The 1,153,433-nt window shown below is 41.9% G+C and overlaps 7 protein-coding genes and 3 long non-coding RNA genes across 34 annotated transcripts in view; 4 read left to right on the top strand and 6 right to left on the bottom strand.

Moving 5' to 3' along the window:
* LOC308485749 (kynurenine/alpha-aminoadipate aminotransferase, mitochondrial-like) overlaps nucleotides 1-49,481 on the bottom strand; it is a 345,815-nt gene extending 296,334 nt beyond the window's left edge. The window contains exon 1 of the mRNA XM_081021776.1: nucleotides 49,478-49,481. The gene's annotated coding sequence lies outside the window, so the exon portion shown is untranslated. The remainder of the gene's footprint in view (nucleotides 1-49,477) is intronic.
* Nucleotides 49,482-200,658: 151,177 nt separating this feature from the next.
* Nucleotides 200,659-705,211, top strand: GALNTL6 (polypeptide N-acetylgalactosaminyltransferase like 6). Of its 5 annotated transcripts, none has more exons than XM_081021716.1 (13): nucleotides 200,659-202,923; nucleotides 204,141-204,473; nucleotides 400,890-400,998; nucleotides 411,712-411,850; nucleotides 430,495-430,661; nucleotides 601,024-601,209; nucleotides 602,746-602,929; nucleotides 645,852-645,969; nucleotides 666,736-666,843; nucleotides 674,138-674,359; nucleotides 684,149-684,265; nucleotides 691,432-691,581; nucleotides 704,289-705,211. In XM_081021716.1, exons 2-13 carry the CDS (start codon nucleotides 204,336-204,338, stop codon nucleotides 704,457-704,459), a joined length of 1,809 nt encoding a protein of 602 aa, XP_080877842.1. In that variant the 5' UTR covers nucleotides 200,659-202,923; nucleotides 204,141-204,335; the 3' UTR covers nucleotides 704,460-705,211. The 5 variants fall into 5 exon arrangements, with proteins under 5 accessions (XP_080877842.1, XP_080877845.1, XP_080877844.1 ...); XM_081021719.1 differs by lacking the exon at nucleotides 200,659-202,923 and adding an exon at nucleotides 203,167-203,284; XM_081021718.1 differs by lacking the exon at nucleotides 200,659-202,923 and adding an exon at nucleotides 203,167-203,304.
* Nucleotides 637,472-749,312, bottom strand: LOC308485770. 6 transcript variants are annotated; one of them, XR_013990743.1, is made up of 8 exons: nucleotides 749,161-749,312; nucleotides 743,453-743,491; nucleotides 700,391-700,508; nucleotides 698,670-698,786; nucleotides 697,617-697,786; nucleotides 661,991-662,084; nucleotides 657,845-657,924; nucleotides 637,472-638,374 (listed from the first exon to the last, which is right to left on the bottom strand). It is a non-coding gene; the product is annotated as an uncharacterized lncRNA (long non-coding RNA). The 6 variants fall into 6 exon arrangements; XR_013990746.1 differs by lacking the exon at nucleotides 700,391-700,508 and having other exon boundaries at nucleotides 637,477-637,832; nucleotides 638,106-638,374; nucleotides 698,670-698,783; XR_013990744.1 differs by lacking the exon at nucleotides 700,391-700,508 and having other exon boundaries at nucleotides 637,474-638,374.
* Nucleotides 749,313-750,222: 910 nt separating this feature from the next.
* On the top strand, nucleotides 750,223-794,415 carry GALNT7 (polypeptide N-acetylgalactosaminyltransferase 7). Of its 4 annotated transcripts, XM_081021713.1 has the most exons (13): nucleotides 750,223-750,356; nucleotides 771,250-771,710; nucleotides 778,059-778,225; nucleotides 779,982-780,112; nucleotides 780,359-780,438; nucleotides 782,111-782,293; nucleotides 782,447-782,629; nucleotides 784,481-784,598; nucleotides 786,078-786,200; nucleotides 786,798-787,016; nucleotides 788,418-788,516; nucleotides 790,417-790,545; nucleotides 791,690-794,415. In XM_081021713.1, exons 1-13 carry the CDS (start codon nucleotides 750,231-750,233, stop codon nucleotides 791,825-791,827), a joined length of 2,157 nt encoding a protein of 718 aa, XP_080877839.1. In that variant the 5' UTR covers nucleotides 750,223-750,230; the 3' UTR covers nucleotides 791,828-794,415. The 4 variants fall into 4 exon arrangements, with proteins under 4 accessions (XP_080877839.1, XP_080877836.1, XP_080877837.1 ...); XM_081021710.1 differs by lacking the exon at nucleotides 782,111-782,293; XM_081021711.1 differs by lacking the exon at nucleotides 782,447-782,629.
* A 2,378-nt stretch (nucleotides 794,416-796,793) lies between these two features.
* On the bottom strand, nucleotides 796,794-800,923 carry HMGB2 (high mobility group box 2). Of its 3 annotated transcripts, none has more exons than XM_081021803.1 (5): nucleotides 800,771-800,923; nucleotides 800,128-800,311; nucleotides 798,700-798,842; nucleotides 798,393-798,567; nucleotides 796,794-797,902 (listed from the first exon to the last, which is right to left on the bottom strand). In XM_081021803.1, exons 2-5 carry the CDS (start codon nucleotides 800,275-800,277, stop codon nucleotides 797,735-797,737), a joined length of 636 nt encoding a protein of 211 aa, XP_080877929.1. In that variant the 5' UTR covers nucleotides 800,278-800,311; nucleotides 800,771-800,923; the 3' UTR covers nucleotides 796,794-797,734. The 3 variants fall into 3 exon arrangements, with proteins under 3 accessions (XP_080877929.1, XP_080877928.1, XP_080877930.1); XM_081021802.1 differs by having other exon boundaries at nucleotides 800,746-800,922; XM_081021804.1 differs by having other exon boundaries at nucleotides 800,848-800,866.
* A 10,458-nt stretch (nucleotides 800,924-811,381) lies between these two features.
* Nucleotides 811,382-818,603, top strand: SAP30 (Sin3A associated protein 30). The gene is made up of 4 exons (XM_081021796.1): nucleotides 811,382-812,373; nucleotides 814,554-814,676; nucleotides 816,698-816,796; nucleotides 818,308-818,603. Exons 1-4 carry the CDS (start codon nucleotides 812,035-812,037, stop codon nucleotides 818,428-818,430), a joined length of 684 nt encoding a protein of 227 aa, XP_080877922.1. The 5' UTR covers nucleotides 811,382-812,034; the 3' UTR covers nucleotides 818,431-818,603.
* Nucleotides 818,604-824,081: 5,478 nt separating this feature from the next.
* Nucleotides 824,082-916,182, bottom strand: SCRG1 (stimulator of chondrogenesis 1). 8 transcript variants are annotated; one of them, XM_081021832.1, is made up of 9 exons: nucleotides 916,055-916,182; nucleotides 914,362-914,451; nucleotides 907,422-907,529; nucleotides 879,476-879,545; nucleotides 877,944-878,765; nucleotides 873,830-873,990; nucleotides 831,294-831,506; nucleotides 827,641-827,911; nucleotides 824,082-824,654 (listed from the first exon to the last, which is right to left on the bottom strand). In XM_081021832.1, the coding sequence occupies exons 8-9, from the start codon at nucleotides 827,874-827,876 to the stop codon at nucleotides 824,600-824,602; spliced, it is 291 nt and encodes a 96-aa protein (XP_080877958.1). In that variant the 5' UTR covers nucleotides 827,877-827,911; nucleotides 831,294-831,506; nucleotides 873,830-873,990; nucleotides 877,944-878,765; nucleotides 879,476-879,545; nucleotides 907,422-907,529; nucleotides 914,362-914,451; nucleotides 916,055-916,182; the 3' UTR covers nucleotides 824,082-824,599. The 8 variants fall into 8 exon arrangements, with proteins under 8 accessions (XP_080877958.1, XP_080877959.1, XP_080877953.1 ...); XM_081021833.1 differs by lacking the exon at nucleotides 914,362-914,451; XM_081021827.1 differs by lacking the exons at nucleotides 907,422-907,529; nucleotides 914,362-914,451; nucleotides 916,055-916,182 and adding an exon at nucleotides 903,528-903,833 and having other exon boundaries at nucleotides 879,476-879,728.
* A 3,554-nt stretch (nucleotides 916,183-919,736) lies between these two features.
* Nucleotides 919,737-925,554, bottom strand: HAND2 (heart and neural crest derivatives expressed 2). Of its 2 annotated transcripts, XR_013990653.1 has the most exons (3): nucleotides 924,300-925,554; nucleotides 920,222-920,568; nucleotides 919,737-920,118 (listed from the first exon to the last, which is right to left on the bottom strand). XR_013990653.1 is itself a non-coding variant. In XM_081021458.1 (2 exons), the coding sequence occupies exons 1-2, from the start codon at nucleotides 924,879-924,881 to the stop codon at nucleotides 920,470-920,472; spliced, it is 681 nt and encodes a 226-aa protein (XP_080877584.1). In that variant the 5' UTR covers nucleotides 924,882-925,554; the 3' UTR covers nucleotides 919,737-920,469. The 2 variants fall into 2 exon arrangements, 1 of the variants encoding a protein (XP_080877584.1); XM_081021458.1 differs by having other exon boundaries at nucleotides 919,737-920,568.
* A 152-nt stretch (nucleotides 925,555-925,706) lies between these two features.
* On the top strand, nucleotides 925,707-932,993 carry LOC308485614. 3 transcript variants are annotated; one of them, XR_013990654.1, is made up of 4 exons: nucleotides 925,707-925,824; nucleotides 926,620-926,682; nucleotides 930,049-930,201; nucleotides 931,992-932,993. It is a non-coding gene; the product is annotated as an uncharacterized lncRNA (long non-coding RNA). The 3 variants fall into 3 exon arrangements; XR_013990655.1 differs by having other exon boundaries at nucleotides 925,709-925,824; nucleotides 926,617-926,682; XR_013990656.1 differs by lacking the exon at nucleotides 925,707-925,824 and adding an exon at nucleotides 925,840-925,907 and having other exon boundaries at nucleotides 926,617-926,682.
* Nucleotides 932,994-1,025,441: 92,448 nt separating this feature from the next.
* Nucleotides 1,025,442-1,032,590, bottom strand: LOC308485779. The gene is made up of 3 exons (XR_013990766.1): nucleotides 1,032,553-1,032,590; nucleotides 1,030,921-1,031,056; nucleotides 1,025,442-1,025,630 (listed from the first exon to the last, which is right to left on the bottom strand). It is a non-coding gene; the product is annotated as an uncharacterized lncRNA (long non-coding RNA).
* Between the last annotated feature and the right edge of the window lie 120,843 nt (nucleotides 1,032,591-1,153,433).

Genomic DNA, 1,153,433 nt, shown 5'->3' with positions numbered 1-1,153,433 from the left:
ATTTTAAAAGCTGATATTTTAAATTAATGTGATTTTTTTAAAAGGCTACAATAATATTTATGTTCATGCTTAAATACATATCTTATTAAGTACTTTAAAACAAAATTTCATATTTAAATTATATTTTATTTCAATGTACACATTTCTAAATTTAAATTCTGGTAGGTTTTTTGAACCAACAACTATATCACAAAATTCAGAGAAATCCACTGATTAATCTAGGTTTGGAGCAAGGAACCTATAGCCACCCTGCTGTTGCTGAACTACAACTCGCATCAGCCCAAGCAAGCATGGCCAATGATCAGGCATGATGGAGGGTAATAGTCTAGGTGCTATGAATCAGACCAGCTTGCCCTGGGATTCACACTGTTCAAATCCTCCAAACAGACCCAGTAATGTTGAAGTTCACAGCCATTCTTACAAGCGCTATTGTAATGCTCATTTGGTGGAAGTGGGCATTTCACTCCAGCAATCCTCATCTTCCTTTGTCAATTTTGTAATATTCAGACTAATTCTGTAATAAAGTAATAGATCATGGACTCCATTTGTGGCTTGCCCAGCTTATGCCCTGTATCATTAGCAGTGTTATATCTGCTGGTGCTAGGCTTAGCATTTTTTCTCCGTTGACTCAGAAGAATGGGGGGCATTACTGTTAGAACAGGAACTACTAATAAAATGTCATTAGATTGTGATTTATGTGGCTTTCACAGAGCATCCACAGGCTCTGTAAATGGATAGGAGGGAAAGGCAGCGCTTCTGATGGATAAGAACTTGTTGAGACTTGGCAAATAGAGGCTAAGGGTGGAGATTCCACACAGCCAAATTCTACAGCTCTGAAGATGTAGAATTTTTGTGTCTAATCATGTTGCTGTTCCTTCACTTTTTTCACTATTGCTGCTCTTACACTAAGCATTGGCTCTCTGTTTTAAATTAAATGCAACATCTTCCTCCAGTTGTTGACATTTTAATTATTTTCAACTACTAACACAGGTGGCACTTTAGATCCGGAAAAAGAATCTCAGTAACAAATTACACAATGTATAAGGGAAAGAAAGGGATTAGAAGTGGGAATAAGGTTAGCAGTTTCTAACAAAATAGCAATATGAGAGGTGGGAGAGAGCGGGGGTAGTAAACTGGCTGTATACACACCACACATTTAAAGTACACTACTTTCTGCAGAGAATCCTGAGAACTGTACTTTGCAAAGGGTGCTGGGAACTGTAGCTCTGTGAGGGAGTAAATTCCAGTTCCCAGGACTCTTGAGGGAAGTAATGCACTTTAAATGTGCGGTGTGTACATAGCCAACTGTCTTATGGCGAAAAATCAAAGCTGGAAACCATCTTGCTATTGACAAAGATTTTGGATACATTGGATGCACCTGGACATAAGAACATAAGAATCTGCTGTATCAGACCAATGATGGCCCTTCAAGTCCAATATCTTTCTTGCAGTGGCCAAACAGGCACCTGTGGAAAATGCACAAGAAGGACTCAAACACAAGAACACTCTCCCCTCCTGTGGTTTCCAGCAACTGCAAGTCCAGCATATGGCGAGTAGGTATGAATAGCCCTATTCTACATAATTTTTTCTCATCCTCTTTTAAAGGTTGGTGGCCATCACTGTCTCCTGTAGGATTGAGTTCCATAGTTTCACCATGTGTTGAAATCTTATAGCTAAAGTGTTCTTTATTGGTTTTCTAATATTAGAATTCCCCCCCCCCAGCTACCTTTCTCTAATGCATGTACAGTGGTACCTCGGGTTACATACGCTTCAGGTTACATACGCTTCAGGTTACAGACTCCGCTGACCCAGAAATAGTACCTCGGGTTAAGAACTTTGCTTCAGGAAGAGAACAGAAATCGTGCTCCAGCGGTGCAGCAGCAACAGGAGGCTCCATTAGTTAAAGTGGTGCTTCAGGTTAAGAACAGTTTCAGGTTAAGTACGGACCTCCGGAACGAATTAAGTACTTAACCCAAGGTACCACTGTAGAAAGTTTCATGTCTGGTTTCCCACGAAGAAGCAAACAACGTCTGCTTTCATACATGCTGGTCTCTTTCAATGTATTCAATCTGATGCATTACTTTACAGCCTCTGTGCTGCTGCATCACAGTGTTGGTTCACTTTCGCTATGTCACATTTCATAAAGCTGTGGCCTGGATGACTCTTGTATCCACGCTGCTTTGGGAGCCCACTAGCAATGGTAGATGTGGTGTAGACCAAAAAGATTGTGCTGACTTCACTTTCTGTTGTGGCCACTGCAGTCTCCCTGTTCATGAAATCCCAATCAAACACAGGAATTGTGCAGGCCTGTAACCCATTAGGACACGGGTGGTGCTGTGGTGTAAACCACTGAGCCTTGGGATTGCCGATTGGAAGGTCAGCAGTTCGAATCCCCATGATGGGGTGAGTTCCCAATGTTCGGTCCCAGCTCCTGCCAACCTAGCAGTTCGAAAGCACCCCAAAAATGCAAGTACATAAATAGGTGCTGCTCCGGCAGGAAGGTAAACGGCGTTTCTGTGCAGCTGTTCTAGTTTTGCCAGAAGCGGCTTAGTCATGATGGCCACATGACCCGGAAAAAACTGTCTGTGAACAAAAGCTGGCTCCCTCGGCCAGTAAAGCGAGATGAGCGCCACAACCCTAGAGTTGTTCGCAACTGGACTTAACTGTCAGGGTCCTTTACCTTTTTATAACCCATTAAATATGATATAAAACTAGTAATTCCAAAACAACAACAACAACAATTTATTATTTCTACCCCAGCCACTCTGGGCAGCCTCCAACAAAAGGTTAAAAATACATTAAAACACCAGTCATTAAAAACGTCCCTAAACAGGGCTGCCTTCAGATGTCTTCTAAAGGTCATATAGTTGTTTATTTCTTTGACATCTGATGGGAGGCCACAGGGCAGGTACCACTACCGAGAAGGCCCTCTGCCTGGTTCCCTGTAACTTCGCTTCTCGCAGTGAGGGAACTGCCAGAAGGCCCTTGGTGCTGGACCTCAGTGTCCAGTGAACGATGAGGGTTGAGATGCTCCTTTAGGTTTACAGGACTGAGGCCGTTTGAATTGTGCTTGGAAGCGTACTGGGAGCCAATGTAGATCTTTCAAGACCAGTGTTATGTAGTCTTAGTGGCTGCTCCCAGTCACCAGTACGTGACTACAGTGGTACCTCGGGTTACATACGCTTCAGCTTACATACGCTTCAGGTTACAGACTCCACTCACCCAGAAATAGTACCTCAGGTTAAGAACTTTGCATCAGGATGAGAACAGAAATCGCATGGCAGCGGTGTGGCAGCAGCGGGAGGCTCCATTAGCTAAAGTGGTGCTTCAGGTTAAGAACAGTTTCAGGTTAAGAACTGACCTCTGAAACGAATTAAGAATGTAACCAGAGGTACCACTGTATACTGGTACGTGTTAAAAACTGCATGTCCAGGTAGGCTTGCTGAAGCAAGCAAGCAAACAAACAAATGAAAAGGTTTTAGCAGGTGCCAAGATGCTTAAGAATCTGAACACTTGGTCTACCTATCATTTCACCTTAGTGCACCTATTTAATCTGTGGGACTTGGGTTGGAGAGGTATGCACAAAGACAAAAATCTCTCATGGTGATGAAGGTTGCAACGAAGACCAATATTGCTGCCTCCATCGCCTCCTCAGGTAACTGCCCATTTCATGTGCTTGTCTTTTCTGTCAGTGCAGACCCAGGTTCTATTTTTATTTTTTATGCTGTACTAAATGTGTATTTTATATTTGACTTCCTTTAGTAATGTTTTCTTTTGAAATCATAAAGATAATTTGTTGTGGTGGTGGTTAACTTTTCTGTGTTAAATGTGCACCCTGTAGTTCACCTCCTAAGCAATGTTTTGTTTTGAAATCCTCAAGATGATGTTTTAGTTTCCTGTTAATTATGCTGCTATGTATGCTTTATATTTGACTTTCTTCGGTAATGTTTTATTCTGGATTGTTTTACCTGATGTTTTAATGTGTTGTACACTGCTTTGAGGGTTTTTTTCCTTAAAAATATAAAGTGGTATAGAAATGAAATGAATAATAGAAATACATAATAATAATTGATCAAATCACTTTGTGGAGGTTAATAACAACCGAACTCTAGAGTTGGGAAAGACGACAAATCTAAGCTATATTTTATCATTTGCCTTATTTGGCAATTGTTTTTTCTGGATAATAACCACCCTCTTCAGGTATTAACATGTATAATTGCATGTTCTCTTCTATCCCTGATTAAATATTTTTAAGGTCACAACCTGTATTGTACTCACATGTGGAGATTATGCTCCAAATTCATGTTTCTTTTTTAAAAAAGAAAAAAAGAATCTTGACTACTATGAAATGTCTTGTGTTACATTGTTAGTTTTTGGCTTTAAAAAAAATCTTCAGTTTCTTTGTTCTTTCAAAAACAAAACAAAAACAAACAAACAAACCACCCCCCCTCAGGTATTTCCCTACACAGTGATACCTCCGAGTTCCGAGTGTCTTCGAAGCGGAACATTTTGATTTCCGAAAACCCGGAAGTTATTGTTTCCATTTTTGAACGTGCCTTTGAAGTCGAACAGCTTCCGCTGAGTCGCCCCCCCCCCCAATTTTCTCCATGGAAATTGCAGCTGGCCCTTTGCGCCTCGGTTTTTGAACGTTTCAGAAGCAGAACGGTCTTCCGGAATGGATTACATTCGAAAACCGAGGTACCACTGTACATGTGTGGGTTAAGATCCTTGCAAGTCCAACTTCCATTGCCACTTTGCATGTTGGCTTATTTAAGACCTGCATGCACTGAACAGGACTTCTACCTGCTTCTGACCAGCTGAAGATGATCAGAACCGTTTTGAGACTTCCATGCTTAGCGTGCAGAGCTGAGGGGAAGAGGGACATGGCAAGGCAGAGCTGAAACAAATGCCTGTGTCTTGGCCCCTGCTCATAATTAGTACTCCCATGATCAGGCTCAACACTTGAATAGTCAAGTCATACTTAGAATTGTTGCTTGAAGTTGTCTGGAAGTCTTTTCCTAGAAACTCTGCAAACAGCCCTTGAAAGGTACAGTCAAAATGTTGCTATACAGGCTTGGTAACATTTTATTTTAAAGTAAACCTGAGTCTTTCTTTCTGGATACTTTATCCCAAACTGACAAGTATGCAAAATGCCTTAAGGTTAATGAAGTTTTTTAAATATTGTTATCTAAAGACATTCTGCCAAGTTAGGAAAGATAAAGTCCAGCAAATGATAAAAGTTTTACCATTTCAATGCTGTATGCATTAATGATAACAGAGATTTCCATCTCATTTAGGGAGATAAAGCAATTTGCACAGTGCCTATTACAACTGTACGATTAAGGAAATGGCAAATAAAATAGTCCACATTCTTTCCTGGTTGCTATGGCAAATATATAATATGTACAATTTGAGAAGATAATAGTTTCGAAACTCAGGTAGCCAATTTTCTGAATAAGATTGAAAACTATTTCTGGCAAAACCTAATAGAAAAACATTGCAATTGAATAATGAATTGAGGCGGCTACAACCAGCTCTCTGACTTGGAAAATAGACTTCACCTACAAATTAATACATCTAGAATATTAGAATATCAAGTGCTTTCTATTACAATAATTGACATTCCAGCCTTGGATTCTGTGAATTCTCATCCTGTGCCCACATCTTCAACATTTTGACAAAGAGATATGGGAGAGAAAGTCTTAAGCAGGTGGACCTATAAACCTGAATGCAAACATGAAATATTTAGAAATAAAAATATTGAAAGAGGAAGACTCGGTCAACCATTTGGTGAGCTAATCATTTGTGAAATGATTAGAGTATTTGAAGCTATTTTACTATGAAACATCAACTGTTTTGTTTATTGCCCCAGTTTTGGCACAACATTGTCCCAACCTCTCCAACCCCAAGATGGCAGGGAACTGGACTAATCATTATCACCATCGTAAATCCTCTCCATTAAAGGTGCTGATATTGAAATATATCCCTAGATTTAGTTGTGGCCATATTTGGAAGTGTTGGGGTCAAAACATCAGCCTCAAATAACCTGCCCTGTTCTAATACCTGTTAAACAGCTATTGCTCAAAACAAATGGAAGTAAATAGACATATGTTCAGTCTCACAATGGGAAATTAAATGTTAGGCATTGTTGAAGTATTTAAAGACAACTTACGTTATGAGATAAAAGGATGGAAAGTGTATAGAATACATTGAACTGATAAAGACTTGAGGGAAGGTAGTACCAATATGATAAGATTAACAAAATCTAAAACTAGGTTTTGGTAAAGGTAATTGAATTTTGATGTAAGTTTATATATGTTCCGTAAGATATGGAAACTAGATTTAAGCACTTTGTTACTTATTGACAAAGTACTATAACTTTTGTGAGTACCAAATTGGCTTAGGACTTAAATGTTTTAAATGTTATAATATTATGGATATAAGTGAAATAGGATAAGAAAGAAAGATGTTAATTGATTAAGTTAATTTTATTGGAAATTAGTATTGGAAAACTGCTGCAATGAGCTATATGGAAACACAGCTTGAGGGATTTGAGGAAGTCATCTAATAATGGTTATAAAAGTATGATTATAACAGCTAGGATAAATGTTTGTATGTTTGTTTGTCTGTTTATTATATTGTAATGTTTTTTCTTTTCTGTTGTTTATGTTTGTTATAAATTTGAAAAATTAATTAAAAAATTTGAAAAAAAAAGACAAAGTACTATAACTTTGCATATTGGTGAAGTGTTTATGTTGAAGACTACTGCAATTATATGCCTGCATGTAAGCTCCACTGAACTCATTGGGATGGACTGCTGTTAATACTTGTGCTATTATGACTATGTATACTAAAGATTCTGTTTTGTAATATTTATGAAGTATATTTCGATTTGCTGTTAATATAACATATATACAAAGAGGAAAAAATGGTGAAAAGCACTCCCTGGTTTCAAGTGCATGAAATTACTCACCAAAAGACTTATATAATTTTTGCCTGCTTTGAAAGTCTAAAATTTACAAATCATTGGTGCGTTATCTATTTTCACAATGGCCCCAATCCAACTTATTTCAATAACTAGGGCTTAAGCTAGTCACTGATAATTCACCTCATTCATTTAAATGAGACTGAGGTGTGACTAACATTATTTGGATTGAGTCCATTCTCTCCCCCCTCCCAAATATGAACTAATAACCTGTTCTATAGCTCTCTGAAACAGGCTTTCTTCCTGATGAGCAGGTGCAATGTAATATTTAAGCTGTCCCAAACGTCTGGTGCCCGATTAGCCGACCAAAGAAAATTATCGTGTTGACTATTGGTTTACTTTCCCTGCAGCATGTCGGAAATAAAATACATGGTGAGACATGTCATTGGTCTGATTGAGAATGGCAGCTCTTGACTTCTTTGTAGCACTGCATGAGAGAAAGTTGAGCACACTTTTGTTATTCCAGGCACACAACTTTTATGTTCCACTGCTTGAGGCAAAATGGGTGCAATGTGTGAAACTAGAGTCTGGCAGAGTTCTGTTCACATAACCTTGCTGTAGAAGACTTGTGGCAGATGTAGAGTTCTGTCAGGTTAAATAGAAATCACATCTTGGTTAGCTATATGACTTGGCAGGTCTAAAAATGCTAAAGGCTTCTCCATCACTGACACACCAGCTTTGTTTTCCTTGTTAGTTTTCTAGCAGGGCGGGGGACTTGGAGTGCCTTCCATGTTCAATCTCAGGTTTCAATCTGAAACTAAAGAAAACACACACACACACACACACCCGAGAACAGGAAGATTCAACTTAGAATATGGATCTGTTTCGTGATCCTAATAACACTGTGAATTCACAAAGCCCTTTCTTGGATTTTTGTAGGACAGCTTTCTTCCGGGCTACCTAGCTTGTGCATATGCATCTTGCAAAATATTGATAGTTAATGGGTTGGAACTGGACTTAATTGCACTTGTTTCCCATTGATTTCAGTAGGACTTAAGTCATAACTAACTTGCCCCATTGATTTCGATGGAACCCACTTTCAACTTAGATCCAGCTCAATTTATATGTGTGAAGATCATTAGGGAAAATGCTTGTGAAGACTTTTAAGGTTATTTACAGCATAGTTCCTTCTTTTTTTGCAGAATCATTAATGTACAGTAGTTTATTATTTACTAGACTGCAGTCAGCAGCAGTTGGAGGAGTGGAGCAGAACAGAGCGGTGTTGTCTCTTCTCAATGCAGAGATCCCTGCCAGTTACCAAGAAGAAGAGGGACAAATTGGTGGGGAGGATGGTGCAGATGCAGTCATGGAAACAGTGGATGGGCTCTGCTGCTTCACCCAAATACACCGGCATACCCATTGCCTTGCCCCTGCCACTCTCAGTTACTGGTATTGACCACATTGGGAAGCTTGGTGTGCACTTCTACCACATCAGCACTGCCCACCCTGCTCTGTCCCACTGACCGTCCACCTGTTAAAGAAACCCTTTGCGTGTCGAGGTCCCCAAGCCACCCCCCAAATAACTTACAATGCACACTTAATTTTTGTTTAAGGTTTTTGGCATAATTTTGGCCACAACTTTATTTAAATACAAAACCGTGAGTGGTTGTTTAGGCATTGGTTAAGACTATCTGTCCCCCCGCCTGGGGACAGAACTGACTTCCGGGCACCACCGAAAGACAGTGCAGGGGAAAGCAAGTCGGGGAGAAATGGAGCTGAGTCACAGACCCTCAATTCTCATCCACATGCTCCCCGAAGGCTTGCTGGCCCTAGTCCCATTCCAGGGATTGGACGAAAAGATGGCAAGCCCCAGGATTCCTTTAACAGAATTCCCTTTCCGCAGCAACCATTGAAGGGCAGGCCCAGCCTATCCTAACCCCTCCTCCACCAATTTATAACCAATGCCTAACCGCAACCTTACAAGTTGTGACGATTTGCTACGCAGTAGGCAAAAACCAAATGGCCCAGCCAATCAGCCAGATGGACAAAATTCCTACCAGGCCCCTGCCTCAATGGCAGATGACCCCATGACAGGCATAGCAAGGTCAATGCAACAACCCCTTACTCAAGGGTGGGTGGGCGGGTGATCCGTTGCACGCAGCAAAGAGAAAGCTGCAGGCTGCGTGCAGAGTATTTAAACATTTTACCCCTTACACCAAAATTGCAACATAACTTTTACCCCAGCAACCCAGTGAACCAATCACTGCCCCAGGCCATCTTTAGAGACCCTGCCTGGTAACAGAGGGGTGCCTCAGCGGGCCCCACCGCAACACGTGCTCTCCATGAAGGAGAACACGCTTTCCTTTTCAACCACCTCATGCACATAAAGCCAGACTGTTGGTTCCAATTCTACTGTTACACCAGTCCTGAGTCTCCTCGCAGAAGGGCGAAGTTATTTCCATAGCGCATCTTTGAAGAATTGATGCAAAGGTAAATGTTGCATTTTTTCCTTATAGAATTAGGCAGCATAGGATATAGTGTACCAAAGGCAACGAACACAGTAAACGTAGCTGCTCTGAAATCCATAACAACTCTGACTTGTGCCTCACAACTCCAGCATTATATTTTCCACTGAAAACAAAACAACCTGAAAAACTCATTTCCCAAAAAGTATTGCTTATTGAAAAAGAGCATAAGCTTCACTGCCTGTTTTGGCATTTTTTATGTGGACCTTTAAAACTTTTGGATGTTACTCAGTTGATTTCATTTTTCTTTTTCTGAGCTTGAAACTGCTCAGGTTGTATATAGCTTGAGACTTTGTAATGAAAATTTCACAGATGTCTAGTTCACTTGTGCTGCTTCTGCATCTAATATATCTAAGCACTCTTCTTGCACCAAATAATTTTATCTGCGTGGCATGGAGCTGCTGAGCACCTCATGAGATACTTGCAAGATAAAACCAAAAGCTTTAAAACAAGCAGAGACAAAATGTATGCCATACTCAGAACCTCTCCAATAATTATTCAGTGGTACTCAGCACAGTTGTGGATGTCTCCACTGCTTCTGAATATCCAGTGTTTTTTTTCTGGAGGGACGCAGGAGTATGCATACCCCTAAACATTTTGTGAATCTAAGTTTGGCCTCATTGAGGGGCAGTATTTCAATATGAGTAGGAAAATGAGAGCACCCCTAAACATATTTTTTTTTTAGAAAAAAAGCATTGTGAATATCAATCCAGGCCCAATGTCATAGTGGGGGTAAATAAAGGTAAAAAACGTAAAGGCTGATGACATTATCACCTATCTTTTTTAAAAAAAACACCAACCTTTTTTTTGAGACATTTCTCAGCAGGAAAACTCTGAGCACCATCTTTATTTTCCCAGAATGCCTCTGGGCCTCAACATTAGGTGGGTCCAGAGACATTGTGTTTCTGAGTGCTGCAGCTGCCTCGCCTGGTATTTCTCTGATGAATACTGCCTATCCCTGGTAAGTTTATGGGGAGGTCAAGCTGCAGGTGGGGGCAGTGGAGACAGGTGATGGTGTTCAGTTTAGCAAGCACCAAGAAATATGTGAAATGGCATATTTCTGAGAGAGCAACAGAGTGGTGTTGGGAGGCAGCTTGCTCAGGGACCCCTCAAAAGGATTCCTTTCATCCTTTGAACATTCCTCAGTACTCTTTTTGCTTGACTCTATAAAAACTGCTTTTTGGGGAAGTGTACATTTAAAGACACTGTCAAGAAACAGAATGTACTTTATTACTCAGAGATAAAAGGGAATGGCTGAGAAAGCTGATCAGAGATTTTAATGCTGATGAGAAGAGGGAAGAAAGTGTTGAGAATTCAGAAAAGGAAAGCACATGACATCTGCTGAGTTGGATGTGGGAAAGAGCTTGAAAGACGAATGCTCAAGAGTCATTCCTGGCGGGTGGGGAGGAATACCCTAAACATGCAATTGACAATGTTATCCATTCCAGTTACTTAGCTCAGTACAATTAAATACTCCATGCAAATAAACCAATCAAAGAAAGTAAATTAGAACTGCTCCAAAATATTTTGATAGTATTTTTCTTTGAACAGGCAGATTTGTTACTGAACTTGTGTTTATGTTCCTAGCAGTGCTATTTTTCTGGAAAAAGAGGTACCAGAACTCACCATGAACACTGCCCTTGTTTTCTTGGAATGTCAATGGTGCCCACCTGAGAGGTGCCAGAACTGAGTTTCGGCGATTTCCCGCAGGAAAGAAAAAGCCCAGGTTCCGAGTGTTTGTTTCTAAAATGTTGGGAGCCCATTTCTTCAATGCAGTTCTTGTGTTCTTTCTGTACTGGTTATACTTGTACTCTTGCCCATGAGAATGTTATCTGAGAATGATGGGTATTTTAAGGTGCCACACATGAGGGCTGAGCTGAAGCCCCCAAGGCTGTCACTGCTTCTCTCTTTTATGTTTGGCGATGAATTAATAAAGAAGATTGCACAGCTATATCCAAAGCGAGGTGACAAAGCAACTAACTGATGCTGCGCAGTGAAATCCCTGTGGTTCAGTATGTCAAACAAAATGGATCAACATAGCCAATCAGATACAATATGGTGGTGTGAGATGTGTTTTGCATTTTCTTTTTGTACTTTTATGCTGTAAGCCACCCTATGGTCTTAGGATGAAGGGCGGCATAAAAAATTAATAATATTAATAAATATTAATAAAGAGTACAAAGATTATGTCTACAATGTTCATGAAAAAGTGCACAATTAAGTTGTGTGTGACTGATCTTTTCTGAAGCCAGATAAAATGGGCCCCTCAGCACCTTTGTTTAAAATGTAGCTTCCAACATTGTCTTCTCTGGGGCAAAATATGATCCACATTATGATCCCTTGGTCCAACTTCTTAAACAAAATCATGTCTTAATTACTTTGTTAGCACTACTCATTGCAGAATTGTTCCTGGATAGTTTTTGAACTGCATACTTAAGCTAGCAGACCCTCCAAGTGTCCCTATTTTCCAGGGATATTCCTGATTTAGAGAAGCCATCCCAGTTTCTGATTTGATCCCAGAATGTTCTGCTTTTCCTTAGGATGTCTCTAGTTTCATTGGAGAAATATTGGAGGGTATGGAGTTATCTGACCCCCGAGCAGTCTGAAAGCAATCCTGTATAGGGGAGTTTTTTAAATATTTAATGTTTCATTATATTTTTACATATGTTGGAAGCTGCCCAGAGTGGCTTGAGCAACCCAGTAAGATGTGTGGGATATAAAAGGTAAAATTATCATTATGGAATGGGACATTCCTATTTTCATTGGAGAAATGTTGGAGGGCATGAGCTAGTGCTTACTATAGGATTGCAAGTACAATTTCAGTGCTTCTACTTTCCAAAGTCCAGAGGCATTGCTTAGCTCCTGCTAGTGATATTGCTAGAGTTTGTTATTCCTTTATTCAGAACATGAATTTGTAAACATTTGGATTTGCTCTGAACTTAATACCATTTTCCCAAGACACTCTTTTCCAGCTCAAGACATAAAATGAGATTCTGAGCGTGAGCTTCCAGCAAACCATGTATCCAAAGCCAGCTGCCTGGAGCTACTGCTGAACCTCTCATTAATTGCTATGAACTACTAACGCGGGTGGCGCTGTGGGTTAAACAACAGAGCCTAGGGCTTGCAGATCAAAAGGTCAGCGGTTCAAATCCCCGTGACGGGGTGAGCTCCTGTTGCTCGGTCCCTGCTCCTGCCAACCTATCACTTTGAAAGCACGTCAAAGTGCAAGTAGATAAATAGGTACTGCTCCAGTGGGAAGGTAAACGGCGTTTCCGTGCGCTGCTCTGGTTCACCAGAAGCGGCTTAGACATGCTGGCCACATGACCCGGAAGCTGTACACCAGCTACCTTGGCCATTAAAGCGAGATGAGCGCCACAACCCCAGAGTCATCCGCGACTGGACCTAACAGTCAGGGGTCCCTTTACCTTTACTAACCAAGCAACACAGCTGAGTACCCCTTTGTGTGATAAGTGTGTTATTCCCTTGGGTTAATAGTTTGAGTGTTCCTTGAAAGCTGTTGGGTATTAGTTTGCTCCCATCCAGACCTAAAACATCTCTTGGTTCTTTTAACCTGGGCATGGTGAGAATGGTGACATTTCCAAATAGCTTTCCATCATGATTGGTTCTGGAAACTATAATTCCCAAGGGGCAATGCAATAAGCGTATGCATGCAGAGTCATCACCATGCAAATGCAAACTGCATCCTAGAAAATAACTGTTGGAAAAGAGGTGAGTTTTTCCTCTCAATATTCACTGAGAAAGCATTCATTATTGGGCTAAATTGAGATGACAGGTGTTCTCCCATTACTTGTCCTGCTGGTTTGCAGAGCGGTACTGTAGTCTAAACCACTGAGGCTTTTGGGCTTGCCAATCAGAAGTTCAACAGTTCAAATACATGCAATGGGGTGAGCTCCTGTTGCTCTGTCCCAGCCCCTGCTAACCAAGCAGTTCAAAAACATGCCAATGCAAGTAGATAAATAGGTACAGCTGCAGTGGGAAAGTAAACAGCATTTCCATGTGCTCTTGCGCTCATCATGGGGTCCCATTGCACCAGAAGCTATTTAGAGAATTTCATCAAAATGAACATCAGAATGAATATCATTTTCTCAGGCTGAATGAGAACTGATTGATGCCAAAAGATAAGGCACAGAGCTGGGGGGGGGCTCACAGTACCATTATTGGGACCAAGCAGAATGTCACAAAAGCATGTCAAAAAAGCATGATTTCTGCAGAATTCTTCAGCAGGCAAGACGTTACACAGCAGAAAGACAATGAAGTCAGGGGCAAAGATTATTGTGACTGCAGGCTGAATAAGTTACCCATCCAGACTCAGTGGCTGCTCCCCATTCCTCGAAATTAAAGCTGGGCTGATAACTCACATCTGTCCCAAACCTCAAACGAAACACACAGGTTTCTCTTGCAGTTCCAGAAATGTGGCAACAGCTATGAATTCAGGAAATATATTTTAAGCCAAATCTGAGTTATAATGTGTACTTCTATTATTCTTGTAAATGACACCTCTCTGATTCATTTTCTTATACACAAAATGTGTGAACTTTAAACAAAAACACATAATGTTTCATTTTCTTCTGCATAAGATTTTTTTCCCATAAAAAAATAAACCAGTGTTTACTTCCTCGGTTTCTCACAACAACAAAACTTCATTGCCATTCAGTACATTGCAAAAGAAATCAGTCTGGTATATAAGACTCCGGGTGTAGTTTAATCCCTGATAGTAGATTCTCTGTAGTGCAGAGGTCAAAAAGGAAGTTTTATCTTTAGTAGGATAGCCTTTAGAATGACAGCCATTCAAAATATCAGCATAAATCCATATCTGGATTTTCTACAAAGCTTTCACTCTATCAGGAAGCATCTCTTGCTCTCACTAAATCCCAAAAGGGATTTACACCTTGTTGATCTTTGACTCAGGTGTTAGTGTAATATGTGGAAGAAATATATGTTTCTCTACTGGCTGTCCATTTAAGTCAATACTATAAATAAATGATTTATTTGAAGCAAAAATCCTTGTAATCAGACGAATTTTGATACTCAGAATGTTATTGTAATCTTTCTATGCTACATTTTATTTCAAATAATGTTTCGAAGTTGAAGAGAGCTTTGAAAACTGTTAGTTTTATTATTATTTCAAACAACCAATAAAAAAACCTATCTGTCAACTGCATCTGGAAATATCCTGAAATGCAGATTCCCATGGGAGATAAATAGCATGTTCATGTATCAGGCTGAAGACAGTGACACAACATTGCTTAAATTGTTGGTCAATTATTTATAAGAATAGTTAGTCTGTAGGATTTCTGAGTCCCACCCAGTCACATTTAAAAGGGCATATCTCCCTTACATTTTTGTAGTTATCACCTTAACGATTGATTTTAGAAGGCAGTAGGGGGCCAAGATTTGATCGGAAGGAGTCAGGAGGTGAAACTTGATAATATGTTGCCAGGATTCTCATGTGCCTCATGGACTGGTCATGTTGTGTGGATGCCTGATTATCGTCTTCAAAAGCAACTACTCTATTCTGAACTAAAAATGGAAATCATAATGTTGGTGGTCAACAAAAGAGGTTTAAAGACTCTCTCAAGGCAAATCTTTAAAATGTAGTCTAAACATCGACAACTGGGAAACACTGGCCTACGAGCACTCCAGTTGAACAGCCTTTACCAAAGGTATCATGGGCTTTGAAGATGCTCGATCTCAGGACAAAAGGGTGAAACGTGCTAAAAGGAAGGTGCACTTGGCAAACCCTCACCATGATCGAGAGCCAATGTGGTGTAGTGGTTAAGAGCGGTAGACGCGTTATCTGGGGAACCGGGTTTGTGTCTCCGCTCCTCCACATGCAGCTGCTGGGTGACCTTGGGCTAGTCACACTTCTCTGAAGTCTCTCAGCCCCACTCACCTCACAGAGTGTTTGTTGTGGGGGAGGAAGGGAAAGGAGAATGTTAGCCGCTTTGAGACTCCTTCGGGTAGTGATAAAGCAGGATATCAAATCCAAACTCTTCTTCTTCTTCTTCCCACCTGGAAACTTATGTCCCACTGTGGAAGGACGTGTGGATCCAGAATTGGCCTCCACAGTCACTTAAGGACTCACTGCTAAAACAGTGTTTTGGAAGACAATCTTACTCGGCTATGAGTGATTGCTGAAGAAGGAGGAGGAGGAGGAGGAGGACATAAGAAGAACCCTGCTGGATCAGGCCAAAGACCCATCTCGTCCAACACTCTTAGAGTGGCCAACCAGAAGTCCAGGGGAAGCACACAAGCAGGACCTGAGCACAGCACACCCTCACTTGTGGTTCCTAGCATTTGAGCTTCATGAAGTGCCCATAAATTAGTTGAGTTCTTAAATTATTATTGTTTTTTAAAGGGCTGTCTTCTTTCATGTGAGCCTGCCCAACCTGGCATTTTAAACTGGAATGCTGTTTTAACCACCTTGAAATATGTTGCTGAAGGATGGCTAATCAAATAAAATATCAAGCACCTCTGACAGCTGAATGTAAAGGGTCAACTGATATATTTGAGTTACTTGTGTAAAGGCCTTGACTAGCACTGTGGAATAATTGACCCCACTTTCATTTCTCTACAATTAACCTCCATGTCATGCTGCCAACTGCTTTTGAAACTGGGAATTTCAAAAGCAGTTGGGCATGCCTGGTTCCAAGTTTGAGGGGACCTCCTGTGGGCTCCTTCTAGCATTAGTTGTGCCCCTGTGACGTTGGTGGGGCTCCCACAGGGGACGGCAGCAGTTTGATCTGTAGCAGGCAGTTATAAGCAGTCCCCTATTTTGAATTTCTCCAAATAATATTGCTCTAGGACACTGTGGGAAATTCAAAATGACGGGTGACAAGCCCAGACCAGAAGAACAGGTGGGCAGATGGGCCCAAGCCTAGAGAAGGCATCAAATACACTATACCCTCTGGATTTCAGAGGATACTGGTTGCTGGTGCTGGGCCCACAGGTGGGCATAGAATGTGGGGCCACTGTTCAAGACACAGTCTAGAGCTTTCCTGGGCTCATGGGAATACTTTAACAGTTACCTGGCTCAATGCATTTAAACCACCACCATTATTTCCCTGCCTCTAATTCCCAAACCAAAGGAAAACTATTGGTTTTAGGTATGAAGTAAAACATAGTGGAAAAGCTACAGTTGCTAAATAAGCTGAATAAAAGAATCAACTCAAGTCGTAGATCCTCCTTAACCAATATTGGTGGGTTGTTCCCCTCCCTTCCTGCTATCCTTCCCTAAAGCAAGCCCAACACTTTTTAAGTGCATGCTATCAAAACTGTTAATACATCACTTAATTATTTATGGTTCATTCCTCTTGTCAGAATCCTGGCAATTAACTGGAAATGTGATCTGATAATGCAACTCAAGAGACGAGCAATTTGACATCTCTACCTTCATGTGTCCAATTAGAAAAATTATGTAAACCTGATAGTCAGTAAAACCAGGAGGGGGTTGCTGGAATGTTGTTTAAGAACAATAGCAAGCCTTGAAAATCATGATGGATTTGCTATCTTCAGTAACTGCTCCAAAGTTACAAGTTGTTGTTTTTTCCAGACCCACTCAGCAGTTAATATAAAGAGGGAATAAGGGACTTTCACAGCAGGACAAACTTTAGATTTACCACATTTAAAGCATGAACGCATTTTGTGTTCTCATGGGCTGGTCAGATTCTTGATATACTTGGATTAAGATATTTGTGTGCTTCCCATTATAATTGGCTTCATTCCAGATTATTATTTCCCTGCTTATAATATTCCAGCCCCCACTTTTCCCTTGTACTGCACTTGTTACACTACAGTCAATTCTGTATGAAGAGACACACAGTAGTGTCACAAACAGACTGTTTGAACAGCAAGACCACAAAACAGCAGCAGCAGACAGAAGTTTGCTAATGAGTTACTTCATGTATTGAAATAGCAAGAAAAAGAAAGCAGAAGGAATCTAATGCTGAGTCTTAAAATACATTTCCCCAGTTGTTTTTAATAGATAATTCAAGCATTATTTGACTTTAAAAAAGGAGCCATTTGTGCAAATCATTGTACCGGATGTTCACAGCGACTTAGTTGTATAGTGATGAATCCGGCTTGAACATGAAGTGTAAGTGCCCTTTGTACCCATTTCAACAACACTAGGAATCTGTAAAAGGAAGGAATTTAAACTTAACCATAGCTATGTGAACATGCTAACATATAGTGGAGGTCAGCTATCATTAATCCTCATAAATCAGAAAAGCCAGGCAATGCTACCCCCCACACTGAATTTTGGGCAATCCTACCATTTCTTTGGACCAAAACTGAGCTATCAGACCCATTTTCCGACCCTCACGGCCACATCCATTCTCACATCAAGAGTACCGGAGAAACCTGTGAAGTCGTCTTAGACCACCAGACCACCAGATCTCTCCTTGATTAAAACTGTCCTCAGCCAAAGGGTTTTGTCGAGACATCCAAGACAGATGTCTCAGCTTGCCTGTTAAATACCAAACAAGGTTTTCTTCCAAGCTTGCTAAAAACTTGGAATGCCAGGCAAAAGCCAGTCACTTCCCAGAAACCCCCTCAGATTAATCTGTCACATAGACACCAACAAAACTTCAAGGCCCTGACAAACAAGGAACTCCAAATCTGAGTCCCCACCTCCCAAAGGTTAATGAGGAAATCATTTCAACAAAACACCTAATTTACTACCAGGCTCAGCCTACTGTGTCATGTTAAGTGAAATGTGTGTGGGTTGGTAGTTAATGTGAATTTAATTGGTCCCTACTAGCTGCAGCTAATTAGTCCCTGTTAAAAAGCTGTTTGTGTATGAGTACATGCGCACGCGCATACACACACACACACACACAAACACTTCGCTGTGCTGTTGATATTCCTACTGAAATGAACAGAATGAGGCATGTGCTTCTTGAGAGAGAGCGGCCTTGGTTGCTTGTATTTTGACAGGGAGAGAAGAAATGCTTACTCCCAGTACAAAACTGATTTGGTCTCAATAGGGATGCTTTCATTTGCTGCTCTGGGGCTATCCAGTCTTCATGAAGCTTTTCTGACAGTGCTGTGGTGATCTAGGAGTTCCACATTGTCAGGATGTTAGACTGACAGCAAAGTTTCATGTTTTCATCCCCCACCCTCCAATCCTTACCGATTTTTCACTTTAGGAGGCTTCTTCATACTCCTAACCAAGGAAAGAAGAAGCTTAGATGTGGTGCTATGTAGTGCTAGAAATCAGCCATGGGCAGAAACAGGAGTATGCACCACTTTCAGTGGCGCAGTTAAGTAATTTTAGATTCTGGAGCGTTGATTTTAGGAATGCTGCCACCCTTTAGTTAGCAATGTGTAAGACTTCATTTCCTTCAAAATATGTTAAGAAAGTCCTGCTGCATTTGAGGGCCTTCCTGCCCAAGTAGGGTCCTTGGCCTTTGTCCTCACACCCCTGGCCTGATGACATGAGGGAATTAGCAATCATAGCTTCAAAACTTAAAGTAATATGGATCCTTCAAGCCCTGGTGGCTGCAAAGAGATTTCTACTTCAAGGTTGGAAGGTTAAGCACCCACCACCATTGATTAGGCAGAGGACTGAAGGTCCTGCTGTCTTTTCTACATTCTAGCATATATCTAAAAATTGTTAATCTCATTTGGATATATATTTGTGCACAAGGACTTCCTATATGAATATATATGTTTAAGTCAGGACCAATTATTTTTATTGTGAATTTGAGAGCCGGTACTCCTTTTTTCCTTTTTCTTATATTTCTTATATTTTGTTATATGTTGTAAATATTTCTTTTTCTCGGTAGTGGCGCCTGCCCTGTGGAACACCCTCCCATCAGATGCCAAGGAAATAAACAACTATCTGACTTTTTTTTAAAAAAAAATAATATTTATTACTTTTATAGATTACAAAAAGAGAGAAAAAAGCAAAAGAGAAAAAACAGAAGAAAAAACAAAGAAGAAAAACAAAGAAAGAGAAAAACACACACAATACAATACAATATATAAACAATACAAAACACAACCCAAACTCAAAACTAAACACATTAAGCTAAACTAAACAAACCCCACTCCCAAAACAAAAACAATTTAAAAACATACATCATCTCTTTTCCATACTCTATCTTTCGTTCCCTTGTTTCCTCGACCTCCTCACACCTCCCTTTTTGTGTTCAACTTCTATTAATTGTTTCAGCAAATCCTTTCCATCTTTCTCCATTTTCTGTGATATTGCAAATAACGTATTATTTTAACCTTATTTTCCATTAAAACTAAATTACTTATATGTACTTAACTCCTTATAACATTTCTGTTAAGCCCATAAAAAATAAAAAAATCATTCCACCATTTTTCTATCACTCATTAATTTTACCATAAGTCTATATAAAAACTTTAAATTTTCCAATCTTCTTCCACCATCTCCTCTCCCAGGTTTCGGATTCTGCCAGTCCTTTCCGTCAATTCCATAAAGTCCATCAACCTGGTGATCTTATGTCCGAGGCTCTTAACTCTTTTCCAAGTCCCTTCTGCAGGTCTTCTTCATTTTCTTTAATGCTAAAGAGCCAATCTCGGGAAAATTCCAACCTGTAAATCCTTTTCTTCCTTCTGAACAGATCAGCTGAATTTCCATAGTTAAAACTACAGTCCATAAAGTATTTCCGGGTATATTTCAAAATTCCTCCAATTCCAAAGGCCCCCAAAACTTCAATCTCCTCCAGGCCCGAGTCCATGTCCCATAAGTCAGTTAATCCCTGCATAGAGGGATCTTTCCAACTTTCCTTCTTTAATCCAAACCGGGATCCATTCCTCGGAGTCTGGCTTTTCCTAGATTCAATCCTAGAAGGCCTCAATTTATAGTCTCCAATTTGCTTCTGTAAATCCACATATTCAACAACAGCTGCATTCTCCTTCTCCTCCTTCTCCTCCACCATTTGTCCTGCCAAAATGGGTTCCTGTACCAAGTCCTGAATTATTTCTGTGTTAGTGTTCGCTTTTCGACTCAAGTTGGTCACTTTCTGTTCCAAATTATCAACTTTGAGAGTCATATCATCCATCTTCTTGTGAAGCTGTCCCAGCGAACAGCTTATCTTACATAAAACAGTCACAATGGCCTCTCCTATCAACATTTTTAAATAGTCCAAGGTCGCTCTCTGGTTCCCAAACTCCTTTTCTGCAGCTGGAAATCCCCCAGTTATAGTCCTGTTACAGTTTCAAAAGCTCCCTCTAGAGGGAAACAGTCTCCACTTGTATCAGTTCTTTCAAGCACAATTTCAAACATTAAAGATAAAATTTCAGTTACTTTTCCTCTTTTTTTTTAAACGCAGAGAGGGAGAAACAACTATCTGACTTTTATAAGACACCTGAAGGCAGTCCTGTTTAGGAAAGTTTTTAATGTTTTATCCTGTTTTTAATATCCTGTTGGGAGCTGCCCAGAGTGGCTGGGGAAACCCAGCCAGATGGGTGGGGTATAAATAAATAAATAAATAAATAATATATCAAGGAACTAGAGTCAAGGTTTTACACACACACTAAACTTCTTCTCTGCTACTTCTACAATATTTATTGTGTGGTGTTTTCTTCCTTTCCTACAGCACCAAGAAGGGATGGACCTATATGTCAATTTCAGTATCTCTTAATTCCTTATTATTCAGTTTTCCACAGTTCCACATTAGTTTGTGACTTCTTCTTTTTTTTTAAAAAAAGGACTGTGTGAAGATTTGCGTGTGTTTTCATGTGAATGAATATAACATTCATTTATTTAAAATGCACATCTTTACACACAATTTTGCCTAATATATTTGCAAGTAATTTTTCCGAATACAATGCATTTTAGTACATTATTTTATCCAAAATAACATTTTTTTACACACTTTCGCCTAATATACACATTTTTGTATGCAGCTTTTGGTTGGAGAACTGCGCCCAAAAATTCAGATAAGTACAAGTTTTGAATGATAACTCCATGCATTGGTTTAGGAAGCACAAATTAGGTAGGTTTGCATTAAAAATGCTAAGTGAATTAATTTCTCCCTCATTTTTAGCACCAAGATCCTTCATATTTTGTGTGTGCAAGCACCATTTGCATTGGCTATCAACCTGCTACCAGGCCCAGTTCAAGGTGTTGGTACTAACATATAAGTCCCTATAAAACTGAAGACCTGGGCTGGATCTAGACACATTAAAAAAGTGTTACAAGAAAACACATTCTAAAGCTCAGAAAGGAAAATCGCATTGCTGAAGGATCAAACTCTTCAGCGCCATCTGATGCCACAGGTTTATAACGCACTTCTAATGATATAATTGCCTGAATGTAGCTGAGCCCCAGGTTACTTGAAAGACTGCTTCATCCTTTATGCACACAGTAGATCGCTGCTGTCTGCAAGAGAGTTGCTCCTGAAAGCTCTAAAGTTCTCAGACACCTTCTCTGCAGTAACTCACTGAAAGGAGCAGCTGCCCCTGTTCTGTGAAACAGGATCTGTGTTGAGATACGGCAGGCGTCCATTATCTGCACTTTCAGGAAACATTTGAAAACATTTTTCTTCCAGCAGGCTTTCCCAGCTGGATAAATAAGTCTTTACCACAAGTGTCCACTTGTTAGAGTCTTAGCCTTGTTTTAAATATATGTGTTGTTGCTATTGTTGTGTTTACAATTGTTTTAATTATTGTGCTTGGTTTAGTGGTTTAGAAGGCAATTCATAGATCAATAGTGATGGTGATGGTGATAATACACCCACTGAGGAGGGCATAACAGGGATTTGAGAGTTAACCTGCCTTCTTTGTAGTCGCTTTCTCCCATTTCTTTCTCCTTTCAGAGCCACTCTAAGCATCCACCTTCAGCAAAGCAGCATTAAATGCTAGTCAGGGTGCTCTGTAGGCTCAGGGTTTTCTGTAGGGTGCCCTGGCCCTCCATTTTCCCTCCTACTTTTTGACAACTTTCTCTTTCCCAAACCAATATGTCATGAACAATTTCACCACCAAGGAACAAGAAATGCTTCGCCATCTTAATTTCAGATCATAGGAAAGTCTTAATTAGGATCAGAAGGATGTTAGCATCTAGTAGTAGCAGCAGTCCAAGGAACTGTCTGTGAAAGAAACCTAGCAGTTGCTATCTGGTTGTCATGGAGAAAGAGTCGACGTCATAAATATGCTGACAGACTCTGTGCTAATTTACCACTTTGGTGAATGTTGCTAAAGCAGCGAAGGAACAAAAGAAGAAGAGGAGATAAGTAATGATTTATTTCTTACAATGAGCTAATGCCATAAATAACAAAGCTACCACATCCAAACACTTTTCCTGTTCTTTTTTTAGGACTGGCGAATGGCAAAACTGAAATTCTTCAGTATAGGGGGGAAAGGTGCCCAGAAGATGCACATATAATCTGGTTATATTTAGTACCTCCTGGAGGGCTGGAACCTACAGCAAACTCAACAAGGTCCACTGCCAGCACATAGCATATTTGCATACATGCCAGGACCCTTCAGGGCACACCAAATTTTTCACTGGGCCCACATCAGTAGGACAGGAAGACAGCCGGGCTAACTTAACTTTCCTGCACTATCACTTCAGTTACTTCATGAGTGCAGCGTAAGGAATTTGGTTGGTGATGCTGCCAGCAGGCCATATTGGGAGGGAGCCCATTGGGAAAACCCACAGACAAGACCAAGCTGTTCTGAAAAGGCTGCACTGAGATCTCCCTGCTTTTTCTCCCTGTGCTTCAGGGAGCAGATGCATCACAAGTCTTCCAGTGCTTCTTCCATCCATCAAAACTGCTGTTCTGGACTTGTACTGGTATCCAATGTTCTTTATATACTTAGAGAACAGGTCCCGGCACACTGTGTGTCAGGGAAGACTGCTGACCCCCAACAGTTCCTGCTTTCCATTGCTGCTGCTCCTTCTAATGAGCCAGAGCCCTTGGAGAGGGACAAGAGCGCAGTGGTAGAGCACATACTGTACCTTGTACGCACTGAGATGATCAGGTAGCTGCTGGTGGAGGAGGGGGGACAGTCCCTCTGAGAAAAGCTGTCAGTCAGAGCAGACAACAGTGGACAAATAGGTAGCAATTTACAGTATAGAAATGTATTAAATAAAATTCATAAATAAATGCTGCTAGCTAAATCTGAGTCACAGGAGAATAACATTGTGGTGGTTGATCCCAACAAAGCTTCATGGAGCTTTATTAGGGTATCCTTCTGAAATTTGCCCCCATGCTTCTGGTGAATGACTTTCTTTGTGGCTCTCAGGGATGGGTCTCTTCACTCTTAACAAGGGATGCCATTTCTTGACATTCCACATACATTTAACTTAGTGATGGGGAACTGCGGGTCCTCCAGATGTTGTAATACCAGTGCATTTAGATGTGGGAACTATTGCATTACTTTTCCTGGTTATAATGCTAACACATCTGCCTTGGTTTCTAGTGTTCCTTTTACACTGCATCGCCTGTTGGAACTTCGACTTTTGATAAATCTACCACTCTGTTGCACTCAATTACACGCACAACAATTGGCATGATGTGACACAACACTGGATCTCATTGGAGATATTACAACCCTTCATGCACATGTGTGCTTCTGTTCACCTGTGATTAACTCACGATGACACCAGGAAAGAACTGGAACACAACCCTGAATTTTATCACATGGCATGATCCACGTAAATGGCAGGAAAATTACACCACAAAACTCAAATTTTCTGGGTTAAAGGGGTTGCGAATATACTTTTTCTGGGAGCAATTAACACAGAATTGAGTGCTAAACCTCTGCCTGGTGTTGCTAGATTTCCAAAAGCAGCTTTTACACTGTGTGAAAGATCACACAAAACACACAAATTACCATGTAAGGAAATGTCAGGGGAACAGTTTAAAGCACTGTCTCAATGCAGCCTACAGCTCTCATAATCTACGAACGTTAGCCACACTGATAATAGTTGAATTCCCAACAATGCTGAGAGGGCCACAAATTCCTCATCCCTGGTTTAAATAAAATGCCCACATGTATTTTTTAAATATATATACTGTATGAAAGAACAATGTATATGTCTAGGTTAATAGCAAAAATCTAATAGCATTGCACTTATGCAATCCATTAGCTTTCCCCATGTTTGTAACAACTATGGATTCAATTCCACCCCACTTTAGGGTTGTTTTTGTTTGTTTTTAAGTATTTATCCAGTTAACAGGCAGAAGTAATAGAGATGCTTCCCTGTCTTCAAGGGGGTTGCAAATTATTGAAGCAGACTGACCTTAATAACAGACCCATGGAACAGTTCACTTTCTGGTAATGAAAATGAAATCTCTGCTTAGCAAGGTTGGCAGCTGTCAACTCTCTTTGCACTTTAACAAGTCTGTTGCTATACATGTGACCCACAGTATAAGGAAAAAGTCAGAAATGTACTGACAGCTGCCTAGCTAAAGATTGCTCCACCCAATCAGACACGGCTATCAATATTTAGACAGCAGGAAGACTGCTTCCATGCATCCAAGAAGGACTATTCCACACTTCACTTGAAGAAGTCTGTGTGGAAATGTTTTTAGGAACAAGGAGATGCAGTTTACCGCTACTTGATGTAGCCCACAAAGTGACAAAAGGATATGAGAAAGAAAAAAGAGGTTGGTATTGTGAATGCACTGGCCCATTGTCCTTAGAGCATGTTTTTGACATCACTCCATAGATTTAAGGGCCAATCATAGATGGTCTGAACAGTCAGGGTCAAAATCCAGCATCTAGCAATTCTATCAAGGTCAGAACAAGATGGAAAGAAGCTGATGAGGGATAGGAAAGGGAAGGGGAAAGGGCAACAATACAAGGGGGATGAGGTGAAATTGAAAATGGTCAGATAGTGCAGGCATTTATTTCTACGATAGTGTGAAACAATAAATAGCAACAAGACCAAAGGCAGACTTTTAAAAATTGTCTGCAGAAACTTTAAGTCTCTGCAAGACCTGTTGTACTAGCAGGAAACCAGCCATGCTGAAGGAGAAAAACTGTTTTCTCCTTCTGCTTATGACAATAGAGTACAATTTTTATTTTTTATTTTAGCTTTGGGTTATTTGTTTATTAAGACTGATATCTCATCCTAAGGTCTCAGGTATCTATTCTCTTTAAGACAGGATGTGGATTAACAGGTGATTCCCAAAACTCAGAAACATATATGATCTTTTGTTAGATCTGTCAATTAATTAAAGGTTGATGACATTTTAACTCAAGTTGGACTATATCTTCTTGCAAAACTGAGGGAAGAAGATATATACAATAGTTTTTAGAAGGATGGATTTCAAAAATGTTTGCCTTCCATTAACTATGAAGTGGCCAAATGTTTGCTTTTTCTTATTTTTTTCAAAATAACTAAATAAAAAGTAATCAACCAACAAACTGGCAAATATATCTCAAAAGGCATTTCAATAAATGCAATATTAATTCAGGAATATTTCCCTTCATGTAAGTACTTTTAAAATAAAGAAGCATTGAAAACTAAGTGACAGACCTCATCCTCCTATCATCTGCCATTTATATACATGATGGACTCCATTTAAATCAAAGATGGGAAGACTGACTCTCTGTCAACATGACACACATTTGAAAAGCAGAAGAGTTCTGTTACACAATGCTATGGAACTCATAGGATGTCATTTATTCACTAAAAAGTGGGAGGCGGGAGGAAACAGAATTTCATAGTTAAAGCCACAGAAGTTCAAACAAGATTATAGGTTGTTAAGTGCTCTGATTGTTTTAAAGCGACTGTCGACATTATACCCATTATCATGTTACAGAGTTAAAAATATTCCTTAAATAACTGAGCATATTGCCTATGCATAGAGGACCATTTAAAACAGTGGTGATGATATACCGATATATATTGTATACCATAGAGAAGCTCCCCCCACAAGTCCCATTTACAATCTCGTTATAATCTATGGCTCATTTCACAGAGCCGTAGGATGCCACCCTCCTTTCAAATGAATGAATGGCTGATCTAGTTGGAACAGAGCAAATATAAAACTGAGGGGGGAAACCCATGATCCTATCAATGTCTCTGCTTGCTCCATATCTTTATCGTTTCTATCTTCATCACCAGCCAAAGCGGTGAAGTGGTTAGTACTGAAGATTAAACTTCTTTTTGAAACAGAGCTTATTGCTCATCATTAATTGAAATATATAAAGAAGAAAACCACTGTAAATGTTAAAAATAATCCTTAAGCCGATTTTTTCCTCATCGAAACTATTATTTGAAACAAGTAAGAAATGTCTGGTGCTTCCTTCTGGAAAACACTTAAGTTGAAAGGAAATCTTGAATTTCACAAGCTGAACAATGCATGCTGAAAAGTATAATTTTTCTATGACAAAATAATAGGAACCTGGCAGTCTCTAACGATTCTGCTGCAGCAAACGTGCTAATCATAGCAGATTGCTATTCAAATGAGAAAACATCTATATCTGCAGAAGTTTTTTCTTTCTTACTTTTTTAGCACAGTAGTTGCTTGAATTGAGGAAAACAGCAGAGTTTTAAGGATAAAAGGCAAAATCTTAATTGGGCACAAAGGTTTAATAATTCACTTGAGCCAGGATTCACCAATAAAATAATTTCAAATCACATTATCAGAAATCTAAATCTGATATTGAAATATATCATGCTAATTACATGTCTGTAAGTATATCTGATGTCAGCTTCATTTCTTACTATCAAAGCTTTTTGTTTTGTTTTTAGAATTGCTCTGTTTATTAATTATGAGCTTTGAAAGAAAGAGCATTACTTGCCCAATGTTAGAGCCTCTCTATATGGATAGGCCAACTTTAACTGATTTTGAAGACATGAGTTGAGGGGCATGAGCCAATTGCTTTAGAATGTGGCTTAAAGATGGTGCAATTCTTCAGCTTGCTACCTCTGGATGAATCATCTAGTGAAAACACCCAGCACAGAGACACATCAGCTGGAAAAGCCAAGGAACATGTAGATCTTAATGCTGTGTCAGAAATAAGAATGTGATCATTAGAATGTGATTTTGACTTGGTGGGGGTGGGCAACTGGCTATTTGGCCAGCCTGTGACTGCTGTTTTGCAAAGCTTTGTGCAGCTCCCATCGCTGTACAAAGGAAACCAAGAATAGGGACACGGGGTGGTGGAATTAAGGTCAGAAGGAAGACCTTTGTTGAATTAATTCTTGGATTTAATAGACTATTCAAGACTGCTTTGACATGAATTTAGATATGGCTTGTTTTGAATTTTCACATACCTAAGGTATATTGTGTTATATTCACTTTGATTCTGAAATTTTGTGTTAATTGAGTTGTTTTCTGTTCTTTGGACTTCTGAAAGGAAGTAAATCAATATATAAGCAGCAAATGAAATTGAATATTTGTAGGCACTTTTCAGATAACATCACCAACATCTGCACTAACTTGCATGCCACACTGAATGCTGTTCTAATGCAGGAGGCGTTTATGGCTTTGGTCAGTTCCAGTGGCTTAGATGAGTTCCAGTTGATTCCACCTAAGAATGTGGGCAAATTAAGTGTTCACAAACAATGCATGCCCTTGGCCCTGACAGTTCCCATGTGCTTCGCTGACCAGGTTGTGGCCACCTGACCTACGCTGGCCAGCTTGGGTGAGAATATAATCAATGTCTCTCTTTTGGACAGGAAAATAGTAAGACAGGCACAGTATGCAGTGCTTGTAGTTTTGACTGAAGCCAGGTAAACAAGTCAATCAGTTCTTTGAAGCATACAACTCCTCTTTTATACCAGTTTCATTGGTTTGCAGTCCACTTCCAAGCTCAATTTAAAGTATAGGATCTTTGAAGCTCTATACAGCTTAGGTCTAGGGTTCTTAAAAGACCATTTCTTCCCACTTGCCCCTTGTCAAGCTCATGAACAACCAGGAACTCCCCAAATATGTAGGTGGGAGGTTCACAGCAGACGCATCGACTGGACCATAATACACAACCCAGAGATAGGTAATGTTGATTAAGGCACTTTCTTAATTAGCAAGGAAATTGACAAACACCTTCTCACACCCTTTCCTAGAGCTTAGACATAAGCTTAAAGCAGAATAGAGTAAGGAAAGACATTTGACATCTCTAGAGTTGGGAACTTTCATTGGAATTCTGGAAAGACGATACCTTCCTGAGCTTCAGACGTCTGCCTTTATAGTTTCAAAACTGACTTAGGCCCAGCCTCAAAGCATCATCTATGATCCCAATCTTACAGCGATTGCCATTGAACAATATTTATGATCTCATTTACAAACTCCCCCATGGGTTCATTTCAGATTGCCTCACCCTAATTTTGCAAAAGGATACATAACTGGTTTACTTTTGCAGGTGTGGTTAATATGAACACATATATGAAGGCCCCTTCTGCATTGCTGCACTCAGGCAGTTGAATGCCATGTTCTTGGAGAGCCATCTTGCTTTCATCTTGATGATTTATTTATTCTCTCTTGAAGATCTTTTTTATTTCAGCTGGCCTTTGATTGATTATAATTTCCCAATGTTTCTGCTGTTTAATCAATTATTTTTCTTTGCTGATATTGTTTTGTGTGTATATATTTATTATTTTGAAAACTGTGGTGTACACCTGATGTATTTCTGCTTTAAAGGCTAGGATGGTGGTGATGGTGATGATGATGATGATATTAAGGAGGAGGAAAAGTTGGGATATAATCAAAGAGAGAGACACACAGAGACACAGTTGGTTTCAGGGAGAAACAGGCAGCTCTTCTCACTAGAGAACTGCTTTTTGCCTCTTCTGAGACTGCTCAGCATCGTGAAGGCATTTCAATGATCTACCAATTAGGAGAACCCTCCATCTGACTTTATTTGCAGTGACTAATTTGCAATTCCTAGAATGCAAGCATATTATGCTCTACACTAAAAGACACGTCAATTAAGGGAATAAAAATTCAAGCTCTGGAGTAAAAAGGAAATCCTAAAAGTACAATCTGGCAGACATTTGGCCATAAAGAACCAAGGAGTGCGCTGTAGCCAAGTGGAATGTTTCCTCAGAACAGTTTAAAGAGTCATCTATTCCTTACTACCTCCAGGGGACAGATTGAATAGATTAGGCATACAGTGCAATAAAAAAAGATCTACCTCCATTCTTTAAATGGCTCAAATCTAGCTTCCAAGCAGATAAAAGGAGATAGTCCAGGCCAGACAGAGGTGGATTTAGGGGAGTGTGACTGATTCGGTCACACTGGGAATGGAGCCTCAGGGGCACCCCAGTGGACGCCACAACTATTATTTAAAATGGAGCATAAGATGTGGGGGGAGGCACAGAATTTTGGCATTGCAGAGGGTGCCACTGAAATTTGGCACCCCAAGGTCCATCACTGAGGCCAGATGTAAATGCATATTTCTCATACCATTAAAGTTGAGAAGCCATGTATCTTATGATTTGCCATTGGACCTAGTCAAGAAACACGGCTGTCATTTGTTAGGTAAAAAAAATCAAATCAAATATTGTGTATGGCTTTTAAAGATGGAAGTGAGAAATCAAATCAGCTTCTGTTCAATGTAGAAATGAGACTTTAAAGATTTTATGTTTACAAATATATACTTATGTCTATGAGTAGATATGTCTGCTGCTGAACATTTCTAAAGATTGATGCAGTCTATAACATCTTTAATTTTTGGTTTTCATTTTTAAAATGTCTGGAATTTATGTATGGCAAAACATTTTCATGGTATGACTCAACATGGCTTATGTTTATAATAACCTTGATAATAAAGTTTATGTCATCTTTGACTGAAGTTCTTGAAAGAGTAATATTGTACTTGTTTTCAATGTTTATTTATTTTTTATTGCACATATCCCACCTTTTTCTCTATGGAGCTCCATCTGACTGCCATGGTCCTCCCCCTCCTCATTTAATCCCAACAACAACCTGTGAGGTCATGGCAGACTGGAGATTCAAACTTCTAGGTCCAAGTCTGATATTGTAACCACTACACTGCATTGGCTCTCAATAGAAGAATAAAAAATGAAAAACTTTCATTAGTAAGCACTGTTTGCTTGGACTAAAAAACCTCTCAGTCCCAGCCAGTGATAGTCAGTAGGTTGGGGTGATAAGAGTTGTAGTTCAGCAACAAATGGAGAACCAAAGATTAACTACCCCTGATCCAGTGGGACTAGCAGTGGAGAAAACTGGTTTCAAACTTCCACTGATTCATGAACCTCATTTAGATAACCTTGGGAAAGCACCAACTTTCATAAGTCCTTGAGCAATGACAGGATACAACTGCAAAAGACCTGTACCAGGACAGTTTGAATTTACCAGTATATGCATATTCCCAGTAGATATGAAATGTCTCCTCCAAGGAGCTTAGCAGATTACCCAGGCACTCTTCCACCCAGACCCTCTTAGAAACGGAACTTTATTCTTATGCCTTCCTATGATGGCAGGTGAGAATGGGCTTTCCATCCATTGCACATGTGTGTAATTCAGGTGTAGCCAACCCAATGCCCTCCATATGTTGTCCCTTATCTCTGACCATTTGCTATCCTGGCTGAAGCTGATGGGAGTTGAAGCGTGATAATGTCTATAGGGCACCATCATCACTATCCTTAATCTCATGGGGGTAAGTAGTAGAGCATGTGCTTTGTATGTAGAAGGATCTGGTAAAGGTGATGTGAAAGAGCTCTACCTTAGACTCTGGAAAGCTGCTGTCAGTCAGAATAAACACTGAGCTAGGTGGACTGGTAAGCCTGTCCTGGCATAAAACAGCTTCTTGTGTTCTTGTTTCTATGTACGTGTGGCAGCTTAACTTTGAAGGGGCTATGTATTCAAAGATTAGGCTGAGGAATTGAGGCATTGATTAAAGGCAACTGACATCTACATTTACAGGATATAACTGGGCAGGGCAGTACATTGCAATGATTTCATGCAAGTCAAAATCAATTGTACAAAACAAAAGTATATCATATCTAGCAGCTGCCTTGCCTATATCAGTGTGATTCTTAAGAATATGTAAGCTCATTTATGCTGAAGCTAGTTAAACAAAAATCTTGTGTGATTTCCAATTACAATCAAATATTTCTTAAGAGTTGTACAGCTATCACTTTAAAATATGTTAACATAGCATACCCTCCAACACTGAGATCCAGCGCTGAGAGCCTTCTGGCGGTTCCCTCACTGTGAGAAGCGAAGTTACAGGGAACCAGGCAGTGGGCCTTCTCAGTGGTGGTGCCCACACTGTGGAATGCCCTCCCATCAGATGTCAAAGAAATAAACAACTATCAGACTTTTAGAAGACATCTGAAGGTAGCCCTGTTTAGGGAAGCTTTTAATACTGAATGAATCATTGTATTTTAATATTCTGCTGGAAGCCGCCTAGAGTAGCTGCGGAAACCCAGCCAGATGGGCAGGGTATAAATTTATTATTATTATTATTATTTATTATATAACATTCTCCTTATAATACTTGGGATACGAGAGTGGGACTCCAAATGACATGTGGCACCACTGTAAGTGCTGACTCATCCACAGGGCATTCCAGAATCAAATCAGAAGCTGGGATGGCTTCTATAAACCTGGGAATGTCCTGTTAAAATAGGGATGGTTGGAAGGTATGACATAGGCACTGAGCAGGCAATAAACACCCAAAAGTGCTTTCCTAAATTAAAGCTGGACATATCCCCATCCCCAGCTAAAATAAACAGAAACCTCCAAAGCCTTTGGTGAGGAATTCATTATGAATCCAAAATTTTTTTTGGCCAGATTCAACTAAGTTCTTGTACACAATGAGTCCTGCTAGCACAATGGGACTTCTCCGACTCTCATTTCTGCCAGAACAGTACATGGAGGATGAGAGGGGAGAACGTTTCACTGGGCGACACGAAATGCTTGATTAGTGGAATGATCTTCCTTAGTATTCAGTGAAAACGGAAAAAAAGAAGTTGTATAGGAGAAACGTTTGGGGTGTGTTTCCATGCAAGTTCCATTGAAATGCATGGGAGCTGCCATGGTGAAATATAGTGGAGGCTGGTCCATTAGGATGAATGGGGCACTGCCGCACACAGACACCCCATTTTGCTCTCAGGCAGCCCCAAGCTACCTGCTTACTTACAATCAGACCAGGGGGTAGAACTGACTGCTTTAGAATTAAAAGCCAGAGAAGCAGCAAATTAGCTGCATAGGCCAAAGCTCTCCTACAAAAAGAGGTTTCCTTGTCCACAGAAGTCCATCACCAATGAGCCAAATGAGCATAGAATCAGAGTTGGAAGGTACCTCGAGGGTCATCTAGTCTAACCTCTTGCAATGCAGGAATCACAGCTAAAGCATTCATGATCTTCCCTTGGTATAGAGTTCCAAAGTCTGGGCCCAGCTACTGAAAACACCCTATTAATAGAAAACTTTCGTTTTCATTTTATTTGCATGTGAATGAGGTGGCGCTTCTTTCATTGCACGGATGAGCTCTGCTTTCCAGCTATAACAGCCGTGCATTCTTCCTTCCCTTACTTTGTGTATTTTCCTCATTATATTAGATTTTGCCTAGAGAATTTCAGATGCACATTGATGTTGAATGCCTTTCCCAATGCACTGTCAAGAGAAATAAATACTTTAGGAATGATTGACTTGGAGAAGAGGGGGGTGGAAACCCACAGATGATAAGGAAGAAAGCAGCACGCAAGTTTATTTTCAGATAAATAGCCTAAAATCTGTGACTAATGCTCCCTGGGGATCTGGAAGGATCATAAGATTTAGTGAACTGGAAATGCAGAGTTCTTTTCTGTTTGGAGCGCTGTGGGGACTTTCAGGGTCTTGAGGGGGTAATATTGCAAGCAGATATACAAGGCTTTGTATTTTTTCCTCAGGCAGACCATTTAATATACAATTCTCTGAAGGCTGAAACACTTTAATGGAAACTTCTTATCCCGTCCAAATGCTTGTCTGAGAGTTTCTAAAAGTTATGATATTTGTCATATTGATAAACAGCTGAGGGATAATCATGGAGATGAAGGTCTGCAAATTATCTAGGTTATTAGGAGAATGCAGGCAGGAATAAAGAGAACCGCAGTTTAAAGCCAATTCCTATTTCAGATCAACCCGCTGAACTAATAAGAGTAATGGGAGATTTGGGTTAGGCAAAGGCAATCTATGGCCTCAAAACCTTTCACAAAATTATGGGCTGCTAGTGATGGAGGACTGTTTTCTTGTACATTAGTTACAGGATGTAGTATGCATTATACTCAATTCTTGTATCTGGGGAGGCCAATCTGCCATGTGAGCTCTCAACCCTTTTATAGCACAGTATTGCTAGGGAGGAGACATTTGTGCTATAAGTCCAACACAACATACCTGCCCCAGCTGCCAAAACTAATGTAATTGTTTGGGTTTCTCAACCAGGGCTGCCCTCCTCTGAAGCAACAAAAGGTAGTCTGCTGTGGGTGTCAGGTTCAAGAAAAGCTAGGGTTTTTCTGCTTCTGTGTATGTGTATAATTACAAAACAGAGGCTGAGGTAGAAGGTAAAGGAGGCAATCAGACTGTGTACACATCATAAATTTTAAACATCCCCAAAATAATCCTGGAAACTGACAGTGCTGGAAACTGTAGCTCTGAGAGGGGTAAACCACAGTTTCCAGGCTTCCTTAAAAGAAGGCATGTGCATTCCATGGATACTTTGCAGGCAGCCACAAAGGACCGGCCCTGTGATGGGGCAGAGTGAAGCAGCTGTCTCACGCAGCTGATGCTGAGGGGCAGGCAGTGGACAGAGCTGTGAGGGCCATGCAGCCTCACTATCCTGTGCTAGCCTGCTATCCTCAAGTTAGGCGGAAGATAATTTCCTTTCACCAGTATTGGGGTACGATTCTGTATGTGCCTTGGAGGGGAGGGTTCCATTTTGTCCTTCACCTTGTTGGGAAATAACGGGGAAACACCAGTTAATCCTAAAGTCCCACTTGTAGTGGGAACTGCAAAACAAAAAAAAAAAACAAAAAAAAAACACACATGGAACTTGACTCACTCTTTAGCCAAAACAGCTCCCAGAAGAGTTTAAATACAGATCTATGCAGTGTTTGCAAACTGCAGGAATTAAAGGTTGTTAGATATTTAGATTTCCCAGCATTAAGCATTCACAGTTCTCCCCCTCTCAGAGTGAATAGACCAAAAACTTTGGCAACTTTAAATGCATGCTCACTCATGCATCATCGAGCAGAAACAACATAGGCAAAAGCTTCTTCAGTACAAAATGGAAAAGTATCTTCAAGCATAGAGTCTGGGCGAGGAAACAACCCCTACTCCGTCCCTCCTTGCAGAAGAGGGGATATGACATCACAGAGTCTACTCTACAAGCTTAGAACTCTGTGGTCATTAACCCCTTCACATACTAACTAGCATAGATATGCATTGTTAGGTTTGACTGCAAAATCTCCCATACACCTCAGGCAGCAAAATGTCTTGAGCCGTCTCTGAAGCCATACAAGCATTCACAAGTCTCCACAAGGACAGGTCCTCCAACCCACTACAGCAGATTTTGAGAGTGCAGTGGGGGCTGCAAGAGGGAGAAGTGAAAGGAGAAGTCCTACTTATGCAATGGCAGCATTGGATACCACACATGATGCATTCTTGAATCACTAATCAGGTGAGTCAGTTATAACACACTGAAAAGAAATTATTAATAACTGAAAACAGACATTACCAAAACCAATCTTTTTAAATTTGACATGGAAATAAAAGATATCAATTAAAGGAGAGGCTTTTACTTAAATGAATCGTTGGCATATTTAGCTGGCCTCAATCCAGCCAGATGATTGGTTACTCCACAGAGCTATAACAAAGTAATTAAAAATAATAAAAATTCACATAGTGATGTGTTTTGCTTTTTCATTATTTTACCACCCCAAGTTTATACCTCAAAGAAAGAGAAGCAGCACTGGATATTATTTCAAGATGAAAAATAGTCATATTCCAATTTTCAGTGATATACCTCCCAAGTAGATCCAATGCATCCATGTTGTGGCCATGTTTTTGTACCCTGGCCATGTACAAAATGCTGTCTTAAAACCTGTCTGTCTCTCCATTGAGGCTCCCTAAAGAATCACAAAAAGCACAAGCATCAGGAAGACAAAAACATCTTAGACATCAATCCAAGGTCCTCATGTGAACTTGGGTGTATATTGAAAGTGTGTGCGCTTCTGTTATGGATGCATCAATAAAGGTGGGATAAAGCACAATCAATGGAGGGGCCCCAGCAATGGTAAGAAAGATAGCAAACTCTTCAATTTGTCAGTCATTATTAAATGTTCTGTCTACAGAAAAGAGTTTAGAGCAGCACTTTTCTCCCAGCCACCCTTTATGTCTCTCCTCTCACCACTACACACAGAGAAAGAAAGAGACAGACAGAGATAGAGAAATATTTCTCTAACTACTTTTAAAGATTCCTAAGCTTTCAACTCCAGCAGCTACTCAGTTCAAAGGAAGAACAGCTAAAATGGAGAAATATGGATTTTTGGAAATATTGACAAGAAAGCTGTCTTTTCATTTTATTTAAAAAAAACACACCACCCATATCCCTAAAAAGCAAACGTATGGGAATTTATGTTGCACGTTCTTACAGATGTGAGCTAGCTTTTATTCTTGCAAGTGCCATCTTTTGTAGGTATGCTTGCAAGATCCAATCCAATGAAAGTAAGAGGAAATAGTGTTCAGACAACAACAACAACAACAACAACAACAACAGTTTCCATGCCATTATTCTGAACTCCTTCCAGAATTCATAGCAGCTGGCAAATTGTCTACATTATGTTCTTCTCTAAATATGAATTAGTGCATTGTGAGAAGGACGCAGAATTGCACTTGGCCCAAGTAAACCTTTGCTCACATCTTTGCTTAGCCCTGAAGCTCACTTGGGCAAGCCACTAGCCCAGTTGAGATGTCATGGAAAACCATGATGTCCCATGTATTATATCAAGCGTCAGGTGCTCTCCATTCTCTTTACTCTTATGTGCATTTGCGGACTCTCCAGAGCCAATTTATGGGGGTATGAGGGACTGCAGGACGAGGAGGAGAGAAGGAGACGTTCCATTGCATCTGCTCATGCAATGTTGGATATTGCCAAAAAACTTTGGACTCTGATAGAGTCTTTTCAGATAGACCTAGTATTTGCCTGCTTTTACTTTAAATGACCAAAATGCATCTTTGAATAGTTTTACAGCAATATAATATACAAAGAGAAATGCAAACATGAGTTGTAGAGCTGGAAAAAATGAACTGGTTTGGTATGTGATTTGTAAATCAAGATGTCTGTTGTCCAACTTGATCAGGTTACACATTTCAGTAATTCTTGCAGCCTCAGCTCTCTCATCAGCAACATGGGACTAATGATACTGACTGACTTTATAGAAGAGCTAGCCAACATGTAGGACTCCAACTCCCATCAGGCCCAGCCAACATGGCCAATAATCAGGGAAGATTGGAGCTGGAGTCTATCACGTCAGGAGGTCACCATGTTGACTGCTTCTGCTTCATAAGGTTATTTTAAGAGTTGTTGGGATAAAATATCTAAAGATCTTTGAACAGTCTCTAAGAGTAAGTATAAGAAGACATGTGGAATATAAAAGTTCAGATAATGAAATGTCTGCTGAATTTACTCTTGGAAAAAGATAGAAAAGAGACAGGGTCATGATATACAGAAGTTCGGTTTGCCATGCACCAAACTAGCTGCAAATAAATCTTGCCAGCTCTATTCATTTTTATCTGTTTATTTTATTGATTCATCACAGAGGAAATGCAGGGATTATCATCGATTGAGATTGTTTCTCTCTTACTTGCTGTGAGAGCACTGCAAGCATGTGGAGATAAATTGTACTTGTTAAAGTGGATTCTGGAAATTATATTTCTTCTCAATGGTATGAAAAATGTCTCACTTGGTATAATTTATTCATGTGCATTATACTGCTATGTGTTTGCTCTACACTGACAGAAAAGACTTTTAACATTAGCCCATGTGGGATGGAAGAAAGCAGCCAGATAACAATCTGTACCGTCATGCTTGGGTTTGAGATGCAATATGTAAAGCTCAGGAATCTCGCAGGGCTGATACACTGCAATTAAAACACAAATGCCAAACAAGTTATGCACCAAGGCTCCAGAAAAGCATATTTTGGTTCCTGCCAGAAAGATGTGCCTAACACAGAACAAGAGAGATTACTGCTAGAACAGTGCCAATGCATATTGCTCTGAGAATTTGTCATGAGAAGAAAGCAAAGCTCAAGTAATACAAAATAAACATTTGCTCTTGGAGCTGAGATTTCCCCAGAAGGACTAGTAGCGGTTAGATGTCTAATCATACAGGTGCTGAGCAAATAATAAATAAAATTAAATGAGTAAATAAAATCAAAGCAAACTAGGTGGTTAATGAAGCTCAAATTAAGATAGGTAGAACTTCTAAATGACTGGCTTTTGTAACTAGTTGAAGGGTAGTTATTATTTATATTATAATTATCTCAGATCTTTCCCACATTATGAGTCTAATCTGAAAGAATTAGATCTGTGAGTGAACAATTTAAGGATCAGTTTTCAGTAACAGCGCCCAGAAGTGCTAAATAGTAACATTGTAAAGGTTGAGGACATTGTAATTGCAAAAACTCTTCTGGATCATCCACATACCTTACTCCACTCTTGAAAGTATTTGGGGTGTGTGTTCGTTTATCTGGTTTCTTCTAAGTAAAAACTAGAGTTGCCACTCAAGTTTTTACTAAAAAGAAATTATATGAAAATGGTGGGATCTCTCCTTAGGCGCAACGACTGAAAAGTTTCAAGGAATGCCTACCCAGCTTCAATATGACTAGTGACATTTCTTGATGGAGTTTTGCCCTTCATGCTTGTATCTCATCACTAAACACTACATGACTTATGTCCCCCTCAACTTCTGGTTTAGACTAAAAGTACGAAAAGATGCACAAAACCTCAGAGGGGATAAGGATGGCCATCTTCTAACTATGGGCATTGTAAAAGAACATAGGTGAAGGCAATATCTAGGAATGATAGCTTGAAAGTGGTAGGTTAGGCCTTTGCTATGGTGGATTGTTATTTAAACACACATGATTACTGCGGTGTGTCTTTTTTTATACAACAAAACATCTCTGAACACTGCAGTACAAGACACGGTAGTGCAAATCTTTGTATAACCATACAGAGGAGTTGCAGATGCAATGCATGATGGTAACAGGAAGAGTGTTAAATAAATAATGAGGCATGCATGTAAAAGTGCTCACTTCATTGCAGTCCTGGGGGAAGTTGGCGATCTGTTTTAAATATATTTATCTGTACACATATAAAGCATTTTCCTGAAATATTTCTTGTGTCCATATTCAGTCTTGTGCTCCCTAATTTCCTGTTTCTCTTCCATTTGTGACACAGGCTCAGTACTTATTATAATTGCAGCATGTTCTTCTGACAGCTTTTCATTGCTAAGTGCTTGGCATTAAGTTGGACTCACTGGCTTCTTAAAAAGCAGCTGCATTTTGCCTTTGTCCAGGGAAAAGCAAATTGTCAACTTCCCGTCAAGCTGATGCCACACTGAATTACAGGCTGTGATTGTTAAGCAGTGTCCTAATTACAGGTAAGGTGATACATTAGTGCTGTAAAAATACCAGCTATGATGCAAGGAACATAGCATGCATCTCAATCATTTTATTTTGCAGAAAATATATTGGGTCTGGAGGAGTCAATATGAAATGATTACACATTTCTGGAGGCATTTTGATTATGCTCCAGCAGCATTTAAACATGACTTGAAATATATTCAAATCTAACAGCAATTAAAGTTGTTTTTCTAGCATCTGAAGTGGGATCCTTAAGGGTTGTTAAAATGTTTAGTGAGTCCGAAATATTGCAGAACATGCATCAATCTTTTCAGAGTAGCCTCACACTCAGATTTGCCTCTGTTTCCAGGAGCAAGTAAGGGCCACTGAGCATTCTCCTGCCCTAATGTCGTTGCACAGTTCCTCTTCATCTTAGTCTGCCTGATGGATGCAAAGTTCCTGATGGATCTGTTCTGCTCATGTAATGGCACTAAAACAAAGTATCTGATGGATTTATAAACTTCTGAGATGGCAGCTCTGGGGCTGCAGTTTGCGGGGGGGGGGGGGTTGCCTCACCTATTGAGATGTGAAACTAAATCCTGAGGGGCAAGAAGACAATATTACAGATGACAGGGGAACACCTGGTACTGGGGAAAATAGCTTCACTGATGCACAGAAAACTGAAGCTACAGAAACCTGCCAGAGGGCAGGAAACTACAAAAAGGAAGCAGTTGGAAGGAATGACTCATGGTTTCAGTTGTCTCTATACTAATCCTCAGAGTATGGGAAGCAAGCAAGATGAATTGGTGCTCTTAATACAAGATAGCAAACATGACCTAGTAGGCATTAGTGAAACCTGATGGGTTGAGGCTCATGACTGGAATGTAGAAATTGAGGGGTATAACCTATACAAAAGCAACAGACCAAATAGAAATACAAAAGGAATAGCATTATATGCAAAGGATGTGTACACTTGTGAATAATCCATGACCTGGAGCATGGAAGTCAGATGGAGACTATAGAAATGGAAGAGAGGGAAACAACAGTGACCTTATTGTGGGTTTCTGCTATAGACCTCCAAGCCAGACTGAAGTTTTGGATGATGCCTTCCTAGAGCAGAATGGGGGAGTATTGTCAGTCCTCAAAGTATGAGGTAAATCAGACAGCCACCCTGTTTTCTTGAACTTGCAGTATGGGATTAGCCAATCACCATTTGTTCTGAGTTGGAATTTTGGGGTTATTTCCCTCAGTACTCTATTGGGGAAGAGGGTTCATTACTTCACACTAAAGTTCTATTTCTTGTTGTTGTTGTTTATTAATCATTACACTGGGCAACAATTTTTTACTTTTTGAATGTTGTCTAGATTTCTACAACTGATTTAGGGTATTTTTGCACTGCTGAATCAGGAAATGGCATCCGTTTCTCTCCATCAGGTCAGGTTTACTGTAAACTGAATGGTGGGCATTGATAAAGGTAAGTACACGTACACGGCATGTTGCTTCACCATTTTTCAAACTTCAGGGCTTGAACTTCTGTTTCTTGGAACTCCTGGAATGCTCAGCGGCAGGGAGGTCTCTCTTCAGAGTCCAACAGTAGTCAGCCATCATGACTGCGTCCCAGCGACCCTGATCTCCATCTCTTTCATGTCCTGATGGAATCTCTCCCCCTGCTCGTCACTCATTGAACCCAGGTTCTCAGGAAACCGGTCCATATGTGAAAATAGGTAGTGAATCTTGACGCTCATGTTGCAGCCCAGGTTTCTGAAAGCAGTCAGCATGTTGTTGACAAGTTCTGCGTAGTTTCTGGCCTTATTGTTGCCCAGAAAGTTCTTCACTACCAGAACAAATGCCCTCCACGCTTCCAGTTCCATTTCGTTCATTGAGTTTCCGAACTCTGGATCTCTGATGAGCTGATGGATCTGAGGACCGTCAAAGATGCCAGCTTTCAACTTCTCCCTGGTCAATCCTGGAAAAGCCTGGCACAAGTAAGTGAAGCAGTCACCATCCTTGTCCAGAGCCTTGGTGAACTGCTTGATTAAGCCGAGCTTGATGTGCAGCGGTGGGAAGAGTATTCTGTCTCTGTCCACCAGAGGGTCGTTGATGACATTCCTTTCTTTGCAAGGCACCAATTCCCCCCGCACGGTCCCTACTATCCCACATGCACAGAAAACATGGGTACTTGGTGAAGCCAGACTGTTGTCCCAACAAAAAGTTCACCATCTTCAGGTCAACACAAATAAACCACTTATGCTGATCATAACCAATTTTCTCCAGCACATACTGCACCGCTTCATAGTTCTCCTTCAGTGTAGTCGAGTGAGCCAGGGGTATAGAGGCAAACTGGTTGCCGTTGTGTAGCAGAACACATTTCAGTGATCGCTTGCTGCTGTCAATGAACAGTCTCCAATCTTTGGGTTCGTACTGTGGCACTCCAAGCTTGAGCAGAAGCTGCGCAATATCTGCACAGTAGACCAAGTCCTTCTCTTCCAACAAAAAATTGAGGTACTCTTGATGCCTGTTGCGGAAGAAGCTGATGTGAGCACTGTCAGAGAGGAGGTTTTTTTCCTTCAATCTGGATGCCAACAGTTTGGCAGAGTCCTTTGAGGTCGCAAACTAGATCATTCAACTCCTTTTGGGAAAATGGATATGGAGCACTTCTTCTTCTTCATGTCCTTCCACACTGGAGGCATCTTCGTCACTAATGTCAGGAAGCTCTCCGAAGATAGGCACTGGAATTTCATCACAATGAGCTACAGGACGACGTGCTGATTGAAGATCAGGATACTTCGTGGGGCGGCTGCCCCATTAACTTAGTTTTGATCCCCCAACTTTATGCCTTGCCGCACCAATTTATGGAAGATTTCGAGGTTTTATGACTTCAAACTGATCCCTTTTCGACATAATCACCCAGAACTAGCGGACCTGAATACTTCTTGTCATTAAAATAATCATTTCCAATCAAAACAATTATTTGACATGGCATTTTACGCCCACCAACTTCTTCTAAAATGCTCCACACAAGCGTACATGTGAACAAAAACGTAAAAAAACGACATGTGGCCATAGCTCAAAAACTTGACCTGATTGAGCAAAACCAATGCGATTTTTGGATTCAGCGCATCAGATTTGTCCTAAATCAACTGAAAAAACACAGACAACAAATTTGTTGTTGACCAGTGTTATCAGCACTAGTAGCAACAATCTGATTCATGTTTTGCCTCCGTCAAACAAATTAGTTTCCACTTGCAACAAGAATAAACTACCAAAAATAAAACACATAGAAAATATATCAGTTAAAAATACCATGGGGCAATTCAGAAATAAAAAGCCTAAAATATATTCTTTACTAAAGCAAGATATGCTTGACTAAAGCAAGATAAGCTATGCAGGCCATAGCTTAAATGCAAATAGTCCAAATATAAAAAGGCTGATTGACATTAGCTAGCAATGTTGATTACAGACATGCTAACATAGACAACATTGTTATAACAGTCTTTGGCTCAAAATATTAAACTTTTCAGGATGCCATTCCAGCAGTTAAGGGAGCCACAGACGGAAGCTCCTGCAGTGAAATGTTATCATGTAAAAGAACAAGTAACCATGTAAGAAGATGCTAGTTTTACAGGAGTTGGTGATGCATATGCTTCCAAAACATAGACAACTATCCAACAGGACTATGTTAAACTGCAAGTGAAAAGTAGGGTGATTGGGGCATTTAAGGCATTTCTCCTTTCTCACAACAGTCTTTCATACTCTCTCTGGGGGATAGGAAGCATGTGGCCCTCAAGGTGTTCTGAACTCCCATCAGTTCCTGTCAGAACAACAAATGGTCAAGGATGATGGGAGTTGTAGTAAGCCATCTGCTGGTGATGCTTCTCCTAGGATGCAGGAGGGGGCAGGGACAGGAAAGGAAATGTTCCTTCTATAAAATTTATTCCATTCTAAGTAGTGTGTGTGTGTGTGTGTGTGTGTGTAGATAGATAGATGATAGATGATGATAGATAGATGATAGATAGATAGATAGATAGATAGATAGATAGATATAGTTTTATCAAGCATAATTATTTACATTTTTTGTACCAAGCTTTTTTTGTCAAATCTTTTTTATTAAGTTTTACATTGCCAATTTATATTCAAACATTAAACATCAACATCATCATTTAGGACTCCCTGAATATTTTGACTCCCCTCCGCCCTTCCATGGTTACCAATATCCATCCCCCCCCCAACTGCCTCTCTTATTTTCTTTATTTTTCTTAAATGATCATTTTTTACCATAATTTTTTAGAACATTACATGTGTTACTCAAATCCTGCCAAAGCTTTTAGTTGTTTACAGTGTATGAATATTTACATTGTACAGCAGGCATGTCCAAAATCCATTCCGGGGGCCTAATCCGGCCCGTTGGTCGATCTAATCCGGCCCCCGTGGCAGTATATGTTCTGGGGTAAAATCCTAAAAAAAACCCAGCAACTTTGGTCGGCCCTCACGCATGTTCACTTCATCAAATCTGGCCCTCTATGAAAAAAGTTTTGGCACCCCTGTTCTACAGTGTTCTGTAAAGGAAGAGAAAGAGAAGGAGGAGGAGGAGGAGGAGGAGGAGGAGGAGGAGGAGAAGAAGAAGAAGAAGAAGAAGAAGAAGAAGAAGAAGAAGAAGAAGAAGAAGAAGAGGAGGAGGAAGAGGAGGAGGAGGAGGAGGAGGAGGAGGAGGAGGAGGAGGAGTTTGGATTTGATATCCCGCTTTCTCACTACCCGAAGGAGTCTCAAAGCGGCTAACATTCTCCTTTCCCTTCCTCCCCCACAACAAACACTCTGTGAGGTGAGTGGGGCCGAGAGACTTCAGAGAAGTGTGACTAGCCCAAGGTCACCCAGCAGCTGCATGTGGAGGAGCGAAGACACGAACCCGGTTCCCCAGATTACGAGACTACCGCTCTTAACCACTACACCACACTGGCTCTCAGTTTGCCTAGGTTAATTAAAGACATTCCTGACACCCAATTCTACTGTTTCTTACTATGTTTCTTTTATCTCTGCATTGGATGATACTCAGTGACAAGCAAAGTTATCATTATCTATTTTTCCAATAATATGGCATGTCTATCCAGTAAGTAGATGTGTGCTGCCATTTCCTCCCTTCCAGAAAGACCGAAAACATTTTACTCTGGCTTTCTCCTGATGGGATTTATTTATTCATTCTGATGACATATGGTTTATTTACACATATGTACAACCTGAAGCCACTATGGAGGGCATTGCTAGTCCAAGATGTTCTGTCCCTCTCAAAGGCATGGCAGCACCCTTGCCCTGGCAACCTGCTCTCCCACCTGTTCTAGCCTTGCTAACTTTTCATAACACAGAGAGAAGCCCCATTCATCTGCATTCTCTCACCTAATTCTTTGATGCTTTGTTGTGCTAATGGATCATTACTCCCAAGCTATCACCTCAAGGAAATTAGCCTTTACACGTGTTGATTGCCTAGGATTAAAGGATGCCGCTGATACACAACTTAGGAAGTTTGCCTAGGTTAATTAATTCTTCACATGTGCTAATTTCAGGGGCTTTGAAGTAGTCTCATACACAACCCAACACACATATGGATCTATCCTAAGACAGAAGGGTCAGACATCGTGTTTTAGAATACCAGTCTAATTAAAATTTAACATTTATTAAACCCAGGCATTTAGCCCCACATGACCTATAATAATAATACCGTTTTAGCATGTAATGCAGAACAAGTAGTTTCCTCAGTAACACAGACAAACCCTTATAAATGCTGCCACAGAGCTATGGTGTCTTTTCTTTCACATTGTCTCATGCTGGTTTGCGTAAGCAGAAGACACAACTGCATTTCTTGAACAGAAATATATATTACAAAGATAGGTCCTGGAGGTATTATACAGCCTCTTGAACTGCTCTATCTTGCCCACTACAGATAATTGAGCTGCTGGGTGAACCAGAATACATTTTTCTTTGTAAGAATGATGTGGAGAAAACAAGAATGAGTTCAGAAATATCTCTATAGCATGGACAAATATGTTTGTCCTACTTTGCCATGCTAGAAATCTAATTAAAAGTGGAATATCTTTGTGTGGTAAATTGGCCACGATGGAGTGATTTTATTGAAAGAGGCAGTTGAATTCACATACTTGAAATAATGAAACTTTAAAGCCCATCACGGATGGAATAAGAAGGAAAGGCTTCTTCTAATTGCTCTTATTATGTGTTCCAATTAGGAGGCAAGCGCTGTTGTTTCATAGGTGTTCAGGGCAAAGTTCTCACCTCATCAATGTTACTGTTGCTCATTTTGTGGGAGCCTCTGGATGTGACTGATAAAACTCACTATGTAACTTTGATTGATGGCACCATTCAAGAAGATACATAAGGAAAACATCCGCATGAAGCTAATGGGTTTTTCAGCGTAGATTGCTAACATAGCATTGGCAAGTCATTTGGTACCAACCTTTCTATTTATTTGAACTGAAGTAACCAAAAGGCAGCTCAGTCCCTGACCTAAGATTTGTGTGCATGCATTAAACTGCCCAATTACTTCCATCCCTATCTCTGCATTTGGGAGTGCTTGTTGTGCAGATCTTTTCAACATTTCCTGAGCGAGGCAGCAGGGACCATTCACATGCTGTACCCAGCATGGGCTTTGCAGTAAAGTGTAGACACCATATGGTACATATGTCAACATAGGATTTGACCATGCCGTCTTGTACCTGCTTTTTATAGAAACATTTCCGATACTTCCAGTTCACTGCTGAAGTATTGAAATGGGAGCATGGAAAGCTCTTGGACAAACATATTCCTAAATTTGCAGTCTCATAATCTAAAGTGCCTGAATCCATTCTCACATTTAGCAGCATGAAGAGAAAGAGAGTCTGTATATAGGTTACAGTCACACAACATTTTCCAGTGATTAAGGACATCTGCATAGTATATGAATGAGAGAAGACATAAACACATTTAGGCTTCCAGATTGCAGAGTAGTTGTTTTCGCAAACATGACCCTAGGGGAGATTACACACATAATCCTTAGACAGGGGCTATGGGATGTTTCCAAACACTTTGTGTAACCTGTAGAGATCTAAAGGAAGCAGCAAAAATATGAGACTCTGGTTCAATATCAAGCATAGAAATTGCAATTCCTGTGCTCCTTGTTGACTTTTAAGTGTTTACAAAAACCACAGACTGGAATCTAGTTTTAATAAATAATCATTTCCATTGTATGTATAATTTAGCATCTGCTTTATTTTTGAAAGCAGTGAGCATATTGTTTAGTGCCTTGAAGTACACATCAAGCTACTCATTTCAAGTCAATGAAGAACTGCTTCTATTTTATATGAATTATATCAAAAGGAAACACCATAATCTTCTGATAGGTCTGTGCATCCAACTCAGTAGACACACTACTAAGACAAACATTATGAATAGTTAATAGACAATAATCAAGCTATATTAAGTATATTTTTCTTGTTTGTAATGCCAATCCAGAAGTTGCAAAATAAAATACGATCCCTTTTTACTTTGTATTTGAAGTTTTTTCACCCTGATCTTTAAAACAGTATTTTGGAATAAATCTGAATGATGCAGTGAAGCTGGTGCTCAGGGAGACATGCCTAAGAGCTTATCAGAAGTTTCCAAACCTCCTCGAACTCTTAAAAATAGATTTCTATGCAGTTTGACTCCAAATGCATAACTGCACATTGCTTTTTTCTTTTAAAAAATGTTTAGGGGTACTCTCTTTTTAACTCAGGAAAATCACCATTTTATAGTTCAAATTAGGGAAAATAAATACAGTAAATGGACAAAAGTACAAAGATTCACAAAATGTTTAGGCATCTGCATACCCCCAGAAAAAAAGCACTGGGTCTAATCAAAACTTAACAGTTCAGTACTATGAATATCAGTCAATTCCACTTAATTCAATGAGAGACGGGTTAAGTATTTATAGATTGCACCCTGAATTCTCTTAAAAGAGAACATTATTTAAGTCAGCTTCTGTGAGCTGTGTGCTACAATAATGTTCTCTGTCTCAAACTTAACATACTTGAAAGACCTTGCCCTCTATGGCTATAAAAGGAGTGACAGCAACCACAGGCTTAGAGATGGGAATGTTTCACCCTGTTCACCACAGACTTAGAGATGAACCAGTTTTTTAAACACACACACCAAAACTGGAATACCTCATTTCCCAAGTCAGCCAGGCTCAGGAGGGAAATCCACCCTGACAACCATCTGAATCTCCAACATTCCCTTGAAAGCTCATCTCTCCTCAATACCCTCCACCCTCCTGAAGACTTCTCTGAATGGATTGTGACTGGGGCAGAAGTGGGAGTGTGCAGGGAGAGAGGAGGAGACAGGTCTAATCCTTCTTTCCCACACCAGCATCCAGTGCTGCCTAGTGCACCAAGGCAAAACACCCAGTGGTCCATAGGAGGGGTCTACTGAGAGTCCTGCAATTGCATTCTAATGCATAGGAAAAACTGAGTGTCTCAAAAGATAGTAAAGCTTCCCCCACATTTACCACTTGCGGCGGATCTCCACTCGTGGATTATAACGTTAAAGAAGAGTTAAGGGATGGTTCTCAGAACCTTCATGGACACATTGTGTCCTACTTTTAAAGTTCATAATGCGTTATTAAAAAGCGATGCAGAGCAACCAGCAACCGGCAGCAGGGAAACAGCATTTTTACAGAGGAAGGAACATTTTTAATATACCAAAATGCCCTGTGACGATATATCTTATATTGTTCTAATAAAGGTCAGTGTAGATCCAGCCTTGCTTGCTTGGTTGTATTAATAATCCATGGAAGATGATAATGTGAGAAAGTGATTCCCCTTTCTATAGAGATCAACAGTGGTCTGCTAAAGAGCTGCTTGTCTCTTACATTAAGGTTACAAGATGTCCCCGTTTCCCAGGGACAGTCTCCAGATCTACAAATCAGTCCCTTGACAAAATCCATCCATTCCGATTGAAGTTGAAAAGTGTCCCCAGATTCATTGAAAAAAATCTGGTAACCTTATCTTACATGTCATTCCAGTTCTTGATTTTAAGATTGGAATTCCAAGTGTTGTTTGTGTCATTTGAAAGTTTTAAATATTTGCATTAATCTCAGGGAGGGGGGTTGGGGGATATATTTACGGAAGTTTTGCTGTGCTTATGGATTTCTTTTCTTACTTGTGCATACAGTGTGCCATACCTTTTCTTTTTTCTTTTTTTGTATACAATATTGCAACCGTTATGCAGTGGGATGATCACCAGCAGCCATCAATTTCATAGGAACGATAAGCAAGAGACTAAAAACAATGGATTTTCTTCCCACATTTCCTACTGGAACAAAATAACTTCACATCCATATACTCTAAAGTAGCGTCACTTAAAAGCCCACTTGCATCAGTTACATTATGAAATGAAGACGGATCCAATTCCCCAGTAGCATTTTGTCTCTTTTTACTATCTGTTAAGCTGAATAGCTAACACAAATTGAACTTGGGCACATTTTTAATCTCTTTTCTACTTCAGATCTACCATCTACAATGCATCTTTAAAAAAATAAAAAAAATCTAAAAGTTGTAAGACCTGCCCTAATAATTTGTTCCCCTGAGTGCTTGGATTAAACAGTTCCTTGTCATATTTTCTAAAGGCTTTATTTCTCTTTTGTACGCTTGAAAGGGGCTTAAAAAGTGTTCGCAATTTCACACCTATGGGTCTGACACTGCAACATTCATGCTGATGATGCTATAGCCTGTGCAATGCCAGCTTCAGGCATTTGGGAAGCTGGAACATGGAAATTCCATATCCTCCCTTGCTGATGGTGCTCAGTTCTTTCCTAAAGACCTGTCAAACCTCCCCCACACAGACACAAAGATGCACACATGGTGAGCAGAAGGAGAGAATTGCCCATGCTCTTACAGCGCAAGAGTATAAGGGCTTCTAGGCTGTTCCAATTGTTCTAAAACTGATTCAGCCCTGAACCAGAACCATGGACAGGGTGGGCCAATTGGCTGCACTGCCCCACCCTACAGCAACTATTTGCCCCACTTAAGTAAAAAAAGAAGAAGTAATGAACTGCTCATGATCTTGTACCTTATTGTTCCGGTACATTCTCTATAATGCCTATCAGTTTCGACATGTAAACTAAATCCCATATCCAATTCAAGCAATCTCTTATTAACGGAGGTTCCTGTTGTTTCCACTTATGGCTGATTGCAATCCTAGCTGCTGTATGTAAAGGCACAATCATTTCTCTGTTCTCCTCAATGCTTCTCTTTAAACTTTGCCAAACACAGTAAGTATCAAACCAGATGCTAACTGATATTGTGACGTTTCCTTGATGATATCCAACCACCACTGCTTCCATACACACCCACATACACAGACACATATTCTTTTCTCATAATTTTGAAAAAAAACCTGCATATTGTAAAAGTATGGTAGAACAGAAAAATACCCTTACTGTACAAAATCTGAGTCTCCCTGCTGATCCTCCTCTGACTTTTTTTTTTTACTCAACTTGCAACAGTGAGCAGTTTCTCTCAAGTGTACCTTTCCATTCCTTCCCCATTTGTCACACCCTCCTCCGATACAGTAAGAGGAAAGATTGACTCACCTGCAGGGGTAACAAGGAGGCTATTTGCCCTATAGGTGAGAAGTCAAGATCAGGCTATTTAAGCCCACTCCAACTTCCATCTCTCCTCTTCCCTCTTCTTATTGAGACACCCACCATCCCACCCCTTTTCCAGTTTGGCTTTTGCTAAATGCCTTCATTGAAGGGACTGAGCAAGTATTTTGGGGGGGGAGGTGACACTAATTGGCCCTTCATATCTTCTTCGTTTTGCTTACTTCAAGCCTGTTGGGTGTTGCCTGCATGACTGGAGTGGTGAATTTGGCTAACTGACATTTGGTCCAGGTGGGTGAGTGGATTTTGGAAAATATCAGATTAATATTGGAGCCAGAGTGGTGTTTGGGCCTGCCGGGGGGGGGGAATTATTTGCAAATTACATGGAAGTGAGTGCTAAACAAGGAACTGGCTTTTATGTCACGTTAAGCCAGAAATAAACAGTTAGGGAAATGTTGGGGAAAGGGAATAAACTGTTGGTGAATGCTGCCTAAGTGAATTATTCTCCCTGTCCAAAGGTAAGAATGGCTAGTTAAATTTACTCTGCTACATTTTTGTTATATTCTGAATGAGGCTTTGATTTGACAAAATACCTTTGAAAATTCACACAAAAGAACCAGAACAAAGTCCTGTACCACAGGAATTGAGTAAGTCAGCAGCAAGCTCCTATTTGTTTAAATTAATAATGAAGGGCAGGGGAAAATGCCTGGTAGTTATATTCTTGGCCTATTTAAAGCAGAAATCTGAGCCTTTGACCTGGTATAATCATTTCCCCCCCCTCACACGATCCTTATGTTGTAAACCACAGAGCTTAACATTTAGCTCATAAATGGATGTAATAAAACTTGACTCAGTTCCAACTTTCCTTAAGAAATTTGATGAGTTTATTGATTAATGGGAATTATGATTCTGCTTTTAAAAACTTGGTGTGTATGACCATCACATATGAAGTTTGATGAAAAGTTCCTTTTGCATACAATTGACTTTTCCCCAATCTGTGCAAACTTCAAACTCTTTGATATATTTGAATCATGAGATTATGAGTGAGCACATGCAAAAATGACCCAGACCAGAAATAGGGTAATTCTTCTATCCCTAATTTCCTCATGAGGCAACAGAAGTTCATTTCAGTAAGAGACTTCCTCCATGATAGTGTAGGGATTTGAATCACCTTTCCTATATCCAAATTTGAAACACAGAACTGTAGTCACACTGGAAAACTATGGTTAAATGTGTGACAATTCCTCAGGTAGCTATGGCTACATTCCTATACACACTTAACAAGGAGAAAATCATATTGAACTCATTGGAGCTTACATAGTGCATATGATTCCATAGAAAATCAGTCAGAGGAAAATAAATACAAAAATTCTTGCTTAAAAAATAAATTAGAACTGAGTCCTGTAGCTTATACCCATTCTTGTTTAATGTTCCCCCTTGTGACCCATGTTACTGTGCGAAGAACCTTAGTTTTAAGCAATATTATATCTGGCAGGCAGGATCTTGATTAAGATGAACTTCAATTAAGATAAATGAGGGCTGCTGCGTCATCACTTTCACATGATGAGGCTTGCATCCTTGGAATAGTGCTGGAAGTAATGAGGATTTTCAATTTTCTTAGTGAAAGCACAAATTAGATTTGTGCAGGATTGCCTTCCCACCTGGGTTGAAAGTGTATGCACCTATTAGGGAGCACTGAGGCTGCAATTTCATTACAAAGCTCTCTTCTCTGTATAATGGCGTTCTACTACCTTTCAAACAGGTGAGTCAACAAAGTCTATTTCTGAGCAAACAAACAAACAAACAAACTTATTTACATAAGGTTAAACTTTTTAAATATTTACTTTTAAAGTGTCAAAATGAAGGCAGAACAACAAATACATAAGGATGAACTTAACTGCTGCTGATGCAAATAGCTTTCATATCTCTTCATCCCCTACATATGAAATTAGTTGAAAACTGAAGGGGTGGGGTGGGTATTTATAGCATGACTTTCCTCCCAGAGTGACAAAAACATCTTTAAAACATTGCTACTAGTCCCAACGGGACGCGGGTGGTGCTGTGGGTTAAACCACAGAGCCTAGGAGTTGCCAATCAGAAGGTCGATGGTTCAAATTCCCGCGATGGGGTGAGCTCCTGTTGTTCGGTCCCTGTTCCTGCCAACCTAGCAGTTCGAAAGCACATCAAAGTACAAGTAGATAAATAGGTACCGCTCCGGCGGGAAGGTAAATGGCGTTTCTCTGCGCTGCTCTGGTTCGCCAGAAGCGGCTTAGTCATGCTGGCCACATGACCCGGAAGCTGTACACTGGCTCCCTCGGCCAGTAGAGTGCTGCAACCCCAGAGTCAGCCACGGCTAGACCAAATGGTCAGGGGTCCCTTTACCTTTACTACTCCTAACACTAGTAATCTTATGCCATTCACTACTCCTTGTGGTCAAAGGCCTCAGGAAATGTTGCTTATGTACATACATTGATGTGGAAATGTGGCAAACTGGACAGAAAATGGGGGAGCGGGGGGGGAATGAGAAATTAAAATGGACAGATTCAGCCATCCCTTAATCGTATCATTGTTTACCTGGGAGTAAGTCCACTAGGACTCAGTTTGGCTAACTTCTGAGTCATCACCACTCACAGGCCTAGAGGACAGGAAGCTCAGTCAGTAGAGTATGAGGCTCTTAGTCTCAGGGTTGTGGGTTTGAGACCTGCATTGGGCAAAATGATTCCTGCATTGCATTGTCCTTTCCAACTCTACAATTCTGAGATTTTGCCTCGGGCAAGCCATCTCATCCTTTGAAAACTGGCTCCAAACCTGCATATATTCACCATAGCAGTCACCCTGTTAATCTCATTACAAAATTAATTCTAACTGGCAACTCACAGAATAGTTGAGGAGGAGTCTATTTATGATATAATAAAAAGATACACTTAATATCCCCACACACCATTATTTATAGGAATGAGCTGTTTACTGATGGGTTGTTTCTGTTTTTAACATGACTGCCAACTGCCCTCAAAAATATCTGTGAAATTTGTACCGACCGTGCATTATTCATTGTTTACAATTTATCATTCATGAGCCTTATTTAAAAACTTTCAATCATCTAGTCAGGGTAGAAACAAATAAATCCCATGAGATTGTGGAATTCATTGAAAGCTTTAAAAACCTGAATCCATTTACCAGTTAGAAGCTGGTGTGTCAGTGATTCATGAAGTGGGGGAAAGCACATATTCTTCCAATTATGTACTATTATGCCTTCCCAAACAGTACATGTGGCTGCAAGATAAACTGACAAGTATATTCAGATTGGTGTGCCTGCCAACCTGATTATTAACATCCCAGCAGGTCTCCATAAGGAACAATATTCTATTAGTATGGAATTGGGGGGCAGGATGCTAACTGACCACCATCTTCTTAATTACAAGGGGTTAACTGTATACTTTTGTCCCTAATCCAGCTCTAGTGGACATGAAAAACATGTCTGAAATGTACAAATAAATGCATATCAGATTGTGCCTGCCTCTGAAAGCAATGGAGAGCAAAAAGGCAGTATACTGCATTGAAATGTACTTTCTAACATGCATTCCTATGCACATCCAATATATTTTTGAAATTTCTAATACACAAAAAATATGAGTGCAGAAGCCTGCATATCTGCACCAATCTCCTTTGCTGGATCAGGATGTGCAATGCCGATTTTAAGTGTTGTGAGTAGATGAATGAAATTCCCAATTTTCTCTAGTCTGTATTTCCTTTGGTTCTAAACCTGCTGTGTCTAGTACACATGATTTCACCCGGCCATCACCACTACCAAGTGATTACTGAGGAGCCCAGTCTATCAAAACAGCTAATGGGTCTGATTGTAAGAATAATGCAGACTGTGCAGTCTTCTTGTGTAGAATATAGGCATTTAAGGCCCTTCTTCTGATTCACAAGAGCACATTTTGATGTTTGATTAGGAGTGGAAACAGTAAAAAGATTGTGTCATACATCAACAAAAATAATGTTGATGAACTTGGTCAGTTATAACAAAATGGTACCTCATTTAGGAAACTGGTAGCCACTAAGAATAAGCTGGAGATCATGAATACAGTCAACATTGATTTCACCTTTGGGGTTGAGGACTGTTGCTATGTACAGGGCATGGGCTTGTTCATGGCCCATGGGAATGTCAGATATAAACAGATAAAGAAGCACACCCACTGAGAGCTGTTGGAGCACAGGTATACGTGAAATCCTGTTAGCTTAATAATGTGTTAGACATGCTCTACAGGATGGATTGAGTCATCTTATCAAAATATTGTTACAGCCTAGTTTGAAGCAAGACCCATTAGTCATTTAAGAGAAAGCACAGTGAATGTCATCTTCCATACTCTGGTAGCTTTCAAAGCTATCATGAAAGCTATCATAATAACAAGGTTAGGGCAAGATCATCTCCAGGCCATTGTCATTGGGAAATTCCAACACTTTAACAAGCATGATACAAGTCAGCACAGAAAGAGCAGCATTTGAACAAATTTGATTTCAGTGTTTGAAAGAATGTCATAGGAACATGATAAGCTAATAGTAGTGCTGGGACAGGTGATACCAGGTGACCCAACAAGCTGTTTTTATTTTTTTTTAAGTTTCTGTGTTTTTCTAAAGTTACCAAGTAGGCTGTTGGGATGTGCAAGTTGTGTGGGTTTGGTGGGTCATAAGCTATACAGATTTGTGCTTGGCTTCCTGCTTGTTTAAATAGATCTCCCCACCCTACCGCACCCAAAAAAGAGGGGGTCAGATACAGTCTTTTCAAAGGGACATGGAGAGGCATGACTTCCTTACTCATTCAAATATTCTGGGAAAACTAAGCTGTGAAGCAGTGACATACAGATAATATGTACATTATGTCTATGTGCTTACAAAGATACTTGAATACATGAGGCCCATCTGCTACAGCTTCTCAGTGTTTTCCACTTGTGCGCATGCAAATCTGTTTTTAAAAATCTGTGTGTCTCACTTTAGTCTTTTTAAATGCGCTGGGAATCTTTGCCTTTTCAGAGGTGGCATAATGTTGAATGGAATGGCTCATTCCAGTGCTGAATTTTGTACATTCACCTTCCCAGCTCATTACCAAGTTCCTGTTCAGCTACATCTTCACTGTACATGGCAGGTTCATTTGATGGCCTCAGTAAGGGATGATAGAAGGCAAGTGCCATATGGGTATGGCTCACGACTGTCTCTCACAGAAGCAATTGACTACAATCAGTTCCAGAGTACATCAGTCACTATCACTTTGCAGCTGTGCCACAGGGCCATAACCTTGTTGAAAACAGTGAAAGGAGAAAAGACAGTGATAAGGAAAGAGCCTTAAATAAATGGGCTCCTTTACAAAGTTACACACTCATTCAAGAGCAGCATAGCTTTGTTCTGACATTTCAAAGCAGGCAACAAGTTAGTTACAATTATTCATACATGGGAAGGTTGTATGTGCACGACTTGGTCCAGTCGTGACCGACTCTGGGTTTGCGGCGCTCATCTCGCTTTATTGGCCGAGGGAGCCAGTGTACAGCTTCCGGGTCATGTGGCCAGCATGACTAAGCCACTTCTGGCGAACCAGAGCAGCACACGGAAACGCCGTTTACCTTCCCGCTAGAGCGGTACCTATTTATCTACTTGCACTTTGACGTGCTTTCGAACTGCTAGGTTGGCAGGAGCAGGGACCGAGCAATGGGAGCTCACCCCGTCGCAGGGATTCGAACCGCCGACCTTCTGATCGGCAAGTCCTAGGCTCTGTGGTTTAACCCACAGTGCTACCCGCGTCCCTCTATGTGCACCTGTAGATTTATCCTAAAACGTACCAACACCTGAAGTGCTGATAACTTTTCTTTCTGATACTGCTGAGATACATTGTTCAGTAGCAAAGACAATGGTGAATTCTATTCAAGGGCTGATTAATAAAAGGGTTTTGCATAGTATTATAACACTCTTATAGTGTTGCCACATTTGGAATTCTGGGTTCAGTAGCAGCCAGCTGGGTGGTCTGCCCAGCTACCCACCTGTCACGAGTTGAACTGCACCATACCGAGAAAGTGTTGGGGTGAGGCAGGATGTCAGAGAAGTTGGTGCTATATGGACGGACCAGCAGGAACATCAGATTGGCTCACCTGGTGTAGCCACATGATCCCAACCTCTGTTCCACCCCAGAACTGTCCAGGTAAACTGCAGAAACACCTGTGCCAGGAGGGCCATTCCTCCCTACCACACTGGCAAGAAAGTTCTGGTTGCCCCATGTGGAAAAGGTTATTGTAGAGCTAAAAAATGAGAACCAAAGTTCTCTATATAGTGCTCAATTGCAAATAGAACCTCTAAGATGTTTATTTAAAAAGCATTAAAATTGTTAATAAACATAGATGCCTCTTTTCTTCTTTCTTTCTTTCTTTCTTTCTTTCTTTCTTTCTAAATCAAAATATAATTGAAATTAACTGTTAACATGAAGACAGATTAAAACACATGTGACCTCCTACATTTTGAGATAGGCTTGCCTAAACAAAAATGTTTTAAGCAGGCACCAAAAATTGTTCAGCGAATGTGCTTGCTTGATGTCAATGTGCAAGGAGTTCTGAAGTGTGGGTGCTGCTATGCTAAAAGATGGATTTTTACAAGTGTGGCATGAATATTTCATGGCACAATTGAAACAGTCAAGTGGGATACCTCAAGGAAACGGGTCCCAGTCTGCTAAGGACTTTGTTTCTGGGTTGAGTTCAAGGTTTTACTATTTGTATCTAAATAGTAACGCCTTGAACTCAACCCAGTAACAAATGACAATGAGTGATGGGACTACAACTCCCATCAGTCCCAGTCAGGGTCACAGGTATTTCTATCCAATATCTAGATGACACTATATTGGCATTTGGGGCTTAGAAATTGAAAACACACACAAAGTGAAGACATGATTAGATAAATAATGCCCAGTTGTTGAAGTATGAACAATGGGTGTGGACTCTTGCCTTCCTACCTAAGTTGTGGGTTTCCTAAAAGTATATGGCTGTTGGAAACAGAATACTGGACTAGAGGGAACTTTGGCCTGATAGACTGGGGCTCTTCATATACTCTTGTATAACTCCTTCTACCTCTTTTTGGTCATGTTTTAAACTTCAGGTTTTGAAAACTTGCATGCATGCAAATATTGTATGTCTGAGTTTGAGAAGATACTGCAGTCAAATGCTTTGTATGTTTGTCCTCATTTCTCAATATATCTCAGCCTTTTACTTTGATACTATAGATTCTTTTGATAGTCAGCCAGATGCCATACAGTCAAATTTCAACATGCACTGAGAGATTGGAACTTAGGGAGCAGGTGAAGAAACCTCTTCACTGGGCAATAAAAGCCTGCACAAAAATGATGGGAATGCATCAATAGTGGCGTTAATCAGCCCTCGGGGTCAGTTTATGCTGCTACAGTTATTATTGCAGACGGTGCTCTCAGCGCACTGGGTGGAACATGTTTGAAGCCAGATGTTAGGAACAGCATTTATGAGTATATATATTTTTTTGTGTTTTCAACTATAAAATTACAAAAAAAGCCTTTGAAACTGACAAACAGCTAAGAGTTGTGCGGCCCCTTAAAGATTTGCAAACTTATTTACCATAAATGTCTGTGATGCATGAAGTGTAATCCTAAATTGGCAGGCATATGTACACTTAAGGTATATCCATCCACCAGTACCAATTTAGGATTAGATGTCATGCATCTGACAAAGTAAAATATGATCCACAAAATATTACCCCATTAAAAAAATGGTTAGCATTTCAGAAGCCATGGGAGTCTGTTATTTTTTGCTGCAGCTGACTAACATGGCTTCCCTTCTGGAAATTGATGTAATGGGAGTTTCGTTGCAAAATGCTTTCCAAGAATTAATTACACAGGTTCCAGAAGTTCTGCTCATCCAACGTCCACCCAAAATTTGAAGTTCTGAAATACCCAAGCCTTGTTTCCAACATGGAACCAGCGTGTTAGGGATTCTCTTATTTCTGTTTCTTTGTTTCTGAACTTTGTACAGAGAGCTGTGTGCCACCCATTCTTTATTAGTAATACAAATCTGTATGTTCATAAAATGTCATAGTATTAGGGAGACACTACGTACGGTGGATGGATTTTTTTTTAAGCATCTGAGGGCCAATTAGACTTATTTATTTATGGCACTTGTATGCCACCCATAACATAAAGTTATCTTTGTGGCTTGCAAAGCAATTTTGATATAAAATAAAACACAGAGTCATTAAAAACCAACCAACACCTCCAAAACTGAACAGATATTTAAGAATCAAAAGACTACACAGTTATTTAAAAGGCCTGCATGAACAAAACGGTCTTCACCTGGTTTAGAAAAGACTACAAGGATGGTACCAGGTGAGACTCATTGGGAAACCTCTTCCATAACTGGGATGCTACTGACCAAAAGGCAGCCTTCCTGGTCCAGGGTCTTCTTATGGTTCAGGTAGGCATATATGAATGAATTTATTTCACATAGCAGTGGTTTTTTAAGCAAATGTAGGAAGGAGTGAATATCGGGATCAAGATCATGTCATATGGGGGAATGGATTTAACGCTTTCTTCCCATGTCTCAGTCCTGATAAAAATGGCTTCCTGCTCAGTCCTACTCATTCTAGACAAGACTATTCATTATATTTAACATATGGTAGAAATAAGGAATTTAAAAATTAGTTAAAGAAGAGATGGAAGGTGCACATAGGAATTCTTAGAATAGCTTCAGACTTAACCCTGTTACTTAAGCCAGTCAAATCAATCTGTTTTCTGGGAGAAAGATCTCTGAATGCACCCCCCCTTTTTTTACTAAATTTAGACTGGCAGCCAACATTTATGTGAGTTACTGAGTCTGACATCTAATTAACACAGTCTTTACAGGTTTAATGAGCAGAGATAAATTTCTATCCTTTCTTTGGCACATTTTAATTAGTTGTAATTATGAGTGGAGTGACCTGAAAAGATTGTTGTCCCATGGATTCACAATAAATTTGTATAATTTTTATATGTGGGGACAGAGTGAGCTTTTATGGATGGAAAAACTAAAGGTTATTTCAACCATTACACCAGCCATATAATGCCCTTCTGTAAAGCTTGGGTAACCCAAACACTGAACATTAATATTTTATTGCACTGCAGTTGATGCTTCGTAAATTATATTTATTGCTTTCAATCTGAAGAATAAGTAAGCATGGTGATCATCGTTGGTCAGCATCAGAGTTGCCCAGATCATGTCTGTGGTCATTTGTCTTTAACATGGTTTTTAACTTTCAGAGTGGGGAGGGGGAATGCTGTATGCGCGTTTTCCTTATTTATTTGAAATGCCAAGTAACTCCTAAAATGAAATTGACAAAAACAAGATGAAATACAGCATCCAAACAGACAAAAATGTAGAATCCCTGAGCTAAAAAAAGGGGGGGGGGAATCTTCACAAATAAACTGTAACGTTGCAGTTATTGCATTTAGGTGGAATTCTATACAAATTTACTTGGGAGCAAACTCCATTAAATGGCTAGGAGCTACAATTCTGAGCACACTTAATAGGGTGTGGATAGCTAACGTCTGTCCCAGATGTATGAGACACCCCTAAAGAGCCTACCGATTTGGCAATGGCAGCAAAGAGAAAAAGAAAAGGCACAACACTGGGGTGGGAAGAGAGAGATTTAAACTGATGGCGATGCACATTGACTCCTTCCCAGTCATCAGATTAGTGGGCATGGGGTGATCCGCATCTCTGCTCCACTGATCTATGTAGATCATCTGAGGAGGCAACTGCATACCTCTATGTGTGCCTCGTGTGTGTGTGTGTGTGTGTGTGTGTGTGTGTGTACATGCACATGTGCCACAGTGTGAGATGGTCACATCTGCTTTTGGTCATATCCATATCATAGGGACACAGGTGGCACTGTGGTGTAAGCCACTGAGCCTCCTGGGCTCGCCAGTCGGAAGGTCAGTGGTTCGAATCCTCGTGACGGGGTGAGCTCCTGTTGCTCTGTCCCAGCTCTTGCCAACCTAGCAGCTCGAAAGCATGCCAGTGCAAGTATATAAACAGGTACCACTGCGGCGGGAAGGTAAACAGCGTTTCTGTGCACTCTGGCTTCCATCGCGGTGTCCCGTTGCGCCAGAAGCAGTTTAGTCATGCTGGCCACATGACCTGGAAAGTGGTCTGTGGGCAAACACCGACTCCCTCAGCCTGAAAGTGTGATAAGCATCACAACCCCATAGTCACCTTTGACTGGACTTAACCATCCAGGAGTCCTTTATCCATCAGTATCCAGAAAACTGACCAAGGGTGAATGTGGCTTTCAGGCCAAAAAAGGTTAGCCACCCTTTCACTAGAGTTAAATACAGTGGCGCTTACTTTTCAGTGTACGTATTTAATATTGCACTGTTGGAAGGGGAATGCTGTACAATGAGAGAGCTACACATACCTGGAATTAACCACTCAATATTTCCTTAATTAACTTTTGCACTTTTCTTAAATTACCACGTCCATTCCTTGTAGCATCAGTTACTTTTTAGTGCATGGTGACATTCCACCAGGGTATTATTTGAAATTAGTAATAATAATAATAATACACTTATCAAAGTGATGCCGTGTGGGTGTGCTTAATCATGATGAGACAAGAAGACGTTGCTAGGTGGGTGGTTTGGGGAGATGCATAAACATTGATTTGAAAACATCCTCCACTGATAAAAATGCCTAAGGTAAATAAAACAGTAATAGTATGGGGGGGGGGAATATGAAGGTCCCAATATATGTCTTTTAAAGCCACGCTGGCCTTTTAACACTTGATCTGAGTCACAGTTGTGCTTAATTAAGCAGTACAAAAACTTTTTTGTTTGTTTGCATTTGGCAGCAAAATGCTCCCACCACTACAACAGTGAATAGATTTAGTCAATTTTACTTCTTCCCAATTAGCACTTCCTTGTACACCACTCAGAGTGATAAATGGAACTTGACTATACAGTACTTGCAAAACGCGGTGCCTATTTAACAGAAAACAGAACAGCCACCCTAAAAATTAAACCACAGTAGTTCAACTTTGCAGTGGAGAAAGGAAGTCCTAATTTAAGAATAGCGCAAAAGGGAAAGAAAGGTCTTTTTAAAAACAGTGGACTTGATCCATAGTGTACATTCTATGAATGGAAGGACCCCTTTTGTTCAAGAAAAGGACTGAAATCCAGGGACAGAGAAGAATGTTGCTTGGTCCCTGTTTGCAAGCAAATTAACCAAATTCACACCTCCTGCGATAGGGATATAAATTATAGTTTGGATTTTGCACTTCTATGACTTTTGTGATACAGTTCAAAAGCGCATTCCAAAATGCATTTAAAACATGTATTTTAGAATTAAATGTGTTTAGAAATGGGTATCTTGAGATAAAATACATATTTAATAGATAAAAAACAGATCAATGAGACTACAGGGCATGTATGAAATTGACATGGACCTATTTGTCCATCCCTACTGAGGAATCAGCAAAGATGGTCTTCCCCAGTTTCTCCAGTGAAAATCCCATAAGTGGAATTCCACTCACAGGAATCCAACTCAGTACTGCTATTTTCTAACCATGTATCACTCTACTAACTTGTGGAGGAAGAGCATCTGCATACAGTTCAAATGTTATATATTAATAAATATCAGTGGAATTAACAACAACATTGTGGCACTGTATGCTCACTTCCTAACAGAAATGTCCCCATTGAGAGTTCCAGCCTGCCTTTGTCCAAGATAAAATAAACTCCTTGAGACTCAAGCAAGCCAATTCAATCTCTCCACCACTCATTTTTCAGTTTTTTCCCCTGACTGATACCTAACATTTCCAGGCTCCTAGGGTCCAGTGATCAAGTTTAGTCCCACATTGGCTTTTTTTACGGGGGTGGTGGTGGTATGTTTTGTGTTGGTTTTTTAATTGCATTTCTTCACATTTTGGGCTTCCCTTGAGCATGCTGATACCTCACTCTTGTGTCTCAGTAGGTGCCTTTTTCTTTCATTTCTGTTGACATGAGAGCCCTGAGTTGGAGGGGTTTTTTCTTACCAGGGGAGAAAGGAGAAAAGGGATGTTGGTGTTAGTGGCAGCTCCACTTTTGCTGCATGACCATAAAATATATGTGATTGACTGTCTGCAACTGTGTTTAAAAGCAGCTCTTAGAAAAGGAAAGAAACTCTGCTAGTTTTGTAATATATGAGACGACTTGGAAAAGCTCCTGTGAAATCCACTTTCTCTCACTTAATGCTGATTTAGGTGTTACTTCATTAGCAGGAATAATAGATATGAGACTTTCTCTCCACCAAATCAGTTTTTCTTGTTAAAAGCAAAGGACTAACAAACTTAACTGCATTAAGAAAATACAATTTGCACAACTTTAAGTAGCCCGCATTTTTTTATTTTAATTTTGCATTTTCTTCTTTTTATTATGAGATAATGTACAGCTGGGGGGGAAACCACTGTGGAATTAAAGGGTAAAAAGTAGAAAACACTATTTAAATCAAGGAAAACGAACTTGTGGCCCTCCAGATGGACTCCAACTGCCCCTAGCCCTAGCCAGCATGGCCAATGATGGGGGCAGGGGTGATGGGAGCTGGAGTCAAACCATATCTGTATAGACCTAGGCTTCCCACCCCTGATTTAAACCAAGAGCAACAATTTATGCAGCACATATTGGTATTACAAAAAGGAGCACTGGTATTGCATTTCATAATAGACAGAGCAAATAATAGACAGAGGCAGGAACTGGGAGAAGCGAGGCCACAACTTCTTTTTATCCCTTGGTAATGGTTATAATCAATGTTGGCAGGATATAGGCAGAGACATATATAGGGGTTGGCAAAACTGGCCCCATGGGGGCCCCATGCCCAGGGTGGGACGCTAATATCACCTATCAGACTATGGAGTGTATGGTTTGTATGTGTATGGTGACATGTCTCCACTATTGTGGTGAGATCAAGCACAGGAGAACCTTCCCATCCTTACACCAAGGCACAAAGGTGTGTAGCAAAGTGATTTTTTGGGGAGGGGGTTGAGGGGTGCCAATAAAGCTCCTTGCCAATGGTGCAATGGATCCTTGGTATGCCTCTGAGTATAGGGCATGGATCACATGATCAAGTAGTTTGTCTGCTAGCTATTACTGGTAACTTGCCAGATGGGAAAACCATTAGGGAGTTAATAGGCATCAAGAGCCCACTCCAGCACAGGCCCTTTAGGTAGGTTGCACCTGCCAGCATGGATGGGTGAGAAGTGCCCAGGCTTTTATGGTTATATAGGAGGACCTCCATAACAGTCATGGCTTCCCCCACAGAATCCTGGGGACTCTAGTGTCCTTGAACTCTTATCATGCTTCTTGTCTGGCTGGATGGGGGATAGAAAGGGTTGTAGTGTGTGTGTGTGTGTGTGTGTGTGTGTGTGTGTGTGTGTGTTTAAATCAGTCTACTGTACAAATATATAATTTATCTTCATTTTTCCACCCATGTGTGCCTTGGGCTGAGAATGGATCCCTATTCTTGTTATAGCATGATAATGCAACTACTCAAGTATGGCACGAAGTGTCCAGGAAACTTGGTCATACTGTATGAAGATAAAGTGCCCCACTACTAAAGTTCTGGGATCAATCTATTTCATCTATGTAACATTTCACCTAGTAAGCTAATTTCCCCCCTTCTAACACCTTATCTCCTCCCACTCACGCTTTACTATAAAATATCTAATACAATTTGTTTCTGGCATAACCAAACCCAGTGCAATGTCTGTATATATCACATTCACAATGTGGTAAAGGGTAAAATCAATGTTCTTGTTTTGTTTGGATGTCCATTGCTCAAACTTCCAAGCATAATATTATACTAATATGAATACGATAATATTATTTCTAGCTTCCAAAAAATATTAGAGTTATGAGAGCTAGAAGCTTTAAAACTGACAACTCCCCCCCCCCAAAGCCCCCTGACAACTAAAATGGTCAGGATTCTAATTCAAATTCATGGGGTTCAATAAGTTGCCTTGGGGAGAGGAACACATCCTGCCCATGTTGTATAATGATGACAGATATTCCCGTGATGTGCTAGCATTCATAATGATACACTTGTGGTGAAGGAGTTCTTATTGCATTGGACAGGTAACCTTCCCTCAGCAAACTGATACAAATGGTCTACTAAAGATGTTGATTTTTTTTCTGAAAGAAAACTTATTGGGGGGAGAAGTAAATTCTTGATTGCTTTTTAGATTTGTGATTTCATTTTTTTAAAGGGAGGGAGAAATGAAATGATTGGGTGAAAATATGTACATAGTTCAAATAAGTTAGCACTGATGTTATCTTTTAAAGCTTTTATCTTTTCGTGCCTGCAGTTATATTTAATGTTTTTCTTTTCGAGCCAGTTTCCTAACTGTCCTGTTGAAGACCAATATATTCACTGCGATATCATGAAGGCTGTGCAACGTTTCACAGTATCTCACAGACCTCATCAGTTGTCCAAGTGTGCTGTGTCCTGCTATCTGCTAAGGGGTCAGGAAGAAAGAGAAAGGAAATGTCACCCATTTATTGCCTGTCAGGATTGGTTGTGATCATTTAATTCTAGGTCAAAATGGCCCTTGTTGTGATAGCTTCAGCCTTCCGAAATATGCCATGGATTTTCTTCTTATCATTTTCATTACATTTAAGGTTAGAAAAATCACTGGACAGAAGAGTAACTAGCTGATTTCAGGATCAGTACCATTCTGTATACTAACAACAAATTCATTCTACACATAACTATCCTTCTGTGGTCTAAACAACATCATTCACACCCAAGAGGTGTGTATCAACAAATCTGAGAGACAAGGTTTTCAGGGGTACAAAAGTATTTATGGGGGCAAACACCTAAATATTTGTGGGAGACACACACCTCAAAACAGCCCCATGATGACTGAGCACGCTTAGTGGGCATGGCATGGTGTCTTGACTGCTGAGAGGCAGGAATGGGAAACCAGAGGAGAGCAGTAATAGAAAGGGATATCCTGAAATAAGGTTTGGCTGGCAACCTGAACAGGAGTGGTGTAGGTCCCACTTGGGAAACAGAATATTGACCCCTCACCTGATCTTAAAAAAAAATCTGGAAGGAAGAGTATTTGCAGGAGGGGACAGAAGTAGGGCATGAAATCGCTTCTAACTTTACCCTGACATAAGCACCAAGGGTCGAAAGGAGTAAATGTAGGACATTTAAGGCTGTTCACCAGCCTCCCCCACCAGTCTTTATTCGGTCCCTGAGATCATCTTCTGAGGCCCTACTTCATGTGCCTCCTCCTCGAGAGGTCCAGAGGGTGGCAACATGAGAATGGGCCTTCTCTGCAATGGCTCCCTGTCTATGGAATGCTCTCCCCAGGGAAGTTTGCCTTGCACCTTCATTATACACCTTTAGGCGCCAGGCAAAAACATTCCTTTTTAACCAGGCCTTTGGTTGATCTTATTGACATCCAACACCCTTTTAGAATGTGGCTTTTTGGGGGGAGGGAGGTTATTGGGTTACTGCTTTTGGTTTGATTTTATATGTTGTGGTCTTGTTGTGAACCTCCCTGAGACCTCCAGGTATAGGGCGGTGTATAAGTTGAAATAACAATAACAATAACGACAACAAAACAACAACAACAACAATAATATGGTACCCAGCTCGCTCTCTCAGTATGCAGTATGAGATTACATACCCACCAACTGTCCCATTTTAAACAGGCAGGCCCAAGGTCTTAATGTTGTAGTTTAATAACATGGCCCCAGTTTTGTTCTATACCTTGCGTCTGACACAATTACAAATGTCATATATAAACTGGGTGCTGCCTTGGTTTCAGCTGTGGGTTTAGGGATTATTTATTTTCAAACTTGATTCCACTCCTTGTAAGATGATGGAAAACGATCAATCTGTTTATGAAATCTGGGTGTCACCAGCAATTAACTTTGGTTTGAAAAGCAATACTTCTTCTTTTCTAGCAATCTAAATGCCTAGGGTGTGGAGGTGGGTGGGTGCTGAATTAAATAACTATCTCCTCTCTGGAAACCATTTGTATGAGTAAACAAAGCAAACTCCCTTCACTTTCTTGCCAACCAGCCTCTGGCCAGGAATGTGTTCCACCATAGTCACAGCAAGGTGCTTGGCTATTTTTTTAAAAAATGTGTAGTGTTATGTGTGTTTTGCATAAATTCACTGGCGCCATACCTACCTAACACTGCAGCAAACGGGTATAGTAAAAACACATCAGAAGATCCATTGCATTTTGAGCAGGCATAGTTAGCCTGGCACAATTGGTTCTTCATGTCACCATTATATGGGGGCTGTCAGAGAAGCAGGCCTTCCCAGCTTCCCTAAGCTTCTAGGCTGGCAGTGGGTAATATTATTGCAGAACCTTGCTTAGAGATATTATAGCTGTGGCACATCCAAAGGATTCCAGCATTAATTACACTGTTTAGCTGCCGGCTTATCCATTGGCACATAGCCCAGACCACGAGACCCCTTGTGCCAGGTGTGAATAATTTAGCAATCACACCTCATGCTGCATGACTTGGGACAGACTAAGGATATAAACCCTAAAATTTGACTTAAGGGGGGAGCTTTGACACAGACCTGAAGGCTGGCATAGGTGTTGCGTAACCTATCGGACAGCTAGGAGCCTCAACTCCACTGCTGTGTATCTCTGGAGCTCCCAGCAGCTGAACAGAGGTGTTCTCATTTGCTTGCTGGGTATGCTGTTATTCTTTTGAACAATTTGCCTGCTGTTTAATACATCTTAGACTTCCTCACCACCTGTGTTTCATATTTGCTTCTGAGTCTCTGAAGAAGAACTCCCCGGCCTTTGGCAAGACAACAGGCTACTCATACTGTGGGAATAATCTGAGAGTCCTGCCCTGTAGTGAAATTCAACATGATTAACTCTGTACCCTTTCATGCATGTAAAACACCCGTCCCCTGCATGGCTATCATCAGGCTCAAACTTGTGCAGAAATCAGCAAATAGGAAGGTACACAACTACAGTTGGCAGTGATTTCTACAGTAGTGACAACAATTTTAATTACCTCTGCAGTCATGGAAACCACTGGCAGTCAGAGCCATGTACCATCCAGGTCATGCAATTAAGGCTGGCTGAGGGATGGACAAATATCCCAGTATCTCATTTTTCGAGCCATTTATGCTCAGTTTGCCCAATTTCTGCAACAGTTTTTGTGTGTGTTTTTAGAAAGGTTCATATGAAATTTCTATATATTTTTGTGTTTCTCGCAATATATACATCTTTTCCCAAGCAATTTCCCTTAAGATACTGCATTTTTGTACATCATTTTCAAAAGATAGCTGTGTTTTAGCTCATGTATAGTACAAACTAAGTAGGTTCATATTAAAATGTATGCTGAATGAATGACCCCTCTAGCCTTAGCTTGATCCAAAATGACAATGGTCATTGCACTGTTGTTTCTCTCAAAGCAAAATGAGTTGTTTTGATTTGCCAAAATTTGGCAAAGTGGCAAAATAACTGATGATTTATTGCAAACACCCTTCCCCAAGATGCTGTGTAATACAGCCTGTATTTGAAACCAAAGCCCAAGGTTTAATCCTATGCATTATTCTTTTTGTGAGGTGGAGGGTGCAAATAAGAGATTAACAGTGAATCCTACTTTCTAATCTGAACTAATCTCCGTTCAATTTGGTAGCACCTACTTCCCAGTAAATGAGTTTGAAGACTCAATGCAACAAATTTAGAGTATTTCACACAAAAAAAATCATAAATGTCATTGTCAGTTTTACAATTTTCTGATCAAATCATTGTTTTTTCCATGACACAGAGTCCCTTCCATCAGCTTTGTCTGGTGGCACAACTGCATCCCTATCTGGACAGGGATAGCCTAACTAATGTTTTCTGTTCTCTGGTAACTTCTAGGATCTATCACTGCTTTGCTTTATATGTAGGGCTGCCTCTGAAGATGGTTTGAAAACTTCAGCTGGTGTAGAATTTAGCAGCCAGATTGCTCCCGGGGCACGATGGTTTGAGCATATTACAGCCACACTTTGGTTTTCAAACATTTTGGAAGTCGAACGGACTTCCGGGGCTGATTTTGTTCAACTTCCAAGGTACGACTATACACCAATTGTGACCCAACTACACTGATTACCTTTAGTTTCCAGGCCCAATTCAAAGTGCTGGTTTGAACCTAAAACCCTAAAATGGTTCAGAACCGCAATACCTCTTTTTTTATGATATTTATTGAAAAAAGAATTTTTTAAAAATTACACAAAATAAAAATAAAAATAAAATAAAACCATCATTCTCCAATTCTCCGCTTTCAATACCTTCTTTCCTTGACCTCCTCCTCCTCCCTTTTCCTGTATCCTGTTTTATAACAATCGCAGCAAATCCTTTCCATAATTCATATTATTCTGTCATCACATTACCTTGATCTATTTTCGTCTTATCTTATAGAAAACCTTAAATTTTAAAACTTAAATCTGAATTTTTACCAACTTCTCCTAAACCTTAACATTCTTACCTAATTCTTTAGACATTTTTATAAGAGCCAAATAGTTTCATTTCAACATTTTCCTAGCATTCATCAATTTTATAAGACAGTCCTAATGATAAAAATAAAAGAAAAAAGCAATCCAGTCTTCATCCAACGTCCCTTCCTCCTGGTCCCGGGTTTTGTCAGTCCTTTTTATCCTATTAATCAATCTTATATCAGAGGCCCTCAAGTCACTTCCATGTCCCTTCCATAACTCTTCTTTATATTTCCCTTTTATTCGTGGGAACTCCAGCTTGGTAGTGTTTTTGACCCTTTTCAGCAAAACAATCCCTTTTCCATAGTCCAAGCTAGGCTCAATGTAATATTTACAAACATGTTCCAGATTCCCTTCAAAGTTGAGAGCCCCCATAGCTCCAGACATCTGACGGCCCCTTTCCAGACTTGAAAAGTCCCAATCTCCCTGTAAAGGGGGGTCTATCCAACCCCCCATTTCCAAACCAAACCAGATTTTATCTTTCCAAGTTTGATTTTTTCCAAGTTCATTTATCAAATCCAAAAGTTTATATTCCTGCTGGGCCGCAGCTCTCTCCGTCTCTGGCGCCCAAGATTCAGCAAGATCCTCTTCTCTCAGTTGTTCTGTCATGGCACGCTCCTGTTTTGATTCCTGGGTGGGCTCCATATAGTTTCCCACTACCTGTTCAAAGGTTCTGGCCACATTAATCATGAAATCCGTCTTCTGGCTTAACTGATCCAATAGGGCATTTATTTTACAGAAAGCACCCAACAGTGCTTCTGAAGACATTGTCCAACAAGGTCACAATTCCTTTCCCACGGTTGTAATCAGTGACAGCTGCAAGTTCCCAGGAATTCCCAGGAATTAGTTACAATTTCACTGTTCCCCTCTAGGTAGAAAAGCTTCTAGTTGTTCTTTCTCTTGAAACCAATAGCAACAAAGTTTCTTTTTAAAGATATTTTGTCCATATTTGTTCTTTTAAAAGACGAAAGGAAGCAATGGAGTCACTGTGTTTCTCTTCTTTTAACTATCTGTCAAAGACATTTGTTTCTGGTCAATGAGCTTCAAACGTCAATTCTAACACCCCGCTCCAGGGTCAGGACAGTGGAAAATTACTTTGCTTTAGATTCACTTCTGCAGGTTTAAACAGCTCAGAAAAGATCCCCCTTCTCCTGCTACCGAAGGGGGGTTCAGCGATTTTAGATGATGAAAGTCGATCCTTTAAAAGTGATTTTTAAGGCTCTAGTTTGCGTTGTCTTTGCTTTGTTCTAACTACAAGGAAACTACAAGGAAACGGAAGGGTGACTTCCTGTTTAAACCTTCCCGTTTCAGTACCAAATTAGGGTGAATTTTTAAGTCCAAATTCCTTTTTATTTCGCCAGTTCTTATTTGAAGTCCAAATATTCAATGTTCCAGTACTCACGGTTGGTTGTTTTAAATGCCAAATTGTCCCAGGAAAAAGGCAGCGCTCTCTGACAACGGCTATGCGGCTTCGCTCCGCAGAAAAAGCAATTGACTCACAGCACCGCGCCACTTCCCCCTCTTCACTTCGGAGCCTGTTTGTGGGTTCCTTTGCGGGTTGGGGGGGCGCTAGGGGTGCCCGCCGAGTCCCACGGTCACAGGCTTCATCCGCCTGTGATTTCCAGAAGGGTCCCCGCTACGCCGCAGCGGAAAAGACCAGTTTCATGCAGAGCAAGTCCCTCCAGTTCAGAGGGAGTCCGCCATCGCCGGTGGCGCCACCCCGGAAGAACCGCAATACCTCAAGGACCGCTTCTCTTCATATGAACCTACCCAGACCCTGCAGTCATCATCTGAGTCCCTTTCTCATGTGCCTTTCCAGAGGCCCGGAGGGTGGCAACATACAATCATAGAATCATAGAGTTGGAAGAGACCACAAGGGCCATCGAGTCCAACCCCCTGCCAAGCAGGAAACACCATCAGAGCACTCCTGACATATGGTTGTCAAGCCTCTGCTTAAAGACCTCCAAAGAAGGAGACTCCACCACACTCCCTGGCAGCAAATTCCACTGTCGAACAGCTCTTACTGTCAGGAAGTTCTTCCTAATGTTTAGGTGGAATCTTCTTTCTTGTAGTTTGGATCCATTGCTCCGTGTCCGCTTCTCTGGAGCAGCAGAAAACAACCTTTCTCCTTCCTCTATGTGACATCCTTTTATATATTTGAACATGGCTATCATATCACCCCTTAACCTCCTCTTCTCCAGGCTAAACATGCCCAGCTCCCTTAGCCGTTCCTCATAAGGCATCGTTTCCAGGCTTTTGACCATTTTGGTTGCCCTCCTCTGGACACGTTCCAGTTTGTCAGTGTCCTTCTTGAACTGTGGTGCCCAGAACTGGACACAGTACTCCAGGTGAGGTCTGACCAGAGCAGAATACAGTGGCACTATTACTTCCCTTGATCTAGATGCTATACTCCTATTGATGCAGCCCAGAATTGCATTGGCTTTTTTAGCTGCCGCGTCACACTGTTGGCTCATGCCAAGTTTGTGGTCAACCAAGACTCCTAGATCCTTTTCACATGTACTGCTCTCAAGCCAGGTGTCACCCATCTTGTATTTGTGCCTCTCATTATTTTTGCCCAAGTGCAATACTTTACATTTCTCCCTGTTAAAATTCATCTTGTTTGTTTTGGCCCGGTTCTCTAATCTGTCAAGGTCGTTTTGAAGTGTGATCCTGTCCTCTGGGGTGTTAGCCACCCCTCCCAGTTTGGTGTCATCTGCAAATTTGATCAGGATGCCCTTGAGTCCATCATCCAAGTCGTTGATAAAGATGTTGAATAAGACCGGGCCCAAGACAGAACCCTGTGGCACCCCACTAGTCACTCTTCTCCAGGATGAAGAGGAACCATTGATGAGCACCCTATGGGTTCGGTCAGTCAGCCAGTTACAAATCCACTGAGTGGTAGCATAGTCAAGACCGCATTTTACCAGCTTCTTTACAAGAATATCATGGGGCACCTTGTCAAATGCCTTGCTGAAATCAAGGTAGGCTACATCCACTGTGTTCCCTTCATCTACCAGGCTTGTAATTCTGTCAAAAAACGAGATCAGGTTAGTCTGACATGACTTATTTTTCAGAAATCCATGCTGACTATTGGTGATCACAGCATTCCTTTCTAGGTGCTCACAGACTGTTTGCTTAATGATCTGCTCCAGAATCTTCCCTGGTATTGATGTCAGACTGACTGGGCGGTAATTATTTGGGTCTTCTCTTTCCCCCTTTTTGAAAATAGGGACAACATTTGCCCTCTTCCAGTCTGCCGGGACTTCGCCTGTTCTCCAGGAATTCTCAAAGATGACTGCCAGTGGTTCTGAGATCACATCTGCCAGTTCTTTTAATACTCTTGGATGCAGTTCATCCGGCCCTGGAGACTTGAATACATCTAAACTAGCCAAGTATTCTTGTACTATCTCCTTAGTTATTCTGGGCTGTGTTTCCTTTGCTGAATCATTTGCTTCAAATTCTTCAGGTCGGGCATTGTTTTCTTTATCGGAGAAGACTGAGGCAAAGAAGGCTTTGAGGAGTTCAGCCCTTTCTGTGTCCCCTGTTTACATTTCACCATCTTCTCCTCTGAATGACCCCACTGTTTCTTTGTTCTTCCTTTTGCTACGAACACACCCATAAAAGCCTTTTTTGTTGCTTTTAACCTCTCTAGCAAGCCTGAGTTCATTCTGTGCTTTAGCTTTTCTGCCTTTGTGTCTACACGTGCTGGCTATTTGTTTGAATTCCTCTTTGGTGGTTTCCCCCCCTTTCCATTTTTTGTACACATCCTTTTTTAATCTTAACTCAGTTAAAAGTTCTTTAGATAGCCACCCTGGCTTCTTTAGGCACCTTCCATGTTTCCGTCTCATTGGTATTGCCTGACGTTGTGCTTTTACTATCTCCCTCTTAACAAACTCCCAGCCATCATGAACTCCCTTTCCTTTTAGTATTACTGTCCATGGGATCTCACCCAGCACTTCCCTAAGTTTTATGAAGTCGGCTTTCTTAAAGTCAAGAAATTGAGTCCTAGTATGCTTGGCTGCTCCTTTCCGCTGTATAGTAAACTTCAGAAGAGCATGATCACTTGCGCCTAATGATCCTTCCACTTCTACCCCACTAACCAGGTCATCAACATTGGTTAGGACCAGATCTAAAATGGCTGTTCCTCTTGTTGCTTCTCCCACTTTCTGGACAATGAAGTTGTCTGCAAGGCCAGTGAGGAATCTGTTTGACCTTATGCTCTTGGCTGAGTTTGACATCCAACAAATATCCGGGTAATTGAAGTCCCCCATTACTACTATCTCCCTTCCTTTTGCATGCTTGGCCATCTGTTCCAGGAAGGCATCATCTATGTCCTCCGTTTGGCTTGGGGATCTATAGTAAACTCCCACAATGAGGTCACTGTTATTCTTCTGTCCCTTGATTTTGACCCAAATGCTCTCTCTTTGGCTTTGAGGTTCTAAATCTTGGATCTCTTCACAGGTATACACATCCCTGACATATAATGCCACTCCTCCTCCTTTCTTGTCTGGTCTGTTTCTCCGAAATAGATTGTATCCCCCCATTATTACATTCCAATCGTGGGACTTATCCCACCAGGTTTCAGTGATGCCTATTATGTCATATTTAGTTTGCTGTACCAAGAGCTCAAGCTCATCTTGTTTATTTCCCATGCTTTGCGCATTAGTGTACAGACATTGAAGTCCATTAATCATTCCCCCGTGTCTCTTATTTAAGGATTTTTCCCTCCCACCACTAGGTCTGCGTGCTGTTTGCTCCATTTGGTCTGTGACATTTGGATGATCATCTTCATCAATTGATAGACTCCTACCTTCAGGAGCACTGTCTCCCTCCCCCACATTAGTCAGTTTAAAGCCCTCCTGATGAGGTTTCTGAGATTTTTGACAAAAACATTTCTCCCAACCATTGTGAGGTGCAGCCCATCGCTTGCCAGAAGTCCATCTTCAAGAAACTGCAGTCCGTGATCTAAGAATCCAAACCGTTCCTGTTTACACCATTTGCGAAGCCAGCTGTTCCCTTCCACTATTTTTCCCTCTCTCCCTGGGCCACGTCGTTCAACTGGGAGGACAGATGAGATGACAATTTGTGCATTTAATTGCTTCAATTTCCTGCCCAGAGCCTCGTAGTCTCTTTTGATCTTCTGGAGGCTATTGCTTGCAGTGTCATTGGTTCCCACATGAACCAAGAGGAAGGGGTATTTGTCAGTGGGTTTTATGATTCCTTGCAGTCGTTCAGTTACATCTTGGATCTTAGCCCCGGGGAGACAGCACACTTTCCGAGACATCTTGTCAGGCCCACAGATCACTGCTTCTGTTCCCCTCAGTAGGGAATCCCCTATCACCACTACACGCCTCCTCTTAGGTTTGGTCGGGGTTCTTCCGTGAGCTGTCCGTTCCAAGGTCGCCTGCACATTCCCTGAGGACTGACTTTGCTGCTCGTCTTCATATACCTGATCGACTGTAATGAGGGAGAGATCCTCAAATGGAGTCTGCTATTCGTCTTCCATGCTAGGGGAGAGGACCTCAAAGCGATTGTGTATTTCTAAACAATCAGAGCGAACCCTGGGCCTCCTACTTCTTTGAGTCACGTTTCTCCATATATCTGGCTCCTGTGTTGGTGAACTAGCCTCCTTCTCAGGGGAGTCCCCTGTCTCCTCCTTGGTGGAGACGGTGTGCTCTGTTGCTTCCAAGAAGAGCTCCAGCTCTCTAATTCTTTGGAGCATAGATACACGTTCCTCCAGTTGCTGGACTTTGTCTTTTAAGAGGGCAATCAACATGCAATTGCTGCAGGTAAAGCTGCCTGCAACCTTTGGCAAGATGGCAAACATTGCGCAGGAACCGCAGGCGACTGCAGCTGTTCCCTCCCCCTCCATCTTGAGAACGTGTCGTTGGGGGTGGCTACAGCGGTCCTTCATCATAAAAAGCATGAAGACAGGACAAATAACTCCCCCCACAAAAAAACCTAGGTCTCCCCCAACAAACGTTTGAGACTAGCTCCCCTAAATCTAAAAGATGGATCAAACTGTGCGCGCCTAGCGGCGCGCGCCACTACCCTGCAAGCTCTGATAAGCTCCTCGCACAGCTAATCACCTGCCTCAACAGAAACCCTGCCCCCTCTGACCTTTGCACAGGGAGAGCAGCAAACATGAGAAAGGGGCCTTTTCTTTAGTAGCTCCCCATTTGTGGAATGCTCTCCCCAGGGGGTTTTGGCTGGCACCTTCATTATATTCCTATAGGCACCAGACAAAAATGTTCCTTTTCAACTGTGCGTTTGGCTGATTAACATCCTATGCCCTTTTAAATGTGTTTGTGGAAGGGGGCACTATTGGTTTGTGACGGTTTTCTCTTCTTGTTTTAATATGTATTTTGTGTTTTTATCTTGTATTTTTATGTTGTGAACCATCCGAGATCTATGGATGAAGGGCAGTATACAAATTTAATAAAAATAAATAAAATAAAACTAGGTTATTACCTGGTTTAAGAACAAGTACATCAGTTAAAATGGCCCCTGACTACTGTTACTGTCTGAAATAGGAGAGGGCATAAAAGGATTATAGGCAAATAGTTATTATTTTAGTCCACAGAAAGACAGAGAATGGGGAAAGACACTAAAATATGCAGAGATTTTCGCAGCTCTTTATTTAGTGTATATTTAGCTTTTTATAAGATAATTTTTTCAGCTCAAATTAATTTCATTACTTCCCATTTTCATGAAAAGTTGTTGTTAAACTGCACTTCTTTCTTCAATTGCTCTTCACCAAGACAATGGAAAGCAAACTTATCAAGTCTGCAATGTTCTGTAATATTAGAATATACATGTAATTGAGATTGTCATTTCATATTCCATTCCATTATATTTTCAAGTGTGCAATTAATTTTTTTTATTATGTGGTTCGATAACATATTTTCCCCCATTCTGCCTATTATATTACTCATTTCGCTCAGAACATAAATGTGTGTGTATGCGGGGGACGGGGAGGAATCTATTCCCTTCCCACAAGTTTGTGCTATGAAAGTACAAAAAGAGTTTTATTAAGGAGATCTACCCATCCACATTTTTGCCAAAACTTAAAGGGTTAGATCCATTTAGACAAGGGGCTGAGATCAAACAGAGACTTCCACTGGAGTAGGAGTGATTTAGATCCCCTCAGCTGACTAAAAGCAAAACTCTTTGTTCCTCCTTCCTCCAGGTGAGTTTCTCATGAGCAGGGCTATTTTTCAGCCAGAACTTGCAGGAACTCAGTTCTGGCACCTCTCAGATGAGCACCATCACCATTTTAAGAGAACAACGAAGGTTTCTCTAGAAAAATAGCAATGCTCATGAAAGAAGCTCTACACTGAGGATCTAACCCAGTGTTTCCCAACCAGGGGCCATATGGCCCCCTGGGAGCCCCCAGGATATTCAAGTGGGCCCCAGGTGAAATTCGTGTAAATGGGGGGCGGGCAATGGATAGGGCTGGGCTAGCTGGAGCTGCTTGTTGCTGCCACCAGTGTTGGGCCTGGCGGCAACCTGGGCCTGATTCTGCAAGGTGCAGGGTGCAATCCATCCCAGCACCTAGTGGATCAGGGCCTTTGGATGTTGCTAAGGGGCATAGGACCTGTTGACAACAGCAGCCCAGCTCTTCGAAGTGTGGGGTGAAATCCACCCCAGCGCCTAGCTGAGCAGGGTCGTCTGGTGCTGCTGACTTGCATCTAGTAAATAACTAAGTGTCTACTCAGAAGAAAGCTACACTGAGTTCAGTGGGTCTTACTCCCAGGTAAGGGTGTGGGGGGCTATAGTGTTTTATCTAGGCAGCCAGGGCTCCTCCAGATGACAAGATCTTTTTGCACCAGGTCTGTGAGGACCAGTTGCTTTTTAAAATTATCCCATATATACAGAACTCCCTGTGCACCTTTTGGACTGTATCTGTAGGTTTCCTCCTCTGGAGTCAAATAAGTGTTGTTTACATTTTATAATACATGGAAGATGGATCTCCTTTGGGAGGTTTTGGACTCTCCTTCCATGAAGGTTTCTAAGCAGAGATTGGGGGGTCATCTGTCATGGATGCTTTAGCTGAATTTCCTACATTGCAGGGGGTTGCACTAGATAGATGACCCTCGGGGTCCCTTCTAGCTCCATGATTCTATGTTTTTTCTGCTTCAACAATATTTCATTAAGTTCTTGTAATTTTATACAATTGTATTTTGTATACATTATAATTTTTTTAAAAAATAAATAAATAATTTTTTAAAAAATTTTGTTTGTAAATGGAGCATGTTCCATTTACAAACAAAACATTTAAATAGCTATATTTCTACCGGTAGGATGGGGAGGGGGGCATGGGCATAGCCAGGATTTTTGTTAGGGGGCATGCTTTTGTTAGTGGGGCAGAACCTCAAATATGTATTGATTTTTACTTACGGGCGGCAGCTGCCTCCCCGCCCCACCTTGACTATGCCCTTGGGGGGGGGGAAGCACAGGAAGGAAACAAGGTCGGAAGGGGACCATGGTCTGTAAAAGGTTGGGAAACACTGATCTAACCCACCCCTTTTTCTGGACTCAAGTTCTTTCTTTTAATGAGAGAGAGAAACAGTAATGGGGGGATCTTTGTACTTAGGTCTCACTGAAACCAATAGAATCAGTTAGTCATAAACAACTTAAGTTCACTTTACTTTAATGAGAACTAAATGTAACTACCATATGTACTCAAATCTAATGCTCACCTTTTTTGGCCAAACTAGGTTGCGAAAATTAAGGTGCACATTAGATTTGATGGCATATTTGCATTCACCAGCAAATACTTTTTTTGGTTTCAAGATTCTGAAAATTGAGGTGTGCATTAGATTCGATGGCACATTAGACTCGATTAAATACGGCAATTTGGTCTGCATCCAATCAAGCTGGACAATCAATTGCCAAACTGAACCATCAGTTGTCAGTTATTTGACAATATTTGACTGTAGTCAAATGTTCCATGAAGTTTAGAATTCTCGGTGCAGAGATGATAGTCTAGCATTTTAACTGATTTATGTTGTCATCTGATAGCAAAGGTCCGATAGGCATCTGAGTCCTCAGCCCAATGTGGATCTTGGGAAAACATATAAGCACACTTTTTCCCATGGGCAAACAATGCCTGTACAGCACTTTGATTGCACCCTGATTTTGAAACTGATTTTTGTTCCTATGCAGGTTGCATTTCTTTGATTTGATTTTTAAGAGAACCTGTATCTACCTGGGATTGTCTCTGGGTTTCTGAGAGAAGAGGAAATATTTGTCCCGTCTCTTAAATATGTTACATATATGTATTATTGTAACATTGTTTCACAGGGTTTCATAATTTGTTTCAGTTCTGCATAAATCAACGCTTTGGATACTTAATCATTTGAAACCAGTTGAGACATCTGGCTGATCAAATGAACCCTTGTGGTGCCACTAAATTGTTCTTGTGGCAGCTTAGTAACTTACATTCATTCATAAACTTTATTGCGCTAGCCAAAGGCCAAGGCATCGTTCACAGGGGGAACAAAAGGGAAAACAGCAATAACCATAAAAACATTTTTTTAAAAAAAAACATTTAGCACTACCAGTGCAATAAACCACAGTCACGTCTCCTAGAGATTATTTGTTGCATAAACTGGAACAGCAGGGAAATCTCAGGAAAAATATGCCAGTTTAAATGTCTGAATCCCCTTTGCAGTTGACCACTATTTTATTTAGCTCTTTTCTCCTGATCTTCTTAGCTGCCAATGCATATAATGCTACTTGATTAGTAACTTACATAATAACTTGCATGTTGAATACATATTCTCTGCTTAGATGTGAAATCTTGTCATTTATGTGACAATTGCATTATTATCTCTCCTTTCTCATAGAAGTATTTCTCTTATAGGAGATTTCCGGGAAATCAAGCACAGAGATGAAGGTGAGAGGAGATCCCTCCCTGACGACTATCAACTTTCTCTAGAATCATTTGGTGTGTTCAGTCCTGTGCCAGAAACTACTTAAAAGACAGAGCTCTATTGTGTATCTCATCGTTTCTGACATTTTATTCTTGTTCAGAAGAAAATTACTTTTCTATCTTTATTTCTGCAAGCCCTTAGGAACATAAAAAGTAGTTCCATTGGTATAACTTTATTGCTAACTATGTTGTTGTTTTATTATCTTTTAATATTTATTATCTTTAATATTCTTTTTTTAAAAAATATTGTGGTGTAGTGATTATCTACCCTGGACCCCCAAGTGAGGGAAAGGTGGAGCACAGAAAATAAATTGTTTTTTTCCATCATCATCTACCTTTCAGTAAGTAAAGAATGTCCCAGACACATATGTGGAATAAAGGTAACACTGATTTGTTTTAATTTCCATTAATAAATGTGTCAGCTGCAAGAAAAATAATCCTTGTTTCATTCATATAAAAGGAATCAGATAATCACAGGAAACATATACCCTTGAGAGACCAAAATTAACAAATAATTATAATGGAATTAGAGTCCAGAGAGGCCACTTTAAGTGTGGGGAAAGGACTGCTTAATTCATTTGCCATTTGAGTGACAGATGCCAGCATGGCAGCATTCTATGAATCGTCATAAATTCAGAGAATTACAGATGTACCACCAAAGGTTATGACTGAATAATTGATGGCCTTAATGATACCGGGGAGCGATTAAGAGTTGCTCCTTTGGAATAATTTGAATAGAGATGATTAAATGCCACCTATTGCTTGGCATTTGCCGGCATTCAGAAGGACTTAAAAGAGCAAAGCTGCTTGGCAAAGGCACAGCTTCTGCTTAATAAGCACATATGAAATTACAAACAGTTGTTGTCATCACTGCTCATGTACCATCTTGCATTAGCCTAATACGTTCCTAATACTGAATTGTACCATATGGCAATCCTTCAGACATATTTTAATTATGCCACTCACCCAACCATAGAATCCCAACTAAAATTCTCTCTCTCTCGTCAAGTTACAATAGTTGTGGCCCGACCTGTTTAACATAACCCACTGTGGCGATCACACAGGGCCCCCGGACGTTTGACGGTCTATTGACCCTGTGCCACCACTGTAATTGCTTTCTTCGCTGCCACCAACCCGTTTCTCCTCACAGGTAATCACGGAGTCTAGACGGTTGTTAACATTAACAAATAATCAAGTTTATTTTATAGGCATGAACAAGCTTATGGTTACAGTTAATTTTTCTTGGCAGTTTCTTAATCTTAGTTCCTTAACTGTCCTATTCGTTCCTAACAACTTCAAACTGATTATCCTGACTAACTATCTGACTCCACCTAATAATTCCTCTCACTCTCTCACCACACAACTCGACCAACCCACAGACTTATATCCTCCCTCTTCCTTCACCAACTCCCAACTCTCAACTGACTTTCACACCAGTCCCCCTCTAACCCTAACTCCTCCTATCAGCTTCCACTGGCCAATCACATCACACTCATTTTAACCCTTTCCTTATGACCCACCTAGGAGGCAAATGCCACACCCACTCTCCCCAGGGATGCAGTTCTCAGAGAGACTGCAGGTCTCCTTCCACCTGGCAGGTCGAGAGAGGAGAATTGTGCCCCAGTCTTTGAGTGATGCATGCTTCCATTGCATTGCATAATCATTTGGCAGTATATCTGGAGAAAGCTGCACCTTTCCCTATTTGATGTCTCCTGCTCTTCTTGCGAGAGGGGGGTCCCTTTATATGTATTTTTTAAAAAGACAAAAAATATATAAAATTGGAAAAAATAATCTGTACTAATGTCCACGTTCTCTCGGACCTCTCCATGCCACCCTTCGATTTTAACATACGATTTTGCTAGCAAAATAAATATTAATTCTACACCACCAGGAAAAAACATGAAAGCAATTTTGTTGGTTTGTTAGCTCGTTTATCTGTAGCAGAAATACTTGTCTTCCAAGCTGTTCAAAGATATCTCTAAACAGCAGCTATTTCATTACAACCATATGTAGCTCCATAAGCTCAGCTTGCTCTACTTTGCTACCTACTAAAAGTAGCTTTCTTGTTGCAGAACAGATGGCCCATAAAACACACATCAGATATGTTTACATTTAATTCTCATGGCTGAATCTTACATTACTGGGCAAGGGGCGTAGGTGGAGAGGGAGAAGAGGGATCAAGATATTTTGAAATAGTTTGAAAAGCTGATAGGAAGCCAATAGGTATTGTAAACAAGACTTTTTTAATATAAATATATGATGATGCCAGTTAAATATACATAGGGAGTGAGTTTCATGATTTGGTCGCCACCGCAGAAAAGGCCTTTTCTGTAGCAACCACCAACCTAAAATCTGAATAGAGAGATCGAGATTTCAGCTTACAGACTTGTTTGTATGGAAATTCACAACAGAAAGGGCTGCCTTTCCAGTGGCAGCCCTGAATTATTTGTAACATATAGTTTAACTAGTGAAACGCCACTGCCTCTTCAATGCAAGTCCTTACCCATTTAATGCATATTAAGTGAATGCATTCATGAAGTGAGCTAGGGCTAAATTATATTCATGTTTGATGAGGCTCTAGGAGTTTTCTCCATGAAGCAATTCAAAAGGGGAACAAATAATTAATATTTTCATACATTCTTAATATTCCCCTCACATATTATCTGCTGTACGTCCTCATTATCAATGGACCAGTACATTGTAAAATATAACATTTAGTTGTGAGGGCTTCTTTCCTCTTAGAAACCAGTGAAATATGGGACCATTTGTTTTTACTGGCTCCTCAAGTCATTGGCTAGCCTTACATATATTATTGTCACTTTAATCTCTGTTGCTCATCAATTACGTCAGGCGTAATGATAAAGTCCATTGTGGGATAGATTTCCTTGATTGAAATCTCAGCCTTGCCATTTTACGTGCTCCTTTTGTATATAATCATCTAAAACAGAATCTTAATTATAGAGTTACCACAGTTCAAATATGGTAGTGTTATTGTTATCCAAAGTAATGGGTAGCTTAATTGCAATGAATATGAAAAAAGATCATACATATTAATGAAACATTTAACACTGTTTTCTTGCACAGTGGGGTTTCATTGACATAAGAATATTAAATTTGAAACAGTGTATCTGAAAAATGCAAAGGTTCTGCTACAAACCACAAATGCTTGTAATTTAAAAGAAAGACACATTCAAAATCATTAATTTATGCTGTTGAACAGTAGGATATATTGACCTGAAAAGGGAATAGGTATCATCCCTTGGAATGTAACAGCCTCTCTCTTTCTCCCTGACACAACAAACTATTTGGGGAAGAGGAAAAAGAATATTAAAAGTTTCAGCGACTTGCTAATTTATTTTTCAGTAATAATCTTTTTATGAAAACACAAAGTTTAACAATTATTTGACACCCTGGGGATGGAGAAGCAGATTTCTTTTTTTCATTTAATAATGCACATGAATGTGAACAGGTTTTGGAATAACAGCTACAGATTTGTTTTCAGTCCAGTTCACTGATCCAGTTATTGAGCTTATTATTCAACAGTTAGTCATGAATACTCCATTATATCATAACATCTCTGCCAATCATGCTGGTAGATAGGATGGGTAGATGTGATTGTAACAGATGACTTAAAGGGAGAATTATTATTATTATGTATATATATGATCTATTAAATTCTTTCCAGCAACTGTCTCTAACAGCAGAGGCAGAGCTTAACCATCATGGTTAGTAGCCACTGATAGCCTCATCCTCCATTAATCCAAGTTGGCGGCCATTCACTGCCATCATTGTCTTTACCATCACACAAAACTGCAGAAAGCACGTATTGTTTGCCTTACCTTGTTTTTGACAATAATTTCAAATAATTTCTAAGACAAAGGGAAGAATACAGGCTGACAAAATATTTTCTTTTTATGCCAGTTGCCACTCGGCTGGCATCTTTCAAGCTTCCTATCCTAATCCTGATGAAACTCAATAGAAACAAGTGTCCTTTGACTGACTGACTGACTGACTGATTGATTGATTGATTGATTAACAGAATTAGAATAAAGAGGAAGTACAGTTTTACTGAACAATGTAAAATTGTTTATAGATAGATGGAGGATCAAATTATGCATATTTAAATATTCAGAATAAGTGTGGTCCATGTATGAGTATATTTATATTGCCACAACAATAAGACGCTGCACATGATTTTACTTAGAAAGACTATCTATCTATTATGCATTATTAGAAGTTCAATTACATGGAGGAAGGTTGTATACTGGTAATGAATTGGATTCCAGGACATTTGGCTCTTTACTAGTCTGTCCATTCATACTTAACCAAAAAAGAAAGAAAAAACTAACTGTATTATATTTCATTTTTATTTTTAATGTTTAAAACCAGTGAATAAACTAATTCAAATTTTCAAAGAGATTGTATAGGGAAACCAGAGGCTATGCCCAATCAGAGAAATTGTGGGTAGTTTTCTGGGGAACTCGCTTCCAACAAGAAGAAGGTAGACAGAGCGGCGTGAAACCTCACCCCTAACACATGGTGTAACACCTCTCTATCATGGTAGTTAGCGACATGCTTATTAAGACAGCAGCACCAACAAATATGTAAATCAGACCCCATGTCAGTTTACAATAAAGGGATTTCTGCAATGGAAGCTCAGTTTTCAGATGCTAAGCAGCATCATTTTTAATATAAGGTCAAATGGCTTCCATTACAGCCACATATAATCTGGCAGCAACAAAGCAGCTTTTATTCTACTCTGTCTTCCAAAATAGAATCAGCTCTGCAGCTTTGTTGAGGAAGCATTGGATAATGTAATATTACAACAGAATGGAACAAGAGCTGAACAATGAGTTCTATAGAAACGGCTGCACACAAAAATTGGGAAGACAAGCAAACCAACAGGGAGACGTAAAGATTGGCAAACACTGTATGGCGATGGTTTCGTTGTTTCTCAAATAACGGAGAAGTTTGGATTAATTCTGTAGGTGATAATAGTTTTTGGTGTTTATGAGCAAGCCAATCCACAATTCTAACCAGTAGCAAGAATAATAATTTCAGACAGATCGCTCTCAAATTTTGAATGGGACCTGGAGGCAACTAGTTAGGGAAATGTAGAAGCCTGCTTCTTTTCAGAGAGTGCTATTCTACAGTCACACAACCATATACCACCTCAGGCCTATACACTTCCCTGGAAATACTGATTCTAAAAGAGTGAAGGACTACTTGCACACAGATCCTGGTGAAGCAATGTAGAACATAAAATATATAAATATTGAATGTATTTCAAAATCTGAAATACATTGTTCACTGTTGCAAGTCTTAAGATTAACAATGTTTTCTAGGAGAACTGCTTCAGCACTGAGCTACCAGGCATAAAAAGAATATTGACCTCCATGACCAACACTACATACCTGAATAATAATAAAAATGAAACTATTGAGAGTTCCTTCAATCTCTAATAGACAGAAAATCCAATATTCTGTACGACAAGAATGATGATGCCTATACTCTCCACTGGGAGTCAATGGAAATTTGAAAATTGGTATAATATTCATATACAGTACCTTTGACATTGAGAGAGAAGAGGAGCAGCTAAATTTTTGACCATCTGGGAATAAGGCAGTGAAGTGAAGCAGGTCACCTTGAATTAAATCTGATATATTAGACTCTGAGCTCCTGTGGCTGAGCAGAACGACATGTAAGCCATACCTTTTACTGGCAGTCCCAGGGTTCTCTTAATGAATGGGATGCTCTAGTAAGATAGTGTTTTATTTTCGCTGATATCAAATATTCAGGAAGATAATAATCTATTCAGTGATTGAACAAAGCTAAATCTGCTTAGTCTCTCATGAATGTTTTCACACATTACAAACAATGTCTCCCTTTCCCATGATTTTTAAGCATGCTTTGTGAAAATATTCACTCATTAATTCATATATTCCTCACTCTCAGTTGCCCTCAGTGACATCATTGCAGAGCCAAATATGACAGAAATGCAATATTGTTACATGATCCCATTTGCTTCATGGTCCGTGGCTAGATGGAATCATTCAAGCTGTTGTTCCAGGTTCACGGAAGGAATAGTCACCTAGGAAAAATATGATGTCAAAGAAGAAGCCAGAGAAAACAATGGTTTTATTAGCATTCTTAATTTTTTTATTTAAAAAATAGTGCCAAAAATAATTACAAAAGATATCAAAGAAACTAGAAGAGAACTGTAACAACTTTAAAAAAATACACAACATTATGAATATCTAAAAATGCCACTAGCATGAAACAAAACAAAAATTCACCCCCCAAAAAGAACTTACAGTTACCATCCAACAGTATATATAATGGGACTGTCACACACTATCAAATGCCCGGGCTTAAACTGGCAGCATAATTTTCTGACAATATGCACTAAGTCAAAATTGCTATTTTCAACTTGGCATGGGTGACTATTCAGTACAGTGTTACATGATAAGGGTAAGAGGAATCTACCATCCCCATGTTACTTGTTTGTGAGAAAGAGTTGAACTTCATAAAAGACTAGAGATTGGTAAGCTCTCCTCAGTTTGGTTCAGATTTCTTTTGTGAGTGTATGTGTGTGGACCAGGAAACCTTAGTGGGAAATCCCAAGCCAATCCTAGGCTTCTGAAGAATGACACCCACCCTGCTAGTCTAGTGCTCCTAAATGTATTTTCCCTTTTCCACTCCTTAAATTAGAGTGGGGGGCAAGGAGGGGAGATTTTTCAGCCTGAAGTCTGCATAACCTTTGGAGGAACACATGCTGGTGGTAGTTTGGGCCAGAGGCAAAAATGGGTGAAGCAATTAATATAAATTATACTTACGTGAGTAGGCTAGTTTGTACACAGACACAAGCGCTCCTTTCTCTCCTCCAGCCAGACAAGCAAAAGTCAATACCTGAGTTCAAGGACATATCCCAACCAGGCAAAACAACAACAAGTCCAAAACCTTCAGGTCACACGAAGAGACTGAGAGGCCTTGGAAGGTCCGAGGTTCCTTAAACTTGCCTTAAATGGTGGAAGGGTGGTAGCTGTTTTAGATCGTATAATTATATCTCCCTTTATCTCCTCCACCACAGCATCTTGATCAGCTGGTGCAATAAGGCAACAGAAAAGAGAAAGAAGACAAATCTTCCTTCTAGCTGCATGGTTTTACTGTGCCACTATTCATCTTTGAAACGAACTGTATTGAGGCCCTGAAGGTCTGTTTTGAGAGCCTGCTCCAGGGGGCTCTGCAAGCATTTCTGTTGCAGACCATGAAAACAAAGAGAGGATATCCTGGGATGAGACTGCAGCTCAATGCTAGGGCACATGGATTGTTTGCAAAGGTCCTGGGTCCATTCCTTAGCATCTTAAGGGAGGGCTGAGAAAGATTCTTGTCTGGAGCTCCAGAGTGCTTCTGCCAGATCGTGTAATCAATACTGTGTTAAATGGACCATTGGTCTGAATTGTTATGAGGCATCTTCTCTGGAGCCCGGCATGTAACTTTGAGCAACGCCTACTGTATTACTTTCTTTGGCAAGCCAATCTACAACACAGTCAAAAATATCACATAGTGTGGTCATCTTGGACTGTTTCATTTCAGACGGGAAATTGTATGACTGAAGTTCCATGGCACTAATATACAAGCAACCCTGTACATAGTGTGGTGCTTAATTTATGTTTTACCTGCATTTGACCATTACTAAGTTAAGGCCACTGAGAGCAATAGGTCTACTTTGAGTTGAACTTGAGTTGAATATTACCCACAGAAAATTACCCACATTACAATATTCTTCCTCACTGGCTAGCTTTCTATAAAGTAATAATATTATTAAGATGGGTGAGCATTCAGTCATGCAGATTGCACCGGAATATTAATCTCTATCTCTCAGTCTCCTTGCTCTACTAATAATTTATTATTGGAAACTTGAATATTAAGACAGCAATCTATACAAGTTACAAGAAAGGAGATTCTGACTAAACATTCAGAAAAAAACTTTCTGACAGTCAGAGCTGTTTGGCTGTGGAACAGACTCCCACAAGAGGTGGTGGACTCTATTTTCTTAGAGGTTTTTAAACAGAGGTTAGATGGTCATCTGTCATGGGTGCTTTAGCTGAGATTCCTGCATTGCAGGGTTGGACTAGATGACCCTTGGGTTCCTTCCAACTCTATACTGACTTATTTGAGAGTAAGTTCCATTGAACTCAATGGGGTTACCTATGAGTAGACATGCACAGGATTACACCACATGTCTCTCATCAAATCTTAGGGAAACAGATAGATTTCAGTAGGGCAACTTACATTCTTAAATATTTTGTTAAAATCACTGAATAGTTTCTGGTGTCATCTGAATATTCTTATTGCTCAGTGACTCACTATCAAAGCACAGTCTGCTTTCATTTTAGAAAAACAGTTGCTTTTGATCTCACCTCTGAAAACAGAATTGATTCTCTCATTGACAAACTAATGATGTCTTGAAACTTTATTCTTACTGAACTTTACAAAAAAATCATCCAAGAAACAACATAAAGCCTAGGATTTCAAAAGCTACTTTAAGGCATGCCCAAGGGCTTGGTGCAATTTCTAACACACACACACACACACACCCCTTGGCCTTCACATCATACCATAAACTTTTAGAAATTCCATTTAGTTTCAAAGAAAGGTTGCCATATATAATTAGAAATGTGTGGGGAAAGAATCCTCCTTGCTTTGAAAACTACCTGGCTTTTGTGAGCATGCCCTGTGAATACACTGCTGACAAATACATCTCCCAGCAACAAAACAAAACCTTAGGAAGATTGAAAGTACTTATAAGGAACGCTCAGATGAATACTGCCAGAGAAGGCCAAATTATAGACATAGGAATTTGTATTTTACCAAGGCAGATGATTGGTCTACATAGCTCAGGGCAGCCAACATGGTTCCAACTAGGTATTGATGGACTCCCATCAGCCCCAGCCAATACAGTATGGTCAAAGGTTAGGGATGATGGAAGTTATATAGTCCAACAACATCTGTAGGGCAGTGCATTAGCTATCTTTGATCTAGCTCATTATTGCCTACTGAATGGCAGTGGCTCTTCAGAGTTTGAGGCAGAAGTCTTCCCAGGTATATCTGGAGACTGTGACTGAACCTGGAATCTTCTGTAAAGCATGAGCTCTGCTACTGAACTACATACAGGTCTTGCATGCTAGGATGCTCACAAGCAGTCTGGCCATTCACTTGAAAATTGCACATCCTTTGAAATTTGCACTTCTCTGAATTTTGCAATGCACTTCTATGAATTTTGCAAGTAAAATGTTCAAAAATAAATCTCCTCCAGGCTACCCGCAACTCTGTTTCCACCTGAGCTCTCAAAGCACAGCATTCCCATTTGGGTGAGGATTAAAAGTGATCTAGCTGAATGCATGAAGATTCACCCTTTAGAGTTTCTGGCTCAATTCATGAAGTTTAGACATGGAACTGGTAGGGATGTCACACTATCATGCATGGGCCCTTCCTACTCCTCCCCCCCCCCACATTCTTAGGTGACCATCCAAAACACAGAAACCCTAGATCTCAAAAGTCTTCTAAAAGTCTGCAAAGAATATGCACTGCAAATTGTTCCTTTCAATAGAGCATTCTGCAGGGAGGAGGGATCTTGGAGGGCTCAGAAAGCAACAAGACATGAAAACTGTCCAATCTGCAGCACAAAGCAATGGGAACTTTAGAGGATGTCAGTCACCGTGGTTAAATTGCATCTAAAATTGGACCTTTTTGTCAATCTGTCTAAAACTTGTCAGGTCAGATGCTTTTTGGTTAGCAGTAGAACGCCTGTAAATTGTATGTCATTTGGATGGAAACTGTCAAGGTTATAAAGCAGGAGAATACAGAAAGGGTCTCCATTGAAAGCAATGGGAAGCATATGGGATCTTATCCCTTGGGAATTACGCAGATAAGACAGACCCTTTGTTTTTCTGCTTGAAACAGCACCCATTACTTTCATGCCATTTTGATGCAAAATCCAGAATTTTATAGGCAGCAGAAGGCCCGGGGTGTGTGTGTCCTCCACTGTAATCAGTAGGACTCAGAGGAAATAAGAAACTTGAAAAAGAAAGTCAACAAAAAAAGAGAAACAAACTATGAGCCTATAAGGAAAATGAAATTCATGGGTCTGCTAGAAATAATAAAACATAAAACACTTATTTTCTTTAAAGGAAAAAAATATCTTTGTGGTGGGCAGAGAGGGTGCATTCTATTTACATATATTGATGCTTAAGGAAGTATTTAGATGGAGACCATTGAACAGAAGGAATGAAGTGCACATATGTGACTGCACAAGAAATAAAGGTTGTGAGTGTGTCTGAGTGTTCTCTAGTTCCCAGTTCCCTTGTTCTTTTTCACAGCTCCCCTTTCTGTCACCCTGACCATCTTTTTTTCTCCCCTACAACTTAAGATAGTTTTCATTTCCATGTCATCCTCCTGTTCTTCCTGCAAACCCATTCTCTGTCTATCTTCCGCCAACATTTTTTTTTGCCCTGTTATTATTTGATTCGTACAGGAGGCCATTCCCATATCTCCTGCATATAGCCTGTTTCCACATGATCATCCCCACATGTGTACAAGAGACACCCAGAATGTGCTCATTTTCTCTCTCCCCCACCTTTTTTATTTGTCCTGTGATTTTTTTATACTGCAAATGTTCCAGGCTCCTCGAGATGACAATAATGTGGTATCACTGGGGAAGCATCTCAGAATGGTGGAATGGTGCATAGACGGTCCAGGATAAATCCACCACTGATCCACTATTATTGCATCATAGAGTCCCCAAAACACAACAGTCTGAAGGAGCCCTGAAGCAAAGAAATGGAAGTCTTTCTCATGGGAGAAGACGAGTTTTCAGAAATTGGAGGATAGATTTTGGCACAACACTATTGCACTTTTATAATTGCCATTAACTTTCTTCTGCGGTCATTGGGCAGTTGCTTGTATCACTGATGTAACTTGAGTACAAAAACTAAAAAGTAATATTGACTTGCATTGATAGATGAGCAACCAGCATTTCATCTGAGCCTTTAATGTTTAGTCAATAGTCTCCCATCAGCTGCACTTTTATCTTGTTTATTAATCTCCCTTTCTTTCACTTTCCTCTTATGCAAAGTGTGCCATATTTACTTCTAATGCTTTATTATCGGCCACAGGGTCAAAAGTGAGATAAACAAGCACTCCTAAGCAGTTTTCTGCATGAATGATTTTTCCCTCTTACCTTCATCTTACAATAAGCTATGGATCCCCAAGAGAGCTTTCAATAAATAGTGTATTTAGAGGCAGTACTGCTGGAAGCCACAGTTCTCAGTGCAGAATGTCAGATTATTTGCTTGTGGGTGTTTGCCCCTCCTAAAATAACCACAACTGGTGACAAATAAAACATAGTATAATTAGTACATTGTTAGACTTTCATGAACAAAGGTCCGTATAGTTAAAGCTATGGTTTTCCCAGTAGTGATGTATGAAAGTGAGAGCTGGACCATAAAGAAGGCTGATCGCCGAAGACTTGATGCTTTTGAATTATGGTGCTGGAGGAGACTCTTGAGAGACCCATGGACTGCAAGAAGATCAAACACATCCATTCTTAAGGAAATTAGCCCTGAGTGCTCACTGGAAGGACAGATCGTGAAGCTGAGGCGCCAATACTTTGGCCACATCTTGAGAAGAGAAGACTCCCTGGAAAAGACCCTGATGTTGGGAAAGATGGAGGGCACAAGGAACAGGGGATGACAGAGGACGAGATGGATGGATAGTGTTCTCACAGCTACCAGCATGAGCTTGACCAAACTGCGGGAGGCAGTGGAAGACAGAAGTGCCTGGCGTGCTCTGGTCCATGGGGTCACGAAGAGTCGGACACGACTAAATGACTAAATGACAACAAGACTTTCATCATTTCCCACTGATTTACAAAGAATTTACCCACTTTGTATAAATCAAATCAAAACTATCTACTATTGCATTTCTATTCCACCTTTCTTCCAAGGAACTCAAGGCAGCATATGTATTGGCCTCCCTCTACCCCTTATCCTCAGAACAATCCTGTGAGGTAGGTTAGGGCTGAGACTTGGTGACTGCCAAAGGATAGCAGCCAGTGATCTTCATGGTTGAAGAAGGATTTGAATCCTGATCTCCCAGGTCCTAGATTGCCACTCAAACTAATACACTACACTGCACTATTGCCAGCTGTCTTCTGACAAGATTTCCATTGAACAGTCTGCGGGCCAAATTCAATGTTAAGTGGGAATTCCAAATTATAATTCCACACAGGTTTCCTTTCCTAAAAAGCAGCTGGGGGAGGTGCCTAGGGCTCGGTTTCCCAATGTGCACACACATTCCACATGCAGAAAGAAGCCGTGTGGACTGGCAGCCCAGTCTTACCTCAACACAGGCAATGAGATAGCCTCCACCAAGCCTGTCAGCATCTACCAAACCTGACAGCAACAGGATAGCTTAGGTCTTGCTGGGAACAGTATGTGGTACACACAGCTTTGTCCTCCAACACCACACTACTGCTCCCTCTCCCCTGGGATCATTTGTCCTCTGCTCCTAGCCCATCTGCCTATTGGTAGGGCTGGCCCTGCCCACCCATTTGGATGGGGTCTGTGGAGCAATTGAGGGGGCCATCTAACTCTTTGCATCTGCACTGACCCATTGACTTAAATCAAACCAATCTTCTTCATAAGTATGCTGGAGGCGGGGAAGAGGGTAGTGCCCTAAACTTTGTGTTTGGGATGCTAAGCTTATTCTTGTCATGCCAAACTATGGTTGAGTGTTACAGCTGAATCAGCCCACCATCTCTAACGGCTCTCATTTTGTAGAATCAATGTAGCTACTACACCACATTGATTCTGAAGGGTCCATCCCATTGATTTTGTGGGATCAATGGAGCTGTTCTACTATTGGAGTAGGTCATTTTACAAAATGTTTCTCTATATATTCCATACTAATGTGATTGTTATTTAATCCATGATGCGTGCTCCAAAATCTTTCACTGCATAATTTATATTTCTTCTAATTTTAATATCAATTTAATATCAAACTAAATGTAAAGGCTGGGGAAGCTGTACGTGACAGGCTTGTTAACACGCTACGCTTCTTTCCCATAAACGAGTGTGCTCCTTTAATAGTACCGCAAAACACAGAGAAGGATCTTCTAATTATTTACCTGCCTATTTTAGGAGAGAGCAAACAACGCTCCACTGGGCATGTCAACTTCCCATGGATTTCAAGTGATTTAAAATACTCTCTTATGTAAATTGGAACATACTGTACTATAATTCAAATGCACCTCTTCTGTAAGGTTACCCAAAAAGCTGTTAATAAAAAAAGTAATTTCACCACCCCCTGGGGGTAAATCCAGAATAGTGGTCATTCATATTAAATTTATATCAACTTTATGAGATTTTTGTCATCATGACACTTTTATGGAGCTGTTAAATTTTTGCTGCCTGGGGGATATAATGTACTTGACGTGACCCCAACAAACGAAGTCACGACCAAATGAGTTATACTTATTGAATGACATTCAGAATAAAGCAAGAGCCGATGTTGTTGGCTTTGGGTAATTTACATGGGTGCAGTTCAGAAAGGTATCAGCAACTGCACTGAATAGGCTTTCATTAAAAAACACACCAAAAAACACCTGCACTTAACTAACCTGTTGCCTTTTTCCATCTGTGATATTGCTCGTGGGGGAAGAGTCACATTCAGCACATCTTGCAGTGACCCAAATATGCTATATTAGATGCAGTTATGAATTAGAGAGCATGATCATATTTGCCTCTTAATTTTAACAATGAGTGCCAGTGCAGATAATTCACATTTGTAACATACTTGGAGAGCGCCATGTTACAAGTCACCTTTGAATCCATCATTTCTTTAAATCCCTTGATACAAAACTGGGCAAGATGAAAATATGCCCCTGGAAGCACTGCTGAGTTGAAAACTATCCCATCCCATCCCTTGCAATTTCTATGTTGCTCCTTTAGTCCTACTTACTGCTTCAAGTCAAAGGCCTCTGCAAACTGTACACTGCAGATAGTTTGATACAGTGGTGCCCCGCAAGACGAATGCCTCGCAAGACGAAAAACTCGCTAGACGAAAGAGTTTTCCGTTTTTTGAGTCGTTCCGCAAGACGAATTTCCCTATGGGCTTGCTTCGCAAGACGAAACGTCTTGCGAGTTCTTGCGAGTTTGTTTCTTTTTTCTTAAAGCCGCTAAGCCGTTAATAGCCGCTAAGCCGCTAAGCCGCTAAGCCAATAGCCGCTAAGCCGCTAAGCCGCTAAGAGCCGCTAATAGCCGTGCTTCGCAAGACGAAAAAACCGCAAGACGAAGAGACTCGCGGAACGGATTAATTTCGTCTTGCGAGGCACCACTGTACCTATCTATGCATAACCTTTTGGGGGTTACACCAAGGAGGCCTCCACCTTTTGTGGTTGTTTTATAGGTACTGTGTGGGAGGGAGGGATGACTGTGGGTGTTTTCTGGTGAGAGAAGGAAGCTGCAGAGTTGGAGAGTGTGCAGGTTTTCCCCACCTTTGGGTGTGAGTTTAAGTTGGGGAGATAAAATCAGAAATGAGACTGCTATTGTCTCTGCTGTATTTTGGATCTGCTAGTAGTTGTTATGGTCCCTACATGCTAGCTGCTCATGTTAGAGGGGATACTTTTCCAGTTGTCTTGTGCTGCTCTTAAAATTATGAAATTCTTGGGTTTTTTAATTTGCATTTTTTTAAGCTCTTTTAAATCACTACTAGAATTATTTAAAATATGAAAGTGGTATATGAATTGCTTGAACTAAGTAATGAATGGCATGTTCCCTTTGGCTGAAAGTCTCTTAGGTCCATAAAAATCATAAAATGCAGATTGAAAAATGGCCTCACTACTTCTGGTTATCAACAGTACTAGTCGGTACTGTAAAAAAAAAGTTAGCAGCTACCACTGCTTTTCTTAATTTTACACTCACATCTTCCTTTCCCTTTTTTAAAAGTTGCAATAGCAAAGGGCTGCAAAGAGGCAGCCAAACACAGGTGAAAACGAAACTGCAGACTCTTTCTTCAGAAGCCAGCAACCTGTTTTGTTGCCCTGCAAATGAAGTTAGTTGGAGTTGATTTATATGTAAAAAGGGGTTCATGCAAAACCTAGCATTGCTGAGACCCAACAGCGCCTGATGTGGACAAAGTCTGTGCCCTAGAAGTTCAGTTTCAAATTTTCTCCAACAGATATTTTATGCAGCAGAAAGAGTTCCCTGAAGCTATCAAGTTTGAAAACCACTTGATTAACCATTTTTCCATAATAGCATTTTTGTTCCCTTTGGCTGAAAGTCTCTTTTAGCCCTATGTAATGTTTTGTTTTGGGTTTTGTTTGCATGCACATTTGAACACATCTGAAGTTCAAATCCCTGTAACTGTTCAGTGAACTCACTACATTTCTGATGCCTGTTTTTTTTTTAATAAAAAAGTATGCATGTTTGTTCAAGCGAGGCTTTTTAATTAATCATTTTAAACAGAGAAATACAGCTTTCATTTTAGCATTGGTTAATGTCTAAAGAGGAGAAAACTGGCACCATTTGCATATTATTTATGTGGAAAATAAAACCCATACCAACTAATATAATTATTAATTAATCTGAAGCCTGTTTCTGTTTCAGATGGCAAATTAGAGCGTTATCATGTTCTCTTATGGCACTTAAATCTAAGAACAGAGATTATGGGATGCAGAAGATGGGCTCCTAATGAAACATCTCCTTTCGTTATTTCCCCTTTCTTCTCAGCCTACGATCACATCACCATTCATCAGCAAACTACTTGGACAAGATGAAAATTTTGAGACGAGTAGATAAACTTTTTCATTACATCTTTTATTACAGAGGTGGAAAAATGTTTTTCTCCCAAAATTAAAACTGTCAAAATATTCAAAAACAGTAAAACAAATTATTGAAGAGAGCCTGCTGTGAAAATTACATAAACCAAACTATTTAGCTCGTTCATTCAGCTGGGTAAAAGTAGAAATGCTGGAGTTTGCTTTTGGATTCTAAGCATGCCTTTGTATCTGCATCATTTGTTTTGTGGAGGTTAAAATATGCATAATTTTGAATATTCCATATTCTGCCATTCATTTCCTTTGAGAAAGTCAACATCTCATGTATCAACTCAAAGTTATTTTTTAACCAGTGTCCAAATTATTTGATAGTTTGTCAAGCATGCCTTCTATATATTAGAATTTTGTTTTTCTTTAAAGTACACTGCATTTCTGGTTTCCAAAATGATATGTGATACAGATGCTACAAGGGATAAATCTTTTCCTCTTCAAGTCTTTCCCGTGCCTCTCAGTCATTCCCACAGTCAACATCTACTAGCCGCTCTATGTTGCACACTTGTGGAACCATTGGTGCACCAGGACTGTCAGGTAGCAGCCCGTCACTCCTATCTACCACTTCCGAGAGAAGGCTATTCCCCTTGAAACTTTTCCTTCAGATTCATATCTTGCAGCCATTCATCCTGCTTTGGTCACCTAAGCTGGCCACGTGACAAAGAGGACAGACCATGCTGCATCTTCAGTAGTTTAATAGTGACTGTCATGGGCTGGCCTCTGCCCTCAGATGGGTCTCCAAGTCTTGGTGATTCTACTGAAAGTAAGCCTTCCTGAGATCAAAGTCTCATACTTCCTTCAACCCAGGTGCTTAAAGCAGATAGTCCAAAAGAGCAACAGACTTCTCTGACACGCCATTTGGTTCTGCAATCCTCTTCCTACCCCAAAGGCAAAACTGCTGGGAAACAGGAAAAGTCTGGCTCACATTTGCAGCCTCTAGAATAGGTCTGAGGAATCTGTGGCCTTCCAGACTCCAACTCCCAGGAGCCCCAGTCAGCATAGCTGAGGAAAATTATAGGCCAACATCTGGAAGGATCCAGATTCTTCTCCGTGCTCTACAAAAAACAAAAACAAAACAGTTAAAAATAGCCACACATTGATAACTTCCCACAGAATATATATGAGAAAATATTTTACCTCAAAAAACAAAAAACAAAAAAACCACAGCAGGAAAAGAAATAAAAAAAATGCTGTTTTCACACTTGTTCAACAAGCAGGCCTTTGTGTAATGAGCCTGCGCTGCTTTGAAAATTATTTCCCTAAGTATGTCTGTGGTTTTCTGTTAGCCTAACACCAGTAAAAGATTAAACACTGTGACTCCTAGACAAAAACTAGGTAGGTGGGGTGAACCCTTTATAAAAACCCAAGGAGGCCTCCTTTAAATTCCACCTCAGTTGCGTGAAAGAAGAAATTTCAGTAGGTGCATCTTATCTGATGTGATGAAGAAGAGCTGTCTCTGGCTTCTCTCTGAAGAGCCAGGGGCTGCAGTGGTTTAATGAGTACCTAAGGCTATTGTTGCCTTAAGCCTTAACTACTGCAATATGCTTTACAGAATAAGAGGGCACAGGAAGGTGTCTCATACCGAACTGAACCATTGGTTCAAACTAGCTCAGTATTGTCTATGCCGACTGGCTGTAGCTCTCCAGGGTTTCAGACAGAGGTTATTTTCCAGTCCTGACTGGAAACGGCATGGGGCCTTCTGCATGCAAAACAGATGCCCTGCCACTGACCTATGGCTCTTCACCTAAAAGAAGTTCTGTGGAAGCAAGAACAGGCAGTGCCACTGATTGTTCATGTACAGGAGAGGCAGGCCAAGATTGAGGGAAAACAAGGTCTTTTTAGGCCTAGGAAGACCATCATTATTTAGGAAGGAAGGGGATATTCCAGCTCCCAGAGATGCAGTGTGGCTGGCAGTTGTGTAAAGCGAAGATTATAAAACACAATAATGAAAAACAAGCTTTGCATCATCTATGTTAACGTCCTGGTTTAATATCAGCTGCCAACAAAATAATGAACGAACTATTGTGGTAGATTTTGCAGTTGCTAAGCAAGGGAATGTCTTAATCACTTTTATATGGAGCAATACAAGTTAGCACAGGAAACATGACGATGGGACTTTATCCTTTGAATATTACCAAATCAATAAAATAGCTAATAAAGATTAATGGAAAAGAAAAAGACCATCTTCTGCTTTACTGTATAAACATCCCACAGAGCATACAGATCAAGCCTAGGAGAACTTTAAAACTTCATCTTCTGATTTAGATTTGATGCCATCAAACAAACAGTTTGGGTAATTTGGGCCGCAAACCAAGCATTGCAAGCAGCACAGTAGTTGCTTGACTTGCAGTTCTCCAATGCAATATACTAGACTGAGCTCATAATTTTTATCAAGTTTTTTCCCTCCTCTTGCAAGTTTAATACTCTGAATTTATACACAGGTGCTTCGACTTCAGAGTCAGTGGCAGTTCCTTTATCTTTCTGTGGTGGGGGAGAGGGGTGTACTATGAAGCTACTAACATTATGCAAAATTTCAGAGGGTGAAGATTCCTGTGTACAAGCCATGGGACAGAGAGAACTGGGTAACAAAATGCAGGTGTCATTGAAGTATACAGACATGGGAATCTTCACTTATTAGCAGGGATGGAGAAAATCTGTCCATTTCAGTTGCTCACTTTCTCACAATACTCTACATTTTTGCATCAGTCTGTGATTATTATTTTTAAATTCCTCATGAGCATTTTAGTGCTAATTTCTACTACTATACACAAGTTTGTATGTAGCTTTGTTTAATGTGATTTTTGCAAAGCAGTTGCCTCTAGTAGAATACATTTGGCATGTTGTTTTCATGAATCCGCTCTTTCTTATGCACACTTTACCCTAGTATATGCATCTTTGTACACATTACTTGGCTGCAGTGCATTGCAAACTTTGGAAAAGTGTAAATTTCAAAGGATGGGTGTATTTCAGTCTACGTATTGTTTCAGAAAGTGCAAATTAAGGTGGTTCACCTTTAAACATGACTATCATTTCATACTGATTATTGCAGAAAAGTGTACAGCCATACCATGACTGTTCTATTATTTATTTATTCAGTTTATATTCTACCCTTCCTCACAAGATAGAAGTTCAGTTTGGGGATTCTCCTCTGAAATCTCTGTTGAATAAATATGGATATGGGTTTATAAAAGAGGCCCTTTCTTAAAGGGTTATATCCAGAACAAACAGCTAAGGCAGAGGCACTAAGTGAGAATGCACAGAATGAAAAGGTAGCACACACTTGCACTCACAGTATGGACCAGGGCCAGAGTGAGAAAGGAAGAATCACACTAAGACAGAAGAAAGGGTTAAAAATGGCCACAATATTATTGGTTATGGTGGCAATGCCCAAAGCTTGGCCAGGACCTAAATTTATAGCCCATGATTGGACCAGAGCGCAGAGCACAGATCAATCAGCTGACTGGTCTGGCACTCATGACAAGTGACAGCAATATATTTCTTAGCTCTCCCCTAGAAGGTAGACATCCATAGCTTACAGAAAATTCATTTGCTCTCATTGCAGATGTTGTTAAATAATAAAGTTGTTTTCCTTTCCTTTCCTTTCCTTTTCTAATATCTCATTTTTTTCCAGGGTGAGGGGCCAAAGGTATTTACTACTTCCACTTAATGATGTATTTTAATTTTACATACAGATATTATACATTTTTCCTAATTATAATTATGGTAATTTCAGGATTGGGGGAGAAATATGTTTTTTGCCCTTATTTGGAAACATTGAAAACAAATGTAGACATTTCTGTGTTTCTCCAGAGTGGCTAATGCAGTATATAAATAACATAAATTTTATATTAGTTTATCACTATTTAATGTATTCTATAAAGTATTAATATATTTGAAATGCAAATGTAATATATTTCTATGTTGTCTTTTTACAAGCTTCGGATGGGGTTTTCTTCTTCATGATACTGTTCCAGACATCAGAGTAATAAAATTGCTGTGCCCTTATCTGATAAGCCCAAAATGGAAACTTAGAAACAAATAGCTCAAAGCAAAATAAAAAGGATTTGCAGAATTAGCGTCTTGGGAAATGGGTAGGGAAGTTTATTTTCCTTGTTAGATTTATAGCGTAAGTTTGATTTTAAACCATCATTAATGAACATATTCTCATCATACTCCTAAACTTGATTTTCCTGATCAGCACCCCAGTAACTGTTAAAACAAAGCTTGGCTTTGAAATGCATGCAGGAATCGTGTCTTTTACTGTGCAAGTTGTCCTGTTCAGTGTCTTGCCCATGAGTTCTACACAGGCAAAAGTGTCAAGTGCAGAACTTTTATGAATTGCTTTTCTGCCCTTCAAACATTAACCTGAAGGTTTTGAGCTCCTTTCAGATTTTCTGCTGCAAAAAGCTATTTGTCATGTTTCAATAAATACTTAAGGGACAGCAGATGCCATCTCTGACACTAAACAATGAATGTTTCCATCTGAAAGCAAGTAGGTTCTATCTGTTATTTTTATACTTTGTGGGAAAGTCACAGATTGTGGTGTTGCAACTGGGAAATGGGAATTTAGGGATTTATTCCACAGTATTAGTGTAAGGACACAGGTGGCACTGTGGTCTAAACCACTGAGCCTCTTGGGCTTGCTGATCAGAAGGTCGGCAGTTTGATTCCATGCGACGGGGTGAGCTCCTGTTGCTCTGTCCCAGCTCCTGCCAACCTAAGAGTTTGAAAACACACTAGTGCAAGTAGATAAATAGGTACCACTGTGGCGGGAAGGTAAACAATGTTTCCGTGCACTCTAACTTCTATCACAGTGTTCTCTTGCACCAGAAGTGGTTTAGTCTTTCTGGCCACATGACCCGGAAAGCTGTCTGTGGACAAACGCCGTCTCCCTGGGCCTGAAAGCAAAATGAGTGCCACACCCCATAGTGCCTTTGACTGGACTTAACCATCCAGGGGTCCTTTACCTTTATCTTACCTTTATTAGTGTAAATGATTATTTGACTTTAATCAAATGGGAAAGACATGGGCAAAATAAGACTAAGATCAGGGCATTTTCAAGAGAGGATTATAGCAGGGGTGGGGAACCTCAGGTCCAGGGGGGCAAATGTCAACCTCCAAACCTCTATATCTGGCTTTCCACTCTCCTCATGTCATACCCCTTCCACAGCCACCACCCCTTTTTAAAGGCCATGGCCCTCACCCACTCTCCTTCCTACCTTCCTTAGTATGTGTACATGAGTGGAATATATCCCTGAACTGTGATAAGGCTGCTTGCTTAACTTGGTGGAAGATTGAGAGAGGCGTGTGAGTGTATGTAGAAAGAAGCCTACTATACAAAGTTTATACTCATTCCTTTCTCCTCTGGCTTTTTCCTCTGGCTCCAGTCACCCATGGCAAGTTGTCCCCAGGAGGGACCTCAGAAGAGCAATCCAAGTCTCATGGACTAGTTGGACGCAAAGGAATGGTGGAAAGAACCAGCTGGGCAACCACCAAGGGAAGAAGGCTCAGAGACCAGGGAGTGGTGATGGGACAACGATGAGTAGCCAGAGGGAGAAAAGGGAGAAGTTTGGGAAGAGGGGGTGTCAGAAGCTGAAGGGGTAATGGGACTTAGTGAGTTGGGGGAGTCTGAGACAGAGAGAAGTCCAGAATCAGAGGCAGAAGCTGAAGCAGGAGGATGGGAGGAGGAAAGCCAAGAGGCAGAAATTAGTCAAGCAAGGGAAGAGCCATGGGTGCTTCCCCCCTCAGCTCCCAAAACCAGAAGAGGCATGAAGCAGGGGGAGCAAAGACAGGTGTACAGGTGCAGTCTCCGATTGCTTGGAAACAACCCTGGAAAGGAGGAAACATAGAAGATGTGTGGAGGCGGGGACCTTTATTTTTGGCAACTGATCCATATGGCAAGAACTACCAGGGATGAGTTCCTGTGCTCATAAGGCCTGTGCTGACCCTGTTCTTGCTAATAAAGAGTTAGCTCCAATCAGCGGCGTAGCGTGGGTTGTCAGCACCCGGGGCAAGGCAAGTAATTTGCGCCCCCTAACCCGGGGCAAGGCAAGTAATTTGTGCCCCCTAACCCCTAACCTGCCGCCACTGCCAGCTTCTTCTTGCTGCTGCCTGGGCTGGTCTGGTGTGGTTCTCTCCCGCGCTCAGCGCTGCGCTGGGCGGCCGCTGCACTGTCCCTCCCCCAGATAGTCCCTCGCTCTCTCTCCGCACCGCACGCCTGGCACCCACCCCCTCCACAGTGGGCGGCGACCCAGCGGCTCGGATCGGATTCGCACAGCCAGCACTGCAGTGAGAGAGAGTGAGTGAGCCAGGTAGGGGCAGAGAGCTGCGAGTGCGAGCGCCCCCCCCAGATGTTGTGCCCGGTGCGGCCGGCCCCCCCTGCACCCCCCACACTACGCCACTGGCTCCAATGAGCCACTGCTCCAGAGCTTCCCTTCCTTTCTACATCATCACCTGTGTCTCTGGAAGACTCCCTTGGAAGCTGGTGGACTGCTCTTAATTGGAGGTTGGATGGCCATCTGTCACGGATATTTTAGTTGATATTCTTGCATTGTAGGGGGTTGGACTAGATGACGCTCAACATGCTTTCTGACCCTACAATTCTATGATTCTGTGATATGCAGTGGAGCAAAGCAGCAAAGTGAAAAGGCAACAGTGAGGATTCCGTCCATGCTATAAGGTGCCTAAGTAGGTTTCTTTGGGTCCACTTTGGAGTCCTGCATTGGGCAAATAAGAGAGAGAGAGAGATCCTTTTGTTTGGTCTTATATCTAAGTCAATATGATTGTTCAATACTTTTCTTTGAATTCTTTCCAGTTTGTCCATCTTAAAATGTATTGACCACTGCAACACTCAGGCTGGAGCCACATCATTACTGTGAAGTAGCAGTAGTAAGTCATATGAAAGTATTATTACTTTCTTGCTATTCCTTTTGCTACATTGACTATTTTATAACCATTCAAGCCAGGATATAAAAACTGAGAGGCACTTGTCCCATGGTCTTAAGCTTTCCAAATCGTGGGAGAAATTGCAGCGTTTTGGCCAGCTTTTAATATTTCTTTTTCATTTCATAGATGAAAGAAGATAGGGTGGTAGAGCAATTTCATCAGGTGTTCATCGCTTTCAGGCACTCATTATAGGTTGTTTAAGAAATTGTGCTATTAGTGATTACATGGAAACCCAGGGTCAGAAATCTATCACATAGAGCTTAGCAGCCTTCACATGGATTACTGTAACTGAGTAAAGACTCAGAGTTCTTACATGGAAATCAGATTGGTATCCATACACATTTATTTGAGGCTGAAATTAGTCATACCATTTTATAGTAATTTCTACCTGGTGTTTAATTCCTGTTGAGAATATAAGCCCAAGTATACATTAGAAAAATGTTATTTTGCCTTTGAGCAGAAGTGGAGGCAATTTTAATCAGAACACCTAGAACTGTGACAGAACTCCCATTTTACGTCCCCTTTATAATTATTGCTAGCTATTACACATATTTAATTCTGGGTTAATTATTGACCCTTCTCTTTCAAAATCAGCTTTTCCTGGTGGCTGTTTCTGGGAACAAGGCCCCATACTGGCTAATTTGCCATTAACCTCATATAATCTATTATTTATTATTAAGGTTAAATATCCCACCCTTCAATCAAATTATCAACATGGTTTATAATATAATATTTTAAAACACAATAAAATAGCATGAACAGAAACGTTAGCTAAAAGCAGAAAATAAGAGCATCACTATATAATACAAGGCAGAATAAAACAGACCACCAAAAGTTTAAATGCATAGGAAAATAAAACTTCGCACCAGAAAGACATCAAATATACTTCTGAAGAGAACCACCACTGAAAATGGCTTCTGCTGAAGGCTTTAGAAGTTTATTTTGGGTTGAAACCAACACTGCATACTTCCCCTTCCTCAACTCCAGAGGGTCCCCAAACACTCTAAAGCAGGTTTTGAAGGTGTATGGGAGTCTGTAGGAGACAGAAGAGGAGGAGAAAGTTTCATTACACCAGAAATCTGTTGCATGAGCAGAATGGCAGCACTGAACAGAACCCGAGAGAACTGACTGTACACAAACACAACAAAACTTCATTTACTACTGCTTAATATTATCTGCTTACTAAAACAATCCTGCAGCCAAATTTTACCACTACAATCTCAAAATCCAATGAAATTTAGACAAGGCCATTTGGGCCCAAGTGTAGTAAAATCCCAGCTACTGTTTGGCTTAAATCATTTTGTTTTCTCTCAGCCTTATTTATCTAATTTGGAATGGTCTGCTGCCTGCTTCACACCTATTGGTAGGATTATAATAATTGTGCAATAAATTAAAGTTAATTGCCTTGTTACAGCCACCTTGAATACCTTGTTTGGTAGAAAGATGAGGGGTTTTTATTTTTAAAAAATGAAAATTAATAAAATACTGAATGTCCGGAGATGAATATACAACACGGTGGAGAACCTTTTATTTAAACACAAATATCTTTGGCAATCAGGGCAAAGTGGTAGAACCAGTTAAGTAATTTATGCTAATATTACAGATAACTGGAAGCTTTTGCCAGACTCTGGAGCTCATGGGACCAGTCTAAATGGTATCTTCTAACAAAAAAATGTCCCAAAGTTTGGCCTCCATGCCAGATGATTGGAAAGCAGCCAACATAACACCAAGGAGATCCAGGAAATTACGGACAGATAGCTTAGCATCTGTTCTGGGTAAATTGGTTGGAAGTACTATTAACAATAAAATTATCAAGCATAGAGAAGAGCAAGTTTTCCTGAAGAGGAATCAACATGGGTTCTCCAAGCTTACTGCCTTCAGGACCCTGATCAAAGACAATATTCCTAACTGCAATTTCCTGGGAGTAAGCCCAATGTAATTCAGTGGAGCTTACTTCTGATTAAACCTGAATAGAATTGCCACCTTACTGGGAGAGTAAGTAGAAATTGTAGTTGGATGTGAATACCCCCAAAACCACCCCAAATGAAGACACAATAGACACAGATTTTAAAGGTTTTTCGCATTAAATTTTGGCCACAATTTTATTGATTACAGCATGTGAGTGGCTGCTTAGGCATTGGTTCCAGACTACCTGAACCTGCACGGTGGCAGGAACAGGACTGACACTGCGCACCACCATATGTCAATAAAGGAAAGCATCCTGACGGAGTGAGAACTCCTTTGATCTCACAGCTCACCCCAGATGCTCCCAGGGGCTCTGGCGTGGCCCTAGCCCCTTGACAGGGTTCAGACAAAAGGAAGGCAAGCTCCCTGGATTCCTTTAACAGAATTCCCTAGCAGCAGCAATGGAGGGGCAGGCAGAGCCAACCACGCCCCCTCCCCAAAACACTGAACCAAATGCCTAATCACCAAGCTTACAAAGTTGTGATGATTTGCTACATGGTAGGTAAAAACCAAGTGGCACCAGCCAATCAGCCAAATGGCAAAATTCCTACCAGGCCCCTGTTCCAAAACAGACGACCCCTAGACAGGCATATCAAGGCCATAAGAGCAACCCTAAATTTAGGGAGAGGACGGTGGGTGATCTGCTGCATGTCGCAAGAAAGTGAAACTCTCTAGTGACATGCAGCAGCTTAAGTAGCCCCTCAGCAGCCAATAGCCAACCCGACTGACCAAATTTCTGCCCCAGCAACAGAGGGGCAACCAATGGGGTGTTGTGGCCATCCAAATGGTCCCACCCCACAACAGGGAGGCAGTTTCTGGTGATCTCACCACAACACGTGCCCTCCATGATGGAGGACCCGACTAACCCAAGAATATGTTTGTGGACCAGTGCTTTTAAAATGTGTCCATCAATGATCTGGAGTTACGGGTGAGCACAACATAGCCAAGGCTGCTGGTGACCATACTTTTTTCAAGGTGGTAAGAATAAAGAGATTTTTTGAAGAGCTCCGAAAGGATTTCTACCAGATTTGATGAATTGGCAAAAAGGAAAGGAAAGGAAAAAGAAAAAGGCAAATGCAGGTCAGTTAGGTAAATATAAAGTGAGGTATGCAGGGACAAAAAACATCCTAAGACTTCACATATGATGGGGGTATAAGATGGCTATGACTGGCCAGGAAGGAGGTTTTAGGGATTGTGCTGGCAAGCTCAATGGAAAAAAAGTAGCAGCTGCAAAAAAGGCAAATCCCATGCTAGGAAAAGAAAGAAGCACAGCTGTTGGAAAAGCCCTAGTTTTGTCGTAGAAACAGATTAATGCATCCACAGATATCACGCTCTAAGCTGCATGGAAAATATACTTAGATGAATGGATTGAAAAGGTCATTACTGGAAGGAAAATAATATTAGTATTGGTGATGTGAGATTAAACTAAAGAGGAAAAATCATGTACAATCGCTAGTTCCTGCTTCTGACAGTAAACACGAGCCTGCAGGCTTATAGGATTGTAAAAGGCAACGTGGAGCAGCTGCCTTGATTTGAATAGCCTGAAGAACACAGGAGAGCAATCAAAACACACCCCAGCAAAGAGCAATCATTTCGGTACTTTAGGTGACTTGGAATCCAATAACAAGTTAGACCCTGAAGACTGTGAGACGGGATGCTGCGACATGGAATGGTTAACTGCTTTAGAGGAAAGGCATTTAGAAAAGAAAAGGACTGAAAATGTACACAGCAGCCAGAGACAGCTGCAGGAGGTAGTTTCTACAAGAAATGCTGCAGAAATTCAGGCTCAGTGTTGCCAGTTATTTTCTGTTCCAGAGGTTTTAGCAGCAGCCCGACATTGTGATGCCAAGAGAAAAGGACCCCCGTACATCTATTATTTTTGTAGACGTTGTGTGCTGTTTTGGCCAACACAGTTTGAAGTTGTGGATCTATTGACGCTCCCTTTCAGAGGAAGCTTCCTTTAAAATAGGACACATTTTCAGCTGAATTATGCCACTAAAATAATGAGCTCTTTGCCAGGTTAACGTGAAATGTGATCCCAGGTATAATTTGGATGGCAGAAAAGGAAGCCGGTGAAGCTCACCTGGTAGAGTGGGGCCACCGCAATAGCTTCCCAGCACCAAACTTGCTTACCAGGAAGGGGTGGAGGAAGGTTGCAGTGAGGTTAGGGCTGCATGGATCAAGCATAGGCAAACCCGGCCCTCCAGATGTTTTGGGACTACAACTCCCATCATCCCTGACTACTGGTCCTGATAGCTAGGGATGATGGGAGTTGTAGTCCCAAAACATCTGGAGGGCCGAGTTTGCCTATGCCTGGCATGGATGCATCAATGGAGCCAATCCAGTGCTTCCATTGGTGCATAAATGCATCACTGACCTTGCCCTTTTCCTTCAACCTCCCAGCAAGTAGAAGCAACTCAGCTCCTGGGATTCTATTTCTGCAGCTCCACCCCACCAGGCAAGTTGTTCTTGGGTTTGTTTTTTTTACCCCTGTCTTCTATTAAAGATTCAAGAGCCCAGTCCTCTTGTCATCATCCGATATCATTTGGATGAAAAAGAGTGTTGAGGGGCTCACCAGGTGGTCTCTGAAAGTAAGAGACCACCTGGAGTTGTAAATATCCTTGGGTTGGAGCAATCCTAATAGTCAATTCCTGCATTCTATGTAGAAAAAAGGTAGGCATAATTATTCATGATACGCATAGCCTACATGGCTGGAGAAACGATGCATTTCATGCTAGACCATTGCAGGCATCATTTCTCATGCTTCTGTGTTAGCATTAGAACAGCAGTCTTCCTGCTAATTTTAGACGAAGTGTCAGCAAAAAACAAAATGAAAAATTCAAACTATTTCCCCCCAAGAATACAGGCAAAACACCTCTAGCTCTTCCCAAAAGTACAAGCTACTGCTTCATTAATTCCAACATGCATATGCTATGAGCAAATGCCTTGAGCACTACATTGGCTTCCAATGGCAAATAATGCAAATATATTAGTTATTATACATCATTATCTTTTCATAAGTCAGCCCAACTACCCTGGTGTTTTGAAGCGTGCTAAAGCTGTTACAATTCCATTCTGGATACTTCAGGTGCCCATCAGTTTTGCGCTTGACATACAGTCAGCTTTCCTGTCCATATAAGGAACAGATTCCTGTGAGTTGTTTTCTCACGGGCAAATAAATCAGTCATATTCAAGCTGAGCTGCAATTTCTCAAACTCCACCCCTTCAAAGGTGAGAATTTTGTAGAATTTGTTCCAAATATTCTCCCCCATTTTTGTGATGTCTTTCATCCCCCTCCACACACACACACACACACACACACACTCCAAGTCACCATGCATGAAAAAAATAGTGATCAGGCTGCCAACACAATTGCTGCTGTCATTTGCAGCAACTGGAGGAGGGAAAAGCTATATTGGGGGCTGGGAAGAAAAGAGCTGTGCAACTGGCACTGCTAATGTTGAGCCCCACACCTGAGGAAGTGTTGAAAAAAATTCTTATTTCTGGAGAAATTATGAATCAGTCTCACCACCCTCCAACAATATGCTTCCTCGTTTTTCCAATACAACGTCACTGAGAAGTCAGAATGGATCTCATCACTTTTTTCAATGATCACTGGAAGTGCTGAAAGTATGGGAGAGTATTTTCCGCTACTGACAAGAATATTGACATAAATCACACCCCTTTTAGATATGGTGGTAGACACAATGGCTGCAGCCCTAACCTCATTTACCATTGAATTCTGTAGGACTTACTTCTCAATAGACATGGTTGGCATTGCACTAGATGTTATGGGTTGTTGTAATAATGACATGAAGATAAAACCTGAGCAGAAGCATTATGGTTATATTTTCTAGTACAGCTTGGCAAATTCTGGTGAGAAATTAGTGGCCACTAGCTTTCCCTTTTCCCTTTACTATTTTGCTACTGGCTATCTATCTATCTATCTATCTATCTATCTATCTATCTATGACCTTAATAGCAATGTATGAAAAACCAAACAATGAACAAAATGGAAACAGAGGCCCTCTCCATCTGACAGCTAGCGCCCTTCCATAAAATCAATATGAAGTCCTATTTATTTAACTTATTTTCTTAGAAAATATGTAGGCTCTGAAAACCATTATTGCCCAAAGTTTATTAGACCATGATTTATTGATTTTTAAGAGGTTACTATAGACCTGAACAATGCTGATAACAAAATAGCACCAAGGTCAGCACAATACAGTAGAGGCAAATAAATCTTGATATTCACTTATATAATCTGATACAGAACATGAACTGGGAACTGTATAGAAATGCAAATAAATAAATAAATAAAAAATTCCCCCCCTGCCTGCCCCAACCTCTTCACATTTTGTCTCTTATTGTGTTGCTTAAAGCTATAGCTATTCCATTTTCAAAGCCACTGGAAATAACCATGGAGTCTTCCAGCTATAGCTATGAGGAAGAGGCAACCAGATTCTAGACTGATGAATACTTAAAGCACTATTTATTTGTATCATGAATTAACTCAGGAATCTTTAAGCAAGCAAGAAAAGTATGCCTAAATCAACCAATGCAAAGTAATTTCTAATCACTTGATGATTTCAAATGCCTTTCGTGGTTGGATATTAGTATTTGCTGTAAAGAAAAGTTCTCATATATCTATTCATTGAGTGTACATGGTTAGGATCGCTCTGTACATCTCTGTTTCTTCTTTTCATCCAGAAAATCTCCTTCTTCTCCTCTTTTCCTTTCTCTTCTCACCACAACCAGCGTATTGTAGTGGTTAGACTGTCAGACTAGGACCTGGGTGACCAGGATCCAAATCCCACCTGGCTATGATGCTCACTGGGTGACCATGGACCAGTCACTGAATCCCAGTCTAACTGCTTCACAGGGTTGTTGAGCAGCAAGGAAAGAACCATGCACTCCTTGAGCTCCTTGGAGAAATACATGAAATATACAGGGAGTCCATCAATCAAACATCACCAACTTGTTTCTGACTCTACTTGACTTCCTCCTCACATTGTATGCTGCTTTTTTCATTCATTCCACATAACACAGGGTGACATTCTTCAGCTAAGTTTCACTCAGAATAAACATTAATGGACCTAGCGTAGTCATGTTCATTTATTTCAGTGGGTTGAATACCACTCATACCTTAGTTGAATACAAGCCATAATATTTCCTCTCCCCCTCCTCACACCCCCCCTACAACTCAGCTGGCTCATTATTTACTTAAATTTACACTTCTCTCTTTACTGCACAAGGCAGGTGTTAGTCAATATACAAAAAGTGAATATTTGTCTTTGAACGGCTTAATACAGATTTCTAAATAAAATTAAAACAAACATTAGGGAAGGGGATTCAGCTGCCTAGCCCCTTCTTACAGCATTGTTCGGGTTGCAGGAGTTTGCTCCCATTGCCTTCTCTATTTGCAGCCCACTAGTAAAGAGCTGCGCTTAGAAGAGACTTAACAGTCCTCTACATGTAACAAAAGGGGGGGGGGAGAGAACCAATTTCAGCATCCCGCTTCCTTATCACACTCCCTTTCAGTATGTACTATGAAAGCTCAGGAGAGCTGAAGCCACCAGACCCCACTTAAATATGGTTTGCAACAGCATGCAAAATAGCCCACTTCTAGGGGTGACAAATGCTTTGTGTGGCCAGGTTGCTTAAAGCTGAGAGCCAGTGGGAAAGCAACATTGAAATGGCTCCTACATGCTCTATAATCATCAGTGTGTTTGTTGGACCAGAAACCCTGTACCAAACACCAGCTTACAATTGCAACTGTTCTGGATCTATTCGTTCCCTAAACAGGAAAGGCATTTTCTTACATTGCAAAGCCTTTTAAATGACCCACTCGGACGTAGTTATTGCTCCAGTGGAAAATGTTCACTGACAGAGCAATTGTGTGAATGTCTACTCAGAAGTAACTTACGTTGAATTCAATGGGACTTATTCCCCAGCAAGTGTGTATGTGATTGCAGCGTGAATCAGGTTAAACTAATTTGCTGAATTTGGGTTGGCTTGGCTTGAATTTTTAAATTTTTTAAATTTATTTTAGGAAATTTAATACATTGATGTTGATGCTTAGACTGTATCAGACACTTTATATCAGACTTTAACTGGTAGCCTATAATTCTCATCACTCTGAGTTTTAAATCTATTTTTATCAACCTGAAGATCTCATCTGTCAATATTTGATTAGAGGTCCTTGCTGCCTGGAACAGCTTTTCTCAGTTTGATAGATAATCTCCAAGCTCCAAGATCATCGATTGAAGCTTCATCCCAGAAAAAAAGGGGGGGAGATCATTTTTGATTAGACTTCAACCCATGACTTCTCCTGCCTTGAGCCTCAGTGGAAAGACTGTATCTTCCCCCCTTATCACTGCAAAGACAGACTACCCCTGTATTGATTTAGACAGAGCAGTTCAAATGCATTCCACCTTGACTATTTTTTCATACCATTTCATCTAAGGTTAAAGAAAACTATCCTGAGCGTTTTCTTTTTCATCCTCAGCTTTATTTTATATACAATTGGGGGAAAATGCCACATAAATCAGGGTGAAAACATTGCACCAAAAATTCCTTAAAAGGAAATAAAAGAAAAACACTCTCATCTGAACCCTGTAGGTCCTCATCATAGGCATAGAAACGTGTGCGTATGTGTGCAGAGCTGCCCCTAAAGTGGGAACTTTCTAATTTATTTTAATGGAGGAAAACATTTTTGATGTTCCATTTGCAATTTCCCACTTCTTTGTTTACCTGCCACTGGGAAGCAGCAAACTTCCTTTTCCTTCTGGCACATCCTCTTCACTTTTGCCAGTCTCTTCAGCATATTCTTGGCTTTTTCCCCAGCCCTTTGAAGATGGAACTGGCAGTACTCAGTGGGAGAAAGAGGAGGTTCTGTTCCCAGTTCTGATTTCTTCTTCTGGCCTTCAGAAACACTGACCATGTTCAGACTAGGGATGCTTGAGAAATTTAGTGGAATAACCTTCAAACTCGATCCATACTTCCTGGATTGGTGCATGGATAACAATATATTCTTCTATGGAATCCACACTCCAAAGAGGAGGTCCAAGGGCTGCCTTTAAAACATTTTGGAAACACAGAATAGCCACTTGGGTCTACAACTGCCATTGGAAGCAATGGGGTATGATGATGCGCTCAAGGACATTGTGCAAGAAATATGTGGCTTCTTCAGAGGGAAGGGGAAGTTTGCTACTTAGATTCTCCCCAATGGCAATTCCAACAACACAGGCAAATGAGGAAGTGGGAGACTCAAAATGTGACATTGCAAAAGTCTATTTAAATAATAATAAAAGTGCCAAGGCAGATCACCTCTTAGAGTTAGACATGTATGATATATATATATATATATATATATATATATATATATATATATGTGTGTGTGTGTGTGTGTTTTTTAAAGTAGCACATTAATGTGCAAATGGGATAGAATGGATATGAAAATAAGGAAGCAAAATAGGCACAAATTTAAAGGAATCTATTCATTCCTAGTTCATACAAAAGGCTATTGCTCCAATGAATGAATATTCATTGGGAGAGAGCCCATGCACTCCCTACACACCTTCCCCCTCCCTTCTTTCTTATACCTAAATGCAAAAATTCCAGGGTTAATTAATTCACAGTGTGTTGTTACATACAAATCTGGAAACTCTAGTTCAATCTCTGACTTCAATTGGAAAGGCAAACTGCAATTTGATCCTGGTTTGCAAGCCAAAATTACAGGGCTTTTATGGGCTTGGACATAACAGAAAATAGTGGTTTAACCTATTGTATTAAGGTATGTTAGAGAAAAGAAAGGAGCAGAGTGAATGTGCTTCTTGATTTGATATACCTCTGGGGCATAATGTTTTCCCAACTGAGCAGCAGTTTGGTGCTAGCAAGGCTAGGAAAGGCTCTGGTGTGACCATTGAGTGTTGGGTAGATATACATCTTAGCAAACCCAGAATACAAAAGGCTTTCATGCTAGCAGCTTAATTTCCCCCTTGGTCATAATGTAGCAGCTCACATTATGGATGTCGTACTGGATTAATGTGGTGATGGGAAAAGTAAGATTGTATGTATCACTGATTGTTCTTAGGCAATGCCTCCTGTTACTTCCAGTTAATTCCCCCCCCCTAATAATAATAATAATAATAATAATAATAATAATTGGAGAACGAGTTTCTTTTAAAAAATCAAGGTAAGAGTAATCAACACAATTATCCATTCACAAGACAAAACAAAGCAAAAGTGAGAACGCCTGTGTTACACAGAACGCTAGGTCTGGCTGCAGTAGGTCTGATACATGGAATGATTTAAGTCAATAGGCACAGATAACATCCCCAATTCATAATCAATTAACCTGATTAATCCAGTGCCTCTTTGGATTGTTTTAAATCCACTCCTAGTAGTAAAAGGATCATCAATATTCTGTTAAGGCATTTAGATTATTCATAACTATTCCTTTCCTTAAGAAACAAAGAATCATTAATGCTGCTGAGACATTATTCAGAATCATTAATGCTGCTGAGACATTATTCATTATTATTTATGCAGAAGTTATGGTCCAGACAGCCTAAGGCAGGCTTCTTCAACCTCGGCCGTCCAGATGTTTTGAGACTACAATTCCCATCATCCATGACCACTGGTCCTGCAAGCTGGGGAACATGGGAGTTGTAGGCTAAAACTCATGGGAGTTGTAGGCTGAGGTTGAGGAAGCCTGGCCTAAGGGCTCCCACTTCCTATGAGAAAAGGAGGACTCCATGTCTTTCTTTGCTCCTAATCAATGGAAAATTAAATCTTGTTATAAACTGGGGGGGGGGGTGCAAAAGCTGCAGGCAATTTATAGTTTATAGACTCTACAAGGCACATATTGACAATTTTTACTAAGGAGTTGAGGGTCTATTTTTTTATCTTAACTTGATTTATAACATTTGCAACTGACAGTTCTGCCAAAGAGTTCTATGCAACACTGTCTATATGTGTTGTATTTCACTCTGTGAGGTTGGCTAGACTGGGTGACTTGCCTAAGGCAGCCCACTGAGTTTTACAGATAAAGAATTTGACTGAGGTTCTTTTAAAAATAAAATAAAATAATTAAGTCCTGGTAAGAGCAGGACTAGAGAAATTAGTTTCAACAAAATACAGTGGATGCAAGAGAACTGGTTTTAATCCTGTGTATCTTGCTGTTGATTCAGTGCCCTTGAGAAGCCAATAAAAGTAGCCTATTCACCACACTCCATGAGTAGGTCTGGCTCTTCATGCCAAAATAGTAAGGAAAAGCAGCAGCAATCAAATATGAGTGAAGAGGTTGTAAGGTTAAACAAATATTCCAGATATATGGAAGACAGAGGGCCTGAGAACACAATAAGACACTTCTGATTACATTTTCTGAAAAGCAGACTGAGGTAAAAGTTAAGCAATAAATCAGTTTGAGGAGAGACTTTAAAAGTACGCCATACTATTGCAAATCAATGCAAATACAATTAATTAATTACCTACAGGAAATAAAATATTTTAAACAGCAATGTGAACCTTTTGCATATTTAACCTTTAAACACCCATAATTATTTCACTGAGGGAGAATGGGGATTTTGTATTTAGAATGATTAACATACCAATGTCTTGAAAAATGACTGTTCGGCTGGTCATTAAACATCCATTTTGTGGCATCAGTAGCAAGCCATACCTTAAGGCATATTTCTGTTTTCTCTGCTTAATTGACTGTACATAATGCTGTATTAATAATCCATTTTAACGTTACTTTGCATGAATTAGACTTTTAATGTTTAAAATAGGTCGCAATATAACTATGGAAGAAAATGTTTGATATTATTACGAGAGGGCACAAGACATCAAAAAATGTACCACGGAAGAGAAATTATGCACACACTTAGCTCTAGTGGGACTAAGAGATCACTACGCCATACGAGTATTGCAATTTTTTGCTTCAAAGAGTCCAAGATCCACACTGTGACGTCTTCCTAACCCAGTAAGAACAAAAACCACCCTTGTTTCACTTGACTTAGATCAGCAACTCAGTATTGCTAATAGTTTCATTATAAAGCAACTTGTTTGTTTGTTTCTCCTACGGTCCTCTGTGACCATCAATCAGTTCTTTAAATAAGTTCACCTAAGACGGCTGGAGCAATTATTCCAGGCAAAGGCCTCAGCAGTGACTGATCACCACCTAGGTTCATATGGACCCCATCTGGCAAATGACAAGCCCTTATTTTATTTATTTGTAACTTAGATTAGTTCAGTCAAGGTCTCTCTGTATGGCTCCAGATCAGAATATATACCCCTCAAGCAAACATGTGCTCTTTCTGACATTTTTATTACACAGAGTTCAATAAGACAACTGGCACCATTTAGCGGCTGGCGTTCGGCCAACCAGCCCCTGAGAAGCCATCAGCATTCCCCACATCTTCCCGTCCTGACAACCGCAAATAGTAAGAAGAATAAAAAGAGTATTTCGCTTTGTTTGCCCATTTTCCTTTACTGAGACCACCCCCCCCCCCAGTGACTTTAGATTTTGAATGAGGAAGAGAAACCTATGTGGAGCTGGATGATATAATAGCTAAACACCACCCTCAAAAGTGTGGTGGCATTAGGAATGACCTTGGGACACTGATGTAGGAATGAGGTAGTCCAGGAACTCACTTTGCAATTTCTTTTAAATGCCTCACAAATATTCATAAGCATTTTAGTGTGCATTTATCCTAATAAACACAAATTTGTAGGCAATTTTCCCTAATAATGTGTTTTGTATGTTATACTAACAGATGCACTTTTATGCACACTTCTGCACAATATATGCGGTTTTTAAAACAACTGCTGGCTGGGCATGAGGGAAGTTCCAGAGCATAACACATGAAGGCTGCACTAAGCGATAAAAGTCTGGATTCTGATTTTGATTTTTTTTACTACTACTACTACTGCAACAACAACAAATTCTGTGTATGGCTTCATTTTCCATTACTACTCACAGCTAGGAATACCTGCAGAGTTAATTCTTTGTAATTTTCTATGTGAACTGGCCAAACATGCATCTACCAGCCTTGGCTTCTATGACAGAAGAAAGCTAGGGTATAAATGGAAGGCAATAGAAAATAATGTGCAAATAAAAACAGTTATTCTTCAGACTTTGTCCTACTGAAATTTGCAGTGCAGTTTTTGATTCAAAATGCATGTAAGAATGTATTTTTTTGGGGGGGTTGTAAATTAGCATACTTTAAAAGAAAATACAGTTAGAAAATAGGTTTGAAAATATGTTTAAAATATGTATTTAAGTGTGCATTTTTGTGGCATTTTTTAAAATTACATATTAATGCATAAATAGTTTGGACTAGATTTGTGAAATAATAGACCAATCTTCCCCCTTCTACCACATCACACATATTTTCTATCAGATATGGCTTTTTGCTGTATATTGAAGCAGTGAATTAGCAATATATGCAATCACATATGATAATCTATGTATGGATTGTACATTGTTTTTCAGCAGAGATGTAGGCACTTTGTAACATGGAAAGTAGCTGTTAGATGTACACAGATTATTAAGCCTAATAGGGTTTTTCCAAGGGATGTGGGTGGCGCTGTGGTCTAAACCACTGAGCCTCTTGGGCTTGCCAATCAGAAGGTCAGCGGTTCAAATCCCTGTGACGGGGTGAGCTCCCATTGCTAGGTCCCAGCTTCTGCCAACCTAGCAGCTCAAAAGCATACCAGTGCAAGTAGATAAATAGGTACCGCTCCAGCGGCAAGGTAAACGGTGTTTCCGTGCACTGCTCTAGTTCGCCAGAAGTGGCTTAGTTATGCTGGCCAGATGACCCAGAAAAACTGTCTGCGGACAAACGCCTGCTCCCTTGGCCTGTAAAGCTAGATGAGTGTGCAACCCCAGAGTCGTCCACAACTGGACCTAACAGTCAGGGGTCCTTTACCTTTACCTTTAGGGTTTCTCCAAATACTGTAATAAAAATGACATTTAAACACACACACACACACTTCTGAACTGAATAAATACTGTTACGAACTAAAAAACCATCGATCAGTACATGAGTCCAGTTGTATTTGTCCATTAGATGCAAGTACTTTGTACAATTTGTCCATGACATTAAATCCTATACCCTTGTGTACTGCTGAACAGGCATAAGCGGATTCCTGCTTTTCCATTTCTGAACACTTTCTAAACATGCTACCAACAGGGGCGGAGGAAGGGGGTGCGGTAGGGGAGGGTTGCCCCGGGTGTCACCACTGAAGGGAGTGACAAAATGTTGGGCGGCATTCATCGCAGGGCCTACCGCATGCCCAAACCACATGTCTCTCCGCCGCTGGCTACCAACAAAGCAAAACAGTCAAATCCTTACAAGACAATTCACTAATGAGACCATCTAAAATTCCAAGTAAGGGTAATTTAGGGTTTGGAGTTTAGTTTGTTTGGGTTTTTTTGGATTTGAGAAGCAATGCCTTTTGATCAAGAAGAGACTGGAATAAATTGTTTGTAAAGAAGGCTCAATTTTAGCTGTCACTAACAGTCCAGGTATAATTTTTAAAGTGGTGTATGGAAGGCTATCCTGTCTCTAGCTTCTGACTTTATAAATGGCAAACTGCCTTTTCATGTCTGGATGCTTGATTTATAAAGATTTACAGCACTGTATTAAATGCCAACTAGGATGTTCGGCTTGTTCATTTGTCATCCAGTCAATTTCTGGTACACGTGTTAATGTGTCCTCTGCTTCAATATGTAGATATACACCAAAATGCTCCTAGTAAAAAAATATTTTTCAGTAAAACTGCTGTTCAGCATCTTGATGATGAATTATTTTTATCTTTATTGGGAAAGTCAGAGTAGCTTATAGATTCAGCGCCAAAAAATCAACATCCTCTGCTACAGGTTTAACCAGTGATTCAGTGACAGTGATGCTGTTTATGATTCTATATAACCTTCATATATAATTTTTTTTAATGAATTCTTTCACCCCTCCGAGAAAACAATATATGTAGCAAGGTCTATATATACAAAAAATATAAACAGTAAGAACAATATATATATATTTATTTATTTATTTATTCATTCATTCATTTATTTGCTATATTTGTATAAGCTGCCCAATAATATACGTTTTCTGGGATGGTTCAAGAAATAAGATGCAATACAAGAGGAAATAAAGACAGTCTGAGCCACAGTGAGATACAGCCATTTTAACACCACAGATATACAGTTAATTACGCATTGAGTATTCAGAGCTCAGATTCGAAGATCACTTCACTTGAGCAGGCAGAAACATCTAAAGGAAAAGTTTGGAATGGAACAGAATGCCAAGGAATGCGGTGCAAACTTAATGATCAAGGAGCAAAGCTTGTGGAGCATTAGCAGTCAGAATCTGCCTTTGGTGAAACCAGGGAATAGATGCCACTCAGTCATGTGAACTGAATATCTATGATCAAATCTGCCCTTCAAAAAATAAGAACCTAAGGGGAGTTTTGAATGACTTCTTCAGCTGATTTTTTCCTCTCTTTTTTGCTGTACAAAACTTGCCCTTGTCAGATAGGGCAAATGAACACAAATTAAAGCGATGGATGATATTTTGTAGCTGGTATAGAAAGTGAGCAAGGTTACACCAATGGAATGAGAATGGAATAAAAAAGGATTTTTTTATTGTACCCTCTGCTCCACCATGTTGAAAAGCAAACACAGCTACGTTTGTATATCTGTGGTCATCTGATTTTTATTTATTTATGCATGCATGCCTACATACATACATACATTAAATATATCATATATATTATATGGAATCAGACAACTCATCGGTCGAACCTAGTCATCTCTTCTCTGACAGCACCTTTCTCTGCTCCTGTGCAGAGATCTTTCCCAGCTGTGCTGTGCTGGAGCTTATTAAACTGGTCTTATTTTGCATACTGCACTGATATCTAATTCATGGAGGGTAGTTGATAAACAAACAAATAAATAAGTAAATGCAGACCAAGCTAAGGGGAAATCAAGAAAGTTCTGTATGAAAAGTATGAGCTCTGGGTTGTATCCAGTGCCGGATTTACGTATAAGCTAAACAAGCTATAGCTTGGGGCCCACTCTCTTGGCCCCCCCAAAAAAAATTAAAGAAAAAAACCCCTGGATGTACACTTCCAAAATATAACATAAAAACCAAATAAAATAAAACCTACATACAGCAACAGTATTTTGTGTTGTGTAGGCTCCTATCAGTTAAGTAATGTGCCCCACCTGCTAGCCTGCTCCTTAAAAAAATCACTGGTTTGCTCATTTCTATATCAATTATTTTGATAAAATACATATTTTGTTATGTGCAAATGGCTTTAGATACCTATTAGGTCCATAAATTACCATATAGCATATATTCAACACAAAAAAGTGACAATTTGTTGTTGACAAAGGACAGCTGGACATATAAAGGGCCCCATTACCTTCAAACCTAAATCTGGCGCTGGTTGTATCCAATGAACTTCAGCTTGTGCAGTAGAACTTCCCTGTCCTCCTCTCCCTCTGTATATCTCCAGATCTGTTCTGTTGACCTCCCAACTTTCTGGAGCAGATTTGGGGGGGGGGGCAGTTCTGCTGTGCAAATGGAAGTTCTTGTGTGCATAGAACACCTTTGTTGGATCATGCAACCCTCTGTCGCTGACCATAAGCCCTTCCCTGGTCTACATACAAGAGACTATTGGATGTGTTGCCATCAGTGCATCTGGAGATTTTTATTCCACTGCTCCACATTTGCTCATTTCCTGGCCTCATGTTGATGAAGGACAATGACTGGCTCTGACTGATACGAAAAGGGCTACATGCAAATCTGGAGCTATAGCAGAAATATATATGGCTACATACTGTATCTCCTACCTTGCTGTTCCAGTGGGGGTTTTGTCCATTTTTTAAAAATCTGGAATTTAAAGAATAGGTTTAATGTTTAATGTATTTTGCTTATAAATTTTGAACGGATTCTAGATGGTGCCCTTTGCACTCATGGAAGGGCTTTTAATCTTCTTTTGAGCCAACTGATGCCTCTGCTAATTTAATGTGAACAAGTGGTTTGATTTTTGTTGTTGTTGTTGCAACCTCCATCACCCCTCAAAAATCATGTCCAGAAAGCTGGATGTTTTCCAGAACAGTGGGTAGTGGTCTGGGGACCTGCAGGGAGAAGGACAAATCGGGGGGGGGCGTATCCCCACCCCTTCCATTAGTAGAGATGCCCACTGTATCAAAAGCCCTTCCCAAAGGAACATAAGAAGAAGCTGCCAGATCCTACTCTCACAGTGACCAACTAGATGAGCCAAAGCGAGACCCACAAGCAGGACCCAAGCAACTGGTATTAAGCATTACTCCCTCTAACCAAATAGGTAGATCCATAGCTGTCAACTTTTCCCTTTTCTTGCGAGGAATCCTATTCAGAATAAGGGAATTTCCCTTAAAAAAAGGGAACAGTTAACAGCTATGGGTAGATCATAGCCATCATGGCTAGTAGCCATTATTAGTGTCGTCTTCCATGAATTACACCTTTTGAAAGATACCAATCTACATTTTTAAAGTGATAGTGAATGCATGGTTAAATAAGGAAATTTGGTAGCAGCAGTGGGCAAAACAGCCTTGTCTTGATCTGTATCATCACCATAAACTTCTGGCCCAGAGGCTTGCACTAATTTAAAGGCTTCTTGCTTTACAATTACAAGATTTCAGGATAAGCATAGAAACTTAAAAAAGAATATTACCATTAAGAAGCTTAATCTCCAAAGTTATTTAAAGACTAAACCTCAAACTCTCAAAATCCACTCAAGTCTGAGGAAATTAGTGAATATTGCTAACAGCTGGATTTGTTCTTAAAGAGCTAGATAGAAACAATCAAGGAGGACGTTAAAAATACATACTTAGGAATACTTAGGAAGACTAGTTAAAGATGAGCTGTGATTTGAAAAAAAAAATGAAGTGAGATTCTGCCTGCAGTCTGCACTGGGAATGACATGTAGCTCATTAATTAAAAATATGTCTGACTTATGGTATCTAATAATTTGCTGTGTTTCCTTGAATTCTTTTGCCAATTGAAATGTGAGCACACTTCTCCCAACTCTAATTATCCGCTGCAATCTAACTGTAAAGGCGGCACATGTTGTGCACTTTTATCTTACAGCCAAGAAATGCCTCCAAGGAATGTGCCATTAGATGCCAATCAAGAAACAGAGCACTGAAAAAAGCTTTCCATCCAAACACAATCCACTCTCACAGATGATGCATTGTTTGCATTAGGCAACTGCACATGACTGAGTGCACCACCACCTGGAAGGTCACAAAACTGTAGAATGACTCTACCATGATAGCACACGTGTACAACCTATGATGCATGCATTAAAGGTAAAGGGGCCCCTGACCATTAGGTCCAGTCGTGGCCGACTCTGGGGTTGCGGCGCTCATCTCACTTTACTGGCCGAGGGAGCCGGCGTACAGCTTCCGGGTCATTTGGCCAGCATGACTAAGCCACTTCTGGCAAGCCAGAGCAGCACACGGAAACACTGTTTAACTTCCCGCTGGAGTGGTACCTATTTATCTACTTGCACTTTGATGTGCTTTTGAACTGCTAGGTTGGCAGGAGCAGGGACCGAGCAACTCCATCATGGGAATTCGAACTGCCAACCTTCTGATCGGCAAGCCCTAGGCTCGCGGCCCTTCAATGCATGCGTTAGGAAAGGTTAAATCATGCAGATCTATACAATGGTGTGATGGCCTAGGAATCTGATTCAAAGGCTGAACCAGAGGAATCCCAGTCTGTACAGGAGTCCCCGCCTCCAGGGCCGGCTGAGCCGGGGCAGGGCCTTGAATTGGAAGGGCCCGCACCTGTGCCTGATCCTCAGGAGCAGACACCAGATGAATCCACTCTGGCTCCGGGGGTGATTGAGGACCCATTGCCTGCAGGTGCTCCTCTCCCAGCCCTGTCAGGGGAAGGTGAGGCTGCCTCTGGGTCCAGTAATCCTCCAGCCTCTCCTGAGCTGCAGAGGCTCAGGGTAGACAGGCGGAGGGAACTAAGTTCTATCAGGAGGAGTGCTCGCCTTAAGGCCAGGAGAGGCGAGTCACCTGTGGGCTGGGACCGCCCTAGGCCCCAGAGGAGATAAAGGCCAGTCAGCTCAGTCCCAGGTTGCGGGAGCAACGTCGTTGGAAACCTGTTTCTGCCAGCACCCAGACCTGTTCTTCCGGAGTTCCCGTCCATGCCCGGCTTCTTGCTTTGGACCCTGCTTCGCCCTTGGTGGATAGTCTCCAGACCCTTGACCCAGGACCGGACTCTGCCCCCCCCCCCCCGGAACCAGCACAAATGGGGTAGAAATCAATATGTGGAAGGAGACTTGAGATCATCGCAGCAGGCTCGTCTTCTGATGTCAATGCATAGATCTGTCTGGTGCGCCCAGAGCTTACATGTGCACAAACTGTACTCATGTGGGCTCTGTTTTTCAGAGTCACCAATCACACACAGAGAGCTGCCATGCATCTAGGTTGTATATGTATAGTCTGTGCACACAGATCTGATTGATACTTGCTCCCTCGATATTTTCTCGACACAGTAATTCTCCCCATTTAGAACTTCCTAATAGGGCTTCTTTTCCTAATGATCTATTCTGAGACTCAAGAGGGCCAAACTATATATATATAACAGATCTATTGTATCTGTTGTAACAGGGAGGTGAGGGTCATTTTAACAGCAAAATGGGTGTATGGGTGTCGAGTGTAGAATCCTTTCCATCCTCAGCTTACCTCCCTACAGGCTGCCTACCAGGTGCTTTTCTCATCGACTGATGTTCTGTGCTGGAAGCATGCTTGATGGAGACAAAAGCATTGGGGGAGAAGGGCTACTGGGACATAAGAAGTAGTCATGGAGAAAGGTTTCATTCCTTACCCATGTGGCCCATCTGCTGTTGAAACATACCACCACCACCCACTTCCTATGTGACTGGGTTAGGTCCATATTTGAACACATGGGTTTAAATACCTCTGTTACCATCATGTCTAATTTGGTCCCCAAAGTACTCTCCAATGCCCACAGTGAAATCCTGTGAGAAGGCTTCTTTTTCACTTTAATATATAATCAAGCAGCTTTCTATGATTGTGTGATACAGTCGTACATCGAAAGTTGAACAGAATCATTCGACTTCCGAAACGTTCGAAAACCCAAGTGTGACTTCTGATTGGCTGCAGGAAGCTCCTGCAGCCAATCGGAAGCTGCGGAAGCCCTGTCAGATGTTCGGCTTCCAAAAGAACGTTTGAAAACTGGAACACTCACTTCTGGTTTTCGATTGTTCGGGAGCCGGAACATTTGACTCCCAAGGCGTTCGGGAGCCAAGGTACGACTGTACAAGGAAACATAAATGGGTGACAACTAGATTTGTCCCTTGGCCCAGTCAAGATGAAGGGAAATAAGGGCCACAGTTTAGCTTGGGCCTTCCCTTGCAGCAGTTTGTACTTCAATAAGGAAGCCCTCCTCACCTTTTGACATTTGTAGGCCTATGACCATTAAACTAATTTGGATCTCTTTCAGCGGTGCCTGTGGCAGGAGCTAATATCTTCTCCTGCAGGTTCAATATAATGCTAACCAAGTTCTGACCAGAATATTTCTTTGATTATTAACTCAGATGCTGATATTCATAGGAGGTTAACAAATCAGCAGCAAGAACAGCAAGAAGCTACAAACCTTAATGAGGGATGTGTTTCTTTCTATTCATTACTTTATTTACAGCTTGGCTGTTTATTTAATCAATTTGTCTGGAGGAACCAGAAGAAAATTGCTCTATACTGAAATTACATGGCATTTCACAACACAGTGGAGAAAGTGTGGGTGGAGTTTTAATTTCTTTTGTCAACAGGGAAAAAATAATGAACTTCCTAGTTAGTGTTATTAAATAAAATATTGGTTAAACAGAACCTTTATAAATAGAGCTTCCATTTACCTGCATGACTTTCAGACTGCTTATCTTCCTCACTGACAATGATGCTTTTCCCTGTGAAGAGGGTGTGATTAGCTTAGTCACCAAACAATAAATTGATCACAATGGAGAATCATTACCACCACCAGCATTATTTTACTGGCCTTTGGCATTAATTGTAACTTCCAAAGTCAAAACTCTTCCTAAGTATCGTCCTGGAATGCTCCCACTGTTAGTGACATTAAGCCAACTGCTTGGTCCTTTTTCATGGAACCAGTCCTTGCAGAGTGTCATCTGAGTGGTCAAGGAAGCAAATGATCAGCCCCCTCTGCGTCACTGGTTTGCTTGTATAATCAGGGCCATCTTTACCCGGGGGTGCAAGGGGTAAGGGGCACCCGGGCGCCAAATTCTCGGGGGCACCAGGCACCCACTGCTGAAGGTCATAACTATCTGCCTGTTATGAAATAATAAATAATTTTGATCAAGCTAGAAAAACAAAATACATATATACCTAGGTATTACCAAAATGTATACCTACTGTTTCACTAAAGGATTTTTGACTTTGTGCGCTCATTTACCAAAGACGCACTGCGCCAGCAGCGGTGCTTGTCATTCACAATGGTGCCGTGCACTTGAAATTAACTCTTACATCAAAATATTATGTTACGTATTGTATTGAGCTGCTATGCGGCAACGGGGTCAGCGGCACCTTTGACACGACTGATGTTTCTCCTAAGTAGGTGCCTAAACAATACTTATAAGTATTGTATACTTACCGTAAATTCCGGTGTATAAGACGACTTTTTAACCCCGAAAAAGAGGTTAAAAAGTCGGGGGTCGTCTTATACACCGGGTATCCGCCCCCCGCTGCTGCGGCGGCGGCTCCAAAGCTGCCACAGCAGCGGCAGGCTCCGCTCCACGCCGGGAGAGAGCCGCCTGGCACAGAGCCCGCCCACTGCTGCTTCAGAAGCAGCAGGTGGGGCGGCGGGCTCCGCTCCGCACCAGGTGGCTTTCTCTGCCCAGCATATTAGGCAACTGGGCTTATAAGACGAACCCCCAAATTGCAGCTGCCAATTTGGGGGGTCGTCTAATATGCCCAGTCGCCTAATACGCCGGAATCTGCGGTAAAGTATAAGTGTATTGTAAATAAATGAGCAAATAAAAAAGTTTGTTTCTTTTTCCTCCCTTCTTTCGTAAACAAGAGATAAGGCGTAAGCATGGTGTCTGACATAAGCATACTAAAAGTTAATTTGGGGGCTAAACTACATTTGGGGCACTGGTCGGATCTTTGCACCCCGGCAGCGCATTTGCTAAAGACAGCGCGGTGTATAATATCCCAGTGGTATGACAGCTGTTTTAGGAAACGTCGTTCCTACACAACTAGGATAATGTCTGAAAATGCCCCAGTAATTTGCCATGATGATTATAATAAACTTTCTGCGTTTTCAGGAGGTGTTTATTTCTGGGCAAGCTTGAGGCCTGGCGCTTACTGATTTTGAAAATAACAGCTGTTACACAGGCAACATATATTATAAATGTTCTGCAATCTACAAACAGTGTACATCTAGCCTATTGGATTACTATGTTTCTGGAGACTTAAACTTTGTGACCCAGGAAACCTATTTTTGCCTTTCACTTAAACAAAGTGATGTCTGTAGCAGGAAATCATTTGCTCACCATACATGCCATACATTTACTCCGTTTGCTCTTTTGCATACACGTGAATAGTTTCTTGGGGGTATGAAAGAGAAGAAAAGAGAGCTTTGTTAAACGGATGGGGGATATTCTCAACATCTTTCAGGGGATCATGGACTGGACCATTCCCTTATAATTTATATAGCATTTTATGTATGTGCTCAATGCAAATTTGCTCAAATTCTAAAGTGTTACTTTATTCACATAAAAGAAGTGGGGGGTGGAAACCTACCAACTCTCTTCTCCATCTCTGACCTCCTGTGACAACTTGCAACACCACTTCCAAGGGTACCCCAATCCAGGAGCAGATTTTCAGGGGGCACACGGTGACGCAGAGGAAAAATGAAGGTGGGGCAAGCTTTGCTCATGGAAATAAATTTAAGATTCTTTTAATTCTCTCTGTAATTGTAATGTGTTGTTTTAAGCTGCTTTTAATGCTTTATTGCAAGCTGCTGTATTGCAAGCTGCTGTAACCTCCCTTGGGGCCTTCAGGTGGAGAGGTAGAAGTAGTGAGTAAGGTAACACTTTCTGGTGAATTCAAGATAAATTACAGCTTGAATTGTGGGCTTCTGGCTCCATCAGCTATTCTCATGTCTGCTGTGCAATACCACATTGCCCCAAGTGCAGGTTCACCTTCTTTCAAGCCAAAAGAGGAAAGCAAATTCTTCATCACAAAGGAGGCCAGCCTGTCCATGAGGCACAGTGAGGAAGTCACCTCAGGTAGCAGATCTAGCCTTCAAGGAATGTGCCGCTTGCCACATTCTGCTCTTGTTGGCTCCCTCTGCTTTTGCCGCCTGCCCCTCTCCAGCCTCCTTTTATCCCCCTGCTGCCTTCAGTGTGCTGGTGTCAGGCACTGGCAGAACTTTGATGAGTGTGCATTGGGAGAGGAGGGCAGTGATTGTGGGGAACTGTACTGGCTAGGAGACAAGAGTTGAAGGTAAGAGGAACTTCAGAGCTCAAGGGTGGAGCATGGGATGGGTCAGAAGAGGAGAAGGAAGATGCAGGTCTGGCATGTGAAGGGCTGGATGCTTTCCCACCCTCTCCTACACCACTGTCTTCCAGAACCAGGAGATTGAAGAGGGAAGAGTAAAGGCAGCTTCTATGCAGGCGCACATCCTGTTGTGGGAAGGTACATAAACTGGTGGCAGGGGAATGGTCCTCTATTGCTTCCATAGCTGCACATAGTACAGACATGGTAAGAGCTGCCAGCTTTGGCCATGAATTAACTATCTGCCATGTGCATTCCTTTGGCTAAGGAGCACCCTTAACAGTTGATTTCCCCAAGTTGCCCCATGCTACTTCAGATGGTGGCTGTGGAGGAGGAAGTGGTTGCAGCAGGGGTGGTGGCTGTGGAGGAACAGGAGGCAGTGGCAGGCTGCAGAGGTGATGGAGGTAGTGGGGAAGCTCCAGAGGAGGAGGAGGTGGGAGGTGGCATTTTCTGTTTTGCTTCAGGCTGCACTATAAGGTTTGTCAAAACCAAGCGTCTAGTCTGAGAGTTTCTAACGCTCGGTGCTACAAGGAAATCTCTGTTCACATCTACCCTTTCCCCCCATGCTTATTTATAATCTATTTAAAAAGCAAGAACATTTCAGGGTGAATCATGCCTTAGTGGACAACAGGCAGTGTTATCTATTAACATGTCAATCAACATGGCTGCACTCCCCTAAAATTATAGGTTTGCTCTGAATAAGATAGTGATTCATAGTCCTGAACTGCAACAGAGCACAATCCTTATCCTAAGCCAGTGAAGGAGGAAAATGTTTGGTAATAAGAGGGGCTGTGAGCCTATTCAGATCTAATAGACTTTGTCATGTATACAGCCAAATACCCTTCTTTCAACATAGAAACAGAATCGTAAGATCACAAAATGAAAAGGATGCAGAGGGGGAGAGGCTGCTGAGCCACAGAATTTCTCAGCCAGTATCCAATCATTGCACAAAACACAAAAGAAGCCATATTGGTATGTTTAGTGTTAGCTTCTTCTAGCAATTATCTTTCAATCACCTTCTCTGTCTATTACATTGAAAATAAAATCTGAACAAAGCTAAAGAAAGGAAATTGTGTAGGTAACTATTGCAGCTAGATTGAATTAATCTACAAAGTTTCTGTTGTTTGCTTAACTTTTCCAAAAATATCTAATTTAAAATTGTCTGTTCCTTCTTCAGGAACCCTCTGGGTGTCTGCCGTTTCTTATTTTATTTATAAAAGTAGCTATGTACCACGGTCTGTATCTATATATAATAAAAACATGTAGACATTTAAAATCAGACACCATGAACAAACAATAATGGAAATATCTAAAGATATCTGTCCAAAACCTCAAAATGCTGCCAAGACTAAAATGCCTGGCAACCAAAGAACCCAAACCTGAGGAAAGAAGGGTTACTGAGCTCCATCTCTGATTTCTAATTTCCACCCAATCTTCTCCCTGTAAGACTTCTAAAAACAAAAACAAAAATCTGTAAATCAGGGATGTGGAATCCGTGGGCCTTCAGATGTTATTTGACTCCAGCTTCCAGGTGCTGTAGGGACCAGGTGGCACTGTGGGTTAAACCACAGAGCCTAGGACTTGCCGATCAGAAGGTCAGTGGTTCAAATCCCCGCAATGGGGTGAGCTCCTGTTGTTCGGTCCCAGCTCCTGCCAACCTAGCAGTTTGAAAGCACGTCAAAGTGCAAGTAGATAAATAGGTACCGCTCCGGCGGGAAGGTAAACGGCATTTCCGTGCGCTGCTCTGGTTCGCCAGAAGTGGCTTAGTCATGCTGGCCGCATGACCTGGAAGCTGTACGCTGGCTCCCTCGTCCAATAAAGTGAGATGAACGCCGCAACCCCAGAGTCGGTCAAGACGGGACCTAATGGTCAGGGGTCCCTTTACCTTACCAAACCCTGATAAGCTCTGGTCAGCAGGGTCAATAATGATGATGGGAGTTGGAATCTGTTGGACTTTACACTGAAAGAGATGGCAGTTACTGCTGCCCAGTGAATGGGAACATTTTGTGTATGCATATGGCTCCCTCATACTAAATATAACTGGATAGTTAGATGGTGCAGTAAGAGAGGAGAATCAAAGATATGGCTTGTATCCAAAGTCTCTTGTTCCATTAGTGCAAGAATTTACCCTTGTGTAATGCAGCTTTCCCCACTTGCCTTTCTCTGCACCCTGTCAAATTTGTTCTGGGGTTCTCTCAACTCTCCAGAGTACAGCTGGGGAGGGTGTGTGGCACATGCAGATGGATGTGCGGAGGGAAAGTTCTGCTACACAAGCATAAATCCTTGAGCTAATGGAATGAGGGCACCGGATATTGCCTGAGAAGACATACTCCTTTTTTGTACTAAGAATGTGAATTTATACTACAGGTGCAAAGCTGTACCTTAACTGTAGCCCACGTGAGCCATTTTCTCTTATCATTACCTCCTAGGTCAGAAACCTATGGCTCTCCAGATGTTATTGAACTCTCAGTTCCATCAGCCCCAGCCTGCATGACCAATAATCAGAGATGGAAGCTGTAACCCAACAACATCTGGAAGAACACAGGTTTCCTATCCCTGATTTCCACAATGGTTACAGATTATCAATATCTCATTGGACCCATGTTAGGATGGTAGAGCTGCACACCAAACCATCTGAGACAGCACTAAGAGGTCATGAGTAACTCCCATCAATGACATGTAAGACAGTGTTAGAAACATATTCACATAAAATAACAATGAAAAGGATGGTACACCTCAAAAGGTACTATAACATAGTTATTCTCTCAATTTGTAATGAAACAATTGTAATACAATTTTTAAAAAGAAGAGGAAAAAGCTGAAGACTCCTATTTTCCATATTGTAAAATTACTTCATTTAAGCTGGTGGTTAATAAATCTATACAGCACTGTTGTAAATCATATATTCTAATTTGCTCCTATAAGCACATTTCTGAGAGCTGTTATTATTTTCAGTAACTTTGAATTATAGCTTTGGGTTTCTTTTTCCCCTCACATTCACAATCTAGACTCTACAAAGCATTCATATTGCAGGGCTCTTTTAGTACTGAAGAAGCTTCTGGCATGAATTCAATGTTGAAAATGCATAAATCTTACTAAATGTATTACATATTCCGAATTAGATAAAAACACAGAAAAATGCAATTATCTACATCGATTGTCCATTTGTTTACAGTTTTAAACATCTATTACATAATTTATTGCTGCAGGAAACAGCACCCTGATGTCTATCCCATCATTTTGGGAGCGAGCAGGGGGAATTCTTCCACATTTTGCCCTTGAGCTAACTAAATGTTGGCTCAGGTTTTTGCATCACACTCAGGGCTAAGCATAATGTATGAAGAGCAGAGGGTGTGGGACTCATTTCCTTGGCAGAACAAACTACAGGACAGCATCCCTTCAAGCCTGACCTAGTTGGAAGGTCTTGCCTCAAATGTAATTATATGGCTAATGTTCGTGTACAACTGTGAGCATAAAAGTCTGAATGTGGTACTTAAATGGTCTGTTTTTAAAGTTAATTGTGGAAAATAAAAGAGAATCACTTTATTATTATTTTTTCACTCTGGGCTGCTTGCTCATAAGTCTCCCATGCTGTTAGAAGGGACAAGAAGAAGCAGAAATTAAAAACTTGGCAAAGTACAGGTGCCAGGTCCAGATCCCAAGAAGGTTCCTGCCACAGCTCAGACCACATGGTTCCTACAAGCCACTCTTGAGTTCCTATACCAATAATTTAGGAACTTTCACCACTTTAACTAAGCCAGGTTTTACAGCCTATTCAACTTTTTCTGAATGCTGCATTGGAAAGAACATGAATCTGAACTCTGGAGAGCTTGTAAGTAAACCAATTTTAAATTACCACACGTTGTCTTTTCCATGTTGGGGAAGAGGGAAACTTTGGAAGGAAATCACAAGGGCATATTTTAAAGGTCTAACAGCCTATATTTCCACACGTTTCATATTTTGTGTTTTTAAATCTCTGCTGGAGTTCTCTTGCCCCAAACCTGGAACTTGGCATCCAGGAATCCTCTATTTATACGTTCCCTACATGGCAACAACTCTTTGGAGTTCCACCACCCTCAGAGGTTCAAGAAGTGGAAGCCAAAAATAGGGCATTCTCTGTGGTAGCCTCTAAGTTGTGGGATTTCCTCCTCACAGGGGTGCCCAAAGGTACCACTCTTAAGTAGGTTCCACAATTGTTTGCTCTTTACCCTGGCTTCTGACATCTGAGACAGATATATTTTAGGACCCACCCTATTCTTTTAACTGGAATTAGTTTTAAACTGTTTTAATACTGTATTTTTAAATTGCTGCGACCTTGGGCCTTCTGGTGCAGGGCAGGTGGGAAATCAAATAAACAACAATATTAAATAATAATGATATCCACTATTAGTTATACCCAGAGAGTTCTGGATTAGGATTAAGCTAAACCATAAGTCAATGTGGGATAATACCTTTGTATTAAATACTTCACTTCTATAAGCTCTAATAATGGAGAAAGATATGGTTACTAGTGACACATACGAATTATTTGTTGGACTTTTCAAACAGGGGAAAAAAAGTCACTTTTGTGAAGGGAACCTTAATGGGCTTTCTGCTGACAAGAAAAAATATATATAATGGGCCGGAACAAGGTTTAATGCTAGAGAAGATGATTGGAGTCAGGTGTTGCTAAGAAATGCTTTATTATTTTATGCATGCATTATGACAACCACCAGAGCAGAGATAACAAATGTTCAACGTTAAACTGGAACCATTTAAGACTTTTATTTGCACACACTGCCAGGGGAATCCTAACTCTACTCTCTGCTGGAGGTATATGACACACAGGTGGTATGTGTGTTTTTTAAAAGAATAATAGAAAGAGAAAAGAACAGCAGGAACATTCAATTAAAATTCAAGGAGGGGGGGTGCCCTCCTTCATCAGCTGAAGGATCCTTAATTGTTATGGGACTCCCTGGAAAGAGGGGGGACTGTATACTATTAAGCTTTTATCAATCACTCGGGGGAAATATTTGTTGTGTCGTTTCTTCAGAACGGGCCGAGTAGCTACAAACAAAAAATCCAATTACAATGAAGTGAAAAATGAAGCTGGGTGGGCTTTTTGTTTTGTATCTCCTGACGCCAGTGCAACCCACAAGGAAAACTGCTAGGAAGTAGTGAAAAGTTACTTGTGGGCTGCAAAGGGACTCTCACCCATCCTTGCTCAAGTGGGGCAACAAATGAAGAATTTTATAGGGCACAAATAGTTCTCCCCGCCCCCTCCCCAGAAGTGTATAATATAATGAAATAAAATTATATTCTAGGGATAGACCTATTTTTGGTTTTAATGGCAGAAATAATAATACATTTCATGGAGTTTCCATCTAGATAGTTGTTTCTGTTTTGTTTTGTTTTGTTTTACAATCATGAATTCTATAAATTTAAGAAATCAATCAATAAAACTAGGCCTCAGACTGTGGTGCATATATATTGGTAATGGACTGGATGAGAGCCAATGAACTGAAGCTCAATCCAGAAAAGACTTGGACAATGTTAGTGAATGGTTCCCTAGCTTGTATGAATGGGAGGTTGCCTGTTCTTGATGGGGTTACTCTCCCTCGGAAGGAGTGGGTATGCAGCTTGGGGTTCCTCTGGATCCATTGCTGTTGCTTGAGGCTCATGGCCTCGATGGCATGGAGTGCCATCAGCTTCAGTTGTACCCCTATCTGGACAGGGATAGCCTAAGTTCTGTCATCTATGCTCTGGGAACCTTTAGGTTAGATTACTGCAACACATTACATACGGAGCAGCCTCTGAAGACAGTTTGGAAACTTCAGCTGGTGCAGAATTTAGCAGCCAGGTTGTTCACCAGGCCAAGACAGTTTGAGCATATTACACCAATCCTGGGCTGACTGCACTGAGTGCCAATTAGTTTCCAGGCCCAATTCAAAGTGATGGCTTTGACCTACAAAGCCTTAAATGGCTTAGGACTACAATACCTCAAGCAATTCCTCTCCCCACATGAACTGACCCAGACCCTGCAATCATCATCTGAGGCGGTTCTTTGTGTGTCTCCTCCATGAGAGTTCTGGAGGGCGGCAACATGGAAATGGGCCTTTTCTGCAGTGGCTCTCCATTTGTGGAATGCTCTCCCCAGAGAAGCTTGCCTGTTTCCTTTGTTACATATATTTAAGTGCCAGGTGAAAACATTCCTCTTCTCCCAAGTCTTTGACTAATTCTACAATCTATGGCCTTTTAAATTGTGGAGGGAGGGGTACTGTTTTTGTCTGTTACTGCAGCACTTGTTTTTGTGTTTTACATTGTAAACCACCCTCTGATTCTTGGATGAAGGGCAGTATGGAAATATAGGAAATAATAAATGATAGATGGATAGATGATAGATGATAGATAGATAGATAGATAGATAGATAGATAGATGATAGATATAGATAGATAATGGATAGATAGATGATAGATATAGATGTACACACATACACCATAGCTGTCAACGTTTTCCTTTTTTTAAGGGAAATTCCCTTATTCCGAATAGGATTCGTCACAAGAAAAGGGAAAAGTTGACAGCTATGACATACACTGACAACAATCCCACTGGACAGAAATAGTCTAGCCACAGTTATCCATGGCTTCGTAGCTTCTAGAATGGATTATTACAAGGTGTTTTACATGGAAGCGCCATTAAAGACAGTTCAGAAACTACAGCTAAACTCCTTCTAACCCAGAACTATTAACACTGGCTGGAAGTGATTATTCAAAGGATTCAGAATGAAGTCTTCCTAAGTTGTACCTAGTAATACTCATTGGTACGAAGTGCCATCACTTTTTTTTTGGCAGCCATTTTGTGCTAGCACCTGTTGCACTTTTATCAAGATATAAGAACCAGCACATAACCTTTTACCCTCCAAATAAGTGCTGGCTACATCGCTTTCTTTAAATACAATTTCATTTTTGGAGATTTCAGCAGAAGTGTAGTCTTTCTTACCCCTTCTTTCTGGAATAGAAAACTGGTAATTAAAGAACAAAAACTGAAATTTGCAACATTTTAGATTACAGATATCAGAGTTGACAGCATTAGTGAAATATGCTGTCTGGCTCCAACCTACACCTAATCATAAAGTAATTCATTAAATGAATGTAAACAAAACAAGTCCTTTATAACTCAAAGTAATCAATGCACTAAATAGAGCATTGCATTTAATGAGCATACACCCGCAGGAATGCTTAAGTTCAGAACCAATTTAGGAAGCTTCCAAAGGAAAATTAAACTAAATTGGGGTCATTCTACAAAGAAGGATGTAAACACTAAATAAGATATATTTCTGAGTGTGCTCAATCAAACAGGTAAAAATGAAAGCTAACTGAACCCCAGGGATGACTATGTAGCATTCAGACTTACAGGTTAACTCATAGCCAATCTCTTCCCAGTTTAGCTCAATGTGTGAAGCAACTGGGCCAAATCACTTGACTTATGTGGAAATGAAATAAAAGAATAGCATCCAACAAAATGTTGCTGTAATTTTGTGCAACCAGTACATAAGGTTTGGTTGTGTGATGATGTCATGAAGTCAAGTCAGAGTGTGGGCAGTACCTTTACACCTCACTCTGAATGGACAAACAATTGATTTCTGTTTCACAAACACACCTCATCACAGAAACAGTACATATTGCAGGGGATGAAATTTTCCACAAACACCCCAAGTTATGCTTGAGCCTTAGGAGCACCTCGTGCTAAAGATGCAGACATCTGAACCAACATTGTTACACATTCAAAATGATGAAGAATACATACTGTATGCATTTCCCCCCTTCAAATTTACACTGTTCTCAGGAAGGAGCATCAGCACTAGTTTTACCTAAATAAACATGGCTCTTCAATAAGATAATAAGCAATAGTTTGACCTGAAAAATGAAGGATTACATTCAACTGAATTAGCAAGAGGAGCTTGTGCAAAGCATAGTTGATGTTGACAAGTGAACCATGGAGTCTGTCTTTTATTGAGTTTTGTTCAGTTCAATAATGTATGAAAATGACAGCAGGAAATGTATTATACTTATACATATGGATGGAATAGTCATGCATGAACATCCTGGACATGAAAAACTACTTAATCATTGACTCAGACAATGCTATCTTACATTGTTCTCAAAATAGTTTTAAACACCAACAGTCAATGTGACCGTCGCACTGGGATCCAGTTCCAGAGGTATCCTTTAAAAGCATCATGAATATGCATTCCAGTACCTCCTGCCACTGGACTAATTATCAATGATTGTCAAAGCTCATGTAGCGTGACTACAGCGCTTGGTAATCAATTCAGAAACCTATTACGCATAACAACTTGTGGGAGGGAGAGCAAAGAACTATATTGCTCAATGTTTATTGTTACAAGAAAATGTAATTTCATTTAGTCATAATGGGTGCCATTGGGTAGCAATTATATTTTTGCAAACTATAATCATAGCAAATGTATTTATAAAAACCACCCTTTCTTTCTATGTGATTCTTTAAAAAAAAAAAATGGGTACGTTGGATTTCACTTTTACGGGCTCTGTTATATCACCCTTTTAAATAAATGGCTTCAGATGACCAGTGTACCTGAACGTATTTGTCCCTGAACAATACGTTTGGATCTTTAATGAAAAGCCACAGTGCCCCAGAGCAAAAACTGAGCTCTCTCTAATGGGGAAATTACAAAGATAACAAAGCAAACTTTAGAGCAATTGGATATGACTTGGGAAGAAGGGCAGAATGAAAATTGTAACAAATAAATGTGGTTTCGTACAGAAATTGATAGTTTAATGTCAAGAGTCAGTTTGGATTCTTTAGCTGGTTAAAGAAGGAGGTAAAAAAATGGGGTAAGATAGAACTGCATATGTGATGCTGTCATTAACCCAACACTGGGACCACACAGGGCATGGAGAAAGATTCAGAAGAAGGGAAGCTTCATGGTGCCATCCCAAAGTAGGACCTTTCTGAATTTTCCTTTGACTTCTCCAAGCAGGAAGATGTAGACTTCCCTTCATCTTCAGGCTCAGAGGACAAGCTGTCAGTCAACTCCTTAGCTTCACAGAAGCTTAAGAATACCAAGTCAAGTTTCTTTTGAGTACAGCCAGCAATTTCCAGAGGGCAGATCTTATGACAGAAAAGGTATTGTCTGCTTTTTAAGGCCTTAGATTTCTCCAGCTCCCTGCTGTCTGTGGAAGTTCTTGCAAACCGTTAAGACTTTTTGAATGACTGTAATACCAATGCAGCCAGTTTCTCCTGACTGCTGAAAGAAGTGCAACCGACAACCTGTTCCCTTGACCTCTGTTCATCTTGGCTTCCTATAACTAGCTAGGAATGGCTGGGTGGGTTCAGGGAGTGAGCAATGACTTAGTGGAGGATGGGAGGTAGCACCCACCTTGAAGGAACTTATTTGAAAGGGCCTCCCTGGACCCAGAAGTATTAACTATCCCCCAGTGGGAAATATCTTCTTTGGGGGCAAGGTGCTTAAGAGGATGGTGGCTCAGTTTCAAGCAAGTCTGGAAGAAACTGGTGATCTGGATGCAGGCCCAGTCATGGCACTGAAACCACATCAATTGCCATGGTACTGCTGCATCCAACACTGTCACTGATGGCATCAGGTGGCATCAGTGGTTTGGAGTGCCAATTTCCAGCTCCACTGATTTCACCAGCTGTAGCCCCATTTGTACAAATTCACTCTACATGCAGCTGCCCTTGAAGAACATTTGGAAACTTAAGCTGCTCCAAAATCCAACAGCCAGATTACTGGCTGGGGTTCTGTTTAGAAATCTCATAACTCCAGTATTTTTTAATTTAAAAAACTGTGCTGCATTTTCAGGCCCAATTTAAGACACTCACACGAGTATTTAAAGCAACATAGGCCCCTGTGTAGGTCTCTGAAATACTACATCCTTTCCTACAAACCTCCTTGGCTTCTAAGATCAGCAGAGGGTAGTTCCTTTGTCCTCAGAAGTAGGAATGTGGCAGCCAGGGAAAAGGGATTGTCTGTGGAGGTCTCTAAGCTCTGGAATTCCCTACACAGAGAGGTGTGTCACCCTGCAACTTCATTGTTTAGTTTTTATCATATGCTATTTTTTTTTTTAACTACTCTGGGACAAGAAGAAGTAGAAGAAGCTCCACCAAGACCACATTTTCTAAGGTTTTTTCTTCTTTCCCTAATTAAACATTAGCTCCACCTTCAAACTAATGCAGTACTGGATATAAAAGGGGGCAGATGACCACTAGGTAAATAATAATAATAATAATAATAATAATAATAATAATAATAATATATTTATACCCTGCCCATCTGGCTGGGTTTCCCCAGCCACTCTAGGCGGCTTCCAACAGAATATTAAAAATACGATAAAACATCAACCATTAAAAACTTCCCTAAACAGGGCTGCCTTCAGATGTCTTCTAAAAGTCAGATAGTTGTTTATTTCCTTGGCATCTGATGGGAGGGTGTTCCACAAGGCGGGTGCCACTACCGAGAAGGCCCTCTGCCTGGTTGGCTCATGGCAGGTCAGCCTGACTGAGGGCTCCCGGATTGGAGCCAAAGGGAACAGGCCTGTGCACAGTTTGTCCAAGGCCCAGGGCAGCAATCTTGTTAGAATAAACTTATAAACTTCTTCTCCTTCTTCTTCTTCTTCTTCCCCTCTGTTGCTAGATCCCATAGTTTCTGCCAAATGACTCCTGCCAGTGCTTTGCCTTAGTAACTGAGCAGGCTGCCCATGCCAGTTCTGATGTTTCCTTGCCTGGTTCACATTAATTTCTTGGGTTCTACAGCTGGGATTTTAACAAACACTCAGAAGAATGGCAATTGTGGGGAACGGTAGAAGGAAAATAGTATCCATTTATTATATGTTGGTTGATTAAAACTCACTGTCTTCTCTCTGAAACCTTGAAGGAAGAGCACTTTGGGTATAGCTGTCACAATATCTGCCAAGCTACAGTGATATTACATGCTATAGGGGATAGTCATTTTTAAATTTCCACAACAAATTATACAACTGTGTGAGATGAATTCCCTCCTCTCTCCATCCCTGGATGCTGCCAAATCATCCTTGCCAGTGACAATTTACCCAGTCTGCTCCTTTGAAGAACAAACTTTTGGCTTTGAAAGGATCCAAATAGTCCTCTCCCTAAATCCTACAAGTTATGTTAGATATATGGTTTTGAGAGAGTGGAGCACAGAGTAAATAAAATCCAAATCTATTGACACCTGACTTATAAACATTTCCTCATTTGCCTGGGAGAAACTCTACTCCCAACAACAGCAGACTGGTGGGCGAGATTCAAGAAAGGAGGGGGGGCAATTGCAATGTCCCCCAGCCTCTCTGCCTGACTCTTGGGACTCTCCACAGGCCAAAGACCCTCCAAAGTCTCACCCTCACCAGCCCTGCTTTACACCCTCCCCCAAGTGATTTTGCCAAACTAGAATTTGTCCTTGGGTGCTGATAATGCTTTTTGCATACTGGCCGGAGGATAGAGATGGATTCATGAGTACAATGAAAGTCCATCATATAAATTTGGGAAATTTCCACCTAACAATGTGAAGCAACAACAGCAAACCATGTGAGAGAGGAAGGAATATAGGACTCGTTCCCCATACAATTTCTCATGAGAACATGTAGAAAAGATAACAGACTTGCAACCTGGCAGGGACCATGCATGGAAAGGCCAGTGATATTGACAGGTGTCCACCTAGGGCCTATGGCTGCCACTGGCATGATTTCTATAACTGCAGCAGCCCCTTTTCAAGTTACCATAATCATGCAAATCTTGGCAGCCACACGTTCTCAAAATTATTGCTGGGTTTTGCTCCCCAGGTCACCACATGGGTACACCATTCTGCCCTGTACCTGGAGCAAGAACACGATCGCATGTGATTAGGGATGAAATGCCAGATTCTGCTACCGTGATGGCTCTCCCAATCTCCTGACAAGTCACAGGCATAACTGAGGTCCAGGAATCAGTTGACGCAGCAATTGTTCAACAGTATCCTGCACTGCTATGATGCATACAGAGCCGTCTCTACGCGGTGGTGTGAGTGGTGCACGGAGCCAGGCCGCCAAGCTCTAGAGGGCGCCAGAGAGTCTGGGGAGAGTCTGGGCAGTGGCGGAGGAAGGGGGGAGCAGCAAAGCATCTGCAAGCACTGGCACCCCCCTGCAGGCGGGTGGCTGCGCCAATGGGCAGGCGGGCACGCCAATTGGCAGCCCCGGCGGGCGGGCGGATCACGTGGCCACACCAATTGGCACCCCCGGCAAGACTTCCCTCCCGGCAAAGCAGCTCCCCCGTCACCCTCTTGTCTTTCTCTTTCTTTGGTGTAGTGTGTGTGTCTCTGTCTACCTTTCATCTGCCGGCTGCAGTAAGCCGCCAAGAGGCAGCAAACTTGAGCGCTTCTGCCTCACCAGGCTTGGCTAAAAGAAGAGGAAGCTTCAGCTGCCAAACAAAGTCACAAGCGGATCTGTGTTGGGAGGCACCTCCTCCAGGTCATTTTCACCCAATGCATTGTCAAATTCACCTCTGCAAAAGAGCGTTCTTCTGCTTTAAATGTTCCGTTCAAACCTCAGTTTGCAAAAATGAATTTAGCGATCGCCTCCCCCTTCTGCTTCTTTCTCTCCTCCTAGATCTTTCTGCTAGCTAGCATTTATATGGAGATCAGCTCCTCCCTCTCTCTCTCTCTCTCCGCACCTTGGATCGTCATGATGCAAACCCAAGATATGCATTTGTATTATTTAATATTCTTTGTTGTTGGGAACACACTTCTTGGAGGGAGGAATCAAGTTTTGTAAGGACAAGTAACAGAAGGCACCCCACCTATCAAGTCTTTGCTGGAGAGAAAAGATCTGCATATGACCTTCTCCACCTGCCCCCCCCCCTTCTTCTTTTTCTTCTTCCCAGGAGGGGTGAGGGGTTAAAATGAGAAGGAGCTGGATTTGATTTGATCACTGGCAGTTTATTCATCTTTAAAATGGATCAGCCCTGTAGATAGATATAGATAGATCCCCAGCCAAGCTCTCCTGGGCAGCCCTGTTGCCACTGCGGAGAGCTCCTTCGGCTCACCAGGTCTCGCCTGGTGAATGGGGCTTGGGCTAGAGGGTGGTTTGGCCCGGGCACATACCAAACTTTCTGTGGGACGACCACCCCTGGAGTCCTTTCCAGTGACTGCCACAGAGAAGCCCGTTTATTTCTTGGAGTATTTTAATCATAGGATCACAGAACTGGACGGTTGGAAGGGACCCCCAAGGGCCCTCTAGACAACCCTCTCCAGTGCAGGAATCACAGCACAAGCAGTATCTCTCATTAAACAAGTTTGCTCCATTTTCCCTGTGAACAGCCCTTCAGATACAGCTGAATAACAGAACCATTCACAGAGTTGGAAGGGAACCACCAGGGTCATCTAGTCCAATTCCCTGCAATGCAGGAATCTTTTGCCCAACATGGGGCTTGAAACCACAACCCTGAGATTAAGAGTCTCATGCTTTACTGACCGAGGTTTGTTTATGTTTCCTATTTCCTTTTCCCAAGCAGAGATAATGTGTAAGCGTGGTGTCAGCTCCCTAAAAAAAGGTCAACAACTCTGGGGTACCTCTCCCCTTGACAACTCTGGGAAAGGAGGGGGCACTGGAGGGAATCTTTGCATGGTGCCGGGTATGCTTAAGACAGCCCTGGATGCATAAGAACACTTCAACATCTCCCAGTGCAAAGGAACCATAAATCTGTAATGTTCTGATTCTCAGTGCTGGTATGGGTGATCATTGCATGAATTTGTGATAACTTTCAGAGATACCTGTATCTGGGACTCATTGGTATTCACCGGTACTGAAGAAGCTTTTGTCAGTGCCACACAGCAGATTGGTGGGCTGTGTAGGGACAAAATCTACAGTAAGTTGCTGGTGTCCTGGTCTACTGGAGGCCTCCACTAATGGAAGAGGCGAGGCAACAGTTTCCCCTTCCCCTGCAGCTCTCTCAAATCTGAAGACTCCTCCCCTCTTGTTCTGTTCTAAGAGGCCTCCACTAGATCAAAGAATCTCCCACAAATTAAAGAGCTCCCTCCATTCTATTAATGATTAATGACTAAACAAAAAATCTACAAAAAGCAACAAATGATATGTAAAAGTAAAAACTAGGAAGATTTAGGGAATCCAGATTCCCTGAGTTAAATATATCAAAAACAAATCTCATTAATTCCATCTGTATTTCTTATCTATAGATTGTACTGAGATACATGCTACTCAAGGGAGAGAAACATAAGTTGGGTAGAATGGACTTCTCAACCTACTTTAGACATGAATGGATGTAGGAAACAAAAATTATTTGTCAGAATGCTGTAAAAATAGAGACAAAAACTTTTACTAGCTTTGGGCTGCAATCCTAAACACACTAAGTAGGGAGTAAACCCTACTGAAAACAGAGGACATCCATATTTGCACCAAATCTACAGGATTGTACTGCGGAAAATATTCATTTACCTTTGCTCATTTGTTTAGGCTTTGGGGGTTCTTTTCCTTGTAATTTTTTAATGCAAAGAGGATAAGTTATTAACATTTGAAAATAATCCTCTGAGATCTCTATCGTAATATATCCATATTGACATTTTAACAGCTTCCTCCTGTGATAAATCCTTATGACCATCTGCCGAGGATCATTGTCAGCTATAAAACACAGCAATATACATTTTCAAATGACTATATTAATCTTCCTATGATAGACTGGCCCAATGTCTCAGCTCTTATATCTTCCCATGAAATTGTTCTTTATCTAACTTCGGCTCTCTTCTGACTAATACATCAAGAAATAAATAAAAACAACACTGGCAGCCATTTCCTGCAAACATAGGCATCCAAAGAGGTTCATGATTGGCTTCCAGATGCCATTTAACTACAGTGATTTAATTCACTGGGCCTGTCAGGCAGGTGATCCCCCACACCCACCCATCGCTGGCTGCAAAGAAACTTCTAATGTGGATAATTCATAAAAACAGCCCTATAAATATATTCTGCAGCCTTATATCACAATCCTAATTAGCTTCATGTGCTCTTGATAGCTGTGCAGCTTCTTTGTTCTGTATGTTGTCCTCTCTCTGTCCTTTCTCTGTTCCCTTCTGTTTATGGGCTGTGGTCAGACATATGGCGCCGCCGGATCACATCAGCGCATGGAAATGTTGCGGGGAGCCATTGCATTATCATTTAATCATTTTTAATTGGCTACCGTTCCATCCCAAGGACCTCAGAGCGACATAAGGTCATCCTATTTCATTCTGACTTAAAAACTCATGAGGTCACCATACCTCATCATGACCCATTAGGTGATTGTGAGGTTAAAACTGAATAGCAGCATACAACACACCTTAAAGCATGGATAGGGAGTCCATGGTCCTCCAGATGTTGGTCCTCCAGATTATACCACCTTCCCATTATCCCTGACCATTGGCTATGCCAACTGGGAATGAGAGGAGCTTGATAGACTCATCAATAGCTGGGGGTCCAGAGATGTCCCATCCCTGTCTTGAAGCAAAGGTTGGGTACAAAGGTGATAGATGGTGATTCATGGCCATCCCTGTGCTTACCCTGAATAAATTGTTCCAAGTATGTGCATGCAAACGACTTGTGTGTGTTACTGCATGTGTATACATACACTGCAAGAGCTTGTTACTGCCTTCACCGCTGCTGTCTCTTTTCCACCAAACTTACCCAGTGCATTAGAGGCAGCAAAGGCAGTGACACCTGCTCCTCAGCAAAGCATCTTTTCCTGAAGCATCCCCAGTGACAACATAATGCCATTCACATACCTATCCACTGGGAGCTCTGAGTCTTGTGTCCCAGGCTCCATCCTTGGTAAGAAAGGACACCTCACTGAGGAGCTGGAGCACCAGCCATTGCCTTTACCATGCTACCTCCCCAGGCGAGCCTGGTGGGCCCTTGAGGAGGCAGGGAAAGGTAGGCATCGGCAACAAGAGCTCAGTCAATGTTTGATGTGTGGATCAAGCAAGCCCCACTCACTTTGAGAGGAGCCCCTATTTGATGTGCCATGATGAATACATCTGTGTTACGCTCAGGCATTTTTTCAGCCAGAACTCAGTTCTGGCACCCCTCTGGTGAGCTCCATTGCCATTATAAAATAACAAGGGAGGCATTTGTGGTGAGTTCCGTCACCTCTTTTTCTAGAAAAATAGTACTGGTTACGTTTGTGTGCCACCCTTCCTCCAAGGAGCTCAAGGAGATATACAGTGGTACCTTGGTTTACGAACTTAATCCATTCTGGAAGTCCATTCTTAAACCAAAGCGTTCTTAAACTAATGTGTGCTTTCCCATAGCAGCGGGCGACTCAATTTACAAATGGAACACACTCAACAGGAAGCGAAACATGTTCTGCTTCCAAGGCAAAGTTCACAAACCAAAACACCTACTTCTGGGTTTGCCGCATTCTTAATCCAAGTTGTTCACAAAGTACTTATGAGGTAGTTCTTAAACCAAGGTACATGGTTGCCCTCTCCCTAATTAATCTGCACAAAAACCTTGTGGGGTAAATTAGGCTGAGAGACAGGTCACACAGTGAGCTTCATGTCCAACTGGGCATTTGAACTCTGGTCTGTCAGGGCCACTTCTCTTACCACTACACCACACCGGCTCTACACCACAGATTAATGCCTCCATACAGAATAACCCTAGCAGAACTTGCATTGGATAGTGGATATGAGGAGGCAAAAGCATGCTTCAAAAATATTTACCACTCCAAGGCAGATGAGGCAAACAGAATGGCTCAGAAGAACATTTTCTCTAGGGGAGCATTTGGGGAAAGAGTGTTCCCCCTCCTTTCTGTCTCTCTGCACATATCTTTTGCCAGATGCTGATAAACAAGACGCAGAAAGCACAGACATAGCTCCTGGGATCTCTGTGAAAATGTAGCTTTCATTTCAGTATAAGCTGTAAATATTTCATGAAGGACATATAAGTTAATAGAACTACTCCAGATTGAGACCTAGGCAACTTAGATCCGCATCTGGCCTATTACTCTTATTATCAGCGGTGGTAGCAAATGTGCGCATTTGTGTGTGTGTATCTGAGGGCAAGAACTATGCCTGAATGGGAGTACAACTGTTCAAAATGTTGTAAGCCCAAGGCTTGAAATAAAGACAGAGTAAAACAACAGTGAAGCAGTCCTCTGAGCCATATAAACTGGCAAATGGAAAGAAAGAGCAACATTATCGTCTTCTTTTTTTCTGACAGCACATGAATTATACACCGTACTGCCAAGTCACACCTCTGGTGACGCGTTTGCCATGGACAGTTTTTAGCAGTGTCTCGGCTACACTCCAGTTTTGCTTACAGCTCTGTTTTGTTTTGTTTTCTTACTTCCAGTTTCTAGCACAATCAGCACTTTGTATGTATTCAAGCTCCACCCTTATGAAATGTTTCTTTAGTTTTCAAATCATTTTCGAGCAGGCTTTTGTTAACCACTGTAGACAGCGACGTTTCAACAACCTGTCGTTCGCACTTACATTTCGGAAATCTAATTACCTGAGTAAAATCAAGGTTAATGTTCACGGGACTGCCTTCCGTATGCCATTTAGTGACAGTGATTGTTTAATTCACTGGGTCTGTCAGACAAAGGATTGATTAGTTGCTCAGTCAGTTTTTCTGGACTATGGGAAAGAAACTTCCATTTTCAGCACACTAAGGATGCAATTCTCTTAGGGATAGGGAAGAAATTCAATTCAGCTCACATTTAAAGGTGAACTTAAGCAATTCCTGTTTAAAGGTGAACCTAAGCAATTCCTATTTTCCAAAGTCATCATTTCAAATCTGTGCTTCTCCGAAGTTTGTAGTGCAGTTCTCCAGCTAAGTAATGCATACAAAAATGCAAATACTAGGGTCAAATATGCAAAAATAAAAGCAGCTGTGACTGAAAATAATATACAAAAGTGCATTATATTAAGGGAATTTGCTTTGCAAAAATGGGTATATTAGGCAATGTTGTGTACAAAAATGTGTATGTTAGGATAAATTTGCACTAGAAAGCTGAAGAATTATAAGGACTTTTTAAAAAATCATACGTTGATGTGGAAATGTGGAAAACTGGACTGAAGACTGGAAAAATGAGAAACTAAAATTGATAGATTCAGCCACCCCTAAATCCTATAATTGCTTACCTGGGAGTAAGTCCTCTGGTACTCGGTTTGCCTAACTTCTGAGTGGTCATCACTCACAGGTCTTTTAACATAAGAACCTGTTGTTAGTATAAAAAAGGTATGACACAGAAATTATTATTGGGCTCATATATATCACACCACATGATGATGATGTATTACATTTATTAGTCACTTCTTTTTTTTTACAAACAGCAACCCAAAGCAACATATAAAATTAAAAAACATTAAAACTGAATATAAAAACCAGAACGAAATGAAAGCTTAAAAATGTATCCATGGCATATACAAAAAGGTATGTGTAATACAACCCAATCCACTTCAAAAAGGTAAGGATACGAGTCTACACAGTACCCTCCAATGAAGCCCCCCAAAATCTGGGTAAAAAGAAAAGAGCAGATGAAGATGGTGCCAGGTGTGCCTCCCTGATGACAGCAATCTGCAAGTGGGGAGCCACCACTGTAAAGGACAATTCTCACATTGCCACCATCTGTACCTCTATCTGAAGGGGTGCATAGTAAAGAGGCTCAGTTGACGAATGCAGGATCTGGGTTGGCTCATGACGGGGGCGGGGGTTTGATGTTCAAGAGGTGGTGGTCCATCCTGTTTCGCCACCAGAAGTGAAATGAGATGGTACCACCTGCCTAGCTTGCTGTCCCCACCAAAGCCTTGCTTACTGGTGGTATGTGGCTTCAACTTCCAGGTTCCAGTTCAATCTCATGAGAGCCTGGGGAGATCTCATGGAAGCCTCAGTGAGATCTTGCTGGAACTTGGAAGCCATCAGAGATGCTGATGGGACACAGGTAGGGGCATCTATGGATGCGCCCCTTGAATTTTGGCCACCTGAGGCACCTGCCTCAGTCTGGCTGAATGTATACAATACACACATGCATTCATATTTTCATACACACATTAAGTCTACATGGAGAGGCCATACTTAGACTTCAGACTTGCTATCAGCTCAGCCTGTTTGTTGGGCTCGTGTGTGAAATATCCTCCAAGAGATTGAAATAAAGCCCTGCCTAGCTTTGACTTGTAATGTCAAATTTTTTAGAGAGGCTAGTTTCTTAGCCTGCTATGCTTTAGAAATCAAACCTTGTGGGAACCCTAAATAAAACATGGATTTGTCTAATAAATGAGTGATGTGAAAGTCACCACAAATGTGTGAGAGGTGTTGCTTGCAACCTTTATTTATTTACGAGCATATTTAAAGATTGCCCCTTGTTTTGCATAGCCCATGCAAGGTGTCTTACATATCATAAAGGACACAATTGCAAGAAGAATAAAAACCTACATAATTTAAATGGCAGCAGAACAAAATGTAACAACATAGGCCAGTTAAGAATAAAGCAGTAGTTAGAGATCCAGTGGTTTAAAGACGTTATACATTGCGTGTGTAGGTCCCCAGGCCACCCCTCAAATAACTTCACACATAACACGTAATTTTAGTTTTGGTTTTTGGGCACTATTTTGGCCACAACTTTATTAAAATACAAAATCAGTGAGTGGTTGTTTAGACATTGGTTATGACTATCTGTCCCCCCGCCTGGGACAGAACTGATATCCCGAGGTCCGATCGGTAGCCAGTAGAAGGGAAAGTCAAACTTGGGGTTCATTTGAGCTAAGCGTTGGACCCACGCCGCTCACCCCAGCAGCTCCCCGAAAGCTTGCCGGCCCTGGTCCCATGACAGGGATTCCCATGACAGGGATTGGGCGGCCCTGGTCCCATGACAGGGATTGGATGAAATCGTGGCAAGCCCCAGGATTCCTTTAACGGAATTCCCTTCAGCGCAATAGGAGGGGCAGGCACAGCCTATCCTGACCCCTCCACCACCAGCATATTATAACCAATGCCTAACTGCAACCTTACAAGTTGTGACGAATTGCTGAGTAGTAGGCAAAAACCAAATGGCACAGCCAATCACCAAATGGCAAAATTCCTACTAGGCCCCTGCTCCAAAGCAGACGACCCCATGACAGGCAAAGCAAGGTCAACCGGAAAAGAGGGCGGGCGGGCAGGCGGGTGATCCGATGCACTCTGCAAAGAGAAAGAGAAACCAGAGTGCACCAATATTTAAAGACTATGGTCCCACCCACCCAATTTGCAACATACAATTTGCCCCAGCAACCCGGTTACCCAATCATAATGCCAGGCAACAACTATTAACCTGCCTGGCAACAAGAGGCCTGGCCTGGCGGCCCACACCGCAACATGTGCTCTCATTTATTGGAGAACACGCTTTGTAAAATTGCTCTCTAATTTAAACTTATATATTGAATTCTCTATAGTACTATTGCTTACAGGTTTTTTTATTTTTGACCTGATGTAGGAAAGAAGAGAATCTGTTATTTTTTTTAAAAAAAAAGAAAAGGAATTGGAAAACACTTGCAAATGAGAATATCATGTCTTTCTGGCTTGTGGCACAATCTGTCCCTGATAAATTGTTTCTAATCTTGTTGATATTCAAATATGGAGGATTGTAGCTAGTGGCACTTCCATAACCATTGGGCACAACAACCCCACAGAGAAGGGAGAGGAAACATCTCAGATGTGATGGGATAAAAGTAGTTCCATTTTAGTCTGTCAACAGCCTCTTCTCAAAGGAGCAAAAAGAGTTTCCCATCCAGGAGAAAACCACCACCAGGCACAGAATGAGAAAGTGAAATATCGATCTTTTAAAATATCCCTACCTGTGTGGTCCTGAAGTCACATCATAGCAATTCTGATAAGGGGAGAGAAGGATGTCTTAAAAGTCATGAGGTTGAGCATTTTTCTCCATATACGAGACATTTTTGAAATATGAGGTGTACAATTTGCAAGGGAATAACAATTTTAACGGTATTACATGTTTAACACCCCAGCTGAATATAATGTAACTTTAGTACCTCATTTCTCCTGAGGCATCAACACCATTCATCATTGCTATTGCCATGTGGCATATCTGAACTATCATGATAGGGATTTTATGGGGAAATGAAAGTATTCAATACAATCTCTCTTCCCTAATGCTCTGAGGTCAGTGACAATGTTGCTAGCAGTGGTGAGCATGCATTTTTAACACACACTTGAGAAACATCTATTTGGCATATTTTATCATTTTTCTGGGTTAAAGCCTAGCCAAGCAGTTCTTTATTGGTGCTGACCTGGCATGGGGGCATTCTCAGTAATAGTTTTCCTGACTGGTGCAAAAGTTTTTCGAGCACATCGTTGATTGATAATACCATAAGACCAGTTGAGTGGCTTTGTTTTGCAAGGATGTCGATGTGTCTCCAGGAATATTGACATATTCTCCACCTCCTTCCAACAAGGAGAAGGACAATCCCAATTCAGCCTACGTTGCTTCCAAAGTGCCTATCGCTGGATGGGTTGAGAGATGAGCGAACTCTCGAGATATGATGCTCTCTAGCGGTTACAGTTCTGCCCTGCTCTCCAGGGAACATATGCATGTGTACATGCATAATACACATGAAGCAAAGGGAGGCTATCAGGGTACTTGAAAGAACTCATGACTACATGATAGTCAAATATTGGATTCGTGTTCAGGTCTCCAGAGTTCAACATGCATTTGATGTTTCTCCTGATCTCTTTAGTTCTCACCTTGCCAGTTTGCTTTTTAAACTCACATCATTATGGCCCCCTTTTTTAGCTCAGTGATAAATAAGATGAAATACGCTGATACTTATCAAACCTTATAAATGATCCAGGATAAATAAGTTAAGGTAAGGCTACACAGTTGGTCCTAATACAGTATTAGTCCTCAGCCCTGAAAAGAGATACTTAGGAGTGTTCAGATCACTTCATATACATTATTTCAATCATTACAGCCCTGTAAGTTAGGTGAATATTATTATCTCCATATTGCACTATGGAACTGGAGGCTGAGAATACATGACTGTGGAGAGGTTTGATCCAAGGACTTCCTGGCTCACACTCCAAGGCCCCTTTCAGATATTCAATGGGTTGGAAGTAAAGCAGCAAGCTTGGAAAGGAGTTCTACAATTAAAGTGCTTGGAAGATTACCACAGACATTGAGAGAGTTCATGCAAGAAGAGGCGTTCTCTTAAACATTTTGTATCAAGCATCTTTACATCTGTGAAGATGGATGGTTCTGAGAGATCTGGGAATGCTCAGAAGTCAACAGGGTCATGAAGAGCCTAAAAAGACTACTCTTTATGGAGAGTGTTGCATTGCTTAATGCACTGTAGTTACATGCAAACTAAATTCTCGGAATAATAGACTTGAAGAGGCTGCACACTAATGAAAATAAAACAAGAGTAAGCACTGGACTCTTTTAATTCTGCTGGTTAACATCTTGGCACGAAGACAATTAAATAAGCCCGGCAACAATTATCAGCAGCCTTTGTGCCTAGTTCTATACATGCTCCAGCTACATGAAATTAAATCAAACAAATATGACAGGACATTAACTTTTATCTGACCTCATCCTGTGGCATACCCTACCATTTGTTATCAATGATGTTGCAGGCAATGTCTCATGGTGGGGTTGCATACAGCTTTTGTATCAGCAAGTGTATCTGTCGGGATAAATTAAACGGACCCAAATAATCATCAGCATGCATATGCAGGAAAATATTTATTGTCCCTTGAGATTCAGTTCTTTCAATAAGGCGGGCATAGGGATGTAGTACAAACGTAGGACCATCACCATGTATGTATACACACAGACTGCCCTCCTTGCTAATTGTTATTCTCATATTCTAGAAATATGCCTTGGTCTTTATCAAGCTATTTAGTTAGCTTTCACTAAATCCCTTAGGCTGAAACCCTCTACATATTTACATGTGACTAAGCTCCAGTGACGCCATGGGACTTGATTGCTGTGTAGATATGTAACAGTAGTGTAGTGGCAAATTCAGAAGAGTCTCCACGAGACTCAAAGATTATACAATAACTTTATAATTATATAATACTAACAATTAGGGGTGCATTGCAATGATCAATGCAGATCTCCATGTGTTGCCTTTCAGCTAGATATACTATTTCTGTGCATGGGCAAATGATCTTTCAGAGTAACTTAAGTCATCTTGGCTATGAGTCCTGGAATAGCTGCTCCCTATCTTGCTGGCCACATGGCCTGGGAGAGCAGGGCCTCGACTGACTCCAACTACAAAAGCTGAGGCTGTTGAACACAATCTTGGGGTATTGCTTGTTGGTGTTTTTGTTGCTGTTATTGATTTTAATATTTTGTATCTTTATTTTTATTTCTTTGTATGATTTGTGTGGACATTCTTCAGTTTGGTTGTGTACTTTTTGATGTGTTTATAATTAGTTATGTTTGTAATTATGTAAATCGTTTTCATGTTGTAAGCCACCTTGAGCATCGTTTTAGCTATAGAAGGTGGCATTCAAATAAAATGATGATAATGATGTTTTCCAAATTCCTTTGTATTTAACAGTGCATTCTCTTGAAACTAAAACACTTGGTGTTTTCAGTATGTATTCCTAAATGCTTTGCTTTGGTGCATACAGAACAACTCCTTCTTGGTATTATTCCACATACCTTCTCCAGAGTGACCCTAGGAGCCCATTCACAGTGACCGACTCACCTCATTTCACTCTAATTGGCTCCAATGAGCAGAAAGAGTGACAAGACTTCTCAATGGTTAAAAAGCTCCCCTTTTGTTCTTTCAGAGTGGCTCTAGTACACTGGGACCCTGCTGCTGAAATACTAACAGATGTTCAGTCTCTCCACCCCTCACCGATTCCAGACCACTACACCTCTAGATATGCATTGGACTGTTAGTAGTGCATTCAAAAGACTGGCTGAATCTACAGATAGAATTCGGCATAGTTATCCTCAATGGTGATTTACATAATAGGATTTCCCATTATAAAATCTGTTGCTTCTATCTTAAGAGGCACTCTTAAGAGTGGAATGGAAAAGGAACATGAGGATAGCAGTGGCAGCAGTCAGTGGGAGCAATGGGTAGCTTCATGCATGGAAAAAGGTATATTGTCATGCACATTAATAACGCACAAATGAAGCATATGAGGCATCAGTCAAGGGTCAATGTGATAATGTTCATGCAGCAGATCCTCTAAGTAGACATACATGCATACAACATTCTATGCTGGAAGAGACCTCTTTGAAATAACTTGACTCCAGGAAAGTGTGTGAAGACTGTCAACACGAAAATGAGATGGACAAGTTTGCCCCATAATAATAATAGATAGTAAACTTTGGTTTTTTCATCTCTCCTCCTTTTGAATTTCCTTCATTTTTGTGTGCACATTTTCAAAGTTTAACTTGAAAAAAAAATATTAAAGGACAGGACAATCAAAGACAGAAAAGTAAATAACAAATGGGATGTAATGCAGTATAGGTTCACACAAGGTAGAGCTGCAAGATTAATCAGATAACTTTGAAGATAACAGGTTTTTCAGCCAAGAGAATTGAAGGTGGCCTAATGTATTGGGATTTCAGCAAAGCAAATGCATATGCATCATATGGGGAAAGAGTCAATAAAAAAAAATCATGGCATTCATGAAAATTAGGAAAAAGACGGATTATGTTGAAAGGAAACCTTCATGTTAAAGACAAGAATGTCATGAGGCCTATGTTGTTTGATGTTCTTTTAGTGATCTGAGATATTAAAGTAGAGAGTCAGGAAATGTAGGAAAGAAGGAAGGACTGTTAAATATTATAAAGGAATTCAATTTCAAGCAGAATATAAAGATAAATAACAAGATATTTTAAAAGTTATGAAAGACACACAGATAAATAATTGGTCTTAAAATCCAGAACTCAGCTTGGTGAGCACAAAGGAACTCTAACACTAAAGCATCACAAACACAAACACAGTGGTAAAGTATTAAGGTAAGAGGTGAGGGAAGCACCTGCGTGAGTTCAGCTGCAGGATAAGGAGGCTAAGTTCAGTAAAGTCCCTTGTCCACTACAGCAAGCTTACAAACCAAGTCTGTAACTTTCAAAATGAAAATGTGAATGTTCTTGAAATACAAAACTAGCATGTTTACAGTGCGCACGCACATTGGTACTTCTTAATAGGAAAAGTGACATATAAACATTTAAATAAATAAGTAAAAACAGCCCCCCTGAATGCTTCAGACTCTCCTCATAGGATTCATTTTAGTTTCCACTTTCTATGCCTTTCACAGCTCCTTTCCCCTTCATATCATTTCCCAAGATGCAGTGACCAGATCGGTACACATTCTCAGTGCAACCGCATTATAGATTTATATAGTGTCATAAATTATACTGGACCATTTTAAATTTTAACTTCTTTTTCTAGTTATCCCTAAATGGAATTTGCCCTTTCCATTATTGCTGCTCACCACATTGATGTGGTCATTCAGCTATTCACCATGAATCAAAGACTTTTCCTTCGTTTCTAACTATCTGTCCTGCAGGCCAAGGACCCCCACAGGACATATTCTTAGTTCTCTCTTATTTAACCATGATCAGTAACCATAGGACAACCATCAATAACCATAGGACCTTGCCAGTATGGGCTCCTCTGAGAGGAAGGGTGGGACATAAATTGAATAAATAATCTATAGTAGTGTACAGTTTGTAGTTAAGGAGAAGAGGCCTTAATCCAGATTTTGAGTTCAAACAACATGCTAACCCAAACCTTGGCTTAGCTGCTGAACTAACTAAGGACTAGGGAGGTGCAAGGATGGTACAAGGTTCTCTCCAGAAGCCAGCACACTCACATAATTCTGGTAAGCCACAGCTTGCCTTACTGTGATGTGCATACAAGGTCAGAGAATGGAGTTTCTTTTTGTTGTACCTGTGCAAAGGAGTTGTGGCTCAGTTCTCATCATTTCTGCAATCCTGCTGAGATTTGGGCGATTCTGAAATGCTCCTCTCCTTTCTTTCATAAGCACAACCCATCGTTCACTTCCAGCTGGCTACACTCTGGCTGTCCCTTGTCGAGTCGTTGAGTCTGAATAATATTATCCCAAACAATTAAACACGGAAAGGCTTAATTGTAGCAGAAACCCGTACAAGTTTACAGTAATGGAGAGGTAACACCAGCAATCCTATGGGACCTTTTAAACTGTTCTGAGAACCAAAATAATTGCCTGCACTTCAAAGAGGAAAAAAGGATTGAACATAAATGGTTAGCTTAATAGAAAGCAATACTGCACATTTAAAAATGCAACTAAAGAAAAATTCAAGTATATCCCTAAAGCAGTCATTTATTTATTTACAGGATTTAATGCGACCGATCGAAACATTCAAGGCTGTAACCCTAAACACATTTTCTAAGGAGTAAGCCCCACTGACCATACTGGGAGTTACTTCTGTGCAAAGATGTATAGGATTGCACCCTAAGGTAGAGTACAGAAAGCCATCTAATACATTAGCATTACCAGAGATAAGAATAAAATGTCTCAATAAAATCAGCATACAACAGATATAAACATAAAGACCACAGACTCAATAATATAATCACAGACTACCGTATACATTGTTCAACAAGCATATTTTTACCTTCATAATGCAGTCAGATATGGCAGTGCAATCCTAGAATAAGCTGTGGAAGGTCACCTCCAGACTTTTAGGAAAATAAGGAATCCAGTGCATACAAAAATTTTAGGTTTGTGAAATTAAGGTGGCTTGAAGTGTTCTGTCACCCTACAGCAGGTGTGGGGAAACTCTGGCCCTCCAGATGTTACTGAACTGCAACTCCCATCTTCTCTGAATATTGGCCTTGTTTGCTTGGGCTGATGGGAATTGTAGTTCAGTCACATCTGGAGAGCCAAAAATGTCCCACACCTGCCCTAGAGCAACAAATGCACTTTTTAAAAAAATGACTTTTTGCAGCTAGGATAATGACAGGGAAATACTCTGAAAAGTGTGGGCTGAACCAACAATTAATGGAAATATCTATAAACATCCCACAAGAAAATATGGATGAATGCGTATTGTTATATGACCTCCTCACTAAAAAAATAGAATAAATGCTCAAGAAAGATTGGACATAATCTAACCTCTGCATAAGCTTTGTGGAAGCAAATCAGGATGAATGTTCAATAAATAGGTTGCCTGGAGCAGTCGGAAGAACGTGGTTGGTTTAAAGGCTGATTTCTCCTTTGAGACGCACTCTTCACGTTTCTGAAGCTTGTAAATCTAATACACCTATCAATCAAGACTCTCCTTATGTTCTCCATGCACCATTTCTTTTGAACAACCAGGCTAACGATAGTTGAGACCAATATAGCCTGTGCAGTCTTTATAGTTAGGTTTGTGGTGCACTGTTGTGAGGAGAGGCGAGATATATTCAGTTTCTGTTGGGACTCACACTCACTAGGGAACAGAGATGAGCTGCAGTTCTAGTTCATAGCCTCAGGTGGACATTACTAAAGAACTGTCTGTTCTTCGGTGAACCCTTTACACCAGGGTTTCCTAAACTTGGGTCTCCAGCTGTTGTTGGACTACAACTCCCATCATCCTTAGCTAGCAGGACCAGTGGTCAGGGATGGTGGGAACTGAAGCCCTAGAACAGCTGGAGACCCAAGTTTGGAAAACCCTGCTTTACACCCCTTAAGAACTAACTGGCGCTTGCTTTCTGCCTTATCATTGCAGCAGATTAAAAAACATGGTAGCAGTGAGAACCAGGGCCTTTATGGCAGTGGTTCCTACAATGTAAATAAAAACAAAAATCAGTGTGCTTGCTGGGATTAAGAGGGAGGCACAGACAGAAATAGAGATGCTCAAATTTAATAATGGTTCCATGCTTTGTATTGCATTCTGAATTCCAAGAAAGCAGTTTATAATTTAGATAGAAGTATGTACAGTAATAAGTGCATACATAAAAGTATGCTTCAGAACTGACCTGCACATGTTTTCATTGAGTTGTCCATTTATCCTGAACTTCCTCCCCTTGCCTGCTGCAGTGAAAGATGATGTGCTAATTGCATAATCAACACCTCTCACTCCTAATCAGGCCTTCCCTTTATGCCTTTTCCACACTTCCCACCCAAAGAAGGGGCATAGATGTGTCTGGAATAGATCAATTTACAGCACACCGGAGATGTTTACAAGCATATTGACAGTATGAAACAAAAGCGTATATTCAAAAGACCTCAACAAGACAAAGAGCCATTATTACCAGCTATTGAGGGAGGAAGATTTCAGTATTCATCCCCTTTTCCCAACTCAAGAAAAGAAGAACTTGATAAACAAACAGCAATCGGAAGTGCATAATTATTGTCAAGTAGAGCAAATTAACAGGCAGAATTGATCAAAACAGACAATTATGTGTATTTAAATAAAAATAAAAGGCATCATTTCTCCCCTCCCCCAGGAGTACATTTCTGTTTTGGAGTTTGCAGCTTACTGTATTTTGTGTCTCAAATTAATGCATACATCTCATAATCAATCTAGTAGCTAAGGAGTTGAAATACAGTGTATTGAGGAGCAGAGTGTGGGCGAGAGCTGATCAGCTGTTCCTATGGAAATAGAACTGTCCAATTTTCAGTTCTTTCTGCAGCGTCTCATTTGTTATTTCACATATTACGCCCCTCTTCCTTGAAAGCTGCTAAATCAAGAAAGAAGCAAGAGGGACCTGCACATCACAGAGATATATAACAGCTACCTGGCACCAAAATAGATATTTCACCCACAGAATGTTTCCATATACTCCAACAGTCTGTCACAAGTGTAATGCATTATCGATCAGGTGTGGCCTGGCCCGTATCACCATCTGAGATGAAACAAAGTGTCGTCGTCCCACACCAAGACTTGCTTACTGGGGTTGCGAGGTGGCAGCAGCTTCAGCAACGTCTTATAAGAGTTCCATGAGATGTTGCCAGGAGCCACCAACACATCTCTTCGCTTCTCTGGCAGTGGTGGCAGGGGTGGGTGGGACATCGGCAGAGGCTCTGCCCCATGGGATTCCATCGTCTGATGCAGATGCCTCAGTCCGCCTCATGGGCAGGCCGGCCCTGTTACCAATATAGGCAGACATTCATCAAGGAGGTCTTGATGGCTTTCCCGGATCCACACAAAGGTAACCCACTTTGTTGGAAGTCTTGAAGCTTACCAAATGGTTACACACACGCAGGTAATAGGAGATGTTCAGCCAATTCCTAGGAAGAATCAGGCTGTGACATGGCACAGCTTTTTATATGTGAACACGCTTTTGCATTTCTTGTTTTATGGTTCCTACAATTAATAATGGCATAAAATGTTGCCCTTTCTATGAATACAGAAACCTCCCTTTATAAAAGTCATTCCTTTAAAATGGATTGGGATTTATTCTAGGGAGTTTTTACGTGTATGTCTTGGTGGTGATTTCATACCATAAGACTGCATTAGAGTACTGCTGATAGAAGTGGAACATGAGTGATTTTTGCATGACTGAGCTGAGAAATTAACCAAGGAAAAGCAAGCACTTGTTGCACAGCAAAGCAGCAGCCAATTAACAGCACAACCCTATGAAAGTCTACTTGGAAGTAAGCCCCATTGACTTACTCCTAGGTAAATGTGTAAGAAAGAATGCCTTACTCGCTTCAACTTGTGACTGGCATTCTCTTGCGTGATTCCCCTCTTTCTAAATAGTGCACAGTTAAGACAAATTTACAATAAAGCACACCCACAAAACAGAACAAAACCTAACTATGTATTCAAATAAATGGTGTGTGCTAATTATATCATATGGCAATTAATTAAAGAGTCCTGAATATTTCTAATTTCAGAGTCATTTGTTTCACCGAGTCTTCAGACGATGCCGAGCTGCTTCTGGCATCTAGTGCTTAGGCAATTTATTCAGGCTTTCAATATAGTCTGAAAATGTCGAAGTTAATGAAAGTTCTTGAATAAGTTCCAAACAGCCAGCATATATAAACAGCAGAATAGCAAAAACAACCCTGCATACATTTGCATCTTTGAGTCACAGCATTCATGCATAAAAATAGACCAGAAGCAAATGGACAATACAGATTCCAAATAATCTGAATAACAATATTTAGGATTTTAACAGGCTGTCAGGCATAACACAGCAATGCTTTGCAGATGAATTTACTTGATGATGATATCTTCATCATCGTCATCATTTTTTTTACCTAGGTGGCCATTGCTATCCCTTTATATATTCTGAATCTTTCTTTATTCTCTGATTGAGTCATAATGTTCAATCAGAGCCAGGGAAAATTTAATCTGTGGAAGATGTGGCTGATAATACAAATTAATACAAGTCATGCTAATGATCCGAGGAACATTTTGCCTTAACAGTAATATATTCAAAAGACGAAACTGAAACAATGGAAAGAGATACCCTTCACCTCTCTCACTTACACCAAGTATCTCTCTCTCACACACACACACCCATTTATTTATACTGGAAATAATCCACAGACTTGCAAGGCTGGTAGCCAAATTCACAGCGAGCAAGTGGCTAACATGGGGATTTTCTTCACCCAGAGGTGATGACTGCTACTATTAAAATCCTTAAAACTTGCAAAATACGTTTCATTTAAAACAATCATTTAGTTCAAGGTGTTTATGTTTACTGTTCTGTTGCACTTGACTTTTATAGAGCCTGCATAAACTCATCCACCCAAAAATCTGTCCCTTAAGGAAGGTATTTATTGTTACATTTCCACGGGGCCAGGTTTGTGGGGGCTCAGGACAAAGTGTCCTCAGGTGCTCCTGCATTGGTCTGTCAGTGGGTCTTGATAAGTTTACCAGGATTTAATAGCAGTTCTGTAAGCACCACTGGCTGGCTGGCTGGGTCTAGCCATGCAGTCACTTTTCTGCAATGTCCCGTAGTGACCCTAGTGCTATTTGCTGTGTTGGGCCAGAAAACAAATTTAGGGTACTTGGCTAAGCATGGGTGAATCTGTCAATTTCAGTTTATCTCTCCAGTTTTTATAGTTCTGAGATCAGTTCTCCACATTTTTGTATCAATTTGCATTTTTTTAAAAAGTCATTCTTAAAAATTGTTAATTTGTTAGTATTTTCATGCACATTACTCCTAAAATGAACTTTTTGCAAAGCAATTTCACCTGCTATCACACATGTTATTTTTACTAATAGTCTGTGCATTTTTTTTTTTTGTACAATTTACTTGGCTAGAGGACTGCATTGCAAAACCCAGAGAAGAATAAATGCCATAGGATGGCTGCATTTTGGTTCACAGTGGTGATTCAGTAGATTTGTCCTTAAATACAAACTAAGCTGCTTCTTTCCCCAATCCCTAGACAGGGCAGGCATCCTCGGCTGGGGCCCTGACAGTTTCCCATGTAGCTGCCTGAAATAGCTCTTGACCCCAGCGCAGATGCTGGTGCAACTAACAGTGGTGCTGTCAAGGCAAGACGTCAGGGCAATCAACAGATTGAGTAGCAGACCCCCATCCACAGCAGGGCTTACTTACCACATTTGGAATTAAGGGAATTAAAGCACAGTAAAGGTAAGGTATATGGACCCATGACCATTAGGTCCAGTCGTGACCGACTCTGGGGTTGCAGTGCTCATCTTGCTTTATTGGCCGAGGGAGCCGGCGTACAGCTTCTGGGTAATGTGGCCAGCATGACTAAGCCGCTTCTGGCGAACCAGAGCAGCGCACGGAAACACTGTTTATCTTCCCGCCAGAGCGGTACCTATTTATCTACTTGCACTTTGATGTGCTTTTGAACTGCTAGGTTGGCAGGATCAGGGACTGAGCAATGGGAGCTCACCCCATCGCGGGGATTCGAACTGCCGACCTTCTGATCGGCAAGTCCTAGGCTCTGTGGTTTAACCCACATCACCTTCGTCCTGCTAAAGCACAGTACAGAGCCTCAAATTACCAAACTGTACCACTGCAAGTGACCACAGCAGTTTGAATTGTGCATTATACTGCCTGGGTGCACACCGTCAGTATACATGGGAAACAGGCGATGTGGCATTCAACCATGCCCAGTGCCACATGTAATGACATTGCATGCTTATGTACAATCAATTTGCTAGGTGTGCATAAGAGAAGAATGACAGCACTTGTCCACTCAGAAATAGACCCTATCAAATTAAGTGGGACTTACCTCCTTGGGAAATGTATATAGGACTGCAGCCTTAATGGTTATGTTGACTACAATAATATAGTATCTGAATTTGGTTTGACTTAAGATGAGGAGCATGGCAGTATATGCAAAGGGGTGAGTATGTATTTTCTTTTGACCCTAATTCTAGGAACTAGCCAGAGGCAGTTCTGCACCCAAAGCATGACATTACAGTATTATGCAGTTTGACACTTTACCGCATGTTAAAAATATATTTTGGTCTCCTTTTCCCCATTGCTCAAAATCCCACAAATGTTATTTTAATATTAAAATATGCCACAATGAAACATGCTGTTTTGTCTTCTGCTTTTCTTTCTCATTTCTTTTATTATTCAAAATCCCTTCAGAATAGTTTGTATGTGGAAGGAAGCCTCCCATAACAACAAAAATAACTTAAGCCCCTTTATCCTTTTTAAATGTATAGTTGCCATAACAACTTGAATCTTCTCTCTAATCTTGTAATTTCATTATAAAATGCTAGGTGCCATTAAAAAAAATAGCACTACATTCACACACAAATATATATTCCAGCAATGGATTTGAAAGACTGTACAGAAAAGCAAATCATGTGTAATTTTTTATTTAAGGCAGGCCTAGCATCAGCAGGAATCACAAACTGTCAAGGACACGTTCCAGTAAGGCAAAAACACACAAGAAAGATGCAAAATAGAGCCAATAGGGGATGTGGCTGGGGACTGCATGTGGACTGGACAGTGTCCCAAAAGCTGGATGGAGCGGCCACATTTGGGCTCCATCCTTGCATTAGAGCACCATTTGGAAATCTGATATGCATACCTCGGGTGTACAGGGCAGATGGATATATGGCTCTTTCTTAAGCTCTGATTCTTCTCCAATACACTACTACCAGGGTATTTTTTTAAATTAAAAACACACACATTAAAAGTCATTCTTAGCACTAATATGTCAATTGTCAGAATGTGCAGTAGCAGGAGTAGCACCATAGATAGAAAATGTATTGGAATGCTTTTATATAACCATATTCAAAGAACAGAATGCTGCAGATGGGTTCAAAACTGGCATTGTGTTAATTCATTTGCAGCTTGCATCTTTCTTGCCTTTCCATGCTTTCTCAAGAATAATTGTGTGATTTTGATCTACTTTCTTCCCCATTCTGAAAGATGTGATATGGAGATAAAGGATTACTTTATCTCTTTTTAATCAAAATCTGCACTCGTAGCTGTCAAGGTCATCATTACCAATTATCCACATACTACTTTCTTTCTGCCCCCCTCCCCTTGTAAAACAAATATTGAAAACGTCCAACTAATTATTTCCTTGGAAGTATTACAGAGGTTCTGCTGACAAGCACATTTCAAAAGACGTGCATTTATAGTAATGAAAGCCCAGCTTGTCGGCAGTTCAATTAATTTCCTTTAACCAATTAAAAGTCCTGGGAGAGCTGCTGAAGTAATCATTAAGAGAAGGGATTCTGAGCTGGGGAATACCTGGATCAAATCCCACTTCAGGCACGAATTCACTAGGCAGGTTTAGGGAAGCTCAACAATAACCTCTGTCAACCTGTAATTTTTCTGCTGCCCCGTGAGTAACCACACCTTCAGGGCTATATTACTTAAATCAAGGAAACTTTGCAGGGGGAAAGTTTAATCTCCTTGCAAATCACAGCCCTGATCTGAATGGAGCCAGGCAGCTCCAGTTCCACAACAGTGGCCCTCCCAAAACTTTGGTTCTCAAGAGAGAGCAAGAAGTCAGAGGTCAGCTTTTTAAAATTTTTACTAGAGTTGACCATGCCCATAGGCTCATAGGGCAGGTCAGAGAGAGTTAAGGTGGCAAATGCCACCCAAACAAGGAGTGTGAACATCTACACCCCCCAAAATCACTTTGCCCTAGGACTTATTCCCCAAGTGGAGGATAAGGAAGCTGCAATCTTCATTTCCTCTTTCCCTCCTCCCATATTCGATTCTTCAGATTGTTGAAACAGTTCTAGATAACCTGTCACTCAGCAAAGGGAAGGATAATGGCTCAGTGGCAGAGCGGTAGGTATGCAAAAGTTCCCACAATGATCTGCAATAAATAGGGATGGTAAAGTTTGAATCTGAAACCCTGGAGAGTCAGTGCTAGTCAGTGTAGGCAATACATGGACCAATGCTCTGTCTCAGCATCCTCCTGGAGGAAGGGCTGTAGTTTAGTGGTAGACCTCATGCTTTGCAGACAGAAGGTCTATGTTCAATCCCCAGCATCTCCCATGTAGGACTGCAAAAGATTCGTGATGGAAACCTTGACAGGATAGGCATTACTGAGTTAGAGAGACCATAAGTCTGACTCAGAATACGGCGGATTTATTGAGAAGGGAGTTTCAAAGCTGGCATGTGGCTAAGTCATTTCACTACATAAATTTCTTTGATGCATGGGAGATATGATTATTTACAAAGAATTACTCATTGGAAACAACATATCATACATAGGATAGCAATATGTTTGCGACTTGGAGCAAATTGGTAACAGAAAACAAGAAACTGATTATGTTTGAAGCCCAAAAATGGGATCCTCTTCAAGGAGGGTCCTGCTTGTGCACAGGACCTTGGGACCCCACTAACATCCAGGGGCTGGGTGTAGCCTGGGTCTCTCTGGGATGGCCCCAGGATCGCATCAGTCCCAACAGCCAGTTGGGCAGGCTGGCGTGAGCGTAGGGGGTATAAAAACAGCAGCACGACACGTCAGAGGCACTTCCTTTGTGCTGCCGAACTCCCGCCCACTCTCCCTCTTTTGGTGTCTGTGCTTTGGCCTTGCTTGGGACTTCGGTTGGTTGCCTATCTTGTGGCAGGGGCCTGGTAGGAATTTTTTCCACTTGGCAGATTGGCACGGGCCATTTGGTTTTCCGTTAAAGGAATCTGGGGGTCCTGGATCTCGTCCAAAGTCCGCTTGAGGGGCTAGGGCCATGCCAGGACCATGGGAACATCGGGGTGAGCTTTAGTCGATTTGCATCGATGGAGCTCCCTTATTTGGTTTCCCCATTTAGACTCCCTGCTGAGAGGGCAGGAGTCAGTTATAGTTTGTCAATGCCTAAGCTAATACCGCTCACATTGTGTAATTAATAAAGTTGTGGTCTAAATTATTTGCCCATCAACCTTAAAGTAAAATATGTTTCTGTGTGAATTTATTTGGGGGGGGGCGGGTCCTGGGGTCCTTGAAGCACAAGCGATAGTTATGGACAATAAGAGTTTCTCTGTTGCTGTATTCCATTGTTATATACATAGTATTTTCCATAGCCATACAGTTTTTGCATTCACTGATGTGACTATAAACAATGGTGACAATGAATAGCAGTTTGAGGTACTTCTCAAATGTAAACATTGCATGGGATCATACCTTTCTTCTCCGGTAATTAACTTGCAAAATGCCTATCTCTCCATGTGAATACACCGTAGTAAAGGTTGAAGTGTCAGTTAAATCCTGTCACTTTTTGTTTATGTTGCAAACTTTCTAACACCAATTAAGAAACCATCTGGGTCTCATTTTTTCACTTTACCATGCCGATCATACCACTTTACCACTTTACCTTATGGCGATCATGAATAACTCAATTATTAACATGTTTGCATGATTAACTATGGACTGTGTGCATTTAAGTGCAAAGAAAATATTTGGTGGGGGCCGTAAGGATGTTTGAGATAATTATAAAATTATTTTAAAAAATTCACCAAATCATTCCAATGTCATATGGAAAATTTAGAAATTAAAATAAACAACACAAGAAAACTTTATTGAAGTGTTGCCATCACAGAATCCATAGTTTCAAGACAACTAATATATATTCTATATAGACAACTGTAATATATTCTGATGCTACCAGCTCTGCATATGTGATTATTTTTTAACTGAAAAGCAGACTTTGGTGCTGCTGTCAGGAGTAAAAGAGCAGAGAGAAAGACGATACATGGTCTTCACCTTCCTGTCATATGTACCCTCAAGATCTGCTGCTTTCCCACTTTTGAGGGGAGAGCGGTGGGGGGGGGACGGCGTTATTGCTACATGGAGGGAGAGAAATTTGATTAACTTCACATTTAAAAGTGAACCACTCTAATTCACACTTTTCAAAACATATATATTGCTGAGCATTTTAGGATGTTTTTACTCTTGCTTTTAAACATAACATACAAATAACAAAAAAAAATGCATTAGGGGATAGGTCTTTGCAAAAAAATATGCAGTCGTACCTCGGGTTACATACGCTTCAGGTTACAGACTCCGCTAACCCAGAAATATTACCTCAGGTTAAGAACTTTGCTTCAGGATGAAAACAGAAATCGTGTAGTGGCGGCACGGTGGCTGCGGGAGGCCCCATTAGCTAAAGTGGTACCTCAGGTTAAGAACAGTTTCAGGTTAAGAACAGACCTCCAGAACGAATTAAGTTCTTAACCTGAGGTACCACTGTATATGTATATTTGGCAAAATTGCTCACACAAAAAACCTACATATTCTGGGAAATTTGCACCAAAATGTTGATGAGAACTTTAAAAAAGAAAAGCAAGCTGAAGTGGAAATGTGGAGAACTAAGCTCAAGGTATGAAAAATGAGAGATGGAGAGAACCAAAACCTGACAAATTTATCCATCCCTATTTAGCAGTTATGAGTCATTCCCTTATTTCAATGGCCAAGGTGGGAGATTCTAACAAGGCTTGATCCCCTGTTTTTAATCATTAAATGCATAATGTAAGAATTTGTTCTATGACTCATGTGACTCATTATTACCAGCGTTATCACCCAAATGAACAATTGATCTTTCTGTGTAACTGTATGATTAATCACCAAAATAACAGGCGATACATTGCTGGCTCTTAATATCTTTCCCCTCTAACGTTGTCTCCTACACACACACACACACACACACACACTCTTGCTCTCTCTTACATACATTTGAGACTCATACAGTGTGACCTTCCTCTCACTAAAGGACAAATTATTGGTAAGTGAATAGATCATATTTAACACCAATGATTTGTTACAAATAAAGTACTGTAATAAGCAATAAGATATAGCATCCATCAGTTTTAAGAACATTGCTGCAATCTAATCAGAACCATTGCCCCTCTTGCTGCCACACTTCTGCTGAAAGTGAGAATAATTACCAAAAACTGACCAAACTAGGAGGGAGGGACACCCACAATGGTGCATAACATCAGCACATCTATTTTCCCATGGAGGCAAATATTTTGAAGGATACCTGGGTGTCATTGGCCCAAACTGTAATCCTAAACACACTTACAAGGGAATACACTGCTTGATCTCACTGGATTGTAATTAAAAAGAAGAAGTTATAATTCATTTGAATAATGAAACATCAATTTAAGAATTAAAATAAAAATTTACATCCATTCTGGCATTGTCAGATGGCTCAAGCTCTTTACGGATGTTCGAAGAACATGTGAAGGATGCCTCACATCTGATGTCCACCATGCATGCTGGTCCTGCTAGCTCCACATTCAATCTTCCCATGTTGAATGGGAAAGTCTGAAGGGGGATTCTTCAGTGTTTCTGCTGCAGACTGCAGGGAAGAGTCTAAGCACATTCCACCAATGTGCAAAGAATACCCCTTCAGACATCCTCTCATGAAGGTCTAAGAATGCCATTGGTGAGGATGGGGAAGTTGGGGGGCAGGGCTAGCAAGCACTGCCTCCCTTGTCCCGCTTTCACAAAACCCCCCAAATAAGTCTTAAAAGAATCAAATAGACCAGGCATGTCCAACTCCTAAGAGATTGCAATCTAATCTCACATTTTAAAAATGACAGTGATCTACCCATTGGATTCACCAGAGTTGTTGAGCTTTTGGGGGGGGGGGGCTCAATCAGGATCCAACGATCGACCGGTAGATCGCGATCGACTGGTTGGACATACCTGAAACAGACATTCGTAAGCCACTTCCACTTGCACCTTTTTTCAACTTCCACATATTGCCAAATGGAGGCATTAATGGGCACTAACTACTTTAAACATAGTTTGACAGCAACCTGTGATTTCTACCCAATAAAATACTTTTAGTCCTATAGCCCTGTACATGTCTATTCAGAAGGAAGTCCCACTGAGTATAATTAGGCTTCCACAAGTACGTACCAGTAGCTATCATAGTGGCTCGCTGCTTTTGGATTCCAGCCTAAGGCTGCAATCCTTTGCAACACTTTGTCACTTTACTCTTGCTTGCAACATTTACATCCTACCTTTCAAGGAGCTGAAGTGATTGTACGTGGCTCCTCTCATGTATCTCTGTTTTAACTCCACAACAACCTTGTGGGGAAGCTTAGGCTGGCAGATAGTGATTGGCCCAAGGTCACCTAGTGAGCTATGTGGCCGAGATGGAATTTGGTCTCCCCATGTCACCACATCCTGCCTCCACATACAGTTTGCTGTGATTCCAGTACTGCTATAACATAGTTCAGCAGCTCAAGACACATCAGTTCTCAATATCCATTAAAGTAAGTGTGTCTCATAGTAAACCCCAACTGCATCCAGGATTTGCAGACAAAGGTATGAAATCTTCTGGAACTCACGGCACACAGTTTATCGAGGTTTCCCAAAACACTGTCGCCATATACACAGAGGCTGCTTTTCTAATCTTTTAAATATAGTAAAGATAAAAGAGTATGAATATAAGACATTTTTAAAAAATAATATCAGGGCTTGTATTTTCTCTGGCAAGAGAGGACCACTGGGAGCCCCTTCAAGTATAACTGCGGCTTGTGTGGGATGTATCATGGAAAAACTGTAAATCAACCTAAGCTGGTATTTCACTCACATGCTGTATAAACTGCTTTATCCTAAGACGGCAGCACAAACCCCATTTGATTTGATTACTAATATTAGTCCACCCTTCATCCAAAGGTCCTAGAATGTGAGTGTTCCCAAAGCTGACAATATACACAAAAGTGACCTGCATCCACACCATCAATAAATGGTTTAGCAGTATAATTCAGAGTAAATCAGCAACAAAATCCGAAAACAGCAGCAGCAATGAAGCATAAGCACCCTCAATACCCACTGCACCTTTCATTTTTACAAAGAGATATATTATCACCTGCTGATGAAAACAGAACCAGGTTGCATCATGAAACACCTCAGAAAGGATGTCATTTTGCAGGTACGAAGCCACCACATCGAAAATCCTCGTTCGGTGAGGGAGCCACCGAAAGGGCTCCTTTTAATACATAGGCAAGATGGCATGGAAGGATGTTTCTTTCAGATATATTTCAAATAATAAAATCCTTCTAATGAATAAATATTCTAATGGTACTATGGAGCCTAGTGGCTGTACTCCCAGGATAAAATTAAGTTGGGGACAGGTTGATCTTCCTTGCTGAATTCATGCTTGGTTAGAAGTGCTGGGACTTACCCAGCAGTCTTCTGGCCAGAGGCAAAGAAGTCCCAAGGCAGAATTCTTCCATACACTCAGAAAGTTAGAACTACTACTAATAACTATTAAACAGTACCTAACATTTTTAACACTGGTATGTTTTTAGACGTTTCTGAACAATGGTATGTAGAAACTGCAGGTGTAGTCTACAGTTATATGTACTACTAAGGTCACATTTAAATCTAACACTGCAAGTCTAACCATGTCTACTTAGAATTACCGGTACGTCTAAGTAAAATCAGTGATGCTTATTTGCAAGTAAATGGTCTTAAGTCTGCAGCCTAAGTCTCCAAACATTTCACCTTTGGTTTTCATGCTGTTGCTAAACCTAAACCAGCAATGGAACTCCAGGTGTCCTCAAATGAAACAAGTTATCTGAAAGGCTCTCTGCAGCCCACAGATCACTCACAACTACCAGTACATAAATTTTGCAAATAGAATCAAATCTTTGTACCCAGCAACAATGAAAAGCAGATATTTGCAGGCTCCAGCCCAGGCTGAAGTAAATAATCTACATGCAATCTAGGGCAGTGTTCACATCAGTGCATATTATTGATCAAGCCATATCATTATGCTCAGTCGTGTCATTATGCTGAGCATTGTTAACATTTATTTTCATTTAATAATGCAGAGGTTTACGCAGCAGAATAGAGCATACCTTGTTAAACAGCAAAGATGGATAAAGCATGAGAGAGATAATACATTCAATTTATAGGGAAGATGCATGGCTCTGCAATCCTAAATCTCACTAAGCTGAGATAATTGCCTGTATCACCAGGGAGTTCTAGAATACATTGTGTGATATGGTCCAAATCATTTAAAGTCTTTGAACCACAGGCACATCTGCTTACCTGAGCTTTGTTTTGGATGGTTTTGTTTATTTACAGCACAGTGTTTGACTTTTCTTCCCGCATCTTAGATCAAAAGGCACAGAAAAGAAGGAAGTGATTATGATATCCAGGGAATAGGAGATGGGAGCAGGCAAGGGAGTCTAAAGAGAAACTGGAGCTTTAACGATTGGCACTTAAAAAGTAATGGAGCCTGTAATGTCTCACATGACAATAAGCTCTGGCTAAAGCACCAGATTCATAGTAATATGTAGCTGTTTGTGACCAGGAGATGGTAATAAATTATAAAATTATTACTGAGGATAATATACAAAGCTGCACACTTCTTATTTAATCACAGCATATTTCAAAGCAGGCTGGATTCAAAAGGTAGCAGGGTGAGATATCTGCCCCAAACCAACCAATATTGGCAAACAGTGTCACCATTTATTCTTGGCAAACAGTGCCACCAATCTTGTACAAACGGTGTCACAAGTTAGTCTCACTTTTCATGGAGCGTCCAAAAGGCTTATGTATAGCATACAAAAATTCACAGTTTGCACACTCAATCCTCGCCCTGCCCGTTTTCTGTTTGATCTGGCACTAATGCTAAGGAACACAACAAAATTATGAACTGGAAAGTGTATATGTTGAATATAGTTGTGGAGTATTTAATTTGACATAACCCCCTGCCCTAAATCATAGTAGTAGTAGTAGTAGTAGTAGTAGTAGTAGTAATAATAATAATAATAATAATAATAATTTATTTTTATACCCCGCCCATCCAACTGGGTTTCCCCAACCACTCTGGGCAGCTACCAACAGATTAAAAACAGAATAAAACATCCAACATTAAAAACTTCTGTAAACAGGGCTGCCTTCAGATGTCTCCTAAAATAGCACTTTAAATGATCATCTACAGCAGGTGGAGGCAAACATCTGGGGACTACAACTCCCATCATCCCTAGCTAACAGGACCAGTGGTCAGGGATGATGGGAATTGTAGTCTTAAAAACATCTGGAGGGCTGAGTTTGCCTATGCCTGATCTACAGCCAAAGAAGGAAGCTGCCTCACCTTCCACGGTATTTGTATTAAAAGGGGGGGGGGGTAAAATTAATGAAAATTGTTGTTGTTTAGTCGTTTAGTCGTGTCTGACTCTTCATGACCCCATGGACCAGAGCACACCAGGCACTCCTGTCTTCCACTGCCTCCTAATGAAAATTACTTAATGAAAATTATTTCTGATGAATTAGTTAAAAGTTCCTGATGCTTAAATAGTTCTAAACTGAAAATGCTATCTTGTTGCTTATAAAGGTATGATAGATTTGGAAAGGCCCTGCCTCAAAATGAATTTTCAGCACACACCTTAGGCATTGTTTCTTCACAAAAGGAAGAAGGAATGGCTCTCCTGGCCATTATAATCTTCCCATTATTTGATTTGTCCGCATGGAGCACATTGGATAGCACTCTTTGTTGTTTGTCAGTCCCCACCAATCAATGGGGGTGGGGAGTGGGGATTTGAATCTGCCAAGATTTAATGGACTATTTACAGTGCTTCATCGGTGGACCTCTAGAAGATTTAATCTGCAGCCTTGAAGACACTTGGAATCCTTTAAAGATCTGGACTACATTGCTAAACACATTTACCAGTGAATAAGCCTAGTTAAACACTGCGGAACTTACTTTTGAGTAGAATCGTGCTGTAAAAGAACTCTTTTGCAGTTTGGTGGTCTTTTCTTGTACAAAACACGTTTTGTTATTATCTGAAGAACATTTGATATTTAATCTTCTATATACCCTGCAATATTTACTCCTACGTGGTGTCAAAGTTGATTTACCTTGATGCTTAGGAAAATGCTTGAATATGACTTGCTAAAATTGACCTTTTGCTACACAATGTGACATTTAGACTTCAGTATTATGATAAAACAGCCTGCTGTTTCAAAGGTATTACTCACCCTGACCTTTCTTGCACTAGAATGTTGTCCCCAACCTGGGTAAACAGCAGTGGGCACTAGACCTTACCTATTTCATGGACCACGAGCAAGAGAATTTCCCAGTGTAACTACGTTTATAAAGAACAGGCAGGTATCAGGTACTATTAGTTCACAGAGTTATTGGAGGCTATAGTATTCTAGAGAGTGAATTCTCCACCTGAATATTTTTGAGTTTTGAATTATTTCATATTGATTGTGGAATGGCCTGTCAAATGCATTTTGCTGCCTGAGTCAGAACAGCAAATAGTGCCCCCTATGTTAATTCTGCCTGATGATAAGGTCCAGGAATGTAGTGGCCTGATGATAAGGTCCAGGAAAATGTTTAAGGGCAGGGGTTCATCATGACAGTTCCCAAAAACATGTTTCCAGGGGAAAGACCAAAAAATGGAGGCAGTTGTATAAATTCCCCACATCCCACACACATCTAACAACAGTAGTTGATAGCATAATATCCGATTTATTAGGCTCATATATAGTTTCCTGAGTGTAAGCTTCATTGAACATAGTGTTGCTAACTTCTGGCTGCTTAGATTTAGCTTGCAAAATACATTGAGCTTGATCTTTAGCTATGTGGAATGAAACCTTTAGCTCTAATTTGGAAACACTAACGAATCTTGCAAAGCAGTTTAATCATTTAAGCTGAAAGTATAAAGTATAAGTAGGAACTCCGGCAAACAAAATACTGTATAAGAACCATCCAGCCTCAGCTTTATTATTTTACCCATTCTCTGACTTTATACTAATTTGTCACAAACTTGAGAGCCTCATTATCACCCCGCATCACTTGAGAGCCTCATTATCACCTCACTCCTTGCCAGAGCAAGGAGAGTTCATCAGTCCCCCTGCACTCTATCAGATGGTTCTTTTGCTCCTGTTCTGGATAAAGTCCAGGATCTGCAGCCTCCTGTGTCCCCCATCCGCAACACAATGGGTGATAGAGCCAACCTACATAGCCCTCAGAATCCATTTCTTCACTTTTATTGTAAAAACAAACAAACAAAAAACCCTTCAAAGCAGTCTGATTTCCAGACTTCATAGAGTTTGCCACAACTCTAATTTCCCTCCTGTCATTTTCATCAGTTTCTTTTCTGCAGGCCTTTGAATAAGTGCACCTGAACAACCACTTATGTGAATTTATGGAACACTACACAAAAGGGAATCACGGCTGACTTAGCTGGCGGTATGTGGTGTTTTCATCAATGCTCACTTGTGGCCACTGGTAAGGTGGTGCAGCTGTGTGGGGCGATGAGGCCTAATGGAAAGAAATGAAAACCACTGCAGATTGCATCTGTGCCAGTTCCATAATTCGTGTCGAACTGGAATAATTCTGGATCAAGCACTAGCTGGCCAAGCAAACACACAGAACCAGGAAATTGCCCAAGCTCAGCAGTATTCCTCATCTATCAGAGTAAAACCCCATGCAAAAGATAAATAAATTAGGGGATACTGTGCCTTTCTAGATCAGGAGTGAGGGAATATTCCCAGCTTGCATTTCCTTGAAGGTGTGAGGTCAGAGGCAAGACAGGGCTGGGCCAAAGAATGTGCAGTATTGGCTACATTCCAGTTACACAAAACTCATCATATCTGACACCCATACCCATCTTTTTATCCTTCAACCAAGGAAACCAGGGACATTATTCCAGTTTAAGGACATATTCCAGTCAGGTGAAAGCATTTGGGGGGGGGGGCTGCTCTGAGGAAGCCTGTTGCCTAGGAAGAGTCCCAAGGGGGCAAACAGAGATGCCTGGTATGCAGGATTCTGTTCCTGGGCCCCGTTCTAGAGGATTGTTTTAATTTTAATTTTTCTGCTGCAGGGAAACAGGTTTCTACTGCCCCTGAGTATTTTAATTTCAATTTTCACACTGCAGGAAAACAGATTGGGAACCAGTGTAGGTCAGCAGAAATTACGTTTGTTGTGCCAGTTTGTTCTGGCTTTAGTGTCAAAGTTGCATACAAAACAATAAAGTTTGCCAACTCAAATGACTTCTGTCTGGAGATGACTGCTTAGCTCACTGCTTTCCTCATACCCCCACTCCACCCCCCCACCCAACCCCTCCCAATCGGAGAAGATAGCTTAATTGCTCTATAAACTTTTAAGGACTTAAAACGAAGAAAAATCTGCAATAAAATTAAATGAGATTTCAAAAGAAAAACGCTAAACACTTGTGTCAGTTGATTACTCCATTTTTGTTTTTGTTGGAGTGGAAAATAGGGTCAAGATCATTAAAACTGTGCTGGCCGAAATAAAAGTGGAGGCAGCAATTTGCCAAGTTTTACAGATGTACGAATGCAGCAGAAACTAAATAAGGAAATCAGAATTTTGTACTGCATTGGCTCAAAGAGACCTCTGAGACTTTCCAGTGTGGTGGGATGGTGTCAGAGGTCAGTATTACTGGGTAACCTATGCAGAAGAGCTGGCTTCCAGAGTCCCCTGGCCCTGCTGTGCCTACTTCCTTGCTGTTGGTCTTAACCAACTAGCAATGCAACCCAGTCTTCTTACTTGATAAAACATAGTTCAAGAACTATTCTCTGAGGAAGCGATCCATATGAGCAAGCTGCTCCTGCAACACCACATGCTAGTAGCTTCTTCTCCTGCCAAGAGATGACTCATTTCAACAAAGACTCCTCCATCTCCTTCCAGCATCAGTGGCTCATACACCTTTGAAAGATTCCTTCAAATACAACATTTAATGCACATTAAACTCACATCTTTAACATTCCTCTCAAACAGCTACAGTTCCCAGAGTGGTTTAGCAGTCAACCCCTCTTCATAGGGAACTCTGGGAATCATAGCTCTGAGAGGAACAGTGGTCTCCTAACAACTCTCAGCACCCTTAACAAACTATAGCTCCCAGAATTTTTTGGATGAAGCCATGACTGTTTGGCGTGGTATCCTACAACATTTGGAGGGCCACAGGTTCCTAACCCCTGGCCTGGAGCTAATAATATTAAGTAGGCAGGCTATGATAGGGTTCAGACACTTACAGTACAATCTTACACATGTCTACTGAGAAGTAAGTTCTATGGACTTTCCCACCCAGCTTAGTGGATATAGGACTGCAGCCTTAAAGGTGAAAGAAAATAATTCTTCATTATGTTGGGTGATAGTAGGACAATAAGCAGTTTTTCTACTGCAGTACGGGGTCAATATTAAGAAATTGTCTCTCACAGTCTAGGAGCAGTTCAGTTCCAAATTCTTCATATTTTATGTTTACTTAAAGAAGCCATAGTGATTTGGAAGTGAGTTGAAATATATGAAGAATTGTTCTGTGCAGGGGGAAAGCTATCATTTCATTTTCATTTTTATATTTTAATTTCTGAAATGCTGAACTCATTTATTTTCACTGGTGATAGTCCAAGATGGGCTTTTAAAGAAAAACACAGGGGGGGATTTTGCTGATTACCCTAACACTTTAGTGCATTTTCATTCTCAGTTTCACATTCTCTGCACAGGCTGAGGAGGTGCAATTTTTTACAGCAAAAGAGCTAATTGTAAGTGCTACTTAAATAAAATGCTGCCACTGGAGAAAAACCTTTGAAAGTTTCAACATTGTTCAGATTAAGATAATACCCATCTGCAGAGCCATCTACATGTGCCGTTTTGTTAAGCGTGGCCATTATGGGGTTCAGTTGCTGGTTTTATTTTTAAAGATTCCCACCCATTTGAGGTTAATTTTTATTGTATTTATTGTATTACATTCTGAATCACTAGTCTACACATTGTCCCATCAGATGTCAGGGGCAGTTCCTACGTTCTGATATATCAAGGCCCCTATTTAGGGGGATACCTTTTTAAAAAGTTGTACTGAAAATGGCTAGAGTACATTCTTCTGCTTCCTCCTCCAGAAGTTATGCTTTCCATATCCCTGACTATCTTCATCGTCATCATTTTTGTCTCCCCCCCCCCCATGCAGAAGTTTTCATTTTTAGTTTCCAATTTTTTGCTTTCCAATTTCATTTTAATCATATCAGACCAGTTTCCATTCTATCATGACACTTAGTGTTAGCTATTCCTCCCAGCTGTGTGTAGTTGGACACTTAAAAATAACTAAAAAATAAATAACTAAAACTACAGAGTCCTGGGCTAGGCCCCATTGGGTTAAATGGAGCTTTTCCCAGATAAGTGCTTATAGGATTATACTCATCATTATTCTTGGGGCACATGGACTGTTTCCCAAATTTTAGTAGTACTGAGTCAATTTTAACAGTTAAGGCCACATTTTTTTGACCTACCACAATTCCTTCATCCACTATTTTCTCTTACCTGTGTAAGGTGCAAGCTAAATGGTATTGACTTATCCATAACCACTCATTATCCACTGCCTTTTCAAACTGAAGCCTTTACATTAAGCACAAACCCTTTAAAGTCACAAATAAAGTGAAAGTGATCTAAATTAGAATAAATGCAGTCAAAATGGAGCTACCTTGAACTGCATGTTCTCGAGGGCGATTAATTCAACAGCCCACTATATTTCAACTAAGGAGTTGCTCAATTGGTTGACTGCCCATTGAATTAATCAACATTAAACCACTGCTAGAGATTCTGAAAGCGCCCCCTCTGCATTCCTTTAATGTAATATATACACACATTTCTCAACAATATATCTATACCAGCCCTAACGTAAACTCTTGGGGTGATAATGATCAGGAGTTAATCAGAGTTCCGATCTATTCTTCATTTCTTTTTTTTCTTTTTTTATAAACAATTTATTGGGTTTTACAATAGAAATAAACATAATAAACAGTATAACATTTATCTTAACATAATTTCACATTTTCTTTGGACTTCCTCACATCTCCCTCTCCCACTTTCATCGTTATAACATTTTGTCAGCAATTTATTATCTTATTTGCATTCTTATATCCCTTCTATGTTTCATAATCTTCTAGTTCTCAAAAGGGGTTATATTTTCACAATCTTGCTTATTTTCTTAAAATCCTCTAAATTTAGTGGTGCTCAGTTATTTTGATCTAGCATCCTGTTTAGCATTCACTCAAATTACAATATTTTTGTAAATAGTTCTTAAATTTCTTCCAATCCTCCTCAGTCCTCTCTTCTCCCAGGTCACGAATTCTGCCGGTCATCTCGGCCAGTTCCATGTAGTCTATCAGTTGCATCTGCCATTCTTCCAGTGTGGGTAGATCTTGAGTTTTCCAATGTTTTGCGAGAAGTATCCTTGCTGCTGTTGTTGCATACATAAAAAATGTCTGGTCCTTCTTTACCACCCCTTGGCCGACAATACCCAAAAGGAAAGCCTCTGGTTTCTTAGTGAAGGTATATTTAAATACCTTTTTCAATTCATTATAAATCATTTCCCAGAACGCCTTCACTTTAGGGCAAGTCCACCAGAGGTGGAAGAACGTTCCCTCACACTCTTTACATTTCCAACACTTATTGTCAGTCAGGTGGTAAATTTTTGCAAGTTTGACTGGGGTCATATACCATCTATAAATCATTTTCATTACATTTTCTTTCAAAGCGTTACATGCAGTAAATTTCAATCCAATACTCCACAACCTTTCCCAGTCCTCAAACATGATATTATACCCAATGTCCTGTGCCCACCTTATCATAGCCGATTTAACCGTTTCATCTTGTGTATTCCATTTTAACAGCAAGTTATACATCCTTGAAAGTACCTTAGTCTTTGGTTCTAACAATTCTGTTTCTAGTTTCGATTTCTCCACCTGGAACCCTAGTTTCTTGTCATTTTTAAAAACTTCTTTAATCTGAGCGTAATGTTAATCAGAGTTCCGATCTATTCTTCATTTCAAGGGAACAATCACTACCCTAAAATGACTTTTTGATTGTGATTTAATGCCTTCTGATGAAGAACGTAGTCAGAATTCAAGTGAAACTGACCTTTAACCAACTGTTAAGTACAGACATATCTATGACCCAGTTTCCATGATCTAGTGTGACCAAGGGATGAAACCCAGGAATTATTTTAGGAAAGCTGGACTGGAGGCTATCTAGAAACTGGATCCCAGTCACTTTCTCCCCTTTAGACTTTCTATAGCTGGGCAGAGCTATAAGAATACAGCTTCATATCTACTGAAATTAATGAACATGAGTAAATCAGGTCCATTACTTTCAATAGGTCTACTCTGAGTAAAACTTTGCAACTCAATTGATATAAATTAAGCAGAAATACAATGCATTTGTATCTGCTTTCCCATATTTCTGAAGGCAGCCCTGTTTAGGGAAGTTTTTAATGTTTGATGTTTTATTGCTTTATTATTATTATTATTATTATTATTATTATTATTAATAATAATATTCTGTTGGGAGCCATCCAGAGTAGCTGGGGAAACCCAGCCAAATGGGCAGGGTAATAATAATAACTGGTGATGCACTGCTGCAGTCCCTCACCCAGTTTAAAGGATGGGGAGGGCCTTCCTGGCTTACACCACCCCATTCCAGGAGAAAAAACAGCTACTGATTGGCTCTGAATTTGCTGAGACATGATGCACACAGCTGGGTAAGGAGGCATCAGAGGTCCCTCCCGCCATTGCTGTGCAGGGTGTACAACCCCTCCCCACCAAACGCACACTTAAGAAAGGGAGTGAGTACTTAAGAGAAAGCTGATATTTTTGTCCTCCAGTTTTGGCAAAGTGAAACCCATTATAAAAGTTTGTGTGTGTGTTGTCTTCCAGATATCAGTAGTGACCTTCAGCAAAATATTTAGGAAAATATGCAGAAGTGGATATCCTGTGGGCTGCATAATGGAGTGAAAAGTAAGGATGCCGCTACAGGAGTTCATCAATATTCAACAAAGTAAGGAGATAAAGCAACTGTGAGCAAATGCTCTATCAGGACAATGTTCAGAATTCTGTCGGATGAAGAACAGAGAGCACAAAGATGCAATTATTTTCTTGAAAGGCTGCAGTCACTATTGCATGGTCATATTTGACTGCAGTATATTTTTTAAGCATATAATTTCTAATTCAGGTATTCATAAGAATATTTTCTTTCTTTCTTTCCTTCATCAACTGTATACTACTAGAAAATAACCCCAACATAATGTGCTACTAGGAAAGAGACCAGGAACGGGGGGGGAGGGGGGGAGGAATTGCAAATGGTCCACATTGCCACTAAATATTTACATGATATGAAGTTATTTTTGCATCCCATTGCAAGGATATTCCAAATCTGAACACAGTTCACATGCAATCCCAAAGGAGAGGTCATCTGAAAAACAATATTTTATAAAGGTTAGCTGCATTACTATGTATCCTAACTAAATAGCCTTGTTGAAGTGGTCTGTATTGCAGGAACAGGGAACCCATGCAACTTCCATAAACACCAGCCCATATGGCCAATGGTCAGGGATGATGGGAGTTATGATCCAACATCTGACTGCCTGAACCCTTGAATCCCAGCCCATTCACTCAGATAGCACCCCTCTAGATTATCTCAGTGAATGGGCTAGGATACAAGAGCTCAGGCAGTCAGATGCTGGACCACAACTCCTGTCATCCCTGACCATTGGCCATGTGGGCTGGTGTTGATAGAGTTCAATGGCTGGTTGTCCCCTGTGTTGCATAGCCCCAAGTGGTTGTATCCACACATAAGGCACTTTGTGTAGCCGGTCCTATGCTATGGAACACTACGGATGGACATGTTTGTAAACAAATAAACAATTGGGGGAGCGAGATCAAAATTTGATGCCCTCCTAGCTTTCTTGCTGACTTTCCAAAGCCAGGTAAATGAGGTGCTGAGCTTTGGGAAGGAGGTGTGAGGTTGTGACATGGTCCTAAAACTCTTCCACCTCCTTCCTAAAGGTGGGAAAGTGCTATCTAGGCTTTAGGAAGGAGGAAGGAGGACACTGGGACCCTGTCAGAGCCCTCATGCCTCCTTCTCAAAGCCCGGCTTTGGGAAGGCAATGCAAGGGTTGCGGGCAAGGGTGTCACATGTTACTGATGGCCACAATAAAGGCATTGAGGTCCACATCCAGCCCTCAGGCCATGTGTTGAACTGCCCTGCACTAAAAAAACAAAAACATGTCAACATAAAACTGATATAAAATTTATATCAGTTCTATGTTGACATTATATCAAGTAGTATAAAATCCATATCAAAAGGCAGGACTTCGGATAAAAGGGTTGGGACTTTTGGCAAGGAGACAGGGCATTTGTCTCTTTTAGTTAGAAAAATAAAGGGACCGCGTTCAGTGAGACTCTCTCCCAGGTAAGTAGGAGAATACAGATTGTATTATTGCTTAGAGAGGGACTGAATAATGTCGGGGGGGGGGGGAGACCAGTAGCTAAATCTGAATAGGTTGCACAGTGATGATTCTTTCCAGGAGATGTAGCTGCTTGTTTTGTTTTGTAATGATAGTCAGTTTATTTCATTTTTTGCTTGCATATTTCACAAGATTGTAGACATAGCATGCCTAGTCTGTGAGGTTGAAAGACTTCACTGTGAAAGATTAATGTGGTTATCAACACATTTGAAGGTGGGAAGATTGCGGAAACTTCATTAAAAGGAAACACCACAGTGTCCTATCAGCTGAGGATCCAGCATGAGCACAAGTCACACCAAGGAATGATGTTCAGAAGAGAAAGACCTCTCAAGATCAGCCCATGTTAGTCCTTGAACACCACTGTAGTTGTTCTATAATCTACATCAAAGAAAGGAGATTTCTCTGCTCCTGCTATTTTAATGCTACTGCATAATGAGACACAATCAAGAGCATAAAACTACATGGCGAGGATCCAAACATACTAATCAAGTACGCTGTTTTGAAGGCTCAATGAGCTTCACCGAATGCATAATTCTCGTGTCTGTTGCATTCATGCCCTTAGGCACTGTCTTTTTCTGGCGATTGCATCTTGTTAGCAAAAAGCAGACCCCAAGCAGCAAGAAAAAGCTCAGGCACTGCTGCCTAACTGCCCATGAATTGCAGTTTCCTTAGAATTCTGCCTAACAAGATACATGATTACTAATTTGATTTGTAGAAGAGTAAAACTCTGGCAAATTAAAAGCAGCAAACACTCCCAGCTGATTTACAGCAAAGCAGAACAAATTAATTGTTTGTTTTAATGTATGATGTTCAGCTCATCTAACATAGAATATTGCCACAAGCATCTTTCACATTAGTCTCTCAAAGCGTGCCTTGTTATAAGTTCTGGAGGCGTAGTGGGGTAAGCTTGCATAATTTTTATTACTGAAGACCAAGGTTCAAGTAGTAACTGCTATAGAACCTGCTGATACTGTATAAGAAATCCAGATACTTTGAAATCCATAGAAAGAATCTCATTCATCAGACGGCTTTGATCAATTTACCCCACTTCAGCTTCAAACATACATTTACACCCAGATTTCTTCTATTTAAATTCGGGTTTTGGAATGCACAGCATTTGAAACCCTGGAGCATCTGTGTATCATTTAATTTTAAATCCTTCCAAATCATTGGAAGTTCTCCAATCACTGGAGTTCTCCAACCACCTGGCACTGTTTCAGAATTTATAATAGGCACTCTCACCCTGACCAGAAATTTATAATTGTGGCAACCTTTCTCAGACACTCACTGCAATCAGGGCCATGTCCATGATCCCCATTCCCAACGTCTACCTGTTCATGTGAAGGTCTGAGCAGAGTCGGTGACTTCCACCCACCCAAATGTTCAGCAGGCAGGAGGTCAGTGCTGACAGAATGATGCTTGTGTACCTCCGTCAGTGGTATGAGGCCAGCTTAGGTGGCAGAGCTAAGTGGAGGTGCACCTCTGCCCAATTCAACCAGCAGCACCACACAGTGCAGGAGGGGTTTGGATTGCTCTCCCAGTTGGTAACTGGGCAAACGGAGCTTGGCTTCCTTGATATGGGAAAGCACTCTCTGAACCTAAAGCTGGCAGTACAGTAGTACCTTGGTTTTCGAACGTAATCTGTTCCGGAAGACTGTTCGAGTCCCAAAACGTTCAAAAATGGAAACCTCAGTATAGAAGCCTCAAAACGGAAAACTCAATACGGAAGCTGCCTTTCATGTTCGACTTCTGAGGCGCGTTCGAAAACCAAAGCATTTACTTCCGGGTTTACGGCGTTCAAAAACCGAAATGTTCATCAATGGAGACATTCGAAAACCAACGTACCGTTGTACTCCAAAAGAGAACTTTGGGGCAAACTGTGGGACAATTTCAGGGACAATAGGTGGCCAAGATTTTTCACTCAATTTTGTCTTACTTTGATACCTGTGTTGCATGGTGTGTGCAGTAGCAACAGTAGCATCCCTCTAAGTGTCTGTTAGCTAGTGATTGCCATTTTTTTCCCTCCCAGAAGTTCCCCTGCAAAGCTCTATGTCAATGCAGAGAGGTGGCTTTGGATTGGTGGGGTAAATGGCAGCTACTAGTGACAGCCACATTGCTGCTGCTCTCCCTGAGGTAAATTCTGTCTCTCACTTTCATTTACAAGCCATGAAAAAAGGGACCCAAAGTCTGCTCCCCATATTGACTGTCTGAGTATGAGGCAGCCATTTGGGTTCAGATCTTGACTTCTGTCAGAATATTTGTATCTGAGGAATACGAAGTCCAACCTTTTTGCAGCAGTCTAAACAATGCCTTCCAGGTCTTTGGGTGGTTTCAACTGGGTCTGTGGCATTTGTTCATTCAATGACTTTTTGACAGGTAGTGGAGAATAAGTGGCTTAAACAGCCTTTTATTGCCTAACCATATTTTACCTTAGGCAGCCTTTTATCCTACAACTTGCTAACAACAATTATGTAAGCACATAGTTTCCACTAACAGAGATTTAAGTCTAGGAGGAATCATTTTTATGAAATACTGAATATATATGAATTGTTACTTAGGAAGTGTTGTTGTCTGGACTAGGATCTAGCCACTTTTCTAGCCTTGGCTAGCAGCTAAAATAACCAAACAATAAAATATAAGCCATCTTCTTAACCAAACACTAAATAATTATATTGCTACCCATCTTAGTTGTGTTTAAGGGAATAATGCTAAATAATTAACAATGTTATTGCAGTGGTTTTCCTGCTGACACAATTTGGATGCATTTTAAATCCCCACTATCAATAATATAAGCGACACTGCACAAAGAATATGAAAAAGTGCACTGAGTAGGTAAAAGGGGCCTAGAGAAAATTAGAAAATTTGAGTTTTTCTGATTTGAATGTAAAACTGGGATTTAGATTTCGATTTTTCCAACTGCCCTGCAATGAGGCCTCACACAAGTAACTTCTCTCTTAAGAAACTGGCAAGGAGTCCCTTACTGAGTTGGAGAATTGTGTTCATTTCACATTCTTAAGAGAAACAACCTAATCTGTATTTTTTAAGACTAATGCATGGATTTTGATGCAATTACCTTTTGGGTTTTGCAGTCAATTCCAATTTTTTTGCAATACAAGTTTCAGGGTTTTTGTTTTGTTTTTTTTAACTATACCAGACTGTATTACAAACTGCATATTTTAGAATATTAGTGTGCACTCACCCCTAGAATCACCCCTTGGTGAAGGAACATATTCAGTGACAGAGCAGCTGCTTTGTACCCAGAAGATTCCACTGCAATCCCTGGCATCCCTTCCTGAAACTTTGGATGGACACAGTCAATCTGTGAAGACAATACTGACCCAGATGGACCAATGATCTGTGCCAGTGTAAGGCAAGTTTTTTGGGCTCCTATAGCTACTCTGCAACAGAGCAGACGTTCCTATCCCTGTCATATAGGATAGCAAATTGAGATGGTAAGCTGTTGTGGATGAAATTGGGTTGACCATGGGCTCCATCTTGAAGCTTCATTTCATGTCATTGCAATTGGTATTGTTAATCTCAGTATCACTGAGATCCAGCACCGAGGGCCTTCTGGCAATTCCCTCATTGCGAGATGTGAGGTTACAGGGAACCAGACAGAGGGCCTTCTCGGTAGTGGCGCCCGCCCTGTGGAATGCCCTCCCTTCAGATGTGAAGGAAATAAGCAGCTATCTTCTCTTTAAAAGACATCTGAAGACAGCCCTGTTTAGGGAAGTTTTAAATATTTAATGCTGTGTTGTTTTTAACACTTGACTGGAAGCCGCCCCCTGAGCAGAACTCAGCCAGATGGGTGGGGTATAAATAATAAATTATTATTATTATTATTATTATTATTATTATTATTATTACTACTACTACTATAACATACCAGTAGTTGTCCATGAAGCCTACAACATGCTGGGTTTTGATACGGAAAGAGCAGGCTCAGTTCCTTCCTCAGCCATGAAGCTCACGGACTTAACCTGGCCTATCTTTCAGGAGGTTCTTCTTGGGAATGTTACTTCAGTGGTTCCCTGAGCTCCGCAGAGGAAGAATAATGGGCTCTCCATTGCTAGAGACCTTTAAGCAGAGGCTGGATAGCCATTTGTCAGGGATAATGTGCCTGCATTATATTTTACCTTCTGCACTGAGAAGGGGGTTAGACTAGATGATGACAAAGATCCCTTCCAACTCCCTAGTTCTATGATAATTTACCTGCCACTGTTTCCATCTAAAATTTGATTTAACTTTTAGAAATGGAAGCAACTTGCTGGATTATCACAGGCTGCTTTGAGTTCTTTTTTCTTTAAAAAACCAAAAGCAAGACAAATCAAACAACTCACCACCCTTACTTTTTTTACTTTCAGTCTAAAAATTGAGAGAATTGAAAGCTTCTCATTTCAAGAGCAAATGTATTAAAGAAATATACGCTGGCTTTGTAAAGTGGTGCACTCTGTCCTTTATACAATTTTACTTGCTGCTACACATCAGCAGACATTTTTTAATCCTAGAATTCATGCAAAAAGCTAATGTAAATGGCTCTCTGCCAGCGCAAGAGGAAAGTTCTTAAGGTGCAATATTAATGGAAATGACTTCTGTTAGGAAGCGGTCTAAAGTTTCCTCTAAAGCCACAGGTCTTTGCCAGCTTTTTACTTGAGGTGCTCCCCTGAGTTCATTAATGAAGCAGGAAACAGAAATGTAGATTGCAGGGTAACCCTGCATACATTTACTAGAGAGTAAGCCCTACTGATTACAGTGGAATTTTCTGTGAGTAAAAATGCATACAGTTGCACTGTTAAGAGCTAAAGTATTCCTGTAAATATAAAAGTAAAATGGAAAACTGTCTCCCTCAGATAACCTAAGTGAATTAGGGACCTTTCTTTCATCATTTCAAATTAACATATGAAATGAAAGGACCATCATTTTTTCCATTTAGCACAAGAAATATTCTGGGTTGTAGCTTTAGTTATATATTAGACCATTTAATATTAGAAAAAATATACAATAAAAAGCATGAAATTACTAAAGGAATCATAAAAGTATTAAGAAGAAAACACAACCTGACGAAAATAAAAATCTATGTGCATCATTCAAGGACTGGAGTTCTTATATACAGTATTGGTGCTGCCTGTTTCATTGGGATTTAGTGCAGAAACGAAGGGGTTATTGAGATTGAGATGCAATAGAATTTGTATCCTTAGCACGTTATATTGTCCTTACTCCAATTTGTTTAATAGGAAATGAGACAGGAATGTTTGTTCCATATTGGTAACTGGTCTTTTGCTTATACGTAAGTGACCTTCTAGGGACGTGGGTGGCGCTGTGGGTTAAACCACAGAGCCTAGGACTTGCCAATCAGAAGGTCGGCGGTTCGAATCCCCGCGCCGGGGTGAGCTCCCGTTGCTCAGTCCCAGCTCCTGCCAACCTAGCAGTTTGAAAGCACGTCAAAGTGCAAGTAGATAAATAGGTACCGTTCCGGTGGGAAGGTAAACAGCATTTCCATGCGCTGCTCTGGTTTTGCCAGAAGCGGCTTAGTCACCTGGAAGGTGTATGTGGACAAACGCCGGCTCCCTCGGCCTATAGAGCGAGATGAGCGCCACAACCCCAGAGTCGTCCGCGACTGGACCTAACAGTCAGGGGTCCCTTTAACTTTTAAATGACCTTCTATTATGCTTGTAGGGCATTATAACTTCACTTGATATTCAGGTGATGCATATTTTAAGATTAGATTAGAAAAAATTGAGAAGAGTTAAAATCATGACTGAGGAAGGGGTTTTAACTCAGGTCTGGTGGATCAATGCACTTCAAGTACAGATGAGAAAATAATTAGGTGTGACCATATCAACTGACATTTTAACCAATTATGTAATGTACATCCATTCCATCAAACTGTGTACTTCAGAGGGGAATCCAGTTACTTCTGCACGTGCAGATTTCAAAATGGAGGTAGTGCTTTTATGTATTTTGTAGTTGGATACCTGCTACCCGATAATAGTGTAGGGATGAGGGAGAAATTTGATTGAGGTCGCATTTTAACACAAACCTACCTAATTTGTATTTTCTGAAATAATATACATACCAAAACTCAAAGGCCCTTCAAGATTCACTCCCCTCCAAATTTTGTGACGCAGTTCTTCTACCAAAAATCTTTATTAAAATACATCTGTTGGGGAAAGTGTGCATAAAAATGCATTTTGTATGCATTAAAACAAAATACTTTAAAATATTTCAGAGTTCAGTCAACATGCAACCACTTCCACACATTTTAGCACATGTCTTCACACTGTCTTCACACAGTGGAGGTGTGTTTTCCAGAAATTGAAGTTATATTTAGGAGGACAGCAAACTTACCAAGTATGCTGTGCTAATTTTATGTACTGTATAAATTTCTCCAAAGGTTTTATCACTAGCCAAAAGAAGCTGAAGCAGAATCTTTGACTACTGGGAGGATTGGATCAAGAAACCACATTTAACCTGCAATCCTATGCAGTTACCTATGATTAAGCTTCATGGACATAGTGTGACTGACTTTTGAGCAAATATACATGGGAATGCACTGTTAGCACGAATTACATGTTATAGTCGAACAAATTCAAATCTCTAAAATTTACTAAGTTTAGCATGCAGAAAGAGCCATTCAGATAAATATGTGTGTTTTTAGGGATAGTCAACCTTGATATTGGGTTTGACTAGTATTGGATCCATTCCAGTTGACCAATTTGGCTTGTATTGCATTTTGTTGCTAATTCATTTTATGAACAATGCATTGCAAGAGGAGAGAGAGAACATTTTCCATAGAGTGGGTGGAATTGGCTCCACAACAACATGTGACCCCCACATCTGCATCTTACTCTAATTATATAGAAGCAGAATGTCAAAACACATACTTACAGCTGTGTAACATAGTGAAGAGCAGGTAAGTAAACATGAGCATCAAATGCAAATTGTCAAATCCATTCAGTTCAATGGGTTCCCCCATCTCACTTAGAAAAAGCTGTGCACGTCTAATGCAGTATCTGTGGTGCATACCAAATGGAAAACTGCATCTTGCTACAAACACATTATTTGTTTTACATCAGACAAGTTCTCAACATGAGGTCTCAGAAATTACTATGCTAGATTGTAGAAAGATAAGAGAAGGAAATATACACAGACAGACAGAATGGAGCATGACTAATGATGTTGAAATATCACTGAAACCCTCAGTATGATGGAACTGAAGTAGTTATGTTGACCTATGGGAAAATAATCTGGAAATTATTCCTAAATAGGCAATACTAAGAGATTATGGGGGGGGGGACAGAGTTTAAAGCCCTCATTTAGAACAGCATGGAAATTCAGATTTTCTTCTTTTGAATATCTGCTTAAATGATTTTCTTCTTGTCACGGGAGGCAATGTTAGAGAAATGTACTGATTCTCAGCAGAATTAAAAAATTTCCATTTACAACCATAGTACAGAACCGTTTTCCTGATAGCCAAATTCCTTCCTGGGTAGTTTTTCAGGGACTGCATATCATCAATAGGTTGACCAGAGGCAAAAAAGTAGGTAGTTCCAGAGGTAAAAGTGGCCAGAACAATTGATTGACTATTACCTTTATATAGGGCTGCCATACATTACTGGGATTTCAAAGGCAGAACTGACGTCAGAAGGAATTTCTGAAGGACGGTGCTTTGTCCTGGATCTTAGGCAAGTCAATCGAAAAATCATGTTCTTTGGGCGCTTTTGTAAAAGTAAAAAAAAAAAAGACAGAAAGCTGAACAACTTTTGGGTTTTCTTAAAAATAAAAAAAGACCCCAATTTGGGGGTTTTCCTAAAAATGCTCAACAGCTTTCAGGATCTCCTGGTTTTTACTTTTTGAAATATGACAACACTACATTTGTACAACAGGTTTAGTCATTGACTGTTGATGAACGGGAGATCAAAGAAGTCTGAGTTTATAGTCTCCATAACCTTTAGTTTCGAGTCAAACATTATTTGGTAAACTAATTTTTTGTCATTTTTTTGTTATGTCATATGGAAGGTACAAGTCTCTCTGGGTTAGATACCCCTAAGGCTTCTGTGAGTCTTCATGGAATAGATGATCTGCAGCCATGAAGGGATCACTCAGAAGTGTAACAGTTCATCTTTTTCAGGAGGAATTTATTCTGAGTTGGCATCCCGGACAAAGGAATATGAAAAGCCCAGTCACTATGGGGCCCACTCCGGAGCAGTTTGATTCCTTGACCATAGAAAGTCCAGTTGAATGGGATATCTAGTCATCTGTGAAGTGGATGGCTAATAAATGCCTGTCTTTTCTTTCTATCCATGGGTTCCCTGATCTGATCCTCTTCTCCTTCCAGTGACACAACAGCTCTGAGGGTATCCTGAGTGAAATTCTGAGTTGTCCTCTACTCACAAACAGCTGCCATTCCTCTGTCTAGGCAAGGAAGAGACATCATCACAGTTCAAAGGCACATTCCAGACAGACAAAAGCACTCAAAGAAGGCATGGAGTAAGAATAGTGAAGAATGTAGCCTGGGTAGGGGTCAGGTGTGGCCTGAAGAGATTCCCAAGGGCTGGGAAGAGAAGCCTGAAAGGTCATAGTTTACCACCCTGGGCTAGTGGTTCCTCATCCATATTTTGATGGAAGTGAGCCATATTTATTAATTACATTTTTTATCCCATCTTTCCTCCAGGAAACATTCTTTCCCTTCACATTTTATTCTCACCACAATCTTGTCAGGCCCAAGGTCAATTTTAGGATGTGTGAAAAAATTCTGAGAAATTTTGCTTGTCTTCTCAAATTTCTTCCCTCGTTTCCTCAGATAGTTACCTAAGAAAGAACCCCCAAATTCAGATTTTGCTTTAGAAGGTATTTCCTTTGCTATTCAAGAGAAGCTACGTGTGAGCATTTCCCACTGAAAATAGTTTCAGTTATAGAAATGGGTTGAATATCACCAACCAAAAAGCAAGAAAATTTGACTCATCTCCGAACTGTCTGAACATACCAAATTCAGTCATGACTGACAGAAGAAGAGAAGTTTTACTGGGAAAAGAAAACTCCTGTGAAACTTTTCTGCCCTAAAAGAAAATGAAATCTTTATTCGCTGGTGTAGGTTAAGGGAGAAAAGGAACTGCAAGAAACCAGGAACTATTGCTTGAAGGACTTTCTAAAAAACCTCCAGGGAAAACTTTAGCAAAGTCTTGAAAGGAAGCAAAGGCTCAAACTCTCCCCACAACATGTACTCCCCAAACACATGATATTTAAGAGGACAGCAAAGAGACCACAAATTCATAAAATATTAAATAAAATATCTCCTTTTGAGACAGAACAGGAAAAAAATTGAGATGCATAGAAAGTATAAGGAAGGCATAAAAGAAAACTGAAGTTCAGGGACTCTGAGAACATTGAATAAATAAAACCCTCTGAGGGAACTGAACCCAAAAAAGAAGGTTGAAGTTGAGCCATTGAATATACCTCAGAATGAGAACCAAGAATCAAAATGGTTCCAGAAGTCTTGAAAGGCCAAACTAGACACTATGAAAGAAGTGAAGTATTCCTAAGCCTTGATTTCTCTCACAATACTAATACAGGGCTAAATGAGTCAATTGCAGAGAATGGGCAGGCGGTGGAAAGACCTTAACCCTTTCCCCTCTCATCAGGTTTTCCCAGCAAATGCAGCATCTGGAAATTAATTTTTATTCCCAAGGAGGATCCAAAACCAGATATGAGCTGTGGGATGGGGAACCTGTAATCCTTGAAAAGACCACTGGTCACCTGTGCTGGGTCAGATTGGAATTGGAATTCAACAACATCTGGATTGGTGTTGGCTAGATTGAAGAAAATCAGCTCAGGGACATTTGTAACTATGAAACTGAACACAGTAAAATTAGGGTCACTTCCACTTATGTTTCCCTGTAAATGCCACACACATGCATGTGCCATTTTCATTATCTTTGCAAATGGGAACCATACCTTTGTTAGCATCATGCCTTGGAGAACGGCTACAGCTCACTGGGAGACATTATGACTTGCATGTAGAAGGTACTAGGCTCAATCTCTGGTATCTTCAGGGAGGGCTGGGAGAGAACATGGGGTGTTATCCAGCCACCCATTGGAGTTGACCCACTGAAAGTAATGCACCTATCTTAGTCGTGTCCATGAATTTCAGTGGATCTGCTGTGAGTAAAACATGGTTGAATACCATTCCTTGTTTGATATTCTGGAGAACTGCTGTCAGTCAATACTGATGTAGATCGATCAATGGCCTAATTATAAGGCAGCTTCCTATGTCTATCTTGCCCCAAATCCACCACTAACATTATGAGAGAATCGATGCACAAATATTAAGATTGTTTTGCTGACAGACTCTGAGCCAAGACTCTCTAGATAGTGGCTTAACCAAGCATTTAATGTCTCGGTGGGTTTCTCCCTTCGCTTTGTTGATTTACTACGTTGATTTCTCAATAGAGTTCACTGCTGAAGTCTCAATTTTATGGACTGATCATATAGTTTAGGAGCTTCACAGTTACTGGAAGTGCTTTAGGCTCCAATCCTATTTACCTAGCCTTCCATATGTTTTGAACAACAAATATCATCTTCTACCATTGATCATCCTGGCTGGGGCTGATGGGATTTGAATAGAAAATGTCTGGAGGGCACCAGGTTGAGGGAGGCTGCTATGCACATTAACCTGGGTGCAGCCTGCCCTGAACTCATGAATCCTAGGATTCTAACAGTGTGCATTGTTAGAAAAACAGGCTACACACATAAAAGCGGTCATTTAAGGCCAACCAAGTTTTCTCCATTGGGTTGTTCTCGTGGGAATAAAAATATATGCCAAAAGTTGACCTTCTTCCCCTCTGTTCATTATATTTGCAGCCCTGATTGACTTTTAAGCGTTTCAGCATATTTTTCTAGCACACTGATATTGTCACATAGGCTAAATAAAGAGGTTGCAGCAGGTGAACAAAGCTAATTCGGAAAGAGGTTAATATCTTTTCAGAAAGCATTGCCTTTGCTCTGACATACCTTTTTGGCTCTCAGTGACATCTGACTGGCTATGTGGAAAATAATCACTCTTACTAGGAAGAAGGCAATTTGAAGGGAGAGAAATGATTTTGAAGTTGCAGTCAATTAGGGTCTCACAATGGGCTGCTGCTGTCACAACCTAAAGGGCACTATCATTTTCTGCCTTGGCTGATGGCACCAGGTGCCCAAACATGCATCTTCTTTCTGCAACATTCCTAATATCATTCTATTCCATTTGGAGCAGTTTTATTTTATTTTATTTTAAGCTGAGCTTTGACCCTAGGAAGACATAGGCATTGCGAATTAGTAGTTTCAGTGCCCAGGAGACTGGTTCTGAGTTTCAGGGTGCTCCTGGACCCACCTTTGTTGCTGGAGGTTCAGGTAGTCTCAGTGATTTTTACCGGCTATGGCTGGTGCACCAGCTATCCCATTACTTGGACAGAGATAGTCTGGCTATTAATGTACTGGTAACCACAAGACCCGATTATTGCAATGTGCTCTACCTGGGGCTACCCTTGGGCCTGTCTGAAGCCTCTAGTTAGTGAAGAACACTGCAGTCAACAGGGGCAGACAAATAATTTCTATACTCAATAGCTTGCACGGCCTGCCCATATACTACCAGGCCAGGTTCATGGTTCTTGTATTACTCTACAAGGCTGTTAAGAACTTGGATCCAGGATAGCTCAGGGACCACCTGCTTCCTTATATCCCTGTCAAATCACTGAGGATTTGGGAGGAATCACTGTTCCTGCTCCTTCTCATTGGCTCAGATGCATAGCTCATATCTACCAAAAGCCATGTATTCAATTATGTGGCTCCAATTTTATGACCTCTTCAAGTTGAGGTGAGACACAGGCCCCCATCCTTTTCAACTTATGGGACATAAGGAAAGCTTTACAAAAAATAAATAAATCAGCAGGCTTTTTAATTGAATTCTGATGTTATGGTTTTAACTCATTTTTAGTCTTATTGTGTCTCCTGTACACCACATAAGAGACAACTGTAATTAAGTGGTATACAGATTGTCAAATGAATCAGTAAGCACCTGCAATTGTTTTAGTTGTTTTTATAATTGTATATTCTATTGTTGTAATCTGTCCAGGCTATCACAGTCCGGTCTACGGGAGATCGAAGCCCCACTGATGACATCGGGACCAGGGGCAAGATGGCAGGGTGGGAGCAGGAACGAGAGTCCAGAAGCCAGGGGTCCAAGGGTAAGGAAGCAAGGAGTCGCGAAGTCAAGGGTCCGAGGGTCAAGGGTCCAAGAAGGAGAGGGTCAGGAAGCTGAGGTCTAAGGATCAGGAAAGCAAGAAGCCAAATGCAGCAAGGCAGGAAGCGTGTTGCTGTGGCAAAGAGCTGAAGGGAAAGGCTGAGCTTATATCCCTTCCTGGCTCTTGCCACCAGGTGCAGTGAGTTACCAAGCGGCCTCACCTGTGCGGCTGCGCCTTGCTTCTCCAGAACAAACTTAGGAAGGCCCCAGTCCTGCAAACCCCTACTGGTCACAGGGCCTGGCTCCTGCACGCACACCTGACACTGGCACCCAATGGTGAAGGTAAGAAAACACTCTCTCTCTCTCTATATATATATATATTCCTTGCAAATATATAAAGTACCCTGGGCATTTTCACTGTAGGAAGAATTTTTTTGGGTTTTTTTAAAAAAAATCACTTTGGTTCATTAAAATAAATGGAGTTTTAAAATGCTTTAGCAATTACATACAATGGCTTCCAGTTGGTTGTCATTCTAATTTCTGCTTAAGCTATTATTTTATTTACCCTGATTAACACATTCCCTGGCTGTAATTTCATAAACCTACTTTAAACAACAATGGAGTTCCTTTCAATTGCATGTTTTCACAGGAACACAAAGCTCAATAATAATGTGTTATTGTCATCAGTCAACAGAAGTCCATCAGCAGGGACGGCAATTGTAAAAGCTTGAATGAACTAAAACTGTTTTGCATCTCTCTTAATAAAAGATCCACACATTTTTTTGACTTTCTAAAATATCGTTCAAGAGCAAGGAAAGCAACAACTCAGAGGAAAATGTGAAATACTCTTCCAGTGTTCTCCCCCCAGACTCAGGTGGGAATAATATAGCCAGGTGAAAAAGAGGATAGAATCCCTACACATTTAATAGTTTATGTATTTGTTTGTGCATTAAATTTATATCCTGTCCTTCATTCCAAAGGAGCCATGGGTGACAAGTGATCAAACAAAGAAACAAACATAAATATTTAGAACAATCCTAATACAAATGCAAACTGGTTATGTAAAAGAAGGAATAGTTTTTTAAGAGAATACAAAGAGTGAATGTAAAAGAAGGAATAGTTTTTCAAGAGAGAATACAAAGGGGTATGTGGTGATCATACAGGGTCCCCGGACGTTTCACCATCTATTGATCCCTGTGCCACCACTTTATTTCTCACTGCCACCACCCAGGCCCTACCTGGGACAATACTGAGTTCAGTCAGAGTTAAATTGAAACATAAACTTCTGTTTATTTATTGCAGTTTAACAAGCGTGTGGTTTCAAAAATGGTATCGGTCCATTACAATCATGGGGTGCCTATCCAGACCTATAACTTCCGCTACCTGCTCTCACTCACTAAACCACCTCTCAGATATTTCCTTGTCTTCCTAGTTCCTAACTGTTCCTGACTCAGCTTATTTCGCTACAGTAACTCAACCTACCCACAGACTCTATCCCAATTCACTCCCACTCCAACCAACCACTCAACTCACAACAAACTCCCCCCTTCACCCCTCCCAGAGCTGGTTTTATAGTCCCTCTGACTCCACCCACCTGGGTTCTGATTGGGTAACTTGTTTAACTATCTCACCTCCAGCACTCTCATATGCTAACGTCACAGGGTATAACACGCTTGACAAACTATAGCTCCTGAGATTCAATCTTCTACACAACTATGGAAGGTGAAGGAATTTTGCCACCACTCCCAACCTGGTCACACTATGCAGGAATAACATACTTAGGACAGAAATATATGTTAGCACATATGGACCTCAGTTCAGAATGAAAGGATGTTGAACGTAGGGATGGGTGAAACTGTCAGTTTTGGCTTTTCTCAGTTTTCCAGTCCTCATGAAAATTAATCAGGGAATTTCTCTGAATACACACATTTGTATGCCATTTTGTCTAAGTTAAACATTTGCACGAAGCGTTTTCTTATAAAATAATGTGTTGTTGTTTTTTACTTCTGCTAATATACACTTTCTTCCTCTCTCATAACACTAGAACTCATGGACTTCCAGTGAAGCTGAATTTTGGAAGATACAGGACAGAAGAAAAAAAAGTACTTCTATAGAACTCATTCCCACAGGAGGTGGTGATGACCACTAACCTAGGTGGTTCTAAAAGAAGATTGGACAAATTCATGGAGGAGAGGGCTACTGAAGGCTACTAGCCATGGTGGCTATACTCTGCCTCCACAGCTGGAGACAGTAATGCTTCTGAATACCAATTGCTGGAAACCATAGGAGCGCAAAGTGCTCTTGTGCTCAAATCCTGTTTGCAGGTTTCCCATAGGTGTCTGGTTGTCAACTATGAAAACAGGATGCTGGACTATATGGACCTTAGGCCTGATCCAGCAGCCCCCTCTTACGTTCTTAATATATGCATTTTAACACACAATTCACCCTAAATATAAGGAACTGTGCACATTACTGGGCTGGAGAACTGCATAGCAAAATTTGGAGAAGTGCAAATTTTGTAAAATGGCTGTACTTTGGTTGGTGCATTGCTTCAGCAAGTGAGAAGTAGGTAAGTTTGTCTTTAAATGCAAAGTGAATTGACCATTTCTCCTCCTTTCCTAGCTGAATGTGAATCATAAGCAGGGGTGTAGGGTACCTGGCTGGAGAGGGGCAACGCTGCCTCTCCAATGTTTTGCCAGCCTTGACCCAGGAGAGGAGCAGCAGCAGGGCACCACGCGCACAGCCCAGCTGAGGAAAGAGGTGGCAACGGTGCTGTCACTCTCCGCTTCACAGAGCCCTGGTCGTGCCTCCTCCCAAAAATGTGCCTGGGGCTGCGGCCTCCTCAGCCTCCCCCCCCCCCCACTATAATGGAAAAGATTGACTTTGAGCCAAATCATTCAAATAGTACTTGATCAAAGACACAAGATAGTAGGACCCATTGCATTTCGAAGACCTCTTAACATCTCCAGTTAAAGGATCTCCTGGAAGAGCTAGACATCCTCTTGGACAATGCACAGGACCAAACTATTCTTTGTTGAGATGACAGGGGGGTAGTGGGCCACTGAGAAGGAAGGGAAGAAAGAGCCACTCAACCCAACCTGTGCCCATCGGTTTTCCTCTGTTAATTTCTCAAAGCCAGATTTCCTTCAGCTAGGATTACTGGATAAAACCAAATAATTAAAAACAGCCTAAGAGAACACTGGCAAGAGAGAATCAGCAGGCAGGAAAATGGATTGTGTAATGTCTAGTTCCATCCTCAGGCTAGCAGTGTCGGGAAAGACCTCAATCTGAGATTTTAAGACAGCTGATGTCAGTGAGAGCAGACTTGTACTGAGCTAGATGGAAAGAAGCCTATCTCAGTCAATAGAAGCATCAGTGTGTGTGTGTGTGTGTGTGTGTGTGTGTGTGTGTATAACAAATTTTGGAATCTTGAATTATACGTTGAAGCTTGAAGGCTTAGTGAGAGTGAAAGAATAATAGGTCTTCTTTCTTTTCCCATGGTGAGCCCAAAGGAGAGAATATGTTGGCACATTTAACCAGCTGGGACAATGAATTGAGCTTCTGAACTTCTCTTTTATATGATCTTTTAGCGGTCAACCCTATATCCAAGAAACTGGCATAAAGCAAGCTAGTAAGTTGAATCGGCATAAAGTTGCACCAGATCTGAACACCATTTAGCAGTGGGACTGCTGCTTCTGTGTCTAAGTCTGGAAGAGGGAAAACTTCAAAATAATGTTTTATGCTGGATTTCCAGGTCACATGACTGAGCTGTATAGGCTTAGTATCCAGCCTAAGTACCCCATCTCTTGTCCTACCCCAGGCCCCCACAGCGCCCCTCCAGCCTCAGCCATGCCAAGATTAGCAAATTATGCCAGCATAAATTTGCCTGAGCCAGGGTTGAGGACTAGCCACTGAGGACACCTGTGCCTGCAGTGACACAGCTGGATCTAGGAGCACCCCTAGACTACACACCTGCTCCTTCATGAAGTGTGCAACCCCATCCAGGGCAGGCAGCTGACCAACTTCCTGGACCCAAGAGCAACTCACTAACAGCATGTCTGCCTTGCCAGGATTCAAATTCAGTTTGTTAACCCTCATCCAGCCCACTTCTACACCCAGGTACTGGCCTAAGACCTACCCAGGCACTCTCCATTCAGATGTTGCAGTTGCAATATATAGATAAAATTGGTATTGATATATAACTTTAACTGGGGTACATGTGAAAATCTCACATTTATATATTTGCCAATTTATAAACTACTTCAGAACCAAAAGCTACTAAAGTGATGTACAATAAAACAAAAAAAAGGTAAAATGCAAAACATTAGAAACTCAGTAAATTGAAAGCAATTAAACCATTTCTACAACTGTACAATTATCAGATACTGATCCCCAATGCAGAGCATATGTTTGCTTGTTTTCATTTTAAACTGTTTGATGTAAAAAAACAGCAAGGACATTTACAAAATTAAACCAATACAATAAAATACATGAACAAAGTTCAGTGGAGGCAGTACTATGGATAAGTTTTTACCAACCAGCGGAACACTTTTATAGTAGCTTCTCAAAACTCTGAGGGGAGGTTGTTCCACGATGTGGGGGCCACCACAGAAAAGCTCTTCCTGTAGGTTGCCATGGGATGTGTTTTGAGGGATGCAGCACAGTTAGAAGAGGCTCCAGTTATGACGGCAGTGAACGGGCTGGCCTATGTGAAAGAAAAAATTCTTAGATAGGTTAGTTCCAAGATATATGGAGCTTTGTAACTCAACAACAAAACCGTGAAGCAAATAGGCAGCCAGTGCAATCCCTTTAGCACAGGTGCAACAAGTGCTTGCTCCATTAAGCATCCTAGCTGCTCCATTTTGCACAAGCTGCAGCTTCTGGACCGACCACAAGGGCAGCCCTACATAGAACATCATGCAATACAGAAGGATGCAGCTTTGATGTGCATGCCAAGCCCTCCCTGGCCTGCTTGCTTCAATGAAGGCATCAGTTCCTGATGGAAATAACTGGTCATTGTGAATCTTGATTCGACAGGTGCTCTGTTATGCATGAGGAGAAACATGGCATGCCAGCTTTCTATCAGGGATTTTTTTTTTTTGAAAATAACTATCCCTTTTTTTTTTAATGAAATACATGGGTCACCATGAAAATGATTTGGCAATCAATATTGCCTCTTTGCTAGCTTTACAGAGGTAAACTTTTTAATTAAAAAAATAGCTAGCTTTATTTTCAAGAGCCTTTTTAAAAAAAGTCTCACATATTTTAAAAAAAGTCTCACATTATTTCCTTTACGTATCCATTTAAAAATAAAACAACTTTAAGGAATGCAAGACATGATCAATATTCATCTAAAAGTGTGTGAATTTCCCCACCACATGAATTTTCCTATTTAGATACTCTCTTTATATCTTTTTAAAAGCTGATCAATTATAATTAATTATTGTAGTATTATTTCAGCTGCAAAAAGAAAATAAGGCGGGGGGGGGTGTTACTTTTAGGCATCCTTACATAATGGATCCAGTAATTTATCTGTATATTTCCTAACGGAATAACTGCATATTATCAGAATATTGTTTGGTGGGTTTGGTTGGGGGTTTATTTGAGAAACAAATGTAAAGAGATACCTTTGGCTCCACCATGGAGCTGGCTTGTGTAACTGCAGCTGAAATTCTCATCAAATAGCATTAATCTTATTTACAGCAACTGATGTGTTTTGAACTAAAAATGTTCCTTCCACCCCACCCACCTCAAAAAACCTATTTGTAACAGAGAAAACTGTGAGACACAGCCATTCAGTATTTTTAAAGCACACACAAGTTATATGCACAAACAAACTGGAAACTGTGCTTCTATAATCAAAGGCATGGGTAGGCAAACTAAGGCCCGGGGACCAGATCTGGCCCAATTGCCTTCCAAATCCAGCCCGCGGATGGTCCGGGAATCAGCGTGTTTTTACATAAGTAAAATGTGTCCTTTTATTTAAAATGCATCTCTGGGTTATTTGTGGGGCCTGCCTGGTGTTTTTACATGAGTAGAATGTGTGCTTTTATTTAAAATGCATCTCTGGTTATTTGTGGGGCATAGGAATCCGTTCATTTTCCCCCAAAAAAATATAGTCCAGTCCCCCACAAGGTCTGAGGGACATTGGACTGGCCCCCTGCTGAAGAAGTTTGCTGACCCCTGATCAAAGGGCTATAAATGTCATTTGAAAATGAATATGTTTTTGATGTCTTAATTTGAAGACCCAGATTGGATGAAGAACAAACATACATACATACCTAAATACATATAGGTACTTAAGAATTTAAATGAAGTAGTCGTCTGAAGAGCAGACTTCTTACTTCTATTTGTCCAAAGGACACCTCTAATTTTTAGATAACACCCCCTGCCCCCGTTTGAGCACATTGTGGACTTATCATGATGGAGAGATTGATTGTACTTTCCAGAATGTAACTTAATTCATTCAAATAATTTTTACCAGCATCTTTTCAGAAAGCAGCTTTCAGCATCTATAATCATTTGTCACAAGCATTTATCCACAGTGCGTTTCACACTTGGCATCTCTTGGCATCTGTTTTCCAACAAGACAGACGAAGCTTCAGATGAGACATCTTCAACACTATCCCCAAACACATGCCGCCCTCACATGTCATCATAATTTATTATTTAGTGGCAAAATGCCTATCATCATTACACGTTTGTGTGGAGGGAGGGCTTGTATATTGCAAAGGCCTCTGGAGGTACAGTGGATATTCATGCCCTTCAAGAATCCTTGGGCTACCTGCAGGATTACGGGCAGAAAAGACCACCTAGTTTTACAGGTGGAGTGGAAACTTTGCACCAAGCACCTAAGCGTGTCCCACGAGTGAATGGCTAACCACTTACCTGCTTATATTATAGGCAAAGTAAAGGGGTGTGCTTAAGGTCACAACTGGGTGTGGGACTAAATTTGTTCTCATCCTTCAGTAACGGGAGGGGTATAAATAATAATAATAATGGTCAATATCGTAATAATCATTATCATTATCATTATACCTGCAACTATTGAGAATCCAGCCTGCTTCTATCGCACTCTGCATTCTGTTTCCTGGTCACCCAGGAGCAGGTGGTAAAGACAGGGATCTCTCTTGGCCATAAAGGTAAAGGTAAAGGGACCCCGACCATTAGGTCCAGTCATAGCTGACTCTGGGGTTGCGGTGCTCATCTCGATTTACTGGCCGAGGGAGCCGGTGTACAGCTTCTGGGTCATGTGGCTAGCATGACTAAGCCTCTTCTGGCGAGCCAGAGCAGCGCACGGAAATGCTGTTTACCTTCCCGCCGGAGCGGTACCTATTTATCTACTTGCACTTTGACGTGCTTTCGAACTGCAAGGTTGGCAGGAGCAACGAACAACGGGAGCTCACCCCGTCGCGGGGATTTGAACCGCCAACCTTCTGATCGGCAAGTCCTAGGCTCTGTGGTTTAACCCACAGCGCCACCCGCGTCCCTCTCTTGGCCATACTTGGAGGTTAAACCTGGGACCTTCTGCTTGAAAAGCATGTGCTCTACCACTGACTTATGGCTCCTTCGTATGAATTCTTGCCTGCAATAAATTGTTTATTTAGTTAAAAATGTCCAATGTTCAACCACAGAAGTAATATTTTAAAGGGGGGGAAATCCACTCTTTCCCTAAAAGCCAGCATTTATTTTTATTTTTTTGCCTATTCTACCGCTGTTCCTGACAGCTAGGTCCAGCTTTGTTCACCTCTGAAGGAGCAACTGTTTCAAGCATCTTGTTTTCCATTTATTCACTGGAATGCCTTCTACGTATTTTCATCTAATTGGTTCCACAACCTACGCAGCAACCCAAGATCTCTGCAAACATACATAGTAACAAACACAAGCACCCACAGTGCTGCAATCTGGATGCAAAGCTCACAGTTCCTCGACTTCTTTGCAGTAAGTAACACAACACCTAATATCTACCAGGTGCTATTGTTGTACAATAATTAAAAGTAATAACAAGGCCGTGCCTGTGGGCTTTTAATACAATTAAGGACATGAAGCATCGCAGGGAAGGTAGAGGTTAAGTATCTGAACACTGGGTACGACGGAGAAATTCAGAAAGAGAAAGAGAAAAGGCTGAAAGGGAGAACATCTCATTCCAGCAGGTAACTAGGCATCAGTCTGTCCAGCCATTAGTGTCTGTAAAGCTTTTAGCGAGGTCAAACTGTTCGTTGGTTTTTTCATTCTTCCATCATTTATCCTTTGACCCACCCCCCCCCCACACACTCCACAAAGGCAACACTTTTGAATTTTAGTGAAATTGTTACAGGGAGGAGAGGTTATTCCTGAACAGTGATAAATCTGAAAATGGTACAGTATTACCATCTGCTGCCCTTCAGATGATTTCCTTCATTTATGCTTACAGGGTGTTTCTTCACAATAGCGAAGCCACAGACAGGGAAATGGAATAATACACACTGATTTCTTTTAAAAGTAAGTGAGTGAGCAGCCAACTGAAGCACTGCAGACATCCTCCCTAGCTTCCAACGTTTACAAGAAAACCCGGCCAAGGACATCATGGAGGTTTTCAGGAAGGGAAGGCAGCCGGGAAGACTGCAGAATGCAGATCACCCGACGACAGATTATTTGTCAAATGTAAGAAAAGACACTTTCCAAACAACTCAAAAGTAGGGCACAGCAACAAAACAACAACAAAACCCTGCACCCCCACCCATGGAAATTTTCACCAAAATTTCCCTCCTCTTAGAAAATAAATTCTTTTCTCATTAATTGACAAAGAATGGTTGAAAAAGCACAGAACAAGCATAGAACTAGATTTCTTTTTTCAAGGTAGAAGATTTCTCCTGAAACACCCTTGTATTGTGGAGCAAGCATGATTGCCGTTGTGTATTCAGCAAGAGTGACAACTTCTGTGTGGAATCAGTTGCAAGGAGTTGTGTGATGAGAGGAATGGTATCTGGATGGCAGGAAAGCTTGTTTTCTATGGCAACTGTGTTCACAATCCACACTGCCTTTTGCACAACTACTTTGCTGTTAGATTCCACACCTTATACATCACACCACTCTTTTCACCACCTCTACAGATGGTGGAAAAAGAAATAACGGCACTTGGACGTAAACCAAGAATAAAGCATCATATGCAAGATCAGATAAATAATGAACAATTGCAGGTTACCTAAAATGTTTTTTTTTAATGACACACACACACACACACAGAGAGAGAGAGAGAGAGAGAGAGAGAGAGAGAACTAGCTGTGAAATCTTACCAGAGAATATTAAGTACAACATATATATTGTGAGTGTGCAGAAATGAGTCTCAGTATAGATCATGAGATCTGCTATGATAGCAAAGCATGTCACTCTCCAACACTTGAATACATCAAGAAGACACAGAAGAGCTTCTGAAACTGGCAGTCAAATAATGAAAAGTACCAAATAGGCATGATACTACCATAAACATCTGGTTTGAATTCTTAAGGCTCCCAATTTCCCTCCCTTGACCTCCATTTCTGGCTAGCCTTACCTTTCTTTTCCTGTTCCCCTCCTCCTACTTCCTCTCTGTTTCTCCATTTGTCTCACTACCCTTCTCTTTTTCTGCGTTAGGAAGGAGGAACCTGTGGCCAGTTTTCATGGAAAACATTCTAGTAGGGGCAGGATGAGGATTCCCCTTCACTCTCCTCCGCTTCAACACACCCATTCCTACAGATGCAAAGGAGAAGAGGGCATCAAGGCTTCATTACAGGTGAGTTATACACACTGCACTTACTCGTTAAAAGGATTCACAAAGCACTTCACAACAAATGTTTCCAAACTGATGTACAATGCAAATATGAAAGGAACAACACGTGTAGCAACAATTAAGTATGCATACATGACAGCCTTGACAACACACAATTGTAAGATTCCATATACTATGCAATATAAAATGGCAGAGTCACTCTTTGATAGGAAGCTGATTCCACAGAGTTGGGAGCTGTAACACTAAAAGCCCAGCTTCTAGTTGATGTCAGGCATACAGTACTTCTGGGACATATGGGACTCTTAACAACACTCCAACAGAGAAATGCAATTACTGGGTAGGGACACATGGGGCAAGGCAGTCCCTCACATAACCTTGGTTGTCAAACATGCTTAGTAAATAGACAAAAAACCTGGTTACATTCATGCATAGGGAACCTTTCACCTTTTCCCTTCTAGCCAAGGGATTTCTTGTGCATGTTAAGTAAACCACAGCTTATTTGTAGCTTCATCATAAGATGTACGGTAGATCAGGGGTGCAGAATCTGAAAATTTTTCTCCTGGATTGGAACAAGCTTGTGGAGCTGAGGCACCTGTGTGTTCTAAGCTGTCATGCTCCACAGCCAGGAATGAGGGCTGCTAACTGCACATGAGGATGCATGAGCCAAGGCACTGACTAGAAGATTCCACCCAAGTAATATTCCGTTGGTTAATAGCCACCAGACCTGGTTGCTATGCTTTCTAGTATAAAACTAGCCTTATTCCCAGTTTTCAGACACATCCTCCTACAACCACATGGTGTGTGATATCTCTGTAACATCTTGAGTTTACCTCTTCTGTGTTCAATGTTTTGTTTGTGGGTGGTTGGGCATTAGAGCTGGGATAGGTTAGCTTTGCTGATTTATTCTAGTTTATAACTCCCAATTGTATTATTCAATAGCAATTTTTAAATGGTGTTGCTTATTTGTATTTGGGTTCTCTTTGTTACTTGCTCTTTTTACTTGCTCAATAAATCTGTTTCCTTTATAATTCAGTCTATGTCTTCCTGGGTAAAGCCTTGGTACTGAACCCAGTTCTTGCTTCCTGGTTACTGGCCCTGTATAATTTTGTGAGCTACCAGCTCAGGAAACATGATCTCCTCCCCCTCCCCAGCTCTTTTTTCTCTGGGCTCTTAGTGGTGTTTGGTAAGGTCTGGAGGTCTCCTCACCCAGGCTGGTTAGACAGAGGGAGCGGCAGCAGAGTCCCATGCAGGAGAGGTGTTGGACCCTGTGCATTTGGCAACTGCTGAGTCACCAAGGATGGGATCCTGGGTTTGGGGAGCAAGTTCTTGACAGCCTTGCTTCATACCTTTGTGGAGCGCTTTCCCTGTGGTAGAGGGGAAATGACACACAGGGGAAATGATCTGTGAGCCCAGGAAGATACTGAGGAATGTTCTATGACTTTAGGTGCTAGATAAAAAGAGAGTAAGTTGCAAATTACAGGTTGATGAGAGTTATAGTCCAGTATTTGGAGGGCCATAGGTTAGTCCCCCTCGATTCAGAGGCATCTGCGGCCAAGAGTTGGACTAGCCCAACCTTCCCCAACCTTGTTTTCTGCAGATGACTGGAACAACCCCAGCCAGTGTTTTCAGTAGTCAGGGATGATAGGAATGCACTCCAAGTCAACCAGACTGGGGAATAGGACTACACTGTCCCTTTGTCCAATTCATCAAGGTAATTCCTTTTCTATTAACACTGTCACAGAATAGCTTTTATTACTCTGTTTACTATTATTTCAGTTGATTCTCTTTTGAAAATCATGAATAGTTTAGTAATTGCGCAAACCCTAACTTGTATATTTGCACGTTGTCTAGGCAACCACTTTGAACAGCAGCCACCCATCACTCGTTGTTCAACCCAGTAATGATTAAGACTCTTGTAGAGTAGACTATCATTATACCTCATACACCTGGGACATAGTAGGGAGAACTGACTTGTTGAATGTCATTTATACCTTTTTTAAAATCAGTATTTTCCATAACTTTTATAAAGCCATTAATGAAGTAATTATCATCGATATCAGACAGCAGAACCACAAATATGGTGACATAACATTCCACTACGTAACTGCAATGTCCCCAACAGTTTATTCTGTATTTATTCCATAATGACATAACAAACAGACTAGGATTGGTGACGGATGTTTCCCTTCACATGAAAGGCACGAGAGGCCCATGTTGATCAAAATGACTCACACTGACTAAACCTGAATGCTCTGTACTGATTAACAGGATCAAAAGCTTCCTGCATGTTGTCTCAGGACCTTAGCATATGCTTGCTGCTTTCTCTCCTAGCTGGAAAGCTGTTGACATCAGATTTTTGCCACAGAGGAGAAATGTGTCTGTATTGAAATGAAGTCCATCTGGGTCCAGTCACACAGTATAAAAGTGTGTAATTAATACACACATACAAACTTGCTATTCCGTTCATTGACACCCAAGAATGAAGACACCATTTTGGTTTTAGGCTGCACACACACAATACATTTAAAGCATACCCCCCACACCTCCAAAAAAATAATTCCAGAAAGTTTAGTCTACCCTACACCATAGCTGTCAACCTTCCCTTTTTTGCAGGAAATTCCCTTATTCCAGCGCCGTTTCCCGCTGCTATCCCAGATTGTTAGATATCCTGTAGACTGTCCCCAGGACTGGTGAGGCTGCTGATCCCTTATTTTCGAGGCTGCTGATCCCATATTTTCAAATCTGAAAGTTGACAGCTATGCCCTTCACAGAGCTGCATTTCGAAACATCCTTTGGATTGGGTATGTGTATGTGCACACACACACACTTTAAATGTATGGTGTTTACACAGCCTACATCTTTTCCAGTAGAGAGAAACTTCTGTTACTTTCAGTGTAAGGAAGCAGGTAGCATGGGAAACTGCTTGTGTGAAGTCATATCATGGGTCCATTGTCTAGAGAAGCTCTCCATGGACAGGAGTCTTCCCCAGCTCTAGCTAGAGATGTTGGTGACTGAATTGAGGAACTTCTGCATTCAAAGCATGTGCTCTACAACTCAGCCTTCCCCTTCACTGCAGCATATTTGGCGATATGTGTAAATCAGAGGATCTACAACCAGTGTCATGATCAGTACCCCCCTCCCCCGACCCGACTTCTTTCAGATGTCCTTTAGGCAGGAATTTGCTAAATTCATTCTGCACAGTTCAAGTAACATAATTGATTTTGTTCTATCATTGTTCCATTATCTTTTTAAATGGGGATAGTGTTGCGGAGGATTGACAACAGAGATATTTTCATTTGCAGGATGGAGAATGCTTGCTCTACATTCTTATACATGTTGCTTTATACAAGGAAAGAGAAAAGGAAACGAAATAGCCACATGGTATGCGGATTCAACATGGCATATGCAGAAGACATAATGCTCCCGTAAAAACACCTTAATAGCAGCTAAAAGGACACATGGGGCTTCTGTACTAAGTTATTCTACTATGGCAGGAATGTATTTTACACTCCTCAGCTAATTTGAAAAAGATTTCATGTACTGTACCTGTACATTTTGTGTATGTGTTTTGTGTGTTTGCTCAATTAGTCCCTGTAATCTCTCATGTTTCTGACCAACTTTAAGGTACATTTCAACATAATCCTGAATGAATGAGATTTTGTCCAGGGAACTTGGTAGTAGGAATCAGAAAGTACAGTAGAGATCTAATTACTACCAACTGTAATCATTGCCAAACACAACATATGTACTTAAGGAAAACACATGGAAAACTCACCAGCACTACAGAACTCAAAAGCACACAAACATTCTTCATTGAGGAAAAGATTTGTTAAGCGGGATGGTGATCCCAGAGGTGTAAGGTAGTTCCAGGTGCAACAAAGATCCATGTTAATTTCACGCTTGAAGTGTTACACATGAGTAGTCATTGTTATGTCCATTTCATCTCTGAAGAGCTTCCTTCCAATTCCTCTATGTCTGGGGGTCATGAACATGCCATTAAGATAATGCACAGTGGACCTTATTTCTCATAGTTGTTGTGAGGATAAGTTGTGAAAGGGATAAATCACGAGTCTCTATTCCTTCATAACCACTGGATAGATGAAAGCACGGAGGCTCACTTTGATTGTGTTTACATGCTACAGGAAATGGTTTACTTTGAATGAGTAGTGTTTATTTTTGGGTTGCAATTGTGTTACCAGTTGTGGTTTGTTTGGAAGAAACAAGTTCACATGTTATGGCAAGCCAAAGCTTGTGGCTGTTGTATTTGGCTACAGGGCAGGAGGAGTGGAATGAGATGGCATTATGGTTTACTACGACATGCAAATGTGATGGGAGTCAGATCTTGCAAATATTACAAGTGGTGAAGAGAATGAGATCTTGCAAATATGACTACCAAGACAAGAATTGCTCCCCACAGGCAAACCATCTGCAACAGCTTCCCCATGGTGACTACAATCTGTTCCCAGATCCATAGTGGCTTTTGAAGACCAACCTTGCAGTCCAGGAATCCAACCACCATACCCAAATTTTCCCAACATACATGTCTAACCTCTTAGAATATTCCATAACCTCCCCGAACAACCTGATTCATTACTGGTCTGCTTTTCTACAGATGTGATTTTTGAATGACATAGCAACTGTATTTGTCCATGTTCCATTTTCTGCCATTAGAAGGGCACTGTGCAAAGACCCAAATGCAACTGGAGTTGCAGCAGTGCCAAACACACTAGCGGCTGCATTTCTTCTGTTGCCCCCATCCCCTTTGGCCTCAACTCTTTAGTAAAGCCAATAAGTATACTGCCATACAAACTGCAGCTCAGGAGCTGCCTCTTGGACTGTGCCACTTTGAGACCACAGGTGGCGGTTTACATGGTGGAATTATTCCCCTTTGGGAATATACATAGGGGCAGAAATTGTTCTATATTTGGAGCTCATCTTTTCTCCCAGGTGCTCTGGGTGGCACCCACCCATCACTCCTGCCCATTTCATTGCCCCCAACAATCCTGCAAGGTAGAGCACGCTGAGAGACCATGCCAAGGTCACCCAGAAAGGTGTCTTTGGTGGCTGGATTGGAACCCAGATCTCCCTGCTCCTGGCCCAGCAAAGAAAACCAATACACCACACTGGCTTTTAAAGATATCGTCCTTCTTGGCTTCTTCTAGCCTTTGTATCTAGCCTGTGGACAATTCTAGCATGTCAACCCCTCGCCTTAAGTGGTACAGTCCAGGCACAGGCTTAAGCCGCTTACCACCCTCACCTGAAACTAGGCCCTCGCCCCAGTGATTCTGAGCGGCCGGCGGAAGCCTCTTTCTTCGTGAAAAGAGACGGAGCTTCGGCCGGGTCCTCGCTGGCCTCCTAGCCCAACTTTTATTTGGGGTACTCTTCAGCTGCGCATGGTCCCCTCAGACCCGGCCTCTCTGGGTCGCGTCGCCTCAGCGCCAACTTGCCCGGGGCCATGACGCACCACCAGGCCCCCCTCGGGCGGAGAACTCCCCGTTCACCTGGCGGAGGCGGCTGCGGCTGCGGGAGAGAGCGCGCGGCTGAGCGCGGCCGCCGGGGAGACTCCGCGCAGGAAGCCGCCCTGCCTCTCCGCCGGCAACGGGCTCCGCCACCGTCGCCTCTTCCTCCGCCGCCTCTGTCGCGCCCCCTCCCCTTTCTGCGCGCCTTGTCGGAGAAGCCAGCTTGCTGCTGCTGCTGCTGCCGCTGCCGCCAGCGCTCAACTGATCATGAAGGAACAAGAGGAGACGAAGGAGGAGGAGGAGGAGACCAGCAGCCCCGGAGGAAAGCGCTGCTCCTGCTCAGCCGCGGCTGCTCCTGCTCTGGGGTGGGCAGCTCTGGACGGGGGGATCAGGTGAGAGGCGGCTGCTGCGGGGCGCGCCGGCTCTCCAGGGAGGGAGGCTCGGAAGGGCGGGCTGGCCACCCTCGCCACCCGCGAGCCCAAGCCCCAATTCCGGGAATTAGGATCTCCCGCACGTGTGAGCCGCCCGCCAGTATTTTGTCGGGTGGGAGGCAGGGGGAAGAGGCGGCTGGGCCAATAAGGGAGGGGGCAGAAGTGCGTGGGGAGGGGGTCTTTCTTGCCCACCTTCCGCCCACTTTTCCACATCGCCTTGGATCCCGATGTGGGGGGCTGCCGCATCAGCCGGGCGCGTTGTGGTCGCCTCGTCTCCCAGCTTCAAGACGATGCTTTAAAAATGTTCCGCCGCTGAAGAATGGTAACCTGATGAGTGCAATGGTGTGATTTGTTTTTATTTTGCCCTGGACGCTTCTCTCTCTCTCTCTCTCTCTCTCACACACACACACACACACACGCACACGCGCGCACACTGCTCACTCAGCAATAGTCTACACACCCCATTAGCCCTGCCTAGGAATGGATGGGGAGGGAAAGTCTCCGAGCCAGACCGTCGGAGGGTGTGTGTGTGTGTGTGTGTGTGTGTGTGTGTGTGTGTGTGTGTGTGAAGTCATGCCAACTGGAGTCTGCCGAAGCGCTTTCCCTTCTGCCAGCGAGGTTGCTGGGGAGGGAAGAAGAAAAGAGGGGCTGGTCTTTCCGGAGGAGGGATGGTGTGTGTGAGAGAGCAAGGGAGTTGGAAGATGTCTTTTCCAACTGCGAGTCCCCGTTGTGCGAGGTCCCAGGTAAGGCTGCACCTTGTGACCCATTTCATTGGTGGGAAAGGCGCGCGCGCCGCGAACCGATTTCCGGGAGCCCCTTGCCACTCGGGGAGAAATCTCTGCTCTGGCAGGAAAGAAGATCTTGCCAAGTGCTCCTCCCCCGCCTCGTCTCCTTAAATTCTGCCACTGGCGATGGAAGAATGGGTCACCCCCGAGTTGGGTGACTCAACTCCCTCCCTGCTTCCCCACCCCAATTGCTCTCTGTAACTTCTGGGCTTCGGCAGCGGCAGCTCTGCAACCAATCGTATCGACTCTATTGGTTGCGGGGAGGGAAGTAAGGGGAAGGTACAGATCCATAGGCTTTTAGGATCTTTTCGGGGCGATGGGGCAGGGCTGTGGCTGACAGGCTGTGTCAGAGAATAGCAGGAGTAACTCCTTGTCTTTTCCTTGGATCCTTAGATTACAGACTCCCCCCGTGAAGGGGTGACCAAGCTGGAGGCAGAGTTGAAGTTTCTGCTCACTGTTTGGGGGTGAATCGGTGAGACTGAGGAGCGCAAGAGGGAAGTCAAAGGGAGCTCTGGACCACGGAAGGAAAAAGCGGAGAGAAGGATACCCATCACCTCATTTATTCTCTGGCATCCGTTGCCACTGGCCATGAAGAGGAAACAGAAAAGATTTCTGCAAATGACGTTGTTGTTCGTGGTGACTCTGATTTTCCTGCCCAACATCGGACTCTGGTCTCTGTACAGGGAAAGACACCTGGTGAAATCCACCATGCTGGGAGAGCAGCAGGTAAGCAGAAAGCAAAAGATCCAGAGCAGCCCGGAGCATAGAGAGTTGTGTGTGTGTGTCTTTTAAGTGGAGAGTTAAAGCATCTGTTTAGTCGCCATAAAAAGCGGAATGGCTCTTTATTGTGATGCATCCTTTTAACTTGAGGCTCTTCCTCCGTGAATGCTGAACACACTCTAAAGACCCAATGAGGAAGAGGAGGATTTGGTATTAAGGTTTTCCGGAAGAAGGACAACTGTATAGTGAAGGGAGAAAGTTGGGAGAGGCTAATTTGTTGGATTTCCAAGAACAGTAATTGACTCTAGCCTGGGTGTGAGAGATGAAATTGAAGCCCACTTCCCCTTCCCCAGCAGTGATCATAGCCCATGGTCTGTAGTGAGGCTAAATTTGATCCACAAAGTTTGGGCATGGGTGTGCCTAGGTGTGTGCATAAGAAGTTTTCTCCTGATCAGAATTTTGCTATCAATTGTAAGGTCTAGAATGCAGTTGTGCCTAAGCAGTTTAATGTGGAATGAAGAAAATGCCATGATATGGTTTTAGAAATAGGTATACATGCCTCAGTATGGTCACATGATGATCATCACTAATTTCATTTTTCATTGTACAAAATGTCTTATGGTTCTTATCCTTCAAACAATCCAATGAATCGATTAAGCTGAGAGATTAGCCTTCTGGGGACTTGCAAAAGGCCATCTAGTAAAGTTCACAATTAATCTTGCAGGCAAACTTAGCACCCTATTTGATCAGTGTAGTCCTCTTCCTGCTAGAACCTGTTTCTCTCCCCACCTCACGCCCCCAGTTTCCAACTGTTCCACTAACACTTCAAAGTGTCCAGGTTCCTTCTTTCACCAAATGTAGTTCTAGTAGTCAGACTCTATAGACAAAAGTATGCACACATACTCTCTGTTCGTGGACTGTTCTATCTGCTTGATGTCATAATGTGCTCCTAAGTATCTCTAGTTTATAGTCTTCGTCATCTGAGATTAACAACAATTAATCTAACCTATATTTTTTGTCATAATTTTCAACTCATTAAGTTTATGTATGGCTCGTAAACCAAAATAAGACTTGCATTAAATTAAGTGCCTTTGAGAGAGTTGCTTTAATGCAAAACTTTAAATCATTGCTGCTGATAAATTAGGAAAGGCTATATTTCACTTGCAAATATTGCTGTGGGCCTAACTGCAAATAGTTCCATATAGATTTCAAACATTTCACACATGCATAAGGGTGAGAGATGCATGAAATAAAATAGAAATAGAAATATATGCTGTAGCTTGTTTATCACTTATAATGCACTGGGCAACAGCCATATATATTAACTGTTATTTTAATGTCCTTAATTTCAAGGGCCATCAATCAAAGTGTATTATATCTTTTCAACAGAGTGAATGTTTATAAATTAGTTTGATCAATGGAAGACACACTAATGCACATTCAATTGTTGATTGATAGCCTGCTGTTGACATTTGCTGTACACAGTTTCTATATGTTAGGCTATGAAGTTCTCTGAATCAAGGCAAAGCTTTACACTTATAAAACATCACTCTTTTTTAGAAGACTGCTCCTTCATAAAATGATTGTAAGGTTTAACAGACTTTCACAGCATAATCCTCATGCTTACTTGGAAGCAACTCTCAGTCTGTTCAGTAGGGCTTACTCCTTGGTAAGTATGCCTAGTATTGCTGCTACAGAGCACACTATTCTTCTAAGGCTCAGTGTGTTTAACCATATTAAACTATAAATGACTTTTTAAAAAAAGTATAAGTAACTGCTTTTTTAGCAGTTTGGTTGAAGGGATTTTGAGGTGAGAAATGCACATCTGAATGGCTGATGCCCACTTTTGTGTTCTAGTTAACTGTCAGCCCAATCCTATCCCTGTTTACGCAGAAGTAAGTCCTGCTATGGTCAGTGGAGCTTACCCCTTGCTAAGTGTGCACAGAATTGTGGCTTAACACATTACCTTGAGTGGAGGGAAGAGTTATGCCACAATCCTAAGTGTGTTTGATCAGAAGTTGAGCCTCATCAAGCTCAATGGGGCATACTAAAGTGTACATATGGAAAAATGGGCTCAGAATTGAAACAGCAGATGAAGAGCAAAACAACAACAAGCAATAAAAACTTCCCTCTTAAAAATCAGTGCACGGACAATGAGGAGATGAGCTCTGGAGTTCTAGGAGATCACTTGCTGGAACATGTAGGGTGAAACTAGCACTAATAAGGTCTTTAGAAATCACCCTGCTTGAGTAACTCTGTTCTTGGCTGTGCTGGAGAAGCAATATTACCTCCCCATTAGTAAAACAAGACTTTTAACAAAATGTTTTGAGTGGGCCTTCACATCACACAAAATAGTATCTATAGAGGCCTGTGATTCAGGTTTTGAATAAGTGTGCAAAAGAAATTGTAATAAGAGGGAACAGAATATCAAGTTGATGCTTGGTAGTGTGCATTTTGTGTGCAAGAGATGTGCTTTCCTGTGTTAATTATTAGTTCTACATCTCCTGCTTTTCAGCCAGATGTGCAAGAAATAGGGTGCAATAAACTTGGGTTCTAAGACTAGATATTACAGGGCATCATTTATAGTTCAATCTCAGGAATATGTGCTTCAAGAAGTGGTGCCAACATTTCTTGAATAGTTTCTCCACTTCCCATTATACTGGTATTGTACTAAGAAGCTGTCTGGCTTTCACATTTAAATTCATTTGATCAAGTTCTAATCTGAATGGACCTGAGTCTGAGTGCAGCAAAACAGACCTTTTTTCAGCTTGATTAAAAGAATGTACTTTTGATATTTCAGATGGGTCTCTCACTAAAAGAAAAAGTATACCACATTTCAGTTATTTTTATGAGCGTGATTGCTATTTAAGATCAATAATATCCCTGGATTGGTTGGATTGGGAGTCACTTGTTCAGAGGGCCAAAACAAGTGTCTGTTATACTTGCTATTCATTGGCATTGCTTGGTGTAGGATTAACCTCACCCTATTTAATTCTATTAAGGACAATGAAGTTCTGTAGAGCCATCAGTCATTCTGCACATTATACCCTAGTGTGGCTTCTTGACACATTGACTGAAAACTTTATAAATATTTTCTATTTGTGAATGCTTTTTAATACAGAGAGGTCTTCAAATTGTTTTTGTTTAAAGTTTGTAATGTACACATACCATAGTTTGTTAGGGCTGCAATCCTATATCCACTTACTTGGGAGTGAGATCTGTTGAATCCACTGGAATTTAAGTCTGAGTAGAGGTGCATCTGTGCAGATAAAACAGTGAAACTTGAAAGGTTCATGGTCTAGGCTGTATGGACTCGCATAGCATTCCCACCTGAAAGGAACTGGGATTGTGTACTATCAGTGATTTTTTTTTTATTTAGGTTCATTTGTAATTGGTATATACTGTATTCCTTCCGCTGCATGAAATATACATGGGAAATGATAGGTGGCTGATTGAGCCATTGACTGGCAAAAATAGCAGGAGCTGGTGTCAAAATGCATCACAATCACTGGCAGATCTGTTCTTTAAATAATCAGAGACAGGAAACCAGCCTCTGAGGATCCATGAGACAACAAAGGTGTGCAAGGATAGTTGAAGGAGAGTAGTGAAACTAGAGAGAAATGCTGGACAGATCCCCATGTCTGAATGATGCCCAGAAGGCATCTGAAGAGCTAAGGCAAATAGAAGTGACAAGACACGACATCCTAGGGCTAACTGACAAATTAAAGGCTAACCAGTGTCCAGGTGGGACTAGTATCCACCCAAGAATTCTTAAAGAGCTCAAATGTGAAATCATTGATCGACAACCTTGGCATCCTAAGCAGAGGGCTGGAAAAAAGCCAACATAGCTCTGGGTTGTTTTTATCAAGGGTCTAAGGAGAGCCAAGAAATTAGAGGCCTATTAACCTATCTTCTGTCTTGGGGGCATAGCTCAATGCTTTGAGTTCAATCCCTGACATCTCCAGGTTGGGTTGGGAGTACTACATTGTCTGGAATACTAGAGAACCACCCATGGCCTTCCTTGATCTCCAGGTAGGGTGGAGCTGCTGTGCTAGTTTCCCTGTAGGTAGGTCACTGTTGCTTACTAGGAAGGTGAGGATGAGGTGGCAGGGAAGCCTGCATGGTGAAAAGATGCAGAGCAGCTGTACCTGCTGAGTCACCTCTGGCAGCTTCCGATATTCTTATGCTTTGCTCTGGAAGAATGAGCTTAGTTCCTGCATAATGCCTACAATGACTCACCAGCCTTTTGGTGACCTTTGAGAGTGTAGACAAGCATGAATTTAGGAGTGAATTGGTAGGCTTTGATGGTGTAAAAGTTTCTGACAGACTCTCATCTCAAAAGGCTCCTGAATAAACTTAGTGGGCCTTGGGATAAAATCAACAGCTGGTTAAGACTGCAATCCTATACTAGCATATGGGGAATTCTGACCCATTGAACATGACAGGGCTTACTTCTGAGTAGACATGCATAGGATTACATTGTCAATTAGGTATGCATCAGTAGCTAGTTAAATAACAGGAAGTAGATGTAGCAGTGAATAGATGGGTTTTGCAATAAAGGGAGATAATTAGTCCCCTAGGACTTGCATTTGAACCAGCACTGTCCAGGTTACTGAGAAATGATGTGGAGTCAGGAGAGATCAGCAAGGTAGACACATTTGTGGGTGACATAAAAATATTAAGGATGCTGAAAATCCAACCCAAACTGGGAAGGGCCCTGAAACTATATTTCAAAACTGGGTGATTAGTCAATAAAATTGTATTAATTAATTAATTTGTATACTGTCCTTCATCCAAAGATCCCAAGGTGGTTCACAACTGTAACATACAAAATGAGAATACCTAATAAAACAAAAATGAAACAAAACCAATACCCCACCCCCCTTTCTTGGTAAATGTGGTTCAATGTAGGTAAGTGTTAAATGCTGTACACTGGGCAATAAAAACCCATTGACTTTCATATGTACACTTATGGAGTCTAAGCTGGCAATGATTCACCACAACAGAAACCTTAGCAATTGTAGTGGATAACAAACATGTCATTTCTTAGAACACTGGCTATGATATAGGCAAATTCCATACTGGGAATGAAAGAGAACATTGCCAGTAGCGCAGTGCTACTGTGGTCTTTGAGAAAGGCACTTTTCACCATGCCACATGTGCCTGTGCTCCACTTTGCGACCACATAGAGCAAGTCTTTCAACACCACTGCTTTCATTTTGTGAAATTCCCTCTGTCTGGGCATCCATCAAGCATCTGCAGTGCTGTGCTTTAGACCAGGAATGGGATGCCTTTTTCAGCTTCCCTTCAGAGCAATTGTCCAGGGCCCATGTGCCAGTGATGGGCATGACCAGAGGCAAAGGTGGGTGGAGTTGTGGTTGCAAAATTTACCTTTGTAAAGTAGGGAAGTTTCTACATGCACTCAACCTCCCCCCGACTTCCCGGTGTTCTCTATCCAGGCAAGCAAGATGCATTATAAGAGTTCACGGCCATATTCTATCCGGACAAAGACACACAAGCAGGGTGTGAAGTTGGGTAGGGTGGTCTGAGGTTGCGAGACCCAGAGAGCCACATTAAATCCTTGGGCTTGAGGTTTCCCACCCTCGCTTAAACCTTCCTTATTTATGAAGGCTTTCCATGTAATGCTACTCTGTTGTGTGGTCTCTGCTACTGAAGATGCTTTAATGCTTTATTTCATTTTGTATATGCTCTCAAGTCTTAAAATGTACACCATTCAAGTATTTCATGTGTTAAGTAAGGTAATTCCTACTAAACAATGTGCAGTCTTGACAACCCTTTCTCAGAAAAGGTTATCACGGAGCTGAGAAAATGTGAATAAACAAACAAACAAAACAGAGGTTGGTTGTGAGAACTTCGTAGTTCTAAAAAAACAGATGACAGGTAACAGGGGAGAATAAATATTTTCTAGTGGAGAGAAATTATTTTTCTTCGTACCCCCTGATGCTAGTACTTTATTTTGATTTGGAGAACTTAAGTATTTCTTATATTCAGATCTTTAAGTGGTTTACAACAGAAGTTAAAGCATCTTGAATAAAAGACAAACATACAAAACACAGTTAACAAGTAAACAGAGCATCCTTTTTAGCATCAAAATAAACACTGCACATAAAACCCCGCTACAAAAATACAACTGGCTGGCTGCTGAAATTGATTTACAGTTTTGATTCAGGACAAAAAAAAAAAAAACCCACCACTTCACCCAATTATGGAATTTGCTGGCACAGCATGTGATTATGGCCACTGGCTTAAATGATTTTTAAAAGGTTATTAGACAAATCAATGGAGGGCAGGCCTATTAATTGCTCTTAACCATGTTAAGTCAATGGAAACTTCACCAGAGGCAACATGCCCCTGAATGCCAATTGAGGGGGACCAAATAGCAGGGGAGCGTAGTGACCTTTATGCCCAGAATATGTTGTTGTTGTTTTTGGAATTATATGGCTGGCCACCGTAGGAAACAGGATCAGGTGAACCTTCAGTCTGATCCAGCAGTAATTTTTTTTTTTTAATGTAGAAGGGAAGAGCCAACTTGGTGTCCTCCAGATGTTGTTAGCTACAACTCCCATCAGTCTTGGCCAGCATTGCCAATATAGTAAAGGGTGACATGATCAGGTGGACATGATACATGGAGTTATATGGGGTGGACTAGCCCACCCATGAGGCAAGGTGAGGCGACCACATCAGGTGGCAGGATCCACAGGGCAGCAGATCTGGCCTCTGTGGAATGCATCGCCTGCTGCCGCTGCTGCCTTGATTGCATCTGCCTCCTCCTCAGCAGCCTGTCACCAACGTCGCCTCTGCAGCAGCCCCTTGGCAAATAGGGTGCCCTGCTGGCCTCATCCCATCTTTGTCCCTCTTGTAGAACCGCAACCACCCCTTCTTCCCTAGTGGGGTAGAGGACACCATTTTGGGTTCACCTCGGCTGCTGAAATGCCTTGGTCCAGCCCTGGGTGTAATAACTGTCTGATATGCGATATGAAACTGTGCTGTCCATGTTGCTTAGAACATAGGATTAGATCAAGTGATGATAAATGGGCAACTGTCCCTTTGCTGTAGCATAAAGCTTTGTTCGCACCCCATTCCTCAAAATTGGGAACCACTAGCAGCGGGGGCGGAGTGGTGTTGGTGGTGGCACTGTGGCGGCAGGAGGAAGGCGAACAGAATGTTGTGTGTTTGCTGATGGCTCCCTGAAGCCTGGCACCAGCCCTGGTTCCTGAGATTGCGGCCAGAAGATTTCCCAATGTTAGAAACATGCTGGAGTTTGCCAGTGGCATAAGCTGTCCTTTAAGGATAATAGCATTACACTAAGCAAATGTCTAGTATTTTCAAACTCGCCTGTATCTTCTATGTCTCTATTGATAAACAGTAGCAGGGTTGCATTGAGTCATATTCAAAGCAGACTCATTGGAAATCAACAGGACTTTAGTCATGGCTATCTTAATTCCCATTGATGCCAGTGTGTTTATTTTATAAATAAGTCTGGGTTAGACCCATATTCTTTTTTTTTTTATGGAATGTGCTCTGAATCACATTGATATGTAGGCCATACGAATTACTTTTGAAATATCATTAAAATATGTTGATATGAAGTACAGTAGATGACATAACCATAACAGCTCAATTTTTCATTTCATGTCATTGTGTTCTTCCAGTTCTTCTCATTCTCTCTTGTTCAGGTGGTGGCATACATTATCAGTGTACTTACATTTCATATTTTGTTTGAGCATAATATTTAAAATAAGATTCAAGAGCAAAGTAGTCCCTGATTAAGGATTTTCATATGGCATACAAAAAGATTGGTTTTAAAAAACAGCAAGAACAAGAACAACCAGAGGCTCATTAAAAATGTTGTTTGGAAGTGAAGTGAGAACCCCAAGTAATAAATATAAAGCTTCAGATTCAGAATGAACTAGCCTCCTATTCTCTATAAATCAGTCACTCTTGTTATACCATGAAAACCCAAGAAACTTAACAGAGGATGGTTTACTGTCATTTTTTTTACAGCCTTGTAAATTCCAATTGGTGCATTTGAGTTCTGTTTACAATTTTTATGGTTTATTTTAGTCTTTTTCTGACTCTTTCTTCTCTGTCATATTGCTTCTTACTGAAACACTCATATAAAAGCATGTAAATGCCTTAGCACATCTTTGCCTGGCAAATTCCCAAGACAGGGACTTGGGATGTTAAGTGATTTTTCATAACAGCATCCCTCTTTTTCTCTTGTTTTAGCACTCTTTCTTTCTTATTCTATTTCTTTTGCCTAATCTGGCAGTCACTCTTAATAATGGATAGGTAACCTTGACAGTATTCTTCCAGTGCATCTCTAATGAGTTTTTCTATATTTATTCCATCCAGCTCTTTAGCAGCATACAAAAGATATTCCTCATGACATAACAGAATGTAATTTCACCTCCGGTGCCTTTCGTGTGCTAACTATCCCAGAGGCAGGTGGGTGGTGAAATGTTCTTGTGATTGAATTCTTTGACGAGAAATTGGATGAAGAGGCAGAAGTATATTAACGATATTCCTCTCAATGCCTATTTTCTATGAGCTTATTTTCTTACCCTCGGTTACTCAATTTTTGTGTGTGTGAAATTATTCACTATTGCTATTGGGTGATACCCAGCATTAGTCATATTCATATCAATTCGTTTCTGAGTTGGATATCACTCATTGTTTCCTGTGTTCTTATTCTAACCTCTATTTGGTCATTTGGGGCAGTTCATTTTCCTTCCTTTTTTTAGCATCAAACTAAGCAGAGTGCTAAATGCAACCTCAGCAACCATGTTAGGTATAAGAAACCAGTACCACCTTAATCAGAATTGCCACCAGGACTATACTATGCAGGAAGAATAGATGCTACCATTTCCTTCCCATATCATTCCCAATGAAAATCTCACCCCATGGTACCAGTGGGTGGGGTGGGGGATTTTCTTTGGGACTGTGGTGGAGATGAAAAATTTAATATCTCCCCATTCACTCTTTGAGCTGTAGTCCTGAGGAAAATTGGGAAGACCCTTCCCAAAACCTGCTAGAGAGGGGGGGAAAAGATAATTGCTAATGATGTTTTTAGCATCCTCTCTAGTTTGACCCTCACTTTTCTTCCTGGGATCAAATCACTGTTGACAGAGTCATTATCTTTCCAGATGCCCCTAGTCTTTGTCTCATTATTCCAAGAATTATGGAAAAGAACATCTATAATTCTTGCATCTTTAAGCATCTAGCTCTCACCACAGAGAAACCAATTTTCTCTTCAAGCTAAGTACTAGGGAGACATAAGGGGTCGTATTCTACTAAATTTTACTTGGGGCAGACTCACTGAAATTAATGTGCATGACTGGTTAATTTCACTGGGTCTGCTCTGGGTAACACTTAGTTGAATACCACCCAGGGGGAAATGGCTTTTAGGTACAGCTGTCAATCAAAGGGCCTATTGAAAACTCCAGCTCAACATGGATGAGAATTTTCATTTAAAAGTATTCAGGTGCTCCAGATATGCTGTCATAAAAGTGGTAGTATTGGAAAACTGGCCTTCCAGTGTTGGGTTGAAAAGATTCCAAGTGAGAGACAAATGTGTGCCATGATGGAGCCAATATTTATTCATAGCTTTCATTTCCAATAAATCTTTGATGCAGCAGGAAGATGATTCTAATGCTGAATATTGGCTATGGACTAAAGATGAGTGAGCACTTCTTTTTTTCTTCTTTTTTTTGGAGTAATTTAGAAAGGATCTGAGAGCCCTCACTCCTCTTTAAACTGTCGTTCCATACCATTTTAAAAGCAAGAGGCACCAGGGACAAAAAGGGAGACTTGGAGCAGAAAGACCATCCCTGACAGATGGCCCACAGACCATCTTTGCCTCCCCTTCCCATAGCTGGCAGCGGAACAGGCTGCTTTGGCTGCTGGGAATTACAGGCAGCGACAGCCCATGGAATCTCCGTCAGTAAAACCAGCTAAGTTCAGCCTTGCAAACTCCTGCAGGGAACCACTGAGGCTGGGTCACATGCTCGCCAAGGAGAACTCTCTCTCTCTCCTGGTTGAAAGCATTTGTTAGTGGCAAAGACGAGTAGGTCTTCCACAGCTTAGATTTGAATTTGGGGGCTTGTAAAGCTCGCTCCTTCTTTGAGTTGGCTTTAACAAGCCCCTGGAGGTTATTTTCCAGGCTTGACTTGGGGGAGGGGGGAATTCTGGCATCCCTGCCAAAGGCATTTTATCACATTCTTTCATGGAATGTTTCCAGGACTATTAATAGAAAGAAATGACCTTCTTTTAAATTGTTGTATCTCAAGTTGGGTGCGGGGAGAGAAAGAGAAGCCCTATTTAGATGCTCTAAGGCATGAGTAGGCAAACTAAGGCCTGGGGCCCAGCTCCGGCCCAATCGCCTTCTAAATACGGCCCGCGGACGGTCTGGGAATCAGCGTGTTTTTACATGAGTAGAATGTGTGCTTTTATTTAAAATGCATCTCTGAGTTATTTGTGGGGCATAGGACTTCATTCATCCCCCCCCCTCAAAATATAGTCCGGCCCCACACAAGGTCTGAGGGACAGTGGCCCGCACCCCCCCCCCCTGCTGAAAAAGTTTGCTGACCCCTGCTCTAAGGGAACTGTTGCTTGAGCAGTGAATATAAGCAGCATATAAGCTCATAGTAGAAGCTTATAAATGTACTGGAGACTCCACCCCTTCCTGGCTCTCAACCAGGGGTACTGTAGATGCTTGCAGCTAGCTAGGCAGTTTACTGTTGTCTCTGAAGCTCCTGAAGCTTGCCACCTCCTCTGCTCCTTCAGCCCAGGGGGTGAGAGTATGTGAGAGAAGAAGTCCCAAGTTATGATGTCTAGATCGGATGGTTCCTCAGGATCTATGGAAATATAGATGGCTGGGAGAAGAGTCCTGCTTTGCTATCTTCCTTTGAAGAGATCTCAGATTTTACGTCTGGGCTCCACTGAACCCTGGTAGGACTTCCCTTTTGACATGCTGATTTTATTTGTTAGACATGTTCTCCTCTTTTGTTTTTGGGCGGTGGAGAATGCCACTATGTGAACGGAAGCCTGTATTCTGAAGTGATGAGAGTCCAGGCACAGGTTTACTCACTTCAAGTGCTGTTTATAAGAACTAGGTCTGCCATGTGGAAGCCAAATGTGTGCAGGCTTTGTTGAGACATCAGAAATCTCCCATACAGTGCAGATATTTAAACAAAATATGCACTTGTGTGACTGTACCACAGAGTAGCCTGAACAAGCAACTTTTGAGGCATTAGAGCCTTTATTATTAAGCCTCAAGAGCACAAATTATTGTTTTTATTCATTAACAAGGTATTTCTGTTGTTCTCGGTTTGCTGGAGGGAGCCCTCCTGTGGCTAATTTAATACTTACTAATTTGCAGGGATAGTATCAAACAGAGCATATTTGGGAAGTTAAAAATGACGCTGGTGCTTCAGCCCTGTTTGCATTCCCTTCTGTTTACAGCATCAGCACGTTAATGTTTAAAATGGGATTTATATTTTCTCAGTGTAAGCATGAAACATAGTGTACAGTCAGCGTTTGAAACTCCCATTGTTCTAGGGGTGTTTTGCGACAAAGCATTTCATTAGCGCGAGCAGTTTCTGAGGTCTGGGCGCAGTCAGAGTAGAAGGATAGGAGGACCTTATTCTGCTTCCCCACTTCCAGCCACTCTCTGAAGACTGGAGAAGAGACCCTCTTAAGAATATTAGGTGGGCGAGCAGGGGAGGCATAGTTTTGTTTTTTGCAGTCTTCAGATGAGGACTAGACCATGTAAAAAATGAATATAAGAATTTAGCTGGAGTTCATTCATTTTCAGCTTTGTATTCTTGTTATAAAAAAGTGCACCTAGACATTCCATTGTTGCACCCATAACCTAGGTTTAAGGTTCCATTTAGCTCCTATCTTTTATATCTCAGTTGTGGCTGCAATGCTCCTTTCTCAGTCCTGCTGCTCTTATGCTACCCAAGGGTAAGCCAAGTAAACAAAAAAACCAATCTTGGTTGTGGAATGAAACAAACCATGAGCCCAGGTTCTGATGTAACCCTGAACCAGTCGTTTAGCTCTGGATTACAGGGCAGCAGCAGGACTGAGAATGGAGTGCTATAGCTGTAATCTGAGAACCTGCACTTTTGCTTGTTTGTGCTAAGCCACGGTTTAGTTTGAGTTACGTGCCAACTGGGTAAGTATGTGTAAGCCTTTTCCCTATAAGAGAAATGATTTTATAAATCCTCCAGTGTAATTTAGGGAAATGGATGGACTGTGCAGCATCTCATTTTAATCAAGTTTCCTCTCATTATGGATGAGCTCAGGGAATCTTAACTGAAAATCGCATGAACTTACTTTTGTGCAAATTGCCCACCTTTTAATTAAAATGATTTCTTGAAGTGGGATTTTATCTTTACGGAAATGTGACCACTGAAACACAATCTAGGTCCCGCCGCAACCTGACAAGAGTATTTCATGTCATTTGGGCTACTTGTGTGCCTCACAGAGCCCCTCGGTCCATATATAAAATATTTCTGGACTGTCGGTTGAATCTCACTTAAACCCTGGGGATGGTGAAGCACCCTCTACTTCACCTTAGGAAGCAGAAAGTGGGCTGTGTGGCACAGCTCCAGCATGTCATCGCTGGAGCAGGTAGCAGCTACTCTGTCTAATGATAGGGCTGGCCCTTTGTACCATACAGACTGCTGTGTGTGCAACCCCTTACCTCCTTCATTTACATCATTTAGCTGTGCCTCCTGCTACCAGCTGATTCATTGGTAGATTCATCACAGTTATAGCCCACATTTTCTTCAAAATGCTGAAGGCTGTATATGTGAGGCTATCCCATTTTATACTGGCCTGGAAAGTGGTCTGAAGGTTATATGTTAACAGTTCTGCTAAGGAATCTGAGAAGGTCTGGCTCTTCAAGCTGCCCAGAGTTTTGAGAAATTACCAAAGAGTCATTTGTAAGCTCCTCCAAGCTTTTTGGAAGAAGGGTGTTTGCATGTCGAGGTCCCCAAGACACCCCCCCCCAATAACTCGCACATCACACAGAATTTTTCTTTAAGGTTTTTGGCATAATTTTGTTTTTTTTGTTTTTTGAAAAATATTTATTGGGGTTTACAATAAAAGTGAACATAATGAACAGTATAACAAATCTTAACATAATTTCACATTTTCTTTGGACTTCCTCACATCTCCCGCTCCCACTTTCATCATTATAACTTTTTACCAGCAATTTATTATCTTATTTGCATTCTTATATCTCATTTATGTCTTTATAATCTTATAATTCTCAATAAAGTTTATATTTTCTCAATCTCACTTATTATCTTAAATCATCTAGGTTAGTGGTGCTTCATTATTTATGATCTAGCATCCTGCTTAACATTCACTCAAATTACAATGCTTTTGTAAATAATTCTTAAATTTCTTCCAATCCTCCTCCATCTTCTCTTCTCCCAGGTCACGAATTCTGCCGGTCATCTCAGCCAGTTCCATGTAGTCTATCAGTTGCATCTGCCATTCTTCCAGTGTGGGTAGATCTTGAGCTTTCCAATGCTTTGCCAGTAGTATCCTTGCTGCTGTTGTTGCATACATAAAAAATGTCCGGTCCTTCTTTACCACCCCTTGGCCGACAATACCCAAAAGAAAGGCCTCTGGTTTCTTAGTGAAGGTATATTTAAATACCTTTTTCAGTTCATTATAAATCATTTCCCAGAACGCCTTCACTTTAGGGCAAGTCCACCAGAGGTGGAAAAATGTTCCTTCACACTCTTTACATTTCCAACACTTATTATCAGACAGGTGGTAAATTTTTGCAAGTTTGACTGGGGTCATATACCATCTATATATCATTTTCATTACATTTTCTTTCAAAGCATTGCATGCAGTAAATTTCAATCCAGTACTCCACAACCTTTCCCAGTCCTCAAACATAATATTATACCCAATGTCCTGTGCCCATCTTATCATAGCCGATTTAACCATTTCATCTTGTGTGTTCCATTTTAACAGCAAGTTATACATCCTTGAAAGTACCTTAGTCTTTGGTTCTAACAATTCTGTTTCTAGTTTCGATTTCTCCACCTGGAACCCTAATTTCACCTTTTAATTGTAATCCAATAAAAGGAGGAAAGTCAAATACAAATGGTAATTCCAAATCATTAACTTAAAGTCTTTACTTTAGATTGCAGGTTCAGTGGATGCTTAGATCAGTAAAGTTTAAAGGTTCTTTTTTCAGCCTCCACTCCTCCAGCTCTTTGCTTTTTCAAGTTCACTGGCAGCGGAAGACGGACTTCCTGTTTCCACGTCTCTCCGCTCTCGGCCAAGTTCAAATCTTTTAATTCAGCTTTTAGTCTCTAATTTAAAGTGATTCAGTCTTTACTCACGAATAAGTTGGTTTTAGTTCCGGATCCAAATTTCACAGGAAAAGGGATCAGCGCTCACCGGCAGCAGCAGCGCGGCTTCGCTCCGCAGATTGCGAAACGGCTCACAGTGCCGCCACCCCCCTCCACGCTCCGGAGCCCCTTACGGGGTTCCTTTGACGTTTGGAGGGTCGCTTTTGGCGCCCACCGAGCCTCAAGGCCACAGGCTCTTGCCGCCTGTGGTTTTCCAGAGTGGGTCTCCGCTTCGCCGTAGCGGACGACCCGGTGTCTGCGGAGCCTCCTCTCCCGGTTAGAAGAGGACCGCCATTGCCGTTCGCGCCGCCCCCGGAAGTCCGGTTTTTGGCATAATTTTGGCCACAACTTTATTAACATACATGGATGTAATTGGTTGCTTAGGCATTGGTTATGACTATCTGTCTCCCCGCCTGGGGACAGAACTGACTTCCGGATTCCAGTGAAAGTCAGTGAGGGGGTAGAAAGTGGAGCTGAGCCACAGGCCCTCACCTTTCCCCCTCATGCTCCCAGGGGCTTGCACGGCCCAAATCCGATTCCAGGGATAAGGAAGAAAGCATGGCAAGCCCCTGAATTCCTTTAACGGAATTCCCTTGCACCAGCAGCATTGGAGGGGCAGGCCCAGCCAATCCTTACCCCTCCTCCAACCAATTATTTAACCAATGCCTAACCGCAACCTTACAAGTTGTGACGATTTGCTACGCAGTAGGCAAAAACCAAATGGCACCAGCCAATCAGCCAAATGGACAAAATTCCTACCAGGCCCCTGCCCCAATGGCAGACGACTCCATGACAGGCATAGCAAGGTCAACACACCATAGCAAAATAAGGGAGGGTGGGCGGGTGATCAGTTGCATGCAGCAAAAGTGAAAGCTCTCACGCTGCGTGCAATGCTTGAAAAACCTCTGTTCCCTCCCCCTAAATGGCAACATCAGTTTTACCCCAGCAACACTGAAATATACTCAGAGTCGCAAAGTGATTTCATGCTCTTTATTCAGCTCATAGTGGTGAGGAGGAATGAATAAATGTCCCCTCACAGTATCTGCTTTATATACATTATTTACACAATGGGCTGCACATGATTGGCTAATTCTGGAATTCTACTGTAAGCCAATCAGGTTGTGGATTCACTTCTATCTGGAGCAGGATTGGGTGGTTCCTGCCAACCAATCATACTGCTGCATTGTTCTAGGACCAATCAGACTGCTGCCTTTTGGATCCTATTGTTCTAGGACCAATCAGACTGCTACAGTTTGGATCCTATTCAACTCAGTACATAACACCCCTCCCCTCTAAGTTCCAGTCCTGCCCGGGAGGTCGCATCCATAGTCCTCAAGGTATGCCGGCGGCCTACGTGTGCGTTGTGGCCTGGGGTGTTCCCTGGTCCGGGCTCCGGGTTCTGGCTCGTGTTCCAAGGATGCTGGCTGTGATGCGGCTGTTTGGTCTGGTGCAACCGGCTCGCTCAGTCGTGGTTCTGGTTCCGGTGTCCTTTCGGCCTCACGGGTCCTCTCTGTATTTACTGATTCTGCCTCTCCTGCTGGCCCCTCCTGCTCTATGGGCCTCACTGCCCCGCTGTTCCCTTGGGACTCCTCTGACCTGTCCTCCTCCTGGTTTTCTCCCGGGAATCGTCGCCGTATCTGGTCGCAGTGGCGGCGCCAGCATTGCCCCCCATCCGTTAGCACCTCGTACGACACGGGGCCAGTGACCCTGGTGATTGTGGCGGGTACCCATGCTGGGCCTGCCCCAAAATTCTTTGCGTACACTGGGTCCTGGGCCTCGAAGGTCCGGGGGTTCCTGCCTTCCCCCACCACTACCTCATCCTGAGCTCTATCGGGGTGAAGGCGGTCCAATCTGATTGCAAGGCGCCGACCCATTAGTAGCTCAGCGGGGCTCCGGCCAGTCGTTGAGCTGGGGGTGCTGTGCTGTGCTAGAAGGAATGTGGCAAGGCGGTACTCCCAGTCCCCTTGCGTCATGCGGCGAAGGGTGTCCTTGGTGGTCCGCACCATGCGTTCTGCTTGGCCATTGGTGGCAGGGTGGAACGGCGCCGAACGGATGTGGCGGATGGCGTTCTGCGCTGTGAAGGTTTGGAATTCTCCTGACGTAAATGCAGTCCCGTTGTCTGAGACGAGAGTGTCAGGGAGCCCGTGGGTTGCAAACAGCCTGCGTAGTACCCGGATGGCTGCGGACGTGGAAGTGGACGGTACCAGTGCGACTTCCAGCCATTTGGTGTAGGAGTCCACCACTATGAAGAATGTTTTCCCCTGAAAGGGGCCAGCGAAATCCACATGCAGGCGTGACCATGGTGCTCGGGCGGACTCCCAGGACTGGACTGGGGCCCTTGGGGGATCTGGGCGGGATTCTTGGCAGGCCTGGCAGTGTTTGACCCAGGCCTCTATCTCTCCATCGATCCCCGGCCACCACACATAACTCCTGGCAAGGGCCTTCATTCTTACTACCCCTGGATGTGTCTCGTGTAGGGCTGTGAGGACCCTTTTGCAGAGGGGCTGGGGAACAACGACTCTGCTTCCCCATAACAGGCACCCCTTGTGGGCCGACAGTTCATGTTTGCGGGTTGTGTAGCCGGCGAATTCTGGCCCGGGGCTGCTGCTGGGCCATCCCCTCCACACCCAGTCCAAGTCCCGGGAGATGACCCTATCTTTCTTGGAATGGTGTGCAACTTCTTGTGCCTGAATGGGGCGGTCGGGAAGCAGCTCCAGGCTCATAACCTCTTGTGCAGGTGCTGGGTCAGGGCCTGTTTCCGGTAGTGGTAGCCTGCTGAGGGCGTCCGCATGGCCCATCGCCTTCCCAGGTCGGTGAATCAGTGCATACTGGTAGCTGGCAAGGAAAATTGACCACCTGAGGACGCGAGGAGACAGCACTTGGGGGGTCTGCTTTTCGGGGGCAAACAAGCCAAGCAACGGCTTGTGGTCAGTCACCACGGTGAAGGGCCGCCCGTACAAGAAATCATGGAATTTTTTTTTACTCCCTTTACGATTGCCAGACCCTCCTTGTCGATTTGCGAGTAATTCCGCTCGGTTGTGTTGAGTGTCTGGGAAAAGTACGCCACCGGTACCTCTCTTCCATCCGGGAGTTGGTGCCCCAGGACAGCTCCAATGCCATAGGGTGAGGCGTCGCATGCTAGCACCACCGGCAGCCTCTCGTCGAAGTGTGCCAAGACCGAGTTTGAGACAAGCAAGTCCTTGACTGCCTGGAATGCGGCCTCCTGGCGCTGGCCCCACACCCAAGGGGCCCGCTTGTCCAGGAGTCTGTGTAGGGGCTCCGCTACCGCCGCCTTGTGGGGAAGGAAGGAATGGTAAAAGTTCAATAGTCCCAAGAAGGCCTGAAGGTCAGTCTTGCTCTTGGGCGCTGGGGCATCACAAATGGCCCGTACCTTGTCCCCAGTCGGGTGGACCCCTTCTGCGTCCACCATAAATCCCAGAAAGTCCACCTGAGGCACTCCTAGTAGACATTTTTCCCGCTTCACCTTGAGACCCGCCGTCTGGAAACGGTGCAGAACGGTGCGGAGGCGGTCCTCAAACTCCTCTGGTGTGGGGCCGGCAATCAACACATCATCGAAGAAGGGGGTGACGCCAGGAATCCCTTTAAGGAGAGAGTCCATTATATTCTGGAATATGCCTGGTGCCACGCTGACACCGAATTGCAGCCGCTTTACCCTGAACGCTCCTCTGTGCGTCACAATCGTCTGTGCCTCTGCTGTGGCCTCATCTACTGGCAGCTGTTGATATGCTTGGGCCAAGTCCAGCTTGCCAAAAATTTTCGACCCAGCCAGGGTGGCAAGGACATGGCTGACCACTGGCACTGGGTATGCGTGGGCCGTGAGGGCCTTGTTTATGGTACATTTGTAGTCTGCGCAGATGCGGACCGAACCATTAGGCTTGACGGGTGTGACGATTGGGGTTTCCCAGGGAGCATTAGGCACCGGCTCCAGCACTCCTTGCTCTACGAGTCGGTCCAATTCCTCGTCTATACGGGGTTTCAAGGCGAACGGGACCCGGCGGGCCTTGAGCCTGACCGGTCGTACTGCGGGGTCAAGCTGTAGCGCAATGGGGGGGCCCGTATACTGTCCCAATTTCCCATCGAAAACCCCTGGAAATTCCTTGCATATGGCGTCCACGTCCACTTGTAAGCTAGTGTGGTTCACCCCGGTGACAGCTAGCCCCAGTGGTCCAAACCATGCCAATCCCAGTAAGCTAATGTAGGGGCCCTTGACCACAAGCAAGTCCAGTTGCCGCGTCCGCCCTCGGTATTGCACCCTGAAGGTCCCCACCCCCATTGTGGGGACCTTACGTTTCTGGAAGTCCCGGAGGGTGAATGGGGCCGGCCTGAGTTTGGGACCCCCAGTGGGACACAGTTTCCTTAAGGTCCTTGCCGAGATTATGGATAGAGTTGAACCCGTGTCAAGCTCCATGCGGCATGGGGCCCCCTCTATCTGTACCTCTACATAAATTTTCTCTACGTTGGGGTGGGGCAACTGGTATACCTGGAAGTCCGTGAGCTCCGTCGAGTTGCCTTGGTGCGTTGGGCCCCGGGACCTGGGGCTCTTGGATTGGTCATCTGATGCCTGGTGTCGGGTGGGCCGAGCCCGACACACCCGGGCGATGTGTCCCGATTTTCTGCACTGCCTGCACTCTGCGTTGCGGAAACGGCAGGTCCTCCTCTCGTGACTCTCCCCGCAGCTTGCGCAGTTCCCTCCTTCTCGTCGAGGCAGCTGTGGTCTGTGCGCTGCTTGAGTGCGCTGCTGTACTCGGTGCACCTCCTCCCTGTCGGATCCTGAGTCCTTTTTAGCGTAGAGGCGCCGTTGCAGCTTCTCATCCTTCAGGCCACCGACGAGGCGGTCACGAAGCATGTTCTCCAGCTCTGAGAAGTTGCAGAACCGGGCGGCTTGGCGGAGAGAGGTCACAAACCCAGTTATGGTTTCCCCAGGGGCTTGCCGCTTTGCGTAGAAGGCATTTCGACGAGCCACCACTGAGGGCTGCGGCGAAAAGTGCCCCTTCAGCTGTTCCATTATTGTTTTGTATGGAACAGTAGCGACGTCTTCAGGCGCAAGGAGAGCCCGGGCGATTTCAAACGTCTCCTCTCCGCAGACGCTGAAGAATATCGCCCTCTTCTTGGCGTCTTCTTCGTCGGTGACCCCTTTGGCTTCTAGGAGGAAGGTGAAACGGGAGGCGTACGCTTCCCAGTCTCCAGATGCTGGGTTGAATGGCGAGAAGCTGCTGTTGGCTGCCATTCTGAGTTCCTTGTGCCCCGGAGCTGAAGCCTGGATACACGGTGCGAGGCAGCGGTGCGGCAGTTGGCGGTGCTGCGGTGCTGTGTGTGGCAGTCAGCTCAGCGGGATCCCACCTTCGTCGCCAGTGAAATATACTCAGAGTCGCAAAGTGATTTCATGCTCTTTATTCAGCTCATAGTGGTGAGGAGGAATGAATAAATGTCCCCTCACAGTATCTGCTTTATATACATTATTTACACAATGGGCTGCACATGATTGGCTAATTCTGGAATTCTACTGTAAGCCAATCAGGTTGTGGATTCACTTCTATCTGGAGCAGGATTGGGTGGTTCCTGCCAACCAATCATACTGCTGCATTGTTCTAGGACCAATCAGACTGCTGCCTTTTGGATCCTATTGTTCTAGGACCAATCAGACTGCTACAGTTTGGATCCTATTCAACTCAGTACATAACAAACACCATCTACCAATCCCTACTAGAGGCCATCTATCCTAACCCGCCCAGCTACAGAGGGGTGGCTTGGCTGGCCCCAACCGCAACACGTGCTCTCTTTTAATGAGAACACGCTATATAAAAGTATTAAGTCCTATCCAGAATTGAAATATAGACAGCTCGCATCATGCCTGGGTGTTTGGTTCTAAGGTTTATGTGTATAAGCAAAAATTGCATGCAGTCAAAATTGCCTTCGGAGCTGCCACCTAGTGCATGCCTAGTCCTCTTCCAAGGGAGAAAGAGATAGCCGTCCTACAACTAGCCAGCTTGCCTTCTCTGTAGTAGCAAGGGAAGGGATCAGAGGTGGGAGGAAGCTGGAAGCCCCACGTAGACCTGGCGCCAAAAGAGCTTTTAAGCTCTGAGTCTTTCTGGCTCTGAAAGTGGTGGGGATTGTTTTGTGAGTTCTTGCAAGAGCATCCCTACCATTCCCAGAGCCATCATGGCCAAAGACACTCTTTTCACAGAACGCACAGAACGAGGCATGTAGGTTTGTGAACTGTCAGAAGAGAGGACAAATAGAGGCATGCAGAGAGAGACAAAACTGGGCACGTGTGGTTGAAATAGTGTAAGTTAAACATATGTAAAATGCAGGTTTACTGTAAATAGATCTATACAGAGTATGACTTAGTTGGATAGTACCCATAATAAATAATCCTCATATTGATAGGTTAACTTGATAGTGCCTTTTCTATTGAGCTTTGTGGCAGAGTTGAGATTTGAATCCAAGTTCTGCAGTCCTTGTCCAACCACAATGCACCACATTGGTGGAGATCTTCCAACATTACTGGAGGGTTACATATTTTAGCATCTTCTATGCTACTAAGGACAAAGGTCGGTATAGTTAAAGCTATGGTTTTCCCTGTAGTGATGTATGGGAGTGAGAGCTGGACCATAAAGAAGGCTGATCGCCGAAGATTGATGCTTTTGAATTATGGTGCTGGAGGAGATTCTTGAGAGTCCCATGGACTGCAAGAAGATCAAACCTATCCATTCTTAAGGAAATCAGCCCTGAGTGCTCACTGGAAGGATATATCCTGAAGCTGAAGCTCCAATACTTTGGTCACCTCATGAGAAGAGAAGACTCCCTGGAAAGACCCTGATGTTGGGAAAGATGGAGGGCACAAGGAGAAGAGGACAACAGAGGATGAGATGGTTGGACAGTGTTCTCGAAGCTACCAGCATGAGTTTGACCAAACTGCGGGAGGCAGTGGAAGACAGCAGTGCCTGGCGTACTCTGGGGTCACGAAGAGTCAGGCATGACTAAACGACTAAACAACAACAACATGCTACTAAGGCAGAGACGGAGAACATATCTTCTAGATTTTGTTGGACTTCAACTCTTGTTAACCCTGGATAGCAAGTCAGGGATGGTAAGAGCTGCAGTGCAACAACAACTGGAGGGCCACAGTTCCCTATCCTCCTGCTAAGGTAATGCTAGACAAAGTCTTAGTATAGTTTAAGAGCACCAATAGTTACAACATCTGCATTAAAGTGGTGTTATATGCTCTGAGAATACATCTCTCTTTGACTTGTAGATGTTTATGCTGGCCATTACCACCAACATACAAAATACTCTGTATCATAGACATGTTATTCCTGGCACTGTTTACAGGACAGCAATTTTAAATATTTAAAAAGATAAAGTTTGTCTTAACAAATACTACTACAACATTTTGAAAGGAAGTAACGAGAAAAAAAGAAGCTGACTGGCCTGTTTGCATATCACATGCTTCTACTCCAAGTTAATCCAACATAGCTAAGACTTACTGGGTTCATATTTGCAATTATCTAATAATAGTATAATTCCCATTTCACCCATAATCATGCATTAAGAGTTGGGCAAAAAAATCCCTCTATCACACATGAGCCACTTTGTGGGTGCAATTAGTTGATTAAAAGATCATTATGAAGTAACTAATCTGCATTGCATAATCTTTAATATCAACCATTTTTGACTTTTTGCTATCATTACATGTATAAAATTTCAAATTTCAAAAATGCTTTTAAATATTATTTCTGCGCTTACTCATTTGGCAATAATTCTTTGTGAAAAAGCCGTGCAATTTGTTGGGAAACCATTCCACCTTTCTATTGCTAGCATAACACAAATCATTTCTGAAAAGGAATTCATCTCATTTTACTAATTGTTTATTGAGTATTCATTTGACAGCATTAATTTGATAGTATTGGAATTTATTTTTTTAAGCTTCAAACTTTGTGATTGCCTTTTACTAGGAATGTGGGTTGCTCATTATCATGAAGTGTGCATGAACAACACACATTAATTCCACAATGGAAAAAGTGTATTGCTATTTTCCAGTCTCTGATGAATGTCTACAATTTAAGTTCCCTTTGATACATACACAAAATGAATGACAAGCTTGAATGGATGTTAGTTTGCAGAATGCTTGCAAACACACTAAAGCGACAATCAAACCACTCATGAAATTTTAATATTCTAGCAAAATATAAAACTAGAACTCGGAGAACCATTAAACAAAGTAAAGGATGGTGTATATAAAAATAATAACGGCAAAGCACACAGGAGAATGAAAAGAGTGGCTCAAAGTCATCTGATGCACCTGAAAACTGACATGGAAGCCATCATAACAACGTATGATCAAAGTTTCATTAACTTGTACAGCATACCAAGTAGCATTCTGCATAATGGGAAGATTTCGTTGCTGCTCTAGTCAGGCCAACATCATTTCCCAACCGTTTGTGATGTATAGGGGAAGAATTTATTTGAACACCTTGTGGTGTTGCAACCTACACTTCAACTTTGGGTCCCCAGATGTTGGCCTACAACTTCCATCATCCCTGGCCATTGGCTAAATTGATGGGATTATGGGAGATGTAATCCAACATAATCTGGCGATCTAGGAAAGAAGAACACTGGCCTACATGGATCAAGGAAACCTAGATTTACTTTTTCAGATGAAGACCTGCCTACATTCTTTGATCCAAAAGGGCACTTCTACTCACAGAAGGGACTCACATTAGCCCAGCAGAGTGTTTGCATTTCCTTCCATTTAGGCAAAGTTGATTCTCATGCTGTATCACAAACTGTGCTGAAATCCTCTGTTTCAAAAGCTGTTCAACGTGCTGCATGGGGAGCTGCTGTTTTGGTAGTACTTTGGAACCTGGCTTAGTTTGGCGAAAATAGTGCATTGCCAGAAATATGACAAGCAGCGCTGTTCACAAAGAGTGGCTTTGGCTGTCTGTCTGTCTGTTATCCGTCTGGCATCTTGCCCCAATGCTTTTTAACATCTACTTTGAAGCCGTTAGGAGAAGTCGATAGGCAATTCAGAGCAAATTGTCTCCAGCATGCTGATGACAGTCAGCTCTACTTCTTGGCAATACAATCATACCTCGGGTTACAGCTGCTTCAGGCTGTGCGTTTTCAGGTTATGGACGCACCAAAACCCGGAAGTACCAGAATGGATTACTTCCAGGTTTCGGTGCTTGCACATGCGCAGAAGCACTAAATCGTGCTTTGCGCATGTGCAGAAGTGCTGAATCGCAACCCGTGTGTGCACAGGCGCTGCGGGTTGCAGACGCTGTGGCTTGCGGATTATGTTCGCAACCTGAGCGTTCACTGTATCTAAATTGGGTGAGGCTGTGGAACTCCTAGACCAGTATCTGGAGCTGGTGTTGGGCCGGGTGAGGGCTAATAAATGGAAGCTGAAACCTGGTGAGACAGAAACCCCATGAGTGAGTGGTTCCCAGCTTTGAAAAATTGGCAGGTTCCCTTTTCTTGACATGATTGCACTTGCCCTGAAGGAGCAGCTTGGAAGTATTCTTAGGGACAGATGTCCTCAGTGACTAAGAGCGTTTCCCCCCTCTTCTTTAGCTGGTATGCTGGTCACAGCCATTTATGGATAGGGATAATTTGGTCACAGTGGTGTTGGCATTGGGAACCTCTGGACTGGACTATGGCACTTCACTCTATGAGGGACTACCTTTGAGGTTGATTCAGGCCAAAAGAGTTCTGTATTACTGTGGTGCTGAAAGCTCTGTACTAGTATTATTGTACAATGCCCTAAATGGCCTAGGGCAGGCATAGGAAAACTTGGCCCTCCAGATGTTTTGGGACTACAACTCCCATCATCCCTCGCTAACAAGACCAGTGGTCAGGGATGATGGGAGCTGTAGTCCCAAAACATCTGGTCGAGTTTGCCTATGCCTGGCCTAGGGCCAGTTTACCTGAAGGACTCACTTGCCAATTTACACTGGTGAGATCACTGTGCTCAGCTGGAGAAGCTCTCCTGACTGTCCCACAGTTATCTCATGTTCACTTAGTTTCCACACATAGTGGCACCAGTAATTTGGAACACTGTTCCTATTGAAATCAGACAGGTACCTACAATACTGATATTTCATTGCCTGCTGAAAACATATTTGTTTTGCCAATATTTCGTAAGAGAATTAATATGATTCAGTATTGATCATTTCTGTATTTTATGATGTTCTAGTTTTATGATGTTTTCATGATTTTATTATACATTGCCTTGATATTTTTTATGAGTTGTCAGTTTATGAATATTCGAATGAATGAATGAATAATAAATATTGTTAGAAAATGCAGGTATCTTTTCACCCAAGAAACATCCTCATTTTGCCAGTTTCTAAAAATAAAAATTAAAAGTGTATTTGAGAATATTAGATGTCAAACAAATAAACAACTCCACAACTTTCCAAAGACATCTGAATGCAACACTGTATCAGAAAGTTTTAATGTTTGATGTTTTGCTGTGTTTTTATTATTTTGGAAGCCACCCATAGTGGCTAGGGCAGATGAGCAGAACAATAACTATTATTATTACTATTATTATTATTATTGCAGGTTTTCACATACTTTGACTACTGTTTTTAGGATGAAGTAGCAAAATAGATTTATTAGAAGTCACTTATGCACACATAACTGAAAAACGGAAGCTATTGCTTTATTTAAATATATTATAATCTGATTTTGACAACACTGAAAACTTTTTTTTTGAAAATGGTTATATGAATGTTTTTATATCACCCCATGAATTTATTTATTTTTTGCCCAATTCTGTCAACATGGCTTTGGATTTCTGGGTAGTTCTCTAAATTATGGTTCTTATTCCGCCCCCCCCCCCATATGTTGAGCTATTGAATAACCTTAAGAAGCTTTGCTGGTCATATAATTTTTGTATCATCATTCTGTTACATTTTTCCTATTATGAAATCTGTGCAAAATGTAGATTCTGTTTACTGTATTTGCTTATCATGTTCAATGTTCAATGATGAACACAAAAAACCCTGCCCTTATTATTAGAACCAAGACCCTTTGATTTCAAATGAAGTTGTGTGTGGATAGAAATGCATCTGTTGCAGCCAATCACACATTCCATTCATCAGTCCAGGATGTGGACATCCTTATTTAAGGATGAGCATTCCATTGCAGAACTTTCCACCGCAATGAGCAGAGAATAGCTTAGAGTTTTACAGAAATGTTCTTGAGAGTTTGCATGACAATCAGCTTCTAGAATAGGTGCACTAACTCTTCCATTAGATTCACATCCTTTGGGGAAATATGTTTACTCCAGTGACTTTTCCCATGATTTTACCATTCTCTTGTGAAAGGCAAGATGGTCCTTTAAGTGCTTGAACTAATTCATTTGGGGGAGTAGGAATATGACAGAGCAGCTGAAGCAGCAAAGAAAGAAAAACAGAACTCTCAAGAATACAAGGCGTATAACTTGCATTTTTCTTGATTTTGGTTTTGGTTTTTAGGTCAGATGGTGCCATAAAACAATATTTTATACTGATTCAAACTCACTGTTATTTTTAAGGTATATTGCTTGCACTAAATCATTTTGGTGGGACTTGTGTATTATTTGCTGTTGCAGACTTTGTAAAAAGATGTAAAAAGCATGAAACAAACTTCATTCCATGCTGTACTGATCCCAAGTGCTGTGCAGAACTGCTTCCTAGAAGTACTCATTCATCTACCCACCTGGTTCTATTATTTCATTTTTGGAAGAACTTCCCTAAGTATTGTGTAGCTTTCAAATGCTGCAGAGAATACAAAAGGCATGAATGTTAAGCCTGGATAATACTATTTTGCAGCAGAAGGTAGAAACATTGGCTTGCACTGGAAAGCCAGAGTTCAAACCAGCAAGTGAGACTCATCCCATTTGTTGAAAAGTGTTTTTCTTCCTATGGAACCAATTCAGTTAGCTGAACAAGCTTTTCTGAGCATCTTCTGATTGAAAGGTCAAAGCCTACAGGGGCGCAGATGCTCTTCTGGCCAGTTAGGCAATACCGCATCTTGTCTTTCTGCTTCCCTAGTCCCTAGGCCTTTGATATCTCAGAGCTTTGGGCAAAATCCTAAAATAGAACTAACACAATCCACTTCTTTTTCTCATAGGTAGTAGGGTACATCTGTGAAGTGTGTGTGTTCCAATGCCCCCTGCTCTTTTTTTAAGGCCTGTGGTTTTCGTAGCCTGAGGAAAATCTCAGGTTCTTTGTATATTTATAATATGATGCTGGCTATACCATGCATATTGCAGTCAAAACCAGCCTGAAGGCAAAGCAGGTTTTGGATTTTGATTCTCTTCTTACATACAGGGCTATTCAAATGTCGAAAGGAGCCAAATTCCACAATGAACATGTGTGTGCACTGTGGAAATCCTCAAAGTAACAGGGCAGCTGTTTATAAGCGTCATGAAAACATCAGGAACAGCAGAGCTATTGTTTATTGTGCTCCACCAGACACACAAGCCTCTTCCAAATGTTTGCATAAATTAATGTGTGCAGAGGTAGGGAGTGAGATCCTGGTAGTAGGCCCCTACCCGACCTATGGGCATTCATTAAAACCACTCACCCTAACCTGGTTCCCTTTGGATGTTTTGGACTACAATTATAGTCATCCCTGACTGTTGGCCATGCTAGCTGTAGCTGATGGGAGTTGTAGTCCAAAACACCCAGAAGGCACTAGGCTGGGTAAGGTATCCAAACATCTCATGAGAGCTATTGCGTGTTTTGTTGTATGCATGGAGGGCTCTCTCTGCGTGATCAGGCATTCTGCAAAGGTTCACATGTACATCTATATGTACAGTGGCTCTTTATCATTGTTAGGAATGTCTGTAGGTAGGTAGCAGTCTGGTTCCATGATGTGGTCTGTTTCTTTGCCCTGCACGTGCATTTAAGTCTAAGGATGTCTGAAAAGGGCTACAGCCTTTGCATACCAAACAAGCTTCTAGTTGCTGAAGCAGGACCATTATGACTTCTGCAAGGGTAAGTCCTATCTCTCTAGTCTTTTAGATTGCTTTAGGCATGTCAACAAGCATTTAGACAGAGATGATCCATTTGACATTGTGGCAGCATGCCTTGGCATACCAGTTGCTGGGAATCGCAAGTGAGAAGATAGATGCTGTACTGGAGTCCTGCTTTTGGGCGTTTTTTTGAGTGACCAGTATGAGAACAGGATGCTATACTACATGGGCATTTGTCCTGATCCAATAGGATTCTTCAAACATTCATTGATTTCTGCATTTAGGACAAATGCAGCCCCTGTAGGTATTGCATCTTAGTTTCATGATTTCTCTTGAGTTCAATTGCAGACAAATTTAATTAAAGCTTTACTGGCCCAGGCAAACGTGCTGCTGTATCAGCTGGTAGAGCTGATGAAGATAGCTTTCCTCTCTCTCTCCAGCAAGGATATGAGAGATTCCCATTCAAGGCTATTCATTGAGTGCATATACTTCAGAAATGAGGATGGAGAAGAAAGAGAAGAAAACATAGCCTTGACTGAGATGCAAGCCATTAAGTGATGCAATCTGCTTTCATTAAAGTCAACAAGTTTGCCACAAACCCAAATGAGGCATAGATTGGCCACCAAATGAGCGTATTATTTGATTCCATCTGCATGTTAAGAATTGTTTCAGCTATCCTGTTTTCTAGCTTTATAACTAACGTAAGTGGTTATTGGAGGTCAGTGGCAGTATACGTCTTTTCCCAACAAACGCCAAACAAGCTTTGGCCTCCAGCCAAAGGGTCAGTTATAACTTTATAGTCTCCTACAAGGGTCTACTATAACTTTATGTGACTTCACACATTTCTAAGGTTATGAGGAAACACACAATGGGTACCTCTCTAACTTAACCATCCCCACGTTTTCAGCTTCGCCCGTCACCAGCTTTTATCTGCTTGTGATAAGTCTTGCTATCTCCCTAGCTGTGTGCACATGCTTCTTACAAGCTCTTGCATGCACCAGTGTGTGTGGATGATTGTTATCCATCTGTTACATTTTTACCGCCCTCTTCCATCATTGCTTCCCCCAAAGTCTGTCTCTGTTTCTCCTTCAGTCTAGATTGCAAACGCTTTGGGCAGTGACCTGCCTTCTGACTAAGTAACCTGAGGAGTGCTATGTATGAGTCTGATCATCATCACCATTGTCATCATCATGGTCACTATAACTTGACCAGCTAGGATGTACAAAGATGCAGACTTTACTGATGTGTCTTATTGCCTTGAAACACTGTTCTCTATACCATGAAATAAGAGAGATGTGTCGCTACAAATCTGAATACTTAATAAAGAAGTTAGGTCAGTTTCCTCTCTATTTGTGTTCCATCAGCATCTGAAGATGTTTCATCTCACACAAGCTTTTGGATTCTGTTGCTGCTTGATTTATTTAAATGTGTTTATTGTTATAGTTTTCTGGGTGTTTAAAAACATTGTTTTTGATGCTGTTGACTCAGGTGGGGTTTGGTTAGTTGTGTTTTTATGATGGACTTGTTTTTATTTTTGTGTTTTTATTGTGGTGTTAGTCACTTTAAAGTAACTCCTTCAGGAGTGGAAAAGAAGAGTATACAGTTTTAATATAAACATATAAGAGCCATGTTTGCTGCCATCTCTGAATCAGGACGGATTTTAGCATTTTGTTGTAGTGATGTGCATGGAAGCTACTGGCTTTCAAGGCAACCTGAATGCAAGTCTATAGAGCACAGAGATCAACAACTGGCAATACTTTGGAAGCCAGCAGGAAATTTAGGAGTCATCCTGGGAACCCAGCCAGCTGAGCAGAGATGAATAAACAACAAAGGAAAGGAAAAGCTCAAGGACCACCAGGGGAATGACTTACTGCAGTCTTTGGTTTACAAGCCCCCATACCTGTGCCTGCCATCCCCTTCGGGTACTCAGTTATTACAATAATGTGTGCATAGAAGCACCTGGATAAATAAATTTATCAATAGGAAACGGAACACAAACAAAGGAGTCAAATGGGAACAGTCAAGGCCAGGAAAAGAGGATGACATTTTAGCTGAGACACTGGCAGGGTTTTAAGTCATTCTGTATAGGCTTGACTGTCAAATGCTTCAAAGTTTCTCTATATCTACAGTACTGGCTTTTTTATACATACAGGGTGTAAAGGGGGGGGGGGCAACCACACCTGCACATGCAGATATGATAATTATTATTTCTGTGGGATGAATAGTTCTATAGCATTTTGTCTTCACTCCAAAATTTTGTTTGGCATCGAAGGTGGGTTGCTTTTTTCCCCCAGATGTTTCTGCAAACCAAATCTCTCCATCGAGGCCTGTGCAGCTGAACTGGGGTAGGGATGCAAGGAACAATCTCTTTCCCTAAATACAGGTTACTTACTGGAATACCTGCTCATTAGCATTCTATCAAATGTGCTTGCCAGAGATATGCCAGGTGCTTACCAGAATACTACTTAGAAGCTGCTGACAGCATCTCACGAAAGATAAAAAGCTGATATTTTGTCAGAAGGTAGCATAGTGTGCGGTTGCCAATGTAGAAATAGTCCATTGAAACAGTGACAAAGCTGCCCCACAGAATTGAGGGGGCAGGAATTGATTTTAATTGCATATTACTAAAGTGGGCATTAGAGCCAACGGATGTGCTTAAGCTATGGGGATATAAGTCTTGTTAGCCAGAGCACTACATTTCTCTTTGCCCGCCTTCCTGCAATGTCTACTAATACATGTAAAAAGAATGGGAGACATGCTTCTTTAGGGCAAGGGTTCCCAAACTGTGGGCCACAGACCACCAGTGGCCCATGAGCTTCATTCATGTGTTTCACAGCAGCTGGCACCCCTCTCTGGGCTTATGCTCCAAGCTGGACTGTTGGAGCAATGGGTGACCATGCCTCCACCCCAAGCTAAAGTGCCCTAATCTGGCCACACCATCAGAAGCAACCTGCAACTCCTTTGACACTGAAGTTGTTGAGTTGTCACTGTGCCTGCCTCTTCAAGTCCCTCCTGGTCTTGGGAGACAGCAGGGGAGCAGACAGAGGGGATTCTGCCACACCCTCCATTCAGGATCCATTGCCTTCTGCTCCTGGTGCATTCTGTCCTTCCTCCAGTGCCAGCTCCTTGCCCATCTTTGACTGCTTAGATCTTTCCCCACTTTCTAGTTCTGACTCCTGCCTCATGGGAGGTGCAAAATCCCATAAATTGCCCCTCACTCCCCCTGGGCCCCTCCTTTGAAATTCTTAATCTCATCAACCTCTTTTCTTAGTGTGGTTTGGTGTCTTTATTTACTCATCCCTACCTCTGTATTTAAGGGACGCGGGTGGTGCTGTGGTCTAAACCACAGAGCCTAGGGCTTGCTGATCAGAAGGTCAGCGGTTCGAATCCCCGTGATGGGGTGAGCTCCCATTGCTCGGTCCCTGCTCCTGCCAACCGAGCAGTTCGAAAGAATGTACCACTCCGGCAGGAAAGTAAACGGCGTTTCTGTGCACTGCTCTGGTTCGCCAGAAGTGGCTTAGTCATGCTGGCCACATGACCCGGAAGCTGTATGCCGGCTCCCTCGGCCAGTAAAGCGAGATGAGCGCCGCAAGCCCAGAGTCATTTGCGACTGGACTTAATTTTCAGGGGTCCCTTTAGCTTTACCTCTGTATTTACTGAAGGAGCAATCCTAAACATTAACGTGGAAACTTCTTCCTCTAGACAGAGTGCTCCAAAAGAAAGACTCCAATCAAACTAAGGCGTTTCTCATAAACTTCACACTAAGTTTATATTCTGAAATTACAACATAAAACCTATAATATGCATTCAGTTTAAAATGGATTCAATCTCTCAATAGTATATATTTTTACATAACATTTTAATCCCAGCTCCCTCTCGGCAATGTGCAGAGGATTCACAAGCAGTCACCCATCTGCCCACGAATCAGACCCAAGTAGTGGCTGCATCATGCACTGACCTTGCCTTGAAGTGTAATAATATTCATAAGGGCTACATTCAATACAGAAATCAGCATCCCTTGCGGAAAATCTCCCGAGAGTTACATACAAGGCTGTGTGTTTAAGATATAGGTAAGTTTAGGTTTGAGATTTGGGTGGCTTTAAGAGCTTGCTCTTCAGGAACTGACTTTAAGTGGTGCAATTTCACCCTTTCCCCCAAATAAACTCTCACTGCCAGCAAGCCTAGTGAGAAATTGTTCTTGCACTTTGGTAGCAAAGCGAAGCATTTTCAATTTTAAGATAATTTCCTTCCCACCCCACATAAAAATGCATCTTCGGCTGACAGAAAATTAGCATTTTTCACATGCATCTGTATGTGAAGGGAAAGGCACTAATTTCCTTCGACTTTCTAAAACCAAAGAGAATGTCCATAGACTGTATTAGTACTTAGAGGGTACACTATGCACCAAAGTCAATGTGATTTCCTCCTGTCAGTGGTTTCCGTGGAAATATGATCACAGCTGGTATTAGCTCACATAATCCATCCCTATCATGTCAACTTTCAACAGCTTCAGAATGGGTCTGCAGTTCACTGACTGTCTTCTCATAAGGAAGCATGGTAGCCCTGTTAGCCCTCACTATTCTTCACTCACATTATGGCACATCTTTCTCCTGCCTGATTCAGGTTCTCAGTTTAGGACTAAAAATAAGCAGATGAATTTGTTATTTTCTCCATGTCCCAAAATATATTGGGGATGAGTAAGAAATTTGATTGGTTTGCTCTTTGCAATGGACCAGCCAGATCCAGCTTGTGGGTTGGAATGTAGCTCTTATTTTGATTGATTGATTGATTGATTGATTGATGGAAGGAAGGAAATAATATCTGTGCATGCTCATAAGTACTTACTATCATTCCAAAGTGTTCCATTACTGAAACTTCATACATTGTGCTGCAGGGCCCTGGCTCAAATTAAGCATCACATGTTTGTGAAGAGAGAAGGTGAGATGGCCATGCCATAAAAGCCTGAACATCCTCAGCTGAATACACTTGCAGATCTGAATCACAGAAATCAGCTAAGTAGCAGGGGGCAGAATGTGGGGAGGAAAGGTAGAAACCTCACCTGAGGTTTCAGATGTAGGTGCTGTTGGACAGTGGAATAGACTACATTGGAAGGTTGGATAGCAATCTGATAGGGATTCTTTAGTTGTGATTCTTGTACTGCAGAGGGCTGGAGGAGATTACCCTTGTGGTCACTTCCAGCTATACAGTTCTATGACCCCCCCCCCCAATTTATCCCCTGTGTTGCTCAGCTGTTTGGCAGGAAACAGCTGATCAGCAGAGAAGAGAGAAAATGACTACAGAGTCCCACTACCTGTGAAGGGCCCCCAATGGTCAGGGATGATGAGGATGTTTGTCCAGCAACATCTTGGCACACAAAGATGGTGAAGGCTGTTTGAAACACCACACTATGCTATATCAGTTTGGAGTGTTCCAGGTTAAGAAAAGCAATGGCCCCGTTGTGTCAGAATAGATCCCCAGTACTTTCAAACTGGTATGTTGCCAGCAGCTGTTTTCAGTCCACCCATTCAGATGTCTGTTTCAATGACTATAAAATAAACTTGAGGGTGCAGGGGTGGAGAGATTCTTCTACATTTGCTTGATCCCTGCTGTAAACACAGCTTCTCTTTCCAGCTGTAGATACCATCAAATCCTGTGTGCCTCAAAGGCCCTGTGTCACAGTTTATTTACTGTAATGCATCAGTTTGTGCCAGACCAATGTCTGGTTGCTTTTATGAAGAATGCTTCATAATGGGCTGATACGGACTTCTGCTAATTGGGACAATTGCCTTTCATAATACGTTTACTGTTATTAAATGTGTGATGCAGCAAAGGGGATTATTAAAACAAATGTAGCTTTCCCCACAATTAGAAATCTCAAAGACTGGCCACCATTTGCCACTTTGGAGCATTTAGTATGTGGAACTGTGATGACTGCTTCAATAAAACACAGGCGATCAACCTACTTGATATTCCCATGTGCAAACTGACTCTGAGGAGGTGATTTGCAAGCAACTGAGCATAGCTATTATTTTTGTATTCTAGCGTACATACAGATTAATGAAAAACAAGTGAATTTTGAAATCCAAAATTAGCCTTTCCAAGTTCTACTGATTGCATATGGCTCCCTATGTTTTCACAGCTTCTATCACTCTGCTGTTCCTAATGAATGTGATAATTCAAAGAGGTCAAATTTAATTTGGGGCATAAATGAATTCAGAAATTCTGAAGGTTTAGCATCTGAATAGAAAGATGAATCTCAAATGGAAAAAGGATATCATATTTAAAACCTTTTTTCATAAAGAATTATGGACATAGCCTGTAAAGCAGACTCAAATATTGCTTTTGTTGTTGTTTTGCAACATGGACCTATGTAACATCTGTGGGTGTGTTTTTTCATTCTGGGATTTTATTTTATTTTCCATTTGGGGGAACTGACTTAATATTCTTGTATGCCAGAATGCAGTCAATGCATACCATATGGGGCTTACTCCATAAATATCAGATACAAAGTATTTCACATTTGCCAGAGAGATGGAAACGGGATATTATCCATTAGCTTATGCCATACAAAATGAATCTGCACAAATGCATCTGTTTGTATGAAAGATAAATTTAAAAATCAAAAGACTGATTTGTTTGGAGGACTGATACTTAATGTTTGTGCATATTCAGATTTGGTAAGTGACCATACATCAGGGCTGTATGAGCAGCTGTATCAGTTGAAGATAGCAATGAGATCTGAGCCTGGACACAACTGATGGGGATCTTCCCAGAAGCAGAATCCAGAGCACTGCTTCAATTCTCTGCAATGGGTTCTTTTTGCCCTCCTGCAAAGTTGACATGTCTTCAGGATTCAAAGTGGTATTCTAAGGTTAAGTTTGCACATCAATGCACATTCTTTATGAAGCACCAAAAGATGGATTGTATATGGAAAACGAGGCATCGCAGATGGAACAACTTTTCATAGCCTAGCAAAGAACTTTCCCAAATTTTCATACTTGACACACTTTTTATACATGCATCATTTCGTAACACAGTCAGTCAGTTTTACTGGCAAACCAGAGGTAAAACTAACCCATTTCCAAACCCAGGAGGATTGTGGGGAGTGTCCGCGTGACACAACTGCACACTGCAGCCGACACGCTAGCGTGTTGCCACACACAGTTTGGAAAGCTTTGGCTTAGCACGTGGTTTGCATGCAGAAGCTCGCAAATTCAATCCCTTACACCTCAGTTGATACTTGTTGTTTTTTTTAAGGGTCAGGTAGCAGGTGATGTGAAAGACGACCCCTGCCTGAGATCCTGGAAAGCTGACACCGATCAGTATAGACCAGGGGTCTGCAACCCGCGGCTCCGGAGCTGCATGTGGCTCTTTTACACCTTTGCCGCGGCTCCGGGGCGGATACTAGCGAGGGGAGGAGGTGCATTGTGTGCCCCGACACTCCCCACTGTGGCGGGCGCTGTACTGGCTGTGACGTCGCATGGGGGTGGTGCGTGCGTTAGTCACGCACCGTCCCGACGTCAACTTCCCGCCCGCTACATTGTAAGGGGCATGTACGCTGGTCACTGTTTTGAAGGGGAGTGAAGAACACACACACACACAAAAAGGTAACTTATTAATTTAATGTTTATTTCTGTGAGGAGGAGTAATTCTGAGGGGTCAAACAAAGAAATAATAAAAAAGTGACAAAAAAGTTATTTTTATAATGACGAGTTTTGCGGCTCCCAGTTTTTTTTTTCTTCGGAAATGGGTCCAAGTGGCTCTTTTCATCTTAAAGGTTGCAGACCCCTGGACTAGACAATAGATGGACAAATAATCTAATTGGTATAGCTGATCCAATTCACATTGCAGCAAAAAATACCAGTTTTGAATGGAGTCAATTAATTAGCCACTGTACAGTGGTGCCCCGCAAGACGAATGCCTTGCAAGACGAAAAACCCGCTAGACGAAAGGGTTTTCCGTTTTTCGATGCGCTTCGCAAGACGAATTTCCCTATGGGCTTGCTTCGCAAAACGAAAAAGTCTTGCGAGTCTTGCGATTTTTTTCGCTCCCCCCCCCTTTTTCTAAGCCGCTAAGCCGCTAATAGCCTTTTAGCCGCTAAGCCGCTAAGCCTTTAATAGCCGCTAAACCGCTAATAGCGCTAATCCGCTAAGCTGCTAATAGGGTTGCTTCGCAAGACGAAAAAACCGCTAGACGAAGAGACTCGCGGAACGGATTAATTTCGTCTTGCGAGGCACCACTGTATATGTGACTGAGTAAACAAATGATGACAAATCTTTTTTTTATTTTTTAAAAATGATATTTATTGAGAATTTTAAAGTTACAAAGAAAAAAGAAAGAAAAAACAAGAAAAAGAGAAAAAGAAAGAAAGAAGTAGATAGAAGTAGATAAAAATAACAATTCAATAAAAACCAAAGTCAAAAAAATAACAAAACACACAATACATCAAAATCAAAAAGCAAAAATAAACAAATTTTTTTAAAAACAAGTCCAATATTCCCTAATCCTTAACTTTCATTAACTTATTTCATCGACCTCCTCACACCTCCCTTTTTTGTATTCTAGTTGTTAATTATCTCAGCAAATCCTTTCCATCTTTCACAATATTCTGTCATTAAATTACCTTAATCTATTTTAACCTTATCTTACCCTAAAAAAACCCCTAAAACTTAAAACTTAAGTCTTATATATACCAAATTCTTTTAACCATAACATATTCTTACATAATTCTTTTTGACATTTCTGCTAAAGCCAAATAATTTCATTCCAACATTTTTCTAATACTCATTAATTTTACGATACTTTTATAAAAGAATTTTTAAAACTTTCTTCCAATCTTCATCCATCGTCTCTTCTTCCTGGTCTCGGGTTTTGTCAGTCCTTTCTATCCCATCCATCTAGTCCATCAACCTGGTGACCTTATGTCCGAGGCTCTTAAGTCTCTTCCATGTCCCTTCCGCAGATCTTCTTCTTGTTTATACCTGCCCTTTACTTTGTCTTTTGTTGATCTTTTTCTTATTTTCTTTCCTTTCTCATTGGGGGGTAGGTCTCGGGAGGACTCCAATCCAAAAATATCTCCATCTCTCCTCAGCAGATCAGCCCATTCCCCACAGTCCCATTCCCCACAGTCAACACTGTAATCCAGAAAGTATTTAAAAGCATATTTCAAAGTCCTTCCAAAATTAAGAGCCCTCACAACTCCAGACCCCCCCCCCCGGTCCATTCCAGATTCAAACTTCAAGAACAGCGGCTTATACTCCTGCAATGCTTTGGATCTCTCCATTTGTGATATTTGAGGTTCAACAGCAACCTCCTCCATTTTCTTCTGCACTTGCGCTTGCCCTGTCAAAACAGGTTCCTGGGCTGGTTCCTGAATGGTTTCTATATGAGTATTCGCCGTTTGTCCAAAGTTTTTAACTGCAACAGTCATCAAATCCATCTTCTCATGCATCTGCTCCAGCAAAGCACTTGTCTTGCAAAAAGCAAGCACCAAGACATCTTGTAAACACATTTTTATTCAAGGTTAGAGTCTGGTCTCACGATCCTAATCTTACATCTGTGAGGTTCCCAGATCGTCTCCGGCAACAAATTAACAAGCTCCCTCTAGAGGAGACAATTTCTATTTGTGTCCATCTTTTGAAAGCAGGACCAACAAAGGAAAATTACTTTCACTTTTCAAATACTTTGTTTCTTTTGATTGCAAGAAGCAACATTGGAGTCAATTTGTTTCTCTTTTTTTTTACTATCTGTCAAAAGACGTTCCATTCACAGTCGATGAACTTCCCCATAAATTTCTGTCTCTGACACCCCGTTCCCAGGTTTGAGAGGGTGGAAATTTATCTTTCTTTACTCTCTCTCCTGCAGGCTTAAACAGTCAAAAATCCCCCTCTTTTCTCCTGCTTCCAAGAGGGGTTTTGGTGGTAATAAATGAAGGAAATTTAGAACTTTATGTACGACTTTCCAGACTTTAGCTTACAAAGTTTTTGCTTCAGTCTATTTACAAAAAACGGGAGGCGGACTTCCTGTTTAGAGCCTTCCCGTCAGTACCAAATTAAAATGTTTCTTAATCCAATTTTCCGTTCTACTCACGGGTACTTGTTTAGAGTCCAATTGTCCACAGGAAAAAGTCAGCGCTCTCCGGCAACGGCTGTGCGGCTTCACTCCGTAAAAGTAGTGGTTGATTCAAAACACCGCGCCACTCACCCCACGTCGCTTCGGATCCCCAAAAAAGGGTTTCCCTGCGAGTAGGGGAGGCGCTCCTGGTGTCAGCCGAATCCCACGTTCCCAGGCTTCCTCTGCCTGGGATTTTTAAAGGGTCTCTGCCTTCGCCGCGGCGGCAAGACCCGATTTTCACGGAGCGGGTTCCTCTCGGTCAGAGGAACTCTGCCATTGCCGATGGCGCTGACCCGGAAGTCTCAAACGATGGCAAATCGTGTTTCATTTGTACAACACCTAGAGGATTTATTTTACGAGGAGTCTTGTGAAAAAGTGCATATTTTGTGCACTGGTCCTAAGCTAATTATTTGGGAAGAAGATATAGTGAAATCAGTTCCAGCAAGTAAATGTGCTGAGTGTCAGAATGCCAATGAGGAAGCTGCAGATTGCATGCAACAAAACTTACTGTCTTATCACACTTTAGTAAACTTGTAATAATATGGTTATAAAGACTATGTCTAGCATTTTCTAGTTTTCAAAGCATTTTTGCTTGCTTCTTCTAGTTGTAATTCAACCATGTGTGATAAGTTAGTAGTATTATTATTGTGTATCAGGTCACCCAGTGTGTTCAAAACAGAAGTGAAATTCAGTCTTGAGACTATCTGTTTCATCCTTGCTAGCCACTCTGCTACTGATTTTTGGAAATATTCAGTTGTGAAGTAAGTTGCCCTTTGGGAAAGCTTCTCTACTAAGTGCCTAACAACCTAAAGCATGAAGGTTTCTAGTCCATATATTGTCCATCCAAACAAGTGATGCAGGGTGCTTTATTTTAGCTGACAACAAATATTCTTATTTCTGGCTTCCAACATGGGTATGCTTCTATTCCTTATTGTTCAACACTTTGGCAGGATCAGTCAGGAGAGCATCATTCTCAAGGAAAGCTGTGACCGATTGCTTTACAAATAAATGATACTTACTCTGAATCAAGAGAGAAGGAGGTTCATTAAAACTCTTTCTGAAGAACTTCCATCACTCTTTTCCCATTGGATTTGACGCTGCCTGAGAGACAGTTACATATTATGTTTATTTTTAGAGTCTATTGTTCTCTTCAGGCTGAGTCTGTAGATGAAAAAAGTAGAAATACTTGGAGATGGAACTTAATTTAAGAGAGTGAGATACTCTGCATTTCTTTCTTCTCTTTTATTCTTACGGGAATTATCTTCTCAAGTAGCACCTTTCTTAAAAAATAAAAAACAACAGCACCATATCTGGCTTTCAGACAATGGGGGAAAACTTAGGAAGAATTAGTGGCTGCTTCAAGAGACCTAGAAAAACCTCTGCAGCTTTTTATTAAGTGTTTAATGACATTTATGAGCCAGTACTAGAGTGTCACTTGCTCTGGTTTTTAATCATAAGCTTTGAAGTACTTAAAAGAAAAAGCACTTTAATTTAATTTCAGGGGTGTGGGGTGCTTAATCAGATTGACCTACTCTGCTGCTCCATTTCCTGCACAAAGTTCTGAGAAATCGGACTACTTCTGTTGGAACGCGTTTGAAAAAGACCAACATGTGCCTTTTCAAAGGTAAAATATGTAAAGGACCAAGTCTATTAATTGGCATCTTTGATCCTTATTAATAAAAGTTAACAGAGAAAATGATGCTGCACACTGTTTTTCCTCTGTAATCAGAGGCAAGCTATAAATGCTCCTTCTGTGGTCACAGATGAAGGCTATGTGTTTGTGTGGCTTGCTTCCACAGATAATGTGAGGAAGGAGTGCAGGGAGAGAAGAGAAATTGCCAGCTGTTTAAGGCATAGCAGTACATTGGGAACATCTAAGCAGATGTTAGCTGGAGAGTGTAAAACTGAAGAGCACTGCACTGAGTTGCTCCAATTAGATTCAGAAAGTGACATCTGCTATTTCTGTTTGGCTGAATTGTCATCTTCTGTATGGCAGCTTTCAGGACTTTGCATTGCCATGATGTGCTTTCTCCTTATTCACGTCCTGTTGGATTATTGGGGTCTTGTTTTTCTTTTGCATTGTGTGACAAAACATAAGTGCTAGTAAGGCAGGCTGAATCCAAGGAGCGTTGCCATTTTCAACATTCCTCTAAATAATAATTGTGTGGAAACCCAACCAATACAACAGCATGACTTAGAAGATGCTGTTATTTCAGGTATAATTGGCTGTGATGGGTGGAGCAAATATAACAACTGCTTACTTGCATTTCAGTCAGGATTCTGCTGTTCAGAAAGCACATGAAGCATTTGTCCCAGTTACTAGATCTTCTGGAAACTCTTTAGAATGCAGACACCTTGTTTTCCTGGAAATTTCACTGCTCCCAGGTACCACCCAGTAGCTTCTCTGGAAATTACAACTCTGAGGTCTTAACTGCCACCTGACTGTGATGCTGCATCCATGATAATGGGAGAAAAGGCGAAGAAGAGGTCCAATTAGATATTCTAGTTGCAGAATATCTCATTATATCTTAGGGCCTTATATTTAAAGACCAGAGTTTTGATTTGTTTCCAGATAAAGTCTTTCTTTGGAGTAAAACAATATGAAAGTTCATGCCTCTTGGTTCCAACATGGTCTTGCTTTCTGGTCCCTCATTGAATTATTGTATCCAGCCTAGACAAAGTCATTTCATAAAGGAGACATTAATTTAATGTCAATTACTGTAAATACAAAGTTTTTGAAAATAAAAAGTTGGAAATTGTCGACCTGTATAAATGTCTTCATTGTTTGCAGTCTCAAAACATTTGCAAGTGCTGCTCTGTTATACACAATAGCACAGCTGGAACCTCAAACATTACACTGATTCTGGTGATATGTTATCTGTAAAAGAAGTCCTATTTTTTACTTTTTGCCAATACATATATCATCTTTTCTGGAATGTGCAGGAGGAAAGGAACTGATTCTCGGTATAAAATGATAGTTTCAAATCCATGTCACAATTCAGGTTCACCCTGAAGAGCCATCAAAGCACCTGAACATCTGCCAGCAGTACTTCAGGGTAGTGTGTGTATGTTGCTGTTCTGCACATACAGCATGTGCTCTGTGTGCTCCAGATGTTTCAGACTACAACTCCTAGATGCTGTTAGGGTGGTGAAATACCTAGATGCTGTTAGGGTGGTGAAAGATGAACAATATGGTATGATGAACAAAGTTTTTCTTCCCTTTGGTTCAAATAAGGTGAAGCGCTTGTTAATTTATTTCTCAACTCGTGTACCTGTACACGTTTAGTACAGTCCCTATTTTGTATTCCAGATATGTTTAATCTTTTCTTGTTATCTTCTGTTGATAATTTATTAACTCAACAAAAGCTCCCTCTCTCATCAAGCATCCCTACCTGATCGCAAGATTTTTGAGTTCTTGTTTCTCCAACTCTGTTCTTTAGATGCAAGAGTAGTACTAGGAATAGTAATAGCAAGTGATCTTATACATATAGTTTTTCCTTAGTGACTTGGCGTGAAGCTCTTCATGAACATGTGTATTTAGGGTTTCTGACATTATCCAAAGGAAATGGAATGCTGTGGTTTGTGAGTGAGGGAGGACAGGGAAGAGATTGTAGCAAAAAGGCACAGAAAATAACTTCAAGTCTGAAATGACAGGGAGGCAACAGGCAAGGTCAAATTTTGAAGGAGAGGGCCATCTAGAAAGAAGCGAAGTGACTAGAAAGCAAAATGTGCCTATTGGCATGGGACAGTCTTCCAAGTGAATGAATGGAAAATGAGTGCATTGATATGTTGTCACAATTTAAATAAAAAGTAAGATGGCACCGCTTACGAAGTCATAAATTTTCTACCCCAGGCATCGAGCTTTTTGCCCTTTAGATATTGTGGAATACAACTTCCAGGGATGATGGATTTTGTAGTCCATAGCATCTGGAGAACACTATGTTAGCTACTCCATTCTCTTGAAGTGTGATATCCTTCCATATGAATGGCTCTATGGAAGCTGATGTTACAAAACTAGAACTTACCACATTGTGAATATTTTTATGAAATCTGGGAAGAGCAAGGGCTGCCAAGAAACCCCAATTTCCCTATGTTTTCAATGGCATGCCAAGTCATTCTGGTGGCCAGCTTCTTGCCAAATAAATCACTGGGTGGCTGTTTTTCATGCTAACAGCTATGTTGACCTGGCTTTCTGAATGAACTATTTTGTCGAATTCATCTGGAACAGTGGATAAGTTTGTACTGAACAAGCATTAAGGCAAACCTCTGTTGACTGTTGATTCTGCCATTAGTTTGGCAACACTCCAAACACTTGTCAAACTGACTCTTAAAAGTGTGCTCTGTGGAAACCTTAGCAGTTGCCACTGCCTAGGCTGATTGTGTCAACTCTCAGTTTTCTGTTGCTGAAATTTATTTTGTCAGATTTCTTTAGTCTAATCCATTAAGAAAACGTGCTTGTCAAAGCTTCTCAACATAGCTTGAGACAGAGAGAGAGACAGAGAGAGAGAGAATAAAATGAGTAATTACTAAGTTTCTATAAGAAGCAGACATTCTCCATCTTGTCGCCTGCATTCTGTTAGCTAAGTAGTATATATCCAAAATAGGCCTAGGCCAAATTAGGCCCTCATGAAATCTTTGTAATCCCACCGAAGTAATAGGGTTGTACTGTTGTAACTCTTGAGAGGAGGATTTGACATACTATAAATACAAAATGGCTTAACTGCAGGGAGCAATTGAGTAAAAACCTTAGCAAAATAGGAAATGATGCAGCCATAAATGGATTACGATGTGAAAAGATCACTGGGTTGCTATGTCATGACACCCAATAAATGCAATGGAATCAAAGGATCATCTGCATACAGCGATTTTGAGGCTACCCACTTTAGACCCTCAAGTTTTTGATAAAGCCACTACTAAGAGCTGGGGGAATCTTCAGAATGGTTGTGTGAATCAAGATGACTTCTAAAGCAAACAGAAATGCAACCATTAATCCTGCATCAGATTCCCAAAGAGGAAAATAAATTTTAATTGATGCTGCCTCTCTGACTTGGCTTCTCTATGCCTAAATTTAACGTGCAGCTCCTGTTTCTCTGTCCCTAGTAGCTACAACATCTTGACCTAAACCAACATACCACAGAGACAAACTTCAGTTGTAACCTAGGATGAAGTGGGGAACAAACCCTCAGAAATCATTTGCAGAATTTCAGGATGCTCCTTAATTATAGAACAAACTACATCTTCCCTATGGCTCCCAGAAGAGCACACAAAGATAATGGAGCACCACTCAGTTTGTCTTAGCTGGCACTGAGCAACCTGTGCTCCTCCATATTGGACATCTCCCCGAGCTAGCATGGTCCATTTGTCAGGGATGCTGGGAACTGGAGTCCTGCAGCATCCAGGTAGCCATAGATTCCCCACCTAATGGCCTAAGACATTGGTGGATGCTCCTTACTTTGTTGGGAGCTGCTAACCCTGCCAGAAGGTAGGGTGTGTACCTGCATTGCTGAGGCAAAGCAGAGAAGGTTTTCTTCCCTCATCTCCCATGCTCACTGGGCAAAACTAGTTATGTGGAGAGGCCGTGGTTCCATGGTAGCACACATGTTTTTTCATGCAAAGTGCCTAGGTCCAAATCCTTATCATACTCAGGATCAGTGAAAGGCCTGCCTGAGACCCCAGAGAGCTGCTTCCAGGAAGATGAGACAAGTCTATGGACAAATAGTCCAACCTGGTGTTAGGCAACTTCCTATGTTCTGGGATTCACATGTGTTCCCAGCCCACCTTTCTCCTCCAGCAGCAGCTCTCCAACTTGATAGAAGGGCTTGCGAAAAGGGCTATGGAGTTGGAGCTGATGTTTCAGTACCCCCCTAGTGACATCCCAAAGGCTGAAGAGAGATTTCTCCCCATGAAGCAACAGTATAGGCTTTTGTTAGACCTATAGCCTATCAAGTGCCATGCTAAGGAGGCAAAGCCATGTTTACAGACCCATTCACAATAATCAAGACAGTTGAATTTGTAACCTTTTCATCAGTTGTGAATGTGGAGAGTGATAGAATATTGGACAGTTGAGTTGTTATTTGCCCCAAAATGGAGAACAAAGTACAAGAGAAGGAGAAATGGAATATGAAGATGTTGGAATATGCAGAGTTAGCAGGTCTGACCAGCAGAATAAGAGCTTGAGATGATATAATTTATAAGGAAGATTGGGAAATATTTGTAGATTATTTTAAAAGTCAGTGTAAACAGGTAAATATGTTAGCAGGATTAGAGTAGATTTGGCAGTGCAAGGTAAACTGAGGTAAAAAGAAGGGGGTGGGAAGGTATGGAATATTAAGAATATGCAGAGTAGATGGGAAACTGAACAAACCATGGAAGGGAAGTTGAGACTATTAAATTGTTTGGATGGTTATTGTATATATGTGAAATATGTAACAGAAAAGCAAATAAAATTTTATATATATAAAAAAGAGAATGACAGAATAATGAGACCTTGAAGATTTTTCTGGAGATTCCCCCCACCCCTACTATAATTTGGGCATTTCAGAAAAACCTAATGATTGATTCCCTGCAAAGCCATAATACTAATTGCACATCGTTTAATAGATGTCTAAAGCCATACTGCAGTTCTGTATACAACTTTCTAAAGCCATACTGCAGTTCTGTATACAACACAAATGCTTGAAGTTTCCAAAATAACGTGGTATATTGGAGCATAAAAATATCTGTTTGTTAGAGGCACAGTAAAAAGCTGAGCTGTGATGTTAAATCGCTGGTTGCAACTACTTATAGTACAAGATTAAAATAGGATTTCCGCTTTTTCACAGACATTTCAGCACTATAAGAGCAAACTCCCTCCCTCCCTAAAGCCCTACATCTAACATGCATCTATATTGAAGGAAACATCTATGGAAGAGAAATAAGCTGCACTTTTCACTGCCAGGAGGGACTCTGACAATGAAAATTGATGGCAGTATTCCTTAGATATTAAAGTTTCTTGTGCTATGCTACAAGTATATTACATTAGGTGGAGGAGAATGATAAAATGGAATGACTGCAGATGGTACCCACTGAGAAGCAGTCAATACTATTGGAAAGGTATACAACCATTTCATTCAGGATATATGTATATCCGCTGCTACTGTTTCCTGTTTTAACAGCTGTAACTTTGGAGTCTGGAACATTGCAAGACTGCAGTTTCCCACATGCACAAGATCACACATCCATATATTTAATATTTTCTTAAACTTAATTTAATTCTTCCCTTCTAAGTCCACAAGCATCAAGTGACTATCCAAGTAAACATCAAAAAGCATCTGCTAAACATCACTTCAGGTGGAGTACACAATACAATTATGCTTGATTTCACATTCTGAATGATAAGCCTTTATTTGTTTCAATATGCAAGTGAAAAACCTAATAAAATAAATTATTTAAATAGCAGTTTTTAAAAAAAACAAAGCTCTGCACCAGTCTATGGTTTTCACAATCTTAAAAAACAAACATGCAGCTTCTTGACTCGTCTCACAATGAATATCTCACTGAGCAACCAGTGCCACCTGTTGAGAAGGGCAGCTGACGCTTTCCTAAAAAGTACTTCAGTATACCAAAGTTCTACGTAGTTCTTGAGGTCTCACCTTAAATCACATCTTCTCTACCTGTATTTGAAGATGGCTACCATATCTCCTCTCAGTCTCCTTTTTTCAAAGCTAAGCATACCCAGCTCCTTCAACCGTTCCTCGTAAGGCTTAGTTTCCAGATCTTTGATCATCTTGGCTGCCCTCCTCAGCTTGTCAACATCCTTCTTAAATTGTGGTGCCCAGAACTGGACATAGTATTCCAGATGTGGTGTGACCAAGGCAGAATAGAGTTAGTTTGGGCCCAGTTCACCAATCTGGTCATTCTGAATCATTACAGTGGTACCTCTGGATGCGAACAGGATCCGTTCCGGAGCCCAGTTCACATTCTGAAGCGAACGCAACCTGTCATTTTGAGCGTCTCCGCAAAGAGCATCTGCGAGCGGTGAAACCCAGAAGTAATGCGTTCCATTACTTCCAGGTCACCACGGAGTGCAACCCAAAAACACTCAACCTGAAGCATATTCAACCTGAGGTATGACTGTATAAGGACAATGAACAACATCAGGCCCAGGACAGAACCCTGCGGCACCCCACTTGTAACTTTTTTCTAGGATGACAAGGAACCATTAATGAATGTTCTTTGGGTTTGGTCAGACACCAGTTACAAATCCACCTAACAGTTACCTGGAAACCACATTTTACCAGCTTCCCCGCAAGAATATCACGAGGAACTTTGTCAAAAGCCTTACTGAAGTCAAGATATACTATGTTCACAGCATCTCCCTGATCCACCAAGCTTGTAACACCATCAAAAAAGAAATGAGATTTGTCCAGCATTGAGAAACCCATGCTGGGTTTTAGTAATCACAGCATCCTGTTTTAAGCACTCACAGACCAACTGTTGAATTATCTGTTCTAGGACCTTTCCTGGTATCGATGTCAAGCTCGCTGGTCGGTAGTTACCATATTGACTTAGGCAGTATCTTATGGCAGATGCTTTGTCTTGGTGTAAATAAATACAAAAGAAGCATTCAGGGCTTCAGCCATTACTGATGAAATAATGAAAGGTACATGGTGTTTGTGGGTTTTTTTTAAAGGAGTACTGACTGGCATGATTCCTATCTTTGTATAATTATTTTTCAGTACTTAACAGTACCTTAGAGAACAGGATTCAACAACTGTCATTAAAATTTATACGTGCTGAAATATAATCAATTCAGCGGATGTTCTGACTGGAAAGTTAATTGTGGTATCCTGTCTTGTTGGTTGTTTTATTAACTTCGCCTAACAGGCAGCAAGCATAACTTCGTTTGTGGAGTATCAGATGAACAAGTGGAACATTCTGCAACAAACTGCGCTTGCTTTTACACTAAAGGTCAATTCTCAAAATACCTGCTCTGTACATACAATCAGTCCATGACAGCTGGAGTCCATGTGATGGGGTGGCCTGGTGGGTTTATAGGTATGTCTCCCTTGTTCATGTACAAAGAGGAAGTAGGAGATGTCTGTTTGTATACACAAAAAGAATGAACCTTTCCTTTCCTTTCCTTTCCTTGCACTGCACTCCATTGTTTCAAGCCTGGCTCAGATAGAGCTCCGGGACAGCTTCAAGCAATGGACCTCAGCAAGATAAAGGGAACACTCCTTTCCATGCAGAAAATACCTCCCACCTACACACTTTATATGTGAATGGGGCAGACAGGTACATAGGCACACATGGCTTGCCCTAATCTGGTCCAGTTTGGCCCTGAGTATTTGTACAAATGGAATGTACAAGCCAAGTCTTGATAGGTTGTAGGGATGGGAGAATCCATCAGTTTCCGTTTCTTTCCGTTTCTCATTTTTTCCCATCTTAAGCTTAGTACGCCACATCTCTACCACAGTTTCTAAGTCATTTTTAAAGATATTAGGGGGAAAACGGTGAGCAATTTTGTGTGCATTTCTCCTATTATATGCAGCTTTTCTTAACATAATGCATTTTGGATGTTATCTTCATTAGCACAAGTATTTTAATGCACACATTCCCATAATATGTGCATTTTTGGACATGTTCTTTGGATGGAGAGCTGCAACACAAAATTTGGAGAAGTACGGATTTTGAAGGATAGCTGAGTTTCAGTTAATGTATTTTGGGGGGGAGTGCAAATTAGGTTCATATCAAAATGTGAGCCAAGCATAATTTCTACTGTATCCTTGTATACCTATAATCTTGCAAACACCTGGCTATGTTAAAGACAACAGCACGTCCATAAAACCTACATTTCTACACACCCTTTGGCACAGATTCAAAGCACATTAAGGTGTCGCATTGAATCTTTGCCACAGGATGCACATCAAATCCCTTTTACTTCTGTACACAGAGGGAAAGGCACAGGGCTGGGAGTACCCTGTTGCTTTTGGTAAATAACATGGGAAAGGTTGTGTTTTCGTAATGGCACTTGCTGCATGCTGTTGGTGGACAGAGAAGAGCGGGATTAGAAAATGCAGGTGCAATCACAGTGTACCTTCACAGCATGCTCACTTCTTTCTCTTCTTCTGAAGGAGATTTTTCTTAAAACCTCTGTTAATAGAATAGTAGAACTGTAGAGTTGGAAAGAGACCCCAAGAATCCTCCAGTCCAGTCCTCTGCAATGCAAGCCATGAGGTTAGCAGGCCAGAGGGTTTCTAACCCCTGCATTTTTGAGAGACATATGAACATCACCAACCCACGTTGACCCAATAATATGTAGCTGAAATGATGAAATTGTGTTTGAAGTGACATCATTTAGTCAGTGCCTCAACACTAAAAACTATATCCTGGAATGGTTTTCCTGATGCGAATAAAATTTTTCCTCAGTGGTAGTGCTTCCTTGCTGGACAGCTCCCCCATCTTGCTTCTAAGCCTGTGACGATATTGGCAAGGCTTGGAAGACAGACATATCTAGGCCAAATTGAGTATAGACTAGGGGGCACTTTTACCAGTATCTTCAGGGCCAAATTCCCAAAGGGTGATTGTACAGTGGAGTAGCGATTGTATTCCAGGCATCAATCAGCTGCTTCAAAATTATCTGCACCAGGCTGAATAGAAAAGCAAAAGATAATTTGGGTGGAATTTGAAAATAACCCCTTCAGTGCAATTCAGGATGGTTCAAAATGAACACAAATAATAAAAGAAGTAGAAGAGAAGAAGAAGAGTTTGGATTTGATATCCCGCTTTATCACTACCTGAAGGAGTCTCAAAGCGGCTAACATTCTCCTTTCCCTTTCTCCCCCACAACAAACACTCTGTGAGGTGAGTGGGGCTGAGAGCCTTCAGAGAAGTGTGACTGGCCCAAGGTCACCCAGCAGCTGCATGTGGAGGAGCGGAGACGCAAACCCGGTGCCCCAGATTGCAAGACTACCGCTCTTAACCACTACACCACACTGTCTCTTTTCTCATGAAGTACCTCCCCGCCCCCCAATCTTGCAGCTTTCCCTGAAATATTATTAACACTAGGAGAATAGTATTTATACTGCAGAATGCTTTTGCATAAAGATTTGCACACCAATTTGCACACAGTTATCTTAGGAAAGTCCACTCAGCTGAATGTAAACAGTGCAAGAGCAAGGAAGTTTTAGTCAGCTTCCATTTGTTTTTACTGGGATTGCCCTCAGAATTTTCCATGTGACCAATATGTCATCTCTGTCCTTGTCTTTCCTCTTAGCTTTCTTCCCTTGGTCCTCACAGTGGGACTGAAGTTGTGGAAAGAGAGCATGTGTCTGAAGCAATTTCTTCCCAGACATCTCTGTTTTTTCTCATGTCACATCTGCCCTATAAATTACAGGTTCCCTTTCCATTTCATTTTGAGGTCCAAGTTCCTTCCTTCCTTCCTTCCTTCCTTCCTTCCTTTCTTGGCATGCATTCATGTTCTTGTTGCACACCGTTATCCATTTTAATCCACTCTGCATTTTGCTGATCCAACTGTTGTCCTGCTCTTGTTTAAGACAGACAATAAAGTTCTTGCCTAGCTTCTTTGCCGGTGTGTCCTATAAGCCTCCTATGGAACTGCAGACCTCAATTTGCCAGCTCCCACTGGGCTGCCTGGGTTTGCTAAATCCCATTTTAGCCACCTTGATTCATTGTTTCTGTCTGAGCCTTATCACCCTTTCCCTACAAGCAAATATGAGTCAGCAAGACTGTTCTTTGTTCTACCTATGCCTGTTTCTCTGTCTCTGTTTTCAGTTTTAATACAAAAGAAAATCACTTCTCCTCTTGGTTGCTCCAGAGCTTTTTTGAGGTTTTGGAACTCATGTTAATTCGTTTATTCTGTTCTTGCACAACACTGCTGCAAATCATCACTTGATTTCCCCTTCTTTTTCAGGGGTGTGAGCAAAATAAAAATGAGCTACATCAAATATAAGCTTACAAATGTTAAAAGCAGAAGAAAGCTAACATACCCTTTTATGTGTTCTGCTTATTCCTTCATTCTTCTAAATCTGTGTTCTGCCTGTTCCTCTCAAACAATTCCTTCACTCTGTAAACAAGCTTTTTTGTTGCCATAGGTGATGAACGGTTTGTCTTGGGGGCATATTACTGTTCTGATGGCATCTTGGCCGATGAAGGAAGTAATAATGGAATGGAAGGAATTGCCTGGCTCTCCTACAACACCCTACTGTAGAGATCAGCCACAGGGGGTCACAGGGTCAAATCCAGTCAACAAAAGGTTTCTGCATAGTCTTCAGGGGCTGCTGCTTGGAAATCCAGAAATGAAAAGATGTAGAAGGAGTGGCTAAAAGGATCTGTGGGCGCAAAGAAGAGCCAGATGCTGAGTTACAGATTTAAAATCAGCCACAACCTTTATTGAAATAGGCTACAACTTGCAGAATCCAATAAAACTTTTAAAGACATGCAAATATTGCAATAGCAAAATGTGACTGGTGGTGGGAAAGAGCCCTGCACTCTTTGGGCCAGGGGCCATCTCAGTTCTGAGCTGATGACATATTTCTCTGAAGTTTGGAGATCAGATTTTGTCCAAATAAATGCATAAAAACTTGTATTTTATGGCCAGATTTGCACAGCAATTCATGGGATGATGTATATGAAATGTATAAAAATATTGAACATTCACGTGTATGTTTATGCTGGGTTGTTTTTTTAAAAAAAAGGTTTGTGTGGAAGAATGACAGAACAGATCTGTGACTAAGAGAATACAGAAGTGACACCGGGCAAAAATAGACTATCTGTCCATTCCTGCACAGGATGTGTAGTGAGCTCATATCCCAGAATGGTCTTCACCTGGTTCTGTGCCATGCAGGTGCAGCCTCAAAGTCACCTTATGGTGAATTACAGGTTTTGTGAGCCTGTAAGCCTTTGAATTAAGCCTCATCCAAGTGATAATGTGCTGTTAGCTTACACAATGACGTATCATTGCAAATGACGCTTTTGGAGGTGTGTGTCATACATACAGATGTAATTGATCCTCCCTTCAACACAAAGGTTTTAAAAAGAAATCATTCTTTCTCAGGAGCTTTTCTGGCACTGTGTGAAAAAGGAAGGAAACAGGGAGGGGGACCCTGAATGTGAACAGCTGTATGTAATGTGACCTTCCTTGATTACATGGATGGCATCTCTTTCTAAGACGCTTGTTCTGGCTGCCTAAGGATGTATGTGTATGTATATGTGTGTGTGTGTATTTTTTTTATGTAGAATTCTATTGTTGTTTGAATCTCTTGTCATGAGGAAAGATTCGTAGTTTGCCTCTTTCAAAGAGTCATTTTTCACATAGACAGAGATATCCAAATCCTTTTACAGTCAATACTATAAATCACGTTGCTTTCAGCTGAGATAGGATTACACCCTCTGCATCACAGATGCTGCTGAATTCCAATTTGTTAAAAATGTCTGGCTGGATTCTGGGTGTCTGGCAAAAAGTAACATATTTGCAAACAACTTCACCCTCTAAAAACCATGCCTGTTTTTCTATTGATCATTTTTTGGGGTAGGGGGCTCCGAATGGGAAACACATGCTCACACCCACATACATGCAGATCTGTGCTTCCTAACAGCTGCCCCTACCTAGCATAAGTTTCTCCCAAAAGAAAGACAGTCTCTCTCTCTCTCCAGCATCATTTGGTGGTAGCATTCCTATCCCCAATTCCCAAAGGGCCAGTATAGATGCAACATTATGGGAATTATGGTGCCTGGTTTTTTTCTTACATAAAGTGGAAAAAGCCTGAGTAGATGTGGAGCCGTTGGGAGTGGTCCCCTGCCCCATCAAAAAATCCCCTCTCCAATCTTCAGTTTGCATTTCAATGGAAGTCTTGTAAAGAACCAGTGTGGTATAGTGGTTAGGGTGCTGAACCGAGTTCAAATCCCCATCCAGTTATGAATCTCCCTGGGTGACCTTGGGTCAGTCACTGATTCACAACCTAACCTACCTCCAAGGTAAAGGTAAAGACCATTAGGTTTAGTTGTGACTGCCTCTGGGGTTGCGGCGCTCATCTCGCTTTATTGGCCGAGGGAGCCGGCGTACAGCTTCCGGGTCATGTGGCCACCATGACTAAGCTGCTTCTGGCGAACCAGAGCAGTGTACGGAAACATCGTTTATCTTCCCACCTATTTATCTACTTGCACTTTGACGTGCTTTCGAACTGCTAGGTTGGCAGGAGCAGGGACCAAGCAACAGGAGCTCACCCTGTTGTGGGGATTTGAACCTCCGACCTTCTGATCGGCAAGCCCTAGGCTCTGTGGTTTAACCCACAGTGCCACCCGCATCCCTACCTCCACGGTAGGGAGGATAAAATTGGGGGGGGGGACTATGTATGCCATCCTGAGCACTTTGGATGATATGACTGCAAGAAAGAATAAAGAAATATAATATAATAATAATAATAATAATAATAGGCATCAATGGATGCCAATGAGAGCAAATGGATTTAGGGCAATTCCTTTGCTTTGCTTTGCTTTGCTTTGCATTACTTTCATTTGGCTTCATAGCCAAATATCTTTATTATCTCATTGCCAAATCTACTTGCTGCGTGACAATGTTACACCAGTGCAGCAGCCCAATCATCTTGTGAAAAGACATGGAAGATGTATGCTTTGTGGGGAGGTTCTGACCTAGAAAGCTGCCTTATATCAGGTCAGAGTATTTATGATTCTATAATCCTATAGACTAAGGTTGTCATCTCTGACTAGCACTGGCTTTCCATAGTTGGAGGTAAAGATGGTTTTCCCCACCACTTCTCCCTGTTCCTCCCTGTTGCTGGAAACTGAATGTGTGATGGTCTGCTTTCTTTGTTCAGGGGATGTTTCTCTCTCCTAAATAAGCCCAAATTCACTACTGTTGAATGTTTTGGGGCTATTGCCCGCACAGAGAATGGTGAAGGAAGAGGAGTAGGACAAATCTGGCCAAGAAGAGCAGCAGGAGACAGCTGTCCCCAGTCGTCGCAGAAACCTTCATACTCCCATGACAAGAGAGCCTTAAATTAGATCAGTAAACAGTGGTGGTACTTTCAGAACTGTCCTGAGATCAGAGCCCCACACTGTAATCTGACATGAAAGTTAACAGCAGCAACTTGCATTCGAAAGAAAAGGTTAATGCCAGCAGGTGCAATTTGATGATGACCTTTACTTATTACTTTAGTCAGTGCACAAATATCAGAAGAGAATGACTCAAACTAGACTGGCCAGGGTTATTCGTACACAGGTAGCATCCTGTTTGGACTGCAGTAATGCATTCTTTGTGGGGCACTTGGATAGGATAGGTTTAGTGCTTCCCTCCCCAGCCATGGTCCACTATAAAACTGGCCCTCCTGCATATAAAATTTCCTTCCCCTCCATGTGTGACAAAGTTCAGGTAAAGAAAAAAATGAGACATAGCTACCCACTGTACATTATACACTTTGTGTAGTTTGACCCTGAATATATAAAACCCTGAAGTATAAAATATCCAGCATTCAAAGATATCCTGTTAAAATCTGTTTTACATTGTTTATATCCTACATAGAGGAACGTAGATGGAGCCGGGGCCAAAAACTTCTTAATCTCCTAGCATGTTTGTTTACATTCTACAATGCCCTAAAAAGATAACAACAACAAAACTCATCTACTGTCTTGGGTACTTAAAGTTGAAACACCCGTGATTTCAATAAGAAGCCATAAAAATATTAGTTTAAAGCATATCTGAAAAGACAGAACACCTGGCAGACTTGCGCATTATCTGAGAATGAGCACTCAGACCCTATATTTCAATTTCAGTAGTATTCCTCTGAACAATCCTATTCATCTTTGCTGTGTCCTTATGGCAAGCTTATTCCATAATGATTTTTGAGGAAGATAAGGAAAGTTTCTCTCAATGCAATATTAAATATGTACTTGTAGAAATATCTGCTGAGAACCTTGAAGTTTAAAAACTGATTTTTTATTGAAGGTGTACATTGAAATGTTAATGGGGTTGCTCCTATCCTGGCTAAAAGGAATATTACAATCAGAAAACTCCGGAGGCTAACCTTGAGCTGAAGAGACAGGTAACCGAGATTGAGAAGAATATGCAACCACCATGAGCTATCAAATGGTAGAAATGGCACACGGGTTGACTGATTCCATCTTGGACAGAATTCCCCTTCTATTAAGAGCTGTATAACATAGGCAAGAGATTCTGATTACTTTTCTAAGGGATGGTGGGCTGGGATGGGGTGGGGTGATGAATCATTGTCACCCTCATCATATGCCTCTTAAAAATCTCAATCCCGGTTTGATGATGTTGCTGTTGTTCAGCCTTTTTTTCCTTGGTGCAAAAATATTCTGATGTAGTATTAAGGCTGCCATGAGGAATTGTTAATGCATAATTTATAGTCGCAATTAAAAAGCATTTTTAACCAAGTGTCACAACACGGTGACAAGTAAATTAGACTGTGATTTACAGTAACAGTGCCTTGCAACTTGATTTAGTGTCACTCTGGAGAAACTGACAAACAGCCCCCATAGAGCAAGACAGTGGCTTCAGTAAAGAATGAATTCATTTCCCAAGCGCTAGCAGGTTTGAAAGATAGTTTGCGTGTGCCGGTGGAGTAATGATTAATAATTTGGTTTTATAAAATGCCAAGAGAAAGAATAGCTGCACTTTTTTTAATCACCCAGGAATATTCAGGTGAAGCGCAGCAGTGATGGATAACTCTTACTGTTGTAGAAAGGAGGGCTGCTTTGAGTTTGCAAAACGAGAAGAAAAGAAGTGCATGTCTGACTTACTATCTGACTTATGTCCAAAAGCTATGATTAAGAGGCTGAAAAGGTCAAAGTATGGAAACAGAGATGGCATTAGAAGAAAGGTTGTTCAAACTGATTTGTCAAGAATATGGGAAATTTTACCCAGAGATGGTGGCAAGGTGGCTTCATAGTGACACCAATAGTATACCGACCAGAAGGAATAAGAGCTTGTTCTGTGTCAGTTTTACAAGACATTGCCTTTCTGTTGCCCTTTCTCTAGGGCCATAATGGTATTAGAGAACGTTATTAAAATGTCTTAAAGCATCCCTTTTGAAAGGTTCTGTGTTGCTGGACCCTTTACTTTCTCTCCAATACAAAAAGATCCTCAGACATAGATAGCAGCGACTAAGGTCAGAATCATTATGTTTCTGGTTACGGTGCACTCTGATCATATCACATTTATTTATACAGACAGAGACCCACTATAAAATACAACTGGAGTAACAGAACCCAAACAGCATGGACTGTTCATATGGTATGCAATACATTGCATTTTATATCTGTCCAAAACTCACTCTGGGGGTCATCCAAAAAGCCGACTCTTCTTGCAATATGCTAGCCCTTTACTTTCATACAAAATTCTAATGTGACACCCATTGGTCTACCAGGTACATGCTTTTCACTCATTTGTTGATTCAAAGAAGATGAAAGAGATAGGATGGGTAATGGAGTCACAATTCTGCTATACAATGGTACCTCAGGTTAAGTAGTTAATTTGTCCGTTCTTAACCTGAAACTGTTCTTAACCTCCTGCTGCCTCCGTGCCGCTGGAGCACGATTTCTGTTCTCATCCTGAAGCAAAGTTCTTAACCTGAGGTACTATTTCTGGGTTAGCGGAGTCTGTAACCTGAAGCATATGTAACCCGAGGTACCACCGTAGTCTGTATTACTTCCAATATTAGGGAGTAATTGAGCGTTTCTACAGAACACTGCAGGCCAGGGAATTTCCAGTCCTCTTTCTATCCCAAATGAAATGCCCTCCTTAGTTTTTCTTCTGATGTGTGCATGCATGTACACAATGCTAATTAAAATACAGTGGAACCTTGGTTCCTGAACGCCTCCATTGTCATATGTTTCAGTTCTTGAATTCTGAAAACCCGGAAGTAAATGCTTTCGTTTTCTAACGTTTTTCAGAAGCCAAATGTGCGACACGGCTTCCGCTGAGTGCAAGAAGTTCTTGCAACCAATGGGAAGCCATCCCTTGGTTTTCTAATGTTTTGGAAGCCAAATGGGCTTCCAGAATGGATTTCGTTCAAGAACCCGAGGTACCACTGTATATGCTTTCTTGTACATAGAAGTAAATGTAAGAGTTTCTTGGAATGTAAACATTACATTTTTTGTCTTCCTATTTCCTATGAGAGGCACAAATACAAGATGGGTGACACCTGGCTTGAGAGCAGTACATGTGAAAAGGATCTAGGAGTCTTGGTTGACCACAAACTTGACATGAGCCAACAGTGTGACGCGGCAGCTAAAAAAGCCAATGCAATTCTGGGCTGCATCAATAGGAGTATAGTATCTAGATCAAGGGAAGTAATAGTGCCACTGTATTCTGCTCTGGTCAGACCTCACCTGGAGTACTGTGTCCAGTTCTGGGCACCACAGTTCAAGAAGGACACTGACAAACTGGAACGTGTCCAGAGGAGGGCAACCAAAATGGTCAAAGGCCTGGAAACGATGCCTTATGAGGAACGGCTTGTTTGAGGAGCTGGGCATGTTTAGCCTGGAGAAGAGGAGGTTAAGGGGTGATATGATAGCCATGTTCAAATATATAAAAGGATGTCACATAGAGGAGGGAGAAAGGTTGTTTTCTGCTGCTCCAGAGAAGCGGACACGGAGCAATGGATCCAAACTACAAGAAAGAAGATTCCACCTAAACATTAGGAAGAACTTCCTGACAGGAAGAGCTGTTTGACAGTGGAATTTGCTGCCAAAGAGTGTGGTGGAGTCTCCTTCTTTGGAGGTCTCTTAGCAGAGGCTTGACAACCATATGTCAGGAGTGCTCTGATGGTGTTTCCTGCTTGGTAGGGGGTTGGACTCGATGGCCCTTGTGGTCTCTTCCAACTCTATGATTCTATGATTTCACTATTTTTTTGCATTCTCGTTAGCCCCTCTGCACATATAAAGATTGCCTTCTTTTAGAATGACACACAAATATTTGTGTGTGCCCCTTTCTGTGGCTTTCTGAATTCATATTCTCTCATTCACGAAGAAGTCCTTTTGTCCAATGCTAGTCCTGAAGACATGGACTTCTGCCTCTCATTCATCTTCTCCGTGTCCCTCATCACTATGAAGGAATTAGAAAAGACTACCAAATCCACTGCACTTTGGTTCTTCTCAATGGTCCTGCTTTTCCTGGCTCGTTATTGCTTCTTCATGTTTAACTTTAGAACGTCAAAGCAGCACTTAGATACTATAAGTAGAATAGTGTTTGGGGACTGCTGTCTGTTAAAATATTGCCCCAGGCAGTCAATGGTTTACACCACTGAATTATGACATGATTTCATCATCCTTGAATGTGCCTGAGCTTTACCAACTGTAGGAAGGCATGTGGCTGTTAGGTAGACATTCCCAGTTTCAGCAAGAAACCCTGTCTAGTATTCAGAATATGCAGGTGCAGCCTATGCTGTGTGTGTTATGTTTTCCATATTATGTTGTGTAATCCAAGCCACTCTGTATCGGCCACTTGCCATGTCAGTAGTCAAAGTTTCATTTTGGTCAATGTATCCTATCTTAAATACTTGCTGGGCCAGAGTCTTCCAATTTATCAAGATGAAGCTATGCATAAAAACGTTGAATGAGAACCTCTGAAATTGTGCCTAATTACTTTTCTCTTTGACATCCAGATTCATTTCATTTGCCATACAACATTGATTTGGTTGGCAGCAGGAATATGGCTGATCAAAAAAGAATGCCATAGATTAACAGTAATTGAATACCACCTGGTTATCATTAAATACCAGTGTGTCTGCTTAAGAGTATTAATCCAGTGTTTAATTCAGAGGCAGGCATGTTGCTTACTCTCATTTTAAATATTGCTTTTATCATTGGAGTCAAGTCCTGCCTCATTAAAAAATCTCGTGTCACCATTCTTGGAAATAAACAAAACAGATTTTGTTTTGAAAATGTTGACCACACACACACACAGCAGGAAAGTGCCTCCTAGCAAATGAACACAAGGTTCATTTATAGTTAAAGAGGGAGAAATAAATCAGCAGAATCTACAGCTATCTTGACTTACGTTTGTTGCAGGGAGACATGCATTTACAATGTTGCATTTCACTGAGTGGAAGAGTCATTTCAGTAGGGCTAAGCTTGGGCAAATCTGTCTGCTTTTGGTTTGTGTCAGTTTTGCTTGTGTAAATCTATAAATATGTTCTGTCATGTTTCCTCATCAAACTTTGCACGCACACTAACTGCACAAAAATGCAGAGTGTTTTTATTGTATTTTTCACAAAGCATGCATTTTTGTATGATTCCTGTCTAAAATATTCATTTTTGTATGCACGTTAACCCAAACCTAGATCCCCTACTAGGCTGCAATCCTATTTTCACTTACCTGGGATAAGGCCCCCTAAACTGAGTTGACCTTACATGTGCTTAGAATTGTGATGTAAAGTTGTATCCATGAGTTCTTACAGTATGCTAATTTGCATTTGCTTTTTCAAAAATCACATTTTGTTTCTCACAACTCAGCAGTATAATTTTTCAAGGTTATTTTGAATTTTAATCTTCTCCTGTATGTTTTTAGGTATGAAATATTCATATTACCCTAATTTGTTTTGAACATTTACCTGGTTGCAAATGTGAAAATGTTGCTGCATGACAGTTTTGGTTTTCATTTAATTGTTTAATGAGAAGAAAGCTTTCAGCAAGTCTTAAAATTCTGTTGGAAGTGCCTTGTTTCCACTTTCCATTAATCTCTACATCTAGTGATGTGAAGTATGAATGAATTCTGGCTCAGAATTTGGATGTGGATGCTGAAACTTTCAATGAAGAATTCTGGCTAGGATAGTCTTCTCCAAGCATAAGTATTGTTGGCTGAACAGCTGAAGTTTGCCTGTTCCATGGGAAAGTTCCCATTGATGCTTCATGCTAAGACTGTTTTTTGCTAACTGCAAGTGCTTTGTATTGTTTATAAAACGGCAGACCTATTAAGAACCAGTCCATCGGACTGCTCAGATGGGATGAAGTCCATCCTGTCCTTTTTCTGGTTGTTTTTAAATGGAAACTCCTTTAAAAATCTGCCTGGAAAAAGACACACCTTTTAAAAATATATACTTAAGAGGTGGTCCAAGGGTTACAGACTGCTTTTATTTGCCTGCCCTATTCCCCCCTCCCACTTTCAAACTTCTAAAATAGAGTATCCAGCTGCCTACAACCTGAGGACTAAGCATAGGAGTATCCTTCCCACCACATGCTTTGAATGCTCATAGAGCAAGTCCCACTGGGAACTACTTAATGACGTTCTATCATCCCAGGGGCAGGGGTGGAGGAAGGGGGTGCAGTGGGTGTGGGCTGCCTTGGGTGTCACCACTGAGAGGGGTGACAAAATACCAGGTGGCACTCACTGTGGGGCCTGCAGTGTACCCGAGCCCCACGTCTCTCCTGGGAGAGAAATGGTGGCTTGGGTATGCGCACACTCCGCATGCTCCACACTGCCCAAACTGTCCACCCACTGCCTCCCACCAGCTGTAGGGTGGCTGAGTGGGAGGAGGCAGGCAGACTCTGGAGGCCCCACAGTGCACCCCACCCCTATGGGTGGTTCACACTGCCCTCGCCCCCCCTGGGTGGTTTGCCCTGCCCCTGGGCACATCACCCCAGGTGCCTGAGCGGCTTCCTCCGCCACTGCCCAGAAGGAGTTGTGTAGAAAAAAGGATAGTCAGAAATGAACACATGTTGTTGTTTAGTCAATTAGTCGTGTCCGACTCTTCGTGACCCCATGGACCAGAGCACGCCAGGCACTCCTGTCTTCCACTGCCTCCCGCAGTTTGGTCAAACTCATGCTGGTAGCTTCAAGAACACTATCCAACCATCTCGTCCTCTGTCGTCCCCTTCTCCTTCTGCCCTCCATCTTTCCCAACATCAGGGGCTTTTCCAGGGAGTCTTCTCTTCTCATGAGGTGGCCAAAGTATTGGAGCCTCAGCTTCACGATCTGTCCATTATTCCAAGGCCTTTAGAAGCTGAGCACAATCCTTCTCCAGTTTCTCTGTCTCTGTGACTGGGCACAAGCCATCACATTTCCCAGTTTCTCCCCCTCCCCCTCTTTCACAGTTTCTCAAATTTAGCAGACCAGGTTCTGGGCAAGCAGAAGGTTATTCAAAATGATTCCATGTTGATTATGTTACACTAACACATCCTGGGACCTTTCAAAGGAGGTCAGGTAATAATCATAGCAGAAGTCTGGAAAATGTAGGGTTTGTTTTTAAAATTTCTTCTGACCCCCTTGACTAGGACGAATAACAAGCTACATCTGACTTGAGTTAAACTGAGGAGTCAATACTTCTGGAGTTTATTCGGAGCCTACTTTGATGCCCCTTGGAAGTGTCTAACTCCCAGATTTTGGGAATCTGAACATAGAGAGTAAACTTCTTTTCAGAAAGTTAGAGACATAGGTAGGCTTTTAAGGTGCATTCTGATGTGGGGAATATTGTGTTAGTTTTCTTGATTGCTAGGTCTTCTTCCCCATTTTCTCATGTTACTTTCACACTGCAGTACCCTTTGAAATGTGGCTTTTTTACTGATACATTGGCATGTTGCGCTAAATGTCATTGTGACACAACAACAAACAGCATTGAGCAATGTTCCTGCTCCCCCACACTTTCTGCATGTGTGTGTGTGTTCTCTCATGACCCCCCCTGTGAAAATAACAGAAAAGAGCTGTATGTCTGTTGCCCCCAATTTTGTCACTTTACCTCCACAATTTTCAGGTTTAAAGGGGGCTAAATGTGGACTTTTTTTTTCTGGAATGAGATAACATGGAAATGAGCACTAAATATACAATCTGTTCTATTAGTTTCCCGGAAACTGTGTGAAATATCAGTTATAATGTGGAAAGTAACTATCAGGGAAACACTGTCGAAATGGTATAAACTGCCGTGTGAATGCAGCCTTAGTTTTATATGGTCAGAAAATGGGAAAGAAATGGCCCTGGCAGATAATAAGAGTGTTAACATTGGAGATTCCTTCCAAATTCTAGAGAGTTCTTGGAGAAAGACTGAGATAGTTTCATAGAATCTTCCAAAAGCTGAAGTTCCATTCCATTTCAAACTGGGATGGGTGTGGTTTGCCCATCTCTATGTTTATAAACTGGTGTAGTGCAACTTTTGATTTTAGCCACTAATATTTAGAGATATTTTTGAAGGGTGGTTACATACTGGAATATTGTTTTTCATTACATATAGTCCTTCATAAACAGTACACAAAATATGTATTCCTCTGGTCTGACAAACATGTCCAGTTCTTTGTTGAATCTTTCCAAAGATCTGGTCTCTTCCAATATGATTTCCGCAATCCACTGCACTGTGTATGGAAATGTAATTTTCTTTTTATCAGTTCTTCATTTCCCTTTCCCCCCCTGTTGTGGTCTGCCTTCTCAACGCCATTCATTATTTGATATAGTTTTGATCACATTCTCATCTCTTTTCTAAAATAAACAACTCCAATCTTTTCAATCTCTCCTTAGGAACAAATCTGTACTGCTTTTGACTTGCAGAGTTCGCAATCTTAGGGAAATGAAAGGGTCTTTAAAAAAATACTCCCATCACATTCATAAAAGGACTTTAGCTTTGATTGCTCTATAATTGCTTATTTACAGATTTTTCTCACACCAAGGAAGCAGAGAATCAACTCCCCATTTCTGTAAAGCACAGGCACAAAATCAGAAAACAAATAAAAGGAAGGTGTCAGCCTGGAGTGGACAGGAACATCTACCTTCCACACGTTGTGGGCCACAAATTAAACCAAGTTAGAGAAGGTGGCCTCAGTGGTTTTATTACAAATATCATTTTCTAGTATGCTAATAACAAATATTCAGTCTGGCCATCATCTTTCTGCACCAGCTATTTTACACATAAAAACAAGTAGAAGCGAAAAGGAAACAAAATGCAAATGTTGATAAAAATATGCAAGGCATTGATCGTGTATGGCTTTTGGTGCTGTGATTGCTCCTTCATAAGAACTAACCTGCTGGTGTTTCAAGGGTACATCTAAGCAGGCAAGTCCAATTTCATTTTCCATTAGGCCTCCCTTGAATACAATTGTGCTTGTCCAGTCTACCCACCCCAATAATTTGATGCTATAAGACAGAAGAAGAGTGTATCTTGCAACAGCATCATGAAATAATTAGATTCAGTCTCTGCAATAATAAAAATTACATAGCAGACCATATTAGAAAGATTTCTATGGTGAAATTCATCAGCGAAAAGGCTTTTATTATGAGGGATGATAAAGTAGGATGGTAATGAACTATGAGTGTAGGCTGCATTCAGATGGCACTTTATTCCATCTTCCTGACATTTCCTTACCCGTTGATTTCCATGTCTTATGTGATGTTTCACATGATATAAAATCACTTCTGGATATCTAGTGGAATCTGGCACACATTTATTACTAATTTTTGTGTTAATTGTTTCCAGAAAAAATACATTGCAACTCTGTTAGCTCAGAAAATGGGAGGAGTTTGGTGGTGTAATTTTATGTGATGAAATGTGGGGCAGTATCCCAGCATAAAATTCTTTCCCACTATTTAAAATTTAGCATGAAATGGTGGTGTATTGATAAAAAAGTTACAGTTCTATAACACGGCAGGTACTGCAGTGTAAAACGAATGTCAGAAATAGGAACAGTAGCACTGGCTTTATAAACAATAAAACTAATGCAGCCCAAGTTTGACATGTTCTTATGGTGCATTAGGGATTATTACATTTGTTTTCCTGATTATAATGTTAGCACTTCTATCCTGGATTCTAAGTTCCTTTTACTCATGTCATCATGTCCTGTTAAAAAAATTAATAGTGGGAAAGAACTTGATGCTGGAATGCCACTTGAAATTTCATCATGCGAAATTGCAACGCAATACTTCTGCAATTTTCTAGGTTAATGGGGTTGCGAATGCATTGTTTCCTGGAAGCAAATAACACAGAAATGAGTACTAAACAGCTGCTAGATACTTCTACTTTTCAAGAACTGACTTCTACATTGTGTAAAAGATCACATGAAATGTGGCAATTATTATGTAAGGAAACATAAAAACAAAATAAAGTGTTGTCTGAATGCAGTCTTAGACTGACAATCCTGCTTCCTTTTTAGAAAGCTTGAACTCCAATTGGGAGTCAACCTAAGGCTTCTGTATATTGCTTATGTATCATAACGAAAAGAAGAAACTTTCCCTTTTCTTCATCTTTCTGTCTAGATAGTTGTTATCCATCAATTCTGAGTATCCTACAAATGTTATGCTATTGTACACAGTGGAGTATCAAGTGATCACTATAGCCCTAGCCAGGTATTTATGGGAATTGAATGCATGAAGAGCCCTAAGAGTACACATGGACTAACCCCACCCTTAATGATCACATAGCTGCCAGCCTGCTCCTAACCAGCACATGGTCAGCTAAGCCTGAAGACACAAATTTTTTTTGCAGGTAGAGTTTCCAACATAGCTATGGGCACCGTGATTTACTATGCATGCATGCATTGGACTCTTCAGTCCAACACTAAACATGCATCGATATTTAGGGAGTGGAGCTAGCCCCCCCCCCCCACTCCCTCAGGACCCTTCACGCCTTTGGAACCAAAAGGATTTGCTTTGGAACTGGGAATTGCCAAAGGGCACAAGGTGAGGAGGTTAATAGAAGCTCCTGTTTGGCCCTGTGTTTCCTATGGAGACAATGGCTGTGGAACGGCTTGAGACCTCCACATCCAGACCAGTAAAAGCAAGATCTCATTACTTCTGTAATGAGAGAGAACATTTGGCATGGTGAATATTCACTCAAAGCTGAAGCACTTAAGGAGGCACAGGGGGTGGTAGTGCGGCGCAGTTTGGCTTTCAGGGGATGCCCATACCAATAACGCACTAGGGATGGGAGTTTCAACTTATTAATGCACCGTATTCAATTAACACAAAGCATCACTTGTGTTCTTACATAGTCTTATGTCTCTGCTGCTACTAGTGATGTGGTTGCATGAGGCATTTGTTTTCCTGCAGAGCAAAATAAAAACTGTCCACAGCGGATAACCGGCATGGCTTCAGGTAGGCACAGCAGGCTTTGATTACAATGAAGAAAAGGTCAATTTCAGCCTGCCCTATAAACCGGTGACAAACAGTTTCATTTAAGAGGAACTCAGACTTTCTGCCACTGGTAATTTTATCGTGACTCTTATGCTAGAGGTTTTATAAAGCCTTGACTTGTGAGACTTACTGTAGTAATAATAATAATAAAATGTGAATCTCTGAATTTTTAGTGGATGAGAAAGTATGTTTGCAATGTGCTCAAAGACTCCCTACACATGTATGTAAATAAGTAAATATTTGAAAAATAAATAAAACCGTTTCAGTATTTCATAACATGATATATAAACCTTGGTCATTAAATACAGCAAATTCTTGGGGGTCAGTTTGAATCTTTACTGAAATTTTCATGAATTTCAAAGAGTGTATGGTAAGGGGGGCTGACCAGAACTCTGATGGGCACACAGTTGTGGCGTTCTCATTGTAAAATGGAAGGACCAGGCTGGGGATTTGATCAAGAGCATTTAGAGCCATCAAAACATGAAAAAATGATATGTTCGTAACTGAATTATTATTATTTTAGAAGAGAATGTTCTTGAGAAAGAGAAGGAGAGGGATAGACCCACTGAAATAAATGCATATCGCAACTTAAGTTCATTTAGTACGTCTGAGGATGACTTACTGAGCAATCCTAACTGCGGCATGGCAACAGCAGAGCATGATGGTGTGGTGTAACTTTTGCTGCATCTGCAGCCTCCATCCCCACTCATAGCTGCTGGGGCAGAAGGAGGAAGCTAGGCATTGTACTAGCCTGGAGCTGATGTAGCAATCACCTACTTCAAGCATGATGTTTTCAAATGACAGCACTCAGGAATTCAGGATCAAGTGGATCTAGGTGGTTCAGCCTCTCCTTGTCCCCTAAAATCCCCATTTGGGGGCTCCCCATGGGCTTCTGCTGGTAGGAATCCCATTGGTGGATGGAACACAGAGAAGAGACTAGTAAAGCTGTTTTGAACCGAGTGGAAAAAGATCTCCACCCCATCCACACAAACCTAGGATCAGGGGTTTAGATTGCAACATTGTTTTATTATTTGATTTTATTTATCATCCAGAGATCACAGGGTGGTTCACAACACAGAAGTACAAAATGAGAACACAAAATAAATAATAATAAAATGAAAACAAACCAATGAGCAATGATTTTCTTAAAGGAAAAAAAGGTGTTGGTGCTGTGTACCCTTGAGTACCCTCAGAAAAAAGCACTGCCAATAACCTAATACCAAAGACCTGGTATTGTATTGTATTTATTTTATTTTATTTTATTTTATTTTATTTTATTTTATTTTATTTTCTTTTCTTTTCTTTTCTTTTCTTTTCTTTTCTTTTCTTTTCTTTTCTTTACTTTACTTTACTTTACTTTACTTTATTTATTAAAACTTCTTAAATTGTATTTATTAACCTTTAGATTTGATCTGTCTAAACCTTAGACACATAACACCCACTGGCTTCCCATGGCAGCTTACAACACATACGGAAGCATATTGAAAATTCAAACAAAGCACAGATAAAAATGGCAGCACTATAAAAAACCCCCACTTCTAATCCAATCCAAGCCAGCCCCATAAAAACAGCACACCTTTAAGAGCAGTCATGGGTTTTCAGAACCCACTTAAACAACCGCATGGTAGGTGAAGTGGAGCATGGGGCAGAGCCAACCCGTCCGCTCTTTTCTAATTGTTATGTTGATCATTTGTATCAAGAGCTGAATCACAAGCTGGGGTTATACTGGAGTGCCGATTCAACTTAGGGCCGTTGCTTGTCCTCAGCTACATAAAGATAGCAGCTTTCATTTTTCAGTCAATAACAGTCTAATAAAATCTGAAGTAATTATAAACAAACATTGATCCTATCCATCAAATGTTAAATGAAACAAAGCTAGAAACATGCCAAGACAATTTATTGGAAAAGCTACTTGACAGAATGGCCCTAAATGGATGAAAGTGGAGCTGGCAGTCATACGCTCCTGAGCATTGCTTGTAGTTCTGCCATTGATCACTCGCTTGGCGTTGGAATCCAATTTTAAAATCAGCTTAACTCTGCCATTAAGGCTTTAGGGGGATGCATGGCCTGTTTTCCTGGTTGCGCCCCTGTTTCTGCCTCCGAGATGTAACCAAGACCAAGCTGTCAAAATGTAGACAACTTAATACACAGGGGGATATGTGTATATTAAATTTCAAATTGTGCCTGTCGGTGAAATTTGCTTGACAGCATGGAACCAAAGGGGAAGTATAGCGGGGAGGGTGGGAAGAGCAGGACCAAGCTGACATCTTCATAGAGAGCATGATATTTATAAATTAAGACCCGTGGCACACTTAAATCCTAATCTGGCTCTAATATTAATAAGATACATGATGGATTAGAGGGAAATGGCAAAGTACTTCTTTCAGAAGATTTATTAAATACTATGAGAGAGAATGGAAGCCAAGCCTGATGCTGTCAGGTTTTAAAAATAAATAAATAAATGAGAAAGTCAGCCAAACATTCGGATTTTCTGCGCTTAATTTAAGGAGATAACATTGCTTTGTTCATCTGCCTTTGTGTTTCTCTTGATTCTTTAACCTGGCCTCACCTTGCATTTTTGCTGGGGAGGGGCAGAGGCAGTTCCTCTTCATTGCTGTGCATGGCAGAACACAAAATCATTGGACAGTTGGGACATATGTCATATGCCAAGTCTATCCATTCCATGGATTGTACTGGATTATTCGGGGAATGTTTAATGCCTCTTTTCTCTGAGGCTAAAAATAACCAATTCCCCAAGTTGTGCCTTTCTTTTTTAGGGTCTGGATATTTCACAATCTTGTAATTATCCTCCCTCTCTCTTTTCTTTGTACACTGTCCACAGATTATTATTATTATTATTTTAAAGTGAAGGGCGATATTTAAATGTTTTGAATACATGAATAATAATACTATGTTATGTGCCATTTGTACAGTAATTAGACTGTGTAAAGGTTATAGGATATACCATGGCCCTTCCCTATATATTTCATTCAGCAGGTTAACATTTTACACACACCTCAAAAAGCTGTCTATTAAGAAAGATTAAAAATAATTTGAAAAGGTTTCTTTGGCTATGTTTGAAGCAAGAGGAAGAACAAGCAAGTAGTAAGTCCTCTGTGTGGAGAAGATGGAGAAATGCTATTCGGTCAACATCAACTCTGCCTCTGTCTTCACCCAAAAGAAAAGTAGTGCCTAACTTGGTCATAGCAGAATAATTGGTACAAAGTAGGAGCTGCAGCCCAAGGCAGGAAAAGAGGTGGTAAGGTAGCACCTAGCTATTTTAAATAAATTCAGGTCTCTAAGGCCTAATGAGCTGCACTCAAGAGTACTAAAGCAGTTTGAAGATGTAATCTCAGCCTCTGTCTATAATGCTTGAGAATTATTGCAGAACAGGTGAGGTCCCTGTGGTTTGGAGACAGGCAAATGTCCCTGTTTTCAAAAGCGTGCAGGGCAGGAGGGAGAGGAAGACCCAGATAACTACTAACCGATCAGCTTGGCATTGATACCAGGAAAGGTCCCAGAATAGGTAATTAAACCAATTGTTCTGTGAACAGTTAGAAAAGCATACTGTGATTATTAAAACCAAGCATGGTTTTTTTTCAAAAACAAGTGATGCCAGACAGATCTCATTTCTTTTTTTGATAGAATAACAAGCTTGGTGGATCAAGGGCATGCTGTAGATGTAGTGTATCTTGCAAGGCTTTTGACAGAGTCCTCCATAAGCTTCTTGCAAAGAAGAAAAATGTGGACTGGATAAGGTTACTGTTAGGTGGATTTGCAGCTGGGAGGAGTAGCTAATGCTGCAGAAGACGGAATCAATATGACTGTAACAGGCTGAAGAACCGGGCCAAAACTAACACAACGAATTTCAATAGGGCAAATGAATTGAGCCTGGAAATTGGCAGCTAGTGACGTTGGGCCAGTATTGGTGTTACATGCCAGTTATATGCTCAAACTGTCTTGCCTCCTGAGCAACCTGGACACTGAATTCTGTACCACTTGAAGTTTCTGAATCTAGCCTAGAGGTTATCAGAGCATAGACAACAGTAGACAGGGGTGTCCACACAGGGGTACAACTAGACCATCTGTCGAAGCTGATGGAAGGCATTCTGCACCACTGAGGCTGTCTAAGCCTCAAGTGCCAGCAAAGGATCCAGGAGGACCTCCAAGCTATGAACCTGCTCCTTCAGAGGAAGTATAACCCCATCAAGAGCAGGCAACCTCCCATCCACCTAGGGTGGATTGAGTTTATTGGCTCTCACCCAGTCCACTACCAAGACAAGACAACAGTCCAGAGTATCCACTGCAACATCTGCAGATTAAAGGGGAGGTAGAGTTATGGGTCACCAGTATATTGCATATCTTAAGTGGAGTCCAAAGGCATAGTAAATAGACAAGCAAATTTCCAAAACACAGCTGATTTTTGATTGGCTACCTCTTGCACTGTTTTGTAGCGGCCTCCCCCCAGCCCGTATTTATTTATCTACTTATATAATTCCATGTAAAACATAAAGGAGTTATACTATCACAACTCAGATTATTTGCCCTACTTTTTGGGGGGAGGGAAGAGATTCAAGTGGAGGTATTAGATTGAGAGAAAACGATATACACACAAGGCAGCTGATCAGTAAACTGGAGTTTGCTCAAGTAGTGGCAAACATAAATCTGCACCAGGTGGAATGAAAAGAGAGCCCCACCTGTTAAGGACGCATTGTCCCCAAAGCAAAGAGCTTCCAAAGTTTGCCGTTAGCATTATTTGGAATATGCCTTTTATTAGAGAAGAAGCCACAAAAAAGGTCTGGGAACTTGATGCGAAGAAGGTGGGAGGCAAGTTGATAAAGGGGAGCCAAGATTTCAAGCATGTGAAGACATGAAAAGGGGCTTGTGAACAAAAAGCTACGAGAGCACAAGGAGGAGAAAAAAGTCTTAATAGATCCACAAGGGACTTTGGTAAAGACATAATGAAACCTGCAAAGGCTTTGAGGTTTTGGAAGACCTGGTGGCTAACACAGACCAAAACTATAAAAGAACCGCTGTGGGATGTAATAAAGTTGTGCATTTAGAGTACAGCAGAGAAGGTAAAGTATCAGGAAGACAAATGCATCCTATCTTGTATTCACTGAGGAGGAGAAAAGACCCCATGAAAGGAAACGATGCACACAGTGACAAAGAATCGAGGGTGGCTGCTGCGTGGATATTTTTATTATTATTATTTTTAAATCCTTGGGTTTCCAGATTATAGGAGCCTTTGAAATCTGGGGAAAGCCTGACACTGTCAGTATAATGAGGAAAGTTGTATTAACCCAGTGAGAAGAAACAAACTGAAGAATTGACTCTGCACTACTGGGGGGAAATAAAATAAAATAATGGCACAGCCTTTTGGAGAGCTGTGCACTCTTATAGTGCTATAACAGTTATGCCTCCCCCTCCCAAAGAATCATGGGAACTGTAGTTTGTTCAGGGTGTAAACCTTGCAGACCTACAATTCCCACACGCTGAACAAACTTAGTTTCCCAGGGTTTCCCATGACTGTTGAAGTGGTATAATAGTGCTTTAAATGTACAGTGCAGATGTAGCAAAGTGTTGGAGGACAGAGCTGTATGCGCTGCACTGCCTGCCCTGTGCCCCAAATTAGCCTGCTGTCCTCAGCTAAGGTTGAGAACTCTGCCAGTGTCAAAGATACAATTGCCAGCCTAGTCAGATTCTGAACATGGAATTGTGTGGGGGAGTTACGTAAGGCCAAATTGTCTTTTGCCTCAATAGCAAACTGTTATTGAAGCTGGCCTTGCAGACAAAGTACGATATATATGGATTTTCGAATAACTTCTTCCCACAGATGTGTTGTTTCAAAATGGCACATGAATTATGGCTAATTTGATTATGGTGTCTATCATTCTGGAAATCCATTCCAAGGTGCTGAAATATAGACAGGTTGAATTTATTTCTGCATTCTGTAGTTATGCCACTATTAAAAGCTCAAGTGTCAACAGCATCACTATCTACACTATCTACAAGAAGTGGAAGCCCCTTCTTATAAAAGCCACACAGTCCTTCTTGTAGTACTAATGGCCAATACAAACACAGGAAGTTCCCTTATGCCCAGTCAGACCTTTGGTCCATCTAGCTAAGTATCATCCACACTAAGTGCCAACTGCTCCCCAGGGTCTCAGACAGAATTCTGTTCCAGCCCTACCTGGATATGTTGGGGATTGAACCTTCTGCATGCAAAGCAGCTGTTATACCACTGAGCTATGGTGCTTCTCCAAGACCACCCCTGCATTTCCACTGTGGGTCAGCCATGACTCTTATGAAACATATAAGGGTGCTAACCTATTTGAAAAACAGGACTAGCAACTGATTAAAGAAATTTGACTCAATCATACAGATTTTACAGTGCAGTCCTACATCTACTGAGAAATAAGCCCTACTGAATCCAATGGAACTTCCTTCCAGGTGAGTGTGTGTGGGATGTCAGCTGTAGCCATTTAATCATTTCAGTGACTACATGTGCATGAGCTAAAACAATAGTTCTGAAACAAACAAACGAGGTTCCAGAGGTCTTCAGATTGATGTAGGCGGGAGCTCCCCACATTCCTCTCGGTTCTGGAAAGGGGTTAGTTTAACCCCTGGTTTGCTAGTAAAACTAAATTACAGTGTCACGAAATGATGCATGTCTTTAAAGTGTGTCAACAACATGAAAAGTTTGGAAAGCTCTGATGTAGGCCTATTCTCCAGTGTAGTTATTCATTTCTGAAGTTTCATTTTTAAAAGAAAGAGTAAAGGCGGAAAATGCTGGGAATTGTATAAGAATTTTTTGTCTTGGAGAACACTGGGTTTGCCTACTTTGAATCAATTTTGCCTTACTGTTTCTGTTTGAATTACACAAAATCTAATGATTGTCAATCTGATATCTAATGAAAGAAGAGAAGCTTAAAATTACAAAGGATAAATTATATTCAATACATTGGGTAAAAATATTAACACTTTACCCTGAAGGGCCATTGCTAATAAATGGCTTTGGGCACAATGAGTAATTTTTATTTTAATGTCTACTATTTTATAGGTATTCAGAGAGAATGAGCTGAAAGATAACAGCACCATGATTTTAATAACATTAGAGATATAACCTTCAGGTTTGGAGGGAGGGAGAAAACCCTGAAAATTTTAATCTGTATCCCAATGGAGTTTTGCATGCAGCATTTTCATTCCAATGCAGTATCATTACCAAAAATCTCTGGCAGTAATAAAAATTCATTCCACATTTTGCCTTATCTAATTTTGTTAATTAAATACCACATGTTATATTCAAAAAGGTATGCGTTCTCTGCATTGAAAGACTAATGATGCGTCACATTGCATATCTTGTAATCATCAGCCATTTTTGCCTGACCAAATTGTAATGGAGACTTGCAGTCCGTCTTGAATAATTTAAAGGCAAGATTAAAAATAATATGAGCTGTAACGTGCAACAGTTCAAATGCTGTTTGAAAAATAGGAGGATGATACCCCATGTCTGCCGTTAGAAAGGTTTTTTAATGTACCCCTGAATATATGAGGATGAAAATGCTCAAAGTTTTTTTAAATTAAGAATTGCTATCTTAATGCATCCCTTCTGATACTAGACACAATTTACTAAACCCAACACAAGCCCCTGAATTCCAGTGAAGTTTATGTGAAGCTGTGCTAATGGATAATATCGAGAGTCCATAGAAGTCCTCTATTTGAGAGGCCCTAATCTGTGTATTAAGCCAAAATACTATCAGCCACATGCAAGACTGGACTACTCATTTTAGTTGTATACGTCAAGACAGAACTAGCTCAAGATTCTGCACAAACACACCTCCCACCTTTCATAACCCATTTCCCTGGGCTGAAGGGCTAGTTCACAGTGATCTTAAGCGGATCAGGAAACTTAACTTCATCTGAATTGTACAGATTGTCCTTTTGATCCTTTTTGATACACTCTCTGTGTTATAAATTGATGTTGGTGAAATGGCCCATTTTGTCAACACTAGTGTTAGAGATAGGCATTGTTGTTGTTGTTTAGTTGTTTAGTGGTGTCTGACTTTGTGACCCCATGGACCAGAGCACGCCAGGCACTCCTGTCTTCCACTGCCTCCCGCAGTTTGGTCAAACTCATGTTGGTAGCTTCAATAACACTGTCCAACCATCTCATCCTCTGTCATCCCCTTCTCCTTGTGCCCTCCATCTTTCCCAACACCAGGGTCTTTTCCAGGGAGTCTTCTCTTCTCATGAGGTGGCCAAAGTATTGGAGTCTCAGCTCCAGGATCTGTCCTTCCAGTCACTATCATGATTCTTTGGGATGGGTAGTTTCATGTGTGCACACTTTGCTGTAATTCTGCTTAGTTCATGTTTCCAAACTTACAACAGCATATTAAGCTCCAAAAATATACAAGGCAAAGTACATCTCCAAAATCGATATTGTATGGGTTAATGAAATACGTTAAAAAATATCATCACCATATAAATACTATTCTAGATAAAACCGCTGTAATTTGCAGCCTGAACAACCCCAAGCTATGAATTTCATCAGCTGATTGCCAATTATTGCTAAAATGAATCTTTATTGCTAATTATTCCTTATGATTCTAATTTTCTCAAATTGATGTGCTCTCACAATAAATTTCACAGGAGTTTTAAAGATTGCTTGGAGCAGATGTTATCCTTCAGGATATAGTCTCTGTTTCTTCTAAATTATTCTTCCTTTTCTTTCAGGTTTGTTTATGGCCTATGTTTATTTGCTTTAAAAAAGGATGGTGATCTCAATTATTTTTTCTACTGGGGATTTTCCAAATATCCACATTTGCTAAGAAACTGGTGATGAAACAATTTCTCATTCATTGATCCCTGCATTTGTTATTTCTCACTTTAATCTCTGTTTGAATTTTAGGTGGGTTATATATTTACATTCACTTCTTTCTTGCCTTCCACCAAACTTAGATATAGGACGATATCATTTCGTACCCACTAGTACAGTCAATAGCTCTTTTCTGTTGATACTAAATCTCTGCTCCTGTTTCACTTCCTCTACTGTCCTATCTTTCGATATATACTCGATCAACTACATAGATCTTTTTTGTTTGTCATGTGGGATGCACTGTTTTATGGTTTCAATATCAGTCTCATATTTTCTCCCATCACAAGCAGCTGGAAAGCAGTTGTTTTATTTAAAATATTTTGGGCCACCTTTCAATAATTCTCAAGGTAGCTTGCAACATTAATTAAAGCAGCACACCATGCAAAGGCAATCAAGTAATAAAAGATACCATGAAATGTAAGCAACAGCACATGGTCTGATTTGGATGCCATGTTGCTTTCAGTACAAATATGGGATTTTTCCAGGAATTCATCCAGTTGGTAGATCTTATGCAAATGTCAGTTATTGTTGTCTGAGGATGCTGACAGATTACACCATTCCATGTAACCTGCAACCTGTTTGTTTGGTCCTTTCCCATTTACGCTTATAAAAGTTTTCTGGGAAGAATGATTGACTGGGGCCAGGAAAGTATTAATGATTAACTAAAATATACCATGATTCCGGGCTGTTGGAGGAGAAGGAGAGTAACTACAAAATGACACTACAAATTTTAAGCTGGAATATTAATGGCCTAAATTCGTCGGCAAAAAGGGGGAGAGTATTTCATACATTGAAAAAAGAACATTTGGACTTGATTTGTTTACAAGAGACTCATGTGACAAGGCTACATCGGAAAATTTTGATAAATAAAAGATTGGGAGAGGAATTTATTTCATCGGATAATGTAAAAAAAAGAGGGGTAGTACTTTATGCGAAGGAAAGCCTGTCACCAAAATTTATATTTAAAGATGACCAAGGAAGATATATAGCAATTGAAATTCAATTCCAAGGTCAGAAATTTTTGATAATAGGCGTATACGCACCAAATGAGGGAAAATCAGAATTCTTCAAGAAACTGCATGAAACTCTCCTGGATTATTTGGATTACAACATTATTTTGATGGGAGATATGAATGGAGTAGTGTCTACAAATATGGATAAAGCCCAAAGACAAACAGTGACAAAAGATGGAAGACTGCCAAGGACATTTTTTGAAATGACTGACAATATGGATCTTGTGGATATTTGGCGAATAAAGAACCCCTTGGAAAGAGAAGGAACCTTCTTCTCTGAAGCAAATATGACATGGACAAGAATAGACCAAATCTGGACAACTAGAGGACTGGCTCCTAAAATCAAAAAAGCGGTGATTTGCCCGAAAATTTGCTCTGATCACAATCCAGTAAAGATTGAAATGATATCAACGCCAGTTGGGGTCTTTAGATGGAGGATGAATGACTCCTTATTTAGGAATGAGGAAATTATTAAAAAGGCTCAGAAGAATTTGAGAGACTATTTTGAAATAAATTTGAATACTACGACAGAAAAAAGAGTGATTTGGGATGCCAGCAAAGCAGTGATGAGAGGATTTTTGATACAACAAAATGCAATTAGGAAAAGATATCAAAATGAGAAGAGAGAAAAAATTTTGGAGAAAATTAAGGATGGAGAAAAAAGACTGAGAGCGAAACCGAACTCACAGGAGATTTTAAAAGAGATAAAGCTATACCAAGTACAATATATGAAATTGATGAACCAGGAGATAGAATGGAAGATCAAACAGATGAAACAAAAGACTTTCGAATCGGCAAATAAATGTGGGAAATTATTGGCCTGGCAAATGAAAAAAAGACAAAAGCTGAATACGATTACGAACTTGGTTGTAGAAGGGAAGAATATACAGAATCCTGGAGAGATTTGGAAGTGCTTTCAGAATTATTTTAAACAGTTATATACGCAGGAGACCCAGAAAGAATTAGACATTGACCGATTTTTGGAAAATAATGGATTACAAAAAGTATCTCAAGACAGTAAATCAATATTAAACTCTACAATATCTGATCAAGAAGTGGAAGGAGCCATTCAGAATATGAAATTGGGCAAATCTCCAGGGCCGGATGGACTAACTGCAAAGTACTACAAAACTTTGAAAGAATGGTTACTGCAACCGTTGAAAGAACTTTGCAATGAAATACTACGGGGAGGAAAAGCACCCGAGTCGTGGAAAGAAGCATACATCACACTTATACCAAAAACCGAAGTGGAGAAGACACAGTTGAAGAACTACCGTCCCATATCCCTATTAAATGTGGATTACAAAATTTTTGCCGAAATTATGGCTAAAAGATTAAAAAATGTATTGGTAAAAGAGATTCATAAAGACCAGGCGGGCTTTCTCCCTGGGAGACATTTGTCAGACAATACTAGGAACATTATTAATATTTTGGAAAAATTGCAAGTTAATATTAATACTAAAGCTGTTTTAATATTTGTAGATGCGGAGAAAGCATTTGATAACATTTCTTGGAGTTTTATGAGGAAAAATCTGCAGGGGATGGGGGTAGGCCAAAGTTTTGAAAATGGTATAAGTGCAATTTACTCGGAACAAAAAGCTAAGCTTATTGTGAATAATGTAGTTACAGAAGAATTTAAGATAGAGAAAGGAACAAGACAGGGTTGCCTAATCTCCCCATTGCTTTTTATATCGGTCCTGGAGGTCATGCTCAATATGATTAGGAAAGACCAATTGGTTAAAGGTATACAACTCGGAGCTAAACAGTACAAACTGAAAGCTTTTGCCGATGACATAGTTTTGACATTACAGGAGCCAGAAGCTAGTACAAAAAGAGTGTTACAATTAATCCAAGAATTTGGCCAAGTAGCAGGTTTTAAATTAAACAAGATGAAAACTAAGGTATTAGAGAAAAATCTTACAGAGACAGAGAAGGAGAGGTTTCAGAAAGAGACAGGATTAACAATTGTTAATAAAGTGAAATATCTAGGGGTGAATATGACTGCCAAAAATGTGAATCTGTTTAAAGATAACTATGAAAAATGTTGGTCAGAGGTGAAGAAGGATTTAGAAATATGGTCAAAATTGAAGTTATCATTGTTGGGCCGAATTGCAGCGATAAAGATGAATGTATTGCCTAGAATGTTGTTTTTGTTCCAAACATTACAAATTGTGGATAAAATGGACTGTTTCAAGAGGTGGCAAAGAGACATTTCCAAATTTATCTGGCAGGGCAAAAAGCCTAGAATAAAATTTAAGATATTAACAGATGCGAAGGAAAGAGGGGGATTTGCCCTGCCAGATCTTAAACTATACTATGAATCAGCCGCTTTTTGTTGGCTGAAAGATTGGCTACTTCTTGAAAATGTGGACATTTTAGATCTAGAAGGTTTTGATAATGTGTTTGGGTGGCATGCATATTTATGGTATGACAAAGTCAAAGCGCATAAGGCCTTTAAGAATCAAATTGTCAGGAAAGCATTATTCAATGTTTGGGTGAGATATAAGGATTTGTTGGAAAGTAAAACACCAAGGTGGCTATCACCAATGGAGGCTAAGGCTCTGAAAAAAACAAATATGGAGACAAACTGGCCAAAATATTGTGAAATTTTAGAACAAGTTGGAGATAAATTAAAATTGCAGAGCTTTGACAAATTAAAAACTAAAGTTCGAGATTGGCTGCACTATTATCAAATAAGGGAGGTTTTTAATTTAGATAAAAAGATTGGCTTCCAGGAGGAAAAATCTAAACTGGAAACGGAATTGCTAGAACCTAAAACTAAAAACCTGTCAAGAATGTATAATCTGCTGTTGAAATGGAATACACAGGATGAAATGGTTAAATCTGCTATGATTAAATGGGCGCAAGATGTTGGGCATAATATCATGTTTGCTGACTGGGAATGGTTATGGACCACAGGTATAAAATTTACGGCGTGTAACGCCTTAAGAGAAAATATAATGAAAATGATTTACAGGTGGTACTTAACCCCAGTCAAGCTAGCAAAAATGTATCATTCGCCTGATAACAAATGTTGGAAATGTAAAGAAAATGAAGGTACTTTTTTCCACCTTTGGTGGACGTGCCCAAAGATCAAGGCCTTCTGGGAAATGATATATAATGAACTAAAAAAGGTATTGAAATATACTTTCTTGAAGAAACCAGAGGCCTTCCTCTTGGGCATGGTCGGCCAATTGGTGCGAAGGGAAGACAGGAACTTTTTTATGTATGCGACAGCAGCGGCAAGAATACTTATTGGGAAATACTGGAAGACACAAGAATTGCCTACCCGAGAAGAATGGCAGAGAAAAGTGATAGACTATATGGAACTGGCTGAGATGACCGGCAGAATTCGAGATCAGGAAGAAGGGTCGATGGAAGAAGATTGGAAAAAAATTAAAATATATCTTCAGAAATACTGTAATATAAAAGAATGTTAGAAAAGGTCGGAGAAGAATATTAGACCGTATTGGCAGACAGAGTATAATGGAATAAGTAAATATGAAGTGTAAAATAAAGATAGAGGAGAATTAAATACTTTCGAATGTTAAAATAAGTAAATGAAAAGAAGGTTAGAAGGATTTGCTGGAGATACGATTTAAACTAGAATACAAAGCAGAGAGGTGAGAGGAAGTCACGGAAATAAGTAAATGGGAAAACGGTTTTAAAGGTTTAATTTGATTTTTTGTTACCTTTTTATGGTGATTTTTTGTCTTTTGTATTTTTCTTTTGTATTGTTTGTTTTTTGTATAAGATGTATGTGATTTGTTTTTCTTTTTTTATTTTTCTCTTTTTCTGTAATTTTTAAAATTGGAATAAATATTTTTTTAAAAAATATATATATATACCATGATTCCAGTCAATCTATTCTGGGCTCCAAAACAGCGTTGAGCAACTTCCCCAGCATTCACATTATTACATCCAGTAAAACTCCAGAACTGTATTGAGAATTAGGCTAAATACTGATACGTTGAGATTTTGACGAAGAACTGTTTGAAATAGGGAATAAAAATTCAGCACATCATTTAGCATCATCTCTTTGTAGGATTCATGTAGAATAATCTGTGTACAGGGCACCCAGGGTACACATCTGCAGTGTGCTTGCAGCAGGATTCTGGATTAGATACACTAGTTGGACTTCAAGTCCTTTCCAGTGCTGGGATTTTATGAAGAAATATGCATGCAGGGACCAGAATAATTGCTTGTCTCTTCTGAAGATGTCCAAGTGGAAAATCTAATCAACATATATGGTTTAGATGGAACAGACAAACAAAGGATATAAAGAAGCTTGAGAGCAGTACATGTGAAAAGGATCTAGGAGTCTTGGTTGACGACAAACTTGACATGAGCCAACAGTGTGACGCGGCAGCTAAAAAAGCCAATGCAATTCTGGGCTGCATCAATAGGAGTATAGCATCTAGATCAAGGGAAGTAATAGTGCCACTATTCTGCTCTGGTCAGACCTCACCTGGAGTACTGTGTCCAGTTCTGGGCACCACAGTTCAAGAAGGTCACTGACAAACTGGAACGTGTCCAGAGGAGGGCAACCAAAATGGTCAAAGGCCTGGAAACGATGCCTTATGAGGAACGGCTAAGGGAGCTGGGCATGTTTAGCCTGGAGAAGAGGAGGTTAAGGGGTGATATGATAGCCATGTTCAAATATATAAAAGGATGTCAAAAGGTTGTTTTCTGCTGCTCCAGAGAAGCGGACACGGAGCAATCGATCCAAACTACAAGAAAGAAGATTCCACCTAAACATTAGGAAGAACTTCCTGACAGTAAGAGCTGTTCGACAGTGGAATTTGCTGCCAAGGAGTGTGGTGGAGTCTCCTTCTTTGGAGGTCTTTAAGCAGAGGCTTGACAACCATATGTCAGGAGTGCTCTGATGGTGTTTCCTGCTTGGCAGGGGGTTGGACTCGATGGCCCTTGTGGTCTCTTCCAACTCTATGATTCTATGATTCTATGATTCTAGGCTGCCTGTGTCTTTAAAGGGAGGCAAATACTTACTGTCCGATCACTGACTTCAGTGTGCCAAAATCAGATTATGGTTGCAATTCTGTACAAACCTACCTGGTGTAAATTCAACTGAACTCAATGGAGCTTAATTCTGAGTAGATATGAATAGGATTCTCATGTCAATCTGTATTTGGCTGTTTTTTTAACAAAAACAAAACGCAAGTAATCTTGTCTCTGAATGATAACAAAGAATGTGCATCGTTGGACTTTTAGGGTAAAACAACATTCTGCAGCTCTCTGATTAGTTGACAATCATATGGGGATGTAGTAAAGTGTGAATAGGAGTGTATGAGTTGATGAAACTACTTTGTCACATTCCCAGCTCAGCTCACTGATTCATGTGACTTCAGGCAAGTCTGTGTTCTTCAGTTTGTCCTTTTCTGTAATGAGCACTGTAAGACATGTGAAGAAATTTGAATAATTATAAATCAAGTGCTGTGGGAATCTCAGATGAAAGGCATTTTAGAAAAGCAAGATATTCCTACTTGTCTCCATACTGCAGAAATGAAACGGCACTCTTCAACTTTTGAGTCCCTACTCTCTCATTACATCATAGCTGAATTGTACTCTTGGGTTTCATTGCTTACTTGGGAAGTTAACTTCTCTGGCACAGCAGTAGGGCCTATGCAGCTCATATTGATCCAGGTATTAGAAGACCTCCAAGTGAATATCATTCCTCTGATAGGATAACATACCTACTTCATAAAATTTAACTACATCATAATTGACGTTAACTCTAGAAAACACATTCTTCGGGAAATGATGAAATATTGCAGAATATTGTTGTCAGAGCTGCTTCCAGATCCTAGCTCACAGAGGATCACGCTAGCCAGCGATCATTAAATAAAAGTCTTTATTGAGTTACAGTTTCCATTCTCAAGCTGCTGCGTGCAACTCTACGTCTCATGGTTAGATCGGCGAAGCCCCATCTGAGTCTCCGCCCCTTGTACACCAACTTAATATCCTAGCCTTGCTCCACCTTTTCCGCCTGACTGTTCTTCTCTGGGTCCCTCTGCCCCCCGGGGTCTCTTCCTTCCGGGATTCCTCTGACGCTGACGCTGACCCCCCTGACTCTTCTCCCTCCTTTCGGCGGGCTTTAGGACCTGGCTCCCTTTCCGGGCTGCCTACTGCGCCACCTTCCTGTGCATTTGAACTTGGCACGCGCGCCCAACCTTCCACCTTCCGTCTGACCGTTTCTTCGCTCCCCGATGGAGGTGTGGCCACTCCTGACTCGTGCCCTCCCCCCTGTTGTGAGCTGCCAGCGCTTGATCCCTGGCGCCCTTCCTCTTCCCTGCTCTCTGGCGGTGACGCTGGTCCTGATTTCCAACTGCTCCCCTCTGAGTCCCCTCTGGCTCTATCTTCCTGGGGTGTCCCCCTAGGCTCCCCCCTTGCCCTGGCCACTGGTGCTCCTTTCTGTGAATCTTCTGATTCACTGGAAAGACTCGGAGATCTCGGGTCGTCGTCATCACTCATCTTTTCTTCTGCCTCCTCTCCCTCGCTCTCTGTTTCCTCCCTTGCCCTTGCCTCTGCTCCTGAACCCCTGACATCCATCCCCCCCTCGAAGCCCCCTCTTCCCCCCTCCCCTCCTTCCGGTGCGGGATCTGGGTGCTGCCGTGTCAGGGGGACGAATGTCGGATACAGTTCGCTTCCCGTGGCGGGCCGCCATCCGAAGTCTTCCGGTTCTTCCTCCCTGCTCTCGTTGACGACGGTCACCTCCGCTTCCATCTCTGTGCCGCCGTGCTCGAAACCCGGGTCGTCCCCGAAAACGTCCATGTCCGTCTCTCCTTCGTTGCCTTCAGGAGACGTTGCTCGTCCTGGACCCTCCAGCCACCTTCTGCGGAACTGCTCCTCTGGTCGATCATCCCACCAATACGAGGGTTCTGAAGCAGATCCCGAGGGTGACCCCTCTGGGGAACGGGCGTCTCGTGTCGGTTCCTCGTCCGAGTCGAACCCCCGGAACGTGCTGGCTGAAAGCGTGGGCGTGAAAAGCCAGTCGTCGAAAAAGTCTGCTGGCATTGGCCTATGTGGGAAGAGGGCATGAAACTCTTCTTTGAGCAGAGGTTCGTCTAAAGCGTAGCCCGGCACCCAGCTGTTGGCACTGGCCGGGGTGCCCTCCTTGGCGAGAAAGTATTCTACCCCCTCTTCCCCCCATCTGGAGTCCAAAATCTCCGTGGCTTCGTTGATGCGCTCCTCCTGTGCCACTCCCCCTTGCCCGGTTCTCTCTCGGAGCGGACCCGGTGCCGTTCCTGGTTCCTGAAACCTGTGAGGTGCCTTGTAGGGAGTGAGCACCGATCTGTGGAACACCGGATGCATTCTGGAACCCTCCGGAAGAGCCAGCCTGAAAGCCACCGGGTTGACCTGTTCGTCGACTTGGTAGGGCCCCAGTTGTTTATGCCCTAGTTTCTTCTTCGCCAACGACCTGGCCGGCACTGCGTGGGCTGCTAACCAGACCCAGTCTCCCACATGGATCTCTTCGCCAACCCTTCTGTGTTTGTCCGCTTGTACCTTGTATGCGTGTTTAGCCAGCTCCAGGTGCCGCCGCAGCTGATCGTGGACCTCCTGCAACTCCGACGCGAACGCATCTGCTGTCTGCGGCTCCCCCTCCCCCATTCTTTCCAGTCCCGGGAAGGTTCTAGGGTGCCTCCCGTTGTTGGCGAAGAACGGCGTGACCCCCGTGGACACGTGCTTCGTGTTGTTGTAGGCGAACTCGGCGAGAGGCAGGTAATCCACCCACGTCGCAGGCTGTTGATTCGCATAACATCTCAGGTACTGCTGCATGATGGCATTGACCCGCTCCGCTTGCCCGTTGGTCTGCGGGTGTCTAGCCGACGCCAGGTTGATCTTGACGTTCAGGAAGCCCATCAGCCTCTGCCAGAAGTTTGAGATGAACTGTCGCCCTCGGTCGGACAGAATAGACCGCGGCAGACCGTGAACCTTGAACACGTGGTCTATGAACAGTTTGGCGGTTTGTTCCGCCGTGGCCACCTTCGCACACGGAATGAAATGTGCCATCTTGGAGAACAAATCCACCACCACCAGCACAGCCGTCTTGCCCCTCGAGCTGGGCAGATCCGTGACAAAGTCCAGGGCCACTCTCTCCCATGGCTCGAACGGAGTTTGCAGCGGTTCCAGCAGTCCGGCCGGCGGTCTGTGCACTGGTTTGGACCTCTGGCAGGTGTCACACCTCGCCACGTAGTCCGCGACTTCCCCTCTCATTCCGGGCCACCAGAAGTCTCTGGCTACTAATTCCACCGTCTTCTCCTTGCCAAAGTGCCCGGCAGTGGGCGCGTCGTGCAGCTGCTGCAGTACCTTGGCGCGAAGTTCGTCTCCCGGCACGTAGATGGCCCCTTTACGGATGAGCAAACCATCTCGCAGCTGGAACTCGTCGGTCGCTGCCGTGCCCCTGTGCACCTCTGCCATCTTTGCTTGCGCGAAGGAGTCATCCTGCAACGCTCGTCGCACCGCATCCAGGTCAACTGTTGCCGCCGCGCACGCCCACACTGTCGGTGCGAAGATGTGCATGGCGGCCGCTGGCGTTGCCTCCTCCAGATACTGTGGCTTACGGGAGAGAGCATCCGCCATGATGTTGGTGTCCCCCGGGACATACTCTATTCGGAAGTCGAAATTCGCAAAGAACTCAGCCCAACGTATCTGCCTCTGGTTCAGGAACTGTGCCGTGCGCCAGTGCTCTAGATTCTTGTGGTCCGTGCAGACCTGCACCGTGTGCTTGGCGCCGATCAGGAAGTGCCTCCACGCTTTGAACGCTGCATGAATGGCCAGCAACTCCCTGTCCCAGATGGTGTAGTTCTGTTCGGACTTGCTGAGCTTCCTTGAGTAAAACGCTCCCGGCCTCCAAACCCCCTGCGGGTCTTTCTGCAGCAGGACTGCTCCCACAGCTCTGTCCGAAGCGTCTGTCTCCACCCTCATCGGCCTGCTGGGGTTGACATGAAGCAGCTGCTCTTCCGACGCGAAGAGACGCTTGAGTGCCTGAAAGGACTGCTCCGCCTGCTCTGTCCAGATGAACTTCTTTTTCTTGGAGCTGAGCGTGTCCGTGATGGCCGCTGTCTGCATCGCAAAGCCTTTGATAAACTTGCGATAGAAGTTCGCGAAGCCGACAAACCGTTGGACCTCCTTCCGGTTGCGTGGGCTTTTCCAATCCAACACTGCTCGGACCTTGGCGCTGTCCATGGCGAGCCCTTTATCAGACAACTTGTAGCCCAGGAAATCCACCTCGGTCACGTCGAATTGGCACTTCTCCAGCTTGGCGTAAAGCCTATGTTGCTGTAGCCTGCTCAGCACTTCCTTGACGTGTCTGTCATGCTCCTGCTGCGATTCCGAAAAGATCAGGATGTCATCCAAGAAACAGACGCACGTCTTGTAGAGGAGCCCCGCCAACACGTGATGCATGAAAGCTTGAAAAACGTGGGAGCCATTTTGCAATCCAAAAGGCATAACTCTATATTCGTAGGTGCCCAGGGGCGTGAACATGGCTGTCTTCCACTCATCTCCCTCCCGCATGCGAATGAGGTTGTATGCCCCTCGCAGGTCCAACTTGGTGAACACTCTGCCCTTCCGTACCTTTGCGAGGAGGTCGTCGATTCGGGGCATGGGGAAGTCCGATGGCTTGGTCACACTGTTCAAGATGCGAAAGTCCACTACAAGTCTTTTTTGGGGCGTGTCCCGCTTCTTAACAAAGAATACCGGACTGCCCCCCGCTGCCTTGGACTCTCGGATGAAACCGCGCTCCAAATTATGATCTATGAACTCTTTGAGTTCCTGCAGTTCGTCCTCAGACATGGAATACAGCTTCCCTTTGGGTAGCGCCGCCCCCGGCAGCAGGTCAATTTTGCAGTCATATGGTCTGTGGGGGGGTAGCCTGTCTGCCTCTTTCTCGCAGAAAACCTCCAAAAATTCTGCGTACTTGTGGGGGACCGCTTGCAGCGTGCCTAGCTGCAGCTGTGACTCCTCTTCCCCTCCTTCCTGCCTGGGCACGATGCAGTGTTCAGCGCAAAAGGAAGAGCCGAAGGTCAGCCGCCTCTGGTACCAAGCCAGCGTCGGGCTGTGCTTGTCCAGCCAACTCATGCCCAATACAATGGGCGTGTCCGATAGTTGAGTGACATTGAAGCTGATGATTTCCCTGTGATTCCCAAGTCGCATCACCATTGGTGGCGTCTGCTTCACCACTTGCCCCCCTAGCAGCTCCCTGCCATCCACCGTGACAACCTGCAGGGGCAGCGTGGCAGGCAGCAACTGTATAGCGTGCCGGTCGACAAAGTCCTGCCCTATAAAGTCCGCATTGCTTCCGGAGTCAATGGTGATTGGCACGTCCATGGTGATTCCATTGGGCAGCTGGAGCGACGCGGTGAGCTTCACTACCGGTTTGGGCGGGAGGGGGTCCATGGGCTGTAAAATCTCTGGGGACTGCTTCACTGACACGTCTGGTTGGGCCCCAGTGCCTCTTCCTCCAACCAGACTCCTTCGTTTCCCTGCTGTGGTTGTCCTTGCTGCGTTGCTGCAGTTACCATTGCTGAGGCTGCAGTGTGCTTGTGGAGCCTCTGGGGACACTCTTTCGCCATATGCTGTGGATCATCGCAGATGTAACACTTCCTGTTCCCTCTAGGAGGCTTCGCTTTAACTGCTGCCGGTGCTAGGGCTCTGGCTGCTGACTGAGCCCTTGCACCTCCAACCTCCATAGGTTCCGCTCCTCCTCCTGGCGGAGGCGTGGATTGCGCACGCGCTGCTTCTCTGGGAAGGAAGGAGGAGCCCCTGGCTGGTTCGCGCCCTCCACGCCCTTCGTCCCTGCTCCACGGACGTCCTTCCAGCCGCACCCCCACCGCCAGCGCCCTCTGAACGATCTCCTGCGTGGTCCGGGGTCTCTCCCCCCTCGCAATTTCATCTTTAACCGAGCCGTGCAATCCCTCCCAAAACAGGTCTCTTACAGGAGCCGAATCTCTGTCCCATTCCAGGGCACTGACCAAAGCGAAAAAGCGGGCATGGTACTGCCTTACGCTGGCCCTCCCTTGCTTCAGTCCATGTATCTCCTGCCGAGCAAGATCCACGTCAATGCTTGATAAAAAGCACCCATCCATCGCTTTAATAAAGGCATCCGCATTTTGGAGCGCTGGATCATTATCTCTCCACAAATTGCGCAGCCATGCTTTAGCATCTCCATGCAAATGGGACATGATGAATCCCACCTTCTCTTGCTCATCTCTAAAGTCTTTGTTCAGCAGTTGCAGTGCACACATTACATCTGCTCTAAAGTTGGGGTACTGTTGCAAATTCCCATCGAAGTGAGAGACCAGACCGCCTGTTCGTCTCCCCAACCCAATCCCCTCCGGTTTGGGTGTCAGTTGCCCTTGCTTCGTTAGCACTTCCAACCTGACCTGGAGATCCCTGTAGGCGGCAGCTGCGTCCTCCTCTCTCTTCCTGGATGCAAGAGCCTCGGCATTCAGTCGTGTCACTGCTTCTCTGAGTTCCACTATCTGCTGTTCGGCCGTCATGTTGTCTGCCGTTCGTGAGCTCGCTAGTAGGCACCCGCTTTCTCTCCTCTCCTCGAGGACGTAGATGCCCACAATCTGGGATGGGGCTTACTGTCAGAGCTGCTTCCAGATCCTAGCTCACAGAGGATCACGCTAGCCAGCGATCATTAAATAAAAGTCTTTATTGAGTTACAGTTTCCATTCTCAAGCTGCTGCGTGCAACTCTACGTCTCATGGTTAGATCGGCGAAGCCCCATCTGAGTCTCCGCCCCTTGTACACCAACTTAATATCCTAGCCTTGCTCCACCTTTTCCGCCTGACTGTTCTTCTCTGGGTCCCTCTGCCCCCCGGGGTCTCTTCCTTCCGGGATTCCTCTGACGCTGACGCTGACCCCCCTGACTCTTCTCCCTCCTTTCGGCGGGCTTTAGGACCTGGCTCCCTTTCCGGGCTGCCTACTGCGCCACCTTCCTGTGCATTTGAACTTGGCACGCGCGCCCAACCTTCCACCTTCCGTCTGACCGTTTCTTCGCTCCCCGATGGAGGTGTGGCCACTCCTGACTCGTGCCCTCCCCCCTGTTGTGAGCTGCCAGCGCTTGATCCCTGGCGCCCTTCCTCTTCCCTGCTCTCTGGCGGTGACGCTGGTCCTGATTTCCAACTGCTCCCCTCTGAGTCCCCTCTGGCTCTATCTTCCTGGGGTGTCCCCCTAGGCTCCCCCCTTGCCCTGGCCACTGGTGCTCCTTTCTGTGAATCTTCTGATTCACTGGAAAGACTCGGAGATCTCGGGTCGTCGTCATCACTCATCTTTTCTTCTGCCTCCTCTCCCTCGCTCTCTGTTTCCTCCCTTGCCCTTGCCTCTGCTCCTGAACCCCTGACAATTGTGCTTGGAAATGGGGCAATTACCTTTTTTTTGTAAAAACACAATCCTATACACAGCGTAAATTTTGTTTCTGATCACTTCTGCATCAGTTTAACATTGAGAGTGAACTTAATATCTATTAAAACAAGGAAGCTGCATCAGTTTATCGATACATCTACCAGAGCTGGCAACTCTGCCAATAGGTCTGGAGTTAACTCAATACAGAATGCATCTGTCAAAGATACTGCTTTTACAATTGTTGCTAAACATTTACCAAGCAAGGAAAGTTCTTGCATCTAGTCTCCTGTGATATTTTTGGTAAATATCTTTCAAAACAGGCTGCACGAAATGATATGGAAGCAATGCCCTAAACAGATGGAACAGATTTAATAGGGAAGCTTGGGATAGCTTGTCAATCTGCATATCACTTTCATAAGTTCTTTTATGTGTGTTTTTAAAGCATGCAAGTTTGACTGTGAGAGCCCACGCAGGAAATATATTCATTTTTGAGTTGTCATGCCAATGAATTCCCTTACGCGTTTTCAGGATTTTTCCTTCTTCTTCTCCTTCATATCTAGGAACCTTTTGAAATGAGTTGTCTGTTCTTTCCCTTTTATATATCATATGGGGGGGGGGAACCTTCAAATACCTCCTTGCTGAAAAGAATATTAACACCTCTCCTAAGCAGTTGCAGAAAGACAGCCCATCATCGGCTGATAGCCCATTTGATAAAAGTGTGACATTGCTTGGCTTAATTTTAATAATCAGATGTTAATTGCTGGAAAGGAGAAATCATGTAGAGTCAAAGAAACCCAGGGTTTGATTGGGACTAGATATATAGGACAGCAGTCCAAAGGCTACAATACAGTACATGCTTACTAGGCAATAAGCCCCACTAAATACAATGGTGTTACTGCCACACAGTGGTGTATAGGGAAGGGGCAGTATCTCTGGTGGGGAATATGTGTTCCTTCTGGGGTGGTTTGTCCACATTTGGCCTCCACCCTGCGTTCAGCTCTTACCTTTGGCTCCAAGAAGCTGTCAGCGTGCGACAGCAACCACCCCCTGAGACCAACTTGAAATGGCCAGCTAAACCAGTTGAGTGTAGCTGATGGGTCTCAAATCCTCAGTGTGTTAGGGACTTCCCCTGCATACGAAGACAGTCTCTGGCAGATTGACTATGTCTAACATTCAGGAAGGTGGTTTTTGCAGGTGCTGTAAAGAGAAGTGAGAGGCAACTGGGGCTCATCAACCTGGGAAGGTAGCCCATCTAGGAGAAGTAAAACTCTGATCCTAAACCTCAGCTGCCTTGTGGGACATCTTTGGGAGAAGAAAAGGGTACGGAGTAAACCCTACACCCTATACAAATCAGGAGTGGAGTCCCTAAGGCAGTTGGATGGCACCTTGAACACATCCTTCAAGCAACTCCTGCAGCTAAGCTTGTGCCAAACGTATTGCTCTGCTTTCCTTTGGACGATATCAGTGAGGCTGAGAGGTGGGTGTGGGTGTGGGTGTCTTATTGTCTGGAAATCCCAGGACTTCCATACACACTGCCCAGGCTTGCGTTTCGGGGAAGCCACTTCAGTGCTGCTAATGCAGCAGTTTGCCTTTACCCCCAAGGGGCACTCCATTGTCTCTCGAGACAGAAAGATGTCAACATCTTCCAGTAAGTAAACATGTATGGGGTTACGCAGTTAATCTATTAAGGTCCGGATAATTTCTGTCAAGGCTACTAAAAGTAAACCCTGACCAAACTATGGTTGAAATCAGAATGTCAGTCTGCAATCACAGCTACTCCTACAACACATCGTCTGTGATTCATGTAAGGAATTAGGGAAATATTTATTCAGTGGTGAACTTACCTAATTTCACTTTCTGAAACAAGAGGTGAACTGAAATACAGCCGTACTTTGAAATGTGTACTTCTCTGAAATTTTGCAGCCAAGTAATGTTTACAAATATGCATTTACTAGTATAACCTGTGCATATAAATACATTAGTTAAAAAACATACAAAAATGAATTAGATATGGGGGAAATTGTTTGAAAAATGTGTATATTGGGGTGGGGGGACTGCCAACAAAAATGTGTATCTTAGTCAAACAACTAAAATAAAAATGTTTATTAGATATTCATAGTAAATTGCTGAATAATTTTAAGGAGTATTTTTTTAAAAAAATGCAACTTGCTGTGGAAATGTTGGGTGTCATTTTAAGATGGGAAAAAAATGAGAAATGTAAAGAACTGAAATCGACAGATTTGTCCGTCTATAGATTCATGTTTGGGATTAATCTTGTCCCTCCCCGCCCCCCCGTAATAAAGACTATATGACTCCAATTTTATGCACTAAAGTGGTACCTCTAGTTACAAACTTAATTCATTCCGGAGGTCTGTTCTTAACCTGAAACTGTTCTTAACTAGAGGCGTGCTTTTGCTAATGGGGCCTCTTGCTGCTGCTGCGCCGCCAACACACAATTTCCGTTCTCATCCTGTGGCAAAGTTCTCAACTCGAGGTAACTCTTCCAGGTTAGCATAGTTTGTAACCTGAGGCATTTGTAACTTGAGGTACCACTGTATTATCAGGGAGTAAACCCCACTGAACAATGGATGTATGAGGAATATATATGGTATACTATTCCCTACAGTGAAATGACTTTCTTACATTCAGAAAAAGACTCATTCTGATTCTTAGGATTCTTTTGTCCTCCACTTGAGCCGAGCATAGCTTGTGGACATTGGCCTCAGTCTGTGCTAAAACTATTCATGGGTAGGGATTTGCTGTTCACTGCTTGGAATGGCAGCACACTATGCTTTCAGGAAGACTCTTGCCTGTTCAGAATCTTTCTATAGCCCACATAAGACTGCTTCCATATGAGCCCCACTATTTTTGACTCCCAATAGGATCACCACCATTATTGGTGTATTCCGTGTTTATCTTGCTTTTTCTTTTGACTATCTAGATGCATGCCACCTCAACATGCTTTTCGTTTTTTCTCTGTGCTAAAAATAATTGACCATGTCCTCCCATTCCAGAACAGAGTTCATTTTGATATCTCAATAGGGCAGCCAGACATGACTAACAGTGAAAGTAGCTGTTTTATCCACTCCCAATTACGTCCTCCCCCTTCAAATGACTATGACATACTGTGCCCACTTATCATTCAGTGCACAGAAGAAAAATAATTGAGCCTAAAATCCCTTTTTTACTGAAAGCAGTTGAAATATTTAATGTGATAGGAGTGTTAAGAAAAAGCAATCATATATCGTTATTTTGCCGTATGTATGTGCTTCTAAATTGTGCAACATAATAATTTACAGTTTCAGTGTATCAGTAACCAGCATCATCATTACAGAAAAATGGATAATTGTGCAGGAGAATATTTTCCCTGAAGACTGAATAAGATTAGCATAAGATCTATTGTTAGACGCTGCATTGTGCACACACGTTAAATTAGTTCTTAAATTATTCTTTGCAATAATTAATACTCTTCAAAGAAAATAGGCAAAAATACGTCTTTGGTAGTCACCTTGTCATGTTCGACCTGGCTGCGGTGAAGGCGTCATGGGATATAGTCATGACTCATTAAGGGGAAAGGAGGTTAACACCAAACCTAAATGGGGTGAAAATTACAGCTGTAGTATAGTCATAAAGGGTGTACAAGTTAAAGAAAGTTAAGTGCATGCCATTCCTTTTAAAGCCAATGGTTCTCCCCATCCCCACCCTTGGGTTTTCAAGCATATACAGTCATACCTCCGGTTACCTCTCTGGTTATGTAAACTTCGGGATGTGTGCACCGCAAATCTGGAAGTGTTTTACCAGGATTCGCCCCGCACGTGCAGAAGCGGTCTGCCCATGCACAGAAGTGGTCCTCAGGTTGCGGAAACCTTGGGACCCGACCGGACCTCCGGAATGGATCCCATCTGCACCCGGAGGGACCAGTGTATCTGGTTCCCTGTGCTAATGGGAAATTAAGCTTAGAGGAGGCATACTACAGGGCACATCTTCTCTGATGCAAATTCCCCCTTGAAATTGTCAGGAGCCAGTGTGCCTCAGCTTATAGAGTTGCTAGGGGGAAAGAAATTCAGCTTGGAGAATCCCTGCCTAATTGCTAGATTTTCTGTGCCTAATGGCTAGATTTTAGACCCCAGGCTAAAAGGAAGCAAGTGGCTGACTGCTAGTTTGACTGCTAGGCTTCGCGGCCTAGGACCCTCATACCTGCGGGAACGCCTCTCCTGGTATGCCCCATGGAGGACCTTAAGGTCCATAAATAACAACACTTTGGAGCTTCCAAGCCTCAAGAAGGTTAGGTTGGTTTTAACTAGGGCCAGGGCCTTTTCAACACTGGCCCAGACGTGGTGGAATGCTCTGTCACAAGAGACTAGGGCCCTGCGGGATTTGACATCTTTCCGCAGGGCCTGCAGGACGGAGCTGTTCTGCCTGGGCTTTGGCTTAGACTCACTCTGACCCCTTATATGGGATTTGGTATATAAATTTTCCCTTGGCTTTTTTGCTGGCCCATGTAGCACTAGAATGGATAGTTGGCTCGGGTGAATATCTGATGTTTCCTCCTTTTATGGTCTTGATTTATGGGCTGCTACTAAAATGAGGCTGCATTTTAATCTGTATTTTAAGCCGTATTTTAATTGTTTGTTTGTTGTTGTATGTTTCTATCATGTTTTATTGTAATTCATAGTTGGTGTTAGCTGCCCTGAGCCCGGCCCTAGCCGGGGAGGGCAGGGTATAAATAAAAATGTATTATTATTATTATTATTATTATTATTATTATTATATGAGAGTTCATGAATGGAAACTGGTCTTGGCAGTCCACATCGCTTGGCAACAGGGACGTTCAACTCCTGGTGGGTCTGGAGGTTGTGTTCTCCCAAGCAGATTTTCCAGTGTATTTCAGGGTGCCTGCCGTCTGTAGGGACACACTTCATCCCTGTCCCTTTCTCCCCATTTTACCATCAAGAGTGTCAGCACATGACACACACACCCCATTTGAAAATATCAGTAGGGTGGCAGATACAAATAGCACTCCATTCGAGTTGAATGAGCCTACTGCAAGGGCAGCTTCTCACAATGGACAAAATCTGCCTTAGATAAGAAAAGTTGGTTTTCATAATGGGACAATCATATTAGGGTATTATAACCCTTGTAAACTGCTTTGCTGCTGTTGTTTTTAATGAAAATGAGGTCTATACATATTGTTCGGAATGGTTCTGTAATTTTTCATATTGGAGGGCTTTAAAAGAGGCTTGGACAAATTAACAGAGAAGGCTATCAGTGGCTACTAGCCAAGATTACTATGTTCTGCCCCTGCAGCATGTTTCTGAATATCAGTGGCTGGAAACCACAGGAGGGCAGAGTGCTATTGTGCTCACATCCTGCATGTGGGTTTCCCCACAGGCATCTGAGCAGTAACTGTGAAAACAGAATGCTAGACTAGTGCTTTTTATTTCCTTTTGAGAGTATGTAGCACTGATGGTCTGGTAACATGTTATTTTCCAAAGGACAAGTTTCTTTGCTCTGGCAATTTCATTGTTAGGTGGATTTGTGGCTGGTTGACTGACCGAAGCCAAAGAGTGCTCACTAATGGTTCCTTGTTTTCTCCTTCTCTGGAGGCTAAAACCCAAACCAATGGATTCAAGGTACAAGAAAGGAGATTCTGATTAAACATCAGGAAGAATTTTCTGGCAGTAAAATCTGTTCAACAGTGGAACAGACTCCCTTGAGAAATGGACTCTCATTCATTTTAATGCAGAGGTTGGGGCTTGTATGATCTAGCTGAGATTCCTGCATTGTTGTTGTTTAGTCGTTTAGTCATGTCCGACTCTTCATGACCCCATGGACCAGAGCACGGCAGGCACTCCTGCCTTGGACCAGAGCACGCCAGGCACTCCTGCCTTGCAATTCCTGCATTGCAGGGGGTTTAACCAGATGACTCAAGGTTCCTTCAGCCCCCATATAAAATATTTGAGGGGGCCACCTCCCAAAATAGTTGGTGAGCATTGCCATTCAAATGGTGTGTGTGCCTAGTGATATTCTCGAGAATATTTTCGATTAATGAGAATATTAGAGAATTTTCATTTAAAATAGGAGAATATTCATTTTAATGCATTGAAAATGATATAATTAGTTAATATACATGTTTATTCATGGGTAAACTTGTTCAGATGGCAACCAAAATCTGTACAGATACTCTTATTCAGAGGGGCAATGCAGTGAATTCACATTCTTTGATTTTTTTTGCACCAAACTTGAAATTGAAAATTCAACGTGAATGACTCACGTTAATCACTAAGCCTGCCACTAACCATATACTTACCATCAACCTCAAATTCTAATTATGTTGTGTATGTATGAAATGTAGCTTTTAAAGTAAATGAATATTTTTTTAAAAAAACAGGTCCGCTACATGCAGCTGTCATTGGTGGCATATTTAAAATGTCCACAGCCACTCTGCTAAGCTTTGAACCAAAGCATGTTCCCTTCCACCAAACCACTGCATCCACTTTTCAACCAACCTCAATACATATGACTTGCTTAAAAAATCTTCCTTAGCGCAATATGCTGCCAGCTCTGTCTGCTATCTTGAATAGCAAAATGAATAGCTTTTTAAACAATATTTTCTGTAGCTCATATTTCAGAACTGCCAATGGTGAATGACACAATGCCCAGTAATGTAACTGGATTAAAAAAATCATTATTCATTACTTACACTGACAATATCGCAGTTTGGCTTTTTATTTACTAGATTTTTTTAAAATGTGGGTGGTAAAACTGATTCTTACATTTACAGTTTGTGGAGATTATTCTCTGGATAATTTTTAGCAGAGAATTTTCTCTAGAATATTCTCATTCCCGAGAATATTCTCACCTCACCTCACTATGTGTGCCTCATTATGTGATTGATTATATGGAACAGTGTTTATCTGCCCCCAATATTTTATTCAAGTTGGCCTTCCTGCTTCTCACTGTGCCTGTGTCCCTATCTATATTTGAGGTGGAGCACTGCTGCTGTTTTTTCTAGAGATGGCCATAGCCAGTTCTAAGCATATTATCATTATTATTATTATTATTATTATTATTATTATTATTATTATTAAAGCTTCTGTTATTGTTCATTCTGGAAAGCAGAGGGTTAAAGAACCCATTTGCCCTTGTCTTGGCTTAAGGGCAAGTGAGTTAATTGACAAAGGCAATGTTGCTGCCCCTGCAGATGTCACTCCATGGAAAATTAGTTGCCAATCAGGGAAATACACCCAGGGCATGATTTATTTATTTTTAAAGTTTGGAATGTAGATTTATTTGGCTTTCTTCTGAATCCTTTTAATACTTTTTTTGTTGTTGCAAGTCCTCACTATAAGGCACTATACTTCACGGCAGGAAAGAAGCCCTCCAGGAAGCAGATTTCAGAAAATAATGTTTTAATGATTTCTTATTGATTAAGCAATCAATACGTAGCTCTCTTCTCTCGCGACATGCAGTATTCTTGAAGTTTTATGATTTCATTGACTTTCCACCTACAATTTTTATTTTCAGAAGGCACAGGGTCATCTTCTCAAAAGCTTGTTTAATGCCACATACTTAGAATTCTACAAAGGATACTTCTAAAGCTCTCTGTTCAGAATGCCTCTGGAAAAATGGTTGTGAATTCTTGAAAATTAGGATCAGGCACTAAAGGATGCAGAGTGTTATGTACACCTAAGGGAGCCTTGAGCTTAGATTTTCAAAGAGCATCCCCTGTACTGCTAGAGTTGCCAGGTGGATGAGTCTGCCTTGTCTGTCTCAATTTCACACACGCTCATTCATATTATAAGTTCCTTCTGCCCCATTTCTGCATTAATCTGTCACCAACCTTTTAAAAATAACAACTCTCAGCACCTTTAACAAATTAAATCCCCCAAAATTCTTGGGGCATGTAATTGTGGAGATATAGTTTATTGAGGTTTCTGGTTACTTGTACCCCTAGGTACCTGAATGTGGTGCAGCAAAGTTTTATCTTTCTGATGTTGGTGAATTCCTTTTAGATATGCAGGGGGTTGTTAAAGCCCATAGCCTCAGATTTGCAAAGTTTACTTGTCGGCACGGCACCATTATGAATGTGTTGAGTTCTTTAGTTAGGGTGCTTGCTGTGTTTATGGGATCTGGTTTCATGACCATCAGGTTGTCTGCGAAGAGCCTTAGTTTGTAGGTTTTACCTTGTATTTCCACACCCTTGATATCTGGGGCTTCCATAACACATACACATTGAGGTGGGTTTTTTTGTATGTGTATCTGGCCTCAGTCCTATAGCTGCAGATTCCGAGATGTCCACAGAGCAAAACAGAAAATGGCAGACCCCTGTCTCTGCCTCCTCTACCCCACCTTCCACCGCCACTGCTGTCTCTACCGCCTGAGGCAACTAGAGTTGGCTCAGGGAAGCCCCTGCATGCTGAAAGTTATTGTGGGGTGGGAAGACCAGAGAGGAACAAGCAATGGTGGGGAAGGGCAGATGAGGATGAAGTCATGAGTGGCATGTTCCTTGGGGGCCCAGATCTGCTGCGTCTCCCAGCTGTTCCCAGCCTGTCACCTAAGATGACTGCCTCACTGATACCCATGGGCTTGCCTTTGAGGAAACCAAAAACCATCTGTACCAGATAAGACTGTTGAGTAACTTTTGCACAGCTTTTCCCCCTCCATCGCTGAGAAAATAATATTGTGTATAAAACCACTAACCTGATTTACATATTTATACAATTCGTGCTTATGAGCCTAAACATTATGCATGTAATAGCTTTATGCATTTGGAGCAAACTAGGAAGAAATCTTTCAGACTTCTAAAGGAACAAACACTGTCATTTTGGGATGCTTGTTTGCTTCCTAAAGAGTCTGTAAGTCGAACGATGAAAATAATGCAAATCTATGGAGAAAGTCTAACAGCTAATGACCCCTCGCTGCATTACCGAAAACTACTTTGACCCATATCTGCCAGTCTATCAATTTTTCAAGGAACATTTATGTTTTGTCCTGGGAATTAGATGCTGCTCCAGGAAATGTCTCTTCTAGTTTCCATCAGCTGAAGTAAAGCGGACTGCATGCAACTGATTGCGATTTCTTTTCTTTTTGAAGGAAAAGCCCTTTCTTCATCTTTTTGTAAAAATTGTCATCTGTAAACCTGCATCCATAAGGAGAAGCTGACAAACCACATCTGGAGCCTTCAGTTTTGTAAAAACGTCTGCTCAAAGACAAGCACTAGGAAACACGGAACCAGTGCTAATGTGGGAGGGGAAAGGAAGTGGCATGGATCATTCAAATGGAATTAAATCCATTGATAAGGTGGAATGATGCTAAGTCCACCAGAAAGGAGATAGAATAGTATTCCGCTCCACCCACCCCACTTCAAGAACTCTGTGGATCTCAAAGTAATTATCTTTTCCTATAGTCTGGAAATAATTTGATGGAGTTGCATGTCAGATGCAAATGACCATCCCTTGGCAAAACATTAATCTTCCTTTCTCTTAATGACTCCCCATCTCTTTGATGTGATAAACCTTGAAAGTCTAATCTCTTTCCCTTCCACCCTCTTATAAGGAACTACAGTTGGAGAAACTTGTTAGCATCTTCAGTGAAATCAGGCTTCGTAGGAAGTACTATTGATGGCTATGGGAGTCTTGTTCACATTGTCTGATCCTAAATTAGCATCCTAAACAGATTCAGTCCCTGCAAAGCCAGCACCCCAGAAGTCAAGTCCCTCCTTCTCTAGGGTTTATTTGACAAAAGGTTTGATGCCTATGAAAAAGATGGCAGATTCCCACCTGTTCTTGTGAAATCGCAGCCCAGCTCATTAGTGAGATATGAACGTGTTAATTCTGCTGCAGGAACTTTCTAAGTTTTAGAACAATGTCAGTGTAGTACCACTCATGTAGAGCTAGCAGAAATGTTAGAAGTATCTTTCACCTTTTGCTTGTTAGAAAGTTGCATTTCCCATGTCTCTATGTTTCAGAACCAGTGCAGTACTACAGATTTTTATCCATTCTGTTTCTCTCTCTCTCTCTCTCTCTCTCTCTCTCTCTCTCACACACACACACACACACACACACACACTATTTGGTAACATTTCTGTTTGGATAAGAGTAGCTATAGGAACGGTTTGGGCAAACCCTGTGCCAGAGAGATTTAAGGGGTCAAAGACCTTGTCCAAGAATATACTGTATCTCCTCATTCACCTGTTCATTGTTTACTCCTAACTGGGAACAGATTGACATAATATAAAAGAGCTAAAGGCATATTGAAATACATTTTGTTGTGTTTGGAGGAAGGTTGTAGCTCAGTTGTATAGCATCTACTTTCCATATAGAAGGTCCTGGGTCCTAAATATCCAAGGAAAGGCTGGGAGAGATCCCAGACTGAAATGCTAGAAAGCTGCTTGAGAGTCAGTATAGATGATGCTGAGCTACATATGCACATGGTCTGACTCAGTGTAAGGCTGTACCTTGTTTTCATCCTCATGTGACTAGTGGGGTACAGGGGAAAACATAAGAAGAATCTGCTGGATTAAGCCAGTAGTTCATCTAGGACAGCATCCTGTTCTTATGGTGGCCAACCAGATGCCAACAGGAAGCCCACAAGTAAGTGGAGATGCAACATGGGAACATGGCTCTGGGCACCAGGATAATTGATGTATCTTCTTTCTGGCAAATGAATGAGGTCATGATGAGGCTTTGTGACATATTTACACGTAAGTCAGAGAATGAGGGTAGGAGCAGAGACTGGATACTTCTTTTTCTTTTGGTGGGGTTCCTACTTCATGCTAGCATTAACACTTTTTTGCAAGATGGTTTGCATTGCTAATTAAAGTCTAAAGTTTGCTTTTCAGTTGGCTGAAGATAATTTCTTAAAGCTCAATGCAGTAAGCACCACTAAATTCCATGGTGCTTACTCCCAGGAAATTATGCATAGGATTGCAGCCATACTAATCCTAATAAGGTGGATATAATGTTACATATTGCTTCTCTTTTTTGTGTGTGTGTAATAATGAATCTACTTCTGATTAGTCCTTGTGTTCAATGTTCAGCACCACACCACTGCTGGTAAGGGGTTTCTGTGATATTCTTCAACTAGCTTGACACGTTTAAATGAAGAAAGTGATCTGCACTTCCTCTGCCCTCATTTGAGGTGTAAGGTCTTAAAAAGAACCTGTCAGGGTGAGATGCATAATTACAAGATGTGAGAACACCTCTCATGTCTTCCACTTGCAAGTTTCTTTTTGTACATCACACTGGAGGTACAGTAAAAAGGAAGCACCACTGACTTGTACTTCTTGTTCCCTACTCCATTGTAAAGTATTGTTACCTTTTTTTCAGCTCCTTGTCATATTTTAACCATGCTCGTCTTTGGAAATTTGCAGAGAACATAATATGAAGAGTGTTCTCTGTTTACTCCATCCATGGTTGTGTCTCTGTTTTCAGGTCATTTTTGTTATACTCTATGACATACTTGTTGACAATATCAGGTTTGGCTTCCGGTGTTGGTGAACTCTTGGACAAGACACCCTCTGTGGCAGGTTTGGGGAACCTTTGGTCCTCTAGATGTTTAGGAACTACAACTCCCATCAGCCTCAGAAAACTCCCCCAGTGAGTCTATCTTCTTGCTGTCATTGTGAGCAGCTGCTGCTGCTCCACTTCACATTTGATCATCATTGTTCCTACCTGTTTGCTTTCCAGGCAGAGAGCCAATGAGCAAATAGGCAGTGGCATCTCCTCCTCTTCCTTCTAACCACCACTGTTTATTGGGCCCAAGGGAGAGGCAGACAAACAAGCAAGCTGCTTGCAATAGTGAAGAAGAATGTGTCCAGGAGCTCTTATAAGTGGGCATCCTTCTGGGATGTGGGCCTTTGGCAGATGTCTCACTTTGCTAGTTCTTGGTGCCAGTCCTGGACAATACAAAACATTCCCTCAAAATATAGGTTTAAATTTAGCAATTACCTATTCCAACAGTTCTTGAGCACTTGGACTTGGACGTTATGGTTGGTCCAGATGTCTTCACGGGGAGAAAAGAAGAGCTCTGAACCAAACGTAATTGAAATCTGAGGCCAGTGGCATCAAAAACAAAACATCATCTATGTGACAGAAGTGCATCCTTACATTATTGGTGTTATATACTAATGTAAGTTGACTTTCTGCTGCCCAAGCTATGAATATCATTGCAGAATGAAAAAGTGAGGTCTTTGTTTATTCTGAAGGGCATTCAAGGATATCCAGGTTAAAAATAAGATTAAAAGTTCTTTGAAAAATAAAATAAAATAAATCAAAGTGACTAGGATGGAGATTTTGGTTTTCCCTGTGAACTAGGAGGAGTCACAAACAAAAAGAGCACTGCTCTGAGTTAGCCTGTGGTACTTGTCGCAAGGAATAAAAAGGCTTTTGGAGAGGTTTGATCAGCTCTGACACTGTGGGAGCCTTCAATTTTAAGCTGTAATGAGGAGCATATATAGTAATTTGTTAGTGCCAGTGGCTTTGCTGCTGAAAATAAATTTGTAATGTGAGTTCAAAAACATTTTGTAGTGTGTTTAACAGTGGTTAAGCTCTGAAATAAGCTTGGAGTGTGAACCTTGTTGTTCCTAAGATGCCATCAAGGACGAAATTAATGGTCGTATGTATTGTTGGTGATCTTTGCAAAATGCTAGCCTTATGTTTGCAGATAAAATTGTGACTCCAGTCTAGTCAGGTTCTATATAAAGGACTCTTTCCTTCAACAGACTCCTTCTTTGGGTTGTATCCAACACTGTCAAAGTGAATGTATGCTCCCGCAATATAGAAGTCGTATGTATTTTTCATATGCATGACAGTGACCCATCAGACCACGCCTAAAAACTGGAAGGGCTTTGGAGCATGTATGGTAGAAGAGTGGAATGAGAGATTGCAGCCTATTGGTCTTATGGAGAAATCTGAAGGTCCAGATGAGGTAAAAAAAACCAAACAAACACTTTTAGTGAAGACTGGTTTTGCATCATTGCTTGTATTAACAACACTGATTTACTGCATTCAGAACCAAATACGCACAGAGTATTAAGGCAAGATCTTATCCCCTGAAAATGAATGGCATTAGAATAGTATTCCATAATTTCGTTTGTTGTGCAGTTCTTGGGGAGGGTGAGAAATTCATTTGTTGTTTTGTAGTTATGTGTTCCAAAAATAAAAAATAAACATATATAAAGGAAGTCATGTATCTCTCAAAAGGGCTTCTTAGACCTTTCTGGATGCCTGGCATGCCTTCACTGACATCTCTCTAGACACCTGACACATCTGGACTGTGTGATTGAAATATTCAGAGCATAAGCAAATCCTTTACCCTGACTCTGGACGCTGAACAGTATTTGTGATTTGAGATTTAACAGGTTTAATTGACTAGCCCTGCCTGGGTTTTGCATGTGACATGGAACAAATGCAGGAATAGTAAGTTGTGCATCTTCTTTCCAGCATCTTTGGGAGAAACTATAATTCATATTTAATATGTAGCCTGTAGTGATGTCTCTTTCTTTCGTTAATTACTTTTATTATTTACAGATCTGAGGTGAGGCGGGAATTGTTATTGGGATTGAAATAGCCATTTCCTTCACATGTACTATGATTCTGATAACAATCCTCTCCTTATAACTATAATTAATGAACAACAACAAAGCAGGCGAGATGGCTGCACATTAAGTGTAACATCTAGTTTGGCCCTTAGAGGAAAAACTTACAGTCTCATGACTGAAATGTGTAACCTTTCCCTTCTAGTGAGGCACTAAGAGTCAGAACTCACTTGTCAGCACCTCCATCTCATGCACAAAGTTTTAAGGCACTTGCTTAGCACACACACACACACACACCACCTGGAATCTCACACCTCCTCAGATATGCAGGACAACACGGCAGCTCCTAACTGGCATGAATAAAAAGGTTAACCTAAGTGTGTATTTTCATATTGATTTTTTTTTTGTATCTTTGTAGAAACTGGAAATCAAGATCTATTTCTTTACTAAAATATATTCAGCTACAAGATGTGTGCTCTTTGATCTGATATTGTTGGGGTCCTCACCAGTGCTGATCCATATCTATTGATTTTGTTTTCATATCTATGGAAGCTTTCTAAAAGGGGGGGAGGGAACCCACAAAACAATTGCTTGCAGAGCTTTTTCAAAGTTAGTAAAAACTTTGTTTAGAACATAGCAAAAAGGACAAAATAAAATAGGCTGAAGTTGAGAGGTACCATCTTTTTTTCTTTTCTGGTTTAGATTCCCATCCCAAAAGCTTTGGATAGATAACAGTACTTCCAAACAGTGTGTGTGTGTGTGTGTTTGTGTGTACACACACACACACACAGTTCTTCTGTCAGTGCAACTTTCTGCAATATCGCTTTCATCACTGCATTTTCTGCTGGGCAAGATTATAATAAATGCCTTGTTGGATCATATCAAAGCTGTACCTCCTGAAGCAGTGCCCAATCAGATGCCTAGAGGAACACAGGATGCTGCCTTTTACCAAGTCAGACTACTGGTCCACCAACTTAGTATTGACTATGCTGACAGGAAGAAGCTCTCCAGAATTTTAGACAGAGGTCTCTCTTGGAGATGCTGGGGATTACACCTGGGTCTTTCTACCTGCAAAGCAGATGCTCTGCCATGGAGCGGCAGTCCACCCCACACCCCCTGCTCCCCACTGCCGCCACCCAGCCCCTGTGAAACTTCAAAGCAGAGCATTACAATGGTGGCTGCTGAATGTTGATTTTCAAGGCACCTCATAACTTGAGGTATTCAGTCTCTGAATATGGACTCTCCATATATTTACCCAGGCTTCAATCCTAGGCACACTCACCTGGGAATAAGTCTCATTGTACATAAGAACATAAAAAGAGCCAGTGGAATAAGGCCAGTTGTCCATCTAGTCAAGCATCCTGTTCTCACAGTGGCCAACCAAATGCCTGTGTGAAGCCTGAAAGCAGGAATTGAGCACAACAGCACTCTTGCAGTTTCCAGCAACTGGTATTCAAAAGCATACTGCCTCTGCAATGGAGGAAGAGCATAGTCATCATGACTAGTAGCCACTGATGGCCTTGTCCTTCATTGAACTTCATTGGACTTCTGAGTGTATAAAATTGTTGACACCTGGCTTTTTTTAATTTTAAAAATAAATAAATCTGAATCAGTGGTCATCTCTGCAATTCTATCATGTGTTGCATGAAGAAATACTTTATTTGCTGTGTCCCATACCTCTTGCCGGACGTGGGTGGCACTGTGGGTTAAACCACAGAGTCTAGGGCTTGCCGATCAGAAGGTCGGTGGTTCGAATCCCCACGATGCAGTGAGCTCCCATTGCTCAGTCCCTGCTCCTGCCAACCTAGCAGTTCAAAAGCACGTCAAAGTACAAGTAGATAAATCGGTGGGAAGGTAAACGGCGTTTACGTGCGCTGCTCTGGTTCGCCAGAAGCGGCTTAGTCACGCTGTCCACATGACCCGGAAGGTGTATGCCAGCTCCCTCGGCCAATAAAGTGAGATGAGCGCCACAACCCCAGAGTCGTCCACGACTGGACCTAATGGTCAGGGGTCCCTTTACCCTTACCTTTATACCTCTTGCCAATCAGTTTGGTTGAATTATCCCTGCAACATTTCATTATGTGATTGTTCTATACCAGGCTCTCTTGAGCTAAAAATATTTTGACACATAAATTAAGTGCCATTTAAAAGGTTACATGGTAATAATATTTGTTGTTCCTTTCTGTGCTCCATGTGCTCTCACAGAACATTCACACATTTCCCCTCCTGGTGCATGAAGCAACTATAAATCAGTCTCATTATTGGTAGGTCCTGTCATCCAGACCTCACTCAGCGACTACCTTAAGCAAAGGGTTGTCAGGCTATCCAAAGTGATCTACAGCCTCCAGATTTATACCACTGATGAAAATGTGGTAAAAATGATCCTCTCCACAGTCAGGTTAATCAGCAGCACCATTGCTGTGGCTGAAATCAATCACGGTTTCAGATTACTGACAATTCAGGTGGCCTCACCCATTTCCCTGAGCTTGATGTGGTCTTCAAACTGGAAGCAATAATGGATTGGAGTCATTAGTATTTTACAGAAATACTCTTATCCAGAATAACATTAAGGATGAAAAGTACCAGAAAACCTAGGGGTCTTACCCAAGTGTTAATAGATTCCTTATTTCTACCTTTGAACATCCTTGTTTCTTTTATAGTTCCACTTTCTTTTACAGAAACATAAAGATAAGGCATAATATTTTAGCAAAATATCAGACACTGATTGAAAACTAGTATTACTTGGAAGCAATTTCCACTGAAGGCAGTGGGACTTACTTTCAGGCGAAAGGCTAGGCTACAGAGCTCAACAGTTTGAGCAAGGAGTTTTGCCTAGAGAGCCTTTTCCAGATGTAGAGGAGCATTCCTTCACATGTGGAACAATACAACTCAGCCTTCTTCAACCTGGCCCCATCCAGATGTTGTTGGCTACACCTTTCCATCCTGGTATTGGCCATACTGGCTGAAGCTGATGAGAGCTAGAGCCCAACAACAGCAGGTTGGGGAGGGTGCTAGGGTTGAGAAAGGCTGGTGATTACTATTATTATTTGCTCTTCATAGTGTGGGCTGTTGACCCAAAGCTGACACAGTATCGCTAAGCAAACTCCAGTTAGGATTATGTGAGGGAGGCTATGATGGTTAAACTGGCACAGCACCAGTATAGGTTTGTGGTGGCAGATAAGTCATTAGATTTTAGAAACAAGTGTCAGAGAACTCCATGTTAAAGAACAAGTTGGTCTGAGTGTATGCTTGTGAGGAAATGTGTGTAGCTCTGTACTGCTGAGTTTAATAATAAACACACAAAAAAGAACATTGGGTAGTAAATAGAAAAGAGCAGTTCACTGGTTAGCTCTCTCAATCTATACTGTATATAAGAACATAGGAACATAAGAAGAGATTGTTGGATCAGGACAATGCATTACCCAGTCCGGCATTTTGTGCTCAGAGTGACCAACCATATATTTCTAGGAAATCTGCAAACAGGACCTGAGCACAAGAGCACCTCGTCCCCACCTGTGGTTTCCAGCAACTGCTGAAAGCAGAAGTGGGAGTTGCACTGTGTCTTCTGGCTCTTCCTCCTCCCAGCCATTGGCGTTGCGTTGTTCCTGCTGGCTTTGTCCTCCAATGTCTCTGTATTCAGCATAATACTGTAAAGGAGATGGGCTTCTCTCCTGATAGGGAACATCGCAAAGTCTGGGTCCACTAGCGTTGTTCACACCTTCCTTTCAGTGAACTGTACACTTGTATGATCATCTACACGCAATGTTCAGTTAATGTAAAGTCTGTGTGCCTGGGTTGTGCTGAGCTGTAGTTGAGCTGTGTCGATCCACAAGTGTACACTTTTTCATACAAGGGTTAGAGACAGCTTGCACCTGTGTTTCGTGTAATGTGTGAACAAGTCTACAGAAGTGCACACATCACTGGATGGAGCCAGGGTGGGTGAGGTGGGTGTAGTCTCACTCTCCTTGCTATGCTAGGTACATGGCGTAAGTTGAGGGCTAATGAGTGAATGACACTTTGTCTCCTAAGAACAACCCATACCTCACTTCAGCCTTCTATAGCCTATTTAGATAGAAACGGTCTCACTTGGAGAGGCTGGTCTGACATAACAGGGTGAGGGAGTCAAAAGAACAGGGATAAACGCAACCGTGGAACCTGCTCAAAAGAACCTGCTACATGAAAAGCATGAGGAAAAGAGGATTAGTGTGCGATAGGGTTTGCTTGCGTTTTCTGCCAGCCGAACTGGTACAAGATAAAATTGAATAGAAACCATTTGCTGGCTGAACAACAAGTGAAAGGGAATAAGGAGATCTAAAGGCACACAACAACTACCTTTGCCAAGTATGGTGTTTTTGTCAGTACATAATGGAGGTATGAGAAGGAAGAATTATCTCCCCTAACAATCCAGTAAGTCACTTGAAATATAAGGCATATTTACAGTAATAACCAGGGCAGCATGAAAGAAGTGTAAGGGAACATATGCTTCAGCCATAATCTGCTTCAGGGCAGCTAAAAACCCTCTAAGTATGAGCAGTAATCCATCGGTGGTAGTTCAGCAGTGCTCTAAATATATGGCAACAGCCGTCTCGCCATTCCTGTTTACATTTCCTCTTGCGTTATCAAGCTTGGCTAGAGTTTTCTTGGGCAATCCCTTTTCTGTAAGATGCATTTAAGTTTGATAAATGGCATCCAGCTCATCTGAAACTGTAAACCCTGAAGAATAAATAAGTTCAACCCAACTTCATTCCCTAACATCTTGCAGAATTATATCCCCTATTCAGCACTGTTAGAACATGCCAATACAATCACTTTGTTGACATTGTGGCATTCAATTAAATATTTGTTGACTGTAGTTCATAACTCTACATATGCAGCTGTCTAAAAGATGAAGAACAGATTTCCACGGGGATGCTGGCGTTGAATTATTTCCACCTGTCCATCACATGCATTAGGACCTATGTCCACCTGGGTTAGGACCATCCCACTGTGAGTTTCCATACTCCCCTTTGTGTCCAGTGTCCCTTACAACCTTGTGTAACTCCCTGATGTAGGAGTTGTCTTTGACAGGGAGGGCTCCAACAGAAGCCTCCACTGAGACCATACAGTCACAGTCAGATCCGTTGCTACTGTGTTTGTAGCTGATGAGCTTGGCAAAGGGAGAGGGTGGCAGGGCAGGATTTAGGGACTGCTGGAAGGTTGAGGAGCTTGCTGGGGGATTTGGGGTATACAGTCCAGACCCTCTTGCATTGTCAAAGACATCGGGAGCATTATAGGGTCCAAAACTGGGGGAGGGACCGAGATGTTGCAGGGTGCAGCCAGTGATCTGGTGAGCAGATTGCAGCTTGAGCAAGTGGTATTTATTTTATGTTCCAAGCCCTTAAGCACACACACCTTCAAAAAGAAAATCATCTCCTGAGGAATGGAAGCTGTGTTTTATGAGGCTGCAGTCACAAGAGATTTTAGGGTAGCCAGACCGGTTCGGCTGCACTGGGTGTGACACTGCAGGGGGCGCCACAACAATGCTGTAGAACAGAATATAGAGGAGAAGGGGGGGGGGGCTTTTTTTAAAAAAAAAAATGTTTGCATTCCACAGAACAGCACTGAAATTTGAGAGCCCAAAGTCCACCACTGCTGCAGTGGGAGGGAGGAATAGCTCAAAATCTGCTGGAGTGATTTTGCATCAGTGGAGCTCCTAAATGGAGCAAAGTTCCTCCACCATTTTGAGGGTAAAAATGTCCGATCCCCTGGTATAAGCTGAATAGAAAGGTGTATGACTGGAAGGGATGAAGCAGTGCAGAAGAGAGAGCTTAAAAAAGAAAGAGGAAAAACCAAATCATAGAAAGCAAGCAGTACCCTTAAGCTAAATAGCTAAAAGCTGAATGTGAAGCAAAATCAAATACACTTGTCAGTAATTGAATTAATTGCCAGCAGATGTCCTGTGTCATATAGTCTGGCAGCTTTCAAAAATTGTTGTAAGTGTTGTGACTTGTGGGGCTTTTTTTGCAAAACCTTTGATTTGTGAAATTTAAATGATATATCTAATCTAGTAATAGATTTGTTTCCTGACATGGGTTTTGCATGTAATTTAGTGTGAATATCTTTATTTCTATGACAGAGAAGACAGAGCGCATTGCGACACATGGTGTCAGGCTTTTGTATTGTGGTCTTTTGTAGACAGCAGCCTACTTCGTCTGATTCCTCTATCTATCACTTAACATTGATGGGGTCATGGCTCTCCCTCTGCTTGTTGTGATGGATTAACATGGATACTCTTATTGAACCACTCTGTAGGATCAATTTGGTACCCATTGTACTAAGGAATCTCAGGCTTATCAAAAAAGCAACATGTCCAGAGCCCATGTTTTTGTGAGCAGGAATGAAGAGATAAACCTACTCAGCTACATTCAGCTCCTGATCCATCGAGAAGCAAGATTAGTGATGGATAGAGTGGTCTTAATCTGGTTCATGTCCTTGCACACGAGTAGAGCAATAAGTTTCATCACCATCTCTTTATTTGCTGTTTACACACCATTTAAACTTTTATGACAGTTTGTATTACAATTGACAATAACATTAATAAAAATACACCAGTAAGTATTTTCTTCCAAATGATCATGTGGCTTGTTAAGGCAAAATAAAAAAATAAAAAACCCACCCCTTAACCCCAGGTACAGTGGTACCTCCAGTTACGAACTTAATTCATTCTGGAGGTCTGTTCTTAAGCCGAAAGCACTCATAACATGAGGTGCACTTTCGCTAATGGCTCCTGCCGCGCTGCCGGCGCACAACTTCCACTCGCATCCTGGGGCAAAGTTCGCAACCAGGACATCTACTTCCAGGTTAGTGGAGCTCATAACCCGAAGCGTTTGCAAGGCGGACGGTACGTAACATGAGGTTCCACTGTATAGTAATATCCTTACTGTTAGCATTAGCTGCTACTGCAGGAGTAGCAGGATAGTAGCAACAACATACTGTAACTGCATGGCTGATTGCATCATACACATACAAACACACTGTTTTGTTTGGAAGCATTTTGTGAAATTTGTTTGCCTATAACCATCTTTCATTTTAAACCAGGGCCGATCTCTAAAGCTTTTGCTAATACCTGATCCACAACACTGCCAGCAGGCAGGATGCTATCATGTTGTGACATTTCATCCAGTACTCTCCCTTGACCTCTGCCAGCTGCTGAACATGAGCAGCATGATACAAGATGCACTGAATCTCACTTGATTAGTGATTTGAAAGCCTGGTCCTTTCTTCAGAATGTTCGTCCGGCTGCCAGAAAGCTGTGTTGCCAGTCTGCAAGTTGGAGGCCACGGCTCATTGAGAGAGGCAGTTTATTTGCTTAGTGAAGGGGAAACTTCACCCTTGTTGGGAGTGACTCAGGTTGTTTGCAGGGTTCCAAAGCAGATTGCAGCTGGATTTTGTTTGGACTCTGTTTCCTGACACTGATATGCTTGTCAATCCTGCCCCAATGCAAATGGAGATGCTGCTTCTGACTACCTGGCGATTGAATCAGATCAGAGAGGCATATTGTGCTTGCTTTACATTGCAAGGCAGAAGCAAATTTGGCTTGTTGTCTGCCCACACCAAAATGCACATGCATGTCCTGTATCAGATGGCCACAAGAGGTTGAGGATTCTGCTAGAAATCTGTTGTTCTGTGGCAAGGATAAGGTGGGCAGAAAATCAGAGTAGAGCACAAACCTTTGCAGAGGATCACACACAGATACAGGGAAGCTAAGAAGGTATCCTTCTGAATGGTACCAGATGACTGCATTTTTAGATTTCTCAACAATACCCCAGAGCAATGTCACAATCTATGTTCTGCAGGCACTGTAAAATTTCTTTTAAATTGCAGCTTACATACCTGGCAGGGTGGGGTGCAGTTCTGAATAGTTGCTAGGGGGTTGTGGCAGGAAGCTCAGGTACAAGCAGTTTCTCAGGGATGCCAAGCGCTACTGCTGTCCCTGGTCATGTGTGAAGGCTTGAGTAAGTGAAAATGGGCACGCTAGGTAAAAGAGCAGCAGTGATGGACTGTGGGTCCCAGTAATGGATTGTGGGAAATTCTGATTAGAACTGCATTATGATTGAAACAAGGGGGTGATTTGAGAGGGGCATTAAAAAAATCTGAGATTATTTTTGAAAGCAGGGTAGTAAAATCAGATTGTGCTACAACAACAGCATAATAAGTAATGAAATATAAAAGTATTGTGGGTTTAAAAAACAACAACATGGCATGGAGCCTGATAAACTTTTAATGATAGAACCATTTTGCTGTGACATGTATTAATAAGATTAAACCTCTGCAAAATATTGGAAATTAAGCAAAGGGGAAAGTCATTCTATAATTACTTTATAATGAGGCATTACTGTAATTTCCTAAATATAAAGACATCAGTGTTTTTGTATCAATGCTCCATTGGTTCTGGAGCATCTATACTTGCCAGAACAAAAGTCCTCAGCTCTGTGTATGCTATCTAGTTTTTGTGTTTTCTTACATTTATTTGCTTCATTTTCCCATTGCCACTGGTGTCCATAAACTTGATTTCAGGACGTTGTGCCAAAAGCTCTCTCAGCCAAGGGGTTGTTGAATCGGTGCCATCCACAGCTATTAGTGATGGCTAGCCCGCCAGCACAGCTAAAGCAGTACATTCATCTCCCTACACCTCATTTGTGTCTCTTATTAATGCTGACATCTGTTCAAGTCTTAATTACCACATTACCAAAACGAGTCCCTTGTCAAATCTAACCAAATATAAGATAGCTCAACAACAAAGGTGCCAAAGGCTCTATAAAGTAATATAGCGATAGCTGATTAATAGAATAAGTGGGTGGGGGGAAGAATGCTGCCTGCTGTCAGAACCTGAGACTACCCAAGCTGTGCATACAATGAAGTTTTCTGGTGACAACTTTATAGCAGCATAGGAAGCTGCTGTATACTGAGTCAGCTCCTTGGCTCATCTAACTCAGGGGTTGCCAAATTGTGTTCCACGGACTACCAGTGGTCTGTGAGCTTCATTCAAGTGGTGCATAGTGAGTTTGGGAAGAACACCCGAAATTTGAATTCAGTGGAATTCTGTGGCATTGAAATTGTAATACAGTAAAACACAACATACAAGAAGCAATAAAATTACAATTGACAGCAATTCTTCAGTAGTTCATTGAATGACCTTATTGCAAGGTTTACAGACAAGTGTGTCTTGTTGTTGGGGCTTTAAAAAAGAGAAATTTAGAACTGCCTAGTGGTATGTGATTATGATTTGTGTGCAAGGCATGCGCTGCTGCAATGCACCTGTGCATTCACAGATGTCACATTCCATGACATTTAGAAGCCTTCATAGAGAGAACTGGGAATTTGATAACACTAATGCAGACGAATGTTACAGCCCAGCTTCACACCAGAGGCATCATGATCTCCAACAGGTGATGTTACTGTCAGGCACCAATGATTCATGTTGCTTTGCCCCAATAAGGTTTCTGTTAAGAATGTGATACTGGATATTTTTGGCATCAGCTTCACACGACTTGTCAGGAGAGGGTTCTCTGTGATCTAGAATTATTTCTGTCAAGTTATTCTGTGGAGAGTAGCCTTGGAATCTGTGTCGAAAGGGAGGGTCTGGGAATACTAAATTTACTTTTCAGACTTGTCAAGTGTTCCTTTTCCTGGGCTCCTAGGTGTCCTCAGAATGCCTGGTTATCTCTTGTTAGCAAAGACACCTGAGCTGCCTTTTACATTTACGTGCTAGAGGCTTTTCTCACCACAGGACATTCCCTGCTAAGAAGACTACATACTCTTATTATGTGGCCCTCCACTGAGACAGACTGGCCAGATTACCCTTTGCTGAACCAAACTTCCCCTTTGGGGACTCTTATATTATCACTCCTGCTGTGTTTTCCTGCCGCCTTTTGAAATTTCTTCTGTCTCCCGTAAGTTCCTTGCAACTGTCAGTTGTCTTTTTAACTGTTCTCCAATCATTTTTGTTGCAATCTCTCCCACATACACACACACATGCTTTCTATCTACTTCTCTGCCTGCTATGTCCCTTATTTCTCTTCCATTCCTACCTCCACACATATAGGTACCACTTTTCTCACTTTGCATCTCCATCTCTGTTCTCTGTGTTGTTCACTCAGCTTTTGCTTGCTATCTCTCCCTCCACTTCCCACTATTAGCTCTCCTTCTGGGTGTACCCTGGGACTCACTCCAACAGATGCACCCACACTGCTTTTATCTTTCTCTGGCTCAAGCACACCTGCGGCTTCATTGTCCTCCCCCCATCATTCAATTTCCTTGCAACTTCTGGGCTGATTGCCAGTGCTGGCGTATGGCAACATGTCTGCTGCTGCTGCTCCTTACAATTATGTTAACTGACATAATAATAATTGATAATAACAATTTTATTATTATTTATTCCCCGCCCATCTAACTGGGTTTCCCCAATCACTCTTGGCTACTTAACAGCTCATATAAAAACATAGTAAAACATCAAACACAAGCAACTTTTGCATGACTTGTATTTTTGAACTGCCCATTTTAAGTCTGGCTGCCCATGATTGTTAGAGAAATACCCAGAACAGAAAAGTTGTGAAAGTGTGCATTTGTGTGGTGATGAAATATGAAAACCAAGATAAAGTTTCAGGGATCTCTGATCATCTACACCTTAAAAAGGTAGGAGTTTCTTTCCTTTTTAAAAATATACTCCCATCAAGATGTAGATGCATAAGAGCACATGGTGCTCCTGACATCAGTTAAGGGGTCATATGTTCAAACATTGTCCCATGTCTAAAAGGAATGTCCCATACATCAATAATAGTTGATAGTATTTTCGCTAAACCTTCTCCATGAGACTTTTAATGTGAAGTTGTTGGAGTATTTTTTAACAGGGGAGCATTCAAGCATGCATTCTTCTAACATCAGATGGAAGTACTTTTTATTATTATTACTTTTTTCCACCCTGCTTCCTAGTATTTGAAAGACAATAGTTAACAGCTATGTCTGGGTTGTGGGTTTTTTAAAACAACAACAACCAAGATCATTATCATTGGGACAGCAGCATGTGTGAATGAAGGCTGTTCCCTCTCCAGCCCTGATGCTGATGGAGATCACCATCCCCACCCCAATATGGCAATCAGAGTTGGGGGGGCGGAATACATTGGCACCAAAAAGCTCATTGTGTCTTTCTTTCTTTAAAGTAGTGTCTAGGTTGGTCCTGAGTTTTCCTGGAGAGAAAATTGCAGCATTGCTGCAGCACAACAAGAAAGAATGTCTGTCTATGTGCACAGTTTACTGTATTATCTTAGGTAGTATATTCTGCTCTCAACCAGAAACCAATCATATTTTGGCCCATAGACAAATATTGTATGCACCACACACACACCACAAGTATGTGCTACAACCAGGCATGTGCACACATGCTGCAACCATGTATACATGCCAACAGACAGCTTATTTGAAGTGGAATTGTGGTGCGGTGGCCATTTTTCACGAGGGAGTCACAGATAAGAAGGGTAGAGTTACCGTATTTTTCGCCCTATAGGACGCACTTTTTCCCCTCCAAAAATGAAGGGGAAATGTGGGTGCGTCCTATGGGGCGAATACAGGCTTTTGCTGAAGCCTGGAGAGCAAGAGGCTCTCCCTCTCCAGGCTTCAGGAAGCTCTGCCCTCCCGGGGTCCGTGCAGCACTGCATTCCGAAGCCTCGGGTGCACTGAAGAGCACGCCTGGGCTTCGCACAGCTGTCCGCAAGCCTGGGGAGACCGGCGACGCTCCCTAGGCTTGCAGATAACAGGCTGTTCTGGGGGCTGGGGTCGGGGAAGCTCGGGCTTCCCCCGCGCCAGCCCCGTGCCTGGGGGGAATTAATTTTTTTTCTTTATTTCACCCCCCCCCAAAAAAACTAGGTGCGTCCTATAGGGTGGTGCGTCCTATGGGGCGAAAAATACGGTAACTCTTTGCAATCAGGCTTCAAAACAGCTTTCTGCTTGATGGAAGGCTTGTTTAAAGCCTGGTTTCAGCTATGGGAAGCGGTGAGGTGAATTGGACCCCGTGGGCACCAGGGAAGGCCAGTGTGGGTGCAGATGCACCCTTAGGTGCTGCCTGGGCAGTTCATGAGTTGCAGCGTTTTTCTTCCTGTCTCTTTATGTCTTTATTTGATTCATGAATCCTAAAAAGACAAAAACACAAAAAACAAAACCCAAGATAGTGTTCGTATTGGAGGTTAGTCAGCATACTCTTTTCTGAGTGCATGGTCAATGAAGAGATGCACTTTTTCGGGTGTATGCATATCTAGCTGAAATACATAATTGATCTGTGTAGTCTCTCTGTCCACATATGATAGGCTTGAAGTGGAGGGGGGGGAAAGAGCAGTCATATAAAATTTAAGCTGCACATGTTGTTTTCTTCTGATATTCCACCAAGCATAAACAGACCACATGTGTTCATTTGTCCGGACTGTAAGTATGACAGGTTTAAATTACGTTTAAATGAGGGGTAATGTGCTAAGCACTAGATATTACTCACTAACACTCCCGCATGGCTTGCTTCTGTGGCAGATGAAAAAGTATCTGACCCAAAGTTCATGCATAAGGTGCGGGGAACCCAGTTTGGTATAAAAGGATGTTGCAGCCTGCTTGGCTGTCATTTAATCTTTATTTTGTATTGGGTAAATCTACATCCCTTTTTGTCCCATTTTACCTGGGACAGATGGGAGGCCATGGTGGGGGGAAAGGAGATTATCCATTTGTACAGATTACTGTCTTCTACCATTCCTTCAGGTCCCAGAGTGCTGCTGTGCCAGAAACAGGCATCAGTAGCCCTGGGAAATGTAGTTTTCCCAGGTCTATTGATGCCCTTAGGATGTTCTGTGGAAACTACCTCTATCTCATCTGAAATGTCAGAAGATGGTGTGTTAATGCAAACTGATGGCATCCTATGAAGGTAGTTCTCTGAAAACACAGAGGCACTTAAAAAACCCTATTATTTCCTCTTCCTCCCCCCACCCCCGGTCTTGTATAACGCTTCAAGCCCCACAAAAACGTTAAGAAGAAAGAAGCTTTTTAGTAGAGCTGCATCATTATTTCCTCACAAATAGCTACTTTCTCACCTCCATAGGACATCATGACAAGTCTGCTATTAAAGCCAGGCTGTGCTATCCACCTTGTTTCTTATGAAATGGTAATATAAATCGGCAGCGCTACAGATAGCTGAAGGCTTGTGCGCTTAACACAGAAGCAATTCTTGGCCATGATTTATGATGAGTTATTGCCAAGCACTTTGGCCAGTGGGTTACTAGCTTTGAATTTGCACTTCTTCCACTCTTTTTCATGTTTCAGCACTTTGTCAAAAGTTTGGAGGCTGTTCAGGTTTTTGGGTTTTTGTTTTATTTCTTTTCTTTTTACAATGTGCAGATGACACTCAGCAATTTTAGATGCTTTAAAAGAGATATAAGAAAATGTAGCACTCGCTCTCCTTCCTCAAATGCCAGTGTCAGCATGTACTTTGGTGTTGAATGCTTGCTTTACCGCATATCAGACTATTTGGGTTTTCTAGTGTGCCAATTGCATACTGACAATGCATAAGGCAGGGGATGGGGAAAAGGTAGGTCAGGACTCTATTGGCAGATCTGTGACATCAACAAAATTACCCCCACCCCCAATTATCCTGCTGAAATGAAGGAAGCAGGTCTGGCATGCAATCTGCAAGTAAAACCTCAGTGCAGTTCTGCTTCCCAAAATCAAATTAGTGGACTCTTAAATTAGTGAATTCTTTAATTTTAAGTGTTTATCTTTTGCACCTGGCTCCAATTGGATCTCAAAGTCTAGGGGGAAAGGAAATAGATCCCACAAGACCCACAGCATACAGAATGCTATGAACTTTGCTGTCTTATTATTTGAAGTCCTTTTTTTAGCTTTAGCATGGCTTGACAAGATTGAGTTTCTTTGGTTTGGGTGGTTCCCAAGTCTGGGATCTGGTAGAACAACCTGCTCTGGAAGGGTGGCGCTCCAGTAGATGTCCCAGCTTCCAAGCACAGTGTATCACTGGTGTTTACAAGAGGGAAAGGGCATGGGGCAAGGCCCAGGGAGCTTGGTGTTGTGCAGTGCAGTGCAATGGAGCCAATCTGACAGTTTTGCCATTATGTGCCTGTATAAAGCTGAGCTCTCTTTTCCTCACCTGTGTCCTTCTGCCTCTGGTCAGTACCAGCAACATACTGTGTTTGGAATCCAGGAAAACTGTAGCACCCTGCCTCTGCCACCCCACCAGCTACTACTGTGACACTTCCCTTGAAGGAGCAAGTTTGTAGTTGGTTTCTAGAACCACATTGTCACTTGAACCCGGAGTGACTTTAACTGCTAGAGATGCCTACACCAGGTTTTGGTTTGGTTGCTTTTTCTGGACAGGAAGATCCTGGCTACAGTTATGCACATTCTGGTAACCTCCTGGCTGGACTACTGTAATGTACTTCATGTGGGGCTGCCCTTAAAGATAAGCCAGAAGTTGCAACTAGTGCAGAATGCAGCAGCCACGGTGTTGATGGGAACAATGGGCCAGTTTCCTGTAACTACAGTACTCTAACAACTGTACTGATTTCACCAAATATCCTAGTCACAAAAGGTATATTTCTCTTGCCTGGATAAGACGATATATATATATATATATATATATATATATATATATATATATATATATTGGAGGGACTGGGGGAGAGGTAGGGAAGGGATTATATTGCCAGTAGCAACCGCCCAATCTTATTTCAGCCTCATTACTGTAAGAGGTCTAATGTCAGCAGAATGGTCAATTCAGCTAAGAGCTTTAATGAAAATCAGGTTAAATATGCTTTCTACCTGCAGAACACAAATTAGTAAGTAGATTGATCCCTACAAACCAGCAAAATAGTTTACAAATAGTAAAATATTAATTCACTGATATGGGTGATTTTCTAAATAACCAGTGGAGATACACACACATACCTGTTAAGCAGTATAAGAGCAGTAATTGGACACATTGTGCCAGATTAGTAATAATTCTTTTCTAAATGTCATCTCAATTCCATCTCCAATAAAACCACTGTGTTGAAGAAACCATTTACTTAATTTCAAATAAGCAAAATGAATTATTCGGCAGGCAGGCTTAGCTGATCTGAGTGGATTACAGTAATATCTGACTCCTGTCAAATGTGTTTTATCTGTTGGGTTCTCATCCAATTAAATAAATTGTGCTTGATTGATTGTATGAGTTTTAGCCATACTATGACAGAGGAGAGTCTGGTTCAAATGCCTGTCTTGTCATAAAGCTCACTGGGTAAACTTGCACCAGTTTTGCTCTCCCTCTTTCTTTTAGCTTAACTTAACTTACAGGGTTGTCCTGAGGGGGAAAGATGGGGGGAAGTCTTCTGTGCTTTTCCAGGATTCTAAAATGTTTGAGGAGTCTTTGAATACAGAAGGCTCCCTCCATGAACTGGGAAGCCATGGGAATGACATGGGAGGGCAGAGCTAGAATGCTTAAAACCACATTCCACTCTGCATGTGCTTTCTTCACACTTAAAGGTAACACCTGAAGAGGTTCCTGTGCCTCGTGATAAATCAGCGATAAAACGACAACACTTTCCTTTACGGTTTTTCCAGTTTGTCAGTTTATTCTATTTTAATAACAATTATATCAGAAGAACAACCCTACCTTTGTGTCAGCTCTGCCTGAAGCAGAGGGAAGCCTAAGTCCCATGATACTGTTTCCTCCCACCATACCCCTGGGAGTTGTCCAATAAAGCAAACCCACGTGAGGTCGCTTAAATCAATAGCCCAGCTCCGGTTATGAATTCCAATATCTCTTATGAATTCAGCCGAATGAGAACACTCCATTAAATGAGCTGCGTTCTCACAAAGTATCCAGCATACCTGTTTTGATTAATGAAGACATTTGTGAAAAATGTGATGTGTTTGTGGATAAATTTGAAGAGAAAGAAATGATAAATGTGACAGATAAATTGCTTGTGATGAATAATTTGCCTGTCTGAAATAATAAATAGGAAACAGGCTCATAAAAGTGAGGTTATAATGGGTTCAACACTGTCATGACTAAGAGCATGGATCTTATATCAAACCAAATTCATTTTATAAAAGGGAATCCTTTGGGTGTAATTATCCTGCTGTACACGTTCTTTTAATGAATGGAGGTGCAAAATAAAAAATAAAACAGGTGTGGCCCTCCAGACTTTCCTATCAGTCCAGACAGAATGGCCATCAGGCAGGAGAGATGGGATTTGCAGTCCAGCAACATCTAGACTAGAGAACCACAGGTTAATCATCCCTGCTGTAGAAGATGGCAACATACTTCTGTGTCATCTTTTGCAATTTCAAGAATCCTTTGGAGAAAAACATCTCCCATAGGCACCCGTGCCCTATCGCATAGAGCATGTTGCCATGTGTGAGCCAGCAATAGGATGAGAAGCAAAGGAAAACCTATCCTCCACTCTCTTCCTCCTGCAGAACACTCTCTTCCTGCCCTTGTTGCTTCTCCCACATCCAACGGAAGGGGAAGTGGAGTGGAGTAAGTTGGGAGGAACAGCATAGATGAACAGGAGGTGATAAGCTGGTGAGGGTCACCATCTTTTCAGCTTCTCAGATTGCATTGATATTTGGAGGGTTCCTCCACCCCACCCACCCCCAGGGAAACATACAGATCCAAAGTGAATTTAAGGAGAGCCTTGGAGGGTCTCTACCCAACATAAATTATTGCAAGCAAAAGTATTTTTGAGAAGCTCTTTGTATTCTTTCCCATAGTATGTTATATGGAGTATTAGAAATCAACCACAGAGCAGTGTCAGCAATGCCACTTAAGGAAGCAGAAGCATTGGCCCTAACAGAACCTTTGTAGAAAGGCTTAGCTGAAATTGAGGGTTTCAGAGAATACTGATGAAAGAAAGCAGAAATTGCTGCAGTTTGTGTGTTTGACTGTGGTCAGGAATGGAAATCAGACAAGCGAATAGAATTAGTATTCATTCACAACAAATAATGCAGCATTTGGTGGAAACCAAACTGCTGAAGAAGGGAAACAGCGCTGATTGTGCCGAACACAGTTCAGAATGGAAATCGCTGCCCTCTTACATCCCTTGTTGAAACTGGCTTTTTTGTTTGTTTCTTTTCACTGAGCTGAGCATTCAGGATTGTAGGCCCAATGCTGCGGAACTCCTAGTTGAGATCAGGTGGCAGCAGCACCCCCAATTGAATTTCTGACACCAAGTGAAAACGTTTGTATTTCAGCAGAAATTTTAATTGAAGTATGATTTTTACCTGTTATGTTTCTCACACACTGGTTAGAGACAACTGTATTTAAGTGGTATATAAATTGTTTAAATAAGTTAGATAAATGAAAATGAGCCTTGCCCTAAGCCCTGACCTGATTCAGACTTAATGAATCATGGCTTATTAAGTTGAGATATGCACAAGATGTCTGCCAACTTGCACTAAGCCTTTACTTGTAATTTCTTGGCATGCTGCGATTGAAGATTTCTTCAGTTCTATAACCCAGGTTTCCCATTAAATTTGAACCATATTACTGCAGTTACTGGGTCTAGGGTGGGGAGGGAGGCAGGATCTGAAACTACATGAAGCAACTACTTAGAAGTGAGGACCGATGGGGTTGTGCCCAGTCATTTCTCAGTTTAAACCAAAATCTGAAGAATCAGATTTGCCTTTGGGATATGGTAGGAGCTCAGGGTGTGCACTGCTTTCAGGTGGATGGGTGTTGCGCAACTCTCTCTAAACTGTGAATAGTGTCCAGGATTCCTATGAAAAGAAAAGACATACAGTGGTACCTCGGGTTAAGAACTTAATTCGTTCCGGAGGTCTGTTCTTAACCTGAAACCGTTCTTAACCTGAGGTACCACTTTAGCTAATGGGGCCTCCCGCTGCTGACGTACCGACGGCGCACCATTTCTGTACTCATCCTGAGGTAAAGTTCTTAACCCAAGATACTACTTCCGGGTTAGCGGAGTCTGTAACCTGAAGTGTTTGTAACCTGAAGCATTTGTAACCCGAGGTACCACTGTACTTTTGATGTCTGTGTGATTTGTTTACCTGTTTGGCAAGAGGTTCCTCATCTCCAAACATGCAAATTTGGACACCAAGAAACTAAAGCATATACAAATTCAGCTCAGCTCTGTTTTTTGTTTTTGTTTTTTGGCAAACTGACAGTTTTGCATTTGGCACCATTTATTTGTTTTCTCCACAGAAAGATGTCAAAATATGTAAATATTGTGAGGCATAAGGCAAAAAATAAAATAAAATTGCATGCTTCCAAGTTTAACACTCTCCAAGTAATGTAGGTAGCTAAGGGTTTTTAAAACACACACACACACACACACACACACACACAACAAATCAATCACAAATATATTCTTTAGATGTCTTCATTTTCCTCAAGTAAACGTGCTTGTTCCTGAGTGCTGATATATACCTGCATTCACGGTTATACTGTTTAATTATCAGTCAAACTATTTTTCATTTTTCCTAATTATTTAGTAATTCTTTAAGGCTGGAAGACTAGTTGTTGCAGTAATCATGCTGTCACTATAGTGCAAGAGAAACTGGAATAGCAGGAAGATACATGCTTTATTTCCTTTTGATAAATAATTGCGGCATTCCCAGTGGTTAAAAATGTCAGTGGAATAACTAAATCTACTAGGGAGCAAATGGCAGCTTTGACATGATTATTCTGAATTGTGACTAATCAAGAATTATAAGAAAATATTTATCTCCTTTAAACAAGGCAGTGTGGTTGCAACTTTAGCTTTTCTGGTTAGAGCTGTTTAGATAAGATGCTACTAGCTCTAAAAGCAATTCTCATTACAATTCATATAAAGATGGCTATCTAATAGAAGGCTATGAAAGGGCTGCCAATTAAGTTTCTGCTGCTTCAATTTTATATGAGGATCTAGGAATAATCCCTGTGTGCTAACTTCAACTATGCTTTGTTAAACAAAACGGCTTTCAGACAGTAGCTATTCTTTTCCTTTATTTTCAGTCCATGACAGAGCACACTTCTGGATTAATTATAATTAAAAACTCTAGGCAGGAGCTACCATATTTTGACGAAAGACCTTCACTAGAGTGGAAAAGGGTCATTGTTACAAAGTTCCAAACAATCACTGACCTCAAATACTTTGTGTATCTCAAGGATTGGGACCCTGCATTTCTCCAGATGTTGTTGGACCTCAACTCCTATTAGCCCCAGCCAGCAGGGCCAGGAACAGCAAGAGCTGTAGTCCAATAATGTCTGGAGGACCTCAGGTTCACCATCCCTGATCTATCTTGTACTTCTAGTTCATGCTCAGGATGCACTGAATAATAAAACAATTAATTTCAGTTGGTGCATACCAATGATGCACACATTTCTGTCTGTACCAGAGTCTAGTTCATTGGAATGACATTGTTCCAGTGTCATACTAATTCAGACCACTGATGTTGGGTCATACACTCTGTAGTTGCGACACTAGACATTGTGCAGAAGAGTTCTAGCCTAGCCTTCTCCTTGATACTGAAAGCATGACCCTTTCAAATCTATTCAGATATTGGTCCCATTCAGTTCAGCTCACTTTACAATATTGACCCCCAAACTTGCATTCAATGAGCATGTTGCTATTAGACCTTTTTTAAAATACCTTGGCTCTGGGAAGAACAGTGTGGGAAACCTGGAGTGACTTAAAAGGGTGAAACTCTTGTAAATTTATTATTGTTATGGCTTTGAGCTACCATACACAATCAGTAGTTAAACAGTATAATATGAATGAAAGCATGTCAGGTAGCAAAGGAACATGAGTACTGTTTCAGTCTTGGAGGCTGAAATGGAAAGGGAATGGCAGGATTTTGCTTTTCACTCTGTGTGTGTGTGTGTGTGTGTGTGTGTGTGTGCGCGCGCGCGCGAGCACGTGCATGTATGTATATGTGCATGCATGAGAGAGAGAGAGAGAGAGAGAGAGAGAGAGAGAATTTTAAATAAAATTCTTTTGCATAATAAAGAATCATTGAACAGATTAAATCCTTGAGATGGAAGCAAGAGGGTCTTTCCTCTGCATTTGAATGTAATGGAATCTCAAGTTAACTACAGTGGTACCTCAGGTTAAGTACTTAATTCATTCTGGATGTCCTTTCTTAACCTGAAACTGTTCTTAACCTGAAGCACCACTTTAGCTAATGGGGCCTCCTGCTGCTGCTGCTGCGCCATCGGAGCACAATTTCTGTTCTCATCCTGAAGCAAAGTTCTTAACCCGAGGTAATATTTCTGGGTTAGCGGAGTCTGTAACCTGAAGCGTATGTAACCCGAGGTACCACTGTAATACAGTAGGATTCCCTAAACGGCGAAACTTATCTGTTTAAGCAAAGTAAAAAAAAAAAAAAATTGTCATTATTTGATAGCTGTTGGTAGGTAGCCTGAGAATACGGTTGATAGTTATCCTCCTGCTTTTCTTTTACCTCCATACTGAGTTGTGACACATGATCAAATACAGGTTGTGGCGCTTCCTAGATTTGTTAACCAACAGCCGGCAGCAGCATCCCTTAGTTCTGCGCCACTGACTCCTCCAGACATAAGAATTCCATTTCTTCTCTGAAGGACCTTTGGGAACATTATTTCTAAAGTGGTAGGGTTTTTATAAATAAACAAATAAATAAATAAATAAATAAATAAATAACAGGTTTTCACTTTGATGCCAGAATGATCTGTCAGTTATCCATAACTTTGCAAAAGGGTACAACTTTTTGGCACTATTCTGCTTTTTTAATTACATAAACTGGAAATAAGGTCCGGGGGTTTTTTTAAAGGCAAATGCCATATGCTGACTATAGAATTTAGTATGTTAAGAGATGGTAACATGGAAGTAGAAGACAGTTTCTTTTTTGTACTTTTTGATATTCCTTTTTAATTCTTTTTAAATATAGCTTTTTTGGTTATATTATAAACTTTTTGTAAATATGAAATGAAAATGTATATGAGAACAGTGAAGGCCTGTTCTTTAATGGTTTGTCCTTTTAGTTCCCCATAAGCATCTAATATTTTACTGTTGTCCACACATATCCAAGTCTATGTTCAAAACTATAAAAGCTTTTTTAAAAAATATTGCTGCTTTTTAAAAAAAATAGAAACCTGGAAAAATTGGAAAGCTGGAGTTAGCAACATATACCTGGTTTTGTACTGGCACACTGTGATAATCAAATCGCATTAAATGTGTTTCTGGCCGCAATTTTTTATTTCCAGTCCGCCCCCTCCCAACTCCCATGGAAATATATACTTGGTGCAAGGGTTAAGCCAGCATACCCTTAGTGCCTTGATTATTATGAAGGCTGCAAAACCCTAAGCCAATCCACAATAATTGGCATCCAAGGGTAAACAGAGATTTGCTCAAAATAGCAGTGTCAATGTGCACAACCCCAAAGAATTCCCACCAACAAATTTGTGTTGACAAATTTCTTTTTCTTGTTTAAATCCTGCCATCCTTCTGGTTCAGAGCTTTGTTTTGCCTTATGTCTGCTCATATATCTTGTCCCTAACTACAGCTAGCTATTAAGATGGATGGTCTCTATGAGCAGGCAGTGTTTGCGAGATGTAGCTTTTTGTTTTGCTTGCTTGATAAGTGTGTAGAAAGTAGGTAGTGGTTTCCACACTCTCTCTCTCTCTCTCTTACACACACACTCTTTAGAAACAGGAAAGATTGATCACCTCCAGGGATGACAACACCATTTCGTTTTAGATTAACCCCAGGGTAAAAGTACATCAAAGTGATATAGACTCTGGAACATGAACATGTATTAGTCAACGACGGCTCTTTTCTGTAGGGATTTTGTTAACCTTTCAGACCCTGATGTAATAAGGTGGCGCTGTGGGTTAAACCACAGAGCCTAGGGCTTGCCAATCAGAAGGTCGGCAGTTCAAATCCCCGCAATGGGGTAAGCTCCCATTGCTCAGTCCCTGCTCCTGCCAACCTAGCAGTTTGAAAGCATAAAGTGCAAGTAGATAAACAGGTACTGCTGTGGCAGGAAGGTAAAAGGTGTTTTCGTGTGCTGCTCTGGTTCTCCGGAAGCGGCTTAATCATGCTGGCCACATGTATGCTGGCTCCCTTGACCAGTAAAGCGAGATGAGCGCCGCAACCCCAGAGTCGTCTGTGACTGGACCTAATGGCCAGGGGTCTCTTTAGTGTTACCTATTTTCCCTAGGAAGAAATGCTATCTTTGGCTATCTTTTCAGGATGTACAGAGACAAACGTTTGACAAATAGGAGCCAGGAATGCCTTGGCAGCCTTGCATGGTTCTTTTTAAGAATGTTTGGACATTGCAAATTATCAACCCCAATTACACCAGGAGATCCTGAGCTGTCTTCTGCCCACTACTGAAATACAGGGTGAGCTTCCTAAAGATGAGAGTGTAAGATATTGGGGCCAGACCTGAAGCTTAATTAATACGCAAGGACTGTGGCTTGATTTTGGACTGTTGAATTTGGTTAATCTTGTGCGTACTGTACTTTCATTTCCAGCGAAGTCTTTGACTCTGTTGTCTGCTACTTATATGTGTCCTTGCCGTCTGGCTGAATTAATTCTGTGAAGTGTTTTGGCATTTGGTTTTTTACAAACGACAGCGTCAGCTGAGCAGCTACTATACTTCCTTAGACTGCCTACTCTTGAACACATTTGTAGTGTATGGCTTATGTATAATATTGTTACTGAAATGTGATTGTCCCTGGGGGGTGGGAGGGAGAATACATGAAGAAACACTCATGTTGCTGATTTTTCTTTCATGCTAAACTGCAGAGGATACAGTTTGTCAGTGATTTGAATGGTGTGCTAGAGATGGTTACTTTAGGAAAGCTAAGAATAAAGCATTTGCCATCAAAGGTGATCCAGCTTTTATTTAAGCTGTTTGAAAAGCAATTGTAGAAAATAAGGCATTCTTTCGAACAGCTCCCAATTCTTCACAGTTTGATTTTTATTAGCATCTCAGTTTCCAGACTACTTCCAACTGCAGTTATATGCATTTTACTAGCCTTTGAGGCTTGCATTTGATTTGGGGATTCGTTTGAAAACTGCATCTTGCTTTATATCTAGGGGGAATGCGCCTTTCAGTTGGCTTCTACTTAAAAAAAAAAATTCATGTATTTCTTGGTAAATCTAAAGCATGCTGCTGACTCTTTTGAAGCATAGTGTTTATAAGGCAACAAATATGACACCTCCTATAAGCCTAGGCAATGTGCTATGGCTCTTCAGCATGAAACCAACTTCCAGAAAGGAATTACGACCTTGAAAATTCCCAGGACCCATGTGCCATTGATACACAATAGATGATTGCTTCTTTCCTAGACAATAGACCATTCCTTCTGACGCTAGTTGTAAGACTGTGCCTCCAGCTACTGCTGGCTTTTCAAAGTGAATTATTAAAAGATACAGATATCTGAAAAGCCTTTCATACCAATCATTTTATTATGCTAGAAGGGTGGGAGTCCCTTCATCCAGACTGGTGCTCATATGGCTGCTTTTCAAAAACTGCATTTGTAGATGGTTCGTAACACTGCACTTTCCGGAGTGCATTTCAAATATATATAGTGTTCTGCCAAAATCAACGGGTTGCTAAATATTGGTAGCATGCTTCACAGAGACTTTCTGCAGCCAATTCAGCAAAATTTATGCAAGGTTATAAAGCTCTACGCAAGGTCTGTTTTATGTTCTTGTATCTGATCATTTGTAGGCGCACTAAGGTATTACCCAGTCTGAAGAAGAATATCTATTAGATAAGGAAACAAATATTTAGTAGCCTGTTTATCTTAATTAAATCCTTCCTGCTTAAACCGTTTATTGATGTGTACCTAATGCACATTCTGCTGCTAACCTATAATGAAAACATTAAGAGAATTTGGCCTCAAATGAACTGGCTAAAGAATTTGGTACTTTAAAGTGCTAGCCTTCTCAGGGATCCATTATCTAGAAAAAGAAAAGCGCCCAGTGTTTTCTGGTTATTCTAGCTAACTGGTGCTAATGTGGTAAATGTGAAGGTTCATGATGCCTCTTAGCCAATCAACTTTAAGTACATGACATCCCAAAGCTGTGTTAGCTATAGTGGTTGGTGAGGTGGCACTGATCACCTGTCTTCCCATCACTGCCCAAGAAAGGGAGATTGGCAAGTGGCTGGTAATTACTTAGATTTTCTGAATCCATGGAGAGTATTACTACTGCCTCCAAGCAGGTAGGAACCACTCCCTTTCACAAGGAGGCATTAATCAGATGATTGGTGCAGCCAGCTGTCCCCTTCCTACTAGTTTTTATCAGCCAAGAAGGGCAAGGGTCCAGAGCGCAGGTGATTACCCTGACCAATTCAACCACCTTGTCCCTGTACTATTACATCTACAGCTAAAAGGTATTATGGCAGGGAGCACCAGTCTCTATAAATTATTGAAAAGGGATATATTTGAACATTGTATACAATTAAAAACATCCTTTATAGCTTTACATCTGAGCAATACAGGAAATGTTTTAATTAACTGAAAATCTCCCATAGCCATCTGGTCTAGTATGAAAATACCAGAAAGGCTAATATACTGAATAAATGCTCATATTTATATATCCTATAATTAGTGCTGAGGTAAACACAATACTTAACATTTGCTTCAGAAGCAGGAGCAGATTCTATCTGATGTTCATTTGAGATTGTTCAGAATAGGCCTGTGCATTTTGACAGAAGCATCTGAAACAGCACCGTGGAAGATAAAGATCAAAACAAAGGGAACTGAGAATATATTAGATCAAGACAGCTGATGTGAGAAGAGCTGCAGCTCAGTGGTAGAGCATCAATGTCGCATGCAGAGGGTCCAAAGTTCAACCCTTGGCTTCTGAAGATAGGTTCTGGAAGAGACCACTGTCTGAAACCATGGAGATCAGTGTAGACGATTCTGAGCTACATAGACCAGTGGTTAGCTTTCTAAGTTGCTAATAAAAGTATAGGGTTCTGTATCCAACACTGCACAAGCAGAAATAAGCTCTTTCAATTCATCTCCCCTCTTCCTGCCTTCAGCCCCTTGCCTCCACCAAGGAGCTTCACCAGAGTGTTGGTGATCCTTACTTACATTGTGGCTGCATCCTACAGGGCTGCAGAACTGCACAAATTGCACACCTACACAAAATGGAGCCATGCAGGATTCTACTATGCTTCCCACTGGAGCCCTGTTAAACACAGCCTGCAGTATTCAGTAAGTTCCCCCCAAAACCCTCTGTGGAGGCATCCAGGGAGCTGCAGAAACGAGGTATGGGAAGGTTGTAGGAGCTGCCTTTCTCTCTGGCAATGTGGGATGCAGCCCAAGGGAGATAAGTAAATGGCATTAGATGTTTTCCATAACTAAAATCACTGATATGTAATAAGTGTAAAAAATAAATAGTGCCATGGGGAAAATAAGCCACAGGAATAACAGGGATAAATAAAGCCGAAGGAATAACAGACAAGTCTGTTCCAATCAGTAGGGATTGTCTGATGATAGAAGTTGACTCAAATGAGGAAAAACTAATTATGGCCTCAGAGACACTTTGTGGCTTGCTGCTATTCCTTGAGAATTTATATTCTCATTGTAAAATAGAAAAAGAAGAACTTACGTATATTCTTTGCAGCAAGGTGTACATACACAAATAGGTATGCTTGGAAATTTCATGTGTAAAGGGATAGATAGGAATTGCATTTTCTGAGACCAGTTCGCAACTGACCTTGCAAAAGTTTAAGCTGGTGTTTCTCAAACTTGGTTCTCCAGCTGTTGTTGGACTACAACTCCCATCACCCCTCACCAGTGATCCTGTTAGTTAGGGATGATGGGAGTTGTAGTCCAACAACAGCTAGAGGCTCAAGTTTGAGAAACGCTGATTTAAGCTAACCTGATGCTTTCCAGATGTTTTGGATGGCAATTCCCATGAGCCTTGAGCTACCATGGTTGTAATCCAAAAGATCTGGAGGACACCATGTTGGTAAAAACTGGTTTAAAGCTATGAAGAGTAATTATTCTTACAGGATTGGGTGGGGACAGAAATTGACCTTAAGGAACATGTGAGGCTGTTATTCTCACAGATTAATATATCTTATTTGAGGTGAAAAATTTGTAAGATGTAACGTCCTCCCCCCAGGTTCAAGTGCATCCATATTGTCAATACCCATGTGACTGATATAGGTAATGATTAATAAGCATCTTCATAACTCAAGGGTAGGGAGCTTCAGGCCCAATGACTCAAAGCTGCTCTGTCTTGTCCCTTGGGACTCTTCCAAGACCACGCACCCTCCTCAGCCACACCTTGTCTCCTCAGGGGACACCCATCACCACTTCTGTTCCACATCCTCCTTGACTGTTTCTACTCAGCTGGAATACGTCCTTGCAATCTCCTAATGCCCCTTGCTTACCTGGATGGAGTGTAGAGAGGGGGATGAGAGTTTGTGTAGAAACTAGCTTACCATACAAAAGTAAAATTTACATAACTTCAAGAGGTATATTCCATAGCTGAATGTCCTAAAATTTACCAGATCATTGCTCACAGATGCTTGTTAACAGGCCAACTGTTTAAACTGTGTCTTGGAAATATGCTTTCATCTTGTATGAAAAGATGCAGTCAAAGGATAGATTCTATCCATTTTGTTTCTCACATTCATACTCAGTCTGGTTGCATGTAGTCCTAAATGTGACGCTACAATCAACAAACTTCTATCTGTGACTCCTGGGTAATAAATTCATTTATTCTCAGAGTTATTTAGCGTTCTTTGAATGCAGTTTCCACTGCCAGCTATTAATCCATGCTCCTTCCTTGTTCAGCCACAGTCCTGTCTCCCTTTCAATGCAAACGAAAACTGTCATACAAGTATAAAAGAGTGGGGTTACATCTGTTTCTTTGTAGCTGTAGTGTAGAACTGTCACATTCCTGACCTTTGAATGGGCAATTCCATGCAGTCAAAAATAGCTTTTTGATTTTCGCTTCCAGTCAATACAGTATGATGTATTGCTCACTAAAAATGTTAACATTGCCAGTTCGATTACAAGGCCCTTTCATCATGTACTCTGCCAAAATTGGAAATGTTGACATTGATTTAGGCATTCAAAATCCAAATTTTAAAAGTTCACCAGATTCTGAATGCTGGCAATATCTTGTTTCAGAGCTATATTTATAAATACTATAAAATGACAAAAATCAATGATCTCACATGTGTACCATTTTGTAAATCTAATATCAAATAAAAGTTAACTTGAAATCATTCAATAATAATAATAATAATAATAATAATAATAATAATTTATTATTATTTCTACCCCGCGCATCTGGCTGGGTTTCCCCAGCCACTCTGGGCGGCTTCCAACAAAAGATTAAAAATGCATTAAAACATCAGTCATTAAAAACTTCCCTAAACAGGGCTGCCTTCAGATATCTTCTAAATGTCAGGTAGTTATTTATTTCCTTGACATCTGATGGGAGGGCATTCCACAGGGTGGGCGCCACTACTGAAAAGGCCCTCTGCCTGGTTCCTTGTAACTTCACTTCTCACAGTGAGGGAACCGCCAGAAGGCCCTTGGCGCTGGACCTCAGTGTCTGGGCTGACCAATGGGGGTAGAGATGCTCCTTCAGGTAAACTGAAGCATTGTCAGTATTTTTGTAAATTTTAAATCACGTACGTAAGTAAGTAATCCTGAAAAATGTATTGGTATAGTTTCTTTTGGCAAAACACATCTATTTTATTGTCCCAACATGGATTTTTTGGGGAAACTTATTTTTGGAGGTATTCAAGCTGATTATAAGTATGTGCGTTCACACACAAGTAGAGGTCCAGTAACCGAGGAATTATCTCTGCAGCCACAGAAACCTTCACAGCTGTCCCCCACCATTGGCATGTCAACAGCAGGCAGGGCAAATAAGAAGCATTTGTAGAGAGAAGGTTGGGGGCAGTTCAAGGGAGGCTCTTCCATGGCCCTGACACCTCCCAGAATGGGCGTAAAGAATGGGATTAAATGTGTGTGTGTGTCCCCATAATTGTTTTTGATTTGGCAGTTCATTCTCCTTTGGTGCTGTCTTCTCTTGCACCCCACCTGCTTTTGAGTTTGTCTGAACAATGACCAGTCCGTTATTGGTTTGTATATTGAGAATTATCTGAGTTGAAGAGCAGAAAGATGCTTGAAGCAACTGACTGCCACTTGGAGGCCTGATAGTAATTTATGGGGGACATCTTGGCTTTAGAAAGTTCCTTCTAGCAGATGATTTGATTGCATTGCAAAAAAAGAAAAAAGTGCACTCAGTTTTGGAACTCACCCACATCTATCAGTATTAAAAGAAATTCCACACACTGACTATAACACTAGCCTTTGAGATCCTCCTATCGGGAAGGCCAATGTAGACCAACGGTAATGCTTTCAAAGCAAAGTAATGCAGCTGATTGAAAATACAGTAGGGCACTCTGAGCAGATGAAGGTGTGAATTTGTCCATATATCATCTTAATGGAAACATTTGCTACAAGGCGACATGGAGCAGTCCTTTCATATTTCATGAGTTCTATTTTCCTGGCTTCAAAATGCTAAATGTGCCACAGAACAGTACTTGAATATTCATGGGTTCCTTAGACATCTAGTTGACAGTTGTCAACTAGAGAAATAGCTTCATCAGCATGGAACCTGACCTGCGATTTCCAGCACTCAGTCGTCCATGTACAGAAGCATGATTTCGTCCTGACAATCCCTTTCTCACACTCCTCCTTCCCCCTTTGTCCTCCATGAAATTATTTTAACACCCCTATCAGCCATACATGACTGCTAGTGCTGGTGTGTGGTGTGTGTGTCATACACTATGACACATTAATGTTTGAAAAGTAAGTGTTGCTTCTTCTAACACAGGAGCTACCCTTCTTCTTCTCCCCCCCCCCCCAATCTTCCCCCCCATTTTTCTAAATAATTAATCTGTAAGTAGTTATCTGGTACGCACCTAAACACATCTGAGCCTGATTTAAGTTTATGCCTTAGTATGGCCAACAACTGAAGAGGCTGGTTCTGATCTTTTCCATTTTGGGGAACAAAACATACATAATTTATTCTGGACAGATAAAAGGTATATGGAAATGAAAACCTCACATTCTAAAAGTGAATTCATTCTCTTAAGTGCTGATCCCTATGTAGCCAAAATAGCATAGCTTATTTTTAAAACATTAAGGTATTGCACTGTACAGGACATACATGTACAGCCAAACCTCGGCTCCTGAACGCCAAAAAACCTGGAATTAAAAGCTCCAGTTTTTGAATGTTTTTCAGAAGTTGGATGTCCGACATGGCTTCCGCTTGAGTGCAGGAAGCTCTTGCAAGCAATCAGAAGCCGCGCCTTGGTTGTCGAATGTTTCAGAAGCTCAAAAGGCTTCTGGAATGGATTATGTTCGACAACCGAGGTTTGACTGTATAGCATTAGAAGTCAAGTAAGGTTTTTCTGGGGCCACATTTCCTCCAGAGGAAGGAAGGAGCTCTTCTGTGAATAGCATCTAGGACTGACTACTGCATTGTGCTGCCTTTGAAAACAACAGCTAGGTTGGTGGGGACATACAAGGCTGGTAAAAACATATTTTCTGGTACTGAAAGAACAATGGTGCCTTCTGATGCATTCCTAGGTGCAACTCAATGTATGGGTGCTTACTTTCAGAGCTGTACATAGCCTAGTCCCTGAAAAAGACCTGTTCCTATACCAATGTGTCTGTGTTGAGGTCATCAGAAGCTTTCATAAAGGTGCCCCAAGGTAGGGTGATTGGAAGCAAAGAAGGAGCATTCTCAGTGATGAGACTCTATATGTGAAATTCTCTGACAAGAAACACTTAAGTGGTATGAACACTGTTGTCCCTTTGGCATCAGGCAAAAGCATTTTTTTTTTATTCTCCAAGCTTTTTTAACATATTGTAATTTGCTGTACTTTATTTCAGATTTTGTATCTTGGTTTTGTAAACCAATCTCAAAACTTTGCTGAAGGGCAGAATATAAATATTAGATTATTATGCTAAAGATGAATAAATGCTGATAGAAAAGAAGCTTTAGGCCTTGATATGATAAGCACATTTGATGCCTAAAAATAGTCTTAGTCATCCTAAATTAACCTGTAATCTGGATTTGGAGAAACATTTTTTAAAAATAGATAAAGGAACATAAGCCTTTCTTATACAGTCTTTTCACATACCATATCTGTAAAAGCTATGATATAGTACTGTTTTCCCATCATTTGCCCAAGGCTGAAATAAGTTCTCATCTATCTGTGCACAGGTGTTTTAACATTCTGCCAGTATAACACGAGAACTACCCTTCCTTCATAAGTCACTATTTTTTTTTCATTCTTTGATTAAACGTCTGATAAGTTCACCTCTCCACAGATGAACTTCCAGGGACACTTCGAGCAGGCTGTCAGGCTGTTACTTAGCAATGAGTCATTCTGGCCTTGGACTCCTTCATTCTCACCCTGTCTTCATTGCACTCTGTCTCTTTTTCCCATTCCCATCTCTTATGGTATCATCCCCCTTGGCCTCACCTTGTCACTCCCCCGATCTTCCCATCTTAATTTGTTCAGCCTGACTCACTTTTAAAAATAATGTCTGCATTTGACACTGCTTCTGCTGTAACCCCCCTGAGTCAGCTTTCCCGAATTTCTGCAAAGATTCCAATGAAGCAGTAGAGGCTGGGCTATTTGGGAGAAGTAGCAGTAGCAGCTGGCAGTGGAGGCAGGTCTTTCTTATGCTGTCCATCACTGTTGGTTACTGAGAGGCGGAAGGGAAAGTGGAAAGCTGTGGGTGACTAACTCAGTACGGTGCAGGCATCATGGAGAGAGCGTTGGATTGGTTCTGCCACTGTGCCCACGCTGAGCTCTCTGCTGCTAGTGCCCTCCCTCTTGGTACCGCAGCTGACAGCAACATGCAGCATTGGAAGGCCAGATCAATAAAATTGCCCTGCCACCCACAACTGGTGACTAGGTGTCAAGGACTGGCTAGATGAGGAGGAAGAATGGGAGGCTACAGCTAGGGAGTCCCTCCAAGAAGCATCAGAGTGGGAAGGTTCCAAGAAAGGAAAATGATGGTAGCATACAGAAAACAGGTCTGAGGAAGAAGTGGGGGCAGTCAGGTTGGGGGCTAAGCAAGCAAAAGTTTAAGTGAGATGAGGCAGCTGAGGCAGAGGCGGAGGCTGTTACAGTGGTACCTTGGTTTTTGAACATAATCCGTTCTGGAAGACCATTGAGTTCTAAGACCATTCGAGTTCTGAAACTTTCAAAAAACGAAAACTCAATAGCCGACAGCTAGGCCTTAGGATCTTGCACTCAGTGGCAGCTGCGTGGCATGTTCAACTTCCGAGGCATGTTCAAAAACCGAAGCATTTACTTCCAGGTTTACAGCCTTCGAAAACCGAAATGTTTGTTAACGGAGACATTCAGAAACTGGGTTCCACTGTATATGGAACTTTTAAAAAGAAATAAATGAATGAACTGATTATAAGAGAGAGGCTAAGCGATGAGAAAAGAGAATCATACAGTAAGATAACTTAAATGACTTTTTGTTTTATGAAAAATAAGATGGATTCTCCCCCCTCAAATGCAGTAAGATTTCATATTGGTAATCAATAAGTCATTAATCATAGGAGCAGTTATACGAGCTGCTTAACATTGTATGTTATAAGTAATCAAGCTGAGCTTCTTCTTTGCCAATGGCAATTTCTGACCTTTTTTATGTAGTCTTATTACTGCAGAGATTGTTAATGTCACATGGATGCAAGAATACAAATTGGGAGAGGAGGTAATTTCATTGTGTATTGTAGATGTCCATATAGTCCGTGGAGACAGCAGGCAAGCCAACGTTAAAACCATTTAAAAGGTTAAAATCCCTGAGGTTAGGAAGCAAAGGGCAAGGCACACAAATTATTTGGGTATGAATCGGAAGCAGTTGCTTTTTAGCTTAAATGTTGAGTTTCATAAAAGAGCTATGACATATAATCAGGAGTTGCCGTGGTTAGTTTGAAAACATAATTTGAAGAAGGCAGCTTTCGAATACACCAAGACAGACTAGGATCTAGCTCTAAACATTCTTCCCATAAGGTAAAGGTAAAGGTACCCCTGCCCGTACGGGCCAGTCATGTCCGACTCTAGGGTTGTGCGCCCATCTCCCTTAAGAGGCCGGGGGCCAGCGCTGTCCACAGACACTTCTGGGTCACGTGGCCAGCGTGACAAGCTGCATCTGGCGAGCCAGCACAGCACACGGAAACACCGTTTACCTTCCCGCTAGTAAGCGGTCCCTATTTATCTACTTGCACCCAGGGGTGCTTTCGAACTCCTAGGTTGGCAGGCGCTGGGACCGAGCAATGGGAGCGCACCCCACTGCGGGGATTCGAACTGCCGACCTGACGATCGGCAAGACCTAGGCGCTGAGGTTTTACCCACAGCGCCACCTGCGTCCCATATTCTTCCCATAAAGTGGCCTAAAAAAGACAGAGATGAGAATCAAGCTTGCTAATAAGTTGTATGAAAGAATTATTGTGGTCCTTTTTTGACTTTGATTCAAAAGATGACAAGAAGCCACACATAAAGACATTTCCTGTGATTCTTACCAGTTTCATTTTTTAAAAAGGGGGAAGATTCAAAATGTGCTTTAAGTATGATTTTGTCACACTGTAGTCCAGATCAGAAAATGAATTCCTTTGAAGGGATGACAACAAGAAGGCCTGCCAGACCTTGCACCAGAGACTAATATCAGGCCTCAGGTCCTGGCCCTCCATCCCCCCCCCCCGGCTGTCCTGGTACTTCAAGCGATGCCAAGTGGCTGGATCTAGCCAATACTTTCTGCCACAGTTACCCTTGCATAGTGTCACTTGGGAGCTTTATGGGAAATTAAATGAGAAGTGTGACTCAGGAGGAGATAGTGACTGAGACAGTGTTGCCCACTGCCAGCTGGCTGGAACTCAGCCCAAGTGGACTAGATGAGGACAGGGGCTGGAAATCAGGATGAGCAGGAGTGCCCACTTTCCCTTTGTAAGCAGCAGAGAATAGGAAGGGAGGGAGGAGAAGGACAGTACAAAGCGACTTTTCAAGGGAGTACATTTAGGAGAAACAGCACCCGGTAAAAGGAAAACGCTGGTAATAGTTGGTTGATCTGCAAGAGAAAGGAATGGGCATGCCCTCTACCCTCCTCTAGGATGAGCTGGGGCAAGGTCCCCAGTCACATGGAGAGAGCCATATTACAAGTAATATGCGTGCAGTTACATGTTTTGGTTGGACATATGGAGGTTGGAGGGCGAGACCTGCTGCTGTCTCCTGCTCTCTGTTCAGCATACCTGTTTATAAGTCGATGGTGTAGTAAGTTATTGTGTGTGGTATATCCAAATTGCCAAGGACTGTCTAGAGCAGTGACGGCCAAACTTGGCCTTCCAGCTGTTTTGGGACTACAACTCCCACCATCCCTAACTAACAGGACCAGTGGTCAGGGATGATGGGAACTATAGTCCCAAAACAGCTGGAGGGCCAAGTCTAGCCATCACTGGCCTAGAGCAATACAGGTGGGGAAAGGAACTTGCGTGCCACAAATAGAAATTGTTTCATCCTGCCATCTCCCAAGTTTGAAAAACTATAATCTGTTTACAACTACATACTGGTGAACAACATACTTTTCATCCCTGTCTACCTATCTATGTTGATTATTTATTTTTTTTCTGTTTCTTCTTAAGGTGAATATGTTGCTTTAATTCATTTGTAATTTCCACTTGTAAATATAATATGTGTGCTTTTGGGGGGGGGGACAACTTAGAATCAAAATGCTCTTTAGTCTACCTTTATGCATTGCTATACAGATGTTCTGCAGAGGCCTAGTAGTTGTGTTGCTCCAGCAGAATGGAATCTGCAGCAATGTTCATCCCCATCCCCATCATTAAATTTATGAGTCACTGCATGCTAAAGCAACTTATTATTATTATTTGTATACTGCCCTATACCCACAGGTCTCAGTATGGTTACAATGCAATTAATTCACACATACAATATAAACAATATTATGTACTTAATAAAAATTGTATACTTCCTAACTGTAAAAACAAAACACTGCTAAGTAATTTTCAACAATGTAAACCAAAACATTAAAATGGTTGATTAAAAACCAGTTAAAAGAGGCATTAAAATATTCAAAATATGACTGAACCTAGTTTCCCAAGGTTTGTCAGTACAGTGGTCCCTCAGGTTACATACGCTTCAGGTTACAGACTCCGCTAACCCAGAAATAGTACCTCGGGTTAAGAACTTTGCTTCAGGATGAGAACAAAAATCGTGCTCCGGCGGCACGGCAGCAGTGGAAGGCCCCATTAGCTAAAGTGGTACCTCAGGTTAAGAACAGTTTCAGGTTAAGAATGGACCTCCGGAAATAATTAAGTACTTAACCTGAGGTACCACTATATTGTCTCCTCCTGCCTAGAGCAGGAATAAGGAACCTCAGGCCCAGAGATCAAATGCAGCCCTGCAGGACTCTCTCTCTAACCTTAATGACTCTCCCACTGGCCACACCCTCCCCAGCCCTGCTTTGCATCCTCCTTGACCATTTTTACCTGTGCCCTTGAAGTCTGGCAATGCCATTTGCTCACCTGGATGGAGGACAGAGAAGAGGGTGTGTGCAGAAATTAGAATACTGTACAAAGGTAGAGTTTGCAGTCATTGCTTCTCTCACTTTTGCCTCTGTCCCCATGCAACACTGGCATGTGGCACCCAGAGGTTTGTGAAGAAAAGTATGTTTCCCTGCCCTGACCTAGGGCTTCTCACGTGACCTGGGCAGTGAAGAAAGGTGTGATGCTGCGACAGCTGCCTATATAACAAGTGACTTTGCTAGCCTGTTTTTATGAGGAATTTCAGTCTTCTCTGAGTCAGAGAATACAATACTTAGCAAAGCTTCTGTCACGCCTTGAATTAAGTCTTTTAATCAAGGGCTGCTTCTCAATTCTGCAGCTAGAGCAACTAAGAAGGAATCAAGTGTTTCCCATACATCATTATACCGAGTTTGACATCTAAAAGAAGTCCCTATCAGTGCCGCCACTTTAATTGACTGACCCAGCAGTTGCCACTCTTCACTTGCCACGTTCCCTGCAGCTCTCTATTGATGCTCTGCAAAAGCGTCATTGAGACGGCTGCACTCGAATTTAATTTTTTCCCCATTCAAATTTCTTCTCAGCTACTTTAAATAGACAACTCTGTGATGCTGCCTTGGCACAGGAATGTTCCACAGAAGTATATTAACAATTGCAGTAGCCTGGAGCATTCATTAAACCTGCAATACAGTATACATTTATTATCAGAATAGCAGAATGTGCACCATTGGCTAAACAACAAATGTGTCAAAATGATGCATTAGTTGAATTTTGCTTTGGTGGGGTTTTTTGTTGTTGTTGTTTATTTGTATCTTTGTTTCAGTTTTGACTTTGCTGTCCTTTATTTGAGAGCATGTGGTGTCTAGGAAAAAAAATTGCATAAGCTATGGAGCAAATGATTTCTGGAGCAATCTATAGATCTGATAAGAGAAGATCTTCTGAAAATGTCTCATGTATTGATTTCTAAGGGGGGAAACAACAATTGCATTATCAGCAGAAAGATCTGGTAAAGTGCTGACGCTGGAGAAGTCTGAAGTGCAGGAACCTATACAAGTGACTTTTTAAACCTCTTCAGTCCAGTGCTCTGAAGGCGATGGGGAAGAAAGAAAGAGGTTGGAGAAAAGCAGGCAGTGACAGTGGCTTCCCAGTGGCTGACAAGTGCAAGAGGGGGCAAACAGCATTTTCCTCAGGGTCCCGGATCTGCCGCCCCTCCCAATTGTTCCCAGCCTGCCGCCTGAGGCAACTGCCTCACCAAGGCTAATGAGTGGGCCAGCCCTGCTTCTGCCCCCAGAACCATTTTTTAAAGAAAGAGAGAGAGAAAGTCTGAGGGCAGCTGAGGGTAGGGTGACAACTGATTCTGATCAAGGAAGCAGAATGTAATAAATGTATTGTGAAGAAAATTAATGCAGTTTCCAAGCACAAGTCTGCTTCAATCTCATCTCTGCTATGAATCTTTTAAGAATGCTTGCAGACGTCTCCCAAGTGACTAAAATAAAGAACGGAAAAGAAATTCCGAGAGTGCTAGTGTGGCTTAACTAAGCACCTTTTGACACACTGGGGCAAACTTCTTTTTAAATCCTAGCGATGAGCGACACCCCTCATCCCTGCCTCTGGTTTCCTTGGGCTGAGTCAGAATAACATGAGCTGTTTTGCACACATACTTGTAAGTGTTTGTTTATATGCATGTATACATACAATTATATGATTCTGTATAGTGTACTTTATTCCTAGCTAATCAGAGTTAAATAGATTCTGATCTCACTAGCAACGAAATGTACCTGTAAGCTCCCTTTCCGATTACATAGACACCCACAAGCCACTCCCCAGCCTTCAGCTTCAAGATAAGCACTGAAACAAACTATATTTTCCAGCACTCCTAGTGCATGGCTTATTGTGATAGAAGTACTAATGCTAGTCAAAGTGAAACATACCTTCATCCTATTGACAACCGTCAATGTTCAATTCAAAACTCAGCACTGATTTCCAATTGCTGGGGTCCCTGAGTAGCAGAATATACCCAAAATTTCTGGTTCCCAGTATGGTCCTGAACAAAACTTGAACCAGCTTGAACAAAATATTGGATGGAATGCATCCTATGCCCGCACTTCTTTCCCCACCCATTCGCCCACGTTTCTGTGGAGTGCACCTTCCTCCTCCATGTTCAACTGGGCATAGGCCTCCCTTACCCCTCTTCCGCTCACCTGGTCACCTCTCCTACCAGCCTGCCTACCTGTCTGCTTATCCCAACCTGCCCCAGTTCAGACACACTTGGAAATGGTGCCAAAATCTGGAAGGTAAGCTAGGAAAAAGAGAGTGATGCGCAGCTGGTGCAGATGTGTCTGCCCAAGGGAAGAAGGGAGAGAAGGGTCAGTTTGCAGAAGATAACGGGCGTGTCCCCCTAAATATTTTATTGGGGGGGGCAAAGAGACCAGGGAGCCATAGAGTTGGCGCCTATGGTCCTGACAGTAGGTTGGCTTCTCAGTAAATGTGGGTTTAATTGTGAGAATGGTGCCTTCCGTAAAGCCTGCATCAGGGGATCATAGTGATTCTTTTAAGACTTCATTTTTCTGAGTTTGCTGACTATCAAGCTAACAATGTAAAAAACAAAACAGGGAGCGACATGGATACTCTTTGTATCACTTTTGCCCCGATAACCATTTTCATCTTCAAATTCATCAAACCTGTTCGTTCATAAAGATTATATAGCAACTATAGCCTGCAAGTGTATGGAGTATTGCAAATGCCCGACCTGAAGCCTGGGAAGCAAGAAAGGGAGCTCTAATTCTTAGAGCAGGCTTTTTAGTCTTTCAGGTGCACCAGAGTTCTTCCACGGCACACAGAACAAATTACTAGTTTGGAGATGAGCACTGTGGTTTGTTTCTTGCAGTTCTATTGCTTGGAGAGTAACAAGGAGTTTTGTTGCTCTTAACCTTTTTCTATGCTTGTGTGAACATACCAAAATCATTTATATGAGATCACTATCCTAATTAACACTTGTATATAGCCCCAATTATTTCAGGGGTCTATGCTTTGTAGAATTGCAAGCTATTTGGATTATAGCAATTGAGAAATGCTTTTGTTTGCTTGCTTTTAAACCAGAACCTGAGAGCTTCAGAACTTCAAACGCCTTACATGTTGCTAATGGTGCTGTCATAATAGGGGGATGATTCTGTCGCACTGTTATTTACCTTCTGAAACCAAAATATTTTGTTGACAAAATCTGTTCAGAGGCATCTGTGAAGAACAGATGCATGATAAGGAGAAAATAAATCAAATGAACCTGCTGATTGCTTCTTCAAAATGAAAAATATAAGTGAAAAATATTATTCTAATAACATTTATTCCAACAATCTCCAGCCCAAGCATTACGCAAAGGGAGGCAGCTGCTCCAGGCAGCAGGTGCTGAGGGACAGAGAGTGGACAGGGCTGTTTGAGCTGCATATCCTGCCTTGTTCCTCCTAAACTAGTCTGCTGCCACCTGTAGGTGGAGAACTCTATCCCATCACCAGAATTGAAATAGTCTGGCTGTTTTTTGTACATGTTACGGAAGAAATACCCTCTTCTTCTTTGCCTTGTGCAGCCAAATGTCTTGGGCTGGCCTTAGACTAGCTCTGCCTTTTCTTCTTGAGAAGTTGAGAAATGGTAGGGTAGGGTTATTGAACAGGGCCCAGAACTGCCAGAATTTGTGAAGGAGAAGGGCCAACCACTGCAGTCTTCAAGGTGAAATGTGGAAAAACATTCAAAGGCGAGGACAGCAGTGCAAGGCCAGTCAGGAGGGGGTAGGTTTCAATACAACCAAGTAGGTGAAAGTGAGTGGAAGATCATGGGGTGGGGATATCGCAGCAGATGACTGCTTTCTAAGAGAAGAGATGACAGTTCCAGAAAAGGTAAAAGAAGGGAATGGTAGTTAATGAGGATAAGATTGGGAGACAGAGAGCCAGTGGGTCCATGATATTGAAACATGGTTAACAAGTTCCATAGTTAACTTAGATGCTTCCTGGGATGATTTTACTGGCACATCCAATTATTTGTTTCGCCTGCTGGTGTATTGATTTGGCTTCAGTCAAATGCATCTCATCATTTATCTAAAGTCATGGTTTAGTGCTCGTAAATTGGCTACTGACAATAAACTTCCCTTCTCTCTACATTTGATAATTCTTTGGGCAGTTTTCATTTTGCTCTTCATTTCCTTCAACATTGTATATTATCCCAGTGGGGGTGCCAACTTGAATAAAATATTGAAGTGGCCCAGGCAAGCCTCGCCCGACATAATTGATCACGTGACATGACACACACACAGCGTTTGAATGGCAATGTTCATGAACTTTGGGGAGGCACGACCCCCTCAAACATTTCTTGGGGGGGAGCTGAAGGGACCTTGGCCCATAGTAGTTGCCTCCTGTGTCCCAGGGTGTACAATCTCTTGCCCAAGCCTGGTTAGCAGTCATATGTGCACCGAAGCCAAGCTAACTGCATATTGCTAGCTAATAAATGGCAAATCATGGGTGCAAATAGGACTATTCCTCTGTGTACCTTTATAGAGTTTGGCCTCCAAAACTTAGTCTTCCGTACCAAATAGCCAACCAGCACAATAGCAAGCATTTTGTTTGACAGCTATACACACACACACACACACACACACACACACACACACAACTGAACTGGAGTCTCTGTGTATGTTTCTTCAGCTGAGACTACTAACAGGCCAGAAACATTAACTTACCCATTAAATAGGCGCCCCCAAACGCAGGCTTAGGGGCATGTCCACTCACTATGCTCAGCATGCTTTGAATATATTAATCCAGTATACATGCAAAACTGAATTGTGGGAGGAAATGAAACTTGGATGAAGTTTCAATTTCTGATTTTGAAAATGAATTTGACCTTGAGATTTGACATTCAGATTCTTATTTCAAGATCTTATTTTGAAAGACAGATACTCATTGGTTTAATGAATAAAACTGGCACAGGAAAGAAAATGTCCTCACTTAATGTCAGATGGCAGCTGTCAGATGCCAACAAATGTTGATTCTTGTTGTATTGTCAGCTGTCACTGTCAAATACTGCCGTTTTCTTATATCAATTATTTCCAAATGCTGACTCCTCACTGCATGGGCCAGTTCACACTATTCAATTTTTCTGTGTAATCACATCTGAAGTCAGTGTAAATCATGCAGGCCATACACATGGCAAGCTGGCAGATATCTCTCTTCCTTGACCAGAAGTGCAATCATGAAAATGACTACCAGGTCACTGTGCAGGCAGTCGCGTTCACACTGACTTTTCACCATGCAGTTGTATGTCATCGCAGAGAGAAACTCAGCAGCGTTTGTAAAACCGACTTGAGTCGCACATAACAAAACTTAATAGGATTGAGAGAACAATGTATGCATATAGAAAAAAAGCAGTGTGTATCTTCCTATCTTCATTTGATTAAAATTTCATTCTACACAAAAATGCCCTGACACCGAATCAATATGCTTGACACGATTTGGGATTTAGTCTTTGGTAATATGTTATTCCGTGGTCATTTGTGAGCTTCCCTGTTTCCCTACCTCGTAATGATGAACATGTAAAGGGTAGCCCCTTTTAGGACAATGAGGTTTACAGATTGTACAGTCCACAAATGCATCTTTCTTGATGGTAAAATTTCCTTACCACCCACCAGCACTCAATGGAAGGAGGATTCAGCTTGTGCTGTAGAACCCCCTACCGCCCATCTAGAATCCTGAAATGCCCACTAGTGGGTAGTAGGGACCAGGTTGACAACCCCTGGTCTATATGATGTGGTGCATATACTTTATAACTCATTTCTTAAAGTGTTGTATATAGTGCATTTATTACCTGATGATACGTGTCAGGGAACTGCCATCGGAAGGAAGGGAAGTGAAAGGGCTCACACAGGTTGGGAGAGACTCAGCAGCTGAAGAGGGAACCAGTAGGGGGAGAGGAGCTGAGCTGAAGGAAAGTGAGCTGGAGGGATGGCTCAGAGACACTTCCAGCGAAAACAGTGGGGAGGTTTCAGGACCTCCTGTAGGGACACCCACTCCTCGCCGGAAACTGTCACGCAGAGAGTCCAGAAGACGTGTTTCCGTTAAGGAGATTTTATGTTGGAAGCGATTCCGAAAGCAACCACTGTCGGAATCTGCCAGCGACTGACGGAGCCATGTTTAAGGGGCTCCGTTACAGACAGAGGTTTGCAAACTTGACCAAACTCTGAGGGACTAGGATTTTACACACAAGCAGCTCATCGTCCCATCACAGCATTCCGACAGTCTCCGTGAGCAGCTTGTGCAGGAGAAGGCATCATGAGCAACCCAGCCGGAACCGGAGAAGCAGGAGCTGGAGCGGGTCCAAGCCTGGAAGAAAGGTACCGGGTGTTGGAGGTCCAGCTAGCGCTGCAGACGGCGAGGCTCGAGGAGAGGAGGGCTCAGGATGCAGACAAAAAGGGGAAAGACACCCAGCTCGTCAGAAAGGTACCAGGATTGGTGCAGAAGTTTGGGGGGGAGCCCAAAGACTATCATGGCTTTCAGACAGAGATGCAATATGCCCTCAATCTGCAGTTTGATGAATTCCCTGACGAGGAATCACGAGTGGCTTTCGTGATTGGGCATCTTGAAAAGGGGGCGAGAGACTGGGTTAGACCCCTGATGGCAGCGAATAGTGACGTCCTAAAGGACACGATGAAGTTCTTTCGCGCCATGGATCTGATGTTTTCCAGCGATATTGAACAGGGAGTGGTCCGCAGACAGTTAATGGCTTGCAAACAGGGGAGCCGATCTGTCCGTGAGTACTGGACTGAGTTCACCATGTTGATCCATAAATTGGGGTGGGATCTATCGGCGGAACCCATTCAAATGCTCTTTGAAGAAGGGCTTTCTTCGGCTGTGAAAGACGAACTTTCCCGGGCGCCCAGGGCGGAGTCTATGGACCAGCTGACCAAATCAGCGCTGACCATAGGAGCGCGCCAGGAGGCGAGAGCATTGGAGAGGCGGGAAGGGAAGGGGGAACGTTGGAAGGAGTTCCGCATTCCAGACATTCCAGAGCCAACTTTCCCGCCGGCAGAGCCGATGGAAATCGGAACAGCGCGCGCGCGCGCAGTTTCAAAGCCCAGTGAGGGGGGAAAGAAGGAGGGAAAAGGCGCCCGGAAATGCTATCTCTGCCAACAGCCAGGTCACTTTGCCAGAGTCTGCCCCAGAGGAAGGAATGGCAAGGGATGGTAGGAGCTGTGGAGGGAAGAGAGGAAGAAATACCGAAGCAAGTAAAAGCCAACGCCTGGCTGCCACCGTCGGGGCACAGCAGCCAGGCCAAAGAGCAGTGAAAGTGCCCACGCCAGAACCTCCTAAACCCGCCCTAGTGATAGAAGGGGCTCATCCCTGTGGACACATTCTCGGCATTGTTGTAGGCAAATTCCGCCAGCGCCAACTTTTCTACCCAGTCATTCTCTCTGTCATTGACATAACACCTCAGGTATTGCTGGAGGACACCGTTTGCTCTTTCCGCCTGCCCGTTGGTTTCAGGGTGCCGGGCAGTCGAAAAGTTGACCTCCACCTGCAGTAAGCTCATGAGCTTCCTCCAGAACCTGGAAGTAAATTGTTTTCCTCGGTCTGAGACCACCCTCAATGGCACCCCGTGCAACCTAAAAATGTGTTCTCCAAATTTAACTTTGAGATTTGTTACGTGCCAGGCCCAGAGAACATTAGGGCGGACGCTCTCTCACGCAAACCTGAATATTTGGAGGGGGAGGGAGCACCCGAAGAGAGACATGTCATTCCAGAGGACCGCTGGGTGTGTGGGGCGGCATTGATGGGACAAAGAGAACTGGTAGAGGAAACAGAGAATGATGAATACGCCCAGAATAAGCTCAGAGGTCTTAGGGGTGAGGGAGAGGAACCAGGGGGTTTCGAGGAAAGAAATGGAGCTTTGTATTACAAAGGGGCACTGTATATCCCTGAAGGAGACTTAAGGGGGAGGGTACTCAAGCAGTTGCACGACAGCCCCACGGCGGGGCATTTTGGACAACACAAAACCATGTGGTTGGTCACCAGGGAATTTTGGTGGCCTAAGGTGAGGGAAGATGTACGGGAGTATGTAAGAGGGTGTGAGCAATGCCAGCGAGCCAAAGGGGAGAGGCGGGCACCGGCGGGGCTATTAGAACCCTTACCAACCCCAGAACGACCTTGGGAGGCAGTGTCGATAGATTTTATGACTGATCTGCCGAAGTCCAAGGGGAAAACAGCCATCATGGTGGTGGTAGACCTACTAACAAAGATGTGCCACTTTGTAGCCTGCTCGCATGCAGTCACGGCGGAAGAGACAGCGAAGTTATTTGTAGAACACATTTTTAGGTTGCACGGGGTGCCATTGAGGGTGGTCTCAGACCGAGGAAAACAATTTACTTCCAGGTTCTGGAGGAAGCTCATGAGCTTACTGCAGGTGGAGGTCAACTTTTCGACTGCCCGGCACCCTGAAACCAACGGGCAGGCGGAAAGAGCAAACGGTGTCCTCCAGCAATACCTGAGGTGTTATGTCAATGACAGAGAGAATGACTGGGTAGAAAAGTTGGCGCTGGCGGAATTTGCCTACAACAATGCCGAGAATGTGTCCACAGGGATGAGCCCCTTCTTGGCTAATTATGGGTGTCATCCCAGGGGTTTCCCAGGGGGAGAAGGGGAGAGATGGAGCGTCCCGGCAGCCGAGCATTTTGTAGAAGAAATGGAAGCAATCCATCGTCAGCTCCAACTCAACTTAGAAAGGGCGAAGGAAGAATACAAGAGGCAGGCAGACAAGAACCGAAGGGAAGGTGAAACCATAAGGGTGGGAGATAGGGTGTGGCTGTCAACCCAAGGGTTGCCGTTCAAAGGAGGTTGTAAGAAATTAAGACCCAGGAGATTGGGTCCCTTTGAGGTCATTCAACAGGTCAACCCAGTGGCTTTCAGGCTCCGGTTACCCAACCACATGAAACTGCACCCAGTATTTCACAGGTCGTTACTGTCACCGTATGAGGGGGGACGAGAAGGGATGGCCACTCGGGGACCGGTCATAGAAGAAAGGGAATGCAGCAGCCATGTGGCAGAAATCCTCGACGCCAGGTGGAAGGGGGATCAGGTGGAGTATTTGGTAGCGTGGGAAGGAGAACCGGAGTCAGAAAACACTTGGGTAATGGCAGAAGATATCAATGACGAGGTATTGATAGAAACGTTCCATCAAAGGTTCCCAAGGAAACCTCAGCCTGTGGAGAGGTTCCGGAGGGAATACTTTGGGACCACCGATGAGGAGGAGGAGTTGGAAGGATTCTCGGACTCGGAAGGGGAAGGGGAGATGGACTCTGAGGAGGAGGAGTACTTCGAGACCAGGAACCGCAACAGGTGGAGAGAAGTGTTCGGGACATCGGAAGATGAAGGAAGTTCATTCCGGGGTTTTGCCTCCTCACCGCCCGTAGAGGAGGGGGCGAGAGGGGATGAAGGGGGCCCTGGAGGGGAGGTGGATGTCAGGGAACTGCCATCGGAAGGAAGGGAAGTGAAAGGGCTCACACAGGTTGGGAGAGACTCAGCAGCTGAAGAGGGAACCAGTAGGGGGAGAGGAGCTGAGCTGAAGGAAAGTGAGCTGGAGGGATGGCTCAGAGACACTTCCAGCGAAAACAGTGGGGAGGTTTCAGGACCTCCTGTAGGGACACCCACTCCTCGCCGGAAACTGTCACGCAGAGAGTCCAGAAGACGTGTTTCCGTTAAGGAGCTTTTATGTTGGAAGCGATTCCGAAAGCAACCACTGTCGGAATCTGCCAGCGACTGACGGAGCCATGTTTAAGGGGCTCCATTACAGACAGAGGTTTGCAAACTTGACCAAACTCTGAGGGACTAGGATTTTACACACAAGCAGCTCATCGTCCCATCACAATACGTCAGCTAACGGCACAGCTATTGTATTGTAGGAAAGCCTTTTTAAAAAATGCAACCAACTTTGCTTGACATTCAAATATAAATGAATGTAAAGCTTTGCTTGTTTTAATGAGTTTGTGGGTTTTGCTTTTGCGTTTTAGCATGCAAGATTTTTTAAATACACTTTGCACTGAAAGTGTGCTATTAGCACATCAGTATTATAGAAGTTGGCACATGAAATGGTAGCAAAAGTGCAACGTCTCAAGCCTCCTGATGTGTGAGATGCAGAAGGGTTTTGTTTTGTTTTGTTGCTAATTATGCAGATTCCTTGAATGGTGATGGGTGGGAAATCCAAATTTAATTGGCTTTAACTATCTCTAATGCTTTCAGTAAAAACTAGTCACATCTAAACAAACAAAAAGTGATACATCCTGATGCTAACCGACCCTGAAAAGATACAGGATAAAACCAGGATCGAAAGAAGTACACAAATAATTGCACACACCCAAAACAGTTCTGGGCTTTTATTTCTTAAACAACAGCTTCTCATAAATGATTTTGAAACGGATAGTGGCAGAGTTTGTGATACAACATGAAGATCTGCTGTTCAAGTGTGTGGTGGGGAGATATGGATTTCTCTTTTGCTTTCTTTTTACCAAACTTAAATATGTTACTAAGGGAAGGAAATATTCTGTTTTGTTTCCCGTTATAGCCTGTTATAGCATCAAAGGTAAAATCATTAATCTCTTTCTTGGCCTTCTTGACCGAATGAATTGTCCCAGAAGATTTAATGAGGCAATAATTTGTTAACCTTGGTAACTGGGTATTTTCATTAGCATATATATAATTGCTAGAGAGAGAGAAAGGAAAACAAGTTTAGGTTAACATATATTTCTTGAAATAGATTTAGCACAGAACAAGTAATCTTTAAATGCAATATACGGAATGCACTTAAATTCATGGATTAGGATGAATGAATGGCCACTTTCTTTTAAGAATATACCATTGTATGTTTCCTTAATGCCATTTAAATTTAGCATAGTAATACTTCACTCCTATACTTACTTATCTGAACCCAGTCTTAATGGGAATTACTTCTTACTTCTGAATAGAGATGTATAGGATTGTTCAGTGGGACTTGTGCCTGAGTAGACATGCACAGAATTGTGCTGGGGGGAAATCAAGCTGTAAAGCAGCAAGAGAGAGTAAAACTTCCCAAAGCATAGCCCCAAACACTCCTTATCTCATACTATAAAATGTTCTAGATAAAAATAAATTACTCTGACCAAAAATGGAATCAGATGTACCTTTTAGGAGGTTAAAAGCTATACTAGCTACCTGTCAAATTCATTCAGAAACATTGCAGAAAATATTCTTTACTTAGTCTATGTGTAGCAGGTTTTCTGTATGTTTAAGTCAAATATGCCCATGGCTGCTTGTGCTGCGCATTGGAGGTGTGGAGATGCATATGCCACATACTGGTCACTCTTGCATGTTACTAATCACATGCAACATGTTCATCTGGTACCACTATAGCTTGATCAGAGCCCTTGTAAGTTTAAGCAGCTATACCTGATAAATTTGTTTCTGATCTGCAGCTATTCTGAATACAATATGTCCTACACAACCAAAATACAGTGGTACCTCTGGTTACAAATTTAATTATTTCCGGAGGTCTGTTCTTAACCTGAAACCTTTCTTGACCTGAGGTACCACTTTAGCTAATGGGGCCTCTTGCTGCTGCCATGCCGCCACTGCACAATTTCTGTTCTCATCCTGAAACAAAGTTCTTAACCCGAGGTACTACTTCCGGGTTAGCAAAGTCTGTAACCCGAGGTGTTTGTAGCCAGATGTACCACAGTAGTATGTCAGGGTAACCCTTCTAGGCTAGCCGTCTCCCAAGCTGCAGAGAATATATTTTTTTTTTACACAAGGAAGCATTTAAGCATTTCAGACCTAGAGACTGAAAGGTGCTACAGTGCAACCACAGGAACATTAGATCAGACTCTGGCTTAAATGAAAATGCAAAGAACTAGCAGCTACATACTGACCATTGCTCAGGAATTCCAAGAAACAAAAAGAAGTGCAATTTTGAAAATCAGTGGGTAAAATTACTGGTGCAAAACGGCATCCAATTGTATTATAATGTATTATTTATTTACTTACTGCATTTATCTCCCACCTCTTCTCCAAGAAGCTCAAGGTGGTGTACATGGTGTACATTTAATCCCCACAACAACCCTGTGAGGTAGTATGGGAGGAAATGACGCCAAGCATAAGAGATCAAAGGACCCAGTCGTGCAATATTTGGATACAATAACTTAAGAGATGTCCAAATGCAGAGTGAACAGAGAAACAACTTTCCAAAATACATTGCAGATATGAAGCATGCAAAGTTGTGCTAGATTGTGCCGCCTTTTTAAAGAAAAAATAATGTTAGTTCCTTGTGTCAAATTATTTTAGTTCAGTAATATGATTTTTTAGTATTTCTGACAGGGCTGCTCTTGTCAGCTTTGACAATTAATAATGTAATAGAGCTGTCTAGCATGTCTCATGCAGTACTCTAACAATCTGTTACGGCGATATAATATTTAGACTAGGTTTTTGAAGAGAGAATTCTAAGGTGAATTTAGGCCTTTTTGAGATGCTTTTGAAAGCTGCCAAGAATGCATTTGCTTATTTATTTAAATTGCATTTATTCTGTCCTGATTCACCACGTTCTCTAGGCGACATAAAACACTGAGCAAGACTACTGTATTTAGACTCCATGTAGAAAATGGTACAGTGGTACCTCAGGTACCACTTGGGTACAGACGCTTCAGATTACAGATGCTTCAGGTTACAGACTCCACTAACCCAGAAATAGTACCTCGGGTTAAGAACCTTGCTTCAGGTTGAGAACAGAAATTGCGGTGTGGTGGCAGTGGGAGGTCCCATTAGCTAAAATGGTACCTCAGGTTAAGAACAGTTTCAGGTTAAGAACAGACCTCTGGAACGAATTAAGTTCTTAACCCGAGGTATCACTGTATTGCCAGTTGTTAAGACAAATTTAGGATGGACAAAACTTCTCTGTGCTATGGTGTTACACCCATAAATATTTCAGTTCCAGCCACAGATTATGGGCCAGTAGTGCCACTATATAGGCAGTGTGGGAGCCACCTCAGCACTGATCCTGCAACAGTAACATGACAACCTCCAGAGAACATAGGAACTCCTTCCACATTAGTCCCCCTTCCTCCTGTTCAGTTCACCATGCTTGCCCACTTCACATGAGTAATGCTCAAGGAGGCTTCATCTGTGGTCCAGGTCTTCTCACATGACCTGTTCATGGTGGATACAATCAGGGTTCCCATGGCAGCCACACCACTGGACCTGTATATGGTGTTTTGAATACTAGAGGCCAGCTGTTACTTCTGCAATGTGTTTGTCCTCTCCAGCTGTGGGTCCAAGGATTATTGCTGAGCAGTGGCTGTCGGGAGACGCAGTGCATTGCACTCTTCATCGCAGTCTGATCGTAGGGATTATCCCAAAACTACAGAAGAGCTTTAGGATGACAGTATTCGATAAGCAGTTGTCTGGACAGTGACTAAGTCTGTGTCTTTCACAAGAATGTGTCAAGAAAGTGCTAGACTGCAAGTTAAAAAAAATAATGTACTAAGATGCTGTCACCCATTATTGTTACAATAATGGCTATCATTCGGTTTTCATAGTGTTTCAGAAAGTGAGAATTAGGTAGATTCACCTTTAAAGGTGACCCAAAGGGTTAGAGCAGGCCTAGGCAAACTCGGCCCTCCAGATGTTTTGGGACTACAACTCCCATCACCCCTGACCACTGGTCCTGTTAGCTAGGGATCATGGGAGTTGTAGTCCCAAAACATCTGGCGGGCCGAGTTTGCCTATGTCTGGGTTAGAGTATGTGCTGATAACGCCAAGGTTCGAGCCCCATAAGGGACAGCTGCATATTCCTGCATTGCAGGGGTTGGACTAGATGATCCTCAGGGTCTCTTCCAACTCTACAGTTCTGTGATTCTTTGAAAAAGGATTTCTCTCCCATCCCTAGGAAGGAGTTAAATCTCAGAGTAAGGGCCAGGAGAGCTGTTGTTTTGGGGACACCAGACCTAGATATATCAAGGGGAGGAATTGTAGGGGGAAAGGCTGTTCCAGGCTCCACATTTGAGTTTTCAGTTTAGGAAGTCACTGGCCTTTTTCGTTGCAGAGATTTAAGGGGAAATGCACATTCTTCAGTAAAAAGCAAATGTGCTTCAGATTAAAGGTAAAGGTACCCCTGACCGATAGGTCCAGTCGCGGACAACTCTGGGGTTGTGCACTCATCTCGCTCTATAGGCCGAGGGAGCCGGTGTTTGTCCGCAGACAGCTTCCGGGTCATGTGGCCAGCATGACTAAGCCGCTTCTGGCAAAACCAGAGCAGCGCGTGGAAATGCTGTTTACCTTCCCGCCGGAGCGGTACCTATTTATCTACTTGCACTTTGCCGTGCTTTCGAACTGCTAGGTTGGCAGGAGCAGAGACTGAGCAACAGGAGCTCACCTTATCGTGGGGATTCGAACTGCCGACCTTCCAATCGGCAAGCCCTAGGCTCTGGTTTAGACCACAGTGCCACCCGCGTCCCTTGTCCTTCAGATTGGTGGGTACTAATTTTGTTATTTTTACTGAAATATTATTCTGTTTGTACCTGAGCATTTAGATCATTTTGTATCTGGAATTTTTGCTCCTTCATTTTGATTTTTGGGACTATTGCCGGAAGCTGACATTTGACACTCCCATGTACCTGCGCAGACATTGAGATTCCTCTTCCACCTGAAATGAGGCACCTGACAGGGCCCAGACATAGGGCCTTTTCAGTCTCTCGCACCTTGGGAAGTTCACTCAGCACTATCTTTCTTTTTCCTCTCCTGGCATTGAGAAGAAAACAAACTTTTATTTGTCCAGGCCCTTTTAGTTGTTTTTATTTCTGTGCTAAAATTTTACATGCTCTGTAGCGATTTGTTTTATTGTTGATATTTATTGTGAGTGATTGTTTTATCTTTGCCAGCCACTCTGAGAGCTTTGGCTGAAGAGGGGCTAATAAATAATTTAAATAAATACATAAACGGCAGAACGTGGATGTCCCTTCCCAGTCCGCTCTGAGCTCCCTCTCTCAACATTTCTGGCTAAGGACCTGACAGGTCCTCCTTCAACCTGTTTCCAAGCATGCATTGGGATTTCAGCAGTCAGTAGAGAAGAGAAATAAGAACCTCTGTCGGCTTCAAGCTACAGCAAGTGTATAAGGGAATATGACATACCACCTTCTAGACTTCTATTTTACTTCTCAGGAAGGAAACTTTCATTCTGAGCTGTTGCTGTAGAAAATGCACAGGTTTTGTTTGTTTTCAAACCAACCACATATTTTAAGCACTTTTATAATGCTTAAATGGGATGCAGGTGGCGCTGTGGGTTAAACCACAGAGCCTAGGACCTGCCGATCAGAAGGTCAGCGGTTCAAATCCCCACGACGGGGTGAGCTCCCATTGCCCGGTCCCTGCTCCTGTCAACCTAGCAGTTTGAAAGCACGTCAAAGTGCAAGTAGATAAATAGGTACCGCTGCAGCGGGAAGGTAAACGGTGTTTCCGTGTGCTGCTCTGGTTCGCCAGAAGCGGCTTAGTCATGCTGGCCACATGACTGGCTCCCTCAGCCAGTAAAGCGAGATGAGCGTCGCAACCCCAGAGTCAGCCACGACTGGACCTCATGGTCAGGGGTCCCTTTACCTTTACCTTTATAATGCTTAAAACAGTCATGACTTTCCCCAAAGTATCCTAGGAACTGTAGTTTGCTAGGAACTGATAATGAGAGTTGTTAAGAGACCCTTCACAGAGCTACAATTCTCCGCAGCCCTAACAAACTATAGTTCCCAGAATTCTCTGAGTGAAGCCATGACCATTAAAATGATACAAGAGTACTTTAAATGTATGGAGTGGATGTGACTGGAGCCTCAATATTTGCTTAAAATTTCACTCCATTATAGTGTGTGCACCAAGGTATCGTTTTTATGCATGAAAGGCATAAAAGCAATCACACATTCCAGGTAACTCTCTTGCTGAAAGAAAAGGGGAGGACATATCAAAACATTTGCACAAACATATTGTCAATTGCTGTAATGTCTTCACGTAGGAGCTGCTGTTCGAGAGCTAAATTGGCATGAACACAGACGGTTCTAAATAATTAAAAATGTCTCAGAATAATTTCTTAATTCTTGCTATGAATAGGTTTTGAAGTGCATTTATTCAAGTGCCTTCAAGTGAGGCATTGTTTTTAAGCTTTAAATCAATATTTACATCCTCTTTCTAAGATACCCTACTGTGAAGAGAAAGACGCAGGCAGACCAGCAGGTGACTGGCTGCTGCAGGTGGTCTCTGCAGGCTTGTGTGGCAGTGGCGTAGCGTGGGGGGTGCAAGGGGGGCCGGCTGCACCGGGCGCAACATCTGGGGGGGGCGCTCGCACTCGCAGCTCTCTGCCCCTACCTGGCTCACTCACTCACTCTCTCTCACTGCAGTGCTGGCTGTGCGAATCCGATCCGAGCCGCTGGGTCGCCGCCCACTGTGGAGGGGGTGGGGGCCAGGCGTGCGGTGCGGAGAGAGAGCGAGGGACTATCTGGGGGAGGGACAGTGCAGCGGCCGCCCAGCGCAGCGCTGAGTGCGGGAGAGAACCACACCAGACCAGCCCAGGCAGCAGCAAGAAGAAGCTGGCAGCGGCGGCAGGTTAGGGGTTAGGGGGCGCAAATTACTTGCCTTGCCCCGGGTTAGGGGGCGCAAATTACTTCCCTTGCCCCGGGTGCTGACAACCCACGCTACGCTGCTGTTGTGTGGAAGAGATTGTTTTTATGATGGGAGCTCTCAGCCATCACCGTGTCCTCCTTCCAGCCTGCCCATCTTTGCATTCAGACAAGCAGCAATGGTGGACATGGCAATATCTGGCAGCACCTGACGTGAGAAATGTCTCACCCCTGCAAGCCTGCAGGGAACACCTGAGACAGACAAGAGACACCCACTGGTCTGCCTGTGTCTTCAGAGGACAGTTGCCATTCAGAATGGAAACTCTTCCCACAGTGAAAATAATTTGAGCAACAATGCAGAAAGGGTCTAGAATACTTATGGTAACTTAGGGCTAGAGTCACTTAACGTACAGTGGTAACTCAGGTTACATACGCTTCAGGTTACAGACTCTGCTAACCCAGAAACAGTACCTCAGGTTGAGAACTTTGCTTCAGGATGAGAACAGAAATCGTGCTCCGGCAGCATGGCGGCAGTGGGAGGCCCCATTAGCTAAAGTGGTGCTTCAGGTTAAGAACAGTTTCAGGTTAAGAACGGACCTCCGGAACGAATTAAGTACTTAACCCAAGGTACCACTGTATTTGAAACACAAATGGCATGTTCCCAAGAGCTGTACGTGCATGTTTAAAGTGTTCTGTTGCCTTCAAAAACTGCAAAAGCCACTGCTATGCAGCATATTTCCAAAACATCTTGTTAACAAAAAGCATTTTAATTAGAGCAATAATACTCCAGATTGAGAACTTCAGAATTAAATGCAAAAAAACCCCACAGTTTTTCCTATTGTGTTCATGTGAGCAGTGTTTTCATTTCAGCCAAAGTTTGACTTTCAGAAACTCGAAGCTGACGGATTAAATTTCTTCATCTACAACTTGAATAATGCACGTTTTATAATGGGTACTGGAGGGGGGCTCTAACAGTAGTGCTCGTTACTTGTGCTTGGGTTTTTTTAAATTACTCAAGATGGCTGAGGGTAACAATATGTTTGAACAGAGAACATGCTATATAGATAAAACTATTTTAGGATATGATTTCCTAATATAAATGTAAATTGGGCTCCACCAAGGCAATACTTTGAAGTTAATGGCAAATCAGAAAAAAATGCTGAGTTTGGAGGATACCTCCAGAGACAGTAGCAGAATGCCTCTGAATAAAACCAGTCACTGGGGAGCAACAGCAGGAGAAGGCTCTTTGCCTCATATCCTGTTTGGGGGGTGTCCCCATAGGCATGTGGTTAGTCACTATGAGGGACAGGAAGCTGGATTAGACAGGCTCCTGGTCTGATCCAGCTAGGCACTTGTGTTCTTATGATGCAAAAATTCAGTACAGTGGTACCTCGGGTTACAGATGCTTCAGGTTACAGACGCTTCAGGTTACAGACTCCGCCAGCCGAGAAATAGTACCTCAGGTTAAGAACTTTGCTTCTGGATGAGAACAGAAATCGCACAGAAGCAGCGCGGCGGCAGTGGGAGGCCCCATTTGCTAAAGTGGTACCTCAGGTTAAGAACAGTTTCAGGTTAAGAACAGACCTCCAGAACGAATTAAGTTCTTAACCCGAGGTACCACTGTATGTGTACAAACTGTGGATAGGTGGGAGAATAGGGTTGCCAACAAACCAGAAAAAAGTATGAGTTCACTATTTTTGTTGTGTGTGTTTTTCTTTAAAGCAAGTTGCTAGTTTAGCTAGTTGCTAAAATATATTGTGTGAAAACCAGAAGTGTCTGCTGATTGCAAGCTTAAAACACACTCACCCTAAAACTGCCCCCCCCCCAGTAACGATCAGCACCTGCATTTTCATGTATGGTGCATTCTTGAACTGTATAAGCCATGTACACAAATTAAGGTACTAGGATGTTAAAGTCAGCTATGGCAGCTCTCTCTCTCTCTCTCTCTCTCTCTCTCTCTCTCACACACACACACACACACACCCCTTCAAGTGTAGGCTCAGTTCACAATGTTTTCCAGCATCAGCCAAAAGCATCAGCATCGGTCAGAGACAGCTTCTGCTACTGGCCCTGCCTTCTGATCAAATAATAATACAGCAGTCTCCTGACCCTGCCCAGGTACCAGATTTTAAAAATCAAATGTTGGCATCTTTTGAGTACTTTGGAGAAAGTAAGCTTTTAGGTAAGTGCCCCTATAGCTGGGTGGCATATCCCAGAGCCCCTAGGGATGCCCTTTGAGAAGAGCAAAGAGCAAAATCTGGGAAAGGACTCTATGGAGGCAGCATTGGGTTTCCCCTCCCAGTGTTTGGGCAGAGTGTAGTCTCTGTTTGAAGTGGCTCTTTAATTTTCTTTGGGGAGAGGAGAGATACATTCACTGGTCCATGGAAGTCACAGCTTCCAGCAGAAGGTGACAACAAACAAAGAGCAGGGAAGAGGTTTCACCTGTTAGATGCCTTCCTTCCTTGTCAGAACATTGCATCACACAATTGTTTCTAAAAGGGTGTTGTGGGAGACTTCAGTTTGTCAGTTGAGTGTGGCCGCTTTGTGCCTCTTGTGGAGATCCTTGTATGTTTGATAAGAGACTTGTAAACTGCATTTTTCCTCTTGAAAATCAATGTGCACATATATTGAATCAATAAAATGAAAGTAGTGTGTAGTGCAAGCCAATACATGTCTACTCAGAGGTAAGCACACATGAAGTCACTGGGGCTTACTCTCAAGTAGGTAAGTATAGGTTATCAACCTAAATAATTTGTAAAATGAGTTTTAACCCATTCGTTTTAATACAGCAATTTCAGTAAAGTTTGCATTGTTTGCCATCTTTGAACTCCCAGTGAATCTCAATGGCTAGTTGAATACAGAATTATTATAAGATGGTTTCCTACAGCCAATGTTGTCCTCTAAATACTGTAATAATCCTTTCATAAATGGATACATAGAATTTTTTTATTTATTCAGTTAATTAATTCATTATTGTACACATACTCAATTCAAAAAAATAATAATCCATGAGATTGTATAAGGTTCATAAATGTGAAGAATGTTTTTGTGAGAAGACTATACTTCCTGATAGCTTGTAAATATTGTATGGGACTTTTCAGTTTGTTTCCAAAGCTAAACACTTAAGAAAAAATATGAGAAAGCTGTATGAATTTACATTAGCAAATGGAGATGCTCTGTCTCTGCCAGAGGCTAAGTGTCAAAAAGAGCCAAAATCAAAACTTTCCATTTTGGAGAAAATGCTAAGTTAGGTTCTCACCTGCCCCAGACCCACCTCTGCATTTTGATGTAGCATCTTCCAGTTTTTCCATGTGAGTTAACTTATCAAAACAGCTTACCACATGAAAATGGTAGGTTAACTTCATCATACAAGGATGTAACCATGCACTTAATAACATGTGAATTGTTACTAAAGTTAAGCATTTCATCCTGTGCATTTCTACTCAGAAGTAAGCCTCAGTGAATTTAATCAGACTGGCTCCCAGGTAAATATGCATTGTAGCAGTATAGCCTATTTTATTTTTCGTCACCCCAGTGTAAGCTGACAGATATTTCACTTCAGAAAACTACAGAAGCAATAAACAAAACAAAATCCTTCTCTTATACACAAGCTCGAATACAAAAGGATAATTCCCCTCAGATTAGCGTTGGGCTCTGGGGTGAATCAGTCAGTCAGAACAGCCCCACCATAGCAGTTTAACTAGGTAGGTGTGAAAGAATAAATTACTTGCTTCCAAATACTGCTAAGTAATTCTTGAATCAATATGATGCAATGATCATTGATTTCCTTTCTGTCTTAAAATACCCTTCTAGCCTGGCTAGAATGCCTATCCTTAGCACAGCACTGTCTCCAGCATAATGAGGACAGAATTTATGCTAAGGCTGGTTTTTAAAAAAATAAAAAATACAAGCTTTGGTCCAGTCACACTCTTTTTAGCTTTACTGGAATGCAACATAAACAACAAACTACTGTGTTGTAAGCCTGTGTTGTAGGCTCAGCAACATAGCACATAGGTTCAAAGCTTTCAAGAATATGTTGTGTAAGGTTGCACTTCCTATTCTTTACTTTAGAAATAAAACATGTATGCCATCTACTGGTCCACAGTACTTATCATCTATCTATCTATCTATCTCTATCATCTATCTCTATCTATCTTCGATAACTTTTTTCCAGTCTTGGAAACTATGAGATGCTTTTGACTTCTGTTAATACATCATTTAACCCTCTCCCCAGCTCTTTAAAATAGTTTGTTTTAAAGTAAAATGTCAGCGGTAGTCACAAGTTCAGTGTTTTGGATCCATGGCACACTTTCATAAAAGTCTTAATACTGAAAGCACACTGTGGGTTCTAAACCCTAGAACACTTTTAACAGGGCTATTTAATTCTAGTCTCTGGCGATTACACAAATCATTAATGTCACTTTTCACGGTGTGTAGATTGAGCAGCATGCTTTCATAGCAGCACGGGCCTATAATTTGCAGCTGTCTGCAAATCTATATTTTCGTTTCCCTTATATATTTCATAGATGTGTTGTTGCTGAAAGAAGGATTATGCTGCTGAATTGTTATGACAGAACTAGCAGGGCATGTGAAAGAAAAAGAGAGAGCAGCTTCTATTCCTTCCTCAATGTACTTCCCCCACACCCTCCAAAAGGTTTCCCTGGGGATCATTTTGAAAATACTAGGGTTTTCCTCTCCCTCCCTCCCACCCCTCCCAATCATGGTTGTCACTCAGCCCTTTCAGAGATTACATAGAAGTTAACATCCACCACTTGCTAATAGAATAGCACATTCTGATATGGGCAACACTGTTTTCATTAGAGGCACCAAACAGCGACAATGTTAATAGAAATGATAGCATAAAAGGGAGAATTATTATAGGTATCATCATTATGTGTCTGCTTATGATTGCTTTTGTTCCTCTTACTACCAGCATTCACACTTCATGCAGGCAGAAAAGTCAAAGGCAAGCCAAAAGGTATGGAAAAAAGCTTCAAATCATAGTTCCCAGTATCTGATTTCTATAAGCAACCACAGCTTAAATACAGTACAGACCACATATCCCTAGCTACTCAGGCAATGCTAATGTGAACCTACATCCAGCTTATTTGAAAAATAAATTAGATATTTTGAAATGGACTTTAAGTATAGTAATAGCAAATGAACCCCTGTTCATTTCCGAAGTGTAGTTGTATGTCAGACACTAATTTGCTTTAGTCTCCAGCTGCTCAACCATATCTGTCACTTTCCAAATTGCTATAATGAAGGCTATTTGTGTGTTCTTTGTTAGTGCTCAGTTTATTGTGGGGAGTTGGGGAGCCCCTAATGAAATCTGCAAATTTCACCGTCTGGCAGTCCTCAATCTTGGCCTGATCAGAGCTCCTCTACAGCTTTCTGAAAAATAAAAGGTAAGGTTTCCACAAAAAGTATAAGGAAGCTGATTACCCCCTGCCACTTAGTTTAAGAATTATTCTTTGCTATCCCAGCCTTTCATACAGTTTCCCTTAAAGCCCCATATAGGAAGTTGACTGCCTGATACTGTGATTAGAATTTTAAGGTCTTAGATATATAATAAATGTTCATAAATGTACCAGGCAAACATGTACATAAATATATACAGTGGTACCTCGGGTTAAGTACTTAATTCGTTCTGGAGGTCCGTACTTAACCTGAAACTGTTCTTAACCTGAAGCACCACTTTAGCTAATGGGGCCTCCTGTTGCCGCTGTGCCACCTCTGCACGATTTCTGTTTTCATCCTGAAGCAAAGTTCTTAACCTGAAGCACTATTTCTGGGTTAGTGGAGTCTGTAACCTGAAGCATATGTAACCTGAAGCGTATGTAACCCGAGGTACCACGGTAAACCACATGTCTGAAGCAGCACAGGAAGACAGTCCTGAAACCATTTTGACTCCCAAGCTGACCAAATGTTTCTCTGCAAGGAGGGAGGAGGTAAAAAAAACCTTCCTTGTTACAGGAATTTAGTAATCACCATTTCAAAGGGTGACAGACTACCAGGAAAGGCAATCAGATAAGGCATTATCAGATAACCTGGCAGACAGGAAAAACAACAACATTCAAATTTCTGTTGTAGACCACCTTTTCTGTGATGTAGGTATGATGTTTGTGGGGGGGGTGGTCTTGAGCTCCAGGGCAGGGAATTTAAAATTTCTATATAAGGGCGGGCACACCTTTGTTCTGGGTCCTCCTCTGTCCTCCTGCGTGTGAGGGGAGCACCCTGTTGCAACAGATCAATAAAGATCAGGCTTACTAGCTGTTTTGCTTCTCAATATTCTCTGGTTGGCATCTGTTAGTTTTTCCTACCGATAGAGAACCCATGTAAGGACTCTCTTCAGGCTCTTGGATATCCCATAAGGGGAAAAGGGCAGATTTTGTTTACAACAATACATGGCTGATACCTCCATGCCAGTAGCTACCATCCTGATGCATAAAGAGATCCATTGTGTAAAGCCAAACCGTGCACTACAACTGTGTTTTCACAGAACCACATGATCTTGATAAACACCTAGATAAAGTAAGGCAGGCTTTCCTTAAGTCTAAAATAACAGTCCTAAGAAAGTGATTACAGTAGGATTGCAACTTGAACACATGTATATTGCACGATCACAGCTGTATGCACTTAGTGGCTGGCTGGCTAATAGTGCGCAAATTAAATGCACATAAGGTTGGGAGCTTTAAAGTCCTTTCTGTGCTGGGAAAACTTTGTGCAAAAAGAGCTTTTAAGTCTTGCTTACTAGTCTGTGGGAAACTTTTGCAGGCTCTGGATACCTTCACGATAATTTACTCATGACTTGCCTCTTGCCTCTGGAAGGTAACATTGCTTGCAAGTAGAACATTTCAGGGGGTTGTTTTAACTACATGTGATTTTGGCTTTATATACCCCCACCCCAAATGCGCAAGACGTGATCTTACTGTAATTGGATTTCAACAGCTGGACTGGTAACAGAAATGCTCTGCCTTCTTTATTATGCTGACTGCTTTGTCGGAGTAATCATGCCCAATGTAATGACTTACAGTTCCCAGTTAAATATTTTACACCAAATCATACAACCAGTTATTGAGGATAATCTTACTCTCAGGAATGCAATTGACAGGACACGTATGCTTGTATATAGACTATGCCCTGACTTTAAATGACTACATCTTCATTTGATTTGGAACTAGAAACTAGACCTTGCAACGTACCTAAATGCGAAATGTGCCCCTTAATTAATAGCAATAGTATAATATTGTATAAATGTTAGCTAAGTTTGGAGATAAAATGTAGAGTTGAGCAAAAAGGGGGACAGCACTTTCATCAATATTCTACCTCTCTGAATTGCACACTCTCAGGGGACTTAAATGAGGGAGGGGTAAACATATTTGTAGCATAGCAGGAAATTGGGATGTGATCCTCCTTCTCCTCACGCTGCCATTTCAAAATAAGGCCACGCTGCATAATGCAGAAAGCACTGCCCTCAAACTGAATTAGCTTTGTGAGGTTGCCATGGAACCACATTTGATTGGCTAGGTGATGTTACGATGTCCTCATGCTTACGACATGGGGTCACTATTCCTAGGAGAAATATATATCTTCAGAAATCTGAAGGGTTGTCACATGGAAGATGAAGCAAGCTTATTTTCTGCTTCTCCAGAGGGTAGGACAAAAACCAGTGGATTCAAATTACGAAAAAGGAGATTCCAACTAAACATGAGGAAGAATTTTCTGACAGTAAGATCTGCGCAATTACCTTGGGAGGTGGTGGACTCTGCTTCATTGGAGGTTTTTAAACAGAGGTTGGAGGGACATCTGTCAGGGATTCTTTAGCTGAGATTCCTCCATTGTAGGGTTGGATCCCTCCCAGCCATACAATTCTATGATTCTATGCAGCTGGACTGTGGTAGGGTTGCACCAAAGCAGCTGCTGATTGGAGCAGTGGACAGACATGGGTATCCTCTCTCTCTCTTTCTCTATCTCTCTCTCTCTGTGTGTGTGTGTGTGTGTGTGTGTGTGTGGACAACAATGAGCAGGGGTGTGGGTTTTTGAAACAATGCCCATGTGCAAACATTCGATGCAACCATAATAAAAAGCAGTCTCTGGAAAGATTGAATGCGTACACTTAAATAGTAAATAAGTGTTTCCCGATAAGAAAACTGATTAGTTCCACCTCTTTTCCTATAAACTGGCATCATCTAGTAAATATGTGCAATGAAACTGGAGAGGAATTATATGTTGTGATTTTGTTATCCTGCACACATGGATAACTGTGTGCAACTCTACTGTGCCTTTGTTCTTTTGTTGCCAAAGAGCAACCTTTCTAGCAGATGGCCATACTCAATAGACCTTAGATTGCCAGTTATAAATGAAGGTCTTCGTAACCTGTGGCAACAAAGTACTTACTACTGTGTGTAGTAGTTCATGAAGGTAGTTTGCCTGGCGATTTATAACATTCTGGAATTTTGTTTATATAGATTTTTAGCAAGAGAGTAATGCCTTCTCTGCAAATCAGCAAGTATTTACCTTTCTAATGCAGCAGCTTTCAAGTCACACCTATTCTTCATACTTTTTTAAAACTGCCATTAGTTAGTATCTCCTCACCTCCCTCTAGCCTAAAGCACATGATTTATACAACAGCCCTTTGTCATTATAAATACTGGCAGATAGAAAGCTTTCCCAAATGTCCACTTCTTTAACTATTCATAATAGATGCTTTTTATACTGCCTGTTAACCATCTTCCCAAGGTTGCAGTACACAAAAATAATAAAGCAATTAAAATATGTATTCGCAAAGCAATAAAATGAGCTAAACACCACAACATTTAACCGTAACATAAGACAGTTGCCAAGATTAAAACAGCATTTTTTAACTCTGGGTTTTTAAAAGGCCTTTGCCTGGTACGGAAATGACAAGGTAAACTTCTTGGGGCAGTGTTTTGCAACTAGGAGGCCTTGCAAGAGAAGGAACTCTCTCTGGTAGGGCCCAGTGGTGCTTGGTGCCCACTGGGACTGGAAGGGCAGAAGGCATGAAGATTGACAGTAGGTGGAGCCAGAGCCAATGACAGGTGGAGCCAAGTAATTTTAGTTTTGTCCTCATCCTCTTCCCTGCTAAGATCTACAAGGGCAACACTAAGGACAAGCCTGGCAGGGAGTGCCAGCCCCTGAATATCTTGTTGATAAGAAGGCATGCCAGGGGTTGAGTGGAGGAGTTGGCTGATGCTAGACTGAGGTTGTGACTATCTGAACACAGCACCTCAATCTCTGGGCAATGAGATTCCAGGGATTCCTGGCACTTACCCAGGGTTCCGTTTTCTTGGGATGGTCAGTGGAGACCGTGGAGACCATGATATATTATTTTATGTACATATATACAACCTGAGCATAAGATGGAGGGGCTGACAGCATTAAGGAAGATCTTCTTTCTCCATTGTCATAACCTTGGATTCAATACAAAGCAAGCATGTCTGTCTCTCCAGTTAGGTGCAGGGAAGGCCCAACCATTTGGCTGGAGGGCAGCATCATTTAGCTGGAGATTTGCAGCCTAGGTTATTCTTTTGGGATGCTGATGAGGACTCTTACGTGGCCAGCTCAAGGTCATTGTCTTACAAAGAAACTCATTCTACTAGTTCAACAACCTGCTCTGTCAAGAGTCTTACCCTCACTGGGTACTGGACCCCGAGAATTGGAAGGGACTCAGGGCATCATCCAGACTGCCCCCCCCAAAAAAAACACACCCACAACAGGGGTATATAAATAGTTCCTTTCCACACTAATCTGAAGCTTTGGACATCACTAAAATCAGTGTCTTCCTATACTCGGACAAGATATACTATTTGCTGCCTTTAGTAATCAGCTGACAAACTTTTTCCTCTTGTCTTTTCTTTTTTTTCTTTCATGCAGTGGACTCTATGAAGTGTGCAGTTTTTAATTATGCCACAGCAGGGGACACGAGTGATAATGGAATAGGTTTAAAAATGTAAATTGTCAGGAGGGTGGAATGGTGATGAGGCAAGCATCAGAGAAAATGAGGAAATGGATAAACTTTTTTTAAGCAATAACATTAAAATGTATTAATTGGTCAGGTATGCACACGAATTTTTTTCTCCTTGAAATTGGGCTCATGCTGTTGCAAAAAAGTTTTTGATCTTTTCTTTTCCAAATTGACTTTTAATTGTTGTAATTTATTGACCCAGTATATTCTTTATAATTAGAACAGTTGGAGATGCCTGGATCTAGTTTAGCATTACAAATTTTCCAGTGTTTTATAGGCTCCAAAGTAGTTTCAATATATGTGCTTCTTTTCTCCTTTTCTGTAATTATCACTTCTCCTGACACTTTAAATGCTCTTGTTTCAACCAAGTAAACTAAAATGCACCATCATCATAATCCTTTTATTATAATTTATTAAATTTATATACTGTCGTTCATCTGAATATCTCAGGGTGGTTCACAAGATCCTACTCCCCCACATCAATCCCAGGACCTTGCAAGTTCCTATATGATAAAAGTCAATGACTGCCCTATTATTTTACATCTAAGGGCCAAATTTCACATTATCGTGGTGATCAATGATTTGGATGCCCATTTGGAGATCATGGAAACAGTGCTCTAAAAGTTAGTTTCTCTCATACACTATCCTCATGTGACCCTCTATCCTAAGCAGATATTCAGTTTGCTGTCTCTGACTTTTCCTCTCACAGAGCTAATAGCAGTTTTGGGGAAGTATTTCTGCGGAGAAACAGGCATTGGGGGAAAAGGTTAAACCTTCTCTCCTAGGTCATTGCTTTGCTTATCTTCAAAATAGCAACAAAAGGTTTCTAATTATTAAAAAGGAAAGAGAGAGGTTCTAATTGTGCTTTGTCACATCTAGTTTGGCCCTACTAAGCTCATCTCCACTTTGTCTAGCTGACTCTGGATGTATAGAAACTGTTCTTACTGTGGCTTCAGACCATGATGTGAAGTGGAAGACTGATGCAGGGCTTGTTGGAATTTCTTTATTGTTGCACGTGGAAAGAACTATTTGCTGACCTTGCTTTCCCCTAGACAAACACTGCAGCTGAACAACAAAAATGAACAGTCTCTGTCCAACCAGCAACCCCACCCCCACCTCCTTCCTTAAGGAAGGCTAAGTTGAAAGAACGATTTGCATCGTAAAGCTGGGATCCGGAACTCAAACATTGAGCTGAATAAGGACAAAAATGATTCCACGTAATATGGAAAAAAATCCATTTGAACATTTTTATGTTTGATTAATGTTGTATTAAGGGCATACATAAAATGACAGAAATGCAGTTGTAAATGGACTCATCTTTCTAGGTCAATGCATGATCAACAAACTAATGTGACAATTAATGAATGAATTATGCCCAAGACCAAATGCACTTTAACCCTGTGGGCCTTTTTCGGTTGTCAGAAGATTTACAACGTACAACATGTCACAGAAAATTTAGCTGTGTGGCTAGTCTATCTAGTGCAGCGAGCTAATCTGTGATAAAAAGAATGCAAAATACGGATTCCTTACAAAGCTGTAAACCTTGATATAATAAAGATAAATACTCATGACTCATAACCATGAAATATATATGCACGAGTGGTAATCTTGATAGTGCATGAGCTAGTATTAAAAATTTATATCTTAATACATTTTAACATTCTTATCTGGGATTAAAGTCACATTTTATTTTTTCCTACTATTTAAGAGTACTTGGTATCACTTTTTGTCCTCACCCAACTCAGCATTCAAGTTCAGTTTTGGAGGCTGGGGTCAGTATATCCTATATGTGTGTTTCTTGCTGATAAAGTAGGGATGGGGAAGATGTGGCTCTCCAGATGTTGATCATAATCTGCAGCCAGCATGGCCACTGCTCAGGTATGATGGGAGCATGAAGGCCACAGCTTCCCCATCCCTGTTATGAAGCCATCTAGGGAAGTTTCTAACTGAGTAGCGACTGTCAGCACTACACTAGCTTTCTAATCTTATATGTAAACTGTGTCTATAGACCTGTGTCCAGAGAATATTTTCACACTACGGGGCTGTCAACATGCCATGCTGAGAATAAAAAAAAATGCTGACAAATATTCATGCTCCCTCCTCTATCAAGTTGAATGTGGCTTTATTATTTGCATCCACTGCACTATGTTAGATTGTAATATCAATATCATATAGACACTGCTTTTGTTTAGTATCTGACTCTCAGGTAAAAATCTATCATTTAAATTATGATTACACTCAGTCGATGTTACTGCCTTTAATTATTTCCCTCCATGTATTGCATACAAAAAAAGTAGTCTCACTTGTCATTGCTGAAGCAAATAATATTCCTCATATGTTCCAGTATGTACGTGTTTTAGCAAGTAGCACACATAGTAGTATTCCTTTCTACGGCGGCAGGCTAATGCTTATAGCATTTGTTCTCAGGTACATTAATTTAATTGAGCACATTATGGCCTTTGCTGTATGATGTTTTCCCTTGTAAATGATTCATGTCGAGTCCAGACCTGGATGAACAATGAAGTTTCATCAGAAACAGATTGAAAAAATGCTCTAGGCCATTCCTAGCTAACTCAGGTACTCCAAGAGAAATCTGACAATCACAGGAAATTGACCTCCATCTGTTGGCCAAATTCCATTCACCTCAGGCTTTAGATCTCTAGAGGAAATGTTTTACAAATAACAAGAACAGATGGGCCCTTACGTATAATACTCTGGAGTACATTGGCTTATTCACTGGCCTATAAATTGCAAAAGTCCTCATTCTGAATACTGACACCCCTTGGCAATTATTTCTTGCATGCATTTTAAAGATGCATATAACGCATCCCTCTAGAGTGGAGGAATATAAAAAAATTCTAATTCCAGGGACCCTTTAGCTTATTGAAATTTGGAACTGAGGGGCCAGTCACAATACTCACATATACACAATTCCAAGAACCAAACTAAACAAGATGAAAAATATGTAGATTCATTTATGTTTCTGTTCTTTTAGATGCTTATGACAGCAACAACAATAGCAACAACAACCGCAAGAGGTTCCCCATTCCAAAATGCGTTTTTGAAATAGGGGGTTGACATTTAGCTCTTTTCCCCCCTGTACCATTTTCCAAAAGAAAATGCCCCTCGAAGCTGCTATTTTCTTCGAAGGGAGCACCATAAGGCATCAAAATTGCACAGCATGAAATAATAGGATACACAAAAGCTGACTTCTTTTTGGAATAAAAACTGGCCAGACCTGAATCTGGTGTTGCTGTTTTACCACACAGCCACAGGGGAAGACATGCGTGTTCCCTGACAGCCATGCCACTGAATCGGCCCCAGGTGGTCCACACCACATTGTGCCTACAAATCGCCTCTCCACAAGAGTTTCAGGTGAGCAGCCAATATCACTTGAAAACAAAATTTCAAGTTAAAACTGTGATGTTTTGTTCAAACATTCCAGGATCAAACCATGGTTTATAATCCTGGATTATTAAACAAAAAACAAACAAAAAAACCTAGTTTATAAAGATTAACTAACCAAAGTTCAATTATGGGGAACTCTAGCTGGTTAAAGAGAAGATGCAGATGTGCCCATCCTATTTACTTCTTATCTACATTGAATCAAGAAATGTTTCTGCTCCTCCAGTGGCAGAAGTGCAGAGGGGGGGCATCCTCTTTACCTGGAATAATAGAACTCTCATTATTATTCTATTTAACTGATTTCAGTATTTTGAGAACTGGATCTTAATGCTCAGTTTAGATAAATCATTGGTTGACAATCGATCTTCTGTTTTTACCCATTGATAAAAAGATATTTGATAGAACATTTTTGTGTTTTCATTTTACAATTAATCAGGTTTCCTCAGCAGGAATCCATTTTGTTCCTTTTGCTCCTTTGCACCAGCTGCAAAAGCTTACTAATAAATCTAGCCCCATTATCTTTCAGCTTAATGGTACCATCCCATAAGTGGATGTCTTGATGTGCTACATCTACATTATAGTTAGTTGCTGCAGGATTGAATGAAACTACAGTCATTTGAAAGGATGGACTGAATTTCAGTAGAGCACTGGCAGTAATAATCTTCCATAAAAGAGATATTAACAATAGATGAAGGCTTCCATCATGCCATAAAATATATTTATGATCATTATAGATCATAATATCAACTATACAGTGAATGTATGGTTCCCCTCCAAGCACCCCCAACTTCAGAGGTGCTGACAAGAGACCACCAGGGTCTTCTCAGTTATAGCAGCCCACCTTTGGAATACTGTTCCTGGATAAATTCATTTAGCACTAGCTATGGCTTTGGGTGTGAGCAGTGAAGGCCTCTTTTAGAAAAGCCTTGTTTCCACTTGCATGGTAGGGCTTCTCTTCCAAAGGGTTCCATGTCAACAGCATTTCCCACACTGATCATGTGATTCTATGCACCTTTGGTCATATGATCAATATAGAAAATGCTGTGAGGAATGCTTTTAAAGCCATGGAAAAAAACCAACATTTAGACACCTCTTTTTTTTGTCGTCGTCGCCCCCGCCCCAGCTTTATTAATTTTATTCCATATTACATCACAGTGCAAATACTTTTCCTTTCTGGCAGGGAAAGACCAGTCTATGCCATAAAGCAATCTTTGACAGCCCAGCACCTTCCAGGTATTTTGAACTAAACTCCCATCAGTTCTAGCCAGATGCAGTCCAAAGCAGGTACCAGGTTGGTGAAGGTTGCCATAAAGAATGCAATCAGAACTAAGACCTCTAGGTAGTACAGGACCATGGATTGCAGTAAGCCACTCCTTCTGCAGCCGATTCCACAGAAGTAATGCCTTATTACCATCCCTCTCAGAGTTCAATCCAAAGCTATCATAAAAACTTGATTCTGACCCAGAAGGGAGAGGAGTTCCACTTTTGTTTTTTGAACAGCAGAATCAAATCAAGCAGGCAGTTCTAGTGATATTTTCTAATCAACTTAGCAAAAATAAGAAGTCTACAATTTGGTGCTGTGGTAATTTCAATTTGTATGTAACATTCAGTGGATGGTCAAAAATTAGGGCAAGTTGCCTACCAGAGGCACACAGGAAAGGACAATGAAAAAATAAAAAATAAAAAGCAATTAATAGATGTAGATAAGATAAATACAACCTTTATCCTCTTATATTAACTGAATGTTCACTGTTAATTAGCTTCCAACTATGCGCATCTCACCTTTCACCATATCTTGAGGATTCTGTGAATGACAAAGAGTGGTAGGTTAAGCTGTGGAATCACTGTCATTGGGACAAGCTAAACATTTTAATGTGGGACAATACAACATTGCAGTCATTTTAGAAGCAGATACCAGCATCATTATTGCATCCTTCTTTGCACAGCTTGTTTGCACAGGCAATGCAGCACCAGCTTGCTGTCATGAACATACGAAACCCAGAATGCTGCATTCATTTTTTGACATGGCAAAGTCGCAAGTGGATTCTGAAATACTATTGTTGCCAGGAGAGCACTACTTACGATTATCCCTGATTGAATGAATAGTTAGTATGTAGTAAGAGGCTAGTTGTGCCCTTCAGTGCCATAAAACTTCTGCAGATCTCATATCTTGCATGTTGGAGAGTAAAGAAAATAAAAATGCTCACCACATTAAAATGATAGATGCACCACTCTGAAGTTCATGTAGATGTTGCAATTTTCAGCTGTTTTAGTCATGTATTTATGTCTTCCAGAGGATAACTGTTATTGGGGGGACTGATAAATAGAATGAATTACTTAACAATGAAAAATAAATAATATATCTATTATAAGTAGGTACAGTAACACTGGTTTGGGGAACTCAGACAACAGTTAAGGTTTCTTTTGAGGCACCAAACCAGGTGCCTGATTGGAGACTGAGCTATTGAAGACCTAGCCTACACATGCAGAAAAATCCCCCAGATCTGGAATTTGTACTGTACTGAAAACAACGGCAACAAAACTCTCCCCCAAAGAAATAACAGTTGACACATGTTCTCCAGGCGGCTATGCAAGGGTCCTTCCACACATGAGCCCTCTTCAGGCATTGCACTTAGGTTAAAGTAAACATGATTATGACTGATAGCTCAGTCGGTAAAGTATGAGGCTCTTAATCTCAGAGTTGTGGTTTTGAGCCCCATGCTGGGCAAAAGATTCCTGTATTACAGGGGTTTAGGCTAGATGATCCTCATGGTGCCTTCTAACTCTAAAATTCTATGATTTTATGTATAATTGAGAATTCTATGACTCTATGTGAGGTAAGGCAGGGGGAATGAGGCCACTAGCTTTCCTTGCCCTCAGTCACTTTGTAGAAGTCAAATATCAGACACAAGGAGCTTCCTGCAACTGCAGAAGTTCCCAAATCTTTTAGAACCCTGACTTTCCAGGAGCCCCTTCCCCGAGTACTAAAGTACCCTCGACATTAGACCTTTGACTTTTGTGAGTTGTAAATCAGTGGGGAGGATTATTTGGACAGAGCTAGTGTTCTCCCTATTGACCCTCACATGTTTACTAGCGTAATTGTAACACTTGAAAAAGGCTAGGGGATTGTCTAAAACTGGTGTGCACTCACATGATTTCATCTATCCTTTCATTTAATCAGTGCTGAAACTAGAGGTGGGCAAGAGAAGGCTTCTCCCTTCCTATGTGTAATGGTCCCCTGAACTACTGTTTTAGAGGGTTGTAGAGAGGACACAAATTTGCTAGAATTTGGATAAATCATAGGATGGGCCTTTTGGATTTCACTAAAGGCTAGGGAGGAAGCGAGCAGCAGGCCAGCCAACACAGTTGGAGTCTGCATGCATGTGAGTGCATCCCTCATGATCTGCTCAACACATGTAGTAGCTAGATTTGGGTATTACTGTTGTGGCATCAAACAACAACAAGGCAGAAGCAGCATCTGTGGCAAAGCCATACATAGGGACAGGGGCTCAACTACAAGGGCTCAACTGCAAGATGTCCATGTGAATGCAAGGAAAGAGAGAAGTTGCAGTAGAATATTGCACCTGCAAACTTTTCCTCATTTGATTCTTCCTCCTAAATGCAAACGTCAAGTGGCAAACAGATTTAAGAAGTGGTTTAGAATGGTCATGTATATAAACCTGATCCCTAATATATTTTGAAAAAGTAGTGCTTGTGACATTCCCCACTGCCCTGAAATGGCACATACATTTTCATTATATTACTTCTCTTTGTTTCACATTTGAACTGCTTGTGGGAAGGTGCTTTTGATCTATCATCTACTACTTTAATCACAGTTGTATTGCCGCCTTACCCTTTTCTGTGCTTCGGCTTTATGGCAATTCTGTGGCTGCGCGTTTTATTAGCTTCTCTCATGCACTCTCTCCCTCCAGCATGTGCTAACTCACATCAGCCTGATGCTTTATTTTAATATCTTTTAAACCTGAGCCCTCATTAATGTTTAATATCTCCTAATGAAAAAAACCCTATGCTTTCTGAGTTATGACAGTTTAATCTTCATGTTCCCCAGAACCAATACATTTTAAAAAGTTCAGCTTGATGAATTTAGGGGGAAAGAGGCTAATAATATTAAACTTCAGCACTTTTAAGTGGTTCCCGAGTAAAAAGACAGCATTTGGAAAACATCTATTATGCAGCAGATCTCCAGAAAGCAGTTTTTCTCTGTGGCAGATACTGGCAATGCAAGGCTTTCTTGACACCTTGCATTTCATGGGATGCAAAGTTCAATAGTATTCACAGATGCAGACCAGAATCACAGGCATTCACTGTAACATAAGAATACCAGATGGACATCATATAACAGTTTCACCATTAACACCTCTTGAAACTAACCAAGCAAACACTTAAAAACAAACAAAGACCAGATAGCATGCAGCATATAATTGTTAAGAAATCTAGGGGTCTGTAGTTTGGGGAAAACAGAAGGCAGTGGTGGGAGGGGGCTTGCAAATGCTCACCTTTGTTGCATGTGCCCTGGATCATGAACTGGGTCAGATGTTCCCAGTACTATGAATATTTAAGAAATCAGTCCTCAACAGAATCCCACTTAGATGCCTCTGAGAGCCTTTTGAAGAGCCCTAGTGCAGTAATTAACAAGTGTGTTTAATTAATATGCATGGGGAAGAGGTGCTATATCTCTTCCTCCACCTGCACATCATCACAGACTGCTTGAACAGAGTCCCCATGTAAAATGGCAAATGCAACTCAATGCAAACAAGTGTAAAGTGATGTGTATTGCGGCAAAAAAAAATTCAAATCTTAATCTGACATATACGCTCATGGGGTCTGAACTGGTGATGACCGACCTTGAGGTTGTAGTTGAGGAAGATGTTGACCCACTGTGTGGCAGCTGTTGAAAAGGTAAATTCCATGCTAGGGGTCACTAGGAAAGGATTGGAAATAAAACTGCTGACAACATGATGCTGTTGTATATGTCTGGGGTGCACAATAGGGGCAAGTGCTCTGCTTAGGTCCTGCTTGTGGTCTTTCCAGGAGTATCTGGTTGGCCACTCTGAGAAATGAAGAGGCCACACATTAACACACAGTTTGCCACTCTGAGAAAGAAGACAGGTGCATTTTATTTTGCATCTTTTTCTGGAGGCAAAAAAGGGAGTTATATTGTGAATTTTGCAAAGTTATCAGTTTTAGCTAAAAACCTGATTATTACTGCACTGTTTGGGGGCAATCACTGTTCCTATTGCACTGATAATAACTGAAAGCAATCTAAACTCTTCAATTAGGTGTTTGTAATAGATGGGAGAAAAGACAACCAGGTCTGGAGGTCACAAGCTTTAAAACTTTATTAGTTACAGCATGGGTGGGGAACCCAAGCACCACGTTTCCTCTTGGGCAGCCTTACATGGTCCATAAGCCAGGGGCAAGTAGGACAGTGACAAAGTGAGTAGAACAATGAGTGTGGTTCTTTCCTTTGTACAGTAATTGGCCTTCAGAGGTTTCTACACTCACTTTCATACAACTACTCCATTCTTCATACAGACAACAAAAGACAGTTAAATGACACATTCCAGCCAGGCAGAAACAGTTGAGGATGCGAAGAAATGTTGGAGGGTGTGTGCAACCTAGAGAGAGTCCCAATGGCTGGATCATGGAAGACCACATTTGGCTCCCCAGTCCTGAGATTCCCCACTCCAAATTGCTGTAACTTAGACTTTTCCTTGGGGACGCGGGTGGCGCTGTGGCTTAAACCACAGAGACTAGGACTTGCTGATCAGAAGGTCGGCAGTTCGAATTCCCCTGACGGGGTGAGCTCCCGTTGCTCGGTCCCTGCTCCTACAAACCTAGCAGTTCGAAAGCATGTCAAAGTGCAAGTAGATAAATAGGTACCGCTCCTAGACTCTTCCTTGAGATCTACATTTCAGCTCCCAGGGAAAGCTAATGAGATGAAATATAAATGAAAACACAAGAGTATCAATCAGAGCTATTTCTATCCCCATTTTGTGTGCCATTTAATCTCTTCTTATATAATTATATTTAATTTAGTTCTCTGTTTAGTAAGGTATGTTATTATTAGTTTTATCAGTTTGAAAATACCAGTATACACTTCACTGGAAATTGAAAGGGAGTTATGATGTTGGGGGGAATATCTAATCATTTTATCTTAGCATCGCTTCCAAAGTTACTTTTATATCAGATAGGGGGGCTGACAGGTCTGGCACAAAACCATTTAATAAGATCACTGGCCTAGATCCAGAGATAAGCTAGTACAGTTGTGAGCTGCCTGCAGACTGATGCCTGTATCTTCCAGCATCTTCAAACAGGTGATCTAGGCAATCAAGCTTGCAGTCAGGAACTACTTTCAAATAACAGGGTGCTGATCCAGGCATTGGAACGGTGTCTGTAGCACTAGTTAGGGCCTGCAGTTCTTGATCCAGCGGGGGATACATGAATGGCACATAGATACTCCTGTCCTTGACATGCAGCAGGAACTGGCCAGTGGTCAAATCCTGGCTACTGCTGTGTAAAGAAGCTGTAGGACTGACAACTTGCCTTTAAATTGCTGTTTCACCCAAATTTGATGGGAGCATTTTGGGGGTGTTGTGGATTCTTTGGACAGAATAAGCGGTGCTTACTGTGGCACCAGATGTAGTCATTTATTTTCAAAAGCACTTAAAAAAAACTGTTGTGGAGAAAACAACAGGCAGACAAAAAACATCCCTCATCTTGCTAGAGGGCTTTTGGAAAGACACTAGCCAACCTGACTATTCAAAACCCATTTCAACTCCTTCCCTGAATAGTCAGACTCTCCTCCACCAGGCAAAAAAACCCACTTGCAAATAGGGTGGTGGGTAGCCTGAACAAGTCTGAAAAGAAAGCTCCACCAGGACTTTAAAAAAATATTGAGCTGAGTCAGACTATTAATAAGGGGTATCATACTCAAAAGCTCCTCAATGCAGTAAGCAGAGATGGGAAAATTTGGTGTTTTGCGTAGAATGTCAAATGCCCCCTTATTATTGCTGAGAGCTGAACTTTACAGCTATTTCCAAGAAGATGCATGGTTAAATCCATGTATGTCTGCTCAACAATAAGTCGCATTGAGTTCAATAGGCCAGCTCTCAGGTAGGTACATAGGACTGTAGCCATAATGTCCTGGCTTTTGAAGGATTATTACATGAAACCATTTCTAGCCTGAGTTGGAATGAGACAGAACAACAGTGTAAATCTGACAATTATTTTATGTTCTTCATTCAACAGCCAATGGTCTTTAAATGAAAGTCTGTTAAAGAAGGGAGATTATAGCCTGCTGAAGATGTTCAGACTGAATTTAGACACTGGAAATGATGCATAAATTTTAAGTATTAGGTAGCGTTGGATTTTGCAGTTTAAGAAGTAACTATTTGATTTTAAGAAGAGCCATCATTGAATACTTTTATTTTCCGAAGAAGAGGCATTAGCTTTAATTTTTTACATATAAAATTGTTTTGTTACCTTCATTTCAATATAGTGTGAAATTCAATGTTAATATACATAATAAATTAGTGACTGGTAGTACATTCCAGTGTCTAGGGCATGTTTTCGTAGAATGAAGAGACATTTATGGCAACCCAAACAAGATGCTAAAAGCAAGCCCATGCTTTCCACTGGAGGTTTAGACTATGAACAGGAACCAGGGTTCTTCATCAGAGTTCAAGAGCAAGAGTTCCATGACCACTGCCAGGTTGCCTTGCTACTGACTTGTTGCAACTGCCAGAGGTCATAGTTTGATCCTGGAGGATCCTGCTAGTTAAAGGGCCAGTGTCCTTGATGCAGCTGTTGGGTTCTTCTCAATGGTAGGGCAGTGGAGACTTGGTCAAGTGATGCTATGGCAGGGTTTTCTTGATCCTCGTCAGATTAAGAGTCCATGCGTGCTATTTTGGGATCTTGGCATGATTGCCCCTTGTCCATACTACTGCATTTTTTAAGATGGGCCCCATCATTTCCCCATATCAATGGATTTGTTGGTTGGGAAATTAAGTTGAATATATATACTGGCATTAATCTGCTAGTTCCAAGAGTGATGGAATAAGAGAGGTATAATTTGGCTGATAACTTCTATCACTCTTAAACAACTGGCACAGTAATACCAATGTGAATTCTCAACTGCTCTCGACTTGGTCCCTCTCAACCAAGAAGTTTGGTTGGAGTGGAGAAAGTGGTTACTTCAGTACCTGCTTTTGAGTTTGAGATCAGTTGTGCTAAGTAACTAAATCTCAGAGCAAGTTAGTCAAGAAACAATATTCTAGCTCTCAGTACGTGTCTTATATATCTAAGCACATTCATACATATACATGTACGCATGCATATAAATATATGTGTCTCCATAAACACATTAGTTTTGATGGCTGTTATTCAGTTAATAGCGTAATAGCTATTGCTGCAATTTCTCATTTGAAGAATAGAGTAACTCCTCTGGAACAACTGCAGTTTCAAAGATAATATAAAACATTGCCTGAAGTTATTTGTGGATTCCCGCCCCCACCCCCGTCCCCGTAATATATATCAAAGGGTACCAAAGCTCAGCATTTTTCTTGATACAATTTGACACAGTAACAAAGCTTTCTTCAAGATGTTGAAGAAAGATTCGCAAATCCCCCTAGGTGCGTTGCTACCAAGTGTAGCCAAAATATACAGCACTGCTCTTCAGTCGCATGCAGGTTGCCTTTAATCCAAGCATAATGAGTGCAAAGGTATGTTGCTGCCAGCAATTCCATCTCATCGTACCTAGGCAGGATTGCTTAATGACTGATATGAGTGACTAGAGTCTATTATACAAATGCACCCACCAGAAACTTGAACACAAGAGATTCCTAAGACAACAGTCTCCTGTGCCAGACTAGAAAGTTTTTTTAAAAAACAACAACGCTAAAATATTTATATATTTTGTGCATTCTCTATTGTTTTGCAATATATATATAGAGAGAGAGAGAGAGTGCAAAATACAGGAAACGTTTGATGAATATACCCTCCTAAATCTGCTCCAGAGGGTTGGGGAAATCCCTTTAACAGATTTAGGGGATGCATAAGGGAAGGGAGAATATATCATTGCATAAGCATAAATCCTTGCACTGATGGAATGAGTTGGTTGAAAACTAAAAGCTCAAAACATCTTAAACCTTGGCAGTGATGATGCAGTGTGGCACCAGGCATTGTGGGATCTTAAAATGGGAAACCTGGGTACTGCATGCCATGGCTAATAGCATGCAGTAAGTTCATGGCTGAACTGCGATGTGAACCTGGAGACTTGGAGCCCATGGCTCTGTGTTTAACCACTGAATTATACCTGCTCTATAAATGTTAAAGTCTTAAAAAATAGGGGGAATGCACTTGTGTCATTATATTCATATGGTTGGAACAGGAAACTGTAGGTCTGTCACATCTGAACCTTATAATTTTTTTTTTAATGATATTTATTGAATTTTTTTAAAAAAATTACAGAAAAAGACAAAGCAGAGAAAGAAAAAAGAAAAAAAAACAAAGAAAAAAAACAAGCCACATCCAACAATACAAATTCAAAAAACAAAAATACACCACAAACAGATAAAAATAAAACCATCATTCTCAAATCTTCAACTTTCATTACCTCCTTTCTTTGACCTCCTCCTCCTCCCTTTTTTTGTATCCCAGTTAATAATTATCGCAGCAAATCCTTTCCATATTTCATAATATTCTGTCATTACATTACCTTAATCTATTTTCATCTTATCTTATAAAAACCTTAAAACTTAAAACTTAAATCTTATTTTTACCCACTTCTCATAACCATAATATTCTTGCCTAATTCTTTAAACATTTTTGCTAGAGCCAAGTAATTTCGTTCCAACATTTTTCTAACAGTCATCAATTTTATAAAACAATCCTGGTGATAAAAAAAAGAAATAGAAACAATCCAATCTTCATCCAGAGTCCCTTCCTCCTGGTCCCAGGTTTTGTCAGTCCTTTTTATCCCATCGATCTAGCGCATTAACCTGGTAACCTTATATCCGAGGCCCTTAAGTCTCTTCCATGTCCCTTCTGCAGCTCTTCTTCATATTCACCTTTCACTCGTAGGAACTCCAGCTTGGTAATGTTTTTGACCCTTTTCAACAAATCAGCCCCTTTTCCATAGTCCAGACTAAACTCCATGTGGTATTTAAAAACATGTTTCAGAATCCCTCCAAAATTGAGAGCCCCCACAGGTCCAAACATCTCACGGCCCATTGCCAGACTCGGAAAGTCCAAACATCCCTGAATAGGGGGGTCTATCCAACCCCCCATTTCCAAACCAGTCCAAACTTTATCTTTCCTAATCTGGCTTTTTCCAAATTCATTTGTCAAATCCAAAAGCTCATGTTCCTGCTGGGCCGCAGCTCCCTCCATCTCTGGCACCCAAGATTCCGCAACATCCTCTTCTCTCATCTGTTCTGTCAGGGCACACTCCTGATTTAATTCCTGGGTGGGCTCCATATAGTTTCCCACTGCCTGTTCAAAAATTCTGACCGCATTAGACATCAAATCCGTCTTCTCAGTTAACTGTTCCAGTAGAGCATTTGTTTTACAGAGAGCACACAACAGAGCTTCTGAATACATTGTCCTACAAGGTCACAAGCCTATTCCCACGATTGTAATCTGTGACAGCTGCAAGCTCCCTGGAATTAGTTACAGTTTCCCAGTCTCCCTCTAGGGGGAAAACTTATAATTTTTTTTTTATATAAGATATTTATTAAGATTTTTTAAAATATTACAATAAAAAATGAAAAAGAAAAAGAAAATACAAAATAAAAATGATTAAAAAGCACTCAATTTTTCCATTGCTTATTTTTCCTTAGCTTGTTTCCCGGACCTCCTCATACCTCCCTTTTTTGTATTCCAGTTCAGTTTGTTGGTTCAGCAAATCCTTACCCTCTTTATTTGTCCTAATCTTTGGTCTTAAAATAGTAACGTTAGATTTTTACCTCTTAACAACCCATTTTTCATATTCCCTTAAAGCATTACAGCTGGAAACCACTTAATTTCTATCCAACATCGTTCTAACATTCATTAATTTTACAATATTTCTGTAGATAATCTTTGAACTTCTTCCAATCTTCTTCCACCGACTCTTCTCCCTGGTCTCGGATTCTGCCAGTCATTTCTGCCAGTTCCATATAGTCCATCAACTTCATCTGCCATTCTTCCAGAGTGGGTAGATCTTGTGTCTTCCAGTACTTTGCAATGAGTATTCTTGCTGCTGTTGTGGCATACATGAAAAAAGTTCTATCCTTCTTTGGCACCAATTGACCGACTATGCCTAGGAGAAAGGCCTCTGGTTTTTTCAAGAAGGTATATTTAAATACCTTTTTCAGTTCATTATATATCATTTCCCAGAAAGCCTTAATCCTTGGGCACGTCCACCAAAGGTGAAAGAATGTACCTTCAGTTTCTTTACATTTCCAACATTTGTTATCGGGCAAGTGATAAATTTTTGCAAGCTTGACTGGGGTCATGTACCACCTGTATATCATTTTCATAATATTCTCTCTTAAGGCATTACATGCCGTAAACTTCATACCTGTGGTCCATAACTGTTCCCAGTCAGCCATCATTATGTTATGTCCAACATCTTGTGCCCATTTAATCATAGCAGATTTCACCGTTTCATCCTGAGTATTCCATTTCAACAGCAAGTTATACATCTTTGACAAAATCTTAGTTTTGGGTTCTAATAGTTCTGTTTCTAATTTTGATTTTTCCAACTGGAAACCAATTTTCTTATCCAAATTATATGCCTCCATTATCTGATAATAATGAAGCCAATCTCGCACTTTGTTTTTTAATTTCTAAAAACTCTGCAATTTCAGTCTATCTCCGTCTTGTTCCAGAATTTCCCAATATTTCGGCCATTTGGCCTCCATATTGAGCTTTATCAGAGCTTTTGCTTCCATCGGTGACAGCCACCTTGGAGTTTTATTTTCCAATAAGTCCTTGTATCTTATCCAGACATTAAACAATGCTTTCCTGACAATGTGATTTTTAAATTCTTTATGTGCTTTGACCTTATCATACCACAGATATGCATGCCATCCAAATACATTGTTGAAACCTTCTAGATCCAAAATGTCAGTGTTTTCAAGAAGCAACCATTCTTTCAACCAGCAAAAAGCTGCTGATTCATAGTAAAGTTTAAAGTCTGGCAGGGCAAATCTACCTCTTTCCTTTGCATCTGTTAATATTTTAAATTTTATTCTAGGCTTCTTGCCCTGCCAGACAAATTTTGAAATATCTCTCTGCCACCTCTTGAAACAGTCCATTTTGTCCACAATTTGCAGTGTTTGAAACAAAAACAACATTCTAGGCAATACATTCATTTTTACCGCAGCAATACGGCCCAGCAGTGAAAGCTTCAAATTTGACCAAATTTCTAAATCTTTTTTTCACTTCAGCCCAGCATTTTTCATAGTTGTCTTTAAATAAATTCCCATTTTTTGCTGTCATGTTAATCCCCAAGTATTTAACTTTCTTAACCACTGTTAAACCTGTCTCATTCTGAAACCTCTCTCTCTCCATTGGTGTTAAATTTTTCTCTAAAACCTTGGTCTTTAACTCATTCAACTTAAATCCTGCAACTTGACCAAATTCTTGAATCAGTTCTAAAACTCTTTTGGTACTAGATTCTGGCTCCTGTAACGTCAGTACTAAGTCATCTGCAAATGCTCTCAATTTGTACTGTTTGGCTCCGACCTGTATACCTTTAACCAACCGGTCCCTTCTAATCATGTTCAGCAGAACCTCCAGGACCGATATAAAAAGCAATGGGGAAATTGGGCAACCTTGTCTTGTCCCTTTTTCTATCCTAAATTCTTCCGTCACCACATTATTTACAATTAGTTTAGCCTTTTGTTCTGAATAAATTGCACTTATACCGTTTTCAAAACCTTGGCCTACCCCCATCCCCTGTAGGTTCTTCTTCATAAAACTCCAAGAGATATTATCAAAAGCTTTCTCCGCGTCCACAAATATCAAAACTGCTTTAGTATTTATGTTCACTTCTAGTTTTTCCAAAATATCAATTATATTCCTCAAATTATCGGACAAGTATCTTCCCGGGAGAAAGCCCGCTTGGTCTTTATGAATCTCTTCCATCAATACTTTTTTCAATCTCTTGGCCAAAATGTCTGCAAAAATTTTGTAATCCACATTAAGTAACGATATGGGGCGGTGGTTCTTAAGCTGAGTCTTTTCAGTCTCTGTCTTCGGTATAAGTTTAATGTACACCTCTTTCCAAGACTCTGGTGCCCTTTTCCCTTCCAATATTTCATTACAGACTTCCTTTAAAGGTTGTAATAGCCACTCTTTCAAAGATCTATAATATCTAGAAGTCAGCCCATCCGGTCCTGGAGATTTGCCTAATTGCATGTTTTGAATGGCACCTTCTACTTCCTGTTCAGATATTTTATAGTTCAACATTAATTTACTTTCTTGGGATATTTTTTGTAATCCATTTGTCTTCAGAAATTGGTCTATATCCATTTCTTTCTGTGGCCCTTGTGTATATAGTTGTTTAAAATACCTATGGAAACAGTTTCTAATCTCAGTTGGGTTATGTATATTCTTTCCTTCCACTTCTAAATTTGTAATAGTATTTAATTTTTGTCTTTTTTTCATTTGCCAGGCCAGCAATTTCCCACATTTGTTAGCTGATTCAAATGTTTTTTGTCTCATTTGTTTAATTTTCCATTCTATTTCCTGATTCATCATTTCCATATATTGTACTTGATATAACTTTATTTCTCTCAAAATCTCCTGCGACTTTGGTTTTGCTCTCAATTTCTTTTCACTTTCTTTTATTTTCCCCAAAATTTTATCTTTCTTCTCATTTTGACTTCTCTTCTTTATTGCATTCTGTTGTATCAGAAACCCTCTCATGACAGCTTTACTTGCGTCCCAGATTACTCTTTTTTCTACGTTAGTATTCATATTTATTTCAAAATAGTCTCTCAAGGTTTTTGGGGGCCTTTTTATACACTTCTTCATCTCTGAATAGGGTGTCATTCATCCTCCATCTGAAGGAGCCAGTTGATGTTAGTTTCAACTCCATCCTTACCGCATTATGGTCGGAGCAGGTTTTTGGGCAGATTTCCACTTTCTTTATCTTTGGTGCCATTCCTCTAGTTACCCATATTTGGTCAATTCTAGTCCATGTCATCTTAGCTTCAGAAAAGAAGGTTCCCTCTCTTCCCAAGGGGTTCTTTGTTCTCCAAGTGTCCACTAAGTCAAAATTGTCTGTCATCTTGAAAAATGTTTTTGGTAGTCTACCATCCTTGGTAACTACCTGTCTTTGTGCCTTATCCATGTTTGTAGATACTACTCCATTCATATCCCCCATCAAAATCAAATTGTAATCCAAATAATCCAATAAAGTCTCATGCAACTTTTTATAAAATTCAGATTTCCCCTCATTCGGTGCATAAATTCCTACTATCAAAAATTTCTCTCCTTGAACTTGAATTTCAATTGCCAAAAATCTTCCTTGGTCATCTTTGAAAATAAATTTCGGTGATAGTCTCTCCTTTGCATATATCACAACTCCTCTTTTTTTAACTTTGTCAGATGAGATAAACTCCTGTCCCAATCTCTTATTAATCAGTAGTTTCCTGTGTAACCTTGTTACATGTGTTTCTTGTAGACAAATCAAGTCCAATTGTTCCTTTTTTAGTAAATGAAAAACACTTTTTCTCTTCCGAGGAGAATTCAAACCATTACAATTCCAACTTAACAGTTGCAGAGCCATGATGGGGTTACTTCGCTTTACCTCCAACTGCGCCAAGTGTCTGTTCTTGTTCTGTCAGTGGTGTCACTTTCTCTGGACCATGCAATCCAAAAGATAAGTTTGACTTCCAGGTTGGCGCCATCGTTAATGGCGGATTCCCTCTGAGTCTCTGAGGGACCAGCTCCGCGGGATCGGGTCTGACCGCTGCGGCGAAGTGGGGGCCCTTTAAAAATCACAGGCGGGTGAAGCCTGTGAACGTGGGGACTCGGCGGGCACGTTTTGCGCCCCCCCCAAATTGCGAAGGGACCCTTTTAAGGGCTCCGGAGTGAGACGGGGTGAGTGGCGCGGTGCTGAGAGTCGACTGCTTCTTCCGCGGAGTGAAGCTGCATAGCCGTTATCGGAAAGCGCTGACTTTTTCCTGGGACAATTTGACTTTGAAAGCAACTACCCGTGAGTAGGATTAAATTGGATCTAAAGGGAAAAAATAAGTTAATTCGGCACCGAAGTGGGAAGGTATAAACAGGAAGTCTGCCTTCCTTTCTTGTAAATAGATCAAAGCAAAGAGACTGTAAGCGGAAACTCTGAAAGACGTTTGAAAAAAGATTTAAATCTCAACATCAGGAAAGCGATCTCCCCTCCGGATTGCAGGAGAGGAGGGGGGAAAGGTTTGAACTGTATTTATCTGCAAAAAAAGGGGGGAAAGGAAGCTAAAACCCACCGCCTAAAACCTGGGAACGGACTGCCCCGAGATAAGGAATGCCGCTCTGTGGAAAGCCTATCGGTAAGCAGAGGACTTTTGACAGCTAACTCTGCAAAATAGATACAGTGTTTCTGAACTTCTCCTGGTTTTAAAGTAACTGATTAAGTGCAACTGAAACTGTTGTTTTTATGTGAATTGGGGGACTTATAAGGACTATTTTCTTTTTTAAAGTTGCAAGCTTTGGCTGTTACTGTGTCCCCCTAGAGGAGGCTTGACATTGCTACAATAACAACTGGGCTAGAGGAATTTTCCATTCCAAAACAAATTTCAGCCGTGGGATCGACCTTGGATTCTCATGAGAGTGTTATGGCAGATGGAAGAGGAAAGTTAGAGTCGACGCAGGAAAAAACTACTAGGTCTGGCAGACCCTATCGGACAGATACTGCGTTGCAGAAAACTTATAATTTTAAATGTTGACTCTCTGAATTTGTTACCAACCTTGGCCTCTGCAAACTCACCTATCCACCCATTTCCTAGAATCATAGAATTGTAGAGTTGGAAGGTCTCCGAGGGTCATCTAGTCCAACCCCCAGCAATGTGTCCTTGGCGTTGTCAGCACCATACTCTAACCAACTGCGCTAACTGTGCTCCTTTGTGTTAGTGTCTTAAACATAGTAGTGGTACAGAGGCAACAGGTTTAGATAATCAGAAAAAGGAAAGAATGCAAACAATATGAATCAAAGGAAAATTAGCGGATTGATAAATGAAATAGTTGTGGAACATGTATAGAGAGTGAAGGAAGGGAAAAGATACAGTGTATTTAAATTTAGGCTTTTTTTCTTTAAATGTGGGTCAACTTTTCTAAATAGTGTGTAATTAGAGGCTTGCTTCACAATACTTAACAGGTTAATTTGTAACAAGGTTCCAGTGATATTTACTACTCTGTTGTTTCAAAAGGTGGAAAGTAGTTTTCATCTTCCTTGAAATGTGTTTAGTGGTGTTGTAAAGGTAAAGATAAAGGGACCCCTGACCATTAGGTCCAGTCATGACCGACTCTGAGGTTGCGGCGCTCATCTCACTTTATCGGCTGAGGGAGCCGGCGTACAGCTTCCAGGTCATGTGGCCAGCATGACTAAGCCCCTTCTGGCGAACCAGAGCAGCGCACGGAAACGCCGTTTACCTTCCCGCCAGAGCAGTACCTATTTATCTACTTGAACTTTGATGTGCTTTCGAACTGCTAAGTGTGGAACAACACTTGCTTTGACACAATAAACGTTGGTAATTAAAGAGCCAGTGTTGTCTAATCCCCCTGCAAATGAGCAAGGATAAATGCTCAATAAACAGGTCATCTGGACATGCCTTCACTCATATCCTCCAGTACCAGAGGGCTCTTTTTGGCCCTGAATAGAAAGGGGGTGGGTGAGTGGGGGTGTCTTGCTCTGAAGTGAGTTCCAGACACATTTGCTGGTTCTCACAGCAACATGAATATCCTGTTTTGTAATTTGCTGGCATCTGTCTGCCTCAAGGAGTGTGCTCCTGGGGGTGTCCTCCCCAGAGTGCAAGCCTGGCCAGTGTGCATGGAGGCCCTGGGCTGCCCAGACATCAGCCTTGCTGATGTGGTCCAAAGGAAAGTAGAGCAATATGTTTGGCACCAGCTTGGCTCCAGGAGTTGCTGGAGTTGCTTTATTAAGAAGGTGAATAAATTAGCAATGACCTTGCTAAGAAAAAAACATGCTTTCCTGATAATGATCTTTGCTGTCCCACAAATGCACTTTTCTAGGTGTGCCCACACAGTGGAAGTCTGCTTTTTTGCATCTCTCTAGCATTGCATCTTAGCAAGAAGTACTCAGCTAGACTGATCTTTTGTCTGTACATAAACTCTTCCACTTCTGTCAAGTTTATCATTTCAGGTTGCATTATTGTTTTCTCATTTTTAAGTGTAACAACAAGAGCATGGTTGCGTTGACAGGGTGCAATTGAGGTGCTGTCCATGATACAAAAATAAACCACGGGAGCCACAGGTTGGCAGAACTTCAAAAATTAAATAACATTGAGTCATTTAGATGTCATTGTATAAATCAAATACTGCCCTTTTTTAATGTGCTGAGTTAATTATTTCTACTAATGTAAATGCCAGGTCAAGGAACAGCAAGCTAAACACCAATAAATCAGAATAAATAAATGGTACAGAAAATTTCAGAGGAAGCAAACAAATGCTTCATAGCCTCTGCTTACTAAAAGTTATTTGCCAAGTATGTGGATACCTGCAACTCAGAAAACTGGCTGTGAGTACTTCATCTTATAGTCAGTACAGCCCATGACTCCTTTTGTAAGTTTCTTAAGCTACCACAGTGATTGTCTACATACTTACCACCAAGGAACAATTTCCACATTGCAAAAGCCCTTGCAATGCATTGCAAAGTTTCTGGAGCATGTTTCAGGGAGCACACTCAATTCAGGTGGAGCATTTGGTCTGCTGGGTTTCACTTGAAATGGGTGCCCCTCTTCTGGGGCTACACAATACAGAGTAAGGTTATAATGATGGGCAAACTGTCTTTCAGGGGAAAGTGGCTTCTAAGGAACCTCTGGGTCTCCCACTAAGCTACTATAAATATATATTAAAATTTGAAGAGACTGTACTGAATAGCAATGTTTAAAAACCTGAACAGGAAATCATTTTTCCTTGCTAGGTCTCAGGGAGGGGAGAATATATATTTTCCTAAATACAGAATAAGGAATGGGTCTATTAATTTGGGGCTGAAACAGATTGTTCTTTAAGAAAGCTTAAAGCTTTCATTTTTATGAAACGGTTGTATAATTGTTTAACAGATAGTACTGATGTGCTGAAAGTTTATTGCCTCCCTAACCCATGATGATTTTCGGTAGCTGTGCAAGGGGAATATTATGGAAAAATCACAACTTGGAAACTGGAAAGTAAATGCAAGAGTGAGTGATCCCATTAGCTAAAAATGTTGTTGGGTCCTCAGCTTGCTTCTTGAAATGTCTGAATGTCTGTGGGCTCTGGCAATGGGATTCCAGTGTATTTTTACTTTGTTAGAGAAGATCATTGCAACATGAATGAAGGTGCAAGCATACTTAGTATTTCTTTTCATAAAATGATAACATGATTGGTGAGTGAATATGAACAGCCTGTTTGCAGTTTGAGCCTCTTTTTTGCATTCAAGAAAAGATTCACATGAAAACTTACATAAATGCCTTTATGCTTTTAAAAAATTGAATTTCCATGATGCATTATCCTCTTTAGCTGAAGATGTGCCTTCAAATATATATCTTCATGGAGTGAAATTAAAACGAATTAATTACTCAATGAAACACAGCTGTTACTAAACTTCATCACTCAATGTCATAGGCAAAGGGGCCATGTTCTGTTACTCTGAGGAATCTAATAAAAATCTGTGAGTGAGTCTCTTTGATAATCATGCGCCTTTTTGGCTCATCATATTTCTCTGTAATTGAACCAGATGTTAAATCTTCTCCAGAGGAGATGGATCTTCTGAATCTATGTAGTACTTTATTAGACTGGCATCCCATAGGGTTTGCGGGTTAATGTAAAAATCAAATGGTGAGACAGACGTTGCATGTAATGCTGCTGTGTTGGTAATCCCTGCTGGCCTGAACCACTTAAAAACGTGCCGGCTGCAGATGTCTACCAGGTGTAACAAGTGGCTGGAGGATATGCTATTCCGGGATTTTTGAGAACCACTTAAAAATAAGATATTTGCATGCACAGCAATGTTTCATTCTTACAAGAACTATAATAACCAGCAACTCTGCCTTCCCAGCCTGTGCTTACATGGTAAACGATCTGTAATATGAGACACTTGAGCCTCAACTACAGACTGTGTCTGCTTACAAATGTATGCACATTTCATCTAAATTCTATACATAATCCACATGTTCACGACCATAGCTGACATCCCAGCTAAACTGGGTCACTTCATCAGTATCATCAGATGATCTCTTTCTCTCTTTGTTGTTGTTTTTAAGGAAAGAGGTGAAAGATGGGGGGAAATGCAGGAGGAAGATAAGAAAGGAGCATTGCTTCAACCCTGATCTAGCCCAAGATGTTGACAGGAGCAAGTATCCATAGCTTCTCCCTGTCCATGTGGCACACCACCCTCATATCCTATGTCCCTACCTGTATGCACTGAGCTAAATATACCAACCATTGACTGTACTCGTTTTTGAGCTCCTTCAATGTATGAGGGATATAAACTGAATGAATTAATGAGATTGTCTGATACTGATACTCCCCTCTTTCAGATATGTAAGCAGTGGCACTCAAACCCTGGGCATAAGAAATAGACAGAAGTATGATATGTTCTGTTTATTTGTTTTTTTCACATTTTCTTTTCATAGATGTCTAAACAAAGAGAAATGTTTTAATTTTAGTCACATGCAAAATAAACGTGAAATAAATATAATCAGGGATGTGGACGCATGGTATTCACAGAACTGTTTAACCCCTCTGCCCTTTGGAAGTGAAGGACATGAGGCAGGAGTTGATAATGCAGGTGAGCTGTGCACAGGTGAGCTGCAAGCAAGCTGCCGGCCAGCTCTGTAGAGGCTCCTTTTACTGACACAATATGCAAACCCAGGCAGATACATTTTGGGCTGTGACCTTTACACATCTTCCAGTCCCGGGATCGTGGGGTGGTACAAAGTTATTTTGGCACCTGTTTCCACCGCGTCATTTTCCCATTGCACAGTGTATGACGAAAGAGACAAAGGTCTCAGAGACAAAGGTCACAGACAGGACACTGCAGACTACTGAGATCGCAAAAGGTTAGACAGAGGGCAGGATGTTCAGACAGCTGTGGCTTTATCTGTGAAGGAGAGCTGACTGTGCTCTGCACCCAGTGATCATCCCTACACCTTTGAATGCATTATAGATTTTGTGTGTATTTGCATTTCCTTATACATTTTGTATAATTTAAAGAGAATTTGACATTTTCAGGAGGGTCTGGAGATATACGTTGGTAGCACAGAGGTCAAAACGATGCATGAGTAGCATTGCCTATCGCTCATAGGTGTTTGAACAGAGACAAATGGTACCTGCACCTTTCCGCACTTTACTAGAGAATGGAAGCTAGAAATTCTAAAAAGCAAAGTGAAGGTTTTGTCTGCGCTGCCTTTGCACTTCTATAGTCATGTGGGATACATAAGAACTTAACAAAAAAGAGGGAAACTGTGTCATAGATGGGGTTCTTTATTAGAATTTTAATACAACTTAACTTGCTCTGTTGCTTCCTATTTGTCACAAGCATCTAGCAATCTGAACTATACTGCCTTGAAACTTTGGCAGACCTAGTCTTCATGAGTTCACTCTTTAAAAAAAAGCCATCTAAATCTCAGCTGATATGTTTAGGTGGACATGTGGTGCAGTCCTCCATATGATTGTACTTTTAAAGTTACAGATGGATGTGTCAGATGTTCTATCTCCTTGGATGTAGAAATACATCAAATATTAACACAGTGGTTGCCAACCTTTGTGATGGTACACCTGGAATTTTGAGCTAGCTTAAGCCTGGAATTTTGAATTACTGCTACCAGCCATGCACATGCAGAGTTGCATACTTAATGCTGACAAGTCTGTCTGTCTATCTGCCTATCTTTACTGTCTTTGTGGAAAAGAAAAGAAATGCAAGGAAAATGCACAGAAAATACACTTTTGTCTGCACTAAACATTCTGATTTAAATGTGTTAGCTGTTTCCCAGTTCAACTTTTTGGGGAAAGAAACCAGCCCTTTCACACAGCGAATGACTTGATCACTGTGTATCATGTTATCAGTCACATATGTGTTTGTGAGTAGGGTTTGTTTACACATCATACTAAATGTGCTTAGTGGGGAGGATTTCTGATCCCTGCAAGCAGTGTCCCTCTATGCTATGCTATGGTTGTCTCCCATGCTAGCTGTTTAGGCATCAATATTAAGATTATTTTGTTTTCTCAAGCATTTAGAAATGATTGGTGTAGGTTGCTGCTGGAATTTTCTTCTTCTGACACTTTGATTTTTTGATTCTTCTTTTATACATGCTGTTGCTTTTAAGGTTTTCTTGTACTGAAGTGTGCCTTGACCAAATGGAAACACGTTGTGTTGACTTGGAAGTAATATAGTATTGAACTTCATTGTACATTGGGTTAAAAGGAAATTTGCAGCTGATGAGTAGCTGCCAAGGCCTATTGGGTGTGCTGTTAGAAATCTTACATGATATATGAGAGGCCTCCAAAGGGGAAAGAAAACTGACCTCAGTTCACAATAGAGTGAGACAAAATACAAAAGAAAGCAGTTCTAAAACGGAGATGGTGAGATTCCATAGCACAGAAACTGCTATTTCCTAAGCTTTGCTGGCGCACAGTGGCCAAGATGAAAGATATGTGTTCATATCTGTATTTATTTCAATGTTTATTTTCACTTGTAAGGCCTTTTAACTTTTATTTTGTGACTTCCATCGGCATTTGCCCTTTCTGGGGTGTGTCAGATGAATAAAGGGCCTTTGGATCCCAAACCATCCCTGATCTACCACAACATGTCCCTTTGCCCTCCTACCATAATCAGATCACTGCCGACTGTACATTTATGCTGGTGGACATTTCCACCAAGGTAGCAAGGGCTCGTCCAGGGACATAAATGCTGTTCTAACAGTGGAGCTCCCCTCTGTCAGTTGGAGCGCCACCTTTATAAGATACGAAAAACAGCCTTTTAGATTTAGTATTTCTTATGTAAAAGGGACGCAGGTGGTGCTGAGGTCTAAACCACTGAGCCTCTTGGTCTTGGTCTTGGCAATCAGAAGGTCAGTGGTTCGAATCCACATGATGGTGGTGCGCTCCTGTTGCTCTGTCCCAGCTTCTGCCAACCTAGCAGTTCGAAAGTACACCAGTGCAAGTAGATAAATAGGTACCGTTGCGGCAGGAAGGTAGACGGAGTTTCCATACGCTTAAGTTTAATCATGCTGGCCACATGACCCAGAAAGCTGTCTGTGGACAAATGCCCGGCTCCCTTGGCCTGAAGCGAGATTAGTGCCGCACCCCATAGTCGCCTTTCATGGACTTAACCATCCAGGGGTCCTTTACCTTTTCTTATGTAAACTAGAGCTGCACAAATGGTAACCTTCAAACCCAGTGCATCCCACCAGCCCACATATGACCTCCTGTTTTTGTAGTCTGCCTGTGATTGCAGTACAAGGGTGCCAAGCACTGGTAAGACACAATACATGGCTGATGGACAATATCTGTCATGGCTGTTATAAATTGTTCAAACCTGGATTAAATGTGAAACTATTGCCATTGTTTATTCAGTTGCAAATGCTTAACCTGATATAATAGATCCTGCAATAATTCTGCAGTTACTAACAGAAGCAAAAAAATAATAATACTGCTGGCAGTACTGAACATGTATTTTCCAGTTATTGAAAAATATTTGTCTTTATTGCAGCATGAAAATATAATCCACAAATAAAAGCATCATTAGATTTCACAAAATATATGTTGGCAAATAACTGAGCTGAATTAAACATAATTCATTTGGCGTTCACAAGCTATATTCTACCCTCAGTTTGGGCACATTTATTATTTCTTAAAGTGTTGCTTTGATGCATTTTCTGAAATTAATATTTGGTTACGAAAGGTCATAAGCACAATATTTGTTCAAATGCAGTTCATAAAACTCAGACACAAGCATCCTCATTTTTATTGTTTTTCTCCTTTTATGTTTGGCCAAAGTACTTCAAAGAACACAACTGTGAAGATTTGAATAAAATTACTTTTTCTAAGACAATCCACTGAGAAAAACAATTGGAAAGTGTTGTAATATAATACTACCCATTTTATTTCTAGGGTTGCTGTTGAATGCTGGCTAAAAACAGATTTCACAATCCAGCTAGGTCGGCTTTCTAAAGGGGTCTACTCACTTACCAAATCTGCCATGGGGATCCAGCTGATTCCTACTCACAAGCTTTGCTAGGTAACAGCTACATTCAGCTATAAGGAGCAAAGCAGGTTGAATGAACCAACTGTTGCCTATGTTAATTAATATTACATTAATTACATTACATTAGATTACTGCAACATGTTATACCTGGGCCTGCCTCTGAAGACAGTTCAGAAAATTCAGCTGGTGCCGAATTCCGCAGGCAGATTGCTCACTGGGGCAGGACAATTGGAGCCTATAATATCAGTTCTGGCCCAACTGCACTGGCTGCCAATTAGTTTCCAGGCCCAATTTAAAGTGCTGAATTTCACCTATAAAGCCTTAAATGGCTCAAGACCTCAAGGACCGCCTCTCCCCATATGAACTGACCTTCTTCATGTGCCTTGTCTGCAAGAGATCCAGAAGGTGAAAACGTGAGAATGGGCCTTTACTGCTGTGGCTCCCCATTTGTGGAATACTCTCCCCAGGGAGGCTTACCTGGTACCATCAGTATATATCTTTCTGTGCCAGGCAAAAACGTTTCTCTATAACCAGGCCTTTGGCCTTTACTATCTATGCCCTTTTAGAAGTGGGTGGAATGTTTTCAACTACACACACACACATTAATCAGCAGCTGGCATACTACACCCATGTGCAAATTAATTGAAACAAAGCATGTTTTCTATGCCAAATCAATCAGTCTGTCAAGCATCCACAAAAGAAGATGTTTGGGGGATGCTTCAGTTATTATGGTGTCGAAAGCCTGCAGCCAGTAGGAATGATGTGCTTGCCACAATATATTGAGGTTCTACGAAAAAGAGTTATTCCAGAACTGGAAAAGAAGTATCCTGACGGTACTGGGATATTGCAGCAGGACCTAGCCCCCTGTCACACATCGAAAGTGCTGAAGAAATTCATGACAGAGTAGCAAATACAGTTACTTGATTGGCCAGGGACTTCCCCGGACATAAATCCCATTGAGAATTTGTGGGCTATATGCGAAACAAACAATTAATTTAGTACAGTAGTTTATTGTACAAAACTCAAATATACGTACATTAGTAATGGATATGACCTCAGCTATTTTTAAGCAGCATTTGAACGCGGTTTGGCATGGAGTCTACTATTTTCGAACAGTCACTGTTGATTTTTGGATCCCTGTACCACACTTGAATCAGCACCTGAATGAGCTGGTCCATAGTTGTACAGTGTACAGTACGGAGGCGACTTTGGCATATACCCCACAAATTCTTAACACCATAATAATTGAATCATCCCCAAAACATCTTCTTTTGTGGGTGCTTGACAGACTGATCGATATGGCATAGAATACATGCTTTGTTTCAATTAATTTGCACAAGGGTGTACATGCTACAAGCAAGCATTATATTAGCATGAAGAAACATGAGTTAGGAGACATACTTAATTTGGGTTGTGATCTTACAGTCCCTGGGCTATAGGTTCCTTTGTATCTCTCTTTCTGAGAATGGAGATACATTTGCCCTCAGAGACTGGATAGCACTTCCACAACATTGTCAAAAGGTCTGCAACTGGTTATTCTCCAATGTCAGGGAAGAGTTGAAGGAGACCTGTTCTAGGGCCATGTCCTTGGTGCGCTGTGCAGGATCCATAGCCTCTCATTCCAACAACACACCTCTGCAGCAAAATAACCCAGCTTAATTTCTATGCCACTTTTTCACAGTAAAGTGTGTCCAAAGCAGCTCTCAGTAAAAACCAGCTTATTATCGAAATACAGCATCACATCCAAATTCAAATAATACAAAACAAGCTAACTAACACAGCACAAGATAAATTCATCGCAATGAAATGATCTGAACTTAATACATAGTAAATGCAAAGCACCATCAAAACAAACAGGATTTAAAACAAAAACAATGCAACCCTCACTATTAGCTCTAGCCTTGCTTTACCCCAGGGGGTCAGTTCAGAGCTCTTGGAAGCAGAGTCCTCTTACCAGGCTTGGCTCTGGCTCCCTCATCCATCCTCCAAAAGAAGGTGTCAGCAGCAGAAAGGAAGTGCTGTGAAGTGGCAATGATGAGAAGTCCTCTTTCCCCATCTCCTAGATGTTCTGACTGCCTTACTGCAGCAGAGGACAAGGCCTGTTATAGCAATTAGTGCTCATCCAAAAATGCCCCCCAAATTTACCGCTCCGTTTAGTGATTGAAAGGAATTTGGGATCCGTGAGGTGGGGGGGGGGTCTTTGGTGGTGTCAGAACAGAGGTGGTTTTTATTTCATAAAAAAAATAAAATCCTTTCGGGCATTTATTTTTCCCCATGCCGTGTGGAATCGTTGAAGCGCCTCTTCTTCTCCAACTCCCTTCTCTCCCAGTGCTCCCTGGAATAGCCATATCACTGTTCCACTAAGATTTCTGGGAAGGGGAAATGTTGACCCTTTATGGTAGTCATTTCAGCTCACCTCACCTCCAAAACCCTATCAGAGCCATGTTACATCATTACATAACATTGTCCAAGGAGCCTTGTTGGAGCGTCAGAGTGGTGGCTGCCAGGAGAAGATTTGCCCACCTTGTGGTACACAGAAGTGGCAAAACAATTGTTTAAAGGAAGGGGGCAATAATTTAGGAGTAATGGATGGATGGCTCAAATTACAAAGGCATTGCTGCAAATGCTTCATTGGACTTTATTCATATGATCTGATTATATTTGTGCATGAGGTATTATTTAATTTGGCTTCTTCATTTTATAAATGCAATACTGAATAGAAGTGACTGTTGAGGTTATAAGACTTCCAGCCACAGAAATAGCACTCCAATAACTGAGTTTCTCGAATGGAAACTCCTCTGGCCTTAGGCATCACCAAGTCAAGGAAACTATTTTCTGAAACACTTTAAAATAATCTTGTTAAGCCATAGAACAACATCAAAAGGAAAGGCTTCCTAGATGTTCAGCTGCTGACAAGGGAAATCAGCAGCTTAGGAATTGCAGACAGCTTCACACCCCATTAATTTAAATTCCTTGCTTGCTTGGTGGAACATGAAGTTTTAGGAAATTCCTAAAAATCCGCTTCAGGCTCCTTGAGTAAGCAGGGTAGGGGTGGAATCTCCTACTGTTTGCATATGGAGAAAATTTCATTAAATGTAATTCCCCAGGGCTCACTAATATTCACTTCCCCCCAATAGGTCTCATTAGGAGAATTAGTATGTCTGAATTCTGCTCTTCAGAAAGGACTTCCTGGGTCATCGTACTCTATAAAATTAGGGGATAAAGCTCAAGCTCCCAAAGTTACTGTGGTGCTGATTTTCTCCTCCCGTCTCTCCTTTACTGCGCTTTCTGTGGGGAATGAGAAAAGGGCAAACCTCTACACATTGTTGAGCAACGTGAATTTATGGTGGATACTGTGGAAGCACTATGTAAAGTGCTACTAGAGGATTGTCTGTCATTTTGACAGGCAGGGGAAGGGGAAGGGGAGGGGGAAGGATGGAAGGACACATGAGAAATTTGTTCTTGGCAAATAGAACCTGACCTGGCCCTTGCCTTCTAGGCTAATGTGTTTGCTGAGAACAGTTGCAAAATTCAGAGAAATGTGAAATCTGAAGGATAATTATATTCCAATCTGCACAATAGGCAGGGAGGTGTGGAATCAGAAGCAATAAGTCGCTAAGGAAGGCAGTGATTAGCCTCCCATCCATTGCAATCTTTAATGTATACTATACCAGAAAATATATTATTTCCACATAAAAGCTATTTGGGGAGGCAGATAACATGCACCATCAGTATATCTGATCACTTACAGTCGTCCTGATTCATACAAGTATGTGCTAAGTTGGAGGAATTCCTCCAGTTGTAAACATACACAGTATTTTTAAGCAACTGATCTGGTATTTTAACTCACCATTTCTGTCAGAATAAAGGCAATACAGTGGTAGCTTGAGTTAAGAACTTAATTCGTTCTGGAGGTCCGTTCTTAACCTGAAACTGTTCTTAACCTGAGGTACCACTTTAACTAATGGGGCCTCCCGCTGCCACCACGCCACCGCTGCACGATTTCTGTTCTTATCCTGAAGCAAAGTTCTTAACCCGAGGTACTATTTCTGGGTTAGCGGAGTCTGTAATCTGAAGTGTCTGTAACCTGAAGCGTCTGTAACCCAAGTGGTACCTCGGGTTAAGAATTTAATTCGTTCTGGAGGTCCATTCTTAATCTAAAACTGTTCTTAACCTGAGATACCACTTTAGCTAATGGGGCCTCCCGCTGCCGCTGCACGATTTCTGTTCTCATCCGGAACAGAAGGTACTATTTCTGGGTTAGCAGAGTCTGTAACCGGAAGCATCTGTAACCCAAGGTACCATTGTATGTGCAAAAACATATTAACAGTACATAAATTCCTAAATGTAAACTTGATGAAAAAATCTTTGACTGCTTCTTGTTAATGAAGATTTCCATTCCTTGCTTAAATCAGGCTTTTGGGCTTATTAATATTGGAGAGTTCAAATTGCTGTATTATCCAGGGAAATTTGAAATACTTCAGGGAATCCGCTGAGTAGTTAAACTAAAGTTTTCTGCCATTTGGGGAAGAAGCTATTTCAAGTGATCAAGGGAAAGCAAATAAGCATGACTGACAACCCTAAAGCTGACTTGTAGAACACTGGTCTATTTAACGTACAGCTAAAGCAATAAAAACAAAAGAAAAAAAGAAAATGAATTCAGCTGTGCTGTTTCCCCTTTGGTCTTACAGCATTTAATAAATGTTTTGTTATTTCTCGTCATACTCTCAAAACATGTGCAATATAATCTCTTTCGGAAGAAACAACAATTGTCAACTTAATTGACATATGAGAGGATGGAATTCTGTGTTAATTCATTTCCTGTGCTGTAAAAGTTGTCTGAGTCTATTAATTTCTCTTTACACAATATACAGCTTTGGAACAGAGATTCCTTTTTCATATCACAGCACTTCTTTTCTGATTATACAAACTGCATATGTGACTGCATTTGGAACACTGTGTCTCGCCTCAAAAAGGATGTTTCATTTTTCACAGATATGTGCATTTTAAGCCCACTTTACTGTATGGACGCAGGTGGCGCTGTGGGTTAAACCACAGAGCCTAGGACTTGCCAATCAGAAGGTCGGCAGTTCAAATCCCCACAACAGGGTGAGCTCCCGTTGCTCCATCCCTGCTCCAGCCAACCTAGCAGTTCAAAAGCACGTCAAAGTGCAAGTAGATAAATAGGTACCGCTCTGGCGGGAAGGTAAACGGCATTTCCGTGCGCTGCTCTGGTTCGCCAGAAGCAGCTTAGTCATGCTGGCCACATGACCCGGAAGCTGTATGCTGGCTCCCTCGGCCAATAAAGCGAGATGAGCGCCACAACCCCAGAGTCGGTCACGACTGGACCTAATGGTCAGGGGCCCCTTTACCTTTACCTTACTGCAGTGTATGCATTTTTGTACACACTATTCAGCTAGAAAACTGCATGGCAAAATTCAGAGAAGTGCTAATGTTGAAAGATGGCTATGTTTCAGTTTGTGTATTGTTTTGGGGAGTGTGGATTTTGTCGGTTCCTCAACTGAATCAGATTTATTTCCCATGCTTACCTGTGGCCCTCCACAACTGTCTTCATCCCTGACCATTGGGTATTAAGATATGGGTATCTGTACATGGTCACAGTTGGTTGAGGTTGGTAAAATAAGTGCATAAGCCTCAGGGTATAAGTACAATGGTACAGTTAAGCAAATTTAGAATTAATAACCCTACAGTGCCCCCCACCCCTATTTAGATTGCAATGTATATTACTTCACTCATTGCTATATTTGGGGCCGCCCTACTCTTTTAGCTGAAGAGGGTCCTTGACTTCTGCCCCAAAGTGCTGCCTTGACAAACAATGCAAGTATGACTACATAGACTCAAAAATGTATTGTCAAAGTTTGTCAGAAATGCATTACAAAGTTCATGAGGTCGGAGCTACCTGCTGGTCTGTTGGTAAAGTATAAGAGATGGGCGTTTGCCACAAACACACAAAAACACAATTATGGGGGTGGCGGGGCAGAGTGTAGAATGCGATACTGAGCACAGAGACCATCTTTCTGAAAAAATATTTTTTTTAAAAAACAACATTTCTAGTCCTTAGAGTAGGTATTTGGATTCATTCCAAGAATGGTCATGCTACCTTCTCAGGCTAAAGCCTCATGGGCCTATCTGGTGATGGGGGTTTGGAGGAGGTAGGGATATCAAGGGCCATTCCTCTGAAAAATTGCACTTGAATTCTTTTCCCCTGAAGATGAAGGATTGGGGCCCTGGCTCACGAGACTGAGCTTCAGTGGCTGCCAATTCAACAGGGGGACTCTGTAGGTTCAGGGCTTCTTCTACCTCATGGCAGCCATATTTCCAGGTTAGAAACACAGGTCACAGCAGTCTCTAGACTCAACAAATTGCAGAAAGTGGGGGGAGGGGAAGAATAAAGGAAAATATGAAAACGTGAATAAAAGTTGAGAACAAATTAGTAGGCAATGCAATATACATTGATTTGACCTTTTAATGCTGGAGTTGTTTTAAGATCAGTTTGAGTACTGATGCTTTCGAGAGATTTCTTACTAACAGTCCATAGCGGGACAGTAGTATAGGAATTATAAAATTTGGCAATTTTTATCTCAAACGCACCAGGGAGAAGGATGGGGCCATTCACCTTGTCAATTTCAAGAATATGTTGTTTAGTATTTGAAATAAATACAGTGGTTCCTCGGGTTATAGGCGCTTCAGGTTACAGATGCTTCAGGTTACAGACTCCGCTAACCCAGAAATAGTACCTCAGGTTAAGAACTTTGCTTCAAGATGAGAACAGAAATCGTGCGGCGGCGGCAGCGGGAGGCCCCATTAGCTAAAGTGGTACCTCAGGTTAAGAACAGTTTCAGGTTAAGAACGGACCTCCAGAACGAATTAAGTTCTTAACCCGAGGTACCACTGCACTCGAAATAAAATAGAATGTGGCTGGATTTCTTTGCGCCAATCTTGCTTGTTTTGATTTAAATAATTTATTACACTTCAACAGTATTTCAGTTTATTGTGGGAAGTGTGCAGATGTTTTTACAGGCTGGAATGCAATCTTCTCCTGCCCTAGATCAGTCATAACTGCTTGATGCAGGCGTTTCCACACTTACACAATCAGGCTTGGCGCCATGTTTGAGAGGGCCCTCAGCAAGGTGCCGTGTGGTGTGCCCCCCATAATGTCCTAGGTGGGTGCCCCAAAGCTTATCAGAGGGCACAGTAAAGAATTGGGGATGGGTGGCAGTGCGGAAAGCAGTGTCGCTGTATCTGCCCAGTACTCCCTCACCCCAGCACTGTGAAGAGAAACACCTGGTGAGGCAGCTGCAAACACCCCCATTTTCATTATCCTCAGTGTCTCACTCTCAGCATAGGCCACAATCACACCATACTCTTAAAGCACTATGATGCCATTTTGAACAGTCATGGTTCACACACACAATTCTGAGTGGTGTAAGAATCTATCCCTCCACACAGAGGACTCTGGGAATTGTGGCTCTGTGAGGGGTCTGGTATACACCTCAACTACCCCAATTAAATCAGGACATCCTGTTTTGGGCTGCCGTGCTCTCAGCATGGCACCTAAAAATGTGTGAGACTGTGGAGCCCAAAAACATGTGTTTTGGGGGGGAAATGTGAGACCACACAGGTCATGTGACTTGTGTGGCAGTGCAGTTGGGGAAAAACACATCCTGGTTTTCAATCTCAACATGTTGGAGGGTATGGACTGGAGGGCCTGAGCATCCTTAACAGAATTCTGCTTAAAGCCATGACTGCTTAAAGTGGTATAATAGTGCATTAAATGTATGGCGTGAATGTGGCCATATTGTAGGTAGGGCCCCAAGGCATTGGAGATCATGAAGATTGTGGAAGCAGCACTTCCCTTTACAACACGGGACATAAAAATGTGGGGGGTTTTTTGTTTGATTTTTAAAAAGGGAAGCCAGTCTCAGTCATGGTAGACCCTGGCATTTGCTCTGCTCTTCTGGGTGCTGATTCCAAGCCTCCACATATATTAAACCCACAAATGATGCTTACTAACCTGCCTGAAATGAGTTTCTTGTTTAGTTCTCTGGAAATATGTATCTGTTTGTCATCTTTTACTTTCCTCCAAGGGCCTTAGAGTAGAGTACATTGGACTCTCTTATTTATTTGTACAATATTCCTGTGAGGTACCTCAGGCTTAGTGATTTGCCAGAGACCAGTGCTTAAACTACAAAGGACCATAGGCGGCCTGGTCATTCTCCCTACTTTTTGTGATGGGTCCCTTAGCCGCACTTTTTAGAAGGCCACACTGTAGGTGGGGGGATGATTTGACTAAAATTGGGGAAATCCTTTGGTGGGGCCTCCTTTCTCCTATCATTTGAACACCTTGTCATTTGAACACCTTGTCATCTAAGCATCACAACACTATAGCCATTTGATTTGAATCTTGATTTCTCCAACACACAACACAGTCTAGCCACTGTCCTAAACTAGCTTTTAAAGTGTAAATTCACCTGCCTTCTCTGTTTTGCTTTAGTTTAAAAAAGTGAAACATCACAGAAAAAGACAACATAAAAAAATCATTATATGGAATACGAAAAATGGCAACAATTTAAACAAAGGTAACAGTACAATACTATAAAAACAAAGAGGGGAAACTGTGAATAGCTGATCTTAAGATAAAGCAGCAGTTTGTTCTTAAAGCTTGCTAGACTAATAAGATATTTACTAAGCAGCTAAAGATAAGTAGAGGAAGCCTAGCAAATCTCTACCTGGATGAAGTCCCACTTTCTCAGGGCAACCCTTAAAGTGAATGTGAAAGTCATCCTGCATATGCATGAGTCCCATATGTATGTTGCAGAGCCATACAGGGAACCTGACTGCTATCTGCCTTTGCCTATGAATGAGTTTGGGTTTCAGTAGAGAAGGTAACATTTAATTATACCTTTTCCCCCCTGTTTCTACAGACATTCCCAATGGGGCTTGGAGATGGACAGCTCTATACCTGGACAGATGGCTTGAAAAGAAAGGACTGGCATGACTATGAAAGTATTCAAAAAGATGCCATGCGTTCAGGTGGGATGTTTAGAGTAAATTAGTATTTAACTTCCTCCTTTACACACTGGGATACCTTCCTTTTTCTTATTCTTTTGCATTAGGCCTGGCAAAGCAATATCTGCAGGAATCTCTTTGGAATATACACACACACACACACACACACACACACATATATATATATATCACATTCCTATGTTATGTAGAATCAGAATCACATGAAGAATTAAGATCACTTAGAAATAGCCACTTGAATTGCCAAAATAAAACCTGTATCAATTGCATTATTTAGCAGGTGATTTTTTTTTTATTATAGTGTTGTAAGTTGTAAAAGCTTTAACAAGATCCACTTCTCCACATTATTATCAATTACTTTGAGGGTCTTTTTCCAGCTGCTTTGATTTCTTCATTCACTTGGATCCCACTCCAAAATACTTAGGGTGGCGCACATGTGAGGAAGATGAGGTTGTGGAAGAGTGACTTGCCAAAGATCTCTTGGGGAATTTGAAGCTGGATCTCCCTAGTCATGGTCCAGCATTAGCCACACCATTCTAGAACTGGTACATCTATATCCCCTCCCCCCCCCCCCCGCCAAAGGGTTTACTCTGCCAGTTGTGTGAGATCTGGCTCCTGGCAAGTTGTGGCCAGATCACCGTCTCTCAGCCTAAAATATCCCACAGTGAGGATGTTGGGGGCGGGGAGCACTGAGATTCTTGGAAGAAGGATAGCTTAAAATGTAATTTACAGTTGTTGTTCTAGCAAGACCAGAAATACAAGTGAAGAGAATACTTTGCAAGATCACTTACATTTTCTTTTTAAAAAAACAAAAACTCCAAACATCATCTGTTTGATTAGCTACATTTAAATATTCTAAAGTCTTGCTCCTAATTTTGTCATCTTCTAACCAAAGTTGTTTGTTGCAGTAAACAAAAGTCAATCATTTTAGTGCAGCTGGGGCATCACAGCTTCATTCTAATGAGAAATCAGTATTAACCTAAAAATAATCCTTACTTGTATCCCCTAAGGATCGGAATTAACAAGAGGAATTACATCTCTTGATTGGGGATTAGGAATTTATACTTTTCTCTCTTTTTTTAAACATGCAAAATCATGTCATGCTGACAACCACTTCACAAACACAGTTCTGAAAACACAACTTTGTGCATCAACGTCAGTAGTTAGATTTTGTGTGTCTGTTTCCCTGCAAAGGGCCTTTCCCCAAAATTTTAGAGCCCTGAGTTTAATCCACTGCTCTTTGGTGGTTATGTGATTCCTTGTGGTGCACATGCAAAGAAATGAACTCTTAGGCAATGCAGTAAGTGGCAATGTTACTTCCAGTTGGCCAGAGCAGTCACAGTGGCTCCCAACCAACACATAGTACCATGGGTTTCTAGCTTCTGGGAGCTATTGTGACTGCTCTCCTAAGTGATACTGCATTGGCATCTGTTGCACAGTGTAGGGGATGCCTGAGGTCTTCTGGAACAATGGCGGTTGGGGCACTGTCAGTTCACAATGTAGGAGTATACAATGTAGGAGTTCACAATGTAGGAGTATAACTCAGAATGTTATTACACATTTTTTTGCATGCAGTCTTTCCCTAATTTTGTGCTTCTCTTTGGTGGACATTGAATTTTCCTTACATAATACTGGGGGCAAATAGAAACAATACGATACCTCAACATACCTGCTACTATTACACTTAGTGTAAACCATGCAGGAGACTTTTTGAGAAGAAGTACAGAAATGTAGCAAACAAACACAGGACAAGTAGTGCCTGTGACAAAATGTTGCATTGTAGAGTGCTCCTATTCATGGTCCAAGCCAGCCAACCATGCTGCTTTTCAGGATACTCCAGGCTTCCTCAAACCTGGCCCTCCAGATGTTTTTGGCCTACAACACCCATGATCCCTAGCTAGCAGGACCAGTGGTCAGGGATGATGGGAATTGTAGTCTCAAAACATTTGGAGGAGCGAGTTTGAGGAAGCCTGGGATACTCCATCCCATTTCCCTCCCCTACAGTTTTAAGAGGTGGTTTCTTGACAGATATTCAGCATTCCTTGGTCACTGAATATCCTCAGACCTCAGTGTGTTCTTTGCAGGCTCAGATGTTTCCCCTTAATACTTTTGGTACTTTTAGAAACCTTGAGTTGCCTCTGATAGTTTGCTCAGTAGGCCTGATTTGGCTGTCAGAAAACTTTTGAGTTTACTATTATAGTGCTAGATTTGTTTAGTTGCTGTTTCCGTGATTGCAAACTATACAAAGCAAAGGAGAAGAGGTCAATAAAAAGCAACATGGATAGCTCATCACCACTTTCCTTCCCACATAATTCTCATCCATTTCCAAAACCAAGCATACTGAAGGCAGCACATATACTGCTAGAGCCAATATGGTGTTGTGCAAAGTACGGTGCCTATTACAGAATGTCTCTTTGGTAGTAGGGAGCCCTTTAGTTGTTGTGGGCTGTAGACACTCATGACTCATGAACATGAAATTTATTACAGTGAGAGACCAGCTTGTGAAACACAAATGGAACTACAATCCCAATAGCAAAACAAACATTTAAAACAATATACAACAATGGATTTTAAGTTTAAGAATGCGATAGGCATATAAACACATAAAAATTTCAAGATAGACAACCTTAGAGAAATGTCCCAGAGTCGCCCGTGGATCCGAGTTTGGGAATTTTCTTAACAAACTAGATTGAGTAACTCTATTCAAGAGATGCAGGAGAATGCTAACACACCTTGAAATTGCTATATTTTAACTTTTTTGATTATAAATCATATTAACACTTGCAGTCCACTTCTCACACACACACACCCAAACACACACACACCATTTTTATCATGGATGGCACTTCTGTACAATTGTAGTAAAATGGCCACATCCGTAGTCATAGAATCATAGAATTGTAGAGTTGGAAAAGACCACAAGAGTCTGCTAGTCCAACCCTCTGCAATGTAGGAATATTTTGCCCAATGTGGGTCTCAAACCCACAACCCTGAGATTAAGAGTTGTGAGCTATCCCAACTGAGCTATCCCAACAGTGAAGGAAGATTAGCAGATAAAAATTGATGATGATGCTGGAGATGATGCAAGTCAACTGATTTGGTATGAAACCACACATTGAGAATATACATGCATCCATAAGCACTATAAGCATAGATAAAAATGGTACAATTTAGCAGCCACTAGTGTGTAATCCTTACAGGGCATGAATAGCTAACTGCTAAAGTAACTGCTGCTCCAAGCTAGCATTACAGTGTATAAAGGACTAATCTTACTGCAAGGCCGGTACAATATTCTTGAAGCCAGTCTGATGCCAGTGGGCAGACAGCAGTTCTTTTGATGGCAGCCTCCGTTGCTTTGAGGCAGGGCTGACGCTTATCTAGTCAGCTGTGCTGCCAGGTAAGTGTTCCAGCATCAATTAGAAATCCATTTTCAAGCATCTGATTTCCTCCAGCCAATCCCAAGGCAGATGGCAAGCAGCCAGCTCCAAATGCTAAGCTTCTTCCATTCCCAGAATGCCAGTCTCGATCCAGTGCCTTATTGGCTAATCTTAACATATGTTTTCTCATGATGCTTAACATATGTTTTTCTCATGAAGTATCATTTTCAGTGTAAAGAGTCTAATGTCATATAATACAGAGCTGGTGTGCTTCCGAGTATTTTGTAGAGGTGGGAATTTCAGCAGTTGCAGCTTTTTATGGCAAGTTGTCCTGACCAAAATCCCCTCCTGTGTACAATTCTTACTGGTACAGCAATTCAGCAGGACATGTTGTACCTTCAGGTTCATCCTCATGTATGGAATACTGTTTCCAAATGGAGAAATTAAAGACCTTGCAGCAGTCCCATGAAGTCCACCAAAAAGCATTTATACATGGTGGTGGCACTGTATAAGGCAGGTGCAGAAGTTCAAACGTCTTACTAAGCACATTGCCTTAATGCAGCAAGAATTCTCAATCCATAATGCAGCAATAATGCTCAATCCATACATGCCTACATCCTAGCACAAAGCCACCGTGGGTGTGATTGACTTTATGCATCTATCGTACGGGGCAGAAGTGCTTTTTGGCACCTTTTACAAAGTTTTAATATCTTTTATGTTAGCATTCGAAAGAACTATTTTCAATGTAAGATACATTGTGATGGTACTTTGCTAAGAACTGGGTATTTGTCTGTGGTTGAGTAAGTACATCTGCGGAAGAAAGAGAAATAAGGATATATGCATGCCTATACTATTATTATTATTATTATTATTATTATTATTATCATATACTACACTTAAAAGATCACAGGGCAGTTCACAACATACAAATTCAAAATGAGAACACAAAATACATAGTAAAAATTAAAATTAAAAAAAACGCCCCTCCCACAAACACATTTAAAAGGCCATTTATTGTTTATCAGCTAAAGACCTGGTTATAGAAGAACATTTTTGGCTAAAGAGATGTAACAAAGGTGCCAGGTGAGTTGACCGGGGAGAACATTCCACAAACAGGAAACCACTGTAGAAAAGGCCCATTCTCATATTGCCATCATCCAGACCTCTCATAGAGGCACATGAAAAAGGGCTTCAGATTATGGTCACAGGGTTGATTCATACAGGAAGAGGGAATCCTTGAGTTATTGCAGCCCTCGGCTGTTTAAGGCTTTATAGGTCAAAAACAGAACTTTGAATTGGGCCTGGAAACTAATCAGCAACCAGTACAGTTGGGCCAGGATTGGTATTATGTGCTCAAACCATCTTACCCCGGTGATCAACCTGGCCGCAGATTTCTTCACCAGCTGTAGTTTCCAAATCATCTTCAGAGGCAGCTGCATGTATAACATGTTCCAGTAATTTAACCTAGAGGTTACCAGAGCATAGACAACAGAGCATAGCCTCCCCTCACCTCATAAAAGGGTGGGAAGGTAATTTTCACAAGTTCTCCCTCCCTATCTATAGCTGTGCAGAATGATCCATTTTTAAATTATTGAAAATGGTTCTAATGCATGATTTGAGAACATTTTGTTAAATACATTATTAAAATGGACTGATTATTTTCTTAGCCACCAGCTATAATTTTCAAATGGTAGATCAAGGCAACTTTTGCCACAAATTAGTACTATATTAGCAATTTAAGGTTGGATCTAGAGTTCCTGTGAGCAGAACTTTGGATGGTACTTTAGGATGCTTCAGTGTAAAATGATAAGTCCTGCTAGAGGAATGAAGGAAGATGGGTTTTTTTTCCCAATTCCTGCTTCCTTTCCTGCCAAAGCACGCTGTATCTCCCAAAAAAACATGCTTCTGATAGTTGGCAAACCCTCTGGAACAGAATGGGACCTGCCCGATAGGGATACAGAGGGAGGGAGAAATGGTGAGAGTTACCTTCCCACCCTTTTATAAAGGCTCCACTGGATTCCAATCCCCTCTGTCAATGGTAGGAGCCTTCCAGTTCAGAGAAGGGCAAGTCTAGATCCTACCTGCTTCACAGGATGGACTCTGTTGCTGCTCAAGGTTGCTATCACCAAGAGAGTATTTTCTGGAAGCCCAAGGGAGGGGGAATTTATTGTAGCAGGGTAACAGATCACTGTAATTGTGCAAACCTAAATTTCAGGTATTTCCTTGAATCTTTCCCTCATAATACTAACAGTCTTGAGGTGACCGAGGTTCAAAGTGACTGTAGGGACCATGACTTATGTTTCTCTCAAGTTGTAGTCTTGCAGCTTTAAATATTACTTCTTTTACTCAGTGCCAGCCATGATTTAGTTCACCTTCTCCAGTTGGGTTTTGCAGCACCTATTTAATTACTGCAGATGTAATAAAAATTTAAGGTCTTATAAATATAATAAATGTTCATAAATGTACCAACCAAGCATGAACATAGATATGTGGACCACATGTCTGGAGCAGTGCAGGAAGACCATCCTGAAACCATTTTGACTCCCAAATTGACCAAATGTTTTCTCTGCAAGGAGGGAGGGGGTGAGGGAACCTTCCCATTGTCTCAGGAATTGGGTAATCACCATCTGAAAGGAATGGGCAGACTACCAGGAAAGGCAATCAGATAAGGCATTATCAGATAACCTGGCAGACAGGAAAAACAACAACATTCAAATTTCTTTTGTAGACCGCCTTTTCTGTGATGTAGGTATGATGAATGGAGAGGTGTTCTTGAGCTCCAGGGTAGGGAATTTAAAATGTCTATATAGTATAAGGGCAGGCACATCTTTGTTCTGGGTCCTCCTGCGTGTGAGGGTAGAACCCTGTTGCAACAGCTTTAATAAAGATCAGACTTACTAGCTGCTTTGCTTCTCAATATTCTCTGGTTGGTCTCTGTTATTTTCTCCTACCTATAGAGAACCCACTTAAGGGCTCTATATGGGCTCTTGGATACCCCATAAGGGAAGAAGGGCAGATTTTGTTTACAACACAGACATTCTGCTACAACACATACCTTTCCTAGAATGTCACTTGGTTTGTTTAAACCCTGCAGCCTCCTTCCTGTAAAGCTGAATTCCTTCAAATTATCTGGGCATGCACTGGATTCCTTTTATCTATGCAGGTCAGCCCATGATTGAATCAAAGCGCAAATGCTTTTAATGTTGAGATAAGTTGTGTTTTTCACAAGCTGGCTGGTTTGCTGTCTACAAGGCTTGGCTCTAGGAAGCAACCTGCTGCCAGTCTGTTCTTATGTTAAATCGGAGAAAAGGCATTCTAGCAGTTGTGGCATTTGGTGATAAGTAGCTGGGCTAAATAGAAGATATACTGCACATCCCCTAGCTACAAAGCTGTGATTAGTTTCAGCTGGCTGCAGAAAACACAGTCTTTTTGGAACGGTGATAGTGCTGTGTAACTTAAATCAGAACATGGAGGATTCCTTATCTCCCATCGCACACTCTGGCATTCCAAACACACTGGACACACTTGACTGCCAGCATTTATTTCTATTCCAATCTAACATTACAATATGTTGGTATTATGGACTATATCAAACCTTTCTTGTTCTCAAAAATGTACTTGTACGTCCCATTGAAGCAGCCAAAGTGTGGTGTTTCAAAGCAAGGGTTTGTTTGTTTAGGGAGCAGCAGGGTTTAAACAAGGATTTAGAGATGTGTTCATCACCAGCTTTGCACCCTGTTGTATTCCCCCTGTGAACAGAAAATAAAGCAGTGGTATAGCAGGGCAGATAATTCATACTGTGCATTTGCAAAATACATTGAAAACAACAGCGGGGCCCCTGTCCCCCACTAAAGACATATAAATCTGTCAATTTTGGTTTCTCTCTGCTTCTATTTTTTTTTCCAATTTTAGGCTCAGTTTGCTACATATCCACATCAGTCTGCAATCAGTTGGCAAGTCCTTACAAAACACCATCAGAATTTTAGTGAGAGTTTCTCCTAATAAACATGTTTTATAAGCAATTTTACCTATTGTTGTTGTTTACAACCATGCAATAAAAACAACTAAAATTGGTTTTAAAACAATACCCTCCCCCCCCAAGTCAGTTTTAAAACCAATAGAAATAAATACCCAAGTCAGAGACCTGAAACATGCCTCCCCCTAATCTAGCTAGAAAAGCTTGTTGTGATCGCGGGGGGAAGGGGCACTGTCTCTATTTGAATATCCAAGTGCACGACTGCCCATAGCTCTTACAAAGTTGGTGAAAAGCACAAAAGCACCCCTGGCCATCAAGCTCACCACTGCGTCCACACAGTGCCTTCTGATGGTAAATCTCAAAGCTGACCACTTCCTAAGATGGCTAGTTAAGCCATAGTGTCTAATCAAACAGGCTTAATTGACTTTTTTTATTATTTTGAATAAGGGACCATCTCTTATATTCAGAGACGTCGAGTTCCACCCAACATTGGGGGGGGGGGCCCCTCATCATGTGTTCATGATGTCACACATGCAACACACATATGTGACATCATGTGCATTGGGATAAGGCCTACTGCCACTGCAGGGAGGCCCGGCAAGGCTCACCACTGCTGTGGGGAGGCCCGGCAAGGTCCGACCACTCAAGATTGGGGGCCTCAGCCATGTCCCTACATACTGGGGGGGGGGGGGGCTGAAGTGCCTTTGCATAGAGTTGGTGCCTGTGCTTATATTGTATGTTTCTTACATTTAACTGCTGAATATGAAAGCCACAACAAATTCAATCCTATTGTTTACTCACTAAATTCTGAAACACCTGCAATGAAAATTTTATTTTTTGTGTTCTGTCGTGCATCTGAATTTGGGGTGCCAATATGTAATTGCTAAGGAATGAAGGTATGATTGCAAAAGACGGGCTTGTTTTTGAATAGGGAAGAGAGGTTCTTTGGAGTTTCCTAGTCTGCACGTTTGCCTGAACAGTTGCATTGTATCAGCTAGCTAGGATATCATGAATGATTTCCACAATCTCATTAGTTTTACAATGTGCCTCAAATCTCGTTACTTCCACACCATAGCACGGTTATACCATTTTTGCAGTCATGAATAATCATGGGAACTGTAGTTTGCTGATGATGCATATGTTACAAAGCTTCAGCTCCCAGCACCCCTAACAAACTACAGTTCCCAGGATTACCCTTTTTTTAAAATAAATAAATAAATAAATAAAGTGGAGTAAGAGTGCATTTAAGGCTTAGTGTAGATGTGATCTGAGAGATGCTGACTTGGCAAACATGCATTAGTTCCTGGTTAACAAGTTAACAATTGCTGTCACGAACGGTGGTTGCTGTTTTCTGTGAAGGGTTACATGAGTAGTGTCACAGTCCGGTTCATGGGTGATCTAAGACCCGGCTGGGGATGTCGGGACTGGGGACAAGATGGTGGAGTGGGAACAGGCACGGGAGTCCAGAAGCCAGGAGTCAGATAGCCAAGAGTCCGAGGGTCAGAGAGCCGGGAGTCAAGAAGCCAAGGGTCCGAGGGTCAGGAAGCAAGGAGTCAAACACAGCAAGGCAGGGAACGTGTTACTGTGGCACAGAGTTGAAGGGAAATGCTGAGCTTATATCCCTTCCCAGCTCTTGCCATCAGGTGCTGTGAGTTACTAATCGGCCTCACCTGTGTGGCCACGCCTTGCCTCTTTAGAACAAACTTAGGACGGCCCCAGTCCTGCAGAGTCCTATTGGTCACAGGGCCTGGCTCCTGCACGCACACCTGACAAGTAGGAAGAAATATGCTCTGAATAATTTCAGAATGTAAAAGGATTTTTTTTTTTTTTTTGGTCTTCCTACAAACCAAAGTAGGGTGACTTCTTTTTTAAAAAACAACACATATGCAAATGTTTCCTTTTCTACTCTTTGAGCTTAAGTGAGGATAATTACTGTAGAGTGAAAAAATATCTATATATGTTCAATGCTCTATAGCATTGTATTCTGACCCAATTTACTCTATTCTCTATTATTGAGAATCTTAATAATTAACATACCTGGCTTTGACTGATAGAGTGCTATTTTTATGCTGTTGTGTTCTGTGCCTATTTAAGAGAATACTGCTCCTTTTCTTCTCTCACTAATCTTTTTTAATTTCTGGAATGGAGTGAAAAAAACTGTCTATCCCTAATGTCTCCCCGTAATGTCTTTCTTCTGGGCAAAATGTTGCTGTGGTCTAGACCCCTTCCAGTGGTCAAGATCTTCTGCACTATCCAGAACTGCCTGATAATTAGGATGAAGAAAATGCTGGTTGATAAAAAAAATATTGCACACCATGCCTGTTACAATTCAATTAACCAGGTTGACATATTTCCTTCAACTCTGTGGATATGAAGCCATTTGAAGCAAGATAGATTTAAAAAGATGAACCTTCTAGCCTTGCTGTGAAATGTTAAAAGAGCTACTGCAGAATGGAGACTAGATCAAATTATTCCAAATGTCAATATTCTATTACTTTGCCATTTATCCGTATCAATAGCCCTTTTCAGGTGTTTGGTAGGTATTGAATAGGTGATTAGTCAACTGGGAATGCACGCAGCTAGTCCTATCCCTCAGAGGGTTGGCCCACACTGGCCACACCCTTTGACTGATGAATGATTGGTATCAGTTTGAAGGATGTTTCATTGAGACCCTTCCCCAATGGAAACAGAACCTTGGTCAATCAGGGTCAATGTCCCATTGTATGAAACCTTATGGCGGATTAGGGTTTATAGGTGTTATGTACTGAAGTTCTCACCCTGGGCCAGCAGGGGGATACTGTAGATAGTTATATAAATAAGGGATCGAAAGTGACGTTCAGTGATTGGATAGTTTTAGAAAGTTGTTACAGTAACGTTTTACTGGAGCTCTCTATAAGCAGGCTGACTGAACCCTTCAGTTCAGTTCTGCCCTGGTCTGTGAATAAACAAGGGCTGTTTGAAGAATCGCTGTGTCGTCTGATATGTTCACCCACAACTTAACAATATCAGTTCTCTTTCAAAGGCCCATAGAGCTGGTTGTTTGGCTTTGACCTATCAACTACTTTGGTAGACAGCCACATGCAGAAGGTTCTATTGTACACTTAAAGCAGAAGGGCCTATAGACATTCTTGTCTATATCACTTACAGTTTTCTGTCCCTCTGGTCTATTAGATCAGAGGGAAAATCTCAATGCACAGAGGAACTGCATGAATACTGTAATGTGCATTGGAGTGCCACTATTTCATACTTCAGGCGTTATTTGCAGTTTGCTTGTTAAAACAGTTTCCATCACAGAACATCACAGCAGTTCTGGACACTCAAGCACAATGATGGTAACTGTATTTTGGTTTTTTTGTTCCATTTCAGGGAAAGGTGAACAGGGAAAGCCTTACCCTCTCACAGAAGAAGACAATGATGATTCTGCATATCGGGAAAATGGTTTCAATATTTTTGTGAGCAACAACATAGCCTTGGAGCGTTCCCTGCCAGACATTCGACATCCTAAGTAGGTACACTAAATCTGATTGATTGTTGCAGGGCATGCCTTCACTTAGTTTACCTTGTTTTGCAGAAGCTCCCTGATTTAACTGAAGATTAGAAAAGGTGTGAAGCTGCTGTGGCTAATTATCCTCTATCACTTCCAGCTGCTTGCAGTGAGGAGCAAAAGAAGATACTGGGCTCCACTGTAGGTGTTTGTAGGGAAATGTGAGCTTTCTGCTGGTAGGTGTTTGTAGCAGGAGGCATGGAAAGAGTCGTAAGCAATATTGCTAAATGCTTCTCTGGGGACGCCAGATACAAGAAACTACTCTAAAGGTGACAAACAGAAGGCCTGAAATAATCAGGTACATTGTTCCACTTTGGGAGTGGTTTTTGTACCAGTTACAGTTCTATTTGTCTTAATGTAACATAATTTGTGACACTCTTGCATTTTGTAAGAGAGGCTGCATTAATGAGGAAGTTAATGATGCAACACTGTTATTGGCCTAGACTGGAGGCATGTGAGATGGGGAGGCTTTTCAGGTTAAAGCTTTGGTCAAGATTGTGAACAGATTATATTGAGTATCAGACAGGTGGGCACATCTCCAAAGGCTTTGGAAGTGTGTATATATCAGTTATTTTGACTGTCCAATTGACTCTGCGGCAGCTCCTATGCTGTGGAACAAACTCCCTACAGAGGTAAGTCTGGCTTCTTCATCATACAGCTTCTGGCAAATGCTGAAGATACACCGCTTTACCCTGGCTTTTGACACTTGAGGTGTATATTTTTAGTATACACCTTATTTCTATGATTGCAGATTATTTTAACCTGCTTTTAATTGTGTGTTTTAATGTTGTAACCTGCCCTGGGACCTTAGGACGAAGAGTAGGTAATAAAATATAACAACATTAAACCATCGCTTACCATCATGTTCTTCAGCCTTCTCTTCCCTTCCCTTATCTTTTACAATATTCAGGACAGGCCCTTCTTAAAATCTCATCCTGCGAAAGGAATGCTAGGGCCATTTCATTGATGGCTTTGAAATTCCCCTGCAAGGAACCATGTTTTCCATAAGCCTGTAATAATGTTAGGCACCAAGCGGAGAATGTGCAGAGAGGTTTCTGATTACTTTTCACAAAAGCTGTGTGTTTACAGAATTATGGGGGAGGGTGAGATTTTCATTTGTTACGGGAGCACCACTGATAAAATAAAATCTTGACTATTTTGGAAAAACAGGTGAAGATGTCAGTGAGTCTAATTCACTTGGCTGTTTTCATGAAGAAGTCACATTGAAATGAAAGGAAGTTGCACAGGGACAGTGTCATTTTCTTATGGTACTCCGATTCACTTCAGTGGGTCTTGCACAGGAAACATTTCCAGTAGATTATGTCCTCTGTTGATCACTTAATATAGCATATATTTATTTATTTATTTATATACTATTTATTGTGGGGGACGGGGAGGGTTGACACAATGCTAATTTCATTTTTAAAAGAAACATATTAAAAGTTAATTTGAGAAAGGCTAAACATGCCCTTGGAAATCCCTACATTAATCTCTATAACCAAGGGTTGATTTGCATATGATTAATGCTAAGAACTAACTCGGTTTTATCTAATCGGTTTCAAATATTTTGTCTTTGACTTTTGGCTGGGAAAACCATCCACAGGTCACCTGAAATTATCTTCAGCAATTCCCCCTGGCCAAGTATCTTTCCAGTTAGATGGGATTTTAATACACAATTACAGAGCATTAAAGTTGCATTGTTGGCATGATAAATATGCACCACACAACAGCTTCTGTTCCAAAAGGATATTCTGATTTCTATTGGTGTTCAAAACAGTGCCACTGGAAACAATGCAGAAAATCATTAGGGACAAAATGAGGCTGAACTGCCACTTTTCCCTGTTGTGTTTGTCAATATATCTGCCACTAATTTGTTTTTCACTCACTGCTAGCCACATGGGCCATGGCATTTCTTAGGGTATCCCCAGAGGCAGGGCATTGTCAACACTGTCGCATTGGGAGCAAATCAGCACTATGGTGTTTGTTCTTTCCTTGTAAACAGCTTTCCTACCATGAACTGCACTGTTCTTTTGTAACTTGCCAAGAGCACTATAATACTCATATAAGTCCTGAATACAGTGGGCAACATTTGCATGGAATAAAACCCACAATTCATGGTTATAGATTTCCAAGCATTCCAGGCCTATTTATACAACCAGTCAGAGTATAGCCCTGATAGCCATGCTTTATTTGACTCTTTGGTACAGAATCAGTGTACGCAGACTGTTGGCCTGATCAGGAATCCAGCTTTTTTGCGGGGTTGTAGATTGCATGGACAGAACCTCTGCAATTCACACATACAATTTGCACATGTATAGGCTCTGGGCAGAAGAGCCAATTAAATGCCCGGAGTTTTACTCCCTGCCTTCACGCATTCAGCTTATTGGTAAAACCTATTTGGAGTTTCACAACTTTCTGACTAGTTGCAGGACCTTAGCCAGACCTAGGAGAGTACACACAGAATCCACAGAAACAATTGGCAACTTGGCACTAACCAATGATCCACTAACCAATTCACTTCAGTTCTGTGTATGCCTACTTGGAAGTAAACTGCACTGAGATTAATGAAATTTATTCCCAGGAAAGTGTATATAGGATTGCAGCCTAAGTTGTGGCATTTGAAACTGATCGAAGAACCAGTTCAGTCTAGTTTCTCTCGCACAACCAGTGACTTTTAGGCTTTATATTCACATTTCAACCTCCTGCCTGATTCAGATGTATTCAGTAATGTTTATCCCTGCTGAAAACTCTGAAGTTTTGAGCCACCATCGTCACTGGAAATTATTTTTCTTTCCCTCCTCTCTCCACCTCCAAGCTAATTTTACAGACCTGTCAAACGGTTGTGGAAATTACTGGTTATCACTGCTTTATCAAGTTCAGCTGACAAGTCTAGATTGGAATAGGAATGCAGTATGACTGAAGCTAGCCGCTGTAAATTGAATACTTCGACACACTGAGACAATTACTATGTAAATCTTTGCTTGAAAACGTTTTAGGCTGGTGTTTTTCGGTTGCATGCTTGTCACTAGTTTGATGTCAGGTAGGTATTGTAGTCCCCTTGATAAAGAGAGAGAAAAGGTCAGTTATTTTTTCTTCTTTTTAAATTTTCCGCTAAGAATGGAAAACTCAGTGGAAAACTGAAACTTGCACTTTCCCCTTTTGTTCTGATTTTGTGTGGCATGCTCTTTTGTAAGATTTTTTTAAGTAAGAGGGGGGGGGGTGTCTGCTTTTATCATCTTTGAGCTCCTGCACAGTCTTCTCTCTCTCTTTTTCTTGCTTTTGCAGACAACCTGCACTGCATTTCACTTCTTCTGTGACATCCGTCAGGAACAGCAGTTTACAAGCCTGTTGATATGTCTAGAAGGCATAAAATCTGGTGGCTGGCCAAGGTTCTGCCACTGGACTCCCGTAATGTGCTTAAAATATTATTGCTATAACCATGGGGTCAAACAAATTGCAGCTTTTATGAATTGGCTTTTTCTATAAACTGACTGAAATGGTGCCAACATTCCCCTCCTTTCTCATAATTTAAAAAGCTCAGGCTGTTTCAAAATGTTCTCCTGCAGACTTTTGTACAAAGGGCTGCTAAAGGTTGTCATTTTGAAACTGCACATCAGAAAGGGACATTGTTTACACTGAAGTTACAGTGGTAATGATTAAATTTCTATTTAGGTTGATATTTTGAACACAAACCATTTTCTCTTTTAATAGTAATACACTGTAGGGAAATGTAAAGGTACAGAAAACACGTTTTACATCCTAAAGCACAGTTGCTCCATGGAAGCTATTTTAACTGGCTTTTGCATCCTGAACTATATAAATGGTTGCTGCAGAACTTGTTAAGTGCTACCTGTTCAGAATGCAACCCAAAGATATCTTGGAATGGGGGCCACAGTAGGGTCAGAGCACCAACATGGCTTTGCACTGCCATAGTGAGGAATAACTCAACAAATCATTGTTGCCATAATGTATGTTATTTATGTATTAATTACCCTGCTCATTATGCAGCAAGCCTCCCAGAGTGCCTCACGGGCAGTCAATAAAAACAATGACACTTCATTAAAAGTGGTTGGGTAGCAAAGTGCATAGCTTTTTGAAAGAAGTGATGATATTTCCACTTGCTGCCTGCCACTACTTCTCATCCTAGCGCCCCCACCCCCATATTCCAGATTGTGGAGGATGTGTGGAACAGGGGTTTTATTGCCACAGCCCTTGGTGAGTCATTGTGCACAGTGACAACCACATGTATCTATAGGAAGCCTGGCTCTTAGGCCACTTCTGGCATTGTTATTTTTTTGGCATTGTTATTTTTTTAATGAACAGGAAAACCTGCAGTAAAGATTTCAAAGTCCTACCTGAGAGCCACATATATGCCACCTTGGATTCCATGATGGAAAAAAGGCAGGAGGTTGTTAAAGGGAACAGGTATTGCAAAACCCACTTTTCATCTCTTAAGGGGTTTATGTTTTTGAAAACTAAGGAATGCTTTATAGTATAGGAATAGATTAGATGTCTAGATCTGATTGTATTTACCGTATTTATTTATTTGTAGAATAGCGGGGAAGTGAAACACACTCAGCAACATGTAATGTCTGGATATGTGGTGATAAAGAGATAAAAATGAAACTGGTACAATTCAGGGCACATGTACTCACCATAACATTTTTAAAAAGCATCTCCAGAACCACTTTTATAAAAAAAAGGGGGGAGCAATGGAAGGGGCAGTGATATAGGAAGGGGCATTATGAGCAGAGAGATGGATTGATGCTTCATCGTTTCTCTGCCAGTTATCTCCTTCCATACTTCCCCCAACTTTCAGGTTTGCAGACATTTGCAAGGGTAAAGATATCTGAAGACTCAGGAGGAAAAGCATCTGATGTGATTTGGAACACACAAAAAAGGCTGGTGGGGTTTTGTTTAAATTGCCATTGGGCTTCAGTGCACTAAGAATTTGCTTTAGAAGAAAACAAGCTAGTTGATAGCTACTACTTAATGAGGACACTAGGGCAAAGCGCTCTCAAAATTTATGTAATTGTGCATTTGTTTCGAAAGATGGGTGTATCACACAGCCTACTAAATCCTGGTGCTACTCTGCACCGACAGTTGTAGTGCTTTCTAATGTTCACCTTCAGCCCATTTAGTGGATATACAACTGCCTAATGATTGCATAGTTAAGAATTCCAACTCATGTGACTTGTTTTCTCAAGAGTTGTGTCAGAAAGCATTTAATTGTGTTGTTGAGCAAAGTTTAGTTAATTCAAGCCTGGCTGTTCCTTGGCTAAATCATATTGTGGTCCCAAACGGACAGGATGCTATTTTGCTGCCCAATGAAGTATAGAACGTAGGCACAGAATCCTTTAGCTGCTTGACCAGGCATTATTTTTACATCTTATATTAAATAGCAGCCTACTTATCTATTGAACATAAGTGGGGAATTTAAAGGTCCAGTGGAAACTCTGAATATTTTCAGATGTATAACAGTTGGCGATGCCCATACTAAATGACCTTCTTCATTCACTGTGGAAACTTGCAGCGCTCAATAGCCCTAAAAATTTCTCATTTCTTGCTTGAGGTAGAATGATCTCCCACATGGAAAAAAAAATATTAATCACATGTTTATCGTACTAGAAGCAATAACAACCACTGCAGCAAAGGAAAAGGTATGAATTTAATACTAACTCTTTCTATTGAAATCACTCATAGTAACTTTCTCAAAGTTTTACCTGTAAAGTTGAAATACATTAAAGTTGGTCTGTGCCTGAAGGTTAATATGGTGTTTTTGATAAAGCTGTTGTTGAAATTACTCATAGTAACTGTCAGAGCTGCTTCCAGATCCTAGCTCACAGAGGATCACGCTAGCCAGCGATCATTAAATAAAAGTCTTTATTGAGTTACAGTTTCCATTCTCAAGCTGCTGCGTGCAACTCTACGTCTCATGGTTAGATCGGCGAAGCTCCATCTGAGTCTCCGCCCCTTGTACACCAACTTAATATCCTAGCCTTGCTCCACCTTTTCCGCCTGACTGTTCTTCTCTGGGTCCCTCTGCCCCCCGGGGTCTCTTCCTTCCGGGATTCCTCTGACGCTGACGCTGACCCCCCTGACTCTTCTCCCTCCTTTCGGCGGGCTTTAGGACCTGGCTCCCTTTCCGGGCTGCCTACTGCGCCACCTTCCTGTGCATTTGAACTTGGCACGCGCGCCCAACCTTCCACCTTCCGTCTGACCGTTTCTTCGCTCCCCGATGGAGGTGTGGCCACTCCTGACTCGTGCCCTCCCCCCTGTTGTGAGCTGCCAGCGCTTGATCCCTGGCGCCCTTCCTCTTCCCTGCTCTCTGGCGGTGACGCTGGTCCTGATTTCCAACTGCTCCCCTCTGAGTCCCCTCTGGCTCTATCTTCCTGGGGTGTCCCCCTAGGCTCCCCCCTTGCCCTGGCCACTGGTGCTCCTTTCTGTGAATCTTCTGATTCACTGGAAAGACTCGGAGATCTCGGGTCGTCGTCATCACTCATCTTTTCTTCTGCCTCCTCTCCCTCGCTCTCTGTTTCCTCCCTTGCCCTTGCCTCTGCTCCTGAACCCCTGACATCCATCCCCCCCTCGAAGCCCCCTCTTCCCCCCTCCCCTTCTTCCGGTGCGGGATCTGGGTGCTGCCGTGTCAGGGGGACGAATGTCGGATACAGTTCGCTTCCCGTGGCGGGCCGCCATCCGAAGTCTTCCGGTTCTTCCTCCCTGCTCTCGTTGACGACGGTCACCTCCGCTTCCATCTCTGTGCCGCCGTGCTCGAAACCCGGGTCGTCCCCGAAAACGTCCATGTCCGTCTCTCCCTCGTTGCCTTCTGGAGACGTTGCTCGTCCTGGACCCTCCAGCCACCTTCTGCGGAACTGCTCCTCTGGTCGATCATCCCACCAATACGAGGGTTCTGAAGCAGATCCCGAGGGTGACCCCTCCGGGGAACGGGCGTCTCGTGTCGGTTCCTCGTCCGAGTCGAACCCCCGGAACGTGCTGGCTGAAAGCGTGGGCGTGAAAAGCCAGTCGTCGAAAAAGTCTGCTGGCATTGGCCTATGTGGGAAGAGGGCATGAAACTCTTCTTTGAGCAGAGGTTCGTCTAAAGCGTAGCCCGGCACCCAGCTGTTGGCACTGGCCGGGGTGCCCTCCTTGGCGAGAAGGTATTCTACCCCCTCTTCCCCCCATCTGGAGTCCAAAATCTCCGTGACTTCGTTGATGCGCTCCTCCTGTGCCACTCCCCCTTGCCCGGTTCTCTCTCGGAGCGGACCCGGTGCCGTTCCTGGTTCCTGAAACCTGTGAGGTGCCTTGTAGGGAGTGAGCACCGATCTGTGGAACACCGGATGCATTCTGGAACCCTCCGGAAGAGCCAGCCTGAAAGCCACCGGGTTGACCTGTTCTTCGACTTGGTAGGGCCCCAGTTGTTTATGCCCTAGGTTCTTCTTCGCCAACGACCTGGCCGGCACTGCGTGGGCTGCTAACCAGACCCAGTCTCCCACATGGATCTCTTCGCCAACCCTTCTGTGTTTGTCCGCTTGTACCTTGTATGCGTGTTTAGCCAGCTCCAGGTGCCGCCGCAGCTGATCGTGGACCTCCTGCAACTCCGACGCGAACGCATCTGCTGTCTGCGGCTCCCCCTCCCCCATTCTTTCCAGTCCCGGGAAGGTTCTAGGGTGCCTCCCGTGGTTGGCGAAGAACGGCGTGACCCCCGTGGACACGTGCTTCGTGTTGTTGTAGGCGAACTCGGCGAGAGGCAGGTAATCCACCCACGTCGCAGGCTGTTGATTCGCATAACATCTCAGGTACTGCTGCATGATGGCATTGACCCGCTCCGCTTGCCCGTTGGTCTGCGGGTGTCTAGCCGACGCCAGGTTGATCTTGACGTTCAGGAAGCCCATCAGCCTCTGCCAGAAGTTTGAGATGAACTGTCGCCCTCGGTCGGACAGAATAGACCGCGGCAGACCGTGAACCTTGAACACGTGGTCTATGAACAGTTTGGCGGTTTGTTCCGCCGTGGCCACCTTCGCACACGGAATGAAATGTGCCATCTTGGAGAACAAATCCACCACCACCAGCACAGCCGTCTTGCCCCTCGAGCTGGGCAGATCCGTGACAAAATCCAGGGCCACTCTCTCCCATGGCTCGAACGGAGTTTGCAGCGGTTCCAGCAGTCCGGCCGGCGGTCTGTGCACTGGTTTGGACCTCTGGCAGGTGTCACACCTCGCCACGTAGTCCGCGACTTCCCCTCTCATTCCGGGCCACCAGAAGTCTCTGGCTACTAATTCCACCGTCTTCTCCTTGCCAAAGTGCCCGGCAGTGGGCGCGTCGTGCAGCTGCTACAGTACCTTGGCGCGAAGTTCGTCTCCCGGCACGTAGATGGCCCCTTTACGGATGAGCAAACCATCTCGCAGCTGGAACTCGTCGGTCGCTGCCGTGCCCCTGTGCACCTCTGCCATCTTTGCTTGCGCGAAGGAGTCATCCTGCAACGCTCGTCGCACCGCATCCAGGTCAACTGTTGCCGCCGCGCACGCCCACACTGTCGGTGCGAAGATGTGCATGGCGGCCGCTGGCGTTGCCTCCTCCAGATACTGTGGCTTACGGGAGAGAGCATCCGCCATGATGTTGGTGTCCCCCGGGACATACTCTATTCGGAAGTCGAAATTCGCAAAGAACTCAGCCCAACGTATCTGCCTCTGGTTCAGGAACTGTGCCGTGCGCCAGTGCTCTAGATTCTTGTGGTCCGTGCAGACCTGCACCGTGTGCTTGGCGCCGATCAGGAAGTGCCTCCACGCTTTGAACGCTGCATGAATGGCCAGCAACTCCCTGTCCCAGATGGTGTAGTTCTGTTCGGACTTGCTGAGCTTCCTTGAGTAAAACGCTCCCGGCCTCCAAACCCCCTGCGGGTCTTTCTGCAGCAGGACTGCTCCCACGGCTCTGTCCGAAGCGTCTGTCTCCACCCTCATCGGCCTGCTGGGGTTGACATGAAGCAGCTGCTCTTCCGACGCGAAGAGACGCTTGAGTGCCTGAAAGGACTGCTCCGCCTGCTCTGTCCAGATGAACTTCTTTTTCTTGGAGCTGAGCGTGTCCGTGATGGCCGCTGTCTGCATCGCAAAGCCTTTGATAAACTTGCGATAGAAGTTCGCGAAGCCGACAAACCGTTGGACCTCCTTCCGGTTGCGTGGGCTTTTCCAATCCAACACTGCTCGGACCTTGGCGCTGTCCATGGCGAGCCCTTTATCAGACAACTTGTAGCCCAGGAAATCCACCTCGGTCACGTCGAATTGGCACTTCTCCAGCTTGGCGTAAAGCCTATGTTGCTGTAGCCTGCTCAGCACTTCCTTGACGTGTCTGTCATGCTCCTGCTGCGATTCCGAAAAGATCAGGATGTCATCCAAGAAACAGACGCACGTCTTGTAGAGGAGCCCCGCCAACACGTGATGCATGAAAGCTTGAAAAACGTGGGAGCCATTTTGCAATCCAAAAGGCATAACTCTATATTCGTAGGTGCCCAGGGGCGTGAACATGGCTGTCTTCCACTCATCTCCCTCCCGCATGCGAATGAGGTTGTATGCCCCTCGCAGGTCCAACTTGGTGAACACTCTGCCCTTCCGTACCTTTGCGAGGAGGTCGTCGATTCGGGGCATGGGGAAGTCCGATGGCTTGGTCACACTGTTCAAGATGCGAAAGTCCACTACAAGTCTTTTTTGGGGCGTGTCCCGCTTCTTAACAAAGAATACCGGACTGCCCCCCGCTGCCTTGGACTCTCGGATGAAACCGCGCTCCAAATTATGATCTATGAACTCTTTGAGTTCCTGCAGTTCGTCCTCAGACATGGAATACAGCTTCCCTTTGGGCAGCGCCGCCCCCGGCAGCAGGTCAATTTTGCAGTCATATGGTCTGTGGGGGGGTAGCCTGTCTGCCTCTTTCTCGCAGAAAACCTCCAAAAATTCTGCGTACTTGTGGGGAACCGCTTGCAGCGTGCCTAGCTGCAGCTGTGACTCCTCTTCCCCTCCTTCCTGCCTGGGCACGATGCAGTGTTCAGCGCAAAAGGAAGAGCCGAAGGTCAGCTGCCTCTGGTACCAAGCCAGCGTCGGGCTGTGCTTGTCCAGCCAACTCATGCCCAATACAATGGGCGTGTCCGATAGTTGAGTGACATTGAAGCTGATGATTTCCCTGTGATTCCCAAGTCGCATCACCATTGGTGGCGTCTGCTTCACCACTTGCCCCCCTAGCAGCTCCCTGCCATCCACCGTGACAACCTGCAGGGGCAGCGTGGCAGGCAGCAACTGTATAGCGTGCCGGTCGACAAAGTCCTGCCCTATAAAGTCCGCATTGCTTCCGGAGTCAATGGTGATTGGCACGTCCATGGTGATTCCATTGGGCAGCTGGAGCGACGCGGTGAGCTTCACTACCGGTTTGGGCGGGAGGGGGTCCATGGGCTGTAAAATCTCTGGGGACTGCTTCACTGACACGTCTGGCTGGGCCCCAGTGCCTCTTCCTCCAACCAGACTCCTTCGTTTCCCTGCTGTGGTTGTCCTTGCTGCGTTGCTGCAGTTACCATTGCTGAGGCTGCAGTGTGCTTGTGGAGCCTCTGGGGACACTCTTTCGCCATATGCTGTGGATCATCGCAGATGTAACACTTCCTGTTCCCTCTAGGAGGCTTCGCTTTCACTGCTGCCGGTGCTAGGGCTCTGGCTGCTGACTGAGCCCTTGCACCTCCAACCTCCATAGGTTCCGCTCCTCCTCCTGGCGGAGGCGTGGATTGCGCACGCGCTGCTTCTCTGGGAAGGAAGGAGGAGCCCCTGGCTGGTTCGCGCCCTCCACGCCCTTCGTCCCTGCTCCACGGACGTCCTTCCAGCCGCACCCCCACCGCCAGCGCCCTCTGAACGATCTCCTGCGTGGTCCGGGGTCTCTCCCCCCTCGCAATTTCATCTTTAACCGAGCCGTGCAATCCCTCCCAAAACAGGTCTCTTACAGGAGCCGAATCTCTGTCCCATTCCAGGGCACTGACCAAAGCGAAAAAGCGGGCATGGTACTGCCTTACGCTGGCCCTCCCTTGCTTCAGTCCATGTATCTCCTGCCGAGCAAGATCCACGTCAATGCTTGATAAAAAGCACCCATCCATCGCTTTAATAAAGGCATCCGCATTTTGGAGCGCCGGATCCTTATCTCTCCACAAATTGCGCAGCCATGCTTTAGCATCTCCATGCAAATGGGACATGATGAATCCCACCTTCTCTTGCTCATCTCTAAAGTCTTTGTTCAGCAGTTGCAGTGCACACATTACATCTGCTCTAAAGTTGGGGTACTGTTGCAAATTCCCATCGAAGTGAGAGACCAGACCGCCTGTTCGTCTCCCCAACCCAATCCCCTCCGGTTTGGGTGTCAGTTGCCCTTGCTTCGTAAGCACTTCCAACCTGACCTGGAGATCCCTGTAGGCGGCAGCTGCGTCCTCCTCTCTCTTCCTGGATGCAAGAGCCTCGGCATTCAGTCGTGTCACTGCTTCTCTGAGTTCCACTATCTGCTGTTCGGCCGTCATGTTGTCTGCCGTTCGTGAGCTCGCTAGTAGGCACCCGCTTTCTCTCCTCTCCGCGAGGACGTAGATGCCCACAATCTAGTGATGGAGCTTACTGTCAGAGCTGCTTCCAGATCCTAGCTCACAGAGGATCACGCTAGCCAGCGATCATTAAATAAAAGTCTTTATTGAGTTACAGTTTCCATTCTCAAGCTGCTGCGTGCAACTCTACGTCTCATGGTTAGATCGGCGAAGCTCCATCTGAGTCTCCGCCCCTTGTACACCAACTTAATATCCTAGCCTTGCTCCACCTTTTCCGCCTGACTGTTCTTCTCTGGGTCCCTCTGCCCCCCGGGGTCTCTTCCTTCCGGGATTCCTCTGACGCTGACCCCCCTGACTCTTCTCCCTCCTTTCGGCGGGCTTTAGGACCTGGCTCCCTTTCCGGGCTGCCTACTGCGCCACCTTCCTGTGCATTTGAACTTGGCACGCGCGCCCAACCTTCCACCTTCCGTCTGACCGTTTCTTCGCTCCCCGATGGAGGTGTGGCCACTCCTGACTCGTGCCCTCCCCCCTGTTGTGAGCTGCCAGCGCTTGATCCCTGGCGCCCTTCCTCTTCCCTGCTCTCTGGCGGTGACGCTGGTCCTGATTTCCAACTGCTCCCCTCTGAGTCCCCTCTGGCTCTATCTTCCTGGGGTGTCCCCCTAGGCTCCCCCCTTGCCCTGGCCACTGGTGCTCCTTTCTGTGAATCTTCTGATTCACTGGAAAGACTCGGAGATCTCGGGTCGTCGTCATCACTCATCTTTTCTTCTGCCTCCTCTCCCTCGCTCTCTGTTTCCTCCCTTGCCCTTGCCTCTGCTCCTGAACCCCTGACAGTAACTTTCTCAAAGTTTTACCTGTAAAGTTGAAATACATTAAAGTTGGTCTGTGCCTGAAGGTTAATATGGTGTTTTTGATAAAGCTGTTGTGGGGGGGGGGAACAATCCTAGGCTTACTAGGCCTGGCCGATATATCAATACATCGCCCAGGACCCAGTATGAGGAGCAGACCGCGATGTCAGCTTCACTCAGCGGTGTATCACTGGTGAAACCGCCACAACTCCTGAGTCCCTCTGTGAGTGACTTCCTCCAGTGAGCGTTGCTAGCAGAGGGACTGAGGAGCAGTGTCAGTTTCACCAGCAATATATCACTGAGTGTAACGACCATCCCACTCTGGCTTCATACTGCGCAGAGGGACAATAAAGCTGCATCGACAAGGCGCCGATACAACTTGTTCCTCCCATTGCATCTTTAAACTGCTCAGCCGAGGAGTGTGCGGTTGCTGAGCAGTTAAAGGATCCCCCAGCCCGGTGCTGGCTCCTGCACAAGCAGGGCAAGCACCGTGGATGGCTCTGCTGGGGATGGGCAGGGCTCCTGATCCCTAGCAGAGCACAGCAAAGGAGCCCCGATGCTCACACCCCATTCCGCTCAACCACAAGGAGGGGAGCACCAGGGTTGGTTCTGCTGGGGATCAGAAGCCCTCCTGATCCCCAGGACAGCCACACAAAGAAGCCCCGATGCTCTCCCCAATTGTCCATGAGCAGGGGGAGCACCACGGACGGCTCAGCTGGGGATCGGGAGCCCTCCTACGTCCCAGCTTAGTCATACAAACAAGCTGTGGCAATTTCACCTGGTGCCTCGCAGGCTGAGGCTGATGCAGCTTGTTTTTTCAACATTGTGGTACATTGCTAGACCACAATGTTTGGCTGGTGATATACCACGATGTTGAAAAGCTGATATCGCCCAGCCCTAAGGCTTACTAGCTAACATGATTTGATCTACAAAATTTTGACCTCACTAAGCAGTCCCTGCGTTTGTTCAGGTAGCATTGTTAATAATATTACTGACTCCTGAACTTAGCCACACCTTCTGCAATGTCTGCATGGTTTTTCTCCCATTATCTAAAGAAGGAAAAATAGTAGCAAGTGAAACGATTTTGGTTTGCAAGGACTCCGCTGCATGTGCTGGCACACAGAAATCAGGGTGAGGGCAGATGATAGGGGCACAGAATGTCCATTGTTTTAGTTGAGGTGGAAAAAAGACAGTAGGGAAAGTGGGTGTGAATAAGAGGTTTATAAAGTTATGCACAGCATGGAGAAAGGGGATAGAGTCCCCTCCCCCCAAAAATACTATAACCTGGGATAATCTAATGATACCGTTTTATCAAGAGATTCAGAACAAACTATGCACTGTGTGAGAAACTAAGCCTTGAATTGGCGACAAGAATTGGTGATGGTCACTAGCTTAAATGGCTTTATAAGGGGATTAGATAAATTCATTGATAATCCATTTATCCATGACCGCTAATCATTGTGGCTGTATGCAACACAGCGAAGTTCCGAAGGAACAGTATGACCATGAGTGCCAACTGCTTGGGGAACAGCAAAGAACAACAAAGAGCTATTGCTGTAATGCCTTGCTTGTGGTCTTCCTGGAGGCATCTTTTTTGGCCACTGTGAGAAGCAACACGTAGACTAGGTGGTCTTTTGGTGCGAGCCAGCAGGAGTACTGTATTTTTGTGCTTTTGTTACATTTGGATCTCATTGCAAACCTTTCCACACTGAGTTGCTAGATCTGTTCTGGTTAAATATTGTGAACCTGGTGAGACAGGTAAGAGCAATGTGGACTAAACCAGAGCAGTATAGTGGTTAATGTGTTAGACTACGATTGGGATATACCTGGATTCACATCTCTACTCGACCGTGAAGCTCATGTGGCAGACCTTGGGTCCATCACTATCTCTTAGCCTGATCTTCACAAGATCGTTGTGAGGGTAAAGTAGGAGAACCATGTACCCTGTCCAGAGCTCCTTGCAGGAAAGGCAGGATAAAAATATAATAACGCAAACCGGCTTTCCAACCCAAACAGTAGTTGGTGCTGTTTAACATATCAAACAGACCCCATGCCATTGGATGATGGATTCCATGTACAATTCCTCATCCAGCTAGACATTAACATTACTTGTCTCTTAATTGCAGAATGTTGCATTTGGTTGATAAATATTAAAAGTGATCATCAGAATAAAAATCCTATCTATTTTTATCTCCTTAATTAGTGTGGGGTTTACCATAATTACTGATGTGGTTTAAAAAAAAAGAAAAAGAATAACGAAATATATATTTGGATCTGCATAATGTTTCTCTTTATTCACACAGAATAAATATAACACCTTTTCTATAGAGAGAAGTCAGCTTAAATTCATAAAATGTATGAGCTGCCAGTTATCTGACACCTTTTGACTGATGTGCCATGCTCCATGGAATGAAAGATCAAAACTGACAATTTTTCACAAGCTTCTTTGCTAATAATATTTGCTTTGCTCATCCCTACCAAATGCTCTTTATTATTTTTATATTATTTAATTCTTAATTAGATAGACCTGTATGTCATGAGATATTTTTAATACCAATTATGGTCTAGCTTTCTAGTGATAATCAGCTTAGTACCTTTTTGCAGACAGTTAAAAGAAAAACCTTCCTGCTCTTCTACTTTCTCATATTAGCAAGCTGTTGCAATGAGAGTGTAAACCAGTTGTTTTCCTGTACAGCCAGGACTGGAAGCAAGCACTGAGGGAAGCTCAAGGTCAGCAGCCTAACCCTAACCTTTGTGCTTGCGGATTCTAGCGATCTAACAACAGATGCTTTGATAAAGTTGATTAAACAGGAAAGTGTGCAGTCACCCATGCTGTGGCTCATAAAAACCGGATTCAAAATGTATTGTCAACTATTTAATAATCTTTCTGTGTTTGTCAGTTCAACCATGAGCCTCCCTAGGTTCAAACATTTCTTTTTTCAAGGTATTTCAAACACAGTTTATGTAACAATAGTTTCAGGGTTATGACTACCTTTGTTTTTGACTGGATAGTAAGTATCTACCCAGTTTTTCTGCTTTCCCTTCCTTTTAACTTTTTTCTTTATCCAAGTCAGAATCAGTTCACAGAAGGGGCTGCTGGGAAATGTAGTCCCTAGATTTAGTCTTCGAATACACTCCAGTGGTACCTTGGGTTACAGGCGCTTCAGGTTATGCAATTTTGGATTGCGCACCACTCCGAACCCAGAAGTACCGTAACGGGTTATGTCCAGCTTTTGGTGCTCGTGCTTACGCAGAAACGCTAAATCACGCTTTGTGCATGCACAGGAGTGCTGAATCACGACCCCACATGCGCAGACATGGCGCTGTGAGTTGCGGACGGTGCGGGTTGCAAACTGCCTCCCGCATGGAACACGTTCGCAACCCAAGGTTCCACTGTATTTAATCCTGCCCATTGTATTAACTGTTGTACAGTTGGGTGTATCAGAATTTAATGTGTGCTTAAGATGTTTGCTTGTGTGACATGGAATTTGTCAAATCAGGCCATGGATTCCCACAGAAATTGGAAGAATTCCTTCAAAGCTCAAATGGAAGGCACAGTTTCACCACACTACCAGTTGCCTTGAAATTCTTACTAGGCCTCCAAAATCTCAAAGAAATTATATTCTGCTTTCATTGGCTTGGAGAGTAGTATTGAAAACTGGCCTGGACAGTAGTATTGGGACCAAGTAACGGTGTGAGTCTATTGGACCCAGGTCTAATTTGTCCCACAGGTACTTCCATGAAGTTCCTGGTGCCTGATCATTTTGGAACATGATATGCTGAGGCAGCTTAAGTGCAAGATATTCATCAGATGCAGCTAAACTTCCTGGCTGCAAGTTAGGCAGAAACAATGAATGAGTACCATTTTCTTTCTTTCTCTACCTTAACATAGGTTACTAAAAGTAAATCAGTTGTGGTGCAGCTATTGTGCAGAATTCTCATTCATATTAGTGCTGTACGCTGAAAACAGTTAAAAACACAAAAACAGAAAATACATTTAAAACAGAACTCAAAGTGCACAGTGTAGACACGCATGATAAAGACCCATTTATCCAGCTGGGAAAGCTGTCGGGACAAAAATGTATTTCAGAAAGTGCAGATAGTGGGTACCTGTTTGTAGCTCAACAGGAATGCTATTCCACAGAAGAGAGGCAGCCACATGAAAAACCCTTCTCTGATAGATGGTATATTACACCTGTTAAGTTAGTGAAAATGTATAAAGTCAGTAATAAATGTTGGAAATGTAAAGAAAAAAAGGGAACATTTTATCACATGTGGTGGGAATGTAAAAAGGTGAAATGCTTCTGGGAGATGATATATAATGAGTTGAAAAAAATGTTGAAATATACATTTATAAAGAAACCAGAAGCATTTCTATCAGGCATTGTGGTGAGTTATATAAATAGAAAGGAATGTAAGCTCTTTTTATATGCAATAACAGCAGCAAGAATATTATTGGCCCAAAAATGGAAGCAAGAAGAGTTACAGTCGATTGAAGAATAGAGGATGAAGTTAATGGACTATGCAGAATTAGATAAACTAACAGGAAGGATTCGAAACCGGCGAGACCAGAAATTCACGGAAGACTGGAGTAAATTTACGGACTATTTGAAAAGTAATTGTGAAGAACAGACAACGTTTGTAGGGTTGCAAGAAGTTTTGTGAGGAGTATTATTAGAAGTATTGTAAAAATGGACACGGGGGGGATTTGTTAAGAGATGTAAAGGCAATATAAAGTTAAGAAATGCATAAGAAGTGGTTAAAATGGTGGATCATCAGAGGTGCTGATGGAAGTCCAAAAAGATTGTATAAGTGATAAGTTTTGTGGTACATTTTATAATTTATATGTTAAAATTAATAATAAATACTATTGAAAAAGAAAAACCCTTCTCTGAGTTATTGCGGAGTGGGCTTCTGAAATCTTTTGAAATGTCAGGAGAAACTGTCCAGCAGTCCATAGCAGTCCATCTACTGAATGTCAGTGTTTGACCAGCTGACCTGTATGCGATTAATTTTGTAGCCCATTACAAATAATGAATAGCCACTCTTTGATCATTGCTTAGTTTCATAGTTGATGCACTACTGAAGTCTTTGTATGTTATTTTTTGTAAAATGATGAACTTTTAAGTATGTAATTTTGTAGCTGGCATTATATAAATGCAGTTGGTGTCTAATTAAGAAGTTCATAAAATACCTTTATGTCTTTCCATTTCCATTTGAATGTTCACTTGCACTTGCCTGCTGATAGAAGCTTTTCTCTCCAGAGGCATATTTGCAGTTACACTTTACATTTAATGGTGCTGATTATCCTGAGTGTTTAGCTGCATTGCTTGAGTTGCATTAGCTCTCTCTATGCTTTTGAATATGAATGAACTAAAAGAGGAACTGAAGGAGATATTTGAAGACAAACAGTAGATGTTGGCTTTGATTCATGAAATCCAGGGGAAAAATGTGTTCTAAACCTCTTCCTTCCTGTTGAATAATTCTGATAATTAAGAATGACCAAAGTAGTGTCATATTGTGGACCATACTAAAATTGCAGAGTTCCATTTCTCACTGGTTAATTAAATTCCAAAACTGATTGTTGAACTGGCCATATATTTTATTTAGTATCTCTTTACTTTGCATTTTATATCTATTTTAAAATGGCAGATAAACCAGTCCTTTATGTAAGAATAGGATACAAATACCCATGAGTAACCAACAAAGGAATGGATTAGTACAGTGATTGCTAGGTTATGGGCAGCTGGGAAGTACTGGCATCAATATATTTATCTGAAATGATAGGTGTGAATATCAGAAATAAGGAACACTGGATTTATGGCTGCATTCTTATTCACACTTACTTGGGAGTAATTCCCTATTGAACTCAATAGTACATACTTTCCAGTAAGCATGCATAGAATTGGGTGGGGTTTTTTTCTTTACTGTGCGAAATATAAAGCATTCCTTTAAAAGAGGGAATTTTTCTTAAAATGTCATCTATCGATTATAGCAAAAGACTTGATCTGCTTTCCAATACGAAGTGTATGCCACGATATTGATGGCCAAGACAGACAGATTAATGTCAGAGGGTACCCACAGTAAAAGGCATTTGAACTGTTTGAACATTTGCTCTCCCGATTTCTTTTATAAGAAATAATATTTGAAAGGTGCCAAACCTGTCTTTATCATATTCTTACATGGTCTTTTTTCTTTCCTGTCCTCAGCTGTAAGCACAAGGTATACTTGGAGAAGCTTCCAAACACTAGCATAATCATCCCATTTCATAATGAAGGTTGGACTTCACTCTTGCGAACCATACACAGCATTATCAACAGGACTCCAAGTAGCCTAATAGCAGAAATCATTCTCGTGGATGACTTCAGTGACAGAGGTAAGACAAATACCTTCACCACTTGCGCAGTATAGTTCTCTCATATAAATCAGAACAAAATCACTCTTTTCTATGGGGAAAAAAATCATATTACTATGATTTGCTTGACAACTATGTGTTCAATTAGGTGTCCTTGGTAAGATTGCTCTGTTCATTTGTTTTTATCCAATGTCTGATATATTTTATACCAAGGGCAAAAGAAGGTTTAGGAGTCTCCTATGTCCTTTTCCTAAAATAGCATGGCTGATTTGGTGCATTGTTTCTGTAGTTTGCCAGATAACTAATGCTGAAAACATCTTTTTTTGCTCAGTGTTATTCTTCTGAGTAAAAACCCATTAACTTTGACCTTTTGGGGAAGCTGTTTATCAGATTTCCCACTTTGTATTTTATTGCATGAGACAGCTTGATTTAACTGTAATGCCACAACAACATAGCAGTACATTACAATGACGGTATTATAATTCAGTATGTTGGGAGCTGGAAAGCAAAGCTTGCTTCAAGATATGGGCTCCCCTAGATTAACTGGGCACAATACAGGCAGAGTCAGATGCACCTCCATTTGCTTAACTTTGTACTTTACGGCACAATCCTATGCATGTTTACTCATAAAAATTCACACTGAATTTGGTGGGTCTCAGTACTTCCTTTTAAGTAGAGAGCAAGTGTGATATGGTGGCTACAGCATCAGAGTGGGATTAGGAAGCCCCCAGGTTCAAATCACTACTTAGCTATCAAGTTCACAGAATGACCTTGAGCCACCTATTGTCTCTCAGCTCAGCCTATAAGACAGGGTTGTTGGAAGAATATAGTTGAAGGAACTGAACCATCTATACTGCCTTGAGCTCCTTGTTGGCAGCCATGTGGCCACTCCTCCCACCCTCGGTGGGAAAAAAATATCTCTAAACAGCCCCGTGAGGGCAGAGCATGCTCAGGCAGCATGGATTGGTAGCTTTGGGAGCAGAAAGAAAGAGGAAGAGAATTTAAAACAGGCTGGGGTGAAATGGAGCAGCATTCCACACTGTAATGTTTTGTTGTTTTGCTACAGGGTCATCTGTAAATATATAATTACAGTGCTTAGAATTGCAGGCCAGAATTGCAGTGTTAGGCATGCCAACCTAGGAGGAAGTCCCACTGAAGATAGTGATACTTACTTCAAAGTAAATATGCATAACATTCTGCAGTACATTGCATTAATTCACTGGTATTTTGGCTACAATATTAAGTCTAAATACTAGGAAATATTTCCTGTTTAACCCAGTTGTTCCTGCTTTCCATTAGACATACTTTGGAATAAGATAGGAGGTGATTCTATGTACCTAATTAATCTAGTAGGAGTCCACTTAAAGCGAGACAAAATGTGATTTGTGAAAAGTCTTTAACTGTGTGTGTGTGTTCTTAAACAGTTTTTGTCTGTGTCATTAATTTGTAAGCTGAATAGACATACCTTTGTTCTCTTATCAGAGTAAACATAAACATAAATGAAACTACTCTCTGCTCTGCACATTAATCAAATTAACTGATGGTACAAGCCAACTGTTACTGTTTCATGGTTTAACATTGTGAAAATCAAATAGCTTTCCTTCCATGACAAATGTGTGTTCATTGTTGGATTTGATCTAAGGTGTTCTGCATTGGATTTTTATTGTTCATAGCTGTACATGTTTATTAGAGGAATTGTGGCACATGTGAACAACCTTTTTCTGGTACTTGTTTGGAACTTTTGACCCACCCACGCAAAATGGATTGTTGTGACATTTATATGACATTGGTAAGAGCAGTGGAAGACAAATGGGATTCTTGAATCAGAGCTTCTTGGATGGGAAGCCCTGTTGCTAAGGCAGTTCTCAGACGTCTTAGTGAATCAACATTGTGATGGAGTGTGTCTCGGAAAGAATTTCATTTTACAGTTTTGAAGCTAAAACCGAGGTGCGGCATATGCATCTCTCTGTCTTTCATATCACTGTCAGCCTCCTTGCAATGTGAATTTTGATGGACTGTCTCGCTTCGCATTAGGTAGCTTAGCTGCAATCATATAATACAGATGATGCACATTTGAAAGCATCTATTCAGTGACCAAAGGCTTCAGGGAACTAGATAAATATAAGACAGCATTGTGTAATTTCAGTGAACTTTTCAAGAGAATGAGAAAATTGTGGGTCATGTGTAAATATATGTGAGGTTCAACAGTATTTTAAAACTTCCTTGCACACAGAAAACTATCATATTGTGGTGAAGTGTTCAGCCTATTCTTCTTAACCCATACGCTATTTTCCATGTGCAAGGAATTTTCTAGTGGGGAAGCATTTTGATATGTGATGTTCCACCTGCAGGCTGAAGTGGTCCTTTGCAAGGAAACCTTTACCACTTTATCCTGAAAGTTAGAAAGGGTAAAGTGGTAAAGTTTCCCTTGCCGTTTATACAATAAACTGGGCCTGAAAGTATCAACATTTCTCCATTGACACCAAATTGGCTGTCCTTAACAATATGCCATCTCGAGTGTCCAGGTGAAACGTTTGTGTTGTTGTAAAGCATTTGTTGGTCCAGCTGCTCTTCTTTTCTCCACACAGTAGCCCCCACTACAAAAGTTGACACATATGTCACCTCATATTACCAGAGTGACTCCCTTTCTACTTCACCATACCACATTAGCATAAAAGTGACCACTTTTCCCTCTTAGAATTGTATGCTTATGCATGTTGCTATGGTAACACATGGCAATACACTTTGCATATGTGCTTAACAGCTATGGCTTCTTAAAGGCAGGTGGGAAACCTCTTTCTGGTTCTTCTATGTTATACTAAGGAGATGAGCTTTCTCCCCATAATGCTGTGTTGCTTTGGAGTCTTTTGTGTTTTAGGGAAAGGAGCTAGGGGATTTTATGGCCATTCACACCCCTTAAAATGTTTTCAAAACATGATTTGGAGTTAATCATTGTCTCGTAAGACCCTTTATTGCAAAAACTTTTCTGCAAAAGTCTGCTGAGAAGAAATTGCCAAGAGACAAACAAACTTGTCAGAACTGCAGTTATTTAGCAAGGTGGTAAATGTTTAGCACCTTGAAAGGACTGTAAAAATAGATGAAGGGAATGGTTGTGCATTTCCAACTTTATATTCTTATCTAATGCTAATACTGAAGTAAAATAAAGGGCCTTCAGTGAAAGACAAGAAAAATATTTTACTGCATAGCACACCGCTGAGGATTCTGCCAGACTACCTCTGAAAAGTTGTTTTGTACTTATTTATTTTTTACACATTTTTTTTCCTGACCCAAAATCTTTGGATTGTTCGTGCATAACTAGCAATAAATTCTGGCATTTAGATAATGGGAAACTGGAAGGACAGGAACACTTTTAAATCTTGGTAGGTCTCAAATGAGAGGGCTAGTGTTGGAAAGTAGAAAGACGGGAGCTGAAATGATAGTCTATTTGACAATATTTCCATTAAGAATTATGTGTCAGTTGACTGTGTGAGAGTTATGCTACCCCCCAGCCATACTACAGTGGTGCCTCGCAAGACGAAATTAATTCATTCCGCGAGTTTTGTCATCTTGCGATTTTTTTCGTCTTGCGAAGCACGGTGTCGGGAAAGTTTTGGAAAAGCTTTAAAAATCACCAAAGTCTTCAAAAAGCTCAAAAAAGGCTACCACACCGCGTTCTATGAGTTGCTCCTCGAAGTCAAGTCGCAACTGTATTAACGGTGTTAAGAAAAAGGAAACAAACTTGCAAGACGTTTCCGTCTTGCGAAGCAAGCCCATAGGGAAAATCGTCTTGCGAAGCAGCTCAAAAAACAAAAAACCCTTTCGTCTAGCGAGTTTTTTGTCTTGCGAGGCATTCGTCTTGCGAGGTACCACTGTACATTGCAACTCCTTACCCTACATATGGGATGGTATTGCTGTGCTGATATTAAGGTTAGATTGTATCTCATTATGTTTTTGCAAAGATTGCCTTTAGTATCTCTTAGTATGTTCTTCCATTTATGAGCTGTCTAAACTGCGGCAGCCATTTTTGTTTTGCATCTAATTGACATAAGACAGACCTTCTGACATAATTGGTTTAGCTTGCTTTTAGAGGGATTAAATCTGTTCTACTGCAGTCACAAGGATAGTCAGAAACACAGCCTTTGATGATATGCTAATAATGACCTTTGCAAGTCAGCCTTTTGTTTTTTTTCTTAATGTCTGCATTAGCACTGCCAATCCTGTCAGCAGTTAACAGTGGATGCCTAGTGAGTAATCTTGAAAATCCCCATTTGTCAAGCAGCTATGTCTTTCAATACTTCTGGTTCTCTGCAGCAGTTTTTCAACTAAGGCATGTTGTTAATTGGATGAAAAAGCATTCTTAACTGCTGAATTCTTTTCAATAGTATCAAAAGTTCTTTTTTCCCCCACCCTGAGCCGTTGATTAGCATGAAAAGGTGTGTTGACCTGATATTCCACTCTTTAACCTTTCAGATCAACACATACCGTACCTGATAAATAGATGTGCATGTTGCCCTTCTGCTAGCTGGGGTATCCAATGTGGCACCTTCCAGGTATTTTAGATTCCAGTTCCCATCAGCCCAAGCTAACATTGGTCAGAGATTATGGGTGCTGGGGACCACAACATCTGGAGGGCACCATGTTGATGAGCCTTATGCAAGTGGAGCATGCAGCCTACCAGGACCAGCCCAAAACATTTTGCTACTTGAGGCAAGTCAACAGTGGAAGGCAAACCTGTCACCCAGCTCTGGGTGGGACGACTCTGGGGGCTGACATAGCTGAGCTGGAGTAGGGGGTTGGCTGGGTGGGGCCTACACATCCTGCCACTGCTGCCTTCTCCACCCCATGGTAGCTTCTGCAAGGAAGCAGCCAGGCTTGGAGCCCTGCCCATGTGGGAGGCAAGATCTTTGCAGTGCTGAATCTGCAGCAGAAGTGGCAAAGGTGCATGAGAACATTGCTCTCTTTACTTTGTTATTACTTAGTTGTTATTTCTGTTTAAGAATTTCCTGCCTGGCTTGCCTCAGTGCTTTTGTCATCTGGAGCCATCAGCTTGTATGTGATTTTATCCTTTACTTTTTGCCTGTGGCATCTCCAGACTCTCCTTCCCCACTCATGTGCAAAAGAAGTATACCCTGTTTTGATCTGTAAAATCTCTATTGAGTCCACATCCTGTTTCCATAGTGGCCAGTCATACATTTATGGGAAGCTATTAGGATGCACTAGCTTTTACACATTTCAAAACTTAAGTTTTATGGATTTCATAAGGCAGGGTAAATCCTCTACTACCACCACCTGTGGAAGTTTAGCAGAACACCAGTTTTGATTTGGCACGTCCAAATTGGTGAAATATTCTCATCAGAACAATGAAATGATTTGGGCAGTGAGGAAGAGCCAAAGATGCTGGTTAAAAGTCAGAAACAAACTCTCTTCCCTAGCAATTAGTTGCATGGCTTATTTTATTGCAAATGAAATCTCTATTTTGCTTTCAGACAGCTACTTTGATCAATATACCATTGATGTGACACATGTTTCTAGATGGTTGGCTTCAGGTCTTGGGCAAGCATATTGGCTTCTGATGTGATGAAAACTTCTACAATAATTCATTATGTTGTAGCAGGCCTCTGTTGCAGAAAGTGCTCCACTCCTATTATGGGAGATTCCTTAATCCCTTCCATTGTTGCAAATCTATCTTCTCTTGCACATTTTTTTTTTAAAAGTCTGCAATATTGTATTATACTGCTAGTATTGCCAGGAGCAACTTCTGGTTCATTCTTTTTCTTTCTCAGCTGACAAAAGAGGTATGTCGAATAACATGATTTAGTTCTGCAACTGCTATAGTATGGCAGGGCTGGCAGAACACCTCACCACTGCTCATTCTCTGCTCTGCCTGGCATCTGGTTGCATCTGGCCTGCTGCAACAAATTTGGCAGAACATTGGTAGTGCCAGTGCACATCATGGTCTAACTGCATCTCTGTCCCCTGACCGAGTCAGGGGTTTTCCCCAAGAGGTGCAGTCTATAACACCCTGGGAAAAGTTGACTAGCAGTCATTCTACACCCGCAACAAGCAAGGGCCCTTTTAGAAGGACCTTTGATCCTCCTTGCCATGAGATGGGTTCTAGATTGCTACCTGGGTTGTCTCCATCGTAGTTCTGATCCTGATTTGACTGATACATCACTTTTGACACATTAATGGGTACAGATTTGGCAAAGTAGTTAGTAGCAGTAGTGGTAATAATAATAATTAATAATAATAATAATAATAATGCATAACATATCATTAGCACTTCTGAGTGTTCAAAGCACTTCCCATACATATTAGATATTAATCAGTTTCAAGAATTTTGCTTCCCAGGACAGGTGTTAATTTGCTATACCTAAGTTACAAAAATTCTCTCATCACCAGTTATTGCTACCAGGTATGATCACCTTGCCAATTCTGTATACTCTTGAGATCCCCTTGGTAATGTCACAAACCTCCTTTATCTCTTCAATCTTCTGGCCTTTGGGCCCTTATAGATGTTTCTGACAACTAATGATAGCATTTCATGTATCTGTTAAAGTGGGCCACAGCCCACAAAAGCTTCAGTAGTCTTTAAATTTGATAGATGCCACACAACTCATTGTTACTGTTGCAATGGACCACCGTGGCAACAATGGATTCTTGTAACTCTTATAACAACCTTGTAAGGTATGTAGGTCAGTAATGGTATCTCTACAGTGGGGTTAGTAGCCGAGGATAAAAGAAAGAAGCTTGTCCAAGGCTATCTGGTGATTTCATGACAAATGAGATGTTTGAACCATAGACGTCTAGGTTCATAGCTCAATCTCAGCCACTGCACTAGATGACTAATAGCACAATCCTGTGCCTACTCAGAAGTAAGCTTCATTTACTTCAGTGGGGTTAATCCTAGGTAAGTGTGTATATGCTCACTTATGTAGGAACAAGTCCTATTGAACTCACTTCCAAGTAAATATAAATAGGGTTGCCATATTTCAAAAAGTGAAAAGTAGTTTTTGAGCTAGGAAATTCGCCAAAATCTACACTTCCGACTGTATAAATGGACTTAATAAATAATAACTAGTACATGTACAAATATGTTTGTACTAGAAGTCTTGTATAGTAGAGTGGTCCTCGGGTTACAGATGCTTCAGGTTACAGACTCCGCTAACCCAGAAATAGTACCTCGGGTTAAGAATTTTGCTTCAGGATGAGAACAGAAATCTTGTGGTGGCGGCACAGCAGCAGCGGGAGGCCCCATTAGCTAAAGTGGTACCTCAGGTTAAGAACAGTTTCAGGTTAAGAACGGACCTCCAGAACGAATTAAATTCTTAATCCGAGGTACTACTGTATCAGAAGCAATGTTCCTACCTAGAAAATAGTTTGGTGACATTTTTAACCCACAACCATGTAATTGAGCAATTGGCCATTATGTTACTTTAAGATCTGCTTGAGCGTTATCTTTTCATGATATGCTGCTAGGTGCATAGTTGTCTACAGCTGTTCAGATCATCTAATCTAATTTACTCTGTCAAGGATTCCAGGAAAGCATGAGTTGCCAGCATGGGCTTTGTGTAAGTGTGCAATTTTATTTTGAAGCCACAGCTCTGGGAGAGTGGGTAAACCCCCTCACTGTAGGTTTCATGCACCAGTAAAAAGTTTCCCTAATTTTACCAAGAATAACTGCCTGAGAACAACTTTTTGCAATCTAGAAGGGATCATCAGTCATCCATCCCACTTGAGAGCTGTGAGCCACTCCATCAACTTTTTTAATTTCAAAAGACAGTAACACAATTAGATGTGCATTTAAAACTGTCAAGGTTAATCAATTATCCTCTGTGTTAAGTTTACCAATAAAAACAAGTTGTCCCTTCTGAATAATATATACATGATTAAATTTACAAAGGTGAAAATGCCTGAGGCTGACATTTTTTAAATCTTCTACCAATGCTCCTGTGCAATCTGCTAGTCACCCAAAGGAGACCCATTACAGTCTCTCAACTTGCATACAGTAGTAAAAGATGAAGCAAAAGTTAAGCTTATCTGAATAAGCTTTTTTGTAGAAAATTGTAAGCATAAATTAGTATGTAATTCCAAAATCACTTTGTCCAATGTACCAAAATAAATAATTAGACTGTGCACAGAAAAAAAATCACTTATGCCTGTGTATTTAAATTAGTTTAATGTAAGTTAATGAGACTGAGCTATCCTATTCATCGTTACTGCTACTGATTTTTAATATGCATGTACTTGGAAGAACAGGACTTACTGAAATATACTTATTGAAAAACAACAGTTGACATGATGCAGTCTGTGCCTACAGCAACCTAAATTCAGTGGACAAGAAGGGATAGGAATGCATGGGAAAATGGAGTAGGGAAAAGGCAGTTGTAATGAAATCCCAAAACTCTGTTTCCTTTTTTCTGCCCGGGACACTGTTCAGCTGTAGACACCAAAGCAAACAATAATAATATAACCAGCATTTCGCATGATTCTATGTAGCGTTTGAGAGGAAACGAAGAGACATGTCTCCTCAAAGTTAAGCCATTTCAGTATGCTACGTACTACGCCCCCCATGCATTGGCAGTCCTACCATGAGACAGAGTAAGGCTGCTGAGGGGTGGGGAATGGACTGAGTTAGGTGTGTCATGCACCTTTCCCTGCATTCTCTAAGCTAGCCTGCTGCACTCTGCTGCAGTGGAAGGTGCTGTTCCTTCAAAAAGCTGAAGCTACAAATCTGGGCAGCTTCTGTATCTGGAATAGAGGAAAGCACCATCTTGTCCTTTACCTCAGGCAGCAGAATGTCTTGAACCAGCCCTGCAGCTTCTGCATACATGCAGTATCTAACACAGAATCCTATCAGATTGTATCCTTGGGTTCTCCTCACCAAAGCTTTATCAAAATGGCTAGATTTTGAACATTTTTTCCTCTGTCTCCATTTGCTGCTCATGCCCAGGAACCAAAGTTCTCCCTCATCATCTATAAAACTCAGGTGTAAGGTAGACAATTTCACTTTTTTATTTTTAACGTAACCTATCCTTTCTCACTCACTTTTACTTTTGGAGCTGAGTCACCAGGCTTCACTCAGAGGAACTTACTCCTGCGACTATTCTGTCTGATTAAACCAAGCCAATAATTTACTGGGATTTGCATAGCAGGTTGAAAGGTATAGTTTTCCTTACATTAGGAGTTTGACAGCAAAGCGAAGTACACCCATTTAAGTGGGTTGTGAATCTCATTACTACTATCAAACACAGGAGGAATTGCTTCTGTGTAAACATGTGCAGGATTGTCGTGTCAAGCATGCCTAAAAGACAAGGAGATATATATATATAGATATAGATATTCTATGTAGGTGATTGCCTCTTATTCGTTGTTTCTTGTAACTGTCTTCAGTTTATGTAAAAAATAAATAAATTGGGGTTTGTTTTGGAAGTTTCTTTAGTATGTTCTATCTTGAAACAATGTTTGCCCTCCAGCAGAAATCCTGAGAGCAACTTGTTAACAACAGAAAAGAGAGTGTGGGGGCACAGCAAAGGGCATGTTACTAGAACTTCCCTGATAAGACTTGGCATTTGTATTGGTTTTTCTATAGCTGCTCAATTTCGCAATATCTGAATTGACTAGAATTGCTTTATCTACCTGGCCTTGGTGGGCAGGCCCTTGACTGACTCCAGCTACAAAAGCTAAGGCTACTGAAAAGACTCATGGGCTAGAGTAGTGTGTTTTTTGGGGGGTGCTGTTATTTATATTAATTTTTGTATCTTTATTTTATAACTTAATATGATTTATGTGGAAACAATTTAATTTGTACGTTCAATGTTTTATTTATTCTTTATAACTACTTTTGTTAGGGTTTGTAATTATGTATTTTTTCATGTTGTTAGCTGCCTTGAGCATAGTTTGAACTACGGAAAGGTGGCATACAAATAAAATTATGTGTGTATCTATTTAAGTGGCAGAGATATGGTAAGTTAGGGAGCTGTTTAGTTTAGAAGGTAACAAATTTACAAATTAATTGTCAGGCTGAAAGTGGAATGCTAGGCCTAAGCCCATCAGTTTCTGCGCCGTTTGGAGTCCAAGCCCTTGGGTTTTCTCATCCTTACTGTAAAGAAAAAGCATCCATCAGTGTGAGGGTAGCTGGCCTTGAAAATTGCATGATGCTTCCCATGTTAATTACCTCATAAATGAATTAATCTGAACAACCTCTTAAATCTAGCTAAAATCCAGTCATCACAAATTTAGACACAGGATCATCATATCCGGTTCACTTGGAAGTAAAAATAGAAATGAAATAGGCTTATGTCTGCCTACCATCATTCTTAGGGATCAGTGCCAGAACCTTTTGCCTCTTAGTGGTTATGCTCCTCATGACTGTAGTCAAAGATCTATTTTTTTCTCTCCTGGTTCTGGGAATACCCTCAGAACCATTAAAAAGGGCTCTGGAATATTTGAGTGTAGCTTTATGCAGAACAAAGCTGTATGTGTTTAGAGGAGAGATGCATAACAGAATTTTCCCTCCTAAGATCTACTTGGCATCTAGATAGATGTTTTTATACCACTTTACTAATGAATACATATTTATTAAATCTGCATTGACAGTTGTATGAAAGCTATTGATTTTACATTAAAAAGTGCTGTTTACAGGGTTAGTTCAGGATGTAAGACACATTTTGAGTACAATGTTTTAAAATTCTGTAAATTTCCATAAGTTTCATTGTTCCCCATTTTTCTTGGTGTGTGGCAATGCGACAACATAACTGTAATATTTATACACATTGTTGGAAGTCATGTGGCCAAAAAGATTTCGAACACACTATGCAGGGCCAGATTTAGGTTTGATGAGGCTCTAAGCTACTGAAGGTAATAGGGCCCTTTATATGTCCAGCTGTCCTTTGCCAACAACAAATTGTCGCTGGTTTTGTGTGTGTTGAATATCTGCTATACGGTAATTTATGGACCTAATAGGCATCTAAAGCCATTTGCACATAACAAAATATGTATTTTATAAAAATAATTGTTGAACTGAAATACAATTAAGAAGTATATTAATAGTGGAGGGGAAATTGGGGGGGGGGCGAGCGGGGCCCTAAGCTATAGCTTGTTCAGTTTATACGTAAATCCGGCACTGACACTATGCTGTGTTCCATTAACTTCAGTATGATTACTCTCACAGTGTGTGAAACTTTATTGCAAAAACTACATGTGAAAGATTTCAGATCAAAAAGTGAAGCTGTGTATAATTTCTGTACTCTCATTGCATTGGAAAAAAAATACTGTGGATTGTATAACATATTTGACTTGCGCAGGGGGAAGGTGCATTTAGAGAGTTCACAGCTTGAGCAAGAATGAAATTCTACCTTACCTAAACAGCGTGTTCTATACCTGGGTACAGCAGCAGCTGCTGTTTCACCAACTAGAAGGACACTGCAAGTGATTTTTAAGATTAAACATATTCATAAGATTGTGAAAGAACTTAAACTTTCCAAGAAGCCCTTTAGAAACACAGCTTTGTCCTTGCCACAAGGTCAATGTAAATTGAACAAGAAAGTTTGAAACAAAACAAAATACTGCACACTACAGTGTGCTCATCTGTTTGAGTTTACTTGTATGTTTCCCAGTTCCACTGCAGGAGCTTAGCTCCCTGGTACAGAGATGAATTGGCCAAGACTCAGCACCAAGTCAACCAATATAATCAACATCATAGAATAGTTTTGAGTGGGTTGTATCAAATCGTTGTGAGAGTGGAAGGCAACTTGTGCAACTAATCTTCCTTTTCTTTGGGCTATAGCCCAAAGAAAATCCCCGTCAGATTACTGATGGGGGAATTATTCAGTGTTGTTTATATTTTAATGAGAAAGTACCTAATTTGAACTTTTTGAATCAATATGCAAACCAAATTCCTTCAAAATTTGCATGTCACTAAATTTTGTGATTCAGTTCCCCGACCTTAAATGTGTGTGTTTTTTGGGGGGGGCACCAGGACGAAGTGTGCTTAAAATGCATAAATTAGTAAAATAAAAAAATTAAATAATAGCACAGAAAAAATCATTGCATTAGGGAAAATAGCTTTCAAAAAGTGCACACAAAACATAGTTTCTTCTATGTTAGGAGAAAGTTGCAGTAAAATGGTGTTGAATTTTCATCAGCATTTTTTTTTTAAATCACAAATTACTGTGGAAAAGCAGAGAACTGAATTGTAAAAATGAGAAACTGCAAGAAGCCACAGTTGGCAGATTCATCCCTACCTATCCAATAGTGTCCAGGGTGGTACTGAACAGTGGGACTGTAGACTGGCTGCTGGAGACCCTGGGTTGAGAGTCTTCTTTGGCACCCTGTTGCCTCTTGGTCATAGGTATACATTTCTACCTGTTTCTACATCTTAGGAGTTGTGAACCTGTGGCCCAAAGGCTACACAGAGCCCTCTGCCTAATTCCATGCAAGTGGGAGAAGTCCGTAGAGAGAAAAGGTGGGAAGAGGGGAAATAGATGAAAAAAACAAAGCAGGTGGAGTGATGGAAGATGTAGTATACAGAAGCCATCAGCAAATGATCAGATATCTGGGAATCAGCACTGTACTTCCTGCAGAAGATGATGTGTTGGGGGAGAAAGGGTAACAGGGTGGCTGAACAAGAAGTGGATCGCAGAAAAAGAGAAATCAGGGGAGCAGAGAGAGAAAAGGGACAGAGGCAGAGAGAGCAAGGGGTGCCCCACCCACTTTGGGCTCTATGCTTATCTACCACTGGCTTCAGTCCTGCTCATTATCAGCTTACCCTTAAATGAATTTGCCCCTCAACAGAATAAAGGTCCCATTACATTCACTTATCTAAGTATTGCTATTGATTTTAGAGTTAATTTCTATACTGCCTTTTAGCCAAAGGGAGCCCATCCCCCAACCTGAAGGCACCTCACAAATATATTCTTCTTAGTGTGTGGAGATGTATTTTCCAGCCACTTGCAATATGTCATGTGGCCAGCATGACTAAGCCGCTTCTGGTGAACCAGAGCAGCGCACAGAAACACCGTATAGAGTGGTACTTAAAGGCAGTATAGAGTGGTACTATTACTTCCCTTGATCTGGACACTATACTTCTGTTGATGCAGCCTAGAATAGGATTAGCTTTTTTGCTGCTTCATCACACTGTTGACTCATGTTAAGCTTCTTGTCCATCAAGACCCCTAGATCCTTTTCACATGTACTGCTAGTAAGCTAGGTATCCCCCATCCTGTATTTGTGTATCTGGTTCTTCCTGCCTAAGTACAGAACCTTACATTTGTCCCTACTGAAATTAATTTTGTTAGCTCATGCCCAGTTCACCAATCTGTTAAGGTCATTTTGAATTCTTCTTCTGTCTTCTGTGGCATTAGCTACCCCTCCCAGTTTGGTGTCATCTGCAAATTTGATGAGCATCCCCTCAATTCCTTCATCCAAGTCATTTATTAAAACATTGAACAGCGGGCCCAGGACAGAACCCTGTGGCACCCCACTTTATCCGGCATCTTTTCCATGCTTGAAACCTTTTTGCCACAGAAGGCAAGAAAGGTTTTAATTACATGACAAGGGACAAAATGGTCTGAAGTTTATGCACTGAGCCTTGGATCAGTACATTTCATGAGCTGCTTCCCCTTCCCAGTCTTTTGAAATGCCTAGAGCACAAATCATGTTATTGGCTGCAAGCTGTGCTTCTACCAAATGTAAACATAAAACTGAGTGTGTACAAAGAGCTGCTAACAAGTTCTTGAAAGGAGTGCATATAATTAGGGTGGATGGTGCTAATTCATGGTCATAAACTCTCTTGTACTTTGAGATGCAAAACAGTGCAGATGTTTTTACTGGAACACTCTACAGAATGATGAACAGTTCCACCATGATATGTTCCAGACCACATGTCATTATGCCTAAATTTTGGTCCAGCTACTCACAGGTCCTACACAATGAAGGGCTATTTTAAATTAATGGTCTCTGCGTGGTAGGTATGCATGGCCTCAATCCATTTTCTTCACCAACAACAAATGGTGCCTTTTTGTTGAGGACTGATAACATTGCTATAGTTTTTATGAAGTATAAAAAAAAGGAAAATAGGCACAACACAAGCTTTTAAAATGCCATGCTTTTTCACTTTTTAATTTGGCTGTAACTAAAAGCGGGCTTTAGGTTCTTGCTGAATCTTAATAAAATTTCTTGTGTCCTTCTGAATCTGGAATGGTGTTGCTGGATAGGGTCCAAATGTATTGCCCGAAATAAACTGTTTGCAGAACATATTCATTATACTGAGCAAATTCTGCTTAAAACTAATACTCATTTCTTATTTATTTTACATGTATATGGATAGATCATGATTTTAATCATACTCATTACAATGTAGAGTAGCTTACAATAAATTTAAACAATAAAATATCAGATGATAAAGAAAAACACAACAAAATAAATTTATTGACGGCACACAGTTCGGTCTGGGATTGTTGTTTTTTAAAAAATTTCACCATGGTTTGTTCTTACTGTGATGATTAGCTATGGCTGGATAAAAGGAAGCCAATTAAAGATGAAACCAGAAAACACTGATCTAACACTGATGGTTAGAACAAGGTATGGTGTCTCAGTTTTACATACTTGTTGAACTTCTGCATCTAAAGCTTATAGACGCCTAGGTAATGGTAATAGCAAGATGTGCTTTTCAAAAGCTTTATCCTGTGAAAAGACTGTGATCCTCTCCATCACAACCATTTTCATTGGGGGGTGGGAGACACTTGGCTAGGGGTCAGCAAACTTTTTCAGCAGGGGGCTGGTCCACTGTCCCTCAGACCTTGTGGCAGGTCGGACTATATTTTTGGGGGGGGATGAATGAATTCCTATGCCCCACAAATAACCCAGAGATGCATTTTAAATAAAAGCACACATTCCACTCATGTAAAAACATGCTGGTTCCTGGGCCAGATTTAGAAGGCGATTAGGTCAGATCCAGCCCCCGGGCCTTAGCTTGCCTACCCATGCTCTTGGCCATTTTATAATTAATGGTTAGCCCACCCATATGAAAGTTCTGAAAATTAATTTATCATCTGAAAGTCACAAATATTTATCCCCTCTTTGTCTTGGCCTTGATTAAAACAAGCAGACACAGATCAAGGTTGTATCCTGAAGAGTGTAGTACAGGGTATTTCTCCACAAATTTTACTATTTCAGAAACACCAGGCCCCAATATATTATTAGGTCATTACTTTCATAGAAAATAGTGTTGTTATGTATAACATATGAGTGTGAATTTGAACATTGCTCATTTCATTTTGTTTCTGGCAGACCCATTTCATTTCATTTTCCATTCATTATTGTCTCATTCACTTTTCATTTTTTAACCATTTTGTTGACTACAATGCATACCCAAGGACCCCCAGCCTATGTTCTGATGCCTATAACTTTGAAGTTTTTCATCCAAATGCCATTACATCTTTAGGTGTTGTACAACTTTCCTATGCTTCAGTTTAAAATGCCCCAATCGTATAAGCATAATTAAAAAAGATGACACCCAGTCTTAAGCTTTCCATTGCTCTATTATTATTATTATTATTATTATTATTATTATTATTAATTGAATTTATATATTGCCCTATACCTGGGGGTTTCAGGGCAGTTCACAGAATAAAATCAAGATATAAAACCACAAAATACTAATAAAAACAAAAAAAACACCCCAATAACGTCCACCCCCCACAAAAAACACATTTTAAAAGGGCATAGGATGTCAATCAAATCAACCAAAGGCCTGGTTAAAAAGGAACATTTTTGCCTGGCGCCTAAAGGTGTATAATGAAGGTGCCAGGTGAACTTCTCTGGGGACAGGAAGCCACTGCAGAAAAGGCACGTTCTCATGTTGCCACCCTCCGAACCTCTTGAGGAGGGGGCACATGAAGGAATGCCTCAGAAGATGATCTCAGGGTCCAGGTAGGCTCATATGGAATGAGGCGGTCCTTGAGGTATTGGCACTTTCAGAGCACTCTGGGATCTATCCTCCTTACAGAATATTCTCTGGCAGTAACAATATGTTTTGATGTACTAAGCAGTAGGGTGAAATTTGTCTTGTCATTTTGAGGAATCCCTGCTATAAGAAATAAATGAGAAAATGAGAAAATAAATGAGAAAAATAATGTTCATTTGTGTGTGTTTGTCATAGAAACAAATTAGTAATGAATTGAGTGCATTTGTTTACTTGTAGAGATGAATATGTACCCATAGTAGTTTATGGGAAGACTATAATACATACATTGTGTGTGTAATTACCTGTGAGACCAGGGTTCAAATCCCCACTCAGCCATGAAGCTCGGGCTAGTCACCATCTCTTAGCCCACCTTGAGCTCCTTAGCAGAAAAAGCTGGTATATAAATGCAGTATATAAATAAAATATTAAATCCGTTTAGGATAATTATTGAATACATGAGCAGCAGTGGGGAACCTTGGGCACTCCAGTTGTTACTGAACTACAACTTCCATCAGCCCCAGCAAGCGTGGCCAATGGCCAGGGATGGTGAGAGTTGGATATCAACAACATCTGGAGGGCCAAAGGTACCCCTCACCTGCATTGTCCTGGTCTTGCCAGATATCCAAGGTAAGCTTAATGTCTTACTATGGTGGTGATGGAGGGGGCCATAATTTACCTACATTCATTTGTTGATGCTGCCTTCTGGAGAGTGCTGCCGTAGCTAATTTGACAGCATTTCCTTTTAGATTGCTCTTCCCTAATTAAGGGAAGACAATACCACCATATTTCTTTCCTTAGAAAAATAAAGGTCATAGTTAAACCTTTTATGTTTTCCCTTTACTGTATGCAAATAAATTTTTTCACTCCTGCGCAGAAAGACAAAAACAAAGAATTTATGTGCCTTTTTATTGCTGATGTAGAAACACTAATGATGTGTGATACCCTATTTACACATCTGCTCAAATAACGGTGATTATCATTTTGATAGGATTCTGCAAGTGGAAAAGAATACTCTTCAGTATTCTCAAGGCTTTGTTACGAAGTCTTTATCTACATATTTGTATGTTGGTTCCCCCATTGCTTGCAAAACATTCTGCCCCATTGTATTTTTGTCATGCACAGAGACAATACAGGTAGCTTATGAATATGAATATGATTTAACGGGTTCTCTGTTCATTTGCTCTGAAGATTTTATAGATCTTTATACAAAAAGTTTCCAGATTTCAGTACTGCAGAAAGTTCACAAGCAGTTGAAAAGTCTTGGGGACAGAAGGTGAAATAATAGCAAGCAAAGATTAAATTACTAGGCAGTATATGGTATGGACATGTGATTAAGATCTCTCTGCATTTATTTTCTTTAAATATTAATAAACTACACATTCATAGAAAATAAAACAAGGCAGTGTACAATATGAAATCCTGATACCACAACAATAACATCGTAGAAACATGAACAGCTTTTCAGTAAGACTGATTGGTAGGAAAATTCAGGTTCCAAAGTCCTGCCTAAACAGTACCGTTTTTAAAAGATGTCTAATAGAAAGCAAAGGATGAGTCCAGCAAGATGTCCCATAAGTAAGAGCCTGGCACTTTAAAAGCTCTGTCCCTCATGAAGGCCAACCAAACTCGTATGGGGCATGCCCATCAGAAGATATCAGCAACTGAAGAGGACCATAAGGAATCTGGCAGTCCTTAAGTTCCAGCACTTCTGATACAGCCTGTCCAGTACAGCCCAGCATCTCCAATGCATGTAACCATTGCAAAGGCTGTTTTACATATGCATGAGCATTTATTGATGTCACACACCACTCAATTCATTGATATATAGCGCTGATCAAAAAGACAGAGCGAATGATGTATAAGCATCACCTGCTTCTGCCCGACTGTTGACTAACGAATGTGTGAACCTACTCCACTGAAGAGCTTTGCTTATGATGAGTTCTGTGTGTGGTATTAGATCTGTTATTGCTCATTTACACATGAAAACCATCACTTAATTATCCATGTCATCGAGAAGCAAGCATGAAGTTATTACTCACAGTGGAATGTTTGATTGACCTCTGTTGAAAGGTATTGTATTTGAGGGGAGATGAAAGCACTATCTCTGGTGATACAGATCATCATGAGGGCAGCAGCCAGTGCTTTTTTTTTTCTTGGGGTACTCAAGGGTACGCAGTACAAGCACCCTATTTCTAGAAAAAAGCACTCCCCTCCTCCAGTTAGGCTATAGCATTTTGAGAAGTACAGAGTTAATAGTATGAGTACATTTGACAGGCTGGAGAATGCAAACCTTAGATGCAGGGGTCAGCAAACTTTATCAGCAGGGGGCCGGTCCACTGTCCCTCTGACCTCGTGGGGGGGCCAGACTATATTCGGGGGGGTGAATTAATTCCTATGGCCCACAAATAACCCAGAGATGCCTTTTAAATAAAAGCACACATCTACTCATGTAAAAACACCTGGCAGGCCCCACAAATAACCCAGAGATGCATTTTAAATAAATGGACACATTCTACTCATGTAAAAACACGCTGATTCCCAAACCATCCGTGGGCCAGATTTAGAAGGTGATCGGGCCAGATCTGGCCCCCAGGCCTTAGTTTGCCTACCCATGCTTTAAAGCCTTCCTAAAAATCAAATGAAGTTTTTTATTGAATGCAGTTTGTGCCCCAAATCACTTGGAAAGGAAAATAATATTTTTAGAACCCAATAAATTATCATGTGAGAGGCATCCACTTTAGTCCACTTCCGTTTCCTCACTTTTAATTTTCACCCTTGACTTGCTTCAGACATTTTGCTTTCTCTGCTTTAATGCATTTAGAATGCATGTATAAAGTATATTAGGAGGAATGTGCTTGTCCTAGTAATAAAACAATTATGTAGACTGGAATAATCTATGAAGAATTGGCTTGTATCTCATGTAGGACATCTAATTAATTTTACACACACCTGATTGGGTTTGTGAGACCTGCTTTGGAGGAGGGAGGAAATCAATCCCATAATGCTTAAATGGCATTCAAAGGTGGTGTCACTCTTAACGTAACAAGTATCACAAGCCCATCCTTGAGACACTATTTATTCTATACCTTTATTATAATGAGGTTAATCTGTTTGTAAGCTGTGAGTGCCTGTATGAAAGATCAACTACATACTGGTTTTGTGATGTGCTGGTGCTATTAGCATGTCTAATAGTATCTTATTGCCTATGTGATTGCTACTCATTTGGGTCATTGGTCTTGATTACACTGTTTTGTATTCTCTCAGTCTATGTGATTCCTTAAATGAAATGCCTCTTTCAATTATTGGTCACAACCATCTTCCTCCACAGGTCTAGTCTGGAGCTAAAGACATTTTAGGGCATATCTTGCAGTAGCATTTCATAAAATCTTGCTCTGTTCCAGTTGGTTGTTCTCAACCTAAAGAATGCATTGGCAGCTCTTTATCTGTTCAGATATACTCATGAGGTTTTCCTTGCAAAAAATGTGGTCTCAGTCTTTGCCTCCAAAATGCCTATTATGCCACATATTGCAACCCACTGTCAGGCATTTCATGGAATGCTTCAGCAGTGTGTGGAAGACTAGATATTTAATACCTCTTCTGGTGTCAGGGGGTCTATTTCCTAGATATTTTTTAGAGTAGATGAATTGGCAGTTTGCCCCTAAAGCGAGTTGCATCCGGCACTGCATGCATAGATTTTCACTTGCACAGTGGGACTTCCCTTTCATCTCCTCTCTCTGCGCCACCCTCAAAATCTACTCCAGAAGGTTCTCCAATCGCCTGGTGCAGATTTTTGGAGGTGCATGATGTTGCTGGAGAGAAGAGCAAAGTTCCATTGTGCAAGCAGTTGTCTGCTGCACTAGCATTGAATATTACCCTATGTATATTGTTCATACCTTTAATGTGATATATATATATTTTCATTGGAAGCCAGCTTAAGAAACCATGATAAGGTAGTGGTGGTATAGGGCACCTAAACTACTCACTTTACAAGCTACAGTTACTATTATTACTTTAAGGTTTGCAGATGATATTAAGTCTTATGCACAGTTTCTGAATATGAGATTTAAAAGTGTCCAGGTAGATAATTGAGTGAAGTGGCAATAAAGGTCTTCACAAAACAGCCTGTCTTTAAAATTAGAAAAGATGTTCTTTATCACTATCTGGTGTGCCTTTACTCCAGCCATGTATCTCTGATATTTGTCCCTTGCATGACATTTAATTTCCTGGGAGACTGAAAGTATGACAAGGTTTTTTTTTCTCATCAGATGAGATTTTCTGTCACCTTGGGTAACCATTAGCCTTATTTTTCTTGTGTATGCTCTTTTATCTTTTCATACATAGCCTGTCCTATTCATACATCATATTGAGCTAGTACTGGTATCTGTTTAAATTATGTTAAGTATATTAGATTTATAAAACTGAAATATTTCTAAAACTGCAATAAATAAAATAGTGCAAACCATTCCATTTTATATGTTTAATAAAGGGAATAGTTGTAAGTGTCAGAAGGCTCTCAGATCATTCTTGCAAATTCTGTCTTTTGGCTAACTGGAGTAACTAAGAGTCAAAAGAAGTACGTAGGTGTCATGATAATTGTATGGTCTTAATTAACATGTCTAGTTGCCCCTCCCCCCTAATTTGGGGAGATCAGAACCACGGTGTGTGGGTTTTCTCCCAGCACTGTGCTTCTGATTAAAAAGCTGAGGTTTATCTCAGGAGGAAAACTTACATAGGTACCAATGTGAGCTGCTTTCTCAGAGCAGCTTTGGACCAGCTGGAATTTCATTAGGAGCGTGGTGCAGGGGAAAAGGCTTGTGTGCTGCAATCCCAGTCCTGATTCCCTCCATGGCTGCTATTTTAGTTTTGAAAAGCTAGACACATTATTTGTCTCATTTGGACGTAAATCTGACACCGGACCTTAAGATGATGCTTTCCCTTAAGATGCTATAGGACTCCAACTCCCATCATTCCTGGCAGTTGGCCTTGTTGGCTGGGGCTGATGGAAGTTGGAGTCCAACAACATCTGGAGTGTCAGTGACTCTAAATTTTTGAGGAGCCATTTTAGAGTTCATGATGATAATCAAATAATTGATGTTACAAAGCAGGAAGTACTGCTTTTTCAGCTTTTTTAGCTTTTCTAATAATGAACTAATATTACCAACTCTGAAATAAATATTTTAAAAAGCTAAATTTTGTACCTTTTAAGGATTTGTATTTGTTTCTCGTAATTTAAGCCTTGACTTTCACCCACATGGTCCCATAACCCCATGATATACATTCCAATTGTATTTACAAGGCTTTGTTCATTGGCATGTAGATCTGGTCAAATACTCTATTTATTTAGTCCCTACTTTTGCTTTCAGTGAAGATGTTGGGTAGGTCTCTGATATGCACTAGAGCCCTTTGAGTTTCAGCCCTATACATGTCTACTCAGAAATAAATCCTGTTAAGGTCAATAGGACTTACTCCCAGGTAACTGTGTATAGGAGTCTAGCTTAAACCTTTGTTGTTCACTTTCATCAGGTAAGGATCAGGTAAATATCAAGCTTCGTTTCCTACCCCATACCACCCTGACCTGATAACTGCCTGTCTGTGTGTAGTTTAACATATAGCCAGTAGAAAAGATTCTTCAGCAATGTAGAAGGACAATGTTCCTTAGACTCAGAATGGGAATGTGTCCCTATCACAAGAACTTTACAATTTTTCGGGAAACTTTTGTGTTAGGGACACACTCCTGTTCTGTGAAATGTTTTGTGTATATGCTAGACATGCAGCAAAAGTTTCTCTGCCTGATGCTTCTCTCTGTGTGGTGTAGTGTGAGAGCCAGTGTGGTGTAGTAGTTAAGAGCGGTAGATTCGTAATCTGGGGAACCGGGTTCGCGTCTCCGCTCCTCCACATGCAGCTGCTGGGTGGCCTTGGGCCAGTCACACTTCTCTGAAGTCTCTCAGCCTCACTCACCTCACAGAGTGTTTGTTGTGGGGGAGGAAGGGAAAGGAGAATGTTAGCCACTTTGAGACTCCTTCGGGTAGTGATAAAGCGGGATATCAAATCCAAACTCTTCTTCTTCTTCTACCCTTCCCCCAACATGTTGAACAGATGAGCATGTTGGCTCTGAACAATTGGTGCTCAGTGCAGCTCACCTCTCCTTTTAGCAGCATCCATCCATCTGTCTAGAGGTGTGGGTGGATGTGGCATGTAATTCCCATATACATCCCATTGGTGCTAGTTGCTAGTAATTCCATCCCACCCCAATCATAAGCAGAGAAACCGTGTTCCCTCACAGTGCCAGTTCTACCATTAGGTAGAGTGACACAGCTGCCTCAGGCAACTGGTTTTGAGTATCATGAAAGAGCAGCAATTTTTTGAGTTACTTAATTTATTGCTAACGTTATACATATTGTTATTATTGTCATCATAATCATATTTTTTACTACCAGAGGCGCTTGTGGGATTTTCTGGCTTGGATGCCAAAATAACATAACCAGCCTTTGGTGCTATGTAAAGGTAAAGGTAAAGGACCCCTGGACGGTTAAGTCCAGTCAAAGGCAACTATGGGGTTGCGGCGCTCATCTCGCTTTCAGGCCAAGGGAGCCGGCGTTTGTCCACAGACAGCTTTTTGGGTCATGTGGCCAGCATGACTAAACCGCTTCTGGCACAATGGGACACCGTGACAGAAACCAGAGCAGCGCACGGAAATGCTGTTTACCTTCCCGCCGGAGCAGTACCTATTTATCTACTTGCACTGGTGTGCTTTCGAACTGCTAGGTTGGCAGAAGCTGGGACCAAGCAACAGGAGCTCACACTGTTGCGGGGATTCAAACTGCCGACCTTCTGATTGGCAAGCCCAAGAGGCTCAGTGGTTTAGACCACAGCGCCACCCGCATCCTATGTACCTTGATGACTGTGTGAGTGTGTTGGGGAAGGAGCAGCTTTCATGTGCTGCTTCATCAACGTGCCAGCCCTGGTGAATATGTTTCATCTTGCTTTATCTCATGAGTCCATGGAGAAGGCTGTTGAAAGAGAGCTTTATGTTAGGTTAAATAGAAGTAAACCCAGTCAGAGCTGGAGTCAATGTGCCTAAATGGCCTTCATTAAGTGCAAAACTCCCATGTTTGCCTCAAACCTGATGTTTTATGAAAAATAAGGTATATATTAAGGTTGATTCCTCAACCTTAACAAGCTAGAGCTTATCACAACTTCACAGGGAAGCATTCATTGCTAGATTTCAATGCAGAACTAGCTCAAATATAGGTTATTTTAAACTTTCATGAATATTGCAAGTGCTTTAATAGGCAGAGGAAAATGAATTAGCATAGCTAATAATGATGACCTGCATATCTGAATCTCTGGCTGTGTTAGAGTTGGGAAAGTGCAGGGGCTAATTAAAATACTTAAGTTGTGCCACAATAAATCAAAGAGATTCAAAACTGATCATTTCTGTGTGTCTGATACAGAAGTTTCAGGGAGATAAAAAAAGAGATTTTTTTTATTCCCACCCCAGCCTGCTTTGCATTGCTTCTGGGGACTCGTAGTTGTCGAGAAGAATTGCAGCAGAGTGATTGATGGGCAAGGTAAAAAGTCAGTGATGTAATCTTCATCCCAGAAGGCACCTTGTTTCTTGGTATTTTGGCTGTTTTACAAGGAAAGGCTTAAAGGAGATTGATGATGTATGAGGTAGAGCTCGAAGAATTAACCAGGAGAATATAGTATTCATCTAGACACTTTCCTTTATAAAGTGGGCCAAAAATCTATAGCAGTGATAATAATGAAATCCAGGCAACCTTAGGGCAAGTTATAAATGAGAGATTTATTGCATGGGAGAAAACAAGGAATGAAATGATCTCAGTTTTCATGTTATAACCTCCAGTTTTCATCGAATGCTGAAGCATTCAAAATTGGGAGCCAGCAGTGCATTTTCTTCTTTTCCTGTCTTTGTCCATCTAGGATGGTGGTAATAGTTTTGATAGCTCCTGTGAGCTTGATCTGGCAGCATTACACCAATCCAACAAGAGGCTTCTAGAGGCACATGGGCACCTAGACTATTCTATACAGTCATCTGAACCCTATTGAACTGACAGTCTGTCTCTCTTGATGCCAATGGCGCCATCTGCAGTTGTAACAAATCACTAGTTTTCTGCAGCGACAATTGAATGAGAGGCACATGATAAAATGTGTGCAAAGGCTAAACAATGGGGATAAGATTTTTTTAAAGTTTAGAAACATCTAGAACCCAAGAAAAGCAATGGTGGTAGGAAAATTCTTACCCCTCCCCCTTATTCTGTGTTATTTTCCCAGGAAGCACATTCATCTTACTTCAGATTCCAAATAGGTTTCTCTTGGAACATTTTAAAAGTTTAGGAGCCGTTAAAGCATGAATAGGCTATCAAGTGTTGGCAGTCCCAAACTTCAGTCCAGAACATTTTTGGGTGGCAGTAGAGGAAATGGCAGTTTCCACCAAGAAGTGGTGAAAGTAAATTCTTTTAAGAGGCTTTCTTTTTTGAAACATGACTACAGAGGGGAGAGAAAAAGAAAAATCTGAGAAATCATTTTTTTAAAAAATTCTTTTTTAATCTTCTGAGAATTTTTGTCTCAGCTCTAATATTTTGCACTTATACGTTTTGCTACTTTAATATTATGCTTCTGGTTGTGAATCTTTTCCAGTCCTGTTGAGAAGTAAGTAAAAGGTATGAAAGTTAAATCCCCCAAATGCTTAAGTTGGCTGGGTGAAAGAATCTGTCTATTGAGGTCTTGCTTCAAAAGGCCACTTTTTAAAATGTAAAGAAGTAAATAATCAGTTTTGGGTGTCTTAGTTTCCAAGTGCCCTTCAGGAAATTTTGTAGAGAACTTGTAGCCTGCGATATGTGGAGCTGTTGGTTACCTAAATCCACTGCAAAACCAGTTCCCAGGTGGTTCAGTGAAAATCACTTTCTGAGCACATTTTTCCTCAATAGTCTATAATGATTTCAGAAAAGAGTCTGCTTAGTGGTATGCAGCATCTGTTCCAGATGTACCAACACTTTCCCACTCCTACTGTGCTTGTAGATTTATCTCCTATAGACACATTTACGTTTCTGGAAGTGCATCTTTGAATCTTAGGAATGGTGCGTCATACTGTGTAAAAATCTTGCAAAAAGAGCATGATATGAAGGCTATATTTCACGTGATTCGTGATGAGTTTACCCTAGAGCAAAGCTCCAAACAAATTGTTCATGGCTGAAAAATAATGGATAGCAAAGTTAGGTATCGCAAAACATGCTGGTCCATCCTCTCCCCCACCCCTTGATAGTGGTGTGGAAATCCAAATGCCAAAATACACACAGTTTCAGTTGCGAAGGCATCACTGGAACTGAAGAAAGGTCAGAATCCTGCTTCCGTATATTTTAAAAGGGCAAGCAGAAAATAGTACCCATGTGCATTCTTAGGAACTACTCTGGCGTGCTTGCAATTCATATATGTACTGTATGTACTAAGGCTGTACTAAGATACAAAATACTACATTTGAAACCGCTATAGACAAGATTTGATTATATATTTGTCAGTTACGATATGATACCGAAACTCAAATTGCATACAACGGCTCTTGGATAGGAAGCAAACACAAGTGTGTGCTTCACCACACAATATATACAAATGCTGATCAGGAGAGCATCAAGACATTGCTTGTGTGAATTTCAGAGAGTTAAGCAGTTACAAGATATGCAAGTATGCTTTGCTGGTTGCTGGTATTATATCAGAGTATGAAAAATAAACTCGAAAACGCTCCTTAAATCATACAATTATTGGACATAGAATTATCCCAGGGACACAACAATATTTCTTAGGCATTGCCTCCCAAAATATGATGCTACTTTATGGCATTCCAAGTTGAATATTCAACCATTATTTTAAACAGAAAGCAAAGAGCCACTATTGAATGTTTATACAGTATTGGTTTGTTTTATGTAAGTGGTTTTTAAATTGTGCATTTTCTGGTGGTGGTGGTTGTGGTTTGCCTTTCTTACACCCTTCACCAGAATACAACAAACACAGAGACAACAAAAGCAGTAAGAACCAACCCCACCGATAACTCGAGAAATCCACACCACACATTACACTGAAGACACCCAAATCAGTTCTTCAGTTTTCAAAGGCCAGGGTAAAGAGGTTTTCAGCAGCTGATGGGAACTGTAATGGGATGGTGCCAAATGCACTTCTGTGAGGAGTTCCACGCTTTGGGTCCCACTAATGAAAAGGCCTTATCACAAACCAGTGTCCCACAAACCTCAGAGAGTGGTGGAACCATCTGGAGGCTGTTCTCCACTGATCTTAATCCCTGAGCTAGTCTATAGGGAACCATAGAATTGTAGAGTTGGAAGGGATCCTGAGGGTCATCTAGTCCACCCCCTTCAGTACAGGAATATGCAGCTATCCCTAAAGGCATCAAACCTGCAACCTTGAAAGAGGCCTGCTTTCAGATATTTGGGGCCCAGATCATTTATGGCTTTCAACACTAACATGTGCACCTGTAATTGGGCCCAGGAGCTAATACACAATCAATGTAGCTGCCTTAGAAGAGATGTTTTATGTGATCTCACAGCCCTCTCTGCCAATATCCTGTCTGCTACATTTTCTGACCTGTTTTAAGGGCAGCCCATTGTCAGGAGTGAGCCAGCAATAAATCACACCAAGTAAGTCAAGTTACCTCTTATTAGAAGAAACAGGATCTTCTCAGGAGTGCTGGACCTAATGAGCACAGCAACTCTTCTTCAGTAGGTTTTGCCCCTATGAGGCAGTTATGGAGACTGAAGGTCCCTGCCTTCGAAGAGCTGCCTAAGTCTGCTAATCTCCTGGGTCTTTCCCAAGCATTCTGAGACTACACCATCATGCCTTCCTTTGCTTCTCCTGCTTCATGCCTGTCCTGGTCCTGGGAGACCTGGGGAGGGGAGCTTGCCACAGCTGGGAGTGGAGACACCCTTGCTTCTTCACCAGCTTGACTCATCTCTGTCTCTGGGCTTTCCTCATCCCACTCTCCAGCTTCTGCTTCAGGACGTTTCTCTGCCATAGACTCTCCCCTTCTCACTAAGCCCTGTTACCTCTTCAGCTTCCAACACCTCCTCATCTCAGTCTTCTCCTCCTTATCCCTCTTGACTACTCAGCTGGTAATAAGACTGACTGGTGAGTAGGGATAAATGGATCATTTATAAATGAATCATTTTATTTCCATGTTCATTCATAAATCCATTCTGAACCATTTCCAAATTCTCTGCTTTGAAAACTTGGATTGCATTTGGACAAATATTATTCTTAAAAAATGCAATTCCTGATTTGCATTTTTACTATAAAACAGGTTTTTTAAACCTAAAACCAGAGAGCTACATTGAAAAAAAAATGGAGAAGTGCAAAAACTAAAGAATGAGTTATGATCAGTGTATTAGTCCAGGAAGTATGAATTTAGCTGCTTCGCTGGCAAATACAGACTGAACAAAATCCTTGAGTATCTGTCCTGGGGGCACCTTTGAAGTCACTGAATATAAACTGTGTGATATTTAATAAACGATTTCAGACTCAAGCCATGGATTCTTTAACATCATTCATCTAGCTTCACTTGGACGTCATGTATTTTGCTCATCTCAAACACTATGATTGGTTGTACAGTGGTACCTTGGGTTACAGATGCTTCAGGTTACAGACTCTGCTAACCCAGAAATAGTACCTCGGGTTAAGAACTTTGCATCAGGATGAGAACAGAAATCGCGCGGCGGCAGCGGGAGGCCCCATTAGCTAAAGTGGTACCTCAGGTTAAGAACAGTTTCAGGTTAAGAACGGACCTCCGGAATGAATTAAGTTCTTAACCCAATGTACCACTGTATGAGACATTGTTCATAGTTCAACTTTATTAGATTTTCCACACAGGAAACAAATTTGATACTCAACTAATGGACCAGAATTTTAGCCTGTCTCAACTGCAGAATCTAGTTCAATTACAATTACAGCATACCCCATTATAAGAAGGCAGAATATCTGTTTCATTGGATTGACTCAGATTATCTTGCTGGCTAGAGTATTCTGCATCCAGTTGATAAGATTGTGCACTTGAGAAGCCTCATCCTGAATAGATTGTGCTGTTGCTTTACACAAGATATTCTAAAGACTCTGGAGACTATCTGATTGTTAACATAACATGAGTAGAATAGTAGGAAAATCTCTGTGGAGAGGCCCTTAGTTTGGCCGCAAGATTAACATACTTTGATGCTTGTTCTACATTTTCAACTTCTGCACTATTTTCTTGACTCCATAATAAGATCTTTTGACTTCCCAGCAGATTATTATTCAGCACTTGAAACGATTCTGGTTACTTTGTCTCATAGCCCATTATAATAGCTCGACATTTCAGCAGTGAAGCAAATATATGTAAGTAGCAGATGGGGTTGGCTCTGGTCCATAATAAATGTGCTAGTCTTTAACATGCCACAAGACTCCTTATTGTTTTTAATATAAACAAGGTGCCTTGAAACCACCAAAGCACTGGATAAATAATGAATAATGAGCACTTCATCTCTTACTCAGATATGGCATGTGTTAATGTTAATAATATAGTACTCCAACTGGATAGTCATATTGGTGTTTCCAAATGCCTTGATCTTGCTCAGTGCTATGTATAGACAGACAATAATGGAAGTATCATCCCCATTAGTACTGTGGCAACACTAACTCCAATCCTACTTGATTATTGATGTACCAGTATAATAAAGCAGAAAGTGTTAAAGGCAATTAGACTTCTAGCTGGGGCAAATAGTCCATTCCCCTTTTACTTAAGTAAATATGGTAGTTTTTGTGCCAGAGAGAAGGAATACCCAAAGGAAAATGGAAGTTGGGTCTTTGCTTTGAGTAAGCAAGTGACATTGCACCAGGTTCCCTCTCTTTTTAGAGCTGTATATGGTGATAAGCCTCAGTGTTTACAGTTCTTTTTTTTATCCACATTTAAAACAGTTCTTAAACTGCTCCAATAATAGAATAGAAGTGTGTGACTTATCATGGGAACAGTGATATTCTTAGAATATCACAGTGCCCATGTAGTAAAGAAGGAACTGGGGTTCCTTGCTCATAAGAGTAAGTGCCCCTCTTCAAGTACTTGCAAGTAAGTGCAAATCGAGTAGGCCCAGCCTTACAACCTGCACAGCTTATAGGATTAGCAATGATGCTGTAGGCATGTCTGTCAGTATGTATAGCGGTGCTGAATTTGGTGTTTCAACAGTTGTTTTACTGTTGCTACTGCTGCTGCAAGTGCTTAAGAGTTTGGCCTAAGTCCTAACCAGGTGTAATATGAATGCACATGGTAGTAGAGGGGGAATGGTACCTGATCTCCACTGTTCATTATGCAATCTGAAAGAGCTCCCCTACACAGTAACTCTGCTCTTTCACATCAAGTACACAGTGCCCCTCCCACACATCTTCATCTAGCATCTAAAAGGGGCTTATGCAATGCTAGCAAAACTAGGTGCTGGAGGGTGGGGGCAACAGCAGCCTCCCCAGCCACACTCTTGACCAACCTGTGCTATCAGAGTGTGCTGTCCTCAGGTGTGGAGCAAGCTGCTGTCCCATGACTAATATCAGAATGAAATGCAGCTGCCATTCAAAACGGCTTCTCTTGATGGAATGGAAGGAATATGCTTCCATTCTGAACCAAAAACAATAAAATGTCCTGGGCCAGTCCTGCTACTGCTATCCCAGGTGCAGTGTTTACCCAGAGTAGGAAATAGGGATGAGGCAGAAATCCAACACACTTGAATTTAAAAGGCCATCTTACCTAACTCTCACTTTCTGAAACAATGTGCAAACTGAAACGCACCCATTCTTCAAAATTCACATGTCTCTGACTGTTGCAGTGCAGTTCTCTAGCCAAGTAATGTATACAAACAGGCATATGCTAGGGTAAAGTCTGCCTAGAAATGCATATATTAGTCAAGATAACATTTTAAAAATGCATTATACTAAATGTGGATTGGAAAAATGAGAAACAGAGAGAAATGCCAAAGTGATTTGTCCATCCATAGCAGCGGAACCATAGCATTGCCCTGTTTGCTACATCACCCAATTGCACTTTAGTCAGCTTCATTCTCAATATTCTATTGTCATTACTTGAGGATTGCATTGCCCTCAAGCCAGGCTTAAACCTGTTGCTTTGAGAGAGCTTAAGTGCTGTGGTCTGTCTTCAGAATTTCAGCCATTGTATTAAGCAGCCTGATTCTAATATTTTTACCTATATTGTACCTATATGCATTTCTAGTCCCCATGGAACTTTAACTTCTCTTTCCTTTACCACCCCCAAGACCTTCTTTGACTTTCTGGACACTAAGTGATGGCTTGGTCCAGGAAAACCTTGTGAAATCGACTGTGTGACCTTTTTTTTGATACATAATAGATGCAAAGTGGTCCCTTGGTGCTGATAAATAGTCTGAGTATTTTCAGGTCTTTTAATTAGTGTTTTTATAGCTCTCACTAGCTTGATCTGGTGGGGAGGGGGATTCACACTTGACTTATAGGTCACGAACATGCTTGCAGACTGTGAACAAAGAAATCAAAGACATTGAAACTTTAAAACTCTACAAAAGGAACTGTAAGACTAATCTGATGCAACTTCCACTTCTAGATTCTGTATTTTCATCCACTTAGAAGTTGGTTACCTATATACAGTGGACCCTCAGGTTATGTTACCTTCGGGTAACGTAACTTTCGGGTTGTGAACAGGGCAAACCCAGAAGTGTATTATTCTGGGTTTCACTGGATGTGCATACGCAGAAGCGCTCTATCACGCCATGAGCGTGCGCAAAAGCGGCGCCTCAACCTGTGGATTTTTTGGGGTATGTGCGGACCCCTGGAACGAATTACACTCGTATCCAGAGAGTCCACTGTACTTGGAACTTGTGTGTGTGTGTGTGTGTGTGCGCGCGCACACACACACACACACACACACACCAGTAAAAAGCAAGCTTCTGATAAATTCTGCATAGAGATGAGAACTATATTTTTCTCTCTAACACTAGTTTGTTATTGGAGTTTCTCCCCACTCCCCCATCTCTCTACTCTTGACAAATTATAGAGTTTAGTCTTTTTCTTGTATGGGTTTACAGTTTACCAAAACTTGGTAATGTGCAGTGGCAATTGTGGGGATCTCGTTATTATATTTGAGTTAGATTATTATATGAGAGAAAGAGTTAGCAAGATCATGTACTCCTACCTCCCAGCCTGTCCTTTCTGGGTTACAAATCCTCCTCTTCCTCCTCCTCCCATTAAGCATGATGTCAGTGCACACATTGGCCACTTTTGAATTATATCTTGGCTTAAGAAGCCATCATATGAACAGTTCTGTTGTCTGTATATTCAGGCCTATTTGTATGAACCATGATTTTTTTGTCTTTTCCAAACTAGGAATCCAACTAAGGTATTCAACAGCTGTTGAATATCTCAGTTGGATTCCTAGTTTGGAAAAGACAGAAAAATCAAGGTTCATACAAATCATTGGCTTGTTTCAAAGTTGGTAGCTTCTCAGTTTGAACAAAATGGAAAACTATAGCTTTTTAAGAGGTTTCCAGGTTTAACTGCTGTATGTGCAGGCAAAATACTTGTTCATCTTTCATCTTATTAAACCAAGATATGATGACCCAAATGTGGTCAGTAAATGCGGTTAATGCTAACTTAGATTTAAAGCTGGTTTCAAACCATGATTAAAATGTAATTATGTCTAGCCTTAAATGTGTGTGCGCGCACACATATGTTGTGGGGTAGGCGGGAGAAGTCAATGGCTAGCAGCACTTTTGCTTCTTAAGCCTATTTTCGAAACCAGCTCAGATATTTGGTTCATTCCCCAAACCGCATTAAACAGCCTTGCTGTGTAAACATTGCAGGTTTGCATTTCTTATCTTGGAAGAAAATTACTTTCCCCTTGGAGAATTACCGCCAGTCTTCAATTCATTCTGCTTCTGGATCTTTATTCAAAGTATGGACTTGCCATCCAGGACAGATAGTTGAAGGCAGCAGCTTATCTCACGGTCTAGTTCGTTCCTAGAAAGCTGTACATCTCTAAAATTAGGCAATTTTGATTACTTGTCTCAACGTATAGTGTGGTTTTGTCTCTGCAAGCCAATTATTTGTTTGTGTGGATTCTGCCACCTAGCTTCCCTGTTTGGTATTTTCTCATGTGATAGGGATCAGATTGTTGTCTTACAAAACACGCTTTCCACACAGCCACCTGTTTTGCCACCACTTATCTTTATTTTTCGGATATAATTTACTTAAACAAATAAAAAATGGTATTTTAAGATAAACAAACAACCCCGAACAGCAATGCTTAGCTGCACGCCAGGGAGCATCTCTGCACATTCAAGCATGTGGATGGCAGTATCTGACTTTACAAAGCATTTGCAGGCAAACTCATCTCATTCTCCTGCTGCACACCATAAAAGGCATCAATAATAAAGGGAAGGGAAGAGCAGGGATTTCATACAGCAGCATGCTTTTCTATCTCTTGACACATGGGGGGAAGCTTTTGGTTTGCACTTGGGATATGATAGAAACACTAAACTATTCAACAAATACTGTCCACCCTAAATTTTATTTTTGTTACATTTGCATTGTGTTACGCTTAGTGTTAGGAAAGGGGTGAAATTTTTTGGGTCAGTCTAACCACTACAAATGATTGTCCAGTGTGTTTTAGTGAAACTAGCAGAAGCTATAGCCCTCGTCAGTCTGGTAGTCCTCTCCCCAACCCCCAACCCCAATCCATTGGTTTTTATGTGTAGGCAAGGAACCTCTGTAATTGGGAGCCTCCTCTACTTCTGTAGGCTATCCGTAATAATGGGTAGGCAAACTAAGGCCCGGGGGCTGGATGCGGCCCAATTGCCATCTAAATCCGGCCCACGGACATTCCGGGAATCAGCGTGTTTTTACATGAGTAGAATGTGTCCTTTTATTTAAAATGCATCTCTGGGTTATTTGTGGGGCATAGGAATTCATTCAGTATTTTCCCCCCAAAAATTTTTCCTAACCATATTCAGAAAGTTGATTTTAATAAAGTCCTAATCCAATTCAGCTTTGCCCTGCGCTGGTATTAATATTAACATTAATATTAGAATACCACAACAATAAGGAGACATATTTCAAGTATTCTTTCTTTAACACACTTCAGAAATGTGATACATTATTACCGTACTTAAGTTTTGTTGAAAATGTTCCAAATATTAACAAATGAAGTCCAACATAAAACATATATCCTAACAGTGATGACTGCTCTTCTGTGCTTTTTCTAAACCATGCTACCTGAGTGAGATATAATGTCCATACTGTATCTACCCTGCCTTCAATTTGAGGACTTCAAACATTTTTCTGTTTCTGTGCTCTAGCAATCTGAGCTGTAATAATTAGATTATTGTGGGTTTGCAGTAGGAGGCAATAATCAATAGACCTCAGAACTCATTGAACTCGGTAAATAAGAACAAACTTTTTTTCTGCATCAATCCGATCAAATGAAAATATTTATTTCTCTGCAACTGGGTTTGATCCAGAATTGTTCTTCTGCAATTGGAAAAGCTCCATTTGTTCTTAGAAGGAGCTGAGATCCAGCACAGACTTCTGCTGGAGAAAGTGTGAAGGAGTCATTTGCCCATTCCTTCTGCAGTCCCCAGGCCCACCTCTCATGTTGTCAAGAAAGATTCTTCAGCCATTAGGACCAACTTTCCAGGGAGTTCAGGGCATCAGGGGAAAGAAGGAATCACCCAAAAACCCACACATACCTTCCTCCAGTAGCATTGTCCCGTGAGTGGAGTTCCATTCACAAGAACACTAGATCCAAGTGTCCCAGTAAAACATTTTGCAATGCTTATAAGGAATTGTGGTTTTAATTTCTATTTTATTCTTGCAGTGTGGGTGTTTTTAAAATGGTGCCTTCTTATGACAATAATGCTAAAAACAAAGTAACTGATTGACAAGATTGTGTTCATCTTTAGCACGATTTCCAATGCTCAATTTCCAGATGTGTAGTACACACTGGGAGAAAACCCAACATGTTTCTCCTCCCCAACCTATACCCCCCCTTTTTTTTACACATATCACTCAGGTTCAGATGGGATGAGACTCTAAATTATGCAGAATGCCTTAAGCATAAATCTTGACTTCTTCTTTAAATGCAACGCCTGTGACCTCTATGGAACCCACCTAGCAATTTCAGTAGTATATGCTGTATTTTAATTAGGATTCTGTTATTTAAACGCTAAAGGCTGCAACTGGCTTGCAATTGCCGGAGTGGTAATAGTAGGTAATACAGCCAATTGCAAACAGCAGCCTAATTTGTTGATTTCAAGTGAGGTGTAATTATATTGCTTCATTTGCTGAGCAAATCATAAGAGAGTTTTTCCTAAATCAGCCTGATTGTGTAATGAAGAGCTAATTACAAACAGCAGTGCTCTTGCAGTAAATGTATTGTAACTGCTAATGCCAGGTTGGCGGCAGTGTTACAATGCCTCATTACTGCATTAACAAAGGCAACAATGGAACGCTGCCCAGTGCCAGCCTAGCATCCTCGCGGCTTTGAGATGGCTGCATTTATTACATCTTCGAACATATAATTGCTGAGAAAATGGTGTTTGATTTTTGTTCTTTTAATGTTGTTGTTTTTTAATGGATATCACTGTGACATTTTTAGAATGGCATCCATGAGAAGTAGAATAGGCTGACAAGCCCTCCTGCCGGTCTTCCATGGCTCCATTTCTATATCAGGCATGGTTTTTTTGGATATGTATTTGGCCTGGAAGCTGTATCAAATGACTAACAATTGGCAAGCACTGAATTTTGTCATTTTACTATCGGTGTGAAATCTCTTCATTTTTTGCCAATTTCCTTCCATTGTCTGGGTGTTTGGGCCTATTCACACAGCCACTCTGGCACATTACGTGTAGACACCAGCACTCACCAGCTACAGCTTTTGTAATGGACCCATTGATGTTTGTAAAATAATGTTTTAGAACTGAATCCTGTTTGTGACGTCCAGAAGATGAAAGATGGTTACAAAAGATGCATTTCAAATCACATGGCAAAGGTGTTTAGATTTAAACTGCCTTCATCCTTCGCATCCTATTGATGGGCTCAGATAATTTTTATTTAAAAAATACAATAAAAATGATATTTGAAACACATCATTTGTAATCATCTTTCATCTGCTGTTCTTAAAGATTTTGGGGTATCATGCCTTTGTATTCCATTGTTGTGGTATAACTAGCATTTTAAAATTCATATTTAGTCAGCACAGCCAGTTGTTTTAGAACTTATTTATGTGATATCACACACTGTGTCTGCATTGCAATGTTGTAAAGGTTTTTGGTTATTATTGTACATTCTATTGGTTACTAGCCATGGACCTATTGTTCACATGCCTATTACATCTTCGAACCCATAATTGCTCATTTAAACTTTCATTCCATTGCAGCCAGCATCAGCACAATATTGAACTTCTTCCTACACAGCAAATGAACATAGCAAAGGGTAGCTTGATTTCTGCTCCATGATACTTTCCCATCCTTTCACCCATAATTTTGTTCCATTCCATGTTAATCAGCAATTTAAAAGCAAATACAATTCACATTTAAATATGCATTTTAACATGTAATTAAATGTGTATTATTATTATTATTATTATTATTATTATTATTATTAAAAAGGTACTTAAGGCTGCAGTCCTAAACATGCTTACCAGTGGGTAAGTTCCACTGATCTTAAATAAACTTTCCTTTGGGTAAATAAGCTTAGGATTTCACTATACACCGGAGGTTTTTTTCCTATCAATATAACATATTTAAATTGCCCAGAAATGCATCATGACTAGGGATGGGCAACTGTGTCAGTTTTGGTTTCTAATTTTTCCAATCTGAAGTTCAGTTCTCCACATCAGTCTGCAGTTCCACATCAGTCTGCAGTTACCCCCCCCCCAACAAGTTCTCAAGAACATTCATCAGTATTTTAGTGTGAATTTATCATAAGGACTCTCCTCCCTGGAAGAGAGGGGAGTGGTTGTGGGCGGGAGCCCGAGCACCGCCCCTAGCAGGGGGCGGTTGCCCCCTGCCTCCACCTCACCTGGCTGGCGCCCATGCCCCCTCTGCAGGCATCCAACCAGGTGCCTCGGAGGGGGCGTGTTCAGCAGCCTTATGCTGCGGTGCCAGCCTCTCCCTGGCCTCATTCTTCGCCGTCGTCTCGTCACGAGTCATCACAGTCGTCACAGGGAAGAGCCACGAGGTTTGGAGTCGGGGGGGGCTGTGTGTGTGGAGGCTGCCTGGTTCCTGGCTTGCCTTTTAACTTTAGGAGGCTTGCGTGCACTCATTGCTTTACTGCTTTTAAAAACCCAGGCATCCAGGTTTGCCTTGCTGTGTCCTCTTTTCCATTTAAAAACCTACATTTAACCTTCTATTTCCCCCCACTCCTGGTGCTTGATTTGTTTGTGAGGTCTGAGTGCGAATTACCTTCCTTAGGCTGCAGCTTGTTCCCTTGCCCAGCACGTGCCCCCAGCGAGGTCTGAGTGTGTGTGTGGCTCTGTCTTTCTTTCTCCCTCGTCTCCTCGCTTTCCTTCCCCTGCCTCTGCCTTGGTGGTGTGCATTTTTATTTAATTTTTGGCCAGGGTGCTTGTACATTTTCCCCTCTATTGCCCTTGCCTGTCCAATTGCATGGCTGGTCTGCGTGACTGTGTGGGTTTGCCTTACATTTTAATTTGTTGGCCAGGGTGCTGCTGCGTTTTCCCCCTCCATTGTCCTTGGGAGCCTGGATAGCTCAGTTGGTTAGAGCATGGTGCTATTAATGCCAAGGTTGCAAGTTCGATCCCTGTATGGGACAGCTGAATATTTCTGCATTGCTTGGGTTGGACTAGATGATCCTCAGGGTTCCTTTTCCTGTTCCTCTCTAATTTTAAGTCGTGTGTGTGTGCTTGCAGCGTGTGTTTGTGCCTGCCGTTTATTGATTTGTGTGTTTGTGCCTGCTGTTTATTGTGCCTGCCGTTTATTGATTTATTACTCTTCTAGCATGGGTTTAATTTACCCTGCAATCCCTTCCATTGGTACCACTTAAATCGGGAGACCCCTGAAAATTTTTAAAGGCTGCCGGGGCTTGGAATAGACTGTGCGCTTAAACCTCACCCCTCTTGGTTTCTCTAAGCCAACCCCCCGCCCCCCTTTCGCTTGATGTTTGGGGGGGGAAATAAGGCAGGGCTTGGGGTGGACAATTCAGGGTTTCTGATCAGGGAACCATTCCTCAGCACTGCACGTTTATACGTTTAGAACCTTTGAAGGTGTGCTTTTGCCTGGTTCTTGTCACTGGCTTCATTTTGTATACAATATTGCCTAATATACAAAATTTTGCAAAGCAATTTGTCCTAACATAATGCATTTTGTATGTTACCTTAATGAATGCATGCTTTTATATGCACACTCTATCCAAGTATATGTATTTTTAAACCATTACTTGGCTGGGGGAGAGCAATGAAAGTTCAGAGAAGTGCAAATTTCAAAGAATGGTTGGCATATAGTTCTGGAAAGTGTAGATCAAGTAGGTTCACCTTTAAATGGAAACTGGATCCATTTTCTCCTTCATCCCTAATTCTGACATTTTCAGAAGTACAAAAAATATTTAGTGGTTAACGAAGTCTTCAGATTCGTCTGTGAAATAAAGAGCAGGATGTTTCATATAGAAGTTCAAAAGGATCTATTACTTCACTCATCTTAAATATGCATCTATGTAAAGACCTCCTTAGCTTGAGCCAGAAAAGACCAAGAAACTGGTACATCTAGTGTTGATTTTAAAGGCTTTTGACTTAACTTTTCTTGAACTGCAAAGGAAGAGGATTTAGTCTGAAAGACCAAGTAAGAGTGCATGCATGGAGGGTAAAGTGTAACTGTAAGTGAGCACATTATTTGAGTCTGTGTGTTTATTGCTTACGTGACATAGAAGTTAAGGCTAGGTGCCCTGACTTGCCATTTCCATGCTTTTTGCCACATGAGTAAATCTTTAAGTGCTATATTTTCTTTAAATGGAAGGGATTTACTCCCCGAATATGCTTTTTAAAAAACATCTTGCAAACAGTGCATAGAGGTTAGATGAGAAGGCCTGGTAATCTAATAGCAATTTATACTTTATTATGATCATTTATTACTGAAAAGGCCTTTGTGGAATTTTGTCTTACTTACCAGGTGCAGTGTTGAAACACCACTTCGAGGTCTGCACGCATCATGCTACACACTTTTAGCATGATTCATTTGTACTATATTTCCATCACTTTCAACTGTTTATAACCTTTTAATTTCAGTCTTCTGATTTCCGTGCTGATGATTACATCTATTGTGAACTTTACCAAATCAATGCCTTAATTTCAACTTTCTGATTTCCATGCTTATGATTACATCTAGTGTGAACTTTAAAAAATCAATACCACATGCTCAGCTTGCAGCGGGAAAAGAGAGAGAGAACAACAACAGAGCATGAGTGCTTAATCCTGGGTCTGTGTATCAAGCACCAGTTCTTCTAAAGTTCTGTTACCCCAGTGTTATGCTTAAGGATACGCAGTTATTTGAGCACTTAGCATGTCCGATGCCTATATATAAAGAGTCCTATTTTGCATATGTTTTGTACATGTGGAGCTTCTTTTAGAGACATACAGTGGTACCTCGGGTTACATACGCTTCAGGTTACAGACTCTGCTAACCCAGAAATAGTACCTCAGGTTAAGAACTTTGCTTCAGGATGAGAACAGAAATTGTGCTCCGGTGGCACAGCAGCAGCGGGAGGCCCCATTAGCTAAAGTGGTGCTTCAGGTTAAGAACAGTTTCAGGTTAAGTACGGACCTCCAGAACGAATTAAGTACTTAACCTGAGGTGCCACTGTACTTGTAATGTCATATTTCAACACTTTCCCAGTTAACCAAAAAAACAGGCTCCAGTAGCTATCAGCCTTACTTTTGAACTGAATGAATGGGTTCTTTCAAAAAAGAAACACTGTATGGTATGACGGTTCATATTTGGGACTAGTCGATATGGAGCTCTTTGGGATTTTCATGCTGGGGGAGTAACTGGGTAGAATTTCCATAACTAGCATTCTCTTTGGGTTGTGCAGATGAACATTTTTACAGGCTAATAACAAAAAAGTAAAATTTAAACACTGCATACCACTTTGAGGGTTTTTATTTGTTAACAATCAAGTGACATATGCATTTTATTAAATATTAATTAATTGATAAATAATAAAATAAAATACAGGTAAGTGGGTCCCTACAAGAAAATGTTACAAGGTATATCCCTGGTGTGTGAGTGTCACATGAGCTGGCACTATCATCTTGGAATTAGGGGATAATTGTCAGTTTGTGGCAGTGGGGTTTCTGAGGACCTCTCATGAATGGAAAAGTATGTCATAGAGTCATATAATTGTAGAGTTGAAAGGGACTCTAAGAGTCTTGTGGTCCAATGTAGGAATCTCAACAGGCTGCAGTTCTAGTTCCTGATGGATTTATAATGCTCCTCTCACACCAAGAAACAGCATGCCGACAGGTTTACAGTTTCTTGGATTTATTGGGTAATTGCACAGTAGCTCAATCCGAACCCCCACAGTCATTCATCCTCAGAAGAGTCAGATAGCCCCAATGGTTGGGCCCTCCCTTTCCAACAGAATAACTTCCGACCCAGACCCCACCTCCTGCAGGGCTGACATCGGTCCTGGAGTTTGCTCATGCGTCGACTGCGAGGGGATTCTGGGAGGGCTTGCTCCTCCACTTCTCCTTCCCCCTCCCCTCTCGAGCCAATTCCAACTCAAACTCAGCCTGCTTCATGCTATCTCTAGAATCAGTGGTTGGCCTTCCTGAGGAGGGAGGGTCACTCTCCCTGACCCTGTTCTCCCTCTGAGGTTTCACTGGCACTTGGAAAAAGCATGCTCCTGACAGTTCCCACTGGAGATCTATTGGTCCACTTGTTGTTTCCCTATCTCCTCTGACTCTCATCGAGCCTTTTCCCTCTTTTCCACTTCTCCTGTTGACTCCCACTTTCTCCCTCTCTCAGCTTTTTTCAAGGGAGAAAACACAAAACGTTTAAAAAATACAATTGAAAAAAGCCAATAGCATACCCTCGCAGCTAATAATTTCGAGATTGCCAGGAACAGTGTCTTTCAGCTATCCAGTGCCTGGCTAACCCAGAATGCTTAATGTTAATAATGAGAGAGACAGAAGGACCTGAGCAGGAAGGGCATTCTGCAAATTGGGAGCCACCATGAAGAAGACCCTGTCATGGGTCAAGCCAGCTGGTCAGCGGCGGCTCAGTGCCAGTGGTAAGACCTGATATAGCTGATATCAGGGTAGGTGCTGTTTTAGATTATTGGGTCCCAAACTGTTTAGGTTGTGTCATTCATATTTTAGTGGTCATATATTATTCTTTAGCCCTCCACGCAAATAGAACTTGCTGGCTAACTACCTATGTGAGAGAAATCACATTTCCTGAGTGCCTCCTTGCTTTGTAGCAGCCATAGCAGCATATTGGTTTTCGAGCCATGTGTTTATTCTTTGCAACGCAAAATTTGCCAGTAGTCTGAATTTTCACACAAGTAGTTTTTAAAACCCAAACCTAAAACAGATCCAAAATGAATATATCAAAATTCAACATATTAGCTGGTTTTGAAGTGTCTTCATTTCTTCCCTGCTGGTCAACAAGTGCTAGAAACATCAAAGTAAACTAAATAGAGGGGGATAGAGGGTTCAGGAATTCTGTGAAAAGAGGGGTGAGAATGAAGCGCCTTAGGAGGCCCACTGTCGAGTGCTGAAGTATTGATTAGAAATGATCTATACTGGAGGGAGCTTCCATGCAGAGTTTTGTTTTTCAGGGATCTTCCCCCACTGCCCCCTGCTTTGGTGAGTTCTGCTTGATTGCCAGTTCCTCTGTGATTGAAAATCTAAGTATTCATTCAGTGATTACTAGATTAAAAGTTTCTCAAATCCTACCTATGTTTCACTTGCTTAAACTCCACTTACCACAATCTAAATGTATCCCCATTAAACTGAATTTATGCTAATGGTGTCCTGATTAAACAACTGTTATTGCCATTTGCTATCATTAGCTAAATCAGTTTCCTGGGAGACGTCTCAGTAACATATCTGTCCCCATTCAAAGTATCCTTAATTAAAGAGATTTTTGTAATAGTATTACACAGCATTTATTACCCAGCACAAAGCACATTGCATTTATTTATTCAGAGCATCAGGTTTCTGTGCTAGAAAGTTAACATTTCACTAGCACAAAAACTGCATGTTATGGAGAAGATGTGCTTAATACTAATAGCTGAACTCAGAATAATAGGATTTTAATCTTGCAATCAGTTTAATTTAATTTTATTTTTTTGCTTTTGAGTGTAGAGCATAAGGGTGGATAAATCAATCTATTTCTTGTTGCATCACTTTTGCATGTATTCATCCATAAGCCTGTTCCATTCAATTTCTGCATTCATCTGTGTCTTGAAAACAACACTGAGTGTGCAGAGATCATGCATGTAACAGGGTTTCCTCTCCCCATATAACCCTCAAAACCTGCTTGGGATGGTTCCTCCGAAGTAGGTTTCGTGCGGGCATGGGGGGCTGCATGGAATAGGTGACAAAGGGAAATTTCAGTAATAGCTAATCTTTTGCACCAGGATAACAGTAGTATTGGATCCAAAATGATCATCAAATTTTGAATTTAAATATACAGTTCTCAATGTATTTTCTCTCAAGACAATCACTGCAAAAATTTTGTGTACTTTTTGTGTGTGTGTGTGTTAACAATTGAATCAGAACTTTCAGGAAGTGTGAAAACCAATGGATAATCAGTTTGTACTTAACCTGGAAGATGTAGATCAGGTCCATTTCTATCAGTATCTGCAAATAATTAGTTTCTTAACGATCCCTGACTTAACAGCAGGAGCTAAGAGGTGGAAGTCCATTGTTTGTATATTGGCTCAACCATCAGCTGGCCTTAGCCAAGCCACTGTCTCTCATGCTCCCTTCAGGTGTTATATTTCTGTACATGGGAGCAAGAAGTGGGGCCATACCAAGTAGTGCCACCCTGACATTCTGCACTCCATCCAGACCTTCCCCTAACATCTATGCATACAGTGCAAATGCCTGTAAGGCGGAGGCCTTCGTGAGCTTCATGTGTGAAGGTTTCCATAGAATTGGGTGCCAGTTCTTCAGGATCCAGAATCCAGGAAAGCCTTTGCATGTACAACTAGATATATGAAACACTCCTTGTGCAGCTGTTGGGAGAAGGTTTGAATGCAGTGTGCAATGTCAGAGTGGAGCTACTCAGCATGGCCCTATTCCTTGCTCCATGTACAGCAACTCAAGAATTGATTAGATCTAATGGGGGCTTGTCCATCTACCATGTATGTAGGTATACTACTGGCCCATACAAGTTATTGTGGGCATACACAAGCCAAAGGACACTTTGAATCTGGTGACACTGTTATATGTGTGAACCAGCCCAAAGTGTTTATGCATTCTTACAACTTCAGTGCTGTTTTGTACTGGTGAATAAAGATGCACATGTATAAACATCTTGCACCTTAATTAAAGCAATCAGTTGACATCATTTAAAAATGCCAGCACAAATAAAACTTACCATAAATGCATTTTTTCAGACAGGGCCGTCTTTGCCTGGGGGTGCAAGGGGTGCAGCTGGGCGCCACATTCTGGGGGACGGAGTTATTGCTGCCACTTTTTATTTTTTCAAGTTAGCAGTTTTCACTGTTCCCCTCCTTGACTTGACTTGACCTCAACAACTTTGACCTCCCCCCCCCAAAAAAAAAATATAATTGGGGGTGCTGGGCGGATCTCTGCATATGCTAAAGACGGCCCTGTTTTCGGATGTAGTTGAGGTTTAGTTGTTGCATTGTCTTCTGCTCATTCATTTTAGGTTTCTGTTCTTTCCCCCACTTATTCAAAATATTCTTCACCTCACTGTAGAATGTATTTCCCTTAGTGGAAGTTAGTTTTGCTCAGAGGTAGATCTGCTGTGTCATATCCAACCCTGACAGCATGCGGATAACTGTACCTTTAACCACAGTTAGTTATATTATATGATGATTTGGTGGTGAGCACTCAAGTCCTGCTGTGGTTATGGCACAATGCTCACTTGCCATCAGTACTGAAATACCGATGTATAAATTTATGCAATGCTGCAGGTAATATTTCTGCTACAGGAAGCCAATCTATTCTGACAGTGTTACCAAGCATCTCTTTTCTCTTCTTAATATCAGTTGAAGTTTACCTGCCAGGAAAAAAAGAATTCTTAAGACAAAGAGAAAAAGGAACCACCTGTAACTACCTACAAGGCATGATATATGAGTCACCTTGGAGAATATAATGACAAATTAATTCACAGTGGCAGTCCAATGATCCCCTGGGACAAAGTGGGAACAGCAGGGCTAAGGAAGTGGTTTTAAATTCCTTTCCATCAAGTTATTGACCTTGCATAAAGTTTCTTTAAAATTTACAAAATCTTTTTGGTGCACAAGTTATGGCTTAACATAGATTGTGTGGAATCTGTGTTTATGCCTATTTTATAATTGCCCAGTCTGCATATCATTAGTTAATCATTTGTTGTGCGCCTTCAGCAATCTTTGCAGAGATTTGTGATTTTTTTATATATATAAAAGAATCCATCAGCTTTTTTTGTGTGAATTTCTCCTAATAAACACATTTTATATGCAGTGTTAACTAATGTACACTTTTTTGGAAGCAATACCCCGTAATATAATGTATTGGTGTGTGTCATTTTCAGCAATATATTTATTTTTATATACCTTTTCCCCTAATTTATACATTTTTGTAAACATTGAGTGGTTGGCAAACTGCATAGTAAAATTCGGAGAAGTCCAAATTTCGAAGGTTAGCTGTGTTTCGGTTCACATATTGTTTTGGAAAGTGTAATTGGATAGACTCAGCTTTAAATGAGACATGAATTGAATTTCTCCCCCATTCCTATATAGTTTAATCTCTATATTGTATCAAAATTGCTTGGTTCCCCTGCCCTCCCAACTGTGACTTCCTTGCCATTATGGAGAGTCCCCTAATCATCAGAAGCTATTTGGGGGAGGTCACTTTGAAATGGAGAAGGAAGGACCTCTTTCATGATCAAAATGCCACTTGCTTTTCTTGCCTCCAAGCCACATTTTTCAGAGGAATAACTTGCCAGAAGTATGGTATGCACTACAGTAGACTTTGGACGTGTATTTGAAGCAGGCAGGTACTGCAAAAAGAAGTGATGTTTTGCTTGTTTAAGTTATCCATTATTGATCAAATATCAGAGGCAGTATTTTAGGACACAGAGGTACAACATATGCTGTGCATACAAAAGGACCCGCATTCAGTCTCTGGCATCTTCATGCAGGCCTCCTGTCTGACATCCTTAGAGAGCCAATCATTATAAACAATACGGTGCTAGGTGGACCAGAGGTCTGATTTGTATGAGGTAGCTTCCTATGTTTGGAATTGCCTTGAAACAAGCACAAAATTACACTTAACCCAAAATAAAATACTTTTCAACAGAAGCTGTTAATCTCTGCAGCTGTGACTCATCAAGCAATGCAGTATATTGGCTGTAATATCATCCACACCGACGTGGGTTAAGTCCCATTGAATTGAATTAAATGAGAGTTCTGAGTAAATGGGACTATAGAACCGAATTGTGACTGGTGCAGTGGAGAACTTTGGGCTTTAACATTTCAGTGGCACCCTGTGCAATGGCAAATTTGGCTCCCCTCCACCTCTTGCCCTCTGTTCTTTGTCATTGTTGCAGCACTCCCTGTGGCACCCTCAGCAGGTGATCAGCGCCCAGTGCAGGTGAACCGATCCTGCTACCCTACATCTGCCTCTGGCTGGTGTACATATTTATGTCACTTACCTCTCATTCTAATGAGCTTGACTGACCCTAAAATATAATTAGGTATGATGCATCTCTTCTTTAGATTTGAGATACATATTTGATTCAGTGGTTTGCAGACTTCGCTGAACCATCCCAAGATATCTGCAGAATCCTTCCAGGGAGAGGAGATTTCATAACCCTCAAATATTGGAAAATCTTAATTAAATCCTAATCCTAGCTTTAATTAAACCCAAGGTTTTGCTCCATATATAGCACTTCATTGAAACTGTATTGAACAATTTGATTTCAGTAGACTGATTTCTGTATGGAAGATGATCCTTGTTAGTTTAGGAACTTGATCTGCTTCTGCCATCTTACGAAAAGCAGATGCTTTCATAGTTGAAAAGCTTGACAACACAGGCATGCATCATGGAGACACACACCCCTGTCCATCCTTCGCAAACTGTTCCTGGCTGGTTTGGGTAAGTAAGTGGCCATTCTGTTGAAAGAAAGAAATAGCAACATATATCCAAATTAGAAAACTGACTGTATTGGGGATTTTTTAAAAAAAGTATTAAAATGGCTTAATTAAAATACTACTAGCTTACATTTCCAACAAGATAGAATACAAAATTCTGATTAAGGTTCCTCTGTGTTTTAGGATGAAAAATAGAAATGCAGTAAGAGTTCTAGCATGATTAAATATTATCAGCTAATGAAATGCCCTTCTGCATATTCATGGCACGAATAGAAGAGCTAAGGGCATTGAGTTAACATTCCAGAATATGTATGCTCTGACAACACAGTTGAGCTGAGGTTGTGACAGTTCTGTTTGCAGGATTGAAAAGATTTGTATTAGCATTGTGAGATCCATTCTGTTTATCCAGCACGATCAATGGGCCCCGAAGGAATACAAGGTCACTTCTAGAGAGCAACTTATTTAATGATGGAGTGCAAAGACAGGAATTGCTTTGGGAAGTACTTTAGGGAGATTGAGGCACTTCCTAGAGTAGGAACTGTACAGTCGCTGACTAGGTGTTTACCATCACTACTGCCAGCATTGATACTGAGTGTCCATTTGAACAGTCCTATTGAGACATATTGTGATGCTTATTCCATGAGCGTTAATTTTCAAAAGTACACCAGATATGTGTCTTATCTGCTCTTCACTGTGCTCATTTGAGCATTTTGACTGATGGTGTATATGGTACACACTGCAGTGAACAGGCAAGAAAATATTGTTGCAGAGTGATGCAGCTATGTAGGGAAGGGCAGAGCCTCTGCTTTTCCTGTAAAAGGTCCCTGATTCAATACCTGGCATCTCCAGGTAGGGCTGAGAATCTTCCCTGTCTGAAACCCTGGAGAACTGCTGCCAATCAGTGTAGACCAGCCTTTTTCAACCTGTGGGTCCCCAGATGTTGTTGAACTACAACTCCCATCACCCCTAGCTAGCAAGGCCAGAGCTCAAGGATGGTGGGAGTTGTAGTCCAACAACATCTGGGGACCCACAGGTTGAGAACCGCTGGGGTAGACAGTGCTTAAGCTAGATGGACTAGTGGTCTGACTCTCTATAAGGCAAGTTCCTATGTCCCTGTGTTAGGCAATTTTAGACCCTGGAATTAATGGTCAGTAATTTACCTTTTTAAACCAGTGGGAAACATTTACCTGAAAATTTAATGAACAATGAAATGTAATCTACAAACCTGATTTTAAAAAATCCAGCATCCTGTATTGTAGCATCTCCTCTCCAAACAATATATATCCTCTCCAAAACATTTGTGGGATTCCACACATGGTTTTTGTAGATCAAAGGTGAAAAGATGACTGGGAAGTCTTCTTACCTTTGGCCACAGCTTAATTTCTGGTTCAAATGTTCAGGGATGCATGAGGTACCACCAAGGCCAAATCTCCTTGCATATGGAAAAGTTACAAAGGTGGAGCAGGACTAGACTAAAAGCAACACAGATGTGTATTGGATTTAGGACAGTATCATGAAGTTGAGGTGTGGCTCTGGTGCTGCAGAATATTCAGGATGTTGCTTCCGCACCACCAGGAAATGAATGTCAATGGCTCTTTGTTGCCACACAACCATTAGAAGATGGGGTTTAAAATGGACCCAGTTTACGTTGTCAGTCCTTCTTTTGAAGCATGCAGTACACACATAAGAACATAAGAAGAGTCTGCAGGACACACATCTTCACTTCCCACTTGATGCATCAGGATAAGCAAGCACTTGCCCAGAGAAGCCCACACTGCAACAAAGTAGTTCATATTTAAAAAGCCACATGGCTTTTTGTCATCTTTCCTGCAATTTGAGTATCTTTTCAGACTACATTGACCCCGACACTGCTTTTGCACTGTGCTTCTTGAGATATTATTTAAATGATGGCCTATCCCTTAATTTCAATAAGTAATTTCCACAAGGTTAAAGGTTTTTGAGTATAACTAGGACTATGACGCAAAGTTGCATTTTATGAAGTTTCCTATTGGAATAGATCTGCAAAGGTTAGTTGCTTGATGGTAAAAGTAATCTGCAGCAAGATTTTTCATATACTCTAAACTTTTTCAAAAAGTCAAATGTCAATTTCCTTCATGGAGCATAAATACCAGGTCTCGCTGAATTTGATAGCACCATCAAGCCTGTAGTTCAAAGTTGTAACATTCTAGGTACTGTAAAATCAATCCCTTGGGTACAATGGAGCAATATACAAAATAATTTTAAAGGAATAGTTAAGTCCATGGTTTTGAATGCTAAAAATATTCTAAAATATTTTATAAATGCATATTAAATGAAAACATTTTCAGTGTGCAGTGTTGTCTTGTTCTGCATCTTGCATTTATTAAATCTAAGTTAGCTTTAGTGGACTCCTAAAAAAAGCAGATGTTTTGTTGAGAGCTTTTCTTCTGATTCTGACATCTGCTTAATGAACATTCTATTGACAAAAGCATTTGCCAAGATGCTTACTTTTAAAAAACAAATAGATCTATTCTGCCAAGCATATAAACAAACGTGGGGAAGTATTTCAGACAAGAGCCAAGATCATGCAATACGGTTCAGCTAAGCCAATACTGACACTGCAGTAAAATGAATCTTTGATGAAATGTAATATCTAGTCTATGATAATATATAAAAAATAGCTGTAGTTGTGTGTGTGTGTGTGTGTGTGTGTGTGTGTGTTTAAGGGTTTGGGAAGTGGAGCTTTGTGAAGGGTAAATGACAGTTCCCAAGATTCCTTGGGGAAGCAATATGCTTCAAGTGCTCATCCAGCTGCAGAACCTTTCTGAACAAATGAAACGAAAATCAGACCAAAATGGTCATAAGGAAGGTTTGGAATAATTTGTTTGCACCTGTGAAACAAGAGCTCTTATGTTGACATATTACTGTACCATCTCTGCTTCTTCTCTTTAGTATCCTGTGCATTTGTCATTGCAATGCATCCCGAAAGAAGACAAACAATAAATAATAAAATAGATCACAGTGTCACTTTTTCATTAAAATCTATGCTAAAGGAGCAAGTGCTGCAATATATAACTTTGCAGAAATTGTTCATACTTTAGGCCAGCCTTCCCCAATGGATGCTTCCCAGATATTTAAGAATACAATTTCCGTCAACCACTGACAGCATGGCCAATGGTCATGAACAATGGGAGTTGTAGTCCAAAATATCAGTAGGCCACCAGGTTGGAGAATACTATTTTTCTAAAACATTTATTCCTACTGAAATCTTTCTATAGACTATTAAGTTTAAAGTAGAAGGTCTTATGACACTACCTTTAATTTATAGATTGATTAGTTTATTAATCTCTCCCACCTCAGTTTTCAGAATTAATTACATGCTTGGTATATTTCGCTTTACTTTTTAGTACCAGTAGTTGACTAAAAATATTGGTTAGACCATTTGCATTTGTCATAGAATTGTGGCCCTTCATTTGATAGAAACATCACTCCCCTCGCCAAAAAAAAACCCCTATCGTAAATTTTAACTGGCTTTGTCAACAACTTGAGTTTATAATTGGATATAAGTTTGCATTCTGTTTCATATTGCAAGGGCATGCAACCTCATTGTAAATGTATATATGAAAATAAAATTACATTTATTTCAGTGGGATCTATTTATTTTATTTACAACATTTATTGGCCAACCCATAACAACGTGTTCCAGGCAGCTTACAACATTGACGTAAAACTTAATTGCATATAATTTTGCTTAGCATTGCAACCATAGTCTCCCGTCAACATTCACTTTATAAAAATTAAAGTCATGTCGTTGAGGATACACATACCACTTTTTATTCTAAGAGTATAATAATTATGTTGTTCCTTTGTGGGAAAGAAGGCGAGAGGGAGGTTTATTAGTTTGTGGTATTTGTTCTTGCTTTTTGATCTTGTGGTTGTCGCCATGTATTTTGTGTTTTTACATTGTATTTGATGTTGTGTACTGCCCTGAGATCTACAGAAAAAGGGTAGTATACTATCTCTCTGTCTCTCTATCTGTGTTTGTGTGTGTGTGTGTGTGGTAAGATTTTATATCAATTGCAAACACACACACACCAGAAAAACCGTATTTTTAAAAAGGCAAATCAACATTACAATGGTTCGCTACACAACTATGGGAGCAATCCAGTGCTCAAGAAGCTGACCTAAAGCAAGCCAGTGGAAATTAAGCCACTGTAAAGTTACACCAGAGCCAAACTCTGTTCAGTAGCACGGTTGCTTTTTCCTGCTTTCTGCCTAAGCCTGGCCGAGGGAAAACAAGCCATTAAAATAGTGCTATTGGCCAGGTGGCCGGGTCACATGACCTAATTGAACAGCCTTAGCATCCATCCCAAGTCCCCCTCCCCCACCCTCTGATCCTGCTCCTGCCACACTCACTGAATGCCTTATTTTTGAGACTTACACCTGCCTCAGCTCAGCCAGCTCAGCTGGGTTTTGCAAGTTATGCCAGCTGAGCTGGGGTGGGTACTTAATGCCAGCTGAGCCAGGAATCAGCCAGCTGAGCCAGAAATCTGTTGCATGCTAAGCTGCTTAGCCTGGTGGATCTTGACACAGGATTGTCCCCGATCTCACTCACCTACATTGTTTTCAGACTGAAGCTTCTTTTACCTATGGTAGAAAAAGTGTTAAGTTACGCCACTTCTCTCCTTTGGATGGTAAAATATATGAAAGTAAGCTTCAAAAGGAAGTCTTGGTCAGCTTCAAAGTGAAGAATACAACTTCAAAGTTTATTGCTTTAGCATGTAATGAGCAGAGCTCTTACCTCGTAACAGTAATACCAATTTGGAGGCTTATCACATTTTGGCAGGATCCTCGGAAATAATGTTAGAGAGCTGCTACGGGCAGATTCTTTACAGTGTATTACTTAAGTGTGCATCATTTAGGATCTGGATGGCTTCAATTGCTGGAGAATCATTGGATTCAAAATCAGCAGTGCAGCCAATTTATCAGAAGTGAAAAGATAAAAGCTTTTGCCATTCTGCGTTTGGGATAATGCAGAAGATTTGTCTGACTGCCTTTTCAATAGGAAACTAGCCCATCCAAGAGATGCATGTGCGGCATTAAATAGGCCAAAATTTTCATTAGCAGTTTCCATGGCATTGCTCCTGCACGACTTTCAAGTGGGACATGCTTTTTTTCTGGTGGAGTGATAAGACTGAAGTATTCCTGTACTGCAGGTTAGGGACCCAGCTGGATTTTGAGCTTTTGCAGCAGCTAAAATGCTCAGTGGGAAAGGAAGCATCTCCTTTTCCAGTTCCAGAGCTGAACCCATAAATTTCAAGAGTTCTGTCCCACCCTTCCAGTGCCTACTCAGAACAGGTTACCACAATTTAAAACCCCAATGGCATAAAATGCAATAAAAAACATAACAATCAAAGTGCGTTAAAGAATTCTACATTAAAAATACAGCCAAGACAGAGGCCACAGATAAAGCATGACCTTTGCAGCAAATATTTAGCAGACAAAAGCTTGCCGGAATAAAATGTCATCATCAACCTATGAAAGACAGCCAGAGACGTCTGCATTTCATGGGGCAAAGAGAGGAGATTATTGGTTTGTTTTTCTTCTTATTTTTATATTGGATTTTGTGTGTGTTTTTATATTGTAATTTTATGTTGTAAACCACCCTTAGATCTACAGATGAAAGGCAGTATACAAATTTAATAATAATAATAATAATAATAATAATTCTGCAATATTGGTTTAGCATTTACCTGCACATCTCCTAAAGTGCTTTATTAGTTACTTGATTAACGGTGTCCAACAACTAGAAGGGCTACAACTAGGGCAAGCCAACAGCCCTAAAAGCAAATGATTTTCCCTTTTTTATTCAAATGAAAGCATTAAAGCAGCATTCCAGAATGGGTCAAAGGATGAGGTGGGATTGCTTCTTGAAAAACCAAAATGCAATTTCAGTTTACATTTCATGGCTGAGGATTACTGATGCAGTCAGTGAATATCCTGCTGAAGGCAATGGGAAGATCCCCATGAGCTTAATAGACCTGCATGGACAAAAGCTTCTGGAGAACTTGGTAATCATGTGTATGCATAACAAGGTTGATTCCTTTTTCTATTACTCAAATACAGTGCAAAAGTCATGGTGTGGAACAGTGTTTCCCAACCATGGCCCCCTTCTGACCTTGTTTCCTTCCTGTGCGTAGCCGGGGGGAGGGGCAGCTGCCCCCAATAAGTAAAAATCAGTTAGAAGCAATACAAATCTGAGGTTCTGCCCCCCTAACAAAAGCCTGCCCCAAACAAAAATCCTGGCTATGCCCCCACCCATCCGACTGGTAGACAGATAGCTATTTAAATGCTTTGTTTGTAAATAGAACATCTTTTATTTTTAAAAAATTACAATGTATACAAAATACAATTACATTAAATAATAGGAACATAATGGCATATTGTTGAAGCAGAAAAAACATAGAATCGTGGAGCTGGAAGGGACCCCGAGGGTCATCTATCTAGTGCCCCCCCCTGCAATGTAGGAAACTCAGCTAAAGCATCCATGACAGATGACCATCCAACCTCTGCTTAGAAACCTCCAAGGAAGGAGAGTCCAGAACCTCCCAAGGGAGATCCATCTTCTCCATGTATCAAAAAAAGTAAACAACACTTACATGACCCTAGTTATTTGACACAGAGGGGGAAACCTACAGATACAGTCCAAAAGGTACACAGGGAGTTTTGTTTATATGGTAGAATTTTAAAAGCAACTGGTCCTCACTGATCTGGTGCAAAAAGATCTTGTCATCTGGAGGAGCCCTGGCTGCCTAGATAAAACATTATAGCCCCACACACCCTTAGCTGGAAGTAAGACCCACTGAACTCAGTGCGTCTTTCTTCTGAGTAGACACTTAGTTATTTACTAGATGCAAGTCAGCAGCACCAGACGACGCAGCTCGGCTAGGCGCTGGGGTGGATTTCACCTCACACTTCGAAGAGCCGGGCTGCTGCTGTCGCTGGGTCCTACGCCCCTTGGCAACATTCGAAGGCCCTGGTCCACTAGGCGCTCGGGTGGATTGCACCCTGCACCTTGCAGAATCGGGCCCAGGCTGCCACCGGGCCCAGCACTGGTGGCAGCAACAAGCAGCTCTGGCTTGCCCAGCCCTATCCATTGCCACCCCACTGCTGCACTTACCTGACCTGGGGGTTCTGGATTGAGGGCTCACCTAGTCAAAGCAGGAGTCTCAGTGATTGCCCTCTCCTGCCAGAAACAAACCAGGACTGCGCCAAGAAAACACACATGGCAAAAAGGAGTGCTCGGCCCTTACTTGCTTGTGATTGGCTAAGCAGATAGCCAGTCAATCAATATTTTTTTTATTTTAAAAAATGATTTCCCCCCCCTTCACTTCTCACTTCCCTCTTTGGCCCTCTAGCCTCGTGCTGTGGCTCCCCATTTACACAGTTTTCACCTGTGGCCACCTTGGAATATCCTGGGGGCCCCCAGGGAGCCATACGGCCCTGGTTGGGAAACACTAGTGTAGAATATTATTATTCAAGCACTGGATGCAAACCAGGTTGACCATCTTTATTTACCAGCTCATCGGGGTCTTGCTTGGTTGTTAAAGGCACACATATAGGAGATTGGCCGTGTGAATGTGCCTTGTACAGTAAACCAACAGCTTGATGTTATTCATGTTTGCATTTTCCTGCACAGATAAGATACAGGTTTCTCTGCAGTTAGTCTCATCCAGTCACCTGCATCCCTTTGAATCTCAAGACTTTTGTAGAAAGTGTATGATAAGCATGATTGGCTGTAAGTGCCAGAATGTAAGCTGCTGCCATCTGCTACAGGAAGGTAATGGGGAAATTACAATAACTTCAAGTGAGTAATCATGCATGGCTAGGTACATTTTCCCTTGCTGTACTTTATATCCATACCTGTTTTATTTATATTCCACAGTTTAACGCCTGCAGCATGTGGAAGCAAAAATGACAAAACTAGATTCAACTGGAAAGATGTAGAAGAATACATACATACATATCTTTACCCTGGTTTAAGATGTTCCCCCTTCCACCCACCTACCCGGCTATTGGATGATAAAATTACACTGGTTTCTAACTGTGTCAATTGCAGAAGAAGAAAGGGATGCATGATTTTAGAACAAGTGTCATCAATTTTGCACCTGCAAGTGATTGTTGTGATGAACGATCATGCTTATCCGCTAAGCTGCCTGATTGGATCTAATCCCATCGTTTGTGCTTGATACTCATTGTGGGTATATTTAACGGGAGGAATTAAATAATGCCAGGAAAATTATGCCTGGGGTTGTGACCTTTAAAAAACTGTTTTGTTGTTGAGTTGCATACTTACCCAAGTACTCACTGCACATGACTAAAGGCTTACATTCTTGCATCTAGGTGTCCATTTCACTCTTCGGCTTCTTTTTCATTTGTGTGTTAAACTAACATGTTTTAATCCCTGGAGCTCAAATTAGAATTACCATAGGTGCTCATCAGGAATGCTCAGTCTTAAATCACTGGAGTAATTTCATTTATTTAATCACATTGTTATCCCACAATTTTTCAAGGCAGTGTACATGGTGTCCCTGCTTTTTATCTTCAGAATCACGTTATGAGGTATGTTAGGCTGAGAAATAGTGACTGGCCCATGGTGGCTCATGGCAGACCAAGAGTTCAAACTTGTGTCTTCTGAGTGTCTTCCTAGCAGTTTAACCATTACACAGCCTAACTAAATAGCACTGCTAAATAGCATTGTTACTGGGCAGCATTCAAATACTATATGTAAATAATAAAATTGTATTTCGTCTCTTAAGGCACCTTAAAGTGGTTATAATTTGTTTCTGGCATATCTTTTAATTCCTTTATACACAATTCAGAAGTCAAGTGGGAAGATCATGATATAATTCTTCATTCTATGCTTAGCTACAGTAATACTATCACAGTCTGACTCAAGCAGTTACATCCAATCTAATTATTCCGGTGACAAATGAGTACTCGTTATTTAGAAAGCTTCCCCATTAAAAAAATGTTGCTGGTGCTCAACAAAATGATGCCTCAAACTGAAGTCACAGACTTCTTGAATTAGCCATAATAATTTTGCAATTCAAACAATAGATAATAGCTTTTGATTACTCTGCATCCAATAAGTATCATTTTGATTATAGAAAGGGTGGAAATTTCTATTTCTTTCTAATTATTAACTTAAAGTTGACAGCTATTGAATGTATACAGCAGTGTAATAGAATTTTAACTATCTTGATTAGTCATAGTGAAATAAAATGGGATTAAATTACTCATTTAAATTTGTAATGTGAACAGTATAAAAAAAAACCCAGACTGTAATAAACAATGCAGCTCAATAACTCAAAGAGACTTTCCCCTTTTAGCTTTTGGTACATTGTGCTGATGTCTTTGTGTAGTTAAAGTAAAGAGACAGAGAGAGAAAGAGAAAGAGAAAGAGAGCGCTATCTTAATGATGATGGAATAATTAATAATAATAATAGCAACCTGTCACCCAAGGATTTTCTTTTACATTTCTGAGGTCATTCTTCAGCTCACAATGCTAGGCTTGGATCCCTCCAGTCCTTTGTAGCATAATATACTTCTGCTGGTCTGTTTTTGTAAACAATTTTGATGTTTTATCTGTAGTCAAGCAGTATATAAATTTCATGAAATAATAAAATTTATGTAGAGCAGGGGTGGAAAAGCCCTATCCTCTCCTGTGGCTTCCAGCAGCTGGCATACAGCATCCAATAGTGAAGGCAGACCATAGCCTTTATCAGGGCTCATATATAAACCCTGGTTAATTTGGTTCATGTCAATAAATATGGAAGACCACACAACCATTAACTGTCACGCAACCATTAACTGTCACTGAGTTTGGGATCCAAAGGGTCTAACCCAGCTGGGATTCTACCAGACATGGCAGCTGGAAAGGTGAGACTCAGACAGACACTAGTAGCCTCCCAAAACCTGGACTACAACTCCCATCAGCCCAAACTAGCTAATGGTCAAGGATTAGGGAAGTTGTAGCCCCAAATATCTTGAGGGTACCTTGCCACATAAGACTTAACTACAAAATCAATTCAACTCTATTGTTACATTTTAGAGTAGACTGAAGCTGGCATCACATATCTGAGCAACTTCCACCTCCATATTTCCATGCTAAGAAGCACTGAAACCTTCCTCCCATAATCTCTCATGTAATCACCAAGATTTGTGACTGATCTTGTAGTGAAGCAGCAGGAGCAGTTCATTTACTATACTGCTATACAGACTGAAGCTTTCATAGTCTTCTCCCTAGTACATCTGCCACCATTTCATGTAATTGTAGGATAGTCTTTACTCATAAGACAATCAAAGACTTGCTGAAATAGCTAATTGAACTAGAATACAAAAAAAGGGAGGTGTGAGGAGGTCAAGGAAATAAGCAAATGAAAGATAAGTTATGGGAAGATTCTTTGTATTTTTTCTTTGTTTGTTTTTTTTTCTTTTTTCTCTTTTTTCTTTTTGTATTATTGCGATGTGATGTTTTGTATCTTTTTAACATGCTGTTTTTTAATTTTTTCTTTTTGTAACCCTTAAAATTAATTTTAAAAATTTTTTTAAAAAGAAACATACTAGGAAAATTGAAAATTTAATAATAGTAATTAATAATAATAATAATAATAATAATAATAAATAGTTTTATTTATACCCCACCCTCCCCAGCCAAGACTGGGCTCAGGGCGGCTAACACCCAATATAAAAACAAACTGACTGAAATACAACTTAAAAACAAAATTAAAATACAACATTAAAACATTAAATACAGCCTCATTTCAATGGAAACTCAAATAAAAAAAATTTGGGGGATGAAAACGTCAAGTCTTCACCAAGGCTAACTATCCAGACGGGTCCTACATGGGCCAGAAAAAAGCCAGGGAAGTCCCCAAATAGGAGTTCCATCACAGGAGGAGAAAGGAAAAAAGAAGAGGGGGAGGGAATCAAATTGATTCCAAGCCGAAGGCCAGGCGGAACAAACAACTCTGTCCCGAAGGAAAGAAATCAAGCCCTGAAGGAAAGAAATCAAATTCTGTTGATATGATGCAAAAATTTAACTAGAAAAGAACTGGAAAAGAAAAATAAGGTACAAACATGTTTGCTAGCAACAGCATGCTTTGTAGTTTTTAGTTCAGCAGTGCAGATATATGTTCAGTGCAATATAAATTACAAGTTGTACATTATTGATCTTGCTTTCCTATGCCGTAATTTACATGACATTTGTGTTTTGTATATTATGTATACATCTTTCATTCCATATCACTTAGAAGAATCATAATTCTAACTTCTTATTGCATATTTTATTGAGTTTACGCTACTCATCTTACAGATCTCTCTCCCTCTTTCTCTTTCTCCTGGATACACTATTCTGGTGTTCTTACAGTCAGACTAATCAAGGCATATCAAGTGGCCTTTTGCCCCAAGTCTCTTGTCTCAAAGATTCCGTGTGTTGCAGTACTCCAAAGCTCTGTAGAAGGTCTCCTAATCAGTTTCCATCAAGGTCCAGGTTAATACATTTTACCCTCAGGAAACATTAGCAGACTCTGGTCTAGGCAAAGATAGGGACAGAGCAGATTTAGACTCTCACTCTGAGAAGGTTTGGCATAAGGATGCTCAGTCTTCTCACATGTGAAATTGATAGGTCCCTGCCGACTTTAGTTAACAGAGGCCTTTGCTGAGGACATACTAGCACAGATAGACCTGTGTGCACTTCCTACCATCCATCCATCTCACTCTATTTATCCTCATGTGCTCTGGGTTTCTGTTTATCCAACCAAACTGATGCCACCAGGGCTTTAGCCCACTGGCCGCATATGCATGTCTAGCTATTCAGCCACTTACAGCCAAGGTTGAAAAAGGTTTTAATTTAGTTTATCTTTTTAAAGTTCCATTTTACATTGAAAGGTCTGAGATGTTCCCAGACACACTGCTTGAAGAATATAAGGATTTGAAAGAGCACAATTATTAGAATTAACAGTGGATTGCATGAAGGTCTCCCATGTCAAAAGTGTCAAACTGGAGAACTCTTGGCTTCTCGTGCCAAATCTGCTAATAAGATGACCATAAGAGGGGAGTGAGTATATTGGAAATGTATTTATTTGCTGAATACCTTTGAGTGTCACTTTGCCAGTGGCAGTTAGTTTGTCTGTACCAACAGAAATGCTGGTGCATGAAAAGTTTTCTCATTCCTTGGAGTTTGCAGAATTTGGGCTGATAGTAAAATTTGGCTTTTTAGCATAGCCAATATTGATTCCATGCATGATCTAAAACAAATAGCTTTTATCCAGTTGAGTAGGTTAAATTCTAGCAGAAATACAAAGGCTTTTTCCGTCAGGACTTCATGACCCTACCAAGCAAATACACAATGAGGTATATAAATGATTCTCCCCTCTCTTATATCTACTATAGCCTTGCCACTGTATATCAAACTATGGCACACCTATGGAGGAAATATACCTTGATTTTGGGGTGAAAAGAGGAGGGAGATGTAAATGGTCACCAAGAAGTATGTTACCAAAGTTATATGTACCATTTTGAACGTATCAAATCATCTAATTCCACTATGCTGTGATAAGGAACAACAAGATGGATGTTGTTTTAAATGTGTTTTTTTAAAAATATAAATATAAATATAAAAATTGTCTTTAGTCAAGAGCCCACATTCTCATCAACTATGCTTCTAATGAAGATTTTTAGTTCAGCTCCAACTATCTTCTTCATTTCTTTGAAATGAAAGAACATGATGTTTTCCATATTAAACTGAAGTACCACTTCACCTATAAGGACTGCTCCCTCTTCCCAAAGCTTGAGAGCCCATCTATTAAACAGTGAATTGTGGCAAAGAATGAAGGATCTATTTTCTCCTTTTTCCTACCCTTTCTGTGCAGCTGTAACTGAAGTAGTAGTGTGACATTCCTATCTGAAGAATTGCATGCAGATGCTATTTGCCTGTTAAGTCACTGAAGACTGATGGGTATCCAATGCAGAATCCTATTCTTTAACCTTGAAATGGGATTGACTCGGGACACATCCTGGCACGAACTGTTTAAGGCATTTCCCCCAAAACTCATAGTGGATTCTAAAGAGCAACTAATATTAACAAGATACTGCAAATGCATTTGTGTAGATCAATATTAACAGCATAAATGTCACACGGAAAGTAACAGGCAGCTAGTTTTCTGGCAATGCTGCCTTTCCAAAAGGGTGTTGTTTTTGGCATAAATTGTACAGCTGTGAAGCAAGCAACATACTTAGATGTGCTTTCTAGTTGTATTAGTAAAACTGGATTACTGTAATACTTGGGTCTTGAATATGTATGGCCATGCTCTCTCCCTGTTGAAACCTTCTTGAAATGAATAGCCTTGTGCTACTAAGCAGTTTTGGCAATCACAGCTGGTAAGTGCCTGCATGTCTGTATATCGATGTACTCTCAGAGAGACTTCCAGATCTGGTACATGGCACAGTTATATTACTCTCTGTGTGTGTTTCTAAAACACATTAATATATTAATATTTCTAAGTGCCAGATAAATGGTTACTGAAAATATGAATACCTCTTACAGTAGCAGGACTCTTTTCCTGAGTTGAAAATATAATGCCATTGAAAATAAGACTGCTTTTCTGATTTTTTTTTAATCCTCCTTCAGAAAGGTCATTGCAAACGACTGTAGCTATGTTGCTATTCCCGGATTGTCTTCAGAAAAGCAGGCACCAAGTGCATGGCTTAAGAATCTAATCTATTATTCATTTTTTATTATTATTACTATTATTATTTATTGAATTTGTTGTAGCTTTCTCTTGTCCTGGGCAACCCAAAGCAACTTACAAACAACCAGCCAAACAGATGGACCAAAAAAACCAAAAACCCACATAGATACTTTAAAGCCAAGAGGAAAAAAGAAACTAAAAGCATCCAGCCTATTTCTAAAAGGCCACAGGTAGTTAATGTCAAAGGCCTGATTTTGGAGGAAAGTTTTTGCCTGATGCCTAAAGATATATAATGATGGCGCCAAACAAGCAGCCATGGGGACAGCATTCCACAATGATTATCATAGGGTCCAGGTTGGTTCATATGGGGAGAGGCAGTCCATGAGGTATTGCGGTCCTGAGCTGTTTAAGGCAGATTATATTGTGGGTTGAAAAGTAGAGTTATGTGGACTGGAGTGCACTTTGGAATTCTAAGCTGTACAAATCAATATCTGCACTTGAGAGATAATGTTCCCTAAAAATTCTACACCAGTGGCAACGTACACCTGTTCCACCATCTCACCTTACTTCCAATTCATCTCTGAACTGTTGGAGAGGTTGTGGGAGCAAAGAAATTTTCTTAAATCTCTAGTAGCATTTATTCTGGAATCAAATTTATCAGGAGATATCAAAGATTATTAAAACACATATTCAAATTTCTCCCCAATTATCTATTAACTAGTGGGTGGACATAATAGACGACACAGAGATTTTTCCATGTAGTTCTTTATAAGTAAGATGGCACTGAACTGAAGTGAATAGCAAACAGCTCAGCCGGCCTGCTTTTATAGGCAGCCGGCTATCAACATTGTAACAACAACAACCTAGGGTTTCCCGCCTAAATTAACTGACGTGGACCTGAGTGAAAACTATATACATGGTACCCCTGGTGTCCAGGGTGAGAACTTCAATACATAACATTATCCCCTCTAAATATGTGGGCAGATACTATGAAGACATTTCGGCAAATGAAACTTTTGACATGGATGCTGGCAGCTGCCAGGATCTCTATATAGCAATACAGTGGAAATAGGGTTTTTTTTTAAAAAAATGTCTATATCCTTATGATATGAAAATCACTGGAGTTTAATGGTTGAGGAGAGAATGACACATAAGTTACAGGAGTCTAAGGGATGTTATTTCATATAGTTTAGTTTCAGATTTGCAAGTATGTCTGTACCTGCACCATCTAGAAAAATATGCTTGTCATGTTTTTAGTTTGAGTGCTATTATTTAATATGTTTAGATTTTGTATGCCCTGCCTTTAGTTGAATATGTTATTGAATTTTTGTTGTTATTTATCTGTCTTTGTGACTCCAAAATAATTTGAAAACATATTTTATTTTATTAAGTTACCAAGAAAACTTAGAAAATTGTGAAGGATCAGCACAAGGAATTTTATTTCGTAGTCTAGGACTACAACATACTTTGTTGAAGTGAAATAAAAGAGAGCAGACTGGTGGCCTCTTTTCCACTCTCTAACATAAAGGTAACGTTTCATTCCCAAGTCTTTAGAAGTTGGCCGTGGCGTTTTTCAATGTTAGCTTCCTTTGGAGAGAGTCCAATGGAGGGTTTGTGGTGTCTGTGAAACTATTTACAAATGTACGAATTGAGGAAGAATGATAAGGGAGAAACAGCCAGTTCAGACAGTGTTAGTCCCAAAGCAATATCTGTTCATGTTCCAGACCTAGCCAACTTAAGAGCAAAGCCAGAATCCAATTTTTATTTCTCATCATCTCCTTTTCGGAAATTTAGTACCTGACTTCTTCTGAGCCTTTGTGGATAGAATGGGTACCACTTCCTATCAATCAATAGGATTCCCATCCATTTCCCTGGATTTTATAGTATGATTGTCAATCAAAGCATCACTAAAAGTGCCCATTTTTACTACATTTTCTCTCTTTGAAGTGTGTTCATTTCCTGCCTGTTGCATACTTTTAATTCAAAGTGAGAAGCCAAAGAGCACAGCATTTGTCACAAATGCTCTGAAGTCTGTTAACCTATAATAGTTTTAAAAGGCTCTGAGAGCAGATAAACCACAATTTCATAAAGTAATGCACATGGCTGGATGTGGAAGGATCTGTCAGCAATTTTTACCCAGAGCTCCATCAGCCTAAATGTGATTCTGGGTCATCACATGTGAACACCCTACAGCTAATGGGTTCTACTGAGCCACAGTTCAATAGTTGGTAATGGGTTCTTTTTAGCTAATTGAAACGATATCAGCAAAACTAAACACGAGAATTGGTTTACTTCAAACATCACAAATTTGTTTCTGGTCTCAGGCTGTGTGGAGCTGGCTTCAAGAGGCATAAAAAAAAAAGCTGTGGTGGAGATGTGTAAATATGCTACATTTTTAAAAAAAAAATAGGCTGCACTTCCTTGTGCATAATGGAACTTCCTTTCCCTCTCCTGTCCCCTCCAGCCCCTGTGTGTCCTCAAAAACAGCCCCAGGTGGTTTGGGATCTCTGGAGAAGATCTTGAGGGCACGCCGGGGAAGGAAAGGAAGGCGAAGTAGTGTTGGATACAACTATATTGTATAGTACTTACTGGATTTCCCACTTCTTGTGACATTCATGCAGCCCGCTTCACAGCTCTGTGCACATACAGCTGCTTCACCTGATTAGGGGCCATGTCCAGTCAGGGTTCCCACTTGCATGGAGGAGCTTTACATTCCTACAGCCCTTTTTTCCACTGATGTCAAGTGGGGCCTATTGCAAATATTAATACTGTGCAGTTTGAAGTGACTGGATGCATAAAAAACTGATTCTTTTTGGAATGAAGCATTTTCCAGACCCATTAGGTTGTTCAAAGCTATACTTGTTCAAAAGAAATAAAATAAATCAGGGGTGATAGGAGCTGAAGTCCAGCAACATCTGGAGGGCAGCATATTGGCCATCCCTGTTCTAGGCTTTGGTTGTTCAGTGTGAAAAGCTCCTGAGGGATCTCACGAAACTTTGGAAAGTCTGTGGTCCAGCCATTGGAATCTGGTGGCAGAGGTGTTTCTTCAGGGTTCAAGGGATGAGATGCAGTCTTCAGTGCCACTGGATTCACATGAGAAGGACTGAGGACTGAATCCATCTCTTCCTCAGGGCTAACTGTTGTAGGAGGAATCTGAGGCTTCCCAATCTGGGTTTGTTACATCACACAGCTCTGCTCTGAAAGAAGAGCTTAATTTTTACTTCTCCATTGGTTAGCTGAGTCATCACAGACTCAATAGTTTTCGTTTACAGATAGGTAGCCGTGTTGGTCTGTCATAGTCAAAACAAAAAAATTCCTTCCAGTAGCACCTTAAAGACCAACTAAGTTAGTTCTTGGTATGAGCTTTCGTGTGCAAGCACACTTCTTCAGATACACTGAAACAGAAGTTGCCAGACCCTTCTATATAGTGAGAAGGTGGGGAGGGGTATTACTCAGAAGGGTGGTGGGAATGGGTGATTGGCAGATAGCTGAGATGAGCCTGTTGACGACTCTTAACGACTGCAATAGGTCTTACAGGAAAAAGCAAGGGGTGAGAAGGTGAGAAATGGCTTTGTCATGTATAATGAGATAAGAATCCAATGTCTTTGTTCAGGCTGTCACATACACCCGGACAACACCATTACTGGCCCCAACAACATCACACATACCATCTCGGGACTTTTTAATTGCTCATCGTCTAACATTGTGTATGCCATCAAATGCCAACAGTGTCCTTCAGCTCTCTATATTGGACAAACAGGCCAAACCTTACGCCAAAGAATAAACGGACACAAATCTGACATCAAGAATCACAAGACAGAGAAACCAGTAGGAGAACACTTCAATCTCCCAGGACATTCTATACAAGATCTCAAAGTAGCTGTTTTACTACAAAGGAATTTCAGAAATAGACTGGAAAGAGAAGCTGCTGAATTACAACTCATTACCAAACTTAAAACCATGGAGAGACCTGGCCTGAACAAAGACATTGGATTCTTATCTCATTATACATGACAAAGCCATTTCTCACCTTCTCACCCCTTGCTTTTTCCTGTAAGACCTATTGCAGTCGTTAAGAGTCGTCAACAGGCTCATCTCAGCTATCTGCCAATCACCCATTCCCACCACCCTTCTGAGTAATACCCCTCCCCACCTTCTCACTATATAGAAGGGTCTGGCAACTTCTGTTTCAGTGTATCTGAAGAAGTGTGCTTGCACACGAAAGCTCATACCAAGAACTAACTTAGTTGGTCTTTAAGGTGCTACTGGAAGGAATTTTTTTGTTTTTTCAATAGTTTTCAGTGGAGATCTTTTCTATGTGCTGATTACTGAATAGGTAAGTTATGTGACATATGGAAACTGTTGAATGAACACAATTTCAAAGAACTTTTAGAAGATTCAATATGATTTTTAACACAGCAAAGAAAGAAAAAAGCACAGCAACATTTGACATTAAATGGTTAAAATACTTTCCCAAACTAACTATAAAATCCAGAAGACACATTGCGTTATATATTACAGTATTCACACACATACTTAGAATAAGATATTGAAACTGAGGATTGTTGGAAGGGTGGTTTGCCTTTACAGTGGTACCTCGGGTTAAGAACTTAATTCGTTCTGGTGGTCCGTTCTTAACCTGAAACTGTTCTTAACCTGAGGTACCACTTTAGCTAATGGGGCCTCCCGCTGCTGCTGCACCGCCGGAGCACGATTTCTGCTCTCATCCTGAAGCAAAGTTCTTAACCCGAGGTACTATTTCTGGGTTAGCGGAGTCTGTAACCTGAAGCGTATGTAACCCGAGGTACCACTGTACTTTAGTGCAAGGGTGGCATAATTCTAACCATATTAAATATATTCAGCTGAGGCTAGTAAATGTAAATGATAATTTTATGAAGTCCTTGGAAGTATACAAAATGCTTTTATGACTAATAATTGGAATGCAAGAATAATGGTTCAGTGCATTGTGTCATCCTGAGTTCAAGAGGCCATTATGTAAGTAGTTATATAGATTTTTCAAGATTAAAGGTATGGAAAAGAACACACTGCTTAATGTGGGTCAGAGTATAACCTCCATGCAAAGTGCACCCTCAAATTTATCATCATGTAATAACTGCAATTACGGAATTATAAAAGTCCATTAACAGGAAAGGAGATATTTCATTCAGTGCAGTGACATGTTTTTCTATGCGAGTGACTGATGGGATTCAACTTCAGTTTTAAAGTGTTGAAGTAAATCTTCAAGGAATGTAGACAATATTAACTAATTACACAACTTTATTGAGCAACATTATATTCCAATTTAGAATTCTGACTTCCAAAAAGTGAAAGATTAGCTATTAATGCTTAATTGACTCATCTCTTGTACAAAGCAACTGTGCACTGAACTGAATGAATGAATGGCTCTGTGGAGAGCCATAGATTTACCAGCTCTGACCTAAAACCTTTGGCACCAGTGGTGAGCCTACATTTATAGGGCCATGAAGCTTGAACTGTCATACAGACCCCTTCGCAACCAGCAAGGAGGTCTGGGTAAACATGGTCATCTTCTTCAAAGGGGTTGTTCCACAACACATCACCAAACCTTTACAACATCTGTGCTACTGACTGTCAAGTTTTGGGATTGTTGAAATATTTATAGCATATATATATTTGAGTTGTATCACTCAAATTGAGTCTACTAGACCCAACATTTTAAAGCAATATGAATTTAAGTTGCTTCAGAGCTCCTCCGAGATTAGGGGACCTGAAGCTTAAGCTTCATTAGTTTTATAGTAGATCTGTCCCTGTTTGGAACCCTTACCTGAGATTTTAGTGCAATCTGTTATTAGTTGAAAAGTATCCATTCTAGTGGGGATTACAGGGCCATATCCAATGCTGCAACTCTGCTGGCACAATGGACTTCCATGTGTGCAACAGAACTTTTCCCTCCAGCCTCCTGTACAGCCTCTGCACAGAAGAGACTCACATGGAAAATAAAAATCTGGTTGAAGATCTGTATCACTGCTGCTTGATTTTTATTTCAGACTTTGCTCTCCGATATCCACCAGGGTCTTGTTATTCAGCTGATTTCAATTAAAGGGTGAAATCAATTAGTATTCAGCTCATGGAAATGGTATAGATTTTTAATTAGATTAAAAAGCTTGTTGTGTAATTAAAACCCTTGTCTGTGTACATGTTCAACTGCTTAAGACCCTTTCTGTTGTTGTTTTCAGATGATGTTCTCACCAATCACCATACTAATACCAGAAATAAAATGCTGTATTGCAAGCTATTGCATTCATGGAATAGCACGTGTGTGAGTGAATTTGGTTAAGAAGGGTCTTTCATTTGAAAATGCCTTGACAACTGCTGTATACATTGAGGCAAACTACCCCTTTTTCCAGTTGTATGCCTCTAAAACTGCCTTATGTTGATGGGAGAGTTTGTTGGCCAGGGTGAGAATATACTTGGATATCCTTCAATGACCTCTAAACTCTGCACACAACCCTTGATATGGTAGCCATATGCTATATTTAAATGCATGGAGAGAGTGTAAGTCAGGCTGGTTCTGACACACTACAGATCAGTCTAATGGCTTTCCAGTGATAGCTTGTCAGAAGCCCATGTAAAGTTCATGCAAACAGGTGGAAGCAACCTCGACTGATGCTTGCCCTAGCAGTCAAATGTATCCAATTGGTAAATATTGCTATTAATAGAAATTTCCTGCATTTATTGGTCAACTCCTTTAAAAAGCCATCTAAGCTGCATTTCATAGTTATTTGCTTATTAATTTATTATCTTAGAGACATTTCTATACTGACCTTCCACAGAAGTTTACAGATTGGTTTGCATTGAAAATGTGTAGAATATATAGAATTATTTTCTGTAAAATATATATAATAGAAATTAATTGAGATTCATTATGAATTGTGTGAAGAAGTGCAGTCTTTAACTTAACTTTCAAACAGTTTCACTGACTGTTTGGAGCAGTTTGATAGGGAGCATCTGACTTCATTGAAATGTCCACCTACGTTATATTCCAACACAGTAACTAGCAAATTCACTTTGATAGCCTACTGCATATTTCTTTCATAAGTTCTTCCTGTGCTTCTTGTGAGTCTGCCCCAGGCCCCTTCAATAAAGCAGCAGCTTCATGTTGGAGATCAACTGCCAACTTGATCAGTCCCCTCTCAGCTGCTTAGTTCAGTAGCTTCAAGGATGCCTGGAGCTAAGACAGAGGTTTCTGGTGAAAGGATCCATTTTTCAGCATGACAAAAACAAGTAATTTCCCCCTTTTGCTTTTTTCCCCCAGCCATGCTAAACATATGGGTTGGTATTCCATTCTAGTCCTACTCAGAGTAGACTCATTGAAGTTAATGGACATGACTAACGTAGGTTCATTAATTACAGTGGGTCTACTCTGAGTAAGACTTCGTTGCCAACTCATAGTGTACTATTTTTTAAAAAGAGCCCATTAGTTTCTCCCTGTCTTTCTGTGTGTTGTGGTACCAGAAAGAGGGTAATTTGCCAGCTGCAATTTTAACTTTACTGTTTGCCAGAGACTTGAAAGAATAGTCAGAGGTATTGAGACAGTACAGAAATTTGAAGAAATTACTGTTTTTTTAAATGTATGTTCTGGTAGCTGGTCACTTTGGTTTTCAACAGGGCACTTTGTATAGTTGAGATAATCATAGCTAAATCATTATTAGTACAGAAATCACAACTGCAGCAAAAAGAAAGAAAGACAAAAGGAAATGGATGTATATAGAAACCACACCAAACTATGGTTAGCACTAACCAGAGTTTGGAACCCAGACCATGGCTTGAACTTTTAAATATCCAGCTGCCAACCATGGTATCCAAACAGAAACCTACTTCTACATGCGAATCTATATGTGGTTCAGTGCAACTATGTTTAAAAGATGCATTTGAAATTATTTGAATTCAGTTAATGGCACAACTCCGATATCTAGAAGAAAGACAGCTATTACTAAAGATATTGACAGGCATACTTTCTTGAGGAATGCCCTATGCAAGTGAAAGTGGAGAATAGGGAACTTTTATTGTCTAAATTTGCTGCAGCCTGTGCATGTTAATGCATCTAATGAAAGTATGCCCTTAGTTTTTATCCAGAAAAGTAGCCCAAGAAGAGTAAAAAATATGTTTCAAAACTACAGCTCCTGTATTAATTATATTGTGAATTTTTAATGTAGACATACTTGAAAACCTGTGTTTTAATCAACACTAGAATAATTACTATTTGGCAACCATGTGGCAGGAAATTGGTATTGATGTGACCACATACTATAGTTAATTAACATTTATTGCCCCTTCTTCCAGTCCTGTCCTTAATGAGATGACCATTTAGGGTTAACATTCATCAGTGTCCTGATCCACAGCCCCAAAGGAGGAGTTGTGTGAGTGGTTTAATGCAGGGCTACCAAAAAAGGATGTCAAAAATTCCAGAATAGTCCATTCTAGAGCTTTATTAGAAGGAAGTGTAGAATACAACACAGCCTGAAAAGCCTTGCTGCCATTACCGGCTCCAGGCAAACACTGAAGCAGCAAGCAGTTGTCATGACTTCTCTGAGAGGTGCTGACAAGTTAAGCATTACTTATACAAAAAGCAGCATGTATACAACTAATCAGCACGCTTCCAGGGGATAAATCCCCGGGGGAGGATATGATACCACCTGAGGTATTCTTATCGAACCAGACGTGGTGGGCCCCTATTTTAGCATCTCTCTTCACCACTATTAATGCTACTCTTAAGATTCCACCTAATTGGAAACAGAGCATAGTCATCCCAATACATAAAAAGGGGGACCCACAAGATCCGCGTAACTATCGACCTATCAGCCTGCTGGACATATCATACAAGGTCTACTCTAGATTCTTGCTAGAGAAATTAATCGAGTGGGCAGAAGAAACAAAGCTATTCCACCCGGAACAGGCTGGCTTCCGTAAAGGTCACAGCACATCTGGCCAATGTCTTGTTCTATTTACCCTGATTGATAAATACCTAAACAGGTTCAACTGCAAACTACACGCGGCTTTTGTGGACCTGACCTCCGCCTTTGACTCCATCCCCAGAGATAGGCTATGGCAGAAGCTTAGTTACACTAACATAGATAAGAGACTCCTCCACCTTCTTATGGAAATTCATAATGACATATCGGCCAGAGTAAAATTCGGCCCTTTGGGAGCTCTATCTGATCCTTTCCCTCTGAATAAAGGGGTCAAACAGGGCTGCCTCTTGGCCCCTTTTCTATTCAATTTCTACATCAATGACATCGTTACAACCATGAAGGCAGATAGCTGGGATGAGCCTGCTGACGACTCTTAACGACTGTAATGGGTCTTACAGGAAAAGGCAAGGGGTGAGAAGGTGAGAAATGGCTTAGTCATGTATAATGGGATAAGAATCCAATGTCTTTGTTCAAACCAGGTTTCTCCATGGTTTTAAGTTTGGTAATGAGTTGCAATTCAGCAGCTTCTCTTTCCAGTCTATTTCTGAAATTCCTTTGTAGTAAAACAGCTACTTTGAGATCTTGTATAGAATGTCCTGGGAGATTAAAGTGTTCTCCTACTGGTTTCTCTGTTTTGTGATTCTTGATGCCTTTTCCTGTAAGACCCATTACAATCGTTAAGAGTCGTCAGCAGGCTCATCCCAGCTATCTGCCAATCTCCCATTCCCACCACCCTTCTGAGTAATACCCCTCCCCACCTTCTCACTATATAGAAGGATCTGGCAACTTCTGTTTCAGTGTATCTGAAGAAGTGTGCTTGCACACGAAAGCTCATACCAAGAAGTAACTTAGTTGGTCTTAAAGGTGCTACTGGAAGGATTTTTTTTTATTTATTTATTTATTTTTACTATGGCAGACCAACACGGCTACCTATCTGTAACTGGAACCCCAGCCCCCACTTAGTTCAGTCTTCTACCCAGAATATGCTCAGCTTCATATAGCCCTTTGGTTATTGCACCCTTTGGTTATTGCACCCACTTCATCTTTCTTTGAGCCTGCTCCTAACCCATGGATGCCTTCTTGAACTTAGCTAGATCCACCTTCCTTTTCCTATCTCCTTACTTCTCAGTAGTGTTCGTGGGTTTTCTCCTGTACCTGCTTCTCCCCACCCTTTTAGCTGCACGAAAGCTTCATGAAGTAGAGTAGACTGAGAGACACTGGCGTATCACCCAGTCAGCTTCATGGCTGACTTGGGGATTAAACCCTGGTGTCCCAAGTACTAATCCAACACTCTAACCAGTACACCATACCGGCTGCTGTGTTCAGTTGCAGGGAATGCTGCCCATTTACAGAATACACTCTGTTAATGAATCAACTGGGGCAAGCCATGCATGCGCCTACAGAGCTCTTTGTGCACATCACATTAAAAATGCTGTTGTCTCCTGTAGTGTGTGAAGCCTTCCTAATATGCACTGCCTGCTAAGCGCTATTAGGAGTGAAGGAGTCCCGCTGTGCCAACAACTGCAAACTATGAATCTCAATTGTGTGTTAAGGAAATATGGCAGCAGTAAAATTTCCTCTTTAGTTTTAAATGAAAGTGACAAGGAGACATTTGTCTTTATCCTATATACACTGAACAACTTGATACTGAGAATAAGGATAAACTTGCCCCATTTGGCAAATATAAAAAAGAATCCCTGGTCATCCTACTTATTGAATAGTGGCTGAGATTATGACACTTGCTTTTTAGGGGACAATTTTCAAAATTAAGATAAAAAAGGAGATGTGATAACATGAATGGCATATTTTAAAACACACTTGAATCAGCTTTGAAGCACATGGCTTCCCCCAAAGAATTCTGGAAACTATAGTTTACCCCCACACACAAGCACAGAGAGAGAACTATAATTCCCATCATATAATTCCATATTTTACCACCACAGAGCTATAATTCCCAGTAGTTTGTTAAAACTACAGTTCCCAGGATTCGGGGGGGGGGGCAGAGTTATGGAATTTATCTCTGCTTTGAATGTATTGTGTGCTTGCAGCCTTTTATTTTGAAGGAAGCCTCTATCTGATGGGCTGTCTGTTTCAAATCCAGATTAAAAATAAAAAAAATCACAAGAAGGTAGTGCAGGGGCCTTGAAGTTGTCCACCAACATTTAGCATCTGGACAGCAGACTGATCAGGCAATTGGGTAATATGGAGACAGTTTGCCTGGCCTGTGTCCTCTCCCTTTTAACATGTGTAAAAAAGATGTTTGTTCCAGAAAGCTTTTTTTTACTTGCTTGGATAGATTATTGCTGTTCAGTTTTACTTTTCTGAATGTTATTAATCTCTCTGTGTGTGTGTGTGTGTGTGTGTGTTTAAAGTTTTTTTTTATTCCCCTCCCCCTTGTGATTTGTATTTATTTGTGCTGATTTTATTATTCTCCATCTCAGTAGCTTTTGCTGAGAGTCAACCTCTTTAAGTTTAAGAAACAAATATGTGCATACATTTCTAAAGTGCTTTTGCATGCGCAAACACTGTCTATATTGTGCTTAAATATTCTACAGCACTTGTAAGATTTTAATGTGGTGCTCAGCTTTGGCAGGCTGGTGCTGATGCATTGCTCTTTGCTGCCTTGGTGTTAAAGGATTGGAAAGGAGCCACAAGCTGCCTCCCAACACCCATTACTAAATCTGGTATAATTCTCCACTTTGGCCTAAGACAACACCTACTTTAACCATGGTAATCAACTTCTGATTCTAGGTAACAGTGAATCTGGTTAAGAACATGCACCTTAACCATAGTTAGGGCCAACAGGGAGAAGCTAGTGGGAATTTGTTTTGATGTATTCTGCAGCCCTGTGTCCCAAATTCTGATCTCTTAATCGTCGATACAGGATCAGACAGGTTACATTGACACCATGGGTGGCAATTTAGGGGTTAATTTCCAGATTTTCCCATTATTCAGCTACATAATCTGAGTTAGACTCTTTCATCCCCTATTGGGTTTTTGTTTGTTTGTTTTTGTTTTAAACCTAGCAGTTGTGTCAGTATATCTACTGACATGCTTTTCATTGACTGAACTTGTGGTGCCATGACTTTGGATCTATACCATATCTTCTCTACTTGTTTACTTGTTATCTTCAAAAGCTATTGCTGAAACTTCCTTCCTTGGCAACCCAAAGCAACTTGCAACCAAGCAATCAAACAGACGAAGAAACCCACATAGATGCATTAAAACCAAGAGGAAAAAGAAATACATTAAAAACATCCCACCAACTTCTAAAAGACCTAGTTATAGAGGGAAGTTTTTGCCTTGTGCCAGGATAAATTAAGGTACTTTAGTTCATATTACAATGATAAGACCTTCAGCTACAATGTAGCCAGGGAACCTTAATTACAAAATGTTGTTTATCTCATCATCATGGAAAAATAAAGGGCTCTTACAAACCCTACATCTGATACATGGGCAAGGGTCAAGTGAGGCACACAGCTGGCTGCGTATCTTCAGCAGGTATTTAAATAGTAATAACTGGACCAAATTAAAAAGAACAACGCAATCCTACAATAGTCACCATGTGTACATTTGGCCTAGGGTTCTACTTCAATATTGGAATGCAGTATTTAAGATGTATGTGGTTTTATAACGCACCTATGATTTTGCATAATGAGTCTCTGAAGGTTTTGTGAATATATTAATGTATTAATCTATATTTGACAAGCCTTGTAACTATTTTTAATGTGCACAGATGGCTAGATATTTATTTGCAGCCAACAACCAATGCAATTAGTGCACAAAATACATACGTATGTAATCACAACTGTGCAGCTATTTTTAATGTAAATAATTATGAAGGGAATGACCGAGAAGGATGAATGGATCTTTGTGAGTTTGCCAATGTGAGTTTACCAAAGAGGAAAAGGGCTGCTGACAGCTAACTTAAATAAGCAGGACTTAAAATATAACACATGAAATGCTGAAAAAATATTACTTAGGTGGGGATCATATTTCAGGACTGGGTGCATGCTTGCGCTACTAGACTGTAGGGCTGGGCGATTTTGGGTTTTCAACATTGCAGTGTGTCGCCAGATGAACATTGCAGTTTGGCGATATACCGCGATGTTGAAAAAATCTGGATTGGCCCCAGCCAGCAAGATGCTGGGTGAAACTGCCACAGTTCTCATCATGGGAGCTGAGGTGCTTTCATCACAGAGCCTCGCAGGCTGTGGCCAATGCAGCTGGACCCAGCTGCTCCTCAGCTGGGGGGCAGAAATGCTCTTGCCCCCAGCTAAGTGAGCCCCGATGCCCCTTGGCCAGGCTCCGTCCTCAGCGAAGCCAGCCCCAAGTCCCCTGCAGCTCACGCTGGAGCCACAAGGACCTTGGGGCTCCTTGGTCAAGCTCCCTCTGCCTTTGCTGGTATGGGGTGAGCTACCTTGCCTACTTGCCCCCCACTCCCCGAGAATGGACCAAGCGGCAGTAGCCAAGTGCATGGAACCTGTCAGGCTCTGTGTGTTTGACTGCCTTTGCCGTGCGGGTGCACTGTCTCTTTCCTCCGGTTGGGGGTGGGTTGTGTCGTTCACCCCGGGAGGAATGATGCAGCCCACCCTCCCGGGCGAAATCCACAAGGCAAAGCCACCCTATCTGCACCTTGCGGAGAGTGGCTGCTGGGAGCTGTTGGCGAGCGCTGGGCCTGCCAGCAGCATCAAAGAGCCCCTGCACCACCTGGCTGCATCACACCCTCCCGGAGAAGGTAGCCAACCAGGGTCAGAGCTGGGGCTCTCTCAGCTGGGAAGGGCAGGCTTCCCACTTCCCAGCTGAGCAGCCCCAATCCCACTCCTACTCCGAAATCGCTGGTGAAACCGCCACTTGAGTCGCTCTGCCTCCAGCGCCCAGCTAATTTGTTTCTCCCTCAGCGTGCTGGGCGCTGGAAGCAGAGGGACTTAAAAACGGTGACGGTTTCCCCAGCAATATACCGCTGACTGAAACTGTCATCGCGGTCTGCCCCCACATACTGGTCCTGGGCGAGATATCAATATATCGCCCAGACCTATTAGACTGCCCAACTAGACTGCTGCCATTATTCTTATGCCCTAGAGCTGCAGGTTGCCCCCATGCCTTGAAATGGCATCATGTAGCTCGCTACTACTTTTTTAAATAAGAGGAGTAGAATAGATCTGAAAGTACAAAGCACTGGACACTAATCCCTCTTTGGTGTTCTATGTGGCTAATGAAACTGGATGTTAATATCAGTCTTAATTAGCAGTGTGCTAATGTTTTACAGTTCTTGTCTGCTCTTTAGTTGATGAAAATGATTTCTGTAAGTAATTACAGTAATGGGACTATTGGTAAAAAGAAGCACAATCAAAGGAGAATTAATGAGAAACCATTGATTGCAGGAGCTAATTGAATATGTAGCCATACCATTGTAAAACTTGTTGATTATTGTAAAATGATTTTTAATAGGCGACCAGGTAAGTGTTATTGATGAGGGGCTAAGCGTAGTGGCGGTGAATCCAATTCTGGATGGCAATAGAGCTCTACATTTGATCCAAAAGTACTATAGCAAGTCTTTCCCCCGCCCTCATCCAGAGACAGCTTATAGCAGAGTGGTTAATCCAGTGCTAGAAAGGCAGAGAAGCACATGTATGTTTTAGGAAATGTATGGATTGAACTAGAAATATCTCTTATGTCAATACAGTCTAGTAGCTAAAATATTTGGTTTGTATATTGAAATCTCAAGTTCAAATCTCTAGTCAGCCCCAAAGCTATAGATCACATTCAGAATTAGAAGCAAACCAAATGTAGAGCTATCTGTTGCAATCCGTTACTGAGAATGCCTCCCCCATTTCCCCCATAGCCCTTTTCATGCCCCACTTAAACCGGAGGCAGCAATTCCTTGTTTCCTAAAACGTCACTGTGTCAGCATCCGCATTGCCAGGGACCCTGGAAAATGTGGTTTCTCAAAGGCAGCTTCCAAGTGACAGAGGAAGGCCTCATCCTGTGTCCCATCCAAGATGTTGAAGAATGGGACAGGTGAGGGAACAAGTTAGGCAGCTAGGCATTAACAATGAGTCGAGTTCCCCTTATGAGCTACGTAACTATTCATTTCAACGCCTCATTACTAACCCAAAGCTTCCTTCCATTGATATATCTCAGTTGCTTCTGGAGACAACCTACCAATGGAAAAGTTCATATATGACTCTTGCTCCCTTATAAAGCGATGCAGGTTCCTGGTAGTATTTCTTTTCCTTTTCCATAATCATAGTAGCTCATTTTGTACAACCTGGTTCACATCCAGTCCTTTCTTATAATGTACTGTTGACAAATGGCATGAAGGAAAACAGCAGCTAAGGTGTGACTCAGTCCTAGTTCTTAGCCTCATGCACTTCCAGAGGGCAAGCTAAGCTAAACTGCTATTCTGAGCATCTTGCAGGAAGGTTAAGATAACTTTACCCCCCCCCTTCGTTGTGGCACAGTGTAAGCCACATGACAAGGATGCATTCCTTTTTCACATGGCCAATCAGCCTTCCTTTCTTCCATGCAGTGTGTTGCAGGTGAGAATCATGTTTTCCCATCCAACAGTTTTATTATTGCCTAATATTTGCTTCCATTTTGTTTTGAGTATTTACTCCTGCAATTCTGCAAGGAAAATTTAATCGTTTGCCAATAGGCATCAGGAAGCAAACATGTAAGCAATGTTATCCTTCCTGCTTTATAGTTTGACAGTGTTGCACATCAGGCATGTCCAACTCGAAGTAGCCTGTGATCTAAGATCCAATATAAAAACTGGCAGTGATCTACCACCCAGGGATGAGTGGGTGGGCGCACGCTGCCAGCTGCTTCTCCCAAGGGGGCAGGGATAGATGCAGGATGGGCGGCAGGGATGGGGGCAGGAAGGGCAGGAATGGGTGCAGGGTGGAAGGGTGTATGCTGGCTGCTTCCCCTGAGGGGGCAGGCGCTGTCTGCTTCCCCCAAAGGAGCTGGGATGGGTGCAGGGTGGGGGACAAGGATGGATGTAAGGTGGGCGGGTGCTTGCCTCCCGCCTCCTTTGGCACCGCCCACTTCCCTATGGCTGGGGGGTGCGGGGTGAGCGAGCTCAAGCCAACGGGGCAGGAGTGGGTGCGCGAACAGTGTCAAAACAGCTCCTCCCGCGAGAGGAGCTCAGGACAAGATGGTGGCTGCTCAGCCATGTCTCCAGCAGAGGGGGACATGGCGATCGACCAGAATTCATCCCAGAATTGACTGGTCGATTGCAATTGACGTCTTGGACATGTCTGTTGTAGATGAATCTGACTGCTTTTGGCTCAGTTTTCTATTACTGTGTTATTAAAGAGATATAATCATAGCACATCTTGCCTCCTTGGCTGATTTTCTATTCAAATCAGCTCTGATCTGTATTCCCTCAGCCACATAAATCTCTCCTCTAATGGCGGTCTCCTGCTTTCTTGTCGAATTTTGCATTGGCTGCATCCTTTCAAGAATGAAAGACAGTAGGTTTAGTCTCTGTTTTCAGAGGGAAACATTTTTTAACAAAAATTAGGTAGTTTGCATATTTTATCTCCTTTAAATTCATGAAAAAGATAGGAAGCTCACTAATGTAATAAAGAAAATGTAATATTTCTGCTCCAGTTATTTGGCTAAAATTGAAATATCTTCCCACTTTAAGATATTCCAAAGTTTGGCTTCCTGTAATGGAGTGGTGGGGAATCTGTGATCCTCCAGATGTTGGTAGACTGCAACTGCGATCACCCTTGATCATTGGCCTTGCTTTCTGGGGTGGATAGAAGCAACATCTGGAGCCACAGGTTCCCTATCACTATCATAACAGAAATGACATATGCCTTATCCCTCAAACAGAAAGGTGTCTCTACACTGAAAATAGTGCACAGTCTGCTCCTGGGGGTGGATAGATTTTTCCCATTGCATTTGGAAGCCTTCCAGTTATTCATAGACAATTTCAATGTTGTGCCTTTCATTCGCAGTGATGTCAGATGATGTGCGGGTGCTGATGGTTTGGGAGTTATGGGGAAAATCCATACCCCTGGTAGGCCAAGCCCATGCTCTAGGAAGCTTTGTATTGCTCTGATCTTCAGAGCAGTTGCTGGAGCTGGAAGGGTCCAGCCCGCTTCCACTCCAGGTGATTGATCAGTCAATCTCAGTTAAGTGGCAGGGATGGTTTCTGCTCTTGGTTTGCCTTTTTGCTTTTCCTAGCATGGAAAGTTATTTTTATTTGGACACTGAGTGGTGAGGAGGCCGTCTGCCCCCTCCTAGACCGGGAGGGAATTTTGATGGGAGGGGAGAAAAGAGGTAACAGGAATGCCTTCCCCATTTTGCTTTGTGAGCTGCCTCCTGCTGTTTCTTATATTTTGATATATGGTGGGGAAGAGAGCAGCAAAGGGGTTCCCTTCCACCTTTGCCTCGAGGCTTGCCACATTGCTTTTTCCTGCCCTGGAGGTTGTTTTATTTAGGGCTTTGTGGACTGTGTGTCAGCTGCATCATGTACCTATTTAAAGCAGCCCACAGACAGCAACAGTAGGTGAGTCACAGTGAGTGCACTTTGCTAGCCTTGTTTGGCAGAAGAATATTTGATTTCCCTTTCCGTCCCTTACCTTTCAAATTATTTTGCTAGATTTTTCTTTGTATTTAGATTCCTCTCCCAGTAGCACCAAATGGAATGCAACTTGTATCCCGGGTCCAATGAATGGCCCCTGTCACCTTTGTTTCTCCACTGGGTCTTTTGGTAGATCAGGTTCCTCAAACTCTCCTCTATTTTGCTGCCTGCAATATGTTTCGTGTCAACAGGTCACACACACAAGGGCTAGGGGAAGGAAAGTAAAACATTTGCCTCTCTGATGAAAAATGTCTGTATATTCAACTCATTTGGATGTTGTTGACACTCTTTTCTTACTGTGGCAGGTTCAGATCTCTTTAATAGTTAATAAGATCCAAACCACACAGCTCTGAAAGCAAACAACTTCTGGTGGTGGTGGGGATGTAGGTGTCTGTGTTAATCAGGTTGGGTCCTGTTAGTTGTAGATGATCATTGTGGATGTATCCTAAGAAACAGAAACACTACTTAGTGGAGAATCAGCAGCCCAGGAAGAACGGCTTCAGAAGGATGACCTACTGTGTAAGTGGCAGGGAGTTGCAGGGCTTTGTCAAGTGTACGATAGAGGCAGGAGGACTGGATACTGACCAATGAGAGGAGGTCAATGATTTATGGGGTTTTGTGCTACCTGCGAGACAGGAGCCAGGGCAGGAGGAAGTGAAAGACTCCCCTTCAGGATGTGTTGGAAGTGGGAAAAGAGCTTGTTCTAGCAATGGGCAGGCCAGCCAAGTCCCCACCATCCCCTGCCCCACCACCTCCTAGAACCAGGAAGGGTTAGAGGAAGCAAGCGTAGCAGCAACTTCCATGTAGGAGTCTTTGCCAGTTGCTTGCATGCACTCTGTCGGACAAGGGTACTTAAACCCAGGTGTGTGTGGTTCTATTGTTGTTCCAACTGTATAGCCGGGGCACGAGCCTGGGGGAGTTATCGCCAGCTATGTAGTAAACCAAAGCGTGTGTATGTGTACGTGTGCGTGCTGTGCACCTTAGGAACTTCTGTAAGTGTTTGTTTTTGTCAATAAAAAATTAAACAACCAGTGAAGTAGCACTTGCTGTCACAGAATTGGTGCATTATATGGCAGCTGTTGTTGTCATTATTGTTGCATGTTATAACAGTAATATCATCCATGCAGTGCAAGGTGACATTATATCCTCAGAACAGTGCTACAAAATAGATTAGGCTGAAAGACAGTGACCTCCCCAAAATCTTCCACTGAACTTCACAACTGGGTGGGAATTTGAACTCTAGTCTCCCAGGCCAGTCAATCAGTTGATGCTTTATAATATAGCAATACCAGTATTCCCAATTTTGAGTCAAGACACACCCTCAGGGCAGCCATTTTGTGTCAAATCATGCCTCTTCGTGGTAGCCATTTTGTGACTGGTGCCCACAACATTCTTTCAGTATGCAAATGTGATCCCTGACCCAAAAGATTGGCAGCCACTAATCTAAACCAGCCTTAAGGTTGCATGAGCAATCGTGTGCACTCAGATACCACACTATTGTTGGAGCATGCTCAGGTATGCTTGTCTCAATGTCGCTTTGTAGCTGCCATTCACGTTTATAGCTCATGTCATGCACATGATCCCATCAATATTCTTTTCTTTTCTTTTTTCTGTCTAGCCCCATTTTCCCAAGTCATTTACTTGTGGAGTGACTTGTCACACATAGTAACTAGAGCCTGGATGGGCATGTACATTTCCATTAAAGAACAAAGATTTTCAGAGTAGGGGGAGAGATGATTAGTTACAGGTATATAATTAGGATTTATTAACAAGGGTTCACTAACTCTTCAAGCACCAGGAGGCCCCAGTGACAAAGCGTAATTGGAAAGAGCCCAATAACAGCTACACTTTTGTATTTCTCCATTCAGATCAATGCACTAAAAGGGATGTTTGGAAACGGGTCTTTTAAATTTTCTGTGTCCTGATGTTGTTTTCTGTTGCTGGTTTTAAATCTGGATTTATCCTGGTGCTGGTTTTAGATTTTATGATTAGTCATATTCATAATTTTTTTAACTTTTTCTTCTTTTTAATTTTTTTGTCTATTTATACTACCCAGAGAACCTCCGTGATTGGTCAGTATATAAATAGTGTGTGTCAGTAAACAAACAAATAAAATTGCTCTACAGAAATCTGTTCTCTGTCCCCTTCCTATGGTGCATGGTTTGAGGTCAGTCAATTTAGCAATTGCATAGCACCATAGTACAATGTCCCTCCTCCATTTTGAGTCATCGTACCAGGCTTCTGAGTCTTGTGCTCGGCTTCTTTTTCTCCCATAGACATTCCGAAATTAGCTTTTGCTGTTAATCCAGGCTGCGTAGTGCAACATGCAGTGGAATTGTGTAGGACTCAGGCCATGTAGTCATACCAGGAAATCCTTGGTTTTTACCATAGTTTAAACTCCTTAGGGTCTCCCCACCCCAAACATAATACATTTTGGAGGGCCCAAGACATTTTAGGTGGCATTTAACTAAGCTTTACTCAGAGTAGATCCTTTGAAATTAATGAACTAATTTCTGCGTAAAACTTGGTTGAATGCTACCTTTTGAGTACTGAAAAAGGGCAGAAGATGGACTGGGGAACAAAGGGATCCATGTCCTCAGGTTTAAGAAAAAGGCTGAATGAATGGGAAAGGGTTCTTTGTTGGTGGGTTTAAGTTCACTAGTGAAGAATTCATGAGGGCTACAGAATTTTCCCACTACTTTATATATTTGAAAAATGCCCAGCTTGACCTAACCTACCTCATAGGGTTGTTGTAAGAAAAAAGAGAGGAAGAAAGAACCATGTATCTGAGCTTTTGAGAGGTAGATTGTAATAAAGAAAGTGATGTGTTTACTCCCTTGTTAAGCTCCAATTCCCAGCCCTGTTAACAAACCGCAGTTCCCAGGATTTTGGGGGAGGGCACTTTAAAAGTTATTTAACTGTATGGTGTGTGTGCAGCAATAGAGTTATGTGATGAGATCTGAGCAAGGGAATCTCGTTCCTTTCTAAACTGTGCCCCTGAAGAGTTACCCATGTTAGTTTATTTTTGACAACAGTGTCTCAGTTATTTTGTTGCCGAGTGCTCAAAGGCTGGAACATATGAATGCTTGAAAATATCAAACAAAGTAAGGGAGAATAAAGCTTTGGTCTGTGAAACACAGTAGTGACACTTGGAGGCATTTTGATTCATTAACATCCTTGAGTTACAATAAGATTTGGTGCATATTCTGTCGAACAGGTGCAGATGTTAGGTGCAGTCTTTAATTTGTGCACGCCACTAAGTGCTTTAATAAATCAGGCCCTGAGAGCAAATATTTACAAATCCTTTACTGTAAAGGTAAGGTGCCCTTTGTGTGAACATCTTACAAACGCACCTGCGACATTAAATTTTCTTGCAACTGCACTTAGTCTGAAACCAAGGAAGACACCTGACCAGTTTATGACTAATATATACTGATTTTGTGGCTGGAGTGTTTTTAAATGGATTCTTAAATAATGCAGCAATTATCTCGTTTGTGCGCTATGTGGTGGCTGCTGTGTTATTCTACCTTAAATTGCAGGGCACCACATGTAAGAGATGGAATAATTAAATTCTGGTGGAAAGGTGTAAAAAAAAGTTGGGGAAACAAGCTGCTGACACTGCTGTGGGTTTCAACATATGCAACTTGCTGAACAGATGGAATTGTTTCCCCGTGATATTTAAGGGACTTCTAGAGCATGACGCTTTTCTAACATCTGGAGACCAATTTCTGAAAAAGAATCCATTGGGTTCCTACCTCAGGTTTTTTAGGTAAATGAATAATAGATACGCCCTATGGCTTCCTGCTGAGATTCCCCATTCTTATTCAAAAAGAAATAAGCAGTTGGGAGGTTGGCTGGGGGAAGAGAACTACAGTGTTGAATCTCATTGCTTATATTTGTGGTAGGTGAAGTAATCTTTGTAAAATCCTTCAGTCTTTTATTTTACACACACAAACACACCAGTATATCAAAAGACTTGTTCAATTAATCCTGGGTGTGGAGTCCATCTTAGACATGACAAAACATATATGGGAAAGGCAATTCCATCCAGGAAGCAGCAGGTATGTGCAGTGTCACATTTAATAGTGCATGCTGTGTGTGTGTGTGTGTGTGTGCGCGCGCGCGCGTGTGCAGTAGTATCTCGGGTTACATACACTTCAGGTTACAGACTCTGCTAACCCAGAAATAGTACCTCGGGTTAAGAACTTTGCTTCAGGATGATAACAGAAATCGTGCTATGGCGGCACGGCAGCAGCAGGAGGCCCCATTAATTAAAGTGGTGCTTCAGGTTAAGAACAGTTCAGGTTAAGAACAGACCTCCGGAACGAATTAAGTACTTAACATGAGGTACCACTGTACTGGGAAGCTGTGGCTGTTACTAATTTCCCAGTGGCATTCATGTACTTGTGATCAATAGGCATGGTAATCAATGCACCGTTTACCTGCTGCTTTGTACAAAGGCCTATCTGTGTATAAATTCAAGTGAAGCAGCTCTGTGAACCCATATATATATATATATATATATATATATATATATATGCAGTGCTGTCTGCTATTAGTCCATGGCTTGTGCTTTTTTAATGGAGTTGTCCTTTCCAAGATGAAAGGGCCATAGCCTTTGCCTCCCAGTATTTTAAAAATAAGCCATAATTGACTGTAGAGTTCTAAATCTTGTACCATTTAGCAGGGCTAGCCCTGCCGTGCCACAAGATGAAGCGACCCACTCCAAGTGGCACCACTGTTGAGAGTGGCAGTGTTGTACCCTGGCACCGCCTCTGTATTTGCCCTCATGAGCGGTGGTGAACCACAAGGCATAAAGAGCAGCAGTAGATGCTGTTCAAACCTCCCTGTCATCCCATTCAGTGAGGAGGTGGAGACACCTGAGATGGTAACCAGCCGTGGCAGAAGGAAGGAGGAGCTAGACCAGGCATCCCCAACCTTCTGCCCTCCAGATGTTTTGGACTACAATTCCCATCATCCCTGACCACTGGTCCTGTTAGCCAGGGATCATGGGAGTTGTAGGCCAAAACATCTGGAGGGCTGCAGGTTAGGGGTGCCTGAGCTAGTCAGTGAGCACCTGTGGCATACTTTAGCAGGAACAGCAAACCACCTGGTGGGGGAAGAATGCAGCACAGGCCTAGGCAGAAATTCAACAGGATTTACTCAGTGGGACTGTGCAGAGGAGAGCAACTTTACAAAATTGTAAGTAGGGGATAGTTGAAGTCAGAAACTGGTGTCTGATTAAAAAAAAGAAATAGTGTTGGACCTGGCATGCACCATTTGAGCTCCACTTCAGGAAGCAAAGGGCCTTGGGCCAGCACAATCATTCAGTATATAAAACAGCGTGTCACACATTTCTCTTTGCTTTCTAGTTCACTGTTTCTGTACCCAAAAGTAAAGTGCATTCTAATTGGAAATAAACGGCTCTAATGGAGACCTTAAAATCTTTTTCTCCCTTGAAATGTGTGTTTTATTTAACAGAAATGCTCACCCCAGCCCAGAGCACTTAGACAGTTAAATGTGGATTCTTCCGTTTGAATACTTTGGACCCATTAGTTGGAGAATGCTATTCATGAGAAATAAAGCAGAAAGGCGAGGGGTGTTTGGTAGAGTGCCAATTACAGATTGCTTTTTCAAGATGTGCTTCTCTGTCATAGAGGTTTTGGCCTCGTTAGCTTTTGGTTTTAGCTCGCTGTTCTTCTGCTGTTTCATGCTCACAAATGCAAGTGTGTGTTTGGAGTTTTAGTTCATTGGTGCATTAGGAAGACACACTTCTCCAAGCAAAATGATATGACTCATGTTATCTGCGGCTTCTCACTTAAGGGGTTTCGGTGGTTCAGGAAAGGGCATAAGGTATATTGGATGCTGGTTTTGATATGCACATTGAGAGTGGAAAGAGAGAGATTGGAATGGAATGGAAGAATGATGCAAATGGCATGAATTCAGACATGAATTCTGGGCTAAGGATATAAATCTGACACTTGTAAAAATCAATCATTGCTTGCTTACCATAGAAACAGAACACAAAACTTGTTACATGGTTTTTGGGTTGATTCCCCTCCCCTTAATTTACTTATCAATACAGTACTATAGTTCTGAGATCTGTAATACCAGGCCAGGTTCAAGGCCCTGAGCAACTTGGGTACAGGATGCCTTAAGGACCACCTGAGTCCTTATATACCAGTTTGATTGCTGACCTCATCTGGAGGGCTGCTGCTAGTTGCTCCCCATGTTTCAGAGGCCCAACTGGCCTCAACCAGAAGTCAGGCAATTAGAATCACCAATTCCATATTGTAGAACACTCTTCCAATAGAGATTTGACAGGTATCCTTGCTTTTGAATTTCAGGCATCTCTTGAAGGCCTTTTTATTCCAACAGGCCTATGAAACTTATTACATTTTTTAATCAGCCCACCATTTAAACAATGATTTTGTAACATGCTTATGGCAATTATATTTTAGTGTATATGTTGCCCTACACTACCGTGTTATATATTATATAAATTGGTACCTCACAAATTACTCATTTTAGAAGGTGAGTGCATTAATTCAGTTTGAAACACATGGGGGAAAACAATGAATTCAACCCATGAACTGAGGTGTTGAATCTCCACTGAATCTCCTCAGATACGGAGGAGACAGACTGACATTTAATCGTACACAATGCTTGGAACGAACTACTGCTGCACTTCTCAGAAAAGCTGGCAGGGAAGAGGAACAATTTTCTGAAGTATGAATATTAGAACAGTGTAGCAGAAGTCAACAGTGTTGGGTCTATTCCCCTTTTCTCATTCCCTCTAAAGATTTGGGGAAAACGGGACACGCAAATCTCTAGCGAGAAAGAAAGGAAATATAGGGTGAATACCAGGGTCAAAATGAAGTGTTTTTTGTCCCCCATTTATTTCCATCAGAAAAAAACTGGGCATTTGCAATCATTTCCTTTATTAGAGTTTCCTGCAGAATTAAGACTGAGGCTATCAAACAGCTAGATGGTTGTGTCTATTACCTTTGTGATGTCTATTGTGTTTCAAATAATAGCCCTATACCTGCTTTTACTCTAATAATAATAATAATAATAATTAATAATAATAATAATAATAATAATTTATTATTTATACCCCGCCCATCTGGCTGGGTCCCCCCAGCCACTCTGGGAGGCTTCCAACAAAACACTAAAATACAATAACCTATTAAACATTAAAAGCTTCCCTAAACAGGGCTGCTAGGCCCTGTTTGTGAAAGATATCCACATGTAGCAGCAAGAGAGGGACTGCAATTCTAGCCCCCTTCCATACTGTGGTCCCCATTGCTGCACCACACCTGACTGCCACAAGTTTGGCACAGAGTTGTAAAAAGGGAACCATTTACACAAATAGCTGTTTGCATACAGGTGCTCCACATGAGCATACCACCCATGGGCGTGCTGCTTGTGTGAAGTATATATACACAAGAAGCTGTTCATGCAAAAGATTCCCTCTTCAGATCTCTGCACTCAATGTACAAAGGTCAGAGGCAGCACAGTGGTAGGGATGGGCCTGCTCCAGTTGCTACATGTGAATGCTTTATTTCCAAGTAAACATGAACAAGGCTGTTGTTTTGAGTGCTTCACCATTGTTCATTTAATGTAGTGCAGTCAGGTATTCTCTGTGAATATGTCATATTGACAGGAGAAATTGTCTTTCTTTGAATAAGGAATAGAATGTTGAAGCTGAAACATGCTAGAACCTTTAAAAAGCAGCCTTAATATCGAGGCACTCATGTACCTATATCACAATAATACTTGATATTTGTACCATATCTTTAAGAATCCACAGATGATTTTCACTAAACCAGTAAGGGGAAATCACTGCAATATCCTTGTATTAGTGGGATGAATTCTAAACTGCCAAGAAGAGGAAAACTAAGGTATGCTGGGTATGCGCCCAAGAATAGGAACAAACACAGGGTAACTTTGCCTGAAAACGTTAAATTGCCATATTTCATCCATCTACTCATTAATATTTTCTGATACTTGGCAATATTGTATTTTTCAGCAGTTGGGTTTAGGGCTGATTGATATAGATAGACACACAAATCAATTGTGTGTGTGTGTGTGTGTGTGTGTGTGTGTGTAAAACAAATGTGCATTATGCAGCTGAGGTCCATGAAATTGCTGGGCAAGGCTCAAGGATGGAGAGAATCAGTCATTGGGAGAATGTGGCAAGCAAGAGGCATGGTCTTGCAGGATCTGAGAAACCTCCCTAGGGAACACAGATGTTGCTGTGATAATCACTTTGAATCAGAGATGGGGCACCTGTTACCCTCCAGATGATGTTGGACTCCAATTGTCATCAGCCTCAGCCAACAATGAGTGGCAATGAGTAGCAATGAGTGGCTACTAGCCTTGATGGCTGTGCTTTACCTCCACTGTCAGAGACAGTATGCCTCTGAATGCCATTTGTTGGAAATCACAATTGTGGAGTGCTGATACAGTCATGTCCTGCTTGCAGACTTCACATAGACATCTGGCTGGCCACTGTGCAAAGAGGATGCTGGACCAGATGGGCCTTTAGCCTGATCTAACTAGCCTCTTGTATATTCCCACCTGCCTTAAACTCCTCCTTGAGTAGGCCAGCTTACTGACAAACTCTAACTTGAAGCCTTGCCCTGCCATACTGCTGAGGGGCTACAGGTTCCAATTTCTAGCTTCTTAGGCAGGAGCCTATGTTTGAGTCGCATACCCTGTGTGTCTGGTGTATTGGTGAAGAGAGTTTGGGATCCTAATTTGGTCATCTCAGCTCAGTGGCTTTGGGGAGCACAGTCAAATGTTGAAACCTCCTCAAGGTTGCCCTCATTTTCACAACTGGGTTGTGCCATGACTATTTGTGAGCAGTCAGGGCCTGACTGCTCCTCATCTGCATCAAGTCCATCTCCTCCTAGGCATCACCATGTCTAAAAACAGTAGCAGATCACAGGATTAGTCATTTTAAGTTTTACATTTGAATTACAAATGAGAGAGGGAGATGGGGGAGAGAAATATATACAAACCAGTATAAATATCCCTCAGGAAAATTGCCCTAGGAAAAGGCTGTTAGTCTGAGTCTCCGGAATCAAGTTGTCAATAACAGTCTAAACTACTAAATAAATAATGCGCATACAGACAGGGAAGTACCACAGCTGTGTTTTTTAAGACATTGTTTCTTGCGAATTTGCAGTAGTTTGTAAAGCAAGCACTGCTCACCTCCTGTGGAGTACTTGACAGATCTGTTTTGGAAATTACTCTAATAACAAACAATTAGGTTCTCTATTGATTTATGTGTGTTCTCTTTCAAAATTAATGTAGCTAAATGTCAATCTACAAGCAACAATGCATTATATATTACATCGCTTCCTTCTAAAAACGTGATAGATTATATTAGCCAGCATCCCAGCAGAAACCAACATAGCGTGCTGGCACTCTTAATTAGACAGGTAAGGGTCTATGTAATGGAAAAGCTGTTATTATTTGCAAACATCACCCATTTTTTGCTTTAGGTTATCCTTCCTCTACTCAACTTGAGAGGGAAATGTGGAGCCTCAATGGGGGGAAAATAGGACAATGGCTTCCTTTTTAAAAAAAACAACAACCCTGCGCCATTTCTAGTCCTTATCTTAATAGTGACGTGTTTCTAAGCCTGGAGTATTTTCAGTGCTTGGCAAATTCTCTCTAAATTTAGAATTCGGGAAAAAACCTGTTAGCACAAACAGAATGTTGGCAGTTTTAACACATCCGTAACAGCTGTTATAATTTGCTATGATTTTTTATGCTACATCATAAAGAAAAGGTCATAACTCTGATCTCCTACTGCAATGGGCATATTCTTTCTTTTCCTGCTGTGGACTGCCAATTAAAAAGAATGAGTAATGAGGGAGTATACTCTTTGGAGCAGCCAATTCTCAGAACCATTCATTTTCTTTTATCCTCCAACCTAATTCCAGGAATGTACAAGACAAGAATAAGACATATCTTGTCATTTCAGGATAATATCATGTAATTTTAGCATTATAAAGCATTTTTCTCCCTTTTTTGATAGGGACAGAATATATCTGATATGGAAAAGTGCCATTTCTTTCTCTTCTGAGGGTTTTATCACTTCAGATGTGACCTTGTATAATTAAATATATTTCAAATATAAAGAGAAATGGCACTGGTGCAGGTAATAGAATCCTTTATTATATGTTAAATGGTTCTGAAATGAAATTATACAGAGCAGGCGGTGGAATATGGAGAAGGGTGATGGATACTACTTATTGTTTCCTCTAGAATTCATTCTATTTGATTTTATTTAGCACAATCATAGGAGGAAACAATTATCGTTTGTACTACATTACTGGGATTTCAGCCTAGCCCTTAATTGCCTTAACTCAAAAAAATAAAAGTAACAGGAATTGAAGCAGACACTAATTGCTTATTACTTTATTTTTTAAAAAGAAAATTATTATATTGTACATAGAGCCACAAGCAGATTGCCATGCTAGTGTTTCATTTTTTCTCCTGCAGAATAAATTCAGGTATGGCCAGTGATAGCAATAAGGCTACTCCAAAGCCTTGCTTACTAAAGCAATAATAAATGAATTTGAAAGAAATCCTCATGCCACTTTAATAAAAATCCTTATTCTTCCCTTAAACTCATTTCTTCTAAGCCATAAATATGTGCAGCCAAGATTTCCACTGAATCTATATCGCATCCCAGTAGACTTGCCTGATTATACTAGATACAGTTCAGCTAAGCTCTTTTAATTAAGTTGTATGTGAGAAGGGCACGACTGTGTTTTCTTGTGCCAAAAATCCAATACTTGAGTGAAATATGGGGCCCTCACCACTACAGTTCCAAGCATGGATGAAAGTTGCAGAAGACGGGGTTTGCTAAGACATGCTAGCAATAGAAAATAGCCTGAGAAGTAACTATAAAAGTAATACAAATGCCCCCTCCTCAGGAGAAAAAGTAAAAAAAGAAAGTAAGTTGATGGGCTTTAACTTTTCAACCTGCACTTTGTATACTGAATGTGACTTCTTATATTAGTTCTATTTTGAGTTTAACAGCTTTATATTAATCTAAAGAACCAGCAGCAGCTCTTCATCATTTCATTGTTCTTGGAAGGCAAGCACATTGGTTCCAGATTTATAAGTACTCTTTTTGCCTCAAATTACAGTTTTGGCACGGAATACCATCACTGTGTGAAATATGGCCTCGCAGATTTGTTCTCTCTCAGTCATGGTGCTAGCATTCATAATTTAATCTCCAGAACTATTATTTCACTATGCTGTTATCTTGAAAGTAATACAGTGACATTGCTAGATTAAAAAGTGGCTTTTTATCCAAAAGTGGCTATTTATTTTGTTGTAGCAGCCAGAAGTGCAGCACCCTCGTTTCCATGTATTATTCAGTGAATACAGAAGTGTATGTTTCCAGTAGCCAGAAAGAGATAGAGAGACCGGCATACTAATCGCTTGCCATGGAAGCAGTAAATGAGGCAGCCAGTATAGTGCAGTGGTTAGAGTGTTGGACCAGAGAGACCAGGGTTTGAATCACCACTCGGCCATCAAGCTCACCAGGTGCCCTTGGGCCACTCATTGTCTCTCAGACTAACCTATCTCATGGGGTTGCTGTGAGGATAAAAGGAGGAGCAGAGAACCATGTACACCACCTTGAGCTCCTTGTAGGAATACGGTGGTATATAAATGTAATAAACAATACTAAGCAGCCTGTCTTGGGATCAAATGTAAATATTATGATTCCCAAATAAAGGCCACTGAAAAGCATTCACATGTACTAGAACTTTGCTTACTGAGCTCTTACATCCACTGGGGTGAGAGCTCAGTTATCCAGGAAACTGCTCCAATGAATATAGCAGGATATTTGAACATACATTCATAGGATGTTTCTATTGCACTGTTACTACATGTGCCCCATATACACCAGTGTTGGCTTTTGTAGGTGCCCAGTTGGTTGGTCTTTTTGTTTTCAATGAATCCTCAAATTCTTTTTTGCATCCTGCTTAGCTCGCTCGCATTTTTCTGTTTGAATTTGAGGCTGCGTAAAATACAGTCAGGGTCGTGAAAGAAGACTGGAAGAAATTTAAAGACTATTTACAGAAATATTGTAAAATTAAGGAATCTTAGAAGGATGTTGGATAGAAACTAAGAGGTTTTTAGCTGTAATGTTTTAAGAGATATGAAAAAAGGTTTACAATTGGGTAAAAGTTTAATGGTAAGGATTTGCTGAACTAACAAACTGAACTGGAATACAAAAAAGGGAGGTATGAGGAGGTCCAGGGAAATAAGTGTAGGGAAGATAGGTTTGGAAAATCAATGTCTTTTTAACTGTTTTATTTTGTATGTTTCTTTTTTATTCTTTACTTTTTTGTTATATTTTAAAAACTTTACTCTTTTTTCTGTATTCTGTATTTTTTGTATTTTTTGAAACTTTAATAAATATCATTTTTTAAAAAATTAAAAAAAATACAGTCAGGGTCAACGCCTGTGTTTTAGTCAATACAAAACTCCCTCTCTGTAGTCTAGAATATGAAACATTAAGACACATCACACCCACAGATATAGCCCATGCCACAATTCTTCCTTACAAATTCTTCCCACTGGGCTATTTTCAACCTTTCCCCAGCCCCAGAATCACTTTTGAGACCATGACAGTTAACTTTGGGAGAACAGGAGTTTCACCTTCAGATTACCTCAGCTAACTCAGTTATGAGAACATATGTTTGCCACAATTACATATAATCCCACCCTATTAGCTATATATATTTTTCTTTTTGAATGAAGAAATGTTCTGGGTATAGAGAGGAGGCTGCTAGTAAGATAATCTGGATAAAGTTTTCTTTGTGTTGCCACAGAAAAGTTTTTTTGAAATACTTTATGTTGGACTTCTCCTGCTTTCTGTTCTGTCCAATGTTTTTTCTTTTATTTTTATTGGAATCAAGTCCCCCCCCCCCCCCCGATGAGCTTCTAATTTTCCTTGGTGGCCCTCCTTTTTTACATTCTTGCACATATTGTTACCAAAATACACTGCTGTAAAGAAAGAGGAAGCACAATCTTTTCCATTTTATATATCTTACTCTGGAACACACACACAAAAATGTTCTGTATCCTATCATTTTGCTGTAATTGGTTTTCCCTACTATTCAGCCATTCTTCTTAAGTATAAAAAATATATTGAGAGGGGAGCTACATTCATATATTATATCTCAGTTGCTAAATTATTCACTTTTGTTATTTATACTAGCTTTCACATTTCAACTGATTCTAAAATGATATAATTAGTTTACGGTATGGTAAACTGTTTAAAGTGCTGATAGTCACAGAGGATATGTAAATGAGTTACACAAACTCCTATTCAACACAACACAAATTTTTTTTCCAATGGAAGCTTATTAAGTTCAATCAGTGCCATTTAAGGTTGTGCAACAAAGGAATACATTCCTAATGCCACAGAAAAATAGCAGAACTGAAATTTCCATACCCTTTTATTTCAGCAATGCCACCAATGTTTTAGGTAGCAGTAATGTCACAAATAGTAGGTCAGTGACAGCCTACATCATGACTCTGAGGGGCCAATTCCAAGGTGCCTACAGCATTGCCAATGCCCTGTAAATGCTTCCCTGTTAGTAATTCTCCCTCCAGCAATTTCTCTCATTCATGTTCATTTATTATAATATCTTTATATCCCTTTAACATAACGACTAATTCAATGTGGTTTCGAATCTGCAAAATATGCCAATTTTGTTTATAAAGAGCAACGTGGCAGACAGGTGCCAGAACTGCTGATAGAACAACTGCCTCTGATGTGCAGAGTGATAGAGGACCAGGGGGATTTATTCAGTTTGCATTTTAATGCAAACCTTCTGAATGTGGCTGCTGGTTGTAGGTGTTGCTGCAAGAGATGCCTGCAAAGCTTGCCAGACCTAGGCTCAAAAACAAGTTTGGAGGACACATTCTCACCTTAAAAGAAGAGGTGAGCATTGCAAGGCCCCTGAACTATTTTCTGGTTTGGATTAAATTATAGAGTTGTGAAACTGACATCTTCACCAGTCTGCCCCCCCAACCCCTCTCCTGTTTCCCAAGGGCACTGTCAGATCTCCATCTTTCCCGTAGGTGGAGCACTTTGTTGTTGTTGTTTAGTCATTTAGTCGTGTCCGACTCTTCGTGACCCCATGGACCAGAGCAGGCCAGGCACTCCTGTCTTCCACTGCCTCCCGCAGTTTGGTCAATAGCGTGTATGCATGGATATGCCCATGCCAAAAGATATATATAGGCAAAAGCACCAGACCAATTAAACTACGCATAAATGAACATCGATCACGGATCCGTAACAGAATACGAGAAGCCCCAATGGTGGAACATTATATACAACAAAAACACACGGAAGAGGATTTTGTCTTCTTTATTATTTGGAAACCAAAAGTAGATCTATATACCAGGAGAAATATTGATAGACTATTGTTACAACAGGAAGCACGATATATTCATTTGTTTGAAACGATGTCCCCCAAGGGCTTGAATGAACATCAAGACTACAGTTCTTTTCTCTAATAAACCACCATAGATGGCCTTGGACTTTAAATCCCTTCTCTGTTTACACCTTTAAGAAGGGAGAGCCTATCCTCCCTCTCCCACAGACACACATATAAGACAATGATTTCACTCCCTAATAGAAAACGCACAGAGAAACGCAAGAAAACTTGGATGCAATTATCTAAGGTGAGAAAACACTGAACTGTGTCAAATTTGACACAATATGGATATAAACTGTCGGAAAATAAGGAACAACAATTTGACTTTTGGATTAGAGGATATAAAGTTACTACAATCCCCCTAGAGGGGTTTCGGGACATTACAAGTGGTCGTATGTGGAAAATCACTCTGGGATTCGCACAGGACTTATCTTCTGGGAAAGCTGCAAAACTGACATAGTATTTTGTCTACAGAGGTGTTTACATTAAAAGGAGACAATAGAATTTTCTATTGAAGAAAGGAAGGGACTGGACGTAAGTTTTTGTTCCTGAACAACAAACCTCTGTGGAGATACCAGATTTCGGAATAAGAAAGTTTTAGCAGCTGAACAAGACAAGAAACCTGAGAAAGTAAGGAATAAAAAGAACAAAGGACTAACTACGACACGGAAAGAATAATGGGAGGAGCAGTAAAGACCAAGGAAATTAAAGGCATCTATTAGACTGGATTTTTGAAGTTAAACATTATTAAAATAAACAAATTAAAAGAAAACCGGTAAGGAGGCATGGGAAAAATCTGGCCATGGACTTGAGATCTCCAGGCTGACAACATATAGACTGATGGACATGTGGAACTCAAACCGGGGAAGGGAAGGGGGAGTTTTGGAATCTAAAGGCTAATGTAACATCTTTCTGAACCTTCTTATACTTTTTATCTTTTATTTCTTTATATAACTTTTGTATATCATGGTATTTGGATTTGGTATGTTTAAAAAAAAAAGGGAATTCGTGGAAGGAAATTGGGGTTGATCTTAGGGAAAAATCTTTTTTCTTTTTCTGTTAATGATGAGGGATGATGATAAAATTGTATAATTTAAATTGGTTAATGGGTTAAACATATTAAGTTTTAAACTGGGAGTGAGAGCTTGTGGAACCAAATTAATGAAAGGGGAATACAGTCGGGGGGGGGGGGAGGAGGGAGTCCCAGAAAGAAGATAATGAAAGTAAGGCTCTAAATGTATTTTATCTTTTCTTTGCTGTTATTTTTCTATATTATTGGAAATTCTAATAAATATGATTTTAAAAAAAAAAGAGAAAACACTGAACTGATGTCCGTTTTTCACAAATAATTTGACTGGAAATAATAACTCTTGGAAATCCTTATTTCTAGACGCATGTCGAAATAGAAACATAAAAGAACTAAATGATACAGACTTCCAACAGATTTATAGTCGTCAAAAAACCGAGGTATGGAACCAAATATCATAATATGTGTTAACATACTTTAGAATGTATATAATTTATTATATTTATTATCTATGGATTGAAGCACCTTGATCTATCTTGACATATTTTTTGATATTACCAGCTGAAGAAGGCGTGTACTCCGAAACAGGGCCCTGTCCTGGTTACCACCACTGAACCGTACATCTGATTCACACTCCGGATACTCCTTTTTGGCCCCATTTGATCCTTCATTCTTTATTCTTTATTCTAATTTTATATAATGTGGACTCGTTTTGACTGCTATTGAGACTTGTATAAAACAATTGTTGTGCACTGGTATTTCATGTACCTTTGTACTATATCATTGTATATTTGAAACGACATTATTTCTGCACTTAAACGTTGTATCCAAACTTACCATTACTTTAAAACTATCATACTTATACGTTGTGTTTAAATCTACTACTAGCTTCAAACTGTTATTCTTAGCAGAATACACACGTTTTTCATTTCAACTCTTGAGTAGGAATTATTCCTTATATTGAAACTTTTGGCCAGAGTTCTTGATATATCCTTTTCAGTGTAGTTTCAACAAGAACTCCAATTTCTTTAAGGAAGTGAAGTTGCCCATCACTGGGTACCAATGCGATGTGAAGCTCCAGCCACCCAGAAGCAACAGGCATGAAGAAATGTACAGATCTGAAATCAGTGAGTTGGTGTTAACCATATCAAGAAAATTCATTTCATCACTTTGCTTTTTGAGTAGTCAAATCTGATTCTTTATTTACAGCATTTGTTTTTAAAGGATGAGAACCAGTGCCTATTTTAACAACACAATAGTAGACATTGTTAGCCATGGTAGACTCTCACTCGAATGGGCTTATTTCAGTGGTTTATTTCCTTATTTACTTGTTTTCAGTTACTTTTGCTCAGGTTTTTTTATACATTGCTTTTACAAAAAATAATGACTGTTGAATGGAAGACTCTGCTTTCATTCCACAGCAGAGATGTAAAAGGTTAATCTATCCCAGATGCTCTCCTATGCAGTACTGCAAATGTTGACACCTTGCTGAGTGCAGCTGGCCGGGAATGTCTTTGTTAGCTTGTTTTTCACTTAAGATAATCCTGGAGGGATTGTGTGACTGGCTGACATTTTGGCAGCCCCTTCTATGACCTTATAATTACACAAGGAATCCTTCAGTGTTTTGGTTTATACTCGTAAGGCAGAGCTGACGTGATCTATGAATTACTTTGCTCACTTAAGCAGCACTGTTTGCACATAAAAGGCTCTCTGAAAGTTGCATCCATTGAGGCTTTCCTTTTCCTTCCAGGCTGATAATCCCCCCCCCCCCCCAGTACATAGACTGGACTACCAGTGCCCTATCAGTGTATTAGCTTAGGAGAAATTATTTTTGGATACTTTCTGTGTCATAAAAAATGTAATGGACACCAGGGTAGGACTTTTGAAAAGCTACAGACTTCTGATCTTGAGATGGTTTTGCATCTCGTTGCAATTTCGTTTTGCATAGCTTGTCAGTATGCTCCTTCTAATGTACATCAGTGGTACATATGAGGGAGCACAGTGCAGGCAACCTCCATGGTCCTCAACCTTCTCCAGGGATTTTATGATGCATGGAAAGATTTGTGTGAACCGACTTTTACCAAAAACTGCATCTATCTGACAATGATGTGGACTAGATTTTACATTTAAAGGAGGATGAACGATGGATGGCAATTCTGGAGAAATGAAAGCTGCAGTAAAGCGTAGCCACAGCTTAAAGTATATTTGGAGAGAGGTCTCTGCCAAGGCCTCTGTTGATTTTCATTTCTGGTTTAGAGTAGGTTGAATAACTCCTTGTTTGGGTTTTTGCCCTTGCAAGTGTCCATCTTTGAGCAAAGTCCTTGTTGAAATTTTTATTTACTAACAAGAGGCTTATGTGTTTTATTTTTTGCTTCTCTGTGCACAGCGCTGATCTCTGACCCTCCCTCTTTTTAGTGCTGGTGGAACTTGAAAGGAAGCATGCTGAAGAAAGAATAGGAGCCAATTTGTAAACCTTGTTTAAAATATAGACAGTAGTTTGGTGACAGCAGTAAGAGGCAAAGTTATCATCTCTGTGCAGACAGAAAGGGCTTCGGTGTTTTGATTGGCTGCCCCAATTTAGTCTGTGGTGTATCTGTTTCTTAGGAAAGCAGCTTATTGTGGCTAATTTATTTCTCATCCATCAAGGCTGTGTCTGGTTTAAAATAGGTGGTCAGGCAGAAGAAAATGAAAGGGCTTCTCACATGCACTGTCTCAATGGACTCTCCAAGGCTTATTTGGAACAATAAATCAGATATTTAGTAATGGTACAAAGAGCAAAACAACCGCTACATGTTCTTTTGGGATTTTTAGAATCCAGGATTACAAAGGATGAAAGAAAAAGCTGTACCATTTTCTTTTGATAGTCTTCTATGCTGATTACTGTAGATGGAAAACTGCTATACACAATGCTTTTACTGCTAGTAATGTGGTTGCAAACCCCTGAAATAATTTGATGAGGATGCCTCAGATGTCCACAGAAATTCCAGCTGCTAAAGCAAAATCTGATACCAAGGGTGGGAAAAGTTGTGGATAATGTTGCATTGAATTCTCAATTATGGTTGAGAATTGACAAAAAGAAGGAAAAAAGTAGACACAGCAATGGGGTGGGAAACCACAGTACGCTGATGGGGATGCAAATTACACCCCTCCTGGGACATCATATGGATCATTTAATGAGCAGAGTGGGGATCATAACCCTACCACCTGCTCCTCAGGTGAGAGGAGGGAGGAACCATGTTCCTGTGTCTGTGTGTGTCCCTGGGTGCATATGTGTGCATGTGAGACTGTGCATGGAAGTGAGTGAGTGGTGACACCCACTTTTGGCCACACTCATCACTGGCATGCATAGCTGTCAAGTGTCCCTTATTTGAAGGGACAGTCCCTTATTCCAGTGCCATGTCCCGCTGCTGTCCCTTATTGATGGATGTCCCTTAAATGTCCCTTAAATGATGTCCCTTAAATTTCAAAGGAAGCAGCTCCTCTCCCTCCCTCCCTGCCGGCCAGGGAGGAGGGAGGCTCCAACTGTGTTGCTTGGCTGTGTTGCTCACCCACTAAGAAGTCTAAGAACGACTGGGGGGTGGAGCTTGCATGCCTTGTGTGTGGCTAGTTAATGCAAGCTGAGGGGGGTTTTGAATGCTGGATGCCATTTTGTTGCACGTGCTGCTGCAAACTTTGCAGTGCAAAGCCAGGCCGGGGAGCCATCTTAAGTTGAGGCTGCATAGGCCTTGTGGTGCATGTGAATCAGATTCTATTCAGTTGAACCTCTGGTTACAAAGTTGGCTGGACAGTGTTCTCGAAGCTACCAGCATGAGTATGACCAGACTGCAGGAGGACAGGAAGACTGGAGTGCCTGGAACATGTGAGGCCGCAGGTCCCTTATTTTCAAGGCTGCTGGTCCCTTATTTTCAAATCTGTAAGTCGACAGCTATGCTGGCATGAAACCCCAGAGAGTTAGCCAAGATGACTGCACCCCACAAACCAAAACAGGTTAGCCACTCCTAAATAAAAAAAAGTATAGTGCAGAAAAATTAGAGTCCTCACTTTTCTATTATGGAAAAGGATACACTTGGACTTCACATTATTCTAAGTTTTATCACCCTAATTTTGCATGAAATGTTTGGTCAAGGCATGTGTTTCTTGCTCCTCCTTTAAATATTGTAAGGGAGACAAAGAAATCTAAACAGAGACCATTATTTGTGGTGTGTCATCCCTTTTGCTTGTATTTATTTGTGCTTCAGATTTGTCATAGCCAATGGCTAGTACAATAAAGTTATTTGGATTGGAATATTGTGAAGTTCCACCAGTTTGCTTTGATTTCATATGTTACATTGAAATGAATGGTTGCATTACTTTGGACCAAGCCTAGCTTTTGGTACCACATGTAGAGAATTCTGAAGTGTTCATCTGCATGACACTAGCTATGTCTCTATTTCCTCTTTTCTATTTTGTCATGCCCTATCATAAACACAGAGCTGTGATTCATTCTATAATTTAATTGTAGCTAATCACCTATTAGTTGCAGTAGGAAGATTATAATGTTGTCATGGGTCATAAACCTGCTTTTCCCGAAACATACAGGTTTGACATATTTCTTCTAAATTATTTGCATTCCATGACTGCTCCATGACTTGTGTCTTAACTAATTGGTTTTGAGAGTGACACACAGAATTCTAAAAACATTAGTGTGATGGGACGATGAGCTGCTTGTGTGTAAAATCCTAGTCCCTCAGAGTTTGGTCAAGTTTGCAAACCTCTGTCTGTAACGGAGCCCCTTAAACATGGCTCCGTCAGTCGCTGGCAGATTCCGACAGTGGTTGCTTTCGGAATCGCTTCCAACATAAAAGCTCCTTAACGGAAACACGTCTTCTGGACTCTCTGCGTGACAGTTTCCGGCGAGGAGTGGGTGTCCCTACAGGAGGTCCTGAAACCTCCCCACTGTTTTCGCTGGAAGTGTCTCTGAGCCATCCCTCCAGCTCCCTTTCCCTCAGCCCAGCTCCTCTCCCCCTACTGGTTCCCTCTTCAGCTGCTGAGTCTCTCCCAACCTGTGTGAGCCCTTTCACTTCCCTTCCTTCCGATGGCAGTTCCCTGACATCCACCTCCCCTCCAGGGCCCCCTTCATCCCCTCTCGCCCCCTCCTCTACGGGCGGTGAGGAGGCAAAACCCCGGAATGAACTTCCTTCATCTTCCGATGTCCCGAACACTTCTCTCCACCTGTTGCGGTTCCTGGTCTCGAAGTACTCCTCCTCCTCAGAGTCCATCTCCCCTTCCCCTTCCGATTCCGAGAATCCTTCCAACTCCTCCTCCTCATCGGTGGTCCCAAAGTATTCCCTCCGGAACCTCTCCACAGGCTGAGGTTTCCTTGGGAACCTTTGATGGAACGTTTCTATCAATACCTCGTCATTGATATCTTCTGCCATTACCCAAGTGTTTTCTGACTCCGGTTCTCCTTCCCACGCTACCAAATACTCCACCTGATCCCCCTTCCATCTGGCGTCGAGGATTTCTGCCACATGGCTGCTGCATTCCCTTTCTTCTATGACCGGTCCCCGAGTGGCCATCCCTTCTCGTCCCCCCTCATACGGTGACAGTAACGACCTGTGAAATACTGGGTGCAGTTTCATGTGGTTGGGTAACCGGAGCCTGAAAGCCACTGGGTTGACCTGTTGAATGACCTCAAAGGGACCCAATCTCCTGGGTCTTAATTTCTTACAACCTCCTTTGAACGGCAACCCTTGGGTTGACAGCCACACCCTATCTCCCACCCTTATGGTTTCACCTTCCCTTCGGTTCTTGTCTGCCTGCCTCTTGTATTCTTCCTTCGCCCTTTCTAAGTTGAGTTGGAGCTGACGATGGATTGCTTCCATTTCTTCTACAAAATGCTCGGCTGCCGGGACACCCCATCTCTCCCCTTCTCCCCCTGGGAAAGCCCTGGGATGACACCCATAATTAGCCAAGAAGGGGCTCATCCCTGTGGACACATTCTCGGCATTGTTGTAGGCAAATTCCGCCAGCGCCAACTTTTCTACCCAGTCATTCTCTCTGTCATTGACATAACACCTCAGGTATTGCTGGAGGACCCCGTTTGCTCTTTCCGCCTGCCCGTTGGTTTCAGGGTGCCGGGCAGTCGAAAAGTTGACCTCCACCTGCAGTAAGCTCATGAGCTTCCTCCAGAACCTGGAAGTAAATTGTTTTCCTCGGTCTGAGACCACCCTCAATGGCACTCCGTGCAACCTAAAAATGTGTTCTACAAATAACTTCGCTGTCTCTTCCGCCGTGACTGCATGCGAGCAGGCTACAAAGTGGCACATCTTTGTTAGTAGGTCTACCACCACCATGATGGCTGTTTTCCCCTTGGACTTCGGCAGATCAGTCATAAAATCTATCGACACTGCCTCCCAAGGTCGTTCTGGGGTTGGTAAGGGTTCTAATAGCCCCGCCGGTGCCCGCCTCTCCCCTTTGGCTCGCTGGCATTGCTCACACCCTCTTACATACTCCCGTACATCTTCCCTCACCTTAGGCCACCAAAATTCCCTGGTGACCAACCACATGGTTTTGTGTTGTCCAAAATGCCCCGCCGTGGGGCTGTCGTGCAACTGCTTGAGTACCCTCCCCCTTAAGTCTCCTTCAGGGATATACAGTGCCCCTTTGTAATACAAAGCTCCATTTCTTTCCTCGAAACCCCCTGGTTCCTCTCCCTCACCCCTAAGACCTCTGAGCTTATTCTGGGCGTATTCATCATTCTCTGTTTCCTCTACCAGTTCTCTTTGTCCCACCAATGCCGCCCCACACACCCAGCGGTCCTCTGGAATGACATGTCTCTCTTCGGGTGCTCCCTCCCCCTCCAAATATTCAGGTTTGCGTGAGAGAGCGTCCGCCCTAATGTTCTCTGGGCCTGGCACGTAACAAATCTCAAAGTTAAATTTGGAGAACTCCTGGGCCCATCTCACTTGCCGTTGGTTGAGCACTCGTGCCGTCCTCCAATACTCTAGGTTCTTGTGGTCAGTGCACACTTGCACCTTATGTTGTGCGCCAATTAGCAGGTGCCTCCATCTCCGGAACGCCTCATGAATGGCTAGTAGTTCTCGGTCATACACCGTGTAGTTCCTCTCGGATTTGTTCAGCTTTCGCGAAAAAAAGGCACACGGTCTCCACTCTGACTCCTCCTTCCCTGGCTGCAGAAGCACCGCCCCAATAGCTCTGTCTGATGCGTCAGTTTCCACTCTCATCGGTTTTTGTAAATCCACATGCAGGAGTTGTTGTTCCGAGGCGAAGGCCCTTTTTAGTTCCTCAAATGCTCGCTCCGCCTCCTCAGTCCAAACGAACTTCTTCTTACTGCTGAGACAGTCCGTAATGGGCGCCGTCAGGTGGGCAAAGTTTCGGATGAACTTACGATAGAAGTTCCCAAATCCTAGGAACCTCTGCACATCCTTCCTTGTTTTGGGTGTTTTCCATTCCAGCACCGCCTGGACCTTGCCGGGATCCATGGCCAATCCCTTGTCTGACAGGCGATACCCCAGGAATTCCACCTCCTTGGTATGAAACTGACACTTCTCCAGTTTCACCCACAGCTGGTTGGCTTGCAGCCTGCTCAACACTTCTCTGACGTCTCTCACATGCTGCTCCTCATTCTCAGAATACACCAACACGTCGTCTAAGAAGGCCACACAATTCTTGTAAAGCAAAGGCCCCAGGACGTGGTTCATAAACGATTGAAAGCACGCGGAGCCTCCTTGTAGGCCGAAGGGCATAACTAAATATTCAAATGCCCCCAAAGGGGTGAACATGGTGGTTTTCCATTCATCCCCCTTCCTTATTCGTATCAGGTTGTACGCCCCCCCTTAGGTCCAGTTTAGTAAAAATCTTTCCCTTCCTGACCCTTGTCAAAATGTCGTCAATCCTGGGCATAGGGAAAGCCACTGGTTCTGACACTGCATTTAAGGCCCTGAAGTCACACACAAGCCTCGGCTTGTTCGTGTTTTTTTTATCCACAAAAAACACTGGGCTGCCCCCCACCGCCCTGGACTCTCTGATGAACCCTCTCTTCAGGTTCTTGTCAATGAACTCTCTTAGCTCCTGCATCTCTCTGTCTGACATGGCGTACAGCTTGCCTACAGGGAGCTGTGCCCCAGGGAGTAAATTGATTTGACAGTCAAAGGGTCTATGCGGGGGTAATTGGTCAGCTTCCCTTTCGCTGAAGACGTCGCGGAGATCTGCGTATTGTCGTGGTACCTTCACGTTCTCCGTTACTTCAGTCCCTGCTAGGGTGGCTTGGGCCCCTGCCAAACCCTTTCCCTCTTTGCAGTGTTCTAAGCAATGTGCTGAACCAAAAGAAACCACTCTCTGATGCCAGCCCACCAGCGGATCATGTAACGCTAGCCAGCTCATCCCCAATATAATGGGAGCTCCTCCCAAGGTGGCCACATTAAACGCTATCAGTTCGGTGTGCCTTGCCACCTTCATTATCATTGGGACGGTCTGCAAGCTGACTTCTCCTCCCAACAGCTCCCTGCCATCGATCGTGGTCACCTGCAGGGGGTTGCTTAAAGGGATCGTCTGTATCTGGTGTTCAGCTGCAAACTCTTTGCTCATGAAATTGCAGGAGCTGCCTGAGTCCAACAGCGCCTTTATCTTTAGAGGGTGTCCGTTTGGCAGCTCTAGCGCCACTTCTATCACTAGGGCGGGTTTAGGAGGTTCTGGCGTGGGCACTTTCACTGCTCTTTGGCCTGGCTGCTGTGCCCCGACGGTGGCAGCCAGGCGTTGGCTTTTACTTGCTTCGGTATTTCTTCCTCTCTTCCCTCCACAGCTCCTACCATCCCTTGCCATTCCTTCCTCTGGGGGCAGACTCTGGCAAAGTGACCTGGCTGTTGGCAGAGATAGCATTTCCGGGCGCCTTTTCCCTCCTTCTTTCCCCCCTCACTGGGCTTTGAAACTGCGCGCGTGCGCGCTGTTCCGATTTCCATCGGCTCTGCCGGCGGGAAAGTTGGCTCTGGAATGTCTGGAATGCGGAACTCCTTCCAACGTTCCCCCTTCCCTTCCCGCCTCTCCAATGCTCTCGCCTCCTGGCGCGCTCCTATGGTCAGCGCTGATTTGGTCAGCTGGTCCATAGACTCCGCCCTGGGCGCCCGGGAAAGTTCGTCTTTCACAGCCGAAGAAAGCCCTTCTTCAAAGAGCATTTGAATGGGTTCCGCCGATAGATCCCACCCCAATTTATGGATCAACATGGTGAACTCAGTCCAGTACTCACGGACAGATCGGCTCCCCTGTTTGCAAGCCATTAACTGTCTGCGGACCACTCCCTGTTCAATATCGCTGGAAAACATCAGATCCATGGCGCGAAAGAACTTCATCGTGTCCTTTAGGACGTCACTATTCGCTGCCATCAGGGGTCTAACCCAGTCTCTCGCCCCCTTTTCAAGATGCCCAATCACGAAAGCCACTCGTGATTCCTCGTCAGGGAATTCATCAAACTGCAGATTGAGGGCATATTGCATCTCTGTCCGAAAGCCATGATAGTCTTTGGGCTCCCCCCCCCAAACTTCTGCACCAATCCTGGTACCTTTCTGACGAGCTGGGTGTCTTTCCCCTTTTTGTCTGCATCCTGAGCCCTCCTCTCCTCAAGCCTCGCCGTCTGCAGCGCTAGCTGGACCTCCAACACCCGGTACCTTTCTTCCAGGCTTGGACCCACTCCAGCTCCTGCTTCTCCGGTTCCGGCTGGGTTGCTCATGATGCCTTCTCCTGCACAAGCTGCTCACGAAGACTGTCGGAATGCTGTGATGGGACGATGAGCTGCTTGTGTGTAAAATCCTAGTCCCTCAGAGTTTGGTCAAGTTTGCAAACCTCTGTCTGTAACGGAGCCCCTTAAACATGGCTCCGTCAGTCGCTGGCAGATTCCGACAGTGGTTGCTTTCGGAATCGCTTCCAACATAAAAGCTCCTTAACGGAAACACGTCTTCTGGACTCTCTGCGTGACAGTTTCCGGCGAGGAGTGGGTGTCCCTACAGGAGGTCCTGAAACCTCCCCACTGTTTTCGCTGGAAGTGTCTCTGAGCCATCCCTCCAGCTCCCTTTCCCTCAGCCCAGCTCCTCTCCCCCTACTGGTTCCCTCTTCAGCTGCTGAGTCTCTCCCAACCTGTGTGAGCCCTTTCACTTCCCTTCCTTCCGATGGCAGTTCCCTGACAATTAGATTAGCTGAAAAGCCAGTAATCTCATCGTATTTTCTTTCATCTGTTCGTTCTTTCTTCTCTTTCTATTTTACTTGCACCTGTTTCAGTATTATAACATAGTGCATTGTAAGAGAAAGTGGTACACACCAAAACTGTTATTATTATTACATTAGTATCTTACTTTTCCTCCAAAAAGCTTAAATTGGTATACGTGGGTCTCCCCATCATTTTTTCCTCACAACAGCCCTGAGAAATAGGTTAGGCTGAGAGGCTTTGACTGCCCTAAGAGCTTCATGGCTAAGTGGGAAAATAACCCCTTGTTTCCCAGGCCCTAGTTCACCACACTGGTTCTCTCATTTTAAAGCAGTTGGAGCCACAAATCAGTGGAAGAACATGTGCTAAACTCCCATCAGCTCCAGTAAAACAAGAGATAAGGAACTTGTGACACACACACACCGCCCCAGGTATTCCATCTGGCTTGCAGAGCGAAGTTGAGATGGAAGTACCAAGGGTAACCATGTACCCATCTCTTCCCTGCTCTCAGTGTGCTGGAGGATGCCAGAGAAGGAGTGAGAGGAAAGGCTCCAGGCAAAAGGGGTGCCTGTCATGGACTAGCTGGAGGCAGAGGGATGGTGAGAGGTACAAGCTAGGGAAACCCCAGGGGATGAAGGCTCAGAGCCAGAGGATTGATTGTAGGACAATAATGAGGGGAAAGAGGGAGCAGACTGGGAGAAGGAGGTGTCGGAAACTGAAGAGGTAACAGGATTTAGTGAGTAGGGAGAGACTGTGGCAGAGAGCAGTCCAGAAGCTGGAGAGGAAGAGGGCCAAGAGGCAGAGATCAAGCAAGCTGCTGAAGAGTCCAGGGAGTCTCCCTCTCCTGCTGTAACCATCTCCCCTCCCCCCTGGAGCAAAGAGAAAGATGACAAAGGATACTCAGGTTCATTAGGCAGGACCCAGGAGAGGAGGAGACTTAGGGAACTGTGAGAAGGCAAGGACCTTCTGTCCTCGCCATCTGTATCATTGGGGCAAGGTCTACTGGGAAGAGTTGCTATGCTATATCTACTTTCATCTGAGGAATACTGGAAGGTATGTGAACCACCCTGAAACCTGCAGATATAGGGCAATAGAAGAAGAAGAAGAAGAAGAAGAAGAAGAAGAAGAAGAAGAAGAAGAAGAAGGTGGTGGTGATGATGATGATGTTGTATGCCACCATAGTTGTGCGGAATTGGAGTAATTGTGTGTGCTGCCTTGTGTGAGAGGAAGTGTTTTCCGGTAGTGCAAAGTCATCATCGGATGCAAGCAGAAGTGACTTGCTAGGTGAGGCAGAACCACTACACTAGTTTCCTGGCTGAGATGGCAGGAGGTCAACATCATGCAAAATCATCTGTGTAAGCAGCAAGTTGGCTCAGCCTGTGTGTTTGCATGGTGCCAAGCTCCACACCACTGTATCGCTCTTTTGCCCAGTAAACAATAGCGACCCACCTGCTAGCATAGTGGCTCTGCCCCACCCAGTGAGATGCTTCTGGATATAACCTAGTCCAGACTGATTTACAGAATTCAAGTTCCCTAGAGTAATTAAAGAACCTTTTAATGAGGGTGAAAGAGGAGAGCGCAAAATATGGTTTGAAGCTCAACATCAAAAAAACGAAGATCATGGCCACTGGTCCCATCATCTCCTGGCAAATAAAAGGGGAAGAAATGGAAGCAGTGAGAGATTTTACTTTATTGGGCTCCATGATCACTGCAGATGGTGACAGCAGCCACAAAATTAAAAGACGCCTGCTTCTTGGGAGAAAAGTAATGACAAACCTAGACAGCATCTTAAAAAGCAGAGACATCACTTTGCCAACAAAGGTCCGTATAGTTAAAGCTATGGTTTTCCCAGTAGTGATGTATGGAAGTGAGAGCTGGACCATAAAGAAGGCTGATCGCCGAAGAATTGATGCTTTTGAATTATGGTGCTGGAGGAGACTCTTGAGAGTCCCATAGACTGCAAGAAGATCAAACCTATCCATTCTTAAGGAAATCAGCCCTGAGTGCTCACTGGAAGGACAGATCCTGAAGCTGAGACTCCAATACTTTGGCCACCTCATGAGAAGAGAAGACTCCCTGGAAAAGAACCTGAAGCTGGGAAAGATGGAGGGCACAAGGAGAAGGGGACGACAGAGGACGAGATGGTTGGATGGTGTTCTCGAAGCTACCAGCATGAGTTTGACCAAAGTGCGGGAGGCAGTGGAAGACAGGAGTGCCTGGCGTGCTCTGGTCCATGGGGTCACGAAGAGTCGGACACGACTAAACGACTAAACAACAAAGACTATTACAAAATATATCTGTCACCTATGAAGTTTAGCATACTCAGTGGCTAATCTTTTCTTTGCAGTGCCAAAACATGTTTTCTTATTAGGTAGAAACTGCTCCCCTGGCCTTCCATATTTCAAACAAATATCAGAGATGCTTCCAAAAGAGTGATAAACCCTTCTTACTGCATAGATTAGATAGGTTCATAAAGATGCTCTCATTCCAAGTACATGATCTGTATTAAATACCTAATTACTATATATCCAAAGCAACCCCGAAACCACTTACTCTCATGTAATTGTGTTAGCATTAATGGGACCACTCTGAATTATTCTGATTTTGAATTTTTACTATTGCCTCTTAAGCAAGTGCATTGTATTTTATTTCTACTATGCTTTCATGCAGTTACCCTTTTATATACCTTTAAAGCAGCTTGGTTATTAGTATATATAGGTGGACTTCACTCATTTAGGAGGCAATAATGGGGAACCTCAGCTACCCTGAAGAAGGAGACTATACATGGGCATTACTTTGCTTCTAATCCCTAGTAAGAGATCAGGAGTGGCCCAAGGAACAAACTAGATAATGTATTGGAAATCAATGCTCAAACTATTACCTCTTTTAATTTATTTTAAAAGTAGCCTTGGGGCCTCAGATTTGATTGTGATTCTGATGCTGCACACATCTGCCACTTTCCCAATTTAAAGTGCCCCTAATTGTCCCATTAGGGAAAGCATATACATATTGATATATTTCCCCTAAAATATGCCCCACCCAATTTCAGTGAGGAAAATAAGAACGCAAAAACAGCAACCCTCCTCCTCCCTCACTACAATTCCAGTCCAGAAGGCCTTTGGCTTTTAAAATAGATAAATGAAAAGAAAGGAGATCTGGTCATGGTTCTCCAGTGTCTCAGCTATTTGCCCTCTCTTCCAAGCTCTCCCTGGAAGACACTCTAAACTACTATATAAAAATAATATTTTTAATGTGCCTCACATGATAAGAGAGTGCATCCAACTGGTAAAGCTGTATTTTTGTACAGTAAATAAAAAATCAATGACAAGCAAATTTAGTGCCTAATTATTGTTGCTGGCATCTAAACAATAATTCCCTCAGTGCTAATATATTCCATTTCATGTAGGAGGCATGAATCAAAACTGGAATTACCCCCCACCCACCCACCCACCCTCCAAAAAAAGAACAAGTTGTCTGTGAGTGTGTAATATGCAGTCTACTGAAGCTGACTGGACAAAAACAGAACTCAGACTGTGAGCCAATCTGATAAAGACTAATTGTGTGTATGATCCATGATAGTTTACTGACGGGAAACCGTCTCTTAATGGAAGGCAAATGCAGGGAGAGTTGGACATCTGAGATAAAGCGAGTAGAATGATTAAGCAATCTGTGGATATAATTAAGCTGTAGCTGTATTCACAAAAATATGGAGGTTTGGGCAAAGCAGAGGTTTTTGAGATAACTGCATTACAGACTCTGAGAGCACCAAGCGGAAGTATTAAGATCTTGCTATGTACCACATGCAAGTAGCAAATAATGATTTGCTACCTTATGGCCACATAATTCCAGCTCTGTTGACAAGCATGAGGACAAAATATGTCAGAAGGAACTATATAATGGTCAGTAGGGGACAGCTGACCTCCAGGATAGTGATTAGGTTCTTCATTTTTCACATTATGCTCCCTTGACAGGAATTTTTCATTGGATTAACAGATTCACCTAAAAAACCCCACAACAACCCTTGAGAGTTGGCTGCTTCCCCTCACACTTTTATTTCTTAAAGACTGTTTATTCTGTTGGGAATGCTGATGCATTGTTTAATAAAAGTAATTAAAAATGCAAAGATTGCATACTCTGTAAATATAAATTTAAGGAAGCTGCATACAAAATGGGATTTATTTCATTTATTTTTACATCAGCATTTTATGTTGCTTTCCTGCTGCACATGCAGCTTTACTACCAATGTGAATTAACAAAATAAAATCAGTAGGCAACGTAGTCAAGTGAATTAATGAATTAACATTACAAACTTTCATTATAAGAGCAATATTTAATACCATCAGAGTCAAAGCAGAACATTAAAAGCTCACATAATAAAAAATCACAGCCTTTCAATAATGGAGAAAGAAAATTGGGCTCCTGGAGAAGAGATTTCCACAGCTTAGGCTCCACCCTTCAGAATGCCTTGTTCTATATACAAACCTAAACCTGATCTTGCTAACTGTAGTGGTGATTACTTTTTTTTTAATGAAGAAAAAATTCACAAAGTATAATGTATTGAAGTATTTTTCAAGTCACACAAAAAGCCAAGGCACCCATGTTGGCCCACAAGAAAAATATTAAAATCTACATTGCTTTTGCTTGGCCAAAAAACTGCCACAATGGCATGTGTAAGCTTTTCAGTTCTCCACTTGGGCTAGAAATAAGATGGGGGAACTCATGTTCAGGTGCCAAATATGGGGTTCCAGGCTTCTCGATTTGGCCATTGGGACATTCTCCAGGGCACATCCGTTCCCCAGGCCAAACTTTCCTCAAGTGCTGTGTTCCAGCTGAAATGTCCAGCTGTGGTAATGTTTCTTACTTCTCTGGAAGATGGAGAATGTGTGCAGTTTCTGGAAACCACTGGATTTTGCATTTTGGAATGTAACCCACTGCACAAAGTCATACCATCACTCTGCCAATTTTTCCATCTGGCCCCATCTACCACTGATATGTGGTCCCCAAAAGGTATTCTATAAGGAAATGTGGGCCTTGTGCTGAACATGTTTCCGCACCCCTGTGCCACATGGTAAACCAAGCAACATTTCTGACTAAGATCTTTTAGAAATGCAAAAGCACATGAACACGAACAAATAATTAGAATTCATCTGTCAGATACTATGGACTAAAAGTCGCTTGGAGTATACTGTCATTGCCTGTGCTAGACATCAGAGTATATCGGCATTCTAGGCCTTGATCCAGGAATAGTAAGGGAATAGCAAATATCCTAAATTAGGCATAGGCAAACTCGGCCCTCCAGATGTTTTGGGACTACAACTCCCATCATCCCTAGCTAACAGGACCAGTGGTCAGGGATGATGGGAATTGTAGTCTCAAGACATCTGCAGGGCCGAGTTTGCCTATGCGTGCCCTAAATCTGTTCCAGCTATTTTTCACAAAGCAGAGAACAATCCAAGAATGCAATTAATTTTGGATTCTGGTGGTACCTCTAACTTGAATGTACACAGTGTGAATAGTCTTCTGGCCAATGTAGAGAAAGGTAGGGCAGATGTTTTTAGCACAGTTAACTAAAACCTAGTTAGCACAACTACAGTGGGGGGGCGGGATAGAAGCACTACTATTTCATTGGGTTCACTGTGAACCCATGATAATTAATATCATTTAGCAACAATGAGCATTTTGACTTTTTCCAGTTTTTGCAAATGTGAGAATTGCACATTTATATTTCAGGGGGGAAATAATGAAAGCATGAAGCAGAAGCACTTTCCCACATTCATGAGGGCTATAATTTATCTTGGTGTATGAATTTAATGGCAGATGAAAACCATGAATTATAATGGCTTGTTTCTCCCCACCTGTGAGACATGAAGTTTTGTAACTGATTCCTGCCAAAACTAATGTGCAAGTAAGAAAAATGGAATAGATCACAGATTTGAAAATGCTCATAAGCTGTCAGCATACCATTTTGAGAGATAATAGGAAGAGTATAAATGCTGATTTCAACTAAAAATTATTCAGCAGGAAAATACACGAAGAGTTAGAATACACAAGTTTAAGAAATTCATGTGAATAAGTGATTCTTTGCTTGTAATTGGAGAACTGCTTCTATCATGCTATGGTAGACAGCAAATGTGGATTTTCATGTTGAAATGTTAAAATAATAAAACTTAAATGTCAGATGTGACACTTGAAAGCTACCATGTCTTTTGTGTGAAGGTTACAAAGTAAAAAGTAAAACAGGAAACTTTAATAACCAGTAATCCTTAATTTATGTGAGAATGGAGTAGCTTGGATTTCAATTTTCACCTTAGTATTCTAAATGCAGAAGTTTACTAATTGGTCCCTTGTTCTTTAATATCACAATCTATTTGTTATTCTCTCTGATAATACTAATATTCCCATGTGCTTTACTGTGCATCATTAAGCTTTATTTTCCCCCATTAGACTATCCTATACATCAGCCCTCTAAGGTTTTAAAAGATTAATTGTATTTCTGCTCCTGCGATACTCAACACTTGTATGTGCTAATTAAACACATCTCTACTGCTAATCTGGACAGGTAATTAATAATAATGTTAAGGGATAAAGAATGTAGAGTCTCATCTGTTGCATCCAGAAGCAAAATAACAAAGCTGAGATGCACGGGGGAGGAAGGATATTGGGTAGTGACAACCATCTGCTTTTCAAGTTCTTCCTTCCAGCTAATACGAAAAAAGGGGAAAAATTGTTTTTGTTAGCATTACTTTACAAAGGAATAATTTGTCCCTCTTGTCCATTTCCAAGTGGAGTCCAGCATCACATAGAACGAAAAGCATCCAAAGCAACATTTGTAACTACAAATCTGCATTTGAACAAGTTGATTTATGGAGTGGAAGTGGGAAAAGCATATGTAAAGAGAAGGCCTTATCTTTCTTGGCCAATTTCTTCTACTCGCAGTACAAGTCCTCCCTGGCAGGTCTCTGGAAGCTGTTTCTATGGAACAGGCTTTCATGCAAGATGAACAGTCACATTGTTTTCTCCATTCCCTTAACCAGCACTGCTTAAACCAGAAAATCACTTGAGTTTAAGGGTGCCGTTGTAAAAACTGTCTCCAGAAACTCACAGGCATACAATTTCTTGCAAATTAACACCCTAACTTCCACGTGCAAACACACTCATATACTCTTGTACACATGCGGTTAGCATCACACACTCTCTCACACAATCATGGGTGCACACATACACAGAGAATGGAAGAAGGGCCAGGATAACAGAAGAAATGAGGGAGTCTCCTTCCTTCTCTTTGCCCTTCCATTCTCCCACCTGTAGCATCCATCTGTATGCATGGGCACCTGTAGCAGGGAGGCAAGGCAGAAATCACTCCTCTAATTAATGTGTAAGTTAAATTTCGCCTGGGACAGAAAAAAGGCTAAACGTTTGGCAGCAGGCATCTCTCTGTGGGGTTCAACAAGAAGCATAATCACTGGAAAAAACCCTTTCCCCAGTCACCACTTGCCTTACCTTGGAGAAAAGCTTCTGAAAATCTGTTCAATACTGAATACAGATCCATATGGGAGTATGTACAACAAGGAACTAGTATTTAAGTTATATATAATTGCAGTATATTTTGCTGCTAATTCTGTTTTTCAGAAAAATTCTAGTAGAACACAAATCTACTTTCTGAAGCTCTTGCTTTTTTAGTCTTTATGAGCTTGTTTTCCTTTCACACTGGTGTAATGGTGTATTTCCAACAAGAAATGTAAACTTGGTCTGTTCTTTCTTACATGTCTAAGACATTAATTAGTGCTATAATTATGCTGAAAATGTTTATACAGCTAGATTATGTGTCAAATTTCTCCGGCTGAGGAAGTGGCTCTTTACACAGCCAATTCATCAAGCATCAATAATAAAAAAGCACAATTAAAATTTGAATTTCCATGCTAATGTGGCCTTTTCCTTATTGTGCATGAATGCACATTCATCACATCCATAAACCTTGTTGTTGACAGTATACCATTGAAATAACCAAGACATAGTAATGTTCTCATTGTTTCATGAGTCAGCAAGATCAAGATTAATGTATGCTTCAGAAAAATTGAAAAAGGTCAGAAGCACCTCACTTTTCAGTTGATGCCAGCCACAAGCAAAGACCATATTTGTGAAACCTGGTACAAACATTGGTCTGGACATACAAAGACTCTTCTTTCATGTCATCACTGTTTTACGGCAACATTGCACCCATACAATAAACAATGCCATTTTAATATTGCATATTAAGATAAATAAAGTAAAAGAGCTCTGCTTGAAGTACAGGTGTTTATCAAAAGTACTATAAAGTACTTCTTTATATACTCTGTTAATTTTGTGATTTTAATCTGAATATAAATTTGCAATTAAGTGACGGCATGGATAGAAAAGATGGAAAAATCTGGTCCAGTCCTTGATCAACATAAAAAGGATGCTCAGAGTTACTTGCATACACATGCATGGACACACACAATATCTTACATACCCCTCCATACCCCCACGCAGCTGGAGACTGGAAAAGTAGACATTCATTTTGGGTGGGCTGGTGGCAGAAAGAGACTACATCTTCAGGTAAAGTGGAAACAGCAAAGCTAAGAGGCTGATTCAAAGAACTCCGATTTATTGCTTTGTCAATACAATTATAATGCTGCAATTCAGTAGTTCTCAAACTTTTTTTCACATAAAAACTGGTGAGGGTTTGCAGACACTTTGTAGTTTTTCTGCCTCTTATAGCAATTGTAATGTGCCCTGCTAATTGCTGTATGATTTTAATTGTATTTTTATTGCCACTTTTATCTCCTATATATTGTATTTTATTGAATTACCGTTTGAATTCCATAGAATTACAGTAGAAGAAATAAAAGAAGCAATAAAAATATCATTAATGATCAGCATGACTATTTAATGTGATGGATTTGCTGCTTCCCACCTTCAGCCACAAATCCACAGAGATATTGTGGACCACCTGGATGAAGCTCATGGACCACACTTTGGGAACCACTTCTACATTTTAGTACAGTGGTACCTCGGGTTAAGAACTTAATTCGTTCCGGAGGTCCATTCTTAACCTGAAACTGTTCTTAACCTGAAGTACCATTTTAGCTAATGGGACCTCCCGCTGCCGCCACGCCACCGCTGCGCCATTTCTGTTCTCATCCTGAAGTAAAGTTCTTAACCCGAGGTACTACTTCTGGGTTAGCGGAGTCTGTAACCCGAAGTGTTTGTAACCCAAGGTGTTTGTAATCTGAGGTACCACTGTATATTATTGTGCTACATTTTTTATTTTGAGATGCAAATGTTTTTTCCTCCCCAGGGTTCATGCTTTCCTCTGTGAAGGTAATGTAATTCTCTGAATGAAGTATTGTCTATCAGTTAGGGATAGGGGAGAAATTCAACTCAGTTCAAAATTAAAGGTAACCCTACCTAATTTGCACTTTCTGAAACAATTCACAAACGAAAACGCAGCCATATTTCAAATTTGCAGCTGTGTGGATTTTGCAGTGCAGTTGTCTGGCCAAGTAATGTGCACAAAAATGTATATGCTTGAGTAAAGTGTGCATAAAAATGCATGCATATCAGTGAAAATAGCATACCAAAAATGCATTATTTATCTGAAAATTGCTTTGCAAAAAATGTTTATGTTACCCAAAATCACATACAAGCATGTGCATGTTAGGAGGAATTCACACTAAAATGTTGCTGCATTTTTATGAGAACTTATTTGTGTGGGGGGTGGAATCATAAATGAATGTGGCAGCATGGAGAACTGAACTTAAAAATGCGGGGGGGGGGATAGGAGCTGAAATTGGCACAAGATGGTAGGCTTATTGATATCAGGGCAAATCTGTCAAAGGAAAAAAAGTAAAGGTAGCCATATTGGCCCATAAGAAAAGTATTCAAAATCATCAATAGAGCAATGCCTTTTATTAGGCCACCCAAAATGTCACAAAACAGCATGCAAGCTTTGGGGTTCTCCCTTAGGCTATTTAGTAAACAATTTCTGCATCTGGTGAGAGTCTTAAATCTGAGAACAGTAGGTGGTCTTTCCCGTGCACCCTCAAAATCAGTTCCAGAAGCTTGAGGTTGACCTTCTGGAGCAGATTTGGGAGGCACCTAAAGGGAGAGGAGGGGAAGTCCTCTTGTGCAACTAGAACACTGATCAATGCCGTGTGGATCCAACCTGAATTTCAGTGCTGAAAAGCATCATATGCCGCTTATTTCCCTCTTTCCCTCCATTGCAGTTGGTAATATCTGTGCCGTAAATCCTCTTCAAGCCAAACGTTCTTTCACTTACCCACTTGTACAGGTTCTTCTGTCTCTCCCTCCCCCTTTTAAAAGGGAGAACAAAATATGCACTGGTAGGCATCTTTAAAGAAGGATCATTAATCAAAAAAGGTATGGCAAAGACACCAGTGCATGTCTGAGCTGATGCCCCTCTCCTGATGGGAGGACTGCATGAAAAATGAATGGATTCTGCAATGCACACTGTGGGCTAAAGACTGCTTTTACTCATGCAGAGCTGAACCTAGTATTAGGTATTAAACTTGATATATTCTAAGATGTCTTTGAAAGCTGTCCTATCATGGCATTAAGACAAGGGATGAGGTTTTTAAACACTTTCTGCTTAGCTTTATAAACACAGTTTTTGACACTCTGTAAGTGAAGGTAAAGGGACCCCTGACCAACTCTGGGGTTGCGGCGCTCATCTCACTTTATTGGCCGAGGGAGCCGGCGTACAGCTTCTGGGTCATGTGGCCAGCATGACTAAGCCGCTTCTGGCAAACCATAGCAGCACACGGAAATGCCGTTTACCTTACCGCCGGAGCGGTACCTATTTATCTACTTGCACTTTGACGTGCTTTCAAACTGCTAGGTTGGCAGGAGCTGGGACCGAGCAACAGGAGCTCACCCCGTTGCAGGGATTCGAACTGCCGACCTTCTGATCGGCAAGTCCTAGGCTCTTGACACTCTGTAGCAACATGCATATGGAAGCATGATGTATAGTCAAATTTCCAGTGCATTTTCCAAAATTGGTTTGCTAGTGTTCATTAAACCATGCAATACTCTTAACTTTCCATCACAAATGACTTGATTTAGATTTTTCTAAATCTGCTGAAACAATTGTACACTGTTATGTACACATCTATTTTAAAGCAGGTGACAGCAGTCACGAAATTAAAAGACGCCTGCTCCTTGGGAGAAAGGCGATGGCAAACCTAGACAGCATCTTAAAAAGCAGAGACATCACCTTACCAACAAAGGTCCGTGTAGTTAAAGCCTTGGTTTTCCCAGTAGTGATGTATGGAAGTGAGAGCTGGACCATAAAGAAGGCTGATCGCCGAAGAATTGATGCTTTTGAATTATGGTGCTGGAGGAGACTCTTGAGAGTCCCATGGACTGCAAGAAGATCAAACGTATCCATTCTTAAGGAAATCAGCCCTGAGTGCTCACTGGAAGGACAAATTGTGAAGCTGAGGCTCCAATACTTTGGCCACCTCATGAGAAGAGAAGACTCCCTGGAAAAGACCCTGATCCTGGGAAAGATGGAGGGCACAAGGAGAAGGGGACGACAGAGGACGAGATGGTTGGACAGTGTTCTCGAAGCTACAAACATGAGTCTGACCAAACTGCGGGAGGTAGTGGAAAATAGGAGTGCCTGGCGTGCTCTGGTCCATGGGGTCACGAAGAGTCGGACACAGCGGCGTAGCGTGGGTTGTCAGCACCCGGGGCAAGGCAAGTAATTTGCGCCCCCTAACCCGGGGCAAGGCAAGTAATTTGCGCCCCCTAACCCGTAACCTGCCGCCGCTGCCAGCTTCTTCTTGCTGATGCCTGGGCTGCTCTGGTGTGGTTCTCTCCCGCGCTCAGCGCTGCACTGGGTGGCCGCTGCACTGTCCCTCCCTCAGATAGTCCCTCGCTCTCTCTCCACACCGCACGCCTGGCACCCACCCCCTCCACAGTGGGCGGCGACCCAGCGGCTCGGATCGGATTCGCACAGCCAGCACTGCAGTGAGAGAGAGTGAGTGAGCCAGGTAGGGGCAGAGAGCTGCAAGTGCGAGCACACCCCCCCCAGATGTTGAGCCCAATGCGGCCGGCCCCCCCTGCACCCCCCACGCTACGCCACTGGTCGGACACGACTAAACGACTAAACAACAACATTTTAAAGCAAGGTAATATGCATGTGTGTGTGTATGTGTGTGTGTGTGTGTGAACCAACCAGGGAAGTATTCAGTGGAGAACAATTCAGTGGACAACGTCACCGTGTAGTTGGATAGGGAGAGCATTCTATTCAAATTATTCATTGTCCAACAGAAACAAAGAATCAAAAGATGGGTGTTAATGGAAAGTGTATAAACAGATTGAAGAACATCAGAGAAATGACAGGAGTAAAGGCTGTTTGTGATTATAGCGGTGGCATGCAGGGGGTGTAATTATATGTCTCCAGCAATTTTTTGTTTGGGAGGTGGAATCTGTAGAAGTTTTGTATTTAAAAGTATAATGCATCCCTCTTCTATAATTACTTTAAATCAGCAGTCTAAAATTATAACAAAAGATTATGAAGATACTGTATTAACCTGTTGTTCTGTGCTTAATTATGTTTATAACTAGGCTGTAACAACTACAGTGAATAGACATTTTATTTACCCTTTGTGTTATTCCATGCTTCCCAATTGTGCAGAAACTGCCTATAGGAAGCACACACACAGAATCTATGTGCATATTGAGCTGAACATGCATATGAGGCCAGGAACAAGGACAGGGTACCTAACCTACCTGCCTCCCAATGTGTTTAGAGTAAGGTGTGAACTTTTTTAAAAGTCTGAATCACAACTGATGCTCTGGGAAGTCTCATTACTGAATGAAATCCTTTGTTAAGTTCACTTGTCATTCCATGCACCAAAATGTGTGGTACTGTTATGAGTTTTGTTGTGCTGTTATTCAAATGTTCTTTTCAACTTCAACATGGCTTAGTCACTCTTTATGAATGCTGTTTAATGGGGGATTGAGCAACCAGTCACCTAGGGCTTTTGGATGGTCAGGTCACACTCAGCGGCGGAGGAAGCGGCTCGGACGCCTGGATTGGCCAGGGGCGGGGCGCACCACAGGGCCTCTGGAGTCTGCCTGCCTCCTCCCACTCAGCCGCCCTACAGCTGGGGAAGAGGCAGCGGGTGGACCGTTTGGGCAGCGTGGAGCCCGCGTGCCCAAGCCACCGTGTCCCTCCCAGGAGAGACGCATGGCTTGGGCATGCTGCAAGCCCCACTGTGAGTACTGCCCGGCATTTTGTCACCCCCCTCAGTGGTGACACCGGGATGGACCGCATCCCACGCACCCCCTTCCTCTGCCCCTGGTCACACTCACCCATAAAGAGCTTTGCCCAATGTAAAAGAAAGGTATGAGCTATGAGTCAATCTCTCTCACACACACACACTTAGCTCGGGGGGTGGGGGGGAGAGAAGATTAAACTGGGGCACAACATGATGGAGGCTTTATAGAGGGATTGCACATCAGCTTGAACCATACAGTATGATAGTTCCAGCTTTCCTCTAAAGATCTGGGCATTTAGCTTACCTACCTTTCCCTCTGAGTTCATGAAGACCTCTGCTCCATCAGAAGGTCTTCAATGATTAGAAGAACAGCATTAGCTAAAACCAATTGTTGCATTTTTAAAAAGTTACAAATTACTTGTACTTCAAAAAAAAAAGGGGGGGTCTTCACATTATAATCAACTTTACAGCCAAGAGGTGAAGGTTATTATTAATAGTGACTATTCCACATCATGGCTTCAGTGTCTGTAATGATGCTTAGAGTGAAGATGAAGCTGGGGGAAAGATAAATATTTTTCTGCTCTTTTCATAAACTCTGCACAATAAAAACTAAAAAGGGAGACTGAGTACCAATCCTTTTTCTATCAGTTGTGTCAGCAAACTGAGCTGTTAGGGCATGCATTTCTGAATTGGAGCTCTGCAAACATTCTGGGAATCCAGTAGCTGGTTTTTGTGCCTGTTTTCCTTCTCTTTTCCCTATCTTTCTATGCATTTCCAGATTAATTGATGTTCCCGCCTCAACAAGGCAGAACCTGTACATTTTCTTTTATGTGCATCGTGCATCACTGCATCCAACATTGTGTGTGAACTTCTTAGATTAGACCAAAGCTGCAATTTCTCTTCTTTGTCAAAATAGTTCTGACTTTTTCCCCAAGCAGAATTAAGTCTTGTAGTTTATCATTCACATAGCTGAGACCCCATTTCTTAACATTTTCTGTAGGTAAGTAAACATTTTAAATATTAAAATCGTATTTGGTGTGGATGAACACTTTTTAACATCTCCCCGCCTTGTTGCTTAATCTTTGACTGTGAAATTGAAAAGCAAATTGAATATTCTCTGTGGCGAAGATCATCCAACATTTTGTTCTCACTAAAGTGAGCCTTAAGAATCAGGGCTTCTAAGGAAGGTGGGAAAGACTGGGCACCAAGTCCACAAACCAGTGGAATACTACTACTATTACTTGAAAGTAACACTAATTCTGAGTAAACTATTCAAGAATGGATAGGTTTGATCTTCTTGCAGTCCATGGGACTCTCAAGAGTCTCCTCCAGCACCATAATTCAAAAGCATCAATTCTTCGGCGATCAGCCTTCTTTATGGTCCAGCTCTCACTTCCATACATGACTACTGGGAAAACCATGGCTTTTAACTATACGGACCTTTGTTGGTAATGTGATGTCTCTGCTTTTTAAGATGCTGTCTAGGTTTGCCATCGCCTTTCTCCCAAGGAGCAGGCGTCTTTTAATTTCGTGACTGCTGTCACCATCTGCAGTGATCATGGAGCCCAAGAAAGTAAAGTCTCTCACTGCCTCCATTTCTTTCCCTTTTGTTTGCCAGGAGGTGATGGGACCAGTGGCCATGATCTTCGTTTTTTTGATGTTGAGCTTCAGACCATATTTTGTGCTCTCCTCTTTCACCCTCATTAAAAGGTTCTTTAATTCCTCCTCACTTTCTGCCATCAAGGTTGTGTCATCTGCATATCTGAGGTTGTTGATATTTCTTCCGGCGATCTTAATTCCGGCTTGGGATTCATCCAGCCCAGCCTTTCGCATGATGAATTCTGCATATAGGTTAAATTAGCAGGGTGACAATATGCAGCCTTGCCGTACTCCTTTCCCAATTTTGAACCAATCAGTTGTTCCATATTCAGTTCTAACTGTAGCTTCTTGTCCCACACAGAGATTTCTCAGGAGACAGATGAGGTGATCAGGCACTCCCATTTCTTTAAGAACTTGCCATAGTTTGCTGTGGTCGACACAGTCAAAGGCTTTTGCATAGTCAATGAAGCAGAAGTAGATGTCTTTCTGGAACTCTCTAGCTTTCTCCATAATCCAGCGCATGTTTGCAATTTGGTCTCTGGTTCCTCTGCCTCTTCTATTTTATTTTTTTTAAATAATATTTATTAAAATTTCAAAAGGAAAAGATTACATTAAAAATAAAATTAACAGTAAAAAGAAAATATACAAAATACAAAAAAGAAAAACCAATTAAAAACAATTCTGTCTTTTCATCACTTCTTTTACATTTACTTGTTTCCCAGACCTCCTCATACCTCCCTCTTTTGTATTCCAATTCAATTTATTAATCCAGCGATTCCTTTCCCTCCTTTATAATCCTGATCTTTAATCCTGATATATTATAACATCAAATTTTTAGATATTAAAAACCAATTTTTCCATATTCTTTTATACCATTACAGCTAGAAACCACTTAACTTCAATCCAACATCATTCTAACATTCATTAATTTTGCAATATTTCTGTAAATAGTCTTTAAATTTCTTCCAATCTTCTTCCACCGACTCTTCTCCCTGATCTCAGATTCTGCCAGTCATTTCCGCCAATTCCATATAGTCCATCATTTTCATCTGCCATTCCTCCAGTGTGGGTAGATCTTGTGTCTTCCAATATTTTGCAATAAGTATTCTTGCTGCTGTTGTAGCATACATAAAGAAAGTTCTGTCCTTCTTTAACACCGATTGGTCGACTATGCCCAGGAGGAAGGCCTCTGGTTTCTTCAAGAAGGTATATTTAAATACCTTTTTTAATTCATTATAAATCATCTCCCAGAAAACCTTAATCCTTGGGCACGTCCACCAAAGCTGAAAGAATGTACCTTCAGTTTCTTTACATTTCCAACATTTATTATCGGGCAAATGGTAGATTTTTGCAAGCTTGACTGGGGTTATGTACCACCTGTATATCATTTTCATAATATTCTCTCTTAGGGCATTACATGCCGTAAACTTCATACCTGTGGTCCATAACTGTTCCCAGTCAGCAAACATAATATTATGTCCATCCTCTGCCTCTTCTAAATCCAGCTTGCACTTCTGGGAGGTCTCGGTCCACATACTGCTTAAGCCTGCCTTGTAGAATTTTAAGCATAACCTTGCTAGCGTGTGAAATGAGTGCAATTGTGCGGTAGTTGGAGCATTCTTTGGCACTTCCCTTCTTTGGGATTGGGATGTAGACTGATCTTCTCCAATCCTCTGGCCACTGCTGAGTTTTCCAAATTTGCTGGCATATTGATAAACATTCATAGGATTATATTATTATGGTTTCCTTCATATCAAGACATGCACGGCTTAATATGTAGTCACAACTGCAGTTGTGACTACGTATTAGAGAGAGCCAGTGTGGTGTAGTGGTTGAGAGCGGTAGACTCGTAATCTGGTGAACCGGGTTTGCATCTCCGCTCCTCCACATGCAGCTGCTGGGGGACCTTGGGCTAGTCACACTTCTTTGAAGTCTCTCAGCCTCACTCACCTCACAGAGTGTTTGTTGTGGGGAAGGAAGGGAAAGGAGATTGTTAGCTGCTTTGAGACTCCTTCGGGTAGTGATAAAGCGGGATATCAAATCCAAACTCCTCCTCCTCTTCTTCTTCTTCTTTCACATATTGCTCACATATTTTTTTAACCCATCTTTAAAAGTTATTTATTGTTGAGTAACATCAAGACCTTGAACTAAACCAGATTGCTGATGGCAAATCATTTGAAAACATGTGGCAGAGCTGAGCATTGTTTCATTTGCTACTTTTGCCCAAGTCGAGATGAATCTTCCTTATAGAAAAAATAAAGTTGCCTGAGTATTTGAATTTGATTGAAAGTTGCTTTACTTTGCAGAGTAAAACAGTGAAAAAGCTCAAGTAATTGGGTTGTGGCTTGTGGGGGGAAAGAGAGAGATAGGTAGTTTATTAATAACACGGAAGATTCAGCTCTTTAAAAGTTTGCTTAATGACCCTTTTTTATATCATCTTCCATTAAAGGGGGAAAACTATGAAAGATTATCTTCATTTAACTCAGCCAGAGAGTTTCATAATTTAAGCCTATTCTCTAATTAGGCTTTGTTATTTCATTAATGATTTGATGCTCATTAGGAAAAGGAGGGTTTGAAAACTTTAGCAAGGTTGAAAGCAGCCCAAAGCACTAACACGCAGTCAGGATTTTTGGTTCTGTTTTCCACCTCCACCCCCTTCTCATTATTAAGTGTCATGGAAATTTAACTAATTCCTTAGATGTTTTAAAGAAGAACTTCCTCCCACCACCACTTTGGCCCTAGGTGGAGTTTCCAAAATAAATTGCTAGCAGAACTTTATTGTTTAATAATATAAGTGTGACTATTAACTCTATAAACATTACTACGCATAATTAATGTCTCACGCATCCCATTAGCATGCCTTCCCATGAGCTCTTTTCTGAAACCTAATGGATGTGCTACCACGGGACATTAATTGGGCATGACATGGTTTCTGTTCTGTGCAGAACTCTCTTCTGTTGCCTTTATTGTAACTTGATTACTTTCCATTTGTTTCCAGAAACTGCTTTATATCAAATTATTCTCCTTGCACACTGGAATACAGTTCTCTAATTAAAATGCTTGTTATTTTTGCACTTGGGTTAATGTAGATTGTTAATCTTGTTATAGCATACTGTAAGGCCCCAAGAACTGCTTCTAGAATCACTGATGACCACAACAGCATTTAGGCTGCAATCCAATCCATGCTTACCTAGGAGCAGTACCCTTTTTTGTGTAGGGGGGGTGCTGGTACGCACCATGAAGTTGTTACAGTAAGTGCCACACTTTTAACATTGGGGGAGGGAGGTGCCATTGAGTACTCCCCCCCCCCAAAAAAAACCCAATCACTGCCTGGAAGTAAATCCTACTTAACTCAGTGGGACTTGCTTCTGGGTAGATATGCTTATGATTGCACAATTAGTCTCTTTAAATAAAGGTACTGTAATTCTTGCCTGCAATACAACAAGAGATCATCGTAAAAAAAAAACCCCAACCAAATTGTATTCAACACTGCATCGTTTCAAAAGCAGAACAGTTTTCTACTTGTTCAGTGAGACTTCCCCTTCCTTTCCTTTCCACTGCAGCTTCCTGCATACCCTCAAAACCTACTTCAGGTGGTTGTGGGACCATTCAGAGCAGAGTTTGGTGGTACATGGGACGGGGGCTGCAAGCAGGGAGGAGAGAAGGGGAAAACCCCCACCACATTTGCGTGGACAGGCGGAGTCCCCAGATCCCGAGCGCCCCCCCCCGTCATGTGGAATAACGACTCAAGACAACGTGCTATGGCATTAAATTGGCCACAACTTTATTAAATTTCAAATGTGGGTAGACCTTGGCTCAGGCATTGGGCGTTCTCCCTCCCCAGTCCCCAGCCGGGGACCTAGGGAGCATCAGGGTTATCCAGTGGGGGGGGGGATGGGCCGGCTCTGGAGACCATATGTTCAAGCAGAGATAGCCGCCCCCGTTATGCCGCCGCCGCAGGGGAGAGCAATGACGACCTTTCAGCGTACGGTCAAAGCCTCCCTTCAGAAACCCCTTTAACGGGGAACCCTGGTATCGCCGCCGCAAAGAGGAAGATGGACTAAAGGATTCCGCCCAAGGCCTGATACCGCCAAAGTTGTGACGTTTTGCTACAGGAAAGGCGAAACCTGCCAATGCAGGGAAATTCCTTTCCGGCCCTTTAACAGCGACCTTAACGTAGCAGCGCCCGCATACCTGTGAAGAAAAGTTAACCTGCAAAACCTGTGAAGAAAAGTTAACCTGCAAAATAAGACATTAACTGAGGGTGGGTAGGGTGGGAGAAGCTGGAGCCAAGTGAGGATTCCCAGGTAAGATCCTCCCTCTATTGTGTGGGCAGGTAATCCCTCCCCTACCTGGCCTGGTCTCCTTGGCAACGCTTCCCCCAGGTGGGATTGGACAACTGACTGAGGTAGGCGGAGACCTCCATGTATCCCACCTGAGGGAAGGCAAAGCCAAGCCTATGCTGATGGAGCCGCTCCAGATCCAGGGGCTGCACGCATCCACGCAAAGGGCACCCCCCCATTTTAAGCGGGGAGCGGTCATTGCAGAAGCCTGTTTTGCTCAGCCCAATTTCCACAGTAGTGAATCCCACGGAATCAACCCAACATCTGAGCAGGAGTGCATAGGATTACATCCTGAAATATTTTAAATGTATTCCAGACAGTCTGAGCATTTACAATTGACCCTGAAGTAGCATTACAGTTTTATAGATGATGGGCTTCTGCTAACTTCAAGCAATTGCAGAGACAATGAGGTGTAAACTGGGATTTTTAGCTCAGTGAAGTCAACAAGATATGCAGTAACTGTAAACTGATGCAGATCCAGTCGCAAAGGAGTCACCTGCCCTTCTAGCATGTCTTCATCCATCCCTGCTTCAGGCATTTCGTGGAACAAGTGACTAAAGCCATCAAATGCTTATTCAGCTATCTTGAGGACCCAGACTCAAAGCCACTCACCTGTCAGGTTAGATTCCCCTTAAGCAAATAATGTTTTAACATTCAGTGGGGTCTGCAATGCCCAAAGTATGAAAGAGATACATCTGGAACTTGTCAAGGAGTGGTTTGTGTTACTTTCGTTATCTTAATTGTAGCTGCTCTGCATCACTTGTAATGCAAGTAAAGATGTCAACTGCATAATTTCTTCCTTGAGGAACTGCACTTTGCATCACTAATTGCCTATTGCAGCACAGCCAACATTTTAAACAATGGCTTTAGAAATGTTTTCTTTTAATGTGCCCTTTTTGTTTTTAGATTTGTGTTGCATTTTATTTGAAAACAGTAACAGGTTTGTGGGTTTGTTTGTTTGTTTGTTTGTTTGTTGTCTAAAGAAACATAAGTTTGCAGAATAGTGTGTTGATTAGAGTGGTTTTCCTGTTTCCCTAATGTTATGCTGATTTGCATGGCTGACATTTCTGAACCAAGCCACCGTTAGTGTGAAGTCATGGAATGTTTCTGAACTGTCTTGCCTACACAACCCAATGCGCTGAAGGCAGGAATTAGTCACACCATTTAGATCCTTTGTGCTACTAGGTGTTTTTCTAGCAGATAATTTCCTACTCATCTTCCAGTTCACTGACTGATGAGTTTTTGAAATGTATGAAGGACTGAGTATGAAGGATATTAAAGCTTCCATTGTTTGTCAGTTGTACTGAAGTTCAAGCTCCTTTGCTCAAATAGCACAGCTCAGTTTTCACTGCTGATTTGGGTTGAGACATTTCCTCCCACTTTTTGTATATTGCAAATATGAAATAATAGTGTACATTGTATAAATGTTAGCATTATTTCTCTTATATGCAGATTATAAGAGTTCTTTTTTAAAGGTAATTTACATAAAAATTAAGTCACCTACAGTTATGGGAAAGATATAGGATCAAACCACATATTACATTAAGCCTGTGTTTTTAAAACTGTTTTTACCAAGCAATTAGTATTGGGATTGCAATATGCAGGGAGAGAGTTCCCATATGTTTACCCCAACTTCATTAGCAAAAGTCTGTTCTGTTCAGCCCAATTCTTTTTGTTATTCATGAGAATGCTAAAAGAGTAAACTGTACGTAGTGTGGATCAACGTGAAATACAAAAAAAATGGACTGCAGAAGTCAGACACTCATCCCTCAGAAAAGGAAAAGAAATCTGCTTTTTGAATAATTTTGTTCAGTATGGAACCATAGAATTGGACGGTAAAGTGTAGCTCATCTAACTTAACCCTTGCCAAATGCAGAACATGATGTACAGAACACATTTATAGAATCCCTAGCAGATAGACCTTGCTTAAAGAGCCAGTGTGGTGTAGTGGTTGAGAGCGGTAGACTCGTAATCTGGGGAACCAGGTTTGCGTCTCCGCTCCTCCACATGCAGCTGCTGGGTGACCTTGGGCCAGTCACGCTTCTCTCTGAAGTCTCTCAGCCTCACTCACCTCACAGAGTGTTTGTTGTGGGGGAGGAAGGAAAAGGAGAATGTTAGCCGCTTTGAGACTCCTTTGGGTATTGATAAAGTGGGATATCAAATCCAAACTCTTCTTCTTCTTCTAAATGTCACCAGCAAAAGACAGCCCACTACCTACTGAGGTAGTCTATTTCACTGTCAAAAGAACTCTTTGTCATTAGGACGTTTCTCCTAATATTGAGCCAAAATCTGTTTTCCTGCTATTTCCACCCATTAGTTCTAGTCCTGCTCTCTAGAGCAACAAAGAACAAACCTGCTCCATCTTCTGCAGGTCATCTCTTCTGATAATGGCTATCAAGTCTCCCCCTTGATCTTCTCTTTGCTAAACATACCCAGCTCCTTCAACCATTCCTCATGGAACTTAGTTTCCAGACCCCTTGCCATCCTGTTGGCCTCCTCTGGACACACTCCAATTTGTCAAAGTCTTCCTTTAAAATGTAGCAACCAGAATTAGTACTCCAGATGCAGCCTGACCAGTGCAAAATAGCTATATATTGTTTTGTATGAAATGTGAAAGTTATCCCACAGTTCACTGGGAATTCGTTCATCTAACCAGATGGTCCACATCTGAAGTAGGGTATAGGAAGCATTGACTGCATAGAGACCTAACAATATAGGTGACGTGGATCAATTTGTGCTGTCCTTGACTTTCTTCTTCTATTAGAATTCTGAAAGATCATTAGCTGCCTCTGGGATATATTTGATTAATGGGTTTTGTTAAACAAAAGAGGTGAGGTCAAGCGTGAGTGGAAATTATGAGCAATGTGTGTGTTCCAGGGAGATTTTCTACTTTCCAAATTGCAAGTATATGGAAGTTCTTTCTCTTGATTATAAATGGCAGAACAATGTTTTGCATCATTGGCCATCAGTTACACCCTGTAGCTGGCCTATAAGGCAACTTTCAAGCTATGTTGCGTTGCATGTTTAGGAAATGCTAGATACATTGCGTAATGGGTTTTGATTATTTAGTAGCATATGGAAAAAGAATAGGATACATCTTGAATCAGTGACTAGTAGTAGTTTACATTTTTTTGTATAGTAAATAAATATAAGATGAGGGACATCTGACTTGTCAGTATTACATGTGAAAAGGATCTAGAGCAGTGGTTTTCAACCAGTGTGCCTGGGGTGCCTTGAATGGTGGTCAGGGGGGTCGTGGGCAACACCGGCCTCTGTCCCTCTTTCTTTCCCTCCCTCCTCTGATGCCTTCTCGCGTCTCTGCCTCCCAAAGGCTTCCACAGCTGTTTGTTGCAGCAGCCCTGGCTACAAGCTCCTCAGGTGAATGATGCCTCTGGGGCTGGCCAGGGGGTGCTTCCCAGGCCCCTGTGGGGCAATGTGAGGAGGCACCTCTCTTTGGGGCAGAGGGGCAGCTCAGAGATCAGGGGCAGCAGCTGTGGCTGTCCAGAGGGCTCCCAAGGAAAGGGGAGAAGAGAGGGGTAGAATATGTGCGTGCAGTGGTACCTCGGGTTAAGTAGTTAATTTGTTCCGGAGGTCCGTTCTTAACCTGAAACTATTCCTAACCTGAAGCACCACTTTAGCTAATGAGGCCTTCTGCGCCGCCAGAGCACGATTTTTGTTCTCATCCTGAAGCAAAGTTCTTAACCCGCGGTACTATTTCTGGGTTAGTGGAGTCTGTAACCTGAAGCGTATGTAACCTGAAGCGTATGTAACCTGAGGTACCACTGTAGAATGTAACTTCTGATATAGAATCAGTTTAACCATGATTTATTTAGAGCCAGTGTGGTGTAGTGGTTAAGAGCGGTAGATTCGTAATCTGGGGAACCGGGTTCGCGTCTAGAATGTGTCTAGATTCAGGTAGGTAGCCATGTTGGTCTGACGCTGTCGAAATAAAAAATTAAAAAAATAGTCCAGTAGCACCTTGGAGACCAACCAAGTTTGTTCTAGGTATAAGCTTTTGTGTGCATGTGCATGCACGCAAAAGTTTATACCTAGAGCAAACTTAGTTGATATCTAAGTTGCTACTGGGCTATTTGCCAATGTGTGTAGAACTCCTGGTTGTACTGCATTATAGACTTTGCAGTTTTAAGGCTGAATTGTTGGCATCCGTCTTTCTTGGGTAGACAATGTAGGAGTGTGCCTTTGGGGTGAAGTCAAACTATTGGAAGGTTACAGCTCCCGCTATGGCTGTAGATACCAATAGGGGAAAGACATGTTTTGTTGCAGCTGGGGCAGGTGAAGGTGTCCAGTTGTGCTGCTGTTGTCCTTAGGCTGAATAAGCAGTCACTTACAGATGTGTAGAGGCCCTTTAAGAGTTTTATCATTTAAAGTCACAAGAAAATACAAACAGCAAGGTGAGGTTCGAGTTTCACTACTCTGATATTTATATTGTATCTTTTCCTTGTACTTAACTGAAGTGAAATCTGCCTTCTGTAATTTTTATCCACTTTTTTATCCACTTAACCTGTAAGTGAATGTCAAATCACAGCCTGAGGATTAATATCATGGTTATTTTGTGGTGCTAATTATAACATTTATCCATGCCCTAAGCCCTACATTTATCTTCTGTTCTGAACAGGCCTGAGGTTTGCTTCTTGTATATAATTAATCATAATTAATGAAGGGCAGCCTAAAACTAGAAATATATATATATATTGCTCAGAGACTATGAAAACAAAAGTAGAGACATATTATTCTCCAGAATGGAAGAACATTTTCATACAAACTCTGGCTATGGAGACATATGGGAAGGGAGTTGTACTGCATTTCTCAAAAGGCTGGCACAGATTGTGTTCTCCACTGTGTATGCAATGTATGACAGAGATGGTAGCTAAGAAAAATGATTCTGTACCTCACAGTCCCTTCCATAGGGCTAGATGCTAATATCAGAATGTAGCCTTATTCTTTTCTTTTCTTTAAAAGTTGGGTAGCTACTTAAAATAATTGCATCTTAAATAACTTGACCAAACATGGGACCAGGTCTCTGTTGTGATGCTATATTTTTATAGCACATTGTATCCAACAGGCCTGCTCATTTGGGAGTAATCAAGGACAGATTTGTGACTGTGACCCTCCCTATTGCTCCAAATATCTGTGTCATGTAACTGCGAGAGTAGTTCGGTTGGATAACCTGGCAATTATCTGGCAGAGAACACTGCTCTAAAGACTTGTTTTCCCTCTGCCATGTGGTGGGTCCCAAATTCCTAATGCCTCCTGTATGCAACAGACCTTCCCTTCCCCGTGGGATCAGCTTGCTTTGACAAGGATGTAAGGGTGCAGGCAAAGAAAGCTGCTAGCAAGGGCTCTGTGCATGGCAGCAGGGAGCTTGTGTGTGGCCCTGATCTCTTGCCTTTTCTCTCATATCAGACTAATGCCGTTTGTAAATATCCCTGTAAATTCCCACTCCAGCGTGCCGCTTCTTGCTCAATAAATATTTGATTACAAGCACTCTTTTATTCAGAGGTCTGTTGACGCGATAGTGTTATCAGTGCGGCCAGCCTTCAAGTAAACTACACAGTTACATTATTCTGTTGCACATGGATCTTTTCAGCTAGTTCATCTTTTTATGACAGATTCTTTAAAGGCTACTCCCAGGTGCTTGTAGCTGTTTCCTTCCAGCAGCTCGGCGCCCTTTTCTCAGTTAATTGGCAATGCCGGCTGACTTCCTCTTCGCATCACCGTAACACTGCACTGGTACAGTGAGCATTTTAATTTTGATTTCTAAATTAAACATTAAAAGCATGGCACCTTCAAGTACAAACATTTTATGAGGTAGGGTTAAACTTCCACACTGTGGTTTATTACTACTACTACTATTTAATTAATACATAATGCTTATTTATAATATTCAATAATGTAAATTGTTCTCATTGCTATTTTCTACCTTTATTACTTCAAAGAATTCTCAGTCATATATTTATATTTACACAGACACACACACATACGCACAGAGGCGTAGGAAGGTCAGGTGGTACCTGGTGCAGAAAATTTCTTGTCACACACATCCCGACATTGATATTTTTTTTGCCTGCAAAAATGGTTTTACGTTATTTCATATTTTCTTACAAAGGAATGTGGATTCTGGGCCTCTGATAACAAGTAGGCAACTATGGACAGATACTTAAATCTACAGGATGGATTGTGTTTTGGCTTGTGTTATTTTATTTACATTTATTGTTTATTTATTTAATAAAATCTATTTTTAAAAACCTGCAAAGTGGTTTACCAAAAAAAAAAAAACCCACAGCAGTAAAAACAATAAAAATTAACAATCCTACTTTAAAACATACAAAAGCTAAAATATTAAGATTAAAATCACTTTGATTTCCTAAGCATCTAGGTATGCTTGCCTAAAGAAGAATGCTTTTAGCAGGTGCCCGAAAAGAGTCTAGCAAAGGCACATGCTTTGTTGCAATAGGCGGGGAGTTCCAAAGTGCAGGTGCTGTCACAGTAAACAATGCAGTACAGATATTATGTGGAACCTGTAGTAGTGCTTGAAATTACTGAAGGGAAGGTTTTATTTATTGTGATTTCACGATCCTCTGTATTATCTAATCTATTCGGCCTAGTCTCATTTTCTTCACATAGGCCAACTTTCCAGGACCTGGGAAGCTCAGCAGAGGGTAGGGCAGTAGGGTAGTTCATAAAAAACATTTCTTTTTTAAAAAAATGCCTGCTCCAAAGGTCTTATCTTACTAAACTAGGGATTATATAGCTATATCTGAAATTTCATGCATATCAGTTAATAACTTGACCCTGCTGAACTGAATTGAAATTTCAGCCTTCACGACATAGGAAAATGGCCAAGTAAACAGTTATTTTCATGGAGGAGGGTCAAGATATTAACGGATATGTATGAAATTTCAGATAAAGCTATATAATCCCTAGTGTAGTAAAATCAGACCTTTGGAGCAGGCATTTTTTTAAAAAAAGTTTTTTATGAACTGCCCTAGTAGGGCAGTAATTGTTCCTTGATAATTTGTCACTCCCTCCATGATGGTACCTGGGTTGCACACACACCCCTTTCCTACGCCCCTGCATAACCATAAATATGGAGCTCCAGTTCATTCATAGTCCTATTCTAAACGAGTGGGATAATCCAACCTTCTGCTTCTATTTCCACGTGGCCTTAGTACATTCCACAACTGGATTTCATCCAGCCTCCTGAGTCCCCATCAGCTTTTCAGCAGGGAACATCTAAGATGAAAACTGGTTTATTCATTATTTTTATTTAATTTGTGTAGTGTTCTTCATCCGAAGATCACAGGGCCGTTTGCAACTATGTTGTGCAAAGTGTGTGACTGTTCATTTATTTGAAGTTGAAAGAGGCAAGTCATGTCTCAGCCTAGAGATGGACTTACATTATTTGCAAATACTGTATGCAGACATGTCCTATGCTCCTTAAATAATATAGCTCTAGCCTCCAAACACATTGGTCACCATCACCTAGAAAACTGAAGTTATAAAGCAGGTGTTTAGTCAAAAACCAATGACTTATGGAGCCTCTCTGCTTTTCACAGCAGTTATCTTCCATAGATGTCTTTAGCAGTGTTATTCTGTTCTATGTCAGCATATAAAAGGTAAAGGGACCCCTGACAATTAAGTCCACTCGCGAATGACTCTGGGGTTGCGGCGCTCATCTCGCTTTAAAGGCCGAGGGAGCTGGCATTTGTCCGCTTCTGCAGACAGTGTTTTTGAGTCATGTGGCCACCACAACTAAGCTGCTTCTGGTGAAACCAGAGCAGCGCATGGAAACGCTGTTTACCTTCCCACTGGAGTGGTACCTATTTATCTACTTGCACTGTGTGCTTTCAAACTGCTAGGCTGGCAGGAGCTGGGACCAAACAACAGCACCCTTAAGAAACAATGGTTCCAAGGCTGTTACACTCGTCTAAGAGTGCTTTTAAATGCCATACCCTCCAACTTTTTTCCAATGAAAATATAGTGGTACCTCGGGTTAAGTACTTAATTAGTTCCAGAGGTCTGTTCTTAACCTGAAACTGTTCTTAACCTGAAGCACCACTTTAGGTAATGGGGCCTCCTGCTGCTGCTGTGCCGCCGGAGCACAATTTCTGTTCTCATCCAGAAGCAAAGTTCTTAACCCGAGGTATTATTTCAGCGGAGTCTGTAACCTGAGGTATTATTACAGCGGAGTCTGTAACCTGAAGTGTATGTAACCCGAGGTCCCACTGTAGGGACGTCCCATTCTGTAATGATAATTTTACTATTTATACCCCACACATCTTACTAGGTTGCCCCAGCCACTCTGGGCAGCTTCCAACATAAATAAAAACATAATAAAACATTAAACATTTTTTAAAAAAACCTTCCCTATACAGGATTGCTTTTAGACAGCTCAGGAGTCAAATAACTCCATACCCTCCAACATTTCTCCAATGAAAATAGGGACATCCTAAGGAAAAGCAGGACATTCCAGGATCAAAGCAAAAACCAGGACGGCTTCTCTAAATCAGGAATGTCCTTGGAAAATAGGGACACTTAGTCTGAAATGAATGCGGCAGATGTGCCCACTAAGAGGGTGACGTTTTGCTTGTGGGGAAAAGAAAGCTCAAAGCACAATGAATCCTTACAGTAAATGAAAAAGGATTCAAAGGCCAAAGCATGCAAAGCTGTAAATTGCAATGTGCTTTAATAATGGGTGAAGTTGATCAAAAGGGAACCAAACCTGTTGCTACCCAGGAAACTCTAATCTGCTTGAATGATAAAAGTGGCTTCTTCAGTTGCGAGATATGGGAAACAAGGAAAAATGTTGTGGTGTAGAAAACGTTTCCTCTGAGTAAGGGCAGTAGAGGCCCACCTGCATAAGTTGTGCCACAATTGCCACCTTTGCCTCAATTAGCCATATGTAAGAGACACAGCAGGGACGCGGGTGGCGCTGTGGGTTAAACCACAGAGCCTAGGACTTGCCAATCAGAAGGTCGGCAGTTCGAATCCCCACAATGGGGTGAGCTCCTGTTGCTCGGTCCCAGCTCCTGTGAACCTTATCAGAGCTTGCAGGGCAGCAGCGCGCGCCTAGCGGCGCGCACAGTTTGATCCATCTTTTAGATTTAGGGGAGCTAGTCTCAAACGTTTGTTGGGGGAGACCTAGGTTTTTCTGTGGGGGGAGTTATTTAGTTATTTGTCCTGTCTTCACGCTTTTTATGATGGAGGACCGCTGTAGCCACCCCCAACGACACGTTCTCAAGATGGAGGGGGAGGGAACAGCTGCAGTCGCCTGCGGTTCCTGCGCAATGTTTGCCATCTTGCCAAAGGTTGCAGGCAGCTTTACCTGCAGCAATTGCATGTTGATTGCCCTCTTACAAGACAAAGTCCAGAAACTGGAGGAACGTGTAGCTACGCTCCAAAGAATTAGAGAGCTGGAGCTCTTCTTGGAAGCAACAGAGCACAGCGTCTCCACCAAGGAGGAGACAGGGGACTCCCCTGAGAAGGAGGCTAGTTCACCAACACAGGAGCCAGATATATGGGGGAACGTGACTCAAAGAAGTAGGAGGCCCAGGGTTCGCTCTGATTGTTTAGAAATACACAATCGCTTTGAGGTCCTCTCCCCTAGCATGGAAGACGAAGAGCAGACTCCATTTGAGGATCTCTCCCTCATTACAGTCGATCAGGTATATGAAGACGAGCAGCAAAGTCAGTCCTCAGGGAATGTGCAGGCAACCTTGGAACGGACAGCTCACGGAAGAACCCCGACCAAACCTAAGAGGAGGCGTGTAGTGGTGATAGGGGATTCCCTACTGAGGGGAACAGAAGCAGTGATCTGTGGGCCTGACAAGATGTCTCGGGAAGTGTGCTGTCTCCCCGGGGCTAAGATCCAAGATGTAACTGAACGACTGCAAGGAATCATAAAACCCACTGACAAATACCCCTTCCTCTTGGTTCATGTGGGAACCAATGACACTGCAAGCAATAGCCTCCAGAAGATCAAAAGAGACTACGAGGCTCTGGGCAGGAAATTGAAGCAATTAAATGCACAAATTGTCATCTCATCTGTCCTCCCACTTGAACGACGTGGCCCAGGGAGAGAGGGAAAAATAGTGGAAGTGAACAGCTGGCTTCGCAAATGGTGTAAACAGGAACGGTTTGGATTCTTAGATCACGGACTGCAGTTTCTTGAAGATGGACTTCTGGCAAGCGATGGGCTGCACCTCACAACGGTTGGGGGAAATGTTTTTGCCAAAAATCTCAGAAACCTCATCAGGAGGGCTTTAAACTGACTAATGTGGGGGAGGGAGACAGTGCTCCTGAAGGTAGGAGTCTATCAATTGATGAAGATGATCATCCAAATGTCATAGACCAAATGGAGCAAACAGCACGCAGACCTAGTGGTGGGACGGAAAAATCCTTAAATAAGAGACACAGGGGAATGATTAATGGACTTCAATGTCCATTACACTAATGCGCAAAGCATGGGAAGTAAACAAGGTGAGCTTGAGCTCTTGGTACAGCAAACTAAATATGACATAATAGGCATCACTGAAACCTGGTGGGATAAGTCCCACGATTGGAATGTAATAATGAGGGGATACAATCTATTTCAGAGAAACAGACCAGACAAGAAAGGAGGAGGAGTGGTGTTATATGTCAGGGATGTGTATACCTGTGAAGAGATCCAAGATTTAGAACCTCAAAGCCAAAGTGAGAGCATTTGGGTCAAAATCAAGGGAGAGAAGAATAACAGTGACCTCATTGTGGGAGTTTACTATAGATCCCCAAGCCAAACGGAGGACATAGATGATGCCTTCCTGGAACAGATGGCCAAGCATGCAAAAGGAAGGGAGATAGTAGTAATGGGGGACTTCAATTACCCGGATATTTGTTGGATGTCAAACTCAGCCAAGAGCATAAGGTCAAGCAGATTCCTCACTGGCCTTGCAGACAACTTCATTGTCCAGAAAGTGGGAGAAGCAACAAGAGGAACAGCCATTTTAGATCTGGTCCTAACCAATGTTGATGACCTGGTTAGTGGGGTAGAAGTGGAAGGATCATTAGGCGCGAGTGATCATGCTCTTCTGAAGTTTACTATACAGCGGAAAGGAGCAGCCAAGCATACTAGGACTCAATTTCTTGACTTTAAGAAAGCCGACTTCATAAAACTTAGGGAAGTGCTGGGTGAGATCCCATGGACAGTAATACTAAAAGGAAAGGGAGTTCATGATGGCTGGGAGTTTGTTAAGAGGGAGATAGTAAAAGCACAACGCCAGGCAATACCAACGAGACGGAAACATGGAAGGTGCCTAAAGAAGCCAGGGTGGCTATCTAAAGAACTTTTAACTGAGTTAAGATTAAAAAAGGATGTGTACAAAAAATGGAAAAGGGGGGAACCACCAAAGAGGAATTCAAACAAATAGCCAGCACGTTAGACACAAAATCAGAAAAGCTAAAGCACAGAATGAACTCAGGCTTGCTAGAGAGGTTAAAAGCAACAAAAAAGGCTTTTATGGGTATGTTCGTAGCAAAAGGAAGAACAAAGAAACAGTGGGGTCACTCAGAGGAGAAGATGGTGAAATGCAAACAGGGGACACAGAAAGGGCTGAACTCCTCAATGCCTTCTTTGCCTCAGTCTTCTCCGATAAAGTAAACAATGCCCGACCTGAAGAATTTGGAGCAAATGATTCAGCAAAGGAAACACAGCCCAGAATAACTAAGGAGATAGTACAAGAATACTTGGCTAGTTTAGATGTATTCAAGTCTCCAGGGCCAGATGAACTGCATCCAAGAGTATTAAAAGAACTGGCAGAGGTGATCTCAGAACCACTGGCAGTCATCTTTGAGAATTCCTGGAGAACAGGCGAAGTCCCGGCAGACTGGAGGAGGGCAAATGTTGTCCATATTTTCAAAAAGGGGAAAAGAGAGGACCCAAATAATTACCGCCCAGTCAGTCTGACATCAATACCAGGGAAGATTCTGGAGCAGATCATTAAGCAAACAGTCTGTGAGCACCTAGAAAGGAGTGCTGTGATCACCAATAGTCAGCATGGATTTCTGAAAAACAAGTCATGTCAGAGTAACCTGATCTCGTTTTTTGACAGAATTACAAGCCTGGTAGATGAAGGGAACGCAGTGGATGTAGCCTACCTTGATTTCAGCAAGGCATTTGACAAGGTGCCCCATGATATTCTTGTAAAGAAGCTGGTAAAATGCGGTCTTGACTATGCTACCACTCAGTGGATTTGTAACTGGCTGACTGACCGAACCCAAAGGGTGCTCATCGATGGTTCCTCTTCATCCTGGAGAAGAGTGACTAGTGGGGTGCCACAGGGTTCTGTCTTGGGCCCGGTCTTATTCAACATCTTTATCAAAGACTTGGATGATGGACTCAAGGGCATCCTGATCAAATTTGCAGATGACACCAAACTGGGAGGGGTGGCTAACACCCCAGAGGACAGGATCACACTTCAAAACGACCTTGACAGATTAGAGAACTGGGCCAAAACAAACAAGATGAATTTTAACAGGGAGAAATGTAAAGTCTTGCACTTGGGCAAAAAAAATGAGAGGCACAAATACAAGATGGGTGACACCTGGCTTGAGAGCAGTACATGTGAAAAGGATCTAGTCTTGGTTGACCACAAACTTGACATGAGCCAACAGTGTGACGCGGCAGCTAAAAAAGCCAATGCAATTCTGGGCCTCATCAATAGGAGTATAGCATCTAGATCAAGGGAAGTAATAGTGCCACTGTATTCTGCTCTGGTCAGACCTCACCTGGAGTACTGTGTCCAGTTCTGGGCACCACAGTTCAAGAAGGACACTGACAAACTGGAACGTGTCCAGAGGAGGGCAACCAAAATGGTCAAAGGCCTGGAAACGATGCCTTATGAGGAACGGCTAAGGGAGCTGGGCATGTTTAGCCTGGAGAAGAGGAGGTTAAGGGGTGATATGATAGCCATGTTCAAATATATAAAAGGATGTCACATAGAGGAGGGAGAAAGGTTGTTTTCTGCTGCTCCAGAGAAGCGGACACGGAGCAATGGATCCAAACTACAAGAAAGAAGATTCCACCTAAACATTAGGAAGAACTTCCTGACAGTAAGAGCTGTTTGACAGTGGAATTTGCTGCCAAGGAGTGTGGTGGACTCTCCTTCTTTGGAGGTCTTTAAGCAGAGGCTTGACAACCATATGTCAGGAGTGCTCTGATGGTGTTTCCTGCTTGGCAGGGGGTTGGACTCGATGGCCCTTGTGGTCTCTTCCAACTCTATGATTCTATGATTCTATGAACCTAGCAGTTTGAAAGCATGTCAAAGTGCAAGTAGATAAATAGGTACCGCTCCAGCGGGAAGGTAAACGGCGTTTCCGTGCGCTGCTCTGGTTCACCAGAAGCGGCTTAGTCATGCTGGCCACATGACCCGGAAGCTGTACGCCAGCTCCCTCGGCCAATAGAGCGAGATGAGCACCGCAACCCCAGAGTCGGTCACGACTGGACCTAATGGTCAGGGATTCCTTTACCTTTTAAGAGACACAGCAAAAACATGACTAGGGCAAAAGAAGGCCTAAATGTAGCATTGAGGGGAGATTATGCTGGGAGGAAAAGATGTTTTTCTCCTTTTGCCCTTGAAGATATTTTTTTCCTACTCCTTAAATACAAAAAAGAAAGGACAGCATGTATTGAAGTCAAGAGGTTCTTGAGAGAGAACAGCTTTAAGTGTGCTGTCTGCATCCAATAGCACAAGGGTTCAGGAAGGTGACACGGTCTGTGGGTTCCACAGACTGGAGAAATGTAAGCCTTGAATTATTTTTAAGTAAGACATCAGCTCAGACCATGATTAAGCTTGTCACACTAAAACATGCTCAATTGTAACAGCATTGTGTATATAAAAAAAGAGAGAAAGTGTCGTATTATTTAGCCTACTTTGGTTTCAGGCCACAAGTCGCTTTTTCCAGAGTCTGCTCAAATGTGGATTTTCGTGAAGATGGGTTGAACTGTAAGGGATTATAAATAGGATTCCTGTTCTTTCTCATTTAGATGGGCATAATTGTTATGTTTTACCGAATAGGGCCAGGCTTTGGATAGGTACAAATATAATGAAGTTAAAAAATGCAACTCTAATTTTCTGTGCAGATGTGAAAAGTGCAGTCCTGCTTCATTAATGGTGAAGTTCAACTCCATTAAAAACCGCAAGAGCTGACCATGAGGTTCACTTCCAAAGCCACACAATATGTCCATTAACAAATAACATACCTCTGTATCGGCTGATGGGACTGCAGATCAGTTTGTGAATAGGAGAAAGTGCCTTTCTACTGGGGTAGGCAACCTAAGGCCCGTGTGCTGGATTCGACCCAATCACCTTCTCAATCTGGCCCACAGTCGGTCCAGGAATCAGCATGTTTTTACAAGAGTAGAATGTGTCCTTTTATTTAAAATGCGCCTCTGGGTTACTTGTGGGGCCTGCCTGGTGTTTTTACATGAGTAGAATGTGTGCTTTTATTCAAAATGCATCTCTGGGTTATTTGTGGGGCATAGGAATTCGTTCATTCCCCCCCCCCCAAATAAAAAAATATATAGTCCAGCCCACCACATGGTCTGAGGGACAGTGAACCGGCCCACAGCTGAAAAAGGTTGCTGACCCCTGCTTTAGCCAGTTCTGACTGGAGTGGCTCTCTAGGGTCCCAGGCAGAGGTCTTTCTCACCATCTGCCAGCTGACCCTTTTAACTGGAGGTGCCAAGGACTGAACCCGGGACCTTCTGCATATGAAATATATGTTCTACCACTGAGGTTTGGCCCCTCATCGTTTATTCAGTTATATTATGTGCTACCCTTAAGCCTCTGGGTAGTGCCAATTGCAGCTTTCCTCCCAGTACAATTAGCTTCTATAAAAGAGTGATTTTCATCAGCTGTGCAGTAAGGGAGGAAAAGGTTAAACACCTCCCCTTCCTGCTGCAATCTCCTGTATTGGCTGCTATTTGCTTTTCTATATAAGTGCACTTTATAAGTGTAAAGATGTATTTAACAATTTGTCTAGCTTAAAGATAAACAAAGCAAAGCAAATATACAAATTAGTTCTCTCTGTGTGTGTGTACACACACACACACACAGAGAGAGAGAGAGAGAGAGAGAGAGAGAGAGAGAGAGAGAGAATTTTAAAGTACAGGCAACGCTCAACTTACATGGGGGTTGTGTTCTAGGGATAACACCTGAAACCAAAATTGTGTGTAGTCAAAACACATTGGATTCAGTGGTGGTTGAAATTGCCAGTCTTCTTTCCTAGACGCACACTCCCTTTCCATCCCCTTGCTATTTTATTTTATTTTATTTTATTTTATTTTATTTTATTTTATTTATTTTATTTTATTATTTTATTTTTGCCAAGTTTATAAATCTGAATGCACACACGTTAAATATGTTTGAGTTACGAGTTACCTGTATCCAGTGCTTTTTTATGGGGGGACGGAGGTGTACTCCTAAACATTTTGTGAATCTAACGGGCTAAAAAAACAAAAAAAAATTAAAAATATTTTCTTCTCTAGCACAGTGAATTGTCAGTTCCGTTGCCACCCACGATGGTGGCCTCATTCCTTCCTTCCCCGGTGTTTCCTGAGTATCAGACGGAAGTGAGCATTTAATGTGTGAAGTAGGAGTTGGAATCTAGCACAGTGATTGGTCAGTTTCATGGTTACCACCTCCGATGGCAGCTTCATTTCCTTTCCCGGTGATTTTCTTGAGTCAAAATGAGAGTACCCCTAAACATTTTTTTAAGGAAAAATAGCACTGCCAGTATCCTTTAGATCAGGTGGCACAATGTAATAATACCATAAGAAATCATTCTCATTGAATTCAGTAGGACTTGCTTTTGGGAAATCATAATTAGGATTGGTCCATAAAGTAACTACTACTGATGACACCACCCCCCAATCTAAAATAGCTCTCATCTTAACAACCCTGCAATTAGTTCAGACAATGCTCAATCTTTGTAGACATGGGAGGAGAAAGAATTCTGTTCTGATCATTAGGCAATTATTTCACACCTTGGAGTATGAGATTTGATTACCCTTATTATCCTAGCTTGCACAGTTATACAATGTCATACAATTATCCTTTTGGGTTTTTTCTGAAGGGAAAAAATCCAGCTACAGCAATTGTCTGCCTGATCTCTTGCAGCAATCACAAACTCCTGCAGTGCTAATGCTATGCTTTGTTCTTCGTGTAGTTAACTGTAGGCTTCATAAAGGAATGGTGTATATTGCCAGGGATGTCAGTCTTCAGATATGTGACTCTCCTCATGGATTAATATTGAATCACTAGATTTTCAGGGCTGTGAAAAAGAGTCACACATCACTGTTTCGCTTGCATTTAGAAGCACAGGAGAGGGGAGAAAGTCCATTGATGTTTGTTCCCTTTTGTGAAGCAGTTTGGAAAGCAACCACAAATCATCCGAATATCTCACTTTGTGCTCTCTGTGTGGGAGCTGATAGGTATTAAGACAAACTAGAACAAAACAGAGTTGTCACAAAGTTCTGCCGAGCTGGGCTCAGAAAAGAACTGTGGGGTGAATAAAAGACCATTTCAAGCGAGAAGTGAGTTTTTAAAGCACTTGGATTCACCTACAGCTACATTTCTTATGGGCTCCTAGTTTCACACTACTAAAATAATATACCAGGAGATACTTACTTTATCTAGCAAATGTGACCCATGCTTTGGTAACTATTACAATGCAGTCTATGTGGGGCTGCCCTTAAGTTTGGTTCCGAAACAAAAACAATAGCTAGATTACTTCGTAGAGACCCCATATGTGCAATACTTGTGCTAAAGTACCGTATTTTTCGCTCTATAAGACGCACCAGACCACAAGACGCACCTAGTTTTTGGAGGAGGAAAAACAGAAAAAAAATATTCTGAATCTCAGAAGCCAGAACAGCAAGAGGGATCGCTACACAGTGAAAGCAGCAATCCCTCTTGCTGTTCTGGCTTCTGGGATAGCTGTGCAGCCTGCATTCGCTCCATAAGACGCACACACATTTCCCCTTACTTTTTAGGAGGGAAAAAGTGAGTCTTATAGAGCAAAAAATACGGTAATCAATCACACGGGTTGTCTGTTTGTGGTAGAGCCAAGTTTAAGGTCTTGCTACAGACTTAGAAGTTCTTGAACACCTTGAGACCATTCACTAACATCATTAGTTCTGTGAACTGCCCTGAGACCTCTGGGTATAGGGTGGTACAGTGGTACCTCGGGTTACATACGCTTCAGGTTACACACTCCGCTAACCCAGAAATAGTGCTTCAGGTTAAGAATTTTGCTTCAGGATAAGAACAGAAATCAGGCTCCGGCAGTGCGGCAGCAGCAGGAGGCCCCATTAGCTAAAATGGTGCTTCAGGTTAAGAACAGTTTCAGGTTATGAACGGACCTCCAGAACGAATTAAGTACTTAACCCGAGGTACCACTGTATATAAATTCAATAAATAATAATAATAATCACCATCATCATCAGAGGAGGAGGTCCTGCTAGTCATACCACAACCACTGGAAATCCAAATGAAAGCAACTTAGAAGAGGGCCTTCCCTGCAGTGACACCCATTTTAGGCAATGATTTCCCTTCAGAGGTGTGGCAGGGGCCTGCCCTACTGGTGTTCCACTGCTTGTTGAAATCACACCTGTTTACCTGTTGATTCTTAGTGCCAGCTTTTAATGAACCTCTGGATAACTTATTTTACTGCTGTGGTTAGGTTGTTTTGTACTGTTGTTTTGTAGCCCAGCCTGGTATCCTTCAGATGTTGGACTACAACTCCTGGCATCGCTGACCATTGGCCATGCTGTCTGGGGCAGATAGGATGTTGAGTCCAGCAAGTTCTGGAGGGCACCGCATTGGCCACTGCTGTTGTAAACCATCTTGAAATCATTTTGGTGAATGGTAATATATAAGGGATTTAAAATAAATAAACAGGCAAGGAGGGAAGAAATGGTTTATCCTCTTTTCTCTTCCCCTCTCCTCTGTGTGTTACCACTATTGCTGCCATCACCACTTGCCAGGAAGAGGAGGGGAAGGGGCGGAATATTTTGGGGGTTGGGGCAAAGAGGGGTGGGGAGAGCCAGCAGGGACAGAAAAGTGTCATTTCCCCAAACTTCAGATAACCCAAATTCTTCCAATTTCTTTCCAAGATAATCTCGAAATACTTTTCCTGTCTCGTAAGACCTGTATGGTTGTGTTGACTAACATGGGACATAATGGAGGTGTATTAAAAAAAATGTTGTAGTGTGGAAAAAGTGACTAGAGAGGATTTTTCTTTCTTTCTCATACCTACAAGAACTTGGTTTGCCAGGACATTTAGGGCAGACAAAAGAAAGTTAATGTATAGAATTCAGTACCACAAGATGTGACAGCCGCTTGATTAGATGACTCTACAGAGAGAGTAGACAGAACTGATGGAGGATAAGCCTGTCAGTATCTATTGATCATAATGGGGAGATACAGTAGTCATGAATGTGTTTTTCCTGGGATGAAACTCCAGGTGCACTGACTACTGGAATTCCCCCAAATACAGAAAACATGATGATATATATTATGGGAGATCATAATGGCGTGTTTCTGGGCAGCAACAACAGGAGCGGGCAGTTGCCTTCATGTCTTCCTTGTGGGCTTTCCAGAGATGTGGTCAGCCATTGTGAGAAGCAGGATACTGGACAAGGTGGGCCTTTGGGTCTGATCCAGCAGGGCTCTTCTTAAGTTCTTAGCATAGGACACCAAGTTCTGCTACTCACAGTCAAAAGAAAAACTGCTGCTGTAGCTTGGGTGGCATTGCTGGAGCCATATAGTTCCAAGTACATGATGTCTATAGCTGATGGGCTCCAAGATCAAACTGGGTTCTCTAACTTTATACTCCTTTCACGAGTTGTTGTTTGCCCTCAACTTTGCATGCTGGCAACTGGCTTCTCAAAGTGACAAAAACTGTCAGTGATTATAGCCAGTAATTATGCTGATGCCAGAAGGTGATCCATCATGGTGTATTTTGCGTATGGCTGCAGATAATTAATCATGAGCAACAGCGACCATTCAGCAGCAAAGAAATACATGCTCCAAAGGGCAAGACAGAGTTGGAGCAAAGGATATAATGAGGTTAGAGCTGGCAAGTTTTTCTCAGCTTCTTTCCAGTTTTGAAATTCTACAGAAAGTCTTTGAAATCATTGAAGAATGAGAGCCAACAAGAAGAAATACTGTGGTTCAAGTGTGAAATCATTTAACCATTAGGACATCCTTCTTCTTTCCCTTTCTCCACTAGGAGGAATAGCTAAATTTGTCACAGGTTGTGTGAGAGGTGGGGCGGCCAGGTAGTTTTAGACTCTGGCCTTAGTGGCCTTATGGGAACCATCTTCTTTAGCTCAGTGGTAGGTCATTAGCTTTGCATTAAGAAGGTCCCATGTCCTATCCCAAAAATACTGGTAGGGCTCAGAGAAACCCCCTTCTAAAATCCTAGACAACTGTTTCCAGTCACTATAGACAGTGCTAAGCTAAATTTACCAATGGTCTGACTAATGGTATAAATCAGCTTCCAGTTTTCTATGTGTGTGATCTTGTACTTCTTATAAAGAAGTTTTACTAATTTGCCCTGTTAGGGGGAGTTGGAGAACAGCCTTTACCAAAGGTGTCATGGACTTTGAAGACACTTGAACTCAGAACGCAAGGGAGAAACATGCTAAGAGGAAGGCACGCTTGGCAAATCCACATTATGATCAACTCCCACCCGGGTACCAATGTCCCCACTGTGGAAGGACATGTGGGTCCAGAATTGGCCTCCACAGTCACTTACAGACTCATTGTTAAAACCGTGTTTATGGAAGACAGTCTTACTCGGCTACAAGTGATCGCCAAAGAAGAAGAAAGAAGAAGAGATAGATTTCCACTGCAGACAGCATCACCTGCTTGCTTTGCTTACCTATCCCTCCCCACCACCACCACAAAGCTGGAGCAGATCTTCCTTGCATGTTTTTAAAGTGACTGCTATAAGGTTTGCAAACCATTTCCACAAGTTAAAGGTGCTCTATAGCTGATCAGCCACAGAGTCCTTAATTAAATACCAGCTGAAATTTCAAGGGCCATGAAGAAACCTTGAACTTGCATTAGGAACACTTAGAGCAGGCATCACCCTTTATATAAGTTATGAGTTTTACTCCAGCCTAGATCATTTTAGTTCTAATCTGTGAGTTGTTCTATGAATTAGCTTCAAAATCTATTCTTCCCCCACTCAACCATAAAAACCTTTCTCTCTCTTTAGGATTCTCCATTTCTTTCTGTCTCTCGAGTGCTTTTGAAATTCTCTTGACTATTAGCATAGCTGCAGGAGCAAAAGAGGCTTGCCTCTTGAAGGCTACTTTTCTGTCCTTCATCTGCCGATACTGAAGGGAGCTACTGCAAGACTTGTTGCTGAACCTGAACCACGGAGATGACAGCAATGAAGTAGCAATGTGGCAGCTGCATTAAGAATGGGGAAGACCCTGACCTGCTGAATCCTGAATTAATTGGAATTTCTGCACTGTAGTCCATCAGACAGAATGACACTAATTAAGTCTGGAGGTTTAAAATGCATGGATCAGCAGAGCCATGTTTTTAAATTATAGATAACATTTATGCGAAAATATTTTTAAGCCGAAAAATAGCTGTTCTCACAACTATTTCAGTATGAAATTCATAATGTAGAAAGCAATTGAGAAATGCATAGTGGGGAGACTGACACATCAATATTTCGCCGGAGCGAATGATTGCATCAAAGTTTGCAAGGTCTGAGCCAGTTGATGAACACAAAAATTATCAACATCCAGATGATAGTATCCCACAGTGCCAGAGCAAAGCATTATCGTTTAACAGTGTAGAGCCTATTTAAAAGATGAAGGACTCTGTGTCTTAGAAAATTTATTTCAGATTTGCTGAATTGCAAATCCACCTCACTGAGTGGGTACAGGTCAAAGTTTTAATCTTGGGGGAGAGGAAATTAAGTTTCCAGGAGTATTTTTATACCACTTTTTGAAATGGAAAGATGCTGTCCTTTGTATGAAGAGCCACTATCGTAATGCTTCTGTGCTCTACTTTTAATTGTGCAAAGGTATATATTTAAATCTATGAAGGATGAGATAACAACCCTATGAGATGGACTACTGTTGTTCCCATTTTAGAGGCAAGCATCTTTTTCTCTTTCGTGCAAGTACAGATGATGGCCATGCAACAAAACCCTACTGTATGTTTGGAGGGTGGGGGTGTTTCTTGTGGTGTCTCATAAAATCAAATATCTTTTCTAAGTCATAGAATGGAATAGAGTATCTTGAATAGGAGCAATCCATACTGCAATATTTTGTTGCAGTTCCCACCTGTTATTTCCACTACAGTGGTACCTCGGGTTAAGTACTTAATTCGTTCCGGAGGTCCGTTCTTAACCTGAAACTGTTCTTAACCTGAAGCACCACTTTAGCTAATGGGGCCTCCTGCTGCTGCCGTGCCGCTGGAGCACGATTTCTGTTCTCATCCTGAAGCAAAGTTATTAACCTGAGGTACTATTTCTAGGTTAGTGGAGTCTGTAACCTGAAGCGTATGTAACCTGAAGCGTATGTAACCCAAGGTACCACTGTATTACCACATCTGCGCTGTACATGGTGCCTCACAGAGTTGTATAGGCAGCAGAGCTTTGTGTCCAAGTAGCTTACAATCATGAACAGGGAGTGAGGAAATTGTGGAGGGAGAGAGACAGAGAAATGCCATTACCTATGCTTAAAAGCCTAGATACATAAGGATGAATGTGTGTCATATGAGGTAGAATGCAGAGAAGAAGTTGATTGTACATGTCTAGACAATAGACATTTTACATTAACATTACAAAATGTTTTAGGCACAAACTTGTTTAAGCTTCACGTGTGAAAATTACCCCAAGAATGCCAATAAATGCAGTGTATAATGCCACAAATCTCCTCTGATAAACAGATTTCTTCTGTTTAAAATGAAACAGCCCAAAGGCAAAATGCGTTAGACTATTTATAATTTTAAGTAGTCTCTAAGTACTGAAGTGTGTACCTCGTGACCCAGAAGTTAGTTTAATTAGCCTCAGCTTGAAGGTTCATTTTCAACTCAAATTATGCCATGGTCTGATGCTTTTAAATTAAACTTTAACTACTTATCCATGTAAGTGTATTTTATTTTTAAAAGGCCTTTATAATCAAATAATTAATGGAAGATTCCCAAGGACCAGGCTGAAGTGGGACGGGTGCAGGAGGAACAAAGACAAGTGCCATCCTAGCGACCGTAATCGCTGCTCTCAGAATGTTTTTATGAAAACTTCATTAGCCGAATGCAAACTGGATGGGCTCATGTCATATTTCCCTGCACGATTCCTTAGCAAAAGGTTTTTTAGTGTCTCGCCTAGATTCACAAAGTCTTCTGTGAAGGATACTGGCAGCAAATATTTAGCCACTGTACATCAGTGGTGAAAGTGCAGGAAAATACATGACTGCTCTCCTAAATGTAAAGAGACATCAGTAATCTTGTACATTTTCTTTCATCTAACCTAAATCACTCAGCAGCAAGAGTTACTGAAACCAATTGTACGTTGAACTGAGGCAATCTGAGATGAACCAAGGACTGATTGCATTCTGTTCACTGCCCTACCATGAACCTCTTTGAAAACAGAGAATCTGGGATTCATGCCTCCTTCATCTCTTTTTCTTTATTTCTGTATTTCACTAGGCAAAGCCCTGTCTTCACTCCTGGATCTCAAGGTCTTTCTTTTTAAAGATCTAGATACAGTGCTATTTTTCTAGAAAAATAAGTGCCAGAACTCACCATGAATGCATGCCTTGTTTTCTTATAATGTCAATGGCGCCCACCCAAGAGGTGTGGGAAATAAAAAGCCCTGGTTGCAGTCATTCATTGTAATGGATCCAACAGGAGAGTCAGTGGAAAGTACTTCTTCGCACAGTGCATTATGAACATCACAACCCCTGCACCTTTACTCAGAATTAATCCCACAGTGTCCAGTGGGGTCTACTCATTAGGACACGAGTCTTCAGCTGTTGGGTTTGGACCAACTAGTGCGTCATGGCCTGATCCAAGATGAGTTGTAACACTGTCAACATGTAAAAGATTTTATTTTTTTTAATGGATTCCCAAATGCATATTTGGGCCAAAAGGTGGGTCCTGCATCTGAATAAGTTGAAGTTACTAGCCATGGGAAGTGTGTTTATGAATCACTGCACAATATATTGGGGACAAACACTGGACGCAACAGCTTTAAAATAGGCTGAAAAAAAGTCAAAGAGTACAGTGGTACCTCGGGTTACATACGCTTCAGGTTACAGACTCCACTAACCCAGAAATAGTACCTCGGGTTAAGAACTTTGCTTCAGGATGAGAACAGAAATCATGCTCTGGCGGCACGGCAGCAGCGGGAGGCCCCATTAGCTAAAGTGGTGCTTCAGGTTAAGAAGGGACCTCCAGAACGAATTAAGTACTTAACCCGAGGTACCACTGTATCGTTCTATCAGTGACTATTAGCCATTATCAGAGGGACCTGCAACAATAAAGTTGTGATGTAGAGTACTTCTGTCCTAGACAAGCATGCACTTTTCCATAATATTCTATTTTCCCTGGGTCCCCCCGCCCCCACCCCAAGTATGTGAGCATTCTGTGCCCAGTGAGCATTCTAATGAGCATGGGTATTTCCCCTTACTTTTTGTTACTTCTGCAAACCTTGGGGTTCACCAAGTCTCTGACTTGTGTGTTGATGGTATCTGTGTTGCCCACATAAAGATAGGCATGTGGAGAATGAATGGGTTCATTTCTTTACTTTTAATTTTATTGTATTATGAACAACAATAACGAGTGGGTTCACTATTTTAGGCATTATTGTTTAATGGAATCTCCACATGCAGAGATGGTTTGCGCACCAGTTGCTGCCTGGGAATAGCTATTGCCTCTCTGCCCTTCTTACAGACTTCCTGGAAGCATATCCATTAGTTACATTATAAAACAGGATGCTGCATTAGATGTGTCTGCTAGAAAGCGTTGTTGTGTTCAGAATCACTGGTTGCACATATGAACAAACATAAATGCATTAGCTCTAATAGAAGTCACAAGATGGAAAGGCTTGTAGACAGATTCAGAGTTCACAAGGACAGACATGCTTGTTGAACTTCTCACATTCCGTTTCCATGCACAGTCAATATAACTTGCCAGAGTACACCTGTGTTTTGGAAAACAATAGGTACCTTTCAGGTGAGAGGTGCTAGTGTGTTTCTGTGTGATTCATTTTGACTGGAGAGTTGCTTCACTTGTTTCAGTGCCTCCTTTTTTAGAGCTAAAGTGTGTCCCTCATCATGTATGGATGATAGCATACACTTGGGGTCATGCAGAAATAAACAGAGTGACAAAGCACTTACAGTGGTATCTCGGGTTACATACACTTCAGGTTACATACACTTCAGGTTACAGACTCCGCTAACCCAGAAATAGTGCTTCAGGTTAAGAACTTTGCTTCAGGATGAGAACAGAAATCATGCTCCAGCGGCGCAACAGCAGCAGGAGGCCCCATTAGCTAAAGTGGTGCTTCAGGTTAAGAACAGTTTCAGGTTAAGAACGGACCTCTGGAATGAATTAAGTACTTAACCCGAGGTACCACTGTACTTGTTTTGGTAGGGTTGCCATATGTCCAGAATTTCCTGGACATAGACAGCATTCAGGCCCCATAAACGATGTCTGGGTGGAAATCGCTGAAATGTCTGGGGAAATTCAGGAAAATTTCATTAAAAATAGCTTTAAAACTCTTCTTCTTTTTTGAGATTTTTTTGAGATTTCACAAAGAAATCTCAACCACTTTGATGAAAAGAAAGAAAGAAAAGCTCAACAACTTTTGGGTCCGGATTTTCATTTTCTGAAATATGGCATGCCTCGTTTTGGCCACATTAATCCTGGCTATCTTTAGACTATTTCTTCCCAGCTTGTGAGAGGACCATGGGAAAGTTGAGATAGACACTATCGAGAAGGCCCACACACTTGGGGTTACTGAGTCTTGGGCAAAGCCAGCTTTTCTCTCTCTCTTTTTTACATAAAGCAAAATGCCTAGTTTATTACTTAATACACTTCTAGGCTGCCTTTCAAAATATAATTATAACCCCATCCTGACATGTACTAAAATAAAAACATTTTCCTAACTAAAAGGAGGCTGATATCAGGACCAGTAGTGGCCTGCTGGGTGGAATGGTGCTGCTTATCAGGCTTCCTAACATGAAAGTCGCTGCCAGTAGGCAAGGGGGAAGACATGAGGGAGGTTGGTGATGTGTGGGTGCAGCAATGGAATCATCTGATCTCCCGCTGTTGTGTTCATACTGCACCAACCTCTGTACTGCACCACTCTCCAGCAGAGACCTCCATGTGGGCAATCCAAGCAAACAACGCTTCCCTGTTTCACTCTGCTGGCCACTGCTTTTCAGAGTCCACCTGAAAGTCAACAGGGAATGATATAACCTTACTTCTTGGAGGAGGGAATTCTAGAATTAAGGGCCACCACTGAAATGGCCCTCTGTCTAGTGGCTGCCATGTGCTGGTGGCCATGCATGCAGAGCCTTTGTAGGCTGATCTTAGTCCTCCTGCAGGTTGATAAGAGTGCGGGCAGATCTTCAAGAAGCTCAGTCCCAAGTTCTAGAGTTGTCGGCAGTGAAATTGCAATGAAAGCGTCCTATCTTACAGTCTCCTTTAAATTCTTTGTATGTTTGTAAACTAACAGCATAACATGAACTACTTTTCCCTTGAATAATCTCTAAACTGAAAGATGCAGTAATAACCTAGAATGGTTCCTACAAATGGCATGTGAGTTGTTGTGGTGAACCCTTGTTTGTAACGAAGCACTTGATATTGAAATTCTGGTTCTGGAAATAAGGATGATGTAGAAATGCCCTGTAGGTGTTCCTATCATTTCCTTGCTGTACATACAGGGTCATTTACTTGAGGATAAGACTTGACTATCTTATATAACAAATGATCATGCAAGTCAAAGCATACTAGATGTAGATGTAGGTATAGATAGATAGCAGAACACAATAGGTTCTTGTTTATGTTTAGGTATTTATATCTCTTGTATAGGCTGGTTTAAATTAGAATGTAGATTAATATGCGCCTGTGCAGTGAGTGAGTCCTGTAAGGGCTTCAGACATTTTTCTGATAGACTTGTTGAGCTTTTAATTCTGCAGATTCTCCTTCAGGCGGTACAAACTGTTTTGAGAGAGTGGGAAAGCTGAGATAACCTCTCTTTTTTCCCCTTTTTGTTTTTGCAGGAGGTTTTTTGCTTTTCTTTTTTTGCACTGGAACAGTTGCCAAATACCAGAGAATATCACATTTCTTTCCTTTCCTTAAGGCTGTGTGAAGGCACTTGAGGACAAGAATGATCTGTGATATTCACTGCTTCATAAATATTAAAAACTCCTTGATTTCCCCCCTCTCTCTCCTGAACACCACTGTGTGTTTTCAGACCTGTAAATAGAGCCACAAGCACACTCAGCGTGAGCTTTTACTCAATTGCCTTCCTTAGCTCAGAGCAGCCAAAAGAAACAGAGGGAGGAGAGGGAGATAAAGAAGTCAAAACTTGGCATTGAGGCTGGTAATTAAAGTATTGTGTTTACATGTAATGAGAAGTGTTTATATGTAGGGGGAAATATAATAAAAGTTCTACTAGAAGCAGATATCCTTTCTGCGTAATCATGTATATCTGGGCTACTAGCCACAATGGCGACATTCTGTCTCCGCTATCTGAGGATGTATGCCTCTGTATTCCAGTTGCTGGACATTGCCAGAGTGCTGTTGCTTTCAGGTCATGCTTCTGGGTTTCCAAAGACATCTGGTTGGCCACTGTGAGAACAGGATGCTAGACTAGATGAAGAAGTGTTTGGATTTGATATCCTGCTTTATCACTACCCGAAGGAATCTCAAAGCGGCTAACATTCTCCTTTCCCTTCCTCCCCCACAACAAACACTCTGTGAGGTGAGTGGGGCTGAGAGACTTCAAAGAAGCGTGACTGGCCCAAGGTCACCCAGCAGCTGCATGTGGAGGAGCGGAGACGCGAACCCGGTTCCCCAGATTACGAGTCTACCACTCTTAAGTACAACACCACACTGGCTTTTGTAGGGCCTTTGTAGGGCTTTTCTTGTGGTCTTATGAAGAGTAGTGGAAAGCAAGGTATGCCTTTTGGCATAGCTATCTTCAAGACTCTATTCTTAAGCTATAGTACAGGCTTCCTCAACCTTGGCCCTCCAGATGTTTTTGGCCTATAACTCCCATGATCCCTAGCTAGCAGGACCAGTGGTCAGGGATGGTGGGAATTGTAGTCTCAAAACATCTGGAGGGCCGAAGTTGAGGAAGCCTGCTATAGTAGCAGACATGTTTTACTGCTTTCTGATGGTTTTCCATCATGTACTAGTGAAGAAACAACCCTTTCTTCATGGCTTTTCTGGATCAGGTTTTTCCAGTGTCAGCAGCTGGTTGCAAAGGCCACCTGTGCACCTTCCCTGGCCCTGCACTCCAGGGAGTGGGGTCTACAGTCCTCCATTTTAATTTATACAAGATGATTTGGCGTAACACTACATTAAGTGGGAATATTATGAGAAATTAAAATGGCAGGTGCCAGCCGCTCCTCAGAGTGGAGCTGTCCAGTAAGCTTGGGTCTATCAACAGGAGAGGAGGTCAGATACTTTGCCTCCTCAAACCTGGAGCTAACTTTGCCTCAGTGTCAGGAACTTATTTTAGTGACACCAGCAACCCAAGTTCTTTCCTGCCTGTAAAATCCAAGGCCTTCCTCCCTACACTTACTTGTATTCTAGGGCCTGTCTTTATATTTTACTATAATATGTGGGTCTAGGTAATTCTATTACTTTCCAAGTTTCTAAAGACTTTTTTTTTATAAGTAATAACCAAAGACTGGCTTTGCCATCTTATTGGAAGTGTCGCTTGACTAGACATGGAATTATTTGAGTTTTGAAGACAGAGTAAGAGAGAGAGCTCTTCTTAAGCCTTGTGTGTCACTGGCTTTGAAGTTTCTCCTTTCCACTCTGTTGGATTATGTCAGTCTGAGCTATACATCTTTTAATACTTGTCTCTTGAAAAGGCAATAAATGGCCTGGAGCACTATACAGATGGTCAAAAAGTTGAGCTAATTAAGTACAGCTCTTCCCAGACATGTAAGGTAGTAGAAGCAACTGAGAACTCTACAATGAGCAGGCTATTATAATTTATTTATTTTTAATCACGTGTTTAAGAAATGGCATGCTGGCATTAATAATTGTGCACAATCTTCCTCAGAAATGTTTCTGATCTTATCCATATTCTTTTGCCTTCTGCCTAAATTCCTTTGAGTGCTTTTGGCCCAAGGAAGAATTTTCACATGCATTCAAATTTCACTGTTGGCAAAATCCAATGATGACCTGTAGAGAGAGTGTGTATAATACGCTGAGCTAGTGGAAAGTGGACCAGGTGGGGCATCTAGGAGGTCATGTGGCTAGCACCCCATCCTCCTCCCTTGGGAAAGTAACAGTGGACACTGAAGCAGTACAGTTGTACAAGTATTTAGCACCTAAACATCTTACCTTGCTTCTGAAGGCGACTCACTGGTTGCTTCTCTGCTAGAAGAAATGTTCTGTGGCCCTAACCTGTTCTGGTTCTTTCCCTAGTCTTCTTTGTAAAGAAATAGTGGACACATAAACATTGCAGTATTGTTAATACTTAGCATTTACGTGTCTTACCTTGGTTCAGAAGTCACCCATGCTGTGACTTTCCTTGGAGTAAGGTACAGTGACACAATGGGACTTAGTTTTGAGTAAACATGGATAGGGTTGTTCTTGTTACAGGCTTCTCTTACGAGTTCCTACTCATAAATTAGATTTGGCCATGCGCTGTTGCTTCCAATTTCCCACTGAATCCAGTGGGAGTTGCTTCCAGATAAACATTCTATGGCATCCAGTTTTTCTTCCCTTCCTTTTTTAAAACTAAGAATCCTCAGTGCCTCTTCCTTTTATCTCTTCACAAGACTTTCCACTCTTCCTCTTCCTATGGCTTTATGACCAATGTTTGACTATATCTAAACCTCTGATATGGAATTATACCTTAGGTTTGATAAACCATACATGACAGGAATAAAAACAAAGGCTTTCAAATATTTATGACTTGCATTTTTCCCTAGTTATGATCGTTAGTAATCCCATCTTCATGGTATATTGCCATAACAAGTGTCTGTTCAGTGACATTGTTGGATATGCTATTTTTGCACATTGATAAAGAAAACAATTGTAAAACTCAAATAATGTTCAGGCTACCAAGGGCCAAACTAGATGAGGCACAATTTATGCAATTAGCAATTTGGTGAATGACTCATTTAAAAGTAAATAGCAGACATAGGAACTCCAATTTAGATTGCAATCCTGGCATGAGGCATCGCGGGGTTTAATCCTTAGCCCCTCCATTGTTGTTCTGATCTGCCACACCTCCTATGTACCTTTTAAAAAGCAATTAATGCAAGGGTGAGTTGCATGGATGGCAACTCTTCTGGTTTGGTCCTAAAATTCACAAAACTCCCTGGAAACATATTAGGATATGATTGTATAGTTCTATCCAGGATATGTAAAGGACTGTTTAAATCCTTGATAACCATATGTGGGAGGAAATGGTGTCACGCAGAAGTGGTAGTCTACCAGCAAAGTATCACATACTATAGAAAAGGAAGTAATACACTAATATTGATGCAGAGTTGATTATGTTGACATTTGGCAAAATCATGTGGACCTCTTTTCATATATGTGTATTTTTATGTATCGTTTCTTCCAATGTTGTTTATCCTTGCAGTGTTTGCAGTTCAAATGAAAAGGGTTTCATACAAGAATATTGCTGAGTGCTTATATTTCTAGATACTCAGTGTCAAGGCTCTTTGCCTCCCTTTGAACCTTGGCCAGAGTATGACTGAGTATAGTCAGTCAGAGATGGATGCCTGAGGGAGTGAGGGGGTAGGAGCGTGACATGAAATGCACTTTTAAATTGCTTTGGCTTAGCAACTTCTGTGGTTCGGTGGGTAGAGCTTGGGCTCAATTCTGAAATACATGGATTAAAAACAGTTTGACCCCTAACACACTTGCACTGCAATTCTGGCCATGTCTATTAAGAATTATTTGGTCTACATGGCCTAAGGAGGTCCAAAGCCAGTGAGCTATTTTGAGATGTAAGATTCACATAAATTGGGCCATCACTTGCCTGAACTAATGTGTAGAGTGTGCACATGACACATTGCTCTAGGTTCATTGGGAGGGGTTTGTGCCAGTCTCTAGTACATAATGGTTTATTGTGGCTGTACAGCTCAATGCTATAACTGGTCTTTGACCATCATAAATCATGGCCTAAATCCAACATAGACTTAAGTTTCCTTAAGCACACTGCAGTTGCCGGGTGTAAGGATGCCTAAATCTTGTGCTGAATTTAGGCCCCTCTGTTGTTGTTTTTTCAGACAGAAGGAACGCTGCCTGTTGAAAACTGAGGTGATTATTTGTTTTCTCGCCATGTGCCTTGCTGAAAAAGTCACTGTTTATCTCTGCAGTTGTAGACAAATACATCTTTACATGTTAAATTCAACCTTCAATAATATCACTGCCAAAGTGCCTTCCTATCTAAAGTTAAATGTCAGCACACTTCTTTCGAGGTCATGTTAATAGCTTTTGGTTTTCAGTCTCCTCTGCTTGGGAAATATCCTTTTAGCCATCAGAAGCATTTATCAGAAAGCCTGAGATTTCCACAGAAGGGTAGTTTAAAACTAATGGAGGTTTATTTTTAACTTTTATTATCTTTGTACACTCTCCAACCAGATAAAGGCAGCTGTGGATTATTAAATATATTAGCTAGGCAGAAAAGATTGGACACTACATTTGAGAACTTGCTAGGGGAGACAAATGTGTTTAAAGTACTTTGGATTACAAGGAATTTTAGAAGCTTATAAAAGTATGTACCTGTGGGGAAATTACTTATTATACAAAGGACATCTTTAAATGGTGTGTTTTGTTTTGTTTTGTTTTGTTTTGTTTTGTTTTGTTTTGTTTTGTTTTGTTTTGTTTTGTTTTTTGTTTTGGTTTTTAACCGAAAAATAGCTGTTCTCACAACTATTTCAAAATGGGGATAGACCAAAAATGGGTAACATACTGAGCAGTTAGGATTCTACTAAGAACATGACATGATCTACAGATGCGACCAACAAATGCAATCGTTCAGTGGCAAATCATAATAAAGAGATCATTTGTGGATGCTACCAAGCACAGGGTGAAATTATCTCTGCAGAGCTGTTGTTCCTTCTGTTGTATCTAGTTAAAGTGTTGGGGACTCCCACTACAATCTCAAGTGAATGTGTAAAGACTCTGTACCCCTTGCTGTGATCCTGACCTGGATCAGCTTCCCCTTCCTTCCTAACAATTGAAATGTACAGTAGCAGAGGCTGGGGCTCTGTTGCTCTCCTGGCTTCCCAACATGGTGGGTCGCTGGTGCTTACTGCGAAGGGAAGGGAAGGGAAGGAAGAGTTGAGGCATGTGGCGCTCAGTGCATGGTGGCAGGAGCGTCAGGTTGGCTTTTCCACCCTGTGTGGACACATTATGTTGGGAAGCTGGGAGAGCAAGAGCGGTCCACCCATACCGTCTCATTGGCTGCTGTTGGAAGTGCATAGGAGGTTTTTTACAGTGCCAATTGCAGGCACTGAGGACCTTAATGGGATTCTGCCTCCTCCCCCAGCAATTTGTCAAGAAAAAGCTTGCACACAAGGTCAGACTACATGGTTAATGTCACATATAATTTGAATTGTTTATCCTTTTGTCATATATTCATATTATATTTGATATTATTTAATATTATTATTTAATATTTAATATCATATGAGTAAATTGCAAAGGGATATCAGTTCAGATCTACACTTCTGCTAACACTTTTGTGTAGCATCCTATGAGCTTTTTCATCCAGGACCTACAAAGGCTGGCATAAATCCTATGTGCTAGTGGGATTTTGTGTGGTCTTGTCAGCAGTAACAGAAAACAAGGAAAAGAGAAGTAGAATTCCCAACAGTAGACAAGACCTTCTCAGGGCTGTCTGTCCTGAGAACAATTCATTTAAAGCAGTATTATTCCATTTTAAACAGCCACGGCTTCCTTCAAAGAATCATGGAAAATGTAGCTTGTTAAGGGTTTTGAGAGGGTTAGAAATACCCTATTCCCTTCACAAAGTGTCAGTTCCCTAAGTGGCTTGACAATCAATCTCTCTTCCCATGGAACTCTGGGAACTGTAGTTCTGTGAAGGTAATAGGGTTCTTCTAACAACTCTCAGCACCCTTAAACTACAGTTCCCATAATTCTTTGAGGCAAGCCATGGCTGTTTAAAGTGGGATGATACCGCTTTAAATGTACAGTTCAAATGTGGCCTGCAATTTAACTGCAGCAGTTCAAACTGCTATCTTCGCTGTGGCATCTTAAGCTCCTTCAGAGGATCGGAGCGCCATTTAAACTCAGGCAAATTTACAAAGGTTTATTCTCCCTAGCCGGCCTCTATGCTTAAATAGGCTTATTTTTGAACAGTTTGCAACTCCCTGTCTGACACAGAATAAAGAGTGGGAGGAATGGCTTTTGAATAGTTAATACATTCTGTGATTTGATTCCCCCCACCCTTTTCTTTCTCTTATCACTGCAAGTCATCGGGGCATTTTTGTTCTTAGAATGCTACGCTGTGTCTTTTCTCCTTTAACGAGGCACACAACAAAGAATGTATAGCAACAACTGCTCCCCCTCCAAAAAAAGGGGGGCAGTATATAGCACTGTTCTGGCAAGGTTTCAGAAGCCCAAGCAGCTTATGCTTTGCTTTTGATGTTCTTGTTTTCGCTGGGAGTTGCGATACCAGCCGACAGGGTTCTCAAATCACAAATGAAGAAGCTGTGCTACAATGAGCTGTCTTAGAGCCAGATTGAGAATAAAACTGTGGCATAACAGAAAGCACCAGGAGACACAAGCGTCTGAGAATACTCTTTCCTAATCAAAATGACTTTCCTCTTTAAAGGCATTCTCAATATTAATAGGGGTCAAGAAGCCACTGAAATAATTCTGTGGGCACATATTTGTTTCTTCGTAATAGTTAGGCAGCATTTATGCAATTCATCACCATCATTTCTCTGCTGTGTCTGTGACTCCTTCCTGTTTAATCTCAGATTGCAGTACAAGCATGGCGCTGAAATGGTACCAAAAAAGAAAAAGAGGTAGATTTTTCTATATCTGCATTAAAGGTGTAGGATTGTGTGATGGAGCAGGTGCAAATGTTCTGGATTTGTGAGGGGTACTGGACCACAGCCATCTGTCATCCAGTCATCATCTTGTCATCATACAGACATGTTTTAGCCAAAAAATATCCACAGCATGGAAGTGATTCTGAGATGCTTTGTGTTGGACTGAATTTCAGGCATGCAGCAGGATACTCAGTGAGTTGTTTAATTAAAGCTTTATCAAAAAAAAAGTCTTGAGTATTTATTACAAAACCCTCCTGAAATATAATGGGGGCAAGGAGGAATTTCTCTGAAATTCTTTTAGAGGGACTAGCTACTTATCTCCCTTAGCCTTACAAAGTGGACAAAATTTTTCTGTTCCCCCCCCCTTCTTCTTTTTCTTTCTTTTTTTTTAAAGATTAAGCCCCACACCTTCCTCCAGTTTCCTGTTGGCTGCACTGCATAGAATGCCTTAGGAGCATTGCATGTCATTTCACATCACTTTGCTCCCAAAGTATTCTGGGAAGTGAGGGCAGTGGAAAGCCATGCAAGACTCTCTCCACAGCTTTCTGCCCCCTGCGCTTCATGAAGAGACCCAGTAAGTGTAATGTACCTCAATCTAACCATCTATAATTGCAATTACAAGTGGTCTTTTAGCAAATAAATTTAACTGAACAGCAGTAAGGTTAGTGACAGCCTGAGCTTAGATAAAACAGGTTGCAGAATGGCTGTTTGTTATGGAGAATTTCAAGCTAGACATTTGCTGGATTCATGGTGTCCAGCTATGTTTTTATGCATGTTTTCCTCCTCAATGACAGGTGCGTGGGGGAGCAATCCATGCCAGGATAATGGCATCCAGAGATAGAAAGCGTATCTTCTTCCTCTTCAGCATTAAAAGAAACAATGGCCCCTCCCTGTATGGATGCATTTCCAGAAGATGCACATACAGGTTGCTGTGGTTCATCAAAGAAGCTGTTAAAAATGAGTTGATGTATCTGGCAAAATGTGGCGAAAGCAGTAGTTGTTTAGGATAAATACCAGTAAGAGAGAAAGGCAGAACAGTCACTTGGGATGGGGTGGTTAGACTGTGGCTCTCCAGTTTCTGCTGAACCACAACTTCCATCATTGCTGGCCATTGATTGGGCTGATAGGAGTTGTAGTTCAGCAGCATCTCAACCATAGGTTAGTTACCCCAGAACTCAGTGCCCAAATGCATCTCTGTATCTAACATGTTGCTTGCTTTTTAAAAATGCAAATTGCATCAGTTGAAAGAGGCTAACTATTAATGGAATCAGAACAGTGATCAACACACTGTGGAGGAGCAATTTAACCCTTTCTACCCCAGCTATGATCCTGAGGAAAATCCTTTCTCTGAATATACCAATGAGTGCCGATTACTATCTTGAGAACATAATTTTTCCCTAGCTCTGCAGCAGGGAAGGGAAGGCTTAAATTGCTCTTCCACACAAGCTCTGATCCTATTAATTATTAGCTCCTCCTAGCTGATGCAATTTGTATTTTAAAAAATATGAACATTAGATGGAGATGCACATTGCACATCCTTTAGAGATTGACTCTTTTGAGCTGGAAGCAATTGTTTTAGAGCAATGGGTTCTCCCAAATCGTCCATGTTTTCTCAAAAACAAGGCCCACCATGCTCAATGAGACTTACTCCCACATAAGTGTGTTTAGGATCACGCTGTTAAATGTCTTACAAGGGAATTAAAGGGACGTCTGATATTCTGGTAAGCCCTTTGTTATCATGAAAGGATTGAGTTCATGTCAAACTATCAGCTCTATAATTTGAAGGAAATTGAGGCCATCTTAAAAGGGGGAAGAGTCAATATCAACAAATCAAATGTTATGTTTAATTGCTCAGCCAGCATCACAAATAGCATCACAGATTCTACATTCCTGATTTATACAACTGTCTCCAATGCTTCTAGTTCAGAATACTTGGTGTGACTATTACATAGTGATACTGAGACCTACAGCCAGCATTCCAGCGTGCCAACAATTTATTCATTCAAGAGGTGTGGATGAGCTAATGGAACTGCAATCCCTAGTGGACTGCATTAATAAGAAAACAGTCTGAGTGATACAAGATGAATTTTCAGGTCAAAGAGCTGAGATTTGTGGGTGAGATGCTGAACAATTGCGTATAAATGTTGTAGATGACTGTTGCCTTCAGGGAGATGCTAGTGTTGGACAGCAATCATAGATACTGTGTATGTCTACTGAAACAAATAAGCCAAATCAGTGGGTGGGTAATACAGTGGCTATTCTTGCAGCTCTCTCTCTCATTGATTGACATGTTTAGACATTGTGTTACAGAGAGTGGGAAGGAAGTGCTGCTGACTCTCAGAGTCTTGATTAAATCACTGGTAATATTTAAGACTAGCGAATTGCACATAATTACGAGGGACAGTATATGTGTATAGAGTAAGGCCTCCTTGGTTCTATGCACAGATGTCTACTTCTGTGAAGTCCCTCTTGGTGAAGGGAGACACATCCAGTGACAGGGGTGGTAGGCAAGCTTTGTGTCCCATGCTATGTCATCCCCAAATGCAGTACTTGAATATTTACTCCCTGGGAAGTGAATGGCATGCTATTATTTTTTGGAGAAGGGTAAAGAGTTGTATTCTAGTCCAATCTGCCACTGTTATCCAAGGCAGGGACCATGTTATCCCCTGCACACATGTCATGACCCCAGCCCAATAATACTTGAATCTGTAGTCCTCGTACAGCAGTAGCCCCAGTGACGAGATGGATCCATTCCCCAATCTTTCCCATATGGCTCCACTGCCATTTGAGCCAACGTATTGTCTGCTGAGCCTTGAAAAGACACCTCTGCTTCCAGATTCTATGGAAACAACTGTGGACTCCTTGGTGAATCAGGAGCTTCCCCCCAGTTTGAAATCCTGCTGCCAAAGGTTACAGAAAAAGGCAACAGCCCTTTAACTGGAGTACCAGGCAGGTAGAACATCAGTCTTAATCCTTAAAGGTTGAATTAAAAGCCAAATATTTTTGTTCCCATCCAAAATATTTCTTAAGCAATGCTCAAATGAACCCCTCCACATATTCAATGAACATGGTAGGAGTTAGCGATAAAGCACCCACTGATCACACATCTTCCATACCATATGCCACTGATACGTTGAAGCATATTGATGCATGTCTTTGTGTGTGTCGTGTTGCTATGTGCTTCTGAATATTTTGTGCTACTGCTTGTGGCAAAGACCTTCAGTCACTGGAGGCATAAGATGAATAATCAAGCCAAGCTTCTTCTAACTATATAATTTCTAAGACATCTAGCTAACACCATCCATTTCTTCGCATGCCCAGGCAGAGACTCCCCATCCCCAAGAGCCTACCCAGAAGAAATGAATGACTCATGACAAAGTGTTATGGGATTAAATTGGCCACAACTTTATTTAAACTTTCAGATATAGGAAGACCTTGGCTTAGGCATTGGGCATCCCTCCCAGAACCCAGCTGGGGATCTGGGGCACATCAAGGTTAGTCAGATCTGTCTGGGGAGAGGGCTGGCCTTGGAAGATGTTTACGCAGAGAGCCCCACCTCAATTTCGCTTCAACACTGACAACCTTTCAGTGCACTGACAACCTTTCAGGGTATGGCCAGTGACTCCCCTCCAACCCAGCCCCTTTAACGGGGAACCCATGGGGCGTGCATGTCACCACTGCATGCATTCCCCCCCTTTAGGGAAAATAGACTAAAGGATTTTGCCCAAGGCCTAAAACTGCCAAAGTTGTGACAATTTGCTACAGAGAAGGTGAAACCTGCCAATGCAGGGGAAATCCTTCCCGGTCCTTTAACAGCAACCATCGTAAGACCGTAGCAGTGCCCACATACCTGTAAGGAAAATAATAATAATAATAATAATAATAATAATAATAATAATAATGGCATTAAATAAAGGGACGGTAGGGTGGGTGAAGCTCTGGAGCCAACTGCGTGCTCACAGGTTGTTATACTCGAAGAGTGGACCAAGTGAAAACTGCTCACTTTTGGTCCACTCCGCTGGCCCTGCCTCCCCGCGCCACGGATAGGTTTATTTGAACTGAGGTTTGGTGGGAACCTTAAAGGGCAATGACATGGGGAGGAGGACCAGTAACTTTGCCAGAGAGTCTCAAGGGACCAGGGGTACTGAGCGCGGCCACGCAAAGTGCACCCTCCGGTTGATGGAAGAGCAGTTATTTTGGTAGTTCCTGAGATACTCTTTGTCCCCTTTGTTATTACTGCATAGTGATTGTTTTGGTGTTATACCACTGATTCCTAGATGATTTTGTAAATAAATGGTAATATGCCATTGATTCCTCTCCTCTGACATTTTAATACAGATAATCATTGCCGTAGTAGGATAACCTTAGAATCTCATTTAAAGGGGTTCTTTGATCTTTGTATTTAATAATGGGAGAATATAAAGTACATCTAATTAATCATCTTGGAAATCATGTTTTAATAACTAAGTTGTCTTTGTGCTTTGAACAAGACAAGGCATTAAAACAGTGATTTAACTTTAGTACCCTCTTCACCATAGTTTCTCATGCCACAGAATTATTTTTCAATCAGCCTAAAATACATGTTCTTTGTATGTTTCGTGATGTATAAAATCAATGAATGAATCTGTTTTGCAGTTTGCAGATGATTGGGCTGAGTAATGGAGAGGAAGGAACTAGGTATGCTAAGCTGAGCTAGGCTGAGATGTTTGGAGAAAACATGGGATATAAATGTAAGAAAATAAAGAAATTAATGTTATATGTATTCTTAAGGAACTGAGGAAAAAAGCTAAGAAAAGTTTTTTAAAAAAACATAACAAGAGTATATGTTTGCATCAAAGCAGATGGCTCTGTCATATCCAAAATGCCTATAGGTGGGGCATTATCTGAGGCTGCCTTGTGCAACAGTCACATGTATCACCCCAGCTATGTCCCAGAAAATGATGGTTGGAGTCAGCATCCTCATTCCAAGCCACTTGGATGCACTGGCTTTTTGGGATTTATCACAGTGCTTTAGTGTGATCCACTGTGGTAGTTTCATAGGTTTGAGACTTGAAGCAGATAAAAAAAAAGGGAAAGTAAACACAAATTGAAATATATTGTGTTTCTGCAGTGTTGTGATTTCTAAGCCTCCTTCCTGAGATTTGAAGGCGTAACTTAAGGTGTTTCTCTTCATCTATTCAGAAAGGAATATAAAGCTTATAGATTAAATGTAACACACCCACTAGGGTGGCTTGGTGTTCTCCCTGAACATGAAAAAGATTGAAATATACAAATCAGCTGCCACTCTCCTTTCCATCCTTCCCCAGCTCATGATTAATTCCCAGTGTTCCTTGCTTCTGAGCAAGCTGCCTGTTTCTGTATTACCTGATGAAAAGGAACCTAATAAAATGTGAAATTAATCAAAACGAGGGTGTAGCAAACTGGTAACTGCAATCTTCAAAACGCTTTCAGTGAAATATTTAGAAGACTATCACAGATAGTACAGCCAGTTAAAGGCTGATCATGCCATTCAGTCTAATGAGGTTTTTGCACAGCTGTTTCATACTGATGATGTCTTATCTATTTTGGAATAGCTGCCATTATCAGCAACTGCAGCACTAAAAGAGCATCGCAGGCTCATTCGATGAATGTTGTTCCTTTTTCACTTTCACTTCCTCCAACAAGCTACACTCATCAGCTTATGGAGGCTGAACTATTTCTGTATAACATAAATTCAACACTGACATGTTATAGCTGACAGGGTATTGTTTTCAGATTGATGGCAGCCATATATATGTTTTCCAATTTTGAAAGCTTTCATTTAATTGTTTTCTAATATTAATTTGAAATGTGCTTCTGTTGCAAATACTTGCATCAGGCAGATGTTTGTGACAGCACTGCATGGAGACAGAATATCTACACAACATTCCAATAATCTCTCTATTCCTATCATATATTTAGCAATTATCTTTTAACTTCCTTCCCACATGGCATGCATCAGAAACTTAAGTATGGAGGGATTGTGACTCTATGCAGGGAGGGCAAATTTTATTAGCCTTGTTGTGAATTGCAGTGAGTAGCACAGAGTGACCCAGCACAATGTTGACTTCCAGTGTGGTGTAGTGGTTAAGAGTGGTAGATTCGTAATCTGGTGAACCGGGTTCGCATCTCTGCTCCTCCCCATGCAGCTGCTGGGTGACCTTGGGCTAGTCACACTTCTTTGAAGTCTCTCAGCCCCACTCACCTCACAGAGTGTTTGTTGTGGGGGAGGAAGGGAAAGGAGAATGTTAGCCGCTTTGAGACTCCTTCGGGTAGTGATAAAGCGGGATATCAAATCCAAACTCTTCTTCAAACTCTTCCTTCCCAATTAGTTCATGCTACACTACAGTATGTAGCATCAGAATTCAAAGATTTTTTTAATAACAAAATCTACTGGGTGATCTGGTAAAATCCATGAAGTAATACTACCCCTCTCATATTTTATTGACTTCTTATGACCAGGCCAAAAGCAGACTGGAAAGGGCTGGGAAAAGTTTGCATCCTGCAAGCAGCGCTCAACCACTTTGCTGGAAAGGGAGAGTGAGCTGGTCCTTAATAACTATCGCCTCCATTCAGTGTTGTTGTTTAAAGGGGCTTAGCACTGCCTTAGTTAAAGAGCCAGTAAGTCTCCTCTCCCAAAGTGAAGGATTAGCTCTTTTTAAATAAATATAAAGTCCAAAGGAGTCCAAAAAGAAGTATACAGCAGATTGCCTTGATAACAAGATTCTGAATCAAGTCTCCAGGTAGACCACTGCCTAATAAACGAAATGTTTCGTTGTTCCGAGGCTGCAGAGCTTTGAAAAAGTTTGGGTAACATTGAAATTGTTGGAACAGATGGAATATGGACTTACTGACGTTGTTGTTTTCATAATATTCTGCAGTGCAGGAAAGCTAAAAAGTCCCTGTGAAGAGTTATTGGAATAAGCAGTTTTGAAAACTGAAAAGCTGCACATTCAAAGAGAACCGCAATGGATCGAAAAGTTGTATTGTGTAGCCTGCAGCTTCCCCAAATATGCTGAGGTTCTTCAAAGGCAGTTGCACAACAGTGCTCCTGTCTGAAGAATTTCATCTTACCCAAACTCAAATTTATCTGAATGTGAAGCTTTAAACTGATATGTTGACTTGGCATAGTTCTGTCCTAATCCTTGTGCTTAGGAGCAAATATCACTTTCCATGGGCAATTCAACCTCTTACGCAGGTGTAGCCCCCATTAACTTCAGTTGGAGCTCAGTTGTTTAACTGCCAATTTAGGGTAAAACATTAGCATTTCCTAAAAGTAAACAATGTATTTTTCATGTCATTCCATCCTAATATCAGTCAATCCCAATAATTGCTGATGTATTTTCATGAGAACATTTTTTCCCACACACACACAAAACTTTCAGGGAAATTTTATTTTGTTTATTAGATTTATATAACTCCCTTCAACATAAGATCTAAGGGTGGTTCACAGAATAAAACATAGAGAACAGAAGTCAAAATTGGGGAAAGGAGATACTGAGACATATTCATTTCTAAATGGAAGGTAATTGATTTGTAAAGCTCTATAGATGGCCGAGATACATGTATTCATTTTATACTATAATATATGTAAAAAAAATATGTATATTACCACATCAGTGGACAGTGATATTTAAGCAAGATTTGTGCAAAAGAAACCAATTGCAGCAGAACAGAAAATAGCGGCTCAAAATGTCAGAATTTATTGAAGCACATTTATACATGTCTACTTCTAGAACTTTCTATTGAATGAGGGGATATAGATTATTTTAATGCTTCTTGAGCAGAATATATGTATGCATGCTTAATAGGAAAGAAGCTCTAGAGAAGGGGTGGCTATCCTGTGTCCCTCCAGATGCTGTTGAACTACAAGTCCTGTCATCCCTGACCATTATCCACACTAGCTGAGGCTGATGGGAGATGGAGTCCAACAATGTCTGCATAACCACAGCTTAGTCTACAGTATTCATTTTCCTCAGAAGACTGATGGTTCAGAAGATGGTGCAGAGGAACAAGCATCCTGAACTCTGAAGCTTGAAAGTTTTAATCGCCATTCCAATGTCACACTTAATGGGATCCTCATTGGTAGCTGCAATAAAAACAAAGCAATGAAACAAACTATCTGTGGAGAATGACCTGCTGCTGTGTGTTTCTTTGATTCAACCCAACATAAAGTAATTAACTGATACCAAAAACATGCAAGTGCCTCAACAGTGGTGGGGCTCATTAGTGAGAACGATGAGACTGCTTATAGGAAAGAAGTACAGGGGTTAATTAAATGGTGTAAAGAAAACAATCTTATGCTTAACACCAAAAAAACCAAAGAACTCATAATTGACTTTAGGAGAAAGAAAAGTGTATTTTTACCATTGCACATAAATGGCGAGGAGGTGGAGAGGGTTGGTAGTTTTAAATACCTGGGCATTTACATCTCTGAGGACCTCTCATGGACTGCAAATATTAATATGGTTGTGAGGAAGGTGCAGGGGAGGTTGTATTTCCTGAGAATGCTCAGGGGACTGAATCTATCTCAGCACCTACTTCTGTCCTATTATCACAGTACCATTGAGAGTGTCTTAACCTATAGTATATTATCGTGGTATGGGAGCAGCTCTGAAACGGATAAAAAAGCTTTACAGAGAATAATTAAAATTGCCCAGAATGTTATTGGGCTCCAACTACCAACCCTGGATGAGATCTTCACGTCTCGCACTTTGAAGAAGTCACACAATATCCTGAGAGATCCCACCCATCCTGCTCACAACTTCTTTGAACTGTTGCCTTCGGGCAGAAGATATAGGACAATGAAAACACGAACCACACGCCTTCTGAATAGTTTCTATCCAAGAGCTCTGATTGCACTAAATAATGATCTCAGGGCCAGTTGCAAGAAATAGCAAGCAGGGAGTAGGAAGGAATGAGACAGGTTTTTAGGTTATGTTATGTTTTTAATAGGTTATGTTACATTCTGGAGTATGATATGTTTTTATAGATTATGTCTGAATAGGATGAGAGTGTTGGAGATACGTGCAAATGTGTATGTGAACCCGGTCTTTGGGTGGGTGTTTGATTTTCGTTGTTGTGTATACTGTGTATATACGGACAATGACAATAAATTTATCTTAAATCTTAAAGAACTCTGTTAAAAGTGAACTTTGTTTTATAATTAAAACGTATTTATAGTTTGTGTCTGTTTAAAAATAAAACTTCAGTCTGGGACACAAATGTATTTTGTTGTGAAATTTTCCTCTTAATCATACCACATCAACTAACCACAAGTTAAGAACCACACATATAGCTGAACAAACTTTGCTGAGGGTGTCCTAGAGCTGGCAAAACTACAGAAAAGGGCCACTGAGGCTGTAATCCTATGCACACTTAACCTGCAAGGAAGCCCCATTAAACACAGTGAGCCTCATTTCTGAGTAAATATTAATAGGATTACTCTAAGGACACAAAGGATTGCACAAATATATTAATGGCACAGAAAGCTTGAAGAGGATTAATTATTACAGTTGCCCAGGTCTTCCTCTAATTTCCCAGATAGAAGCTTTTGTCCTCACAGCAGCCCTGTGAGGAGGTTAGGCTTAGACCAGGGTAGTCCAGCTTTCCGTAACAAGTGGGCCGCAAAAGTACACAGGACTGGGGGAGCAAGGCCAAAATTGGATGTTTCTCCCCAGCCCTTTCTCTGCCTTCCCAAAGCTGGCTAAGCAACTGTGGGAAGGAGGCACAAAGCTCTAGCAGCGTCCTTGATCTTCTGATCATCTCTACATGTGACATTGGAAGCAGGGCATCTCCGCTGCCCGCCACACCATTAAATCGCAACCTTATCTCTTTTCTGACAGCAGTTTGTTATTTTTTGTAGAGTTCTGGAAATTTGTGGTGTGTACATTGGGACCATTTGGGGTGAGTGGTGCAGGCATTAGGAATGATTTTCCACAATGCCAGGAGTAGCTTAAGGTATGTTTTAAAGAGATTTTTAAAAAATAAAAATAAAATAGAAGTATGTCAGAGAGGGTTTCAGGCAAAGCAAAGCAAATGTCAGCAAAATGACAGGTTGCAAAATTGGAGTGACTTTTCACAATCTCATAAATATGTAAACCTTGGCTTAGTTGACAAGTTATTGTCAAGAGCAATTTGAAATTGTTACCATTAATTATGTCATATGGGTGTCATTTAGACATTGGTGTGTTAACAATGATCGGATAATGTACGTACGACATTCACAAAGTATTTATTTCTATCACAAAAATCATGCCGCCTCTGTTTCTCAGGCCACAAAATCGTTTAGCTCATTTAACATTCCAAGACATCATAGCACTTGAACTCCTTGGGAAAGAGTTACTATATAAATTTTACCTGTATAATGAGTACGTTGGTTTAAACACATACACACTTCAGAAACAGAGGAGAAATTATGAGGCTGCTTATGCTATATAATCTTCCTCAGATGGAGATATTTATGAGGCCAGTCACAGATCTTATTTCTTAACATGTCCTCAATTGTGTTCTTATTTACAAAATAGTAGCTTTGAGGTAGGAAATATATGCTGTTCAGGCCACATTCAATTCCTGAAGCTCTTTCTTTGACACTGGGTCTGAGTACAAAACTTCAGCTTCACATATTTTTAAAAGAAAACGGTTAGGGTGTGTTCACACCATGACTTCAGTCACATTTCACTTGTGTGTCTTCCTCACTCCCTCTGAAATAATCTTTATGTTGCTACATAGACATTTTCCATTCAGGGCCAGTGCAGAATAGTGACTAAAAGAGGAAAACATGGATCAGGAAGTTCCTTGTTCAAATCTCATGTCCGCAATCAACTCACTAGGTGGTCTTAGGCAAGCCATTCTCTCTCAGCCTTAGTCCTCCCAGCTATGTTTTGGGGGATCGTCATACTGACTTACCTTTCAGCAGGCATCCCCAAACTTGGCCCTCCAGATGTTTTTGGGACTACAACTCCCATCATCCCTAGCTAACAGGACCAGTGGTCAGGGATGATGGGAATTGTAGTCCCAAAACATCTGGAGGGCCAAGTTTGGGGATGCCTGCCTTACAGTGTTGGTGTAGCTATTACAACCAGAAGAGGGGCCACCAACCTTTCCAGAACAGGGTGCACATTTGCAATTTTTAGAAAGTTCAGTGCACCCCCCGGCAAACAAAATTCACTGTAGTCAACTGAATACAACCAACCACACCCTAGGGGACCCCCAACCTCTGATCCTGGCATCCAGCTAAAAAGTGGGCAGGTTTTAAGGTGGCATGTTCAGTGTAGGAGAGAATGAGCCAATGTAAACCTGAACTGGGCAATGACAGGGATGGTTGTGGGCAGGATTCCTGTTTTGCACTAGATGACCCCCGGGGTCCCTTCCAACTCTACAGTTCTACGTTCTGCTGCTTGATTCCCTCTCTGCATCTTTCCACACCCTTCACTCCATGTTTCTTCCAGTCCAGCTCTTTAAGGAGCACTGCTTTCACATCTCCCTTTATCTGATAATCAAATGGATAGCACCTGTCCATTGTATCTGTCAGGGAACTGCCATCGGAAGGAAGGGAAGTGAAAGGGCTCACACAGGTTGGGAGAGACTCAGCAGCTGAAGAGGGAACCAGTAGGGGGAGAGGAGCTGAGCTGAGGGAAAGGGAGCTGGAGGGATGGCTCAGAGACACTTCCAGCGAAAACAGTGGGGAGGTTTCAGGACCTCCTGTAGGGACACCCACTCCTCGCCGGAAACTGTCACGCAGAGAGTCCAGAAGACGTGTTTCCGTTAAGGAGCTTTTATGTTGGAAGCGATTCCGAAAGCAACCACTGTCGGAATCTGCCAGCGACTGACGGAGCCATGTTTAAGGGGCTCCGTTACAGACAGAGGTTTGCAAACTTGACCAAACTCTGAGGGACTAGGATTTTACACACAAGCAGCTCATCGTCCCATCACAGTATCCAATAATATGTTCCAAGAAAAAAACAGCAACATGAATGTGAAAGAAAACAAAAATCATCCCCACTGCCCTCCCAACACACAAATGAATATATTAAGCACTGTCTTTGTGGTGCTTTGGGTTGTCTTGTAGGCCTTCTTAGGAGTTTTTCACCCAGGGTAGGATATTTCTGGCTTTTGCTGCAGCTTACCATCGCATTGTTGAGAATCTGCTTTCTCAGCATGTCATGGTGCCCTGGGTTCAAGTTCCTCAGCGTTCCCTTCTATGAGTTGAAGATGCCATCTGTTCATCCTGTACGATTCACCACCCAATGTCAAGACCCTCTCACCCCACCCGTCTGGAGCTTGATAAACCATATGGATGTTTTTTGTTGCATAGCAGGAGTACAAAGCAGGGACTGGCAAGGCACAGGTTGAGCATCCCCCTCCCTGTCAGTTCTTGATGCATTTTGCACTGGTGATTGACTGGAATTGTTTCACTGGTTATTTCAGTCGTGGATGTTTATAGTTTAATGTTTTAATGGGGTTGTTTTATTGCTCATTTTAATTATGGTATATTTTTAATTATTCTGTATTGGTTTTTATGTTTTGTAAAATGCTTAGAAGCCACCTGGGTATTAAGCAGTGTGTGTGTGTGTGTGAGAGAGAGAGAGAGAGAGAGAGAGAGAGAGAGAGAGAGAGAGAGAGGAGGAGGAGGAGGAGGAGGAGGAGAAGAAGAAGAAGAAGAAGAAGAAGAAGAAGAAGAAGAAGAAGAAGAAGAAATGTGTAGCCGTCATTCATACCCTATTTGCCTCAATTCAGATAAATTATTAGAGGAGGGGAAACATCAAATAGTGTTACCACTGATTTTCTGGGCAATGCCTTTGCATCTTCAACAACTGCATGACAGGCAGAAAATCAAACTGTGTAACTTTCACTATCACTTCATGCTGCACTGTTTTAATTTCTTGTGACCACATAGCTACTTTAGGGCCAGGCCGTGTCAGTGGGGCAGGGGCAATTCTAACATATGAGCAGGAAGGTTGGCAACCTTGATTTAAGTGCATCTCAGGGAGCTGAACCAAGCATTTGAGCATTCTGCTTGGGCACACTTAATTACCAGGAGAAAAACGCAACTGTCTTGCTGCTATTCTTTCTATAAACTCATGCCTGCATTAAATGAAGATAAAGATGGCCACACACACACACAACCTACAATGGAGAATTTGTTTATTGGCTATCAGTAAAGGGGCCATAATGCTGCCCTTCATCATTGCTTGTCATACCACTGACAACCTATAAAACTTCTGCTTCTGCATAACTCTTTATTTGTCTGTTCCTGTGCCAGCTTAGACCCTGGCAGGTGCCTGGCATGTATCAGCAGTATGATTTATTACCTCATTTAATAAACAATGTGAAGAAAAGAATGAGATGTTTTCTTTTAAAATTACAAATTAGGAGCCTCCTCTCTCTGTTTAATGACAAGACCCCTGGCTTCGTCTCTATTTGAGGTGCTCCATTTATTGCCCGGGCGGTGGGGATGCTGCCTGTTGTTGTTGTTTTTGTCGCTCTCCAGCCTGTCCCTGGAAGTGAAATTTATGCAATACCCCAGCATACAAATGAAAGCATCCTAGCTGAATATTATATTGACATGGCAAGCTTTCCTGAATGGATTCCACTGACAATAAATAGCCTGGATGTCTTGTCTCCCCAAGATTTAATGACCATTTCATTTCAGTTGGATTTCTCTTTTCCACATAACAATATCATTCTATAGAAAAAATTGCCCAGACATTTCCCTCCCCACCCTACACCTTCACTTCTACTCTTGACACAGAGTATGTAGGTTTCTGGGAATGCTAGACTTTGCCAGCTTTGAGCAGACTTCCCGTGGTTAGGGACATTTCCATGCAATCACTTCATGCTCTGAACAAACCAGTTGGACAGTCATTTCCTCTTTCCAGAGAAACCTGGCAACTGTCAATCTGTGAAGTACCGTATATGTAAACCAGGAGCATGTTAGTGTCTCTAACCCCCACTGCCTTCTGAAAATATGCAGCCAATAGTCAGGGTAGGTATTAGACTTTTTGTGAGGTTTTTCCCACCTGGTGCCTGCCTCTCCTCCTTGTTGGATGCCCTTCTCCCTTACAAGCACAGATTGCTCTTTGATCCATGGCTGTCTGTATCCAACTCATTTGATGCCCAAGCCCCTCTGAATCTGCCCCTCTTGGCTCAGGACTCAGACAAATCCAGTGCACAACCCTACTATTTACATAACAAACCATGTACACATGCTTGCATCACATTCACACAATTAATTGCATTCATGGCTAGCTTAGCCCATGATGGCTGGTAGGAATAGGTGAACTTTTCCATTTCGACTTCTGTTCCTTTTGCATTTTTCCAATCTTATGTTCAGTTCTCTGCATTTCCACACAAGTTTGCATTTTAAAAAGAAGTCATTGTGAAAATTATTTAGCATGTTGGTGTGAATTTCTCCACACTATTTTGCCTAAATGCACATCTTTGCAAATAATTCCTTTTTGTGTTATTTTCACTAATATATGCATTTTATGCATTTTACCCTAATATATGCATTTTGTTACACATTACTTGGCTAGAGAATTGCATTGCAAACTTTGGAAAGTGTGGATTTTAAAGGATGGGTGTGCTTTGGTTCACTTATTGTTTTGGAAAGAGTTGATTAGGTAGGTTCACTTTAAATGACTACTGGGTCAATTTGGGGGGCTGGGGGGCATTCTTAACAACTGGAGATACATATGGTTTGATCTGTTCAAAGAAAGAAATGAATTGGATAGGGTGAGGTGCTTCATGCAGTGTTTGTTTTTTGTTTTTTTGTTTTGTTTTGTTATGAATGTACTCAATAAAGTTGTTTTTTGAAAGGGCAAAACTGCAGGCGGTGATACAATTCTGTTGTTTATGTTGAATTAGAAGACAAAAAGAGAAAGGGAAAACTCCCAAAGGCACCGTCTCCTGATGCAAACACAGAAGGACTGAATAAGACAAAATACTGCTTGCTTTTATTAGCAAAGTCTTTGCAACTGTTCACTTGCTACATGCTGTTGTCCAATTGCTGAGGTTGCTCTAAAGTTGATTCCCTCTTGGCCTTACCCGTCAAAGCCCGTCAGTTATCCTGATTTCACAGCCCAATGTTAATTTTTTTTCCTGTGTGTCTTTTTGCATAATTAATAGGACTAGCAAGCCCACTTGGAAAGGGCATCATTTACAAAACCATATGCCAGAATGTTCATCTGGCCTTAGGCAGAAGGCACTGGAGGGTCAATGAACACCCTGCAGTCATTTTGGCTGTGATTATATGGTAGATGGAAGTTTGCCAACAGTGAATGTGCCGTGAAAAGGTCTAAAATGTCACTGGCTTCCTCTGTGTGTTTAAACAAAGAACATTTGCAATTTATGAAGCATTTCAGAACGGGTTCTACAAATAATAAGGAACTCTGAATGAGCTAGAAGGGAAAGCTATTGAGTGCTGTGTTGGTAAATATTATGTGGTGTCCAGTGTTATATGTTCTCAGCTCAACCGTTCATAGGTGATGTTTCCATGTTCTCCTCCATGTCTTTGCAGAACACTTGAGAGAAAAGCTGGAGGAATATATGGCACGTTTTGTCAAAGTGAGAATTGTGCGCACCAAAAAACGGGAAGGGCTCATTCGCACCAGACTACTTGGAGCCTCAATAGCTAAAGGAGAAGTCTTGACCTTCCTCGACTCTCATTGTGAAGTCAACGTGAACTGGCTGCCTCCTTTACTTAGTAAGTTATACTGGAACTTACAACATTAGGATTTTCATGGTACTGAAACATATACTTTATCTCATGAATACATTCAGGATGTACATTTCATTTAGTACAACCCGCCAACAGCATCTATAACTCACCTGTATATTTGGACCTGTATATTTGGACCTGGAAGTGAAACTTTCTAGACTGTAATGCAAAATAGAATTAGCAGAAGAAACATGATGAGAATTAAATTTTTTAGGATGGAACTCTTATTCATTTGGGCTGAATTCAGCACTGGTAGCTTGAGTTGCCCACTAGTGGATCTTGAGGAGGCATGTTTTGAAACAGCCTTCCCCAATCTGGTGTCGCCCAGATGTTTCGGACTACAACTCTCATCAGCCCCAGCCAGCACAACTGTTGTATTCTGAAACATTTGGAAAGCACCATGTTGGGGACAGCTGTTTTAGAACATCTGACCATATACTGTGCCTTTTATAGAATTATTTGTTTATGTTGTCCAACCTAGTAAGGCTGGATGAGCAACAATGGAAAACACAGCATTTGAACCAGGGGGACAACATGTCCACTTGGATGATTCTGACACATCTGCCTGGAAAATAATTCAGAACTGTTATATTTGGGGGTGACTTCATTGGAACTTGTGATCTGAGCCTGTTGACCATTTACTATCTTAATCAATAGCCATTTACCATCTTCATCAGTGGCTCCCACCAAGAGAGGCTATCATAGCTATGCATCTAATGTGTTCTACAGGCTCTCTGTTTTGTTTCGTTGGTGCTGGTCATTGGCCATAACAGAAAAGATTTGATTTGATTTGACCTAAGCTCCAGATTTTGCATTTTTCATGAATGTTGTAATACAGCTCTCAGCAACTTAACTATACATCAGAATATACATGGTGAGAGAAAATATATTTTTTTAATATTTGAGATGGGTCTGTTGAGCAGATTAAAACATTAACAGAACAGAATTCTGTGTCAAAGTGACACAGTCAAGAATTAAATAGATATGCTCCTCCCTTGCATCTCCCCTCAGCTGCTATCAGAGAAGAAGCTGAGTTGCAGAAGTCTGATGTTCATATTTTTGGAGCCAGAATGAGCAGCATTTTCTCAGTGCATTCTTGCTGTACATACTCAAAGCTAAAATGACAATTCTTTTGCTTTCTGGTTTTTATTTTTTATTTTTTTGCTTGCTCGCTGACTCCTTAGGTGACAGATTGGGGACAGCTTAGAGCAGCAAAGTGACAGAGATATAGATGACTTGACTTCTGTGGGTCTCGCTGGGATGTGACTCTCTTTGAAGAACTATAATGGCTTCTAATAACAGGCCGAGTGCGTCAAGCCCGTTGCAGATAGAGGCCGGATGCAGATTTGAAAGCTGAAATGATTTTAGGGCCATGGGGAGATGCTGAGGCAATTTTCAAAACTTTGAGGGGCGGGGGAAGAGGAGAAGTAAAAGCCTAAGGGATTTACTTTGCGGTAAATGTGATAGATGGCTTGGCTAGACGTACCCTCTTTTTTGTATTTTTATGCTTTCGTCTTTCAGATCAGATTGCGCTAAACCATAAGACCATTGTGTGTCCCATGATCGATGTCATTGACCACAATCACTTTGGGTACGAGGCGCAAGCGGGAGATGCCATGCGTGGAGCCTTCGACTGGGAGATGTACTACAAAAGAATACCAATTCCGCCAGAGCTCCTGAGGGCTGATCCCAGTGACCCTTTTGAGTAAGTAGCAGCGATACCAAGCATTAGAATGAGACATCGCAGGCAGCAGTTGCAAGAACTGTGGCTGCAGCAATAGAGGCAGGGCCTTCTGGGCAAATTAACCTCAAATTAAAGATGGCAAGTGGGAAGCAGCAACAAGCAAGAGAATGGTGGGAAAGGTCAGGATGTGGAATCGCAAAAAGGGGGTAGATCACTCTCTAGAGTTCCACTGCCTCCGCTGCTCTCATTTGAGCAAGGAAGAATCCAGCCAGCAAAAGATTCCTGTTCTTTACTGTTAGCAGGGGGGAATATTGGGAGTGATTGGGGAATAAATGCATCTGTGCTGATTTTCTTTACTATTCCATGGAGTAGCCTTTGAAGAGACATTAGTTTATTATTTCTTTGCTAGAGATTGATGCAACAGATGAATCAAAAGTAAGCTTGTTTTCAGCTAGCAAAGCCCCTATGTATGATTGATGGTGTTGCTACCATATACATCCTGCTATAATTTAAACACAGGGGTATAAGGCAGCTGACTTGTGAATAATCTCAGATAAGCCATCGTCTTATGCCTGGTATTGGGTGGATGAGATAATTCACAGTAACAATCTCCCAAGGCACCACAAAGTTGAGTCCATTTTTGCTTTGATTTTATTTTTGCCTGTCATGCAAAGGGGGATTTATCCTCATCAGCCAAGAAAGTGAGAGGAGAGGGCACCAAGGGAGAGGAAGTGGAGTTATGGCCGGCGATCAAAACCACAAGCCAGTTAAACTGAAGTGCTTAGTATTCAGAAGCTGATTCGGTTCTTTTCACATTAGAGGGACTAAATCAGGAGACGTTCAAGATGCTGCACTTAAATGGAGTCCCATGTATGCAACCAAATGACACTAACGTCATCAAACACCATTATTTTGTGCATAGATGCTGGTTACTCTTATTAAAGTACCAAGTAGCATTCAGACATGATAGCTGCCTACTTTCCTAGTTCCATTCCATTTTACGACTATGAACAGGCAAGAAAGTGTATATGATTACTGTGGTCAAGCCCTCTTGGACAGTGGATTTGCATTCCTGAAATAACCACAGCAAGAAGACTAAGGCTGTGGGAAAGCAGGGAATCCCTAGCCCAATGACCCATTGACCCACACCAGCTTGACAAAGCACAGTGAGGTCAGAACAAGAGAGAACATGGTAAGATAAAGCTGAATGTAAGGCAAATCAGGACAATCTGGGAGCTTATTGGTCCAGCAAATGCCTGGAGCCAGCTGTGGTGTTAAGTAGATTTATGGCAAAGACAGTGTCCCAGTCTCTTCCTCCTTGTAGGAACACTGTGGGTTTAAAGGAACAGTATTTTATTCTGAAGGTTTGTACTGAAGCCTTCTGCTGCTTCTGGTCATTGCATGGCAGTAGAGGAATAGCCTTCCCAGCTGCATGTGCTCCTGGAATTCAGTCCGGAGTCACAGGTTTGAGGTTTGCCTAACTTCCAGGCACCAGGGATGGAGGGATTGTCTTCCCCTACATAGAAATTTGAATCAGCATCTCCCAGGTCCTAATCCAAACAGTCTCTAGCCATTACGCTACTTTGCTGAAGTTCAGTTCCAGGACATCAACAAAATTTCACCACCAGTATTGAAGCTTTACACTTTTCCAAAAAGTGTGCTCAATTGCTTTAAGCACAATTGATCAGCCCATTTGTTTGGGATTATCAAGGCTTGCTCTTTTCTTAGAGGAAGCAACGCAAACTGGTTTCAGATTTACATTATGTTCCTAAAGTTTGGTAGTACATAACTCCCAGCGGAGGGACATGTGCAACTTTAAAGGGAGATTAAAATCTGTTTGTTCTGTTTAAAAGTCTAAGAACTATTAATGCCTCCCCTGGTACTTCTAGCTTTTAACTGCATTTCACTCCTCAATAAATCTACCTGCTGCAATAAAATAGGGAGCACACGATTGCAGGCCATGTAAACAGCAGCAACAGGCCATACCTAGAGGTTTGTATATCCATTTGCTTTACAAAAAGTCATAGAGCTGAATGGAACCTCAGGGATCATCCAGCTCAACCTCCAGGGCAATAAAGCAAAGTAAACTTCACTCTTCCAAAAATGATCAAGTGATAGTTCTGTCTTAAAATGACTTCCTTTGCTTTGGTTAAATGCACCAGTGAAATTATATGCAGCTTCAGCATACAACATGCCCCCTTCTCCCTATACGCATAACTCCCTTTTTATTGAAAATTTAAAAAGTGACAATCTGATGTGTAAATGTGGAGAAGTGAATGGAATAATGAGAAACTGAGGGAAACCAACAACTTTGCCCATCCCTAGACTGGATGCAAAACAAGGCTCTGACAGTCTGGCTGGATGCAAGGCATGCCAAGCAGCTTCAAGCTAGAGGTAAGGCAGGGCTTTGGTTGGATGCAAGGCAACTTCCATGTTATCTCAACTCTGGGTTCTGAAATGGCATTTTAGGCCTGTCCTTGTAGTCAATCAAATGGTAAACTAAAAAACTTAAGACTTCACTGGACAAAGTTATTACGGCAAATAATGCAGAGGAAATAAGTTGAGGATTGCTGGGGTAGGGAGGGGAGAGATACTTTGGGCTGGCCCTGTGTGTCCTGCTGTTTTAAAACAATATATCAGCAACAGTCCCTTGTTTAATATCAGCATCAGCCATCTTTACCTCACAAGAGGGCGGAGGGCAGTTGCTTGTGAAGCAAACAAATCACTGGGGTCAAGGAGACCCAAGACACTTGACAAGAGGATGTGGAGGATAAACTGGGGTGGGGTGAGGTAATAGGTCTTGCCCTCTTTTATGTATTTGGAGAGTGCAGGCAAGATGATAGTAAGCCAGTTCCCATAGTCTTTTGAGACAGAATGCTGAATTCCAAACAGCTGAAAGAAAACTCCCACTCATGGATTTGAGGGAAAGTGTGTGAAGTGAGGACCATTTCCTTAACTTTCCGTGTGCTTTGGGATAGTGGAGTCCAGAAACAGCACGCTAGGTGGGGAGGAACCAGTGCACTAGCTTCCTGGCAGGTGGGTCACCTTTGCTTACTGGGAAGACAGGGGGAAAGAGGGGAGATTGGTGCGCTGCAAATGCACTAGTGGAGCCAGTCTGGTGCTCCTGCCATTGTGTCTGCACTACACCGACCTTCTCATCACCTTGCCCTCTTCTTCATCAGAAGCAACAGCAACCCCACCTGCTGAGAAGGTAGGATAGCAGCTCCGCCCCACTGTCTGAGCCACTTCCAATTGCTCGGCATTCCCTTGCCTGCTGAATCCTGAAACACCAGGCTTGACTCTGAAATGAAGCTCTCAGAACAAAACCTGCCACCACAAACTATTCTACCCTGTCCTTATTACTGACATAAAACACAGGAAGTAATTAGCTGGTATAGAGTGAAAGTCACCGTTTTGTACGTTTAATTTGATTTTATGCTAAAGACTGCATTTGGTTCTATTTAATTAAAACTCCTTTGGTTAATAAGTTTCCTATGGATTCAAGGATTTCAAACGGTTGCCCCTACCTTTTGAGAAAATGCTTGAAGATGCTAATGAGGTTAGTATAAGTAGGGTATAAAAAGAATAAACAAGGGGGGGCAGATACTGCCTAATGACTGCACACACTTTTTTAAATTGAATTTTGTTCTTAAAAAAAAAAAAGAGGCTTCAGCTTGCAAAGGTAATCTATAAAAGTATCCAAAAGTAAAATGGAGCAGGTTAGAAAACAGTTATTGGCTTTAAAGATAAAGAGAAAAGGCATATAGCTCCAGGCTCAGTTAAGCAGAAAATGAACATCTGATGCCTTTCTTAGTGTTGCCCCTCTATGAGTGGTCTGGTGGGTGGCAACCCAAGAACAGGGTTTTTCTGCAGTGACTTCCTGTTTATGGAATGCTCTCCCCATGGAGGCTCGCTTGGCACCTTCACTACATATCATAATAAGAACAAAAACCCCACAAATACATTTAAAAGGCCATAGATTGTTTACTCAGTGCCTCAAGATTTTGATGGCAATGATATTACTGGGCACTGGAAAAAACTGCACTCATGAAGAGTGCTACATCTGCAATAAATTGCCAAGTACAGTGGTACCTCAGGTTAAGTACTTAATTCGTTCCGGAGGTCCGTTCTTAACCTGAAACTGTTCTTATCCTGAAGCACCACTTTAGCTAATGGGGCCTCCTGCTGCTGCTGCGCCGCCGGAGCCTGATTTCTGTTCTTATCCTGAAGCAAAGTTCTTAACCTGAAGCACTATTTCTGGGTTAGCGGAGTCTGTAACCTGAAGCGTATGTAACCCGAGGTACCACTGTAGAGGAACACTGATATGGTTTCCTTGGTTCTAATAACCATATTATCTTACTATGGTTCAAACCAAGTGAAAACCTAGCCTTTGGAAAGGCGGGTGGAATAGTGCTGGTTATGTCATGTTTTTAAAATAGAAACTAAAGGCAATGCATTCCTCAACACAATAAGAAGGTCACACCATCTGCTTCAGATGTGTCACGCATCTGAAAAGAAACAACAATCAGTGTCTGGTCACTTAAAAAAAAGAAAAAAGATAACTGTCTGCCCAACTATTACGGCAGAGGATGCAAGCAGAGAAAATTGTATGACTATGTCTTGCCCCTACACAGACAATCAAAGCTATTCTGCCAGATAAACTTTTGCTGTGACAGTGCTAGGCAGCTTGCTGAACAACCATCGGCAGCCTTAGCAGGTAACATTTGGAATTAAATTACCTCTTTTGACCATCATCTTGTTTTGCAACAGGAGCAGAGGCTTCCTACAGGACACTTTATTGCTGTGCAGCAATGCTTGATTGTGGAGAATTGGGACACTCTTACACCCTTGAAATACGAATTGTTAGTTTATATTGCACTTACATCCACATTGTCGCTCACATAGCAGATTGCTTCCTGATTACAAAGCAAACAAGAGCCCAGCTGCAGAAAATGCAATCTTTGTTTTGGTCCTGGGATTTTTTTATCCATCTTTTTTGTTTTTTAATAATAGTAATAATAATCATTAAGTCCTTGTTCCATGCACATGCAATTATAGAGAAGATAAAAGAAGAATTTTGTCTGAATATTTGTAGTCCCAAGTTATGTGGTCTCCCATTCCAGAATGTATGATTCTGCATTCAGCTCATGGTAGGAGGCAGATGATTCACAGAAAACTTTATGCAGCAGACTTGGAGACACAAGCAGGGTCTTCTTGGGGCTGCTAGGCCACAGTTGCCCAGACAAACCAAAAGGGAATCAGGCACTCCTCTACAAAGTCTACCTTAGGCCTAAGAAGTTACGTTTGAGCTATTTCCCCTGTCATTTCCTCTGCTTACTGTGCCTTGTATAGGTTGTGTTCTATATTGCAATAGGTCAATCAACAATTCTGAGTATGCAGCTTTATGATCACTTTTCGAAGACTATGCAATGTTATGCTTTTTGAGCATAGCAGGACAGCACGCTATGCCTTTTGGTTTGCTGCAGTATTTTTTTCTTCCGCAGTGGGCATACCAGTTACTGGTGTGCATCAAAGTTGTAGGGCAGCATTCCCCAACCCGGTGCCATCCGGATGTTGTTGGCACACCAGTCCTGATGGGAGTCACAGTCCAACAACATCTAGATGGACCAGGTTGCTGAAGGCTGTTGTAGGGGATGCTGGGACATCTGGGACACATGCACCTCAATATCAGTTTCCTCACCAGTGTGCTAAATTGCAGGGGGGGAGAGTGTTGCTTTTCAGAATGCAATTCTATACCAATAAACCTGGGAAGGTGCCTCATTAAAGCCAGTGGGGCTTTTTCAGATTAGGCATGTAGTACTGGAGTGCCTTGCTGCTGAGTAAGTTTGGAGAGTCTGGACATAACATTTGATGGGATATAGTTTGATAAGTTATATAACAAATATATATATATGTTTCCTAGGCAAGAGGGAAATGTACACTCCGAAGCTAAGGTTTCCAAAATTCTGCACTGATAGCATGCCCTTTGGATAAAAAGTTGATGGTTTGGGGAAAAGCACTGAAGTTTTCCTGGTTTCTGCTCTCCATGGTTCCATGGCTCTGCTTTCTCCCTTTCTAAGTAAAAATAAATTGCTTCTTTCCAGAGCTGTCAATTTCCCGCTACATTCCATTAACTTGAAAGGATATTTGGGGGTGCTTTCATATGTCATGCAATTGGTATCGAATCAGGTCAGCACATGCGCTCCAGTGGCCAATTTCGGTGCGTGTCAAAGCAGTAAAGTGGCTGCTGTGCTGTATGCGGTGGCTCCCGTGATAAGCATTGTGTTTGTTTGGCTAGCAATGTGACTCCAATGTGCCCTGCATTAGCTACCTCTGCCCTGAGAGATAGAAACCACTGAGAGCCTAGCCAGCAGCACTGCATATTAGTGGGCAGTTGCTCCACTGAATTTTGAAACTTGGTTGTCAAGGGACAAAGTTTCAGTCAGTGTGGGACTCGCCTGTATCAAGGCCCCATATCACAAGATTTGCCTCATACGGAAATTGACTTTCCTTATGTCATTGTGGTTCCTAAACCTTGCCTCATAAATTGAAGTAGCCCAAGGTTCGTTTTTCTAAACTGTCACGAATGCCTTTTAAATTGAAGAATCCCAGGGTAATTACTGGAGCCAAACACATCAACAGGAGAAGAACAGGTGACCTGTTGCCCTGGGCAAACTGCTTGAGTCTGACAATAACATTTGCAATCTCCTTAAGAAGAAAGGTAAAGTATACTGCTTTGAAAAAATAATAATAATAACTCTATTGAAAACCTTGGTCCAGAGCATGAGCCAAATTTGGGGTTAAATTAACAGTTTGCAAAGTGGCATGGATTAGAAGCTTTTCCCTACATAAAATTAGTTAAATTCACAGCAGGGGAGTTTTCCATCCCTAAGTAGCCACCTGTGATGCCCTGGGAGAAGAAGGGGCAGGAAAGTTTCCTTCCATGAACTTCCTTAGGTTGCCTAAGGATACAGGCCATTACTACTAACTAAATACTGAACAGCAGTCTAAGTCAAGTTTAGCTTTTTCCTGCTGTGCAAGCATTCAGGTGTGACTCGTCTAGTGGGGCAGAGCTACAGCAATAGTGTCCCAGCCACAGTGGTGCTGTCACTTTCTGGGAGGGGAAACAGCAAGTTTGTGTGGGCAAGTACATCAGATTGGCTTCATGCAGATCTTACCTCCTTGTCACCCCTCCCAGGAAGTGGCAGCAACACCATTGCTGGATGCTGTTGTTGATGATGCTGATGGTAAAGGAGGCCCAAGACCCATTTTTAAATAATCCTGGCTGTGTAGCAGGCACTGAAAAAGCAAACCATATAAGCCACCGATGGCTAATTTTGTGGAATGCAGTACTCTCGGCAATTTTATCCACACCAGCAAAGTCTCCCAGAAAAGGTGTTTAAGAAGTCACCATACAAACACTGAGAACATACTCTGTGCTCTTGGAAGCAACTTTGGGTGGTACTCAGTGTCATTCCTCCTAAGAGAAGACCCACTGAGGTTAATAGGCATGGCTAATCTAGGTTCCTCAATTTCAACTGGTTTCCAGCAAAAGGTGAGAACCAAACTTCTTCAGCCTCCCTGCTGGAAGAGCAGATTTCTGTTTATCCATGTACAAAGGAAAGGGTGTAGGTCTAAGCATGAAATTGTCAATTGCGCCAACCACATGCTAACTGAAATGGCAAGAATAATCTTAATAAGAAAAAGTACTGATACTGGTCAGTATAGTGAATTGCTGTCGGTCATGGCATTTCATGAAAATTCTCTGAAACGTGAATATAATAAGAAGCAATTGGTAGCATGGTGGGTGACATTATCATCTGGAATTGAAAGACAGAAACTTACTTAGGCACCCGCCACTGCAATTACCAGTTTGAACTTGTGAAGACTGTCTTCTGTCTCTTCCCTTTGCATGAAAATATGTTTAACTATTTCTTCAAATTCATGGCTCAGAATCTGAGGGTAAAATGTAACCTTGAAGTGAGAACTTGTAAATTGGTCAAGCCCCGCTGACTCTTATACATGCATCCAAACCCTACATGATAAAAGGGAGAGACAATCATAGTAAGGGGGGAATGCAATAAAAACATTTCATTTGGCTATAGATATATTTTGCCTTTTATAAGAAATTTACACAGAGACCATGATGTCATGGTGGCAAAAATTGACCATGCGTATTCATCTCAGATATCGAATTCCTAAAAGTACTAACTTACTTATTTACTTAATACACTCCAGCTCCAGGTTTTAGGGAAAACCCACGCAAGGTGACTAACTGTAATGTCTGCAATTGTATAAACTTCATTTCTATTGAGCTCTTAAGGCATGACATCCCAATGCACTGATGCCGTATCATGTTACAGTACTTCATTGCTTCTGCCCGAATGGAACTCCCTTACCTAGATCTCTCCCTATCCTGCTGTAAACCATAGCAGTACATTGTGCAGCATAGTGGCTCAGAGGCTGAGCTATGAATCAGGAACTCCTCTACTCATGAACACTTTAGGTGCCCTTAAGTAAGCTGCTTTCTCTCAGCCTTGGCTCCACCCCACAGCTACAATCCTGGGAAATGATGCCACGGACTTAGCATAGCATTCTGGAGGGCTGGATGTAGAGCCCAACACCAGTCTGTAATAATCACACTTAAGTATTCCAAAATAGAAGCATTGCAAATTGCAGTGGGAAACCTGGTTCTCCCCTCCAGCCTTCCAGGGCTGCTTAAGGATTGTAACTAGGCAATGTTTGAAATCAGGCATAGGCAAACTCGGCGCTCCAGATGTTTTGGGACTACAATTCCCATCATCCCTGACCACTGATCCTGTTAGCTAGGGATCATGGGAGTTGTCGTCCCAAAACATCTGGAGGGCCGAGTTTGCCTATGCCTGTTTGAAATCTTGAAACACTCTAGAAATGGTAAGGTGATGATTGGGAAAGGCTCGTCCATTAGCTTGATGCTACAGCAATAGGTAAAAGGTAAAGGATCCCTGGATGGTTAAGTCCAGTCAAAGGCAACTATGGCACTCAACTCGCTTTAGGCCAAGGGAGCTGGCATTTATGCACAGACAGCTTTTCCGGATCATGTGGCCAGCATGACTAAACCGCTTCTGGTGCAATGGGACACCGTGACAAGTGCCAGAGAGCACGTAAACATTGCTTACCTTCCCGCCGCAATGGTACCTATTTATCTACTTGCACTGGTGTGCTTTCGAACTGCTAGGTTGACAGAAGCTGGGACAGAGCAACGGGAGCTCACCACCGTCGAGCCGATTCGAACCATCGACCTTCCACTTGGCAAACCCAAGAGGCTCAGTGGTTTAGACCACAGTGCCACCTGTGTACCCACAGCAATAGCCTCCCAGTAGAAACATGCTGTTATTTTGCTGTAAAGGTGAGGGTGATGTGGCAGCAATTCTGGGGCCGCACAGACACGCTGGCAGAGCCAATCCAGCATTCCCACCTGCAGCCCCAACCTCACAGCTGCCTTGCCCTCCTCCTTCCTCCCAACAAGCGGTAGTGATGCTTCTACCAGGAAGCTTTTGGTCCTCCTCCGCCACAGAGGATGAGCCTCTCCTGATGAGGAGGATGATTAATGCAGCTTAGAGCTCTTTCTTCTGTGTCGGCAACTTTCTCATCCTCACTCTTCTTTGTTCCTTTTCTCTGTAGTGTGCTGTAATTGCATTTCCAAAAATCCACAATTTACTGTGAGGCGAACAAAAAGCTTGAGGCTCAGCACCTTTGGGTTGTCTCCATTGTCTCTTAATTTTTGTGTTTGTGTATTCACATTCTTCCTAGCATTTGGAGCTATTGTTTACTTTTAATTACCCATTGGTTCAGTTAGCCACCCAGAGAGCACATTCCTCTCCAGGTAATGAGAGGGAAAGCTCACTGCCCACACTGGTGGTTTTGCTTTTTGCTTTTCCTGCCTGCACACAGAAAAGAAAAGAAAAAGATTGGCTGATTCTGCAGAACTGCTCAAGTTTTTTGGTGGGTTTTTTGTGAAGGCCATAAAGGGTTTTGTGTTCCCTTGGGCGTTTGCACGTGGCCGAGCTTTGATTTGGAAGGGTGGGGAGGAAGCGCTCCAGAAACACAGAGAATGTGATAGTTGATATTTTATATTTTCCAAGCAACTATGCAGAACATTTGGAAAGATGCACAGATAACAGAATGGTGAACAATACCAGGATATATTTTCTTAAGGGAATTTCATTAAAATTAAGAGGCATAGGGATTGTTCCTCTCCGCACCAGGCCAAAAAATAATATTATTTGTACAGAGCTCTCTGCTATTTCTGCCTCTGTGTTTCCAGTGCTCAGCTGGCTGACCAAGGATGAAATGGAGCTCTTTCTTTCAGATTTAGCTCTGCAGTTGTTACTGTCTCCTGAAAGGGAGTGAGGAAAGCCAATGTCAACGATGCCCCTCACATCAACTGCTTCTTCTGAGTGTTTCTTTGCCTTAGGTTGTCATGTATGTATCAATACTGTTCCTAGCCAATCATTTTCATTTTGTGAAGAATTTCACTATGGAAATTAGACTTGAAAGATTCAGGTTCATGTGTTATGTATGGGCTGCATCCATTCCTTTGCTGGCTGGGTAAATGCCCTAAGGGGCATTTGAGTTTGGTTAGACCTGGCTGGAAGGCAGTGAGACAGGGGAAATTCTGATGTTGGAGTGGGAATGTGGGCATCAGTTACTACTAATGTGGGTGAGGCTTGAGGCTTGCAGCATACATCAAAACTTCAGCATTGGGGGATTCAGAAACTGGCTTGTCTGCAGCAGCAAAGCCCATTTTTGGATCTGCCGATCCAATGCACTATAGAAGGGTACAATTGCATGTCTGGCCCATGATATTTTGGAGATGGAGAAATGAAATAGTCCCCACTGCAAATCAAGGTGAACCAAACTCATATTATGGCACCTGAGTCAAAAAAGCCCTAAAGCACCTCTCACTCTCGCTGGCATAAAAATGAAATAATCAATTAAATAACTTATTTGCCACCTTTTCATGACACCTAAGGCAGCTGCCTAACTCTGCCTAATGGTAGGGCCAACCCTAAGGCCTTTTCCAAGCTTGTGGAGCTGGCATAGGCAAGCTCAGCCCTCCAGATGTTTTGAGACTACAATTCCCATCATCCCTGACCACTGGTCTTGTTAGCTAGGGATGATGGGAGTTGTAGTCCCAAAACATCTGGAGGGCCGAGTTTGCCTATGCCTGTGTGGAGTAATTTGTTGGTGACCAGGATGAGCCATTTCAACTACCTTGCCTGGTCCTTAGACAACACCTCTTTTATTTCAAGATGACACTAAACTTGTTTTGCCACTTGTAAGGTCACTGAATTGCCTGTAACACCTGACCAAAAGCTAACAGCTTAGCATCTGACTTCGTTAAAATTAGCTTATTTGATGTTATTCCCTCCCCGAGTCAGAACAATTACCTTAAATTGGAAAAGTGAGGCTCAGTGATGTGTCAGAATATTTGCCACGCATGATGCAAATGCTCAAATTGTAGGCGAAGCTCACCTTCCTCATCTATTTATTGTAAGGAAAGCTGAACTCAATTACTTTTCACATGTCCAATTGCGGACACAAGACTGCCAGCGCCGCCAGACAGCTGGAGAATGGCAGATTACGGGCTTCTACCCCCACCTACTGGCAAAGAAAGGTAAACTTTACTTTAAAACTCTTCCAAAGGTCGGTCTGTAATTTAATATCACAAAACTAAACTGAGAGTGCAGATCTCATTCAGAAAAGGTAGCCAGTGGCCTGTTGCTGTAATATATTCAGACACATTTTCTAATAGGCTTGTGAAGTGAAACACAGATCTGCTTCTTCCTCCACACTAAAATGCCTCATGCAGAGAAACTCTGAGGCCACAGGTACATGGAGAAGTGATGCTGGAGCCACTGGAACTACTCTGAGCAATTAGGGAAGGGATTTACCTGACAGATGGATGCCAACAAAAAAAAAGGACCTGGCAATTGAGAAACTCCAGGGCCAACTACTCATGGCATTAGGCACATGTTTAAACAAGCATATTTAGCCTGTCTGCTTCTGTTTTGGAGAGGAGAAAATGCACCCATGGATCCCCAATCTTAAATGTGCTGCTGATATGGATTGGTGTCCCACTATTTTTCTGCTGGAATTCACTTGCCTTGTGGCTAATTTTTTTTTTAAAAAAATAATATTTATTAATTTTCAACCGTTTAAACACAACAAAATAGAAAAAACAAAAAAAGCATAACAAAATAAGACACAAACCATTTAAAACACAAAACAATTTCAATATCTTATCTTTCATTCCCTTATTTCCATGCGACCTTCTCACACCTCCCTTTTTGTATTCCACTTCTGTTAATTGTTTCAGCAATTCCTTTCCATCTTCCTCTGTTTTCTATCCTATAATTATCTTAACATGTTCTAACCTTATTTTTCCCTTTAATACTCTATTAGTCTATTTATACTTAATTCCTTATAGCATTTCTACTAGAGCCATATAACTTCATTCCAACATTTTTCTTACATTCATTATTTTTACAGTATTTCTATAAATAGTCTTAAACTTTTTCCAGTCTTCTTCCACCGACTCTTCTCCCTGGTCTCAGATTTCTGCCAGTCGTTTCCGCCAATTCCATATAGTCCATCAACTTCATCTGCCATTCTTCCTGAATAGATAAATCTTGTGTCTTCCAGTACTTCACAATGAGTATTCTTGCTGTTATTGTTGCATACATGAAAAAAGTTCTCTCATTCTTTAACACCAATTGGCTGACCATGCCCAGGAGAAAGGCCTCTGGCTTCTTCAGAAGGGTATATTTAAATACCTTTTTCATTTCGTTATGAATCATCTCCCAAAGTGTCTTAATCCTTGGGCATGTCCACCAAAGGTGAACTCTAATCCTCAAATTCGTCTGTTTTTCTTTAAGTTCAGTCATAGCAAGTGTCAACTTATGTTCATCAAATTGCCTCTGTAGGGCTGGGGCTCTCTTTCTCTTTCTCTCCAGTTGTGTTACTTTACATTCAGCAACAACAGCTTTTTCCCTGGCTTACTCCGCAGTTTGCCGTATCAAAGTAGGTTCCTGTATCGATTTCTACATCCACTTTCGCATTTATCATGTCCATTTTCCTGTTAAGCTGATCCAATGAGTCATTTATCTTGTATAATGCAGCCACTAAAGCCTCTTCTGTCGACATTCCTCTTGGTTTTAAATATGCTGGTACAAAGGCAGCAACAGAAGGAGCAGGGGGCCTGATGATGGACCTCTTCTGGATTATTGCCAAGTCCTCCCAGACCTTAATGTTTTGTCAGCAGTTGACTGGTCTGTTTTTCCTCTTCCATTTACCATAACACTTAAAAGATTCAAGGTCAGTCCCAGAGTCTCACGGTTTTTAACTTGCAGCTGGAAATTCCCCTAGCCCAGCTCTTGTAAAACAACCGGTTTCAAAGGCTTCCACTAGGGGGAAACAGTTTCTATTTGTAATAGTCAATAGTATCCTCTTTTCAACAATCCAAAATTAGTTTCAAATTAGTTTCAATTTTCAGTTACTTTTACTCCTTTTTAAAGCAGCCGGAGACAGTAGAAACAATGTATTTCTCTTGTTTAACTAGCTGTCAAAGAACGTTCTAAACGCTGTCAATGAACATTCCAAAAGACGTCAGTCCTACTAGCAGCCCGTTTCCAGGGTCAGAGCGGCGGTGTTTTAAATCTCTTCACTCTCTCCCACAGGCATATTCAATCCGCAACTTCCCCCTCTCTTTTCCTGCCTCCAAGAGGGGGTTTAATGTTCTTTACTGATGGAAATTTAATCTTTTACAAAAGACTTTCCAGGACTCCAGCTTGCAACTTCATTGCCTCAATCTATTTACAAAAGGGGAAGGCGGACTTCCTGTTTTGAACCTCCCCGTTACGGTACCAAATTAAACATTTAGAAATCCAATTCTTCCGTTTCAACTCTACTCACGGGTAATTACTTTAAAATCAAATTGTCCACAGGAAAAGGTCAGCGCTCTCCGGCAACAGCTATGCGGCGTCGCTCCGTAGAAGAAGCAGACGATTCGATGCACCGCGCCGCTCACCCCACGTCGCTCCGGAGCCCCAAAAACCGGGGTTCCCCACGAGTAGGGGAGGCGCAAAAGGTGCCCGCCGAATCCCACGCTCACAGGCTTCTCCCGCCTGTGATTTTAACGGGTCTCCGCCTTCGCCGTGGCGGCCAGACCCAGATTCCCATGGAGCAGATTCCTCCTGGTCAGAGGAATTCCGCCATTACTGGAGGCACCTCCCCGGAAGTCCCCCTTGTGGCTAATTTTTACCGCTGAAAGTGTGTTTTAATAAATTTTATTTACAATTTCCATAACCACATAAACAAAATGTGTTTTACGGTAAATAAACACTTTCAAGAGCAAATAACAGGCAAACACCTGAATAAAATCCTGTAGAGCCCTAATAATGATGATGATGATTTCGTTATACCCCGCCTATCTGGCTGGGCCTCCCCAGCCACTCTGGGCGGCTTCCAACAAAAGATTAAAAATACATTAAAACATCAGTCATTAAAAACTTCCCTAAACAGGGCTGCCTTGCATGTTGAATGATTAAAGAATGTTTGGCCATATGAATGGTCTAAGTAAGTTATACTCAAAAGAGTATACCCACTGCAATCAATGGTCTTGAATAACTCCAAAGTCCATTGGTTTCAATGGATTTATCCTGAGCATGGCTTAGAACCCCTGCTCAACATTTCTTCTTCTATGACTGTGTTCATTTCCATTTAACAAATATAGCTAACCAACAGTTGCAATCTGCATGCAGAACCAGGTGAATCAGATATAAAGAGCCTGATTGTTATACAAGGAAAAACCAAGCTGCATCTTGTGACAATGAGATGCTTATGGAATTCCATTCATCTCCCTTTCAAGTGAGGATTTCAGATCACTGTGGCATATCCAGCATGTACAGTGGTACCTCAGGTTACATACGCTTCAGGTTACAGATTCCGCTAACCCAGAAATATTACCTCGGGTTAAGAACTTTGCTATAGGATGAGAACAGAAATCGCGCATAAGCGGCACGGAGGCAGCAGGAGGCCCCATTAGCTAAAGTGGTGCTTCAGGTTAATAACAGTTTCAGGTTAAGAACGGACCTCCAGAACGAATTAAGCTCTTAACCCAAGGTACCACTGTACATAGATCCCAGAATGAATGAAATAGCATTATCCAGAAGGGTTAAAATTAGTGAGCGGTTTCTCAGTGACTTCAAGGTGTATGTAATTAGTCCAGTAGATTTTCCCCTTGCTAATATATCTAATGAAGTATGGGATTAGCAAATTTCGACCTAGTTCTTTGCAACAGATTACTGAAAATGTCATCAGAGCTGGATGAATTGCATTTAGCTTCGCAATTCATAAGAATAGGTTGCATTCTGTGATTGGTTCCAGACATTCAATTTTTTTAAAAAAAGGATTTATATAAATTTTTCTATGCATTGGATTAGCATTTTTTTAAAGTATAGCACTTATTTTTTCATGTTAAACCCCTTTGACTTATTGGCTGTATTTTTAGACCACTTTAAAAAAAAAAAAAAAAAAAACCCTATCTCAAGTTAGCATTGTACAGTTATTTGAAGAAAGAATTATGGCCATTCATCTTGCTGAAGGCTCTAAAGGTGGTGAAAACTTTAACACATTACACCGATGGCTCAGTGAAGATATTATCTTGCCAGCTGGAAATGTGCAAGGGAGCATTCTATTAGACGAGAGCGGTTTTGATAATGAAACATGCAATGAGACTCTGGCGCTCTTTGTACGTTTTCCATGTGCTCGAGTCAAGTGGGGTGTTAACCAGAAGGTCATGATATTTCTTTACTCACCGGAATTATTTTACATTTGCCTGAGTCTGCACATAGGAGGAAGTCAGCACAGAATCGACCAAACTAGAGGAGATCCTGCCATGAGTCTGAGTTGTTTTGAAATCAGCAAATATTAAGCCAGACAGCGTATCAGTCAGGCTAGGGCCTAATCCTGTGGGCTATTTTTAAGTGGTGATGTAAGTCATACTCAGAAAAGACCCCTGAAATCGATGAATTTAAGTTTCTTGGGCCCTTAAATTTCAATGGGTCTGCTCTAAATATGAATATGACCAACACTGTTTATCACCCAGTGGCGCTCTTTCCACAAACAGGAGGAGCCCTTTCATTGCAGAAAAACCTTTCACCTTGCAAGGGCCTCTGCTAATGCAAGAAGAAGGAAGGTGTCTTTTATGGATTCCTCCAATGCCACATTTTACTCTGTTCTGGAGATTCTCAAATCCAGATGAGCAAAAATCATTGTTGTTTTCTTCAGTTAGCAGAGGCCTCCACTGTATCAAACGCTCTTCCTGAACAGAAGGGTGCCATTGAATTCAGCCCCATGGCTTTGAGCAGTACAAACAGTAACATGAACCCCCTTGATTAAAGTGTGATCCAGCATTGTACAGTACAGGGAACCCTGGCCCCAACCAACAGCAAAGCAAAACTTCGTATCAGCAGGGTCAAACTACAGAATTAATGACATGGCTTATCCTTCTTGCATGCTTGCTTCTTGTTTCCTTTTACTAAATAACAGTTGTGGGGAAGAGGAAGGATCTGGGTAGGGACCACAGTCTAGCGGTGGGCAGAGCTGAACTTTAACTCTTTGCCCCTGCGCAGTCCTGATCTGAATATGTCTTCTGCCACTCCCACAAAAAAAACCAACCACACTGCTCTTTGCCCTGGGAGCATAGGTACCGGCTCCTAGGGGCTGGTGCAGTTTTGCACCCCCAATGTCTTTTTTTAAGGGGCTGGTCACCCTCAATGTTCAGAGGGTGTTCGGCTCTGCCCCCTGACTTGCCATGCAGGACATTTTACATCAGGCGTCCTCATTCAACTTGAGAAGATGGCACCTCTGTTTGGGAGGGAAGTTGCCATTCATTCTGTTGGTTATTGGAAATGTAGTGTCTGTAGCTTTCCTTGCCCAGGACAGAATAGCAAATGGATCTCATGGCATCTTGCCTTTTCATAGTCTAATGCCCTTCTGCATTGAAATAATTTAGTGCTGCGATTGCTTCAAATACAAAGAACCTCCCACGGTGATGGGAACTAGAAATCAGTAAAACTACAGAAGGCGATGCCCAGTTCTCTTTGTGAATGAATGTGCTTACTAAATCAACTGTGTATTGATTTAAACATTTGTGGCACTACTGTTGAGCAATAGATAATCCAGGATTGCTAAAAACGCAAGTCGGCTCTTGAGATTCTGGGAATGAAACCTTCCACTGAATCATTGGACTGGCTCTACAACAGTGTTAACAAGATGTGGAATGGGCTGTCCAGTCCCCGCAATGCTACTTCTGACTTGCTTGGCACAAATCCACTCCATTAAAGATTCACTCCTTTAAAATTCTGGCATGCAGCACAGGATATGCAGTCAGTCAAGAGAAGAAAGTGCTCTCAGGAGAGTCGTCTGGCATTTTTAAGGAAATCGTTATTCTGTCTTTAAGGCTGTGGACTTGTGTTGCTTTTCTTCCTGAGATTTCAAAGAGAACTACTTGTTAGGGAAGCTCTTTGGCTTATTAGCTCCATACATGTTTGTATGCCTTTCAGTTTGACCTGTCAGAGGAGGCCTTCGAGGGCAGCCTTATTTGATCCATCGGTTTTCCTTCAGTGCACCCGACAGTAGCTGAACACAGTCAAAACATACCATTCAAAGTGAGGAAATATAACTAAGACAGATTCGCAAATATTCAAAGCATAGGGTGTACATAGGGTAATGTGGTGCTGAAGGATCAGTTTAGCTGCAGTACATGAGTCCAATAGAAATGCTTCAATTTTTAGATTTTCTGTGACTTTTGATACCAGTTCACCTGATCTGCACCTCCACACCAATATACAAATCAGAATATAGTTAATTCTTCTGCTTTTGGCTGAAAATATGTGTCACTTCTGATATAAAATACATTTAGAAATGCATTTTTTTGCAGGAAAATATGACAAAAATATGTACTGTGTTTACTTGAATCTAATGCTCACCTTTTCGGCCAAATTACATTGCAAAAATTAAGGTGAGAGTTAGATTCGATCGCACATTTACATTCACCAGCAAATACTTTTTTTGGTTTCAAGGTGCTGAAAATTGAGGTGCGCGTTAGATTTGATGGTGCATTAGACTCGAGTAAATACGGTAATTAATGCCATAGTTTCTTTTTAAGTACAGATAAGGAAAACAGATCACTTTTTTCCTAATGATCATTATAGCATCTTATTATCATACACAACTTTTTAAATATTATTCAGAGTGGGTATGGTGTACAAACTAGTATCATTATGCAATTCTATGAATACTCAGCCTTTTAATTTTTATTTTGAAAGCAGGCTTTCTATATTCCTTTGCTACCTCCAGAAATCCCCCACCCCCAGTGCCAGCATTTTGATATTGAAGGCAGCATGGCTTAAAGTTTATTTGGATTTTTAAAATGAGCGTGTTAAAGTTTATTCTGCCTTTCCCAAATATATGGGCAAGGGGTGTCCATAGTTTCTTTCCTATTTGTTATGGATGGTCCCAGATTTAAAGTGGACCATAAAAACAATAGAAGAATGGTAAGTCCAGCAGCAGCACAAAAAGTGTTTTCTTCTGCAGCTAACCCAGTGTCTTCTGCTAGGCAACTGAGGCATATGTGCCCTGTGAGCAAGCCTATACAGTTCCAATATTTTCAGGCTGCCATCCAATATTCATTCGCTTAGGAGTAAGATCTATTTAATGGGGCTAACATCCAAGGAAATATGCAAAGGGATGAACATCAGTAAACAGGGCCCTGGGCTACCACTGAACCAGCCCACTGCCTCTGTGCCTAATTTGACAGCTCCTGGGATTCTGCATGGGGTCTGACAGTGATCTTGCCTCGCCTAAATTCTGAGAGTGCCTTTTAAGCATATGAAACATCTTTCCAGATCAGGTCAAAGGCCCAACGAGTCTAGCATTGCTGTTGTTGTTAGTGGTGATGTTGTTGTTAATATATGTATACCGCCCTATACCCATAGGTGTCAGGCTTCGGGGAAACGGCTTCCTCCCTCCCTTTGGCCATGAATAAGCAGAACAAAGCGAAAATAGTATCTTACCAGTTAAAGATATTTTAATGATCACAGCGAAAGAACAAAGACTCCATTCTTGTAGGAAAGGTGCTCCCAATTAAGGTTTCCACCCACTTCCCCCTGAGCCACCCCCGTCATTTCCTCATCTGGCAACTTGATCTCGCAACCATTTGGCCTTCTGTTTAGCTACCTTATCTGCTCTCCTTGACCTTGGACTGAGCACTTGGACACTTTCCAGTGAAAGGAAGTCTGTTAATTCTCTCTCTCCCTGTTCTTCTTCTCCTAGCTGTTCCCCACTCAGTTCTGCCCAGCTGTTGTCTTCCAAACTATGTCCCTCTGCAAACCACTGCTCCAAATCTATACTGCTCCACTGCTCCTGGGCAGCTTCAGGATTCTGGTCAGAAGCAAGGGGAGGGGGAGGCCCCCACCATTCCTCATCAGAGTAGCTCTCAGGACAGTTCACAACATAAAATTAAAATATGAAAAACACAAAATCAATAATCCCCCCTTCCACAACACATTTAAAACACATCAGATGTTACTTTTTCCCCTGTGTTGTTTTCAAACAACTGAATTGGAAGAGCCAAATAAATGAAAAATTGTTAAATTTCCACCACTAGCTTCTGCTAATACTCTCCTTAATGCCTTGATTATGCAGATGTACACAAGATATCCCCTATCTAAAAGGCTTCTCTTTTGGGGGAACTAAGCTGTACATGCCTTTGTGTCAGCCTTCCTGAACTTTGGTCCACAGATGCTGTTTAACTACAGCTCCCATAATCTCTCAACTACTGGCTGGTTGTGGGGTTTTCACCCTCAAACATTATACTCCCACAGTCACCAACTAGGAACCTATGACTATGAGAAACCCACAAGAACATGGGTGCAGTGGGTCTCCTGCTCATATCCCCCATAAACTGGTATTCAGAGGCAGCATGCCTCTGATAACTGGAAGGAATACGTATTCATTAGAACTAGTAGCAATTGAACAGTGCAACTTTCAGCTGCACTGAAGTGCATTGTGGGAGTGCCCAAGCATTAGGGAAAATTACAGCTGCAACACAGTGCTTAGAGAGTGTGATCGGATGGTTCCCAGCACCAGCAGGAGCCAAGCAGGTTGATTTCTCCGCTCTGTAGTCTTCTAATGAGACGTTATCAGAGCAAAGATGGTTGTTTTCTTCCTATCTTTAAAAAAGGCTCATAGTCTACTGACAGTTTTTTTTTTATCCTTTCTCGGCAGAGAGTACTCTACTGAGCTTGCAGGGCAGCAGCTGAAGAAGGAGCAAAAAGGGTTTTCTTGTGTGTGTGTGTGTGTGTGTGTGTTTCTTTGTGGCTGATTAGCTGCTCTCCCTGTGCAAAGGTCAGAGGGGGCAGGGTTTCTTTTGAGGCAGGTGATTAGCTGTGGGAGGAGCTTATCAGAGCTTGCAGGGCAAGTTTGATCCATCTTTTAGATTTAGGGGAGCTAGTCTCAAACGTTTGTTGGGGGAGACCTAGGTTCTTTTGGGGGGAGTTATTTGTCCTGTCTTCACGCTTTTTATGATGGAGGACCGCTGTAGCCACCCCCAACGACACATTCTCAAGATGGAGAGGGAGGGAACAGCTGCAGTCACCTGCGGTTCCTGCGCAATGTTTGCCATCTTGCCAAAGGTTGCAGGCAGCTTTACCTGCAGCAATTGCATGTTGATTGCCCTCTTACAAGACAAAGTCCAGCAACTGGAGGAACGTGTAGCTATGCTCCAAAGAATTAGAGAGCTGGAGCTCTTCTTGGAAGCAACAGAGCACACCGTCTCCACCAAGGAGGAGGCAGGGGACTCCCCCGAGAAGGAGGCTAGTTCACCAACACAGGAGCCAGATATATGGAGAAACGTGACTCAAAGAAGTAGGAGGCCCAGGGTTCGCTCTGATTGTTTAGAAATACACAATCACTTTGAGGTCCTCTCCCCTAGCATGGAAGACGAAGAGCAGACTCCATTTGAGGATCTCTCCCTCATTACAGTCGATCAGGTATATGAAGATGAGCAGCAAAGTCAGTCCTCAGGGAATGTGCAGGCAACCTTGGAACGGACAGCTCACGGAAGAACCCCAACCAGACCTAAGAGGAGGCGTGTAGTGGTGTTAGGGGATTCCCTACTGAGGGGAACAGAAGCAGTGATCTGTGGGCCTGACAAGATGTCTCGGGAAGTGTGCTGTCTCCCCGGGGCTAAGATCCAAGATGTAACTGAATGACTGCAAGGAATCATAAAACCGACTGAGAAATACCCCTTCCTCTTGGTTCATGTGGGAACCAATGACACTGCAAGCAATAGCCTCCAGAAGATCAAAAGAGACTATGAGGCTCTGGGCAGGAAATTGAAGCAATTAAATGCACAAATTGTCATCTCATCTGTCCTCCCAGTTGAACGATGTGGCCCAGGGAGAGAGGGAAAAATAGTGGAAGTGAACAGCTGGCTTCGCAAATGGTGTAAACAGGAACGGTTTGGATTCTTAGATCACGGACTGCAGTTTCTTGAAGATGGACTTCTGGCAAGCGATGGGCTGCACCTCACAACGGTTGGGAGAAATGTTTTTGCCAAAAATCTCAGAAACCTCATCAGGAGGGCTTTAAACTGACTAATGTGGGGGAGGGAGACAGTGCTCCTGAAGGTAGGAGTCTATCAATTGATGAAGATGATCATCCAAATGTCATAGACCAAATGGAGCAAACAGCACGCAGACCTAGTGGTGGGAGGAAAAAATCCTTAAATAAGAGACACGGGGGAATGATTAATGGACTTCAATGTCCATTACACTAATGCGCAAAGCATGGGAAATAAACAAGATGAACTTGAGCTCTTGGTACAGCAAACTAAATATGACATAATAGGCATCACTGAAACCTGGTGGGATAAGTCCCACGATTGGAATGTAATAATGGAGGGATACAATCTATTTCAGAAAAACAGACCAGACAAGAAAGGAGGAGGAGTGGCGTTATATGTCAGGGATGTGTATACCTGTGAAGAGATCCAAGATTTAGAACCTCAAAGCCAAAGTGAGAGCATTTGGGTCAAAATCAAGGGAGAGAAGAATAACAGTGACCTCATTGTGGGAGTTTACTATAGACCCCCAAGCCAAACGGAGGACATAGATGATGCCTTCCTGGAACAGATGGCCAAGCATGCAAAAGGAAAGGAGATAGTAGTAATGGGGGACTTCAATTACCCGGATATTTGTTAGATGTCAAACTCAGCCAAGAGCATAAGGTCAAACAGATTGCTCACTGGCCTTGCAGACAACTTCATTATCCAGAAAGTGGGAGAAGCAACAAGAGGAACAGCCATTTTAGATCTGGTCCTAACCAATGTTGATGACCTGGTTAGTGGGGTAGAAGTGGAAGGATCATTAGGCGCGAGTGATCATGCTCTTCTGAAGTTTACTATACAGCGTAAAGGAGCAGCCAAGCATACTAGGACTCAATTTCTTGACTTTAAGAAAGCCGACTTCATAAAACTTAGGGAAGTGCTGGGTGAGATCCCATGGACAGTAATACTAAAAGAAAAGGGAGTTCATGATGGCTGGGAGTTTGTTAAGAGGGAGATAGTAAAAGCACAACTTCAGGCAATACCAAAGAGACGGAAACATGGAAGGTGCCTAAAGAAGCCAGGGTGGCTATCTAAAGAACTTTTAACTGAGTTAAGATTAAAAAAGGATGTGTACAAAAAATGGAAAAGGGGAGAAACCACCAAAGAGGAATTCAAACAAATAGCCACCACGTGTAGACACAAAGTCAGAAAAGCTAAAGCACAGAATGAACTCAGGCTTGCTAGAGAGGTTAAAAGCAACAAAAAAGGCTTTTATGGGTATGTTCGTAGCAAAAGGAAGAACAAAGAAACAGTGGGGTCACTCAGAGGAGAAGATGGTGAAATGCAAACAGGGGACACAGAAAGGGCTGAACTCCTCAATGCCTTCTTTGCCTCAGTCTTCTCCGATAAAGAAAACAATGCCCGACCTGAAGAATTTGGAGCAAATGATTCAGCAAAGGAAACACAGCCCAGAATAACTAAGGAGATAGTACAAGAATACTTGGCTAGTTTAGATGTATTCAAGTCTCCAGGGCCAGATGAACTGCATCCAAGAGTATTAAAAGAACTGGCAGATGTGATCTCAGAACCACTGGCAGTCATCTTTGAGAATTCCTGGAGAACAGGCGAAGTCCCGGCAGACTGGAGGAGGGCAAATGTTGTCCCTATTTTCAAAAAGGGGGAAAGAGAGGACCCAAATAATTACCGCCCAGTCAGTCTGACATCAATACCAGGGAAGATTCTGGAGCAGATCATTAAGCAAACAGTCTGTGAGCACCTAGAAAGGAATGCTGTGATCACCAATAGTCAGCATGGATTTCTGACAAATAAGTCATGTCAGACTAACCTGATCTCGTTTTTTGACAGAATTACAAGCCTGGTAGATGAAGGGAACGCAGTGGATGTAGCCTACCTTGATTTCAGCAAGGCATTTGACAAGGTGCCCCATGATATTCTTGTAAAGAAGCTGGTAAAATGTGGTCTTGACTATGCTACCACTCAGTGGATTTGTAACTGGCTGACTGACCGAACCCAAAGGGTGCTCATCAATGGTTCCTCTTCATCCTGGAGAAGAGTGACTAGTGGGGTGCCACAGGGTTCTGTCTTGGGCCTGGTCTTATTCAACATCTTTATCAACGACTTGGATGATGGACTCAAGGGCATCCTGATCAAATTTGCAGATGACACCAAACTGGGAGGGGTGGCTAACACCCCAGAGGACAGGATCACACTTCAAAACGACCTTGACACATTAGAGAACTGGGCCAAAACAAACAAGATGAATTTTAACAGGGAGAAATGTAAAGTATTGCACTTGGGCAAAAAAAATGAGAGGCACAAATACAAGATGGGTGACATCTGGCTTGAGAGCAGTACATGTGAAAAGGATCTAGGAGTCTTGGTTGACCACAAACTTGACATGAGCCAACAGTGTGACGCGGCAGCTAAAAAAGCCAATGCAATTCTGGGCCTCATCAATAGGAGTATAGCATCTAGATCAAGGGAAGTAATAGTGCCACTGTATTCTGCTCTGGTCAGACCTCACCTGGAGTACTGTGTCCAGTTCTGGGCACCACAGTTCAAGAAGGACACTGACAAACTGGAACGTGTCCAGAGGAGGGCAACCAAAATGGTCAAAGGCCTGGAAACGATGCCTTATGAGGAACGGCTAAGGGAGCTGGGCATGTTTAGCCTGGAGAAGAGGAGGTTAAGGGGTGATATGATAGCCATGTTCAAATATATAAAAGGATGTCACATAGAGGAGGGAGAAAGGTTGTTTTCTGCTGCTCCAGAGAAGCGGACACGGAGCAATGGATCCAAACTACAAGAAAGAAGATTCCACCTAAACATTAGGAAGAACTTCCTGACAGTAAGAGCTGTTTGACAGTGGAATTTGCTGCCAAGGAGTGTGGTGGAGTCTCCTTCTTTGGAGGTCTTTAAGCAGAGGCTTGACAACCATATGTCACGAGTGCTCTGATGGTGTTTCCTGCTTGGCAGGGGGTTGGACTCGATGGCCCTTGTGGTCTCTTCCAACTCTATGATTCTATGATTCTACTGGATTCCTAGCCCCGGGCATCCTTTTTAAAGTTCTTTCACATCCCTCTTATGACACTAACAAAGCCTCTGCAGTAAAGAGAACATCTTTAAGACCATGTGTGATGGGCCAGCTCTTCCACAATAGCCTACTGCCCAGTTGTTATAATAGCCATGATAAATGATAATAAGGAAATGCTTGCAAGAGCTTCACACACAGTAGACAGTGCCATCTCAATGGCCACCCTCAATTATAAAGGGGAATACACCCAAAATGAAAAAAGGGGTCAGAAAGTCTAATCCGGTGAAAGCACAAAGAAGGCTTCTATTGCTGTTTAGTCTCCAAGTGAAGTTCAAAAGTAATGCAGCTTGTATTTGTGGGCTAATAAGGGGTCACCAGCCTTTTTGGGTTAGTAGACACATTTGCAACCTTGAGAAAGTACCATACATTCCAGCCATAAGATGGCTACTGGGGTGGGGGGTGGAAGAACACAAAATGGCAGGAGGGGGAATGTGGCATAACAGAAAATGGCTGCTGCATTTAAAAGAGCAGAAAAAGAGACAGCATCACAAAATGGTGCCGGCATGCCCCAATCAATGAGAAAAAGGCACCTACATCACACAAGAAGCTCTTTGCATCTCTTCACTGTTCAGAATGAAAAACAAGGTGGGTGTCCAATCCTGGCATCCAATGTAGTGTCAGCATATTTTAAAAGGGGTTGATGTAGGAATGGCCAAGCAAGCCCAAACAGGAATTAAGCAGGAAGAGCAAATTCTCTCATTCATTGTGAATTTTTGAGGGAATATTTATTGAGGACCTTTGTGGGCGCCATAGGAGGTGGGCACATTTGTGCCAGCAGGTCCCAAAAATAATATTAAGGGGAGGGGAACCCTAATAGTTTTAACCTGGCACCTAAGGTAGGATTCACCTCTAATATCTCTGAGGTGGGCATTCCATATGTGTGGTGTCACCACTGAGAAGGCCCCTCCCTAGTCACTACCTGCCTGAGCTCTGAAGGCTGAAGGAACACTGAGAAGAACTTTTACTGCAGACCTTGGCGTCTGGGCAGATTTGTATGGGGAAAGGCACTCCTTCAAATACCCATTTTTAGGTCTTTAAAGGTTAAAACCAGCACTTCAAATTGTCCCTGGAAAGTGCATAGCTTTTAAAATGGTGAGAAATGATCAGATTAGCCAGCTGATGTGTAGTTGGCATTTCCTGGCAGTCTTCAAAGGCATCCCCATGTGCTGCACATTAGAGGAATCTAACCTTGATGTCCTTAATGCATGGATAATGTTAAACACAGAAAAGCCATTTAACTATTGCCTAAAGAAATAAAGTAGGGAGCACTTTGAGTAAGGGAAAATAGAGGTGGACATAGGTAAGCAAGGTGAGTAACTTTCTGAAAGCTCCTTCACCTGCAAGCCTTACGTGATAACCATTTTTATAAGACAATAGTGGTATCTACAGGATCTTTTTGCAGAGTTGATTGAGGCATGGGCATAGCCAAGGAGGAGCAGGGGGGCAGCTGCCCCCCCACACACTTCAAGTAAAACAAGAGAAATACTTAACTAACTGACTAATCATGTGGGTTCTTAAAATAAAAAACAAAAACAAAAATCCTGGCTACCCCCATGGATTGAGGGCAATTCTTCCACTTCAAAAATGAATCAGCCCTCCCAAGTTCACATATAAAGCATTTCAAAACAGTATGCTGTTCACATAAGAGGCTTCAAGTAAAGCGCTTTAACCTCAGATGCTATTGGCATAATGTGAATTCTAAAATAGGTTTAAAAGGGCACTTGCAAAAGGCAAGCCATCCCAGAATGACTTCAGGCTAAATGAACAAGGATGCCTAGCAGCAGTATAGAAGTCTGGTGCTAGATAGAATCTCAAACAAGCTAGTTGTTGTTTTTTTTAAGTACATGCTTAAAATAATAAAAAGAAAAATCCCTTCATTGCGAATGAAGTCTCAAGAAGAATTTATGGCTGATGATGATGGTGTTGGTGGTGATGATAATAATAATAATAATTAATAATAATAATAATTAATAATAATTGTTAAGTTGTGGGCGAACATATCAGACAACACAGTGATTCTTCCAAAGCAGCTCTTTATTTGTAAGCTGGAACAGAACTGAATTGAGGAGCTCAGTCAGCCTGCTTATATAGAGCTCCAGAACAATGTAACTGTTGCCATTTTCTAAAACTATCCAATCACTGAACGTCACTTTCGATCCTTCATTTGCATACAAACTATCCAATCACTGAACGTCACTTTCGATCCTTCATTTGCATAACTATCTACATTATCCCCCTGCTGGCCCAGGGTGAGAATTTCAGTACATAACAATAATAATTAACAATAATAATACTTTTCAGCCAAATGACTTATTTTACTGTACACATAGCAAAACAGAGCATGTGTGAATGAATCATTATTAATTTTCCCATTACAGTGAGACCCACTGGCCTACCTACCTCTTCCATGAACTACAGTTTTTCTGCTTATGTGGAATGTAGGGTGAAGTAGCATTTTCTCCCGAACCAATGAATGAGACTGATCCCATCTCAGCTGTAAGTGGCACGCTGAAAATCATTATAGGCCTGTTTTCTGTCCTTCCAGCCAACATACTGATATATAAACTTCACATATGTCATAAAATAGTTGGATATAAATTATTGATAGGTGAAACCAGCCCATTTGTGGTCCATTAAGACAGGGATAGAGGATCTTGGCCAAAACCCAGCTTTTTCAGCTCAAAATCAACATGAATTCTGTCCCTCTCTGTTTCCAGCTTTGCTTGCATCTTGGGCAACACCCAGAGGGATCTGTGTCTGCTTGCAAAGCCAGGGTGCCAACTTGAATAAAATATTGGGGGAGCCCAGGTAAGCCCTGCCCCACATAATCGATCACAAGATGTGGCATACGCACACCATTTGAATGGCACTGTCCATCAACTTTGGCGGGGCCCAGCCCCTTCTAATATTTTATTGGAGGGGCAAAGGACCTCAGCCCCTAGGAGTTGGCTCCTATGTCGCAAAGCAACTTGTGACTCCGAGTGGTGTGGGCTGCTTCATGAACATAAGCAAACATTCTGAAATTCTATCCAGACCCGTGTCTCAGTCACAAAAGCTAGCCCACCCTATCTTTGCCATGGAAAAAATACAAGCCATCATTTGTTTATGCATTTTTCGCAATACAGTACAAATGCAATTATACACCATTTTATTTAATATTAAATAACTTCAATGAGATTGTGAGGATATATATATGATATCTATTGTCCTATTTTAAAACTTGTAAAACAGTGGTGATAAACTCCCTTATGCACTGCTTGGAACTTTAGCGCATTACTGGACCTTTAGTTTATGAAAGGGGTAAGTTGATGTTGATGCTGAAAAGACACCTCCAGTAGTCCTCTTCTCCATTAGTTCCACTCCTGTCATCCTCAACCCTGGAAGGCTAAAAACTACCAGTGAGTAGAAAGAATAGCATGCAGATATGATTGGGAAGTCAGGCAAATCTCTAGCAAGAAGCCCAACTCTATGCATTGGCCTACTAAAACAGGCTGTTTATACCCATTCATAATTATGGTCAGGGCTGTCTTAAGCATGTCTGGTGCCGTGGTGCAAAGATCCCTCCCCCTCCCCCCCGTTTCCCAGAGTTGTCGACCTTTTTTAGGGAGCTGACACCACGTTACACTGCTTGGGAAAAGAAATCAGGAAACATAAACAAACTTTTTTTAGTTGCTCATTTATTAACAATGCACTTATATATACAACACCACGTTTTGTTTTTTCTTGTTTTTTGCAGATTTAAGACAGATTATCTTATTATGTAACACCTTGTTTTTAACAATGTTGATTTCTTTTTAATTTCAGATCTTTTTTAATTAAAAAAAACATCTAAATGACTGCAAAGCCAGTCCAACAGTTCTTTTTTCATAAAAACAATCCAAGAAGCTCACAGCAGAGCAAAGCCAGAAATTATAGATAAAGCCTAAATCTGGCAACAGACTGGAAGGAGTGTTTTTTTTTCTTAAACTGGTGTGTGTGTTCATGTATGCATGTGTAAAAGAGAAAGAAATCTATAAGCAAGTGATGCTATGCAGCAAGAACTAGATAATGTGATCTGCACAGAAACAACAGAATTAGGAAGCATCATTGTTTTAAACAAAAGCAAAAGATCCAGAAGGAATTGTCAGCTGGTATAGCAGTGCAACACTTTAGGCCATTTTTTGGCACAAAGAGGACAGATCAGTGTGATTTTTCATTCTAAGCACTAGCAGGGCTTTTGTTGCACTGCCCACTGTGATCCAAGCCAATTCTGCTTGTGTTCCTTTTACCCACAATAATTCTTAAGTACACACTCAATATCAGATTGCAGAACTAGCTGGAACATATCCAAGGGAAAGCATATTATTGTTCAGAGGTGCTTTCCTTTCACAAGAGATTAAAGGGAAATAAACACAGAAAAAAAGGATCATCTTACATAAATTATATGAGATAGTTCTCTGTTAAAGCGCCTGATAGGATATACTAGTAGTGGCTTATGGAACACAGGAAGCTGAATTTATTGTCCACCGTGACTGGCAGTGGTGAGGGTTTCAGACAGGGAGCATTCCCAGCTCTACCTGAAGATATTGAGGATTGAACCTGGGATTGATCTACTGCATGCAAAGCAGCAGCTCTACCACTACATGGGAATATATATGTGGGGTTCAAGACAGCCTATGGGCCATGTTCTGTAGTCTCAAATGCATGTGGGCCAGCCAAAATCTGACAAGTCACTCCTGGTCTCCTAGGAGCTCCCATCCCTCTCTCCACCCCCCCAGCTGGGAGCCAGCTAGGAGCACCGATCCATCCATCTCTCTCTCTCTCTCTCTCTCTCTCTCTCTCTCTCCTAGCTGGCTCCCAGTGGCTCAAAGGGACAGGAACCTCCAGCTACTCACTCAGGATGCTGGCAAACCTTCCAAGAACACTGTGAGAGTCAGGGGGTGGAGTCTTGAGGGGACAAAGGAGCAAGAAATCAGGCATCTGGGAATGGCTCTACAGCCAATTACCCCCTATTGCACCCGCCAGGCGCCCAGGCAGCCCCTGTGGGAGGGGATGCAAAGGGGCTTCCCTGAGCCGGACACAGCGCGCTCCGATGGGTGGCTAAGAGGAGAGGAGAGGGCTGCCCCAGAGCAGGGAAGGGAGCGCGCCCTGACTCTCCTTCCTGGACACTCAACCTGTGATGCCCTCCAAAATCCTGGTGCTCTGGTGCCCCACGCCACTATTGTCTATGGGCAAGATGCCCCTGATTATGGTTGACACTGTACAGTTGGACCACATTAAGACATGGAGGCAAAATAAGACTCGGTGTGCTGAAGTGATGATCAACCCTGACATTGTGTAGGTGGTGTTTGAAAAATGTTTCCTGAAGGGTAGATATTTCTAATGTCATTAATTCACCCCAGACTGCCACGCATTTCACTAAGAAAGCAACCTTTTTTTTTCTTAATAAAGAACAGCCTTCAGTGATTTGTTAAGCTATTTAACACAGTCGAGGAACATAATTTAGAATAGATTTGTGTGAATGGAGCTTTCAGAAATCACTAAAACAGTTTATTAAAGGAGGATGTATCCAAGGGGGAGGCAGCCCAGCATAGCAATTAGACCTTCTGAATTGTAGCCACCCTACCGAGCTGGGCTCTCCGCAAAAGCTTTTATTTCACAAAGTGTTATTTTTAAGATTAATAATCGAAATACCAATCTGAAGTGCCCAGTAAGCATATGGATAATTTTAGCATGTGTGGGTGGTACCATTTCAATTGCCTTGCTAGTCTAGCAATAGGCCTCTTCCAATGTATGATTTCTTTTATCATATTTATCTAAATAGTGCTGTGATAAGCAGGGTGATAATGACTTTTTAATTTAGAAAAACATAAGAGGCCCTATTCATCTTCAGAAACAATGTGCATTGTGTATCGCACAGACACTGTTGTCTGCACTTGAAAAAACTCCAAAGATGAATTATCCAAGTAGAAATGGAAAGCTCCTGGAGAGAAATTGACATTTTTTTTACACCTTGGGAAACAAATGGAATGTCTGACAGATCGTTAGTGCATTATATAATATGCTGTAACTGCCTATGTTTTCATTTTCAACTACCCAGATTGATAAGATCCATTCTTCCATAAAAACCTGGGTTAAATTCATCTCAGATAAGAACCTGGGGGTTTGAGTCATCAATTTCACATGCGTGCATTAATAAGTATGTGTTCGTGAATAAGTGTCTTTTTCATATTAATTCACTTTTTTAAAATCTGTATTTTACATATTTGATCACAAAATACATATTTCTTCTCAATTTATCCATTACTAAAAGTACTTTATCCTAAAGTACAGATTTTAAGTTACCTTGGTACTTGTTTTTGAGCTAAGAACGTTATGTAAAAGTGCTGAATCCAGTGGATAATTTCCCTTCTGATCTACACACTAATCCCCAAGATGCGGATCAGATCATTCCCCATCAGTGTTTACAGAAATCAAATTCTTCAAGCATCTCTAGCCACTTTAAATGCAACCACATAGAAACTGTTCCATGCAATTAGATTTTCTTATGCAGTGGCTTGTGACAATCAAACTGGCACATTTCCACAGTGTAAACACTTGTGGGTGGCTTGTGGTAGGCATGCATTAGCTGCCCACTGCATGCAAATTGGTGAGCCACTGCATGCAAATGTGGGAGAGCTATGTGGCTAGTATCCACTATGGCATTGCCTGTTGTCATGAATGATACATTAGCCTCACCGCTTGAAAGTGGTGGGGGCGCACCTTCATGTGACCGGATGCCTATTTCATTCTATGAAAGGCCCTTGCCTCTTCTCAGTGTGGTGTAGTTGTTAAGAGCGGTGGACTCGTAATCTGGTGAACTGAGTTCAATTCCCCGCTCCTCCACATGCAGCTGCTGGGTGACCTTGGGCTAATCACACTTCTCTGAAGTCTCTCAGCACCACTCACCTCACAGAGTGTTTGTTGTGGGGGAGGAAGGGAAAGGAGAATGTTAACCGCTTTGAGACTCCTTAGGGTAGTGATAAAGCGGGATATCAAATCCAAATTCTTCTTCTTCTTCACTATTTTATAGCTTGCCCAGAAATGTTTAACTAGTTCTGCCTAGAACCCTCACCATAGAGCTCATCTCACGGGCATTTGTCTCCCTTAACCCATAGTATTAACTTCATCCATTCCTTGTCTCACTTTCTACCAATTTTCTCATTCTCAAATCAAGGCCCTCAAACTGATATTATAGCTGATTTGACTTTGGCATTCAGCTCATCTATATTGACTTCCATTACCATTACAGAAGGCGTGCTTATGTATGTAAAAGAATACAAGTATAGAGAGGGGGGATTTTTAATCAGATAATTTGGGGGGTGGGGAATGGCAGTCATACCCTTCTCCCCCTCCTCACACAAATACACTGTCAGGCTCTTGGGGAAGGGGTCTCTGGATTTCAGCCAGTGTAGTGGAGTCTCAACCTCTGAGTTTCAGCACTTCAGAGCTCTGGTGGAAACCCAGGGGAAGGAAAGGAAGCATATCACTCTAGAGATCAGGGTCTTCTGTGTTTCATAAGCAAGCTCCATCTGCAGAGTTGGCTTTCATTGGCCAGCTCTTGCAGGAAACAGTATAAGAGTCACAAATATGAATAGGAACATTGCTAAGTCACCATCAGTTCTCATCTGAAGGCATACCAGCCCTTTCTCTCTGCACCTGGCTCCTGGCTTAGTTATATAAAAAATACATGTGTGATTGTGGATTGGATTGGATTGGATTGGGCTGGGCTGGCATCTGATCTTTTGGCTCAGCTTCATAATAACTCAGACCTACAGCTGTACCTCTGAACTTCTGGCGTGAACTTTTGATCATTTTTGGTCATTCATTCTGATCTTGTGGCTTGACCCTTTGCTCAGACAAACCCATGGAGAATAAAGCTATCAGTGGCTACTAGCTGTGATGGCTATATTCTTCCGCCCCTGTCAGAGGTAGCCTGAATCACAGGCTGGGAATCACAAGCAGGAAGTGTGCTGGTATGTTCCTGTCCTTCTTGCCGACATCTCATAGGCATTTGGCTGACCGTTGTGAAATGAGGGTGCTGGTCTAGATGGGTCACTGGCCTGATGCAGCAGGGCTGCTCTTACGTTCTGTTTCATACTTCCTACCTACTTCTGTCCCAGATGCTGCCGCCCATGGCCCAGTGTCACACACCTTCCCGGATACAATGAATGTTACTTTTCTGAACTCGTTTGCTTTGGAAGGTCTTGCTACTGGGTCACGTATGGAATCTTCCTAGCTGGTCTCCATGGCTACAGGGTATCTACATTATTAATTCTCTTGACTCAATAGAAAAACAGTGGGTCTGTTGCTGTTGCTTGCTGCTGCTTATCATTTTTCTCTTGTTTCACAACAGGCCATCTAGTAGCTTTCAGATGCCACCTGAAGTGTAGACTCAGATTACAGAAGATGGCACTGAATGAGCTTTCGCTGTTTCCTTTTACTTATGCTTTCCGTGTTCATCACGTTTACCAGAATTTGATCCCTGGGTATTCTCATCTGAGCTCTAAAATGGAACCTAAAGCAGGGGAGACTACTGAATCCCCACGGTTCTGCTTGCTAATCTTGCCAGTGCAGCAGGATGTTGAAATCAAGCCTCAAGATGAATTTCTCGGCAGAGGCACAGGGAAAAGGGGAGACTCGTTCATTTTAGATTTCTACGCAGAGAGCTCTTGACTGTGCAGAGTTGTCACCTTGGGAAATGCAAGTTTATGTGCCACTCCCAGAATGATAAGGAGGGAAGGGTATCCAAAGGGTATTGGGGCTGACAGGGTGATGTACGAGGGTAGAAAAATCACTAAAATGGAGCACGCTATGTCAGATATGCTTGTAGTTGTTGTCTCTTTCCTGGGAACAGAACAGACAGAGACAGAATGCTGACTTCTGCAAGACTCATTTTTCTCGAGCGAAATGCAGTCAATCTCTTTCCGTCTATTACTCTTTGCTGAGGCACTGCGTCTTCCAACTAACGAAGGTCTTGCCCTTCCAGGACCGCTGTAGTCATAAAAGATGGAAAGATCTTGTCGAGAGTCCACTTTAATTGACCCCCAAAGACAACTTAGTTTCGACTGCATTGCTTTTTGTCAAAGCTTGAGTCCTAGTGGACAGTGTTTTGCATTGGAACTCCTTAATCCCATTCAGAATTTTTTTAAAAAAATATTTTACTCCATTCTTGCATTGTATCCATGCAATTTTTAGAAAACATTAATAGAGATGATTGTGTTTACAGTCTAATATAACTTGAGATGAGAGAAACCAACAGAGCAGTATCTTGTGTTATTTCAGCCTTCCCCCACTTTGTACCAAGCTGCACTGACCGGGTTTGGTGGGGGTTGTGGCTCAAAACATCTGAAGGCCACCAGGTGGAAGAAGTGTGCTTTTTGTTTCTTAAAATGCTGACCTCTGCACCATGATCTTAAAGGCTTTTGTATGGTGCCTTTCTTAAATGCTTTTTCAAAAAAAGTTAAAAACTTTTGACAAATTCACCTAGCTTTTAGCTTGGGATGCGGAATGATCTTCCTCAAACCTGAAACTTCCAGATGTTGTTGGATTTCAGCTCCAATAAGCCCAACCAGGGATGATGGGAGCTGAAGTTCAACATCTAAACAGTACGTTGGGTTTTAATGTATTTCTTTTAAAAAAAAAAAATTATTGATTTTCCAATAAGAAACAGCCAATTAATATATCCAATCATAATACTTCAATTAAAATTTAAAAAACTAAAATAAAAAAGACCAAGTTATAATCAGAATTATATTTATTAATTTTTTGGAGATCCCCACAGTCCGGATCTCTGAAGCAAATCTCCACATCTTAGTCCTGCTTCTCCTCGTTGTTTCCATATTTTCCACATCTCTATTTTAACGCTCCAGGGTTTTAATTTGTTTCTATTGCTTTTATGTGAGATGCCTGGGTGGCTTTTTTAAGGGTTGAAAGACAGCATATAAATAATTTTAGAATATCTATTCCTGCATATCACGACCAATTTGAGATAATCCTTTGAACACTCAATTAAATCAACAATATTCGACCATGAACAAGTTTATGCATAAGTCCAATAAGTACATACTGAAGAGCCAAACTGGGTTATTCCATGTGAGTTGTTGTCTTCAAAGGCTGATCTGATTCCATTATTGCTGAGAAAACATAAATGTGGGAATCATATATGCAGCCTTAAGATACTTCCTTTGGCATGGCACCATCTTATATTCTTATCAGAAAATGAAATGTGGACTAGAGGAAATGATCATAAACTTGAGAAGAACTAGTGTCACATTGACACCCTTCAAACTTGCCCTTAAATGCCTAAACATTTCTTGGTCACAGTCCACTGGTAGGCATGATGAGTGAATGCAGGCACCATCCCAGCCTGTGTGCATTCAGTTGAATGTCTGCCTAATGATACTTACATGCATACAACTCACTGTGAACTCTAGCAAAACAGTTCCTGGTGATAGGGATAATGTATTTTCCACATGTGGTTGTATATGTGTGAGGTCTATGCAGACTTTCAGCTGGACATGAATCTCAGTCCCATCATGTTTCTCCATTCACCCTGGATAGGACATCTGATCTGGGCTTTCCTCTCAACTTTATTCATAATTTGAAAGGTTCAGTTGTCTTGAATCCACCACAAATATTTACACCACAGAATGGTTTCAGAAATCAGCTCTTGTTGCTAGGAAACAGAAAAATTGTTCACTTAAGAAGGGTACATTTGTCCACACCTCACACATAAACACATTTTGGAAAACGTTGCATTTCCCTTTCAAGGATACTGAGATACATCAGGTATCAATCTGTTGATGTCACTGCTGTGTCTTCATTTAGTGATGCCAGCATTAGTAAAGGACCTAACATAATCTGAGGTTTACCAGATGCAATTAAGCCAGGGAGAGAATGGGATTGGGTGGGCGTTGTTCCATTCACAATGCAAATCTGCCCAATTCATATCTCCTGAATCAATCCACAAACTGAAACAAAGCTATTCTTCAAAATTCACACTTGCCTGAATTTTGCAATGCAGTTCTACAGTAAATTTAAAAAACCCTGTATAGATATGATAGATATAGATATCAGAAGAAAGTGTGCAGAAAAATCCGTAGGGTAGTGCAAGTAATGTGGAAAGTAAAATTGCTTGTAAAAGCGAATAGCTAATGGAAGAAATGCAGACACAAATATGCATGAATTTTCATGAGGATTTCTTTTCAAAGTTTGCAAACTGACGTGGGAATGGGATGAACTTGAAAAAAACAGAAACTGAAATGGACAGATTGACCTGTCCCTACTAGGTATTGCTGTGCCTACTTACCCTTCCTTTGGAGGGATCTGTTTGTGCAATACCCCTTGTAGGTGCAAAGCCATACTGATAGATGCTTCTGCCTTGTCATCTGGAAGCAGAGCCACCTCCCAGGACCAAGAAACAGCCAGTGCTGGTAGTCCAGTACCTGACTGGTTTCTCTACTGCTGCTGTGCAACAAATTTTGGGTCAGGTTGTTCTGTACAAATCACAGAAGCTCTAGTTCAAATGGAAATAGTGCTTCAGCGGTATCACAAAAGCCCGGATCTTATTATTCAGAGGGATTCACATGCCAGGCATCATAGTGTCGATCCTGTGCCACCCTTCCTTGCTCTCTCTCATAACGCATGCTCTTAGAAAGGCTCATTTCCATCTCATTCCACATCCCGCCAAATGAACCTGTGTAAATGTAGAGAGACGACTTTCATTTCGTTTTTATTACTAAACCAAGCCCCCCCCCTTTTTATTATTTTTTATTTAGTGGGAATGTGGAAACAATCTCTCTTTGTGGGGTGATAAAAGAGGAAGGTTCATTTCCGTGGGTGTCGAGAGCACTGCCTGCCCATCTTTGTTGCGACTTTGGATGAAGAGCGGGAGCTAACACGAGACAATAAAGTGCTCAACCTCATCAGCTTTCATCTCCTTCATCCTCTGCCAGGAAGTGGGTGCCAGTGTTTTTTCTGTCACTTCCATTTTTAAAAACTGCTTTCATGGCTTTTACAAGAAAATGTCATTGTGCCTCTGGTGCAAAGGAGGAGGAATCTAATTTCATTACAGTTAAGTGCCTGCCTCCCCATTACCTTCCATAAGAGCGTAACGGTATATTATAGAGCGCTAATAAAATAGGAAGGATGGAGGTAAGAGCACATGTCAGGAAGCCAAATTACTTTGGGCCACCTAGTTGCCTTCTCATTTCACCCGGGCGGCTGCCTTTCCCACAACCTAATTACAGCATTTTCTGGGACTTTGCTACCCAGCGATAACCGGCTGGCAATGCTTTTGTGTAGCTGAGACATGGCACGGCGTGAGCTTTGGTCTTCATCCTTGCCACCAAATAATTGCTTCTGACGGCTGTATTAATCTCCAGAGACTTCGGAGTAAATGAAATATGAACATTTATCTTTTATTCCCATGTGCCACCGGCGTGGACTGGGGCAAATAAGTGGGAAAGGAGTGCCTTTGCAGTCCCTGACTGTATTACTGATCAAAGGGACAATATTCACCCAGTTTCTCTGCTCCGTGGCAGATCACAGGCCAGATCATTAACTGTGTGTCTCATCCACTTAGCAAAGTGTGAGGCCCTTGTCGGCTTGAATCAGTGTCACCGTGTGCAGGTTTGAGAGTGTCTGGAGAAAAGGCAGGCTGGCTCTGTGTGAGAGTGTGTGCTGTATTGTGGAATTCCTCTGATAAAAAAGAGTGGGTTGATCAAGGTTTACTTTATTTGAGTAAGAAGTAGTCTTTGGGATTGGGATTAACCCTTTGGCATCCTTCTAGTTGCAGTTAACTTTGTTACAAGATCAAAGCAGGAAAGCTGCTAATATGTGCAGTGCCAGGTAACTTGAGCGCTGCAGCTGATATTCAGAAAAGGGCAACCAAAAATGATCAGAGACTATGAAGAAAGTTTGCAGCATATGGGACTTTTTAGTTTCAAGAAAAGGCGAGTAAGAGGTGGCTTAATAGTTTAACCCTCCAACATTTCTCCAATGAAAATAGGGACGTCCCATTCCATAATGATAATTTTACTATTTATAAATTTAATCTTACTGGGTTGCCCCAGCCACTCTGGGCAGCTTCCAACATATATAAAAACATAATAAAACATTAAAACTTTTTTTTAAAAAAACCCGTCCCTATACAGGATTGCCTTCAAACAGCTTGGGAGTCAGGTAACTCCATACCTTTCAACATTGCTCCAATGAAAATAGGGACCTCCTAAGGAAAAGCGGGACACTGGGATCAAATCAGAAACCAGGACAGCTTCTTTAAATCAGGTACGTCCCTGGAAAATAGCGTCTGCCACGGCATGGAGAAAATAGAGAAAATGTTTCCTTCCTTTCTTCCTCTCTCGTAACACCAGATTCAGGACAGATAAAAGAAAGTAGTTCATAGCACTGCACATAGTTAAACTATGGAACTCGCTCCCACAGGAGCCAGTCCTAGCCACAAAAGTAGATAGCGTCAAAAGAGGATTAGACAAATAACTGGAAGAGAAGGCTGTCATTCCTCTGACTGCCAGTTACAAGGAAGCTCCTGGTGATGAAAAATCAGGGCGGAGGGGCTCCTCCCCACAGCTTTGCTCTGTCACTGGCAGTTTTGCCACTGGCAGGGGTGGGACGCTTCAAACTCAAAGACCAAATACTGCCCTCTAAGCTTCTCTGTCTGGCCCCCAGACCACACCCCTCACCGGACCACGCCTCTCCATGGCCCCGCTCCATGCCTTCCTGAAATATGCTCTTAAACTGTTATCGTGTCTGTTGGTTGCATGGATGGAGAAATGTGGGTGGGTGTCAGAAACACCAGACTAGAGTCTGATTTTTTAAATTTAAAAATGCTGTATAACAGTAAGACTCACTTCTCCTGCTCCACCCACTTTTGCACTGAATCCCACCCGCTATTGGCATGTGCCCATGTTGTCCATGACTGAATGTGGATCTTGGACTGAAAAGGATTCCCCACCACTGGCCTAGGGAACCCCTCCCCAACCATCACTGTCAATAAAGCAATGTAGGTTCCTTGAACAGCCATTGTCAAATTCCTAAGAGCACAGGTCAGTTTGGTAGGTGATTCTCTCAAGCACCCATCATTCCTGACTGCTTAGATATGAGGTTTGATCTGGATCATCAGACGTTATTTTGCTTTTAGAACACTATAGGGACTTGTAAATGACTTGTTTTAGAATAACCCGACTCCTTAGAACAAGAAACCTCCTGTGTAAGGTATTGTACCACATCTCCACGGTGTTCCTTTGAAATCTGGGCATGAGTTGCCCTTACAACGTTCACATATAAACTGTATCTAAATATAAACTGTAAGAGGTTTCATCAGGTATCACGCCTTTCTCACTTTGTGTTTGACTCATGATTCAGAACTTCTTGCTTGTGTTGATTAGATGCATATCAGAAACTTGAACATTTTCACATGCAGAAGCTAAAGCACACATGGATCCAATGTGGAAATTATAGAAATTTAAAAGGTGTGTGTATGTGTGTTTACTTTATCTGTGCTTGAATTACTTTCAGAGAGCGTTCTTATGGGAGAAGAAGGATAAGATATCTGGGTATTGATCTACCTGCAGGGATCCATTTTCAGCAAAGGCTATCAAAGACTTTCTGTATCTTTAAGGATTGCTCATGAAATTGTAATGAGCCATCTATAATCCTAAACAAAGCAAAAGAAAACCCCTGGGCAGGGCAGATAGTCCTTTGAAAGAGTTGCTTGTCCTCTGAAGTGAGGGGTAGGGATTGTTATAATTGGGTATTAAGCCCCCTCTACCTGTCTTCTGAGTTAATTTTCTTTAAAATATTGGTAGGATTTACTTAGTTATGATCATCTTTCTTTCTTTTTTTAAGGCCTGTAATGCAGTAAGGGAGCAGGGGTGGCATCCTGCAACTAAAGATTGATCGCCTGGCCAGAATATTGCTGGCCTTGCTTGTATCTGGCAGTGGAACTTTAATCTTAAGGGGATGTCGGGATGATGAAAAATCACTCCCAGGCTCTCTCGTTAACTAGTAGCTTTTATGTTTGTTCCTTTTCAAACATTAAATGTAACTGACTGTTGTACTTCGGCATTGTATTATCATTCCAGCCTGATCTTTCATGACACCCAAGGGCAACAGACAACAAAACGGGGGCCCTTTTCTTTTCGTCCTCCTGCTGCAAATTCCTGTATGCTTCCAGAGGCAAAACGTTCTTTTGGCTCGTTTCTAGTCCACCTGAACTATGGAAGCCTTTCCCATAATCTTAACTAATTGGAATTTCCCTACAGGACCAGAGGCAGCTATTTCCACATACCTGTGAAATTTGATGGCCACACAGTATATGTGTGCATGCTATTTGTTTATTCAACCTTTTCTTCAAGGTGTTCAGTGCGGCACAGGCATTCTTCCTTTCTATCTCCATGACCTCCCTGCAACATAGGTCAGACCAGAGCTGGAGCTTGGACTAGGATCACTCAGGGAGTTTCATGACTGAATGAGGATTTGAACCCAGGTCTCCCCACTCCTAGCTCTGTCCACTACCCCACGTGCCACACCTACAAATGTGTACATGCACACACTTTATGTAAGGCTCAGTTTTGTGGTTTGTGACATGTTCCAGATAAATACTAGGCAGTTCCAGAGAGCAGCACTGAGAGGATGCCCTGTGGCCACCTGGCATTTGAGTTACGGCTTGCCACAGGGCAGTATTTTGCCCACGATGCTATTTAACCTATGAAACCATGTAGAGTGGCCTTATTTTGAACCAAGTGTCATTAGTATTATGATGACACACAGCTCTGTTTCTCCGTAAGATCTGAAACAGAAGTGACCGTGTGACCGTGCAGGCTTTGGACTAGCGTCCGGGGCAGTGGTTGGCTGGATGAGGACCAATAAGCAGAGTTTAAACTCCAGCTGAGACAGAGGCTCTTTGAAAGAACAGGTATGTAGTCTAGGAATGCTGCTTGATCTTTGCTATTTGAATGAATTTTTCCAGCTTCAGTTAGTAAGGCAGCTTCAGCCGGGCCTCCACTGAGATAGCTTGGCCACTGTGGTTTTGGTGATGTCAATACTACATTACTGAAATGTGCTCTATGTAGGGTTTCTTTAGGGCTTAACCCAAAAGCTGCAGCTAGTGTAGGATGCAATAGCTAAGTTGTTTACCAGGGGGGCGGTATACCATTGACACCATATAATACTTCTGCTGAAGGAGCTGTAGTGACTGCCAATGGACTACTGGATGCAGTTTTTTGTTTTGTTTGGTTTGCTGTTAGCATTTAAAGCCCTAAAGAGGGGACCAGGTTACCTAAAAGAGCCCCTTGCCCCATAAAGCAACTGTGTCCCTTAGGTGGGACACTGCTGAGAGTACAGCATGCCGCAGAGATGAGCTTACTTTTTATTACAACTGGGCTTTTAGTGTTGCAGCTCCAGCCCTCTGAAATCAAGTACCAGCCAAAATTGACATATTGGTGTTTAGGCACCTACTGTTTATTTAAAAAGCTGTGGCCCAGCCATTTACTTGTTATACATCTATAGAAATGCTTTTATTGGGACAGATCCAACTCACCCACTCCACTAGTGGAAATCAGAGCTAGGACTCTAATGCAATAGGGCTGCCCCACTCCTCCCACTGTGTCATAGGTGTCAATGTTTCCCATTTTTAAAGGGAAATTCCCTTATTACAAATAGGATTCCTCACAAGAAAAGGGAAAAGTTGACAGCTATGCACTGTGTGCCCTCCATGACTCCTCAAAATTCCTTCTGAAGGATCAAGAAAGCACCCAGAACAGCATGCAGGGGAGAATAGGGGAGATTGTTCTGCTAAGCAAGCAGAAATGATTTCAATGAAAGAAAAATCTACTCTGAATTCCACCCTACATTTGTTGTGGACATCGTAGGAATGGTTTTTATTGTTTTTAGAGTTTATAATTCTTATACTTTATCTCATTTTATCATGTTGTATACCACTTCAACGACCTCTGTCTATGAAGCGGTTTATAAATCTGTAAAACGAATAAAGTAAAATAAATAGTGTTCTGAACATGGGCATGTCTTGAGTTGAAACTAATTGAAGTGAGTAATCAATTCAGGATGCAATTTTGCGGGGATTCCATTATTTATTGTGTTTCATAGCCATTGTGAAAAGTAGATGGAAAGGAATGAATGACGCCATTGAAAAAGGGTAACCAACACACTGACCCCAATCCAGCTAAAGTTCAGTATAACTAAATGCCACTGGAAGCAATGAGCCTTGAATTGCTGGCAAGCCACTTTCCCCCTTGGTTTCAAGTGAGAACCTTAGCTGGATTGAGGGCATTATTAGCAATCAGTTGTAAACTGGGAAGGAATATGTGATTGTTTCAGTCGCACGTACTTTGGGTTAGCTACAGGCTGAGTTTCCATCGAGCATGAGAGCTAGGGGTTGTACTGAAGGCTACAAGCTCAACTGCGTACAAAACAGGCACAGTAATTGTGTTTATTATGTTGAGGCTCAAGGGAATTGTATTAACAAAAAATACAACTTGCTTACTTTAGCTAGAGTTGGAAATGCAAGGTCAAAATCTCGGTAAAACCATTCACTAAAATGCCACTCAATGTGTTCATATATTTGGAAACATCAATGCTGTAAAGGTGAAACCCCATTCATATTCCATGGACAATATGACGTGAGACCATTAAACACTCTATCTATGTTTTGCTGCAAGAGCTTTGTCTGAATGGGCTTTGCATACTATGGGTAATAGGCAGCTAAATCATACCCAGAATAGATACTTGTGCATTTATTTCAGTGGGTTTACTCTGCGTACAACTAACATTGTCACTCCATGTGTTTTTGCTTGGAGAAACATTGTGTTCTCTTTCATGGGTGAGATTCCCATTCCCCAGTTTTATGCTCATGAGAACCACACCATGTACCAAGGACAGCCAGTGTGGTGCCCTCCAAATCCTTTTGGACTCCAGTTCCCATCAGCCCCAGCTAGAGTGGTCAAGGATATTGGAAACTGGAGTCCAGCAGCATCTGAAGGGCACCCTTGTCACATAACATGCTGGTAACTCCCACCGTATCTGTCTCCATCAAGCACATTTTGCCAGTCATTTCAGCTTTTCAAGCATGCCATGATGATGCCTGCCATTGACAGTTTGTTATATTCCTTCGTCAGATCCCCTGTTATGGCTGGAGGTCTGTTCGCTGTTAACAGAAAGTGGTTTTGGGATCTCGGTGGCTACGATCCAGGTTTAGAAATCTGGGGAGGGGAGCAGTATGAAATTTCCTTCAAGGTAAGCAGTCAAAATGTTTATTCATGGTACATGCTGCTTTTATATGGTACGAGGCATGCACTATATCTCTAAAACTCAAACGAAATGAGATGTAGTCAAGTGTATTTGTCTACTGACCTTCCCCCCCTCCTTCAACCAAAAGTAGCCACAGGAGGCTGTAAGCTTTAGCAGAAGAATAGAGGAGCAGAGTGCTTCTTAGCCCTTTACCCTCCAAGAGTTTCTCTGTTCACAATGATCCCTTCCAAGATGCTTTCCCATATGAGAAGACACATGTACAGTAGTACCTTGTGGATGTTGTTGGACTACACCTCCCACCACCCTTGGCCATTGCCTATGTTGGCAGGGGCTGATGGGAGTTGTAGTCCTTGAGGACGCCGTGTTGGCTGCCCCAGGGTTAGCAAGTCAGAGCGGGCCTGGAGTGACCCAGGTTCAAAGTCCCACTCAGCCATGAACTTTTAGAATGACCTTGAGCATTGCCTACCTTTTAGCCTAACATATCTTACAGGATTGCTGTGAGTATAACCTGGGGAAGGCTGGGGGCAGACTGACCTTGAGCTTCTTGAAAGTAATTGCCTTAAGTTACTTGGAAGAAACATTGGGTAATAACTTTGGAGTAGTTGTAGTAGCAGCAGCAGCCATTAATAGCTATCCACCCCATCCGCCTCTGTTGCTTTGCTCAAACTAACAACCTCTCAAGGCTTTTGGGGTGGTTGTTTATTGTTTTGTTTTTAAGTTGGGCCACATCTAGTTTTGGGCGTGTGATTAGCCTTTTGGCCCCTGGGATATTCCTTCTAAGTATTGCTCTATAACATAAACTCCATTTTGAGCACACCAAAAACCAAAATGCCATTTACAATGTAATCACTACAATGTGGCTCCTCTCTACCGAGCCACATTTTGAAAAACTACACAGTTGCCTCCATATAATTTCCATTGCCCAGATACGTTGTGCATGTAGGCAATATGGGCAACTTATCTTATGTGCAGTCATAGCTAGAAATGGCTGGACCCAAGGAAGAGTTGCAGAATTGCCAAAGCTGCTAAAGGAAAACCTAGCCTGGAGGGGAGATCTCCACTCTGATCTCAGCAGGGCAGTAAGAAACCCTTCCAGCTGCCTATACCATAATTATTTGGCTCCGCCACACCTGGAATTACATAAGGAAAACCAAGACACATAGATGCCTACTAGGAATTTAAGTACACATCTGTTTAGGTCATGCGAGTGAATAATACTGGGTATGATGGATGAATAGTATAATCTAGTATAAGGCAGCCTTTTGTGTTTTACAGCAGTACATTTCAATCTTTCTGACATTCATTTATGTCACAATTTCTATTCTGCCTTTCTGCGCCCAGTGCATCCGAGACAGCTCACAAGGCAACTAAAACACCACAGACACAACCAAACAATAAAATATATTTGAAAATTATAGTTAGGTCCCAGGTTCAATCCCTGGCATCTCAAGACAGGGCTGGGAAAGATTCCCAGAGACCCACTGCCAATCGGTGTCAACAATACTGAGCAAGATGGACCTATCTTCTTAGCTATAGCCCTTGACTTGTGCATGCTGATTTACACTTAAGCATGTACACTTACCGGTAAGCATCCTTTGAGTCTCATAAGGCAGAAAGTTGTCAAGGCAAAATAATGTGACTGTTCTATTAAGAAAGCTAGATGCATTTGGAAAGTGTACAAGGTCAGTTCAGTTGTTTCACAATTGAAAGTGTCATAGAGAATTACAGCGGAACCTCGGTTGTCAAACATAATCTGTTCCAGAAGACCGTTCGACTTCCAAAACGTTTGACAACTGAGGCGCAATTGCCGGCTGGCAAATTGCTTTTCAAAAATGGAGAAACACACCTCAGAAGTCGTTCGACTTCCGAAGCGTGTTCGAAAACGGAAGCATTCACTTCCGGGTTGTCAGCGTTTGGATATCAAATTGTTCAGGTTCCGAAGCGTTCAACAACCAAGGTTCCACTGTGCTTTGCTTATTATGTAGTAGGCATTGTGTTTAATGTTGTTACCGTCTTCCTGCACCCCTCGAAAAGTTCAGGTCTTGATGACGCTCACACCTGGCCTTCTTGCACTGTAAGATGTTGTTACTACAACTTTTTTCTGTAAGTAGCACTTGTATTTAGCTCCAAGTCATTGCCTAGTCTGATTTAATCCTCCATGATGCCTGCTCTGTGTTTACCACTGAATAAATTTAATGTGTCAGTCATTGATTGGCTTTGTTGCAAACCTCCTTATTCTCTTCAAGCATCAAAGGGGCCTAAAAGAAGCCTTTCCTTTACAAATGTGTTGCATGCACACACTGAATTCAAGCATGTGCACTGACTGAATTGCACAGAAGCTGTTGGGGATGCCTCTCCTCCAGATTGCCCAAGTGGATTTGAGGGTGTTTTCAGCAGAATCAAAGTGACCCACATGAACTGAACTGGTGTCACGTAACTTCGAATCAATTCCATACTTACAGAAAACAAAAGCTGAAAGACAAGAGGAGCCTACAAGCTAAACCAATGGACATTTTGTTTAGAGTACATCAGTTTGCACTCTCTGTTGTTAGGGTGTTTCAGAGATAAATGAATGCTGCCTCTTGCATCTCACAGTTCTGACAGGAGGCCTAAAGATTGTATTATCCCATTTCCTAGTCCCCTGTTATTTGTCATTGGAAGGAATATAATTGCAAGGCAGTCCATTGCTCTCTGTGCAGAAACCATGGCAACCATACTGGAAGCTCGGATACTAAATAGTCCCGACCTGTTTTGTTCAAGTGACAGATTCTTTGGAGAGGGCTGTGTTATGCTGGGCCCTCATTTCAGCCATATCTCTTCATTCATCTCATTACCATGAGTTGACCTAAGGGTCCACGTCCTTCTGCATGAATATATTTTGAACGAGATATCAACAGCATTTTGTAGCATTTGCCTTGAAGAAATAAGAACTCACTCTGAGGCGTGTGTGAATGTAGGGAGCTCAGTAGAAAGTGCATGCGGAAAAAAGCATTTGGGGTGGGGATGCTATTGATGGGGCAAAGTAATGGGGTGTGGAAGTGAAATAAAATGGAGCCATGGCTTAGCATCATCTCGTGAGAGTTCCCAGAGATGGCAGCTACAGTGCTGCACCTGTGGTCCTGCTGCACCACCACTGAGAGCTAAGCCAAGACAACATAGTGTGTGCACACTGAGAGGATGACCTCCAAACCATCCTAAATATCTTCGCAGAAGCTTATGAAAAGCTTGGCCTATCGCTCAACATCCAAAAAACCAAAGTGGTGCACCAACAAGCACAAAACAACCCCTCTGCAGCACCACAAATCCAACTCAATGGTGTAACATTGGAAAATGTTGATCACTTCTCCTATCTGAGCAGTTATCTTTCCACAAGGGCCGACATTGATGCCGAAATCCAGCATCACTTGAGCTCTGCAAGTGCGGCTTTCTCCCGATTGAAGTGCAGAGTGTTTGAGGACCGGGACATTCACAGGGAAACCCAAATGCTTGTTTACAAAGCTATTGTACTACCAATCTTACTGTATGCTTGAAAAACATGGACCACTTATAAACGCTATCTCCACCTCCTCAAAATATTCCATCAACGGTGTCTCCGAAAAAATTTACACATCACTTGGGAACTAATCACAGGCGAACTAATGCCAGTGTACTGGAAGAAGCAAAGATCACCAGTGTCAAAGCAATGATTCTTCAACATCAACTTTGTTGGACTGGTCATGTTGTGCAAATGCCTGATTATCGTCTTCCAAAGCAACTACTCTATCCTGAACTTAAAAATGGAGAGTGTAATGCTGGTGGTCAACAAAAGAGGCTGAAAGACTCTCTCAAGGCAAATCTAAAAAAATGTAGTATAAACACTGACAACTGTAAAACACTGGCCTGCAAGTGCTCCAATTGGAGAACAGCCTTTACCAAAGGTGCCATGGGCTTTGAAGACTCTTGAACTCAGGACAAAATGGAGAAACGTGATAAGAGGAAGGCACGCTTGGCAAACCCTCACCGTGATCAACTCCCACCTGGAAACCTATGTTCCCACTATGGAAGGACGTGTGGATCCAGAATTGGCCTCCACAGTCACTTACGGACTCACTGTTAAAACTGTGTTTATGGAAGACAATCTTACTTGGCTACGAGTGATCGCCAAAGAAGAAGAAAGTTTGTCTTAAGTGTGCTGTCCAACCTGAGCTCATGGTTTGTCTACTCCAGACAAACCACAAGCTGTAAACCCAGGAACAACCCTTGGATACAGCATGAGGTTTGTCTGGAGTGAAACAAACCACAAGCCTGGGCCATCATGCTAAGCCAAACCATGGCTTAGCTGCTCACATCAGTGGAGCAGGAGTAGAGCAGGAGCAAAGCAGCTGTGATCCCTTCTGTGGGAAGCCTCGTGCATCTGTGCTAAGTCATAGTTTGGTTTAGTGTTGTGTGCAAACCATCTCTTTCTGTAGACTGCTCAGGGGTGGAGTAGAAGAAAACAGAGTCTAGTGACCAGAGCCTTCTGTATAGGTAAAAAGGGATAGTAATGTTTAGCATTTATATTGCACTTATTGAACCAGCTACTGAGTCTTTGGGATCCTGGCAGAGCCCTTCAGCACTGGCATCTGCTCCAGGCCCCTCATATCAGGTGGGTGGTTCTGACAGTCACCCTTCTAATTTCCCCAGTGCCCTGGATTGACACAAGGTCAGGCACTTTGGGGCATTATGGGGATTTAAAATGGCAGCTCACAGATGCTTTGGGAGTGCTGCTGTCGCTACAGCTCACCAGAGGGCATGTTGCCCACTGCCCCTTCAAACATTGAATCTTCCAAGTCTCTATCCTAACAACAGCCTTGCAAGGTCGGCCAGCATAATTTCCATATTGTAAATTAGAGATTGAAGCACAATGACTTGTTTTTAGGGTTTTGCACATGCAATTTCAGTTGGGGACTTTCTGGCTCACTGCTCACATCCTTACAATTTTGGGTCAGATCAGACTTCATACATGTTCATTACCTGCACATAATAAGGCCATCAAACTTAGAAAGTAAGTTTGGACTGTGTTGAGCTATGGACAAAAACATGCTTTGAACAGGGCTTTTTTTCAGCCGGAACTCAGTTCTGGCACCTCTCAGATGGGTGCCATTGCCATTCTAAGAGAATGAGGGAGGTGTTCATGGTGAGTTCTGATACCTCTTTTTCTAGAAAAAATAGCACTGGCTTTGAAGAATACAAACTGAAAAGGAATTACAACTTTCCCATTTTGGGATGGAAAAGTGTTTGCAGAGTAGATAAACAATAAAAGTATATGACTTCAGTGGCCTGCCTGTCAAAATGGCCTGTGGAGAGTGGAGCTGAATCCAGTCCAACACTGCATCCACTTCACCACCCCTGGGGTGCATTTTGCAGTGACTAATTGCAAGATTACAAACTACACTCTACTTTTAGCAATGGCCAAATGCATCTTTTTCAGCTAAGTAAAATCTTCCTAAAAGTCTCTTCCTGAAATAATCTTGCTTAAAGGCTGATTGAAACATCCAGGCTAAATATGTTTGCGGTACAGCTTTAAAGTAACAACAGCAGGAAGCTGCTGCTGAAGACCAACTTTTTTACATATGTAAGAGAAGCAGAGGTTTGATATGCTAATTCCACAGTGTGCAAAGATAAGGCAGAAGTACTAAAAGACTCCTTGAGCTATTAATATGCATGCTAACCATACCAAATAAGATTTTTTTTTAGCAAACTTCTCTATTTTTGTTTGGAGAGAAGCTCAGAACACACTTTTGAAAAGGGATGGAGAGGGCGAAGATTTGCAGTTAAGTAAACAACTTAATTCTGTGGCTGGCCTAAGAGGATTTATTAATGGGAGCCTTGGGTGGGGTGGTGGAGAAGCTATATTAGACACAGATGCATGTAACAAGATAGTGACAATGGTTATGAAGGAGACTTCCGGTCGGCGCCAGCGTTTAATGGCGGTCCTCGCTTCGAGTTCCGGAGGAGGACTGCTCCGCGAGCTTGGGTCTGACCCGCTACGGCGAGCGGGGGACCCCTAAAATCACAGGCGCTGAAGCCTGTGAACAAGGAGACTCGGTGGGCACCTTTTGCGCCCCCCGGTACTGTGAAAGAGCCTTTTTAAAGGCTACGGAGCGGCATCGGGGGTGAGCGCGGTGCTGAGAGTCGCAACCCAGCCCGTGGAGTGAAGCCGCGTCGCCATGAACGGAGAGCGCCGATTCCTTCCTGAACCAGAAATTCGACTGTAAACCCCGTGAGTAAGACGGAGGGACTGAACGGGACATTTAAATTTAAATCCTGAAATTTGGCTGAAAACGGGAAAGGCATAAATTAAGGAAGTCTGCCTCCCCGATCTGCATGGCAATTAAAGCAACGAAAGAGTAAAGCTGCATTTGAAAGAAAATTATCTTTGAGCTGTCAAACCTGACATTGGACTTAAACTTCCCCCCAGTAAGCAGGAGAAGGGGGGAAGAAAACTGGACACTGTTAATCTGCCTGAAATTAACTGAGGAAAAAAACATCTTCCACTGCCAAATCCCCAGGACGGACTGCCTGAGTAAGGCACCGGGAAAGTGAACTGTCAGTTTAGACTGGATACAAAGTTGGGGTTTTGTCTGAGACAAAGTTACGGAACTTTAATGGAATTACTTTGTTGAACTTGTGACTATACAGAAAAAGTGCGACAGAAACTTTTACTGTGGACTCTTGGATTTTTTGTTGATTGCTCTATGTTTCCTTGTTCTTTCTCTTTTCACTTGGATACAATTAAATGCTCCCTCTAGAGGGTATAAAGAGAAACTGTTACAGTGAAAAAGAAACAGTGGGATTTTCCACTTGCAAGTCTTTCCTGTGAGAACGACCTTGAGGATATGAGTGGTCCAGCAGAAGAGATAACAACTAGATCCAAAGCAAAACAGACACAAAAGAAAAGGGGCTCAATACCCGGCATACCACCAGCTGCACAGGAAAAAGTGGCAACAGCATCTATGGATTCAATGACACAGGCACTGCTCAAAATAAACCACTCTTTAGAAGCACTGACAAAGCTATCTACGGAAAATTCAAAAAAATTGACAGAACTGACAGCAAGATTGGACTTGAATACTGCAAGTGTAACATCTAATACAGAATCTATTAATAAATTAATTCAAGAAAGTTCTGAAACACGAAAGATTGCTGAAAGTGCAAAAAATACTGCAGAGGAGACAAGGGAGGAGCTTGTGCCGATTACAAAAAAAGTGAATGAACATGATGCAGCCCTATCTTTGCTGGAATTACAGAGAAAAGAGAGAAATTTGAAATTGAGACTGGTTCCCGAGAGTGAGGGAGACAGCCTTGTGGACTTCCTCACACAGAACTTTACGGAATTTTGGCAAGAGGAGCTGCAGGAAGAAGAACTTGAAATAACAACAGCTTTTCGGCTGGGCAGGAGGCAAGGTAAGAAGCCAAGGGATTGTTTGATCACATTGAGATCCAAAGGAGAAAGAGATAAAATATTGAACTTGCATTACCAAAAGGCATTGGAGATTGAAAATAGTCAAGTACAAATTTTTAAAGATATCCCTAAATACATCTTGGAGGTGAGATCCTTCTATAAAGATTTGGTCTACCTGCTGAAGAAAAACATCATACCCTTCAGGTGGGAGTTTCCACAAGGATTGTCTTTTAACTTCAAAGGAAGGAAGGTCAAAATAAGAACAGTTCAAGATAAAGAACAGTTTTTGGAGAGATATCAGGAGGACTTGCAGAAAGGAACAGTAGAAACAACAATACAAGAAAAAGGAGTGACAGACATTGCAAACTTGTCATTTGGACTCATACCACCATCTGAAGACGAACAAAAGTTAGGAGCAGTCGGAGGAACAGGTACTTAATAACAAAATGTCTCTGCAACTTCTTAGCTGGAATTGTAATGGTTTGAACCTTCCCCGAAGAAGACGCCAAGTTTTTCATATTTTGAAAAGAGAACAATTAGACCTAATATGTCTACAAGAGACCCATGTGACCAGGACACATAGGAAATTATTGGTAAACAAGAGACTTGGACAAGAATTTATTTCATCAGACAAAGTTAAGAAAAGAGGCGTGGTGATTTATGCAAAAGAAAAATTGGCTCCAAAGATGATATTTAAAGACGAACAAGGAAGATACCTGGCAATTGAAATACAAGTTCAAGGAGAAAAAATCTTGATAGTCGGAATTTATGCACCAAATGATGGGAAGGCGGAATTCTTCAAGAAGTTGCATGAGACTTTAATGGACTATCTAGACTATAGAGTAGTAATGATGGGAGACATGATGGAAGCTAAAGAGGTGAAAAAACTTAATATGGAGTCTAAATGGCCAAAATATTGTGAAATTTTAGAACAAGATGGGGAAAAAGTTAAATTACAGAGTTATGAGAAATTAAAGTCCAAAGTGCGAGATTGGTTGCACTATCTTCAGATAAACGAGACATTTAAACAGGACAGGAAAATAGGTTTCCAGATGGAGAGGTCAAAATTAGAAACAGAACTGTTAGTACCCAATACTAAGAATCTGTCGAGAATGTATAATCTGCTGTTGAAATGGAACACACAGGACGAAACGGTGAAATCAGCTATGATAAAATGGGCACAAGACATTGGTCATAACATTATGTTTGCTGACTGGGAACAGTTGTGGACCACCGGTATTAAATTTACGGCATGTAATGCCTTAAGAGAAAACATTATGAAAATGATGTATAGGTGGTACATGACCCCAGTCAAGCTTGCAAAAATTTATCATTTGCCCAATAACAAATGTTGGAAATGTAACGAGTCTGAAGGTACTTTTTATCACCTTTGGTGGACCTGTCCGAGGATAAAAGCTTTTTGGGAAATGATCTATAATGAAATTAAGAAGGTTCTTAAATGGACCTTCCCTAAAAAACCTGAGGCTTTTCTCCTGGGCATCGTCGGCCAATTGGTGAGAAGGAAGGACAGGACGTTTTTTATGTATGCGACCACAGCAGCAAGGATTCTTCTAGCAAAGTATTGGAAGACACAACAACTACCCACACTGGAAGAATGGCAGACGAAGGTGATCGACTACATGGGACTGGCGGAGTTGACTGGCAGAATCCGTGACCAGGGGAAAGAGACAGTGGAAGAAGATTGGAAGAAATTCAAAGTTTATCTTAGAACTCATTGTAAAATTCAGGAATGTTAAAATGTCAAGGGGTTGGGAAACAGAGAATTGCAGCTGTAATTAACAATATTAGAAGAACTTAAAAGAAATTGAATTGAATATTTAGTTGTGAGGAGTTGCTGAAGAAATATAAAACAAGGATGCAGAAAAGGGGAGGTATGGGGAAGTCCGGAAAGTAAGGTTTATGAAAAAATGGCTATGAAATTATACATGTTTATATGTTTGTATGTTGGTGTATTGTGTATTGTTTGTTTTTTTTATTTTGTGTTTGGAAAATTAATAAAAATTTATTTAAAAAAAAAAAAGACAATGGTTATGAAGAAGCCTAAGGACGCTGAAATGCTGTGTCTCGAAGCAGATGGGAAGAGGTTAAGTGAGTGCTTAGCCCTGTCCCCCATTTTCTGTTTTTCAAAATGGACAACCAACTGTTCCCCCCTCCCTTGGTCCTTCATATGGAACAGCCTGACTTATAGTTCGCCATTGTCTCACCTAATTTGGCATTCAGCTAATGCATGAAGATCTAAAGGATAATGAAATACTAAAAAAGTTAAATGAAATAAGATACAGTCAGCCTGCAACTTATTTGGGGGTTATGTTCCAGGGATAGAGCCTAAAGCCAAAATCGTGTATAGTCAAAACACATTGGGTTCAATGACAGGTGAGATTGCCGTAGTCTTTCCCCCCGGAACCCCTCCCTCTTTCTGCCATATATATATATATATAATTTTGCCAAGCGCATAAATCTGAATGTACACAAGTTAAATGTGCACAAGTTGCAGGCTTACTGTATGTTAAAGCATGTTGTAGGCATGGCCTTCTCTTCAACAATACTAATAAAGATGCATATTTGAATAGATGGATAAAGCTTGGATTCAGCCCCAGAATTTAGCCAGTCTGAAACTTTGAGAAGAAACCTAAACATTATAATTTACCATTTGTCTGCAGTCAACCATTTTAGCTGCAAGTCAGCCTTAATTTTGTGCTACCACTGTAGCCATGTCTCTTGGTTTTATCTGTTACATTTGACTGGTGTTGTTATTATCCACTGTGCCCTGATATATATGAAGCTTTGATTGGACACTGCAAGAGAGATAACGTTGTACTGAACTCCCTGTTCCCTTGCCATTTAAGAACCCAGAACAGCAACAAAGGCGGTACTTTAGAGATCTAATTATCTCCTTCAGGCAGTATATGTGTGTAATATTCTTATCAGATGTCACTTCATTGTCACTTATGCACTGCTTAGGTGAGCACCATCAAAGAAAGCAACCATATATATTTTGAAACTACGTCAAACGGACGTGTATACTGTATTGTAATTCACAGCAAAGGTAACTGCTGGTTTATTAAGTTCAAATCAAATATAGCACAGGGGCGGATCATTCAGCATAAATGTTGGTGGAGGAAAATACACCCCTCCCGTGCTCTTTTGTGATACTGACACGCTTACAGGTATTCACGAACTGAAAAACCAGTTTCTGCTGAGGGTGGCAGCACTGATACCATAGGCAATTTTTTTTTTCATATCTTCTGGCATCGTTCCAAACACAGTTCATGCTGCCATCTGTGAACCCTCAAGTTATGATGAAATGGTGGCGAGAAATAAAATGGTGTGCATATGGGAAAGAAACCGTACAACTGAGTTGTAGCCATGCTGACACCTTCCACCATTGGTGGGAAGGCAGCTCTTGGCTGGAAATTCTCCCTGACTTCTCCTTTTTGCCTTCTCTCTTCTGCCCTGTAAAGCTCAACTAAGAATTCAGATCAGGTTACCAGGAAAAACAGAGCCTATTGTGCATTTTGTTGTGTGGACGGAATGGCAGGGTCCATGCTGGCTCAGCTTATGGTCCTTTCAGTGCACAAGCACCATTTCTCAGGATACAATGGTACCTCAGGTTAAGTACTTAATTCGTTCTGGAGGTCTGTACTTAACCTGAAACTGTTCTTAACCTGAAGCACCACTTTACCTAATGGGGCCTCCTGCTGCTGCCGCGCCACTGGAGCACGATTTCTGTTCTCATCCTGAAGCAAAGTTCTTAACCTGAGGTAATATTTCTGGGTTAGCGGAGTCTGTAACCTGAAGCATATGTAACCTGAAGCGTATGTAACCCGAGGTACCACTGTACATTATATAGGCAACCCATCATCATCTCTTCCGTCTCTTGTCTTTTTTTTAACAATTGGATTTATTAGTGCAGTTTAGTTTTGTTTTTTTTTGTTCCCTTTGTTTAAGCTCCTCACATTCACAGCTGCCTGATCTGTAATTATAACCAGACATGGCAGTATGTGTCTTAATTATGCATGAGTGACAAATGCCTTTTTAGACACTGTTCCCTGTGCTTGAGATCTAGCGTCAGTTCATCAGTGCACTCTGGAGAGCAGAGGCCCTGCTCATACACCCGTATATGACCCAAAGCCTGCCAATCCAAGCAGCAGCAATGGCTCCTGCCGCCCTTGGGATCTCAACATCCCTTATTTTTATGGTTCTTTCACTTGCTTTCTGCTTCACCCCTTGTCATCTCTTTCATCCTCTTCACAGGAAAAGCTGGTAGGAAATAAGGAGCTCTGACAGTGGTGGCTGGTGCCCATTGGGATTGGTAGGGCAGAAGGCAGGAAGGCCTGCAGTAGGAAGGGCAGAAAGAGGCTGTGCCAGCAACTCACTGTTCAGAATAGGAATGGAAAGTATCAACGTTGAGCTTACCTACGCAGGTTTTTTCCTGTTCCCATTGTTGATTCTTGATCTTGCCAAGAGGCAAGGTGTTGTTGTTTTTTAAAGTTTTGCTAAAAATACAAACAATTCTCACATCATATATGCTTTATTATACGTATATTATATGGATAGTATACACATACACGGTAAAGCTTTCCTAAAGTGACCAGTACACAGAGATGCAGACAGCAATGCGTATAAATGTATAAAAATACTTACATATCAATGCTTACAAAGTTATGCTACAGAAACATACTACTGCATGAGACTATTTTTGCATATTGTCTGTATAAAATATGTATTTTTGTCATACATTTTTGGATATAATTAGAGAGGCTTTTTGGTTTTTTAAAAAAAATGAGCCACTCATATGGAGGAGGACTCTCCTGTGTGAGTGTCTGAGGGCCCTGCTCTTGCCGCTTACCACCTGGCCCGGGGCGGGGCCTGAAGCCTCATAAGGACTGCTGCGCTCTGCTGCCCAGGAGGACTCTCCTGTGTGAGTGTCTGGGGGCCCTGCTCCTTCCTGCCACTTACCATCTGGCCCAGGGCAGGGCCTCACGGGCCTCACTAGGACAGTTGCTGTTACTGCTGGAGGGGTGCAGAGTGCTTTTTAAATGTTTTTAAAAATTTTCTTTTGAATTTTTTGTAGGTGGGGGGGTGGGGGTGGGATGGATGTTTATTGGGCCTGGGAATTTGTTTGATTTTATGTTTTTTGTAATTTTTACTGTTTTTTGTTTGTATTGTTTTATTGGTGTGTGTGTGTTTTTTAAGGTGTTATTTTGTTCTTAAGGGGAGGGGTCAGGGCTTCCGGGGAGTGGGTCCCAGCCAACAAAATGGCTGGGGCATGTTCCACAGGGGGGGATGCACTGGGACAACCGATCTCAGTGATCACGGGTAGGAGGAGGAGTTACGCTAAGACCAGACCATGTCATTACAGAGGAGGCAGGTTTAGTTGTTGTCTGAGGACTATCCCTGCCTCCGGGTCTGGTCCTGACCGGATGGATACTAGAATCAGCAAGGGATACCCACATGACCTGAAGGTGCTGCTGTGCAATGCCAGGTCAATGATTCATAAGACCACTGCCATCCATGACTTGATCATGGATGTAGGACTTGACCTGGCATGTGTGACAGAGACTTGGTTGAATGAAGCAGATGGGCCTGTCCTTGCCGCTGCTTGTCCACCAGGTTTCTCTTAACGCACAGCAACCCAGGTCATGTGGGCGGGGAGGGGGGGTTGCAGTGATTTTTAGGAAGTCATTAGTTTGCACCAGGCGTCCTATTGGAAAGACCCAGTTTTCCGAGTTCGTGTTCTGGAAGTTGGGCAATAGGGGCAGTACAGGATTCCTTTTGGTGTACCGACCTCCCCGCTGCACCAAGGATTCCCTGCCCGAGCTGCTTCAGGTTGTGGCGGATGTTCTCCTGGAGACACCTAGCTTGGTTGTCCTAGGGGATTTTAACATCCATGCTGACACGACCTTACAAGGGGCCGCTCGGGACTTCATGGAAAGCATGGCCTCCATGGGGCTGTCCCTGAATAAGTCTGGCCCAACCCATAGCCGCGGACATGCCTTGGACCTGGTGTTTACCTCTATGGATGTTGGTGATCTGACACTAAGTAAAAGCGAAACGAAAGAAGTGCCATGGTCAGATCACTTCCTGGTGCAACTGGACTTCTCTGCGACCCATCCCCTCTGCAGGGAGGTGGGACCAATTCGGATGGTCCGCCCCTGCCACTTAATGGATCCAAATGGTTTCCAGAGAGTGGTAGGGGATGCTTTATCCCATGTTGATGGCCTTTCAGCCGATTCCCTGGTGGCCCGCTGGAATGTGGAGTTAACCAGGGCTATTGACTGTGTGGCTCCGAAGCGCCCTCTCCGATTGCATGGAGCCCAGACAGGCCCATGGTTTTCCACGGATCTGAGGGCAATGAAACAATCGTTGAGACAGCTAGAGCGCCGGTGGCGGATAACTCATTCCGAATCTGACCGGACACAGGTTAGAGCTCAACGTCGAGCCTACCAAGTGGCGATAGCGACGGCGAAGAAGACTTTCTTCGCCGCCTCTATTGCATCTGCAGAAAACAGCAGCAGGAGACTTTTTCAGGTGGTTCACAATTTAGCGGAACCACCTGCGACATCTGGGCCCAGTACGGGCCACATGATCTCCTGCAATGATTTTGCAAAGTTTTTTGCAGATAAAATCGCTCAGATTCAGGAAGAAGTAGACTCCACCGTGGGAGCAGGGCCAGGGCGGGAGAGTGCTAGAGTCCTGTCTAGTCAAGTTGCGTGGGATCAATTCCAACCTGTTACCTCCGAGGATGTGGACAGGCTGCTTGGACGAGTGAAGCCAACCACCTGTCTCCTGGATCCTTGCCCATCCTGGCTTATAAAAGCTAGCCGGGAAGGACTGGGCGATGGGCTTTGTGGGGTGGTGAATGCTTCCCTCCGTGAGGGAGCCTTCCCAGACCCGCTGAAAGAGGCGGTTATTAAACCGCTTCTTAAAAAACCATCTTTAGATGCAGCCACGATGGCCAATTATCACCCAGTCTCAAATCTTCCATTTTTGGGCAAGGTGATTGAGCGAGTGGCTGCTGAACAACTCCAGGCACGCCTGGAAGAAGCGGACCATTTGGATCCCTTCCAGTCAGGATTCAGGCCTCATCATGGGACTGAAACTGCCTTGGTCACACTGGTTGATGATCTCCGGCGGGCTAGGGACAAAGGTGAGAGCTGTTTCCTAGTTCTGCTGGATCTCTCAGCGGCGTTTGATACCATCGACCATAACATCCTTCTGGACCATCTTGAGGGGCTGGGAGCTGGGGGCACTGTCATACAGTGGTTTCTGCTCCTTCCTCCTGGGCCGTGTTCAGAAAGTGGTGGGGGGGATGAGTGTTCAGACCCCTGGGCTCTCACTTGTGGGGTGCCTCAGGGTTCTGTCCTCTCCCCCATGCTTTTCAACATTTACATGCAGCCACTGGGAGAGATCATCAGGAGGTTTGGGCTGGGTGTTCATCAGTATGCGGATGATACCCAGCTCTACCTCTCTTTTAAATTAGAGCCAGTGAAGGTTGTGAAGGTCCTGTGTGAGTGTCTGGAGGCGGTTGGAGGATGGATGGCGGCTAACAGATTGAGGTTGAATCCTGACAAGAAAGAAGTACTGTTTTGGGGGGACAGGAGGCGGGCAGGTGTGGAGGATTCCCTGGTCCTGAATGGGGTAACTGTGCCCCTGAAGGACCAGGTGCGCAGCCTGGGAGTCATTTTGGACTCACAGCTGTCCATGGAGGCACAGGTCAAATCTGTATCCAGGGCAGCTGTTTACCAGCTCCATCTGGTACGTAGGCTGAGACCCTATCTGCCTGCAGACTGTCTTGCCAGAGTGGTGCATGCTCTGGTTATCTCCCGCTTGGACTACTGCAATGCGCTCTACGTGGGGCTACCTTTGAAGGTGACCCGGAAACTACAACTAATCCAGAATGCGGCAGCTAGACTGGTGACTGGGAGCGGCCGCCGAGACCATATAACACCGGTCTTGAAAGACCTACATTGGCTCCCAGTACGTTTCCGAGCACAATTCAAAGTGTTGGTGCTGACCTTTAAAGCCCTAAACGGCCTCGGTCCAGTATATCTGAAGGAGCGTCTCCACCCCCATCGTTCTGCCCGGACACTGAGATCCAGCGCCGAGGGCCTTCTGGCGGTTCCCTCACTGCGAGAGGCCAAGTGGCGCCCGCCCTGTGGAACGCCCTCCCATCAGATGTCAAAGCGATAAACAACTACCTGACATTCAGAAGACATCTGAAGGCAGCCCTGTTCAGGGAAGTTTTTAATATGTGACATTTTAGTGTAGTTTTCATCTTTGTTGGAAGCCGCCCAGAGTGGCTGGGGAAACCCAGCCAGATGGGCGGGGTACAAATAATAAATTATTATTATTATTATTATTATTATTATTATTATTATATTATTATTATTATTATTATTATTATTATTATTATTATATATACAAGTGGGCACTCAAAGAGGTGATATGAAGGGAAAGCTAAATCTGGTCAGACCCACCACATTTCACATATAAACCTTTTAAAAAACAGTTTCCTCCTCCACCCCTACTTCAGAACAAGCAATATTCAGCAAATCTTACCAGACACCAAAAATATCTGTTGTTTGGTTGTTGTTATTTATTAGATGGGTTAGGGCGCTTGCTACCCAAAGGTCTCTGAGCATCTTACAACACACTGAAAAACATAAACACAAATGCATTGTTCCATTAACAGAATTCATACAAAACACCTGGGACTCAGCTACACAGCTGCAGATAAAACATTTTAAGTGAGTTTTAAGTGCAATGTACAATGTGACAGTAGATGACGATGGTGAGCCGTGTGGAAAATTCAATGTATTTTTTAAAACACTTTCTTTATATATAAAAAAGCATTTTCAGAACGGTTTTATGTGTGTAGTTCATGAACCCTGCAGTTCATTAACACAACAACAACAACCCCTTCCCCTTAACAGCCACAGGATGTTTGCACCAATATTGTCAAGCATGATTTTTCCCCTCTTGGAAGTGGGCTTATAGCCCATGCTGAGACATCCTGGATTGCAGGTCCTCAGTGAAGTGTACCTGTTGGTTACATTCATATCCCACCTTTCCTCCAAGAGTTCAAGGTCATATACATGGCTTTCCCCCACTCCTATTTCTCTCCCCCATGCTTGGGCTCTAATTCTACTTATATCACAGGCAGGCGAGAGCTCAGCATATCGTTTGCAGGGAATGGTGTCTCCTGTAGAAGATCAGCTTACACAAGGCTGCAACAACTTTTCTCGTGTTATGTGCCAAAGTGCCCACCCCCTCTCTCTCCCCTTATCAGTCCTACCTCAGCACTGCCATTTAGCAGAAGCCAATTATAAAGGCAGTGAAATGTCGGCATATATTTTCATTAGCATAATACAGCAAACAGCATAAAAATGCTAATTCTGCATCCCAACAGTTTAAGACTTTAGGAAATTGCTATGCAAATAATTATTAAGAGGGGTGCGTTAGGTTCCTCCCACCCCCCTTGCCAAGAACGTACAGTGAGAGCAGCTAACTCAGAGGGGATATGTCATTATTACTGCTGCAAGGTGTACACTTGCAGTGAAATACTGCTTTTGTTGGTGGAAAACCAATGAAGGCAGCATCCATTAATCACAAGGAGCAGGTTGGTGCATGCAGGTCAGCTCAGGGCAGAGAGCCCAGTCAGAGTTTTGGGTGAAAGCTCCTGCGTCGAAAGTGAGAAATGTCTTTTTCTTCCTGCAGACATCCTCAGTGGTGCACTTTGGTAATATTGGATTCTGGACTTTAATGGTCTCAGGGGTGTATGTATTCCTTTGAAGTGGGATAAGTGACCCCTGCTGCTTTGGGGGACCCTCTTGGTCATTCTGCTGAGTGGGGAACCAAAGCCTTGCTCTAACACCACCACTTAACTCCAATTGTGTTCTTTTATGTAGAGTGTGTATGCAAACTATGCTAAGAAGAAAGAGTGGTGGTTTTCTATTCCTGAGCCAAAGTGTCTGCCCAGCCTTAAGGATCCTTAAGGATCCAGTCCATTGCTTTGGAGAGCTTTTAGATGCATCCCTCCGTATGGGATCCCCACCTGGCAGTCGGTGTTTTAGATTTGCTCACCCTTGGAAAAGGGAAGAGCTTGCCAGAATTGTTCATGAATCTGCAACATCCAGGCTGGGTTACTTCAATGCATTACTATGCGTGGAGCAGCCTTCAGAAGGCACTTAAGAACCTCAATTGGTTCAGAATACAGGGTCCAGGGTGGTAGCATTGGCAGGTGGGCTGGGCAGTAGCTGGTTCCTTCCCCACCCATAGGTGCCAACTCCTAGGGGCCCAGGTCCCTTTTCCCCTATTACATTTAAGGGGGGCACCTCCACCACCCCCGCAAAGTTGATGGGCAATGCTTCCTTCCTTTCTTTCCACATTTGGACTTGGGTTTCCCAACAACCCCTGTAAGCGAACTTATAAAAGGGCTGCTGGATGGCAAGAGAGCTGGGATCAAGAAGTGGGGTGAGGTGGGGGAATAAACCTTCACCAACACTAGGTACCTCCGTTGTTAAAATCGGGGGGTGGGTGGGGATTATCTGCCCACCACCACCAATATTTTATTCATGTTGGCGCCCCTGTCCTCACCCTACATGCAGGAGCTTCCTACGTGTGGTTTAGAGAGCACACATAGGTCAGAAAAAGTGGTTCTGCCACAATGCCTCAAACCTCCCCCCACCCCCAACATTTGAAAAGGGATGCCGTTTATGACAGACCTAGAACACAAAACCTGAATTTGGATCCAGTTCCTCTCTTGAAAGCTTCCTTTTGTTTCCCTGGCTCCTTTGCAGTATTTGTTTTGTTTTAGGCAGCAATCCCCCCAAAAAAACCTTATGTGGGGCTATTGGGGGGAGGGGGGTTGGACCGAGAAGACATCCCTCCTCCCACTTCTGCTGGCTCAAGTAGTCTGATGTCACACTGCCAGCATGGACTTCCCCTCCTGATGCCTATCAAACATGCAGACAACTGTTAAGCCCACCAGCAGTATTCCTGACAACAGAGCCTGGTGGATCCTGAACTGCTTTCACATCCAGTACTGGCCAACATAGGATCCAGAACTAATCTGCCTGGCCCCCTTAACCTTCCACTGCTTCTGCCATGAGGGTGGTAGCTCCATCCAGAGTCGCTGCAGCAAGTTCGGGTTGCTGTGCCTGTGAAGAAAAGGGTAATAACTTGTGGCATAGTTCTGTGGTCTACACAGGAGAATGTTTTTATTCTAAGTTGGGTTTCAGGAAAATACTTCCCATTCTTGTTTATATTGGCTGCTGGCTCCTTGCTATAAAAGACAAGTGTTTCAGTTTTACAGCTTGCTCATTAAACACCATCAAAATTTTCAGGCATTAGCAGAAGTTCCCTTTGGGTCTGTTACATTTAGCGGGGTGTTTGTGTGTGTGTAAATTCAGGCTGCTTCTCTATTTTAGCGCAGTCCAGATGATATTAAAAATCCATTTTGAAGGAGTATTGATCAGGTGATGTGTAGGGAGAAGGGATGAATGTATTTTGAAATGATAGTTGGAAAAGTTATTTTATTGGGAGCAGCAATGGTCGGAGGAAAATAGAGAGGACGTCTGGGGGTTGGAAGTCAGCTTTTAAATTTGTATTGAATTTGTATTAATTTAGTGAGAATTTGTTAAAAATCGTGGAAAATCATAAAAATAATTAGCAAAAAAAAGGAGCGCTGATCTTCCAGAAGAAATAAGAAATAAACCTTTGGAATCATACTGAAACTGATGAACAAACAGAAACAGCTGCTAAATGTCCTACAAGCCAGCCTGAGATTCATTTCAATTACGCCATAAAATGTACCTCCGATGTGTGCTGCAATTTGGTTTTTTTGTTTGATGCCTGCTACATGTGCCAAATGTTATTTCCTCTTGGTTTTCACCTCCATATCTCCCAGACCCTTCTAATTATTCCTATACACTAATAGCAAATTCATTCTCCCAATATCCTTATGGAGCCCAAACAGTGCCAGTCATGTACAACCCTAAATAGGGGAAACCCCTAAAATAGCCCAACGAGGTATTAGCATGCTCACAAAATTCTGACTGTTGGGAAAGGGATGGAAAACCTGGGGGAGGGGAATGGAATGGAGTATTGTGGAATTGGGCGTGGCTGGCTGAAACCAGGAGCACTTAATGCTGCAATGTTTCACTGCAGTTCCCACTTGTTTTCAGATTCAGGTAAAAGCTGGTGAGAGAAAATAATGGGTGAGAAAGTCTTATTGGAACACTTTCGGATGTTGTTGGCCATTGTGTGTCTTCTGACTGAAGCTCAGTCAGACTGTTCATTAAAACTGTTAGTGTTTAGCATTGCTCATTGAACCCATCTTCTTAATCTACAATGCTTGTTTAGTTATAACATTTCCACCTAAACAAAAACGTTTCTGTTTATTTTGAACCGTAATTACTTTTTCTTTCTTTGAGTGTTTTGCTAACTTTCCAAAAGCTAATGTAATCAGTAATGTATATTGTCCTTTGGACACTGTTCCCTGTCTTTTCAGTTTTCCATTATCTTGCTTCTGAAAGGTTTAATTATACGTTGCCTTTTAGCTTCACTGCCTCAGTCATCTACACACAGTCATCTACTGTGCCTCAGTCCTCTATACACATAGCATTTTTGAATTTTACGAACTCCAGAAGGAGTTCAATAATTTGCAGAAATTGCAAGTGCTCAGTCAGGAGGTTGCCTTTGATACTTTCCAATTTCGAAATCCCATAAGATCACATATTTATGCTGTATTAACTATTACCTAGTGTGTCCTTTATAGTTCTTAAAAAAAAAACAACTTAGATGCAAAATACATTTTTTTCCTCCAAGCAATGACCTTCCCCACCATCATAATAAGAGCAATAAGCACAGTAATCTTGATATCGTCAATATACTTAGTATTCTTAATATTCTCTGTATTTCTAACACTTCAAGTATTTATAATACTTTCTTTATAATGTTTTGATTTCTATCCTTATATTAATGATGGTATATAAGACTAGATTAAGCTTATCATGGTTATTTGGTAGTTTCCTTTTCTTTCTTTGAACTAGTACTTAATTTGTGCTTAACTCGTGTCTCTATGTCCTCTTCAGTTTGCTTGTTTCGGTTTTGTTTTTTGTTTCGTTTTTTGTATATTTTTTCATTCGAAATAAATAATTAAAAAGAGCTATGAGCACAGAATGGTGTGGGGTTTTTTTGCATACACTTGTAAGTTTTTCAGACCCTGACTTTTCTCTTTCAGCAGTTGCCAAGCACATTCTCACCTTACAGACATTCACTCTCTTGTTTTGTTCCTCTCTCAGGTCTGGATGTGTGGAGGAGGGATGTTTGACGTTCCGTGTTCTAGAGTGGGGCACATCTACAGGAAATATGTCCCTTACAAAGTCCCATCTGGCACCAGCCTAGCAAGAGTAAGTAACTTATGTTCTGAGGTTCATTCAGTTGTGAGACTTGACCGTATAAAATGCTGTCCAGGAAACCTGTAACCCAAAAGAGAGGCTCCCTTCAAACATCACATTCCTCATCTACCAAACCTTAGTTAGGAGCATCAGGAAGAAGTGATGGTCTCAAGAACTCCTTCCATTCCTTCCTTCCCACTCATATGCAGTTCCAAAGATGATTTCCTAATTTCCCCAAACCACACTTTGCTATGGCATCCAAACAAGCAAACTATGGGGTGAGCGATCCATTACACAGGAAAAGCTAGGGGAATCTACAAACCCCACATGGTTGGTCACTGTGGGAAAAAGGATGCTGGATTAGGTGGGCTTTTTAGTCTGGTGGATCAGGGGACTTCATATGTTTGCCCATGATCACCAACTCATAGCCGTCCTGTAGCCTTCTAAAAATAAAAGCTAAGACGACAAGGTCCAGTAGTCCTTTATGGTCCAGTGAGAGATGGACCATAAAGAAGGCTGATCGCCGAAGAATTGATGCTTTTGAATTATGGTGCTGGAGGAGACTCTTGAGAGTCCCATGGACTGCAAGAAGATCAAATGCATCCATTCTTAAGGAAATCAGCCCTGAGTGCTCACTGGAAGGACAGATCATGAAGCTGAGGCTCCAATACTTTGGCCACCTCATGAGAAGAGAAGACTCCCTGGAAAAGACCCTGATGTTGGGAAAGATGGAGGGCACAAGGAGAAGGGGACGACAGAGGACGAGATGGTTGGACAGTGTTCTCGAAGCTACAAACATGAGTCTGACCAAACTGCGGGAGGCAGTGGAAGACAGGAGTGCCTGGCGTGCTCTGGTCCATGGGGTCACGAAGAGTCAGACACGACTAAACGACTAAACAACAACAAGACAAGGACCTCTGCCTTCCTTTCCCGTAATTCAAGCACTGGAACAATCTATCCAAATCAGGACTGCAAAACCATAGAGGGATCACTCAACACCCCGTTTGTCACTTTGAACAACATGGTAAATTGTGGTTTGAGGAAACCAGGTCATCTACTAAGCCACAAACTAAGTAGGAGGACAGATCTCTTGTGCTTGTTACACTTTCACAATCCTCCAAGGCATGATTTGGAGGATTGAGAATGAATGTTGCCTCTGTTTCCATTTTTTTGGAGTAGCTAATAAAAAATGTAATCTGCTTTTGCAGAGGAAAATGTCTATTTTGGACAAAAATGCATTGCTTCAAGATCTGATAACGTAGGCCAAATTTGCCATAAGTACCTTGGAAGGACAAACAACTTCCAGTAAGCAAGAGAGGAAAAACTCCATTTATTGCTTGGAAGCTCCTCAGACATAATTCTGAGGAGAGTTCAGCTTCAGCAGAGGACCCACAAAGCAAGTCTGGCAGAGTGGTTCTCTTAGGAGAAATATTGTTGCAGGTATCTGCCTGGCCCTTCAACTTCAGGCTTGATAGAAGCATCCATGGGACTCTAAGCTTAAGGGCCGATTTTAACATTACTCTTGCCACTGACAGGAAATCACTCAGCGAAATCAATTCCAGTTGGAAATAACAACCCTGGCACGGGTTGCTGCAATATATGAAGGGTATGTTGGAAATCGCCCTGAGTCAGCAAGCCTCATTTTGCTCTGATGCTCCCTTTGGTTTCAGTTCAAGAGGCAAAAGCTCAGCTGATTGCCCAATCAGTTCCCACATGCTCCATTTCCTGAGCCAACTGCCAAACAAAGGAGACTCAGTTAACATGAAGTGATCTCATCAAGTCGTTTTATGGAATCAATGAATCGCAAGCTTACCAATTGATGCGTTTTCAAGAGCTCACGTAGAAAAGGAAAAAGGAATCTTTTGTGTAAATATTGCAGAAAGAGGTACCTTTGTGAGCCCATTTGGACCTTAAATGCTGGCAATTGACAGGATAAGGAGGGGCAGAAGATGCATGTGCTCCAAGCAGCAGGTAGGGAGGTGGCAAAACAGCATTGGGGGGAGGGGACACAGAGGAAAGAGGTACACCACGGCTGTGGCCCATGTTTGGTGACTCTCTACATTCTGACCGAGTTCCATTTATTAGTAGATGTGGGTGATAACATAAAGGAGGAGGTGGATGGCCATATAAGGTCCTCCCTCCTGCCCACCCCAGGAAGAGGAACATGAGAAGCTGCTGTGGCCAGCCCAGTAGCAGGACGACGATGGCCAAGATGAGAAAGAGGTTCTCCCCTTTGTATCCTGCTGCCGCCACCACTTCACATAGGGCACAAGGAGGGAAACCACTGGTGCTGTCAGGGGGCTTCAGTGAAGACTTTTGTTTCCCAGGGCAAAATCTGGAGAGCTGGTAGCTGATGCTTGACTTCGTCTCCAGTCACTCACACCGTTGACAGAACAGCAGTGAGGCTGCAAGGTGACCCACAAGTCACCTTGAACTCAATGGGCATGCTTCTGAGAACACATGTACAGGTTCACCCTGCATACAACAACAGCAACGTCGTCTTGATCATTAATCCCGATTACATTTTCTGCTTCTGACACCACCTCCTCCCAATCTGCTCCTTCTCCCTCCAACCACTCACCATCTACCACCAATCCCCTGGCTCTAAGCCTTCTTCCCCGGTGGGTTCCCTAGGGGGCTCCCCAGCAGGTGTCTCCCACCACTCCTCAGCATCCAGCCAGTCGATGACATTTGTGTTCTTCCAAGTCAGTGCACCTGCCTGCATCTTTGGGGCAGGTGCAAGGACAACCTGCTCCACCCCTGCCCTGTCCCATTATGCTGCAGCAATGCTGCTGCCGGGAGGCCAAGTCTATGGCTCCTCTCTGCCAGCCACACCTTCCTTTCCTAAGAGCGCCACAAAACCTAACACCAACATTGATGGGCTCAGCCCTTTTTAATCAATGAACCCAATTCTCTCCTCCTCTTCAGATCTCACTTCTTCAGCAAACTTTCTTCGGCCCCTCCTCAAGTATACAGAGCCACCTCCTCCAGATTCAACTTGGCTTCCCCCGCCCCCTTTGGTTTTTTTGCCACTTTAGCATAGAGGATTGGCTTTCTAGAGAAGGCCTCCTTCATTCATGGGTTCTGCGCCTAATGCTGGTGTGTTAAATAACTGGTAAACAGTAGCTGTGTCTATCCTTAAGTAACTAAGCTAGGAGCGACTGGCAAATTGCTAAATAATACAGCACATAGTATAATTTTATAAATGTGCTCAAGAGGGGGCAAACTTCTGCAAGGGTATCTCTGCAGTGGCATCCTCATGAGGTTTGAAGAATTCTGCATTTCAGTGATCTGGAACTGATGTGCAGCTGGGGAAGGGGTGCCATGTGCTTTCTACTTTCTGTCCCATTTGCCCATACTGTCAAAATATGATGGCTCAGAAATTTCTCAGAAGGATGAACTTGTATTGTTTCTCACAAACAAACAAACAAACAAACAAAAACTCCTGTCATTTAAGAACAAGGACTCCCGAGCTATCATCTCCCAAGCAGCTCTAATTTCACATCCCCAGTTCCTGCTGGCATAAATGTTTTTCTTTCTGTTGTGGAGACAAAGCAGGTGGTAACCTATCTTGCTGTGCCAGCTGAAATGTGCTCCATTTGTTCTCTATCTCGCTCCCTTTGTATTCAGATAAGTCTTATTGGTTCTGAGACATCTAGCTTTGTTCAGACGCTCGAAGCACAGCAGATTAATCAAATTCAAGAGAGGTGCTTCTAAATGAATGTCGGAAGCAAATCACAATGGGAGAAGTCATTCTAAGCAGAAACATTATCTTACGCCACAGATTATGAGATGAGTATTGCTCTTCATCTCTCACAGAAGATACCCTTCAGTGCTCTATGACTAGTACTCTATTAAACAGCTAGCAAGTTCTGCTTTTGAAGTGGGGTTGTATGTGACACGTCCACTCTCAAAATATCCTCTCAACGAAACCTTGATTCGGGAGTCTGATCAAAGAGAAAAATAAAATATGAAAATGTACTTCCATCTAGTGGGGAGAAAACAGAGGAAACAACAACACTAGGGTAACGCTTGCAACCTCCTGTTTTTAGAACGTGTGGGTGCTCCTTCAGATTAGAGGTGAAATGACGCAATGAATCATATAATTGAAAAGTTGGAAGGGGCCACATGGATTATCTAGTCCAACCACCTGCTATGCAGGAATCCTTTGCCCAACATGGGGCTCAAACCCACAACCCTCAGATTAAAAGTCTCATGCTCTACATACTGAGCTATCCCAGCTTTCGTAGAGCCCTTCCTAGACTGGATTGCTGCAGGAGACACATATTGTATTGTATTTTTGAAGGTTGTCTCATTTATTATTATATTTAAAATGTTGCAGGTAGAGAATTCTAGCTAACAACTCTCTCTTATCACAAGGATTTTTAATGTGGGGGGAGCCATTTAAAAATATGATGCTCCCAGCTGCTGTCTGAAGTGCTACAGATCAGTTTTGGGGAGCTTAGCCCAGTGTTTCCCAACCAGGGGCCATATGCCCCCGGGGGGCAGAATATTCCAAAGGGGGCACAGGTGAAAAATGTGTAAATGGGGGGGCCATAGCACAAGGCTAGGGGGCCACAGGGCAAAGTGAGAAGTGAAGAGAAAAAATCCTTTTAAAAAAATAAATCCTGATTGGCTAGCTATCCGCTTGGCCAAGCACAAGTGGGTAAGGGGTCAGCCCACCAGAACCTAGTACTCCTTTTTGCCATGTGCATTTTCTTGGAGCAGTCCTGGTTTGTTTCCGGCAGGAGAGGGCAATCACTGAGACTCCTGCATTGACTAGTAGAGCCCGAGATCCAGAACCCCCAGGTCAGGTAAGTGCAGCAGTGGGGTGGCAATGGGTAGGGCTAGGCGAGCCGGAGCTGCTTGTTGCTTCCACCAGTGCTGGGCCCAGCGGCAACCTGGGCCTGATTCTGCAAGGTGCACAGTGCAATCCATCCCAGCACCTAGTGGATCAGGGCCTTTGGAGGTTGCTGAGGGACATAGGACCTGTCGACAGCAGCAGCCCAGCTCTTCAAAGTGTGGGGTGAAATCCACCCCAGCGCCTAGCTGAGCAGGGTTGTTTGGTGCTGCTGACTTGCATCTAGTAAATAACTGGTAAGTGTCTACTCTGAAGAAAGCTGCACTGAGTTCAGTGGGTCTTACTTCCAGCTAAGGGTGTGGGGGGCTATAATGTTTTATCTAGGCAGCCAGGGCTCCTCCAGATGACAAGAACTTTTTACACCAGATCAGTGAGGACCAGTTGCTTTTAAAATTCTCCCATATATACAAAACTCCCTGTGTGCTTTTTGGACTGTATCTATAGGTTTCCTCCTCTGGAGTCAAATAAGTGTTGTTTACTTTTTATAATACGTGGAAGATGGATTTCCCTCGGGAGGTTCTGGACTCTCCTTCCTTGGAGGTTTCTAAGCAGAGGTTGGATGGTCATCTGTCATGGATGCTTTAGTGAGTTTCCTACATTGCAGGGGGGGGCACTAGATAGATGACCCTCGGGGTCCCTTCCAGCTCCACGATTCTATGTTTTTTCTGCTTCAACAATATGCCATTATGTTCCTATTATTTAATGTAATTGTATTTTGTATAAATTATAAAAATTATAAACAAAAAATGTTCTATTTACAAACACACCTTTAAATTGCTACCTTTCTACCAGTCGGATGGGGAGCATGGGCATAGCCAGGATTTTTGTTAGGGAGGCATTCTTTTGTTAGGGGGCAGAACCTCATATTTGTATTGATTTGTACTTATTTGGAGGGCAACAGCCCCCCCTCTGCTATGCCCATGGGAGGGGCACAGGAAGGAAACAGGGTGGAAGGTGCCCATGTTTGGAAATAGAGTAGGAAACACTGGCTTAGACCATCCCTTCCTCTCAGTACAAAATATGTGGGTTGGATTACTGCCACCATGAAACGTGTCAGACCTGTGTCTCAATCCTTTGCTTGGAAGCAGCTGTGATAATTCATGTTTACATCATTCCTTCGGTTTAAGAAACCCTGATTGCAATAATATTTTATACTGAATGACCAAAACTCAGGGCATGGTGTTTACTTCTGTTGTGTGCTGCATTCCAGTACAGAACAAGTAATGTCTCATGTAAGATGGAACCATTCCTTTTAATAATGAATTCAGGTGTTGAGTGCCAGTGACTATATAGCCATGCAAGGCCACTGAGAACCAAGAGGGAGAGGTCAGCACGGTTAGGAAATCCAAATATCTGAAGAAGTTAAACATTTTTTATGGGGGGGGGGAACTAAAGGACAAAGAACTTTATAAGATCTGAGCATGCTCTGTGCTCACATAATGGGGGGTGGGGGGTGGAAAAATGAGAGGCTGGAGATAAAATAATATGGAGCCTGCTGGAAAAGAGAGCATGATTCAGGAGCCCTGAATAGGAGCAATCCACATTGCACCATTTTATTGCAGCTCCCACTTGTAAGAACAAGTAGAGGCGGTGGAAGGGGGGACGCGGTGGGTGTGGGCCGCCCCAGGTGTCACCACTGGGGGGGGGGACACAATGTCAGGTGGCACTCACCGCAGGGCCTGCAGCGTCCCCGAGCCAAGCGTCTCTCCTGAGAGAGATGCGGTGGCTTGGGCAAGCACAGGCTCCAAGCTGCCCAAACAGTCCACTTGCTGCCTCCGCCCCCCCAGCTGTAGGGCAGCTGAGTGGGAGGAGGCAGGCAGACTCTAGAGGACCTGTGATGCGCCCCACCCCTATGGGCGGCTTGCCCCGCCCCTCGGTGCACTGCTCCAGGCACCCGAGCAGCTTCTTCCGCCACTGACAAGAAGTTAGCAGTGTGTTGATGAGGCAAAACAGAAGTCTGTCTCTAGATATTAGTTTTGCAAGCCCAGGAATATATTGGGCTTTTAAGGGGGAGTGTTAGGACATCGGATTATACTCAGTATTATCTCTTTAGAAAGAACTTCAAACTCCTACATATTTCCAAATGGAAATGATGTGGAAAATCAACTCAGGCAATCAAGCAACAAGCAAGAGAGATATCTGCAGTAAGATTCCATGGAAATAATTAAGTGAGCCTTTACTGTATCTCGTTAATTAAATCCCTTTCAGTAATTGCATTGAAGTTTCTGCGGGGGGTTTTGTTGTTTTTTTAAAGGAAGAGAGAAGCCATCAGTCTGACTTTTATCAGGCTCCTAATAGCAATTGAATGCAAAAGGCTTCCATTTGCTTAATGCACAACCATCCAAAGCTAGATAAGGGAATGGCGTATTGTCATTGTGTGTGTGTGTTATCAGTGCTAATACTTAAGCAGGAAGAGATGACTGACTCTTGCTTTCTGCTGCTCAGAACCTGAAGCGTGTGGCAGAAACGTGGATGGATGAATTCGCAGAGTACGTTTACCAGAGGCGGCCTGAGTACAGACACCTCTCCACTGGCGATATCTCAGCCCAGAAAGAGCTTCGCAAGCACCTGAAGTGCAAAGACTTCAAGTGGTTCATGGCTGCGGTGGCTTGGGATGTCCCTAAGTATTTCCCTCCGGTGGAGCCACCACCTGCTTCCTGGGGAGAGGTGAGGAACATTATTGAATATGAGCCAGTTGCTTCAGGTGATGTCGGATGCAACACTACATTCCCTGCGAAGTGGCTGCTATGGTGACAAAGAATTCACAAAACTGGTTCCAACTTCTGTGGCCAAAGAGGTCAGTAAGGGAGCGGGTAGCAGTTGGAACTACCACAGTAGCCATGGTTGAAGTAAGAAACGTTCTGCCTGTGACCCTTTATAATTATCTAAGCAGTGTTTAGCAGCACCACACTGTGGATGCACATGCGAAAATGTTTTCAAAATGCAAAGATCCTTGTTGCCATGCTAATAATAATAATAATAATATGCTGCCTATCTGACTGAGTTGCCCCAGCCGCTCTGGGTGGAGCTGCAGAGGCATCCTCTATTGGTGTGTAATTACTATTTAACAATTGTCTTTTATGCTTTTAAGCATTTTGTATTGTTTTAATTTGTGTAAGTCCTGGTCTGGAGAAAAGGCAGGCTATTCGTATTATTAATAATAGTAATAATAAACTTGACACTGCTGCTTATCCAGGCAGGGCTGGGACAAATGCACTGGCAGGAATGCCAGATTGGTGGCGTACTTTCTGCCTGCACACTCATCCTGCCCCAGTCTTGGCATGACTCCATCCTGTCCAGATAACTAGCAGTGACACCAGTATCAGGAGTGTAGCTCTACCTCCCCACTCCTGACATGCGCTGCTACTGGTGGATTGGTGACTGCTGTATGTATTGTTGTGCTGAGTTCTGTGCCACTTCTGACATTTGAACTATACAATATTTGTGTGTGTGACAGTGTGTGTGTGCAAATGGCAGCTTGGCTTCCCAGTTTTCCTACCCCCCGTTTTCTCACATTTACACACAACAGCAACACACACACACATTTTGCCTTTCTCCTTGCAAAACTCTGTCTGCTGCAAATGAGTGATTGATTGGCAGCATGTGTTCTTGCAAAGGCTAAACGTGAATTTTGAACACCACCAAGCGTACCCTTGAAGCAACCTGCTATTTTGGGTTTCTTTGTGCCTCCAGCCATGCAGAGTGCTGGAAGGGAACGTGGTGCATCTGGCCTCCTGTTTTGCCTTTTCATCACTCGAAGCAAATGCGCAAAGTCAGATGGATTTGCAGAGGGGTGCAATGTGAAAGTCACTGCTTGGTGAATTCATTGCTAGCTATTTTACACTTGGGCCTGTGTTCTGGCTGTGATTCTGTGGCCACAGAATTTGGACTCCTCAAAATCTCACTAAAAAACAAGGACACTATCTACCTTTGCATGGATGCAACCTCTCACATCTGGAGGGTTGGCCCAGAGCTCACCAGAGTCCCCTTCACTGTCTCCCCTTTTTGGACTGACTTGTGTCAATTGTAGTCTGCTGGCTATTTTTTAAGCTTTTGGTGCTCATCCAGCTGTTGGTCTTCTCCTTCATTTAGCTCTTGGGGCTTCTCCAGATGGCCTATATATTGTGCATTCATCCTGGTTTGCTGACAAAAAGCTTATGTGAAGTTTAGACTGTGTTCAGAATACTTTCCTGTTTGCAGGGCACTTAGATTACAATAAGCATTCATCCTTTTATTCGGGTGTTGGTTGTGGTGGGCCAATGTACCTCTTCCCATTAGACATTCACACAACTCACACTTTTCAATGTGTTTCCCCATCACTTTCCTAAGCGCAAAAAGTCTGCTTCTCTTTTAAAGTGGATTAGTTGTACTAGGGCAACAGAGCCCTTTGATCCATGAACTGTGCAGACCTACATTTATGATATGTGCTTGAATGATATGTGTCCCACATTCAGGGCAGTCAGGACACACCTTTACTCTTCCTCAATCTCGGGCTATTCTGTCCATCTGAATACAGATTCTCACTCAGCCTCCTTTGGACCTAATAGCTGCACCTTATATAGATGAGGATACACAACCCCATCGAGGGCCAATAGTGCCAAGTAACAAAATGCAGCTAGGATTGTTTGGGGGCCTTTTCATTCTTTGGACCTTACCCTGATCCTTTTCTCTTCTCCTGCCATCAGCGATTCCCAAACTCATTGTGATGGATAAGCAAACCCACTTCCTGGCTTCTCCAAACTTGCCTAAATCTGAATGAAAGCAAAGCACGCTGCTTTAGCATCATCTTTGCAGACAACTTAACTCATGACTCTCATGAGGGGCGTTTGGGGAGGGGGGTTGTACCACAGTGACATGAAGGTCCAAAAGGGAGAAGTCTGAAGTTGGGCCCAGCAACAAATGCAAGAAAGAATCAAAGTGTTAGAACTGACAAAACTCCTTTGCTATGACATTAGTTTCAGAGTTGACACCGTGGCTTTAATGACCCCATCTCAGCCCATCGGCTTGCTGCATTTATGGTGGCATAAAGGCAACGGTTAAAAAAGAATCTCATCTGGAATGCTGCACCCTCTCTTTGCCTGTCAAATTCCCTCCATCAAACCTAATGTCCTTCTGAATTCCAGAGACATTGTTTTATCTGTGCCTGAGCTTCTGTTCCCAACCCTTTTCTTCTTCTTTTTATGGCTTCTTTCTTTTTACGGCTTGCACAAAGGAATCTGTGTGTGCGAGTGTCTGCTTTAAAAAGTTACTAGATATCAGTTGGCTTAAAAGGCAGCTTATTGCTAGGCATTGAGCCTGTAGATGCTGGTTTGTGAAGTATGCACTGCTCTCTTTCTCTGTCTCACTAATCACAGTAGCTATGTCTGTTCAAGCGATATGTGCGCTGCTTTAAATTTAAATGCACAGGGCAGCCTTCCTTCTTTTGTATTCTGCACCCTTGAAAATCTTTCAAACGCTCTCCAGTTGCAACACAGCCACTCGAGCATTCAAGTCACTGGGGCTTTGCTATGCGAAAGGCATTTGGTAAATTTGTGGGGCTTGGAAGCCTTTTATGATGCTGTATTGAACTGTGGCGACCCTAACAAGCGAGTCAAGGCACCGACTTTGATAGTCAAGGACAATACACTATTTGAACAGAACATTCAATTGAAAAGCATTCTGACTTGATTTGCTGTGTGTTCCAGACACTAGAGATTGCTTCATTTAGAAGCTTCAGCCCTTTGCTACATCCAGCATCTGTCATTGTTAAATGCTGCTAGACTGCTGCCCTGTATTTTTCTACTACCATGTAAACTTGGTTTTCAATTAATCTTATCAGGGTAGAAAACAGTCATGGACCTGTCAGTTTGATTGACCAATTCATGGCTAGATCATTGCTTGAAAATGGAGCTTGAGTTGATTGCAACTAGCCAGCCCAGTTTTCAGATTACTACTGCTAAGATTTATCACATGAATATACCACACTTTCCCCAAGGAGACTATTTCTCATGATGATCTTGGGAGGTGGGCTTGACTGAGAGATGATGAGAGGTTCCTCAGGTCTCCAATTTTGTCAAATGGATGGATTTCTCTGCCCTCTTGCTGCAGTTTCTAAGAGCTACATTAAGTGGACAAATGTGATCTCCTTTTCATGAAACGGATTGAAATTCTCTTCTAGTTACTGAACAAGAAGTATCATTTACCCTCTCATATTATGAAAGGTTTTACATGCAAAGGGCAATTCCTCTTAAGTGTGTGTGTGTGTGTGCACACAGTGGTACCTCGGGTTAAGAACTTAATTCGTTCTGGAGGTCCATTCTTAACCTGAAACTGTTCTTAACCTGAGGTACCATTTTAGCTAATAGGGCCTCCCACTGTCACCGCTGCACGATTTCTGTTCTCATCCTGAAGCAAAGTTCTTAACCCAAGGTAATATTTCTGGGTTAGCAGAGTCTGTAACCTGAAGCGTCTGTAACCTGAAGCGTCTGTAACCCGAGGTACTACTGTATATGGATCATATGGATGTCCAGATTGACCCTGGGAATAGCTATGCATATAACAATCTTGTATTCATCACAGGGTGGCCAGATGCAAAAAATAACAGGATCCTTTCACCTTTAATAGTTGTGCAGAAGAGAGAACTTCAGCAGGTGTAGCTTGTATGGCAAACTACACTTGCTGAAAGTCTTTCTTCTGCACATCTATTAAAGGTGCAGAAGCCCCGTCCTCTTTGGCCACCGTAATTCATTGATAGGAAGTCACTCTTGAGAGTGGGATTGAGCCTTTAAAATATAACATGAGAAGTAGCCATGACTCATTCTGCCACATGTATTTTAATCACAAACCTTGAAAGCTTTTTTTGCTGCAGCGACACAGTTCATAAGATCCAGAAGCAGCTGGATGATTTTAGTATTTAAAAGTGCTGGGCTGTAAGGATAATTCATTCATATTTCCATCTCATCGAAGTGAAGCCTTTCACTGCTGCCGCCACCTGTAGCCTGACAGTTCTGTTTTTCTTTCCCAGATCTTTTTCATTTTAAATTAAAGCAAATTTGCTTAATTAGGACTGTAGTTGGGGTGCCAATAACAGATGAAAGGGCGTGTGGCTCTCACTGTGTGATTAGCGGGCTGATGTTGTGGGTCATTATTTTTAAATGTAGAACACTCATTTATAGTTATTGCATCCATTCCCCACCCCCGAAGAGTTAATGAGAGAGATTTAAAATAATTAAGGCGTTTAGGGAGACACATTGAGAGGTTTTCAGACCTGATCAGGTCACCTGGAGGGGGATAAGCCTGCCCTCTAATAATAAGGCTATGCTTAAAGGCTGCGCTCCTATATACATTTACCTGAGAGTAAGTGCCACTGAAAACAATGTGACTTTCGTCCAAGTAGACACGTATAGGATTGAATTGGAATGCCATATACAGGATGGGAAGGCAGGTGTAAGATTGCTCTGGCACCACCCACTAATCTTCCCTTTTGGAGTTTTTACTTGGAAGGATGCAGTTCACCTGCCTGGTGGCTTCTAGACTCTGGTTGTGGCAGAGGCCAGAATCTCTTTTCCTCACACTTCTGCAGTCTCAGGACATCCAGCACTCAAGGTAGTGTTCTTTCTGGCTGTGAAGTGGGGAGCAAGCTCTGTGCAGCTGCTCCTTCTCTGACTGATGGCTGGGGCCAGGCAAGTCTTCCTCTTGCTAGTCTTCTTGTGGTTCTTTTCCTCTGAGCAATGGCAGAGGCCAGAGTGGTCTTACCCCTGCTTCTGAAGCCCCAGGGCAAGGAAATTAGGTGTCTTCTCGGGTTCCTTCACCCATCTTTACAAATGGATTTCTGCTAAGGATTCGGTTTGCATTTAAAGGGGAATCTACCTAATTTATACAATTCTGAAACAATACGCAAACCTGTTGAAATTTGCACTTCTTCAAATTTTGCAGGGCAACTCTATGGCTGTAGCTATTAACAAGCTGCATGCTGAGTATTCTCAGAGGTTTGTAGCTATGCTAATCTCATTGAATGAGTGTCTGGGTACTCTTGGCTTTAATTTTAAATCCAAATATTGCTGCTGATGACACTGACAGTATGCCTGCCAATTTCCTAAATGTCATGATTGTAGGGAAATAACACCATCCATATATTGGCCTCTCATCCATGTTAGATCTTATCTTTGCTCACGGTACGTTGTGAGCTGGATGAGCTTGGGATGTTTCCATTAGGTATGGAGGGGGGACATGGAGGCCCAGTATGTTGATGGAGATAGGAGTCCAACAAGCTCTGCAGAGCCACATGTCCCCCACTCCTGTTATTAATAATATTTGGATATGGAGCCTTTCCTTTATTCATGTGCTGGATCAGTTTCCATCCATCCATCCTCTGCAAATCTGTGATTCCTCCATTCTTGTTCTGTGCAGCTGGTACTCTGTGCTGATCAACAATGACAAAAATGAACGAGAGAGTCTATGCTTGTATTTATTTATTTTTTTAGTTGGCTCTCTGTTTTCATGGACATGCAGCATCTTAAGTGAATGTGCTCCCATCTCCTTAATGCTGGCTGACAACAGGACATGCTTACACGGTTTTCCACTCAGCATTACAGAGCGACAATCCTTCATCTCTCGCAAGCCATATGTCTTGCAAAAGTAGTCCCCAAGGTGGTGCCAAAGAGCTTGCATTTCCTGCACATATCCTTGCAAGCTGCTGTCGCAACTTGGGCCACTTCAACTTTGCCTTGGCCTGGAATACTGTCAAACTGCCATTCCTTACCTGGTGCACAATCATATTGTGCAATATTTACATATTAAAGCAGGGATGAGGAAGGTTGTTTTTTTCAGCCAGAGGGCTGCGTTCCCTTTTGGGCAGCTTCTCAAGGGCCATAGGCCAGTGGTAGGTGGGGTCTGAGGCAGAGGTGAGTGGAACAAGAAATGCAAATGTTACCTCTGGACAGTAGGCTACTTTCTACACACACTCACATGCCACACTGCATCCTCCAGCCAAGCAAGCAAGAGGCACTACTTGAGTTCAAGGGCATCTTCCAGCCATGCAAAAAGACTCAAGAGTGTGACGCAGGGCCAATGAATTGGGTGGCCAGGGGAGCGTTCCCAGGGCCAGATACAGAGGCCGGAGGGGGGGCCGCATTCAGCCCCTGGATCTGAGGCTTCCCAACCCAGCAGCAACACTTGGTGTTCAGAAGGCAGGCGAGCAATGCCACCTTACCTGCGCTGTCCCAGCAACCACTACTGACCCTGGTAAGAGTGGCATCTACCCACTTTTTGCTTCTGGTCACACCCACCACTGTTGTGCAGCCCCCGGAAGATTCCACACAATGGCAAGCGGCCCTTGGGGTGGATAAAGTTATCCACCCCATCATACCCAGGGGTTATGGTAGCTTCCATCTTCCTTTTAGTAGTAGCAAGAGATAATTCACCTCCTGCAAAGCAAATCGGGGGGAATCCAAGGAATGGCCGCTGGCATTATCTAGGATGACATAGGAGCAAAGCATCCAGCAGTGCTAAGCAGATTTGTTCCTAAGTAAATGATAGATGCTGAGAGGGTACAACTTATGTGGTGACTTCAGAAGCTCAGCTATTGAGATCTAAGTAGTGCTGGTTCAGTGTTTATACTACATTTTTTTAGATTTGCCTTGAGACAGTCTTTAAACCTTTTTGTTGACCACTAGCATTACACTTTCCATTTTTAAGTTCGGAATAGAGTAGTTGCTTTGGGATACGATGATCAGGCATCCGCACAACATGAAACCAATGTCCCCACTGTGGAAGGACGTGTGGATCTAGAACTGGCCTCCACAGTCACTTACAGACTCATTGTTAAAACCGGGTTTATGGAAGACAATCTTACTCAGCTATGAGTGATCGCCAAAGAAGAAGTAGTGCTGGTTCAAGTGACCATTGCAGTCCAAAGGCCAGTGTATATTTTCAAGGTTTTTTAAATCCAGTAGCACCGCATAAGTCAGAATAGAAGGGGATGAGTCAGCCATGGATGCACCAGGTGAGAAAGAGCAATGAGACTAGCAACCGAATTCAAACCATCCAAGCAGGAAGAAGCTTCTTTTTGCCCAAAGGGAGGCAAGACGCCCTGAGGCTCAGCCAGCCACTGTAGCTCCGATTCCTTCCCCCATCCAGTTGTCTGCTACAGGGAAGCAGGCTTTGACAAGCCTCATTCCCATCGCTCATTCACAGCCACTTGAGGCCCTGGCAAGATTCAGTCCAAAGCCTCGCCTGCTGAAAAGCAGGATGTATTCTTTCGCTGCTAAACCTCCACAATCTTCCTCCACCAGCCCTCAGGCCCTTTCTCAAGTCTTTTATCTGGAGCCATCTGACAAGCCTGGGTCCAAAGACATCTTCATTACGTATCTGCTGACTGCTCTGTAAGCTTCCACACGTATTCATGGCTGCATCCAGCCAAATCTGCAGGGGATTTAATGCCGAAATAAGGATAAGTGCTGGGCTTCAGCTTAAGAACTTCTCTGATCTGTGATTGGTTCAGAAAGGAGTTCTTCTGACTATACTTTTCCCAGACACGTCTGGTTGCTAATGGAAACCATAGGGGAGGCTTGTCCATTAGGGTCAGTGGAGCACTGCCCCACCAAGCTGAATCCAGCCTCAGCCTACTTACAACTGGTCAAGGTTTCCACCGACTTTCAGCTGCCACTTCCTTAGCCTCAGGGTTGATTTTGTAGAATTCAGCAGGGAGGAACAGCGGTGTAGCTAGCCGCTCAGGCACCTGGGACACCAAGGGGGCAGGGCGAGCTGCCCATGGGGGCAAGGTGAGCCTGGCAGGGCACTCTAGGTGGAGTCTGACCTACTGTTGGCCTCTTTGCCTTCTGCCCAATGGGAATGGTCTCCACTGGGAAAGTCTGATGGGTAAGCTGAACTTTGATCTTCCAGGTGTTCCTGCTCACATGTGCTCCTCATTCAAGTAGATAAGATTCTAGAACTGCTTATTCCTAGATCAGTACAGCAGTTGGTTATTTTGGTTGGCCAGTGTATTACATATGTCAGGGATGGAAAACTTCAGGCCTGGGGGCCAAATGCAGTCCACCATTCCTCTCTGTCGGGTTCTTCCTAGGCCAGGCTCCACCCCAGGCCAATCCTGCTCCACACCTTCCTGCAAGAGACAGGAGAGAGAGGCTCATGCTCATTTTGGTCCTTCCAAGTCTCTGCAAACATTAGGGAGGGATCTGCCTCCTCTTACTTGGTTATTTAAAGTGCCATCACTGGGAGAAGCAAAGCTCTGAACTCTCTCCAGGCAGAAGCCATGGACGGTGAAAGGGCAGAGGATCAAGCAGCACAAAGATAGTCTGAACAACTCAAAGCCCAAAAGGCACAAGCATCCTCCCCCTACTCTCACTTTCTCCCAAAACCTCTCATTAACAACACCCTTCCCCCTTTGCACAAAAGTGCACCAAGCATCACTTGTCAGAAAAAGAGTGTGTGTGTGTGTGTGTGTGTGTGTGTGTAAGTAGGAGCTAGAAATGCTGGGGGGGAGTTTGAACTTTGACTCTGTCCCGTGTTCACTTTTTCTGTTCTTGGGAGTAAATCCCACTGTATCTGAGAAGATGTATAGAATAGTGGCTGCAGATGGTAGCCCCCACAAAGGTGATTTCCAGGGCCGTGGAGCTGAGGGACAAAAGCTTCACCAGTAAGAGCTGGGGGTGGCTAGAGGGGCATGGAAACCAACCAGGCACTTTGCATCTGGCAAAGACATCCCTACCCTCTCTCTGCCCTCTGGTGTGGACAGACAGCAGGCTGAACGGAAACACATTAAAGTGCAATGCCGCATACAATGCTGTACACATTCAAATTGAAATACAACAAAACAAAAGCAACCTCACTGTGTTTTAAGCCAATAATGTGCACAAGCCTCTGATCCATTCACATTCCCTGAAATCTGTTGATGATATTGACTAGGCAAGGTACTAAATCCTGATGTTGCTGTTAATTCATGCTGAATAATGTGAATTTGCATAACTGCCGGTGTTTATGCGTAATGACCAGTCTATATAGCAGCAGGACCAGCCTAAAACATTTGGTGCCTGAGAAATAGCAGCAAATGGTGTTCCCCTCCTGCCTCCCACCTAAAGTTAAGATGCATAGGACCAAAGGCTAGCCAAATGGCAGCTGGAACAGAAAATCCCATAAGTACCTCTTCCCCAAGGTCCTTCCCCGAGCAAAAAATCCATTCATTCATTCACTGAAATAAACAGAAACAAATTGAAAACTAACCTTTTTCGTGACCCCCCAAAATCTGCTACCTGAGGCAATGGTCTCACAGTGCCTAATGGTAGGGCCAGCCTAGACTTACAGTAATTCTAACAGAGGTATCAGAAAACGGCTGGTGTCTTCATCAAACTGATTTAGGCTGTGCACAAGACACACGCATCACAGAAGTAAAGTATTCTCTTCCTTTTCAGGTTTCCAAGCTGCATTTCGGTTCATAATGGTGGTTGCTTAATTTTCCAGATTCGAAACGTGGCAGCAAACCTCTGTGTGGACAGTAAGCATGGAGGGACAGGCACAGAGCTGAGGCTGGACATCTGTGTGAAAGATGGCTCTGAACGGACCTGGTCACATGAGCAGGTATTTGGACCATCACATGGTTTTTCCTCTATTCCAAGATTGTAAAGGGCTTTCTCAGGCTAGTCCCTCTGGCTGACACACCCCTTCCTAACACATTAATCACCTCTGTCTAGAAAAGCACATGTACAGAGTCCTGAGCACAAGAGTTGTGATTTGTTATGAATAAACTGAGGTCTCCTGAAACAAAAATGCTTCTTACGCTGCTGCCAATGTGAATAGATTCAATACAAGTGTATGTGACATAATGCGTGGTCTGCTGGATAAATATCTGAGGCAAAATGATGGACTGTAGCAGAAGGTAGAGCACAGCAGACTTTGAACATTTGACAAATCCTTTCCTTTTATGTTTTGTTGAAATGAAATAGTACCACGTGCAAGCTGCAGTTATTTGTAAAAGCAGCAACATACCTTTGTTGTCAGCACTGACTTGGTATTTGCAGTCTCTGTTGGCCAGTGGGTGGTTGAAATACCCAAAAGCAGGGGTCGGCAACCTAAGGCCCATGGGCCACAAGCGGGCCACGGGGGTCGTTTTACCACACTCCAGGTTCAGACCCTGGCATCTTCAGGGAGGCCTGGAAGACCCTGTCTGAAACCCTGGGAGGATGGAGCCTCTGCCAATCAATGCAGAGAATACTAAGCCACATAAACCAATAGAAGGATACCTTATAAGGCAGCTTCCTGTGTTCTGTTCACTGTGTTTTGTTCTTTTCTTTTCTTTTGCTTCTATATAACAACTGTTTCCAACTGGCCAATTATTTTGATAATTGTTACATTGCGAGGTATTGTATTGCTCATCCGAAAGACATGTTGCATGCTCCTAATCAGGCTAAATCAGAAGTAGGTCCTCCCGAATTCAGTAAGCAGGAGCAGCTCACCTGAAATAGCTTTCCTGTATGGGCATCACTACTGCTTACCAGGAGAGACCAAGTGGTGGTGAGGTCAGGGCTATGTGGGTAGGAGAACCAGATTAGCCCTGCCAGTATGGTCACACAGCCCTGACCTCACCACTATCCCCACTTCCCCATAAGCTGCAGCATCACCCCTGCTAGGAGGCTATTGCTGCCATTCCACCTCATCAGGAAAACTGCTATGACTCGCAGGTAAGCAGGGTTAGGATTGTAGCATGCCTAGCTTGTGCTCTGCCTTAGTTTTCTTAGGGAGGTATGCTGACATTCCTGTGTCTGCCCCCCTTTTGGCAACCCCAGATCGCTCCAGGTGAACCCAGTGCAACCCAGGGCTGCCTCAATCCGAATCAGTCCAATTCAGCCATTGCACAGCCCTAGTTTTTACCTTTCAGCAGATAAAAATCCCTGACATTTCATCGGTTGTGGCAGAACTCCCATCAGTAGCAGAAAAGGCTAGGAAGCAGCTGTTCAATAGAGCAGCTGCTCACCTGGGAGACTTCCCTCGTGGAGGTTATTATGGGTTGCTGCTATCAGTTTGTTTTGTGTTGCATTGGTATTTTGTTCCTTTATGTAGCAACTGTAATCAGTTGCTGAAAATTTTTGATTCTGGTCTTTGTGTAATATTAAGGTGACTGTCTTTGTAGAACCAACTAAAATGTCACAAAGTAATGAACAAGATTTCAAGTCTTCCAGAAATTTCTTCAAGCTAGATGTTCAGGTTTTGTTTTGTTTTTAAAAGGGAGGATTAGCAAGAAGAGATAATGTTGTTTCAGGGCAAGATGAAAAAGCCTCCAAACTGCAGGCTGGGCCTTTTTCTGTCCACACATGCCCTCCCTATTTATTGCTTTGCTTTTGTTTTACATCTAGCTTAAAGAAGCGTTATGAAGAACTCAAAAGATTGCTCACCAGTTTGTGACATTTTAGTTGGATTTTTTCCCCCTAATAGAGCTGTAAAGCCACCTGCAATTTTTATTTGATGCATGTAGTTCCTAGAACTTATCAGCAGAGGGCACTGCTGGACAAGCAGAGTTCCATGCTGAAGATGGAAAAGTTGATGGTCGTTTTGTTTTTGTTTTTAATTGTTGAAGATTTTCAATAGAGAGCTTATCCATATTCAAGCAGACTGTGAAATGGCTTATACTGAGTCCATCTAGCTCAGTATTTTCAACTGTGATTAGCAGTGGCTCTCCAGTGCATCTTACGAAAGTCTTTTCCCAGCCCTTCTAGGAGATTCCTGGCATTGAACCTGGGATTTTTTGCATGCTAAATGAATGCAAAATGTGTGCCCTGCCACTGAGTTATGGCCCTTCCCAAGCCCTATAGGATTTTAAAAGTTAGAACTAGCCAATCATATCCAGAAACAACTGGTAGACACCCCCCCAAAAAAGTTTGAAAACTAATGTCACAATTATAAGTTCTGCAGCAGAATTCCAGACACACTGAAGTAAGCTTTCAAAGGCAGCCCACACAATGCAGGAATAGGAGTTTTAGGCTCCCATCTCAAACCTAGAGCTGCATGGATCTAGAACCTGGTCATCAGCTCATCGGACCATTGTGGATTTCTGCCCATGACAGACTGTACCCTCAGATGCAACCTGTCCTGGAGCTTGGCCAAGTGTCCGGCAGAATTTAGGAAAACTGAATTATCCAAGCCAGCCTGGTGCCCTCTAGATGTTTTTGGACTACAGTGTCCATCAGCCACAGCCAGCATGGCCATGACCTTGCTGACTGAGTACGATGGGTGTTGTAGTCCCAAAAAACTGCAGGTTATCAAACTGGGAAAGGTGGCTCAGAAGGTGAATGGCATGTTCTCTGAGTTGAAGCTTCTCGGGCGCTTGGTTCTAGAAGATTTGATCAGGTCCGAAGTTGATCAACTTTAGATGAAGGTCTACCAGGATTGCGTGCTGAGCATGCTGTTTTGTGGAAGTGAGTCATAGGCAACTTACATGTGCCAGAAACGACACCTCGACAGCTTCCACATGCTCTGCATCAGGAAGATTTGGGGCATCATAGGACAGGACAGAGTCTCAAACAAAGATGTGCTCTCTCAAGGCCACATTCCCGAACGTTTGCACTCCTGTCTCAGCAACTTCTATGCTGGCTTGGCCACGTACACAGAATGGAAGATGGCAGGATCCCCAGAGACGTGCTTTAAGGGGAGCTGGCTTCAGGCACCAGGCCCACTGGCAGACCAACTCTACATTACAAAGATGTCTGCAAATGTGACATGAAGGCTGGCAACATCAACCTTGCCATGGGAATCCCTTGAAGACGACTGCAGCACCTGGAGACAGTCAGTCAGGTGGTGTATCCACAGCACTGGCCAGAGGAGGAATGAGTGCTGGGAGGAGAACAGAGAGAAGAAAAACCATGGTGCACCTTCATCAGCACAACCGGACACCTTCATCTGCCCCAGCTGCAACAAAACATGTATCTCCTGTATCGGTCTCTACAGCCACAGCAGGTGCTGTGACTCTTCAATGGTTTGACTTTACACTCAAAGGGGCACTCTTCAATTGTCTCCTGAGACAGACGGATGCCGACCAATTTCATCCATTGCATATTTCATGGGTGAACACCTACATGTCCTCATATAACTGTAGCATGTGCTGACAGCCTGTACGTATTTGCCGATCAATGTACTGAAAGTTTCACACACCGGGGAGGCAAAGCTGATCAGAGAGATCCTGGTCGCTTTGTAATGTGCAAAACAATCCTTATTGTATCAGTAGAGTTAGTCCTAAGCCCCTTAAAAAAAAAACCAGGAGGTATCGTAAGGAAATACCACACAAGAATCCCTGAGTAACCTGTGACCCTCCAGATGGTGTTGGATGATGATGATAATAATAATAATAATAATAATAATAATAATAATAATAATAATAATATCAATATGCTGCCCATCTGACTGGGTTGCCGCAGCCACTCTGGGCAGATTCCAGCTCCCCTCAGCCCTATAACAGGCATGGCTAATGGCCAGGGAGTTGCAGTTCAACTATATCTGGAGAGCCATAGATTCCCCATAAAGTGGATCTGGAAGGATAGATTTTTACGGCTCTGTAGAGTTGGAAGGCCCCAAGCTGGTCACAGCCAACTGAGGAAAAATACACAGCCTTATAACTGGGGTCTTCAATCAAGAAGCCAGTTGTGAGCCTTGTCCCCAAACAACCCTTGTTTTAAGTTAAGGGACCACTGGAACCTGCACCTAGAAATAGAAAACTTCCTGTTCTTATGTTTTTTAAAAAGCGCCTGATTATAACTGGGACAAGTGCAGTCCATAGGATCTTTGTTGCATCCTGGGAAATAATTCACCCCAGCCGCCCCACACAGTGATTGGATTGGATTGATCTTTATTACGGCCATTGGCCCGTCACACGACAGTTTCCCATACCAACATAATGTACTTGAACCTCCAAATTTAAAACCGTCAAAACTTACAAAAAACAGACAAGAACCAAAGCAGAACAAAAACAAAAGACCAACATCATACGTTGCAATGCCCCACACAGTGCATTCTGGGTATTCATCCCCTTCTATAGCCATTTGGCACCAGCAACAGCCTTTCTGAGGGATTTGTCTTTGTTCTACCTCTGCACTGTAAGTGTCACATCCTTAGGCTATCTGCCATCCCCAATGCTGCCAGCTAAATGTAGCTTTATTTTATCTTCAGTGCTGGAGACATTTGTGCAAGAACTAAACGGGAACAAGAAAAAGCCATCCTGCTGTCTTCAGGTTCATATACTGCTGCTCTCTCTGCTGCAGACATGATAAACAACCTCAGCAGGTTCATTATCTGACTTTTCAGATGCCAGCAGAAGAAATGAGAAAATAGTCACAGTATTCAAGATAAAATTAAGCCTGGCTTTCACAGTGTGGCGCAGCATAATAACAAGCATGTTATCCGGGCAGATCCTGTCCATACAGATCAGCCCTTTGCCAGCCATTGGGGATAGGATGATATCATTTTGTTTTGGCCACATCAGTGATATTGTTTCATTCAGTTCAGTTTATTAGGTTTTGTAGAAGCATTCTTTTTCAGAAGAAAAAGACTCAGTGTGTCTTCACAGCAACTGAAATGTACAGACAGGCAGTGTAGTGTGATGATTAGAGTGTTGGATTAGGACCTGGGAGACCAGGCTTCAAATGTTCTTCCTTGCCTGTAAACCCCTGTGATCATTCAACCAGCCACCTGAAAGGCTCTAACGAGTTGTAATGGAGTCAGTAGCTACAGAAGAGGGTATTCTAAATGAGCTTTACAGCTGTGGTTCGGAGAGGGAAGTGACAAAAGAGAGAAATTAAACTGACAATACGTAGCCTTGAAGGATCCCAGCACAATTTAGATGAGAAGGTTGAATGGAACTCAGCAATGTGCAGCACCTTCAGAATAAAAGGAACTGCAGGTTACATGTGGAAGCTTATCTCTCTCATGGAAGGAGAAGGCAGTGGGGAGGGCAGCAAGCAATCACCAGACTATTTAAGGTGGACTAATTAGCTCTTAACGTGCATTAGTTAGTTTTACGCACCAGCTCTAGCACACCATCAGGGATGGCTGAGTTTATAAAATGTCGGTGTTGGAGTTTTGCACTTTTCCAAAGCACAGTTCAGCTTTAAATTATAAATAGTGAAGTGTAAATAATACATGTCAGCATTTTTAAAAAGAACACTCACGTTTAATTTATCTTGAAGAAAGGCGAGTTCAGATATTCTATGATTCTGTGTAGGGGCTTAACTTCTGTGGCAGCATCCACCATAGATCAAACGCCAGGCGAACCTTAAAAATATATCGTGGAAGTGATGGTGATTATCATCATCACTACCACTGACTGTGAGTCATCAACTGAAAAGCAGAGATTGCAAATTCGAAACGGCTTCTTCCTGGTGGCTGCCTGCCACCGCCACCACTGCAGTCATAACATCATTCTTAGCACCAGCCAATCATTCGTAGCACCTGCTACAGGGAATTTCCATACTAATCTTAGCCACTGGTGCTGAAACATTTTATGTCAAGTTCCAGAATGATGCATTGGCCTAGTTCCTGTGTAGCGATACCATTCAGATAAACCATAGTTTGTACTGCTAACAACATAGGAAGCTGCCTTATGCAGAGTCAGACCACCAGTCCATCTTGCTCCCTATTGCCCACACTGACTGGCAGCGGTTCTCTAGGGTTTCCAGCAGGACTCGCACAGGACAGCCCTACCTGAAGAGGCCAGCGATTGAATCTAGAACTTTATGAATGTAAAGCATTGCACTCCAGGGCTGGCCCAGGACGTTTTGCTGCTTCAGGCAAAACAGAAAATGTTGTCCCCTTTTCCACTGCAACTGCTTCCTCTGCATACATATACGCTATCTCCTCCTCCATGCCCGAACACTTTCTTGGTGGGCAGTCATGGAGGCGGTGGCCATGGGCCCATGTGTGTGGAGGAGGCAGCCAGGAGTGGACGACAAAACAAAGGAGGCCAGTTCTGCTGTCTGAGGCAACTGCTTCACCTTGCCTCATGGACAAGCCGGCCCTGATTGCTCTACCACTGATCCATCGCCCTTGAACAAGCTGAGGCCTAGTCCTTGCTGAGGTGGCAAATCTCTGTCTGGGCTGCACCACAGCAAATACATTCTCTTGCAGCTTAATGCTTCCCTGTATCAAATAAAACGAAAATGAAATTTTAAAATCTCCTGTCCAAGGCTAGGCTAGAGCCCTGATATCTAGTTTCCTACATGGAGGATATTGGTTGCATGGAAGACTAATAAATTATACAAGCACTCCTGAACAAGTATAGCCAAATTTATACAGATTTACTACCTAAGTAAGAACTAGGCCTCAATTCTTCCTGTGAGGCTTCATCTCCAGGCTCTTTCACTGCCCTTAGGGCTCATTTCCCATCTTCATCACCCATTATCTTGACAGTCTTTTGATTAGTTCTATAGAACGGTGGTTGTTTCTAATTTCCCCTTCAGTGGGATAAGCGTTTTCTTGATGTTCATTGTGTACCTTTTCATGCTGAGGGTTTCTTTTCTTTTTAATTATTGCGATTCCTTGCCAAAAACCTAGCCATTACTCCTTAGGGTTGCTCTGGGCTGTTATTAATTATTACACTGAAGCCAAATACCTTTGGTTTAATGGTTGGTTGGAGTCTACTGTCTAGTTATGCACAAGTAAAGCCAAGCCAGAAGTTTCCTACTATCCTACTATCCGATCTCCCAGTCCAATGCCAAGTTAGAACACAGTGTCACTTGAATGCTTCCCCCCACCTCGCCCCTTAGCTCTTCACCTTTGGTTGGAGAGAAGACATCCGTCCAGGAGAACCTCTTCACACCAGAAAATTCTGCTTTGATGCCGTTTCGCACAGCAGCCCCGTCACACTTTATGACTGCCATGGTATGAAGGGAAACCAGCACTGGAGCTACAGGAAGGTCAGTATTGCTTTGGATTGTTTCAAAGTCTTTCAGCTACTGGGTTTTGGGCAGGGGTGGCCAGCTGTGAGGGGTGGTGCTGTGAACCTGGCCTCCTGGTACCACTGATGCTGCTTACAGGGCAGTGTGTGGTGAGCAGTGGTGGGCCTACATTTTTGGGGCCATGAAGCCTTTTTGCAACCAGCAATGACATCTGGGTAACCACAGTTACCTTCTTCAGTGGGGTTGTTTATAGCAACCTTTACAACATCTGTACTACAGACTTTAAAACATTGGGATTGTTGAAACACATAAAACAAAACAAAAAAATCAATTTGAGATGTGCGACTCAAAATGTGTCTACTAAATCCATTTTTTTTAAAAAAGGAATGTGGACTCCCTGGAATTGGGGCCCCCTAAGCTTCATTAGTTTCATAGTAGATCGGACCCTGGTGGTTAGGGCAGCAGTGGCACAAGCGAAGTGGTCAGATTCCAGTAGTTCAGCCACACCTCTCTGCCCTCACCACCGCCCTGCCCTCACACCGTTCGCTCTGTGTCCCACTGCTGTGATACTGGTACCCGGAAGTCAGAGTTACAAATACTCCCCATCCTCGCTGGCCGCTCCTGGTTTTGGGTAACAGAGACTGCAGTGTTTGTTCCATGAGAATAATTCATTTTACACACTGCCTTGGTTCAGTTCAAAACAAAAAACACTTGAAATGTGAAATAGCACTGTTTCTTGAAGGTCTGCCATTATATAGGTCAAAGTTAACATTAATATGGATTTCACCCAGCACAAAATGAAGAGCACATCCCCTGAAAGATGCTTTGCCATTTTGGCACATCAAGACATGTGAGTCATTTTAACAAAGGCAGCCCTGAAAATGTTTTTATTCCATGTGACAGGCACAAGAAAAGCTCCTAATGAATTAAATACAATATAATCTTTCTTTACTTTAAAGATTGCAATTGGCAGATGTACAAAATGCTGGAAAGAGCAGCCCTGTATAGCTAATGAAACAAAATGGTTTACAATTCAAGGGTCATCGGTCTAGGATGCCAACTGCATTTCGAACCATTTTAAATAGCACTAGAAGCAGGTTGGCTGTGACAGAAATCATGCATGACTTTTTCTTCTTCACATTTTAGTAGTTACCATAACAATGCTTTGGAGTGACATGATTGATTGCTTTTGAAATGGGTACCAAGGAAGTGACCTTGTTTAACCTTCTCAGTGCAGGCCTTGGTGGAACTGCATGAGATGGCTGTTATTCTGGTGCTCTGTTTCACCTATCCATCACCATCCCCACAGCACAACTTCCTTGGCATTCACTATCTTCAAATTACTAAAACTGCAATCATATGCACCCCATTGGACACAGTGGGGCTTGCATTGCATGGATATGACACACTCCTTCATACACAGTGCCTTCATGTAAAGACTTCTGAAGGGGCTTAACAGAGTTCTGCCCCCAACCCCGTACACTGGTGTTTCCTCCTCCTATGCCCCCTGACATGTGCACACAAGCTCAGACATTCACGGCCCTCTGAACCATTACAGAGCATGGAAGGTCTGTGTCACCTTCCTTATCCCTCCCACCCTGCCTAGCCCTCCTTATTGTCATACAGGGACAGAGCCCTGGATGTGGATAGATGAGCACATGGTATCACTAGGCACAGGTGCTTCTTTTATTGCCTTGGAACAGGACAGCCCTTTATTGAGCTGTACAGGAATCCTTTGTACATGGGTGCTGTTTCTTCAATGGGGCTGGATCATATCCAAAGCTGTACAGAAACAAAAGCTATTTTGGCCTTCATCACCCTAATATTTTCTAGTTTACCAAAGCATTCATGAATTTGGAAATAGATTAAAGGCAGACCTACGCTACACACTTCAGGCTTGTTGAGAGTCATTATCTCCTTCCAGGGAGCCAAGAGAACAATAGATAATGTGTGTTGTGGGTGGGTGGCAGCAAGGAAATTTGAGCCAAAATTATCAGCACTTCACCAGACTATGGCAGTTAAAGTGGGTGTAAGACTATTACCGTATTTTTCGTCCCATAGGACGCACCTAGTTTTTTGGGGGGGAAATAAAGGAAAAATTTTTTTCCTTTATTTCCCCCCCAAAAGCAGGTCGGGGAAACCGAACCAGGTTGAGGAACAGCAGGATGGCGGCGCTGCGCCTCCCTGCTGTCCCCCGAGCTTGTGGGGCTGGCCGGTGTCTGCCCGGCACGAGGGGCGCTCTGCTTCAGGGCGCCCGGCGCTCCGGGAAGCAAGCTCCTATCTGCAGCCTAGACATCCCTGTGGGACCTCCCGCAGGGCTGCCTAGGCTGCGGATGTCTTCCTGAAGCCTGGAGAGCGAGAGGGGTCGGTGCGCACTGACCCCTCTCGCTCTCCAAGCTTCAGCGAAAGCCTGCATTCGCCCCATAGGACGCACCCAGATTTCTCCTTCATTTTTGGAGGGGAAAAAGTGCGTCCTATAGGGCGAAAAATACGGTATATGCTAGATGAAGGGATAGGATAACCAATGAGGAAGTTTAGTCATCAGGAGAGCAGGCAGAGAGGTTTAGAATCAGTGCAGAGAGATGGGGAATTCCCAGAGGAGGGAAACAACAGATGGCGACTCTGCCAGGGTTTATATTGTCTGAAACTGTGGGAGGGAATATCTTGAGGGGGTTTTTTGTCTGCAAATGTGTATCCATGAAAACTTTTGTGTGGGTTATGTGGAGGGGACTCTATTGCCATTCAACCCATGACTTTGGTTGATCAATTTCGTTTAGTATTACACTTTAGCCAGAGAAGGATCAGACTTTGTAGGGTGAATTGAATTCTCATTCCTAGTAGAGGTGCCATTTGAAAGGCGTGTGCTGGATCTTCAAATTATACGAGATGGCACAACGCCCTCAAAGTCAGAGGAGAAAGCTCCATTTATGTCAGATAAGGATCTGACTTTGTACAACTGCAGCCTCTTGCTCAAACACCAAAGTCAATTTATTTCCTGGCTTGCCCAAGCTGCTGAAAAGAAGCTTGATGTCTTGAAACACTTCATTGGTGCCTAATGTACCAGGGGTGTGTGGGTATGGGGCAGCACAGAGCAGGCACAATTCTTGCATTGTCCTCTGTTCCTGGCCCATCGTATTTTTAATCTGGACCTCGGTGGATGATCACAGTGAAATAACAGCCCCTTAAACAACCATGTGACATATGCCATTGTCCTGTCTGCTGATTTATTTTTACTACTTGTGGGAATCAGGCAGTACATGGGAGTTTCTTGTTCCAAGGCAAAATCTATATTTCTGAGTGAGAAATTCTTCAAAAAGCATTTTTATAAAGGAAGTGCTGGCCAAGCTGGAGCTATATAACACTGATCTGGTAGCCATCAGTCCTCTCAAACAATATAGTGAGGCAAACACTTATGGTTGGCTATAAATTGCTCAGACAAGGAGCCACAACCATTGTAAAAATAATGCCTAAATCAATTAAGTTTATCTTTGGTCTAAGATGTATCTGCTTTCTGCTCACCTCAGTCCTTTTTTTAAAAAAAACTTTTACATACTATAAGTTAATTAATGATAATGTGTCATATTTATACAGAACTTTCTTAGCATCCATAAAATTCTCAGCAAACAACCCTTTCAGGTAGGTCATTATTTTCTGCATGCTACAGACAAACCTGAGAGGTAATTGCTACTTGAAACCAATATTGTGGCCTTGAGTATGTGCTTGGGCTGAGAGATGAGCTGGGAATGTTTACTACAGAGACAATGTGCAGCTACTTATGTACACACAAAAGCCAGCTGTGTACAAGCAGATCCACATACAGAAGCAAAAGGTGCTGTAGAATGCTGTCCTGCAGGTGTAAGTTTAGAGATGGAGATTCTGTGCCTAAGAAAAGATGCTGATCACTATACTTGAAAGACAGATTGCTTATGAGCAACACTTTCCCTTATGAATGCTTAGTCATATGTGTAGATTCTATTTATTCATTCATTCATTCATTCATTCATTCATTTCATTTTTTATCATCCCCATTCTCCAAAGGTCTAGTCACTACATCATGGGACTCTTTCTACAGACTTCCCCATTTCACATTATACACAGCATAGCCTCTACCTATGTAGCCATTCACCCGGGAGCTCCAACAATGCATGCAGTGCTGATTCCACAACCGACACATTTGAATATCAATTAAATAACATGGTATTCAAAATGTATTTGGATAAATTTGTAATCTATTCTGCTAAAGGTCCTGAAATCGCTGTATTGAACCTGAAATGTACAATAAAAATGAGACTCTTATTACATTCAGTGCTCAAAGAGGAACCTACTGTAATACTGGGGAAAGTATGTGAGTCACAGAGTTGCACACACTCCGTAAGAATGGGAAACAAAGGCTTACACACCAATACCCTTAGTTCAGAGAGTCGTGTCAGCTTTTCTACATCAAGATGCATCGCCAGCGAAAAATCGCAATCTGGCGATATACTGCAATGTTGAAATGGAGGGAGGAACAAGCTGCGTTGTCCAGGAGCTGAGGCCAATGCAGCCTGTTGCTCCCACCAGGTGAAGGCAGCCAGGCGGTAGCCAAGCGGACAGAGCCTGTCAGCTCCATTTGCAAGGCTGCCTCCTCCCCAGCATCAGGCAACCTCTGCACTGCTCCGGAAGGCGCTGGGTGCAAGTCACCCCATTGATGCCTTGCAGAATGGGACTGCCTGATGCTGCTGGCGAGCGCTGGGCCTGGCATCAGGCAACCTCTTCACTGCCTGGCTGCCTTCGCCTGGGAGGCTGGGCTCCATCTTTCCTCCTGGGGTGAACGACTACCCTGGGGGGAAAGTTGTAGCCCTCCCTCCCTGGCGATGGCAGTACCCTCCCTGGAGAAAGAGGTAGCCCCACCTCACCCCCCGTGCCAAGGCAGCAATGCTTGAGGCAAGCACATGCATGTCTGACGTAACCTGCCCACCCCCTGTGCCAAAGCGGCTGCCTTTTTTCTTCTGTTGACTACCATCACCTGGCTGCCTTCACCTGGGAGAGCAGGCCACGTCTTTCCTCCCAGAGTAGTTGTTCAGCCCAGGAGGAAAGGCAGAGCCCACTCTCCCTGGCTAGGGAGTGCTACGTCCACACCCCTCAGCGGAGAGGTCTAAGGAAGCCCCCACCCCATCTCCGGCTTGTGCAAGCAGGAGGCAAAGTGGGAGATCCATTAGAGAAGAATCAGGGCTCCCTCAGCTGTGGAGCAGGAGCACTTTAATGGAGCCCACACCCCACTGCTGGCTCATGTGACCCACTGGCAGGTCAGGGGTCCTTGGCTGAAGCAAGGGCAGCCTCGCGCTCCTCAGCCAAGTAGTTTATAGAAGCGGAGGGAGGAACAAGCTGCCTTGCCGATGCAGTTTGTTTCTCCCTCTGCGTCGGTATGAGGGCAGAGCGGGATGGCAGTTTCACTCAGCGGGATATCGCTGGTGAAACCGCCACCACTCTGCCTCCAGATTGTCTCTCCCTCGGCACCCGCTGGGTGCTGGTGGTAGAGAGACTCAGGAGTGGCGGCGGTTTCACCCACAATATACGTACCACCGAGTGAAGCCGCCATTGCGGTCTGCCCCTCGTACCAGTCCTGGGCGATATATCGCCCAGGCCTAGTGGTGACAAGGGAAAGGGGCTTTTCAGTAGTGGTGCCCCAGAGAGAATCTCCTGGCACCCACTATGGCATCACACACCAAGCAAAACCTTTTCTATATATAGCATGGCATTTGACTGCTGCTTTTTGGGCTGAAGTCAGTTTTAAAGATTAACTATGTAGTGATCATGTCAGCGGAGGTTTAGGAGAACTGTAGTATGTTTAACTGATGTGTTCACTGGTACAGAATATTTTACATTTTGCACTTTACGAGTTTCGCATTGCAATGTGTCGTTTTTATATTTTACCTTGCCTTGAGGTGACTCATCTAAGGTGATTAATAAAGCTAATAAATTAATCATTATCATTATCACTGTTCCAAATCACTGGATTTATTCATTAATCACGTATTTAGATTTTTTAAATACAAACTAAATTTAGATCCTACCTGATGTCTTTGGAAGAGTTTGCAGTTCAAATGTTATTCTTTTCAGACATGATCTGTTTACATCATTCTAGTTAATGACACCAGTCATCCCACACAGCAGGCTGTGTGCACATGAAGATCTTCATACAGCTGCTCATCAGAGATGAACAATGTTCTCAGTCTTGCCAATCCTAATAACCCCTTGAGAGAGAGGCAGAAGCTACATTAGATTCAGTCCTTGCACTACCCCCAAACACATCCTCAGTGCCCTCAAATCTTACCACACCAAATATATTTTAGGATTATGTGCAGAACCAGTGAAGCAAGGATCACTGAACACGCAGCCTTGGATTTTTATCTCACAACTGGGGCCTATGCCAAGAGGCTGAGACATATGTCTTTAATATGATTTTCCATAGGATGGCCCATGACATATTTCGTATCTAATGTAGTTCTGCTTTGAATGCAGCAACAAGTTGTGGGAGAGACGTAAGAGTTGGAATTCAGGCATTCATTCATTTATTGGGGCTATTGGACTTTATGCTACTCCTGAGAGAGCTGCAGAGGCGACATCTACTAGTAATTCAGACCTGGCACAAAAGACTCTTAAACTGCAATCCCATCAAGCATTGTCCTCCATCTTTATCCCCATTAAATCAAGCTCTTTGGTAACAAATGGAGAAGGAAGCATAGCAGCAGGGCCTGGTGGATCGCACCTTGACTTTGCTGCTGAAAAGCTCACAGTGTGAATATCAGTTCTAATGGTGTGTTTTATCATGTGGACATTTGGTCTTATTGGGCCTATGCTGAGACTACCAACTCATTTCACAGAAATGACTGCAGCCGTCAGACAATAATGACTCTCATTGACTACTGACCTTGGCCATAGTTAAAGCAATGACCTAGAAGCAAGGAAAGGAACCTTGTCTCATTACCAATTACCTGAACTGCCCAGGCCTGCCTGCAAGTCCATTATCTTATGGAAAGGGTGTCACTCTGAAATAATATGCCTTCACTGCAAAAAGAAAGGGGAGAAAGAGTTTTTTGCCCTTCCCAGAAGTAACTGAAACTTACCAAGAGGAAATGTTTGCAGTCTCTTCTTGGTTTTCATTCCCCAAGTGCATTGGCTGCAGTGTGCCGCTCATCTTAATGGGCCTGGTTCTGCTTCTGATAAAGTCAGCCGAACTTCTGCTAACAAGTGGAGATAGACTGTCAAAAGCAAGCATCTTGTAACGGCCTGGATTTATTTTAAAATAATCTCCTGGGGAAAAAAGCACTCACTAGTATAAAACACACACACATAGCTTCCTTTTTTGTTCAGATTATTAATGACTGAGAATGGCTATTTCAAAAGTCTGTTGGTGATACTAGTTTAAACACATGGATTTTTTTTTTAAAAAAGAAAAGAATGTAAGAAGACCCTCCTGTATCAGGGCAACAGCCTACCTAGTCCAGCATCTTGCTCCCACAGTGACTAACCAACTGCCCATGGGAAGCCTAAAATGTTGCCATAGATCAGGCAGAGGCAAACTCGGCCCTCCAGATGTTTTGGGACTACAACTCCCATCATCCCTGACCTGTTAGCTAGGGATGATGGGAGTTGTAGTCCCAAAACATCTGGAGGGCCGAGTTTGCCTATGCCTGTCATAGAACCTCGCTTCCAAGGTGTTCCTTGTCAAGATGCCAGCCAGCCTTTCCCTCCAAGAAAAGCATTCCCAAATTAGTAAGTGGAAACAAATGAGTGGGCTTAATAAAAGCTTTTCAACCTTGGGTATAGTCCAGGATGGGTTGAGGGCCACAGACAGTAAATCAGGAACCAGTAAATGGGAATCAGGCAAAAAAGTAATCTAATTCAGAGGTCAAGCCAGAAGATAAGTTCTGATGCTTAGCTTGTACTATCAGCCCTAACAGCAATACCAGAAACACAACACATGCTAGAGCTCAAAGCACCACTGAGACAGGAAGTCCTCTTATACTTCTTCCTGCTCAGAAGGAGCCAAGGCTAGCCTGGGCTGAATCCATTCTAAAGATTCTTCTCTGAGAAGCTGTAGTGACATATCTTGCCACATAGGACAGTGGTCCTCAGTTCCTGTCACAGTTACAATGGCTGCCAACTGGGCTCATCAGAATACTGGGGAAGGGCAGTGATGCCAATAGCAACAGGCCCTTGAGAATGCCACCCCTGACATGAGTCTGATGGACCATATTTTTTTTAATGTCTGTTTTAGAGGAAACAAGAGAATGAGCTGGAAATGGGGGTATCACACCTTCTGTGACTACAGTAGTGGCTTAAGCATATGGCGTTCAAAAAGTGAACACAGACCACTGGGTACCAAAATGTATGGGGATAAGCCCTACTAGAAAAGTTAACCAACCATCTCAAATTAGCACAGGGACAAGCTAACCCCAGTGTGATTCCCCTTTATCACATACAAAGCACAACACAACAGTGACCTATCCCCACCAACAACATACAAATCAACACGGCTAACCTGACCCAACAACCCAACCCCAACAGCACAATGTAACCACCTGAACACAATCAATCAAGCTTTGGACCCCTAACATCTCGCAATGTCTACACACACACACACACACGGCCTATCAACATGATGCTGACACAAACCCCTAAACTAACACTATGCAACAGAATTAAAGAACCCCATCCATCTTCCTCACTCTCTCCCCTCTCTTTCCCCCCAATTGTACTATTCTTTGCTTATTCGTCTGTTTTGTAACACAATAAAGTATTTTTAAAACTAATTTTTAAAAAACAAAATTGTATGCACAATTACCATAATTCTTAATTTGAGGAATGGTGATTAGAACAATGCCAACATAAGGACATGAGATCTTGCTGGATCAGGCTAGGATCCTGTTCTCACAGTGGCAAACCAGATACCTATAGGAAACCTGAAAAAGGGAACTTCATAAGAAAAACAAGAAAATTCTCAGAATACATTGGGAAGAAAAGTTTTTAAATGCACAAGCAATTCTTAATAAATAGGGCATGGTTTACTGGACAGGATTCAGGATAACACCCCAACGGATCAGGGTTCCTGTCCCCAGTGGATCCTTGACTCACATCCTCTTCTTTGTTTACTTGCTGTCATCCTTGTGCTTTCCAAACTAGTTTAGAAATCAAATAAATGATGCATAATGGGCAAATCTAAACCTTGTTTAGGACATGTAGAGTCAGTTGCATGATTTCTGTGAAGTTAATTGGGTGTTCTGTGAAGAATGCAACACTGCTTAATTTCCTCAGCATAAAAACAGTGGGGTTGAGCATCTTATGTAAGACAACATGGAAAAGACTGCTCTTTAGTAATTTATTGCAGAACAGCAAAATAAATCCCCAGTCCACAGCAACAGGTCTTTGATGACCAATGCAACAAATATTGGAGCTGGTGGCTCACTAGGTCAAAAATCACAAACAGAATGTTCATACCTGCTTCTTTTTGTAGCAGGGATTTTGATTTCATTGCCTGCTGCTTCACCTTTCCCCCCTTGCTGGTAGTCAGAGTCACTCCGGTTTGGGCGCTTGAACAGAAGCCCCTTTGCTACCCTCTGCCAAATTAGAATCACTGCTTTTGCCGGGCTTTGGGGGGTGGAGATACAGTCCTTTTGAGCTCTCTTCCCATTGGGGCTGCTTCACAGCGCAGGAGAAAAGAAATTAGTTCCCTTTGTTTTGCACTGCAATAGTGAAGCGATGGCTGAGAGCCCCAATAAGAGGTTTCAAAATGAAGCTACTTGCCCTGATAGCCTGGGCTACTTTGCAGATCCCGTGACGCTAGCCTACGGACACAGCTTCTGCCAAGATTACATCTCTAGATGCTGGAACAATAATCAAAATGAGGCAAAATGAGAAGGTGGAAGTGGAAAATAGTAGCTATCAAACTAAACCGTGCATCTGAAAACCCACCTTGCACTAAGTCAGACGAATGGTCCATCTAGCTGAGCATTTTCTACACTGATTGGCAGCATCTCTCTCTGATTTCAGACCATTCTAGCCCTTCCTGGAGATGCGAAGGACTGAACATGGGACCTTTTGTATGAAAAGCAGGTGCTCTACCACTGCACTACTTCCCTTCCACGGTGGTGTTGGTGAATGATTCGGACAACCAATTGCCACAGAAGTGGTGCAGGAGTAAAGCCAACCAGCTCAGTGATCTTTTTTTTAAAAAAATAATATTTATTAGTAGTTTCAGAATTATAGAAAATAATGAAAAAATAAAAACAGCACAATAATACCTAAAAAAGAGATAGAGAAAAACAGTACAACAATACAACAATACAACAGTACAGCAAAAAAAAAAAAATACAAAGAAAAAAGGAAAACAAAAAAGGGGGGGGGGAAACACAAATCCCAAATTACATATCTATAACTTCCATTTGCTTGTTTCATTGACCTCCTCACACCTCCCTTCTTGCATTCTAGTTCAATTAGTTATTTCAGCAATTTCTTTCCATCTTTCTCAATTTTTGTTACAAAATTTATCTTAACAATTTAACCTAATAATTAGTTCAACAAATCCTTTCCATCTTTCCCCATATTCTATTATTCAAATTACCTTAGTTTATTTAACCTTATCTTACCCTAAAATACCTTAAAGCTTAAATCTTCGTTTTCAAATATACGTAACTCCTGATATCATTTCTGCTAGAGTCATATAGTTTCATTCCAACATTTTCCCTAATATTCATTAATTTTAAGCTAGTTCCCTAAATAGAAAGTTTTTATTTATAATTTTTTTCCAATCTTCATCCCACGTCTCTTCTTCCTGGTCTCGGATCGTGTCAGTCCTTACTGTCTATTCCATCTAGTCCATCAACCTGGAAGCCTTATGTCCGAGGCCCTTAAGTCTCTTCCATTTCCCTTCTGCAGTTCTTCTTCTTCTTGTTTATACTTGCCCTTTTCCTTGTCTTTTGTTGGTCTCTTTCTTAATTTCTTTCCTTTCTCATTGAGGAGTAGGTCTCTGGGGAATTCCAACCCAAAATTGTCTCCATCTCTCTTCATCAAACCCACCCATTCCCCACAGACCCATTCCCCACAATCATCACTATAGTCCAAAAAGTATTTAAAAGCATGTTTCCAGGTCTCTCCAAAGTTAGGAACCTCCTCAGCTCCAAACTCCCCCTGGCCCACTCCAACTTCAATCTTCAATGACAGCGGCTTATGCTCCTGTAGGGCCTCGGGTCTCTCCATTTGTATTATTTGAGGTGCTACTGCATCCTCCTCCATTATCTCCTGCACTTGCCCAGTCAGTACAGGTTCATGAGTTGGTTCCTGAATAATTTCTGTATCAATGTTCCCTGTTTGTCCACAGTTATTAATCACAACAGTCATCAAATCCATTTTCTCATTCATCAAACCCATCTTCTCATGCATCTGTTCCAGCAAGGCACTTGTCTTGCATAGAGCAAGCACCCAATCTTCCTCCCAGCTCATCTTTAGTCAAGGTCAGAAGAGACTGGTCCCACGATCTTAATCTCACAGCTATTGAGTCCTCAAGTATACTGCAGCAACAATTTAACAAGCTCCCTCTAGAGGAGACAATTTCTATTTGTATCCTTTTTTTTTTTTTAAGGCAACTCCAACAAAGGAAAATTACTTTCATTTTTCAGATATTTTCCAGATATTTTGTTTCTTTAGAATGCAAAAGGCAACATTGGAATCAGTTTGTTTCTCTTCTTTAGCTATCTGTCAAAGTATTCCATTCACAGTCAATGGACCTCTCCAACAGTTTCTGTCTCTGACACCCCGTTCCCAGGTTAGAGACGGTGGAAACTTATCCTTCTTCACTCCCTCTCCTGCTAGGGTTGAACAAAGTCCCCCCCCCCTTTTCTCCTGCTTCCAAGGGGGTTTCAGTAATTCTAAATGAAGGAAATTTAGGCTTTTTTAGCAGCTTTCCAGGCTTTAGCTTACAAAGTTTTTGCTTTAGTCTATATACAAAAAGCGGAAGGCGGACTTCCTGTTTTGAGCCTTCCCGCTTCGATGCCAAATTGAGATATTTCTTAATCCAAATTTTCCGTTTCTACTCACGGGTACTTGTTTTAAATCCAATTGTCCACAGGAAAAAGTCAGCGCTCTCCGGCAATGGCTGTGCGGCTTCACTCCGTGAAAATAGCAATCAGTTCGCAGCACCGCGCCACTCACCCCACTTCGCTCCGGCGCCCCAAAATGGGGTTCCCGGTGAGTGGGGGGGCGCTCCTGGTGCCCTGCCGAACCCCACGCTCCCAGGCTTCTTCCACCTGGGATTTCTAGCGGGTCCCCACCTTCGCCGCGGTGGGAAGACCCAATTTCCACGGAGCCCGTTCCTTCGGTTGGAGGAACTCCGCCATTCACCGATGGCGCTGACCCGGAAGTCAGTGATCAGGCATGTTGGCACAGAGTTGCAGTTGTGGGAAATGAGGGAGCAGATCCTCTGCAAGTCATCCAGGCTTGTCTTTAATATCAGTGCCTTCATTCATAACTGTTAAATATTTTACTCTAGACAGCCACCTACGTACAATACGCTGGAAATAGTCTGGAAGCATTCTACACCATCGCTCTGTTTTATTCTGGGCAGAAGAGCTGTCCAAATCCTAAAGAAGCTTGGCTTGACTTTTATAAAACCTCTGTTCCCCAAAACATGGCCATTTTTAATCAGCTGGCATTTGCTTCTTAATGCGTTTTTGTTCTCATCCCCACAGGACAAAACTTTGTTCCATCCGGTGAGCAGCAGCTGCATTGATTGCAATCCGGCAGAGAAGAAGATTTTCATGAACAGATGTGATCCTTTATCTGAAACTCAACAGTGGATTTTTGAGCATATTAATATGACTGTTTTAGAGAAATTTAACAGCAAAAAAACCAGCTCTTAGGGAGAAAAAAACAGAGTGTTCTGTACAGATTGCAAACAAGATTTTGGCCAGCATCTGGGTCAAAGGAGTCAGAAATTAAGTTTCCTAGTGCCAGGAAATCTGTTCTGAAGATTAAGTAAATGCCAGGGCAGAAGCCAACGAGCTGTCATTGCGGGTGGACAATATCTGAAGAACTTGGCTGAGAACCTCACCAGCTGCTGCTGGAGGCCTCCTGGTTGACAATTTCCCTTGCTGGTCAAGGGAAAACTTTATTTTAAAAAAATGTTTCCAAACACTCCATGTTAATAAAGTTAAACAGAGTTTTAGAGTTTCTCAGGTCAAACCCTACTATAGTGAGTAGCTATGAATAGTTGCTGTTACTTATGGGGGATATTATGGAGTGCATGAGTGCTATGTGGGAATCTTGAGATGCCACCAGTAGAGAAGTAGAAACATCGATGGATACTGTCAGTGTCTCAGAACTGTAAAACAAGACGGATGTTCTAGCGCCATTCCTTTCCCTTGGTGGAAGTCAGGTTTAAGAGGGTTATTTAAATAAGGTGTTATAACAGATAATGTTAAGAACCTCCCTATTACATTCCTTTCACTGTTGAAATGGGAATGGCTGAAAAGCAATGTAAGAGTAATTTTAGAGTTGCATTTTGAATGAAGCATGAAAATGACTGTAAGGTGTCAAATGACCATTTCTCTTCTGCAGCTGAAGAAAGAATAATTTCCATCACAGCAATTAAATAAAATTTCCATCCATTTTACATGGTGTTGCTGAACAATCATCTGCAATCATTCATACTTATCAAGTCACCATTGATGGGATGAGCCAAAAGTGACCACATCCTCCTTCATCTTTAAAAAGTAGATATGTTATTTATAATAGCAACACAATGGAAGGTTTTCAGAAAGGATTTCTGCTTGGAACACTGCATTTCTTTCCTGGCACTTTTTATTAAAAGATGCATAAGTGGATTTAGATCAATACAATCACCAAGAGAAGAAGCATAATGAGTCTGACAAGGCAGGTTTGTGGCCAAATACACTCCCTGGAGCTAAAGGTTGTCGGATTCTACCAGTATTAACTCAGTGCTGCAGGAATGGCTATAGAAGGCTATAGGCAGTTGTGGAGTTTCTATTAAAATAGTTGGCCATTATGTAGAATAGCAGCTGAAACTGCTGGCAACTGCCAGCTGTTTCAGTTAATGCCATTGCAGGCCCTTAACTAAATCTACCGTATCATGTTATGCAGCTTTTCTGTAGCTGCACACTGTGAACATCCTAAGATGTCCAATCTTTTGGGGGGAACCGCTTAAGGCAACCTGCTTTTGAGAACCAAATTTCACAATCAGAAGAATCAGATGCTGCGCTCATTGCGGGACACCAGTGCAGCCCACAGGTGGGGATCATTATGCTTCAATGTTTCCCCATACAGTGGTACCTCGGGTTACATACGCTTCAGGTTACAGACTCCACTAACCCAGAAATAGTGCTTCAGGTTAAGAACTTTGCTTCAAGATGAGAACAGAAATTGTGCTCCGGCGGCGCAGCGGCAGCGGGAGGCCCCATTAGCTAATGTGGTGCTTCAGGTTAAGAACAGTTTCAGGTTAAGAACAGACCTCCAGAACGAATTAAGTACTTAACCCGAGGTACCACTGTATATATATTTTTAAATATAACTACCTGTGTAAAGTTAACATGTGAGAACAACTGACACCTAAACTTGATGTTATTGTCCGCCCCGCCCCCCCCATTTGTGGGGAGAACTTTATATGGGTGAGCATTCATATATGCAATGTCAAATGATACTGAAGAGTTACATCACATGATTTTGCTGATTGTGCGCCCTGGCTCTTGGCTGGCAAATATGGGTGAGCATTCAAATCTGCAAACTGGATACGGAGAAGTTACGCCATGTAGTTTTGTCTATTGTGGGTGCACGTTTTCTTTATGTATGATGTTAACAAGAGATGCTACCTTTGGTGCTTATATAGAAAGTATGGATTATAGCACAGTAAATGCACATTGGAAGCTGCCACCTTAAGATTCAGGCAAAATGAAAAGCTGGAAGTGAAAAATGGTAGTTATCAAACCAAACTGTGCATCTGAAAAGTAATTTCAGCTTTCAGTTACTCCAATTCAAGTCAGAATTGTCTTGTTCTTTGTTTCAAATCTTCACATAAAGCCTTCATATTTTATCATGTGAGAAAAAGCAGCTTAAAATTTGTTTTGCTATACCATTCTCCTTCCTTGACAGAGATGAAGGAGCAGACAACTTTCAGGTTCCTAATATTAAGAGGAGGGCAGCCATCTTTCAGTTGTACTTAAATTCCAAAACTGAATGTTGAAGGAACCAAGGATGCAGATATTTCAGTTTTCATGATTTGACGTAAGTGGAGTAAAATACCACTTTCATTTATATCATGTGTCAAATTTGTTCTAAACATCTATTTATGTTCCTTAGTTTGGCGATGTATTAAGGTGGAATGTTTGTTCCTTAGTCATCTACATGTATGGCAATGGCTTTATCTGTAGAGCAGCAGTGCTGGTCAAATTTATGCATGCAGTGTAGAATGGATGAATTTCCAGATTGCAGGGATTGGTACATGCAAGCCCATCTGTTCACAATGCTTGCCTTCTTCCTTCTCTACCCCTAGCCGCTAATCTGATTCATCTGCCATCAACAGGACATACAGTTTTGTACACTATGATTCCAACCCACACAGAAAAGGTTTGCAATAGCTAGATTCTGCTTGTGGCAAATGAATTGGACAACTACTTTTCTGTGAGCAGGAGGTGACCAGGGAGAAGGCATAGATTCTAGGTCGCCAGGACATGCTAAGTGGGCCTATGTTATCTATAGCATTCAGATGCATATGCTAGAATATCAAAATGTCCCATGATTATTTCATATAGCTCTATTTCAAATCGTCATGAGATATATTTATCAAGTCAGGGAGCAATCCTGCATGCAGGGTGCTTAAGTGACTGGGAGTGAAGCAGGATTGTGTGCAATATTGATAAACCCTGCATAAATCTTAACCAATTGTGACATTAAATTGCGGTAAGCCTTACTGAAGGACATCAAAAGAGAACCAGTTTTTCAAAGCAACATAGAAACCCCCAACAGTGAAAACTCCCAACAGTGAATAGAAATAACTCAAACAGTGGCTATAGATTCAGGTAGGTAGCCATGTTGGTCTGACACAGTCAAAATAAATAAATAAAATTTTAAAAATTGTCCAGTAGCACCTTAGAAACCAACTAAGTTTGTTCTGGGTATGGTAGCCGTGTTGGTCTGACACAGGCGAAATAAAAAAAAAAATTGTCCAGTACAAAAATTACCCAAAACAAACTTAGTTGATCTCTAAGGTGCTAGTGGCTATAGAGATATTTCTGAAAGTTGTTTTGACACTGATAGAATCAAAAAGTTGAAAAGGGCCTTGCAGGTCATCTAGTCAAATACCTGGCTTGATGCAGTAATTCTCCTTCTCAAAGATAAATTGCAATGAAAGTAAAACATGCACACCCAGTATCAGACAGTACAAACTAAGCTGAAAGATAGTACAAACTAGGCAGAGTTTAGGTGGGGGGGGGGATCAAAGCCATAAAAAAAAGAAATATGTCATCTGAAATACTAATGAACTGTTGTACTTGGAAACAAAATATGCGTAATCGCTCATCTGTATTCACTTTACAATAATTGAGTTTAACCACTGCACACACTGGCACACAGCACAAATCCACCACAGTGTTTGGCTTGCTTTAGGGCTACTGAGGTCAGTGGGCTTCAGTGATCTTAGCATGAGCCATGTTGGACCACAGCCACTCTTCTGAATTCTGCAAAGGATAATTTTCCGTAGAACATTGTCTCTGCCATTTTTTAATGACAAATGCTGGATACTGCTACCATTAATGGTGTCCTGGTACTGACGCACCATTATAACATTTATTTCATGTATTTCTATCGGCTCCTCAAATGTGCTTTGTCATGTCAACATGATGTGTGGCATCCAACCTGATTATTGTTGAAGTCCTAAGGTAACCCAAATGCAGCCCCTTAGCAGCCCAAACTTGAAGCTGTGAACCACTTAAGAAATGGAAATTTCATTTTGTTGCAAAGACCCCAACCTGAAAACAAAATAAAAAAAGGACTAGAAGTATTTTCAGTTAGGCAATATTAGCAGCTCTTTCATCTGTGCAAGTTATTGACACAGCAAAGGTAGCTATCTCGCTCCACAGGTCATGACATGGTAACAAGGTCTCCATTCTTATTAGTGAAGATTTGATTGTAGAAAAGCTGTAGTGTGTTAAAACACACTCTGTTCAGCACTGATATCAAGTGTCATGCTTGGATGCCTGAATAGTGAATTGCAATTCACACATCAATGCTCCGAGTATAGATGAAACGCTCTTGAAGAAATAAGTGTTTACTCTTCAGAATTGTTCTTGGGGATAAAAATGGCTTCTCTTAAAATAGATAGGGACTGATAAAATTGCCATTGATTTCTCTGACAAGTTGACACCTTAACAACGGTTGTATACTAGCTCAGTTAAATGAATATGGTGTTATTAGTCTATTATACAGTGGACAGATATCCCTTGCAATAAGCACCAACCAGGTTGCTTTGAATTTACTGGCAGTCTTATCATCAGCACCTGAGGTCTAATAAACAGGAGAAATAATGCACACCTGTTTACTGTGAGTAGCCAGGTTTAGGGGACAACCTGTCACAGAGCACGGTGGGGTATGCAGTTCTTTTGCTTGCACACTTCATGATGTCCCCCTTAAGTACCTATTTAAGGAGAAATGAGAAATTTCTGCTGGCACAGTAACCCTGCTGTATCTGTAGAGTAATGTAGGCCCAACAAGCAATAAGAGGTACGAAAACCTTGCTTGCCTAGTGGCTGCCCAAGTATGTTTTACTTCTGCTTGTACAATAAGCACAACACCTGGATAGAATCATAGAGTTGGAAGGGACCTTGAGGATCATCTAGTCCAACCCCCTGCAATGCAGGAATACGCAGCTGTCCCATATTGGGAACAACCTGCTATCTTGGCATTATCAGCACCACGTTCTAACCAACTGAGCTATCCAGGCCCATACCCATCAAGAAAGAATCACAAATGCTTCATACTGGGGGACATTCTCCTCTCGTCCAAGTTAGGCTAAAGTGTTTGAACATTACACAGTATAATCCCATTCACTCTGTGGGGAGTAAAGCCATGTGAAGTCCAATTACTCTGGCTTAACTGGGTGGCAAACGGAACTGTCAAAAAGGTGGACTATATTAATAAGGGTGATAGCAGAAACTGCCAATAGTGATGTTGGGTAATATCCACACCATACATGTAAAAGCATATGACTCCCCACCCACACAAATAAGAATAATCCTGGGAACTGTGGTTTACCCATCACAGCTACGATTTTCAACACCCGTAACCAACTACAGTTCTCAGGATTCTTTGGGAAAGCCACGTGCTTTAAATGTATGGCTTGGGTGTGTTTACCAAGAAATTTATGACTGCTGGTTTCTACGGTAGGCTCATCATGTACACCAAGCATTAGTTCTATGAAGTCTTCCCAAGGAAGAACATCAGTGCTCTTCTGTGTGTGGAATATGTCTTCTGCTTATTGAAGGGCTGCTTTTACATCTCACACTTGAGTACTGCATGAGAAAAGTGATCCTAAATCCAAAGACCAACCTATTGTCCAAAAAGAAGCTTGAGAACTACTATGGGACCCCCCCCCCCCCGGTGATTGTATTGCATGAATTACCATGCCAAGGTCAAAAACAAGCATTTATGGAACACTAGCAGCCATTTTCTTTTCCATGAATCATGGCTATATGGTTGCTTCCAGACAACCTGTTTAATTAGTGTTCAGCCTGATTTGTTTGTGGAGAGATTGGAGGATATTGGCTATTTAATTAGCATTCATCCTGATTTGTTTGTGGGGAGGCTAGATGGTGCTGCATCAAAGCAAGTGTTGTGCCCCACTTTTCAGTGCATTTTCATGTCACTTTGGTTATCAGGAAAATGCCTGATCTTTTAAGGAAGTGGATTTGTTTCACGAGAGCTTCAAACTGCACAGCCTGAATTTGTTGGGATGGGACTGAATCCCACCCCAAAATAGGGAGTCTGGAAGCTTCTCGTGGCACTTTGGATACAGCCATGTTTCTACATAAGTAATGGCTGTAATCACTTAATGTTCCTAAATCTCACTAACATCCAAAGATTAAGGCTGCAATGCTACAGTATAATAATAATAATAGTAATAATAATTTATATGCCCTACCCTGGAAGAAAGTCCCATTGATGCTGTAGATATGCATAGGATTGTGCAGACAAGCACATAGACTGGGATACAAACAGCTACGTTAAATGCACCCAAACTAATTCAAATGCCCAATGGGATTTTTGAACCTTTATTCTGAATATGAGCCCCTGTGCACATCACAAATTGCTTTTGAAATCTTCATTTCAAAAGAGGTTTTCCATGCAGCTTAGTGTACTACTGTTCAAGAAACGTGAGTCCAAATCTCCCACACATGCTTTCTTGGGTCTGTGCCATGAAATCCTTTTCTGGATTACTGAACTTTTGGGGGGACGGGCTGGTGGTGTTATATGAATTGTACATTGCATCTATATCAAAGTATGGTAGAACTTTAGCAGATGGTATAAATCATCATGTTTCGTAGTCAACCTTCTTCCAAACATTTGTGAAATAACTAAATTTTGTGATTTTGTATTGCAGCCCTTTACAGTATGCAAGCTATAGAATGATAACTTAGAAAGAACAGCAAATGGACTGGTTTGCATGGAAGACCAAACTACAGTTTAGTGTTAGATTCTGACAGTTAAAAAACTAAGTCAGATTCATGTATTTGCCCCCTCTTCATCCAGCAAAACCATGAGGTGGTTTTCAGATGCTTTATATTCCTTTTTAATCACAGGTCTGCCATGCCATCTAGGTTTTCCAGTTTATCTTAATTATGGTTTGTTTAGGCCTCAGATGACAGTTTAAGAAGCTGGCTTGTTTCAACAAACCATAGTTAAAATTAACCACAGTTTAGAATGCAAACATAATGCTAAACTGTGATTAATCAAAAACAAAGGGGCTTCTTATCTCCTCATCATGTCCATGTTGGAGAAGAGAGGTGGTACTTGCAAGCCCAAGCCTCCTGTTGGGTTTTCCTAGGAAGGCTAAAACATGGTTTAACATTATGTCTGAACCCTCCTACTAACACACCAGAAATGTTTGCCCAGAGACCAAGCCCAGACATCCCAGGTGCTTCCAAACCTCCATGTTGAGACAGCTGTATCAAAGGAACATATTTCACTACTACATTATGATCTCCAGCTATTGGGAACATCCATGTTTTCTGCATTAACAGTAAAAGTAATATCCACTTTCTTGAAGTCTCTCTCAAATTATTTGGATTAGCATTTGTCTCTGTACACAATCAACTTAACTGAAGCAGATAATACAAAAAAAATAAATTGATTTTGTTTTCACAAATCAAAATTAAACTAACCTCAGTTTACAGTTTGGACATAGCACTAAACTATGGCTAATTGAAACCAATCAAAAACTTCTGCTAGCCTCACAGCCATTCAAGGGAAGAAGAGATGATGGCAACCACACACAAGCGCAAGGCTCAGGCACATTAAACTAAGCCATTGTTTAGTGCTATATATTGGAACCAGGCCAAATACTGTATGTTTATCAAGTTAGGATGCAATCCCCCCTCCCCAAATTCTACTGCTAATTGGCATTCTCCATTCATTTCAAGGGATCCTGCACATATGAGTCCTATTGAAATGAAAGCAGAGTGTGCAACAAGCGGTTAAGCAGATTGCACTTTTACTCCTGATGATGCAATGAGCTCAGGTTCACATAGGTGCAAAATAGCCGTGGGTATGTTTGACATCACTGGTAGGTCTCATGCAGAGAGCTGCCTTCCTAGGTATGGGTGTCTTTATCACAGATGTGTTTCAAGTGGCAACCCACTGCTGTATGCACAGGTGCAATTTTGTATTGGTGGGTCATTAGGGGACATTAGCTGAATGAAAAGCAAAGTCTGAAGAAAACTGATTAGACAGCAATTAGTGTCATAGGAAAAATAAGGACGACCATCATGAGCAGACCCTAAAAGTGTAACGGGAGCACTTGGCAGAGCAATACTCATCCACTCCAGCCTGCATAATGTTACTTCCTTAGAACCAAGATGTGTGTTTTTTCATTTATTTATTTTTAAAATCTGAATTTTTCTCCAATGAGTGGAAATTTTTATATTTTTGGACCTCTGATTTCTCTGAATGGTTCCGTATAATAAATATGAAACAATAACTTTACTGGGAAGTGTGATTCAGTGTTATTAAAAACAATAACTCAAGTTCACTTATATCCAACAGCACCCAAGCAAAAGTGCCTGGGGGTTAGCAATTAAGCCTCAGCAGGGTCGCCATTTATCCCCTTATGTCTGTGTATCATTGCTGCTGGATAGACTATTGCCACAACAACACTAAAGACGAAGTTTCTTCCAATTGCTTTCAGGAATATTGGTATATACCCAGATTCAGTGTTCTGTAACCGAGACTGAAACCTTTATTAAATGTAGGTGGTGATAATTGCAACTTTCTAAATGGCATAGAAAACCAGGCAGCCAAGACCCCATGAGCTGATGAAAAGAATACGTTTCCTAGAGTTTAACTACTGGAAACTTGAATTATTTGTCCTAGAAAGCTTTTGTGTTTAGTCCATTAATAATATGAGGGGAAATGCCAGTAGCCATACATGCAGCAGGCTTCTTTGAGAAAGGAAAATGACTGCACAGTTACAGTTTAAGATAAAATACAATCTTATCATATAATTGGAAATCAAGCCCTCCTGGAGGTTTTACTTTGCTTTCCACAAAAACCGCAAAACAAAATAAATCAATAACTCTTCGTCAAATTAAGGTGAAAGGGTTCAGTCTGAAAGCTTTGCACATGCAATGATTCCTAATTAGTCTCTATGTGACTAATTGAAGTGATCTCACCCACACACATGGGCAACCACCAGTAAGTATGACCTCACCAAACGAGGCTTCCATGCTTTGGTCTGTGGGCCTACTTCAGGCCTCTGGGCCTCGCCATTTGGCCAGTGAGGTGGTTTTGGTCAAAAACATGTATCAAAAACATCAGCATGGAATTAGGACGAGGCTACAGTTCAGTGGGAAAGCATGTGCCTTATATATTGCCAAAAGTCGCAGGTTCAACCGCTGGAATCTCCAATTAGAAATAATCCCAGGGAGAAGAGTTAGGGAATATCTCCTCCGGAAAACGACCACCAGCTTGAATAGGCAGCACTGAACAAGAGGGACATCAGTCTGCCTCAGTATAAAGAAGCTTCAGACACTGAAATCGAGAGTTAACAGCACAATCCTATGCATGCCTGCTTAGAAGTAAGTCCTCAATGGGACTTAGGGCTTGTCCACATTTGAGCATTATGTAGCTGTTGATCCATTTCCCACCATTCAAATGAGATTGGAGTAGCAATTTGAATCTGAGTTTGTTTATGAGGTGCAGTGTTGATCTTTCCCTTTCATACCAATAGGTTTCCCTTTTCTGTTTGTCCACAACTTCTAATTAGTTGATTTCATTATGCTGATCAAGTCCTAACAGGGCATGCTAGCAGACAGCTGCACACACTTGCATTTTTTTTAAAAAATCTCCCCATCTAGGAAGTGCGCAAAAGCACCGTCAGGCAACTGCAAATTCTCTGCCCAAAATTATTTATGTGGCTTGCTTGTGCAGTTTTCCAGTTTTCTGCAAATCTGAGGGATCAAAAGAAATATGTACACGTATAATGCTATGCTCCTCAGGAGCATGCTACTTAGGAGCACAGCTAGAAAAGAAATGAAAGTACCAAGGAAATAGTGGGCATGGAAAGGGAAGTAGCAGGAAGTGGCAACTGATCCACCTAGTGAGAAATACTGAAACAAATTAATCATGACACTGAATAAGGTGGTTTGGAGCCCAATTTCCCCAAACTTATTGGACTGTCCCCCTATTGGGTATAGCTGAATATATGAGTTTCAGTGGGAGGTTGGTGTTGTTTAACATAATGAAGACAATAGAAATTAAACAGTAACACAAACAGCTGCAAACACACAGTAAACTCCAGTGTGGACAAGCCCTTCCATTCTGATACATTTCTACAGGATTGTCCCCTAAATCAGATCTCTCTAGGTTGCTTCACTTCTTCCCCTGGATTGATGCCCTTAAGGAAAGCAAATTGGTCCATTGCAAGTCAAAATCAGTCAAGTACATTTCAGTATGCATCTGCCTCGGGAGACAATGCCATTTTATAATATTGCGGGGGCACACCTTATTTTTCATCACTATATATGTTAAAGGCATTTGAATGTTTCCTATCCAGTTACACAGACCTTTTTGATGCAAAACACGAAAGCATACCCAACTGGGGCTGGCTGATGAGCCGGCTTAGATGTAGTACAAATAACGGATGTAGAAACACTGATCAATGATGAATGGTTGCCTCAAAATAACATTTTAATGACAGGCTTAAAGGATTAAGCAAGAGCACATGCCTGTATTAGATGTTTACCAAACATCCTGACTTGGAATAAAAACTCTGCCCCTCTTGTTTTTGTTTTATACTTCAATGTATTAAGACAATGGGGAAATGAGTAAAAACATTTCAGAACATTTTGCAAGATTTGCTCTGAATTAATAAATACCTCTCTAAAATTAGTGTATTTATTCTTTTCAGCTTGAATATTTTCCAGAGCAATGTGGTAACAGTTCAGATTCAGAACTTTTTACCACGGTTATACAAGATTTCATTGCCACTCCTATTCTCACATACCTCATTTGCCTTATCTCTGTTCTTGAGACAATTTTGCTCAGAAGGCACTTCTGCCCTGCATGTTGGGTGCTGAAACTCCCAGGTGGCCAACCTACATGTGTGTCTTAAATACATACAATGGTGATCCCTGACAATCTATCCAGTCGACAAATATGCAGGCATATTTACATTAGGCCGTCTGATAGCAAAAGACTGAATCACATTTCTTTGCTCCAAGCACATTGTGTTCCTTACAAAGTGTTCATAATATATTTATAATCAATTTGCTTGCATCCTCCTTCCACACTATGCTTACAATTCCCTAAAATGCATAAAATGGCAAATAAATATATAAATGCAAAACAATAAAAACATTAGCAATGGAACAGAGGACAATAATGCCAATATCAGAATCTATGGCAGGTATGCACGGCTTAAAAGCTTGTAATCCAATTGCTGCTCACTCTCAAATAATTGGGTCACCTCACATGGGGGGGGGCGAGATTCCAATGCTCATTGGCTGTGGCTCTTTCCCAACTTTCTGTGTACAATCTACATGTGATTGGGCAGTTCCCACAAATAACCACAGGTGTTTGTAGCAGACAAGAAAGGTCAACACAAGCGGAAAATCAACTGTTGCACAAAGCACCACAGCTAGTGCCACAGATGCCAGAGCAACCTTCTCCAACCTAATGCCCTCTGGATGTTGTTTGATGGGAGCCATAGTCCAACATCTGGATAGCAGCAGGCTGGAAGGGAGGGCTATGCTAGAGAATTCCTGAATCCAGAGGTGCTTTTGCCCTTCCCCTTTCCACTTCACGAAGTGGGCAAGACAGTAGTGCCCTTTTACTACTGACTTCAGCTAGACTTCAAAGACTGATTTAGCATTGTTTTAGCCAGTGCTTATTTATAGAAGCATTTTTTTTCTGAAGCCTCAATTAAGCAAGCATTGATTATCAATACCTTTAAATATATAGATAGCTAGGAACTCCCATTAAGATAACACATTGATGCTTTTCTAGGGAGCCGTGAAGGAGCCTGTAATCAAACACTAACTAAAAATATCAGCAAGTCATGAAGGATAACTATCAAGTCGACAGCCATTTTAATCACTCCAATTACTCAATTGTCTGCGCCTAATTCGTTATAGGCAGTTCAATTGTGTTTGCCTTGATTGATATCGCAGTGGTTGCCTTAAAAAAACAATGACATTTTGTGAATAACAAAGTCAGCACAAAAATATGCATCGGATCCCAAAGGAAGCTGGAGGAATTATGATTGCTCAGCTCCCCTTTGTAAATGAATAAGTAGGAAGAAAGATCAGTTATGAAAATAATAACAATCTAGTTTAGAATCAGATCCATCTAAAGCAGTTCTCCATCAATTGTAAGAGAATAACAAAGCTTGAAGCGGACCATATTAGGCTAACGAAGGCATTTTCCTTCTGTGTCGTTTGGAATTCATAGCCTAGATAAACTGATTGTGGAAAATGCATCGAGAAAAACTAAAATTCTAATTAATTCCTTAGGTAAGAAAAGCAAACTTTCAGGAAAAGCCTAGGAAGATAATTTTATAGTTGAAGGAAATGGGGGGGTAGGGGGGTAGAACTTGAGAACAGGGCGCATTCCAAACCTGTTGTATATTATTATGTCTTACATATGTATTCCACCTTCCCTCAAAGGACTACAGGATGGTGCACATGCTATTTTTCCTCACAACAATTCTCAGAGGTAAGTTAGGCTGAGAAAAGATGACTGGCTCAAGGTCACCCTACAAGCAGAAAACCCGATTGTTATTTGTTCTGATTCAGTGATAAACAGTGGGGTTTCCTGCAGAAAGTTGCAGGACTAAAGAAAAATACTTGGAGATGGATTTGTGCCTGGAAAGCACGACACAAAAGGAAATCTGGATGAGTCCTTAATGTGCTTAGAATTGCAACCCTGTTCTTTTTCCACAGCATCACATTGCCTCTTAAACCTGCCTCCTTGCATACTACCGATAAACGCAACCTGGATGTCAACAGTAAGAGTAGTTAATCCAGCTCTTGATCAGTACCTAGAATTTAGCAAACCTCACAATGGAAAATTAATTAAGTAGCTAGAATCAGGGCAATTGTCCAGCTGACTGGAAATACTGCTCAAAAAAAGAAGTAAAACAGTATTCTTGGAAATCAAGCAGGACTATCAGCAGTACATTTGTGACCAAGGCAGTTGACCAGAGACCAAATGCTGGGAAGAGGACTTTTCACATTGCCTTCCTTGACTATGGGGGCCATTCCTTTTGTAGCATGGGAAGGTTACAGGCAGGCAGAGGGAAAACAGGAATAAATCTATTTGCCACCTAGTTGAAAATGCACACTATAGTATTCCAGCACAATAAAGCAGGTGATCTTTTAAACGAAGCTTAGCTCCAGGTAAAAGCAAATTGCTGCTACAGTGGTACCTCGGTTTAAGAACAGTCCTGTTTACAAACGATTCAGTTTATGAACTCCGCAAAACCGGAAGTAGTGTCCCGGTTTGCGAACTTTACCTCAGTCTAAGAACGGAATACGAACAGTGGAAGGGCACCACCAGTGGGAGATCTCCTTAGGGAAAACGCACCTCAGTTTAAGAACAGTTTCGGTTTAAGAACAGACTTCCGGAACGGATTAAGTTCGTAAACCGAGGTACCACTGTACAATTTTTTTTACAGATTTTGGAGAATTATAGGCCAAAATATTGCTCAGGAACAAGGAAGTCTCAGTTTCTTTGTGCTTGGCAGCCTGCCAGGAGATGTGAAGAAAGAAGCTGAGATCCACTCGCATGTGCACCCTGCCTCCTTTTTAATTGAATTCATTTTATCAGGTTTTTAAAGCTTGGGTAAGTAGCGTCAATGCCCTTTTTATCTTGCTCTTGTTTTTCTTACGCATAAACTCACAATGGAAACTTTTCCACTATCAGCCAGTGCTGGCGTGTACATAGAACTTGGAAACAGGGGCCCTTGAAGGCCATTCTCCAGCTATCGCACATAGGCAGGAACCCTCCCAGCATTCACACACCTCTCCTTTATGGATAATGATCTGTAGCTGTTGAGTGCAATCAGCATTGTGCCTAAAATCCTGCCCCTGGATTACTTCATGCTAAAGTTATTGTGCTTTTTTCCTGTAAAATTGGCAACCTCATTACAAATGTCTTCATCTTTCTGTGAGAGAGTTTGTGTTTAACCTGAACAAACATCCTGGAACTCCAACCCACCCAGCTACTGTCCCATCCTTCCAAGTTTCTGGGGGTGGGATATCTCAGTGCAAAACATTCCCTTCCCACCTCCCATAAGCATCCATTAACAAGGGCCATTGAACGCGCGCAAAACGGGAGTTGCCTGTACTACTTTAGCAGTAATTGCTTCAACCAAACAATCCTGGGAATGGTAGTTTGTTAAAGGTCTCCTTAATAACTGAATTGCAGGGGGTTGGATTAGATGATCCTCAGGGTCCCTTCCAACTATACAATTCTATGATTCTACAAACCCTCAGCACCCTTAAAAAACTACATCTCCCAGGAGTCTTTGGGAGAAGCTATGACTGTTGAAGTGGTATAAAAAGGTAAAGGTACCCCTGCCCGTACCGGCCAGTCTTGACAGACTCTAGGGTTGTGCGCCCATCTCACTCAAGAGGCTGGGGGCCAGTGCTGTCCGCAGACACTTCCGGGTCACATGGCCAGCGTGACAAAGCCGCATCTGGCGAGCCAGCACAGCACACGGAAACGCCGTTTACCTTCCCGCCAGTAAGCGGTCCCTCTTTATCTACTTGCACCTGGGGGTACTTTCGAACTGCTAGGTTGGCAGGCGCTGGGACCGAGCAACGGGAGCGCACCCTGCCGCGGGGATTCAAACCACCGACCTTTCAATCGGCAAGCCCTAGGCGCTGAGGCTTTTACCCACAGCGCCACCCGCGTCCCTGTTGAAGTGGTATAGGAGTGCCTTAAATGTATGGTGCAGGTGTGACCAATCACCTGTTCCATGTTTTTCCATGCACATTGGAAATACAATATCAATGTAGTCCTGTTGTTGTTTTTTAATATATCAGTGGTGGTCATACACCAATACAATTACTGTTGTATATTAGCATACCCCTAGTGTTGGACCAGGATCAGAAACATGCAGGTCTGAATCCCCACTTCGCTACGGCCCTTGCTGGGTTACCTTGGGATAGTCACTCTATCTCAGCCTAGCCTACCTCACAGGGTTGTTGTGTGGATAAAATGAGATGGCGGGGTGACAAACATCACCTTGATCTCCTTAGAAGAAAGGTGGGATATAAACAAAACAAAGGCAAGTAGTGTGCAAAAACAAATTGAAAGGTCAGCCTCCGAGAGTGGCAGCCAAGGAAACCATTCAGAGGAACAGTTGAGTAACTCTGGAATAACTCAGCTTGGGCTAACATAGATACAAGAAAAATGCTTAGCAGCACACACTTAGGAAGGGACAAAAGGTAAAAGGCAATGAAAACACAACACTGAACAAAAGGCAATTGGAGAACCTTGCAATGCAGGCACAGCCAAAGCTGTTCATCAGCTGCCATAAGTTTCGATTGTGGCCAGCTATTCGGGTTGAAATTGGAGGAGATCCATTCAGTGGAATGAATTTTATTGATTGCCTTGATGTGTTCCTGAGTGATCTTCAAACAGAGGGGATTATATTGATTGGAGAGACCAGTGGCAGTGCCAAAAAGGATGCTGCCACTATCTTAAAGGAAGTTAATTCTGGCCTGAATGCCAAGCCACTAGTTTCAGTCATAGCTGGTTTGACTGCTCCTCCAAGCAGGATAATGAGTCATGCTGCGACAATCATTGATGTTGGAAAAGGTCAAGCTAAAGAGAAAATAACTGCTCTTCTAAGTGTCAGAGTAGTCATCAGGGTGATTCTTACTCACCTGGACAGTGTCAGGTACAGTGAATTACAGCAGTGGAAAACATTTAGAACAGTAAGAATTCCCCCCATCTCCAAAATGTGAGTAACGCTCTTTCCGATGTTCAGGCTGTGAGGGCTATTGCTTCTGGAAACACTGAAACACGAAGGAGGCTGTAAGAGGAGCTTGGGGAAACTCCAAGGCTTGCAGAACCACACACACACATAATATTTGGACGGAGGGGGAAATTCCTAAGGGGAAAATGCCCCCCATTGAAGACTGAGCATGCTTAGTGTCCATGAAACACTAAGCGCTTGTTGCAGGGTAAGGGGTGGGTGTGGGTGTTTGCAGTCAAAACATCCATCCAATTTTGCTAAATATGCTAAAGTATGACGGGGTTAAGACTCAGAGAGTTCCTGATTACTGGAGAAGACACTTTGTGACATCACTTCCCTTGAGTTCTCTGACTTGTTTTCTCCTGCTTTGGAGGGTAGGAACCGTACCAATGGATTCAAGTTACAAGAAAAGAGAATTTCTGACTTAACATTGAGAATAACTTTCTGACAGTAAGAACTGTTCAACAGTGGAACAGACTGCTTCAGGAGGTGGTGGCCTTTGGGAAACTTCAGTCCTGGCCTTCCTTCCATTCTAGCAGAGAGAAAGTACTCAGCATACAATCTTGAGCGAATTCAGAGAATGATGCTATTAAAGTTATGGTACTTTCTCTCTAGAAAAAGACTGGGGGGAAATGAAAATAGAAGGTCCTAGAGGAGGAGATTGGAATACTATCGTAAACCCAACAGGAAACGGAAAAACAGGAAATGGAATTAAACATACGGACCTGGACATGAACTAATATAATGGGGGGGTATGGAATACTGGCCCAATGTGTGGTCACAGTGGAGAGACTTTAAGATGGAGATTGATGGAATGTTTTATTAGCATTCAGTTTGGAGTTATGGTAGTGGGAATTAATGAAGGTAAAGGAAAAATTATGGTTGACATTTATCAATAATAACAATTAAGGAACCCATTTTGGACTTTTTGTGGGGAAAAGAAATGAATGATTCTGAGACAACCTGATTTAGATGAAATATTGTTTGACAGAAAGCGAAGATGGATGTTAGCATAGACTGAGTGTTTTAAATAAACATATTTTCTTTTTTAATATAACCGGCAGGTGGCAAATCAGAACATTTCATTTTGTATCTTTTTCTAATGTTTCTTTTTCTTTTTCACTATATTTTCTCTCTCTTTCCTTCCCTATCTCTTTCCTTTCTTTTTATTGTCCCTTACTGTTTCTCTGTTTCTCTTCTTTGTTTTTCTTCTTTCTCTTCTTTCTTTGGAGTCCTCTGTTTGGGGCCTTTATTAAGGTCCAGAGATTATATATTCAGATGGAAGATGGTTGATGGAGGACCCTGGGTGAGCGACAAGGTCTCTTAGAGAGGGAGGGCTGGGAGAAAAAAGGAATGATGCCAGGTGAGAGCTGGGAGGAGCTTCTGTGCTCTGTGGGTGGTAAAGGCTAATAATTACTTTTAAGTAGGACTCCATATTCTACCTATTCAATATGTATTTTCTGTAGTTTTACTGTATTATGAAAGAAATTCAATTAAAGAAATTAAACGAAATAGAATTTGCCTACCTTGTTTTTGTTACTGTTGGAATTGAGTGCTAGACTCTATGTTAGTAAACACTATTTTTTATGAAATAGAAAAATTCCTTCCTGTAGCACCTTAAAGACCAACTAAGTTAGTTCTTGGTATAAGCTTTCGTGTGCAAGCACACTTCTTGTGTGCTTGCACACGAAAGCTTATACCAAGAACTAACTTAGTTGGTCTTTAAGGTGCTACAGGAAGGAATTTTTCTATTTCGACTATGGCAGACCAACACGGCTACCCATCTGTAACTGGAACTATTTTTTATGCTTACTTTACAGTCTGCGTGCTTCTTTTATTAGAAGAGAATAGGAAAAGTCCAGTCTGCTACTGGAGGCTGGAGAAATAAAAACTAAGGCTACACAGCCTAGTCCCAAAGTGTGCACTTTAATGCTGCAAGGGATGGTGTTTTAAGTCTTCTAAGCGTATTAAGTCTAAACGCTAAACTGATTTACTTTAAACATTCTGCTCACACACATGAGTAATAGGGAAGATAAATTATACAAGAATACACATTCTTTATAAAAGAATATATACTAGTCTACCTACAAAATCCATCCAACACTGGGGAGATAGAAAACTGGGGAGGGTGAAATCGAGTAGTGTGTCTGGAATCCTGAGCAGCAACCCTCCACACTGAAACATTTTGAGGCAATCTCCATAAAGCACTCTTTTCTTTTCTTTTTTACTGAAAAAACAACATGTTTTCACTTGCCTGAGCATTAGTGACATGCAGCATTTGAATTCAGTTGTGAAGCCATCAAAGTATTTCCACAAAAAAGACAGAAGGCCTGTTCTATCTTCCTATTTTCGAACTTGCCAGGCTGTGTGCTGAAGTCATTACCAGGGACAGTCACAGAGTTGGTTTAGGGTAGGGTTGTCAGAGAATTCTGACAGAAAAAGAAATGGGAGTGGAAATTGCCAGTGTTTGCTTATTCACTCCGTGTCCAAAACGGAAATCAATCCAGAGAATACAAGTGGCATTCACTGTTCTTGTTTTCAGTCTGCAAACAGTATGTAATGGATGACTTTCCCCCTTTCTGCATTGTCCTTCCTTTGCACTGAAATGCATAGCCTTTACAGTGAAATGAATGGTGTGGAGCTATGTAATTATAACCTGATTAACTACATAAATTCGGCCACGGTAGATAGCATAACACCTTTTTGTCATAAGCTGAACCGCAGCAGAACAGAAGCTGGCTGGAAAGGAAATCAATGTATTCTTACATCCACAGTTTAGGGTTTAAATGAACTACAGACGTGGGGGGAAAAAAACCCACAACCCTGTTGGATTAGTATTACTTGTCCACACTATTCCCAGCCCACAAAGCGGATGTTTTTTGAAGAACAGGTTTTCAAGAACAGGTTTACTTTAAGGGGAAGAAGACAAAGCAAATGATTTTATATATATATATATATATATATATATATATATATATATATAACTAACCCAAGATCACAAGATTCTGCAAAACACACACAAAAAACTCTCCCTCCTTTAATGACCCAATCCTATGCCACGCTGGCATCTGGAAGTGCTGAAGAGCTTCCTTGTTTATACCTTCTACCCTTAATCTCTTGTCAAAGAAAGAAAGAAAGAAAGGGCTGACAGAAAGGGAGAGAGCAAGCGAGGAGGCATGACAAAGACAAAAGGGGAGGCTTCAGATGCAGTCCCTAGCAGATTGCACCTGGTGGAATGTGGTCTTTGGCAGAAAATAGAGTCATTTTGCCTCTGCCCTATAGCAAGGTATTGTAGGGAGTTGTCTTTACAGAGGGGCTGTGATCCTCACTTAATGCAGGAACACAGGAGCAGCAATTAGAAAACGTATGCACAGACAGACATGGTAATGTTGAATGCTCTGTGTGATGGCACATTACATTTTTCGTGCACCTTTCGGGGGAAAGAAATTTGGGAGGACAGCTTTTTATTATGTAGCTATACGCAGGAGCAATTTTCACTATCTTGTTCACTGTGTTTAGCAGAGAAAAAACATAAGCCTTATTCCTCTCTGCGTAAGATGCTAAAGGGAGTACAAAGGTTAAAGCAAGCGCATGTTTTATCCACAGAACACACCTTTGCTTGCTGAACTCCAAGACGGAAGTGTCAACAGGAACCAGGACCCACTCCCTTTTCCAAGGCACCTTACGTTGTATCAGATAACTGCTGGTCATGTGCAATAAATTCTTGTGCTCCACAATAAATAGTTACAGGCTGCTTAAACAGCTCCCAGGATTCAGCGTCAATTTCCAGGCCCAGGGATCTCAAACGTCCCCTTGTGTTTTTCCAATTCATCCCATTCAAGGGCAAGAACAGCAGTACTCATCCATACTTGTATGACTTGAAGCCACATCAGGGTTTAAAACAAACCAACAAACTCAGATTTCCATTGGACATTCGGGGAAGTTTTACCCTTCCCATTCTCCAGCCACGATCATGATAGGAATATTCCCTACTGGAAAAGAACATAGAAACCAGGAGGTTCCCCCACCCCACCACCAGCTGTGGAACAGGGGCAATTTCTATCGGGATCCCGCCTACAGAGTGAAGAGGAGAAACTCACCTGCCTGCAGTCTGGGGAACACCTAGGGTTATTTCTTTTAATCCCCCGAGTTGGCTGCAAGTCACACAATTAATACCATGCATAGTTAGGTCTGCAGTTGTATTAGGCCAGGAGTAGGGAAGCTCAGAACTAGGAATCAAATCTATTCCTCCTGGCCTATCTGGCCTCAAGATTCTCCCTAGGCTATAGATTCTCCTTCTCTTCCCAGGCCATCACCTTCAGCAAACCTGCTTTGCAACTTCCTTGAATGTTTTTGCCTGACTCAAATTTGCCCTCAAACTCTGCTGATGCCACTTGCTTATCTGGATAGAGGAAAAAGAGGGTGGGCGTATTAGCCTATTGTACGAAGATAAAATGTACAGTGGTACCTCGGGTTACAGACGCTTCAGGTTACAGACGCTTCAGGTTACAGACTCTGCTAACCCAGAAATAGTACCTCAGGTTAAGAACTTTGCTTCAGGATGAGAACAGAAATCGTGCTCCGGTGGCACGGCAGCAGCAGGAGGACCCATTAGCTAAAGTAGTACCTCAGGTTAAGAACAGTTTCAGGTTAAGAGCAGACCTCCGGAATGAATTAAGTTCTTAACCTGAGGTACCACTGTACATGCATTCATGGGCGTAGCCTGGGGGGCAGGGAGGGACAGCTGCTCCCCCCCAAAATCAATAAAAATACATAGGAAACCGAGGTTCTGCCCCCCAACAAAAGGCCTGCCCCCCTAATAAAAGGCCTGCCCTCCCCGAACAAAAATCCTGGCTACACCCATGCATGTGTTGCTCCTTTTTCCTCAGGCCTAACCCACCACTAGCATGTGGCCTCCTGAAAGCTGACCAGAAGAGAATATGGTGCTCAGTTGGAAAAAGCTTTCCCACCCTGTGCTAGAGGCAGAACTGGGGGCATCAATGGTCACTTTGGTAAACCCAGTAAAACTGGCCCCTAGCTTAAGTGGCTTCAAACAAGAATTTGATTTATGGTGGAAAGTCCTGACGATGGCTACTAGTCATAATGACTATATGGATCCTGCCTATTCAGAAGCAGTCTACCAGTTGCCCGGGAGCAATCCTGAAGACAGCTGCCAGGGGTAAACAACCTTCCAAGATGCTTTGGACTGCAACTCCCATCAGCCCAAGCCAGCATGGTCAACGGTCTGAGCTGATGGGCAATGTAAGTCAACAACATTTAGAGGGACCACACTGGCTACCCCTGCTGTATACTCTGCTTCAAGACTTCTTGGAAGCATCCAATTGTGAAAAACAATGCATTAGCTTGCATTCTTGGTCTGATCCAGCAAGCTTTCTTATTTTCTTCTAACCAAGATCCCAGAGAAATATACTGTGTCAGATTCAGGGCTATTAAGACAGTTTCACTGTGAGCTTAATGAGCTTAAGGAACGTGTTGTGGGAAGGATGATAGCATGAGGGGCACAGCCAGTGGCCGTGCTTAGTTTAGCTGCAGAGCAGCAGGAAACCTCAGGTTGCTCAGTGCAGCTAAAGCAGATTCTCAGCTTCACAAACTTAATTTCCCAGGCTGATAGGTTACTGGGAATCTGAGCATCCATCAGTGAATTTGCTGATGATTTCTAGTGAAAATTAAGGTGAAAGTATTATGGGGAAAAGATAGGGACAGGTAAAAAGGGGGAAGGGAGAGCGTCTCTTTTATGTGCCAAATTTCCCAGGTTCAATCCCCAGCCACCCCAGGTAGGGCTGGGGGGAGGGAGACCCCCTGTCTGAAACCCTAGACAGCTACTGCCAGTCAAGGTAGGCAATACTGAGCTAGCTAAATGGTTGGTTTGGATTGGTTTAAAGCAGCTTCCTGCATCTGCCACAATTCATTTTAGCCCTCAGACAAAAAAATCTTAAAGGTATTTTGAAAAGACCACCAAGCTACTGTTGCTGTTTAACAATAAAAGGTCACAACTGTCACAGGTTCAGAGTGGGAAGGAAGCAAATAAAGGAAATGAGCCACAGCTACCCAAACTGCCTTAAATCAACCCTCACTGAGGCTTCCATTTCTGCCTTCTCTTCTGGTTTTGTTCCTTTCTCCTTTGTGAAGGCTTATTTTTGGATGAAGAGCGTTCTGCAAAGATTCCATGACATCTGCAGAAAGGTGATTGTGCTGCCGCAGTCATTGTCCCATCATTATCCTCTCATTTCTAGCTGTAGTCTTTGTTCATCAGAAGGCCAATAAATCTGCAGTCAGTTCGGGCAGAAGGCATTCTGCTTGCACAGCTTGTGGGTGTTGAATTAGAAACCTGTGCAAAGCAGCTTTTGATGGGAGAATAATGGAAGTTGCATACTTTGAACACACAAAATGTACTGTGCAAATGTAATAATAATAATAATAATAATTTTAATCATCACAACAATGGGTTCCAGACCTTAAACAGACTTCTCCCATGTTTGAGACTCAAATCCTGGGGCATATGGGGGAAGAAAATCCTCTAACGCCAGCCAGGTGCCTACATTCTTGCTTGTACTTTTTATAAGCCAGGGCAAGAGCTGGCATCTCATCCACAGCAATCCAGCAGCCCAGACTAAGTGTGTAGTACATAGCACTTTCCCCCTTAAGTGATCAAAGTGCTTCACTTACATTATGTCTTTAATCTTTACAACAACCTTATAAGGTAGGTCAGTGTTCACAGTACACATGTGGATATAGCCAGCATGGGAATCTGCCTTACACTAAACCACTGAGCCCATCTAGCTTTGCATGGTTTGTACAGACTTGGCAGCGGCTCTCCAGAGGTTTCAGAAAATGGTATTTTCCTGGTTCCATTCCTAGGGATTGAACACCTTGGCTCTTCTGCATGCAAAGCACATTATGTATAATTGTTGAGCTACGGCCTCTAACCAATCCTTACTCATTTGTCACCTGAACCCAAATCACAATTTGCCCCCTCCCCAACGGGGTGCCCTCATTAACCGACTTTTCTTTGTAGAACAAAAGAGCTACATGAGTTATATATTTTCCAAACATTTCAACAGCTTGATATGAGTGTTATATATACACGCACCATGACAGCCTCGGAAGGGCTGCTCTTAGAAACTTGGAAAAAAACATATAGTTACAATATCAGAAAAGAGACAAAAGGTAAGTACTTCCTTTATTCCTGTTGTCTCTCCCTCTTTCTGAAAAACGGGATGTGCAAGGCCTCCCTTGCCCCCAATTTGAACATCTCTCGTTTTGCGGATTTGTAGAAACAAGTGTCTGCCTGCAAATCACAGGCTTGAGGCGACTCCTGAAACCTTGCTGTTAAAACATCCTAACAAAGCGTCAGCCAGCCACCTACCTACCTGTCCTTTCTTGAAAATGAGAGCATTTTCACATGGTGTTGTCTTCACTAAGGACTGGCATTTTAAAGCAGCCAGTGAATCCCTTCTCAAACAAAGGAATCTTGAAGATCATGTGGAGGACTGCAAATGCCTTCTTAAAGCCTTGCTCAATGGAGTCTGTACCATTGTCTAAGGGCACTTCCAGACAGTCATTGTTTTCAGGCACGATTCAATCACATACTGCAAAATTCAGGTTGATTTGGAGCTCTTGAGCAACAAACCTGCTTCCTTTCAAAATTGGACTTTATACGGTAAGTGAAGAGGAAATGCATTGGAAAGTGTAATATAGCATTTGCTTGATGCAGTGTGGTCTAACCTCCCTGCAAACAAATCAGAATGAATCTTCAATAAACAAGTAGTCTGGAAGCAACCTTGGATGTGATGGAGGGTCACTTCCTTAGGCTGCGTTAACTTGAGAAGGGATAAAGGAAACTGTCTTATACTAAAATCACTGGTCCATCCTGCTCAGTAATGTCTACACTGGCTGACAGCAGCTTTCCAGGATTTCAGGCAGGGGTCTAACCTGGGATTGAACTTGGGACCTTTTTCATGCAAAGCAGATGCCCTACCACTGAGTTACAACCTTTCCCCAATACGACATAGGCATTGGGTTTGCATCCACCTTCTTCATTGCCAGCTGCCTATCCAGGAATGTTGATATTCAACATGCAGAGAGATCCGAATGTCGGGTCAACTATTTCAAAGCTGACAATTTTATGCGGGGATAATATTGCTCAAGCCTGAGTTGTATTTTCAATCAGCAACAAGCTCCACTGGAAATTTACTGCTCTTGTGGTAAATCTATGTGCTGCAGTAAGCTGCAGATGGTCACACTGGAGAGAGTTAATAAAGACCACTCAACTGCCGAATCACCAGCTGGCAGAATCAGCAACACAACAGAGCGATCTTTGGTGTCTCAGCCAGCCAGTCCTTCTGGGTGAAATAAGCACACCCACAGTGGTGCAGATAAATAAGAAGTCAACAACTAATAAAGTAAACAAATGGAAGGGTGAAAGGAAATCTACACCATGTACACACAAAGACCTCAGTTTAAACAGCAGCTTTGCAACTTTATGCTCATCACTTGTGTCGGCAACAATGGCTTATTGAGCCCACAGATTACCGTACTCACCATGACTCATAAGAAGGATACTTTGTGGCTACACCATCACAAGATATGAGCCAAAAAGGAAGGGGAGGAGTAATGGATGAGTATCTGGTTAAATGTGAAGAATACATCTTAGCCAGGTTAGGAGGAGAGAGGTGTGGGTTTTCCTACTATCTTGCACATAGATTATTGAGAAGATATTAACTGAGTCCTTTCACAGGTGCCTTAGGAGGTCTTAGCGGGCACACTGGTACCCACAGAGACTGCGGCTAGCAAACCCTGCTATAAGGCAGTCTGTTCCCAAACACCACAGGCTCAATCACACGTTATTCCAATTAACATCACTGTGTTTAAAAAAAAAAAAATCTCTACTGCTCGTCTCATAGTAAGGCTTCACTCAATTGAGGAACCATTGCAAAGGAACTGATTTCTTGGGAAAGTTTTTCAAAGCAATCTTCAAAGCAATGTATGGAAGCCTTGTATGCAAATCATGTTATTTGAAAAAGCCGCTTAGCCCTCCAAGTCAACATACCAAAGAACAGTCAGGGGCATGATATCAAAGGACTACAAGCATTTCTAGCCATTAGTTAATTTTCTTTTTTAAAGGCAAAAAGGATTTGGGAGGATTTGCCAAGAAAGAATTATAGAAGTTTAAGATGTTAAGAAGAAAATTGAAAGGGATTGACAGGGTACCGCAGGAAGCAGCTGTGATTTAAGGCTGCAATCTTATGCACACTGGGAGTCAGCCTCAATTAGACAAAGTGTCACTTGTGTTTGCATAAACATGCATAGGATAAACAGGAAGATAAGGGTCCCCCCACCAAATGAGGTGCGATTGGCAGCTACCAGAAAGATGGCCTTTTCAGTGGTGGTACCCTGGTTGCAGAATATTCTCCCCAGAGACCCTTCCTTGGTGCCTACATTGTGGTCTTTTCAGCTCCAGGTGCAGATTTTTTTTTACTTTCCAAATCTTTCCAGGTTTTTAAACAACATTTGTTAAAGGCAAAACGGCACATGAACCTAAACTCAAGTTCAGATACACTAATTACTTAGGCAAAATATTGTAATGTTTTTGTAGTGAGATTGCTCTCACTTTTCCACAGTGCTCCTGACATTTGACAGGTAAAGAAATGCAGCCATGAAATCTGAATATTTTAATCGCTTCCCCTGTCTCTAAGTAGTCTGTAAAACAATCTGCATCCCATTTACATTTGTAATATTTTTCCATTCAAAAAGCCAACGGCTGAAGCTATTTAAAGGGTTTTTCCCTCCCTGACAACTGACTTGCTTAACACGCAACAAAAACCTTTGATTAAAAATAACTCTCGAGATTTCCCTGATATATCTCAAAACAGAAGGTGTCACGGAAATATAAAAATCACACATGCTACAAAAATGTTTGGGTTGTTATTATTTTGATCCATAATTAATAGACATTAAAAACAGGTGCTTTTTCATCCTTACAGGAAAAGATGAACATTTCTAAATAAAATGCTTTCATAAATCAATGATTTTTTTAAAAATATATAAAAAGGTACATGAAGTAATCAGGGTTACCTTCTGGCTGCTTTTAGTTAACCTGGTTAAGATGACAAAAAGGACCAGATCATCTCTCCCCCCCCCCCCGCCCCACCACTCTACCCATCACTTAGCTCAATATCAGGATCTATTTTAAATGTGCACATATCATTTATATGAAAATGGAAGGGCAGCTTTTTTTTTTACACGTTGAGAAGTAGGGCAATCTTAGTGTCCTCTCGTGCTCTACTACCAGTTAAATGATGGTGTGATTACCAACACAAAGCATGGTTTTCTCAAAAACAAGTAACAAATCTTAGTAGACCACAATTTTAACTTAAGTCAACAGTGTGATACAGCAGGGGGGAAAACACTCATGCTATTCTAGGCTGCATCAACAGAAGTACAGTGTCCTGATTAAGGGAAGTAATAGTCCCACCCTATTCTACCTTGATGAGACCACACCTGGAGTACTTTGTCCGTTTCTGGGCACTACAATTTAAGAAGGCTATTGACAAGCTGGAGCATGTGCAGAGGAGGGCAACCAGGATGATCAAGGGTCTAGAAACCAAGCCTTATGAGGAACAGTTGAGGGAACTGGGTATGCTTAGCCTGGTAAAGAGGAGAATGTGAGGAGATACGACAGCCATCTTCAAATATCTAATGGGCTATCACATGGAGGATGAGTCAAACTTGTTTTATCCTGCTAGGACCCAAATCAATGGATTCAAATTACAAGAGAGTCCAATTACACATCAAGGAGAACTTTCTGACAGCAAGAGCTCCTTGCCAGTGGAGCAGATTCCCACAGGATCTTGTGTTCTCTTCCTCTTTGGAAGTTTTGAGGCAGAGGTTGGATGGCAACCTGTCATGTATGATCTAGTTGAGAGTTCTGCCTTGCAGAGGGTAGATGAGACCACTTTTGGGGTCCCTTCCAACTCTACAATTCCATGATTCTATGAAAGTGCAGTGTAGCCTCAACAAGCCCATATCAAGCACAAAGAAGCGGTCTGGGTCCAAAACAAGATTCAGAAACGAGGTCAGGAAACAGCTCAAAGTCACAGGGAATTCAACAAGGCGGGGGAAGTTGACACAGGAACCTGAGTTGGGTTGTTTCCAGCAGCAACTGTAAGGCCCAAGAGGGAGACCTTACTCTGCCCTCCTAAAACCACACCCTAACCATAACCACAGTCAACAGACAAGTCTTGGGAATTTCTTACTCAGGAGTAGACCTACTCCTCTGGGTCTGTAGAGATATACTGTGTCATTGCTCTTCGGCCTGGGCCCAAAGTTTTGGAGCTGGCACTCTTGAGGACTGGGTGTGTGTGGCTCCACCTCTTCTTCTGACAGTTTCAGAGGTTCTTCATAAATTATCAACCCAGAGGATCCCTCAAGGGGATCCTCGCATTGGCTCTGCCTGTTCCTTAAGGTCATTGACCTATGGTGTTTCTGGCTCACCTTCTGAGGACTCAGAAGTCAGGGCTAGGCATGATAAGAATTTTGTATTTATTGACTTATTGCATTTATACCCAATCTTTTCTCCAAGGTCTTTACCTGGTGCCATTTTGTCTTTGCAGCAGTCCTGTGAGTTGTGGTCAGGCCAGGGAAAGATGTTCTGGCCACTACATGACACTGGCACCTTGTAAGGTTGCTTTCAGGGACATGGATCAAATAAGTGAAGATTGAGAGGTCTGCAGTGATATTTTTATTTAAACAATTTATGTGCCGCTTAGCTACAACCATGTCTAAGTAGTATATAGAAAATGACATTCAGAAAAGGTAAATTTCGTTAAAACTATAACATTAAACTTCAGTTTAAATGCCTGCTGGAAGGGGGGGGGGAGTTTGTAATAAGTGCTGGAAGTTCTACGGGGAAGGGGCCTGTCTGATCTCAACTGGAAGTTCCATAAATTTGGGCCCACAATCCTGAATGCTTGGCCCTTGGTGGATATGATCTATGCATCTGAGCCAGGGAGGCACTAACAGTGACTCCAAGGGATATAAGGGATTAGGCCCTCCCTTGGGGTATCCTGAACCTAAATTGTTAAAGGTCTTGTAAATGAATACAAGAACCTTGAACCTGGTAGTGTATCGCCAGCCAGTGTAAGCTTTTGAGCACCAGTGGGGATAGTCTGTCCCCCCTTATTCTAGTAGCTACAGGATTTTGCAACATCTGGATTAGGCCCAAGGATAGCGCATTGCAATAATGCAAATGGATGCCTATTTGGTTTTGCAGAAGCAAGGCAGGGGTCTTGGTTTCGTTTCCAGCCATCTTCCTTTGGGACTGGGTTACCAGAGCAAGAATGAGTTCATCATGAGAACAGGGATAATTGTAAGCTTGCAGACAGTTACTTGCAGAACCCATCCACACAACTGCACAAATGGGATCAGCTGGAATTCTAGACGCCGTATATCACCTGGGCAGTGACTTCATTGGAGCTAGGATCCTACACTTTAGTTCAAGGATGGGGAACCTTTTTGAGGCTGAGGGCCACATTCTCTTATGCTCAACCTTCCAAGGGCCACCTACCAGTGGTGGGCAGGTCCAGATTCAAAAGTGGACAGAGCAATGGATGTGACTCTTACCTTTGTACAAGAGGTTACACTACAGCCATGCAAAATTGAAAGGTTTCTATAACTCTTATACTGTATCCCCATTCTCTTTCAGCAACCAAAGGGCATTGTCACAGTTCAATTTTAGCTGGACAAAAGCATTTAAGGAGGGTGTGGCCTGGGGGCCAAATAAAGAAGCCTAGAGGGTGGCATTTGGTCCCCAGGTCCAAGGCTCCCAACCTCAACTTTAGCCTATTGAGATGCCTTTACAAGCCTCCTTCCCTCTCTACTGTTTACCTGAGTTGAGCCAGGACATGAATTTCAATCATTCCACTTGTCTGTGATGTGCCAGTCCATTCAACACAGAGAGACACACCAAAAGCAAACAACTCTGCGGTGGCTTCACTATCCCAGTAATTGTTAAAGGAGGGTCACCTGCAAGTTGGAGGAGGCTTTTAGTCACTCCATGGAGCATCTATCACCATGTCATTCATGTGTCTCTTCAGCAGCTTTGTAACAAGAAAATGCAGGCAGGTTTCTACTTCATGGAGAAGAGAGCCATGGGGATTACTGAGCTCCTTCTAACTTTTCAACATAAATGAGATTTTCCTGCTAGTGAATACATGCATGAATCCTCTTTTTTTAAAAAAAAACAAAAAAAACCCCAACAACTATGTTTTAGTCAAGATGTGCTGGTGAAGTGTTGTAGCTTCACAGGAAGCAGACATAAGCAAATGCTCTGGTTTAGCACAACATCAATTTGTGGATGTCACGCTTTTTTATGAAGACAAAAAAGGGCAGCTAGTATAATTTGATTGACTGCTTGAACTGAATGTGCTGGCTGCTCAGAAATGATGCCACCAAAGTTATCTAAGCATTTGTTCTATATCAATGTTTGGGGAGGTCTGGAGTCGTGCCCTTTTGTGCCCTACGCAGACTTTCCTGGAAGTAAGCACCATACATCAATTTCACAGGGGCAAGGGGTCTAGTACCATGATACATAGGCTGCCTTCACATGGCAGTTTATTCTGTTTTTCTGACATTTCACATGGTGCAAAAGCCACTTCCAGGAATATAGCGGGATATAGTTCAAATTTCATGCTCGTTCCTTGTTATTTGCAACCTTTTTTTTTCTGAGAGCAAGTAACACATTCTGCTATATTTCCAGATGTGAATTTTACACCTTGTGAAAGCTCAAATATAAAGCAAAAGTTAACAGTTAGGAAAACATCAGGAAAACAGAATAAATTGCTGTGTGAATGCAGCCATAGTGGAACTTACTTTTGTGTAAACATGGACAGGATTGCAAAGTAAGATTACTATCCTATGCACAGTTTCCCATGAGTAATTCTGAACCAAGTGGCACTTACTTATGAGTAGGGATAGGGCAGAAATTTGATTTAGTCTGCATTTAAAGGCAAACTTTAATCAAAACACAGCCATTCTTCAAAATTCACACTTCTCCAAATTTTGCAGTGCAGTTCTTCAGCTATTTACAAAAATGTATAGACTAGGGTAATGTGGGGGGGGGTGCACATTTTGCTGAAAATGCATTCTATTTGGGAAAATTGCTTTCCAAAAATGTGTATATTGGACAACACTGCATACAGAAATGGGTCCATCAGGAGAAATTTGCACAAAAAATCACAAATTGATGTGGAAATGTGGAGAAATGAATTTAAGATTGGGAAAATGAGGAACAGAGAGGAACTGAAAATAACAGATTCACCCACCAGTGAAACTAGATCAGACTCACTTTGCTAGCCATAGTCTTTGATGTCCACAAGAAGCATATATCTTGTTCTGTTTCTGAATTGTAATTCAGGAAAGCATATAAGGTTGCATTTATGTTTGCATCTGCATGGAATAGCACCATGTCACACCAAGTGGCCACTCAGCCTTCTTATCACGTCTCTCTGGCAATGGAGAGCATTAGAAATCAGAGGGTGGATGTGATGTCATTCATTCCCATCAAGCATTGTCTTAAATATCTTGCCTGATATGCCCTCTAGTTCTTTTTATCTAAGTACAGCCATATAACAGCTCCCTGTTCACCTTTTACGCACAATTCATGGCTGTATTTATTTCTCTGAAATCCTTTTCTCAGCAATCTCTTTGATGAAAAGACCTTATGGCACATGGGCAAGCACTGTACTAAATCAAGGTTCCTTTGGAACTGGAATCTGAAGACTGAAATAAAACCTGCTAAAAGTCCCTTTTAAAAGAGGATGGAGGCCGTCATAAACCTCTATACATAATGCATTCGGGTCTCTTATTTACAATTCAGCTTTGAAAAGAAGTGCTATCTTGCAGACAATGAAATATTGATTTCGATGCAATGAACTCCAAAAATGGGTTGGGGAGAGGTTTGCCTCTGGATTTTAGGTTCTACCTTCTGCTCCATTGTGGATTGGACCCCAAACTCTTCAAGCCCACTCCAGTTTGGATCTGTAATTGCCAGAATTCCTGCATCATCTTTCCATCAAGACCCTTCACCATCCCTATTCGAGGCTGACCAAAGAACATGGAAATTGAAGGCAGGCAGGGCTTCAGTAGAATGGAGCACACCAATCAAATAAATCAAAGGAAGTTATATAGCTGCACACTATGCATTAAGTGTAGCATGTAGTTTGACCCTGATTTGACCATGCTTCTTGTATAATTTCTTATTCCACCTTGCTTCTCCAGGTCTCCACCCTGGCTTGTGCATCAAGAAGGCATCCAAATTGACGCCTTTGAAACATTCCCCTTTGGGATGAGGGATGGGACCCTGAGTCACATCTCCTTGTTCCAGCTTCTCATAACCTACAAGCCCAAACATAGCAAGGCTGCTACCTATGACCATGTGTGTTGTTTTTCCCCTGCTTCATCATATAATTTACTGACACATGAGGATCAGGCACTGCAGGCTGGTTAGGATGCTGCAGCAGTTGAAGCAAAACATGCCACTCCTATTGTTGCCAATCTGTTGGGCTATATAGACCCATTGCAATCCCAAGCATACTTTGTAGTTTCCACTGGGATCAAAGGAACAAATATCTGAGTAAGCCTGGTTAGGATACATCTGTCAATGCCATGGCACATTGTAAGGAAGGAAAAGGAGAGATAAGCATGAAGAATACTTTTGTTATTTGTTCCAAACCTCAGCTTTAAAACAGATTTAGATTTTTCATTCTCTCCTTCAATACCAGCAAGCCTATCCCTACTGATATTTACTTGCTGACAGCCTCATAGGTAATCTGCCCGTTAGATCTATGAGCCACATATTATATTATCCTGACTATGAGACAAAACAACAAAGCACTTGCAATACTAGCTTGTCTTTGAAACACAGGAAAAAGAGGCTGCAATCTTAGGCACATGCTGTGCCAGTTCATACATTATAGAAATTAGATATTAAGAACAGAAAACAATCCCTGCTGAGTCAGACCAAAGCTCATGAAGTCCAGCATTCTGTTCTCACAGTGGTCAAGCAAAATGCCTATAGTGTTGGTATAGCCACCGTTTTTGGGCCTGGGGGCACATTTGAAATTTAGAGATGCTGAGGGCACTAGTCCCAAGGCAAGAGGAGAACCAGGTTCATTCATTTCAAATAAATTGCTTAGAGTGCTATCTGCACATTTCATTTTGTAATTATCTTTCTAGGAAGGGTAGAGACTTTATATATATATATGACAGCTCTAAGTCTGGGGGCCCTGCCATTGGACACTATGCGTTGTATAGTGCCTTTGCATGTCAGGTTGGCAACTCCTGGCCTAAGAGAAGACCACAAGCAGTACCTGAGTGTAATGGCACTCTCTCTCTCTCTTGTGCTTCCAAACAACTGGTATACTGCCTTTGATATTGGATGGAAAACATTGTGGATAGTAGCCACTGATAGCTTTACACACCATTAATTTGCCTAAACCTCTTGCTTATTTCAAGCTGGTGACCATCACTGCCTCTTATGGGAGAGAATTCCAAAGTTTAACTATTCGTTTTCTTTTGTCCGTCCTGAAGCTTCCAGCATCCATTTTCATTGGCTGACCCTGTATACCTGTTCATACAATGTACATGTGTTTAAAAAAAAAAAGATGAACAGCGTATGCCCAATTTCTGTAACACATACAGTGACAGATATAAGGAAGTTCTAGAAACCAATGAGATCTACATACAAGTAATGAATGGGTGCCCATCCATATCTGAAATCTTAAGCAGGAAGAACTTTAGTTGAAATGAGAACCATTGATTACAAAATCAACTCTTTAGGAAAAGCCCGATGAACTCTAGGACTGTAATACGAAGTCCATTTACTTGGAAATATGCTCTACTGAATCAATCAGACTTTCATCCAAGCTAATTTAGAATCCAAGTGCCAGTATCAAGTAATGGCAGGATAAGGTCATGCTGATGGAGCTTAGAACACATCCACCCAGTAAATGTTTGGGTGGAAGCTCCCAAAATTGAATGTTCTGTCTAAATGGAAAACATGATGAAAAATTAATGTGACGACAGGAAAACAGGGGTGTGTGTTTACTGACTCATCCAAAAAATGACACTCCTTCAGAGTAAGAATGACTGTGAGTACAGAGAAACAAGGAGATGTATTAGTGACATCCAAAAACACGACACTTGGTTAAACAAATTCTATGGTTGAATCGTAGCCACCCCTATACCTGAGCTTAAGCTGGAGTAGGAACATGCTGCTCTCTCCCACCAGCAACACCAAATACACAGTAACAGCAGTGGGAGAAATGACATGATACAGCAGCAGTAACAGGGACTCTCACAGAATCCTTACAACTCTTTTGCAATCATGACATAACTCCAGCAGAAGCCTCCCAACAGCCATGCACAGAAGGCACCGATCAACGTGTGGTTGAATGTGGGAAGGCTCAGGTGATGGTGCATAAATTATTCCAGACACATTCCCACAAAGTGGATGAGTGCAGAGTAGGAAGTGCCCACAGCACAGCTAAAACCACAGGCTAGTGAGTAGGGAACAACAGTCCATGCTGTCACAAGTTCCAGGGTTCCCTGGCAGACCCAATACAGATAGCAGCTAGTAACCACCCTGTTGCCAGGGAAAAGGCAAGGACCATTTGGGAAGGATGTGCAGTTGCACTCCAATGCAACCAGGCAGTAATTAGGAAGCAGCACATCAAACCTCCCAGCTCCTCCCAGAAGAAGGGCTCAAGCCCTGTAACGTTACAAACACTTCCACACAAACAGTGCTGAATATACTGCATGCACCATTTCTGTACTGGTGTCTGTGTGGTAGAACAAGCACCAGGTTAAGACTTTGGGGTTCGCTTAGACATTTGAAAGGCGTTACATTTGTTGGTGGCTGCTTTTTGGCTTTGGTTGTTGTTTCTTTAATTTCCACCTTCATGGGATAGATTATTATCTTTTGGTTTATATGGCATTTTGTTGTCGTTGTACACCAAGCTGGGATCCATCCGAATGAAGAGCAGTTTAGACATTTAAATAAATAAACAAGAACAATCCACATTCATACTATATATTTAAATGGTTTTACAGTAGTACCTCAGGTTAAGAACTTAATTCATTCTGGAGATCCGTTCTTAACCTGAAACTGTTCTTAACCTGAGGTACCACTTTAGCTACTGGGGCCTTCCTCTGCCGCCACCGCACGATTTCTGTTCTCATCCTGAAGCAAAGTTCTTAACCCGAGGTACTATTTCTGGGTTAGCAGTCTGTAACCTGAAGCGTCTGTAACCCAAGGTACCACTGTATAGCCGATGGCTTCCCCAAAGAATCCTGGGAACTGTTGTTTAGCCCCTCACAGAGCTACGATTCCCAGGACTTTTAAATTACTACAGTTCCCAGGATGCTGTAGGGGAAGTCATGTGCTTTTAAATGTATGGTGTGGCTGTGATGGTCAAAGGAGCTTCTTACAGAAGGCCAAATGCACCCTTCAACACCAAGCTCACAGGAGGTAGCACCACGACCCAGGTTGGGAACCTCATTAGGAAGGAGAAAAACAATGGAAAACCATTATCGTGGGTCTGAGTGGTACCCCTACAGGATTCACAACCTTGCTACAGAAGGCAAGCCCAACTTTTGACCCCTCTGAAGTTTAGCAGTAAATCATCTGTTTTTCATGCAGAACATCCCAAATCCAATCCCCTGCATCTCCAGGTAGGGATGGGAGAGGCTCCCGTCTGAAATCTTGGGTAGCCACTGCCAACTGGTTTAGACAATACTGAGCCAAATGGACCAATAGTCTGACCCAGCATTAGGCTGGTTTGCTATGTTCCTACGGCAGACTAGAACTGTCCGCAGAGGAACACACAAACCAGTCACAGAAGCAGATGAAAAGGAAACTCACGGTGGGAATACCACATCCACTTTTAGTTGCAGTAAGTCCTGTTGACTGAGATTTTTCAAGTAAGCGTGGATTATTGGGGGGGGGGGACAGGGTTTACCAACCTTTTGGGGTCCATGGGCAGCTTTGGACACCACACACACACACTGCAACCAAGCACACAGCACAACCTAGTCTATTGGCTAGTATAGAATGCTTATTTCAAGCCGGATTTCAGCAGTGGAGGGGCAGGGGGCGGTGACTCTGTGGATGCTCGGGAAGGCCTCTATGGGCAACATGTTGGTTCTGAAGCAGCAGTTTCAGCTTTAAAAGGGCAAAAAAAAATATTGCTATAAATTATATCTATTCTAATAACTCTTTCACGGACGCAGGTGGCGCTGTGGGTTAAACCACAGAGCCTAGGACTTGCCGATCAGAAGGTCGGCGGTTCGAATCCTCGCGACAAGGTGAGCTCCCGTTGCTTGGTCCATGCTCCTGCGAACCTAGCAGTTCGAAAGCACGTCAAAGTGCAAGTAGATAAATAGGTACCGCTCCGGCGGGAAGGTAAACGGCGTTTCCATGCACTGCTCTGGTTCACCAGAAGAGGCTTAGTCATGCTGGCCACATGACCCGGAAGCTGTACGCCGGCTCCCTCGGCAAATAAAGCGAGATGAGCGCTGCAACCCCAGAGTCGGCCACGACTGGACCTAATGGTCAGGGGTCCCTTTACCTTTACCTCTAATAACTCTTTCAGGACTCCCATGAAGTTTCTGTGCTTCACTTGACAATATATACCAACGCAACCCTCCATTTACACACAGTCCTTAGCAATATGCAATTAACCGTAGTTTTATGCAGTAGTGGATAAAGTGCAAAATATTTAGTATGAAGTCCTAGTGATTGTTGTATCTTGCTTATCATGTTGGTTACACCTCTATTAGTGGGTAAAGATGAATGCTCTGTTCAATTTAAAGTGTAAGTCAGCAAATAACATAGTACTGCTTTCTCTAAAAATCAGGATACTAATTACAAAAATAATAGTGATGCTAAGCATCAGTGCTTAACATTAAGCAAAGGACAGCAATCCAATGAATTAAAATAAATTAAAAATGAAATTGGAGGACATTTCTTTCTATTTCATTCCCGCCACTCCTAAAAAAAGTCTTAACAACAGCACAATATTGTGGGGAAAAAGCACATCATAAGATTGGCAGCCTGCAGTCTACAGAGAGGCAAGAGTGAAGAAATACATATTGCTTTTAACAGACAGTGAAATGTGGGGTGAGCTAGAGGTGATGTTGCAGGAGGGGAATTCAGAAAGAGAAAAGGTATGAGTCATGAAAGAATTTAGTGGGCTAGACTTCATGACAAGAATGTCAACATGGAAGAACATGGAAGAAAAAACAGAGGCCAAAAAAAGAAAAAAGGAAAAAGGAAGTGCAGTGAGCATATGTCAAGATATATTAGGAGGCAAGTAAAGGAATCACAGTGGCTCCTTTTGGCAGGCAGAGGAAAGCAAATGTCTCTCCTGTACAAAAATCAGGGCAAGCCTCTGCTGTGTTTTTTAATGGAAATGTATCAAATGTCTATCTGAGACCCAAAATCTACACATTTAGGAGCAGGAGATAGAAGATTCAACAGGGATAAACTAAGACCACATGCTCTAGGAATGCAAAGAACAGCCCAGGAACAGATAAGAGACACCTCAGAAATGAAACAGGAAGAAATGACAACATGCTGACATTTTCTTCTCTCTAAAACCCACTGCACCTATACTTGCCAGCTGAAGACAACATTCCATGGATCTAATGAAGTGAGCATGGGCACACAAAAGCCTGTGCCGCAATAAATTTGCTAGCATAATGTATTTAGGGTGCCACAAGATCCTTTGTAGGTTTTACTGGTTTTATTTATAAAAATACTTGTGTGCCACAATCTCATACAAAATATCAACCATTATATATACAAAATACACAACCACAAAATATATATTGAAGCAGATCACCACCTAGTATTACAGAAAGTATTTTTTTTTTTATCTTAACTGTCTTCATAAGCAAGGATGCAAGGAAAGGTCTTCAGTGAATGTTTAAAGGTCAATATAGAAGACACCTGCTGAATCTCTATTGGAAGAGTGTTCCACAGAGCTGGGGCAATGGCACTAAAGCCTCCATTTAATGTTGAACCAGCAACATGTTTTTTTTAAAAAAAATCTTATTTTCTTTGCATTGATCCTCTGCCATGCCTAACCTGCAGTCCCACTCTCAGATTCTGTATTGTATAGAGACAAAGGCTGCAGTGATCTGTTCTATGTGTATACAGCATTCATTTCATTTCATTTATTTGAGGGAGGCAAAATGCTCCCGTTCCTTGGTGCATGAGGACTGCCTCTTTGCGTTGAGATAAATGGGATCCTCAACATGTGCTCTTTATGTACACCAGTCACCCGAGCATGCAGGGAACTCAAGGTTCGGTTTGCAATCTATTTCTCCTCTAGCCTAAAGAACAGATGTGTAAAGTGCATCTCTCAATCAGCTGCCGCACACAGCTCTTCTCCTTATTCCTTAAGTCTTTCAATTTGCAACAAGGAAAGGCAGGAAGCCTGAATTAGTGAAATGTGCTGATTGTTCACGTTCAGCTGCTGTGGTGCCAGGTGGAAGGCTGAACCCCCAAGAGTCGACATGTTCATAACAGCCTACGGCTAAGTGCAGAAAAGGGAGTACATATGATGTAACTGATGCTTGGGAAGGGAAGACTTTAATATTCTAACCTTATTTCTGTGTCATAGACTTTCTGTACCTGGACAGTTTACTGTGCATCAGTAATTTTCCTCTCTGTAAAATGAGGACAATAATATTTTACTCTCCTGAGACTGAATTTATTAATACTTGCAGAACTATTTGAGCTCCACAAAAGGGAGGCTGTATTGAAGTGCAAATTAAAATATTATCTTAACAAAAGAAGCCATCATTAGAATCAATGGAAGTTAAATGAAACTAGACAAACTTCCAAATCATTTATTAGCATGTTGAAATGATTATAATCCCCATGTCAAGACAGGGGAAACAATAATAAATAATGAAGAAAAAAGGCACTAATTGGTAAACAGAATACTGAAATCAGCTGCTTAGAAAAACAAGTCTGAATCTAGCTGTTGGCAATTGCTTGCTTGTGTTATATGAAAATGAATCAAATTCAAAGTAAGGCAATCACATCACATATTTGTTAGCAAAATTAGCAAACAATGGAAAAGGGGGAAAGAAAGGCAGACAGTTGTGTTTCTTTAGCTTCATAATCTTTCTAAATCTTGCCCTGAGTATTCCAATAGCCGCAGCAAAATCCTCCATCCTTTTATCAATGCACCACCTGTTCATCCTGGCCTTTCTAACAAAACTGTTGTCACATCTGCAATCATTATGATACCTGCACTTCCACATCATTTAGACATTTTTGTGCCAACACAGCTGTATCTTAACAAGTTAACCCTTTAATGCCAAGCCAGTTCCTGCAATCTCACCAGCCCTTACCAGGTATAGCTTTGAGTGAAACAGACATGCTGTTCTTAAGACTACAAATCCTATAGTTTATTATCCCCTAAAGCAAAATATTGCATGAAAGCCTCTTGAGCCTAATTTCAGTGAATCAAACAACTGGCAATATTGACAGAAGAGGAGAGTGAACTAAATAGGCTGAAATTTGAACAGGCAAATTAACTTTCTACAGAAAGCAAGAACCACCACCACCCCGGTTGGATCACGATTGAAAACTGAACTGGAGAACAATATTTTCTTTTCCAGGTCTTGTAGATTATAGCACCCTATATCACTGTGACTGAAACTGAGGCACATGTCTTGGGATGAGAAATTAGTTTCAGTCATTGCTGTACCAAACCAAATCCCTTCATCTAGTTAACTAGAAAACAAACAAATATGCATTCATATTTGCCACCAGGCTAGCAAAGGGTGCACTAAGGTATGTATTATATACAGGGTGTGTTTGGCCACTAAAAATGGATGTGTTTGAAGCAGTAAGAGCCTGGTGAAGCTTCAGCGTCCTCAAGGACATTACTACCTGAAAGCAACCACAAGTCCTGAAATTAATTACTCCATATGAAGTTAATTTAATTGCATTGCTAGGGCAGATTTTCTCTTCATTAACCAAAAGACAAAGAGAAAAAAGAAATTGTTAAATATATTCTTTGACATGCAAGGAAACATGCTGAATCTCCCTACCTCGGCTTCTCAGTGTAGCCAGTGGACTTGACACATCACCTGCAAAAAATAAATAGTACATTACATTACTTTATTTTTATTTCATAAAATTAATATGAGTGATTGTAAACACAAACAAACAAAACTTCCCATTGGTCCTCCCAAGATGCTCAGGGTAGTTAGTCTCCCTCTTGATTTTATCCTGAAAGTAACACTGTGAAGTAGATGAGACTGAGGTATGGGGACTAGCAGAATGTCACCCAATGAACTTCATGGCAAAATTAGGATTTGAAACCTGATCTTCTAGGTCCTAGTTTGGATCTAACCACTCGGCTGGCTTTCAAGCATGTCAACATCAATGACGTCTTTTTCAAAAAGTTCAGAATATTTGTTCAGAACAAGTTTGTGTGGCAGCCCCTAGTTTATAAAAAAAGGCTTATAAATGTATTCACTGAACTTCTTGCTGAGAGGTCATACCAAGACACAAAGAAATAGAAAACGCTTGCGCCACTACCTCCCGAAGTTCCATGGAAGAACAAGGGCTGCACTGACAGCATGGTGAATTGTTCTGTTCTTAAGACTCTCTGAACTGTTATCATTTATCTTCTTTCTAATTTCCTAAGTATTTAAAGTCTGTAAGCAGACCCTCCCCTATTTCCTTACAGTGCAATCCAAAGTGTGTTTATTCAGAAGTAAGTCCAACTGGGTTCAATGGTACTTGCTCTCAAGAAAGTATTATAGGATTGTAACATTAATCTTCTTTTTTTGGGGGGGAGCGGGGTTAAATGGATCTGTTCAGCCTGTGTTCATAGGGTTTGCTTTGTGAAATTCTTCAGTATCTTTGCAACTCTCCTCAGATGCCCAGAACTAAAAATAGGCAGCTAAATGAGGTCATACCAGTGCTGAGTAGATCTGTACAATAATTTATTGAGTCTTAGAAAACAGTGTTCCAGTTGAATCCACCAAATATGTCAGTGGCCTTTTAAGCTATAGCATCACATCTACAGTGAGATCCAGTTCACTGTTTGCAAAGCTAGAGAGCCTGTGTTCCTGCAGCCCAGGTAGAGATACAAGCCCTAAATCTTCTACAGAAAAGTGACCTAAATGGCTTATGAGATTCGTAATGGGATATGCCACCTTCAGGTTACAATAGTTCACCAGTTCAGCTAAGGCACCAGTGTGCTATTACAATACCATTTAAAAATGATTCAGTAGCAAATATAAACAAAAAACACACCACCTACATTAGTTTGTAACTGAGTTTCTACATCTGGCAATTCTTCATACTAATGTTTACACAATGAACACGTGGTATATTTATTCAAAGTTTTGCATCAAGACACATTCTGAAATTTGTGTAAATAAAGCAGTCCAGCTTGGTATCTGCTTATTCTTTATGACAAATTTGTCCTGTGGGAGGTTTCTTTCTATCAGCTTGTACGATGCCTATATAGCCAGTTCTAAAATGAAATGCATGGCAGGGGTTGGACTAGATAACTACAGTTGGGTACAACTCTACAATTCCATTACATGAGATGGCTCAAGGAAGAGGATGAAGAGGATGCATAGCATTTTTAAAGTTTATTTAGGCTGCATTAGCTAAGCCTCTGTTTACAGAATTTTGACAGAGTTTCCAATTGCTATGTTTACTGATTGATTGCCTACCTTTCACCATGCTGTCTCAAGGCAGGTACATACAGCTAAAAACAAGCAAGCAAGCCATATAATAACACTAAACCATCAATTAGACTGTATCAAACAGCAAGCAAAACCAGCAGGTTTGCATTATATTTTCCATATTTTGGCCTAGACACACAATTCTTAAAACAACAAAGAGTCATGTGGCAAGATTCTTTATTGTTTTTGCTGCAACCAACTAACACAACTGGTCCCTCTGCAAATTCTTATTGTGTGTTTGCATCCCATCTTAGCCATATACTTAACCAGCACAAAACTTTTACTTTATTAATAGCAACCTTGTACTTGGTGTCACTCCAGAATGCCAAGAAACCAAAAATAAGTGCAGTTTTGAAAGTTTCAATCCATCATTCAAAAGGCGTCCAATTGTATCCACAGACACCACTGATCTCAGGAACAGTACTGCAAAATTTGGGTTGCCATATTTCAAAAAGTGAAAATCGGCACACAAAAACTGTTGAGCTTTTCTAGTTTTGCCCCAAATTATGGAGCTTTTTTGCATATGGATTTTCCCACACATTTCAGCTATTTCTACCCAGGCGCTGTTTACAAGGGCTAAATGTCCAGGAAATTCCAGACGTATATCAACCCAAGGTTGCGTTATCTTACAAGGTGTCAAAATGTACAGAAAACAGCTTTCGAAAATATTTAGTAGATTGGTAACCAATGGATTGCTTCCCAAATATATCATAAATTGAAAACAATACCAAGTTAGGGTTTGGACAGTTAGCCTAGATAGCTAGTTTAAGGCTGCAGTCCTAAACCTGCTTCTTTGTGACTAAGCCCAACCATGTAGCATTACAACGTTAAGGACAAGCCAGGCCTGTGATCAACACATGGCATCCCTGTCTGGGGCTTTGTGCCACAGCAAGGCCCATGACTTGCTGAAGCCAGCCCTTTGGTCCACTTTCAAACCATTTCCTCCCCAGTGGGCAGTGGCACAGTCAGGAGCCCCAAATTTAATTTCCCCAATGCAGTGTTTCTCTACTTTACCAAGGGCATCATGGGAAATTTATATGGCAGCTGCCGAACTGCCACTAGGGATACCCAACGCTGACTAGAATAATGTTGTCTACTGCTGCAACTAGGTTAGCCTGCTGGATCAAACTCTGGTGTCAAACTAAGCTGAGCAGTCTTGGATAGCATGCACCTTGACTTGAGCAGGTTGGGGAAGCACCAGTTCCTGCTCCATCTTAGGCAACAAAAGGTATTGAGCCAAGCCTTTACATAATGTTAGACAGCTACTAATGCCAAAACCTGAAATTTTTTAAGCTATACAACAGAGGCTCTGGATATGGCAAAGGCAGATAATCTCCCATAACAAGTGGGACCTACAGCAAAATATTGCAATGTAATCTCATCTTCTAATAGGAGTGGTCCTGTTTAAGATTTTATATATATAGAATACATATTGGGTTGAGATGACAATGTATCTTAGCACAGCATTATCTATTGATAAGATAAGATACATTGTCATGGACTGCTGAGTAAAATTACAGTGTGAAAAACTGAATCAGGAATAATTTGATGTGCATTGCAATATAATCATATCTACTTGAAAGCAAGTCCCATTATACTCTTTGGGACTTACTCACTAGTAAGTGTGCTTATTAAGACTGCAGCCTTAGCCAAGTATTGTCTTTAGACAAAGCCTGTGAAGATTTATACTTGTATTATCTATCTCAATATTCAATAATCTGTACTCTCAATAAACTCATGTAAAGATGATCACCTGCAATATCTGCGGAATTTGTACTCTGTGGAGAACTTTACAGCAGCTTAAACCTTTTATGGAGAGATACACAGCAATTTTTACAGACAGCAGAAATAGCTCCCATTGCTGGCAGAGCTCAGCCAGATTTGGAAAACAAATTAAGACTTTGCTTTTCAGGTGTGTCAAGCTGAACCTCTTAGCATTATTGAATAAATCTTAAACTTCTTTTACAGGGCATATTGTTCTTCACACAAAACTTACTCTGGTTTTAAAATAAAATATAATCTGGAAGGGATTTTCAGGTGTATCAGATACCACAGATTTCTGCAAGGTGCATAGGATTTAAAAGTACAGCACATATTCTACCCCTCTAATAATGCAAGCTAAATATATTACTCCAAAAAACACAGAAGCAACAGAGCAATAATAATAAGTTGGCATAGCTACATTTCTGAAAATAGATTTTTCTAAAATACTGCCTATGAATTATTGGGGAGATTGCTACCAAAATGCCAAGAATAAGTATCAGGTTAATCTACAAAAGAAAAAAGGTAGTCTCTAATAAAAGAAGTGAGCAATGGTTTAATTTTGCTTCAGCCTGAGCTTGCTGAGTTTTGACGCCACGCTGCTGTATTGTAAAGACTGTAAATATTAAGTTAATGGGGGAGGGATTAGTTGGATCCCCAGGACCATCAGCAGGAAACTGAAGAGTTGTAAGGTTCAATAATATACAGCACAATCCTATACAGAAATAAAACACAGTGATATCAGTAAGGTTTAATCCCAGGTCAAAGTGCTTGCAGCTGGAACCTGTAAAATTTGTTAACTCCATGGCACAGAACCACAATGCTGACCTTGATGCCATAGAAACACTTTCACACTGGCCAGATCCATCTGTAATGCAAGTTGTATCCAATATACAATTACATCATGGGCAGGGCTGGATTTAGGCTTGATAAGACCCTAAGCTACTGAAGGTAATGGGGCCCTTTATATGTCCAGCTGTCCTTTGTCAACAACAAATTGTCACTGCTTTTTGTGTTGAATATATGCTATATGGTAATTTATGGACCCAATAGGTATCTAAAGCCATTTGTACATAACAAAATATGTACCGTATTTTATCAAAGTAATGGTTGAACTGAAATACAATTAAGAAGTATATTAATAGTGAAATAATTATTAAGCTCTAACTGTATGTAGGTTTTATTTTATTTGTTTAGCATCTTATATTTTGGAAAATGTACATCCAGTGTGGTTTTTTCCTTTAAATTTTTTTGGGGGCCCCAAGAGAGTGGGGCCCTAAGCTATAGCTTGTTTAGCTTATATGTAAATCCAGCACTGATCATGGGACCTGGGTAATTGTTCCTTAGCACAACTCTAACATATACAAATCCAACCTGCCCATTTGCATTACTACAGCACAGATATTTCAAGCACCAAAACCATTTATTGACAAATTGTTGCCACCTCACTCAGAAGTTTACAGGTATTTGACCAAGGAATTGTCTAGGATGCAAGTCACACACATAAAAAAGGGACAAGGATGGAAACTGAGGAAGGAACCCACAGTAGTTTTGAATGCTATTCTTTATTAGGATGGGCTGCCTTCCTATGATCATAGAATCATAGAGTTGGAAGGGACCCTGAGGATCATCTTGTCCAACCACCTGCAATGCAGAAATATGCAGCTGTCCTGTATCGGGAACGAACCTGCTACCTTGGTGTTACCATTCTAACCAACTGATGCTGTCAAATTTACATCCATGATCAGTATTGGGATAACGGCTTCTGGATGTTTATAGAACAGAAGTACAGCACAAGGCCAGGTGAAACTTACCACCTGCAAATGTCCTAATATATTATTTGTTCTGGACTTGCCTATAAAGTTCACCCTTCTGAGCTGAAAGACAGCCTGTGTAGGAGAATCCTTACTCCCCATTGCAATATGATATAACCTGTTGGTTTCCAACCTACCCTTGATGGTTTACACCAGTTCAAGGTGAGTAAAGATCCATTTTGGGCAGCTGCCTTTTTACTATATACGGTAAGCCCACAACTTACATGCACATTCAGCTTTACACGCTTGGCAAATTTAAAAAAGGGAAAAAATAAAAAGGAGCAAATATCTGAGAAAAAGACTTTGGCAATACCACCCGCCATTGAACCCAATGTGTTTTGACTATATGAGATTTTGGCTTTAGGCACGATTGTGGGCTTACCGTATTCTCCCATAGGTATTGTTGTGTGACAAAAAAAGGTATACATTCGGGAGGCAGATCAAACGCATTATGAGCTAATTTTAAGGGGACTTTACCTTCTTCCTTTGAGACAGAGGCATGCATGCATGCATGCATTCATACATGCAAGCACACCTCAAAGAGATCTTGGGCTTTCTGTGACGGCCATCGCCATTGTGAGAAGGGTATCACGGGGCATTGCTACTCTTTCCCACGTTGCAATTCTTGATCACACCTTTTACCGTTGGATTTGCTCCTGTGCCAGTCCAAAGACGAGCAGAGAGAGAGAGAGAGAGAGAGAGAGAGCAAGCAAACCCACACTGATCCTCGTTTCCACCTTGCCAAAGCCAGGAGCAAGCAAGCAAGCCTCGTATTTGCATAGCTTCTACTGGGTTTGATCTTCGAAATCTACCTCCGGATGGGGACGAATCAATCTCTCTCTCTCACACACACACACACACACACACACGCACATACGAAAAGCCGCCTCTAAAGTCAACCTGAAGCAACCCTTCGGGCTGTAAAGCAGCCACGTGGAGCCTTTGCTTCTGGGGGTGGTGGTGGCGGCGGCCGTGGCGACTTCCTGCTTCATTTTAGCAAGCTGGGCTGAACATTAGCAAGGAAGAAGAGAGCGGTGGAAAAAAAGGGGGGGGGGAGTGAAGACTCAACACGGGAGATACAAAGAGAACAGGAAAAACCAGAAAGCGGGGCGTGTTGGAGGGGGAGAGGAAAAAGAGGTTCTTTAAAAAAAAGAAAAAGTTTTTTGGGTTTGCAAGGCGAGAGCAGAGCGAGCAGCAGGAGTCGAGGAAGGAGAGGAGGAGGAGGCGGCGGCGGCAGCAGCAGCAGCTCGAAAAAGACTGAGGGGAGGAGTGAGGAGAAGCGAAGCTGCAGGGAGGGAGCGCGAGTACGAGCAAGGCTCGGCGCCAGGCGCCTGCTGCCTCGGAGAGAGAAAGAGAGAAGGAGAAAGGCGGCAGTACAGTAGTGAAAGAGGGGGGAGGAGGAGGGGAGGGAGGGAAGCCACGCAGAGCAGCTCGGCACAAGTGAGGAGCAACAACAGCAGTCGCCGGGAGGGGGTGGGAACGGCAGCGAGGAGCCCGGCGGCTTCGGCGGCGGCTTCGGGGAGCTCGTCGGGGGGCTGGCGCTGAGGATGCGGCTGAAGCTGGGCTTCCTCTTGCGCGCGGTGCTGCTGCTCGGCTCCTTCCTGGGGCTGCTGCTGCTCTGGTCGTCGCTCTCGCCCCGCGCCGAAGACCCCAGCCCGGGGGACAGGATCCGGGTGAGTCGCTGCTTCCCGGCCGAGGGGGCGGGCGGGCGAGCGGACCCCCAACCCCCGGCGGCCCTTCTTCCCTCGCTGCCCGCCGCCCGGGCCGAAGCCCTCTTTCTCGCTGCCTGTGTGCCTTCCTCTTCAGCCTGGGCCGGCGGGCCGGGAGGGGGCGGCGGCGGTGGCGGTGGCTGTCCCTGCCCAGGCTGAGGCCTGTGGCGTTGGCGAGGCCTGAGAAAGGGGGACTCGGGCGGCTTCGGACGGGCGGTCTGCCGTAAGCCGCGGGCGCCCCCTCGCCGCCTGCTGGTAGGGGAAGAGCTGCCTGGCGCCGGCTCCCCAAGCAGGTGGGCAGGCGGCGGCACACGCCGTAAGTTACTCCCGGCTCCTTCAGGTGCGCTGCCGCTTCGCCCCAGACCTTTGACCTCTCAATTGCGCTTAATTGCGCCCTCCTGTGTGAGCTGGTTGTGGGGAGGCGAGCGGTGAACTCTGGCTGGGACTGGCGCCCTAACTGCTTCGCCCACTCGCAGTAGAAGGTGGCTGGGGCGAGATGTGGGCATTTCTATAGGTCTAGGAGTGTGTACTGTTTGCCCATGGAGTAGGGTGGTGGTGGTGGTGGTGGTGGAGGTCCGGTTTTCACATTAATGTCTACTTTATATTCTGTTTTCTCTGTGTTTATTTTACTCCCCAAAAGATGCATAATCCCGATAACTATCACGGATTAGGGGCTCCACTATAACTACCGCAAGGATAGTTGAAACTTCTTGGACCAACTGTGGTATGAGGCCCTGTGTAAATGCCATACCTGGCAGATAAGAGGAACAGAACATGGCATGCATCAGTAGCTCATTTAAACCAGGTCATCTCACCTGCTTGTGTACTTGCAGCATGTTGGGAATTTGAACTCAGCAGGTGTTATGTTGGCATCCAACACTGCCAGCTGGCAGTCCAGTCCTGTGCACTTGTTCAGAAGTCTACATGAGTTCAAGGGGACTTTTAAGTGTTTGTGTGCAGTTGTAGTGATTGAGAGCCTGGTCCAAATGAGATAAGGCAGATGTGCAAAGCTTCACAGCTAAGTTCTTCTCGTGTGGTGTCACGTTTAAACTGAGCCTGCGTAAGCAGGCCTGGTGGTGTTAAGTAGCAGTGAATATAAATTTTGTAATGCCAACACTGCAGAGTTGCTACTCATTTTACAAGTCCTGCATCTGTTCCTTTTATTGCTGCCGAAACCAGGAAAAAGAAAAGCTAGTGAAGCTTATTGCAGTGTGTTTTTCAAAGTCAGAAAAAGTTCCACGGCTGAATTTCTGTGTGTTGGGTTGCTGTTAAAGGCATACAGTAAGGGCCATAAAACAAGATAGTAACCATGTTGAAGTTTGGGTAATGTTGTAGATGCAGTTCTCTCCTTACATTGTGACTTTGCATGATATGGTTGAAGAAAATTTTCCTTCTTGAATCAAGTAGTAGAAGCAGTGCACTTCCTTAACTGTGCTTGGTTATTTCCACATCAGCTAGATTTAGCCTTCTTCACATTAGTTACTAGGTGGCAGTGTGTGTTTATTTTTAAACTTAATGGCAAGGCGCTGACTCAAGTACATGCAGTCAACATAATTAACACAACATTTAACTGCTAATGGTATACACTCTCATACATCAGCCCCAGGGTTGCTTTCCAGCACCTCTAGAATGTGCTCCCTCTGGAAATGTATATAAGTGCCCAAGTGTAGAAGGGTTCTGTAAATCATCACTTTCTCTTGTCTGACCTTTTTCCGATTGACTCCTTAATGATTTAAGCTTGCTTTGTTTTCAGATTAGTGTATAATGTCTCAGTGAAGACTTATATTTAACTGTATCATAAACCTAGAGCAGAAATACAGATTTAATAACACACGCACATTAGAAGCACATCATTTATGAGAATATTGGAGCAACCATACATGTGCAGTTCTCTGATGCCACATGAGCCACAATGCTTTTGACCTTGTATTGTGAGGCATTTCATTTTCAATAAACAGTTCTTCCTGAAGTGCCAGCTGTGGAGAATTTCCTTCCACCAACAAAATATTCTAGTTCAGGGATAGCCAAAGTAGTGCCCTCCTGATGATGATGGATTTGAAATTGCTTTGCTAGTGGGGAGAGGAAATTCAATAACAGGTCTTTCTCTGGCATTGGAGCTGCTCAAGGGACCATAGGACTGCAGGGCCCATCTTTTTATTTGCTCTTTGACTTATAGTGGATGAATTTTCAAGCTTTTGACTAATGAGATCTGCAAACTTACCTGAAAACTCAGAGTCATAGGATTCTAAAGACTAAAGTTTCATAGGCCACATTTGTTTGAGCAGTGACTTTAGTTTTACAAACTCCTGTACTGTTTTTGCTGGCAGAAGAATTCTAGTGAGGAGGTACTTCCATTGCCTCATTATTCAGACTGAAGGTGCTAAGGGACAGAAGAAAAACCTAAGGCTTTCTGCATATGCTCTTGCACTCATATTTTGCCTCACTGCCTGTTAGTCCCTAAAGAAGTGCTTAGTGGTGTTTAGTTTTGTTTGCTTGAGTGAACCCAGCCGGATATTTCTGCAAATGGCAGTGCTGCATTTACAGCATAGAACAGTTAAAGTGAGGTCACACTTAATGAGCTCTAGGGCTGAAGTAAGTATGGAAATTGGTTTCTAAAGAAGATTGCATTCAAAAATTTATAAGTGCCATTGTTTATTGTGTACTGTTCCTTAATGCAACAATTTGGACATTAAATGTAATTTTCACAACCCTTAACATCATAGATCAGTGGAATTTTTAAAAAATTGGGTATGGGTCCTCAGTATAAACATGTTCTTGCTTTTAAAGCCAGTAAATGTTCTGACTTTCTGTTTTCAAAATGTTAAAGGCTCCTTTTAACCATTGCAAAAACCATGATCTTTATAAAGTTCTGTCTTTATAATACTGAAAGACCTATAGGGTAGAGAGCAAGGGCTTGAATTGCCAGGCTTCTGTCTTCTTTGCTCTGTGCCAAACTGTACTGTGATACCTCGGAAGTTGAATGGAATCCGTTCCAGAGGCCGTTCGACTTCCAAAATGTTCAGAAGCTGTGTCAGACATTCGGGTTCCAAATAAGGTTCGTAAACCGGAACACTCACTTCCAGGTTTGCAGCATTCGGGAGCCAAAACGTTCAACTCTCAAGGTGTTCAGGATCCAAGGTGCGACTGTATAAAGTGCAGCAGGACAGTGAAAGGCATATAGGAACACAGGAAGCTGCCTTATACTGAGTCAGGCCAAGTAGTCCATCTACCTCAGTATTTTCTGCACAGACTGGCAGCAGCTGTCCAGGGTTTAAGACTGCTATATTTTCCCCAGCCCTACCTGGAGATGCCAAGGATTGAACCTGGACCCTCTGCATGTATGAATGTTACAAAAACTATAATTTGAACATTCTGCAGAGAAACTTCCTTTTATTGTTGTTGATTGTAGTTGCAATCCCACACAATAGGGTTTTAGCCGAATACTGGACTGTAGTCTGTGCTGGACTATAGACTTTCTGTAAAGAAGCATTCAGTGCTACAAGACTGTTTTCTAAAAAATAATTGTTTAGCAGTGAACTGTCTGCTTTTGGGGCAGTGTGCCATGAAATTGGTTTACATGTAGTTCACTGAAAAAATAACATCCTCACCAATGTGTTATACATATGGACAGAGCACAGATTGTTAAAGTGAGAGGTGCAATTCCAGCTGTATATGGAAAATATTGCTGATAGAATATGAAAAAATGGAAGGAAGAACAAGCCTCAAACAGGGCCATAAATCACAGCTTTCTGACACTTGTATGGCTTGTGAAATCCTGGACAGCTGAATACGTTGGTTGCAGAATTTCCTCTTAAACATGTGTTGCCGGTAGCTTGTAAAAAATAGTATTCTGTGAGGCCAGGCCAAAGAAACAGATTTGCAGGTTCAACAACTCTGAACTTTTATAGAGAATCTCTCTAGTTTAGAATCTATATTAAACTAAGCCAGTTCATTCTAAGCAACAAATGAGCTATTTCACCATAGTGACTGGATGTTGTAGGCACTGCCTCAGGTAAGTTAGGGTTCAGAGTAGAAAATGTCTTTTAAAATAAAATTGCAAGTTGTGAGAACACGGAAAGGAAGAATAATAAAGCAGCTACCACATTAAAAGGCTGATGCTGTTGATCCCCCTAATCGTGCTGTTAAGGGGGATTGTGGAAGGACTGCTGAAGGGGAGAGGGTTTGGCATAAGGAAACTCCAGCATGTTTTGTGCCTGAATTCATGTTTCAAACCCTAGGGGATCTTGCTTTATCTCTGTTCCCCTCAGTGTGAAGATCTGTTCCTGTAAACTCATGACATTTCCATTTAAAGTAGCTGAAATCTGTTTCTATAATAGGGCTTATTAAAAGTGTTAGTAAGTTGTACTGTGGGGGGGGGGAGAAATTATGATCTCTGCCAATGATATTAAGTAGGTGTAATGTCTTCTGAGTAAAAAGTGTTTCTCTGAAAGTAAGCTTATGACTGGTGCTCAGGGCAAAGTGAATGTTACCATGGGAATTTCATATTTGGAGTTCCCCACAGATTTTTCCCTTTTAAAAAAATCAAAAAGGTGCAAAGAAGTAAAAGGTAATTTCATCTCTGTGTGTTAACCCTTTGCCCCCATAGTGATTCTTTGACTTAATTCCCCTTCTACTCTGAAGCTGCATAAAATCTAGGTTGGCTCCTGCCTCCTTTATGGGTGACTAGCAAAAATGGCTTCTTTAGGATCAGTCAGAGAAATTTTTGCAAACTGAAAAAAAGAATTGGCCCTATTTTTCTTGAAGGTAGATCATGTGCCATGAAAGGTGTATCATAGATATGTGTGGGCAGACAAGGTGCTAAGCATTTTTACGGAATTATTTGCAAGTCTAGAATGAGGTTTATTAGAGGTGTAAGGTAATATGTGCTAATTTATGTCCATACACTACACATTATAGAGAATAAAATACAGGATTGTAGTATTTTCATAAGTGTAATATTTGCTATAACGGCCTTCAGTATTCATGACATTTTCTCTGTAAAAGTGATCTGTCAGCTAAAAACCGAGTGGTATGGGGTGGTATACTTTGGGGGATGATAACACTGATTATGAAACACTGAAAAGTCTTTTTAACTTCAGCATCAAGGCTGTAATAAATTTGAGTGCCAGGCAGAAAAGCAGCAGGGTTACTGATGTGTTTCCTTGAATGCACACTTTCAGCTTCATTCAAGCAGTGAAAGCCATATCGGGTCATTTGTAAGAAGTCTCGTGTGACAACTACTCATAGCTGAGATTTCTTTTTTCTTACAAAACCTGTAAGAACAGGTCATAAATGAGAAGCAGTCCTTATGTATTTTTTTCCTGGTTACTTATAGGGCGTATACATCATTGCCTTCTGGTCGCTTGAATAATTTGATTTAGCCATAGGCTGAAAAACTCTCCTCATTCTTAGAAGGGTGGTAGCATTGGATTGTCCACACCAAATTCTCAAATGGATTAGCCATGGTTGGCAACTAGTTTTCAGGAGGTCCAGCTGCCCCTTTGGCACATGTCTGTCCTTTCTCTCAGCCTCCTTGGAAGTGAATCTGGACATGGGAGGAAAAGAGGAAAAGGAAGGACAAAGAACGTTATGCCATAAAACTAAATTCCAGGGTGGATTAAAATCTTTTCTTAAAAAAAAAAAAAGTAATGATGAGATTGCCTTTAAATAATCAGGTTAATACTAAATAATATTGATATAAGCATGTTAGCCCTGCAGTTAATCTTTACACTGGCTCATTGCTTCTCCCAGATACTTTGAGGGTTGTTGAGCAATCCTAACTTTAGCCCCAGAAAATTGCAAGCTTTACTTGCTCATGCTGCCCAGAGCAGGTGGTAGGTTTCCTGATTTTTTCCCACTAATCTGGTTCCAGTCTGGTATGGCTGAGAGGCCCAGGGATCAGACCTCTTGGGGGATTCATGGGGCTTTAGATCCAGCCAGTCCAAAGCACCTGACACCCATCCATCAACACCCCATTGAGGGACTTTCTGCTGCCTACTTCCAGCAGAAGAAATGCTGGTGGTAGCTTGCTATCTGAATGGGCAAAGCTAGGCCTCCTCTGTGGTCTTTCTGCCTCTCTGCCAGTGGTAGTCAGCAGAGAGCAGACTACACAGTATCCAAACCCCCCAGCCATCGACACTGGGTGTGCGTAGGTTAGGATTGCATAGCTAAAGGTTTTTCTACGCAAAGGAATCAATTTGAGCACTTCTCAGATATAAGTATATTTACTTTTCCTACCAAACACAGGCATTACATTTCACCTGATGAAAATAAAGTGAGTGCTCTAGTCTGGCCAGCAGCTGTCAGACTTTGCTGTGACCTTGTCAGTCACAGTCATTTCGTTTTTGTTTGCCACTTATTTTGGGGAGGGTGGGACTAGACCAAGGCAGAATTGCACAGAAAGGAGCCATGCTACGTAAAACAAAAAGAGGAAATTCTCCAGTGCACAAGTTTATGGGGTTTTCCCCCGTATGCTTAACCTCACAAACTGCCATGTGTAAGAAAAACAATAAATGAATGCTTTAGACATTCCATTTATAGGTCTAAAGAAAGAGCATGTTGGAAACTGTAAACAGTGCAACAAAGAGATGCAAGGCATGGTTATAAGAATGAAACAACAGTATAAATCATATGCTGTTTAGTTGTACAGTAAAGTAACATTGTGGTTAATTTGTGCCATTGTTTAGGAAAATGTGAAGTATCTGTGGAAAACCGTTAAATCACAGCTTTAAATTAGTGGGTTTTTTTCCTTACAGATTAAAAACATTCTTTATGCCTTAATCAACCCACCCTAATAAATGCACTGGGTGTTAGTGGAATAGAATTCTGAGATCTGTATGCAAATCTCCAACCTGTCCACCATGGCCTAACCTTGGGCTAGTCACAATCCCTCCAAATAACCTACAGGCGTCAAATATTTTGCACAGGAGTTCCGTTCCTGACCCCTGCACATGGTGGCAGAGCACGCATAAGTCCATTCCGCCTGCTCTATGTTTGGGCCACTTCTGGGTCAGCAGCGATGGGTATGTGCATGGTCGCACATCAGTGGTTGCTGCCTGTATTTTACATGTTGTTGTGATAATAACTTCAGGGGAATAAGGAAATCTAGTATCCAGTTTCCAAAAGTTCCATGGAGGGATACAAATTGGCTATTGATATTTTAGGAGCACCTGCGTATGACCTAATTACATTAGATGTTGCTCAAGAAGCCTTGTACATGAGAATACTGAAGTTTCTTAATTTTACAAATAATCCAGAAAAATACCTTTGAGGTATTTGAATAGTAAGTCCAATTCTTACTGCTCTTGTTTATTTTGGACTATATAGCAAAACATCATTTGTGATCTTTACAAAATCAGTAAAAGTGAATCTTCATTGTGTCAGATATCACTTGGACTATTGAAGAAATGTCTGGTACTCCTGGAACTGCATGCATGCCATTTCCATCACATATCATAATACATTGGAGCATACTAATTAAATATGTTCCCAATATATTTGTTATGTAAAGAAAACAGTTTGCTCTTCCAGAGCTACATTGTTTATGTAGGTTATCACTCCATCTAAAAGTGAATTGAAGAGGCGTGCACTTACAGAATTGTAGCAGACAAGAAACAAAAGCACATTCAAGAAGACTCCAAAGTTTGCAAAAATACAAATAAAACTTTTAAATAAACCCCCATAAGAAGGAACACACCCACAAAAAGCCTAATGTGTCAGTGCTGGAGCTGCAGAAGCTGTGAACTGTTGCATGTCAGATTGAAAAGTAAAACCAAGATTGGGGGAGTTGGCTTGCTAGAATATCTAGTAGCTTATAGGGTTCCAGAGGATGGCATGACTGTCTGGCTTGAACCTTGAACAGGTGCAGGCGTGGTTGTGAGTTAAGGATATACCTCATTACAGGCAGCAACCATTTTAGGCACATCCAGTTCACACATGATTGCCAACATGCATGTCCTTTTAGACCAGGAAGAAGGCAGAATGGTGCGGGGCACACATAAACGCACTCTACTGATGTGCACAGGGGCTAGGAATAGAAACCCTGAACAAAATGGTAGCCATCTGTATTTTCTTGCAGGTCCCAATTTTTTTTGCTTGGACTGCACAATAATTATTTGGATGCCCCAAACAAGCAGTCAAATACACTGAAGTGTATCTGGCTGTTGATTTATTTTTTTAAAAGTATGAACTTGGAATAGTAGATGTGGCTCTTGTTGCAATAGATTTCATATGCAAAGATGAAGCCTGACCAAGAGGAATGGTGAAACAAACAAAGACAAAATGCATTGTGCTTCTTCTGAAGTAGGTAACAAAATGAGGAAAGTAAAAGTGATTATTTAATAATATTACTTAGTATTGATATATTACTTCCCCTAAAATCCTGCAGTATTACATGTTCTCCAATTAATCCTTGCAACAGGCCATCATGACTGTCACCATATTAAAGCTGGACTTCTGAAGCAGAGAGATAGTGGCTTGCCTAAGGCCATCCAGCAAGTTCATGGCTGAGGTCAGATTTGAACTAGGTCAGACTTACATACATTGGTAAAATGATGGGCCACAGCTCATTTCCAGAAGCTTTCCTTTAGAGTAGGCACTCAGTTATTTTATTAAAGTTACTATTTACATTCTATAAACCCGTCCCTATTAGCATAGCAAGCAGGCTAAACATTCTAATTTTACAGGCTCATCTTTAAGCTTATTTAAAATTTGGTAAAATAGGACACAGATCCTGTTTTGCGTTAAGAAGCGCTAGCTCAGTTCAGTAAACTTGTGACTTGCAAATGGGCAGCAAAAGTTATTTAATGTATTATCCTTCCACTACTGTACTATGATGCTAGACTATTGTGCAAGGCATGGGTTTCATGCAACATCCCTCTCTCTGAGAGTAGCAGTCCCTATAGATCAAACTACTGTATTGACATCATAAAGTTTGTTAGACACACAAAATGTGAACTATATTAAGTTTCACGACATTATAAATAAGTTAAAGGTAATATTTTCAAAGGACATTGAGAGCATTTGGAAGAAACAGCAACCTTCTTTTCACTGGATGCTGAGAAAGGTTAAGGAATCCACAGGCACCTTTCTGTTCTTCTGAAGTTGCTGCCAAGTGTCCATTTATAAGCTCTTTAGCACTGTGTTTTAAAATGTCAGAGCAGAGAATGATGAAACTCCCCCTAGAAAGCTTTTCATTTGCTTTTGTGAGATTTGTTTATATGCCCTGTTTCACAATAAGTGAAGAATTCTTATTGAACTTAAAATATTGGTTTGGATATTTTGGGGGGGGGGGAACCACCAACATTTTGCCTTTTAGAAACAATTGAATGCTAGATAATGCAGAAAGGTAATTCTTTTTTACAGTGAAATTTGAGTAATGCTATGTGGAACAAAATGTGGTGTTTTTTTATTATTCTGTTATATTACTAGCTTTTTAATACAGTTTCTGAACAGTTCTGCAGCCCCGTCTTTTTATCTGTCTGACTCTGTAGGTATTGCAGTTAGCTGTTGTATATGACCTTGGGCTGTTAATACTGCGTTGTTGGCACCTGTCTGTCTTGAGAGAAAATGGAGTGTGGCTTTGGGGGTGAAGTTAAAACTGCTACCTTAGCAGCACTACGTTAGCGCAAGCCTGGGCAGTGTGTATGAAGGTCCTGGGCTGCCCAGACAATACTGCCCTCTCGGCCTCTTGGATGTGGTGGTCCAAAGGAAAGCAGAGCAATATGTTTGGCACCAGCTTGGCTGCAGGACTTGCCAGAAGTAGGCATACAAGGCACCATCTGACCATGTTAGAGACTTCACTCCAGATTTGTGTAGGGTTTACTTAGGCAAGGCAGCGAGTACGGCTTTTTCCTTGGAGTTTTCTCCCAAAGCCTTTCTCACGGATGAGTATAGCCACAAGGCAGTGGAGGTTTAGGACCAGAGTTTTCCTTCTGCTAGATGTGCTGTCTTCCCAGGTTGATGAGCCCCATCTGCCCCTTACTTCCCTTTGCACCTTCCTGACCATTGGACCCACAATTGGTCTCGTTCACTCAGTCCGCCAGAACCTATCTTTGCATGCAGGGGAAATCCCAAACTCACTGAGGGTTTGAGACCCCTCACCTGGTTTATCCAGCCAGTCAAAGCTCTTCCTGGGGGGTGGACACTGTTGCATGCTGGCAGCTTCTAGGAACCATAGGTGAGAGCTGAATGCAGGGTGGGAACCAAAGCTGGACAAACTACCCCAGAAGGAGTACAACATATCCCCCCACCAGAGGCAATGCCCTCCTCTATACACCTTAGTTAATACTCTGTATAAGAGAATTCCATTCTGTTCCTGAAATCCCTGCCTTTGATGTAGAATGATGAGATATGCTTAATATTTTTTATGTGAGGCAAATAAGTGATCGTCAACCTTCTTCAGCCTGATGCCTTTCAGATGATTCGGACTGTGGCAGCTTTGCTAGAAGGAGCTGATGGGAGCGAGTCCAAAAGGGTTTGGAGCACATCAGGTTGAGAGCGTTGTATGAAAGGGGAAACATTGTGAGGATTTGAGGCTGCAATCCTAAACACAACATTATGTTGCTCTGTGTTTCTCCCCCGCCCCCACTCAGTCCTTTGACCCTGTTGTAAGATTCAACCATTTAGCCTGGTCAGGTTTTGTACATGGAATGGGGGAGGGGTAGCCATGACTTCCATCTTAGGCAATAGTGTCTTGGGCTGACCCTGGTAGTAATAGTCATTGGTAGACGTGTCCTCTGTAAATGTGAGTGGTTTTCCTCACAACCTATTTGCAGCGAATTCTGTATATTAAATATGTGCTGTTTGACAGACTGTTTTCTTTTGTCTGTCTGCAGTCTAATGTTATCTGATATTGGGTGACCTTGAACTGCTGTATTCTATCCACTTTCTCCACCCTATGCATAACTTCATCTATTTTCACTAATTAGGTCTGCCAGGTCCCCAAGTCTGAGCATCTAAACTTGCACTAAACAAATTACTTGCTGATTACGCATATCATTAATTGTGCATTTTATACCAACATACTTTTTTCTTTCCCCAGCAAGTACTACATAAAGGTGGGAAAGGAGCAATGGAATGATCTTCTTACCAGCCCATTCACGCATAGGACCAGGAAAAAAGTAGAACTTTAATCTCTGCCCTGCCTGCATGTTGCAAGGGGGTGTATCTTCCTTTCCTTGATTCTGCTGCTCCAGTAGCTTGTAAATAGCATTACCTTTTCTCCTCAGTTAATATGGGAAGTTGACGTTTCAAATATTAGAGGGAACTGCTTGTGTTAATCTTGAACCTCCCTTGTAGCTGAGTAAAATCTTATAGTAAAACTTTGATTTTAGTAGTAGAGTTAGAATGACATGTGCACATAGTTTGCGGAAATGAGTCCTAAAAATAAAAATGCTGCTTGAAAGTAAGTCCTGTTGATTTCAACAAGGTTTCATTAATTTCTGAATATGTAAAACATATGCTAAAGATCAGTAAATGGAAGATAATCCAAAGAATCAAAAGCAGATCTTTCTGAGCCCAGTTCACAGTTCACCTCCAGCCTCATCAACCTCAGCAGTTTTGAGTAAGACTCAGCTTGACACCTGTAAAATGGAAATCATGGATACTATACAGTTTTGTTATGATGCTGTAATAAATATGGTGAAACCTGGTAAAATGCATGGCTTAGTTTAAAACTGGGCACTACAAATCATAATATGTGTACATATGATTGTACACAAAAGTCGAGTCAGTCATGCAGAGCATTGAAACAAAGCAAAAAAACTGCACTGGAAAGAACCCAGTTTATTAACATCCAGGAGAATGGGATTTGACTCTATCTGTATACTGCAACAACTGGGAATGTTACCACTTTTGAGATAAATGGGCACTGTAATTTTCAAGCCTGATGTATTTTTAAATAGTCTGAACACTTTGCATTCCCAGGATTGGGAGAAAGAACAGAAATTTCAAAAACTAGAGCAAAAGGCAAATCTAAAATTCAAATACGTGTATAAATAAGAAACCAGAAATCATGCATGCATGCAGGCTGCAGAATATGTGTTAGTGGAATCAGTCCTGGTTTGCAATCTGTTGGAAGGGATTACTCAAATTCCAGCTTGCTGGTTCAAATGTCATAGCAAACTGGTTTGACAAACCAGAATTTTTTTTCCTATTAAATTGGATGCATGAGAGTGGGCATGTTTTCTGGTTCTACAATACAGACAAGAATGACAAACTTTCAGTCATGTATTTCTCTTAGAAGGCATAAATCTAGGTCAAACTGCATGTGAAGTGTATTAAAGTAGAAATTGATTATTTCTTCTGCAATCCTTGAGCATGACTGCACGCAGTGTTCTCAGTTGCTTGTTGTCTAGTCTACCATTCAAACTTTTCATGAAGTTACATAAAGTAGGTTGCTTGACTGATTTGAAATCTGAATTGTGTTGTTGGGGGGGGGGGTCCCATTTTTGCCCTTATCAGTATTGCCTTAATTAACTGACTGTTCTCCAGCCCACCGCCTCCAACCCTACTAGTGTAGAGCTATCAAAACTTCTTATCGCACATGGAAGATTGTAGAAGGGGCGGTGTATTTTCAGAAGGAGACTAACCTCCACAAGTATTTCTCGCACAAATAGATATTTTAAGTTACCGTATTTTTCGCTCCATAAGATGCACTTTTTCCCTCCTAAAAAGTAAGGAGAAATGTTTGTGCGTCTTATGGAGTGAATGGAGGGAGGCTCTGCTCAGTGCTCCCTTTAAAGAGCCGTGTGGACCGTGTGTGTGGCTCTTGGGGGCTTTTCCCCGAGGAGGGAGAAGGGCAGTCCCTTTCCCTCCTCGGGGAAAAGCCTGCAAGCACCGCACACACGCTTCACACGGCTCGTGAAAGGGAGCGCTGAGCAGAGCCTGGGATGCATACAGGCTGCGCTCAGCGCTTCCTTTAAAGAATATTTTTTTCTTGCATTCCCCCTCTAAAAACTAGGTGCGTATTATGGTCAGGTGCGTCTTATGGAGCGAAAAATACGGTATGTATTTGAAAACAGACAGAAAACACATTACTTAACAATAAATTAATCTCCACTAATGGGAGACTGCCCAACAATCATATGTAAGCTGCATTGAGTTCTGTAGAAGAAAAGCAAGATATAAAATTACCTACATAATTATGATGCTTCATATATAGTCATCAGTAGTCATCAAAAGTATTCATAGAATCATAAGAGTTAGGGAGACCCTCCTAGGCCATCTAATTTAACCCTCTGCTGGATGCAAGAAATTAAGAGTTGAGTATACTCAAGAGATGGCTGTGCAGCCACTGCTTCAAGATCTCCAGTGAAGGAGAGAGAGCCCACCCCAAGTAATTCAGTCATGAAGACTTCCATGTGGTATGAAATATTTCTGTAAGGATTGGAGAATTTAATACTTATCCAGAACACCATAAACGTATTTCTGGAAGACGATTTGGGAATTTGATCTGATTCCAATATAGCTGCATTCTATTGTAACCTTATGATTTCACAGACACTTTATTCTTTCTACCGCCCAACTGCTCTTTCTCTCACCCTTTTCTATTCAAGGTTATCTGTGACCTGTACTGTAAATAATACGCAGGATAAGTAGATCACTTTTGTTACATCATATTTCATATGGGTTGCTATTGCTATCTCAATCTCTTCCTTTATGGTACTAAAGCCTGGGAAGCTACATTAGAGTTGGCAGCTGCCTGTGATGTGCAAAACTAGTGGCTTGCAGTTTTATGTCTAAGGTGTCAGGATTCTACTCTGCTCTAAAATCACGTGAATTAATTAGTTGAAGGGTAAGCCTTTTGAGCATGTACAACTTTGAAATCTCGCACAACTTGCTTTAGTCTTCGGATGACAAATGGATTGTTATAGGTCACATACATTAAATATGTGCTCTGTGTTCCCCATAATGTTTTCAATAGTACTGCCGAAAGGAAAGCTTAAGATGCAAATTCTAGCAGCTGCCTTAAGAGAGCGGCTGAAAAATGAGCAAAAATAATGTCAGGGCAGTCTTTTGGAGAGATGAGACACAAAATCATACGCCTTTTTTTTCTTTTTTTGACAGGCAAGTGCTGAAGAGTTGAGTAATAAGCCTCTTCCTTGCAGGCAAATAGATAGTAGCAAGCAATGATATGTTTGACTTATTGGCACCAACCAACTCTCCCAAGGCTAGAATCTACAAAACCGCATGAAGTAAGACAGGAAAAGAACAAAGCTTAAGGCTGCAGTCCTGAATACACTTACAAGGGAGCAAGCACAGAGGAACTTATATTGAGTAAACTGCACTGTTTGAGGGGTTTTTTTTTAAAATCTCCTCTACAAATTAATTTGCATGTTCTGTTGGATTACTTGTTAAAGTGTTGTGCAGAGGGTTCCTAGTTTGCTTTCCAGTAAATATGTTTCCCAAGCTTCAGCTTGAAAAAAAATATAGCCTGCAAACAACAGGGAACAGACAAGCCTCAACATTTAAATAAAATACCTGCAAATATATTTCTGAGGCGTATGTAAAAAGCAACGGCAATTTGATTGGGGAGGGAGAGCTTGATGCAAAGGAAAGCCTGAATATGAATTAGTGTTTATATTTTGTTAATACTAGTTTTGCCAACTCAGCATGATGAAAGTGGCTTATTTGTGGAAGAACTGGGATTTTCTGATTCCTGCCTTCAGTTCTGCAATAATACGTCTAACACAGTAAAGAAGTCTCTTCCCACCATGCCGTATAAGCCATTTTGAAGCAGAGAAAGATCTTAAAAACAGCTAAAGCCGTGAAATGCACCAAATAGTCAGTTCCACGTAGTAGTAATAATAATAATAATTTATTTATACCCCGCCCATCTGGCTGGGTCTCCTCAGCCACTCTGGGTGGCTTTCAACAAAATATTACATTTCATAAAATTTATTTCTTAAAATTTATACACCACTTGATTATTTAAAAAAACCAAGAAAAATCCTCAACCATATTATGCAACATGCAAAAGTTGTAACACTAAAACAGATTAAAATTACCTCAACTTTCTAAGCATCTGGGTAGGCTTGTCTAAGCAAGAATGTTTTTAGCATTGAAAAAAGTACAGTGAAGGCGCCTGCTAGATCTCAACAGGCAAGGAGTTCCAAAGTGTAGGCGCTGTTCTTATATGCTGTTATATTCTGACAAGGCCTCACTCCTGTCAGCAGTCGTGCTTCGGAATCAAGCACAGGGGAAGCCCCACATAGAGCACATTACAGCAATCCAATCTTGAAGTAACCAACACATGAACTACTGTGGCAAGGCTTTCCCGGTTAAAGAATGACTGTATCTGTCTACCAGTTGCAGTTGGTAAAAGGCACTTCTAGCTACTGAGCCTCCAGTGACAACCTCCTTGACTTATGTGAGTGCCCAGTATAACTGGTAATATATCTACACTGGCACAATGATCTTTATACCCATTTAATTGCTGGCAATGCAGATATTACAATCAACTTGGTTAAAATCTGTTTTCCTACTCTCGCATGGTAGTTACTTCTGCCCAGTAAAATAGCTTGCTGACCAGTGCCTCCCATATTCAGAGCCTTTATTTCAGAACGAATGCTTTGATGTGCATGTCTAAAGATGTTTCCTTTACATCTTTACGTGTTAGATTATACAAAATGGCTCTGCGTATTTTAATTACTTGCTGTATGCTCTACCATGTTGCTGTCTGTATATCAAACAGCAACAGCTCTTGTGAAGAAACTAATACTCATCCATTAAGATTTATGATGATTCTTTTTTTTTCCTGTATTGCTACTTCAGAAGTGTAACAGAGAGGCTTCTGTGAAGCACTTCCCTCAGTCGAGATAAGAATGAAATACATTACATGAAGTGATTTTCTTTTACAAATTTGTAAGAACTCAGTTCTCACTCGGACAGTCTTGGGAATCATCATAAGCCTGGGAATTAAACCAGTCAAACAAACAAGTGATTTATGGTTCATTGTTCTTCCTGATGAGTGTGCTAATGTTAATGTAAAATTATTCCAGCCCAAGTTATTAAATACTGTAGCTCAGTATCATATCAAATAAAAGTGAAATTGTACTCTTATAAATTAAAAATCTTAACAAGAACATCAAAGGTATAAAAGCTTTTCCTACGATCACAAGGGAATGTATAGATGGTTTTTGTATTTCTAATTCATAGGATCCATTCAGCTGTGCCTATGATTTCCACACAAGTCTTTACTGGGAGATTTGGCTGGCCTGTGTGGAGGATGGCAAAATATACTGGCTTGTCTACATTGCTGCCTGCACCAATTTAAATTTTGTCATTTTGCATTCATATTTTATCCAGGCATCGTCTTTGGGAATGTTTTACCATTCATATTTTAAGTCTGTGATAATTCAACTTGGCCATTCCTTCATTTAAAAATTTACACCCTGCTTTTAAAAAAATTAACTCCAAAACAACTTCAGAAAAAACCGTGAAATGCATAAAATAGCAGGGTGCCCCAAGGAATATGGATTATGCAGAACTCATTCTCCCCAGCAAAGAAGTAAAATGTTGGGGCAGATCGGGGAATGCTTTGGATTTTCTGGATCCCAAGCCCTCCTGTTCTTTTGGCATGCCTCCAGCGTTGAAGGATTTTCCTTCTTCCCATTGGAACAGTGGGGAATTATTATTATCATTAATATTTTAAGAAAAGGAAATGCAGTCCCCCTTCCCCCAGCTTGACAATTCATCTGAAGTGGACTCTCCTGACATGATAGGATTGCTCTGTACATTAAATGCTATGAAGGTTTTATGCTATAAGTGAAATTCCCACTATTGCAGTTGTGTGTGCTGAGTAGATTCTCTCATATATATGTTGATTATGGTCATATTGTTCCACATTCTTGCCATACTTGGTTGTCTCTTATTTTTATGTTTTTGATGAGTTGAGAGCTATCATAACTTCTGGAGTTGTCATGAAGTTGAGCAGCTAACTATGTAAGGAGCAGTAGCATTATGTTCTTAGCTTTAAGACAACTAGTGAAAATTATTGTTATTAATTGATTGATGGATTAATTAGTTAGTATACTGCAGGCATAGGCAAACTCGGCCCTCCAGATGTTTTGGGACTACAACTCCCATCATCCCTGACCACTGGTCCTGTTAGTTAGGGATAATGGGAGTTGTAGTCCCCAAACTTCTGGAGGGCCGAGTTTGCCTATGCCTTCCATCTGTAGATCTCAGGGCAATTCACAACATAAAAATACAAGATAAAAAAGCACAAAATACACAATAAAAACAAACCAATAACCCCCTCCAAATTCCATTTGTTGAATAGATAAACATTCACAGATACAATCTAGATACCTTTGTTTATGTTACCACACTGTTTGTGCTGCAGTTAATGAAATCTGAAAGTACAAACTGGCCCACATAGTATCAGTATCTTTATTATCCATCACTGATTGAAATACAGATTGTAATATACTGTGTGAATGAAAAAAAGACAACTGCTATCTTTTCAGTTTGGGGTGATAAAAAAATCAAGAATGCCCATGGGCCAACATTCTAGTCTGTATTTTACTGCGGTTTGAAAGGTTTGGTTTAGGAAGAAGTACCTTGATCAGTATTCAATTGTATGTTAGCTTGCATAGCATAGCATGTTAGAATATGGCATCTTTCTTGCATGTTCATGAATGACAGGCTGCGTTCAGTCTCTTGTATCCAAGGCAATATACCTCTGAACACCAGTTTCTGAGAATCACAAGTAGGGAGAGTGCTATAGCTATCGGGTGTTGCTTGCAGGCTTACCATAGGCATATATGGTTGACCACTATGAAAACAAGATACTAGATTAGGCTGGCCCTTTGTCTGATCTAGCAAAGCTTTATTCAGTTCTTTTAATCTAAAGTATCTAACACACTGATCCTCACAATTCCTACCATAGAGGTTGCCCAGCTAAACAGGTGTCAAAGGGCATCAAAAGATTGGATGTGACATTTATTCTGTGATTGAAGGGATATGGCTAAGAACAGTGAGATGGAGGGAAAGAGGAAGGATGATGGAGTTTTCTGTTAAGTTTTTTTACTGTGTTGTGAACTTTTGATATAAGTCATTTTTAATTATGCAGGTGCTAGAGCAAACAATAATGGCTCTTGGGGGCTCACCATTTTGGGGTTTTGTACAGAATGCACTGTGAATCCTCTCGATATGGCATGCTTTATTTCCTTTATTCAGGAAATAATACTGAGAGCCACTGTAGTGTAGTGGTTAGGAGCAGTAGACTCGTAATCTGGTGAACCGGGTTCGCGTCTCTGCTCCTCCACATGCAGCTGCTGGGTGACCTTGGGCTAGTCACACTTCTTTGAAGTCTCTCAGCCCCACTCACCTCACAGAGTGTTTGTTGTGGGGGAGGAAGGGAAAGGAGAATGTTAGCAGCTTTGAGACTCCTTCGGGTAGTGATAAAGCGGGATATCAAATCCACACTCTTCTTTATCTAGTACACAATAGCCTCATGTAGGCTGGTCTCTCCGAAGCCACTCAAAGGTGCAGATTCTGTTAATCTTAGTTCTGTTCTTCATGCTCACTTCCATTGTGTTGTGGAAATGTCTCATACTGAGTGAGTTTTAAAATACCGTATTTTTTGCCCCATAGGACGCACCGGCCCATAGGACGCACCGGCCCATAGGACGCACCTAGTTTTTTGGGGGGGAAATAAAGAAAAAAAATTATCCCCCCCCCAGGTGCGGGGCTGGGGCGGGGGAAGCCCGAGCTTCCCCCGACACCAGCCCCCAGAACAGGCTGCTATCCGCAAGCCGTGGGAGCCACAGCTAGCGGAGCGCTGCGCTAAGCACAAAGCTTGGGGCGTGCTGAGCTCAGCGCGCCCCAAGCTTCTGGGTGCAGGCAAGCTCTCTGCTAGCCGTGGGAGAGCTGAGTCTCCCACGGCTAGTGGATAGCTTCCTGAAGCCTGGAGAGCGAGAGGGGTCGGTGCGCACCGACCCCCCTAGCTCTCCAGGCTTCAGCGAAAGCCTGCATTCGCCCCATAGGACGCACACACATTTCCCCTTCATTTTTGGAGGGGGAAAAGTGCGTCCTATAGGGCAAAAAATATGGTACCTTCTCTCAATGGTTTCAGTGCTTTACCTCAGTCCTCAGACAGTTCTTTTTTGATTAGAGCAACTAAAGCTGCTGTGTCAAATGAAGTTTGTGGCCTCTCTGTTGTTTTTCACTGCATTGAGCCCTGGCAGCCATTTTGGAAATGGCTCTGGCCTGCTTGGGATTCCCTGATGATCTGAGCCAGAAGTGAAAATCAGTCATCCAGAGTGCTGGCTTGTGATTCTCTGATTCTGCAGCTCACAGCCCATTTGAAACTGTTAAAAGTTTGAACAAGACTTCATTTTGGAGCAAGCTTAGCTATTTTTGATTTTGGGAAGGAAGGAACAGCAGATGAAAACACCATAATGCCTTGGTGATGTAGCCACCCCCTTGACTGTTTGAATTTTAGTTGCAGAGATTGCATTGGCAGTGTAGATCATTTTAATCGGGTGGGTGAGAACCACTTCACCAATTGAAGTTTTATATTTTCAAGTGACATGGCCGAAATGATTAGCAAACAGTAGTGATATCTTCATTCTTAGTAATGTGTTAACCTCCCTTGAAAACCAACTGCAGTTTCTCCTTCTCAGCTGTTCATCAGACACTGCCTTGCGTGTTATTTTTCATTTTCAGTAGTAGTTCTGGCTTGTGAGAAAGTGTGATAACTCAGCATCATGTGTTGCTGCCCCCCAATGTTCGAAATCATTAGCTAGACATTCAAGTTTGAGACACTTTGGTTTTCATAACTTCCAGTTTAAGAATTTTTGTCTTTGGTTCAGAACCAAAAATCTTTTTTAAAGGAATCTGCTTATGTATGTTGTTTTTTTTCCCTTCTTTTAAGGAAATAGAGCTTTTCAGGGCTCCAGATCATATTTGGCTTCATAAGTCTTAAATTTTCCATCTGCTGCTGGTGCTATATGACGTCCTCCTGATGCCTCTCTTGTTCACAGACATGTCGTAAAATTTGTGTGTGTTGATGATGTGTGTGGACTTTGCTTATCACAAAAGTTGCAAATCATAATCTTCAAACAGTTAATTTATGGAATTTGGTACCCACCTTTTGTAGTGTGCCCTTTTTTATGTGTAATATTTAATTATGTTGTTTTTAATGTATTTTTAGTACAGTGGTTTCATATTTTATAATGAACAAAGGTAGGGTTAGATGGAAGGCCACATGGTGAGCAAAGAGTGAGGAGGAGGATCAGTTCCATACCATAACAGTGGGGAAAGTCTCATAGATTTAGAATAAATTGTTACTGTCTCTAAAGGGGGATACAACTCTGTCAATACTGTCAAATGTCCACATATAAATCAGAAATCCAACCTTTTTATATGTAAGTACTAGCCAGCAAGACTCAAATGTAACAGTATTAGCAGCTGCACAGGTGGGTTTCAAATATTGACATTTGTTTTTAACCTTACATTTACAGATACAGTGGTACCTCGGGTTACATACGCTTCAGGTTACAGACTCCGCTAACCAAGAATTAGTACCTCGGGTTAAGAACTTAAGAACAGAAATCGTGCTCCGGCAGCACTGCAGCAGCAGGAGGCCCCATGAGCTAAAGTGGTGCTTCAGGTTAAGAACAGTTTCAGGTTAAAAACGGACCTCCGGAACGAATTAAGTACTTAACCCGAGGTACCACTGTAAATTTATTAAACGTATCGAGTTGCCTGAAGAATATGTTGATTTGAACAAATTCCACAGAGATTAGAGTTACAGAATTGTTAGTGAAAGGGGCATGGAAAGCTGAAGTTGGGCCAGCAGCTCTTCCAGTTTCTTTGTTTTATAATTTTGTCTCTCCCTCTTATGTAGGATAACAAGGAAAACAGCAATCTTTTGCCAAACAATGGAGACCATGTCCTGGTTCCTGGAAATGACAAATTCAAGCCTGTGTTACCCTGGCCTCACGTCGAAGGTGTGGAAGTAGACTTGGAATCAATTCGGCGGAGGAATAAGGCCAAAAATGAAGGGAATCCTCTTGGTGGCAATAATGATCAGCAGAACATCATGCAGCGACAGTATCTCACATTTAAGCCACAGACACTGATCTACCGTGATCCCGTATTACGACCTGGAATTCTTGGTAATTTTGAACCCAAAGAACCTGAGCCTCATGGAGTTGTCGGTGGTCCTGGTGAGGAAGCCAAGCCATATGTTTTAGGACCAGAGTATAAAGAATCTGTTCAAAGCAGCATTAAGGAGTTTGGGTTTAACATGGTAGCAAGTGATATGATCTCACTAGATCGAAGCATTAATGACTTGCGTCAAGAAGAGTAAGTACCTGATCTGCCTCTTCTTTCCCCCTCTTTTAATTGTGTTTTTGTTATGCGATCTGTACACTGTGACAATCATCTTACATGAATATATATTAGCGATAGTAAAGGAAAACAATTCAGCACTTCTTTTTAAAATGAGCTTTACTTTTTCTTTTTAGCAGAGATGTAATCATGTGAATAACACGCCTACTGAAATTAGCAGAACTTTAAAAATGCATAACTATAGCTTGGTTAGTTCCCAGAAGTATTCTAGCAGGCATTCAGATAATGAGTAATAAATTACAGTTGCTTAAACTTTGATCACATTTGATAAGAAATCATTTTTCTGTGGTGGGTAGATAGGATTTAGCCTGATATTCAAAAGGCTTATGCAGTTTTCCTACCCCCTTTGATCTGCTGGGTCTTTGTTATATGACCCTTAACTCTCCAATAAGGCATGATGCCAGGTTCAGATCACCATTTTGCCTTCATCTGAACCAATGTGTTAGTTGTTGCAACTCAATTGTTTGTCTGAGGCAGGCTTTCCACTATGTGATCTGTGAACAGAACTCACCAGCTTGTACTTCTGCTTGTTTTTGTTCTTTGCATTTACTGTCTGTTACAGAATGTGTTCTTTCTGAGTGAATTCAGGGGAGAACAGTACAATGGCGCCTTTTAACAGTTATGAAAAACATTCTTCCCTCCATGTTTCTGTGGTAACTACTAAAATGTAATTGTGTTGTGCAAAGATTTTGTACAGAGTTCTTATTTTGTGTTCTCTGTGTGTGTGTTTGATGTAAACCATCAGGTTTCCCCCACTTTCTCTTACCATCAGTAACTTAAGAGTCTTAGAATCGGAGTTCTTTGCTACTCTACCCTTAAAATGCATAAAACCTAAGAGAGACAGGGGTTTGGTGACAAGGGGAGAAAACCCTGTCCTCAGAAGATGTAATTTCCATATCACTTTTACTGTGCATAATTGTCTGTGAGAATTCTGTGCCCTCTATATCTTATTTCTGTCATTACTTTAGAACTTTTTGGAAGTAATAAGATTGAAGGATCAGTACATTTTCATGATCAGTTTCTTTGACTACATAAAAGGTGCTTATGATGTTGGCATTAATGTGATTTGATTGTGATATCAATAAGGGTTTTTTTCTGTAGATAGCATGATCTTGACTTTACATCTAGATGGGTTGATTAAAGCAACCTTTGTTGCCTCTGCCGAAATTTCTTACAATACCTTGTACTCTATTCTCAGTCAATTTTATTTGCAGGTACAATCCTTTTCAGCAGTGTGTTTTGTATATCTATGAAGCACAGGTGGTGAATATTATTTATTCCATATCAGAACTGTCCCACTGCTTCCAATTCTAACAATGCTGCAGACCCTGAAGCACATTTGATGATTACATAAGCAAGCAAGACCATGGCAGCTGTTCCTGAAATATTTGGCTGATTTCCCAAGCATATGGGCTTTCCCCCCTTTGAAATAACATGGCAAACATTTTATGGAGCTCAGGTAACATGAGAAACATGGTTTGCTGAGGAAAACAGTCCTTTAATGCGAGAAGAAGTTGAGAACCCTTTCATTTCTTGCAAAGTCCATTTTGAGAAGACAGCTTCTGGGTCATGTGGCCAGCATGACTAAGCTGCTTCTGGCAAACCAGAGCAGTGCACAGAAACGCCTTTTACCTTCCCACCAGAGCGGTACCTATTTATCTACTTGCACTTGACGTGCTTTCGAACTGCTAGGTGGGCAGGAGGTGGGGCCAAACAACGGGAGCTCACCCCGTTACAGGGATTTGAACCGCTGACCTTCTGATTGGCAAGTCCTAGGCTCTGTGGTTTAGACCACAGCGCCGCCTGTGTCACCCTAGCCTAGTGTAGCTTTCTTTAATTAGGAGCAGCTCTCAGGTAGAGAGAGACGTATTGTAGCTCTGCTACCTAAGGTACTAATAAACTTGAGATGACGGGATTGAAGCTGACACCTCATATACACACACTTCATGTGTTCTGACACATAGCATTGACACTTCCCCATTGAAATAATAGTAAATGCTGTATAGAGGAGCATGCTCAGATATGTGTGACTTGATCTACTTCAGGATTATGTGCAAACGTGGTGTCCTCTCACTTTTGGGGGCAGGTTAAACTGGTTAATTGGGGGTAATGCTATAGCTCAGTGATAAAGTACATACTTTGCAAATGAAGTCCCTGTTTCGATCCCAGTTATCTCTGTCTAGGACTGGAAAAGACTCACTCTAGCTAAGGCTGAAACCCTGGACGGTCATTGTCAAGTGTATAGACCAGGCATGGGGGAACCTCAGGCTCAAGCATCAAATGCAGCCCACCAGAACTTACTTTCTTGCCCTCAGGACTCTTCCCAGGCCACGTGCCCCCTCTTCAGTCCTAATCTACACCCTTCTGAAGTACTCTTACATTATTGGAATGTGTCCCTGTACTGTGATGTCTCTTGGTTGCCTTTAGGGAAAATGAAGAGATGTGTGCTTTGCACATGTGTACGTAGAAACGTCTGAATTTTGTGTGGCTGGATACTGCCTGCAGAAGTAGTCACATCCATTGTCCCACTTTTGCCTCTGACTATGCCCTCCCTGCCCCCATCATATGGTCCCCAGTAGTTGCTTATGAGGGAAAGCGGTTGTCAGGCTGAAAAACATTTCCCATTTCTAATTCTAGGTAGCATAATTGTCTGAATCCGCACAAGACAGCTTCCTATACTTACAAACTTAATTTTGACATATCAAAAATGTTTTGTTGGGTACACTGTTTTGTGTTGGTGGGGCAGTGAAGGGTTCCAGGCTATGGGTCTTATTCAACTAAGCTTTAGGACCATTTAAATCATGATTAAGTTAATTTCAATGGCTCTACTCTTGAGTAAAACTGGTTGAATACCATCCAATGCTAGCTGCAGTTTTAGAGGGTTGCTAGGCTAGGATCAACTATGATTCATACCATTATATGTGTGGTGAGAGAGAGAGACTGTGATTGAAGCTTTATTTACTATGGTATCTTAAGGTGACCTATGTAACAAAATGAAAGGTATCTGGTGTGCAGATGTTCTCATCTTCTCAGAGTTGCAAAACAGCAACAACAACGACACAGATGCTGTATGGAGACAGGAATATCTGATAATGTCTTTGCTCTGGCAGCTATAAAGATAAGAGCTAAAGTGCTGCTAAATCGGCAGCTTTGCGATATCAAGTAGAAGTACAAAAAAAATCAAGTAGAAGCACTAGGTGGCAGGATGCATTTAGCTTTAAAGCAAAACATAATTTCAAAATGTATCTTATATATATGAAGGCTTCCTTGTTTGCAATTAGAATCACTGTCCTCTTCATACAACTTAAATAATTATTAACACTGTACAAGATATATTGGAAGTGCTTTGAGAATTTTCACTACTGACCAATAACGTTTAATATCTTTTCTGAAGCTTGAACCCAATCCAAAACACAAAATGGGGTCCATCTTCAGAAAAGCTTTTCTGAGTCCTTCAGTACCTGGCAGTAAATAATAGTGAATAGCATCAGCGTCTTAAAATTCTGCTGTAACACAGCTCACAAGGGCAGAGATTGTCTGCATTTGGTAGCTCAGTATTGTTCCCAATATCAGACAACGTACTCTATAAAGTGCACTACCCTTGTTCCCACTGCCCAGTGTGGAATTTTTTAAAAGCAAGAGCGAGAGTGGCAGCCCTGGAAAACATAATTTATCATCATTTTTAATACTGAAATTGTTCATTCTGAAACATAATTGAGCTTCCAGCATCTTATTTTGCAGTCTTAAACTCTACCTTATTCTAAATAAGGTATATTAAATGATGGCTAACAATTATCTTATTTCTATATCTTTAGTGGACAAGTTGCTGATTAACTTTATAGTACAGTGCTTAGTTGATAGTTGATGTTTGATATTTGCTTGCTGGTGTTAGTTAGCGAACCACTGGATGTCACTATTGTTCTTTGCAATAGCACTTGGTGTTTTATCTGGTAGTTATCTATCTGCTTGGGAACCTATTTTGGAACAACAGTAGGTCATAGCAATTACAGTGGTACCTCAGGTTAAGTACTTAATTAGTTCCGGAGGTCTGTTCTTAACCTGAAACTGTTCTTAACCTGAAGCACCACTTTAGCTAATGGGGCCTCCTGCTGCCGCCGCTCTGCCAGAGCATGATTTCTGTTCTCATCCTGAAGCAGAGTTCTTAACCCGAGGTACTATTTCTGGGTTAGCGGAGTATGTAACCTGAAGCGTATGTAACCCGAGGTACCACTGTACTGTTGGCTAACTACTGTTAAAGGTATATTTATACTCCTTGTTGAAGGAGAATCAAACTTGAACATCATGTCTCGTAGAAGACTTGTATTATTATTTTTTAAGATGAACAAATAGAGCATTGAAATTAGGGATTTTCTGAAAATTCCGAAAAGCTTGAACTTTGAATTTAAAGTGCAGGCTATTAAAGGGGTGAACAAAAGGTTGTTGAGCTTTGTTAAAACAGATAATAGAGGGCACCCTTGATAAAAGTGGGTTGTGGTGATGATAAAAAAAATGCACACTGAATTTAGGCATGTTGCTATTACAACTACAGGTCCCTTGTTAAGACTGATAGCCTGGGACCTGAAGGTTTGTTCTGTCTTATTGCACCACGATTCAGTGCCACTTTTTACTAACTCAGTGGCTTTCATAGAGGATATAAAAGTTTTTAAATTTGTTCAGTGGAATGATTTCCTATTTAGGAAGTTAGTGGGTTTGCTTGTTCATTGTGATTTCTAGCTTGGAAGATACGGATAAAATATGCTGGCTCAGAGGCTAAATTAACAGACATTGGTAGCTATTAGCCAATAACAGTTGTAGTGCAAAATATCTAGAGGACACTCATTATGTGTAGGCAAAGGGAATTCAACCTTTCCTCCGCAAAAAGAAAAAGGGCTGGTGTAACCGTATTTCAGCTGAATTTTTCTTTGCTAATGGAACACTTGTGTATTCCCTACTATACTTCTCTTCATTATTTATCCTTGCCCCAAAAGAGATGCATTAGATTTATGGAGATTCATCAGATAAATGCACAGTTGTTACTAATTTAATATATGAGATTCAGACTCCTTTTTGGGTAGTACTTTTATTGCAGGTACCTCAGGGGAGAAAGCCATGTATATATCTTTAGCATCCCAGAGGGTTTACAACAACCTTGCTTCTATTTTAAGTGCAAGTATGTGTACCACACCTATACACACAAACTAACCACACATGGTTTCTCCTGTAATGTAATGTGTGTGTGCACAGCTTGTAAGTGATGGAATCTTGAAGCTTGAAACATCGAGTTGGAAGGGACCACAAGGATCATCTACTTTAACCCCCTGCAATGCAGGAATCTTTCACCCAATAATGTGGGGCTCAAACCCATAACCCTGAGGTTAAGAGTCTCATGCTCCAACTACTGAGCTGTCTCTTAGGGCAAGTGTACTGAATGATAATGTACTGAAAAGCAATAAAACAGGAAATGCCACCAAAACCTTTCTTAGTGGGTGGTATACAGAAAGCTAAGACTAGTTGATGCGACAGAAGCACCTGGTACTGCAAGTTGTCAGAAAATCATATCAGCCATGGGCTGAAAGAGTCATGCAAATTGGCCCCAATTCTACAGGCAAACTCAGAAAGCAGTTAGGAGCAGAATGGGTATCATAATGTGATTGCAGGTTATAGAGAGGGTGTTGCAACAGAAGGGAGGCTTATGACAATTCAGAAGAGTGAACATTCTGACAAATTATAGTTTTCTCTGTTGTGATTATAACAACACGTGATAACCTTTCCTTCTGAAAAACTACATGAAGGAGAAGGCTGCAGAGATTGCTGGCTATATGATGTGAAAACATTGGGATTGGTTTTTCCCCCTAGAAGGTACAACGTAACATCAAAATATTTAAATTACATACAACTTTCATGTTTGTCCTTTGTTTTTTCATGGAACAAAGGAATGTCTTAAACATGGTTTTCATTCTGAAAACTGCTTCAAGATCCTTCAAAAAGTAAGAAGCAGCAATCATTACTGTCCAATCATTACTGTAAGTTTAGCTTCTAAACTAGCTTCATAATCATGCTCTATCCCAAGTACTGTGTAGGTATATTTTAAGTCCTCTCTTGGGGGTGGGGAGCACTTTAATTAACTAGGTGGTACGAATGGGGTATTATAAGAGAATTTTCTCCAAATTGTCTTATTTATTGCAGCCATAACTAGTGCTCTAGTTAATTCTGTTTTTTCACTGATAGTGGTTCTGATAACAACCATGTTCTGATTGTAGATATTTCAAAATTGTTAAAATATAACACACATATCTGTTGCAGGTGCAAGTACTGGCATTATGATGAAAACCTGCTCACCTCCAGCGTTATCATTGTCTTCCATAATGAAGGGTGGTCCACACTCATGAGGACAGTTCACAGTGTAATTAAAAGAACTCCAAGGAAGTACCTGGCTGAAATTGTATTAATTGATGACTTTAGTAATAAAGGTAAATGCATTTAATATCAATATTAAACCCAGCAAGAGCTGAATCTGTCATTCTACAGGGAAGTTGAACCAACATAAAGAAATACTGTGCTGATAATTCAGTGGTTTCTGCTCTTAATAAGAAACCAGCCTGCAGATTTAAGAATATTGATCTGTGGATAGAGTCGGTAGCATGGTTTTCATTATAGATCAGTTTTAAAAAAGAAAAAAAATAGCTTTAGTGAATTAATGTAGTTTGTTCTAGCCTATTGAATGAAGAAGCGTAAGTGCTATCACATTCAGCAAATATCTGTCTTTCTGTTTCTTTCAATGGAGACTTTGCAGAAAAATTCAATCCTTCTCAAAGAGTAATCATGACTCAAATCTTCATTCAAGGCTACATCTGTTCAGAGATAATGCAAGGGTTCCCTTGAACAGGAATCAACACTCTCCTTTCCAGCATATGGATTTTTTTGACTGAAGGGTTTGTCAAAATGGATAGTGTAGGAAGCTTCACCTTTGCCTCTGTAGGTACTTCAACTGTCAGCCTTGGGTTTTCATTGCATTAAATGCTTATTACAGTAGCAGAGACTTTTAGATATAGTGTGAAATCTGTCCCCCTGCACACGCAAATTGTTCCATACACTTATGGAAAGTTTGAGACGATGAACTGCTTAAGCTGAAATATGGGTAGGGGGTTGGATTCCTAACAGATAAAGTTAATGTAGATACAAATGAAGGAGCAGATGATCAGGGTAATATGTAATGCAAATGAACCAATATTCCTTCTATTCTGTGCTATCTTCCCCTTTATTTCTGATGTATAGAGAGAGAATGCTACTGTCCCTTATTTTCCTTTACAGCATCTATGGCAGAATGTAATAGAGTTGCAGATGAGCATCTTAAACGTGTGTGTGTGTGTGTGTGTGTGTGTGTGTGTGTGTGTGTTGCATAGTCCTAAAATAGCATAATGCTGAGAAAATGCTATAATCCACAGCAGTGTTTTCCTGCCACATTTGACTGTGGTAGCCTTAAATGTTAATAAAAGTCATGAGTGTTTTCTTGAAGGTATTTCATAATCTTTTTTTGCATCCACATCTGTCTTCAAATTCAGACATTACTAATATTTATTGTGGAGAGTGAATGCTACATCTCCTGCACCACCTCCTGGATTTTGTTGCCTATAAATGTTGACATTTTATTATGTGAGTTTAAAGACTTGATTATATTCATTTTTGGCATGTCAGAGAAGAGCTGTGAATGTGTCACTCACCCACAGTTAGTAAAGACCTAGTGTAAAGCAATAAGGAATACACAGGGAAAAAATGGAACACTTACGACACCAGGACAGCTTCCATTGTTACATTGCCTTACTCATGTTATAAAACTATGGGGGGAAGTGAGTGCAAAAACTGCTGGAGGTTTGTGCCTTTCTGTTGTCAAAAGAGTCTATAGTATGAGTTCTGACCTTTTCCAGAGTTCAGACATCACTTGCTTAGGTCTGACCTTTCCAACATTAGAAGGGCACACATCTTTTCTACTTCCCTACATGTATTTTAAAAATCCAAGTATTGTTGGTAGTAGTTTTTAAGTGAGGTTACAGCTGTTATCAACAAATATGCCAGGCAGTGATTTATGTAATAGCCTTAACTTCTGAGTATTTAGATATTAAGTCAATTATATTTAGTTTGTTTTTAATATAGATTTAGTTTGTGTTGTAAGCTCTAAGCTAAATATTTTATAACAAATATGGAAACTTCTTTTTTATTATTTGATAGCACACTTAAAAGAAAGACTAGAGGATTATATTAAGCAGTGGAATGGCCTTGTAAAGATTTTTCGAAATGAAAGGAGAGAAGGTTTAATTCAAGCTAGAAGCATTGGAGCCCAGAAGGCTAAACTTGGACAGGTAGAAAACCATTTGCTAAATAAAACCCTTCTTTCCCTACAGTCTGAATTTTGCTTTTAACAGATCTTAAACCACTTGATTATTTCAAGTATAGTTCTTAATTGCAAAATGGCATATGTAGTCTTTTAAAAGATAGCTATAAACTGATGTCAACGTACAATGCAAAAAGCTCAATTAAATCAATGTGTGTTTTGTGTAAGGAAATCTCAAAATGAGTTGAAATCTCCTTTCCTCTTTGTTTTAAAGGTTTTAATTTACCTTGATGCCCACTGTGAGGTGGCAGTAAACTGGTATGCAGCACTAATTGCTCCTATAGCTAAAGACAGGTAATAATAATCTGCTTATTTTTATACCTCAGAAAGCCTTTAACAGCAGCCTTAACAGTTAGTAATTCACCCAGGGCAAGTAGCAGCTCTTTCTGGGTGAGTAACTTTTTAGCTCAGGGTGGTCCAACATTCAGTCTGGGGGTCACACATGGCCCTTGAGGCCTTTTTTGGTGACCCCCAGCCCACATGCTGCCTTCCCAAAGCCGGGTAAGTGAGACGCTAGTTAGCCTAGTTAGTACTTTCTCAGCTTTGGGAAGGAGGTGGGAGAGCTCTAGGATCCTGCCAGAGCTTTGCACTTTCTTCCCAAAGCTTTGCTTAGCTGGCTTTGGACAGGCAGTGCAAGGGCTAGAGGGGTCAAATTTTGGCATTGCTCTCCCCCCTCTTCCACAACAAGTCGATTGCGGCCTACAGGTTCCATGTCAAAGTACTCTTGTGGCCCACTTGGTATGAAAAGTTGGGCTGCATAGTTCTAGCTCATTCTCCAGGCTGCCTGAATAGGCATGATAAAAACTTGCCTGCAATGCTGTTCTAGTGAGAAAAAGAACTGCATTAAGAAACTTGATTTGTTTTTTAAGCAGTAAAACCAGTGTAAACATCTGCCAAGGTTTGAAAACACTAAATGCACAGCAGATTACACTTACTATGCAAAGTTTTTAATCAGAAAAGTTTTAGGGGATTTGGTCAACTTGGTAAATTGAAAAGGAACAAAGTCTGGAACAGTATACTTTGGGGTTCCCCCCTCCGTTATGGCTTTAAGGTGTTGTGGATTGTTAATGTGACCATATAAGCAAATCAAAGATACTTAAAACAAGGTATAAAATAATAAACGTCTGTTATTATAAATGTCTGCATATGAGGATTTCCTCTCAAAAGTACAAACCAGAACAGTATTTAAAAAGTAAATTCTAGCATATGATGTTCTAACATACTCTTGGTTCTATTCCCCCCCCCCCTTCCCCTTTTTAAATAATAGAGAACTGTAGTTCGGGTCCTACAGTAGAAAGCTGATTCTGGCTTTGCCACCTTGCAAGCAAGAAAAGCAGACATCTTCATTTGTGAAATGTTGAAACACATGCAAAATTCAAATAGTGTATTGCCTGGTTTTAAATCATACCTGACCTTTCAAAAACTCTTTCCAATGGGTTTAAACCAGTGATGGCCAAACTAGGCCCTCCAGATGTTTTGGGACTATAACTCCCAACATCCCTAGCTATAACAGGACCAGTGGTCAAGGATGATGGGAAATGTAGTCCCAAAACAGCTGGAGGGCCAAGTTTGGCCATCACTGGTTTAAAACAAGCCTTCTGTAAACAAGACGACAGTCCTCCTTACTCTCAAAGCTTAAGACAGACAAATATATTCATATTTGCAAAAAGTGAAACACATAGCTTCCATCATTCACCTTGATATTTTGTTATCAGAAACCTGTGAAGGAAGAGGTAGATTGGTGTGTTGATGTTTCTGCTTTCAGCATTAATGTATTCCTAAATAAATTTGACCTCATACTGCTCATTCATAATCCCCACTCCCCTGCTTTCCTTCTGCAAGAAGAGCACTGTATGTATATGCTATATTTATTGAAGTTATATTGGAATAAAGTGTAAGAGATAGCAGATGACTTATTGGATTAGACAGCTTAATCTTCTCTCTTCCCCTTCCATAAATGTTTCAGAACTACATGCACTGTGCCTCTAATAGATTACATAGATGGGAATGACTATTCCATTGAACCACAGCAAGGTGGGGATGAAGATGGCTTTGCCAGAGGGGCCTGGGACTGGAGCTTGCTATGGAAGCGTATTCCATTAAGCCACAAGGAAAAGGCAAAAAGAAAATATAAAACTGAGCCATATCGGTAAAGAATGCTGTTTCATTCTATTGATCTTTATAACTCATGCTTATCTAAATCCTTTCATTTTTCCCCTTTCTTTTCCATGAACCATGTGATTCGTTTAAATGTGCCATGTACCTGCTTTCATCCTCACCGCCACCATCCATAATCCTGCAGAACCACATGCACTGTGCCGCTTATAGATGTCATAGATGGCAACACTTATAACATTGTACCCCAAGGGGGTGGTGACGAAGATGGGTTTGCTAGAGGAGCATGGGATTGGAGTATGCTCTGGAAGAGGGTGCCCTTGACCAAACGTGAGAAGAAAATGAGAAAGACAAAAACTGAGCCGTATCGGTAATCACTAAACCACTTACACATTTCTCCTTTTCCTAAGGATGTACTGAACTATTAAATATTTGCATGAACTCTCCAGACCTTTAAAACAAAGCTAACAAAAGCAGATACTCTGTGGAGATACATCGTTCTTTTCACTAATCTGTGGTCAAGCTCTTCTAACACAGCCTTACTAACTCCTTTTGCTCTTCTGTGTCTTGTACTTATATACTCAGTTCTTTCAGCAAAATGTAGGGTGGCTGCTAATTGGATTGTTTAAACGAAACCTGTGGTCTGCCATTATACCTTGATTGTGTTAGAAATTGCTTAGTATCCTTATTAGGTCCTGTTTTGTCCTGCCCGGACAGGTGAACTGACATATGGAACTAATTGATAGATATTTACAGAAAGAAAATGCATCATCCATGTGTCTTTTGTCTAAGTAACCTGTTCTTTTAATGGCAAAGGGAAATGTTATGTTACTCTGAATTTTTGCCTTTACCTATAAAATGATTTGTTCAAAAACAAAATTTGGCCAGAAAGGACTGAAATTTTTCTAATGTACCTACTTCTTCCCCTAAACTAACTAGGCTGCGATTCTGCTTTGGTTCACTTATGCTTCACCAATCCTGCAACTAGAATCCTTTTCATTTCAAAATTTCTTTTTTCCTGTAACCAAAGTAAATGTATTTTTGTATTATTTGAATATGCCATAATCCCATTTTAAGAATTCGGCTACTTTCATTTTACTCTTACTTTATTGTATTTTTGGAACTAATATTCCAAATCATTTTCAAGAAATTATGAAGCTTTGGGCGACACGCACAAATTTTTGCTCCCTGACATAAAAAGTTGTGGTTCCTCTCACAGAAATGAGCATATATTTTTTGCATTTATACACTATTAATAAAACAGTTCTAGGAAGGAGGAAGAATGAAATAATTTAAAGTTAGCACAACAGAAATTCATCACTGTACATTTATACTTAATTTGCATTTTCATATTTTTATTAGAATATTGACACTGGTTAATGCATGTTATGCAGGTTTTCACATTGGCATCTGGAGAGAAACCTGGAAACCTCCAATACCACTTTTTAAGAACAGAATCTCTAGTCCTTATTATTGTAGAGAGAGAAAATGGGTTTGGTTGATAATGACCAACTGAATCAGAACATGCTGAATGTTTTAAAGACCTAAAATGGTACATAAAGAAAAATTGTCATTGTTCATTTTTGTATCCCATCTTTCCTCTGTTTTGCTCAGTATAGCATACATGGGTATGGGTTAATCTAAATATTTTAAATAATGAATTGAATTTTGTTTATACTGAAAGAAAATATAGCCCAGCATCTTAACACTTTGTTCTGAGATGTTGGTTAACTGCTTACAGTTCTGATAGTGTCCATTTGGTTTGGTTTTCACCTTTCAGCTGTTCTGAACTTGACACAAATTCTTGGCATATTATGAACCATTTTTCTACAACTGCAATAAGACTAGGAGTGTTTTTATGACTGTTCTATGATACTTAAAGGAAAACAGGTCATGGAGAAAGCAAGCCTCCAGCCCAGTTCTTTTTTTCCATTCTGGATCACAGCCTCTGTGACTGCTTATACATTAAAAACAACAAGTGTTGGGACTAAATCATACCAACATTTAGTCTGTACCTTACCTGGTACCTAGGATTCCAAAACAGTTTAGCCTGTTATCTGAACTTTGGAGTTCAAACAATTGCTATAAACTTTTTATTGAACACCATTAAAGCTTTATAATTTCTACCTATCAAAAACAATTGTCAGTTGATTCCTACATATAAAAGGGATTCCTTCTGGCCCATGGCATACAAACGGTTAGTTCCTCTTCTCGTTCCTAGGTCACCTGCAATGGCTGGTGGATTGTTTGCCATCGAACGTGATTTCTTTTTTGAGTTGGGTCTCTATGATCCAGGTCTACAAATCTGGGGTGGTGAAAACTTCGAAATATCTTACAAGGTAAGCAACCATACCAAGCGTTGATAACTATCATATTTCAAGTAAATATGTGACCATCAATCAGCTCAGTTCTTACAAGTTTTTTTGTTTGGCCCAGGGACAGCAATACTTTCCTTGTTTTCCATCAGCCAGCTCCTGATTAGTGCCATACAGACAACTATGTCTTGCTGCACTTATTATGTTTATTGCTTTTGAAACTGTTGGGCCTACACCTTGTTTTCTGTGGGGCTCTTCATTCTCAGATGTACCTTCTCAGCAAGGCCATAATGATGCCAAATTCTTGCCTCCTCTGAACCAAAGACTCAAAACCACTAGAGGACACATCTGCCTCACATTTTGGCACATTATCTGTTGACTTAGTGGTTGCTAAAGTAAAGTCTGAGACCTGATTTTATAGATCAATATGGGTGTAGGTTTTAGTCACTGGCACCTTATTCACGTAGCCCAGTTTTGCTTGTAATTCTGAGGCTAGAGCAAAATTATTTTGTAGCATGGATAGCCTCTGAAGATTAGATGAGAGCGCTTCAGGTTTGGACATGTTTGCTTTGAAAGTTGCTACATTTCAGCTTTGTTGAAATGACATTGATACTATAACACAATTCCTAGGGACTAAGCTCCACTGTACATAGTAGGACCTGCTTCTAAGCAAACATGCATAGAAGGAAGATCTTAAGATATATATTGGAAATCTTAGACCTGTGTCTGTTCCAGATGTGGCTTATTGGGTGGGATAGAGCAGCTACCACTAGCTTCTTGGTAGATGGGTCATTGTTGTTTACTGGAAGGGAGAGTGGCCAGGTGGCAGGGAGATTGGCCAACCTCCCTGCCGTCTCACTTCTCCCTCCCAGAAAGCAGTTCACCTGCTGGGAAGCCAGCATAGGAGCTCTGCCCCATCGGCCAAACTGCTTCTGTTCTGCTTTGTTAAATAATCCAGAATAATATCAAGTTCTATGCAGCAAAGCAAAATGTATTGTTTAATCCCTCCTAATAGAGAAAGAAGGTTTGAAATCATACAAACGATAGCTGAGCTTACTGCAGTTTAAGGGATTTACAAATACCACCAACAAATTCTGAAAAAGTGGTTAAAATTGCTCAAGGTGTTGAAGCGAGTTATTTAATATTTCAATTTAAAACTTAATGGGCACCCTAAAATGACATGTAATATTAAATGAAATTAGTTCCTAATATTATCTGCGGATATAACTTCTATATTGAATGCAATCCAGTTAACAAATTAGGCAATTGTGACTACTTGTCAGTGGGTGCACTAATTATTTGACATTTTTTCTTTCAAATGATATGTAAGGTGGTGGTGGTGGTGGTGGTGGTTAGTGACATCTTGCAATGATGCTGAAAGCTTTGAAAAATAATAATAGCTAGTACTGTAATTTAATGTTTACAAGTGTTTTATGAGGTCTTGAAAGTTGTGAATGTGTAATTCTCCCGTTCTCATCTCTTTCAACATATAAAAACCTGCAGATTTGGCAGTGTGGAGGGAGGCTTCTGTTTGTGCCTTGTTCTCGTGTTGGACACATTTATCGTCTCCAGGGATGGCAAGGGAATCCACCTCCAGCATATGTTGGATCATCTCCCACTTTAAAGGTGAAGTTATATGTCTTTAGCATTTGATTCCTAAAATAAAAATCTTAGACACATTCAAATCTATACCTTTTTCTCTTCCCTAGATGATGAGTTTTATTCCAACTGAATGAAAACATGTAATTTGATTTTTTGAAAACACACCTAAGTTAATCGTTTGTGTGTGCGCGCGCATTTGTGTATCTGTAGAACCACTCACTAATCCCATGGTTTCATAACTGGATAACCATGTTGAGGGCTGCTCAGTGTTCTTCACCTCCTAACCAAAAAGAGCAACCTTTTATTTTATTACTAAATTTGGGAGCTTTTAAATTATACCTGTATTCCTGAAGGTGTCTTTATTTTTTAAATATAGAAAAGCACACACATAATACCAGCATTTTGTTCAATTAAAGTTGATATAAATATGAATGCTGCATAAGAATTTTCCTTTAACTTTCTGGGAAATGAAACTACAGTGTGTTATCAAAAGATTTACCCACAAATGAAGTGTGTACGCACATAAAGTGATAAAGAGAAAGCCTAGCCACAATTACCCATGCTCTGGTAAACTCTTGTTTGGGTTATTGTAAAATGAATTCGGTATATTTTTTCCCACAGAACTACGTCCGAGTTGTGGAGGTCTGGTGGGATGAATACAAAGATTACTTCTATGCTAGTCGTCCTGAGACAAAAGCACTAGCATATGGTGATATATCTGACCTGAAGAAATTTCGTGAAGATCACAAGTGCAAAAGTTTTAAGTGGTTTATGGAAGAAATAGCTTATGATATAACTTCTCACTATCCTTTACCACCTAAAAATCTGGAGTGGGGAGAGGTAAGTGCAGTGTTTTTGCAGATCCATTCCTTGATACAAGTCATTATTTCAGGTGTCCTGAGCTACAGCAGCCACAAAGAGTCCTATTCCCCTTGTTCTTCCAGTCCAGAATTAATTATAGGAAGGACTAGTGTGTGCTGGAAAAACAAGGGGGATAGGAATCTCTTTGTGGCTATATTCAGGGAAGGAACCAGCACATTCAAACTCTAAAACTGTTTAGTTTAGATCTGCATGAATTACTTGAGTCCCAAGGCTTTTGAACAAAACAATAAGTTGATGTGAAATCAGTCCAGATTTCAATATAGGAATTTGCAAAAAAAAATATCTAGCACTAGAGCTAGCATATGTCCATTTAACCCGAAGTTGACTGGGTTAAATGTGAACAGTGGACACAGAGAAGATAAAAAGTTGCAAGAATGAAAAAGAAGAAGTGACACTGTTTAAATTGCTAGCATGAAGATGGAAAAAGAAAGAAGAATCCAGCTCTTACTTGATTATTTTTCTCTGTGTCGTAACTTCCTGTGTGCTAATCTGCTACTGACTCACTTGAAAGATTCGTTATCTCCTCATTCACTCGGCAGAGCAGGGAGAACTCATCTTCCTTGCTCTGGCATGTGTGCAAGCCTCTAGTGCTGCTGATTTTCTCCCCTTCTCTGCCCCCCACCCGGTGTGCACACTGCACCATACCCAAATCTGCTCCAAAGACTGGGTGAAACTCCTATAACAATGTTAGGGAATATGCAGTGGGGGGAGAGGTACCGCCATGCAAGGAGAACTCCTTGCAGAGACAACTGAAAGATTTAGCTTTACGTGGAACACAATCCACTGAACTCTCCTTGCTAACTATATTTACTTATAGGAAGGCTATGTACCCCAAGCTCCAGTTCTGCTGTACCTTTTTGTATAGTATACCAAAAGGGTGCCCATAACATCCATTGGTACAGTGGTGCCTCGCAAGACGAAATTAATTCGTTCTGCGAGTTTTTTCGTCTTGTGAATTTTTCGTCTTGCGAAGCACGGTTTCCCATAGGGTATTAACGGTTTTAAGAAAAAGGAAACAAACTTGCAAGACGTTTTTGTTTTTCATCTTGCGAAGCAAGCCCATAGGGAAATTCGTCTTGCAAAGCAACTCAAAAAACGAAAAACTCTTTCGTCTTGAGCGTTTTTCGTCTTGCGAGGCATTCGTCTTGCGAGGTACCACTGTATAGCGGATTTTTTTCCTTCTAATAGTTATCAGTATTCTGACTCCAGCACATTATGTTGAGGTCTTCGGAGAGCTGTGTATGTCATTTCAGAAATCTCTGTACAACTACATAATACTTTTTTTCCTAAGCAAGTTATTAGCTTCCTGATTTTATTTTGAAATGTTTAGCTACAATATAAATTATACATGTGTTTCAGATCAGAGGCTTTGAAACTGCTTACTGCATAGACAGCATGGGACATTCCAATGGGGGCTTTGTGGAACTTGGACCATGTCACAGAATGGGAGGAAATCAAGTAAGTAGTCTCAAAGCAAGATCTTTGGAGTGCCAAAAGGAATGCCAAAAGATTAAACTTTTGCTTGTGGATTTTCCATTGCTGTAAACAGTACTAAATTAGTTGAAGCACAACTTTACACACACACACACACAGAGAGAGAGAGAGAGAGAGAGAGAGAGCGCACTGGGAGCTGTCATGTGTGTGAAGTCCACTACTACATTATCACAATAAAATTATAAATCATATTACTGAACCACCCTGGGTTCCTTAGGGAGGAAGGGCAGGATATAAATTAAATAATAACCATTATTTTTAATTGTCTTACATAGGGAACTGTTGTGGATCACAAAAGCTTTGTTGATGGCTCAAATTTAGATACTATTTGTGCTTATTTCTACGTTTCCTCTGCAGCCCCTTGTACCTTCTGAAAATCTGCTTGGGGGATTAGGGGCTCCTATGGAGCAATTTGGGACAGCTTTAGGGAGAAAGGAGAATCACCAAAAAATTCTGCCTCCTCCCCTCCACCAAACAGATAAAAAGCTTTCTGTAGATGGAAAGAAAATGAACCTTTCTGTTCATAGAAGGCTAAGTTTGAATCTAATCCAAGTTGTTATATTTTGGGTATATATCATGTGTTCTAAACTACTTTGAGTGCAATGTTTACCCAAAAAAAGTGGTATACAAATAAAGTGACTATGACTGCTATAAATTTTAGGATAAAACAATATATAAAAACCTAAAAACACATATATGCTAGGGGAAGTCCAAATCTATATTCATAACATTCATTTTATTTAAAAGCATTTCTAGACAGCTTAATATGTTAAAATCCCCAAGGGGTATACAAATATGAGAGTCTAGCGTAAGCGTATTTCCAATCAGTTTCACCCAGCTAACAGTGAAAAGTTTCCATTGGCAGAATGAGAACGAAAGCATTTTTTCAGCATTTACCCCTGCAGCCTCCTTGTGACTTCTCTAAATCTGCTGCAGAGAGACCTCCAACTCTCTGGAGCCAATTTAGCAGGGTGTTGCTTTGGGAAGAGAGAATTGCTGAAAATTGCTTCCTCTCCTTTCCAGCTCATGGGAGCCTCCTATCAGCTAAGCATGAATACATCCCCATAGACAGCCTTTCATGATGGGAGTTTCAGCAACATACAACCCCTTTCTTCTCCTTCTACCATCACTTCATACCATAACTGATGAGTGCTGTTGGGATTCAGACCAGTAGCCCTGACCTCTGTGATTCATTCAACTCATTACTGGTATTGAAGGCCAGTGTTTGGAATGCTGATGTTTAAATCAGAAGACATGTGTCCAAATCTGGCTTTTCCCCTTTTGGCCCTAACATTTGCTCACAGTTCATGTTGTCTGACCAATCCAAAACATATTGTAAACCTCTAAGAGGCTTTAGTACAATCAAGTGATATGTTGTTGTTGCTTAGTTGTTTAGTCGTGTCTGACTCCTCGTGACCCCATGGACCAGAGCACACCATATTTTAGTTTTGTTAAATACAGTAAAAATGTTACGATTATTGGTGCTCAGCAAATTTTAGCTCCTTCCAGTTGCACAGCTTACTGTTTCCAAATCAAGAAAGCAATATTGGGCCCACTTACCTGCAGATGTAAACAATACCTCAATCACTGATATGCGTGACCACATGACAGAGCATTGTGATGGACCTTGTGTATCTTTAGGTCATGCTGGGATTTACTTCTGAGCAGACAGTGTACTGTGCTTGTCTGTAAAAGTCTCTTGCCTTCAATATACTTCTAAAAAGCAAAAGACAAGTATATTGAATAATTGTAATATTGCTTCTGAGCAGTATCATTTTTAACATGTCAGTTATTACTTTAGCATTTCAGCAGTTACTGGTATAAAATATATAGTGGTTTTTAATGTTATATTTTTTCCTATTAGTTGTTCAGAATTAATGAAGCCAACCAGCTCATGCAGTATGACCAGTGCTTGAGTAAAGGACCTGATGGCACCAAAGTTATGATTACACACTGCAATCTAAATGAATACAAGGAGTGGCAGTACTTCAAGGTATCTAATCAGTGATATGAATTTTCATCTTCTCTTGTGAGCCATCTGTGTACTGAAGAATCTTATAATTACTTTTGTTGCTTTCAATGATGGAGAAATAAGATTTGGGGATATCTGGCACAGTTCTTTCTTTCAAAAGTATCTTGCTTAGGCAACAGTGCACTTTATTTTATTGTAAACATAGGAGCCATATTGGAGGACACAAAAAATGGAAACTTAAGTGCACAGATGAGATAATATATCTTACCTCTTTGTTGGCACGTTCTCCGCTTCTACCAGAAAACCAATACATCAGGATAGACTAGCCAGGGAGTATATACAGAACTTAATTGACCTCTAGCAATTAATGAACAGACTCTCTCTGAGCACGATCAGGTGGATTTCCTTCCCAGCTGAATGAAAGCAGCTCTTCCACCCTCACCTCAGGTTGGGAGTCAAGATTCACACTGTCTCAGCTATGAATTTAATTTCCATAGAGACTTGAGCCTTAACATATAGAAGGATGGGGGTAAGGGAAAGCATGTTAATAGGATCTGGGCAGGGGGAGAATGAAGGGGCACAACAAGAAGAAAAATTGCTTCATGCTTTTGAACTGCTAGGTGGGCAGAAGCAGGGACCGAACAACGGGAGCTCACCCCGTTGCGGGGATTCGAACCACCGACCTTCTGATCGGCAAGCCCTAGGCTCTGGTTGAATTATGTGGAATTTGAGGGGATGGGAGAGATCACCAGTCCATGCCTTTTGAGCAATTGATTGCCGTGACCTATCCCAAATGCTGTGGCTTCAGAAACTGTTGTGTCCCTCCCTCTCTCCCCCTCACACCCCCTGCTCAGAAATTTAAACCCTTAGTTATATATGAGCAAGGTTACCACTGATACCCTAATCATCTAATGTGTTGCTATCTGCATTATCTGAAACCCTTTATATAAAGGGTTTCAGATAATGCATATATCAACGGATTAGATTAGGGTATCTGTGGTAACTTTGTTCATATATAAATAAATAAAATGTATTAATCATTTTCAAGGCAAACCATATAGCAACTGATAAGAACGGTAGTTTCAGTAGGACTTGGACAACTTTTAAGAATTGTCAGATTGTTCTTGGGAAGTAACAGCTTTTTGCTTGCTTCTTGTTTTTGCAGAATCTACATAGATTTACCCATATCCCTTCAGGAAAATGTTTGGACCGTTCAGAAGTTCTACACCAAGTGTTTATTTCAGAGTGTGACTCAAATAAAGCAACACAAAAATGGGAAATGAACAATATCCTTAATGTGTAGACAAAATAAGCCCAGACCTACCTATGACAAGTTTAATTCATATAGGACTGAAGATAGCCTGAAAACTGCTGCAACTATTAACTTCGTACAGCTGCGAGCCTGGAACCTCTTGATCTAGATGAAGGACGTAGATGGACAGTGATAGATTTATCAACTTGCAGTTGATGTTTACAAAAACTGCTCTTACCTTAAACTTTAATAGATGTTTACATCTCTCTCTTTTTTTGTTTCGTTTTTAGGATGTTTTTGTTTTATGGTGCGTTAGTTAATAACTGAATGTGCTTTTGACTTTGTTTCTCTTTTACTAGGAGCAAAGCTAAAAGCACCAACTTGGATCTGAAGTAGCGGGAAGTGGTTTGCAGTCATGCAAAGGGTGCTTTTCTGCACCATCTTCTGGTGACAGCCTCCACCCCAAAAGCCCCTCCTGATGGCTGGAGGAACTTCTGGAATGGCTTTTTGAGTGGCATAAAGGGCTGCGAATTGGCAGCTTCCCATGTGTGCATAAGTGCCATCCACTTGCGCACAGGCAGGGGAATTGGATCCAAGCATGTTGTTGTCTTCTTTGGGATTACACTCAGGGGTCTGCAGGCAGTTTTTATTTTTTTAAACACTCACACTTGAAAAAGGTTGGAGTAACCAGACTTTGCTATAACGTGGTGATTATCAACCTGTTGTACGTTGTTTTGATTTTACATCTTACCAAGCACTGCCACAGGTTTTTTAGCCAGGGTGGCCTTCTTTCACAGTCATGCTGCTTTTTTGAAAGGTGAATTTTCAATGTATTTAGTGCCTCTTTAATTTTTCCTCTTTAGTTCACAAGAAGAAGAAAAAACATCATAGAACAAGTTAGTCAAAGTCTTGTGGTTTAAGATATTGCCAAATTTACAATAACACTCCTTATTTCATATGGTTAAGGGCAATAAAATAAGACACAAGTCATAACAGGGATACTGTGAGAGGAACCTGAAATAGTGATGCTAAAGCTTCACTGGAACCTTTGGAAAGAAGGTTGTGGTTAATATATACTTAGTAGCACTTAAATCCATGAGCCACTTGTGTAAAATAGCATTGAAGCAGCTTACATCTTCTGTGTTACAGTATATAGCTGAAACTGAAATTTAGCACTAAGTGATGCATTCAGTGGAAGTGAGCACTCCAAATTGCAACTAAAAAAAATTCAGGCACTAACTTCCCTGCTGTATCATGCCTTACGAAACTTCTGTATATGTCAAAATTGAAATATGTGTACATCTGCACAATGTAGAACAGTAAAATTGATCCAATTCACTTTCCTTGTGATAAATGGGAATCTCAGAACTGGATTAAAAAAAAGAAATCAAAATTATTTTACAAGCACTCAGCATGTAAAGGGATATTGTCAACTAGCTAAAGATCCATATATAGATTAGAAATGAGCAAATGGGAATTGAAGGTGAATTCAAAGGCTCTCTTCCTTCCTCCAAAGAATTAGAATGTTTAAACTTCAGGATTGTGTTATGACTCCAAATTATATAATGACGCCATGGCATGAACAGAAAATGGAAAACAAAGATACTGAAAAGATAAAAACTAAGGGAAAGTTTCTTAAAACATTTGTGCTGAATATTACCCTAAACATGGCGGGGGGGGGGAGAGATAATAAACAATACTGGCTTCAATATTTAATCCAATTCAAAGGCAGAGATACTAAGGTTTCGTATTAGTTTCTGGCCCCTGCTGTACAGTTATGCACACCTGAATTCTACTGAAATCAGCTAGGTTCATATGCATGTGACTCTGCAGGATTTTTAGCTCAAAATTAAACTCGGTGATTTGATTAAATATAGTATTAACTCCTTGATCTTCACTCAAGCAACTCCTAAAAGTGAGCAATGGAGATGCTTCAGTTACAAGGCCAAATCTTAGTTTAGGTGTAGCTTAGTGTTGTGTTATAACATTTAGTGAACCCAAAACTCTGGCCTTAACAAAGGCCTGCTACATATAGTTTGGAATCTTTAATTATTTCTTTGGTGTTGATCTTTTGGGCCTCCTCTGAAAGGTGTGAATAATTAAATTAGAAAATGGAGGAAGAAATAAAAAGGATAATAAGGGTGTGGGTACATTTTCTTGTTTGTATGTATGAAAACAGATTTTCATTTTCTTTGTTGGACAGAGGTTAATTTAATCACATTACTATGCATAAATGAAAGATTGCACATCGATTGTGCAGGCGCGTGTGTGTATCAAATGGGTATTGTGTGCAATTACATTAAAATCCAATACTGTATGTGAATATGGATCTGTATTTTTAAACTCCAAATCTTACAAAACAACATAAGCTGTTACTCCTAATGACTTTTCCTACTGTAACCTGCTTTTTGAAAAGTAGATTCCATATCCTTGCTTTGTAAGTTGATCACTATGCATTTCTACACATTTTATAAATTTGATTTATGCAGATTTTGATACACTGTATGTTTCTGTAAAGACTGTATAAATCTTCAAAAGTTTTAATAGGGATGAAACTTGGGTATCTTGTGTATATCTTAATTCTGGGTTGCTTGTTTTTTAGGTGAAGAAAATAAATTTTAACTTGTGGGTTTATTATATATTTGCACCAAAAACTTCTTTTTCTAATAATGTTCCTACTGAATCAAAATGCCTTTAGAGAGTGTACGTATGTAGTGCATACGTAATTGTTAAATAGAATCCTTTCATTTTTCTTGCTTGTTCCCTAACATAAGTAAGCAATCCTTACTCTCAGCTAGAAGAGCAGTGAAACTAAACAGAGCCAGAACCACAGCAGCACCTGCAGGTCTGCTTTTTGTGCTGAGTGTGGCAGGTTGGGAATAAAAAAGTTGGGTTCCTGTGTGCCAGCTTCAGCAGAGCAGTCCTGATAGGCCATACCTGAATCAGATTAGCATCCAGTGGATCCTTGAATGGTCCAATTCCATACACAAAATGCCCCATTCCAGGGCTTTCCACTGGTGGGAATACCATTGTTAGTAGCTTCTACCCACCTCTGTCTTTGATAGGTGCAGTGGTGGCCTCAAAGCCTAGATGAGCTCAACAGAACTAGGCAGCGAGATACTACCGCCACTTTCTAACCCCTTATGCTACTACAGATCAGGGGTTAGGATTGCTCTGCTTATCTTGTAGGCAATAGATTATAAATACCGCATATTGGTCCACCTTATAGGCTCAAGTACAGTTAGCTGCATGAGGAAATTCCTGGAAAAAAGGATCCTGCAATGAAGATGTTCACCTACAAAAGCATATAGCATGATTTCTCTTAAGTGATGTGGCAAGGTTTATGATGCCATTCTTCTGCCAACCTAGCAGTTCAAAAGCATACCAGTGTCATGAGGCAACTTGCCAACTTTTAGGATGCACTCTTCCTCTTCCAAAATTTAAGGTATGAAGACACAGTAACACTGCAAGTCCAGCAGGTCAGATCAGATACCCTTGAGCAACTATGCTGTGCACAAGATTTGATGCAAGTTGTAAAATCCTGCAATAGAATGACTGATTTAAATTGTATGTGGGGATCACATTTTTGAGTGCTCTAGTTGACACATCACTCTCAACAAGTAGTAGCTAGCAGAGCAGGAAACTAGTTCTTTTGTTCTGAACTTTCAATAAAGCATTGAAGTATGGCACACCTTCACCTATAATCTCAAATTCAATCTTACCACCTCATACAGCTTTGTGCACAGAGCAGATCTTATGTAAGAGTGTATGCTGAAGATCACTTAAATGCTATGGCATAGCTATGGCGTGCACCATTGAACTTTTGAAGTGGCGTGTAAAACAGCCATACCAGTAGCATCACCCAAGGCCTAGAGATATTGCCAGCACTATTCACTGCCAGAACCTTTAATGGATGCTTTGTATCTACTGTGTCAGTGCAGTAACGAGGGTTAAAAGTAGGATTTTCTACGTCAGCCCAGGCTCTGTATTGAGGACCTACAGAATACAAGGTCTAGCTACTACAAAACAATATTCTTAAGTTAAAACGAGGAAAAGAGTTTCCAAGACATGAACCAGTAACTTTGCATTATTAGCAAGCTATGAAAATGTATTAATGTAGTAGTCTTGAAGGCAATAAATCAGCCAAATAGTTACATTTTTCATTTAAAAGATCTGATGTAAACATCAGTGCCAACTAGTCTTGCACAGGGACAGGAAACCTTTTCAACTGTCCATCCCTTTTGTAGGCAACCTTATAGGGGCTGCATGTTTGGCTGGAGGAAAGTGAGTTTTGTACAGAAACTCTTACTTCCCAGCCACAAGAGTGTCTCCGAGCAAACTAAGTATTACTGCAGTTCAGGATCTCTGTTCACTGACTGATTCCAGTCATGCAGAAGCACTCAAGGAGGGCATGGAGCAGATAACGAAGCAGCATGACTTGGAATCTGGAGGCCATTTAAATCCCAGGCCTGAAGTTCCCCAATCCTAGTCTAGAATCATGTAGTCTTTACACCACTACCTATGAAAGCTTGTCTACAAGCAAGAATGCAGTAATGGCTCCTGTACTGCACTATATTGAGGGGTCCCCTAGCTACAATGAGCGAGTTTTAATCTCCAACATCCCCCCAAAAGCTTCTGGTAAAAAAAAAAATTTTGGAAGACTAATCATGCAATACAGTATTTCTGGACAACTTTGTCAACAGGAAGGCCATGTATCTGATTTATAGGAATTAAGTGTTTCATTATACAACTATGGACCTGACACACAAGCAATATTTGTAACTTAAAATGGGAAGCCGCGAACACAGAACTCAGTGCAGCATATTTCTAAGCATTTTCAAAAAGGTGCACTTAATGCTAGCCCCCATTAAGCCTGTAGTATGAAGGGAGAAGCTTAGGGAGTTAAGTGGTTATTCCTTACCTTCTACATGTGCCACACTAACCTCAAATCAAGCAACATCCAAAACCAACCCATGGCTGTATCATGCCATTGCTGCACAATAAATCAACTCATCTCTAATGTGGCCAAATTTGACATTTTAATTTTCTCCTACAGACTTTTCAGGTCTGAACTTACACAAGATTTTTCATACTACAAGCCCCACTTCAGAGTACCACTTTAAGAGGCATGTGATACACAGTCCTAGTTACGCAGAGGAACATTTGCAATGCTGTACAACTGGGAGTGGGGAACCTCTGGCCCTGCCCTTGTTCCTGAATAACTATCATCAGCATAGCCAGGGAAGGGAATTGCTGTTCAACATATGAAGGGCCACAGGTTGCCCACTTCTGCTTTATGTGAAAGTTGCTTGTAATTACTCCAGTCTCAAAAGTTGCAACATGAATTAAGTCTAACATGGCTTCTCTAAGTCAGCCTTCTCCAACCTCATGCCTTATTAATGTTCTGGACAAATGCCCTTAAATTCAGAAAGAGTAAACTGTCAAGGAAAATGAGTTGCAGCTCAAAATTTTTTGAGCGTACCAATTGAGAGAAGGCTGCTTTAAGGTTACCTTACCCTTCATGACATTACCACAGGCATATGCTATAATTTCCAACTGTTTAAGCAAATTAACACTACAGTATAGTAACAAGAATAATGTACATCATTTTATTACAAAATTGTTAAAAAAGTAATACAATGCAATAGTATGCAAGACAAGGTTGACTACCAATTTTACTACCGTTTTTTTTAACTCTGCTCAAAATCAAGCTGTCACTGAATCCAAAGAACCATTAAATATGCCTGAACATTTGACAATATCAGCTTTTAAAAATCTAACAGTAGTGGCATTCAGCTACTACTTACATTAGAATACAGGTCTCCCTACAATCACATTACCTATACACAATTCTGTACAGTTTTTATACTGAAGCTAACAATGAGCTGCACTCGACTTCACATTCTTAGCAAAATCATTGACTTTTGAGCACAAAATCTTTACAGCAGCTTTATAACTTCACTCTTCGTCTTCATCTTCCTCCTCCTCCTCATCTTCCTCCTCTTCTTCGTCTTCTTCCTCATCATCATCTTCTTCAGGTTCTACTTTCTTCTTGGAGCCTGCTGGCCTACCTGGACCTTTCTTTCCTGCATCACCCTTCCCCTTGGCACGATATGCTGCAACATCCTGCAACAGCAATGCAAAATTTAGTTTGAAAAAACACATCTCCAGAAAGATAAATTGGAATTTCTTCCCATTTGTTCTTTGGGTTGCTTCCCGACACTTTCAAAACATGCTCACAGCATCTATCACTCTCCCCATGGCAATCATCCTTGCCGCCATGTCTCTTTACAACAACATATAATGTAAGACTATGAACCTTAAAAACAGCAAACGATGCTACTGGAAGACTTTTGCTTTTTACTGAAACCAGTTACTTTTGCATAGTTTTCCGCCAAGGGAGCTGTTCCTTAGGTGGTCTTCTAGTAGTGTTCTCAGAGCCAGTACCATTTAGACTCACCAGTAGAAACTGTACCCTCAGGCTATTTTCTAGGTCATTACTGTACCAACATTAACTTTTGCTAAATAATCAACACTAATTTTCAGTTGGCAATTCAAGGTCCCAAATAGTAAAACCATAATGCACATTAAGAGAAAACTAAAAGGAACACATTACCTTCTCATACTTCTCCTTTAGTTTTGCTGCCTTCTGCTCAAAGGGCTGTTTGTCTTTTGCTGTTTGCTCAGACCACATTTCGCCTAGTTTCTTTGCTGTATCACCAATAGACAAGCCTGGGTGGTCGCTTTTTATCTTTGGGCGATGCTCAGAACAAAACAGGAAGAAAGCAGATCTACAGGATGAACAAGGACACTGTGTCAGACAACTTGGCATGATTTCAGATTAAGGGGATGGTAGAAATGTTCCACTCATTTTGAAATTAACTTACATGCAGACCAAAAAATCATATCTTTGATAAACTTACGGTGGTCTTTTGGGGGCGTTGGGGTCCTTCTTCTTCTTCTTCTCCCCTTTAGGAGGAATATAACTTTTCATCTCCCTATCATAGCGAACTTTGTCACCCTTTGCCATGTCTTCAAACTTGCCCTTTTCTTTTGCTGACATTGTCTGTAGGGAGGGGGAAAATGGATGTTAAAACCACATATATTTAAGGTTTGGGGGCCTTGGCAACAACCATCCACTAAATACTGGGAGCAACATCTCCATATATTATATACGTTAAGAAAAACTACAACAATATACTAGAAGTCAACGATAAGGCAGGCACCATATCCAAACAAGCCAGATTGTTTTTTCCACTATGCTACTTCCTATTTTTCCAGATTTGCTTTAAAGCCTTTTGTTTAGCTACAGACACTAGAAAGGAAAAAAATGAATTCCTGCCAAACAATGGTTGTAAGAATGAGTTGGGACTTACAGAATTATCATACAACCGATGAGCACAAGCATTTATTACAAGTCCAAGAATGGGCAAAATAATATTCTGTTCCTCCCACAGACCATACAGAAGACATTCCTTTTCCAATACCCCAGAAACTGCCTGGAACAAATATACACATATCTAACATTTATTAATATTTCTTGCTGATTTAAAGTGGGGAAGGCTTAAGTAAAACTACACTGCCAAACCTACAGTTGGTATGTGAACCTCCTCATAACATATTCCAGTTCCTTTTAATTGTAGTTTAATGAGAATGTGAAGGAGGCGCGGGCAAGAAGGTGCAAACATTAAGACATTCCAGTAGGTGGCCATTTTCAATCTGCTTAACTTTAGCAAATTTGCTTTTGTAAGCTATCCTGGCAATCTGCAAGTTTGTCCCGAAGAGCTGAGGAGTTCAAAGAGTATTATGGAAATACTCAGAACATCCAATAGTTTTCTGTAATGTACTGTAATGAAAAGCATTTTAACGTGGGGAGTAGGAGACACAATTTGGCAAACGCGGTTTGGAAGTAGCTTAAAAATGCACAGCAGCCTTTATTGTTGCAACATTTCAAAGAACTCTCCTTACAAATTTACAGGCGGGGTTTCACCATGCCTATTTAAAAACATGCTAACAGCCTAGTAAACTTTGAACTTGCTCTATTCCTTCCATCCCCGTTTACAAAACCCAGCCGCTCCTGCAACTTCGCACTGTTAGAAACTGCGGCCGCCAAAAAAGCTCGGCAAGGGGGTGGAGGAGCAAGGGAAGCTGTTTATCAGGCGGGCCCGCTGGCAGGCCCGACTCCAGCTCCGTTCCCGCCTTTTAAGTCCTTGGGCGGGCGCGAGCAACTGCAACGCGCGCCAACGCCGCTGGGAGGGGGAGGGGGGAGCTTGCTGGGAGGCGGCGCCTAGCCGAGCAACGCCAGGCGAGGCGGGCCCTAGCTGGGCCTGGCCGAGCCGCTTCTTGCTTACCCGCCATTTCTCGGAGCATTTCTTGGAGAAGTCGGAAAAGTTGACCGAAGTGTCCGGGTGCTTCTTCTTATGCTCCTCGCGGCACGTTTGCACGAAATAAGCGTACGAGGACATCTTGCCCCGGGGCTTGTTCGGGTCGCCTTTGCCCATGGCTGCGGCAACGGTCCCTGATCGGTGGGGAAAGCTGGGTGGGTTGCGGGGGAGGGGGGCAAAAAAAAAGAGGGAGGGAAAATTAACGAGTTAAGCAACGCGGAAAAGAGGCAGCGGCCGCTTACAATGAGGTTCGCATTCCGGGCCTTCCTCCCCTCGCGCCCCCCCCCACGGCCTGTGGCGACACTTTCCCGCCCAAACTACTTCGCCCCCCCTCCTCCGCGCCTCACCACCAACCGCTCTTTCGAGGCTTCTTCACGGGCCTCGGAGAGGCTAGAAATTCATTCCTCCCCTCGCGCAAACTCTTTCCTGCCCGAAAAACCCCCGACGCCTTCGCCCCCTCAGCCTGCCCCACGGCTCCCGGGTCGCGTCAGCCCCAAACAGCCCAGTCACCGTTTCTCAGCCGCGCCCCAGAGCTCAAGCCGCCCCAGCCCCGCTTTTCTAAGAAAGGGTGGGGGTAAAAATTACACGTTTGTGGTACTTAGCCCCTCGCCTGGTGGAGCTGAGGAAGAGAAGCAGCGGCCGTTGGCGACGTCGAGAGAGGGGGGTCAAGTAAAACGCACAGATCACCTTCCTTCGCCGCAGTCGAATGGGTCGTTTCCAACGCACTTGATAGCCTCTTGTTTTCCACAGCCCTACCCGCCACAGCAACTTTACCCGCAAAGCTCGCGGCCGGGCCCGCCCCTTCAGCTCTCCGGTTGGCTGCCTGGCTGGTTTGAACCTCGTCAAGCCTCGCCCCCGCGCCTTTCGGAGCAGGCGATTGGCTGAGGGCTCATGCGACGCCGCCAGCAGAAGTCGCTATGTTCGGTCGAGAAAGGGGGCGGGAAGAAAAGAGGGCGGGGGGAGGGGATTGCTTGCGCTTCATACCCGTTGAAACCGGTTAGGGAGTGTGGAGAGAGTGGGATTAAGAGCGCGCCTCCGATTGGAGGGCTGGTAGGGCTGGAGGGAAAAACCCGCAGAAACCCCTGCCATTGGCCAAGGCATAAACCAGGAGTTGCTATTGGTCCGAGGAAGGTGAAATCGCGTGGTTTAAAAATACAAAGGAGGGAGGGGGAGGGGGAAAAAAGTGAGAAAAACAAGAAGAGCTCCAGAGAAATAGGGGGGAGGGGGGAAACATCTGCGGGTGGCAACAGTTTTACTGTGTTTGAGAGGGAAGGAAAACAGCTCGGGCGGGAGCGTATATGAGTTTGTGCTTTGCTCCTTGTTGTAAAGCTGTTGGAAGCTGCACTAGCCTCTGGCTTTAAAGAGAGGGCTGCACAACATTTGCCCTTTAAAAGCGGGTGGGGGCGGGGAGAGAAGTCTTGTCCTCAGTTGTCCATTCAGTCCGACTTCGAGGGACCTTGGACGCCCAAGTAACCGTGCCCAGGCTCGCCGGCCGCCTTTATCTACCGCATGTTTAACTCAGAAATTACTTTTGTCTTCTGCAAACCTCGCTCTGGCTGGAGTGAGGAAGCGGCTGCAAATCATCCGTGTAAATGATTTGCTGCCTTTTGAGGAAGTACCTCACACCCCTCTTCGCCATTCTTGCTATAGCAGATGTAACACGGGTGCACGCCTTGCTTCTTTCCCGTGTTCCTGCCGAGCCTTGGGTTTTCCCCCTCCTTTGCTTGCTTGAGGCAACTTGAAAGTTTTCGCATTGCCCTCGCCACCTGTTGCTGCTTCTCTTCGCTGCTTCTTCCACGCCGTCTGCCTCATGGTCGCTTAGCCAGCTGTCCTTTACTGTAAAAGTCTGTTGTCCCATAGTCTGGCCAGCGGTGACTGTCCCTCATCGATCCTCTTTAGCCCCCAAGGGGGGGTGGGGATATGGTTTTTGAACATCTCAAAAGCAGAACAGCCCCTCGTCGTAACTTTCGGGGCGGTTCTGTGTATGGGGTGGGCAGCAAGAGGAGGCGCGCACCTTCCTCACTGAACCATAATTGCCAGAATTCATTACTATTGTTATTTAAAAGAAGTAAGTTTCTATTGATTGCAGAGCCTGAGATAATAAGCAAAAATCTACAGACACCTTCCCCGCCCCCCACCCCAGAATACCCTAATCCCTCCTTTCAGTATTTTACTATGCTCCTCCTCCTTGAAAATTTTCTACAGCTGCCCATGATTGACAGACTCCCTTAAACATAAAGAAGAGGCCTTTGGTACGCACACTTACCTACTTGTTAGTTTTCATTTATTTAGTGGACGTGGACAAGATCAAATATTGCCAGTCCTCTGTTACATTTCAGAACGGATAAAATGTAGATTTATGTTCTGGCTGTATGTGCAGTATTTTTTCCCATCATGTGCAAGAATCACATTTAGCTATATTGATCTGCTGTTTGATTTGATGGGCCTAAGGGGCAGCATCCAAAAACGTTGGGAATACTCCAAAGGCACCTGTAACAACAACACAACTATATGTTCCCCATCCTCTGATGAGATGCCTGACAAAGCATTTTTTTAAAAAGAGTCTAGTGTACGTGTTTGATTACAGGTTCCAATATATTTCCCCATATTTACTTTGTGGTGATCTTAAGGGAATAGCTCCTCCGAACTGTGTGGAATGTGAATGTGCTGCTTTCATTTGGTACAGTATTGGGTCCCTCCACAAACAAAATGGTTAGATTGTGCTCAAGTGAGTCACAAATAAAGGAATGACTATAGCGTATATAGCATATATTCCTCAAGAAACCCATGATCATGGATATAATGTTCTACTCCCCTAAGACAACCTCACTGCTTGTGTTAATCTTGTGTTATCAGACTATAAATTCTAGCAGTAAGGAAGAGCAACTAATGTTGCAACAAGTTCTGATTTTGCTGAAACACAGAAATCAAGCCTGCTTAATTTTTTATTTATGGTAGCACTTAAAGGCACAGCACCTGGGTTGCAAGGGGGTGGAGGAGAGGAAGCAGCATTTTTAAAACTGTTAGTTGGTAGTTTAAAATTTTAATGGCTGATCTATTAGAGTACAGTACATATCTAAGTGGCTTTTAAAAGGGGGTAGCAACCAGACAATTTCTCTCATCCATTACATACAAAAGCAAACTATGCTACTGTGCTAGGACAGGGGCTTGTATTGATGCTGGTTGCACAGAAAGGCCTTACTAAGGTGCATAAGGTGAGAAAGGGTTTTACTACTATGTCTTACCCTCACACATGGCTACTATCCTCCTCTTTCCATACACACTATACAGTGGTACCTCAGGTTACATACGCTTCAGGTTACAGACTCCGCTAACTCAGAAATAGTACCTCGGGTTAAGAACTTTGCTTCAGGAAGAGAACAGAAATCGTGCTCCAGCGGCACAGCAGCAGCAGGAGGTCCCATTAGCTAAAGTGGTGCTTCAGGTTAAGAACAGTTGCAGGTTAAGAACGGACCTCCGGAACGAATTAAGTACTTAACCCGAGGTACTACTGTACCTTCAAAGCACATCCTTTCCCTCAAAGAATTTGGGGCAATGTAGTTTGTTAAGGGTTGCTGGGAACTGTAGCTCTGTAAACTACAGTGTCCAGAATTCCCTGAGGAGGGAAATAATGTACTTTTAAAGTATGGTGTGTACACATTAAGTTTCAAGGGGATTCCCCACCCTGACATATTTTTAAATCACTTAATGTTCTTTTATAGAATATGAGACAGCGGAGCAAGGGAAACTAATTCAACAAGTAACCATGATTTGTGTTCCCTGAGTGGGAAATGATCCATGAATGCAACACTTCCTAGCAACAACTTTTTAGACCACAACCCTTTAAAGTTTCTAGGTTAGGCCCATGCATTTTCATTTGCTGCCTCTTCCTCAACTCACTGAAAACTGCTAAAACAACGATTCATTGTTGTTCATTCCCAAATGGGAAATGGTTGTTTAATATCAGTTCACTAACCAAGATCTTAAACCATGTGTGTTATTTAAGACTCTGGTTAGAAAACTGACCTTAAAGGAGCATTCTGTATTTTGGAGTATTGTCATTTAAGTTAACCAGGATTGGTGGGCTGCTTGGAAGAGGCAAGGGGGAGCACATGTTTCTGACTATTGTTTTCAGCTTCTGTGATCACACTCCCATTAACTGTGCACTCACTGCATTTCCAGTGCCAGGTGTTTAAACTGTGTTCACAGATGTTATCCAAAATGTGTATGTATCCTGCACTTTATTATAAAATACAGCCTCCCCCGCCCTCAATCAAGTCCAGCTGAGCAATTAGCCTCTCCTAGAAGCAGCTGTGAAGGGAGAAGAGGCGTTCAGGGATTATTTTTTAAAAATAATTATATAAGTTGTGTGTGTTTCATATTAATTAAACTCCCCCCAGTATACTAGTGTACTTGCTTAAAAAAAAATCAAAAGGCAAGATGTGTTTTATTGTAGCATATGCATTTTCATATAAATTGATATAATTATGCATTGCACGGGCATTTTGCAAAGAAATAAACTAACATACTCTACATCAAATTAACCAAATAGGTTTTGTCAAGGTATTTGCCACAGGCATAAAGAAAAACATGTTAAGGTTGCAATGCTTTATATATATAATTGGCATATCTCCAATTAATCACAAGTGGGTCTTAACATGCCTAGGATACATAATGAAATGAGTTTGATTTTTTAAATATAATATCTATTAGTATAAGCATTCAAATTTCCTATGCTCCTCAAGTCCTTCACTACTAAATTTTAAAAGTAATATTTAATAGACCTTTCCACTAGGCATTTAAAGGCTATGTGTGAAGAAAACTTTTTGAAGTCCCATCAGATCTTCTTTTTTAGAAGTATTCTACTTTGCTGTACTTCAAAAAAGTAGCCCTAGAGCTGTGATTAAAGAAACAGGCTTGCCCTTTATATCCTGGCACTGGGATTAAGCCAGATAGTTTCTTAAGGGAAATAGTTTCATTCTGCCTTTATATTGTGGTTTCCTTCCCTGCAGAGTTGAAGCCATCACTAAAAGATTAGAGTAACAATAAGACAGTAAACTATTCAGAAAGAATCTGTCTTTTGCAGCAGAAAGTGCTAGCCAACATTTGGCACAGTAGCTTTTGGAAGAAGAGTTATATGGGAAGTGAATATAGAAGAATTAATCTTCATGTAACAGAATGATCTGCTTCAGGGCACAAGTTGCTAAAGAATGTTCCTCTTTCAGATGGTTGGGGTAGAAAACAGGGAAAGCAGAATAAACAAGGGATGAACATAAGCAAATGCTGTTACACATATTTAGGCTTCATCTCAGCCAAGGATGGGGGTTTTAGCACTTACAAAATATAGCCATGAAATGAGGTAAGAAATGAGATTCTGAATTTAACTTCCATTTTGGCACTCTGATCCTAAATGTAACTTTCTAAACTTATTTGTTTCAATGGAATCTACTTTCAATTTGATTTGTATTTCCAACCTTATTGCTACAACTTTTAGAGTTAACCACCCCACCCCAAACAGACAACACTCAATGAGTTTAATTCTTGCATGGGCAAATGCATGATTTAAAAGTCTTTGTAAAATTAGTATTCCTAATGCAAAGTAACATTTGAGTGACATCCAGCAAGTTTTTATTTTCCTACCAGCACATTGCATTACTAACAACCCTTTAAAATTGTTCAGATATAGCAGCTGGTTAAGAAAATATTTGCATTACTCCTGACAACAGTAAACTCTTGGAAGCATGTGTTCCAGGATGTATACTGACTCTTATTGACTTTCAGATCCAACGCAGACATTGGTTTGGAGTTTCCAGGGAAACATTTGTGCCAATTCTAAAAGGCACTACTGTATGCCTCCAACATGGGTTGCTTGTGTTGCAACCAGATGCTATGGATGTAACTTGGGCAGTCTACACCCATCCTTCAAATTCTTACTGAGTTGTCATTGCTCCCCTGCCGGGCACATGCCCCTCTCCCTTTGCTTGGTTTGGAGGAGAGGTAGGTTGACACTGCTGCCAGACTGCTTTCAACCTACATCAAGGAGGATTTGTGCACAGCCAGGCCACAAAACTAACTTGGCATTGCTGTAGTCATTACAGTGCCTGGCCATCTCTGCTTCAGATTCAGAGAAAGAAGGAAGAGCTCAGGTGCTGAGAAGGCCAGTCAAGGCCGTCTTAAGCATATCCAGTGCCGTGGTGCAAAGATCCCTTCGCCCCCCCCCCGAGTTGACCTTTTTTACGGCTGGAGGAAGCAGGCAGTGGCTGGAGGGTGGCTCCTCCGGCGAGGAAGAGGCATAGGCTGGACGCTGTGCCTCCTGGCTCAGCTGGCCGCGGTGACCACGGCAGGCAGCACACCGAGCGAGCAAAGGTGCGTGCACCGCTCCCACCAAGCATCGGCTCGGTTTTCCCCCTTTTAGCCTTCTGGCACCCCACAGAATTCAGCACCTGCAGGCTAAAAGGGAAAAAATCAAGCTGACGCTCTGCGGGAGCGGCGCACGCACCCTTGCTCACTCAGCATGCTCGTTCGGTGTTCCCCGGACTCTCGCCTGGTGCCCTCCAGAACTTGGCACCCCACACCACTAGCCTCAATGGGTAAAATGGGCCTGAGGCCAATGCACAGAAGAAAAATGAGTTAAACTACAATCCTGACTCCACTTACAGTGAATAAGCCCCACTGAATTCAGCAGAACTTTCTTCTGAGTAGACATGGTTAGGATTGTTCGGTTAGTTCATTAATGAACTTTATGGCACCGTCAAATGAGTATGGGGAGGTAGGTACAGTGGTACCTCGGGTTACATACGTTTCAGGTTACAGACCCAGAAATAGTGCTTCAGGTTAAGAACTTTGCTTCAGGATGAGAACAGAAATCGTGCTCTGGCGGCGCGGCAGCAGCAGGAGGCCCCATTAGTTAAAGTGGTGCTTCAGGTTGAGAACAGTTTCAGGTTAAGTACAGACCTCCGGAACAAATTAAGTACTTAACCCGAGGTACCACTATATTGATATATTCTTAGTGATTGTTCCTTGAGTTTGGAATTTATTCCAGATACCCTGGGGAGCCCTGATGAAGTATAGGATTTTCCTGGAAGTGAATTTGTAGGTTTTACAAGTAGGCTTTCAATGGCTGTATATAGATATAAATATATGGTATCTATGTCTTTAATCTGATGTGCACATAGCAGGACTTCTGAGTAAACATACGTAAGATTGTGCTTAAATCTTTGAAGTGTGTGACTTCCCCAGGTTTGAGGGTAAGGAGGCGTCAGATTAGGTTTTCTCTCTCTTTCATAAATATAAGTAATTGGAATTTATAGAAACTGATTCAAGTCAAGCTCAGGTAGTTTTGTGTCCACAGGATTCCAGGAGCAGGATGGCCTTGGTAGAGTCAGTCAATATATTTTTATGGTGTGGATTGGGCCAAGTGAGCAACCTGAAACTTAGTCCAGACAAGACAAAGGTGCTCTTGATCATTTGGAAGATGGAACAGGGAATAGAGGTTCAGCCTGTGCTGGATGACTCCCCCTGAAGACACAGGTTTACAGTTTGGGCATACCCCTGGACTCAGCCCTGAGTATGGATGCCCAGGTCTCTGCAGTGCCCAGGAGTGCATTTGCACAGTTAAAGCTCATGCGTCAGCTACGCCCATTTCTTGAGATGTATGATTTGGTCACAGTGATGCTTGCCTTAGTTACATCCTGTTTGGATTACTGTATTGCACTCTACGTGGGGCTGCCTTTGAAAAGTGCTCAGAAATGTCAACTGGCTCAAAAGCTGCAGCCAGATCATTGAGCGGAGCTGGTTATAGGAAGTATCGGTATACAACTCGCTCCACTGGCTACTGGTCTCTTTCCTGGAACAACTCAACGTGCTGGTTATCAGCTATAAAACCCTACACAGCTTAGGTCCACACTATCCAAAAGACCATATTCCCTCATATAAACCTGCCCAGGTTTTGAGATCTTCAGGTGAGGCCCTTGTTTTGGTCCTGCATCCTCACAGTCATGCTTGGGAGGGATGCAAGAGAGGGCCTTCTTGGTGGCTGCTCCCGGACTTTGGAACTCCCTCCCTAAAGAAGCCAGATTGGCTCCCTCCTTGTTGTCCTGCTGGCAGATGAAGACTTTCTTGTTCCAATAGGCTTTTGAGAACAGACTGGTTTTAATAAAGGGCTGGTGCCGTGCTGTTTCTATTGTAATTATTTGTTTGGTTTTAATAGATTTTATATATGTATATAGCTCTACTTATTTCAAGATTTAATTACTTTTTTAAAAATTATTTTTATTAAATTTTTCCAACAAAATTTATCATAATCATTACTAAATAAAACACACACAAATTGCATTTTACATTTCTATTCCCCTCCCCCCGGTTTCCCCCAACTTCCCTTTCTGGTTTATCACTTATTAATTTCTTCTGCATGTCATTTTCTATACCTTATACTGTATACAGTGGTACCTCAGGTTACATACTCCACTAACCCAGAAATAGTGCTTCAGGTTAAGAACTTTGCTTCAGGATGAGAAGAGAAATCGGGCTCCAGTGGCACAGCAGCAGCGGGAGGCCCCATTTGCTAAAGTGGTGCTTCAGGTTAAGAACAGTTTCAGGTTAAGTACGGACCCCCGGAACGAATTAAGTACTTAACCCGAGGTACCACTGTATTGAAATTTACCTTACTGACATATTCTTAACATTTTACCCTCATATTTATATTTTATATTTGTTAATTGTGTCTTAATCAAATCCTGCAAGTGAGTTCATTTCAGTACATTGTTTCTGTATATACCGTACATCATAAAAGGTTTAATTACTTTTTAATGATAGCTTTTTCTATTTTTATTTTTTTTAGCAGTTCTCATTTTTATATATGAGCTGCCTTGAGTCCCTGTCAGGGGAAAAAAGCAAAGTATAAATAAATATATTATAGTAATGCTTTTTTCTTATTGAATGGGATAGGCAGAACATGAAAATTCAAGGCTCTGCATGTTATCACCAGAGTATCCTTGAAGAGAGGTGTTATCTGGACAGAAAGTGAACTAGCCAGTTTTCAGCTGTTCTGTGTCTTTTATACGGAGAAAATCAACAAAGCACACTATGCAATGCCAACAGATAAAAGCAGAGACATATAATAAGTATGTAATGCTTGCAGAATATTGGGATGCAGCTGCTCTGTCCTTAGATATTGCTTTGCCTACATTTTAACTGAACTTTCTGCTTTTGACATGGAACTTATACACATTTAGTATGTGGGGGGGTTGTTGTCATTTATGCATGTCACCCCTCATTTCTCTTTCATGTCCTTCTGAAGGTCTCCAGGCAACTGCCTGTGTAAACATTGCTGCTGCTGCTGCTGTTGTATTGGACAGTGTACAGAATTCTTCCTTCAGTCAAATAAAGCCTTATTCCAAGTACTAAGAACTGCATCCTTTGGAAGTGCTTTCAGTTGCTTTTTGCGCAGCGAAGAGATTGAGCAGGGATGACTATCTTGAACACCTTATTATTTATTCATTCCAGTTATTAATTACTGTACTTTTCAGGGCTCACCCCCAGCAAAGCAACCTACCAAGAGAAATAAAAATATTAGAAACTCAGAGAATAAGGCATTGAGTTGAATCAGATGCAGACTCATAGGAATGGATAACACCATCAAGTTTCTCTTAAAGAAAAGAAATGGTAAATGATAAGTTTTCAAGGCCTTTTTTGCAATTGCCAACCCTGAGGGAAAGCTTAGTTGCTAGTGCATGAAACTCTTAGGGCTGTGGATTCAAGTCACACGTTGGGTGAAAGATTCCTGCATTTAAATAAGCAATTGTACATTATATTTTCTTTTTTCAGGACATGGAATAAAGCACTATGAATCCCAGTGTTCTGCATGTGTTGCTGCTGTTTGGTGGTGGCTGTTTTTTGAAGAGAGAGTGAGAGAAACCGCGGTGCCTGAACATCTGAGTGGGTCCACTGACTGAAGTAGCAAATGCAGTATGTACAGAAGCGGGGCTTTGCTTCTCATTTTAAATTGAAACATTGTTGGGTCCCATTGTATCATGAGTCACCCTCTTTTGGTCCAGATATAAGGGTTTTCTGCTTCTTTTTGTGAAGCCTCTTCAGTCATTCCACTTGAGTACACACAAATATTTTTTACAAAGAGGATTTTGTAGAATCGCGGCCGCTTAAAATCTCCCTGGTTTCAAGTGTAACTCTCCTCAGTGCTTTTACCCAAGGCCTACTTCTCTCCCCCTCGAAATGACGACGATCTAGGAGGCAGCGTCATTTTAACTGTCGGGAGATTATCTGCCCGAGTTTTGTATTTAACTCCGGACACGTGACAACACAAAAGGAGTTTCTCTCCGAGGCGAGAGCGTTGTGACCGAGGCGTCTGCCCTAATGGATGTCTATGAGGTGGGGAGGGAAATTTCATAAAATTGAGCCCCAGCCCCAAGTCTAGAGGCTCCCTCCCCAAACACGGTTCTGAATGTGCTTTTGCAAACATGCAGCAGGCCCCAAGGAGCTGTTGGTAACGATTACAAAAGGTGTCCGTGAAGAGGAGGGGGCGGGCGCGCGGCGTTGCTCGGCTTTGCACTGTCACCGGAAGGCAGCAGCTGTAAATTCGGCTGCGCCGGGGCTTCCATGAACACAAATGGGAGAGGTTACTGCGGCTTGAGCTGCAGCAGCACGAGGCAAGCTGCTCCATTTTCAACTTTTCCGAAGCATATCCGTTTCAAATGCGCTAACGGCTGCGAGGGGGTTACTGAAAGCGCCGCCTCTTGTGTAACTAATGCGCCCCTCACGTCCGCGGCTCTGGAATGAGGAACGCGGTGCTTGCTGCGTATACGTACTTGGACTGCGTCTTTCTTCCTTTTTTTGCAGCCAAGCTAACAAACGCATTAACTCTTTCCCGTTGCACACATCCTCTAAGAGAAGGCGGAGCTGCGGGAAGGCGAGCGGAAAGACCTTTCTGGTGCGTGGTTTGCAAGCATCTCCCTCGCTACGAGCCAGTAAAATGGCCTGTTGTATTGGTGCGCGCGCGCCCAGGCGAGGAGACGCTTGCAAATTCGTCTGCTCGCTCCCTCGCTCGCTTTGGTAAATATACTTAACCCTGGCGGAGGGGGGGCTTTGCGCCGCGGTGCATTTCGGGATTTGTAGTCTCTGGCCCCGTTCGCGACCTGAGCGAAAGCTGTGCCGAAAAACTACAACCCCCATGAGCGCCTGTGGAAGGCGGGGGTAAAAAGAGAAGGAGCAGGAATGGGGAGGGGGGCGGAGAACACCCCTAGCGCACACAGTAGGGCAGGTTGCTGCTGCTGCAGTAGCAACAGGGAAACCGCTGAAAAGTCCGCCGCACATGACATGAGAGGGAAGGAAGCGGAGTTGCTCTGCCCGTAGCCTGGAGGAGAGGGAGGCCAGCGCTTTGATTGCTCGGAGAGGGCGGGCGGCTGCGTGCAGTGCGGGACCCGCTGCTCGAAGGGAAGCGATTCCCTCGTCCTGTCCAGTCTTTCCATACACAGGGAGGAGGGGTGTTTGTGTCTTTCCTCCCTCCCTCGCGGTGTCCAGCGGAGGACGGCAGCGGAGCGGACGTTTTCTGCTTGCCGCCCCCTCTCCAAAGAGTTGGAGCTGCGGGGTTCAAGCCCCCTACTCTTCCCTCCCCGCTACCCCGAGGGGCTCGGCGCAGGCGGCTGCAAGGAGGGGATCTGGGTGGCTCTCGCGCCCTCGCCCGCTGCTGCCTTCCCTCCCCTCCGCTCCTTGACAAAAGGAGCGACGGAGGCGGCGTCTGAGCGTCCGCGGCGGGGCGGGGGGCAGCAGCAGCAGCAACACCGCCCCGTTGAGTTGTACTTTACTTTCGAGGCATCGGCTGCCGCCGGAGAAAGCCCGCAGCACGGGCGGAGGTAGGCGATGAACGGCTTCGGCCCCGACGAAGTGACCCGCGGCGGCGGAGAAGCTGCCGCCGTCCCGGCCGTGGTGGCCAACGCCGCCGCCGCCGTGGAAGTCCTGCCGCCGCCGCCGCCCCTCCCGCAGCCGCCGGCCGGGCTAGGAGCTGCTTCGTCCGCCGCTGCGGCCACGGCGGCGGGCTCGGCCGGACCTCCGGGCGCGGCGGGCCCCGGCGCGGGACAGCTGTGCTGCCTGCGGGAGGAAGGCGAGCGGTGCAGCCGAGCCGCGGGCAACGCCAGCTTCAGCAAGCGCATCCAGAAGAGCATCTCGCAGAAGAAGGTGAAGATCGAGCTGGACAAGAGCGTAAGTGCCGGCTCAGGTCACTCGCTTTCCTTTGCCGGGATAGCTTTGTCGCCTGCCTGATCCCACCCGAAGGCGTCGCAGTTCTACGCCGCCTGCTTTCTCTCATTTCATTTCGCTCTCCCCCAGCCCCCGCTGCAAGCACAGAAAACATCAGTAGCCCCCAGATCTCCTCGCTTAACATTGCACGCTGCGATGGAGGAGGAAACAAAAGCGAGCCGAGGAGGGGGGAAATGAATGGGCGAGATGGTCTTCCTTGGGAAGCCCAGTGTTACGCGGCATTCCTTGCCTTTTTGGCTCTTTGTAACTGGGCGACCTGGCTGGCGTTCAATCCCCGGGAAATGCCCTGGAAGGGGGAGCCCAGCTAATAGCCATCGATCTCCCTGCCCATTCCCCTTGCAGCCCATCCATTCCCGGCCCCGGGTGAGTTAACAAGAAAGAAGGAAATCATTGAAAGGTGTTTGCGTGGATAGGCTGTTATAGCACCCTCTCCCTTTACCCGGAGTACGGAGGCAATAAAAGGCAGTTGGATTTGTTTTTTGCTCTGCTTTCTTCCCTCCGCCTCCCGTCATTGAATGGCTGGCCGTTGTGGGTTTCTCCCTGTTTCTGTTGTGTGTGCCCTTGCTGTATAGTTGGCTGCGTGGCTGACGTTGCAAAAGCTGGGCTACTGGTCTTTGTAAGTGCGGGTGGAAGTGGCTGCTCTCTCCTCTCCCCACCCCCCTTCGGTTTGGCTTTTGCTTCTTCCCCAACCCCCTTTACAAATCGTAGTGATCGTGTGTGCACGTCTCTTCGTAAGAAATCCCGGTTCTCTTTCGCTTTCTCCCAGGACCAGTCGTGTGTGCTTCATGGAGTGTTTGTTTCTCTAGAGAGGGCAGTACTTGGCTGCTCCGCCTCGTGCTGCAGTGTTGCACGTCCTACTTTTGCCACTGTGTCGTCTTCCCCTTGGCAGCCATCAGGCTCTCTCGTTATAATCCTTTCTCTTTCGGCGAAACACCCGCAATCGTAGGAAACCCTGAAGGCTGGTCGTCCGACTTGTCTTCCTCATTCTTCCCCCACCCTCACTTCCTCCATCATGTTTAAGGGAAAGGCGGAGAGAGAGAAAACCATTTAGTACAACAGACATTCCTCAAGTCGGAGCACGTTAACCTGCGGAGTAAATGTCTGCCGGCTCATGGCTCCCTATTGCATGGCTAACACTCTGCTTGCGCTTTTTAACTGGAACGAACAAGTACTGTATTTTGAATCTCTTTATTTTACCGACTCAGTTAAAAGTGCATTGTTGATGCCTGGCAGCAAATAAAGGTTGCTAATAACATGCTGCAAATGTAATACCAGGAGGTAACTTGAAGGGTTGGTGGGGGAAGGTGTTCCTCAGTTTGTATTATGAAAGCGATATTTCCAAGTAGTTCCTAGTAGATTTTCAGTCAATCCTGCAGGGTTTTTACTGTAAATCTATTGATAGTTCTGTGGGGATTTACTCCCCACTGAGTATATTTAAGATTGCAGCTTTAGGATGCTGTTTCAACACACTTTCTAGGTAGTGAACCCAAGTGGAAGCAATGGCTTAAGTAAATATGTTTGAGATGTATGCTGTTAAGTGTCTTCAGGTTGGCATTTACACTCTCTAGTTTGTTTGTTTTTTTAAAGACAGTTTTTGTGTACAGATGTATTAAATTAAAAAGACCCCTTTGGCCCTGAATCTTGGCAGCTGCTAACTCAGTCACAGCATCCTAAATTTTGGATTTTCAATCCAAAGAAACATAAGTTTGTATAGAGAATCTACTCTTGAAAGGTGGAAATAGTGTTTACATCCATTAACATACTAAATCTTATTAGAAGTAACAAAAAAGATGCGACTTTTGTCACTTTCCTATCCTTGTATTCTGCCCACTTTTGTGAAAAGGCTTTACTGAGTTTCTGATAACTGTATTTTTACTTAGCCAATGGGAATAAAATAGTGGTAAAAGGCATTTCCTGAGCCAAGCTGGTAACACTGCAGTAGCTTGTTAACGTAACAAGATTCCTCTGGCAGCTTTTGGTACCCTTGAATGTGTTTGTGGCTAATTTCACTTGACTCCTTTACTGAAAATCACTGGTGTCCTTTAGTTTGTGAGTTGTGAAGTTTGAGAATGTTGTTGCTGCCCAATGTTAACCTGTTGTTTTTTATTTTAAAAAACTTTCAGGCAAGGCATCTTTATATTTGTGATTTCCACAAAAATTTAATTCAAAGTGTCCGAAACAGAAGAAAGAGAAAAGGCAGCGATGATGATGGTGACTCACCAGTGCAAGATGTTGACGCTCCAGAGGTAGATTAATATTCCTGGTATTATCTCCATGTAGGCAAATGTTTTGTGGAGGCCATACAAAATGATGTTGTGATACAGGTGATACAGACATTATTTTTTATTACTGAATCCCACATGTTTTGTATGTTTCCTTTATTGTGTATTGATTGTATTGACATTTAAGCTCATCCTTTCTTAAAAAAAAGGAGAAGTTGGGAGCATGAAGGTACAGACCAGTCTTTTCCAGTCTGCTGTTCTTCAGAAATGTTAGACTGCAGCTTCCATCTTCCCTGACCGTTGGTTGTACTGTGTGGGGTTGATGGGACTTAATTCCAAACAACTAAAGTGGGCACCAGGTTGAGGAAGCTAGTGCACTAGATGGCCCCAGTGTATGATCTGTACAAAATACTTGTCAGAGAGTTGCGTGTTTGAAGTTCCGTTTCGTTTGCTGTGAAGCTCCTTACTAGGCCTGCTTCACAATGCGTCTCTGCATTTTCCCACTGCCTCAACGTGCAGTGTGGATCATTGCATAGGCAGCTGCTGAATACTGCATAATGGTTATTAGTCCATCTAGTTAATGGACAACATATATCCAATGTTCGAAGCAGGCTTTTCCCAGCACCTACTACTTTAGCTGAGGTACTTTAGCTGGAGTTTCTGGGGATTGAAACATGGGCTTTATACCACTACTACTACTGAAGGGACGCGGGTGGTGCTGTGGGTTAAACCACAGAGCCTAGGACTTGCCGATCAGAAGGTCAGTGGTTCGAATCCCCGCGACGGGGTGAGCTCCCGTTGCTCGGTCCCTGCTCCTGCCAACCTAGCAGTTTGAAAGCACATCAAGGTGGTCAAAGGCCTGGAAACGATGCCTTATGAGGAACGGCCAAGGCAGCTGGGCATGTTTAGCCTGGAGAAGAGGAGGTTAAGGGGTGATATGATAGCCATGTTCAAATATATAAAAGGATGTCACATAGAGGAGGGAGAAAGGTTGTTTTCTGCTGCTCCAGAGAAGCGGACACGGAGCAATGGATCCAAACTACAAGAAAGAAGATTCCACCTAAACATTAGGAAGAACTTCCTGACAGTAAGAGCTGTTCGACAGTGGAATTTGCTGCCAAGGAGTGTGGTGGAGTCTCCTTCTTTGGAGGTCTTTAAGCAGAGGCTTGACAACCATATGTCAGGAGTGCTCTGATGGTGTTTCCTGCTTGGCAGGGGGTTGGACTCGATGGCCCTTGTGGTCTCTTCTAACTCTATGATTCTATGAAGGTGCAATTTGATAAATAGGTACCGCTCTGGCGGGCAGGTAAACGGCGTTTCCGTGTGCTGCTCTGGTTCGCCAGAAGCGGCTTAGTCATGCTGGCCACATGACCCAGAAGCTGTACGCCGGCTCCTTCGGCCAGTAAAGCGAGATGAGCGCCGCAACCCCAGAGTCATCCGCGACTGGACCTAATGGTCAGGGGTCCCTTTACCTTACTACTACTACTACTACTACTAATTTATTTTTACCCCGCCCATCTGGCTGGGTTCCCCAGCCACTCTGGGCAGCTTTCAACAGAACATTAAAAACAGAATAAAACTTCAAACATTAAAAGCTTCCCTAAACAGGGCTGCCTTCAGATGTCTTCTAAAATTCGGATAGTTGTTTATTTCTTTGACATCTGATGGGAGGGCATTCCTCAGGGTGGGCACCACTACCGAGAAGGCCCTCTGCCTGGTTCACTGTAACTTCACTTCTCGCAGTGATGGAACCGCAAGAAGGCCCTTGGTGCTGGACCTCAGTGTCAGGGTTGAACAATGGGGATGGAGATGCCTCTTCAGATATACATGCAAAACATGTAATCTACCATGTTTAGAGTTTAGGATTTCTGACACCGCCTGTTCCAGGTGGTGGCTGTTGCTGGCATAGCAGCTTCATGTAATGCAATATACTTAAGAGGCCAAAGGAAAGCACATTGCCCAGAAAGTTCTGTGCAGCATGCACACTATAAAATAACTCGTTGACATGGCCCTCGAGTTAACAGAATCTTGTAATTCCCTTGCAGGTTGATCTGTTTCAGTTGCAAGTAAACACACTAAGAAGATACAAAAGGCACTTCAAATTACAGACCAGACCGGGACTTAACAAAGCACAGCTTGTTGAAGTACGTGCAATTTCATTTATTTATACTTTAGTAAAAAGAAAGAAACAATGTGCTAGATTATGTGGCTCTTTTGAACTAGAGTTCTCAAATCCTTGCATTCTGATGACTTTCTTCTTTCTTTTTTGCTGACTATTGCTTCCTTGGTACACTTTCATACTGATGATTATGCAGCTTTCTGACAGGGTTAGGCTGTAATCCTATGAACATTTTAAATGGGAATAAATCTTGTGGGATTTGCTTCTAAGTAGACATGCATAGGACTGTGTACATGAGATGTAACCAAGATTGCACACGAAACAAAATCATTTGGGATGCTAGAGCCCTAAGCAGGTAGTAAAGGACCCTCAAGGATACCTGCAAGTTTCTAAATATGTATGATAATGATTCTTTTGAGCTTGTTGCATTGTGTGGGTCATCTTAGATTCTACAAAGCTAGAGGAAGCCTTCAGCTTAAGGCAGACAGGTAGTTCTTTATGCAACAACTTCTGGAATTCACTGCTTACCAGATGATTACTGGATGTTGTAATGTAGACAAAGCAATGGAGGGTGGCTATTAAGGCAAACACTGTTTTTGAGATTCTTAGGGGTGTTTCAGAAGTTTGGAGATCCTTTTGGAATGTTTCATTTGGTTTAGCATTCTCAGTATTTTGGTATCATCTACAGACCTGGCTACTTCACTGTCTGTTTTTATTCTAGGTTGTTTTTGAATAATTAAATTCCCAGTACCAGTACTACTATTTTGTAGCCCACTGTTCTTCCACACTTCAAAATGTTGAACTCTTGAACAAGTTTTCAATAACAACCGTTACCTTTTTGTATGGACTATTTTGTCTTGCTTGGTAGAACTATATCTCTCTCCCTGTTTAGGGACCAGACAATGTTGGATCCAGTGAGTTGGAGATATGCTCCTTCCAGTTGCTTTTTGCTGAAATGGACAAATGGAAATAGTTCCCAGTGGCTCCAGAGTTTCCAGTTACCACCACTACTTTGGCCTCTGTATTTGGACAGTTTAGGACAGACTTCACCACTCTGGTGCCCTCCATATGTTTTGGTCTACAAATTACACCAGTAACTGTTCTGGTTAGGGCCAATGAAAGTTGTAGTCCAAAACATATGGAGGGCAGCAGGTTGTTAACTGATTTAGAACATCTCATGGGTTGACTAGTTAAGTGATATGTTTTTGCATTGGATGAATGTAAGAAGAGCATTCTGTATTCCTTGGAAAATAGGGTAGAATGCTTTATCACTGATATTCCTAAACTTTTCTGGGAGTTTTTTCCACAAGGAAAGTGAGACAACAATTCTTTAAATCAGTATAAAATAAATGTAAATGTTCTAATACAGTACTTGTGTCTTGTTCCTTGTGTGCCAGTTGGCACCACCTATTAAGTTCTGGTGCTCAAGTTCTAAGAACTTGTGTTTGAAAGCCAGGCTAGATTCTACTGTGTTTTCTTCATAAATAATCTGCACAATACCTACTTAGGTTCAAGGATATATATTTTTTCTTGCAGATAATTGGGTGTCATTTTCGGACGATTCCGGTGAATGAAAAAGACACTGTGGCCTATTTCATCTACTCTGTGAAGAACGATAAGAACAAATCTGATCTAAAAATGGACAGTGGTGTTCACTAAATAAGCAAACTTGAAACTCTGCAGGTGTAAAGACTGTTTTAGATTTGCTGAAGATTTCTTTGTAACTGGTATTCAGATGGAGAATTCTGATATTTTTCTTGGGAAAAATACTGCTCATAAATGATATTTCCATGGTAAAAATATTTTAAATAAATACTATTGGTGTTGCTGCACCTTCATGTGTATGGTGTCTGGCAAGTGTATATGGCTATTACTGTATATTGCTTTTCAGTTTGTAAAAATAAGCTGAAATGTGGAATGCCCTCCAAAACTATCTCCTATAAATCTCTTCTGGGCTGGGAGGGAGACAGCTAATGGTGTCAAGGTCGTGCTTCATGATGAATTAATTTGTGCTTCAGTTGCAAAGATGAGTGGTTATATTTGAATAATACGTTAAGAGACCTTTGTGTAACACAGCTCTTAACATACTTTCTGAAGCTTTTTCCTTCTCAGTGTCATCTTTTGTTTGGTTCAAAAATCATGCCAAGCCATGGTTCAGAAATATTTCTTAGGGGCTGATATGATGTCTGAATTGGCAGACCATGACATATGGTTAGGGTGGCAAACCAGACACAGAAACCATGGTTTGAAATGAGTTTTAAAGCAATAATTTGTGCTATTTGATGGTTTTAACACAGTGCCTGAACTGACAACCTCTTGGTATGGTTGTTGCTCTACTGCCCAAGGTTGCTTTGCCATAAAAGAGGGGAATAAACTTGTAAGTGCTGAGAACAGAAAAAATGAAAGCAGACAACTGACTATAAGGCAAGGTTTGTCTATGTGTGTGTTTAGAAGCTCCAACTATGGTTTGGGTTCTAAACTATGGTAACATAATCCACAGTTTAGCAAGATGTTCAAAATGAATCTCAATATTTGCTGTTGAGTCTTGCATACTTCCAAAAGAAGGTTTGGTTGCAGTTCCATATTAACTACCACAGTTATAAACAGCAAAATTGTTTATTGTCTAGTGCAGAGCTTTCCAAACTGTGTGTTGTTACGTGTTAGCGTATCACACGAATGCTTCGAGGGCTGGAAAGGGGTTAGTTTAACCTCCGGTTTGCTAGCAAAACTGAATTACTATGTTGCGAAATGATACATGTCTAAAAAGTGTGTCACCAACATGAAAAGTTTTGAAAGCTCTGGTATAGTGCTTCTCCTATGGGGGGGGGTTATAGTTGACAAACCATTGATGGTGTATTACTCCCACAAATTTTAGTAGCTTTAAAAAAAGAGGACTCGGTGGCTTGTAGCCAGTATAGTATTCCCGCTGGGGAATAGTGTTTTGTATTGCTTTCTTAAGTAATGTATTTTGCACTGTTTGACTTCTGCACTTCAGTAGTAGAAAAGAAAAACCACTCCTTTTGCCTTACTAAATATAACAGCTGTGATGTGAAAAGTGACTGTATCTGCTGTTTGTAATACTGTGGACTATCAGAAGGTGGTCCAGCGGTTTTCAGCACTATAGGTGGACTGTCACATGGGTCCAACGAGCAATTTCCAAGTTGATCTGCTTTTCTGTTTAGGATGAGGGGGTGTATATACAGCATCTGGGTTGCAGATGCTCCAGTTGCCAGTTAAAATAGCTGGGATCAAGCTGCTTCTAGATAGAGCCATGACAGGTGATTGGTGTCCTAGAAACTAACTGTGATAATTGGATATACAGTAGAAGTGGGTCTTTGTAAACGCATCTTCAAGTGTGCAGCCTAATGTACTCTCTTGTTTCCTGGTCTTGGGCCCTGCTGTGTAGCATATCCTTTCCCTCTCTTCTGTGCCAGTGCACAATATGAGTAAGCCCAACCCTACATGCTATCTTCAAACCACCTGCTCTTCTCAAGGCCATCACCTGTACTGAAATTCACATTTGATGTTTTGTCACTCCCAGTTTAGACAAGATGCAGCCTGCAAAAGGTAAGTGATACCTAAAGATGCTGTTTTATTGAAAACCACAACCAGCATTTGACAGTTTGAGAACTTGGGTTTGAATTTGTGATTAGAAAAGCAACCGAAATCTCTATTTTAAATGCAGCACAAATCTACGCGTGTTTACTCAGTAATATGTTCCACTGTGTTAAGTAGGGCTTGTTTCCAGCAAAGTACATTCGTACCTTGGAAGTCGGATGGAATCCATTCCAGAAGTCCGTTCGACTTCCAAAACGTTCGGAAACCAAAGTGCGGCTTCTGATTGGCCACAGGAAGCTCCTGCAGCCAATCGGAAGCCTCGTTGGACATTCGACTTCCAAAAATAGTTCGTCAACCAGAACAGTCACTTCCGGGTTTGTGGCGTTTGGGAGCCAAAACGTTCGAGAGCTAAGCTGTTCGAAAACCAAGGTACGACTGTATGCATAGGATTGCTGTGAGGCTGAAGTTATAACACTGTCATCTTCTACCATCTGATTGTGAGTATAAATCTTGTTTTTTGGCCAGCAGTTAAGGCCAAGAGTTTCTCCAACATTGTGCTGTTACGTAACATTTTCTTAGAATTTAGGAATGAATCCCACTGACACAAAAGGCAAAGCTGTAGAAAGTTAGAAACCCTGGCTGAATTGCATGTAGTTATAAAAAAAGTTGTACTGCAGTTCGCCGTCATGTGAAATCTTTGCCTTACGGCTGAATACCGATTACAACAACCCACATAGAGGCACCTGGGAGATAAAAACCTATAAGCCTTTTCCTGCCCTTTTGTATGCTTTTGGATCAGAAGCAGAATAGTGCGGAAACATTGCCAAAAGGAATAGATTACCAAAGTTAGGCTGAAATCCTATACACACGCTGGAGTAAGTCCCCTTGAATTTACAGGGACTTGCTTATGAGTGAACATGTAGGGTAACCATAACTTTTTGGTGGGGTGACTTCCTATAATAGCCTTCTAGCCCCCATGTGAGAAACCTAAATATAGCTGATTACTATACAGGTGTGTTTGTTCCTGTGGCCTCATGACTCTATGCATACCTAAATAATACCTAAATAAGAACTGCTCGATTCAGCTGCAAAAAAGCATACTTTGGACAAGTATGTGACAGTGGTATTAAACTTTCTCAAGGGGAGATACTAGTATCCTTACACTGTACTGTTCAACATCATGATTAGACAGAAGACTGTAGATAATACAAAATTCAGAGCAGTCGCAGACATAATAGGCACAGCATTCAATATGACCTCAGACTGCAGAGATGGACTGGTGCCAAAAGTCTAGTTCGAGAAGGAAAAATGAGCACTTAGGGGGAAAAGGACTATATGAGTGCTCAAAGCGATATTTAAATAAGTCTTGGTATGTAGGCAAACATTACCATCTTTTTGAACTGACCATACACAAATCATTATTACAAATGGGGGGAAAGGAGCTGCCTATAAATAAATTTTAAGGTATTTACTGCACAGGCAGCATTTGTTTTGTGAAATACTTCAGTATGTAGAACAATCATAAATGGTGTTGTGATACAAGAGGATAATATTCTTGTGTTGCTAGAAGCAGACTTGGCTTAACACTTAGGAAGTTAATCCTGCTTTGTTTCACAGTAGCGTTAGACTTCATTGAGAGTACTTCGATTGGCTCTTGAGATTGATAAAGGTAAGATGAATGCAAAACACAATTATCATATTGAGAAAATTGAGCTAGGTGTGCACACTGTTGAATGAATGGCTGAAATCCCCGCCCCTCGCTGCTCTAAGAAAGCTGCCTATCTAGCTTCTAATTAAATACTGCAAAAGATAAGCCACAACAGCCACAGGCAGCTTATTTATTTGCTTCCCTTAAACGTTTGGACAGTTTCGCAGTGTTTTATCATTAATTTTCTGGTAGCTGAAACATATTTCTTGCTCCAGTCTCAGGAATAGGATTGAGCAGTTTTTCTTCTACCCAAGAGCCTTTTAAATATTTGGAAATTGCATTTCTGTGCTTTTCCACCCCAAGCTGTTATTTCTCCGTAGTAAACACCCATTTTTTTCAGCCTTTCTTCCCAATTAGATGACAAATCATGGCTGGCGCTAAGGAGATACAATCAGCTCAGAGTGTCACAAGTTGCGCAGGCATGTCCCACTATGTATATCTACTCTGAAGTATGGCCCTGTGTTCAGTGCGGCTTACTGACCCATTCTTAAGCAGTGTCAAAATTGTTGGATTGTCCCCTGGTACATAAGTATAAAATGTTTTTACTAATGGGGTAGTGGCTACCTAGAACAATGAAAGCTAAAAATTTAAGAGCTGAAGATGGTAAGATTAGTCTCCTCTCATTGTACTTACTATTCAAAAATAAAACACATGCCAGCAGCATTTAAATACCTTAATGGGCAGAATCCGTAACAGATTATGAGTTATTCAATGTGCCTTTAGTGCAGGCTAGCCCTGTTAATAGTTTATATTGTATTTCCTGGCAGTTTTTAGGTGAAACACATTTGGAAGCTTCAGGAGTTTTCATAGATCAATGAAAAATATTTTATGCTTCCTGTTGTCAAATGTATCTGTTGCTTTTCCTTTTTTTTCCTCTCCAGGCACTTTTTATCGACCCTTTTATCATTTCCACAAAGAAGGCTTTGTGTTTGTTAGTGCTTCCACAGTTGCACAGAATTTCTTCTCTTTTATCCTGTACTTGGAATGAGAATTGCTGATAAAGCAAAAGAGGTCTGCCCATGCCCTGTTCTACATATCCAAATACTTCTGTCGCTGGCTGGGTGTTGATGGCCAATGTCATGCAAAATGCACACTGCAAAGAGTTGCGAGGAGTAAATCTAATTGGTTTTACATGCAAATAAATGCATGTAATGGAACACTGGTGCCATTTTTCCGAAAAGAAAAGCAGTTTTGGGGGGGAATGGAGTGTTGGGAAGGAAGGAAATGCTCAACCCCTGTCGCAGTGACACACCCCCCCCGCCCGCCCCCGTCCTGTAATAAGCACTGAACACTTACCCAAAATCCCCCTGCAGGAAGGAACATTAAATGAGACTTAAACTGAAAAAGAAAAACACGTTGCCATATTTTATTTTGCTTAAAAATGAATTTGCGTATCTGCACTCATGTCTCCATGTTCTCCTTTAAAGATGAGAAGCATTTAAAGTTATTAATGTCATGTATTTTTTTCAGACGTGGCCTGATCTAAACCAGCTGAAGTTGTGTTGTGTTCATGGAGCTTTGATTCAAGTCCATGTGTGATCAGCTGCTGTTCAATTGTAAGTCTGTTTTTATAGCAGCTGTGTCTCCTTAACCACATAAAAGCATAAAGGTGTCTTTAGAATTTTATAACTGAAATGTATGGAGAAGCTTGTAAAGTCCCACTAGTTGCAACAGCCCCATCTTCAGAGAGATGGCAAGAGACATGGAGGGAAGGAGTGGGGAAACCAAAATGTAAAGAATTGCCATCAAAGGGCTACAGGGCAGATAATATAATCAGAATTGTAGAGCTGGAAGAGACGCCCTGAGGGTCACCCAGTCACGCCCCTGCAGTGCAGGGATCTCAACACGCGGTCCCCCATACAATTTGAAACCATGTAAGACCCTGCTTAGCTTTGCTAAATGTGCTAACAGTTTCTGTGAAGTGTGCAGTAGCTGTTTCAATGGAAACTACATCACTTTAAATGACCATTAAACTCCTTAAAAAGTAGTATGATGGGATTAAATACGCTTGTAGTTCAGTGTCTTAGTCTATTAAATGAGAGAATTGAGAATTAAATCTTGCTTTATTTGTGTAATAACTGATGCTTCAAGTTGCGTACAAATAGTTAAAACACCAAGAATTAAAAGAAAACAGTCATATGAAACACTTTAGCTAAGTCTTAGTTAATTTAGTCTTTGTTATTAAGACAATCCCAGCCAAGCAGCCCTAAGAAGTGTATCTTCTGTGCTGTGTTACTTAGGTCAGGTCAATGAACATCAACATCACTATCAAATTAGATTTGAGAGCTCTGCTACATGTGGGGTTTTATTAACTTTAATTTTACAGTCCCTAAAGTCTACTTCCTTGGAGGTAATGCCCATTCAATGAGTGGTAAACATAGTGGGGCTGTTAGTCTTGTTTAAACAAAACATTGAATGCCTAAAAAAATGGTTGGTGGTTATAGTAGCTTCCGTATGGCATTCAAATTCCATCTTCTTTAGACCTGATGACCACATGAGCTTAATCCAGTCTTCATAAACTAAGTCCTGCATTTGCCGTCCCTTCTCAAATGCGATGTTTCTTCATGGCTTGTTGCAGGGAATCACAAATGATATTTTTGGCCCAAAAAAGATACCCCTGAAAGAAATTGGCAGAAATTCAAATTGGGAAGTATGCTATAGGTATTATACTTTCATTCTTCTTGTGTTTCTTAAATATGCAAAGTGGCTTACAAGAATAATGAAAACACAATAAATGAAAGACAGACTAAACAACCATAAAAGCAGACACTTTATAAAGCCAGCAATCAAATTAGAAGCAGGCAATTAAATGTAAAAAGGAAGTTGGAAATAATAATAATAAAAGTTCTCGGCAACTGTCTGAAGACTAAAAGGGAAGGAGCTTAGTAGGTCTCCATGGGGAGTGTATTCCTACAATTCAGTGATCATTCCATTTAAAAAGCTCTGTCTTGAGTTCCTCCTACTAGTCTAATTCCATGTAAAGAAGGAATGAGCTACTAATGCTGACCTTAACTTCTGGCCAGACTCTTGTGGGAGTAGGTAGTCTTCCAGGTAACCTGACTTTAAGCCATTTAGGGATTTAAAGGTTAGAACCCATACTTGAGTCAGGAAATAAGTAAGTAAGCAAGCAATGCAGATCTTACAAGCGAGAGGTGACAATAGTAATCAGGCAGCCACATTTTGGACCAATTGAAGTTTCCAGGTGGTCTTTCAATTTCCCTACTGAAACTGGAGGCAAATCATTTCATTAAATGCAAATTACCCAGGCTTCTACCTGAACTTTAGGTTAAAAGGCTCAGGACCACATGTGAGGTTTTAATAATATTTGGGTCCTAAAATATACTTACTTAAAACTGCCCCGTTAAAAGCAGTGGTGCTTCAGAATAAGCTCCATTAGTATTCAAACACTTGTTTCATTAAAAGAACACTGCTAAGTTCTTTTTTCCTTTTTTATTGCAAACCATTTTTTGTTCTTTGTTTGTATACCAATTATGCTTAGTTTTATTGGCCAGTGTCTCTGTATGGCCTATGAATTACACCGAGATGTAAAAATTGTGGCCCCCCAGATTTTGGAGGACAGCAATTCCCATCATACTTGTTAATTGACCATGCTGGCAGGTGGTTGATGAGAACTGTAGTCCAAGAACAGCTGGACAGCCACAGGCTCCCCATCCCTGAATTAGATAGAGCTTAAAGAGCTCAGTTTATCTGAATTCCTAATGTCTCTGGAAATGAGGGTTATTGACCAATTTCTAAATATCAAGCCCATTTACTTTCCTCCCCAACAGCACAATGTTCTGCATGGTTATGTTGGGATTTCTGCCAGATAAACAGAGTTGAAAGGAACTACTGGAGAAGGGAAAATGTGAAGCATCTAGCTCCCGAACCTACCTGTTACTTATTCCATATAACCTGATTTCACACTGCTACCTCCAAAATACCACCCCCTCCCTTTGTCCATCTTGTCTATGCTGCTCATCTTTGAAACTAGCAGCAACAGAGGTGCACTTGTAATAACCAGTGCTGTCCTCAGAACGACTGTTTCTACCCCAAATTCCATGATAAACAAGTGGACACACCTATTGGATCAGTGGCCCTATGTCCTATAGTTTGTGTTACACCAAAGACTTAAATGGGCTTACATATTGTTAGCTAGCCTTAGGTCTAAAATATCTGAATGTTTATTAGGTAAGGAAAAAGAGTGGTGGTGGTCTAAAACAGAAGTCAGAATCCACCCTGGGATCTTGCAATGAAGTGTGGTATATAAATCTAATAAATAAAAATAAAATTAAGAATGACCCATCATGAAACTTAACATACCAAGTCAGACCATTGGTCTGTCTACTTCCATATTGTCTAAACAGACTGGCAGTGGCTCTGGTTTCAGGCAGGGAATATTCCCAGCCCTACCTGAAGTCACTGGGGATCTTTTGCATGCAAAGCAGATGCTTGACCACTGAGCTACAGTGCCTCCCTTGGACAGTGTACATCCAGGTTCTGACCTGACCAAGGTTGCTTACTTTTGGCAAGATCCCTGTGCCATGCCTTCGGACCATAGCACTCCTATGTAATATTTTGGTACTGAAGCTTTGAAACAGGCTCATTTTTCTTGTTATCATTTGGGATGTTAGGTAATAATAGATGGAGGGTTTTCTGCTTTTGATTTCAATGACACTGTGCAATCCTATGCATATCAAGTTGCAAGTAAGCCCCGTTGAGTTCAGTGGGACTTGGTCACATCATTAAACATGTATAACTATACACTTTAGTTTTGTTTGACTGCCTCGCCAGAGTGGTGCATGCTTTAGTTATCTCTCGCTTGGACTACTGCAATGCGCTCTATGTGGGGCTACCTTTGAAGGTGACCCGGGAACTACAACTAATCCAGAATACGGCAGCTAGACTGGTGACTGGGAGCGGCCGCCAAGACCACATAACACCGGTCTTGAAAGACCTACATTGGCTCCCAGTAGGTTTCCGAGCACAATTCAAAGTGTTGGTGCTGACCTTTAAAGCCCTAAATGGCCTCAGTCCTGTATACCTGAAGGAGCGTCTCAACCCCCATCGTTCAGCCTGGACGCTGAGGTCCAGCGCCAAGGGCCTTCTGGTGGTTCCCTCACTGCAAAAAGCCCAAGTTACAGGGAAGAAGAAGAAGAGTTTGGATTTGATATCCTGCTTTATCACTACCCAAAGGAGTCTCAAAGCGGCTAACATTCTCCTTTCCCTTCCTCCCGCACAACAAACACTCTGTGAGGTGAGTGGGGCTGAGAGACTTCAAAGAAGTGTGACTAGCCCAAGGTCACCCAGCAGAGGGCCTTCTCAGTAGTGGCACCCACCCTGTGGAACGCCCTCCCACCAGATGTCAAAGAGAACAACAACTACCAGACTTTTATGAGACATTTGAAGGCAGCCCTGTTTAGGGAAGCTTTTAATGTTTGATGGACTACTGTATTTTAATATTTTGTTGAAAGCTGCCCAGAGTGGCTGAGGAAACCCAGCCAGATGGACGGGGTATAAATAATAAACTATTATTATTATTATTATTATTATTATTAATCTCTCCTTGCAAAGAAAAGAAAGCAAGAGTCAAAGAAGTTACTTACTTTGGGCAGCAGAGTAATTCATTAAAATTACAATAGCAGACCATCTCACAGCCCTTTCCCTCCCAGAAGTGATCTTGAAGAAGCCCGTCAATTGGACGAAGACTGGCCACTCCCTCTGGGACGCTGTGACAGTTGTGGTCTTTTAATATTTTCCTGTAACAGGAGAGGCGGCCAGATGGTGTTGGGCTGGTCCCAAGCAGAAAGCTCAGAAACAGAAGAGTGGAGAGCATCGTCATTTTTGTGCTATCTTGGCAAGAGTTTACGAATAGTGCTAGTGAGAGAAAAGAAAAGGCGCTTAGCTGGGTGCCGACATAAAATCAGTCTTTATCAAATTCATCCCTTTAGCCCTGTTTTTCCACTATCCATGGATAGGAGAAGTTTGATTCCATTTGCATTTAAAGCCAAATCTTACCAAATTGTCATTTTTTAAAGGATATGAGAACTGAATCACAGTCATCCTACGAAATTCACACTTGCCCAAAGTCCGCAACGCAGTTCCCTAAGCAATGTTTACAAATATGCATATGTTAGGGTAATGTGTGCATATGAATGCATATATTAGTGAAAATAACATACAGAAATGCATACTAGGGAAAATTGCTCGCAGAAATGGGCACATTTGTGAAAATGGCGTACAAAAACTAGGAAAAATTCACATTAAAATGCTGGTTAATTTTCTGCAAAAATGTAAAGAACTGAATTTAAGATTGGAAACACAAGAAACAAAGAAAACTGAAATGGATGGAACTTTCTTCCTAGAAGTATCTCATCCAGAGTTCTGGAATTAGCAATTCCACAGTGTTGTGATGGTCTTTGCAAGGTGTCGCCCTCCTGTAGATTAAGTTTGGCAGAAAAAAACCAGTGAAATTATGTGAACATGTTAAATTGAATCTACAGTTTCAGCAGGCTGTTTCAGAAAATGTTCTGAGACTTGCAGAAACAGATGATGAAACTGGAAAATGTGTTGCTAAGGCACAAATCATTGCTAGATCATTCCAGATTCTCATTCTGACCCAGATTGTCATATCTGCCAGAAGCAGAGGGTGTTTTAAAAAATAACTTTAACCATAGCAATGGGATTTAACAGAGCTATGCAGGCCACTGTGTTGTGCAGAAGCCAATATTCCTGAGCCACTCTTTTCCCTAGCTGCTAGTCAGCCCTCCTGTTTCCAGGTTGATGCCCATCTTTGACTTCAATCAGCACAGGATTTGAACCAGATAGAAACTTTTTAAGCCATTGTAGCTATCCCTGATGGTATAGATGTAACTCAGGGTCTCTCCAGCACTTTGATCCCTCAGTCAACACAATAAGTACCGTAAATCTTGTCTATGTTCCAAGTGTATTTATTGTTGTATCGTTTACAGTATTTAAGATGGTGATGGCATGGTGTTGCCAGTTTTAAAAAACAGTAAATCCTAAAATGTGTCTTCAGCTATTGTGTGGATTAGAACTAAGGAGGCTTTTTGATGTACTTAAAGTCCAAATAATGTACCAAATAAGGTCCCAAATAAGATATTGAAGTGTTTACTGCTGACCTTACCTCTTGGTATCCCAGCATATTTTCTGAGGCCTGAGGTGAAAGTGTGTGTGCAGAGGACCTATTGCTTTTATGCTCTAAACCAGGCATCCCCAAACTTGGCTCTTCAGATGTTTTGGGACTACAACTCCCATCATCTCTAGCTAACAGGACCAGTGGTCAGGGATGACGGGAATTGTGGTCCCCAAACTTCTGGAGGGCCGAGTTTGGGGATGCCTGCTCTAAACAATATGATATGGTTTGTACTATAAACTTATTAAGGGAGCATTAATTGACACCACATTGGTACCTCAGAAGTCGAACAGAATCTGTTCCGGAAGTCTGTTCAACTTCCAAAACATTCGGAAACCAAGGCACCGCTTCCAGTTGGCTGAAGGACGCTCCTGCAGCCAAGTGGAAGCCGCTTCAGACATTTGGGTTCCAAAGAACATTCGCAAACTGGAACACTCACTTCTGGTTTTTGTGGCATTCGGAAGCCAAAACGTTCGACTTGCAAGGCTTTCATCAACCAAGGTACAACACTACTGCTTTAAATTGCTGAGTATGATGGATGATGCACTACCCAAATGATGTCTTCAAAAACACACTCCCTGTGCAGTGTTTTCAAGGCTCCTTTCTGTTCAAGGTTAGACTCCATCTGTTAGAAGAATTTGATCCTGTACAAAAGCAACCTAATTTCTCTTATCAGATGTGCACATAATCTAAGATAGGCAGTCTTAACAGATTTTGCCCTTTGTTACACATTTTCAGCATTTTAAATGTTTCAAAAGAGAGATCTGAATATATGCTTTGAGTTAACACACATTTATTAATGTATTTAAATATGTAGTTTTAGGAACTATTTTTCAAAATCACAGATTAATGTGAAAGTGGATTATGGTGATGGATAAAAGCATGAGAAGCAGACACAGAGAAGTAGTCTATTCTTAGGGCTTTTTGGAATGACTCTGATAAGATATGACAGCAAAATAACAGAAGAAGAAGAAAAAGTTTTAGGAAAAGAATACAACTTACCTGTAAATTCCTTAATTGTGGGAATTTGGACAATGGAAAACTGCCCTCTATTTTTCCAGTGTCTTTTGCCTCCCATCTTACTGCCCAAGCTCCCTTGTCTCCCTCTCTGCTGGAGTACTGGTCTGTGTTCAGAGGTGTATTTCATATCCTGAGTTTTAACTGTTTCATGTCAAAAAGGTTCTCTTTCCTAGTAATAAAGGTGACTTGGACTCTGTGGACCAAATATCCACATTCTAGCTACTATGGAAGCCCATTGACAATGCTGAAGTGCACATCTTGTCACTTGTGTCTTATTTTCAGGCTTCTCTAGTAAGGTGATGTGAATTACACCCATCTGTTTTCTTGGAATCAGAAAGGTGTGCTAATCATTTTTGGTACTGCTGTGGTTCAAGCAGGCAGGCTATCCTCTCTCTCTCTCTCCTCTCATATGTGTGTCCACTTATGAATCCAATAGAGTTTAAAAATACAGGGTATGCAATACTACAGAGCAGTGCTGGAAATTATTATTATGGAGCGAAGAATGGGTATGAAGATGACAAATAAGAATATCCATGTACATTCTGGTTTCTTTGGAGAAATTAAATGGGGGTTTAATGTAAAACAACAACAACCCTAGTGCCTCTAAAGAATCATGGAATTGATGGTCTGTTTTCACAAAGAGTCAATTCATGGAATCTCTTCTTGGTGGATTCGCTACTCTGCTCACCATCACACATAGTGGTACTGTCTGTCTTGGCAAACACATAATTTTCAGATATTCTAGTTCAATGAATGCATTTGTTGCTGACATTCACTATATTAAACACATCAGAATTTCCCAGCACTGCTCTGTAGTATTCCATACCCTGTATTTTTAAGCTCTCTCTCTTGGATTCATAACAAAGAAAAGAGATTGCCTTTCCTCAGCTACTTAGTCAAGGCTGTTAAGCAAATTAATACCTCTTAATATCCACCACCACCTGAGGTGCAGGTCACCTCCACCTCGGGATGTTTTCGGCTTGCCTGGGTTCAACGCACGTGGCTTTAGTTTTAGCTCTTAGAACTAGTCCAGAGAAAACTAATTAACTAGGATCATTTGCACAGGGCAGGGAAGAGACATACCTTATTTGTTTGCTTCTTTTTCTTGCCTCCTTGCCTGTTGTGTCTTTTCAGATGTTGAAGCAAGCTAAAGGGAGATGCTGCAGGGAAGGAGGGCTGGAAGAAAATCCCGGATAAATGCTCCTTTGTTTGTCCTGACTCTGATTTCCCAGTGGTAGACTGTCGCTAAGGAGAGAACGGCAAGGAGGCTGGCAAAAGAGAAACGAAGAGGTCTCCCTTTCCAACAGAATTTCAAGCAAAATGTAAAAAAAAAAAAAAAAAAAGATTACCAAAGACAGGAAGGGAAAATATATTGCAATGTGAAAGCAAATAAATGGCAAAGTGTGTGCATCAGAGTTGGGCAGCATGAGCTGAGGTATGTTTACTCACAAGTAAGTCCACTGAGAGCCATGGTGCCCTTTAAGCAACCTTAGGCTACTTCGTGCAATCATATGTCAATGTGAGCAGACCACAGTGCCTGTGTGGGGCATACTGAGTGATATTCAGCTAAGTTTTACTCAAGAGTAGACTTACTAAGGGGACGCGGGTGGCGCTGTGGGTTAAACCACAGAGCCTAGGACTTGCCGATCAGAAGGTCAGCGGTTCAAATCCCCGCAACGGGGTGAGCTCGCATTGCTCGTTCCCTGCTCCTGCCAACCAAGCAGTTCAAAAGGACGTCAAAGTGCAAGTAGATAAATAGGTACCGCTCTGGCGGGAAGGTAAACGGCATTTCCGTGCGCTGCTCTGGTTCGCCAGAAGCGGCTTAGTCATGCTGGCCACATGACCCGGAAGCTGTACGCCGGCTCCCTCGGCCAATAAAGCGAGATGAGCGCCGCAACCCCAGAGTCGGCCACGACTGGACCTAATGGTCAGGGGTCCCTTTACCTTTACCTAGACTTACTAAGATTAGCCATGCCCATTAATTAGCCATGAGTACAGCTTAATTGAATACCACCCATTACTTATGTTACTTGGCAAGATTTATATACAGTAAAGAAGCCTCTTGATGCAATAGGTCATTGCAACTGGCGGTTTTCCAGAAGGTTGGTGGTTTGAGCCCACCCAGGGATGGCTGTGGGCAGGATTCCCTTCCAGGTCCCTTCTAACTCTGATTCTAACTTAAGTGCATTTAACTTGGTGCACATTCAGCTTTGTGGGCGTGGCAAAAATGTATTTATTTAAAATGTAAAGGTTGTGGGGCTCCAGGAAAAATGGCTTTGGCCATCCCACCCACCATTGAACCAAATGGGTTTTTACTATACACAAATTTGACTTTTGGTGCAAGCTCCAGAATGTAACCTCTAAGTTATGGGCTTACCGTATTACTACTTCAGTAAAAAATATTGTAAGTCACTGGTTTTCAACTTGTGGGTCAGTAGCCACTCTACTGGGTCATTTGCCTGTTCACAACAGAAGCACTGCTACCATACAAATACGGTGTGTGTGTGTGTGTGTGTGCGCGCACACACACACGTTAAGAAATGGGTCTCCAGATGTGGGTTTAGGTCTCAAAAGGTTGAAGACTACTGCTCTACCAAGTGGTTAACGTAAAGCAATCTAAAATACTCATTTTAAAAAAAACTGGTAGTACCAATCATTTAAAATAAAATAAAATAACCTAATAAATATGAATAAAACACAAGTAATCCTAATAAAATTATATGTTAACATTACAGATTATATGTGCTCACATGCTCATAGCTAATCATGTGAACTCAGCATTTATAGATCCAGTCAGGAAGAAATGACACTGTTTTTGGTCTCTGGAGAAAGCTGTCATGTTTGTCGTCGTTTCCCCACCACCACCACCTGTCCATTTATTTTTATTTATTGTTTTTCAACTTTGATTCCAGCTGGTTACAAGGTTCCCATCTCCCCAAAATGTACAAATGCATAAAATTGCAAACAGACTATGAGTTGGCAGATGAAAGAGCAGTCTAGAATACTTAAAGGTACTGTATTTTTCGCTCTATAAGATGCACCAGACCACAAGATGCACCTAGTTTTTGGACAAGAAAAACAAGAAAAAAATATTCTGAATCCCAGAAGCCAGAACAGCAAGAGGGATCGCTGTCCAGTGAAAGCAGCAATCCCTCTTGCTGCTCTGGCTTCTGTGATAGCTGTGCAGCCTGCATTCGCTCCATAAGACGCACACACATTTCCCCTTACTTTTTATGAGGGGAAAAAGTGAGTCTTATAGAGCAAAAAATCTGGTACATCAAAAGCTGCCTGAGCTATTTATGAAGTATTGAAAGTAAAACAAATAAGAATATTTTCATCTAGCACCAAAAAGAAAGTGCCATCAGGCAAGCGGCTTGGAGCAAGTCCCTTCCATACCTGGGGTAGCTGAGCTCAAAATGGTTGTTCTCTACGGAGGCATTTGAAGAAGGCCATCAGCAGATAAACTATGAGCACAGAGAGGTGGTCATGGAAGATGGAGCTCCTTCAGGTGTTGTTGCTATTTATTTGATTTCTTACCCGTCCTTTACCAGGAGGTCCGTGAGCAGAATACACCAGCATAAAAGTAATTGGTTAAAGCAATTTACAATCCAAAGAAGAAGGTGTTCCTAAAATATATACTATCTCAGGAGTCAAAGGCCGTGGTAAAAAGGTACTTGTTTCCAATGGGGTTTAGAGCTTTAAAAGTGTGCATCAGTCCTTTGAATTGGTTCTTTTAAAACTGCCAAGAAGGAATCCAAACTAACATGCCCAACTGTGTATGTTTATTTCAAGTATGTTTATCTCATCCTTCACCAAATTGTGCTGGGACAGGACTGCATATGCATTAAAACCATAATTTGTGATGTTTTAAAAGCTTAAAGAAATAATGAATTACCATAACAAATCTCAGTGGAAATCTACATGGCAGCAGGAAGGGAATAAAACAAAGAAGGCAAGTCTTCACTCATCAACACCACACGCCTCAGTGGAGAGGTTATTTCATAAGCAGGGTTCCTCTGCTGATCTAAATGTATGGGCAGGTTGGTAAAGGAAGAGGCTTTCTTTCAGATATTTGAGGCCCAACTCATTTATAATTTGGTCCAGAAGGTACTTAGAATCATAGAGTTGGAAGAGACCACAAGGGCCATCGAGTCCAGCCCCCTGCCAAGCAGGAAACACCATCGGAGCACTCCTGACATATGGTTGTCAAGCCTCTGCTTAAAGACCTCCAAAGAAGGAGACTCCACCACACTCCTTGGCAGCAAATTCCACTGTCGAACAGCTCTTACTGTCAGGAAGTTCTTCCTAATGTTTAGGTGGAATCTTCTTTCTTGTAGTTTGGATCCATTGCTCCGTGTCCGCTTCTCTGGAGCAGCAGAAAACAACCTTTCTCCCTCTTCTATGTGACATCCTTTTATATATTTGAACATGGCTATCATATCACCCCTTAACCTCCTCTTCTCCAGGCTAAACATGCCCAGCTCCCTTAGCCGTTCCTCATAAGGCATCATTTCCAGGCCTTTGACCATTTTGGTTGCCCTCCTCTGGACACGTTCCAGTTTGTCAGTGTCCTTGAACTGTGGTGCCCAGAACTGGACACAGTACTCCAGGTGAGGTCTGCCCAGAGCAGAATACAGTGGCAACTATTACTTGAATTGGGTCTAGAACAAAATTAGCAACCACTTAACATAGCATGGATAATTGTGACCAGACTATCCCAGTCTAGGAAAAGCCATAGTTGGGAATAGATATTTTAGTCACTGAAGCAACATGGGCCTGAGGTTTCCTCCCCCTTGCTAGCAACCTTGTCCTGTGTCTGTTGCACTTTCAAACAAAAGGACAGAATAGCTACAGGATTTGATTCCAAATCTCTAACCAGGAGGCCATGCTAGGACTAGAGTGCACAACCCCATCAGAAAGAAAACTGAGTGGAAAATATGCAGGAAGTGAGACTATGAGCATGTTGCAATGAGTTTCTTCAGCTCCTATCCTGTGCTGTTCGCATTTCATAAGGCCTGTAAAGCGAAGAAGGGAAATATTTGACCTGCCGTCTTAGAGTATTTCTTTATTAGAAGGATTTCTAGCCCGCCCTTCATCGAGTGAGCAATGCCAAGGTTGGCATACATTAAAACAGAAGACAATGCATTTGTAGGTAAAACAACATCAGCAGGGCAGGTTAAACAATGAGTCAGAGCAGCAGACTGATAGGTATTAGTAAGAGGATATATGAATTATATTTGATCTTCTACAGACCCACATGCGTGGGTTAACACAAAAGAAAAACAGCTTGTGCCTGTTTTTAAAGCGCAGGGTTTGCACACAGAGGGCCCCAGTAGCAGAGTTTAAATCCCATTGTTAGGCAGATTTAATAGATGCATAGGAACAGGTTTTTAAACCATCTTTTTAATATCCCTGTCCAGGAAACACTGAAACTGAATAACCAGTTGAAGCTGATGAAAGGAACACTTAGCTACTCAAGCCCCCTGGGCCTCCAGTGACAATGAAGGAATCAGTAGCATTCCCATATTATGGGCCTCCTCCTTTGAGAGGAATTCAACCCCATCCAGAATAGGCCTTCTACCTAAGTTCCACACCAGGCCACAGTCTCTCCTTTGCCAGGTGTCAGTTTATTGGCCCTCATCCAGCTTCACCCAACATGGTCCGTATTCTGCACAGCCTCATTTGATTCAGATGTCAAAGAGAAACAGAGCTAGGTGTTGCCAACATATTGATGGCACCCAACTCCAAACTACTGATGATCTCATCTGTGGCTTCAAAAAGATGTTCAATAGCACAGGGGACAAGATTAAACCCTCCAGTACCTTATAGCACAAGCACCACAAACCTGAACAACACAATTCTACCATCTGACCCTGAAGTTAGGAGATGAACCATCATATCACAGTACCTCCAGTTCCCAAACTACAGAGCTGGTCCAGGAGGTGCTCAGGAAACCTTGCCCCAAAATATGGAAAACAGCAAAAAAAAACCTTTATAACCATCTTTATGTGTGCAACTGTGGCGGCTAGAATTTTAGTAGCAAAAAACTGGAAATGTGACTCAATTCCTACAAAGCTTGACTGGCAGGTGAAGATGATAGAATACTTGGAACTTGCGAAAATGACTGGGAGAATAAGAGGAAACTCAAACCAGAAAGTGTGTAAAGAATGGATAACATTTAAAGAATATCGAAAACAATATTGTAAAAATGCAAATCTGACAGGTCTAGATTGAATCTTGAATATTAAGGAAAACTATAAATGTAGAAAATTTTCTCGATATGTAACAGATATAACAGGAAATGTGTAAAGGTTAAGAATATGTAGAAAGCACAATGAGGTGAATTGGAAGTCAAAAGTGTGTGTGGTGTTAGACAATGTGTTGTTAGTTAATGTTTAGTTGTCACTGAGGTATTGTCTTGGTTTGTCTGTGTTGTTATATGTAAATTGTTTTGCAGTAAAGTTTTTTTAAAAAGAAAAAAATATGTATGGAAAACAGCATTTTTGTAGGACACCGTTCTGGGAAAATTAATTTTGTTAGCTGCAATGAGCAAATGTAAAGGTAGGATATAGTTTGGATGGATGAAGACATACACTTAGGAATTATTTTCCAGTGTTGCCTGTAGCATTGCAAAAGGTCCTGGGGTGACATTTAAGTCACCAGGAGCTGCAAAAAGTATTAGATCACCACTAGCACAGGCAGAAGAGAAGAGGAATTGCCTGATTTACTCTTAGTATTGCCACTTGAAGCTCACAATTTCAGGTTACCTGGCGCCACCTGGTGCTATAATGGAGCATAGATTGTGTGTTTTTAAATCGTTTGCACATCTTTTGACTCTGTCAGGAATTATTGCTTGTGTGAATTTGCTTGTAGCAGCTAAAGCAGGTGGGACACTTCTTCCAGCAGAATCACAAGCATGCCATTTATTACAGGGCTCTGTTACCATATATTTTAATTTGATTTGTGTGTGTTTCAGCCTCAGGGAAGCATGTAACAAGGGGCACAACAAACTTACAAAATGTATCAGCAAGGATCTTAGCTTCAGTATTTCCAAATAAACTTTTTAGACTTGTGTCATCAAAATCTCTATTAAAGCATCATATATGCTACCAAGATAATATCTCAGTGGTTTCAAAGCATTGCTCTGACTCTTTCACTCAGTGGCTTAGCATTTATGCCTAAGTCTGATACATGGATAGTTAGAATTTGCCAATGCAATAATTATTTCCCTGTTGATGCAGGTAAATAATTATAGGTCTGTTGAATCGAAATGAAGAAACTACGTAGTTGCTTCCAGACAACACTTTTAATGTATGAATGACTTTTAAAAATGATAAAATTATTCAAAATAGAAAATAACATTTAAATATTATCAGAGTTGTGTAATATATAGGAAATACTACTCTGTATGAAACTGTGACCCTCAAATGCCAGTCCTGCACCCCTCTGAGGTCTGCGCCCAAGGTGGCTGCCTTGTTGGTTCATGATAGTCCTGGTCCAGTGCTGATGACTTCATAGATATAGTGGAAGGGGACAATTATTTACTAATTCCAGTCCCATATGATCTGATATTGGCATCTTCCTTTGATGCTGTCATGCTACATTTTTGTTCCTGGGTCTTGGCAGTTCAGTTCTGCCACACCAGGTCTCTTCCTCCGCACTGAAGGGAAGAGTGGGGTGGAAAAGCCGGAGTCTGCTATCACCTAGCTGTGTGGTATCTGATGCTCCTTTTGAGGATGAGTCTGCAGTGGTTGCAATGTTGAACTGGGAAAATCTGGGTTCAAATTCTAACTCAGCCATTGAAGCTCACTGGGTGAACTAGGGCCAGTCATGGGCTCTTAGCCTAACCTACCTCACAGGGTTGTTGTGGCAATATATTGGGGAAGAATGGGAGAACCATGCAGGAAAGGTGGGTTATATGTGAGTGGCTGGAGATGCCTTGATTCAAGTTCATTGGGTGACCTTGGTCCCAGGCACTTTTGGTCTAACCTTGTTCACAGAGCCTGTTATCAGGATAAACACTGTCTTGGGCAACTTGAGAGAAAGGTGAAATATATAACTGTACGTATCATTCTGAGCTGAGGCCATAAGAGTTGGCTTGGACAGGTCTGTATCCATCAGAATTAGTAGAAACTATTTTTGTTTCCTAGTCATTGAGGAACACACGAGTGGGATCACACAATATAAGATACAACCACAGTCACTCCGGCTTAATCTGTTGTTCTTGGAGATCAAGGTGTTAACCTACACAAGAATCACACCAGACAATTTGGGCTTCTTCTTTTTAAAGAAACATCCCTTGCCATTCACTAACATAGCCAGAAGAGGTCACTAATGAACTCTTTAAATACCACTGTAATTGTCCCCCCCCCCCCAATAAATATATGCACTTGGAATCACTTTGAAAATGACCTGAAAATCGCTGCAGTACAAACCAATGGAACCTCTTACAACAGAACCAGCACCACACACACACACACACACAATTCCACACACAGAGACTCACAAATGCAACACAAACTGTCACCTTTCTCGGTTTTGTCTTACTTGATGTGGCTATTTTTTGATTTACAGAATGCCCACCGAATAACAATACCACAATGATGGAGATTATTCCCACCCTTTTTTTCAAGGAGTTCAGGGGATGTGCTTGTATATGGGAGAATACCTACAAACTTCAGAATGTGGGTTTAGGAAAAGCCACATTAGTACACACTGGTTAGTCACCCAGGATGCCAAATATCAAATATCAGTTGGCACCCGTGGCAGCTTTATTCAATAGTGAAGGAAGTGTTGAACCTCCTTTCCCCATGCACTGTGGTTCTGGTGAAAATGGGAACCCCCTCTATTATTAATTGTAAAAATTGCAATGGTGCATTAGTGTTATGTGTGGCTTGGTCCGCAAACTGAGAAAATAGCAGTTTTGCTATGTTTTGTAGCTGAAGTGTGATTCAGTCTATGGGGTTCTTGCATTGTAGCGATATCCTTAGCCACTACAGTGGTACCTCGGGTTACATGCACTTCACGTTACATACACTTCAGGTTACAGACTCTGCTAACCCAGAAATAGTACCTTGGGTTAAGAACTTTGCTTCAGGATGAGAACAGGAATTGTGCTCCAGCAGCGCAGCAGCAGTGAGAGGCCCCATTAACTAAAGTGGTGCTTCAGGTTAAGAACAGTTTCAGGTTAAGAACAGACCTCCGGAACGAATTAAGTTCTTAACCCGAGGTACCACTGTATATGGTATAACCTTCTTTCATAAGGTGCAGAATGGCATTTTAGTTTCACAACCACACTATTGGGTGGGATCACCTGAAACAAGCCCCCACTCCCCGATACCTCGATAAGCAAACAGCTGAATCTGGGTTTTCCAAATACTGTACAACAATGTTATTCCTATGATTTGGACTTTGTCTATGACTTCTGGGCACTGAAACAGTTCTACAAACTGGTTCTCGGTTTAATGTTGGCAGGAAAGAGAAGGGGGGCATGAATCACAGTGAGTAGTTATGAGCTCCAAATGATTTCCAGAAGTGCGTACCTGGGGGTTTCAATGCTTTGAAATTGCATTCTTAAATTAGTGCCCACCATCATACCTTAATGCATGACACAACTTATGTTCCCCACCCCTTGCATACTGTTTCTGCACTCTTAAAGTAGAACAGACTTATGTATAACTCCTTGAAGTTGTAGCAGTAAATGTGTTAGGAGGCCATTAAGCAGATCTTTGTTCCTTAAGATACTCAAGGTGTGTATTAACAGCCTTGTAAAACATGCCGTTTTGTGCACAAATACAACAGCCCCATGTCCCTTGGGTCTCAGGTTTTATCGTTTAGCCAAATAAAATGGGTAACTTTAAGACAAAAAGGCAAGGTTCTAAAAAAAATAAAATCCAAAGGGGACGTTTTCCCATGTTTTTGTCAGTATAATTAAAATAATAATAAGAAGAGATGAGATTATGGAAGAAAGTCCAACAACTCTCCCAGCTCCCAGAGATCTCCTTCCTCTGTTCTTTATGGAACCACACAGTTGGAGGGGGCCTCAGAAACCATCAAGTCCAAGCTGCTACTCCATTCAGGAAACTGAAACCTGGGTGACATTTGCACCATACGTTTAAAGCATGATGAGACCACTTTAAATAGTTGTGCCTTCCCCCAAAGGATTCTGGTAGTTGTAGTTTCTTAAGGGGTGCTGAGAGTTGTTAGGAGGCCCTCTGTCCCCTCATAGATCTAGAATTCTCAGAGTTCCCTGTGAAGAGGAATTGATTGTTAAGCCACTCTGGGAATTATAGTGGTGTGGAGGTTGGGACAGTGCAAACACACTGGTGGAGCCAATCCAGTGCCCCTGCTGGCGTGTTTGCACCATGACAACTTCACAGTCACCAACCCGCTGCCCGTTTCCGTGCCAGTATGCTTCAGCAACTCAGCTGGATGGAGGTTAGGTGAATAGCATAGCTCCATCATGCCATCCACTGCTGGATGGGAGGCTGGTATGTTCTCAACACTTTACATGTGGATTCGTCTGACCTTTAAAAAAAGCACCCAAGGTGGGGCATTGGGTGAAGACAAGTAAGTGACCACAGTTCTCACTTGTGTGCTAACCTCCCTCCCCAACACTCTCTCTCTCTCTCTCTCTCTCTCTCTCTCTCTCTCTCACACACACACACACACACACACACACCATCCAACCTCTTTTCAAGGCCAGGTTCTCTTCACTCCACATGGCAAGTGCTGGATTTAAGAGAAGGACAGGCTAACCTGGCTCCCACAGCACGATTGGCACAAATTGACAGAGGTCTTGGCTACTAGTTCATGCCTTTTATTTCATGGGGAATACTAAAGTAGATGACATCACTCTAAAGACATCATACGGCAGCAGTAAAAAAGAACTAATGGAACTGGATTGTAACACTGAGCATTTGGTGCGTCTCCCCGAGGGGGAAGGCTCAAAAGCAGAGAAATGCTGGCTTGCCATTGAAGTCAATGGCAAAAACACTCACCGACTTAGATTAATGCGGGGCTGTTTGCAAACTCTGCTTGTAGGCCCCAATCCAGAAAAGCACTTAGGTGTTTGCTTAATTTTTGGCAGCTGACTAATATTATGAATCAACTGAATAATCAGAATGCATCTCCTGCTAAGAAATATATATTCTGATTTAACATGCTTTTGCATGGTGACTCCTCATCATGCAGGACCCACCTGGTATCATTGCTCAGAGGAAGGTAAGACAGAAATATCCAAACCACCGCCCTTGTCCTCCACGTTGCCCTAGAGCACCACCAGATCAGTCACTGAAAGGACTCACTCCTGCTAACGGAGCATGTGTCTGGTCAGATGGAGGAAAGAGAGTCACGTGTCTGGCCTCTATCAAACTTACTCCTCGCAGTTTTGTACTGGGGCTGCAGCCAGACCCAAATGGCTCCATGCTGAGGCCAGCAGCTTTATGCATCATTGTTTTCTTCATATACATAAGCAGTTATTTAAAAAGTGGCAAGAGAGAATGGTACGATGTCCACTCCCGTAAGCTCAGCACCTGTGAATGCAAGCAAGCAAGAAAACTTAAGATAAGCTTGTTAGAGCTGCTTAGTAGGCAGTGTATAAATTTAATAGTTAATAGTAAATTAGTAGTAGTAGTTCTAAATTTGTTGGGTTGTATTCAGTGGTGGCTTTGCATTAGTAGAAACCACTTCTGCTCACCCAAGTTGGGGCAACTGGTTTTTGGTGATTCCCACCCTAAAAGGCTGCTCCGGATCATTAGGGAGCCTTCCAGAACAGATGGTGATATGGCACAGAAGTAAAGGGGATCAGTGAAAACTGGATGTCGTGACTTGCATGGGGGCAAGGGCTTTCCACAAAGGCAAGGCTAGCATTTGGATGCCTGCAATTATTATTATTTTCTTAATTTAAAAACATAAGCAAAATAGAATTCCCTTATAAGTATCTCTAAATGAGCTTGCATATAGAGTTTGCTGAGAGTTGGAGAACAAAACAGCAGCTCTTTACCACTGGACCTAGGAAACACTGGAAACCTTATTATCTGCCTTAATAACACACACATTTTCTCCATATCAAAGGAGTTGCAACGTTTTTGGAACCCAATCTAAGACTGAATCGTGGCTTCTGGAAGGAAACAAGAGAAGTGAAAGTAGTATGGAAAATGTGAGAAGAATCTGAAACAGAATAGCAGGGCAAGAATATGGACAAGAACATACAATTCCCCCAACCCACAAAAGCTCATCAGCCGCAAAGCAGCCAAACCAAATTTAAATCAAGCATGGTAAGAATTATGTCCATAGTTTCAGCCAAATGGAAAAGAGAGGGATGTTTTTATTAAGAGAGATATTTGCAAAGCTTCATTTGTATGTCCTAGTGGATAATAATGAGATGCAGACAGACGTGTATATTGGAGAGATAGCTACAGCCATGTATATGATAAGGTGCAAGATATGCAATACTCACTGTCCATTATTTCACAGTCATCAGCATCGTAATATTTCTGAATAAATAGTCTGACCATATTTCCTATTCCGATAATAGACAGACTTACTGCTAGAATATATTGCTCATTTCTCCTTGTCTATCTCATATTGTATTTCATTTTGCTGTATCATTCCCTCTAGTTCCAAGGTTCAGAGGTGAGTGCCAGTGGATATGTAGCCAAAATAGTGCCACGAGCACATGAAAGGGAGGTCTCAGAAGGCTCAGGAAAACCCAAAGGTTTCCTTTGTACAAGTACAAGCAAATAAAAAAACTTGTTGATCAACTGGATGCTCAGTTGGTTAGACTGTTGATAATGCCAAGGTGGCAGGTATGTTCCCCGTATGGGACAGCTGCTTATTCCTGCATTGCAGGGGGTTCCACTAGATGATTCTTGGGGTCCCTGCCAATTCTACTATTCTATTATTGTAGTGAACGGGCAATGGGGAGAGGATCCCAAAACAGCCCATCCTTCCTAGACTTTTTACATTCACTTCTTTCCCAGTTCTTGTGTGATTATTTTTAAATTATAAAATATGAACCTTTTATCTCACTTTCTAATTTTCTCCAAAGCCCTCTCTTGTCCCCAGTGTCCTAGCACTAGGCTGTTTTTAAAAAATGCATAGAGATTTAGCCACAGTGAAATAGGGTCTATATTCCCAATGTCATTGTTACGTAAATTTCTTGTATATAGAAAAAACAACCACCCAGGTATGTGTTCCAGCATAAATGGTCAGACACCAAGTTTGTTATATTTGATTCTGCATTTTTAAAAGCAGTCTAGTGATTGGACAATGGGGCCCTAATTATTTTAAAATTATTTTTGCCAAATACATTTCTCAGGGACTCCTCTTTTGGAGACAAGCCTTTTATACTTCTCTTCCTCCTCCTCCTAGTCAAAATAGACTTCTAAACAGCTTACAAAACATCTTACTTCTTTGTTGGGTGTTATTCTCTCCCTTGTTTAGTGTCAAGCTGTTAAACTAGGTTAACTGTTATTGCTTTATAGAACGTTTTGTGGATTTAGTATGTTGCTGCGAGCCACTTTGGGAGCAACTGTGGAGAAGTGGCATGCAAATAAATCAAAGAGAATGATGATGAAAACCAGTTGCACTACAATGTTCAAATAATTACAGCATAATTAAAAAATGTGCCACAATTAAAGCACACAATAAATTAATCCTAAATTGATACATTAAAATATAAAGGTCTGTAATTATAATATCCAAAAAACAACAACAACAACCCAATCGCATGGGGGTCATGCTTGTGTGGGGCCTACTCATCCTTGTGAGAACCATTTCAGGCTTTCCCCTAACAGGTTCAACATGGCCGCCATCAGCTGGGCAGAGGTTGGCCTACCTGCTTTGGTTCTAAAACGTAGAAGTTGTTGATGCCCTCAAAGCTGCTCCATGATGTGCCCTCCTTGCCCTGCCTGTGTCCCTCCTCTCCTGTTTTGCCCAGGACCTGTGTCTTAAAGCAGAACAAGTGAGCGTGACAGCTTGTAACTTTTCAAACAGCTAATCGTTGGTTGCATAAAAGAGATAATTTCACTCGCTTGACATCTCCCCGAAGACAGATTATTAAAGACAGATTAAGAGGTTGCTGCAAGCACGAGCTTTCGTTTCATGAGGCACCAGCCCTCTGCATTCTCCCCGAATTGGATTCTATTGCAGGGCATTTCTGCCAAGCTTTAATTAGCAGCTGATTTCCAAAGCATCTTAAAGTTTAATCAGATTATATAGTTCCCATTGAATTTAGGGGATATAGATGTCTGCTTCCCTGACAGTTCAGTTGGATCCCTGCCTGTTTCTATTTATAGGGCATTTTTATGTGGAGCTGCTTTATTTCTATGGCTGTGCCCTTGTCGTGTTTCGACAAGAGGGAGCTCTTTCTACAGCAGGATTTTGTGCTGTATTTCCTCTCCTGGTATTGCATAGTACAGCAATAGGAAGAGAGTAAGCTGCCTTATGGGACATGGGTGGCGCTGTGGGTTAAACCACAGAGCCTAGGACTTGCCAATCAGAAGGTTGGCGGTTCAAATCCCTGCGACAGGGTGAGCTCCCATTGCTCGGTCCCCGCTCCTGCCCACCTAGCAGTTCAAAAGCACATCAAAGTGCAAGTAGATAAATAGGTACCGCTCCAGTGGGAAGGTAAACGGCGTTTCCATGCGCTGCTCTGGTTCGCCAGAAGTGGCTTGGTCATGCTGGCCACATGACCTGGAAGCTGTACACCAGCCCCCTCGGCCAATATAGTGAGATGAGCGCCGCAACCCCAGAGTCGGTCACGACTGGACTTAATGGTCAGGGGTCCCTTTACCTTTTTAAGTTGCCTTATACCAGGTCTGATCAATGGTCCATGTAGTTCACAACTCTGCAACTGATGTTTTCCCAAGGATAAGTGTGCCATTTTAGGGCATCTCCAGACTGGTGTATTCTCGAACAAGTCATTGACTTAATAATAGCACATTGGTGGTGGATTTATACTGAACCGTCCACATATTAATCTGTTTGGATTTTTTGCTCTGCAATGCTTACTCAGTCTTACGACATTATTACCATCTGGAGGGGCAGTCTTGCACTATAGCACAACGAAAGCAGGACAACTGCCCGTCCTGGAACATTTGTGCTATAAAAAACGACAGGATTTCAGTTGCAAGCTACAGGTTATGCAGCAATTGGAAATGAAACAGTTTAGCTCCCCCCCCCCCATATGTTTGCAGGTACAAACACTATTGAAAGCAGGATCACATATCACCATCCCAATACCATCATGAGCACAAACCATCATGTGCAATACAACAGGTCATCTGGAGGGGCTGCCTTTTCGTTCTCTATAGAGAAATTGGCAACTGTGCTTCCAATCTCTGGACTAATGATGAGTACAAAAGCTGGATAGGAAGGACAATTTATTTCAGAAGATGACATTTTGTTTTGTTCATAGTGTCCAAAATGATGAAACTTCTTAAGGACCTTGATTTCAGGTTTTGCTACGTCTTTTTCTTGTAACTATATCTATGCCCTTTGCAGGCGACTTGCAAAATGCTTGGCCAGCAACTTACAAAGTGCATGGCCAGTAACACACCAAGTTCCCCTTCCCTTTGTTGAATTCTATTTCCCTTTCTCCCTTCCTATGTGCCCTCGTTTTTGTTGATTGAAAGGCCTAATGAAATTGAGCTTGGTGGCAGGGAACCTAATTGTGTTGTGATAGGTGCACTAATGGGGGGATGTGTTTGATCAAGAACACCTCTCCTTTATGAATGAGTATATTTCCCTGGCCGCCCCCTTCATGGGTTGACAATCTATTAAAAAGGAAGTTGAGAAGACTTTGGGCCAGGGAGACCTTTCATTGCATGTTAGTCCTACCATGATTGCCGCTGTTGATTCCGGTTTGCAGTAAATCATCTTTCAGTTCATTATTCACTTTTCCCATACCACCCACTCTGTTTCGGGTCAGGCTCCATTTTCCTTTACCTATTGTTCTGTATCTTTCCTAAGCCTGCTCTGTTAACTGCAGAACTCTACCGCCGGCAGGGAGGGTGAGGAAATGGCTCCCTCAAGAGCAATTTATCATGGTCATAAATGTTGTACATTTTACTAGGAGGCCATCAAAGGTCACCAACAAGTGGAAACAAACCAAACATTCCCTGTATTTGGTATTGCTACATCATATATTGTGTGTACGTACACACACACACACACACACACACACACACACACACTGACAGACACAGCAGAGAGTGAGATCCCTGCAGGAAGAATCAGAAATACTTTTGATTCTTCTGTGCAAATCAAAATGTGTAACTACTTGTACTATTGGTTTCTCCTTCTTTTAATGCAGTGGCTGTTTTCTACTTTTCTTCCTGTGATGTATTAGTTTTAGTCACTTGGTTTGGGCAAAACTGGTGCCAGCCAAATACCAAAAGCTTCTCAGCCTCACATGCTGCCTTTTCTCAGCTGCCTGTCACGTTCCTGTTTATACCTAGCAGGAACAACTGCAGCTCCTCTAATTCATCCCAGAGTCTTTGGGTTTCAGGAATGGTCCGTGCCTAGCAGTGCTTTGGTCCAGTGAAGTTCACAAAGCATGTGCTGGATGGTACAACGCCCTGTAGTTCTTTCCAGTTCTTGCTCCATCCCAGGACATTTCCCTGGTGTCATAAATTCTAGAGGAACTTCTGGCTGTTTGAAACCCCCAGATGACCAAAGAGAGCCAGACACAACTTTTTACATTATCTACTATCCATGCAACTTTCATTTCATTTCATATAGCATTTAGTAAGACATGGATCTCATTCATTCCCAATATTTATATTCACCACACTCACACTACTGGTGAGTACAAACATTTGGAGAGTCTTAGATTAAAAGATCTAGAGAACCTTTCAGACAACCCTTTTTGGAGAAAGACTGGGAGACCACTGTATACACACCTCTGGGGACGAGTGATGGTTCTGAAATAATGCAATGGCATCCTTTTCTTATATACCTTCCTTGCTTATCACCTCTTCTTCCTTATTTGGAATTCTAATTCATTCTCAAACTTCACCTTATGACCAATGCCATGCTGACCTTTAGGACTAGCCAAATTAGTGTGCTGTTTTGAAGTTGGAATCAGAATCCTCCAACATTTGGAGGCGGGGGAAAGTTCCTAGTCTTGTTTCTACAGCTGTTCTCTAGATACACAGGAGCGTTCAGATCCCTCTCCCTTTTAGAAACATTGCTTCCTTCAGCTTTTGAGGGCTGCGTGCCCAGTGCTTTTTTCCAGAGGACACTCAAGGGTGTGCAATACCGGCACCTCTTTTTCGTTGTTAAAAAGTGTGATGCTTACTGTAACAACTTCATCGTGAGTACCGGCACCTATTTTTCTAGGGGGGGAAAGGCACTGTGCATGCCTTATTATATTCCATTCACATCATACCAGTTCCTGGAAACTGCAGGAGGGGAGAATGCTCTTGTGTTCGAATCCTGCCTGCTTTCCCACAGGCAACTGGTTGGCCACTGTGGGAAGAGAATGCTGGCTGAGATGGGTCATTGGGTTGACCCAGCAAGCTCTTATGTTCTTATTGTAACACCAACTGAAGCTTTTCAAGGCAACTTGATCTGCTCAATAAACTCTGGCATTGGGTTTTGTTTTGTTTTTCAGCTGGAACCTCCATTGATACCAAAACGGAGGGAGCTCAGGCCAGAACTGAATCCCAAGAATTTCCAAACAGGAGCTCAGGATATATGGCAAATTAGCACCAGGTTTCTTGGGTTTTGGGAAGGGGGCCGGCGGGAATGTGCTTTAAGCATATGGTGTGTATTCAGCCTTTGCTCCTTTGAAAGTGCTGTAGCTAGACTTGGACCTTGGTGCTGAGGTCCAGGTCACCACTGCCTAGGGACTCTCACATGGCTACCCAAAGAGATGCAGATTATGAAGGCAGTGGCAAACAGGACCTCCCCCCCATCAGCACCTAGACTGGCATGGGCATGATGTGTGACACAGGGCCTGGCTCTTGCTGCTACGGGATCCTTTCTTTCTTCGTATTTTCAAGAATACTTTATAGTCAGGCAGAATACACACACATACACACACACACACACACACACACACTGCTTCTCCACAACAAAGCGATACTTGCCAAGTAAAATGTGTTTAGTGTCAGGATAGCAGCAGTGCTATGGTTTAAGTGAGTGTAAAATGCAAAACTGTACATGCTCAGAGTATTTCTTTCTTTTTCTTATTGGGGTGGTTAACTGTTTTTTGTTTGTTGCTCTAATATAGCAAGAATGTAGAAGCAGTTGTAAAGCACGGAAGTGTAGTGGGGCAGAGGGAAAAGGTTAACTGTGTGCTTTGGAACTGAATTAATACATAATACACATGGTCATCTAAAACCCACTCACCCCACGGCAAGGCCAGTAAGTCCAGGGTCTAAAATTAACTAACTGCACCATTGCCAGGTAAACTAATGGGACAAGCTAGCCATGACTAATTTAGCCTGGATTCAATCCACTGAAGATTCCCTCCCCCCAGATAATTAACTGTCTGGTTTCTAACCTATTTAGCCAATTAACTCACTTAATACCTTTTTGAAAAAATGTGCATATTGCAAAACCACACTGAAGGTCTGTCTTTGAGGATCCTGAAGGAATACGCAAGATAATTTCATAACCAGAAACTGCCATTCACTGCTAGAAGGAAAAGTCATCTTTAATCGTTCATTTTTCATAACACTTGGAAAGATGGACTATTGCCAGTAATAGCAACATACCAAACCAAATGATTCTGAACGTTCAAATTAAAGGGTTACCAAAACTGTATCTACTGTATTTTCACAGATTACTGGGGGGAGGGGGATTCTTACTGGTGCTCTTTGGGACTGGTAAGGCAGAAGAGAACCAGTGTGGTTTAGTGGTTAGAGTGTTGGACTTGGACCCGGGAGCCCAGGATTCAAATCTCCACTTGGCCATGAAAATGTCCTCAAGAAGTAAAGCACACTGCCTGCACTTGGGGTGTGTATGATTTTCTAAGCTTTGCTGTTAGCTTTTGTTTGAACAGGCCAGGGGACCACCTAGTCCAGCATCCTGTTCCCACACTGGCCATGTGTGCAGGAAGACGGGTCGGGAGGAAGCACCATGAGAATAGAAACAAAGAGGAGGAAAAGCTCCAGTGCTTACAGGTTCAAGACAAGACTCCTCCTGCAGGAGCTTGAAAAGATTGAAGGGGCTCTACATTAGGGTTATCAGATGTCCCCGGTTCCTGGGGACAGTCCCCGGATTTGCATATCTGTCCCCAGGCAAATTCTGTCCCCGGAGTGTCCCCAGATTTGCAAATCTGTCCCCAGGAAACGTGGCAGCAGCACTGTTATGTACTGAGTTGAATAGGATCCAAACTGTAGCAGTCTGATTGGTCCTAGAACAATAGGATCCAAAAGGCAGCAGTCTGATTGGTCCTAGAACAATAGGATTCAGAATGCAGCAGTCTGATTGGTCCTAGAACAATGCAGCAGTATGATTGGTTGGCAGGAACCACCCAATCCTGCTCCAGATAGAAGTGAATCCACAACCTGATTGGCTTACAGTAGAATTCCAGAATTAGCCAATCATGTGCAGCCCATTGTGTAAATAATGTATATAAAGCAGATACTGTGAGGGGACATTTATTCATTCCTCCTCACCACTATGAGCTGAATAAAGAGCATGAAATCACTTTGCGACTCTGAGTATATTTCACTGGCGACGAGGATGGGATCCCGCTGAGCTGACTGCCACACACAGCACCGCAGCACCGCCAACTGCCGCACCGCTGCCTCGCACCGTGTATCCAGGCTTCAGCTCCGGGGCACAAGGAACTCAGAATGGCAGCCAACAGCAGCTTCTCGCCATTCAACCCAGCATCTGGAGACTGGGAAGCGTACGCCTCCCGTTTCACCTTCCTCCTAGAAGCCAAAGGGGTCACCGACGAAGAAGACGCCAAGAAGAGGGCGATATTCTTCAGCGTCTGCGGAGAGGAGACGTTTGAAATCGCCCGGGCTCTCCTTGCGCCTGAAGACGTCGCTACTGTTCCATACAAAACAATAATGGAACAGCTGAAGGGGCACTTTTCGCCGCAGCCCTCAGTGGTGGCTCGTCGAAATGCCTTCTACGCAAAGCGGCAAGCCCCTGGGGAAACCATAACTGGGTTTGTGACCTCTCTCCGCCAAGCCGCCCGGTTCTGCAACTTCTCAGAGCTGGAGAACATGCTTCGTGACCGCCTCGTCGGTGGCCTGAAGGATGAGAAGCTGCAACGACGCCTCTACGCTAAGAAGGACCTAACGTTCCAGGTCGCTCTGGAGGAGGCCCTGGCAACAGAAGCTGCCGAGAGGTCGACCCAAGAGGCACGGCCGAGCCTGCCATCCCAACCGAGGGTCCACCATGAAGACCTCACCGACGACTCAGGATCCGACAGGGAGGAGGTGCACCGAGTACAGCAGCGCACTCAAGCAGCGCACAGACCACAGCTGCCTCGACGAGAAGGAGGGAACTGCGCAAGCTGCGGGGAGAGTCACGAGAGGAGGACCTGCCGTTTCCGCAACGCAGAGTGCAGGCAGTGCAGAAAATCGGGACACATCGCCCGGGTGTGTCGGGCTCGGCCCACCCGACACCAGGCATCAGATGACCAATCCAAGAGCCCCAGGTCCCGGGGCCCAACGCACCAAGGCAACTCGACGGAGCTCACGGACTTCCAGGTATACCAGTTGCCCCACCCCAACGTAGAGAAAATTTATGTAGAGGTACAGATAGAGGGGGCCCCATGCCGCATGGAGCTTGACACGGGTTCAACTCTATCCATAATCTCGGCAAGGACCTTAAGGAAACTGTGTCCCACTGGGGGTCCCAAACTCAGGCCGGCCCCATTCACCCTCCGGGACTTCCAGAAACGTAAGGTCCCCACAATGGGGGTGGGGACCTTCAGGGTGCAATACCGAGGGCGGACGCGGCAACTGGACTTGCTTGTGGTCAAGGGCCCCTACATTAGCTTACTGGGATTGGCATGGTTTGGACCACTGGGGCTAGCTGTCACCGGGGTGAACCACACTAGCTTACAAGTGGACGTGGACGCCATATGCAAGGAATTTCCAGGGCTCTGAGTATATTTCAGGCACGTTTAGCTCTGGCTGGCTTCAGGAGCTGCTCGCTGCCGTGGTGCCCGCCATTTTTCCTCTCCGGAAGTCCCCATATAATGTGTCTTGTGTGCAGTTTTTCTGCCGGGCAAGGTGCAAAGCAGTTCTTTCACACCCTGTGAAACATAAATGTGCAGTTTTTAAAAAACTAGGCTACGGCGCGCCACTCGCCTGCGACTCCCAAGCCTCCCCCAATCTCCTGCCCCCTCCCCCCTTTGTTTGGACAAATCAGGGGAGGCTCGGGAGTCATGGGCGGGCGGCCATTGCCCAGTTTTTAAAAAACTCTGTGCATTTATGTTTCACAGGGTGCGAAAAAAGGGCTTTGCACCTTGCCTGGCAGAGAAACCGTGTGCCTTGCGCCCCCTTCTGGGCAATGGCCACCCGCCCACGACTCCTGAGCCTCCCCCAATCTGTCAAAACAAAGGGGGAAGGCTCAGGAGTCACGGGTGGGTGGCACGCCATTGCCCAGTTTTTAAAAAACTCTGCTCATTTATGTTTCACAGAGTGCGAAAGAAGGGCTTTGCACCTTTATACAGTATGCATGTGTGCTTGGGACCAGGGTATTTTGCCACACCATCCCCACTACTGACTCCCTGTTGCTACTCAGCTTTAAAGTAATAATAATAAAAAATAGTGTCCCCAGATTCATTCGAAAAAATCTGGTAACCATACTCTATATTCAGAAACAACAGGTCTGGGGGGATGGGACCCACCTTTAAACAAGTTAATAAGGCACATTTTTATTCTCCCCACATCTCTGGAAGAAGAGTGCTGCTGGATCTGACCAAAGTCCCATCTAGATCAGCAACCTGCTCCATTTGTGGCCAACCAGGTCCTCCTGCTTTGGATGATCCTCCTGAGATTGAACAAGAGCAAGGACCTCATCTCCCTCCCTCCTAATTTCACTGAAGGTGGAAAGAGTTGTTCTGTTCGTACCAGTGAAGTAGCAAGTTTCTGTTTCATTCATTACCACTTACTTGGAGGTGTACATGCAGGTACATCTAGGAGGGCAGATTCCTTGGGTGTAGGGATTGGCAAATTCACCCACCCATTAAGGCTTCTCCTTTTTCCAATCTTAAATCAGTTCTCCACATTTATACATGTGGTGTATAAATGGCGGTGGTCGTTGTGTTTGGGTTTTTTTAAAGTCCTAATGAAAATTCATAGACACATTGTATGCAATGCTTAATATACACATTTTAAAGCAATTTTTCCTAATATAACACATTTGACATGCTGTTTTCATGAATATATTCATTTTTATGCTCACCGTACCCTGGTATATGCATGGTTGGACTTGTACACATTATTTGGCTGGAGGAAATTCAGAAAAGCATGAATTTCCAAGGAAGGTTGCATTGTTTCAGAAGGTGCAAATTAGGTAGGTTGCCTTTAAATGCAAGCTATGGTATTTTGAATTTATTCCTCGTCTTCACGGGTGAGAGGAGAATCTCTGCATTCCTTGCTGCACAGCAATCGGCTGGGTGTGGGTGTGTTGTTTTGCTTAACTTGCTTTCCTGCTTACTTGGCCAGTTTATTTTCTGTGTGTGAACAGAGATGAGTGGCAGATTAGGGAGAATCTGGATTCCAATTCTCCCTGATTTATGTAGCAGAGCAAACTGTTGAGGCATAGATACACAAAATATATTTTTCTATTTGTTTACTACAAGTCAGTTTCAAAGTGGTGGGAGAGAAAGCCTTTTTCAGCCCTAACGTTTTGGTTCCACTTCCCTGGAGATCTGAAGTTGTCAGTAATGTTATAGAAAGCCATTGGAATTTGACTATTAAAAATGTGCTGGGTCTGTAACAAACTAGGCGTGCTGGAGGTTTGAAGAAGCCTCTGGAAAAGTGTGCCTCCTGGTGGGCTTGCCTGGAAACAGACACTAGAAAAAGTCTCTATAGAGTTTTTGCTTGTTGCTGGATTGCAGGGAAGATAGATGTTAATCTCTGGTGAAAGCTTCAATTCAGGAATAGGGAGCCTCTGACCCTCCTGATATCCCACTATCTCTCACCATTGCACATGCGCACCACCTTGCCCCCGTGATTGAGGGGACCCGGGGCCGTGTGACGTCAGTGCACCATACATGCACACCCCAAGACGTGTGTGCATGATGTCAGTGCACCCCGCCTCATTAGGAATTGGGGGGGAGCCTTGGCCCCCACAGCCCCCCCATACTTAGTGTCCATGCCATTGAGTGGCTGGGGCTGAGGGAGTTGGTTCTAACAACAGCTGGAGAGCTACAAGTTCACCACCCCATCTTAGTTCATCCTCATTGTTAACTTTATTCCTCAGCCTTATGGGTTGAATCCAATGGTAGTCCGACTCAGAGAAGACCGATTGAAATTAATAGGCATGGCCAACTTAAGTTTATTAATATCAGTGGGTCGACTGTGAACAGGACTTAGCTGAATACAACCCTGTATGTTTCAGTTTGGAAGTAAGTTTTGTGGAGTTCAACAGAGCTTGCTCCCAGTAAGTGGGTATAGGATTGTTGCCTAATTCTCTTTCTCTCTCTCTCTCTCTCTCTCTCTCTCTCTCTCTCTCACACACACACACACACACACACACACACTGACATCATAATTGCATACAAGTAAAGGACTGTATTTCTATTATAGGGGCTACTTGCAAATGTGAGGCCAAGAACTTGTAAAAGGGGAGAAAATGACAAACATTCAGCTGTTTTTGGTTTGCTTTAGAGGTGATGGAAAGTGGCTTAGGGAGTGAAAATGTGTAATGTGCTTTTTGAAACAAAACAAAGTTGATATCATAGTTACACTGAAGCCATTTAAGCACACACCTATTTGGCACTCTACTCTACAAGACTGATTAACTCATATTATCCAGAGAAGAATTAGATACGAATGAATTGAAATGAAATAGCGGAAGACATTGAATGGTTGTGAATCTATAGCAGAGCTGGTAAGCCAGTTTCATGTTCACTATCAGCACCAGAAAGGAAATGTTTTAAAAACAAGGCTACTCCCTGCAAAGATTTTGAAAACACTAAAAATACGAGATGAAAACTTTTTATTATTATTAAAGAAACACTAATCCCCTCGCCATTTCAATATTACAGCTAGCTTTACATACAATTTATTTTATTTGCATTTATATATGCATAGAAATGTCATTCATGTCTTAGACACATTAATTTTCTCTCTCTCTCTCTGTAACGCTCTTAATTGGAAGAAAGTATGTTGCTCCTGATTTATGAACTTCAGTAGTGCCAGGGATCATTTTAAATGTACACAGCTGCTCAGCAGTAGTTTAACTTGGCAAGATAGTATTAAACCATGGAATTGTGTCATTTATTTGTATATGCATACAATGCATTCCTTGTGCAGGTTCTTCAGCAAGAGTTGCACTGTAGATTTGGAAATGTGGTCGAGAAACAAGCTCAGAGCATGACTCATGGTTTGGCTGATTGTTTCCAAAGAGAACATCAAATATGAAGAATGAGACACTTCTAGACCTTGCTGATAACTGTCCCAAAGCAAAATCATCAGAAAAGGACTGGAGAATTGGCCAGGAAGGGGTTAGGGGACAGAAGATACAACATAGGCATGGTCCTCACTTTCAGAAGTCTGATCCCTTCACTCACTGGACAAACTGAAGAGCATTGCACATGTTATCTTTGGCCTGGCTCAAATGTGCACAGCTCAGTTTATTAAGTCAAGATTTGCTTGCGCCTATGTGCTCCCTCCTTGTGCCACAGCTTCCTGCCTTCCTTCTTCCAGTTCTGTGAGAGTCAAAACTATGAGTTAATTCACCATAGTTTCCTATTACATCTGAACCAGGAAACTGTGGTTTCCAGGATTAGAACAAGTCAGATTTTTTAAACCAACCTCCAATGTTTTATTTAGATCCTGGCCTGTTACAGTCCTGGTACCCACAGTTGACCAGATTGGACACAGCTAATGTAGAAAGTGTTTAGTTGTGGCATACTGAGAAAGGACAGGAGAAAAAGGGTGGATGGAGATGGACCATGCTTAGGGCTCATGCATATTTTGGCTTTGAAAGTTGGAGTGTGTATGTCTGAATTCTGTAAATTCAGTTCTGTTGCACTGGAGCCAGGGATTTTGCTAGCAGGCTTGTAGCATTTCCAGCAGGCAGAATTTGTATGATACTTTCCTAACAATCTAAACTGTTAGCCAGATGGAGGCTGGAGGTTACCAGAGTTGTAATAATTCCTCTCCTGGGTACAGATGGTGGAATGGTATAGAATATGTATGATGAAAATATTAGTGCAACACTACCCTGGGGAGCCTTACAACAATGGCCAATGTCTGAGTCATGCTGGAAAACTGTCCAGTCTGAACAGATACTCCATCCAGTTTTGAAATCCATTTTCTTGCCTGTTGGCTTTGTTTAGTTCAAAATCATATATATTGCAGTTTTATAAAACAAGTGGCAATTAAACTAATTTTCCCAAGAATTAAAATGGCTAGGTAAAGGTAAAGGAACCCCTGACCATTAGGTCCAGTCGTGGCCAACTCTGGGGTTGCGGTGTTCATCTCGCTTTATTGGCCGAGGGAGCCGGTGTACAGCTTCTGGATCATGTGGCCAGCATGACTAAGCCACTTCTGGCGAACCAGAGCAGCACACGGAAATGCCGTTTACCTTTCCTCCGGAGCGGTACCTATTTATCTACTTGCACTTTGACGTGCTTTCGACATAAATCAGGCTGTGGGGCAGGTTCTCTGCAAAATTATTAAAGTCAGACTTGGAAAACTTGAGCTGCTAGATGGAACTTTCTTAGGGCCCCCTTTAAGCTACACTTTGCTCAACCTGAGCTACTAATCACCTCAGATCTAAGGTCAGGTCTTGCAAAGAATCCTTCCAACAGTAAGCCAAATAGTGTTGCATAAGAAAGATTGAAATCTACTGTTCAGTCTTAAAAGTTTGATTATCAGAACCATCTTAATATCCTCCCCAAGCACCATCTTTCTTTCTTTGTTTTAACATTTCACAAATTGAGATACATGTTGAGGTAATTTGCACTGTCATAGACTGAACTGTGGATCAGCAGATAAAACATTTGCCGTCTCAAATGCTGTGTGAATTATCTTGGGAACAAATAAGTCCTCCATTATATGAGAGAGGGATAGAATCTCAGCAATGAAATATTTGATTAATGATTGGGTCAACATGCTTAACAATCTGACCAATAACCTGCAAAAGTGCAATCTTTTTCATTAAGACTGTAAGGCCATCGTAGGCACCCTATTGTTCCATGTAGTTTTAGAATTTGCTGGAAGCCGGCCCGAGTGGCTGGGGCAGCTGAGTCGTTGTTGTTATTATTGCTAATGGATTTGGAAACTAGAAAGCCCCCTCCTTTCTCTCCATCCCTTGGTGCTAACCATATAATAAAAGTATCTCAAAGGGGTTTCAATTAATTCAGGGCAAACTGTGACTTACAGTTGTGAATAATGCATCTCCTTGGAACACAGCAACTCAGAAGGGGGCATTTTGAGCAGAAAAAAAATAGCAGGAGGGAAGAGGTTAAGCAGCCCCTCTTATGCCCCCGCTGGAGCCTCTATTGAAACTTCCCTCATCCAAAGGCCACTTATAGTTTTTTAAAAAGAAAACATCCCCTATAAAAGATGCACATGGCTGAGTGTAATGTGTTGCTTAGCCCTTGGAGATCTTTACTGGCTGATTTAAGGACTGATTGATAGACATCGCCTCCTGATGATCATAGCAGAAAGTCTGAGGCTGATGATTGCAAGTACAGGCCTTCTCTAAGGCTGAATTTATACCTTGGATGTTGGCAGCAGTAGTCTACTTTTGCTGTTATTCCCCTCTCTCCAAATAGATCTCTTCTGCTTGACAGAGAACTCGGGTTCTGAGCCAAGAGGAAAACTAGAGGCCTGAAGATCAAGGAGACGGTGCTCAAATACAGGGGAATCCGCATTAAGGAAAATGAGGACATAAACAAATAAACCAAGCCCGAAAGTATAATTCTCATACAGTTAAATATATATCCTGCAGTAGGTATATTCAAAATATAAAAGCACTACAGAAACTAAAGCTCAAGTACACATGTTCCACTTTGAGTGTTTTCCCCTACTGTTGGGTGAAACAATGAAATGCACATTTTAATGTGCCTGTAATAGGTTTTTAAATAGACTGATGACTATGTAGGAAGGCGGGTTGCTAATTTCTTGCCTTATTTCAACCCTGCTCTGCTTTTGCATCTCATATGAACAGACGTGTTCTGTATGAAGCACAGTGTTGTCGTCTGCTTGCTCCTCAAGTTGGTCATATTTAAGAATGTGGGCCTTTTTCATATTGTTTTGAGTTGGGGGGTCAATCTGGATGATACCCTAGGCTAGTTCCCTTCTGATCTTTGGGATTCTATATCCATGAGGGTAGAATGTATGAGAGGAAGCTTGCCAAACCAGTTGCTTTGTCAAGGGTAATGGCTTTGTCTGGCAAGTTAAGTACCACAATTTAGCATATCCAAAGAAGTTGTTCAAAGGGCACCCACCTGGCTGGTACTTGGTAGAACAATACAGAGTTGTTGTGCGTGAGAGAGCTGGAAGCTGGAGGACATAGAGACATGTAGTGTACTGTGCTGGACTTTGGGACTCCCTTGGAAACCTCTATAGAACTGCTAATGCTGTGAAGGCCTCCATCCTATGCTTGGGATATATATATGTGTGTAAATAAAACCATATATACTAACGACACCACAGTCTCCATTGACCTTCATTCTAAGGAAATTGCACCCTGGGAAAGAGCTTGGAACCCCTGTGATATCTCACTACTTAGATATTAGGGTGTACCATAACAATACTTTCACTCCTTTTCCTTTGTAGATTTGTGAGTTTTGCTGGCAGAGAAAATCCCCCTTCTTTCTCTTCTCTCACACATGTTCCTTCTCTGCACTCCAAATCATTTTTATATATAATCTATATTTATGCATTTTCAGTTGTAAATACAGATAATCTGTCTAATTCAAAAGGACCCCCTACCTTCTCCCAGTTCATTCCATGTGCCTATATCATTCATGTGGAGGTAAAGTTATTTAATAAACCATGTGTAAATACTGAGATCAATTATTGGCATTAAATAATGTTACGTTCAATGTCTCAGCAGAATACTTCAGAGATTGCCTGGGGTCGACAGTGGAGTCTTTGTCCTGCTGCTGTTTCTGATGTGTTGAATAAAAATGTACCATGTTTCTGCAAAACCCTCTTCGTTTGGTGTATTTTTTAGAGCCTTAAGTTGCAGAAATAGTTTTTCTATGAGCACAATGTTCCAGATCTTCTTGTACCATGCCTCCAGTGTCATATTAGCAGCTGTCTGGCAGCCACCATAAAAGGATTAATAATTCTTTAAACAGTAAGTCCTTTAAATCTTCCTGCTCTCCAAAACTGACAAAATACTGGACAAGCTTCACCTGGCCATCTCTCTTCCAAGATTTTCTTGCTGCTGTTGCTCTGCAGAGCAGAGGAATAATTTTTGTTTTTGATTTTTCTTAAAAAGGAGATGTATAGGGACTACAATTGGTATACTCAGTACTGCTTAAATAAGAGTAAAAGTGAACCAGTGGAACTGACAATATCTTCCCATAGCCTTATCAGCTGCACTGGAGATATGAATATGGTGGCAAAGGAAATGGGGGTTGGGTGGGGGCTAGGAGGATACCTGAGGGATGCACCTGAGACTAATAATCATGTAAGTTGGGTACAATAAGGGGGAGTCTTTCTCCCACATTAGCTGTGACAACATTTAAAATGACAAAGATATAAGATAAGGCACATATGATAAAACCAGGGTCATTATATTATGCAGGTGGTGAAAATATAGCCTTGCCTAATACTAATACTATTCATGTAGACATGGAGGATAGGAAATAGTATGGTAGGAGAGGCCTGGGCCAGAGAGGACATGGTCATCATTCAAAGTGCTTCGTGGATGCAGGTTCTACAAACTCCTTAAGGGGCAGGGGCATAGATCAGGGCATGCATGTGTCTTGCGCCTGCAGGAAGGCTCCAGGTTCAATCTCTGGCATCTCCAGGGATAGCTGGAAATGGCCAGTCCCTGAAGCCCTGGAAAGCCACTGATCATCAGTGTAGACAGTATTGAACGAGATGGACTAATGATCTGATTTGGTCTACTGATACTATCTATGTTCTTAAAGTCCATGTGCAGACTAGGAGATTAACCGACATAGGAAGGGGAAAGAGTGGGCAAACCATCCACTCTTTGCCCTATATCTCTCCACCAATTGCAAGTTCCTTGTAGGCCCCCATGACTTGAACATTCTCATTTATATAGCCCTGTTGCCATGGCAATTTTTCTTTTCTTTTCTTTTTTTGCTGGAGGCAGATAGCAAAAGTGTTCGTGATTAGAATCTGCTTTTACTTAACTTGACAAGGAGCAAAAGGAGCAGCCTTTAATGTCTACAGCAGATGTTCCTCAGCCCATCATGTTAGTAGACATATTCATTTATTATTCAGGATTTCTGTAACTGGATTTTGACAATCCTTAACCTTAAGATTTTATTCAACACCTCCTGAAAGTACTCCCTTTCCATGACTGCATCTTCTTGATTGACTATGTTTATTTATTAAAATACAGGGGTTTAGTGGAAATTTTGAAAATGACAAATTCCAGCTGTGTTAGTCTGTTGTAGCAAACACAAAAGAAGAATCTTGTGACACCTTAAAGATTAACAGATTTATTATGACATAAGCTTTCACAGACTAGAGCTCTCTCCATCTGATGCAGTGGGCTCTAGTCCAGAAAAACTTATGCCATAATACATCTGTTAGGCTGCAGTCCTAAGGTGGAAGGAACAAAAACCAAAGGCACTTCATCCCCTATATCCAATGCCCTGTTCAGCTCTAGCCGGCAGGGGAGACGTGAGTGCATTTCTTTACTGGTTTTCAGTTTAAATTTCTAAGAACTTATTTCTACCACTGGAAATAATGAGAAGGATATGGGACAGATAGAGAGATCTAGATACCCTCAGGCTGGGTGTTTGTGTGTGTCAGGGGTCCATGGCTGTGGACACGCTCCCATTTTACTCTGCATCCAATCCACTCTCACCATTGGTTTGTGAAGCCATGTGCAAACAACATTAGCCCCAAATCGCACCTATCCTGTAGTTTCTTACGAAATACTGCATTTTAATGCATTCGCCTCCAACCCATCTTCAAACCAAATTGAAAACGTAAGTTATATGAAAAACCTTCATGTTCTTCCCTCTCTGCCTACAGGTGTGAACAGAGAACAGGCAACTTAAGAGACACATTCAGCTGTACTGTACTGGTGGGTACAGCAACACACAAAATGCAAATTGAAATGCAGCATTAAAAAAATCAGTCTTGCTACATTTTAAGCTGGTAATGTGTTACAAAGCCTAAGATAGCTCTGAATCCTTTGAATCCAAGCTATTCCCTGCTCCTGCCTCAGCGCACTCACCTTTTGACCTTACTGATGTTGAAACTCTGGTGTCAGTTGGGACAGGGTGTTGACGGATTCAGTAGCAGTGGGAAGGGGGAATTTAACATCAGATCCCCCTCTCTGGCATCAGAGCTATTTCTCTAAAATTGGAGAGGAATAGCCAGTGATGACTGGCATTCCCTGCAAAAACCATAGGATTGCACCATTAAGGTTTCTGTTAAGTGCCACGATATTCTGTTTTCCATTTTCAGAAATGAATGAGAGTTGTGTGCTAGAGCATCGGACTAAGCCCGGGAAGATATAAGTTCAAATCACCACTCAGCCATGAGGTTCACTAGGTGACCTTGGGAGAGACTGTCTTGACTCTTCGCTGTGCTGTGAAGATAAAAATGTGGAGAAAACTTGCCTGCAATCCTGATTTCCTTAAAGGAAGGGAGGTATAAATGATACTAAATAGACTGCACCATACATCTTTCCCCCTTTTCCTTTTATACAATGTGTGATAGTATACCGTAATTTTCGCTCCAAAACACGCACTTTTTTGCTCCTAGAAAGTAAGGAAAAATGCCTGTGCGTGTTACGGAGCGAATACACTCATGGCTGCCGTCAGTCAAGCAAAGCGGGAGTCGCTCGCAGGGCTTCTGTCCCGCTCTAGCTTTGCTTGCTTTACAGCCAGGAGGAGGGGGAGGAGCCGGGGAGGAGGGAGGGAAGGAGAGCCATGGCAGCAAAGCGGGCAGCAGCCGCTTACACGGGAGAAGGGACAGATGGGAGCCATAGCGAGCCGGAAAAAGCGCCACGTAGCCAGCAACAGCTGCTGCAGCCTCAGCTAGCAAAGGTCCGTGCGCTCTCTAAATGGAGCAATGAGGCTGCAGAGGGACGGCAGGGCACAGGAGGGCTCTGAGCCACGAGCGCAGTGAAAACCAGTAAAAAAGTTTTTAAAAAGGCTGCTGGGGACGGGAGGGCATGGGATGAGGGAGAGGGGGAAATTACGATTCTCCCAGCGTCTCAGCTGATCCGCTGAGCAGGACTTGGGTTGCAGGGGACTTGGGTTGCACGTCTGTGGCCACAGCATGAACCACAAAAATCATACACCCACTGTTTCGTTTAGAATATTTTTTTCTTGTTTTCCTCCTCTAAAAACTACGTGCGTGTTATGGTCAGGTGCGTGTTATAAAGCGAAAAATACGGTAATGTAATTTTTTTAATTACCGGTGAGAGTTTTGAATCTAATTAGAAAAGCAATACTTTGTATATAAATGTCTCATTGCATAGCTGGTGATCTCCTCTGCTGACATCCTCTTTTTCATGAATAAAAATGTTACACAAGAGAATGAAATCATTCAGCTGTGGCCTGCCATCACCTCTAAAGTAGAACAGATCTGAGGCTCTGTCTTTTGGATGCCAACTTTACAGTAATAATCTGTAATTATTTTAAAAAACTTTACTGTAATAATCTTCTTGCAGTCAGCTAGTTGGAAATGACACTTCCCTGCTGCAGGCATTCAGTATCCCAAAATGTGCAATGAAAAAGGCAGGTGTGAGTAATCGATTTAACTGTTATGCTGTTCGTTCCCAAAATAGGCCTTCAGCCCCAATGGGGAAATGCTATGGTTTCATTATTTGGAATTTTGCAATCTAAGAAGTGTGCCCATTGTGCTTCCTCCATTTTGAAGCCCTAAGGGACAGCTCAGTTGGTGGCGCATGTGATGCTTCTTTTAATATTAATTTTTATTCGTTTTATTCAAGCATGTGACTCTTAATCTCCGCGTCATGGATTCAAGCCCCAGGTTGGGTGAAATATTCCTGCACTGCAGGGAAATGGACTAGATGATCCTCATGGTCCCTCCCAACCCTACAATTCCATGATTCTGTGATTCAGCAAGGGAGCAAAGGAGATCTGCAAGTAAATACAGGCTTCTTCAATCAAGTTCCTTTTCTGGGCCTGGAAACATCCGTGGAGATGGGATGTGAACGTACATCTACAATGCAGTACCATTCTGGATGCAGAACATCAAATGCTATCTCTATCTGCATTGTAAGCATGAGTGGAGACATGATTCCAATTGGCTTGCACTGCAGAAGTGCAGGGGCCTTCAGACTGAGAACCTCTTGTCCTGTCCTGAGCTCCTAGACCTGCACAACATAATGGGCATCATGGTTAACTCTGAGCTGGGGCTGCTTTGTTTCCAAGTTCCCTGGAGCTCTGTAGCACAGCACCTTCATTAGAAGCACTTCCATGATATGTACCCCTCACTCACACTGTGAAATACAGGTGGATGCATTAGCCATGTGTGGTAATCTGTGTGTGCATGAGAGTGTACTTGTGTGTGCATATGATTAGGGGAGTTTTTTAATGACTGATGTTTTAATGTATTTTTAATCTCGTGTTGGAAGAGTGGCTGGGGAATAATAATAATAATAATAATAATAGAAATGTAACACATAAAATGATCTTCAGAATGTCCTGGTCATTCCAATATTTGCATTAACCAGAGAAGCAAAGGAAAACACTGTGCCTTTGCTTGCATTTCTCTCTGCTCACCTTTACATATGGATTTCAGCAGATGAGAAGCTGCAGTTAATGTCTTTGATACAAAGACTCACCCTTTGGCACAGAGTCAACAAGTTCTTTAATCTGACCACATCCAAACTGGATCAGACCGATACATTAGTCTCCATAGGAGCATAGAATCTGTGTAGTCATGTCTTCCAAGGAATTTGTTGCAAGCGCCACACTTCAAGCAGAGTAAACAGAAAAAGTGGAGTAAAATTTTGCATCCCCAATGTGACTTGAATGACCAGGAGTGCCATCTTCCTTAACCTGGAGCCCCAGGCAAGCCATTTCCAACCTTGGGTGCCCAGATGTTAGACTACAATCCCCATCATCCCAAGCCAGCATGGCCAAGGTTCATGGATGGGTGCGGGTTGTGGTTCAAGAACAAACTGGGAATGTCAACACACATCATTTTAGGACAGAGCAGGCAGGCAGGCAGGCAGGCTCAGAACAATATTTGACTGCTGGTGAGCCCTTTTTGAACTTTGGCTGCTGCTTGGCGTTTGGCCCTGCCACTAGAGTATGCCTTGACAGGGAGTTATGGCATATCCTATGTTTGTACCCATATGATTCATGTACTTGCAACTGTGCATTCATATGTCACCGGGGCACATAAAATATTTTACGTGTACATGTGCCGTGCACGTCTACACATGGGTACTTGGAAGTAACTCCCATCTAGTCCAGTGGAGTTTACACCCAAGTCAGAGTGTACAGGACTGCAGCCCAAATGTGCAAAGCAGCCCTTACAGATGGAAGGAAAGCGAAAAGTGGTTTAAGCTTATGAAAACAGTCTTTATAGTCAAGGCCTGGTAGCCTCAAGACTTCGATGGAATCCATCCAGCTGAGGTATTTGACATTGTTCTGTTGAGGGAAAGAGTCATAAACGTGGTTTAATGTGGATGGCGAAGGCAGTTTATGGTGACTTAGTGTTCCCAGAATAAAGCAGAGAAACAAGAACACTGGGCCATTTAATGAGGCCTTTTCTTGGAGCAGAGAGAATTATTTTCATTTATCCAAAGCCAAAAAATGAAAGTATTGCTCTATAGGTTGGGATGGGGGGTGGAATCCAATTGTTGGCAGTCATAGGTACAGTAGAATATTCAGCTGCTTCACATGCTTAAGCTTTGAGTACTGTTAGTTTAATATTAATGTGGAATTTTGATTGCCAACAGCCTGTTTCCCACCTGCTCTGAATCCTAAAGAGGTGCCTGTGTTCCAATGGTTGGATCCCAACTAGCGAAACCATCTAATTTGAGCTGGAAGTTGTTGGGGAGGGATAATTGGAAGCCGCTTTGAAGAGAAAACTGCTTTTTAATTGGAAAAGTGTGATTCCCTCCCCACCTTGCCCTGAGTAGAATGATGGGGGCATAAGCCCAAGCTTTACAGGGACTGTGTCATGTGCAAATGTTTGCAGAATGATGTCAGGGTATTAGCAAGTGGCTCAGGCTTTCATAAGCGGAAAGTGAACATTTTGGATCTCCCAAAAATGTATTTGCACCCCACTTAAAAAGAAATCTTCCCAGGGTTTCTTATACCACATCGTTTTTTACTTCTTTATTTGCTTAACAGATTACTCTCCTGCCCTTCTAATGTCTATGTGCTACTTAGGGTGGCTTAAAACAATTTAAAATAGAAAAATAAAAAAAAACATAAAAAGCAATTAAAATTAAAATGCATTAAATATTAATGTATTGTTTTTAACAAATTGGTTTTTGTAGCAGATGAACTGGCAGAGAGACTATAGAGAAAGTATGACCATTATGGCTGATAGCAAACAAAAGCCTGCTGGAATAATCATGTTTTCACAAATTAGTGAAAGACAGCCAAAGAGGAGCTTCACAGAGCAAGGGGTTCTGCAATAATGAGAGGTGTAGCCACTGAAAAGTCCCTGTCTCTTGTTACTCTCCACCCTTTGTGGGACACAGAGAATGGTCTCTCCTTCTGAGCTTGGAATCGGGCAGCATGGGATGGTAGGAGGGGATCCTTCAAGTATTTTGGAACAAAGACATATCACCAAGATTTTACAATCATACTCTTTGTTAATTAATCTAGAACAAAGAGCATGTCTCCTTTTGTTCACACTGATATTAACTAGTGCAGATTAGAATCACTGATTGCTGCATAAGCATATTTATTTATGAAATCCTCAAAAGATTCCATCAACAGTGTCTCTGAAATTTTTTACATATCACTTGGGAAGACAGGCGAACTAATGTCACCAGTGTCAAAGCAATGATTCTTCAACATCAACTTCATCGGACTGGTCATGTTGTTCGGATGCCTGATTGCCGTCTTCCAAAGCAGCTACTCTATTCCAAACTTAAGAATGGAGAGTGAAATGCTGGTGGACAACAAAAGAGGTTTAAAGACACTTTCAAGGCAAATCTAAAAAGATGCAGTATAAGCATGGATAACTGGGAAACACTGACCTATGAGTGCTCCAATTGGAGATGGCCTCTACCCAAGGCACAGTGGACTTTGAAGAAGCACGAACTCAGGGCAAAAAGGAGAAACGAGCTAAGAGGAAGGCACATTTGGCAAATCCTCACTGTGATCAACCTCTGCCCGGAAACCTATATCCCCACTATGGAAGGACATGTGGATCCAGAATTGGTCTCCACAATCACTTACAGACACACTGTTAAGGCCATATTCATGGAAGACAATCTTACTCAAATACAAGTGATCGCCAAAGAAGAATATTTATTTATTTTATCCTTTTCCTCCATTACATCCTGTCTTTCCAGTAATAACAAATTCTCCAAATGGCTTACAATTAATAAAAAATGAAACCACTCTTGAGAATTTCAGCTCTGTGAGGGGAAGCCATGACTGTTTAAAGTGGTATGATACAGCTTTAAATGTCTAGCGCAGATGGGGCCAGAGTTTGTCTTTGTTGCTAGACTTATTTGTCCTTCTGGACTGCAATCCTGCACCCACTCACTTGGAACTTAGTCCCATTGTACTTAGTAAAAACAGCAGTGGCTAACATGTGGTCTTCCAGATGATGTTCCACCAGCTCCAGCCAGCATAGCCAATGATCAGTGATGATGGGAGCTGGAGTCCAGCTACATCTGGAAGGTCACGTGTTCCCCACCCCTGAAGTAAACAATTCTGACTGGTCTGTGAATGTCTGCACTGAAACTACATGGTGGACACTTTTCCCACTGCAGGATTGCTTGATCCCTGAGTTTTGATGCCATGGGAACTAGAAAAAAATTGCCTCAGATACCTGCTACTCTGGCTATTCACCAAGGTTAAGGCCCTGATCTACGATTTTCACTACAGTATTCCAAAAATCTACAGAGGCAGAGCGTTTTGCTTTCCAACTCACTTCATAACCTATTAGGTCTACTTGAATGGTTCCCAGATGTGTTGCAGTGTCGAAAAAGGTAAATTGAGTTTTATGAGATTATCTGCTATACTTGGATTCTCTTCATGTGAGGGGCGGGGGATAAAGCAAAGTTGGGGCCAAGTCATTTTATGCATTTATCGTTTATTTATTACATATATAATAAATTACAAACCTCAAAACAAACATATTAAAAACCATATGAAATATCAAATCATGGCATTCTTTTAACCAAAAAAATCTGACAAAAGCTAAAGGCAAAACTTAGACAGTATGAGAGATGTGTGGCTAGAAACTGTGGGTATTGTTTTGAAAAAAGGAAAAAAAGTCACATGGAGGAGGGTTAAAGCTCGATTGGTACCTTTTCATGTGGGAATTGGAATTTAATCCTTCCATCTGTACCTCAAGCATTTAAGAACACAAGAGCCCTGCTGGATCAGACCAAAGACCCATCTAGTCTATGATCCTCTTTTCACTGTGGCCAGCCAGATACCTATAGGAAGCCCCTAACCAGGAGATAATTGCAACAACACTCTCCCCACCTGTGTATCTCAGAAACTATCTCTGACACTGTAGGGTAGCACATAGTAAGAGTGGGCACCAGCCCTGATATTCAGCTTCTATCTGTACCAATGCTTTTCTTTTCAAAATCTAATCTGTTTGTAAGTCACTCTGTGGTCTGGCAACTTCATTCTGTGAATCAGGTTTTAAGCTGCTCTGCATAAAACAAAGCTCTGTAATCCTCATTCACTCTTCTAGGGAGTCTAAGGGTGGCTGTACATTTTTTTTCCTTTTTGGCAAAAGTGGATGAAATTTCCAGGCACAGGAACCCCTCCAGAGTGAACTGAGCCTACTAAATGGCAGACAAATTGGTCCAAGTGCTTTTGTGGGGGAAGCAAAAGGATTTCACTTTCATCCATATTAGGGCAATACTTTATTACACCAACTAAAAGTCCAAACTTCATATTAGTTTCATATTTTTGAAGTGGGGAGTGTTTGTTTCTTGCTCTTTCTTACCTTAAAATAAATAAGAGGTGGCTGAGTATGGTGTCTTCTTGATTGTACACTTTCAAAAACATTAGCAGCTTCACAATGGCCAGCCTAACTTTCTGGTACTTGTTTGTGTTTGGAGAGAAGGCACATCTTCCAGAAGGCATTGCAGACTGAAGCTGTGCAGAATGCTACCCATGGAGTGCTGAAGAGCTCCAGAGGATTTTATTTTCTACCATAGAAATGCATGGTTTTTAAAAAAGTTAAATCATCCACACCTCTTCAGAGCTCTGAAGGCAGCATTCTGGACAACCTCACTTTATGCAAAATCCATGGATCTTGAGAAACATAGGAAAACATAGAGATATAGTATTAGGAGAGGAGAGAGTACAGAAAAACAGTGACAGACCAAAACAAGCCTTTCTAGGGGCTCTGATCTGACTTGGAGTGCTTTGTTCACATTGCAGAAGTAGCATTCACACCTTAAGGAAGAGCTTTCCAATCTTTTCATGTTGGTGACACGCTTTTTAGGCATGCATCATTTCATGACACAGTAATTCAGTTTTACGAGCAAACTGGAGGTTAAACCAACCCCTTTCCAGCCCTGGGAGAAGCGTGGGAAGCGTTCACAAAACACACGTAAACACTGCAGCTGACACACTAATGTGTTGCAACACACAGTTTGGAAAGCTCTGCTTTAAAGGTTAAGAACAGGATCAGTCCTAAATCAGCCGCCATCAGTTTTTCATCTGATCTGCATGCTAATCTTGACGTTTATTTGCTCACTTGGCAACCCAAGAGCACATATCAACACAGGATCCTTGATGTTTCTGTGGCTGTACTAGCTCAGCAGACCCTTTCAGAAGTGACACAAAGGGCACTGCTATAGGGATCCATCTCTTGTGAAGATCGTAAATATGATAGAGCAGCCTTGCCAACCTAGTGCCTTGCAAATGTTTTGGAGTTGCAGTCCAAAAACATCTGGAGGGCATCAGGTTGGAGGAGGCAGTGATACAGAGAGGGGTAAAAACTAAAACCATTTAAAAATCAAACGTGCATTCTGTCCAAGGAAGGTTTTTTCTTTCACCGCAAAAGCAGCCATAGTGTGTCCCCCAGTCTTACTGTTTGCAGTTTCCCCTCTTCATTCCTAGGTCTAAATTGAACTGGGACAGGGGGGTAGACAAACAGCTAAACAATGCTGAAATGTGGGCAACCCCCTAGAATGTGTTCCTAATTTCATTTGCATATCCATCAGTAACCACATGAATGCTTGTGCTGTTCTTCATCAAATATCCCACATGTTGTGCCGAGGCATGGGAAGTCTCTGCTTTTGAATGTCGAGAAATGTTGGTTTCTCCTCAATCTCTCTGAATCTGCTTTCTCTCTTTCTGATTGAACTGTGGAGGTTGCATCATTGCATTCTTTCTTGAAACAACTAGCGTTCTTCACATGGCTTAAAAAGCCCTTTCCCTGTAGAGTCCAAATTACGTGTTATGTTGTGGGCATCTGTCTGTCTCAAGAGACAATGGAGCACGCCTCTGGGGGTGAAGTCAAACCACTGCGTTAGCAGCATTTAAGTGACTTCACTGGGGCACAAGCCTGGGCAGTTGTGTATAGAGGTCCTGGGTTCACTAGTGATTAGAACATATTATGTTAGTAACATTTTTATTTTAAATGTGTTCTTTACATTGCAATTTTTTCCTTTAAAAAAAATAAAAAACAATTTATTTATATTTATATACATTTAGTATTCAAAAACAATTATAAACAATAAAATGAAATTAACAACTGCTTTACAATATAATCAGTATTTCATAAAATGGCACCTTATCCTGAATATTATTGTTGCTACACAAAACAAAAATGTTTTGAGAATGCTTTTATTTCCTAGTCTCCCATCTCTGACCCTAATAAAGTCAGTGAGTTTTAATATAAACACAAGATCCAAAACCCTCAGCAATTATACAAACCTTCTTAATTATTTGGGATGCCTCTAGACATCCATTTGATTTAGCGGTTATACACAATCAGAGTTTCAATACTATTGCACAAGTCCTGGCTTACGCTGCTTCATTTACAAAAAGTCCATGACCTGTACTTTCCTGGAAAAAAAAGACTGTAACTTTTCATACCATAGATGTTCCAGGAAGCTTTCTTTTTTGTCCTGCTTTTACTGCACTGTATAAACAACCGTGTAGTGGCAAATTCAGAAGTGCAGGGGTCCCTTCTTGAGAGTGACAGCTACTGTATATCCTCTCACAGCCATGCCCTCTTCTATGTTCTAAGATTATTATTATTATATAATTACAGCTCCCAGAATTCTTTGGGGCAGTCATGGCTGTTTAAAGTTGTATAACAGTGCATTAAATGTATGGTGTCCATGTGGCCTCAGTCTTCTCAAATGACTGTGGGCTCTTATTGTATAATATGACTTGCCTCGCAGATCCTGAAATCCTCCTTCTATCGTGGTATTTAGTGCACATGTTCCAAACATTTTTCTTTTTTCTTTTAGTTGCTACAAAGCATCTACTTGGGGTTGCCTTCTATTCATAGTATATTTTCAAAATGTTTCCTCATTGGTTTCTTACACACACACACACACACACACACTTTTCTGAAATTTAATTATTGTATCTTTGCTCTGCTGTCAGAGGTGATGGTGACACTCCCATATGGTGCATGGGCTTAACAAAAAACAAAGCCTCCAAACCCATATGTTTACTTCAACAGCTATTAATACAAGTGACTTTAAAGGCTTCTCAACATATGTTATCCATCTTTACCATCTAGCATAATATAGCAAGAGTGTTTATGTTGTGAGCCTCAGATGTCATTGGGAACCATTGTTTAGCATTTGTGTCACGTTGACAAATGTCTCTCCTTTTGCTCCTCTTCCTTCTGTTGCCTCCTCTGCTCTCGAAATGGAGAGTGTAAGCTCCTTGAGGCAGAAGCCCTTTCTTCCACGTTGATGCACGCCAACCCAATCTCCAAGAGGTGTGAGATTCCAGGGGTTTCAGATGCTTACCCAGGGACCATGTTTCCTTTGGAATTAGATATAGCAGAAACTGTGGTGTCTTATGATATATGGTTTATTTACACACATATACAGCCTGAGCCCACAATGGAGGGGTTCACAGCATTACTACCCCAAGAGGGTCTTGCTTCACTCATAGCACAGCCTTGGATCCAAATAGAGATTAGGCATCGCTCTTCTCCACAGGTTTCAGCCTGCTTATTCTCCAGCTTCTAGCTTACACACTCCTACTCTCTGCTCTCAACTCTGCCTTTCCCCTTCCAACTACCGACAAGTTGAGGGAGGGGGTGCCACACAGAGCCCCTTCCTTTGTTCCCATTAATGGCCCATCACCCAGACTAGCACCTCCCTAAGAAACTAGCCTGGTTATTCCAAGAATTAGGGTCCAGGCATTCAGCCTAACCATCACTCCACATCCACACCATCAAACTCATGCTACTTTGTAAAGTGCTAAGTTCTTTCTTTCTTTCTTTCTTTCCTGCATTTTTGTAAAAATATAAGGTGGTGTGTACCATATACAAGAATTATAATATTAAAACATCAATAAGGCATCAGGAAAAATATCAGGCCAACTCACTATAAATAAAAGAAAATTCACATTTCCAAGGCTTGTTTAATTTTTAGGCAATGTCTAAAAGAAGGCAGGAATAGCTTCTTCCAAACCTCTACTGGCCGGGAGTTCCACAGGGTAGGGTCTGCCACACTAAAAGTTTGGTCCCTAGTAAAGGCTGATTAAACCTCAGAGGTGTGAGGAACCATAGAAGTGCCTCATTAGAGGATCTCAGTGACTGAGGTGGAGCATTGATGGCACTAGTGTGTATGTCTGGCTACTGATCACATTGTTGTGTATGTATGTATAAATGCATCATCATCATCATCATCATCATCATCATCTTATTATTAATATGACTTTGCTTCTACCCTGCCTTCTGAAGAGTCTTGGGCAACCATGCAACATCCTAATTAAAACATTCTAATTAAAACAATTTCAAAAGTTTAAAACAACCAAAAGACCATTTCAAAACATGTACAGCAATTTTAATCTGCTTAAAACCTACCCACTGTTCACATACTAAATGCCTTGGTGGACAAAAATGTTTTCAGTTTGTGTTTAACTGATGGTAATATAGAGGGACAAGCAGACTTCCATAGGGAGGGTGTTTCATAATCAGGGCACTGCCCTCTAGCCATGCTCATTGCTGACACTGTGAGCAAGGCCACCCCTGCTGCTCTTAAGGCTCAGGTTGGTTGAAATGGGAGAGGCATGTTTTAGGTACTTGTGCCCCAAGCTGCCTTCTACCACCAGATTGATTTTGACCCACCAGCTCACAGGCTGCCAATGCATTGCTTCTAGGACCAGCAACACATGGTATTACCTCACTGCTTAGCTCAGCAGTCTGCCTGTCACATTTTGCACCAACTGCAGTTTCTAGATTGTTTTCAAGGGTAGCCCCATGTAGAGCACACTGCAGTAGTCCAAATGGGAGGAGAAGTAATTAATCCATCTGCTGAAAATATCCCTGGTTTGGGCCCAGAAGTTGACATCCTGGGATTTGATGATCTTGTCTCGAATCCCTTTATTTTTTGAGGATATTTATATCCCACCTCTTTTGCATCATGGAAATCAAGGCAGTGCAATGTACACAACATCCCCAGGCAATCTCCTGTCCAGATCCAAATGCACTTAGCTTCAAGTGGCTGCCAAATGTCAGATAATTTAGTTGTTGCAGGCGAGATCTGGAGCTGACTCAGGTTTCCTCAGCATGTCATAGTCCCATCCTAGAATCAACTTCTCCAACTTCTCCATGACAGCAGGGCAGCTGTCACTTTTTAAAGTGTGCGAATATGTGAATGAGGTCTATCATGCGAGTCTTTCCTCTAGAATAGTACTCATGCTCTTGGTGGTGATAGTGGTGGGTAGTGCCTATTCTGAAGGAAAGATCCTGACCCTGGGCCCCGCCCATGTGGTTGCAGGCTTTTAAGTATGGCAGCAACACTGTTGGGCGAAAACATAGAAAAGCAGCTCCCGTGATAGGCTGGAATATGTAGACAGCACCTAAGGGAGCATCTCTGGCTAAGTGATTCTAGTGTGCCTGCAGAAAGGGAGATCCATTCGATCAAGACATTTCTCTGTGTGTATGTGGATTTCCTTTAGGAGCAAGGGTTTTTCACTTAGTGGAAGCAAAGCCTTTGCTAAGTGGAAGAGACAGCAAAAGGGTGCCTGTCTATGAACCCATCCTTTCTACTGAACCCCAGAAGAGGAGACGACCATTCATGTAGGAACTTCATAGATGTATGGAGCACTGTGCCAGCATCTGAATGTTGTTTTCCTTGGCTTTTTTTTTTATTAAATCCATATATCAGCTGCATCATGTATACTACAGCTGGTTCTGCGATAAATAAATAAATGCATATGGAATGATATGTTGAATAAAACATAAATCTGAGTGATATGAATAGAATTTTAATAAAATTAAAAATATTGGCTTATAATTTTAATCATTTCAAAAGTTTTGGGCACTGACATCAAAACATTCTGGATCTGGATCTCACTGCTTCCCCACCAAGATGCAGTCAAGATAATTTTTTATTATTGACATATTCCCTTTGCCAGTTTATAAATTGGGTGTAGAGGCATTCAGAACATGACATTTGTATTGGAAAAATACTGTAATGTGGTTTATTCTCGGCCCCCGCCCGCTGAATATTCAAACAAATAAACAAAACGTGACATTTTTATTAAAATTCACCAGGTCCCTTGGAATGTCCTTTTGCTCTCCACAAGCCCTGATTTAAAAGAGAAATGTGTGTTTTTTGAAAAATACTTCATTCTGACTATTAGTGAAATGCTTGAAAAGCATATTAGTGAAATGCTTGAAAAGTTGCTTTTCAGGATCTATTTAGTCTCCAAGCCCAGAGGAATAGCTCCATCCTCTAAGAGTTTAGAAATCCTTAGGACCCAGCAGGAGACATCAGTTATAACTATGGAGGAACAAGCTCATCTCTAAGTTAACTTAGTTGGTGTATTTAAAATGTTTTCATGTATAGCAGGTCATTTATATAGTAGGCATGAAATTAAAATGTCAAAGAAAGAAAGAAAGAAAGAAAGAAAGAAAGAAAGAAAGAAAGAAAGAATTGACACTGACCTTGGTTGTCTTGTGCTTCTGATCCATGCTTCTGATGCATGAACGAAGACTGGTGCCTCTCTTGCCCCACTGAGGGGCATCCTTGAGGCACTCCAGGTCTCTCAATCCTGACAGATTTTTTTTTTTGGGGGGGTGGACCCATCTCTTCTGTTTTGTTTAACCTATATTGGAATTGTTTTACTTATCTTTCCAATTGAATGAGCTTTTTTAAATTTCATGATAAGTTTGTTGTAACCCACCCTGTGGCAAAGGGCAGGTAAGAAATCTTACAAATGAATGAAATCAGTACAGTGGTACCTCGGGTTACGAACTGAATTCATTCCGGAGGGCTGTTCTTAACCTGAAACCGTTCTCAACTGGAGGTACCACTTCAGCTAATGGGGCCTCCCGTTGCCGCTAAGCCACCACTGCACTATTTTTATTCTCATCCTGGGGCAAAGTTCTTAACCCAAGGTACTACTTCCGGGTTAGCAGAGTTTGTAACCTGAAGTGTATGTAACCCAAGGTACCACTCCACTGTATCTGTTATTTGGAGTCTTTTCTCAGCCATGCCCCTCTACCTGTGCCACACCATTCATCATCCCTGCTTCAAATTGTCCTTGAATAATATTTGCCTAGCTGGAATGTGCCCTTGAACTCTGATCGTGCTTCTTGCTTGCCTAGATGGACAACAGTGAGAGGGATGTGTAGAAAACAGCCTGGCAAACAAAGGTACAAGTGTGACCTTCGGAAAGCTGGCAAGAATCAAATGCAACCATCTGGCTGGGAAAGTCTGTCCCCCTCCAGCTACCAGCTGCTGAACCAGCTGCTGTGGGCCCTCCAGATGTTGTTGCTACGCAACCATCATCAGCCTCAGTCAGCATAGTCAAAGGTCAGGGAAGAAGGGAGTTGGAGTTCAATATCTTTCAGTGAGCCACAGATTCCCCAATCCTGCCACAGACTGTAGGGACAGAGGTGAAAAGGTAAAGGTAAAGGGACCCCTGATCATTAGGTCCAGTTGTGACCGACTCTGGGGTTGCGGCGCTCATCTCGCTTTATTCACAGGGTGGCTATCTAAAGACAGGGTGGCTATCTAAAGAACTTTTAACTGAGTTAAGATTAAAAAAGGATGTGTACAAAAAATGGAAAAGGGGGGAAACCACCAAAGAGGAATTCAAACAAATAGCCAGCACGTGTAGACACAAAGTCAGAAAAGCTAAAGCACAGAATGAACTCAGGCTTGCTAGAGAGGTTAAAAGCAACAAAAAAGGCTTTTATGGGTATGTTCGTAGCAAAAGGAAGAACAAAGAAACAGTGGGGTCACTCAGAGGAGAAGATGGTGAAATGCAAACAGGGGACACAGAAAGGGCTGAACTCCTCAATGCCTTCTTTGCCTCAGTCTTCTCCGATAAAGAAAACAATGCCCGACCTGAAGAATTTGGAGCAAATGATTCAGCAGAGGAAACACAGCCCAGAATAACTAAGGAGATAGTACAAGAATACTTGGCTAGTTTAGATGTATTCAAGTCTCCAGGGCCAGATGAACTGCATCCAAGAGTATTAAAAGAACTGGCAGATGTGATCTCAGAACCACTGGCAGTCATCTTTGAGAATTCCTGGAGAACAGGCGAAGTCCCGGCAGACTGGAGGAGGGCAAATGTTGTCCCTATTTTCAAAAAGGGGAAAAGAGAGGACCCAAATAATTACCGCCCAGTCAGTCTGACATCAATACCAGGGAAGATTCTGGAGCAGATCATTAAGCAAACAGTCTGTGAGCACCTAGAAAGGAATGCTGTGATCACCAATAGTCAGCATGGATTTCTGAAAAATAAGTCATGTCAGACTAACCTGATCTCGTTTTTTGACAGAATTACAAGCCTGGTAGATGAAGGGAACGCAGTGGATGTAGCCTACCTTGATTTCAGCAAGGCATTTGACAAGGTGCCCCATGATATTCTTGTAAAGAAGCTGGTAAAATGCGGTCTTGACTATGCTACCACTCAGTGGATTTGTAACTGGCTGACTGACCGAACCCAAAGGGTGCTCATCAATGGTTCCTCTTCATCCTGGAGAAGAGTGACTAGTGGGGTGCCACAGGGTTCTGTCTTGGGCCCGGTCTTATTCAACATCTTCATCAACGACTTGGATGATGGACTCAAGGGCATCCTGATCAAATTTGCAGATGACACCAAACTGGGAGGGGTGGCTAACACCCCAGAGGACAGGATCACACTTCAAAACGACCTTGACAGATTAGAGAACTGGGCCAAAACAAACAAGATGAATTTTAACAGGGAGAAATGTAAAGTATTGCACTTGGGCAAAAAAAATGAGAGGCACAAATACAAGATGGGTGACACCTGGCTTGAGAGCAGTACATGTGAAAAGGATCTAGGAGTCTTGGTTGACCACAAACTTGACATGAGCCAACAGTGTGACGCGGCAGCTAAAAAAGCCAATGCAATTCTGGGCTGCATCAATAGGAGTATAGCATCTAGATCAAGGGAAGTAATAGTGCCACTGTATTCTGCTCTGGTCAGACCTCACCTGGAGTACTGTGTCCAGTTCTGGGCACCACAGTTCAAGAAGGACACTGACAAACTGGAACGTGTCCAGAGGAGGGCAACCAAAATGGTCAAAGGCCTGGAAACGATACCTTATGAGGAACGGCTAAGGGAACTGGGCATGTTTAGCCTGGAGAAGAGGAGGTTAAGGGGTGATATGATAGCCATGTTCAAATATATAAAAGGATGTCACATAGAGGAGGGAGAAAGGTTGTTTTCTGCTGCTCCAGAGAAGCGGACACGGAGCAATGGATCCAAACTACAAGAAAGAAGATTCCACCTAAACATTAGGAAGAACTTCCTGACAGTAAGAGCTGTTCGACAGTGGAATTTGCTGCCAAGGAGTGTGGTGGAGTCTCCTTCTTTGGAGGTCTTTAAGCAGAGGCTTGACAACCATATGTCAGGAGTGCTCTGATGGTGTTTCCTGCTTGGCAGGGGGTTGGACTCGATGGCCCTTGTGGTCTCTTCCAGCTCTATGATTCTATGATTCTATGATTCTATTGGCCAAGGGAGCGGGCGTACAGCTTCCGGGTCATGTGGCCAGCCTGACTAAGCCGCTTCTGGCGAACCAGAGCAGCACACGGAAACGCCGTTTACCTTCCCGCTGGAGTGGTACCTATTTATCTACTTGCACTTTGACATGCTTTCGAACTGCTAGGTTGGCAGGAGCAGGGACTGAGCAATGGGAGCTCACCCCGTCAGGGGGATTCAAACTGCTGACCTTCTGATCGGCAAGTCCTAAGCTCTGTGGTTTAACCCACAGTGCCATCCATGTCCCAGGGACAGAGGTAAAGGCTGGCAATTGGGGCAGCTAATTCTACTTCTCTCTCCAGGAGTAGAACTGTGTTTGGCAAGATGTGTTGCTACTTGTGTATTAAGCCGATCCCTAGGATCAGGTTCGTCAGAAGATATTAGGACAGCCTACCCCAACCTGCTGGCCTCCAGGTGTTTTGGACTACAACATCCATCAGCACCAGCCATCACAGCCCTTCTGTCTGAGATTGGTAGGAGCTGCAATCCAAAACATCTGCAGGTCACCAGGTTGGCAAAAGCTGCACTCGAAGTTTTCAAACAACAGATTACTATTTACCTGCAGTATCTCCTCTATTGTAGAGTGATCTTCCATTTTGCTTTTGCTCCTGCTGCCCTCTGATTTGAATGGAGATAGACCACCTTGGTTATATACTCAAGTTCTTTGGGTTTGTTGGGCTGCAGCTGAAGACTGATCCCAAAACTCACCACAGGATGAGACCTGCTTGTTGTTGTACTGGTGCAGCAATCTTGTTGTACAAACATTGCTATGATTTTGCGTCATTGCAAGGGTCCAGGAGCAGGGTGTGTAGCCTTCCCCCTGTCCACCCCCAGCCTGCTCTGACTGAATTCCTTTTCACCTCCACCCTTGTTGAAGCATCAACATTAGTATAGAAGCCAACTCCTAGGGGCCAAGGTCCCTTCACCCCCCCCATAAAATATTTGAGGAGGCTGCCCACCCAAGCTGATGGGCATCACCATTCAAATGGTGTGTTTGTGTGTGCTGTGTCTTGTGATCAATTATGTGGGGTGAGGCTTACCTGGCACTCCCCTCCCCCTCATATTTTACTCGAGTTGGCACCCCTGAACATTACTGGGGTTAGAACTGCAGAGACTTCCATGGAATTGGGATGGGAGCCAATGAGGTCAGGTCTCCAGTACTGTACTGCTGTGGGGAACAAGCTTTACTTGAGATGACCATGCTGTAAGATCTGGACTCCTTCCATCTAAATTCAGGTGTCAATTTATGAATAGATCATATTTCTTAAAGCTATGACAGCCTCCACCACATATTGATTCTCAAAGGAACACAGAGCCTTGGTGACTACCTGGAACCGACTGAAAACTTGCCACAGCTCAGCAGAGATTGGGGGTGACAATCCTTGTAACCATGTTTTCCCCTTATATTGCTACAAGTTAAAGGTGTGGGCGGAGGTTGAACATGAAGGGAGAGACATAGACTATCCCTGTGGCGACTCTGCCTTTGACTACAGCCCTTTCAAATTGCTGCCTGTAGAAATAAAGTTAAATGGCTATAGTAGTTTCTGTACGTGTTTTTAAATAGAACTGAGCAGAACTATATCCGTAAGATATCTGTTGCTATCAGGACTGTGAATTTAATCAAAACACCTCTCCTTCTCTTTTCAAAACATCACACCCTAAAAATAAGTGGTACATGTACATATTTTGATGTTTATTCCTACTGGATCGTGAACAAAATGGATCTGACAACTTTTCCCGAGTGGCTCTTCAATAATCACTTAATGGAAACGTTGGAACGGAGAAGTCTCTTTAGAGTTCTTTCCTTCACTTGCCTCTGAACAAAACCTTAATGGTGTGTTTACGGCCTTGAGCTATGCTGCCTGTGAAGAAAAGAAATCGTGGGTGGGTGGGTGGGGTGGAGGGAGAAGCTGGAAAACTCTAGGAAACACGTTTCTGCCGGTGAGGCCTCTGGAGTTGCCCATGTGCGTCCCACATTGTGCCTTGCGCACGCTTTGATGTTTCTCTCCCCTCATCCCCACACGTAAAACATACCTCATGGCCATCTTCCTCCCAAATAGGTGATCTGAAAACTCCCACTGATTCGGGGGATGGGGGCAGTAGGATTGCCTCTGAATACGCTATACACCAGAGATGTGTGTATGTACTTTTAAATCCGGCGTGCTTATTCAGAAACAAGTTCCCCTGCCTTCCGTGTAGCTTCTGTTTAGGACTATTGCTGCTTCAGTGTATACAGTGGTACCTCAGGTTAAGTACTTAATTTGTTCCGGAGGTCCATTCTTAACCTGAAACTATTCTTAACCTGAAGCACCATTTTAGCTAATGGGGCCTCCTGCTGCCGCCGCACCGTCGGAGCATGATTTCTGTTCTCAACCTGAAGCAAAGTTCTTAACCTGAAGGACTATTTCTGGGTTAGCGGAGTCTGTAACCTGAAGCGTATGTAACCTGAGGTACCACTGTATTCAGACTCTTTTCTTCATTGCCAAATATCTCTTAAGATGCTGCCACCATGCGAGCTAAGAAGAGTCAGTTTTGATTGTCCATTAATGAATTAATTGCATTTCTATCTCACCTTTTTCTCCAAGGATCTCAAGGTAGTGTGCATGGTTCTTCCCACTCCTCATGTAATCTCCACAACAACCCTGTGAGGTAAGTCAGATTGAAGGTCACCAGTGAGTTTCATGGCCAAGCGGGGATTTGAACCCTCGTCTTCCAGGTCCTAGTCTGTCACGACACCACACTACTTTCTGAAGGAGCGTCTCCACCCCCATCATTCAGCCTGGACACTGAGGTCCAGCTCCAAGGGCCTTCTGGTGGTTCCCTCACTGCAAGAAATGAGGTTACAGGAAATCAGGCAGAGGGCCTTCTCGGTAGTGGTGCCCACCCTGTGGAAAGCCCTCCCATCAGATGTCAAGGAAATAAACAACTATCTGACTTTTAGAAGACATCTGAAGGCAACCATGTTTAGGAAATATTTTAGTGTTTGATGTTTTATCGTGTTTTTTTATATTCTGTTGGGAGCCGATGGGTGGGGTATAAATATATTATTATTATTATTATTATTATTATTATTATTATTATTCATCCTAATTGTTGTAGGTAAGGATTGCAGCCTTAATCCTTACTTTTCCCATTCCCCTTGGAAGGAACTATGGAGAACAGGAAGGGAACAACCAAAATGTATAAGAGAGAACTGTAGAAAATAGGAACATCAAAAGCTGCCTTATACTGAGAGGGACCTTCAGGCTATCTAGCTCCCTATTGTCTACACTGACCGGCAGCAGTTCTTCAGAGTTTCAGGCAAGTGCATTCCCAACCCTATTTGGAGATGCTGGGGATGGAACCTGGGACTTTTTGCATGCAAAGCAAAAATCCTACTGCATTAGCCATGACCCATATGCAGCTGGCAGCTTCTTGAGAAATATTGCTGCTTGATGTGTTTCCCTTCCAACAAGCTTCCCTTTCAAAACTTAAGCCACTGAGGTCTGTACATGAGAGATGTGCACAGAGGTCACCATACATGCAGATGGCAGTTTCATGAATAGGAGTTCAGGGAGGGGTTGCAGGTGTGGGGAAACCAGACAGGTAATATGGATTGGGTGAGGACATCTCCATCATCTCTCTAGTGTGTACAGCAGTGTGCAATGCAACTTGAAATGCGAGGAGGGTGGAAATCAACCTCATTGCATTTTAAGCTGCTAATGTCTACATAAGGGACACGGGTGGCACTGTGGGTTAAACCACAGAGCCTAGGACTTGCTGATCATAAGGTTGGCAGTTTGAATCCCTGCGACGGGGTGAGCTCCCGTTGCTCGGTCCCTGCTCCTGCCAACCTAGCAGTTCGAAGCACGTCAAAGTGCAAGTAGATAAATAGGTACTGCTCCGGCAGGAAGGTAAACGGCGTTTCCGTGCGCTGCTCTGGTTTGCCAGAAGTGGCTTAGTCATGCTGGCCACATGACCCAGAAGCTGTACGCCGGCCTCCTTGGCCAATAAAGCAAGATGGGCGCCGCAACCCCAGAGTCGGCCATGACTGGACCTAATGGTCAGGGGTCCCTTTACCTTTAATGTCTACATAGCCTAGCAGAGTAGTCTTCCACCCTTCCTTCTACCCTACCATCTCAAACACGGCAAGGTACAAGGCTAAGACACTAGAGCTTTCTTCCTATTCCCCACCTCCCTTGGATTTGCAGCCTTAATTGTCTGCATTTCCCCCAAAATCAATGTGTTCTTTTGAAAGAATATAAATTAATCAAAAGAACCGCACAGACATTGCACGTATGAACATTAAAATAAATATGCAACCCTTTACAAAAAGGAAGATGCACACTCAGACACACGCACACCTATACATATTTGTGTGTGTGTGTGTGTGTGTGTGTGTGTGTAAAATACAGAGTCTGCTTTTGCCCATTTATAGTCATTCTCAGTCATATTGGGATTTCTGGCTCAAGCCTGCAGTTAAATAAGACATAACTTTCGAAATGTGATCCTCTGTGGGACTACTGTGGAATTATGAACAGGCTGTTCTCATTGCTATCTTTCCCTAATGAAGGGCAGGGGACCCCAGTGGTATCTGGCTATCCGGTATAGATTTCTCTTTGGGATACAACATTTGATGGCTTCCTGGAAAGCTTATGCATAGCAAACACATTCCTCATTAGTTCACAGAGTTCTACAAATTCCAAAAATAGAGTTTGTATACTGATGACACTGCCACCCTTTCTCTAATAAGCGTAGAAACTCATCAGGCTTCTAGGAGGTGAGTGTTTGAGACAATTACATTACATAGTAAGAATGAATTGGTAGATAACGAAAGTTGATTGACAGCAAGTACTGAGTTAGGAGCCTTCTGTCAGTCTTCAGGGAACCTGTTAGAAAATACTTATTCTTCTACCAATTCTCCTACTACTAAATACTTCTTGAATTCCAATGAGATGCTACGTCAGGGCAGATGGTGTTGTTTGTATGGTAGTTGGGCTACCCTGCAGTATTTAGCATTTATATAGCACTTTCAAATGTCCAAAGCATTTTGCATGACTTCTCTTGTTGTGATGCTTACAACACCCCTGCAAAGTAGATTAATGCTCTTATCCCCATATTGCAGATGGTGGACTAGGGTAGATAGAGAACGGGCTATCTCTTTTTCAGTGCCTATCCTACCTTACTGCTGTCATGGAATGCAAGGGTTCTGAAGTGGCTTTCCATTCATGCACACTGACTAGGCCCATGCCTACCTTACTGGGTTCTACAAGGACAACACAGAGACTGAAGAAGAAAGAGCTGACAGGCAGTGCCACCTACTGGATGAGGTGTAAGAAGGGAGACTGCTGGGGGTGGTGGAAGGAAAACAGATTGGTAGGGCATTGCTCCATCTGCCCTAATGGACCAGGTTCCACTGCCACCAACCCTGACTGCAGCCCTTTGCACCTCCTGAAAGCCTCTCTGAAGGTCTCCAAGCATCTGGAGGGGGTTTTCAGGGCAGGAGGGAGCTGCTTCCGGGACATGGTAGCACAGATGCCCCATTCCATAAGCAAAATTAACTCCATGCTGCTTTAAATCCAAATCCATCTTTCTATCCAGCTGTTCTCAAAGGTGATCATAGCATTGGCCCATTATATTTTCCCATCAACCCTATGAGGGAGGTGGAGAAACCATGCTGACTGGGGGGGGGGGGGGGGGAGAGGTACCAAAGGAAGGAAAAACTTACCATGCACCCCACTCCCATCTGATTTTTGGGAGTATTAAGTGATAGAAAGCTGTGATCTTATGCCCAAGCTGGCCAGATGATAAACAGAGAGAGAGAGGATGGAAGATCATGCAGGCTGAAGCAGCCAACTATCTTTATGGACTTCCTACATAATATCCCTGCCTAATTTATGACATGCCTTTTCAAGCTGACACTGCCACCAAGTGCTCATCTGTAGGATGAAAGGGGGGAAAATAGAAATAAAAGAAACCACTTACAGTCAGAGTCTACTTTGCCACGTGTTTCATAGCTGGGCAGAGGGTTGGCAAAGACTTCAAGGTCACATACAAGTCCTTCTTACATTGAGGAAAGTTCTTTTTCAGATCCTACCTGATAGCCAAGTCCCGTGTGTCACGGTCTTACTGCGTTAAATGTGCCATGTTGTTGTAGGTATTGGATGAGGTTCAAATCATTTAAGTGTGGTTTTTCCAGAGGATGCTAATCCATTAAAGTGAATGGGTAGTTTTCCCACCCCCATCTCCCTCCCTCCTTACTTACAAGCCCAAGGGTGGCACTACCTCCCAGCTTCCTCCTCCTTAGTCATAGCATTGTCCTTGTAGAACTTGGTGGGAAGTGGGGAGCAAGAGAGAGAAAACTAGAGTGAGTATGTATGTATGTATGTATGTATGTACCATTGGCTCTGACTCCACCTACTGTTGGTCTCCCAACCTTCCACCCTACCAGCATGAAGTGCACCAGCCACCACTGAGGTTTTGTGACACCTACACAGGAGGTAGGAATGATAAAAACAAATGCACAGTAAAATGCATGCAGTTTTAGAATTGGCAATCTCCTAAACCTGTGGTCCCCAAGCTTCATGCAGGCAGTCTGCAATGTGTCTGTGGATTTGTGGCTGAACATGGGAGATGTCATATGCATCACCATTAATATTGCTTGACTCTTGGAGCTTCAGGGACTGAATCGGAGACCTTCTGCATGCAAGGCAGATGCTCTACCGCTAAGCGATAGAGGAAGAAAGTCACAACAACTGTTGACTTCGCTTTGAACTCTCCAGTGTAGCCTTTTCATGGAGTTACATTTTCAGGGTTTGAACTTTGAACATTGCACCGATTCAGCTTAGGGTGGTCATGTGATAGCATCTGAGTCAGCCTGAAGAGGGAGTTCTCTGAAACCGAACAGCTGCCACTCTCCTATGGCAACTTAAATTAGGGTTACCAGACGTCCCCGGTTCCTGGGGACAGTGCCCGGATTTGCAAATCTGTCCCCGGGAAACGTGGCAGTGGCAGTCTCAGCAGCCCGGAGCCAGCCTGGTAGCGCAGTTGGCTCTGGCTGGCTTCACGAGCTGCTCACTGCTCGCTGCCACCACCACTGCCGAAGGGGAACCAGGGACGTCTGGCAGTACAGATCTCCTGCCCCCTTCCCCCTTTGTTTTGACAGATCGGGGGAGGCTCGGGAGTCATGGGCGGGCGGCCGTTGCCTAGGAGGGGCGCAAAGCGTGTGGTTTCTCTGCCAGGCAAGGTGCAAAGCCCTTCTTTTGTACCCTGTGAAACATAAATACTCAGAGCTTTTAAAAAAACTGGGCAACAGCCACCTGCCTGTGACTCCCGTGACCCCCGATCAGTCAAAACAAAGGAGGAAGGGGGCAAGAGATCAGGGGAGGCTCAGGAGTCACTGGCGGGCAGCACACCATTGCCCAGTTTAAAGAAGGGCTTTGCACCTTTATACAATATGCATGTGTGCTTGGGCCAAGGGTCTTTTGCCTCACCGTCCCCACTACTGACTCCCTATTGCTACTCAGCTTCCAAAAAAAAAAAGGGTCCCCGGACTCATTGAAAAAAAATCTGGTAACCATAACTTAAATGAGTTCAAGATCTGCTTTAGGGATGCCCAACTGGCTATGATTCTATGTTGCCCTTTAACGCCATATGCAAACAGTGAAACATTGGGTGGAAGGCAGCACTTAGATGCTATGGGTTCCAAATTAAATCTGACAGGGAAGAGGAATCCCATCCCACAGCAACCCAATGAGGGTTGAATATGGACACAGAATGCAGACTGGCTGTTGAGGGAGGTCAGGAGCAGAAAACCAGAGAGAAGGAGGGAGGAGTGGATGGATGGAATTGTTGAAACTCTGAACAGAAGCACTCCATACTGAATTACAATATTACAGGGGTCCACTTGTTCCTTCAAGTTTCGAAGTCCAGGGTATGAGTGATGCTGCTTATGTAGCCAAAACAACACCACCAAGACAGGAGGGAGGTACTGTCTGGATTTGGGGAACCCGAAGATTTGGAGAAGAATAAAAAATCAGGGGAAACCCCCAGTTGGGAGGGGTGGATAGGGAGGATCTTTCAGTTCTGTGGGTCTGCATCCCAAACACAGTTCATCAAGAGCAGGGCCTTATTAACAGCCAATCCTGCACCGAGTTTGGCCTCCCTTCATAAGCCTCTGCTGACTGGGAGAGGTTTACACAGGAGCCGAACTTTTGACAGGATTGGGCTCAGAGTCAGACCTATCTCGTTGCTCCTGCCTTTCCCAGCTCTTTCGCTTGGCTTCCGCATTAGAAGATCTACCCCCATCTCTCTCTCCCCTCCCCCCCCCGCCCCAATTCCCAACCGAACCGTGTCTTCTGGTATTTGGAGCAATTATGCGGTGTGTGTTTCCTCCCTTCCTATTGGGACGATCTGTCAACAGCTTCTGGAAGCAGCTTATTCATCTTCATTAGGGCTCCAGCGATATGTCATTCCGGAGAGGAGGGGAAGACGACGAAGCCAATTTGGCTGGGACGATCAGGGAGCGAGGTCACGCTGCGCACCGAGGACTCGGTGGGTCCGAGCAAGGCTGGAGCGTGGGCCCGGCCGGGGGAGTCACTGGGGTGTCAAAGGATCCGCCGCTCCCCCGGGGAATCGACGACCCCTCACCTCCCCCCGCCCCGGGTTCTTCACATCCTCGTTAGCCATCGCGATCAGAGGCCGGCTGTGTGAAGGGCTGGCCTAGGACTCTGCAGAGGGAGTTTTAGGCTGCATTCCGAAGCAGGAAGAAATCCCGCTGGAATGAAGGGGACGCATTCCAAGCAAATGCGCGCAAGGCGGAGAGGAAGGGAGAAGCAGGATTCAGAGGGAAGGCAGAGCCAGGGCCGAAGGAGAGCCTCGACGGGACTGTGGAGGGGAGCGTTCGCCCCACGCCTCAAACACCCCCTGGAACCCTAAACCAGTAGACTGGCTTCTGTTAAGACGGGTTCAGCACCTGGCAGAGAGCGAGACACCACAATTCTCTGCGTACATATTGTTAGCAAACAATTTTTTTGAAGAAAGCCATGTTTGGAGCCCCAGTGGCACAACGCGTCTGGCTGTTAACCAGAAGGTTGGTGGTTCGAGCCCAGCTAGGGACGGCTTGTGGGCAGGATTCTTGGGGTTGGACTACATGACCCTCCGGGTCCCTTCTACAATTCTGTGATTCTAAGTACACACAGAGAGTTCTTTGGCACTTTGCAAGGTTAACATGTTTACTGTGGCACCAGCTTATCTTGACATAAAAAGACAGAGAAACACACACACCCCGCGCGAAAACCAGGATATGAAAAGCGATTGCTACAACCATAAACCAGTGATGAGGAATTTCTGGTCCTCCAAATGTTCCTGAACTACGCCTCCCTTCGTCCCTGACCATTGGCCTTGCTTGCTGGGGTTCATGGGAGTTGTAGTTCAGCAGCATCAGGATGCCAAAGGTTCCCCACCCCTGCGGTCAAGAGAAGAACTCCCAACTGCAACATTTTATTGCAGTGTCCCAGTTGCTCCCTAAGTTCCCGATCAATTCCTCTTGAGGGTCCTCTAGGCCAAGACACCGCTTGCCACAGTCACCTGCCCTTTTGGCAGTCCTATACTCATTTTCCCGGGTAAACGCCCTTCCATTTGAGGGCGTGTAAAGGGTGCCACGATAAATCGGCTAGCCTTTAAGGGGCCGCATAACAACATAGCACATCTTGAAACAGTATATCACGCTGTTAATTGAGGGCAAAGCCACAAGCATGGATTTGGGATTCTTAAATCATTTCTCATGTTATATGTTATATACCGCATAGATCACGGCGAAGACACATGTTCCTAACTCAATAAGGTTGCGAGTCCAAGCACATATTCTGAGAAGTTCACTCAATGTGCCTTCCTTCTACGAAAGGACTTCCAAAAACACAGGATTTATTTAAGTGTCCATTATGTCCTGTTCACCTTATAGACCATTATCCTCTTCTTACATCTCTTCCTCGCTCCGTTTTGGAAATTTCCATTCACTTTTGTCGGTTATTTATACCTCCACCTTAAGTCATAGTACTGATGCCAGAATTTGGCAAACCGCAGCTTCGCCATTAACACCTTTTTGCCGAGTCTTTCCCACTGATATTTGCCGACAGGGCGTTTCGAAGTGATTATTGCAGTCCATCCGATGTATTTCCCATTCAAATCGCTCTCTGGAGAGCCCCTAAGAACTCTGGAGTTGGCAAACTCGGCCCGGTTGGAGCGCAGCCCTGAACTGTGCCAAAAGTATGTTCTGCGCGCTCTTCTTGCTTTTCCAAAAGAAAGCGATGGGTGGCGCTCGAGTTCCCTCGCATTATTAACCCGAGGGATGCTGTGCGCCGCGGGCTGACTCAGACTGGCTGGCACACGTCTCTAGGAGAGACCGAGGCAGAGAAATGGGCAGCTGGAATGTTTTTAGAATAACGTTTTTTATTTTTTAGAGAATGACTGCTATTTAAAATGGTTAAAATGTCTCCCTAGACAGAATTAGGGATTCTAGGAAAGGCTATTTTTGGTCAACCAAAAATGCTTATATTCCCAAACCGTTTGAAGAATCCCCGCGTAAAGGATTGGATTAGATCACATAAAACAGTTGGCGTTCCTGTAATATTCAAAGAATGGAGATTTATCCTGATTTAACAAGAGAAAGAAAGATCAAATCTGTTATGCTTCTGAAGCCAATTGTTTTTTTTGTTTTGTTCTTTAATCACATTCATAAACAGTCATTTTAGCAGAATAAGATTGTGGGCGGACACATAAACCAGGGGATCATATCTTTGAATGCTTCCCCCATTTATTGTTTCTTAAAAATATCGACTCTTGAGAGTCCCATGGACTGCAAGAAGATCAAACCTATCCATTCTTAAGGAAATCCTCCCTGAGTGCTCACTGGAAGGACAGATCATGAAGCTGAGGCTCCAATACTTTGGCCACCTCATGAGAAGAGAAGACTCCCTGGAAAAGACCCTGATGTTGGGAAAGATGGAGGGCACAAGGAGAAGGGGACGACAGAGGACGAGATGGTTGGACAGTGTTCTCGAAGCTACCAGCATGAGTTTGACCAAACTGCAGGAGGCAGTGGAAGACAGGAGTGCCTGGCGTGTTCTGGTCCATGGGGTCACGAAGAGTCGGACACGACTAAATGACTAAACAACAACAACAAAAATATCGACCTATAATAGAAAAGGCTGAGCTGAACTCTTTCACCCTGTATGGTAGATTGCAAGACTCAAGCCTAAGGCATGCGCTACCCCAGCAACAGAAAGAATGGGAAATGAGGTGATTGCATAACAATGTCACTTCTGACAACAGATGAGGGGCATTTAAAAACAAAACAAAACACTGCTGTGTAAATATATCCCTGCAGGTAGAATAGTAGTGCATCAGGGAGTGCTTTGGATCAGAGAATGTTGCACTATCTCACAGCCAGACAAGGCTCCTGACCAAATATTCATTTACCAAGGAATCATACCCATACACTTATATACTCAGGCTCCCGTTCCTTATATTGCGCTTGTGCACGTCTGTAAAGGTGTGCGCAAAGTAAAGTGCCCCCCCCTTTCAAAGTCAGTCAGGGACGACCAAATTGATTTTCGGAGACAGTCAAATACAATTATCCCCGCGCTATGGGACACAAGGCAACGCTGCGCTGGAATTAACCTCCTTTCAAGATTCTCTAACGATCACACGATTCATTTGCTCCCTTAATCCTAATAACCTTGCCAGCATCAGTCTCAGTAACAGACTCCATTGAATAAGCCAACATCTGAATACATTTATGAGCTTGCCGAGATAACATTGCTCGGCCCCTTGTACTGTCCATTACAGACAGCCTGCGAAAGTGTTCAGACGGACTGGGAGACAGAAAAGCGCCATTCCACACGGGCTGATAGAACACCGGGAGAGTGACAAGAAAGCGACACCCTGGTCCATTTCTCCCGTCTTTGCTAGTAGAATTGGGTATCCGTCCTTTGCTCTGGTCCAGTTCGCTTCTCCACGAGGCAGGAGTGGGGACTGTCTCAGAGCAGAACGCCTGCGCGCCGGATCTGAGCAAAAGCCCAGGCCGTGCAAGAAATGGGAAAGATTCCAAACCCTTTCTTGGGCAACGTTCACGGCCAGGTTTCTCTTTGCTAAGATACCATCAACCAATCAGAGACTCAAAACCGAAAGGCACCGAGGTTAGAAGGAAGAAAACTTGTTTCACGCCAACGTGAACTTCGGAGACTCTTTTTGTTCGACCATTCGGGACTAGTCTAACAGATACTGTGCAGCCAAGCCCCGCGATCAGACTAAACTGGGGCAGGATGAAGTCCACAGGCCAGTGGCATCTTTCCCCATTTTATCACGGATAATGCACGTCCCGAGGCAGAGTCCTAGATCAAATCGACCTCTGAGGATATTAAGGCACGCCTTGGGTGGAGGACAATCCTTAAGCCGAAGAACAAACAGCACGACTAGACACCCCCCTTTTTTGAAAGTATTAGTCAGAGACAATAATGCCCCCCCTAACTCAAGTAAATAAATAGAAATACAGCGGTACCTCGGGTTACATACGCTTCAGGTTACATACTCTTCAGGTTACAGACTCCGCTAACCCAGAAATAGTACCTTGGGTTAAGAACTTTGCTTCAGGATGAGAACAGAAATCGTGCTCCGGCGGCGCAGCGGCAGCGGGAGGCCCCATTAGCTAAAGTGGTACTTCAGGTTAAGAACAGTTTCAGGTTAAGAACAGACCTCCAGAACGAATTAAGTTCTTAACCCGAGGTACCACTGTACTTAACTAACTGACCAATTGCGTCACAGATAACGAGGTTCTGCCACCTCCCAACATAAAGCCTGCCCCCCCCCCATAAACCCTGGCTACGCCCATTGTATTAGTCCTCTTGGACAAAAGGGTCCACGTTTAGAGCGGTGGTGGCCTGCCCCCACTCTGACCACAGCTCCATTAATAAGCCCAGCTCTTTCCTTTCATCCATGATGTTTTGGGAGTACGCGGATTTCAAACAAGCGGTGTATAAGATCGAAATGTCAAACTGCAATTACGGCTTTGAATGTGCTGCCCTTTCTCCGTTTCCTCACCTGCCACTGTGAGGAGCGGGGATTTGTTTAATACCACGTGGTTTCTCCTTCTCCCATCTAGTCCAGAGTTAGCCACCGTGGTGGCTTCCAGATATGGCTAGACTGCAGTTTCCATTAGCCCCAACCAACGTAGCCATTGATCATCAGGGATGATAGGAGCTGTAGTCCACATTGACTGCGGGTGCGGCTAATGCGAATTATGGTTCAACCCTATCTGGAGGCCACCGTTGGCTACCCCGATCTAGCCCAACATTGCTTTTTCAGTCTTCTCCAAACTGGTGCCGGGCAGATGTTTTGAGCTACGACTCTTTATCAAGCCCCAGCTTGATGGGTCTATATTCTGACTAGTCCTCCGGAGTCTGCTACTTGATCTTTTTTAACCCTAAATATGCCACTAAGGGAACTTGCACGTGTTTGCCCATTGAGCTAAAGCCCCTGTTCTTCCACCTGAATATTCCCGCGGTGATTGACTGGGCAATAGTCGGTGCTGCAAGCGAATAACCTCATGGTAGGATCTGACCAAGGCCACCCATGGAAACCTGTGGCAGAGAGGCAGGAGGCCTGCGCTCCAGATGTCCTGCGATATCAGACACATTCCAGAAACCGACACCACCCATAGCCTCCCTCGGCTTGGAGCACACAACAAACAGCTGCTGTTTGCACGTTGTAAGCCACCGTTTCCTTACAGGCAATGTATACAGTTTTCTGTAATACACCCTCCCTTTTTTATCAGTGAGATATTGCAGGGATGGCTCGCAGCTCCTCCAGACGTCCCTCTCTTTCTGCACTTACAGCCAATTAAAATAAAGAGAGCAACCCACGCCAGGATGGATTAGATCCAAGGCTGAACAAAATCTCTGGTCTTAACCAACTGTCTCTCATATATTTGCAAAGAATATATTTGCAAAGAAACAACAATACAGCACGTTTAGTCAGAAGTTTCATTGAGTCTCCTTAGCTGTTCCAAGGACAATTTTAAAAATCACAAAACGGTAAACTCACTTTCCAGTATTACAGGAATCTTCTCCAAGTTCGATGTTAAACAACACGAAGTTGAGGGGAAAGAAGGAAAGAGTCCAATAAAATATGCGTTAGTTAGAGGACGTAGCGGAAGCTCCATCTCTTGCTTGTTAAGCTGGCGTCATAACGGCGATTTCTGTCCATTGCAAATCACTGTTTGTCCCAAAGCACTGTTTGTCCTGGCCGTGAAGCATTCTGGGAGCAGGGAAGGCAATGGCCTCTCTCTCCCTCTGAGAACATCAACGCCAGCAGTTATTGGAATCGGTCTTTGGTAGGAATCGGAAGTCTCAAGTAGCTTGAAAGTCAGAATATGGGAGGGTGGGTGGAACCAGAATGAGAAAGAAATATCAGAATGGGGGTGTCAGAATGAAACACACACACACGAGGAAACGGTGGCAGTCTTTGCTGTTAGAAGAGCTGGAGGTTTATTTTAGATGAAGCAGAACGCATCAAAGCCAAATTCGGTAGTATTGCCTAGTGGTCGGGAAAGGCATGCCCCTGCGCCTTCAGACACAGCGCTAGCCCTTGCTTGGTAGATAGTATAGTACGTGGCCTTTAGGATTCGGCTCCTGCACAGCTAAACTCTGGGTATCCTCAAAAACGCAGACCGGTTATTAACGTCAGAAAGAAGAAAAATAATTTCCATTTGCTTTGGTGCAGCCAGTGATCTTCTGCACTGGGAAGAAACAAAACTAACCGGTCTGCTAAGAATGTCGTTGAATCACCCAGACTATCGTGCGCTGCGGAAGCGGCTTCTATCATGACCCCCTAGGAGCAACCATTAGAAAAAATATACTTAAGCCACCACCCCCGCCCCAGTTTTGTGTAACAGACAAAGTGAGAGTCTTCCGCAGGATAGCTGTATTTTACTGTTGCAAGAGGACCTCGTGGCACCTTAAAGACAGAGAATGAGGCAAAGTTTTGCGAAAGGTAGCTACAGTATTCTCATACTTATCCTGTTCGGTACTGTTGTTGTTTTTAACCGACTAAGGTCCACCCAGCCTTTTTGCATTTTTATTTTGCGTCTCTCTTTTTTGCTTTCTGCGGATCAGAGGACGCTCCGTCCTGCGCATAGCCGATCCAATTCACCTCAACTGCATTCCTCGGATTGAATAGGATTCTCGGTCCTGCTGCAAATCCACACGCAACCCCCCTGAGTTGCAATTGCACGGCCAGAACTTTAAACCCACCGACCGAAGCCAATGACTGGAGTTGCAGTCAAGCCTAAGGTGCCTTCTTTTGGCGCTACATCCAACTGAAATGAAGAAAAATGTGTTGAGAATTCCAGCGATGCCCACATGATGCCAATCCTATGTGTGGGCAGTAGTTTAACAGGGTTGCCGAATGGGCCTCGGTTGGTCCTGATTCAAGTTGTTGCATTATATTTTAAGTGCAATCCTACGCATGCCTGCTCGGAAGTAAGTCTCAGAGTGTCCAATGGAACACACACACATAAAGTGAACATGTGGAGGACTGGTGCCTTAATAGTGGTCACTTTTTAAATATATATATATATATATATATATATGCATGCTTCTGTGTCGTATTGATAAGGGAAAAACAAAGAAACGAGAAGCTCAGAAAATGTAGTTTAGGCTGCAATTGTATACCCATTTACTTGGCTGGAAGTAAGCCCCATTGAACTCAATGGGAGTTACATCTGAGCACAGAGGAATGTGTTGCTGACGCTATTGTGTAAGGCCATAGTCCGAAACAGCCTTCCTGGGAAAGTACTCCCTTGGCTTTTCTGGCGGTTTCTTCAGAGTAATCCTATTCAGAAATGGACTGCAACCCTATAGCATCTTTGATATGTTGCCATTGATAACAAGAAAGCTATTTCCTAGACTTGACTGAAATCTTTAAAGTCATGGAGGAGTCCCATTTATTTCTGAGCAAATGCCTTGAGGATCATTGCATCCCTGTCTTCGGATGTATAATGGCATACTTCTTGAATATGGTAATCTGGTTTAGCTGATGGACCAGTTAATCATTATCTTACTTACAATTGTGTGGGGGTGTCTATGCGCCAGCGATATAACTAAAATCCGTGGACTATTACGGAGGCACTCTTTGGAAACTGTCAGTGTCTCCATTATAAAATGCTTCCTTTGAAGAGTTTTATAACACATAAAAATTTGCTCTGGGCAGAACATTAGCATATCAAGTCTCACGCCAAGAGTGAATTTTATGGATATGATTATTTATTTACATTTAGGGGAGGAGGGAGTTCGACCTCATTCTTTCAATCCTTTCTCAGTGTTGTTCATACTTTTATCAACTTTTTAAAATTTTCTTTTAAAATAAAGTATTCTTATCATTCTTCTGCATTCATTTCAACCCACAACAAACCCTGGCCTTTAACACCTGAGAGATTTATTTTAGGGCACACACAATTCTCTTGAGTATAGCCTGTTTTAACTGTTTATAATAATGTATTTTAAAATCTTTGGAATTCCTCCTCGCTTCTTACCTGGGGGTAAGAAATCTAATTATTAATTTTATTAAGAATAACTATCCTTCATCTTTCAGCGTGCTGCATAAAACGTCTCTCTAATTTTTTTAATGAAAGGGTGGTGTAAATTTTATTTTAAAAATCATTTTGTAATAATTTGTTATGAATGCAAATAAAACGGTAGTATGTCTGCCGCTGAATACTTCTTCCCTTCTACATACCTGACGATTCCTTTGTATGAAGTCTTCCCACTAAAAACAGGATGTGACGGGACTTTCAAAACCCCAGACTAACAGGGCTCCATCACCTATGCAGAAGATCTATGTTGTGTATTCAGACATTTCAGAATCTTAACCGGACACGGGGCGAAAAGACACGAAGAATTAGAAGAAAAGAGAAAAGGGGTGGTGTTATAGTCAATGAGGACAGCACTGGATATTTAAAATGTGTCATTAGGCCTTTTTAATGTATTTTAAATGGTTACGAAAGTAATTAGGTTACATAGGCTGTGCATTAGCGGTCGCTGATAGTGGTGAACTTGAGAAACAGCTTAGACCACACCACAAAACAGGGATGAATGCCTGAGCCATACGTAGGCCATCATTTATCATAAATCACGAGTGCCCGAAATGCATGGTTTTAAAATTGAAGGCAAGTGGTTTTTACAGTGAATCTTAAACAGGATTTAGCGAAAGAGTATAACTCATAGACACAAGCACAAAAACAGAAAGATTGAATCGAGATCCCAAGCACCTCTTTAAAAAAAGAAAAAAATCATGAGAAACCATCGTCTCCCATGTCAGCTCAGTCTAGAATATAATATCAGAATTATTGCGTCCTATTTCCCAGGATTTGTGTTTTCGAATTGGCATTATCGTTTCCTCCAACAAGCTTGAACGAACAGTTGATTAAAGAATTAACTTTTTTTTCAACCAGCTGCCAGCTATTTTATTAAAAACAAGCCAACAAACAAAAACTCCCATCGATTCACTGAACTAGAGGGCAAAAGGGGGCTGGCATTGAATTGAAAATGCTTTGTCCTGAATGAATGGTTTCAAATACGTAGGATTTTTTTTATGTTGTCCAGAGCCTTTCCTGCATCCCCCACATCCGGTAAGAATAAAGCCCCCGCCCAGAAAATCAGAGCTAGAGGATTCATCTGTCTGCTGCTGGCTGCAACTCCCAAGTTACTGGGAAGCAAAAATCTCATTGGATCCACATCGGTGCTTCGGGTGCTCTGCACACAGTTAAGATCACCCGGAGCGGCCCAGTTAAGTTTTACAACACTTTAACCACGAAAAGGTGGATTTCTTCTCCATTATTACATTTCAGGTTTATGGGAGGCAGGAGCAGGTATTCTGCACGCCTTTTAAAACCAAGATAGCAAAACATAAAAGTCTCCAGCATTCGGGACTGGGCAAAGCCTTCGTAGGAAGAGCCGGAGGATCCTCGAAACGACGGAGTTATGAGCCAGCTGCGAGTAGGAAGCCATGCTGGGATACCTTAAAAGAAGGCGTCATCTGCTCCAATGTAGTCCACGGAAGATCAGGTTATAATACTGCAATAGGTCTGCAGTAATGCAATAGGGATGGGCATGGATGGACTGCAGGACTGTTTTAAAGTGGTGTCAGCCTGTCTACTTGAGAGTCTCAGTTCTGTTAACCAGTTAACCTAACCAGTTCTGTTAGGTTAACAGAAAACAATGGGGATGTTTGGGGGGGGGGGGAAACATAAGCTGCAGCTTATTTTAAAACGTTTTTTGTTTTAAGCAATACACTTCCAAACAGGCTGCAGCACAACTCCTCAGATATATACCAGAAGAATATGTTTAGCTCACCTCATGGCCTGGGTGCTTAACACAGATTAAGTGCCCAGGAGGAGCCACAATGTGACCGCGGTTTCTACCTTCTTCTTGAGTTAGATTGCCGCGGGGGTGGGACAGAGTTGTAAGAATCCTGTTGTTGGCTTTTGTCTGCTGACTTTACCATTAGGCAGTTAAATAATTAACTCTTATTTAAGTCAATATTATAGTCTTAGCGCGGGGTAGCATTCGGATTTCCTGCCTCGGGCAGAAAATACATCTTGATCCTTTTCTGGTTGTTGATTACTGAAATGTTTGGCGTTGGCAGCATCCGGTGAAGTTTAATTCCAGTCCTCGGGTTTGTCTGTTGACTGAGGCGGCCTCCCTTTCCTGAACTTGAAAGCAGTGCTTTGAAAAGCAGCGATCCTATGCATGCTTCTTTGAAAGCAAACGCCGCTGAACAAAGTGAAACTTGCTTTCAAGCAAACGTATTTGGAATTGAATCATTTTCCTTGCGCTGGGTCCTATGCTATGCTTGTGCCAGGGAGGGAGAGGGAAAATGAAGAAGCATCTGAACGTCATTGCTATTGGGAAACCGAGTTTTTCCATGAAGGGTTTGATAATCTGCCATAAACGGGGGAGGGGGTAGTGGGCATAGTACAAGGGGGGGGGGGGAGCAAGAAAACTGAATTATTACAATGATAGCAATGCGCCAGTGAAAGAAAACAATTAAGGAGTTTTTGCACAGTTTCGATCGTGCTCTTCTGAAAAGCAGGGTGCGTGTGGATGGCCCGATCCGGATCAAGTGGCAGTCGATTCCACAGGAACTAGCAACCCCCTCTGCATCCTCTTCGCTTCAAAGCTCGGCCCATGAGTTGAGTGATCGCGGATCGCAGTTATGAAACGGACGAGAGGCCATCCTGAAGGAGAATAACTCCAGTAGCCCGAGCAGACGCCTCTCTTCAGACCTTGCCTCTGCGTCGCGAGCGTTTCCCATACAAGTTCTTCATATTTCACAAGTTTCTGACATTCCTAACTCCAGTAGAAATGCTTTCAAGAGTACTTCCAGGAGGGGCGGAAGGAGAGCGGGGGTAGTTGGGGAGAGAGGTCTGTAAATGCGCAGCCCCTTGAACTACATAGCATTTTATGGGCACTCAAAACCATCGAAATTGCCCATAAGGCTCCTCGATTTGTCTGTATACAGTCATGATATAGAATAACGACGCATTTAATGTTTCAAATCGCCGGCGGAGTAAACCAATTCTCAGGTGTAAACGATTACAAAACGCCTTAATAGCCGTCGCCGTTACATGCAATTTACCGCACTCCCCTAACTCCACCCTCTTTGTTCCTTGTTCGCATAGTTGTGATTTACAGACCCGCTCGAGCGCCAGGGTGGTGGCGCTCTGATTCCAGCATTAAGACTGAGCCAGTAATTCCCTAACTAGCCTAGACAAGGAGAGGGAGAGGATCTGGCTGGGAAACGATTGCAGCAACGGGTCCCCAAACCTAGAGGTTCGTCTCAAGGAACTGCTGCAATTTCTGGTTTCGAAAGAAACAAAATTCAGGCCTTGACTCGGTGGTTGCTCTTTTTATTTTCTTGGGCATTGCTACAGACGAAGTACAGCAACCAAAAATAGAAGCCCGGCGCACTTAAACCGAAGTGCCTGCATTCAAGCAGACTTCCAAATAACAGCTGAATTCGGCACACGTCTCTTGAAAAATGGCATTGCAGTCCTAACCAATAATAGTGGTTTTCTGGACGGAGCTGTTGTATCAGTCCCACTGATTATTCAGAGCAAGAAGTTTCCAAGGAAGTTTCCTCAGGATCCACTTGCAAAACCTTTCTAATCAATGGGATTTATTCCCAAATTTGTGAGGTGCAATGCTAGTTCAGCTTACTTCAGCGTGGGGGACGCGGGACGGGCATGAATCCTTGTCCTTCGGCTTAGCAAGGCTGTGGATCGGTTGTATTTACTAAGAGCAAAGTAGCGGTCAGATGTTTGTACTGCTATTCAGATCCCCATACTTTGCTCTCCTTAATTCTACAAAGCCCATTGTAGAATTTATTCCAGACTCTGTATTTCAAATGGAATAGAATTGATTACCTTCAGTGCATTTACTTGGATGTGCCCCCGGGATCTACTTTCAAGTCAGTCTGTTTGTCTCAGCCTTAGTGACTTTAAAAATTGCACTTGCGTTTCTAGTGGAAATTTCGTTGTAACTCAAATGAGGAACTTGGTATGGTCGCATGACAGTCCCAAAGATCGCCAGCCTTGATTTGGGCTGTGGTTAGGCCTATTATAATCAATGAAAAGTTTTTAGTGATTCATTTCCTCTTTTTTTTTTTTTAAAGCAAGCTAAGGGAACACCCATAGCAAACAAAACTAGAGATGAATTTGAGGGCAACTTTAAGAGGCCATGTTAGTAAATTTGTATCAACTGAACTGTTAGAGGGATTTGCTCCACTAGCTACCATGTCTTTAACTGATCAATAGATTAATCAACCACTTCACATTAAATTTTTCTCCGTCTTTAAGTGCAGTTCTGAGGATAGGGAAATCTGAACAGTAGATGATTGGAACCGAAACTGACTTTGTAGTTGCTACAAATAGTAACCTGCTTGCTTATAAGTAATTTAAATTTAAATAAATTGACCTTCACTTGGAAGAAAAGAGTGTTTCTTTAAGGAAAAAATCGGCATGTGGAACCATTAAATGATGGGTCACCTTTTTTGAACTGAAATCCATTCGATTTGGCAACAATGAGGGTACTTGGGAGAAAATCTCATTGAACTTGGAAGGAACGGTTTTTTATGAAAATCTTTCTCTGGCACACAACCTGGGAGTCAGTCCATCTGAAATCATCCCGAATAGCAAAGAGCAGCTTGTGCCCACTTAAAGGCCAACGGATTTATTACCTCACCTGGTAATATGCAAGGTGCTTTGTACATACACACACTTGTATGGGGGGTTGGGATGGTGAAGAGTGGAGCCAACGTAATCTAAGAGGTATAGCAGATCTGTGTACAGGACAAGAACAAAACTTCTTATTCATAAAATTCACTCTATTCTGTTGGGTACCTATCAAAACTTGAGGCAGCAAACCTTACCCTGTCCCAGCCTCGGTTGATTGGAAAGACTCAAGGCGGCTCCAGAGTAACTAAACAGCGTAAGCACAGCTAAAGGATGATTTCTACAATCTTTCCATTGGAAGGATATTGGTACTAACCTTAATAACCATCGCCGGCTCCTGGGCTAAATGCCATTGAGCTGGGTGATTTCACAGGGCCTTACTTGCAAGTAAACGAGTTTTGGATCTCAACCTGCCGAATCTGTACTATCAGATACTATTTATTATTATTACTACAGTACTTCAATTTACACAACACTTTCAAGCAAGCCAATCCATGTGAAGTCTGTATCTATCTATCTGCATTCATTTTAAAGGCAATTTGGTCTCAGTGCCAGGAATACTTACTCAGAAGCAAGTCCAAGTGCTTTCCAAAGCGCTTTCCCTCAAGTACAGAAATGAGCGAAAACTGTGCACGCAGGATTGCAGCCTCACAGCATATAGATGTTTCCTCAGAACTAAGTATGGTAATCCTACGCACATTAATTTTGGAGTAGGTCCCATTGAACAGAATGGAAAGTTACGTCAGAGCAACCCTAATCAATTCTGGGCAATGATGGGCACTTCAGATTCCCCACCGCCAATTTGGTAATCACCACTATCAGGGATGCTAATTTGAATGAAATATTGGGGGGCAGGTAAGCCCCGCTTCGCGTAACGGATCATGCATGCACACCATTTGAATGGCAATGCCAACCAACATTTTGGGGGCGGTAGCCTCCTCAAATATTTTGTGGGGGGAGGGGACCTCGGTCCCTAGGATACTGTTGGCTCCTACACCCACTATAATCCCCTTCCTATATGAAAAAGAAGCGTATCGGCTAACAACAACGACGAGGACAACCACAACAACTTTTTCCTTCGCGCGCACGATAAATTATAGTCACCTTGTCAAACCAGTGGGAAATCTAAATCACTTTGTATTCTCAAAAAGTTACAAAGAAACGATGTAAGATTTTAGATCTCTCTGGAAATGGGAGATCGCTCAGGCTTGCTGGTTTCTGTGTATGTGTGAGAGCGCGCTCGCTGTGGTGTGGATTGGGGAGGGAGTGGCGGGAGCGGGCCTGGCGATTGTTTACTGTTCTCCTCGCCGCCGCCTCCGAGCGCGCCCTGCAGGCTCCTCGGTCCGGGGGACTTTGATGGGAGCGCGACTGGACGATGAGCAGAGTCTCCCTTTCTCTGGCACGCCGGCCGGAGCCACTTGGGAGGTCCTGCCCAACTAAGGCAGCCACCGCTAACAACTCCCAACAGGAGACTTCGTGGACCAGCCCAGGGTCACAATTAAAAACAAGCGCTTAAAAGAAAAGAAAAGAGACCTATCAAAGGCTGTGGGGGCAAGGGGAGCGAGGAGTCTGGAAAGAAAAAGCCACTTCCATTCATCAGAGGCCAGGAAGGCCGGAGCCCGCTCCCTCCCCCTGTCCCACCCCGGTTTAGTTGGAGCCTTTGCCAAGGCTGTTTGTTTGTTTGTTTGCACCACGGGCGTCTTCAAGCTGGGGCCATTTAAGCCGAAGACTAGCTTGAGAGCAAGTCCTCCTGAATCCCGCGAGGCTGCAGGCGAAGAGGGTGGGTCAGTTGTGATGGGAAGAAACTCTCCAGAATTCGGGAGTGTGGCGAGGACTGTCAAAACACATTCGCAGGAGGAAGAGAGACGCATTGCAGAGGCAGCCTCAGCCTCACCCCAGGGACCAGCTAATGGGAGTGGGCGAAGGGTTGTCTGAAGCACCCACCGGGTCCTCTGCCTGAGTACAAAACCCTTTTTGTTATTTTCCAAAATTCCCTCTGGAACTTGCTTGCAAATAAGGCGCCAGTCCTCTTGCTTCGTAGAAAGTCCTATTGAACTTAATGGGGCTTTTGATGAGCCATCTATGACCTATAGATTTGCGCTGCAAGTGTTGTGTCACCACAAAACCATACAAAACTAAGCCACGATCAGTCACCGGTTCCTACTCTCTAACTGCCTTATACTAAAAGTCAAGGATTCCCCTTTAATTGGTGGGATTGCCTTGCACATAACCGGAGCTTCTAAGGAAACTTACTACTAATAAAAATAAAAATAATGATAATTTTACTATTTATATCCTGCCCATCTGGCTGGGGGTTGCCCCAGCCACTCTGGGCGGCTTCCAACAAATATAAAGACACAATAAAACATTAAACACAGAAAAACAAAGAATATATATCTTGTGCCTTGCAGCCGTGCAAACCCGATCCGAAACACCGGGAAGGCTAAGAATCCTATGTAGACTTATTTTTTATTAAGTCCCATTCAGCTCAATGCGACTTACTTCCGTGTTAACATGCACAGGCGGATAGGAATAATAATAATTTATTATTTATACCCAGCTCATCTGGCAGGATTCCAGCCTAATCCTTTGTACGTTTACTCAGAAGTAAGCCTCGTTTCCAGGTTACTGTGCACATGATTACTAAAGCCTAATAGATGCTTCAAGACCCACCGGCTTTCGGATCCAGCCAGATAACCTGCGTTGTGGATCTCCTGCACAGTCCACAATCTAGGGGAATCAGTGGGATCCTGCTTGGATCTGAGCTGAATTCAGTCCCCATTAAAGCCACGAACCTGATCCAAGAACATCTCACTGGGCCGGTTTGTAGTTTGGGCTGTAATTATATGTAATGATTCTAGATTTCAGGTAGGTGGTTGTGTTGGTCTGACGCAGTCGAAAATAATAATAATAATAAAAATGTCCAGTAGCATCTTATAGACCAACTAAGTTTGTTCTGGTATAAGCTTTCGTATGCATGTATCTGAAGAAGTGTGCATGCACATCAAAGATTATACCAGAACAAACTTAGTCTATAAGGTGCTACTGGACAATTTTTTATTTTTTTATTTTTATATGTACTAATATTAAACACGGTTTTATAAACAAAGGAAGGCATTTTTTGTGGCGTCCTTGGCCGTATTTTACCTACAGGAACAATGACAAGTGATAAAACAAGCCACATCTTTTTGAAGATTGGATCCCTTCCGTCGCTAAAATCAAGCCATGACACCGGCCGGTGATTGGCACTGGGCTATTCCGATTTATTTTGTTTCACGTTCATGCGATCATAGAGAAGAAACAAAGCGGTGCATCTGTCCATCGGGACCTCGCCATGCTTGGATCAACCCTCATGTGAAGGAGCCAAGACGCTTTGTTTCCAGATCACTCCCGTTTAAGAGCCGAGGGACCAAGTGGTGGCGACCGCTCCCTTGAAAGAGAGCACGAACGAAAACGCCTGGGCGATCCTGCAGTGTAAACCCTAAGAAGCTTCCTCACCGGCTCTTTCCATTTCCCCCACATTAAAAAGAGTATCTAGAAACCAGGAATTAAAAAGCTCCCGTATTGGAACGGTAAGAGACTGATAACTCCCCACCAAAGATGCGATTAATAGGGTGATCCTGAAATTACCCACAAGTAAGTCGCACTGGCTAGACCTTTCTGCTTAGGAAATGGGCTTAAGTGGGGGGGGGGAGGGGAACGGGACAAATCCGGGCTCAAATAAGCCTCATTGAACATAGTGGGAACTAACGCGATACAAAAGGATGACGTTGCAGGGAACCAGGAACCAAGGAATGACCATCCATTCGATTTTCCATCCAGATAAAATGTTCCGACGATCGGGGTGCAAGCATATATATAAAACCGCCACTTGGAAAGAGTGGCAAAACCTCCATTCATTTTAGTGGAGCTGGATTGCAACGCATATTGCTAAGGGCATTTCTTAAATAAATAAATAAATGGAACTTTTCCTTTTACTTATTCCAAACAACAACAAAGTGCCAGCTTTAAAACTGAAGAGATCCTGAGAGACTGGCACCTCTATTTAAAAGGAAGAAAAGTTCAATAGGGTTTCATCAGTAAAATCTGTTTCCCAGCACAAAATCAACAGCAAAACCTGTGTCACTCTGAATGAATCTGATTGCTCATCAGAATTATAACCCAAGTCCTTTACTTTCTCAAGGGTGGACTCTTCCAAAACACTGTCTTCGAAGTAAACATGTATGATCTGGGTATCAAGATACGGCGTGTATATGACACACAGGGTTGCGTGAACACACGTACCCCGCAGCTTTCTGATCCCAAACCCGGTTTAAGCGCCTCTCATTGGCGTTGATTGCTCAGAAAACCTAAGCATGCCAATTTAGAAGACAATCCCGTTTAAATCAGTGGGATTTACTTGAGAGTAATCAGCCATAGCCAGGATCCTCCCACTTTATAAGTCTGACTCTCCACACTCACCGTCTGCATCTTCTAAGTGGTCCTTGAACCACGCGGGTAAACCCTAACATCGTGAGGACTACATCCTTGGGCCAGTTTAGCAATCCAAGCAAAAATCAATTTACAACCCAGTCACTAACTTTTGCTAACTTGGAAGTGAAGCTGCGTGGGTCCGGAAGGTACTAAGGGCTGCAATCCTATGAATACTTTACTTGGGAGCAAGCCTCAGTGAAGGCAGCAGGACTTCTGAATAAACATAGGATTGTGCTAGACAGCGATTTAAGACGCTTTTTAAATTGGGAGGCGGATCCTGCCGTAAAACAAAACCGAGTCATAACTAAATATTCGGCTTAATTATTTTTGGAGCTCGTCTAGGGCGCAACAGCAGAGGCGGAGAAACCGATCTATCCGGACTGCTGGTGTCGACACCTCAGTTTTTCAGGGTGTGGAATGAGGGATCGGGCCCCGCATTCAATCCAGATTACCAGCTCTACTGCCTGCCTATCTCAAGAACCTGCAGGTTAAAGAGTCGTGTGTGTGTGTGTGTGTGTCCGGGTCCGCGCGCGCGCCTTTCCTGGGATAACTGAGTGCTCCTAACCACCCGCCCCCTCTCCTAGCCTTGTGCGGGAAGAGGCCCTCGCTCCGGAGCAGGAGATCACAGAGAAACGCCGAGCCCCAGGAACTACTCCCTTTCTTGGCTGCCAAACATGCTCAAGGCCAGGCCCTTTCGGCCTCTCCAGGGCTCGGTGGCGCTGCGGGAGGGGGCTGCGCAGAGCTCCAGAGGGGCCGAGGGAGGGAGTCAAGTGCCTGGTCTGGTCCTAGTGGTCTGCCGACACCGCTTTCGTGTAAACGCGTGCCAACAGGACGAGGGCTCCCCCCCCCTTCCCTGCGTCTCCCCAAGGGCCCAGTTGCTAGTTACCTGAATTCCCTTCCCGGTGCGTTTCAGCGGCGTCGATCTCTCGGCGTCGTTTGGGGAAATAGGCTGAGACGAGGAAGGAGAACTGAGACGGCGGGTTGTTCTGGGGGAGCGGAGAGGTTAGGAGGGCGGGGAGAAAGTCCCTCAGCTGGAGCCCTGAAAGACGGCCTGGACTTTCCCCGCCGGAGCTGACGAAGTGGGGCTGCAGCAGCAGGATCTGGGGAAGGTTTCTCCCTGGTTGGGGAGGACGTCGGTGGAAGAAGGGAGGGCGGAGGGCGGAAGGACGGGAGGTTTCGCCTGAGAAACTTAATCTGCCCTACAGTAGCGCCGGAGTCTGGGATGTGTCACCGCTGACAGCAGCCTCGACGGGGCGGGGGGCGCGCTCGCTCCCGTGCGCGCGCGCACACACACGGAGGCAAGTTGGTCAGTCAGGCGAGCAGCAGCACCGCCACCCAACCTCCCGGTTCCTTCAAAAGAGGGGAAGGGGCTGTGTGTGGGAGGGGGCGATCTATGACTTTTTTTTTGCGGGGGGAAGATTAAGAAGAGAGGGCGGCAGAGAGCCCTCCGACGCTAGCTGTTGAAGGGCAATGTCATGTTTCAAGGCCACCAAAGGCCATAAACTTCAAGCGGGGCTTTGCTGGGGCTCCTCGGAATGACTTTAATGAATAATTTCGGAGACAGTTACGGCTTTGAGGTAATTGCTGCCGCGGCTCTATGAAAACCAGACGTGGTGGCTGGCTCGGGAGAGGGGAGTTCTTCCAGCCAGGCCACTCGCCTGGCTCCCGGCAGAAGCCGCTGGTTCAGCTTGAAGAGAAGAGCTGCCTGGCAACCCGCTCCGTCGGACCTGGAAATCCTATAAGCGCCGGCGGGGAGGAAGGGAAAGGCCTTTCTGCGCATGCGCGATCTGGGAAGTTGTCCTCGACCCCGCTCTTCCAACTCTTAACAGAGCAACTCAGAAGTAAGCCAACCCCCAGGAAAGTACAGTACTTGCAGGACTGCAGCCCAACGGTCAGTGGAGGTCGATCCATTAGGGCGCTGCCCCACCCATCTCATTTTTTTTTTCAGCCAGTCAACAGCGTAATCCCATCCATGTATATTTAGAAGCCCACGATATAAGAGCTTTTGAATGGGAAAAGTTTTACTTCAAAGTGAAAGTCAGTGAGATCCAGGGGTGCCAACTTGAATAAAATATTGGAGGGGGGGACAGGTAAGCCCTGCCTCACATAATCAATTACATGATTCATGCATGCACCCCATGCATGCAGCCCCGGGCGGGATTTAGGTTTGAGGAGGCCCTAAGCTACTGAAGGTATTGGGGCCCTTTATATGTCCAGCTGTCCTTTGTCAACAACAAATTGTCGCTGTTTTTTGTGTTGAATATATGCTATATGGTAATTTATGGGCTTAATAGGTATCTAAAGCCATTTGCACATGTTGCCATGCAGCTAGTCCCGGCAAAATGTAGGCACCCTATATATAGAAATGAGCAAACTAGTGATATTTTAGGGAGCAGACTAGCAGGCTCCCTAAAATTACTTACATCACAGGAGCCTACACAAGACAAAACACTGTTGCTGTATATAGGTTTTATTTTATGTGTTTTTTAGCTTATATTTTGGAAATGTACATCCAGTTTTTCCCCCTTTAAATTTTTTTGGGGGGCCCAAGAGAGTGTCGCCCTAAGCTATAGCTTGTTTAGCTTATACGTAAATCTGGCATCAGTATGCCCATCAACTTTGGGATGGTTGGCCCCCTCAAATATTTTATTTATCAGCCCCTAGGAGTTGGCTCCTATGGTGGGATCTGTCTGCAAGGCATTGAAATTAAGGTCCTGGTCTTCAGTTGTGTTCATGGTAGGTTGCACCATGTCCATGAGATGGACGGTGAATGCTCCACCAACCTTGGGTCAAAGGCCCTTTATAGACATGAGAAGGGAGAGCCAGCATGGTGTAGTGGTTAAGAGCGGTGCACTCGTAATCTGGTGAACCAGGTTCACTTCCCTGTTCCTTCACATGCAGCTGCTGGGTGATCTTGGGCTTGTCACACTTCTCTGAAGTCTCTCAACCTCAGACACCTCACAGAGTGTTTGTTGTGGGGGAGGAAGGGAAGGAGATTGTTAGCAGCTTTGATAACACAGAGCCTAGGGCTTGCCGATCAGAAGGTTGGCGGTTCGAATCCCTGTGATGGGGTGGGCTCCTGTTGCTCGGTCCCTGCTCCTGCCAGCCTAGCAGTTTGAAAGCATGAACTGCAAGTAGATAAATAGGTACCACTCTGGCGGGAAGGTAAACGGCGTTTCCGTGCGCTGCTCTGGTTCACCAGAAGCGGCTTAGTCATGCTGGCCACATGACCCGGAAGCTGTACGCCGGCTGTACCTCGGCCAATAAAACGAGATGAGTGCCGCAACCCCAGAGTCATTCGCGACTGGACCTAATGCTCAGGGGTCCCTTTACCTTTAGGGTAGTGATAAAGCGGGATATCAAATCCAAACAACTCCTCCTCCTCCTCCTCCTCCTCCTCCTCCTCTTGTTCTAAGGCAAGGTTTGCAGGGACCCCTGTGGTATTGTTGCACTCCACCGTCTGCCCCAGCCAGCATAGCCAATGGCCATGGGTTATGTGACTTCTACTCCAGCAACATCTGCAGGGCCCCAGATTCCCAAACCTTGCTCTGAAGGCAACGTGTACAAGCTAATGTCCGCAGGCTCAGCCAACACTGACTTGAGAAGCAAGCTGAACAGTTAAATCCAGCACAGAAGACAAAGGCGCATTGGCTTTACAGAAGATCTTCTATCTACGCTGCCTAAAGCTGGGGTTGGGGAAATAACATTCTTCTCCGTGCATATTACATCTGATGCTGTATGCTCTGTTGTAAGGGTGGGCCGGGCAGAAATGCGTTTCATCTTACAACAGAATGTTGCTTTCATTTCCCATGGACACCCTCGGCAAAGCTAGCCTGGGTTAGAAGCTTCCGGCTCCAGCTGTTTTAAGGTACAGACAACAGAGAGAGAGAGATCTGGGAGCAACATCGCCCTCTTGTCTGACAACCACGTGTTTCTTCAGTGGGCGGAGGCTGTGGCGTCAGTGGGTCTTTGGTCTCCACTTGCAAAATGTGGCCTAGGCGTGAGCAGGATCCCGTGGCCACACAACCGGATCTGGTTCTACCCGTCAAGGGTACGCCCTATTATAACAATTTCGCGTGGAGGAGAGGTGGGGCGCTGTTTGTGGCTTCTTATTATCTTTATTGCCACTGTTATTACCACAAATAACTAGCTTATTCAGGACTTCCATCATTTTCTGGGACGCAGCAGCAGCATCCTCTCTTTGCTCCCTTCTATATAGTTCTCTCACCGCTTCTCCCCTCCCCAAATCTACCGTCGCAGGCATTTTTCTTTCACATTCTGTCTTTTTCACACGTTCCGATATAAAACTGCCGTGCTTTGGGAAAGTAAGTTCGCGATCCTCTACACCGTTACTTTTAAAAAATGTCCCACTTAAAGAAGGATCGGCCCACCCAGGAGTTTCGTCTCAGTTTAAGCATATTTACTCGGGGGCGGGGGACGACGACGACTTTTGTGGGGGTTCAGTGAGGTAATTGCAAAGGAAGTGGGCTCATCAAGCTTAATGACTAGGGATTAATTCCTCATTGAACGGGCAGCTTCCTAATCATCTTTACTCAGAAGTCCCACAGTGCGCAATGGACTTGCTCCCGGGAGAGTGTGCGACTAGTACTGCAGCCTGATTTAGGACTTACTTCTGAGTTAAATACTTAGAATGCAATCCAACTGAGTCATAGTCCCAGTAGACCCATAGAAATCGATGGATTTGCGTGAAGCTACTCTTGAGTATGACTTGCACACTCTTGCACGCCGGCTTATCTGGACATAATTCAGAGAGACTTACATCCGGTGAACAGGATATTCTTTTTCTGATTGCAGTCCTGAAAGGAAGTGTATTCTTCATTGCTAAATGCAGTTCTCCAGTGCTCTTTCTGTAGTTGTTGTGGGATATCTAAAATAAGGAAGTCAAAACCAACAACTTCTGATTACTGGAAAGGCACACACAGAGGAAGTTGGATCTCACAAGGTCTACTCTACAGGAAGTCCTCCAGGTGAGAGCCTCTCCCAACTGTGTCCAGACAGGTAAAGGGGCACAACCTATATAAGCTGCTCACAGCCCAGCGGTCTGCTCTCTCTGATCCCTGCTATCTGATCTCTTCTCTTTGATGCTTCATCAATGACTAGGGACGTAGGACATGTGCTGAGCCGCAGCTCAGGCTCCAATTCTAATCTAAACTATAGTATATGTCTGTTACTACATTTTAAGCCTGCCTCAAGACAGCTACTGTGAAACTGAGTGAGTCTAACTTTACTTATAAAAAGACCGTTTTGAGGGATTATTGTTTTAGGGGGGAGGGGGAAATACCAAGAAATTCAGTCTGTAAGCAAAGCATCCTGGATTAAAATTAAAAGGCTAAAGCTATTTTATCAACGGTTTCCTTATTTTTGCTGACAAAGGGATGCTCTCTGCTGAACTCACATACGTAAGGAAGCATGATATCTAAGAAATATATCCTCTCCTAGTTTCTATACACATCACCAAAGTTTTCGCTTCAGACACCGGATTCCTCCAAGTGCAAATTATTTGTGTAGTCTTTTGAGGGAAACTGCGCTCCTCATCTAGTCTACTCAAAGCATAAACGCAGAGGTGCCTGACGTCTTCATTTTGATCAGGGTATAAGTTACACCAGCCGTTTAAGAATAAGACTCGGAGCACAATCATGTCTGCTCAGAAGCAAGTCCTACTGAATTCAATGGGGCTTCCTCCTAGGGAGCCTTCTACCCATTCCTAAATCCATGTAGTTGCTTGCAGCGCTTCTCTCTTGCGTTTAGGGTTGCGATGCCAACTTTGAAAGACGAAATATTTTTAGTTCCTGAGAAACGATTGTCGTTTTAATATCTCCTATTTAGGAGTACACTCATTGACACCAATTAGGATTTATTTACGAATTAATTTGTTTTAGGGTCTGGGTATAGTTATCACGTCTGCTTTCTTGCTTGATTTCAATACTTGGAAATAATATTTCGTCGTCCGCCCGCCCCCGCCCCGTCAAAGCGCAAACGCCCCATGTTTTCCTTTCGGATGTGGTTGGACCAGAATCCGAAGCCTCAGCTCCGCATCTCCCTTGGCTTAACGAGGAATTGTGGCTTTCCTTTTGGAGACAGTGAATCTTGGCCGTGTCATTGGCTGCAACAACGAAAGCCTCTCGTCTCTCAGGCCAATCAAAGCTCGGCCCCTGGCCAGCCTTCGGCGTCTTCCCTTAATCCGGCGCACAAATAAACCCAAGGTTCTCTCTCTGTCTCCTCTGCTGAATATATTATCGGTCGCCCCGCCTCGCTTTCCCGGTCCCACCATTTTAGGGCGACTCGAAAGATCCGCTTGCTGCACAATCTTGTTGAGGGATATTCTTACGCGAGAAGGATCCCCACAGATCTCTTAGAGCAAGTTTCACAGGCTACTTTCCTGGGGAAGGGGAAATAGATTTTGGATCTGGAGCCTGAGGAGCGAAAGAGGGCTTGATATGAGACAGAGTTCCGCCCAGGACCGGCTCTTAGATGTGCAAAGCAGGATTATCGCACTTTAAACATCTGTGGCACCCCCGCAATAATCCCGGGTGGGAACTGTAGTTTGTGAAGGGCCCTGAAAACTGTTAGGAGACTCCTATTCCCCTCACAATTCTCAGAGTCAATTGCTCTTCCTAGGGAGTTCTGGAAATTGTAGTTCGATATCAGGAACAGGGGCTCTCCTAGCAGATCTCAGCACCCTTAACAAACTACAGTTCCCAGGATTCTTTGGGAGGCAGTATGCCATGACTACTTGAAGTGGCGGGATACTGCTTTAAATGTATAGTGTGGATGGGGCAGAGCTGAGAACTGGAACCCTGGATGGGAAGAAATAATGTACAGTATATAATAGAATGCATTTAGATTTAGTGCAGGAGGGGTGAGAGGTGCAGAGCTACATTTAGCCACAGGGGCCTGAGGTTACCAATCCTTGGACTAGAGTTTCCAGGGAATGGTGCAGCTTCTAGGCAAATCTTTCTTCAGATACTTCTGGTGCAGAGTGGAAGAGTGGTACACAGCAAAACAAGAAAGTGGCTCATCTATGTTCAGCTATATAATCTATCAATAGGTCTGTCTAGTCTGTTATCCTCTCGACAGTTTGTCCTCTCTAGCAGTTAGTATTTGTGCAAGACAATTTAAATTTAAGGGGAAAGGCATTCACTCTGGATTCATAGAACTTTAGAGTTAGAAGGTATCCTGCGGATCATCTATTTCAGCCCCCTGCAATGCAGGAATATTCAGCTGTCCCATACAGGGACTGATTCTGCAACCTTGGCATTATCAGCACCATGCTCCACCAACTGAGCTACCAGGGGTGGGTATATTACATCTATTGAAATGGGGGGGGGGGAATGAAATGAAGGGGGTTTCAGATCACTGTAGGCTTCAGTTATGTTCCTCCTCTTACCTGGGCAGCTGATCAGCTTTCTTCAACAGAGGAGAAAGAAAAAGAAAAAGATGGGTGTAAAAGAGGCACTCTGCTCATGCTTTGACCAAGTTGATTGCGGCGTATGTACGTCTCTAGATTTGCATTGTGCAAATCTATTGAAATATTTCCATCTCACTCTCTAATGCAACATATTTGAAAATGAAGATATTTCACTGTGTAAACTGGAAGCCTTTATAACACACAAATGATCTCAGGATGTTTTTATTTCTAAGAGATTGTTTGTGTTAAAAGAATACCAGCAAACCCATCTCCCAATAGCAGGTTCTGGGGAGAAAATATGAACTCCTCTATACCCTCCCCAACCCATACCTTTGTAATTTTTGTGTTCAGGATCAGTAAGTGCAGGAAACGCCCAACAGACTATGAGATATGGCAAAGTACTGTGCTGTAAATATCGAAGTCTGTGCTACATTGTGAAACCTGGGCCAGTCCTACCATTAGGTGATTTGAGGTAGCTGCTTTGGGCAAGCAGATTTTGGGTATCATGAAAGGGCAGCAAGTTGCTTGCTGCTTAATTTATTATCATTGCACTTCCCCCAATGTCAGCAATGGGGAAGAGCCTTGGGGGGAGGGGCGCTTCTGCCTTAGACACCAAAATAATTTGATGGGACTTCAGTAGTATGCATCATATGCCAGCCCTGTTTTGAAACCTGGTGGACCCCTGAGGTGGCAGCCCAGCCAACCCAAGTCTTCCTCTGGTTCTGTCCACTGCAGATCCCTGGCATCTATGTTGATTCTGGAGCAGAGTTCCAAGCTGAAAATGACCCAAATTTTGAGAAGAGCATTGCCACCATTGTATCTGACCAACTTCTCCTCGGAGTAGAACCACTGAATGGAATGGACATAAATTAATCACGTCTATCAATTTCAATGCGTCTACTTTGAGTCGAAGTAACTTTCGATACAGCCCATTGTTGAGGGTTAAGAAGACAGACATTCCCAGGTCCTTGGAAATATTTTCCAGTGCTTCCATTATCTGGTCATCAGGTTTTTCCCCCCTCTGCCTTCCAAGAGATTTGCAGCAAAGCGAAATGAATTCAGCATGCAAAACCTCAAAAAGACAAAAAGGATTCAGAAAACGCGAGGTTTTCTTGGATGAAAAGACAGAATTAGGAGAGAAGAAAGAAAAGAGAGCAAAGAAAGGCTTCCTCTATATCCCCTCGCATTCCAGCTGGTGGCCTGGAACTTCAGCTGGTGTTTGGAAAGCGGCTTGGTGATTACACCCAAGTCTTGAGCAGGATGGCTCCTCGCCGTCTGATCTGACGTCAGGGTGTCCATAGAGGCTCTCATTGCAAGGCAGGAGGGAGGGAGGGAGAGAGGAGAGTTCTAATCACTGCCAGATGTCCTTAATAGCAAATATCAAGACTTATATGGTGCCTAAGAATAAATTTGTAAACAGGGCTCCGCGCGAGCCCATCATCAAAGCAGTGGCATTGCTGAAGAAATAGGAGGGAGGGAGAGAGACGCTCAGCTTGAATGGCTACCTTTGGGGGTGAAGGGCGGGGGTGGAGGAGAGAGAAGAGAGGACAGGCCCTCAAGAGAGTTCCCTGAAAGGAACAGATCTCTAACCTCGCCCCGCCCCGTTCTCGAGGCTCTTCAGAATTTATGTGAATATATAATTCAGATAACCATTGCGCTTTAATCTCCATTAAAGGGGGGGGGGGAGGTTTAAACAGCTGAACCGTAATCGGCCAATTAGAAATGGAAAAGATTTGAAGGTGCTGGGGTGGGGAGTGTACATATTTCATAGACTGGAAAGCAGAAAGAAGAGCGTGAGAGAATGATAAGCCTGAGTTATAACCGCAGAAGAGGTTACAACAGCGGCAGGAACGTGGCCATCCGTTTATTTTCCACTGTCAAGGGCAGCTCCATTCATTGGAAAGAGACACAGTCCAGTTAAAAAAGGTCCCAATTTTCAAGTCCAAAAGCACTTCCACCGCCCATGGTAGGGCTGGACTGCAACCTTACTTGGAAGTCATTCGCTTTATTTCAACGGAATCTCCTTCCACGCATAACTGGGATCGCAGTTTAATGGTGCAAATCTCCTGGACTTATTGCCAAGCGTCAAAGACAGGCGTAAAAATCAATGATACGCACGTTTTAAACGGCTGCGGGGCTGGAGGGTGTAAGGAAATCCGAATAGTTTGACAGTGTAGGGTCTTACAAACGCGATGCCCCTGTCCGTGCTCACTCAGAAGAGAACCCATTGAAGTTCCATGGGGCTTACACATATAGGGATCCCCAAGTGACATGCGGATCGCAGCCAGAGGAGGCCAGCGAGACGCTCCGCGCGTCATTCTGACGCCAACTTTGACAGAGAGGCTCGCCATCGTTATCTGGCTCGAAGGAAAAACCGCTGTAAATTTCAGGAACCGGGTTGGGGTGGTAGAGTGAGCAATTCCACGGAACATGTGACAAATCCACAACACAGAGAAAGCTCACGGAAGAACTACCGACAAGGGCGATCGATCCCAGCGCTCGAAATACAGTCTATTAATTCCTAACACGTTTTCTTTCCAGTTCCTACTACTAACGCCATCTGCTGTTTTTGGAATAAGTACCGAAGAAAAAAGGAATGAATGAAAGGAACGAAAAGCCTTCTTTTTCAAGCCTGACCTCTTTACCTAATCATCTAACAAAAGTAAGATTATAGGAATCCTGGAATACATCCATACACCCCATTCCATAAAGTATAATCTTTGAGACTGGGGAATTTTCATGGATTATCAACTCAGTCCGATAGACGTCTTCTAAGCAGCAATCGCTTTGAGTTCAGTAGGGTTTACGCCCAAGTAATTGAACTGAACACAAGGGTTGTTTACAACAGCATTGAAATTCCTTTAACAGATGTATGTCCGCGAGTGTCTGATGCTGATGGGGGTGGGGGTTGTTCTCATGAACTATGATTAGGGGAACTTCAGCTAGTAATCGATGGGTGCGTTGCGTAGATTAGGCTGCAGTCCTCTCGTCCGGGGTTAGGAACCTGCAGATCTCCATTTGTGGTTGAACTCCAACTCCCATCAACCTCAGCCAGCGTGGGTGATGGTCAGGTATGATGAGCCAAATTAATGGTGGGTCACATGTTTCCTACCTCTCGGCTATAGGACTTCAGCCAAGTCCTCGCAGCTCGTCTGTTACAATTGAAGGTACCCTATAGTTCATGAGAACTGTCCCTCATCACCGCCAAACATGCACAGGCGCAAGTCTGTTAAAGAGGTTTCAGTGCTGGTGTAAACAGTCCCTGATTCAATGCAGACAAGATAATTTTCAACCGAGGGAAATACTGATTTCAGAGAATTTGCTCTGTAATTAAATATATTCCAACCCATCACTTGCACTGCGGAGCTTCAATGTGCGTTTGGTAATGGTAGGCCCTGTTCAGACGAGTGGAGACTGATTTCCATGCAAATGTAAATCAGTAGTAAAATAACAAGTGTCTACTAAACTAGTACTACTAAAACAAGCTATTCTGAAATATGTGGACAGGAGGAAACTATCTGTAGTAAACATGCAAGCAAATCAACATTATCTTGCATTCCTAGGGTATTTGAAGCGCCCTCTTGAGCACAAAATATATATTTGGAAGCATATATTCCAAATATTTGGAAGCATTTCAAATTTGAAACGAATGGTACCTCTTCCAAGCAGATGTATTTGGAACAACAGTTGTAAGAAGAAATATGTGGAAAGGATAGTGGTATCCCAAATTGGACATGCTCGCTTTTAAGTTACTTTTGGAAATCTAAGATGTGGATTGAATGAAATCCAGGTACTTTATTCCAGCTGTGAAAGCGGAAGGCCGTGGAGAGGGAATATATTGTGTGGATTGAAATAGCAAACGGTCCACACATTTATATCTACATATTAAATCTAAGACCGGGCAAGCTGAATGGGAGAGACACATAGTACAATTCTAATATGTGTTGATTTGGAAGGAAGACCCACTCTGCTGAATAGGGTTTCCTCTCTGGTAAAAAAATATATATGTATCTTGTGAACCACCCTGAGATCTTCTGATGAAGGGCGGTATAAAAAATTAACAAAGAATAAAGTAAATAAATGAAAGGGCCTGTATTATTTTGGACTTTCGCCAGATCGTGGACAATAACCCCGGAGCGCCAGGACCTCAGCAGTTATCCTGAGCTGCATCTTGTCCATAAAGTAGCTCAAAGGTTAATGTTAAAGTAAGATATATTTAAATAACTTTGCATGTTGATGGAGAGAGAGAGACGAAAAGATGGCCACAAACAACAACAAGAACAAAACATACTGGTTGGTAGGCCTTCGATGGCAGATTCTGAAATCCGATTCACGCAGCTGAATCAGGGCCTTTTTCTAGTGTGCAGCTTTTAAACAGAACCTAAAGGGATACGAAGTCAGCACGTAAATACTGTGGATAGTTATTCTTTTCACTTCTTCAGGCTGTGATGCACTGCGGCTTAAGCTTCCTCGCAGGAAAATGAAAAGCAAATAGTGCATTCTCGGCGGCTCCCAACAAGGGCCGACCTCCTAAAACTTTGCATTTCCCACCTATTTCATTGCAATCCACTTCCAAACAAGCAAACCTTCGGATTCCCAACCTACAGTTTACCCCTACACAAATAAACGATTTTCGCGGGCTCTTAAAATAAATCACCGCAGCACGGCTGAAGCTGTAGAGAGAGCAACACCCCATACTGAAGACATTATAGATAAGTGAAGTCCCATTGAAATCAAAGGGAGCTAATTCCAAGCAAATGTGTTTAGGATCGGAGCGCCTCCCTGCAATCTGGAAGCCAGCGTAGCTCGCGTAGCTCCAGTTGCCTATTTAAAACAAGTGACGGTAAGGAACAGAGTTCACATATGTGAGGTGCTCACCCGACTGAAGTCAGAGGGGCTTCATTCTCTCAATGAACGCTTTTTAGGGCCGCCTTGTTAAAGAAGTCAAACAGTAGATTCCACGGCCCCAATCCTGCGCGCGTTAACTCTGCAGGCCCCACTGAGGCCCGCGAGGCTGGAGCTCAAGAAAGCGTGCAGAGTACTGCAGACTTAAAACCATTCCAAATAATCCTTTCAAAACAAAACAGGGAAACTAAGTAAAGATAATTCACATTAATAAGGAAGAAGTTCTATATGCCTTCCAAACACGATTCTTTTGCTTATGCTAGTAAGGGAAAGGAGAGGCAAAATGCTAGTTTTGAAGGCCATGATGGAGAATTAAACACACTTGTGAGCTATACTGTATCTGAAAATCATTAAACACCATGGCATATGCTACTATCACTTTTTTTAAAAAAAAAGTATATTCCATTCTCGCAAAACTGTTGCCCACAAGCAGAATACATTTGCATGGAAGCGAGTCCCTAGGGAGTTAATGCCGCACGCCAATGCTAGTGGATGGGGTGCAACCCAGGTTCGGACGTTTTTACCCCCAAGTAAGTGATCATAGGACTAGACAGGCTTACAGGGCGATCCGCAGCCGATAAAAACCAACCAGGGATTTCAAGTAGAACGTGGACTGTTTCCTGATCCCATTTCACTGGGCCAGAAAACCAAAGCTATTTCGAGGCAATTTGCTTCCCGAAAAATGTATTCGGGATCATGAGGCTAATGACCGCAGCCTGGCGTGGCATCTCATCCTCGGAAGATTTGCTGGGAAGCAAAAGTCCCACGGATCAGAGCAGAATTATCTGCCGAAAGTCGCCCTCGCCACAACCCCCCAGATTTCTGCGTCAACATGCGAGGGTGATCTGACGGAGGCTACCAACCCGATCCTATGCATGTTTACTCTCAAGTGAACAAACGCGCCTAGCAGAAAGGGGAGTGGGGTCTCACTGAGGATTAAAGAAACTTCAGTGAAACTCCCGCCTTGCATCCAGGCGCTTCGTTCTCTCTGCGACGCGCGTTTCCAAACCAGCTGCAGAAGATTCTCTCCTTGGCTGTGGCTCATTCATTAATTTCCCCTCTCGGATTACGGTGCCTACCAAATAGTTGCTGCGGCCCTCTTAAGCTATTATTGCCAGCCAGGAGGCGACGCGAGAGAATAGGATCCTGATCTTTTTCTCAGGCCTCTCTATCTCTTCCCTCCCTGTAGCGCTGGTTGCGCAGCGGTTATCATCCCAGCGAAGGGAGTGGGGGGTGGACAAGGCGACGGAGAAGTTCAGGCCTGACCTTAGCGAGAACTTTACAGATAGAGAGGGAGAGAGAGACGTTGCCAGGCTCGTCCCCAGTTCCCAGCGAGTCGCTGCCCGAAAGGACCACGTCCCAAGAAGCGAGAGAGGGCCTTATCAGGCTCGCAGCTCCCGCGCAGCGATCTGGGGCCAGGGCTCCTGACATCCCAATCGACCATCAATTTACCTTCCACCGCCCCGCTTCCCCATTTAGCTTTTAACGTCAAAAGCTACATTTTTGTCGGCTCCGGCCTGTCTAGGGCTCTTGCGATTTAGCTCCAGGAATGATTGCTCCTGAGAAAATAGCAACAGCCCCATTACCGAGCAATTAAAAAGGATCTCTCCCCCCCCACCTTTCTCTCTCCCCCTCTTCCCCTCTTAACCCTCGCCCGCCCACCCGCCATCACCTTTCAGTGGGTCCGATGGCCCCACTCGTTTAGACAAAGAGAAGGAGGAGGAGGAGGAGGAGGAGGACTGGAAGCCAAAAGTCCTATTGATCATCTGGTGGAAAGGGGAAAAAAATGCCGGTCAGTCAGCCGGCCACTTCCTGGTCTGTTTCTATGGTTGAGATTCTCCACGCACACTTAGAAATATCTCTTCACGGAAGTCAGAGGACTTCTTGGTTTTTTGAGGGGGGGGGGGCTTTGATGTCTGAGAACTTAGATCGCTAGCGATCGGTACACAAATTTAAGGCCTGGCCCGGCAGACACTGTTATTCTCGTGCTGGACTCTCATTTCTAGCACCAGGGGTCGAAAATGGTGCAACCGAGCTAATATCTATGATTACTTGGAAGTCAGCGCCGCGGATTTCAGTTTCTCAAGTAAGCGTGGGTAGGATTGCAGTCTCAAAGTTCTTGACTTTGGGTGGGATCCTGACGATTCTGTAGCATCTTTCGATTCTGGGGGGGGGGGGAGCTTTAAAGCAATGCATAAACATGTTCACACGGAGTTAACAGTCTCTCTCTCTCTCTCTCTCTCTCTCTCTCTCTCTCTCTCTCTCTGATAGCATCTAAGCGACCGGATGATCGACTCTTTCGACAATACTACGGGCCTTATTCCCCAGGAAGAGTGGCATTGGTGACCGTGTGAGCTCGTGCGTACACGTGTGTGAGGGAAAGCCTAGATCGCTCAAGTACGCTCTCTACTGCAAACAAACAACTGCAGGTTTTCCTTTTCTGCTGCTGCTGCTTGGGAAGGAAGGGTTGATAAGTTTGAATGAGGAATCATTTATTCATTAAATTTGGGGGGGGGGGGTCCTAAAAAAAGAGGAAGTGGTGAAGAATCTCTGCAGCCTCGGGATATAGACCCGCTTCTTCTAAAATCCTAGTTCAAAGCACTGAGTGGATGTAACAATGCAAACCTAACATAGAAAGACTTGCCAGTCGATATTCTGGGCCAGAAATCTACAAACACGCGAGGACGGGCGGCGTCTGGGAGTGGGAAGCTTCCGCGATCCTTGAACCAGTTGTTTCTCTTTTCTATCCAAAACTTTGGATAGCGTTGAGCAAGATCTAGGAGAAATCGTACTGGGTTGGAAAGGAGAGATTGGATCCAGCTACAACAGCAGCTGGAGTTAACTTTTTTGAAAAGAAAAGTGTGAGGTGGGGTTCGGTGGGGAGAGGGAATGTTCCTTCCCAGGCAAGTGTCTGTAAACACAGCTCTTCCCAGCCTCAGCTACCTGACCCCGGGACTGGAAGAGGGCACACCACGTTGGCCTCGTTGTTGTAACCTCGCAACCTTCCTGTTGTCAAGGCGGCCTGGCCAGCGGTGTAAAAGGCCCCTGCTTATCTTTTTATGGGCAGCTGGAATTCTACCTTCTCTCATCGTCAGAGCACAGCCAGGGCGAGCCATTTAAAAAAAAGAAAAAAAGGGGGGGGGTTTCAAAAAACAACAGCCACGCACATCAGAGACATCTGGGGCAGAGCCAGCCAGCCTGCGCGGATGTCTTGTTCCATTCACGCCGGGAGCCCGGGGGCTACAGATCTATAAAAGTGAGCTCGGGAGAAAGAATGAAAAATCCTCTCGCTTAACCTTGAAAGCCCGATTAAGACCCAAGCAAGCTTCCTCAGGGGACAAGCTTAAACCCCACGCAAAACGACGGACGCCATCGGTTCCTAAGTCCTCAACCTCAACTCCGTTAGCGCCGCTTATGTTTTCAGGCCGGTCAAGAAAAGGCTGAAAAGAAAACTCAGGACTGAGCAGCAGTATTGGGAAATTTTGGGCAATGCTGTTGCAAAGAGGGAGCGAGGTCCTTTAAAAAGGGACGAGAATGGCGGGGCTTTCCTATTTCGCGACACCAGTGTTTCTTCGGGTTGTTTAGAAGGCAGCGTCGCCTTATCAAGGCGGTTTCTAGCCCTGGTCAGTTTCAAGGAGCTCCAAGGCTGTTTGCCCGGCCTGGTGGCGTTTCCATCCCAAGAGAAGTTTCGGTAGCACAAGCCCATTTTATTCTCTTCCTCGCTCCCCTAAGAACATTACAGAGCCCAATTCGGAAGCCCTTGCCAGAGTAGAATTACACTTACACACACACACACACACACACACACACACACTTTAAATAAATGGACTCGCTGCAGTCAATTGAAAGGAAAAGTGCAACCCAGGAGAGTTTTGGGGAACCACAAAGTTAATATCCAGGTCACCGTATCTCACTGTAAATCTCGCATTTCTCCCCTTTCCGAAATCCCTAGCCTTGCTCCCTGTTTCATACTTGACATAAAGCTCCAAGTTACATAATCACTTACACGGTATACCGAGGTTTCCTAAACCATCTTTGGCCTGGCCCCAGCCAAAGCACGAGGGCGCTTCCGCAGCACAAAACCTCTCCCTACAACGCCCTGCCGGTTGCCACCTCTGAACGCAACACGCCGAGAAAAACAGCTCGCTCCGATAAGCACGAAATAAATATCCAGATTAGCTCCCGTCCGCAGTATCCTCCCCCATTCGCAAGCAAGCACCTTTAGAAATCACTAAATTATTACAGCTGCAGTAAAACTAAACCTCTCTCTCTCTCACTCCTCAGAGAAAACAAAGCAAAATTTGTTTCTGACTTGATCTAGTGCTCTACTACGGCCCATATAAAGTACTATAAAAATATCAAGCTGAGAAATAGTATTTGGCCCAGTGTAAATGCTTCCCTGCCCCCTGAGCACGGGTGGAATTTACTTCCGCGGAAACGTGGTCAGGATCGCTGCCAAAGTCTCGGGAAAATATATATATCTCCCGCCTTTGATATTTCTCTTTTACCCTTTCACAGGGGTCAAAACAAAAGGCATAAGCTTGCTACCCCATTCCTATGCCGCGCGTTTACTCGGAAGTAAGTGTCACCGCTTCCAACGAGGCTTTCGCAGGCAACACCAGCCCACAGGATCTCACCTTGATATGTCATCCTGGCCATTTACTTCCAAACGTTAGCTAAGGTTTGGAAGTAAATGTCCAGGATGACAATAGCAAAACTCAGGAAAGAAAGGGGTTAAAAAACATTTCAATGCATCGAACATTTTCGTTTTAGAAAACACACACACAGTGGTTTATTGAATACGTACAGCGTTTACACCTTTGCGTTATTAAATTCAGCTCCACGGACGATTCGTTTTTACTTTTATTTTAATTTTTAACGTTCGGTTCGCTTCCTTAAGGACCGAAGCGCACTTGGACAAAAGAGCTGTCGCAAAATCTCTCCCAGCTCCTTGAGCGACCACAATGGGGAAAAGGACAAACCTGGGAAGCCCCGGACTCGGCCCAAGACGCAGAAATTGTGGGCTCCTGCTTTGAGATCGCCATCAACACGTTGACCCAACGGGGCAAGTATTAAACACATACACTTCACATGACACCCTAATGCCTGCGAGATTTCTTTCTTTCTTTTTGTCCCGTGTGTTCTATACAAATAAAGCAAAAATAACATTCAATGAAGGGGAGAGAGGAGGAAGGAGGGGGAAAAAACAAAACAAAAAACTATGGAGACGCCATTATCCCCCTTACCACGCCGGAGTTTTCTTCTTCATATATTCAAATATGGAATGCTTTTCTTCCAAGATCCGCGGTTTTTGGGGTTTTTTTTTTAAAGGCGAGACTAGGGGAGGGAAATTGCACATAAATAAACCAGACGATTCCAAAACAACAACAACAACAAGTCCTCAGCTCGGCAGCGGCTCTCTCGAAGGCGCAGAGAGTCCCCCGGCAAGACGAGGCTTCCTCGGGCGCTCCTTCCCTGCAGTCCTGCGAGCGCCTCATTGCTTGAGCTCCAGAGCCCACACGTGCTGCGGCCAGCCCGTCCTGCCTTTCGTCTTCTTGTCGTTGCTGCTCACTGTACTTTTCAGGATCTCGTTCTGTTCCGGGAGAGGAGACGGAGAAGAGAAACAAAGAGATTATCTCTCTGCGTTTTATCTGGGTTAACCTCCTCCCGCCCGCACCTCTTTGGCAGGAGGGAGGCGTAAAAGGAGCCTCGGTCCGTTTGCTTGAGAGGCCTCGGAGCAAACGGAGCAAGCTCTTCTTCTGAAACGGGCTTTCTCGCAAAACGTGGAGGGATCAGATCCACACACTTAACACAACCCAGCTAGGGCTGCGGAGTTGGTGCAATGGAGTACGCTTCCCTGAGCCTTCTGAGCAGCCGCTGTGTGTATAGGATCGCCTGAGGAGCCGGATGCAGCGCAAAAGCGCAACCCTTGGAAAGGAAAGCGGCTTCCACGGCGCCCCAACACGCGCCTACTCAGTTAAAGGCCTGGGAGTTCTGTGGGGTTTACACCCAAGCGAAGCTTGCACAGAATTGTAGCCTCATCTATAATATAGTATTTGTTGTGGCCTACTTAATTTTCCGGCTTAACGGTTTTCTGAATCGGCTAGCTCTCCAAACGCGAGCGAACAGACTGTTAAGTGCTTCTCCAAATATAGGACGAACTTTATTTTAACTATAAAAGACTTTCATATTTGCAGGCGTTGGACACACACTTTAAAGCAAAGCAAAGCAAAGCAAAAAAAAAAAGTCCTTCGGCTCACTGAACAGCCCAATAGTGTATAAGCTACCCAGAATCTCAGGTTGTTGGACAAATGGCCTGTGAGGTTGTGGAATATGTGTCTAAGTAAACACTGAACTTACAAAATAAATCAGCCCCCACAAACGACTTTGCATCTACTCATTCATCATTCTCTCCCCCCCCCCCCCACATCTCAATACTGTCTACACAACAACTCTCTCTCTCTCTACAACTGAATGGAAAACGAATAGATTTTAAATTCCCCTATACACACACGTGTTGCATATGTTTACTGGTTATAAATGACCAAGTCACAAGGAGGGATAAGACCCCGGGGTTCTTTTTGGAGACGACAGTCACCAGAGCCTGCTTGTAGCCTTCCTGTATTTCCAATAAAGTCCCTTCCAAGGCAATGAATGCCCTCGCCCCGGTATCCCAAGTTAAGGAATTAATGTATGAGATGTGCTGTATAGCCCCCCCCCCCATGTTAACTTAGACCCTGAGCAGACCTGGAAGCACCGACCGCTGGTTTTCTTGTGAAATAGACATGCTTAGGATCTGAGAGTACTGATCTGCTCGAGTATTGTATATGGGCAATATCTGAGTCCCAAAATACTTGGAAATATCTTCCTACCACCACCCTTTGGGGGATCGTCTCTTTCGAATATTGTGCACTCAAACCTTTTTTTAAAAAAATTCCAGTTCAGAGTGCTAAATGCAATTATTTGGATATCCCACCTATTTCAATGGAAGATGTTTCCTAGAGCTTTAAGATAACACAGCAAATGTATGGAGTCTACTTTGGATTTTTATTTTATTTTATTTAAAAATGCATCCCAAGTGTTTTTGTTCAGGATTGTTTGTAACCTTAACCATTCTAATCCGGGTTGAGATTCAATTTCCAGCTCTTGGTCCCTTAGCAACTGCTGGTTGTTTTTTTTTAAAAAACATCCTTCCCGATTATATTTAAAGAAAAACAGAAAACTTGGGATTGTAACCGGTTTCCTCTTCCCGCTCGCGATTAACTAGGCGTATTCTATAGGTTAAATTCTTGGAGGAAAGGAAGAGGGCATGATATTTTGAATTATTGGTGGAAGGCGGAGCTCGCCCCGCAATACATTTGCCTGATAAGTTCAAAGTAAATAGAACCTTCCTGACTTACTGTGTGACCAACGCGTAGCTCAGGAACTCCAGTTAAAGCGTTCAGTATTACTATGTGACCTGCAGATTACAGCCTTATGAGGAAGTGGGTTCCACACACACACAACCCTCCGCTGGACTGCAGCCTGCAACAGCACATCTGAAACCCCACTGATCTTTTTTAATCTGTGTGTGTGTGTGTGTGTGTGTGTGTGTGTGTGTGTGTGTGTCCTACTCCTTCCCCAAAGGGATCTGTCTTTGTCGACGTTTCTTTAAACCGCAGGCTCTCTCAGGAGATTTGCTGGCTGGGGCCTCAATCCACAACTCATCAGTTCCAATCCACAACTCACTAATTTAAAGACAATCCCGTTTGCTTTAAGGGAGAGTCCCTTGAAATCAGCGACTTGTCGATTAGGAGAGCGAGCCGGTTAGAGTTTAGCTCAGAAAGCGGAGCCGGGACATTTCCACTCGGATCCGCAACTGAGGGCGAAAGCGAAAGGCTGGCGTTGAAACCGACTAGAAATTTGTCCCTAGCATCAAGGGAGTCTCTTGTGACATTTTGGTCACTCTAAGAAAGGCATTGCCCTAACGTAGATTTTGGAATTTGTTTCGAAGGGAGTCTGCGTTTAGGGTCAAGCGTTTAGGGATGGCCTCTGAAACAGCTTCAGTCCAAAGCCTACCAGTTTAACCGGTTTGCGGAGCTTTTGCCTATGATGCAGAAATTAAAATCACTCAAGAGGCTGGTTCAGGTGAAACGAATGGGGTTTACGGGCATCTCCCACCCCCAATAAAGGCCGGGGTCCTTAAATTTAGAGCGTCAGAACAATGTTCCAGCGAAGTCAGTGGGAAACACCCCATTCCGTATGTTTTGAAGGGCCAAGAAGGATTGCTTTGGGATAGCGAAGAACAATCTCTCTAAACCAGTTTGTGTCTCCCCTCGCCCCGCGATGTTGCTGAACTACAAAGCCTTGGCCCTGCTGGCTGAGGCTGCCGGGAGCTGTAGCCCCCCACCCCTGCCCTAAGGCCTCTCAAGTCGGAGAAGGAAAGTGATGGAGTGGCTCCCGCTTGCGCGTTCCCTTCCTGGAATCTTCCACGGATTTACGGATTCACAGCCATTCTATCAAATAAAGAACGTGTGTGCAAGAGGGAGCCTGTAAACGAGTCGGGTCCTACCTACTGTGATCCCATCTGGAAGAGGATAGGGAAGTATTTCACGTGTCCAGCACGTTGGTTTCCCACAGCCCAGAGAGCAACCTTCGCAGGCTGCGATCTTCCGTGGGTATGAATGGACTTGGAACTCAAGCCAACGCTTTAGCAGAGGCTGCCCTCAGAATATTTCCTTGGAAATTAAATCCCATGGAAAGCAAGGACACAGGACGCTCCTTTCCCCCACAATAAGGTGGAGGCAAACCTTCCACGAGTTAACGGGATTTCCCCAAAAGCAACTAACTGCGTTCTTAGGTACACCCTACTGGTTTCAGTGGAGCGTTGCTCCCCTTCGAGAAGCTTAGATCTCCCTTTCCATTCCATTCTCTCGGGACGTTGCCTTGATCCTAGACATGTTTGCACTTCACTGGGCTATGATTTCAGGGGCTCCACGAAGTCCTCTTTGGACACACTTTCCCTAAAGTACAGGGGCGGGAAACCTGTGGTCCTCCACGGCTTGATGGGCTACACCTCTTATTCCCAACACCCTTGACCATTGGCCATGGGGCCGAGGAAAACTGCATTCCGACAGTCGCTGGAATAGGAGGAGGAGGCCGCCTCCCTCTTCTTGACTGCTAAGGAAGCAGACTTCGAGAGCAGCTACTTCTGGGGGAAAGAAGGCCCTGCTCCCAACTCAGGAGAAGAGCGTCCTTCTTCGGACTGGGCTTGGGAGTGTGTGTGGTTGTGCTCCAGCGCTCCCTCCCCACTCCTTCCCTCCCTCCCTCCGGGGCCGTACTGACCAGCTCCTTCTTCCTCTTGTCCTCCTTGACGTCGGTCTTCTTGATCTCGGCCTTGAAGGCCTCGGCCTCACCGTTGGCGTCGTCCTTCGCCAGGAGGTCCATGAGGTAGGCGATGTAGCTGGTGGCCAGGCGCAGCGTCTTGATCTTGGACAGCTTGGTGTCGGCGGGCACGTTGGGGATGCACTCGCGCAGCTCGGCGAAGGCGCTGTTGATGCTCTGAGTCCTGCGCCTCTCCTTGCGGTTGGCCGTGCCGCGCCGCTTGACCGGCCGCGGGCCGCCCCCTAAACCCGGCGGCCCGCCGCCGCTGCCCGGGGGGGCCACGCCGCCCACGTAGTGCGCGGGGGGCTCCAGGCCCGGCGCGCCGTTGGCGTACTCGGGGCTGTAGGAGAGCGCCATGCCGTAGTCGGGAGGAGACATCTCCGAAGGGTGGCTGCTGATCAGCCAGCCGTGGAAGTAGGGGTTCTCCTCGTGGCCGCAGCGGCTGGCGGCGGCGGCGGCGGCGGCGGCTGCAGCGGCGGCGGCGAAGGGGTAGCCCTCATGGTGGACCACGGGGTGGTGCGGGAAGCCCCCTACCAGACTCATCGCCGGCGCCCCGGGAGCCCCGCGCCCCCGATCCGGCCCCTGGATCTGCGCTGCCGAGAAGAGCGTCTTAACAGAGGCTGGTGGCCATCGGAGGAGAGCTGCAGAGCCCCCCGAGCGCCCTGGAGGCAGCAGGATCAGGGCCTCCCTCGGCACTCATGCGGCCCGGGAGGTTGGGGCTGAAGGGGCGAAGGAAGACAAGAAAGGGGAGCAGGGTCCCCCCTGAAAAGAGGGACCCCTCCCGTCTCCAAGAGGTGAGGTGGGTTTCCCTCGCTGTCTTTTTTCCTGTGGCGTCTTCTTAGAGGGATTTTAAAGATATATATGAACACAACTTGGGGGGGGGGGATGTTTACTTACACCTGCATTTTCCTCCGACAGCCTCCCCTTGGCTGGAATGTCCCCCCCAGCTTGCCCAGTGGGTCCAGTTCCTTCTCCTCCCTGGACGGGAAGCGACTCCTGCGGTTAAATCTGACCGGCTCCCATCCACTTTGCTGGCTGCTTCGCAGCTGCCCCACCAAGGAAATCCGCAGCTCTTCCTCGCCCCGAAGGAGAAGCTAAGGAAGAGGACGAGAATGAAGAAGATGGTGGTGCTGGCGACGATGGAGGGGGAAAAAATCAAGGCTCAAAAAAGGCTTCCCGGTCTCGGAGCTGCGCAGGGCACTGGTCGAATTTCCCAGCCGATCTCCATGTACAGCTACATGTTTAGGGCAGCTCGGGTTAATATATGTCGTCAGAGGCTCTCCGGGCCAATCCGGGCAGCCGGGAGGCGGGGCCTCCCTCTGCGGGCCATAAAACTTTTTTTGATCTTCGCGCTGCTAATTGTTCGGCTTCTCTTTTAGGATTGGCTGCGGTTCCTATCCATAATATAATTAAAACAAACGAGGCAAAGGGTCCCCCCCTCCAAGCATCAACAGAGGTTAACGCGAGGGTTTAACAACGTTTCGCTGTAAGTATGCGGGCGTGCATGCATTTATTTGGGTTGATGATATGGAGAGCCAGATGGAGGAACAGATAGACAGGCTGATAGATGTAAGGACTAAAATAGCTGATTATCTCAATTAAGGTGTTCTATGGTTCTAAGGTTTGGAATATACTCTGCGTGCAATATAATTATGTTATTATAATTATAATGCACCCGTATGTGAGTATATTTTCTATCACTGTATGCTTGTTTATGATCTTGCAATAGGGACTGTGTTACTCACAGAGTAGTGACAGCAGTAGCGGGGAGGTGATGGATTATGAAGTTACAAATGTTTGTTGGGACTTTTTTTCAGGATATTTTTTTTAGGGTAGTGTGGGACAATCAGAATATTTTTCCCCTAATGAATGCCACAATATGCTATCACTTGGAAGTACCCCCCCCCCAAAATCAATGAGATCCATTTCTACCTACAATGTAATCGGAATCGGTGTAACAAGGAAAAATTCCCTGACAGTGCAAAATGCAATTGCAGTGGACCTTGTTAATGAGTTTCCTCCCGCAATTCACTTTACAGCAGACTTCTAGTTTGCTTAGGACTTATCCGCAGTTGTCAATCGCACTATGTACGTAGCAAAAATTAAACAATCAAAAACTAGATCGAATCAGTTGCAAAGCGGGGGAATTTGTTTCCTGTCTGTACAAAACAGTCCGTTGCCCAAAAGGCCAAGCACGGGGGTCGGGTGCAAGAGAGATTTTAAGGAATAAATTACTTTTCAAAAGAAAGCAATGTGAACCCGAATCAATGTATTTCAGCAGTTTGGGCGTTCACACAATCCCTGCCTGAACTCAGCTTCCTCTTCACTTAGCCAGCCCAACTGGGTAAGTAACCAAATCTTTTTAACAGCACGTCGTGACCTTATTTTCTCCTTTCACCAAAATTTAAAGATCTGCCTGTCTTTCTCTTGTTTCACCAATAATCATAATACTGAATATATCTATCTATATCGAAATGCCTAGGCAAACTTAAAGTAAAAGGGGTTTCACTTATAAGCAGGGAGTTGTTAAAAGAGATGTTTAATAGGCAGGCCCGGCACAACGCCAGCAGATATAGGGATAGATTTTTGTGCTTGGGAGATGTCGAACACATTGTAACAGGAAAAAGGATCCCCAACTGCATTTCACAGAGAAACTGGTAGGTCGGAGAAAGGAATCTGAGTACATTCCCTGTCTTCTTCCTCCAAGAAGACTCAATGGCTGGGCAAAAGAATCTTTCCAGTCTTGGCAAGAGAACTGGTAGGATTTGGAGCAGATTAGGACGCGGTTCCAAAATCGGAGTTCAACAAATCACCGATCCAGGAGAATCCTTGGAAGGAAATACGATTTCTTTATTTGTGGTCGCTTCCATGGGCTCAAATCCGAGCACATCGGCTTAACTGTTTGCACATCGCAGGCTTTTGCAAGGCCCACGGGGGGGGGGGAATGTTCTTGGTTTCCTGATATTTTGAGAGAAGGAAGGGCAGATTAAACATGGAGATGCGGATCCATTCTAAGGTCGCTTCTCTTGTCTTCCAGTTTATTGGTTACAGTCTAATCTGAATGGCAAAAGTGAAGGGAAAATATTAAGGCTGTGGTCCCGTGCGCCCTTACTTGAATTATCCTCATTAAAACCCTGCGGCGTTTACTCCCGAGTAAGCATGCTAGGACCGTGGCGAAAGGCTTATAGGTTCTCCCTGCCATGCATCCTCACAGGGACAGCGGTACTGAACCTAATTCAGCTGGTGCATTGCAATGCACAGCACACCTAAGACCGGAGCGTGCCCTCGGCTTTAGTACGAATGGAAATTGAATGAAAGGGCGTGGTTGCTGTTTTGCAGCTTTGCTGTTTGCTTAGGGTAAAAAAAAAAAAGTAAATAAGTCTTATACTCTTATCCTGTTGTATTCAAATGGGGGTGCAATCTGGTGTACAATTGGATTATGACTAGGATTGTGAACTTTTAACATCAGAGTGTCAGGAACGGTCTGCCGCCGGCGATGATCCTAACACCAGGGAGATCCTACATAATTTTAAAACAGTTCCTCTCGTTTGCTCCGAACAGAATACTGTGCGTCTGAAATAAACCTAAGCGCATGGTATATCCCGGTGGCGTGGGTGTGTATGTGTAGCTCAGTGCGGGAGTGGAGAGCTGAATTAAATATGCAGAGTAAATAGCGGTAGTATAATGGAACAGAAATATACAATATACAATATACAATATACAAACAGAAATATAAGCCACGTGAATGTTATAATGGGACGTGCAGATCTGTTTTCAATGTATTGCGGCGTGTTCCTGTCTCAATCCAGGGCGCTCTCGTGGCTGGCTATTATTCTTGCGAAACCGTGATGTACAACGCAGGGAAGAACACCGAGTGCAATCCTAACCATTCAGTCACACGAGAATTGGGCCATGGCTTTGGGTGGGACTTGGGTCGCGCCCACTTACAGTGAAGGATGGCTGTCAGGAGAGCAGCGAGGATGCGAAAATCCGAGTCCTCACCCGACCGCGGTTGCATCCAAGCGTTTGGCCCGATTCCGATTTACAGGTCCAGGCATATGTTGGTGGCAATCCTATGCCCACAGTTATTCTGGGAGCAAGGCCCTTGGAATTCAGTGTGACTCGATCCCGAGCAGACATGCAAGGCATTGAACTGTAAGACGAGTAACACCCAGATCTCCAAGCAAAGTGATCCCGCATTTGGCCTCAACTGATTTTGTTTGCAAGGAATATGCTTCGTTATGTGTTCTGACGCAGCAATCCTGTGCACACGTACTGGGAAATAAGATCCCTTGAACATAGGCAGCGGGACTCATTTCCTCCTAGAACAAAATCCTTTTAGATTAGGATCTGAGTTGTTTGGACCACAATCCAGTTTTGAGTTTGCGGGTCCGGCTGTTCACCAAAGTTTAGCAAGAGTTCATTGCTCCAGAAAAAGCTATGAGGGGATCTGAATAATAGTTGGGTGCGTTGTGGTTGGTTGGATGCATGCGTGTGCGCGCGCGCGTTAATTAATCAATCCAGAAATGTGGGCTTTGCAGAGGCTGAATGGACCTATTTGTTTGCAGACAATTTCGAGTGCAAATAAATGGCGTGCCATCTCTCAGGCGTGCCCCCAACGCAAGCCTGAAAAACTTAAGAGCGGCTGTGGTGAACCGCTGCAGCTGGTTCCCTAATATCTCCAGGGATAAAAAGCTTTGGCAAGCAAGCAGCAGAGCGAAATGCGACCAGAGCCACCTGAGATACTGATCAGAAGAGCAGCCCGCAAACCGTTTAAGGAATGCCATTTGGGGTGGGAGGGAGCAGCTTCCTTTATCTAGGACGCCCAAACCGCGGCCTTTAAAGCGCCACTTCTTGATTTGCAAAGCGCGCCAATAGGACGCAGCGTCCTGCGGTTCTCAGAAGTTGTGTCTTTATTTATTTACCCCAAACCGCCAGGCCGACGCAGCCTGCGCAGGATCACTTATTTTCCTTTCCCATAGTCTCCTTTGAAATCTTCTGCACACACCGGCATGCACACTCTCTGTGCCTCCCACAGATACACACCCTACGAATAATACTAATAAAAATTGTATGCGCTTTCTTTTCCACTCAAATCCTAAAGGCGTGACTTCGTAGAAATGCGCACTCAACTCCACTACAATGCAGCACTGATTTCTTTTTCTTCCAGAGGTTTATGATTATTTCCAAATATTGGTGCTGCTTAAAAACTGTAAAACAGACAGGAGCTCACGTTCGGTGATAGTAGTATATATTATTAGCCTAGACTGAAAATCTGCACACCTATAGGTTGCTTAAGTAAATGATGGTTTGCAGGAGAGCGGTTGTGGGATTCAGTCGAATTAGAGCAGGATTCTAAACGCTTTATTGCGGACGTGTTTAGGAGGATGGCTCCCAACCGGTTTCAGTTCCAATATTTTTGCTTCCTGGGATGCAGGATAAATAAATAAACGGAGACACAGATGGAGGATGTTCAGAGTTATGGATTGCGAAGCAGGAAGGGGAGAAAAGGAAAGCTGGACGAGCAAAGGAATAAAGGGAAGAGAAAATTATAAACTAGGAGGATGGCTACTGGGAAATGCGCGGATGCTGATCTGGAGGATAAAGAGGAGAGAAGGAAAAGAAGAAGAAGAAAGAAATGAGGTTGCTCGCTTTGCCGGATTCTAGTCCCAGCAATACATTCATAACTGCTTCTTTGTTGCTTTTCAAGGGAGCTTCGTTGTCCTTCTGGCCTGAGCCTTCTCAAACTGGTGTGGAAAAGTAAAAGCAGCCTGGGCGGAACTGGAGCACCGCGGAGTGGATATTCTGCAAGTCCGAGGGAGGGCGCAGTTCAGCAAAGTGTGTCACTGAATCGCAGGTCAAGGTATGTCCCTGAGAGGGTCCTGAACTACGGGTGCCGGGAGGGCTCCGCCTCGTGGACGCGGACAAGAGTCCTCCGTGCGCAAGGCGCTGGACAGGTGACATAGGCGGGACCGGCTAGATGGCTGCGTTGGGACCCTTTCGGTCCACGTGCTTTCAAGCCACACATTTATTTCTTGGGAGCCAAATTATTTCCCTTGCCTTCTAACTTCCCCTTTTGCTTTTAAAAATGATCCCAAGTAGGGGAAAATATGTGCTTATATTATGGAGTCTGTATCAGAGGGGGGGGGGCGAGAGGTGCACTCTTTTGCAGGCATTTGCTTTCGCTTGCAAAACTCATACCAAAGGAGCCTCAAAGACTAACTGAAGGGAATCGAAAACAAAACGCTTTTTGTGTTTTAAGAGTTAGTTTTTATTCGTCCCCCTCCCAACTTATTAACAATGAAGGAGCCGGCACACGGCTTTTAAATTGCCACTTAAAAATGAGTTCTAAAGTCACGTAGCCAAGCGAATGGAGGAAAACAGGAATATAGTGTAAGCTGTTCAGTTGTAGTTTTGATGGGTAATACAAGAGCGCTCTCCCCCTAAGATTAAAAAAAACCCTCTGCAAGCAGCGCGATCTGATTGATACTGACTCGGAAGCAAATTCTGAGATTTACTTCTGTGCCAGTTTTTGTTCCCCCGTATTGGCTCCCCCGCTCTAAAGCCGCTCCCAAATACAATCAAACAACAGCAGGATGAATGGGACTTGCTCCAAAATATAAGCGTCCGTAGGACTGCAGTCACTGACTTGTACTCCTAAACAGCTTCTTTGGGCTCCCAGTGAAAACATCAGATACACCAGGCGACAGGACGGTTCCCAATAAGAAATACAACATCTCCAAACCAGGCATCGTGTGGCCCTCGTTCTAATCCACACACTTCGGCACCTGATGTTGTCCTGCTCTTTCTTTCTTTCTTTCTTTCTTTCTTTCTTTCTTTCTTTCTCCCTCCCTCCCTCCCTCCCTCCCTCCCTCCCTCCCTCCCTCCCTCCCAATCTTCCCAGCGGAAACGACCTCCTGCATTTATAACCTGAATAACGCGCGGATGCTAAACAGTTTTCTTTAGAAGACAATCGCCACTTTCTCTCCCGCCTCCCGCTTGTTCGTTCCTACCCAAATTGGGATTCTAAACCGTAGTGACTTTTCGTATCCCAATCAAAACCTGCGTTTAGGATCCGGCTGCCCTGTGCTCTTTACAGCCTAACCCCGAACAGGTTGGTTCACCTGGAAGTAAATCGCAGTGAAATGAAATCAAGTCCTGGGTGTATTAATCGCCTTTGAAACCAGTTGTTCCTCCTTACATTAGCTGGTGGGTCTTGCGAGCGGGTTCTGCCAAAGTTTCAACTCAGCGTTAGCTCAGCCATAGTAAGGCCAAGGAGTAGTAAATATTTGCAAGGTGGCACCTGAGGTCGTGCGCCCTTCCTCTTTCATCCCCCCTACCGCCACACCAGCTGTCATCACATGATGTGTTGTTTGTTTGTTTGCATGTTTTCAACCCCGCCCCTGTATTGCAATAGCAATTTTCTCGTCCCCTTTCCTGGGAACTGCGCCCCACGATTTTCAATGAAGGCAAATCATTGCCTTTACCTCCTTCATCAGAATTCGCCACGTTCATGGAGAGAGAGAGAGAGAAAGAAAGAAAGAGAAAGACAGACAGACAGACAGACAGACAGACAGAGAATCCTTATAGGGAAAGATCATAATGCTGACATATTTCTTATAGCTGCATATTTATATCCCGCTCTTCTCTCAGATGCGCTCCATTCGTCACACGCCCAGCTTCTTTGGATTCCCTTCCACTGCAGACGGACTTCGAGTCATTCGCGGGTCGGGGCAGCGAGAATGGCAACGGAACAGTCTGCTTCCCAGCTCGACCGGAGGGGCTGGATGGATTTAAAGGCTGTCCTGTGACTCCAGCGGGTTTGTGGTTTGCATCTCCTCCTATTAAACCGATTAGAGGCAAGCCAGGAGAAACGGTTGGCTTAAAACGCCACAGAAACAAGTTTCACTGAAGTCATGAGGAAACACTGGCAAGCAAGCTTGATTGTGTTTTAGGGGGGTCAGGCTACAGCTTGACAGGTTTATTCGCAGAGGCTTGTATCATCTTTCCGCCAAACCTTCTTTTTCTTCAGATTATTAATTTATGCAGAAATCCGGGAGTCTTGAAGGCCAGCTGACATCTGGCGGGCTGCATCTCCCCCTCCTCTTCCCTCCCGCCCCCACCCCAGCAGTTCCAGTTACACAAATCGACCAGGGGAGTAGAAAATACTTGTTTGTGGGTGGGTGGTATCAATAAAGTGTCAGGGCTGGCTTGTTCGACGCGCCATCGAGGCACTGGAGCGCTCCTAGGTTCTTAAGCCATTTCCCAATGTTGTTATTCGACAAGCTAGAGAACTATTTGAATGTATGAAGGAGTGCCCAAGCTCGCCGCAGATTTAAGGTGCGAGGGACCCAACTCCGATCTCAAGTCCTGTTTGAAATGCACTATGGTACTTAAATCATATGGGCAGAAATTTCTGCCCTGCTGAAGAATCTCTAAGAGAAGTCTTGCTAGGGTGACTTTCGCTTTTCTCTCTCTCTCTTCCTGCCCTCCTATATACAACAAATATGGACACTATATTTAAACAGTTGTTATTTGCATGGTTTCTTTCTCATCTCTACTGTAATGTCGTCTCTCCCCCCCCCCCCCCGCACATTTTATAATTTGTCTTGGGCATATTTAAAAGTAAAAATAAAAATAAACATCTCTCTGTGATCTTCGTTCCATGTTGTTTTCTTTTTGCGTGTAAGAGTCTACAGACCCATGGCACAAAGTCTCTAGAATTAAGCAGAGTAAATTACATGCGGTTTTGTTGCTATTCCGTGACGTCTTTTTCTTTCAATAATCAAATTTTTGCTGAAGGTGGTAGCCTTGGAAGTAATACTGCTGTCAACATTGACAATGTTTACTTGGAAGGAACTGCCCGAGCTTCATCATTTGGCGGGGGTGATTGATGGACTTCTTATAGTTGCGCACAGCAAATATTAGTTGAAATCAAAATGAGTTGTAAGCAATGGTAGTCCTACTCAGAGTTGGCCCATTGGAATCAATGTGCCTAAGTTAGTCCCATTCGTTCATTTCACTGGGTCGTCTCTGAGTAGGAGTAAGGTTGGACACAGCCTAATGGATCTTGCAATATGATGCGGAGATCCTAAGCACGTTTACCAGGAAGTAACCTCTTCTGAACAGAGTGGGACTTACTTCTGAGTAAGCATGCAAAGGATTGCACAGTAAGACGGCTCACTCAATAGGATCAATATAAGATTATTGTTCTAGTCAAAGGCCATGACAAACTCACAGCAACAGTACCAATAAAACAATGCAGATCATACAGCCATAATGTGTGCCAGCATCCATGAGGTCCAGAGACTCAAACAAAATCCAGTTTGATTTCAAATTAAATCTCCGAATCACTACAATTTAGGGATTTTATCTAACCCCCTTTCCCGGATTTTTAAATTCTATTTTATTTTTTGCAGCCACTGCATAGAGGGCCACTCTGGGTGTTACCAAGCTAATATTGTTACTCAAAAGAAACCGGACCATTTCTGCCACGGTGTACCTGTTTGCTTGTGTGAACGAAGGTTTCAGAGTGCTCAAACTAAAAAGCGGGCTGGATGGTATCTCCATTTCAGATTCCCTAAGGATTATTCTGGCATTACAGTGAACGTATGTATTATGTACAAACGACCCTGGAATCTTTTGATGAAGGGATGCCTAAGAAATATTTCAAATAAATGAATGAGTGAATTCTGCCCCAACTGCAAAATGCGGGTTGACAATATGTGGATCACGTCTAAGGTTGCAATACAAGCGTTTGTGTGAAAGAGGATACACTTGTGGATTTGTGCAGCTCAAGACATTGTGAATGCAGGCACACAAACTGTACACTATATAAAATGTGTGAAGACCCTTGTATTCATACATGCCTGATTGTTGATGTTCTTACTGTTAATCGTCTTGGGATGTTTTATGAGAAGGAAGTTAGAAATATTAATTATTTCATTATTATTTATCTTCGATAATTAAGGACTTCAGCCTTAATTAATTGGGAATTACTTCCAAGTAAAAGTATACAGGATGAGTGAGGCTCGATGACGTCCATCGGGAGAAAACCACTTTACAGATTCCTAGAACTTTAACGTGGGCTGGTGGGTCAACCTGCATTTTACCTCTGAGCAATGAACGCTCATTGCTTTCAGGTGCGTTTGCTTCCAGCATGTTGCTTGGTAGGTTTTCTTTTGACCCCAGATCAACCAGTGGTATGAAATTAAGTCTAACCCAAGCTCTCTTTGGGAGCTGCAGATGAAACGGCGGAGGAATAACCATTCAACGCCGAAGGCCCTGAGTCTATGGGAGCGGAAGGAAGATGAACAAATTAAGACTCAAACTCTAAATATATTCACCAGGAAGTATATACCAGAAAACCTAGTGCGAAATATTTCAGAGGATTTTTCTTAGGGGGGCAGACCTTTTGTTGAGGGGGGCGCAGAACCTCAGTTTGCTATGTATTTTTATTGATTTTATTGCCCTTCCCTGCCCCCCCCTTGGCCCATGTCACTGGGTGATTATGGACCAGTCACACTCGTAACCTAACCTACCTCACAAGGAGTATAAATATGGTGGCTTGGGAAAATCAGCTAGCTCTTCTGAGATCTTTAGTAGAAAGGCGGTATCTAAATGTAATAAATAAATTTATCTAGAGGGGTGGATGGCTCCCCCACTGCATGGTCCATCAATTTATGTGGGAGAAATAATGAAGTATCTGAAACAAACTGCCTAACCCATCTGTATAATGATCCAAATTTTATTTAATGCTAGAAGAAATGGGGGTGGGTAGGATTATTGGGTTTATTTTGAGGTTTTATATTTTGATTTTGTTCTGTGAACCGCCCTGAGACCCTCCGAGTACGGGGCAGTATATAAAAAGAAACAAAGAAAAAAATGGGGCATCACTTTTTTGTTTTTGAGATATGGATATGTAGCCCCCCGCTTGATTGACTGAAAACTTTTTTTTAACCTTGCTCTTCAGCAAAAACAAAACAACAGCCACTCCAGAACTAAAGAAATAAACTTGCAGACCAATAAACACAAGACATATTGGGAGGAGGGGGGAGGCAGGAGAAAATAAGTACTATATCTAGGGACCATTTTTTAGTCACAAGTTCTTCTGATGACCAGCTGGGATGGAAGCCGATCAAGAGGAGGAGGAGGAGGAAGCGAGAATTGCTGGTCTTTCAGCTGCACCAGTGGAGTGGTCCCTGGGCCCCTGCGCCCCTCCTCTTCACCCGCTGCTACAGCCTGATGGAATGGCGTGACAGCGGATGGAAGGCGGAGCCTTGCTTCTCAGCCGTGCGGACGACGGCCTTGCTCCCCTTCTCTCCATCCTCAGAGCCCTGCAATTGTTAACAAATTGAGCGCGCGTTACCTCATCTCCCCTGCCAGGGTTCTTGTGCCTTTAAGGGGCGCGTGTAGACAAGTTCTGCCTGCCCTGTAACGGAGTGATGGCAAGAAAAAAGTGACAACCCTAGCTGCAGATTTTGAAGTTGACCTCTAGGTAGATCAATATTATGTGCGTAATGGTAATAGCTAAGAAAAGTAAAACATGGAGAATCGCTGGAGTCAGACGCCGACCATCTTTTGGAAATACTACAAAACTGTCTTGGGGTGATGGGGGCTCCGATTACAGTGGCGGTTAAACTCTTGGGGAGGATTGGCAATCCTAAATTTGTTCTGCACTACAATATTTCCTTGCTTTTGGCAAGTTTGTATTCCTACACGACTTGATACTTCATAAGAGATCCCTTGCTCTATTTTCCCCTCCCCCCTTGACACATCTCACGACTAGTGGTTAACTGGGCGCCTTTTGACGTTTGCTTTCAGACCTCGTTTTTGGATGAGCGCGGTCTCCTTTGGGTTCACGCTAGCCTTCTAGAACAGGGGCGACTAAACTATGAATCCGAACCTTGGGGCACGTGAATACAGTTTTACGCAAGTAGCGCTCGCTTCTACCTGCGCGATCCCACGGTGCTCAAACCGACGTGCGTTTTTTAGGCTGAGCACGTTGCACTGGCGAAAGTTGCGTAAGGATCTGCGCTTCCACACTCAGAGAGAGAGAGAGAGAGAGAGAGAGAGAGAGAGAGAGAGAGAGAGGTGTCGGCGTGCCTATATTTGCGTATCCAACCCTTCCCTCATTCGCCCCCCTTCCTCCGTCTCTCTCTCTCTCTCTCTCTCTCTCTCCCTCTCTCGCTCTCTCTCCGTATCTAAATGTAATTGATCTGGCTGAGTGAGGCCGTTGTGGTAATTTGGATACACCGAGTCTCCAGATAATGACATATAATCAGACTTCGGGTCACTTGGTCATTCTCTCATGACAAACCCCTCCTGCTCCCTCTGATCTCCTTTCAAACTAAATTTCACACAAACAAATAAAGCAAGACAGGGCAAATTCTTTTTTTAAAAAAACAAAATAAAAAAGCGGACACACCAGGGAATGGCAGGCTGGGGGCGGGGGAGGGAGTTGGGAAGAGGAAGAAATATTAGAAAAAAGTCTGTTAATAAAGAATAGTAAACACGCTTGCAAAAAGGGAAGAGGTGGGGGAATATACCAGGGGATATGTATATCTCTGTGTGTATGGAAAAGGACATACTATCATGAAGAGAGTCACTGTGTACAAAAGGCGAAAGGGGAGAGCAATGGTCTGGCTCATGTTAAAAATGACATAAATTAAAATAAAAAATAATTACAAACAGAAAAATGTCATAACGTAAACACAGAGAGGCTTACTGGAAAAGCGGCGGGGCGCGCTGGGAGCCCTCCCTCCTTCCCTAGCCTGCCTGCGTGCGCTTCCTCCTTTGCAAGGCGCCAGCAGAAAGCGACCCCCTCTCTCCTCCCTCCCCCTCAGTTGGAAACCCGGGAGGCTGCGGACCGAGCTGAAGTCTTGCCGGGTGTGGGTTTGTAGAGCGGTTGAATGCTGCTGGTGGCGAAGAGGGAAATCCGGAAACTAATCCCTGCTCCCAAACGGAAAAAAGTTGGACAGGTAGAGAGAGATAGAGAGAAGGGAAACAACAACAACAACAACAACAACAACAACAACAACAACACTTCCTAGGGGGTCGTTGGGCCTAAACTCAGTAAAATCAGAAAGAAGCAGTGGCCCTTTCAAGCTGTGTCGGTGGATGAACTGTGGCTCGCCAGATCTTGTTAGGCTGCAACTCCCATCATTCCTGACCATCGGCCATGCTTGGCTGTGGGGCTGAAGGGAGCTGGAGTCCAGCAACATCCGACAGGCCACAGTTTAGCAATCCTGCCTTAGCAGTCCGTCTGTCCCCTGCATGTACACACCCACCCACTCAAACCCACTCAGAAGTTAACCCCATTAAGTTCAATGGGACTGACTCCCTGGCAAGTGGTTGCTTTCTTCTTTTTCTTTCATGATCTTACTGTCTAAATTATGCCAATAAAGGCTGGCTGGCTGGCTGGCTGGCTGAATGAATGCACGGTTTCCAGCCTTACCAGGTTATGATGGCATCAAGTACTGTAGGCAAGAGACTACATCGTCAGATTGGACCTTGAAGATACCAGTGGATGGATAGGCGGACATACAGAAGTGGAGAAGGACTGTATTGCAATGATTATTATTATTATTATTATTATTAATAATAATAATAATAATAATAATAATAAAATCAATGAAGGCACACTGGCATCAGAAAGAGCCTCCAGCCGCGAGTACACAATTGCCACCCAATTTCTTAGCTGCATAGAACAGAATAACCTTTTTGAAGCGTCACATTTTCATTGTCAAAAAATATAGTTCAGCTCGTGTGTTTTGACCATCCTTTGCAGTTTTAGCTTTCCATTTCTGCTTGTTGGAGAATATCTTCCTGGGATCAAGCCGGCTGGAAGCATTTAGGCAAAACAGGCAGGACTACTCCCAGGAGATATTCTGAACATGGGGGGGGGGGGGGAGGAGGAAGTCCCATTATTCATAAGTCCTACTTAGGATCGGGATGTTAAATTTCGCTAGAGGAGAGAAGTGAATCAGTGAAATGGCAATAATTCTACGCCCAACAAAAATGGCAATGTACTGGTGACATCCAAGTAAGTCATATTCAGAGCAGACCCACTGAAATCCATAGACTAACGTTGGTGATCACCCACACATAACAAGAGAGAGACATTTAGATAATTTACTCAGTTCTGATAGTCCAGCCGTAAACAAACTTTATTTGTGAGAAAGTTCAAGTGGATGGAATCTCCACTCTACAGTGGTACCTCGGGTTAAGTTCTTAAATCGTTTTGGAGTTCCATTCTTAACCTGAAACTGTTCTTAACCTGAAGCACCACTTTAGCTAATGGGGCCTCCTGCTGCTGCCGCGCTGCCGGAGCACAATTTCTGTTCTCATCCTGAAGCAAAGTTCTTAACCGGAGGTACTATTTCTGGGTTAGCGGAGTCTGTAACCTGAAGCGTATGTAACCTGAAGCGTATGTAACCCGAGGTACCACTGTACTGTGAAATCCTGACAAAGCTGCATTGACTGAAACAGATCAGGATAGTTCCCAAATAAAGTAGTTTATACTATCTACCAACCTACCAACCCCTGTCTCTATCTAGTTACTCCAGAAATAGCAACTGTTAGCTCTCAATAAAAAAAATCCGCGTGTCAGCGTAGGCAAAAAGTGAGCAGTAGATAAAATGCAAGGAAAAGTTTGGAGGAGTCTTTTCTAAATGCAGGCATTGATACATGCTTTAAATAGTTGCTTTCAACTGTTTTAATTGATCATATCATTGTTTTATTATTTTTGTAAACCGCTTTAGTTATTTATAAAGCAATCAAGTGGTATATAAATTTTAATAAAGATAAATGAATGCAGCTGTTTACTCCTCTGTTTTCATTTTGAACCTGGTATGTATGTTTCTATGTATGTATTTAGAGAGAATATCCACTAGAAATAGTAACTCTTCGCGCGAACCAAGTGTGTAAAATCAAACGATAACTTTCGCAAATGAACTACAGTATGGTCGAATTTTATATCTATATGGTCGAGATCTTCAGATACACACAAGAGTTATTGCTATTCCCTTCCCAGAAAGGCTTATACTATTTAATCCCTTTATTCTTTTCTGAACAATTTCAGGAAAATCAGACTCAGCAGATTAAACCTCCTTCCCTTGATCCCGACGTCTTTAAGGCTTACTCAGTGGGCATTCTGTATTAAAACCATTGGGAGAGGAAGGCAAATTCATTACGAATTCTCACTCCCCCCAAAAAACAACCGAGGAAGCAAAGGTGCGTGGGCAGAGGATGGCGTGGGAGTGGTTGGGAGGTCAGTAACCCACGTAAAGATCACGGTCCTGAAGGCAGTTTAAGGAACAATCCTGATATCAGTAATCTAGGACTTGTATCTGCACCGAAACCAACAGGATGGATCAAGGTTTGAAGACGTTTTCTCCTGCTCCGGAGGGTAGGACCTAAACCAATGGCTTCAAGTTGCAAGAGAAGAGATGCTGACTAGAAACCAGGGAGAACTTTCTGACGGCAAGAGCTGTTGGACAATGGGACGGACTCCCTCGGAAGGTGGTGGACTCTTCTTGGAGGTTTTTAAGCAGAGGTTGGGTGGCCATCTGTCACGGATGCTTAAGATTCCTGAATGGACTAGATGACCCTCGGGGTCCCTTCCAACTCTACCATTCTATCATTCTATGAGTACCAGATGCTTGGGGTTAGGCGCTGGCTACGCCATCGGAGAGCGAAACGCACTCCGCGTTCATCTTACTTTATTCAAGCAACCACAACAAAGAGTTTTGTGGCATCTCAACAAGTAACAGGTTTATTACGTCATAATCCTCCCCCTTCAAAGCGTATGCTTCAATAGTTATTCTCAGTTGACAGGGACGTAAAATGGGCATATGAAAGAGACAATATAAACAATGGGGCCAAACAGCCATAAAACGCCGAAAGCGCAGTCTGTGGTAATTCTATGAAAAGGGTCACCTAAGTAAACTGACTGCAGAATTAAGCTTTACGATTGAGGCAGACTGTCTTTTTTGTGTGTGTTTCAGGGCCATTTGACCCCCACCGCTGATTACAATCGTATGTATTAATTTCCCCAAACCGATATTTATTCCACGACTTTCCTATATTTATATGGCAGAAGGATATCACCTGATGCATCTGATGGAGCGGGCTCTGTCTAGTTCGAGGTCTGCTACATTAAATCTGTCAATCTTTAAGATGCCACAAGCCTTGCTGCTTTTCTTGCAGAAGACTAACGCGGCTGCTCTTACTGTTCATCTATTGAACATGCTGGATCCTAATACTTTCCGAAGTGTGGTTCAGTTTGAAGCCCCGGTTTTTTTTTACTCGGCGCCATTATTCCAGGAAATACAACGAAGACCCACCTACGTGCGTAATCTCGTTGAGGAGCGCCTTTGGGGCTGGTGATTCCGAGGACATTCTTGCTCAAGCCCCGCCCACCGCGTCCTCTGAGCCAGGCCCGGGCTCTTCGGCGCCCTCGTGTTATCTAGGCGCGCATGGAATGAAGCGCAGGCCTGTACTTTCGAGGACCTGTTAATCCCTCCAGAAACCACTCAGAAAGCTGACCTCGCCGGGTGGAGTAGCAGGTTCTGTGGACCGGGAAAAAGTGGGCATGCTCATCATTTACAGGCATTTTCCACAAATGACACCCACCCGCACGCCTTTTGAGTTTTTTAATTGGGCTTTGGAGGTGGTTAACCTATTCCATGTACTGTATAAATGCATGCACTCCAATGTGCACATGTGACACCATGGCTGGCACATGTATAAATGGGCAACACAACTAAACGACTAAACAACAAACAACTTGTATAGATTCTCACATTTGGTGCTAAGATCGGTGCAAAACCACTTTTAATTTCTCCTCCATTCTCACCAATATTGCAATGCAAATCAATTGAAGCAAGAACCTTGCTAGCCTGCTGTGTAAAACTGCCCTTCACTTTCATGTATATTATATCCATTGCAATACCATGTATATTAAATCCATTTTATTTGTATTAATTATGCAGAAAATGGGGGGAAACTGATTTAGGTATTCATCGTGAAATCAGTCATATGTTTGAAATGTAAAACTCAGCCTTAAGCTTTCTTTGTCACAGTGACCTAAGGCAGGGTCTTTAGAATTTGAGGTTGCAATCCGAAACAGATTTACTAGACCACAGCGCCACCCACGCCATCCCCATTGTGGGGATTTGAATCTTCTGATCAGCAAGCCCAAGAGGCTCAGTGGTTTAGATCACAGTGCCACCTGCATCCCTACTAGGGGGTAAAGTGCACTGAATGCTGTGCAGTCATACCTTGGGTTACAGCTGCTTCAAGTTGCGTTTTTTTGGGTTACGCACCCGCCGAAACCCGGAAGTACCGGAATGGGTTACTTCCGGGTTTCAGTGGTCGTGCATGCGCAGCAGCGCTAAATCGCACTTTGCGCATGCGCAGAAGTGCCGAATTGCAACCCGCACGTGCGCAGATGCGCTGCTGCAGGTTGCGAATGTGCATCCTGCACGGATCACGTGTGCAACCCGAGCGTCCACTGTACTTGTTTAGGGGTGTACTGCAAGACAAGGGTTGCAACACTATGCCCACTTGCCTATTGAACTCAATTGTCCTGTTAAAAACTAATGGTGTTTAATTCGTAGCTGTTTTCATCATACAGATGTAATTGATTGCATTGGCAATACCTTCTTTTGCTAGTATACTTTGAGCACATCACTGCTTTCTGTTACATTTGTATATTTATTCAATGTTCTTTATAACACAGTTCCTGGATGGAGATACAGTAGTACCTCGGGTTACATACACTTCAGGTCACATACGCTTCAGGTTACAGACTCCGCTAACCCAGAAATAGTACCTCAGGTTAAGAACTTTGCTTCAGGATGTGAACAGAAATCGTGCTCCAGCGGCGCGGCAGCAGCAGGAGGCCCCATTAGCTAAAGTGGTGCTTCATGTTAAGAACAGTTTCAGGTTAAGAACGGAACTCCGGAACGAATTAAGTACTTAACCCGAGGTACCACTGTACTGAGCTCTATAGTATATTTGAATCCTGACTGGTTTCAGCAGGATTACTTCTATGTACACTTATTTAGAACTGGAAGCTTTAATTTAGGTAAATCCTAGGATTGCTTGCTCCTCCACACTCTATTTTAACTGCTTACGTTATAAAACCAAGGAGGAGTGTGAGATGCTCTGGGTTTGAACTGAGATGCCAAAGAGAAAGAAATCTTTGTCAATGAGAAAAAGAAGAAGGCAGAACAGAAGCAAGAAAATGGAGGTTCAACGACAGTGAGAGAAAAATAAAGATAAATGAGTGTGCTGATGAAGGAGAGAAAGGAGAAAATAAGATAGCTGTCATTTGTCAGAGGAGATATTGGTGGCATCTTTGCAATAAAGCTGGGGAAAAGGGAAGAAAGAGTATAGGAAACCGATACTGTTGAAAATAAAGACGGAAAGGAAGAGTGATGGAAAAAAGGGAGAGGACCTATTTCTGAGATGAGATGCTCTGTGTACGCATTATACTTTTAAGGCAAATGTGAAGCACATTTTCCTGTTCAAAGAATTCTGGACACTGTAGTTTATCTGTCACAGAGTTAGCATTCCCAGCAACCCTTAACAAACTACCGTGCCCATAATTCTTTGAGAGAGCGAATGTGCCTCAAATGTGCTTTAAAGGTATAGTGTGCACAAAACCTACAAACAGGATGGATCATAGTAGCTAACTCCTAGGGGCTGAGTTCCCTTCAGCACCCCTCAATAAAATATTTGTGGGGGCCACCCCCCTAAGTTAATAGGCATTGCCATTCAAATGGTGTGTGTGGGCCCTGTCTTGTGAGCAATTATGTGGGGTGGGGCTTACCTGCCCCCCCCATATTTTATTCAAATTGGCAGTGACACCCTTGGGATGGATTAAAAAGAGATTAAATAGCAGATACTTCTTTTTCTTCTTGGTAGATTGTGTATTCCAAACCACATTAGTGATAGTTAAGGGGGGAAAATCCAACTGGTTTGCATTCCCCTCCCCCCATGTGAGGGGAAAATCCAACTGGTTCAGAGAGTGCTCTTGCATTTGGGGTAGAAGATAATAAATGGCATCAGCTGGATGTGAAGCACCTATTACAAAGCCCACCCCCCAATAATAGTAAAACTGAGCTGTGAATATGTCTAGGCGCTGCTGTGATTAAACACTTTGGGATATTTCCCCATATCCTGTATATCACTCCTTTAACTTAGTGTGTGAATACCTTTTTTCCAGGAAAGGGTTAAGTCTCCTTCCCCACCTCCTTGCACTACTCCATTATTTCTGACCCCCCTGCACACCATTGCTTTCCTCTAGAGGTCTCATTAGGGAAGCCCTAACTGCTATTTTCAACATTTCCTCAATCAAGTGCCAGTTAAATATAGCTACACAAACAAATGGGCGGCAAAGAAAAAGCGAGAATCTTGTCACTGGCAGGACCAATCTAATATTTCACCTCTTGTTTCCTTTGTAATTACTGCTTGCCTGGTGGCTACCTTGCCCTCCTGGCTATAGTTGCCGTCCTGCACATGGCAATCAATGTTGAGCACACTCTTTTCAAGGGTTCTAGAGGCAGACCTTCCTGAGAGTAAGGCCCATTGTACATAGTGGGAATTACTTTTGAGTAAACATGCATAGGATTGTGCAGTGAGTAAATATTCCATGCAAACATATGTACATAACCTAGGTGTAAGAGTCTCTCATCCCCAACCTCAGCTTAATTTCTAAAATGAAATAGATTATGACACTTGAGATGCCATTCTGCTTGAAATCCTTATCCGGAATGCCTAAGGGATGGTTGTTGTCACACCCTGGCTGTCAAAAACACATTTTGCACTTTCTCAAAGACTCTGTTTTGGACAGTTTTGGTCCACATCTGGGTGGAAGAACTTTCTCTTTTTCTTTGCGCAGTGTGTATGCACAAAAGGGTACACCTGAGACATGCTGGCAAAAAGCATGCACTGATTCAGCGCGCAGGCCATTTTGCTGATCAAGAAGCTGAGCAGTGTTGCATTATGTGAAGTAATTTAGCTAGAAAAGAGTTGAGCTGCGATGTAAAGTGTTTTGTCCTGATCTTCCAGGTTCAGCTCTTGGGGTTGCTTGCGAAGCCAACCTTTGTGAACCTCATCAGAACAAAGGCGAAATGCAGGGATCAGATTTCAAAGTGAAGAAAGGGAAAGGGGGTCAGCCCTAAAATTGAATACCTCCCATTCAGCAGAGCAGAGGTATCCAAGTTAATGTCAAGTTCCAAGAAAGACACTACTTATAGATTGTGCGTATGCCATAGCCATCACCACGAGCTTCCTCTCCTCTTGCCTTTTCTATTGAGCACTTCCGGTCAGGTTCATGTCTAGATAACCTGCGTCCAAAGCATCCTCTGACTCATCTGTTGTTCTGCTCCTAGGCTTTGTCCATCACACTGGCTATGCCCTGCTGTGTACCTTTCATCTGCCAGGGAGCTACACTCACCATTTTTAATTAGATCCTTGTGTAAGCATCTTAGCGGTAAGAGTATGGACAGAAATAACGTGAGTGGAAACATGTGGAGAGCATTTGGAGAATCTAAAAAAGTTCCCTGGCATTTTTAGGACATGTTCTTTCCAGAAATGGGTGTAGGCAGTGAAAGTGTGGGCCCAGATGCGTACATTGCAGAAGACTAATGGATTGAGGGGTAGACTAAAATTTTAGAGTGGTCCCCCCCCCCTTAAGAAGGTGATAATGTATTCAGCAGGTACAAGTTTGCAGCTCAACTGATGCTCAATAAAGCCAGATACAAGTCCACATAAAGAGAAAACAATATCACTGCAGCCTCAAAGCTATTTACTAATACAGTTATCCTACTAATGTCTGTGCTTTCTCTGCAGCAATAAGGTTTTGGACAGAAGGAATATAAAAAATAACTATTCAAAAAGGAAATATATATGTATATCAGACTCATTCTATTAAATGGCCTGGTTCCAGAGATGAGTGCAAACAGCACATACACAGCTTTCCCTTGTAAATTTTTTTATTTTTTTGGAACCAGAATGCTTATTGCAGAGCTGGACTCTAAAACAAATTGAAAATACATATTCAATTTAATTTCTCTTCATTGACCAACTCTTCATTGACCAAGTTATGGTCGAGAGGGAGGGTAAGGCAATTTTGCAAATGAAAATAAGCCCAATTAATGTCAGTGGGACATTCTTCTGAATAGAAATGTGAAGCAGGACTTTGTCATCCAACTGAGAAACAGCCTGATCCCAAAGTCCCTGAAACCAGAGTACATCGATGCAATACATTTGGTGCTGTGGTACATAATGGCTAAAATTCAATAATCTGTTTTAACTGAGATCTTCATCAGGCTCAAAATGGCCTGATTCACAATTGCAGTATTTGGTGTCCAAGCAGTTTTGAACAATATTGTTTAGACCCTTGGAACTGCCCTGAGATCCCTGGATATAGGTGGTGGCATCATCATCATCATCATCCAGTAGGGCTGACTCTCATAAGAACCTGTACTACATGGTAGCCAACGGAAAAGTCTGTGCAAATTTGGATTGCTGCAATGCTGCTGATGGCAGGCTTCACAGTTGTGATTAGCACCATGCACAATAGAAACTTTTGTGCAAATGGGCAGTCACTCCACTCCAAACCCATGAAGCTGCAGTGGTACATCTCAGCTGAATTCTGTTGTGAGGACTAGTTAAATATGGCAATAGGCATGGAGCCTATATGTTCACACACCCCTCGTAAAATGTAACAGACATGAATGGCTATCCCCAAGCAATAAAATGAAAACCTCCTATAGCCATTTGGTATTGGATATTCATTTCTGCAAACATACCTTATTTCGGCAATGTAAGTGTATTTTTAGATCCAAAGAAGGAGATAACATCCACAATTAAGATCAGTGTTTTACAAAGCAAGGTTAAACTTGAAACAGTCACTGGGTTTCTTTCAAACAGTAGCAAGGGGAATGATGCAGCCCTCTAATGGTTTAGTTGTCCAAACAACAACTGGAATTGGATAAATGCTTTCAGCTGGGATCACTTTCCTAATACCTTTGTAGGTAATGGGATTCCCAGAGAGGGCTGCTGTGTGAACATCAGACAATATGCATTGGGCAGGAAGCTCCTCTTCTAGATCAGACAATATTAAAAAAACATGTATTACAATATAAGATTTACGTTTTGTAAATCACTTGTTTGCTGGGGTATTTATATGACAATAGTAGTGTAGAAGAAATGTGGTGGATTTTAAAAAGACATATTTCCTGATGTTTTGCCTTGTTCAAATATTAACAAAAAGATCTAAAATGCTAGCAGCTACCAGCAACCAAACCATGCATTTCATTTGTAGCATGAAATTGTAGCCTCAGTTGCACAATTACTTCAGCTGTATAGACTCCATGTGTCTATGCTAGTGAATGGACAAATGTGAATCTTTGGTCCACCACTCTGAAATTAACAGCCATTCAGCTCTATGATAGTGATAAAGCTGGAACTAACCACAGGATAATAACAATTGCTTATCCAATATTGCCTAAATAGCATGCCTGTTAAGGCTGTGGCCCTTAACAGCTGTAGTTTCTGGGCATTTTGGAGCTTGAGTGAATACAGAGGGCCCTTTACGCAACACGTGAAACTGATTGTTTCTTTTTTTAAAAAAAAGATTGAGTCAGTACAGCAGATACGTTTGTTACTGTTCTGGAACACAAAGCAATTCATTTTCTGCTTTAATGTGCTACACACACACACACACACACACACACTGCAGAAGCCTCCCAATTCATTCTCAGAAAGCTGGAGAAAATATAATTTCTCCTAAGTCAAGCTAGGAAAAAGTAAAAACAAAAAACACACAAAAGCATCAATTTATGTTTATCCAAAATAATAATAATAGTAATAGTAGTAATAGTAGTAATAGTAATAGTAGTAGTAGTAATACTAATACTAATACTACCCTGGTTGTTCTGAAAGTACATAGAATTGTTTGAAGGTACATAGAAAGGGTGGGAGATATACTTTATTAAGCATAAAAAGTGATGAAGAAATGATCAGGGATGATGGATCTTTGATGGGATAGAGGAATAGAGCAGACAGGAGGCATCAGAGGCCATATAAAATGAGATGTGAGCCCCGGGCTGCAGGGATGGCCACCTATTGACTATTGCATGTTGATTTAATAGTCCTAGCCCCACCCCCATTAAAAAAATGCTAAGAGTTTGTTTCCCAATAGTCTATTTAATGCACAGTAATCAATGTGCTGCCTTATAACAGAGCTCTGTGTTGATTTGGTATAGCAATTTTGGCATACAAGTATACTTATTTGAGAATGGGAGCTATATTGTTGATTTAAGGTTTCACTGAGCTAGATTGCCAAATTTCATTTTTAAAATTTAAATAAAATAATTTAATTTTGCTTCTCTTGCTTTACATTTACTGGATGCATATGCTACAGTTCTTCCCCACAACAAAGATTCCAATGCATCCCAGATAATATCGTTTTGTTTTGTTTTCATTTGAGTCACATCTGATGTTCTCATCTAAAGGCAATACAACCATTTTTATGATGACCAATGCACAGTGTGTGGTATTGATAGGATCAATTACGTATGTCACAGTAGTCACATTAGATTGTAGAAATTGGCTAGTTAAAAATAAAATGAAATCGAATCTAAAGCTGATCTAACTTCCTAGTGAAAAAATTAAAATTAAAATCAGTTAAGAGGAGAAATAAAAGTTTTACTTCACCTTTTCAAGGTGTAATCTACTCCAGATACCATATGCATTTAGTCTTCCATGTATCCTAAAATTGCCTCTCTAATTTTAGCAGATTACTTCTCGAGAGACAATTAGGTACCTCCTTAAAGTCTCCTCTAGTAATCACAAGATGTGCCCCTTCTCTAGTCAGTTACAGCATAAAAAACTATGGAAAATGTCCAGAGAGTATATATTAGGGGTATAAGTATTCTATCATATCATTGGTTGACATTCCATTGATATTTTTAATGGGTGGTATTCAACTAAGTTTCACTCAAAGTTGACCTATTATTATTTATTCAATTTACCGTATATACCACCCTTCATCTGAAGATCACAGGGCAGTTTACAACATAATTGAAATTAATAGCCAAAACTTAGTCATGTTCATTAGTTCCAGTGGATTTACTTTGAGTAAAACTTAATTGAGTGCCATCCAAAATTTAGAAGTTTCCTCCTGTACCAGCTTCATAATCTAATTTCTGATATACCCAATAATTCCATGTTCTTGGTAAATTCCCATGATCTTGAACTATACGAATCTATCTGCTTTCTAATATGGATGGCTGTGCTCTCTCTGTGTGAGTTCTTGCTAAAATATAACAGCACCCCAGTTATTAAATTCTTCATGAGGCTGCAGGTGCTTGCTGGGACCACTAATATATCTGAAATTCCACAAAACATACTTGCCTGTAGTCATGACATAGCTGAAGAAGATGTGCTTGCATCACAGACATTACAAAGCATGAGTGATTCCCTATACTTTGTATGACAAGAATTTTCTTCAAAGTCTTAATCTTCTTAGCAAGAAAAAAAATAAAGAAAAAAATGGAATATCAGGAAGTGGGGAGGTGTGAGGGAAGAAATAACTAAAAGTTAAGAAAAATATTGTTTTAGAAAACATTTAGAATAAAAAGGCATACAGTTCTTATATGGATGTTGATTTAGGATTATTGCAGCACTTCCAAAAGTAACAAAGAAGAATTCAAATGTTTGCATTCAGTAGCAATTTAAAACAAAAACATCACCAAATCAATCCCCTATGTCTTCACTGTTCTAGCCCTCCATAATAACAAACAGTAATTCATTCTGTCTAAGGATGTATTTGGGAGGGAGGGACAACCCCCCCAAAAACAGCACCAGGTGTCTTGAGAGAGATTGTAGATAAGTTAGACCCACTCTCTAAAGTTTTATGGTGTGGGAGTTCGACTTGAAAAGCAAAGAAAGATTAGACTGTAAATAAACAGTAAAACAATGTGGAAGAACTTGAAGAAGATTGCAGAGTTGTGGATGGCTGTTCCCAGGAGCTGTCAGTTTGAGCCTACTTCCCTTCAGCTAAGTAGCATGTTTCTAGGTGCTTTATTAACATTCTCTGAAGTTGGAAGATTGTATTCTGAGGGGTCTTGCTCACCATTATCACTGGAATGCATCCAACTAAGTTCAACTCAGAGTAAACCCATTGAAAAGTTAGTCATGCTCAATAATTTCAGTGGACCTACTCTGAAGAGGACTAGCATTGGATACAACCCATTATACTTATAAATCCCCACTTTTCTGCAAGAAAACAAACATTTAAAAGTGACTACATCTGGTGATGCTAGTAATAAACAGACCCATAATATTTGCATGTGCCCATAGTAAAGGTATCCCTGCCCGTATGGGCCAGTTGTGACCGACTCTAGGGTTGCGCGCTCATCTCGCTCAAGAGGCCGGGAGCCGGCGCCGTCCGAAGACACTTCTGGGTCACGTGGCCAGCGTGACGAAGCTGCAACTGGCAAGCCAGCACCAGTGCCGCACACGGAAACGCTGTTACCTTCCCGCTATAAAGCGGTACCTATTTATCTACTTGCACTTAGGGGTTCTTTCGAACTGCTAGGTTGGCAGGAGCTGGGACCGAACGACGGGAGCTCACCCCACCACGCGGATTCGAACCGCCGACCTTACGATCAGCAAGTCCTAGGCACTGAGGTTTTACCCACAGCGCCACCCGCGTCCCTCGCATGTGCCCATAGTTTGTTCCAAATGTTTCATGGCTATGGAAATATTCAGTTCCTGAGGTTTCCAAGAACTATCCTGAGCAGTTGCCCATTCTTAGCCTCTCCCCAAAAGAGGAGGGGAGGAGGAGGAGGAGGCAGGAAATAAAGACAAAGCAGTCTAGCTCCCTTTGTCATGTAAGTTCACAGACCTTTCCAAAAGACCTCTCTCTCCTTGTCAACTACTTCATTGGCCAGGTTTTGAAAGCTGGTGTCATAGGGTGGTATTTAGCTAGTTTTACTTAGAGCAGACCGACTGAAATTAACAAATATCACTAAGTTAGGTCTATTAATTTCAATGTATTCTAAGTAGAACAACATCTGTGTCCTATGAGTGAGCGCCCATGGGGTGCAATAGAGACACAAGGGTGGTTTACTCAGACAGCATCAGGACCACGGACAGCTCCAAACAGAACCCTCCCATGACAACTGAGGCATTTTATCTCCATTTGGTTAGATAACTCCCTTCCTTGCTTTTTTTTTTTTTTAAAGCAATTTATTAAGTTTTACAATAAAAATAAACATAATAAACAATGTAACATTGATCTTAACATATTTTCACATTTTCTTTAGACTTCCTCACATCTCCCGCTCCCATTTTCATCGTTATAACGTTTTGTCAGCAATTTATCATCTTATTTATCTTATATCCCTTATATTTCATAATCTTATAATTCTCAAAAGGAGCTAAATTTCACAATCTTACTTATTTTCTTAAAAACTTCTAAATTTAGTGGTGCTCAGTTATTTTGATCTAGCATCTTGTTTAGCATTCACTCAAATTACAGTACTTTTGTAAATAGTTCTTAAATTTCTTCCAGTCCTCCTCAATCCTCTCTTCTCCCAGGTCACGGATTCTGCCGGTCATTTCAGCCAGTTCCATGTAGTCTATCAGTTGTATCTGCCATTCTTCCAGTGTAGGTAGATCTTGAGTTTTCCAATGTTTTGCGAGAAGTATCCTTGCTGCTGTTGTTGCATACATAAAAAATGTCTGGTCCTTCTTTGCCACCCCTTGGCCGACAATACCCAAAAGGAAGGCCTCTGGTTTCTTAGTGAAGGTATATTTAAATACCTTTTTCAGTTCATTATAAATCATTTCCCAGAACGCCTTCACTTTAGGGCAAGTCCACCAGAGGTGGAAGAACGTTCCCTCACACTCTTTGCATTTCCAACACTTATTATCAGACAGGTGGTAAATTTTGGCAAGTTTGACTGGGGTCATATACCATCTATAAATCATTTTCATTACATTTTCTTTCAGAGCGTTACATGCAGTAAATTTCAATCCATTGCTCCACAACCTCTCCCAGTCCTCAAACATGATATTATGCCCAATGTCCTGTGCCCACCTTATCATAGCCAATTTAACCGTTTCATCTTGTGTATTCCATTTCAACAGCAAGTTATACATCCTTGAAAGTACCTTAATCTTTGGTTCTAACAATTCTGTTTCTAATTTCGATTTCTCCACCTGGAACCCTAGTTTTTTATCATTTTTAAAAACTTCTTTAATCTGAGCGTAATGTAACCAATCTCGCACTTTGTCTTTCATTTTCTCCAAACTCTGCAATTTCCAATTGTCTCCATCCTTTTCTAGTATTTCCCAATATTTTGGCCATTTAGCCTCCATATTGGGTCTTTTTTGGGCCTTGGCTTCCAAAGGTGAAAGCCACCTTGGTGTTTTATTTTCCAGCAAGTCTTTATATTTTGTCCAGACATTAAACAATGATTTTCTGACAATATGGTTCTTAAAGGCCTTATTTGCTTTAACCTTGTCATACCATAAATATGCATGCCATCCAAAAGCATTGTTAAACCCTTCCAAATCTAGCACATCAGTGTCCTCAAGAAGTAGCCAGTCTTTTAGCCAGCAGAACGCTGCGGCTTCATAATACAACTTTAAGTCTGGCAGGGCAAAGCCCCCTCTTTGTTTTACATCAGTTAATATCTTAAACTTAATTCTGGGCTTTTTGCCCTGCCAGACAAACTTAGAAATGTCTCTCTGCCACTTCTGAAAGCACCCCGTTTTGTCCAAGACCTGAAGTGTTTGAAATAAAAACAACATCCTTGGCAATACATTCATCTTGATAGCAGCAATTCGGCCTAACAAAGAAAGTTTCAATTTTGACCAACTATCTAAGTCTCTCTTAATTTCTGTCCAGCATTTTTCATAATTGTCCTTAAATAGACTTAGATTTTTTGCTGTTATGTTTACCCCTAGGTATTTTACTTTTTTAACCACATTAAGTTCCGTCTCATTCTGAAACCGTTCTGACTCTGTATCAGTCAAATTTTTCCCCAAAACCTTAGTTTTCTGTTTATTTAGTTTAAATCCAGCCACCCGACCAAAGTCATTAATCAGTTGTAATACTCTTTTCGTACTGGGCTCTGGCTTCTGCAAGGTCAAAACCAGGTCATCTGCAAAAGCTTTTAATTTATATTGTTTCTGACCGACCTGAATTCCTTCCACCAACCGATCCTCTCTAATCATGTTCAATAGCACTTCCAGAACCGAAATAAATAACAAAGGGGAAATAGGGCAACCTTGTCGTGTCCCTTTTTCAATTTTAAACTCTTCTGTAACCACATTATTAACTATCAGTTTAGCTTTCTGTTCTGAGTATATCGCCCCGATCCCATTCTCAAAACCCCGTCCCACTCCCATCTCTTTTAAATTTCCCATCATAAATTTCCAGGAGATATTGTCAAAGGCCTTCTCCGCGTCTATAAAAATTAAAACTGCTTTTGTATTTATGTCTGTTTGCAAAAGTTCCAAAATGTCAATAATGTTCCTTGTATTAGCAAACAGATGTCTTCCTGGGAGAAAGCCGGCCTGGTCCTTATGAATTACTTCATTTAAAACTTTTTTAAATCTATTTGCCAAAATGTCTGCAAATATTTTGTAATCCACATTTAAAAGAGAGATGGGACGGTAGTTCTTAAGTTGTGTCTTTTCAGCTTCCGACTTTGGTATTAATGTGATAAACGCTTCCTTCCACGACTCCGGTGCCCTCCTCCCCTCCATAATTTCATTGCTGACCTCCATCAAAGGTTGTATCAAATAGTCTTTTAATGTCTTATAGTACTTGGAGGTCAGCCCATCTGGTCCTGGAGATTTGCCAAGTTGCATGTTCTGGATGGCTTGTTCGATCTCCTGTCGTGTTATTTTAGAATTCAGGATTGTCCTATTTTCTTGTGACAATTTAGATAGTCCGTTTTTTGCCAAAAATTGTTTAATCTCAGCATCATCTTGCGGCCCTTGGGTGTATAATTTTTTGAAGTATCTCTGGAAACACTTTCTGATGTCCACTGGATTCTGAATGTTTTTTCCATCAACCTCTAAGTTTGTAACAGTATTTAATCTTTGTCTTCTCTTCAGCTGCCAAGCTAGCAGTTTTCCACATTTATTCGCCGACTCAAACGTTTTTTGTTTCATTAATTTAACCTTCCATTCAATTTCCTGATTTATCAATTTAGAATATTGTGTTTGATAAAGTTTAATTTCTCTCAGAGTTGGTTGTGACTTCGGATTCACTCTTAATTTTTTCTCTAATTCTTTTATTTTATCCAAGATCTTATCTTTTTTCTCATTTTGTGTTCTTTTCTTTACTGCATTCTGTTGTATCAAGAATCCCCTCATTACAGCTTTGCTTGCGTCCCAGATTATTCTTTTTTCCACCATATTATTCATATTTATCTCAAAATAGTCCTTCAAAACTTTTTGGGCCTTCTTGGTAATTTCCTGATCTCTAAACAAATTGTCATTCATCTTCCATCTAAAGGATCCAGTTGGTAATAGTGTCATATCCATCTTTACTGCATTATGGTCGGAGCAGGTCTTTGGGCAGATTTCCACTTTTCTGACCTTAGGTGCCAGGCCTCTAGAAATCCATATTTGGTCGATTCTTGTCCAGGTCAGTTGGGCTTCAGAAAAGAATGTTCCCTCTCTTCCTAGTGGGTTCTTTGTCCTCCAAATGTCAATCAAATCCATATTGTCAGTCATTTCAAAAAAGGTTTTAGGTAGTCTGCCGTCTTTTGTAACATTTTGACTTTGTGACTTGTCCATGTTAGTTGATACGACCCCATTCATATCTCCCATCATTATGATGTTGTTGTAGTCTAGATAGTCCAGCATTGTCTCCTGCAACTTCTTGTAAAATTCCGATTTCCCTTCATTAGGTGCATAGATTCCTAATATCAGCAGTTTCTCTCCTTGATATTGTATCTCAATAGCCAAAATTCTTCCATGTTCATCTTTAAATAGGAATTTAGGTGACAGGCTCTCTTTTGCATATATCACCACACCTCTCTTCTTAACTTTGTCGGACGATACAAATTCCTGGCCCAATCTTTTATTTATTAACACTTTTCTGTGGAGCCTCGTCACATGTGTTTCTTGTAAACAAATAATGTCCAATTGTTCTTTTTTTAATATATGAAATATTTTCTTCCTTTTTTCCGGAATGTTACAACCATTAATATTCCAGCTCAACAGTTGCAGAGACATCCTGAACTATCTGGTTATTTTTCAAGGGGTGGTATCTTCTCAGGATCTTCAGGTTCCACAGATGCTGATGTTGGTACTGGCGTTGCCTCAGGCCCAGAAGGTAGTTCAATTCCTTTTTGAAGGTCCTCTCCGTATGTAGACAGGAATTTGTCTCTCTCTTCCAGTGTTCTTACTTTAACCTTTCTCCCTCTAAAGGTAAAAGATATTCCTTGGGGAAATTCCCACCTGAATGGAATTGCGTTGCTCCTTAGTAGTTTAACAAGTTCAGAATAGGCGGCTCTAAGATCAAGCAGTAGTCTTGGGATATCTTTATAAATTTCAATTCTTCTATCCAAAACCTCCAGTGATTTTACAAAATGTAGTCCCAAAATCTTATCCCTTTCCTCCTTTGATCTCAATGTTATCAAACAGTCTCTGGGCCTCTCCTTCTTTATGAATCTTCCAAGTCTGAAAGCTGACACGATTTTAAAGTCCTTTTCTTCCAAGTTCCAGAACTTGGAGAATTCTTTGGTCAAAAACTCAGTTAGATGTCCTTCTTCTGCCTCTTGTAGTGATCTAATCCTTAAGTTGTTCTCACGGTTTCGCAGTTCTATCATAGAGAGATAAATCTGATGTTCCCCAACTTGTTTAGTGAGTGGTCTTACCTCTTGCTCTAAATTTTCTAATTTTTGTCTGGTGTCCTCAGTCAATTTCCGATTTTCTGCTGAGGCCTCCGTTAACTGTCCAATTGCTTGTGCATTCTGTACCACTTGTGTGGTTAATTTATTTAGACATTCTGTGTTTTTGTCAATCTTTGCTGATTGCGCATCTACTTTCTTGTCCAAAGCTTCCAATTTTTCAAAAATTTTGTCTAGAACAGAAACAGATGCTCCTGAGGCCATATCTTCCAATTGTAACTGCTCTGCTTCGCCCTCTCCCTCCACTTCTGAGGGCAAAGTAGGCACAGATGATCTACGTGTCTGTGAGGCTGAGGTTAGAGTTGTTAAAGTTGTTTGTTTAGCTCTCCCTCTTTTTCTTGTGCCACTCATTCCAACGTTATCTGTCAGTCAAGGTCACACTGAGTTATTCCCATGGGAATGGAAAGGTCCAGAGCAAGCAAACAGCAAGGGAATCGAAAGTAAAAAGTGCATGTAAAGTCACTGTTTTAATCCAATCCTCTAGAGGGAGCTTAATCTGTCTTTCAGAGTCTAATTTAGTGTCCAAGAACCTTCAAATACAAATGTTTAGCAGAGTTTATAAATGGTCACTTTGTTGCAGACAGTGCTTATTTATCTCCAAAAAGAATGTTTCAAATTTAAAAGGTCTCAATACCCTCAGATTGTTTCAAGTTCCAATATACAGTATCCAAATCTGCAGTGCTGACAGCTCCCTTAGTGCTCAGGCAGCTCCTGACTCTGGGTTTCACCTTCTAATTTGTAATCCAATAAAAGGAGGAAAGTCAAGTGCAAGTAAAAATCCCAAATCTTTAGCTTAAAGTCTTTACTTTAAGATGCAAGTTCAATAGATGCTTAGATCTGTAAAACTTAGGATCTCTTTCTTTCAGCCTCCACTCCTCCAGCTGATTGCTTTTTTCAAGTTCAATGGCTGCGGAAGACGGACTTCCTGCTTCCACGTCTCTCCGCTTTCAGCCAAGTTCAAGCCAATTTAAATTTTCCCTTTAAAGTCTCAAATTCAAGTGACTCAGTCTTTTACTCACAAGTTAGTTGCTTTTTCGTCCGAATCCGTAATTTAGCAGGAAAAGGGATCAGCGCTCACCGACAGTAGCAGCGCGGCTTCGCTCCTCAGGCTGTGAAACAGCTCTCAGCGCCGCAACCCCCCTCCGCGCTCCGGAGCCCCTTACGGGGTTCCTTCTGCGCTTGGAGGGTCGCTCAAGGCGCCCACCGAGCCTCAAGACCCCAGGCTCTTGCCGCCTGGGGTTTTCCAGAGTGGGTCTCCGCTTCGCCGTAGCGGACGACCCGTTGCCTGCGGAGCCTCCTCTCCCGTTCAGAAGAGGACCGCCATTGCCGTTCGCGCCGCCCCCGGAAGTCCTAACTCCCTTCCTTGCTTTGCCCCATTCCTCTCTTTGCCAGCAGTGCAAAAAAGGGAAGAAATTGTCAAAAGCAAACCAAGTGGAGTCATCACAATCAGAGGACCATATTCCAGGAGGTATCCTTTTATTGAACTAGGTGAAAAGATCTTTTGGAAAAGGATACATAATTTGTCTGTGAGTTAGTTAAACTTTTAAACTTTTTTAAAATATAAAAACATACGTGTTATAAGGTCAGCACTAAAATATTTTAAAGCAACAAGAACCAAGATTAAAACCAACAGCAGACAGCAATTCCCATACTCTAGAGTTTAGCCAACTTCACCAAAAGCTTGAGTGAACAAATATATTTTAATCTGGCATCAGAATCCAAAGTTGAGGCCATCTGTACTTCTAGGGGGTGGGGTGGATTCCACAAAAGGGGTGCTATTACAGAGAAGGCCCTATTCTTCATCAACATGCAGCAAGCTATTTTTGTCAGGGAGAACAATGAGAAGATTGCAATTAAAACTGTGATTATGCCAGTACAAACAATTCAGGAAAATGATCAGCGATCCCTGCTCTGCCTCTCTGCTCTTTTGAGCTCAATGCGCCCAGTACTGTTTATCCAAGGATTACCTTGTTTATCTTATGGTTATTGCTCTTCATAGACTCTAATCATACTTCATTTTATAATGACGAAACATGGCTGTGTTTGTTGTACAGCATTCCTGAGCTTGAGATAGTGTGATGTTTAATAAAGTGTTTATAAGAGAAGATTAAGATAGTTTATCAGATCTTGGAATAATCTCATAATAATAAAACGTCTCTGAACCTGAACGCCACGGAGTGCAATTTGTAATTTTACAAAGCAATGTTTCCAGAGTTATTAGACATGGGCAGGCTGCCTGCTAAGACAATAGGATTCTAAAACCTAAAAATTGCCTCTAAAATATTGGAGGTTTAGTGGTTTTGTACACACAGTCATGTATGTATTTTAGTCCCCCAATCAGTTACTAGTTTTATAGGAGTGCTGCAGTGAGAAAGGGTTGAAGGATGGTGCACCAGTCTCTCCCCCAATTTCTCCACTTCACCCCATTTTGACAGACACAATTTTCTCTTCTCCCCTTTCGTGCATCTGGGCTAGGAGCTATGGGTGAGCAGGGTACACATGTGTGCTGAGCCAAGGGGACACCATCTCAAAGCCTGGCAAGTAACAGGGTCCTAGAGTACTCCCACCTCCTTGCCAAAGCCTAGTTGGTGGTTTCCCAGCTTTGGGAAGGAGGGCTCTAGAACCCTGCCAGAGCTCTTGCACCTCCTTCTCAAAGCCGCATGCCTTTGGGGACAACATGACGGCTGGGAGAGGATCGTGTGCCAAAATTTGGTCTAGCCCAGAGCGTCATAGTACCTGAACCCGCCATTGTTTGCACTTGCAGATTTTTATGGTCATCTGCGCCCTCCACATAATCTAATCATGCATTAGAAGACTTTGCTGAAACCTATCCTTGCATTCTATTTCAGTGGAGCATTTACAGCTATCTCAAAGGGATTGTTCATTTGTTATGGGATCCTGATTCCATGGGAGGCCTTGATCCAGCTACAGTCTGCTGCAGCTCATTGAAAGTGTTGCTTTTGGGACCAGATTGCCTGAAGGACTGCCATCATCAATACAATCCTGCCCAAGAATGAGGTCTTCTAAAGAGGCACCTTTCTCTCTCTGTCCCTTCAGGTATTTGTAAGAAGCAACACATGACAGAGCCTTTTCTGAGGCAGCCCCACTCATGAGATCCTTCACTGATAGTGTTTAAGAGGGCAGTCAAAACTTTTCTTTTAAATTGGGCTCAAGAGGCCTAGATATTTCATCTACTTTGAGTTTAGTTGTTTGCTGCTTCCTCTTTACATTCTTTTCATTTTTTTAAAAGCAGGTACTACTCAGGGAGTAAAGACAGGAAGCAAATTATAATCAAGAAAGCCTATTGCTTGCAATGGGAACTAGTAAGGATTAATTTTAGCTGGGGCAAGTGGATTTTTACTTTGTAATGATAGTCCCTCTGCATTTCTCCTCTTTCATCAGCTAGCATTTGCTAGATTCCAACCTCCCCATGCTTCAGGGAAAATAGCTACCACTATACCTAGTCAAACCCCTAAACCAATTAGCAAAAGAGGTAACTAGGCATGAGGGGTCATTTGTATAAGTAGATTGTTAATTTTGACTTGCTATCCTAGTATTGTTAATCCTTAAAAATAAACTGTCTATATAAACATGAAATTCTAAGAATTTTAGCCACATATTATCTCTTGCCTGTTTGTGAAATATGAACTTCATCCATTGCACTTATTTGTCCACTATAATCCTATATCCTGGGATAAAGAGTGGTAAATTAAGGTATTGCCAAGTTCCTTAACCTTATTTCAACATGCTTGGAATAAATAAGTTCCCTTTGAACCTGCAAACTAATCAAAACTGCATTTTCAATGGAGATGGAGTAACCAATATGGTGCCCACCAAATCCCATCAGCCTCAGCTAGCATGGTCAAAGGTTGGGGATGATGGGAGGTGGAGTCCAACATTTGGAGGACACCATGTCAGTCTCCTCTGCTTTAGGAGTTGTGATCATGAAAAAACTGATCATGTTTAAAAGGTCTCAACTGAGTCTTACAATAGTTTGTTGACAGACTGAGCATGTGTCACAGGGTAATGTCACAGATTCACAGCAATATTAATCTCAAAGCAAGGGCAGCATCATATAGCTTCTGTCAGTGAACTCCAAAACCTTTGCACTGATTTTTATCTCTTCCAACCACTGCTTCAAGCTTTCTTTGGCGCATTTTAGTTCCCATCCTGGCAAAAGGATATCTTCCATAAATTCATCACAATATATTCTGGGACCAGGAACCTGTATCCTTCCAAATGTTGCATCTCCCATTATCCCCCTGATCACTGGCTAGGCTTTCGGGGGCTGATGGGAGTTGAAATCCTACAACATTTGAAAGGTCACAGGCTCACTGCTGCTTGACTAGGCAGGTACTTGTTGTTCATCAGTTTTGGGAAATGGCCAATTTGAATTACCAATTAGTTACTCAACCCACAAGCTTGAGATATAGGGCTCCCTCATTTAGAGGGTATAATATCTGAACTGCCCAGTAATTAGAGTTGTACCTATAATTATTGGGCAGTTCATATATTATACCCTCTAAACGAGGGAGCCCTATATCTCAAGCTTGTGGGTGGAATGAAGAGAGAATAGTAAACATGAGTATAGAACACCTTTTCAAACAGCACTCAGGGCTCCGCAAACTTAGAACCATTCCCTTTTTTCCCTTCATCCCTCGGTATAATGGAACTCAAGCTCTACATTTCAATAGGCACACGGAAAACCTTTATCCCCTACGCAGAAGGATAAAAATATGATCAGGCTAAAAGTTAAGCTGTGCTTTGTGAGGTTGAATTAAGGTCAGTGGTGGTGAGGGGAATCAATTGCAACTTTTGAGATGAAAACATCATCAAAGCTAAAGGAAGCATTTCAAAGTGGGGTTTAATAGCAGCTATCATATTGCCTTCAGTTCCTTGACCATTTCTTATGCAGCTGTTTTATTTTAGAAAGATCCAACCCCCACCACACATGTACCGTTCTACACACTGACCTGAGTACACACATCCAAGCACTTTGGTCACTCACGATAACTATAAACCCTTCAGTGAACTACTAGAAAGCTAGTTCAAATGGAAAGGGTGTAATTCAATCTAGCGTTTAACTTGGTCATTGATGAAGGGTTAAGCCAAAGGAACAGTCAGTAAGGAAGGCAAAGGGGGCAAGAGACAAATATGTCAATTAATTGATGCCTGGATGTCAGATAGATGACAGGGGTGGTTTTTTTTAAAAAAAATAAAGAAAACAAGAAAAATGTAATCATAGCAACATTTCCATTTGAATATGGGAAATGCACAAAGTAAGAGAGAGAGAGAGAGAGAGAGAGATAAATGTTTTAAGCCTTATCTGGGCAAAATAAATTTGATTTCCAAATTGCTTGAAGATGGCCTTGCGTTTTGAAATTTGAGTTTAGGTTTCACAAAATTGAAAATGCAATTGCATCAGAGCAATTGAAACAAAGCCTAGGTATGTACTTTCTCATATTTTATTCATTCATTCATGGTTAGTAGATGTCTTTTTCCTTCCTTCCTTCCTTCCCCCTTCTTCTGCCCTCTCTTTTAAATTTATATGATCAGTACTTTTGGCCAGGGGACTGTCTTTCCTGTGCTCATAATTTTATTTAATTTCATTCCTTGCTTATGTCCCACTGCTACCACAAACAACTTGGTTAACATAAAATACCAGAATAAAGGTTGGTTTTTTTTAAATTAAAAACAAAGTATATATCAAAAAACCCCCACAAAAAACCCACAGGTCAAAACCAAATTTGTGTTAACACAGTATGAACAATACAATAAATCCACAAGAATCAATTCAACAGCAAAGGTCCTCCCTCTGGCCTTCATTTCTTCACCACAGGCTTTGTTTATGAGGAATATAAATGATATCATTTCAGGATGATGTCATATCTTTGTGTCCTTCAATCTTTTATCATACCTGCTTTTGTACATTTTAAAAAAACTAAAAATGCAGTTGGAGTGCCAGCCTGTCGAATGCGGAAAGGCAAAATGTCCTTGAGGTTTTCAAGGCTTCTGTGCCTTTAATTAAATGTTTCCTGCTTGCCTGTTTTGCCCATTTTATTGCTTCCTCTTGAGTATCAGTGAAATTAGCAATAAACTGTTAATAACCTCTTGAAGATACTTTCTTCATTTCTCATTAATATTCATTCTTGTTTCTCTGGGTGTGTTAATCATTGATTTCCTCCCACTCATTCCTTTTCACTTTCATATCTCAAAATAGCCATAAATTGGTAATACCTCTTCCACACTCAACAGGAAATAATAAAATTGATAAGTCTGGTTAACTTTATAAGAGACTTCTGCTGAATGAGTACATGATAAACCTAGCTCCTACTTCATATCCAGTTCAGCCCTACTAATAGTTGGAGAACATATAATCTGTTTGCGATTGTGAGTGAAAGTCCTGAAGAATTCTATAGTATGCAGTTTCTTGCAAATGTTGTTGCAGGCCTGCTTTTCTATTCTGTTAAGTAAAATGGTACTGCATCCATTTTTGGGGGGGCATGGGAAAAAGGCACAGTTAAAGTGTAAAGTGAGCTCAGTTTGGCCAGAGAAACTGGCTAGGAAGAGGTTACGAAGACATTTCTTGGTAACTTAGTAAGATTCCAGTACTTTCTTCCGTCTGAAGGAAAGTGACCTGTTATGCTGCTTTCAGATTTTCATTCCAGTGACAGCACAACCCGCAGCTGTTTTTCCTCTAGATGTTGTGGTATAGAAAGCATCTTTTAATAAACACTTTAAACAGTATCTTTGTGGTTTTTCACGTGAATAATAAATTTCGCTTGTGCAGCGTCGATAGCGATCTGTGTTCCTAAATATGTAAGTATACATACTGGGCTACATTTATCAAAAAGGCACGAGAGAGATGACATAGATTGGAATGTTTTGAATAAGATCAAAGAACAGAATAATGATGCAGGAAACAACAGCTAAAAAGGAAAACCTCGGAGGCCAAAGAACTCATTTATTAATTTCAAGACTCCCTTACCGCCACCTGGTCCTCCCCACATGACCAACCAGCATTTTACAGGGTTCCTTTGTTTCAGTGATGAGAATCTCTATCTTAAATAAATTACATGGAAGAGCCAAATCCCATAGGAACTTTTTATTTGGGGGGGGGGGGATGGAATCACTGGAAGCCTGGTTTTGTACACACAGTCAAAAATAGAGTGACTCTCTTCCACTGTGTGTGCTGGCCTAGAAAGTGAGCTGGCGCTGCCACTTTACAACACACACACACACATTTGGGGATGTATGCTGGATAGATTCACCAGTGCCACAGCTACATTGGCCCATCTGCCAAGCATTGACAAAAAATGGTAAGCATACACAAATGCATTGATACACCCAGAGACAGGCTAGCTCCCACCTGCTTTATTCTTCTCTTCTGCACTGCAGAGCTTTGTCTGCTCCTGCTGCTGGCTCCTTCATAAATGTTTTCTATCTGCATTCCTATGTAAAAATGGGCGCTGCTTGCCGTCAGCCTCTGTGCTATGAGTTGCAAGACTTTTCAGCACACTCAGAGCAGAAACAAGGCAGTCATAGTTTCTTCACTGAGACGTTCTCTAATATTTAGATTACAGCACTGTCCTAGGCTGCTTTCAGGTCGGGACATAATTTGCATGAATGCCATTGAGGTCTTACTGATGGGCTATTGGCAACATGTTCTTTTTACTTACTGTGTTTTCTCCAGAAAGGGTATATCTAGATCAAAAGGGAGGGTGGGAACAGTCTGTGGTGGTGTAATGGTTAGCTTGTCAGAATAAGACCTGGGAGAGACCAGGGTTCAAATCTCCACTTAGACATGAAGCTCACTGGGTGACCTTGGGCCAGTCACTATTTGTCTCAGCCTAACTCACCTCACAGGGTTGTTGTGGGGATTAAATGAGTTGGGAGGAAACCATGTACACCCCCTGGAGAAAAAATGGTGGGATAAAAAGGAAATAAGTAAATAAATCAGGAAGAATGTTCGCTAGAATAAGGTTGTCTGGAAGTGACATAAGCTAATGCTGTTTTCTCATGCAAAATGTAAACAAACTGTGAAAGACTCTAAAAATAAAAAATGGAGATGTTATATGTGTTAGGATATAGTTCCATTCCACCTTAAAAGGGTACAGGCATGACTGTGTGTCTCATGCCTGTTTACTTCCAGCAGCACAGTCTTCTGGGAACTTCTGTTGTATGTTGCTTTTGCTATACTGCTGTTTTTGCTGGACACAAAGGCAAGCAGACATGTTTTCCTTTGTTCCTGAGCTATGCTGAATAAAATGCTGTAAATATGCTTGCGCATCTCTCTCTGTCCGCCTCTTCTGCTGTGAGGTGATTTACACACTCTGCTGACAGAGTGTGCACGGGTCTCTAAACGAATTTGAGGCTTGTGTCGCTGACTGACTGATGCTGTTCCATGGGAGACCGGTGATCGTCCGGAGCCTGCTGGGGGCCTGCCTGATGCCCCTGACTCCCCGGAAGTATCCCAACAATATGTACTTTCCCTTATTTATTTGTTTGTTTTGCAACACAAGAAAATCTCTAAGAAAACTATTTTTATTTTTTTAAAAAAGGAAGGGTGGGGTGCCAGCCAGCATTTTGATGCAACAATGTTGTTTGGATGCTGCAAAAAAATTGCACACCCAAGGAACACAGATCCAGCTATAAACACTTGTCGGGAAGTGCTCTCAGCTCATAGACCAAAGTCAAGCAGCCTGTAGCCCTCTAGATGCTGTTGGACTGAAGCGCCCACCATCTCTGATCATGCTGGTTGGGGATGGTGGAAGCTGGAGGCCAACAACACCTAGAAGGCCACAATTTAGCCATCCTCACCAGAGCTTATTTAACAACCTTGTTAATACCTCCTTGCCGATTACATTGGCCTGGGTATAAAAAGATACAGCTTGGTCATCAGCCTAAATCCCTCTTTAATTTTTAGCTACAATGTTTTCCATGTCAGTGTGCTTAGGATTATGACCTAAAACTTTATGGGGAATGGTTGTTTATGTTCATTTCCTTTCAGATTCTTGGCACAAGTACTGGGCAGAATTCAAGCATGAGATGAGAGTTTCGGATTCTAGTTTCGATAAGTCCAGTTTCCCAGAGTTCTGTATTTGACAAGGGAAGATTTATTCTGCTTTGATTTGCAGAGAGCAATTGCTTTATTTTAAAAAAGGTCAGAATATTTGCTACAAGAATAACATAACGAACAAGTCTTCAGCTTTATAGTCATTCTTTGTCCCTTTATGACTAGACGCATGCCTACCATGTAAATGTCTGCCAGAGAACACTGCTAACACCGTGCCATTTGAAGGTTTGGAACTCACAAGACATTGTTTCAAAAGAAATGAAGGACCCTCAACTAACCTGCAGATGAAAAGAGGCTCACAGAGATCTTTAATTAGATTGTGCTCTTGGAAGACAATAGTATGATAAAGAAGATTTAGTAAAGCATTTTGTCATTTTATTACTTTAATTTCAAGCAAGATGCTTAACTTCAAAGGAGAGCCAAGCTACTCTCCCTCTATCCAATGAATAACTCCCCAAGGAAGAAGAAGAAAAAATGTCCTCATAGCTTGGCTGATGCTGTTGAGGGTAAAAAGATCAAACGTAGTCTTTCTTCTTGTAAGGATGGGCATAATCCACATGGACGTTTTGCGCAAGCGCTCTCTCTCTCTCTCTCTCTCTCTCTCTCTCTCTCTTAAAAAAAACACATTTTTATTGATTTTCCAAATCATTACAGATCAAACCAAATTACTTTAATTTAATACAATTTCTTAAAATCAGGTTTCCTGCTTTCGTTGCAATCATATGTCCAAGATTCCCCCCCGTAGCTGTTTCATTTCTTATTTACTCTCCAGTTGACATCCTTCACTTACCATCAAACCATTCTTCAAGCTGTCTGCTTTTTCACCTTACAAAACAGCACCTCAGTTTCATCTTGTAAATACGGTACTGTCTTACCTCACTTTGCTTTGTACCATACTCTCAATTTCATGAACGTTACATTTGCCATAAAGTTGCAGAGTTTGTTCCATACAGGAGAGCTATTTATTATCACATTAGATTGGCTGCCAGGTGGTTTTTACCAACTTTGTCCAACTTCATCTAAGACTGGGTGTTGTTCCCCCTGCACTTTGGTATATCCGCAGCTTAAGCTGAAGCATAATTTGTGACCAACCTTAAACTGAGGTTTATTTTATTTTAGTAGCTCTTTCGTGACTAATTTGAACTTACGTTGGAGTTTAGAGAAATATTTACACAGAAATAACCTGAGATTGTGTGGTGTAAACGCAGTGCCATTCAGCTATGTAAATAGCTGCAACAATGTTTAATTGAATATATAACACTAGTAAAATGGAAATGCCATTCTCGTTCCACTTTGGTCTATGCCCCAGCTTTGATAGCACACATGAACAGGGCTAATTGATAGTGGAAGTTATAGTTTTAAACAGGGGCCCATAACTCTGCTATATGTCTGGAAACCTTTATTGTTACAGCCTTTGCCTTTTGTCGAAGTCTTTTGGCCGGCTTCAAGCATCAGTAACCTGTTGCATCCAAGTTATTTGTTCATCATTCATAAACAGATTGTTCCTAAGTTTGCTTTTACCAGCAGATTTATCTACAGCTGGGCTTTCTCGCTGTGGTTTTCACCGATGCCATCTGGTGATCAAATGTGGCTTTTTCTCTCAAGTAGACTTGGAATTGTCATCCAGATATTTACAACCTCATCTTGTCTTTTCTTTATATCAAGCTTTTCAATGGTCAGTTCCAGATGACTTATTTATTGTTCATCCATATTGATTTGCAGAGAGGCAAATTTGCAGTTGCTGTAATTCACAGAAAGGCAGAGTGCTCTTCTGCTTTGGTTGTGTTTGGGGGTTTCCATGGGCATCTGGTTGGCGACTATGAGGACAACATGCTGGATTAGATGGTCTATTGGTTTCCACTTGCAAAACACTGCACACAAGGCTATGCATGCTCTTTGCAGATGCCCTCAATCAGCTGAATGTCAGCACTTGCATAATTCTGTGCACAGGGCTTTGCAGGTGCTACCAATCAGCTGATCAGTCATACCTGTAACCCCCCTTTATCTCCAGCCATGTCTTTTTTCCTGTAGGGCAGGTGTGGATAGTTTGAACACAACTGTGGACCTGATTAAGCCCAGGTGCTGGAGGTTCCTCACTGCTGCTCCTGTTCTTTAAGCCTCTCCTTGAATTTGGAGACAGCAGTGAAGGGGACAGAAGAGATTCTAATGGCCAATTCTCTCTGGCACTGTCTCTTCTAACTCTGAGCCTTCCTGTACCTCCCCCCCCCGCCAAAAAGCAGTTCATCTAGATAGAGCTTTATGAAGTGACTGATGGACCTGACACTTTGGCTAGGACAGACCCTCCAAGTGTCCCTATTTTCCAGGGACAGTTCCAGACATACAGAAGATGTCCTGGATTCTGATTTGATCCCAGAATGTCCCACTTTTCCTAAGGACATCCCTATTTTTCATTGGAGTAATGTTGGAGGGTATGGTTATGTGACCCTGAGCCAAAGAGATAAGTAACTATACAACCTTTAGAAGACATCTGAAGGAAGCCCTGTATAGCGAAGGTTTTTAATGATTAATGTTTTATTATGTTTTTATATATGTTGGAAGCTGCCCAGAGTGGCTGGGGCAATCCAGTCAAATGTGTGGAGTAAAAATAAAACAACAACAACAACAACAACAACAACAACAATAATAGGATGTCCCTATTTTCATCAGAGAAATGTTGGAGAAATTTGATTGGATGGAGTTATGGGCACATGCAAAAATATCCTGGTTATAAACATACTATAGAAGGCACATACTTTGGGCAGTAGAATCAATTGTTGACCTTGAGGTTGTTTTAGGTAGTCATCCAGCCCTTCCACAAGCCCCTATATCTTCTCCATGGAGGCAAGTATCAAATTAGACCTTCATACATTTGAAGGCTTTCCAACAGGAGAGAATGAAATAGTTTAAATATTTACTTCCAGAGTGGTTAATACCAAGTCTCCATGCAGTTTGACCAGCGCTTCCTGTTTCCTGTTGAGAGTGGCCATTTGAGTGTGGCCTCCAATGCTGGTCAAAGAAAACATTGCCATACATGTGAGCAAGTATGGAGCAGTTTCCCGTGCCTGAATCATGACCTTGCCACCCAAGTGGTGGCTCTCAAATAAAACCTTGAAACCAAGGGCTGCATGTTGCTTTTGCTTCCTTTCCTTTCCTCCTATCTCTATGGTTTAATCTATGGATTTGTCTGCATTTTAATGGCAGACAAATTTTAAGTTGTCTGTCTTTTGAGATGCCAGGTCACAAGATCCTTCCTGGGATTAAAAAAAAACACCTATGGTTCAAGGGAGTGTATTTCTTTCAGTCCTTTGGCCTGGAACTCTCACCATCCCATCTAAAAGAAAGTAATTGAGCAAGGAGAGACAACACATTTTTATATGGTGCTAAACTGAAAAAGACTTTCCTTTTCAGTCTCAAAGTGCCCAGACAGCATTAAGAACTAAGCAAATGAAAGTTTCTCAAAGTTTTGTTGAACACAAAGAAGTATTTTTTAAAGTGTCAAGAATATGTAAATGTTGCCATTTGGGTAATGCCCAAAGTGTTGGCTGCTACTTGGCATTAATATAAATTAGTATAAATTGCTGTTTAAGTTCTGCTTCTTACGTCTCAGAGAGTATAAACATTGTAAATTACAGTACAGTGTTGTGGATCTATATGACTCTCTTTAAAGCTTAAGCCAATTTTTCCTGGGGATTGGTGGGGCAGCATAGGACCAACCCTTTAGAAGTAAATTTTGGATTTTTTTTTACTTAACCCATTTCCCAATCACTATATTATTTTTATGATAGGACCACATGTTTGACTTTAAGCTGCTCTCCCTCTTTGGCTGCAAGTGTTACACTATTCACTATGGAGTTGGCCAATTGAACTAAAAGGAACACAGGATGCTGTCTTGGTACTGAGTCAAACCAACTGGTCCATTGAGCTGAATAATATCTACACTGACTAGCAGAGACTTTTGGACTGGGGACTCTGCCAAACCTAGTTGGAGATGCCAGGGATTGAACCTGTGACCTTCTGCATGCAAAATAGATGCTCTGCCACTGAGCTACGGCCCTTCCCCATTTTGGAATGCTCTTTCAGAATAAAGCAGTGGAGGACTACTCTATCGTGCACATTAATGACTGGGCTACAAAGGCCACTGGAGTTTGAGAGGTGCACAAAAGCTGCTGCCATCAAAGTATATGCTCTGTCTAATGTAATGAAGTCAATTCTAAGACTGTGGCTTACTAGGTGAAGGTTGTGTGCGCATGCATGTGAGTGTGTGTGTTCAGTATGCATAAAAAGGAGTCACTGTAGCTTGGAAGTGAAACCCTTTCTAGAGACAGGTACTACATTCTCGTTCTGTTTCTAGTCAGTGCATGTCCCACAACTTCTGCTGCAATTCTGTACCCCTTTGAACCTCAAATGTTCCGAATTGTGTTTCTTTGGCCCATTTTTGTGGTGCTTTAGTGCAAGAGTGTCCCTCCAGATCGCAATCGGGCGATAACATGGGGAAAGCACTGCAGAACGCCTATTAATAACATAAGAAGAGCCTGTTGGATCAGGTCAATGACCCATCTAGTCTAGCATTCTGTTCTCACAGCAGCCAACCAGATGCCTGTGGGAAACCATCAATCAGGACTTGAGCAGAATACCACTTTGCCCTCCAGTAGTTTCCAGTATTCAGAAGCATTACTGCCTGCGACTGTGGAGGTGGAGCATAGCCATCATAGCTAGTAGTTGGCATCTTTCTCCTCCATGAATTTGCCTAATGCTCCTTTAAAGCCATCTAAGTTGGTGATTTCTTAAGGAAATCAGCCCTGAGTGCTCACTGGAAGGACAGATCCTGAGGTTGAGACTCCAATACTTTGGCCACCTCATGAGAAGAGAAGACTCCCTGGAAAAGACCCTGATGTTGGGAAAGATGGAGGGCACAAGGAGAAGGGGACAACAGAGTACGAGATGGTTGGACAGTGTTCTCGAAGCTACCAACATGAGTTTGACCAAACTGCGGGAGGCAGTGGAAGACAGGAGTGCCTGGCGTGCTCTGGTCCATGGGGTCATGAAGAGTCGGACATGACTAAACGACTAAACAACAACAACAACAAAGTTGGTGTGGGAGTGAATTTCATAGTTTATTCAGCAAAGTGGGATGATGCATGGGCAGTCCAGGAAAAATCTACCACTAATGAATGATTATTGCATCAATGCCATGTTGCAGAATGCACCCATGAAAAACACATGTGATGATGCTCATAGATAAGCAGTCAAACCCAGCAGCCAGCAGACTGTTGGGGAATTGATGGCTTAACCACAAGAATCAGGGCTGTGTAACCCATTTCTGGATTGGACTGCTAATGAAACCAAGTATTCTAAATCACCAAAGGAAAAATGAAAAGGTGATATCGTCCAAATGACACAATTCTAGAAAATGTTAAGAGGTATATTTATGATCTATTTTGGACCATTTTACTTTCCTGTTCATGAAACTGTGCATACTATTGTAAAATTTCTGTGGAAGGGTGTTAAAAGACTGAACCGAAAGAATAGCAAATAGTAAATCTACTGAATCATGTGGTCCTTCTTTGAAATATTTTTCTGAAGGAGTTTTGCCTACACATTCTTCATTCGTAGTGTTTAGCCTAGAGATGTATTTGTCAGGGAGCCTTGCTCCTTCCTTAAAAGCCACTAAAATCAATGCAGTATGTTTGCACTGGAAATATATAGTTGCAGCTCAAACACACAATGATATGTTTGTACAGCTTTAATCAAACGTGCTCTCACACAGTTACCAACGTGATTAAGAACATTTTGAGAAACCTGCCACTTCACACAGTAAAGACTGAATGTGATCTTAAAAGGGTAAATTTGTGTGCCCAATAAACAGACTGGCTTTTTAACGCTTTGTACAGATGTTTCATGTTTATGATTTTATCTTTACTACATTTTAAATATTCTTAAATGCATGCTCTTTTCAGTTCTGACAACTCTTTATATAGCAGGATGATCCTTGAAATCTTTTAAACACGATCGCAATGGTCCCTGGGGAGATCTCATCCTTAGCTTCATGTTACTGAATGTATGGAATTTGCCACCAAGATGGCTTGGTACATTCTGATCCTAAGCATATTGATTTGAAAATAATTTCCATTGGTTCCTGACTTCAAGAAAATGTGCGACTTTTCCTATCCATGCTTATCCACAAGATGTCCCACTGAGTTCTAGAAAGCAATTATATTTACTATTAGGATTTAGGCATTTCACACAGCCCTAGAATTTGGAAGTAGGTCACAATTAAATGCATAAAAGTTGGGGCTGAGCAAAAAGGGCACCCCCAAATTATCCACAATGTTTTTGGACAGTGAACTTGAGGTAGAATTGGGCAGGTGCCATATTGCTGAATATTTTCCAGGGGATGAGTGAAATTCTACAGATGTTCAAGAGGACTTTTTTAAGAAGAAAAATTTAAAAGAACTGTTGGAGGGTCAGGGGGAATCTGAGAAATTATATATCATTTATAGTAATATAATGAGAAAAAAAGTACCTTTTCTGCTATAACATATATCTAAAACTGGATGCAGAGAGCCAGCCTGGGAAAACTAAATGATCATGCAAAGCATGGTATTTGTTTCTTCCCCTGTGCCATGAGATCCCATGTGAAATACTGCATTCCAGAAGGCACAGCAATAGATAGGTCTGTTTCTGTGTGTCTGGGGTGGGAGGAATCCACAAATGGGGGGTTTGCTATGGAGCTGAAATCAGAAGAGTAGATGGAGATTCATTCGTTGCTCAGTGTACACTGAAATGGTGTAATTTCAATTTAAGTGCTTATTTTTTCATGAATGATGAAGGTCATTCATTCTAAACTAACCTAAAGACCCTCTAGAAGACAAGTGCATTCAAAGCTAAGATGCTTCTATTCCCTCAAGTTTTGTCCTGTTGGATTTTGAAGTGGAAGGTCACGGGCAATGTATGTGATGACAACCAAATGGTACATTTCTCAGTGACGTAGATGGATTGGTAACATTTGTGTGTTATAGTCAGTGAGAGTGCATAAAGTAACAGTAGCATTGGTAATGACCGCAGGTGTCTGGGCATGCATTGCAAATCAATAGTGACAGAAGCTGTATAAAAACACTCCAGGAACCACAGACCTCATGGGACCCACATTTCAAACCATAACTTAATCACAACTGTTTATCGGCAGCATTTACCTAATGGATGAAGTGTCAAAAAGTATCTTTGACATTATGCTTCATACTGTCCTCTGATTTATATATTTATGCAGGCTACACATACAAAGAATGACTAATTTTTTTCTGTGTGTTTGAAAGGTGATTGGAAATATTTGCTACAACTTTACATCCATATAATTCACACTGTGCAAAAGACTCCCTCTTGTATGTGCAAGCGTATTACCTGAAAAAGAGAAGAATTTGCATTGCCATTGAGTAGAAGGAAAATTATTGGAGGGAAATGGGTTAATACTGAAAATAATATTTCTATTCATTGCAAAAAGGTTTATAGCTACTGCTGCTGGACTTGTACTTTAGTGTTTGCATCTGCTGAATGTGAAAGGTATTGCGTTGGGTTCTTCTACAATTCAAGCTCTTTGTCCTTTTAAAACAAATAAATATGAATGCACCCCATCTATTTGTATTAAAAATGAATGGGGAAATAATGAATAGGGAAAAAAGCAAATGAAATATCATTCATTTCATTTTCCCATTTGTTTTGATTCATTTTTAAAGGCATTGGAAGAACTTGCTTGCATCAGATACTTTGGGATGTATTCAAACAATCCTTTTTGCTGGCAGAAGGCAGAGCACAAAGGCTCCTGCTAGTGCAATGACATTTCTTCCTCTCTCCATTCGTGCCTCCCCTGAATCACTCTGGAGGGTCAAGAGAAATCCAGAATTTCACACAGAGGAAGGAAAGGGGAAATTGTTCACTTGGGCAAGTAGAACTCATTGTACTGGAGGAACAATCTTAGTGCTACATTGAATTCCACCCAATGTCTGGACACATTTTACAGTTCACATAAAAATCACAGGGAGAGGAGAAAGGCAGACAAACAATGACAGTTATGCTGTATGGCATGGGTAGGCAGACTAAGGCCCGGGGGCTGGATGCGGCCCAACTGCCTTCTAAATCCAGCCCGCTAAATCAGCGTGTTTTTACATTAGAATGTGTCCTTTTATTTAAAATGCATCTCTGGGTTATTTGTTTGGCATAGGAATTGGTCCACCCCCCCCAAATATAGTCCAGCCCCCCCCAAGATCTGAGGGACAGTGGACCGGTCCCCTGCTGAAAAAAGTTTGCTGACCCCTGCTGTACGCACATTTGTGTATAGAAGTAAACTTGTCCAATCACAAGTCCTAATACAGACTGGGGAACCTGTAGCCCTCCAGATGTTGTTGGACTACAACTCCTACCATCTCTGACCATTTGGCATACTGTCTGAGGCTAATGAGAGGTAGAGTTCAAATGTTGTCTGGAGGTTACAGTTTCCCCACCCATGTCCTATTAGATCCTCCAATTCCAAAACAGTGTTTTGTTTTGGTTTTTTCGGAGGCTCATCAAATGTTGCTGTAGAAAATATCTATGAAGACTACAGGCATGGATATTATAATCCCTGGAGCCTTGCTTTTTCATACAAGTATCTTAGAAACAAGCAACTGAAAGATACAACATGACTTAGCTAGGATGTATATCACAGGAAAGTCAATGGAACATAAGAACATAATAAAAGTCTGTTGGATCAGGCCAATGGTCCACCTATTCCAGCATCCTGCTCTAACAGTCGCCAACCAGATGCCTGTGGGAAACTCAAAAGTCTACCATAGATTACAGTAGCTAGGGAAAGCTGCCCCTGTTATTCACTAATAGTCTATAAATTACATTCTGGGAGCTAAAATACAGAACACTTAAACCCTTAAAGGATTGGCCCACATATCTGAGAGCTAAAGAAAGTTGCATGATGGAATATTGGAGAAGGAACTTCTGCTTCCAGATCACTTGTGCTGGTGGTGGGGCTTTAAAAAAAACAAATGTCAAATTTCTCATCAGCAGGACTTGACATATACACTTCTGCAGTAAAGCTTGTTAGCCAAACCTTTCATGTCCATCCAATGGGCAAGTAGTTGTACCATGCCTGGTTTTGGTGCATGTTAAAATGGATTTGAAAAGAAAGAGCAAGATTAGCAATTATGAGAAATACCAGCTGAACTGTACTGGCAATGTGGAATATTTTCCTTGAACTCTGATGACTCACGTATTGTCTTAGGACAATTTTGATTCACTATGTAATCCCCACATTTATTCCCCCCCCCCCAATATACTGAAGACCATCTTTATCCTGCCCTTCCACTGTAGTCATATTGCTCAGATCCACTAACAACAATTTAAAAGCTACAAAATAAAGACAAATATAAGAAAACACAACAAAATGGAGAAAGGCCCAGCAGATAAAAACAGCTTTAAAAAAGCAAGGAGCCATTCCACTGAAACACCTTAATTTAGGAGATCAAATACTTGCATCAAAGCAAGTGTTACTCTATAATTTCCAGGGTATTTTCTTATCACCTTTTTTATCACAAATGTCCAGTCTTTTAAGGAAGCAGGTTTGTTGTGCAAAACCTCCCAATCAACCTGAATTTGCTGGCATGTGATTGAATCCCACCCCAAAATAATGGCAATCTGTAGGTGCAGCTACAGAAAATCCTTCTCACATCCCAGCTAGTCATGCCTCAGTTACCACTGGGATGAGAAGCAGTGTGTAAACAAGCTGGTTTGGGAGGAGAGGAAATCTAGGGAAATCTAGTTCCCACATTCCTCTTTTCCTATGCCATGGTCATGGCTTCCCTTCCCTAAGGATCTTAGTTTGATGAGAGCACTAAAAATCTTGGTTAGAGGTCCCAAATCCATTAAAGCACTATAATGCTCAGTGATCTTTGGTTGGGAGACATGGGCAGTCAAACAGATTAGAAACAAGTTTAAATCCATAGTTTATCATATGTTCAAAGCATAATGTAGTAGCCTAAAGCTCATAGGCTTTAGGCCAAGGGGGTGGAGCTTGGAGAAGTTGGACCAGAGGAAGAGACTCATAATGCTTCAGTTCACCTCTGGCTTTTGTAGGACCAAGTTCCTAACTCTGAGTAATCTATGGTGTTACAACCATTGGTCTGCTTGCCACTATGGATACCTGGGACAGATAGGGAACCATAACAGGGAACTTAAAAATGGCTATGACTTTCTCACCTTTGTACATAAGTGGATAAAATTTGCAGGCAAATTATCTCCTGGAGACTGAATTAATCCAATCAAATTTCAGGGTTTTTATTGACCAGATATCTTCTGAAATCTTTCCCTCCATGCCAGCATGGATGCAAATTGTAGGCATAGAAACTTCTGGTGCAGCAGTTCTCCCAAAGGGACATGACTGTTGGGAAAATAGAAATCATATTACCATCACTAACTTTTGGGGGGCAATCAGTTTGAAAACTGGGGACATGAGGGACACACCAGAGAGCTATGACAGAATGGATTTGGGGGTGGTTGTATAAAAAGGGAGTGTCTGAGAGAAGCAAGTGGTGGTTTTATATGCAAGGTTGAGCCTTTGATGGCACCTTGAGAGTGTTTCCTTTCCCCTTCTTCCTTAACAGAACCTTTTCCCCCAAAGAAACACGGGAGTTGTAGTTAATTAATCACAAAGTTATGATTCTCAGCACCCTTAACAAACCACAGTTCCCAAGAATTTTTTTTTTGGGGTGTCACTTAAATATATTGTATGTACACAACCTGGGATGTTTTCAGGCACCATCTGCTGCTGTTGTTTACTTATCATTTTTAATGTTGCCTGATGTAATGTTGGGCTTTCCCCCACTAATCTGAAAGCTCTGCTGTTATCTTTTTTGGCCGCACGACAGCTTAGGGAGAGAACCCATAACATGAAAAGTCTGGCACTGATTGCTTACTTGCAGATTAACACAAGGAAGGCATCACATGCATGGATTGCAATAATGCAACCTAAAAGGCAGATGAGGACCATTCAGTATCCTTTGAGGTTACTTGCAAAATCCAAGCTATAAAAGTCATACGATAGTTCTTTAGATGATACTGTTGCAAGAGCTTTACTATTATCTGCCATGTGTGTTCATTAGGGATTGTAGTGTGTGTATATGTTGAGGGGAGAAGGAAAAAGCAACATCTCCCTAGACTTCGATGCTACCCACTGTTAAATGGGGGGAAATGTGGTTGATGCGCAATGCACATCCACTCAGAAATAAGTCCCATTGAATTACATGGGACCTTCTGCCAGGTAAGTATACAGCAGGGACAGGGAACATATGGCCTTCTAGATGTAGAGTACAACTCCATCATCCTGATCATTATCTTCAGACCTGCCCTGAGACCTGCAGGTATATAGGCGGTATACAAATTTAATAAATAATAAAAATAAAATTATTGATTATTCTGTGAGTGGTTGATGAGAGTCCAACAGTATCTGGAGGACCACATTTTCCCTGGTGTGCAGGATTGCTGCAATCCTATTTACTTTGGAGCAATGCCAGTGAAATCAACAATGCTTACTTTGGGCAAGACATGCCTAGGAGAATGAATAAACCAACCAACCAACCAACCAACCAACCAATCCTATACATGTCTACTCAGAAGTAAGTCCCACTAATTTCAATGTGGCTCATTCCCACGTAAGTGTGTATAGGATTTGTTTATTTTAGCATGTGTTTCCCTGGGACACAGTAAACAGGGTTAGTCACTAATGTGCAAATATGTCTTTCTATCATAATAAAATTTTGATCTACTAGAGGATATTCTCCAGTTACAATACTGAAGGCTGATATACAGATTTTGTTCCTGGCACTGCTCAAAATGTGCAGGGCACATACAAAACCCCAAAGCCCCAGCAAAGGACCTGTGATCTCACTGCTAAAGCCTAATAAGCTGCTCCCCTGGAAGACGAAAGCTCAAAGAGAGAAGCATCTTTGGCAACAGCTCTCCAGTTCTGATATTTCCGTCTCCTGAAGGTCTGCCAAAGTTCAAGCCTGACCATCTTTCAGGGATATAAGACAGTTTTTTTAATAAAAAAGAAACAAAAACAAAAAGTTGACATTTAATGACTATGAATAAGCATAGGCTTATTTTAGCTACCTATTCATCTTCTCCAGCCATCTTTGAAGAATGTTCATTGTGCTCTGTATTGAAGGGTTAGCATGGCATATGAATATGAGTAAGGACCAAACTCTAGTTATATGGTTTGAGGCAGTCATATGTGTTTTATTTAGGATTCTGCCCTGTTCCCCTACAAAGCAGGGAAAAGAAGTAAGTAGGTGTGTAGGGGTCTTTAAAAACAACAACAAAAACCCTTTATTTTAATTGAATTGTTATCAAAAATAAATGTCCTAGTAAGATCTCATTATCCAATGCATATTTTATAACTGCACCCTTAGTAATGTTAGATCAGCAGGTGGGTCTGTTTTTAACATGAAATGGACTATGAGGGTGAGGGGAACTAAATCCTCTCTCACCCCTCCCTCCTTTGCTGTGATCTGATGCTTCAAGAAATTTTCTGTCTAGCCCAGCTCACTTCTCTTATTGGGCTGGAAGAAATTTGCTTTAAGCAACAGAGTACAACAAGGTAGGGTTGGAAATGGGGGAAAGGTTTGACTCCCCTCACTTGCATCCTCTTAATCAGGCTTCCTCAACCTCGGGGCTCCAGATGTTTTTGGCCTACAACTCCCATGTTCCCTAGCTAGCAGGACCAGTGGTCAGGGATGATGGGAATTGTAGTCTCAAAACATCTGGAGGGCCGAGGTTGAGGAATCCTGCTCTTAATTATGTGTGTGTTTTAAAAAGTGCTCACCACCTCGTTGGGGACTCCAAATGAATGACAGGAATATAAATCAGTAACTTGCTTCTAAGGTAGAGCAAAGTTTTTCATGTAAGAGTATGGTGATATGTCAGGTTCTGTGAAAATTTGCCTCTGGCATTTGATCTGCAACGTCTCATTCACACAAACAGTTCATCATTTGATGCTGCCCCACCTCACTGTAGTATAAGCACACACTAATCACCCCTAAGAAAGGAACAAATAGCCGTGTTCTGTGAAGTGACACACAAATGGCTAAACAGTGAGGTCTGCCTGATGGATAAATAGATACGCTTGCAAACTCGTGTACAAATGCTTCCAGACTTGACAATGAAACTGTAAATGCAAGGAACAAGCCTTGCTCTGCTTGGAATGTATTCAGATAGCTGGCCATTTTCCAGGCAGGGCTGAAGGGGGTAAGGTGCAGTGATGTGATCTAAATCCACTGGTTACATGCAGAGGGGATTAACATCTGCTAAAAGTATTACGGACATCATGCAGGTGTTTCAATATTTGTATTTAGTATGTGCTGCAGCAACAGTCTCTGAGAAAGCGTTCAGGCTGCAATCTGGTCATTTTATTGTCTGAATCTGTCAGGACAGTCATTTTGTTCCGCAAACTTTGTGATCCCCTCGCAAGTTGTAAACTATTTAATGAAGTGAGTATATTGAGAAAGATGACAGACTTTCTAACTTTTGGAAGAGGGTATTACATCAGAGACATTCGTTTTTACTCTGGGGAGAATGTCTTAATACATATATAACGAAAAAGCTGAATTAGATTGAACGTTTCCAGAATTCCAGTAAATTCCTGTGGGCTGGTCTATATTTGACATAGCTTTCATTATGTCAATAAACAACACACTTTGGTTCCAATATTAGCAAGATATAAACAAATGCTTTGGTGAATTACCAAACTGAAAGTGTAATTATAGCAGACTTTGAAGAGCTTTGTCCCTTGTGTCTGTTAAGATTTTATTGCCTTTTGAGAAAACTTGCACATTGTGTAGCTTGCAAACATAAGTTGTTTGCAGAGGTTAGCTTTTTTAAAAGGGATGTTGGAACTCAGCGCTGCGTAGAAACTCTAGCCTCTGACAAGGACTCTCCATTCCAAATAAGTAAGGGTTGCTCGTGAAGCCCTCTGCACATGTTTAGAGACATTGGCAAAGATGATCGCCAGACATTCAGGTCCACAGCTTGAACAGAATCTAAATGTATACATCTGTATGTGTGTAGGCTCCAATAAGCTTTATTTGGTATCTTAGAAAATTGAGTGTTCCCATTGCCTGTATCCTAGAAAACTGAGTGTTCCCAGTGCATGTTTCAGTTTGCATAGGTAGGGTCTATGCAAAATAATATTTGGAGGCAGGCCAGCATGCATAACCCCAGCCACCTCTTTCTACACATTTGTTGGTAGCAAAAGAATTGTCTGCAGGGATGTTAACCCCTCATATGAAGATGGAGAGAGGGAACCAGAGCACTTGCTCTGCCCCCGCCCCAATGCAGTTTGGAAAACCAGTCTCCCAATATTCTAAATCACATGAGGGAAGCTTCAAAAGAAGAACAGTCCCCATGTTGCAGATGTTCAGCCCTAAACAGGGTGTGAAAGCAGTGATGGTGACATGAGGGATGGCCAGGGACATGTTGCCTTCCTCCCCTCACACTGTGGTAGTCACAACTGAGAAAATGTTTGAAGAGTGCAAATGAACATTAGAAAAAGGGCTACAGCCATCACTTGCATTCTAAGGTTGGATCCTGGCATTCAACGGAAACTATAAATGGGGAAGGGCCATAGCTCAGTGCTAGAGCATTTGTATTGCATGTGGAAGGTCCAAGGTTCAGTTCCTGACATCTTCAGTAGGTCTGGAAGAGAATCCTGCCAGAAACCCTGGATAGCTGCTACAAGTTGTTGCAGAGAGTACTGAGCTAGTACTGAGCTATTAGGATAAGGCAGCTTCCCACATTCCTTTGTAAACTGTATTCCCAGACTGGACCCAAATGAGCTGATTCACATTACATCCTAGTTATTCTCCATTAAACTAACTAAAAACCCATTAAACTATCAAGTAAATATTGCATCTTCTGGCGAGCTGAAGGGCAACAGCATCAGAATAAAAGGCTTAGGAAGCTCTGCTGGTCTGTAAAAAAAACAAATTCCAAAATCCATAGTTTGGCAATACGTTTATTAGGACCAACAAGAATGCCACAAAATAGTGAGCCAAAACCTGGCTTGATGTTCAAGTCATAAAGTCTGCATTTAGCCAGATTCTTCAAGATGGAATATCAGCTAAGGAATAGCTGTGAAGCGAAAAAAATGAAAAAGTAAAAAAAGTCCACAATATTTTGCAAACATATCCTCAGTAAAGATATGCTCATTGATTTCTGAGGTTTCAGATTAGGCCCAAGAGAACAAATTTCCTCCCTGGTTCACATCTGTTCAAATCCATTGTTTTAGGGTTAAAATAAAGCTAAGACGTCTCCATAGTGTAGATACGTTTTCTGTTCCAAAGAGATAACAGAACAAATTAGCATCAGAGATATGTGCATGTATAATGTATTTCTCATCTAAATGTTTGAGTATGTTTGTGCAGCATCAAATAGTCCAGAATACAATAATATCCCATAAAAGAAAAATATAAAGAAAAAAAATCACCACTGAACAGTCACAATTTTCTTCAGAAGTGTGTATAGATTAAGAAACGGCATAAAAAAATCTCAGAATCACATAAATTGAAACTTTAAGGGAATATATGTATATTCCGTGGGTTGGGCTCACATGCTTGAAATCAATTTTATTGGGGAGACACCATGTAAATCTGGCCTCCCATGTGAAATGACACCTGTATGGTTTCCTGTTTAAGCAGCAGTTACATGTCAAAGTGCAAGTAGGTACCGCTCCGGTGGGAAGGTAAACGGTGTTTCTGTGTGCTGCTCTGGTTTGCCAGAAGCAGCTTAGTCATGCTGGTCACATGACCCGGAAGCTGTATGCCGGCTCCCACGGCCAATAAAGCGAGATGAGCGCCGCAACCTCAGAGTTGTCCGCGACTGGACCTAACGGTCAGGGGTCCCTTTACCTTTACTTCTCAAAGTGATCATGTGAACCAGGCATTAGCACTAGAACACTGAGAAATAGCACAGCTCTGTGCAGGAAGTGAAAGGTGAATTTATATGTACAGTAATGAAAACTTCACCCGGGCCAAGGGACAGGAGGGGCTTTGTGTTCTTAGTGTGATGGAGGGGAAGGGTAGGTTGTGCAAGGGAAAAGCAAGGGAACTCCAGCATCTGAGGAATTATGGATAGGATAGAAAAAACAGATAATGGCAATGCGACAAGGATGTAAGGAATTTCATGTACACTTTTTAACTAACTAGCATTTTTTTTTGCTGTATAGGTCTTGTCAATTCAGATTTCTAGAAACAATCTGAAAACATGACACTTCAAAGTATGTGCATAAATTTGTCTTACACCGTCCCCTTTATTGCTCTTTCTCTCTTTTTACAATCATTTTTATTTGATTTTACAAATATAAATTTATAACAATACCAAATAAATATCCATATAAAGAGATTTCTCTGCATCTTGAGACTTGCCCCCCCCATCCCCTCCATGGGTGCTAATGTCAACATTTTCAACTGCATATTATTTCATAATCTATATTTTATATCTATCCATATTGTCCATAGCATTTGTTACATTACAAGTGAAATTAAAATCTGGCTAATGTTTTCATTTTCTTACAGTGGTCTTCCAAATAAATTATAAATTTTTCCCATTCCCTCTTGAAGTTTTTGTCTTCTTGGTCCCTGAGCTTTCTGGTCAGTTTTGCCATTTCGGCATAGTCTAATAGCTTCGTTTGCCATTTCTCTCTGGTAGGGACTTTCTTCTTTCCATCTCTGGGCTAGTAGCATCTGTGCTGCTGTTGTCGCATACATTGTCCCCTTCATATCTCACTTCTACTTCAGGAGAAAGAGAAGCTGGATGACCTTAGTGTCCTTGATACTAATCTCTGCCCCAGCAGGGAGAATCTTGGAAGATGAGGATGGTGTTTGTTTGTATACAGTACAAGAAAATGTGTGGTCCCTGAGCATCCACCCAAGGCTGCATGCAGTCCTCAGGGGAAGGCAATCAGGTTGCCTACCCCCTGTTTTACACATGAAAATCACAAGTGTGCTAATTATTAACTTCTAAAGCAATTTCAAAGTGCTTTTCAACATGTGCCTCTTGCTTTAGCAGCCATCAGATGAACACGAGGCATTTCTTTCTTTCTTTTGCAACATCTTATGCTTTATTTAGATCTTCCGAATAAGTAACATCTGTTCCTGCTGATGGAAAATATCCTTTTGGTCACAGAGGGATCGCAGTCACATGTTACCCCGGGAAAAGCCTGTGTGTGAATCAACAGTCAGATAGACTCATCACTCTGCACCTAATAGATATATACCGAAATGAAGCCAAGGCATTCCTGTCCAAAGTGGGAGGTAACAACTTGCTCTCCAGTGGATGACAGAATCAGACAGCTTGCGGGGGGAGTGGGGGAGGAAGAAAAGAAAAGCCTCCATAAGTTCTTAAAGCCAGGACTCTTCCCCCTCCCCACTCCACATGCAAACATTGTTTATTGTTAGCTCAGATTCATCATTGCTTTATTATATATTACAGCTTTACAAATGATGACTAAAACAGGAGGCCCATCCCAAATGTGTGGGACAGTTTTAGGCACTTACGGGCTAGATTTAAAACAGAGCTGAGTTTATTTATTAGATGCATCATTGGATGAGCTTTTAATCTGAAGCATCAGTAGCTTCCTACAAAGAGCAGATGGGGAGTTTTACTCTTAGTTTTCAGAGTTGTTTGTTTTTATTCTTCTCTAGTGTGTTAGCCAGGATGTGCCAAAAAAAGAAAGAGGCAAACAACAATGGGTGGGTAGGTCTGTTGCTATAGGAAATTTTGTTTCAGGGGTGCAACTGAAATCCTGCCTCTAAAAAAGAAGGGTTCCACACCGAGAAAGTAATAACTAAACTAAAATCATACATCTTTAGGTAGCACTTTTGTGTCTGTGTTTGCATTAACCAGCTTATCATATATTTTTTTCTGCTACAGATGCTGGTGCAATTTGTATCCAATCCATGACTATGAAAAGGCAGATGTTCACCACAGGCCACACTTAATCATTCAGTGGTGCAGGTGGCTAAACAATATGCCATGCAGCAAATAAAAGACAACCCATGGCAGTGCACCAGATCTCTTTCTCCAAAGGCAGATTGGAAGTGCTCTGGGGAAGGACCTGAGGAAGCCTTAGGTTCAAAGGATCCAGTGTTTTCCCAGTCCCCTGACATCGCCACAAACTCTGGAGTTGGCATATTTGTCTCCCATTGTTTCCAATAGGAGGGGAATTTTGTTGTTGTTGTTGTTTAGTCATTTAGTCGTGTCCGACTCTTCGTGACCCCATGGACCAGAGCACGCCAGGCCCTCCTGTCTTCCACTGCCTCCCGCAGTTTGGTCAAACTCATGTTCGTAGCTTCGAGAACACTGTCCAACCATCTCGTCCTCTGTCGTCCCCTTCTCCTTGTGCCCTCCATCTTTCCCAACATCAGGGTCTTTTCCAGGGAGTCTTCTCTTCTCATGAGGTGGTCAAAGTATTGGAGCCTCAGCTTCAGGATCTGTCCTTCCAGTGAGCATTCAGGGCTGATTTCCTTAAGAATGGATAGGTTTGATCTTCTTGCAGTCCATGGGACTCTCAAGAGTCTCCTCCAGCACCATAATTCAAAAGCATCAATTCTTTGGTGGTCAGCCTTCTTTATGGTCCAGCTCTCACTTCCATACATAACTACTGGGAAAACCATAGCTTAATTTAAAATTCTGCTCTCACTTCTGTTCTGCTGGGAAGTGTAGATGAAACCACTTTAAAATCTCCTCCGGTTCCCCAAAGCCTTAAGATGTAGGTTTTCATGTATTTGATCCCATTGCTTGAGCAGGAGTACAACATTCCATAAACCTTTGGAATTCACTTTCCTCAGAATGAGAGCAATGAGACTGAACACCTTCAGCCAGGCAGTTCTTTGGCTCAGTGTGCTGACCATGTTATGAGTCTTAACAGCAAAGCTCTGCAGGCTGTACCTTTGTATTAACACACTGTATTGATTTTATATATGGGAACTAGGGCTGATGCCCCTGCTCCTGTTGCTTGCCTACCCTGCACCCCATTGCCAACTCACCTCATCCTTTTACATCTCACCCAACCCTGCCCCTTCCCCTCACAGTTCCTTCACGCCCTTCATCCCCTACTGATGGCCACACAAACTGCATATTACCATTCAAAAGGCTGCCTCTACAATGACAAAACAATAAAGGATTGAAGTACATGTCTGTCAGTGCCATTTGAGATTTGCTCCCTTCTCAATTCCTTATCAGTGTACTTTGCCAATGTGCTTTCTCTGCTTTCACGTGGTGCCCTTCTGAGCTGACCTCCTAATAAAGTGTTTGCTATTAAGGGTGAGCTGCTCCAAGCTTTCTAGAGGGAGAGCAGAATAGAATAGTCCTCGTAATTGTAATAACAACAGCACATTTAAAGTGTTCAAGGAGCTTCGCATACACATTTTTAGAAATCCTGGCATGTTTGTGATAATTCAAACTGGACATGGCCAGACTGAGCAATGTTCTTGCGACAGTGCTATAAAAGAAAATGTGTAATATGTCCTACAAATTATGGGTGGCAACCACTGGAAGGGGTACAATATATCAGGGTCACACATGTTTCAACTGACACAAAAGTATAAAGCAACCTTTTTCAACCTTGGTTCCCCAGATGTTGTTGGACTACAGCTCCCATTAACCTTGACCACTGGTCCTGGTAGTTAGGGATGTAGCCTGTCTTCTGCCAGGGTTAGAACTGGAATGTCAAACTTACATTGGCTACGTGCCTAACAAACGTTTCACCTCCTCTGTCTTTCACTTTCACAGAAACCTAAACATCACATAAGAGGATCCAAGATTATTTTAGCCTCCTGTGTGGCAATGCTTTGCAAGGTGCTTAAAGAACTGAGGCAGAGACCCACAGCATAAAATCTGCATAAAAATCTGCATAAAATTACATAAAATCTGCATATGCTAAAGGTGACTGACTCTAGGGTTGCGCGCTCATCTCGCTCAAGAGGCCGGGAGCCGGCGCTGTCTGAAGACACTTCCGAGTCACGTGGCCAGCGTGACGAAGCTACACTGGTGAGACAGCACCAGTGCCTCACACGGAAACGCCGTTTACCTTCCCGCTATAAAGTGGTACCTATTTATCTACTTGCACTTAGGGGTGCTTTTGAACTGCTAGGTGGGCAGGAGCTGGGACCGAACAACGGGAGCTCACCCCACCGCGGGGATTCGAACCGCCGACCTTACGATCAGCAAGTCCTAGGCACTGAGGTTTTACCAGATGCATAAATGTCTTTGGGAAATTAAGATAATAGAATCAATCTCTCACTCTTTCTAACCACACACACACACACACACACACACACGGGCAAAAAATCTAGAAGCTGCCACAAAACTCCAGAGGTCCCCTCCTGCCTTCTGCCCCTTGGAATGTTTTGCAGTCATGTAGGGTCAGGTTTGTTGTTGTCCTTTTATTGTTTCCTTCCTCTTCAGTCCCAATAAAATATATGCATTGCATTGCCACATATCTCTTGAAGTTGTTGCCTTGACTAAAAAAACAAAAACAAGTATCTTTTCCCTAGAACTCAGCAAGGTGCGGATCAGTGAATGCTAATAGAGAATAAGATAGAAGTCCAAAAAACTGAGTATGTGCTAATGAGATGGGACTAATAAAAAGGGGATTGTTTAAAGTAGACAGAATGGAGCTGGAAACCAGCTATCAGAGACAGCCTTGACAGCGAGCCATAAAATGGAAATCGTACGTATAGCTTTAGCAGGCATTAATGTAGCAGCCAGACTTTTCTAATGATCTATGAATAACAAAGAAAGATTGTCTTCCTGACATCTGTGAGTTACGGTTACCATTAAAGATGATAGCACAATCGGGAAGGGAAAGTGGCACAGCTCCTCAAATATGGAATACTCATCCATCCCAGCCATTAGCCTCTCACAGAAACGAGATGAATATGAATTAAATGCAGAACCTCAGGTTAACCTCGCCAAAGTTCAGGGTTGACACTATCACCAACTTGACAAAAACAAAGCAGAAGAAGAGGTTGCCTTCATTATAAGGTATTTCTGGGAGGAAAGGGGAAACCTTGGCTCATGGGTGCCTAAAACCAGTTCCGTGAAACAATGTTTTCTGAACCCTTTATTGGTCTTAATGCTACTTTAATATCAAGCACTCTCTTATTCAGCTGGACAGACCAGAAAGGTCACTGCTGTCCCCAGGGCCCATTAGAATGCTACAAGGAAACAAATCATCTCTCTTTACCAGCTTCCTAATATCCTTCTACATGTTTCCTCCTTGCCAACTTCCTTTTGTGTATATAATCACATCATGGCTCCAGTTCTGGCTCCTTTAAAGAGCCGGCTGTGCAGCTGGCAAGCATGATGCCATACGCCACTTTTGCTCAGAGGTCAGATGGCCCTTCTCTGAGGCCATCAGATTGCAGTCCTGGGAGTGAGTCCCCCTGAAATCTTGTAGGATAGCTCTGCTACACTTTGGCCAAAGCAGCAGTCGTGCCATCACATCTGAAGTCTGACTGCACCAAGCAGAGCACAAGGTGCAGGGAGAGCTTTTCAGGGATTTTTGACCATGTCACCTCCAGACGTGAGCTAGACAGACTTAATATCAAAGATCCTGTTCCAAGGCAGGTCCAGTTCTGTTGCTGCCCCACCTTACCGCGTTTTGGGGTATCATTGGTGATAGTGTTGCAATCTTTCACACTAGTTTCTGGGGCTGCGGTGGAGGCTTCAGCAGCAGAATTCCAAACCCTCCAAGTGTCCCCATTTTCCAGGGACATCCCGGTTTCTCATTTGATCCTGGAATGTCCCACTTTTGTTGGAGGGTGTGGAGTTATCTGACCCCCCCCCAAGCCGCCTGAAGGCAATCCTGTATAGGGAAGTTTTAAAAAAATGTTTAATGTTTTATTATGTTTCTCTAGATCTTGGATGCTGCCCAGAGTGGCTGGGGCAACCCAGTAAGATCTGTGGGATATAAATAGTAAAATTATCATTCTGGAAAGGGATGTCCCTATTTTCATCGGAGAAATGTTGGAGGGTATGGAGTTCCTCCCTGTCAGCTGAGACCAGTGGAAGCTAATAGAGGACAGCGGATGGGGGGGGGCCATGTCTGATAAATACGACACAGATCAGAATTGCTCACCCCTAGTATAGATTTTTTTTTAAATCGAAAAATTAAGATGATCTCTGCTTTGCTAAGATTTCTTGCATAGAAAAGGTGTCAATAAAGCATATTAATGTCCCCAGTTTTAGCTTCTGTGGATTTTACATATAGGTTTTTATTATTATTATTATTATTATTATTATAAAAAGGAAAACTGAACTAATATTCCCCCCCAAGGAATTTTACATTAGTACTCTTTGTTCTTCCTAAGAGTTAGCAACATAGTCATACTTCTATATTATATGTATATATATATATATATATATATGGAAGATCATAGTCATATTGCATATTTTGAACAAACATATATGAAAAATCAGAATTCATTTCTGCTGATAAAGAGAAAGGCATGGAGTGAGCTAACTTGTTTTGAGGTATTCAAACAAGGTGTTGGTTGTTTTTTTTTTAAAAGAAGCAGCAGAGATCTCTGTAAAAACCCCAGCTTTTAAAAAGTTTTATAGTTAAATCAGCCATTGTTTTTGGCCAATAAAATGGAAAATGTGTGCTTTTATGGGTTTATAAAAAGGCAAACTATAGTTGCATGAAAAATAACTTTCACCGATTGAGTACAGGTGGAGACTTGTTTAAACTCCTAAGACATAAAGGCTTAGTATGTATGACTGAAAAAGGTAACATGGTACAATAAAAAGTCTTCCTTTCTTCAGTCATCAATCCACCGGGTATTCCATGTCAAATAAACGCTGCAACAATTTACAGTAAAAGTACACAGTGGAAGTGCCAACGTTAACACTTCTTAGGTTTGGAGGGCGTCCAGATTTTTCACGCCAATATTTAACGCGGACTGCAATGTCTTTTCCATTGGAAGTGTCAGCTGCAACATGCTTTGCTATATTTGGCAACCCGCGTGCGCATGTGGAGCATAGAGTCCAGCGTGCGTGATGTTCATTTTTATTTCAACCATGATAAATTGTGGTTCATTTGTTTAAGTGCACATGGCAGTTTTAGTGTTCCTACTATAAATTTTGGCTAACTTCTATTGACATGCTGTATTAAACTTAAGAAAAACAAATTACACTTCAGCCGTTTTAATTGACTAAATGTGTCAAAAACACAATAAGGATAACATTAGAGGTCAAGGCCTCAGACTGCACTATAATGGGTGTTGTGGCAAGTGTCCAGGTCTCCCCACCCCCCTTTTTTGGTACATTTCATTTTTCACAAACGTTTAGGGGAAAGCCAGGCATTTAACATTCTTGGGCGCTTCAGGTCTGATGCTAGAATTCTCTCGTGGTCTCTAATCAGGTTATTTGAAATTTTTGTCTTATTTAAAACACTAGTCCTGATGATTATTTATGGCCACCTGTAAATAAACCGTACAAACAGATACTGGCATTTGGAAGAATGAAATAATGATTTATGCTGCACAATGCAATTGAAAGCAGAAACCATGTTTAGAAGTTATCTTCCCTTTGCTAAATAGATGAGCAACTCCATGGTTCTGAGCCAGAAAAATCTTGGCAATACCTCACTCCTAGGAGACTTTACTGGAGACTGTCAGTTTTGACTCATGTCTTTTATATTAAGTGCCTGACACACATGTCTTCCAGAATTTTGAACCTGGTTGGTATAGCCCATCCTTTCCCAGTCGGGTGCCTGCCAGATGTTTTAGACTACAACTCCCAGCATTGGTTAAGACTGATGGGAACTGTAGTCCAAAACAACTGAAGGATGCAAGATTGGCAAAGGCTGATATATCCTAACAAATGAAAACTAAGACTGATTTTTACAGTGATCTGACATCAGAATTAGATTTTTTAAATTAAATTAAAAAATCATGTTTACGTCGTTCTTCAGCAATCCGAACAACAACCCTGTTAGGTAGGGCAGTGTTATTGTCCCTGAATTGCAGGTTGGGAAGATACTGATCAAAACCACTCAATGTCTTCATGGAAGAGAAGAGATTAAACAAGTGACTTATCAGATCACGGCTTAGTTTCTTAGCTACAATTCGACAGTAACTTTTACTTTTTAGAAAGCAAATACAGTAATCCTTTAGCTCAGTCAATCATCAGTCTCATTCATAAAGAGAGATTCATGCCTTCTCATTCTTGTGAATAGTATATCCTGCTGGCATGAACCCAGATCTGTAAAAGATTGCATGGTTTTCTTCTGACTCCTTTGAAGCCAATGGGCTTATTGCCATTCACTTTGACAGAGGCTGGATTTCACCTTGTGCTTATAAAACATCATGGAGCTTTGTGGAGGCGTGATCAGATCTGAGGAAAATAGTTGCTCAGTTCCATTGAGGTATGTGGTTAAAGGTCACAATAACCATTGTCTATAGTCTGTCTTCCTTATTGACAAGCAGTTCCTGCCAAAGCTTGAGGACTGAATGGGGAAATGCAGTGGTCTCAGCAGCAGGCTTCTAGCGATGCTTTGTAAAACCCATCCATTTCTTCTGGTGGGGGGAATGGTGAAGGCAAATAGCTTTACTCAAAGGGATTGTTAACTATCTGTGTAACTTAGTAAAGCCTAGTGTACTCCAAAGTGGTGGGAGAGTGGGTATCTCACTTCCTTAAAAGATTTAAAATGCCCTTTTATAAATCTATGGTGTGCTCAAATTTAGAACACTGTACAAGTGGAGCTGCAACAAGACATTGTGGTGCTGCTATTCAGGATTCCAACCACTCTGTTTTGTATCCCTCCTTCCAGGTTTTCCATTTACATCCTCGGCCCCAACAGCCAGTCAACATTCTGTGACCATGAGCACATTCATTCCCCCCTCTTAGTGTCCCCCAAGTTTTTGTACTTCTGCAAACCTAGGGGTGCCCTCAAGCTTGTTGATACCCCCTCTTGTGTGAGGATGAACATTGTACAGTGGTACCTCAGGTTACATATGCTTCAGGTTACATACGCTTCAGGTTACAGACTCCGCTAACCCAGAAATAGTACCTCAGGTTAAGAACTTTGCTTTAGGATGAGAACAGAAATCGTGCTTTGGCGGCGCGGAAGCAGCAGGAGGACCCATTAACTAAAGCCGTGCTTCAGGTTAAGAACAGTTTCAGGTTAAGAACAGACCTCCGGAATGAATTAAGTACTTAACCCGAGGTACCACTGTATATATGATACATTACTGTTTCCCCAAGTTCTATCCATGTCTCCTGAAAAGGCTGTGGTTTGAATTCTGACAGCTACTATCTCCTTGCCTTTCTCTCACGCTGGTTGCCCACTTTGTTTTTATTATGATTTTCAAGGAATCCAGCATGATTACCTAATTAAGCATTTCTTATGTCCTTTGCCAAAGTCTTTTTTCCTTCTTTAAACATAAATAGATATTAGAAACTGCTCCAATAAGATGACAGACACAAAGGGGCCAGCCAGTCAGCACTGTGCTCAGCCCTGCTATGAGATGGAAAACACACACACACACACACACACACACACACGCGCACAGCTTCATGGCTGACATAAGATCAAGCCAATCAGTGACATACAGAGACTGACAATCCAGGCACTAGCCAATCAGCAGTGTGCACAGCCCTGCTCTAAGCAGAGCGGGGGCAGAGCTTCATGACTGACACAAATTCAAGCCAATCAGTGTGCAAAACCATCTTTTTCTGAAACAACAGAAAACAGGCTTCCCTGACGTGTGTCAAAAATACTGTGAGTGTGCTTCCACAGTAGTCTTGACACTGACATTGCATGTTTGTGTGCACCAACAGAAAATAACAACTAGTACGATTACAAGGTCAGGTCATCTTCGTAAGAAGAAAGGCTTAAGGTGATTGGGGTTTCTATCCAAAAAATTATGCGAACATATGAGGAATGAAGCTCGTCACAGTAAACTGGTGAGCTTTCCAGGAACAGCTGGCTAGTCAGGTTGGAGACAGAATGCTAGATGGAACCAGCCAGCCTGCTCTTATGTCCTTATCTGAAGACAAAAAGATTCCAAAGCTTTCCTGGGAAATTTGTTCCATAGCCCAACTGTTCCTACAGAAAGGATGTGTGTCCTTTTGTGCTGGCGCTGGCTGATAAGCTTTGCATTTAAATGGTAAAATGTTTCCTTTCATCTGTCAGAACAACACATCTGATCCTCTTTCCTTGCCAGAGCACTGCTGCAACAGGTATGAATATCCAAAATCAAAATCTGCTAACATTTCCTGCTGTTGTTAAATGGGCGTGATGTTCCACTTAAAGGCTCTAAAAATGTGACAGATCAAACCCACCGCTCAACAGTTTATGGTGGACCGATTTGAACTGACAGATTCATTGAACTTCACTGCAGTGTTTGATGCTGGCCTATGGGGAATACAAGGGCTACCTAGAAGAGCTTTGATTTTTTCTTTCTTTCTGAGTCATGCTGCCTACTTTGTCATTAACTTGGAAGATAAACTGGCCCACTTTCAGTCTGTCATGGAGAAAAAATAATAACTGAGCCTTTCCTCATCTTTTTAAAATGTAGCATGTGATAGTTACCATCTCAGATGATGCTCATGGGATAAGTGGGACTTGAAATCCCAAAGCTATGGAAATGGGCATGGGAGATCATTGTACATATCCCTTCCAGTTTTATGCTGATTATTCATTACTATTTTATTGCTGACATTTGTGATAACGAGTTTATGCTGGTGGCTTTTTTTTAAAATGCTGCTTATCTTTACATTTTGTAATATTGAAAGTTGAACAGAGCAATTCAAAAGGATCAATGGAGAGAGAACAGGAGGCAGAAGAAATGCCATTAACTATACCTTGGTGGGCTCATGTTAGCAGGGCAGAAGCCAATTTTCCATGTTCTCTTTCCTCTTCTTTTTCTTCTTGCTAGGAAGTTTCTCAAAAACACATTGATTTTAATGTGAGGGCAAGAAAATGCATCAGGAGGTCTGGAGGGTGGCAACACGAGCTTTCAGTGGTGGCTTCATTTCACTTGTGGAATGCTCTCTCCAAGGATGCTCACCTGATGCCATCATTATAAAGCTTTAGGCACCAGGCTAAAATGTTTCTTTCCCCCCAAGACTTTGGCTCTCAGTTATCTGTGTCCTCAACTGGGTAGAATGTTTTAATCCTGGCCATTAAAAATAGGATTGCCTTTCAGATTTTTCCTTTATGCTGGTTTCAATGTATGTGTCTGATTGCTTCTATCTTTGAGTTACCTTGGAAAAAAAGACCAATAGATTTTAATAATAATAATAATAATAATAATAATAATAATAATAATAATAATTTTAAAAAATCAACTCCAGGGATGGAGTAATTTGTCCCTCTTTTTAAAGGTGTGCCGGGGGAGTGGGAGGGCTGTAGATCTTGCAGATCCTTAGCTCCACCCCCAGCAAACCCCTAGAACGCCTCCTCCTTGCCCTCTCCAATGCAGGAGAAGAACTGGATGCAGGCTTTTTCATAACTTTACAGAGGAAAGATCTGGCACCAGATCTCCTTCTCTGAGAGTGGAACTCTCTCTCCACCTTAACAGAAGGGGATCTGATGGATCCTACAGCTCCTGGCAAACCATCTCGGGGACCACAGAATTTCAACATTATTTATTTGATATTTATTTGCTATTATTGTAAGTTTTGCTATTGTGGTTTAAATTGTTGTACGATGCCTTGAGAGGACTTCGTTTGGAAAGGTAGCCTAAAACTTCTTAAAGTAAATAAAATAAAAGAAAGAGCAAAGGATTCAATTTAGCCGAGATCTGGATCTTTAAAAAATTTTTTAGCTGAGCCCTGGATCTTTATTTTTTATTTCATAGATTTCTATGTCACCCACCCTTTAGTGGTGTTTTTACTTTATTTTAAATATGCATATACAGTGGTACCTTGCAAGATGAATGCCTCGCAAGACGAAAGAGTTTTTCATTTTTTGAGTTGCTTCGCAAGATGAATTTCCCTATGGGCTTGCTTCGCAAGACGAAAAACGAAAACGTCTTGCAAGTTTGTTTCCTTTTTCTTAAAACCGTTAATACCCTATGGGAAACCGTGCTTCGCAAGATGAAAAATTCGCAAGACGAAAAAACTCGCAGAACGAATTAATTTCATCTTTCGAGGCACCACTGTATAATAAAAGCATCATGACATAAAATACATAAAACCCATAAGAAAACAATAGCAAATCTTCAGTTAAAACTGGAATGGGGAACCTGTGGCCTTGCAGACATTCTTGGATTCCAGAAAACCCAAACCAACATGATGATGGTTAGGGATGATGGGAGTTGGAGTCCAATTATGCCTGGAGGGCCGCAGGTTCCTCATCCCTGAGTCAATTTAAAAGACCTGGATGAATAAAAATGTACTTGTTCGGAGCAAAAAGGGCAACAATGCAGGTATCAAATAGTCTCTCAGGGGCCAAGTATTCCACAGATGGAGCACTTTTGGTGCTTTATTGCAGGCGTATTCCATAACTTGTTCTTGAAATAATAATACTTAATTACTGGTGCTTTAGTTTGTTCTGCAATGCTCCCACAATTCTATCACATTATTGCTGTTTGAAGGGGCTCAGTCAAGACCCATTTTATCTCAGATGAAGATCTTCTGAGGCTCTGGTATGGATACTTTCACTGTAGCCCTACCATGGAAGTGGTTTTGAGATCAAGGATATTGTATGTTTAGCTTAGGCCACAGAGATGGTGGTGGTACTGGAAAGATAGCAATCCAGATGTATTAATATTTCCTTGCTACATTTGGCAATGTTCAGTGATGGAAATATATGGTATTCTAAAGCTTTTATATCGGTGGCAGGCCAAGACAAATTGCTTCCCTTAAATCTGGACTTGAATACCAACATTGGTTTTGAAAAGTTCAAGAAGTGCAATTTCACTTTAAACCTATATGAATTTATAAGCTGTTGTAGAATAAGGAAATAATCTCTCAGGAAATGTGCACAAACCTTGACTATTTTTCATTAACAGTCTGTTTTCAGCATTGACTTAACAAGCCAAAGTTTCTTTTTTGGAGCTTGATTGCAATTTATTCCTTTTAAAAAAACAAAACGAAATCTTAAGAAAGCAGCAGAAGACCAATCTTCACAGTTGAACTGAATTTGTACTTTTAATGTCTGGCATTCCATTGCTACAACTGTGTTAAAAGATTGACTAAGTGCCATTTCCATTCATTATCTCAAAAAATCCCAGCTACTCATTTGCTTCTTGACTGCTTTAATTCTCCTTCTTAGTTAATAATGTAATTATTCCCAAATGGACTCACCAAGAAGTGGAAATATGCATAGCATTCTGGGAAGAAGCATTAAAACACAAGCTCAACAGGTGAATCCCGTGGATGTCTACTCAGAAGTAAGGCCTGTTGAATTCAACTTTCCCAGGAAAGTGTGCAAAGGATTGTAGCATTATTCTGCTGATATAGTTCTCTAAACATAGGAGTGATCTATTCAGACTATGTGCAATATTAAGCTAATCAGAAGATGATTACAGAGGAAGTGAAAATTTCAAGATGACCTAAATGTCTATTTTTTCTTACCAGAAGACTCTGTTTTTACTAAGAATTATTTTTCATGCCTTTTGTCTGTCTTCTGCCATATGGATCTAAAGCCATACTTTAATAACTTCCTTGGATATCCTTGTATAGGCTCCCTCATGGTTTAAAACACAATACTTAGGTTGTATATTTACCCAGGACAGGGTCTTCTCAACAGTGACCGCAATACTCTTCTGGGAGTAGTTTATTTTGTCCTTTCCTTGCTTAAAAAAAATGTTTTTGGGACTTTGAGTTTGAACAATTTCCTTTCCTGGATGCTTTTCTTAGTTTCTTTTGCTGTTTTTTTGTGTATGTTTATATTATTTGATCATTGCTTACCCTTGGTTATTGGTTCATTTTGTGTGTGAATTCTTTCTTAACAGTTGTGCTCTTATGTATTTTATCATTTTATGGTTGTCAGCTGTCTTGTAGATCCATTTGGTATCGTAATTTCCACAGAAGCCAATGCAAACAATCTAGGCTTCCACTTCCGTGTAGTCACTTACAAAAACGAGGATGATGTGGAAAGGAAGAAATGATTTCCTAGGGAATGTCTTCTACACCAAGAGGCAGGAAGTTAAGTACTCCAGTCTATTTTCCTTATCTGAGCTTCCTATATGCAGCTATCGCTTTTCCGGCATGGCTTTCATTTTGCTGTAAAGAACAATGAAGTGCCTCTCTATCTATGGAATCCTCCCCACACCCACATGCAAAGAACATAAACACATTCATGACATGGAAGATTGGAACCTCTGCTTTCAGCATCTCCCATTTTCTGTGTATGCATAAAAGGATTGCATGTTCTTAAAACAAAAGGTATATCTTCTACTGCTTGCATGATTTAAGGACATGGGACAGAAAGCCGGGATGAGCAAGGATGAGCTACGTTAATCATGTGTGCCATCATGTGACATGTCACACATCTAAAACCATTCCATTCATGCTGTGTCAGCAATCCTGAGCGGTTTGGTGGTGTTGTTGCCGAATTTCAGATGAAATGCCTAGAACAGGAAATAGCTAGAAATGTTATATTTGGACACTGGAATTAAAATGGTTGCTTGAGTGAAAACGTAAAATGTGTCAGTACTTTCCATTTTTCTAGGTAAGATCTTTTTAAAGTGTAGCATTTTAACTACGCAAAATTCAGCAGACGAGTGGTTTAAAGATCAAGGCCTGGGGAGTGAACATTTTCCACCATCATCCCCTGAAAGCCTTCACCAGGACCTCCTGCTTCTAGGAGCAGTCACAAACTTCAGATATATTTATTTCTTGAATTTATATCACAGCCTTCCTCACAAGGGAGCCCAGGGCAGCAAGCACACCATCACAACCATCACAATCAACATTCTAAAACAGTTAAAACATTAAAAAAGCAGTTGCATTTAAAACATTATTTCATCTAGCAAACAGGATTCCTCAGCCACCAAATGTCTGGGTATACAGGCATGCTCTAAAATTCCTCCTGAAGGTTCATAATAATGAGGGCAGATGCTTCAAGTCCAAACATAATCAGTTGCTTGTAGGAGTTTAGCTTGCAAAACATGACACAAAAGCCTGAATGTTACCCTGATCTTAGGCAGTGCTTCTCATACCATTGGTTCAATATCATCATCAATATAGTGTCAGTGGCACCCAGGTATTGGAGCACCTTAAACTTGTTGACGCAAAAAACATGGAAACTTTTCATGAAATTTGTGACTGATTTAGTGTATGAGAATGTTTATCTCTCAACGGGGGAAAAAATAGACAAATGCCATATTAGAGATGTCAAAGGGAAGGTTTAATTGCTATGATTTAATATATGCAGAAGACCTTTTCTCCGGGCTGATTGCTATAGAAGGAGCCAAACCAAAAGCATAAAGTTGACAATATTTTTCCTTATGACCTTATTCACTTCAATTCTTTGATAATTATATTTGTGTAAAAAATACCAAAAACACCCCGTGGGATTACAGTCTTGGAAGTTTCATTGATAAACTAGGTGCTGATCCCAGGGCTAGCATAAAATATCTTGTTTAGGTTGTAAAAATATATTAGCCTGTCATGTTATCTTCATAAATTTCTCTGGCACATAAGGCAGGTAAGGTCCCTTGGATCCCAAGACTCATTACCACTTCTGTTCCCCATGACCATTCATCAGCTGCTTTGTCGCATATTGCAGGTCGAGTTTGGAAAGGCTCTGATTCTGGAAGGGTACATATAGAATGAGTTATTAGCTGCAATGGACAAACTTGTTTCCAAGCACTCTCAAGGAGTTCCTCAACGCAGCAAGGCAACAATTGTGAAGGTGTTTTCGGTGTGATGCCAAGAGTGTCACAATGGAACCAGATGGGTATTCCTCTCTCCCCTCCCCCCCCCCAATTCTTCCACTATGTGTTAATTATGAACTTCTGGAACTTTCTGTAAGCTCAGCATATTCAGATCCCACTTCAAAACATTCATGTTTCTCTTAATAGTACAGCATCCTAGTTCCATTTAAGAGAAGAGACCTACACTGTACAGCTGCATTTCTCTGGCTCTTGTGAGAATTTTTACATGGCCAGTGTAAAATGGATCAGAATGTCTATACCAGGGGTGAAGAACTGCAAAGAGGTCTACTGTTCTGCTCTATTCTACAGGTTCTGCATGTTTCTGAGCAGGTGTGGCTTCCCTGTGGCCCTTCACATGTTGTACCCCAGCTCTAAGAAACCTCAACCAGCATGGACAAGCAACATCTGGAGAGCCAAATATCCATCACCCCTGCCAAGATGCAATCCTATAATATAGCTGGGGAGTGTGGTTACTTATGGAATTTGGTGGCAGGAATCACCTGCTGCCACTGTAGGAGCAATTGAGAAGGGAAGGAAAATTGTGTCCTTGGGGCTGTCCCTACCATTAGGGAAATGAGGCTACTACCTCAGGCAGCAGGTGCTGGGTAACAAGGAGTGACATCAGTATGTTGGAGGTAGCAGCCTTCTGCGTTCAGGTGCAATGGAGAACGCCAGAACTGAACTTGCAGTCTGGCAGGCTTCTGCAAGTGGAATGGATGGTGGAAGGAACCACCTTGTTCTTTGTCATAGGCAGCTGACAGGTTGAGTCTGGCCTTGCATGTCCTTACAAAACATGGGGAGGTGGCTGTGCAGCAGGGGACATCTCAGTGCCTTAGGCAAGTGGTGGTTCATTGGCAGAGTATACAGTTTGTATGCCCAAGAACCCAGATTCAACCATTTCTAAATCTATTTAAAAGCATCTCAGGTGGTAGGTGCTGAGAAATTCTTCTCTTTGAGACTCTGGAAGGCTACCATGAGTCACAGCAGGGAACCTGGGTCGGGGAACCAGAGGCTGCAGGTAGTTGTACTCCAATAGACCTCCTTGTGCCAGCAATTTTGAAGTCAACGGGAACTTTTCCCTACACAAGTTTCTGTAGAGGGGACCAAACCCATATTAGAACCATGGCTAGAGGCAAAGTCCACATAATAGGGTATCAATCTAGATTTGTTCTTTCCATACTTGCAATGTGTGTTGTGGGGGAACAAATCCTGCACTTAAGGGAACAGGTACAAAACTAACATATTAGCTTGTTTGGCCTTTGGTTGCCCAGTACTATTCAATGCATTTGAGCACAATATCCTGTATAAAAGAAATAGCTTGTATGGTGTATTCCATTTGTATCAGTGATTTTTGTTGAACAAACTAGGAAAGCAATGAAAACTGTGAGCATTGTAAGTTTAATTGTAGTCATTGTAAAGAATGGCACTAATTTTAAACCAACATTTTATAATTAGAGTGGGGGAGAGCACATTTCTCTTCCTTTCGCTCCTTCCTTCCCCATTGGATTATGTCAAGATCAGCTGTTATTTAAGGAACATTGTACAAAGTTTTCCAAAGGATTTTCTTTGTAAATGATTACCACATGTTTGCTCCATTTAATCAGCTTGCATGTTGGGGCATATAAGATTGATTGATGGCATTTGTTCAAGTTCATTTTGTGACTCACTTATTCATTAGGAAGAATTTATTCATGTTATTTATTAAATGACTGGCAAAAGACAACTGATTGATTTTCATTTCAAGTTTCTGGGAAGAAACAATTGTATAACAAATCCACAAAATGTAGTACATGTGTGTAGTAGGCATTTCTATTGTATTGGTACATAAAAGCATCCAATTCTCCTTCCTTCCTTCCTTTCTTGATGGGCTAATATAGCACTTTAGTCCATTTTCCTAAGGGGGGGGGAGAAACCATTTTTTCCTTAGACATTTCCCACCTACGCATGAACTACTAAATGAAATCAGAATTGTATTGCTGCACTCTCTCTCTCTCTCTCTCTCTCTGTGTGTGTGTGTGTGTGTGTGAGAGAGAGAGAGAGAGAGAGAGAGAAGGGGTGGGGAAGAAATTTGATTCAGTTCACATTTAAAGGTGAACCTACCTAATTCACATATTCTGAAACAATACAAGAACTGAAACACAGAAATTCACACTTCTCTGAATTTTGTAGTGCAACTCTCCACCCAAATAATGTGTACATGAATGCATATACTAGTAAAGTAAATGCATATATTTGTGAAGAAAACATACAAAAATGCATTACATTAGGGGAAATTGCTTTGCAAAAATACGTGCATTAGGCAAAATTACATATACGTTATAAATTTGGATAAATTCACTCTAAATGCTGATAAAACCAAAATGGGTATATTTGTCCATTACTAATTAAGGGCTGGTGTAACAAAGGGTGTCAGAAGTGACCAGACTGTTATGCTCCACTCTTCTGAGAGTGTCACTGGTGTTGGTTATTTGGCCCAGAATGCTTAAAGAGCATGTATATATGTCTTCAAGCTCTTCCATCTTTCAGTACCAAGTGGAATTCCCTTGAACAGTGGGTGGGGTATGTATTTGAGCCTTTCCATATTGGTCATCATACTGTGTTGAATCTATCAAATAGGAAGACTTACTTTGTTCCCAACCCGATACCCTTTTCGGAAGCAATGTTGTGGCATTGTAGCTGATTAGCAGTCAGTGGAGTGGTTTGCATGACGTGCTAACTTAAACCTTAGTTTGCAAGACTGCACGAACATGTGGCTTCAGAGAGGAGCTTGTGGCTGGTTTGCTCCTCTGCAGGAGCCTGCATGTACATACTGCCTCACTAAGCCAAACTTTGGCTCAGCATTTCATGCAAACCAGACCAGTGTGTTGGATCCAAACATTTCCTTTTGTCGGTGGAAGGAATCTTTCTTCTATGGTCCACCCAGTATTAAAACTTGTGAGCTGCAGTTATCCATTTAGAAACTGTCTCCAACATCTCCTTCATGAGGCTGTTTTTATGGTAGAACTCCAAGGACCACATCACCTTGCGTGATGGCTCTGGATGAGACCTGTTTTTGCTGACAAAATGTTTCATTAGATGGAAACAAAATTAATAACCTCAGAACTATGGAAGAATTAGGGAAGGAGAGCATTCAGAAAATGTTACCACGAATGGCCGAGGAGTAAAAATGGAGAGTGGAACTGATAATTTGTGATGGCTTGTTTACACTTCTCAGATAGAATTGAGTGATTGTGGAAATTTGGAAATGCCAGTTTGGTAGGTTTCTGAAATGAGGTGATAAAAATATTTCCAGTGGCTTAACTATGGAAACAGACAAAGGGAAGTGCTATTGGTGGAGATTTGTAAGTAGTAAAGTTGTTCCGCACTGCACCATTATAAGAAGCAATAGCACAATAATTCTAACAATGTTTTATGATTTCATCCTGGAAAAATGTTGTTATAGTAGTTATAAGAACAACTTCTGGCACAGTAGAAACATTGGCTTTGTATAGTTTCTAAAGAGAATAGGTTTTGAGATGAATACCCCATAGAGTACATTCCAGAAGCCAAACTAGTAAAATAACAATCTTACAATCAGTTAAATAGTAATTCAAAATAAAATATTTATGGATGTTATTGAAGGGAAACAATTTTTAATAATAAAAAATCCATACATTTTGTGCCTTTTTATTTTAATGAATTATTAGAATCTGATACCAGAATTAACAACAATCTAAATACTACAGCATATTAAGGCAAGATATGTTGCTCTTAGATTAATAGATCATACATGAAGTGCAATTGGTATATATATATATATATATATATATATATATATATATATATATATATGGGTAGAGGTACTTTCAAAAATCCAATAAATTTTACAGCCCAATCTATCTGTAAAATAATCTCCATGCAGCTTACATATAATGATGCCCAGAATCTAAAAGTGTTTCCCTTAACACTTCTCATTCCTTACGGTTTTCAAACAACTTCTGATCTTTCTAAATAATGAAAAGTGGGGTTTCTCCCCACATATCAAAAACCATCTTCTGGGTGTGGGGTGAATGGAAGTGGAACTGGGAAACGTACTAATGTTTAGAGCAATTTAAAAAAAATAAATATATATGCATTCTCTACAAAGTGATCATTTCTGGGCCTGAAAACAAGCAATTCAGAATAAAGAGGAAGTTCACATGCTTGCTATAGAAAATGCGTCCACTCAAAGCAACATATATCTTGTTGTGAAACCAAGCAGACAGAACTATGAATAAAAGTCCATAGATGATGATGAAGACAATAATTAATGTATTACATTTATAATATAGCAAACCTCGCTTTGGGGAAGGATTGATTGCACTAGGGCACTCCCAGTCGGCAACTATGCAGTGTAACCAGTCCCTGCAGGGGTTGATCTTGATGCAGATCAGCTGATTGGCACTGACAGCAAGCCTTGCTTGCCAAGGAACAACTGGGAGTGCACACCTGCCCCACACCTAAAATGAACATTTTTGTATGCAATTTTGCCTAAGGCACACATATACTGGAAAAATGTATTCAGAGAATACATTTTTTAAGGATGGCTGTGTATTGGTTTGCAGAAAGTTGGTAAGTTTGCCTTTAAATTTCTTTTCCCCCTGCATCCCTACCCCTAGCTTTTATGCTGCCTTGGTGGAAGTTGTTGTTGTTGTTGTTATTAAAATCAACCTTTATTACACAGAAATATTAAAATACGTAAAATATAAAACATTATATTTCAGACATAACAAATTATAAATATACAAAAGAATACAGAAGAAGAAGAAAAAAAGAAAAAAGAGAAAAGAAATAGAAGATGATTTTATTTACAATAAAAAGGTTATTATTATTGAGGGGGGGTGAATGGAGGGTAAGGGAAAGAGGAAGAAAGAGGAACTTAGCCTAAGGGCTAGGAATCTGTAACATTCCAGTTACAACTCCCATGAGCCTGACCAGCATAGCCAATGATTGGGAATGATGGGAGTTGTAGTCCAGCAACATGGGGGGGGGGGAGGGCACAGGTTCACCATAGAGTTTAGACCATTATCCCTTTGGCCTGCAGTCTCCTGTGCCACCTCTTTCAGATAGCCTCCCGATGCTAGAGAAAAGCTTTTTTAGGGAAGAAAAGGGAGCACATGGGGAAGAAGGAGCAGGTGAAAACTACCTCCCCCACTTTCTCCAGCAGGAGAATTCTGCAAGCAGAGCGACATTCATGGCAACTCTGGATCCAATCACTTGAACCTGGAAATTGGCTACTGGGGACCAAAAACCTCTTCCTGAAGGGGGCTATTTTGCCCTGGCAGCCTTGTCTCCCTTTGAAAGCAAGACACAATAAAAACGAAGGAGGGTTAGGAATACAGATGAAAGGCAATGAATGAGGAATGAGTCAAATGTGACTTTAACAAATAGCTGTATGAATGAAATTTTCAACAACAAAAATAAATGAAATTATTTTTTTCTTGTACTCTCTATGGCAGTTTGGAAGGGTTGCTGTTTGAGAAATACATGTCAGAAGTTGACCTCAAAGACCTGTTTGTATGGATCTCTTGGTTTTTCTCTTTCACTCTGAAAACATGGCTTCCTTTTGCATCATGCTAATTGTGGCAGCCAGCATGCCAGCTAAGCAATAGTTTGTCATCACAAGTCAACTATTAGCCTATTACCTCTTAAGGAGCTGGACTGAAACACAAATATTGCAAGCCACTTCCAATAAAGAAGTAGTTTGCTTCGTTTATTGAGGAACATTTAAGGACAGAGGAAATGAATGAGCATGAAGTAAAGTTGGGGTATTAAAGAGAAACCTAGAGGACAACAGCCAAATACCCTGAAGCAAGGTGGTTTAATAAAACAAACAGAAAAAAGCACCAGGATGCTTTCTTTATTGCATTATTACCAATGGGTAGTAAAAGAAATCAAACATGACGCATACAAAGCAAACTTAAGTGCTGACCTTGTATTGTTAATATTGTTAATCAGTCGCACTGATGTCCTGCTGTTAAATGCAAATAAACTGGTCGACATCTAGTAACGTACAGGAGGCCCATCAAAAAATAAATAAAAAGTAGCCGGTGTATATTCCATTGAAGACAACACCTAGGAGGTGGTAATCAGTGTAAACCTATGGGAGGGAAATTAAAGCAATTTGATACAAGCAGGTGGCATGCTATTTGCCCCGATGCTTGCTGCTCTGTGTCAGCTTCTGTGCTAATAACCAAAAGTCTGAATAAGCAAACAAAACAGAACACATGGACCATTCTCTCTAGCCTATGCAGTATTAGCCACACACCCACCTTGTAGAATATTGCTTTCTGGGATTACTACCTTCTGACCAGGAGGCAATGCTATTGTTTCAAGAGCCACAGGACATCGGAACGGCATTCAGAAATCCTGATTCTTGTCCCTGTGTTGCTAAGTTGTGTTCTCCAACTCTTCTTCCCCTAGAGAAAGCAGGCCTTCAGTTTTAGTCTTGCTTCATAGCAGACAGTGGAGGATGGGAGAAGCATGGACTGTTACAGGGCCAGGATAGGAGTCACTATTCTACCTTGGCTTTATCAGTGCAAAAGTTGCTGGGTCCAGAAGCACCCCCAAAATGTGAACCTGCTCTTTCAGGGGGAGTGCAACCCCATGCTGGATGGGCCACTGCTCAGTTTCTGAGACAAGGAAGCTACTCACCCACAATGACTCTGTCTGGCCAGGATTCAAGCTCATGTTGTTTTCTTCTTCCATTTCACTACTGCATCCAGGCAACGGCCCAGGGACTGCACAGCCTCTCTTGATTCAGGAGTTATGGAGAAATGGAACTGAGTATTGTTAGCATACTGATGGTACCCCAGTCCCAAAACTTCAAATGACTGCTCCCAATAGCTTCATGTAGATATTAAATAGCAGCCGAGTTAAGAGAGTCTCTTACGGCACCCTACAGTGTAGCATTTGGTATCAAATGCCAATGAGAGATCAAGAAGAAGGAATAAGGTCGCACTCCCCCGTCCTGCTTTCTACAAAGTTCATCTATCAGGGCAACCAAAGCCAACTCATTTCCATGGCCAGGCCTGAATCCAGATTGGAATGGGTCTAAATAATTGGAAGTTTCTTTACATTACCACTCCAACACTATAAATCTGGTCCAAGAGCAATTGTTGATTGTGCTGTAGATTTCTACAGTTCTAGGACAGGAAAACAATGACACTAGAATAAAATGCTAAAAGCTACCACTTGCTCTTCTCCAAAGTAAAAAGGGAAAATACATTTCTGTTTGCAAAAGTTTTGCCAAATTGATTTCACTGATAAATCAATTCACCTATCATGTGATAAGAATCTCATAATTCAGGGATGTAATGATAGTATTTTATAAGAGCATAATTGGACTTGGCAATGGGCATGTAGTCCTTTTGGGAGTTTAAATGGAGTTCATATAATTTCCACCTCTCCCGGTTGTGAAAATGCTGACAGCTCTACATTTTAGAAACTAAAATGTATGTCTTTGCAAAAATAAAATACCATTAAAATTGGCCAGCATATTCAGAAACATTGAAAATGCATGTGATGAAACTGCTTGGGAAGTACACACGAGTTCTCAGAAGTGTCTGAAATCTTCTTCCCTGTAATAGAATTAGACTTGAAATGATCACTAAAGCATCAGACCATATCACATTGAGACTATGGCAGTGAAGTATCTGACATTGATTGGATGAGAGGATGAGATGGCTTAAAATGTTGAGTCCATCAAGAAATTAAACAGTTTGCAGTCAAGAGAAAGTTCTGTCACCTGAGGCAGCTACCTCACTCTGCTTAATGGCAGGACCACCCCTAGGTAAGCCTGGATGGAACAGGGAAAGGAACCAATAAAAAGAGAAGGGCATTTTAATGAGGCATGGTTAAACTGGTTTGTGCTTAAATGGCTCTACCATGAAAATGTGAAATCTATTTTTTCCCCTTATACAGAGAGAGACCTGAGAGGCAAGAGCTGCTGATACCATTTGTCCACCAAGGTATATCAGACTCCTTGTCCGAGAAAGAGAAATGAAGACAAGCTGTAGTGAAAACTTTTGAGTGAAGAAGTTTTATGGCAGAGGCGGGGAACCTGTGACCCTCCAGATGTTGGTGACTGACCATGCTGGCTAGGGCTGATGGGAGCTGGAGTCCAAGTTTTCCACCCCTCTTTTGGGGTGTTTTCATTGCTGAATTTTACTGGGTAACTGCTTTGAGAATGTGCTGTTGAAAGGCAGTATTGCAAACAAACCTATAATAAGCAGTATACATTTGAGTTTTTGAAAATTAAACATGCACAATGATAACACAAGTCAAAATGTTACTCCACAGCCAATGACTTGAAATTATGAATGTACGACTTATGTCTTACAAGTCAAATCACCCAGATGAAGACTAAAGATGTTAATGGAATGGCATAATTTGATTTTTCTTCCACCTTCTCCCTCGCATTAACAGTATTCATATGTCACACAAATAGCATGAAAGAGACTTGATTGGGCTGGGAGAATCAAGAGTCTGTTACAGTCCAGACATATTAAAAAAAATGTAGCAATTTATTGTGGCCAAAGGTATGCCATTATAGTGTTTTTGTGGCTAGTGCATTGCTTTCATGCCGAAGCTATTAAATATAACAAAGGCCTATTGTGTTCAATGTGTGAAAGCAAATAATTTTTAAAAATGCGATTAATTGTTCAATCATGGACCTTTTAACTACATGTGGCAATCGCTTTGCCATGGGAACGGCACTTATGGCTCTCCCAGCATGTGTCTGATGGGGTAAACAAAAAGTTAAAATGCACCCTATAGTCTCTCTGGCGTTCATTAACATAACTCAGAAAGCGGGAACTAACCACATTTTATATAAAAGGGCTTAGAAATCTGTGTCTACTTACATTAACGTTACTCAGTTGGAGGGTGCCAAGTATGCACACAGCATATTTTATTTATAGGTCTATAGTAGTCAAAAACATTGTATTGTAGAAATGTGGTACTCATTAATTCATATTTTTCGCAGGTCCTTCCGCTTTGGTTCTTGAATCTATCCAGGTGTTTTTTCAAACACTGAAGGTAATTTAACATGAAGCAGCATTCCTGTTCACTCTAGCTCTTAAATTCAGTGAGCATAATAGTCCTTTTCACTGAGAATTTGATGTTTTGTCTATTTACTGTGTATTAGCTCAAGCACAACGCAAACTAGAAATGTATTTTTGGAAACCCCATATCCACCAACCAGTGAAATTAGAGATGGGATGAATATTAGAGCTGCTACTTGGGGGAACAAGTGAAGCTGACCCTCTCTAAACCCCACTATTTATTTTGCACACAAAAGTACATGTCATTTGTTCTATCTATGCCGCAGCAATAAATTTCTGCCATGTACCGGTAATTCATCCCAGTAGGGGAGACTCCCTGGCTTCTTTAGCAGCCTGCCTCCACTCTGCCTCTTGGTCCCACCTCCCACTACTTCTCTGCATCTAGCCAGTCCGTGATGCAGGTCTACTGCTCAACTCTGATAGCTGTTTCACAGTTAGAAGCTACTGTGTGATAGCTGCAAATAATTTTTATCCTGTGAACTGCTCTGATACCTGTGGCAGTATGCAAATTATTATTATTATTATTATTATTATTATTATTATTATTAATTTTGTTATGAGTCCTTATGAATTATGGGTAAAATTGGGGATACAAACGGAGCAAAACATCATTTTCTGGTTCCTAGTATCTCATAGCTGAGTCTAGGGTGGCCAGTTGCACATTGCCAAAAAAGCAAAACAAAACAAAACAAAACAGAAAAGAGGGCACAGATTTGTACAATATGTGCATATGCTAATGTTTATGTACACATGCAAATTTAGAAATAATTACCATCATTTATAAAACACATCTCTTCATCACCATCAGCAAATCTGCTCCATCACCAGGAAATTATGTGTTCCCACAAGGACACCCCTTTTTGTAATGCTACAGTAGAGGAACAACAAACACTACGGCTGACATTAGGAATAGATTTCTTCCTTTCCCGCCCTAGAAGCTACTACATAAAAATACAGTGGACCTTGGTTCTCGAACTTAATCCGTTCTGGGGGTCTGTTTGACTCCTGAAACCGTTTGAAAACCAAGGTGCGGCTTCCGATTGGCTGGAGGAGCTTCCTGCACTCAGTTGGAAACCATGTCAGACATTCGGCTTCCGAAAAACATTTGAAAACTGGAACACTTAGTTCTGGGTTTTTGGGATTCGGGAGCCAAAACGTATGAGTACCAAGGTGTTTGAGAACCAAGGTATGACTGTATAGCCGCTAGAAATCATGAAATGTGACTCAGGTTACAGCATGGCCATATGCTCTGACCCTACTTTACAGATATTCCAATATTCAAAGGGATGTCCTGTCCAAGTCCATTTTAAAGGTTAAGGACTGTAAGTTGCTTGGAGTCTTGAAGTTGCTCACCAACACTTTGCACCTAGACAGGAGACTGAACAGGTACATGGCAGGTTAGCTAGTTACAGTCTTCCTGGCCTTGAATGTATTATTTAAATTATAGTAATTCTTTCTAAATTTCCCTATGTACATGTAAATCAGTATATGCAAATATTGTGCAAATCAATGTCCTTTTTTTAGCGACACATTTAGTGACACATTTCCTCTCTCTTTTTTTTAATGATGCATGAACATCTACCGTGCTCAGGTATGAAATTAAGACTGAAGTAAAATATCATACATATATCATGGTGGCTTTGGGCTGTTAACAATAAAGTTTGTAACAATAGTTCGTGGTACTTCTTACCTGGGACATCCCTTTGAGGAAGGGAAAATGTTGAAAGTCTGGGAATGAAACATCATTTCCTACAGGAAGCTTGGAAAGCAAAAGCCACTAGGATGGTCTGTGGTAGTAACCCAGCTGAATATTAGGAATTTGCTGTGATACTACTGGGACATTGGCAACTTCCAAACTATGTTATCTGGTTAGGGGTGGCTTTTACCTTCCATTCCCTATGTGTAATTAGTACCATTTTTTTCATAATTATATACACACAAAAATAAGAAAAAAGCCACAAATTCTTAATATCACCATAACTGATCAACAGATAACTTCCTTAAACCAATGCAAACAAAGAATAAGCGTATTAACAAACTTATAATTAAAAAAAGTAATAAAGAGTAGCAATTTCTTAGCAAATTGATCCTTGTTCTCCCTCCAGTCAGAAGTAGTATGCATCTGAATAAAGGTAAAGGGACCCCTGGCCATTAGGTCCAGTCGTGACCGATTCTGGGGTTGCGGCGCTCATCTCATTTTATTGGCCGAGGGAGCCGGCGTACAGCTTCCGGGTCATGTGGCCAGCATGACTAAGCCGCTTCTGGCGAACCAGAGCAGCTCACGGAAACGCCATTTACCTTCCCGCTGGAGCGGTACCTATTTATCTACTTGCACTTTGACATGCTTTCAAACTGCTAGGTTGGCAGGAGCAGGGACCGAGCAACGGGAGCTCACCCTGTCGCGTGAATTCGAACTCCCGACCTTCTGATCAGCAAATCCTAGGCTCTGTGGTTTAACCCACAGTGCCACCCACGTCCCTTCATGCATCTGAATACTGGCTGTCATATTCAGGTCCTGCTTCTGGGCTTCCCATAGGCAACTGGTTGGCCACTGTGAGAACAGGATTCTGGTTTAGGAGGGCTTTTGGCCTGATCCAGCAGGGTTGTTCTTATGCTCTTCCTACACTGAGTTTTCCCAGACCCAAGTATGAACTGTTAATGCTAGACGGCTGCAAGCAACTCCCATGGCTGGTTGCCCAGGAAGGTACAAAGACAAGGAAAAGTTTTTTACCACCCACTTTTTTGTTCAGTATTTACAGAGAGAGGCTTTGGATCACAGCCTCTTGGATAATGGCGTTGTCCCGAGTGAATCTCCACCCCCCTTCTCTTTCATCATCATCATCACCTTCTCTACGGGTACTGCTAAGTGCCATCTGTCTTTGAGCTTTTTGCTCTCCTACTTTTAAGGCTCACCAGGTTCTGGGAGTTTGTGGGTCTGGAATGCTTTCTATTGACAACGTGTCAGCCAGTTGCTGCTCCAGCTCTGCCTGCTCCTCCTCTCCCATTATTTCCCAACTTTTCCCCTCATCTGCCTCTAAGGTGTGACCTCCCTCAAACCCCTGTTGTGATTCTGAACTGTCTTCCTCTTCTCTGGAAGGGTCAGGCTGGGGAGGCGGTCTCCACCATTCTTCCTCTGCCCAGTCCCTGACAGTTAATTTATACATCACACCTGTATCCCACATCTCATGAAACCACTCTTATAAGGGGGCTGCTACCTTCTTCCAAAACCTTGCAACTGACATTTTTGCACTATGAATAAAATATGAACCATCTTGACATCTATACTATTTATATATTGTCCTCGTACTTATATTTGGGTAGTTAAGCTGAAACTGCTCAGCACTTGCAGAGGCAGAGAGAGGAGTGCTTGAGCTTCTATATTTGCTTCTCAAATGTAGTTACTCCACAGTCAACAGAAGTCATCCTGAGGATTCTGCCTGGACAAAATTGTTGTCAAGTTTCATCCTGAGGCATCAAAGTTGATAATTGATCAATAGGACAGAGATGGAAGACTTCCAACTAGGTCCTTCTTTTAACCACTCAAAAACAATTAGGACTCCCTCTCATAAGTCTCAGAGCTTCTGCAACAGAAGCTATTGGTAGAGATCCTTCAGTGAAGGCTGGTCCATTGTGGAAAATGAAGAAGAGTCACACTACTGTCCGAAATTATTAACAGTAATAATGCTTGATACCAATATTGCATTATGATCATTCTAGATGAATAGTCCTTATAATAGTGAAGCACTAGACAAGGTTTCATATACCCTAATATCTTCTTATTAGAAATGCTGAATTATTCCTTATAAAATGACAGTCTCCCCTCTCTCTATGCTCTGCCCACACAAGGATGCCGAAGACTGCCCTTGTTCCTTTTCCGATTGTTTACAGTCTCCTGCTGTGCTTTCAATATGCTTGAATTGTCCTTAAAACACATAAATTTGCCTTCAAAGGCAGCTTGGGAGGCAGAAGTGTGGCTAGGGAATTTTAAATGGAGGTGACATACAATGTGTACAAAGAAGGCCGGGGTTTTTTAGTAGTAGGTGTTGCAGTTTGTTCCAATTACAGCACACACTCGAGTGTGAAATGTTCATGCCAATCTAATAAAAAAAAAGTGCACGCAATGCTGAAATTAACACCTTTGTAATTGCAAGCATGTTTCTTTACTGCTATGAAGTAGGCGCAGTTGAAACTGGGTGGGAGCTATGGCCGAGGAATCCCCACGAAAAGAACACTGACTCCCTCTCCATACAACTTGCTAATGTATCTCTGATACATCGGTGACTTATCTGCAACCTAAAAATCATCTATGCTGTTAAGCACAGATACTAAAAAGCCCTCAACTTACCACTGACACTCCTATAATCAGTTCTGATGTATTTAATCAATAGTTTCTTGCAATTGAAAGCTTGGAATACAATCTCCCATCTGTAATTAACATCTCAAAACTGTATAACTGGACTTTTCCCATAATTTATAATGTTTTATTATAAGCAAAGGCAGTAGCAAGCAGATCTCAGCAAAAGAAGGCTTCAAATTCACTATCTTGCATTCATATCAAAATGAACCTTTGGAGGTCAGAACTTGCAATAGATGCATTCAGAGGAACATCACATTTCACTTGTGTTTCCACTGTAGCACCATAGAGGCTTTTGACACATGGCAGCTTAATTTTTCGTTAGAGTAACTTGCCAAACAAATCTTTTCCCACATCATCATGTCATCTTCATCCCCTCCACTCCCTGCTAAACGGATAAGATAATGCCAAGGCTGATAGTGTAATGTGTGTAAAAAAAGAATTGTTCTCCCAGAAAAGGGCTTTAAACAACTATTTATAGGTTTTTTTTTTGGGGGGGGGGTGAATCTGCATTGTAGTAGTTAGATCTAAATTACAGGAAATCTACAGCACCTGGATTTAAGCCTGTTTAATTCCACTGGCTCAAATCCAGGTCTTCTCATTGAAGTGAGGTTAGTGGATCAGGCAGCGTTTTCCCAAGCTAAAGTCAAATGAATCAAACACGTGTTTTGAATAGGTCTGTTCACCCCCTTATTGGGTGGGCAGCTTTGTGGGCGGCCCTTGGGCCTCCCTGGTAAAGCAGCCTATCACAGGCTGGGTGATCTTCCTGTCGCCAAATGGGCCAATGGCAGCAGGAATTAGGAGGTGTTCCTCACAACCAACTGCGGCCCTTGGCACTGTGCCTAGAGGACGTTTAAATGCCTGGCCTGCGGGGCTTTTCGGCCCCTCTCTCACTGTGCCAGTTCTCCACCCACTCTCCCTCAGATTAGGTTTTTTTTCCACGGATGGTATGACCTTACTATGGACAATGTCGGTCACCTAAGTTATAGGGGCCGAGCAGGGATTTCCCCTGCTTGACTAGTTGGCACCACCATTTGGGTTTTCGCTTACCTCATAGCAATTGTCACAACTTTGTAAGGCAGATAGACATTGGGTAAGCCTAGTCTTGGTTGGAGAGGGGGTTGTAGCCACCGCCTGCCCCTCCATGGGTAAGAGTATCCTGTTAAAAGGATCTGGGAGCAGTGGCTCCTGTCCAATGCCCAGACGGGGGCTAGGGCCATACCACTCCTCCAACGGGGACCGCTTGGGGGATGTTCTGATTTGACATTCCAGCTTCACCCTTAGAAACACTCTCAGAGCATGGGTGGGAGTGACATGTGCTGTTGCTTACCACAATGCCTATGGCCAAACCTCACATCTGTAACCAATAAAGCTGTAGACTTATTTGATCCCAAAACCAATATGCTGTGTGTTGTCTAGTTATTCGCACCTTAGAGGGCAGGGTGGTCACAGGCCTCAATACACAAATAATTTCTATTTCTGCCTGAGCTGAGCTGAGAGAATTTTACACACTGAGCTGTCAATGGCTGTCCCTGGATCACCAATTTATCCTGCAGTGTCATTGTGTTCTCTTCACCCTGGTCACTTCTCTTCTGTCTCAAAGTAAGTGAACATATACCCAGAAGGGTTGCCATACATCTGGAATTTCCGGGGCATGTCTGGGATTCAAACGGCGAAATTAGCCATACTGTGAGAACCCTACAGTATGGCTATGGTGGCTAAGGATCCTTTCACTTTACCCATTGACCAACACATTTAGTGTAACTGTATTGCATAGAATGTTCTTCCAATTAAGAGCTCTCTCTCTCTCTCTCTCTCTCTCACACACACACACACACACACAGACAGTGGACACTGGTCCATCAGAGCATTTAGGTAACAGCCCCACCTGCCTTCTTACATACAACAAGTTCAGCGGGTGGCCCTGGCTGTCAGCTTCCTCCTCTGGAGTCTTAGTGCTCCCCTTGTAGAACTCTGCCATTATTTTACTAAGGGTAGAATTCTAGGGAGTTCTTTTGGGTTCATGGGGCGCCAGCAGCCAGACTCCTAGGCCATCATGGACTGCATTTCTGCTACAAGCCTTGTAGACTGAATCGTATTCCTGGGGAGAAGCCTAAGCAGATACAGATGTTTGGGTGTAGGCTCCCCTTGACTGCATTTCATCAAATGTGCATAGGAGCTGCATGGACATCACTGGTGGGGTTGGCAGCCCCAGTATCGCTGAACTCTCCATGCATATTTGTGAGTGGCGTGTGCTCTTCTAAATCTTCATATAAAACTGAATAAATGGTGTGCAGGGAGTTGCTTTGTGCTTAAGTGTGAGTATTCAAAGGTAAAAAAATGCAACCCTGAAACTGCAGTCTTACAGGCACAGTTCAGTAAAAGCTGCATTGCCTGGCGATGCATGGATTTGCTGAAAGAGTCAATTATGGGAAGAACCTGTAGGGGAAATGAAGAGAACAAGGAATGGAAGAATATGGGAAGAAGGTAAGTCCCTTTTGATTGATTGTGAAGGGCTGTTGACTGGACACATGCTCCTCACCTTTTCAATGCTATATTGACCCCCTGTGTTGCCAAACACCTGGCTGACCCCAGGAGAAGAAGAAGAATTCTGATGATCAGGCACAGCTTGAAACCTTCGAGTGTCTAGCTTACTCTGTTTTATTTTGAATTTTCTTCTTAGAGAAACTATTCTCAATCCCACCCCCTCTGTAGAACAGCCACTGCCTGCCACAAATCTGCACACTGGGATTTTCTGGGGGATGTTTGTGGCTTGTGGCCAGTCCCTGATGCATCTCCTACAGTTGCTCCGTCTGTTTTTGTTAATCTGATTTGGCTTCCTTTCCTGGAAGTAGCGTGAGACACTACTTGCTAATTTCCATAGCAGCATTGCTTCAGAGGAGGCTTAATAAAATTTAGCATATTTACTGGAAGTAAGTGAATTAAAGTGAGGACCAGTTCATGCATGAGGCTGACACGTCCCGTCCCCCCCATCCTATATGGATATCCTGTACTGCATGCAGTGTTGATCACAATTACAAGGAGGAAGTAATCAACAGGAAGTAATGCATTTGCTGAAATTCCTGAGCTTATGGTGGCTTCAAAAGGGCTGTAACTTTGGCAGTCCACATGAACTTGTACATATACAAACTAGCATGCAATTTACAGCTTCCTTGATACAAGCAGAATCAAAGGAAACCTAAGGATGCTCATGTAATAAGGCTACTGCATTTGTGGACAGACCCTGACAGCTGATTTGTACTGTGCAAGGCACAGAGTAAAGCAGAGACACATACACTTGCATGTCTGTTTTTCATTCAAATTTGTGATGCAAACAGTAACTTTATAGCCAAATGATTAAGTGTATATCACTGTAATCCTATGTCTGGCAAAAGGGTCTCAGCCAACTGCCTCTGCTCTACTTGTTAGCAAAAGTGCATCCCTAGTTGAGTTTATGCACCAGGTACAAGTTACGGTGCCAGTAACACCGATGAACTAACAACTGGACTGGTGCAGCAGTTAGAGAGTTGGACTAAGAGGGTTGGACTACAAGACCGGGTTCAAATCCCCACAGAGTTGTGGTGCTCACTGGGCCAAATCACCTTCCCTCACCCTAACCTACTTTCCAGGGTTGTTGTGAGGATAAGAGGGGGAGGAGAAGCATATATGCCACATTGAGCTCCCTGCTGGAAATGCAAGATATAAATGTAATAATAAATACATGACAGGTGGCATAACAAGGAGGTGGGAAGAAGTTCTGGGGTTTATTTTGGGTGTGTGTCCATGTCCTCTGTTGCTCCATTCAAAACTAAGTGGTCTGAAGTCCACGAAACAGGCCCCAAGCAAGTATTCATAAATCTTGCAAATCTTTTATGCATCTACCAATTGTCCTTGTTACTATAATTAGCCTATGCAACCATCAGATAGTCAACGCAAAATTCTCCGAGATCCTTATTAGGTTATTGCAGATCTTTAAGAAGGTCAATGTGCCTTTTTGGCATGTTTCACATACCCCGTACGGTGCTTTGGTAGAAAAACAAAATCATTCAACATCCTGCTATGTGCAGAGGGCCTATGAGACAACAGAGCAAGTGCCTGGCATGTGCATACCTCATATTTGTGGTTTGTTCATTTTGCCATACTTAGGCATAGTACTCCCCCACCCCTCCAATCTCTTGTTTTTAAATAAATGACAGCATTGGAAGTAGTTCCTGGATGATTTATAATTCAACTTAAGTGTCCTAACAGAGCAAACAAATCATCTTCATGACATTAAAAAAACCAACAGATTAGTATCATTACAACACAGTTTATGGAAACAGCTTTTGTTTGCCATGTTTGAAATCCCCTATCTGAGACTTACAGATACCCATTGTCCAGGTATGGGGAACTTGTGATTCCTCTCTCCCACCCGCCAGATGTTTTTGAACAGCAGCTCCCATCATCCCTGGCCACTGGCCATAATGGCTGGAGATGGTGGGAGTCGAATTCCAACAACATTTGGAGGGTCACAGTTTCCTTGCCCTTGTCATTTCCCTCTGCTTGGAAATTGAAGATGCTTAATAAAAGAATGGTGATTATTCTTAATCGGCCCTAAGCTGTTTTGATGACAACTCCTATTATTACTGCAGAGGATGTTATGAGCATTGTTTGAATCATAATCTGAACACTGCTTGTATGCCTCCATTGCAACCTGTATACAATGTGATTCCTGCACATACATAACATCTTGATTTTATGGCTTTCCCTGAAGTTTCATCCATCATTAGTGTAGCATTAAGAATCATAGATGTGTTGAATGCTTCTCTGCAAGAGTGCTATTTAATGGAAACTTTAAATCATTTTGACAACAAAAGCAAAAGGAACTATTTTACTGGTATGCCATCTGCCTGTTGGACTAGTACACGTTAATAGATATGTATATGTGAACCTTAGAAACAGTATTATCACCTCTTATTTTAGCTGCCACGTTGCTGGGCTATTGCAGCATAAAGTTGTTAACAACATGGCAATCTGAGTGAGATGAGTGCAGTGTCATCATTTCCAGTATGTTTACTATGGCACATTTGAATGGATAGGTTGCAAAAAATAAAATTGGTTGGTTTATGTAGTTTACATATATTTAGCAGAGTAAAAATAGCTCAGAAGCTGGAGCTAACCCACCACCCATTGGCTATTACTTTCACACATCACTATCATTGCTAAAAATGTAAAATAAAATTTACAAGAGTCACATTCGTAAAGAAAAAAAAGATTATTTCATGGCTTTGTTCTGCAGGAGGAGAGAGCAAGAGCAGGAGAAAGGGGTGGAGCTTAGGTGTTTAGTGGGAAACCACAAAGTGTATTTTCCCTGACTATCTGTTAGTCTCAACCATGCCCTCTACTGACTGGAGGCTTGCAATGCTGCTTATAAACTTCATTCATTAGCAGTCCATTTCTAGGCCTGGTTAGAACTATACATATAGCCGTGTTGGCTATTTCCAGCATCAGTCTCACTATACCATCCTGCAGTGCTGATATGATGTTCAGGGTTGGTAGACAAGACCTTTGAGGCTCCCATCCTTAACAACAAGACAATTTACGTAGCAGCTCAGGATCTGAAAGAAGTACACCCAGTGGCCAAGCCAAGTATTAGGGAAATTCAATTATAAACATATATTGTAAATATTAAGACTAGAGAGTTATCAGACTGCAGAGTTATCAGCATCCTTTTAAGCACATGAGGAAATAGGCACATTAGTTCCTGGAGATTTTAAAAACGAGAATTATGAAGTGAAGCAAGAAGCATCTTTAATTATCTTGAAAGGCATTTCCTACTGAAGTGCAAGAATATTGGGGGGAGGTGGAAACGAGTGTAGAGATTTATAGGCAAATGGAGAATTGTACGCAGGAGCCATTCAGAATTTATCCACCAACTAGCATAAGTGTGAGGGACTGGCATGCTTACTTCTATAATAAATTTATTGTATCTGGTTTTTAACACCATTTATATGCCAGCTTTTTGAGCAAAGCCTACCCAAGACAGCTCACAGCATCACAGAACAGCACAATATCAAAGTTAAAAATGGCATACACAGAAAATTGTGTATTTGTTAAATAATCTCATACCCATTTATTATTCAATTCAAATTCATGAAGATTTGAAAGAGAGAATTCATTCATTTGGTTAAAATTATTTATAGATCATCTTCTATTGTAAAAAATAACAAGGCATTTTACAAGATAAAACCAGTATAATAATCCAACAGTAAAGCATACTGTTCAGTAAAAGCAGAGTTCAGTAAAGCTGGTGCAATGGAGCGGTGCCTAGGAATGCCTATGTGAACATGTACTGTATTTAAGTGAATCTAATGCACCATCAAATCTAATGTGCACCTCAATTTTCAAAACCTTGAAACCAAATTTTTTTTGTTGGTCCCATTAAATCTAATGCACACCCTTTTTTCATGACATAATTTGGCCAAAAAAGTGCACATTACATTCAAGTAAATATGGTAAGTTTTTATCAACTGGTGAAACACCTGCACCATAGGTGTCTGCCATATTCCCCAAGTGGAGGTCATTCTGCAATGTGGGGCCACCACAGAGAAGGCTTTCCCCCAACTCTCTGGAGCATATATGAGGATGGCGTGGGGTGTACACAGAGGGAAGAGTAGGGAAAACTCCCTGCACTACTACACCTATTTAGCTGAATACTGCACAGTGCCCTAAGGTGTTAAGTGGTACATAAATTGAAGGAGCAATTCAGAAAACAAATATGCTCAAGTCAACCTATTGATATAAATGGGAGCTACATCACATTAATGGATCTGCATATATTTCTAAAAAGTCACTTGCTCCCCTAGAACACTAAACCAATTTATATGCAAAGGCTAGATCACAATATTATAATCAAAGGGCACTGAAAGTCCAGAACAGATGAAATGAGATGAGAAGCAGCAAGTCCTTTGGACTAAATATGTGACAGCCTCTCCGGCATTCAACTAATGCCTTGTAAAAGATTTGCATTTTGGCCTCTGTGAAGTCTAGCACAATTAGTTGCCTAAACCATCATACTTGGTTCCCTTTGTAATTAAGTTTCGTATATGTGTGAGTGAAAGTTCAGGTTAATATTGCTTCATTCAGTGGCAAAATGAGCACATGGTAAATAATGTGATTAAAGTTGTTAAAAGCTAAAATAAACACTTATAATTATCTCAGGTTAAAAAACCCCCAAACACCTCTGGGTAATGCAAGGGAGAACTCAATAATGTGAAACTCAGCTTCTGTAATTCCACTTTTCCTGCACAATAGATCATAGTTAAAGATTTGTTAACAGACTACTTGCCTACTAAGCTTATGGTTTGCTTCCCCAAATATTGGCAAAATGTGGATTTATGTGAGAGGTGCAAATTGGATGTTGTCTGCTACTGGAGCCACTGCTAAAACAGGAATCACACTGTAGGGTTAGCAGCATGAAATACATTGCTTTGAAATGACGCAGCAGGGGACTGCACTAGCTGGTGCAGCTACTTTTAAAGACTTGGGCCTTGTATTGTCTGGCTATGATTAAAATCAAAGTGGAGGGCTCTTCTCTGGCAGCCAATAAACTGGGCACAAAACAGAAACAACCTAGATCCTTTACGATTTGAAAAACACAACATGAGCCAAGCAAAGATGGTTTACTTTTAAAAGCCATTCTTATTATTCTGTACTAATTATTCCTAAAAGAGGCATGTGCTGTGATATTGCTAGAGTTTAGGGCAAAGATTCTCAGTTACAGTGCAGAGGGGAAGCGTGCTGAAGCCTTCGCAGGTTCCAGCTCTGCAAAGCTCTCTGGCATTATGGGCAAAGTTGCAGACTAAGCAAAAGGTTCATGGGGCCCCACAGAGTACCTTTTCCACGCCAAAGGGAAGACCACAGGAAAACAATGATTGGCTCCCATCACTGCCAGTCAGCATGTGGTGGAACCTAGAGTCCAGCCATCCAGGTTGTCACTTGAATGTTTACTCTCCCCAAATCTATGTCAGTGCTGAGGACAGCTGCCGGTAAAAACAAAGACGAAGATGGCTTTTGCGTCAGTCCAGGCAATCTTTCTGACTTCCTCTGAACAGGTAAGCATTGTAATAGGTAATGTAGATCTGTTAGGGGACCATTTACCTGAACTGGATTGTTCTTCCTATCTTCTTTACTGGTGCTATGACATAGTTTAGCATTAAAGTCATGTGGACCAAGTCCAGGTGCTCTTTCCAGCTTTTCCAACGAATGAGTCCCCTAATATAAGGAGAAGAGAAATGGTGTTCAGATTGAGGCCTATTTTGCATATTTAATGCACATTTGAACCATCTTGGATTATACCATTTTAAACAGCTTACCTCAGCTGTTTAAATCCTGGGAACTGTATTTGTAACGGGTGCTGAGAGTTCTTGAGAGTCCCCTATTTCCCTCACTGACCTGCAGTTCCCAGAGTTTACTCAGGAAGAGGTATTGACTGTTAATCACTTTGAGAATTATAGTTCTGTGAGGTATATAGAGGGTCTTCTAAGTAATCTCAGCACCTTTAACAAACTACAGTTCCCAGGATTATTTGAAGGAGGCCGTGACTGCTTTTGAAGGAGGCTCTGAATCCAGTCTGGATCCTTCTCTTTGAAAAGATGATATAGCACAGACCCAGCTGTTCGCTGCTGCTTATTAGGGAGTTACCACCAGTGCTAAGGGACATAGAAAAAGGTAACCCTATCCTTGTTTCCTAACTGAACTAAAAGTGGTCCATGGGGACACTGTGCATCTTCTTAGGGTGAGCAAGGGGTTAACAATGCAAAATAGTGGGGGAATGGTGTCCAGGGTTCCACAGGGATCAGTTCTAGGGCTGTTTTTAATTAAGTATTGTATTCACAGTTGGGAAGAAAAAGTAAAGATCACATTAAATAAATTTGCTGATGATGTGGCATTGGAAGAACTTGCAAATACCAGTTGAGAACAGAACAAAAATGCACAGGAACCAGAGTCGTTAGAAGTAAGAGCAGGAAATTAAAAATAAAATTCAACCCGGAGAGCTAACACATCTGGGGGGAAATAATAAAGAAAAAGAAAAGAAATGGAGGAAGATGCTAGAAGTGTTATGTTGCCGAATTCTTGGAATTATATTGACTCGCAAGCTAGATGTACCACAGAGTCAGAGGCCATGAGGGGTCCAGGTGGTCACCAAGTCCAAACTCTTGCCTCAAGACTAGAACATCCATATATCAGCTTCCTCCCATCCCCAGAGATTCTCCACCACAACCACACCACAATCAGTGTGCAGAACTACACATGTAGCTTGCCATGGCCTACCTCAGTTGTTGCCATGTGATGTGGATGGTTAGGGAATGGTGATGGATACAGGCACACACAAAAGCATGGGAGTCAGAAGGAGAAAACTTCCACCTTTCTGCTCAGATTGCTTACCTAAATGTGTCTCTGCTCCTAATTGACTTCACCGTAGCTTGTGGGGGGCGGGGACGACAAATTGATCCTATGGCCTTTGAAGCATTTCCCAAGAATACTTTACATATTTAACATGATCAGAAAAACACGAATTAATCATTTGATGTGAATGATTAATTATAGTTAGCATTGGTTACAAATGCAGAGGATGAAGGCTTTCAAACTGGGCTGTTTCTTAACTTCCAAACAAAATACATTGAGGTCATGCTGTTTCTAAATAAAGCACAGTGCTGGTTTAAATTCCAATATGTTCATGAATATGTTCATGCTTTCCCCATGTCTGGTGGTAAAATGTGACTTTTGCCAATGAGGAACACCTTTCCCTTGGGTTTCAGAGCAGATTTGACTCCCACATCCTGCCATGCCCAATAACCATGGCCACCAATCAAACAGGAAAAGTGGGAGGCGGGGTGGTGATGGAGGCTTTGCCAAAGAGTTGGTCTCTGGGCAGGAGCTCTGTCTGGATAGTTGCAAGAACTCCCCTCCATGCTGGCCTTGTTCATGCTATTTGTGTTTCTCTTTAAAGTTACAGCCAATTTTAATCTGGAATCATGTGGAGGAATCTCGCTTCTGCAAACTATAGCAAGGCCGTGGGACACAGGCAGCCATATATTTTAATTTGAAAATTGTACGGAGTGATGTAGTTATGTCCAAGTAAGCAAAATTCAATTTAACTAATGCAAAAAGATCGCCTTCATTTGTAGGTGACTCAGCCTTTAGTTAAGGTTCTGATTTTTAAAAGAGATGGGAAACACAAGTCTGTGCTTGGTAGTTTTTCAAACTACTATCTGGAGGTTTGGAAACTACATGTAATATGTAGTATAAACACTGACAACTGGGAAACACTGGCCTGCGAGCGCTCCAATTGGAGAACAGCCTTTACCAAAGGTGTCATGGGCTTTGAAGACACGAACTCAGGATGAAAAGGAGAAATGAGCTAAGAGGAAGGCGCCCTTGGCAAACACTCACCATGATCAACTCCTGCCCAGAAACCTATGTCCCTAATATGGAAGGACGTGTGGATCCAGAATTGGCCTTCACAGTCACTTACGGACTCACTGTTAAAACCATGTTTATGGAAGACCATCTTACTCGGCTTAAGGAAATCAGCCCTGAGTGCTCACCGGAAGGACAGATCGTGAAGCTGAGGCTCCAATACTTTAGCCACCTCATGAGAAGAGAAGACTCCCTGGAAAAGACCCTGATGTTGGGAAAGATGGAGGGCACAAGGAGAAGGGGACGACAGAGGACAAGATGGTTGGATAGTGTTCTCGAAGCTACCAGCATGAGTTTGACCAAACTGCGGGAGGCAGTGGAAGACGGGAGTGCCTGGCGTGCTCTGGTCCATGGGGTCACGAAGAGTCGGACACGACTAAACAACAACATCTTACTCGGCTACAAGTGATCAGCAAAGAAGAAGATGTCATTGCATGTATTACTGAATCTTGTGTGTGGCAGTGGATGCATGCAGTGCTTTGCCTTAGCACTGCATGCAGAAGGTCCCAGGCTCAATCCTCAGCATCTCCAAGTTGTCCTGGAAAAGACTCTAGCCTGAAACCTTGGAGAGCACTGTCATGACTGGCAGTGGGAAGTCTCTGGTCTGAGGGCCCACAGAGTTATGCTTCCCAAGCCATGCTAATATCAGGCGAGGGTCAGGTAAACACATGGCTGCTAAGGAACAATAATAGAGCATGCTCCCAATTGTTCTTGGCAAGTGGGATTGCATCTGGCAACAAATGCAAGCTTCCTGTGAGTGGTTTCACCCAGGGGTTCTGATCAGATATCCCAAGTGGAGCAGATCACTATGGAAAGTTTGACCTGTGGCTACTGACAGTTAGTTAACCAGTGGCAACTGCAGCTCCTAGTTCCTTTGCCTGTAGAGTCTGAAATCAAACCACCATGGGCAAAGAAACAGCATTCCTTTGCAGAGCAGCTTGAATTCAAGGTGATGTCATGGTGATGTCTGGTCCTTGACATCTGGCTGGCAGGGTTGGGAGGCAATCAGGTTCTTGGCTATCGGGCTAGATTAGGGATGCGAAATCTGCAACAGTAGAGCCTCTTGATGCATTTTCAGGCAGGTGGCAGGAAGTGGACATAAAATTAGGGTGAAAGGGGGTGGCAGAGAGAGTGAAAGTGGGGGTTGAAGAGAGGCAGGCAGGCAAGCAGGCAGGCAGGCAGGCAAGGGAGGGAGAATACAGACAACTCCACCCAGTGTTGGCTCCAGCTCTGCTCATTGCTGGTACGCTCTTGAAAGGGGAAACCAATGGTTCAACGCAATGTAAGGCCACTTGCTATGTTCAAGTACATTTGCCTCAGTGGTTATGAGCCAAGTGGTTGTGGAAATGTCTCACAGATGCCCTTAGGCAGATACAGGGAATGTCAGGCCCAAGGGCCAAATGTGGCCTTCTTGATCTTTCTGTAAGGCCCCCAGGAATCTGCCTAGGCCACATACCCCTTCTTCCCAGCCTGTACCCCTCACTGGCCTTGATCCATGTCCTCCATGAATACTTCTTTTCCCTGGCTGTAATATCACCTTGAACCGTTTCTTACTTGTGTGGAAGAAGAGATGTGTTTATAGAAATGTCTGACTTTTGTGTGGCTGCAATTCAGCCCATTATACAGTGTTACATCTGTTCTTGATCCTCTTTTGCCCCTGGCTCTGCCCACTACTGGCAATGAGGCAATGTAGGTCTTGGGCTGACAAATGATTTCCTGCCCCTGCCCTAAGGTGTGAGTGAAATCTACCTTGCATATGGTCATAGACACTCTTTCTTCCAATGTTGAACCAGGGCTTTGGGAACAAATTCCAGGGCTACACCTTTCCAAGCTTTGGCTCCAAGTAAGCCCTGGCTAAAAATGAAAGGAATTTAATACCCTGCATTTCTGGAAATTGTGATATATTTGATCTGCTGAATCTTTAAATAATTATACATAAAATACAGACAAAATTGCCCTGTGTTTGGTTTTCTTCTTCTTTTAAAAAAAGCACAACAACCCTGTGCTTAAAATTGTCTGGATAAAATCATTATCACAATCTGGCAAGACTTTAGCAAGGAAAGCCAGGCCACAAAAGCTACTGTGGGACAATTATAGGGATATCTGGAAGCATTAAAATGTCATTTTCAATGTTTGAAAGAAAATGATTCATCTCTTTTTGTGCTGTCATCATTGGTGGAGTTGCACAAAGCTATGAATAGAACAGAATGGTTAACAGTTAAAAAGAAACTTCAGGGGTTTTTTTTGCCACTGTTGTAAATGTCATGGATCTGATTTTTATTGTATTATTACATTTTTATCTTAACCCTTCTTTCCAAAGACTGCAAAGTAGCATACTTGGTTTCCTTAGTTGTATTATTACATCCTTACAACATGGTGAGGTAGGTTAGGGTGAGACAGAGTGACTAGCCCCAAGTCACTCATGAAACTTCATGATGGAGGAGGGCTCCAAATCTGGGTCTCTCCCATCTAGTCCAACTATCTGTGCACCACAGTTCGGTGGATCAAATTTCAATCTGTGACTTGTCAAAATGAATATGAAAGAAATGGATAGATTCAGACAAACTGAATGCTCAGCCAGTTCATGGTGTTTTGGCACCCGAAGCAAAAAATCCAAGTGATTCCACAGTGAAAAATATAAGACTCAAATAGCTGGCAATTTGTCAACTTTCTATGGTGCCCAGAAGCTGCAACCTGAGGCAACTCCCTCGTTAAATCATAGACATACATTTATTTATATCCTGCATTTTCCACAAATACATCTGAGTTCAAGGCAGTTCATGCAATTGAACTGACAGTGAAAGCAAGGAGGAGCTCCAGGAGTAGCAAGACCAGGACCTGAGGATCAGAGGTTGGGTTCCCTCAAAGGGAGCTTCAGCAGGTATCTGGCAATGCTCAACTCTTACATTGGCCCTGCTGTGTACAGATTGTGTGCAGCAACATGCAATTTGTTACACATACCTAACCACACATCATCCTGACTGTGCAGAGAAGAAGATGGAGAGAGGAGGAGGAAGAGAACTGGAGAATGAAATCAAAGGAGTGATTTGGGAGTTTTAGGAATATATGGAGAAACTGGCACTTTGTGTAGGTTGGGGAGACAAGCACCTGCAACTCAGGGAAGCAGGGTGTTGGACAGGTGCAAGGAACCCATGGGAACCTTGAGAAGTTGCTGGACTCTAACTCCCATCATTCCTGACTCTGGGCCATGCTGTCTGGGGCCAATTGGAGTCCAACCACAGCCTGAAGGGCCACAGGTTTCCCCATCCCTGGTGTGGACGGAAGGGAGGGAAGCAGTGTTACATGTCTTGTTTTTGAGTCTCCAGAGCATTTAGAGCAGTGGTGGCCAAACTTGGCCCTCCAGCTGTTTTGGGACTACAATTCCCATCATCCCTGACCACTGGTCCTGTTAGCTAGGGATGATGGGAGTGTTGTCCAAGAACAGCTGGAGGGCCAAGTTTGGCCACCACTGATTTGGAGGGATAGGGATAAGACAACCAAGAACCATGGGGATTTGGTATCTGGATTGCAATCCAGGGTGGGCTCCAGAAGCTTAGTATAGGCCATTCCCAGTGACCAGCTCTGGGACATTTAACCCCTCATCTCTCAAAATGCTCTATTAGCTAGACCATGCCCTACCATAATACATCAGCATTATGGGGACAAGTGCTGAGTGTTTCATTGGCTTATGAGAACATTTGTCAAACAAATATATAAGGAAATGACTTAGCCTCTCTGGCCCCCAAATTAATCCTTTAATCCTTTGAACTTTTAAACCAAACTGTTTAGAAAACTCAGATCCTTCTGGAATTAACCTCCTGCCAAGTTTTATGAAGATAAGTTTAAAGGTATAAGGAGTTTTTATCTCCCATTAGTATATGCATGACACAAGCTTCACGTCGCTCTGGGTAATAATCAATACGAGGTTCACCTTGCTGTTGAGCCCCCACTAAGCTGTGAACTCAGTGAGTATTGCTTGGGAGCAGAGCCATATGGCTAAAAATAGTGAGGGGGGAAACGGTTCCAGACTAGACTGGATTTATGTCAGCTCATTAAGAGGCTGCTGTGTTGCTCTTATCTCCTCACACTCTAAAATAAGGAATAAAACGGTATAGGACACCTTCTGATAAACATGCCAAAGACTGGCCTTGGAGGGTGAGGTAACGTGGCTCCCCCAAAATTCATGAGGATGGTGTGACTACATGCAAGCTGGGAATACAACATTGGCAGGGAGGGAGGCAAGCAGGCAACACACTGAGGAGAATTTATGGAGCTCCATTATGTTCTTGTTTTTCATTTGTCCTTTAAAACACAAAGCATGTGTCCTAGGCCTGGCTGTAGGCTTAAGCTTAAGGGAGAGGTGAATGAGCTTTTTCAGCCTGAGGAACACATTCCAAGAGCCTCATTCCAGTGGTGGTGGCCAGAGGCAAAACTGGATGGGGCAGCAAGTGAAAGCACTGGCTAGTTTCTACACACTCTCTTATCTCTCCATCCCAGGAAGCGAGAGGCATCATCACCATTCAGGAACAGATTTCAAGCAGGCAAAAGCACTGAAGGAAGGCATGGAGGAGGGCTGCTGAGAGGTGTGACCTGGAGAGAGTCCCAAAGGATTTGTGGGTTGCATTTGGCCCCCAGTCTGAGGTCTAGGAGATTACTACAAGTGACTGCTTGCCACATAGAAGTAGTTTATGCTTATTAAAATCACATGGGGAGCTGGTGGCCTATAGCTTCTAGCTATATGGCGAGGCAAATTTTATCATAAACTGATAATAAATATGGGTAATTGGATTGTGCATTTTGAGGAGGTGCATACCCTCCAATATGTTGCAGTGGAAAAGCAAGTGCCCGTCTTCGAGGGCTGTTCTCCTGTGCGAGTCACGTGACCTGCATGAGTCATGTGACCCCCTCCAAAATGGGATGCCCCAATGGATAGTTGAGGGGTATGGGGTGTTGCGTGGGTGGGGGTGCAATTGACAGTTGGTCCTCACTATCTGCTTGCGTTAAGTGTACATGCTATATATCTGTGTATCATTCACTTAAAATATAAGTGTATCTATAAATGTATTGGTGTATTTGAAGAAGTGTGCATGCACCCGAAAGCTTATACCCAGAACAAACTTAGTTGGTCTCGAAGGTGCCACTGGACAATTTTTTAATTTTTTATTAAATTATAAAGTAATTAAGGGTCTTTTTTATTTTCATTTGTTTATAACCATTCAATAATTTCTGAGGAGTATCACCAAAACTTGACTTTCAGTATTTGTTTGTGAATTAGACTTGTGTGTTACAAATTCACAGCATACTTTTTATCTATTAATGCAGGTGGCGTGAGGAACTGCTTTACAACTGCAAAAACACACAATTAAAAGCTAGCATGGTTCAGTTGCTTGAAGGTGGGAATCTTTGTTATCAATACCCTTGAGGTATTGTCCTGTAAAATAAAAGAGAGTTAAAATGAAAGGATGCCCTTAACACATTAATTGTTATTCATATCAGATTCAGAAACGAGAAAATCTGTATTTCAAGAAATTCTTGAGAGGTGTGTCTGAAGGTGCAGGGTGGGATTGAATAAAGGGCCAGATCCTGCTTCGACAATTCAATACATCATTGTTTATACAAGGTAAGCAACACTTAAACCCAAATGTGTTTGGGTATATTGTCAGGGGGGAAATTTATGACACGCAGCCCATAATGCCACATTTCAATATAACAGGGGTAATAACTGAGCCCTGAACATTGCCACGTCTGTTTGTTCCACTTGCCACTTAATTTTGTGGGATTAATGGTGGTGACACTGGAATTTCAAAGCATAAATCATGCAGCACAGTATTAGCAGCTATTTAGACACAGTCCTTTTGGTCCTGAAACAGATTATCTGCAACTAATAATAAAAAAAGGAAGGGAATTAATCCTCTCAAGGTCAGGAGTTACCTGTTAGAACTTCCCCTTTCAAAACTATATGGCTTGCAATTTTGTTGATATAGAACAAATAGTATCAATTTGGTGCAGTGTTTGTGGAATAAAGCATTCTTCTAGAACAGGTCAATCAGACCAAGGAGGCCTGGGAAGAATTGTTACTTGCAAAAGTCATATTTTTCATTTTTCATGTCTGTTTGTAATTGCTGTCATCTTTGTTTCTCAGGGTACAGCTAGGAAAGGTGACTCTCATATTTATTAGTAGAGGATTTCAATAAACATTGGTGCAATATGGTAGGCCCAGGAATGATTTATTGATAATTTGTCACTTATATTTATGGGAATTTGAGACCCTAGAGCCGTACAACTGGTAAATCATGTTATGTATTTACACTTTTTTTTTCTCCCAGGGAGGGGTAATTCTTTGCTGCTTAAAGAGCACTCTGTCTAAATGCAAGCTGCCTTCTGTAGTTGGTAATGATGTACTTGCAAATGCAGAAAGAAAGCGGGGGAGGTATATAATTGGGCATTTATTTTATTTGAGATATGTTTGCAGCAGAATCCAAAGCTACACAAACAATAGCCTGATAAAATACAATTGCAAAGAAAATTACAGTCTAACAAATGCAAAGATAGGGAAAGTGTGCAAACAAAAGGAGCTCTAAACTGGGCTGAGCTTTCCCACTGTTTATTATTGTACAGTTGTAAAGAACTTCCATACAGTTCCCAGGTGGAAACAGCTGTTTTTCTATTGCTGTCCAGGGAGGGCTGGTACAAATGGCTATTGATCATTACGGAAGACCCTAGTTGAGGACTGGCTGAACCTGAGAAGACACTGGGCTGTATCCGATGCTGTCAAGGTGTTTGAATTCATTGGCTAACTTTGCCACCTATTCTATTCCTTTGGAATATTATTATCTGCATAGTGAAGTCAGCTTAAAGACACCAATATAATATTCATACTCAAAGGAGTTTGTTTATAAGAAAGGGCTCGCTATCAGCCTGGCAGCTGCTTCCTCTTGATAAGTGGATGAGTACTTAATAGCATGCCCATCCAATGGTTCCAGTGCCCTTTAAAAATGTGATAAAAAAGCACACCAGATGGCTGCATAAGCAACGTTTCTCTATCTCTAGTCCTGTTTCCAAAGGCTTTGTACACCTAAGTGATTGTAAAAGTGAAATGTGAGATATTGTTCTTGTAAAGGGGATCAAAGAGAAAGGAAGACAAGGTTAAAGAGACTTTAATTAACACTGAATGTGTCTCTGTGTGTGTATGTATGTATGTGTATTCATTTCTTATCTGCATTTACCAGTCATCTCATAACACAAGTTCTGTAGGCAATGTATGACAGTCCCAGGATCAGCCAGGAATAGAGATAGTAAGGGCAACAGAGACCGAAATCCGAAGAACCTTCAGAACAGAGAAATCTCTGCAGGTGCAACAAGCTGTTGGAAAACCTCCTTGGTCTAATACAAGGTTCCCCAGTTTGCAGCCCTTGAGATATTCTGGACTACAGTTCCCATAATCCCTGACTATTGGGCATGCTAACAGTCAGTGATGGGAGTTGTAATCCAAAACATCTGTAGGACACTAGGCTGGGAAAGGCTGTAACTTCCTGGATAACACTTGGCTCTCTAAATATGTGTTAACTTTGCTGACACACCGCTGAACTGTCACCTGTTGACTGGCATCCTATCTTCTAAGACTTCATAGAACTCTTCTAGCTTGGTTGAACTATTCCCCAACCCAGCTGGAAGACTGGGAACAATATAAGAAGACAACCGACTCTGGGGTTGCGGCGCTCATCTTGCTTTATTGGCCGAGGGAGCCGGTGTACAGCTTCTGGGTCATGTGGCCAGCATGACTAAGCCGCTTCTGGCGAACCAGAGCAGCACACGGAAACGCCGTTTACCTTCCTGCTGGAGCGATACCTATTTATCTACTTGCACTTTGAACTGCTAGGTTGGCAGGAGCAGGGACCGAACAACGGGAGCTCACCCTGTCGCAGGGATTCAAACCGCCGACCTTCTGATTGGCAAGTCCTAGGCTCTGTGGTTTAACCCACGGTGCCACACATGTCCCGGCTGGGTGGGGTAGCACCTTCCTATTTCACCATAGCTTGTGAGGGCAAGAAAATACTGTATCAGATGTAGTAAATGCTGCAGAGGTTAAATATATTTATTACTAGCAGACGGAGGCCCCAGATGTGAGTGTGGAGCTCTCCTTTCTTCAGCCATTCCCTCTTTCCATGGTATGGGCACAAGGGGGAACAGTCATGTAGCAGTTCAAGGAGCAGCCCAGTTCCAAAAGGAGGAGACATGGCAGTGGCTTGGATGACAGGAGAAGATGATTCTGTGTGAAAAGTTAGCAATGGGGGAAGTTGGAGAGGAGAGAAGGTGAACTGGGGTGGGCATCAATTGAAGGAAGATGTCCAGTTTGATTTTCCCCTCCAAAGAAGTGAGATGATATGATGATGATTATGTGGTATGCAGTGTTTAATAAAATGCTTTATATATTAATTGCATTTTAATCATTTTATTTCTAAATGTTGTATGTCTCCTACAGGATTACTAGCAGTAGAAAAAATGACTTAATGAGTTGTATCATAAAAATAAAAAAACCTATCATTTCCTCCTTTCATATCCCATTGCATGCTATCTTCATATCTTTTTGCTCATTCATAATTGCATATATGCAGGCCAGTACGTTCTCCCATCATATATTTCCTTAAGCCTACTATCAAAATAAGACATATTTCAGAATTTGGCTTCTCTCATAGCCAAACATGTTTTAAACATCAACTATCTTGAAAGATTTAAAGCTGTCATATTGAAACAATCTTATTGGTGTGTGTGTGTGTGCACTTTTTTCTCTTTGTGTGTGTGTGTGTGTGTGTGTTACAAGTTGTTAAAATAGGCTTCTTACTTACAGTCCAGTCTTAGGAGCAGTACATTTAGGCAGAAACTTTACTGTCAGTCACTGGTTGCTTGTATCCAAACCAGAATAACTGCTAGTTTGTCACTTTTGCCTTCACATCAGTAAGATGCTCTGAGGATGCCTCTATAGGAAAACCATGTTCCAGATGAAAAACATAGGATGGAATTCAAGGTACAACAGCTAAGGAGGTTGTTCTGTCATTGCATGTATTTCTGCTCGCCTGTTGGAACAACCTCCCATTTCCTCCTCTTGTATCCTGTTCTGGGGGTTCCCCCGTCCCTCCAGAGTGAATTTGGGGGAAGTGGTGGGGTGCGGGGGGGGAGCCCATTGTGCTAGCAGTAGTCCTTATGCTGGCTTCTGCTAGTGGAACAGGGTAGTTGAATCTGGCCCGTTGGGTTGTATTCAACACATCTTTACTCAGAGAAGTTGCACTGAAATTGATGGACTTAAACTATTAATGGCTATTAATCTCAATGGGCCTACTCCATTTAAAGTTGAATAAACCATGGCACTGAATACCCATACCATGGCAGGAAAAAAGGTACTTCTTAAGCCTTCCGTAAAATGCGTAACATTTTGAAAAATCCATTTCTGACTCTGCCCTGAGCTATTATAACGCTGGAAAAGGCTGCTTTTCACCACCTCATATAATGCTATATGTAGCAGTGGTGTCACAGTACATGAATATTAGTAAAAGTATTAGGGTAGATTTTTTTATTTTTTTTTAGTAAAAGTTAGTAAAAGTATTAGGGTAGATTATTTTTTTAATTTTTTTTAAAAAAGAAAAAAATGTCGCTTAAAATCTTATTGATGAGAAGGCTGTTTTGGGGAAAACTGGATATTTGTATAACTATATTTTTTATCAATTCTCATATATAATTAATACAGGCTGCAACCCTATGTACATAGAGGAAATGCCCTCTGAAAATCAAAGGACTTTTGCGGGGAGAAATTGCTTACAGGTTTTATTATAATCAAGCTGCATATAAACATTGTATATGAAATAAAATGCTTAGAATTACTGTACTCTGTAATAAGAATAACAAAAAGCATAACTTTGAGGTTTGTTTGGGAATTGCAGCTAGTGCAGAAATCGGCAGACCAGCTTTTGGCTAGAGCTACTCCAAATGGGCATGTGACATTGGGACTGAAAACTGCTCTGCCAGTACATCAGCAACTGAGTTCAAGGTATTCCTGTTGGAATATAAAGCCCTGAATGACCTATGACTGGGTTACCTGAAAGACCACCTTTTCCCTTCTACATCAGCCAGATCATCTGGAGAAGCCCTTCTGTTTCCCAGTTATCACATATTTGTTTGGTTTCTATGCAAACTAAGGCCTTTGGCATGGTGGCACCAGTACTTTGAAACAATGTTCCTGCTAAAATCAGACAGGCAATCGCAATTCTGATATTTTACTGCCTGCCGAAAACATGACTGTTCCACCAAGCATTTTCAGATAAATAATTGGATTCGCTGTTAGTCCCTTGCTCTGTATTTTATTATTTTCAAAATAGTTTAATGATTTTATTGTACACTGCCATGTTGTTGTTTTTAACGACTTGGCTCAGAAATACTCTGATAATTTTTATTTTTTATTTCCAGAAGTAAAAAGCACACTAGTCCTACTCAGAGTAGACTAACTGAAATCAGTGGACTTGAGCCACTTGATTCCATCAATTAAAGTACTATTCTTGAGTGCAACTTAGTTGGATATCACCCATAAATTTAAAAAACAAAAGGGGGGGAGGAATCAATTTCAGTTTAAATTCAATATGCTTACTCTTAGCATTTTAGCACCATGCTTTCTTTATTGTGGGCAGAAAGGAAATGCCCTCCCAAAAGTAATTACATTCCAATATACATACCTTAAAACGGACCTTTTGCACCTGAGGTTGGAAGTCTGGAGTTGAGAAACAAGAGGGAACTCCAGGGGAGAGGCAGCGGAAGTAAGAGAAGTCTGCCATGTTCTCTGGATCTATAATTCTTGTGGAAAAGGAGAATCTATTAAAAGGAAGCATAAACAGTCATTCTAGTTACATTCATTCAGTGCTGAAAACTGCCTTTAAATTCTCTGTCTACATTTCCAGACAAAATCCAGCAATGTAAGGCCAGATTGGGAGGTTCAGTCGGGCTGTGGGTCCTCTGGTGAGATTATGACTTCAAAACTATGCAAAAATTAGCACCACCCAATGTTTAAAATATGGTCCGAGTTTTGCCGAGTTTGGTCACAGTTCCCCATTAATTTGCCTCCCTTGCCTTTCTGACATCTCACATCTCTAAAGTGCTCAATGACAGCCTGTAGAGGTTTCACCGTAATCCACCTTTATCCATTAACAGACACTCAATCACTAAAGTGCTTACTAGACTAAACATATTTATCCAACCAAATCACACTTTACAATGCAAAACTGCCAATCAGACCTTGGCTATTAGCAGGAAACTGCTTTGAGGGGGGGATTTTGGTGTTTGCGCTGTGAAGAGCATGCTTACCTCCAGCAAACCACTAAACCAAATTAACCTAGCTGTATCCTCATAAAAGAAACCAGATATCCTGTTGTGAAAATAGAAAGCTTGGTGAGACAGGCCTTCTTTGATGGCCAACAGTGTGGCAGACGAACAGTTCAGACTGCAAATCTGGTTACCACAGATTCATATCAACCACCCTTCCCCCACCAATTAAGAGTTTTGTTAAGTTTAAAAGCAATTCTTCTCTCTCTCTCTCTCTCTCCCTCTCTCTCTCTCTCTCTTTAAAGTATCATTTGGGTAATTCAAGTAGGCTTTCAGGTTTCCTATGTTACTAGTATAATTGAAATAAGTGCTGTACTTATTGGCCAAGGCTCCTTTAATTCTAATTGCTCTTTTTCGGCGCAATTATGTTGTAAAAGTACTTGCATTAGCCAAATAAAAAATAAAAAAAATCCAAGAAACACAAATGTGGTAGTAATAATAATTCTTTTTATTAGCCTGGCAAAGAGGAAGAGAACAAAGCTTTTAAAAAACTTCAAAGTTCTGACCACGGAGGGGGGGCGGGAATCCAGAACTGGAGAAACATGCCTACATCTCGATCCTTTTATTAGTCTTATACAAACCAAGTGCCATCACCACAACTCTCCTGACATTTTCTCCCTGGGAAATAGAAAAAGCTACAACATCCGCACAGTGGGGCTTATTTAAAGCCCTCTGTCAGAACGGCATAAAATGGCCCTGTGTGTTTTCACTAAGAAAATCTTAATAGCTTTAGACTTAATGGTATTATGCCTCCCTTAAATACCAATAATTTTAAAGCAAAGCTTGACATTTGCTGGGCTTAGTGTACTCTACCACCAGTGCCTCTGTTTAAAATAGGGGAGGAAGAAGCAAAACCTTACTACGAGGAAGGCAGCTAGAGCAGTACATGGAAATTAATGAGGATTTGGGTCCCCCCGCCTTTTTATGTATAGCTCGTGACTGCTAGTCACATGACTGAAAGGTGTTTTCCAGAGGCTTTGTGAACTTACCAAAAACAACAGGAGAATTTCTCTGCAGCTAGCTGTTGTGGAGAGAATTTTATGAGCAGTTAAAACAAGTCCCACTTTTGGGAAGTAAAACTTCAGCTGGAATCATTTCCAAAACGATGAAAGCCACAACATGTACCATTTTCCCCAAACATCACAGAGCAGACTTTCTCAGTTAGGGTTGGGAACTTATAAAGTACAAATGAAGTTGTCATGTTGCAGAATGGCAGCGATGAGCCAATGACAGAGACTAACCGCTAAAGAAAGCAGAAGGGAGAGGAAGAGAGAATGCAGCTTATCCAAAATAGAAAAGCCTCATCAGCATAATGTGAATGACATGAATTTAAAATGAACCTTCCTTTTATGCACATGTGATTATTGGCATTATTATAAGTCATCTGAACTGCAAGCATACATTGAAATGAAACTGTATCAGTTCTGTTTAGATGTGTTCTATTTAGTACTTCAAAGCCACGCCAGCCAGAGAAACTGGAATGTAAAATATCCAGGTGACTCTCACATGATTGAAAGGTATTTTAGAGGAAAGAAGGAGAACTAATGTTGATGATGAATGAATAAATGGGAGAAAGGCTGTGCAGAGGCAAGTAGAAGCTGAGGATCCATGCAGTAGGTGGGCTGATGGAGGGGGTGAGGATGTGTGTGTGTGTGTGTGTGTGTGTGTGAGAGAGAGAGAGAGAGAGAGAGGGTGGATCCTCCACCTTTTCGGCTTGGGGCCCCCCTAGCCACTTTCTCTTGAGGAAAAGCAGCTCTTGATCTTCAAAAAGGTTGTCTATTCCTGCACTATCTCTTGGTCTATTTTCGAATCACTGCATGCAGAAGTCAATGTAAGACAGATTCTACGTGCGTATCAGACATGTTAGTTATTATTTGTGGAGGTTTTGCAAATGTGTTTGCCCATTTGGTGTTCTGGTATTCCAGGAATTGAGTTTAATATACAAAATGGACCTCCAAGTTTTCCCTCAGCTCGCTTTACTTGGAATAAAGGACATGTCAACTCCTCACAGTGGCACGTATGGAAATAGCCATGCGATGGTGCACTGCCTTGGGCTTGAACATTGAAGCATGGTACTCCAGAGCATGGACAATAGCCCTGTCCAGAAAAGTTGATGTGCCAGATTCATACAACCAAAGGGAATTCTAATCCCTATATTTTCTCTAATGTGTGGCAACTGTTTTTGGATTATATGTGTCAAGAAGATTGTGTTTATAATCCCCAAGATCTCATGGTAATATGTGAACAGGTTTTCTAGAGGGAATTGTAAGAATGTGATTTGATATTTTTAAGCAACGTGGTTGATGTGTTGTGAGTTGTGACCCAGTGTGGTGTAGTGGTTAAGAGCGGTGGACTCGTAATCTGGTGAACCGGGTTCGCGTCTCCGCTCCTCCACATGCAGCTGCTGGGTGACCTTGGGCCAGTCACACTTCTCTGAAGTCTCTCAGCCCCACTCACCTCACAGAGTGTTTGTTGTGGGAGGAAGGGAAAGGAGAATGTTAGTTGCTTTGAGACTCCTTAAAGGGAATGGTAAAGTGGGATATCAAATCCAAACTCTTCTTCTTCTTCTATGTGTGATGTGAAAAAAATGAAAATTAAGATTTATTTATTTTTTTAAAGACATGTTAGCTATCTATGTGCCGGAGACCTTTTTCTACAGAGAAGCATTCAGTAATGTGAGCTCCCACCTTTAGGTATAGTTTGAAAGCAACTTAGACTATTCTTACAGAAAGTACAATGCCATTTACTGGAGTGCTTTTTCACTGACCTTTTCAAACAGCTTAAACATAAAGTAAAAGTTTTCATTAAATTTCCATCTGAGTTGTAAAATTAATAATGGGTTTTACCAATATATTTTACTGGCTGAGGGAACAGACAAAGGAAGCACCCCTGTGGTTTCACATACAGAAACCAATGGAGTGGCAACTGAATCTACATGGAGATTCATGGGGAACCTGGGAGATTCATGGAGATATACTACACAGCCTCTTCTGTAACCCCGAAGTTAGCCTATGGTCCCCAGATGAGGTTCTTCCAAGCACACATCTATGTTCCTCTTGTGTGTGGATAGCATTTCCCCCCCCCCCTGCATAAGGATAAGCACTCAACCACTGAACATGGCAAATAGAAGGAATGATGTTATTGAAATTCTTTAACCTACTGCTTTGTAATAATGTTTTCCAATTTAATGAACAGAGACAACATCAGCTCCAGCTATGAAAATGCCCTTTTGGTCTCTTTCTTCTCTGGACTGAAGCACTACTCTATGGAAATTCTAGTTCTCAGTGTTCCAGTCTGTTGATTTTCACACACCCACCCCTGCAAAAACGACATTTGCTTTTAGACTTACACAATTAGTGAGACAAGGAAACTTTCCTATCACCAGAGGGGTGGCGAGGAAAAGTGAGAGAATATACTGAATGACATTTTGGAACCATTAATATGGAAATGAAAAACACAACAGCAGTGTGTAAATATTTAATGTTTCTTTTAATCTGCAAACTGGCATGTTATGTAAATTTAAATTGATTTCAGGTACATTGCACAAATGTGGGTAGATTCAAGCATACAGACAGACATACACATACACCATAGACAAAAACATGTCACATACCAAGTTTTTCTCTGTCTTCCTTGATACAGTCCTTTTCAAGATCACAGGATTTGTGTCAGTGTAGCAGAAAACTATATAATCTGGCCCACATTCCTATTTCCAGTATTCTTTTCCCCCTTCATCCCACAAGTCACATCTAATTGCAGCACTAATTGTACTCACTGTGCAGGCTTGAAAAAGGGAGAGAATCAAATCCTCAGTCTTATTTTCCATTTGCTTCTTGAAATACATTTTCCCCTCCACAGTATGAGATGGTCATGCAAACTGTGTCTTTCCCACCACTTGGCTAGCAACAGCCAGTTTGTAAGTTCCCAAATAGCAAACAAACTGGCTATTTGGAAAATTAGTGTATTTGGAAAAATTAACATATATTTTACCAAAACACCCTTCCAAGTGTTCAGTTTTCCACTAAAGATAATGTGAGGAGGACCATGTCTGCAATGATTCCACTGCATGAGTTTTTCCTTTTCAAATGCATCTGAAAACACGTTTTCCAATAACAAAAGAATCTACTTTCAGTGCTATCCAGATTAAGCATATTCTAATGTTCAGCATCTTTAAGAACTTTGTAAATGTATCACAATGTTTATACCACTAGGCATGGACCATCTCCCCCTTTACGGTCCTTTCCATCAAACTTTGAACTACAGTTACATGACCTAAAAAGAAATTCCACCATCCAGAGTAAAATGTCAGTAATAATAATACATTTTATTTTTATTATTATTTATTATAAAAAATCTTGTTCAGACCCTGAAGTCACATATTTTTCATATTTGACAATAGTCAAACCTTTACAAAACAATTCTTAGTATTTACTCAGATGTAAGCCCCATTTGATCTAGTTGGATTTACTCCTGGAGTCCAAGATAAATGTGCACAGGATTGCAGCCACAGGGTAGAGGCATTGACATCAATGGAATTGCTCCAATATAATTATTTAAGGCAAACTAAAATAAATATAATACTTTCCTGGAATTATTACAAATACTTTTTTTTTTAATCTGGAGAAAAACACACAGAAATTGACTATTATATCTTCCTTTGTTTCAGAAAATAAAAATATGTAATTGCTTAATTGTTTTCCTATTTCTAAGAAATGTGTATTTTCCCCTATAAAAAACAAAAAAGGCAGCATTTTCCATTAGGGCCTCTAGTTTAACATCTGGTTGCATGATCTTTTACTTAACTCACACTTTAGGAAGGACATCACAATCTGATTGGAAGATGTGAACTTTTCAAACTGAACAATGTGACTCAGTCCTTCTTCATACATGTTGAGTTCAGTCCAGAGAAAGCAAGTTGTATTTCTATTCCATTGTGACTTAAACACAATTTACAGTGTAATCCTATACAGGTCTACCCAAAAGTAAGTCCTGTTGAATTTAATGTGTGTAGACATTTCTCTGGATCAGGGCCATTATGTTGTTTCTAAGCAACTGTTTCAAAATCTTTAGTAAAATGGTCAGTATTGGAATATACCAAAAATACAAGTCAACTTGCTCCAGTAATCCCATCTTCATATTGTGCAAAGTAACTGCAGCACTGGTTTGTAAAGCTGTACAAAATCACACAAAATGTAAGCTTACACAACAGTTTTCAGGACTTATATTTCCCTGAAAAAAAATGCAAACAAATCACAATGTGAAAAAATATATTCTTACCCTTTTCCTTAAACTAAGTTCCTTGTTTGCTTTATACAAAGTTTTAAAGCAAATACATTTTGGGATCAAGTTAAATCAATAACAGTTTAGAATAGAAACAGTTTATTTCCACTAGGGATGAATGAATCTGTCAAGTTCAATTTCACTCGGTTTCTCATTTTTTTCAGTCTTAAATTTGTTTTCTACATATCTTCAAAAATCTACACTTCCCTATGTAAATTTGTCAGCATTTTAGTAAGAATTTCTTCTAATGAAAACATCTCTCTCTCTCTCTCTCTCTCTCTCTCTCTCTGTATCCCTAATGCAATGCATTTTGTATGTGTTTTCCACAATTCTTTTCCTCAATATACACATTTTTGTATACATTGGCTGATGAATTGCATTGCAAAATTCAGGAAGGTGCAGGTTTGAAAGGATAGCTATGCTTTGGCTTGCATTTTGAGTCAAGAAATGCATATTATGCATAATATGCATTATGCATATTATGCAGTTTATCATGAAAATATAAACAAAATTGAGTTTCTCACCCCATGGCTACTTTCATGTGTACATATATACATGGCTGCAGGCTTTCACGGCAGAGTCCATTTTTGCTTTTCACACAATCTGACTTCAGTAGAACAAGGGCTGGGCTTGATTTCATATTGTCTATCAAAAGGAGAGAGAAGCTCAAATGAAAACTGAAGAGGAAAGTTTTAAACAGAGGTTTAGGGTTGAGATTCTTCTGAACCAATTGGGATTTCCCCCTTGCATGTTGTAAGCCCCACATGCATACATTGGCACAGGCATAAAGTTCCCTTTACACAGCTGTCAAATACTGGCACATAATGTTGTTGTTAAGGGGCCCAGCAGGTCAGCACAACTGCACAACCCCTTCATGTGTATTTTCAATATGTGAATGGGGTCAGGGAACTTCCCTGTGGTCAGGAGCATTCACATGCTCCACTGCATGAGAGATTACACTCAGATGTGGGGATGTGGGGAATCACCACTCGAAAGCAAGCTTCCATATACAGTGGTACCTCTGGTTACGTACTTAATTCGTTTCGGAGGTCCATTCTTAACCTGAAACTGTTCTTAACCTGAAGCACCACTTTAGCTAATGGGGCCTCCCACTGCCGCCATGCTGCTGCTGCACAATTTCTGTTCTCATCCTGAAGCAAAGTTCTTAACCCGGGTAATATTTCTGGGTTAGCGGAGTCTGTAACCTGAAGCGTATGTAACCTGCAGCGTATGTAACCTGAGGTACCACTGTAGTTAAAGTTACATGCAGATGGTCCCTAAGGTAGAGAGACAAACGGTGAGTTAGATGCAATACCTTTCCACACACACCCAAGAATAATTAGTCCCATGCTAGGCATGCCATCATAGTAGGAATCAAGGTGTTTTGTGTGTACGCATGATATTTTATTTGGATCTGGTTTAATTTCTATTGAGGTTATATTGTTTTGTTTTATGCAAGGACATGTAGTTCCCTTAAACTCTCATTTTAGGATAGTTTGAATATATGAACCTGAATGACACAACAGCTCGGTAAAATGGAACATGTGAGGGAGGATTTGGGCCGAAACGTTTCTTCATGTGAAGTAGTTAATAATTTTCAGTTCTATGACAAGGGAATTATATGCCTGTTGTCTTTGTCCATGGAGTTTCCTTGGCAGGGATACTGGAGTGGCTTGCCGGTTCCTGCTCCAGGTGAAAGAAATCTAGATTATATTAATGCATCTGGGGCATATACAAATCCTAGAACTCAAGAGTGAAGGAGAATGTGTGCCTTTCATATGTACTGTTTCATCTGGGTGCACAGAATGCTTTGGATTTATGAATCAAAACTTGATTTTAAAATGGAACTGTACAATGTTGAGTTTTTCAAGCAATTAAAGCAATTGAAAGCAGGCACCAGCAATTAATGGGGAAATGCGTCAAAGTGATACCAACAGCACCACCACAAAAGGATGAACAGGCTGATGGAAACTGTTGCTTTCAGGAGGGATTTTAAATAGGATGGATGGTGCCCAGAGTCCAGTTTCAAATTGGAATACCAGAGATTTATTTTTTTTTGCTCATAAATAAAAATATTCCTGCATAATTGCAATTGTGCTCTTGTGGGAGGGCACTGAAAATAAATGAATGAATAGGGGAAGCAATTATATGGGGAATAGAAACCCAGAGAATTGAAACCCAGAGACTGAAACCCAGTGCAGAAACCATTTTGATAGCCACTGTGCTAAGCAGGGAAAGTTTCTAAATCCTAGGACTACATTCACTTTTGGCCAACCTTTGGAGGGTCACATGTCAGTGGTGGGTGGAGCCAGAGGCCAATGAGTCTGAATGTTACCTTTGTACAGGAAGCTAGTTTCTGCCCTGACTCACTCAGCCACATGTGTCTTCTATCCAGACAAGCATTAGGCATTAACAGAGTTCGATGGCACATTCCAGCCAGGCAAAAATGCCTGTGGTGTAAAGCAAGGTCAGTGAGGGATACAGCCTAGGGATAGTTATGAGGGCAGGCAGAGAGGCCTGGAGGGCCATATTCTGCCTCCAGGCCTGAGGTTCCCCACCACTTACTGAAAGAAGACAAATATGATATGAAATATGCAGGGTACCTGAACATCTAATTATACAAAATTTAAACAATCTTGAATACATATTGTGCATCTGTTGATAAGTAGGCTTTTCTGTTCATCTTTCTAAAAATACAAATGAATCCAGTGGGTCTCATCTCATCTTCAATGGCATCTCATCTAGGCAGCCTCTGAACTGCATTTATACCAGGAATTTGCCACAACCCGGCAACCTGTGCTGGTGCGGCAGAGAGCAGCGTCAACTCAGTGCAGTACAGAACCTTTGTATATAATTCTTTAAGGCTGCACTCATAAGTATCCTTCTTCGCAAATACTTTCCATTGAAATCAGTGGGGCACACTTCCAAGTGCACACAACCCTAAGGTTGATGTCAACATTAGAAGTTTAGCATTCTGTTCCACCCCTCTCATGGCTAAGTCACATCCTGTGCAAATGCAAATGCATATATTTCATGAAGTAAGACATAATCCACCCTTCATCTGAGTGTTTTCCAGAATACATTTACATAGCTCTCATTCACTTGGATTGCTGTACATATAACAGGGCCCTTGACCATGCAGGCTGTGCAGACACAAGCTTGAAGGGTCAACAACTTTACATGAATAAGCAAAGAAAGTCCATTCATGAATAAAATCTTGGAACACTTTCTAAAACACTCAAGCAAGGGCTGCCTCATTAAAGCTTTCATTTATACTGAGGTAACCACATTTGTTTGTCTTACAACCCAGTAAATGTACTAAATTCATCTGTTTTATAGGGAGGAGGACTATAAATTGACAAGGTTTCCTGGCCAAAGTCTCTTGTTATTTTATTTTAAATCCTTAAGCTTTTCAAGCAATTGAGTCAAGTAATTCAGCAATGTCCTCCAATGACTACTGGTGGCAGGTTAATGTAAATAATATGAAACCACTGAACACAATTACATCTAAACGAGGTTTTGCGTAGTTATGAAAGGGCCTCACAACACTAGCAACCTGGGGATTACAACACAAGATGCCATGTAATATTCATCCTATTTGTTAAAAATTATGAATGAAGGTAAAGGTACCCCTGATGACTCTGGGGTTGTGGCATTCATCTTACTCTACAGGCCGAGGAGCCGGCATTTGTCCGAAGACAGCTTCCAGGTCATGTGGCCAGCATGACTAAGCCGCTTCTGGTGAAACCAGAGCAGCCACGGAAACGCCATTTACCTTCCTGCTGGAGTGGTACCTGTTTATCTACTTGCAATTTGACATGCCCACCAAAGACATAAAGGCAGGGTGTCAGACAAAATTATTAAAAGGGAAACAGAACATTTGAAACGGGTGGGGAGGACTCAGGAAATAACATGTCAGTGTTGTAACCACAATTGTCTGCTATCTAAATCTAGTAACCCCACCTGAAATGAAAATGATGTAGTAGAACTGGAAAAGGGGAAAAACACAAAACTCAACAGCAACCATATTCCACATGTGGAGAAGATAAAAGACGATGACTTTTTTTTTTACATAGGTGTAGGGTGAGGGATATGATAAACCTGCATAAAATCATGAATCGTTTGGAATAAGTGAATAGGAAACAGCTGCTTGTCCAGTTTCTTATGGCAATAAATAGGAGTTGCTTGATTAAATTAATACATTGTAAAAGAAATGTTTACAGAAACAGCTGACCAATGCAATTCACTACCGCAGAGCCCCATAGTCTTTTGCAGTTTCTATTATCCTGTTTATTCACTAGTATACTCAAAGGACAGAGTGCGCATCTTCCAAGATCAGTGGGTCCCTTCAACATCTTAAACAGCTGGAAGCTACATATGAAAGATAGGAAACAGGTCATTCAGCTGGTGCCTTTAGCTCTTCCTCTTATTTGGTCCATATCACTGATGGAATGCTTTGCTGGACACAGAATACCCCTAGGGAGTTTTCATGTGTTTTTATACTTACTAGAAAGAATGAACTTTGAAACATACATAGATGGCACAGGACAAAACCAAGCATTAGAAAAGGTTAAATGTCGAACATATTGTACCAAGGAAAGAAAAGTTTATATAGTAGTCTGAGTAGAATATTTCTATAGTAGGCTGGTAGTTTCTCTATAGGGGTCAGTCTTACCTAATAACTTCTATAAAGCAACAATTCATTTATGAATCCACCTTTGTTCAGTAACTAGCAGGCGCAACACACAAATGAGTACTTTAAAGATTCACTCTTTATTTCAGGATGCTGCCCAAAGATGAAAGGGAAGAGGAGGTTATAGTTTTTTTTTAAAAAAAGATGCTTGATATGGTTTGGACAGTTTGTTTTAAGTATGGAAACTGGTGCTTTTTATCCTCATGTAATTTGTGTACATGCTGTGCCCGACATTGAGAAGAAGAAGAAGAAGAGGAGGAGGAGTTTGGATTTGATATCCCGCTTTATCACTACCCGAAGGAGTCTCAAAGCGGCTAACATTCTCCTTTCCCTTCCTCCCCCACAACAAACACTCTGTGAGGTGAGTGGGGCTGAGAGACTTCAAAGAAGTGTGACTAGCCCAAGGTCACCCAGCAGCTGCATGTGGAGGAGCGGAGACGCGAACCCGGTTCCCCAGATTGCAAGACTACCGCTCTTAACCACTACACCACACTGGCTCTCACATTGCCTTTCATTTAGGTGTTTAGCAGACACATGTACCTAACAAAGCTAATTCTCTTCCCTCCATTCTTCAAACGGCACATCAGCTTTCCAACTGCACAACATTTCTCCCCCAACTGCTCATTTCTTCTTCTCCAAAAAAGCCCTTGTATCTAAGGTAATGGACAAGTTGGTGCCTTCCCATGTACAAAAGCTGACTTTTTAAGTTTAGACGGGCAGTTGAAACTTACTTCAGTTTTGGCAATGAGACAATGCCCTCCATTACATCTGAGCACAAAACTGGCTAGTTTAGAAGCATAGGGCAGGCTGCTTGGCACACACTGCTCTGTTCATTCCCTGCCCCTCAACCTCTAGTGTCTGAGGCAGCCATGTCCTTCTGCAGAATGCTAGGGCTGACCAGCTGATTACATTAGGATAGCTGCAGTCATTTCAGCGATCAAGACTGTATTTTTCAGCTGAGCTACTGCAAACACAGAAACCGTTGGTTTGTGTAAACGACTGGTTTGCACTAAAGTTTCTTCATGTGATTGTGTTCATGATCACACAGAGAAAATAAACATTACTAGAATGTGTGAACAAACCCTCAGATTCAAAAAATGAAGGGAAATGTGGAACACATGCTTTCTATGGGGAACAGGTGAAAAATAAGATGTGCTGTTCCTTCTCACATCACCTTGCCTTTTACCATAGCATTGATCATAATAACCAGAATGCCAGAAGTAGTGCTGTGTTTTTGGCCTGGAAGCATGATTTGGCCTTTATTTAGCCAAAAAATAAAATAAAATAAATCACATGATTAATTCTTCTCTTTCTTACAGCATTTAAAGAATGTCAAGTAAGTCAGCCATATAGTAAAATTACTTTAAGAGTTTTCTGAAGCGGTAAAAATAATTCCAGCTTTTTTTGTGCTGGCACAATTAAGAGCCGGTCCAATTATTTCAAACCTCAGATAAATCCAAAACATATTTAGAGTCAAGAAGCATATCCTATCAAAGGGTAACTTTTAAAAAAGTACAGTTCAGTGCTTCTGATTAAATTACCTAAGTATTACTATTTTTTAAACTTTTGATAGTGAAACTCACATGCTGAGCAAATCTACAGATCACGTTTGCTTTTAGGAAGCTTAAAGGCTCCATTTATGTTATATCTTATGAAGGTTTCTAAACTTCAGCCCCCTCCCTTATTTTGAAACAAAAATACATGTAACTTTGGCAAGGTTTTGTACCATTTTCATAGTAAAGTTAGCTCTCACTGTCACAAGGTATGCGTAGTTCTGAGGGGCTGCCACATGTGATTTGCACATGTGCATAAAATACAGACACGTCTGCTCTTAAAAAGAGAAGCAATTCTGTGATGCGAGAACCTGAGAGTGAAACAGTCCTGAGAAGTGATTCTCTGTGTAATATTTTGCCCTCTGATCCAAGTTCCCCATCCCAGCATATTTTCCCCCTTACGTGAATTTACACTGAGGGTGAAAGAGGCATTATTTTCATTTGCATCAATAGGAACCTACCTAATTTGTACACCATGAACCACACAGTTAAAACTCAGCGACTATTTAAAATTTGCTCTCCAACCCAAAAAATGTTTACCTAAAAACATATATGAGGGGAAAGTGTGTACAAACAACTGTATATTAGTGAGAAAAACATACAAAATGCATTAGGGAAAATTGCTTGAGAAGACTGAGCATCAAAACATGTATTTTGGGAGAAACGCACAAAAATATTCATGCAGACATTAACCCGTTTCCCCAAAAAGTGCTGGGGGAAAGGGAAAAACTGAATTCAGGATTGGAAAAGTATGAAACACAGAGAAACCAAGCTTGTCAGATTCATCCTTCCCTCATTTGTCAGCCCCTGAAGAGTTTTCCACAGCTGTTTTAAAACCAAAAGCAGTTCTGTGATTCTGTAAGACTATAATATTCATATCAATGAATGTTTGTTTGCTTCTTCATTCATTCATACTAAAATCTATACTCAACTTTTCTGTGTAAATGCAGACGCATGAGAGTCTGCAATATTTTACATGACAATTCTATGCATTTTTTTTTTACATAGATATGTCCCACATTCCTTATACAGTGGTACCTCGGGAGGTTACAGACTCCGCTAACCCAGAAATAGTGCTTCAGGTTAAGAACTTTGCTTCAGGATGAGAACAGAAATTGTGCGGCGGTGGCAGCAGGAGGCCCCATTAGCTAAAGTGGTGCTTCAGGTTAAGAACAGTTTCAGGTTAAGAATGGACCTCCGGAACGAATTAAGTACCGTATTTTTTGCACCATAACACTCACTTTTTTCCTCCTAAAAAGTAAGGGGAAATGTCTGTGCGTGTTATGGAGGGAATGCCTACAGGTGGCATGCCTACGGATTTTCCTCCTCTAAAAACTACGTGCGTGTTATGGTCGGGTGCGTGTTATAGAGCGAAAAATACGGTACTTAACCCGAGGTACCACTGTAATAAGCTTGTTATTATAAACAACAACAAACCTGTGAAGTTGGGCTTAATAGCTGAGTGAGGATTTGAATTCTGGTTTACCAGGTCCTAGTCCAATGCTTTGACCACTACTGAAAACTAAGGTGACTCTTTCTCCTTTTGGTTGATAATTCAAGGCAGAGCTAGACACTCTCAATTTAATTTTTCACATTACTGCTGGAGCAGTGTACAGAAGAGGTGCATGATAGCAGTGCGGAAAAGTTTCCATCGCCCTGGCTAGCCTGGAAATGACCCAGGCCAGATATGGCCTTTAAGGCTAACAAAAACAACATGGTTTAGCCTAAATGCTTCCCCAAGCAACAATCTGGGTGTGGTTTGCTGGGTGTGACATGTGCTGTTGCATGCACCTCATACAATGCCCATCAGCACAGCCCTTCACATGGCTGAGCCAAAAAGAGTTTTGAGAGAACTCTTTATGAGAGCATTAGAGAGCAGAGCCCGTCTTTCATGTTATTTATGATCCTGCCTGGCTGTTCTTCAATATTGTCCTCATCTTCACAGGGATTGTGTTTCTCTTCCATGGTTTCTCATGTCCTCTGGGGCCCTTAAACATTCACGCAAGCACTCAACAGGTGAAATTAAAGATACTGTACGTGACCCTGTAGCTGATTGCTGAAGTTCTGTATTACTCTAGAGTCATGAAACTTTGCCATGTCTTTGCATTTTAGTTCTAAAAATAAAAGAGCTCTGATGTTCAATTACAGAACCTGTACACAGGCATCAACGTTATTTTTAAGGCTTGCTATAAATACTTATTGTTTATAGGATGCCTCTCCCAAAATGGTACAATTCATCTGCTGCCACAGATCTGATAAGGTAGTGAATAGGCCCCTGTTCCAATTAATTTCTATATTGAGGGCCAAGTTCTTTATCATTGACAGTTATGGAAAAATAGTTCTTACATTGCTTAAACACTGGTTTTGTTGCGAGGTGGGTTGCATTTTGGTGCCAGAGCACATGCTTTGCATAAGGAAAATCCACCTAGTTCAGTATTGTCTGTGTGGATTGGAAGCAGCTCTTCATAGTCTTTCTCAGTTCTACCTTTAAACCCAGAGTCTGCCAGTGGTGGCCAGGTGGTAGATCAGGATCTATTGTTGGATCACTGGGTAACTTGTAAGGGTTTCTGACTCTCAGCTGGATAACAATAACAATTACTAAAGAGCTTTCACTTCCATAAATTAGGCTGCTGAAAGAGAATGCTTAGGAGAAAACCAGCAAGGACTTCTTGCATGAAAGGACCCATGAGCTTGATCACATGTTCCTGGGTTGAGTAGGTGTTCAGTTGCATCTTGCTCCTTAATTCCACCTGCCTGAGTCATGATTTCACTTCTGGCTTCAGTTGATGGACCTTGGGGCAGAAAAAGGTGGTCAAGTGGGGCAGAACCATTGTGCTAGCTTCCCAGTTGCTGGACTTCAGGATGGTACAAGCACACTTTGGGTCTTCCACATAAGGGGGGCATTCCTTCCGCTGCTCAGCAGAAACCCCCCCAGAAAACCAAACCAAACCAAACAAAAAAAGTATGGGAAATTTTGGACATCGACTTTCCCCCCAGGACGCCATTTTAGGTGTCCAATTTCCTGGCCTACACTCTCCAAATCTCCCATGGAGGAGCTCATACAGAAGAGCCTAAGGTGATGGCAGGGTCTGAGCTTGTTTATATGAGGAAAGGCATACGGAGAGGTATTGGGGCCATTTATAGGCTTTATAAATCAAAACCAGCATTTTGAATTGAGCATGGAAACTAACTGGTAGTCAGTGCAATCAGGCTAGGTTTGGTGTTATGTGTTCAGACTGCCTTGATGGACCTATGGTGTGACTCTAGATAAAGCAGCTTCTCAAGTTTCTAGTTCCTACATTTTCAGGAAGCATATGGCCTCACCTCAGTTATTGGACTGGATATAACCCTGTCTCACTGCGACCAGGAAATTCTGACAGCAGTAAAAAATTGTAAGACCATATAACAAATTTTAATAAATGTAGTGATCTTCATGTTCCTATGCAAAATGTATCCATAAATGAAAAGCTTTCTTCTATGGTATTTGTAAGGAGTATTTTGCAACAGTTCCTTGGACTGCCTAATGGATTTCAATGGCTTATTTCTGTACATCGCTTAATGTCTATGTGTGTGATAGCCATTTTGAATCATAATAGCCATTTGCAGAGCACATGGTTCATTGTACATGACTGGTGGCTAAGAAGTGCATTTCTCCATTTGGCACACCAAATTATTGTGCACAGAAACATCTTGCAGGCATATAGTATTTCAGTCTTCTAAACTTAAAAAGTCTGACCCTTTTAAAGTCAAAATCAGGGGGAAATTACAGTATCCCACACCATTCTCAAGTTGAAGTGTCACAAAATGTAAATTCATAAAATTATTTGCCAGCATCGGACAGATGAGGAAAGAATTTGTCCACTGTAGAATGCAAAGACACAGGCATATACATAATTTTAATTCATATAGTCCTGTTATTTTTTGCTTTAGTGTTTTACTGAAAAAAGTTATAGCGGACAAATACAGAGTCGTATTGAATTTGACCAGGTCAGGGCAGTTTCATTCAGAAAACATAAGTCCTCATTTATAAGAACCTAAGTCCTAATTCATAGGCTGCTATAGCAGTGAATGAGGCAATCTGGCTGGGTAAGGAAGTTTTGAAGAAGGGAAGGGAAAGTTTTCCACTGTTAAGGAATGGTTGAATATGTCATACTGTGGCAGTACTGGAAGAGGATGGAGCAGCGAAGCAGAGAAGGTGGGGAGAAAGCATAGAAAGAAGCAGTTGTTCCATTAAAGAGTTCCCATGTGCTAACCAAGGCTGCAATCCTAACCCCATCTAAAATAGAATTCAATGAGATTTACTTCTAAATAGACATGGTTAGGAATGCAACCTAATTGCTTAAGAACCATTAATTGTCATTGTTGATATTGTTGTGAGGGTTTTTTTTGGGGGGGGGGCCTAGAAATTAATAAATGGTAGGATTTTGATTGTTTGGAGTATAGAAGGGAAGATAGCAGGCCATTGGAAAAATACAGGCTAAGCTTCCTTTCCAAGCCAGGGCCCTCACCTGGGATAGAGGCATTGACATGACAAAAGGTGTTGATGGCCCATCTAAGAGGAATCTTGGGCCTGAGCAGACAGAAGGTTGCCAAGGATAACTGGTTGTAAGGTGACAGGAAAAGAGAGTCATTGGCAAGGTGTGCTGGCAAGAAGGAGAACAAAGACTGAGATCCATTTTGGGCAGGCTGCCTGAAGACTGGCTGGGAGAGATGCCTCTGGTGTTGCACTGCTGTGGGGAATAAGCCCTTCTTGAAGTGACTATGCTGTAAGATCTTGACTCCATGCATACTTAAGGTGCAAATAGGTGAATAAACCATATTTCTTAAAACTACAGCAGTCTCTGCCACATCTTCAATTCTCCAAAGAAGCACAAAGTCTTGGTGAATGCCTGGGACCCCCTGGAATCTTGCTACCGCTCAGCAGAGAGTGGAAATGGTGTCCAACTTTTGTAACAATATCTATGGAGGACAAGGCTATCAGCAGTAACTAGCCACAATGGCTATGTTCTACCTTCACTATCAGAAGCAGTATGCCAGTTATTGAAAATCACAGGTGGGCAAAGTGTATTATCTATCAGAGCCACTTTAAATGAGCTAGAAAGTAACAATGACTATAACATGACTCTCACACTGAGTTGACCCTGCCATTTTGAAGCCCATCTAAAAAACAAGATTTTATTAGGTTTCTAAAATATGCTCATGCTCTGGCAAAACTTTAACAAATTTGCAGTGTAGTAGGCTGGCTCTTTCTGCATTGTTGTAAATTCCATTTTGCAGTGGTTGATTTATTGAAAATGAAAGTCTTGCTAATTGAGCAAGCACCTGGGGTGATAAAATCTGACTGATACTGTTGCTAATCTTAATGTAGGAAAAAGAAAGATCAGCAGTAGAGTCAGGAGCCTTAGTATTTAGACATTAGACATTTAGACATTTTAGACATTATATGCATATTTAGACATTTAGACATTATATGCATACTGATAAATCCCTTTCCACTCCCACTATTAACTTTTAGATTCCAGCAGTAATGCTAGTAATTTCCTAGCATTTCAGTTTGCCTTTCTTTTCTCCGTGCAAGAATTCTGTACTAAGCACTAAGACGCCCTTGCTGTTTTCGCCATATATAACTTCATTAGACAAAATAACTGCATTAGCTTTCCATGCACAGTGCATGATGTCTTTGGGAGAAAGACGCTCTCAGAACATCTACTGTTGTATGAAATCTATTTCTTCATGCATGCCATATACCTTGAGATAACTTCCTAATATATTCCAGCAAAGATATGTACTTGCACTGTCATTATTAATAATCTTTGTACCAAGATTCATGCAGCAAATACACGTAGAGGGTTTTTGCTAAGGGTCTGTAAATATGAAACTTCCTTTCTCTGGAGACTCACCAAAGTCGGAGTCCTTTTAGGTATGCTCTAAATCCTTTCTGTTCCATGGTCTTTTTGTGGCAACACTGGATTAGGCTATGCTAAGTGAGTTGTTTTAAATTTGCTTGGCATATTGGTATAGTTTCAGAACATCTTCCTTTCTCAAACCCTCCTATGTTCTCACTGTATAAATAATACGACCACAGTTTTCCACAGACACATTTCATGAAGGAAAACATACAATACGGCACAACAAACTGTTTGCAGTGGGTGATAAGATAAAGACATTTTTCCTGTGGGTTTGTTTTGGGGAAAGAATAATCTGGTGATAGTGATAACTTGGTGGGGTTTTCTCGGTCACTTTCCTTCATCTGTGCTTGTCTGCAAGAAAATATTTAGATTTATTATGGAACCTAATTAGCATTCAACTTCTTTGAAATCAGAAACCCGAAGTTGGGGTCATATCAGTTTGACCAACAAAGCATAGGAAATTGTAACTTTTCCTGCTTTGGGGGTCTATAATTCTGTATTTTACAAGTCAATTGATCTTTTCAATGGAAAAATGAGATATGGGGAACCAAGATTATTTTTAAATCGACTAATCCCATGTGTAGAATCCAATGGAGATAAGTGAGCTATGTCAGAGTCTTGAGGTAAATGTTAAGGTACTTTTTGGCTGTCTGTTTCTCTAAACACTTTGCTTTCTTGCAGAGATTTTAAACTAATTTAAATATTCACTAAAAAATTATTTACACACAACTTTCTAATTCTATAGAAAAGGGGGGGGGGGCTACTCTATGAAGAAACACTTTTGTGAAAACTCAACATTTTAAAAAGTACTTAGTCAGAGAGAAAGAGACCTTTGTGACCAAAACCTTCTATGTGAAGTGGATGTAGACTCTGTTTACTGTTTTGATTCTAATACCTATGCACTAGGTATGTTTTTACAGCCTGATAAATTAGGAGGAAATGTCTAAGACATTATTTTTAAAACAGACTGAAAAGGTGCTTGTGGCGAACATGGGTTTATGGGTATGCTGGAATTAATATTTGTACCACTATGCAACTATAGCAAAACAATTTGGGCTGAAGGCAGATCTCTCTATTTTTATTTCACCTGTGACCCAAAAGATAAACAGTTCGTCTGACAGACCCAATAATCTGCTGTGGAGTGAAGCTAGGAAATATGTTGTATTAGATATAAGGTATTTCGATGCTGGACATTATTTTAACCAAATGTAGTAGCAAGCTGGTTTTTTATTTGTGTATTTTGTTATGATATTTTCCCAACCACAGACTTCCCAGTATTTCATAAAATGTGTTTATTATATCTACTGATGCCTTTCTGCCTTTCCATGTGTTCAGCCACCAATGTCTGGTAGACAATGACCAATTTTGCACATACCTAAACTATGGTCACAGTGGAGGAGGGGAGAGGGAAGCTGGTGAGTCTAAGGCTCATTCACATAATGATAAACCATAGTTTAGTATTACACCTAAACAAAGTCATTGGCCCAAGGGAGAAAGCTGTATTTCTTGTGTTTCCCCCCTGTTCCCTGGCTCTTTAACTATGAATAGGGAATTTAAATCAGTTTGGCAGCTACTTGGCCTCCATGCACAAAGTGTTAAGATAAGCTATGGGAAGAATGATGAAGGGAAACCTGGAATGCAGGCATACCATATTCTTAACGTATATTTATATTTGGAAAAAGGTTCTTAAAAATAGTCCAGAAACTTCATTACAATGTTGGTCTTCCTTCATTCTTTTTTGGAAAAAGACATAAGGCATTAGACATTGCTTTAGAAGATAGTAAGTTTTTTTGTGTCATGATTTAGACACAAAGTATTTGACCCCTATTTATCATTTTAATTTCAATGTTTTTTTCATTCTCTTTGTTATGAATATGATGGTGATGCTACATTCGCCTAGAGTCACATGGAGTTTTTTTTTAAAAAAGAACCTTCTTCAAAGACCAGGTAGCATTTGACATAAAAAGTAGTTTAAGATCTACTTTGATGTTCACTGAATGTCCAAGGTGGAGCTATTATCAGACCATGCTGCATTCTTGATTGATGAGGTAAGGTTTTTTTTGCTTTTTGACCAGAATCAAAGAAGCTCTTTCCCCCAGAAATGAAATGGTAACACTGCACATTCAGAATTATACTCTAGTCCTTAATTAAATTGCAATTGCAGTGATGCTTAAAAACAAATATTATTTCTTTTTTACTCCACATATACTTGGCTTTACTGATTCTCCCTGAATAATACCTTGTTTGAGAGAATAATACCTATGTGCCTTCACACAGTTGTTCTTGTTACTGAAATCCTAAGCCAACCCTTTTATCTAATACATATGTTGGAGATCATGAACATTTGTCATTGATATCTATGACATGCTGTTAATCATTTTAGCCCAGAATAAGTGTTTCTCTTTCGGTGAGAGGGATTAAAATATTACACTGTGTTTTAGGGGTACATAGAAGTTCCAGGGTAAAGGGGGGGGGCAGAGTGTGCATTTGCTAGACTCTTTCCACACCTCACACTCAAAAAAAGAGGGAGTATATAATAATGCTCTTGCCATCATGTTAAGAATAACAAAGCTGCTTTTATTTCACGCAAAGTTTGGGTAGCTGATTAAACTTAAAAAGCATTCTAAAGCATCACCTACAGAAACAGAGCAATCCTTGTTTCCAGACATACTACCTATTTTTAAGAGACCTTGTAATCTTGGGATGCCCCAGTGAGGCAGTTGAGAAGACTTCCCACAGCTCCATAAGCCTTCTTCTCCCTTGGGTCCTTCCAAAGCAACCTGAGACTTCTTTGCCTTGTTGGTCTCTGCTTCACCCTCTTCGTACCTCTGTCTGTTCTGGGAGACTGGGGGTGGGGAGCTGACTCCCTATCTTCTCAAGCAGCCTATCTGATCTCTGCCTCTTGGCCCCCCTCCTCTCCAACCTCCGCTTCTGCCCCTGGTTCTGGATTGCTCTCTGCCATAGCCTCTTCCTGCTCACTGAACCCCTTTACCTCTTCAGCTTCTGACACCTCCTCCCCACTCTTCTCCCTCTGACTACACTTCATCTTCCCACTACAGATCCCCTGGCTCTGAGACTTCTTCCCTTGCAGGATCCCCAGCTGGTGCCTCTCACCACTCCTCTGTATCTAGCCAGTCCATGACAATGGTACTCCAACTCCCATCAGCCCCAGTCAGCATACCTAATGGCTAGGAATACTGGGAGCTGCGGTTGAACAACATTTGAGCGGTCGCCACATCAGTTGCTTCTGGTTTACCATGTGTCAACCACCATCATGATCAGTGACTTAAAGAGGCCATTGCTTGGTACAATGAGGTAGACTCTGGGCTTAATGGTCCACCTTATCAGGTGGTAAATTATATTATTTCACAATGTGGTAAGCCAGCCCTATTCTGTGTGCATGGATTCCTGCTCATTCTACCTCAAAATCCTGCCCTGAAGGCCCCCCTGAATACTGTTCCTCTGGAGAAATCCTAGGGATTCTGCCAGAAATTATGACAGATTGTGCAATTTCCACATAACAGGGTTGTGGAACCATTTTCAGCCCGAAGGCTGAATTCCCTAGTAAATGACCTTCTGGGAGCCACATGCCAGAAAGATGAGGCGAAAGGCTAATGTGGGCAGAGCAATGAATGTACATTTTTCCTGGGTATAGCAGACTAGTTTCTTCCTCCATACAGAGAAGGAAGAAACTTTATCAGAGTTCAAAGAAGAATTCCAGCCATGGAAAAGCACTCAAGGAGGGTCAGTCAGAACTACAGCTTGGGAGAGAATGGTGGCAGCTAGGGAGAGTCCTGGTGGCCACATTTGTGGCCCCTTGGGTTTCCTCTTCCTGCTGTACAGCATAATCCAGACCTTTATACAACAAGGAGGAAAGAACACTATCCATCCCTCCTCCCCAACAATGTTATAATTTCTTTTTTAAAGAAAGCTTAGTTCTCACATGTACAAGTTTATTTTTGTTAGAAGCACTTTTAGCCAGCAGCATTTCCATTTGTTGGTTTTAGCCTCATCAATAGTAACAGGTTTAACAACTGCTGCAAAACTTTGTGTCCACCAAAGAAACACGCACATGTTTCTCTGTTACATAAAAAGTCTAACTTTAAATGTCAGGCTATGCTATTATCTGCGAATGTGCCTGGCTTTTGATGATACAGACATTTGGTATTTATTATGAGAGCTATTTGTTAACTATTATGGAGCCAAATGCTTCCCTTGGACGAGGAGCTGATCCTGGTGCCAACAGGAGCCATACACGCACGTCCAAGGAGTAGTTGGGCCCTTGGTTTGTAAATAGCACCCTGTTGCTGAAGGCTGAGGCCACTGATAGGATACAAATGATGTAAGTGGGAGCGGAGGATCAAAACAGACCCAATGCTGATATTTGATTTTTATTGGGTTTAAAGATTCATTTTTAGATTCCATTAATAACTGGCCCTAGTTTTTACAGGAGTTGATCCTTGCTTCCTTTTAGTCATTATGGTTCTGTTTCCCCTATTTTCAGCCAAGCTCGACTCATTTTTTATTCATATGGCAGATTCGGAGAGTGAGCAAATATTTTCTTACTAGGTTGTTGCTTACCATTTACATAGCAGTGTGTTTCCTGATACTAAACACCAAATAAAATGTAAGAGAGTTTAAGTGGATTTAAGCTATATTTGGCTTTTATGTTGCTGAAAGTGAAACATATTGCTTGCCAAAAGTCTGCAGACTACACCAGGGCTGCAGTCCTGCAAGCAGTTACATATACATCAGCTCCATTGATGTTAATAGATAGAGACGAACGGGGACAAATGAGCCATCTCATTTGATTTTTATAGGACCAGAAGATGACTCAAATGCAATAAAGTCCAACCCCAATGCTGAAATAGAATCCTGCAGGCCCAAACGTCCCACACAGATCTGTCCCTCATTTTAAATCCTAAATAAAATGTCTTGTTTTAAATCTGTGTGCAAGACTTAATAATTTTGGGTACATTTAACAACAGCAGCAGCAGCAGCAACAACAATGCAGTAGGCAGAAAAATGCCATAGGTTTCTATAACATGAACACTGTTTGTTCTCAGTTGTAGGGAAACTTCTTAAGATGTTCTTCCAAACACACATGTCTCCTGCCTACATAACTTATTCAAAAACAGAATAAGACTTGAAAGCGCTTATTGTGTTTGGAATATATCTTTCATCTAGTAGTGAGGAACTCTTCTGCCCTATATATAAACATCAAGCTCAGTTCTGAAACTGCCACTCCTAATGTATCCAAAATGGCACCATCCATAGGCTTTAAGGATCTATATGGCTAGTAGTAGGACCAACATTATTTAGGAACCCCCAAAGAGCCTACTGAGCATGCTCACTGGCCAGGGAATACTGTTGGTGGTAGTGATGGGGGAGTTGAAAACTGGGAGGAGGAATGGAATGCAATGTCTTGAAAAGGGCATGGAAAGCTGGCTAGAGCTTTGAACAGGAATACTACACACTACAACATTTTATTACAGGTCCTATTTATTTTAATATTACTTTCTAGGTCAGATTGACTCTGTGGATATGAAAACATTAGGTAACTTCTTAACCCAAAGAATTAAACCTAGGGCAAAATGTATTTTATGAAGTCTGTTGCTGTGCTTTCGATCAGAACAAAATCGCTTGAGAAAAATGTAGAGAAATTCACACCATTAAGAGATTGGGGGCTGTTTATTTGTAATCAACAAGAAACTGGTGTAAGGACCTAAGATTTATCAAAGCTACCTGGTCCCTTAGTAATAAGCTCAATTGCTAATGTGAAGCAGCTGTGGGAATTTTTTTACAAAATACCTCAAGCTGTTGAAAAGCCATTAGGCAGCTGATATATAGAGAATATAAGGACCCATTCAGCTTTTTTTTTTTTAAAAAAACACATTTCCCAGTATGTAGCACTATGCTGTTTCTTAAAACCATATTCCTAACTTTACACGCCACAGAAAACTATTTATGGCCATGCATTGGAATTTTTGGAAAAGCACGCTGAATCCCACCACACACCTAAAATTTCCCAGGAAAATAAAGTCATAGTTAAGTTTACATGGCTAGCCAGTCCAAGAATCATACCTGACAGAAGTCATGGTTACATAGATATGATATGAACAGCAAGCAGCTCCATGTAAATTTGTTTTAGTAAAAAAAATAAAAAATGATAAGCCCTAAGAAGAACAAAGTTTCCCCAGACTTTTCTTTTGAAACAAACTTGTTTGGTGAGCTTTGAGCTACAGTTCTGGAACTGGCCCTTATTGGTGGTTTGATTCATTTTCTAATTAGGCAAATAAATGGAGGATCAACTAGCAAACTCTTCAAGTGTTCCTATTTTTCAGGGATGTCCCTGATTTAGAGAAGCTATCCCGGTTTCTGATTTGATTCCAGAATGCCCCACTTTTCCTTAAAGGTAAAGGTAAAAGGATCCCTGACCATTAGGTCCAGTCATGGCCGACTCTGAGGTTGTGGTGCTCATCTCGCTTTCTTGGCCGAGGGAGCCGGCGTACAGCTTCCGGGTCATGTGGCCAGCATGACTAAGCCACTTCTGGCAAACCAGAGCAGCACACGGAAACGCCTTTTACCTTCCCACCAGAGTGGTACCTATTTATCTACTTGCACTTTGACGTGCTTTCGAACTGCTAGGTTGGCAGGACCACTTTTCCTTAGGATGTCCCTATTTTCATTGGAGAAATGTTGGAGGGTGAGTTATTCAAACCCCGAGCCATCTGAAGGCAATCCTCTTTAGGGAAGTTTTAAAATGGCTGGGGCAACCCAGTAAGATGTGTGGGGTATAAATAGTAACATTATAATCATCCCTACTTTCATTGGAGAAATGTTGGAGGGTATGAACTAGTCATAATCGCTGTGAACTGAGGATCAGAGGCAGTATACCTCCGAGTACCAGTTGTTGGGGACCACAAGCAGGAAAGTACTCTTGATCTTTCTCAGATTCTCTTTTCTGGGTCCCTTCAACTTCATAGAAGCACCTGGTGATCTGGGACAGGACCCTGTGATGGCACCCCAATTCTATGTTTGCTCCCCCCCCCAATAAGACTTTCTCAATGCAAAGTCTGATGCCTTTTTGTTACCAGGTAAAGACCCAGCACTTTTAAAGTGAATGTGCTGCTGCACAGCTGTTTTTTAAATTGTTTTTACTGTTTTCTTTATTATTTTGTGTTAAATTTCCTCATTTGCCATTCTGGGAGTCCCAGCAGGACTAGACAGTAAGGTACCAAATATTATAAATGAACAAATTACTGAAAGTTTGCAGCGCTCAATGTGCCACATACTTCCATGTAGTATTATTTCCACTATTGTTACTGTTATCAAGAGATCAATCTATGGCCAGCATTGAGAAATACATCCTGTGTCGCCAGTGACTACCAGGTGAATGCCAAGACTAGGAATAGAGGGCACATTATCTTTCAGGGAAGATGGTCTGCGTCTATGCCTCCGTCATCAACACAGCTTGCAAATATCTGGGCTAAATGTACCGCAGTATTCCTCTAAAGCTCTCTGTGTACATAAAGTTAGGCTCTGGAAAATGAGAAGGATATAAGAGTAGAAACTGAATCCTACTGACCTTGCACATCCATTTGGCCATCCCATCTCCTCATTGTATTACTAGATTGCATTATACCATTATACTAGATTGCTAGTTAATAATGTGCTAACAATTTTAATTAAATCCCAGTTCATATGTGATGTGACTTAGAAGAATTTCTTTTCACCAGAACATGATCACATTTCCTTGGCGTGGGGGGGTGGGGTGGGGTGGGGGGAATTAAATAAAACAATGGCTGTTCTTCACTTACATTTAGAGATGTATTACATGAGACCCGAGGCATTTATGATGTAGAGGTAAAAATTAATAACGAAAAGGCGTATTATATTTTGTCTAAAAAGACTCATTCACATTTGCTTGCATCTGTTTTGATTTTTCAACTGATGTTTTATAAAGGTTTTAGGCTACAAATTTCAAAGCAGGTTGTATAATGCCAAAGACTTTTTCTTAAAAAACAACACCACCCCAACATGTAAAGAGCCTTTGTGGGAAGTGAATCACAAACTTCCTGGATGTCTACAGTTAGAATCCTTTATAATATTTGGCGATCCTTCATCGCAGGGGTGGTCTAGCTGCAGCTCACAATAAATAAAGGATAGTGTACAGAAATTAAATTATGATTTGACCCCATATCATTATATGCCACATAACTAATTAAAGCACACATTAACAATGTAGTCTTAATGTGCTTGTCTGTTAAGTCGTATGACTCACTCCCTTTTTAGGAAGAATAAGTGATTTGTATTAGACTTTGAGGGGTTAGGGATGTTTTTCAAGATGACCAATTGCTGTCATTGCTATGTTAAACTGCAGGCCCAAGCCTGGGATAGAAAGACAGGCTTATCGTGAGCCAGGAAAACAGCAGCACTAGGGCTGATAGCTCTGACTTAGGGCCTTGTTTCCAAACGTATGACTCAGTGCAAACAGCCAAGCATCCTTGGCCTTCTCCACTTCACTCCAAAGCAGCCATTAACAGCTCTAATGTTCAGGTTGCGTGCCTCTTTTTGATTATATCCAGGAAACAAGACCACAGCAAGCTTTTTACACACACACACTCTCACAACATTCAGCTTCCTTTACTGGATGAAAGGATTTCTCAGTGAAAGTGCTATAAATGGTACTTGGAATGGGCATTGCAATAGAGCATTGCAATCAAGAAGAAGCATGTGCTGTGTGCACCACATGGGTTCTAATGTGCAAATGGTTCATGCACAGTGGGTTGCCCAATTGTCCACAACATCAACAGATGCTGAAGTTACACACATTGGATGGACTGCAATATTTGAAGAGAATAGGACATGGCAAATTCCATGCTAGAAATTATTAGGAAAGGGACTAAGAATGAGGCTGCCAGTATCTTAATATCAGGGATGTGGTCACGTTTGGAATTAGAGATGGGTGACATCCCCTAGCTCAAGATGGATTGACTTGAAAATAAATTGAGCTATTTCCCCCAGAAACGGAAAATGGCTTCTTATTTCTGCAGCAGTCTGAATTCAATCATCCTGCCCCCAGTTTTCCCATCTTCCACTTAAATGCCCCTTTCTCTTTAAATAAGCAGCAGCACCATGGCCCTGCAAAGATTACATGCCAGGATGAGAAGCCTCAATGAATTGTGGGAAATGTAGTTTTCCTAAAGATGACAATTGGATTCTAAGTGTTGCAACACCAAGAAAAGAAATAAGGTGAAATAATGTAGCATCTTGGATGGTCTGCTCCCTCTTCTTCCTCTGACCACTAATTGTTGTCCCAAAACCAATCTCCTGGCTCTGAGCCATCTTCCCCTGGGGATTCCCTAACTGGTGCCTCCCACCACTTCTCTGCATCCAGCCAGTCCATGACACAGTCTCACACCTACTGCATCAGAAGACTACCTCATCTCCCTCTCTTTAATCCATGCTGCTAGCCACTGATGTCTTCAACAAGCCGCCATAGGTCAACTCACAGGAGTACCCCTTTAGCAATACAGTATGGCTCCAAAGCTTAATAAGGCAAAACTGGACCATGACAATCTTGGCCACCTTTGCTGGTCCCAGGCCCTCTATGCTACCCACCTGGATTTGGGTCTGAAAAACCAAGAAAAAGTGTGGATGCATAGAAAGCAAGTTGTGAGGAAGCATGATTTGTGCATTGTGCAGCGTCGCTGCTGATCACAGACATTACGTCTCTTAAGGCATCACCCTCAGTTTCCAAGATCCTGCTTTTGTGAATCTTGAGCCTAGTGTTATCTCTGTTCATAAAGAGGCAGAGTTATTTAACGAAATAACCACTGAATAAATAATGCAGACCCATTATTTGAGACCCATTAAATGAGGCCTTGAGCTTTGGGGGCCTTCAGCAATTTGCAAGTCCTTGGAGCTGCAGCGTCCACTCGGAGGCCAACACAAATCTTTCTCCCCTGCAGGTGTTGCTATGGAGTGCAGGGAACTCTGTAGAGCAGTACAGAAATGCAATACATTCATAAACACACATAGTTTTTTGACAGGGTGGATAGGAGGAGTGCCCGATGTATATAACAAGCTTCTAATTGCATCTTGGGAAACATTTCTTTGTTTGACATCCTTCACACCACACTCTGAGCTCTTTCTCCAGTCCAGCATACATCTGCATATTAGTCATGCACTTGGTGGTAATGTGAGAAACTCTAAATACTGGCTTTTAAAAATTTACTGGGCTGAGTTTAGAAATGTGTTAAATTAGATGCAGAAATAAACAGACACACCTAAATAAACAAAAGGACGTAGGGGGATAGGAATAATGCTGGGCTGCTAGCAAAAGCAGGCGAAAATGGGAGTTTAAAGGGGCCACTGAGCACTATGAAAATTTCTGTGTCTCAGTAAAAGGAACACCTGGGCCTACTCAGCTTGCAGTGGCGCATCAGAGAGCACAATGCTCAATGGTGTTTCCAAACTCTCAACATAAATTGCAGGGGGGAAAGATAAACAGCTCTTTAAATATTGATATGAGCTTGGGGTGGGGGGAAGTAGGCTGCATGCAGAGACCCTCCTAACCCCTGGATCCAGCAAGCGTTAAAATATAAGCCACACTAGCTTCCCGTTGAGGTGATAGCCTGGGCAATGAGTCATTAAGGAATACAAAGGAAAGCGTTCTGTGTGAGACAGCAAATGGAGCCTTCTCTCGGCTCCAGCTTGTGGTTCGTTTGAAAGACAAAAGTCCGCAGCAGAGAGTTGAGTTATATGAGCCGGAAGCTGGAAGAAAAGCTGCAGAGCGAGCACCATGTTTGATTTCTTTTTGAATCCAAGGCTGCAGCTGTAAGAGAAACAAGACCAGCTTGGGGTATTAATGCTGTGAACCTCTCTGTCATAGGCTCAGGTTGTATATATGTGCAAATAAACCATATATCATAAAGACACTACAGTCTCCCCTGTGCCTCATTCCAAAAGGAAACATGAACCCTGGGCCCATAGCCTCCAACATTCCTCATATGAATATAGGGATGTTTCTCACTCCCTGCCAAGTGACCCTCCTATAAGGAGAACGGCAAGTGCTACCACCACACCAATGGGACACAGCACACACGGCCTCCACCGTCTTGAGAAAACCCCTTAATCCCGATTTTATTTTAGTTTATTCTTTGGTACATTTACAAAAAGAAAAGCACATACTAATAAACAAATTTTAGAAATGGGTAAGATTAGACACAGATTTACAAAGCATTTTTTTTTAAAAAAATCAAGACTCCTTGCACCCGACTTTGCTCCCCCTTTCTTCCCACCCAGGGCAGCTCTGCCTTCTACCTGCCCCTCAGAGCTGGCACATCACCTGGTGCTGGGCCTCAGTGGTTGCAGCCTTTCCTCTTCCTCGCCCTCTCTCCAGCAGAGATGCTTTTAAGCAGATGTTGGATACAGTGGTGGAGCAAGGTGATCGGGCGCCTGGGGTGGCATGCATGCCCTGCGCCCAGGGGTGGGGCTAGCCGCCTGTGGGGCGGGGCGAGTCGGGACAGGAAGCTCCGCAGGGCCTTCAATGAGTCTGCCTGCCTCCTCCCACTCAACCGCCCTACAGCTGAGGGGGAGGCGGTGGGCGGACCGTTTGGGAAGCACGGAGACACATGGCTCGGGCGCGCTGCAGGCCCCGCGGTGAATGCCGCCCGGCATTTTGTCACCCCCCTCAGTGGTGACACCCGGGGCGACCCGCCCCTACCGCACCCCCTTCTTCCGCCCCTGGTTGTCTGTCATGGATGCTTTAGTTGAGATTCTTGCATTACAAGGGGATTGGACTAGATGACCCTCAGTGATCCTTCCTGTTCTACATATCTATGAAGCAATGACTTCTCTCTCTCTCTCTGTGTGGTAGCTGCATATGTTACTAATGGAGCAAAACAGGCCACATTCTCCATAAGACAAATACAGAACTGTTTTGTTGTTGTTGTTTTAAAAAAAACCACTGCTATTATAAAGACACAGATATGTTTGCATTTAATTATACTTGAGGGCTGATTGGGACTTGAGAGCCCTGTGATATCCAAGAGTGCTTTCCTGTTCATATCAATGTGTTTTTAGATAAAGTCATTACAACGATGCAATCTCTAATTTGAGGAACTGAATCAAATAATAAATTTCCTCCTTTTAAAATAATAAAAAAGACATTGAAAACAAGGAGGCATTGAAAGCTTTTTCTTTAATATGTTTCTCCTCCCTTTTGCTTCTTGGCAATAATACCTGCTTCTACGAAGAGGTCATATAAACTTTAATAGCACAAACTGTGTGAAGAGGATTTTCATAATGTCAGAAAGGAGATGAATGTTGGTCTCTGCTAGGCATGACTAACAATGTTGCAATAAAGAAGACGAAAGTTCCTGTGGGGTTATATCGATGCATTTATTTCTTCCAGCTTAGATAACAGCAAAACAATCACTATTGTCTGGTTCTTTCTTAGCAGTGTGTAGTGTGACCTTTAAAACAAACCATACATGTTTATAAAGACTACTTTAGGTAAGAAAGTGGCATGGAGAAGACACTATCACTGACTCATGATGTCACAGGGGATATTCCCATAAAACAGAAAACAATAGTCACATCACTGATCCTCTTACATGGCATAAAAACTAGAAGCAGAACTTGGCTATCATTTTAAATGCATTTTGGTTATCACTAAGTTATTTGAAGCAGGAGAAATGTATCCATCAGATACACAGCAGTAATCTATACTATGTTGACCTTGTGATGGTGAAGCCTTCGGTGTCATTTGACTGAGCTGAATATTCCAACTGTTTGGGAACAAAGTGATTAGAATGTTTGCAGTCCGCTTCCTCTGAAGGGAGGGGAATTTTTCAGTTTGGCTGGGGTTAAGACCTCACCCCAGCACAGGAAGATCTTTGTGAGGCAGGTTGAGGACTGGAAAGAGGCCCCTTAAGGCAGAAAGCTGAGAGGCAAGTGTTCAATTATTGGCCTCGCTAGGTTTAAAAAGAATTGGGTATAGGACCTCTCCTTGAGAACCTGGAGAGCTGCTGCCCATCAAAGTAAAAAAAAAAAAGTAAAGGTAAAGGACCCCTGGATGGATAAGTCCAGTCAAAGGCGACTATGGGGTTGTGGTGCTCATCTCACTTTCAGGCCAAGGGAGCTGGCGTTTGTCTACAGACAGCTTTCTGGGTCATGTGGCCAGCATGACTAAACTGCTTCTGATGCAACAGAACACCATGATGGAAACCAGAGCACACAGAAACGCCGTTTACCTTCTCGCTACAGTGGTACCTATTTATCTACTTGCACTGGTATGCTTTTGAACTGCTAGGTTGGCAGGAGCGGGGACAGAGCAACGGGTGCTCACCCCGTCATGGGAATTCGAACCTCTGACCTTCTGATTGGCAAAGCCTAAGAGGCTCAGTGGTTTAGACAGCACCATCCGCGTCCCTGCCCATCAAAATAGACAATGTTAGACTATATCAGGCATAGACAAACTATTACGTTTGGAGGGCAAGGACAGACCTGATGGCTAAAGTGGTATAAAACAATATAGGCTTGCAATGTAGACCTACATGTCACGTGCTGTTCCAGCTATATATAACTGTAGGACAGAAATATCCTATTACATTAGTCCTTTATGTTGCTTCTATTAAACTTCATGGAGCATGCTCATTTGCTCACAGCAATCTCTCTCTCTCTCTCTCTCTCTCTCTCTGTGTGTGTGTGTGTAACTATCCCACCCACCATAAATAAAAGCATATACATAAATTATATTAGAGGTACCCTATACAAAAGTTGCATAATTCTGTGCTGTTATGGCTGTCATTAACCTTATTTTCTTATGCACACTTTCATGGAAGGAAGCCCCATTGTACTTAGTGGGGCTGATTTTATGCATAGGATGGGGTGTAAACAAATGCTAAACAAATATATTCAGATGTAAAGTTGATTCTAAAAAGTAAACACTAAAGGAATTTAACAGTTATCTGAAAATCTGAAATGGCAAGCTAGCTTAACTGCCTTTGGGCATATTGGGAAGATTTCCAAAGTTCTTGGCTACAATATGTCAGGAAGATGCACGTTAATCAATCAAATACTAGAAGTGAGTCAATTGGGAAATGGGTTATTAGGAATAAACAGAGTTCTAAAAAAAGGAGAAATGCAGTGACAGGCAGCCTTAACAAAGCAATTTTGTTTCTAAACATAGAAGCGATTTCAAGACCACTCTGAAGGCAGAGGAGACAATTATTGGCTAAACAAATAAACTAGTGTCTTTGAACTCCAGGCATTGACTTGTATGTTAGCTTGATACTCTGTGGTTTTAAGCAACATTATACTTCAACCTCTTCTTCCACTTGGCATGCTAATATGTCCCACTTTAAGAGATTGATTAGATGACCTGAATAGAATGCATGGGTATATTTTGAACAGTTCTGCTGTCTTACAAAAAGAGAGAGAGATTTGGTATTTCTTAGAAAGCAAGGGGACAAGAGATATAAATTTCTAACTGCCTATACACTATGTTAACAGTCAAATACTATTTCCCAACACAGGCAGAACACGAGTGAGTAATAAAGAAAAGTACCGTACCTAGGAATTACCACAATGAAGTGATAGCACAAAAATGCTTTATAAGTCTCATTTTCCCAACATGAACAAAATCTAAAAATGAGTCAAAAGCTCACACTTTGCACTTGAATTGGGGGTGGGGTGGGGATATGGCAAAACCTCCCAGAAGGTTAACTTTTTTTGTTTGCTTCTGATAGTTGCATAGCAATAGCCGCACTGCTCTATCCAGTGGCAGCCATTTATATTACCCAGAATTCAACTCTAAGCAATACATGGCATCACTTGGAAGGGCTTTTAGCTAATAAAAATTGACTCCAACTCTTCCCACCACTGTTGGGAAGTTTTGTGGTGCCTCCATTCGCTGCTACCCCCTAGAAGAATTGGAGATTGGATGCCTCCTTTGTGGTCTGAAAATGGGATAGTGAAGTAGAGGAAACTATGCACTTTGTCACTTGTGAAATGCAGCGCAAATATATAATTGTATAATGCAAGCATTGAGGTCCACAAGCTGCTGCCAGTTGTGGCTACTTGCTGCATCTGTACATGCAGTGAAAAAGCACACTAGACATGAAACACAGTGAATTATTATATATATATGGAGTATCATATATGTGCAGGCAGCAATGAGAGAGAGGCTGCTCAAATAAGCACTTGCAGGGTGGGAGATGAACGGAGGAGTGGAAACCTTTACATGGACCTTTAGTTTGACCTTCTTATGCACTTACCATGCACTCAAAAATCCATTCCTGGCTTCCTCCAAAGCTTTCTTGGTTTCAGTAGCCTAACTGGGGCCTTTTGTTGTTGCTATTGTTAAATGATCAGGAATCACAACCCCCTTGTGGAGCTACTGCAGAACTCCTGGAGATCTCTCAGTGAATCCAGATCTACCTTCTGTTCAACCCTGGTCAGAACCATCAACATATTATACACTCAGGCAGTTTTCTCTCTTTGGTGATCACTCGTAGCTGATTAAGATTGTCTTCCATAAACAGGGGTTTAACAATGAGTCCGTAAGTGATTGTGGAGGCCAGTTCTGGATCCACACTCCCTTCCACAGTGGGGACATTGGTTTCTGGGTGGGAGTTGATCACGATGTGGATTTGCCAAGCGTGCCTTCCTCTTAGTACGTTTCTCCCCTGCATCCTGAGTTTGAGTGTCTTCAAAGCCCATGACACCTTTGGTAAAGGCAGTTCTCCAAATGGAGCGCTCGCAGGCCAGTGTTTCCCAGTTGTCAGTGTTTATACTACATTTTTAAAGATTTGCCTCGAGACAGTCTTTAAACCTCTTTTGTTGACCACCAGCATTACACTTTCCATTTTTAAGTTCGGAATAGAGTAGTTGCTTTGGAATACGATCATCAGGCATCCACACAACATGACCAGTCCAACGAAGTTGATATTGAAGAATCATTGCTTCAACACTGGTGATCTTTGCTTCTTCCAGTACACTGATATTAGTTCGCTACACACTAGAAGGAGGTCAGCATGTTTTGCTTGGGAGAAACTTCTTTCCTATTCTTAAAGGTGGTCAAGCTTTTGAAGATATGGGCAATCACTGATGCTTCAGACCACATGCTGGTAGGGTGGGACCAGATGAAAAGTGGCAAAGCAATGAATGCTACCTTTGTACAGTAGGCCACTTTCTACACACACTGACACAACCCTCTTTATCCTCAGATAAATAAAAGACATTACCAGGGACATGTTCAAGCCAGACAAAACATTTACAGTGTGAAGCAGGGGCAGTAAGGAGCATTGACTAAGAAGAAGGTGTGTGGCTTGGGGAGAGTTCCCAGAGCTAGGCAGAGAGGTCTAGGGGGCCGCATTCAGCACCAAGGCCTGAGGTTTCCAACCCTCAAAGTGAGGAAAATATGGGAGACAATGACTCAACCCTTCCATTTCCCAGAAGGTGAAATCTGGGTCTTTCCTAATCCTTCATCAAATTATTTCTCTCTGCCTTGATCCTGGTGTAAGCCTTTTTGCTTCCACAGCCAGAATCTCTCAGTTCCAAGAGGTTAATATTTGGTTTGGCGCTCCTTCCAGATTGCATTTGCTCTTGTACTGCATTGGATTGTCAACTTTCTCATTTTGTATGATCATGGTGATCTCGATCTCATTCCATATCTCTTCCTCCTTTGGGAAATTTATATCTTGTTCTGGCATCACCTCACATCCTCCTTAGTTAGTTTAATTCCTCACATTATCTATAGTACTTCTCATGTCATTCTGCAGTGATCCTCCTAGTTCATCTCCTAACCTCTTGTCCCTTGCACATTTTTTAAAAAATGTTCAGTATAATTTATTCAATCCTCTTGTGCAAAATTTCTTTGCTTTAACTTACTGATTTTTAACTTCATTTCATAATCTCCTGAATTACACTGGTTTCTTGACACATTTTATAGTTCTCATCTACCTTATTCGTGTTCTTCTGGCATATCAGAAAATCTCATGTCCATTTTTGATTAAAACAATGCAATTTAAAAGCCAAAAATATTGGCTAGTACTCTGTGCACTGAAATTTAGATATGATAAATATCTGAAGTAAGCGCTGACTTGGTTTCTAAGCTTCCTTCTATGACCTCACCTGTCAACAGGATTACAGCAATTCCTTTCTTGAATCTGATAACTATAAAATAAAACTGGAATATTTTGGTGCTTTTTAATTGTTCACGAAACCCCAGCAGAAAAAACCTACAATATCAGTAAAGCAACAACTATAATTTAATAAATTGAGAATGTATCCAGGTGTTTCTCTAGAAAACCATGGGCCAGTTGCTATCAATTGCAGCCTAGCTTCCTAAATAAACTCAGACTGGCTTTCTGCTCAGGATTTTGTATAGAAATCTATCATGTCAACTCATTAAATACATTAGTTTGCTTTCAAATTTAACTGAAAGGTTCCTTATTTTTACATTATGATGATAAAATACGATTCATGGCAGCTAGCACATTTTTAAAAAGATAAAAATCACAAAATTAAAAAAAGATTTCTAACAATGAAAAAAAATAAACAGCTGAAAAAGTCTGTATAAGTTTGTAAAGTATTCAAAGATAAACTATCAGGTCAACTGGAATAAGGATTTTAAATAAATTTATTTATTTATACAAATATTCATACACTTCTGTATCATAAAAACCGCAGCAATTTACAACAATATAAAACAATTTCTAGCGTTTCAGGCAGAGGGTTTCCTCTCCTCTCTTCCATTAGCAAAGTAAAAGACCACACATTTGGTCCCTTAAAAATGGTTTACTTACAGATTGTTCAAAGGTCAGATTCATGTGCTTTTCCATAGAACATTCAGAAAAAGTTGCACATGCAGTAAAAGCTGGCTTAGTTACAATGGTGAAAGTTCCTAAATTATTTGGATAGGAACATAAGAATGGCTTGTAAGAGCCATGCAGTCTGAGCTGCAGCAATCAGCTTAGCTTCTTCACAGGTTGAGCTTCTCTGGTAGGCTGGAGGAACAAATTCTTTCCTAAGGTGAGCTAAGCCTGGCAGGACAGCTTATTCTATGGTCTTACCCCCTTCATGTGTTAATTAGACTTAAGCATGTTGGCTATATGAGGCCGGTTATCTCACAGCATCAACACCCCAAGAGGTGTTTCTCCCATAGAGAGAAGCAAGCAGAAATCAAGCATGGCTCTCACTCTCTGGCTTCTGCCTGCTTCTAGTCTAGCTCACACAATTGCCCTGGCCTTTATCTTGCTCACTACCAGACAGGTGCCCTCTGGAACAGAGCAGCTTCCACTGTCAGACTAATGACCATACTTAGGTGGTACGGTAACCATGGAGGCAGCTGCGGCCTTTATTTTACAAAGGAACTTGCCTAGCTAATTCAACAAATGGTTTCTCCATTAGATTTTAACACTTGCTGGACTCAGGACCCCAGGATTTGGAAGGGACTTGGGCATCATGCAGACTAACCCCCCCCCCCCAACTCACAACAATATTTTGCCAATTTAGGATGCTGCTTCAAATGTCCGTCAATCAGCTCTAGCCCACAAACCTTATACTAAAAAAATTGTTAGTTTTTAAGGTACCACAGGACTCTTTGCTGTTTCACCCCAGAATTGCTTCTCTAAAATGCAAGCTCATACAATGCCTACAGCCACATTTGCACATGTGTAAAAGTTTGGCTATACTTTGAAGGAAGATGACCTCACTTAAAAAAAAAAAAAGGGCGGCGGGGGGGGGAGGGAGAATGTTATCTATCATTTACAGATCCGCTTTCCTGGTCACCTGATGATGTTGAACTACAGCAACACATGGAATTAATAAACCTGCCCCGTTAATAAATGTTGATGAACAAAGCGAATCTTTACTGCTGGAATTCTAACAGCCTTAGGATAGGCTTACACTCCAATCTTTAAACACATTTACCCAGAAATAAGGGCTAGTTTACACATTATGGCTGTTATGCAGAAGTCACTTTAAATTGCTCCATGTGGAGCCTGTTATCATATGGTGAGCCATTTTCAGTACAATGACTCAAGACACAGGTGAGGACACCTTGAGTTTTGGGAAGATGTGTTGGTAAGGTCATGACTTAATAGGAGGTAGCGATTGTCATGTGGAATGATATAAAGTTGCCTCCATTTCAGCTACAAAGAAAAAAACCCCTACCTGTATAGAGTGGAATGGAACCACTTCCAAGCAAACCTGTTGTGTCTTTCTATATGATTCACAGTTAGAACTAATGCCTCTCATTTCTTATTGACAGTAAACAAATAAGTCTCAAAATCTTGTCAATTCCTAAAACCTCTAGCAGAATCGTAGAATTCTGGGCATGAGACAATGGGTGAATATGCCAGTTTTGGTTCCTCTCAGTTTATAATCTTTCATATCTTAAATTCAGTGCTCCACATTTCTACATCACTTTACATGGTTTGCTTTTTTTAAAATAAAAAAAAGTCTCTATGAAAATTCATCAACCTTTTAATGCAAATTTCTCCTAATTTGCCCATTATTATCTGCAGTTTTGCCACATATACACATTTTTGCAAAGCAAGTTCATGTTACTTTCTCTAACATACAGTCGCACCTTGGTTGTCAAACGCCTTGGTACTCTTCCATTTTGGCTCCTGAATGCCGCAAACCCAGAAGTGAGTGTTCCGGCTTACGAACGTTTTCTGGAAGCAGAACATCTGATGTGGCTTCCACAGCTTCTGAGTGCAGGAAGCTCCTGCAGCCAATTGGAAGCCACGCCTTGGTTATCGAACATTTTCGGAAGTCGAATGGACTTCTGGAGTGGATTCCATTCAACAACCAAGGTACAACACTATATGCATTGATGTGCACATTTCCCCTCCCCCCAGTATATGTCTTTTTGAATGCATTAATTGGCTGGAGAACTGCACTGCAAAATTTGGAGAAGTGTGCATTTCTAAGGATGTCATTTTGGAAAGTGTGAAATACAGTGGTACCTCGGGTTACATACACTTCAGGTTACATACGCTTCAGGATACAGACTCTGCTAACCCAGAAATAGTACCTCGGGTTAAGAACTTTGCTTCAGGTGCAGCAGCAGCAGTGGGAGGCCCCATTAACTAAAGTGGTGCTTCAGGTTAAGAACAGTTTCAGGTTAAGAATGGACTTCCGGAACGAATTGAGTACTTAACCCGAGGTACCACTGTAGGTATGTTCACCTATGTTAACTGAATTGAATTTCTTCCCCATTGAAACATCCTGCCAGCACCATGCATCCTCAGAACAAGTTCACTAGCAGTGTAGGGGACTGTCTCTTCTTATTCCTCACTTCCAGTGCTTCAAAATAACTTCTAAGTAACATTTTAACAACACCCAGACCAGCTCCCTGAGGCAGCTACCTCACTCTGCCTAATGGTAGGGCTGGCCCCTTTTTTGGCAGTGTAAAATGATACATAAATTGAATAGGGGTAAAATTGAATGTTTGGAGCAGACACAAGTGAAGAATTCAAATTGTTGCCTTCTGAAGCTGTGCTACATTTAGGAAAAAGAAACATATGTGATAAATCCTAAAAGAGAATGGAGAATAGAAAAAAAAGAAAAGAAGAAGAAGAAAAGTGCTGGCCCTGATATGTATCTCAGACTGCGAGTGAGTAGACAATAACATTGTGTTCTCATGAGTTCACAAGGAAAGTTATATATTGCTGCATAATGCTCAAAGAACTTCACTCTCCCCCCAATTGCAATTCGGAATCTTTACACAGAGATTAGTGATGACATAATCTTATGTCCTGAAAATATGACTCTGCTTTCAAGCAGCATGCAGCTCAGGATTTATTTATTTTTATCTGGATCACCTTCTAGCTCAGTCTGTGCAAGGATCTTTACTCTATAGCTATGCAAAGCTTCCCCATGTCAATTGGAGGAGACACCCGGGCTTAGTGGGCTCATGTACAGCTTTTATAGGATGTCGGAACAAAATTATTTATTTTTTATTGAGGAAGGGTCAAACAAGTTGTGCTTTTTGTTGTGTCACACTGAACAATATAGGAAGGGTGGGTTTTTGTGGGGGTTTTTTTTAAAGAAAAGGGGCGGGGGATCCTACACTGAGGCTCCCCCTAGAAGGCCAAAGCATTGAGAAGTGATTTAAAGCTACATTATCCTGTTTCTAATTCCTTCTCTTTTGTTCCTGCAGAAATGTAATTGCAAGAGGCTGGGAGAAGGGATTGGGGCACTGGTTTCTATGTCAGCCTTGTAGAAAGTAATAAAGTCTTTTTTTATGGGCTTCTCCTGAGCCTACATCTACTTTTCCAAATTAGAGGAGACAATATGACAATCTCTGCCAGCCCTGATCTTATATCTTAATTTGCAAACTCAGCAACAATATTAGAGCCCAATTTAAGCAGTTAGGAGAAAACATTCCTGAATTTTTAACCTGCTCCCTCTTGAGCTGCAGGAAAAGGCCCTGTGAATAAAAACAAAACAGAACCTGAAACAAACAAAATTGAGCAGATTTCTTAAGGAGGTGAAGGAAAAAGAGCAGTGTAATCATTTTTGATGCCTTAATAAAGCTGAAGCTCATGGATTTCGTGATAAGGTGTAACTTTAGAGGGAAAGATTAGTCCAAGACAGCTCAAGGATTTAGAAACTGGATATAAACTCTGGGAAATCCTCACAGTAAGCTTAACCACACTGAAATGTCATAGATATGAGGTGAAAACCACATCCACAGCAAAGTAAATGTCAAAATTTCTGTTGACATTGAGTAGAAGAAAACGGGACTGCACCCACAGCCATTATGAATACCTTCCGAATGCATCTAATCAAGGCAGAACTAGATGTGATGAGAAACATGGAGCTGCTGTCAAAAACAGCAACTTTTCCACCCCCCACAACATGCAGAAGACAGGCAGTGGTGGGCTTTGGGCATTCAAATTTCAGCAGCGCCCTGTGCGACTAAAATTTGGCACCCCCTGCCTCTCGCACTCTGTTCTAAAGCATTGGTTTGCCGTCCCCCTACAGTGCAGCACCCAATGTGACTGCATTGGTTGTGCCACTCTAAAACCACCTATGAGACAGGGAGGGGGCTTCGAGCAACTGCTGTGATTGCTGTTCTAGATTCTTCAGCCTAATGACAGGCCACACAAACTCTTCAGACAGCCCTGCTCAAGAGAGAACTGCAGCTATGTAAGAGAAAGAAAGAAAAAGTCACAGCATAAAGGCGACTCCTTCCTGGCCTTCAAGCTAGAAAAGGGAGCTTTGTGTGCTGTGCAAGACTGGAAAGATGCCGCCCACTTGGGTTTGTCTCCCTTCCAGTCTTCGATTTACCAATACTGCAATTTTGATTGTATCTCTCTCTCTCATCTTTCCAGACTTAGAGCTCATATACTGGCTCACAGCCTTCAGAATACAGCACTTTGCTAAACAGAAGCTTTAGGAAGGAAGGACAAAAGAACAAATCCTCATTCTCAACCTTCAGCATGAAGACAGTTCATTCGAGGCTGTGAAAGCTGTGTTCTGAAAGACAAAGGCCATTTTTTTCTTGCAAGAGGGAGACCTTTGCACAATGATGGGACTCTACTGGACATCTAGCAATTATAACTCTTCCCCAGGCCCAAAAGGCATTTTGCTGTTGGAGGCAAGGGATAACATAGCACCTCCCACATCCAGGTATAAAAGCCAAGCACGGTTGATAGCACTGAGTCTTCTACCACACTTGAAGAGAGCAAGGTAGGTTAGGCTATGCAGGGCAGCTTGTGTGGCTCCCACAACTGGACGGTTAAGTCCAGTCAAAGGCAGTGGGGTGGGGTGCTCATCTTGCTTCAGGCCAAGGGAGCTGGCATTTCTCCACAGACAGATTTCTAGGTCATGTGGCCAGCATGATTAAACTGCTTCTGCCGCTATAGAGCACTGTGACGGAAGGCAGAGAGCACAGAAATGTTGTTTACCTTTATCTACTTGCACTGGTGTGCTTTCAAACTGCTAGGTTGGCAGAAGCTGGGACAGAGCAACGGGAGCTTACCCCGTTGTGCAGATTCGAACTGCCAGCCTTCTGATCGGCAAGCCCAAGAGGCTCAGTGGTTTAGACTACACACCACCCACGTCCTATAAGTAACATAGTAATACAAGTAACATAGTAAAGTCATAGTAACACAGTATTGCCAGGATACTTCCTCATCACATGGAACCTTCCTCCAGAACAACAGCAAATGGATTAGCTGTTTGTTATGAAATGCATTGTTTTCCAACACTGCAATGGATGGAAGCCTCAGTCGCTGTACATGAATTATAGACACTTACACAGAACTATAAATTTAAAGACCATTTGGGGTGGATAGACAAGTCTGTTGAATCAGTGGTGGCTGGTCACGCTCAGATGTGGTTGGAGGAAAATGACTACCTGGATTTATTTCAATCTGGCTTCGGGCCTCGATTCAGAACCATGAATTATTTTGCATTAAAGGCTTGAGAAGAAGGAGAAATCACAGGGGGAAATGTTGATCTTGGTGTTTTGGCCTCTACATTGCTCTCTCTCCCAATCTCTGTCTCTTATTTAATGCAACAATTGAAGAAAGATCATACTCTCTCTGCCATTAGTGCGCCTCGGTCATGAACTCCAGGGACCACCTAGTTCTGGGGGTGAAAATATAATTCACTGTCCATGCTCACTGATTCTTGAGACCCTCTGTAAAGCAACAAAACAGAACGAGCTGTGCAAAACTATCCCAATCTGGTTGGCACTTGGGGCTTAAATTATTTTGAGGGTTGACTTTAAAAGATGCAGACTATATTTTTCTTTGCAGACTCCAGCCTGAAACACTACTAGAAAACTTGTTTTAGCCAGAATTATTCTCAGATGCACGGTATGTGACTGATCACTTCTGAAGCAGAGCATTAATCGTCTCAATATATAGCCACTGAATATAAACCTATTATCCTTTGCTGCACAGAAACACATACAAAAAGAAACAGCTAATGATAATTAGGGATTACAGTGTTGGAGGAAACATTCCTTGATGTAATAGAAAATGTAAGTGATTTAGCAAATCAGAGTTAGTTGGACCACAAACAAGCATCAAATAAAAGGAACAGCGCACTAATTGGAAGCTTGATCATTTAGAATACATTTGTTGGCATGGATTATGGGATTGCTATCTTTAAGCAGCATTAAATCATTGCAAGAGAGCACTGCCAAAAAACCTCTTCATTTCCTTTTAGTGACTTCTTACTGCCCTCAGTTCAAGTTTAATAGAAAAGGAAGGACATGATGTTGTTTTAATGACAGGAAACCAATGCCTTCCAAATGAATAAATTCCATCACTGACTGCCACAAAGTGTGCTAATTATTTCCTTTGATAAATTAAAAGCTATAAAAGCCTCTAAAGCATAGAACATGCAGCTTACAGTCATTGTCTGCCCCACTGCAGTGCTAATCACTGATATATAAACCTGGTGGTTTTTATGTAATAATACACCATTTTCTTTTAACATTGGTGTCTTCTGTGTAAACCAAATTTGATAGTTTGCCCCCAAATCAAGACAGTCAGTGAATTAAAAAAGTTTTTTTAAAAAAATAATAATTAATGCATCTATTCCAGTTAACAAGTAATATTTGTTGAAACCAGGCATTATAAAAATATAGTTTAATGACAGGAAAATCTTAATCTTAATCTCCGGTCAGAGCATGTAACTTCAGTTTATGCCAGCTTCACTGGTTTCCTATTTGCTTCCATGCTACATCTAGCCTTTAAAATCCTAACACAGGGGTGGGTAAAAGGTGGCCTTGGGAAGTGTTTCGGGACCACAGTTCCCATCATTCCTGACCATTGGCCATGCTGGGGCTGATGGGAGTTTGAGTCCAGCAACATCTGGAGGGCCACAGGTTCCCCAACCCTGCCTAAATGACATAGGGCAAGTTACTATAGGGAACCATTTGCTGCCAGTCTGGTAATTAAGATCAGTGCCAGAGGCTTTAATCTCAGTGCCATCTCAGGAGGTTTGGTGAGTGAGCCCAAGAGACAGGGCCTCTCTGTGTTGACGCTGCAATGGGAATGCCCTTCCAATGGAAATTTGTCCGGTTCCCCTCTTTGTGTGTCTTCTACAAGAAATTGGAGACACTTTCATTTACTGCTTTTTAAACATGTACCACCTAATTTTATAGCTGATCATTTTAATGTAAAGTAAGCCAACAATTTATGCAAATTTTGTGCACATTCACTTGGCAAAAATATAAGAAATAAAGGGGGTGGGCATCTGTGAAAAAAAGACTTTGGCAATTCCACCTGCCATTGAACCCAAAGTGTTCTGACTACAGTGGTGCCTCGCAAGACGAAAAGAATCCGTTCCCCGAGTCTCTTCGTCTTGCGGGTTTTTTCGTCTTGCGAAGCAAGCCCATTAGAGGTTTAGCGGCTTAGCGCTACAGTATTAGCGGCTTAGCCGGCTTAAAGATCAGCTGATAAGCGGCTTAACGATCAGCTGATAAACGGCTTAGCATCAGCTGTTAAGCGGCTTAAAGATCAGCTGATAAGCGGCTTAGCATCAGCTGTTAAGCGGCTTAAAGATCAGCTGATAAGCGGCTTAGCCATCAGCTGATAAGCGATTTAGCGGCTTGGGAAAAAGGGGGGGGAAAGGAAAAAAACCCTGCAGGAACTCGCAAGACATTTTCGTCTTGCGAAGCAAGCACATAGGAAATTCGTTTTGCGAAGCACCTCCAAAACGGAAAACCCTTTCGTCTAGCGGGTTTTCCGTCTTGCGAGGCATTCGTCTTGCGGGGCACCACTGTATATGCAATTTCATGGCAACCCATGTTAGAAGTGTAGCTTTTGGTGAATTCCCTTAAAAATAGCTAAAAAGTTCATTTTGCAAAAAAAGCTGAACAACTTTGGGCAAAACTTTAAAAAGCTCAACAACTGTGTTGGGTCCGGATTTTCACTTTTTGAAATATGATAACCCTACATAACCCCCGCATAAGTTGCAGGCTTACTGCATAACATTACTGCTAGATATGTGAGTTGCATCCTTTTACGGATTGGTACTGCCTTTAGAAATTGTTGGTTGGATATATCATATGGACATGTGTGTATGTGGCTTTTTAGATACACACATCTTCCAGGCATAGGTTGTCCTGTGACCTTCATTCCAGTGAAGGGGGCAGGCTTCTGTGTGCCAAAGAACTACACAAACAGAACAGTTCCCCTTATTAAAATGTTGGGGAGAGCAGTTGCAGAGTGTGGGCAGGAGTGCCACACCTGGAAGAGATCACTGGATTAAGGTGACAGGCTCGTATTGATTACCTGTGTACACACACAAACATATTTTAAACTTGCAAATGACTCAAGGCAGCCTATTTGTACTTAAGTTAATTCAGCTCCATTGAAGTCTCAGGAACTGAACCAAATTTTCTGTATTTATCTAATTTATGAACTGTAGTACTGAAACACTCTGTTTTCCTCACACATTTCAGTGAGGCCAAATTGGCTTAGCACCAAGTGTGCCTGCATTAAATTATTTGGGAACTGCCCTCCTTGCACTTGTGTGGCTTGCTTGCAGCCGGAGCATGATTCCTCTGCAAGATCCTCGAGTTGTTATTGTTTAGCAGTGCAATTTTAAAAACAGAACTTGTAGAACAGTTGCCTACAACCCTGTTGCAGGAGGTGTGGGGCCATGAATGCCAGCGTCACCCCACTCAATGGATTTGAGGCCTGGGTGGATCTGAGCCGGGCATGCAAGTAACTTATTGTATTGGCAGACACCTGAGCTTTGAATAGGACTATTGGTTTTCAGTGTGCACAAGCCCCAATGTGCACAATGAGGAATCCTGAAATTGGAGGGAACCCTGGAGGTCACCTAGTTCAAATTCTTGCTCAGAGGAAGAAACCCAGACCTAGAGTACTGCCAACCCCAATGGATCACTATGCAGACTCTGCTTGAAGAATAGATGCATGTAATTACAGTATTAGTAAAAGAAGTTTTTGTGATGGCATCTGCTGCAATTGAGTAACCTGTTCTTAATGAGTATACTGTATAACATGCTTTCAGAACCTGCTGCCTATCAAGCAAGTGAATTGCTGGCTAATGTAATGTTGCAATGTAAAGTTTCCCTTTTGTGCTAGGTGTAAAAAAAGAGCAGAGTTACATATTGAACGATTCCCTTGAAGTTCTAATTTGAAATCCCATCAGGGCCACTTGTTTACTAGCACTAATAGCTGACTAGCCCACAGCCTTTAAATTACTGCTTATTACAACAGGGCTGTTCACACCATTCTAGTTAAGGACCTGTCAGCATTTTCATTGAAGTAACCCTGTGTTCAGTGGTTTATTAGGGCTTTGTGAAACTATTTGCTATGCAGCCTGGCAAACCTGGCTGGAGGATAAAATTATTCTTCTTACCTGGGACAACCCATTGTGGTGGCTGTTTTAATTTGGCAAGAGAATCGTTGATGGATTTGTATGTCCTTTGCTTATCTCTTGTTGTGGTGAAGATATAAAGTCTCCTGTCTGTCAGATTCACCTGCCATTTTCTTTCTTTGGATTTCTTTTAAAAATATATTATTAACATTATTTGTTCTGTTTGGGTGACATATAAGATAAAACAGAAAAGAAAACACAAAGCCAATAAAACATGAATCAATAAAGCAGTTAATAATAACAAGATAACCGTTTCGCATGAGAGAGGGGGGGAAATTGCAGCAACAATCAATTAATACAGAAGGCTGAAGGGATGGATTCCACAGTGTTAAACAACCATGCTAAAACCACAGAGTAATGCAGTGATTAATTTTGTTTGTTTGTTTAAAGATTAGAAGGTTTTAAGAGGCCTAGGAGAACAAAAAGGGCTTTGCAGCCTTAGCAGTTGCTTTGATTCTAGGCTTAAGAATTAGTTAACAATCAGCTGATGTATCCATAACCTGCAGCATTCTTAGTTTCTTGTCCTCTGTTGACTTCGCTATGTGAAATTGGCTTTAAAATACAAGTATACTGGCAAGGTTTATTGATCAGCTGACATTGACAAAGAAATAAGGGTGGGTTTTTGTGTGTATTGCATAAAGTTTGCAAAACGCTGGCTCCTCTAGCATGTAAGCCTCTAAGGAACTACAAAAACATCACAAAAATGGTACACATCAATGGTACCCATCAGATGTTCATGTCATTTTTTATTTAGAATATGTTATTAATTTTATGGTAAAATAACATTGATCAATTCCAACAATACCTGTACAGCATTATATGTTTATATCAGTCACGTATAAGAAAGAAACTGAGCAAATAACTATCAAATAACCGAATCACTGAATACATTGCCAAGGTTTCAGCTGTCTATTACATCACCTCTCCATAAGTTAACATTATTTTATTTTTGTATTCTTAAAAGTGCAAAGCAATTTATATGGTAAGTTCTTTATGTCTCTGGCATCTCTTTAATTATCTGTGCTGGAAAAATATTTTCCTTAAGGTGAGGAAGCAAGAAAATTACTTGAAGAGGTTGGTTGTGGAAAGTGAGAAATAGTGGACTGGGAACTTTTTGAGTACTAGTACTCGTCTGTTGATGTAATGGGCTGGCCGTTGTGTCAGCATTTTAAAGGAAGCATTTTGCTGCTGCAGGGCTTTTCTTGTAATGATCCTTTTTTTTCAACATTCAGAAATGAGAACCATTGCTTATGGAACCAAAAAAGTACCATTCACACACAAGAGGGATGTATGTATGTATGAATGAATGAATCTTTATTTGCGTCAGCCATCGGCCATAGGAATAAAACAACAATACAATATACAAAGAATAGAAATAAAATGTCAATTATATAAAATACATTTTAGGGTTTTGAATCAATAGTCAAATAATGGATCTTATTCTGATTGCCCCAGCTAAAAACCTTGCAACCTTTACTGTCACCTGCTCATCTTGATCTGCCAAGAGAAAGGATACTGTGGCAGTGGTTGGGGTGACCCGGAATGCACAATAAAAGAGGGGTGATAGTCTCATTCCTCAATTCTTTATAAAGAGTGCAATCCAGAAGGGCATGCGCCACCGATTCAGTACTGCCATCTCCACAGGGATGTATGAGATTTGAGGGGGTGGGCTCTTAATGGGGGAAGAACCCCCAAACAGCTGAGTAAGCCCCCTCCACAACATCCTTTTTAATTGTGCATGTATATATTTTTTATATAAATTAATTCATCGTTAAATTGTAAGGGGGGGGGGACACACCTCAAGGCAGTTTAAATCATGTGTTCATTGGTCTTTCAATACTGTATGCAATTGTGGATGCTCCAAGATGATCATACTGCTTCATTTCCAGTCAGTGCATATCCTGTAACTTCCTACCTAAATCTTATACCTTTTCATACCAAAAATTATCTGGGTTGCGTAACACTGCCCCTCCCCCACATTTTGCTGAACCAGAGCCCTTCAAGACAGCAATAATGTGGTAGTACCACAATAATGTGGTAGTTTAGGTGTGTCTGAATGATGTGTGACAGCACACCTGCACATGGTGCTGAACCCGGAAGTAGCCCCAAAACATAATTAAGATGACATGAAAAGGTATGGGGGGGGGACGAGGCAGAGCAGAGTGGGCTTACACACAGATCTTGGCAGAAACTGGTGCCACTGCTGGTCGGGTGGGTGGTGGAGGTGAGGCAGGCACTGCTGCTCAAGGTAGTGCCTCATCTTGCCTCATCAGTGGACAGGATCTGATATGGATTAAAAACTCAGCACTGGAAACACATGGAATGCACAGCAAAGAGCATGAACGCAGCCTTTGTTGGACAGTTGCAACTTCCTCGTATGCTGACTAAAGATGGCAGGGGACAGGTAAGCCTGACTAGGGGGGAAGGGAAGACTCCCTCCTTTGAGGGAAAGAGTCTGCGGAGGTGTTGAATGAAATTTAAAAGAAAGAAATTTAAAATTAATTATTTTTAATATTAATAGTGTGAAATAAACTGGGAGCCAAAGGGAAGGGGAACAAGAGAGAGAAGGAAGGAGAAGAAAGTGAATGCAAAAGAAGCAGGGAGGAGGAATAAATGAAAGTGGCAGTCTTTGGGAGATAACATACAAGTGTGAAAATGGGGAGGAGAAATTACAGAAGATGAACAGAAGTACTTTTGAGAGGTGTGTGGAAAAGGGAAGAATCTTGACCAAGAGGTTTTCTTCACTCGGAGCTTGTGGATCAGCAAATTCTGCCTAAAAATGAGGATGCTGAGTGACAGTCCCTCAAGCACCAGTGCCTGTACTTCACTTGAGGAAGACTGAACTATTGAACTCCTTACCACAAGGAAATCACTGTGGCAAAGATTTTAACTATTTCCAAAGAGGAAATAGATATGTTTAGAAACTGTCCATAATTACCATCTGACTATGCCAGACTCCACCTCCAGCTGCCCTGATTATGGCGCTTGCTCCACCATTTTGTGACTGATCAGCCTCAGTAATTTGCATCTTTCCCAAGTGGGCCCTGGCAGTTGGAAGTTTGTTAGCCCTTGCTGTAGGCCATTTAGATGCACGACCTAAAAGAAAAGCTGCTCATTCATGATTTCAGGACAATGAAAATGCAAAAGGTCTTGAGCTTGTACAAGGCTTAGGTGACCCAGAAGAAACAGGAGCAATTGCTAGCCTTAAAAATGTGTCATGATCATGTAAGCCTACTTAGTTAGAAGTAGAGACTTGTTTCCAAGGACAAATGTGTGTTTATGGCTGGTTGTCAATCAGTATGTGGTTTAGTTCTCAATAGCTAGTCTTGAAAGACTTGTTTAGAACGAATCCTGCTGAATCATAGCAATATATGCAATTTCATCTACGGCAATAGACACAGTTTACATCAGGTCCTGTGCTTATTTGTAGTTTTGAGCAACTCCATTTATTTCAATAGTATCTACACTATAAATGAGTTGCAACTGTTATCTCAATTCACTGAGCTTAGCATGAACATAAGTTACTTTGTTGTTATAGCGGATTTTGGTCTTTTAGACAATGTACAGCAAAACTGAAAATGATCCAAGCTTGAGCTGCTCAAATACAAAAGCCTTTATAGAGTCAAAAGTCCATTCTGTTCATGCAAGAATAAGAGTTGATGAATGCAGATTGTGTTGTTCTTTTGCTATAGCCACTTAAAATAAATCCTTCAATAGAACTTTTCTTTAGCTAGGTTTTTCATTATTTCCAGAGGCAAAGCTGGCAAGGCAATTTATAATTCAATTTTTGCTAAATCCACAACACCTAATATATATGTCAGGCATTTCAACAGCAGGGTACTTTGGGGGATAGGTGATAAATTGTGCTGATTATAAGTGCAAGCTGTTCTTCCAAAACATCCCATCAAAAAGAAGGCATAAGTACTAATAAGAAAATGTAACATATCTTCAGAATGTCCAGAAACATAAGGGATAATCATTTCATGTGGCCAGTTTCTTCTTGGAGTTTTATTGCTAAATATTAAGTTCTTACCTTTTCAATAAAGCTGCTCTGGTGTGGAAGTAAAATATCTGATAGGTGCACACAGCCATCCTATGCTAGCTGGTAGTATTTCAGCAGGCACAGGGCAATAATTCATTTCTGTCTTAAGAAGGGGCTTACTGTGGAAGCTGGAACATTGTCTGATTACACAAACTGATATGAAAAATAGAACTGTTAGGATATAATCACCCCTGATCTTTGAAACAACTTTTCACAATGCCAGTCTGAATTTAAAGGCTTAAATGGCTTGGGACACACATACTTAAAGAGCACCTCTTCCCATACCAGCTTAGATCTTCCATTTATGTCCTTCACCAGATGCCTTCTATATCATAAGTGTGTTATTAAACCAGAAGGAAGATGGCTTTTTTCAGTAGTGGCAACCAAGCTTTGGTGCACCTCAGCGGCTTGCTTGGCACCCATATTGCCATATGAGGTATATGCCATTCTGGAACCTGAATTGGATGAAGGGCTACATATAAATATTTGAAACAAAAACGAACAATACAATACATATTTACACAGAACTAAGCACAGTTGGGTTCAATGGCTCTTTTCAGAGGAAAATACACAAAACGGAAGATCTTTCAACTGTTTTTTCTGTCCATGAGTTGAAAATAACCGGATGTTACACAGAATAAAGTAGTGCTGTGGTTATGATAATGAGCTATGAATCTGGAAGTCCCCAGATTGAATCTCCCTTTGACCACCATAAACTTACTAGGGGCTTTTGACAAGCTATTTACTTTCAAACACTCCACCCCTCAATTTTCAGTAAGAAGGCAATATACTTGACTGCCTTCCTGTGGTGTTGCAAAGACTATAGCACAGTGTCAATCTTTTATCCTTTTATTCAATGGATACAGGCTGGATCTAGACACATCAAGAAAGCGTTTCAGGAAAAAGTGTTCTAAACTTCATAAAGGGAAATCACGCTGGTGAAAGACAGGACTCCACAGTGCCATCTGGTATCACAGTGTTTTAACACATATAAAGTGCTTTTTCTTTGCCAATGTAGCTGAGTCCATAGTGAGGGTTTCTATGTTCTATTTAGTAACGTGCTTCTGAGGTGGCTAAACAGGACAGAAGAAAAATGACAGTAAACTAAGAAAAGGAAAGCAGGAAGAAACATGAAGAGGGCAGAAGCAAATCTAGGAAAGTCAGCGAAATAAAATTGATATGATCTGTTATATAAAACTTCATAAATACTGTACATAACAGGAGAAGGAGCAAAGATATGTTAAATCTGTCTACCCCACCCTGGTACAATCACAGATGTCTTGGACCATGACTGTGCTTGCAGGGGCTGGTGGCAGTTGTAGTCCAATATGTTTGGAAGGCACCAGGTTGAGGAAGGCTGTTCTAGAGAAAGAATGCAGAGAAAGCCTGGAGCTACTTCATGGGGAAACTAAAGTTCCAATTTCAACTCATAATTTGTTTAGTTCTGCAGATAAAATTATGGAAAGCTTCACAAAGAGACTTCTTTCAGTTGTGATGGCTTCTATTGTATAAACAGGAAACATGTGACTTGACTATATTATTTCTTCAGTAATGTTGAAATGGTGGCTGTTACCAAAGAAGTGGCCTCAAATGTGACAGCTGAGTTTCTTGCACATCCTGTTTAATATGGAAGTTACCCTGTTTTACGCTTCTCTTTGTTAAAATAATTTTCTTCAGGAGCCTGTCCATGATGGTACATGATTAATGCTACCTGTAAAATGTTTAATTGGCATGATTTTATGTTGTTGTAGGCTATCCAGTCGTTTATTTGTACATTTTCTCCCACTAATGATAACAAGTGTCTAATTACCATCCGAATGTAGTTCAGTTGATTTAATGACAAGCCTTCTGCAGACTTATTTTGTCATGCAGACAATGGATTCACTTCCTTTCAAGTATAAAATTAAATCAAGCTCCAGTTAAGAGGCATTTAAAATAATACAGAGGAATAAAATGAATATTTAGTTATCAAAAATTAAAGATTCAGAGCTCTGATACAGTAGGAATCAGATGAGAGAGCTGTCATTCAATTCAGGGTACTAAATAGAAGCAAATGTTGAAATTGACATTTGGCATCATGATTTGCAGATATTTTAATTATGTGGAGAAAAGTTATGAGAAATATGTTCTCATAGTGATGATGATTTATTATGATGATTTCTTATAATAATAATTCTGAGTATTTATATGATACTTTCAAATATTCAAAGTACTTTACATACATTTTCTTATAAACTGTGAAGATTATCTCTTAATTGCAAGAGTTGAGTCAAGGCTGAGAGAGCATGACTTGTCTACAACCGTCTTGGACATTCAAGGCAAACACAAGATTCAAACACGAGATACAAAATGAGAAGAAGTAAATATATATAAAAAGACCACTGAAAAGGGAAATCAAAGTTCATATGGGGATAAGAATGAAAAGAAGGGGGAAAGAAGGAGTGGGGGAAGGTAAGGTGATTTGACTTTCCATAAGCTGCATTGAAAGGACAGAAATAAAACCAAACTAATATCACACCCACTGTAGTGACTATACTACTGTCTTGCTTTGTGTACTTCAAGCTCAAACCCGCAACAACTTCTTCATTTTTAGTTTACAGAGTTATACTGTTTCTGGTGTTCCCATGGGATAGAAAAGAAAAGGGACATTGGGGGTCACTTAGAGTAACAATAGTGTCAACACAGAATAAATTATTATAAAAAGTTTGCTCTGATATAAAAGAAAACAACCCTTGAACTATAGCTAGACTAAAAAGGCCAGGTATTGAAGCATTCCTCAAACAGTAAGAGTACAGATAAATGGTATCAATTAAGTCCTAGCAGTTCAGTTTTATTGGGTGGAACCTGACACGGTGGTCTAGGACTTTGTGAGTGCAACAAACATGTGTGTTTAATTAAATGTATAATTATTTCACATTGGGGTTCTCAGAGGAACAGCCATTTCCAAGGCACATCCACTTTGCTATTTCTAGAAATACTTTGGCGAGAAACAGGTCCTTCTAGTTGTTTTACAAACGTCTGTTGGTAGGCCATTGATAGTACATTCAATATTGCATTTCAGTACCAATCATGGCCCCAATATTATGGGGAAGCTCAGCTGAATCCACCCTTTTAGACCTTTAAAAAAGACACCATAAGGCCGCTTGACTCACCTGCCTTAACATACTCTTCATAATAATAGTAATAATTTATTATTTACCCCGCCCATCTGGCTGGGTTTCCCCAGCCACTCTGGGTGGCTCCCAATAGCATATTAAAAACAGGATAAAACATCAAACATTAAAAGCTTCCCTAAACTGGGCTGCCTTCCGATGACTTCTAAAAGTCTGATAGTTGTTTATCTCCTTGACATCTGATGGGAGGGTGTTCCACAGGGCAGGCACCACTACCGAGAAGGCCCTCTGTCTGGTTCCCTGTAACCTCACTTCTTGCACTGAAGGAACTGCCAAAAGGCCCTCAGAGCTGGACCTCAGTGTCTGGGCTGAACGGTGCGGGTGGAGACGCTCTTTCAGTAGCAAAAAAAAGTCGTGCTGTGGCACCTTTGATTTTGACCCTGAATCACATAATATGAAGTCAGGGAAAAGCAGAGTCAGATTTTACTGGCCTTGGTTCCCGGGAGGAATCTTATTCCAAAGCTGTTGTGGGCATAGAAGCTGTGTAAGCATCCATGTTGCTTGTTTTTGAGAATATAGAGTGAAGAACTGAGAGCACAACATGCTGATCTTTAACAGTGAAGCTCTGACACCAGATGCAATCCTCTGGCCATCGAATAGGGCAGCTCCACATAGAGCGCGTTACAGTAATCCAGACTTGAGGTTACTAACATATGGGTCACCTTCCAGTGTTTTGACCTATGAATGCAGTGGCATAAACTGATGAACACACTATAAAAGCAATATTTAATATAATCAAGTGTGCAGAAGGACTCCATCCCGGTTAAACAAATACATAAATGCACTGTACCCAGTACTTGAATTTATTTATTTCTGTTCTGCAATGATTTCTATACCTTCTTAGATCCCCCCTCATCCCAAAATCTCTGGTTATGACCTTGACAGTATGCAGTATTGTCTTTTGCTCAAGGCAAAACTTTTTTTTTACACAAAAGAATAGACTCACAATGCCAAATATAACACCTAGCCAAATGACAAGCACAATTCATTTTTGTCCATGTGATTTTCACTGCAGCTGAGTTTCACACCAGAATAGAAAGTACAGCTGTGCAGAAAAAATAGGATTGACTGTGCCTGTATAGCATGTGTCACCAAATAAGAAATAACTTCCTCATATGTTCTGTTTGGGGTTGTTAGTACTAATACTAATACTAATACTAAAATACTACTACTGCTATTGCTGCTACTAAAAATAGTATACTGCCCTTCATTCATATATCTCAGGGCGATTCACAACATGAAAATACAAGATAAAAAAATTACAAAATACATAATAAAAACAAAAACAAAGCAAAAACACAAGCACATTTAAAAGGGTTATTATTGTAGTTTTTGGAGTGGTTTCTGTAGCTAGAGTAAATTCTAAGCAAATATTTACTGCTGTTGTAAAGTGTACTAATTACATTAAATGTAAATTATTAAGTTTAAATTTTGTGACTCCTTTTGCATGAAATCCTTGCTGACCTTTCTTCTTCTACATAAGGTTCTCTGTCCAGTAAGACACAAGGTACCTTGCCACCTAATATATTATACCCACCCGTAGTTTTCACTAGCAGGCTCTTTCAGTTCTTTTATTATTTGATCAATGGGAATAAATGGGTTTGATGAGGTTATCTCTCTCAATTCACCTTGCTGCCTAAGCATCTTTATAAAAAGTACATGATTATTTCCTGCACACAGAGGAACAGTTATTTCAAATATGTGGAAATGTCCTGTGCTTTGAATACCAGGAACTGGCTCCTGACCACCATGACCCAAGAAGTGTAAGGCAGCTCAGGCCAAGGTAACTGCCAAAAAACGAGCAAGTTCTGACGTACAAGCTGCTAATGGATAACATTCATAGCAAAGACAATGGATACAATCTGGAAATACTGGGTGTCAGCCAGAGAAAGCTGGAAGTCTGAAAGTTGTGTTGAAACTGATTGGGCTGAAATACCTAACGGTGCCAGATGGAGTCAAAATATTGTATACCTCCAACAAGTAGATGAAGTTTGTTTTGTTTTTTGTTTTGTATCAGATAAGCTTTGGAGCCAATTTTCTTACTGATTCCAGGAATATAGAAAGCTATGGCCCCAACAGAGGGAAATTTAGACAAAAAAATAAGTCTTATCAATAACATTGGGATCAAAGTATTCACAGCTAACATAAGTCCTGTTAATTCCAAGGGGACTTAAGTGGGACTAACTTTCTCTGGCTCAGAGTTTTTATGCTCAAATAAATAAAGCAAGCAAGTCCTTCTTTGGTTTTATCACAAAAATCATATTGATGCAACAGTAATTTATTTTTGTACAAAATGAGGACTTATCTGTTTTAATTGACTTCAGGGTCCCCACTCTTAATCTGCCATCTTTAATAAGCTATCTGCTAAGACCACCTCCCTCTCCCAGTCAGTCACCACCTGTTCAGTCCACATTAGTATATATATGACATGGAAATTTCTTTTGGTCTCTGTATGCATCACTTTACACTTGCTTATACTGAATCACATTTGATGTTCCAATGCCCATTTCCCAGTTTAGAGAGATCAATTTGGAATTCCCCACAATCCCTTTTTATTTTGACTACAGTGGAACTTGTGTTACGTACCGTCCCCCTTGCGAACGCTGCGGGTTACGAGCTGCACTAACCCGGAAGTAGATGCTGCCAGTTGTGACCTTTGCCCCAGGATGTGAGCGGAAGTCGTGCACTGGCAGCACTGCAGCAGTGGGAGGCGCCATTAGCGAAAGTGCGCCTCATGTTACGAGTGGTTTCAGGTTGAGAACGGATCTCTGAAACGGATTAAGTTCCTAACCGGAGGTACCACTGTACTCTGAATAACTTACTATCAACATCAGCAAATTTACTGCTTGTCCTTAAGTCAACTCATTTATGGACAAGTTAAAAAGTACAGGTACCAATACCAGTCCTTGGGAGACTCCACTTTCTACATCCTTTCATTGGGAAAACTGTTTATTCCTACTGTGCTTCCTGTCTAGGGCTGCCATATTTTGAAGAGCAAAAAAAAGTAGACACATTTGCCGACTTCTAACAATGGATCACTATGATGACTTTACCCATGAAAAAGAGGACGTGTCTTGGAAAAAGAGGACATATGGCAACCCTACTAGAGGACCTCTCCTTTTATTCCATGACTGCTAAGCTTACCCAGACATCTGTTATTCCATGACTGCTGGGTTTACTTAGATCTGACATCTGACTCCAGATCCTCTAGGCTGATGGATCTGGTCTGGCTGGTCCTTCCTAATACGAGTTGGAGCCTAGCCTGGTGCTGCAGGTGGAGGCCCTTCTGACAATAGTTTGCCCTGTGGATACAGAGCTGAATAGGAGTCATTTAAACTAGCCTTTATTTTGTAGCCAGTTTTGTGAGCATTATCTCTGACCCAATTTTCATGTTAATTGTTAGCACACAATACTCATTATTGGATGGCAAATATCCAACCAGGATGCATCATCATGTGGTGACAGTTGGTTTTTACCATGCAAGATAAACTAAGATCAAGAAATGGGTGTGGTTAGGTAATCTCAGGGTGCTGTTTTTTTATTTTAAAAAATCTTCCAATTTCATCAGATCTAAATCTTAAGCCCAGTAATGTACTTAGCATATTTACTTGCCAGATCTGCTTCACCTAGATATTAGCATATATCCCTGGCATACAGGCCACATTATCTACTAATTCAACAGGATGTAAATCACTGTTGAAGTAATTACGTCTGTTCTACTGATTTATCCCTCGGTGCTGTATGCCTGAGCACTTTATTGACCCGCACTTTGCTTGTGACTATTGCTAATTTAAAGAACTGCCTCTGAGAAACTTTCATTATCTTTCTAGATCCAATTAGTGATGACTATTCTCCAAGGCCATCTAAAGAGAATATGCCAAAGACAAGCAGGGGCATTATCATTTGTGTATCCTTGTCTGTTGACTATTAGTGGTGGTCAAAAATCACCTTTATAATAATCCTTTTAGAAAGGCTTGTGATTATGGTTTTTATTGCTTCACTTAGACTTGAGAGTTTATTAGTGGTGTTTAGCCTCTGGCCAAGAGTGTTTTAATGTCTCCAGATGGTACAATGTCTGGCACTTAACATTTGGGGAGATATTCCCCCCACCCAAAAAAAATAAAAAAATCATAAGAGCATAAAGTACTTTTTCTATAATGATCTTCATATGCTATTTTCTAAACAAGGTTGTTGAATTAAATTATCATTTGCTGTTAATATGATTTTTTTTTCTTGGCAAGGGGCTGCTTGGTTTTGTTCAAAATTTTAAAAATGCTATTTTGCTTATTGCATAAGTGGTGGAGTTTTATTTAATGTCTCTAACTTTGGATACAAAACCTTTGTGGCTAAATGTTCACAGAACTGTGTGTTATCCAAAGTTCAGATTTTACAAATTGGAAAAAAATGAGACATTGCTGTAACCTCATTTGCTCTCCATAAAGCAGACCCACCAAATATCATAATGGTACCATACTCATGTACCATTGCACAGCACTACTTATATTAAAAAGAAAACAAAACATTTAAGAAATGACATTCACTATTCCCCAAAATGTCCCAGATGCTGTGTCAGTCAAAATAATTTGGGGAAAAGAAAATGATGCTTTATCTGACCATGGAGGAGAGGTGGTTCATTCTAGTCTATGCTTTGCACCCAAAGAGACATTAAAGTAAGCCCCAGATGAGTCTCCCTTGCATAAACATTCCACAGTTGAAGTGCCACTGCTGAGAATGCACTCTCCTCAGCCATCACCTGTCCCAACTTGGTTGTTGGGGGAATCTGGAAAAGGACTTTTGTTAATGATCAAACTGCATAGGAACATATGGCTGTAGCAGTATGCTCTGCCTAGAATGTGGGAAACAGAGATGGCTACCCTCACCAGTGCCTATCTATTTTTAAGAAAGCATTGTTACTTTGTTGTCCCAACTTTCCTTTGAGGCTAGTGTCTAATGGTTTATACATCTTTATTTTATATTTCTTCATTCTAATTTGTATTAACTGGACTAATAAAAATAAACTTTCTGCCATTGTTGAATGGAAATCATGGAAAACTTCATTGCTAAACTCTTAGTTTAAGGTCAACAGGAAAACAATAAATTCATAAAAAACTGGGAAATCTCTATTCATTTTGAGGCTCCAATACTTTGGCCACCTCATGAAAAGAGAAGACTCCCTGGAAAAGACCCTGATGTTGGGAAAGACTGAGGGCACAAGGAGAAGGGGACGACAGAGGACAAGATGGCTGGATAGTGTTCTCGAAGCTACGAACATGAGTTTGATCAAGCTGCGGGAGGCAGTGAAAGACAGGAGTGCCTGGCGTGCTCTGGTCCATGGGGTCACGAAGAGTCGGACACGACTAAACGACTAAACAACAACAATACACAAACTACTTGTCTGTCTAGCAGAGTGCTATCTGTGTGGGCTAGCAGTGCCTCCCTAATGTCTCAGTCATTTCATATAATCACTGCTTGCGTCTTTTTAAACTTGAGATGATGGGAATTAAACCTGGGACTTGCAGCATGAAAACCATGTGCTATGCTACTTAGCTCTACTCCCTCCTGTAACCAAAATCTGTATGCAATAGATATCTTCTAGATGGTTTGTTTGGTCATGATCACAGGGAGAAAAGATGATCCAGTATTTACTGTGATGCATCAATAATCACCATCTTTCTAGTCAATGCCAGCTATTTAAGTTAACTTTCTCCACTTTACTGATATCCTGTCTCCCTTTGCAGTTGAAGTATGAGAGTTCCTCAAGTTCACTTTTGCTGAAATTTATCTCAGAACAGTCTTATCAACGAGTTCAGCTGTCATCTGCCAAGTAAGATACATAACAATCTTGCTCTACAGTTTTTGCTGTTGTTACCAGGAGAAGCCCTCAGGCCTAGTTTTCAGACTCCTTAGGTTCAAATGGATTATTAATGTCTCCTGCAAGTTCTCAGATAGTATTATGTGATGGGTATGCTTTTATTTATTGGGGGGCATTTACACTTTGAGCATCGAGTTTCATGTCCAATCACAAATCCAGTCACAAATTAAACATACACATATCAATGGGGCAGCATCTAAAGTGATCAAACTGAATTGTGGCATTGTTACTCTGCTACTCCGGTGACAAAGATTCCATTTAATAAACACAGTTGCCATTTAGCAGTAATTAATCAACCAACTGCAATGTCACACTGAGGTCAAAGAAACCAGAAGACCAAATGAGGGGAACATGAAAACTGAGCTGACATACAAAATGTGAATGCAGTGCCAAGGGAAGTTAGGAGGCATTAGCAGTGGTGAAACATTTAATCCCAACTTCATTTTAACATTTCAGTTCAAAAATAATCACATTCCCTTGGTTCAAATTAAGGTCACTTTTGTAACTTTCAGATGCTATTTCCTCCGAATAGCCTGCAGAGATGCTTAGAAAGGCTGGTGCGTTTTACAGATGTGCCTCTGTTCGCTCATGCCGTCTGGTTCCTTTTCCTCTTAATTTTAAAATGACTCCTTACTTGGCTGATATTGCTTCTAACTTAGTCTGAAAGCAAGAGTAAGCAGCGAAGCAGCACACGTTTTAGAGAGGAGCCACATGGTTATGCAAAGCTGCTTCAAAGAGGCCTTCCCCCTTTCTTCTCCCTAAGACATTTCCTTTCTGTTCCCCAGTCCTACCACAACAAACACAGGACTGTGGACATCTTACAGAATGCTATTCCCCCCTTACTTTGTGGAAATACTATTAAGATGACCCATTCTGCCCTTAAATGCATTGTTACTTTATTTGCTTTCCTTTTGAGATACCAATGATACACTTCCATCAAGGGTACAGTTTAGTGAGATGGATCATGCTTAGGTAACTGGCAGTTCAAGGAAGTCCTACCTTAGGTTGTTTACATGAACATGTTTTAGAACAGCTATTTAGCTTCCATTTATTCCACCCTCCTGCCCAGCTGTAAGTGTGAATGCCGGCAGTGAGTCCATAGGTCGCTGATAAACTGAACCCCCATTTGGCAGGCAGGGAAGTTAGAATGATAAGGCACTTGATTTATGTTTTTCTCTGTCACTAGATTTTCAGTAAAGCTGTGCAGCCAGCCTTAACAGAGTGAGTTTTGCTATCACCTCTGTTGCTTTGGCTTTAAGTGTACCAGATTCTTGAGCTTCTTCCCTTAAGAGCAGGAAAGATACATATCTGTTAAATGCCACATTCCCCAAATCTCTTATTCTTGGATCTTCTGGGAAGTTTTTCCATGACTGAAACTATACTTTGTTAAAACTAATGGGCATTTCATGCTGCTATAAATTAGGGACAGTTTTATACTTCACATGTTTGTATTACTAACCACACTGTATAATAATTGAACCATAGTCAGTTATGAAAGGTATAACTGGAATATAGCATGGGGTATTACAGTACAACCCTAGCTGTGTCTTCTCAGAAGTAAGTCATTTTAAATTCAAGTGGATTTACTCCCAGGTAACTGGAGTTAGGATTGCAATCCTAATTCAGTTTAATTATTTAGTTAACTAAACAAAACAAACATAGAACAAAAACCTATGCAGCAGCAAACAAACAACATAACAGGACACAAAATACAACATAAAACAGTGACATCTCCTAGTACTGTTTTTCATCTTAAAAATCATCCTCCATTAACCACCATGGAATGATGAGTAGCAAATCTGGCTTCCTTAAACATAATAATTTTATTACACTCAGAAACAAGGAACTCACTTTTATCAGTATTATTAACTCCCTTCACCTATATCAACAACTCTTCAAGCTATTTCTTCCTTGGCAAATTATAAATTGGGCAACACAATATAATACAATATTTTGTGTGTGTGTGTATGTGTGTGTGTGAAACACACAAAAATGCATTTTATGGGGAAATTGCTTCGCAAAAACTGCATTTTTTGCAGAATTGCACACAAGCATACTTGCATAATTGGAAGACATTTGTGTACATGAAGAGAAATTCTCACTAAAATTTTGATGATTAAAAAAAAAAAAAGCAAACTGATATGGAAATGTGCAGAACTTAACTCAAGACTGGAAAAATCAGAGAAACCAAAACTGCTCATACCTAGTGCTGTGACTGCCCAAAGGAAGAAAATAGTACAGTATCCTCAATTCAAACATATATGTTTCAGTCCCACAAAATGTTTTGATAGAAGGATAAACAGCAAAAACAGATGAGAACCTACTATATTCCATATATAGAGGGAAGCAATATGGATACATTATTTCTTTGGTATTCTTCTAACTTGGCAAGTTCTTCTAAACCAAAACTCACACACAGACTATGCAGACAACTGTGCCAATCATTCAGGTAATACATGAAGGAGAATGGAGTCATACCTACTAGCCAGTTCCCCTGACCCTGGCATGACACTTGATCATGACCCCCGGTGGTTGTGTAGTGTGAAAGGGCACCTATGTGCACACAACCGTACCACACAGTCCCACTCACATGTGTGCATTCAGGGGGTACATGAGAAAGATGCCTGCATTTGAATGCAGCCAATTATGACTAGTCTCACCTCTGTCTATACTCTTTACATCTTCCAAACAACTATTTCACAGACTGCTTTCTGATCTTTTATTAATACATCAATGGATGTAAAATATAATATCCAATGGGCATAAAACCAACTTCTACACGAATACATGACACCAGTGTACAGACTTAACAACTCCCTTTTCAACAAGTTCTGTCTTGAGATCGGGAGGCTCAGCCTCGTCCCCACATACTTTGGGGAGGGGGATGAACTGTCCTCAGCCCCATAGAGTTGACACCTATGCCCAACATAAACACTGTGGAAGAAAAGGCAACAAAACTGGGAATACATTAATCTACATCAACTGTGTTTTCACTAACATCCAGAGCATTTTGCCAGCCACTAAGGGGGGGAAAATGTGCCCATGTCTCCAATGGCATTGCACATGCAGTGCCCTCTCAGGAAAGTGGCAATTGCATCAGTCTGCCCACTAAGTTTCCTTGACCAGCTTATCAGAAGCATTATAGCTGGATTAGAAAGCTACATTGGGGAAATGAACTGCATTTCCAGCACTCCACGCCCCCTCCATGTGTGATTCTTCAGGCAGCTAGGTATATGCATGAAGAAGATTTTGGACACACCAATGAGCATCTGATGAAAAACTGCTCCACAGAACAGTATCATGCCATTCTGTCTTACTGGCATGCATCCGATGCCAAACAGAGTCACAGTATAATGCAGGGCATACTGGAGTTTTCCCTGTGTCTTAGAACTTTACATACAAGTCATTAATACAGGTCTTTGCTTTGTATTTTGCTGTTAGTATTTTGTGACCACAAAAGTGCTTTGATATCTGTGCTTCAGGGTCTTTATCTTTCAGTCACCCTGTTCTTGAATTTAGCCATTATTTTAAAAAGGCAGCTAAATTCCATTACCCACTTTTTGCACATCCATAGTTTATCAGTAGGTGGATCCATAACTCCTGCTTCTCATTCCCTGAACAGCTGCTGCCTCTCCACTTTTGTGGCTTCCTCTTGCCCTATGGTAAGCTATAAAACTGTTTATATTCATTGCCGAAGTATTTTCTCTATGTGTGCTTAGGGACTATAAACTTCAAATATTTCTTCACCACTAATGGGCACAAAAAGAAAATGTTTCTAATCCTTTGTTTACTGGCAGCACACACAGTACCTAGTGTTTTACACTAGTATGTGCCCATGAATCAAATTCTTCCACCAGTCTGCTTAAACCCACTGAGATATAAGAATTTAGCTTTATGCAGATAAAAGAGCAAAGCAAAAAAAAATGAAGAAACCTGGACTCTTTCCCAATTTTATATGGATTCTTCCAAATGGGATTTCTCTAGATTTAATGGATTGAAGATTTTTATTTATTTCAGATTAAATAAAAGTTATATATATCTCATTTGTCATCAGATTCCATATCTCATTTGTCATCAGATGAGTTGGCACCCAAATAACTTTAAAGGGTACCAGTTAAACTGACCATATTGTTATGGATTTGGGATACCAGAGTTTGGGGGTACAAAAGTGCCCATAATTCTAATAAGTTACTGAATGTTAGAAATTTCTAAATGTGTGGAACCGTCCCCTGGGATGGAAGTCATTAAGCATGACAAAGGTGTTGATGGCCCATCAAAGGAAGATGCTTGGGTCTGTGAAATGGAGGTTGCCATGGTAATGTGGGTATGATGTCATACAAGAAAAATGTTGTCCTTCTGAAAAACAGGGGTCTGGAGAAGGGGGTTGAGCAGACAGAAGGTGATGTGTTGCACTTGGCAAGGCATTCTGGGAAGAAGGAGGAGGATGTAGGCGAACTCCATGCCATAGCTGTCAACGTTTCCCTTTTTTAAAGGGAAATTCCCTTATTCCAAATAGGATTCCTCACAAGAAAAGGGAAAAGTTGACAGCTATGCTCCATGCAGCCACTGGTGGGATGAGGCTGCACCGAGAGCCTGGGGGCCATGACTGGCTGCTGTTGTGGAACCAAGCTTGCTGAAGCTTTGAGGGGAGCAACAATAGACTCTCTTGGGGTGTCATGTTCTGCACTGCCTCCATTGAAAATTTTAGGTGTAAATATGTGTAAATTAAACCAGAATGGGGCAGAATGGAGTGGGGCTTGAATGGGCCACAATGGGGCAAAGTGGGCTTATGCATGCTCTACCATCACATGCAATGACCCAGAACATGACTCCATCCAAATCAGGGGTTGCCTGTACACATAATTGCAAACAACTTTACCCTTCAGCACAGTGCTTTGTAGGATAAGATTGGATTCAAAACATTGTGGTTGGGGAAGTTAAGGTACACCCATTAAGGATTTCATCTTTTGTTTCAGTGAGAAAGTCAATATACACAAAGGAATAGATAGCTATAGCTTCACCTCCATTACAGTGAATGGGAAGCCTTACCAAGTAGCAATATGGGTGACTGCGAATGCACACAGAGATCAAGATTTATAACCTTGCATTTAGTTTCCTTAAGGCCCTTTCTATGGCAGTTTCTAATGTGTTTGTTGGACATATGCACATGGTATTGCATCCAACATCAACAGCATGGACATTCTCAATCCAATAAAATCCAAGCTGTTTGTTATTTAGATGCATTGCTAGTTTAATTAGGTTCCTCAAACAGTAGCCACAAAATATTGTCTTTCATGCACTCTGGAAGCCAAGAACATTTTTGTCTCAATCCACTAGTGTTTGGAGAGTAGCCAAAGCTATCTGGAAATGCAAATAGCCATCTTTTATGTTCAGAGGGACCTCAATTTGTACAAACCATTTAGGAACATCTTAGAATATAAATCATGCAGAATAGAAGTCTTTTGTCTCATAACTAGCCCATCCATAGCTTCAGGGGGCAAAAATTACATTTCATTTGAACCCGTAGACTACATATGGCTTAAATTAGTTTCATTTTCATTTTGTGAGTTTTATGACTATTTTAAAAAATAATTTTCCTGTTTTCTGAGCAAATTACACAAGACATCTGCCCTATATTTAATCTAGGAACCTCATAAAGGCAAGAGGCAGACATTTTATGAGATATATTATAAAAATTAGATAATTATCTTGTTTATTTTAGCAGTTTCTACTTAGTGTTTTAACAGTAGTCTCCCGTTAAAGACTTAAACATTCAGTGTTGCAGTAGGCCAATGTAATGCTCAGATATAACACTAAAACTCATAATACTAATACTAAAGCAAATTAATCCTATGAGCTGCTGGGGCATGCATCCAACTGGTATGAGTTGGGGCATCACAAGGCTGAAGCAGACCTGAGGGTGGCAAAGCAGTATGTTTAAATCCAGGCCTACCCTAATCACAGAAAAAGCATGGAGTGTGGTGTGCGTAGTGATTTCTAAAGCAAAAGGGGTATGCAGGGAGAGTAGGGGGGAGCTGAATTTTCTCCATCTGGAGACAAGAGACCACAGCTTCCTAAAGTCACCCCCCTTAAGTGCTTTCCCCCCAGTTAAACTCTCTTCCTGTATCGGAGCTCAGCTAAGAAGGAAAGTACAGTACCATACACAAAAGACTGCAGGGAGATAAGACCATAGGGGATGGGGCAGTTTATCAAGCCCCTCCATGTTGCATTTGCTGTAAAAATCATACCTTTTACAGGGTTGCTCTTCCACTAAAACCAACAAAAGCTAAGAAGAGAGGGAAACCACACTTTCATACTTGAGAGGGGAGACCATCAAAAATGTGTGGGTGTGTTACAAGGCAAATTATCTGAAGCACTGAAACACTTTCGCTCCACGAATGACTTACTCCATCGTAGTTAAAGCACAGCCCTGCTTTATATTATGCATTGTGAGTGCTGACATAAGAAGCTGATGATATGAGTAGTTAAATGAGAATTCCACTATTTGTCTAGCTTTAGGTATATGAAAAGAATATTGTGAAAATCCGAGAAGTGTGAAAATCTGAGGGCAGCAGCTTATACATTTGCCGAGTTTCGTTGTGAACCAGCTCATTTTTCAGGCAAGTCATAAAGAGGCTCAAAAACAAGCATTTCACTGTTGGGTGTTTTTCTTTTTTCAAATGTGGTTATTTCCATGTGACTGCTATTCATCTGACATCATTACTGACATACCTTCCATTAGTGTGGTATCTGATTAAGGCTTCCAGCCACATTGGAGCCAGACATAAGTAGTCCAAGTAAGGTGGCTAAGAAAAATTAACATGTCAGTATTATTCAGAGGTGAGAGTGTCTCTCTTGATTTTGGTTTGGTCAAATAGGACTGAAACTATAGGTACTCAGAATAGGAAGCTTTTGAATATCTTTGAAGCTTTGGAAGTAGCTGATATTGTTGTATAGTACCAAACTGGAGCTGAGGATGAAACTAAAAGCAATAAAAGAGCAGTAAATTAGGATTGTAATTCTTTCTTTCTTCTTCCTTTGCACTGTCAGTATGTTCCTCTCATAGCCATCTCATGTCAGGAGGTGACTTGCGATGAACAGGAGTGTTTGGACAGATAGAACAGCATTTATATTTGGTACCAAGTTTAAATGATGCATGTTTGTTTTGGATAAGTGAGTTGTTAGTCTTTCTATTTGGCCAATCACAGGGTTGGGTGGGGATGAGCACGCTAGCACCTCTACCTGTTACTGAAGCAAATGTTGGCAGAAGGGAGTCTGCCCTACTTACATAGGCTCCCTGCACAAGACAGAGCCATGGAATATTGGGGTTTTAAATTCTGTGGGAAGCCAGCACAAGTAGAAAAGAGTTCCTGGTTTCCTTTTGCTTTTTGAACCCAAAAAGATTGAGAACCCAATCACTCACCATAATTGCTTAGCTTAAGGCAGAGATAGCTAACCTGGTGCCTTCTAGAAGTTGTCCACCAGCCCCATCCATCAAGGCAAATTACGAGCAATAATGGGAACTGGAGTTCAACTACATCTAAAGGGTACCATGCTGCTATCTCTGGTTTAAGGAGATGATATGGAACCTGTGGCTCTCCAGCTGTCATTGAACACCATCATCTTGACTATTGGCTGATGAGGGCTGATGAGAGTTAGAGACCAACAATAGCTGGAGTGCCATAGGTTCCCTATCCCTGGTTCAAGGGAAGAGTTAGGGTGCTCACAAATTCACTCAACAACTTAAACTTTAATTTCATGTGTGTAGCTTTGTGGATCAGTGTGTAAGCACCTTAAGGGGTTTTTGTACCTAGAATAAGCTGTTAGAATGCAAATGATGTTTGAGGCTCCTTCTGCTGATGTGGAGAAACTACAGCTATTGAGTTCTTCTAAATAAGATTCAGTAACACGTTGCTGAGATGAAATTGTTCTTCAGAAGTTCAGCAGGCTGGGATTGAGTAGTTCAGCTGATAAGGCCCTGGCTCTTCACTTATAGGACAAACAGTTCAAGCCTCTTCCAATTTCATAAGTTAATTTAGTTATGCCAGCTATGCTTACAATGATAATACAATAGACATGCCACACATAGCTGTCCTTGTATGGCTACACCGAACTATAATATTAAAAAAGAACTGAGTGCCTTGACTTGGCTTTATGATGGCATGTGTGAACCTAGGGTAAATGATGCAAACAACATGGTAAAAATGAGCAACAATTTCAGCCCAAACCTTAGCTGTCATTTGTCTGCATCAGAGAGATGTTACAAATACCTCTTGAGTCCAGTGCTGCAGTAATGGTGTGCCTATTCCAACATGTTCTTCACCTTTCAGTGTCGTTTTGAAGTGCCTCCAATCACGATAACAGAAAAAGACACTGATTCTTGCAGAGAAAAATACACACATAAAAGTGTGTATGTGTGCGTGAATGTAATAAAATGTTGTAACATTGCAGAAACACTTTACTACAGGGTGTTGCAAGCAATGGTGTCACTTCAGTAGTACAGCACTGAAGTGCCAGTATGTGAATACTAGAAACCCGGATGTACATCCCTCCTTAATCACTCTCTATCATATAGACAGCAGGTTCCTTTTAAAATGCTTCCAGAAACACGGGGGCAGCCGTCATTTTACCAGTGAATTCCCCAGGAAGTGACCGTACGTTACGATGTACAATCACTTCCTGGAAGCATTTTTTAAAGGATTTTTTTAAAAAGTACGCTGTCGTGAACCTGCTTAAACAGTTAAAGGAAGAAAGAGGCACACCTCGAAACACCTCATAAGTACAGTATGCAGTGCTTTTTTTCTTTAAAAATGTTTAGGGGTACTCTCATTTTCCTACTCCTATTGAAATACTCCCCCTCAATGAGGCCAAATTTAGATTCACAATATGTTTAGGGGTATGCGTACCCCTGCGTCCCCCCAGAAAAAAAGCACTGACAGTATGAACTCATAAGCGCTTCAGTCTGTTGATTATGTGGTTTAATCTGCAAATCAACATTCTGATCCAACTATGAGTCTGAAGGGGACAAAATGAGAAATGTGGAGTGAACTGGAATCCTCCCCAACTCTGTTCTTGACCCTCGTGTATCCTGGCTAGTTTGTGCAAACTGTGGAGGGTTAACTGGATGGATCCAGGGTGCAAAGAACACTTTCTTGCTTGTTGGTGTGGTACTGTCACTACTGGGAATAAAACCCCACCCTGGACAGGGTTTTATGCCAACTACTGCCCAGTCATCAATATACATTTTTGGAGCAGGGTAATTGAGGAGCAGGTGCTGGTTCAGATGCAATTTCTCTTGGATGAAAGTGATTCTCTTGATTCATCCAAGTATCAGTTGAAGACCAAAAGAGAATCAGTCTTGGTCACCCTGGTGGATTACGTTTTTCAGGAGATGGACAGGGGGACATGATCTAGTTTATTTTCCTCGCTCTCTCAGTGGCTTTTTATATTGGTGAATACAGTATCCTCTGGCAGTGGCATAACATGGGGGTCAGGGGGTCCGTGGCCCCAGGCACATTTTGTGAGGGGGTGCGACCAGGCATCCCACACTGGTTCCCTCATTAGAGCTTGGCTACAAAAAACTCCCTGCTTCTGACTGTCACTTTCCATAAGTTGGAAGGTGATGAAAACAGCAATGCAGGGTGGGGATAGAAATCCTTGCTGACCCCCTCTCATGTATTGATGTTTCTCTTACTGTAATGCTGGAAGAGGACCTAAAATATAAACAAACAAATTGGCTGAGACAGCTGAATCACTTACTCCTGTGTAGCCTTGCTGACTTTGGTTTGGGTCTGGCATAAATGCTTTGAAGATATGATCTGTGTGCTGTGAATGGGAGACTGCCAATGAAATCTTCCTTTGCTGTGGGGAAAATATAATACATCAAATGACCTTCTTGTGTAATCTAGGTTTGTATCTTGCTGAAATGATTCATATTTTTGGGTAATAATCCTTCTTTGTTTGCATCACTCTTGTGATGATCAAACTTCCCAGGAATGAAGAACCATGACACTTAAGAGTTTATTAAGTTTTCACATTTGTCATGGAGCAAATATTCTGGTGCGAAGCCAAGTCTGCAATTTCCATGGAAGCATATTAAGAAGAGTTCAAATCCCTGGTGTAAACACACTTTGTATGAACTGCTTTGGATGTCTTCAAGGAATATATCAGAGAGTGGATGCTGGTACTGTGTGTGTGTGTGTTTATTACTATTATCCATAGCTTAATAGGACTAATGCCACTTCTGGGCATAAGAATCTGGGTACATCATACATTAGAGACTTTCTCCTTTCCCACTTACGGTGCTACCATCTAGGTAGCAAGTTTGGGCTGCCATCATGTACACAGCACCAGCCTAGATACAACACTAAATAAATATATGATTTAGAATGTCATCTGCTTTTATTTTTATCTTAAAAAATTAATAGCAGGCATATAGTGTGGATTTTCATCAAGACTGCAGCATGTAGGCATGGGATGTTTTAACCCATTCCTAAAATCCCCCTCCCTAATGCTTGCAACCAGCAGAAAGCCTCTGCTGGTACTGGAAGCACTGTTCTCTCCATTCACATGTACTCTTAGGCTTCATTGCTGCCGCCTTCATTTTTGCCTGCACCAGTCCAGGCTCCTTTAAAAATGCCTGCTCATGTAGTTCAGTGTCACCAGTGTAGAAGCAACCGCAGAGGTTGTAGCAGACATTCATTTATTCAAAACACTTACATGCTGCTCTTAATCTGAATACGTCAGGACAGGAAGCAAAACCTCCAATAAAATAACCATGTCAGACCAATAAAATCACAGAAAGGCATTAAAAATATACAGAAATACAGCATATCAGATATATCTTAGCTAAGCATCAACAACAATTTCCAAAAGCTTGAGGTGTCTAAATGCCAGTTGTAAAAAGGTACCATGCTGCCAAAGAAATAAGATACTTTTATATTAGATGGCTCTTGAAGCAAAGCTGTCAACCTAATTAGATATCAGTGCCTACAATGGTGTTCCAACTGGTGGTCAGGATTGTTGTGTTAAGTAAATTGCTGGTTAGATACTCTACCATGGTTGGCTAATGTTTCCTCAATGGGAGCTAATTGTCAGGACCATAAAGAAGGCTGATCATCGAAGAACTGATGCTTTTGAATTATGGTGCTGGAGGAGACTCTTGAGAGTCCCATGGACTGTAAGAAGATCAAACCTATCCATTCTTAAGGAAATTAGCCCTGCGTGCTCATTGGATGGACAGATCGTGAAGCTGAGGCTCCAATACTTTGGCCACCTCATGAGAAGAGAAGACTCCCTGGAAAAGACTCTGATGCTGGGAAAGATGGAGGGCACAAGGAGAAGGGGACGACAGAGGATGAGATGGTTGGATAGTGTTCTTGAAGCTACCAGCATGAGTTTGACCAAACTGCGGGAGGCAGTGGAAGACAGGAGTGCCTGGCGTGCTCTGGTCCATGGGGTCATGAAGAGTCAGACACAACTAAATGACTAAACAACAACAATCATACGAAGGGGTCTCCAGGTGAACACATGGGGCCATGCTGTTGGCCTTGCCCCTGAGGTCATGCATCTCCCTGGTTCCACCTCACAGAGCAGAGACATCTGCAAGAGGGAAGCACAGAGAAGCTTCCAAAGGATTATAGGACTTCAGATTCATAAAGGTCTATACGTATAGGCTTCCCTCTTGCAACATGTTGACTTTGAAGGGTGGGTGGGATCAAAAGCCATGAAATTGCATGAAGGGGCCTTCAGTGATGCACTGAGAGATAATGAGAGGTCTGAAGCACTAAAGGGGATGCAGAACATCTTTGAGTATCTGAGGTGGGATGGCTGGTCTGCTGCCTGGTAGAGGAACACATTATTTGCCAACATTTATGTTATGCTTGTATATGGAAATAAAGCAGCGATTAAAACAAGGGACAGTGATGAAGGGAAGGGAGTGTGTTTTGATTTGCTTAAGACTCAGTTGTTAAATTGGGCTCCGCTCTTCAGCTTCCATTTCTTTGGCCACATCCACGCAATATATTTAAAGCACTATTATACCACTTTAAACAGTCCTAGCATCCCTCAAGGAATCCTGAGAAATATGGCTGATTAAGGCAGCTGAGAGTTGTTAGGAAACCCCCATTCCACTCACAGAACTGCAATGTTTACCCCATCAGGAAATGCCAATAAAAGATAGTGGGAAGGGCCTGCCAAAATGTGCCCCCACTTGACCAAAAGTTCATTGCTTTTTCCACTTATTTCAATATGAGGTCACATAGTCTTGAGTTAATGAAAATAAATGTTAATGAAAATAACATTCTACACAAAACTCCTGCTATCTTCTTTGGAGGCTGTAGATAACCAACATAACATAATGCTAGATTGCTAGTTGGCAAGGTTTTTTCTGTTTTTTTGTTTTTTTAAAAAAAGGCTCTTTCTTTGTATATTTGTGCCGAAACTGCAAATACCTGGCAGGAGTAAAAAGGCAACTGGTATTTTAACAAAGTTAATTTGAGCTGAATCTTTAATGGGTGCTGTCAATGCCAAGAGTCTGTCATAGGAGGAAGACTTGAATCATCTTGGTCTAAACACTAGCATATCAAACACATTTTATCACTGTTTGACAAAGACTAACCTCCATGTCTGGTGAAAAGGAAGATGAAACTCATCTGTCTGCTCTTCCTGGCCCCAAATTTGCTTTTATTCAACCTTATTAAACTTCTATCTTACTTTGTCTTCTTGAAGGCATTTTGGCTGCCTTTGACAATTTGATATATTTCCCCCCCAATATTGCATTTCTTCAGCAAATTCATATTAACATTCGTGATGCTGAAGATTCTAATAATTCCCATAAATCATTTTTAATTGCCATCAGGATTAACCAGGAAATTTGTGTACTGAGCCTGTGTAACAGTGTACTTCCTCTTAATCCCTGCATTTATTTTCTTAAAAGTAATCCCTAGCTTTCCTACCACACAGATACATTGTCAAATACATCGTTGTAACTTTCCTGTTGTTATTAGAGAACCTGGAAGGCAGTTCACACAATGTATGCTTTCATTACAGAAGCAGCCCTGGCTTTCCTCAAGCATGTGTTTGCATTGAATAAACATAATGTGTGAACCAAGCAATTTTGGATATGAGTGTAGCATCAGCTTTTAATTTCCAGCTACAGCAGCTTGCAGTAGCTACAACTTGTATAGGGATGGTTCCAGGTTTTGGGGTGTCTTCAGCAAGGTGCTCTCAGTGGTCCTGTTCTCTGTGAAACCTCCTCTTCTGCAAGGCATTGCTGCTAGGGATGGGGAAGACATGTGATTCGGTTGATATTTAAAGGCAAACCTGCCTAATTTGCACTTTCCAAAACAATATGGGAAACAAAACATATCCACCCTTTGAAATTCACAAATTTCGGAAAGCACTTATCCAGCCAAGTAATGTGTACATAAATGCATAAACTGGAGTAAAGTGTGCATAAAAATGCATCTGTTAATGAAAGTAACATACAAAAATTCATTTTTAGGGGAAACTTCAAATATACACATATTTTGCAATATTTGTATATTAGAAAAATCACATTCAGAACTGTATAATGGCACATTTTGGACATTTGTGTAAACTAGGAGGAATAATCACTAAAATTCTGATGGATTTTACTAAAATCTTTAAAAAATGCAAACTGATATGGAAATGTGCCAAACTGATGTTAAGATCTAAAGAAATGAGAAACTGAGAGAGACTGAAATCTACAGATTGGTCCACTCCTAATCACGACACACTCAATTTCCTTTTCACTCTGAGCCCATTCCATACAACAAGCCAGGAGACTGATGCTGCCATAGGACAGAACGGACATATGAATAAACACAGGTGAAATGGATAAATGTGCTTACTGTGATGGGGAGTGGTGAAGCAGAAGGGAAGTTAGCATGGTGCAGGCACATTGGTGGGGACACCAGCTTGGCTCTTCCAGTGCACCCATATCATGCCATCCTTCCTGCCAGCTCACCTCCCAGCCCCTAGAAAGTGGCAGTGACCCTACTTCCAGGAAACATGCAATATGGTTCTGTCCCACTGAGTGAGTCACTTCTACTGTAAGGATGTCTTTTCTAACCCCTCCTGGAACTGGAGCCAAAACCTGGATCAGGTCAATATCCTGTACTGGTAAGAAGATCCAGAGTCATGTGTTCCCAGTCCCTGTGGAAATGCAGCACAGATGGGCCTTGTGTGTCCCAGCTTGGTTCTTAGGTTACCTGGTAGAGTGGAAATCACTGCAGCTCTGGTCCTTCCTGCAGGACCAGATAATGTGACAACCCCCAGAATATGCGGGAGTAGCCAAGAGCATGGATTATCTCAGGGTGATTTCTCTGGAGACTGACTACCTTTGCTGTGAGGAAAAGCTGTAGTGTGGAGTCCACCTCCACAGCCAAGACCTCACATGTTGCTGGAGGAGTAATGTTGAAGCAGTTCAGTTGCTGTAACTGTCAGTGAAATGTGGATGTGAGGCTCTGTAGAAGTATTTGCTTCGAGGCAGCTCAGTTGCTTCATTGCTAAGATTCAGAAAGGATTTTGAATGATGGTTCTTCTCAGAACACGAAACTGATAAGAGCGTCTTGGGCAAATTTTCTGGGATTGCATGTGACTCATAAATGATTGCAAAACATTTTGCTGCTGCAATGCATGAACATTTTTTTTGTGTCCCGTGTGAGTTACTGCTGCAATGGTAGTGGATTTAATTTCTTCTTGAGGTTCTATAATGTAACATCTACATTTCTGTTTAGAGACAGTAGTCATTGTGCAAGGAAAGAGAAGAACATGGAAGGTGGGGTGTATGTGCAGAGAAGGACCAGTATGGGACATGACCTGGGAAGGGAGAATGGCCTGGGGGCTGGAAAAAGAGGAAAGAGGGATCACATTCAACCCTGGCTTGAAACTCCCCACCCCTGATCTAAAGAAAGTTACTGTCTCAAAATGTGTGCACACCAATGAATCCTGGTGGTGTAGTTTATCCATCATGGAGCTAGAATTCCCAGCACCCTGAACAAACTGCAGTTCCTAGGAAGTGTATGTTCCCTCAGCTTTAACATATCACATAATTATTACTGTTTACCTACTCTTTATCTTACAAGAATCACAACAATTAAAACACTTTAAATCAGCATGCAATCACAGAAATAAGATGGATTCTAAAAATACATATCTCAAGAGTAAAGAGGTGCACAGGCTGTTATGTGAGGATAAATAAGATAGTAGCGAAAACAACTTTGTGCACAGTAGTTTTGTCACTCTATTTTAAAATGTTAAACCTATGCTTCTGTTTGCAGTTGTCATCTTTAGCTACTGGAAAATTTATCCTGTTCCCAGATAATTGGGAGTAGCTGCCCTTTAAATCATTTTAAATAGCCCTATGACTAAGGAACATGAAGAAGAACAGAAGCTCTTGAGAGTGACAGGAAAGACTGCTTTTGCAGTGGGCATGTGTGTTGCATAAGCTTCATGGTTTCAAGGTAATCTTTCTCATCTTTGCTTATTTTGCCTTCCAGTAAATTCTTCATAGCAAATACCTGCATTTTGCCAAGGGTTTCGTGCTCAGGGTGACTGAACTTGGCACTGAAAAGGCACCAAAATAATTTCAATTCTGTGCCAAGAAAAGCCAGTTTCTCTGTCCTGAAATGTGGTTGGATCACCAGTTACAAGGACAGTTTCCTGACATCACTGATCTTCAGCATGCCATCATGGTCCTTAAAAGCTTCTCAGGAAATCGAGAAGGCCCTTCAGAACAATGGAGGATGCCATTGGCTGGTGGGGTAATCAGTAAAAAAATTGGGCTTAAAATAACATCATGGAAAGAAAGTTTCTCATCCATTATGTCACCCAGCAGCATCCCAAACCAATCCACATTGTTCAAGGGCATCCCCTCACCAACCCTCTGGAGATGCTTCAGGGAATAGCAAACTTTTCTTCTGTGAAAGAACTTATCTTAGGAGCCAAGCTGCTGTAGACAAAGGAAGCTCATGTTTATATAGTTATTGAATCACCATCATTTAATCTGCTTCTGGTCATCATGGAATCACACAAGAAGACTTTGCACAAGAAGGTAGCAAGGTCACTGTCTCCAAATGTAGGGAGGTCAATGAAAGACTTGTCAGCCCAAATCCAGAAGTATTTGCAACATTTTGAAGTGCCTTTATATTTACTAAGTACTTTTGCATGTTCTTTTTTTAATTTTTTTTTAAAAATCTGCAAGTTTTTTTAAAAGTGCTTTCTTCCAAGCTATACAAGTTAACATCAAGTTCTGTTTATACCAAGCATAAAATCCATCTATTTATCTCCAGCAAAATGTAGCTGATTTATGAGATACAGCAAATGACGTCTTCTGAATTTCTAAGTTTGCATCATTTGACCCTGAAATTGTAAGCATTTTGTGGGTTTAGATGGGACAGGATTATTTCATGTGAAATCATTATCTGGCTCAGCCGCATGTCAGATGGTGAATAAATGCATATTTTGGGTGGGATGGGGAGAGAGAGACTCTTCCAGACAGGAAGCTCTTAACATATCATATCTTTTGTTCCAGATAAGAGTTTCAACTATTTCTCAACATTGAAAATAACACTTGGCTATGACCTGTGGCCCTAATCCACTATACATACTCACAGCAGCCAAGACTGTGTATTGGGGCATCTATGTATTTTAGATGATGTGAGTGGATGTCTTTTGCCCATTAAAAATCAAAAACCATTTTAGTGTTTATATGTAATATGATGAGGGCTCCATGGCTGCAAGAGATCTGTGACCAGATCTCCCATGAGCTAAAAGTTTGATAACAATATTATCTGTTTAATAGCAGATCAGATTGGGGCAATGACGCTGAAGGAAAGGGATTTCACCCTATCTCCATGCTGGTTTTCCAATGAAACTTTCACCACAACATAACAGAGTGCTGCTTAAACAGCCACCATAGTCCCAACAATTTCTGTTTTCAAAGGTTATTTCCATCACTTCTAGTTTGGCACAAGACTGACCACTCCAATCAATGACAAAATGCTGTCTGAAAAACCCCTAATAGCAACCTCCATTAAGGGGCAACTGCCTGTGATTCTGGTTAACAATGCATCTTCCTCTGCCCATACAAACTCTACATGTAGTCTGTACAGCTGCATCGGTCCCTGCTAGCCACAGTGAGGAACCAGCATGCAGAACAGTCACATCCTGTGTGTCCTTCACTTGTGCAATTTCGACATTACATGGTTGAAAGCTGGCCAGTTGAAATCCCACAAATTAATTACATGCAAGATGGGGAGCTTAAAAGTTTTTTTTGCCCTAGGTTTTTCCAGCACAGAAATTGCTTTTAAGCTGCCAGACTTGCACCCTGGGCTCTGGGATGCCCTTCCACAGGCTCTGGGATGCTCTCACAGGAACTTGGACAGCCCAGGGAGATCTCACAAGAGCATCCCAGAGCCTGGTAAGCAAGCCTGAGAGCTCAAGTGCTCTTTCTGTATTTGCATTTTCGTATATTTGTGCCATCCCCAGGATGTAACTCCTGTGCAAGACATGATCGTACTGTGCATATCTTGATTTCTTGGGGCTGGAAGTGTTACATGAGAAGAGCATCCATAGTTTCCAAAATGAGGGCCACTTAGATATACCCAGATATATGTAACTGACATTTTAGCAAAATGAATGTTTCCAGTTAGTTGGACTCACGCACAAAACACACTGCACAATTCAAAAATATTCCATGTGACAGATGTGAAGTATTTAGGAATCAGATATACCCCTGTGCATTTTAAGTTGTCCACATAACTGCTTGGTTTTGGTATATGAGGCCCACTAAATGGGTGAAAGAAATACCTCTAAGATTTCCATCTGCTTGTATTTGAGAACTGACTGGAGAAGAGGAAGAGAGCAGGTAACTACTTTTCCCCCAATATAGCATAGCTAAGATACAAGCATCTGGCTTTAACAAGAATCTGCTCATTTACTAAATGTCCCAGATGGCTACACTGAAGCATAGCATGGTGAAATTTGGATTTTCTCAGAGCAACCAGGCTAATAATTGGCTCAGCTGAAAAGTTTCTTGGTTACTTTCAGGGTTGCAAAAACTGATGATTTTATCAGTTTCGTTCATGAAACCTTTCTCATAATTAATTTATTCCCCTGCCCCTGAAACATAAAAATAAAAACCATGAACAGCTTGCTCCGCCTGCAAACCTTGTATAAGTTTACATTCAGAGGCAGACTTTGGTCCAGCACAGATCATCCAGAAGGGAACACGGCCTGAGTTAAGTTACAACTAAAGATTGGCCCAAGAATTAATTGCATGGCCAAAATCCTGCTTTGTATGGAGCTAATGTATGTGGGTGGGATAATATGTTCCACACAAAAGCCTTCACACGTCTTAGAGCTCTCTGCACCTCTACACTCCCCCTCTCAGTAAGCAGCAGTGACCCATAGAAACTGGGGAGAAACAGAGCCTTACACAGGCCACCTCGTGAATTGCTACTGCATTGTGAAAGGAGAGGGTGGGTTTGGTGAGCTGGAATGGATGGTGGCTATTGGGCAAGCTATAAGGGACAAGAGAGATGGGGTGAGCTGTAAAAGGTGGGTTGGCAGCTTTGGTGAGCAATGCCAGCAGGCACACATCTCCTAGTTAATAAGAATATTGTACCATTGAAGTAAGTCCGAACTGTGTTCAGTAGGACTTCCAGATACGCTACAGGTTATTCCTAATTGTGCATAGGATTGCAGCCATATTAAGTTAGATATTTCTTTTGAAAAAGCCAATACACACACTGTATGTGTGTGTGTGTGTGTGTGTGTGTGTACATACATACATACATGCTTTGTTTTAGGAAATAGAAGTGGAACTTCATTATAAGAATTACTCCTGATTCATGAGTTTATTGAAATAACTGCAGTGGTTGCAACATCTCAAGTTCCACTGAGACTAAAATATTGTCAAAAGGCCTAGTCAAACAAATAAAACCCCCACACACAGACACCAGTTGTACAATTTCAAACCATTTTAAGGCAACACACAGAGTTGAAGGAACACATGAGCTTAAGCAATCCCTTTCTCAAGTGTTCTGGCATAATTACCTTTAAGAGGAGATAATTTCAGTTCATAGGGTTTGCTGTTTTAAGCCTTTCAGGGAAATGTGAATTTTCCATTGACAGCAGTTTGAATGTGTGACACTGGAGCCAGGGTGAATTAGATGGAAGAACTACACAGTCTAAACAAACAGAGGCTCCCATTATCAGAACAGAAGCCTGACTACCAAATAGCACAAACCATGGTTGCAGATCTACACAATGCAAGAACCAGATTTTTAAAAAGAATGTTTTGTCTCACAAGATTAAACACATGAGGCGCATTCTACCTTGCTATAACTAATATATATATATAGTTGGATATAATTCCAGAATTCCAAGAATCTTTCATAGCAGATTATTATTATTATTATTATTATTATTATTATTATTATTATTATCGTGAGACAGACCCCTACTCGGTTAATATAGCCTACTTGGGTTTGTGCCATAGCTGGATTAAATTACATCTACTTTTACTCACAGCACTGGGAAATGGTTCTGTACCTTTCTCTTGCTTGCCATTTATTTATATCTAGAGTACTCATCAATGATATTTTGAACCCACTACAACCTGGACTTAGTCAAGTTAACTCTTATTCATAGCTAGCAGCAGTCTTTAGCTTACTCAACACTGAAATTTTCATCTCAGACAGAAGAGATTGGCCAAGAATGTGAGTATTCCTTTCTCAATGATTTATTTGACTTATTTATTATCTTACGTACAGTATATACCCCACCCTTCTTCTGCCATGGAACCCAGTGTGGTGCAGAAGTAGCTTCCATGCGTTGAGTAAACTCAGAACTGCTTAGCCTCACCAGGGTGGTGGCCTCATGTTCCTTCACACCATATATATCCCTGCAGATGTCATGAAGTGACCTTTTTCCTTACCATTTTGGTCTGATTCAGGAATGACTTAATGTCATTTGAATGTACCTCAAGATAAGGAGTATACTTCTAATGTTACATATATTATCAAGATAATGAGAGATAGCTTATTAACCATACACTTAACATTCATACCCTGACATTCCCCTCCACCCCCGCCATTGCTTCAGTAAACCCTTAGCATACACTTTTAGAAACCGGGATTCATTAAACACTTTGGAGGGACATTTCCATGTTGCTATTTCACTAAGAGGAACAGCTGGTGTTGCCAGGTTGATATCATGAGTGTAGAGTTAGTATCTTCTCCATAATGTTGTCAAATCTATTGAAGCCAAAATAATAGTCATTTTTAACACAGTTGCACAGAAGACCAAATAGTCTTTGTTCTAAAACCCAAGCACAACCCTTCCTAAGGAGATGAATGATTCTCAGGTATGCTGTCATATTAAAATATTAAAATAAAGTCATATTAAATGTCATATTAAAATAAAGTCATATTAAAATGCATGGAACTACACCAGTGTAATAGCTAGGCTCAATGTACTGATCATTACAAGAATTTCAGGATATAAAAGTACAAACGATTCAGTTATCCATCCTAGGAAGCATTGTGAGACAAGAAGGACTTAAAATCCATTTTCTGCTCTGATGGCCATATTTTACTTTCTATGTCTGAGGCATAATAACAATCCCTCTTTCATCTTCATGGAATTATACAAGAAGTACTGGAGAAGCAAATGTTAGGTTTGGAATATTTAAAACAAATGTGGACAAATGACTTCAAAAGTCACCTTCTCCTTCTCATGTGGTTTTGCTTTCGGTCTGTTTCACATGAAAATTAGTAGGCGTATACAGCAAATTTCTGTCTTTCTTTTTAACAAGTTTCCTTCCTTCTAGTGTGCCTTTATGGTAATGTATGTTGTATTTAAATTGCCCTACACAGAAGACTCCAGTTAACTGTATGTCAGGTCTAGTTTATTATTTCATTGTATCACGAGCTTTTTTTGTTTTTTGTTTTACTCATTGGTGGATTCCGTTAATGAAAGGTTTGGTACATTAGACAGTGATTACAGTGCAGCAGTTTCAGTATGTAAATATGGAACAGGATGACTAAGTTGATGGAGCTTCTTTATGCTGGACTCTAAGTGCATAGATCCCACTGAAACATAAAGTCCACTGGCTGAAATAAAGTGGGCTCAGGATCAGGCTGGAAGTCGTAAATCCTGAATAATAAAGATACTAGCAATTGGCACCAACACAAATAATGTATCCCTCTGAATCAAAAGACAGGCAGTGGATTCCTAGAATCAGAATCATTGAGTTGTAAGGGACACTGACGATACTCTAGTCCACCCCCTGCAATGCAGGAATATGCAGCTGTTTCATACAGGGATCAAACCTGCAACCTTGGCATTATAAGCACCATACTCTAACCAACTGAGCTATTTAATTCCCACTCAGAGTAAGCACATTGAAATTAATAAACCTAGTATAGCCTTGTCCTTCAATGCGTCTGTTCTGAGAAGGACAAGAATTGAATACCACCCAGTGATTTTCCAAGGGCTGACAGTCAGGGAAGGGAAAGGACTATCAAACAGTCTATGAGCACCTAGAAAGGAATGCTGTGATCACCAATAGTCAGCATGGATTTCTGAAAAATAAGTCATGTCAGACTAACCTGACCTCGTTTTTTGACAGAATTACAAGCCTGGTAGATGAAGGGAACGCAGTGGATGTAGCCTACCTTGATTTCAGCAAGGCATTTGACAAGGTGCCCCATGATATTCTTGTAAAGAAGCTGGTAAAATGCGGTCTTGACTATGCTACCACTCAGTGGATTTGTAACTGGCTGACTGACCGAACCCAAAGGGTGCTCATCAATGGTTCCTCTTCATCCTGGAGAAGAGTGACTAGTGGGGTGCCACAGTGTTCTGTCTTGGGCCCAGTCTTATTCAACATCTTTATCAACGACTTGGATGATGGACTCAAGGGCATCCTGATCAAATTTGCAGATGACACCAAACTGGGAGGGGTGGCTAACACCTCAGAGGACAGGATCACACTTCAAAACGACCTTGACAGATTAGAGAACTGGGCAAAAACAAACAAGATGAATTTTAACAGGGAGAAATGTAAAGTATTGCACTTGGGCAAAAAAAATGAGAGGCACAAATACAAGATGGGGGACACCTGGCTTGAGAGCAGTACATGTGAAAAGGATCTAGGAGTCTTGGTTGACCACAAACTTGACATGAGACAACAGTGTGATGCGGCAGCTAAAAAAGCCAATGCAATTCTGGGCTGCATCAATAGGAGTATAGCATCTAGATCAAGGGAAGTAATAGTGCAACTGTTCAGGGAAGTAATAGTGCTCTGGTCAGACCTCACCTGGAGTACTGTGTCCAGTTCTGGGCACCACAGTTCAAGAAGGACACTGACAAACTGGAACGTGTCCAGAGGAGGGCAACCAAAATGGTCAAAGGCCTGGAAACGATGCCTTATGAGGAACGGCTAAGGGAGTTGGGCATGTTTAGCCTGGAGAAGAGGAGGTTAAGGGGTGATATGATAGCCATGTTCAAATATATAAAAGGATGTCACATAGAGGAGGGAGAAAGGTTGTTTTCTGCTGCTCCAGAGAAGCGGACACGGAGCAATGGATCCAAACTACAAGAAAGAAGATTCCACCTAAACATTAGGAAGAACTTCCTGACAGTAAGAGCTGTTCGACAGTGGAATTTGCTGCCAAGGAGTGTGGTGGAGTCTCCTTCTTTGGAGGTCTTTAAGCAGAGGCTTGACAACCATATGTCAGGAGTGCTCTGATGGTGTTTCCTGCTTGGCAGGGGGTTGGACTCGATGGCCCTTGTGGTCTCTTCCAACTCTATGATTCTATGATTCTATGATCCCTGATAAATAATGGGGTCATATGCAAAATACATGGTAATTATTACCTTATGAAATGGCAACATGAATGGACAGGCATGCTCTAAATTTTCACATCACAGCTATGCAAACTAACTGTTATAAATAAACCCTCTGAACCAATTACAACCCAATGAGCATTGCCAATTAAAAATGTTCAGAAAACCAGGTTTATATTAGCAGAATGGTTTGCTCCTGATCTGCAATCAGCTGAAAACTTCAGTGCCCTCTATTGGCTAATGTGATTTCTCTTCCCTGCCATGTGAAGGAACCTTGTTTGAAAAGCTTAAGCATGTTTAAATAAACCAAGCAAGACCCTTCTCGGTGTGTGATATGTTCTGAAAAATAACGGTGGCATGGCAAATTAAAGGCCGTGTGTAGACTGAAATACCTTAATTGGCTGTAAACAGCATGTTAACAAATAATGGATGATAACAGGTCATTTTCTAAAAGAATCCATTAAATCATCTGACTATCATTAAAAATAAATAAAATTAAAATAAAAGTGTGGGGCACCATACTCAGCACTAAGAAAATATTTGGCTGATTCTCCTTGAATATAATAAAAATGGAGGATTTAAAAGTATATTCAGCTTCCATATAATGAAAAGGGAGGATTTATAAGTACATTAAGCTTCCATTTCAGTGACCTTCAAATACATGGGACCTTAAAAGGCCCCAGGCTTAAAGAGGTAAATAATTTCACATGCATTGGCACTTATTGGTATTTCTTGGAAAATAGTAATAAGAAAGAGCCAGGAGAATAAGTGGGCAGAATGCTTGCTTGTTTCCAACACATCTCTAGTATATGTGGATGACTGTAGCTCCACAGGAAGCCCCAGCTAAATCTCAGCAGCTGGATTCTGTCATTCCTGATGGAGGGCAGTCTTGTTAGTGTAGTGTGACCTCTGGAGCACTAACACAGATAATACTGGCACCTCTCTCTCCTCTAATCTACTACCAGTCTGAGCAATTCAGCTGGGGATGGGGGCATTAAGGCCATATTATTCTAAACAAAATTCAGCAATGGTAGCAAAGTATTATGACAGTGCATGATGGATTTCACTAGTCAACTAGGCAGGTCTTCCTTTCCCAAGATTTCTTTTTTCCCCTTTTAAAGTAGGCTGAAAATAAAAGATTTAATTGAAACCACAGCCTTGAAACAATTTATTCACATTAGCCATAAAGAAGAATAAGCGGTTTAAGGAGTGCATCATTAGGAACCAGCTGTTATATCTGTGAAGCTGAATTTAAATCATGCTGGCTCCACTGAACATAGTGTTTTACTTTATACTAGAGCATGGCCAAACTTTCATAGATGTTCAACCCTAAATATTGGTGGGATTCCCAACAAAGGAGGAGTTCAAATTGCCTCCTCTCTTTTACATCTTGATGGTATGAGGTGAATTTCAAGGCTCTTACTGTTCCCAGAAATCACATATTGTCATTCTAGGATTCTAGCATTTGTTGTGTGTGTGTGTGTGTGTGTGTGTGTGTGTGTGTGGAGATTGGCAGCCCTCATTAGCCATGCTCAGTGAGAAATGGGGATTGCATTTCAGTTCAGCCCCATTTTCAACAGAACAGAAACCATTTTGCATGACTGCAATACACATCCCATTGAAGTATTTACATACTGCATTCAAATGAATCAGATCTATGTGAAAGTACAGTCTTTAATTTGCCTCTGTGAGCAAGAGGGCACACCCAAATATGACCAGGGGCTGAAATCAGTTTGGAAGGGTTTTGGTGTGTGTGTTTTTTAAACCAGAAAACAGGGGATACGTTTTAGTTTATGAAAGACATAAGCATAATCCACAAAGAATGCCAAAGGAAAATCAAAAGCACATTATACATAAATTAATCTTAGGCAAGGCAAGATATAAGGAGTTGTTTATGCAGTGGTGGAGGGGAATTAAGATACGATAATTGCAACATGTTGCTTAGTTCTACACTGAGTGACCTAAATACTGCCAGCCCCCTAGTTAAAAACCTGCTACATTCCGAGCTGTTCTGCCTATATAGCATTTTCATGTACTGTATTCTAGCCCAGGGTTTCACCTACTATTGGTGTGCAGACACATGTGACTATCCTATATCATACTGAGTAGGAATGGGTCTTTTCTACACCTTTTTAGGTGATGCCTCAATAATAGTTTTTATGCTGTGAACCACCTTGAAACCTGCAAATGAAGGGTAGTATACAAATTTAATAAATAATTAAAAATAGTGACCATCAGCTGTCAAAGGGTTCTGATTTTTTTAAAAAAAATGATAGCAGTGTTCACATATTCAAGTAATTAAACCTTGTCACTGGTGTATAATAATGAATGAATGAATTTATTAATACGGTCACAGACCAGCGTCAACACACACAATATCACAAATCATAAAAAAAACAAAACAACAACAACTGGTGTATAATAATATTTCTGCACTGATATAGGCAAAGGCAAAGGACCCCTGGACAGTTAAGTCCAGCCGAATTCAACTATGGGGTACAGCGCTCATCTCTGCCAAGGGATCCAGCGTTTGTCCACAGACAGCTTTTCCAGGTTTTGTGGCTAGCATGACTAAACCGCTTGTGGCACAACAGAACAGCATGAGGAGTGCCAGAGTGCATGGAAATGCTGTTTACTTTCCCGCTGCAGTGGTACCTATTTATCTACTTGCACTGATATGCTTTCGAACTGCTAGGTTGGCAGGAGGTAGGGAAAAGCAACAGGAGCTCACCCTGTTACGCAGATTTGATCTGCCAACCTTATGACTGGCAAGTCCAAGAGGCTCAGTGATTTAGACCACATCACCACCCACATCCCCTAGTTGTAAGGCCAGTTTGGTGGATAAGGCCAATATCTAGGAGTAAAAGTTATTAGTTTTATGAAGAACCTTCCTTGATAAATGTGCCTGAATTAACTTTCCTTTAATTGCTGGGAATTTTAGCCAAATGTTGTACCACTGAGTACAACAATGGCAAGGAATTAAATGAAAGTTACTCATGTCCTACTAATAATGCCAATGCTTCTCTCTCTCTCTCTCTCTCTCTCTCTCTCTCTCTCTCCATAAACACCCAGGAAAATCTTGGGTTTGCACTGATGTAAATATTCTGACATTTCATCAACATAATGAATCAACTGTTAATCTGCAATGTCTTGTAACCACAAGCAATAGTTCACAGGCTCAGTCTTTTGAAGAGTGAGTCATTGTTTTCTCGGAATTGTTTATAACTGTAGTACTTATATTAGTATGACGTATTGCTCATTGGGGGGTTTTTACAGCTCTAGGAGGTACTGATGAGAATTTGGAGTAATTTGAACTACTGTATATCTTGTGAAGGTTGGAACCATCCAATAGGTGCTCCTGTTTGCCTATTGTAATTCAGCCATTTCAGCAAATACACAATGGAAATAAGGGTGCTCCTGTTGAGTCAACAAGGGCTGATCTGCACAAGCCAGAGGCACCAGCTTGCAAGGGTGAGGGTGTGGGGGACAACAATCAAAGATACTCTGATCCTGAAGGTTCAATGTGGATTCTCATGGCTGAGACCCATTGATAGGTCTCTCTGGCAGGAATTTGTCCAATCCTTTTTATAAGTTATCTAAGGTAATGTGTAGATAAAGGTAAATACATACACTTTGTTAAATTTAGCATTGACTGGACAAGACTGAAGCAAATGAAAACAGATATTTATAGAAAACCATATTACTTTTTTTCATGAGCTTTCTACACTGCTCTCTATTCCATCCAAAACAGAAAAGCAGAAAAAACTCTGACCCTTGGCTGCCTATTTGACCACCATTTTTAAAAAAGATTATTCATGAGACCTTTGATCTGTAGTAATTTTTACTGAACTTTCACATGCAAGAGAATGCATTTCATAATATATTCCAATAATTAATCTTATTGTGCAAACTCTCTTTCCCAAGAATATCACAGAATGCTCTTCACTTCAGTTTTCCATATTCTACAAAAAGCTATCCTTTGAATGTATTTAATGGTTCTCCCACTCAATCTTTTTTCATATGGACATTCACCTTTGCCCATTCTTGGCTTAAGGAATGTAATGAAGAACTAGAAGCAAGAACTACATGGGAGCCTGAAGCTTTCAGGAGGCAGGTTCAGTAGCTCAAGTCATACCAGGGAGTGAGGGGTTGTACCCAAGATAAGCTTTGCACTAGTGGAAAGGTCTTCCACACATGCAAGGTGGTCCATTTGATTTTCAAAAGCCCCTTCTACTTCCTGCATCCCTGCACATTATATTCCATTCTGGTCTTGAAGGTCCCCCAAACCTTAGAAAGCAATATTCAGGTGCAGAGGGGGCTGCCTTGTGTAGAGAACATCAGGTGTCCAGTCTTGAGCGAGCAGAACTTGGATACAACTCAAGATCTTGTAAAAACCAGAAATTTACCAAAGAATGCAACACATTGTGCAGAAACAGCCTTTGAAGCAACACCACAAGGAAATTTGCCATTGAACATGCTGCTTCTAACCAAACCAGATGGCTGACTTGTTTTAGATCCATATTCTTGGTAGCCAATCCTAAGGCTTTATTTGCTTAATTTTTAGGATTAGGCCGTGAAAGGAACTAATGTACTTACACTGTTAGTAATTTTCATGTTCAGTAATTAGAAACGTAAATTGACTGCAAAATCTCCTGTACCGAGGGACTCACTCAGTGTGAAATATCCAGTAAAATCCCTGTTTGTATTCCTTCTCAACTTCTGTTACAAACCTACCTGGTAGATTTATTAGTTGATTTCACTCCAGTAGTCTGACTCCCTATGGTGATCCCCAAATGTCTGCAGACCCTAACAAGTGCTTACTGCTGCAAAAGATTATGACATCATGGAGGTTAGCAAGAGAATGAATGATGTGGCTAGCCATGTATTCAATATTAATAGAAGAGGGGGTTATAGGCAAACATGGCCTTTCTGTCAGGTAGAATGAATGAGATATATAATTTGTTTTGTCCTTCCTTTTAAAGAGCAAGTAGAAGGAGATAATCTATCTTAATAAGGGCATGCTTATAGTCTTAACCAACTAGAATGCAACTTTTTCAAACCATCCATATGTGATCCCATTATTAAATTAGGATGTTGAACCCAATGTAAATTATCAATTTATAAATCAGCCAGTCAGCTAAATTAGCCAGCTTTATACTGATAAATGGGGGCTAACAATGCAATTGCTGCTTTCTGAACCATAAGGCATGAGTTTTCACATTCTGTCAAATCACTACAATGAATTATAGATTACTGAAGTAATATATGTTTTCCTTTATAAGATTGAACTCCCAGTACTTTGTTATTACAGACAATAAAATCTACGGTTAAGTAGTTTAGCAATGACATAGTAGTAAAGAATGACAAATCAATGGCTAAACTCCAGGGCCTAACCATGTACATTCCGAATCTCACTGAAATCAATGGTTTGAAATCAGTCTAGCTCTCTGCTGGATTGTTGCTAGTGTCTTCTCCATTAAGAGTGATGCTTCATTCTTAGCCACTAGTCAGCTGCAGCAAACTCAATGGACTGAGCCAGAATTACCGGTGCTGTGTAACATTAAACAGTGCACCACGTTGATACCACTAATATCAAAATAAAAGCATGCTTGGATTCTGAAAATGTGCTACGAAGATAAATAATATTAATGATTGCTTGAATCCCACTGGACAAAGGGGAGGGGGGCTTCTTTTCCTTTGTTGTAAATTTCTCCCCCCCCCCCCTGCCCTGGGTAGCCTGTTTGGGAGGCTTGGGGCCCCCTCTAGAACTGCGGGGATGTGGTGAAGGGGTGGCTACAAGGTGAACAGGGATTCTGCAAAAATAAAAACCACCTCCCTATTTACTCCATTGGATGCCTTCCACTTGTGGAAGTGATCATCTGGATCCAAGATCATCAGTATCAACATCATACTGTCATGGACTTGGTGGACCTGAAAACTGACCCATTGAGTTTGTTCTTATGTGCTTCCACACTGTTTATTTTGGATTTCGGTGTCACCAGTTTTAATGGGCGAAGCTGGTTAGGCATGATACGCTGACCTTGCCACTAAATACAGATTTCTGCTAATGCTTTGACTCTCATAGGACAGTTGTTGAGCCTGGATGAAGAATGTTAATGGCACATACTAAAAATAACCACAATATTTCTTAATAAGAAAAACTAGACTTAAGTAAAATGCAACCAACCGAAACCCTTATAAAAATGAAAATTATCCTAGTAAAATATTTTTAAAACCTCTTAATAAAGCTCATAAAAAACACATTGCAATGCCTAATAGACCTAACAGAAAGTAAGGAAATGAGGCAGTCTCTTTCAGTCAGTGCTGCAGGAAAACTACTACACTACTTTGCAACACTCTTTTATTTGGGCCCCAAATCAGAAATTAAAGTTATTGGGTGTGTTTATATCGCCAAGGCTAGCGCAATACATTTTGCTGCCTGAGGTAGAAGCTGGAACAGCAGCATCACCCCAACAGCCAAGGTACATTGTATTCAAGGCTGGCCAAGTTATTTTGACACCTGAGGCAGAAAATCCCACAAGCACCTCTTTCTGTTCCCAGCAGTAAAAGTGCAATTATAAGTAATTAAATAACAATTTCATGACATCCAAAATCAATTGGCCACCTCACTCTACCTAACATAGGTTGACCCCAAATATCAGTTTCTTCAATGTTCATTGTCAAATCCATAATGGAGTTTATGTTACCAAAGTTCCCAGTGGGCTGTATCCAGGATCCTTTCTTCTCTAATAAACTTCCTTGCTAATAAAGCAAGACCACTGACTAATAGCTACCTAGTGTGACTAGTAGCCTGCACAGTTACATACTAAGCATATTTCATGCTTCACTTTTTGTTTCTTGGCAATGAAACGAGTATATGCACCTACTCATGTGCACATTTATTGCACAGGTCCCACTCCATACTGACAATTCTTTGCACAATGGGGCGGTGGTGTGAGAGCCCCAGGCAGGCTTCTGCACCCAGCCACATGCCATGACTATGTGTGAACCAGTTCTTAGTAAAACATACTTGAGATGAACAGCCCATTGAAATGTGTGAGGGCTCTAACAGCATAAAGACTGGAGGATATACAGTAAGGCTGAACTTATGTATTTCAGGCTTCTTCTTTTTTAGCCCATTCTTCAACTGAAAAGGATCCCAGGCTGCCTTAAAAAAATCAGTAATAAGACAGTCCCTGCCTTGAGGCTTGCAAATCTGCAAGACAAACCTGTAAGCTGATCTAGGAGGGCTTTCCTTAAGCTCTAACAATTTAGGGTAGTAAATAACTCGTCCATTGATTTTAACAGGTCTACTTGGAGCATGACTAATGTTAGATATCACCAATTTTATTCAGGATTGGGGGATTGTTCCTTTGTGCCACCTGCTCTCAGGAAGTTCTGGATTCCGTTTTGTTTTGAACTGAGTTTATCATCCTAGGCCTCACACTTCAAATTCCCTAAATTCTCTCACAGAAATAGATTAAACGTAATTTCGCTTATGTTTGGTTGTATGCAGCTTCTGTTTTTCTGCCCATAGAATGGCTCCCCCCCCCTTTAGAAGCCTCTAGTAATGTAAGGATTAAGATTATTCCCACCAATTACCTTCCTCCCTATGGCTTCCCTCTATCCCATAGCACCTCACCCACTTTTCTGGAGAACACTATGGTGTGTGTGTGTGTGTGTGCGTGCGCGTGCATAAGTCACTTCTTTTCATTTCCATTAGCCTCTGCTGATGAAGCATCCTATTCTTTATTCTGGTTAGTGGGAAACCCTGCAAATGTTGGGTTTGTTATAAATATTCTTGTGGGGATTTCTCCTGCATCAGCCCCACTGAAATGAATGAAAGGTGCACAAAAGCAAGGTCACACTCATTTATACAGTGTATATTGGGGGGAGAGGAGATATTCTGAGAGGTAGGGGGGAGCTAATGTCAACTTGTACATAGAATTGCCTGCAAAAAAATATCCTTTTTATTAATCCATTTATTGTTGGCATAACATGTGACATTTTGCAATGACTTTAAATTCTGCAGTACTGATGGGAGAGAGGACTGCTTAGCATATCCAAGCGTGAATGGAGGCTGGTCAGTAGTGTGGATGGTTTTACAACCTGCCACCCCCTTTGAACAGTATGGGATCGTCCATGGTTTTGGCATGTATCCCAGAAATATTGCCCCAGGAAAGCGGAATTTTCACCTTGTGCAACGAGAGCAGCTGGTGTCAAGAGATGTTGTTCCCTTCAAGAGGTGGCACTTCTGGGAATGATATCATTCTAACTTCATGACCATCAGGAAGACAGAGGAATTGAAGACCATTTCCTTTGATCTGTTGATAGTGGGCAATTAGATTCCACCCTCCTTACATCTGTTTCAGCCTCTAGCTCCCGAGGTATTCCCTAGCCATGGAAAAGTTAAGAGAACTGTAAAAGGCATGTTTTGCTGGCAAACAGCAGCAAACTTGCTAGGCTTTCTTCATTAGGGTTAGCTATTTAAACCATCAGCAGCATTCTGGGAGGACATCGGACATGTGTCTACCAGATGCCTGCAAACAGAGCTCCACTAGGGACCTGACTCAACTTAACAATAATCTGCAGACAGCGGGTGTGAACCTGAGCTGGGCAAACACCTCATCAGGCTGCATGGCTAATTGATTTCAAAATTAGACTTGGTATTTCTGAACAATAATCTTAAAAGGCAGCAATAAAATCCATCAAAATCCTTTGAGCTAGCCAAGCTTTCATCCAAATGGCTTATTATACAGAGCTGGCACACCTGAACTTTGGCATGGACAAATAAATTCCCAACAGCAAATGGAAACCACATTTGGCACTGAAGGTTTTGTCAAGTGAAGTTTGTAGTCATCAGGAAACAAAATCTTGGTTTCTCCTTCCCCCGCACCCCCCACCCAAGCCACTGCCCTTAGTGACAGGAAATAATTCATTGAATTAGGGTTGCTGTTACTCTAGTGATCTTTTCAATCAAATATATATGGAGTGATTGTTTGGTAATTTTGGTTTGAGCATCACCCATGTCCATGATACTAGAACTCTCTCCCTAAATACACCAATAACTACAGATTATCTAGCAGTGATAATTTAGTCACAGAAGCAGATTTATCCCTTTGAACTCTCAAGGTCTGTGTTCTGATATTGCAGTCCAAAAGAATTTAGGTCTCTCTTTTGCCTGGTCATAATAAATTATACCCAACCCCTGAGCAATGTTTGGAATCTTATCTGAAATCCTGGATGGGAGCAAACAATCACTACAGAGTAGAAAAACTTTGAGTACAAACTTTCTGGAGTTAGTATTTCAGACGATGTAAACTGTGCTTGATTTTTAATCTACATATGCATTGCTAGGTAGGGTTGGTCTCTCTCATCCAGATCAAGGTGGTATTTAAGAGGAATGTAAGAAACTACAGATGGCTATCAGGTCAGGATTGCAATATTTATGTGTGATGCAATACATTCTCAAAGATGAATAATCAAAGACAATGATGTTTTAGTGGCTGGTACAGAAGAATTCACTAGGACTTCTTGTCTTTGGGAGATAGTTACTTATTTAGGCGTACTACTTTTGAAATGGAAAATTATCCAAGGTTCTTCTGTTTGGAAGATGCCACTGGCATTTGCAACAATAAGTGCATGAACAAGAAGTTGTGAGATGAGGCTATAGCTTAAGCCCTGTTTAGTCATTTATTGCACATAGAATGAGACATACAGTAGAGCATAACAGTAGCAGGTTCAACCCCATCCATCTGTGGCTGTTCAGTAGAACATCTGTAGGGAACCCCTATGCATATAGTTGTACACAATGAAGAGGAATCCAGAATTGCATCCATTCTTTATGGAGTAAACCATGGATGGGGAACCTGTGGCCTTCCATAAGTTGATGAACTCCAGCTTCCATCAGCCATGGCCAGTATCGCCAATGGCAAGGGATAGTTGGCACTGTAGTCCAACAACAGCAACATCAACAATTTATTAGTTATACCTTGCCCATCTGACTGGGTTGCTCCAGCCACTCTGAGCAGCTTCCAACAAAATATAAAAATACAGGGAAACATCAAATATTAAAAACTTCCCGATACAGGGCAGCCTTCAAATGTCTATGGAAAGTCTTTGACATCTGGTAGGAGGGCATTCCACAGGGCAGACACCACTACCAAGAAGACCCTCTGCCTGGCTCCCTGTAGCTTCACATCTCGCAGAACAATAATAAACAGCATTGAGACAGAAAAGGGTTCCTTGTAACAAACAAATGGACAGAACTTTATATTCTTGCATTTCCTTGACTGTGTGTGTGTGTGTGTGTGTGTGTGTTTATAAGAGAACCAGACAGATAGAAAGAGCAAAAGAGAGAGATGTTTAGGAGTTTTAAAAATATGGCTCCCATTCTGCTACAATTTGTAGTAATAAAAATGTGAAATAAATCCACTATAATATTTAGAATAGGTTTACATTGATATATGAGCTGCTAAGCAATTTCTTACACAGGTTTCTCTTTTCATTTACAGCAATTTAAAACAAATGTGTTCACACTGATTTCCAGAGCTACTTCTTACTTTCACTGCCGAAAGGTGAACTGAATTCTTGTGGCTCACTAGCCCTCTGCCGACAACTGCACAGCAGGTACACAACTTCTACTTGTGTAGGCTTGGTGCGGAAGGCATAATCTACACAGGGGGAAATAACTCAGCGTGGGGTTTCTGTTTTCAGTGGTAGCTCCATGCAGGGCATTATGGGTAAGGATGGGGGATAAATTCAATTCAGTTTGTATTTAAAAGCAAAGCTATCTGTTTTGCAGTTTATGAAACAATATGCAACCTGGATCACAGCCATTCTTCAAAATTCACATTTCTATGAATTTTGCAGTGCACTTCTCCAGCCAAGTAATGTGTACAAGAATGTACATGCAAAAAGGTAAAGTGTGCCCTAAAATGCATATATTAAGAGAACTATCATACAGAAATGCATTCTCTTAGGGGAAATTGCTTTGCAAAAATGTGTATATTAGACAAAATTCTATAAAAAATGTTTCTGATAGCAGGAATTCTCTCTAAAATGCTATGGATTTTCATGTGGACTTTAACAAATAATTATCACAAATGGATTTAGAAAAGTGGAGTGCTACCCATAAGATTGAAAAAAAAGAAAGAAATCAAACTTATTCCCTGTTTATGGGTAGCTTCATCCCGACCACAGTTTATGTCCTAAGAGTGGTGAGTTGCTAGGCACACAGCCTATAAGAATTGTTCTTATACAGGTTTTCAACTTGTCAGGTGGGGTTTGAATACACCCTCCTTCAAAATCTTTTCTACAAGAATGTCCACCAGGTGTGCCATATCATATTTTGTGATACAGCAGCTCTAATTATTGACACATTCCATCTGAAACCCATATGTCTTGAACACAGCAGGTTCTAAGACCATGCTAACAGTAAGTTAAATCTATGAACTTATCCATTAATTAACTGGCTTTCCTGCCCACCACCCCAAATTCCAGTTTCTGAATACAGGTGCTAATTTATTTAGTTGAGGCAGGGGCTTATTTCAGTTAAATGAAAAATCATTTAAGTCACTTTAAACTCTGCCGAAGATTTAGGTTGTGCAGATAGATTATGTTATCAGCAGTGCCCATGCTTCTATGGGGATAGTAAATGTGTTTGGAATGCTATCTGAAAGTATACATTTTAATGCTGTGATTGCTTATTCTATGGTGTATGCTTGCGGCTGACTGAGAAATTATCTTTCATTTCCAGCCAAGAGGAACATTATAGTTTGATTCAAAGTATGAACTAAAAAAGTTGATACATAATTTCCACACTCTTAAACTTTAGATTCTCTAATTAGCATCTCTGTCCAAATTTCGCCAAATTACTTCTTACAAAACAAGATCTGCATATATATTAATTGTAAACATAGATACAAGACCAATGCCCCAACCTCCACAATAGCATCTGATGTTTTAGGTGTTGATACCCGTCTTTTTGCATGTCTTCAAAAACTACACACCGGCCTAACCAAAATGAAGAGCAGATGTACTAATAAAGACATTACAAGCAAATTCTGACCTAAGTTACAGCTGTGGAACCCCACCGATTTCTGAGGGGCTTGCCTGGGTGTAAATGAGGGCAGATTTTGCTGTATGCTGTCATGGCATCCATCATGATAAGAATGTTTTCATCTGGTTGTGAGGCAGAAGGAGACCTATGTCGTGCTGATAAAGAGTATTACGTGACTGTTCCAAAACTGGCCTTTTATCATTCTCCGCTTACATTTTATATGTTTGCTACATGTAGGATACATATGCAGGGCACATGAAGGCTTTGAAGTAGTGCAAATAGCCGAGCAAAACCTCCCTAGAAAGTCTTGAGCCAGCTGCTGCTATTTCTTACATGTTTTAGATTAAAGCCTCAAGTCTACTCATGCTGGACCACCACAGGAGAAAAACTATGGGACACTGAATGTTCTCATGCAGGGTGTTATAGAAACATCTGTGGCAAATTAATCTATCCTTATCCTCTGTGAAAATTCACAGGGTTTAATAGCTTTCTTACCTGTGAAGGGGTGGTCTAGTTATTGGGCTGCTACACACACACACACACCAAAAAAAGGGGGCAAAAACCAACAACGTAACAATGACACAGGTTTGTATCCTTGGTTTGTTTGCATTATACCTATCCAAGCCGCAATAAAGCATTTGAATAATGTAAGAGACATACTGTGTGGGACTGATCTTTTCATTTTAGTAGGTGTGCGAACATAGCTCGTAGGCATGAGAGCAGAATTCAGGGAGAATTAGAAAGCATTTTATAACTATGTGGAAGCTTGAGAGGGATAATTCATGCCATATAAAACTGGCTATTAAATGCCATGGGCTTCCTAATGAGGGTGCACTTTTAGCAGCGGTATACTTTCCAGGGGAAGATGAAAGCAATGGTTTTGGGGTAAAAAGCCTTCTTAAAGAGATTCGCTTTTGCCAGCAGTCTCTGTATTTTCAGTGGCCACTCCTGTCTTCAGACTCTGTGTGCAAAGTGACCACCTCACACACAAATGGTCTAGCTCCATAAAATAAAATAAAAATTCCACCTTTCCACAATAAAAGCTTCAGAAAAGGTAAAGGTAAAGGGGGGAAAGTCCAGTTTGGTTGATTGTTAGAGTGCTATGCTTCTTTAAATGAGAAGGATATCATTAGAGGGCTAGACCTGAAGGTTATCTATTCCAAACCAAATTTTCATAACAAATTAGCATAAACAATCTAGATTATAATTTATCACAAGCATCAGAAAATGGAAAAGCAGTCCTATGAAGGCATGGGTTGGAGGGGAGAGTCCATTCCTCCACTTCCTAAGTCCTGCTAGGCCAATGCTGGTCAGGGTGCCCCCCCCCCCATGATTTCAGTTGGAGGGGAAACAACTCTAGTATCATTTGTCTCCCTTATTGGTGGGTGATGTCGGAGGAACAGAAATGCTGAAGATCCAAGACTTTCCCCAGTCTGTTCCCAACATGCAATTCTTCAGTCCTTATCATGGTTGCAGCTCAAATGGTGTAAGAACAACAGTGGTGGAACTTTCTGCTCTGCAGTGACGATGCTTCTGGAGGCAGACTTCCTTGCCACCCGCATACAGGAAGATCTGCAGGACCCAGTGGCTTCTCGGCTGGCTTTCTCAGGAGCATAAAATTGTTCCTTCAATTAGTATTAAAATGATATTTTGTGTGAATGTAATACTATAGAATTCACATTTCATCATTAAAATTCTGAAAGCTTTCAGTTTTTTCTTTTGGAATGCAATTTTTTATTTTAAAAAATAAGCTACAAGTCTTGCTGATGTATTTTAGAATCACAAGGACTACCAAGAGTAAAATGAAGATAGAACAGAGCACATCATCTTTCCCCTCCCCTTTTCCTAGCAATGACTCTGCCCTAGTTCTTGTTAGCTGGTGTGGAAATTCTGACAGTGCCAGACTCTGGAAAGCTGACAGATGAGTGAATAGTCTGACCTGGAATAAGGCAGCACCTTATGTTATCAGGCTGCACCTTTCCTGCAAGTCCTTTTCTCAAATGCTACTGGCACACTCTGTCTGGTCCTCTAATGGGCTCAGACAAACACCCAGGACCCTATCATTTGTGTCAGACTTGGACTTCAGATACTGTTGAACTCCCAACTCCCATCATCGCTGACTGTTGGCTATGTTGGCTAGGAGTGATGGGAGTTGGAGTCATCATCTGAAGGGCTGCAGGCTCCCCATCCTTGTTCTATGTGGATGAGATGCCATTAGCTGAATTTGAACTGTACATAAGTAAAGACTTTTTCAATAAGTCAAAGACATCATGACTAGTGGACTGTGCAATTAACAGGTTGAGAAATTACTGGGCTCTGTATATTAACTGAAGGTGTAATTTATTGAGGTGTAGCTCAACACATTTTGGGATTTAAAACAGTGTAATATAGTAGGGCAGTTTTAGCAAGCTGTCCCAATTAACAGCCTGTGCTATTTAATGTGCTGCACAGGTGAAAGCTAGGATGGTGCAAATTAATCAGGCCGTGTTGTTTAATGGAGCTCTACAAAGGTATGTGGCTCATGCAACTTTTTGACTTAGTAGAGACTATGTGTGTTTAGTAGGAGCTGCAATACATGGAGTTCAGGTTACTATTAGACCCACATGTCAAACACAATGTGATACTGTAGGAACTGAAAGAGAAGTTGAAGAATGACTACTCAAAGTACCGGTAGAAAGAAAGAAAAAGCTCCATAAATGTGGACTGAATGTTACCAAAACTTGAACATATTTTTATGGGTGAAACAAGGATACATGTGAAATTAGAAGAGTGAAATGCTGATCTGTCAGTATTAGACAAACCCCACTCTAGCTGCAAGCACTGAGCCCTAAGCAGTGCTGTTTTTTCTGGGGGGACGCATACCCCTAAGCATTTTGTGAATCTAAGTTTGGCCTCATTGAGGGGCAGTATTTCAATATGAATAGGAAAATGAGAAGAAGAAGAAGAAGAAGAAGAAGAAGAAGAAGAAGAAGAAGAAGAAGAAGAAGAAAAAGAAAAAGAAGAAGAGGAGGAGTTTGGATTTGATATCCTGCTTTATCACTACATGAAGGAGTCTCAAAGAGGCTAACATTCTCCTTTCCCTTCCTCCCCCACAACAAACACTCTATGAGGTGAGTGGGGCTGAGAGCCTTCAGAGAAGTGTGACTGGCCCAAGGTCACCCAGCAGCTGCATGTGGAGGAGCGGAGACGTGAACCCGGTTCTCCAGATTATGAGTCCACCGCTCTTAAACACTACACCACACTGGCTCTCCTAGAGTACCCCTAAACACTTTTTTAGGGGAAGAAAAAGCACTGGTCAACTCAACTCAGTCTTCTAGAACTTAGCACAAAATCAGATAACCAGGAATCAGCTGAAAAAGTGCTAGCAAGTATTTTGAAGCATACCAATTGCATGACAGCCCCTCAGCACAGCTTTTGATATTATTTTTTAAAGTTTTTCAAACTGTGCACTTCCATCTTTTCAGGTGACCTTTACTAGCTTTAGTTTGTGATGCTCGTATCTGAGACTGAACTCAAAGAAACCAGAAGAGGGTAGGATCATATGATTTCTAATTGCTTTCCCTGTTGTCCTGGCTTGTAAACCTACAGAACATCATGGAGTGATGATCCGAAAACCGGCATTTTCCGCCACTGTCTTTGTACTATGAGATTCCCTTCTTTCTACCATATGTGAAGCAGCAGATGTCTTGTAAAGGCATATTTTTTTGCCCAGGCTTTCCCTGATCCATAAGACTGGACTTTGTTTTTATTTGTCTGAATTCCTGTATTTTGTTTTTATAGGCTTTTATTGATGTCATGTTTTTGTTTTGATCATATTGTTTATTGTTTTAATGGTGCACGCTGCTTAGAGAGTTTGTAAATACTGAACCATCAATTAAGCAATAAATTGAGGAGATTCCTAATGTTGTGTACCACAACCCATGGGCACATTGACAGAAGCACCCACCAATTCTCTCTTCTTATTCACAGCTCTTCCCAGACCCATTGCTTTTATAAAGGGAAAGATTTTTATGTAATTTGAAATTCAGCCTTCTTCTGAATCTTTTTTGGTTAAAAAATCATTCAGCATTTGTATGTGTGTGCAGTAGAAATACAGTGGTACCTCGGAACTCAAACGGCTCCATTCTCGAACTTTTCGGCTTCCGAACGCTGAAAACCTAGAAGTAAGTGTTCCGGTTTTCAAACATTCCTGGGAACATGAACATCCGACGCAGCTTCCGCTGTGCAAAAACTTAGCTATTGGCCAATCAGAAACTACGCCTTAGAACTCAAACTTTTCATAAGTCAAATGGTCTTCCAGAATGGATTACAGTTCAAGTTCTGAGGTACCACTGTATGACTAAAATTTCTGTCCATGGATACAGATAGATAGATATAGATATACACACATATACGTGTGTGTGTGTGTGTATACATACACACATGCATACATATACTGTGTTTGTCACTACTTGTCCATATTTGAAAAAGCATTATTCCAACATAGAAATGAACAAAGAAACCTTTTGAAACAGATACTGAGAATTCAGAAGGCCTTCATAAGAAAAGCAGATCCCTTATAATACTAACAAAATTGTTTGACAATGAATACATTAGATTAACATGAAATGTATCAGAACATGCTTTACACTAGGTAGAGATTATTTGAATTATGAGAAAAACAATAAATATTATTAGTTTATAGACTAGCTGGGGGGGGGAATGTAATGATCATGATTTCACCCACCAATAAGAAAACATGTTGATGTCTTTAACTTTGTTCAATGAATTAAGTAATGAAGTAATAGCTGGATAGCACACAAGGTATTCTAAAATGGTATACTCCAAATGATGTTGATCAAAATATAATAAATATTTTTTTCTAATCTAAAAATAGCAGGCTAAGTGATGGCAATAAACAAAGTACGGATGCTCAAGTTACAATGAAGAAAGGAGTCCAAGCAATTAAAAACCTAAAAAGCAATAAAGTGCCTGTGCCTAATGGCTTTATCTTTAACTTTTATAAAAAGATTTTGGAATATTTTAGCAAAGTCTTTGATGAAAGCAATTTATGAAGCCCATGAAAAGGGAATGCTTCTGTAACTGACCACAGATTAGTTGTAATACTAATTCCTGGAAAAGATAACTCAAATCTAGCATTTTATGGATCAATTTCCTTACTAAATCCTTTTACTATCCCATTTTAATTCATCCATTTTTTTAATTAGTTAATTTTGCAAGCTGTGCCTTTCCACTTTGCAAGGTAGTTTTACAATCCAGGATAAAGCGGTTTACAAATTGAAAAGCCACGTAAATGAAAGGCAGCAATCTAAAAGCACATAGGGTGTATGTGTATTTATCCACAATAAAATAATATGAAGCAGCAGCAAGATTACAATAGCAACAGAGACTGTATTATGTTTTTATTCTTATGCTCCATAAAGGGCTACTGAACCCCGGCTCCATCTCCCAGGATTTGTGGGCACAACAGAAGAACCACATTTTCCCGAATGGACTTGGTCATTCATTAAGGTGTAATCTAATGCACTGCCTCTTTGGGTGGTTGTAGGGTCCCAGTTAGCTTTTAGCCTTTCTTTCAAACAAAGGCAGAATTTGTTTGAATTATGCAAACTATGCAAGTACACGCATGTTTCACACATCAGAACATTTAAATGTTCTCAATGCAGATGGAAATGTTCTTTTAGCACAGAAAATGCACAGCCCTGGTTGAAACTCGACATACGCAGGAAGATTATACTGAGTCAGACCATTGGTCCCTCTAGCTCAGTGGTCCCCAGTTAGCTAAGAACTGTGGACCCCCAGTTCTTCAAAAGCCATGCCATTGACCCCCTACTTTTGAAAATGTTGATATCTCTGTGGTAGTTTTGGTTAGGTGAATGGTGCCACCATATCCTCCAACATGTTCCAGTGCAAAACCGAGATGCTTGTCTTTCAGGTCGGGCTCCTGTGCAAGTCACATGACCCTCACAAGAGCATGGCACCCCAAAATGCACATTTTGGGGTGCCATGGCCACAATCTCATGGGGTTTGGGGCACTGTGCTCTCACATGAAAATTGGAAGCTAAAATTGGATGTCCTGGACAGTTGATGAGTATGTGGCACAGATCCTCTGGGTGGGTTATGCGGACCCCCTGGGATCTGCGGACCCCCAATTGGGAACCACTACTCCAGCTGATTATTGCCTATACTGACTTGCAGGAGCTCTCTAGGGTATCAGACAGGTGTCAATCTCAGCCAGAGATTAAAGTCGGAACCATTTCCATGCAAAGCATGTGCTTTCCCTCACAGCTACAGCCCTTCTCATATACAATGGTACCTCGGGTTAAGTACTTAATTTGTTCTGGAGGTCTGTTCTTAACCTGAAACTGTTCTTAACCTGAAGCACTACTCTAGCTAATGGGGCCTCCTGCTGCCGCCGTGCCACCGGAGCACGATTTCTGTTCTCATCCTGAAGCAAAGTTCTTAACCCGAGGTACTATTTCTGGGTTAGCAGAGTCTGTAACCTGAAGCAGATGTAATTCGTGGTACCACTGTACTACACAGATTACTCTTCTGAAATGCATCTAGTTTTCCTCTGAAACCACTGACACTTTTTTTGTTTTGTTCCCCCAACTGTCTTTGGGAGACTATTCCAGGGCTTTACTCATCTTAAATTTTCTTCTGATCACCAGCCAACAACATATTAATGGAGCGCTCATGGCTATTAGATCTTATTCCAAGAGTCCTGTACTTTTCATCCACAACTGTATTAATTCTTCTGAAATTATGGTATCAGTTATCATCACCAACACCACAAGGAATACATGAAATCTACCTAGGCAGACCATTGATCTATTTAGCCATTTATTGTTTACTATAGCTGGTGGTTGCTCGTAGGCAGAGATTTTTCCCAGCTGGGGAGACCTAGGACCCTTGATTGAACCTATTTATGTGTAAACTATGAGTTCTACCACTGAGCAATAGTGTCCCCTTTTAAGGAAATCTGTTCTGGGCTGCTGTCTGATTGGGCTTACTTTGGAGAGAACACACAGAACAGGGATTATGTAGCTGTACAATACATCATCCACAGTTGTTAGACAGAAATGAAGAACTATTAGCCTACAGAGTATCATATGAATCTGCCGCCCTGGAGATGATGTTGGAGCCCATCAGGGTCAGCTAGCATGTACTTCAAGATCTAGAAGGTTTAACTATATGCTAACTGACCCTAATAGGAGTCCAACCTCATCTTCCAGCATATCCATATGATACTCTGTGGGATAAAATGTGCAATAGTACTGTTGTACATGCTAATGGGTTAGGTTTGTGCTTTTTGGCCTGACTGGGCTTCTGTAATTTTCTTCCAGTTCTGCTTGCTGGGTGGAGCTTTCCCATCAGTCTAGTTGTGTTGCAATAAAGTAAGGTTTTGTCTGAATTCCTGATTACATGGTTGCTTGTTTTTTCTCTAAACCCCATCACAACAAATACCACTGTTTAAAGACTGAACATGTTGACTAACTTAGCTGGTGCTATTTTCACATTTCACTTAAGTGCCCTTTCCACAATTTTATCTCTTTCCTCAACCAGATCAATCCCTGCCATTTCTCCCCATTTAAAACTCTGATGTGTTCCCCTCCCCCGCTTTCTTGGTTATCAGACCAAGCTCAGATCCAATTAATGAGTCATAGTGCCCAAATCCATGCCCCTGGCAAAAAACCATACCACGCAACCCATTATGGTAAGCGAATTAAAAGACCATCTGAGCAGGTATCTGGTGTGTGTCTCGGTTCATTCTTCCATAATAAACTATGTTCGCCCCCTCATTCATTTGTCAATCATAGGAACTAAAGATTATCATTTGCTGTTTGTACGTGACACCAGCAATTTGCAAAGCCTGTTGGCAAGAAAATAAGGTTAGAATGACAGAACGAGAAATTAAGCAGAAGTCTGATGCAATTAGGTATAACAATCAGTGCTCTAATTTCTGATTTATTGTTTCCTGTTTTCTTGCTGCGCTCAAGCCATGAATACTGTATGTGCTCCATATAGGTCAAACAATTGCCTTATCATTCCCAGTAAAACCAAGAGGTCACCGTTAACAATATTTATTTAAACATGCAGGATGCTTCCCACTGCAGTTAGGAAATTGCTATTGCTAATAGCTTGTTGGCACTATTTCCTCATTTACACAATTTTTATAAAGACCAAAATCCCTAGAACCAGCAAGGAGGGGGGGGGGTATGTCAGATGTCCAGTTATTCCAATGGTATATTAGCTGGGGGGTGTTGTTTTTTTGTTATTGCCAGATTGCCTGTATTTGTGTCAGAACAAAGTACATCCCAGTTATTTAAACAAGTCAAAACAAAAGGACTTTTCCAAACATCTGCTTAGAAATGGTGGGCACAGAGAGTCCTTTTGCATTAACACTATGAAACATTGTCAGCTGTGAGCCAAATCTTGATCCTACAGAGATCAGCAATAGTTTGCCACTGATTTCAATAGGATTAGGACTTGGCTCTTTAACTCTGCTCTGGCTGCCACTTTTGCCTTATGCATAGTATGAGGTTTTTTGGACAACAGTCTCATTCTTGGTAATCCAGAGCCATTCATAAAGTATTATTATATAATCATTACAAATCCACTTGTAATGCAAATAGCTGTTATTTTTAGTGTGACAGTTTTATAGCGACGCAGCACTCAAAGTCTGAAAAGAAATCTGCCCCAGAATATTATTGAATTGGGTTTGTATGCACTAAAGAAAGGAGGGGGAGGCAGGGCTGGCTATTAGGTAAAGTAACATATAGGCAAACTGTGCAATACTTGAAAATTAGCTAGCATGTTAAGACACAGCAAATATGGATTGCTCCATTCTGTTCCTCCTTCCACCCAGTTTTCCATTCCCACCATTCTGCTCAACAGCTAGTCAGCATTCCACAGCCACTGAGCATAGTCTTCATTGGACTATCCCCAATCCATTTGTACTTTTGCAAATTTTGGGGTTCCCCCAAGCTTACTGATACCTCTTATACCATACATTTTAAGAATGAAGGTGTGGCTCAGTTAATTGACTGACACCCAAATAAAAAGTGGGCCATTCTGGATTATATAGATGTACAGATTTCACTAGTGTGCCATTCCCTCAAACTCTGGTATATCTAAAGTTAATATGCCCACTAAATAACTTTTGCTTCTAACCAGCAATCTCTTATCTGTGTGCAGAAAGATCCTGTCCATTTTTTCCTCAGAGGTGGCTTAAGTGCATTACAAAATATAACCCCTAATTTTTCTTCAATTACCCCTTGGGCGGAAACGAGAAATTTCATTTTTGCCTCTGGTTTAATAATTTAATACTAATATTCTCTCCATTATTAGTTTTACTGGTAAACCAAGGAGCAAGCTGGCGGAGTCCAGCTGTGACCCCAGGGCAGGAACTTTCTGCCTGCTGTCACCTTCTGACAGTTTATGCTGTTAATTACCTCAGTCAACTGTAGCACAAGTACCTCTCTGTCTGCCAGCTGGCAGGCCTGAACTCGCAGCCTTGAAGATTTAGAACCTGCAACAAAGGGTTGTTAATGTAAACAGTTTACTGAATAATACACCCAGGCAATGGGAGACCCACCTCAGTAATCAAAGGTAGGCTCTTTTACATGGATGTGTTACCTTTAAAAGAAGGGACAAGCCTTGCTTCCATCTCCTTTCTCAGCCATTCTTCTCAGAGGAAGAGGGAGTGTGACATTCAGAGCAGAAAGAGAGCCTGCATTGTATAAAAAGTCACAGCGATTAAGACAAGGGCTCCGTGTACAGTCTGGGCAAGGATGTCAAATGTATAAGGCCATCTTTCAATTGATTGATTGATTGATGGTTCGAGTTAAGGAGAGAATAACTGGGGCGGGGGGACCCTCTTTGAAGTCGTCTTTAGTACAAAAGTTTGTATTGCAAGTTTCCTGGACTGGCATTTTGAGTTAGCCAATAAAATAAAATTTGGATTCAAGAAACCTGTAATGTTTGTGTCCAATCTGTCTAGCCTTACTGAAATTCATGAAGGATCATGGGTTGCTGAAAAATACCCATCCACCCTGATCGAGAATGCCAAGGGAACTTCTATGTAAGCAAAGGCCATTCTGTGTGGAAGCTCCTTCCCTTCACCACCTTCACTTCAATGGAGGGAGCATGTCATTGTACTCAAAGAAAGGCATGTGTACACAGAACTGACCATTTCTACTGGGCAGGCTTAGAAGTGTGCCATGAGAAAGGCTGAAGATGGGCCAAATTTAGGGGCAGGCAGCCCAAGTGACCAGCTGAGATGCTCAGCTCAGTGAACTCTGTCATGGACTATCTACTCAGGGTGGATAGTGAAACACTTGTAAAGCTGGCAATACTGGTCCAGTAGCCCAAATTGGATGAACTGTTGGTTTGTTTGTGTGCTAGAATGTTTAGAAGAGGATTCAAGAGTCTCATTTGCTCTCCTCACCATGATCTGGTGGGTGAGATGAGCCAAAGGCTTTCTCCAAACCCAGAGCTACAGAAGAAAAGAGATGAACCCTACCCCACTCCCAAAGTTTGGCCGAAGCCTTGCAGCTTGGCTCTGTGCTTGTCAAAAGTCACGGTGAATTGATCAGGCTTCTAAGCACTTCACTGCAACAGATCGTAGTTATTGCTCTGGCATAATTTACACAGGCACAAGAGAATGTTTATAATAGTGGTGCTACTGACTCTCAAGCTTTGAAATTGTTGAAATATATACAAAATAATAATAATCAATTTGAGTTGGGCCACTCCAATTGGGTCTACTAGACCCAACATTTTTAAGCAATGTAGCCTCAGGTTTTTTCCTGGGACCCCTCTGGGATTAGGGACGCTGAAGCTTAAGCTTCATTAGTTTCATAGTAGATCTGCCGTTGATGCCACCTCACGGCTCATCACATGAGTGGAAGCAGCAGGAACCTGTAAAAATGGTGGGAAAATGTTTCCATATTATGGGGGCTGCAAGCAGATTTTTTGCAGAATCAAATAACATAGAAATGAGCATTAAACTTGCACTATATCCATTTGTATCACATTAATTTTCTGGAACTGGCTTTTACATCATGTAAAAGCTCAAATATAATGGACAAATTTAGGGAAACATTGGGGAAATGGAATAAACTGCCATGTGAATGCAGCTAGAGTTTCATTTTAGATTAGATTAGATTTTCTCAGACATGGGTGGGTGTGTTGTCATTGTTGCACCACATTTCCACACACAATGTGTGTGTGTGTTCTAAAATAAACGTGGGAAGAAGCTGTTGGAGTAGAAAACCATCTATGATCCATCTTGGATGAGAAAGCAGTTGTAATTGGCAATGGTTCAAGGCACTTTTTTTGTTTGTATCTTTGTCATTCACAACAGCAGGCGTAAACGTAAATGTAGGTTTTTTTCCGGAGTGGAAGGAAATGTCATGCTTGCCTTTGGCACCAAGATAGGCTTGTGACAGATCAGGTTGCTCCCTTCTGATGTTGTCCAACAGATTTTACAATCAAATTTTACAAGCTAACAGAAGTTGTGAATTATAGTTAGATGGACCTCATAAACAAAAACTAAAACTTATGCATACAAGAGAATATTGAAAAGTTTGCAAAAAGCTGTCAACATGTGATGTGCCAGTGGATTTCTCTTCCTCCCATTTTATTGTGTCTTTTCTCTAGATAGAAGTACATCTGCCAAGTATGTGTGCATGGATTTATGCTTCCAAATGAAACAAAGCTGTGGCATTATTATTCCAAAACCTCTCCTAACATACCTCAATCCATGTATATTTACCATAGCTCGACTTGGTTATTGCTTGGGGTTGAGTTTGTTTTTTCTATGTAAGGCCAAAAGACCAATTTAATGAAAAAACAGCTCTGCTTAAGTGTTTCTTTGTATTTGACATTATCAGCTAGGATACTGCTGGAAGTGGATGCACAGAAAAGGTCACAGATAGCATCATGAGATGAGTGTTTGAATTAAATGGCTGTATCTTACAGTATAATCCATGATGCAGAATCTGAGTGGCCCTCGTGTACTGATCTTCACACACACACACACACACACACACACAGCATTTCCCATCAAGAGTTGGCAGCAGCCAGTTAAAATTGTCACCACTTTAGTGGAATATCACCTGGCCATCTTCAACATAAATATATGAATCTACTTTAGTTTAAGACAGACTGCTGGTCTATCTAACCCTGTATTGTCTACTCCAACTGGAAATGTTTTCCAAGGTCACAAGCTTTTCCAGCCCACCTACCTGAAACCAGGGGTTAATTTCAGGGTAAAGCCAGATGGGTTGAACGTACCCCCACTTTCCCAGGGCAGGCTTTTGCCAGCGTTTCCCCACTCTCATCAACGATGTAAACATTTCAGTGACTCATAAAGTCCCCCTTTTTTCTCTGGCAGCCAAAAAGATCAGAAAGAAGACCCTGGACAGTATAGCAGTGAACTGTAAGGGATATGCAGAGATCAAAATAGAGACTATTATTTGTGGCGCTGCTTCCCTTGATGTGTATCTATTTTTGATTCAGATTTGTCATGGCCAATAGCTAGTACAATAAAGTTATTTGGATTGGATTGTCCATTATGCAATGTTTATTACAGGTAGTTTTGAAGAATATAGAAATAACACTCATTTATGCATACATTTTTCTTGGGAATTGTTTGCAGTTTCTTTTTTTTTCTTTTGCTTTTTGGCCAAACACAAAGTTTCAGTCTGTTTAGAGTTTGCTTCATTATGTTGAAATTATTGATTCTTTTATTACAATATAGAAGTAAGGCTGGTGGTGCTCATACCAAAGATCACATATTTCTGTCTTGATTAGCTATTATAGCAAAAGCAATATATATATATTATAAGCAAAAGCAAAACAGAGGCCACAAAACAATAGATACACAACCCTATTGCAAATCAGTGGGTGTAAATATATATAGATCTAACTCTGTGGTAGCCTGTGGCCTGAGTCACAGATTAGTGATTTGCTGCTACTGTAGTTGTACCAAGAGTGCTTATTATTCACAAGGACAGTTAACACCAATGAAGGACTAATCTAAATTTAAAATGGCATCTTTCCTTTCATGTAACCTTTTAGCTGTTTGCCTAGGTGTTTATTAAATCCTGAGTGCAGTCCATTATTTTGGTCTTGCTTCTCTGTGTTTATTCTTCCACTTACACGCACCATAGAGACACATGCTGTATTGCTACATTCTAGACAAATGAAAATAATCATTATGCCTTGAGAAAACTCTAAACAGCCACCGAGACAGGATTTGCAGAAAGGATGTTGGGTAGGAGGAGAAAAGAGGAGGAGAGAATGTTAATGCATGACAGCAGTGAAATTACACAGATAAATTTCCGAGTTCTTTTATCTTGTAAACATCCTAATTATCAACTTCAAAGGAACAGGGAAAAGACATTCCCTCTTCTTCTGTGCCAAACTGGGAGAACCAAGTCTCCTTTAAATCTCATATGGGAGATATGAGGAGCCTTTGAATGCATCATTGATTTTTATGAGTAGCAATGAGGTGAGAAGTATTTTGGTGTGTGGCACAGGCCTTCATTAAAAAGTGTGAAACGGAATGGCTTATAGTTAAAAGGAGCAATTTGTTCTAACATACTTGCTAAATTGTGTTGTAAGTATGCCAGGTCAATGGAGTACATTTTCCTCCAAAGCATTTGCATGCAATTCTCTGTCCCTGTTGAGGGGGCAGTTCCTACTAATTGCAAACTAACAAGCTGGCGAAACAATATTTATACTGACATTTGAAAGGGAATTAACAGCAACTCACAAGAGGAGCGGAAGGATCCTGAAATGCCTTCAGTCTGCTGGTGGAGCCTATTATTTTGTCAACCTTTTGAATTAAAAAGCCTTGCAATTATAGTACTAGTACAGTGTACTGTATATGAAAAGCTAGCTCGAGTATTCCTTGAGCCCTTGGTCTTGCTCACATCAGTGATCTATTCACCTGACTGCAGAGGTGTATTTCGGGCAGTGCAACCAGTCCACTGCACTGGGTGCTGAGCCTAGTGGGCGCTGCAGCTGTGACATAGTGCACTGAGCAGAACAGAAGGTGAGAGGCAGGGGGAGAGCCAAATTTTGGCCTTGCACAGGGCACTGCTAAAATTTGAAAGACCAAAGTCTGTCCCTGCTGAGTGATACCCCATGAGATCCAGGTGTTTCATCAACCACAAAGCCTACAGATTCCACAACTCCTGATACTCTAAAATGCAGTTTCGAGTATGTAGAAGTTTGGCTTCCAACTGCACATTACATCTGTTCTTGTGGACTGGAAACTCACACAAGCATTTGTGAAAGCAGGCGGAATCATATGGGTACTTGCAGAATGTTGCATCTTTTATTTTCGACACTGTTCACAGTAGATCAAGATGGAAGTTCTACGTAAGCATTTAATCTATCCCAACATACAAGTACTGTAAAATACCGTACTGTCCCCCCCCATAAAAAATGCATTCAACCTGATGTTTATCTATATACTTTCAAGTCTTTCTAAGACATGTTTGTTGCATTTATATCCCAATTTTCTCCCATGGTGGAACTCAAAAAAGTATACCTAGGGTTCCCTGGTGGCCTGATATCCATTATGTAAGTTACGCTGGCTAAAGCCCTGAATTGTGGTTGGCTGATTGTAGTGGCTTTCTCTCAAATTGCGTTAATTGAATCTTAGCTATGTTTCGTTTTGGGGAGGAGGGGCTGTTACTTTCAGCCCTGCAGAGAAATTTGGCCTGACTCCAAAGAACCTGGACTAGATCCTCATACACAAGAGAGCTTTATACTTTCGTTACTTAAACAGCAGCTCTGTAAGCCACATGGCAACTTTCTTTAGAAACTGGGGAGAGGGGAGGTTCAAAAACAGCTTGTAATATGGGTTAGCTGTTCAAAGGAAGGAAGTAAAAAATTCCACTAGGCATGGCCAATCCCTTGGATGCACCTATAGTGACTCTTTGGATCCCTGCCATTGAATATACATTAACTTTAATAATGCAGAGGGGGGAAAGAAAGCAGATTTCTAATGCTGCGATTGCATCCCAAACATATTGACATGGTATGGATTATATGCTTTGATCTAGATGGAAAGGGCTGGTGAAAGTTGGACTTGCCAGTCTTTTCCAACTCTATGGATCTCTAAGTCCCATTAACATCAGCAGGACATGTTCACAGATGTGTTTAGAATCAAAGCTGGGTGCTGGAATTCTCAACTCACTTGCTGAAATCAGTTGTACTACCCAAAGGTTCACACTTTGAGGATCGTGTCTAGTTTTCATCAGTGAGATGATTTGCTGGATGTTAAGTTTTGCTGCCAATTCCCCCCACCCCGGCACTGTTTTACTGGGTCTGTTTCTTGGGGTTTTGTACTCTCTTTATTGTAATGAACTGTTCTCTCTCTCGCCCACCCCCTTTTCATTTAATGTTATGCTTCATGCTTCTGACCTGCTTAGGGAGGGAGGTGCGATGCTCCAATGGGTCCAAGAGCCCTTCTGCCACCTTTTCAAAACTAACCTGGCTTTGGGAAGGAGGCAGGAGGGCTCCAGCATCCTTTCAGATGCCTGGTGGCTCCTTCCCAAAGCCCAATAAGCTTCTGCCTGACTTAAGGAGGCACGATGCTCATGCGCATAGTGTCAAGATAGCGCCCCCACCCAATTGCCCTTGCAAGCTGGTGCCTCTAGCCCTAACTGTTCCCCCATGAAAAACTTCACCGCACACCGCTGATCTCAGTCATGATCCTTCCACTGTAATTTAGGAAGAGGAGTAAAACGATTGGTTTAAGGCAATGATATTTCAAAAAGGAATCGTTAAAGTGGTAGTGTTGATTCCTAGACAGGAGACATAGACCAAACAGGTGTAAATTACGAGAGTAACCTAGGAAATGGTTACAGTTATCTATAAAGCCATAACTGACCAGGGAGCAGCACACTAGGTCACTGGGGCATATGTGAAACTAGTGATCTGAATAAAAAGAAAGAAAGAAAACCAGATTTTCTGAGGTCTTGGGGGGAAAGCATGCTGAACAGGGAAAATGTGAGGGGTGTGTGTGTTTTGTCCACAATTTCATGCAAATATCCATGAAAAGTGAACGAGGAAAGCATGGCTATTTTGGACCATCGCGGAAAGAGTGTGAGTCAGCCCAGATAACGATCCATGCAAATAAAGAGAGTGTTATTTATTGATTATTATTATTAGAAGAAGAGTTTGGATTTGATATCCTGCTTTATCACAACCCGAAGGAGTCTCAAAGTAGCTAACATTCTCCTTTCCCTTCTTCCCCCACAACAAACACTCTGTGAGGTGAATGGGGCTGAGAGACTTCAGAGAAGTGTGACTAGCCCAAGGTCACCCAGCAGCTGCATGTGGAGGAGCGGAGACGTGAACCCGGTTCTCCAGATTACGAGTCTATCGCTCTTAACCACTACACCACACTGGCTCTCTATTAGTAAATACCTTTGTACTATATATACTGTTATGGCACTTCATTACCAAGCTGATTATAAATTTGAAATACATAAATCAGCAGGTCAACAAATAGATAAGACATAAGCAATAAATATTTCAGACTTCCAATACTCCTGAAATTACATTAGTCTACATTACATTATCCTATAATCTATCCTCAGCCCCAGAAATTTCCTACTCTTTTCTTATATATTGCACATCCAGTTTCCGATTATTTAATCTGTCCTTATACTCCCTCTCCTTCCTTAATGTTATCATTAGTTTAATAATACCCATCTGTTCCCATGAGCTTCTAATTAATTCCTTCTTACTGGGCTTGCGATTGTACTCCTGAATCTCCACAAACACGATCCTTATGTGTATATTTATTTAAGAAGGATGATAAAATGCAATGCAAAAATATGTAAATATAATTAAAATCTGTCCATAAGAATACTTACAATTCTGTATTAAAAGGCAACAAAGGTCATGATAAACAAGAATGTCTTTAGCATGCACCAGAATTGTATTGCCACTTTATACATAGGTGGAATATTCTTCACTTGTGATTCTAATTACCACCTCTAATGCTTTATCATTCACAGTTCCCCATCCAGGAGTCCTTTACCTTTACCTTTACAAGGCTGTAGTTCACAGGAGTGGTAATGACTGAATTATATACACCTGCCACTCTCAGACCTGCCCATTCTGGTCAAGAGTCATCCCCCCACCACCACATACACAATTAAGCAATGCTGAAATACACATGTCCTAGACACTTGGACTTGGACTACAGACATTTATCCTGATTATGAATAAATTGTTGAGTTTCTATTCATTTATTTAAAATCCCACATGGAATTGGTACCACCCCTTCAGAAAAGAAGGCTGGGCACTTCTCTCAGCGAGTGATGCTTTGGAAGAAATCTATGGCTTGCTGTCATAGAGGCCACCCGTTTTATGAGGCACAAAATTTCATGCTAAGAACTCAAAAGAAACTTTTGACAGACCATAATATGAAGTCTTTGGGTGCACACTTTCAAGTTCACTTACTTATTTTTTGACATATATATATATATATATATATGGACCTCTGGTGCCAAGGTTATGAGGTAAATACCATGAATGTAAGTGTGCTGATCAAGCCATTCTCAGGAAAAGGAGGTATACATAGGAAGCTGTCAGGTCATTGGTCCATCTAGCTCAGGATTTTCTACACTGACAGACCACAGTTGTCCAGGATTCTCCCTGATCTCTACTTGGAGATGCTGATGCCTGCTACCACTAAGCCATGGTCTTTCAGTACTGGCTTGATAAGCGTATGTTCTTTTAAACTGACCAATGGGACAGTATTAGAAAAGACTATCTGAAGAAAAAGCTCTTTTCAATCTGCCACTCACAACAGGATGAATTGGTTTCCTCAGAAGTTGGCAGGATCTGTAAGTGAGTGAAAATTTGGGCTATGTGGTTGAGAATTAGAGAAAGCTGGGCTCATTATGGGTTTTCCTCCTTCTTTAGTTCTTTTTTATTGATTTTGTTCATATATGAAACAGAAAGTGCTGGCACACATTAGCCTTATTTAGCACAACTGGGAGATATTGCATGTACAGCAGGTCTTCTAACATAGCAGCAGCCAAAAAATTGAAAACAGAGCTGCTGCAATGAAATTCTGCAGCGGAGTATCCAATAAAATGGATGCTTTTGAAAGAGATGACTTTTCCTTAAACATATAAGAGAGCAGAGGAGACAGAGCAGCCCATCACCAAACAAATTTCAGCTGTATAAAGTTATGGCATGGTGTAAATAAAAAAACTACCATCTCCTAGGATTGCTAAAGATGCTCTGCTGCAGCATCATGTCCTCTTATTTTTGAAGGTCAGTGTGCATTCTTCTGTAGCCAAAAGAGGACCACTCATGCACCAAAGTAAGGTATTGGCATGCCTGAATCCTAAGGTTTGCAAAAAAGCCAGCATCTGCGAAGAAAACTGAGAGGATGGATGACCCCAAACATAGCCAATAAGGACTGAGAATGCCAGGCAGACACAGGATTAAAAAAAATCAGTGGGATGGGCAAGGCTGACAGACGGGAACATTGAACAGGATCACTGCACTCTACCACATTTTGTAGTTGCAATAATAGACTGCCAGTGATCAGAACCTTTATTCTAGGATGGTAGTCTTCAGACCCAACTTTAGCCCAAACTTGAGCTACAGCACCTTGTTTTTTAATGATATATATTTTCATGACAGTAGTGCAACTTAGGGCAAGTGTTGAAACCCAGGTTGAAGCCCAGTGTTTTAGAATACATCATAGGGCTCTCAGTGCTATACTCCAAATTACTTTTCATTGCCCATGTGCTCTAGATATAGGGGGTCAAATCTAATGCTACCATTCCACTAGTGCAGCAGAGTTCTGTTTCCACAATGGAACTTTCCCCCTCCTCTCCCCTGCACCCTCAAAATCTGCTCCCGAAGGTGCTCCAATTCCTGGGAGCAGATTTGGAGGGTGTGCGGGGAGAGGAAAGGGAAGTTCTGTTTCTTGAGCAGAACTCCCTGCACACAGCATTGGACACAACCCACAGATTCCTGCTGGTGTATCCTCAAATATAATTCCAGCTTTTTGCACCATGAAATATCTGCAGAATTGTGCAGTATGCAGATTATTGTAAGCTATCAGTGGCAACGCCCAACATATGTCAAAAAGTACTTCAAATATATTAATTTTTTACCCCCGTCATCTTATTTTGTAAATACTTGAAGGAATTCAACAGAGGAGAATCCCGACCCTGATTCATAAGTCTCTATTTATGTCTTTGAGATGTAGCCCATATGGTACAGAACATTGCAGCCAGCTGCTAATTAGGCACCTGGCATGCTCAGTACTTAAGGTCAGCTCAAACAAATAAGGACAAAGCTGTTGTATTAGTAGGATATATTATCCTGTGGATGAATTCATTAGTATTAGCATTAATGAACATGAGCATTAGCATTAATGAACAAGGCATTGCAAATATCCAGAAAGGGGGTAGGAAGACAAATCCTCTGGAAATCATAATTGGCTGGATACAATTGGTACTGCATGATACAAATGAAAGCACTGGTTGCTTATCCCAAATGCTAAGATTACAAGAATATGCTTCTCGTGTTGTTCAAGCTCATTCAGGAGTCATAAATGTTTCTTATAATGTCAGTAGTAATGTAAAAAATGGTAAATGATCCCTGGATGGTTAAGTTCAGTCAAAGGCAACTATAGGGGTTGCGGCGCCGTTTCGCTTCAGGCCAAGGGAGTGGCGTTTGTCCACAGACAACTTTCTGGGTCATGTGGCTAGCATGACTAAACTGCTTCTGCCAAAATGAGACACCGTGACGGAAGCCAGAGCGCACGAAAACACTATTTACCTTCCCACCTAAGTAGTGCCTATTTATCTACTTGCACTGGTATGCTTTCGAACTGCTAGGTTGGCAGAAGCTAGGGCAGAGCAACGGTAGCTCACCCTGTCTTGTGGACTCAAACCACCGACCTTCCAATTGGCAAGCCCAAGAGGCTCAGTGGTTTAGACCACAGCACCACCCGCGTCCCTAATGCCAGTAATATGAATATCCATTAAAATGTAAATGGATGCCAAGCAAGGCTTTGAGAAATACCATAGATATATCCTATAGATAGTATATTCAAGATGACACAACTGGGATTTGTGTTCTCATTGTATCGCTGGGTTACCACTATGATGTTAAATATGTCAGGCCCAATCTGACAAAACTGAAGTGCTTTGATGGCCATTGATTTCAACAGAAAACTTAAAAAGCAATCCTGTACAAACTTACTTGGGAGTAGGTAAAAACACACAGAATTGGAATCCAAATCTCTTCTATCTCAAATAGAGTTAACAAGCTCCAGCTATGTTGTATGAATGTGGAGAGGGAGATGTGGGATGAGGGAACTATTATAGAACCAAACACAAAGGAAAATTAAATAATTTGTCTGTTGGCACAGATTTCTGAGCTTCCAGAAACTCACCGAGTCATTTTTCTCCAATGACAATAATTAATCTCACTCCCAGACTGCACAGCCAAACATTTTTTTAATGAGCTTGTTAAGTGTGCTTACCTATCCTTGTTAACTCTGGGGTGGGAGAGTTTTATAGAAACTTGGAGCAGATGCTGGCAAGACAGATCTAACGTGTGGTCGTTTAATCAGAAATACCATGCTATGAAATATTAAAGATAAAATATTGGCCTTGGATTTTCCCCTCCTCTGTTTTGGTCGGCGTACACAGAGGCTATTATAGTGACTATTTCCATGCTAATGAAAAGAAAACTTAGATCTTGAATGCCATACAGTGGGTGTAAATTATTACAGTGGTTTCACATTTTCATGTGATTGAGGCAACAGAAGTAAGCTCATAAACAAGATACTACTAATTATACAGAGGAGAAGTCATAAAGTCACCAGTGGATGCATGCCTTATATTCATGGACACATCGTTAAAATGTTCAGACTTGCTATCAAATTCTACATTTAATACTAGACCCAACAGCATTAAACCCTCCCAACAAGAAAATCAGATTGGTTAATGATCCCTTTTTGTCACACAAGTTTTATATGTCTGCTGTTGAAGCAGCTGGGTGATTTTCTGTTTCTGGACAGCTTAATCACTGGATGATTAAAATAATTTTTATCTGTGCTACTTGGTACATATAAAGTCTGAAGATGTTTCAACATCCTGAGTTGCAAGTAGACATATTTAACACATAAGAATTTTTTGTTTTTAAAGTTTTTACACATCTTGTCTTTTTTTTGTTTTTGCTTTGGGGTGTGTGAACTTAAATAAATAAGCAGTTTATTTGTAAAAAAAAAAAAATGTATATCTCTCTATTCAGAAAAAATGGAATCAGAGTGGTTTACAACCACTTGTAGGGTCTGGGTTCTGTTTGCTTTACTGTAAGAGTTGTTTGTTTTTTAGTCATCATTTTTTATTTGGAAGTTCCTTCTGTTTGATGGCATCATAAATAAAATGGCCTTGGTGGCACAGAGTGTCTTCCATCCATTTTGGCTCATGGCCCAGCATTGGCCTAATTTAGACAAGGAAAGCCTAAGTACTATTGTCTACACTCTGGCTATTTCTAGGCAATACGTTCTGCATGGCATTGCCTTTCTGGGTGGTTTGGAAACTGCAGTGGGTGCAGAATTCAGCAGCCAGGTGGCTCATCAGAGCAAGGCGGTGCAAGCACCTAGCACCAATCCTGACCCAGCTGCACTGCAAGCAGCAGCACCCGCTCCAGTGCCAACCAGGTATGGGAAAATATGACGTCAATTTGCCATTTTTTCCAGTCTTATGTTGTCCTCAACATTTCTATATCAGTTTGTAATTTATTTATTTTTTTGGAACATGGAAAAGTTATCATGAATATTCATTAGCATCTTAGTGTCAATTTCTCAAAACATGCACAAATTTTGGTATGAAATTTCCCCCAATAAGCATATTTTTGCAAAGCAATTTCCCCTAACAGAATGCATTTTTGTGTCTTGCATTTTCTTCTTCTAATATATGCATTTATATGCACACTTCCCCCAAGTGTATATTAATTTTTGTACATATAACCTGGCTGGAGAACGGCATTGTGCAATTCAGGGACATGCAAATTTTGAAGAAAGGCTGTTTTGGTTGGTGTATTGCTTTGGAAAGGGCAAAGTAGGTAGGCTCACTTTTAAATGTGAACTTAATTTAATGTAAGGTAGCCTGGTAACAACAGGTGTCTCATCCTATTTCTCTCTCTCTCTCTCTCTCTCTGCTTGACACAGCCATGGATGTGTCATCTAGGGCGACAGATGCAGGATTCCCACTGCCTTATGGGGGTCTTCTCAGAAGAACAAGATCAGGCACTTTAACCACCAGTTGCATACTCTAAACAGTCTACGCAATGTGAGAGGACAACACACCCTTGTGTGGGTCCAGAACCCAGTACAGCTCAGATATCCAATTCAGGCTCGGGTTCCTTCAGGTGAACTGGCAACAGCTGCAGCAGGAGGAAGATGGGCAAGTGCTGTGGGCTTCGGCCAGCCAAGAAGCTGGGCAGTCACCGCCGAGACCAGAAATGGCATGACAAACAATACAAGAAGGCACATCTGGGTACTGCTTTGAAAGCCAACCCTTTTGGGGGAGCTTCCCATGCCAAAGGAATTGTCCTGGGGAAAGTTGGTGTTGAAGCTAAGCAGCCAAATTCTGCCATCAGGAAGTGTGTCAGAGTTCAGCTCATCAAGAACAGAAGGAAAATAACAGCCTTTGTTCCTCATGATGGTTATCTGAACTTCACTGAGGAAAATGATGAAGTCCTGGTTGATGGGTTTGGTCGAAAAGGGCATGCTGTAATTTCACAGCAAAATTCTCTCTTGTACAAATTGGGCTGTTTTAACTTTTACGTGGCTTTTCTTACTGGTCCTGTACAAGTGTGGTTTCTAATTGGACTGTATATGATTGCAGCCTCAGTTGCAGAAGAATTTGGTTCCATTCTGAACCACAGAAATGAAAGCGGTATAAAGGAATGTCTACATATTAGCGACACTTTAAAATTCATTGAGTCAGTTCTTTAATACTTGTGCAGCAGTGTGTCACTTTCTTTTAAGTATTGACATAACTAAATGTTAAATGACAATTTTTTGCTTGATGCTTATGTTGCTGGGCTTGCTTATTTAAAAAAGGAGAAAACTAAAAAAAAAAAAAGACAGATATCCAATTCAGCAGTAAATTCAAAATTATAGAAGGTAGGAAATGGGGAATGACAGTGAATATGCAGTTCAAAATGGAAATAAACACTCATATTTTTATTTAATTTATCACATTTCCTCCAAGTAGCTCAAGATGGTGCACCCAGCTTCATGGCTGAGTGGAGATTTGAAGCTAGGGTCCTAGGTTCAAGGGTAAACTCAGCCTTTCTCAATGCAGATGGTCTTGAACTGCGATTCCCATCATCCCTAGCCAGCATCGCCATTGGTCAGGGATGATGGGAGTTGTAGCCCAACAACATCTAGGGAAGCAGAGCTGAGAAAGGCTGCTCTAACCACTACTGAATTCAGCCAGTTTCCCAGCCTAGCTTACCTCCAAGGGTTCTTGTGAGGGTAACCACCCACACCACTTTGAGCTCCTTGGAGGAATAAATAGATAATAAATAAGAGTTACATCATGTCATGGCTAAAAACCTGACCTAAATTCCAAGAATCCCCTAGATAAAATCTCACCTCAGATACAAACACACCAGATTGCCTCACATTATGTTTTAATCATTCGGCACTATTAGTTAAGTTATCAGCGAGTGAATTTATCCAATTCCTTTTCTTCACCACTTTTCCTTTCCTGAGTCTCTTTTTTGTGCTTGTACTGTCAAATCATTTACCCTGAAATAGCTCCAGGGCTGAAAAAAATCACAGCCAAAATCTCTTAACTAGAAAGAATATTAATTATGGGCATTTTTTCCTCTGCTCACTAGCATTTGTGTATTTTTCACCAAATTATTGACAGATGACAATATCCTATAACAACTGACAATATACATAATAGGGGTTTCAGGCTCTTTCTACTTCTTCATATACATTCTGTGTACGTGTATAAAATCTGCAATTTGCTGCCAACAATTATCTCTGTGTACTGCCCTTATCTACAGACATTAAAGGATTCCTTAGACCCACTTGCGTGCATTCATTGTCTACCAATACTATTACAAGCAGATCGTCATCATCCCATATTCGTTATGTAATTTAATGATTCACATAAGGACCTTTTTAAAAAGAAAAGAAGGAAAACTCAGTCCTTTTCCTGTTACCAAAACATCTGCTCATAGGGGGAAAGAGAGAGAGAGAGGAGGGGAAAAAATCATCTTTGATTTGATTTTATTGCAGGATGCATGCTCAGTCGCTAGCCTGACGAACGCCAAGATGCAGGCGAAACTGTGTGGACCTTGCCCCTTTTTTGGAGTTAACCAGTGAAAAAGCTGCATCTGTTTATTCTCAGACATTAGAGCTACTAAAAGAATAAGACATCAGAGGCCTGTGAACGAGAAGCTCTTTTAAAACACACAAAGCCTTCGCTCCCGAATCCACCTTAACCAGTTTAGAGAAAGAGCTTTTGGCACCAAGTCCGCCTTCGGTGAAAGACTGATAATGATCACGAAAGACATTCTGTGGGCTCCTGCTCCGCTCACTTCAAAGGCCTTCTCTCTTAATCAACATTAAATCATCATTTTCCCCTTGCACACAGGACAGCTGTACACAATCTATTTGTTTTAAAACAGATTATGGCTAGTTTCCCTGCTTAGAATATATGCTGCACTGATTTTTCTTTCCAGAGAGAGAGAGAGAGAGAGAGAGAGAGAGAGAGAGAGAGAGAGGTTTTTAACTGGTTTAGCTAGTATAAACTCCTTCCCATCTGTACAGTCTAAATATCTTTCCAGGATCTGGCCATTATTTTGGCAGTACCACATTATTTTATTGGTATCACAGGGGTGTGCACGATCTTCAAAGCATTCTCCCCAGTACAGTGTTGCAACTACCAATCAGGCTCATCCAGACCAGGCTGCCTTGAGCATTAGACTCCAGGAATTCCATCCTGGGTTTTAAAATGTGGTTTTCATTAGAACGGGGATTTTTATTTATTTTTTTTAATGCTAGTCTCCCTACCTCGAACATTTGCAGGGATTGTTTCTTCTTTTTCTTTTTTGCTCTTCTCCAAAATGCCAATAATTGTATAAATTCCAGATTTTTGGTTGCATAGCCCATTGAACCCAACGGGACTTCACCTCTGATAAGATTTGTACAGAATTGCATTGTGAGCAGGACCTGGTTGACCTATGGGGTGCCCACGAATTCTAGGATGACCAGAAGACATTTTATTGCCCAATTAAAGTAAATGCAGATTAAAAAAAGATAACTGTTGACTAATTAGTGTAAGGCCCCTTAAAAAATCAGCAGATTGCCTTTTCCCAGATCAGTTCCAAAGATATATTGCAAAGGGCAGTCCCTTTGTTTAGTGGAAGAAGAAGCATTGTGACCCTACAGTGACCCATCTCTAGGGTTGCTTGGCATTCTGTAGTCTCTTTTCTGTAGTCGGTTACCAGAGTGACAGCATATACCATCAGCAGAATTGAGCAGTAATAGAGCTTTTCTTGGACATTGGAAAGGATTCCTTTCCTGACCATACAAGATGGCACAGTCACACATGCCTTAGTTAAATCAGTAGGATCTCTCCATGCTGCCGCCTTTGAAAACTAGTTTAGCTACTATAAACCCCAGCTAGTACAGTTAGCAATATGGCCAGGTTTTTTTGTGAGGGAGCACACAACTTCTCCTTTACATTACTTACAATGGCTGCCAATCCATTTCTAGATACAATTCTAAATGCGGGTTATCACTTGTAAGGTTTTACAAAGTCTTGGGATCAGGAAGGATAAATAAAGGCCTGTTTCCTCCCATACGCTGAGATTATTTGAAGAGGCCTCTTTCTGAGGTTTGGTAGGAAGAAACATAGGAAAGGGATTTATCAACTGTACCATCCAGGTTTTGGAACTTCTTGTCCTTGGAGGTCCATTTAACCCCCTCCTTGCTGGCAGTCTATCTTAAGTTACTTCTCTGATCATGTAAGGAGGCCATCTCTCTGCAGCCCCGCCTACCAGTTCCCAACCAGTTCCCAAGCCCCACCCTCCCATTATCAAAGAGCAGATTTTCAGGTTGTGCAGAAACAGCAGACAGAAGGGAGATATGTGAAAATTCTAAACCATAAACCATGAACTCTGTTCATATTCATGGAAGTAAAGTTAGGATCAAGCAAGTTAAGCTTTTTTTCTTCTTATTTCAGCACACCTCTGCCTGAGGGCCTGATTCTATTTACTCCCTTGTCATTAATTGCTGCTTTTCTTTTGTTGTCTTGGTTATGAAACTGTTCTAGGATTGTGGGCATTTGGAGAACTCATTTTGCTAGCCACCTTAGGTGAATTTTTAACAGAAAGGTGGAATGTATGTTCCATTAGTTAAGCTCTTGTTGAAATCAGTACACTTTTGTAACTCCATAGATTTCAACGGGTTTCCTTGGAGTGTGTCTTAGATGTCCACCACTGTGGTCTAAACCACTGAGCCTCTTGGCGATCGGAAGGTTGGCTGTTCAAATCCACGTGACGGGGTGAGCTTCTGTTGCTCTGTCCCAGTTTCTAGCAGTTTGAAAGCACCCCAGTGCAAGTAAATAGGTACCACTTTGGCGGGAAGGTAATTGGTGTTTGCATGCACTCTGGCACTCGTCACAGTGTCCCGTTGCACCAGAAGTGGTTTTGTCAAGCTGGTTACATGACCTGGAAAGCTGTCTGTGAACAAATGCCAGCTCCCTCAGCCTGAAAAGTGAGATGAGCGCCACACCCCATAGTTGCCTTTGACTGGACTTAACTGTCCAGAGGTCCTTTACAAACTTTACCTTTTACCACCCTTATTAAATAATGAATAAATAACAATATTTTTTATTTTAATAATAATAATAAAAGAAAGCAAGGCCAAAATCCTCAAGACATAGTAGTTTTTTGCTTTTATTTTGCTATGCAGTGGAGGTCACTCTGAATTGTACTGATGACAGCTGTCTCCACATGCAATCTATTATCGCACATGGATTGGACAACATTCTTCACAGTCATTCAAATCACCCAATCCATGAACTGTTGCAGATGAGTGGCTTATTGCCCAGACAGAGAGTTGCCACAGAATGCAGTTTAAGGCAGTCCCCACACTGTTCTATTATGTGAAACAGCTTAAATTCTTCCAGCTTAACTAAGAAACAAGTTAAAGGCACATATAACCAGTGAGTGGAGTACACAATGGTACTTGCTTAGTAGCAGCTGAAATGGGTTGAATTGGCCTTCTTCTAGCATTGAAGAGCAGGATCACTTCTCACGACAAAATCGTCTTGGCAAATAATGACAATGTTCACCAAACGAGGGGGACGCGGGTGGCGCTGTGGGTTAAACCACAGAGCCTAGGACTTGCTGATCAGAAGGTCGGCAGTTCAACTTCTGGGTTAGCGCCTCCGGCAATGGCGGAATTCCTCTGATCGGGAGGAATCCGCTCCGTGGAAATCAGGGTCTGGCCGCCACGGCGAAGGCGGAGACCCACTAAAAACCACAGGCGGGAGAAGCTTGTGGACGTGGGATTCGGCTGGCACCTTTTGCGTCTCCCCTACTCGTGGGGGAACCCGGTTTCAGGGATCCGGAGTGACGTGGGGTGAGTGGCGCGGTGCTTCGAATCGACTGCTTCTTTCACGGAGTGAAGCCGCATTGCTGTTGCCGGAGAGCGCTGACTTTTTCCTGTGGACAATTTGATCTTAAAACAACTACCCGTGAGTAGAATGGAAAATTGGACTCTTAAACGTCTTAATTTGGCACCGAAACAGGGAGGTTTCAAACAGGAAGTCCACCTCCCCCTTTTGTAAATAGATTGAAGCAAAGAGGCTGCAAGCTAAAGCCTTGGAAAGCCTTTAATAAAGGATTAAACTTCCATCGTTTAAATCATCAAACCCCCCCTTGGAAGCAGGAGAAGAGGGGGGAAATTTAAGATCGTGTAAGCCTGCAGGAGAGAGTGAAGAAAGTCAAATTACCACCGCTCTGAACCTGGAAACGGGCTGCTAGTAAGATTGAAGTTTTGGATATGCTCATTGACGGTGACTAGATCGTCTGCTGACAGTAGGTTAAAGAAGAGAAATACATTGTCTCCATTGTCTCCTTCTGTGTTTAAAAAGGAGTAAAAGTAACTGAAAATTGAAACTAACTTTATTGTTTGAACTGTGCTTAAAAGGATTGATACAAATAGAAATTGTTTCCCCCTGGAGGAAGCCTTTGAAATTGTTACAAGAGCTGAGCTGGGGGAATTTCCACCTGCAAGATAAAACTGTGAGAATCTGGGATTGACCTTGGGCCGTTAAGAATGTTGACAGAAGAAGCCTTAGTGGTTGCATTATGTAAGATTAATGATTCACTGGAACAGCTTCATAAGAAGACGGATGCGAGGACTATAAAAATTGATAACTTGGAACAAAAAGTGACTAATTTGGCACAAAAAGTCAATATTAATACAGAAATTATTCAGGAATCGATACAGGGATCTATTTTGACATGGCAAATTGAGGGGAAGGCGGGGGAGAAAGTTTTTGTTGTGGAACCTAAAGTGGCACAAGTGGAGAGGGAGAGAGCCCCAGCCTCACAGTTGCAATTTGATGATTATAAGTTGATGCCTTTCAAGATAGAATTTAGAGAAAGTCAGACTTTTAGGATTGGAGCCCCGCTTGGACTGGAGAAAGAAAGTTGGATAGATCCCCTCATGCAGGGGTTTATTGACCTTTGGGACCTGGACTTGGGTCAGGAGGAGACTGGAGTTGTGGGGACCATTAGACTTGGAGGAACTTTGAAACACGACTGGAAATATCTTTTGAATTTCAGTTCTAACTATGGAGATTTGGCTGACTTGTCGAGAAGGAATAAAAACATTGCTAGATGGGAATTCCCCGGAGACCTACTTTTCTGCATCAAAGGAAGGAAAATAAGAAC

This window comes from Podarcis pityusensis (genome assembly GCF_964106645.2).
Source record: "Podarcis pityusensis genome assembly, chromosome: 9".
Taxonomy (NCBI): Eukaryota; Metazoa; Chordata; class Lepidosauria; order Squamata; family Lacertidae; genus Podarcis; species Podarcis pityusensis.
The sequence above is the reverse complement of the archived record's forward strand: the minus strand, read 5'-3'. Positions and strand labels throughout refer to the sequence as shown.

Excerpts from the sequence above, each read along its gene's own strand:
- HMGB2 (XM_081021803.1), bottom strand. The coding sequence starts at position 800,277 with ATGGGCAAAGGCGACCCGAACAAGCCCCGGGGCAAGATGTCCTCGTAC. Across the intron at positions 798,568-798,699 it reads AACGCCCCCAAAAGACCACC|ATCTGCTTTCTTCCTGTTTT; the intron begins GTAAGTTTATCA and ends TTCATCCTGTAG. Across the intron at positions 797,903-798,392 it reads TAAAGGAGAAGTATGAGAAG|GATGTTGCAGCATATCGTGC; the intron begins GTAATGTGTTCC and ends TTGCTGTTGCAG.
- GALNT7 (XM_081021713.1), top strand. The coding sequence starts at position 750,231 with ATGCGGCTGAAGCTGGGCTTCCTCTTGCGCGCGGTGCTGCTGCTCGGC. Across the intron at positions 778,226-779,981 it reads TGATGACTTTAGTAATAAAG|CACACTTAAAAGAAAGACTA; the intron begins GTAAATGCATTT and ends ATTATTTGATAG. Across the intron at positions 788,517-790,416 it reads ACAGAATGGGAGGAAATCAA|TTGTTCAGAATTAATGAAGC; the intron begins GTAAGTAGTCTC and ends TTTTCCTATTAG.
- SCRG1 (XM_081021832.1), bottom strand. The coding sequence starts at position 827,876 with ATGACGATGCTCTCCACTCTTCTGTTTCTGAGCTTTCTGCTTGGGACC. Across the intron at positions 824,655-827,640 it reads GAATTACTCTGCTGCCCAAA|GGGTATCTTTTTTGGGCCAA; the intron begins GTAAGTAACTTC and ends AATTTCTTTCAG.
- HAND2 (XM_081021458.1), bottom strand. The coding sequence starts at position 924,881 with ATGAGTCTGGTAGGGGGCTTCCCGCACCACCCCGTGGTCCACCATGAG. Across the intron at positions 920,569-924,299 it reads ACAAGAGGAAGAAGGAGCTG|AACGAGATCCTGAAAAGTAC; the intron begins GTCAGTACGGCC and ends CTCCCGGAACAG.
- GALNTL6 (XM_081021716.1), top strand. The coding sequence starts at position 204,336 with ATGAAGAGGAAACAGAAAAGATTTCTGCAAATGACGTTGTTGTTCGTG. Across the intron at positions 204,474-400,889 it reads CCATGCTGGGAGAGCAGCAG|ACATTCCCAATGGGGCTTGG; the intron begins GTAAGCAGAAAG and ends CTGTTTCTACAG. Across the intron at positions 411,851-430,494 it reads CCAGACATTCGACATCCTAA|CTGTAAGCACAAGGTATACT; the intron begins GTAGGTACACTA and ends TCCTGTCCTCAG.
- SAP30 (XM_081021796.1), top strand. The coding sequence starts at position 812,035 with ATGAACGGCTTCGGCCCCGACGAAGTGACCCGCGGCGGCGGAGAAGCT. Across the intron at positions 814,677-816,697 it reads AAGATGTTGACGCTCCAGAG|GTTGATCTGTTTCAGTTGCA; the intron begins GTAGATTAATAT and ends ATTCCCTTGCAG. Across the intron at positions 816,797-818,307 it reads ACAAAGCACAGCTTGTTGAA|ATAATTGGGTGTCATTTTCG; the intron begins GTACGTGCAATT and ends TTTTTCTTGCAG.